At 45.4% G+C, this 1043589-nt stretch overlaps 15 protein-coding genes across 69 annotated transcripts; 5 read left to right on the forward strand and 10 right to left on the reverse strand.

Moving 5' to 3' along the window:
- Positions 1–8219: 8219 nt before the first annotated feature.
- NEU4 (neuraminidase 4) lies at positions 8220–12061 on the reverse strand. Its single transcript, XM_077825539.1, has 4 exons — positions 11861–12061; positions 10084–10339; positions 8875–9307; positions 8220–8691 (listed from the first exon to the last, which is right to left on the reverse strand). Exons 1-4 carry the CDS (start codon positions 12059–12061, stop codon positions 8220–8222), a joined length of 1362 nt encoding a protein of 453 aa, XP_077681665.1.
- Positions 12062–51002: 38941 nt separating this feature from the next.
- Positions 51003–54448, reverse strand: GAL3ST2 (galactose-3-O-sulfotransferase 2). The gene is made up of 3 exons (XM_077827210.1): positions 54429–54448; positions 53323–53602; positions 51003–51827 (listed from the first exon to the last, which is right to left on the reverse strand). The coding sequence occupies exons 1-3, from the start codon at positions 54446–54448 to the stop codon at positions 51003–51005; spliced, it is 1125 nt and encodes a 374-aa protein (XP_077683336.1).
- A 49973-nt stretch (positions 54449–104421) lies between these two features.
- On the reverse strand, positions 104422–134644 carry D2HGDH (D-2-hydroxyglutarate dehydrogenase). 4 transcript variants are annotated; one of them, XM_077825608.1, is made up of 11 exons: positions 134527–134644; positions 128767–129176; positions 126513–126570; positions 124266–124405; positions 123365–123558; positions 118706–118874; positions 117759–117902; positions 116181–116323; positions 111568–111733; positions 109768–110051; positions 104422–108788 (listed from the first exon to the last, which is right to left on the reverse strand). In XM_077825608.1, exons 2-10 carry the CDS (start codon positions 129167–129169, stop codon positions 109792–109794), a joined length of 1677 nt encoding a protein of 558 aa, XP_077681734.1. In that variant the 5' UTR covers positions 129170–129176; positions 134527–134644; the 3' UTR covers positions 104422–108788; positions 109768–109791. The 4 variants fall into 4 exon arrangements, with proteins under 4 accessions (XP_077681734.1, XP_077681732.1, XP_077681735.1 ...); XM_077825606.1 differs by having other exon boundaries at positions 104422–110051; XM_077825609.1 differs by lacking the exon at positions 134527–134644 and having other exon boundaries at positions 104422–110051; positions 128907–129028.
- Positions 134645–151052: 16408 nt separating this feature from the next.
- ING5 (inhibitor of growth family member 5) lies at positions 151053–209527 on the reverse strand. 3 transcript variants are annotated; one of them, XM_077826362.1, is made up of 8 exons: positions 209103–209527; positions 176218–176289; positions 175065–175231; positions 165712–165823; positions 164351–164444; positions 163036–163171; positions 160712–160773; positions 151053–154289 (listed from the first exon to the last, which is right to left on the reverse strand). In XM_077826362.1, the coding sequence occupies exons 1-8, from the start codon at positions 209158–209160 to the stop codon at positions 154247–154249; spliced, it is 744 nt and encodes a 247-aa protein (XP_077682488.1). In that variant the 5' UTR covers positions 209161–209527; the 3' UTR covers positions 151053–154246. The 3 variants fall into 3 exon arrangements, with proteins under 3 accessions (XP_077682488.1, XP_077682489.1, XP_077682490.1); XM_077826363.1 differs by having other exon boundaries at positions 209124–209518; XM_077826364.1 differs by lacking the exon at positions 209103–209527 and adding an exon at positions 195867–195885.
- Positions 209528–209933: 406 nt separating this feature from the next.
- DTYMK (deoxythymidylate kinase) lies at positions 209934–229170 on the forward strand. The gene is made up of 5 exons (XM_077825853.1): positions 209934–210196; positions 211351–211459; positions 220782–220872; positions 226371–226568; positions 228511–229170. Exons 1-5 carry the CDS (start codon positions 210001–210003, stop codon positions 228619–228621), a joined length of 705 nt encoding a protein of 234 aa, XP_077681979.1. The 5' UTR covers positions 209934–210000; the 3' UTR covers positions 228622–229170.
- A 2303-nt stretch (positions 229171–231473) lies between these two features.
- Positions 231474–282498, reverse strand: ATG4B (autophagy related 4B cysteine peptidase). 4 transcript variants are annotated; one of them, XR_013347061.1, is made up of 14 exons: positions 282406–282498; positions 275863–275961; positions 275197–275268; positions 259721–259819; positions 258476–258577; positions 257129–257201; positions 256195–256274; positions 248535–248731; positions 247310–247388; positions 246597–246742; positions 243195–243251; positions 241815–241908; positions 232739–233771; positions 231476–232589 (listed from the first exon to the last, which is right to left on the reverse strand). XR_013347061.1 is itself a non-coding variant. In XM_077825850.1 (13 exons), exons 1-13 carry the CDS (start codon positions 282413–282415, stop codon positions 233698–233700), a joined length of 1182 nt encoding a protein of 393 aa, XP_077681976.1. In that variant the 5' UTR covers positions 282416–282498; the 3' UTR covers positions 231474–233697. The 4 variants fall into 4 exon arrangements, 3 of the variants coding, with proteins under 3 accessions (XP_077681976.1, XP_077681977.1, XP_077681978.1); XM_077825850.1 differs by having other exon boundaries at positions 231474–233771; XM_077825851.1 differs by lacking the exon at positions 275197–275268 and having other exon boundaries at positions 231474–233771.
- A 154-nt stretch (positions 282499–282652) lies between these two features.
- On the forward strand, positions 282653–333547 carry THAP4 (THAP domain containing 4). Of its 3 annotated transcripts, none has more exons than XM_077825849.1 (7): positions 282653–282668; positions 285838–285899; positions 289121–290280; positions 309609–309768; positions 312551–312660; positions 313965–314068; positions 333229–333547. In XM_077825849.1, the coding sequence occupies exons 2-7, from the start codon at positions 285889–285891 to the stop codon at positions 333346–333348; spliced, it is 1665 nt and encodes a 554-aa protein (XP_077681975.1). In that variant the 5' UTR covers positions 282653–282668; positions 285838–285888; the 3' UTR covers positions 333349–333547. The 3 variants fall into 3 exon arrangements, with proteins under 3 accessions (XP_077681975.1, XP_077681973.1, XP_077681974.1); XM_077825848.1 differs by lacking the exon at positions 282653–282668 and adding an exon at positions 283199–283284; XM_077825847.1 differs by lacking the exons at positions 282653–282668; positions 285838–285899 and adding an exon at positions 283146–283284.
- A 4728-nt stretch (positions 333548–338275) lies between these two features.
- On the reverse strand, positions 338276–375820 carry BOK (BCL2 family apoptosis regulator BOK). Of its 3 annotated transcripts, none has more exons than XM_077826166.1 (5): positions 375569–375820; positions 374023–374407; positions 364932–365060; positions 352000–352163; positions 338276–339444 (listed from the first exon to the last, which is right to left on the reverse strand). In XM_077826166.1, exons 2-5 carry the CDS (start codon positions 374243–374245, stop codon positions 339424–339426), a joined length of 537 nt encoding a protein of 178 aa, XP_077682292.1. In that variant the 5' UTR covers positions 374246–374407; positions 375569–375820; the 3' UTR covers positions 338276–339423. The 3 variants fall into 3 exon arrangements, with proteins under 3 accessions (XP_077682292.1, XP_077682288.1, XP_077682291.1); XM_077826162.1 differs by having other exon boundaries at positions 338276–339448; XM_077826165.1 differs by lacking the exon at positions 338276–339444 and adding an exon at positions 349648–349768.
- Positions 375821–418106: 42286 nt separating this feature from the next.
- STK25 (serine/threonine kinase 25) lies at positions 418107–445957 on the forward strand. Of its 3 annotated transcripts, none has more exons than XR_013347082.1 (12): positions 418107–418269; positions 418849–418973; positions 428087–428317; positions 430214–430270; positions 432917–433025; positions 434118–434275; positions 434577–434762; positions 435014–435159; positions 437240–437351; positions 437952–438023; positions 438299–439270; positions 441455–441591. XR_013347082.1 is itself a non-coding variant. In XM_077826104.1 (12 exons), exons 2-12 carry the CDS (start codon positions 418944–418946, stop codon positions 443975–443977), a joined length of 1278 nt encoding a protein of 425 aa, XP_077682230.1. In that variant the 5' UTR covers positions 418107–418269; positions 418849–418943; the 3' UTR covers positions 443978–445957. The 3 variants fall into 3 exon arrangements, 2 of the variants coding, with proteins under 2 accessions (XP_077682230.1, XP_077682231.1); XM_077826104.1 differs by lacking the exon at positions 438299–439270 and adding an exon at positions 443938–445957; XM_077826105.1 differs by lacking the exon at positions 438299–439270 and adding an exon at positions 443938–445957 and having other exon boundaries at positions 418893–418973.
- Positions 445958–452179: 6222 nt separating this feature from the next.
- On the reverse strand, positions 452180–688120 carry FARP2 (FERM, ARH/RhoGEF and pleckstrin domain protein 2). Of its 19 annotated transcripts, none has more exons than XR_013347034.1 (28): positions 669134–669258; positions 662500–662727; positions 603877–603981; positions 601612–601654; positions 587902–587980; positions 575761–575858; positions 573828–573942; positions 562193–562340; positions 549338–549433; positions 528460–528623; positions 528176–528244; positions 527077–527134; positions 525297–526455; positions 501379–501557; positions 491941–492030; positions 483441–483574; positions 481114–481195; positions 476080–476317; positions 471118–471248; positions 470230–470298; positions 469712–469834; positions 467852–467934; positions 464748–464866; positions 462611–462774; positions 459575–459682; positions 458535–458686; positions 454551–454848; positions 452180–452663 (listed from the first exon to the last, which is right to left on the reverse strand). XR_013347034.1 is itself a non-coding variant. In XM_077825587.1 (28 exons), the coding sequence occupies exons 3-28, from the start codon at positions 662701–662703 to the stop codon at positions 454758–454760; spliced, it is 4101 nt and encodes a 1366-aa protein (XP_077681713.1). In that variant the 5' UTR covers positions 662704–662727; positions 664504–664618; positions 669134–669245; the 3' UTR covers positions 452922–454757. The 19 variants fall into 19 exon arrangements, 13 of the variants coding, with proteins under 13 accessions (XP_077681713.1, XP_077681714.1, XP_077681721.1 ...); XR_013347033.1 differs by having other exon boundaries at positions 453072–454848; XM_077825587.1 differs by lacking the exon at positions 452180–452663 and adding an exon at positions 664504–664618 and having other exon boundaries at positions 452922–454848; positions 669134–669245.
- On the reverse strand, positions 688102–773665 carry SEPTIN2 (septin 2). Of its 11 annotated transcripts, none has more exons than XM_077825619.1 (14): positions 773460–773665; positions 767403–767430; positions 765403–765523; positions 760665–760700; positions 758302–758425; positions 753856–753990; positions 753399–753516; positions 750034–750135; positions 749525–749670; positions 746257–746343; positions 737547–737604; positions 732198–732310; positions 729140–729714; positions 727946–728567 (listed from the first exon to the last, which is right to left on the reverse strand). In XM_077825619.1, exons 2-12 carry the CDS (start codon positions 767409–767411, stop codon positions 732206–732208), a joined length of 1041 nt encoding a protein of 346 aa, XP_077681745.1. In that variant the 5' UTR covers positions 767412–767430; positions 773460–773665; the 3' UTR covers positions 727946–728567; positions 729140–729714; positions 732198–732205. The 11 variants fall into 11 exon arrangements, with proteins under 11 accessions (XP_077681742.1, XP_077681741.1, XP_077681739.1 ...); XM_077825618.1 differs by having other exon boundaries at positions 746260–746343; positions 760665–760751; XM_077825612.1 differs by having other exon boundaries at positions 729140–729521; positions 760665–760751.
- An 89-nt stretch (positions 773666–773754) lies between these two features.
- HDLBP (high density lipoprotein binding protein) lies at positions 773755–864721 on the forward strand. 4 transcript variants are annotated; one of them, XM_077825601.1, is made up of 28 exons: positions 773755–773875; positions 819239–819302; positions 820579–820691; positions 821838–821992; positions 822802–823017; positions 824755–824961; positions 825537–825752; positions 826577–826783; positions 827085–827192; positions 827869–827973; positions 828547–828625; positions 829406–829545; positions 829898–830002; positions 830437–830550; positions 832473–832559; positions 832729–832860; positions 833920–834138; positions 835247–835468; positions 835781–835999; positions 838575–838713; positions 839884–840038; positions 841304–841408; positions 851737–851871; positions 853224–853367; positions 853647–853832; positions 856411–856527; positions 857108–857236; positions 862281–864721. In XM_077825601.1, the coding sequence occupies exons 3-28, from the start codon at positions 820616–820618 to the stop codon at positions 862365–862367; spliced, it is 3804 nt and encodes a 1267-aa protein (XP_077681727.1). In that variant the 5' UTR covers positions 773755–773875; positions 819239–819302; positions 820579–820615; the 3' UTR covers positions 862368–864721. The 4 variants fall into 4 exon arrangements, with proteins under 4 accessions (XP_077681727.1, XP_077681730.1, XP_077681728.1 ...); XM_077825602.1 differs by lacking the exon at positions 773755–773875 and adding an exon at positions 808662–808746; XM_077825604.1 differs by lacking the exon at positions 853647–853832.
- Positions 864722–865600: 879 nt separating this feature from the next.
- Positions 865601–894765, reverse strand: ANO7 (anoctamin 7). Its single transcript, XM_077825605.1, has 23 exons — positions 894645–894765; positions 893938–894013; positions 893154–893326; positions 891875–891982; positions 891338–891474; positions 888682–888739; positions 884365–884475; positions 883844–884009; positions 880930–881020; positions 880114–880210; positions 876574–876717; positions 876350–876487; positions 876027–876125; positions 875824–875926; positions 874374–874485; positions 871920–871974; positions 870852–870949; positions 870028–870179; positions 868595–868800; positions 867745–867887; positions 866871–866961; positions 866397–866516; positions 865601–865874 (listed from the first exon to the last, which is right to left on the reverse strand). The coding sequence occupies exons 1-23, from the start codon at positions 894756–894758 to the stop codon at positions 865680–865682; spliced, it is 2787 nt and encodes a 928-aa protein (XP_077681731.1). The 5' UTR covers positions 894759–894765; the 3' UTR covers positions 865601–865679.
- PPP1R7 (protein phosphatase 1 regulatory subunit 7) lies at positions 894658–936039 on the reverse strand. Of its 3 annotated transcripts, XM_077825625.1 has the most exons (11): positions 935925–935978; positions 934535–934611; positions 934255–934377; positions 925965–926020; positions 923832–923897; positions 922402–922532; positions 921064–921226; positions 916246–916362; positions 911934–912038; positions 910463–910549; positions 906955–907360 (listed from the first exon to the last, which is right to left on the reverse strand). In XM_077825625.1, exons 4-11 carry the CDS (start codon positions 925995–925997, stop codon positions 907184–907186), a joined length of 879 nt encoding a protein of 292 aa, XP_077681751.1. In that variant the 5' UTR covers positions 925998–926020; positions 934255–934377; positions 934535–934611; positions 935925–935978; the 3' UTR covers positions 906955–907183. The 3 variants fall into 3 exon arrangements, with proteins under 3 accessions (XP_077681750.1, XP_077681751.1, XP_077681749.1); XM_077825624.1 differs by lacking the exons at positions 906955–907360; positions 934535–934611 and adding an exon at positions 894658–894788 and having other exon boundaries at positions 935925–936039; XM_077825623.1 differs by lacking the exon at positions 934535–934611 and having other exon boundaries at positions 935925–936039.
- Positions 936040–957137: 21098 nt separating this feature from the next.
- Positions 957138–1009216, forward strand: PASK (PAS domain containing serine/threonine kinase). Of its 8 annotated transcripts, none has more exons than XM_077825825.1 (19): positions 957138–957185; positions 957747–957818; positions 960314–960515; positions 962725–962957; positions 964535–964705; positions 966846–966986; positions 967564–967698; positions 968024–968317; positions 968856–969024; positions 973620–973791; positions 977460–978763; positions 979600–979781; positions 982493–982660; positions 983328–983453; positions 984801–984935; positions 986147–986346; positions 992022–992155; positions 1005992–1006138; positions 1006968–1009216. In XM_077825825.1, the coding sequence occupies exons 3-19, from the start codon at positions 960353–960355 to the stop codon at positions 1007144–1007146; spliced, it is 4053 nt and encodes a 1350-aa protein (XP_077681951.1). In that variant the 5' UTR covers positions 957138–957185; positions 957747–957818; positions 960314–960352; the 3' UTR covers positions 1007147–1009216. The 8 variants fall into 8 exon arrangements, 7 of the variants coding, with proteins under 7 accessions (XP_077681951.1, XP_077681950.1, XP_077681954.1 ...); XR_013347059.1 differs by lacking the exons at positions 957138–957185; positions 1005992–1006138; positions 1006968–1009216 and adding exons at positions 957213–957274; positions 994290–994870; positions 995799–996314; XM_077825824.1 differs by lacking the exon at positions 957138–957185 and adding an exon at positions 957213–957274.
- The last annotated feature ends 34373 nt before the right edge of the window (positions 1009217–1043589 follow it).

Here is a 1043589-nt window from a genome sequence, read left to right on the forward strand (position 1 = left end):
ACAGTCAGCATGGATTCACCAAGGGAAGGTCATGCCTGACTAATCTAATCACCTTCTATGATGAGATTACTGGTTCTGTGGATGAAGGGAAAGCAGTGGATGTATTGTATCTTGACTTTAGCAAAGCTTTTGACGCGGTCTCCCACAGTATTCTTGTCAGCAAGTTAAAGAAGTATGGGCTGGATGAATGCACTATAAGGTGGGTATAAAGTTGACTAGATTGTCGGGCTCAACGGGTAGTGATCAATGGCTCCATGTCTAGTTGGCAGCCGGTGTCAAGTGGAGTGCCCCAGGGGTCGGTCCTGGGGCCGGTTTTGTTCAATATCTTCATAAATTATATGGAGGATGGTGTGGATTGCACTCTCAGCAAATTTGCGGATGATACTAAACTGGGAGGAGTGGTAGATACGCTGGAGGGCAGGGATAGGATACAGAGGGACCTAGACAAATTGGAGGACTGGGCCAAAAGAAATCTGATGAGGTTCAATAAGGATAAGTGCAGGGTCCTGCACTTAAGACGGAAGAACCCAATGCACAGCTACAGACTAGGGACCGAATGGCTAGGCAGCAGTTCTGCGGAAAAGGACCTAGGGGTGACAGTGGACGAGAAGCTGGATATGAGTCAGCAGTATGCCCTTGTTGCCAAGAAGGCCAATGACATTTTGGGATGTATAAGTAGGGGCATAGCGAGCAGATCGAGGGACGTGATCGTCCCCCTCTATTCGGCATTGGTGAGGCCTCATCTGGAGTACTGTGTCAAGTTTTGGGCCCCACGCTACAAGAAGGATGTGGATAAATTGGAAAGAGTCCAGCGAAGGGCAACAAAAATGATTAGGGGTCTGGAACACATGACTTATGAGGAGAGGCTGAGGGAGCTGGGATTGTTTAGTCTGCAGAAGAGAAGAATGAGGGGGGATTTGATAGCTGCTTTCAACTACCTGAGACGTGATTCCAGAGAGGATGGTTCTAGACTATTCTCGGTGGTGGAAGAGGACAGGACAAGGAGTAATGGTCTCAAGTTGCAGTGGGAAAGATTTAGGTTGGATATTAGGAAAAACTTTTTCACTAGGAGGGTGGTGAAACACAGGAATGCGTTGCCTAGGGAGGTGGTGGAATCTCCTTCCTTAGAAGTTTTTAAGGTCAGGCTTGACAAAGCCCTGGCTGGGATGATTTAGTTGGGGATTGGTCCTGCTTTGAGCAGGGGGTTGGACTAGATGACCTCCTGAGGTCCCTTCCAACCCTGATATTCTATGATTCTATGACTATTTCCCTGCTGTGACAAGATGGCCAATGTCAGCCTGGTGGGTCCTGCACTTTTCTTGGTGGGGAGCTAAGATGCCACCGCTTGCCCCAGTTCTTGGGGCATCAATAGCCCCACTAGTGGCCCAGGAAGGTGGTAAAGGAGAGAAGCAGGGGAGGGGTTTGGGTTTGCTCCTCACTCTGAACCCCAGCCCCTCTCAAACCCTGTGGGTTCTTACCCTCTTCCCCTTTGGGTGGGGTATTTGCAGTCCTTAGATGCTGGGGAAGGGAGTCTCCCTCCTCGCCTGAGACTGGGGTAGGGTCCCCCTTACTTTAGTTCTCTGATTTTCCAAGTCTTACAGCACATCTCCAAGCTCTAGTCCTCTCTCCTTCTCTGTCTGCCTGAAGCGGGGGAGGGGGGGGTATTAGGTTCCTAACAGGGCCTTAATTGACTATAGGTGCTCCAATTAACCTCCAGCCACCTTCCCTAGTCTACAGGGAACCATGCCTTAATTAGCCTTGAGCTTATATATTTCCCCTCTAGCACTCTCCTATGGTTCTCTAGTCCTTCTGTATCACACTGCTTACAAGTTTTAGGGGAGCAGGGGGTTAGAGGGATTGCTCTGACCCAGGAGTGGGGTCTTCACCTCTAGCCAGAATGTGATGGAGAGTCCAGGGACAGGCTGCCCACATATGTAGAGTTTTCTAACTCACATTCCTGTTTGCTAGCAGACAGGTAGAGTCTTTATCTATTACTTTTGGTGACATCTTCAACTCTATCTAAAAAATTAGCCTCTCTCTCATATCTCTGCCTGCTTTCCAGCCCATTAGATGGCTATTAATCTCCTCCCCTCACCGATAAGGTCAGAAATATAGTGCCTAGATTTAAGAGGTGGCAGCACTTGGGATGGGTCAGTTTAGTGGTCACAGCCGAGTAGCCCAAGTGGAAGTTTATCATTATCAGTAGTAATAAATAACCATTAGCAATTTACTTCCATGCTGCTGTCCTGCCATTCAGTCAGCTTCATGCACCCCCAACCCTTCCCTTCCAACCCTTGCCTGAAAACTGCCGGCAAAATAATCAAGGCCCCAGCCACACTTCCAGCATGATGCTCCTTCTACCCAACCTCCGTTAGCTATATAGCTTTACCTCTGCTCCCCTCCCCAAGCCTATTCTCTGGCCTTGTCTCTCTGCTACCCATCCCCTTTGCCTCTCTCACACACTTCCACTCTCATCCCTAAGCTTGGAACAGCCTTTCCCTCCCTCTGTGCCCATCACACTCCTCTTCCAGAGGGCTGGTGGAAAGCTCAGCTTGTGCCAATAGTTCCAAAGGATAAAAGGGATAACCCAGGTAATTACAGGCCTGTCAGGCTGACATCAATCCCAGGCAAGATAATGAAGCAGCTGATATGGGACTTGATTAACAGAGAATAAAAGGACGGTAATGTAATTAATGCCAAGTAACATGGGTTTATGGACAATAGATCCTGTCTAACTAACTTGGTATTTTTTTTATGAAATTACAAATTTAGTAGATAAAAGTAATAGCATTGACGTAATGGAGTTTTGTAGGGCATTTGACTTTGTACCACATGACATTTTGATTAAAAAACCATGAAGAGATAAATATTAACATGCCTGCATTAAATTGATTAAAAGCCGCCTAACTGTTAGATATAAAATGTAATTGTAAACGGGGAATCCTCATGGATCGACCACGTGCATTTCTAGTTGGTTACCACAGGGATAGGTTCTTGGTCTTACGCTGTTAACAGTTTTATTAAATAAACGGGAAGAAAACATAAAACCATCACTGAAAAAGTTTGCAGACCTCACACACATAGTGGGAGTGGTAAATAATGAAGGGGACAAGTCATTGATACAGAGCAATCTAGATTGTTTGGTAAGCTTGGCAAAAGCAAATGTACAATACATTTTAATACTGCTAAATGTCTACATCTGGGAACAGAGAATGTAGGCCGTTCTTGCAGGATAGGGGACTCTAGCCTGGAAGGCATTGACTGTGAAAAAGATTTGGGAGTTGTGGCAAACATGAGGTCTCAGTGTGTTACTGTGACCAGAAGAGCTACTATGATTCTAGGATGCATAAAAGGGGGATCTTGAATAGGAGTAGTGAGGCTATTTTACCTCTGTATTTGGCATTAGTGTGACCGCTGGTGGAATACTGGGTCCAGTTGTGGTGCCTGTCATTCAAGAATGATGTTGGTAAATTGGAGGAGAGGGCTGAATGAAGAGCCTCAAGAATCCTCTTCTTTTGTACGGCTTGGGTAGATAGCAACAATTACAAATTTATATCTAGATTTGATAGTCACACATTGCTGCAGCAGTGAGCTGGTGAATGTCCTTTAGGCCCTGGCAAAAGAACAAAGGGGACACTCAGATATGATGTGCTCCATTGTTTTTGCCTGGTGACCACAGTTGCATACAGATGTTTGCCTCATTTTCCATTTAAAGAGGGTTTGTCCACATCTCCCGTGAGATGTCCTGATATGATTCAATCTGCACCAGCCTGCCCGATATAAATCAAAACCTGGTGATTCCTTGGCAGGATTAGTGATGAGCTGTTTGTTTTGAATGGTCAATGAATGTGGCTCTCCATTGAGCCTCAGCATCGAAGTTGGATGTAAGGCTTGATGCAGTTTCATAGAGGGTTGCAGGATTTTTATCTTGTCTTTGGCAGGTTCTGCAGGTCATCGTGAAATGGGATCCTTGTGTTTCCACTGACATGGTTGAGAAAGCAAGATGTCTGGGCAGCTCTTCTAATCTGTGGAAGCTGGATGTGTGATAGGACCAGGAGCCAGTCGATTTGAGCGCCCCTGACACTATGCGCATGGTGTTATTGAGTTGCATATCATGGACTTTAGTGTGACTGCTGTGAGACCAGACTGGTGCACAGTATTGAGCTGCAGACTGTACCAAGACAATTGTTGCAGTTCATAAGGTCCATGGCCTGGAACCCCAAAATGTTCTGGCCAATTTCCTGATAAGCACGACATGAGACCTGACCTTTTCCCAGGTGTTTTTGAGGTGTTGTCAAAGGTCAAACTCCGGTCCAGTATAATGCCGAGATACTTTGGGTTAGCTTTGTGGCTGACGCTTTCGCCACAGAACTGCACATCGAGTTTGGCATTAGCCATTTAATTGTTCAGATGGAAAGTGGTCATTATGGTTTTTTTCGGGTTAGGCCTAAGCTTCCAGCCCTGGAAATAATCAGCCACTGTTGTAAGATCTTGGGTTACGCGCAGCTGATGGTATGGAGGCTTGTGTGCTTAGCAGCTAGGGCAATGTAATCTAAATACATGAATTTCCTCAACTCTGTCACTGGTATATCCACGGTGTATAGATTAAAAAGTATCTGGGCCAGGACAGTGCCCTGCGGGATGCCCAAGTTAAGAGTTTTTGGTCTACTGATCTAGCCATTAAGGCAGAGGTGGGCAAACTATGGCCCACAGGCCACATCCGGCCCGCGGGACTGTCCTGCCCAGCCACTGAGCTCCTGGCCCTGGAGGCTGTCCCCCGGCCCCTCCCCCATTGTCCCCGCTCTCCCGCAGCCACGCTGCCGCGCAGGCAGTGCTCTGGGCGGCAGGGCTGCACGCTCATGCAGGGCAGTGCGGCAGCTTGTCTGGTTCTGGCCGGGCGGTGTGGCTGACAGACTTGCTGCTCTGAGAAGCATGGTAAGGGGCCCAGGGCCAGGGCCTGGGGGTTGGATAAGGGGCAGGGGGTCCCAGGGGCAGTCAGGAGACAGGGAGCAGGGGGCTGTTGGATAGGGCAGAGGTTCTGGGGGGGTGTGCCAGAGGATGGGGAGCAGGGGGGGTTGGATAGGCATGGGAGTCCTGGGGGGCCTGTCAAGGGGTGGGGATGTGGACAGGGGTTGGGGCAGTCAGGGGACAGGGAGCAGGGGGGTGGATGGGGGGGTCCGGGGGGCGATTGGGGAGGGGGTCCCCAGAGGTGGGGGTCAGGGGACAAGAAGCAGGAAAGGTTGGATGGGTCAGGGATTCTGAGGGGAGCAGTCAGAGGGCATAAAGTGGGAGGGGGCAGATGGGGGTGGGGGCCAGGCTGTTTGGGGAGGCACAGCCTTCGCTACCCAGCCCTCCATACAGTTTTGGAACCCCGATGTGACCCTCGGGCCAAAAAGTTTGTCTACCCCTGCATTAAGCTGTATCTTAAAGTGGTGGTCCCCAGTCATCACCACCAAGAGGTGGATCGTTTGCTGGCACTGAATAATGCGGGAGATCTTGAGGAGGAGGCCCTGTCTCCAGATGGCATTGCATGCCAAGGACAAATCAACAAGCGTGATCCCTGTCTTCAACTTACATTGGAATTCTGCCTCAGTGTAGCTGGTAAGTGAAGCTACTTGGTCACAGCAGTTCCTCTTAGGGCAAAATCCTGCCTGCCCCGCTGGGAGGATGTCTTTGATAATGTCAGACAGGCAGTGGAGCAGTGCCCATTCCGTGAGCTTGCTGGTAGTTGAGAGGAGAGAGATAGGGTGGTAGCTGTCTGCATCCTCTTGGAGTTTTCCAGGCTTCAGTAGGGCAACCACTGTTGCCTATCACCAGCTTGTTGGCACTTCTCCAGTTCTATGCACGGCAGTAAAAAGCACCACCAGCCATTCCTGTCCCCGTCTCCCCAGGTTCTTGAGAAACTCCAGAGGAATGCCATCAACCCCTGCAGCTTTCCAGCTTTTGGGTTCCGACAAGAATGATTAAAGGATTAGAAAACATGTCTTATAGAGATTGAGCACCCCAAGTCTATCTATTTAGCTTAACAAAGAGAAGGTTAAGGGGCGACTTCATTACAATCTATAAGTATCTACACAGGGAACAAATATTTAATAATGGGCTCTTCAAGGAAACAGAGAAAGGTCTAATATGATCCAGTGGCTGGAAGCTGAAGCTCGACAAATTCAGAATGGGAATAAGGTATAAAATTTTTAACAGGGAGGATAATTAACCACTGGAACAATTTACCAAAGGTCGTGGTGGATTCTCCATCACTGGCACTTTTAAAATCAAGATTGGATGTTTCTTCTACACGGTATCCTCTAGGAATTATTTGGGGGATGTTCTATAGCCTGTGTTATATGAGAAGTATGTAGATGATCACAATGTTTGCTTCTGGCCTTGGAATCTCTGAATCTTCTCCTTTAAAGCCCATCTGTAGTACTCATCGCTTTACTGCACCATGCCAAATCTGACCTTGATGAGAGCTGCTCCATTGCTGGTATCTGATTAGAAGGTAACTAAGCAACTAACACACGAGAAAAGCAAAACTGCATCAAAATGCCAGGGCTAACTCCTGTAAATCGTGCTCCTACCTGAAAAGCTGACCCTCCCTTCGCTGGATCCCCCCCCTCTTCCCCAGTCTGTTACAGCTTTTTGTTTTGCCATTTGTTTCACAGACTGGAAGCTCCTGGAGGCAGGAGCTTTGTCACTCTATTGGGCTGTAAAACTCCATGCACACTGTGACATCAGACGCCAGAGAGCAAGTATTGGCCTAATTCACAAGTTGAGAAAAATGAAGCACTTAGAGGTTAAGGCGACATTTGCAAAGCTGAGTAAACAAAGTAAATCAGCCTAGCTTCATCATTAGGGGCCTAAATAAGTAGCCTGATTAGCATGGTTTGAGGTGGCAAACTCAGGGTATGGCCACCCTGGGATGCCCGCAGCATGAGTAGTCCTAGCCGAGCGAGCTTTAACCTGGCTGTCCTGAACAGCAGCAGCAGGGTGGCAGCAGTGGCACAGGTGGCAGGCTGGCTTGTACAGACCAGACCAGACCAGAGCCCTGGGGAGCCACTCCAGCAGCTAGCCAATGCGGCCACCTGTGCAAGTACCACAGCTTCTCGGCTAGCCGTGCCCACACGGTCTTGAGCCAAGCTAGCTCACTACAGTGCTGCAGTCAGACCTCAGCCACAGCGTTCAAACCTGAGGGACATGCCCATGGCCACACATTGCCTGTGGCAGAGCTGCGACTGGTGCTGAGGCAGTCCTAGTTCTTTCTCCTCTAATCCTTCCTTGGGCCTATGCCTGCCCTTATGGCCAAAGTTCACTTCATTTGACAACAAGCAGGGGAAATTTACATAGCAGAACTATCCCGCTGATGAGGGCATGACAGAGACTAGCCCCAAGCATGACAGATAGAAAGGGTGTTTTCACAGTTACTATTCAAATGAGCCATGGCGAGTTGCAGCTGAACTTTTCTGCAGGCTTTCTGATGCAGTGGTACAGAGGCCACAACTGGGCATGTCTATTCTAGCTGGTAATGAATGAGCAGCACGGATCATTTTCTGTAACATCTAGTTTTCTTGCCATTGGGTCGCTGGGTCTCATGCCGCATGGCACCTTGTGGTGTCATTTACACCTGTGCAGCAGGGGTGTAATATTGCTACCCCGGTGACGGGTAGGAGCATTTTGCAGTGGTGCATACTACTGCACAGAGCTCAAGGCACTGTTGAATCAGGCTCACTGTATCTTAGAGCAATCACACATCGTGATGTTTCTCTCTTATTTAAAAGTGAGTCCCCTTTAAGTAAAAGTGCACAATGTTTTGTGATTACTTGTGAAAATGTACAGTGTTCCTGCATAGCTGCACTGTAATATATGGGTAACAGTTCCTTCTAGGGTATTAAACCATACATTGGGCTTGAGCCTGATTGCAAGCATTTGATTACACAAGCAAACCTTATTATGCATGTTCTAGTCCCGTTGACTTCTGTAGGATATATGAATATGGGTCTGCAGCTTGGGCCTTTGATGTTTTCACTGATGAAGGTGTGGGTCAGCTCCTCAGCTGGTGTCAGGCAGCATATCTGCACTCATGGCAGGGGAGCTGTGCTTGCTTACAGCAGCTAAGGATCTGGCCCACTATCAGTCTGAATACAAATAATTAGGCATCCTTCATGCCACCCTGTAGCGAGTTCCATCCCACACTTCTAGCTCCTGAGTGCTGTGGAGTTGGAGCTTTAGGAGGTGACACAGCTCCTCCCCCTCTTTTTCTTATCCAAGTGGTGCTTCGGGTCTGGTGATGTGACTTTCAGGGGGATGTTCTGAATCACGTCATACAGTGTGAACAAGCTGAAGGAGATCTGCTCGTAGGGGGACCTCGTCCCATTTTCATACAGGCAAGCAAAGGCTATGGCTGGGATCCCAGTGGCTGAGAACTCAGAGAAGGGCAGTTCAATGTAGGCCAGATCTGAGTAGGCGCTGGGGCCTTCATAAATGACCCAGGGCTCTGTCCAGCTATCTGCATCACTGGGGAATGTACTGAGATAGACACCCATGTTGACCCGAGACCTGGAGCTTGTTGGGTGGGAATAGAGCACCCATGTTGGGGTTTGGAAGAGGACAATGGATTTGGAAGCAGCTCCTGGTTCAGGCTGCCCCGTACCTCCACATGACACAGTTGAGGACATGGAGTCATGGATCTCGTGATGGCTGCTGGAAGGACAGGGCTCTTTTGACCCTGCCGGCTGTTGGTGACCCTGCAGCTGGCTGCCCAAAGACATGGCTGCTGGGTTTTCAACAGCCATGTCACAGAGAGGGAGATAACAGTGTCTAGTGGTTTTTCTAGACAGCAGTGGGCAGTCTGGGCCATTGATAGACCAAGGCGTGCTCCACTGTGAATGGGGGCTGCTCGGGGCATAGAAGAGAGGGGCTGGGAAGCCAATGATACTGCCATGACAGCCATGAGGGGGCTCTACAAGCCGCTGAACAAGCTGCCCCAAGTGGAAAACTGCTCCATCATCTGTGCTCAGCGCTTGCACTCTGAAGCCCATGGGGCTCCTGGCATTGCAGTAGAGGACATTGCTGCCATCCTCCTCATCCACAGACACCATCTGACATTCCACGGTGGGAAGGTTGGGGATGAACTCGCCGAAGCGCCATCTCTGGCCATGGTCATCGCTGTAGAAGGTGAAGGAGTGAGGGGTTGTCTTGCAGAGCTTCCCAAAGCACTCCTTGCAGTCGATGTGGTAAGTGTAGGCTGGAACCAGCAGTCGTCCCGACTTGAGCTGAATTCCATGGCCAGGGCCTAGAGCAAAAGTGGCCCAATCTGTGCGGAAAAGAAAAGACCAATGTTGGGAACTTTCCCTTCTACCCTCTCCATCTTTTCCCCCTAACTGTCTTTCCCTTAGAAGTGCACTTAGTGCCAGAACCAGGGGCTGAGACTTTGAGTCTGATGTCCCCAGCACAGCACGTGGAAGAACGAGCATCCCTTATGCACCACTTCATTGTGCCTCTACCCTGAGCTCCAGAGACCACTTTTCTGGGGAAAAGGGTAGTTCTGTCTTCAGCCTCATTCACTCCTCAGTCTCTCTGCCAAGATGCCATCAATGGTGCTAGTTATGAGAAGCCCTTCTGTCCACTAACACCTGAGCTGAGAGCCAGGAATGTCATTGAGCCCTGTGTTGTCACATCAGCCCACCGAGCATGAGGTACAGAGCCTAAGGCGAGCAAGGCTTCCCCAGCAGCAACTGAGGGGAGGCGCAAGCCCAGCTGATCAGCCTCTTTCCTCAAAGTATCTTGACCATGGCAACAACTGATCAAAAGAGAGAGAACCTTGCAAATACTGACTCCCTCCCATGCTCCTCCTCCTCACCTTCTCTCCTGACCCTGGTGGTTCTGCTCCTTTCCTGCTGTCCCTATTGCCCTGGGCCTGGCCGTTTACCAACGCTGGGCAAGCAAAACTCCAGGCTGAAGGAAGTGTGCTTCCTCCTCACTGACTCCCATGCTCAGCTTCCTAGGAAGCCAGGAGAGAGCACTTTGTCCCAGCCCCCTCTGAACCCCTTTGTTCTCCCCTGCCCCCTGCCTACCTCTTGGGATCTTTACCTGTGATGGACCTGCCAATGACCTGCTGTGTCAGGTCTGTAACCTTGCTCCAGCTCAGCCCCTGGTCGGAACTGGACACATAGCACAGGCGGGCGACGTTCTGGCCTGTGATGATCTGATAGGCCTCAGGAGTCTTGCCCAGCACAGCAGTGAAGAAGAGGAAGACGATGCCTGTGAATTCATCATAGACAGGACAGGGGTTCATGGACCGATGGTGCTTCAAGGTCGCAGTCTCGAGTGCTCTCATGTCTTCCCACTAGCAGGAGAGGGCAAGATGGGGTTACAGGCTCTCACTGACTGAGTGCCCCAAGGGTTGGTCCTCGGGCCGGTTTTGTTCAATATCTTCACTAATGATCTGGAGGATGGTGTGGATTGCACTCTCAGCAAGTTTGCAGATGACACTAAACTGGGAGGAGAGGTAGATACACTGGAGGGTAGGGATAGGATACAGAGGACCCTAGACAAATTAGAGGACTGGGCCAAAAGAAATCTGGTGAGGTTCAACAAGGACAAGTGCAGAGTCCTGCACTTAGGACGGAAGAATCCCATGCACCGCTACAGGCTAGGGACTGAATGGCTAGGCAGCAGTTCTGCACAAAAGGATCTAGGGGTTACAGTGGACGAGAAGTGTGCCCTTGTTGCCAAGAAGGCCAATGGCATTTTGGGATGTATAAGTAGGGGCATTGCCAGCAGATCGAGGGATGTGATCGTTCCCCTCTATTCAACATTAGTGAGGCCTCATCTGGAGTACTGTGTCCAGTTTTGGGCCCCACACTACAAGAAGGATGTGGAAAAATTGGAAAGAGTCCATCGGAGGGCAACAAAAATTATTAGGGGACTGGAACACATGACTTATGAGGAGAGGCTGAGGGAACTGGGATTGTTTAGTCTGCAGAAGAGAAGAATGAGGGGGGATTTGATAGCTGCTTTTAACTACCTGAAAAGGGGTTCCAAAGAGGATGGATCTAGACTGTTCTCAGTGGTAGCTGATGACAGAACAAGGAGTAATGGTCTCAAGTTGCAGTGGGGGAGGTTTAGGTTGGATATTAGGAAAAACTTTTTCACTAGGAGGGTGGAATGTGTTACCTAGGGAGGTGGTGGAATCTCCTTCTTTAGAGGTTTTCAAGATCAAGCTTGACAAAGCCCTGGCTGGGATGATTTAGTTAGGGATTGGTCCTGCTTTGAGCAGGGGGTTGGACTAGATGACCTCCTGAGGTCCCTTCCAACCCTGATATTCTATGATTCTATGACTCTCACCCATCTTTTCTCCTGAACTGTGGCCTTTGTCTGTTCCCTCACAAACCAGGTCACCTCAGCCATTGTCCCAGACTGACTCCAGTCACCATCCTCTTTTCGGTTGCTCTCCCTGCTGGAGCTGGAGGGGTTGCTGCCTTTATGAAAATGGGAGTTCTGCACACCTCACAGCAACTTGCACAACAGACAGGAATATTGGGCCTGCTCCTTGGGTCACATCATGCCCAAGGCAGGACCCATGGGTGGGAACAAGATGAAGTCATGTCATCTTTATCCCTCCTTCCCCATTTTAAAGCCCCACAGAGAAAAGCCTCAGGGCTGCTGTAAGCTATATCATGTTACACAGGGTTGTCTGTCCCAGCCACACACCCCATTGGTCCCCTGTCATGCCCCACACCAGTGGGGTGGGAAAGGGTGATGCAGAGCCAGCCGTGGGGACCCCCACAGATCTGGCCCTAACTATTTTGTTGTTTTAGGCAGCTGCCTAATTAGTTGATTTAACAGCATCGGCCTTCCCCCTCACCTCCACGTAGTTTCTGTAGAAGGTTCCTCGTCTCAGCACCAGCAGGTTGGCATGGGCATCATCAGTGCTCAACCTCTCCTCAGCAAAGGCCAACAGCTTTGCCATGCAGGGGATGTAGAGCAGAGCTGGGACACGGTAAGTCACTCCACTCAGCTCCCTCTCGAACAGCACAGTGCGAGCTGGGAAATGGCGCGATCCCATCACTGCTGCAGCCAGGGACAGAAAACACATAAACCCCAAACAGATGAGGCATAACAAAGGGGAAAATACTGATGCAGTTTCCTGTGTCTGTATTCCTCCCCTCCCCACACAAACACACACTCCTGTGGTCCACTTCAGCAGTGCCCTCTCAGGTCTCCAGTCATCACCGGTCTCTGGGTTGGGACCCATGTCCCACTCCCTCCTGACAAGAGGTTTTAAGGCTGCCTTAGACTGGAATAGCCCAAGCAAGCCACCTGCCTAACTACTGGCACCTGTGCATTGCTGTTTCTCCGAAGGCTGTGAACACTTTATTGTCAGCAATCATACACAGCTCTTTCTAAGCAAGCACATTTATTCTTCAGGTAAAAGCATTACATAGAAAACATGTAAAAAACAATAAACAGATTTTAAAGATACCAGAGTCACCCCTTAGTCTTATAAGCCCCTAGCAGGCCAAAGTCTTGTCCCACCCTTCTGCCATATACAAGGTAGCTGCTTGTCAAGGCCACAGGGCACATCCAGACAATGACCTTGCTGATGTCAGCCAGGAACTTGGCCATCCTTGTGTTCTATTCATTTGGCCCAGCCTGGAACAATCAAGGCCCCGATATGGAACCCAGGGAGTGTGAGGTTCCAGTAGCGTATGCATGGGTCAAAACATTATCTACAGTCTCCACTGAACAATTTACATCTCTTTTTTAAAGATCATTTATATTAAGTTTTCAAGTGAACTAAAAGAGCTGCCACAACCCCCTGGACCAATCCCTGTTAAATTCAAAATCAGTGTGTGGTTTGTGATGCAGTGCAGAGACTGCTGGGAGCGTAGCACAACACATGTGTGGACACCTTGAAGCTATTGAGCATAAGACAGGGCTAGAACCACAAAGGCACTGAGGTGTTGCAATGCTCAGTATGGCTACTCTTCGTTCCTAGCTCCCCTGCTGCACAGCGGACTCCTCAGGCCCCAGGTAGGCCACCAGGCTCCCAATATAATGCATGGGGTGAGCTTGGTGCCTAACACAGGGATTATCAGAAACCAGCATGCTGAGCAAGGAGCCAGGAGTGAAATGCAGAGGAAAAGGGCAGGGCTTACGGCCCAGATCCACAAAGGTTCTCAGGTGTCTAACTCCCATTGATCTGGGCCTCTAGGCAGCTGACTGAAACCTAGATTCAAATCCCAGCTCTGACTGACTTGGAGCACGGTTTCCAGTGCAGGTCTCCCACCTCCCTGATGCATGCCCTAATGATCAGGAGGGGTATTCAGGAGAGGCCTCTCTCTTGGAGAAGCTATTCCAGTTTATATGAGTAGATATTCACTGGAGCGGGGACTTGAGCCTGACTTTCCCTCATCCCATCTGAGTGCTTCAGTCACTGGAATACAATGGAATAGCTTCAGCAGGAGAAATTCCTGTCACAGTTTAGGGCAACTGCATCTGTATTCTGGCTCCATGGTCCACCAAGGACACCCACTAGGTTCCTCAGCCTTCACCTCTCTTGCATAGAGACCCGCACCTCTTCCCTCCTGACCGAGTTTTTTCTAGGTTGCACAATTCCCTGCCTATCCTGTGATATCCTGAGCAAGCCAGATGGCCTAAACAGCCCAGTGTTTGCACGTTGCTTTCTCTCTGAAGGCTGTGAACAGCTGTAATTGCCAGCAGCTATAAGTTACCACACATCCCAGTATAAGCAAGCACCTTTATTCTTATGGTGAAAGCATTACAGAGAAAACATTAAAAACAACAAAAACTTACATGCAGGCTAAAAACCTTACCACTGGTACCCCACAACTCCAACTTTGGTCTTTGGTGTAAAAAGAAAAGGAGTACTTGTGGCACCTTAGAGACTAACCAATTTATTTGAGCATGAGCTTTCGTGAGCTACAGCTCACTTCATCGGATGCATACCGTGGAAACTGCGGCAGACTTTATATACACACAGAGATCATGAAACAATACCTCCTCCCACCCCACTGTCCTGCTGGTAATAGCTTATCTAAAGTGATCATCAAGTTGGGCCATTTCCAGCACAAATCCAGGTTTTCTCACCCTCCACCCCCCCACACACAAACTCACTCTCCTGCAAGTTGGGCCATTTCCAGCACAAATCCAGGTTTTCTCACCCTCCACCCCCCCACACACAAACTCACTCTCCTGCTGGTATGCATCCGATGAAGTGAGCTGTAGCTCACGAAAGCTCATGCTCAAATAAATTGGTTAGTCTCTAAGGTGCCACAAGTACTCCTTTTCTTTTTGCGAATACAGACTAACACGGCTGTTACTCTGAAACCGGTCTTTGGTGTGTGTCAGTCCTTCAAAATCCACAACTGGGTTTTCCCTGTCGTTACAAGTTCATGACTGTCTCCAATTCAAAATCAGAACAACCATGACTAGTTTAGTATTTCCTTTATACAGCTTGGGCCTTTGATCCTGGCTCAGGTAATAGGTGATCAGCAGACAAAGGCCCACTCTGTAGCTTCAAAAGCCTGGCTTTGTGCATAACCAGAGGGAATCTGCCTTCGTTTCCCCCTAGATATTCCCCAGGAAAACCACATAACATACTTTGTTCCAAGAGGCCATAGTTATCTGGCACATAGTTCAGTATAGTCCTTTGAGCCCCCAGGTCTCACATCTGTGATGTCTCCCACCTCGAGAGGTTACATACAATCCCGACCCACAATAATAAATAAACCCTTCATTTAATACAATGGACCCCAAAGATACTTAATTCAAGGTCTCCCAAGGATGTGGCAGGAGGTTGCCAAGTCTGTCACAATTCCCACCTCCCACGCACCTGGGAAACTTGTGATCAAGTCCCTGCTCCAAGTCAGGCAGAGCAGGAAAGTGAATCTAGGTCTCTCACCTCCCAGGTGAGTTCCCTGGCCATTGGGTGTCACTCATGAATATGCCCACTCCTGTCCTGTGATGCCCAATGAAATGTTAGCTGTGAGGTAGAGGCAGGTCTCAGGTGGTTTTGCATATGCCCATGAGCAAAACTTAGCTGGCAGCTGAGCTGGGGTTTTTCAGAATGTCAGTGGCAGCTAACTGTTGGACTTAGGCACCTTAGTTATATTGTGGATCTGATTAAATATGATTCGATTTAGATTAAATGTCAGGGAAAACTTCCTAACTGTAAGAACAGTAGGACAATGGAACAGTCTCCTAGGAAGGTTGTGGAAGCTCCTTCACTGGAGTTTTTCAAAAGGAGGCTGGATAGCCACCTGTCTTGGATGGTTTAGAAACAACAAATCCTGCCTCTTGGCAGGGAGTTAAACTAGATGATCCCTTCTAACCCTATGGTTCTATGATCTAGTTCACAGTACGTAACCAACCGCAGCATACAAATATTGATAATCTGGAGAACCTGCAAATAATTTAAAGGGCTAAACAGCACAAATACAAACTTGTGAACAGCTTCTGTGTGGATGTGTGTATTCTTCACAAGGTAATAAATCCTTCAGAACTACCCTCTGTCAAATACATTAAATATAAGTTGTGAGAGATATTGACATGGCTGAACTGGGTTGACTCCAAGGATTAGCTGCATATCTTTGACACATGTAAACAAAGCTATCCTTCAGATGAATCATCTTTTGGTTCATGTTTAAAGGTGGTGCACTCTCTATAACACATTGGGAACAGAAAAAGAGGTACTTTCCCAGAGTATGTTCTTTGACCACCCAAAAAAACACGTTGGTAGTCCATTGCTGGCGATGATGACAATGATGATGCAATTCTCATCTATGGCCATGCATATGGATTTGTCAAGGGCAAGTCATGCCTGACCAACCTGATTGCCTTCTATGATGAGATAACTGGCTCTGTGGATATGGGGAAAGTGGTGGATGTGAAATACCTTGACTTTAGCAAAGCTTTTGATACGGTCTCCCACAGTATTCTTGCCAACAAGTTAAAGTAAGGATTGGATAAATGGACTATAAGGTGGATAGAAAGCTGGCTAGATTGTCGGGCTTAACAGGTAGTGATCAACGGCTCAATGGCTAGTTGGCAGCCGGTATCAAGAGGAGTGCCCCAGGGGTCGGTCCTGGGACCAGTTTTGTTCAACATCTTCATTACTGATCTGGATGATGGGATGGATTGCACCCTCAGCAAGTTTGTGGATGACACTAAGATGGGGGAAGAGGTAGATAAACTGGAGGATAGGGATAGGGTCCAGAGTGACCTAGACAAATTGGAGGATTGGGCCAAAAGAAATCTGATGAGGTTCAACAAGGACAAGTGCAGAGTCCTGCACTTAGAACAAATGAATCCCAAGCACTGCTACAGGCTAGGGACCAACTGACTAAGAGGCAGTTCTGCAGAAAAGGACCTGGGGATTACAGTGGATGAGAAGCTTGATATGAGGCAACAGTGTGCCCTTGTTGCCAAGAAGGCTAATGGCATATTGGGCTGCATGAATAAGAGCATTGCCAGCAGATTGAGGGAAGTGATTATTCCCCTCTATTTGGGGCTGGTGAGGCCACATCTGGAGTACTGCATTCAGTTTTGGGCCTCCCACTACAGAAAGGATGTGGACAAATTGGAGAGAGTCCAGCAGAGGGAACAAAATTAATTAGGGGTCTGGGGCACATGACATATGAGGAGAGACTGAGGGAATGGAGGTTATTTAGTCTGTAGAAGAGAAGAGTGAGGCGGGATTTGGTTGCAGCCTTCAAGTACCTGAAGCGGGAGTTCCAAAGAGGATGGAGCTCAGCTGTTCTCAGTGGTGGCAGATGGCAGAACAAAGAGCAATGGTCTCAAGTTGCAGTAGGGGTGGTCTAGGTTGGATATTACAAAAAACTATTTCACTAGGAGGGTGGTGAAGGAATGGAATGGGTTACCTAGGGAGGTAGTGGCATCTATTCAGCAGACACCATCATAGGGCTTAATCACATCAGCCACACTATCAGAGGCTCATTCACCTGTGCATCTACCAATGTGATATGTGCCAGCAATGCCCCTCTGCCATGTACATTGGCCAAACTGGACAGTCTTTAAGTAAAAGAATAAATGGACACAAATCAGACGTCAAGAATTATAACATTCAAAAACCAGTCGGAGAACACTTCAATCTCTTTGGTCACTCGATTACAGACCTAAAAGTGGCAATTCTTCAACAAAAAAAACTTCAAAAACACACTCCAACGAGAGACTTTTGGATGTCGTTGCAGAACCTCACGCTACCATCCGGCTTAGGCACTGAAACCACTGGACTTGACCATTGTCTATGAGATTCTTCAATGACTCCTAAGGCCAGCATTTTCCTGACCTATGTCCTGATCTCCTCTCTTTTGGTCTCCGGGATCTGGTATGGCTTGATGTTCACCTTCACTCCAGGCCCTGTGAGGATGTGATGGTGAACCTCAGTAGTCCTGCCTGGCTTTTCTGAGAACACATCCTGGTTGCGTTTAATCAGGCTGATCACTTCAGATCGTTGCTCCGGAGTCAACTCCGGGGATATTCCCACTTGGTCAGGCTGGTTGCTTTTAGGGGATGGTGCCCCTAGTGCAACCACATGCACTTCTCTATCCTGCCATGGTTTCAGCAGGTTTATATGGAAAATCTGCTCCAGCTTCTGGTGACCCAGCTGTTGGACCTTATAGTCGACTTCTCCTATGGCTTCTATTATCTCATATGGCCCCTGCCACCTGGCCAGGAGCTTGCTCTCTGCCGTGGATATGAGCACCATTACCCGGTCTCCCACCTGGAACTTCCGGGTCGTTGCTTGGCGATTGTAGTATGTCCGTTGGGCCCCTTGGGCCTTCTCCAGGTGTTCATGCACAAGGGGGGGCGACTTGGGCTATCCTGTCTTTCATTTGCAATACATGTTCAATGATGTTTCTCCTGGTGTTCAGCTGTTCTTCCCAGCCCTCTTTGGCCATGTCCAATATGCCCCTGGGGTGGCGACCATATAACAGCTCGAATGGGGAGAATCCAGTGGAAGCTTGAGGAACCTCCCGTACAGGAAACAGCAAGTAAGGCAGCAAGGCATCCCAGTCTTTCCCGTCACGACTAACCACTTTCCGTAGCATGTTCTTCAATGTTCTATTGACGCGTTGGACAAGACCATCAGTCTGGGGATGATAGACTGATGTCCTGAGGGTCCATATATGGAGCACTGCACATAGGTCCTTCATTAACTTAGACACAAAGGGGGTCCGTTGGTCCGTCAGGATCTCTTTAGGTATCCCTACTCTGGAAAAAATCCAGACTAATTCTTTGGCTATGGTCTTGGACATGGTGTTCCGTAGGGGTATGGCCTCGGGATATCGGGTGGCATAATCTAGTACAACCAGAATGTACTGATGACCCCAGGCTGACTTCTCCAGTGGCCCTACTAGATCCATAGCTATTCGCTTGAATGGGATTTCAATAATTGGTAGAGGGACCAAAGGGGCCCTTAGGTGTGGTCGGGGCCCATGTAACTGACATTCTGGACAGGAGGTACAATATCGCTGGACAGCCGCATAAATGCCGGGCCAAAAAAACCTCTGCAGAATCAGATCAAGGGTCTTATCTACCCCTAGATGGTCCCCAAACAGATGGCTGTGGGCCAGATCTATCACGCCCCTCTGATGCTTCTGTGGGACCAAGAGTTGTTCTACGACTTGCTCTTGGACCTGGACTACTCTGTATAGCAGATCACCCTTAATCACATAATATGGCCCTGGGCCCTTGACTCTCCCCTCCACGGGGACCCCATTTACCTCGACTACTTCTTTATGAATATTGCTGTATATTGGATCATTGACCTGATCCTGACCAAAATTCCCAAGTTAGGTCCCCATTTGTCCAAACTCAGGGGGATCTACCTCTGTCTCCCCCTTGGGGAAAACCCCTGGGGAACAAGGTCCGGCTATTGGGTCATTGATCTCCTGCCCCAACCCACTGTCTGTTGAGCCACCTCTTTCCCCTACAAGTGTAGATTTCTGGTATTGGGTCAAGATCCTCATTCCCCTCCTTTTGTCCGCCCTCCATTCCCTCCAAGTCTTCCGGGGCTTTCCTGGTGAGGAGAACAAATCCTGGCCAAATTTGTGGAAGGCTGGGTGGGGGTTATCTATCTGGGCCATTCCCTGGGTCCCGGGTTCATTATTTTCTTCCACCTTCTCCCCAGGGAGTAGGCTATCAAACCCCGGGAAGTCTCGTCCGATAAGGACTGGGTAGGGGAGTTTCGGAACTACTCCCACCGTCACCTTAGTGGGGTTTCCAAGAACTTCTATTTTTACGGGGATGATCGGGTAGTAACTGACATCCCCATGCAGACAGGATATTCCTGAGCATTTGGCCCGGAATAGTTGGTCCTCCCCGACCAGCTTTCCTGAGATCAGCGTGATTGCACTTCCCGAGTCTACTAACACAGTGGTCTCTATACCATTCATCTTAACGGGTCTAATGTATCTATGAGGGACCATCACAATCCCTACTAGACTTATTAGATCACATGGTCCCCCTATATCTCCCAGTTCGCATTGCATGGGCTCTTCTAGATTTGGGCAATGGGCAGCGATATGCCCTGCTCGGGCCAGCCCCTGATTTTTCGAGCAACTGGGCTTTATCCCCTGAGCCTTTCTCCCCCCAGCCTCAAGTCTCTCGGGGACCTCTGGCTGCTCTTCAGCCTCCTTCCTCCCCTCCACAGTCCGGCCTGGTGTTAGGGCAAACCGGGGCCTCGGCGCAGAGACTTGTCTCCGATGCTGGTGCCTTCCTTCCTCGGTGATCTGCGAAAGTTCTTGGGCTGCTAGGTGTCTCTCTACAAGGGCAACCAGTTCATCATAGGAGGAGGGATCGTTTTGGCAGACCCACCCCCGTATGTCTGGCGGCAACCCCCTCATGTACCTGTCCAACACGAGGATTTCCACTATCTTCTTCGGCCCATGGGTCTCGGGGCGGAGCCACTTCCAGGCGAGGTTGATTAAATCAAATAGCTGGGACCTCGACGGTTTGCTGTCCCAGTATTTCCACTCCACTCATGGAAGCGCTGGGCCCGTATGGCTGACATCACAACTGACCTTGCCAGGATTTCTGCCTTCAGCTGGGGGTAATCCATAGATGTCTCTGAGGTCATGTTGAAATAGGCCTTTTGGGGCTCCCCACACAGAAATGGAGCCAGGATACCTGCCCACTGGTCTTGAGGCCAGGCCTCCCACAGTGCTGTCCTCTCGAAGGCGAGGAGATATGCCTCTATATCATTGTCCGTAGTCATCTTCTGTAAATAGTTGCTTGCCTGCAGCTGCCGGATCCCCTGGGGCCTGTGCGTCAGCGTGGTCAGGGCTTTTAACTGGTTCACTACTTCATTCAGGGTGGTTCGATCTTGGGCCGCCTGGTTCATCAGTAATTGATTTGTCTCCTGTTGGACGCGTACTGACTCTTGCTGGGCAAGCATCTGCACCCTGGTAGCCTCTTGTTGGGCCGCAGTGGCCTGTAACAATGCCTTCACTACATCCTCCATTTTTTTTTTTTTTTTGTGATTTACCCTGCCCTGAGATTGCTTGCCACAGAGCCTACTCACTCACCACACCCCACTTCTGACACCACGTGTGGCAAAATACCTTGTTCGCCTCAGTAGGCTCAGTCCTTTTTAGCCTTGGAAACTCAGGTTTGGGGCAAGGCAAATCCTTACAGGTGGAACAGGGTCCTGCTACTCCTCTTCTCAGTCAGTCCCTTGTGCTTATTTTCCTTCCCTCTTGGGGCGCGAGTGCAGCCTCCCTACTGGGAAGGTTTGGTGTCTTGCTGCAAACAGCCTACTGGCAGCTTCCCTACTCCTCTCACTCCTTCACTCTCCCCCTCCCACCACCCAGGGGAGGGTTTAAAAAGGTCCCCAGTAGTTGGAGTCAGCTGAACCTAATTGGTTCCCTAGCAACTCCTTTTCCAGCTGAACCTTATTGCCCTGTGGTTCTCTCTTCTCAGTGGATAGGGAGGGGCCTTTTAAACCCCTGGGACTAATTACTACCTCCCTTTTGTAACTGTTTGTCCTGGGTTTACCACACAGTGTGTATGGTAACACCCATTGTTTCATGTTCTCTGTGTGTATAAATCTCCCCACTGTATTTTCCACTGCATGCATCTGATGAAGTGAGCCATAGCTCACGAAAGCTTATGCTCAAATAAATTTGTTAGTCTCTAAGTCTTCCTTTTCTTTTTGTGGATACAGACTAACACAGCTGCTACTCTGAAACCTCCTTGTCTTTGATGAGGGTTAAGCCATCTGCTGACTTCAGGGAAGCTGTGCCAGATTTAGATGGTCCGTAGACTGCTTTGAGAGAGTCAAAGAACATCTTTGTGTTGTTTGTATCTGCGTAATACTGAACTTCTGCAGCTTTCCTCTCCCACCACTCACCCGGCATTATCCTCTGTTCAGACGGGGCCTTTCTCTGTAGTACTTAAACCTATCTTTCTTTGAGATGGAAATGAGATCATTCTGCCATTCAACAAACGCTTTTTGCTTGTCACTTAGGAGTTTGAAAATGTTCTCATTGTTGTCATTGAACCTGGAGTACCCTTTTCTTTGGCCCCAGCACTGATTCTGTGTCAAAAATCACATCTTTCAACAGGTTCCATTTTTCTTTTGGGTTGCCGGTGATTGGTGGGCATGAAAAAATTTTGTCATCAAATAACTGCTGAAACTGCACCTGATAGTTGATGTGCTTGAGCTTTACTCTGTTGAAGGCTGTACTGTTGAGCTTGGGGCGCTTGCGCTGTGAAGGGACTATATACAGGTTGAGCACTGCTCTTACCTATCTGTGGTATGTCCAGCATTCTGTGTCACGCACAGCTCTGGTAATTCTGACATTGCAGATGTCTCATTGGCGGGTGACAACATAGATGATCAGATGCCATTGTTTGGACTGCGGGCGCATCCATGTCATTTTATATTTATCATTTTGCCTAAAGGTGGTGTTAGTGATGAGCAGTCTGTGTTCTGCACATTTACCCAAGAGGAGGAGTCTGTTGCTGTTCATCTTTCCCATTCCATGTCATCCTATCACACCTCTCCAGCCACTGCTGTCTCTACCAACCTTAGCATTGAAGTCTCCCAGCAGGATGAGCTGCTTGTATACAAGGGTTGATCTGAGGATGGAGTCCAGGTCAGAGAAGAACTGCTCCTTGCTTTCCTCTGTGCTGGTCAGTGTAGGCGCATAGGCACTGATGACAGTAACATGCATAAAGGATTCAGGGGGAATCAAAATTTCATGAGCTGTTCATTCAGGCCAACAGGGAAATCAGGAAGTTGTTTCAGGAAAGATATTCTTACTGCAAATCCAGCTCCATGGATCCTGTCTTCATCCTCTACTTTTCCTTTCCAGAAGAAAGTGTAATCGCCTCCTAGCTCACTGATGGAACCACCTCCAGCCAATCTAGTCTCACTCAGTGCTGCAATATCAATATTGTAGCAGGCAAGTTCTCTAGAGACAAGAGCTGTTCTTCTCTCAGGCCTTCATGCATCACCTTCGTCCATAAGGGTGTGGACATTCCATGCTCCTAGAATGAGTCGTTTCTTCTTTATTGTTTTTCAACTGCAGTAGGATGACTGCTGGACAGCCATGGTAGTCTGGCCAGATGTTATGGGGCAGGCAATGTATAGGGCACCTTTTCTAGCGTCTTCCCTTAAAAAGGGAGAACAGTGCTATCCTAAAAAGGGTTGTTCAGTTGCCTAGGATGCTGCTGAACTTCTCCACTGCCCCAGGGATGGAGCTGAACAGCCACTCATCCCAAGGACGCCTACATGCAGGATTGTGGCTATGACTGCCAGTGGTCATCTCCACCTGTCGCTTTGCCACACCCCCATCGCCGCAGGACTTGGATTGATGATATGATGATGATGAGCTTTGATAAGATGCTGTTAATGGGATGAGATTTGCAAGAAAACCTGTGTGGAAAACTTTTAAATGAGAAAGCCGTTGCACAGGGGCAGTCCTACTCTCTCAGCTGTGGAAACTAGATTCCAGTGGCACGAAGGGTTGTTACAGCTAGGGACTTCCTTCTCTGCAGCGGATGGCCAGGACATTGTCAGTGCCTTGTCATGCTCTCTGTGCCTCCCACAGCACAGTGCTGAACTGCCTACATGTTCATTGAATCAAAAATTGATTTCCTCCACCCAGTCCACCGGAGAACATACCCAGAGAACATACTCTGTTACAATAGGACCTAGAGGAAAAAAAAACACTCCCAAAGCAAAAACTAACACGCTTCCAGTGGCTCATCACAATGATTTCCGATGATCTTTGAAAGTGGCTCACTGAAAAGTCAGGCCTGTCAGAAAACTGCAGCGCATGTGATCTAAAGTTGCCCAGTCACCATATCTAGTTCCAAACTGAGAGAAAGGCACACGATAGCATTCCCAGGGTGGGGTGTGGAATCTCTGACTTTTATTGCATTTCTTTTAGTCTGGTATTGGAGGGAATGTCTAGAATCAACTTAGAAAAGCTGCCAGCAAGAGCTCCATTTAGGTCTTTGGAAGAAAGGGCAGGAAAAGTCACTATGATAAATCTGGCTTTTGATGTCCTCTTCACTCCAGGATCTAAATGTTATTTGTAACTCAGTATGATCTAAGGCCTATTTAAGACAATGGTCTTTGCCTCTGGCTTTTAGAAAGGCTTGGGATAAAAACACCATCCTCAACCCGAACCTACAAATGGTGTTTTGCTCCTGGAGTAAAGAAGGCATCCAAAGCAATAAAGGTCGGTGATTTTGTGTCCCACGTTTCTCCCCGATTTAATATGAAATGTGGATGTACAAAGTATGCTCCCAAACAGATCAGCAAGACAGACACAGTGCAATTCAAAAGCACGTAGTAAATTCCTGTCTGGGATTTCTTTGGGTCTGCCAAACATGAACTACATCAGCTAGTTATTTAAATTCCATTTTTGGCTCTAGCCCTTATTGCTCCATGACAGAGATCCCATCCCTCCCTTACACCAAGCTACATTTTGTTCACAAACGTGTTTCATTTGGGGCACTTACTCCTGGGGTAATTCTGTGCCACTATGCAAGTGCAGAATTAATGTCCCCTGTAGATTTTACTCTTTTCTTGCAGAAAAATTAATTCACTTGCCCCTCTGGGGCAGGGTCAGTATGTGTGTGGGAGGTACGCGTCTGGTTCGGGCATCGGGAGCAGCCAGGGGAGACATAAATCACTGCCTTGGGAGGTGGGGCTGCACTCTCTCTGTCCCTCTCGCTCACTATCATGGTGTACCTAGAAACGGGGAGGGTCAGGACTGGGGCCACCCCAACCAGGGACTCCTACCATGTGCCAGGCTCCAGCTGCTTATCCCAGTTGGCTGGTGGTGGGAGACAGGACTTCCTCTTCCCCTGCACAGGCTGCTCCCAGGGTGGGGGGTGGGTCAGAACCACCTCTGAGAACCTCCCCTGGCTGTAGAAAGCTACACACACACACCCCACTTCCTGCCGCCATCCCTCCCTAGCCGTGGGGGGAGAGGTCACTGTACAGCGAGCTGCCTCCCCATCCACCCAACCCTTGTGCATCCAGACCCTCCTCCGCACCCAGACTCCCCCACCAAGCCCCACCCTCTTGCATCCAGACCCCCACTTTTGCACCCAGACCACCCCTCTGCTGAGCCCCCTGCACTCAACCCCCCCCACTGAGCCCCAACTCCCTTGCACCTGGACCACCCCATTGAGCCCCCTGCACCTGGACCCCCACCCCACTGATTCCCAACCAGCTGCACCCAGACCCCCACCCCTCCAAGCCCAACTCCCCAGCACCCAGACTCCCCGCTCAGACACCCAGACCCCCCCTGCTGAGCCTCATCCCTTCTCACAGACCCTGCCCCCCCACTGAGCCCCGACCACCTTCACCTGAACCCCCACAGAGTCCCATTCTACCCGCACTCAGAATGCCTCAACAAATCCCTGTGCATCCACATCCGCCACACACCCAGCCCCCCACCAAACCACTCACTCCCAGAGTGGCCCACGCAGAACCCTCTCACCCCAGACCTGTACCTCCCCCACACTAAGCCCCCCCTCACATTTGGCTCCTGCCAGGCTGAGCCTGCCTGTCCCACACCTTGATTGGAGCAGGGCTGGGTGTGCATAGAAGACTCTGTCCCTCTTGCTCACTGTGGAGCCATCTGCTAATATGCCTAGTAAGGCATCTATTTATCAAAAACCATTTCCTGACTTTTTGTCTGTATTGTTACAGACACACTTACTGACAGGTATTTTGAAATAAATTACCAAAAGTATTGAAAACGGTGTGATTATTTTGTGTTAATTTGGCAAATAAAATATGCAGAATTTTAAAATATTGTGCACAGAATGTTTAATTTTTTGGTGCAGACTTCCCACAGGAGGAGGCACTACAGAGATGAAGGGAAATCCTGACAGGGATTCTTGATTAAGTGTTCTATACTCTACTCCTTATTGTAAGTCACTGATGTCAATGGAGCTATAAGTGACTTACATCTGGTGAGCATCTGGCTCATTCTCTCTGCATTCAGTATATTGGACTGTTTAGATGGTCACAGGAGACTTAGGTTTTTTTCTTTGTTTACTCTCCTTTAACTGTATCTGTTTCTGCTTTGACTACTGGCTATCTCATTGCATTAATTATACATTTCAGTTAACCAGGAAAAAAAATACTAGATAATGCCCATACGTGAACTGATTCAGAATGCTCTGACCTGGGGCTCCTGTAGGAAGGGAACTAGTGATAGCAGGCAGGAAATGTCCTGTTGTGACCTATGGAATGGAAAGCTAAAGATGGAAATTAGTGGTTTGCTAGTAGAATCTGCTACTGAGGAAATATGTCTTTGACCAGCAGTTTCCCTGCAACAGGGAGCTGCGACAGCCAGGGAAACACATTTCATCTAGTGCTTAGAACCAATCTATCAGGCGCTCACTAAAGGAGTAGTGGAACCTGGAAAAATGAAGTAACTCACCTAATCCCCCTCTCAGTTTGGCGTGTTCTCGTTCCTCCCCAAAGCTAGAACTGACAGATCAGAGCACACTTCCAGCCTTGTTCTCCTGAGTGCTGGTTGTGAACTGGTTTAAATGTTATCATCATAGCAAGTCTTCCGATCTCCTGGTTTTTCTAGGATGCATTTCATCCATTGTGTTCTCTCTTTAGACCCATCACTCCAGCCTCCCTCTCCCCTGCCTGGCCCCCTGTGGCTCACTCACATGGCTTGCTGACAGCAGAGATCTTCAGTGATCAGGAAAAAAACCCTGAGACAGCAACGCTTGGCTCAAACAGCAAAATGAGACCAACAAAGGCCTCATTGTCAGAGAGCAGTGAAATAGTGATCAGCAGTGACCCATGTTCAGGTCCCCACGGTCATCCATTTACAGCTTATTTATTAGGGAGGGCCTGGGAACGGAGGAGATTCTCAGGGACATGCATAATGCCTAATGAATAATGCCTCCCTACCACAAAGCTCTGGGGTTCCCTGTGAGATATCCACAGGCAAAAACTATCACTCAGCATGTTACAAAAATGTGGGAGCAAGACACCAGGTGCCTTACATGTCTGGAGACACAGGGTCCGATTCTACGTTCACACTGGCTTTACAACTGTGTCCCTCCACTGACCTCAGAGGCGCTACTCCTGATTTACACTGGTATGAAATGAGAATCAGACCCACAGATCTGAGTTTCCTTAGGAAACAGTTTGGTTTAAAGCAAGATAAATTGTCTCCTAGTTCCCATTTGTGCCCATTATAAGTCCATCACACAATTTGGATCAAGCATCTGTTTGAGGGGCCAAGGCCTGGAATACCTAGGGGAAAGGGATCAGAGGGACAGCTCAAGGATCTAGCAATAGAATGAACATGATGGGGTGTTTCTGGACAGGGATAAAGGCTCGTTAACAAAGCTGTGTGTGGAAGCTTGCGCAGTGCCTGCCTCCATTATGCCTGGCTCAATCTGGTGCTCTTAGCCTCTGACTCGTAAGCACTGAAATCCACCCAACCTTTGATTTAAAAGCATGCATTTCTGAATACCTTTGTGGCTGGAGAAAAGCGAAATAGCAGTTCAGGATTAGCTGGGATTCAGGATATCAGTTTGGGATACCAATCCACCATAGCATTGCAAGAACTGTCATGGTGCTGAGTTATATAGTTATTATGTAAAAAGTTGCTCATGTACCACATTTATATGGATTGTGCCCCTACGCGCACTGGTTGCCAAGAAGGCTGCATGGATAATGCACTTGCACCATTGCCCCATCTTTCTGCTTATGAGACCTGTTCCTAAAGCAGTAACCCAAATGCAGTGTGATATGTCAAAGCCAGAAATTTGAAGTGAAAGGTGCTAGAGTGGTAGCAGGGCAGGAGTTCCCAGACTGATCTGTGCTCCATGGCATTGTCTAATTCATGGAGGTGCAGCATCTATCAGCATTCAAGTAGTGCTGCTACCTATTACCCCATCTAAGACGCCTTCAGGTTCTCCAAAGACTTCTCTGAAAAACAAGCCTCTCTCAGCAGTCTACATGGCTGTTTGATGCCAGAGGTGTCTTTGGTTAAGTGGGGATGATTAGAGTAGTAGGGGCTACAGTCAGTTAGGACAGGAGATTTAGTACCAACAAGTGGAAAGTGCCACACCGAGAGAGGAAGTGAACAGCAGGTGCAGCATGGGGAACATACCAGTAGCAAGGCTCAGGAAGCCAATTGCAGTGCATAGTAGCAGTTTTATGGAATTTACCAAGAGCAGTGCTACATGTTAACATAAGAACTGCCATGGTGGGTCAGACCAATGGTTCATCTAGCCCACTCTCCTGTCTTCCCACAATGACTAGGGTCAGATGCTTCAGAGGGAATGAACATATCAGGGAAAGTATCAAGTGATCCTTTCCTTTTCATCCAGCCCCGCCATCTGGCAGTCAGAGGTTCAGGGATATCCAGAGCATGGGATTGCATCAATAGCCATTGACGAACCTTGTGACGGGTTCCCCCCAGGGTGCAACCTGGAACTGGGGTATCACTGAGCCTTCTGACCCACCAGCCTGGGCTCCCTCTCACACTGTGCTGCTATGACAAGTTGAAAAGCCCTCCAAGCTTGCACTTTCACCAGCATTCACACAGGTAGAGACACACGCAGCTGCAGTTACATGCAGGCTCTCTAACCACCAGCCTCCCAGTTAGGATCCCAGAGCAGTACCATCCTGCCTTGGTCAAATCTGGCCTGTATATGGGTTTAACACCCAGTCCACCACTCCCTCAATGTGAAGAGGACCATGCACACTTGGGGTAACCAAGCTGAGATTTTCCCCAGAAATCTTAGTCAAACACACACTGGTTTGGATTAAAGCATAAAATATGTTTATTAACTACAAAAGATATATTTTAAGTGATTATCAGTGATAGCAAACAGATGAAAGCAGATTACCTAGTAAATAAACAAAGCCACAAACTGAGTTTACCATACTAGATAGGTAGGATATGAATTAGCAAATTCTCACCCTGAGCGATAAGCAGGCTGGCTGATTCTTAAGGCACAAGCCGCCTTTGCTTTGCAGCTTGGGTTTCCTGGGTTGTCATACACAGGCTAGAAATTCATTTAGCTGGGGACCATCACTTCCCCCAGTCTAGTCTTTGTTCTTCAGGTGTTTCCAGGTGTGTTGTTGTAGGGAGAGTGAGGTACCATCATGATGTCATTTCCTCCTTTTATATCTTTTTCCCACTTGCTGGAAAGATCTTTTGCTGTGACCTGGGTCAAACAGTTCCCATTGTGTAGTACTATCTTTGAGAGGTTTCTATTGTACACAGCTCCTGGGGTAATCCTTGTGTTTGTGTGCATTTCCTCAATAAGCCATTAACATTGTTTGGCCTTTTTACTGTTGTACCTGAAAGTCTTCTTGTGGGTGTTTCCAACCTCTAAACATGTTTCAGCAACACACTCATAGCCAAACTTCATCACTTCACATATGACGGCAGCACATAAAACCCAATGAGCTATTAATGTCTATCTGATCAAGACTTTTAGAATGATACCTCACAAGGGATACTTTGTGCAAAACATAGCCTAATTATATGACAGTGGTGAATATTGGGGTACCAGGGTGTCACAGACCTATCCCCCATGAACTTCTTATTCTTTTTTGAGCCCAGTTATATCTTTGACCTTCACAACATCCCTGTGAGTTTCACAGCTTCACACAATGCACACACTATGCATTGTGTGAAGAAGTACTTCCTTTTGTTTGTTTTAAACATGCTGCCTATTAATTTCATTGGGTGACCTAAGGTTCTTGTGTTACATGAAGGAATAAATAACACTTCCTTATTCACTTTTTCCACACCAGTCATGATTTTATAGACCTTAATCATATCCCCCTTTAGTTGTCTCTTTTCCAAGCTGAAGAGTCCCAGTCTTTTTGGTCTCTCCTCATATGGAATTGTTCCAGACCCCCAATTATTTTTGTTGCCCTTCTCTGTACTTCTTCCAATTCTAATACATGTTTTCTGAGATGAAGCAACCAGAACTGCACGCAGTATTCACAATGTGGACATACCATGGATTTATATAGTAGTATTATGATATTTTCTGTCTTATCTTTCCCTTTTCCTAATAGCTCCTAACATTGTTAGCTTTGACTGCCATTGCACATTGAACAAAAGGTTTTCAGAGAACTATCCACAATGACGCCAAGATCTCTTTCTTGAGTGGTAACAGCTAATTTAGACCCCATCATTTTGTATGTAGCATTAAGATTATAGAATCATAGAATCATAGAATATCAGGGTTGGAAGGGACCTCAGGAGGTCATCTAGTCCAACCCCCTGCTCAAAGCAGGACCAATCCCCAATTAAATCATCCCAGCCAGGGCTTTGTCAAGCCTGACCTTAAAAACTTCTAAGGAAGGAGATTCCGCCACCTCCCTAGGTAACGCATTCCAGTGTTTCACCACCCTCCTAGTGAAAAAGTATTTCCTAATATCCAACCTAAACCTCCCCCACTGCAACTTGAGACCATTACTCCTTGTTCTGTCATCAGCTACCAGTGAGAACAGTCTAGATCCATCCTCTTTGGAACCCCCTTTCAGGTAGTTGAAAGCAGCTATCAAATCCCCCCTCATTCTTCTCTTCTGAAGACTAAACAATCCCAGTTCCCTCAGCCTCTCCTCATAAGTCATGTGTTCCAGTTCCCTAATCATTTTTGTTGCTCTCCGCTGGACTCTTTCCAATTTTTCCAATTTTTCCTACATATACATCCAAAATGCCATTGGCCTTCTTGGCAACAAGGGCACACTGTTGACTCATATCCAGCTTCTCGTCCACTGTAATCCCTCGGTCCTTTTTTGCAGAACTGCTGCCGAGCCATTCGGTCCCTAGTCTGTAGCGATGCGTGGGATTCTTCCATCCTAAGTGCAGGACTCTGCACTTGTCCTTGTTGAACCTCATCAGATTTCTTTTGGCCCAATCCTCCAATTTGTCTAGGGCCCTCTGTATCCTATCCCTACCCTCCAGCGTATCTACCTCTCCTCCCAGTTTAGTGTCATCTGCAAACTTGCTGAGAGTGCAATCCACACCATCCTCCAGATCATTTATGAAGATATTGAACAAAACCAGCCGGCGGACTGACCCTTGGGGCACTCCACTTGATACCGGCTGCCAACCAGACATGGAGCCATTGATCACTACCCGTTGAGCCCGACAATCTAGCCAACTTTCTATCCACCTGAGAGTCCATTCATCCAGCCCATACTTCTTTAACTTGCTGGCAAGAATACTGTGGGAGACTGTGTCAAAAGCTTTGCTAAAGCTTATTATGGTTTCCAATGTGCATTACTTTGCATTTATCAACATTGAATTTCATCTGCCATTTTGTTGCCCAGTCACGCAGTTCCTACATGCCAGAAAATGGCACTTTTTGTGTTATCTTACATATACTCATGCGTATAGACATTTCTTATATGGCTTTCTCTTAAGAGGCAGGACCTGTAAAATCCCAGGAGCAGTGGCAGGTGGCTACAGAGGAGAGGTGACTCAGGGTTACAACACAGAAAAGGGGTTCCAATTTCTTTCCAGACTAAAGAGAACTGGAAGGGAGACGGAATCAAATGTGTTTGGTTCTCACAGTTTGTAGTTGCTCTACAGTTTTAGTGTCATGCTGAGGCCCATAACATTGACAAATACGTACAACCCACCACAAGAGGTAAGACCCCACCCAAAAAAGGAAGCCATAATCAGCCAGAAAGTTTGGCAAAAAAGGCGTCTCAGTAGAAAAATACTTGCATGTGCCATACTCAGGCAATGACACTGCAGAGATCTGAACTGAGGCATTCTAGGGGTCTGTAATGAGTAAAACATCGAAAGTCACCCTTCCTCCAAGTCTTCATATGTCTCATTACTGTGTTGTTTGTCTACCGTTTGATTGTCAGGAAAGTAAAAAATAGAAAGAACTGCTGGGAGGTGGGGCAGGAGAAGTGATATCACCAGAGCAGAATGGCTGCTTGAAGTTGGCACAATCCTCAGCCTTCACTACTCCCCAGTCCCCCATGACTCCCCAGAAAGCCTCACCTAATTCCTTAATAGATCTCCTTCATATGGAGTTCCCATCTGTCAACATGGATTTGTCAAGAACAAATCATATCAAACCAGCCTAATATCCTTCTTTGGCAGGGAAGCAAGCCTTGTGGATAGGGAGGAAGCAATACATATGATATATGTCAACTTTAGTAAGGCTTTTGATACTGTCTCACATGACATTCTTGTAAACAAACTAGAGAACTATAGCCTAGACAAAACCTACTACTCGTTGGAAAAGTGCACTCAGAGTATTTATCAATGGTTCACAATCAAGCTGGAAGGGCATAGCAAGTGGGGTCCTGCAGGGATCTGTCCTGGATCTGATTCCTAAATTCCCTCTAAGCTGCCCGGCTGCGCCCAAGAAGCTATCAAGTGCCACGCACTTCATGTGTCCCTCCCCTCACTGCCGCACTGCTCCTGCCCTCTGCCTTGGAGCCCCTGGCCAGCTGCTCCTGGGAGCCTCCTGCTTGCTGTGCAGAGCAGTGGGGAGGAAAGGAGGGGCACTGATGTCAGGATGTCCCCTCCTCCCACCCCTGTACCCCATCTCCACAGAGCCGGGTGAGGGACACGACAGGGGTCAGGACAGAGGCAGCTGATTGGCAGCTGTTGCTGTGTCTGAACAAGCAGGGAGCAGGCTTCAGACTGTTGAGTGCCAATCTACTTAAAAGGCAGTCTCTCTGTGTCACACACACACACACACACACACACAGTGTGTGTCTCGGTCTCACTCACACATGCACACACACTCTGTCTTTCACACTCATCTCCCATCACATACGTGTATTATTGTTGTTGTTGTTACTTAATAGTGCTTTCAAAGTGTGTGATTTTAGTGTTTTGACTGATCTATGCATTTCATAATTTTTATTTCTTTCTTACACTTAAATTTAATTCTTTGACTAGTGAATTCTAAAATGCCTACCCTGTCCTGGCTGGAGTACTTATCGCTATGGTAACTTTTTAAAAATATATATTATATCTAGGTTTTTTGTTTCTACTGGTGGCGCAAATCCTCACATTACCTTGATATGGTGCACATAACAAAATTCATTCCACACATGGATTAGAGGGAACACTGTCTGGTTCTATTCAATATCTTCATAAATTACTTTGATAATGGTATAAAGAGCACAGTCTGTGGATGATGCCAAACTAGGAGAAGTTGAACGTGCTTTGTAGGACAGGATTAGAATTCAAATAGATCTCGACAAACTGGAGAAATGGTCTGAAATAAATAGGCAGAAATTCAATAAAGACAAATGCAAAGTACTACGCTTTGGAAACAATAATCAATTGCACAAGTACAAAATGGGAAATGACTGCCTAGAACGGAGTATTGCAGAAAGCGATCTGGGCATTATAGTGGTTCACAAACGAAGTATGAGTCAACAATGCAATATTGTTGCACCAAAAGGGATGTGTTAGCAGCAGTGGTGTAAGTAAGAAACAAGAAATAATTCTTCCATTCTACTCAGCACTGATAAGGCCTCAACTGGAATATGGTGTCCAGTTTAGGATACCATACTTCAGGAAAGATGTGGACTAATTGGAAAAAGTCCAAAGGAGAGCAACAAAAATGATTAAAGTCTTAGAAAACATGACCTAAGAAAAAAGATTGAAAAAAATAGGGTTTGTTTAATCTGGAGAAGTGAAGACTAAGAGGGGACATGATAACAGCCTTCAAGCACATAAAAGGTTGCTATAAAGAGGAGGGTGATAAATTGTTCTTCTCAACCACTGAGGACAGGACAAGGAGTAATGGGGTTATATTGCAGCAAGGGAGATTTAGGTTACATATTGGGAAAAACTTCCTAACTGTCAGGGACAGGGTAGTTAGACACTGAAACAAATTACCTAGGGAGATGTGGAATCTCTGTCACTGGAGATTTTTAAGAACAAGTTAGACAAACACCTATCAGAAATGGTCTTGATAGTACTTAGTCCTGCCTCTGTGCTGGAGACTGGACTAGAAGTATCAAGGTCCCTTCCAGGGCTACATTTCTATGATTCCATTTCTAGAAAAGGAATTTACAAGGTAGAGAGATTGCAGAGCAGGCTGAGCTGGAAAAATCCAAGATGGTGGCTGTCATATATTTCTTGTACATGGTAGGTTACAGGGCTGCTACTAGCAGGTCAAGCTTCTGTACCAGATATGGACAGATGCACAAAATATATCTTCCATAAGATCCTTTAATGCTCTACCAGGTTAGATATGGTTAGCTTAAACAATGTATGTTGCACATAGTGTCACCTAATGGTGGTACAGTATAATATAGTCTGGCATTCTGTTACAGTAGCTGCCTGGCCCAGCCAGGCCTCTCAGGAGAGGAAGGTTTTGGTGATCTGAGTTTAGATCTCTAAAATCCCTCTAGATGCCAAATTGGCTAAAGTTAAGGCTGATCTCAGCAAAATGGGGGTGAGAGTGATCAGTCTGGAGATAGGCATAGGGGAGAGATTGGACGCTGAAGCTCTGCTGTAGAATAGAATTAAAATGCTAGGTTCAAAAAGAGGGACCCTGCAGAGAAGCTTAAAGAAAGAACTGTGAGAGGAGCAGTAACCTAAGGATCAGGGGCCTCCCTGAAGGAGTGGAACAAAGGGAAAAAGGCTGGAAAAAGGCTAATGTAGTGCCCACCTTTAAAAAAGGGAAGAAGGAGGATCCTGGGAACTACAGGCCAGTCAGCCTCACCTCAGTCCCTGGAAAAATCATGGAGCAGGTCCTCAAGGAATCAATTCTGAAGCACTTAGACGAGAGGAAAGTGATCAGGAACAGTCAGCATGGATTCACCAAGGACAAGTCATGCCTGACTAATCTAATTGCCTTCTATGACGAGATAACTGGCTCTGTGGATGAGGGGAAAGCAGTGGATGTGTTGTTCCTTGACTTTAGCAAAGCTTTTGACACGGTCTCCCACAGTATTCTTGCCAGCAAGTTAAAGAAGTATGGGCTGGATGAATGGACTATAAGGTGGATAGAAAGTTGGCTAGATTGTCGGGCTCAATGGGTAGTGATCAATGGCTCCATGTCCAGTTGGCAGCCAGTATCAAGTGGAGTGCCCCAAGGGTCGGTCCTCGGGCCAGTTTTGTTCAATATCTTCATAAAAGATCTGGAGGATTGTGTGGACAGATTGGTCCTGCTTTGAGCAGGGGATTGGACTAGATGACATCCTGAGGTCCCTTCCACCCTGATATTCTATGATTCTATGATTCAGTGCAAATTCTAAAGCAGGCATCTCCTACACCTTCTTATACCCAGGAACTAGCAAAATTGAGAAAGAGCTCAGAGGCCTGCATGCTCCCCCACTAACATTTCAATAGGCAGGATTCATAGAATATCAGGGTTGGAAGGGACATCAGGAAATCATCTAGTCCAACACCCTGCTCAAAGCAGGACACATCCCCAATTTTTGCCCCAGATCCCTAAATGGTCCCCTCAAGGATTGAACTCACAACCCTGGGTTTAGCAGGCCAATGCTCAAACCACTGAGCTATCCCTCCTCCCGGATTGTATGATTTCTCTATTTTGTGCAAAAAGATCTAATTGTAAGAAAAGCCAGAGAGGTCACAGTGGTAATTCTAGGGGGTCATAAACTACTGATCTTGCAGGATCCAGCAGCCACCATTCCAAAACACAGAAGGGAACTAGCTGAACTCTCAACAGCATTATGGGACACTCAAAATACAGAAAAGGAGTACTTGTGGCACCTTGGAGACTAACCAATTTATTTGAGCATAAGCTTTCGTGAGCTACAGCTCACTGTGAGCTGTAGCTCACGAAAGCTTATGCTCAAATAAATTGGTTAGTCTCTAAGGTGCCACAAGTACTCCTTTTCTTTTTGCAAATACAGACTAACACGGCTGCTACTCTGAAACCTGTCAAAATACAGATGGGTTTTTCCCTTTGTAATGGAATGCTAAACTGTATTGTACTGTGTGGCCACTAGGTGGCACTGTGTGCAAAAACACCTGATTTTAAACAAACCTCAGCTGTATTAGCAAAAAGAAAAGGAGGACTTGTGGCACCTTAGAGACTAACCAATTTATTTGAGCATAAGCTTTCGTGAGCTACAGCTCACTTCATCGGTTGCATACTGTGGAAAGTGTAGAAGATCTTTTTATATACACACAAAGCATGAAAAAATACCTCCTCCCACCCCACTCTCCTGCTGGTGATAGGTTATCTAAAGTGATCACCCTCCTTACAATGTGTATGATAATCAAGTTGGGCCATTTCCAGCACAAATCCACATTCTCTCACCCCCCCCACCACCACCACCACCACACACACAAACCCACTCTCCTGCTGGTAATAGCTTATCTAAAGTGACCACTCTCCCTACAATGTGTATGATAATCAAGGTGGGCCATTTCCAGCACAAATCCAGGATTTAACAAGAACGTCTGGGGGGGTAGGAAAAAACAAGGGGAAATAGTTTACCTTGCATAATGACTTAGCCACTCCCAGTCTCTATTCAAGCCTAAGTTAATTGTATCAAATTTGCAAATGAATTCCAATTCAACAGTTTCTCGCTGGAGTATGGATTTGAAGTTTTTTTGTTGTAATATCACAACTTTCATGTCTGTAATCGCGTGACTAGAGAGATTGAAGTGTTCTCCAACTGGTTTATGAATGTTATAATTCTTGACATCTGATTTGTGTCCATTTATTCTTTTACGTAGAGACTGTCCAGTTTGACCAAAGCACATGGCAGAGGGGCATTGCTGGCACATGATGGCATATATCACATTGGTGGATGTGCAGGTGAACGAGCCTCTGATAGTGTGGCTGATGTTATTAGGCCCTGTGATGGTGTCCCCTGAATAGATATGTGGGCACAGTTGGCAACTGGCTTTGTTGCCAGCATGAGAGTGGGGTGGGAGGAGGTATTTTTTTATGCTTTGTGTGTATATAAAAAGATCTTCTACACTTTCCACAGTATGCATCCGATGAAGTGAGCTGTAGCTCACGAAAGCTTATGCTCAAATAAATTGGTTAGTCTCTAAGGTGCCACAAGTACTCCTTTTCTTTTTGCGAATACAGACTAACACGGCTCTTACTCTGAAAGCTGTATTAGGCAGATCCTTAATGGACCTTATGATGAAGAAAGCTGAGGTGCAGAAGCTTGGTCTGTGACTAGCCCATCTCTGGTACAGGAGTGTGACATCTTTTATCTCCTCTTCATCCACAACAGACAGGCATACAAGAGAAAAAAGAGAAGGGATTAGCAGGGCCATCCCTACCCATATGCAAAGTACGCAGCTGCATAGGGCACCAGGAACTTTGGGGCACCAAATTTCCTGGTGCCCTACACAGCTGTGTGCTGCTCCAGCCCCTGCTCCGCCTCTTCCCCATGGCCCCCGCCCTGCTCCGCCCCAGCCCGCCTCTTCCCACCCCTGCTCCACCCCCACTCCACCCCTTCCCCAAAGCCCCTGCCCCGCTCCCACCCCACCTCTTCCCCATGCCCCCCACCCCTTCTCTGCCCCTGTCCTGCAGGCCTGCACTCACCAGTGGCAGGAAGTGCAGCGACCTGGCCACAGCCCGCTCCACACCACTGGTGAGTGCTGGGGGGTGGTTCCCCCCTGCTTCCCAAGGCTGAGAGCCAGGGGAGCAGAGCGGGCTGGGGCTGGGTTACTCCACTTCCCGCCACCCCGTAAGTGTGGGGTCGGGCCTGCCCTGCAATCACCAGGCAGCAGGAAGTGGAGCGACCTGGCCCCAACCCACTCTGCTCCGCCGGCTCGTGCTGGGGAGCGGTTTCCCCCTTGCCTCCCAAGCCTTCTCCTTCCCCCACACAGAGGCCTGGGGCCAGTCCCCCACCATGGAGGCCTGAGGCCCCACACAGTCCCCCCCGTGGGGCGGGGGGGCGTTGCATAGGGCACCGAAATGGCTAGGGACAGCCCTGGGGATTAGGACCCTCAAAAGAGTAAACCTTGTGGAAGGCTGTCCAGACTCTCTGGGGGACAGACATCAAACCAGCAAACCAAGATAAGGATTAGCAGTTAGTCAAACCTAGAAGAAAGAGATTGCTGTGACAGGATCACTGGGGTACCACCGGGAATTGTGGGACCACTGTGTCCCTTAATTCTCCAGCCTGGGCTGTCTCTCACAATGCTATGCCAGTGAGAAGCCACAAACTCCTCCAGGCTCTGTGATCACTCAGCCATCAGCATGTGGAGACCCACACCCAGCTAATTTATACGAATGCTGTCTAAGCCATTCATGAATCATATACAGAGAGGCACCAGCCAGTCACCCGAGACTCTAGCCTTGCACCCCAGAAATATACCATTTTACACTGCTCAAGACTCCTCTGGATGGTGCAAGCTCATTAATTAGTTCACTATTCCAGCAAAGGATTGTGGATGTGCAACAGCCATTGTTAACCTTAGTTGAGGTTCCCCAAGCACTTCAACCAAAACCACACTGTTTTAGGTAAAATATAAAACAGATTTATTAACTACAGGAAGATACATTATAAGTGATTATAACTAGCAGGCATAAAAGCTCAAAGTTGGTTACATAAGAAATTAAAATAAAATTACAGTCTAGATTCTACAGACTAAGGCCTGGTCTACACTACGAGTTTATGTTTCTGTACTCCTCCCCAACAAGGGGATTAGCGCTGAAATCGACATCACCTTTTCGAATTAGGGTTAGTGTGGACGCAATTTGACCGTATTGGCCTCCGGGAGCTATCGCACAGTGCACCATTATGACTGCTCTGGACAGCACTCTGAACTCGGATGCACTGGCCAGGTTTCTGGGGAGAGCAGCCTTATTCCATCCTCCATGGTAGGACACTTTACTATGCCATGCTAGTAGCAAGTAATCTGGTATCATTGCATGACAAAGCCTGGCAGCGTATGGTCCAGGCTTTTGCTAGCATTCAAGCAACATCCATTCTTTATCTCTCTGTTATCCTCAGGAGAGTGATATTCATGGTAACCTGGTGGAAATAGGGGAATTTAATTAAGGGGACATTCAGAGGTGGCCGTTCCTACTGGGCTGTTTGCCTGTGATTGAAAAGAAATCCTCCCGCAGTTAGCCAAGCGGTGGGGGGCGGAGCAGGGTGCCATTGGCGCTGAGCTGTTCACGTTTGGCTAGCAGGGATCTTCCCTGATACCAGCCATGCGGTGGGGGGAAGGGTAAATCAATCATCCCAGAGAATTGGATGAGGGGGGGTTAGTTTGATTTCTGCTGCTGCACGTTAACACGAAAACTGCAGCACTAAATGGCCAACTCAACAGGCTTTGCTTGGTTTGGGAAAGGAGGGCACTGTTGTTATGAAGGTTGCAGAAGCCGAAAGACTATGGCTACCATGGCTGCCTTCAAGCTGAATTCTGTTGCCTGGCACTGCGTGTGTGATCTCTAACACCAAAGCCGCAGGCATTCAATATAAGATGCAAAATGCGACCTTGTACCGAAATCACATGTGCTGTGTAATGTGAATAGTGTTGTTCACCATGAAAGAGTATAGACATTGTTCTGTAAAATGTATCTTTTTAAATACTTCTCTCCCTTTTTTCCCTCTCACAGCTGCAAATATTTCAAGCCTCCCTCCTCCGTCCCAAAGGCTATCTCAGATTAGGCAGCGAAAAAAATGCATGCACGATGAAATGTTCTCTGAGCTCATGCAGTCATCCAACACTGACAGAGCTCAGCAGAATGTGTGGAGGGACACAGTAGCACAGTGCAGGAAAGCGGCCAATGAACGTGAGGACAGGAGGGACGATCGAGATGAGAGGTGGAGGCAGGAAGATCAGAGGAGGCAGGATGCAACACTGAGGCTACTGCGGGATCAAACGGACATGCTCCAGCATTTGGTGGAGGTTCAGGAATGGCAGCAGGATCACAGACTGCCGCTGCAGCCCCTATGTAACCAACCGCCCTCCTCCCCAAGTTCCATAGCCTCCTCACCCAGACGCCCAAGAAAGCTGCGGGGGGGGAGGCTCCGGGCACCCAACCACTCCACCCCAGTGGATAGCCCAAGCAACAGAAGGCTGTCATTCAACAAGTTTTGAAGTGGCCTTTTCCTTCCCTTCTGTCCTCCTCCCACACCCCACCCGGGCTACCTTGTGAATTATCTCCCTGTTTTTATAATCAATTAATAAAGAATACATGGTTTTTAAATGATAGTGACTTTATTTCCTTTGCAAGCAAGCTGTGATCCAAGGGGGGAGGGCGGGTGGCTTACAGGGAATTAGAGTCAACCAAGGGGGCGCGTTTTCATCAAGGAGAAACAAACAGAAGTGTCACACGGTACCCTGGCCAGTCATGAAACTGGTTTTCAAAGCTTATCTGTTGCGCACCGCACCCTGCTGAGCTCTTTTAGTCGCCCTGGTGCCTGGCTGCGTGTATTCAGTGGGCAGGTGACTTGCCTCAACCTCCCACCCCTCCATAAACGTCTATAGTTGAACAGCTCCTTACTACTGTCCAGGGTTCCTGTGTACGGCTTCATGAGCCAGGGCATTAAGGGGTAGGCTGGGTCCCCAAGGATAACTATAGGCATTTCAACATCCCCAACAGTTATTTTCTGGTCTGGGAAGTAAGTCCCTTCCTGCAGCCATTTAAACAGACCAGAGTTCCTGAAGACGTGAGCATCATGCACCTTTCCCGACCATCCCACGTTGATGTTGGTGAAATGTCCCTTGTGATCCACCAGTGCTTGCAGTACCATTGAAAAGTACCCCTTGCAGTTTATGTACTGGCTGTCCTGGTGGTCCGGTGCCAAGATAGGGATATGGGTTCCGTTTATAGCCCCACCACAGTTAGGGAATCCCGTTGCAGCAAAGCCATCCACTATGACCTGCACATTTCCCAGAGTCACTACCTTTGATAGCAGCTGCTCAATGATTGCGTTGGCTACTTGCATCACAGCAACCACCACAGTAGATTTGCCCATTCCAAATTGATTACCGACTGACCGGTAGCTGTCTGGCGTTGCAAGCTGCCACAGGGCTATTGCCACCCGCTTCTCAACTGTGAGGGCTGCTCTCATCTTGGTATCCATGCGCTTCAGGGCAAGGGAAAGCAAGTCACAAAGTTCCATGAAAGTGCCCTTACTCCTGCAAAAGTTTCTGAGCCACTGGGAATCATCCCAAACCTGCAACACTATGTGGTCCCACCAGTCTGTGCTTGTTTCCTGGGCCCAGAATTGACATTACACAACATGAGCCTGCCCCAGTAACACCATGATCTCCAAATTGCCGGGGACCGCGGTTTTAGAGAAATCTGTGTCCATGTCCTCATCACTCTCGTCACCGCGCTGCCATCGCCTCCTCACCTGGTTTTTCAGGTTCTGGTTCTGCATAAACTGCATGATAATGCATGAGGTGTTTACAATGGTCATAACTGCTGCGGTGAGCTGAACAGGCTCCTGGCTTGCCGTGCTATGGCGTCTGCTTGAGCAATCCAGGGAAAAGGGCATGAAATGATTGTCTGATGTTGCTTTCACGGAGGGAGGGTTGACTGACGACATTTACCCATAACCACTTGTGACAAATGTCTGGCCCCTCAGGCCTTGGGAGCTCAGCCCAGAATTCCAATGGGCAGCAGGGACTGCGGAAACTGTGGGATAGCTACCCAAAGTGCACCGCTTGGAATGTCGATGCTTGCCACAGTATTGTGGACGCACACCGCCGAATTAATGTGCTTAGTGTGGATGCATGGACTCGACTTTATACAATCTGTTCCCAAAAATCGACTTCTGTAAAATCGGAGTCATTTCGTAGTGTAGACAAGGCCTAAGCAAGTTTTGAATCAAGCAGTTTCTCACCCTAATAATTCCTAATGTAAGGTATTCTCCAGGAATGTCAGTCAGCCTGGAACACTCCCATTCTACTCGTACAGAAGCCTGATGGCACATATCGGCTGGTACAGGACCTGAGGGCAGTCAATGAACGGGTTAAGACGCTGCACCCTCTTGTCCCTAACCCGTATACCTTATTGGCTTCTATAGGGGGACAGTATACCCATTTTTCAGTCCTCGATCTGAAAGATGCTTTCTTTACCATCCCAGTTGCCACCCCGTCACAGGAGATTTTCTCCTTCGAGTGGGAGGACCGAAAAAGGGTTAAAAAGCAACTTTGCTGGACAGTGTTGGCCCAGGGATTTAAAAACTGCCCCACCCTCTTTGGCCAGGCTCTGGCCAGGGACCTAGAGGAGTCGGAGAATGAGGAGGCCCTCCTTCTGCAGTATGTAGATGATTTGTTAATTGCCACTGTGGGCCAAACCCCCTGCCTTAAAGCCACCGTGAGCCTCATGAATTTTATTGGATTCCGGGGATATCGGGTAGCACGGAGTAAGGCTCAAATCGCCCTCCCAGAGGTATGGTACCTCGGGTTTCACATACAGCAAGGGGAGCGTCAGCTTTCAAGCGAAAGAAAGGAAGCTATCTGTCAAGTTCCTACCCCAAGTAATCGTAAGCGGCTCAGGCCATTTCTGGGTATGGCAGGCTTTTGCAGGATATGGATCCCAGAGTTTGGACTGTGGGCTAAACCTCTGTATGACTGTGTAAAAGGAGCAGATCATGACCCCTTCTATTGGACCCCAGAGGCTGACAGGGCATTTAAAATCTTGAAAAGGAAGTTGATGGAAGCCCCAGCACTGAGCCTGCCAGATCTCTCTAAGCCGTTTCAGTTGTATGTACATGAACGAAAGGGGGTGGCCCTAGGAGTGCTCACACAGCTGTTAGGAGCATGGAGACGTCCCGTGGCTTATTTTTCTAAGCAACTGGATCAGGTTGCAAAGGGTTGGCCGGCATGTTTACGGGCGGTCGCAGCTACTGCCCTAGTGCTTGAGGAAGCTGAGAAGCTAACATTGGGAGGGGTTATGCAAATCTATACTCCCCATATGGTCCGAGCCTTATTGGATGCAAAGGGAGGGCTTTGGCTCACCCAGGCTCGGATTGCTCGGTACCAAGCTAAGCTGTTAGAGAACCCTGAAGTCACCTTACAGCCTTGCCCCTCCCTTAACCCAGCCACTCTCTTTCCAGAAACAGAGGAACAAAAACATGACTGTTTAGAGATCATAGATGCCCAGTACTCCACCCGTCCGGATTTAAATTTAAATCCCTCCCAAATGCAGATTATGAGTGGTACACTGATGGTAGCAGTACTGTAATAGATGGGCAAAGGAGGGTGGGTTATGCTGTTGTGACCCTCCATGACACTGTGGAAGCTGAAGGTTTGCCTGCTGGGACCTCTGCCCAGCTTGCCGAACTAATAGCCCTGACCCATGCACTTGAACTGTCAAAAGGAAAGTGGGTCAACATTTTTACTGATTCAAAGTATGCTTTTGGTATGTTCATGCTGGTCTATGGAAGCAAAGGGGAACGCTGACAGCCCAAGGCTCCCCAGTCAAGTATGGGCCCCAAATCCTCCGGCTCCTAGAAGCTTCCCTCGGAAGAGGCGGTGGTACACTGTAAAGCCCATCAAAGGGAGGATCAAGATGTGGCCAGAGGTAATGCCCGGGCAGATAGAGAGGCTAAGCATGCTGCCACCCTGCCATCCCATCAGACTGAGAATGCCCATATGCATGCCCTTATCCCATCAGTAGGGGAGCTTCCAACCCCTCAGTACTCTGGGGAGGAGAGACAGCTAACTGACAAACTCAGTCTCCGGGAAAAGGAGGGATGGCTCCATTCCCCAGAAGGGAAGGTCCTCTTACCAAAGGGCCTGATCCAGCTGGTGCTGCAGAAACTACATCAAACCACTCATGCTGGCAGGGAAGCACTTATCCAGCTAATGGGAAAATACTTTATCACTTCCGGACTCCGACCCCTGGCTGCCCAGGTACAAGCGGACTGCTTAGTCTGCCAAAAGAATAACCCCCGACCGGGACATCCTGTGCCACCAGCTGCCCTAGAACCCACTCCGGGCCCCGGACAAGTGTGGCAAATAGACTTCACTGAGTTTCCCCGGACCCAAGGGTTCAAATATCTCCTTGTCATAGTGGATCGGTTCAGCGGATGGCCAGAAGCCTTTCCATGCCTTAATTGCACTGCCAGAACAGTGGCCCTCAAGTTTGTTAAGGAGATCATTCCTCGCTTTGGACTCCCCCTGTGGATGGAATCTGACAGCGGGACACACTTCACGTCAAAAATCATTCAAAGTATCTCACATGCCTTACAGGTCCCCTGGAAACTCCATACGCCCTGGAGACCGCAAGCCAGTGGTGTAGTGGAGCGTACAAATCAGACCCTTAAACAGCATCTCTCAAAAGTGTGCCAAGAAGCTTCACTACGGTGGCCTGATGCTTTGCCCCTCATCCTACTTCGTATCCGCGTTCTCCCTAAGGGTAGATTAGGGCTTAGTCCCTTTGAAATTATGTTTGGAAGGGCATGGCCTATGAATGGCACCCCGGTTCTGTCAGGGGAATGGGAGCTGGGTAATGGTTTTTTGTCACAGTATATGTGTTCCTGTCTCCTGTTCTCTTGTCTCTTCACAGGTATACCAAGGATTCCCAGCCTCTCCCCTTGGACTCTCTCGTCCACTCCTTACAGCCCAGTGACTCTGTGCTTGTTTGCACCTGGAAAGACGAGCCTCTCCAGGAAAAGTGGAAAGGACCCTATACTGTCCTGCTGATCTCCCATACAGCGGCAAAGATCGAGGGACACAAGAACTGGATCCATCACTCTCGTCTGAAGGCAGTACCCGCCCCCTCGTCAGCAGAACAGTGGACCGTCCAACCTGCGGACTCCTCATCTAGTGATGATCTCGGACTAAAGCTACTGTTTAAAAGACACAAATAGTGGGCACCTTTACGCTAAAATGGGCCCATCCAGGTACTAAAGACCCTGGGTTAAAAAGACTCTGGTGATAATTAATTGGGTAACATTGTTAGTCTCTGTATTGGTATTTCCAAACTGTGCATATCGGGAGCATAACTCCTTTGTTTTGCTTGCGCACCATGTTGCTACTTTAACAAACCAGACTGATTGCTGGGTATGTGCTCCAACTCCACTGTCCCCCAAAACGGGAATGCCCCTTGACATGCTGCCCTTGATCCTAGCAGAATTAGCCACCACCAAAGAGCAGGAAAGAACGGACTCGCCGTTCTGGAATAAGACCTCTTTACAGCAGGCCACCTATCAGGACCAGGAGTAGTCAGTTGCAGTACTCACTGAGGGAATGTTATGTTTTACCCGAAACCAAACTGATCACTATGGGCGTCCTGTGGGAAAGAGCTCCTGTGTTATCACACAGTGGGCTGATGGATATTGGATAAAGACCAACAGGGGAGGCCAACAGTGTGGGTGTAATGGTTCCTCCCCTTTTAGGGAAACTCTTACAAATAATCTTAACACAAAAGAAAGGTTTGGAAATATAACTTGCCGTCCAGTTAATATCTCCAATGTAGCAAGCCAATGGTGGGTTTGTAGTGGTCCCTATGGCAAGTGTAATTTGAACAGCACAATTAGAAACGCCCCCACTTGTACCCAATCAGGAGGATGGGATGCCCCCTTAGGGGCATATGAACTGTTTGGAAAAGCAGCCAAAGCAGCTTTAAATATCCCAGGAATCCCCTTAAGAAACCGTCCTTACTGGGCCCTAGAGGGTCACTATTTTGCATGTGGCCGAAAGGCTTACAAGGTGCTGCCAGCCAACTGGACAGATAGCTGTTATATAGCTCATGGAGTTCCTCATCTTTCCATAACTGCCACACTGCCCAAAGGAAAGATTAGAAATGCCCGAGACACCTCTGTTAAGTCACGAGAAAAAACCCTGCAGCGACTGACTACGGCATTAGAGGGCAGTATGAAGAATTCCCTCATAACCGAGAAGCTTGTAGTGTGCTCTGTACTGGAAATAGCGCCACTGTTTACCGGGCCAGCCATGGCATGCTGGTACTTGAAAAAGTACATGCTGGCATAATGGTACGTGAGAAAGTGGCCTTAGAGTTAGAGGACTCGGTTAGTGATTTAGGATCAGCAGTAAAAACATTAAATAAAGAGGTACAGCAGCTCAGGACGTTTTCCCTCCAAAACAGACTGGCTTTGGACTATCTCTTGGCATCCCAAGGAGGGGTTTGTGCCCTCGTTGGGCTCCGATGTTGTTTATATGTAAATGATAGCAGTTATGAGATCTATGAAAAGGTGGTACAGGCCGAGGCCCATGCCCGAGCCGGAGCACAGGTTGCCTATACTGCTCCATAGAGTGATTGGTTGCAAACCTTGTTTTCAGGCTGGGGTTTGTCATTTTGGCTTGGTGGTTTATTTATTGAAACTTCTCTTTCCTGTATTGCTTGTATTATTGGTATTATGCTGTGCAGTATCATGTGTTAGGGCCCTTTTGCAAAAGTTAATAAGTCATTCTCTTCAGGGCTATCACAAAGTGCTTATGCAAAGTCCTATTGTAAAGAAATAAGTAGCCCAAGTGAGAAAACTCAGAGCCAAGGTTGTTGAGCGTTCTCAAAGGAGGGAGTTGTTGAGGACACTGGGGCATGGCCACTAGGTAACTCGAGGGGATGGAAGACCACGAGTGTCAATGAAGCCCCCTCACACTAGGCCCAAGTGTCCTTGGCCCCCTCCTGCCTGGAGGCACTCGCAACAGCTCTGCGTACTAGGCCCAAGTGTCTTTGCCCCCCCCCCCCGCCTGGAGGCACTCGCAGCAGTTATGCTGAGGATCTGCAACAATATGTTGCAGAGTCAGACTGCCTGAAACTAAGCAAGGCCAAACAGGGCAGATATGGAAGAACAATGCTGAATAAAGCAGCTTTATGTATGGTTTAAGAAATGATACAGCGCACAAGGGCACTAGCTGGGAACTGGATTGGCTGGCTATATGGATACTTAGGGCAGCTTGCTATTGGATAAGTATGCTGGGAAAAAGGATGTATAAAAGCCTGTGTAACTTCCTGCTCTGTGTGCAGGATTTGATATTTTATTCTCCCTGTACCTTTTTGCAGCTGCAAATAAACTTTTCTGCTTCTCCACCCCGTTGTGATTATTGGGTGTAGCACACCGGGTGGAGAACCAACTCCAGCTGTTGTTTAGCCTCTTGGCACTGGGTGCCGGCAACACCCTTGTTCTTTTAGCTGCCACCCTTTCTCTTCTCCCCCCCCCTTACAGGGCCACAAGCTAGTACAGCAGAGAGGTCTCCTCTTCTTTGGTGCCATATAGATGGCATCTCTGTGGAACTGGTGTCACCTAGTTTCCAGTCCTGGACTCCCTGTTGGATCTCCTGTGCCCTGTGTTTGCCTGTTATACATGATTATGACTTGGAAGATGGTACGGTACCTTCCGGCAGGGGTTGCATTTGTCTATTCTGTGTCCCTCCCCTCTGTGAATCAGGACATCCAGGTTCAGTTTAGATGATACATGTCCCTTATTCATTTTAGCTATCACACCCCCTTCAAAGGCAGGCACAGACACCTGATTTGTAGAGAATGGTCTTCAAACCCTTCCTGTCACCAAGTTTAGGGAGACAAGAAATAGCCCACTGGATTAGGAGCACCAGTCCTGGCTAGAGGTTGGTGGGAGGGTCACCATCCCTCTAGGGCAGGTTCAAAAGGGAGAGAGAATAGCTACCCAGTCTCAGCTGTAGGAGAATAACATGGCAGGTCTCCTTGGCTACAGGAAGTAAAACAAATGTGAGCCGCTTCCTTCAGCCTAGCCCTAGGGTCCTTCCTAAACAGACAAAATGGAAGGTGATCAAAAGGACCGGCCTTCCCTGTAAGCGGCAATGAGAGAGCTAGTGATGGAAGCTGCTTTTGGAGTGGGAGTTGAAGAGGGAGCATGGGCTTGGAGTGATCCTCCCTGGGGTGGATGCAGAAGGACTCATTGCTGGGAGCTCTCCTCCTGAGGGAGTAAAGATGAAGTCAGGAAACCCGTCCCACAAGGGCGGGGGGAAGCCAATATTGCTGTCTGGCAAAAGACAGCCTGAGTCTGTCCTCTGGAAGTGAAGGAAGAGCCTCTGTTTTCCTCTCTTGTGGAGGATGAATAACAAGGTCTGCACCTTCCACCGAGCCCCCAGCAGGGAGAGAGCCCCATTCTGCCCCCTGGAGGGCACTGTGCTGACCTCATTCCTTTGCTTTAGCTCAGAGTTTCTCAACCTTGTCAGGCTGGTGACCCCTTACTCAAAGGCAAGAATGTTTGCACCCCTCCCCCAACATTTACTACAAAAGTTAGAGTAAAACCTGTCTCCATGGTAACAGTGATCAGCCTGTGTAATATACGAGTGTGTGCGTGAGTTACAAGAGGTGACAGGGATACTTGGCCTTGAAGGATACAGGGTTTGTGGAAAGTGGGGCAGCAAGATTTTCTTTGTTTTAGGCTGTAGTATTATTTTCACTCCCTTGTGACTCTTCTGATTGCTAATGCCCCAGGCATCACAACCCACCGGCAGAGTGGCACCGTTCCAGATTATGGATTCTGGAGTTTGTCGGTAGCTACTGCACGCACTCCTATCCCCACAGCAGCATGGACTGCAATGGAGACTCGCACTACTGCTTGCACCATGTTTTTATTTAATTTGTTAAGCTCAGCATTCACCCCTTTCCCTTCTCCAGACTAACTCCCTTTCCACCACCTCTGTGCTCTCTCCTTATGCCCAGTTAACCAAGGCATCCACAGTGCTTTTAGCTTTATTCCAGGTCTACACCAGAGAGTAGTCAGTATAGTTGTCGCTCAGGGGTGTGATTACCTGTGATATTGCTATACCAGCAAAAGCCCTATGGTGGACCAGTTACATCAACCTAAAGTGATACTGGGGGAACAGGTCATTTCACGTGGGTGCCCAGTATAAGCTATACTAGCAAAGGAATATTTATGCCAGTATGGCTATGGCTGTGCTCGGAGGGCTTGCCAGCATCGCTGTACCGGTATAGCGATACCAGCAAACAGGGCCCCTGCCCACTGCACTGTAATTATTAACCCTCTCCATTATACCCACCGCAGTGCTGCTGAGTGGGGAAGGACAGATGGCACAGCATGGCAATAAGGTGGAATAAGACCTAGCAGCCATAGTGCTCCAGGGAAGGAATGGGTGTCACCTGTTTTCAGTGGGTTTATTGTGTAATCAGTGCTTAGACAGTAACTGAGGTAGGAAACAGTTGATGAAATATATCACCCTTATTGATTTACTGCACACTTAAAATTCCTGCCCTTGACATGGGACAGATAAAGAAGAGGGGTGTTGTATTTACCACTCTGAGCACTGTAGCAGTGCCATTGCACTGGAAGAGTTGTAATACTTGAACTCCATGTCCTGTCACAAAGTGTTTGCACATGTGACCACCTCTCAATCTGTAGATTCAAAAACTATCCCAATCTGCAAAGATCTGTTCAGAGAGCAACAGATTAATATGACACAGTCTTTATTGTTAATTATTAACATAGTATACAACACCTTATATGTTATTTATTTACCTTTCATTGAAGGAACCCAGACCAGAGGACAATCTTTACAAACTACACACCATCATCAGATGAAATTTAATGTTGATAAATGATTCTAAGATTCTATAATTTATCCATTAGACCACGCTGCTGTCTCAAAAAGGAACATTTGCATAATCTCACATCTTTCCTTAAATCTCTAGTGGTGAGTAATGACACTGACATCTCTCTAACCCAGCTGACAGTAATACTCTGCCTCACTGTGCTCTGTACTACCTGACACATTTCGGGCTAGCTGGAGGATGACAGCTGCTGTGTAAAATCACGAGCCCAGAGGGCAACATTTGGCAGAAAACGGTGAGTCCAGCTTGAAGCATCTTCTGCTGTCTGAAATCGCAGCCATCTACTGGCTTCTCTGAGTTGGGCTGATGTTTGGGGCTTGGCTTGGTCTGTCTGTGGAGATTCTGGTTCCAAGTACGAGAGCCTGGCTTAGTGCATGTGTGTGGTCATATTCCTGTCTCCACTGAGCATCACAGCCTGCAACTTAGCGATGGCTCATGGCATAACTCCTTTATCTCTCCTAGGTGGGGCTTGTGCTTTTGATTCTGAAGGTCCCAGGCTGTAGCCCTGCTAATGATCACACTGCTTCTGCGTACATAGAAATAACCTACTACCCTCCCAGAGCCCTTGAATAGTCTGTTCTCTGTAGCTATTACATGGGCGGGGGGGCGAATATATTCCAAACATAGGTTTCAGAGTAACAGCCGTGTTAGTCTGTATTCGCAAAAAGAAAAGGAGTACTTGTGGCACCTTAGAGACTAACCAATTTATTTGAGCATGAGCTTTCGTGAGCTACAGCTCACTTCATCAGATACCTGGTATCTGATGAAGTGAGCTGTAGCTCACGAAAGCTCATGCTCAAATAAATTGGTTAGTCTCTAAGGTGCCACAAGTACTCTTTTTCTTTTTATTCCAAACATAGGCACCGACTCTATGGGTGCTCTGGGGCTGGAGCACCCATGGGGAAAAATTAGTTGGTGCTCTGCACCCACCGGCAGCCAAGCTCCCCGCCCCACTCCACTTCTCCTCACCTCCACCTCCTCCCCCGAACACACTGCATCCCCACTCCTCTGCCTACCTCCCAGCGCTTGCCACTGCCAAACAGCTGTAGCAAGCTCTGGGAGGGAGTGGGGAGGAGCAGGAATGTGGCGTGCTCAGGGGAGGAGGCAGGGAAGAGGCGGGGCCAGGGTGGGGATTTGGGAAAGGAGTCGGAATAGGGGCAGGGAGGGGGCGGAGACTTTGGGGAAGGGGTTGGAATGGGGGCAGGAGGGGACAGGGCAGTGGTGGAGTAGTGGCCGGGGGGGGGGGGCGGGGGGTCGAGCACTCACTGGCACCAGTAGCAGTCGGTGTCTATGTTCCAGACTCAAAGGGATGTTGTATCTCAGGAGTCTGTTCCTGTGTTTCAACAGCTGGCACGGTACATCCTGTGAGCTCAGTTCCACTGACTTGTGATATAAAGTACAATCAAATAAACTGAAATATAAAGCTTTCCCTCAGGCCTTTTAAATATGCTGTCTAGTCTTTGGAATGTCTTTGTGCACGAAATTGACCTATACTGCACTGGCAATCCCTGCGTTAGCCTAGATTGGGAAACGGGAATTTCCTGCAGAGTCACTTCTCTGCAGTATTTTCCATTTACAACAAGATCAGTGCAGGTATTTTTACTAAACCTGATGCTGTGATTTAAACTAGTATTTCACCCACAGAGGAAAGGCCAGTATCTGCTCTGTGCAGCAGAGACAGTAGGTGGTTAGGAAACCAGTCACAGCTCCCTGGTTCTTTAGCCAACTTCACCCCAGCCCAGCCCCTGGTGTAGGCTGGAGCAAGCAAAGACGTCCAGGGAACCATATGGCAAATGGAGTCAGTTGGGGAGTGCTGTGTTCCTGCCACACCCCTTCTGTCTCCCCACCCCACTCCCGGATCTGAAAACTCTGTAAGGAAATTTCATGGGTTAACTCCATTGGGCCACAAAAATGTAAACACATCTCTGGGAGGTACATGAACAAGGTGATAGGAATGTTATAAACATTATTGCTCTGTGGGTGATATTAACAATCCACCAACACTGTCATCTCAGCCACAAGGGAAAAGCTGTGCTCTTCCTCCTCTTCTCTGGAAACTGATGAGCATACAGATATGACATATACTGAAGCTCAGGCAGGATCAGTCTCAGGCAGGTTCTCAGAGTCTCATTAGCCATGTCTTCTTTAAGATTATAGCCCAGAATATTTGCACGCCCTGACTGGAAGGGCTGAAGTTTTTTGTCTTTGATCTTGTTCTTATCTATCGGCACTGGATCCAAGAGACACAGCTCCATAAGTTCCTTTTGTCTCATTCTCAGGAGATTCACCTCCTGATCCAATTTTTCTAGCCCTATTGTCTCCTGAATTCTCCTCCAGAAGGTTCTGTTGAAGTGTTGGTAGAGCTTCCAGTCCAATGAGCACCATTCTTTTACCTTTTCCTTGCTCTCAGGGGTCATGCTCTTGATAGTGTCCTGGCTTCGGGAATTCAGCTTGAAGTAAACCACATCATCCAGCTCCCAGCCCAAAGTGTCCTTCAGCAGGACCATGGACTCATCAAAGTAATCAGTTAGCAACATCAGCTGAAAAGCCTGTTCGATCTCCGCTATGACACTCTGAACGTAGTCCTCAGTGTCCATTGCGTTGTTGTCATAGCCAAAGTCAAACCACATGTAGTTCCTCGCATGAATGTTATTTGTGCATTCACTCATATTGTAATATGTCCATGGAGATGCCAGAAACTCATTCACATCCTTTGATCTTCTAAATGCTGGTGTAAAAAATTTATTATAGGCATAGGAGGACTCCATCAGTGAAACTGGGTTTCTCAGGATGGAAAAGTAGGTGGTGGTGTTTGGCATTACTTTTCGGACCTGTTTATACGAAGACAGCACAATGTGGCCATTAATGTATCTCTTGCTTATGCACAGGAGAGGTTTTGTGGTACAAAAATGGCTCCTACTTGACTTGAAGGGTAAACAGGCCAAAAGAACAAGCACAGTGTAGGTCATTTGCAGGGGGTTAAAACATAGTCATGGTGGGAAAGTCTAAGTACAAGCACTGTACTGACAGGTTGTAGGCAACTGGTCCAGTTCTCTCTCTATGTTAGGAAGGCTTGCCAACACTGCTATAGCTACACCAGCTCACATGGTAAGTACAGTAAGCATATGAAAGGGGAGCTCTCTCATTCCTGTTAGGGCTGAGTGAATAGTTTGGCCTTTTATCCTGGGCTGCATGAGGGGTTTTCTAGCTGAACAATCACAGAGGGGTATGGTACCCCCATTACCTGTGCTCCCCTAAACACCATGGACGTGGACTCAAAGCCAGCCCCACTTGGCTGATGCTGAAGGACACATTGGGTTCAGGCCAGTGGTGGGGTGAAGATCCACATTTACGTAGACCCAGTGATTTTCCCAACTGCTACAGTGAGACTATGGCTGTTATTCCAGACCATTGGCTGGAGCAGTAGCTGTGGGAAGAGGGCTGTGCAACAAACCCTGCACTCTGGCCCTTGGTGAAGGGTGGATTTCACCTCCCAAATCGCTCCTTGTGCCCTCCACATAGAGTCTGAATCTTGGGATTTGTTAGCATGGAGAGGATTTCACCCCCAGTTACACTATCAAGAAGAGAGAAAGACAGAGAGATCATGGCCAGGCCTAGAAGTTGACTCTCTATTTTCCAAAGCAAAGGGTCCTCCCTGAGCCAAACAAGGTAACTCCAGTCTCATTTGTTTGTTTTATAAATAATTGTCAGTCCTAAGATTCTTAGAGGGATTACCAGCTAACGATGGCCATTCCCCAGTACTTGTGGGCTTTGTGATTGAAGGCCAACATACTAATTCCTAACTCAGAAAACATTTTACATGCTAATTGCAATGCACTTCATGAAGGGAAAGGCCTCTGCAGAGTGATATTTAGTGCTAGCTAATAACCAGGGATCCTAGATATCTGGTTGACACGGAAAAACATGGAATTTGCATTTTTACAGAGAATCTTTAGTTTTTACAGTTGTGAGAAAATAAAAATATATACAGTGGAACCCCGATTAGCTAATCCAATTGGTACCAAGACCAGATCAGATCATCAAAAATTCAGATAATCAGGAGAATGGCCAGGGCTCTGACTGCAGGCCTGCTTTAAAATTGTAAATATATCAATAAAACACTGTGTTCAACTGATACCTATATGTATTGTGGGCAGGGTAACTAAAGTTCAGCATTTCATTTTAATCATGGAAAAACATGGATTTCTATGTTTTTTTATTGGAGAATTTTGGGTTTTTATCATGGAAAACTAGGATCCCTGATAATACCAGCACCACAGTCATTTCACAGGATGCCTCCCGAACTGCTACTGCCCAGGATCTCACCTCTTGGAGGTTAAACCTCATGTGGTTGCACATGATGTTGTAATTTTGTCCAATGGTTTTAAATCCCTCTACAAACTGGGCCATGAAGCGATGAGGATAGCCCAAGTGGTAGTTCTGGCCAGCAGGAAGGGCTAGGGTCAGATTGTGCCTCTCTGCAAACCGGAATAGGATGTTCATGATGGTGCTGCTGGCAGTTTTGTGGGTCTTGAGAAACATCACGTTCGTCTGGGGGTGACTGGGTCTCAGGTGCTTGGTGGAAAACCCCCACATTCTGTATGAACTTAAAGCACATAGGAAATGTTTTCTCTAGTGTTGTAATCCATTTCTTCCACCTGACAGTGCTGCTTTCCCCTGCCATTTCCTACCCTGCTGGCCCTCTCACTTTACTTTTCCAAAGAGCCGCCAAAGTTTAACCTGAACTACCTTTCCTTAGGCTAACTGGGGCCAGATCCACACCTGGAATAAATCAGCATCACTCCCTTGAACTCAATGGGCCCATTCCACAGCTGGCATAAATCAGCATAGCCTCATTGAAGTCAATGGGCCACATCCCACACTGGTGTAAACTGGCCATAGCTCTATTGAAGTCAATATACCAGATCCCCAGCTGGTGTAAATCGGCATTGCTCCCTTGCAGTCACTGGGGCTATGGCAATTGACACCAGCTAAAGATCCAGCACTTTGTCTGTAGTTCTAAAAAGCACAGATGAGCCACACCCCTCTTCTGCCCTCATTAGCTCTGAATGCCAGTCTGCATGGCTCTTTCAGCTCCACACAATAATCAGCTTATTTGTTACTGAGGGGGTTGGGAGGGGCTTTGGCTTCTCCTGCTCACTCCCCTTGCTTTGTTAGTATTGTTGCAGCTACTCCCAGCTGCTAGATGCTCTACACTGTTGATAGGTCACTTATTTAGGTGCTAGATATGAATTTAGGAGCCCAACTTTAGGCCCCCGGTCTTGAAAATCCTAGCCCTAGTCTCTGTGCTTAGGGCTACCTTTAGCAATCCAAAAATATAAGATATGATGGATCATCTTGCTGCCCCTGCACAGACGGGGCACATGGCAAGTTCTTCTTACTCTTTCTATCACTGTAGAAAGTGGACTTACGAGATGACATTTCCTTTCATATGGAAGAACCCAGCTAGAAAAATGACTCCCAGCCAAAGCCCCAGGATTCTGGAATGCCTGCAAAAGAAACAGAGATCCAGTGAGTCCAAAATAAAATGTAATGTCCTCCCAATTCGAACCACACCAAATTTCCTGCCACTCTTTGTAACTGAGGGCTTGTCTACATAAATGTTTAGTTTGTGGAAGCTGGCTGTAAATCTGTCCCCCTAGCCTGCTGCACGCAACTGTCTGTGTGGACCCTGCTGACACTCATTAAAGTTCCATTTTGCAATCTGATACAAACATAAGAACAGCCATACTGGGTCAGCGTAATGGTCCATTAGCCCAGTGTCCTGTCTCTGCCAGCGGCCAGTGCCAGGTGCTTCAAAGGGACTGAACAGAACAGGACGATTTCCAGTGATTCATCCTCTGTCGGCCATTCCCAGTGTCTGGCAATCAGAGGAGCTACCCCACTTTGAAAAGGCAGTAGTGCACTAGGGAATTGCTAGTTCACATCAGCAGGGTCCACATGGCCAGTTCATAGAATATCAGGGTTAGAAGGGACCTCAGGAGGTCATCTAGTCCAACCCCCTGCTCAAAGCAGGGCCAATCCCCAATTTTTTCCCCAGATCCCTAGATGACCCCCTCAAGGATTGAACTCACAACCCTGGGTTTAGGAGGCCAATGCTCAAACCACTGAGCTATCCCTCCCCCCCCATGGAAAGCCAGTGAATGGCCCACACAAGGTTAGTCCATGGAAGGCCAGCGACGGGTAGATTTACAGCCCAGCTTGTCACAAGCTAAATGTTTGTATAGAGAAGCTCTTAATTGCTGTTACAGCCGCCTCCTTTCTGGCCTCTCCATGTTAGATAGCATAAGCGTGGTGATCAGCATCTGCCTCTCCTGCCCTGGTGGTAACTCTTGTTCTCTGCAGTAAAGCAAGAGCGCTTATGTTTTAACAGTTACATTCTTTTAATTTAAATCTCACATAAATCGAGCACAACAGCAACCAGAGCCTGCTGTAAGCTGCAGCCAGCTGTTCTCTGACCTGCCCATGCAGGCTACACGAGTGCCAACCCAGAGCACTCAGAAATAAGAGTCAGGCCCCCAAAATCATGTGATTGGCTTAAAAATCAAGAGGTTTTTATGAAAAATACTAAATGTTGGTTCTTTTTCTTTGCTTTTTGGGTCCTGAGCCATAGAGTTCTCTCACTTCACGTTTTCAAGGTTTTCTCTGCAACCCCCAGGACGTAAAATTTCCTTTTTTACAAAAGAAAGCAGAGCGTCTCAGGTAAGCATGACCCCAGGAGCTGGGGCTTTAAGAAAAACACTCGTGATCAAATCTCAAAAGCTGGCAATGGAATGCAGACTAGAATTCCACCTTCCAAAATGGAGATGACGGACCTTTGATCTCTGCAGCTGCACCCACAACCCTCGACAACAAACGCAGCTCCTCCATTCAGTAACTATACCCACAAGGGCTGTATCCCTGCCACTTGGTTTATTTTGCCCTTCTACACCCTCTATATATGTCATCATTTTTTTCTGTCTTTGGAGAGAAGACCAGCTCCATCACCTCCCCACCCATTTGATCAGTGAACCTGCCCAGATGCCCCTTTTTCTCAGCCCAGCTGAACCTGTAGATCAGTGGTTCCCAAACTTGTTCCGCCTCTTGCGCAGGGAAAGCCCCTGACGGGCCAGGCCTGTTTGTTTTCCTGCCGCGTCCGCAGGTTTGGCCGATCGCGGTTCCCAGTGGCCGCGGTTCGCTGCTCCAGGCCAATGGGAGATGCTGGAAGCAGCGCGGGCTGAGGGACACAGCAAACCCCAGCCACTGGGAGCTGTGATAGGCCAAACCTGCGGACGTGGCAGGTAAACAAAGCAGCCTGGCCCGGCCCGCCAGGGGCTTTCCCTGCACAAGCGGCGGAACAAGTTTGGGAACCACTGTTGTAGGGCAACGTTCCCTCTAATGTTTCCCACTCATGTGCAGAATGAATTTTGTTATGTGCACCAATATGGAGGTGATGTGTCACACATCACCTCCATATTGGTGCACATAACAAAATTTATGTGGTGGGGTGGGAGCTCAGGGCTGGGGCAGAGGGTTGGAGTGCAGGGCAGTAAGGGCTCTGGCTGGGGGTGTGGGCTCTGTGGTAGGGCTGGGGATGAGGGACTCAGGGCTGGGGATGAGGGTTGGGGTGCAGGGGGATGAGGGGGTTGGGGTGCAGGGGGGTTCCCCGGAGCTACAGAGATGCCTGCAACCCTAGCTCTCTCCCCCTGCAGCAGCACCGGGGCTGGGCCGGAGCCGAGGGAGGGGCGCCTAGCTATTGGAAGTCCGGGACGGGGCCGGGGCACCTCTCCCCCAGCTGCAACAGGTTCAGGGCTGGGCTGGGTTGGGTTAGGGCCAAGGGAGGGTCTCCATGGCAGGCCTGAGGCTTGGGGAGAGGCATCTCTTCCCGCCGCAGCCCTGAACACCTGCATGGGGCTTAATAGGCAGCTGCATGGCTGCACATGTTGTACCAATAAATTAAAAACCAGCAGGATCTTATTAAAAGGGAAAAAGGCAAAATACCACATTTATTGTGAATACAGAAAGAATCATAGTAAGCAGTTAGTTACAGCTATAACATTCCATTCAATCTCATATTTATTCACACATTCATTCATACAAACATACACACACAGGTTCTGCAAGGTTGTTATCATAGTTACCAGCCTTAGAGTTGCTCATGCCAAGCCACTGGCCAGGTGGTCTGGACATGAGGAGGGAGCAGGGCCTTGTCAGATGCTCATCTGATGCTCCTGGAAGTTAGTTTGCAGAATCAGACCCCCCAAAGTTCTCACTTTCTAGAGTCTATTTTTATAGGAATTTATTCCTAGGCCAGTCTGTGGGAATTGCTTCATCATGCTGTTGCTGAATCAATCAGCAGATGGCACATTCCTGACAGCTCCGTGCAGAGTGTGACACCTCTGGCAGTCACCTTATGGCAGTGTGCTGGCTGGGAGACTGCATTCTATCCTAAACTATAGGGCCAAATCCTCCAATGGTACAAACTGACACAGCTCTCCTGAAGTCACCTAGACAGTCTCCCCGGCGTCAAAGGGGCTGTGCTAACTTACATCAGCTGAAGATCCAGCCTGTTGCAAATAATATATGACTAATTTTGTCTGATTGTTGGCAAATCCCTATGACAAACTTTACCCTTTAGGCACAAGTTATTCCTGTGCGTCCGTTTCAGCATAGGCACACCAAGTAGACTGTTATCCTGAAATACGTGGGGCTAAACCCATCCCGGTGTGGCTCTGCTTACTTCAGTGGAGTAACATCAGGAATTTATTGGCCCTGACTGCATCAAACTACGTGTATTACAAGGCAGTGTGTAGGTTTGGATCTCCACACCTCCGGAGGCTGCTTAGAAATTTTTCTGTCTTATACCAAGCTCCTTCAAAGCAGGCCCAATGCTCAAGAGTCAAACCATGGTAAGTTGAAGTTATAATAGAAACCAGCTGAGCTATCAGAGCGCAAAAACATGGTGAAATTCCTCATTGTGGTAGTTTATGAACTAACCGAACACAAGCAAACCTTGCACCCAAGACTATCTCTGGGCTGAGAACAAGCAAGAGAAATGTCACAAAGGCCAACTCAATTTTTGCTGATTACTGAACCCCAGACCTCTGCCAAGAAATGTGGACAAATGGAGAGAGTCCAGAGAGAGCTACAAAAATTATCAGAGGTTTAGAAAACATGACCATTGAGGAAATGTTAAAAGAACTGAACATGTTTAGTCCAGAGAAGAGAAGGCTGGGGCGGGAGAGCTGGGTGGGAGGAGGGGGGAGAAGAGAGGGGACCCTGACAACAGTCTTCAACTATGTAAAAAGTTGTTATAAAGAAGACTGTGATCATGGCCATTCAGCACTATGGACCTCCACTGTCTACACATATTATTGTTGCTCAATTGTCCTCCATGTCCACTGAAGGTAGGGCACAAATGTGACACTGGTCTAGCAGGCACCAGCTTATGCCAAGGTACCCGTGGCTCAGCTGAACACTGCCAGATACATAGCTGGAATCTGTCTGGCTCACCTGGGGGTTTGCATTGATGGGGCAGGTATTAGAATGATAAGAAAGTGTTTCATGTCTGGACTCTATTGAATGCTTGTGAGTTAATGCCTACATTATGCTAACTTGCAAGATCTGTAATGTAATATTTGGGCAGGTGTCGCATGAGTAGGATTGCCAATTTTGGTTGGACGTATTCCTGAAGATTTTATCACAAGATATAATCTTTAATGTGACAAAGTTCCTCCTCTGCCTTGGTGGATCCTGCGCTTATTGGTGGATTTGCGTACCTCAGAGATTCATGGCAGCCCTCAGTTTGGCCACTTTTGCCAACGGCTCAAACCTGCCATTCACTCAGCTAACCTCATCACTGACCAGCATGGGGAAAAAGGAGGAGAACAATCCCCGCAGTCTCTGCTGGCCCACCTAGTGGGTTGGGGGACAGGCCATAGACCTTCCCCTCTCGTGGGACCCACAGTCCAGGTCAACTCCTCTTATATCAAATAAGGAATTGGGGAGGATGGGGGAACCCAGGCCCATCCTCTACTCTGGGTTCCAGCCCAGGGCCCTGTGGATTGCAGCTGTCTACAGTGTCTCCTGTAACAGCTGCGTGACAGCTACAACTCCCTGGGCTACTTCCCCATGGCCTCCCCCCAGCACCTTCTTTATCCTCACAGCAAGATCTTCCTCCTGAAGCCTGACCACACTTGTATTCCTCAATCCTCCAGCAGCACACCTTCTCACTCCCTGCTCCTTGTATGCCCTCCACTAACTGATGGAAGGTCCTTTTTAAACCAGGTGTCCTGATTAGTCTGCCTGCCGTAATTGATTCTAGTATGTTCTTAATTGGCTCCAGGTGTCTTAATTAGCTTGCCTATCTTAATTGGTTCTAGCAGATTTCTGATTGCTCTAGCGCAGCCCCTACTCTGGTCACTCAGGGAACAAAAAGCTGCTTATCCAATGGCCAGTATATCTGCCTTCTACTGCTCTGCTGAACCCAGCTGGTCTGGCTCTATCACAGTAATTAAATATTAATCTTTAATTCCTGAGACTCCAGAACAATCCTGGAGGACTGGTAAACCTAAGCATGAGCTTCTGTGACCAAATGAATCACCACATGTCATAAACATACAGCTAAGGGAGCATAAAATCCCTCTTTTACCTGTAAGGGGTTAAGAAGCTCAAATAACCTGGTTGGCACCTGACCAAAAGGACCAATAAGGGAAGAAGATCCTTTCAAATCTATGGGGGAAGGTTTCTTGTTTGTGTGGTCTTTTGTTGTTCTCTCGGGGACAGAGAGGGACCAGGGCAGAAAAAAACATCTCCTAAACCCTACCTGAAATAAGCATCCAAGATTATGCCCTTGCTACTGTGTAGAAGGGGAAACTGAGGCACACCGCCTCATGGCATTGGTGGCTAAATACTAAGACACCTACACTTTAACAGATATTGCTCTCTGTATTTTGTTAGCAATACTACACCCCAACCTGTTTTCAGGCATCCAGGGACCAAGAACCCCAAAACTAGCTCGAACACTTATGAATGACATCATATGGTTTAAAGGTACTGAAAAGGAGTGTCACCAAAGACAAACAGGGATTTTACATATACTGCCTCTGCCATGGACAGTGTCCAAGCCTCTGGCAGTAAGTTCAGGAGGAGGGTGTGACAGGGCCCCCCATAAGGCTTTATGGAAATATGCTTATGAATATATATATATATATATGACATAACTGGAATATGTTTTATGCTACATATGCCATGTAACATATCTATGTAAAGTTTATGATCTATTGAATCTATTAATCCTATTTGTATGCAGGTATCATTTTTTGTATTCGAAGTTATGAATAGTGGCTGCATACTTGTTTGATTCTAAGTAGGTTTTAGTGAAGCAGTTGGTCAGCTTCCTGAGAATAGACTATTCTTCAGTAAGTACCCAATCGAGAAGCCCTTAAGCCAACAATGAACTTGGAAACACCAATCCAGATCTGGGCTTTCCCAGGAATGTGGCTTGGCTGGTAAGGAACTCAGTCATGCATGGACATGTGACTTGCCCAGGTGACTCCAAAACTCCATCTTAGAGCTGGACTTTGCATAGGAGAGAGGAGGGGGTCTCCACCCACAAGAGATAGTCTATTTAAACCCTTGGGAGACCCCTCATTTTGTCTTCAGCTGGCTAAAGAGAGAGCCTCTCCACCGCCAAAGATACCTGAAAGAAACTGGAACAAAGGACAGTAACTACAGGGGGTGTGAGTGATTGCTGGACCCAGACTAGAAAGGTAGTCTGTAAAAGGAAGCTTAGTGGGTGAGGATTTTATCTGTATTCAGTTTTATTACTGTCCTAGACTTAGACTTGCGTCTTATTTTATTTTGCTTGGTAATTCACTTTGTTCTGTTTGTTACTACTTGGAACCACTTAAATCCTACTTTCTGTATTTAATAAAATCACTTTTTACTTATTAATTTAAAAAAAAAAAGACCATACAAACAAAAAAGAACTTCCCCCACAGACTTGAAAGGATCTTCTTCCAGTATTGGTCCTTTTGGTCAGGAGCCAGCCAGGTTATCTGAGCTTCTTACAAGTAAAGGAGGGATTTTTATGCTACCCTTAGCTGTATGTTTATGACACCACAAAAGAGAGGACATTAATTAGCATGAAGAGACGCTCTTCTGTAGAAACTGTTACACCCCTTCCAAAAGAGGAGACCCAGGAATACCAGACTGGCTTTGGGTGGATCTTACAACCGGAAACTCCCTACATCTGGATTGCGGAACTGTCAACAAAAGGACTAAAAGCTCATTGTTCTGCTCCCCTCCCCATGAAGATGAATCGCAGGAATAGACTCCTCCTAGCAGCTGAAAGTACATGACAGAAGGGGGATGAAAACCCTCAACAAAAGGACCTAAGGATCTCTGTGCTGCTGGGACTCTGGGGGTATGTCAACACTGCAAAGAAAAACCCACGACTGGCCCGTGCCAGCTGACTCGGGCTCACAGGGCTCAGACTAAAGGGCTGTTTCATTGCTGTATAGACTTACAGGCTTGGACCCTGTGAAGTCTACACAGCAATGAAACAGCCCTGCATCCTGAGCCCTGCAAGCCTGAGTCAGCTGGCACACGCCAGCCGTGGGTTTTTCTTTGCAGTGTAGACATACCCTTGGAGGGCAAGGAGTTTCCTAGGCATAAGAAAGAGATCGTGAGTCCATATTCACTTGCTTTAACCTCAAAACTAACTCTCTATTTTCCTTTTCCTATTTAACTAATCTTCATATAAATTATAGGATTGGCTGCAAGCATTGTCTTGATGTGAGACCTAAGGCACAATTGATCTGGGGTAAGTGACTGATCCTTTGGGATTGGGAGTAACCTGAATATTGCTAAAAGAAAAGGAGTACTTGTGGCACCTTAGAGACTAACAAATTTATTTGAGCATAAACTTTCGTGAGTTACAGCTCACTTCATCGGATGCATTCAGTGGAAATAAATAAATAGATTAGTCTCTAAGGTGCCACAAGTACTCCTTTTCTTTTTGCAAATACAGACTAACACGGCTGCTACTCTGAAACCTGAATAGTGCTGTGATTCTTTGTCTTAAGGGCCATTTATCACAGAGACATGGTGACAAGACAGACCAGTGAATCCAAGAGGGCTGTCTGTGACTGTGTTTAAGGCTGTTAATGCACCTGAGGAGTTTGCACTTGGTGCAGTTGATTGGTGAAATCTAAGTTTAGAACTCACAACCAATTTGGGGTTTGTGCTTTGTTTAAAAAAAAAAAAAAAAAGTCTGCCCAGAGGTTGGTACTCCTACTCTTGTGCCACCTTGGAAGCCTCACAATGAAGTAATCGACTTAGCCTAAATCTCCCTTGCTGCAAACTATCTATTAGAAAAAATGTTCTAACTAGAAGGATAGTTAAGCAGTGGAGCAGGTTACCTAGGGCAGTGCTACTCAAAGTGGTGGTCCACGGACTGGTGCCGTTCCGCGAGCCATCAGCTGATGGTCCACAGTGCCTGGGACCCGAGGCAGCACATTCTCTTTGTGCCGGCTCCCCTCCGCTCCCCGTACGCTGCCCTGGCTCAACCCCAGCCGCCACAACAGCAGCTGCCAGCAACTCTGCCATGGCCGCTGCCATGGGCCAGGTCACCCCCCTCCCGTCACTCTTACACAGCGGAGAGGGAGAGGCGCAGCGTGTGTAATGTATTCCTGTGTTTCCTCCACGTTGTGCCATCCATTCACACTGCCCCCCGCCCAGCCCTGAGCAGACAAAGCCCACAAACACACTAATAAGGAGAAGACTCATTAATCTCTGGCAATTTCTGGGCTTGGCTGCCACCCCCTCTCCTTTCCTCATCTCTCCACCCCACTCAAAAAATAATAAAAAAAAAAGTAGCCCCTTAATTCTGGAAGACAGTTTAGCACAGGTTTGGGGAGAGGAGGATTAATTATTATTGTTGGTGTTGTTGCTCCGTGAAATTTGACAGCATCTGCACTGATCAGCGGAGCTAGTGGAGGAAAAAGACACTGCAGCAGGTTGTCGGGTGGGAGAGGATAAGCCCCCACAAAAATGTCTGCCAACTTTTATTATATTCATTATATTGTGTGAGGGAAAGTTAACACGACATAAAACTCAGGTCAAGGCCCTGACTTTGGTTAAGCTTGCCTGCAGGCCATAAACTGAAATCCTGCTTGCTTATGTGTGTCAAGGGGTAGGAGAAGTCAGAGCGAAAAGTCCCCAAAACGGAACAATGGTTTTCTGTGCATAAGGGGCAGGATGGAAAAGTCCACAGACAGAACAAATTTGCAATAGTCAAGCTTATGAAATATATAACCGCAACAGCTGTGTTAAAAAGGTCGCTGACCGCAAAAGAACAGACAATGAAAAACAGGAAGACGCTTGTTTTTTGCTTTTGACCAGTGTTAATTTTGCAATATATTCCAAATAAGGTAATTATTACGGAAGTATGTGTAATTTGTCTGGGGTTTTAAGCTTTAAAAAGCTGTGTGTGCTTTGCATTGAGGGGCAGCTACTTAGAGCTTTTACCTCCCTGCACTTGTAAGCAATAAAGGAGCCTCTGATCCAAACAACACGTGATTAATTTTTGAAGCGACAAAATTGGTTTCGTGACTCGGATAGACAGCCAACCCCCAGAACCGGAGGACCGCGAGCAGTTCCCCGCCAGACCCAGGGCCCATCTGAAAGGTAAGAGACCTTTTGAAATCTCTATTGTGGGTTTCTGGTGGAGGACTGCCCATAGGCTCTGGGTTCGGGTGAGTTGCACTCTCTATTCGGACTTTTTGCTGCCAGACACGCCTGACACCCTTGGGGTGGGTTAGAGTCCCATCCAGGTTTGGTTTCCCTGGGAAGAGCCATTGAGTGTGGCTGGGCAGGTCATGGATAGACCTGGTTCCATGTGCCAGTGTGAAAGTGAAGGTCGGTAGACTGGTGTGAGTGTGAGTCACAGGAAGACGCCCAGAGCGCCCTGCAAAGCCGTGGGCTCATGACCGGCGAGAGGCCCGTCTGGGTCTAGAAGTGTGTGATCCCATCCTCTCCGTCCTCGGATGGTCTGTTTCCGTACCCTCTTTCCGCCCTCTAGTTCCCACCTGAACGTGGTTTGAAAAGCCACTGACTAGTCTGATCACCTTGACTGAAGCAACCGAGTATGCGGCACCAGCGATGCTCTTTGCTAAAGGGGGGCTGTAAAACAGTCGTGGAGGCCCTAAACAAACCTTCCCTGTGTGAGTGGGACAAGTGAAAGATCTGTAGGGATTCTGGGAGCCAGGGGGTCCAAAAGGGATTCCCGCACTCACCAGCTTAAATGGGGGCCAGTGAGTCAAGAAGGATCACTGTCTCGCCAAAAGGCGCACACTAGTTCACTTGCAAGTTTCTGGAAAAATTGGAATTGGTATACCAGGGATAGGGATAATTTAAAGTTATGGTTTCCCTTAGAGGGAAAGTTTCAACATTGACAAGATTGTGCAGCTCAGACGTGTGCTTCTGGCCGATGTCAGGGTGAGGCATATTTCTATTGGCATGAAGAAACAGAAGAAAGAAAAACAAACGGTGCCGTGAATCTCAAATAAGGAGTCTCAAGGACTCCCAGGAGAAACTTACAACACAATTAAAAGAGATGAAAAGAAAACTGGCAAAGAATTTAAATCCAGCTAAGCCGGCAAGAAATATTAAGCAACAGAAGCCCCTTACATTCACCCCTCAGACAATGACTCCCCGTACTGAGGAAATGTTCCCCTTGCACCAATTCCCAGGCATTGGTGCTTCGGGTCATGAGACCTTGGTGTCTGCACATGCATCTTGGTCTCCTACGGAATTGTATAATTTACTTAATTTTCTAAAAGTAAGAGAGGACCCTGTTGAAGTCAAAGAGGAATTGCAAATTGCTATAAACTGTTATAACCCTGCATGGGCAGATTTAAATCAGCTTATGTGAGGGATCATGCCAAGGGAAACTCTGAGTTGCCTTTGTGAAGAAGCTCAGTGGCCCAAGCAAAATCCAGGCCATGACCAGGAAAAGTTAAATAAAATCAGGGAGAAGCTGTTTGGTAAAATTCTCAGTCTGCCCAAAGAATGCTGACTGGACCAAAATTAGCACCTGTAAACAAAGTAAAAATAAGAATTTGAATAAAACCCAATACTCTCACCGCCACATTAAAACTATGTTAATGACCTTCCAGCTCCAGAACATACAGGGACCCCGTAATAGCCGCCCATTGCGGGGGGACAAGGGGAAGGCCAAACCAAGGTCCCCACCATCCACCTCCCCTAAGGACCCAGTGATGGCACATGTTACTATTGCAAGCAAATGGGCCATTGGATACAGTAAATGTCCCTACTGCCCTGGTCAATCCAAAGGCGGTAGGGGTGGGCAATACTCTTATTCCCCACCCCATCTCTTCACCTCTGTCCATTTCTATCGGTCCTTTGTTTGACCGTCATACTTTCCTCCTAAGCCCTTGTTCACCTGCTAACCTTTAGGTAAAAGACTTGCTGTGTAAATTAAATTGTATAATCTGCTGTCCCTCAAATGGTGTGTATCTGCATATGCCTGATCCTGCTCACAACAAGGTCCTGGCAGTTTACAGGAAAAGACCGACCCCAGCCCTTCCTCCTTGCAACAGGAACTGCTGGCTAAGGTCTCTCCCTCTTTGAAAGCCTTGTGAGCCAATCATGCCAACCAGGTTGGGTGCATTGGGTCTGCCCAACCTGTTAAAATTCACCTAAACGCAGCAAGACCCCTTCCTGAGGTGCAGCAGTACCCTCTATCAAAACAGGCCAAGGAAAAATCCAACCTGTTCTTACCTCCTGCATTCAGCAAGGAGTCATTATTCCTACGGTCAATGAGTGTAACTCCCCCATTTTACTGTGTTGTTAATGCTGCTGTACTCTCTACCTTTCACGTTGTTCCTAGCCCTGCTACTATCCTTTCCTACAAAGCACCAGTGCTGAGGGGTTGTTACCGCCTCAAATAAGGAAAAGCTTGTATTAAGTCTGGACATAAAAGAATTAAGGTTATTGTTAAATAAGATGCATCTAGATGTAAGAAATAAATGGGTGTGTGTGTGTGTATGTAAATAGGTGTGTATAAATAAATAAAAGGGGAGTTAGTCAAAAAGCCACCCTCCTTGCTAAATTGGTAGCGAAACAATGCCTGTGCCCATGGAAAGAAATAATGCAACAACAACAACAACAGGATCAGGCCCAGACAAGCAGGCAACCATAGTGGAGGAAGTTAAAAGAAAGAAAGTGAGAGGTTAACTCTGTAGTTACTGGAGGAAATTAAGCAGTGAAACTTTGTACAAATGTTAAAAGAAGGTGTTATGAAAAGATAATTCTGGTTTCTTTGCAGCCATTCCTTTGGAGAAAGGGTGCATTTCTCTGGAAGAATTTCTGTAAATAATCCAGGCAAAAGGTTATTTTAAGTGAAATCATTTAACCATAAACAAGTTAGGCAAATTAGCTAAAACACACTCCTGGTGTGCACAATCTTTGTTTTATAAGTTTAAAATAAATTGGTGTTTTAAAATTGTAAAACAAAAAAAATACTTTTGCCAAACAAAAGAAACTAGTGTTGTTTAATTTTGGTATTTAGCATTTAATCCTTACTGTGACTTAATGCTTTATAAGATTTAAAATGTTTTTAAATAAAGACCAAAGTTGTGGCTGCAGCAGGGCAGTCAAAGCCAGGAAAGTGAAAAAAAGATTTTAAATCTGTTTTGGTAACAAATAGAAGATAAAAGCTGTAGTCGGTGCCCCACACTAAGTCTTAAGGTGGCTCTGTGTAATCTATGGTCACATTGCCAAAGGGGAGCCAAATTGGGTTGTGATTTCCTTTTCAAATCAGTGTGTGTTTAAAAGCAGAAGTTAAAAGTTAGAAGTTAATTGTGTCCTTTTGAGACAAAGTCTCTAAGTGGCTGATAACTTTGAATCCAAAAGCAAGCTGAAAATGTCTGTGTTAATGCAAATCACTTAAATAATAAGGATAGAAGCCATTGAAACCTGACCTGCCTATATAACAAATACAGAAAAATATGGGAGTAATTCCTCAGTTTTGCCTGCAAACAACAAGGGTATTTGTAAAGAAAGGAATATTTTAAGCAATACTGCCAACAGTGTGTAATCTGCCAGCAACATAGTGTTGGTAAAGCTACCAAGGTTAGGCAGGCAGCACATCCCCTTTCCTGGGGACACTTTTGTAAATATTCAGATTGATTCAAATGCTTAAATGTTGTAATTGTAAGTATGTTAGTTTTAGTAATGTATTTCCTTGTAAAAAGGCAGATGCCAAAACTGTTAAACTTTTGCTTAAGGATTTTGTATCACAATTTGGCATACCTGGACAGATTATAAAAGATTTATGTGCAGTTTCACAGATCCAATATGGCCAAATGCCCTTTGAAGACCCCTCCCAATCAAAAGACCAGACTCAGCCCACATAAGATTTCTAACAGGGTGCCTAATGCGACTACTGGCTGTGCCCCACTGGTCCTAGCTCAGATGGACAGTCATTTAATGACTAACACAATGCTTAATTATTGTCAGGCACTAACAAAAAGGTCTTTTTATATACAGCAGCCCTGCCACTCGCTGAAACCAGGAGACTGGATCTACATACAGGTCATACAGGTCATACATACAGCGAGGAACTGCCCTGACCCCATGCTGAAAGACCCTTATCAAGTCCTGTTAATTATCAACACCGCTGTGAAGTGCTGAGAATTGACTATCCGCCCATGTTTCTCACTGTAATGGCTCTCCGACTGATGAGCGGTCTATCTTTTCTTCTGGCGTTGTTGCTCCTTCTGGACAGCAGGAGTGAAGGACAAGGTGAAAAGCCAGTAACCTCTCCTTTGTCTGCTGACAGACCCACCATGCCTTTGAAGGCACAACCTCTCCACCTGAAGACATAATAAAGCCTCTAACCAAGCAAGGTGATTGTGCTAGTAACCTCTCCGTTGCTGCCTCATTGCTGAACAGATAAGTGAACTAAGACTACGAAATCTTGAATAGCTTGCAGAAGCTAGCCAGAACTACCTGAAGATAAAACTTTTAATATTCCTCAGCCTCTCCTTCCTTACAAACTTAGGGTGGAGATAGGAAAGTAATATTTCCTAGATCTTGACCAATCAGTAGCCTCACTAGTAAATAATCAAACGTATACCCAAAAAGTTTGTTCTGCCACTGGAGATTTTACCTGTACTGAAATTATTCCTGTAACTAATAAGTTATCCTGAACCCTACTGCAATACACCCCTTCCTTTGCCATTGATGCTGATGCCTCTCCGCCTTTTTGTGAAGGTGTTTAGCCAACAGATGTGGTAGAATACTTCACAAGGGAGAGATGTGTTAGTGTGTTGGGACACCGATAGACTAATTAATGCCACATTAGGGACCATTAAATTCACATTGCCCTTATCCAGTTTTTAAATTACCTCTGCATATCCAAATTGCTCTAAAGGTTAGCACAGCAAAGGGCCTGCGTTTCCCCTAGAAAGAAAAGGGACTTGGCTGGACACCTATGGGACGGCGCAAATAGCGTAGCGGCAATCTGGAATATCCATAAGAGTCAAGAACATGAGGAAAAAATTGGGACACTTAGAAAAAGCCCCAGGCCTTATTACTTGAGCACAATTGACCCAGACACAAGCGGGAGTAGGTGAATTACGTATTATTTCCACCCTTAGTGCAATGACCCAGAAGCTTGTAACAGATATGGTGCTTAGTATCGCTGGGGCTGGAAAGGCATTGCAGTGGGATCAGGCTTGTTCAGAGGTTCAGGATTTTCTGAATGACCAGCTCACGGCCATTCAGAGGGATCTTGAACATCAGGCATGGCCCTCTGACCTTACAGCCACCTCAGGAGTACCATCTGATCTGTGACCAGGGAGACATACTTGAAGATTCTCTGGGTGGAAATGCAGACGTTCGTAGTGTTCCTTCCAAGCATATGGGCCGCTCAGAGGGATGTGGGCTTCCACATACCGAACCCTGCTGCATCAGTGGGGAGGATGCATGTGGGATTGGGAAATTCACCAAGATATTTGGGAAATTAAACCACCTGGTATGCCTAACAGATTTAGTCAGTGCTCCTGAAAATAACGCCCAATATCTGGATAGGAATAGGAAATCAATGGACACTCTGACCGCCAGAACCCCACAGCTTCAGTGTGTACATAAACTGAAGCCAGGAAAAGTTGTCACTGTTCATGACAACATTTGTTGGGAGGGTATGTGTCAAGGTTCCTTTCCCACTCTGAACTCTAGGGTACAGATGTGGGGACCTGCATGAAAACCCCCTAAGCTTATTTTTACCAGCTTAGGTTAAAACTTCCCCAAGGTACAAACTATTTTACCCTTTGCCCTTGGACTTTCGTTGCCACCAAACATTTAACTGGTTACTGGGAAAGAGTTGTTTGGAAACATCTTTCCCCCCCCAAAATCCTCCCAACCCTTGCACCCCACTTCCTGGGGAAGGTTTGGTAAAAATCCTCACCAATTTGCATAGGTGAGGACAGACCCAAACCCTTGGATCTTAAGAACAATGAAAAAGCATTCAGTTTCTGAAAAGAAGAATTTTAATAGAAGTAAAAAGAATCACCTCTGTAAAATCAGGATGGTAAATACCTTACAGGGTAATTAGATTCAAAACATAGAGAATCCCTCTAGGCAAAACCTTAAGTTACAAAAAGACACAAAGACAGGAATATCCATTCCTTTCAGCACAGCTTATTTCCTCAGCCATTTAAAGAAATCATAATCTAATGCATATCTAGCTAGATTACTTACTAAGTTCTAAGACTCCATTCCTGTTCTGTCCCTGACAAAAACATCACCCAGACAGACCCAGACCCTTTGCTTCCCCCCCTGCTCCCCAGCTTTGAAAGTATCTTGTCTCCTCATTGGTCATTGTGGTCAGGTGCCAGCAAGGTTATCCTAGCTTCTTAACCCTTTACAGGTCTAAGGGTTTTTCCTCTGGCCAGGAGGGATTTTAAAGGTGTTGTCCCATACTGTCATAAATATAAAAGGAAGGGTAAAGAAACTACCCTGATAGGACACCTACTTTTCCAAGCTAATGACAGCTCTGTGCTTGTTAAGGCCACCATCTTGCAAAATATACATTTTAATCTTACCACTGCTACAGGAAGCCATATCATATATTGGCCTGCAGAGAGAATTTTGCAGTCGGCCCTTCAACCTCAAATACCTTTTAACTGGACTACTTTAGTACCTGATCGATTCCAAAATTTGCTTTCAATTCTATCAGAGGTTCATAAAATTTCCGACCTACAGGGACAGATTCACATGCTCCAAAATATATATCAAGTTGAAAAGAATGCCTTTCATACAGCCTCTAGGGAGTCTACCTTATGTACTAAGTATGATGCTTTGTGTTTTGTGAGTAAGACTATTCAGCAATCTCAACCCCATCGTTTTATTGCCATAGAAATGTTGTTTTTATTACTGTTTGATATGGTGTTATGTTATTGCTGTTGTAGTAGAGTTGTTTATCACTGCCTGCCTGGTCCTAGACCTGTTAAGCTCAGTGTAAACAAGTGGCACTAATGATTGTCAATAAACTCTATGATAACAGGAGGCAAGAGGCAGCAATGAATGTTTAAGAGGAAATGCAGGTAGTACGTGAGGAAGAGAGAGAGAGGAAATTAATTAATGATAGAATAAAATGAGGCTAAAAAGGCCTCAAAGGGGAGAACTGTGAGAGAAAATTAATAGGACATAAAACTCAGGTCAAGGTCCTGACTTTGGTCAAGTTTGCCTGCAGGCCGTAAACTGAGATCCTGCTTGCTTATGTGTGTCAAGGGGTAGGAGAAGTCAGAGTGAAAAGTCCCCAAAACGGAACAATGGTTTTCTGTGCATAAGGGGCATGAAGGGGCAGGATGGAAAAGTCCACAGACAGAACAAATTTGCAATAGTCAAGCTTATGAAATATATAACCGCAATAGCTGTGTTAAAAAGGTCGCTGACCACAAAAGAACAGACAGTGAAAAACAGCAAAGGCCTAGTGGGGGAAGACGCTTGTTTTTTGCTTTTGACTAGTGTTAATTTTGCAATGTATTCCAAATAAGGTAATTAATATGGAAGTATGTGTAATTTGTCTGTGGTTAAGCTTTAAAAAGATGTCTGTTTTGCGTCGAGGGGCAGCTACTTCGAGCGTTTACGCCCCTGCGCTTGTAATCAATAAAGGAGTCTCAGGCTTTCTGATCCAAACACAACGCATGGTTAATTGTTCCACGACAATTGTTTCCAATATAAATTAATATTACTACGAATGTTCAAATAATATTTTCTTGGGTCGTAAACCAATAGTCATTTTATACTATCCGCACAGACGCACAGCCTTTCAGTCAGTCTTCAATGTATTTAAATGGGAACATCTCCGCAAGTACGCCACACTCCCATTCCAATTAATGGAGTGAAGAATGTTAGTTTTTCTGATCTGATGTGCTACATGCCTATGCGAATATGATAATATGGCACAAATATGGTACCGGTCCCTGGCACATTGGGGAAAAAAATTGCCGGTCCGCCACATCAGATAGTTTGAGAAGCACTGACCTAGGAAGGCTGTGGAAACCCTGTTATTGCAGGTTTTTAAGAACAGGCTAGACAAACACCTATAGAGATGGTCTAGGTATATTTAATCCTACCTCAGCACAGAAGGATGGACTAGATGACCTCTTGAGATCCCTTCCAGCCCTACATTTTATGAGCTTCTACAGAGTGAACTAAAGGATCCTCCAGCTGGGTGCTGTAGAAAAGTCAAATCATTGGTGGATCAGTCCCAGAGGGGCCACGCAACACTGAGCAATGGGCTATAAAAGCACTTGAAAACAGGGGTCTAGCTGAAAGTGTCTTCTCTGCCAAAACTACAGTGCCAAGCTCTGATATTTCAAATGTTATATGTAAATGTTAAGAAAAGAATTTGGACAAACTTTTGACCCTTTGGATCAAAGTGGAAGGAAACAGCAGCTTCAAAGACGTGCCAAAATTATACTGTGATTTAATTTAAAATATTCCTTAAAGACTGTTTTCCCAGCTTTGCATCCACACCTGGATCCCAGCAAGGACCAGCCAGCTCGCAATTAATCTCTGGCCCTGGATCAAGCCAGGGCTGACTCAGAGATGTCTAAACTATTTAGACAGCTTAGCCAATACATTCACTACAGCTTCCTACGAAACTATTTCTCGATCATATCCGCATGACCACTTCTTTGCCCCTTACTGTCTTCTTACCTCCAAGAGCATCCTAGGCTTTTCATGCTGTCTCCAACCTCACCACGGTGAGCTTGAATGAGTGTCCTTTGCAAACCAGCCAAATACGCTTCCCTGTCGTTCCAGCTCTCCCAGTGTCTCGTATTAGTGCCACTATTTCTAGCAGTCCTTCACAACTATAAAAGGCTAGGACAGGCTGGGACAAAGGGAGTGGCTACGTGTCCATTGGGTGAAAGCGCAACTTATTTTATAAGGCAAGAGCTTTGAGATGACGCTGCCTGTCATAAATATAAAGGGAATGGTAACCACCTTTCTGTATACAGTGCTATAAAATCCCTCCTGGCCAGACGCAAAACCCTTTCACCTGTAAAGGGTTAAGAAGCTAAAATAACTTTGCTGGCACCTGACCCAAAATAACCAATGAGGGGACAAGATACTTTCAAATCTGGAGGGGGGTGGGTGGGCACAAAGGGTTCTGTCTGATGCTTTTGCCTTCTCCATCTCCAGTGCATGCTTCCTCTCTTTTTCCTTCTCCTCCATTTCTTTTTTTTTTTTTTTGCCTCCCTTTCTTTTTCTATCTGTTTGAGTTCTACCCGTCTTTCATGTTCCTTTTGTCTTTCCTCAGTCTCAAATCTGGCTAATTCCAGCTTCTGTTGAACATTGTATTCGGTCATCCTAACCTCTGTTTTTAAACTAACTTTACACCCGAGAGTTAGAAAGAAAACAAAAAAAACCTGGCTTGTAAAATTTTGTTGTGCTGTAACCTTATACCTTTTTTCTCTGATAGCTGTTCTCAGCCCAGAGGAAAAATCCTTTTGTTATGCCTGCTGCTCTGTCCCCAGGCAGAGAGACAGAATCTACAGCTGCAATCACCTTTTACAAAACCTTTTAAAATCCTGCTGTGATTCTGGTTCAGAATGATCCCACCGTTCTGCCACCATGTCAAGGTTCCTTCCCCACACTGAACTCTAGGGTACAGATGTGGGACATGCATGAAAGACCCCCTAAGATTATTTTTACCAGCTTAGGTTAAAACTTTGTCTTGTTCTTGAACAGTATGCTGCCACCACTAAGTGTTTTAAACAAAGAATAGGGAAAGAGACCACTTGGAGACATCTTCCCCCAAAATTCCCTTCCCCCCCCGCAAGCCCTACAGCCCCTTTCCTAGGGAAGGCTTGATAATAATCCTCACCAATTGGTACAGGTGAGCACAGACCCAAACCCTTGGATCTTAAGAACAATGAAAAAGCAATCAGGTTCTTCAAAGAAGAATTTTAATTAAAGAAAAGGTAAAAGAATCACCTCTGTAAAATCAGGACGGTAAATACCTTACAGGGTAATCAGATTCAAAACACAGAGAATCCCTCTAGGCAAAACCTTAAGTTACAAAAAGACACAAAAACAGGAATATACATTCCATTCAGCAGAGCTTATTTTACCAGCCATTAAACAAAAGGAAATCTAATGCATTTCTAGCTAGATTACTTACTAACTTTACAGAAGTTCTGAGTCTGCATTCCTGATCTGTCCCCGGCAAAAGCATCACACACACAGACAAACCCTTTGTTCCCCCCCCAAGATTTGAAAGTATCTTGTCTTCTCACTGGTCATTTTGGTCAGGTGCCAGCGAGGTTATCTTAGCTTCTTAACCCTTTACAGGTGAAAGGGTTTTGCCTCTGGCCAGGAGGGATTTTATAGCACTGTATACAGAAAGGTGGTTACCCTTCCCTTTATATTTATGACACTGCCAGTACACAGGAGAACAAGAGACAGGTGCAAACCCTCATCCCATCCCTGGGAGTTCATGCATCAGGAGGCAGATATGGGAAAACCATCAGTGGGGGTCTCATGATTTTTGTAATCTTGAGAGGAAGCCACACACATGCACATAGCTGCGAGTAGGAGAATTATGCCTCCACCTTCCTGACAGCGAAGAGAAAGGCTCCAGTCCTGGCACTGGAGGAAAGGGAGGGAATTGCCATTGTTGGTTGTATATTATCTGTGCATGTTTTTATACACAGCCTGGCTCTAACTGTCAGTCACATTTTGCTGTATTACACCTCCAGTTTTTGTTGGCCTCGCACATATATGTAACCCTTCTGCCAGGTGACGTTGGCAGCAAAAAGGGCCAGGTTTAGACACCTAGGGGTTCCTCTTAAAGTTAACAAACAGCACGAGCCTGAACATCCACCCAGAAACCTGGTGGAAAACCATCTTGCCACAAGGTAGAAGGTTTTTTTCCCCCTTCCTCTTTATCTGACTTGTGTCCAAGGAGTGAATCCCTTCTGGTAAGGACCTATATGCCATTGGCCTCCCACTACAGGCAGCTCTTTGCTAAATGAAAGCAGGGAATGGTCCCACTATTAAGGGGAACGTTCCTGGCTTCTGCACTACCCTGGTGGAGTGGGCTAGCGAAAGGCTCTGAGTCCTTGCTCCCACTCCCATTACCCAGAGGCCCGCCTGACCTTGAGGACTCCCCTTCTGCTCTCCCGAGCAGCGGGATCCTTATAATCCCAACAAGCCTGGGCCCAGGATTCCTGGGAGGCTGTACCCCCAGTCTCATCATGGTCACTTAGGACAGGGGCTAGGGTGTACCCACTCTGGGGTGCTCGCTCTGCACCGGTCACATCCTTGGCCCAGTGAGCACTACATTAAGTTCAAACCAAATACAATTTAATAAACAGCAAGAAACAGTGAAAAAAATTGGGAAAGGTTAAAGCAGTGGCTCTCAACCTTCCCAGACTACTGTACCCCTTTCTGGAGTCTGATTTGTCTTGTGTACCCTAAGTCTCACCTCACTTAAAAACCACTTGCTTACAAAATCAGACATAAAAATACAAAAGTTCACAGCACACTAGTACTGAAACTTTGCTACTGCCTCATTTTACCATACAAGTATCAAATAAATCTATCGGAATATAAATACTGTACTTACATTTCAGTATGACACTTGAGCCTGCTTTTCACTTGTGAGCCTTGTCTGAAGCCCATGTAACTTGTTTCACAGTGTCCCTGTGGCATGGGGCCCTGGGTAACTGCCCTGCTTGCCACCGCCTATGGCCAACCCTGCACTTGTGGACAACCCCCCGCAAGCCTGTCCTGTGACTCCCACTGAGGGTTGCAATCCCAGGTTGAGAAACACCGATCTAGATGAGTTGAGTACCCACTGGAAGACCCCTGCAAACCCCAAGGGGTAGGAACACCCCTGGTTGAGAACCACTGGGTTAAAGGAATAAGGACCCCACCTGCAGAGACACCACAACCAGCCATCTCTGGGATGTAAGGAAAGGTCACAGTCTGTTCCTCACCCATCCCAGGCCTCCCCACAGGCCCTGGCTATGCTGCGGTGACACCATGAATCAGACCCTGATCTGGCAGTGACCAGATGCCCTCAGGCACTAGGTGGCAGTGACCCCTCTCCCCAGTGTAGCCCCTCCCATTGGGATCATGTCCCCCCTCCTGAGTCTGGCCTGCAAGGCATCTTGTCCTGAGACATCTCCCTGCGCTGTGCCCTCTGCCAAGGACCCCGGTCACTCTTTGCAGCTGCTAGCCATGCTCAAATCCATTGTTACTTGTGGCACAGCCAGTGTCTGCTCCAGAGCTCTGGGCCCGCAGCTCCTGCTGTAGCTCAACCCTGGATCCCAGTCGGCACGGCTGGTCTGCTCTGCTCTGCTCTGCACTGCACCAGCTCCTGCCTCCAGGCCCTGGTCTGTCCGGCTCCGGCTCCGGCTCACTGGCCCCCTGCCCTCAGTGGCAGCTGCTCTCCCCTTAGCTCTGCCCTACTCTGGCTCAGTCAGCTCCTGCTCACATATAGGATGGGCCCTGGGCTCCTGACTCCCTCATTGGTCTACCTGCCATGTCAATCAGGCTGACTTGGAGCGTTGGCCTCTCCCCATTGGCCCTGGAGACTGTCAGTCTTAGGATCTTGATCTCTCTTCATCCCTTCCCCTTTCTTTTGGTACTGGGAGAGAGCCCACTAAGTTTCCAACAGCCCGCTGACATAAAGGCACAGGGTGCAAGGCCAGAGCTGAGTGACCTTTGGAAAGGATCTCCTTAGCCAGCCCACTGGAGCTGAACTCACAACATCAGTGTTAGGTGGTGGAGCCTCTGGACTGGCTCCAGACCCTGGTGAGAGGGGGGCAGGGACAGCATCAATGTGAGAAGTGATGCTACAGTGGTTCTTCACTACAGTTTCAGAGGGCAACAACAGCTGAGTGGAGGCCACTAGAGCTGAAATCACTGAGCTAGGTGGTGGAGTCTGAGAGTCAGACCAGGCTGGCCCTGAGGCACCATGACAAGAGATCGGGGGGCAACAAGACTCACCATAGAGATGGTGGCACACTGAGATGAAAGATGACGCAGGAGCAGCAGCCAGGTTTCTCTTCATGGAAATCAGCGGCACTTCCCCAAGGGGCTGGAGCCAGGCCTGCCTGAGCTCACTCCTGGACTCTGGGACTTTGCTACCCTTTGAGAACAAACCATGAGTAGGGGGCAGCAGAGGAGGAAAGGGGAGAGTGACATGTTCAAGGGACCTTTGTTCGTCAGCCGTTCACACCGACAGGTGGGGAAACTGAGTCAAAGGTCCCTAGATACTGTGGGGATGGGTGTTTGACTTATTATTCATATAATCATATTGTTGATGTATTGTTGCTGTGTTTTCCCACGTTCATACTGTTCCCGCGTTCATACTGTCGCTTAATACATTTTCCTTGGTTCATATGCAGATTCTGTGCTTGGGAGAGGAGTAAGGATGCCAGGGAAGATATTTAGGTTTCCCAGGTTTCTGGGCTGGGACTGAACTTTCAAGAGGATCCCTTAGATATTTGAACCTGGACCTTTTTTCTGCCCACACCTATCAGAAGAGTTGTACATGGATGTTTCTGATTTGTTGCTTATTTGTTTGGAAACTGTTACAGATCATGACTCAAGAAATCCTGGTCTTTATTCTGTTCATTGCTATATTCTGGGTTAATGTTAATTCTTTCAGTGTTGTGGCCGTCCCCATACACTTTTCCATGAGTTCACTTTTTAAGTCCGTCACGGCAATAATTGCATTATAACCTTCAATAACAGATTTAGTTACCTTAGACGGTGCATGCAGCAAGAAGTATTCTATCCTGTGAGCGAAGGGTGACATATTCAGAGACCCAAAACTGGAGCTGTAGGTCTTGATAAAAACTTTTATTAGGAAGATAAACCTGGGGGTTGAATTGCTGAATTGTAATCCTCTAGCAACTCCTTCCTCTCTCTTCCTAGCCCAGGGCAAGCTGTACATCCAATCTGCCACTGAACTAAGGGGTACAGCTCTACAATCAGACACAGGCAGAAAAGCACTGCTCGCCGCACGCACCATTAGCCTTGCCAAATCTGTGCAAAGTTCCTGCAGCCCCTAAGTCTGTGGTGGATCTCTGCCAGCTGGGTTTGCTCCTCACCCTTCTCTAAGGGCTTCATGTTTACACTTAACTGGAAAGAACAGTCAGCGTGAGAAGCTATTTCTGTATATACCCTGCACCAGGCATCAATCTCTTTTAGAAAGGCCACAAGCAGAATTTTAAACCTTAAGAGAAAAAAGGAGGTGGGAGTGAGTGGAGAAAACAAAAAATCTGCTCTGGAAAGAAGAGACAACAACTACCCAGCTTGCAAAAAGCAAAGCAGGGAGGCTTCTTGCCATTACAACATCACAAGCTTTTCACGGATCTGCATTACGTGATATTGAGCTGTTATGTCTCTGTAACCCAGGCAAAGCAATGCTATAATCTGTCTGTTTGTTTCTATCATGACAATGAGTGAGTCACTTTTTCTCTTCCTCTTCGTTATGGCATTTCACAGATTCTCAGTTCAACCAGCACTTTTGTATCAAAGGCTCTGTTTGTTGCAGAGGCGGTACTCTACAGACACCACATGTAATGGGGCCAGACCCTTCACTAGTATAAATCACCACAGCTCCATGGCAGAGCCATGCCAATCTAGCTCACAATCTGGCCCCATGGTCCATCCTTGGTTAAAAATTGTATGCTGGTCTGGTTACTAGAATGCCCTAGTGGCGGTGATTGAGTCTGAGTCTTGAGTAGATTTAACCTGAGTTTTCAAAGTATAGACGTTTCCTCCAAGACTATTGTCTTTCAAATTCCCCAATTCCTGACTCAAGAGTTTGACTAAATATTCCACCTCCCAAAGGGGTCACTGCCACCAGCATGGATGAAAGCAGCCCTGAGGCTCCTTTAACTGGCCCAGTGCTGCTGCCAAGAGGAGGGAAGCAGAAGGTGGTATAATGCCCATTTTTGCCCACCCAGCTGCTCAGGTCCTGCTCCACGTGCAGCTCTCTGAAAGCGAAGATATGAACCAACAAGTTTAGAGTCAGGAAAGTTCACAAGAACCTCCAGTTTTCAATGACTATTAGAGATTATCTGCAGGGAGCAAATCTGGAGCTTGTCAATGCCAGTATTACGCTGGAGAGCTGGTTAATGGGCCAGCTGGGTGCGTGGGCCAGCACTGCTTGCTGGAGGTGATAAAGACTGTAGGGGATCCCACCCTTGAAGGAATCTAACGTGGCAAGAATCCCAACATATATTTCTGTGAAAATCGGCCCCCTTGGTAAAAGGAATGTGCCTTACAGGATTGGTGAAAAAATCCTGAAGAACAAGAATAGACCTGATCTTCTCCTACTTTACACAGAAATGCATATGATTAATTTATATGCACATGATGTCTTACTCCACATAACTGTTGCAAAGATCATTGCTGGCCATAACAGACCAAGTTTCCACCCCTCTTGAGCTGCAAGATTAAATTCTCTACATCTCATTATCAGGTACATTTTCAAAGACAATGAACCAAATATTTACCTTTTGCTTAGCACCGTCTGGTGCTTTATCTACCTTCTGTAGTTTATAAGTAGGCTTGTCACCTTAGCAGGGCCATCCTTAGGATTTATGGGGCCCTATGCAGTATTATTAAACTGGGTGCCCCTATGCTCAATGGCAGCCCAGGCTCACATGTGTACTTTAGATAAGGGTGGTCTTTTGAAGGATTAATTTAAAAAACTGTATGTCTGAAGATCCAATTATTTAAGGCTAAAGATGAATATTCAGCTTGTGCATATAAACACCTATGCAAGGACTTTTTTAGAGATTTGGTTTTATAATCTTCAGCAACACACTAATGAAATATTTTTAAAGCAAAATTTTAAACTAAGGTCCTGTAGACTAACATATTCTGAGTAAACATTACAGTAATGCACAACTGTTTTTGTCAGTAAATTCAGAAACTGAGGCTGTGTCCACGCTGCCACTTTCAGTGCTAAAACGTTAGTTGTTCAGGGGTGTGAAAAACACACCCGAGTGACAAAAGTTTCAGAGCTGAAAAGTGCCAGTATGGAAAGTGCTTTATCACCAGGAGTTGTGCTCCCGGCGATAAAGCTACAATCCCTCATGTGAGATGGTTATTTTTTATTGCCGGGAGAGGTCTCCCCTGGCGATAAAGCATGACTACACTGCCCACCTCAGGTGGCTGTGCTGTAACGTGGGCAGGGTAGACATACCCTGACAGTATATACCTGGGGGTTGGCAATTGCCTGTTAAATGGCTTCATTACCACTTGAATGGCTCTTTAACAGTTTCAGTGTTGTGCTAATAGGTCTGGCAGGCTGGAAGGCTTTTTCACTTTTAAGTACTAGATCCCCTCCGGTGGAAGACTCACCAGGTCGCAGCAGCCAGCTGTGGTGGGAACCTGCAGGAAGGGTCAGATTAGAACAAGAGATAGGAAGAGGTGGAAGGGTGGACACTAAGACCCAGGGGTGCCCCAAATTTTCAGGTGCCCTACACAGCTGTGTGTGCTGTGTATGCCTAAGGACGGCCTTGCACCTTAGGATCTAAGCCCTTAAATACATGCACTGAGATTCACATGTTTCAGAGTATCAGCTGTGTTAGTCTGTATTCACAAAAAGAAAAGGGGTACTTGTGGCACCTTAGAGACGAACCAATTTATTTTATCATAAGCTTTCGTGAGCTACAGCTCACTTCAAGTTCATAGAGGGTATTACAGAAGAGCTTCCCAAATCCCTGGAAACATTTATTTGCCTCATTTTGTGTTTGCATCAACGTTAAGAATGCCTTGTCTTCCGTTATGGTGGGAGGGCAGCGGCCAACAGAGGGGTTTTCAGCATGTTCTAAAGATGGCCAGGCCTCCTCCCCTCTAGTAACGTGTCCCACAGTCAGTCTCGCAACAGAGAATACTTTACATTATCTCCAGCTCCCACCAGCCTCATGGTGGCCCTGTGAGGGGCAAGCTGGGGACAGGAGAATGGGGAGGAGCTGGGAGTGAGACAGGAGAGTGCACTGGGGAGCTGGAGAGGAAGTTGTAAGGAGTCTGGTGAATGTGGAAAGAGGAGGAGGCATACTGGGAAAAAGCGAAGGAAATATGGGAGGGGGGCCAAGGGAATGTAGGAGGCAGGTTAAGGGCAGGAGGCTGTGGAGGAGCATAGAAGGACAATAGATAGCTGCCTAGCCTGTCTCGGGAGGGAGGGGGATGGAGAAGGATAGACCGTCAGCCCCCAACTTCAGGAGAGCATGAGTGATGCTCCCTCTGCAAAATGAGCAGAGGCTGCATTTTTATAATAAACAGCTGTGCCAAAGGATGCGGCATCGTGATTCCACAGGGGACTCCACCAGAATGCAGTCCACACTCCACAGCAGGCAGCTCTAGAGCATCAACTGAGCAGCACACTAGCTCTGTCACTGGCCCTGAGCGGGATGGGGCCTGTGAGGAAAGGGGCCCTTGTAGCCGCAGCACTCTTTGAACCAAGCCCCTCTGTGGCCAGCTCCTTGGATAGCTGGGTTCCCCCTGAACGTTGTAGGACAGGCTAGTGTGGTAACAAGGACCCCAGAGGATGCTATGTGTTGAGCATGGAATTTCCCAGTAAACTTCACTGCCATTAACTATGAAGCTTGATGAATAACATGTCTCCAATTATCTGAGACAAGCTGCCCTTTGAGTCCCCTGCCCTGGACTCTCAAAAGGATGAACTGGCATCTTAAAGAAATCTCCAAGTACTAAAACAGAGCAAAGAGTGAAAACATCCTCCATCCATTCATTCAAATCGGACTTGGATTCAATTGCCTGTGAACTTAAATTGCCTGTGAACTTATGGCCCATTTCAAACAGTGCAACACTAACATGCAACAGGGAAGTTGTGTTTCAGAGTAGCAGCAAAAAGAACGGAAGTACTTGTGGCACCTTAGAGACTAACAAATTTATTAGAGAATGCTCAGGGGTGACCCCCAAGCCTGCTCTAATAAATTTGTTAGTCTCTAAGGTGCCACAAGTACTCCTGTTCTTTTTAGGGAAGTTCTGGTGCGTGCCAGCAGGGGCCACATGGGCCCATTGGTGTGAGACATGCTAGTGCAGACTAAACTTCACCCTTCTGGTGCGGACTAAAGGATTGTGTAGACGGGGTGAAAGTAACATCAAGCACTTACTGGTTCAGGGACCTGGCTTGGGGCCCCCAGAAGAGGCGGAGCTGAGGGTCAGCCTCCACCAGTCAGCCCATCTGCGCTGCCTGGCCCACAGCGCCCAGGGCTCCGGTGGTGATTTAAAGTGCCCTAACCCTAATCCTTCCGCCCCCTCGGCCTCCGTCAGCGGCCCAGGGTGGGACAAAGGGGGCAAGGATGTTAAAGCGGTTTAAGCAGGATCCTTTGCCGCTGCAGTGCTTTAACATCGGCCACTTTTTACCAGTACGCTGTACCGGCCCACTTTCACCCCTGTGTGTAGACAAGCCCCAAGTCCCCCAAACTCCAGGCCCTAACCACTGGACCATCTTGCCATCCCAGGGGACCAATATTGTCCTCCCCTGAGGGGAGAACAAACAACAGTCCACTGATCTAGCTGTTCTAGGTCCCAAACTGGGATTTGGAGAGGCTGACGCAGGGCTATAGGGCGTCAACAGAGGTTCCTGCCAGCCTGCAGGGAGCCCCTAGGCTTTGGGGGTATGAGGATAAGATGTCCCACTCCTGCATGGAGTCCCTAGCCTCTGTTTGCCAGAAGCCGGAAATGTGTGACAGGGGGTGGATCACTTGATGATTGCCTGTTCTGTTCATTCCCTCTGGGGCACCTGGCACTGGCCACTGTCGGAAGACAGGATACTGGGCTAGATGGACCTTTGGTCTGACCCAGTATGGCCGTTCTTTTGCAGAGGCACAGGGGGTGTCAAGGTTCCTTTCTCTCTCTGAACTCTAAAGTACAGATATGGGGACCTGCATGAAAGACCCCCTAAGATTATTCTTACCAGCTTAGGTTAAAAACTTCCCCAAGGTACAAACTTTGCCTTATCCTTGAACCGTATGCTGCCACCACCAAGCATGTTAAACAAAGAACAGGGAAAGAGACCACTTGGAGACATCTTCCCGCAAAATATCCCCCCAAGCCCTACAGCCCCTTTCCTGGGGAAGGCTTGATAATAATCCTCACCAATTGGTACAGGTGAACACAGACCCAAACCCCTGGATCTTAAGAACAATGAAAAAGCAATCAGGTTCTTCAAAGAAGAATTTTAATTAAAGAAAAGGTAAAAGAATCACCTCTGTAAAATCAGGACAGTAAATACCTTACAGGGTAATCAGATTCAAAACACAGAGAATCCCTCTAGGCAAAACCTTAAGTTACAAAAAGACACAAAAACAGGAATATACATTCCATTCAGCAGAGCTTATTTTACCAGCCATTAAACAAAAGGCAATCTAATGCATTTCTAGCTAGATTACTTACTAACTTTACAGAAGTTCTGAGTCTGCATTCCTGATCTGACCCCAGCAAAAGCATCACACACACTGACAAACCCTTTCCCCCCCCCTCAAGATTTGAAAGTATCTTGTCTTCTCATTGGTCATTTTGGTCAGGTGCCAGCGAGGTTATCTTAGCTTCTTAACCCTTTACAGGTGAAAGGGTTTTGCCTCTGGCCAGGAGGGATTTTATAGCACTGTATACAGAAAGGTGGTTACCCTTCCCTTTATTTCTATGACAGGGGGTGTCACAGAAACAGGCTAAAGGGAGGGCTGCATATCTGTTTGCTTCCCTGGGAATGTCTACGCCTGACATACAGGGGCCAGCACATACTGTGGGACAATGTTTGTAGAAACGGTTATGACTGAATATAAAACTCAGCCATTAAAACTCTTGGAGTGATTACTAGGTGGCAGAGGCTGCACATGTGGCTTCCACAGAGCAGGACGTGTTCTATCCTGTTAGCTAAGGGTGGTATAGTGAAATCACTATAAATTTAATTACACAAAACTGTATTTGGAAGTGTTGACAAAAGTTTTTATTAGGAAGATAAAATGGGGCTGAATTCTTGAATCTTAATCCTCTGGCAATGCCTTCCTCTCTCTGCATAGCCCAGAGCAAGCTGTACATCCATTCTGCCACTGAGCTAAGAGGTACAACTCTACTGTAAGGCGCCGTCAGAAAAGCACTGCTCACCGCACCCACCATTAGCCTGGCAATTACTACTGGCTAAGGTGTGCAAAGTTCCTGCAGCCTCTAAGTCTGTTGCGGGTCACTGTCAGGCACAGTTTCCCCTTCCTCTTTCTCTAAGGGCTTTGTGTGTAAAGAGCGATCAGCATGAGAAGCTATTTCTGAATCTGAACTCCCTGCATCAGGCATTGATCTCTTTTAATAAGGCTATAAAGCAGAATTTAAATCTTAATTCTCCCAGTGTGGTAAAAAGGGAGATGGGAGTGAGTGGAGAAAACAAAAAGTCTGCTCTGGAAAGAAGAGACAACAACTACTCAGTTTGCAAAAAGCAAATTAGGGTGGCTTATTGCCATTGCAACTGTCACAGTTCATGGCAACTGCACCCGTGTTCCCCCTCCGGGGCCCAGCCAGGGCACCCACCCTCAGGCTCCTGGCTCCCCAGCCCTCACCTCTCTTGGGCAGAAACACACGTCTCCCTCCCTCCTGATCGGGGTATTTCCAGGCTGCACAGCTCTCTGCCTACACTGTGAATCCCCCAGCAAAGTCAGACTTCATCAGCAGGCCGGGTTTGCTTTTCTTTTCCAAGATGGCAAACAGTGCCATTGCCAGGGCCATAACCAGGGTGCTGGGAGAGGGGCAGAAGGGCAGCCGCCCAGGGCACAAAACCACAGGGGCAGAAAAATGAGAAGGAGAAATGATGGAAATAACAGCAGGGGGTGCAAATATGCTTGCTCGCCCAGGGCACTAAAATGCCTCATTACAACTCTGGACACTGCCACCACTGAACTACCACCCAGCTCTTTCTAAGCAAGCACATTGATTCCTGCAGTACAAGTATTACAGAGAAAAAATAAAAGAACCTACACTCATGTTAATCAGTTTGCCAGAAGTCACACCCCCTCCCCCTCTCTACCAGGACTCTGGTCAGTGTCAGACCTTCCCAGCCTTCCCTAAAGATGGGGGGGGGGCGGGGCTTGGAGAGAAGGGTCTGTCCCTTTGCTGGAGCCGAAAGCAGGCCCTGAGGCAGTTTAAACTCAGGCTATTTTTCCAAAAACCCTTTCTGTGTTTGTTGGTGCCTGGAGACTCTAGTTTGAACCAGTGGCTGTGAGCCTCTCTCTAGGGGATGAGATCTCTCTGGAGGTGTTACAACTGAGTGACTTTACCTAATCCCCCTCCCCCCGCCCCCACACACACAGTTATTAGTGTTGCCGGCACCCAGTGCCGAGAGGCAAAACAACAGCAGGGGTTTGTTACCCGGTATGCTTTACTCAATAATTACAACGGGGTGGAGAAGCAGAAAAGTTTATTTGCAGCTGCAAATAAGGTACAGGGAGAATAGAATCTTAAATCCTGCACACCAGAGCAGGTCATTACACACACTTTTATATTCTTTAATGCTACTGCACTACACATCAGCCAATTAAAACTTAACACAAATACTCTGCCTTTTTTGTATGGGTTACAACAATGTTAATTTTTTGCAACTTTTAACAAGCATTTTTAGCAACTTAAACAACCAGCACATTTTGTCTGGCCTTGTAACTATCTTTTATTATTTTTAACTTGGCGTCAGCAAACCTTGCACTATAAGGCATTATCTGCGGCTGCAACATTGTTTTAAGAGCAAAAGAGCTTACTCAAACCAGCCAGGCCTGAATTTTATTAAGGGGGGGTTAAGAAGAATCCCTTAGGCCTTCAGCAGGGAGACTTCTTTAACCCTTATGGCCTTCCATCCCCTCGACTTAACCAGTGGCCATGCCCTGGGGTCTCCAACATTAGTGTCTGGAGGGCTGTGCTCCCCTCCCCCATGGAGTGCATACAATCCCAGCCCACAATGATAACAGAAACTCAATTCAATAAGGTTTGCTCAGGTTAGTGCCGGAAATTACCCTGTCACAGCTTTTTCACAACTCTGCATTATGTATTATTGGCCTGCGGTGGCTCTGGGAATCCAGGCAAATGCACGCTATGATCCACCAACCTCTCACCTGGTTGTTTCCCTCTTGACCATAGAGTCACTGCGTCTAGTCCATTTAATTATGGCATTTCACAGACCCCAAATTCCTTAGCCAGCCCATTTGTCCCAAAGGCCCTGTTTGCAGCAGAGCTGGTACTCTACAGACAACGAGTACAGGGTGCCCAGACCCTTCACTGGGCCCAGTCAGCACAGCTCCATGGTGGAGCCATTTCAAACAGTGCGATGCTAACGTGCACCAGGGAAGTTCTGGGGTGCACCAGCAGGGGCCATGTGGGCCAGTTGGTGTGAGACAGGCTAGTGCAGACTAAATGTACACCCCCTCTGGTGCGGAGTAAAGCACTATGTAGACAGGCCTCATGTCTCCCAAGCCCCAGCCAGGGCCCTAATCACTGGACCCTCCTTCCATCCCAGGGGACCAAATCTCATCTTCCCCTGAGGGGCAAACAAACAGCAGTCCATTGATCTAGCTGTGCCAGGTCTCAGACCAGGGTTTGGGAGTGGCTGAGGCAGGGCTATAGGCATCGACAGAGATTCCTGGCAACCTGCAGGGAGCCTCCAGGCATTGGGGGTATGAGGGTAAGATGTCCCACTCTTGCAGACGCACAATATGTGTCACAGAAACAGGCTAATGGGCGGGCCACATATCTGTTTGCTTCCGTGGGAATGTTTGACTCCGGGAATGGCTGCCCAGCCCATGGCAGCGAGCCTCCCAGCCTGGGGCGACCAACTCAGGTTTAGTGGGGCTTGCGCTAGTGCTCCCAAAGCAGCTGTGTACATGGCACTTTGAAGTTGCCGCTTGAGCTGGAGCTCAGGCTGTGAAGACTAGGGAGGGGGCTTCTGCCCAGGGCTGTGCACACAGGGGCCAGCATGGGAGGATGTTTGTAGGACTGTTTATGACTGAAATATAAAAATCCAACAATAAAATTCTCTGAATCATTAACAGGCGGCAGAGGGAGAATGCCAGACCAAGTGTCCAACCCGCAGCATCCCTGCAGCACAGCCAGGGCCTGGGCAGGGGCCTGGGATGTATGAGGAACAGACTGTGAACTACCCTGACCCTTCAGAGATGGTTGGTTGTGATGTCCCCATGCCACAGAGCGGGGTGACATATTTTCCTTTAACCTTTCCCATTTTTTCCTTATTTTTTAATTGATTGCTGTTTAATACATTGTATATGCTTTGAACTGTATATAATGATCAGTAGGTCAGGGAAGTGTCCAGTGCAGAGAGAGCACCCCGGAGTGGGGAAACCCTAGCCTGTGCCCTAAGTGACCACAACAAGATGTTTCACCCCTAATGGCCCCCTCTCTCAGGGGGTCCCCTGAGAGAGGCAGATTAGCATTGTATATTGCTAACGCTGTTACAAGCATTACAAGGCATGTTGGGGAAGGGTCAAAGGTGTGAGTGTGGAGGGGAAACATTTTTTTGCAGGTTGCGAGAGGCCAAAAGGAAAAGGAAGGAAGAAAACAAAGGGTTAACTTGACACCTTAGCTAGCTCCATTTGAAAATAAGACGCTGGCTTCGGTTCAAGATTAAGGGCTTGACAAGAAGTCAGCAGCTGCATTTACATTTTATCCAACCCTTCCGCTAGCCGTAAAAAAAAAAAAAAAAAAAAACACCTAAGCAAAGCAGGGCTGCAAAAATTACAATAAAAACAAATAAGATGGGAAAGGCCAACGGGGTGGGGAAACAAAGTCTCTAGAGCTGGTGTGTTTGGGAAAGCCGAGGAGGCCATAGCAAGCCAGTTTAAACTAATATAAAAAGCACCAGGAACAAAAGCCACCAAACAAAAACACCCCCAAAAGAACCCAGGACTTAAAAACCCTCCCAAAAGCCACAACAAGTTGGAGATCACAGAGGACCCTGGACAACTCGCGCACGGGGCAAGAACTCCTCCCCTTGCCTCCTCTTCTTCTTACATTACGCGCAGGCTTGGCCAGCCTTAGGTCATGTGTGTGTGAGTATGAAAGTGGGTTAGGGCTCGGGTACTGATGCTTTCTTTTTTCCTTTAAGTGACGTAGGAGCAGTCTCAACACTCACTGCTGTTATTTTATTATTTTATTAATAAAGCTTTAAAATTCAGACACTTGGTGTGCTCTTCATCTCCTCCCCTAAAAATCCTGCGGCCTCAGCCTGATCACCTGACGCCCCAGGCAGATTGGTAACATAAATCTGTCACAGTTTTGGTGGAGAATTGCAGAGCAGGGTGGCCCTGCAGTGCGCACCAACTTCTTTTGCCCTTGGCTTTTCATGTTTGCTCTGTCCGGCACTGTTGGTATTTTATGTTAAGGGGGTTTAGAGTTCTCTCTCCATCCCGGTCAGCAGGGGAAGGGTGCAGGTGGGTCTACCCCAGGCAGTAGAAGTGTCAGGCAATAGGAGAAGGACTTAGGGATCCTCACTCCGAGCCACAGAATAAAATCCTCAGTGCATACACCCTCAGCCATAACAGGAGTGAGTGGAAGAGGAGAACTTAGGGTTTCTCACTCTGCCCCGGGGGGTGGGGTGGGGGATGCGTATATTGGGTGTATGGGCCTTCGGTGGTAGAGGCAAAGTGATACAGAGGGAGGCTTAGCGTTCCTCCCTCTGGTCCAGTGGAGTAAAATTGGAAGCCCCCATGCCAGTGTGGGCAGCATAAAATCTCAAGTAATTAAAAAACCTTCAAAATGGTACTAATGGTTTGTAATAATATATTAAGGAAACAGAAGGGTACAGCGGCAGACTCGGGAATCCCACAGTCGTGGGCGATGGCATCAACAATGGGTTCAAACTCGATGCACAGGCATTAGGAAGCGCGGACACGGAAGTCAGGCTGCCCGGCCCGATGGTGTCACGGGAGGCTGATGAACCTGATGCCTGAGCCATGGAAGGGGCGACAAAAAGGGACGGGACCCTGTTGCCTCTTTCAAAGGGGGGTGAGGAACTCTCCTGGGATATAATCCCTAAGGTTCCATGGCAAAGCTTCAAAAAGGGGTGCAGACTTAGCCGGATTTGTTAGACCTGTATGCCAAGTATGAAAAGCTGAAGGGTAAAAAAACCTGGGGGCAGCTGTGGAATTAATTTGGACTGCAGCAGCCATGTGGTATCAGATGTTGTCGGGACAGAAGGAGGATATGTGGGGAAGGGAAGGGAAATTAGTGAAATTTGTGGAACTAGTGGAAATTGAGCAACTAAAGGCGCAAATCACTAATCAGGCAGCAACCCAAGCCTATACCCAAAAAAAGTTGTAAGCCTTGAGACAGGACTTCCAGGAGGAAAAACGGAACGTACCCACCTGGAAGCACTGGCTAAGCAAGTACCGGTCCTTCAGGGGCTTGTCAAAGATTTGACTATTCATGCTCAGCATATGCTGCAACAGCAGTGTGCCCACCATAAGAAAAAAATTAAACAGTTAAAACGTCAATTGGTCATGCGTTCGGTCCAGGTGAGCCTCACGGGGTATGAATCAGGTGACCCTTGTGAGGTCTTTGCTCTCTCCCTTTGTGAGAATCCTCAGTTTTGGGCAGAACCTTGTTGCACCCCTATAGCGGCCCTCATTAAGATCAAGGAGAGGTCTAGCGGGTGAAGGGGGAGAAGGCTGTATATACGGCATGCCCAACTATGAAGAGAGCACCCCATGGGGTAATTATGAAGAGAAAAGGAACCAGGAGGGGTGGGAGCTAATTAAGGAGCCCTCCTTCCTTGCTAAATTGGTAGTAAAACAAAGCCTGTGCCCATGGAAAGGGACAGTGCAGCAAGGAAAACAGGATTGAGCCCAAACAAGCAGACAGGCAGCAAATAAAAAAAATTAAAAAGCAGATTAAAAGCTTTAAGGGCATAGTGGCCGGAGCAAAGGAAGCAGTAAGTACAAGCATAAAAAATTCAAATCCCTAAGATAATACCTAAAATAATAAAATCTAAGTTAATAAAAATATCATTTAAAAAATAAGCAAATAATTTCAAAAAAAGTAAAAAATTAGCTCTGCAAAGGCTGGAGGGAATTAAGCAATTAAACATTATAACAATATTTAAAAAAATATATTATAAAAAAAAAATCTTGGTTTCTTTGTAGCCATTCTAAAAAAGAAATGGGCCCTTTTCCAAAGGAATGTCTGTAAATAATCCAAGCAAAAAAACTATCTAATTAAAACAATTTAACTATAAACAATTTAGTCAAATTTGCTAAAAAAAATATAAGGGGGTTCTATTAAAACTTAATTGCCCAAATGTATAAAAGAAATGTAATTTAGATACAGCTCTGTAAAACCAGAGCAGTGTATATTGTAGTAGGGGTAAAAAAAAGTGCAAAAACATACCAAACTACTATTAGGGCTCCAAAAAAGCCACAATAGGTTATGTTTTCTTTTAAATTGCTGTATGATTTAAAAGCAAAAATTAAAAATTAAAAGTAATCAAAACCCTGGTGAAAGTTGATTGTGTCCCTTTTAAAACAAAGTCTCTGAGCTGCTAATGGCTTTGAATCCAAAAGCAAGCCAAAAAGCATCTGTGTTAATGCTAATAAAAATAAAAGCCATTAAAACCTGGCCTGCCTATAAAATAAACACAGGAAAATATGGGGGTAATTCCTCTGTTTTGCCTGCAATCAGCCAGGGTATTTATAATATATATATATATTTTAAGCAATAATCTGCCATCCCAAAGGGGTAAAAATATATGTCTTTCAAAACAACAATAAAAGCTAATACCAGCTAAAAAGCAACCCAAAATACCATAAATCTACTGTCACAATAAAAATTGTGTTTTGTGTTCTACATTTTGTCTTGTGTTGTTTGTCTTGTTGCTAGCACTGTTGTGTACCAAATGCTGCAAAAAAACCTCCCCAAGTACCAAACACCATACTAAAAAAAATTAATTTTAAAGCAAAAATTATAAATACTATAAACCTAGAAATAATTTAAAATAAATTAAGCACTCTGTCTGAGCTACAAAACAGCCTAACACAAAACAAATAAAAATGAAAAACATACTGCTATAGCTATAAAATGTACTAAAATGCAAATACTTGCTTTGTTCACCTTAAAACATAAAATGTTTTAAGTAATATCAAAAAACACTAAAATGTTAATACACTTACTAAAGCAAAGCAAAAAATCAATGTTTAATACTTATCAATAAAAATAAATGCAATATGTTTCTGGCATAGTAAGGCCAAACCTTTTAAGTGGGGAAATTGTTAAAAATGCACACCAACAAGCTCTGGAAGCAAAAATATAAAAAGTGAGCCCACTTCTCATATGGCACATGGAATCCTTCTGGCTACCCCAGACCTCGAACCAGTGGGCTGGGGAGGGAGGAAAGCCATTGAATACGAGGCGTTGGACCGAGTGGACTCCTCAAAAGTGGGTGTGCTTGTCCTTGCTTCTTGCTCCAAAGCCCTGTAGTAAAAACATTTCACTAAAATCCTGTATATAAAATAAATTAAATAATAAAACCAAAGTACTGCATAATGGGCAATAGGTATATGTTAATTCCTGGGAAGAAGTTTTTAAAAAAATAAAAGTGTTAGCAACCCTCTAATAAACAAATATAAATGTAATGTAAGTATGTGTTTACCAATAATCACATTTACTATTTGCAGTAACCAAAAAAGTCTCAGCTTTGCCCATTTGAGGGAGGAGCTATGTAAAACCCGCAAAGCCATAAATGGCCGCTTTAAATTAAAAAAAAGCCAAATATAAAAAAAGCATTATTAAAAACATCCAAAAATAATAAATTAAAAACACGGTAATGTTGCAAAAGCTGGGAAAGGCGGCCCACACTCTAAACGCCAAGTGGGTGGGTCAGTACTCCATTGTAAATTGCACTCCCCAGTAGTGTACCAGCTTCAGCTACCAGGCAAATTAAAATCAGCTCAAAACAGATGCTTCTCCCTAGGTTTCTGGTCATGGCATTATGGGCCTCGGTTGTGGACCAGCCATCTGCCTGGACCATCCGAGATTCCAGCTGTCCATAAAATTATCTAAATAATAATAATTAAAAGAAAAAAAATATCTCCTAAGGCTCTCCTTAGCTCGAGTGGCCAAAGGAGCGGTGCCCAAGCCACAGTGTGGCGGAAGGCGGGAGGGGAAGCGCCTTAAAGACAGTGCATAGTCCAGATAGACACAGCAGGGCCATAGCAAAATACCTGGTGAGTGGACCTGAACCTCCCCTGAATCCTATGGGGACAAACCCTGTTCATCCTGTGGTGGTCTAAAATAAAAGTAAAATAAAAAGCCCTTTGGCAAGCAATAGCAATTACTAATCTCAAAATGTAATATTGTTATTGTAAACTCCTAAACCAGGCAAACAACATCCATAACAAAAGCCAAAAAGGGCTGTAACAAAACAACTAATAATTTAGGAAGTTTTTTATCCGTGCCTCAGTTTCCCCAATAGGCACATTTGTGTTGTTCGCTTTCTTTCCTTCTTGCTTTGTTAGCAAAACAAGGCAGTAATAGCAAGAGCCCAGGGACACCCCGAACAGGAGTGGTGGGACCACTCTTGCTGCTTCAGGCCTGCAAAATTTGTTAGTGTAATACAGTGTATGTATGATGGCACACACCTATGTGACTCCTCGGGTGTCCGATGCTTTTGTCCTCCTTTGTTAATTGTACCACTGTTCAAAATTAGCCATAATTAAAAAAAAAAGTCAATTATCCATTGGCAGGGAGGCAATTGTGATTAGCATCCTGGGAATGTGGCATCACGTATTATCGGGGATTGGGTGGTCCATCACGACATGTAGGAGGTAGCTCCCCCCCAATGTCATGGCTAAGCAGTATGTGCTAACTACATCTTCTGACTATCAGCACATATGGATTGCAGAGGGCAACACTTAGCAGCTATGGCCTATAAAGCCCCCTCAAATAATGTGTCAAAAAAAAGGCAATGCCAGGCCGCTTTTATGAGGTGGGTCAACACATCTGCTGGGAAGGGGAGGCATTGGGATATGCCCCCCACTAAGGCCCAGGTGTTTACCAATACCTCTGCGTGTGTTTGGAGGACCACCTACCCCAAGGTACCCCTTAATTTGCTGTTACAGTCTCAGGCGAAAATTTTTCAGTGCATTGGCCTGCGGTTATGCAAAATATGGTCAATATCTCTAACTATGTGGTGTTTAATTTTTCATGGATTACACCCAATGTTTTCCTGCCCTTGACACACACTCGGGAACAACTGACTGTATTCCAGACAGATGCCTCATCCTTTACAGTGTTGCAGCACATGTTTAATCTGGAGAAAGCTGCCTTTGCTGCAGCCATCTGGATGGAGCTTCTATGCCAACAGGGGGACTTGTTATGCTATGTTACTAATAAAGCCAAAAGCCACTACTGGCTAGTGTATGTAATTATTGCTGCCCTAACCATTTTGTTTGTGCTATATTGCTGTTTATATAAAAGACCAACAATAACCTTAGCCACCATGTCAGAGAGAGGGTAAAAACCTAAGTGGTGACCCCTCACAACAAAATGTTGTTTCGGGCTCAAGGGAGGAGAATGTCACACCCCAATGGCTCCCTCCCTCAGTGGGTCCCCTGGGAGAGGCAGATCAGCATTGTATATTGCTAACACTGTTGCAAGCATTACAAGGCATGTTGGGGAATGGTGGAGTGGAAAATTCCTTTGCAGGTTGCAAGAGGCCAAAAGGAAAAGGAAGGAAGAGAGCAAAGAACGGGTTAACTTGACACCTCAGCTAGCTGAAAATAAGACTCTGGCCCTGGTCCACGGTCAGGGGCTTGACAAGAAGTCGGCAGCTGCATTCACATCTTACCCAACCCTTTAACCCGCCCCCCCCAGCAGTAAAAAAAAAGAAAACAACTAAGTTAAGCAGGGCTGCAAAAATTACAATAAAAACAAATAAGATGGCAAAGGCCAACGGTGGGGAAAACAAAGTCTGTAAAGCTGGTATGTTTTAAAAAAAGCCGAAAAGGCCACAGCAAGCTGGTTTAAACTAATACAAAAAGCACCAAAAACAAAAGCCACCAAACAAAAACACCCCCAAAAAAAACCCAAATTTAAAAACCCTCCCAAAAGCCACAACAAGTCGGAGATCACAGAGGACCCTAAATAACCCGTGCATGGGGCAAGAACTCCTGTCAACCCTTCCCTATCTTCTTTTTACGTTACACCCAGGCTTGGCCAGCATCGAGTCGTGCGTGTGTGAGTATGAAAGTGTGTTAGGGCTGGGGTACTAACGCTTTCTTTTTTCCTTTAAATAACGTGGGAGCAGTCCCAACACTCACCGCTATTATTTTATTAATAAAGCTTTAAAATTCAGACACTTGGTGTGCTCTTCGTCTCCTCCCCAAAAAATCCTGCGACCTCAGCCTAATCACCTGATGCTCCAGGCAGATTGGTAACATAAATTGTCACAAAGATTGGGGGTCGAACCACCCAGGAATCCTGGGCCCAGCCTTGTTGGGGTTACAAGGACTCTGCCTGTCAAGGTTCCTTCCCCACTCTGAACTCTAGGGTACAGATGTGGGGATCTGCATGAAAACTTCTTAAGCTTACTTTCACCAGCTTAAGTTAAAAGTTCCCCAAGGTACAAATTAATTTTATCCTTTGACCCTGGATCTCCACTGCCACCACCAAACTTTAACTGGGTTTACTGCGTAACGTAGTTTGGACAAGTCTTTCCCCCCCAAAATCCTCCCAACCCTTGCACCCCACTTCCTGGGGGAGGTTTGGTAAAAATCTTCACCAATTTGCATAGGTGACCACAGACTCAAACCCTTGGAACTGAGAACAATGAAAAAGCATTCAGTTTTCTTACAAGAAGACTTTTAATAGAAGTAAAGGAATCACCTCTGTAAAATCAGGATGGTAGATACCTTACAGGTAATTAGATTCAAATTCACATAGAGAATCCCTCTAGGCAAAACCTTAAGTTACAAAAAAGACACACAGACAGGAATAGTCATTCTATTCAGCACAGTTCCTTTCTCAGCCATTTAAAGAAATCATTATCTAACACATACCTAGCTAGATTACTTACTAAAAGTTCTAAGCATAATGACAGGTTTCAGAGTAACAGCCGTGTTAGTCTGTATTCGCAAAAAGAAAAGGAGTACTTGTGGCACCTTAGAGACTAACCAATTTATCTGAGCATAAGTTTTCGTGAGCTACAGCAAGTGAGCTGTAGCTCACGAAAGCTTATGCTCAGATAAATTGGTTAGTCTCTAAGGTGCCACAAGTACTCCTTTTCTTTTTGTAAAAGTTCTAAGACTCCATTCCTGTTCTATCCCCGGCAAAAGCAGCATACAGACAGACACAGACTCTTTGTTTCTCTCCCTCCTCCCAGCTTTTGAAAGTATCTTGTCTCCTCATTGGTCATTTTGGTCAGGTGCCAGCGAGGTTACCTTTAGCTTCTTAACCCTTTACAGGTGAGAGGATTTTTCCTCTGGCCAGGAGGGATTTTTAAGGGGTTTACCCTTCCCTTTATATTTATGACACTGCCACACAGGAGAGTGGAAGGGGAGCCCTCAAGGTCAGGCAGGCCTCTGGGTAAAGGAAGTGGGAGCGAGGACTCAGATCCTTTCGCTAGCCCATTTCACCAGGGTAGTGTATAAGCCAGGAAAGTTCTCCACAATAGCAGGACCATTCCCCCGCTTACATAATTGGCATCACCAACCAAATCCTATTCACAAGGTCCACCCCATTGGTTTGCTGGTTGAGTTCTGGTAGCACTGTCCATGCCTGGTTGAAAACCCTACCATGGCTGGAGTTGAGGAACTATGGGCCCAGTTTGCTGACCTTCAGAGCAGATTATCAAACTAAGCTGAGGCATTACAACAAACTGGAACTGAACAGAGAGAAGCCTAAACTCTGGCTAAGGCACTAATAGACCAACAGGCAGCAGAAGCTAAGAAACGACCAATGGCTCAATGTCTAGTTGGCAGCCGGTATCAAGTGGGGTGCCCCAAAGGTTGGTCCTGGGGCCGATTTTGTTCAACATCTTTTTCAATGATCTGGGTGATGGGATGAATTGCACCCTCAGCAAATTTGCAGATGACACTAAACTGGGGGGAGAGGTAGATACACTGGAGGGTAGGGATAGGTTCCAGAGGGACCTAGACAAATTGGAGGATTGAGCCAAAAGAAATCTGATGACGTTCAACAAGGACAAACGCATAATCCTGCCCTTAGGAAGGAAGAATCCCAAGAATCTGTAGCAGTGCATGGGAATACCACCAATCCCCATTTGCCCCTTCTGACTGGTTGCTTGACCTTGCTTTGGGATAGGGGTTGAGGCAGTCTTCAAGTGTATGCTCATATATTACACTCCCACCATGGCCCCCCTTCCCCCCCGTAACACTGTAACTGCTCTATCCCTTATCTCTTCCCATTATACTAACAAACCCATCTGGCTAGGGAGAAGCAACACACACAGTGTCTTTGTCCTTTGTTCACACATATTAATATGAGTATCAAAAAGTCAAACCCAAAATTCTATCTCAGACTGACAAACAAGCCTATATATACTAACATGGAGTCGCCCTGCCCTGCGACAGGAGTCTTGGAGCTGCGGGGGTCCCTCTGACCCCCTGTGGCAGCCGGGGAGCTGCGGAGGTCCCCATGCCCCCCCATGGTGGCCGGGGAGCTGCTGGAGTCCCTCTTCCGCACTGTGCGTGGCGGGGAGCTGGGGGGATCACCCTGCCCCGCCGCAGCAGCTGGGAAGCTGCGAGGATACCACTGCCCCACCACAGCAGCTGGGGAGCTGTGGGGGTCCCGCTGCCCCGTTGTGGTGGACAGGGAGCTGTGGGGGTCCCCCTGCCCCATGGCGGGGGACAGGGAACTGTGCGGATCCCCCTGTCCCACAGCGGTGGCCAAGGAGCTGCCGGAGTCCCTTTGCCCCTCCGCAGGTGGTGGGGAGCTGTGGGGATCCCCATGACCAGCTGTAGCTGGCAGGGAGCTGTGGGGATCCCCCAGACCCCCTGTGGCGGCCAGAGAGCTGCAGGGATCCCCCTGCCCCGCCATGGTGGTGGAGAGCTGTGGATCCCCTCCTGCAGCCATGGTGGGGAGTTGTGGGGGTCACCCTGTCCCGCAACGGCAGCTGGGGAGCTCCAGGGTCCCCTTGCCCCGCCGCGGCAACCGGAGAGCTGCAGGGGTCCTCCCGTTGCCCGTAGTGGCTGGGAGCTTCAGGATATCCCCCCACCCACGGCAGCCGGGAGCTGTGGAGTACCCTCGCTGCCCATGGTGTCTTGGAGCTAGGGAGCCAGCTGCCTCAGGAGGCCGGAGTACCTCCCAGCTCCCTGCCACTGCAGAGGCGGCGGGACCTTGTAGCTCCCAGCCCCTGGGGCTGAGGTCACGGAGGTCTTTGGAAGTCATGGATTCTGTAACCTCCGTGGCAAAATCGTAGCCTTAGTAATGAACCAATAGTCTTAAGAAGGTCCCAGAGAACTACTAAGGGTGTACTGCCAATAAAACTTAGAGATAATTATGTTATTGGTTCTATATAGTGTTTTAATGAATATTATCACTAGGGCCCTACCAAATTCACGGTACATTTTGGTCAATTTCACGGTCATAGGATTTAAAAAATCATAAATTTCATGATTTCACCTATTTAAATCTAAAATTTCACGGTGTTGTAATTGTAGGGGCCTGACCCAAAAAGGAGTTGTGGAGAGGGGGCATCACAAGATTATTGTAAGGGGTATTGTGGTACTGCTACCCTTATATTAGTGCTGCTGGCAGTGGTGCTGCCTTCAGAGCTGGACTGCTAGAGAGCGGAGGCTGCTGGCTGGGATCACAGTCCTGAAGGCAGAGCCGCCACCAGCAGCAGGGCAGAAGTAAGGATGGCACAGCATGGTATTGCCACCCTTCTTCTGCGCTGCTGCCTGCAGAGCTGGGCCCTCAGTCAACAGCCACCACTCTCTGGCCACCCAGCTCTGAAGGCAGCAGCGCAGAAGTAAGAATGGCATCAGATGGTATTGCCACCCTTACTTCTGCACTGCTGCTGGCTGGGTGCTGCTGTCAGAGCTGGGCATCCTGCCAACAGCTGCCACTCTGCAGTTGCTCAGCTTTGAAGGCAACGCAGAAAAAAGGGTGGCAATACCACCAACCCCCCCCCCAAAACCTTATGACCCCCTCTCCCTGCAACTCCCTTTTGAGTCAGGACCCCCAATTTGAGAAACGCTGGTCTCCACCCATGAAATCTGTATAGTATAGGGTAAAAGCATACAAAAGACAAGATTTCATGGGAGAAGACCAGATTTCATGGTCCGTGACACATTTTTCATGGCCATGAATTTGGCAGGGACCTAATTATCTCGTATAGTATGAAAAAGTAGACATACAATGTTAAATATGTCAAATGTTCTTTTGTTAAATATTAATTATTTTTATATGACATGATGTGCATATATGTTGCTAATATGGGACCCGGAGGTACAGTGAATACTGTGGCTGTGGCAGAATTTTAGCAAGGGGGACTGTAAGGGATTGTTGGCCCCTTACTAAAACTAAGTGGGTTTTTTTTGATTGGCTAGCTCCCAGTACCAAAAGAAAGGGGAAGGATTGATAGGAAAGCAGGACCCTGAGACTGACAGTCTCCAGGAGCAATGGGGAGAGGCCAATGCTCCAAGTCAGCCTGATTTACAGGGCTGGAAAGCAAATGAGAGAGTCAGGACGCTGGGGGATCCCATCCTCCATGTGAGCTGGAATTGCCTGGAATGGAGTGGGGCCGAGCTAAGGAGAGAGCAGGGACCTGAGCTGAGCTGGGGAGCAGAGCTGTGTTAGCCAGACAGAATCACAGAATCACAGAAGATTAGGGTTGGAACAGACCTCAAGAGGTCATCTAGTCCAACCCCATGCTCAAAGCAGGACCAACCCCAACTAAATCGTCCCAGCCAGGGCTTTGTCAAGCCAGGCCTTAAAAACCTCTAAGGATGGAGATTCTACCACCTCCCTAGATAACCCCTTCCAGTGCTTCACCACCCTCCTAGTGAAATAGTTTTTTCCTAATATCCAACCTAGACCTTCCTCACTGCAACTGAGACCATTGCTTCTTGTTCTGTCATCTGCCACCACTGAAAACAGCCGAGCTCCATTCTCTTTGGAACCTCCCTTCAGGTAGTTGAAGGCTGCTATCAAATCCCCCCTCACTCTTTTCTTCTGCAGACTAAATAAGCCCAGTTCCCTCAGCCTCTCCTGATAAGTGCCCCAGCCCCTAATCATTTTCGTTGCCCTCCATGGGACTCTCTCCAATTTGACCACATCCTTTCTGTAGCGGTGGGACCAAAACTGGACGTAATACTCCAGATGTGGCCTCACCAGTGCCGAATAAAGGGGAACAATCCCTTCCCTCGATCTGCTGGCAATGCTCCTACTAATGCAGTCCAATATGCCGTTAACCTTCTTGGCAACCAGGGCACACTGTTGACTCATATCCAGCTTCTCATCCACTGTTATTCCCAGGTCCTTTTCTGCAGAACTGCCACTTAGCCAGTCGGTCCCCAGCCTGTAGGTGTGACATTGCACTCTATATGTTTATGGAAATATGCTTATGAGTGTAAATATGACATAACTGGAATATGCTTTGTGCTAGATATGCCATGTAACATATCTTTGCAAATGTTATGATCTACTGAATATATTCATCCTATTTGTAGGTGTGTATCATTTTTATATCTGAAGTTATGAGTGTTGGCTCTATGCTTGTATTTGAAGTCTTTGCTTTAGGAAACACATAAGGAAGGTTTGGCCAACATATTGTGAAGGGTCTAGTCAAGTAATTGGAAGTACTTAACTAACATCCACATCTGAGCTTTCCTGGGAATGTTCAAACTAACGTAAACAATGGTGTCAGCCTGCAAAAAGCCAAATCATTCATGAACATGTGACTTGCCAAGGTGGCTACAAACTCCCATATTGTTGCTGTGATTTTGCACAGAAGAACAAAGCTGTTTCCGCCCACAAGAGAGAGAATATAAAAGGCCCTGAAAGCCTCTCCATTTTGGTCTTCAGCTGGTTCAAGAGATGGCCTCTCCACCCCAAAGAAATGTCTGAAAGAAACTGGAACAAAGAACTGTAACTATGGGGGTGGGAGTGATTGCTGCACCCAGGCCATAAACTACAACATTGGTCTGAAAAGGATTGTACCTGAGATAACTTCTAGGGTGAGAAGTTAGTATTTGTAACTAGATCCTTAGTGTATTAAGTTAGCCTTGCGTATTTTGATTTATTTTATTTAGTAACTTACCTTGTTCTATCTGTTATTACTTGAAACCACTTAAATCCTACTTTTTATACTTTTGTTTATTAATTAACCCAGAGGAAGTGATTAATACCTGGGGGAGCAAACAGCTGTGCATATCTCTCAATCAGTGTTATAAAGGGTGGACAATCTATGAGTTTACCCTATATAAGCTTTATACAGAGTAAAACAGATTTATTTGGAGTTTGGATCCCATTGGGAGATGGGTGTCTGGGTGCTGGAGACAGGAGCACTTGCTAAGATGTTTTCAGTTAAGTCTGCAGCTTTGGGAGTGTGGTTCAGACTCTCGGTCTGTGTTGAGCAGGCTTGCGTGTCTGGCTCATCAAGGCAGGGTTCTGGAGGTCCAAACTGGCAGAGAAAATGGGCTCAGAGGTAGTCTCAGCACATCAGGTAACAGTCCTAAGGGGGTCTCTGTGACCGAACCCATAATAACGGGATTCTTCTGTCCTAAGAGAGGACTCTGCACTTGTCCTTGTTGAACCTCATTAGATTTCTTTCGGCCCAATCCTCCAATTTGTCTAGGTCACTCTCAACCCAATCCCTACCCTCCAGCATATCTACCTCTCCCCCTAGCTTAGTGTCACCTGCAAACTTGCTGAGGGTGCAATCCATCCCATAATCAGATCATTAATGAAGATGTTGAACAAAACCAGCCTCAGAACTGACCCCTAAGGCACTCCACTTGATACCGGCTGCCAACTAGACATTGAGCCATTGATCACTACCCACTGAGCCCGACGATCTAAACAGCTTTCTATCCACCTTATGGTCCATTCATCCAATCCATTCTTCTTTAACTTGCTGGCAAGAATACTATGGGAGACCTTATCGAAAGCTTTGCTAAAGTCAAGGTATATCACATCCACCGCTTTCCCCATATCCACAGAGCCAGTTATCTTACCATAGAAGGCAATCAGGTTGGTCAAGCATGACTTGCCCGAGGTGAATCTATGTTGACTGCTCCTGATCACCTTCCTCTCCTCCAAGTGCTTCAAAATGGGTTCCTTGAGGATGTGCTGCATGATTTTTCCAGGGACTGAGGTAAGGGTGATCGGTCTATAGTTCTCTGGATTATCCTTCTTCCCTTTTTTAATGATGGGCACTATATTTGCCTTTTTTCAATCATCAGGGACCTCTTCCGATTGCCATGAGTTTTCAAAAATAATGGCCAATGGCTCTGCAATCACGTCTGCAATTCCCTTAGCACCCTCAGCTGCATTGCATCCAGCCCCATGGACTTGTGTATGTCCAACTTTTCTAAATAATCCTTAACCTGTTCTTTCACCACTGAGGACTGCTCACCTCCTCCCCATACTGTGCTGCCCAGTGCAGCAGTCTGGGAGCTGACCTTGTGCGTGAAGATCGAGACAAAGAAAACATTGAGTACTTCAGCTTTTTCCACATAATCTGTCACTAGGTTGCCTACCCCATTCAGTAAGGGTCCCAGACTTTCCCTGATCTTCTTCTTGTTGCTAACATACCTGTAGACACTCTTCCTGTTACCCTTCACATCCCTTGCTAGCTGCAACTCCAATTGTGCCTTGGCCTTCCTGATTACGCCCCTGAATGCTCGAGCAATATTTTCATACTCCTCCCTAGTCATCTGTCCAAGTTTTCACTTCTTATAAGCTTCCTTTTTGTGTTTAAGTTCACTGAAGATTTCTCTGTTAAGCCAAGCTGGTTGCTTGCTATATTCGCTATTCTTTCTGCACATCGAGATGCTTTGTTCCTGCGCCCTCAATAAGGCGTTTTTAAAATACAGCCAGCTCTCCTGGACTCCTTTCCCCCTCATATTAGCCTCCCAGGGGCTCCTGCCCATCAGTTCCCTAAAGGAGTCAAAGTCTGCTTTTCTGAAGTCCAGAAGCCGTATTTTGCTACTCTTCTTTCTTCCTTTTATCAGGATCCTGAACTCGACCATCTCATGATCACTGTTGCCCAGGTTGCCACCCACTTCTACTTCCCCTACCAATTCTTCCCTGTTTGTGAGCAGCAGGTCAAGAGGAGCATGGCCCCTCATTGGTTCCTCCAGTACTTGCACCAGGAAGTTATCACTAACACTCAAAAAACTTCCTGGATTGTCTGTGCACTGCTATATTGCTCTCTCCGTAGATGTCAGGGTGCTTGAAGTTCCCCATGAGAACCAAGGCCTGTGATCTGGAAACTTCCTTTAGAGAGAACCAGAGAAGCAGCCCAGGGAGCAGGTCAGTGCTGGGAGCAGAGCCACAGAAGAAGCCCAGGGAACAGATCTGTGCTGGGAGGAGAACTGCAGTAACCAGAGCCAGAGGGGCCAGAGAAGCAGCCCAGGGAGCCGCACTGGAGGCAGAGCAGCAGCAGTGCTGATGCAGTGTGGAGCTGGAGCAGTCCAGAACCAGGTGTGGTGAGCAGCTGGGGAAAGTGAGGGGGTCCCTGGGCAGCAGGCCCAGTGCAGGGAGACACCCCCAGCCAAGAGGCTTTACAGGCCAGACTTGGGAGGGGGATCGTAACCCCAACGGGTGTGGGGGGAGCCTGATGCTGGGAAGAAGGGTCCTGCCGCCTACAGCCTGAAGGCGTGTGCTCACCGCCAGAGCAAGTGACTGACCTGCAGCATCCCTGCAGCACAGCCAGGGCCTGGGCAGGAGGCCTGGGACATGTGAGGAACAGACTGTGAACTGCCCTTACATTCCAGTGACAGCTGGTTGTGGTGTCCTCATGCCCACAGAGCAGGGTGATGGATTTTCCTTTAACCTTTCCCATTTTTTCCTTATTTTTAAAATTGATTGGTGTTTAATAAATTGTGTTTGCTTGAACAATATGCAATGATCAGTGGGTCAGGGAAGCATCCAGTGCAGAGAGAGCACCCCGCAGTGGGGACACCCTAGACCCTGCCCTAAGTGACCACAACAAGGTTGGGGGTTAAGCCCCCCCAGGAATCCTGGGCCCACACTTGTTGGGGTTACAAGGACTCTGCCACACAGGAGATTGGAAGGGGAGCCCTTGAGGTCAGACAGGCCTCTGGGTGAAAAAAAGTGGGAGAGAGGACTCAGATCCTTCCGCTAGCCCGTTTCACTGGGGTAATTTTTAAGCCAGAAAAGTTCCCCATAATAGCAGGATCATTCGGCCACTTACATATATAAATACAATAAAATGGGTGCCTCTGATTTATTTTGCAAATAGCAAGTAAAAAACATCTTAAGATGGAAGCGAGAAAATAGATCAGGCAATAATCATAAGGCAACAGACTGCTTAGCTTGGGCAATATTGGGGGTGGGGCACACAGGCTTTATACTACCGTCCAATTTCAATGGATTTACTTTGGTGTAAATTGAGTAAGAGAGTGGCAATCAGGCTCATGGTCTTCAATTAGTTTTCTTTCAGCTGGTCAGTATTTTATAGCACTGCATCTAGACCAGATGCAACCTGGTAAGAGTTCCTCCTCCTTGTCCAGTCTCAGCTACGTCTCTTTTCCCCAAGACAGTAAGTTAAATCACTGCCATAGTGTTGAGGGAAGATCCTTAGAAATCTACAGCAATGACATCTCTAAAGGTGTGAGACCAATCAGGTTATGAGCTGGAGGTCCCCAACAGTTGGAAGCACCCCTATTCCTTCCTCCACCTGCTCAGTTGTAGGTTCTGCCTCTCTTTCTGTTTCTTTCAGTTTCTCCATGTTGCACTTTGGTGTGGTGGCTGCACCTCACCAGGGCTTTTTTGGCTTTTTTTGTCTCTACTCTCACTCCTTCTCCTCTTCATCTATATTACAAGTAATTAACTATGCATTAGAACAGGGGTGGGCAAACTATGGCCTGGGGGCCACATCCAGCCCTTCAGATGTTTTAATCTGGCCCTCGAACTCCTGTCGGGGAGCAAGGTCGGGGGCTCCCGGAAGCAGCGGCACGTCCCAGCTCCGACTCCTATGCATAGGGGCAGCCAGGGGGCTCCACACACTGCCCCTGCCCCAAGCGCAACCTCTGCAGCTCCCATTGGCCACCAAATGGGGCCAATGGGAGCTGCAGGGGCGGTGCCTGCAGATGGGCAGCAGGCAGCGCCACCTGGCCGTGCCTCCACATAGGAGCTGGGGGGGGGCATGCCACTGCTTCTGGGAGCTGCTTAAGCACTGTCCAGAGCCTACACCTCTGATCCCCTCCTGCGCCCCAATCCTTTGCCCCAGCCCTGATACCCCTCCCGCTCTCCGAACCCCTCAGTCCCATCCTCCTGCACCCTAGAGCCCGCACCACCAGCCAGAGCCCTCACACCCCCCACCGCACCCAACCCCCAATTTCATGAGCATTTATGACCCACCATATAATTTCCATACCTAGATGTGGCTCTTGGGCCAAAAAGTTTGCCCACCCCTGCATTAGAAACAAGGGGATGGGAACCTTAGTCTCCCACTTTCCAGCTGAGTGCCTTAACTGCTGAACTATAGTCTCTTTCACACATTGGCCCAGTACATATTTAATTATTTATACACAGCAATACTCAGACAGTGCTTCAGGAGCCAAATTCATGATCAACATTACCCAAAAGAGCCACAGAAGTGTGAATTCAGAGTTTCATTTAATATAGTGCTATAGATTCATATTTAAACAGTATGACAGGGGAAATATATATATATATATATATATATATATAAAATTTCTCACAGCAAAATAACTGACCAAGTATTATTATTTTATCAACTACAATTGGATAATAATATAGTAAATATAATATAATAATATAGTAAAAGCACATCTTGATTGGTTAATAATTAAATCACAGTGTTTTAAAACCATCTACTGCAAAAGACACATTAAAGAGCCACTTGTGAGCATCACTGATTTATACACAGTGGAACAGTTTCATCAGGAGAGATTGAGAGAGACCTTTCCCAGAATATACCTAGTGAGTGGTGGAGGACACAAGTTCAAATCTCTTCTCAGCAGGCAGAGGGCAGAATTGAACACTCTGTCTTCCACATCCTGGCTAAGCATTCTAACCACTGAGTTAAACATTTTGTGTGGAGCTAGGTGTGCTTTGAGAATGCCTACTGGATCAGACTCTGTAGGCAAGCTAAGTGGGGAATATTTAGGGCTTGTCTACACTACCTGCTGGATCGGCGGGGAGCGATCGATCCAGCCGGGGTCGATTTATTGCGTCCAGTATAGATGTGATAAATGGAACGCTGAGTGCTCTCCCGTCCACTCCGGTACTCCACCAGAACAAAGAGCGCAATTGGAGTTGACGGGAGAGCATCAGCTGTTGACTTACTGCAGTGAAGACATTGCGGTAAGTAGGTCTAAGTACGTCATCTTCAGTTACACTATTCACATAGCTGAAGTTGCGTATCTTAGATTGACCCCACGCGGTAGTGTAGACAAGCCCTTTGGTTGAGGCTCCCTCCAGGGCTCCGGCATGAGATCATAGAATCATAGAATATCAGGGTTGGAAGGGACCTCAGGAGGTCATCTAGTCCTACCCCCTGCACAAAGCAGGACTGACACAGTAGGGAGCGGGGTGGATTGACCAGGGAATGTCATCTAGTTCTGCTGGGAATGTCTGCATAGGGGATGGAAGAGCAGGGGATGACTCCACTTGAGTGAGGATACCTGAGCCTGTACCCTGAGCTGCGAGGGGGTTGGACCCAGGAGACACCTTTGTCCGGGAAACTGGACAAAGGCGGGGGGAGGAGCAGGGGGGGAGGAGTGAGACTGCGGGCAGGGGGCTTCAGTTTTGGGCTGGCTGGGAATATGCAGGGAACCTCAAGTCTGGGGTCTAAGCTCCTTGCCCCCCAGAGGGACCTGGCTGAGGGGTCCTGGTTGTACTTACAAGCCCTGCTTGGAACTGTGTTCCTGTCATCTAATAAACCTTCTGTGTTACTGACTGGCTGATAGTCACGGTGAATCGCAGGAAGTGAGGGTGCAGGGCCCTGACTCCCCCACACTCCGTGACAAGGACCAATCCCCAGACCCCTAAATGGGCCCCTCAAGGATTGAACTCACAATCCTGGGTTTAGCAGGCCAATGCTCAAACTACTGAGCTATCCCTCCCCCCCTGAGATAGGTACCTAAATGCACGAATAGCTGTGCACATGCTCCCTGGCAGATTTTTAGGCAGCTAGGGGACTTTACCAGCAGAAATGTAGGACTTTAGGTGTCCACCAGGTGAGGCAGCAGCTGAGCAGGAGTTTTTAGGAGAGCAATAGGGCTTGAACATTGGACTTAGGCATCTAGGTGGCATCTTAGGCACCTAGTTAGGTGGATCTAGCTCTCCGTGTCTCTAGGCCTCAGCTCGCCAACTGTACAATGGGTATTGTGATGAATACATCAAAAGACTGATGTACTCTAATTCTACGATAATGGGAGTCCTAGACAGTAATATGCACATCTTCATTCTGTAGGGATCCATTCTTACAGAGACTCCTAACTGAAAAGCTAGTTAGTTTCACAAAAGGATTTAAAAGCAGTTTCAGCGCTAACCTTGTCTCCAGAGGCCCTGTGCCAACGCGTGTGGTTTTACAATCCCCTTACATTGCCCCTCTCCCATTCGACTAGGGGAAGCAGTGAAACTGTCTACACACAAAGTGCTATTGAATGCATAACCAGCATTTCCTAGAATTATCTGTTTCTTTGATTCCTCTTCTCCAGTGTAAAATATGAAACATAATCAAATGGAAATGTAGCATTTTATACTTACCATGGACTTACAGTTGTTTAGTGCCAATCTCTTCCAATTCAATAAGTACCTAAATTGTTTTCAATTTTTCTGTCTTTTTAGGATGCATTGATTTTTATGGAGTCATAATAGTGACTTTATGGCAAAATCTGAAAGCATTTCCATTCTAAGCCTGAATTGAGTCACACTAGCTATCCTAATAAATTCTTTCCACCTGATGTCTCTTTCCTGCCCTGTCTGAAGCTCCTGTGGAATTCTATCTAAGTTGGAAGTTATCCAGTCACGCCATTTTTGAGGTATGTGACTCGGAGTAACTGCTCATTTTCCAAGACTGGTCCAACCATTTCTCATTTCACTTTTAAGTCAAAGACCTTGCTGTGCAAAATGGATCAACACCTTAGCCCTCATGAAGAACTCATGCACAGGATTTGTTTCACCAAGTTTGGTTTCCAAACTATGGACAGCCTGACTGCTTCCCTGCCCTGAGAGAAAGGATAAGGGGAAGGAATCTCACTGGCAGGTGTAGCTCGCTAATTCCAACCTGGTCACTTTTTAGAAGTGAGAACTGGGGTCTACAACAGAGAAGTGTGTGCACAGAAACCCTAGGAACAGCCAAACTTGGGGAGAAGACATAGATTCATGTTACCAATAAAGCCAATTCCCAGGAAGGGGTATATGTTTGGAGTAAACACAGTTACTCAGACTGTGGGAGTGGCCAAGTTGCACTTGATGCAGGACTCATACAAAGGACGCTATATGCTACCTTTGTGCTTCCCAGATTTTGGCACCTTTAAATTGCACTCTCCTGCCCCCGAAGAGCCACTGAAGCAGACAGAAATAGAACATAGCAGTACTCTGGCCGTGCCCACTATATATCCCCTGGGAAACTCACTCAGCCAGAGGAATTCCTGCAGGAGCAGATCTGTTTGAGTTACAGTTTCTGTGGCACTGAGTTGTACAAAGGGGCTGTATCAGACCAGGTTGTGTAGGTTTTGGTCAGAGCATAATAGGAGCTTCTGCTTACAATAAGGACACAAGGAATAAAACCTGACTGGTGCCATCATATTAAAAACAAATCAGTCTTTATTTTTATTAACTCTTATGTTTTATCAAGCTTCTTATAGTCATAAAAAAACATACATTTATTAGAAGATCACTGGAAATAACACCAAGATCCTCAAGCTGTTCTCCTAAGAAAGATTATGAGGTCTCCAGTTAGACTAGGGTATAATACTGGCAAAACATTATACAAGGTTTTGTGAATTAAAATAGTGCAATTTTTTTTTAATTCTGATCAAGTTTTAAATAGTCAAACCCCAAGTCCCTGCCAGATAATCATACATTCACTGTAAAATGTTCTCATTAAATGTAAATGTTTGTCCTGATCCAGAAAAGGTTCAGCTCAGACTTGTTTTCAGTTAGAACAATGAAATCTCACAAGCCTGGCCTGGTAAACACATGCCCTTCTGCACTTCTCTCAGGCCTCTGGCCAGCATGGCTACTTCCCATGTATCACTGCCATTGGTTGTGCTCTGCCTATTGGTGTATTGTGGCCAGAGGGGGAAGAGTTCATGGTCGTTACAAGGGGATCCTATGGATTTAGGTTTGAGGAACAATCTGTTCCTCAATTCCACTGCCCTTCAGCAGGCCAAGCCCTGCATTTCAAATGGGGTTTTATTTGCATATTTTTGGTGCTGAGGAGCTGCCAGTGACTAAGAGGTATGGAATTATGTTACCGATGTGTAGTCACCTTTCCTGCTGCCCAGCTTCTTAACTCCTATTTCTGTACAATCAATGCACCTACATTCCCCTCTCTGCTGTGCAACAGAGAGGAAGGGAGTAGAGATGTCGGTCAAGTGGCTAATAGCCCCAATCCACGAAGAAAATTGATGTATATACCCTAGTTAACACGTATATTTTCTCCTTTCCCTTCCTTGCGGATTACCAAAATGCAAGCATAACCAGATGCTGTCTTTATAAACTGGCCTCTTCTATTCCATGGTGCCCCAATACGATCTTTGCCATCAAAACAGCCTAGTTTGATACATAATCACCAGTTTAGCCAAAATCTAATGAAAAACTGCAGTCTACTTCCATGAATTTACAAGATCTGTGGGCAGGATGATTACATTCTCTGTTAAGCCAAGCGAGGGCACGGTGAATGGAAGAGGCAAAATTCTGTCCTGGTAAAGGGGTAAAATTCTGGCCTGGCTAGTCCAAAGCTGTCTTTGGCTCAGGGTGGTGTTGATGGGATGCTGTTTATACCTCTGATCTCAGGTTTGTAATATCTGTGTGAAAAGAAAGATTACAGAGGGGTTGACATTACTGGAAACCCTACTCTGGGTACCAACTACAGTATTTCTAGTGTGCCTATAACTATAGTATCCAAGTGTCAGCACAAATTGTTAGCTCTGGCTTGGCGCTAGTGAGGCAAATGCTATAAAGAAGCCCTAAACACAGCTGATCTCAGCTGGGAGTTATAGGGACAAAGATATGATCATGATGCCCACTAAGAGCTGCCTGTTGGACACCTAGTGGAGCTTAGCAAATTATTACCACTGCCATGAATTTACCAACTGTGCCAGGATTACCCCACATACATACAACTATGAGCAAGTGAGGGGCAAATACCTATAATTCCAGGATCAGGAACAGCACTGCCATAATCCTGCCATTTACACTCCAGAGATTAACCAGAATTTAATCTTCCATTTCCATAGCTGACTGCACCCACAAATCACATACCTAGATTGAAGAGGCCTAAGCTGCAGGTGTAATAATTTGCACATGTAAAATTGTAGGCCTGTGTTTGAAAACAGGCTGTAAATTGTCTTCCTATGCAGAGTAAGCAACACAGAGATTTTAAACTGCCCCACTGCCAGAAAGTGATAGAAAGCACAGATGGGCTACCAAATCTAGACGCTGCTTACACTTTCTTCTTGCTGCATGTAGCTCTTGCTAACATCCACGAGCACGGACTATGAATGAAATAAAAAAAAACAATCTAAAGTACAGAGGAAAAGCCATCAACAGAGCATTAGAGAGTTAAGGCTTTTCAAGGGTTCCACCAGCTGGACTGGGATGGTAGATAATTCTAAGCACTGCAGCATGGGAGGGACTGGCAGGTAAGCCCCATATATACAGTCCTTTACCATTTCATTACAATCATAAAGTGAGCAAAGCAGCTTTGAAAATTGTTGTTCAGTCTGTCAGTGTCTAAAGTGCAGTTATGAGCTAGAGATACAGTCGATACAGCAGGACATTCACCTGTTTCTCAGCAGCACGAAGCTCTCAGGAACTAGCTGGCAGTGTCTTGTAAGGGTTCAGAATCCCTTTGGGGTCCAACATGGCCTTGACTTGCTGCATGAGAAGGACTGCCTCCTGTGGCTTACTGTATTGAATGTAATGCTTCTTCTTGAAGCCCAGTCCATGCTCTGCACTGATACTGCCATTATACTGTGCAGTCCACTTGTACACAAATGGCTCAATGGCATTCAGCAGGGAATGGCTGTAGGACTCAGCTGTGATGTTCAAGTGCAGGTTTCCATCTCCTGGAAGAAAGCATAACAGAGCTGGGTCTGAGATGATTCTGATAGAGAAACTGAATGACCCTGCTATGGAAATTTATCATTGGCTCTGCTGTGTAACAAAACAGCAGAATCTGTGTTATGTCCTGAGAGCAGCTGTCCATTAGTATTCTACAAACAGTGGTTCCTCTCTTCAGACAGTTATGTGCTTGAATAACTCAGAAGGTTTCCTAGCTATTGTGCCATCTCTAAGAAGTACAGTCTGTCAGAAAGCCCTCACAATGTAGAGTAAAATAACTTTCCATTTCCTGATTTAGTGCTTTTAGAACTTCAGCCACAATATTTCTTGTGGCAAAGATTTATCTAAAAGTTACTTCATTAGGATTGTGACATTTTAATTTACCCATACCACATTATTCAATCTCTTCCAATTATATTTTTGCAACCATTTAAATCAGGGGTTCTCAAACTGGGTGTCGGGACCCCTCAGAGGGTCACGAAGTTATTACATGGGGGGTCATGAGCTGTCAGCCTCTATCCCAAACTCTGCTTTGCCTCCAGCATTTATAATGGTGTTAAATATATTTAAAAGTGTTTTTAATTTATAAAGGGGGGGGGTGCACTCAGAGGCTTGCTGTGTGAAAGAGGTCACCAGTACAAAAGTTTGAGAACCACTGATTTAAACGTACCTCTGGGTTACATTAATAGAGTTATGTTTTCTTTTGGGCTGCCTCTGAATAATGATCTTTGATTAACATCTAAATATCTATTGACTATTTGGGAACCAAGATAAATCTAAAGTTTTTAGTGATTCATGTTCACTTTGGAAGCTCTCCCAAAAGGGAACATGACTCTTGACATTAATAAGTAGAATTAAAAATAATAATCCAATTTGTTATATAGTCAAATGTGTACAAAAGACAACCTTTATTAAGCAACCTCCTCTTTAAAGACATTGCTCTAAAATATCTTCAAACAGAGAGTGCTTAACAGTGCTCCACTTCTAATGACAGCTCAGCTCTGTTAAGCAATCCATTTGTCTGTCTCCGGAGTAGCTGAAGTCAAGTTTCACTACATAAATTTCAAAATATCCCTTTGCAAATTCCAAGACCTTTTTATCTGAATTGTATTATTTTAATCACTTTCTTCTAGTGGTTAATGGCTCAGCCATAATTGGTTTACAAATATTGCTACTCCCTCTAACAAGGACAGTGGTTACCTACCAAACATTTACATTTATTATTTGACTGTGCAGATCAAACTTATTGCCCAATTAAATCTACTCAAAACACTAGATAAGGAGCTACAAGGCAACATCTCTTTGAATAACTTCTTATACTGTGCTATTTTTGTTAGTAATTGTTAATGTTATGAAATCAATTTTTCCATTAAGCATAGGGATCATGTCTGAAATTAGTGGATTCCCACAAATCCTCACATCTCCGACTAGAGCTATAGCTCTCAGTCAGCCAATACCATCTAGTTTCCGTTTCTTAGAAGCTAAACTACAAAAGGAAATCTGTAATGTTTCCCAACTCACCTAGATGGCCATAGCCAACCACATTCTTGGCAGTCTTGCCCAGTCGAGCCCTGGTATCAATCACAAGGTCATATAGTCTCTCCACAGGGAGTGAGATGTCATATTTGTAAACACAGCCATCATGAGTTAGGGCCTCTGTGATCCGCTCCCTCAGAGACCACAATATCTGTGGTTCATTGGATCAAACAGGATAAAGTGGAGCGAGAAAATTAAAATGAACCAAATACATCAGATTTCACTCTTCATTAAGTTTGGGGATACGGGGAGAGGGGCAGGGAACTGTTATCAAACTATATGAGCTACTGTGATGGCCTTATGTCCTCCCTCTGCATATGTATTATCTTATAGCTCTCAGAAACATCCATTTATATTTGTTTGGCAAATTGGCACCATCATATGGTGGAACTATGCATGAGGTCTCTAAATTCATCAATTTCAGATAAAGCAGTACTGGTTAAAATAACTGACTTGCTCAGTACCCTGCCACTGCAGTCTTTGGTTTCAGCGATGAAATGGATATGACTGAGTCTGTCTGGGCAAAAATTAAATTGGGGAAGAAAACTATTAGAGCCTCCCCTGGGATAGTGCTTGGGGTGTGCTATAGACCGCCGGGATCTAATTTGGATATGGATAGAGCCCTTTTTAATGTTTTTAATAAAGTAAATACTAATGGAAACTGTGTGATCATGGGAGACTTTAACTTCCCAGATATAGACTGGAGGACGAGTGCTAGTAATAACAATAGGGCTCAGATTTTCCTAGATGCGATAGCTGATGGATTCCTTCAGCAAGTAGTTGCTGAACCGACTAGAGGGGATGCTATTTTAGATTTGGTCTTGGTGAGTAATGAGGACCTCATAGAGGAAATGGTTGTAGGGGATAATCTTGGCTCAAGTGATCATGAGCTAATTCAGTTCAAACTGAATGGAAGGATTAACAAAAATAAATCTGCAACTAAGGTTTTTGATTTCAAAAGGGCTGACTTTCAAAAATTAAGGAAATTAGTTAGGGAAGTGGATTGGACTGAAGAATTTATGGGTTTAAAGGTAGAGGAGGCCTGGGATTATTTTAAATTAAAGCTGCAGAAGCTATCGGAAGCCTGCATCCCAAGAAAGGGGAAAAAATTCATAGGCAGGAGCTGTAGACCAAGCTGGATGAGCAAGCATCTTAGAGAGGTAATTAAGAAAAAGCAGAAAGCATATAGGGAGTGGAAGAAGGGAGGGATCAGTAAGGCAAGGTACCTTATTGAGGTCAGAATATGTAGGGATAAAGTGAGACAGGCTAAAAGTCAAGTAGAGTTGGAGCTTGCAAAGGGAATTAAAACCAATAGTAAAAGGTTCTATAGTCATATAAATAGGAAGAAAACAAAGAAAGAAGAAGTGGGACCGCTAAAAACTGAGGATGGAGTGGAGGTCAAGGATAATCTAGGCATGGCCCAATATCTAAACAAATACTTTGCCTCAGTCTTTAATAAGACTAAAGAGGATCTTAGGGATAATGGTAGCATGATAAATGGGAATGAGGATATGGAGGTAGACATCACCATATCTGAGGTAGAAGCGAAACTTAAACAGCTTAATGGGACTAAATCGGGGGGCCCAGATAATCTTCATCCAAGAATATTAAAAGAATTGGCACAAGAAATTGCAAGCCCATTAGCAAGAATTTTTAATGAATCTGTAAACTCAGGGGTTGTACCGTATGATTGGAGGATTGCTAACATAGTTCCTATTTTTAAGAAAGGGAAAAAAAGTGATCCAAGTAATTATAGGCCTGTTAGTTTGACATCTGTAGTATGCAAGGTCTTGGAAAAAATTTTGAAGGAGAAGGTAGTTAAGGACATTGAAGTCAATGGTAAATGGGACAAAATACAACATGGTTTTACAAAAGGTAGATCGTGCCAAACCAACCTGATCTCCTTCTTTGAGAAAGTAACAGATTTTTTAGATAAAGGAAACGCAGTAGATCTAATTTACTTAGATTTTAGTAAGGCGTTTGATACGGTGCCACATGGGGAATTATTAGTTAAATTGGATAAGATGGGCATCAATAGGAATATTGAAAGGTGGATAGGGAATTGGTTAAAGGGGAGACTACAACGGGTCCTACTGAAAGGTGAACTGTCAAGTTGGAGGGAGGTTACCAGTGGAGTTCCTCAGGGATCGGTTTTGGGACCAATCTTATTTAATCTTTTTATTACTGACCTGGGCACAAAAAGTGGGAGTGTGCTACTAAAGTTTGCAGATGATACAAAGCTGGGAGGTATTGCTAATTTAGAGAAGGACAGGGATACCCTACAGGAGGATCTGGATGACCTTGTAAACTGGAGTAATAGGAATAGGATGAAATTTAATAGTGAGAAGTGTAAGGTCATGCATTTAGGGATTAATAACAAGAATTTTAGTTATAAGCTAGGGACGCATCAACTAGAAGTAACAGAGGAGGAAAAGGACCTTGGAGTATTGGTTGATCATAGGATGACTATGAGCTGCCAATGTGATATGGCTGTGAAAAAAGCTAATGTCGTCTTGGGATGCATCAGGAGAGGTATTTCCAGTAGGGATAAGGAGGTTTTAGTACCGTTATATAAGGCACTGGTGAGACCTCACCTGGAGTACTGTGTGCAGTTCTGGTCTCCCATGTTTAAGAAGGATGAATTCAAACTGGAACAGGTACAGAGAAGGGCTACTAGGATGATCCGAGGAATGGAAAACTTGTCTTATGAAAGGAGACTCAGGGAGCTTGGCTTGTTTAGCCTAACTAAAAGAAGGCTGAGGGGAGATATGATTGCTCTCTATAAATATATCAGAGGGATAAATACCAGAGAGGGAGAGGAATTATTTAAACTCAGTACCAATGTGGACACAAGAACAAATGGATATAAACTGGCCACTAGGAAATTTAGATTAGAAATTAGACGAAGGTTTCTAACCATCAGAGGAGTGAAGTTTTGGAATAGCCTTCCGAGGGAAGTAGTGGGGGCAAAAGATCTATCTTGCTTTAAGATTAAACTCGATAAGTTTATGGAGGAGATGGTATGATGGGATAACATGGTTTTGGTAATTAAATATTCATGGTAAATAGGCCCAATGGCCTGTGATGGGTTTTAGATGGGGTAAGATCCAAGTTACCTGGGAAAGAATTTTCTGTAGTATCTGGCTGATGAATCTTGCCCATATGCTCAGGGTTTAGCTGATCGCCATATTTGGGGTCGGGAAGGAATTTTCCTCCAGGGCAGATTGGAAGAGGCCCTGGAGGTTTTTCGCCTTCCTCTGTAGCATGGGGCACGGGTCACTTGCTGGAGGATTCTCTGCTCCTTGAGGTCTTTAAACTACAATTTGAGGACTTCAATAGCACAGATATAGGTGTGAGGTTTTTTTTGTAGGAGTGGTGGGTGAAATTCTGTGGCCTGCGTTGTGCAGGAGGTCAGACTAGATGATCATAATGGTCCCTTCTGACCTAAATATCTATGAATCTATGAATCTATGAAACCTCAGTCCTGCCTTACCAGTACCCTGCTATCTCAGCCCATACAAACCATCTCAGCCTTGACCCACAGCAGCCTCTGGCTCTACATACGGGGCTCCTATCCAACTTTGACTGTGTTTAGTTCCTGTCTCAGAGAAAGGAGAAAACATGTAATTTCATTTTCCTGGATATTTTAGAATGGCTATTTTTCTGTCTAGAGTCAATACTCAGATCTCCTGCCAATGCACTGGCTGCAAGGGAAGGGAAAGACTATGGAAGCATCTCCCCATAAACATTCACAAAGCCACCTCACTGTCCTCTTTAAACTCTCCATTGCCAACAGGGCAACAAAAAACCACAATGGTCAGGCAACTGGTGTGCAATGACCACTACTTATCATACTGACCAGGAGTGTCTCATTGTTTCCTTGTGCTCTCCTGTTGTTTGCTGTATCTATCTGTTGTCTCTTGTCTTGTATTTAAATTGTAAACTCCTTGGGACGGTGGCATCTCTATTATGTGCTGATACAGTGCTTGGCACAATAGGGCCCTAATACAGGACCCTAGGTGCTACTATAATGTAAATAATAATCATCTCAGCTCTATGCTAGTACTCAAAGTTTGCTTCCCATACATGAGTGCAACATGCTGCTGAGACTGAGAGTCCAGTCCAACACAAGATCTTCCACTATACACACCACTGTAACATATTCCAAGGAAGTGAGGGTCAAGGTGTTGTCCAGCACTGCAAATCTTCCCACTTCTAAAGAGGAATAGGGTTATTCTACTCCATCACCTGTCAGCCTCTCTCTATTGTTTTGTTTTGCTGGCTAAGGAAATGAGGAATTTCTCTACTACTTTGTGCTCAAGCAAAATTGCATGCCTAGAGAAAGAAGATTCAGCACCTCCTCATTAACACTATAAGAGAGGGCTATGAGAAAAATATTGGCAGAACATTTGAAAACAGCCAAAAAAATTGTTGGCATATGTTTCACCACATAAACCAAGCTACAGCTTGTCCTCCTGATGTCAGGAGACTTGGGAACTCCTAAGCCACAGAACAAATTGTTTAACCATTCATCAGTGTAAAGTACAAACCCAAATAGAGAATTATTCCATGAGTGTTTGTGTAGGACAGGGAATCACCTTTATTTTCTTATCCTCTGTGGCCACAGTCCCATCTGTCACCAAACCAGAGGCCATGACATGTTCCAAGAAATTGTTCAGCTTTTCTTCATCATGGGCAGAATTGGAGCCTGATGTTTCAATTAAAATATAAAAGGGGCTTCCTGGAAATGAGAGAGGACAGAAAAAGAGAACAGCCAGTAGAAGATAGGGATTTAATTCAGACGATTAAAAGGTCATCTTGAGAAGTCAGTGGGTTAAAAATAAAGCAACATTCTCTACAGTTTTCAGAGTAACAGCCGTGTTAGTCTGTATTCGCAAAAAGAAAAGGAGTACTTGTGGCACCTTAGAGACTAACCAATTTATTTGAGCATGAGCTTTCGTGAGCTACAGCTCATGCTCAAATAAATTGGTTAGTCTCTAAGGTGCCACAAGTACTCCTTTTCTTTTTGCATTCTCTACAGTGACTCCTTTTGTATAAGGTAGAGGGCTGAGATAACTGATCTTCCCAAGCTTCAGTATCCTTTCACCATTCCCTATAGGAATTCTGCTGGCCAAGGCAGGACTGAAATAGCTGGGAATGCCTCCAGAGCTGTGATATGTGGGAAGACCCCCTCATGAACAGCTGCTCTGCACTCTGCATTGGCTAGAGCGCACAGAGCTCTAGACAGAGCACAATGGATGCAATGTCCTCGACAGTTGGAAATTCTGCAAATATTTTTGATCTTGTCAGAGTATCTGCTTTGTGTTTGAAAGTGAGTATTTCAGAGTGATACTATCCATCTGTATGGAAATAAACTCTGCTACAAGGCATGCAGCTAATCTACTGCTTCCTTCAAGTTAACCAATATAAATAAAGTCCAAAATTCTGGAAGGATGCACTTTCCTGCTGCATTTCACGTAGGTTCCCTCTGAGGAATCCCTCTCTGTTACTCTATAGCCTTGATGCTACATCAGTTGCTCTATGCACTGCCCTTGTTTTAATCACTCTTTATTGTAGCAGCTGCTGTTGCGATGGGGCCAATAACTTAAAATAAAATACGCCCCCCCCCCCCAATAATACAAAAAATTATGATTCATGTGATGTTTGTTTGAATGTCTCAGAATGACTAAGCTGGGGAGACAGGGAAGTTTGCTCAGTGATAAATTGTTACAATGTTACTGGAATTTATTCAGTCTATTTATTAGGTTGCTGTCTCCTTCCTACTCCACAGGACCAGACATAGTCCCTATGAAAAACTGTCTTTTTGCTATCTCTGGAGAGACCCCTTAATAACTGAACATGTAGGCTAAACACTTCTCTTGCCCTAGCAGAAGACTAGCTGCTCCTTGGCAAGGTTGGAGTGCAGTGGTGGAACAGTGTGGGGAAGTCCAGACCTCAGTTAACCTGGATACTGGACTCCCTTCTCACCTTTGGAGAGACCTTTCTTTAGATCAACTAAGTATTTAGCCCACCATTCCCTACCTCCTCCCAAAAGAAATCCCCAGAAGATATTAGGTCTTTTTCCACAGCACAATAAAACATCAAGATACCTGGGTTCATAGCAAAGCCTTATACTCCAGATCACCTCTCTATGCACAGTACATTAATTCTAGTACCTGTCACTGGTTTGGACAGTTTGAGGTGGCTCTCAACCAATTTCATGCACTTGTCATCCATGAATTCGTATGCAGACAGGATCTCTCCCAACATGCCTTTGCAGGTAGTGAAAGTTCCAAGAACTTGAGAGAAACTCTGACAACCTTTCCACAGACAACAAACACAGAAAAAATTAAAACTGCTAACATACTAAAAAATATTACCTGGCTCAAAATAGTTTGTCCAGGGTCCAGTAAATAATAATTAATGATGTATGCTACACAGAACGCTGTTAGAAATGTTTGTGATGGTAAATGTTTAGAGTAGACCATGCAAGTACACCTCTTACCTGACTGGTCTTTTTCATACCAATGATTTTTAGCAAACAGGACACCTTGGATCCTATCAAGATACTTAGGGCACCATTTCCCTATTCCCTAATTATCTGGGCCAGAAGGGTGGTGAAGCAAGGAAGTGGTGAGGCAAAATATAACCAGTACAGCTAAGCACTGGATCCCTTCCCTTTTCTACTTCTATCTACCATTTTTCTACCTGAGAATGACATTTTGCCTGCCAGAGCTAAGCTAAAGCTCAAATGGCATGGTGACAGGTCCCTTGGGAATACCACAGATAAGAGAGTTTTGCTAAATCCGTGACCACAAGTATTTTAATACACACCACCAAACTCTCTCAAATATTTTGTTATTAGAAATAAAATCAAGTTGGTGGTTTACAGCAGTTTACTAACTTGTGACTCTCTCAATTCTCATTCTTTCCCTGCTTCTTCTGTCACTGGTTTCAGCAGTAAAGTTATTAAATAACAGCCCCCAGGATCACCGGACAGCTTCATCTCCAGTAATATACCCCAAATCAATCTCTTGGTCCTCTGATACTGTATGAACAGCATTGCATATTGTTTCTGGTTACCAACACCACAGCTGAAGAGTGAGAGAGTGACAGAGCCTACCTAGGAAGGCCAGATTCACAGACTTGGGTTTCCGTGGACAGAGGATAGAGACAGCAGTAATGACCCCCAAAGTCCCCTCTGACCCAATGAAAAGCTGCTTCAAATCATAGCCAGTATTATCCTTCCGCAGAGAAGCCAAGCAGTTCAGAATGGAGCCATCAGCCAAGACCTGGCAGAGGACAAAGAAACAATACTGATAAACCCTTCATTTCCAATTACATAAATACACACAGGTGATGAGCTGGTGTGAAGAGATAAGATGATCAGAAGCTGCAGCAAACCTCTCAAGAGAGCCCTGCATGGATACATCTGATCCATAAAAATGGTCTGCAGATATCCACAGATTTGCAGGGCTCTACCCCTCAGTGCTGCAAAGTGGTTATATTCTTTTTTCCTTCTCCAGTTGTCGTCCCTCCCCACGCTTTTTCCCTATCACTTCTTCCACATAGCTCTCCCCGTCCAAGGCTCTCTCTCATCTACATCCTGCCCATTTTGCTCCATCAAATTCCTCTCTTCCTTACATGCTCTGCTCATGTGTCTCATGTAAAGCAAGGAACAGTTACACCAATAAGAACAGAAATGTTTTTCATACCGATCAGTGATCTTTCTCCAATGGACATAATCAGCCACAGTACGTAGATTTTAGCTTAGGACAGCTGATGTAACCAATGAAAGTAAAGTGCCAGTTTTAAAACAGTGAGGGTAATTAATCATCAGAAGTAGTAAGTTCTCCATCATTTGAGTCCTTAAACCAAGATTGGATGGGTTTCTAACAGGTATGCTCTAGTTAAAGATTGCCTTGACTTCTTAGACACATTAGAGATGAAAAAGACCACCTGTGTCATGTAATCCTCTCTCCTGCCAATACTGTTCTTTACAACAAACATACTAGTGAATTTTTCAGTCTATCTTTAAATGTTCCGAACACCAGGATTTCCAAAAGTAAGCAGACTATTTTACAACCTAATAGAACTATAAGGCATTCAGCCAACACTTTTCTGTGTTTTAAGTGAACTTCATTAATAGGCTGGTAGCACGACGTATTTTGCCAGACCTTAACAGTTTGCGCTGATATTTTCCATGCACGTTGTCTGCCTCAGCCCTGTATCATAGAATCATAGAAGATTAGGGTTGGAAGAGACCTCAGGAGGTCATCTAGTCCAACCCCCTGCTCAAAGCAGGACCAACACCAACTAAATCATCCCAGCCAGGGCTTTGTCAAGCCAGGACTTAAAAACCTCTAAGGATGGAGATTCTACCACCTCCCTAGATAACCCCTTCCAGTGCTTCACCACCCTCCTAGTGAAATAGTTTTTTCCTAATATCCAATCTAGACCTCCCTCACTGCAACTTGAGACCATTGCTTCTCGTTCTGTCATCTGCCACCACTGAGAACAGCCTAGCTTCATCCTCTTTTGAACCCTCCTTCAGGTAGTTGAAGACTGCTATCAAATCCCCCGCTCACTCTTCTCCTCTGCAGACTAAATAAGCCCAGTTCCCTGCTGGTTTTAAGATTATATAGCAAGCGGCCACTAAGAGATAGCTACAGGTAGGATCTCTGTAAGCAGAGGTACAAAGTTACAATTTCCAAGTTTTAACTAAAAGAGCTCTCTCCCCACTTCTTAGCACTACAAGGCCATCTAACATCATTGGATGTTACCAGTAAGACAATGGTTAAAATAGGAGGTTGAGAGTTAACTTTTAAAATATCTCTGTATCAAAAAATACTCATGTAAAGTCTTTTAACAACACTATTCAGGAGAGCTAGAAAAGTAACATTTTAAGGATGGCTGGAAATCTGGAGAATCTGACAGCACAGAACCACTCAAATGTAGGGCAGGAAGTAACCTCAAAAATCATCAAGTCCAGCCCCCTGTGCTGAGGCAGGACCAAGTTGTGACACCCTGGCACCCTCTTATTCACCATCACATAATTAGGATATGTTTTGCACAAAGTATGCCTTGTGAGGTACCATTCTAAAAGTCTTGATCTGATAGACATTAATCTCTCGTTGGATTATATGTGCTACCATTGTATGTGAAGTTATGAAATTTGGCTAGGTATGTGTTACTGAAACATGTTGTGAAAACAGCCACAAGCAACCTTTCAGGTACAACAATAAAAAGACCAAACAATGTTAATGGCTTATTGAGGAAACGCACACAAACACAAGGATTACCCCAGGAGCTGTGTACAACAGAAACCTCTCAGAGACAGCACTACTGTTTGGACCCAGGTCACAGCAAAAGAACTTTCCAGCAAGTAGAAAAAAACATATAAAAGGGGGAAATGACAACATGAAGGTACCTCACTCTCCCTATAACAACCTGTGCACCTGAAAACACCTGAGGAACAAAGACTGAACTGGGGGAAGTGATGGTCCCAGGCTAAAGGGATTTCTAGCCTATGTATGAAAACTTGGGAAACCGAAGCTGCTAAGCAAAGGCAGCTTGTGCCTTAAGAATCTGCCAGCCTGTTTATCACTCAGGGTGAGAATCTGCCAATCCATATCCTACCTATTTAGTATGTTAAACTCAGTTTGCATTTTTATTTACTGCATAATCTGCTTTGATCTGTTTGCTATCACTTATAATCAATTAAAATCTATCTTTTGTAGTTAATAAACTTATTTTATGTTTTAATCCAAAACAGTGTACATTTGATTAAGGTGTCTAGGGAAAATCTCATCTTGGTTTCCACAAGTGTGCATGGTCCTCTTCACATTGAGGGAGACACAGACCAAGTGTTAAACCCATATACTGGCCAGATTTGACTAGGGCAAGACGGTACTGGTCTGTAGTCCTAGGCTGGGAAGCTGGTGGTTAGAGAGTCTGCCTGTAACTGCAGCTGGGTGTGTCTCTACCTGTGTGAATGCTGGTGAAAGTGCAGGCTGGATGGCTTTGCAGCTTGTCACAGCAGTTAAGTGTGAGAGGGAGCCCAGGCTGGTGGATCAGAGGGCTTAGTGGTACCCCAGTTCCAGGCAGCATCCCAAGGGCAACCCATCACACAGGTAAACCTAGACCATCCCTGACAGGTGTTTGAAGGGTTTTAAGAACAGGCTAGACAACAAGGGATTCCACAACCTCTCTTGGAAGCCTTTTCCAGTGCTTAACTACCCTTAGAGAGGAGGAAAAACTTTCTAACTCCAACCAAAATCTGACATTACACCCATTACTTCTTGTCCTCCCTTCAGTGGACATGGGGAATTGATCACAGTCCCCTTTATAACAGCCCTTAACATACTGGAAGACTTATCAGGTTCCCCTCTCAGCCTTTTCTTCTCAAGACTAAACATGCCCAGTTTTTTAACCTTTTCTCATAGTCCAGGTTATCTAAACCTTTTTATCATTTTTGTTGGTCCAGAGGAGAGCACTGTTCTCTCTAATTTTTTAGATCCATGTGCAGAATGAATTTTGTAATGTGCACCAATATGGAGCTGATGCATGGTGGGGGTGGGACCGAGGGCTTTGGAGTGTGGGAGGGGGCTCAGGGCTAGGGCAGAGGGTTGGGGTGTGGAGGGGGGATGAGGGCTCTGGCTAGGGGTGCGGGCTTTGAGGTGGGGCTGGGGATGAGGGGTCCGGGAGGGGGGCTCAGAGGTGGGGCAGAGAGTTGGGTGCAGGGGGTGACTGCTCCAATTAGGGATGAATGCTTTGGGATGGGGCCAGGGATGAGGGGTTTGGGGTTCAGGCTGCCCTGGGGCTGCGGCAGGGAGAGAGGACTCCCCCCAGCCCTCTCTCTCTGCTGCAGCTCAGCGCCAGGTGAGAGGCGCTTCTCCCTGGCTGTGGCCGCTCTGGCACGCCTGGGCTGGGGGAGGGGCTCTTCTCCCTGGCAACTCTGGACTGGGCCAAGGGAGGGGATCCTCTCCATGACAGCTCCAGCGGGCCTGGACTGGGCCAGGGCTCCTCTCCCTGGCTGTGGCAGTTCTGGCGGGCCTGGGCCGGGTGAAGGGCTCCTCTCCTCGGCAGCTCCAGCGGGTCTTGGCTGGGCCAGGGGAAGGGCTCCTCTTCCCGGCTGCGGCCATTCCAGCGGGCCTGGGCTGGGTGAGGGACTTCTCTCCCCAGAAGCTCCAGCGGGCCTTGATAGCCTGCAGTGCAGCTGCACAGCTTACAGGGGAATTTAGCTCTGGACTCTCTCCAGTTTGTCCACCTCTCTCAAAGTGTGGGCCGACAACTGGACACACAGTACTCCAGCTGAGGCCTCACCAGTGCTGAATAGAGCAGGACAACTACTTCCCATGTCTTACATAGCACACTCCTGTTAATACACCCTAGAATTACATTAGCCTTTTTCACAACTGCATCACACTGTTAACTCGTATGCAATTAGTGATCCACTATAACCTCCGATTCTATTCAGCAGTACTACCACCAAACTAATTATGCCCCATTTTGTAGTTGTGCATTTGATTTTTCGTTCCTAAGCATAGTACTTTGTACTTGTCTTTATTAAACTTCATCCTGTTGATTTCTGACTAATTCTCGAATTTGTCAAGGTCATTTTAAATTTTAATCCCATTCTCCAAAGTGCTTGCAACCTCTCCCAGCTTGGTGTCGTGATGTACATTTCTAGAATAACAGGAATATAAAAACAGGATGGTGGCAGGATACAGGATGGAAAGAAGTTCAGATACAGAAAGCAGCTACAAGACACTCATCTTACCACTTCCAGTCCCAGAACTGTCCCTCGGAGAGAGCCGTACCTCAACAGCCTCAAGCCTCCTGCATTTGTTGCCACATTACCACCAATGTGGCAGCTGCCCTTTGCCCCAAGGTCAAGTGGCATGATGAAGTCCAGCTCCTCAAGATACGTGTTCAGGTTCTCTAAAATACAGCCAGCCTGGCAAACAAGGATTCCTGAAAACAAAAGAATCAAGCTACAATTTGACACACAGAAATGGTCTCCTAAAGAGGCAGGACAGCGGTAAGCAACTAGGACCTCCTCTTTCTCCAAAACTTCTACCCTGATGGTACAATTCAAATCCAAAACAACTCTTGTCATGGCTCTATCTCCCTCCTACTGAAGTCTATGGGAGTTTTGACACTGACTTCAGGAGGCAAAGGTCCTGGATTGGTATCTGGAACACCGGGGTACCAAATATTTCTCTCCCTTTAATTTTCCCTTACCTCAACTTTTTAAGAACTTTAATGTTCACATCAACCAGAGGTTTTCTCATTCCCCAAGTCCAACCACATATGCATACTTTTCCCATTTCTCTCCTCCACAAATGCCAGTGCAGACTGGCCATAAACCTGGCAGATCCTTTCTTCAATACAGCTGTAATTTATGTCCTACCCTTTACTATCAGATCCAGATAGTATCCCATATGGATTTCTTAAACAGATACTGGGATGAGTTCAAGTACTCCTTTTCCTTCCCCCAGTCTCCATGTACTATCAGAAACAACATCAGAAGAATCCTGGATTCAGGAAGCCCCTGCTGCCTCCTCGTGGTGCTGCTGGTCTGGATCCCTGCTGATACTACACTAAGCACCTCTCTGAAGGGGGGCAGGATTCAGAGGACTAAAAGATGAGCCCTTTTACATTAGAAGAAATATATTTACCAGACACACTGTTGAAGCTGATGACCTGGTTCATCAGAGCTGTGGAGAGAATAATCTCATCAAAGACAGGAACGCTGCCCCCCACAAGGCCAGTGTTACCTCCCTGGGGGTTTACCGCCAAGTTCCTTTTGTTACAATACCTGAAAGGGAACACATTGTTCAAAGGTCACACTGCTCAGAGCCATGCCCCACCTCCCTTCTGCATGCCTCTGGGAGATTTGTTCTCACATGCACATGTGCAGTTGGATGAATCGGTTGTCCTCATCAACACTAATTGTTTCAGTCCTAAAAACTGAATTTGAGATGACGGGCCAGTTTCAGATAGCGAGTGAGAAAACACAACTCCTGCTGATGCCAATAGGCCTTGAATAAAGGAATATAAATGTAGGACCAATACAATATTTTTACTCCCAACAGCAGTCAATTCCTTTTAGAAACTAATTCTTCATGAGGCTGCCTTTGTTAGCAAATCTCTATCACACTGCTGCATGTTCTTTCCACCTCATCACATGGGATTTTCATTTCTTTGGTTTTGCTGGGGCTCCGTGTCCCCCAGCGCAGCGGTGTGTGGGAGCTCCAGGGTCCCCCTGCCCATGGGACTGGGCAGCAGCGGGGAGTTCCCCCGCCACCGGGCAACTGCAGCATCTGTCGGCCACCCGCTGCCTGCAGGGCAGCTGCGGGGAGTTCTCCGACCTGCGGCTGGGCAGCTGCAGGGGGCCCCCTGCCACGGCTAGGCAGCTGCGGGATCCGCCGGCCACCTGCCACAGCTGGGCAGCTACGGAGTCCCCCCCACCAGGGTGAAGGCTGGGAGCTGTGGGGGCAGGGCTGGCTGGGAGCTCTAGCCCCAGGTTAGAAAATGTCATGGAGGTCAATGGAAGTCATGGAATCCGCGACTTCTGTGACCTCATCGTAGCCTTATTTATAGAGAACTATGGGTGCGTGCAGGACATCTTACAGAACAAGTAAAAAGACAGGTCTCTGCCCCACAGAGCTTACAATCTAATTCCAAAATTGCAGTTTAAGTTAATTCCCTGCTTAGACCTCATACACATGTACAGGGTGGAGGATTAAGAAAGGACCAAGAACAGAAGGCCGATTCAGACTCTTAGAGGGAATACAGGATACTATCAGGAACAGCTGTTTACTAGCAAGGGGCCTTCAAGAAGGTAAGTGCCACAACCAGTTCTTACACAGCTGTGATGCATCTCAGGATAAGGACTATGTAGTTATGTAAAAATATTTTTAGTTTCTCTTGTAACTAATGGACTTTAAAAATCCCCTCTAAAACCTTTTAGAACTCGGAAAATATGGTGTTCTTTTGTTGCTGAACCAAGAGATATCCTGAATCCTGCAAGTTCCAGTTGTATTAAGTGTACAAAGCTGCAGTGTACTAGAAAATATTTCAAAAATGCAGATCTTGATGGTAGAAGGTTTTAGGGTCACTTTACATTTTGTTGTAACACACCTGGTATTGGGCTCATACACTGTTGTAAAATATGATCAACCTTTTTAACTGTCTGAACCACCAAGTGGTGAGCCTGTGTACTGCTGCTAAATTAGGGCTCGATTCTACACCCAGTGACACCTAGGAAAGTATTGTCATTGACTTCAAAAGATATAGAATCAGATCTTCAGGTTCAGGAGCTGTTTGAAGCTGGGATCAGGCTCAAGGTTTCTCTGGGAGGATTTATTTTGAATCTCTTATTTTATCTTCCTTTTGTTCTCCTAATCTCCTTTTTCCCCTTTGGCTATTTTTCTCCTTCAGCCTGAGCTTGTTGTGACCTTCCGAGGGTGGTTCCTTCCTACTATTGGCACTGTTTCCAATTAGGTCAGTTCAGTGGAGCAGAGAAATCACTAGTGATGAGACGTCGCCCCCTAAACCGCCCCCTGCTGCACACACACACTCTACTACTTAGTATTTTCTAATCAGGGCCACAGGTGTGTGGACCTGAGAAGCCAGATGTTTCCCATTTGGCATTTATAATATTTGTTACTTGTTCTCAGTGTTCACATTGCTAGTTAGGAACCCATTACCTTTCCTAACCATTTGAAAGCGCTCTTGGTCTAGCTTTTATAGTTAGACTGGATTTTGCTCATTCATGCACATTACCTGGTTTCTTGATTAAATCTGGTATCAATGTCAAATGATATAATGAGAAAGTTAGTAGAACAGAGCAAAGACAGAATTCAGAGATAATAAAACAGAAGCACTAAATAGCAAAGATCAGTTAAAAAGATGTAAATTACCTGAGAATCTCAGATACCTCTGCTGCTGTCCGTGGCCTCAGCAACATAGTACTGCAGCCTGCAATGGAAGTAAGGTATGGTAAAATCAATCTGAAGCAAAGACTGTGGCCAAAAAGAAAAACCTGACATCTTTTGGTATTTCTGACACTAGTGGCAACAGAACATGCCAGGGCCACCTGCACCATGAGGTTCAATTATGAGGTGAGGTTACTTGGTCCTTGGTCTAGTAGCACAGGAAAAATCATGGAAGAAACATGTTCCTGCAATGCTCCAATAGTAACCAAACTCACTGATCAGAAATGACATTGATCGGCTGCAAAGGGAGCAGTCCTATAATAACAGGAATAATACCGAGCTCTTATATAGTGTTTTTTATCTATGCTTTCCAAGCACTTTACTAAAGAGGTAAATATAATTATTCTCATTTTACAATTAGTCAGAGTACGTTGCTATGGTGAGGACATGAGATGGTAAGAAAATAAAAGAGATTAAATGGCAATAGTTTTGGCAAATACCAGCTCTCATGTGATTGGATTTTTTCCCACAGAAGAACTTGGATAATTGGCCAGATGTAATAATGGGTGACTTTCACCTCTCCCTGAAGTACTGTACACATAGTCTGCTAGAAAAAGCAGGGTTCATAACGAGGTAAATCACTGGTAAGGCCCTACCAAATTCTCGGCTATCAAAAACATGTCACGGACCGTGAAATCTGGTCTCCTCCCGTGAAATCTGGTCTTTTATGTGCTTTTACCCTATACTATACAGATTTCACGGGGGGAGACCAGTGTTTCTCATATTGGGGGTCCTGACCCAAAAGGGAGTTTCTAGGGGTTGGAAGGTTATTTTACGGGGGGTCACAGTATTGCCACTATTACTTCTATGCTGCCTGCAGAGCTGAGTGGCCGCAGAGTGGCAGCTATTGGCTGGGTGCTCAGCTCTGAAGGCAGTACCCTACCATCAGCAGTGCAGAAGTAAGGGTGACATACCATACCATGTCAACCTTCCGCACTGCAGCCTTCAGAGCTGGGCAGCCAGAGAGTGGCGGCTACTGACTGAAGGTTTAGCGCTGCAGGCAGCAGAGCAGAAGAAGGGTGGCAATACCATACCTTGCCATCCTTACTTCTGCGCTGCTGCTGGTGGTGGCTCTGCCTTCAGAGTTGGGATCCTGGCCAGCAGCCACCGCTCTCCAGCTGTCCAGCTCTGAAGGCAGCGCAGAAGTAAGGATAGCAGTACCGCAACACCCCCTACAATAATCTTTTACACACACACACACACACACCCCCAACTCCTTTTTGGGTCAAGATGCCTACAATTACAACACCATGACATTTAAATAGCTGAAATCATTAAACTTATGATTTTAAAAATCCTATGATCATGAAATGACCAAAATGGATCATGAATGTGTTAGGGCCCTAATCATTGGTCTGCTCCACAGAGACAAATCTTAAATTTCCTAAATTAGCTCTGCTCAGTCTGGCGTTCTGCTTCATTGCCTTGGCATTGGCAACCATGAAAAACGTATGCCATTTTCCATGCTAAGAGAATAAATAAGAGACACGAAAACTCCAATAACAATCACCCTCTCAAAAATAAGTTAGCTGTGTTGAAGACTGAAGAATAATACCCTACTGTAGGGTATTTTAACACCTTGCTCTAAATACTCACTGGGTCAGTGAGCTTAATGATGATACAAGGCAAGTACTTTATAGAGCTCTCGCATATCTACAGGCACCCTTGCATTTTTAGACTAATTTTCAAGGACAACATCCAATAGCTCCATCTTGAGGATAATCAAAGGAAGATTTGACTATCTGAAGATTTCAAATGAACACCCTTATTTTTAAGATGGATACCATACTCTAAAAGAAAAAAATAAAACATAATTGACTGCTTAGTAGATGAATTTCACTATAAATGAACTATTTCAAAAGCAAGGTAAAACTTCGGGTATATGTAAACAAAAACACAATTTAACAGTTAACCAAAAGAGCTGATTGGGAAATATTTTTTGTTCCAATGAAAAATTCTGACAAAAATGAGAGTTTTGACCCAAAAAAATTCATAGGAAAGTATTTTTGAAATAAAAATTTCAACCAGCTCTAATAACCAAACTTGATTCTGTAGGATTTGTATAAGTAAGTAGCAGCACAAACTTGGCACCAGAGTTGATGTTTCTGCCTACAGATTTTTCATACTGCTAATCATGGTGAAAAGGGGGTAGGGTGTGTCAAAATGTTAAAACACCTACCTCGGACTGACTGCAGCCAGTCCACATTAAACAGTCTCAGTTCATCTGGGTCTGTGATGACTCTACCAGGTATAAGGTGCTCAAAAAAAGCTAAATCACTATCAGAAACATGAGAGAAGGGCAGCCTCTGCACACCATACCGCTCACTAGTCAGCATCACTTCCTTGGGGCTGATGGAGGTTGTAGAGAGAGCTCCCTTGCCCAGCAGACTGGTGCCCGATAGGATGGGTGGCCTGGACACTGGTATCCTGTATAGCTCTGCTAGTTTCTTCTGCTTAAGTGTCCACTTAGCAGTAGCACTGGTCCACACTGCCAAGGATCTCTTATGGCCGTTCATCTGCCATCTTGGTAGGGTCCAACAGCACCAAACCAAACGAAGCTGGACGAGAGAGGAAACTGTCATGGTTGCCCTGAAATGCAAACAGAGGATTAACACACAGTTTCAATTCTTCCTGCTGCTCTTCAGGTCCAGGGAAAGTCATGCCTGACTAATCTAATTGCCTTCTATGATGAGATAACTGGTTCTGTGGATGAAGGGAAAGCAGTGGACGTGTTATTCCTCGACTTTAGCAAAGCTTTTGACACGGTCTCCCACAGTATTCTTTTCAGCAAGTTAAAGAAGTATGGGCTGGATGGATGCACTACAAGGTGGGTAGAAAGTTGGCTAGATTGTCGGGCTCAACGGGTAGTGATCAATGGCTCCATGTCTAGTTGGCAGCTGGTATCTAGCGGAATGCCCCAAGGATTGGTCCTGGGGCCGGTTTTGTTCAATATCTTCATAAATGATCTGGAGGATGGTGTGGATTGCACCCTCAGCAAGTCTGCAGAGGACACTAAACTGGGAGGAGTGGTAGATACGCTAGAGGGTAGGGATAGAATACAGAGGGACCTAGACAAATTGGAGGATTGGGCCAAAAGAAATCTGATGAGGTTCAACAAGGACAAGTGCAGAGTCCTGCACTAAGGACGGAAGAATCCAATGCACCGCTACAGACTAGGGACCGAATGGCTAGGCAGCAGTTCTGCAGAGAAGGACCTACGGGTGACAGTGGACAAGAAGCTGGATATGAGTCAACAGTGTGCCCTTGTTGCCAAGAAGGCCAATGGCATTTTGGGGTGTATAAATAGGGGCATTGCCAGCAGATCGAGGGACGTGATCGTTCCACTCTATTTGACATTGGTGAGGCCTCATCTGGAGTACTGTGTCCAATTTTGGGCCCCACACTACAAGAAGGATGTGGAGAAACTGGAGAGAGTCCAGCGAAGGGCAACAAAAATGATTAGGGGACTGGAACACATGAGTTATGAGGAGAGGCTGAGGGAACTGGGATTGTTTAGTCTACGGAAGAGAAGAATGAGGGGGGATGTGATAGCTGCTTTCAACTACCTGAAAGGTGGATCCAAAGAGGATGGATCTAGACTGTTCTCAGTGATAGCAGATGACAGAACAAGGAGTAATGGTCTCAAGTTGCAGTGGGGGAGGTTTAGGTTGGATATTAGGAAAAACTTTTTCACTAGGACGGTGGTGAAACACTGGAATGCGTTACCTAGGGAGGTGGTGGAATCCCCTTCCTTAGAAGTTTTTAAGGTCAGGCTTGACAAAGCGCTGGCTGGGATGATTTAATTGGGATTGGTCCTGCTCTGGGCAGGGGGTTGAACTAGATGGCCTCCAGAGATCCCTTCCAACTCTGTTATTCTACGATTCTATGATTCCTGTATGCATAAAAAACTAGATTTTTCAACTAACTGACTTGCTACTGTTCTTTATGGAGGCAGAACTATAGGGAAAACCTAGCTCCCTTAGGGAGTAAAAGGTTGTTCATATTTGCAGATAGGATAGTTTCAGCATCATCATTATATTTTGCACACTATCAACCCATCTAATATCTAGGAAAATCCAGACTTAAGTAGGAGGGAAACCAAAGCTTCTAGTATTACTGGAAATTCCCAATGAAATATACATGATATATCATGTTTCCGAGTGGTAGCCGTGTTAGTCTCTATCCGCAAAAACAACAAGGAGTCCTTGTGGCACCTTAGAGACTCACAAATTTATTTGGGCATAAGCTTTCATGGGCTAGAACCCACTCCATCGGATGCATGGAATGGAAAATACAGCAGCAGGTATAAATACACAGCACATGAAAAGATGGGAGTTGCCATACCAAGTGGGAGGTCAGTCTAACGAGACAATTCAATTAACAGTAGGATACTAAGGGAGGAAAAATCACTTTTGTACTGGTAATGAGAGTGGCCCATTTCAAACAGTTGACAAGAAGGTGTGAGTAACAGTAGGGGGAAATTAGTATGACGGAAATTAGGTTTTGTAAAGATTGGGAGTGGATGGGTCATTAGGAGGTCATAAGGAGGTCGTCTTGTCCAGCCCCCTGCTCAAGGCAGGACCGATCCCCAACTAAATCAAAACTCATCCTTAGGCCATTGGCTCAGTGCTCACAGGGACAGTAGTGGGATCCTGCTGGGGCACAAGACAGGGGGCAGGCCTCAGCTGCTGCTGGCACTGCTGCGCAGCACATGTAGTCAAGGAGATATCCTGCCTATTCTTGACTGCTGGCATTTGCTGGGGTACACGCTGCCCTCCCTACCTTGCCCAAGTCCATGTCAGCCACCCCATGGCCCAGGGCACCTTGCCACACTGACAGTAAAGCTGGCATCTGTGTCACTGGCACTTCCCTTTGTTGGCTCAGGAAGAATGGTGGGAATGCCAGCTCCCTCACAACAGACACGTCTGACTCTGTTGCATGCACGAGCACCCAGTGTGGGTACGGAACTGTGTGGGGAGAAGCAGGCCAGGCTGCAGCGGGGCCAGCAGTACTGCACCCATAGCCTGGTACACTCAGAATATGCAAAAAGAAAAGGAGTACTTGTAGCACCTTAGAGACTAACCAATTTATTTGAGCATAAGCTTTCGTGAGCTACAGCTCACTTCAGTTGCCAAAGATCACATACTGGCTGGAATCTCCTGCTACAAGATCTACACGAGGTGGGGGTTGAGGGGAGCAGGGAGGGTGTCATATCTCCCTGCTTCCCTGGGCTGATATGTGCAGGACTTGGACGTCCTCCCCCCTTCTCCCCTTGCTCTCCCACTCTCAATGTGCAGGACATGACTGGCTGGAGCTTGCAGCAGTACCTCAGCCACACCCCCTTCCTGCTCCATATGCCAAAGGTTAGGGAGGTGGGGTGCACCGCTTTATTCCCTTTGGGGATATCTGGGCCAGGATCCTCAGCTGTTGCTCCATTGCCTTCCCTGGGGGCAGAGCACAGCCTAGTGGGATGTGGTGCCGTTCATTATACAAGATGCGGGACATGATGGAGGTGGGCTCCTCCCACTCCCTTGAGCTCATGGTCTTGAACACCAGGGAAATGTGGGGCATGTCACATGTAATGGTGGGTATGTGCGTGTAACCCACACCAGACATCCTGAGTTCTCAGGAGTGGTCAATTCTACATCGAGTCCAGGGGCTGAGGGGGAAATTCTGAGGGAAAGGGCTTCTTGCCTTTTCACAGGCTTTGTTGCCCAGAGCAGACTCCTAAAATGGCATGAAAAGAAAAACTGGGTGGGGGTAAAAAAAATCACCCAAAAGATTATGACCAAAAAGTTCCTGTTAGTTTCCCTGCAGAAATGGCCCTCACCAGTGCTCAGCTGTGCTGGTACCACCCTTCAGTGCATCTGACCCCTGGCGTTTATCTTGAACAGCAACGCTTTCATCCTGACAGATTTTCTCTCAAGCTGGGGACCCAGTCTGAGAAATCCAGAAGCAACCACTTTCATTCTTCCCATTATGGAGCAAAACAACTGGAGTTCTGGACTGCCAGGGCCAATGGCATTTTGGGATGTATAAGTAGGGGCATTGCCAGCAGATCGAGGGGCAACAAAAATGATTAGGGGACTGGAACACATGACTTATGAGGAGAGGCTGAGGGAACTGGGATTGTTTAGTCTGTAGAAGAGAAGAATGAGGGGGGATTTGATAGCTGCTTTCAACTACCTGAAAGGGGGTTCCAAAGAAGATGGATCTAGACTGTTCTCAGTGGTAGCAGATGACAGAACAAGGAGTAATGGTCTCAAGTTGCAGTGGGGGAGGTTTAGGTTGGATATTAGGAAAAACTTTTTCACTAGGAGGGTGGTGAAACACTGAACGCGTTACCTAGGGAGGTGGTGGAATCTCCTTCCTCAGACGTTTTTAAGGTCAGGCTTGACAAAGCCCTGGCTGGGATGATTTAGTTGGGGATTGGTCTTGCTTTGAGCAGGGGGTTGGACTAGATGACCTCCTGAGGTCCCTTCCAACCCTGATATTCTATGATTCTAATTTCCCCCATACTAATTTCCCATCTTTTCATGTGCTGTGTATTTATACCTGCTACTGTATTTTCCACTCCATGCATCTGATGAAGTGGGTTCTAGCCCATGAAAGCTTATGCCCAAGTAAATTTGTGAGTCTCTAAGGTGCCACAAGGACTCCTCGTTGTTTTTGATGATATATCATGTCTTTCATTGAGAAATGCATGTGTTATAATGTGCTCTAAAGGTCCTTCAAAGCAGTTTTCACTGAAGGACAGAGCTTCATGTTTAATGCACCAAGTCATGTGCTGCTTCCTGAGGACATACACCCTCAGCCCTTATGCTGCACATGACATAATTGGTCTTTTTCACAGATTCTACCCACAGCTCAAGCCTGCTTTTCCCCTGCATCTTGCCCTTGAGACGGTACCCACATATAAACTCCTGAAGCCTGATTCTTCCCTCCAAGGCACAATGCAATGGAGAATCAGATCCCTGTCTGTGTGTCTCCCATGACATTGGGTAGATCTGTAAGAATCTATAAACTGGGATACTTATTAATCTGTAAGAATCCAAAGAACAAATATCTGACCAATCAACACCATTTGGTGGCTGTCTGGAACAGGGACTGCATGGGTGGTGTTTATGCATGCATAGAAATTACAATTCAGATAACCCCCACCAACAAGGAGCAGATGTAAACTATGCCAACGACCAACGAAGGGGTGTGGAAGATCTAAAGCCTTAGTGCAAACTGATAAGTCAAACAAAGAACGCACACTGCCAAGATATGGGGGTGGGGGTGAAAGCATTGCACACTGCCTCGGGGAAGGGGGGGAATGAGGCGCACTCCACACTGCCAAGATACGGGGATGGGGGGGAAAGCACTGCACACTGCCTGGGGTGGGGACGAGGCGCACTCCATTCTGCCAAGATATGGGGGTGGGGGGGAAAGCACTGCACAGTGCCTCGGGGGGGGACGAGGCCCACTACACACTGCCAAGATATGGGGGAGGCGAAGAACTGCACACTGTCTCGGCGGGGGACAAGGCCCACTACACACTGCCAAGATATGGGGGTGGGGGGGAAAGCATTGCACACTGCCTCGGGGAGGGGGGGGACGAGGCCCACTCCACCCAGCCAAGATATTGGGGTGGGGGCGAAAGCACTGCACACTGCCTTGGGGAGGGGGGGGATGAGGCGCACTCCACCCAGCCAAGATATTGGGGTGGGGGCGAAAGCACTGCACACTGCCTCGGGGAGGGGGGGGGATGAGGCGCACTCCACACTGCCAAGATATGGGGGTTGGGGGGATCACTGCACACTGCCTCGGGGGCGGGGTGCAACTCCAAGGCGGGGTGGACGCTGACAGGGGCGACCCAGCAGCTGCTGCCCGCACGGGGCTGTGGTACGTTGCCCGCCCGTAGCGCCCGCGCGACGCCGGCCACTCGCCCCATTACCGAGGCCGGGACTGCGGCCGCTTCGCCCGCCACGTCACACAAAGGCGCTCCTCAGCCGCTTTGCGTCCGGCCGACCGGTCTCCAGCGCGCAGCCTCCTGAGAAGGGACTCACGGGGCGGGCCCAGGAGCCAGAGCGAAGGGGGTGGGGCCAGGAGCTGTGACGCAAAGCGCTACACATGCGCACACCTGGTCCAGCGCGACCTCTCCGGCAGATAGAGGATGAGGATGAGGATGAGGATGCCGGGCGGGGGGCAGAGGGAGTAGGTGAAGGGGTGGGTATGACGCGTTAGGCCCCTGCAATGCGGGGTGACCCCTGATAGACTGGCGCCCTACTGGTATAAACTGTTGAGGAAGGACAGGTGGGGGAGACAAGGTGAGGAGTTGCACTGTGTAGAAAAGAGCAGTATGATGCCTTAGAGGTCCGGTCTGAAACTGGAGAAAAGCCTGTTGAGAGTCTTTGAGTTAAGTTTAGAAGCGAGAACAACAAGAGTGATGTTATGGTGGGTGTGTGCTATAGACCAGTGGTCTCCAAAGTAGGGTGTGCACACCCGGGGAGGGGAAGATGATCGATTGGGGGTGCAGCAGGAGGAGCGTTGCTGGAGCAAAAGGGTGGCGCGGCAGGAGGCGCACTGCCAGAAGGAAAAAAAGGGAGGCGGCCCTGAGTCCTCTGGCCTGTGGAGGAGCAGGGGAAGCCGCACAGCCAGCGACCAGAAAGAAGCGGCACTTTCCCCTTCAAAGCCGTCCGGAGAGAAGCGGCGCTTTGAAGGGGAAAGCGCCGCTTCTCTCCGGCCTCGGGCTGTGCGGCTTCCCCTGCTCCTCCTGAGTCCTCCAGCCCATGCTTGCAGGGTTGCATTCAGAAAGGGGCTTTAGAGCTGCAGGCCAGGGCCCCGGGGCCCCCTTAGCCCAGGGCCCTAGAGCCCCTGTGTTCCGGATGGCCCTGTCTGCCGTGGGGGGGCAGGTCCCAGAATCGCGGCTCCCAGAATCGTGGCCATGTGGGTGGTGCTGCGCTGCACAGAGCCACCTACATGCCCCCTGCACCAAACAGGAGCTGCCCCAGGTAAGTGCTCTGCATGTCCTGCCTGCCCCAGCCCTGAGCCTCCTCCCGCATCCCCACCCTGAGTGCCCTCCCGCACCTTAACTCCCTCCCAGACCCAGCACCCCACCCTGAATGCCTGCTGTATCACAAAGTGTTAAACCAAGATTTTCAAAAATAATAAAGTATATTCAATCACATTGCTCTCACTAAAAATATTATTAATAATTTTTTTTAGTGAGAGCAAAAAGGTTTTTTGTACTGTTAATAAATAAAAAATATTTTAAAAATATTGTTTATTTCATCTTTATCTCATCTTTTTTAATGTCTATTTTTGTGTATTTTTATAATGTATTAGTACAGTAGTACATGTATATCATTTATACGCAAATAAATATACATATATTGGGGGTGCGTGCTCAAAATTCTTTTTACTGATAGGGGTGCACAATCAAAAAAGTTTGGAGACCACTGCTATAGACCACCGGGCTAGGAGGATGAGGTAGACGAGGCTTTCTTCGGACAATTAACTGAAGTTTCCAGAACACAGGCCCTGGTTCTAATGGGGGACTTCAATCACCCTGACATCTTCTGGGAGAGCAATACAGCAGTGCACAGAAAATCCAGGAAGTTTTTAGAGAGTGTTGTGGACAACTTCCTGGTTCAACTACTGGAGGAACCAGCCAGGGGCCATTCTCCTCTTGACCTGCTGTTTACAAACAGGGAAGAATTGGTAGGGGAAGTAGGGTGGCAACCTGGGAAACAGTGACCATGAGATGGTTGAGTTCAGGATCCCCACAAAAGGAAGAAAGGAGAGTAGCAAAATACGGCTCCTGGAGTTCAGAAAAGCAGACTTTGACTCCTTTAGGGAACTGATGGGCAGGAGCCCCTGGGAGGCTAACATGAGGGGGAAAGGAGTCCAGGAGAGCTGGCTGTATTTTAAAAACGCCTTATTGAGGGCGCAGAAACAAACCATCTCGATGTGCAGAAAGAATAGCGAATATAGCAAGTGACCAGCTTGGCTTAACAGAGAAATCTTCAGTGAGCTTAAACACAAAAAGGAAGCTTATAAGAAGGGGAAACTTGGACAGATGACTAGGGAGGAGTATAAAAATATTGCTCAAGCATGCAGGGGTGTAATCAGGAAGACCAAGGCACAATTGGAGTTGCAGCTAGCAAGGGATGTGAAGGGTAACAAGAAGGGTGTCTACAGGTATGTTAGCAACAAGAAGAAGATCAGGGAAAGTCTGGGACCCTTACTGAATGGGGAAGGCAACCTAGTGACAGATGATGTGGAAAAAGCTGAAGTACTCAATTCTTTTTTTGCCTTGGTCTTCACACACAAGGTCAGCTCCCACACTGCTGTCCTGGGCAACACAGTATGGGAAGGAGGTGAGCAGCCCTCAGGGGTGAAAGAACAGGTTAAGGACTATTTAGAAAAGCTGGACATGCACAAGTCCATGGGTCCATATCTAATGTATCCAAGGGTGCGAAGGGCATTGGCTGATGTGATTGCAGAGCCTTTGGCCATTATCTTTGAAAACTCATGGCAATCGGGGGAGGTCCCGGATGACTGAAAAAAGGCAGATATAGTGCCCATCTTTTAAAAAGGGAAGAAGGAGAACCCGGGGAACTACAGACCTGTCAGGCTCACCTCAGTCCCTGGAAAAATAATGGAGCATGTCCTCAAGGAAACCATTTTGGAGCACATAGATTCATAGATATTAAGGTCAGCAGGGACCATTATGATCATCTAGTCTGACTTCCTGCACAATGCAGGCTGCAGAATCTCACCCACCCACTCTTGCGATAAACCTCTCACCTATGTCTGAGCTATTGAAGTCCTCAAATCATGGTTTAAAGACTTCAAGGTGCAGAGAATCCTCCAGCAAGTGCCCCGTGCCCCATGCTACAGAGGAAGGCGAAAAAACCCCAGGGCCTCTTCCAATCTGCCCTGGAGGAAAATTCATTCCTGACCCCAAATATGGCAATCAGCTGAACCCTGAGCATATGGGCAAGATTCACCAGCCAGATACCCAGGAAAAATTCTCTGTAGTAACTCAGATCCTACCCCATCTAACATCCCATTACAGGCCATTGGGCTTATTTCCCATGAATATTTAAAGATCAATTAATGCCAAAATCATGTTATCCCATAATACCATCTCCTCCATAAACTTATCGCGTGTAATCTTAAAGCCAGATAGGAGGAGGAGAGGAAGGTGATCAGGAACAGTCAACATGGAGTCACCAAAGGCAAGTCATGCCTGACCAACCTGATTGCCTTCTATGATGAGATAACTGGCTCTTTGGATATGAGGAAAGCAGTGGATGTGATATATCTTGACTTTAGCAAAGCTTTTGATACGGTCTCCCACAGTATTCTTGCCAGCAAGTTAAAAACATACAGATTGGATGAATGGACTATAAGGTTGATAGAAAGATGGCTAGATTGTTGGGCTCAACAGGTAGTGATCAATGGCTCGATGTCTAGCTTGCAACCAGTAGCAAGCGGAGTGCCCCAGGGGTCGGTCCTGGGGCCGATTTTGTTCATCTTTATTAATGATCTGGATGATGGGATGGATTGCACCCTCAGCAAGTTTACGGATGACAGTAAACTGTGGGAAGAGGTAGATATGCTGGAGGGTAGGGATTGGGTTGAGAGTGACCTAGACAAATTGGAGGATTGGGCCAAAAGAAATCTGATGAGGTTCAACAAGGACAAGTGCAGAGTCCTGTACTAAGGACAGAAGAATCCCATGCACTGCTACAGGCTGGAGACAGAGTGGCTAAGCAGGAGTTCTTCAGAAAAGGACCTGGGGATTACAGTGGACGAGACTGCTGACTCATATCCAGCTTGTGCCCTTGTTGCCAGGAAGGCTAACGGCATATTGGGCTGCATTAGTAGGAGCCTTGCCAACAGATAGAGGGAAGTGATTATTCCGCTGTATTCGGCACTGGTGAGGCCCCATCTGGTGTACTGTGTCCAGTTTGGGGCCCCCCACTACAGAAAGGATGTGGACAAATTGGAGAGAGTCTAGTGGAGGGCAACGAAAATTATCATTGACTGGATACATGTCACCTCAGGACGGGATGCAGAGATAAAGTTTCTTGACACCTTAAATGACTGCTTCTTGGAGCAGCTGGTCCTGGAACCCACCAGAGGAGAGGCAATTCTTGATCTAGTCCTAAGTGGAGCACAGGATCTGGTCCAAAAGGTGAATATAATAAGGCTTGGCTATAATAATAAGGCTTGGTAATAGTGACCATAATATAATTAAATTTAATATCCCTGTGGCAGGAAAAACACCACAGAGGCCCAACACTGTAGCATTTAATTTTAGAAAGGGGAACTACACAAAAATGAGGAGGTTAGTTAAACAGAAATGAAAGGGTACAGGGCCAAAAGTGAAAGATCTGCAAGCTGCGTGGAAACTTTTTAAAGACACCATAATAGAGGCTGAACTTAAATGCATACCCCAAATTAAAAAACATAGAGAACCAAAAAAGAGCCACCGTGGCTAAACAACAAAGTAAAAGAAGCAGTGAGAGGCAAAAGACCATCCTTTAAAAAGTGGAAGTTAAATCCTAGTGAGGAAAATAGAAAGGAGCATAAACACTGGCAAATGAAGTGTAAAAATGCAATTAGGAAGGCCAAAAAAGAATTTGAGGAACAGTTAGCCAAAGACTCAAAAAGTAATAATTTTTTTTTTAAATACATCAAAAGCAGGAAGCCTACTAAACAACCAGTGGGGCCACTGGACGTTCGAGATGCTAAAGGAGCACTCAAGCACGATAAGGCCATTGCGGAGAAACTAGATGAATTCTTTACATTAGTCTTCACGGCTGAGGATGTGAGGGAGACTCCCAAACCTGAGCCATTCTTTTTAGGGGACAGATCTGAGGAACTGTCCCAGATTGAGGTATCATTAGAGGAGGTTTTGGAACAAATTGATAAATTAAATAGCAATAAGTCACTAGGACCAGATGGTATCCACCCAAGAGTTCTGAATGAACTCAAATGTGAAATTGCAGAACTACTAACTGTAGTCTGTAACCTATCATTTAAATCAGGTTCTATACCAGATGACTGGAGGATAGCTAATGTGACGCCAATTTTTTAAAAGGGCTCCAGAGGTGATCCCAGCAATTACAGGCCTGTAAGCCTGACTTCAGTACCGGACAAACTAGTTGAAACTATAATAAAGAACAATATTGTCAGACATATAGAGGAACATAATTTGTTGAGGAAGGGTCAACATGATTTTAGTAAAGGGAAATCATGCCTCACCAATCTACTAGAATTCTTTGAGGGAGTCAACAAGCATGTGGACCAAGGGGGATCCAGCGGATATAGTGTATTAAGTTTTCAGAAAGCCTTTGACAAGGTCCCTCACCAAAGGCTCTTATGCAAAGTAAGCTGCCACGGGATAAGAGGGAAGGTTCTCTCATGGATTGGTAATTGGTTAAAAGATAGGAAACAAAGGGTAAGTATAAATGGTCAGTTTCCAGAATGGAGAGAGGTAAATAGTGGTGTCCCCCAGGGGTCTGTTCTGGGACCAGTCCTATTCAACATGTTCATAAATGATGTGGAAAAGGCATAAACAGTGAGGTGGCAAAATTTGCAGATGATGCAAAATTACTACAGAAAGTTAAGATCCAGGCAGACTGCGAAGAGCTACAAAAGGATCTCTCAAAACTGGGTGACTGGGCAACAAAATGGCAGATGAAATATAATGTTGATAAATGCAAAGTAATGCACATTGGAAAGCATAATCCCAACTATACATATAAAATGATGGTGTCTAAATTAGCTGTTACCACTCAAAAAGATCAGGGGACTGGGGCACATGACTTATGAAGCAACTCATAGACTGGAGAGTCTGAGGGAACTGGTTTTATTTAGTCTGCAGAAGAGAAGGCGGGAGGCGGTGGGTGCGGTGGAATTTGATAGCAGGCTTCAACTACCAGAAGGGAGTTTCCAAAGAGGATAGAGCTAGGCTGTTCTCAGTGGTGGCAGATGACAGAACAAGGAACAATGGTCTCAAGTTGCAGTGGGGTAGGTCTAGGTTGGATATTAGGAAACACTATGTCACTAGGAGGGTGGTGAAGCACTGGAATGGGTTACCTAGGGAGGTGGTGGAATCTCCATCCTTTAGAGGTTTTTAAGGCCCGGCTTGACAAAGCCCTGGCTGGGATGATTTAGTTGGTGCTGGTCCTGCTTTGAGCAGGGGGTTGGACTAGATGACCTCCTGAGGTCTCTTCCAACCCTAATCTTCTATGATTCACCCAGCACTCACATGCACACAGGACCGTCCCTAGGCATATGCGGCTGCGTAGGGCACCCGAAAATTTGGGGCACCATTCCCCTCGCTGGCCGCAGCTGGAATCCTCTCTTCTCTGGCCCCTCCCCCGCGCTGGGGGTTTCTCCCCAACCCTAACCCTGCCCCCTCCCTCCCACACTCCTCTGCCAGCTGGCTGAGGACGCCAGCCTCTGGCTCTGCCGATCCAGCCTCGGGGAGCCCAGAGCAGCACAGCCCGGGCCCACCACTGAACGGAGTGGAGTTTCTCCCTGGACCTTGCCTGCAGCACCACTTGGTCTCCGGCAGGGGCCAGGCCAGGAGGAGCGAAACTTCCATGTGAGTCGGGGGGAAAGGGGGAGGAGGGAGAAATGGGGGGACTTAAAGTGGTAGTGCACTCACTGTCTCTCACACTTCCCTAACACACACACAGACTGGCTCTCACACCCACATACACTCTGCCTCTCATCAGTTACAGTCCCCCAATACAGATTGTCACACACACACAGTCTCACACTCCCCAACACACACTCTGTCACACAGTCCACCAACACACAGTCACACACAAACACACACAGTCTCTCTCTCTGTAAGGATTTTTTACAGTCTATACGACCAGTAGACTTTGGGGAGCCTTAGCCCTGGTCTACACTAGGACTTTAGGTTGAATTTAGCAGCGTTAAATCGATGTAAACCTGCACCCGTCCACACAATGAAGCCCTTTATTTCGACTTAAAGGGCTCTTAAAATCAGTTTCCTTACTCCACCCCTGACAAGTGGATTAGCGCTTAAATCGACCTTGCCTGTTCGAATTTGGGGTACTGTGGACACAATTCGATGGTATTGGCCTCCGGGAGCTATCCCAGAGTGCTCCATTGTGACCGCTCTGGACAGCACTCTCAACTCAGATGCACTGGCCAGGTAGACAGGAAAAGAACCGCGAACTTTTAAATGTCATTTCCTGTTTGGCCAGCGTGGCAAGCTGCAGGTGACCATGCAGAGCTCATCAGCACAGGTGACCATGATGGAGTCCCAGAATTGCAAAAGAGCTCCAGCATGGACCGAACAGGAGGTACGGGATCTGATCGCTGTTTGGGGAGAGGAATCCGTGCTGTCAGAACTCCGTTCCAGTTTTCAAAATACCAAAACCTTTGTCAAAATCTCCCAGGGCATGAAGGACAGAGGCCATAACAGGGACCCGAAGCAGTGCCGCGTGAAACTGAAGGAGCTGAGGCAAGCCTACCAGAAAACCAGAGAGGCGAATGGCCGCTCTGGGTCAGAGCCCCAAACATGCCGCTTCTATGATGAGCTGCATGCCATTTTAGGGGGTTCAGCCACCACTACCCCAGCCATGTTGTTTGACTCCTTCAATGGAGATGGAGGCAATACGGAAGCAGGTTTTGGGGACGAAGAAGATGATGATGAGGAGGAGGTTGTAGATAGCTCACAGCAAGCAAGCAGAGAAAACGGTTTTCCCGACAGCCAGGAACTGTTTCTCACCCTGGACCTGGAGCCAGTACCCCCCAAACCCACCCAAGGCTGCCTCCTGGACCCAGCAGGCGGAGAAGGGACCTCTGGTGAGTGTACCTTTTAAAATACTATACATGGTTTAAAAGCAAGCATGTGAAAGGATTACTTTGCCCTGGCATTCACGGTTCTCCTAGATGTACTCCTAAAGCCTTTGCAAAAGGTTTCTGGGGAGGGCAGCCTTATTGCGTCCTTCATGGTAGGACACTTTACCACTCCAGGCCAGTAACACGTACTCGGGAATCATTGTAGAACAAAGCATTGCAGTGTATGTTTGCTGGCATTCAAACAACATCCGTTCTTTATCTCTCTGTGTTATCCTCAGGAGAGTGAGATATAATTCATGGTCACCTGGTTGAAATAGAGTGCTTTTCTTCAGGGGACACTCAGAGGAGCCCATTCCTGCTGGGCTGTTTGCCTGTGCCTAAACAGAAATGTTCCCTGCTGTTAGCCACAGGGAGGGGGGAAAGTTGAGGGGGTAGCCACGCGGTGGGGGGAGGCAAAATGCGACCTTGTAATGAAAGCACATGTGCTATGTATGTAATGTTAACTGCAAGGTTTACCCTGAAAGAGTGTAGCCACTGTTTTATAAAATGTGTCTTTTTAAATACCGCTGTCCCTTTTTTTTTCTCCACCAGCTGCATGTGTTTCAATGATCACAGGATCTTCTCCTTCCCAGAGGCTAGTGAAGCTTAGAAAGAAAAAAAAACGCACTCGCGATGAAATGTTCTCCGAGCTCATGCTGTCCTCCCACACTGACAGAGCACAGACGAATGCGTGGAGGCAAATAATGTCAGAGTGCAGAAAAGCACAAAATGACCAGGAGGAGAGGTGGCGGGCTGAAGAGAGTAAGTGGCGGGCTGAAGAGAGGGCTGAAGCTCAAATGTGGCGGCAGCGTGATGAGAGGAGGCAGGATTCAATGCTGAGGCTCCTGGAGGACCAAACCAGTATGCTCAAGTGCATGGTTGAGCTGCAGCAAAGGCAGCTGGAGCACAGACTGCCACTACAGCCCCTGTGTAACCAACCGCCCTCCTCCCCAAGTTCCATAGCCTCCACACCCAGAGGCCCGAGAACGCGGTGGGGGGGCCTCCGGCCAACCAGCCACTCCACCACAGAGGATTGCCCAAAAAAAAGAAGGCTGTCATTCAATAAATTTTAAAGTTGTAAACTTTTAAAGTGCTGTGCTTAAAGTGCTGTGTGGCATTTTCCTTCCCTCCTCCACCACCCCTCCTGGGCTAACTTGGTAGTCATCCCCCTATTTGTGTGATGAATGAATAAAGAATGCATGAATGTGAAGCAACAATGACTTTATTGCCTCTGCAAGCGGTGATTGAAGGGAGGAGGGGCGGGTGGTTAGCTTACAGGGAAGTAGAGTGAACCAAGGGGCGGGGGGTTTCATCAAGGAGAAACAAACAGAACTTTCACACCGTAGCCTGGCCAGTCATGAAACTGGTTTTCAAAGCTTCTCTGATGCGTACCGCGCCCTCCTGTGCTCTTCTAACCGCCCTGGTGTCTGGCTGCGCGTAACCAGCAGCCAGGCGATTTGCCTCAACCTCCCACCCCGCCATAAACGTCTCCCCCTTACTCTCACAGATATTGAGGAGCACACAGCAAGCAGTAATAACAGTGGGAATATTGGTTTCGCTGAGGTCTAAGTGAGTCAGTAAACTGCGCCAGCGCGCCTTTAAACATCCAAATGCACATTCTACCACCATTCTGCACTTGCTCAGCCTGTAGTTGAACAGCTCCTGCCTACTGTCCAGGCTGCCTGTGTATGGCTTCATGAGCCATGGCATTAAGGGGTAGGTTGGGTCCCCAAGGATACATATAGGCATTTCATAGAATCATAGAATCATAGAATATCAGGGTTGGAAGGGACCCCTGAAGGTCATCTAGTCCAACCCCCTGCTCGAAGCAGGACCAATTCCCAGTTAAATCATTTCAACATCCCCAACAGTTATTTTCTGGTCTGGGAATAAAGTCCCTTCCTGCAGCTTTTGAAACAGACCAGAGTTCCTGAAGATGCGAGCGTCATGTACCTTTCCTGGCCATCCCACGTTGATGTTGGTGAAACGTCCCTTGTGATCCACCAGAGCTTGCAGCACTATCGAAAAGTACCCCTTGCGGTTTATGTACTCAGCGGCTTGGTGCTCCGGTGCCAAGATAGGGATATGGGTTCCGTCTATGGCCCCACCACAGTTAGGGAATCCCATTGCAGCAAAGCCATCCACTATGACCTGCACATTTCCCAGGATCACTACCCTTGATATCAGCAGATCTTTGATTGCGTGGGCTACTTGCATCACAGCAGCCCCCACAGTAGATTTGCCCACTCCAAATTGATTCCCAACTGACCGGTAGCTGTCTGGCGTTGCAAGCTTCCACAGGGCTATCGCCACTCGCTTCTCAACTGTGAGGGCTGCTCTCATCTTGGTATTCATGCGCCTCAGGGCAGGGGAAAGCAAGTCACAAAGTTCCATGAAAGTGCCCTTACTCATGCGAAAGTTTCACAGCCACTGGGAATTGTCCCAGACCTGCAACACTATGTGGCCCCACCAGTCTGTGCTTGTTTCCCGAGCCCAGAATCGGCATTCCACAGCATGAACCTGCTCCATTAGCACCATGATGCATGCATTGGCAGGGCCCATGCTTTCAGAGAAATCTGTGTCCATGTCCTGATCACTCATGTGACCGCGCTGACGTCGCCTCCTCGCCCGGTATCGCTTTGCCAGGTTCTGGTGCTGCATATACTGCTGGATAATGCGTGTGGTGTTTAATGTGCTCCTAATTGCCAAAGTGAGCTGAGCGGCCTCCATGCTTGCCTTGGTATGGCGTCCGCACAGAAAAAAGGCGCGGAATGATTGTCTGCCGTTGCTCTGACGGAGGGAGGGGCGACTGACGACACGGCTTACAGGGTTGGCTTCAGGGAGCTAAAATCAACAAAGGGGGTGTCTTTACATCAAGGAGTATTTCAGGCAGGACTTCACCGAGGGTTCCAATAAGAAATGGTGCACCTAAGTTATTGTTCTTATTGGAACAAGGAGGTTAGCCTGGCCTCTGATTGATACATGGCTAGATTTACCTCGCTGCACCTTCTCTGTGAGTGACTGCAGTGTGACCTAGAGGAATGAGTCCCCTAGACAGGGGAGCAGGCAAATGAGTACAAAAGAAATCTGGTCTATTTCTTGTTTTGATCCATTCCATCTATCTTTTACATCTTTGGCTGGCAGCAGAGGGTGCAGAAGGACTGCATGCCATCCACATCTCATGGCTGCTCAGCAGAAGATGGTACAGTATGACTGCTAGCCATCCTCATCTCTTGCCTGCTGGCAGAAGATGGTACAATACGACTGCTAGCAATCCTCATCTCTTGCCTGCCCGGCAGAAGATGGTACAGTACGACTGCTAGCAATCTGTATCGCCTGCCTGCTCACCATAAGACAGTTCAATAGGACTGACTGCAGGACTAAAGAGAATGACCTGGTCAAGTCACTCCAAATTTAGTCCCTGCGCCCATGTCTGCCCAGGCGCTCCCAGCCGACGTGGCCAGGAGCACCTCGGACACGACGAGGACGGCTACCAGTCGTACTGCACCGTCTGCTGCCAGAAGGCAATGGGTTGCTGCTACTGTGTAGCAAAGCCGTACCACGTCTGCCAGCACCCAGGAGACATAGGGTGACGGTTACCTGAGCAGGCTCCATGCTTGCCGTGGTATGGCGTCTGCACAGGTAACTCAGGAAAAAAGGCGCGAAACGATTGTCTGCCCTTGCTTTCACGGAGGGAGGGAGGGAACGGGGGCCTGACGATATGTACCCAGAACCACCCGCGACAATGTTTTAGCCCCATCAGGCATTGGGATCTCAACCCAGAATTCCAATGGGCAGCGGAGACTGCGGGAACTGTGGGATAGCCACCCACAGTGCAATGCTCTGGAAGTCGACTCTAGCCTCGGTACTGTGGAAGCACTCCGCCGAGTTAATGCACTTAATGCACTTAGAGCATTTTCTGTGGGGACACACACACTCAAATATATAAAACCGATTTCTAAAAAACCGACTTCTATAAATTCGACCTTATTCCGTAGTGTAGACATACCCTTATAGTATACCTCCTGCTAGGTCTCCCCTTAAGCCCATTTATCAGAGCTGGAATAAAAGAAACCAGATTGATATTAACTCACAACAACACTTTATTTACTAAAGGAGAAGGAAGGAAGGGGAGGGGGATGGATTAAGGACACTGGAGATTTGGAATATAAACATACACATGCGCACACACACTCAATAAAGCAAAGATGTTTTTCTACCTCCTTCGGGTACTGCTTGTGGCGAGGCTGCAGAATCCGGACTGGTGAGATCAGCGATGGACACCAACAGTGGATCACAGGTGTCGAAGACAGGTAAGTAACCCTATCTCAGACCCATCCTATCCCTCTTTACGTCATCTATGGGTAAGTGTCAGATCTAACTAACTGGATCTAGTCCGAGAGTGCACGTCTGCTCCCCAAAAGAAAATAATAAACCCCAAGATAACAACTTCGTTCAGTGAGTGGTTATTGGCCTGCAGTAGCCAGTGTGGAAGGTATACCACACTACAGAGAGAGAGAGCTTTTTGACACCTGAGCCCCAAAGATTCCAGCATTCAAGAGCCCTTGGCCCCTCCCTTCATTTGTTTATTTAGAAACCGGTTACTTAGCAATAACTGATTCCCACTTTTTGCCCAGTATACGGGAACAAGAAACTGTCACAACATGGAGATCACCTTGTTCTTATCCAGATCAAGATGGCCACCTAATAAACAATGCCCTAAAATCCAACTGGGTGTGTGCCTTCCCCAAGAATTGGGCAGGGCTGTAATTAACATGTCTCTCTCACACGCCCTGGCTCTCTCTCACACACAATACACACACACACACAAACGTTTGCACACATGCACACACACTTGTATTATTCCTGTTGTTGTTACTGCTTGGTATTTCCTGTCAAAATGCTCGTGGTGAGCCAGGAGTGCTTGGGGCTGCAGGAGGGCCGTGGGCTCCGGCAAGACGCAGTCTCTGTGACAGCGTGAAACCTATCCTGAGTTACTGCTGCAGTGTCTGATGCGTATGAAGCTCAGTGTGTGTCAGCAATGTCTTGCGCTGTATTGAGAGATCTGTACAACGTATGCTCATAAAAATTGCCCCCTCCCTGAATGTGGAGGGAGATATGCCAGCTTTTTGCCCCCACCCCCACCCCCATATGAATTGCACAAAGTGGGTTTTGGAATAAACAAAAACAAGTTTATAAGAGGTAAAATTTTAAGTGATTATAAGTAAGGCTGCTAGTCTGTCATGGATTCTATGACTTTCTGTGACTTCTGCTGGTGCTGGGGACCAGCAGCAACAGTTTGGGTGCGTGGGAGAGGGCTCAGGGTTAGGGGCAGGTGGTTGGAGGGGCACTTACCTGACACAAAGGCCATGTCCCTGCCTAATTTGAAATCCCTGCTCAAAAGGTCAACAGAATTTTTTAACACAGGCAAAACATTATTCCATAGCCTCATAGCCTAAGGTGGGTAGAAAGCTGGCTAGATTGTCGGGCTCAACGGGTAGTGATCAATGGCTCCATGTCTAGTTGGCAGCCGGTGTCAAGTGGAGTGCCCCAGGGGTCAGTCCTGGGGCCGGTTTTGTTCAATATCTTCATAAATGATCTGGAGGATGGTGTAGATTGCACTCTCAGCAAATTTGCGGATGATAGTAAACTGGGAGGAGTGGTAGATACGCTGGAGGGCAGGGATAGGATACAGAGGGACCTAGACAAATTGGAGGATTGGGCCAAAACAAATCTGATGAGGTTCAATAAGGATAAGTGCAGGGTCCTGCACTTAGGACTGAAGAATCCAATGCACCGCTACAGACTAGGGGCCGAATGGCTAGGCAGCAGTTCTGCGGAAAAGGACCTAGGGGTGACAGTGGATGAGAAGCTGGATATGAGTCAGCAGTGTGCCCTTGTTGCCAAGAAGGCCAATGGCATTTTGGGATGTATAAGTAGGGGCATAGTGAGCAGATCGAGGGACGTGATCGTTCCCCTCTATTCGACATTGGTGAGGCCTCATCTGGAATACTGTGTCCAGTTTTGGGCCCCACACTACAAGAAGGATGTGGATAAATTGGAGAGAGTCCAGCGAAGGGCAACAAAAATGATTAGGGGTCTAGAACACATGACTTATGAGGAGAGGCTGAGGGAGCTGGGATTGTTTAGTCTGCAGAAGAGAAGAATGAGGGGGGATTTGATAACTGCTTTCAACTACCTGAAAGGGGGTTCCAAAGAGGATGGCTCTAGACTGTTCTCAATCGTAGCAGATGACAGAACGAGGAGTAATGGTCTCAAGTTGCAGTGGGGGAGGTTTAGATTGGATATTAGGAAAAACTTTTTCACTATGAGGGTGGTGAAACACTGGAATGCGTTACCTAGGGGGGTGGTAGAATCTCCTTCCTTAGAGGTTTTTAAGGTCAGGCTTGACAAAGCCCTGGCTGGGATGATTTAACTGGGAATTGGTCCTGCTTCGAGCAGGGGGTTGGACTAGATGACCTTCTGGGGTCCCTTCCAACTCTGATATTCTATGATTCTATGATTCATTCTTGGAAATGGCTGCTTTGGCTAAAATTAAAAAAAAAAACAAAAAAAAAAAAAACCATTTAGTCTGAGGCAGACGCCCAGTATGGAAAACTCCAGGCCAAATGGATTAAGTTTGTGAAAGTCATAAATAACTGAAAACAGGATCTGTCTTTGAATGAGAAGTGTCAGGCAACCTATGTAATAGGTGGTGCCAACAGCCCTGCCTATAATAATTTAGGACAATTGGTGTGATGCATAAGTCAGTATAAACTAAAAAAACAAAACAAAACACTGCCCAAAAAACCCAAAACACAACCCTGCAAGGGATTGCACCATTGATACTTAAAGGATCAATTTAAAAACCTTGTATTTCCCTTTACTAACATCCTCATTGATACTGTACAAGTGAAATCTGATTTGCATGTATAGTTATGAAAATTATAGTGTGTTTGCATCATTGTATCCCCCAACATGAAGTCATCAATGTGCTGAAGTCTTCTTGACCCCCTATGAGAGAACTTTTCTTCAGCTATGGGAGAACCACTGTGCTTTCAAAGATTTGAACTGTAGTACACTCATCAACATTTTGATTTATTATGCATTTGTTCTATTTAGCTATTTATAGTGTCAGCTCCATGGAGTAGGGATCGAATCTCTTTCTGGTTTCTATGATACTCTGAGGACTTAAATACTACTACTTTTATGAATGTGGATTTTTCTTCTATTAGGCTTTAATATTACAAACACTGTATTTATACAGGTCAGTTCCCTTTCCCATATCCCATTGCTGCTTCCCTTTCAACCCCCAAATAAATAATAGGCTCCTTCCCAACTTCCCTGCTCCCTACCTCTGTGATCCAGTCACTCAGAGTTTCTCCACAAATACACTGGTTTACACCAAATCAAGCCCAGCCAAAAAACATACCAAGAGTTTGCCTGATTTCAGGCTTCAGAATTTCATCTGATCTCCTGCTCAAAAAGCAGCATCCAGCCAGTACCCCCCTCCAAACACAGTCATTACAGGCATAGTGGATAGTATTGGGTCAGATGGGCCTGATTCTCCTCTGCTTTGCACTTTTAGTTGTTGACACGCACAAAATGCTACTGTTTTGTCTTGGTACCATATTATACTTACCTTGCACTTTGAAAACTGATTTGGGATAGTTTACAACTAATGTCCCCACAAAGTACCATGACCTGACAAAGGAGACAGAAAGAAGTAGGTAACTACTCGATTAAAAGGCCTCACTCACAGACGCTGCAGTCCCTATCCTCGAACAGGCGCCATAAAATCACTAGCAAGAGACATGAGCATGGGGAGAGCCAAATGTTGTTGCACAAGGTATGTATATTTTAAGTTTCAGAGTAACAGCCGTGTTAGTCTGTATTCGCAAAAAGAAAAGGAGTCCTTGTGGCACCTTAGAGACTAACCAATTTATCTGAGCATAAGCTTTCGTGAGCTACAGCCACAAGGTGCCACAAGTACTCCTTTTCTTTTTGTATATTTTAAGTTTGAACATTGGCAGCATCATTTTGGATTGTCACCTCTAAGGTACAAAAAAAAGCCCAGGACATCCAGGATGATCCTGAGCCGATAATACTGGACAGCTGGCAGTGTATATGGAGAACCCTTACAAGATTCCCAAGGACAGCCACCTCAAAAATAGGATTAATCTTGGGAAAACCTGGACCAGTGGCAACCCTATACTACTAGTCTCTAAGGCAAGTGCGGCAGCCACAGAGACATTGCTTAACTGGGACTGGCAACACATTGGCTACAACAGTTGGAGCCAGTGAGTAGCAGTATAACCCTCACTCCATCGCCACCATGCAGAGAATGGATAAGATTTGCCACCCAGATTTTAAGCATATGAAATGGGTCCCACTCCTGCCATAAAACCCTTTGTTAAATTCAAAGTTAACAGAGCTAATAATAGTTAGTCTTGGGACCGAGATGTGAGTTTGAGATATATGTACATCCATCCCATTATTTATGGCAGTATCTATGTACGTTCCCTTTGTGCAGGGATTTGAAGTTCTAGCCGGGAACCCTGAAACAATGTGATTTCAAACTTTTATTCCCAAAAATACTTTATTTATAACAATATATCCATTATCTATAACATAATCCAAAAATACTGCTATACATTTTTACATTTTTTAATAAAAAGATTTATAATATTCTCTTCTATTTACGAAGGGAACATATCTAATTCCTTTGAGAATAAAACATAACATTCAGGTTAAAGTTACATCATCTCCAATTTGGATGAATTGTGATAAAGCTGAACACCACAAAATATACAGGTGTCTGAAAAAGCTTTTCTTGATAATCTTTAGTGGAACATTCCTTTTAAATCTCTCATAGTTCTGTCGATCCCTCTCCACAAAAGTAATGTATATTTAACACTGCACATTCAAAATACAGGACTTTAAAATTCTTTAATGGCCAAGATCAAGGTTACTGATCTTCCTGTCTAAAGAGGAGCAAAAAACCCTAAATCCAGAAATGAATGGGCAAACAGATACTATTAAGTCTGTGATAACTATCAGAACCTCTGTTTGTTAGGGTGAGTTCCATATGGGACAGCTTTATTGCTCAAACTCTGTTCCAACTCAGATGATCTGAAACATCTGAGAGGTGCTGCAAAGTACATCTGTCATCTTACCTAGTGTTTGTCGTCCCCATAGATACTTTTCATTCTTAGGACTGATAACATAGTGCTAGCTCTAGGTTTTTAGCTTCCTTGATTAAAATAGAAAGCATCCATTGTTTCAGGCTACAGCCACTCAGACAAGAATCACTAAATAATTTGCTGCCCTAGGCAACTATCTCTAAATTTATGGTAATCAACTTTGCATTGATAGATCTGTAACTGCTTGGTTTTGCAGCAACACCTCCAAAGAGATGTGTTGGCTTTTGAGAATCAGTTTAACCAAACAATTATAATCTATGGTAGTTATTTCACAAAGTATTTTTTTTTAAATAAGTGTTGCCTACAATATTGTATCATTGGATGGATGGGGAAATGGAGCCTGAGTCTTCATCAATATTACCATCTTCAAGACAGTGACACTCCTACTTGTAATCCAGTGTAACAGGATAATGAGGTATGGGTGTATTCACTGGCTACTCAACTACATGCTGATTTGCAAAAAGGTTTACTCTCCAGACAGAGGCAGAGCCACTTCTTACATTCTGCGATGAGAAACAAAAAAGGGCTGACTACGTTCCCAGAGCCGGCTTTGTGCAATTGTGCTTTCTCCCCACTTCCCTCCAACAATCTGTTGCTAAGTTCTATGCACATATTTTTGCTGTGTGTGTGTTTTAAAATGGCAAAAAAACATAGTCCTGTGAACATGAAAACTTCATATACACCATATGGAGTGATGTGATATAACAGGGATATGTACATCACATTTTAAAATACAGAACTCCGGAGACACTTTTTTCCATAGCTGATGTGACAATCAAAATACATTCACAGATAACTACACTGATACCAAGAGGTATGACATTTTTGTTTAACTGCTATCTCCTACAAAGCCAAATGCAAATAGTGTGACTGCAAGAAAGGAGACACAGCAGAAGTTGTGTTTTATATTCTTAAATCACAAAATGTACACAAAGGACACCATTCAGTGGTCCTCCTGTAAGAGAAAAACTATCCTTTTGTTTTTTCAGCTAGAATTGTGCTATATAACTCTGTCTTTTGAATTAATTGTTCTGCTTTGTTGTAACACTGTGGGCCTGATTCTGTTATATTGTAGCCCCTTTCTGACACTCTAATGGTCTATACAGTGGGCTACACCATTACAGCCACTTGTGGCCATAGGTAGTGGAATCCCAGAATATGGGAAGTACAAAAGCAACAAACCCATCTTTACCTCTCTTCTTAGTTCCTACACTAAGCATAGCTCAGTAGTGGGTGAGGGGTCAGGAGGAGGGGAAGAGAATAAGGGACTTGTGTGTAATATTTTCTTTTCCTCCTCTTGGATTTCTGTCTTCCTTTCACTGTAGGGTATGAGACTTTAATGACAGCAAGCTTCACATTTTATCTGTCAACCTGAAAGGCAACTCAAATCAAAAGCATGCAAGATGTCCCTTTTAAAACATTCCTGCTGTGTGGACTTCTGTTTTATTAGCAGTGGTTCATGATGGATGCTGATTAAAATCAGAAAAACTGCAATAGGATTAAAGTCAATGACTTCATCTTAGGTTTGATGCACCATCACAAGAATCTATATCTTATTACTATATTATTCTCCTCCTAAAACTTGTTTTCCTGATTATTTACCAAAGTGCAACAAAGAGATATAAGTAATGTAAACAGGCCTTCATTTTATTTCATGATTAAATCTGACCCTACTATCTTCATAATACCACACTAGGTTTTTGTCTTCACTGTAAAGAACTTAAGGTATTTCTAGAGAAATGGGATGTTGGCAGGAAGGTCTGCACTCTCTCTTGCTACCACTGTCACTATGACACAACCCAGGGCAGATCTCTTGCTACTTAAAAATGATTTTCCTCCAGAATGGACAAATGTTTATGAGAGGAGAAAGGAATTCAAAAGAGGGGTCTCGATGTGGGAGCCAGATCAAGTCCAAAGGCAGCAATGCAAAATTAAACAGAAATAATTCTCAATAAGAAGAGATGTGCAACTTCAGATACACAGAGCACGCTTCACCAAAATTACGTACAATACTTTGCTTTGGGGAAATAAGACACTGGAAATAGTTCACTGGTCTGCGTGTTGCCTTCAGTGCTACAGGACTGTACAAACACAAAAAATGGACTTCACTCCTAAATATATGAATGTACTTCATGCAGGTTGCAGTTTTATAGAGATCCTTCATATACGTTATGCATAACTTCATGCCTACATTATTTAGGTAGTGGCAATCCACCATGCTGAAAATATAACTTTCTCATTCCCCTGAAATGCCTTAGGCAGATTCATAGATTCCAATGCATTAGCAAAAATTCCAGCTGTTGGCTGCTCTAAGTATTTCATAGTAACAGCTGTCAGTGCTGTGTGAAAATAACTTAAATAAAATCCCTGTGGCAACTTTCTCAAAAATCCTACCCTCCCTCACCAAGTCATCATCTTCTTTTTAAATAAGAATTACAACTGGCTGTTGGACAATTAAATATCAAATCAAAACAAGAAGGAAGATAGGTCAAAAACTAAAAGATAATATTGCAACATATAAGAAAGAATATATTAAACTCTTCTTCTGGATTTGGTGTACATTCCCCTTCCTTACTTCTTTTTCTTCCTTTCCTGAACACAACGGGGACAGAACCTAGGACAGAAAAGCATAGTATTAAGCTTCAACAGATAAATATTTTGCCTGGGAGCTCTTCACTATTTTGGAGGAAGAGAAAATAAAATCAGCTATATGGACGTCAATTTCTTTTGTTGACGCTGTAATATTACAGAGCACAAATCTGGGGGAAAGACATTTAATTGCGATGGGTCCAGGAAATTTGAACAACTAGCAAAAGAGTTAGGGTGTTTGGAGGGTAAAAGTGGCAGAAGGGGGATCCTCAGCCTCGTTTTAAAACAAAGTTGGTTTTAGTTATCTGAACAGAAAAAAACTGAATTTTTTTAAGTGTGAAGACACCTCCTTGCCATAACTTGTATGTTCTTAAAAAACAGATGAACCAGATAAATTACCCCTTCTCTTTGAGATGAGACCACACACACAAAAAATAGCTCAAAGGGAAAATATATCATAAAAGTTACAAGCTCTCAAGAACAGGGTGGAAAGTACAAACATACTCGCTCAATTTTAACGATAGCACTGCAGTTGCTACTCAATTATATAGTACATATGCCATGCAGGAATGTGATGTACATACAGCTGTGCAAATACATGTTTTGTTTGTAAACTGTTTTGATTAGGCTGATATATTGTAAATGCTTGCAACCTGAAATATCCTGTTAGGGCTTTACTCTGAGGGCTGGTCTACACTAACTCTATAAGTCGACCTAAGTTACACTAGTTCAATTACGTAAGTTATGTGACCAAAGTCCATGTAACATAGAATTATAGAAAATTAGGGTTAGAAGGGACCTCAGGAGGTCATCTAGTCCAACCCCCTGCTCAAAGCAGGACCAATCCCCAACTAAATCATCCCAGCCAGGGCTTTGTCAAGCCTGGTCTTAAAAATATCTAAGGAAGGAGATTCCACCACCTCCCTAGGTAACCCATTCCAGTCTTTCACCACCCTCCTAGTGAAACAGTGTTTCCTAATACCCAACCTAAACCTCCCCCACTGCAACTTGAGACCATTACTCCTTGTTCTGTCATCTGCTACCACTGAGAACAGTCTAGATCCATCCTCTTTGGAACCCCCTTTCAGGTAGTTGAAAGCAGCTATCAAATCCCCCCTCATTCTTCTCTTCTGCAGACTAAACAATCCCAATTCCCTCAGCCTCTCCTCATAAGTCATGTGTTCCAGTCCCCTAATCATTTTTGTTGCCCTCCGCTGGACTCTCTCCAATTTTTCCACATCCTTCTTGCAGTGTGGGGCCCAGAACTGGACACAGTACTCCAGATGTGGCCTCACCAATGTCGAACAGAGAGGGACGATCACGTCCCTCGATCTGCTGGCAGTGCCCCTACATATACATCCCAAAATGCCATTGGCCTTCCTGGCAACAAGGGCACACTGTTGACTCATATCCAGCTTCTCGTTCACTGTAACCCCTAGGTCCTTTTCTGCAGAACTGCTGCCGAGCCATTTGGTCCCTAGTCTGTAGCGGAGCATGGGATTCTTCTGTCCTAAGTGCAGGACTCTGCACTTGTCCTTGTTGAACCTCATCAGATTTCTTTTGGCCCAATCCTCTAATTTGTGTAGGTCCCTCTGTATCCTATCCCTACCCTCCAGCGTATCTACCACTCCTCCCAGTTTAGTGTCATCTGCAAACTTGCTGAGGGTGCAATCCACACCATCCTCCAGATCATTTATGAAGATATTGAACAAAACCGGCCCCCGGACTGACCCTTGGGGCACTCCACTTGATACCGGCTGCCAACTAGACATGGAGCCATTGATCGCTACCCATTGAGCCCGACAATCTAGCCAACTGTCTATCCACCTGAGAGTCCATTCATCCAGCCCATACTTCTTTAACTTGCTGGCAAGAATACTGTGGGAGACCATGTCAAAAGCTCTGCTAAAGTCAAGGAACAACACATCCACTGCTTTCCCCTCATCCACAGAGCCAGTTATCTCATCATAGAAGGCAATTAGATTAGTCAGGCATGACTTTCCCTTGGTGAATCCATACTGACTAATCCTGATCACTTTCTTCTCCTCCAAGTGCTTCAGAATTGATTCCTTGAGGACCTGCTCCATGATTTTTCCAGGGACTGAGGTGAGGCTGACTGGCCTGTAGTTCCCGAGATCCTCCTTCTTCCCTTTTTTAAAGATGGGCACTACATTAGCCTTTTTCCAGTCGTCCGGGACTTCCCACGATCGCCATGAGTTTTCAAAGATAATGGCCAATGGCTCTGCAATCACATCCGCCAATTCCTTCAGCACTCTCGGATGCAGCGCTTCTGGCCCCATGGACTTGTGCTCATCCAGCTTTTCTAAATAGTTTCGAACCACTTCTTTCTCCACAGAGGGCTGGTCACCTCCTCCCCATGCTGTGCTGCCCAGTGCAGTATTCTGGGAGCTGACCTTGTTCGTGAAGACAGAGGCAAAGAAAGCATTGAGTACATTAGCTTTTTCCACATCCTCTGTCACTAGGTTGCCTCCCTCATTCAGTAAGGGGTCCACACTTTCCTTGACTTTCTTCTTGTTACTAACATACCTGAAGAAACCCTTCTTGTTACTCTTAACATCTCTTGCTAGCTGCAACTCCAGGTGTGATTCGGCCTTCCTGATTTCACTCCTGCATGCCCGAGCAATATTTTTATACTCTTCCCTGGTCATTTGTCCAACTCTTCCACTTCTTGTAAGCTTCTTTTTTGTGTTTAAGATCAGCAAGGATTTCACTGTTAAGCCAAGCTGGTCGCCTGCCATATTTACTATTCTTTCTACACATCGGGATGGTTTGTCCCTGTAACCTCAATAAGGATTCTTTAAAATACAGGCAGCTCTCCTGGACTCCTTTCCCCCTCATGTTATTCTCCCAGGGGATCCTGCCTATCATTTCCCTGAGGGAATCAAACTCTGTTTTTCTGAAGTCAAGGGTCCGTATTCTGCTTAGGTCGACTTACAGTGGCGTTTACACTGCGCTATGTTCATGGCAGATGCTCTCCCGGTGACATAACCTCCCCCAGAGGTGGAAGCTAAGTACAGAGATTGACGGGAGAGTGCTCTCCCATCGACTTAGTGTGTCTTCACCAGACCCGCTGAATTGACACTGCTGCATCGATCGCAGCGGTGCTGATTTAGCTGGTAGCATAGATATGACCTAAGCCTATTAAAATCTATGGGAGTTTTGCCATGGACTTCAATGGAAGCAGCCTTTAGAGATGAGAATAGATGTTTCCTAATGTATCGTGTACATCCACACAAATACAATTCCCTAACAACGTATGTTACAAGCCTGCATCTCATCCAGTGCAGGGTACTGGACTAGATGACCTCTTGAGGTCCCTTCAAGTTGTATGATTCTATGATTTCTATATTAGTGAGAGCAAAATTCATGCATCAAGACTGATTAAGGTGTCAGAATTTAATTTTCTTCATGATTGGAGAGAGGCAGTCAAGAAGAGAATCAACAAACAGAACCTGTGCCTCCAAAACCAGGAGACCAAAGCCCTGAGCTAAGTGGGGAAGTGGGATACCAGGAGGAAGCACGAGCAGGAGAGCGCAAAAGGGGAGGGCTCCTGCCTCATACTGAGAAAACAGGACAATCAGCGAGTTATCTTAAATGCTTATACACAAATGCAAGAACCCTGGGAAACAAGCAGGGAGAACTGGAAGTCCTGGCACAGTCAAGGAATTATGATGTGATTGGAATCACAGAGACTTGGTGGGATAACTCACATGGCTGGAGTACGGTCATGGATGGATATGTTCAGGAAGGACAGGCAGGGCAGAAAAGGTGGGGGGAGTCGCACTGTATGTAAGAGAACAGTATGACTCCTCAGAGCTCCAGTATGAAACTGCAGAAAAACCTGAGAATCTTTGGATTAAGTTCAGAAGAGTGAGCAACAAGGTGATGTGGTGAGAGTCTGCTATAGACTACCAGACCAGGGGGATGAGATGGACGAGGCTTTCTTCTGGCAACTAACAGAAGTTACTAGATCGCAGGCTCTGATTCTCATGGGGGACTTCAATCACCCCCATATCTGCTGGGAGAGCAATACAGTAGTGCACAGACAATCCAGGAAGTTTTTGGAAAGTATAGGGACAATTTCCTGGTGCAAGTGTTGGAGAACCAAGTAGGGGCAGAGCTCTTCTTGACCTGCTGCTCACAAACTGGGAAGAATTAGTAGGGGAAGCAAAAGTGGATGGGAACCTGGGAGGCAGTGACCATGAGATGGTCAAGTTCAGGATCCTGACACAAGGAAGAAAGGAGAGCAGCATAATATGGACCCTGGACTTCAGAAAAGCAGACTTTGACTCCCTCAGGGAACTGATGGGCAGGATCCCCTGGGAGAATAATATGAAGGGGAAAGGAGTCCAGGATTACTGGCTATATCTTAATGAATCCTTATTGAGGTTGCAGGAACAAACTATCCCGATGTATAGAAAGAATAGTAAATATGACAGGCGACCAGCTTGGCTTAACAATGAAATCCTTGCTGATCTTAAACACAAAAAGGAAGCTTACAAGAAGTGAAAGATTGGACAAATGACCAGGGAAGAGTATAAAAATATTGCTCGGGCATGCAGAAGTGAAATCAGGAAGGCCAAATCACACTTGGAGTTGCAGCTAGCAAGGGATGTTAAGAGTAACAAGAAGGGTTTCTTCAGGTATGTTAGCAACAAGAAAGTCAAGGAAAGTGTGGGCCCCTCACTGAATGAGGGAGGCAACCTAATGCCAGAGGATGTGGAAAAAGCTAACGTACTCAATGCTTTTTTTGCCTCTGTCTTCACGAACAAGGTCAGCTCCCAGACTACTACACTGGGCAGCACAGCATGGGGAAGAGGTGACCAGCACTCTGTGGAGAAAGAAGTGATTCAGGACTATTTAGAAAAGCTGGATGAGCACAAGTCCATGGGACCGGACGCACTGCATCCGAGGGTGCTAAAGGAGTTGGCGGATGTGATTGCAGAGCCATTGACCATTATCTTTGAAAACTCATGGCGACTGGGGGAGGTCCCGGATGACTGGAAAAAGGCTAATGTAGTGCCCATCTTTAAAAAAGGGAAGGAGGAGGATCCTGGGAACTACAGGCCAGTCAGCCTCACCTCAGTCCCCAGAAAAATAATGGAGTAGGTCCTCAAGGAATCAATTCTGATGCACTTAGAGGAGAGGAAAGTGATCAGGAACAGTCAGCACGGATTCACCAAGGGCAAGTCATGCCTGACTAATCTAACTGCTTTCTATGACGAGAGAACTGGCTCTGTGGATGAGGGGAAAGCAGTGGATGTGTTATTCCTTGACTTTACCAAAGATTTTGATACGGGTCTCCCACAGTATTCTTGCCAGCAAGTTAAAGAAGTATGGGCTGGATGAATGGACTCTCAGGTGGACAGAAAGCTGGCTAGATCATTGGGCTCAACGAGTAGTGATCAATGGCTCCATGTCTAGTTGGCAGCTGGTATCAAGCGGAGTGCCCCAAGGGTCGGTCCTGGGGCCGGTTTTGTTCAATATCTTCATTAATGATCTGGAGGATGGTGTGGATTGCACCCTCAGCAAGTTTACAGATGACACTAAACTGGGAGGAGTGGTAGATACGCTGGAGGGTAGGGATAGAATACAGAGGGACCTAGACAAATTAGAAGATTGGGCCAAAAGAAATCTGATGAGGTTCAACAAGGACAAGTGCAGAGTCCTGTACTGAGGACGGAAGAATCCCATGCACTGGTACAGACTAGGGAGTGAGTGGCTAGGCTGTAGTTCTGCAGAAAAGGACCTAGGTGTTACAGTGGATGAGAAGCTGGATATGAGTCAACAGTGTGCCCTCATTGCCAAGAAGGCCAATGGCATTTTGGGCGGTATAAGTGGGAGCGTTGCCAGCAGATCCAGGGACGTGATCATTCCCCTCTATTTGGCATTGGTGAGGCCTCATCTGGAGTACTGTGTCCAGTTTTGAGCCGCACACTACAAGAAAGATGTGGAAAAATTGGTGAGAGTCCAGCAGAGGGCAACAGAAATGATTAGGGGACTGGAACACATGACTTACGAGGAGAGGCTGAGGGAACTGGGATTGTTTAGTCTGCGGAAGAGAAGAATGAGGGGGGATTTGATAGCTGCTTTTAACTACCTGAAAGGGGGTTCCAAAGAGGATGGATTTAGACTGTTCTCAGTGTTACGAGATGACAGAACGAGGAGTAATGATCTCAAGTTGCAGTGGGGGAGGTTTAGGTTGGATATTAGGAAAAACTTTTTCACTAGGAGGGTGGTGAAGCACTGGAATGGCTTACCTAGGGAGGTGGTGGAATCTCCTTCCTTAGAGGTTTTTAAGGTCAGGCTTGACAAAGTCCTGGTTGGGATGATTTAGTTGGGGATTGGTCCTGCTTTGAGCAGGGGGTTGGATTAGATGACCTCCTGAGGTCCCTTCCAACCATGATATTCTATGATTCTACTTACCATTTTCCTTTTGGTTTTGTGGTGAGGTCCACACAAGCGAAGTGAAACCACTCAATTGGACACTGCAGTTCAGGAAAAAAAGAAAGAAGAGAGACACTTAGGATTTTGTACATGTAAAACTAGGAAAGGATGGCCTACTAATGCAGGTTATTTCATCAAATGTATTTGTGCTGTTAAGTTGTGCAGGGCACTGTAAGAACAGATATACAGAGTGTACCTTCAAAAAATATAAGCCATCTTCATAGAATTACAGAAATGTAGGGCTGAAAGAGCCCTTGAGAAATTAAAGTCCAGTCCCCCGCACTGTGGCAGGACCAAGTAAACCTAAACCACCCTTGACAGGTGTTTGTCTAACTTGTTTTTAAAAGCTTCCAATGATGAGGACTCCATGACCTCCTTTGGAAACCTATTCCAGAGTTTAACAACCTCTATAGTTAGAAGGTTTTTCCTAATATCTAACCTAAATATCCCTTGCTGCAGATTAAACCTATTACTTTTTTCCTACCTTCAGTGGAGATGGAGAACAATTGAACTCCGTCCTCTTTCTAACAGTCCTTCACATATTTGAAGACTGTTATCAGATCCCCCCTCAGTCTTCTTTACTCAAAACTAAACATGCCCATTTTTTTTTAACCTTTCCTCATAGTCCAGGGTTTCTAAACCTCTTATCATTTTTGTTGCTCTCCTCTGGACTCTCTCTAGTTTGTCCTCATCTTTCCTAAGGTGTGGGGGACACAGTACTCCATCTGTGATCTCACCAGTGCCAAGTAGAGTGTGACAATTACCTCCCATGTCTCACATACTGTTAATACAGCCCAGAATATTAGCCTTTTTCATAACTGCATCACGCTGTTGACTCATATTCAATTTGTGATCCACTCTAACCCCCCTGATTTTTTTCAGCAGTACTACCACCTAGCTAGTTATTCCCCATTTTGTAGTTGTGCGTTTGATTTTTCCTTCCTAAGTGAAGTATTTTGCACTTGTCTTTATTGAATTTCATCTTGTTGAATTCAAACCAATTCTCCAATTTGTCAAAGTCATTTTGAATTTTAAACCTGTCTTCCAAAATGCTTACGAACCCACACCCACTCCGAATTTGGTGTCATCTGCAAATATTATAAGCATACTCTCCACTCCACTACCCAGGTCATTAATGAAAATATTGAAGAGAACTAACCAGGATGGACATCTGCTGGACCCCATTAGATACACCCTCCCATTTGACAGCAAACCATTGATAACTACTCTTTGAATATGGTCTTTCAACCAGTTGTGCACCCACCTTATAGTAATTTCATCTAGACCACATATCCTTAGTTTGCTTATGAGAATGCCGTGTGGAACTGTAGAAAAGCCTTACTAAAATTAAGATATATCACATCTACTTCTTTCCCCCATCCACTATAGATATTCAAGTGACACCATCATAGGACCTAATCACATCAGCCATGCCATCAGGGGCTCGTTCACCTGCACATCTACCAATGTGATATATGCCATCATGTGCCAGCAATGTCCCTCTGCCATGTACATTGGCCAAACCTGACAGTCTCTATACAAAAGAATAAAAGGATACAAATCTGACATCAGGAATCATAACATTCAAAAACCAGTAGGAGAACACTTCAACCTCTCTGGTCACTCAGTAACAGACTTAAAGGTGGCAATTTTGCAACAGAAAAGCTTCAGAAACAGACTCCAATGAGAAACTGCTAAACTGGTATTAATTTGCAAATTAGATACTGTTAACTTGGGCTTGAATAGAGACTAGGAGTGGCTGGGTCATTACATAAATTGACTCTATTTCCCCATGTTAAGTATCCTCACACCTTCTTGTCAACTGTGTGAAATGGGCCATCTTGATTATCACTACAAAAGTATTTTTTTTCTCCTGCTAATAATAGCTCATCTTAATTAATTAGCCTCTTAGAGTTGGTATGGCAACTTCCACCTTTTCATGTTTTCTGTATGTATATATATCTTCTTACTATATGTTCCATTCTATGCATCTGATGAAGTGGGCTGTAGCCCACGAAAGCTTATGCTCATATAAATTTGTTAGTCTCTAAGGTGCCACAAGTACTCCTAATATTAATTGTGTTGAGTATCTTGTCATCATTAACCTTTTTAGTGAAGAATAAAGCAAAATAGGCATTAAGCACCTCAGCTTTCTAGATGTCATCAGTTATTAGTTCCCCTTCCCTGCTAAGCAGAGGACCTACACTTTCCTTTGTCTTTCCCTTGCTCCTAATGTATTTAAAGAACCTCTTCTTATTGCATTTTATGTCCCTTGCGAGGTATAACTCATCTTGGGCACTTACATCGGGATTGTCACAGCCAATCATTTCTCCATAGGACACCTGGTGGCACAAGCAATATGTGGGCTCATTGGGATCCACTGGCATGTCTAGGACATCCGAGGGGTGAACAGACAGGATGGCATCAGCAAACTCAGAACTGTGGAAGAAACAATACTATTGAATATTCAGTGAGAGCAAATTACTTTTGCTCATTTAAAACTGAATATTTCATAGATAACTAGTTTCACTTGAAAATTTAGCTTTAAATACGTCTTAAGCTTAAAATCAATTATGAAGGTTTAGGAAATATATTAATTAAAAATACAAATGGATTTGGATAATTTTAAGCATTGGTCAAAGCAAAATTATATGAGGTTTAATGTAAAGAACTGGAAGAATAATTTGCAGCACACAATACATACAAAAAAGGGAGTACTACTTAGATAGCAATGATAAGCACAGAAAAATTGAGTTGATGACCAACTAGAAACAGGAATGTGTCTATCCTTTTCAGTAGTAGCTTAAAAATCGTATTTCTATCAGAAAATTTTGAATTCTGGTTTCAAGTAACAGCCAAGATTGCTACAACTGAAAGAATGCAATATTTCTCTATCTTTCCAGTTCATTTATTCATGCATTTGGCAGTATTTTGCATATAAACAGTTGCTGAAAAGACCATTATACACATTAACAGGAACAATACAAGCCTTATAATTTTTAAAATAATGTTTTTATGGTATCATGTAATGCTATTTAAAGATGCTTTATAAGAAACTGGAATTATTTTTGTCATCACTTTCAAAACATTCAAATTGACACTGTCCTGGATTAGGTGACTCAAGATTATTTAGGATACCTACCCTATGATGTAGAATACCAGGAAATGATTCCAAGAATGCCCCAGGATTTCTGGGAGAGTGATGCAACATCAAATATACCTCAGAATGAGTAGGTCACCATTTTCTGCAAGCCAACTCAGTGTAAACTAATACAAATGGCCACACACAAAAATGCTAAGCTACTTTTCTTTACATTTGCAGAAAGCAATGGAGACTGCATTCCTGCCACCTCAGATACAGATACTGTTCCAGCCATATTAACTCCTTGCTCAGTGTATGAGAACTTAATAATTCAAAGATATCTTGACACTGGTGCCAGGAGAAAGCGTGAAGAGAGGACATATTTAAAATGGAGTCTGAGTAGAAGAATGCTCTGGGAATACAAACTGTTCAGCTGGAAGTATCATCAAAAGGGCCAGGAAGCTTTGACTTAGTATTTTATAAATTTACAAAGCTTTTCCATAAAGCCATGAAAGCTGTAACTGTTTATCTCTTACCCTCCCTTTAGTTTTTTCTTCTTTGGAGTATCTTCTTCTGATGTTCGCCTGCCTCGGCCCCGGGAACCTCTCTTGTCCTTTTGACTTCGTCCCTCTGAAAGCCAGAATTATTTCAAATTAAGGGCACCCCAGAAAAAGCACTGGATGCTTTTTTTGTGTGCATCTATTATTTTAAACTTCTGTTTTGCAGACTCTTTATGTACAAGGCTCTTTGGATATTAAAAATATGTATGATTTACACATACTATATCACACACAGTGCCAACTTCTGTTCCGGATTGCAGCTTGTTCAGCCCCATAACACAAGTCAATAGAATTGCACACGAGTCACCTGGAACTTGGCCTGGTACTGTATATTCAACGAATCATTTAGTAAAAGAGTGCTTTAAAAATAGAATCATAGAATCATAGAATATCAGGGTTGGAAGGGACCCCAGAAGGTCATCTAGTCCAACCCCCTGCTCGAAGCAGGACCAATTCCCAGTTAAATCATCCCAGCCAGGGCTTTGTCAAGCCTGACCTTAAAAACCTCTAAGGAAGGAGATTCTACCACCTCCCTACACTCAACATCGTCCCATCCAAGGACTATGCGTTGTTAATCAGGGTGCAACATACACATGCCATCACCAGCACCCACTAAACAGACCTCAAAACCATGTCCTCAGTAATTTAAAGGAGAGAAAAGTTATACAGCATTCATTGTTTACTGTACTTAATTTGGCTTTTTGCCATTTAAAATTTCTAATCTATATTAAAGAAACAGGAATTTTCCTTTAACGCTTAAAATTTCCTACTGTCATCAGGTTACATTGGACTCTTAAGTCAGAAATAAAATCCTAACATTATTTTAATTAATATTTTTCCTTAATGAAAAAATCATCCTCTCCCACCACAATGTCTTTTACTTCTCAAGGCAAGGCACAGCTGATGCAAAGTTTGCTCAACTCAGAGTAGACTCTTTAGTTTCAAAGTTTTAAGAGCTACAGACTGTGGATACCACTTTTGCCACCACAACTCAGCTTCATTTGTAGCAGTGCTTATAACCAATGACTTACAGAAAGGACTATTTCAGGATGTGCTGACTCAGCGAGGCAAGGGACCAGCTTCCAGCAAGAAAGGTTAAGAGGGCTCTAAACTAGATTCTTTCTTCCTCTGCCCACCAAATGGTGGCACCTTGTCAAAATGACCTAAACTTTTTAAAAGCATTAAATAAAATAAAAAAACACACACCAAAGCTTCAAAAGAAAGTAATGTATGCTCCATCACAGCCCTTCTGCTCTACACTGGATATGCATATTTTACAGCAAGGTTTTCCAGCACTGAGCGAGACGGTGTGGTCACATTAAAAATAACTCACGCACTTTTCAGGCCTCGACCTCCAGGGCTTTCAAAGTCACTGCCTTCCAACTTATCCTTCAGATCTGCTTCAAATCGTGCCAAGTCTGCATCCAGCCGTCGGATGTGTTTATCCACCTGCATGGGAGAGAAACTACACGGCTGAAAAAAAATTCAACCAACCCACCAAAAAAATCCCAGCTATTCTAGCAGGTGGGACTCTAACAGTTCAGGGCACACTGAGACAGCTCACCCTTACTAAGCATGTCCTTCCTTGGATTGATTTGCGGTTACACTTTACAATAAAGGGTACATTATATATTATTTATAATAGGTTAATAAAGTATTAATAGATGTTATAAACATCTGCAGACATGAGTAGTATGTGTTATAGATGGTTCAAAGCACGTCAGTAGAAAGTGTTATCACAGATGGCTGTAAGCCCTAGTTAAAAGCAATCTATTGACTAGCTGCACTTTATAACAATTAATTAAACATTTAATAATCATGTACTAACTCTTTATGAATTATTTATAAATGAAGCATCAATACAGAGTGTGACAACAGTATTTAAATAAAAATAATCACCTAATAAAATATTACTACTAGAGGAGGATTGAATGGCATGATGGATTGGAATCAAACTTGACAAGATGATAGCGTTTGAAAGTTAGTATTGACACCTGTTCTGCGGTCTATGTGAAACTGAGCTGGTCTCACTCCAGTCCCTATGGGCAGGTGTCCTCTTCACAAAAGACATTGGTAGCAATTTCTGAAAAGAGGTCAAAGTCAAATGGGCTGGTGAAGAACTTGCTTGCCTTTAGGGATGATCATTCTAACGTCAGGGCTAAGGCATGACAAGAGAAAGCTCTGCCTGTGCTGTGGATAAAGAGAGGACTCTAGTGCCATCAATCTGGAACCTTTCAACACCACTTATTTAAAACCCCCAAAAATACTACATCACTGATGCTTGGGGACTGCACAGCTCAGGAGATTTGTAATGGGACATAGAGTCTTTCACTTCTGGTTTATTAATTCAAAACTGAGTGAAGTCAGCAAGGATCAGAAGTTGTTACTATTAATCAGCCTGAAATGAATTCTGACTTGATTCTAAAACTAGTGAACATACTTCAAGAGCCACCATCTCAACTGACATCATGTTTGGCAGTCTAAGTCAGTACCAGGAACAAAGATTAAGAATTAACTACTTTCCTATCTCACCCACCAGGTCAAGGTTGCGGCACATGGCTTGGATAGTGCAGGAAAGCTTACATTCATGCTCCCTGTGCATATCTGACTTTAGACTTCAAGGTTATCAAACTGAACGTATTCATGGACCCTTTTTTAAAAAAATTGGGAAAAAGATAATGGGAGAAGTACCAGACAAAGCTATATTCTTTCCTGTTCTACACAGCACTAGAACCACCAGCAATTAAACTAACAGCTCACTCATGTATCTCTTGTATCACCATAAGACCTTCCTCCTACAAGATCTCAACATATGCAGATGACACTACTTAATCTATCAAAATAGATTCTTAATTTTCTGGAACTGATCGCAGCTTTTAGGAGCTTCACAGATTACAAAATAAGATGGGGATTAAAAAAAAAAAAATCAAAACTTTTGCCTCTGTCCCAGATAGTTCCATGACAAATATTCTTTTGAAATTAACCAAATGAACGGAACTTCTTTCCTCACTTGAAAAAAAATCTTCTTTCCTTCACAATCAACTCTCTTTGAAAAATAAAAAATAGAGAACAAAATGAAGTCTGGAGAACTCAAAAGCTAAGAATCCCTTCTGGGGTCACATCACTATTCTAAAAGTAATCTCTGCCCTAGGTCTGCTATGCCCTTTGAGTAAGATACTATCGCAAATTTCAGTTCAAACTTTCCACAACATAAACAAAATCTTCATTAACTTTATCTGAGCTAAACAGTCCAGATACTCATATAAAATATTTAAAAGGCCACTGTCTATTTAAAAATATTTTTTTTCTTTAGGTATGCAGTGAAACCTATAAAAAAACAGGTAAGCAGCATTCTGCTGCTACTGGTAAGCCATGATTAGTAACAGAAGCAGGCAGCGAAATGCTTCACTGGAGAGGAGAATTCAAGAACCAAGACTGAGGGAGAGGCAGAGTAAGGCCTGCACTAGCCTACACACAAACGGATTTGATTTAAATCACTAGTCAGGAAGACTCGATTTAATCATGGTTTTCTACATAAAAGTGCATTCTTGTTGGTTGTTATTACTTTAATACAGTGGTTCCCAAACTTGTTCCACTGCTTGTGCAGGGAAAGCCCCTGGCGGTCCGGGCCAGTTTGTTTACCAGCTGCGTCCGCAGGTTCGGCCAATTGTGGCTCCCAGTGGCCGCGGTTCGCTGCTCCAGGCCAATGGGAGGTGCTGGAAGTGGTGGCCAGTACGTCCCTCGGCCTGCGCCGCTTCTAGAAGCTCCCATTGGCCTGGAGCAGAGAACCGCGGCCAGTGGGAGCTGCAATCGGCCGAACCTGCGGAAGCGGCAGGTAAACAAACCAGCCTGGCTCACCAAGGGCTTTCCCTGAACAAGCGGTGTCCAAGTTTGGGAAACACTGCCTTAATACATCTTCTTCGCAACTCAGAGATAGATTTAGGTTTCATTTTTAGAAGGTACACACTATACATTTTTAAACAGTAATTTATTTTGAAAACTTTTCAGATCAGTTTTACAGCTATATCAAAAAATGAATGATTGTTTGGTTATTTCTTTTACCAAAGGTAACTGAAGCAGATTTTTATGAAGTCATTGGGAGGTGAACTATCTCCAACTCAACAGGTTAATCATTAATATTTGCAGGATTTTCTTGCCATGCTGTATTAGGAGGAGAACATCATAAGACAGACATTTAAATTGTTTTATTTAATTAAAACAACAGCGTTAAGTATTCTGGATTTTTTTTCTTCTACAGCAAACAAATAATATTTTAAGAAAACAAGCATATATCCCTAGCTTCTCACATTTATCTCCAGACTTTTTCTCCTTGTCCAGATCTATTCTGCCCCCAAATATCTTCTATTCATTGAACTTTTTGAAACTTTGCACTTCGAGAGAGAGGCAAGGGGAATTGACTCTGTGTACACAAATTTGCAGAGGGACAGTAGAATTGAGGTCTGTTATTTCTTACCTCTATAAATTATTTATTTAAAAACATTTTTGCTGTTAACAAGCATGTTACCTCTGGAGACACAAATCCACAGTCTGAGAACTGCAAAACTAAGCATCTCTGATGGTATCTTCTAGACTGAGAGCACTGAGTCCCATTGGGTAGATAGAAAGATTAACCTAAATAATCTATACAGAAGCCTGTGGAACCTCGTAAGATTGGGTCCCTAATCCATGAACTATTAGAACTCATTTACAAAACTTTTCTTAAACATTACATGAATATATTGTCTCATACTATAGAATTAGTATTTATAATCCCTATTACATGATGAGATATCCTTGAGCTATAATGTATCTTCATTAAAACTATCTTTAGATAAGTTTTTTCCTCAAAAAGCATTTTATCAAAAAAATCCGATTTAAATAAAATAATCAAATTTTAAAAAAATATGATTTTTTATATTTTTTTAAAAAAAATAATTGATTTTTATCCACCCTGCCTCCAGTTAAAAAGAGCTTGTCTAAACAGAGAAGTTGCACCAAACAGACATCCCAACTGACTCGTATAGCAGCCAGGAGTCTCTGGGATGGAAAAAGGGGAACAAGGTCTAAGGATACCTTTCGCATCTTTGTCTACTAGATCTCTGGTAAAAATTCCAAGTCCTTTTTGTAAACTCATGCATAGGTGTGAGGGTGGGCATGAGAGGAAGGAAAAATTAGAAAAGAGAAGTATGGTGTATTTACAGAGAGATCTGGATGTGGGAGAAGGGGGAGAAAAAAGGAAAGAAGGTAGAGGTCCCAATGTGGGGGTAGGGGGTGTGAAAGGAAGAAAGAAATAAGGGAGCCTAGAGTGAGAGATGAGGAAGCAGACTCTAAAGACAACTCAGACAAAGTAGCAGTGGAGAAAAGCAAGACAAGGAAAGAAGATCTAACATCTCTTGCTTTTACGAGTAGGGCTGGTTGAGCAAGCCAATAAGTATATTTTCAACAAATTTCACTAATTATTAGTTGAATAATTTGTTTAACAATATTTTTATTTCACTATCTAACCAGCTCTAGAACTATCAAATACTATTTGGCAGATTAGCAATTTGATGAACATTAGCAAAATTCTTGAATAATACAGTCAAATATATTTTTCTGCTAATTGACCAGCTTAGTACTGTTACATTTAAAAAAATGTACTAAATACAAAACCACCTGTCAGTGTTATAACTGCAGGAGTGTAGTTTGAAAGGCGTGGCTTTGGGAGGTAGTGGAGTGGTGGTACATTTTTTTTTTGTTACTCTAACTGGTACGCTTAGTCTTTGGGCTACAAGGTCATCTTTTCAAGTCCTGCACCCCACTCATCACTCTTTCTGTGGGACTACAATAGAGGGCACTGCAACCACAGGCAGACATGTCCAACTGCTTCTATTCACGGCCCAACTTATTCTGCATCCTCTCTTGTAGCAAGCCAAAGTGTGCAAGTGTAAGTCACAAAGGCAGTCCTCATTCTATGTGAATCATGTCTGCGGAAAAATAAGCAGGGAAAGGAGCACCACTCAAAAGTCAATAAAATAAACACAGTGGTGAGTGCCACCAGGGTCCCTTACAAGAAAACAGTGCTAGCAAGAAGCTCTTCTCTCAAGGACCAGAATATTTCTCCCCCGGGTCCATAGAGAAAAGGCAAATAGTTTAGTGTTCAGGCTGTAATAAGGAGGAAGGGACTTTGGCATGAAATTAACATCTTTTAGTCATCTAGATACTAAAGTAATGACAGACACTTTCCCTTAATCCTTCATATTCCCCATATTTCCCCCCATTTACCAACATCACTTTTGATGTCAACTCAACAATTGCAATGGGAAACAGCAAAGAATGGGAGCAATTTCAAGTTGCTGGTGCTATATTACACTGCAGATGGGCAGTACAAATCACAGCAGTGACTAACAAACCATACAGCTATGGGGTACTCACAATGGAAGTTTGTTTGACACACAACCTAACAGAATGAAAGGAAAACCGGAGTTTTCTTGGTAAGACAACGGTAAAAACCACTGTAACCCCTAGGTCCTTTTCTGCAGAACTGCTGCCGAGCCATTCAGTCCCTAGTCTGTAACAGTGCATTGGATTCTTCCGTCCTAAGTGCAGGACTCTGCACTTGTCCTTGTAGAACTTCATCAGATTTCTTTTGGCCCAATCCTCCAATTTGTCTAGGTCCCTCTGTATCCTATCCCTACCATCCAGCCTATCCACCACTCCTCCCAGTTTAGTGCCATCCGCAAACTTGCTGAGGATGCAATCCACACCATCCTCCAGATCATTAATGAAGATATTGAACAAAACCGGCCCCCGGACCGACCCTTGGGGCACTCCACTTCATACTGGCTGCCAACTAGACATCAAGCCATTGATCACTACCCATTGAGCCCGACAATCTAGCCAGTTTTCTATCCACCTTATAGTGCATTCATCCAGCCCATACTTCTTTAACTTGCTGACAAGAATACTGTGGGAGACAGTGTCAAAAGCTTTGCTAAAGTCAAGGAACACCACGTCCACTGTTTTCCCTTCATCCACAGAACCAGTTATCTCGTCATAGAAGGGAATTAGATTAGTTAGGCACGACTTGCCCTTGGTGAATCCATGCTGACTGTTCCTGATCACTTTCCTCTCCTCTAAGTGCTTCAGAACTGATTCCTTGAGGACCTGCTCCATGATTTTTCTAGGGACTGAGGTGAGACTGACTGGCCTGTAGTTCCCGGGATCCTCCTTCTTCCCTTTTTTAAAGATGGGCACTACATTAGCCTTTTTCCAGTCATCCGGGACCTCCCCCAATCGCCATGAGTTTTCAAAGATAATGGTCAATGGCTCTGCAACCACATCCGCCAACTCCTTTAGCACTCTCGGATGCTATGCATCTGGCCCCATGGACTTGTGCACGTCCAGCTTTTCTAAATAGTCCCGAACCACCTCTTTCTCTACAGAGGCCTGGTCACCTCCTCCCCATGCTGTGCTGCCCAGTGCAGTAGTCTGGGAGCTGACCTTGTTCGTGAAGACAGAGGCAAAAAAAGCATTGAGTACATTAGCTTTTTCCACATCCTCTGGCACTAGGTTGCCTCCCTCATTCACTAAGGGGTCCACACTTTCCTTGACTTTCTTCTTGTTACTAACATACCTGAAGAAACCCTTCTTGTTACTTTTAACATCTCTTGCTAGCTGCAACTCCAGGTGTGATCTGGCCTTCCTGATTTCACTCCTGCATGCCCGAGTAATATTTTTATACTCATCCCTGGTCATTTGTCCAATCTTCCACTTCTTGTAAGCTTCTTTTTTGTGTTTAAGATCAGCAAGGATTTCATTGTTAAGCCAAGCTGGCTGCCTGCCATATTTACTATTCTTTCTACACATCGGGATGGTTTGCCCCTATAACTTCAATAAGGATTCTTTAAAATACAGCCAGCTCTCCTGGACTCCTTTCCCCCTCATGTTATTCTCCCAGGGGATCTTACCCATCAGTTCCCTGAGGGAGTCAAAGTCTGCTTTTCTTAAGTCCAGGGTCCGAATTCTGCTGCTTTCCTTTCCTCCTTGTGTCAGGATCCTGAACTCGACCATCTCATGGTCACTGCCTCCCAGGTTCCCATCCAATTTTGCTTCCCCTACTAATTCTTCCCAGTTTGTGAGCAGCAGGTCAAGAAGAGTTCTGCCCCTAGTTGCTTCCTCCAGCACTTGCACCAGGAAATTGTCCCCTACATTTTCCAAAAACTTCCTGGATTGTGTGTGCACCGTTGTATTGCTCTCCCAGCAGATATCAGGGTGATTGAAGTCTCCCATGAGAACCAGGACGTGCGATCTAGTAGGTTCTGCGAGTTGCCGGAAGAAAGCCTTGTCCACCTCATCCCCCTGGTTCGGTGGTCTATAGCAGACTCCTACCACGACATCAACCTTGCTGCTCACACTTCTAAACTTAATCCAGAGACTCTCAGGTTTTTCTGCAGTTTCATATCGGAGCTCTGAGCAGTCATACTGCTCTCTTACATACAGTGCAACTCCCCCACCTTTTCTGCCCTGCCTGTCCTTCCTGAACAGCTTATATCTGTCCATGACAGTACTCCAGTCATGGGAGTTATCCCACCAAATCTCTGTTATTCCAATCACATCATAATTCCTTGACTTTGCCAGGACTTCCAGTTCTCCCTGCTTGTTTCCCAGGCTTTGTGCATTTGTGCATAGGCTCTTGAGATAACCCGCTGATCGCCCCTCTTTCTCAGTAGGAGGCAGGAGCCCTCCCCTCTCACACGCTCCTGCTCATGCTTCCTCCCGGTATCCCACTTCCCCACTTACCTCAGGGCTTTGGTCTCCTTCCCCCGGTAAACCTAGTTTAAAACCCTCCTCACTAGGTTAGCCAGCCTCCTCGCGAAGATGCTCTTCCCTCTCTTCGTTAGGTGGAGCCCGTCTCTGCCTAGCACTCCTCCTTCTTGGAACACCATCCCATGGTCAAACAATCCAAAGCCTTCTCTCCGACACCACCTGCGTAGCCATTCGTTGACTTCCATGATTCGACGGTCTCGACCCCGGCCTTTTCCTTCCTGACTAATCTAATTGCCTTCTATGACGAGATAACTGGTTCTGTAGATGAAGGGAAAGCAGTGGACGTGGTGTTCCTTGACTTTAGCAAAGCTTTTGACAGGGTCTCCCACAGTATTCTTGTCAGCAAGTTAAAGAAGTATGGGCTGGATGAATGCACTATAAGGTGGGTAGAAAATTGGCAAGATTGTTGGGCTCAACGGGTAGTGATCAACGGCTCGATGTCTAGTTGGCAGCCAGTATCAAGTGGAGTGCCCCAAGGGTCGGTCTGGGGGCTGGTTTTGTTCAATATCTTCATTAATAATCTGGAGGATGGTGTGGATTGCACCCTCAGCAAGTTTGCGGATGACACTAAACTGGGAGGAGTGGTAGATACCCTGGAGGGTAGGGATAGGATACAGAGGGACCTAGACAAATTGGAGGATTGGGCCAAAAGAAATCTGATGAGGTTCAACAAGGACAAGTGCAGAGTCCTGCACTTAGGACGGAAGAATCCAATGCACCGCTACAGACTAGGGACCGAATGGCTAGGCAGCAGTTCTGCAGAAAAGGACCTAGGGGTTACAGTGGACGAGAAGCTGGATATGAGTCAGCAGTGTGCCCTTGTTGCCAAGAAGGCCAATGGCATTTTGGGATGTATAAGTAGGGGCACTGCCATCAGATCGAGGGACGTGATCATTCCCCTCTATTCGACATTGGTGAGGCCTCATCTGGAGTTCTGTGTCCAATTTTGGGCCCCACACTACAAGAAGGATGTGGAAAAATTGGAGAGAGTCCAGCAGAGGGCAACAAAAATGATTAGGGGACTGGAACACATGAGTTATGAGGAGAGGCTGAGGGAACTGGGATTGTTTAGTCTACAGAAGAGAAGAATGAGGGGAGATTTGATAGCTGCTTTCAACTACCTGAAAGGTGGTTCCAAAGAATCATAGAATCAGAGAATATCAGGATTGGAAGGGACCTCAGGAGGTCATCTAGTCTAACCCCCTGCTCAAAGCAGGACCAATCCCCAATTAAATCATCCCAGCCAGGGCTTTGTCAAGCCTGACCTTAAAAACTTCTAAGGAAGGAGATTCTACCACCTCCCTAGGTAATGCATTCCAATGTTTCACTACCCTCCTAGTGAAAAAGTTTTTCCTAATATCCAACCTAAAAAAGGATATAGAGGATGGATCTAGACTAAGGATAAAGAGGATGGATCTAGACTATTCTCAGTGGTAGTGGATGACAGGACAAGCAGTAATGGTCTCAAGTTGCAGTGGGGGAGATTTAGCTTGGATATTAGGAAAAACTTTTTCACTAGGACGGTGGTGAAACACTGGAATGCGTTACCTAGGAAGGTGGTGGAATCTCCTTCCTTAGAAGTTTTTAAGGTCAGGCTTGACAAAGCCCTGGCTGGGATGATTTAATTGCGGATCGGTCCTGCTTTGAGCAGGGGGTTGGACTAGATGACCTCCTGAGGTCCCATCCAACTCTGATATTCTATGATTCTATGAAAACAGAAAAGAATGTGTTTTAAGGGAACTGCTGCTCTCTGTCAGTAACAAAGTTAACCCAAATATAGATACTTCAGCAAAAAACCCAAAAGCTCCTTCTTAGTTTATGATTACACTTGCAAGAATGTCACTGATCACACAATCACAGCACATGCGCACTTAATTCTCACCATCTCATAGGTCTGCATGGCTAGCTGCACTTTGTCATCACTGTACTCCTTACATTTACAATAAGCGTTCTGAATCTTCTGGAGGTACTCCACACGCTGCTCTGGCAACAAGTGCTTCACTGTTGAAATGTACTCTGCTGCAAGGCTGTCAATTTCTGCTTTCTTGTCTGAAAAGAAAACAGACAGTACAATTACATGAGAATTAATTTCATGAATGAAATACTTTCTAGCTAGTGATGGTACTTACCTTATGATCCCAATTTCCATAGTGCCTGAACCCCTTCAAAAACTAATGTATCTTTTTTAGAAAATCACAAAAAGGATTCACCCTACCCAGATCTGATACTGCACTCAGCAGTTTTCACCAGTGCCATTCCACTGACCTCAGTGGAGCTACTCTTGATTTACACTGGTGTGAGATCAGAACTGAATTCACTGACTCCAGTTCATGGGTTTCAACATTTCTTCAGCTTTATTCTGAGTGTGAGAATGTTTTCACTTCTATGCTACCATCTCCCTTTCCTTCCAGTGCCATTTCAACAGAAGGGAAACCCATTTGGCAATAACAGACACATACTGTTTGAAAGCTCAGATCCAAAAATTAAACATGAATCTCTGACAAGATATGCAACATTCTACTACTTTGCCATCAGGTTACACATACTTTCCCTCCTCTGTTATGATGATATCCATGTGGTGTTCACGTCAGTTTTATAGGGTATATTTATATATGGACAGACACTAGAGAAGCTACTTATGTGTGACCTCCAAAAGTATAAATGCTGCCACCTGAATCTATCACAAAATAAAATGTTGTAGAATAAAGATTAAGAAAGACTCTCCACCTATATATAGTGAGGCATTGCTACTGGAACAATTTGATATTAAACATGGCTATAACTGGCTAAAAAAAATCGAAGTCCATTGGTTGGACTTATTGACTAGAGCTTGGAAAGAAGGAGAGTATAAGTTCTCACATTTACTATGTGAGTACATTAGCACTTGTACCTTTACAGCATGGGTAAATCTTGTCTTCAAAGACAAAGCTTTGCTGTTCCATACTTCATAGTCATGCCAAGCCGCAGTGGGATTGTTATGACCCTTCAGACGAAGGATCTCTATTCTGACTGCTTACTGGAATACCTTAGCATACCTTCTGTTCTCTGATCCAGTTCACGCATCAGCTGGAAGTTCCTTCGCAAATCACAGGGCAGGTTTTCAATACCTGAAACAAAAAGGCACAGAGATTGCAGTCCCTCCTCCCCTCCATCAAAGCATGAATCGTCATCTCTGATACAGAACATTGATCAAATGCCCACCATGTATAACAAAAAAAGAGTTACATCCACCACCTAGTGATATACAGTTAAGAAGATAACTAGCCACAATTATGACAATAACCGTACATGTTCACTGAAACACAGAAGTTTCTATGGAACTTGCTGTGCTCTCAAGAATCTAAGATTTTGGTTAAAATAAACATAAATAAAATGAAGATTCTAACCCTTCCTACTACAAAGAAAGCCTTGACAATGTGAAGGCCCTAATCCTCCAATGAGTAATACATGCATAACTTTACACACCATGAATAGTCACACTGAAATCAACAGAGCTACGTATAGTGCACAAAATTAAGCATGTGAGTAAATCTCTGCAGGATTGGGGACAGTGGTTATAATCAGTAACATGTCTATTTCATTTCAGTCTTTTTGGCATAAGATTACATAGACACAAGAAAAGTGGGCACTCCCCCATGCATCAAGGATAGTAATGCCATGATTCAGGTTGCCTCAATTTTTGGCTAGCCAACTTGTGAAAATTTAGGCCCAATTTTAAGAGATGGTGAGCATGCAAAGCTTCCATTGACTTAACTGGAGAAAATGGGGGGTGTTCAGCACTTCTGAAAGTCAAGTCCAAGGTGGGTACTTAAAGACAGAGATAACCAAAATCATAGGCCACTTTTGAAAATGTTCAAATGGATTACATTTCTACTACTAATAAATCCTAAAATTCAACTGGATAAGTGGAACTGCAATCTGAAATTGCCATCTGGGTTGGGAAACATAACTCTTGCTCAATCTTGAGACCCTAAGACTTTGAAGCAGCCAAGAATTTGACTATACTTTTGTCTGTCCAGGGAAGGGTGGCGAGAAGGTGAGCTCCATTTGTGTCTCCATATTCTTCATAGAAACATTGTTATGGTATGAATATGGCATAACTAAGATATGTTTTTTGCAAGATGGGTCACGTGAGGTATCATTGGAAAGGTTATGATTTACCGAATGTGTTTATCCAAATAGTATGCATGTATCATTTCTGTATCTAAAGTTAGGAATACTGCCTATGTAACAATTACAACTGTGTGGGTATGTGCTTGGGAAACATCCACCAGACAGTAAGCAATCAGCCTTAATGGGCCATTAGGAAAAGACAATGAGTCTTCAAAGATGTGGCTCTCCTATCTTTGGGGGAGTTCCTTCCTGTGGACATTGCAAATAAATCAGGTTTCATGGTTGCTTTGACACTACAAGGTCAGGTGATATTGTCACCTGGTACGAAGTACCACCTTGACACTGCTGGTACTTTTCCACTGGAGACAAAGGCTTCCCGCCTTATGTAAATTCTATTTAAGGCAGGGGAGTAAGGCAAACAGGACTATTCTCCAATGCCTTCCTGCCCAAGAAGAAAGACTGCTTAAGGTACCTGAAGAGACAAAGGAGCCGAGCTGAGAGAAAGGGAAGGGCTGAGTCCAGATTAAGGCTATGTCTACACTGGCAATTAAACAACAAAACTTTTGTCTCTCAGAGGTGTTAAATCCTCCCCCCTGAAAGACTAAAGTTTTGTCCCGACAAGTGCCAGTGTGAACAGCACGTGGTCGGCAGCAACACAAACGCCGCTCATTGGGGGTGTAAATTCTGTCAGGAGAGCAGACAAACAGCAGCTACACTGCACGACTTCTAGTGTCACGGCTGTAGCGACACAGCCATGTCGCTAAAAGCTGTGTACTGTAGTCTACTAGACAGGAGTCTAGTCTGTAAAAAGAAACAACTGGAACTCTAAGCTACAGAAACTCTGCAACGTGCCTAAAACAATATTTAGAGTGCGAAATTACATTTTGTAATCTGTGTCTTGAGTGTATTAAACTGAGTTTGCATGTTTTATTTTATTTGCTCAGTAATCTGCTTTGTTCTTTTTGCTATTCCTCATAATCACTTAAAATTTACCTTTTGTAGTTAATAAACTTATTTCTTGTTTATACCATAGCCCAGTTTGTGCAATTCATATCGGGGGCGGGGGGAGTGAAAAGCTGTGCCTATCTCTTTCCACATTGAGGTAGAGGGCGATTTTTATGAGCTTATGCTGTGCAGATTTTTCTATACAGCGCAAGACAATATTATTTTGGGTTTACTCCCCAAAGGGGGTATGTACGAGTCCTGGGTGAATCCCTAAGCTGATTCCTCCCACACAGAGCTCAGTGTCTCTGTGTCCATTTGCAGCTGGGTGTGTACCTACCTGAGTGTGTGTGTGCCAGAGAAGGCTTGAGGGCCTGGCACAGCTAGGATAGGATGAGGAAATCCAGGCTGGTGGAACAATGGGACCCCAGCACATCAGGTGGCATCCTGGATGGGGGGGCTAACCCGTCACACCACTCATTTGCAAACTTTTCCGAATGGGAGGGATTCTGCTACATGATATGCAGCTAACCTCATGAACAGTATGTGGGGCATGACACACCTACATTATTATTTGATACACGAGGTACATACAGTGTTAATTTCAGGCCACAAGATTGCATTGTGCATCTGCAATTCCTCCATGCTGATATATAATCTCAAATAAGGAACCTCTAGTCCCCTGCTGTGTAGTTTACAATGATCAGATCCAAAGGCCACTGACTAGACTTTGACCCCACATGCACAATTTATTAATAATACTGATAAGCACCAGTTAACCAGTGACTCATGTTGATATGAAAAAAGGAAACTTTTTGCTTTTCTATTAAAATATTTAAAGTGACAAAGAAAATTAAATGCAAAAAGTTAACATTGCATTGCTATGGTTACACAGAGAATTCTCAGAAGTAAGGAATAGTGAGCACAAAGATGGTACTCCTACGCTGCATTTCATATAATGCCATTTGTGATTATGTGATCAGACTGTCACAGACAATGATGACCAGAGGGCATGGGATTTAAGTGAGGAATACTATGTAAGTCTATAATTAGAGGTGGCATTGTAATTCACGTTTGTGGCGGCAGACTCATGGCTGCACGCGCAGCACCAACTTCCTATTCCCTGACTTTCCCAATGCTCTGCACAGTCCCTGGGACCAGGAAATTTCCATTCTTCTTCAAGATGTGTGTCCCTATGGGTGCTCCACTATAGCTGTATGTGTGCCCCTGCACCTCTAATCAGAGATTTTTGGTAGCAGTGTCCCGTTGAGCCCGCGCATGTGCCCTCTCTCCCTCGTGGTCTGCCTCAAGGCTATTTAACACTGCATGGACAAACCCCCCTCACTTCCTTCTCTACCACCTTTGGCCTCAGACAGAATGAGCAGTTGTCCCTTCTCTATCTGTGTCATTAGCAGGGCTGGCTTCAGGCACCAGTGAAGGAAGCAGGTGCCTGGGGCAGCCATTAGAAAGGGGCGGCACTCCATCCATCATCAGGGCGGCATGTCCAGGTCTTCGGTGGCAATTTGGGGGCAGGAGCTGGAAGCTGAAGTTAAAACTCCTCCCTATGGAAAAAACACTTCAGTCTGCAGGGGACTCCGGTGGGTGCTGACCCTGGATCATCCCCAAAGCCTTTACTCCCTTTCAAAAGGGGTCCAGTTGTGAAGAGGAGAAGAAGAGAGAGAGAAAAAAGCCACCAGCAGACTCCCCCTGGAAAGGCTCATAAAAAGAGCTCCTCCAAGCAACTAGAGAATCATAGAATCATAGAATATCAGAGTTGGAAGGGACCTCTGGAGGTCATCTAGTCCAACCCCCTGCCCAGAGCAGGACCAATCCCCAACTAACTCATCCCAGCCAGGGCTTTGTCAAGCCTGGTCTTAAAAACTTCTAAGGAAGGAGATTCCACCACCTCCCTAGGTAACGCATTCCAGTGTTTCACCACCGTCCTAGTGAAAAAGTTTTTCCTAATATCCAACCTAAATCTCCCCCACTGCAACTTGAGACCATTACTGCTTGTCCTGTCATCTGCTATCACTGAGAATAGTCTAGATCCATTCTCTTTGGATCCACCTGTCAGGTAGTTAAAAGCAGCTATCAAATCGCCCCTCATTCTTCTCTTCCGTAGACTAAACAATCCCAGTTTCCTCAGCTTCTCCTCATAAGTCATGTGTTCCAGACCCCTAATCATTTTTGTTGCCCTTCGCTGGACTCTCTCCAATTTCTCCACATCCTTCTTGTAGTGTGGGGCCCAAAACTGGACACAGTATTCCAGATGAGGCCTCACCAATGTCGAATAGAGTGGAATGATCATGTTCCTCGATCTGCTGGCAATGCCCCTACTTATACACCCCAAAATGCCATTGGCCTTCTTGGCAACAAGGGCACACTGTCGACTCATATCCAGCTTCTCGTCCACTGTCACCCCTAGGTCCTTCTCTGCAGAACTGCTGCATAGCCATTTGGTCCCTAGTCTGTAGCGGTGCATTGGATTCTTCTGTCCTAAGTGCAGGACTCTGCACTTGTCCTTGTTGAACCTCATCAGATTTCTTTTGGCCCAATCCTCCAATTTGTCTAGGTCCCTCTGTAAACTATCCCTACCCTCCAGCGTATCTCCACTCCTCCCAGTTTAGTGTCATCCGCAAACCTGCTGAGGGTGCAATCCACACCATCCTCCAGATCATTAATGAAGATATTGAACAAAACCGGCCCCCAGACCGACCCTTGGAGCATTCCGCTAGATACCAGCTGCCAACTAGACAGGGAGCCATTGATCACTACCTGTTGAGCCCGACAATCTAGCCAACTTTCTACCCACCTTGTAGTGCATCCATCCAGCCCATACTTCTTTAACTTGCTGACAAGAATATTGTGGGAGACCGTGTCAAAAGCTTTGCTAAAGTCAAGGAATAACAAGTCCACTGCTTTCCCTTCATCCACAGAACCAGTTATCTCATCATAGAAGGCAATTAGATTAGTCAGGCATGGCTTTCCTTTGGTGAATCCATGCTGACTGTTCCTGATCACTTTCCTCTCCTCTGCTTCAGAATTGATTCCTTGAGGACCTGCTCCATGATTTTTCTAGGGACTGAGGTGAGGCTGACTGGCCTATAGTTCCCTGGATCCTCCTTCTTCCCTTTTTTAAAGATTGACAGTACATTAGCCTTTTTCCAGTCTTCCAGGACTTCTCCCAATTGCCATGAGTTTTCAAAGATAATGGCCAATGGCTCTACAATCACATCCGCCAATTCCTTTAGCACTCTCGGATGTAATGCATCCAGCCCCATGGACTTGTGCACGTCCAGCTTTTCTAAATAGTCCCGAACCACTTCTTTCTCCACAGAGGGCTGGTCACCTCCTCCCCATGCTGTGTTGCCCAGTGCAGTAGTCTGGGAGCTGACCTTGTTCATGAAGACAGAGGCAAAAAAGCATTGAGTACATTAGCTTTTTCCACATCCTCTGTCACTAGGTTGCCTCCCTCATTCAGTAGGGGGCCCACACTTTCCTTGGCTTTCTTCTTGTTGCCAACATACCTGAAGAAACCCTTCTTGTTACTGGCCAGCCAGAGGGGTTCCCCAGTGCGGCCATCTTGGCACCGATCCAAACACATGGGTTCCGAGCAGCTGGCCAGCCAGTAGGGCTCCCCAGAGCAGCCACCTCAGTAGGACGACACCAGCAGCTCTGAAGCACAGCTGTAAGCTCTGCTGCCACACCCTAGCTCTGAAGCAGGCACCCGAGAAGGGGTCTCCTGCTGTGAGCTCTGTCCTACTGTGAGCTCTGCTGCAGGCAGCACTGAGGGGCTTCCACAGTTAGGCTCTCATGCAACTGTACGGACCCCTAAGGAGAGTGGACAATTACCATACCATCTCTAAAAGAGCGGCACAGAGAAATCCTTTGGTACCAGGTGCAACAGAACTCCCATCTAGGAAGTGTTCTGCACCTTCCCAACCATCGATACTGACAACATACTACAGACACTCCTCTGTGGTACCACGTGAGCCCATGGCAACACATGTGCTCTGGTACTCTGGAGACCTGTGGCCTCAGTACCCGAGAGAGACAATTACCATACCATCTCTAAAACAGTGGCACCAACAAACTTTCTGTACTGGGCACCAATGTCCCTCTAATTTTTAACAGGCCATGTGTGCAAAAAATTTCTTCTGTGATGCCGCCAAAGCAAAAAAAAAAAAAAAAAGCCGCCGCCAAAGCCGGAGTTTCGCCATGTGTGCAGGGTTTAAGATCTGTGTGCGCACACACACGCGCACAGCTTAGAGGGAACAGTGCTGGGCACAACAAAACTCTCATTTAGGGAGTGCTCTGCCCAACTATCGGTACTGACAACGTACCACAGACACTCCTCTGTGGTACCAAATGAACCCATGGTACTGCATGAGCTCTGGTACCCTGGAGACCTGATGGTTGGGGAAGAACCACAAACCCCATTACTTGGTACCATGCAGGGCCAGCTCTAGGCACCAGCAAAACAAGCAGGTGCTTGGGGCGGCACATTTCTAGGGGCAGCATTCTGGCGCCAGCCCAGCTCGCCTCCGCTCCACCTCCACCTGCTCCCCTGAGCGCGCCGCCACCGCTCCGCTTCTCCCCCTCCCTCCCAGGCTTGCCACGTGAAACACATATTTCACGGGCAGCAAGCCTGGGAGGGAGGGAGGAGAAGCCAAGCGGCGAAGCGCTCGGGGGAGGCAGCGGTGGTGGAGAGGAGGTGAGCTGGCGCAGGGAGCGGTTCCTCTACTCCTCCCCATTACTTCCTGCGCTTCCCCCCACCCTCACTCACCTCCGCTCCACCTGCTCCCCGAACGCGCTGCCTCTCCCTCCCCTGAGAGGGAGGCGGGAGAAGCCGAGCAGGTGGAATGGAGGTGAGCTAGGGCAGAGAGGTTGCGGAGGGAGCCGCAGGAAGCAATGGGGGGGGAAATGCGGCACGCCCTGGGTAGGAGGTGGGGCTGGGGATTTGGGGAAGGGGTTGGGAATGGGTGGAGTTGGGGTGGAGCCAGGGGCGGGGGGAGGGCACAGAAAGAAAGTTGGGGGTGGCCAAAAATTTTTTTGCTTGAGGCAGCAAAAATCCTAGAGCTGGCCCTGGTACCAGGACCCCGATAGCGAGCACATCCCGGCACCCAGAATCGCTCTTGGCACCGGGCTGTATACTGCTAATACCCCAGTCAACGTCACCCTTACCCACTGAAGAATCTGGCACTAGCCAGGAGGAGATCATTTCCCTGGCCCTCATTGTGGCCCACTGTCACACTACAAGGGTCCTCCCCAATTCCATCAAGCCAACCTACAATCGCAGTACGGGCCCCCTGAGGTAAGCCCACCGCCCATGCCTGCCTTCCTCCCTCACCCCCCACAAGGCCATACTGTAATTGTTGTGTGACGTACACACACATGTCGAACCCATCCCCAGTGTCTCTCAGGGAGAGTCCACCAGATGGTTTGCTACAGCCTGGCTGTCTAGAGCACCTGAGTCAGTGCAGGAGGAAGCTTTTTCAGAACAGGAAAAAGAACCTGAAGAGGAAGCTACCCCTCCAGCACACTTCTCCTCATCTCTCCCAGATGAGGCTGTGCTGCCCAGTCCTCATCACTAGGTAAGATTTTAAGAACTTTTTGGATCTTACCAACAGGGTGGCAGACGAGCTGCAGATTCCCCTATAGGAGGTGGCAGATACACATCACAAGTTGGTGGAAATTCTGCACACCACTTTCTCATCTAGAATTGTCCTCCTAATTAATGAGGCGATGCTAGATCCTACCAAATTCATCTGGCAGACACCAGTCTCCATCGCACCATCCAGCAACAGAGTGTAAAAAAAAAAAAACCAGACAAACAAATAAAACAAAACAAACCCCTATATCTCTATGCAAAGAGGCAGACTTTGTTTTCAACATCCACAACCCAACTCCATCATAGCAGATGTGGTTAATGCACGAAGCAAGCAACATGATGCCAAGTCAACTCCATACGGTCAGGCTTGGCAAGATGGCATATTCATCTGTTTAGAGTCATAAATTACCAAACTGTCATGGCCAAATACAATTTTATTAATTATGGGAAACCCAGTGTGTTTCTGGAACATTATGGGAAACACAAAAGGAACAGATTCAGACCGTTCTTAGAGATGGTCAGTTAATAGCCAGACTGGTCCGAGAGACAGCACTGGATGTAGCTGTTAGAGCTGCCCGCCCAGTCTCCATGACAGTGGTACTGAGGTGGGTTTGGTTGTTGGTTTTTTTTGGGCTACACCTCTCTAGATTGCCCAAAGAGCTACAGACTTCCAGTTTGAAGGGCCAAACTCTTTGTGGAGAAGACAGATTTTCTCTCCATATCCCAAAGGATTCTCAGAGCACGTTACACTCCTTAGGAATCTACACTGTGGGACAGAAGAGAAGATATACCTCTCAACCACACCACAAGTCACAATCTTCTCAATACTCACCATCTCAGTGCTGTTATGAGCCACAGTGTAAGAGGACCAGGGCTCAAATTGGGAACGGTCTGCACCCCATCACGTGACCTCTCAAACTGCCTCTTATAAGCACTTTTGATGAGCTGGTCGAGGGCCTGAACAACGATACCTTACAGCATCAGCTGCCATCTATACACCTGTCAAGGCACTCAGAAGTCACCTTACCCTACTTCACAGCAGTTAGGACCAGCTCTAAAGCAAGGAGATTGATTTCTAGCCCTGAACCTACAGGGTGCCTACTTCCATATCTCAAGACAACCATCATACAGGAGATTTCCTACTGCTTACGTTTGGGACAGGATCATTTTCAGTACAGACTGCTCCACACAGGGTATTCTCCAAGGTTCTCTTCATTGTAGCAGAATACTAACCCCGGTACAGTGACTAGACTTTATCAGGACCAACCTTGATGCAGTACAAGCGAGAGCGTTCCTCTCGCTATTCACATTCACCACTCTGGGACACGTCTCCTTAATATGCTGGAGAGATCACCTACACAACCTCAAGGTTCAGGACAAATGGCCTTCCACAAAAATGACCTTCCATATCACTCTTTTGGGGCTAAGGCCTGTCAGGAGTACCTGTGCACACTTTCTGCCTTTCATTAAAAACAACACACAAAGGTCATGATGGACTTAACGTGACCTGTATGTTTTGTATAAACCACCAAGGAGCTGCCAGATCTCCCTCCCTCTACAAGACAGCACTCAAACTTTGGAATTGATGCATCCATCACAATATGCTCATCTCAGCTGTCTATCTACCAGGGATACAGAATGTCACAGATGACAGTCTCAGTTGCAATTTTCTCACGACAATGAGCGTGTACTGAATTCACAGTGCTTCAAGATGTATCCGCCCTTTGGGGAACCCTAACTATGGATCTTTTCGTTACTTAACGGAACAAGAAAGGTCCTTGTTACTGCTGGGGAAACATTCACTGGCAGTTGCCCTCATCTTCCCACGGGAAAGGGCCCACTTGTATGTCTTTTCCCAGTTTCCTACTCTATCCAAGATTCTGTTGAAAATTCAACGAGACAAAGTGAGAGTTATTCTGATTGCCCCTCTAGACCATGACAACTAATTAGGAGAAAGACCTTGGAGTCATTGTGGATAGTTCTCTGAAGACATCCACGCAGTGTGCAGCGGCAGTCAAAAAAAGCAAACAGGATGTTAGGAATCATTAAAAAAGGGATAGAGAATAAGACTGAGAATATCTTATTGCCCTCATATAAATCCATGGTACGCCCACATCTTGAATACAGATGTGTACAGATGTGGTCCCCTCATCTAAAAAAAGATATACTGGCATCAGAAAAGGTTCAGAAAATGGCAACTAAAATGATTAGGGGTTTGGAATGGGTCCCATATGAGGAGAGATTAAAGAGGCTAGGACTTTTCAGCTTCCAGGCAAAAAAAGCGAAACACACCCACCTAAAAGCACTGGCTAAGCAAGTACCAGTCATTCAAAAACTTAACCATCTGTGCTCAGTATATGGCGCAACGGCAGTGTGCTCACCATAAAAAAAAAAATTAAACAGTTAAAACGTCAATTGGCCATGCATTCGGTCCAGGTGGCAAGCCTCACGGGGGATGATTTGGGTGACCCTTGTAAGGGCTTTAATCTCTCCCTTTGCAAAAATCCCCAATTGTAGGCAAAACCTTGCTGCGCCCTTAAAGCGGCCCTCATTAAAACCAAAAAAAGGTCCACAAAACAACTCCAAAATAAAAATTGGGTCAAAACTCAGCATATTTCAGCCAAAATTCAAAGTCCATTGGGCCCAGCGAACATCTCCATGTTGGCTTGTGAGCTCGGCCCCTTTAAAACAAAAAAGGCTGCTACCTGGCTCCTTTCCCTCTAATTTATCATACACATAAACAATTTGTCCCAGCAAAAAATTAAGTGGGTGCTTACTCTGAAAACCGCGGTGGCCCACTTCCAGGGAGAGGGGTTGCTTATTGTTCAAGCTGTGGCGGACGTCCTTCTCTCCACCCGAGAGAAGTGAAAGTTCCTGTCCAACCTAAATCAGGCCCCGGGGCAAACCAGGTTAAATTACGGTCATAAATATAAAAGGAAGGGTACCCACCCTTCTGTATACAGTGCTATAAAATCCCTCCTGGCCAGAGGCAAAACCCTTTCACCTGTAAAGGGTTAAGAAGCTAAAATAACCTTGCTGGCACCTGACCAAAATGACCAATGAGGAGACAAGATACTTTCAAAGCTGGAGGGGGGGACAAAGAGTTCTGTCCGTCTGTGTGATGCTTTTGCCGGGGACAGATCAGGAATGCAGCTCAGAACTCCTGTAAAAAGTTAGTAAGTAATCTAGCTAGAAATGCGTTAGATTTTCTTTTGTTAAATGGCTGGTAAAATAGGTTCTGCTGGAGGGAATGTATATTCCTGTTTTTGTGTCTTTTTGTAACTTAAGGTTTTGCCTAGAGGGATTCTCTATGTTTTGAATCGGATTACCCTGTAAGGTATTTACCATCCTGATTTTACAGAGGTGATTCTTTTACCTTTTCTTTAATTAACATTCTTCTTTGAAGAACCTGATTGCTTTTTCATTGTTCTTAAGATCCAAGGGTTTGGGTCTGTGTTCACCTGTACCAACTGGTGAGGATTTTTATCAAGCCTTCCCCAGGAAAAGGGGTGTAGGGCTTGGGGGAATATTCTGGGGGGAAGACATCTCCAAGTGGTCTTTTTCCCTGTTCTTTGTTTAACACGCTTGGAGGTGGCAGCATAGGGTTCAAGGACAAGGCAAAGTCTGTACCTTGGGGAAGTTTTTAAGCTAAGCTGGAAAGAATAAGCTTAGGGGGTCTTTCATGCATGTAAACCGTGGCTCAGTTACAAAAGCTTACCAAAAAAATAAATAATTAATAAAATAAATAAATTAAAACTATGGGCCAAGAACAAACCCGCAAATGAAAAGACGTTAAAGGGTAAAATCATGCATTTGGGGGAGCCAATCAAAGGGGTAAAAGTAGCTGCCCTCCACGTATACCAACCAGGTACCAGGGGAAGGTGAAAAGGGACCAGCCAAGGGCCAGTTTTCGCCAGTAACTAAAAAGATGTAACGACGACAAAAATAAAGGTTCGTAAGCAAATCTGGCACTCCCTCCAGGTTCTGGGGGAGGATATAAGATGATAAAATAAAATCCCACCATCCTGTTGGTGGAAAGCCTATTGGCCCTCTCGGCCAGGTGGGAAAAACGGGCTGCCAGCATCCACAAAACCCAGGCTCACACAGCAGGCTATCAGCTACCCCGCCCTGACCTGTGGCAGTAGCCACCCCTTCCGCCCCTCCGGTGGAGGATTACTGCCAGCTCCGCAATCAGCTCCCGCAAACTGGGGACCCCGGGGAGGGCTCCGACTAAGGCAGCCCCATTGTCGGCCGGGGTACCCTGGAACTCTAACCGACGCCCCAAAATCGCCGTTATAGTTGCTGAGCGCCCCTGTATGGCCCTATTAGACACCGGGGCGGGTATAAATGTATTAAATTTCACCCGTTGAGGGGAACCCGGGGCCCCCCGCTCAGGTCTCTGCCTTCAATTTGGGGCCGCAACAGCAACAAACAAGTCCCAGTAACCTTTGTAGGGACGGTTTTACATGCCTCATTTACTATTGACCCTTCATCTATGGAGACGGTAATTTTGGGAATGCCATGAATGCTGAAAAAGGGGGTGTGGTTTAATCCTTACAACCAAGGGGGCATGTTGTGGCAGGAGTGGCGTATGCCTCTGCCTTGGGACAAGGGAGGAAGGTTTGCCATCGCCGCAGTGGTGGCGCTGACCGCAAAGGGGAAAGCATTTTAAAAACAGGTAGCACCAGGGTGTGGCAAACATATCCCTCTAAATGTGGGAGGCATAAGATAGCACTGGTAGAGGTGGTGGGGTCCCCCGTTCCCCTGCAACGACAATATCCTTACTCCAAAGCAGTGGAGGCGGGCATAGCGGGGTAATTGCCAACTTAAAAAAACAAAAAGTGCTCCAAACTATTCATAGCCCCTTTGACAGCCCGGTCTTCCCGGTGCTGAAAGCGGGGGTCAGGCCTGGCGCCTCACCATAAATGACCATAAAATAAACCAAGGCACCCCTATAATGGCCCTGGTGGTCACCTCAATGCCCAAGGCCCTGCTCCATGTGCAGCTGCAAAATAGGTGGTTTTCGGTTACTAATCTGGCTAATTGCTTTTTTGCTTTACCCTTGCCTCCCAGGACTGCTTTGTGTTTCAGTTTAGGGGAAAACAGTTCACCTTCACGCAAGTCCCCATAAAATTCCACAATGCCCCCTCCATTGCACACCAACATGCGGTGGCTATGCTGAACGAACTGCCTCCTAAGGTCCATTGCCACGTCATTTCATATGTAAACAATTTGTTAGTGCATAAGAAAACAAAACCCCAGGTGCAAAATATCACCAAAACTGTTTTAAATAAAATTAAAAAAACTGGGTTCAAGGTGTCGTTAATAAAAGCGCAATTGGTCCAGTGTTCAGTCCCCCTGGGGGAAAAAGATAGGCTAGTAAAAGTGGCAAAGGTCCGCGCATTGTGCAAAATAAACCCACCACTTTAAAACAATTGTGCACCATTTTACGGGGGTTAATTTTATTTGAAATCACATTCCCAACTTTGCTACCCTCCCTTGCCCCTTAGGGCACTGCTCAAAAAAAGGGCATAGTGGCACTGGGAGGGACCGCAAAAAACTGCCTTTAACGCCTTGAAGCAAGCTGCCTTGTGGGTGCCGGCCCTCGCTTTCCCAAACACTACCAAGCCTTTTTACTTTCGACTATCATGCGGTCTGGAGGTGCTGGGTGCCGTCCTCCTCCAGAAAAATGCAGAGGGCCGGCTAATCCCGGCTGCATACAATTCCCGAGTACTACAGCAGCCAAAGGTAAAATATAGCCCCTGTAAAAAAAAGTGCTTGGCAGCAGTATGGGCGGCACAGACTTTTCAGGCATACTCCAAAGCGGCGCCAATAATACTGCAAACCCCACACCCCTCCCTAAAATACATTTTAACCTGGTCCCAAATAAGTTTGATCTCAAACACCCGCTTGGCACAGTAAACCCTGTTTCTCACCCAAAGGTTCTTAAATCCTTGCTTGCTGCCCTAAACATCAAGCAACAAATTCACATCAGTTATTGGCCACAAAGCAGCGGCACTGTAAAAAAACAAAACCAAAATTTTAAAAATGCCCTCCGTAAAATGTGCTCAACTTCAAAAACAAATTGGCCCCAAAAGCTGCCAACTATTTTGGAAGCTTTACACAACTCTAACCGCCTAGGCACTGAGTACACCGCCTACCATATTCTTTTTGGTCACCCAATAATGTGGGGCAATCTGTAAAAATAAAAAAAAAATTTACCTGCCAATTCACCAAACGGTTACAAATGGGTACACTGCCCAGCTAAGGGAGGAATCTGTAAAACCTGCAAAGCCATAAAAACCGTTTTAAACAAAAAAAAAGGCTAAACGCAAAAACACCGTCATTAAAAACGTCCAAACCCAGCAAATTAAAAACAAGATAATATTGCAAAAACTAAAAAAAGCGACCCACACCTTGGACGTTAAGTGGATGGGCCCGTATCCCATTGTAAACTGCATCTCTCCGGTAGTGTACCAGCTTCAGCTGCCCAAAAAAGTAAAATAAGTGCATGCCAATCAGCTCAAAACATATGTTTCTTCCTAGGTTTCTGGTCATGGTGTCATGGGCCTCAGTTGTAAACCAGCCACCGGCCTGGACCATCTGGGTCTTCAGCTACCCATAAAATTATCTAAATAATAATTATTATAAAAAATATATATATACCTCCAAAGGTCCTCCATGATCCAAGCTGCCACTGGGGCCTGGGCCACAGCGTGGCAAAAAGCAAAAAAAAAAAAAAAGGTGCCTTGGCTGCAGTGCAAATAAACATTATAGGGCCACAGCAAAATACCTGGTGGGTGGCCCCAAGCCTCCCTGAAATCCCAGAGGAACAAAACCTATTCAACTTATTCATAAATGATCTGGAGAAAGGGGTAAACAGCGAGGTGGCAAAGTTTGCAGATGATACTAAACTGCTCAAGACAGTGAAGACCAAAGCAGACTGTGAAGAACTTCAAAAAGATCTCACAAAACTAAGTGATTGGGCAACAAAATGGCAAATGAAATTTAATGTGAATAAATGTAAAGTAATGCACATTGGAAAAAATAACCCCAACTATACATACAACATGATGGGGGCTAATTTAGCTATAACTGATCAGGAGAAAGATTTTGGAGTCATCGTGGATAGTTCTCTGAAGATGTCCACGCAGTGTGCAGCGTCAAAAAAGTCAAAAAAGCTAACAGGATGTTAGGAATCATTAAAAAAGGGATAGAGAATAAGAGGGAGACTATCTTATTGCCCTTATATAAATCCATGGCACGCCCACATCTTGAATACTGTGTACAGATGTGGTTCCCGCATCTCAAAAAAGATATACTGGTATTAGAAAAGTTTCAGAGTAACAGCCGTGTTAGTCTGTATTCGCAAAAAGAAAAGGAGTACTTGTGGCACCTTAGAGACTAACCAATTTATTTGAGCATGAGCTTTCGTGAGCTACAGCTCACTTCATCAGATACATACCGTGGAAACTGCAGCAGACTTTATATATACACAGAAAATATGAAACAATACCTCCTCCCACCCCACTCTTTAGATAAGCTATTACCAGCAGGACAGTGGGGTGGGAGGAGGTATTGTTTCATATTCTCTGTGTATATATAAAGTCTGCTGCAGTTTCCACGGTATGTATCTGATGAAGTGAGCTGTAGCTCACGAAAGCTCATGCTCAAATAAATTGGTTAGTCTCTAAGGTGCCACAAGTACTCCTTTTCTTTTTGGTATTAGAAAAGGTTCAGAAAAGGGCAACTAAAATGATTAGGGGTTTGGACCGGGTCCCATATGAGGAGATATTAAAGAGGTTAGGACTTTTCAGCTTGGAAAAGAGGAGACTATGGGGGGTATGATAGAGGTGTATAAAATCATGAGTGGTGTGGAGAAAGTGAATAAGGAAAAGTTATTTACTTGTTCCCATAATATAAGAACTAGGGGCCTCCAAATGAAATTAATGGGTAGCAGGTTTAAAACAAATAAAACGAAGTTCTTCTTCACTCAGCACACAGTCAACCTGTGGAACTCCTTGCCTGAGGAGGTTGTGAAAGCTAGGACTATAACAGGGTTTAAAAGAGAACTGGATAAATTCATGGAGGTTAAGTCCATTAATGGCTATTAGCCAGGATGGGTAAGGAATGGTGTCCCTAGCCTCTGTTTGTCAGAGGGTGGAGATGGATGGCAGGAGAGAGATCACTTGATTATTACCTGTTAGGTTCACTCCCCCTGGGGCACCTGGCGTTGGACATTGTCGGTAGACAGGATACTGGGCTGGATGAACCTTTGGTCTGATCCAATATGGCCATTCTTATGTTCTCATTTTCCTCATGTGGTGGCCTGGAGCAGAATGGGAGGCCCTTTGGCAAGCAATAGCAATCCCTAATCCCTAAACACAATATTGTTGCCGTAACCTCCTAAACCAAGCAAACAATATCCATAACAAAAGCCAAAAAGGGCTGTCGCAAAACAACTAATAACTTTAAAAATTTATCATCCATGCCTCAGTTTCCCCAATAAATGCATTTGCAATGTTCTTGTCCTTTCCCTTTTTGCTTTGTTAGCAAAACAAGGCAGTAATAGCAAAAGCCCAAAAACACCCTAAACAAAAGTGGTAAAACCACTCTTGCTGCTTCAGGCCAGCAAAATTCGTCAGAGCAAAACAGTGTATATTTGGTGGCGCATATCTATAAAAATCCTCGGTTTCCAACATTTTCCCTCTCTTTTGTTAATTTTACCACTGTCCAAAACTGGCCCTAATTAAAAAAAAAGGTCAGTTATCCATTGGCAGGGGGGCAATTGTGGCACATCATCCTGGGGGCAATTGTGGGCACCGTGTACTACCTGGGTATGTTCCCAGGGGCATCCCCCTGCCAAAAGCCCCAGGTCTCCTGGCCCTGCATATCCCCCTGCAATTAAATCCCACACGGAATTACTCCAAAAGGGCTCCTTACCCCGCCAGACAACACCACATAAAACAACACTATGTCCCATCGCCGTCCAAACCCCCCTCCCGAAAAGTTTATGTCCCCCTAAAAAAAATGGTCCCTACCTTTAAAAAAAAAAAATCTCCATCCATACTGCCAGCGCTTATGGTTTCACTAAAAAGAAAATCTAAAAACAATGGCTCAAGTAAACTATCGATGGAAGGGTACATAAAAAGGTTTTCAATGTCATAAAAAAGTTCAATATGCCATCTAAGTCAATGCTTCACATTAACAGCTAGCATCAAAACGTGGTTGCAATGTTGGTCCCCAAATGGTGTAGGGTTCAACCTAACCCCCACAGTTCCAAATATTGGTATATCACGTATATCACTCATTCATCCACACAAACATCCCGCCAGTGTGGAAAGGTAGATATCACATGCCCCAAACAATTTCCAGCATCCCTTTTAAATTGTAGCCTTCTCTGCTTAGCCCCTAGTCTTCAAAAAACAACTCTAAAAAAGCACCTCCACATCTCCCCCCACCAGTGGTGGTGGCAGATGTTACCGGCCACCAAATAAAAAGCAGCCACTCAACGCTAAATCCTCCTTAATGCCACCTTGGGAGCTTTAAATATTTACCTGCCCCTAACACACTTTCAGGTCCCTGCCTTCCTTCCTAATTGTACAAGGGGGACGACCCTGCAAGTTGTCCTCCTTAGGCAAACGTTGTCCTTGTCCCCCCCAAAAAGGCAAACCTTAGTAAACTCCTTGTGGGATGGGGCCAATACGACAGCTAGTATTTAAAATATTCAGCAAGGGGCCATTAAAAACCAACGGTTAAAACAGTTAAAAAAGGCCATGGGGCTGGTCACAAGTGCAAATCTCACTCACCTTACAGTGGCCACCTCCACCCTCAAACACACTGCCAAATTGGCCCTCCACATGTGGGACACCTTGTGGGGACTAATTAAGGCCAAAAACCATCTAGCTTAAAATTCTGTGTGCTCCCAGCTTCAATAATATTTAATCTAAGAAGTCCGTGGCATCCAAAAAAAATTTGCTCCACAAAGCCTGGCCCAGGGAAATCCATTCCCACTCAGAAATTCCCCAAAAGCAATGGCCTTTTCGCTATTCCTAAAGGCTCACTTACTAAAACTGCATAGGCACAGCCTGCTCCTTCATGGCCTTTGGCCCCATAAAAAAAGTGTGGGCCCCTGCTATAAAAATCCAGCCAGGCCTTTAAAAAGACTCTAAAACTGGGTGGTCCATCGTAACGTGTGGAAGGCGGCTCCCTCCAATGACAAGGCTATGCAGTATGTGCTGACTGCAGCCCCTAACTATCAGCACACATAAATTGCAAAGGGCAAAACCTGGTAGCTATGGACTATAAAGCCCCCTCAAATAATATAAATAAAAAAGGCAATACCAGGCCGGTTTATAAAGTGGGTCAACATATCTGCTGGGAAGGGAAGGCATCAAAATATGCCCCCACCAAAGCACATCTGTTTACCAATACCTCCGTGTGTGTTTGGAGGACCACCTACCCCAGGGTGCCCCTCCATTTGCGGTTCCAATTTCAAGCGCAAAATTTTTCGGTGCATTGGCCCGCTGTTATCCAAAGTAGTGTTAATGTTTCTAATTATATTGTGTTTAATTTTTCATAAATCACACCCAATGTTTTTCTTCTATTAACGCACACCTGGAAACAACTAACCATGTTCCACACAAATGCCTCCTCCTTTACAGTGGTGCAGCACACATTTAATCTAAAAAAAGCTACCTTTGCCATAGCCATCCAGATGGGGCATCTACGCCAACAAAAAAAATGTGCTATGCTATGTTACTAATAAAGCCAAAAGCCACTACTGGCTGGTCTATGCAATTGTTGCTGCCCTCACAATTTTGTTTGTGCTATATTGCTGTTTGTGTAGGAGGCCAACAGTAACACTAGCCACCGTGTCAGAGGGAGGGTAAAAACCTAAATGGTAACCCCTCACAAGATTCCTTTGCAGGTTGCGAGAGGCTGAAGGGAGAGGAAGGGAGAAAGGAACGGGTTAACTCGACGCTTCAGCTAGGTCCGAAAATAAAAAGCTAACTCCAGCCCAAGGTCACTGCACACAACAGATTCTCTGCTACCTGCCAAGAAAGACGGGAACCTAAATTCCAACCCCAGAAAGCTGCAAAAAGCTGGTTTAAACTGGTACAAAAAGCATGGAAAACAAAGGTCCCTACATGAAATGCTCCCAGAAGAACCCAGGGCTTAAAAATCCTCTCAAAAGCCAAAACAAGTCGGAGATCAATACCAGACCCTGGACAGCCTGTGCACAGGACAGAATTCTCGTCCACCCTTCTCCGTCTTCTTCTTACATTACACCCGGGCTTGGCCAGCCCTGGGTTGTGCATGTGTAAGTATAAAAGTAGGCAAGGGCTCGGGCACTAACGCTTTCTTCCTCCCTTTAAGTAATGTAAAAAACCACAGCACTCACAGGCTTGGGCACTAACGCTCTCTTCCTTCCTTTGAGCGACGTGGGGAGAACCCAGCACTCACCGCTGTTGTTTTATTAATAAAGCTTTAAACTTAGTCACTTGGTGTGCTCCTTCATCTCATCCCCTAAAAATCCTGCGGCCTCAGCCTGATCACCTGACGCCACAGGCAGACTGGTAACTTAAATCTCTCACAAAATCCCCTAAACTCTTCCTTTTGTCCACAGAAAGATCCAAAAGCTCTGTGATATCGGCTCAAAGACTATCCAAAAGGGTCTCTAATTGCATTAATCACTTATCAAGGGCACAACTTGCTTCCGTCCAGAGTCCATATGCACTCCACGAGGTCAGTTTCTACCTCAATCACATTCCGTAGGGATACCCCTATCTCAGCAATCTATAGAGCAACGACCTGGGCCTCTGCCTATACTTACGCAGAAAATTATGCCATCACTAAAGATTTGGCCGCTGACACCATCTTTGACTCCACAGAGCTCTCTGTAGTAAAAGACTCCACTCCGAAGTCCCAGCCTCCAGTGGTGGGTACTGCTCGGGAGTCACCTACAGTGCAGCACCCATAGGGACACTACTCGAAGAAGAAGAGGAAGTTACTCACCTTGTGCAGTAATGATGGTTCTTCGAGATGTGTGTCCCTATGGGTGCTCCACAACCCGCTCTCCTCCCCACTACTTCGGAGTTCTCTGTAGGGCTCTGCGGTAGAGAAGGAAGTAAGGGGGGTTCACCCGTGCAGTGCTAAATAGCCTCGAGGCAAACCATGAGGGAGGGAGGGCGCATGTGTGGGCTCAGAGGGACATTATTACCAAAAATCTCTGATTAGAGGCACAGGGGCACACAGACAGCTACAGTGGAGCACCCATAGGGATACATCTCAAAGAACCATCGTTACTGCACAAGGTGAGTCACTTCCTCTTTTTCAATCTGAAATTCCAAATTCTGGAGAAGAAGATGAAACCCACAAAAACTTCCAGGAAAAGCAAACTCACAAATTCAAAATTTATAGTGTGCAAACAGAATGAAGTCCAGATCAGTAATATGTGCTTTAAAAGGACCAATTTCACAAAAATGAAACAACTGTGAGCCAAATCAGCTGGAAGGAAAAAGTTAATCAGGAAAATGTGAATAATAATAGGGAATTGTTTAAGGACACTTTTCTAGAAGCCCAAAATGTCACAATTAAGGAAAAGGCCTTACTGATTTAAAATAATTGACCTGGTTTACAGAGAAGTGAAGACATCTATACAATTTTTTTTTAAATGGAACAAACTGAAGTAAGGTGAAGCTGACAATAATGAATGTAAATCAGAAGTTAAGAATTATAGAAGGTTTATAAAGGAAACAAAAAGGGACAGAGGGAGAAATCTATAGTCAGCAGAGTTGAGGAAAAGGAGGAGTTTTTCAAGTGTATTGGGTACAAAAGAAATCCTAACAATGGTACTGATCCATTACTAGATGGAAATGTTAATCATATTTAACATTTTTATCAATGACCTGGAAGAAAACATAAAATTATCACTAATAACAGTTGCAGATAACTCTGACACATGGCCAGGAAGGAGAAGCTTGCAGGCTAATTGATCCAGATTCAACCTTTAGAGACATATTGATAGATAATTTGTGTGTTTATATATATATTGTTAGAGGTTGACAATGTAATCTAACAGTTCCTGTCTATGCTGTATGTATTCTGTTAATTCTGAAATCAAAAGATCTTAACATTTAAATGAATTGTAAATACAGTTTTCAGAGTGGTAGCCATGTTAGTCTGTACCAGCAAAAAAAGGAGGAGTACTTGTGGCACCTTAGAGACTAACAAATTTATTTGGGCATAAATACGCCTCTAACGTGCCACAAGTACGCCTCGTTTTTTTTAAAATACAGTGATATTACTGTATTGATTTCTCTTTGAATTATATAGCATATAACCTGCAAATGGTGGAAGACAGGCAATAGCCTTATGTTAATCCGTGTAGCTCATTACTAGTGATGTTTAGGAAATAGGTCTACTTCAAAGTTGCGATGATTGCCTATTGTTCACCTGAGGACACCGTGATGTCAAGAGGAGGCCTGGAACTGAAGAAAGGACTCTTGGGTCCTGATCCTTTTTATCTCAAATCTGCTTATCCTTTATAAGGGGACGCATTGAGCTACAAGACTGAGGTCTCCAATTTAATTTGGATCAACCTGGTATGGAACATTGGACTGAACCTGTGGACTTATTCTAAGAAGTCTTTGCAACTCCAAAATTCACCATCTCTAGTATGAAACTGATAGAACTGTAATCATGTCTGTATGTATAATGGTCTTTTAACCAATACTCTTTTCTTTTTTTAATAAATTTTAGTTTAGTTAATAAGAATTGGCTGTAAGTGTGTATTTGTGTAAAATCTGAAATATTAACCTGGGAGGTAATGTGTCCGATCCTTTGTGATAGAACCTTCATATTTGACTTGGCTGTCTGGGAGGGAGCCCAAAGGCTGGGTTGCTTTTCAGGGAACTGTGTTTTGGCTTCTGTGTAACCAGTAAGCTATTATGGAAACCGTTTTGTTGCTATCTTGGTTAATCTAAGTATTAAAATAACCACCAGTTTTGGGGATTGTTTGCTCCATTCTTTGCAGTTTGCCCTAATTGAGTAACCTCAGTGTGCCCTCCCCCTTTGGACCCTGGTCACAGACCCACAATAATGGGGGTAAACCATGAAGAGACAGGTAACTGATATACAGCAATCTGGATCATTTGGTATGACAGGTGCCAGCACACAATATGAGTCTGGGTGACTGTGGACTATCGCAGGAAGCAAGGATTCTGAATAAGATTTGGGGTCGGAGGTGGATAATCAGCTAAACATGAGCTCCCAGTGCAATGCTGTGGCCAAAAGAGCAAATGTGATCACTGGATGCAAAAACAGGGGAATCTTGAGTAGGAATAGAGAGGCTATTTTATCTCTGTAGCTGACACTAGTGCAGCCGCTGTTGGAAGTATCCAGTTCAGGTGCCCACAGTTCAAGAAAGAAGTTGATAAATTGAAAGGGTTCAGAAAAGAGTCACAAGAATGATTAAAGGATTAGACAAAGTGCCTGATATGAGTGACCTCCCTGAGTTTATCTATTTACATTAACAAAGAGAAGGTTAAGTGGTGTCTTGATTACAGTTTATAAGAACCTAGTTGGGGAACAAATATTTAACAATTGGCTCCTCAAGCAAGCAGACAAAGGTATAACAAGATCCAATGTCTAGAAGTTGAAGCCAGACAAATTCAGACTGATAATAAGGCATATATTTTTAACAGTGAGAGTAATTAACTTCTGGAATAACTTACCAAGGGTTATGGTAGATTCTCCATCACCGACAATTTGTAAATCAGGACTGGATGTTTCTCTAAAAGATCTGCTCTGGGAATTATTTTGGAGAATTTCTATAGCCTGTGTCATACAGGAGGTCAGAATACATGATCGCAGGGGTTCCTTGTGGCCCTGCAATCTATGAGAAACAGCTACACAAGGAGAGGAACACTTTTATAAAGAGGGGTGGAGAGAGAGTCTGTAAAGAACTGGGGATGTAGAGACAGCCCCTTATAGGATTAAAATCCATTTACTCAATAGATGGGTCTAACAAATTTTTATTAGGCAAAACACTCAGCAAGTTGTGATCAATTACAACTGGGAAGCTCATCAGGTGGATTATATTATCACCATCGCCTCCAGCACTGGCTAATACGGATTCCACCACTCTTTGTTATACATATTTATTTAAACTTTTTGTTATCTTAGAACCATATTAGAAGGGACCACAAGGGTCATCTAGTCTAATCCCTACTTCTGGGGGAATTCTGTGCATCTGTGGATGCGCAGAATTAATCTGTCTCGCATAATTTTGTATTTTCCTGCATAAAAAACTTTTTGAATAAGAAGTGCTACAGTTCTGCTTTTTGCCCACCAGAGATCGCTGTGGCACCAGAGCAGCCAACTGCATTCATGCCGGCTGTTCTAGTGCCACATTGGCCTCTGGTGAGCAAAACATGGAACCGCAGCACTTCTTAGGCAAAACGCATTTTATGCAGGAAAATACAAAATTCTATGCCCAGTGCGGCAGAATTCCCCCAAGTGTAGAGTTCATCACAGGATCCTGCCCACAGAGCCAGGTTAGGACAGAGTGGGTGTGACGTTATTGACATAATCTGGGACCATTCAGATCATTGTTGTAACCAAGGTCCTGTAGTGGAACCAAATCTTATATAAAAGGGGTCAAATGAGGTGTCTAAGACAAGGTTACAGTTTTCTGATTATGATTATGCTGTCTATATGTGTGTATCATTTTTGTAGTTGAAGTTATGAATATTGGCACTATACTGGCTGTATTTCAAACTTATGCTATGCTTCTGGGTGACACCCCGGACAAGTTGGTGTCAGCTCTGCCTAGCCTGCTTGGTGGCCCATTAAGGACCATCAGCTATACAACTGACCCATTGAGAGAAGGCAGACATGTCTTGTGACTCAGCAAGGTATGCAGGGAGGTGCTTATGGACAGAACTCTGAGGTTTTGCCATGCCATGTGATGGACAGCTTGTCTTTGGAACAAAGAAAGAAAGACCACATGGCAAGAGAATATAAAAAGCTGCTGCAGCTCCTCCATCTTGTCTTCAGTCCTGCTTCTGACCTCTGGAGGAACTTTGCTACACTGAGGATTTGAACCAAGGACTGAATGACCCATCCCAGCTGTGGATGTACTCCAGAGACTTGATTTGAACCTGCAGTTTATTCCACCACTGCTACATGCCTGAACCAAGAACTTTGCCATTACTGTATGTAATTGATTCCATTTAACCAATTCTTGCTCTCATCTATATCTTTTTCCTTTTATGAATAAACCTTTACATTTTAGATTCTAAAGGATTGGCAGCAGCATGATTTGTGGGTAAGATCTGATTTGTATATTGACCTGGGTCTGGGGCTTGGTCCTTTGGGATAGAGAGAACCCTTTTTCTTTTACTGGGGTATTGGTTTTCATAACCATTTGTCCCCATAATGAGTGGCACTGATGGTGATACTGGGAAACTGGAGTGTCTAAGGGAATTGCTTGTGTGACTTGTGGTTAGCCAGTGGGGTAAAACCAAAGTCTTCTCTGTTTGGCTGGTTTGGTTTGCTTTGGTGTGCACAGAAACCACAGCCTTGGGCTGTAACTGCCCTGCTTTAAGCAATTTGTCCTGAATTGGCACTCTCAGTTGGGTCCCACCAGAACCAGCATCGTTACAGTGGGGCACGCAGGGCTGATGGGGGGGGTCACAGACTGAGGCTCAGAATGGCTAGTGGGGGGACGGGACAGACTGGAGCATGGGCTCAGCAGCTAGTGGGCTGACAGCGTTGAGCCTGGGGACGTGGGAGGACGGCTGCAGAGACCGATGGAGATGCGGGGTGTCGGGACAGGGGCAGACGTGCCTGACTGAATGGGAGAGGCTTGGGGTCAGCCAGGGACGGCATGGGGGAGGCTTCCCAACACCATAACAATACCACCCTAACCCCAAAGAAAAACCTCCCACCCACACCCAGCACCCTCCAGGTTCACTCCCAGGCTCCTTTCCTCTCCCTCAGCTCCTCCATTACCCCTGCCTCCCCCAAAGCCTTTGCACTGCTTCTGACAGGTGCAGGAAATACAGGTCTGTATTGTAATTTAAATGACTTACGCAAAATTGTGTATTAATATGCCTAGTAAGGAATCTGTCCAAAAATATTTACCAGAATCTTTTTTTATTTTTTTGGTCTGTATTGTTACAGACATACATTAACAAAATAATTGTAAGTGGCATGATTATAATGTGTTATTTTGACAAATAGAATATACAGAATTTCAAAATATTGTGTGCAGAATTTTTAATTTTTTGGTGCAGAATTCCTCCCGGAGTAAACCCCCTGCCAAAATGAAGGATTTGTTGTATCTAAACCATCCAAGACAGATGGTTATCCAGCCTCTTTTTGAAAACCTCCAGTAAAGGAGCTTCCCAGACTTCCTGAGGCAGTCTGGTCCATTGTCCTACTGTTCTTACAGTTAGGAAGTTTTTCCTGAGATTTAATCTAAATCTACTATGCTGTAGTTTAAACCCACTGCTTCTTGTCCTGCCCTATGTGGCAAAAGGCAACAACTTTTCTGCATCTTTTTTATGGCAGCCTTGCAAGTCGCTGAAGACTGCTATTATGCAGCCCCTATATAAGCTGTGGGAACTAGGACTGCTATTGCAGAGGGAGTGTAACCCTGTGACATTAAGAATAACCCAAGAGCAAGGGGGCACCCAGATAGCTGGTAATGAACTGCAGCTGGCTTAACCAGTTCTACTGTACCAATTGTTCAATGTCATGAAATATATCTGGTAAGTGTCATGCAAGGTGCCAATGAAAAGCTCATAACTCACTGATTAATATCATTGTGTAATGTAGGTGCAATCAAGTGATGCAAAATTATGGACATAAACTGAAATTATAACTCTTAAAATTTGTTTGCCAGCCATGCAGGAGATACTCCATCCTAGACAAAGGACTGTAGTTTTTCCACCTGGTATGGAGCCTAGGTACTTTCAAAGACAATGAGAATGTATTTACATTATCACATAAACAGATCCCTCTGGGTAACAAGGGGTAGCAGCAAACCTCACACTATCACAGTGGGCAAGGAGATAGGCGAGTACATGTTTCATGCTCATCCAATTACACTGGAGGGGGAAGGAACTAAATAATTTCAGCAGACAACCCCAGCAAGAAACTTCCCTCACCAGGAGACTAAATTTTTTGGGGGATAGGGGGATTTATTTTTTTTAAAATAGCCTCTAAATTCTATGGCTTCAAGGAAGCAGAGAAATTTAAATGCCAGTTCTGCACTCCTTTTTAAAAAAAGTTGTAATTAAACTTGCAAAGGAACAAAACTTCTGCTTTGGAGCTACACAAGTACAATATATTTTTATTTGGACTCATTTCTCTAATATGGATAAGTCTCCTCATGTCATACTGCCACTCGCCAGCTCAGCCAGACCCATGGACTGAAAGTTACATATGACAAGAGATTCAGAAGGTAAGATTTGGGCAAACTCCCTTGAATCTTTCCCTTTTGTTTTATTTCCTCTTAAGCTTTCAATAGGCGAAAAAACATATGGCAAAATACTCACATGGACACATAGAATCATAGAATATCAGGGTTGGAAGGGACCTCAGGAGGTCATCTAGTCCAACCCCCTGCTCAAAGCAGGACCAATTCCCCAACTAAATCATCCCAGCCAGGGCTTTGTCAATCCTGACCTTAAAAACTTCTAAGGAAGGAGATTCTACCACCTCCCAAGGTAACGCATTCCAGTGTTTCACCACCCTCCTAGTGAAAAAGTTTTTCCTAATATCCAACCTAAACCTCCCCCACTGCAACTTGAGACCATTACTCCTCGTTCTGTCATCTGCTACCACTGAGAACAGCCTAGACCCATCCTCTTTGGAACCCCCTTTCAGGTAGTTGAAAGCAGCTATCAAATCCCCCCCCATTCTTCTCTACCGCAGACTAAACAATCCCAGTTCCCTCAGCCTCTCCTCATAACTCATGTGTTCCAGTCCCCTAATCATTTTTGTTGCCCTCTGCTGGACTCTCTCCAATTTTTCCACATCTTTCTTGAGTGTGGGGCCCAAAACTGGACACAGTACTCCAGATGAGGCCTCACCAATGTCGAATAGAGGGGAATGATCACGTCCCTCGATCTGCTGGCAATGCTCCTACTTATACATCCCAAAATGCCGTTGGCCTCCTTGGCAACAAGGGCACACTGTTGACTCATATCCAACTTCTCATCCACTGTAACCACTAGGTCCTTTTCTGCAGAACTGCTGCCTAGCCATTCGGTCCCTAGTCTGTAGCAGTGCATGAGATTCTTCCGTCCTAAGTGCAGGACTCTGCACTTGTCCTTGTTGAACCTCCTCAGATTTCTTTTGGACCAATCTTCTAATTTGTCTAGGGCCCTCTGCATCCTATCCCTACCCTCCAGCGTATCTACCTCTCCTCCCAGTTTAGTGACCCACTGCCTCCTCAGACATTCTTGTTAAACCCTGGATTTGTGCTGGAAATGGCCCAAAGGGCAGGGATAGGATACAGAGGGACCTAGACAAATTGGAGGATTGGGAAAAAAGAAATCTGATGAGGTTCAATGAGGTTAAGTGCAGGGTTCTGCACTTAGGACAGAAGAACCCAATGCACAGCTACAGACTAGGGACCGAATGGCTAGGCAGCAGTTCTGCGGAAAAGGACCTAGGGGTGACAGTGGACGAGAAGCTGGATATGAGTCAGCAGCGTGCCCTTGTTGCCAAGAAGACCAATGGCATTTTGGGGTGTATAAGTAGGGGCATAGCGAGCAGATCGAGGGACGTGATCGTCCCCCTCTATTCGACATTGGTAAGGCCTCATCTGGAGTACTGTGTCCAGTTTTGGGCCCCACACTACAAGAAGGATGTGGATAAATTGGAGAGAGTCCAGCAAAGGGCAACAAAAATGATTAGGGGTCTGGAACACATGACTTATGAGGAGAGGCTGAGGGAATTGGGATTGTTTAGTCTGCAGAAGAGAAGAACGAGGGGGGATTTGATAGCTGCTTTCAACTACCTGAGAGGTGGTTCCAGAGAGGATGGTTCTATTCTATTCTCAGTGGTAGAAGAGGACAGGACAAGGAGTAATGGTCTCAAGTTGCAGTGGGGGAGGTTTAGGTTGGATATTAGGAAAAACTTTTTCACTAGGAGGGTGGTGAAACACTGGAATGCGTTACCTAGGGAGGTGGTAGAATCTCCTTCCTTAGAAGTTTTTAAGGTCAGGCTTGACAAAGCCCTGGCTGGGATGATTTAATTGGGGATTGGTCCTGCTTTGAGCAGGGGTTGGACTAGATGACCTCCTGAGGTCCCTTCCAACCCTGATATTCTATGATTCTATGAAGTGTTCTCCGACTGGTTTATGAATGTTATAATTCTTGACATCTGATTTGTGTCCATTTATTCTTTTACATAGAGACTGTCCAGTTTGACCAATGTTCTTTTCCATGATCTGAAGGTATATATTTTCCCCAAATGCCTGAGATGATGGGGTGCCCAGGGCTCGGCAGCTCTCCAGCACCACTTTCTACAAGCCATCACCCTCTGATCCCACTGAGAGTTACCAAAAGAAACTACAGCATTTGCTCAAGAAACTCCCTGAAAAAGCACAAGATCAAATCCGCACAGACACACCCCTGGAACCCCGACCTGGGATATTCTACCTACTACCCAAGATCCATAAACCTGGAAATCCTGGGCGCCCCATCATCTCAGGCATTGGCACCCTGACGGCAGGATTGTCTGGCTATGTAGACTCCCTCCTCAGGCCCTGTGCTACCAGCACTCCCAGCTACCTTCGAGACACCACTGACTTCCTGAGGAAACTACAGTCCATCGGTGATCTTCCTGATAACACCATCCTGGACACTATGGATGTAGAAGCCCTCTACACCAACATTCCACACAAAGATGGACTACAAGCCGTCAAGAACACTATCCCCGATAATGTCACGGCTAACCTGGTGGCTGAACTTTGTGACTTTGTTCATAGAAATAACTATTTTACATTTGGGGACAATGTATACCTTCAAATCAGCGGCACTGCTATGGGTACCCGCATGGCCCCACAGTATGCCAACATTTTTATGACTGACTTAGAACAATACTTCCTCAGCTCTCGTCCCCTAACGCCCCTACTCTATTTGCGCTATATTGATGACATCTTCATCATCTGGATCCACGGAAAAGAAGCCCTTGAGGAATTCCACCATGATTTCAACAATTTCCATCCCACCATCAACCTCAGCCTGGTCCAGTCCACACAAGAGATCCACTTCCTGGACACTACAGTGCTAATAAACGATGGTCACATAAACACCACCCTATGCCAGAAACCTACTGACCGCTATTCCTACATACATGCCTCCAGCTTTCACCCTGACCACACCACACGATCCATTGTCTACAGCCAAGCTCTGCGATACAACCGCATTTGCTCCAACCCCTCAGACATAGACAAACACCTACAAGATCTCTATCAAGCATTCTTACAACTACAATACCCACCTGTGGAAGTGAAGAAACAGACTGATAGAGCCAGAAGAGTTCCCAGAAGTCACCTACTACAGGACAGGCCAAACAAAGAAAATAACAGAACGCCACTAGCCGTCACCTTCAGCCCCCAACTAAAACCCCTCCAATGCATTATTAAGGATCTACAGCCTATCCTGAAGGATGACCCAACACTCTCACAAATCTTGGGAGACAGGCCAGTCCTTGCCTACAGACAGCCCCCCAACCTGAAGCAAATACTCACCAGTAACCACATACCACACAACAGAACCACTAACCCGGGAACCTATCCTTGCAACAAAGCCCGTTGCCAACTGTGCCCACATATCTATTCAGGGGACACCATCACAGGGCCTAATAACATCAGCCACACTATCAGAGGCTCGTTCACCTGCACATCCACCAATGTGATATATGCCATCATGTGCCAGCAATGCCCCTCTGCCATGTACATTGGGCAAACTGGACAGTCTCTACGTAAAAGAATAAATGGACACAAATCAGATGTCAAGAATTATAACATTCATAAACCAGTCGGAGAACACTTCAATTTCTCTGGTCACACGATTACAGACATGAAAGTTGCGATATTACAACAAAAAACTTCAAAACCAGACTCCAGCGAGAGACTGTTGAATTGGAATTCATTTGGAAATTGGATACAATTAACTTAGGCTTGAATAGAGACTGGGAATGGCTAAGTCATTATGCAAGGTAACCTATTTCCCCTTGTTTTTTCCTACCCCCCCTCCTCAGACGTTCTTGTTAAACCCTGGATTTGTGCTGGAAATGGCCCACCTTGATTATCATACACATTGTAAGGAGAGTGATCACTTTAGATAAGCTATTACCAGCAGGAGAGTGGGGTGGGGGGAGAGAAATCCTTTTGTAGTGGTAAACACCCATTTTTTCACGCTTTGTGTGTATAAAAAGATCTTCTATACTTTCCACAGTATGCATCCAATGAAGTGAGCTGTAGCTCACGAAAGCTTATGCTCAAATAAATTGGTTAGTCTCTAAGGTGCCACAAGTACTCCTTTTCTTTTTGCTGAGAGTGCAATCCACACCATCCTCCAGATCATTAATGAAGATATTGAACAAAACTGGCCCGAGGACCGACCCTTGGGGCACTCCGCTTGATACCGGCTACCAACTAGACATGGAGCCATTGATCACTACCCGTTGAGCCCAACAATCTAGCCAGCTTTCTATCCACCTTATCGTCTATTCATCCAGCCCATACTTCTTTAACTTACTGGCAAGAATACTGTGGGAGACCGTGTCAAAAGCTTCGCTAAAGTCAAGGAACAACACGTCGATTGCTTTCCCCTCATCCACAGAGCCACAGGAGACTGCATGTTGCCTTCCTCACTGCTTGAATGAACTCTATATAGGGGAAGAATCTATTTCAAAGGTTCACTAAACTATAAAAGAGGAACAACCTACAAGTTATCTATCTTTCACCAAAGAAGACTCAGGCAGCTTACATCAAACTAACTCTACACATCTACACTAAAATGTAGCTCCCAACAATGCAACTTACCCTACTTAATAACTCCACCTCTGCGAGAAGAATAACGCTTAAGTCAATGTAGTTACGTCGATGCAGTATCAGCGTAGACACTGTGTTGCTTACATTGACTGTTGCTGCCTTTCAGAAATCATCCCACAAGGCCCCACATTGGCAGTTAAATCAGCGCAAGCGCTCCTGGTGAGGGTGCGCTCAGCTGACACAAGGAACACAATGTGGACGTGTAAATCTGATTCAATTTCTGTTTTGGTTGTACATCACTTTGGTTAACTTAATTTGATAGTGTGGACTTGCCCAAAGATACCAGCCCTTTGACTTTGGGGGATAGAGTCTGACGCAGGGATTTGGTCAGCCATCTTGACGGAAATGTGGCGAGGAACACATTTTACCTGGAACCAAGCTTGTTAGATTTTAGTTACTAGAAAATGTTTTATCTTTATTTCTTTTGTAACCATTTCTGACTTTAGTTCTTATACTTGCATTCTTGTTTTATTTTTAATCTAAATCAACCCATTGCTGTTGAACTGAACTGTTTGGTAACTACTTAAAGTAACAAACTGTTGGATACTGACTCTTCAAAAGAGCAACAAACCTTACCATTCCTTCGATTATTCCAGGTCAGGATTGGGTATTTTAGAACACATATTTCTGGAGAAATTTGGGACTGGGGAGAGTGTTGCATCACCTTACCAGTTGTTAACCAATACTGGTGGAAGTCTGGTATTGTAGCCAGACTCCTGGATTCAAAGCATTGGACCAGGGCTGCCCAACACACAGACACAGGGAGCATGCTTGTTGCTGACTGTGGGCGTCCCAGCCAGAAAGCTACAGTGGTAAACCTTTAAGGAACTTAAGGGTTTAGAATAAGAGGTGACAACTCTTCAATGGTGTGGACTGCATACCACAACATAACAAGCCCCCCCATAGGCTGGGGAAGCTGTGGCAGTCCCCATGGGGAGGGGGAGCTGGGGAACAAGGGCAGCCCCCTAAGTAAGTCCCTACCAAATTCAGCCCATTTTTGTCAATTTCATGGTCATAGGATTTAAAAAATCATAAATGTCATGATTTCAGCTATTTATATCTGAATTTCAGAAGGTTGTAATTCTAGGGATCCTGATCCAAAAAGGAGTGTTGGTGTGTGTGGGGGGTCACAAGAATATTGTAGGGGGGAGTTACAGTACTGCTGTAGACTGGTGGCAGCTGTAGACTGGTGGCAATTGGCTGGGAGACCAGCTCTGAAGGCAGCACTGCCACCGGCAGCAGCGCACAAGTAAGGCTGGCATGGCATAGTATTACCACCTTTACTTCTGCGCTGCAGCGTGCAGCGCTACGCCCTCAGTTAGCAGCCGCCACTCTCTGGCCGCCCAGCTCTAAAGGCAGCTGCACAGAAGTAAGGGTGGCATGTTATGGTATTGGCACCCTTACTTCTGTGCTGCTGTTGGCAGGATGCTGCCTTCAGAGCTGGTTGCCCAGCCAACAGCTGCTGCTCTCTGGTTGCCCAGCTCTGAAGGCAGTGAAGAAGTAAGAGTGGCAATACTATGTAACCCCCCTGCAACTCCCTTTTGGGTCACGACCCGCCATTTGAGAAATGCTGCTCTACCCCATGAAATCTGTGTAGAGTAGGCTAAAAGCACACAAAACATCAGATTTCACAGCACGAGACAAGATTTCACAGTCTGTGATACATTTTTCATGGCCATGAATTTGGTTGGTCCCTATCCATAAAGAAACGAAGAAGAGCTGAGGCAGCCACGGTGTGGGTGTCAGCACCCTGGGGATGGGAGGGGGAGCGGAGACAGGGGGATGGGGAAGGCTCCTGGGGCAGGGAGGGGCAGTCCAGAGAACAAACAGCGGCGCCCAGAACAAGGGAGGGGCACTAAAGAGAACAGATTGAACTACTCCCGCCCTCCGCACCTAAAGATGACACCAGCAAGAGACGCGGTTGATGACGCACACAAGGCCACGCCCCCCGCAGGAGAGTGACGCAGTTGTAATTCCCGCAGCCAGCTGCGGTAACAACAGCACTCGCTCCAAGGGCCACCCCTCCCAAGCTGGGCGGTGTCACCGCCTCCGCTCCCCCTTCCAGTACCCCCGCCCGCCCCGCCTTGGGGACCCTCCCTCCGCAGGCGCCCCGTCCCTGGCGCCTGTCCCCATTCCCTCTCCTTCCAAAGGGGGTTTGGCGCCCCGCTCACCGCGCCGGGCCCGCCACTCACTGTCCAGATAGTGCTCCAGGTACATGGCTGTCGCCATCTTGTGTCCCGCTCCCTGCCGCGTTGTTACCCGGTCGCTCGGGCCCGCATGACAAGGGCCGCAGCCCCGGCCTCATTCCATATTCAGGAGCTGCCGCCGCTGATTGGCCGCCCGGGACACCGCCAGCTGTATATCAATAAGGAGGCGGGGCAACGGCATAGGCGCCAAAGGAGGAAGGGGCAGGTATCACCCAGGGACTGGGAGGTGGTACCGGCATGTGCGTGCCAGTAGCCTTCTCTCATGCAGACCCACCTTCCCTTCAGCCTCTTTTCCACCCCTGCCCTGGGCAGTGCTAGCCTGTAGCCCGCCCCGCCCTTGGAAGTGACAGCCTCCCTTTTCCCTAGCCCCGGGCAATGACAACCTGTAACTAGCCCCCAGCCTGGGGCAATGACCGCCTCTAACTCCTCCCTCTCTGGAGCAGTGACAGCTTCTCCTCTCCCCACCCCGGGGTCAGTGACAGCCTCTCACACACCCAGCCACAGCCCGGGACAGTGACAGCCTCTCCTCCCCCCCTCCCCCCAGCCTGGGACAGTGACAGCCAGTAACTCTTCCCCCACCCCAGTCTAGAGCAACGGGGCCGCAACAGTGTCTCCCCCACAGCCCTCCGTCTAAGGACAGAGCCCCCGGCGCCAGTGGGCCTTCTCCCGTGTAGCTGCCGATAGGCAGGTACTCTAGGCAAACCCTGCGCCCCGCCCCTCGTGCGGTCTTGCCCCCCGGCGGCGCTAGACAGATGGGGTGGAGCAGCGGGCGGAGCTCCGCCTTGGCTGATTTGGAGGCCTGCGGCAGCCCCTGCTGTCTAGACTGTCCCCGTGCGGCTCTCTATGGTTCGCCGGATGTGGGATGCTCCCCCATCTCGTGCCTGTGTCGCCGGGGTTGGTAACGGTTGTGGCTCGGGCCGCTACGGCCATGGCCTGCAGGCGCGGGGCGCTGGTAGTGCTGGAGGGGGTGGACCGGACCGGGAAGACCACGCAGAGCCGGAGGCTGGTGGAAGCGTTGCGGGAATCTGGGCACCTCGCCGAGCTCCTGCGATTCCCGGGTATGGGGGGCGCCTGGCCCTAACCCTGGGGAGGTCTGGGGGCACCGTTACCCCTGTGACTTGGAAGGGAGGGGAGGTGGGGGTTACCACCCATCTCCGTGATATGAGAGGTACTAGAGGTGGGTGGACACCACCAATCCAAGTAACATGAAAGGGAAGTGGGGGGAAACGCTGACCCCTGTAATGGGGGGAATACTGCCAACACCCGTGACATGGAGGGGAGGGTGGGGCACGGTTACCGCTATGACATAGGAGGGTGCGGTACAGTTACTGCCATGACATAGGGGTCACCGCCAACCACAGTGACATGGATGGGGGAGACGCCACTAGCCCCACTGACGGGAGTGGGGAAGTCAGGGGAGGCGTTAGCAACATTAACTCCACTGATGTAGGGTGGGGCACCCATTTAGCAAGGAGTGGGGGGCCCTGAGAGGTGCACACCAATGGCTGGTGATTGCTGTGGCTTTCCAGTGAGCAGTGTTCCCCAAAGTTTGAAAGCTAGCTTTCCGTTCAGGAAAATAAAACCAGTGGTGCTGTGTCTTGCCCCCCTTTTTATGCCTGCCATGTCTAGTCATCTTAAAGGTATACTTCTTCTGTACTCATTCACGCTCTTGGCTAGTGTTTGCTTTGTCCTGGGACGTGCCCCCCCCCCCTCCACTTGGGGAAAGGCTACTGAAAACATTGGGGGAATATAACACCAATATCGTTAGCTGCATTCTCAGCTGTGGCGTTGCATGGTCCTTTGACTGTCACAGTGAATCCTTTGGGGTGGAAATGTATTGCCGCACTAGAAAGGCCAGTTCACATGGCTTTTCTGTCATGTTTCCTTACATTGAGTGCATTTACTCCTCTCTGTCCCTTTTATTTTTACTCTGCTATTGAGGTTGTGCTTCCCATATTATGGCACCTCCTGGTTTTTGGTTTGTTTATATTGCAACTTGAATATTCTCTTTGCATAGCAATTTTAAAAAATTGAACACTTGGATTTTCAGAACAGCTGCATGTATGTCCAAGCATGACTGGTTTTAGTTTTGGGTTTAAAATATTTGTTCCATGGAATTTGTACATTGAGTAAATCTTAAATCATATTGCACAGTAACTGAAGCAAGAGACTGCATAACTCACCAGATTTGTTCTTGTACTCTTTCTTACAGACAGAACAACAGAAATTGGGCGGCTAATTAGCTCCTACTTGGAGAACAAGAGCAATTTGGAGGACCACACAGTGCATCTGCTTTTCTCTGCTAACCGCTGGGAACAAGTGTAAATATAATTCTTTTTGAGTTTTAAAGTAATGTGCACAGCTTTGAATCCTGAGTATTACCTGCACACTTTAGGGCACCCACCTTAACCCAGTTCCTAGAGCTCAAAGCATAACTTGGTTGATTTAGGCAGCCCCATTCCCAATTTGATCCTGCTTCGGAAAAAAATATTTTACCCATGACTCCTGATTTTCTACGCAGGTCAGGAATGGTCTTGTGAGAAATGCTTTCATTGTCTCCCCTGTGTATGATATTAGTTGTGTTGAATTTTCGGTTTCCAAAGCATCTCTGGGAAGCCACTGCTCTCCAAGCACACATACCAATGCACCTGTGTGAATTAACATTGTGGGGCATGTTTGTTTCCCAAATCTCCCTGTTATTGCCCCTACAATGGCATGCCCCCATTTGTCATACTGTAGTTGGGCTACTACCTCAGGGGAAGTCCAAGGAGGTGGGCACCACTACTGGGGTGGCACCAATGATACAGGGTCCATTATGAGAGTTACAGAAGCCCTGTCAGTCAATTCCTCTTGCCTTTCTAACTGGACAACCCTCTACAATAACTCACTTGTGGGCTTGCCATCCCATTTCTCTTTTGGTTCTCATGACATCATGAGCTTTCTCCATGCCTTCATTCTCAGTGCCATATATCCTCTATTCTGCATCTGATACCCATATCCATTTCTTCCTTTTGCTCCTCTGCTGTCTCTTGCATCTCCCTATTCTCTTCCTCTAACATGCCATTGTGCATCGGGCCCCCTTTCCCCTGTTTCCCCTTGGAGATCTGGGGGCCTGTTGTTGGCAAAAGTTACCACCTGGATAGGTTCCAGTCTCCTGTCAATTCCTTTTTCCAGTTGTCCCAGCGTGTCTTGAAAAACTATAACTACTCTAAAAATGTCCTGTTTTAACTCTGGGTACCCACTAGCTGGATCTATGGGTCCTAAATTCACCTTCATTTTTGAATTCAAACCCTCTAACAATGCAGTCTTAAAAGCTAAAGCATTGAAATCCGTCTGGGTTCCAGTTACTATTGGCACAACCCCGGCAGTTATGGCCAGTATCTCCTTTTTAATGACATATGTCATAAATATAAAGGGAAGGGTAACCACCTTTCTGTATACAGTGCTATAAAAATCCCTCCTGGCCAGAGGAAAATGCTTTCACCTGTAAAGGGTTAAGAAGCTAAGGTAACCTCACTGGCACCTGACCCAAAATGACCAATAAGAGGACAAGATACTTTCAGATCTGGAGGGGGGTGGAACAAAGGGTTCTGTCTGTCTGTGTGATGCTTTTGCCGGGAACAGATCAGGAATGCAAGCTTTACAACTCCTATAAAGTTAGTAAGTAATCTAGCTAGAAATGCGTTAGATTTTCTTTTGTTTAATGGCTTGTAAAATAAGCTGTGCTGGAGGGAATGTATATTCCTGTTTTTGTGTCTTTTTGTAACTTAAGGTTTTGCCTAGAGGGATTCTCTATGTTTTAAATCTGATTACCCTGTAAGGTATTTACCATCCTGATTTTACAGAGGTGATTCTTTTACCTTTTCTTTAATTAAAATTCTTCTTTTAAAAACCTAATTAATTTTTCATTGTTCTTAAAATCCAAGGGTTTGGATCTGTGTTCACCTGTACCAATTGGTGAGGATTATTATCAAGCCTTCCCCAGGAAAGGGGGTGTAGGGTTTGGGGGAGGGGAATATTTTGGGGGAAGATGTCTGCAAGTGGTCTCTTTTCCTGTTCTTTGTTTAAAACGCTTGGTGGTGGCAGCATACTGTTCAAGGACAAGGCAAAGTTTGTACCTTGGTAAAGTTTTTAACCTAAACTGATAAAAATGAGCTTAGGAGGTCTTTCATGCAGATCCCCACATCTGTACCCTAAAATTCAGAGTGGGGAAGGAACCTTGACATGGTGGCAGAGCGGTGGGATCATTTTGAACCAAAGATCATTTTGAACAGAAGCACAGTAGGATATTAAAAGAACAATTTTTTTCCCCCTTTGGACTGCTTGAAAGCAGGTTTTAAGCTAAAAGCAGTTAGTTTATTCTGTCTCTTTGCCTGGGGACAGAGCATCTCCATAACAAAAGAATTTTTCTGTAAGCTGAGAACAGCTATCAGAGACAAAAGTTATCAGGTTACAGCACAGAAAAATTTTACAAGCCAGGGTTTTTTTTTTTCTTTCTAACTCTTAGGAATAGCTAGGTTAAAAACAGAGGGGCTAGGATGACCAAAAGCAAGACCAAACAGAGGCTGAAGTTAGCTAGACTGGAAGCCAAAAAAAAAAAAAAAAATCAAGGCAGCAAAAAAGGCAGAAAAAGCCCAGGAGGCTACACAACAGAAAGCTATGGAGGCAAAAAAAGCCCAGGAGGCTGCCCACCAAAAAGCTGAGCAGCCACCCATACCAGGTCACCGGGCCCGAGCCTTACAGAAACTCCTCGCTTAACCTTGTAATTATGTTCCTGAAAAATGCGAATTTAAGCAAAATGATGTTAAGTGAATCCAATTTCCCCATAAGAATTAATGTAAATAGGGGGGGTTAGGTGCCAGGGAAATTTTTTTCACCAGACAGAAGACTATATTATATATACATTAAATTGTTTGTTTAAAACTTATACTGTGTGTATGTGTATATACACATACATATACACACAGTACAAGTTTTAAACAAACTGTACACAGCGATGATGATCGTGAAGCTTGGTTGAGGTGGTGAAGTCAGAAGGTGGAAGAGAGTGGGATATTTCCCAGGGAACGTCTTACTGCTAAATGATGAACTAGGTTCTGGCTGAGTCCTCAAGGGTTACCCATTGTTGTTAATGAAGCCTCACACTCTACAAGGCAGCACGAATGGAGGGAAGGGAGACAGCATGGCAGACAGAGACACACACCCTGTGTATGAAAGATAGAGATGGGCATTGCCCCTTTAAGTAGGCTGACTCCACTCTAAGTATACTGCCTTGTTAAGTAGATCAGCAAGTTGAGACAGCAGCTGCACCCAGGAAGTTCCCTCCATTCTGAGCCCTGTTGTGTCGTGCCCCCGCCATGGAGATGAGGTAAGTAGGGGGCAGCGGGACACCCTGCCATTAGTCCCCTTCTCTCTCCCCCCACACAGCAAGCAGGAGGCTTCCAAGAGCAGCTCCAAGGCAGAGGGCAGGAGCAGCACACGGCAGTGTGGGGGAGGGACAGCTGAACTGCCAGCAATTGATAGCCTGCTGGGCAGCTGCTGCACAGGGAATCTTAGGGGAGTGGGGAGCTTATGGAGGGCTGCCGGTCCGCCCTGGTTCCAAGCCTGCACCAGCTAGCTCCAACGGGCTGCTCTTCCTGCAAGCAGTGGACAAAGCAGGTGGCTGCCAAACGACTTTATAAGGGAGTATTGCACAACTTTAAACGAGCATGTTCTCTCATTGATCAGCAACGAAACAATGTTAACCGGGACGACTTTAAGTAAGGAGTTACTGTATTTTCTTATAACACTGTTCTGACAGCCGCCTGAATGTCCCCCAGTTTCATGTGCAATGTAGATATTTCCCCATTCAGGTTTTCTACTTTCAGTTTTAAATGTTCACACTCTCCTGTTTTTGCCTATAGAGCTGTTGCATTCTGTAATGCTGAAGCTGCACTGGTACACTACGTTGCCGTATACTGAGCCAAATTATCCTTAACTATATCCAACTCAAATTTGTAATCCTCCAGTTGTCTTTCCTGGAGTGTTACCAGGCTGGAAAGATTAGTGACAGCTTTCCATAATGCCCATACTGCTGTTGCTTTGTTAGCCTTTTTTCTTTGGTTTTGGTTTCATGCATTTACAAAATGCTTTAAACTAGGGCTGTCAAGTTAAGGGGCTGTCAAATTAATCACAATTAATCGCGCGGTTAAACAATAATAGAACTTACTTACTTAAGTAAGTTACTTAAGCCATTTACTTAAATATTTGTAGATGTTTTGTACATTTTCAAATATATTGATTTCAATTACAGTACAGAATACAAAGTTTACAGTACTCACTTTATTTTTGACTACAAGTATTTGCACCTTAAAAAAAACAAAAGAAATAGTATTTTTCAATTCACCTAATACAAGTACTATAGTGCAATCTCTTTATCATGAAAGTTGAACCTACAAATGTAGAATTATGTAAAAAAAAAAAAAAAAACCTGCATTCAAAAATAAAAAGTAAAATTTTAGAGCCTACAAGTCCACTCAGTCATACTTCTTGTTCAGCCAATTGTTCAGACAAACAAGTTTGTTTATATTTGCAGAAGATAATGCTGCCTGCTTCTTGTTTACAATGTCATCTGAAAGTGAGAACAGGCATTTGCATGGCACTGTTGTAGCCGTTGTCGCAAGATATTTATATGCCAAATGCACTTAAGATTCTTATGTCCCTTAATGCTTCAACCACCATTCCAGAAGACGTGCGTCCATGCTGATGACAGGTTCTTCTCGATAGCGATCCAAAGAAGTGCGGACCGATGCATGTTCATTTACATCATCTGAGTCAGATGCTACCAGCAGAAGGTTGATTTTCTTTTTTGGTGGGTTCTGTAGTTTCTGCATCAGAGTGTTGCTCTTTTAAGACTTCTAAAGCGTGCTCCACATCTCATCCCTCTCAGATTTTTGGAAGGCTCTTCAGATTCATAAATCTTGGGTCAAGTGCTGTAGGTATCTTTAGAAATTTCACATTGGTATCTTCTTTTGCATTTTGTGAAATTTGCAGTGAAAATGTTCTTAAAATGAACAACATGTGGTGGGTCATCATCCGAGACTGCTCTAACATGAAATATATGGCAGAATGTGGATAAAACAGAGCAGGAAACATACAATTCTTTCCCAAGGAGTTAAGTCACAAATTTAATTAATGCATTTTTTTTTTAGTAAGCGTCATCAGCATGGAAGTATGTCCTCTGGAACGATGGCCAAAGCAGGAAGAGGCATATGAATCTTTAGCTCATCTTGCACGTAAATATCTTGCAATGCCAGCTACAACAGTGCAATGTGACAGCCTGTTCTCACTTTCAGGTGATGTAATTTAGAAGTGGGCAGCATTATCTCCCGTAAATGTAAACAGACTTGTTTGTCTTAGCAATTGGCTGCACAAGAAGTAGGACTGAGTGGACTTTGTTTTGTTTTTGAGTGCAGTTATGTAACAAAAAACTCTACATTTGTACGTTGCATTTTCATGATAAAAATATTTCACTACAGTACTTGTATGAGGTACACTGAAAAATATAATATCTTTTTTTACGATGCAAATATTTGTAATAAAAAATAATATAACGTGAGCACTGTACACTTGTATTCTGTGTTGTAATTGAAATCGATATATTTGAAAAAGTAGAAAAACATCAAAAATATTTAATAAATGTCAGTCGGTATTCTATTGTTTAACAGTGCAATTAATCGCAATTAATTTTTTTTAGTTAATCATGTGAGTTAACTGTGATTAATCAACAGCCCTACTTTAAACCCCTTACAGGCAGACTCAAGGACATCCCTCCCCTGGAAAGAATCTTGTCCCCATGGGCATGGACCTTGTTCTGCTACCCATCTAGCAAGGAAGGTGGGCTATTCAGCTAACCTTCACCTCTCCTGCTCCTTTTCTTTTGCGTTGTTCCCTCCTGAAGCTTCAGAATGGTCATTCTGTCAACTAGGTAGCGACCCTTATTGACAAAATGCACAGGTATTCTGCTGCTATTACTTTTCTACAATTATTCACTGTGCGAAGCTCTATCAGTTCAGTCTAAATGACCATAGGATGCCTGCATTCTCCACCAGATTTGTTACCTGCATACTCTAGGGCATTCACCTTCACCCGGTTCCTAGGGCTCAAGGCATAATCCAGTTGATTTAGGCACCTCAACCCTTTCCCAGTTCCTAGGGCTCCAGGCAAAAGGCACCTACCTTTAGCCAGTTCCTAGGGCTCAGGGCCATCCATACCCAATTCCTAGGGCTCAGAGCATACTCTTCTGTGGGTTTGCATGGTCATTTATTCGTGAAAGAGCCTTACACAGCAATATCCTTAACCTCTATTTATTAACAATCACCAAAACAGAATGCACATGCTAAGAATACAATGCACACCACTCCCAAGAAGTCTCCTCCTTTTCCTGATGGCCAGTCAGGATCAGGTCACCCAGGGACTGCAGCTTCTGCATGGTGTGATTGGCAGGCTATTGAGATCTGGCAGCTCTGATCTTGGGGCTGTGTCCTGGAGTTGGTTCCAAAGAACTTCCTTTTGGACCCCAGTCTATATAGTGAAACTTGAATCCTGCTTAGCTGTGCCTTAACCAATCATTTTAAACTAAAGTACTCTAAAACTGTATCTTTCACCAATCCTAGCCCATTATGAAAATATCTTTAACCAATCACACCCCACCACCATAGTTGATTTACACCTAGCAAAATTAGTTATATAACAGATTAAACAATAGAGAAGTAGGGATCCTGAAGGCAAAACAATAAAGAAGTAGAGATTTCATACCCAAACTGTTGATAAGTGATTCCTTGCCAGACAGAATGTTGTCAAACAAAATTTTCTTTAAACATCTTAAGAGATTCTTTGGTGGGTACTATTAGTAGGGGTGCCTTCTTAACAGCCCAATATTACATTGTTTTGATATAACTTAAAAGGAAGGTGAGGATGTGACTTTCCGCTTCTCGGCTGCTCTCCTTACGTGGCTGCAGAAAAAGGCCTTAGACCTTACATGAGGTTTTAGGAGACTCCATCACACAGTGGATTAACATGTTACCTTGTTAATCTCTTGAAATCATAGTTAAAAGCTCAACTATAGGTGAAAGAGAATTTGGTTTTGGTAGTCTCCTCCTCCTACCACTTCTGTGTGTATCACAGAGTCATCTCCCAGTATGATCTGATCGGCATTCTGAAGAGCAGCCTGGAACAATATTAAGAGTATCTTAAGTTAGGATTGAGGTGTACTGAAACATCTGCTAGCATCATCTTGAATTAGGCTAGAACTACAAATCCATCACTTTATGAACACTAAATTAATTAATGCTAAAATTAAAAAAGACGTCATGCTTTTCCTAATGTTGTAGCTGAAGGCACAGAGACTGATGTGGAGCTTTTCTCCAGCTCTGAATTTGCCATACCAACAAGACTGATTTAGATTTCTCACACAGGTATTCTTAATCTTGGGTTCCCATGATTTCTTGATTTGTAGTTTATGTATATAGCCCTCTAAACTATGGGGATAACTTGCCTGTGTTCTGACCAGAGCATCTGTTCTGAATCCCTGATCTAGTCTATTAATCTTTTGGGGGGGCCAGATGCCTGCCTGTGGTGTGGAAATATTTCTTTAATGTTACCAGGTCTGTTGTATTTCCTCTGCCTGTTCTTAAGCAGAGGGAACAGCAACAATCACAGGGTGGATTGAGCTCAGAGGAGAGCACTGAGTGAGTAAATGTGACTCTGTGGCAGCCACAGAGAACCACAGCTTCTCCCAGTGGAGCTTGGCATAAGTGGCATGGTTGTAAAGAGCTAGGGCATGGATTCTGTGTTTTTCATACAATTAAATGCCATTTCCCTTCTAAATCATGTATTATGCGACTGTCCTGTATGATGATAAAATTCATGGTTAACAATATTCAACATGATTCTGACCAGTCCCTAGGACTTCTGATTGAGTCATACTCCCTGAACTTTGATCAAGGGAAATTGTGATAAAACTTCTGAGTGATTTAAGAGGGGCAGGAGTGGCCCAGGGACAGCTTTCTACTTCAGCATCCATATATAAGAAGAAAATGTAAGAACTGCTCATTTGTGAGCCATTCACTGCTCTGCCACCTAACAAATGCTATTGCAAGCTTATGACTTGATGCTGAGCCTCTCTCATTAGAAGTTCAGTGAGAGCAGCAGGTGCTTAACACCTCTTTGGAACAAACTCCCCCAGGCTAAAACTTCCAAACTTTGGTGCCTACATTTGAACTGAAATAAGGCCCCAAGACTGCAATGAGCTCTCCGCAGGCTGACACTGGCACTTGTGTGGAGGCCCGTTGATTGCAGTGGGTCTCTGGGCATACATGGGGTCCACCAGTGGAGAGCTTGTTACAGGATCTGGCCTGATTTTCTATGTGCTGAGGCCCCTTAACTCCGGTTGAAATTAATGTAGTGTGAGAACTCTCAGGATCAGCCCCCATATCTGCTTCCTGGCATCAGAGGGTAAAACATTCATAGTCCCTGCTCTCACATGGATCCAATTGCAGAATTGAAGCCTTAGAGTGCAGTCTCACTAAATCTCTTGCTGCTGAGATGCTCTTAAAGAACTGGTGTTCTTCCCTTCATTTTTCAAGTTAAGCTTCAGCTCTCTTGCTTTTTGAGGAAGAATGCACTACACTATTTATTACAGAGAGTGGGTACTGCCTTTAATATGATCTCCTATTGACAGTTCATCCTGGATGCTACTCCTTTTGTGCAATAAAAGTGGTAGAATGATGTAGGGTTTTAGCCAAACCAGACTTTTCAAGTGTAATGGTTTAAATTTGTGAAAAATGGTGCTGTTAGCTCGAAATCTGTAAAATAGAAAATATGTTTCACTTTTTAAAAGCTGCATTGTCCAAAGGCTTTTCTGATCCTGCTGAGGGTGGTGGTAGCTCATTCTTATCTAATGCCAAGCAGATTGAGAACATGCCAGAATTCTCAGCATGGAAGACAGATGAGTGAGTCTTGACACATTATTGTCCATTTTGGGTGAAGTTCAAGTGATTTCTTGCCCAAGAGACACACAGTCCTGTATTGTATCTGCTACACTAAATAGAAAAATTGAACTAAACCACTCGTTTGGTCCCAATTCTGTGGATACTTTCAGCTTGGCTCTGACTTTCTCCATAGGTCATTTAACTGGATGAACTAGTGCTCTGCATTGCCATGCAGGAGACTTGGGGTTTGTGCCTCTGGAACTTGCTTTTTACACTGGGCGATGGAAGGTTATTTGTTCAGGCCCTAATAAAGGGCAGGATGAAAGTAGCATTGTTTCAGGCAGCAGCAGCCACAGCAAGCACCCTTCCTGCAGAACTGTCTGTCTCTGAAAAGAGTCCCATCCATTCCTCCTTGGCTGGAAGGATAGTGATGCAACAAGGTTGGAGGAGATTTTCAGAGCGTTGAGAGACTGTGGGTGACAGAGCTTAAAAACAAAAATCACACTTCGACTGATAAACTGCTGTAACCCCTACAGTTGCTAGAGATCACTATAGCAAAGTGCATCAACTAATTGAAAAGAGCCCACCTACTGTGTCCTTTGTGTTGAGTTGTTTGCATTTCTGCCTGGGTACAATGGAGTGTAACGTGTCTCTTCTTTTTGTTGTTGTTCAGGCCGTTGATTAAAGAGAAATTAAATCAAGGCATCACTCTAGTGGTGGACAGGTACGCCTTTTCCGGGGTGGCCTTCACAAGTGCCAAAGAGGTGAGTGAATGAACAGAAAGGCAGTGTCTGTGTCTAATTGGAAAGGCACTGTAAAAATGATAAACAAAAGAAATAATATTTTTCAGTTCACCTCATACAAGTACTATAGTGCAATTTCTATCCTGAAAGTGTAACTTACAAATGCAGATTTTTTTTGTTATATAACTGCACTCAAAAACAAAACAATGTAAAACTTTAGACCCTACATGTCCACTCAGCGCTACTACTTGTTCAGTCAATCGCTCAAACAGACAAGTTTCGTTACAGTTGCAGGAGATAATGGTGCCCGCTTCTTATTTACACTGTTACCTGAAAGTGCCTTAATATGTTCGCATGGCATTTTGTAGCCGGTGTTGCAAGGTATTTAAGTGCCAGATATGCTAAACATTCATATGCTCCATCATGCTTCAGCCACCATTCCATGTTGCTGATGTTCGTTTAAAAAAAAATGTGTTAATTAAATTTGTGACTGGACTCCTTTGGGGAGAATTGTATGTCCCCTGCTCTGTTTTACCTGCATTCTGCCATATATTTCATATTATAGCAGTCTCGGATGATGACCCAGCACATGTTTGATTTACGAACAGTCACTGCAGATTAGACAAAATGCAAAGAAGGTACCAATGTGAGATTTCTAAAATAGCTACAGCACTCGATCCAAAGTTTAAGAATCTCAAGTGCCGTCCAAAATCTGAGAGGGACAAGGTGTGTAGCATGCTTTCAGAAGTCTTAAAAGAGCAACATTCAGATGCAGAAATGACACAACCTGAACCACCAAAAAAGATAATCAACCTTCTGCTGGTGGCATCTGACTCAGATGATGAAAATGAACATGCATCGGTCCTCTCTGCTTTGGATCATTATCGAGCAGAACCCATCATCAGCATGGATGCATATCCTCTGGAATGGTGGTTAAAGCATTAAGGGACATATGAATCTTTAGCGCATCTGGCACGTAAATATCTTGCGACTCCGGTTACAACAGTGCTAAGCAAACGCCTGTTCGCACTTTCAGGTGACATTGTAAACAAGAAGCGGGCACCATTATCTCCTGCAAATGTAACCAAACTTGTTTGTTTGAGCGATTGGCTGAAATAGGACTGAGTGGACTTGTAGGCTCTTGTCATAAAAATAAAGGAAGGGTAAACACCTTTAAATCCCTCCTGGCCAGAGGAAAAACCCTTTCACCTGTAAAGGGTTAAGAACCTAAGACAACCTCGCTGGCACCTGACCAAAATGACCAATGAGGAGACAAGATACTTTCAAAGCTGGAGGGGGGGACAAAGAGTTCTCTCTGTCTCTGTTGTCTTTTGCCGGGACCAGAGCAGGAATGCAGGTCAGAACTCCTGTAAAGGGTTAATAAGCAATCTAGTTAGATATGCGTTCGATTCTGTTTTGTTTAAATAGCTGATAAAATAAGTTCTGCTGAATGGAATGTATATTCCTGTTTTTGTTTCTCTTTGTAACTTAAGGTTTTGCCTAGAGGGATTCTCTGTGTTTTGAATCTGATTACCCTGTAAGGTATTTACCATCCTGATTTTATAGGGGTGATTCTTTTACTTTTTCTTTAATTAAAATTCTTCTTTTAAGAACCTGATTGCTTTTTCATTGTTCTTAAGATCCAAGGGTTTGGGTCTGTGTTCACCTATGCAAATTGGTGAGGATTTTTTATCAAGCCTTCCCCAGGAAAGGGAGTGTAGGGCTTGGGGGAATTTTGGGGGAAAGACGTTTCCAAGTGGGCTCTTTCCCTGTTGTATTTGTTAGACGCTCAGTAGTGGTGGCAGCAATAAGGTCCAGGGACAAAAGGTAAAATAGTTTGTACCTTGGGAAAGTTTTAACCTAAGCTGGTAAAAATAAGCTTAGGGGGTTTTTCATGCAGGTCCCCACATCTGTACCCTAGAGTTCAGAGTGGGCAAAACCTTGACAGCTCTAAAGTTTTACATTGTTTGATTTTTGAATGCAGTTATTTTTTTGTACATAATTTGACATTTGTAAGTTCAACTTTCATGATAAAGAGATTGTACTACAGTACTTATATTAGGTGAATTAAAAATAGTTTCTTTTGTTTTTTACAGTGCAAATATTTGTAATCAAAAATAAATACAAAGTGAGCACTGTACACTTTGTATTTTGTGTTGTAATTGAAATCCGCATACACTGGACCCTCGCTAGAACGTGGGGTTCAGGATCCATGCGATCCATGCGTGAGACCACGTTAACGCGGGGACTGCATTACCATGGATCCCACTTTAAATATTTAAATTTGGGATCCATTGCTGCGACCGCGCTATATGCGAATCCGCACTATAGCGATGCGCGTTCTAGTGAGGGTCCACTGTATTTGAAAATGTAGAAAACATCCAAAAATATTTAAATAAATGGTATTCTATTGTTTAACAGTGCGATAAATCGCACGATTAATCGCGATAAATTTTTTTAATCGTTCGACAGCCCTAATTTATGGTAATTACTACTCACTTCTGCTTAGAAGAGTCGTTCATTCAAGGCCTTCATCTGCTCTGCTAGCCCAGAGAATTTGGAGGCTATTTAAGAATTTGCCTCCAGCCCTGAAATCTTCAAGGAGACTAATGAAAGGATTGATATTTGTAAGTGAGGGGCAAAAGCTTTGTAGGTTTAACTCAGGGATCGGCAACCTTTGGCCACAGCCCACCAAGATAAGCTCCCTGGCAGGCCGGGCCAGTTTGTTTACCTGCCGCGTCCTCAGGTTCGGCCGATCACAGCTCCCACTGACCGCGGTTTGCCACTCCAGGCCAATGGGGGCTGCGGGAAGCGGCACGGGCCAAGGCATGTACTGGCTGCTGCTTCCCGCAGATCCCATTGACCTGGAGTGGCGAACCGCAGTCAGTGGGAGCTGCGATCGGCGGAACCTGCGGATGCAGCAGGTAAACAAACCGGCCTGGCCCGCTGGGGGCCAAAGTTTGCCGATACCTGGTTTAACTAATTGACTTTCTGCCATCTTCAGGAACTCATAGATTTCAAGGCCAGAATGGACCATTGTGATCAGCTAGTCTGACCTCCTCAACATCACAGAGCACAGAACCTCACCCACCCACTCCTATAACAGAACCATAATGTCTGGCTGAGGTACTGAAGTTTTCAAATCATGATTTAAAGACTTCAAGTTACAGAGAATCCACCATTTATTCTAGTTTACACCTGCAAGTCACCTGTGACCCATGCTTCAAAGGAAGGTGAAAAATCCTCAGAGTCTCTGCCAATCTGGCCTGGGAGGAAATTCTTTCCTGACCCCAAACATGGCAAGCAGAACCTGAGCATGTGGGTAAGACCCACCAGCCAGACTCTTGAGAAAGAATTCACTGTAGTAACTCAGGTTTCAGAGTAGCAGCTGTGTTAGTCTGTATTCGCAAAAAGAAAAGGAGTACTTGTGGCACCAAAAGGAGTACTTGTGGCTGTAGCTCACGAAAGCTTATGCTCAAATAGATTTGTTAGTCTCTAGCTCACAAAAGCTTATGCTCAAATAAATTTGTTAGTCTCTAAGGTGCCACAAGTACTCCTTTTCTTTTTGTAGTAACTCAGAGCCTTCCTATCTAGTAGTGTCCCATCTCCAGGCTTGGGAGATATTTGCTACTAGTAGTCGCAAAACAGCTACATGCCATTATAGGCAACCTCAACATACCACTCCTTCCATAAACTTACCAAGTTCAGTCTCCACACCAGTTAGGATTTTTGCCCCCACTGCTCCCCTTGGAAGGCTGTTCCAGAACGTCACTCCTCTGATGGTTAGAAACCTTCGCATATTTCAAGCCTAAACTTGTTGATTGCCAGTTTATAGCCACATATTCTTGTGTCCACATTGGCCTTTAACTTAAATAACTCCTCTCCCTTCCTGTTTATCCCTCTGATGGATTTATAGAGAGTAATCATATCTCCCCTCAGCCTTTGTTTAGTTATACTAAACAAGCCAAGCTCCTTAAGTCTCCTCTGTAAGGTATGTTCTCCATTCCTCTGATTACCCTAGTAGCCCGTCTCTGTACCTGTTCCAGCTTGAATTCATCTTTCTTACACATGGGAGACCAGAATTGCACACAGTATTCTAGATGAGGTCTCACCGATGCCTTGTATAATGGTACTAACACTGCCTATCTCTACTGGAAATACTTTGCCTGATGCATTAGCTTTTTGCACAGCCGCATCACATTGGCTGCTCATAGTCATCCTTTGATCAACTAATACACAAAGACCATTCTCCTCCTCCTGTTTATTCCAATTGATAAGTCCTCAGCTTATAGCAAAAATTCTTATCGATAGTTTCTAAGTGCATGACTTTGCACTATTAAATTTCATCCCATTTCTGTTACTACAGTTTTCAGGATCATCCAATTCTTCCTGTATGATAATCCAGTCCTCCTCTATATTGGCAATACCTCTCAACTTTGTGTCATCTGGAAATTTTATTACCACACTTCCACTTTTTGTGCCATAGTCGTGAATGAAAATGTTAAATAAGATTGGTCCCAGGACTCCATTAGTAACCTCCCTCCAGTCTGACCGTTCACCTGTCAGCATGACGCGTTGTAGTCTCTCCTTTAACCAGTTCCTTATCCACCTTTAGATTCTTGTATTAATCCCCATCTTCCCTAATGTAACTAATAATTTCCCATCTGGATCTGTATCAAATAGCTTACTGAAGTGGTAGATTACATGTCCTTTGTCTAAAAAAATTCTGTTATCTTAAAGAAAGATCAGGTTGGTCTGGCATGATCTAGCTTTTGTAAAAACATATTGTGTTTTATCCCAGTTACCATTTACGTCTATGTCCTTAACTACTTACTCTTTCCAAATTTGTTCCAAGACCTTGTATACAATTGAGGTCAAACTAACAGGCCTGTAGTTTCTTGAATCACTTTTTTTTCCCCTTTCTTAAAAATAAGTACTATATTAGCAAAGATGCTCTAAAAGATGTTCTCTGGCTAGATCAGTGAACATGGCAAGCCATACATTTTCTAACACTGTCTGCCTGGGCATAGAAATACTGTTTTGGTAAAGGTTTCAGAGTGGTAAAGAGTGCTTTCATGAAAAAGCAGCTATTTGTTGGATAGAACTACCTAGACATTAAAAAGGCCCATGTAATTATTTGAAAAAGTGACTCCGCGTTTAAGTGTCTGTGATCTCATTTGCCGAGGTGCTGAGCACCTGTAGTTCATGTTGACTTTAGTGAGAGCTACAGGTGCACAGCACCTCTGATGATGAGGCCATAAGTATTTGGGTGTCTTTTCTAGTACTCATAAACTGGGCTTTTCTCAGCTGGTGTAAATTGGCATAGCTCCTTTGAAGTCAATGGAGCTACATTGATTTACACCAAATGAGAATCTGGTCCACTTGTTAGTAGTACTTCTTCAGTGGCTGTTCATTTTCCCCAAGTCCTTTTCCTTCTGGTCTCTTGTTCATCTGCTTTTTCTCATTTTCATTGATTTTTCTTCCATCTCCGATTTATTTCTCCTTCTCACTTTGGACAGAATTTCTCCTTGGATTGGTGCAAACAGCCTGATGTAGGGCTCCCAAAGCCAGATTTGATCCTATTTCTTCAGTTGAGCACATTGGAGGCAGCAAAACGAGGGGACTTCGGAAACGAACGCTATGAGAACAGCTCCTTCCAGGAGAAAGTTTTAAAGAACTACTACCATCTGATAAAGGACAAGACTTTAAACTGGAAGGTAAGGGAATAACCTTCCAGGAAGGCTCTAGATGGGCCAATGAATTAAAACTAAACTTCTCAAGATTTTATCTTTTGGAGCCTACTTCAAGGAAGAACTGTTCTATAATGTAAAGGGTTTTCTAATCCTTGAAATTAAACATTGAAGACAAAACTGCTACAGTGTAGCACAGTCACAGGGAGATGCCATCTTGATCTTCTCATATAGTTAGGATGCAGGAATTGCAACTCACCATTTGAATGACTGGAACAATAAGCTATCAAGTTGATATAAAACTAGGTCAAAAAAGTAAGTGATCATTTCAGCAGATATTAAACTACTGTTAAATTCTGTATTTTTTTAAAAATGTGGTTAATTATGTACAACTGTCTTGAAAACCTGACTTCCCATTCATGCAGATGGTGACCTGCATTTCCTTGGTCTGGATCTACTGGTCAGCTAGAGTTCCAGTCTCAAGTATCAGCAAAATGTCAGTTTTTGTAGAACAACAACTCTAAGCACTGAACAGAGCCTGAAATAGTGTCAAGTGTTCCTAAAATGGTTTTGAAAATCCATCTGTATATTCTTATAAAGTCAATATGTGAGCTGTTAAAGGTATTACAGTGATCGCTGGATAGAATATCAGCCACTCACAGAGAACTGTTCACAGTCAAGTGTAGATTTAAAAGCAAGTTGAATACTTTCAAATAATAAATACATTGAGGAAATTGCAATCTGTTTGTGGATGAGGAGAAAACAAGGCTGGATAAACTATTGTGAATTGTTCACTCAGCTCAATTCTAAATCCATCTGTTAACCGTGGATTTAGTGATCTGAGAATTTTTTACCTGCCAGTTTCCATCTCTACCTTGTGCGTTCCAGGATTAGGTCATTTATAAAGAAACAAAATCCGTATCTTGTAACAATTCATCCATCAAGTGCTAACTTCATTCTGCTCATTGTCTAAATAGTCTAAAGCCATGGAAATGTGTTGACCTTACCAATTACCATAGATTTTTAGCAATGAGTGAGCAGCAATTTGAGCAAAAAGTCATCAGATTGTCTTTTAAAACTCAACTGTTTTGCTCCAAATTGCAAAAACGCCATAATTTCCTGGCTTAATGGTGGTCTGGAATGTCTGTTTAACAGATACTAGCACATTGGTGTTTCACTTTAACAGTAGATTTCCTTTATTTGACCACCCTTCTTTATAGAAATCAGAGTTAAACAGTGTCTCCTGCAACAGGGGCGGTGCATTGGAAGATAGGCTAAGCTAGACTGGTGTGTCCCAGTTTTTTCAGCTCTAGAATGGGGATATTATTTTTATACTTTACAGGGGTATGATGAGGCTTAATTCATTAATGTTTCAGGATCCTCACTTAGATAGCACTATACAAGTGCAGCATATTATTTCTGTTGAATTCAGCTCTTCACGTTTCAGAAAACAGCTGGAGAGTACATATCCCCATCCCACATCTCCAGCAAGAGTAAAACTTTTGCACACCCAGTGAAAGATTAACATTTTGTCCAAATAATAGTCAAATTTGTATCCTTTAGGAGATTTCTTTAGAGCTGGGGTTGTAAAATAACTTGGGTCCGATGCCTAATAGCCTCTGTCACTAACAAATCCTGTTCATGAATAGCTGTCTGTGTTTTCCCTCATGCCACTCCACACTCGTTAGGTGTTCTTCGCTGCATTCAATTTCTGTCTCTTCCAATTCCAGGACAGAAATTGTGCACAAGAGGTAAAATTCAACATTCTTCACTATTCTCCTTGATTCATGAATTTGGAATAGCCATAGCTGATGTAAAAGGTTTAATATAGTGGGGAAAGGATGGAAATAAGTCCAAGACAGTCAGTGGCTTCCCCTTTCTAAACACTTCACTGTCTTATTTTCTCCTCTAATGAAAGTGTTGGGTACTGAGAAATGTTTTAAATACAATGCTTTTATTTTGGAAACAGACAATTGATGCTTCGAAGAGCATTGAAGAGTTGCATAATGAAATTAAGTCTTTCACTGAAGAGGTCATGCAGGAGGTTCAGAATAAGCCCATAGGAGAACTCTGGAACTAGAATTGGCTCTTATTCCATCCTCTTCCTGCAGCATATTCTGCTCCAGATCTGATTGAAGGGAAACTGGCATCTCTCAGATCTTCCTCAGACAGACTCCTTCACCTTTAATAGCTGCAGTTTAGATCACAGAGAATTGTTTTGATAGACCAAAAATACCTTGGAGACCTCTGGTTTTATCTAATTCCTCTGTAAATTGGATCTTACAAGCCATCTTCCTGATGTATTTTATAAATGCAGCCTTTTTTGTAAATCTTCCTATAATCCAGGCACAAGCCTTGTGCTGGAGCAATGACAAAATGTATAAAACTGGAGCTGTTGGCTAATTACCAGGCTGAGTTATGGTAGTGGGACATAAGGAGGAGCAGAGGGGAGGGATAGAGTTGTGAATCGAGAGAAGGGAAAAGGGTTTTTTTTTACATTTGTACTTTAGAGAATTGTCATTTTTCACAATCATATACCTGTGGGACTCCCCTTCCTATAACTTTTATTTAACATACTAACTCAAACTCGTAATTTGTGGAAGTCTTGCTAATAAATTAGTGCCTTTTATTTTAGTGTCCTTTTTTGCAGCAGCAGCAAATATTTATTTAAGTAAACTGGTTTGAAATCACTTTTGGAAGAGTATCAACCCAAGGCTGTACTCTTCCTTAGCGGGAGGGTGATCCAGTATTTCAAATACCGGTCTGGGATGTGGGAGACCTAGGTTCAGTTTCCTGCTCTGCTACAGACTTTCATTGGAACCAGGTCAATTAGTGTCTCTGGGCCTCAGTTCCCCAGCTATAAAATAGTACCTGTCACTCCTATCTCATAGGGGTGTTGTGAGGATAAATACATTAGAGATTGTGAGGTGCTCAGATGAGGGTGCCAGTAAGAACCGTGGCTAGGTAGGTTGCTATAGCGCGGGACTGGTTTGAAAGGTGATCTGCACACTGAAACCATAATTATCTTTAAACTGAGTTGAGTTCCCTACATAGCCAGGATAACGTGTCAGCACCTTAAAGTTAGGCTTTCTTGTTTTACAGATCCTGATGTCCTTGTTTTGTGGGTAATGCCCCAGCATGTCACACCTGCTAGGGACTGTGGTCTTACCTGACTCTCTCAGCTCCTTCCTGGCTAAAACCAGATTCCATGGTGATATTTCTAGAATAGCGTCTTCTGTGTTCTTACATCAAGCAGGAGGCTTGATTGGATGTAAAATTAAAATATTGGAAGGGTTTTAGTTTCTGTATCTATGGGTCACTTTAAAAAAAATCTGTCAAGTCAGTTTATATTTTATGCTGCATTTCTATTAAACTGTTGGCTTTTTGATAGGTTGAACACCAGTTTAACATACCTTGGAAACAGCTCACCTCATTTGATGAGAGGTCAACACTGCAGCTCTTAGTTATGTCTGGCGCTAAAGGTTTCTCTTCTGCTAGCTGGAAATTAGGGTTGAACTCCTTGACCCAGCAGACACAGATATTCAGCTATGGAGATCTAAAGTTTAGATGAGGCTATGCTGACAAGATACAATATGATGAAAAGAAATTGGGTAAACTCCTGTTTTACTGGAACTGTTTCTTTAAGTAGGAGTCTATTGCAGACTTCTCCTTTTGATAGCTAAATTAAAGTCTGTTTATAACAATTGTGTGTCATTATTGAGAGAGTCTGCTGCAGTAGACTTATTTTTACCATAAAGTTTGTTGAGAAAGGAGGTCCTGTGTGGCTGAGGTACAGGACTGGGAAGCAGAGACCTAGGGTCCTAGCCCTTCTGCAACCTTAATGTGACCTCAGGCACGTTACTTTGTTCTCTGACTTTGGTTCCTGTCTGCAAATGGGAGTAATACTTCCTCGGCCTGAACAGGCTAGTCTAAGGATGAATTTATGAACAGCCAAAGGGGTGAGGTTAAACTGACTCTACGCAAACGTAGCTGAGAAAAATGATTTCATATCCCTCTTTTGTAGCCAGATTCCTTGTCACAACAGATTAAAAGGGATCCCTGTCAGCATCTGGATCCTTTAAAGGGAAGAGCAGCTCTGCTATCGTCATTAGCAGTAAAATAGTCAAGTACCGATATTGTCATCTTTAGGCTTCAAAGTTAAATACCGAGAGAGATAAATGGGACACTTCATATTTTTAAAGTTATCATTGTAGGCATGAGGACTAGCAACCTAATTTTGATAAATGAAAACATAGAACTCTGTTCTAGAAAATAAGTAGCACACATGGGATCCTGACTGTAGCTGCTAGTCTAGCTTTGCTGTTGGTACTGCAAATAAGCATAGTGATAGGTGTTTAGGAAAGCACTGCATGTGTTAGAGCAATTTAAAAGCACAGAGTGGTCTTTTTGTCCTTACACTGGATGTGTTCATCTTTCCCATGCTATCTGCCTTTAAAGCTTATTGGAGGATGGTGAATTTTTCACCAACTTGTTTCTCTTTAAGAAGCTCTAGCAGTCCAGGACTAGGCCCTGTATTCTTACAGAAGCTTGCGATAACTTTGGGAGGCAAAGAGACTGGCATTAGCACTGCAGTAAGGGAAGATGAATGTGCTCTTCTCAACCTCAGGAGTCATGTTCTCCTGTCTCTTCCACCCCACCCTTTTTAAAAAAAAAACCCTTTCCAAGGAAGCATACAGGAAATGGCTCAGTTATCTTGAGCCTGACAAGGATTCGAGCCAACTGGTCCATGATTCTCAACTATGTTTGAGGCATGGTAGCTTAGCTAGGCCTACTTCCACTGTGGACTATCAGATATGCTTTGCACCACCTGAAATCTCTTAACAGGTTAGCTCCATCCACTTTTGCCACCCAAAGCCTGGTTAAAACTAGATGCCCTAGAACTGCTTCAAAAGGGTTTTCCATACTATGGCATAAGAATCTCTGGACAAGGAGTAAGGGGTAAAATACACCTTCCCCATCCATAACAGCATGGGCTGCTCCACAGAAATAAGTACTAAAAAAACAAAAGATTTTAAATTTGTTTATTTAAATACAAATTGAAAGCAGTTGATGAATGGAGCACAGCCCCACTTCCTCCACCATCTCCCCTCCCCCTTAAAATTAATGCAAGAGAGATGACAAGGAACAGCAACAGAGAGAAAGCAGCAAGTAATTTAGTGACAGAAGCATCATGGCTCAAGAGTTAAAATCTCTGGCTCTCTGGGAGATTAGGGGCAGATAATAAGATTAACATCAATAGGTCAGTCAGCCTTGTCATGGAGGACAGCATTTATGGCCAGTTTATGTACCTTCTGGGTACAAAAGCATCAACTGACAAGTGCTGTTCCCAAATGCAGGAAAATGCATTGCAAACATGGATTTGCCACCTGCAGCAGCCCTGGAGAATGGAGAAGACTTCAGTAGCTTCCGTGGTGGCTCACATCAGGACTCAGTTCTCCTATGCATCTGTTTTCAATCCAGCTCTCATTTTTACTAAATAGATATTATGGGCCACAGGCAAGCTCCTGTAAAGTTAAAGTAACTCCAAGGTTTTTAGTACAAGGGTGTTTGATGTTTAACTATCAACTTTTCTAGGCAACCATTTTTTTTCCTGACATCTTCAGATGATTACTTAAAATGGGTTTCTTTGGCCTAGCTTCTACAGTATGCATTTGCCACACAGTGCTAGAAGGACCATAGAATATCAGGGTTGGAAGGGACCTCAGGAGGTCATCTAGTCCAACCTCCTGCTCAAACCAGGACCAATCCCCAACTAAATCATCATAAAGGGAAGTTGCAGAATAGCATGTGAAATGGTACCAATCAGCTAAGAAATATATTCTATGTCTAATTAAATTTCAAGCCCCCTTGTACATCATTTTGAATGCAGGGAGTCCAATGGGAATAGTACCTGGAACTATTCAATCAACCGAGGACGAGTGACCACACTACATAGGATGCTTTGTGGCACCAAAAACTGCTTGGTGCTTTCAGAGTAACAGCCCTGTTAGTCTGTATTTGCAAAAAGAAAATGAGTACTTGTGGCACCTTAGAGACTAACCAATTTATCTGAGCATAAGCTTTTGTGAGCTACATCTGATGAAATGAGCTGTAGCTCACGAAAGCTTATGCTCAGATAAATTGGTTAGTCTCTAAGGTGCCACAAGTACTCCTTTTCTGTTTAGTGCTTGTGGCACCAAAAACCAAAAGCAACATCAGGCTCTTAAGATTTAAAAACATGTCAACCTCTCACAGGACTGTCTAGTTCTCTTAACAGATACTTTAATGAAGACACCTCACTGCTAGAGTTGTCAATCCATCTTTTTCACAGCCTTGGTGATTTGAGGACTCATCCAGTGAGATTCCTTTTATTTAAACTGGGATTCTCCTCCCCTTTTGGTTGTCATCTTTAGACCTTAGACATTACCATGAGGTTTTCCACATCAAGGAAGTGCTTTCACCTCTGAGAGAAGGTTTCCCTTTATAAGAGCAGGCAGCTTCTGGGTATGGTGAGAAGACAGGCAGCACTGTGTTTGTGAGAAACCACTGCAACTACGATTAAGCATCATCAGCAACGTGTGGCCTATTACTATGGAAAACATGACCATCCAGGTGACTAGCTCACATACTACTGGGCTGGAGCCTCTGTATGGGACATGCCTGGTATTAATTTACATTGCTTTCCATAAATCTAAGTTTAGCCCAAGTCAGCCATAAGCAGGAAAGCTGTGGAAGGAACTAACAGTATAGGTTTTGCCTCTCAAAAGAGGAATAGCGCTTATTAAATATCACTAGGAAGTACTCATAAGGGTCTAGCTCCATGTGGGGTTTCTGCTGTTATTCCTGGAGGGCCAGTTGAGCTGTTGCTGTAACAAACAAAACTCTGAACTCCTAGGCACCACTGCATCCACTTCTTGCATGTGTTTTGCACTGAGAAATCCTGACTCTGATCACTGAAGCCTTAATGATGACTTGTTTCTTGATCCCAATGCAGAGAGAGTGCACACTGTGCTTCAGACTGCACAGAATGCTAGGAAGGATGGGAGGCAGGGATGTCAGCAAGCACCTATGAAAACCAGGAAGGGCCCAGGTGCTTGAAGGAACTTTTCACCCCCCACCCCCAAACACAGATGTGCAGTCAGTTTCCTATCTATTTTCAAAGAGATAAAATTTCAAAGTCTTCATCCTCCGAGTCAAAGAATCTTTCCAACCTGTCCGCATCAGAAGAGTCTGAAAGACAAGAGAAAACCACCTCTGTTTAATGTGCCCATTGCTTAAAACAGATTTACACCAAAATCACTCACCAGCCCAAGCTGTATGAGGGGGAAATTATGGGTGTCAAGCATACGAAGCGGGGGGCATGACTGAAGAAGAGGACGGGGCATGCTTTAATAGCAAGTAACAATGGACAATCCACATTACACCTACAGTATGTGTGGCACAGAATATATTAGCTATCCCTAAATGGTATGTTCCTCAGCGCTGGACAGTTTGTGTCTAATAGCCTTAATATGGCACAACCTTGTGCTGTAACATCTGGTGGCTGTATTTAGAAGTGTCAAATATATAGACTCTATACACCCATAAATATATATGCTGTACACAATATAGAGAGAGTTCTGATTAAAGAGAGGCTGGGTTCAACTATATCTTTGGAAAGAGTAGACCAGTGCTGTCTTGAGGCTTTATAGGGACCATACTCAATCCTCTGTCCCTAGTATTAGGAGGGGTCACACATCCCAACATGAGTTGACGAAAAAGATTTCCTTTTATTAATGCCTTTGACCCAGAACACAAGGAAAGGGCAACACCACACCACAGATGTTACTGACTCAGCTGAGGCCAGCTCCATTAGGGAGCTGCAACTGATGCAGAGTCATGTTCTCTATACTGATTTGAAGAGTGCAGGCCACGCTGATGGAGCAGGCATTAGTGAATGCCCAGCACAGAAGCACTGAAGGCAGCGTGTGTGTGTTGGTCTATGACAGTTTTACCATTACAGCAGGCATGCCAACTGAACCCTCCAAATTTGGAGCTGAGCATAGGGGACAACTCAGAGAGGGGAGAGAAGTGGAACAGAGTGGACCTTACAGAGACCAACACTATCTAAAGCAACAAGAATGTGTGTTTTAGGTTTTACCAGAGTAACCAACAGCTAGTGAAATGCTGACTGCACAGCAGGAACAGAGGACACTAGTCAACCAGGAAGTGGTGGGGCTCTGGGTTGTGGCGCATTCAGTTAGATGAGGGAGCACATACAATAGCCCAATGGTTACTGCTTTCCACAATGTTCCAACTAGATTGAGAGCCCACATGTGCACCAAGAGCATGGATGTATCAATACAGAAGATACCCAAAGGGAAGTACTCTCAACTGAGGCAATAAGGGAAAAAGCAGCCAATATCTCAAGGAGGACAACGACTGCAGTAAGACCAAAGTGAGACTGAATTAAATCACAAGCAAATCAGTAATTCTAGTGAGGGCCATGGCAATAAGATGAGCAGAAAAAAATAATGGATTGGTAAGGGGAGGGAGAACTGAAGGTGAGCAGCCCATTCCAACATTTTAGGGAGGAACAAGAGATGGGAAATAGGGAAAATTTGAACCGAGAAGGATTAAAAATAAGGGAAAGGAAAAGTTTTCTTGAAGGAGGAATGAACAGTGCGAGCTAAGGGAGGCTGTGAGAAAGGCAGTGACAGAACTGAGTGTCACAGCAGAGAGAAATAGATAAGAGCACAGGGTACAAATGACAAGACACATCCAGTTCCTGGTAACTACAGACATGTTTGTCCACAGATACTCCTCTTGGCAGAAGAAGTTACTCACCTTGTGCAGTAAGAATGGTTCTTTGAGATGTGTCCCCCTGTGGGTGTTCCACTATAGGTACGTCTGCATCCCTGCACTGCTCTTCAGAGAATTTCAATAGCAGTCTGTCCTGCACACGCGGCTCCCCACCTGCCATGAGTCTAGTCAGTGTGCATGGGCATTTCCCTCTCAATTCCTTCTCTACCGCAGAGCCATATAGAGAACGGCAAAATAAACCGTCAGAGGGTCAGTCATGGAGCACCAATAGGGGGACACATCTTGAACCATTGTTACTGCACAAGATGAGTACCTTAGTCTTCAAGTAGCATCCCTATGGGTGCTCCACACTAGGTGACTCCCAAGCAGTACCCACCGCAGGAGGCTGGGACTTTAGAGTCAAGTCTGATACAGATGATAGTACAGTGGCCCTGAATTGGGCGTCTGAAGCTGAATCACTCAGAATGGCATATTGTTCTGCAAAGGTATGTGCAGAGGTCTGTGTAGCTGCCCTGCATCTCTCGGATATGGGGATACCCTTAGAGAAGACTATCAACGAGGAGACTGCCCTTGTGGAATGTGTGGCTATCGAAGATGGGGGGGGTTACACCCTCCCTCTCCCCCCCCCCCCCAAACACAATCGGTGGCAGAATCTAATAAAGCTAGAGACCCATTTGGACAATGTCTGAGCAGACATCGCCGCACCTTTGATTTATCCATAATGGAAAGGAAGAGAGTCTTGGAGATTTTCAGAAGGCCTTCACCCTGCCTAAATAGAAGGCCAAAGCTCTTCTCCCAGAGTATATGGAGGATGGCCTCCCTATTGTCCATATGAGGTTTTGGATAGAATATTGGGAGTTGAAAGAGTTGATACATGTGAAACGCAGAAGTTATTTGGGGAGTGAATTTCGGGTGTGTTCTGAGCGTGACCTTGTCCGGGAAGAACACTGTAAATGGGGGATGTGCCATCAAAGCTGGTATCTCCCCTATCCTTCTGGCATAAGTGATGGTGATGAGGAACGCCATCTTCATGGAAAGGTGAGTTAATGAACAAGTGGCCTGGGTTCGAATGGCAGTCTAGTCAGTCCTTTAGCACTAGGCGAGGTCTCATTAGGGAGTAGGGGTCCTGGGTTGTGGGAAAAGGTTTGCTATACCTTTCAGAAATCTTTTCATAGTTGGGTGAGAGAAGATTGAGTAGCATCTATTTGCTGGAAGGTAGCAGTTACTGCCAAGTGACCCTTCAGCAAGCCAATAGAAAGACCCGACTTCTGTAAGGATAACAGATAGTCCAGGATCTCTGGCAAGGTGGCTGAATTAGGACTTGGACTGGCACCATATCTGGAATCTCTTCCATTTCTGCAGGTCGGTGAACTAGAAGAACCCTTTCTGCGTCCAGTACTACCTCCTGCACCTCCTCTGAGCAAGATGCTTTTATGTACCGGAACCATGAAGAAGCCATGCTTTGAGATGTAGGATCCATGGATTAGGGTGAAGGATGTGACCCCTGTTTTGTGACAGACAGCATGGGGTGATTGGTAGGGTCACCGGAGGACATCATGCCAGCTGGGACAGGCAAGGGAATCATGTCTGTCTGGGTCTGGTAGGATCAATCAGAATATTTGGTTTTTCCCTTTTTATCTTCAGCAGCACCTTTAATAATACAGGGAATGGAGGAAAGATGTAAAGAAAGCTCTTGTTCGCAGGAGGAGGAGCATGTCTCCCTGGAGTGTTGGCCAAAGCCAGACAAATGGAGCCAAGACGCCCTCCTCATAACCACCACCATGGAGATAGAGCACGCTGCCATGTTGGCCGCATCTGATGTGCGCTAGAGACGTTTTTGCAACTAGCTGGTCTTCCTTAATGATGGCCAAGAATTGGTTAAAGAAGTATGGGCTGGATGGATGCACTACAAGGTGGGCAGAGAGTTGACTAGATTGTCGGGCTCAACGGGCAGTGATCAATGGCTCCATGTCTAGTTGGCAGCCGGTATCTAGCGGAGTGCCCCAAGGGTCGGTCCTGGGGCCGGTTTTGTTCAATATCTTCATTAATGATCTGGAGGATGGTGTGGATTGCACTCTCAGCAAGTTTGCGGATGACACTAAACTGGGAGGAGTGGTAGATACGCTGGAGGGTAGGGATAGAATACAGAGGGACCTAGACAAATTAGAAGATTGGGCCAAAAGAAATCTGATGAGGTTCAACAAGGACAAGTGCAGAGTCCTGCACTTAGGACGGAAGAATCCCATGCACCGCTACAGACGAGGGACCGAATGGCTAGGCAGCAGTTCTGCAGAGAAGGACCTAGGGGTGACAGCGGACGAGAAGCTGGATATGAGTCAACAGTGTGCCCTTGTTGCCAAGGAGGCCAAAGGCATTTTGGGGTGTATAAGTAGGGGCATTGCCAGCAGATCAAGGGATGTGATCTATTCCTCTATTCGACATTGGTGAGGCCTCATCCGGAGTACTGTGTCCAGTTTTGGGCCCCACACTACAAGAAGGATGTGGAAAAATTGGAGAGAGTCCAGTGAAGGGCAACAAAAATGATTAGGGGACTGGAACACATGAATTATGAGGAGAGGCTGAGGGAACTGGGATTGTTTAGTCTACGGAAGAGAAGAATGAGGGGGGATTTGATAGCTGCTTTTAACTACCTGAAAGGTGGATCCAAAGAGGATGGATCTAGACTGTTCTCAGTGATAGCAGATGACAGGACAAGGAGTAATGGTCTCAAGTTGCAGTGGGGGAGGTTAAGGTTGGATATTAGGAAAAACTTTTTCACTGGGAGGGTGGTGAAACACTGGAATGCGTTACCTAGGGAGGTGGTGGAATCCCCTTCCTTAGGGGTTTTTAAGGTCAGGCTTGACAAAGCCTTGGCTGGGATGATTTAGTTGGGATTGGTCCTGCTCTGGGCAGGGGGTTGGACTAGATGGCCTCCAGAGGTCCTTTCCAACTCTGTTATTCTATGATTCTATGGTCTTTGTATCTATCTGGAAGCTGCTCAATAAAGAAGTTTAATTTTGTATAGTTTTGATAATCATATCTGGCCACTAGGGCCTGATAGTTAGCTACTCGAAATTGGAGGGTGGCTGAAGAATAGGCTTTTCTGCCAAAAAAGTCCAAACATTTCCCATCTTGGTCATATGGGGTAGATTTAAATTGGTATTGATGACCCCTTGAATTGACCATGTCCACTATGATGGAATTCGGAGTCAAACGGGTGAATAGAAAATCGGTGCCCTTTGCAGGCACATAGTACTTTTTGTCCACCTGCTCACACGTCAGTGGGATGGATGCCAGGGCCTGCCATATGACCTTATTGGGGTCTAGGAGCACCTTGTTAACTGGGAGGGCTACTCTGGCAGAGGTTGAAGAATGTCCACCAGCTTGTGATGAAGTTGCATGTAGTTACACTTGCAGGGTCTCAGCCACTTTTTGAATTAGGTCCCAGAACGACCTAAAGTCGTCTGCCAGAGATGGCGGGGGAGGCATCACTGCCTCATCAGATGAGGATGATGAGAGGTAAGTTTGAGGGGCCTCTTCCTTTTCTGCCTCCATTTCCCATTTTTCCAAAAATTCCGGCAGGTCTGGTGCCCTTGATGTTGACACTGAAGGGGGATCTCTCTGCCTGCTGGTAAATTACACGCTGGGGCAGCCCGAGGTCCCAGTAAGGACACTGTGGGTAGGGAGCCGGTGGCTGGGTCCACGGTTGCCCATACCAGGGAGGTTGAGGCCTGGGTGGTACCCCGGTACTCTTGATGGGATTGGGGTCTGTATGGTGGGTAAGATGACCGATGAGAACCCAGTTCCTCCTGGCTCGCTATCTGAGTAGGAATGGGAAAGAGGCAGTGCATGGCATGGAGACACCATTACATCCACTGCTCCTGACGAGGTTGGTACCAGGGTCCCAGTGTGAGAAGGGGCAAGTCCGGTGCATTGGTGTAACATTGCTCTCCATATGCTTTATGAAAATATGCTTATGAATGTGAATAGGATGTAACTGAAATATGCTTTATGCAAAAGGTCTCTTGTAAGGCATCATTATAAAGCTTATAATCTATTGAGTGTGTTCATTCTGTTTGTATGCATGTATCATTCTTGTATCTGAAGCTAGAAATATGAAGTATAACTCTGAGGTCCTATTGTAACTATGCAAAGTGTGGGCCATTAATTGTGGTTTAGAATCTTGATGGCTCCCATTGATTAGGATAATTGGTTGTAAATGGTTTATTTACCTGCAAGCCTTCCTGTGTACATGTGGGCCAGTCCATGGGTAATTAAGAATGAGGTCTCACAGGGACATGTGACCATGTCACCTGATAATGGAATCCATCTTAAATCTGGTACTTTTCCATTTAGGAGGGGTGGGCACCCAGAGAGAAAAAAGACTCCTGCCTTGTGCCAAAGCTATAAAAGGGAGTGGAGCAGAACAAAGGAGGGCAGTTATTACAAAGCCCCTGTTTTCCACCTAAGAGGTCTGCTGGAACCAACAAGAACTGTACCAGGGGAAAGGATTAGGCCCAGACTAGGAAGGAGTCTAGTCTGTGAAAGAAGCTTATTGAAACATCTGAGGGTAAGGTATTACTTATATTCAGTTTCTTAAGGTATTAAGCTTAGTCTTGTGTATCTTATTTTACTTTGTGACTTACTTTGTTGTCTGTTATTACTTGAAACCACTTAAATCCTACTTTTTATACTTAATAAAATCACTTTTGTTTATTAATAAGTAAGTGATTAATACCTGGGGAGCAAACAGCTGTGCATCTCTCTATCAGTGTTATAGAGGGTGGACAATTTATGAGTTTACCCTGTATAATCTTTATACAACAGTAAAATGAATTTATTTGGGGTTTGGATCCCATGGGAGCTGGGAGTCTGGGTGCTGGAGGCAAGTAACCTGCTGAGCAGTTTTTAGTTAAAGTCTGCAGCTTTGGGGGTGTGGACCAGACCTGGGTCTGTGTTGCAGCAGGCTAGTGTGTCTGGCTCAACAAGGCAGGGTTCTGGAGTTCCAAGCTGGCAGGGAAAATGGGCTCAGAAGTAATCTCAGCACACCAGGTGACAGTCCCAAGGAGATCCCTGTGACTGAACCTATCACACTTGGATTCAGAGAGAGGTCCAGCGTGCACCTGTAGTACCAGTACGGACAATATCAGTGCTGAAGGCTGCCAGTGCCAAGGAGCCTGCACCAAAGGAGTTGGAGATGTAGACCTGGCTATATGGTCCTTTTGTGCCACGCACACCAGCATCAATACTGGTGCTCTCCTTGACGTATCCTTCACCGGGGCAGATCGACTATGTTTGTCTCACCCTCATGGTACCGGTATCTCTCTGCCCATGCCTGTTGGGTCAGTACTGTGTGTGCCCTGGGTACCAATGGCTTCAACACCATCGGTACCGAAGATACAGATGGAGCCAGAGAACGTTTCCAGCTTGATCTGGGCTCGCTATGTGGGCTCACAGACCTCTTCTTACCAGTCTTTCATGAGTGCGTAAATTCCTTAAGATCACCTGCCTTCGACATAGAAGGTTGCGGCGATCCTTCGCTCCAGGACTTCAGAGATTGAAGGACTGATTCTACGAGCAGGAGTTTTAGCCTTAACTCTGTCCTTTCTAGACTTGGGTTTTAGCTGCTGGCACCAGCCACACTTTTGTGGATTGTGCTTTTCCCCAAGACAGCGAACACACTGCAAGTGTCTTTCCATTACCAGGACGGAGTCTTTAAAGCTCAGACGCTTTTTGAAGCCTAGGGAGCCAGGCATACCCTTGTCCAGGGGGATTTCCGCCCCACCCAGGTTGGCAGGAGGCATAGTTTTCTTTCCTCCCCTCCCCCCCCCTTTTCTTTTTTTGGCATGTCCAGCTAAAACAAATATTAAAAGAAAGGGGCTTCAAGAAACAAAGAAATTTGCAAAACTATCAGGAGTTAATTTGTGAACAGACACCTCTAAGCTGGTCTCTAGCTTAGGGCCATTGAGAAGGAACTGAGGAAGAAATGCCCATGCATGCTGACTAGCTACAAGGCAGGCTGGGAGCCACCATGCACAGGCGGGACAAACTGTTATTGAAATTCTCTGATCAGCAGTGCAGGGGCACATGCACACCTACAGTGGAGCACCCAGAGGGACACCACTCAAAGAAGTTGTTAAATGCTTCTGCAATGTCCATGCCTATTATTAAATACACACAGGGACTGGCGGCAGGGGAATTGCGTGGCAGTTGTTTCTCCTGTGCATGTGCCAATTACCCACCACAGCCCTGTTAGCACAAAGGGGAAGAAATCAATAAAACTGGAAACTGGAAGAAGTCATTCTTTCAAGGCCGTTTCTATTTCTAGAGTGCCAAATCATTCTCTAGGCTTCAGGGAAGCAAAGAGCCAAAAGTCATCATGCAGTTCCAACAGGAAGAACCAAGGAAGCTGAAGAGATAAGCCCACCCCAGGGGTTTTCTACCAAAAACGACCAGATGGCTGGGCCTTACCTGGTGTGAGATTCAGAACATCAGGGCTGGAGAAGTGTGAAGGCTGATGTTCTACCAGTTCAAACATTGGCAGAACTCCTTTTAGCAGGGACAGCTGTGGAGTGAACACAGAAGCCAGCCTGTTAGCACAAACACATCACCAATCAAGGGTAGTAGTGACAGCCTCTTCACTCAGGAGCTGGAAGAAACTTGAAGAATCTGACAGAAAGTCTGACTAATATGTTCCTCTTCTCTACCTTTAAACCCCTGCCTTTTCTGGAAGGGAGCATTCAGCTAGCTGGTTTCTATCACTCGACAGCAAGGGATGGCAAAGAGGATCTATAATTCCTTTGGCCTTCCTCCCAGTTGGTAAGGAAAGGTCCTGGAAGAGCAGTACAGCAGAGTACTTATTTTAAAGGGAATTCATGGGTAGAGATTTCTGGTGTGAAGATTGAGAGCAGAATACACACAAGCACCAAGAAGAGGAACTAGAGCCTCACAGCATCCAGAGCAAATAGTAGGGCTTGCCTTGGGAAATACTGAAGACATCATCAGGGAGTTATTTGTTCTTCAAGCTAAATGAGTTATTAGTTCTGAGGGTTCAGCTTCTAAGCCCCAAACTAACTAAACCACAGCTTAACTGTATCTCTACCACCTGGGACTGTCAAAGCCACCAGATCTCAAATTAGGTAAGGATGGGGCATGGTTACTGTACAGACCTGAGACTGCCGTCTACCCCCTTCCCCACATACGTCCAAGGAATAAACCAAGGGTGTTCCTTGTGTTCCACAGAGATTCCACAGTGCCCTGTTTTCGCAGGGGTGTTAGCCTCATTGTCCGACATTTCCAAGCTGGGTAATTCTGTTTTGCTCACCCCAAATTCCTTATGCAGTTTCAGAAGGTTGTGGTGCACTTCAATTCCTTTTCTCATTGCTACTTTGATAAACTGCTGTTGTGGGGACTGACTGAGGAGACCAGGAGTCTTTTCCAGTCTCTGGCAGACTTCCTGTGATGCCCTGGGCAAGTCAAGAATCTCACTCACAGACCTGCCTAATTTTTCTAAAAGTGATTATAACTTTTTGAAGTGATAACTCCTATTTTCAACCTTGCAGAGCTTCACACATTAATGGTTGTAAGGGTGCTTAGAGATCATAACTGAGCTAGTCCCCCCACACTGGTCAGACGGCGCCAATCTGCTGGCCTTCAAGGCAAGGCATAGAAGATCACCTCTCAGGCGTTTGCTAGTTAAATGTGGGGGACTGAATTTTTTGGTTTTAATTATTAAACTAGTTGTGTACTCTTTGAAAGGTTGTCACCCTGCAGAGTGTGCTGGATGCATTTGCAGAAGTTAGAAAATAATGTAGACAATGCCCTTTACCAGTGACATGGCTGAACACAAACCTTTTTGATTTCCTGGCACCAGTCATTAAAGTCTTCCTCTGTGTTGCAGAAAAAGCCCTAAAAAGAAATGTTGTACAATCTTTATTAGCTTATAATAAAAACAAAACAATTTGTGCATAGTGTCTATCAAAGCCTCACAGAGTAATGCCAAGCAATTATATGAAATATACATTCTGAACGTCAGCTATGCCAATAAAAATGTTTGTTTTTCATGTAGTGACAGAGCCAAAAATTTGAGAATGTTTTTTGTAGTTCAAGCTACCTGACTTTAAACTGCAATTCAGATGTAGCAAAACTGGCTACTTCTCATTGACTTACTCAGGCCAGTCTCTTCCAATGCTGGAAACACTGACTATGGTCTCAAGTGGGGCACATGACTTGCAAGGAGAGGCTGAGGGAACGGGGCTTATTTAGTCTCCAGAAGAGAAGAGTGAGGGGGAATTTGATAGCAGCCTTCAACTACCTGAAAGGGGTGTTCCGAAGAGGATGGAGGTAGGCTGTTCTCAGTGGTGGCAGTGACAGAACAAGGAGCAATGGTCTCAAGTTGCAGTGGGGAAGGTCTAGGTTGGATATTAGGAAAAACTATTTCACTAGGAGGGTGGTGAAACCTCCTTCCTTAGAGGTTTTTAAGGCCCGGCTTGACAAAGCCCTGGCTGGGATGATTTAGTTGGGGTTGGTCCTGCTTTGAGCAGGGGGTTGAACTAGATGACCTCCTGAGGTCTCTTCCAACCGTAATCTTCTATGATGGAAGTGATATGGGGACAGAGCCAGCTCAATTAGACACAGTTCAGATATTTCAAATCTGAAAACAGAGTGTCACAACTGCATGTGGGTCCAGAGGTGCCAACTTTCCAATGGTTCTGCCCCCACTCCACCCCTTCCCATCCCCGCTCCACCCTGCCTCTTCTCTCCTCTGAGCATGCCCCACCCTTGCTTCTCTTCCTCCCCCCAGCATTTCCTGCATGCCACAGAACAGCTGAACTGCAGTGGCAGGAGGTGCTGGGAGGGAGGGGGAGGTGCCGATCAGCGGGGCTGCTGGCGGGCGGGCGGCACAGGAGCTGATGAGAGGAACACCCACGAAGTCGGCGCCTATGCTTGGGTCATCTACTTCACCACAAGGCAGGATGCAAATCCAGACTGCAATTCAGAGATGGCAGAACCTAGGAGTTATTAGGCTTCTGTCAGAAAGGCAATTGTAAGTACAACTGCATGAAGATAAAGTCAGGGGTACAGAAGAGGCAACTTTTCTCTAGGTACCCTTTACTATACCCTTGGGCTGGAGTGAATGCTGGGACTGTTATGATCTCCATAAGAACACAAGAACGGCCATACTGGGTCAGACCAAAGGTCCATCAAGCCCAGTATCCAGTCCTCTGACAGTGGCCAATGGCAGGTTCCCCAAAAGGAATGAACAGACAGGTTATTATCAAGTGATCCATGCCTTGTCACCAAATCCCAGCTTCTGGAAATCAGAGGCTAGGGACACCATTCCCGCCCATCCTGGCTAATAGCCATCGATGGACCTATCTTCCATGAATCTATCATGAACCTCCCTTTTGAACCCCGTTAATAGTACTGACCTTCACAACACCCTCTGGCAAGGAGTTCCAGAAGTTGACAGTGTGTTGTGTGAAAAAATACTTTTTTGTGTTTGGTTTAAACCAGCTACCTTTTAATTTCATTTGGTGGCCCCTTGTTCTTGTATTATGAGGAGTAAATAACACTTTTTCTTATTTACTTTCTCTATACCATTCATGATTTTATAGACCTCTATCATATCCTGCCTTAGTTGCCTCTTTTCCAAGCTGAAAAGTCCCAGTCTTATCAATCTCTCCTCATACGGAAACCGTTCTATACCCCTAATGATTTTTGTTGCCCTTTTCTGAATCTTTTCCAATCCCAATTATATCTTTTTTGAGCTGGGGCGATCACATCTGCACACAGTATTCAAGGTGTGGGCGTACCATGGATTTATATAGAGGCAATGTATTTTCTGTCTTATCTATCCCTTTCTCGACTATTCCCAACATTGTTTGCTTTTTTGACTACTGCTGCACATTGAGTGGATGATTTCAGAGAACTATCCACAATGACTCCAAGATCTCTTTCTTGAGTGGTAACAGCTAATTTAGACCCCATCATTGTATATGTATAATTAGGATTATGTTTTCCAATGTGCATTACTTCGCATTTATCAACATTAAATTTCATCTGCCATTTTGTTGCCCAGTCACCCAATTTTGCGAGATCCTTTTGTAGCTCTTCGCTGTCTGCCTGGGACTTAACTATCTTGAGTAATGTTGGATCATCTGCAAATTTTGCCACCTCACTGTTTACCCCTTTTTCCAGATTGTTTATGAATATGTTAAATAGGACTGGTCCCAGTACAGACCCCTGGGGGGCACCACTATTTACCCCTCTCCATTCTGAAAACTGACCATTTATTCCTACCCTGTTTCCTATCTTTCAACCAGTTACCAATCCATGAGAGAACCTTCCCTCTTTATCCCATGACTGCTTATTTTGCTTAATAGCCTTTGGTAAGGGACCTTGTCTAAGGCTTGCTGAAAATCTAAATACACTATATCCACTGGATCTCCTTTGTCTGCATGCTTACTGACCCCCTCAAAGAATTCTAGTAGATTGATGAGGCACGATTTCCCTTTACAAAAACCATGTTGACTATTCCCCAGTAGTTGCTGGGGTCACCCCTGGAGCCCTTTTTAAAAATTGGAGTCACATTAGCTATCCTCCAGTTATCTGGTAGAGAAGCTGATTTAAATGATAGGTTACAGATGACAGTTAGTAGTCCTGCAATTTCACATTGGAATTCCTTCAGAACTCTTGGGTGGATACCATCCGGTCCTGGAGATTTATTACTGTTTAGTTTATCAATTTGTTCCAAAACCTCCTCTAATGATACCTCAGTCTGGGACAGTGCCTCAGATCTGTCACCCAAAAAGAATGGCTCAGGTTTGGGAATCTCCCTCACATCCTCAACAGTGAAGACCGATGCAAAGAATTCATTTAGTTTCTCCACAATGGCCTTATCAATGCATTCACTTTATTTCAGAGTTGCCTGTAGCACTTGCCACACTGCATGACAGACCCTTAGCAATTAGTCACTGTGTAGATGTAGCAGTGTAAGGGAGTTTTCCCCACTATTGAATTGTTTCATGCAGGAGAGTTGTTTTTGACCAAAGTTATAACTTAAGTCAGGGTATCAAAGTGTTTGCCAATAGGACTGGCAAGTAAATAGCATCTGCAGACTTGTAGGGAGAGGAAACAGCCAGAAAAGAAGGGAAGGCTGAAAAAGACTGTTCCAGCTGCTAACAGTGGCACACTGCAAAGACAGGGTCAAGCTCTCAACAGCTGGGACAGAAATAAGTCACAGGTACACACCACTGCGATGGATGGGTCGAGTTCAGCAATGCTCATTCGGCAGGGCGGGTGCTGGCAGTGGAAGCTCTCATCAGGGATACAGCTGTTATCACTGGGTTCCACTGAAGGCTGTGTAGTGTGGGGGTCCAAGTAAATTAACTCCTCACCTGGAGAAATAGAGGAGAAATTAACAGGGTATGTCACACCAGATGAGCACCTTGTGCATGAGTGAGTGCGTGCGTGCATGCATGCAGGTCACTAACACAGCCTTTGTCCTTTCATAATCGGCTCATGATTTGGAGAACAGAAGGAAGGAAGAGGAAAACAGACAGGTGCTCACAAACGAAAAGGGGGAGGAGAGGGTAAACATGTTACACAAAACCCATGAAGGGAAGTCAGCTCTGGATCTAGGACAAGGTCAGACAGAGCGACCCATCTGCTACAATTTAATTCTACGTAAGGAATGTTCCACAAGGAATAGCACTTTAGGGTTTGTGTAAGAGAGCTTATACCCATGGCTGCAGTCACCCCTAGATCCTCGCTCACAAGGAGGCTTATCTCACAGCACCCTCAAGCTGTTCTAAAGTAAATGGGGAACACCACTCTGGGGAAGGTGAGGGCAAGTTTGGGAGGGCTGCATTGCTCTGCAGTCACTCCCCTATCTGTGGGCAGACATCAAGACAGATTGGACACCTCCCTAACATGGCACAAAGCTAGGCTGGTTAGTCACTCACCTACATAGCCAATGAAGTAATGAGCACTGTTGGGTTTCCCTCCAATCACTCCCAGGGACTGAGGCATCATGAAACAGTGCTGGAAAGCAAGACTGAACATGAGCAGCTGGCAGGCAGCAGCAACTAGAGCAAGTGATCAGAAATCAAACTCAAAGGCAATCACTGTGATACTGGCACATGCTGGGCTTCTGAACCGTGAGCAAGTCCAGCAGCAGAAGCAACGGTTTATGGTAGAAGGTCTCTGCCAAGAGGGAAGGATGCTGCAACATGTAAACTTCAAGGGAAAGAGGCTCAGAGAAGCCTTAGAGCCCTGGGGGAGAAGTAGACCAAGAAAAAGGGGCAGGAGGAGGAAAGAGAAGAGATGAGACTCCGGACATTGCATGGTGCAATCTGCACTATAGTCACAAATTCCACAAGCAACTGAGCAACTCACTCCACGAAGTCAATGACAAAACTCCCATTGACTTCAATAGGGTCAGGATTTTACCCTAAATCATTTGTCAATGGATCTGCGATAGCACTCCCAAGGGAATTACATTGTTCTGAATGTTCTTGGGAAATGGATGAGAGAATTTAGCATCCATGTTGCTGAATCCAAGCACAATTCAGTGAATTCAGACCAAGTATCCACCCTAAATTCAGAGTGCCCATACTCATACAGCTGAGGGACTGACACCATTGTTAGAGCAAGATACTGTGCAACCTTCTTCACAAAGTCAACGTGTGCCCCTCAGAATCTGATCTCTGCCAGCCTCGGCTGCTCCAAGGGCTGGTCTGGAATCCCAGAATTCTGCTCACCTAAATTTGATTTGCAGCACACACAGCTCTGACTTGCCAGATGTGGACTTGCAGCACATAGCACTTAAAGCTCAGGCTGCTGCCAAGCAGAGACTGGCAGTCATGCTGAATGCTCTAGTGGCTTGGGTTGGGTACAGACACAGGTAGGGACTGAGATTAGACCCTGGGTAAAATTCTCAGAAGCACCTAAATCTCTTTAAGAGTGACTTAACCACTTTGGCTCTTAAGTCACATTGATTGTCAAGGAGACTTAGGCACCTAAACACCAATGTCTCTCTTGCAACTGGAACTTGGGCACTTGCGAACATTTTGCCCCAGAACCAGTTTTACACCTGACCTAATCAAGACTTATTCCTTGGCGCTCAGCAGTAAAACACCGGGAAGTCTGCTCATCCATGGCCATACCGAACAGCACTAATTCCCCTACCTTTAGTGTTTCAATATAAGCTTCATTGATATCCGTGAGCCCAAGGCGAAGAGGTATCAGCAGCACCAATGGTTTCCATAGCGACAACCTATCTGTAACCTCTGCTCCATCCGGGTACCCATTATAGAACAGGTCTGACTCTGCAGCGGGGAATGCTGCAGCCCCAGCACACAAGAAATTGGACTTGCATAACCTTCCTACAGAAAGGGAGCACACACACACACAAGCAGAAATGGTTTCAGGAAAAGCATCAAACAGCTTCTAGTCCTTGATGAGTACTTCCCCTCCCTAATTCCCCCGCTCCCACCGCCTCAGTGCTCAACAGAAACTGCCATCTAATTTCTCAGAGCAACATGACACTTAAATAAGCAGCTGGTTTAAAGAGCAAGCGCTTTGCTTGAATTATATATTCACTCCAGAACCCTCTGGTAAACTTATTTTAGAAATACTGTACATCAAGCCTTTTACATCAAAACACTTAGAACACTCATGGTATGTCTACACATCAATAAAACACCCATGGCTGGCTTGTGTTAGCTGACTTGGGCTTGGGGTGCAGGGCTATACAATTGTAGTGCAGATATCCAGGCTGGAGCCAGGACTCTGGGACCCCACGAGCGGGGAGGGTTCCAGAGCCCCAACATCTACATTGCAATTTTAGAGTCCCACAGTCTGAGCCCAAGTCAGCTGACACAGGCCAGCCATGGGTGTTTTATTGCTGTGTAGACATACCCACAGGGATCACTTGGGGCACCATTAAAAAGCAGCCATCTTTAGGGCAGCAATGCAGGAACCAGCAACTGCCCTGTGCCAGCAAGATTAAACAGTACACTTGTGAGGAGAGGCAGAACAACTATGCAATTCAAATCACAGGGAGAATTTAGGTAGAAAGAATGTAAGTGCTTGAGTTGTAATTTGGTCAGGACACTGGGGCTGAACACAGGAGGTCTTCATCTGTAATAAGATACAAACGGAGCACTAAATAGTCACACTAAGTCTTACAGGATCCATTGCAGTACTTAGTCTTCAAAGACAAAGAACACAGGATTTCTGGCAAGTATTCTTGCCAAGCTCAGGCAAGTCAGGTGAAAGGAGTCCAAGAGGCAATTCCAGGGGTATCCAAAAGTGTTGGGAGTGTTCAAAAATTCTGGAACCTCAGTTAACTAAGGTCCCTTAAAACAAAACACCTGCATCAGCTATAATAAACCATGACAGTGTCTTTACAAGCAGCAGAGTTGTCTACGATAAGGGGTATTTCAAGAAAGCTTTCAGTTCTAATACCTTTTTTGGGTTGTCTGGTTCCACAAAATAGCTTCCAAGCAATCCCAAATTTTCCACTCCATAAGACCTCCCAGCTTGCACCATACCAGTGAGGATATTGACAAGTGGAGTCTGCCTAGGAGGGTAATGTGAGGGATACTATAAACACAATGCATGCTGTGAAGTCAGGGATCATTCAGAAGCTACTTTAAGAGCCCTAAGGGGAGTGGAGGAGGGAAAACATTATTATAATTGGGAGGCACATGTCAAGGTGACTTCATGTTTTAACAGTGACACTTAGCACAAACAGCTGTCCATTTAGAGTACTGTACAAATGCTGATACTCACAGCACACCTGTGAAGTGAGCACTGAGTACCCCCATTTTACAGATGGGGAAACTGAGGCAGAAAGTTTAACCAGGTTGCTGAAGGCCACCCAGCAACTCAGTGACAAACAGATTTTCCCATTACCTGGGAGTTTCTGACCCCTACCCCCACTTACACTTCTCTAGGCCTTACCGCCTCACTTGCCAAGTCTACCGCGCCATAGAAAACTGTGTTGTTGTTTTTTTTTTATGGTAAAGTGATGCAGATTAACAAATGCAAAACAAACAGAAAAGGTGGCCCAAACAAGAAGCTACAGCCATGTATGGCACAGCAGTGTGTAAGTACTTCCAGGCATCTTCAGTTCAAGCAGGACACTTGTTTGCCAGACCCTATACCCCAACTGGACCAAGAGAAGGTACTATAAGGACACAGCATTCACAATGCATAAATGCACTAGATAGAACGGAAGCATTTGGAGATACTCGTTTGCATCATACTAGGGATATGAATGACTGGGCAGTACACCTTTTTGTTTGGGCTATTTGCAGACCCTTCTCTAAGGTACTTCTCCTATCTGAATCCATTTATTTTTTCACTTGCCATCACTGGGTTAGTGGACTGATCTAACCATCCTGTAAAACTTTTTGGATTTATTCCATATCCTCAGAAGCATTATTTGGTTTTTCTTCCAAGAATTTCCTGCCAGCAGTCTGAAAACCATGTCACTCTTATTGCAGCTATTTGCTCTGTTGCATTACAAATCACTACCTAGATGTAGTTATTTCCAACCATTCTGTGCTTTCATCCCATTTATAGATCTGAAATTCTTGATCTTTGATCTCATGTGCTCCTTATGTCCCAGCCTCCTTTAAACTGAAACTTCCTAACAGTGATTTAGGTTTAAGTGATTTACTCAGAGCATGTTCCAGTAATTTGACAATATGATTTTGCTGCCATGACATCTGCCAATTCTCTCTCACTAGTTTCACTCTCCTGGTTTCTTAAGGTCTCTTTACAGCACACCACCACCCTGGTCTTTTTGATACAATGGACTAATTCAGAAAGGAAAATAGATGAATGCTTTTCACCATTCTAACAAAAGACATTTTCTATTCACTTTGGAAAGAATAGCTGTACAGTACAAATGTTAACTGCTAATTTCTACATTTGTGGAAAACACCCTTAACTTCTGAATTGTGTCACTGTCTGCATATCTTTTAGGTGTTTGTTATATAATAATCATATGAATAAATGCAGATCAACAGATTTATTTAACTGTCTTCAGATTGAAGTGACTGGGAATAGCATTTAATCATTAGCATTTCAAAAGCGTTTTACAAATTAGGGAATATATTGCTTCTATAAAGCATCAGCCCGACAGCCCTGCAGAATGAAGCCCAAACAACAGGCAGCAACAGTTACAGCTTCCCCATACCTTCTTAACAATGTCCCTCAATCCTAGCCTGAACACATTACCTCTAGAGAGGAAAGGTTAGTTCAGACTCTATGCCCATTCAGGCCCTGGCATAGCAAGCCACTTAAGGCACATAACTTCCATGTGGCTACTCACATGCTTAAAGTTAAGCAGGTGCTTCAATACTTTGCTGAGTCAGGGCCTCAAATCCTTGGCGTTTCTGCAGAGACTGTTGAAGGACAGAGGTTTTTTGTAATATAAACACTTGCACTCTAGGGCCACAATTGCCCTGACAGGCTGATCAATTTTAGCCACTACTGACCTACAGCTGATCTGAACCAGTGATCTACAGGTGAAAGTTTCCAAGGCTGATTACCAGTGCTTAATTTGTAATGAAAGAGGTGCCAGGACTCAAGCAATTTTTTTTACATTTATAACTGATGCAGCAAGCCCAAAGGTGCCAGGACTATGAACTATCAAATTAAACACTGCTGATTACCAGTGTTGAGCCATCCAGTTCTTTCTGCCATCCCAGAAAGGAACAGCTAATTATTTCTCTCTAAAAGATCTCTCCTATTAGCCAGTATTTCCTTCACTCTTTCCTTGCTCCCTCCTTGGCAAGGGATTTTCAATGCAATTTTGCTTATTTTTTCCTCCCCCTCAACAAATTTGTTCTTGTTTTCTTCCTGTTTGGTAGAGACACTGCAGCTCTCAATTCCAAGAGAAACAGACAGACAACCATTTACAAACAACATGGTCACCAGGGCCAGCCCACAACGTTTTAGCACTTGAGGTGGGGCATTGAAATGACGCCCCCATTCCCCCTCGCTTGGGCCAAAACTTTGAAAGGTCTCAGTTCTGCCTTTTTCCTGTTCTACTCCTCTCATGGTACTGCTCTGCTACCTACCCCAATAAAGGAGCACTAACAACTTAAAATGCCTTGTTCAAAAAATTTAAGTAACACAACTTTCGAACGCTTGAACAGCAGATGTAACTTTTCTTGTCTGCATAGTAAACACTGGCATTTTTCATCTGTTTGAATAATCAAAGTGGTGCTTTCCATGCCTTCTTGGCTGCAAAGATTTGAACTGCTTCCTGCTGAAGGTCCACAGTCTGGGCTAGCTCACTGAGATGGTTGTAAGGCCGACCAGCCTCTCCTGTGTCATTGTGGAGCGTAGATGTGTTTTTATTAACTTCAGCTTGGAGAAGCTGCGTTCTCCACTGGCAACTGTTACAAGAAGTGTTAGAAGTATGTGCAGAGCAGCAAAAGCATTTGGAAAGAAGGTGGTCATCTTATTTGTGCACATATATTCCAGAACAGCCTTTGGAGTTGATCCTGCTGAAATGTATCTTGAAAGGGCTTTCAGTTCATCACCTAAATCACTCGCATCAATATCGCACATGTCTTCATGTGTAAACACTGTCTCTATTGCGCTGCATTGTGGGTGTAGGTCTTCAGGTATAGTGAGGAGTTTTGGAATATCATACAACATCCCAAATATACAAATTATACATATTTTATATTTATATAAATAGATATATACACACACAAAACATTCTTAAAACTGACTGTATTGCACAATCTAGCACCTGGTTAAAGAATTCAGCTTTGAATTGTCGTTTGGGGTCTCTTATGGGATTATCCCATGCATCGTAATCAAAATGTCTTCTTCAGTGACTCTTGTATTCTTGAATGGGTGGGAAAATATCTTCAGTGTGAAGTTCCTCTGCCAAGTTCTGTGCACTCTTCAGAACGTTTTGAAATCCCTCATCTGACCGGTAAGACTGTAGGTATGACTTTGCTTTGTCCAGTTGTTCCATTGCTCCAGATATATCAAGGTCAACACCTTGGAGTCTCTTGCTTACATCATTTATTTCAAACAGTATGTCATGCCACACTAAGCCACACAGAAATTTGAAATTATGTATGTTTCTGGTGATTCCATTTCCCTCTGCCACTGTTCTCCCACAAACAGTTCCTGTCATAGCATTATCCTCCATAATGGCAACTATGGCATCATCTATCTTCCCAATTTGGTGTTTGATAGGCTTTATCGCCTCCACTTGACTTTCCCATCGTGTGGCACTCAGTGGTTTCAGTGTCAGAAAGGATGTTCCCAGATGTTGCTTCAAAATTTGTCATCAATGAGTTGATGCAGAGAAAAATACATAGATGTTTTGAATTACATTAAAAAAATTCAGCAGCCTCACTAGAAGCTGACCACCAAGTTCAATGAATGAGAACTGCATGGGACCAAAAAAGCTTCAGGGTTTAACTCTCGGATCTGTGTCTGCACTCCTCTGTTCTTTCCTCTCACGTTGGCACCATTATCCTAACCCTGACCTCTCATGTCAGCTATCGCAATTCCCGTATCTTCCAGCTTTTTAAGAAGCAATTTGCCATACCAGCTCCTATAGTATCATCAATGTCAATAAATTCTAGAAAATGCTCTGACCATCACCATTGCAGGAACATTTTCACTAAGTTGTTGTTGTTACAAAACACACCATTCATTTGTTCCGTATGGCTGATGTCAGGTATGCAGTTCAGAACAACAGAGTAATATCTTGATGACTTCAGATCTACCACAGTCTTCTGTTTGACTTTTGTTGCAGTAACTGTATGATCTCATTTTGAATTGTTTTTCCAAGGTAGTGGTGTGTGTACGTTTCTTGGGTGGTGACTTGTCTTAGATGCTCCTGGAGTACAGCATCAAACTTAGCCATCAGCTCCACAATGTTAAGGAAGTTTCCATTGTTTGGCACATACAGCTGATGAAAGTGCCACACAGTGCTATATTTTGGGTAGCAAGCACTCTCACAATGGCAATGTGCCTTTTCAGAACATTTTGCCAGTAAAGAGAGACTGATGCAATCTATGGTGGCCTTTAACCTTAGTCTCATCTCAAGCTCTTTTCACCTATGGAATGCTCTCTGGTGATTTGCTGCCTTCTCATGGCATGCCAAATTTCTAGCCAGATTTTTCCAGTCCTTTGTTCCTATAGAACCCAATGGGGCTGGAACATTAGACTGGAAGAATTTGCAACAAAAACAGTATGTAGCATTCTGGGTTTTTGAGTACATAAGCCATGGCCTCTCCACTTTGTCACCATTGGGGATTTCACAGCAGTAATGTGTTGGATGGAAACTTCTATTTTCATTGTCTTTGGGGAACATGAAGTTTTTCACTTGCTGTGGCCCAGGCAGTACAAGGAAGTCCCTCAGGCTACTGCTCAAGTGGGTCCACAGTCCTGGATCATCTAGGACTTAAGGAACTAAACTCAACAGCAGCTGTTTCTTGCACCCCCACCACACTCTTCTCTGATCTACAGTTTTCTTCAGGAATGTGCATGGTTACATCCATTTGAGATGGAGATAGGGATGCTGCAGAAGCTGCCAGGTCACCTGGACTCTGACTAACTGGAAGATCAGGCATCTCCTCACCGCTCACATTCTCACTGGGGCCGGAACGCTCACCGTGAACATTTGTGTCTATGTATCTTAGGAAAACTTCCTTTGCTTTCTTTCTTTTTCTGAACGCTGCCCCAGAGAGGGGTTTTCTTCTTTCACTCATGTCTGCTGTTCTGTGCCAGCTATAGTGGCTCTGAACACTCAATTGAAGGGGACAAATAAGCAGGCTGGTAGCAGGGCCTGAGTGAGGGAAGATATCAGCGTCTTAAAGGCCAAACTGGCTCCTACTATTTCAGTTGACTGCCTGTTCTCCTCAAGTGGGTTCAGGGAAGCAGCAGGAAACAGGAAGCTCCCTGAGAAGCTGGTGTTAATCAGTCTAGGCTCCTAGGGGTGCTAGAGAGGTACATAAGAGGCTCCTCCTCCTTTCTCTCCCTGCAGCTCCTGCTGCTTTCTGTTATTCCCTCATCTTTTCTCCTGCCTGTTGTGTGTCTTGTGCCCTCCTTCCTCCAGCACAGCACTTCATCTCTGTGCATCTAGAGCAGAGATAATACGTATGCACCAGCAGCAGATACAATTTTCTACACTCAAGGTCCTAGTGGCACCCCCCCACAGTTTGGCACCTGAGGCGGCCGCCTCAGTTCGTCTCATGGTAAGGCCAGCCCTGGTGGTCACCAAACGTATTTGCCAACACCAACCTTCAAGTAACTCCTAAACATTGTCTCGGAGCTAGCTATTTTTCTCTCCAGAGCCAGAATTCACATGCCAGATCAATCCAGGCTTTACCATAAGAGCAATAGCATTGCTTCTAAGGCTTTGCTTTTTGCTTCTAAAAGCAGTAGTTCCCATTTTGGGTATACCTTCAAAGCAAAAAAAAAACCCACAGCTGGCCTGGTCTTGCAGGGCTTGAACTGTGGAGCTGTCTCATTGCTGTGTAGACTTCCAGGCTTGGCCTGAGCTCGGGACCCTCCCACTCTGCAGCATCCTAGAGCCTGGGCTCCAGTCCAAGCCCAGAAGTCTACACAGCAATGAATCAGTACAGCAGCCCAAGACCTGCACACCTGGTACAGGCTAGCTGTGGGGTTTTTTGCGCTGCGTAGGCATACCCTTTGTTTCTAACCCACCTGGCTGAGGTTTTGGAAAGGGCCTTTACTATAAGTTTAGTTGTGTTATAATGCAATTGCTCTCCTGGTTCCTTCCATACATCCTGCAGCCAAGGCACACAACTTTGACTGCATCTGTTATACTTACTGATCTCTTCCATCACTACAGTGTTGTCCATGGCTATGTGCACTGCCAATGAGCTCCATGTATCAAAAGTGGCAAGTTTTCTACAGGAAAGAGAGAGAAGTAAATAGAGGACTAACTACAAGGCACTAAGCAAACTCAGGGTTCTAGCGGAGAAGAACTTTCACTATTTCCCCTATAATTTTCATTAAACGAGATACTGAATTAGAGAAGATAGGACTGGCACAAACTGTGAAAGCCAGTCCTATCTCCTCTCAGTAGAACTCACTGCAAGAATTCACAGCTTATCCAATCAAAGCAGTGAGGAAAATGCTGTAGGGAGAGAAAATGCCTCTAACCTACACTGGTGATTGAACAACAGTGCAGTATTATCATGTCTAATTCCTGAAGGTAACAGGGTACTCCTACACAGCTCTCTCCCTGGGCTCACCACCACAGTGGGAAATAAATAAATAATAAAGGTTTATGCTTTATTCTGCCACTGCATTAGTCACTCAAATGGTGAGACTGCCTCTGTCCTTGACTCTTAGGGAATGCCACTGCCGTCAAGATCTGCAAAGGCAGTCCTCAGATGTGAACACAGATTCAGAGATATTAAAGCCAGAAGAGAACTTATCACCTAGTCCTGTACAATACAAGCAGAGATTCCAGCAGCAAGCCCAATACCTTGCCAGGCCTAGAGACAGATTCTTAGAGGACTGTCCTCCATTGGAGTTGACTTGTCTTTCTGGTCCACCAAGCCTGGGAGCAAGGGGTAAAGTCCATCTCCTCTCTCAAGTTTTTGCCCCACTGGGATTGATTTCACAGGGAGGTGGGAGACTATTTGGTTGGGACACCACACTATTCAGCACAATTGCTTTTATACTGCACACCGAAAAGTAAAAAACTACCCCATTGCATTGCACAGAAGGAACAAAAGGTAAAGCCCAGCACTTACTTGAGCACTTGTGCAACTGTGTTTGGTCCGTACCACTGGCCTATCGATTTGCCCTCTCCAACTCCCATCTGGGCTGCACCAAGTAGACAACCAAATTAGTCAGCAGCCTCCACCCCTTGCTCCTTCTCACAGCCCCTAGTGTCCTACTGCTGGAGTTTGATGTTGTTAGTAATGATCGGTTACAAAAAAGGATTTTATGGGAAGAGCTACAGCTTGAGTCTGGGCTACACTAAAAGGTTAGGTGAAGCCCAGCCATGTCTATCAGGGGTGTGAAAAATCCACACCCCTAAGCAATGTAGTTAAACTGACCTAATCCCAGCGTAGACAGCACTACATCAACAGAAGAATTCTTCCGTCAACCTAGCTCCTGCCTCTCGGGGAAGTGGATTACCATACACTGACAGGAGAACCCCTCCTGTCAGCATAGGTAGCGTCTACACTGCAGTACTACCACTGCAGCATTGCAAGTGTAGACAAGCCCTTAGACATGCTTTGGAGTCAGATCATGCCATCTTGCCAGGGGTGTGAAGAGATCATAGCACTTCATGTGACTATAACAATGGTCCTCCCAGTCAATTAAGAAGCCATGTTAATAGGCTTCAAAAAGGAGTCTCAGTCATATTCTGCTGGAAGCAAGATGGGTTCAGGACTCAGGAACAAGACAAAGGGAATTCTTAAAAAGGCTAAGAACTGCAGATGCCTCAGAGGAAATGCTATTTAGGAGCAATTCTATTTAAAACAACAATGCCTGATTTTTCAGAGGTGCTGAGCACCCACCATTCCCACTGTCTAACGAGAGTACAGGTACTTCGCTCCTCCCAAAAACAGGCCCATTGCCATTTTTGCTTTGCTTTTCCTTCATCCTTAGAACACTTGCACTCAGACAGGATCCTTGTGGAGTTCATGAGCGCCTCCTACTCATTCCCCCACCTGATGCAATCTTTTTGCTTGCAAGATTCCTATGTAGCTGCTGTGGGCATGACAGTCATATTCTCCCCTTTCTCGAGACGGCAAGTACAAGGGAGATAAGGATACTGGCATTAGGCTGAAAGGGTTTTCATGTCACAAATCCTTCAACCCTTAAATCAATAGCCTTAGTTTTAGGTAACACCACATAGGAAGCAGTGCTGTATATTTTTCATTCATACACAGCAACACAAAAACATAGAAGCTGATCTGGACACACTTTACCACAGTCCTTAGCAAATTTTTATTACATCAATCTCTCACAAGTAGATTACTTCTGAAGCTGCTGTGCTACTAAAATAAACCTGAAGAATCTGTTGCTGTTCTGTAACATTCAGGGAAGCCCAGGGCAGGACACTCCTATCTACAACTGCCTCTTACCTATCTGGTGGACGGAGTAGTAGCTGTCTTTTTTGTCAATGAAGGCATTAAGTATGTTGAAGTAATTATCCGTCTGCCTCTTCCCTTTCACCCACCTCCAATCTAAGAGATGCAGGGGGAAAAAAAAATAGGTTACTTACTAGTATATTTCTCCGCATGTCACTGCTTAGTAGGACTTCCTTCAGGCTATGAGTCAGAAGTCTTATTACTAGGGACCTGTGGAGATCCCAAAAAAGGACCACATTTAACACAAGTAAAAGGGGCTTTTCAGAGGTGGGAATTGAAGACATGGTAAAAATCAATTCCAGGACATGCATTGACCCTTCTCTGTAAGGATGCATTGGCTCCCAAGGAGAGGGAATATCACGCACCCCAAAAATCCCGCAAGCATGAAAGAACATTGGAATTTCTAGTGCCCAGAAAGTCATTGCAGAAGTGGGGCAGTTGGTTTGGGAAGGACAGGATGCCAGTGCCAAAAGGTGTCTCCTGCCAATCCACAGAACTTTAGCAGCAGCAGCCGCCACAGAAGAGACCATGTATCACAAAGCATCAGCTGGCTACGGGTGTCACTTCTAGAAAGGTGGGATTCAGGGAGAGGCTGCAAGGCGTCTCAGCAGAAGGTTAAAAATAAAAGTAACAGTTGCCTACTGTATAACAAGTTTAACCAGCGTCAAAGTTTCAGGCATACAAATCTGGGAAGTTTGGGGCTCTCTTGGCTAGCACTTTCAGGGGTCTCAAACATGAAATGGCATTCCGCTCATCTTGGGGGATGGGGAAGAGGTTTTGCAGTAATTTAAAAAAGCTCCGCAAACAAAACCACAGTCTAACAGTCAACAGAATATCTGCAGGCTGCCATAGCAATAAATCCAAATGCTAGGGGTGTTCCCCCCCCACAGAATGACATGATCTTGTCTCCAAACACCCACTGGTACAAGGGGAAAGCAAGCTGCTCCACTGGTGCAGAGGAATTTACAAGAACATTTTTTACTGGCTAGCACAGCCCTGGCCAATTGTCCATACAGATTTATTGATGTTGATTTGGAAGGAAGAGATGCTAGTGCAACTCACTAGGATGTTTCCATTGGGGCTGCTTCATCATCTAGCTCTTCAGGTGAGAAGAGCTAGGGAAACTTTACATGGAGCCCACAGCACTATCAAGTTGTGCCGTCTCTCTTTGTTGCCCTAACAAGTTCACCATCATTTGGACTGTCTCTGGACACCTCCCTTAAAGATGTATTGATTTACCTCTGCCTAAGTGCCGGCAGACCAATGCCTGTGCGAAGATCATCTGACCACACCTCAACATGCAGCCCCAGCCGGTATCAGATGTGGGACCTGTTCCTCCTGTAGCCAAGCAAAACAATCAGAACAGAATGTAAGGGTTAGACCGGCTGTCTAGTCACAGTGCAATACAATGGGTGGGGAGAGAGGGAGAACTTGGAGCGCTCTAGGTATGCAAGGTGGGCGTTATGACAACAGAGACTCATCCGCCAGACAATGATGCTGAGGAATAAATACAGATTTAAGAGGCAAACCCTACCACCTGACCTTTAAGAAAAATAAAGCCAGGCACTTACGGAAGACAGGGGTGAGTTTCAAGTAAATATCCAATTCAGACTGGGGAATGAGACATGGGATCACACCAGCCCTTAGGTCTCCAGCCCAAGCTACCAGAAATCTATTTATATATTTCAGATAAAGGTGTTTTATGGACTATTTTCCCCATAATCCTCACCCAAATCCTACACCTGCTAAGGCACCTTGCCATGAAAACAAGGTGAGGACTCTCCACAGCTGCTGATGGCTAGACAAGGTTCCCAAGTGAACAATACAGAAATAAGCCAAAAAGACAGAGGGTAATTAGACTGTTGATTCGTGTTATCGCTATTCAGAGGCTAAAAGCCAAAAGGCTTTAAAAGCACATCCTATGGCAGAACTTCAAAGAAAGCTGCCACTTCCCCTTCCAGGCTAGGCCATTGCACAGCCAGCTGTTAAGATAAAGTTTAGAACACAGAGTGACCAGAACTAGTGGGCTGGTTTTATAGACTTGGCTGCTCCTTAATACACTGGTAGCACAAAATTTTTTGCAACTATTTTCTCTTCTCTCTGGTCACTTTATATCCAGGGTGTACGGAAACAGAAAGTAAAAAGAGCCAAAGAGGAGATCCTCCAGGTCACCACCCAGACTCATGCCAGTGTGTTAGATCAATTTCTCCTATTTGGTCAGCTCTCCTTTAACCAGGCTGGTGATCTGTCACTTACAGAGGACCCAAAAACATGCTAGGTGCTGTACAGAACAAATGCATTGCCCTGGTCCTCAAAAGTTTGAAATCAAAATTTTAGATGTCAGAATGGATGGGAGCAGCCAACAATGGATGGGGTAGCGGGGAGAAGGGGTGAGGACAAGGTTTACAGCAGTAATAAGATCAAATGGTTACTCGATTATAGCACGGGCACATCTTGGGGCTTTCTTGGAAAGTCACTGCTTGCATGGAAGCAGCACAGAGTGGGAATGGAAAAGAGCGAAAGAGCTGTAGAAGCAGACATTTAAAGAGCTGTGGAAGCTTGTTGGGCCACAGGCACTTTATCTTGTGCTTCCCCTAGGTACTTTTTTGGGGGTCCCTGCCGTTTCACTAATGAAGAAAGTTTGCATCTGTGGTCTTGCTACTTTCTACTGTAAACTGGGATAGCATTAGTCAAGTTCATAAATTAAGCCTGCAGAATTTTAAGGTTTCAGAGTCACAGCCGTGTTAGTCTGTTCGCAAAAAGAAAAGGAGTACTTATGGCACCTTAGAGACTAACCGATTTATTTGAGCATAAGCTTTCGTGAGCTTATTACAACAGATTGTTCTAATAAGCCATAAATCCAGTTTGTTCAGTCCACGATTTTTAGTGTCTAGCAGAGTTATGAATTTAAGATCCCAGGCTCATCTTTTGCAAGTGTTTGTGCAGGTTTCCTTTGATAGGTCAGATATAGAGTGATTGATCACATTGTGAAAAGTGTTCACCCACAGGTGATAGGGTGTTTGTCTTATTTTCCTGTCTGAGTTCATTCGAGAGTGTACGGATTGATTTCACCCACATGGTGGTGGTTGGGGCATTTAGTGTACTGGATGAGGTATACCACATGTTGTGATAGGCGGGTGTAGGATCCATGGGTCTTGAAAGATAATGTTGGGGGGTGGGTGTTGATCTTTTTAGCTGTGGACCTATGTCTGCAGATATTGCGTCTGTTCTGGCAGGGGATGGTGCGGCTTTGAGTTGGTATGTTGTGGTCTGTGGGGAGCTTGCTTCTGATGAGCTTGGAGAGTTTGGGGGGTTGTTTGAACGCCAGAATAGGGGTTCAGGAGATTTCTTTCAGGATGGGATCCCCACTGAGTATGGGTTGTAGTAGGATACCCCATATGGGTTTCAGTATGGGGTAGTTGGCGATACTAGGGGGTTTATTTCTGTATTGAAGCAGGTTATCTCCTGGGTATTTAGGTGGCCCATTCCATGATGCAATCTACTTCTCTGGTGGAAAATCCTTGTTTGGTGAAGGCAGTTTTAAGTGTGTTAAGGTGTATATCCCGGTCTTTCTCCTCCAAGCATATTCTGTGGTATCTGAGTGTCTGGCTGTAGATAACGGATTTCTTGGTGTATTAAGGGTGGTCATTGGATCTACGAAGGTAGGTGTGGTGATCTGTGGGTTTCTTGTGTGGTTGTCTGTAGGATTCCCTTGCTGAAGCTGGTTGGTATTTAGGAAGTTGATACTAAAGTGGGAGTGTTCCAGAAAGAGTTTAATGGACATGTGGTGGTGGTTGAAGCCGTGGTGGGAAATCTATAAGGGAGTTTAAGCCATCTGTCCAGAAGATGAGAAGATCCTTAATTTTTATGTCATCAGTTTTGTGGTACATTTGTCAAGACATTTTTCTTCAAGGTAGCCTGTGAAGGGGTTGGCATATTGGGGAGCCATCCTAGTACCCAGGGCTGCTCCCATGGTTTGGAGAATGTGTGTTTGTTTGTTGAATGTAAAATTGATATGGGTGAGGATGGAATGAATGAGTTTGGCGATGTGTTTGGGGTGGATATTTAAGGGTTGTCCATTGTCTTGTAAATATTTGAGGTAGGCAGCTATGCCGTCATTGTGAGGGATGTTGCATAGGGAAATGACATCCATGGTGGTGAGGATGGTGTTCTGAGGGCGGTTGCTAATGTTGCGGAGTTTGTGGAGGAAGTCTGTGTGTCGAGGAAGCTGGTCTTTTGTTTGAGTGGTTTGAGGATGGTTTATGAGTCCCAGTATTCCTTCAGTAAGAGTGTTGTGACCAGATATGATGGATCTGTCTGGATTCCCTTGTTTGTGTATCTTAGAAAGAATGTAGAAGCTCCCTGGGGTGAGTTCCTGGGGATGAAGTTGTAGAGTTTCTCTTGAAGTTGTTTGGGGAAGGATTTGAAGATATCCCTAAGTTCCCAGGTAAATCGTAGTGTGGGGTCGTCTTTCAGTTCTTTATAGTAGGTGGTGCTGGAGAGTTGTCAGTTGGCCTCATCAATGACCTCATGGTTGAGGACTACCATGGCACCGCCTTCATCTGCTGGCTTGATCTCTATCTTGTGGTTAGATTTTACGGACTTTATGGGTGTCCTCTTAGTAATGGAGAGATTACGGTGGATGTGATGTTTGTTAAGGATTTTTGCAGTCAATTTTTTTCCCCTAAAGCAATCAATGTAATGATCACGAGTGCAGTTTCATCCGCTCTGTGGTGCCCACTCAGATCATTTTTTTTCTTATGATTGTTGGTGGGGATGTGGTCATTGTGAGTGGTGTCATTGTTGTGAAAGAATTCTTTGAGGCAGAGACGGTAGAAGAAGAGGACCTGAAGAAGAGTTCTGCGTGGCTCAAAAGTTGTCTCTCCCCAACAGAAGGTGATCAAATTAAAAAAAAAAAAAAAATTACCTCACTCACTTCGTGTCTCTGTTCCCGTGAATATCAGATAACTTAAAATTCTACCAATTTATTTGAGCATAAGCTTTCGTGAGCTACAGCTCACTTTATCGGTTGCATACTGTGGAAAGTGTAGAAGATCTTTTATACACACAAAGCATGAAAAAATACCTCCCCCACCCCACTCTCCTGCTGGTAATACTTATCTAAAGTGACCATTCTCCTTACAATGTGTATGATAATCAAGCCATTTCCAGCACAAATCCAGGGTTTAACAAGAACGTCGGGGGGGGGGGGGGGGTAGGAAAAAACAAGGGGAAATAGGTTACCTTGCATAATGACTTAGCCACTCCCAGTCTCTATTCAAGCCTAAGTTAATTGTATCCAATTTGCAAATGAATTCCAATTTAGCAGTCTCTCACTGGAGTCTGGATTTGAAGTTTTTTTTGTTGTAATATTGCAACTTTCATGTCTGTAATCGCGTGACCAGAGAGATTGAAGTGTTCTCCAACTGGTTTATGAATGTTATAATTCTTGACATCTGATTTGTGTCCATTTATTCTTTTACGCAGAGACTGTCCAGTTTGAACAATGCACATGGCAGAGGGGCATTGCTGGCATATGATGGCATATATCACATTGGTGGATGTGCAGGTGAACGAGCCTCTGATAGTGTGGCTGATGTTATTAAGCCCTGTGATGGTGTCCCCTGAATAGATATGTGGGCACAGTTGGCAACGGGCTTCGTTGCAAGGATAGGATCCTGGGTTAGTGGTTCTGTTGTGTGGTATGTGGTTGCTGGTGAGTATTTGCTTCAGGTTGGGGGGCTGTCTGTAGGCAAGGACCGGCCTGTCTCCCAAGATTTGTGAGAGTGTTGGGTCATCCTTCAGGATAGGCTGTAGATCCTTAATAATGCGTTGGAGGGGTTTTAGTTGGGGGCTGAAGGTGACGGCTAGTGGCGTTCTGTTATTTTCTTTGTTAGGCCTGTCCTGTAGTAGGTGACTTCTGGGAACTCTTCTGGCTCTATCAATCTGTTCCTTCACTTCCGCAGGTGGGTATTGTAGTTGTAAGAATGCTTGATAGAGATCTTGTAGGTGTTTGTCTCTGTCTGAGGGGTTGGAGCAAATGCGGCTGTATCGCAGAGCTTGGCTGTAGACAATGCATCGTGTGGTGTGGTCAGGGTGAAAGCTGGAGGCATGTATGTAGGAATAGCCGTCAGTAGGTTTCCGGTATAGGGTGGTGTTTATGTGACCATCGTTTATTAGCACTGTAGTGTCCAGGAAATGGATCTCTTGTGTGGACTGGTCCAGGCTGAGGTTGATGGTGGGATGGAAATAGTTGAAATCATGGTGGAATTCCTCAAGGGCTTCTTTTCCATGGGTCCAGATGATGAAAATGTCATCAATATAGCGCAAATAGAGTAGGGGCGTTAGGGGACGAGAGCTGAGGAAGCGTTGTTCTAAGTCAGCCATAAAAATGTTGGCATACTGAGGGGCCATGCGGGTACCCATAGCAGTGCCGCTGATTTGAAGGTATACATTGTCCCCAAATGTAAAATAGTTATGGGTAAGGACAAAGTCACAAAGTTCAGCCACCAGGTTAGCCGTGACATTATCGGGGATAGTGTTCTTGATGGCTTATAGTCAATCTTTGTGTGGAATGTTGGTGTAGAGGCTTCTACATCCATAGTGGCCAGGATGGTGTTATCAGGAAGATCACCGATGGATTGTAGTTTCCTCGGGAAGTCAGTGGTGTCTCAAAAGGTAGCTGGGAGTGCTGGTAGCGTAGGGCCTGAGGAGGGAGTCTACATAGCCAGACAATCCTGCTGTCAGGGTGCCAATGCCTGAGATGATAGGGCGCCCTGGATTTCCAGGTTTATGGATCTTATCCTATCTTGGGGCCTCTCCTTCTGCCCCTCCACCCCCACGAACATGATACAGTTCTGTGGCGACCTAGAATCCTATTTTTGACGTCTCCAACTCAAGGAATATTTCCAAAATACCTCTGAACAACATACTAATCCACAGAGACCTCCCTACCAACACTACAAAAAGTATTCGAGGTGGACTCCTCCTGAAGGTCGAGACAGCAGACTGGACTTCTACATAGAGTGCTTCCGCCGACATGCACGGGCTGAAATTGTGGAAAACCAGCATCACTTGCCCCATAACCTCAGCCGTGCGGAACACAATGCCATCCACAGCCTCAGAAACAACTCTGACATCATAATCAAAAAGGCTGACAAAGGAGGTGCTGTTGTCATCATGACTAGGTCGGAATATGAACAAGAGGCTGCTCGGCAGCTCTCCAACACCACTTTCTACAAGCCATTACCCTCTGATCCCACTGAGAGTTACCAAAAGAAACTACAGCATTTGCTCAAGAAACTCCCTGAAGAAGCACAAGATCAAGTCTGCACAGACACACCCCTAGAACCCCGACCTGGGATATTCTATCCACTACCCAAGATCCATAAACCTGGAAATCCAGGGCGCCCTATCATCTCAGGCATTGGCACCCTGACAGCAGGATTGTCTGGCTATGTAGACTCCCTCCTCAGGCCCTACGCTACCAGCACTCCCAGCTACCTTTTGAGACACCACTGACTTCCCGAGGAAACTACAATCCATCGGTGATCTTCCTGATAACACCATCCTGGCCACTATGGATGTAGAAGCCTCTACACCAACATTCCACACAAAGATTGACTATAAGCCATCAAGAACACTATCCCCGATAATGTCACGGCTAACCTGGTGGCTGAACTTTGTGACTTTGTCCTTACCCATAACTATTTTACATTTGGGGACAATGTATACCTTCAAATCAGCGGCACTGCTATGGGTACCCGCATGGCCCCTCAGTATGCCAACATTTTTATGGCTGACTTAGAACAACGCTTCCTCAGCTCTCGTCCCCTAACGCCCCTACTCTATTTGCGCTATATTGATGACATTTTCATCATCTGGACCCATGGAAAAGAAGCCCTTGAGGAATTCCACCATGATTTCAACTATTTCCATCCCACCATCAACCTCAGCCTGGACCAGTCCACACAAGAGATCCATTTCCTGGACACTACAGTGCTAATAAACGATGGTCACATAAACACCACCCTATACCGGAAACCTACTGACGGCTATTCCTACATACATGCCTCCAGCTTTCACCCTGACCACACCACACGATGCATTGTCTACAGCCAAGCTCTGCGATACAGCCGCATTTGCTCCAACCCCTCAGACAGAGACAAACACCTACAAGATCTCTATCAAGCATTCTTACAACTACAATACCCACCTGCGGAAGTGAAGGAACAGATTGATAGAGCCAGAAGAGTTCCCAGAAGTCACCTACTACAGGACAGGCCTAACAAAGAAAATAACAGAACGCCACTAGCCGTCACCTTCAGCCCCCAACTAAAACCCCTCCAACGCATTATTAAGGATCTACAGCCTATCCTGAAGGATGACCCAACACTCTCACAAATCTTGGGAGACAGGCCGGTCCTTGCCTACAGACAGCCCCCCAACCTGAAGCAAATACTCACCAGCAACCACATACCACACAACAGAACCACTAACCCAGGATCCTATCCTTGCAACGAAGCCCGTTGCCAACTGTGCCCACATATCTATTCAGGGGACACCATCACAGGGCTTAATAACATCAGCCACACTATCAGAGGCTCGTTCACCTGCACATCCACCAATGTGATATATGCCATCATATGCCAGCAATGCCCCTCTGCCATGTGCATTGTTCAAACTGGACAGTCTCTGCGTAAAAGAATAAATGGACACAAATCAGATGTCAAGAATTATAACATTCATAAACCAGTTGGAGAACACTTCAATCTCTCTGGTCACGCGATTACAGACATGAAAGTTGCAATATTACAACAAAAAAAACTTCAAATCCAGACTCCAGTGAGAGACTGCTAAATTGGAATTCATTTGCAAATTGGATACAATTAACTTAGGCTTGAATAGAGACTGGGAGTGGCTAAGTCATTATGCAAGGTAACCTATTTCCCCTTGTTTTTTCCTACCCCCCCCCCCCCCCGACGTTCTTGTTAAACCCTGGATTTGTGCTGGAAATGGCTTGATTATCATACACATTGTAAGGAGAATGGTCACTTTAGATAAGTATTACCAGCAGGAGAGTGGGGTGGGGGAGGTATTTTTTCATGCTTTGTGTGTATAAAAGATCTTCTACACTTTCCACAGTATGCAACCGATAAAGTGAGCTGTAGCTCACGAAAGCTTATGCTCAAATAAATTGGTAGAATTTTAAGTTATCTGATATTCACGGGAACAGAGACACGAAGTGAGTGAGGTAATTTTTTTTTTTTTTTTAATTTGATCACCTTCTGTTGGGGAGAGACAACTTTTGAGCCACGCAGAACTCTTCTTCAGGTCCTCTTCTTCTACCGTCTCTGCCTCAAAGAATTCTTTCACAACAATGACACCACTCACAATGACCACATCCCCACCAACAATCATAAGAAAAAAAATGATCTGAGTGGGCACCACAGAGCGGATGAAACTGCACTCGTGATCATTACATTGATTGCTTTAGGGGAAAAAAATTGACTGCAAAAATCCTTAACAAACATCACATCCACCGTAATCTCTCCATTACTAAGAGGACACCCATAAAGTCCGTAAAATCTAACCACAAGATAGAGATCAAGCCAGCAGATGAAGGCGGTGCCATGGTAGTCCTCAACCATGAGGTCATTGATGAGGCCAACTGACAACTCTCCAGCACCACCTACTATAAAGAACTGAAAGACGACCCCACACTACGATTTACCTGGGAACTTAGGGATATCTTCAAATCCTTCCCCAAACAACTTCAAGAGAAACTCTACAACTTCATCCCCAGGAACTCACCCCAGGGAGCTTCTACATTCTTTCTAAGATACACAAACAAGGGAATCCAGACAGATCCATCATATCTGGTCACAACACTCTTACTGAAGGAATACTGGGACTCATAAACCATCCTCAAACCACTCAAACAAAAGACCAGCTTCCTCGACACACAGACTTCCTCCACAAACTCCGCAACATTAGCAACCGCCCTCAGAACACCATCCTCACCACCATGGATGTCATTTCCCTATGCAACATCCCTCACAATGACGGCATAGCTGCCTACCTCAAATATTTACAAGACAATGGACAACCCTTAAATATCCACCCCAAACACATCGCCAAACTCATTCATTCCATCCTCACCCATATCAATTTTACATTCAACAAACAAACACACATTCTCCAAACCATGGGAGCAGCCCTGGGTACTAGGATGGCTCCCCAATATGCCAACCCCTTCACAGGCTACCTTGAAGAAAAATGTCTTGACAAATGTACCACAAAACTGATGACATAAAAATTAAGGATCTTCTCATCTTCTGGACAGATGGCTTAAACTCCCTTATAGATTTCCCACCACGGCTTCAACCACCACCACATGTCCATTAAACTCTTTCTGGAACACTCCCACTTTAGTATCAACTTCCTAAATACCAACCAGCTTCAGCAAGGGAATCCTACAGACAACCACACAAGAAACCCACAGATCACCACACCTACCTTCGTAGATCCAATGACCACCCTTAATACACCAAGAAATCCGTTATCTACAGCCAGACACTCAGATACCACAGAATATGCTTGGAGGAGAAAGACCGGGATATACACCTTAACACACTTAAAACTGCCTTCACCAAACAAGGATTTTCCACCAGAGAAGTAGATTGCATCATGGAATGGGCCACCTAAATACCCAGGAGATAACCTGCTTCAATACAGAAATAAACCCCCTAGTATCGCCAACTACCCCATACTGAAACCCATATGGGGTATCCTACTACAACCCATACTCAGTGGGGATCCCATCCTGAAAGAAATCTCCTGAACCCCTATTCTGGCGTTCAAACAACCCCCCAAACTCTCCAAGCTCATCAGAAGCAAGCTCCCCACAGACCACAACATACCAACTCAAAGCCGCACCATCCCCTGCCAGAACAGACGCAATATCTGCAGACATAGGTCCACAGCTAAAAAGATCAACACCCACCCCCCAACATTATCTTTCAAGACCCATGGATCCTACACCCGCCTATCACAACATGTGGTATACCTCATCCAGTACACTAAATGCCCCAACCACCACCATGTGGGTGAAATCAATCCGTACACTCTCGAATGAACTCAGACAGGAAAATAAGACAAACACCCTATCACCTGTGGGTGAACACTTTTCACAATGTGATCAATCACTCTATATCTGACCTATCAAAGGAAACCTGCACAAACACTTGCAAAAGATGAGCCTGGGATCTTAAATTCATAACTCTGCTAGACACTAAAAATCGTGGACTGAACAAACTGGATTTATGGCTTATTAGAACAATCTGTAACCCACTAACCCCATTTTTGGTCCTGTGACTGCAGAGGTGTTAACGGGGCCACTCTACTTTAAAACGGTCCCTTAGAACGTGCTAACTACTTACACTAAACGACCTGTTCCACCTTGCATTTAGCTGCAACACATGGAGTACCTTTCCCAGACCTGCAGAAGAGCTCTATGTGGCTCGAAAGCTTGTCTCTCTCCCCCTCAACAGAAGTTGGTCCAACAACAAATATTACCTCACACTCCTTTTGTCTCTAATATCTTGAGACCGACACAGCTACAACTACACTGAGTTCAGGGGAACAAGTTAAGTTCATCTAGGGTGTGTTTAATTTACACAGAGAGGTTGAGATCAGATTGAGACTTGCTAAAACATTAGCTAACCCTAATCTAACCTCAACCTTTTCCCTAGTGTAGACATAGAAGTGAAAGGAGTTAACCTATGTACTCAGTCAATGTTAACCCCCAGGAATCAGTCTAACTGCTTGTCTACACTTACATTTTATAGCGCTCTAACTTGCTGGCTCAGGGGGGTGAAAAGCAAGTTTGAGCGCTTTAAAGTGCTAGTGTGAACAGACTCCCAGCACTCAGAGCTATTCCCCTCAAGGAGGTGGGTTACCAGTAACACTGGGAGAGCTCTCTCCCAGCACTCACGCAGGACCACACACACACTTCAAAACGCTCCCGCAGCAGCGCTTTGAAGTTTCTAGTGTAGATGTAGCCTTAGCTTCAATGCAACCAGCTAGCCTGTATTAAATTGTCCTCGGATTTCTATCCAATTTTTATGTATAAAATTGCACAAGAAGAAAATAGCAGAATCATCTTCAGGAAGAGGACCCATGAAAACTAGCCATTGATCCAGAGGAGAATTTTCATTCTATCACTACAGTTCATCCCGTTTGCACATATTCCTAGTATGTTATACACAATTCCATGGTAGATGCTTTAAGGTGCAATTTCTTTATTCCACCTCTAGCTTTTATCTCAGCTCTTTGCTTCAGTTTGAGTACAATAGAAATCACATACAGATGTTTACATTTTGTATTACTTCATTTTGTGTTAAGCACAAAAATTCTTCCTTTCTTCCAGCAAGGGAAAGAGTCTCCTACATAAATCTTTGTTTTCAATTGTATCAATAGTTGCCTTATTTCCAGGAGAAAAATTTAGTTAGAGCAAGTGCATCAAGCATTAACTATTCTATCCTACCAGTTAAATTTGGAGTATTCAACTCTCTATGAAGTGGAAATAACCCAATACTGTATTTGTAGGGATTGATAAGAACTTAACAGGATGGATAAAAATAAATGATTTTTTAAAAAAAAAATAAAATAGTTTTTTTCCTCAAAAAGCATTTTATCAAAAAAATCCGATCTAAAGATAGTTTTAATTAAGGTATCTTTGAGCTATAACGTATCTCATCATGGAATAGGGATTATAAATTCTAATTCTATAGTATGAGACAATATAGTCATGTAATGTTTAAGAAAAGTTTTGTAAATGAGTTCCAATAGTTCATGGATTAGGGACCCAATCTTATGTGGTTCCAGGGGTTTCTGTATAGATTATTGAGGTTAATCTTTCTATCTACCCAATGGGATTCAATGCTTAGTTTAGAAGATACCATCAGAGATGCTTAGTTTTGCAGTTCTCAAACTGTGGATTTGTGTCTCCAGAGATAACATGCTTGTTAACAGCAAAAATGTTACCTTAAATAAGTAAATAAATAAACAGAGGTGAGAAATAACAGACCTCAACCCTATTGTCCCTCTGCAAATTTCTGTACACAGAGTCAATCCCTTACCTCTCTCTAAAAGTGCAAAGTTTCAAAAACTACAATGAATAGAAGACTGTTGGGGCAGAATAGATCTGGACAAGGAGAAAAAGTCTGGAGATAAATGTGAGAAGGGAGGGACAGGCCGTAGAAACAAAAGTGAAACTGTTTGAGCAGCATATTCCAGAAGTCTTGAGATCTTTCTGAGTGTATCCTTCATTGATTTGAGATCTCCCATACCATTCTCTCACTAGAAGGGAGAGCCTATAATGGGAGCAGGCTGTAAAAGAGACCCAGTTTGGGAATATTTTAATGATGTTCTCTACCTGTGGGTAAAACAGGCGTGTGTGCAAAATGCAACAAAGAAATGCAAGACCTGGTTGCCCGAATGAAACAACTTCATGAGAAGTGTTCCTTCCCAGGAGGAAGCTGCATTGAAGATGATGAAAGCAACATGTCTGAACATGCAGGATCTTCAGGTTGGTCAACTTTTTTATTTCATACTTCTTTCTTAAGCACTGCGTATCTTCCTTCTGGACTAGTCTTGAATTCTCATGTTTGAGCAAAAAATATAGTTGTTACTCTATTTTACTATCATTTTAGATGCAGTTGTGATAAAAAATAGCTGAAATAGGAAAACCTTCCTTTTACGATTTCACCTTTAAAGTAGTACTGAGTGTCAGCTAATACAACGAGTAATACTAACTGAGCAGTACGGTAATAATAAAATAGCTGCATTGATTTATTTTGTTTAGGAGAATCCATCCTCAACATACAGGATTCTGAAGACTATCCACCTTCAAAATCACCATCATTTTCTAAAGTTTCAGGATAGCCAATGATAGCGTTTCAGTCACATCATGTATGTCACATAGCCACAGTATATCACCTGTAGCAAAAAGAAAAAGATCTCCATCATCCAGAAACAACCACAGATAAATTTGTGATAAGAACCAACAGATTACAAAGAGAGGTAATTGATGAAAAAATTGCCCAGTTTGTTCATGCAACAAATTCTCCTTTCCGTATGATTGAGAAACCACACTTCATTAACATGGTTCAGCCATTAAAACCCAATACAGTCCACCCAACAGAATAGATGTCGCAGGCAAATTGCTGGATAAAGTGTACGAAAGAGAAACTGAGCAGTGTGCAAAAGGTCTAGAGGGTAAAATTGTTAACCTGAGTCTTGATGGGTGGAGCAATGTCCACAATGATCCTATTGTATGTGCTTGTGTGACAACAGAAGAAGGGAATGTCTTCCCTACGGAAACAATTGATACATCCGGAAATGCACACACAGCAGAATACTTACAGGAAGTAGCAGTAAAAGCTATAACAAACTGAAAAACAATTCAAATGTCTAGTATGTAGCTTGGTCACAGACAATGCTGCAAATGTATCCAAGAGAGTGAAGAGAGTCCCAAGCTAACAACATACGGTTGCAGTGCTCATTTGATGCATCTCCTAGCCAAAGACTTCAGTGTTCCAGAAATAAAGGCTAATGTTGTTGAAATTGCAAAATACTTCCATAACACCAATTTGCAGCAGCTGCTCTGAACAAAGTGGGAGGAACCAAGTTAACTCTCCCACAAGATGTGTGATGGAACTCAGTAGTGGACTGTTTTGAGCATTATATCAAGAACTGGCCTAATCTGATGACCATTTGTGGAAAAAAATAGATGGCACTGTCACAGCCAAAGTTCTCAATGTTGGGCTTAACAGAAATGTTGAACACATGCTGAGTACCCTGAAGCCTATTTCTGTAGCCTTGAACAAAATGCAGGGAAATAGCTGTTTTATTGCTGACGCTGTTGAAATTTGGAAGGAACTGAGTGAGATCTTAAAGAGACATATGCAATGACAGAGTTAAATTACAAGCATTAAAAAATGAATGGGACAAGCACCATCTCCAGCTCGTTTTCTTGAAAGTATTCTCAATATTTGGTACCAGGGTCAAACCTTAACTGCTGATGAAGGGGAGATGGCTATGACATGGACATCTAGCAATCATCCCTCCATAATGCCAATTATAATAAACTTCAGAGCTAAGGATGAACTATTCAAGAAATATGTTTGTTGATGTTTTACAGAAAGTCACACCAGTGAACTGGTGGAAGTCACATAAGCACTTGGATTCAGAGACTGCTGAAGTGATAATCTCACTTTTAACAGCACTAGCTTCTTCTGTTGGTGTAGAAAGAATATTTTCTTCCCTTGGATTAATCCATTCCAAATTGAGAAATCGTTTGGGACCTGAAAAAGCAGGAAAGCTTGATTTTCTTTTCCGATTATGAACAAACAGGAAAATGAAGGTGAAGACAACTGAGTTAGCTGCAGAAGCCAATATTTTAAATTTGGCATGTTGACCTTGCTGACAGTCGATTTAACTATTTTAGTTAAAAACAATTTTAACAAAAACAAACCTAATTTTAAAAAACTTGAATGTTTAACTAAATTCAAAAATTCATAGGCTTGTTTTGTTAAAATATTATGTTTGCTGTTGAAGAAAAAAATCCAGAATACATAATGTTGTTGTTTTAGTTAAATAAAACAATTTAAATGTCTGTCTGGTGATGTTCTCCTCCTAATACAGCATGGCAAGAAAATCCTCCAAATATTCATGATTAACCTGTTGAATTGGAGATAGATATTTATGAAGTCACTGGGAGGTGAACTACTTCAATTACCTTTGGTAAATTAAATAATCAAACAACAACAAGAATGCACTTTTATGTAGAAATCCATGATTAAATAGAGTCTTCCTGACTAGAGATTTAAATCAAATCCACCCTGCTTATTAAGAAGAGTAAATTGCTTCAGTTATTGGAAGGATTTAAGATAATATTTTATCCAGAAAAATCACCTACAAAATTAATGCTAGCTACCTGCCCTTTCTGGAAGTCTGGATTACCATTTAAAAGCAACACTGCAGGGTTGCCTAACAAAAGGGGCTCAGGACACCAATTTGGCATTGCCTAGAGTGGTGTTTATCTGGCCCCTGTTAATAGAGTATATGAGCACCTCAGTCTTTAATGGAATTATCCTCACAACACCCTGGTGAGGCAGGGCAGTGCTATTCTCAACATTGTACAGGTAGGGAACTGAGGCAGAGAGAGGCTGAGATGGCCAAGGACACATAGGGAGTCTGTGGAAGAGCAAGGAATTGAACCTGTTTCTCCTGAGTCCCAAGCTAGCACCCTAACCACTGGACCTTCCACTTCCCTCTTATGGCAAAGTAGTACACTTCCTCCACATCCATCACTGCCCAAGATGTAACCAAATGTTAATAAGAGGCCAGGGATAGGTGCTAAATGCAGTGGCTTTGACAGGTGCTCTCCTCACGCCTTGGGAAGCTACATTAGCACTGCAGTAGGTCGTTGTTCACAGTTCAGGTCTCTCTTTAAAATGGTGTTTTCTGAAAGCACTCCAGTACTTTACTGCCAATCCACTGCACTTCAGATGCTTATTTCTCATGGCACCCTGTACAGATCCAAAGCCTAGTGAGGTCAGTGGCAATGCTCCCATTGGGTCAGGCCCTAAGAGGCAAGCCAGACTCCTTTACAGTATAGTTATTTTCTTAACTGTATCTGTGCTACTTACCAATGGCAGGAAAGTTCTTTCTGTATGTGAACCAAAACCGAGAGGTCACATCCAACAGGATCTCCTCCTTCTCTGAAGGATTTTCAGAAATAAACAAACACACATATGTGACATCCCTGAGAAAGGCATCAACCCTACCTAAATCCCACCCCTTAGTAACTTTCACTGATGAAAGTGCCTGGCTTGACAGGAGCAGGGGACTATTGCACGAAGGCCAGTCAAAGATCCGGCCTACAGGGCAGGAGAGGCCTGGGAAGAAAAAACAGGGCCATGTTTGGGGGGAAACAGTCTTTACTACTTCAGTATCTCCTTTCCAGTGTTAGTCTTCCCTAGCTTTAAGCATCACAACCCTGTATCTCCAGGCAGGAAAGGGGAAGGAGAGGGTGTTCTACAACCCCTGTAGCCCAAAAAAAAAAAAAAAAAAAAAGACAATTTTCTCCAAAAATGCAGCAGGAGTGTCTGAGGGCAGCAGGAAAGGTTATCCTGACAACATGCAGGGGAACACACAACTGCACTAGCAAGCAGGGGCTACACCTCTGCAGGATGCTATTTAGAAAAAGCTGGGATCACATAAGAGTTCAAAACACTACATGGGATGGTTAGATGTATGTAAAGCCCTCAAGCCCTGAAAAGCACTGTGTAAGTACTAGCATGTGAGTGAAGTACCTGTGAACACACTGTATGTTCTCCCCAGTATCCAAACAGGGTCTTTGGTCTCAGGGAAGTCTTCATACTCAAACCTGAGAGTATCATAGGTCAGAGTAGCTGGTGAGAAACAGAAAACACATGCATTGTGGTTTTTTTTTTTCCGGTTTAAAATAACATAAGATATAGTAATACAGGACGGATCACTTCACAATTCCAATGTTATAGTAACATGCCTACATGTTGAGCAGCTGGTCTGAGCTCTGATAAGAGCTCTACTGATCACAATAATAAATACCACCTAACTCTTATATAATGCATTTCATGAGTTGATCTTTATAAAGGTGCTCAGTATCATTCCCATTTTACAATGGGGAAACTGAGGCACGGAGTGGGGAAATGAGTTGCCTAATGTCACCCAGTCGGGCTATTAATAGAGTCAGGAACAGAACGCAGGTCTCCTGAGTCTCAATCCCATGCTCTACCCATTAGACCACAGTGCTTTGATGAAATCAGCAACTGTGAAAAAATTCAAATCAGTGAGGAAAAGCTCAGGATTGAACCAAAACACAGGAATTGCCAAACTTGATCAGACCCAAGATCCATCTAGTCCAGTACCCTGTCTCTGACAGTGGCCAGTATCAGCTGCTTCAGAGGGAGGTGCAAGAACCCTGCAACAGGCAGATGTGGGATAATCTGCCCCTTCCCAACATAGGTCTCAACCTGGTCTCTAATAATTTGAGATTGGTTTAAACCTTGAAGTAGGAGGTTTAATATCCTTCTGGAATTTCCAGGTTTGTTATTAACAAACAAGTCCCTTCTTCCCAGAGTAAATGTTTTTTGGTGGTGCAGTGAGAAGCCTAGGATTAAATTAACATGGATACTAAATATCCCTCTCAAAGACAGTCAGTCCCTTCTGAGGGTTCTAAAAATTGCTCCCTCATTAGAATCAAACATGCAAAGGTCTTTGCTCAAAAAAAAAAAAAAGTTTGCAGGGTGGGGGAAAAGGCAAGATGTTCTTTATGCATGTCACACAATAAGTCACGGGAAACAATGGGAGCTATGCTGAGGCATCCAATCTAGAGATTGCAGGCTTGTACATGATCCACTCTACTAGTTTCCTTCAAAACATGACCTTGCTCAATACTTCAACATCTGTCTTTTCTAATATAAGTATCCAGCTCTGATTGCGCATTACAAAACAATCCAGCAGTGTAGTCTATTGCAAGGCGTTCCTAATCAGGGCTGTGGTCCTCTCCACAGGAGTGGACAGGCAAGCTGTTGGGAGCTTCTACGCAATGTTTTAGTGGAAACAGGGCTCCACTATGTGCCTTGGGAATGAGCTCCAAGGAAAATGTTCCTAATAAAACTGTCAGAAGATTCAGTTCAAATCACTTTTTACTTGCACGTTATTCTTGAATAAACCTGAGCAAGCTACACATCAAATTGTAACAGCTTTATTTAGTTATGCTATACAGACAAGATATTCTCAGCAGCTATTTTAGCTGACACAAGATTCAATACATTACCCAGTGATACAGCTGACATGAACAACACACAGCACACTCCATTTCCCTCTAACTGGGAGTTGTAACCTCTTAGCTTTCTGGTGTGACTCAGCAGCCATTTCTCAGTCACCACCTGTGCTGCTGATTTCATTGTCCTTCATTCTAATTTCATGAGTAGAATTCTGTATACATAAATTCAGTTTTTCTTGAACTTAGAAATTGGTGCTATCACCAGTGCATTTAGGGCTTGCCTACTCTTGAAGGTTAGTTTGGATTAAGTTAGGTTATGAATTTAAAGCAAAATAGATATTTGTGAACACCACTGTGTAGAGAAGCCCTCAGCCTTGCTAAGTGTTATCCCAGTTTTACAGGTGCGGTCAATAACTCCTCTACAGTTTGTGCTAAAAAAATATATTAGCACACAGAGGGTCACAAAGAGATTCTACTCCTCCTTTTAGCCATGTAGGTTAATCTATATTACATTCAGAAAAACAAGACAAACAAGATGTTTTTGTCAATGAGACCCCACAGATCTCACTTAGATCTTCTGCCCCCCGGTCTTTCTAACTGGGAATAGCATGATCTGAGTGTCAAAGGGAAAACAAAAGCAGCAGAAAACTGCCATCACTGGGTTAAACTGTAGTTTTCTTTGAGGAATGGGGCCCTGTCAACATAAATGGGGGACTAATTCCAAATTAACACCTGATTGGACAGACAAGCAAGTAGATTACCTGTACCAAAGTTCTCAAACTTTTTCACAGTATGGACCACATCTTAATAAAGATAATGGTCTCCTCTTCCCATTGGCTACATCTCCCCTGCAAGCACAGCAGTTCTTTACATAGGAAAATATTAATATGATGTAGCAGCCAGGATTAGAGCCAGACCCATGTAACAAGGCAGATTTTCAGGAACCACCAACAGTCCACACTTTGGTTTATCTTCTTTCACCTTCTCCTTACTACAACCAATTGATAATTGTGTAGACAGACAAGCATTGATAGCATGAAGTCCTTGTGTGTTTGGTGCTATTTCTGACAGATGGTATTTTCATAAGCCTGTATTTCTGAGTCAAAAATAACCTTCTCCCCTGGCTCCCCCATCCCTCCCGATTCACAGGCTTATTTGCCACCCAAAGGTGGATTTATTATTAAGTTTTGCATAACTCTGTGCGGTCGCTTGAGATAGTCTTAACTTTTTTTATTTTAAAACACTTTTCAGACAAGTTTTAGAGCTCATTACTCAAAGATTGCTTATTTTTAGATTTTCAAACTTGCCATGGATTAAACACTCAGTGAAAATACTTGTTTAAGTAAATTGGAAAGACGGGGACTGCATTTACATAATACATGACTCTCCACTTTGTCCCCCTTTCAGTCAGCAATATACACCACTTCCCATATATCTTGAACACTGCATGCTAGCTGGTTCAGATGGCCAAGTTAAACTTTGCCTAGAGGGTCCTTCTTACTCATGGCTGCTCTGGAACCAACCTGCACCCTGGAAAGTCATCCCTCTCCCTTTTGCCCCCACACTTAATTGAATTTCCAATCAACATTCAATTCAAATTTCACATGTTCTGCAACTTTCTATTCTACAAGGGCCACGTGATTTGAAGCTGGCAGACTGGTGAGTGAGGGACCTACTGGGCCTGCTCTGATTCAATGAAAGCTGCCGTGGGAAGAGGCTAAGCAGGTCTACTGGATTCCCAAGCTGCACACTACAGAACTCAGTGTGCTCAGGGAATCCAAAGCCTCAGAGCACACAAAATTTGATCTGAACACAGTCACGATGCACGCCGAGGATGAGAGCTCCAAGGCCCCACTCCCGCAACTGGATCTGTGCACACAGTTCCCTACATTGGCATGGAGCCCCAACTGGGCTCTCTGAAGATGCAGGGGTTCACCCATGGAGATCCAGCTACACAATTGGAACCTCAGACTGCACACTCAACAGATGTCAGTCAGATACACCAGCACGTCTCTTGCTTATTAAGAAAGAAAACACAGGTAATCAAATGTGAGACATGACATACATTCAACAGCACAGTCAAGAATTTACATGCAAAAGAGTCAAGACAGTCAAAGTTATGGTTCTTAGTGAGTATAATTATGACACATGGCACATCATAATGGGCACGCTAGCTCTCCAGGTATATTTAAGGTTACCAGAGCATTTTCACTATAAACCCCATTTTCAGGTGATCATAACTTCCCAAAAGTTCCACCCATTGGGCTGAAATTCTCCAGACCTGGTATACACCCAAAGGCAAATATTACATTTGAACAAAACAGTTCTGCTATTTGAGAGTATGAGAAGAATGGGAAAACATACATGAACATTTCAGAGTAGCAGCCGTGTTAGTCTGTATTCGCAAAAAGAAAAGGAGTACTTGTGGCACCTTAGAGACTAACACATTTATTTGAGCATAAGCTTTCATGAGCTACAGCTCACTTCATCGGATGCATTCAGTGGAAAAATTCAGTGAATTCATCTTGTTTCCAGTCAACAGGCACACTAGGCTAAATGCAACCAAATATTGTGATTTTATGTGCAATGATGCACTGGTCAGGGAGCCTGACTGGAAGCCAGTTTGATACCCACAGCTGTAGAACTCTGGTTGTAATACTACTAGCACTGAGGAAGAAAAATAAAGGTGGCAGAAGCCCTGGAGCACAGGAGTTCTGGGTCCAAGGTGGAAAATAAGCAGAGGCTGAATGTCAGGAGAGTATTAATCAGAGTTGGATATGGAGTCCTTCACCAATGGGTCAGTGGCTTACATGTGGCCCTAAAAAGAAGGGATCAAAATTACCACCCTACAATGGCGGTCAGTTGATTGTTTGCAAAAGAGTTAGTCCATTTCCTAATGGATACTTGTCCATATCAAAAACCACTACTGCAATTGGCCTTAATTGTCTTCCTTGTTGGCATTCTGAGCAGAGAAGGCAAGAAATGAACAGTCATGGAGAGCAACCAACCATTTCACTCTGGAAGTGGTATCTCCACAACAGGGCTGCAAAAATAGTACCAGGACAGCAGAGAAAGACTGTATAGCCAATTGCTCTTGCTATACAGTGAATTTCCACATCCAGGGCAGTCAAGCCAGCATCACTGAAGCAGTGAGGTGCCCTTTTCCGTTATCCCAAATTACAAAAGAAACTAGAGAAAATTGGAAGGAGGAAACTTTTCTGAAGTCTGTAAGCTAGTATACTCTATGGCATGCATCAGGCCACACACACACACAAACACACACACACCCCCCAAGCTGCAGAAGAAAGAAGGGTGTCCTGTGGAACAAGAAATGCTGCTTCCAGGGAGTGGTACTGATGACTGACCAAGTTAATTTCAAATGCTGAACCATTCCTAACAGGAGCAGACTATTCCCACTCCATGCATACACTCAGCCTTTCCCAAACTGCCATGTACAACGTGGGGTTGTGGAGGAGGACAGTGTTCTGTTTCAATTCAAGGCACTTTGTTGGCATAAAAAGTTATGTAAGTGTTGCCAAATATAAAAGCCAAACCTTAGGACTCTGTCAGAAACAGACAACGTATCAAGGATCTGCAGTGTGTTTGAAGTTGTAGCAGGTTTCAGAGTGGTAGCCTGTATCACCAAAAAACTGAGGAGTACTTCTGGCACCTTAGAGACTAACATTTATTTGGGCATAAGCTTTCGTGGGCTAAAACCCACTTCATCGGACGCATGCAGTGGAAAATACAATAGGAAGACATATATACACAGAGAACATGAAAAAATGGGTGTTGCCATAACAACTGTAATGAGACCAATTAATTAAGGTGGGCTATTATCCACTGCATACATCCAATGAAGTGGGTTTTAGCCCACAAAAGCTTATGCCCAAATAAATTTGTTAGTCTCTAAGGTGCCACAAGTACTCACTGGTTTTTTTGAAGTTGTAACAGTGTCCATTGCTGATTTGTTATCAGGGTGCTACATGACAACATGCTATCCCTCCTGTCTTTCTCCTACAGTTACATTTTCCTCATCACTTTAAGAGAAAATCTTGTGACCTTCCTAATGCAAGCCACACCCCTTCCTCTAATTGCCACAGGGAGCGTGCATGGTTGAGGGGGTATCTTATACATATCATGCCTGACACATCCTATGCCAAGTTCTGCAGAACTTTTTCATAACATGGACCATATTTTAATAGAGACTGTCCTGTGGACATCTCTCCCCACGTGAGCATACAAGGTTGATAGCAGAGATGAACACATTCTAGCATAACAGTAGCCCTCATTTTAGCTTTGCCCATGTCTCCACTGAGCCTAAAATATTGACGTTGTGAGAAAGAAAACAGGGAGACCTGGAAAAGGAGGGTACACACAGAAACCCTGACATGTTGGAATGGGGGTCACAGAGAACCCCTGGCATGGGGAAGGGATCAGGTTACAGGGAGTCCCTGAAATAAAGATGGATGGGAGGATGAAACACAGGCACTCTCTTATAGAAGAGAAAGTAGTAATGCAAAGAGCCTCTTACTGTGTGTAGTAAGCTTGGTCTACAGCTACTACATTGATAAGTGTGGTATAAGAACCTATATAGAAGAGAAGTAAAGTGTATGACCTAGAGTATTTTTAACTTTCAATGTGAGTTAGCAGCAAGATGTGAGAAAGCATCACGCTGGGATCAACTAGCCCTGAATGAACAATGGATCGCAGTATGGGACCCCACCTACACATCCCCTACCTTGGGGATCCCAAGCTCTTAACCCCTGCCTTGGGGATCCCCAGCTCACACCTCCACACCCTACTACCCCCACCTCCTGCCTTGGTGATCCCCAGCCACCCCATAGATCCCTACACGACCTTCCCCTCAACCCCTACCAAGGGAACCATCAAGGGAGATTGACCAGCCTACACCCCACCCTAGGGCCTCCCTCCCACACACACCACCACCACCACCTTTACTCCCCCGTGGCGGGTTAGGGGAGAACACCGGCGCTCAGGGAAGCAGGGACACAGCCAGCCCGACACGCCGAGCGGCGGGGCGGGGCCGGCCCAGAGCTCTGGCAGGGGTCCCGCCGCCGCTCACCTGCGTCCATCCTGTGACTCCTGCCTCTAACCAGCCCCAGGGCCAAGTAGGCTGCAGCTACTGCCTCCTCCACATACCCACACAGGCCGCAGCGTAGCCCGTCCGCTCCTGACGAGGAGCCTAGCGCGTCCAATCAGAGAGCGGCTCACAGCGCTTCTCAGTCGGGATAGGTCGAAAGGGGAGCTCGCCGCGTTCAGCTGCGCCGCACGGCTTCCTCATCCATAGAGGGGCCGCCATTTTGCTGTACGGAACGAAGAATTCAGGTGAGGTGGAGTCATATGGTACCAGGCTGAAGCCAGTGTTGGGGAATAAGCAGGGAATGATCTTTAAATGCTTTGCCCATTACCGGATCTCAGCCCTATGCGCGACCCCACCCCTACCTACCCGGAGCAGGTGTGATACGTGGGCGCCGCCATCGTGTAGTACGGTCAGCAAAACCCCGCCCCCTGTTTCCAACATGGCTGCCTCAGTTGAGCTTCATTTGAACCCCTCGATTCTCCCATTCCTATCCGCTCTCCACAAGCCCAACCCTCGCCTCAAAGAAAGACCCAGTGAGGGCACAGAGAGGGGTACTAGGAAGTTCTCCTCTGCGGACATTTGGTGTACGGCGGTGCCTCGACCAAAATGGCGGCGGCCTTATGGTGGTCGCCATCTTTGTTGACGGCACCATCGTACTGAAACCCCTGTTCCAGGGAAGGGGGGCAGCTGACGTGACCTGGCTCCGCCATCTTGTTGTACGGCTGGCCTCAGCCCCTGTGTTGGGAGGGGTGAGGGGAGTGGGGGAAGGGCCAACCGGCCGGAGATGGTGATCTGCTGCGCGGCGGTGAATTGCTCTAACCGGCAGGGGAAGGTGCATAGAGGAGCCGTCTCCTTCCACAGGTAACAGCGGCCGCTTCAGCCGGCCCAGTACCCCCGCCCCGACCGCCAAGCCCGGCTCCCGCTGGAATTGCGGGGCACAGAGCCGCCCCTTCCCGGACCTCTCCCCCACCCCTTGACTGAGTGACAGACTGTACAGACAGACACCGACTCATCCCCCCGACAGACAGACATTAACTCATCGCCCGCCCCCGACGACAGACAGACACTGATCCCCTTTCTGGTCCCAACTTGAGAGATCTCCCCGACATACAGAAATCTACCCACATCTGCCTTCACAGACTGACAGACACACACCTGCTTATCCTTCACAGGTAAAGCCATTTACCCACCCACCCCCCGGACAGGCAGCTATCCGCTTTCTTCCCTTTCCCCCTCCACACACCCCTCCCGTCCCTTCCTACTGCCACACTTTGACAAACACCTCCCCACTCCCCCGAAACACTCTCTGTGCCCCCCCCCCAGACAGACACTCACCTACCTCCTCTCCCCTTGCAGAGCTACACCTGGTGTGCACTTGTCGCTCCCCCCTCACACACAGACAGGTTCATCTACCCCCTAACAGGAACACATGTATCTCCCACAATCTGACACACTTACACTTACCTCTGGGTACACCCCTGCCTCCCTCCCCCCGCCCCCAACACGCACACCTCTACCTCTCCATTGTCATGGACAGAGACAAATGTACCTACCTCCATTCCGTCCTGGCCCCTGCACACAGACACACATTCACCCCTACCCTCACACAGATAGACAGACTCACACCTTTCTCCTCCACTAGACAGATGCCCCGTTTCTTTGTCCCCAACCAGACAGGAAGTTAGACATGCCAAACTCCTGTCCTATCCATCCAACAGAAATACACAGAGCTGCATCTGTCCTCCATCCTCCTAAGATGGAAAGTCACAGCTATCCCCAGATGCACATACACCTTCTCATTTTCCCCTCCTCAGACTGCCAAGTACTCACCTATCCCTGCCTTCCACTCTTTGCAGGTTTCCCACTGACCAGTGTAGCTGTTTAGTCCTGCTACATTCTTAGATTTTGATGAGGGACTCTCATGTTTCTTCCTGTCCTGTCAGCTGCACAATTTTATCCTCCCCTTTCTCTCCTGCCCCAGCCCATGTATATCCTGCACCTCGACAAATCTCCAACTGTACAGCATATAAGTGTTTAATCTTGCTGTACCTTTAGGGCCATGATTCCCTGACACACATTGCACCCCAATATCTGCTACCAGCCAGTATAGCTGCTTAATTCTGCTGTGCACTTAAAGTTGTTGATATGGGGGACAGAACATGCATCTCTGTCTCTTACATCTCCCTTCCCTACTTCACCCCCCTGCAATCTACTTTTCTCCTTCTCCACACTTCCCAATATCCCCACCCCAGCAGATTTTCCTATACCAGACATCCCAACTGTTATGTTCTTAGGTTGTTGATGAATGAGGGATGCATGCTTCCCTTCCCCACGGTCCTTATGTTCTCACTCTTTACCCCTTTGGCCTTGTCTACATTAGAAAGTGTGGTGTTTAAGCAAGCATTTAATCATTTTTAACAGTTGAGTTAACTGACCATGACTGTGGTCAGGATAGACAAAGACATACCATGTTTGATATGATGACATAGTAATCATGAAGTCTAGCTAACATCTTGTTGAACATGAGTTGTCTGCACTGACCACAAAGCACTGGTCAGTCTATGTTGGCTAACTGTGTTGTTAAAAATCATGATTAAACACAATAACATTTCCTAATATAAACAAGACCTAAAATGCATTCCCTTCCCACTCTCCAATGTGTTTTCTTCCCTGCAGGTCTCCCCCTAGATGTATGTCCAGTCTACATTATAAAAACTTTGCTGGTATAACTACACTGGCAAACTCTCCTAGTTAAGATGCAGCTTATACTGTCAAGGATGCTTTTACTGGTATAGTTTATTTTGTTCAGGGAGCTGGTATAAGTTATACCGACAAAAGCATTTTTTTTGCTGATATAATTATGTCTACATGAGGGCTTCTCTTGGTATAAAAATGTTGTAAAAAAAAAAATCACACCCATCTCTCACATTGCTATTCTAGCAAAAGTTTCTAGTGTAGACCTGCCCATAGTAACTCTGCTTATGCTATTGATGAGGAACACACACGCTTGGATTTCACCCCCTCCGAGGTCTCCACTGGCTACTGAAACTGCAGCTTAGTCTTGTTACAGCCCAAGGCTGGCATTAAGGACTGTACACACGCACATTTCTCCCACTGCATATCTCAGCTAGTACGTGTAATAGTTTTGTCATCATGTACCCTCATGCTGGTGATGTGGGATGCACACAATCTTGCCCTCCTCTTATGTCTTTGCTGAACAATAAGACAGCTTGGCCCAGAATGAACAGTAGGGAAAGAGGTTCCATGAGTTACATGCAAACCGCTTTCTTTCTGGGATGTATTCTATTACTGCAGGTGGCATCCAAGAGAAACTCCATTAAAGAAATGCTCTGTAGTAGTAGTCTTTTTCTCTTCCAAAAAACCCAGGATAAAAATATTGCTTTCCTCTTGTAGTTAGAAACTGAAGACAACTCAAGAGCAAATTATATACAACGCTTGTTTGTAATGAAATTGAGGTAATCATGTTTCCTGTGCACGAAATAAGTAATACTAACATAGTAATACTAACTATGCTGATTCTGTTCTGTATGTCTCTTACTTAAAATCTGCAAATACAGTAAGCTGTCTTTTTTTATTATGCAAAGCTGTTAATAATCTTTGTATCCATTATGCTTCATTGTATGAATTTTGTGATTTGTTTTGCCATCTTCTGAAATTTCAGAAAGTTCTTCTGATTATTTTTGGTTTGTAAGGTTGCTGAGTAATCATAGCTGGTTTGAGTAATATTGGTATTCCTGCCTGAACACATTCACCTCAGATGCTCTCTTAAACTAGTGGGCCATATGGTCCAAAGTCGCAAACATGCAAATGGAACTATGCAGGCAGACACCTGTACCTGCATGCAGCCCATGGTCTCTGTGTAGGTGCGGGGATCCATCTGCCTAGATCCAAATGTAACCTTAGCATTGGTAATGCTAAGCAAAAATTCAAAATTAAGATGACTTTTGCGAGCCCATTTCAAACTGTATCTTGTATGCCTAGTTTAATTTTTCTTCCCTCATGGGATATGAAAATCTACTGAATTCCTCTATGAAAATGATTGTGTGTGAAGTCCCTGGCTGTGTGTTTGTTTTTTCTGGATAGGTGCCGTTAACAGTCTAAAACAAGCATTTGTGTCAACTATAAGAAATACAGTGTGTGTAAATGTTATGATTTCTTGGCATTGAGGACTGAATGTAGGATGTTTTATATCTTGTTTAATATCCCTTCATTACTCAGTGTAAACACCAGTCAGTTCCTGAAGACTGTAGATGGATTAGATTGTTGTTCGGGGCAGAGGGTTTCATTATTCACATCTTGTCTTTCTTCACTTACAAGGAGAGTCATGGTGTCTGACTGGTATAAATACATAGTGAAGTGGTCAGTTGCTTGCTAGCTGATTTTAATAGACAGTAGCACAAAGCTAACTGGTTATGTCCTCTCAGGGGAATTTAACTGCCAGCCAAGAAAATGAATATTTAGCATTCCGCTGAAACTTTCAATAATCAATCATCAACCAGGCATAACCAGTACTATACTGCTTTCTAGATAATTTTGGTTTCCAAAACTTATGGTCTGCTAACACTGAACTTCTTTGATTATAGAAAAGAAAAGGAGTACTTGTGGCACCTTAGAGACTAACCAATTTATTTGAGCATGAGCTTTCGTGAGCTACAGCTCACTTCATCGGATGCATACCGTGGAAACTGCAGCAGACTTTATATATACACAGAGAATATGAAACAATACCTCCTCCCACCCCACTGTCCTGCTGGTAATAGCTTATCTAAAGTGATCATCAGGTTGGGCCATTTCCAGCACAAATCCAGGTTTTCTCACCCTCCACCCCCCACCCACAAATTCACTCTCCTGCTGGTAATAGCCCATCCAAAGTGACAACTCTTTACACAATGTGCATGATAATCAAGTTGGGCCATTTCCTGCACAAATCCAGGTTCTCTCACCCCCAGGATAAAAAACCTTCTCGTCCCCTAAAGCCCCTACTCTACTTGCGCTATATTGATGACATCTTCATCATCTGGACCCATGGAAAAGAAGCCCTTGAGGAATTCCACCATGATTTCAACAATTTCCATCCCACCACCAACCTCAGCCTGGTCCAGTCCACACAAGAGATCCACTTCCTGGACACTACAGTGCTAATAAACAATGGTCACATAAACACCACCCTATACCGGAAACCTACTGACCGCTATTCCTACCTGCATGCCTCCAGCTTTCCCCCTGACCACACCACACGATCCATCGTCTACAGCCAAGCTCTGCGATACAACCGCATTTGCTCCAACCCCTCAGACAGAGACAAACACCTACAAGATCTCTGTCAAGCTTTCTTACAACTACAATACCCACCTGCAGAAGTAAAGAAACAGATTGATAGAGCCAGAAGAGTTCCCAGAAGTTACCTACTACAGGACAGGCCTAACAAAGAAAATAACAGAACGCCACTAGCCGTCACCTTCAGCCCCCAACTAAAACCCCTCCAACGCATTATTAAGGATCTACAACATATCCTAAAGGATGACCCAACACTCTCTCAAATCTTGGGAGACAGGCCAGTCCTTGCCTACAGACAGCCCCGCAACCTGAAGCAAATACTCACCAACAACCACATACCACACAACAGAACCACTAACCCAGGAACTTATCCTTGCAACAAAGCCCGTTGCCAATTGTGCCCACATATCTATTCAGGGGACACCATCACAGGGCCTAATAACATCAGCCACACTATCAGAGGCTCGTTCACCTGCACATCCACCAATGTGATATATGCTATCATGTGCCAGCAATGCCCCTCTGCCATGTACATTGGTCAAACTGGACAGTCTCTACGTAAAAGAATAAATGGACACAAATCAGATGTCAAGAATTATAACATTCATAAACCAGTCGGAGAACACTTCAATCTCTCTGGTCACGCAATCACAGACATGAAGGTCGCTATCTTAAAACAAAAAAACTTCAAATCCAGACTCCAGCGAGAAACTGCTGAATTGGAATTCATTTGCAAATTGGATACTATTAATTTAGGCTTAAATAGAGACTGGGAGTGGCTAAGTCATTATGCAAGGTAGCCTATTTCCTCTTGTTTTTTCCTACCCCCCCCCCCCAGATGTTCTGGTTTAACTTGGATTTAAACTTGGAGAGTGGTCAGTTTGGATGAGCTATTACCAGCAGGAGAGTGAGTTTGTGTGTGTGGTTTTTGGGAGGGGGGTGAGGGGGTGAGAGAACCTGGATTTGTGCAGGAAATGGCCCAACTTGATTATCATGCACATTGTGTAAAGAGTTGTCACTTTGGATGGGCTATCACCAGCAGGAGAGTGAATTTGTGGGGGGGGGGGTGGAGGGTGAGAAAACCTGGATTTGTGCTGGAAATGGCCCAACCTGATGATCACTTTAGATAAGCTATTACCAGCAGGACAGTGGGGTGGGAGGAGGTATTGTTTCATATTCTCTGTGTATATATAAAGTCTGCTGCAGTTTCCACGGTATGCATCCGATGAAGTGAGCTGTAGCTCACGAAAGCTCATGCTCAAATAAATTGGTTAGTCTCTAAGGTGCCACAAGTACTCCTTTTCTTTTTGCGAATACAGACTAACACGGCTGTTACTCTGAAACCTTTGATTATAGAAATATCCATTTATTTTACCCTTTTTATGCTTCTTGTTTGCAGATTCCCTCTAAAGGACTCAAAACGTCTGATCCAGTGGTTAAAAGCAGTTCAAAGGGACAACTGGACTCCCACCAAGTACTCCTTTCTCTGCAGTGAGCATTTCACCAAAGATAGTTTCTCCAAACGGCTGGAAGATCAGCATCGGCTACTCAAGCCGACAGCTGTGCCAACTATCTTCCAGCTCACAGAGAAGAAAGACGACAACCAGGATTATGTCAAAAGTAGAATTAAAATAGCAAGCCAAATACCTGCGAGGGATGGAGATCAACCAAGGGAAGGAGGCTGTGAGGTAGTTGAGAGAACCTCATATTTTGGCCAAGACTTTATGATAATGCAAGGGACTAAAGAGATGGAGCAGGTGACTCTGCAAACTGAAATTGGGTCAATGTCTGAGCAAGAAGAGAATGTCTGTGGCCAGTTGGAAGGGCCTCTGAGAAGGATGTTAGTTGATAATTTAGTCACAAAGACAGGACTCCAGAAAAAGCCAGAAAGACCATCTGTGGATGATTGTCCTGGAAGCACAGTCCATACTGAGAGCTGGATAACAGATAGAAGTGGTATATCAATTGATGACTTCACACCTCCAGTATCTGGGGCTTGCAAATTTATTGGCTCCCTCCACTCTTACAGCTTTTCCTCTAAGCACACCAGAGAGAAGCCATCTTTCCCAAAAGAGCAACTTGAGAAGAAAAGGCCAAAGAGAGATGTGGAACCAAGCTGCAGTAGCAACATCATGGAGCACAATAAGACCTTAGCAGAAAGCTCCCCTAATTCATCACTTACTGCAACCCCTCAGAAACCTTCCCAAAGTTTGTCAGCATCCCCTGCAGACCTTACCCCTCAGCCAGCAACAGAGGCTGTGGTAGGTCAGAAGGGAGAGACAGATGCCAACCCCATGTCAATCAATGAGGTCATCATCTCAGCCTCAGGAGCTTGCAAGCTCATTGACTCCCTCCATTCATACTGTTTCTCCTCTAGGCAAAGCAAAAACGAAGTGTGCTGCTTACGGGAGCAGGTGGAGAAAAAGAATGGAGAGCTGAAGCTGTTGAGGCAGAGAATCAGCCGTTCTGACAGCCAAGTCAAGAAGCTGAAGGAGAAGCTGGATGAACTAGAGAAGATCAGTTTCCCATACTTGAACAGTCTGCTGTCCCAGGACTGTGGTCAGTACCCTCAGTGCCTTTGTAATTGGGGCAGAATTCATTCTTTTGGCTAAAGTAAGAGGCTATCTAGTTAAAGCCTTACAAAAGAGGTGCACTTTAAGGTCATCTCTGATCTAGGGTAATGTGTTTTGCCTTGCTTCTAAATAGAAAGTACTCCAATTAGACTCTACTTTCCCTTCCCCAGCCATTTTTAACTAGTTCAGCTTCAAGTAGAAACTGATCATAAAGGCCACAAGGATTTATTTGTCATGTTTAAGGAGCTAGAAGTCTGCTAGGGCCTAATTTTAAAGCCCAACTAGACCACAGCAAATCTGAGCCTAACCCTAGCTCGTTGAGTTGTTTCATAATGACCTGAATTTGACACTTGTTGTAAGGTGGGTCCCATTGGGTTTGGGTAGGGTTGAAAGCATCTACCTGACAATGCTGTCTCCACCCAGCCCATGGCTTCCTATCCCCATTGTGCTGGACTTTGGGCTCGGGAGCCCTGGATCCCTCACCCCAACCCCACTCTCTGCTTATCCTGTGGGAGGCTCCAGCAGTGGTACTGCTGGGTGCAGATTCTATGTGATACATCACACTCCACCAAAGCTCCTTCCTGCAGCATTGGGGTGGCCAGTCCTAGAAGCACTCCTCCAGGGATCTTGGCCACTGGGCAGTGGCTCCGGGCATCTCTAGTGCCTCTGCCCATTTGGCTTTCTCGGGGCAAGCATTGAGCCTGCCCAGCTAGCCAGCCCACACATCAGGCCAGGCAAGTCAGCATTGCCTCTCTCTTGCCATGGCAAGTGCAGTGTGGACACCTGGAGCACTCCAAGCCTCCTCTCTGCATCCTGGCACTGCTGCTGCTTCCTGTTCAGGATGGCAAAGACTCATTCTTCGGAGCATAAGCCCAGCCCCCAACTGACAGTGTTCGGAAGAAAAACTTTCCCTAGGGGTATTCCATTGTGGGGTTTCTTACCTCTTCCTCTGAAGCTTCTAGTACTAGCAAGTGTCAGAGACAGGATACTGGTGTAAATGGACCCCACTGCTCTAATCCATTGTGGCAATTCCTATCTCTAAACTCAACTAAGAGAATATAAACTACCTGCTTATATTTAGGGTTGCCACCCAACCTTATTTTTTCATGATAAGGTCCCAATTTTAATAGGTCTTTCCCATGGAAAAATCCCACATTTTAATGTAAGTGGAAAAAAATCACTGAAATGATGTCAAGGTTGGGTGTTTTTTGTTTGTTTGTCCCTGCAGGACTACATAGTAGAAGTGAAATCGTTCAAAATTTGTAACTTCATCCAGGGTTTCCAACAATACTATAAACCACAAAATCAAAGCTTAAATAGCTACTAGTACATGTAACTAAAACCCTGCAACAGCCTTGTGATTGGTACCTTTTGGTGCATATTTTTATATTCTCTTTGTGTGTCAATATAAAAGAATTACCTTAATCTAAACTGCTAGACAAATTTTTTTAGGTTTACATAAGTTGTCTTAATATATTTTTAATAAGTTCACATTTGTTGGAACTCCTACAAATGAGCTTTTTATAAAATTGATCCTTTGAAAGATGCTTTGCCCTAATTTAGTAAGCACCATGACTGATTTTCTGAGATACATGTGCTATTTATTGAAGGACAAGAATCAAACCTTTTTAATAGGAATTCTGAAAATTGTCAGATCTAATATTTTCTCAAGATAGAAAGCAATATTTAGATAATCAAACAAATTCTAAGTGATTATAAATTGTTTACTGCGTAAAGTTTACATTGGTAAAGTTTTAACTGCTGTCCATAAATCTTAAAGAAGAGTTTGTTTTAATATTAGCATCCTGTTGGCATGTACCACCTATTCACGCTTCTGTCTTCTTGTTTATATAGTCTTAAAAAACCACTAATGAAACTGAAGCCAACTGTCGAGTTGGGCAGTTTATATTTTGTGTGAGTGCTAAGGGTAGATTGATACAAAAACTAAATTGAGAGTGCTTTTCGTTTCCTGAGAATCCCATAAAGGAGACTCCATAATTTATCAGTTAAATAATAATAGTATTGGAAGAGAGAAGGTGAATTAGGTAATGTCTTTTATTGTACAATTGCCGGGGGTGGAAGAGACTAGCTTTTGAGCTACCCAGAGTTCTTCTTCAGGTCTGTGTGGCCATGAATGACAGCTTGGGAAACAAGCAGTTAAGGCTGAAACGTTGCTTTGTTTTGTCTGAACTCTGAGTTTGGAAGAAGAAAAGGAGTATACCCATAGCAGTGCCACTGATCTGAAGGTATACGTTGTCCCCAAATGTAAAATAGTTATGGGTAAGGACAAAGTCACAAAGTTCAGCCACCAGGTTAGCCGTGACATTATCGGGGATAGTGTTCCTGACGGCTTGCAGTCCATCTTCGTGTGGAATGTTGGTGTAGAGGGCTTCTACATCCATAGTGGCCAGGATGGTGTTATCAGGAAGATCACCGATGGATTGAAGTTTCCTCAGGAAGTCAGTGGTGTCTCGAAGGTAGCTGGGAGTGCTGGTAGCGTAGGGCCTGAGGCGGGAGTCTACATAGCCAGACAATCCTGCTGTCAGGGTGCCAATGCCTGAGATGATGTGGCGCCCAGGATTTCCAGGTTTATGGATCTTGGGTAGTAGATAGAATATCCCAGGTCGGGGTTCCAGGGGTGTGTCTGTGTGGATTTGATCTTGTGCTTTTTCAGGAAGTTTCTTGAGCAAATGCTGTAGTTGCTTTTGGTAACTCTCAGTGGGATCATAGGGTAATGGCTTGTAGAAAGTGGTGTTGGAGAGCTGCTGAGCAGCCTCTTGTTCATATTCCGACCTAGTCATGATGACAACAGCACCTCCTTTGTCAGCCTTTTTGATTATGATGTCAGAGTTGTTTCTGAGGCTGTGGATGGCATTGTGTTCCGCACGGCTGAGGTTATGGGGCAAGTGATGCTGCTTTTCCACAATTTCAGCCCGTGCACGTCGGCGGAAGCACTCTATGTAGAAGTCCAGTCTGCTGTTTCGACCTTCAGGAGGAATCCACCTAGAATCCTTCTTTTTGTAGTGTTGGTAAGGAGGTCTCTGTGGATTAGTATGTTGTTCAGAGGTGTGTTGGAAATATTCCTTGAGTCGAAGACATCGAAAATAGGATTCTAGGTCACCACAGAACTGTATCATGTTCGTGGGGGTGGAGGGGCAGAAGGAGAGGCCCCGAGATAGGACAGCTGCTTCTGCTGGGCTGAGAGTATAGTTGGATAGGTTAACAATATTGCTGGGTGGGTTGAGGGAACCATTGCTGTGGCCCCTTGTGTCCTTTTTCTTTTGTAGAGAAGCAAAGTGTGCGTTGTAAATGGTGCAGGAAATGGCCCACCTTGATTATCATACACATTGTGAAGAGAGTGGTCACTTTGGATGGGCTATTACCAGCAGGAGAGTGAGTTTGTGGGGGGGCGAGGGGGGGCGGAGGGTGAGAAAACCTGGATTTGTGCTGGAAATGGCCCAACTTGATGATCACTTTAGATAAGCTATTACCAGGAGGACAGTGGGGCGGGAGGAGGTATTGTTTCATGTTCTCTGTGTGTATATAATGTCTTCTGCAGTTTCCACGGTATGCATCCGATGAAGTGAGCTGTAGCTCACGAAAGCTCATGCTCAAATAAATTGGTTAGTCTCTAAGGTGCCACAAGTACTCCTTTTCTTTTTGCGAATACAGACTAACACGGCTGTTACTCTGAAACCTGAGTTGGGAAGGGCATGTCTCCCTTACCACAGCAGTTTTATCAGTTTGCATCTCAGCCAGAATGTGGTATATTTCCTGTGAAAATGTACAGGCAAACTTCCATGTTTCTTTTCTAAACATATGGCCTATGAGGGTGTGTGTAAGGTGACTAGGCAGACTGATTTTGCAGGTTGTTTATGCTAATTATTTTATGCCCTGGTTCTAGTACAGCAAGCCAGCCGGCTGACCACCCCTGCTTCCTGGCATTCTGCCACTCCACTAAAACTGCTGGTGCCAAGACGAACCTTAGGCCCATCTGCAACTGGCCTCAGCATGGAGTCTCCCTATTGAATTGTTATATATGCTGACATGTTTTGGAGTCTGGGGTTCCTCATAGCCCAGAGCATGCCAGTGTGAGAGCCTGGAATCTGAAGTGTTCAAGATTTTACTGCATGTCAGAGCATGCAGTAAATCATTTGATAGGTGCCAGAGTCCTAGAAAAAGGCAGCTGGGACCAAAATTCATCTCCTGAGGGAGAGTAAGGATATTGGGGGAAAGAAATAAGGATCTTAATCTAAAGCATTGGGGAAATGTTGCTGAAAAGCCAGTGGAGGGTCAGGAGAGGAGGAGAATGTTATGAACAGCCTGCTCTGATTGGAGACAATTACTGCCAAATCCTCTTGTCCTTCTTGAAGGCGTCTCTTAACTACCAAATCCTTCTACACCTCATCCCCTTTGACTATATTTAGAGCAGTCCAGGTTTTCTGTTTTGAAAGTTGGGTCATGCTAATTGTGCAACTGCTGTGTATCAGGTCGGTTACTTTTGTAAGAGCCTGTTTTAAATTAAACTACAACTCCCAGCAGAAACTGGGATAACATTTTCACCTAATCGTGAGATCATTTTCTATATTACTATCTTATCAACCAAGTGTAAAACATTTCCTGGTGACCAAGGAAGAATAGGGAGCTAAGGTGAGCAGTCTAAAAATAACCCTGGGGAATATGGCCAGCAGTGCAGCAACCGAAGGTATGGTTAAATGCAGCTAAAATACTCTATTTATTAGTCAAAGAGTTAAAATTCTACCACTCAAAGGTTTTTGCTTCACTGGAACCCCTTTTGAATCTAGTGTCTGCTTTTGTGAAGGCTGTGTTATTAAAAACAAAAACAGTGAAGAATTGATTCACATCTGAAGCTACCTGAATTATTTGAAAAATGAGTATAACATTTAGACTTCCCCCAAATTAGGTTTGTTTTAGAAGTCTTACTAAACCTAATATACATACATTAGTTTTCATAATTCTTGCACTTGAATGAAAACAGTTTTGGGTGAATTGGATGGCTTTTGAGACTGGTAATAGGATATAAATGTGGGGCTTTTATTTTTGTGCACTAGTTGAATCTGACACCTCTTCAGTGGTCTGTGTGAAGTGAGCAGGCGTTCCCAATCCAGACTGGGTTAGCATTACAAAGCCAGTCAGCAAAATCCATGTCTTTATTGATGATGTCAGAGACCAAGAGTTGAACAATCCTGGAGGCTGAATACTCTCATCCCTTTAAGTGGTTGCTCCAAATCAGGGCAGTAGCACATTGCTGGGGCAGTGTGGGGGATGTCGCCCTGCTGATTTCTCTGCAATACCTGTTCTTTGGACAAAGGGAGGGTCTCAGTCTCTGAGACTGTCTGACATAAACCTGTCATCAGCACTAAATTAATTTAAAATTTAATTTAATTTAAAAAGCAGAATGCAGGGCTCCAGACTGATGCTAAAATGAGCTGAAAATTAATCTATCTCTGACCCAATGGTCTCAGGAGGTAGCAAAATCAGACAACACTTTTTGTGATCTTGCTTCTTAAATATAGGAATGTGTGTTAGGAGTTGGATGGGAGGGATATCAGGCAATTATATCCAATCTGAGGCCTCCCCTTCCTTTCACTGGACTCTGTCTCCTCTAGCTGAGCCAGAAGCTATGAGCTTGATGCAGAAATTCCTGGGTGAAATTTGATAGCCTGTGTTATGCAGCAGGACAGACTAGATTATCATAATGGAATCTTCTCACCTTAACTGGTATGAAACTAGGGAAAGATTTAACAATCCCTCACACTGTGTGCTGGTGTTGAGACAGCCTAATACCTGAGGGGGGCAGTTTAGCAAATATTTAGGAGGGGGGATTTGTTCGGGGGATTTGTTCAGTTCAAAACTATAACAGGGTTTAAAAAAGAATTAGATAAATTCATGGAGGATAGGTCCATCAATGGCTATTAGCCAGGATGGGCAGGGATGGTGTCTCTGTTTGCCAGAAGCTGGGAATGGGAGACAGGGAATGGATCACTTGATGATTATCTGTTCTGTTCATTCCCTCTGGGGCACCTGGCATTGGCCACTGTCGGAAGACAGGATACTGGGTTAGATGGACCTTTGGTCTGACCCAATATGGCCGTTCTTATGTTCTCTACCTGAACAGGGTGTTGTGAGGGTAAATACATTAAAGATTGTGAGATGCTAATATACAGTGACGGGGAACGTAAAAGTATGCTTCTGGCCATGGTAGAGATGCTCCTGTTTCTTCCATCCACTTTTTTGTCCGTTTGTATTGTTTCTCCCCTTTCTCTTGGTGAGATCACAAACTTCGTCATAATAAACTATATAATATGAATTAAAATAGAAGCAGTTCTATACTGTACAGTGGAGGGAAAGTAAGCTTGCAGCAAAACCTCTGAATTCCACAGCTTGTATTAGAAAGCAATTAAAAATGTTAATTAAGGAAGACCTAAAAGAAAGCTTATATCACTTATAAATGCACAGTTTCCTTAGGACAGGAGTGGGCAAACTGCGGCCCACGGGCCGAATCTGGCCCACCAGCCGTTTTAATCTGGCCCTCGAGTTCGCGCTGGGGAGTGGGGTCTGGGGCTTACCCCCCTCCGTTGCTTCAGCCAGGGAGCAGGGTCAGGGGCCGCTCCACGTGGCTCCCAGAAGGAGCTCATGGCCCCCCCTCCCCCTGGCCCCTTCGTGTAGGGGCACCCAGGGGGCTCCGCTCTGCACGCCGCCCCCACCGCCACCCCCGCAGCTCCCGTTGGCCAGGAACTGCGGCGAATGGGAACTGCAGGGACGGTGCCTGCGGAGGAGGCAGCGTGCAGAGCTGCCTGGCCACACCTCCACATAGGAGCCAGAGAAGGGACATGCCGCTGCTTCTGGGAGCCACTTGAGGAAAGCGCTGCCTGGAGCCTGCACCCCTGAGCCTCCCTCCACGCCCCAACCCCCTGCCCCGGCCCTATCCCCCTCCCACCCTCCAAACCCCTTGATCCCAGCCTGGAGCACCCTCCTGCACCCCAAACCTCTCATCCCCAGCCCCACCCCAGAGCCTGCACCCCCAACCGGAGCCCTCACCCCCGCATCCTCCCCCAGCCCGGAGCCCCCTCCTGCACCTTGAACTCCTTATTTCTGGCCTCAGCCCAGAGCCCACACCCCCAACCAGAGCTCTGACCCCCCTCCCACATCCCAACCCCAATTTTGTGAGCATTCATGGCCTGCCATACAATTTCTATTCCCAGATGTGGCCCTCAGGCCAAAAAGTTTGCCCACCCCTGCCTTAGGATGTTGGGGAGTTCCAAAATATGTAATTTGAACATTTTTTTCTATATTCTGTGAATTAGTACTAGCAGGCTGCAGAAGTCAGAAAGTCTTCCTGCAGCATTTTGATACAGTATGCTGTAGCTGTAGCACACGCTGACCCTGGTTATGCAATCTTCATTCATAACAAAATACAAATCTTGTGAATGTCTAAAAATGGGGACAGAGTTTGGTAGTTCTGTAAAACAATGTTGCAGAGGCAGGAAAGGAGAATGACTAGTCACAGAGTAGTGGAAACCAGTCAGAAGGATAGGGATTGTATCTTTGCCTCAGTATGAGTCTGGAGGATTGGGGACTGCACTGGCTCCTATAGCAAAGCGAAAGGAGTCACTCACTTTTAAGCTTGTTTTTGGTGTAGGTGGGAATTTAACATCAAGGCCTGTCTTTGAATGGGAAAGATCAGATGACAGCTTGTCTGTGAATTTTGAACGGTGAGGTGAGGTCAGGTGATAAAGCACCTTGTTTGTTTAGTTTGGAAGGGGAAATGGAAACCAAGAGATCTTGGCATAGCTTGTCTGTCAACAGGGAGTGGATTTGGTGATTGGGTTAGGAGTGTTGCGGACCTCGTGGCTCCCCAAAGTGGGAAGGAGCAGAAATTGTATATCTGGTGAACAACCAGGCTAGGAATACTAGAGTTGGTCAATGGAGATGCATGTATGAGGAGAGGACCCAGGGTGGGGGGTAGGGGATGCTGGGATAGTGTGTAGGGAAGGGAAGAAGCAGTGGCATTGTGCATGGAAAGAGAGGCAATAACACTGGAAGAAGATGAAAATATGTAAGGGGGGAAAGTATATCTACAGTGGGGGAGCAGTATGGAGAAGGTCAATAGTAGCTAAACTAACATCACAGTGAATTCCCTTATCATTTCAACAGAGGATGATATCTTCAAATTTAGGTTGTGTTCTGTGAGTCAGTCTGCAGCATGCATGCACCTTTAAATTTTTTCAGTGGACATGGTTTTCACAGATTCCAAGTTCAGAAGGGATCATTGTGCTCCTCTAGTCTGACCTGTATAACTCAGGCCATACAATTTCCTAAAATAATTCCTAGAGCAGATCTTTTAGAAGAAACATCCTGTCTTGATTTTAAAATTGCCCGTGATGGAGAATCCACCATGACCCTGGATAAGTTGTTCCACTGGTTAATTACCCAGACTAGAAGACTGAGCATTTTATCTTCCCCTGGCTTTTTCTGACCTATTTCACCACCACATAGTTAAGGAATTGGGAGAGGACAGTGAGTTTATAGGTTTTATTATGTCTTTACTGCATCACATGATCTCACACACTATGAATTATACTATTGGTGGATTTCATCCCAGTGTTTTACCTCTGATGTCCAGAATGTTAGTAGTTCTCTCCTTTGCAACAAAGTCCTTAAACTAAAATTCACATTCCCCAGTACTATGAGGCACCTTTTGATAATGCAGCTGGTAGAATGTTTGCAAGAGTCCTGCTTGAAGCTTAGCTCCATAATAAGGAAAATATTCATCACCTCTTTAGAGTGATTCCTCTAAACAAGGATTACATTGATAACACTGATATTTAAAACAAATCAACCCAGCATGCCAGAGATACATTTCCCTTTCCTTTGCAAACACCACTTTATGTTCTACCACAATGATCATCTAGCTCTACTCACCCTAACCATGATCCCACAGGCAGTTAGCCTCCCTCTTAAAGTACTCCAGCCTTCACTTGCTATACAAGGTATAGTACAGATCAGCTGGTAAGAAAACCAGCATAAGCCAGTTCAGTCATAAATAATAAATCACATTCCAATGAAATACTTTATTTCAGCTCCATTAAACTCCCAGGCTTTTAAAATCAGTTGTGTCACCAAATAATGCAAGCTGTTAGCAAGGTTGAAGAATTTACCAACATTTCCCAGCTGAAGAGTGAAGTCTGCTAGCCATTCCCTCTGCAATGTAAAAGAATAAAGCACTTGTACTTAATTCTAAGATGTTCTCAATCAACCTTCTATCTTAATCATTTGTTTAAAATGCTACTTACTGCATCTTTTTTGCACCTCTCCTACCCTCTTTTCCATCCTGGCTTCACTCCACTTTCCTTTCTTTCCTATCACAGATCATGGTTTCTCCCTTTCTCCTTTGTTTTCATTGTCAGTTAGCTTCTTATTTTCTCTCTCTCCTCCACCGCATTATATCACTTCCCTATGTTGTGTTCTCTGCTGCTGCCTTTATTTTCTGCTGCTTCTTTCTTCTCCCATTGCTTCCCCCTCTCCCTCAATTTCTCAGTCTCTCTCTTTTAAAATCATTCATCTCTTTTCTAATTCATTCCATCTGTCTCTGTCTCCCTCCTACTCCCTTACGCACCCAGCCCAACTCATTTACCTCCATCCACTCACACACAAGGCTTAAAATTTATCAGAGATCAGGGAACTAAACCTGCTTGCCAAAAGACTGATGCAAGAGGTCTGAGTGCATCATCGCCCAGAGGCAACACCCAGGTGAGAAATAAACCTGTGCCCCAGCTGCTGGGAAAGGTTTTTTGTGTGCTCAAATTCTTAATGATGCTGTTCCTGGACTTTACTCTGGGGCTTTGTCTTTCAAATCCTCTGTGGGGTAGTAGGTGCCTGATAAACTTGAATCCCCAAACTCCTCTGACTACTCAGGAGAAAGAGGATTCTTTTGCTTCTCCCACCACCTCCACCTCCCACCCTAGAATCTGCCAACTGCTTCAAAGGTGGATGAAATATCTGCTCCTCCTCTCTCCCTTCTAGCTACAACAAGTGGCAGGGGAGAGGTGTTGTTTTGTTCATCTGCTGCTCTGTCTTTCCTCAGCCTCTAGCTTTTGAGAGGAGGATGGGTCTCCACTGCTCTTTCCCTGCCATAGCCTCTGTTTTGGAGTCTTCATGCCCCATTAGTGATTCCTCTGTCTGCCTTTGCATCTGCTTCTAGCTTTCCCAAGCAGCACAATGCATGAATGATTCTTGTCAGTCTCACTGCTGTCCACAGGGTTCTGAATAGTGGCAGTTATTACTCTTCAATTTGGTGCTTTCCGAAGGTGCAGCAAAGACAATTAAAGCTATCTGTCTGCAGACTTAGGAAGACATGACTGCATTAATTTATACTTAGTTTACATCTGGAAAGTTATTTTCACAAACTTAAGGGCTAGAAACCCAATTGAAAAAATAAATACGTTCTGCAGAAGTTGGTGATGCTTGCCAGAAAAGCTATATAATTTCCCCAGGCATGTAAATGTTTAAAGAAATGGTCATTAGGAACAATAAAATTTCTTCTTGCACCTGAAGCCATTTCTTCCATCCATCAGGTACAGTCTGCCTCTTGATCTAGAAATGTTGGGGGGGGGGAGAGTCAGAGAAAGATTAAACTTGTTCTTCTCCAAGTGCTTGCTTATATCTATTCCAGTTAGGTGTGCGCGTGCTGCTTGCACAGAAGTCAGAAACTTTTCCCTAGCAGTTTCCCGTTGGGCTGGCTGTGGAGCCCCCTGGAGTGGCACCGATATGGTGCTCTATATACGACCCTGGCAGCCCAACCCCACCCTTCAGTTCCTTCTTAGCCAATGACGGTTGTTGGAACAGTGGTCTCTTGTTCTCAAGTACTCCACTACTCCCTAGCTACCTTACTTATCTCTGTATATAGTTACCCATTGTTAGTTAATTGTTAGTCATTATCTCTAGTGTTAAATATAATTTATAGCAGTTGGGGAGTTTTCCCCTTCAACGAGTGCCCTGTGGGGCTCCGGGGCATGCTGCCCCAGGGCTTCAAACCTTGTAGCTCCTGCGGCAAGCCTATGCCCATGGGCAATCCCCACAACTGCTGTCTTCGGTGTCTGGGAGAGGCCCACCAGGCGGACAAGTGTAAAATTTGCAAGGCATTTAAACCCCATACCAGAAAGGAGAGGGACATTCGCCTGAAACAACTCCTCATGGAGTCTGTTCTCCATCTGCCACAAGATTTGGACCTGAGCCCCTCGGTGCAGAGCGCTCCTCCACCGGCACCATCTACAGCACCGCAAAAGGACTCGGCATGCCCTCCTAGGAGCCGGCAATCTCCCGGGGTCCAGAAGCGCTCCACCAGGCACCACTCCCACTCCCCGGCCGCTCGTAAAAAGCAGGCCATGGGAGGACCCCCTCAGAGGTTTGAAGCGGACGCTGCGGCCCCAGCAGGACACGGTGCAGACCATACCCATAAGACTGACAGACCCTCCAGTAGGCCTCAGCCCGCAAGGGCCCTCGGTTCCCTGGGCAGCCCCGGATCCCCTGCAGGTGGAGGAGATCACGCTGCCCTCCACTCTGGACACTTTTGAGGCCGCTAGAGGGCTCATTGAGATGACTGCGCCTGTGTCCCTGGTCTCGAGGCCTCCACCAGCTCGAGCCCCGGTACCGTCAAGGGGCAAACCGACAATGTTTGGGCTATCTGCCCCAGACCAGCATCACCGCGCCGCTCTGAGTCCCAGCACCATTCTGAGTCTTGGCACCACACGTATGTTACGCACTGGTCTAACTCACAGCTCTGGTCCGACTCGCGGCACTGGTCTTGCAACCCTGATCCTTGGAGCCGTTCCCACTCGAGATGGTTGTCAGCTGATAGGTCATGGTCCCACTCGAGGTCTAGGTCATGGTCTGAGACCTCGTGGCACCGCTCAGACGGTCATCATTCCGTGCATCGCTCTCCATAGCGGCACCGCACCTCTCCAAGTTGCCAATTACAGCACCGCTCTCCGGCACAGCGCAGATCTCCAGCACGGCACCAGTCAGTCTCTCGACGCCGCTCCCCATCGAGGCGAGGTCCAACTTCTTGGCGCCTGTCAACCTCACAGTACCACTCTCCACAACGGCACCAGCCACCGCCCAGATCTCGCCATTCCTCGTGGTACCCATCCCGCCCGTCGGGGGACTCAGAGCCTTCCTTGGTGCACTCGAGCATCGCCCCCCTTTTGCCATCCCGCTCCCAGTCTCCCTCCCTTAGGTCAGGTAGGGCATCGGGAGCTTCGGACGTACCCCAGTCAGGCCTGGGCAGCCTCAGACAGGACACCTCAGTACCCCACTGGCAACCCCAGTGGTAGTTCTGGACGCCCTGAGCGTACCACCAGGCCCAGGGTGTCCCTCCACCGCCACGTTCGGGGTCCCGCCTTCCCGAGGCAACTCTCAACCAACTCTCAGCCACCCCCCTTCGGACCCCGCACAAACTCTGGAACCAGCCCCACCCCCAGTGGAGGCTACTCCCAGTGCTCAGGTTGTCTGAAAATAGGTATCTCTTTTCACACAGTCAAAAACTGAAATTCACTGCCTGCTTTATCTTTTGCACAGAAGAGAGGACTTTGAATTGCTGCAATATCACTTGCTCCACTAGAGGGGAGCAAAAGCCTACGCTGCAGACCAAAAGCCATTGTTCCCAAAGCTTCCCTGTTCACTTAAACCTGGGACTTTTCCTGTTACAAAGTGCAAAGAAAGAAAAGGAGTACTTGTGGCACCTTAGAGACTAACCAATTTATTTGAGCATAAGCTTTTGTGAGCTACAGCTCACTTCATCAGATGTATACTGTGGAAAATACAGAAGATGTTTTTATACACACAAACCATGAAAAAAATGGGTGTTTATCACTACAAAAGGTTTTCTCTCCCCCCCACCCTACTCTCCTGCTGGTAATAGCTTATCTAAAGTGATCACTCTCCTTACAATGTGTATGATAATCAAGGTGGGCCATTTCCAGCACAAATAATAGTATCTAAGCTAAAAAACATTTGATTATGTATGTGTTTATTTACATACATGGCAAATAATGTGGAGAGCCTGCAGATATTCTTCCCTATATAAGTAAAAAGTCAGTACCTAAAAATGTGAAATATAAACATTTAATGTTTCTGCCCCCAGTTTGAGAACCCCTTATTGCCAGTACTGTCAGCTGTGAAGAGCGCAAACTGGTCTGACAATCTTTGCAAACTGTTGCTATAGTTCTATAGAAATCCCATCAACCTCACTGTGGGATCTGATGCAAATATCTTGTTATTCTATCTCAGTGTGTTTCAGGAGAATGAAATGTAATTAGGGGCATTATATTTGTTTTAAAACTGTTTTAACACTCGCTAAACTTGAGGAGAGAGAACATAAGAACGGCCATACTGGGTCAGACCAAAGGTCCACCTAGGCCAGTATCCTGTCTTCCAACAGTGGCCAATGCCAGGTGACCCAGAGGAAATGAACAGAACAGGTAATCAAGTGATCCATCCCCTGTCAGCCATTCCCAGCTTCTGGCAAACAGAGGCTAGGGACACCATCCTTGCCCATCCTGGCTAATAGCCGTTGAGGGAACTGTCCTCCGTGAATTTATCTGTTTTTTTTTTTTAACCCTGTTATGGTTTTGGCCTTCACAACATCCTCTGACAAGGAGTTCCACAGGTTGACTGCGTTGTGTGAAAAAATACTTCCTTTTCTTTGTTTTAAACCTGCGGCCTATTAATTTCATTTGGTGACCCCGAGTTCTTGTGTAATGAGGAGGAGTAAATAACACTTCCTTATTTACTTTTGCCACACCAGTCATGATTTTATAGACCTCTATCATATCCCCCCTTAGTCGTCTTTTTTCCAAGCTGCAAAGCCCCAGTCTTATTAATCTCTCTTCCTATGGCAGACATTCCATGCCGCTAATCATTTTTGTTGTCCTTTTCTGAACCTTTTCCAATTCCAATATATCTTTTTTGAGCTGGGGCGACCACATCTGCATGCAGTATTCAAGATGTGGGCATACCATGGATTTATTTAGAGGCAATATGATATTTTCTGTCTTATTAGCTATCCCTTTCTTAATGATTCCCAACGTTGTTTGCTTTTTTGACTGCCACTGCACATTGAGCGGATGTTTTCAGATAATTATCCACAGTGACTCCAAGATTACTTTCTTGAGTGGTGACAGCTAATTTAGACCCCATCATTTTGTATGTATAGTTGGGATTATGTTTTCCAATGAGCATTACTTTGCATTTATCAATGTTGAATTTCATCTGCCATTTTGTTGCCCAGTCACCCAGTTTTGAGAGATCCTTTTGTAGCTCTTCGCTGTCTGCCTGGGACTTAACTAACTTGAGTAGTGTTGTATCATCTGCAGATTTTGCCACATCACTGTTTACCCCTTTTTCCAGATCATTTATGAATATGTTGAATAGGACTGGTCCCAGTACAGACACCAGGGGGACACCACTATTTACTTCTCTCCATTCTGAAAACTAACCATTTATTCCTACCCTTTGTTTCCTGTCTTTTAACCAGTTACCGATCCATGAGAGAACCTTCCCTCTTTATCCCATGACTGCTTATTTTGCTTAATAGCCTTTGGTGAGGGACCTTGTCAAAGGCTTGCTGAAAATCTAAATACACTATACCCACTGGATCCCCCTTGTCTACATGCTTGTTGTCCCCCTCAAAGAATTCTAATATACTGGTGAGGCATGATTTCCCTTTACAAATACCACCTTGACTATTCCCCAATAAATTATGTTCATCTGTGTGTCTGACAATTTTGTTTTTTACTGTTGTTTCAACCAGTTTGCCCGGTACTGAAGTCAGGCTTACTGACCTGTAATTGCCGGCATCACCTCTGGAGCCCTTTTTAAAAATTGGCATCACATTAGCTATCCTCCAGTCTTTTGGTACAGAACCTGAGATGCCACAAGAAGAGAGACCCCACAGGTGACAGAAATGAAAATCCTCTCTTGATGGGGAAAATTTTCATTAGAATCATAGAAGATTAGGGTTGGAAGAGACCTCAGCAGGTCATCTAGTCCAACCTCCTGCTCAAAGCAGGACTAACACCAACTAAATCATCCCAGCCAGGGTTTTGTCAAGCCGGGCCTTAAAAATCTCCAAGGATGGAGATTCCACCACCTCCCTAGGTAACCCATTCCAGTGCTTCACCACCCTCCTAGTGAAATAGTGTTTCCTAATATCCAACCTAGACCTCCTCCACTGCAACTTGAGACCATTGCTTCTTGTTTTGTCATCTTCCACCACTGAGAACAGCCGCACTCCATCCTTTTTGGAACCCCCCTTCAGGTAGTTGAAAGCGGCTATCAAATCCCCCCTCACTCTTCTCTTCCGCAGGCTAAACAAGCCTAGTTCCCTCAGCCTCTCCTCGTAAGTCATGTGTCCTCGCCCCCTGGTCATTTTCGTTGCCCTCCGCTGGACTCTCTCCAATTTGTCCACATCCTTTCTGTGGTAGGGGGCCCAAAACTGGATGCAATACTCCAGATGTGGCCTCACCAGGTCCGAATAGAGGGGAATAATCACTTCCCTCGATCTGCTGGCAGTGCTCCTTCTAATGCAGCCCAATATGCTGTTAGCCTTCTTTGCAACAAGGGCACACTGCTGACTCATATCCAGCTTCTCATCCACTGTAATCTCTAGGTCCTTTTCTGCAGAACTGCTGCTTAGCCAGTCGGTCCCCAGCCTGTAACAGTGCATGGGATTCTTCCGTCCTAAGTGCAGGACTCTGCACTTGTCCTTGTTGAACCTCATCAGATTTCTTTGGGCCCAATCCTCCAATTTGTCTAGGTCACTCTGGACCCGATCCCTACCCTCCAGTGTATCTACCTCTCCCCCCAGTTTAGTTTCATCTGCGAACTTGCTGAGGGTGCAATCCATCCCATCATCCAGATCATTAATAAAGATGTTGAACAAAACCGGCCTCAGGACCTACCCCTGTGGTACTCCACTTGATACTGACTGCTAGCTAGACATCGAGCCGTTGGTCACTACCCATTGAGCCCGACAATCTAGCCAGTTTTCTATCCACCTCATAGTCCATTCATCCAATCCATAGTTTTTTTAACTTGCTGGCAAAAATACTGTGGGAGACGGTATCAAAAGCTTTACTGAAGTCAAGATATATCACATCCACTGCTTTCCCTATATCCACAGAGCCAGTTATCACATCATAGAAGGCAATCAGGTTGGTCAGGCATGACTTGCCCTTGGTGAATCCATGTTGACTGTTCCTGATCACCTTCCTCTCCTCCAAGTGCTTCAAAATGGTTTCCTTGAGGACCTGCTCCATGATTTTTCCAGGGACTAAGGTGAGGCTGACAGGTCTGTAGTTCCTCCGGTTCTCCTTCTTCCCTTTTTAAAAGATGGACACCATATTTGCCATTTTCCAGTCGTCCGGGACCTCCCCCAATTGCCATGAGTTTTCAAAGATAATGGCCAATGGCTCCGCAATCACATCAGCCAATTTCCTCAGCACCCTCGGATGCATCATTCCCTTACCTTTCAGTCTGCTCCTCTAAACATGGACTCTCTCTCCTCCCTTTCCCACTACTTTTAACAAGCAATTTGGGATTGAGGCACAGTGAGTTTCACACTGGCCTAGCAAGTTTTCACCTATGACATCACCCGTTTAGGTCCTCGATTTTCTTCATAATTTTGTCTCTACCTTCCAGCCTAGCCAAACCTGTATCACATTCCTGCTTGTTGCCAGGTAATGATGGCAGTAGGTGTATAAACTCTTTTCCCATTGGGTTGAGTGTGTGGACTCTTTTAGCTAGTGTGGGAGAGGAACATACTACATTGACTCCTGAATTTGGATCTCTGGCTTCACAACGCTTAATGTCACCACTCTAGACTGTGCAGTGGGCATATCCAGTTATATTTGTTTTGGTCTTCCCTGATGTAATAGGGGTAATGTATCCCTTTTCTTACTCGCATCATCAGTACGAAGTGCTTTGCCATTCATAGGGACCTGAAATGGTGTCAGTGCATCTCAATTAATTTCTTGGGGTGAGAGAGGTTGTTTTTTGTTTTTTTTACAGTGCATACCCTATTAAAATCACATTACACAATAAAAAGTGCACAATTGTTATTTACCAAAGCTGTTCCTCTCACAGTGACTCATTAAAGAAGGTGTCTTTGTGTCATGAGACAAAGGTTCCATATAAATGTAATAATGGAATAGAGCTATTCCCATCACAGAGCAGCTTTCTGGTCCATTTCTACTTTAGCCTGCGTGCCATAGTGTCTTAATTGGCTTTTACCCAGCCTGGGCCTTAAGCATAAGCAAAGCAACTCTTGGACTAACCCTTATTCCTGTCTAGCAGTGGGGAAACAATTCGCTGTGAGTTTCCAGCAGAGGGGAGGCAAATTATGGCCTCATTAGCCCCTTCCAAGAGTTTGTGCCCAAGTTTTGATTGGCCTCTTGCACATCCACAAGTTGGCCCTGATTATATCTTTGTCATTCTTCATCCAGACATGCATTACTGTATTTTTTGGTTTGGCTTGGAGCACCGAAAATGTTTGTGAGGTGGGTCTGTCAATCAGTTTCCTGATGAATGGGAATCATCAAGAAAGGGATAGATAATAAGACAGAAAATATCATATTGCCTCTATATAAATCCATGGTACGCCCACATCTTGAATACCACATGCAGATGTGGTCACCCCATCTCAAAAAAGATATATTGGAATTGAAAAATGTTCAGAAAAGGGCAACAAAAATTATTAGGGGTATAGAACGGCTTCTGTATGAGGAGAGATTAATAAGACTGGGACTTTTCAGCTTGGAAAAGAGGCAACTAAGGCGGGATGTGATAGAGGTCTATAAAATCATGAGTGGTATAGAGAAAGTAAATAAGGAAGTGTTATTTACTCCTCATAATATAAGAACAAGGGGCCACCAAATGAAATTAAAAGGTAGTAGGTTTAAAACAAACACAAGAAAGTATTTTTTCATGCAATGCACTGTCAACCTCTGGAACTCCTTGCCAGAGGGTGTTGTGATGGCAAATACTATAACAGGGTTCAAAAGGGAGCTAAATAGATTCATGGAAGATAGGTCCATCAATGGCTATTAGCCAGGATGGGCAGGAATGGTGTCCCTGGCCTTTGTTTGCCAGAAGCTGGGATTCGGTGACAGGGCATGGATCACTTGATGATAACCTGTCTGTTCATTCCCTTTGGGGCACCTGCCATTGGCCACTGTCAGAAGACAGGATACTGGGCTTGATGGATCTTTGGTCTGATCCAGTATGGCTGTTCTTATGTGCTTATGAATTCTTCTACACGGTATCCTGCTGTGGGTCGGTGGCTTAAATGGGATGCCTAGGTGAAATATTGTTGAACAGGGATATATCGGGTTGTTGAAAACAACAGTCATCTGTGTTTCATGTTTGCCATCCCTATGCTCTTTTAAATGGAATTCTAACCTTTTTAGGTTTTGTAAATAGCCTAGTTTGCAGTCCCATGTTTTGTATCAATGCTGTAACTTAACTTGGCAAGGGTGTGAAGGTACCACTCTTTAAAGCATTCTTGCAGAATATAGCTATACTATATTCAGGAGATCCTTTAACCACCTTCATTCTCCTCTATTAAATCCCCATCCTCTTCCATGTATAGTTCATTGCTACATTCATGGCTGCTACTGTCTGTCCTCTCTTGTGACACTGCATTTAGACTAGCCACGAGAAGGGTCCCTAATGGCACTGCATCCTACTTCCTGACCCTTACTTATGCCAAACTTCTGAAAGTTGGATGACTGAAGTTGTGCACCTGATGTTGGGCAGATTGTTTTCTGAGGTGATGAATAGTCACATCTCCTCCATCTTAAGCCAGGAGGAGGTGCAGATACTCAGCACTTCTGAAAATCAGGCCATGTAATGAAGGTATCTAAATATGTTTTTAGTGCCTAACTTGCAGCCCTGAAGTTTCACAGTTTTCCCTTGAACATACACCTATTCTTTATCAACATTGATTGGGGAAGCCTGAGGTTGGTGAGCTCTACATGCAGTCACATGCTGTATTAACTGCAAGACCAAGAAGCAGATTTTAAGTCAGACTTGTTCTCCACAACTGTTGTCCTTTGTTCCCAGCTCCATTCACACTTTGAAGGTGCCACTGATCTAGCAAGAAGCAGTGATGATGTATCCTAACATCTGTGAGATGCTTTTCCATAAACTCTCCCACATTCTACACAGTTGACAGAGACCTCTTAAGCAGATCTCTGAGTCAAAAGTTCCTGATTCTTTCCTCCTTCTCAACAGAAACCCCCCAGCTAAACCCTGTGATTGAGCCTCTGTCCTGGATGCTGGGCACCTGGCTGTCAGACCCACCGGGAGATGGTGACTTCCCTACAATGAAGCCCTTTCAGTACCTGGAAGAGGTGCACATCTCTCACGTGGGGCAGCCCATGCTGAACTTTTCGTAAGTCTAAAACTTAGTTTGTCATGGCAGTGCCTTTGGATTGAGTGTGCGTAAACCCCAACAGGTTTACTGGCTGCACATAAAAAAAAAAAAGTGGTATAGTAAAAATTATTCACCTGTCAGAAGAGAGGATATGATTGGATCTGACTGGGTGGCCTGATTTTTAGAGGTGCTGAGCAGTAACAACTCCATTGCAACATGTGCCCGGGTTACACACCTAAATCTGGCAACTGCTGTTCTTGATTAAACAGTCATCTGCATTTCTGTTCACTTAAATGTTTACAAATCGCTACACACCTCAGTGGGAATGCAGAAATAAGTGGGCAGGGCCGGGGAGCATGATGATAATTTTAAGTGTGCACATGCTAGTGACCTGTTGCCAAAGGACCACAAGCAGTTAATAGAGCACATCCATGTGGTCCACAAAGTGCAAAGTTTTGAGAGCCACGCAGCAGAGGACTTGGGAGGTTGGGCAAGAGAGTGGTTCCATGAGAGAGATTTATTTGAGTGGTCCAAAGAATCATCATATTTTGAGTATCAGTAGGTTTTTAACTTTCTGGACACTTAAACCTGGTGTGTGTGTGTACGTGTATGTATATAGCCACAGATTTACACTGGCCTAAGGCACGAGACAGACAATATTCTTAATGCTGAGCTAGGCACTTTAATAAGATTATCCCTAGAGCTACTCTCTCTGCTTCACTGTAGAGCTTGTGCCTAGACCCAGACCCTTTCTGCTATAAATTTAAACAAACAGTCCATGTGTCCTCACACAAGCAACTGTGAAGAGGCTGCTAAATCTGTCCATTTAAATCTTGGCAATCTGTCTATATTGTAGATAATGAAAAAAAATAGAGTGATTAAATGAAGTGCTTAGTAGGGCATATAGGGTAAAGAGCTAATTATTTAGCCATTTTGGACATGTAGGTTTAAGAAATAGTGTGCAAGAAAAAAAGAGATTTGGAGGAAGATAGATCTTTTAGCTAACATTTTAATATTCATGTTAGTAAAAATAAGCTTTTTGCCTGCTACTCAGTTTTGCCTGCTACTCAGATTACAAAGGTTATTGCTCTGAATGCAGGAGAAAGGAATAATTACAAGTTCTTAACATAATGCAAAAGCCGACACACACCTAGACTACATGCAGTTTTTATAGTAATATAAATAGGTTGGTTGGGGTATTGTTTTTTTTAACTGATATTATTATACTGGTATAACCCCTAGTGTGGATGCAGTTATACTGTGTCAAGATGCCCCTTACATGTATTGCTTTATTGCCCTTCACATACAGGAATAAGCTATACCAGTAGAAGCACATTCATACCAGTATAACTGCATTCCACTAGGAGAATTGTACCTCTTTAACTATACTGGTATAGTTAAAGCAGTACAACTTTTCTGTCTAGATAAGGCCAAACAGGAGAGATAACATGTTCATAAACAAAGGAGATTATTGATCAGAGTGCAACTGCGAACACACAAAACTTTCCTTGTTTGTGTGCCTAGCTCTGCACACAATTCCTTATTTCTCATTACGTTAAGAGTACTTAGATCATGTTAAGATATGTTGATAGTCTATTTCTTGGGCACCCCAGGCTGTATGTCTGTCATGAAATGATCTTGCATGCTTACTTATACTTATTACACATGTAAAATGTGTTCTTTGAATATTTCACGTTGACCGTCTTTTGTGATTAGTAGCTGTTGTGACAGTCTCTAGTGTGTAACTCTGCTGAGTGTTCATGGGTACGTTTTGTACTTATGCTGTTAATGTTTGGACTTCAACTAATGAAATGGAACACTTTGCAGGCCCTGGCGATAGTTTAGTTTTGAGAGGGGGGTCAGATTTCTGTGACCTAGTATGGTCTAAGCATTCCATAGGTTTGTGGTAAGTGTGCATGTCAGAGTTGGGGAGGAGTACTACTGAGATGTGTCTGTAGATGACAGCCAGAGTAGGGAATTCCTGGAGCAGAATTAGCAACAGCTCAGAGGAAGCCCCACCACCCCCTTTCATTTATGCAAATGAGGGGTTGGAAATGCCATCTAGTGACATGGGAAATAAGAAAGAAGCAGAAAAAGTATGCTCTGCTAGTCTGACAGTATTTAATTAATAATCAAAAGTGAAGGCAGACTCAGTGGTGCAGCTGCACTAATGCAATTTATTGTTGCACACAAGACCCAGAGTAGAACTGACCAGAATACATAATTGCAGGGGCTGATGGAGACCACATGTGTCTCCAAGTTGGTGTATTTGTACTTTGTGGAGAAGAGCAATGACTTAATGGCTCTTGCAGACTGATATTTGGAGGAGGCGACCAGCCAGCCAGCCTTGCAAACTGGAAGATAGATGATATAAGATCAGACATTTAATTGAGTAAGGAGGAGTATATAGGTGGCCCCCAATCAATGAAAGGGCGGAATTCCCAAAGATCCCTCTCAACAAGTCCTTGTATTGAGACAGATGAGCTGTGGAAAATTCCAAGCATTAGTATGAAAAGCAAAGTATCTCTGTAAATGTTAGCTAGGCATAACATGATGTATCTTATACAGGTTTAGAACTTCCAGTGCTGAAATGCTGCTTTACTGCTGTGTCAAGCACTGGTGCATCCATAGTGTGGAGATGTTTTTTGTATTCTTCTATTCATAATGTAGGTACAGCTGGTGACCACTCCATTGAATAAAGTATCATTCTCTCGGTGATGAGACTGGGCTGAACACCTTGCATTTTGCTATTCTTCCATGGCAGAAATATTGTAGTTTTTGCATCCTGATTTCCCAACAGGTTTAATGCTTTCCATCCAGACACCAGGAAGCCAATGCACAGAGAATGTGGATTCATCCGCCTCAAACCTGACACTAACAAGGTGGCCTTCATCAGTGCCCAGAACACAGGTACTGGCCCGATACCCTACCAGTTTGCACTATTGCTTTACATTTGGGTTCTGTGGGAGAGGGAAGAAGGACCAGCAGTCTCCTACATCTATGTTTCAGAACATTATTGGGCCTGTGTGAGGTTTTCATATTATGTTTTAATTGATAATCCGGCACCAGGAAGCAGTACTTCTACCTCTGGTACGAATGAGCTCCTGCACTGTGAAACCTGTTGTGAGTGACAAGTTGCCAGTGATTCATGTAGTTCTTTGGGAGAAGAACTAGGCCCCCAGCTTTCTCCAAGAGCGTCAGAGGACTCTAAACCAGGATACCACTCGAGTCCTATGCGAGGTTAGGGAGTGTCCTCTTTTTGAATAGAACAATAAGTTGGATGGGGATGAAGCTCCCCAAAATACCTTCCAATTTTCAAGCACAGCTTTATAAATAAAGGATGACTAATAAAACTGAAAATCAAATACAGGTCTGGAGCCTTGAAGATAGCAGAAGGCAAGCAGCCTGCCAAGTTAAATGTAAGCTGTAACATTTCCATTCCCTTGATGGTGTCCTTCTCTCATCTATTACTCCCTACTTGAAACACAAGTGTTCTGGAAACTGTAGATCCCACTGTGGGTGTAGGAAGGCGCACACCATGATTCACAATTTTCTGTTTTGAGGATGCAACTCTTCCTATTGCAGCTGTCATGTTATTTGGCTAATTGCCAGGTGACTCCTTAGAGACTTTGGCAGGTCACATTTCTTTTTAAAAAGTTCTTACTTGTGTTAACAACACTCCAGGGGTCCACCTCATAGGGGTGCATCACAGAACTCAGAGCCCACTGTGGCTTTAAGCCACCTTTGCACCCTCTCTATCCTGGGCTGCTCAGGTGCCCCTAGCATAATTTAGACAGTCCTAATTTACAGTGGCCTTCCCAGGCTGCTTAAAGGGGACAGAGCTGGGGTGAGAACCTCACCCAAATTATTAGAAGTGAAAGAATTTTAAAATCCAGTCAACTTCTCAAATTGCATCTAAAACTACCTAGCAGTCTGCCTTTGAGCACTCTGCTAGCTCTCTACTGAACTGCACTTTCATGCTATTGATTCCACTGCTAGTAATGGCGTGGCATATCCTGGCAGGTGACAATATCATGTAGGCAGGGAGCACTAGGTTTGCCAGTTTGTCTTTCAAATTGTTAACTAAGCTGTTTGCACTGGTAGATACCAACAGGGAGAGCTGTGTACTCTTATACAGATCTACATGTGTGGTTGCACTATAGTTAGCCTTTTGTAGCTTATAATGATGTTAATAATATCCCTTCTCGCTCCAGGTCTTGTGGAGGTGGAGGAAGGGGAAGTGAACGGACAGGAGCTGTCTATAGCTTCTCACTCTATAGCCAGGATCTCCTTTGCTAAGAAGCCCCATGTGGAGCAGGTGAGTGTCCTGGGGTATGACACAACCACTCAGTTAGCTGTGATGAATACCTGCCCAACATCACATCACCCCAGAGACTGCCAGTTAAGGAGACATATTGAAAAATATCCTTTTAATCAAAACAAAAAAACTTCACACACAAACTTTAGGATGTTCACAGAAATACTTCAGTCTCTTTCCTCTCTCATTTTCTCTGTAGTCTTCAGAATGTATTTATTTTTTTCCATCCCTTTTAGAAATCCTTAAGGGGGACATTATCCCTAAACATCTCTTCAGGATACTTCCATGGTCCTGATTCTCATTTACACAAAGGCCCCTTTACACGTTTCTCTTGCTCTGGAAGTGTAAAGGGGCCTTGGGCTAAATGAGAATCAGGCCCTGTATGTTTGGGAATAAGAGAGAACCTATTACAAAGAGCCCAAACTAACCTGAAGGGCGCTATAAGGTTTAATCCAGTTGATTGTTGTGACGTGTGTTGAGATACTTGGAGGGAAGAGGTTATAGAAATGCTAAGAGAACGAGGAGTACTTGTGGCACCTTAGAGACTAACAAATTTATTTGAGCATAAGCTTTCGTGGGCTAAAACCCACTTCATCAGATGCATGCAGTGGAAAATAAAGTAAGAAGATATATATATATACACACAGAGAACATGAAAAAATGGGTGTTGCCATACCCACTATAACGATCACTCTGAAAGCAATGCTAAGTTAATGATTTATTACATGCAGTGCCAGTGAAGCATAGGCTCTTCTGTAGCAGTGGCTGGGTACCTGTGGGGTACCCTTAAGCCCTTTCACCCTGAGAAAGAACACAAAGGAAATTAGCTGTTGCCACCAGCTAATTAAACAGCATGTGCACAAACCTTTTAGGACACAAAATTCAATCCTGTTCTTAAAAAAGGTAAATTTTATTAAAAACAAAAAGAAAGAAATACATGTGAAAACTCAGCCTATTGCTAGATTTAAAAAACGCACTTACAAAAATTAAGCATCAAGAATAACCTTTTTGAGGTCCAGCTTAAAGGTTACAAGCAAAACAAAAGCATTTGGGGTTAGCACAGAGAAGTCCACAAGCCATAAAGAAATAAAAATAAATAAACCTAATTGCATCTTCCTAGACATTTTCTGATCTACTTACATATCTGGGGGTTTCAAATTAGTAGTTTTTAGGTATGATTTAGATGATTTTTCATACCTGGCCCCAAGCTTCTTTCAGTATAGTTTCAGCCCTGTCTTTGCTTTTCTCCGAGAACAACAGACAGACAGACAAAGGGGAAGTTTTTTTCCCAATTTTAAAAATACTTCTTCAGTATAGTGCCCAAGCTCTGTTGTGGTCTATCTTCACTGCAGAGTTCCACAGACTCTTACTCCAGTGTTGGCCCTAACCCCCTTCCCATCTACACATACAACCCTCTCATTCAACTTTAGTGGTGCTTTCACTCCAGGCTAGCTGGCCTGGCGGGGTGGGGAAGGGTATGGGTTAGAGTGCAGGTTCAACTTGGCCTAGTAATCCACCACTTTGCAGTGCAGACACAAGCTAAATTACTTGAGCCCTCTTAGTTCTCCAGTGCTTTCCTTCTGAGTGTCCGGGGGAAACTGTGAGAAAGGCAAGTTCTCCCACAATTCACTGGGAAAGAATCATAGAGCAGCTCAGCTCACTGCAGCACAAAGAACCAAGAGATATGCCCCCAGAAGTCCTAGCCACAGCACCAGTGAGGACCCAGTAATGGGGGTCTGGCTTTGCAGTGTGGCTGCTCACAACCAGGCTTGGCTAACCTGAGTTTGGATCATTGGTATAACAGTGCAGAGAAGATATACCCAAAGCATGAGAGCAGAGCAGAAACTGACTAGGGAACAAAGCCCAAACCATTGAGATCTTGTATGTCATAGGCCAGGCACTACGGCAAGGAGGCTTGGAACTGCCAGAATGTTAGCTGGCCTTGCTGTGTGAGGAAGCAGGAGATATGGTACTGTGACTTGGGCTTCGCTGTGAGGAAACTCTCTGCCAGAGCCCTAGAGCTGGAGTTAATAGGACACTGCTGTGAGGAAGCCTACACTGCTGGAGTTAGTGCTGGCATATTGAGGGCACAGCATGAGTCCTAACTGCTGTTTGTGAAGTCGCAGTTGCAGAGTAACAGCAAGAAGCAAACCTAAAAACTGTCCCCCCCAAAAATAAAAAGGTACCAATCCAGTCTTGCATGTATTTCACCGAGAGATATTGACTATTAAAGTTTAATTTCTTCAGTATCTAAAATGTTTGAGATTGGATGTAGCTTAGGGTGACCAGATGTCCCAATTTTATAGGGACAGTCCCAATATTTGGGACTTTATTTTATATAGGTGTCTATTACTCACCACCCCCTGTCCCAATTTTTCACTCTTGCTGTCTGGTCACTCTAATGTAGATAGAGAAAAATGGTGTTAAGTACTGATAATACTCGCTGATCTCCTCTGACTACAGAAAACACAGTGCTATTTTATTCTGGACTTTAAGGCTCAAGCCTGCAGCCTGGCTTTAACTGATCTCACTTTAGTGCCAGCATAAAGATTGCACTGGCAGATAACTGTGGGCCAAAATTTGCACAGACACAGTTTGGGTCCTAAGTGTGTGTGGTCTGATTTGCATACACAAAATTGTACCCATAATTGTTTGGACCTGCAAAAATGGAGACCAGTGTCTGAAAGACTGGTCTTGGCTATCACGTCAAATTAAAAGGGTTAGAGGAGTTTTTAAAACTAAGGGCTGGGAGAAAGCTGACAGGTTTGGAGGAGCACACAGTTCAGACAGACACATCCCTTAGGGGATGATTTATTAAAGGGGATACTGAATAGCCTAGTAAAGAGGAGAGTATAGAAGTTGATAAAGTACAGGTAGGAGCAGACGAGAGAGAGTCAAATGAAAGAGTCCCATTCAATGACATCACATGAAGGCAGACAAACTAAATATTGACAAATTTTATAAGTGCTTGTATACAAATGAGCAAAATCTAAATACTAAGATGGGTGAATTTGAGTGCTTGGTATTGTGACAGGGTCGGGCCAGATGGCTACAGGAGAGTGACAGAAGGCAGATATATTAGCCCCAGGTTAAGTAGGTCCCTTTTCCCTGGGTAAGGAAACAGGGAAGTTTCCAGAACAATCAGGAACCTTCTGGAAACAATTAAGACAGACAGGCTGATTAGAACACCTGCAGCCAATCAAGAAGCTGCTAGAATCAAGGCAGGCTAATCAGGGCACCTGGGTTTAAAAAGGAGCTCACTTCAGTTTGTGGTGCGCATGTGAGGGGCTGGGAGCAAGAGGCACTGGGAGCAAGAGGCACTAGGAGCTCAGAGTGAGAACGCGGACTGTTGGAGGACAAGCATTATCAGACGCCAGGAGGAAGGTCCTATGGTGAGAATAAAGAAGGTGTTGGGAGGAGGCCATGGGGAAGTAGCCCAGGGAGTTGTAGCTGTCGCACAGCTGTTCCAGGAGGCTCTCTAGACAGCTGCATTCCACAGGGCCCTGGGCTGGAACCCAGAGTAGAGGGCCGGCCCGGGTTCCCCCCAAACCTCCCAACTTCTGGTCAGACACAGGAGGAGTCGACCTGGACTGTGGGTTCAGAAAAACGGCCAAGCTGAGGGCTGCTGTGAAGGCGAGCAAATCTGCCAACAAGCACCAGAGCCACCAAGGTAGAGGAGGAACTTTGTCACAGTATTAAATGAGAATATTGAGAATAGTAGGTGCCACAGAAACTTGGAACAGTGATAAGCAATGGGACACGGTAATACCAGGATACTCTGTCATTTCTATATATTTTGTAAGTCATGCTGTCAGGGGAGTATGAAAGAAAGCAGAGACAAGCATAGTAAAAATCTTAAATGAATCAAACAGTACCATAGAAACTCTATGGATAGAAATTCCATGCTATAAGAGTATAGCAGTAGAAATATACTACTGACCACCTGTCCAAGATGGTGACCGTGACTGGGAAAAGCTCAGGCTGACTAGAGAGGGTACAAAAAAAAGAAAACCCAACAACAATTTCTAGAAACTATTAATGACTGCTTCATGGATCAGGTAGTCCTAGAACCCATAAGGGGAGAGGCAATTCTTGATTTAGTCCTCCAAGGATCTGGTTTAAGAGATAAATATAGCAGAACCGCTGAGTAATAGCAACCATAATGTAATTAAATTTAACATCATTGCAGGGGGGAAATACCAAAGGAACCCACCACATAAGGAAGTACTTCTTCACACAATGCACAGTCATCCTGTGGAACTTGTTGCCAGAGGATGTTGTGAAGGCCAGAAGTATAGCTGGGTTCAAAAAAGAATTACATAAGTTCATGGTGGATAGTTCCATCAATGGTTAGTAACCAAGATGGCCAGGGACACAACCCTATGCTCTGAGTGTCCCTAGACCTCTAACTGCTACAAGGTGGGGCTGGATGACTAGGGATGGATTGCTCAAAAATTGTCCGTGTTCTGTTCACTCCCTCTGTAATATCTGGCATTAGCCACTGTTGGATGACATACTGGGCTAGGGAGACCATTGGTCTGACCCAGTATAGCCATTCTTATGAATTATCTCACTGGTGCAGATATTCTTCAAGAGCTGCTGGCATCTTTCTAGTTATGTGATTTATTGAGCTCTTACAAAATTTTAAAATAAAATGGGTAGAACTACTCAATCGCTGCTGCTGGCTGAAATATTGTCAGGAGAGGGGGGGAAATTAGCATACAGCTGAATAAAATAAGTGTCTGTCTTCATTCCCTGAAGTTTGTACAACTCTGCCAAGGGATAGGAATTCCAGAAGTGAGGGCCCTCTACTAAGAGAGTTCACAAGAGTTCAGTCCCAAGCTCTGAAAGTTAAAATCAGCTGAAAGGCTCTTATTGAAGTGTTGAGGTCTAAGGCAAAAGGTGGTTCCTCAGGTAGTTGGCTCCCAGACCATTCAGAGTTTTAAAATGATCACCAACACCTTGCCTTTCACCTGGAAAGGAATAGAAGCCCCGTGCAAAGACAAGGGTGAGCATTGTGTTCTTTTGGCTGTTTATTCCACTTGAGAGGCTGGCGGCTAAATTCTGTACCAGCTGAAGCTTCTGTTATAGGAGTGGTCCTAAGTAGAGCTCATTATGTAGTTTCACGGAAAGCTGACTAAGGCATAGATGACTGTTACTAGGTCTGTATTAGAGAGGAGCAGTTGCAGTTTCCTAGCTAGATACAAAGGATAAAAGGCACTGCAGTCCTCGTGACCAGGTTTGTCTCTGTAGCACTCCCTTGTGGCCTATCAGGGCACAACTCTCCCAGCCCTGGGCCTCCTCTGGTAGGTTGCTGTCTCTTCAAAGGTTTGATGTAGCTGTGCTTTGGCAAGACCCCCACCCTTCTGTTCAGGGCTTGTTTGCAAGCAGTCAGTACTTTTGCTGGTCCCTCAGGGTCTGGTCATCCCTTCTACCGGGAGGCTTGTCCAACTGGCAAGCTAGCCCAGTCTCTGGGCTGCAACCAGGTGTCTCTCATATCAGGAGAAGGAGAGCACTACACTCCTTCCTACTCTGCCCTGAATGGGCCTAGGTCTTCTCCTTTTAACTTCCTTCTCCATGCCTGATACCTGTTGCAGGTGTAGTAGGGTGGGAACAATTGGGTCCACAGGATCTCATTAACCCTCTCATTGCCATTGTGGGGACTGTCTGCTCTATCACTGTCACCTTTGCAGAGAACCGTGGGGTAGCAGTAGTCCCAAATCTGTGAGCCATTTCGGTGAGGACATTCATCCTCAGTTGACAGCATAGATCTTACTCCTGCTTATTCCTCCAAATGCTTCTTCTAGCTTGGAAGCATCACTTATGTAGAATGAATCACCTTCAACATTTCAATCCCCACCAACTTGGTCAGTCACTCGGGGAGCGATGACCACTGTAGTAACTGTGTTGAAAAGGAGACATACAGCTGACTCATCAGCACTTCAATGACTCCACAATTCTAAAGGTTGTACAGGTCTCAGTCCTGACAAATGTTCTGTTTAATAACAGTGTTGCTGATACATCATTATTTCTTCTGCTGCTTTTGATTAGTAGAGCCTTCTTAGTTCACCTACTACTGTCACTTATTTCTCATCTGAAATCTATATACTTTGACATCAAAACCCTTTTGACAGTCGCTAATTGTGAGGTCACAAATGATTGCATTAGGACTTCAGGTGCGAAAAAAGTGGCTGGGGAAGCCAGAAATAGCAAAGATTCTGGTTCTTTACCTTTTGTATTTCTCATTTACGTGAACCATGAACAGAATTAGTCAAACTTTCCATAGGGCATCATCAGCAAGTCAATAATCTATCTGGGCCACCAATGAACATTTTATATCTGAGAGTCACACCAAATGGGGAGGAGAATGATATTTACAGGTTTTTTTAAAAGCTAAAAAACACATTTTCAACCGTTAAGATTTCAAAGTGATTCCTGAACTGTCAAAAGAGGTAGGGACAAAGCTGAAAAAGAAAACATTTATATTCTCCTCAGAGTGTCTGTGGAAAAGATTGATTTCTAAATATTTTTACTTTTTTTAAAAGCTGTTCGTTAAAACCTACGTACAAAATCTTGACACTCCTGTACGTGGAGAACAGCACTACTAAGCCAAAGATTTTAAATATCCATCATTAGTTTATACTGTGTGTAAACAGCTGGGGCTCACAAGGAGTAACTTGCTCATTAGAACTTCCCCTGCAAGCGTGCCCTAGAGAAACTGATGTACTGAACCCAATTTGCTGAGGCTAGAATGCTGAAGATGTGTTATTCTTTGGGGGGTGATTGTGTTTGTAAAGCAGCTCAACAGTCTCTTCCTTGCTTTGGTACAAGAGTAATAAAACAAGGTGATGCATGTGAAATGGAGCTCATGTAGCACAGATCTGTGGGAGGATCACTGCTTCTGGGCCACTCTCCTATCCCGTAGGGCTGGTCTACACTTAAAAATTAGGTGGTTCTAGCTATATTGCACAGGGCTGTGAACATGTCATGTCCTGTGCAACAGAGTTAGTTCAACCTAGCCTCCCCTGTAGATGCAGCTCGGTAGACGGAAGAATTCTGCCATTGATCTAGCTACTGCCTCTCGGAGAGGTGGATTACCTACACAAACAGAACATAAGAATGGCCATACTGGGTCAGACCAAAGGTCCATCCAGCCCAGTATCCTGTCTACCGACAGTGGCCAATGCCAGGTGCCCCAGAGGGAGTGAACCTAACAGGAAATGATCAAATGATGTCTCTCCTGCGACCCATCTCCACCCTCTGACAAACAGAAGCTAGGGACACCTTTCCTTATCCATCCTGGCTAATAGCAATTAATGGACTTAACCTCCATGAATTTATCCAGTTCTCTTTTAAACCCTGTTATAGTCCTAGCCTTCACAACTTCCTCAGGCAAGGAGTTCCACAGGTTGACTGTGCACTGAGTGAAGAAGAATTTCCTTTTGTTTTAAACCTGTTACCCATTAATTTCATTTGGTGGCCCCTAGTTCTTATGGGAACAAGTAAATAACACTTTCTTGTTCACTTTCTCCACATCACTCATGATTTTATGTACCTCTGTCATATCCCCCCTTAGTCTCCTCTTTTCCAAGCTGAAAAGTCCTAATCTCTTTAATTTCTCCTCATATGGGACCCATTCCAAACCCCTAATCATTTTAGTTACCCTTTTCTAATGCCAGTATATCTTTTTTGAGATGAGGGGGACAACATCTGTACGCAGTATTCAAGATGTGGGCGTACCATGGATTTATATAAGGGCAATAAGATATTCTCCGTCTTATTCTCTATCCTTTTTTAATGATTCCTAACATCCCGTTTGCTTTTTTGACTGCCGCTGCACACTGTGTGGACTTCTTCAGAGAACTATCCACAATGACTCCAAGATCTTTCTCCTGATTAGTTGTAGCTAAATTAGCCCCCATCATATTGTATGTATAATTGGGGTTATTTTTTCCAATGTGCATTACTTTACATTTATCCACATTAAATTTCATTTGCCATTTTGTTGCCCAATCACTTAGTTTTGTGAGATCTTTTTGAAGTTCTTCACAGTCTGCTTTGGTCTTCACTATCTTGAGCAGTTTAGTATCATCTGCAAACGTTACCACCTCATTGTTTACCCCTTTCTCCAGATCATTTATGAATAAGTTGAATAGGATTCGTCCTAGGACTGCCCCTTGGGGAACATCTCTACTCCACCACCCCTCTCCATTCTGAAAATTTACCATTTATTCCTACCCTTTGTTTCCTGTATTTTAATCAGTCCTCAATCCAGGAAAGGATCTTCCCTCTTATCCCATGACAACTTAATTTACATAAGAGCCTTTGGTGAGGGACCTTGTCAAAGGCTTTCTGGAAATCTAAGTACACTATCAGGATCCCCCTTGTCCACGTGCTTGTTGACCCCTTCAAAGAACTGTAATAGATTAGTAAGACATGAGTTCCCTTTACAGAAACCATGTTGACTTTTGCGCAACAGAAATCCACTTTCTTCAACGCAGGAAACACCTCTACAGCAACTGCTGTATCACAGCAGTGCCATATCTGCACTGCTGTAGCTACTTTAGTGTAGACATACCCCTAGACACAAGATAATGGGAAGCAGGGTTGGAGACTTCCAGTAGCCCACTTCCAAAACCAAGATTGTTCATGAGAGGCTGCTAATGCTTCCCCCAACACCTATAGATGTGACAAATGACCCGACAGAAAATAAATGCCTTTTGTCATAGACCTACCCACACCCATTGCCACGTGTACGCTTTATGTGAGGCAACCAACCTTCACCCCTCCCACATACAGTACCTTCTGCTCCAAAAGAGGCATCCCTCCGTGCATACTACCTCCTCTCTATGCCCATTTCCCTTTACTCCATGTTTGTTTCCTTATTTTTTTGAGAAGCAGTGAACTCCCTTGGCTTCCATGATGTGCAATGGCTTTTTGTCTCCGTCAGGGACCCAAATCTCCTTTTGAATTAAACTAAGTTTAAGAAAAAAAAACTTATAGTTAATAGGAGTAACAAATTATTCACTTTGTTTCCTTCTTCCAACATTCAGCTATCATTATCCATTATTTGTATTGTGGTAGCATCTAGGACCCCTGGTTGTGGACCAGAACCCCATTACAGTAGGCACTGTACAAACACAGAACAAAAAGACCCTGCCCTAAAGAGCGTAGAAATCTACTACCCATAATAAGAAAACATTATGGATTTTATGAATGTACTTGTTTTTAAACAGGTTAGTTTTTGAATAGGATGAAAACCCCTGAGCTAAAGCAGAGCACTGCATGTCACAGTGCTTTTGCTGAGACATAATAAAGGTCCTTCTAGTGGCACTGCAGAGCCCATGTGATGAGTACTCTGGCACACCAGGAAGTAAGTATTGCTCTATTTAACCTGCCAATTTTAAGCCTCAGCAGTCATGGCATCTGCATGGCATCCTTCTGTGATTTGGCAGGGTCCATGCTAGAGAGCAGTCAACAAGACTCATTTTTAAAATTAATGACCCTTATCTCCTCTTATGGGAGGGTATCCTATTTTGTCCAATAAACAGCTACCTGTTACAAGGTGGTAGCTGGCCAAGGTAGTAGTTATTTGAATGTCTGCTTGATCAATGGGCTGGTGTTTTTTCTGGAAATTGTGGGTATATATTTCACGGCTCTGGTTCTTTCCACAAGCATTAAACACACCCATAGAGAACCTTTCATTTTTATTTGCATACATATTCATGATGTTTTTAAAAGGATGACTTTGGCTTTGCTTTAACTGACTTTAATGTCAAAGTAAAGAAAGACTGACTCAGTCACAAAACCAGCCTGAGGGCCAACCTGTTCCGTTGTGATCATGAAAGAGAAAGAAACCTTCTTGTCTCAGTACAGTCCTTTCTAAACAACATTATTCTATAAAAACCCTTTCTTGCACACTAGATTTCAGAGTCATTCGCTCTCTGGAGTTACCATAGAATATCAGGGTTGGAAGGGACCTCAGGAGGTCATCTAGTCCAACCCCCTGCTCAAAGCAGGACCAATCCCCAACTAAATCATCCCAGCCAGGGCTTTGTCAAGCCTGACCTTAAAAACCTCAAAGGAAGGAGATTCCACCACCTCTCTAGGTAACCCATTCCAGTGTTTCACCACCCTCCTAGTGGAAAAAGTTTTTCCTAATATCCAACCTAAACCTCCCCCATTGCAACATGAGACCATTACTCCTCGTTCTGTCATCTGCTACCACTGAGAACAGTCTAGATCCATCCTCTTTGGAACCCCCTTTCAGATAGTTGAAAGCAGCTATCAAATCCCCCCTCATTCTTCTCTTCCGCAGACTAAACAATCCCAGTTCCCTCAGCCTCTCCTCATAAGTCATGTGTTCCAGCCCCCTAATCATTTTTGTTGCCCTCCGCTGGACACTTCCAATTTTTCCACATCCTTCTTGTAATGTGGGGCCCAAAACTGGACACAGTACTCCAGATGAGGCCTCACCAATGTCGAATAGAAGGGAACGATCATGTGCCTCGATCTGCTGGCAGTGCCCCTATTTATACAGCTGTCAAGGTTCCTCCCCCACTCTGAACTCTAGGGTACAGATGTGGGGACCTGCATGAAAACCTCCTAAGCTTACTTTCACTAGCTTAGGTTAAAACTTCCCCAAGGTACAAATTAATTTTATCCTTTGTCCCTGGATCTCCACTGCCACCACCAAACTCTAACTGGGTTTACTGGAAAACGTAGTTTGGACACGTCTTTCCCCCCAAAAACCTCCCAATCCTTGCACCCCACTTCCTGGGGAAGGTTTGGTAAAAATCCTCACCAATTTGCATAGGTGACCACAGACCCAAACCCTTGGATCTGAGAACAATGAAAAAGCATTCAGTTTTCTTACAAGAAGACTTTTAATAGAAGTAAAGAAATCACCTCTGTAAAATCAGGATGGTAGATATCTTACAGGGTAATTAGATTCAAAACATAGAGAATCCCTCTAGGCAAAACCTTAAGTTACAAAAAGGACACACAGACAGGAATAGTCATTCTATTCAGCACAGTTCTTTTCTCAGCCATTTAAAGAAATCATAATCTAACACATACCTAGCTAGATTACTTACTAAAGTTCTAAGACTCCATTCCTGGTCTATCCCCGGCAAAAGCAGCATACAGACAGACACAGACCCTTTGTTTCTCTCCCTCCTCCCAGCTTTTGAAAGTATCTTGTCTCCTCATTGGTCATTTTGGTCAGGTGCCAGCGAGGTTACCTTTAGCTTCTTAACCCTTTACAGGTGAGAGGATTTTTCCTCTGGCCAGGAGAGATTTTAAAGGGGTTTACCCTTTCCTTTATATTTATGACAACAGCCCAAAATGCCGTTAGCCTTCTTGGCAACAAGGGCACACTGTTGACTCATATCCAGCTTCTTATCCACTGTAACCCCTAGGTCCTTTGGGGTTGGGGATGTGGAAATGGGAATCCATAGAACTGCTGTGTGGAAGGATGAAAAACGTGTAGGTAGGACTGATTCAGGGTCCATTTGTGGTTGCTCCTAGTTTTTGTTGCTCTGGGTCAGCAATGACTGGGACCGCTGTTGAGGCAACACTCTCTGATTTTTAATGAATCAGTTTGTATTGCTGAACTGTGACATCTCCCTCTAATTTTGGGGGTACATTGACTGGCTACTATAATAGTCCTGTCCGGTCTTCATTAGCTAAAATGAGTATTGTTCTGCAGTGAGGCTTTAAAGGTGAGAGATCTTAAACTTGGGGGATTAGGAGATCCTCAGATATATAAGCAACTTCCCTCCACATATATGAAATCACAGACACACACTGTCCAGAAGGAAAAGATTTGCATTTTGCTAGCTACCTCCCTTTTGAAACAGGGTAACATGGGTGAAAAATGATGAAAGCTGCGCAGAGAAAGCCTGAATAGTACATTCAAAGGAGGGAAGGTAACTGATGTGCTGATGATGGTAACAATGGGTACCTCAGACTGTGTAGCTCAGAGAGCAGCTAACTAAGGCTGTGTCTACACTTTGAGGTAGGGGTGTGACTCTTGCTGATATACACATAAGAGTTAGCACAAGTATAAATAGCAATGTAGCTACAGGTTTCAGAGTAGCAGCCGGGTTAGTCTGTATCCACAAAAAGAACAGGAGTACTTGTGGCACCTTAGAGACTAACAAATTTATTAGAGCATAAGCTTTCATGAGCTACAGCTCACTTCACCGGATGCATAGAATGGAACATATATATAGTGACAAAGTTCCTCCTTTACCTTGGTGGGTCTTACGCTTATTGGTGGATTTGCTCGCTTCAGAGATTCACAGCAGCCCTCAGTTTGGCCATTTTCATGAACCCACAGTCCAGGTCAACTTCTCCTGTGTCTGACCAGGAGTTGGGCGGTTTGGGGGAAACCCAGGCCCGTCCTCTACTCTGGGTTCCAGCCCAGGGCCCTGTAGAATGCAGCTGTCTAGAGTGCCTCCTGGAACAGCTGTGCGACAGCTACAACTCCCTGGGCTACTTCCCCATGGCCTCCTCCCAACACCTTCTTTATTCTTACCATAGGACCTTCCTCCTGGTGTCTGATAATGCTTGTACTCCTCAGTCCTCCAACAGTCCACATTCTCACTCTCAGCTCCTAGCACCTCTTACTTCCAGCTCCTCACACGCACTACCACAAACTGAAGTGAGCTCCTTTTTAAACCCAGGTGCCCTGATTAGCCTGCCTTGATTCTAGAAGCTTCTTGATTGGCTGCAGGTGTTTTAATCAGCCTGTCTGTCTTAATTGTTTCCAGAAGGTTCCTGATTGTTCTGGAAACTTCCCTGTTATCTTACCCAGGGAAAAGGGACCTACTTAACCTGGGGCTAATATATCTGCCTTCTATTACTCTCAATTATTCTCCAGTAGCCATCTGGCCCGACCCTGTCACACTTGATTGTGAGATGGTGTCTTTTGGGGCATCTAGTAAAGTGTTCTGAAATATTTCCCAATTATCCTTGATGTTTTTCTGATTAAATTCTTCCTCCATGAAAAAAAACAAACAAAAAAAAAAAAAAACCTTCCCTGTTACCTTACCCAGGGAAAAGGGACCTACTTAACCTGGGGCTAATATATCTGCCTTCTGTCACTCTCCTGTAGCCACCTGGCCTGACCCTGTCACAATATACATACAGATAAGTTGGAAGTTACCATACAAACCGTGAGAGGCTAATTAGTTAAGATGAGCTATTATCAGCAGGAGAAAAAAAACTTTTGTAGTGATAATCAAGATGGCCCATTTAGACAGTTGACAAGAAGGTGTGAGGATACTTAACTTTAAAGGGAAATAGATTCAATATGTGTAATGACCCAGCCACTCCCAGTCTCTATTCAAACGCAAGTTAATGGTATCTAGTTTGCATACACAGTAGCACTGGTAGCAGCAGCAGAGGCCCAGCTGAGCCACATTGAGTACAAACCCACCTGCAACCGGTAAACTCTAGGAACCCATCAGGTTCTACTGGAATTATTCTCCCTCTGGTTGCTGTAAAATTCATTGGAACATTTATTGTCCTTTAATTTTCTCCCAGTGCAGTACAAGATTGGCAGCAACTTTTCATTTTGCTTTGACCAGCTTTACTCCCTTTAATCCTTTGATCTCAGGCCATTGGTCACCTGAGGGAGAACAAAGCCAGACAGACCCCTGCAGTGTGAAGTTTGGAATTCCATTCCTCAATGCACACAAGATTCTACATCTCCCATAAGCTTTTTAAACAAAACTTAACTCTCCTGAAAATTAGCCTCTCCTGCCACATAATGCCTTGGAGCCAGATAGAGGCTGGCCCCTGTGCTCAAGGAAGGAGGGCACAGAGAGCTTCCCTTCATGTGCCTCTCACACAGGAGCCGGCCGCAGCTGCAGTGGCTTACTCTCGCTAGCCACACATAAAGGACCATGGCAGAGGAGAGTGTACACAGCAATGGCTGCACTCCTGAGAGCTCCCGGAGACTAGTGCTCCATGAGGGGCAATGCCCCTGAGAATTCCTTGTGGGCTGTGTGGCTCACCACAGGCCAGCACCTTACAGGCATAACTGAGCACTCAGCTTGCTGAGAAGAGCTTCTTAGCATGCAAAGCACTAATACCAGGAAATAGCATACCCTGCAAATGCAGAGACTCACTACTCTGCCTTGTTTGAAATGTCCAGTTGTGGAACCATAGAAATCAGAGCTGGAAAAGACCTAAAGGATTATGTCATTCAATTCATTCCCCTGTCTGTACAAGATTCCTTCTTATTTTTTTAGGATTTGGATAATGGGATCAGAATTGGGATGATTAGATTTGAAGTATATCAGTGTTGCCAACTCCAAGCATTCAAAGATCATGAGTCAGGGCCTGAAATAGTGAGTTTGTGTTAGAAATCATGAGATTTAAAAATTTGTAATTTGTATTCTTTTTATGTCTTCTAATGCTGAAGTATTTAGTGTTCACATTTTCAAGCTTTTTGCTACACTCTGAGCACTAGAAACTTACTAAAAAATAAGAAAAAGCTGAGATTCTTGGGAAATAAAATCATTTCAACAGTTGAAGCTTTAAAAAAAAAACCCAAATATCATGAGACCTGCAGTACATGCATGAGAATTAGCAATTTTGCATTCCCTCTGAAGCACCTGGCATTGGACACTGTCGGAAGACAAGATACTGGGCTAGATGGACCTTTGGTCTGACCTAGTATGGCCGTTCTTATGTTCTTATGCATAATATAGAGGTGATTACTTGACATCTTAAAATATGTCATAAACACTGAAACAAAAGAACCCCTTCAAAAATATTGTTAATGTTAAAGGAAGTTTAAGAACTTAAACACAAAAGTCAGGAAATTTTAAAGTAAGGTTCTCGCACCATATTTTGTTGCTTACATTGCAGTCTTTCATTGTGCAATTACACAATATACAGTGTGTGTAGAAAGACAAAATGTGGCATAAGCCCTTGTAAGGCTATCAGGAAATGGTGCAGTTCATTTGTATTTGCTGAGGTACATCACTTTTCTTTTTCTAGATATCTGACTAATCATGAAGATCAGCCATTTCTATTGCAGAGAAGCACATCGCATGTGGTCTAACCGGTCCAGACTGAGTTAGTTTTGAGATTAGAACAGAATAGTTGATTTAGTTGGGGATTGGTCCTGCTTTGAGCAGGGGGTTGGACTAGATGACCTCCTGAGGTCCCTTCCAACCCTGATATTCTATGAATAGGAATTTTCAGTTGCAGCTTCATGTTTCCCATAATTGATTCATCCCAGGACACACCGGTATGCTAGCAATATCAAAAAGAGATGGTCTAGTCCTTGCTGCGCCACTGATCTGACTTATGAACTTGGCAAGTCATAATGCCTTTCTGTACTTCAGCTTCCATAAATTGGAGATAACACTTCCTGCCTTTATTAAAGTGCACTGAGGTTTTCTCAATGAAAAGTACAGATCATTATGAATGATAAAGCAGTGTGGTGCCCAGCCTGTACAACCTGTGTTATATCATCTCCCCCACCAAATTGTCATTCGTTTCCATTAGTTAGGAAATGCAGTTGTGTTGCTAAGGTTGCTCAGGCAATAAAAATCAAGGCAATCACCACTTAAACCAGCATTCACATCCAGCCTCAATCTGTATGCCATCCCACCCAGATATCAAAATGCCCAAACAGCCCCATAACAGATACATTTTCAGTCTAACATAGAACCACTTCCTCACAATCATACTGAAATGCACAAGCTAAACCCCAGCCTCAGACAGATTACAATAAATTGCCTATAGACATACATGTACTGGTGAAAAGTCTAGTGTATTAGCTGTAGAGGAAAATGGCGGAGGTTGGACTTCAGCTTATGAGTGGCTGTCAGGAACTGGAGGTTCACATTGTGATTGGTTCTGTGATGGAACTGTAAGTGGGTTTGTTGTGTTGCTGCACTGTGTTGATGTGTTACTTTGTGTGTGTGTGTGTGCACATGTATGTGCATGGGTGAGTGTGTGCTAAGGGATGCAAGTTGTGTGAATGTCTTGTTTTTTAGTAATTGTGTTGATGGGAAATGCATTTGAGCAGTCTTAACAGTGTTTTTGTGAAAGCCTCATTCTTTCTTCTTTCTCCCTGTCCATAACTATTTCATGGGCAGCAAGAAGTCCTACAGCCTAACACAGCTCACCTCACCCCTATGATAACATGGATGTTGTATGTTACCCCGCACACATTATCCCTATCACTTGTTAAACCTCAGCCGCTCACTCCCAGGCCAACAGACTTCCTCAGATCTATCAGACCAGGATCCTCTTGAAGGGAGCAGCTGCCTTTGGAGCACAATGGAAAACTCCGCGTCTGTGAGAACGTGTATATTTTTACATTGTCATTCTTACCCTCCCTCCAAATCCACCTTTTCTATGGCCCCCTTTTAATCCTAGGGACTAGGACAGAGCAGGAGGGAATTATAGCCCACATTGTCAGAAACATGGAACATACAGTTCTGCTGCAGAGGCAGCTGCCCCCTCTACTACTGGCTGCTTCCATTCTCTGATGGAGCTGAACTTTTCTTGGTAGAGATAAGTAAGGTTTTTTTAAATTAGGGCAATAACTGTTTGTTTTAAAGAGTCGCTTTTGAAAAGTGGCATATGTCCAAGGTATTTTGAAAGTGTGCATATGGGTGGAGTTTGGAGCTTCAGGGGACTGTGCTTCTTTAGCTAGATGGGGATAAAAAATGGTGAGACTGGCAGAGTCAAATGTCAAATTTACAAAAGGCATCATTTAAAAAACCTTTCCTCTGCAAAAGAGCCTGAATATTTGACTCTAAAAATTATGGAAAATTCCACTGTCCTCAGTAAAGAGATTGTATTAAATTGGGGCCCATTGTTAAATCCTTAAGGAGAGAAATATCAGGATTACATCCTGCTTTAACTACAGATCTCAACACAGTCCTAACTCTGGAGTCACAACCAATGCCTCCATCATAACAAATGTTCCTGTTATGTTTGGTGTCTCCAATGCTGAACCACTCCGAGATGATAATGTAAATAAAGCCATTAGAAGAAGGACAAATGTTTTTCAAGCTGTTTGTTTTTAAAAGCAAGAAAGAGTTTGATCTAAATCTTGGAGTCTGTAGATATAAATATATACAGCTGACAACAGCATCTCATTAAGATATATATCTTTTGGAAAGTATTTTGTACAGTATGGTCCAAAATTGTGGATCCATTGGGAAACTTTTTGACTGTAACACTGTCCTTTGCATTTTCCGTTCTTCCTTTCAGTTGAATACACCACATGTAATGAATTTTTAAATTTGACTAGTTGATCGCATTAAATGTAACCACTTGGCAGAGCTATCAGACTGAGCTCCCTCAGTCCCTGAGACTTCATTTCCGCTAATCTCTGGGACTGTGTTCACCATGAGAAGGAGCAACGGGGGCCAAATAACATAAACAAATCTTGTGGATGACGTGCAGAAAATCTGCACTGAAATAAGTCAAAGGGCCAAACTGCTGAGCACGTGGAGTCTATGCCAAGATACTTTCAGGCACCGCTGATTACTCAGGGCAGTCCTGTGCACTTATATGTGGGGTCATATGATCACTTCTATGCAAGGCTCCATATAATCCATCGCTGCAGCTCCATATATTCCACCTCTTGCTGCAGAATTGTGCTTCAGGATCAAAGCTTTCAAAATGATGGGCCTGATTCTCCACTCTCTTCCACCAGTTTTATGCTGGTGTAGCTCACTGACTTGAAGGAAGCCTTTACGGTACCTTGAAGATGTAAACCAATACAGTGCATCTTCCTGAATCTGCTTACATTCTGAAACAATAGCTCTGAGAAATGTAAACTGCCCTGTTCAACTCGATGGGTTAAATCTCTGATCTAAGCCTGTCTTTACTAGGGATATTTGTGGCAGTGTAGCTACAGCAGTGCCAGGTCCCCATATATATGCTCTGCACTGATGTGGCTTACCCCATATTACACCAGCGGCACCACTACAAATGAGATGAGTGAAGTGTCAATATTAACTATTTCACTGCTGATCATTTTAGCAGAAGATAATGTGATTAATTCCAAAGGCCAAGCTCCTCCAAGGGATTTAGGTTTCTAATTTAAGATTCTAAATATCTCTGAGGAGCTGGGCCAGACTGCTTCCCCCTCAGCTGCCCAAACATCCAGCTTCCCCCTGATAATTTCTTCAGTGCAATTAATCATGGTCAACACAAAACTTTTGGATGTACTGAAAGCTGCCAGTGTGTGAATCTGATGTCAAAATAACTAACCTAAGGAGCTGCTGTACTGATTGTATTATTAACTCTCTTAATTACAGGCCTAATGTTTTCATTTAAATGAAGCTACTTCATAATTTCCAGTCTGCCCCAGCTGGCTGCTGCAGAATTCAGGAAACATGCTGCAGAATTTAGGTCCAGCTTGTTACAGAGTACATTGGAGCTTGCTGCTAATAATCATCAGAGATGGAATTTGGCTTTGCTTTATGTGAGCATTCATTTTCCGTCAGAGGTAGTGATTTGTATTTGAAATTTAGCAAACTGGAAATGAGGTAAGAATGGCCAAAGCCCTAATGGCTGCTGCTATTCTGCAGCAGGAGATGCTTTTAAAGAATGTGTAACCTCTGACACACAGCCTGTTTATTAGTGTGTTTGTTTCCGTTTGATGACTGGCATATTTTATTTTCCATCGGTCCTACTGCAGGACAGAGAGAACTGCCCTGGGGCCTAAAACCTGCAAGGTGCTCAGCAACCACCCAGAGGTGGCAAATCTTGTCAGCTATACTTCAGGCATCCCTCTTAGTGTACACGGTTCTCAGTGTAGGACCCAGCTGTGCAGTACAGTGGCAGCCATCACTCTGACAGTGGTGCTTTCTCTTAGGGGAGAAAGCTGCTCTCTGCTTTATTGGAGGGTACAGTGTGATTATTCCCAGTTTCTCCAGGTGCTCCTGTAACAAACCAACCTATTTGAAGGCATAGGGAAGGGAGGATTGCAACAGTCCTTAAGATTTTGCCTGTGGAAGTCTGTCAGACATGAGAAGGGCTGGGCCAGTAGCTTTCAGCTAAGGAAATAAGAGCCAAGCTTATTCTAGCCCCAGATGTTGGTTTACATTATTAAAAAAAAAAATGCTAACTAGAACAAAATAAAGGGCTGTGTGTGTTTATTTCCCTCTCAGATTACCAGAAAATTTAGGCTCAATTCCGATGGGAAACTAGAACAGACCGTCTCCATGGCAACCACTGCGCAGCCAATGACTCAGCACCTTCACATTACCTACAAAAAGGTGACACCTTAAAAACAGGAGGGTAGGGTTTCCCCGCAGAAAAGGCGGAGCCTGGAACCTAAAGACAGAAGCACTCTTCCATCTTGGTGACCCACATTCACACCTGATTACAGGAGGGGGAGGCAGGTGAGCTACACATGCTGTTGGAAATGTTATGCAGATGTTTCTGTAACCGTATATATAAAAACCAAATAAAAAGCCTTTATTTTTATGGCTGTAGCTTTGGACCTTATTGCTGTGCGGGCTGTAAATTCCTCTGCTCTGGCAGTGATTAAACAAGGGGTTTCTCAGGCCTGTTCCCTAGTGAGTTAGGAGGCTGGCAGATTCAGCCTTCTAATCTCTTATATGATCTAAACGGATCGCCACAAAAACAAAACAGGAAGATAAAAGCAGCAGCAGTACAGGGTGTGACAGACAGAACTCTCCATTCCATCTAACGCAATACACGCTAAAGGTTAGGAGAGAACACCTCCTACTGCAGGACAGAGAGAACTGCCCTGGGGCCTAAACCTGCAAGGTGCTCAGCAACCACCCAGAGGTGGCAAATACCCTTACCCCCTTTACTTCAGTGGGAGTGGAGGGAGCTGAGTAGATAGCAGGATGAAGCCAATAGAGAATCTGATCTGAATCACTAGGAGTCATTCCATTGACCTCAGTGGGTTTCGGTCAGGCCCAGAACAAATCCCCTCCCAGTACAGGATGGAGGGAGCTCTAGAGATAAGAGCCACACCTTCTCTAGTTTAAATGCAGAACACAATAAAACTCAGATTGACAGGCACATGATAAAGAAAAGCTCCAGAAGCTTTAAATAATGAGGGACTAGTTTCTGCAGCATTTTCAGTGACCTTGGTTTCATGGTTCAGCCTTTGATGGTAGCTGATATATAATATTAGAAATATCAGTAGGTCTTCGTGCAATGGAGATAAATTTGAATCTAAAATTAAAGCCTTCATACACGTGAGGCAGTTTGAAAGATAGTGAAACAACTACCTTTTCAGTGTGGGGAAGAGGGATCAGACAAAGTTTTCTGAGACATGGGACTGAAAAAATTGTAACTCACTTTATATGAAGGGGAAGCTATAACTTTGCCTAAACATTTCAAATGAATTTTATTCAAGATTTCTTGATGAGCTATACGGCATGGGCCTAATTTTGGTAAGGCTGGCTGTTTGTTCCCTACAGATTTTATTTGAGCATTTACCACACCATCAGGTTATGGAGGATTGTATAAAGTTCACCAAGTGGGGCCACAATGTTCAGATTCAAAGAGGTTACTCTCTTTTGTGAGGTTTTAAGCTCAATCTGCCAAACCACTTGGGTTCAAGATGGTTATAGATGCTGTCAGAAGCGTATTAGATTTGAATACTACATTTTATTGTGTTTAATTGAATAGCACATATAGTCTTCATACCACATCTCTAAGAAACTAACCCATCTACAGCAAATTTTTACATACCAATGATCATAAATACTTGGTTTAAAAACAAAAACTTAAAGAAATTATAAATCAAGAAAATTCTGGGACAGGTGTGTGAACATGCTGTTAGACTGAGATTCTCAAAGTCATCTAGGGGATTTGGACACAGTTTTCATTCATTTTAATTGGCCATCCAAATCCCTTAGTGGCTTTGTACATTCTCATGAGGATTTTTTTTAAATTAGACTTAGATTGAGATTTTCAGTGTTTCTTTTAAAAAAGGGGGGGGGGGGGGAGGGAAAGTGAGGAAGTTTGGAGTTAAGATTTTACATAAGCTCTGAACTTTTTCTCCCTTGTCCCACTGTACTATGCTTCATCCAAATAATGAAAATGCAGGTCTGATAACTGAATTACTTTTCAGTTTTTCTGAATTATTAATAATGGGGAAAATAATGCAACTCTCAGCTCTCTCCTGTGTAGAAAAGGTAAGGTCAGCTTAGCTCTCTTAGCTGCTTTGATGGAGCTGGGCATGCAGAGTCTACAACCACTACTAGTTAGAGGGTGGCATACAGCTGCTGAGGTGTTCAATCCACCTCAAGATGAGAGCTGGTCAAAATATTGCTGTTGAAAGATGCTGGACTGAAAATGGCTCTTCATCTTTTAGAAAACAATTTCCGTTGGCCAAATATTGGGAATTTCATCGAGAGACTTCAAAAATGAAAATTATTGGGGTTTGGATTTTCATCAAGAGTACAGAAAATTGACAAAACAAAACTTTAATTTTTGTCAGCTTTTCATGTAGGGTGGGGAAGAATAAGCATTTCCCAACCAGCTCACGAATCACAGAAAACTCTTCTGGCTAAGGACCACAGATAAATGTAAGGTGGAATTTTTTAATTATTATTATTTACAAATAAGTTGGATGATGACTTATCAGTATCAGGTTTTAAATGGAAAGCAAGTTATTAATAGTAATAATACATACAACTTACTCCTTTTCTTATTAAGCTAAATAAAGCGGAGAAATTACCTAACACTGTAGGTACCCTTACCAATCATTTAAAAAACACACAAAAAATTTAAACCAAGAAACCAGGAGTAACCTTCCCACCCTAAATAGGGAAGGAGAAATAAGGAAGAATACCCCACCATACCTAAATATTATTCTTTGAACAGTGTAGGATTTAAGCACCTTGCTGCATCAGGGCATTCCAGTATAACTGCCATGTTGTGCACTACTGCAGGTATAACATCTGTTTCACTAACAATTATTATTGTCCATACATTACTGCATGGGGTATGAAGAACTGCACAGCATTGGCCTCAGGAGCTGCTGCATAAGCATTATTACTGCTCCAAAACCTCCAGTCCCAGAGAAGAAAGAGAGAAGAGAGTCTGCTGTGGAACATGTTCTGCCATTCCCTGAGAGCTGTTGGTTAAAATAACTCTGCCATGTCCTATTGTGCATAGTTTTTCCAAATAAGAGATTCCCAACTTAGCAGCAGCTGTACAAAATAGACTATAAGTAATATGATGCTAGCTTAAAATGTTAGGTGAATGACGAACAGTGGCACTTTCAGGAGGGTCCGTTGCACTTGGTTTAGGGAGCATGGAATGCGAGAAGAGTGTGATCGTAAAGTCACAGTCCACTACTTCAAGGATTAGAGTTCAGGGAAACCACCTTTACAAATTCCCTATAAACTGCAAAACCAGATTTTCCTCCCCAGAGTGAATTTTCACAGCTTTTTCCAAGAAGATGCTCCTCTTATGTCTGCCTCTGTCAAAAAAACTCCTCTTGCAGGGGCAAGTGCTGCCTATAGTCCCATGGCGGGGGCCCTCTATGGACTTTAATAGAAGACGTACGCACAAAGGCAGTTTTTAGATACAGGTGATCAAAAAAAACCCAAAGCCTTTCTGGAGCTCTTCTCAAAACAAGATTAGTAGAATACCTTTCTGTATCACTTCACTATCAGCAGTGTTTCCTGTTTTAATCACTGGCTGCCTGTATATATAACCCCCCCCCCACACACACACACACATTCCTCTTGAGCAATGCTTGTTTGTTTGTTTATTCTTATCTTTTTGTTATACTGCCTTAATTGGTGCATTTAACTCATCAAGTGCCTTAATTTCGTGCATTCTCCCTTAGTGCTAGTGCTTTACTTACAACACATTTGTAGCCTGCAGCATTGTAATTCAAAGCAGCTTCTAAATCCTAATCTAGACAAAGATTTAATGGTGCAGCACTGGATTGGGTTAGCTAGTTTGATTAACCCACACGTGGACTAAAATGCCAGTCAAGACAAAAAAAGGCAGGTTGTATTTTACGATATGCTAAATTAGTTGAGATAAAGCCTGGCGGCTAGTATAGGTATTACTAGTGATGTGGAACTGGTCTACAGATTTTGTACCATTCTAACTCTTTGGTTTAGAAACCAAAGTTTACTGTACATTAAGGAATAAGCTATACTGATAAGCACTTTATACCAGTAGAACGGTCTTCACACTAAGGCATTGTACTGCCTTAACTAGATCTACTTCTGAACAGACAGTTCTAGCAATACAAAAACGACATTTAGACCAGTCCTGAAGTGTTAGCTAGCTCGATCTATGACAATCCTAGGCCAGGTCTACATTTAAAAATTTTGCTGGCATAGCTGCCTGTTAGGAATGTGAAAAAATAATCACATCCCTAACTGACACAGTTCTGCTGGCAATAACCCTAGTGTACATGTCGTGATTTCAGCAAAAAAAGTCCTTTTGTCCATGTCTTGCTGGGGGGAATTGATATAACGTGTAGTGACAAAAGAAGTCTTGCTGGAGTGCAATGTCTACACTGGGAGGGATTCTGGTATAGTTCTACCTGCAAACCCTTTCCAGTGTAAACAAGGCTTATGCAGATTCAGTAGAAGGGGTGTGATGTGGGTTACTGTTTTGTTTTTTTTTATTAATTATTATTAATGTGGAGGCAGCCAGAAGAAGGCTGTTTGCTTTCTTCAAGCCCAAAGCTCCATGAGCTTTCACACCTTCAGAAGGGAAAATGCTGTTTTTCCCCATATAAATATAGGGTAAAGATATCCACCTCCCCAATATTCATGCATGTTCCTACTCCAGAGAAACTGGTTTTCTGAGTAGGTCTAACCTTAGGAGCAAGGCAGCTGGCAGGATCTTGACCCAGGACTAATCTGTTGTCAGTGCAGCTCAGCTGAGGCTACTCAGCCATTATGCCTTTGGAGACAGAGATATTTTTTAAGATGTGTTAACTAATGTGAGTTGAACCAGGCAAGCTGTAGTTTTAACAGGTTAGCTGGCTGTGGGTAAACCACAGAGGGGAGCTCAGCATTTAGTTCACCCAGCTAATGTATTAATATCCCAGTGCAGACAAGGCAAATTGTAGTTTTAACATGTTAAATTTTTCACCCTTTTCACCAGCAGTGACCTGACCTGAGTGTATGTCTCTCTCTCTCTACACCACTTTAGACTGTTCTTGTATTTGTTTAAAAAACACCACATTAGTTCACAGAAGCCAAACTCCATCTATTTTTATTATCTACCACAAGAGAAAATTGCAAGTCAGAATTTATAATTTGCTAAAGGAGAAACATTTGTCACACTCAATACAGTTTTTCCCACTCACATCATGCTGCTCACTTGTGACTTTTCTCCACATTCCCCCCACCCCACATTGTACTTACATGCTCTTGTTCTTTGGCTCCATCTGAATCTCCTTCTATAATGCTCAAACAAAGCTGTCATGTGAGAAGTGATGCTTTGCTCCCATCATTTTGTTCACCTGTGTAAATCACACTGATTGATTTCTAAACAGTCTCTGCCCCTGCTGTCCCCTTTACAATTACTTGTTACAATACAGTAAGTTGGTCAGTTAAAGCATGCTGTATCCCCCAGATTGAGTTGTTCTGGTAGTCCTTACACTCCCAAAGTCACAACTGGTTTGTAAATTATTTTAGCAGGGGCATCAGCTGAAGAGGGCAGCTCAGTCAATAATCCACCACTTCACAGCTTACAAAGGTATCCCCTCAACCACAATGTACCATGCACAAGGGCACAACGGTCAGACTTGGGTACAAAGTTGAAGACTGCATTAGCCACTGATATACTGAGAAGAGCCTAACAAAGGGGACTTAAAGGGACAATCCATTTTTCAAGTGAGGGGCACATTTTTCCCTCTGATACCATCTCCATGTCCCCCTAGTACAGAAGTGCAACTGTGTGACATGACCAGAAAATAAATACACGTATGAATATCCATATCACACACTAGTAAGAGATTAGCCCATCAGTCTGCCCTGGGATGGGCTTTGACCTGGCCATGTAGAAGTCACCAAGAAAAACAAGGGCTTCAAAGGATTACTCTGAATCCTCCTGTCACAGAGGAAAGGATGTTTACAGTTGGATAGCTGCTCCCTGCTGAAGGGAGAGGAGAGAAATGTTTCTGTTGATCCCAGCCTCTCTTCTCTTCCTCTTCTTCAGCATCAGACAGGTCTATGGTTATTGTTGCTTCTGGGTGTGGGAGGAGCTGGGGCTTGGGGCCACATTTGGTGACTAGAATCATCTCTCTGGTAACAGCACAAAGAAGATGGCCTTCAGGAAGTGACCAAAGCTACAAATGGCAGCCACAAGCCAATGGGAGCGAAGGCTGGGATCAGTATTCACCACACATTTTGTGATGTCTGCCTAAGGAGAAGGAAACAGATCATCAGAACACACAGAACCACACTCTCCCCTACCACCTCCAATGGCACATCCTGGCCTCAAAGACTGTCTCACACCATGCCTCCTGCTGGGTGAAGCTGGGACTGGCCCACCGCTGCCCCCAGCCAGCAATATTACACCATTTCCCCTGTGGTGCCTCCTTGCAGCAACGAGTGCTTTGAGCACCATCTCTGGCATTGCCACCCCCTGTAAGCTGTTAAATGATGCCTGAAGGCACTAGCGAGCTCTGAAAGATTTATTCATATTATTCTGCACCATCTTCATTCACACTGTCTTCCAACTGGGTTGCTGAACATTCAGCTCATGTGACAGCAAAATAAGCTCTCTCCCCTTTCAAAAAGGATACCCTCTTCACCTACCTTCCTGCCTCCTTCGTAACAACCAGATTCTGCCCAAAGATCGGGCTGTTTAATTTCAGCTCAGATTGCTTTTACTTTTTCTCTTGCCTTAACGTTTTATTTGGATCTCAGTCGGCCAAATCAACCCCCCAGGCTAAAGCTTTATTTGTTGACGTGTGCATTAGCACAGATGCCTCCTAGACATGTGGGCTGACCTCAAAACCAGCTGCCCGGAGTGATCCTTAAGTAGTTAGGGGAATGTAAGCTAGCCTGAAAGGGAGAGGGCAGGAGGAGGAACCAACCTAACAGCAAATTCGTGTTAGAAGGGATATCTTCCGGCACTGAAAAGGTGAGGGTGGAAAACCTTTAGAGGGCAGGAATGAACAGGACTGAGTTGCACAGAAAACTGCATCTTTGGAGAAAAAACCCAACTGTAGATTGTCCCAGCAATGCAAAATAGCTGGCTTTGTGAACTGAGTCAGAAGATCTGGATTCTCTTTCTGCTTCTGCCACAGATTTCCTGGTGACCTTTAGCAAATTAACATGTCCCAAGTGGTTGCAGACATGGCCACAGATTTTGGGATGCCCAATTTATGCCCAAGTCCAGTATTTTCTCATAATGCTACAGTCTTAGTCTTTGGGGGCTTCAGATGCTCAACACCTTTGAAAATGAGCCCCTATGTGCATCTCAACTTGGTCACCTAAAGCTAGTGGGAAGTTTGGGCCTTATTCTGTGCCTCTAGTTCCCCATCTGTAAAATGAGGCTAATGCTGACAAAGCTATGGAAGTATTGTGAGTTTTAATTTATTACTGTTTGAAGAGCTGTCTGAGCCTCTTAGATGGAAGGCAGTGTAGAAAAGTAAAGTATTATGTTATAACCACACTCCTACCTTGCCCAGTAGCCTGGCCTCCCAGGTTTAGGATTACCTCAGTTTTTCATACGCCCTTCAGTCCATTCCTAGAGCATCCCAATTCTCTAACAGGGAGCTCTGGTGAGCAGGGGTTGATGTAGGGCTTGCACCGATTGAAGGCACTGCTTGTTGAGGCAGTGACATCAGTGGGAGCAGAGTTGAACCCTTCATGGGGAACTGTGATACGAACTATCCCAAACAATGTAAAGGTATATGCAAACCCCTATATTAATGTCATCTGTGCCTGATGTCATAAGAGTTAGGAAAATCAGAGCTAGTGTGCCAAAAGTAACCTTGGTGCAGCATTGTGAGAAATCTACATTCCAAGATGGGGCTAATAGGCCATGCAAAGTGAGGTCTTACACTCAACATGATGGCATTTCTTTGTTTGTCTGGCTGTAAAGAGAGAGCTTTTGAATGCCCCATCTCATCAACTTCAAAATTGCATGGAATGGTCTTGGTATCAATGGGCAGAAGTCTATTGATTTTGGTGAAATTGAAGAACCAGGAAGGGGAAAGGGGGGGGACGCTTAGCGCTCCTGACATCTGATTAGCAGAGCACAACATCAGCCACCTATGTAACTGCTTAGAGATCTAAGAACCAGTTGATGGGAGCCATTAACACCTTCCAGTATAGCAATACCTACCCCCATCTCAGCTCTGTCCATCCCAATTGAATTTAAAATGGTGACACCATGAATGACTTCTCTCTGACAGAAAGAAAATAAATAAAAATGGGGCGGGGGGTGAGGAACACCAAGAGGCCTTGGAATGGGAGGAAGGAGGGAATAAGAGGGTACGGGGGTGTGAAGGTTTCAGTTGGTCCTCCGAGCCCCTAGGAGGCGATGGAGAGCTATGGTCCCACTGGCAGGCCTTAGTCACACCTTTCGGGTGCTGGGGAATTAGCGGGGAAGGTGTGCCAGCCTGAGTCTGCAGCACACCCCTCAGGCAGGGGAGCGCCGGTATGAGTCTGCAGCGCGCCCCTCAGGCAGGGGAGCGCTGGTATGAGTCTGCAGCGCGCCCCTCAGGCAGGGGAGTGCCGGTATGGGTTTGTGGCGCACAGTTCTGCTACCCAAGGCAGGTTGGCCAGGGTAGGGGAATGCAGGCCCACTCAACTCCACTGCGTTCCAGCCCAGGGCTCTGACGGTGGCGGGAGGTGAAGGTCCCGCCAGTGGGTCAGCGGGGGGCCATCCACGCCCGCTGACCAAACACATCTACCCCACGGTGCAGTTCTGCCCCTGGGCTACTTCCTATCCGGTCTCTCAAGTGGGTCTCTCCGGTCCCTCCAGCTCGTCCGGGTATTCTGCTGCTGGCAGCTCCAGCTCCCACTCTGTGTCAGACTCACGCTGGCCCGGGCTACAGCCGGGCCCTTCGAGGTCCTCCGGGTACTCAGCGGCTGGCAGTCCTGGTCGCCACAGGCCTTCCTCCCGGTCAGGTTCCTCCTGGCCCAGGGCCTCCCCTGTGTCGGCAGCAGGATCGCAAGGGAGCAGCCAGCAACCTGTGTCTGTCTCCCTCCCTGGTGCTCTCCTCACTGGGCAAAGGGCCCCGCCCTTTGTACTTCCTGTCCCACCCCTCCCCTTCCGGGGATTGGCGTAAGCTTGGTCTGGCCCTGCCCACTCAGGCTGAGAGGGTGGCTCTTTACCCTCTGGTTCAGAGGGAAGTCACCCTTACTCTCTATATACCCTACCCCTCAAATCCAGCTCCTGATCTTCGGAGCTGGCATCCTCACCCTCTCAGAGGCGGGATAGGAAATCTGCATTGGTGTTGTCTGGTCCCACCTGATGGTGAATCGTGAAGGCATAGGGCTGCAGAGCTAGATACCACCGCATCAGCCTGGCATTATTGTCCTTCATCTTATTAAGCCACTTCAGGGGTGCGTGGTCCGTAACCAGTATAAAGGGGGCCCCGAGGATGTAGTAGCGGAGAGCATCGACTGCACACTTAACGGCTAGGGCCTCTTTCTCCACAACGGAGTAGTTCCATTCTCTGGGGAACAGCTTCCGACTGAGGTAAACAATAGGGTGTTCCTCCCCATCCACCTCCTGTGAGAGGACTGCCCCAAGCCCTACACCTGAGGCATCAGTCTGAACGATAAAGTCACGATGAAAGTCAGGGCTGAAGAGTACTGGATCGCTACACAGCAGTTCTTTGATAGTTCGAAAGGCCGTCTCGCACTCGTTGGACCAATGCACCTGGCGGGGATTGTCCTTGGTCAGGAGCTCCGTTAGTGGGGCCCTAATGCTTGCGAAGTGGGGTACAAACTGCCAGTAATAACCAGCTAAGCCCAAGAATTGACGCACCTGCCTCTTCGTGGTCGGCACCGGACATTCCTGGAGTGCTTGGACTTTCCCGATGAGGGGGCGGACCTGTCCCTGGCCCAAGGTGTACCCCAGGTAAGTGGTTTCCTCCTGCCCGATTCGGCATTTTTTTGGATTGGCCATAAGCCCGGCTGTGCTTGGTTAAGATGCTCCTCCCAGTTATTGCCATAGATGACCACATCGTCCAGGTAGGCCGCAGCGTACTTCGTGTGTGGTTGCAACACCCGGTCCATCAAACGCTGGAAGGTTGCTGGGGCCCCATGTAGGCCGAAGGGCATCCGGGTGAAATGGTATAACCCTGAAGGGGTGGCAAATGCAGTCTTCTCCTTGGACCTGGGATCCAAGGGGATCTGCCAGTACCCCTTGGTGAGATCTAAAGTGGTGATATAACAGGCCTCCCCGAGGCGGTCGAGGAGCTCATCGACGCGGGGCATCGGATAGGCATCAAATTTTGAAATAGCGTTTACCCTCCGGAAATCAATGCAAAACCGCTGGCTCCCATCTGGCTTTTTTACGAGGATGACGGGGCTCCGCCACTCACTCTGGGAGCGCTCAATAACACCCAGATCCAACATCGCCTGGACTTCCTCCTCTACGGCCTCCCGCATTCACCTAGGCAATGTGATCTCAGACCACCACCCCGGGTTCCGTCTGGATCACATGGTAGGTGAGCGTAGTCCGCCCGGGTTTCATGGTGAACGTCTTGGGGAATGCCCTCACTAAGCAGAGTGCCTGTTCTTGCTGCTCGACTGTGAGTGTCTCTACTAGCTGGGGCTCACCATTATCCAACTCCTCAGGCGGTTGGGGCCCCAGGTCCGGTTCGGGGGGATATGGGGCAACTAGGAGCCCTTCCCGGTCCTGCCAGGGTTTTAGGAGATTTACGTGATAAATCTGCTTTTCCTTACAGCAACCAGGTTGCCGAATTTTGTAGGTGACAGGCCCTACCTGGCAGAAGACCTCATACGGACCCGGCCAGAGGGCAAAAAGTTTTGATTCCTCCGAGGGAAGCAGGAGGAGTACTCGGTCCCCTGGCCCAAATGATCGAGCCTGGGCGCTCCGATTGTAGTGCTGCTCCTGGGCTCTTTGGGCTGTGTTTAAGTACTCCCTGGCGAGCTCGCCCGCCCGCACCAGCCGCCCCTGCAGTTGTAAGCCATATTGCAAGAGACCCTGTGTTGCAGACGGGTTGTGTTCCCAAGTCTCCCTCAAGAGGTCCAACACCCCGCGGGGTCGCCGCCCATAGAGGAGCTCAAATGGGGAGAACTTCGTGGATGCCTGGGGGACTTCTCAAATTGCCAGTAGTAAAGAAGGGAGCAGCTGGTCCCACTGGCAGAGGTCCTGGGTGGGGAAATGCCGCAACATTCCCTTCAGGGTCCGGTTAAACTGTTAGACCAATCCGTCAGTCTGGGGATGGTAGACCGAGGTCTGCAATTTGTTAATCCCCAATAGGGCACATACCTGACGGAACAGCTTAGATGTGAAATTGGTCCCTTGATCAGTGAGTATCTCCCGTGGGAGGCCCACCCTTGCAAAGATCTTCACGAGCTCCGCAGCGATAGTGCGGGCGGTGATACTTCTTAAGGGGACGGCCTCGCGGAAGTGGGTGGTGTAGTCCATCAGGACGAGGATGTATTGATGGCCCGCCTTATTTTTTGGAAAAGGCCCGACCAGGTCCATTGCTACCCGCTCAAATGGTACACCTACGACTGGTAAAGGGACCAGGGGGGCCTTCCGTACCCCTGCCGGAGCTGCATGTTGGCAGTCCGGGCACGACACACAGTAATCCTTCACCTCACGGTGGACACCGGGCCAGAAGACCCTGGCCAGGACCCTGGCCACAGTTTTTTCCTGCCCTAAATGGCCGGCAGCCGGGATGTCATGTGCAAGCTTCAGGACAGCCCGACGATGAATGCGGGGGACCACGAGTTGGGTCCAGACCTCTTGAGCCTGGGGGTCTCGGTCAAGGCGGTAGAGCCTCTTGTGGTTGAGTTCAAACCTGGGCCATTGGGTGGTGCGCCGCACCTCCATGACCTCACCACCCGGGCCAGCTGCTCATAGGCAAACCGGAGCGTAGGGTCCTCCCTTTGATCCCAGCTAAAGTCCACCAGGTCAGGAGGGGGACCAGCCATTTCCAGACCATCCTGCCCGGGGGTGAGACCTGGGTCAGCTCAGGGTCAGAGCTCGAGTCAGGTCCTGTCTTCCTCTCAGGCGGGGCTCCCTCGAACGTCTCTTTGGTGGGTAGGGATTGGAGCACCTCAGCGAAGTCTGGCCAGTCGCGGCCCAGGATCACTGGATAGGCGAGGGATGACGCCACCACCACATTCATTAACTGAGTTGCTCCGTTCACCGTGATGGGGACCCAAACCGTGGGGTATGATTTTACTTCTCCGTGGATGCACTGAATCCGTACTTCCCCAATGGTCCGCTTGGTGTCCGAGAAGAGCGCCTGGCGGACAAGGGTCTGCCCACAGCCCGAATCAACTAGACCCACCACGGGGACCCCGGCGACTTCCATGGGAGCTGTCAGTTTGACCATGGAGGGCGGACGGGTCCGTCGCTCCCCGGTGCACACCAGGCCAAAGTTGCAGTCCATCGCAGGACAGCCCCATTGCAGATGACCGTACTCGCCACATCGGAAACAAGGTCCTGCCTCTGGGCGTGCCGGCCGCGTGGGGGCACCAGTGGGGCTGCACAGTTGGCTGGGGCCCAGTGGTCGGGTTAAGCGTCCAGGGCCAGAGAGTGGTGTGGACTCGGGGCGTCGGGAAAACTCGGTCCTGCCGCCATCTGGTCGTTGGGTACGGTGGGGTGCGTTGGTTTGGGAGGTGGGCCCCCTCTTTTCAAGTTTCTGTGCATTGGGTCCAGGGTTTGGGGGGCGGGCGGCCGGTCCTATCGGGGCCTCTGCCTTGAGAAAGTCCTCCATAAGCGCGATGGCCGTGCTCAGACTTTGTGGCCGGTGCCGCAACACCCAAGCCCTCCCCTGGGGCGGGAGGATGTGCACGAATTGTTCGAGGATGACCTGTTCCGTCACCTCAGCTGCTGTTCGACGCTCAGGTTGGAGCCATCAGGTATCTGCGTCCTTCAGTTCCTGGGCCACGGCCCGGGGTCTGGCGCCCAGTGGGTAGACCTTTTCCTGAAACCCAACTGAAACCCGTATGAGTCTGTAGCACGCCCCTCAGGCAGGGGAGCGCTGGTAGGGAAGCACCGGTATGAGTCTGTAGCGTGCCCCGCAGGCAGGGGAGCACTGGTAGGGAAGCACCGGTATGAGTCTGTAGCGCGCCCCTCAGGCAGGGGAGCGCCAGTATGAGTCTGTAGCGCGCCCCTCAGGCAGGGGAGCGCCGGTATGAGTCTGCAGCGCGCCCCTCAGGCAGGGGAGCGCCGGTATGAGTCTGCAGCGCACCCCTCAGGCAGGGGAGCGCCGGTATGAGTCTGCAGCGCGCCCCTCAGGCAGGGGAGCGCCGGTATGGGTTTGTGGCGCACAGTTCTGCTACCCAAGGCAGGTTTGCTGGGGTAGGGGAACGCAGGCCCACTCAACTCCACTGCGTTCCAGCCCAGGGCTCTGACGGTGGCGGGAGGCGAAGGTCCTGCCGCTGGGTCAGCGGGGGGCCATCCGCGCCCGCTGACCAAACACATCCACCCCACGGTGCAGTTCTGCCCCTGGGCTACTTCCTATCCGGTCTCTCAAGCAGGTCTCTCCGGTCCCTCCAGCTCGTCCGGGTATTCCGCTGCTGGCAGCTCCAGCTCCCACTCTGTGTTGGACTCACACTGGCCTGGGCTACAGCCAGGCCCCTCCAGGTCCTCTGGGTACTCAGCGGCTGGCAGTCCTGGTCGCCACAGGCCTTCCTCCCGGTCAGGTTCCTCCTGGCCCAGGGCCTCCCCGGGGTCGGCAGCAGGATCGCGAGGGAGCAGCCAGCAGCCTGTGTCTGTCTCCCTCCCTGGTGCTCTCCTCACTGGGCAAAGGGCCCCGCCCTTTGTACTTCCTGTCCCACCCCTCCCCTTCCGGGGATTGGGGTAAGCTTGGTCTGGCCCCGCCCACTCAGGCTGAGAGGGTGGCTCTTTACCCTCTGGTTCGGAGGGAAGTCACCCTGACTCCCTACAGGGGGGAATACAGAACACCTGGCACAGGGGGAAAGCAGGGGGACACACACAGAGCCCCTGCAATGGGGACTGGGAGGAAAGTAGGGTGTCCTTGGTGTGTGCAATGAACAATGAAGTGTGTGCCCCCCCGTTGTTATATAATCCTTCTGGATGCAGCAATGCTATCTGTGTGTATCTATGGCTCTTCAACAAGGTGACATTTACACATCAGTCAGGAGCAGAAAGATCGTTGCAATTAATCTGAATTATTTAGATTACTAAGGGCCTGAATCTGCCACTCTAAGGCAACTGGAGAGATAAGGTGGATGAGGCAATGTTGTTTATCAGACCTACCTTGTCTCTCTAACATCCTGGGGCCAACACTACACTGCATACTCTAAGTACATATCAACTGAGGGCTCATTTCTGCCAGGGTTACTCTTGGAGTAAGTTACCAATCAGCACAACTAACTGAGAATACCATCTAGTCTACAAATCAGTGCATTGGTGGAAACATCATTGGTCTGTATCTCCAGTCAATGGATGGAACCATTGCCTCACTCACAGACCCCCTTGTTAATAACTCTTCCCATCAGGGACCCCTACATGTCTGAGGCCTGCTTGGCCTGAAAGAACTTGCTTTCCCAGTCCAAAGCACTGGAAAGCCAAACATTTCAAAGTTGGAAGGTGCCTGCTTTTTTCCAAACATTATTCGGTTAACAGCACTTCAGCCAAGTGTTAAATTAACCAACGTTTACCTGATAAAGCATCGGAAATGAGAGTTTCAAAGCTGTTAATGAAATCATTATTTCAGTAGCGCTGGGCTCCGATAAGCCATTGTGACAGCACTTCGCTGGCTTATTGCTATTCAGCAAACATTGTTTAGCAACTTGCTCTTCTTTACTGCTCAGAGCTCTGGTATGAAACTCCAGAAAAACCTGAGAGTCTCTGGATTAAGATTAGAAGTGTGAGCAACAAGGGTGATGTCGTGGTGGGAGTCTGCTATAGACCACCAGACCAGGGGTATGAGGTGGACGAGCCTTTCTTCCGGCAATTAACGGAAGTTACTAGATCGCAGGCCCTGGTTCTCATGGGAGACTTCAATCACCCTGATATCTGCTGGGAAACCAATACAGCGGTGCACAGGCAATCCAGGAAGTTTTTGGAAAGTGTAGGGGACAATTTCCTGGTGCACGTGCTGGAGGAACCAACTAGGGGCAGAGATCTTCTTGACAAACCAGGAAGAATTAGTAGGGGAAGCAAAAGTGGATGGGAACCTGGGAGGCAGTGACCATGAGATGATCGAGTTCAGGATCCTGACACAAGGAAGAAAGGAGAGCAGCAGAATATGAACCCTGGACTACAGAAAAGCAGAGTTTGACTCCCTCAGGGAACTGATGGGCAGGATCCCCTGGGAGAATAACATGAGGGGGAAAGGAGTCCAGGAAAGCTTGTTGTATTTTAAAGAATCCTTACTGAGGTTACAGGGACAAACCATCCCGATGTGTAGAAAGAATAGTAAATATGGCAGGCGACCAGCTTGGCTTAACAGTGAAATCCTTGCTGATCTTAAACACAAAAAAGAAGCTGACAAGAAGTGGAAGATTGGACAAATGACCAGGGAAGAGTATAAAAATATTGCTCAGACATGCAGGAGTGAAATCAGGAAGGCCAAATCACACCTAGAGTTGCAGCTAGCAAGAGATGTTAAGAGTAACAAGAAGGGTTTCTTCAGGTATGTTAGCAACAAGAAGAAAGTAAGGAAAGTGTGGGCCCCTTACTGAATGAGGGAGGCAACCTAGTGACGGAGGATGTGGAAAAAGCTAATGTACTCAATGCTTTTTTTGCCTCTGTCTTCACGAACAAGGTCAGCTCCCAGACTACTGCCCTGGGCAGCACAGCATGGGAAGGAGGTGACCAGCCCTCTGTGGAGAAAGAAGTGGTTCGGGACTATTTAGAAAAGCTGGACGAGCACAAGTCCATGGAGACGGATGTGCTGCATCTGAGAGTGCTATACGAGTTGGCGGATGTGATTGCAGAGCCATTGGCCATTATGTTTGAAAACTCATGCCAATCGGGGGAGGTCCCGGATGAATGGAAAAAGGCTAATGTAGTGCCCATCTTTTAAAAAGGGAAGGAGGAGGATCCTGGGAACTACTGGCCAGTCAGCCTCACCTCAGTCCCTGGAAAAATCATGGAGCAGGTCCTCAAGGAATCAATTCTGAAGCACTTAGAGGAGAGGAAAGTGATCAGGAACAGTCAGCATGGATTCACCAAGGACAAGTCATGCCTGACTAATCTAACTGCCTTTTATGACGAGATAACTGGCTCTGTGGATGAGGGGAAAGCAGTGGATGTATTATTCCTTGACTTTAGCAAAGATTTGACACGGTCTCCCACAGTATTCTTGCCAGCAAGTTAAAGAAGTATGGGCTGGATGAATGGACTATAAGGTGGATAGAAAGCTGGCTAGATCGTTGGGCTCAACGGGTAGTGATCAATCGCTCCATGTGTAGCTGGCAGCCGGTATCAAGCGGAGTGCCCCAAGGGTCGGTCCTGGGGCCGGTTTTGTTCAATATCTTCATTAATGATCTGGAGGATGGTGTGGATTGCACCCTCAGCAAGTTTGCAGATGACACTAAACTGGGAAGAGAGGTAAATGATTAGGGGACTGGAACACATGAGTTATGAGGAGAGGCTGAGGGAACTGGGATTGTTTAGTCTGTGGAAGAGAAGAATGAGGGGGGATTTGATAGCTGCTTTCAACTATCTGAAAGGGGGTTCCAAAGAGGATGGATCTAGACTGTTCTCACTGGTAGCAGATGACAGAACAAGGAGTAATGGCCTCAAGTTGCAGTGGGGGAGGTTTAGGTTGGATATTAGGAAAAACTTTTTCACTAGAAGGGTGGTGAAGCACTGGAATGTGTTAGCTAGGGAGGTGGTGGAATCTCCTTCCTTTGAGGGTTTTTAAGATCAGGTTTGACAAAGCCCTGGAGGGATGATTTAGTTGGGGATTGGTCCTGCTTTGAGCAGGGGGTTGGACTAGATGACCTCCTGAGGTCCCTTCCAACCCTGATATTCTATGATTCTACTGTTACTAGTTTGTAGCAACTGGAATTTGTTATATTCCGTGGGGATTTTCATTGTGAAGAGACTCCTGCTGGAGGTGATTCCTGAGGCTGTGAACTCTTCCCATGTGGGATGACACCCTAAAGGGTTAATTACTGTTTTCCCCCAATGAAGGGGGAGCGTGGGAGCTGGCTGCCTGCTGCAGTCTTTCAGTCGAGGTCTCCATACGGGCTTTCCTGTACCAGCACAGAGTACAGTGGCCCCCCTTGGCAGCCCCATCCCTGGTGTTTGCGTGTGAAACAGGAGGCGGGTGCACAGGGGAAACTTGGATTCAGTGCCAAGACAAATGAAGGGCAGGGCAAGGCAGGCAGCAGATTAATGGCCCTCCTGGAACAGCCATTTCGTTTTGGCCAGTTTGTGAGCAGGGCTGGGACGTCTCCCACAGAAATGCCCAGGTCAAGGTGAAGAACACTCAGGGAAACAAGTGCAGCCTCAAAGAGAGGATTGGCAGCAGTCCACTGCTCAGAAGAAACCATTTTTGCACTTCGAAAGGGAAGTGTCACCTTCCTCCAGCCCAGGGTCAGCTACTCGCTGACAAGCGCATGTCAGAGACAGCCTGCAACCCGGAGTGCAGGCAGCAGTTACAATATATTGGTTTGGTGTGTCAGACTTGTAGCTCCTAGTTTTTAAAATAAGGGACCAGCAGCTGGTATAAATCAGCCTAGCTTCATCAAATTCAATGGAACTCCACTAATTGCACCATCCGGGGCTCTGACCCCTCTTGTAGGGCTGCTAGGCTCAGGGAATTGAAAAGAAGCAGGGGTCTGTTCACATCGACTGCAGGTAGCTGGCACTGGTCTGACAACAGAGTTCCTATTCCACGGGAATTCCAACATTTCACAATTTGGTTTTGTTCTGATTCAGAATGCAACAAGTCAAAATTTCCCTCAGAATGGGGAACAAATGATCTCTCTGACAATGCTTTCCATCTGTAGGTCTCAAAGGCAGGAGAGTCCCCATTGTCCTCATCAGACAGGTGGGAAAACTGAGGCACAGCAACAAACTGAGTTGTTCAAGGCAACAGAGCAGCTCAGTAGCAGAGCCAGGAACAGAACCCAGGTCTCCAGACTGCCGTTCCAGGGCCCTATCAATGTTTATCACTAATAAGCACCACAAAGTGTGTACACAGTGGCATTAGCCTAATGAACCAGTCCACAGATACACCAGGGAGAGTTACACATTTAGTTATACATGTAGCACCACAAAGCTGGGTCTGGGCTGGGACATGAAGTGAGAGGTTTTTAATAGCTACATAAACAAGTTATGTTTACTTTCTAAACCTTCTCCTTTGGAACCGTGCAGGCAGGTTACAGATTAAATAATTTTCCTAGAGACTGAACGAAGGGGCCAGTAGCAGTTATTCATGTTACAAGACTCCTGCAGTTTGCATGCTCTCAAGACCACTAGCAGGTGGCACCAGAGAGGCTCAGGACTGGAAGAGAAAAGGTACTTGCAGGCAGGATGCAGTTAGGCTATCAGAGTGGCGCAGGAAGTAGAGGATTAGAATAGCCGGAGTTGTTTCAAGACAGGACTGAGATGTAGGAACAAGGCTGTGCTGAGGCCAGTACTGGTGTAAACAAGACTACTGGAGGTCAGAACTGAAGTAGGTTGGCAGAGCAGTGGCAGGGAAGCTTGCAAAAACCTAGCTATAGCTTAAGGGATCACTCGTGGTTTCACTAACACTAGGAACATCCCCATAATCATTCACAATTTAAAGCAAGCATGAGAAATTCAACACCTCTTACCCAGCCTCCTCTCCTCTTCAGCCACGTCACCAAGGTCTTGCGGACAAACTCTCCCAGGCAGTCCACAATGGCATGCACCATTGCTGGCTGGGCCTGTCTGACACAGTCCACAGCCAGCCCAGCAGCCACAGCATAGAGAGACACGACCTTGCCCCATGTTACACCTGCAGGAAGATGGGATAACAGTCATTTTCACGCACATGTGAAGTTGGGAGTTGAGGCTGGCAAAAGGCATGCTGTTTAGAAGCCGAGATGAGTTTCTCTCTATGTTTGTGCAGCTTTCCTAGTTCAGGTGCAGTAGCACCTCTGCATCTTCCTGCGCTGGGGAGTGTAGACTACACTAAGGTGAATTGGGTGCAGCGACTGGGGAAGCGGTGCCCCACCTTCACTCTTGAAGCAGGGGGACTTTAACACATATCCATCCCTAGATGTGCTTTGATCTCACATCAGCCACAGTTCTACAGTTAAATGGCTACCAGCACACTTGACCCCAGTGCAGCAGAGTGCAGAAAGCTGACCAGACAGATCACCAAAGCAGTGACTGGTGCATTGTGGGACAGAAGTAGGAGGTGTAGCTATACCAGTGGGGCTATTACACCATTGATTCTCACCCATACCCACACTGCACCAGTGGAGCCCGACATGAGAGGACCACATGGTGGTTAGTCATGCTCAATGCACGTCCTAGCCAAACAGCAGTGTGATCCTCTGTGCCCTGCTGGGACCATGTGTGTGATGTTTCTGTTCCACTAGAAGGGTGGTGAAGCACTGGAATGGGTTACCTAAGGAGGTGGTAGAATCTCCATCCTTAGAGGTTTTTAAGGCCCAGCTTGACAAAGCCCTGGCTGGGATGATTTAGTTGGGGATTGGTCCTGCTTTGAGCCGGCGATTGGACTAGATGACCTCCTGAGGTCTCTTCCAATCCTAATATTCTATGATTCTCTGAAGTGTGTTACAGCACCCTAAGAGGCCCAGACCCTGGTTAGTACTCCACACCTCTCCAGTGTGGACTCAGCTTTACTGTTACATCGCTAGACCAAGCCGCACAGTCAGGCAGTTGCAGCACAATGACAACTTGGCACACTGCAGAGGGAGGACTTCTTCACAGTGATTTATGGCCCAATATTCATCTGAAAGGGAGGCAAGGATGCAGGGCCTAGAGCATGTGCCAGAAGGCATGGATATCCTACGCACAATACCACATACTGGAAATTAAATGAACCCCCCCAAAGGTTTTGGTGCCATGCCTAGATCTAGTTCGAATGGCACTGTACGGCCCTAGGAACCGGCATGTGTGTGTTGGGGGAGTGGAATGTTGGTCAGTTATCTAATCTCCCTGACAGCAGAGCTTCCTGCAAGCTGACCTGCCAGAAGCAAGTGCCCCTTGGAAGTCATCCCAGCAGCATTCATCTTCCTGTTCTGTTAGCGCTACTGATAAGCACTCCACAACCATGAGCTCAGCACTGGGCACAGTCCAACCCAGTGGGCCTCCCATGTGCTTTGCCACTGGGCGGCAATGGACAGCTCCTCAATGCTGAAGAGCTACGGCCAGAGATCCCCTGCAGTGCTATTAAGGTGAACTATGACCCAGAAACTTGACCCTCTCCCAGCCATGCAAGAGAAGCAGCACAGCACAATAGCGTTGTCTCTCTAAACCTCAGAGCTGAATGAGAGGAACATTTTCCAATTACTCTAGTATTTTAGATAGCAATTGTTAACAAATAGGCGGTGAGACATTTTACAGTTCTAGAGTTCTGTGTAGCCTGATCAAGACCTCTCCCAGCTGCAAGAAGAACCCATGTGAAGCACCGGTAGTGCAAAGCCATGCAGAGAAGCTGTTGCCTGAAGATGGTCTGAAGGAAAACACAGCCATACAAGAGAGGAGAGGAATTATCTTATTCAACATATTTCAGGAGTGAAAAGGAGACGAGCCAGGGACAAGAAATTGGATGTGCTCAGGGAAATGTCATTTCATAAGAAAGCAAATTATGAAACACACGTTGGCTGGTGCAGCATTTCTGCTGCAGAGAGCTCCACCTCTTGCCTTCAGAGTACTTCCAAAGCCATCAGCACCTGAGACGCTGGAGAGCAAGACACAGATTCAGGAGTCTCTCTTGCTTTTTACATTGGAGCTCCTCTTCTCTCCTCTCCATTTACTCCACTCCATTGCACAGCACATGTGAATTTCAACAGAGGATAATTCTACTCAGTGACCAAAAGGGACCTACAAATGGATTCTGCAGAGTTGCCTTTTTTTAGTGAAATCTGATTAAAACAAACGGCTCTTTAAACTTCAAATGTAGGTAGATGGCGTGGAATTGGTTAAAATGAGTGAAACAAAAATCATCTATGCATGCTTCATCTGATAACAAGAGGCTGCTTGTTCCAGTCATGTCTTGTAGGAGGTCAAAAACCACAAAGTGCTCTTGAATAGAAGTCCTTGTGATAATAACCTAGCTGCAATTCAGAGTCCCCTTGCATTCCTCCTTCCCTCACCAATCCTGCATGTTTGGGAGCAGAAGGAAATATCAGTAATCCAAATTAATAGCCAATTCGATTGCATTTTTGTTCTCATCAGATTAGGCCAGGAGAGCCCCTGCTGCATGGCCCTCACTTGTGTATTTCAGCATCCCTGTGGTATTCTCAGTCAACATTTGGCTATTGTTCTCATCTGTGTTATTTGTCACCATGACAGCCACAAGGGTGAGCCAGGAAGAGGCTACAAAGACCACAGGAAAGGAAGAGCCATAGACAGTGGGTGCACGTAGGTGTTTATACCATTGAAGGAAATGCTACTCTTTTCAATACACTCTCTAGCCATCTAATGAGTCCTTCAGAATTCTTCAGTATCCCCCCCCATTCATGACATCTTGGGTCAGAACCTCAGCTAGTGTATGCATAGTGTTGGCATAACTCCACTATACTGATTTCCGCACTGGGATCTGGCCCTTTTTGGTTCTGTGGGTAGTCACCCACAATTATGGGAACAAATTTACTGGTGCAGTTCCAAGCCTTTACTGACACCGACTCAGATTCTGCTTTCATTTACACCCACGTACATCTGCAGTAAATCCAGTGGCTGCAAGGGGTTTACCTGGGAGTAACTGAGATGAGAATTTAGGCCACCCCTAGAGGAAGATGCCTGTGGTTATGGTTAGTTTTATTTTAAACTGTATATCTTGTCAAGTCTTTCCCTCGATTTTAATAAGCTTCAGATCAGTGCCCATAAAAAGGGGATGACTTGACAGATCTAGAGCCAAATTTCTTATTTGTCCACAGACTAAATACGGAACAAAGCAGTGGCTGTACCAGCTTCCCTCCCTATGAACCTGCTGTGTAGGTGCGGTGAGGGGCTGGTATCTGTGGAAAGACAGTTTAGTCTCCAAATCTGTTCACTACTTGGGCGCTTTGCTACAATTGCAAGCAAGGTGGCCAGTCAGTACCAGCTGCAATGGGGTCTGTGATGTGGACTCTTATCCACGAGGACACGGACAGAGCCCAAACCCATTTCCATAGGCTGCAGAAGGATAACAACCCGTTGACTGGTCCAGAGGTTAGACCAGTGACTAATTTGAAAGTCTCTGCAGTCACACTAGCAGCCCCTTACTGGGAATAGCTGTACATGTTGTCTGAATCTTTAAGCCTCCTTTTCCCTGTTATTGAAAAGCTATCCATCACTGATGGATTTGCTGGGAGGAGAATTCCCCTGTTCCGGAAAAGCAGAGCTATTACTTAAAGGCGCACTCCAAAGCCATGCTGAATTCATCGTACGGCATGTCTGCACAGCATAGCGTGCCCGGGCTACTGACATGTTACAGCCCAGCCCCCACCATCAACACACACACAGATGTATGTTCCACCAGCCAGGCCATGGGGACCTTGGGCCCTGCACACAGCCCTCCCAGAACACTGGACATCTGTACCAACAGGTGCCACAGAACAGCCACTCCCACCGTGGCCTGTGTCCTTGTTCCCTCGTCGTCCATCTGCAGTCTGAGGCTGACACTACAGACTTGTCATTGTGCCATCTCCTTGCCTTGCACCCCAGCCTTCTACCTGGCTCCTCTATTTGGCAGGATGCAGTGTTGGACTGCCAGATAAACAGAAAGGCTGGGGGCCTAGTCTCAGGTGAGAAAGAACTAAACCATCTAACTTTATACACGGGTCCTGGGGACCCAGTGCCTTCCCAGCTGAGGGACATTCATCACAGAAACCTACCTTTATAAATAGGTTTTCCCTGCCCTGAGGAATTCTCTGCTTCTTAGTTTGCTGAAGATATCCCAGACTGCAGCATGTTCTCACATCAAATACTAGTTTCAGATTATTTGTTCTGAATACCAACCTTTCATATCTGTGGTGTCAGAGGGATGTGTTCTGGGACAGCACCAGCAAAGCAGGAAGAGGCTGAGAATTTTTGCAGGCAGGGGGGAAAGAGTTGTTACAAAGGCACGTGAAAGTGTATTTGTGCTGAGTGCCTCCCCCATGCCTCCAACAGACAGCCTGCAATGTAGGTTCAGCCCCTCACTCAGTTTGCCCCTGTCATGGTGAAGGCACAGCCAGGCCACATGGCACCTGTTCAGTCATCACTATATGCAATAGCAATGCTGGTGGTACAAATAGCTACAATACTTGCGCTGTGTACACCTTACTGATTCCAGTTAAGAATTCCTGCCGAAAGTGGGATGGGGGCTGACAGGGTTTGGCACCTTACCCCAACTGGCAAACCCTAAGCCATTCCAAGGATTAAGGACTAGATTGTGCCCATAGCTGCAAGGTGGGATATGGAGAAGTTCACTGCCCCAGCATGAGCTCCCAGGCAGCCCCATGCTGCAGAAGGGCACAATTACTCCAGGATTTCTAGTGTGGCAGAGGTCACAGAAGTACCTATTCCTGACTTTCACAGGATCCACCATCCAATTCCCCTGCCATGGAACCACCTTTGCTGGCAGTATGGAGGCACTGAGGGCAATACACTACCAGCTCCTCCCTTCTCACTATGCTACAGCCACTGTGACCTCATCAGGACCTGTCACACGTTTCTGAGTACAAGAGCTGGGTTTGCATCTGAGCACTGGTCAGGAGCAGAGAAGGTTCCAGTTCTGTCTCTGCCGCCTGCACACCCACACTGAGCCAGACACACTCTGGCCCCACGTCCTACAGAATGTTTGCAGCACCCATCCATGTTGAGGGGGGTAACCATGCTGCTCATCTACAAGTGCAATCAAACAGATCGTCAGTAACCTCCAACTGCGGGAAACACAGGCAAGTTCAATTGTATCTTCAGCATGCCTTGGAGCTGAAGTCACAAGTGAATGGAAAACCTGTCCAGAAAGGAGAGCACTAGACCCAAGGTGAGACTTGCACACATCTGCCCTTGGGAGTGGAACTAGAACTCCAAAAGGACACAGAGATGTGAAAAGCTGCCTGGAATTAGTTTGTTTTGTTTTTTTAAGTAGCAGACTTGCAGCCAGTTGTGGAGCTGTAGGTATGTAAATACTGGCTAGCCAAGGGAAAATGAACTAATGAGAAAGGGTTGCTTCTGAGAGTTCTCCCGCTGCATACCATCTTCCCTGCTGCTGGAGAGAACTCGGGAGGCCATGTGACAACGGGGATCTGGTCAGTGTCGGAGCTCACTTCGCAGTGTTTCTTTTGCCTATTTAAATAAACCTCCTCACTTTAGCATCAAAGCAGGACTCCCAACTCAGATCTAAAAGCAATGTTATCATAAGCCACATTTCAACAGCTGGGGGAATATGTACGGACACACCACAGTCCTCTCTGGTGATGTCTATTGCAGACAGAGCGAGATCAGTAAATAAATACACAAGGGAGTCTGATTGGAGGCTCAGTTTCATATGGCCTAAAACAAGAGACAGCAGAGAGAGAACCACTTCTTACTGCATTCCCACTAGAAGGGGTGAGCATTTACCCAACTGGCAGTTTGGGGGGCAACCTGAAGTCATACAGACTCTACAGGACAAGGGAATGGGACACATAGGCCCAAAGATTCCTAACCAAAACCCCACTGGAAACAAAGTGTCACAGAACAAGAATGACCCCCCTTTAGAGAGTAAAAGTTCTGTGTTCTAGGGGCCAGCAGCCCTACCTACCACACCAGTAGCGACCATCAAGTGTTTCAGTTAGGGGGGAAAAAACAGGTTTTTTTAATTTTTCCTTTCAGTTTCCCATGGAAAAAACCTTCCTTTTGGGATGTGTTTTGCTGGAAAATGTTGAAGGTAAACTAAAGATAACCCAGGTCCTGATGCAAAGCTCCCTGAAATCAAAGGAAAGTCTCCTACTGACTCCAAAAGGGCTTTGGGTCAAGCCCCAGATTCAGAGCTGAAGATATTGCAGAGCTGGATTAGGGCCACTGTAGCACCAGAGTGTGTTTGTGGGGGAGCACTAGCCCTGGGCCATAGTTTATACTGCTGTATCTGCATCTGTGGATATGGGTTACTTTAGCTAATTACCTACCCAAGGTGAGGGCTCACACCTACTTTAATCTGTGAGAATTCAGCCCCCAAAATCAACTACACTCAAGAGGTTATCAAAAGAAGGGGGCCCCCCTGGTGCACAACAGAGACTACACAGTGCTCTTTCTGTACTAATTACTTTTATTAACCAACCAGTGTCAATACACACCCTGCAATCTGGTAAAGAAGAGAAACAATACACAACGTCTAGCATTTGCATTACTCACACCAGTCCTGGCAGAGGAACCCAAAGTGTCAATCATCATCCTCACCATGCGCCCCACCACTAAGATCAGCATGCTGGTTTCCCCCCAAGGCATGCAGGCCAGGACACAGCTTAAATCATGTGTTACGCTGACACCCACCAGGGTTCAGACATATTTATGAAGGTTTTAACCCTTTTTCCTTATTTGAGTTCCACACCCTGCTGCTTTTGGGATGTCCAATTCTTCATGGTTAGTTTCTCTTATACTAATTAACATGTATATTACCTTATCACCATAGTAACAGGAGGTTACCTTAAGGAAGTCTCTCACATTTTACCCCGACTGCCAGTGGTCATCTTGTGGTATCTACTGATCTCCTGTAGACATTATTGTCCAAACTCAGCAGTTCTTTCCAAAACCTCAGCACATCACAAATACAGAAACAAGCTCAGTAAGTTCTCTGTATAAGTCTGAAAGTTTGTCTCTCTCACCAATAGAAGTTGATCCAAGAAAAAAGGGTATTATCTCACCTGTCTTGTCTCTCTAATATTGATGATAGGCATTTTATTTATATTATACAAGCTTTGTTTTAGGGGCCGGGGCGGGGGGGGGGGTTTGGTGCTGCACTAGGGGTTGAGGAAGAAATTGTAAGAATGGAGAAGGGAGGAGAAGGGGTAAAGAAAGAGAAAATCTGCCCAGCAGGAAGGTACAGAGAGTGGGCACCTGAGCATGTCTGTAGTCCCAGACCTGGACTGTTTTCTTAATAAACTGAACGCTAAGTAGCAGAGTTTGTATCTCAGTCTGTTTCCAGCACTGAGCCGTCAGTGATTGGCTCTGACAACTCAGACAGTATTTGAGATCTGTCTTCTTTTGAGAATCAAGGCCTCTTTCCTCTGCATTCCAAAAAATGGAATGTCTGGCTGCCACAGGCTTAATGCTTAATTTTGCTGGATTCAGCAAGTCTTGCAACTGTAGCTTGGATCCAGGAATGTTAGAACTAGCAGAATCTGCTCCTTCCCCCCAGCCAGAAATCTGTGTGAGTAGCAGAGGAGCACATAACTCACTCAACAAATATGGCTTCTTTTTCTGCTCATAGGCTGTCATCTTTGCGGCACTTGAGGCAAGGGTGGGGTAGAACCCTGGAGCACCTTCCTGAGCTGCCAGTGGCACTGGAAGCAGCCAGGGTAAAGGCAAGCCCAACGGTGGGCAGCTCCCCTGTGTAGCTGGCGCTTAATCGTGGGGGGTGCCTGGTAGCGCGGTGTGGCTGCACAAGTGCACAGCTTGGGGAAACCCTGGTGATGCGCCTTGTGGCTGCTCCCCAGGTGACTGGGCCTAGGTTTCATAGTTGGAGATTCCAGTATTGCCAGCCCCTGTTAAAAAATCATGATAAATTTCCCCCCACCCCCAAAAATCATGGAATTGTCTTAAAAAAGTCATGATAAAAACCTTCAATTTGGGGGCCTTTTTATTTGTCTTCAGGGTTTTGAGCCTTTGGGGCACAGCTGGGGCACATTTTCAAGCTTCTAGAAACTCATTTAAAAAGCTATCCAAGGTTCTCACCTAGTCACTGACTCCAGGAGCTGGGACCCAATATCACGAGATTCACAATAAGTCACAAGCGTTGGCAACGCTGGGACCCACAGCAATGACTCTCTCCTCTGTCACAGTCACACATATAGTTGTGTGCATGAAGTCCTAGCTACCAAAGGTGCAGTCAAGTTCTCTTCTGGCTTGTTTAATTTCCTGTGGGTCAGAGCTCTGGAACAGGAAAACTGAGACCCCCATTCCCCTGCTGTAGTAACTAGTGCCAAGCTAATAAAATAACCACTTCCCCTGCAAACACTTGAACGTGCATGCTCAACATAGTTTTCTGTGAGCCTCAGTGCAAGCAAACCTCAGCTGCCAAATGAGCACAAAGAGGCATGAGCACAGCCTGGGTGAATTTATTCTGCAATCCACACCAATACTCAAACATTTTGTCATAGTTGCCCAGCTCCATAGTTGCCCAGCTCCACTAGTTTCCAAGCCAGCCGTGCTCCACCTCACTGTGCACAGGAAGTCTCTTCATTCCAAGCACACTGTGTAGTCTTAGGTTTCTGAGGCTAGCACTGCAATCCACCTCATCCATTTTTTTAAATCCCTGAGCAAAGGAGTAAATCTCTTGGTGAACAGTACAAGAGCTCTGCAGGTTATTCTGGATTCACCCTGATGGAATCTCTGGGAAAGAGATTCCCCTTTCTTATTTATTGCTGGTATTGTTTCGTGGGAGAAATCAGTCTGTGCACTGTATCAAGGTGTGCTTCAGATACAAAGTGCAGGTTCTCACACAGTGACTGTGGCCCCACTGGGATCTCCACTCAGCTGTGCATGTTTGGGGGTGAAGATTTCTGGAGTAGTGGAGGAAGCTTATTTGAGGGCATATTAGAAACCTGGGATTTTTACTTTTCCCCTTCCAAGGTTCCCCACAGCAGCACCAGCTCAAAGCCACTACTCAAGCATGAAGAAAGGAGCCTGGGGAGCAGAACCATCCACTCCAGCTCACACCTAGGTGCCCCCCATGCAAGTGTTTCACACAGTTCTGCTGATGGTTAATTGCATGCCAGCCCTGCTTTGTTTCAGTCTCCCCTGTTTTCATACACTGCTAGTATTTCCACCAGCCTCTTAGTTATTGCTAGGCTGCTCACAAAATGTGCAGGGCATTGCAGACCTCTCATGGTTATGCCAGGACTGTCTGGAAAGAGAGTAGACAGAAGGCTTTGTCAAGTCCATCTCCACACCAGCCAGGTATCACCAAAGCAGAACTGGGGTGGAGGAGGGGTGTTTTCAGTGGGGACAAAGGCTGCCTTGAAGGAGCACAGCACAGATTGTGCATACATTTCCATCAACACCACATGGGCCGGGTCATTAAATAACTTGTATCTGACTAATCAAAAGTCTCCAGACACCGACTCATTCAGGAACAAGTCTAATGAAATGACGGAGCACCATGGAGTGTCTTAGGCTCCCATGTGGTGGAACAGTTCTGGCTGCTCCAAAAAGCAGAGGAAGCTAGATGGAAGCAGACTCCCTTGCAAGGAGGAAGTGCTGGCTATAGCTGGAAAAAGAGAAGCCAGGAGAAGGGGAGACACATGCAGTGGGTCAGTTCTGGGTCCTAGCATGAGGAGCAAGGGCTGGAATGAGGGAGACTCCCTTGTAATGAGGCTTCTCCAGCTGCCAGCAGTGGGGAGGGGAACCTGGAATCAAAGTAACTCTCTGGGGTGATGAGGCAATACGGGCTCCTCCCGGAAGGAGAGTGAGAGGCCCTAAGAACATAAGAACATAAGAACGGCCATACTGGGTCAGACCAAAGGTCCATCCAGCCCAGTATCCCGTCTACTGAAAATGGCCAATGCCAGGTGCCCCAGAGGGAGTGAACTTAACAGGTAATGATCAAGTGATCTCTCTCCTGCCATCCATCTCCACCCTCTGACAATCAGAGGCTAGGGACACCATTTCTTACCCATCCTGGCTAATAGCCATTAATGGACTTAACCTCCATGAATTTATCCAGTTCTCTTAAAGACCCTGTTATAGTCCTAGCCTTCAGCCTTCACAACCTCCTCAGGCAAGGAGTTCCAGAGGTTGACTGTGCACTGAGTGAAGAACTTCCTTTTATTTGTTTTAAACCTGCTGCCTATTAATTTCATTTGGTGGCCCCTAGTTCTTATATTATGGAAACAACTAAATAACTTTTCCTTATTCACTTTCTCCACACCACTCATGATTTTATATACCTCTATCATATCCCCCCTTAGTCTCCTCTTTTCCAAGCTGAAAAATCCTTTCCTCTTTAATCTCTCCTCATATGGGATCCATTCCAAACCCCTAATCATTTTAGTTGCCCTTTTCTGAACCTTTTCTAATGCCAGTATATCTTTTTTGAGATGTGGGAACCACATCTGCACGCAGTATTCAAGATGTGGGCGTACCATGGATTTATATAAGGGCAATAAAATAGTCTCCGTCTTATTCTCTATCCTGTTTTTAATGATTCCTAACATCCCGTTTGCTTTTTTGACTGCTGCTGCACACTGCGTGGACGTCTTCAGGGAACTATCCACAATGACTCCAAAATCTTTCTCCTGATCAGTTGTCACTAAATTAGCCCCATCATATTGTATGTATAGTTGGGGTTATTTTTTCCAATGTGCATTACTTTACATTTATCCACATTAAATTTCATTTGCCATTTTGTTGCCCAGTCACTTAGTTTTGTGAGATCTTTTTGAAGTTCTTCACAGTCTGCTTTGGTCTTAACTATCTTGAGCAGTTTAGTATATCTGCAAACTTTGCCACCTCATTGTTTACCCCTTTCTCCAGATCATTTATGAATAAATTGAATAGGATTGGTCCTAGGACTGACCCTTGGGGATCACCACTAGTTACCCCTCTCCATTCTGAAAATTTACCATTTATTCCTACCTTTTGTTCCCTGTCTTTTAACCAGTTCTCAATCCATGAAAGGATCTTCCCTCTTATCCCATGACAACTTAATTTACGTAAGAGCCTTTGGTGAGGGACCTTGTCAAAGGCTTTCTGGAAATCTAAGTACACTATGTCCACTAGATCCCCCTTATCCTCATGTTTGTTGACCCCCTCAAAGAACTGTAATAGATTAGTAAGACATGATCTCCCTTTACAGAAGCCATGTTGATTTTTGCGCAACAATTTATGTCTATGTGTCTGACAATTTTATTCTTTACTATTGTTTCAACTAATTTGCCTGGTACTGATGTTAGACTTACCGGTCTGTAATTGCCAGAATCACCTTTAGAGCCCATCTTAAATATTGGCATTACATTAGCTATCTTCCTGTCATTGGGTACAGTAGCTGATTTAAAGGACAGATTACAAACCATAGTTAATAGTCCTGCAATTTCACATTTGAGTTCTTTCAGAACTCTTGGGTGAATGTCATCTGGTCCCGGTGACTTGTTACTGTTAAGTTTCTCAATTAATTCCAAAACCTCCTCTAGTGACACTTCAATCTGTGACAATTCCTCAGATTTGTCACCTACAAAAGATGGCTCATGTTTGGGAATCTCCCTAACATCCTCAGCCGTGAAGACTGAAGCAAAGAATTCATTTAGTTTCTCTGAGATGATTTTATCATCTTTAAGTGCTCCTTTTGTATCTCGATCGTCCAGGGGCCCCACTGGTTGTTTAGCAGACTTCCTGCTTCTGATGTACTTAAAAACATTTTGTTATTACCTTTTGAGTTTTTGGCTAGCTGTTCTTCAAACTCCTTTTTGGCTTTTCTTATTACATTTTTACATTTAATTTGGCAGTGTTTATGCTCCTTTCTATTTACCTCACTAGGATATGACTTCCACTTTTTAAAAGATGCCTTTTTATCTCTCGCTGCTTCTTTTACATGGTTGTTAAGCCACAGTGGCTCTTTTTTAGTTCTTTTACTGTGTTTTTTAATTTGGAGTATACATTTAAGTTGAGCCTCTATTATGGTGTCTTTGAAAAGTGTCCATGAAGCTTGCAGGGATTTCACTCTAGTCACTGTACCTTTTAATTTCTGTTTAACTAACCTCCTCATTTTTGCATAGTTCCCTGTTCTGAAATTAAATGCCACAGTGTTGGGCTGTTGAGGTGCTCTTCCCACCACAGGAATGTTAAATGTTATTATATTATGGTCACTATTTCCAAGCGGTCCTGTTATAGTTACGTCTTGGACCAGATCCTGCGCTCCACTCAGGACTAAATCAAGAGTTGCCTCTCCCCTTGTGGGTTCCTGTACCAGCTGCTCCAAGAAGCAGTCATTTAAAGTATCGAGAAATTTTGTCTCTGCATTTCGTCCTGAGGTGACATGTACCCAGTCAATATGGGGATAAGTGAAATCCCCCACTATTATTGAGTTCTTTATTTTGATAGCCTCTCTAATCTCCCTTAGTATTTCATTGTCACTATCACTGTCCTGGTCAGGTGGTTGATAATAGATCCCTGCTACTATATTCCTGGAATGAGAGAGCCCTCCCAGAATGAGAGAGCCCTCCCAGATAATGGGGCATTTCCCAGCCAGTGGTATGATAGGTAGAGACAGTCCAGAGGAGTTCTTTTCTAAATGAGTAGTGCAGTGTGTGCTACAAAAGAGCCCAGCTCCAGGCAGATTTGCAACACAGCCCCCACCCTCTGGTCTAGCCCTGCACTCAAAGCCAGCCCCATCCCTGCTCCTCCCCCTGCCAGCCCAGACAGACATCTGTACCTGCCGTGAAGATCTGGGCAGCTACTGCCAAGAAGGCATCAGTCACCACGGTCTCAGAATGCAGTGAGATGTTCAGCTGGCGGGCGATATTCCGGTAAACGTTTGGTCGGATGTATTCCAGCTCATCCCCTGGAAACAAGGACTTGGAGTCAGCACATGCCAGCGCAGCCACACTGCATTCCGCTCATCCCCTTGAGGGAGACGACATCAACCTGGCCACCATGCCTCCGGAGAGGATATTCCTCCCCTTCAGCCCCCATTCTGCAGATGGGAACACCGAGTCAGGGCGCAGGGGTGAAAGAGGAAATCCATCCCCACACTGGTACTGAGGTCAGGCCAGGGACCAGGGGGTGGCTGGTTGCATGCACACACATTTCTGGGGCCGCTTGGCCATTAGCACTGGTAGTACCTGTGAGCATATTGCCCCAGCCAGCCCCACTTCCTCCTGATCTCCACAAGCCTCTGCTGAAAAGCTCCTGTAGGGGAGCACAACCAGAGGTGCCAGTGCTGCATGTGGCAGAGAGCTCCCCCCGCCCTATGCTGCTGGCATTCATGGGGGAAAGGCTTACCTCTGCTTCCCAGCTCCTTTGCAGAATTGCAGCCCAAGTGGTGTTCTCAAGGCCACAGAGGGAGCCAGTGTTGGGGTGGGATTTGAACTCAGGAACTCTATCCTAATCCTCTACTAAGCCACTGGAGCCCACCCTCCTTTTCTCTTGCCCTGGCAGATCTCACCACAGTGACTGTGGTTTCGTCTCATGGCAGGAGAAGGATCAACAGAAGCAAAAATATCTTGATTTTTTATACTTGAGGTGCAAGTGCCTCCCTTTATTTTAGCTCTCCTGTGGCACACCCTTTTCTACACAACAAGAAAAGCCTTGGGAGGAAAGGGCCTTACTAGCCCTGGAAGCTGATGAAAACTGAGAACACGCCTGGGGCTGTGAAACATTCAACGGGCAGAGCAAAGAGTGTCAGTTCAGCTATTTTACACTAACATGGGCAGAGAGGAAGATCTGGAGACCTGGGTGTTCTTCAGAGGGCTACATGGTTTGCCATCTGCCTGGCTGACTCTTAAACTTCAGAACACTCAGGCCTCCAGGTAGTTCTCCAGGATGGGAGCCTGAGGCATGTATCGGCATGAAGACCACCAAGAGAAAAGGAAGTCCTGTCTCCACCACAAATGTCAATGAACTATGTTGCAGGACCCTCGCAGAACATAAATGGTCCCCAAGCTGGTTTCTGTCATGTCTATACTGCAAGTGAAGGTCTCACTATAGCACAGGGGGTTATATTTGTGCTACCTTTAATCTAGCTAGCCTGGGTAACAACAGCAGTGCAGATGTGGTGGCACAGGCTTCGGCATGGGCTTAACAACCAGTGTACAAGTCCACTGGGGACCATATGTACTCTGGTTGCTAGCCCATGCTGCCATGTCTTCACTGCTACTGGTACCTGTGCTAGGGCTCACTCAGGTGTGCCCACCCATCCTACAGTCGCATCTTCACTCGCAGCGTGGACATACCTTGGTAGTCTAGGTGGGAGTTACTCAACTTCCAGCATTGTGCAAAAAACTTTTGGGGTGGGTTGTGTGCACATGGCATGGGACAAACACTTAAAACATGTTCAGGTCCCATTTACACCACAAGGCAGAACCACGTCTCAGCTGTCTGTGACCAGATCCTCCTGTACATCTGGTTCTGTAGCATAGATGGGATCAAAAAGGCAGGATTTTCCCTGACCAAATTAAAGACTCTGGAAGTGTCATTATTAGCTACTAAACCTTACCCCATTTATACAACCTCTGACATCAGTTTTTAAATATTTAAGCAGGCAACCCCCACAGCTTCACAGTATTCCATAAAGTGTTTCAACTCTTCTGAGGGTTCAATTGTTCCATGCAATCTGATTAACAAAGGAAACCCAGCAATGCATGGCTGAGGCTGATAAGAGGGAATGTTACATACGATATGGGAGAACTGTTCCTCCATCTCAGGGTTACACAGCCTTACCTCCGAACATGAGGAACAGAGGGATAGCCTCACCCTGAGCTAGCTGAAATATCTGTATGGTGGAGTAGGGGAATAGGATAAGCACTTGGCAGAGCACTATTATTCTTCATTATTGGTTTTATTACAGGAGGGCCCGTGGTGCTAGGTGCTGTACATGCACATAGCAAGAGTCCCCGTCCTGAGGAGCTAAATAAATAGACCAGGAAAACAAAGGTACAGAGCGGGGAAGCAATTCCCCCAAGGTCACACAGCAAGTCAGGGGCAGAGCTGGGGACATTACCCTGGTCTTCTTACTCCCAAGCCAGCTCCTACCCACAAGGTCATGCTGCTTCTGAGAGCACATTACACTGGCGGCAGCCTTCTCTCTCCATGCTCAGCTGGGATCATGTGTAATGAATGTTGTGATCTCACAATCAGCTTGTCATCATTTCTCCCCCCTCCCCCACAGCTGTGAAAGAGCACGAAGAGGAGAAATGGCAGCTTCGTCACATAGACCTGGACGGGCCCCTTCTGTGGCCTTGGCTCTATTAAGTGTGGGACCAGTTCAACGAAAGCTATTTTAAACTAGTGCCAGACAGTGTGGACACTCATCATCTGATTTAAATGTGGTTTATATCACTTACTGAAGTAAGCAAAACCGATATAAACCAGGCTTAAATCAGATGATAAGTTTCCACACTGTTTTAACCAAATCACCACTTACGCTAATTTAGTTGAACAGGTGCAACTTTGAATGACCTTGGCATGCCTAAGCTTTGTCTATATTTAGTCTCCGCTGCCATTCTTATTAAATAAATATAGATCCTGCCCCTGTACTAGACTGCCTAGGACCAGTGCCCAGGATAATGGAACTAGACCAAGAATGCCACAAAGTTCCCCTAAGTCATTGAACTGCTACCAGATGGATTGTGGCTTTCAACCTCTCCTGCTTTGCGCCTGTTCTCTGAGATTCTCAAAGTGCTTTATGGCATGGCCTAGAAAAGCCTTACTACAGTCCTACAGGGTAGGTATTATAGCCTTTTCACAGCTGGGTAAACCGAGGCAGGGAGGATAAGTGACTGACAGAGTCACAGAGGAAGCCATTGGCAAAGCTGGGTAAAGGACACAGAAGTCCCATCTCACTTTCCTCTGCTCTAACTTTTGAGTGGGGATTGATTTGAATTGGCAACCAAGAGATGAAAGATTTCGTATCCCCCATTACCAACTGCTGGGCTATCCTATCCCCCTTCAGCACAGATTTGTCAACGTTAGTAAGCAGGAGAAGTTGTTCCCCATGAAGTAAGGTTCCTTAAAATGGCTATTTTCAAAGAAACACTGCCAAGGTCTAACATTTCACCCTGCTTGTCACGTCTCCTCTACTCCTAGGCAAAGGTGGCAACTGCTCCTTAGCTAGTTAAGTGTAACAAGAACTCAGTGAAAACACATTGTCTCCAGTCATAGCATTAGACACTGAAAGCTGCATATCTTGGTGCCTGAGATTTCTATTTAGTGGGGATTGTCTTGAACGCCCTCTCCCCTACCTGCCTCCAGGATGAGAGTACTTTCATGTCATAGGATACCCTGAGGAAACCTGACTTAGATTTGTCTCAGCCGCATGAACATCAAATCAGGAATAATTATTCGCTTCACTGGGCTTATTCCCAACACACATGGGCCTAACAGAGATTAGAATCTAGCCTTTATCCTTTTAAGATAAAAAAGTTTCCTGAATGCAAGAGCGTATTTCACCCGAACTGCAAAGTCCATGCTAGCATTAGGCCAGGTTTACACAGCTAAATTTGTCAGCATAGCTACGTCAGTTGGGGTGTGAAAAAAAAAACCCTAGCTGACATATCTATGCCAACAAAACCCCCCGTGTAGATGCAGCTGTGCCGAGAGAAGAGTGCTTCTTTCAGCTTAAAGAAAAGGAGTACTTGTGGCACCTTAGAGACTAACCAATTTATTTGAGCATGAGCTTTCGTGAGCTACAGCTCACTTCATCGGATGCTGTAGCTCACGAAAGCTCATGCTCAAATAAATTGGTTAGTCTCTAAGGTGCCACAAGTACTCCTTTTCTTTTTGCGAAGACAGACTAACATGGCTGTTACTCTGAAATCTTTCAGCTTAGCTGATGTTGGGGGAGGTGGTGTTACCATGTTGGCAGAGCTCCTTCTGTTGGCATAGGCATGTACTGGCTTAGCTATGCCAACATAGGCTCTGTAGTGTAGAATTGGCCTTAGAGAGTGAGCGTACACCACTAATGTCACATGCCAGCAGGATGCAGTGGTGTCCAAACATTTCCCAGGTGCATGGAGCCCATGGGAGGTGTCAAGCCAACTTCAGCAACCCTGTCCCTGGCAATGCAGCCAACAGCTGCCTCAAGGACACACAACCCCATTGTGGAGCAGAGGCGAGACTATGGATGTGTTATCTGCCCACCCTGTACTTAACAATGCTCACAGTGGGGGGGGGGGTGGGCAGGGGGGTGGAAATATCTGCCTCCGCCTGCCCTCACCCACAATACAGATCTCAGGACCCACAAAGCACCCTCTGTAGGGCCCAGAGAAGGACTGTGTGCTGTGGAGAGGCTGACCACAATCTGCCACAAGGTAAGGTCAGATCCACACATGGAAGGACCCTCTGTCTGTGGATCTAGGAATCTGATTGGGCTCTGAGTTACAAAACTGGTGCTGGGAATTGAGGACCTAAAGTTCCTCTTCTCTTGCTGAAGATCTACATCCCCCTCTCATTCCAGGCTGGAGGCAATTCCCAACAAATAAGGGCTTGTCTATGTGGGGAAACTGACCAGAATAGCTTATCCAGAATAGCTTCCGGTGTGGACACTCTTATTCTGGAATAAAAATTACTTTATTCTGGAACAATTGGGAAGCACACTCATTCCAAAATTCTGTATTCTGGAATAGACTGTCCACTTGAGCAGCTGTTCTGGTCATTTGCCCCTGGGTCTGAAGTAAACATCAGCAGATCGAGGGACATGATCGTTCTCCTCTATTCGACACTGGTGAGGCCTCATCTGGAGTACTGTGTCCAGTTTTGGGCCCCACACTACAAGAAGGATGTGGAAAAATTGGAAAGAGTCCAGCGGACGGCAACAAAAATGATTGGGGGACTGGAACACGTGACTTATGAGGAGAGGCTGAGGGAACTGGGGATGTTTAGTGTACAGAAGAGAAGAATGAGGGGGGATTTGATAGTTGTTTTCAATTACCTGAAAGGGGGTTCCAAAGAGAATGGCTCTAGACTGTTCTCAGTGGTAGCAGATGACAGAACAAGGAGTAATGGTCTCAAGTTGCAGTGGGGGAGATTTAGGTTGGATATTAGGAAAAACTTTTTCACTAGGAGGGTGGTGAAACACTGGAATGCGTTACCTAGGGAGGTGGTGGAATCTCCTTCCTTAGAAGTTTTTAAGGTCAGGTTTGACAAATCCCTGGCTGGGATGATTTAATTGGGGATCGGTCCTGCTTTGAGCAGTGGGTTGGACCAGATGACCTCCTGAGGTCCCTTCCAACCCGGATATTCTATGATTCTATGATCATCCAGCAGGCTTGAGAAGAAAACTGTGAGAAAGCAGATGGGCACATCTACACAGCACTGAATGCTGATGGAAGCCACAACAGATTGCAGAGGGGGAACCAGTAGGACAGAGAGAACTCTAAGGGATAAATTTTTCATTTTATGGCCTGTGCTGGTCCCCAAAAATCTTCCCTTTGCCAAGGAAGAACAGACACACCAACTAATGGTTGGCCAGCAGAACACAGGGGATTTACAGTGCATGGGGAGCTCAGAGTACTGCGCTGATTCTAGTTAAGCTCAGGAAGGCCAGTTTCTCAGCTGGTGTCAACTGAGGCGCGGCCAGGTGGCTCTGCATGCTGCCCTGTCCACAGGTGCCACCCCCGTAGCTCCCATTGGCTGCAGTTCCCAGCCAATGGGAGCTGTGGAGCTGGTACTTGGGGTGGGGACAGTGTGCAACTGATGCAGTGCCACTGACATCAATGGCACCATGGTAGTTTACAGCAACTGGGGACCTTGCCCCCAAGGGTGGCCGAGGATTCACTGACAGTACTCCAGCGTGAGCACTGCTGGTCTTCCCTTCATCAACTAATGCCTGCGAGTCTGCTCGCACCAGGAGCCAGGCGGACATGCAGCTGGTGGTGGCAAGGCTGATACAATGATTGTGGTAGTTCCAGACATAGATGGACGGTTGGTTTGTAGGAGTTTTTTTATAATAAAGCTGCACACTTATTTTTACTGTTTGTAACCAGTTAGTCCTATTAGCAGCCACATTGTCTCACTGCTCTGTGCCACTGTTCCTCAGCTGTGAGCTCTGTAAGAGCATCAGTACAGAATTCCCTTTATCCACTGTATGTCCATGCCCACTCGCTGGCTCACTATGCTCACTTGCCAGCTTACCTTACCATCCATATGCATAAGCAAAAGAACTAGAAATGCTTTGTTCCTTCACATACACAGAGTGCTCACAGCAACTGTCACTGGGCAAGAACTGGTTTAGCTGGCTGTACCAGTTGATGCAGCAGTTTGGGGCTCAGGTTCCGGGCACATGCCTGGGAAACAGCAGTGGTTTAACACCTTTTGCTGCAGTTGACTATTTACGACAGGAAAAGGGAAGGAAGAGCGAAAGGCCATGTGGGCAGCAATGTTTCTGAACAAGTGATCAGGAAATGACCAAATAGCTTAATATGAAGGATGATTTTCCCCTTGTATCCCCTATATGTGGTTCCATTCCAAGCAGGTTTGCTTAGAGAAGCCAAGTTCTTAGGACTATCAGCCAAATCGTTCCATCTGAATATAAGCACAGTGACAGAGTCAGGACAGTCGTCAAGGAGACGCCTTCAAATTCACTCTGCCATCTGCTCGCCCTCCAAAACACTTCTGCCACCCACATTTGACCCCACCTGAGCAGATGGGGGAGAAAGAGAGAAGACCAAAAAGGTGAAAGGGAATGGAAGGAAAAGGAAAGAAAAGACACAGATGGCAAAAGAGAGGAAAAACCAAAACAGGAGAGAAGAATATGTCTGAGGGAGAGAGAAACTTAGAGGGAAAAAATAAATGAAACAATAGAAAAGGATGAAAAATTCATCTGAGGGGAAAACCGCAGCCTCTAAAACAAAGACCAAAGAAAAGAGTCACCAGGATACAGAAAGGGGAAGGAGAAGTCAGAAGGGACAAGAGGGAGAGAAGCTGGGAGAGATACTGGACTAGATCCTCAGCACATGTAAATCAGCAAAGCACACTGCAAGCAGACAGATAGTGAAGTCAATGGAAGTAGACCAGCAGAGGGTCAGGTCCACAGGATTTATTTTACAGGAAGTTTGCTTCAGGCAGCATTTTGAATCCCTAGTTTAATGGTAGTGTTCTGGCCAAAAGTGAGCTGAAGATCATTTGGACAGGGAGGGCTACTAGACACTAAAGTACTCTCCAAACCATGGTGACAGGAGGAGACTAGGAGAGAACTGGCTGACTTTAAGACAACAAAGGCTAAATATTAATAGGATGGGCAAAAAGTCATGCAGCATGGCCAGCTGTCGGTACCCCCAGCATGCCTGTACATCTAGTACAAGCTGATATAGGGCAGGATGCCACTGGTTGGCCCAATGAACCATGCTCCCCTTCTTATCACTCCTCTCTGCAGGAGAACATTCTGGCAATTAGGCCATGTCTACATTTACCAGAGACCCACGCTGCTGTGATCGATGCAGCAGGGGTCGATTTAGTGGGTCTGGTGAAGACCCACTAACTCGATGGCAGAGCGCTCTCTGTTGACTCCGTTATTCCACCGGAATGAAAAGAGTAAAGGAAGTAGGGTTGCCAAATTTCTACTCGCACAAAACTGAACACCTTTGCCCCACCCCTGTCCTGCCCCTCCTCTGAGGCCCCGCCCCCACTCACTTCATTCCCCCTCCCTTTGTTGCTTGCTCTCCCCACCCTCGTTTTCACAGGGCTGGAGCAGGGGGTTGGGATGCAGGAGGGTGTGAGGGCTCCAGCTGGGGGTGCAGGCTCTGGGGTGGAGCTGGGGATAAGAGGTTTGGAGTGCAGGACGGTGTTCTGGGCTGGGATCGAGAGGTTTGGAGGGCAGGAGGGGGATCAGGGCTGGGACGGGGGGTTGGGGTGTGGAAGGGGGTGTGAGGGCTGCGGCTGGTGATGCAGACTCTGGGGTGGGACTGGGAATGAAGGGTTTGGGCTGCGGGAGGGGGCTCTGGGCTGGGGCAGGGGGCTGGGGTGTAGGAGGGGTCTCCATCTCCAGCTGGGGATATGGGCTATGGGGTGGGGCTGGGTATGAGGGGTTTGGGGTTCAGGAGGATGCTCTGGGCTGGGATTGACGGGTTAGGAGAGTGGAGGGGATCAGGGCTGGCACAGGGAGTTGGGGCATGGAAGGGGGTCGGGGTACAGGCTCAGACAGCTCCCGGAAGCAGCGGCATGTCTCCTCTCTGGCTCTTAGGCAGAGGCGCAGCCAGGTGGCTCTGCATGCTGCCCTGTCTACAGGCACCACCCCCGTAACTCCCATTGGCCACAGTTCCTGGCCAATGGGAGCTGTGGAGCTGGCACTTGGGGTGGGGACAGTGTGCAAAGCCCCCTGGCTGCCGACCAGACTTTTAACAGCCCAGTCAGTGGTGCTGACCGGAGCAGCCATGGTCCCTTTTCGACTGGTCATTCCACTTGAAAACTGGACACCTGGAAACCCTAAAGGGAAGTTGACAGGATAGCATCTCCCGTCGACGCAGCGCGGTGTAGATAGGGTTGCCAGCTACATTCCCTGTAAGCTGTGCGGTCACAAGTTCCATGCACTGTCCCCACCCCCCGTGCCAGCTCCACAGCTCCCACTGGCTGGGAACCATGACCAATGGAAGCTGCGGGGGTGGCCACACCTGGCCACACCTCCAGCCAAGGGGCAGAAAATGGCAGCCGCTTCCAGGAGCAGCACAGAGCCAGGGCAGGCAGGGAGTCCCAACTGGAGTCCCAGAGAGTCCCAAGGAGTCCCTGCCTTTCACCCGTTCCTGGTCTAGTCAGAAGTGCCCTGAAGGGACCCACACAGGTCCCCTGATCGCAGCCACAGCATGGATGCTTACCTAGTCGCAGAAGCACGCTGGACACCTCAGCCAGTCTGCCGCCGGGCATGGGTGCACTGTGCTCTGGTTTGCTCCAGCCAATGCCAGCCCGAAGCAGCCGGGAATGTATGTAGTCTCTGCAGAGCACCTTGGCCTGGGATACCAGCTCCTTGTCAGTGGGAGACCGATCAAAAACCTCCATCACCTCCGCAGCAAAGACTGAGGAACGGCGTAGCACCTCCATCCCTGACAGCTGAATTCACCGACTCAAGGTGTGCCTATCTGAAGTCTGCCCTGAAGCCTTTGACAGGAATCTGTAGCTATCGTTTAAGGGAAATAATACACTGGGCTCGTGATTCGTCACAGTTTCCAGCAAGGTTCTTGAATTAACCTTCATTAGCTTTACCTGGTGGATAAGAGCATATGGAAATCCATCAGCTCACCCGGAAAGAAAAAGGAACATAGGGCCAAATCCCCCAGCAATCTAAATCATAGTGCCATGGAAGTCATTGCTGCTACACTGATCTACACCAGCTGAAGATCAGGTCCATTGAATCTTACAGCGAATAGGCCAAATCTTGCAGTTCTTAGGTGCCCACCGAGAGCAGTGTGGGAGTTTTGCATGGGTATGAACGGCAAGATTTGCACTAATAAGATATTTTCTCTTTTTCCCCTTTAAGATTCAGCAGTTCTGAAATTAAATTTCAAAGAGACTAAATAGTTAGAATCTGGAAACAATTTTCAGAATATGTAGACAAGACCAGCTTGCTTCAATTAAATAATCTAGGAAATCAAACCAGAGTCCTACATTCCAGCTACAGTACCTCAAGCAGAAGCAGAGACACAAGAATTCCAGCACATCAGAATGTGGATGTTGAAGGAAGGAGGTCACCTATACACCATAAATACTGTGCTATAATAGTGTTTCAATTTTCAAATCTCCCACCATAAGGATCTCCCTTATCCTCAGAGAGAAAAGGTTCATGTTTACTGCAATCCTAAATTAGTTTTTGTTCCTGTGACTTCTTTAAACGATACACTCTACCGGCTTTTTCTCCCAAGCCTTTCAACTGCAATTGTCTCAGCAAAGTGGAAAAGCAGAAGTGCCAATACCTACAGTAATGAGAGGTGTCAGAGGAGCAGCCGTGTTAGTCTGTATCCGCAGAAAGAACAGGAGGACTTGTGGCACCTGAGAGACTAACACATTTATTTGAGCATAAGCTTTCGTGAGCTACAGCTTCATCGGATGAAGTGAGCTGTAGCTCACGAAAGCTCATGCTCAAATAAATGTGTTAGTCTCTAAGGTGCCACAAGTCCTCCTTTTCTTTTTACCTACAGTAAGAGACTTAAAATTCATTTAGAAGAACCTGAATGAAAGCTTTGGGTCTGACTTCAATGGAGCTGCAGGTGAGCAACACCCCTAAAAAAAAAAATCAGACCAAAGTTTTAGTCAGGTGCCTATAGATGGGTTTGAGACCCTCATTTTAGGAACCCATATTTGAAAGTTTTTACCATGAAGAAAACAGTGCCAAATTCTTAAAAACTTCCCAGCAAAGGACATATTTACCTCTCATGTTGCATTTCCTTCCTTTCAGTGATCTTTTGTCGGTTTCAGCTGCTTCTAATATTTCTTTGGAAGAACTGGTTCGAACAATCTGTTTTAGGATTTGTAAAGATTATAATGATTCTCCGCTCCCATCCTCTGCTGGAGCTAGAGTGCAGCTGCTTGCTCGGTTCTTTATTCTCTCCCCATCTCTGCCAGCCTCCACATCCCGTCTGCACTCTAGTAGGATCCTACCACTTGTTCTGCTGCTTTTGAGAGCTGGGGGCAGACAGAGAAAGGAAAGCCTCTTGCTTTAGCCTTGTAAGGAAGATGAAATAACCAGGGGCGGGGTTATGCAAGCCGGCTAGCAAGAATCTCCCCTCCCATTTTTTCCTCAGTTAAGGAGGCTCTAGGCAGTTGTACTGCTAGGTTAAGAGGGACTTTTTTAAACAGGTGGCTGAGCTCCAGGGAGAGCATGCTCTGATGTACCACTGAGAACACTCCCAAGGAGAAGTATTATTCCCTGATTAAAGTGTATTCCTTGGACCGCTTTTGCAGAATCTGCGATAGTTATTTGCCCATAGAACCCAAAGTGCCAAATCATGGAATGCAGCACCTGGAGTGGGTGGCTGTGATGCTAGATTTTGAACAGGTTGTAAAGTTGAACTATAAGCAACACAGGTGCTCAACAACACTGAGGTGAAACAACAGACCAGATCAGTTGTAATTCCCAAAAGGTTATTAGTAGAGCTGGTCAAGAAATTCAAAAGTGTCCAAACCAGGTCTGTGTCTCAAACAATCCCTGAGCCCAGCCAGTCTCACTGCAAATTCAGTTTTGCTTAGTGGGAGGGAGGAAGAAACCCATGGAATTTCTTGACTAGCTCTTCACCAAAAGAGATTTATATCTCCATAATATCTAGTCCAAGACGTAACGTATTCCAGGATTCTGTGGTCACAGAACCTGCCATCTGCCCACCATTTGTTGCAGAATGTGGTCCAGAATATAAGGCGTTTTTTAAAGTCATGTTTCTAGCCTTCATGGCATCAGTATAACTGAGGCAGTGTTGCCTTCTTGAATCTGCAGATAGCTTGAAACAGTAGTCCCAGTTTAAATTGTCCCCATTAACTCAATGGTGCTCTGAAACAAAGGTGAAGATTTAGCATCGATATTATTTAGCTGATCATTCAACCAGAATGCCAGCTAATATAATTACTACACATTGCCTTCCACTTCTCCTCAGATGCCAAAAGCCCCCCCATAGCTGTCCTCTATCCATCTGTCCAAGCTTCTCACGCCCTCTTCAGTTTCTGCAATGCCATTGTGAGTTAAATGCAACAGTCTGTGGCTCATCGAAAAGTGACGGTGTCAGGGCTGTGTAAAGTAATTGGAATTTCATATCAAGACAGAGACAGCTAATCTGAGTCTATTGAAGCAGCACCATAATTTCTAGTCTGCCACACAAGAACAGAGCACACCAATTCAGGGCCCTTGCAGTGGAATTTAAGACTAGTTTGCCACAGGATACACAGGGCCTTGAAATAGATAAACATAGCTAGATATAGGCCTAGTCCACACCAGAAAAAGTTTGCTGGTCATAATATAAAGTCAACCCACCTAGCATAGATGCATTTTATACTGGCAGAAAGTACTTTTCTCATTATAAACTCCGCCAGTTCGGTGAGCGAAATAAGCACTCTTACACCAGCATAAAAGAGTATGTACACAAGACCTCTGCTGCGATTGAAGTAACTGACATTGCTCTGTTGGCAAAAGTCCTAATGGACACCTGGCCTCAGCTTACAAGAGAAGATAACAATTCAAGTTGAAAATAGGTTCCTAATACACTTTACTGAGCTTGGCTATTTCAAGGGTGAAACACCACACTAGTGATGACACTTCACATACCACGTAAGTCCCTACACTGGTACAAAGGGTTGGGCCGAGGACACGTTACAAGTTTAAAATCCAACTTTCCTATCTTTAGACAATGTGTCTTGCAGCCTTAATAGTTAAAAGTCACTATTTACATTTTTGAATACGATTTTTCATTCAGCAATGGAAGTCTCATTTAAGCTCATTGTAGCCATTATTGTAAGTCACAGAAATACCCTGACTTCTCTTTGATATTAGCCTGTTGTTCCCATTTTTACATACACAAACTTATAGAGCAATTCCAACAGAAACAATGCCCTTGCTGTGGAATGTATACTGGGTCAGGGAGAACGCAACAATAAAAGCCAGTTTTTACTGGGGGAAGTCGGGGTTCTAAGGTTCAGCTTTTGGAGCATGAGACTGGCATTGTGAACATTCCCGTTAGGCCAAGGACTGGTTCAGTCCTCTGCCTGCTACATTTGTACATTTAGAGGACTGACAGTTGTTTGGCCAAACATTAATATTTTAGTTGGCCGAACATTAATATTTTAGTTTGATTGAGACCCCCATTAAACTAATTAACTTAGCTCCTTAGCTCCTCTGAGTTTGCTGGTTACCTAGGCATGTGTTTGTAAACATGCTCTCATTCTTGCAACTGCCTCCTCCTGCCTGATTCATTGAGTAATACTTCAGTCCAGTGTTTGTGAAATCATCACCCATCATTATGGAAGCAATTATGATGTCACAGACTCTGGACGGATACCACTAAGTTAATGGACTGGAGGAGGAGAGGAGGCAGCTCGCTTCACCTACAAGTATTTTGTTAATTGTTCGTGACAAGAAGACACGGTAAATGAAAGTGATGGTTTAATAGGCCTTTGGCAAAATATTCAGGTTTTCTGAACTTTTGCTTTCATTCTTCAAGGGCCTGATCAAAAGCCCACACAGAATTCTTATTTATTCTTTGTATTGCGATAGCACCTAGCACCCCAGTCATGGTACCAGGACCCCATTGTGCTGCACTGTATAAATGCAGGACAAAGAGACTCTTCCTGCCCCCAAACAACTTACATCTAAAGTAAGGGCTCCTGCAGACTTCAGTGGTCTTCATGTTTTAGGGCTTGCTCATTCCCTAAACTGCAGCAAGTTTAGATCCCAAATTACTGCTATACGGAAATATTTGTAGCTACCCACTTCAGTCATATATAGTATAGACTGCCCTTTAGAACTACAGCTGGCATGGACTCACACAGGGTAACAAATTTTCCCTGTAGGAGAAAATTGCAATGCATGCCACTTCAGTAGACAGACACACACCTTTCACCATAGAAAGGGTGATGGAGGAGAAGAGATTGAAGACAGTACCACTGGATACATCCTGCAGAACAGAAATACATACAAGTCTGTGGCAAATTATAGCATGTTATTAGTGCTAATGCCAGGAGCCATAGAGTTATCAGTTCCGTTTATTCAAAGAACAGGTACAGCAATGGATAATTCCCACACTTCCCCACCATTGTGTCTGCACCTTAATCTGGAGGGGCCTCTTGGGGAAGAGAGGATAATTTTCCATCTTTATTCAGGACCCAATCCATCAAGGTGCTGAGTCCCTTCCCCAAGGTGCCATGTATCATCAGCTTCCATAATTAATATTAACAACAAGGGGGAAGGAACACAAGCCAAAATAGGGAGAGAACAGGTTAAAAAATCGTTAGATAAGTTGGATGTAGTCAAGTCAGCAAGGTCTGATTAAATTCATCCTACTACATACTACTTATGAAACTAGCTGAAGCAATTTCTGAACCATGAGCAATAATCTTTGAGAATACGTGGAGGATGGGTGAGGACCCAGAGGACTGGAGAAGAGCAAAAATAGTACCTATCTTTAAAAAGAATAACAAAGAGGACCTGGGGAATTATAGACCAGTCAGCCTAACTTCAATACCTGGAAAGACACTGGAACAAATTATTAAACAATCAATTCGTAAGCACCTGGAAGATAATAGGGTGATAAGGAATAGCCAGCACGGATTTGTCAAGAACAAGTCATGCCAAGCCAACCTAATTTCCTTCTTTAAAAGGATTACTGGCCTAGTAGATGCGATATCTTGATTTTAGTAAGGCTTGACAGTTTCACAGACCCGAAGAAGAGCTTGAAAGCTTGTCTCTCTCACAGCTTCTTCAGCTCTCTCACAGCAACAGAAGTCAATCCAATAAAAAATATTACCTCACCCACCTTGTCTCTCTAATATCCTGGGACCAACATGGCTACAGCATTGCACATAGTTTCACATAACATTCTCATGAGCAAACCAGGGAAATGCGGTCTAGATTAAATTAATATAAGGTGGGTGCACAGCTGGTTGAAAGACCACACTCAAAGAGTAGTTATTGATGGGTTTGCTGTCAAACTGGGAGGGCATATCTAGTAGGGTCCCATGGGGTCTCTCCTGGGTCCAGTACTATAAAGTATTTTCATTAATGACTTGGATAATGGAGTGAAGATTGTCATCTGCAAAGTTTATACGTACACCAAGCTGGGAGGGGGTGGAAACACTTTGGACAGTATTAGAATTTAGGACGACCTTGACAAGTTAGAGAATTGGTCTGAAATAAATGAGATTACATTGAATAGAGACAAGTACTAAGTACTTCACTGGGGAAGGAAAAAATCAAATGCCCAATTACAAAATGGGGGTAGTAAAAGATTTGGGGGTTATAGTGGATCACAAATTGAATATGAATCAACAATGTGATGTAGTTGAGAAAGGCCAATGTCATTCTGAGGTGTACTGTTAGGATTGTCATAGGTAAGACATGGGAGGTAACTCTCCTGCTCTATTTGACACTAGTGAAGCCTCAGCTGGAGTACAGTGTCTAATTCTGGGCATCACATTTTAGGAGAGATGTAGATAAATTGGAGAGAGTCCAGAGGACAGCAACAAAAAATGATCAAAGGTTTAGAAAACCCAACTTGTGAGGAAAAGTTAAAAAAAATGAGCATAGAATCACAGAAATGTAGGACTGGAAGGGACCTTGATAGGTCATCTAGTCCAGGCCACTGCACAGAGGTAGGACTAAGTATTATCTAGATCAGGGGTTCCCAAACTTGGTTCATGGTTTGTTCAGGGTAAGCCCCTGGCAGGCCGCAAGATGCTTTGTTTACCTGAGCGTCCGCAGGTACGGCTGCTCGCAGCTCCCACTGGCCACGGTTTGCCGTTCCTGCCAATAGGAGCTGCAGGAAGCGGTAGCCTGGCCCGTGTCACTTCCCGCAGCTCCCATTGGCCAGGAATGGCAAACAGCAGCCTGCCATACCTGCAGACACTCAGCTAAACAAAGCATCTCGCAGCCTGCCAGGAGCTTTCCCTGAAGAAGCCATGAACCAAGCTTTGGAACCCCTGATCTAGACCATCCCTGACAGGGGTTTGTCTAACCTGTTCTTAAAACACCTCCATTGATGGAGATTCCACAGATTCACTAGATAACTTGTGTCAGTGCTTGACTACCCTTACAATTAGGAAGCTTTTCCTAATCATAGAATATCAGAGTTGGAAGGGACCTCTGGAGGTCATCTAGTCCAACACCCTGCCCAGAGCAGGACCAATCCCCAACTAAATCATCCCAGTCAGGGCTTTATCAAGCCTGACCTTAAAAACTTCTAAGGAAGGGGATTCCACCACCTCCCTAGGTAACGCATTCCAGTCTTTCACCACCCTCCTAGTGAAATTTTTTTTCCTAATATCCAACCTAAATCTCCCCCACTGTAACTTGAAACCATTACTCCTTGTCCTGTCATCTGCTGTCACTGAGAATAGTCTAGATCCAACCTCTTTGGATCCACCTTTCAGGAAGTTAAAAGCAGCTATCAAATCCCCCCTCATTCTTCTCTTCCGTAGACTAAACAATCCCAGTTCCCTCAGCCTCTCCTCGTAAGTCATGTGTTTCAGACCCCTAATAATTTTTGTTGCCCTTTGTTGGACTCTCTCCAATTTCTCCACATCCTTCTTGTAGCGTGGGGCCCAAAATTGAACACAGTACTCCAGATGAGGCCTCACCAATGTTGAATAGAGGGGAACGATCATGTCCCTCGATCTGCTGGCAATGCCCCTACTTATACATCCCAAAATGCCATTGGCCTTCTTGGCAACAAGGGCACACTGTTGACTCATATCCAGCTTCTTGTCCACTGTCACCCCTAGGTTCTTCTCTGCAGAACTGCTGCCTAGCCATTCGGACCCTAGTCTGTAGCGGTGCATGGGATTCTTCCGTCCTAAGTGCAGGACTCTGCACTTGTCCTTGTTGAACCTCATCAGATTTCTTTTGGCCCAATCCTCCAATTTGTCTAGGTTCCTCTGTATCCTATCCCTACCCTCCAGCGTATCTACCTCTCTTCCCAGTTTAGTGTCATCTGCAAACTTGCTGAGGATGCAATCCACACCATCCTCCAGATCATTAATGAAGATATTGAACAAAACCGGCTCCAGGACCGACCCTTGGGGCACTCCACTTGATACCGGCTGCCAGCTACACATGGAGCCATTGATCACTACCCGTTGAGACCGACAATCTAGCCAACTTTCTATCCACCTGAGAGTCCATTCATCCAGCCCATACTTCTTTAACTTGCTGCCAAGAATACTGTGGGAGACAGTGTCAAAAGCTTTGCTAAAGTCAAGGAACAACATGTCCACTGCTTTCCCCTCATCCACAGAGCCAGTTATCTCATCATAGAAGGCAAATAGATTAGTCAGGCTTGACTTGCCCTTGGTGAATCCATGCTGACTGTTCCTGATCACTTTCCTCTCCTCTAAATGCTTCATAATTGATTCCTTGAGGACATGCTCCATGATTTTTCCAGGGACTGAGGTGAGGCTGACTGGTCTGTAGTTCCCAGGATCCTCCTTCTTCCCTTTTTAAAAGATGGGCACTACATTAGCCTTTTTCCAGTCGTCCGGGACTTCCCCCGATCACTATGAGTTTTCAAAGATAATGGCCAGTGGCTCTGCAATCACATCCGCCAACTCCTTTAGCACTCTCGGATGCAGCGCATCCGGTCCCATGGACTTGTGCTCATCCAGCTTTTCTAAAAATCCCAAACCACTTCTTTCTCCACAGAGGGCTGGTCACCTCCTCCCCATGCTGTGCTGCCCAGTGCACAGGAGCTGGGAGCTGACCTTGTTCGTGAAGACAGAGGCAAAAAAAGCATTGAGTACATTAGCTTTTTCCACATCCTCTGTCACTGCGTTGCCTCCCTCATTCAGTAAGGAGCCCACTCTTTCCTTGTCTTTCTTCTTGTTACTAACATACCTGAAGAAACCCTTCTTGTTACTCTTAACAGCTCTTGCTAGCTGCAACTCCAGGTGTGATTTGGCCTTCCTGATTTCACTCCGGCATGCCCAAGCAATATTTTTATACTCTTTCCTGGTCATTTGTCCAATCTTCCACTTCTTGTAAGCTTCTTTTTTGTGTTTAAGATCAGCAAGGATTTCACTGTTAAGCCAAGCTGGTCACCTGCCATATTTATGAGGATGGCGTAGACTGCACCCTCAGCAAGTTTGCAGGTGAATACAGAGGGACCTAGACAAATTGGAGGATTGGGCCAAAAGAAATCTGATGAGGTTCAGCAAAGACAAGTGCAGACTCCTGCACTTAGGACGGAAGAATGCCATGCACTGCTACAGACTAGGGACCGAATGGCTAGGCAGCAGTTCTGCAGAAAAGGACCTAGGGGTTAAAGTGGACAAGAAGCTGGATATGAGTCAACAGTGTTGTTTCCTTTCCTTGTTGCCAAGAAGGCCAATGTCATTTTGGGATGTATAAGTAGGGGCACTGCCAGCAGATCGAGGGACGTGATTGTTCCCCTCTATTCGATATTGGTGAGGCCTCATCTGGAGTACTGTGTCCAGTTTTGGGCCCCACACTACAAGAAGGATGCGAAAAATTGGAAAACGTCCAGCGGAGGGCAACAAAAATTATTAGGGGACTGGAACACATGACTTATGAGGAGAGGCTGAGGGAACTGGGATTGTTTAGTCTGCGGAAGAGAAGAATGAGGGGGGATTTGATAGCTGCTTTCAGCTACCTGAAAGGGGGTTCCAAAGAGGATGGATCTAGGCTGTTCTTGGTGGTAGCAGATGACAGAATGAGAAGTAATGGTCTCAAATTGCAGTGGGGGAGGTTTAGGTTGGATATTAGGAAAAACTTTTTCACTAGGAGGGTGGTGAAGCATTGGAATGCGTTACCTAGGGAGGTGGTGGAATCTCCTTCCTTTGAGGTTTTTAAGGTCAGGCCTCACAAATCATGGAATCAAAGAATAGAATATCAGGGTTGGAAGCGACCTCAGGAGGTCATCTAGTTCAACCCTCTGCTCAAAGCAGGGCCAATCCCCAACTAAATCATCCCAGTCATGACAAAGCCCTGGCTGGGATGATTTAGTTGGGGATTGGTCCTGCTTTGAGCAGGGGATTGGACTAGATGACCTCCTGAGTTCCCTTCCAACCCTGATATTCTACAATTCTATGATTGATTCTATGACTGTTACTTATCACCTTATTTCCTTCCAGGTGCTTACAGGTTTATTGTTTATTTGCTCCATTATCTTTCCAGGTACAGAAGTTAAGCTGATTGGTCTCTAATTCCCTGGGTTGTCTTTATTCCTCTTTTTATAGATAGGTACTATATTTGCTCTTTTTCAGTCCTCTCAGATCTCTCCCTTCCCCAAAAAGTTCTCAAAGATAATTGCTAATGGCTCAGAGATCTCTTCAGCCAGTTCCTTAAGCATGCTAGAATGTATTTCATCCAGCCCTGCCGACCTGAAGACATCTAACTTGTCTAAGTAATTCTTAATTTGCTCTTTTCCTATTTTAGCCTCAGCTGCTACCCCATTTACGTTTTTGGTGAAAACTGAAACAAAAGAGTCTTTTAACATACTTTGGCCAATGCTGCATTTTCTTTTATTGTCTTTCTCTCCTCACTGCGTAATGGGCCTAACCTGTTCTAGGTCTTCTTCTTGCTTTTCATATATTTGTAAAATGTTTTCTTGTTACCCTGTATGTCAGGTTTGGTCTTGAGAAAAGACAATCGAGGGGGGACCTGATACGTCTTGAAGTATGTGAAGGACTCTTATAAAGGGGACAGTGATCAATTGTTCTCCATGTCCACTGAACGTAGGAAAAGAAGTAATGAGCTTAATCTGCAGCAAGAGATTTAGGCCTGTGTCCCCACCCCCACCAGATCCTGCCCTGGACAGGTGGAGGGTCCACAGCTCCCCACAGCTGCCCGGCGGCTCTTACCATGGCCCAGCTGCAGCTCTTCGGCCCTCGAGGCCCCACCCCAAGGCCGGAAGCTGGAGCTGGGTCAGGGTAAGAGCCATGCAGCCAGATGTGGGGAGCCACGGACCCTCCACCTGCCCTGGGCAGGGGATTCGGGGAGCAGGAACACAGACCAGAGGCTGCTCTCGTGCCCCACCCCACACTGGGCAAGTGGAGGGGCCCGAGCTCCCTGACCTGGCTCCAGCTTCTGGTTTGGCCAGGGTGTGGGGCCTCAGGGGGAAAAGGAGAAGGAGGGGTGGGGCCATGGAGTGGGCAGACCCTCAGGGCCCCTCCACTTTTAGGAAGAATCCGTTGCCCCTCGCTTGAACAGGGTAGGTTACTTGGTCCTGCCTCAACTCACATGGCTGGCCTTGAACTCTTGAGGTCTCTTGAGCCCTGTTATTCTATGATTCTCCCAGTGAAATCCTGAATTCCTACCTCCCTGCTTGCCACTGAGGGCAAATAGGTTTGAATAAACGGGCAAATGTTCACTAGGAAGTGGACTGAGAGCACTTGCTCATTTTCCATAGGCCACTGACTAGCTGTCAGGTGGTAGTCATATTTTGTCACCACCGACCTCTAGACAGGGTCACATTCAAAACACAGGTAAACATGAAAAGGTTCTTATCAGCATAAGGAACATAATTTGATAAACAATCTTTAGGCTAACAGTAATTTAGTTGAGAGAGTGATTGACTGCATTTCTTTTTAAACATTTCCTGTAATTTGTTTTAAACACATATTTTACAGAGTAATGAAACATCCTACAAACCATCCTGTAATTTGTTTTAAACACATATTTTACAGAGTAATGAAACATCCTACAAACCAGGCAGAGAGAAGAGATATCTTCCTTTTCAAATATTTTTACTTTCCATAAATAATATACTGTGACAGTCTGTTCAGTTGAAACAGGCCTGCTCTAGCCATTTGAAATGCATAAAGAAAACATTTATATAGTAATGATACCTCAGAAAAGAAAAGGAGAACCAGGAATGGAAGAAATGGCTCCTGGAATGGTTACCATCCACACAGAGATAGAGCCATTGCGTTTTGCCTGTGCTCGTCTAACCCACACTAGGCGTGTGGGCCTTTGTTCTCTTCTCGTGGTTGGTCCACCGAAGAGCTTTATGAATCTGTTCCTGCTTCCATCCAAGGGACTCAAGGATAAGCTATTCTGAATAATTCCATGTGTAGATGCTTATTCCAGAATAAGAGTACCTCTTTCTGGTTTAATTTAAATCCACCTTCAAAGTGGATTTAAATTAAGCCAGAAGAAGGCACTCTTATTCTGGAATAAGCATCCCCATATGAAGTTATTCAGGAATGGCTATACTAAAATAATTCCATGTGTAGACAAGCCCTCAGTCCTTTAGCTCAAGTAGTATGCTTTTAGCCTGTAGGTCCCAGCTTCTAACACTGCTGTTGGCTCATGTGAGGTTGGTTATACCATCCAATATTTTAATAATTTGGAGCCAGATACTGCTACCCTGACTCAGTATTACCTTACCTTACTGAATATTACCTTACTTCTGATATTGTTTCATGGATTTCAGCGGAACTATTCACAGCAGAAAGTTCTACTCAGCTTGAGTAAGACTAGAAGAATGTGGCCCTTGTGACAATGGAGTCTTATTTTTTGCCTAAGAACACGGATGTTATAATTTGGGGTTTCTTCAGTGGTTCAATTAAGGAAGCAAGAAAGTTCACTAATGCAATGGGATCCACAGTTTATTTTCTTGTCAGAGCAGCAGCTGTACACACATCACAATGGTGTATTTAGCTTTCCACAAATTCAACACTTCTAAAATAATCCTCTATCAGTTAAGATAGAAAAGAGCTCAGAAAGGAAGCTGTAGTAACTTTTATTGCCTTACCTGTGCAACGTTTGAATCCAGATACAGCAGAGAGAGGCAGAGCAAAGAGGACATTTCTTCCTGGCCAGACCAAGAAGCCAAAGCTTGATGAAATAAACATAAACAAGAGTAAGATTAGACCACATTTGCTGGGATTGCTCTTAAATTCAACATCTCCCCTAATCTTGGGTCTATGAACCCTCCAGCCAAGGTTTCCCTAACTGGAAAAAGAGAAGAAAATGCTGAGCAGTGGCTGGTCTGTGCGAGTCTGATGTTTGGGGTGAAGTGTTACAAACCCCCTCCCTACCCCAGAAGGGGACAGAGAGCTTTAAAGTGTTTTAATAAAAATGCTGTTAGCAGTCTCCCCACCAGACAGTGTTGCAGTTATGCCAGCATTCAACCCTGGTAAGGTCAAGAGTGGTCCTGAAACCTTCTGCAATGGGAAGTCAAGCTAAATAGGTCCCATCACAGGGTTACCTGCCTTTCTGGCATTAATTGTGAACTTGTGTCTGTCCCCCTTCTGAGCCACAGTCCCCTTCTGGTTTGGTCTAGCATGCCAGCCAAACCGTCAAGTCCCCTCCTTCCCGGGTAAACAGAGTCCACTGAGAAATCCAGACAAACAAAGACCCCAACCAGCCATTCTTTGCCTTGTGGGCCATGGTCCTGTCCCTAGGGTTCATGTGACCTTCAGACTTAACAGGTTGCAGGATCCAAGCTAGATGGCTCTCAGCTGGCTCCTGGCTGCTCTGGTCCAAACCTCTGCCAGTCTTAGGAGCAGCCTTACTCATATGCACTGGGGACTGGGTGAAGAGGGTCTTCCTCCCTCTGCTGGAAGCTCTGCCCATTGGCCCCAAAAGGAAGCAAATGCTCACCCTAAGCGAGGTGCAAACTGATGTACTCAGGGTCGCTTCCACCACCCACTTCTGCAGCCTGCCTAAGCCTCCTCAGCCCCAGCACAGGGACATTCCCACAGCCCCTTATGCCTACCCTTTAATGGGCCTACCCAAACCAGCCTTATCCCCCACTGCCATAGACTTGCCTCTCCCAGAGCTCCTGCTCTGTCTCCCACTTCAGTGCAGACCCATAGCCTAAGCCTTCCCAGGCTGTCTAGCACACCCCATCCCCCTTATAGGCTCTAACAGAAGGATCATTACCGTCACTGCAGGTCTTATCCCTTCCCAGTCTTCTGCTCACTGAGGAACAGGAAGCTCTTTTGTTTCCCTTTCCCAGCATACATGGCTTCCCAACCTCCAACCCTCCTGTTACCATCAGACTGATTCCAGCCCTGGCTCTCATGCCAGCCATTCAGTATCTTCCCAGAAGCTGCAAACCAAAGCCAAAGATGCAAGAGAACTGGCAGTGGCAACAGGAGATCCGACAATTCAAGCAAGTAAGCTAGGAAAACACCAGCAGTGTTCAAGCTAGACACTGTATGTCAGCTTTAAACTGCCATGGGGTGCATGAAACCCTGTCTCAGCTTGACCCCACTGGACAGTGAGAGAGGAAGGAGTCAGTGTTGTGGAAACTTACTGCCTTGCTGTATTTTCCTTACTTCTGGGTAATTCTGGGTAAAGGAGCATTCATGCAACAGCCACTGATTTACAGATAGAGGAACAGTCCATGTGATCGAGCCTCACGTGCAGTGAACTCTAGCAGCTGCTATGGATTCTGACTAGGCCTCTCAGACACCTGAAGTGATCTAGTAGTTCCTCAGGAGCACTTCCCCATTGCAGACGTCTGCAAGGGCAGAAGGATACCTCAAACAGAGCTATTGTTCCGCATGAGAGCATGTTCAGATTGATTGGGAAATTCCAATAGGTATTTTTGCAGAAACGAAACTGTTATTGCAAGAGGCACAGTTGTGTATTTGGATTTAATTGGAGAACTGGGAATGCCTCTCCTGACCTGTAGGAGAGGAATCCATCCCACACAGAGCACAAGCACAAGGCCTAGGCACTGCTGAAATGCCAAAAATAAAGCTTTAGTGGGACTTCAGCACGAGGCCTGGTCTAGGTGCCAACTTGCACATCCCCAGATTACTGGACATTCCATATTGCCAGGAACAGCATGGGTCCATCCCCACCAGCGTGACCGCACACATACATGCAAAGTCACAGGGGCGGTGTAGGTATTCTCCAAAATGGCCTCCTGGACACGTGCAAGGATGCCACCAGGAACAGGCTGGCACTAGAGTTACCACCTGGTTGGTATTTGACTGGCCTGACTGGGTTTTTTGTGGGCTTGCCAGTTGCCAGAAAAATAATTTAATCTGCTGTTTTCCTTGCTTGGGTATAAAAATTTGCATTATTATCATAATACCCTGGGATATCTAATGTTAAAAGTTTCTGTGTCCAGCTAAAGATGCTGCAGAGTTCCCACTTTCACAGTTTAAGTGATAACAGAGCAAAACCGTTGAAAATACAGCAGCTGTCTGCCCACCAACATGTAAGCACACCGCACGTGTGAGAGAGGGTTTGAGTCATGTGAGAGTGAGGAGTTCTATAGGTGTTCTCTCTCTAAATACGCTAAGTGACTGTTGAGGGGGGTGTTGCGGAATTGCCTTGTGGTTGGGGATTCAGGTTGCGGCAGGCTTGTCTTTTGTGGGGCAGGGTTGCCAGTTTTTTTGCTTTTTAAAGGTGGTAACCCTACCTGGCACGTTCTTCAAAATGGGTCCCTCACACGTGCTAGGTCACAACAGCGGGGCGGTTTTCAAAATAGCATCCCCAGCCCAGGAGCACTGGAACCTCAATGGGGTTGGGGACCCACAAGGCTCTGCCTCCCCCTGTGGCCCTGTCCCCTCCATGGCCCCACCCCCTGCTCCTCCTCTTCTGGGTGGGGACACCGGCCAGGGGCTGCTCATGGGCAGGTGGAGGGTCCGGGGCTCCCCACAGCGGCCCAGGCTCCCTGGATGGCTCTTACCACAGCCCAGCTTCCAGCCTGGCCAAGGGGCGGGATCTCAGGGGGAAGAGGAGGAGCAGGGGTGGGGCCAGGGAGAAGGGCTGGACTGCAGGTAAGGGTTGCACTTTGCAACAGGAGAGCTTATCACTTTATCAGCTCCCACGCCATGAAGTGCAGCCGCTGCCTGCACCATTCCATGCCTGCCCAAGACTTGTAGTTGAGGGGGAGAGCAACGCAGCCCCCTACCCCCCAAACTATGCCCACATTAAAAAGTGGGGGAGCAATGGACTCCTGGCCCTCCCAGTTCTGGTGCCTCTGCCCTGATACCAGACAAAACTGCATCCAGTTTTGTCTCAGCACTAGACAGGGGACAAACCATTTAAAAACAGGACTGTCGGTCTTAAAACTGGATGAAAGGCTGACCTAGACTGCTCTTCGTCAGAGCTGATTTTACCCCAGGTTGCCTTGCTGTCAATTAAAGATACACTGCAGAAACCAGAGGCCATTGCAATCACTATGCCCCTTCACATAAGGAATAAAAAAGCAGCATCTTAAAAAAACCTGATTAGTCTTGTGATGAGTCACAAAGATTCATTATCATTGTAAAGATGGGCTTGTGACTAAACCAGTGGACTGGAACTGGAGATCTGGGTTTGATTCCTGCTTCTTCCAAATTTACAGTCTGGCCCTGGGCAAGTCACTTAGCCATGATATGCCTCAGCTGTATAACTCGGATAGAAGTTCCGACCCTTTAGCACCTATTTAGAATAAATTCATTACCTGAGAGGTGCTCAGATACTATGGTGATGCAGCCATATAAACAGAGGAGTTAACTAATAATATTTGCTGCTGGCCAGCAAAGAAAAACATACTTGTTTATTGATAATAGCAGAATACAGATGGTTTAGCCAGGTTCAGGTTTGTTGGAAGGATGGGAAGATAAAATTACCATAATTTCAATAAGACAAAAAGGTTCAACGCCCACATCAAAACCCTATTGAAAGTGTGTTGTACGCTCACGCTATTGTTCCAAGCCCTGTCCAGGAATAACTTGCTGTGCTCTGCCTGACATTAGGAGACAACATGGAAGCTTCCTCTTTGGAGACAGAGTCAATTGTGTTAGATAAACTATTACATGGTGATTCTCAGAGAGATCACACAGCACACAGAGCTTTGACCAGGAAACACCTCCGGTGGATAGCTCAGAACTCAAATAGACACATGAAAGCAGTTTCCTTTGTAAAATGGACACACAGTTATGTCAAGCAAGCTATAAAATAAAAACAGGACTATCCCCTTTAATGTATATATGAAAGCATTGTGTATCAGATTCAGATAGACAGGCTGGTAAGAACGTGTTTTTATTCCAGTTGAAGTCCCACAGCTTCGTCTTGGTCAGGAGTGCTGAGATTCTAATTCTCTCTAGGTTCTTATGCCATCCTCATCACTAGTATTTGAGGCCTGGTCTATACTAAAAAGTTAGGTCAACACAGGTACATTGCTCAGGGGTGTGAAAAATCCACACCCCGGAGTGGCATAATGAAGCCAACCTAACCCTCAGTGTAGACAGCGCTAGGTTGACAGAAGAATTGACAGAATAATTCTTCATCTACCTACCCTCTCAGGGAGGTGGATTTCCTACACCGGCAAGAGAACCCCTCCCATCAGTGTAGGTAGTGTCTATGTTGATGCGCTACAGCTGCGGCTGTAGTGTTTCAAGTAAAGACAAGCCCTGAGCGCCTTCCACTAGGGCATTAAGTAATGTGACTGACATCAGCCATCTGTTTGTTCTCTCATCCTCTCCCCAGGCAGAAAAGTATGTGCTGTGGAATGTCTTGTTTTGGATTCTTAAAATATATACACATTGCTACATATCTATTAGAGAAGGCAGGTCAAAGCAATGCTCCTTTCAGTTGGAGCAGAAAATGGGGAGGTTTGGGATGGTCCTTAGTTCCTGGGGATGTTAATGCTACAGTCTTGGACTGCCTCAGGAAAGCTCTGGATCCTGCACAGATGAGATGTACCCTTATTGCAGAAAGTTCCACGGGGCCAGAGGAGCAAAGTTGCCAACGACAGTCTTCATCCCAGAGCTTTAATTGATCTCTTAGGTTCCCTGGGCCTGGACCATGGAGGCTGCAGTGTGGGATGGTATGTTAGCTGCCTTGCACATGAACACGTGGCTAGCCCCATTCAGGTCGATTGTCCTAGCTCCCAGTAGAAGGTGCCTTTGTGCACAAATATTTGAGCCGATACAGCTGTAGGGAAAGGCTTCCGCTGACATCAATGGGCTTCTGATCAGGTCCATCACTGAACAAGTAGCAGTCTCTAGCCTTTCCCCTCAGTAGGAAAGAGATTACGATATTGTGATAATATGGGGAGGTGAGAGCAGAGAAGCTCCTCCAACATACTGCTAAAAGCCATATGAAGAGTAAATTCAGTTCGTCTGCATGCTCTTGGCTCTCTCTCCTTTCTATCCGCACAGCCAAGACTCCTAAGGTATATCTGTGACTGGTTCCAGAAGATGGTACCACATGGACATGGACAAAGTCAGTGATTTGATATTTTAGTTCATTTGGAGAATTAAATGACAAAGCAGCAAGACACTCCCTCTAGTAATCCTCTGCCCTCTTCCTGCAGCCTCTGAAAAAGGCCTCAGGAGGCTGCACTCCTATTAAACATTCTCCTCCCATGCATAAACTGACCTCATACCTGCCTAATTTGAAGGCTACTTAGATGAGCTTTTCCAGCTGAGATCAGGCTGAAGCTACCCTCTCCATTTGCCTTGCTTTTTTCTTCACTGGATAATTCTTACTAATTTGGCATCATTTTACCATTGAGTCCAGTGACTAGCTCCATCTGTGAATCCAATAGGTAACTGTGCCCTGGAGGGTAATTGCCATTGGTTCCAGCCTTCGTTTTGACCTTGGTTTCAGTAAACAGTTACACTTTTAATTGTCTGAAATATGTAGATCCTTTATCTCCCTGAGTAGCTCCACCCTTGGATTATGTGAGTGATTAGAATGGATTCCACCCTTGAACCTTTTTATCAGTAACGGGCTGTCCCCACTACAAGTGCACCTGTGTTTGTGTAAACTCTTTGGTATTCTCTCATCCAACTGCGCTATAGCCAAGATGGCTGAGCTGTGGCTGCCCAGCAGCTTGTCTCACAACTCATCCACATGGCAAGACATAATAGTTTCATCTTTAAATTGCCAGAGAGCAGCATGTGCAGAGAGTAACAGGCCCAACCCTACCCATATCCACCTCAGAGGCAGATCTTCCCTTCATAAGGTGGTGGGTGAAGTTGTTCTCTTCTTTTAAGCTTCCTCCCCACGCAACATTCTTCTCTTCTTTCTGCTCCTGTTCCACAAAGTTAGTGATCTCACCATCTACCAGCCTCTCCCAAGCCTGCCTTTTGTTCTCATTCACCTTGACTGCAGAGTTCCTGCTTCTCACCTCAGCCCCCTGCAGTCAGTCCAAAGAGCTTCTTTTGCACTACTCTGCCCATGTAACCCCTCTTCAAATGTCTTTAGTGACTTCAAGCCTTTTGCATCAAACTCATGTTTCTCATCTTCATAGCCCTGCACCTCCCCTCTCTGCATCCTCTCCCATTTCCTGCCCTCCTCCTAAACACCCACTGTATGTCCTCCTCTCATATGTGCACCTTCCATGCCACCCCTTATCCTTGACCTCAATCCAGCAAATCACTTCAGTCCCAGTGAAGTCATGCTGTGCTTATCACATAGCTGAGGAAGTTTGAATCTGGATCAGAAGTTAGCAGTTTACACCAACCTCCAGAATGAGCCAAACCAAAAACCTTGGATCCTAAGAGCTCCTGAATACTGGGGGAGTTCAGATCTGTGGCTCAAGTCATCTGTTTCTAAGGAGACTGAGCACTCAGTGAATAACCTCTGAACTAGTGAGACTCAGACTGAGGCTTGAGAGCTGCAAGTGGCTCTTTAATCTCCTGCAGCTCTTTACAGCACATGATATTAAAACACTGTGATTTAACTATTAACTGATCTAAGTTATTGACCAATCAGGATGCTTATCCTATGTTATTAACCATATTCCTTTGTTATTTCATTGTTTAAAATAATAATACTTGGTCAGCCATTTTGCTGTGAGAATTATAGATATAAAAACTAATTTTTTCCATCATACTGTGTAAATATGAATCTATAGCTCTATAGTAAATGAACCAATGAATTCACGTGACTATGCCTCGTGGGTAATGCTAATGGCTAATTTGGCTCCTGAACCACTGAGGTCTGAGTATCAAAGTTCAGAACACTTTTTCCTTTGAAACCTCTTCTCTCTCCATTAAGTGTATGACTCAGCTTCCTGACGTGGGGGCAGTGAGATGAGAGGAAGGGATGTGACTGTTTATGCCTTTGTTCACCCCATCTGTGGGTCAGTGTAGCCACAAAGATGTCAGTCAAGTCACTCCTGTACAAGGACGATCAAAATCAGCACCACTGCAGGAAAGTTTGACATACATGGAGGACCTAACTGGGCAACCCAACTCACATGAGCGAGCACTTACTCCCACAAGTCGTCCCCAGTTGTCCAACACCAAGTCACACTTGGGAGTTTGTACTCATGCCAGGAATTCTATTGAAATCAACATGTCTCAGGCTGGGCATCTGGGGCCGATGCTACAGGAGAGAAAATCCTGGACAGTATCAATGCTGAAGGAGAACTTGGGGTGAAAGGACAGCTGTATACACCAAGGCATCCTATCACAGCTCTTCTGTGCTCTGAAGGTGATGCCCCTGGAATATTATGTTCAGTTCCAGTCAACCCATTACCACAACAAGAGAGAAACTGGATGAGCTAGAGAACAAAAGCCAGAGTGGCTGACTCAACCTTTCCTCCTCTCTGCGTGAGTAAGGGTATGTCTACACCTTAGTCCTAGCCCAGGCTCATACATGTGTTTGGCCCAAACAGCCCTACCATCCACGCACAAAACCCTCATGCAGGGCTGGTCTTACCATGATGCAAACTGAGGCGGCCACCTCAGGTGCCAGACTGGGAGGGACGGAGGGCACTAGGACCAAGAGTGTAGAAAATTTTGTCTGCTGCTGGTGCATATGTATTCTCTCTGCTCTAGATGCACAGAGATGTTGGAGTGATTTAGTTGGGGATTGGTCCTGCTTTGAGCAGGGGGTTGGACTAGATGACCTCCTGAGTTCCCTTCCTACCCTGATGTTCTATGATTCTATGAGTGATGTGCTGGAGGAAGGAGGGCACAAGAGACATAACAGGCAGGCAGAAGAAAAGGTGAGAGGGAATAACAGAAAGCAGCAGGAGCTGCAGGGAGAGAGAGGAGGAGGAGCCTCTTATGTACCTCTCTAGCACCTCCAGGAGCCTGGGCTGATTAACACCAGCTTCTCAGAGGGCTTCCTGTTTCCTGCTGCTTCCCTGAACCCACTTGAGGAGAACAGGCAGTCAACTGAAGTAGTAGGAGCCAGTTAGGCCTTAAGACGCTGATATCTTCCCTTACTCAGGCCCTGCTACCAGCCTGCTTATTTGTCCCCTTCAATTGAGCGTTGAGAGCCACTATAGCTGGCACAGAACAGCAGACGTGAGTGAAAGAAGAAAACGCTCCTCTGGGGCAGTATTCAGAAAAAGAAAGCAAGCAAAGGAAGTTTTTCTCTCTAAGCAGGAAGGAGCTCTCCTGAGATACATAGACACAAATGTTCACAGTGAGCGTTCCGGCCCCAGTGAGGATGTGAGCAGTGAGGAGATGCCTGATCTTCCAGTTAGTCGGAGTGCAGGTGACCTGGCAGCTACTGCAGCATCCATATCTCCATCTCAAATGGATGTAACCATGCACATTCCTGAAGAAAAGTGTAGATCAGAGAAGAGTGTGGTGGAGGCGCAAGAAACAGCTGCTGTTGAGTTTAGTTCCTTAAGTCTAGATGATGCAGGACTGTGGACCCACTTGAGCAGTAGCCTGAGGGACTTCCTTGTACTGCCTGGGCCACAGCAAGTGAAAAACTTCATGTTCTCCAAAGACAATGAAAATAGAAGTTTCCATCCAACACATTACTGGCGTGAAATCCCCAATGGTGACAAAATGGAGAGGCCATGGCTTATGTACTCAAAAACCCAGAATGCTGCATACTGTTTTTGTCGCAAACTCTTCCACTCTAATGTTCCAGCTACATTGGGTTCTATAGGAACAAAGGACTGGAAAAATGTGGCTAGAAAACTGGCATGCCATGACAAGGCAGCAAATCACTAGAGAGCATTCCATAGGTGGAAAGACCTTGAAATGAGACTCAGATTAAAGGCCACCATAGATGATCAGCATCAAGAGAAGATTGCATCAGAGTCTCTTTACTGGCAAAATGTTCTGAAAAGGCTCATTGCCATTGTGAGAATACTTGCTACCCAAAACCTAGCACTGCGTGGCACTTCAGATCAGCTGTATGTGCCAAACAATGGAAACTTCCTGAACATTGTGGAGCTGATGGCTGAGTTTGATGCTGTACTCCAGGAGCATCTAAGATGAGTCACCACCCAAGAAACGTACACACACCACTACCTTGGAAAAACAATTCAAAATGAGATCATACAGTTACTGCAACAAAAGCCAAACAGAAGACTATGGCAGATCTGAAGTCATCAAGATATTACTCTGTTATTCTGGACTGCATACCTGACATCAGCCATACGGAACAAATGACTTTAATGGTGTGTTTTGTAACAACAGAACCTAGTGAAAATTTCTCTGCAATGGTGACTGTCAGAGAGCATTTTCTAGAATTCATTGACATTGATGATACTACAGGAGCTGGTATGACAAATGTGCTTCTTAAAAAGCTGGAAGATACGGGAATTGCGATAGCTGACATGAGAGGTCAGGGCTACGATAATGGTGCCAACATGAGAAGGAAGAACAGAGGAGTGCAGACATGGATCCAAGAGTTAAACCCTGAAGCTTTTTGATCCCATGCAGTTCTCATTCATTGAACTTGGTGGTCAGTGATGCAGCATCAGCTTCTAGTGAGGCTGCTGAATTTTTTAATGTAATTCAAAACATCTATGTATTTTTCTCTGCATCAACTCATCGATGGCAAATTTTGAAGCAACATCTGGGAACATCCTTTCTGACACTGAAACCACTGAGTGCCACATAATGGGAAACTCGAGTGGAGGCGATAAAGCCTATCAAACACCAAATTGGGAAGATAGATGTTGCCATAGTTGCCATTATGGAGGATAATGCTATGACAGGAACTGTTTGTGGGAGAACAGTGGCAGAGGGAAATGGAATCACCAGAAACAGATGTAAGCAGAGTCAGGATGAGCTCCACCCTGACATCTGGTGGTGAGTTGTGGCTAGTTGTGGAAAAGAACTTCAGGGGCTGATCTCAGTTGCATAGGCACACCCACCCCGCCTAGCATGAGCCTATAGCTGCCCAAATGGTCACTTTGGCTGCTGTGGGATCTCCAGTTTCTCTGTTATTGGGGCAGGAAGAATAAATTGTTATTATCCTGATTGTGTGAATCAAGGACAGTGGAACTGTACTTGGCCTTTTGTTATGAAGGAGGGACTCGCCATCAACTAAGTAGCACTCGCTAAGCAAGGGACATGGGTTCCACGACTTAGTGAATGGAGAGAGGCTGAGGACAGGTATTAATATCTGGTGGTATGGGCCCCCTGGTGAGGGCTTTACATGCTAATTGCACTTCCTCCTCTCTCCACTGTGGAATATCAGAGCTAATTTTGATTCCCTTGGGAGTCTAGTTGCAGACTGCTGAGCTGAATTCACTTTGGGCCAATGGTGCACCAGCACTGAGTCTCCTCTACTACAAGCTGAAATCACAAAAGAGCTAAACTTACTAAGAGCTGAAATCACTGAGTGTTGTGTTAAGTAGTGCGGGAGCCTGAAGATATATTGTGGAGAAGTTTGTGGGTAGGCTGGCAGAGCAGAGCGGCTCTTGGAGCACAGTGGTTCATGGGACGGCTGGAGTAGTTCATGGGGGCAGCTGGCAGAGCGGAGCAATTCGTGGGACAGCTGGTGGAGTGGTGCGGAACGGAGCCCCATGGAGAGGTTGGGGCAATCGGCTTTGGACCACATAAGGTGCCCCTTAAACCCCTCCCCTCCATCTCCACCCAGGTTGGGAGGTAAAACTCTGCAGATAAACTTTCAAACTCTGATGCTGCACTGACCAGGGACAGAGACTTTTGGGTTGTTGGACTTTTGGGACTTTGGGTGACTTTGGGTTGCTGGGCTCAAGAACCCAAGGGAAATGTCACGCCCCAATTTGCTTGGGGTGGGTTTTTTTTTTTGCTCATGGGTTGTGTTATGAATCCTGTTGGTGGTGTTTCCCCACCATAATGCCACATTGTTTCTCTCTGTTATTAAAAGGCTTTTGCTACACTCAGACTCTATGCTTGCGAGAGGGGAAGTATTGCCTCTTGGAGGCGCCCAGCGGTGGTGGTATATATTTGTCCCAGGTCACTGGGTGGGGGCTCGAGCCGGTTTTGCATTGTGTTATTGGAATGAAACCCCTAGATACTGAACCTGGCCCTTGTTGCTGCCAACTCTGACGGGCAGAAGGGTTACACATACATAACTTCAAATTTCTGTGTGGCTTAGTGTTGTGGCATGACATACCGTTTGACATAAATGATGTAAGCAAGAGACTCCAAGGTGTTGACCTTGATATATCTGGAGCAATGGAAAAACTGGACAAAGCAAAGTCATACCTACAGTCTTACCGGTCAGATGAGGGATTTCAAAACGTTCCGAAGAGTGCACAGAACTTGGCAGAGGAACTTCACACTGAAGCTATTTTCCCATCCATTCAAGAATACAAGAGTCACCAAAGAAGAAGACATTTTGATTACGAGGCACGGGATAATCCCATAAGAGACCCCAAACAACAATTCAAAGTTGAATTCTTTAACCAGGTGCTAGATTGTGCAATACAGTCACTTGAAGAACGTTTTGTGCAGCTCAGGGAACACAGCAGTATATTTGGGATGTTGTATGATATTCCAAAACTCCTCGCTATACCTGAAGAAGACCTACACCAGCAATGCAGCGCACTAGAGACAGTGTTGACACATGATGACATGTGCAATATTGATGCGAGTGATTTAGGTGATGAACTGAAAGCCCTTTCAAGATACATTTCAGCAGGATCAACTCCAAAGGCTGTTCTGGAATATATGTGCACAAATAAGATGACCATCCTCTTTCCAAATGCTTTTGTTGCTCTGCACATACTTCTAACACTTCTTGTAACAGTTGCCAGTGGAGAACGCAGCTTCTCCAAGCTGAAGTTAATAAAAACACATCTACGCTCCAAAATGACACAGGAGAGGCTGGTCAGCCTTACAACCATCTCAATAGAGCATGAGCTAGCCCAGACTGTAGATCTTCAGGAAGCAGTTCAAATCTTTTCAACCAAGAAGGCACGGAAAGCAACTACTTTGATTATTCAAACAGATAAAAATGCCAGTGTTTACTATGCAGACAAGAAAAGTTACATTTGCTGTTCAGGTGTTTGAAAGTTAAGTGTTCCTTAAAATTTTTGAACAAGGCATTTTAAGTTGTTAGTTCTCCTTTATTGGGGTAGGTAGCAGAGCAGTACCATGAGAGGAGTAGAACAGGAAAAAGGCAGAAATGAGACCTTTCAAAGTTTTGGCCCAAGTGAGGGGATATGGGGGCGTCATTTGAGCTCCCCGCCTCAGGTGCCAAAATGTTGTGGGCCGGCCCTGCCCTCATGCATGTGCTTATGTGTGCTTTGAACCCCAAGATTGCTTGCATAGCTGGGGATAGGCGTTAGAGCCCAAGCTGTGCTTTAGCTCATGCTGGAACTCTCACCCTTTGCAGCGAGGAGGTAGGTCAGATCGCTCAGGTGCTAACAGGCCTTCATTGCCTTCCTGCAATCTCCTCTTTCCCCCTGCACCCAGGACAGAAGTTTTCCCTCAATTAACAGAATTGGCTGGAGAAGAATCCTAGCATGTCTCAGCACACAGAACCATGGGCTATGGCCCCAGACATACAGCCACACGCTGAAACAGTGAGAATAGCACAATGCTCTGCAGTGGGGCCACTCACACTCAGGCAAGGCTAACCCAAGTGTCAATCATCTGGTTTAACTGTCCAGTGTTGACACAATGTAAGGGGGAAGGGAGCACAGACATTTGAAGGATTACATAAACACCCAAGAGGGGGAGGAATTTAGTGTGGCACACTGGGACTATGGGATTAAAGCCTGAGACTAGCAGGGTGAATGTCAGGGAAAGCTCCAGAGAGTGAAGGGTGGGGGCGCTGTGGAATAGTTTCCCACAGGAAGTGATGGAAGCCCCATCATTAAGGACTTTTCTTTTATACTGGTCAACACTCTGCAGAAAGTCTATTGGAGGGAGCAAGCCTGCATTGGTAGGGAGACTGAGTGGATGACCTCACTGGTCTTCTCCATCTCCAGATTCCACGATTCATATGAGGTAATCTAGTGAATCCTGCTCAGCTGGGGATCTGATTAGACACAGCTATGTATCCATACACAGCGCGCTGCTTTTGACATTGCCACACATTCCCTCTAGGAAGAGTTTCCTGGTGCAGGGCACTGCTGCTGATCCTGTTACATAACACTATCGCTTTCTAACAGACTGGCTGGAAAAGAGCTCCGGGACAGCATTAGCCATACACACTCCTGCCCTAGTACAACACAGCACAAAGCCTACACAACTCCCAGGCATTCAGCATGGGCTGCTTTGGCCCCTTCTGCCACAGTTTCCCAGTCGGGAATAGGCACCTGAAAGCAACTTGGCGAAGCTAGTGCACCTCATCCAGAGCAAATTGTAACATGGTGGGACCGCAGCTCATGAAAGAGCTTTCAGCTTAAGACTCCAGCACTGCTGGTCCAAGTTCAGGCTGGGAAATACGGAGCTCACAAGACAGCCAAGTACATGCTGTGTGAGCTCAGCAATACAAAAGAGGACCAGTGGAGGTGCAGATATCATACTGACAGCCTAGATGCTTTGCCATGAGCGAGATGAAGGTCTGTTTGCTGTATTTTCAAAGAGAGAGAAACAGCCTCAGGAGAGTTACCCATTCCCCCCACCAAAGAGGGAGCACCCAAGCACTTCCCTGAAACTCTAGGACACATTTAAAAGGTCATTGCTCATTTTTGCCTTGCTGCACATTTTGGTTAGGCCTTGATCTGGGATTGGCTGCAAAGCAGCTGCTGGGGTGGGTACATTATGGTGCTGGCCACAGGGACTCAAGCAGATGGCTGGCACCTTTATTTTGGTAGGGTATTTGTCAGGGCATAACAGATGAATGAGCATAATGCACACCAGTGAGTGGGCTGTGCAGGAATGGCACAGACATGGAAGGGAGGGAGGGAAGCAGACCTCATTGCCCCACATTAGCTGAGATTCGAGACACAGGGCAGCTGACTGTAGCTCCTTCTTCCAAAGGAGCAGTGATGTCTGCAGAGGCTGGGGGAGGATCAGTTTCTAACACCCATTCCCATCTGCACAAGGAGGATGATTTCAGGCTGAGGCGAGCCAGTGCTTGCCAGAAGAAAGGAGTGTTTTTGTGCTGCTGGTTTAGTGGCCCTGACCCAACTTCCAGTAAGAGAATGGAGCTGGTAGGTTGTTACCCATGACCCCATGGCTCCCAAACTAGGAGCACAGCAGCATGTGGCCTAGGATCTAGGTGAGCTGGGTTCAGTTGCCTTGAGCAAGTCATAGCAGAACAAGGAGAAATGGTCTCAAGTTGCAGTGGGGGAGGTCTAGGTTGGATATTGGGAAACACTGTTTCACTAGGAGGGTGGTGAAGCACTGGAATGGGTTACCTAGCGAGGTGGCGGAATCTCCTTCCTTAGAGGTTTTTAAGGCCCTGTGGTGTTAAAGAGGTTTCCACTTTGAAAATAAAGTCCTGTTGAAGCTTGTTAGTGCTGGTGCCCTTATCTCAGATGGCAGCTCTAGCCATGGCTGCCCTGAGACAGAGGGTGGCATGGGGGCGATGGTGCTGGTAGAGTGCAGCACTCTTGTCCCTCACATAGAAAGAGACTCGAGTAAGAGGATTTGATCTGCATAAGAGGCTTTTGTTCCATTCTGCTATTTCACCACCAAGGCACAGCGAAGCCAGGTTGTACAGCCAGGCTCGGGGGAGGAATGGTTCAGAAAGCACTGCGGTGTGGTAATGAAGCCCTAAATAGCTCCAGCTGACATAAGAGGCTTTGAAGTCTTCAGAGGGAAATCTCTATTTTTCATGCCCTTTTGCCCATTGATATTAACGTGCACTAAACGTGCAAATAGCCCATCTTTCAGAGCTCCCACGAACCCAGGGCTAAGTTAGAGTTCACAGGCTGCTTATGACCATTCCCTGTAAGATTCTGCTTCTCACTGCTGTCCCAGGACTCCATGGCCCTGACTACACTGGGAAAATTCAGCAAGTGTTTCCCAATGTTGCTACCATGGGCTGAGCTGCTTCTAAAGCCCTAGGGCAGGTGGGCTACCCACATTTTAAGCACTGTGTAGATTAGACCTAGTCTCAACAGGGTTGGGAGACAGCACATAGAACACCAGCTGCCTGTCCATCTGCACTAGGGTGTCTGATGTTGCCAACGCAGGTGGAGCTGAGCCAAAATGGGAACAGCTGGAAGCAGTGAAGTTTTGGTATAGACAGAGGGCTAAGTTGGCAAGGGGAAACTGAGGCAACAGCCACATTAACAGTGGCCTACCTAGTTGGTGCAGTACAGACACCAACAGGACAGCACCTACAGCATGTACTGGCACTGCTAGAGAGATCAAGCTGTTACAGCTTTCTTTTTTAGTCATTTTAAGCTCACAGACCAAGGTTTGCTGTTGGAAATAATGTTGCAATCCAAGCACTAGTTGCAGCTGGGAGGTGAGGAGGAGATTTGAGTTGAGTGGGAGCCCCTGATTCAGCCACAATTCATTGTAGGGCTGTCCACACAGCAGCTGTCCAAGCTGCCACTTCAACAAGTGTCCAACAGGTTCTTGCCCCTACACCCAGTCAGCCATGCTTCCTGGGGGAAGGGGATACAAGGCCTACATCTTCCCCATGCCAATATCAGCCTTGCACAGTCACATGTGTGCTCCTCAGGAGCAGTGTAGCTTTGTGCAGGGGCACAGAGAAGACACCTTGTGCTCTTGACCCAGCTTGTGCACTGAGGCAGGGCCAGCCACAAGCTGATGTTCTTTTGTAGTTGCTTTACAGTCAGTTAAATTAGCAGTCACTTCAAATCACTTCCTCTCACCCAGCTTCTTGTTGCATTATGGGGTGCCTACAGCTTCCCCAAAGGGATCAGGACCCCTTGGTGCTAGGCAGTAGACACATGGAGAGAAAGAGAATTCTTTGGGCCAGGGACATAAAGTCCCATCAAGGATTAACTTTTTCTATTAATGTTAACTGGTTGGGAAGCAGCAGAAATGTGCCGTGTCGCTGATTAAAGGGACAGACTGGTGACTCCAGGGAACCCCCTGCCCTCTGGGGCTGAGCTCTGGGCTGTGGCCAGGAGTGCTGGAAGTCCACACAGGAGTGATGGGGCTGTTTTACCTTGTACAGAGCTCAGATGCAGACCTGCAGGGCTATCTGTACAGGAGACAAGTGCACCCACGTGAGCAATTTCCTAATATATGTAGGTGCAGTTTTCTCACACAGGGAAATTCCGATCCAGCCATATCACCATTTTCTTTTGCTGTTGCTTCTGTCTGTGGTACTTGCATGGCACCTGGTAGCGCAGGATCTATGTGCCTCCATTGTTATCATGCTTATCCTCACCACACACCCGAGGCAGGCAGTGTTGTTCTGCCCCCGCCCCCACCCCCACCCCCACTGTACAGGTGGGGCCCAATGTCACATAGGAAATCTAGTGGAACAGGGAATGAAACCCACATCTGAATCACAGGCTAGAGCCCCAGCCACTGGATCAGCATTCCCACTTCTCACCACGGAGGAGCAGGTAGGACTGGGGAGATGACTGGCATGTACATTCCACTCTGAAAGCAAGAACATTCTGCTCTGCACCACATACTGCTGAAAGGCTAACTTGGCGTTCCTGCTAGAGCACTCAATGGGTAGTTACCTGGACCTTTCAGAACTAGGGACAGCAGATGTGCACAATGAAATGTGCACAGGAAAGGGAGTCAGAATATAACAAGGTAGCCCAAATTTGGAAGAGTACAGGGAGGCAACAAGTGGAATAAGAGTCCCCAACAGCCCCGGGGGACCTATGATATCTTGTTGCCACCTTCAGGTTACAGAAGGCAACCATAATTTACATCTGCATCCAAGCAACTCTCTTCTTTACAGAGCACTGTTCATCCAGGAGGAGCACCTGACAAATTCCAAAGCACCTGACAAATTCTACGTCAGCTTGTGGAACTCATTGCCACAGCTCAGCACAGTTCAACAAAAGGACAGGACTATTTATAATCCTGGATATTCTAAAATGGATTAAAAATAGCCAGGAGTCTTGGAAGGGATCTAAACCCTCCTGCCTCAGAGCTGAAAGCAGCTACTGATGGGATTTCCTTGGAAGCAGTTTCACTAGACAGAGAAGGGAAATTAAGCTCCAAGGATTTGTTTTTAAGGCCTTTTCTTCAGGGCTTGTTTTGGCCAGAGTACAATCTACAAACCGAAGGCAAATTAAAGTGCTCCCTATGTTTCAATAATTCCCAGAAGATTTCCCTGCTTTAACTAGCCTGAAGCTGTGAGGATAGCCTTCCTTTAGGTTTTCCCTTGATTCAGCTTCCCCTTCCTTTTAACCTCCACCCCTAAGCAGCCATGAAACAGGCAGGGACCTGTTAACCCTTTACAGACTGCAACATCTTTACCTTTAATAGGCAGGCTATTCCATAACTGCACACTGCAAGGTTTCTTATTTCTTTCTCTGAATCATCTGATTTTGGCCACTCTTGGCAATAAGAAACTGGACTCTGATCCCTGCTGTGATCCACTCTGGCAGTTCCTATATAAATGAATCCCCATGTTAAATGCAAAGTCCCCATATTAAATTCAAAAATAGCTGTATTAATGTAACAAAAACACATAGGCATGATGAGATATAAAGGGTTTTTTTGGTATGGCTACATTGCTCGCTGGTAAACCCATAGACTAACGTTTGAAGGGACCATTGTGACCATCTAGTCTGACCTCCTGCACATTGCAGGCCACAGAACCTTGTCCACCCACTCCTGTAACAGACCCCTAACCTCTGGCTGAGTTATTGAAGTCCTCAAATCATGGCTTAAAGACTTCAAGTTACTGAGAATCCACCATTTGCACTAGTTTAAACCTGCAAGTGACCTGGGCCCCAGGCTGCAGAGGAAGGTGAAAAAGCCCCAGGGGCTCTGCCAATCTGACCTGGGGAGAAATTCCTTCCTGACCCCAAACATGGTGATCAGTTAGACCCTGAGCATGTGGGCAAGACTACCTGGGAAAGAATTCAAGGTAGTAACTCAGAGCTCTCCCCATCTAGTGTCCTGTCACCAGCCACTGGAGATATTTGCTGCTAGCAGTTGCAGATCGGCAACATGCCCTTGTAGACAGTCCCATCTTACCATCCCCTCCATAAACTTATCAGGCTCAGCCTTGAAGCCAGTTAGGTTTTTTGCCCTCACTACTCCCCTTGGAAGGCTGTTCCAGAACTTCACTCCCCTGATGGTTAGAAACCTTCCTCTAATTTCAAGTCTAAACTTCTTGATGGCCAGTTTATAGCCATTTGTTCTTGTGTCCACATTGACACTTAATTTAAAATAACCCCTTTCCCTCCCTGGTGTTTATCCCTCTGATGTGTTTATAGACAGGAATCTTATCTCTCCTCAGCCTTCATTTGGTTAGGCTAAACAAGTCAAGCTCAAAAGAATACAGAAGCCCTGAGACTTATGCAGGCCACCTCTGACTCATTCCAATAAAACCTTTCCACCACTGCATCATGGATTCAGCATGTGCCACATATTTTACAGAAAAAAATTAAGACCTGCTTTAAATCAGCGGTTCTCAAACTGTGTTCCAGGGACCCCAAGGGGCCTTAGAGACTGCACATGGCATCTGCAAAATGTCAACCATCAAGCTAAGGACAGACAGACTCCACAGTAAGAAGCAGGTACACCAGGGGTTCTCAAACTGGGAGTTGGGACCCCTCAGGGGATCACAAGGTTATTACATGGGGGTCACGAGCTGCCAGTATCCACCCCAAACCCCACTTTGCATCCAGCATTTGTAATGGTGTTAAATATATTTAAAAGTGTTTTTAATTTATAAGTGGGGGGGGGACCCTCGGAGCCTTGCTATTTGAAAAGGGTCACCAGTACAAAACTTTGAGAATCACTGAGGTACACCCATTTGGAAGTGCTCTTCTGCTCTTTTTCTTAAAGCATTACTAACAGTACATGTTTATATGAAGTACACATAAACTTCTTAATAAAGTTTGTCTGTGATTAACAATTAACATTGCTTTTGCAAAGGGGACCAACAACAAAAAAAAGTTTGAGAACCTCTGCCCTTGAGGCTAGTTCCCAGGCACCACCCTCCTGGGCAACAGCCCATTTCTTAAGGGTCAGGTAGGGAATAAAAGGTTTGAGGTCTGAGACTTGCTGTATTTAGTTTTATACCAGTGCTAATGCTAACAGGCCAAAGGAAGCAGGGACAGTGTCACAGTCTGCACCAGCAGGGCTGGAGACAAACCCTCCAGAGCAATAAGCAGCAGCTAATCACCTTGGAATGCAGCTAGTCCCGTTGGTGTTAGATGCTGTGCTTTAAGTATTTCATAGAGCTTATTTCCCCAGTCTCCACTCCACTCAGGCAGGAGAAGAGCCACTGGCATTACCCCATGTGGGAAGGGGTGGAGAGGAAGAAGCCCTGGCTCCTGGCCTGACTGGGAAATGAAAGAATTTGCTGCCCCTTCTTTTCATTGGGACTGAGGCTGCAGGAGGCTGCAGTTGCAGGAGACTCAGAGAGGATATGCTATGGGTGGAAAGAAGGAAGGGTCTTTTGTGATCATAGATAAGTTCTGCTTAGCAATGTTCTGGGGGTAATAAAGATCCACTTCATGGAGGGATGATATTTTATTATAGAGCTAGGGAACAGAGAAATTTAGCAGTGGATACCCCAGGGTAGATTAATCGCTCCCCTAGCACAGCTACCTGTCTCCACGAGTGAGCAGTACTGGAAGAAGGTACCAGGAAACCCAGCAGGCTGGATTTGCAAGGGCTCAGCACCCAGGATTAGGGCCAGGTTCTCAAAAAGGCTCAACATCCTAAGGGCTAAGCTCTCTGGAAAACCCATCCCCAACTGGCATTACTGAGCCTTTCTGAAAATTCTGACCCTAATGGACAATTTTGGAATAACCTGCTCAGAGGGGAGTCTCCTCCTAGCCTCTGGCTCCCAAACACAGCCCCCGGCTCCCAAACACAGCCCCCTGCTCACGCCCACACAAGAGCACATCATGCTAGCAGAGAAGTTGTACAGTAAGTGCTAGTTGAATGCCCTCTTGTGGAGGTTCTTTAGAATGACATCCAATTTTATCCGATGAAGTGAGCTGTAGCTCACGAAAGCTTATGCTCAAATAAATTTGTTAGCCTCTAAGGTGCCACAAGTACTCCTTTTCTTTTTGCGAATACAGACTAACACGGCTGCTACTCTGAAACCCAATTTTATAAGAGTGGTAGAGCTAACATATACATTTGTAACGCAGATAAATAAGTCCATTTTGTGAGGGATCTGGCAGTCAGGGGAGGCCCCTGGTAGTCAGGGGAAGCCCCTAGTGCTGCTGGAGACTTTCCAGGCTCCAAAAACAGAATGGGTCTTGACAGCCCAGTCAGAATGACTAACTCAAGCAAAAGCCAATGAAACAACCCTAACTATAATAAGATTAAGGTTTATGGCCCTGATCCTGCAGACACTTTACACATGAGTAGCTCTAGGCATATGAGTAGTTCCACTGAGTTCAGTGGAGACACCCAAGTGTGTAAAGGAACTCATGTGCATCAGGGTGTGCAGGCTGAGGGCAATAAATGCCAACAAGCCCTTAGAGAAAAAGGGTATTCTAAACTCTTGCATTAGGTACCTAGACCAGCTAAAGGATTTTCTTTAGTGCCATCTTTGTAGTATCTAAGTACATCCCAGGTAAGTCAGCTCAGCAAGGTCCCTAGCAGACCCCTAAGCTCTGTCAAAGAGGAGGGACCAGCACCATGACCTAAGAGTCTGCATAGATCTAGTCTCCACTAGAAGTGTGTTTCACAGCCAGATACCCTCAGCTGTGGCTGCTTTGTCCCTAGCTCTCACATGCTTCATCCAGCACTTAGCAATCTGCATTATCCCAGAGGAGCCCAGCTGTCTTGGGGAGGCAGTCAGGGATGGAGATGTGGTTACTGACATCAGCACCAAGGCCTTGAGCAAGTAATAAGTGTGATATGCTCATGGCAGCCTGTCCCATTGAAGTGGGCTATCGCAGGCTGCAAGAGAGAGAGCCTCAGCCCCACATCCACATTCAGCCTCACCCAGCCACAGTCAGAGACATTAACCCAGTTTGTATGGATCAATGCAGTCAGATCCTCATCAAAGGGGAAAGGGCAGAGTTTCCTACAGAGCTGTAGGAAGAAGGGATATATTGCTATTTGTGCTGCTTGATCATCTAGGCTTAGTGGCAAGTCAAACAGGAGCTGGGGGCATCTCACCACTCACTGAATGAGGAAGGGGAAGGACAGCATCCTGGCCATGTTTTCAAGGTCTCCCTCTCTCTTCTTCCCAGCATCACTTTGGTCTGGCCTAGGTTGAGTTTTATACATTACTACAGAGGACCTCAAAGTGTGGGGCAAACCCATGGGGGGGGAAGGGAGGACCATCTGTGGGGGCACGGCAGAGCCCAGGCCAGCACCCACAGAGGCAGGGAGAAAGCACCACCCAGCCCCTCCCACCACCAGCCATGTCTCCTGCTCCTGGCCCTCATCCCCAGCCTCAGCACAGCTCCATTCCTGGCCCAGGGCCAAGACTAGGGGCAAGGTTGGGAGCAGAGCCACACCTGGCCATAGCACCGGCTGCCGACTCTCACCTCCCACCACAGGCCAGTTGGGGCTCTACTCCCACCCCCAGTCTCAGCCCCTGGCTGTGGCCCCACTCCCAGCCCCACACCTATCTCCAGCTGCAGCCCCAGACTCCTTACCCTGTCCGTTCCCACCCTTGCCTAGCTCAGCTCCATGGGGATCAGGAGGCACAGACAGGGGCAAGGGGGGGCACCACCCTCAAAAGTTTGGGGACTGCTGCATTACTACCTTAAAGCACATTAGGAAACCTCTAGTGCACACCCGCAGGATCTATAGACCAATTAATTCACAACACATTAGAAAGTTTTAGCAATCATATCCCTTGTGATGGGGCAAGGCCAGATAGCTATAGAAAAGTAGTGGGAGATAGATATATTAGCTCCAGGCTAAACGAATCCCTGGTACCAGGTTAGGTGAAATGGAAGCTGCTCCAGGTCAATTAAGACACCTGGGGCCAATTAAGAACTTTCCAGAAGGCAGGGAGAAGGCTAGGTTGATTGGGACACCTGAAGCCAATCAGGGGCTGGCTGAAACTAGTTAAAAGCCTCCCAGCCAGTCAGATGGGGGTGTGTGTCAGGAGCTGTGGAAGGAAGTTGTGCTGTTGGAGAGGCTGAGTAGTACACACCATATCAGGCTCAAGGAAGGAGGCCCTGAGGTAAGGGTGAAGTGGAGCTTGAGGAAGTGAGGGCTGCTGTGGGGGAAGTAGCCCAGGGAATTCTATGTGTCATGTTTCTAAAAGGTTAGCTACCATAGCTGATACTATTAGGGTCCTTGGGCTGGAGCCTGGAGTAGAGGGTGGGCCCAGGCTCCCCCCCACCTTTGCCCCCTGATTAATCACTGAGACTGGGAGGCAACAGAGACTGTGCAAGGAAGGATAACTTCTCCTCACCTCCCTTGCTGGCTTATGATGAAAATGGCTCAGTAGACTGTGACCCTTTTTCCCTAGAGAAAGAAGGGTTACATGGAGGGTCACAGTGAGCCTCTGAGGCTAGTGAAATCCACCAGGAAATGCGGGACCCATGGAGGCAAGGACAGAACTTTGTCATACCCTATAATCTGCATTACTGCTCTGTGCATTTAAGGACTTGGCTATGCATAACAATTTCCAGTGTTTACCTAATAAACACTAGTATTTATTGTGGTGTTTATCAGTATTTAGTGGCTAAAACCAAAAACACTACTTATAAGTCACATCATTCAGACCACCATAGCACCTCCTGGCATCAGATCATGGCATTGCAGGGGACTTCGCCTCTAGTGCCCCACTGGCCACTTCCTGGGTATACAATGACCTGTCTCTGACCCACTCTCCCATGGCCTGGGACTCCAGCCTGGTCATATAGAAGTTCAATCTCCTTGTGGGCCAACAAAAGAGCCAACTGTAAATCCAAATAAGTGTCTATGATCATTCAGGCTACATTGATCTCCTCTGCTTCTTAGCCCTTGCAGAGCTTCTCCTATACTACTGCCTTCCAGCAACTTCCCCCAACTGCCTCCAGGATCTCCCTACAGGCCCTGACTCAGTCCCCTCTATATCCTAACCTACTCCCCCATAGATTTCTTCCCAATTACCTTCCTCCAGCTCTTCCCACACAGCCTGCTCAAGTAGCCCTCTCACTAATTTCCCCTCCCCCCACAGCTGGGATCACTCATTATAATTAAGTCACTATCCCACTCAGCTGGTGGTCACAGGCAAGGCTGAGCCAGCTTGCCTTAAAGGGCCACTTGCCTTTGACATAGCAGGATCTCAGTCACTGGTGCTCAGTTGTCTGCTCTGCTCACATGTAGTTTAGGATAAACTATGTTCAGCTCTGCAGGTTTGACCCCAGTATCTGGACCAACACTGTGCTGAGCACAGTGTCCTTATCTACACGTGCAGCTAAACCAATTTTGGCCATGGCTCAGCTGCAGGGGCTGCTGACATCCATGGTGGGCAACAGGGAATGTTTGTAATGGGGATAAGCCCTAACACTCCGTCTCCAAGGGTCTGTCTTCACAGCAGTTAGCCCGGGCTTTTACTGAGGTGGTGCCCCTAGCCCCTCTCCCATCCACTCACAAAGCTCTCGCATCCCAGTTGGTTGGTGCTTTCTACCTGGGGCTAGCTGGCCTGCCTGGGGCTATAGGCTAAAGCCCAAGTGCTGTATTTTCAGAGACAGCTCAGATATTAAGTCCACTGCATGACCGACACTGGTATGAAGTCCAGGGCTCTTGCAACGTCTCTTGTTACTACACGTCGTGGGTGATAGGGGTGTGTGTGTCTAATGGTATATCCGAGTGGGCTCTGCTGCTGCTGCATCCTAGTTTGGCATCCTCTTTATGTGGGCCCAGATTTTGGTTCACTCCTAGATGCAGGAGAGCTTTTCATGCAGCAGGAACTCCAAACCATCTGTTAGGTTACTAGGTAGAACAAACTTCCTATGTGCCCCCCAGTGCCTCACTAGTCCCCTCCAATCTTTAATTTGCCTCTGAGTCACAAGGTGATGAAAAAGGGTCTCTGGCATAGGTGGATGGTTTTCTAGCACACGCCTGAAACTGTCATTCTCTTCTACTCAGGGACCTCCAACAAGTTCCCATCTTCCAATACGACCACAACCTGAAATACTGTTAAAAGCATCATTAGTAAGACTGCCTGTCCTATCCCCCACCCCTTCAAGTCCACAAAAGCCCATTAAAACTCAGTCAGTCAATCAATATAAAGGACTTGCCATTGTCTTGATGGGGAAGAACCCTGGGAAGCTGCAGTTCCAGAGCCAAGAGTCAGGAATCAGGGCCTGCAGCCCAGCCAGTCTCCGGCCAATCTATGGAGCAAAGTGGCCTATAGCAGGCTGCCTGCTTGGCTCCACAGCCTGAACTGTGGGAAGAGTCAGCAGACCAGCTGAGTGTTTGACCATGGCTGGGATAGCTCCTGTGCGTTCCCTGCCTTGCCTCATTTCTGGTAACCTGGCTCCAATTCTTGGCCTCTGACTCTTGGCTCTGTCACCTAACCTCTGACTCCAACTCTGATTCCTGCTCTGACCACTAGGCATGACCTGCCAAGTCACAATCACATGAGTCGGAAAAGGACAGGGAGAGAGGAGAATGCAGGCCAAGGTGATAATAGCTTCAGCTTTTACCTTGCTGTGAACTTTTATTCTCTCCTCCTCCCTCCCCACCTCCCAGGACAGAAAAGGAATGGGCTGTTTCATTACTTTTCAGAGCCATCTACCCCATGGGAGGTGAGGCATGCACCTAGGAGGGCACTGATGGTCATCCATGTGGTCCAGAATCTCCAGAGGAAAAGAAACAAGGCCAGGGACCATCTGGTGCAGGAGATGCAGAAGGACTTGTCCAGAAGGTGGGATCAGGTCCTGGGACTGCAAAAGAAGATGTTGGAATAAAACCAGAGAAACCAGGCTGTAGCATGGGCCATGTGGGAGACCTAGAAAATGATTGCCATGGACTACATTGACCACAATCAGGCAATAAAGGAGCAGGACCACTATCTCCAGAAGGAACTATTCAAGCAGCTGCTTTGAATGTATGGCCAGCAGAACATGACATCTAGCCCCTGCCATGATCCAACCTGTTCAATAACCTCCTCTCTACAATACCACATCCTGCAGCCAATAGACAATTCCAGGTGGGGAATAAGCCACTCAATGCAATTCACAAATGGACATGCATGTGGGGTATATGTACCCAATACACTGCAACCCTGGGGGAAGGAAAACAGGTGTGCTGATGCTGTGCAATTCCATTCCAGGGGATGCTACACTGACTAGCTTTATGTTGTGTTTTCTCTGCAATTACTTTCTTCAGTTTGTGGCAAATGGACTGTCTGTATTGCTGACTTTTCTTACATTATTTTGCTGTTCTGTCCCTCTGTCTGTAAGTACATGGGGAAACGAGAGAATTTCAAAGAAAAGATTTTAATAAAGTCTGAGGTTAATAATACATAAGTGAAAGCGGCAAAGAGTCCTGTGGCACCTTATAGACTAACAGACGTATTGGAGCATAAGCTTTCGTGGGTGAACACCCACTTCGTCAGATGCATGTAGTGGAAATTTCCAGACGCAGGTATAAATATGCCAGCAAGAATCAGGCTAGGGATAACTTGGTTAGTTCAATCAGGGAGGATGAGGCCCTCTTCTCGCAGTTGAGGTGTGAACACCAAGGGAGGAGAAACTGCTTTTGTAGCTGGCGAGCCATTCACAGTCTTTGTTTAATCCTGAGCTGATGGTGTCGAATTTGCAAATGAACTGAAGCTCAGCAGTTTCTCTTTGAAGTCTGGTCCTGAAGTTTTTTTGCTGCAGGACAGCTACCTTTAAATCTGCTGTTGTGTGTCCAGGGAGGTTGAAGTGTTCTCCTACAGGTTTTTGTATACTGCCATTCCTAATATCTGATTTGTGTCCATTTATCCTTTTATGTAGGGACTGTCCAGCTTGGCCGATGTACATAGCAGAGGGGCATTGCTGGCACGTGATGGCGTATATTACATTGGTGGACGTGCAGGTGAGTGAACCGGGGATGGTGTGGCTGATCTGGTTAGGTCCTGTGATGTCGTTGGTGTAGATATGTGGGAAGAGTTGGCATCGAGGTTTGTTGCATGGATTGGTTCCTGAGTTAGAGTTACTATGGTGCGGTGTGTCGTTGCTGGTGAGAATATGCTTCAGGTTGGCAGGTTCTCTGTGGGCGAGGACTGGCCTGCCTCCCAAGGCCTGTGAAAGTGAGGGATCGTTGTCCAGGATGGGTTGTAGATCACTGATGATGCATTGGAGAGGTTTTAGCTGAGGACTATATGTGCTGGCCAGTGGAGTTCTGTTGGTTTCTTTCTTGGGCTTGTCTCACAGCAGGAGGCTTCTGGATACACGTCTGGCTCTGTTGATCTGTTTCCATATTTCCTCGTGCAGGTATCATAGTTTTGAGAATGCTTGGTGAAGATCTTGTAGGTGTTGGTCTCTGTCTGAGGGGTTGGAGCAAATGCGGTTGTACCTCAGCGCTTGGCTGTAGACAATGGATTGTGTGGTGTGTCCGAGATGGAAGCTGGAGGCATGAAGGTAGGCACAGCGGTCGGTGGGTTTTCAGTATAGGGTGGTGTTAATGTGACCGTCACTTATTTGCACCCTGGTGTCTAGGAAGTGGACCTCCCATGTAGATTGGTCCAGGCTGAGGCTGATGGTGGGATGGAAGCTGTTGAAATCGTGGTGGAATTCTTCCAGGGTTTCCTTTCTATGGGTCCAGATGATGATGTCATCAATGTAGCGTAGGTAGAGAAGGGGCATGAGTGGATGAGAGGTGAGGAAGTGTTATTCCAGGTCAGCCATAAAAATGTTGGCATATTGTGGGGCCATGCGGGTGCCCATAGCAGTACCTCTGGTCTGGAGGTATATATTGTCACCAAATTTGAAATAATTATGCGTGAGGATAAAGTCACAGAGCTCAGCAACCAGTTGTGCTGTGGCATCATCAGGGATACTATTCCTGACAGCTTGTATTCCATCTGTGTGTGGGATGTTTGTGTAGAGAAGCCTACTTTTGCCATCTCCGACTGAAAGAATACTTTCAAGATAACACTGAACAGCACACTGGTACACAGATACCCTCCCACCAACACCAAAAGAAAAAGAACTCCACATGGACTCCTCCTGAGGGTCAAAACGACAGTCTGGACCTACACATAGAATGCTTCCGCCAATGTGGACAGGCAGAAATTATGGAAAAACAACATCGCTTGCCTCATAACCTAAGTCGTGCAGAACGCAATGTCATCCACAGCCTCAGAAACAACCCTGACATTATAATCAAAGAGGCTGATAAAGGAGGTGCTGTTGTTGTCATGAACAGGTCTGACTACCAAAAGGAGGCTGCCAAAAAACTCTCCAATACCAAATTCTACAGGCCATTTTCCTCAGATCTCACTGAGGAATACACTAAGAAACTACACCATATACTCAGGACACTCCCTACACTAACACAGGAACAAATCAACATACCCTTAGAGCTCCGACCAGGGCTATTCTATCTACTACCCAAGATCCACAAACCTGGAAATCCTGGACGCCGCATCATCTCGGGTGTTGGCACTCTCACTGAAGGACTGTCCGGATATGTGGACTCTCTACTCAGACCCTATGCTACCAGCACTCCAGCTATCTCTGTGACAACACTGATTCCTGATTTTCTGATTCCATAAAACTGCAATGCACTTATGATCTTCCAGAAAACACCATCCTAGCCACCATGGATGTAGAGGCTCTCTACACAAACATCCCACACACAGATGGAATACAAGCTGTCAGGAACAGTATCCCTGATGATGCCACAGCACAACTGGTTGCTGAGCTCTGTGACTTTATCCTCATGCACAATTATTTCAAATTTGGTGACAATATATACCTCCAGACCAGTGGTACTGCTATGGGCACCCGCATGGCCCCACAATATGCCAACATTTTAACCTGGTGGCTGAACTTTGTGACTTAGTTATGGGTGAGGACAATTTCACATTTGGAGACAATGTATAACTTCAAATCAGTGGCACTGCATGGCCCCACAGTATGCCAACATTTTTATGGCTGACTTAGAACAACGCTTCCTCAGCTCTCGTCCCCTAATGCCCCTACTCTACTTGTGCTATATTGATGACATCTTCATCATCTGGACCCATGGAAAAGAAGCCCTTGAGGAATTCCACCATGATTTCAACAATTTCCTTCCCACCATCAACCTCAGCCTGGACCAGTCCACACAAGAAATCCACTTCTTGGACACTACGGTGCTAATAAGCGATGGTCACATAAACACCACCCTATACCGGAAACCTACTGACCGCTATTCTTACCTACATGCCTCCAGCTTTCACCCAGACCACACCACACAGTCCATTGTCTATAGCCAAGCTCTACGATACAGCTGCATTTGCTCCAACCCCTCAGACAAACACCTACAAGATCTCTATCAAGCATTCTTACAACTACAATACCCACCTGCTGAAGTGAAGAAACAGAGATTGACAGAGCCAGAAGAGTACTCAGAAGTCACCTACTACAGAACAGGCCTAACAAAGAAAATAACAGAACGCCATTAGCCGTCACCTTCAGCCCCCAACTAAAACCTCTCCAACGCATTATCAAGGATCTACAACCTATCCTGAAGGACGACCCATCACACTCACAAATCTTGGGAGACAGGCCAGTCCTTGCCTACAGACAGCCCCCCAACCTGAAGCAAATACTCACCAGCAACTACATACCACACAACAGAACCACTAACCCAGGAACCATCCTTGCAACAAAGCCCGTTGCCAACTGCGCCCACATATCTATTCAGGGGACACCATCATAGGGCCTAATAACATCAGCCACACTATCAGAGGCTCATTCACCTGCACATCTACCAATGTGATATATGCCATCATGTGCCAGCAATGCCCCTCTGCCATGTACATTGGTCAAACTGGACAGTCTCTACATGAAAGAATAAATGGACACAAATCAGATGTCAAGAATTATAACATTCATAAACCAGTCAGAGAACACGTCAATCTCTCTGGTCATGCGATTACAGACATGAAAGTTGCGATACTACAACAAAAAAACTTCAAATCCAGACTCCAGCGAGAAACTGTTGAATTGGAATTAATTTGCAAATTGGATACAATTAACTTAGGTTACCTTGCATAATGATTTAGCCACTCCCAGTATCTAATCAAGCCTATTTCCCCTTGTTTTTTCCTACCCCCCCCCCACCCCCCCGACGTTCTTGTTAAACCCTGGATTTGTGCTGGAAATGGCCCACCTTGATTATCATACACATTGTAAGGAGAGTGATCACTTTAGATAAGCTATTACCAGCAGGAGAGTGGGGTGGGGGAAGGTATTTTTTCATGCTTTGGGTGTATAAAAAGATCTTCTACACTTTCCACAGTATGCATCCGATGAAGTGAGCTGCAGCTCACGAAAGCTTATGCTCAAATAAATTGGTTAGTCTCGAAGGTGCCACAGGTACTCCTTTTCTTTTTGCGAATACAGACTAACACAGCTGTTACTCTGAAACCTTAAAAAGTCAAGCTCTCTACCCCAAGGGAGTATAAGTGAGTGTGTGAAATGATATGGGGACCTAACAAAGGCCAGTGTGAACAAATAAGCAGCATGGGTGTAGGCAATTGTTGGAGGTGCCAGATTTGACTTTTTAATAAGGCAAAGGACAGCAGTGAGTCACTTCCATGGGAGAGATGGTGTTGGGTGACATTCCCTCATGCTCTAACTGCATAGCTGTTCTTCCCAAACACATTCTTGTTTTGGGTCAACAGGCTTCCATGCTCCTCTCCTCCACAGCTTTCCTCTGCACCTACTTTTTATTGCCTTTAATGACCACTAACTGTCCTCTTTCTAACCTCAGTCCAATTGTCCCTTTGGGACCTGTATTAATTTCTAGCCAGGAGGGGGAAAACATGAGGACAGGTAGATGGGATGTGGGGAGCAGGAAAGCTGAGAGGCCCACAGAAGATGCTAAACCAGAGGGCAGTGAACACAATTTTTCTTTCTACCTTGGATGGGATTTGTACTGAGGGACTTTGCTTTGTCCAGTACGCTTTTAGCGTAAGGAAAAGTGCCTTGGTGTGAGGGGTTCTCCCCTCCTCCCCATGAGGGTCCTACGGAGGGTGTCAGGGGCAGGCGGAACCCCAGGGCCAGGGAATCAGGGTGTGTGTGTGTGTGTGTGTGTGCCTCTCGGAAAGGGGTTTGGCCTATCAGAGCTTTGGATCTGGCCCGCGGGATTGCCACCCCCATGGTGCCCAGGCCCTGCGCTGCTGATGGAAGCGGCCGGCACCACGTCCCTGTGGCCCCTGGGGGAGGGGGGTTAGAGAGCTCCGTGCACTGCCCTTGCCTCCAGGCACCGCCCCCCACAGCTCCCATTGGCCAGGAACGCAGGGGAGGGCAGTGCACAGAGGGGCCACAGGGACGTGCTGCTGGCCGCTTCCAGGAGTGGTGCGGCATGGGGCCAAGGCAGGTCGGGAGCCTGTCTTAGCCCCGCTGCGTACTGCTGCCACCCTGGTGCCCAAACTCTGCACCCTAACCCCCGCCACACCCCTTCCACACCCCAACCTTCTGCCCTGAGCCCCCTGCTGTACCCTGCACCCCCTCCCGCACTCCACACCCCCTGTCCTCAGCCCCTTCCTGCACAGCACACCCCCTCCCACATCCTGCACTCCCTCCTTCACCCCAGCCCCCTGCTCCAACCCTACATTCATGGCCCTGCATGCAATTTCCCCACTCAGATGTGGCCCTCGGGCCAAAAAGTTTGCCTACCCCTGCTGTTAAACCAGCAAAGGTGTGAGGGCATTACTCAAGTCTGGGAAACAAGGAAGGCAGGCAGGCCTCCCCCCTGCTGGGGGCTGTAGTCCTCGCTTCCCCCAGAGGCCGCCGCACTCTCGCAGAGCAGGAGGGCTAACGAACTACAAGTCCCAGAAGCCTCCATTCTCTCCCGTCCCTCGCCCATCGCTCCCTTTTGCCTGCCGGGTATTATAGTCTGTAGCCTGACTCCGCCCTGGCGGGCGGCCCAGAGAGAACTGCACGTCCCAGGAGGCTGTGCGGCGTGCCTGCCCTTTCGGTGTTGTTGCGTCTCCCCCCGCCGCTGCTGCTGAGTTCGGTGTCCCGGGCAGGGTAGCTCCCATAGAAACCGGCTGCGCGCGGGACGAGAGCTCGCCATGGAGTCCCTGTGTGGGGGGTTCTGAGCGCGGGGCCTCGGGCCGCTGTCAGGTGGGGCTGTCGGCAGCCTGGGCTGGGGCAGCCCCGCCTGGCCGCAGGGCGCTGGGCACGGGCAAGGCGGGGCGGGCAGGCTGGGCACTGGAGGGGAGGGGCGTCAGGGGAGGGTATGAGCGGGAGGGGGCAGGCTGGGCCAAGGGGTGTCGAGGCAGGCTGTGAGGGGAAGGGGGCACGCTGGGCCCTGGGGAGGGGTGTCAGGGCAGGCTGGCCTGAGGGGACGGGTCAGGGCAGGCTGGGGAGATGGGTCTAGGCTGGGCAGGCTATTAGGGGAAGGGAGGAAGGCTTGGCACTAGGGAGAGGGGGCCAGTGCAGGACTCTTGCAGAGCAGCATCGGAAGTGGAGGTGGTAGGGGGCGTTAAGGACATTGGCACTGTTCCTTCCTGTTTAAACCAAGTTTCTAATGTCTTTGAAACATCCAGGGCTGTTTTGCTGATATGAGAAGGGGTTGGTGCTTTTGGGAATGGGTTGGGAAGACCACCCTGAAGTAGTAGATAAAGGAGGAGGTAGCATTTTGGGGAGCAAGCTAGACTCCAGGAGTTCCGAGTATAGCAGCTGTATTCTTACCCATCACAGCTGTTTGGTGGCTGAAATAGCGCTGCTCCATCCCTGTGCTACAGGACCCCAGACACCCGGTTTTACAGAAGTGGATGTCTTAGCATCCTTGTGCCATGGCTCATCTGAGGGATTTTGCTAACGAGGTAGGTGATAAGAATTTGTTTGTGAAACATTATAAAAATCCTTAAAGCAAAATCTTTTAAGAACTGTACTGTTATTTACCAAACTGGGAATGTCCTGAGTGTGTTCTCAGCTGTGCTCTTCTTATCTAAGTGATTGCTGTCATGCTCCCTGATGATATCAGACTTTGACACTGCAAGAACATGGAGGCAGGAAGCATGAGACTGGCATAGATACAGTACCTCCCTATATATAACTGTGTCCTCCTTAGGGAAGTAGCGAGTATTTTTCTCTCGCAGCATTTGAGGGGAAGCAGAATAAGAAATGGGACAGACCCACAAAGTCTGAGTTATAGAATGACTGCCTCCTAGTATAATAGACTATATGTACACCAGTAACATCCACAGTGGGCATCCTGTACTAAGTAGATGGAGCCTGTAACTTTGGAGATGGATGAGAGGCTGTCCTGTTTGACACTACATTATACATACAAAATGATGGGTTCTAAATTAGCTGTCACCACTTAAAAAGATCTTGGAGTCATGGATAGTTCTCTGAAAACATTCACTCAATGTACAGTGGCAGTCAAAAAAGCTAACCATATTAGGAACCATTAGGAAAGGGATTGATAATAAGACAAAGTATCATAATGCTACTATATAAATCTATGGTGCGCCCACACCTTAAATACTGCATGCAGTTCTAGTCATCAAAAAACATATTAGAATTGGAAAAGGTACAGAGAGAGGCAACAAGAATGATTAAGGGTATGGAACAGCTTCCGTATGAGGAGAGATTAAAAAGATTGGGACTGTTCAGCTTAGAAAAGAGATGACTAAGGGGGGATATGAGAGCGGTCTATAAAATAATGAATGATGTGGAGAAAGTTAATAAGGAAGTGTTATTTGCCCCTTCACATAACACAAGAACCAGGAGTCATCCAATGAAATTAATATTTTAAAACAAACAAAAGGAAGTACTTCTTCACACAACACACTGTCAGCCTGTGGAACTCATTGCCAGGGGATATTGTAAAGGTCAAAAGTATAATTTGGTTAAAAAATAATTAGATACAATCATGGAGGATGCATCTATCAATGGGTTTTAGCCAAGATGGTGAGGGACACAACACCATGATCTGGGTGTTCCTAAGCCTCTAACTGTCAGTATCTGGGAGTGGACAATGGGATGGATTACTTGAAATTGCCCTATTCTATTAATTCCCTCTGAAGGCACCTGGCACTGGCTACTGTTAGAGATAGGATAATGGGTTAGATAGACCGTTTTCTGATCCAGTTTGGCCATTCTCATGTGAAATGTGTCTTATATGTAAGCATGCAGCAGATGAATTGATGAGGCTGTTAGATGCAGGCGCTGCGAAGGTGAAGGCTCCTGCATCAATGTGTAGGGACAGGTAGGAAGCTTGCACTAGATGAAGGGGTAGTGGACTAAGGCTGAAGGAAGTTAATCAGAAGCAAGAAGAGTAATTTTGACTTGGATCACAAATAGCAAGAGAAACTGGTGGGGTTGTTTGGCTGGATTTAGTTGCTGCAAGATTGTATCTGTGAATACTGGGTCCAAAGTTGCCAGTATAAATTATGCCTAATCTTTTCATTATTATAGTCTGCATCAGGGTTTCTCAGCCTTTTCCATACCATGACCCCATGTTCCAACAGAATCGTAGAAGTGTAGGACTGGAAAGGACCTTAATAGATCATCAAGTCCAGTCCCTTGCACTCAAGGCAGGACTATTGAATAACTAAACCATTACTGGTAGGTGTGTGTCTAACCTGTTCTTTAAAACCTCCAATGACAGAGACGCTATAATCTCTGTAGGCAATTTGTTCCAATGCTTAACAAATTAAAGAGTGTTCGGGACTCCCCTTCCACCTAGTCATCAAGAAAGCAACCCCCAGAGCTGCTCATAACCCCAGACTGTGAACCAATGCTCTACATAAGTAGGGGTCTGTAGAGGGCCAGCAAGAATTTGTTAAGTAAAGAATGTCCACCCATGTTCAGAGATTGGCTTGTTGATGTCAAGAGCTGACTGAAGACTAAGGATAGACTTGAGAGAGGCAGGGTGTTCCAGCAAATAGGGCACTGGGTTGGGACTCAGGTTCTATTCCCTGGTCTGTCTCGGACCTTCTATGTGATGCTGAGCAATTCAACTCCCATCTCTGTGCCTCTGTCCCCTTCTGTCCATTGTCTGTCTGTCTATTTAGATTGTAATATCTTCAAGGGAGGGCACTCACTGAGTTTGTACAGGACCCCCACAATGGGCCCCATTCTCTGGTGGGGCCTCCAGGCCCTGTTGTAATGCAAGTAATAACTTGTGGCTGAAGCTCAGATCTGGGTTTACTCCCACTTCTGCTGCAGGCTTCCTATGTGACCTTGTAAAAGTCTTAAGAGATTGTGCCTCAGTAATACGTCACTATCTGATAGCTGTTATGAGAACTAGTGTCTGGAAAGCACTCGGATAGAAGATTATAAAAATGCAAAGTATTTTTATAATAGGAATTGCCCTATTTAGCTGGACTGTAAAAATCAGTGAGACCCTCCCTCTGTGAATCAGCAGACAATGGAAAAACTGCACTAAAATGATACTGACAAGTGGCTTTTAAACATCTGCACATACAATACCTCTGGTCTGCTGCAAAAGCACTGATTTCCATTTGAGAATTGAAAGGTTAATATGTTACACAAGGTATTGCTGCACTCCCTTAAACTTGATTCCCTCCTCCAGCTGTGGCATAGAGAAACCCTGAATATTTGCCCTCGTGGTTAGAGAGTACCTGAGCCCAAGGACTGTACACAATTAAAATACACTGGTGTTAATCTCTGGGGAGCCTGGAGTTCTGCAACCACTCGCCCTCGTGCTGTAGGGTGTGGCATCAGCAGTGTTTATTTTCTAAATTGTTGTGGCATAGATGAGGAAGTCTTAACTCCTGGCTTAAATCTGTGATTCCCATTGTTTGCTAAATGGGAAGAGGGCCCAGGATAGAAACGTGGAAAGGGTAGAGATGTTGTGCCCCCCAATTCTTGTATATGCATCTGCCCCAGATTGAGAACTCTGACTTCTCTCATTGTATATAAGCACCTTTTGGGTTCCTTCACATCAGCCTAGAGCATGACTCCAGCAGGTGATGCTGTAGGCAGATCTGTTTAGAGGGCCAGGTGAACTGCAGCAAAGCAGGGCTTTGCCTGGTATTGAGGCTCTTGGTTGGATATGAAAAGTTTCTGTGTCTGCCAAATATGCTCATCTGTACTTAGAGCCTGTTCAAAGCGGGGACTTTCCCTTCTCCAGCCCACTCCCAGAGCTTAAAGGTGTCACATCTACAACTTTTCACCTCAGCAGCAAGACCCAATAGAGCTGCCAAGCCTGGGTTTCTCACAGTGAAAAGCTTGGGATTGCGGCCAAGTTGGCTCTTAAAATGCCGCTTTTCTTAATTCCTGACGTCTGCAGTGATTTGCTTTGTTTAAAACATAGCTACTTCAGTCACGATGGAAAGTTCCCCCACAGCTGTCACAATAGAGTGCCTTTCTCCCCCACCCCTCAACTGGCACGATAAATTGTTCTTTGCCCTGAGCTGCCTTGATATAATTGTCCTCCTCTCCCTTGAGATCAGAGTGGAATGTTCTCTCCTATTTCAAGCAGTCAGGATGAAATGTTCTTTCTCTCCCCTTCCCCCCAACAGAGTCTCATAGAGCATTGTCTCCCTCCATCCCAGATTTCAACGTGGTTGGCAGCTGTGGGATGGATGCTAAGGAATTTGTATTTGAGCTGTCTTTGCTCACTTCGATTGTGTTGCCTTGTGGTGAAGGATTCCAGGTGGGCTCTTGTAATGCAACATAGTTAAGTTAGCCTGACCTGTGTTTGGCTGCTGTCTTTGTGAAGCATGGGACAGTTCATTTCTTAGCATTGAGAACAGCATATAGACCGGTTGGCATTCAAATTGGTGATGCTGAGATTTTTCTCCACTCCGTCTCTCAGCACTGTGTGAGCACGTGCATGAAGCTTGCCTGCAAGCCAACTAGAGCATCTGTGCAAAGGCTCAGCAAGTTGTAATGTGGCATTTCAAATAGAGTTTTTCTCTCTCACTATTACTTGTTGCTGGTCATGAACCAGGATCCCATTGTGTTAGGTGCTGTACAGATATGGAACAGTATTACACAGGGGACATCTGAAGAGATATTTCATTAACCTGGTGTAATCTCGCTGAGTTTCACTTATGTTACTGTGCCACAGGCTGGACAGAATTCTGTTGTAGGCAACCTGAGCATGGACCTTTACTGTTCCTGTCATATATTGTGAGGTAGCAGTAGCTGCAAATCAGTAGAGCTTTCCTACTGGGTAGTATTAGCTTATATCAGAATTGATATGTCTGGACTATCAGTACTTGAGTTATGTTTGTCACGTTGCACTTCATAATGTTTTATGGAAATATGCTTATGAAGGTAAATATGATGTAACTGGAATATGCCGTATGCAAAAGGTCTCTTGTAAGGTATCATTACAAAGCTTATAATCTACTGAGTGTGTTCATCCTATTTGTATGTATGTATCATTCTTGTATCTGAAGCTAGAAATAAAAAGTATAACTTTGAGGTACTATTGTAATTATGCAAAGTGTGGGCCATTGATGATGGTTTAGAATCTTCATGGCTTCCATTGACTAGTACAATTGATTGTAAATGGCTCTGTTTACTTGCAAGCCTTTCTGTGTTTGTGTAAGCCAACCCAGGAAGAATGGTGGAATCATCTTAAACGTGGTGCTTTTCCATTTAGAAGGAGGGGTGGGAATCCAGAGAGATAAAAGATTCCCACCTTGTGCCAAAGCTGTAAAAGGGGGTAGACGAGAACAAAGGATGGTCCCAGTCAGAGAGAACCCCTGTTTTTCACCTGAGATGTCTGCTGGAACTAACCAGGACTGTATCAGGGGAAAGGATTGGGCCCAGACTAGGAAGAGGTCTAGTCTGTGAAAGAAGCTTGTTGGAACATCTCTGAGGGTGAGATTTACCCGTATTCAGTTTCTTAATGTATTAGGCTTAGACTTGTGTGTTTTTGCTTTATTTTGCTTGGTGACTTACTTTATTCTCCAAAAAAAAAAAAAAAAAAAAGGAAGGACTTGTGGCACCTTAGAGACTAACAAATTTATTTGAGCATAAGCTTTCGTGAGCTACAGCTCACTTCATCGGATGCATCCGATGAAGTGAGCTGTAGCTCATGAAAGCTTATGCTCAAATAAATTTGTTAGTCTCTAAGGTACCACAAATCCTCCTTTTCTTTTTGCGGATACAGACTAACACGGCTGCTACTCTGAAACCTGTCATTACTTTATTCTGTCTGTCATTACTTGAAACCACTTAAATCCTACTTTTTTATACTTAAACAAAAGTGATTTCTCTCTCTGTGTTATAGAGGGCAAACAATTTATGAGTTTACCCTGTATGCGCTTTATACAGAGTAAAATAGATTTTATTTGGAGTTTGGATCCCATTGGGAACTGGGTGTCTGGGTGCTGGAGATAGGTGACCTGCTGAGCAGTTTTTGGTTAAAGTCTGCAGCTTTGGGGGCGTGGATCAGACCTGGGTCTGTGATGCAGTAGGCTAGCACATCTGGCTCAACAAAGCAGGGTTCTGAAGTCCCAAGCTGGCAGGGAAAACTGGCTCAGAGAGGTAATTCCAGCAAATCAGGTGACAGTCCCAAGGGGATCTCTGTGACCGAACCCGTCACAATGTTATTCCTGTTTCTGTTCTGTATAGGTAGGGCGAAGGCGTGAGTGACCTGTTCCTGCATTCAGTCTGCATGCCAAACTCTCCTGGTCTCCAGTGGGAGGTCAGTGTCCAGAGTAACTGCTGGATTTGGCCTTTGAATTTTCACTCATTGGCAGAGTAACTCACTAGGTCACGGCTTTGCTGCAGCTGAGGGACTTGTACTGACCTGTTCAGAAATACATGTGAGAAACTTTTCATCAGCTCCTGGTGGTCTCATTTGGTCGTCCTTTCCTCAAACAAAGAAGGCTTGAGGCAGGCATGTGCCGCTCCCAGACCTGGGCAAAGGGTAGTCTGCTACAAGTATGAGTGGTTCTTGGGTCTGCACTAAAGCAGCTGGGAACTTTGGAGTTTCCCATTCTAGGTGCTGACTTTTGTGTAACTTGATGGGACACAATTCCTGCCTTTAGGAATTGTGCAGTCTCCCACACCTTTGGCCAATACAGCAATACTCTAAACTGTGTTATGTTTGTTACAGAAGCTTAGCCCCCTGCTGCCCACTTCAGTCTCTGCAGTGCTCATGAAACTCAAGACAAAACCAGAACTAAATATCGCCCGCCTGTTTTGTTAACAATGAGACTGGGATCTGGATCAGATCACTGAGCCCACAACATACCCTTGTCAGTCCCCAAACAACATTCTGCAATGGTTGCTCCAGTGTCACTTCATTAATGACTATTATTCATATGCATAAGGGCCAACCAAGAATGGGACCCATTGTCCTAGGCAGTAAACAACCAGTAGTAGATGGTCCCTGCCCTGATGAGCTAACAGCCAGCCAGACACAGGATGGGGATGGGGTAGAAAACACCGGCAGAGTGAGCAATGTGAGGGCAGCCAACTGAATATTAGCTGCATATCTTCCCCCTCCCACCCGCCCGCCTGTTTCAATCAGACTTGATGAACAGGAAGGTATTGGTCCTGGCTCTACATCAAACTCCCCAGTCCCTGTTCCCCCCTCCCCCACCCCCGTCCCTTTATAGTGTTCTTTCTTTCAAGATGCAGTGTTCAATATGGATGTTGCCCTCTCCCTCCATGAATGCTGATCACTCTTCAGACAGGAGGGCCTGGGAGTGTCTGCACAGGGGGCCATGTGGATAGTACTTCCCTTTCTGAGCCAAGTATCCTTAATAGTCTGCTCCATCCCTACTGGTGCAAGGGTAAGCTGAATCCTGCAGGTGCAGTGGGTTGCAGACAGCACATCTGACCATTCATCAAGACTGTGGCCATGCTGTCCTATCACCCATGTTCTCTAGCTTAGATTATCTTCCTTCCTCCACCCCACACTCCAGTCCTTGCTTGTATCTCTAGTTCGTTTCACCTCTACTGCTCAATGCTGCACTTCTTCACCCCCCTCCCCCCCGACTCCATTTCCAACATATATTTGTTGAAAGTGCAGCACTGTTTGGGTGTTGCCATGGTTGCATGAGGATGTTTGGTATCTTAGATTAAAAAGCATATTAAAATCCTGTTCAGCTAGCTGAGTTTGCTGACTGCCCTTGTCTATTGCCCTGTGTGGAGATGTAATATTGTTGGGAAGGGTTGTTTATCTGCTGTGCCCGGTCCAAAGGCTTCTTAATATGCCCAATTGGTTTAATTATTAAACATCAACTGAGGCACTCATTGAGGACCAGCTGCAAGAACCCGGTGAGGAAATGGGAAAATGCAGCTGTCCTGACCTCAGATAAAATCTCAGTTGAATTCAAAGTTTAGCTAGGGAGTGGTCCCTCACTGAGGTGTTTGTAGGTTAGTATGTATCATGTGCTTGTTCTGAGAAGCCATGGGTGTGAAAACCCATACATTGTAATTGCTTGGTTATTTCCCACAAGTCACGCAGGATTTTCCAGAACCTAGACTTGCCTTTAAGAAAGCCCTTCTGATCACAAAGAGCCTTTTACCACTGCAAAGCAATGCAATACCTCTGAGTCTGCAGTTGGGCCGAATGAAATGGCATCAAAGAGTGATGCAGACTTCCCAGCCACCCACATTCATAGTAATGAAGTATTAACTCTGAGGCCTAATTATGACCATGTAAATGCCAATATTACTCTGTGGGTCGTCACATTAGAAGCATCCCAGTTAATGTGCTTATTTAGTGAGGCTGAATGTGCTTGTCACATCTGGACATGCCATTCATTTGAAAGGCTTGTCCAGAAGAAATACTCAGCAGCAGATCAGCTACTTTTTTGATGTATTCAGGTTTCTGGGATCCTTGCTGCTTTCCTTCAGAATGGAGTGGCGCTTACCTTGCCAACAGCAAAAGAATGGTGCACTCCACTGGGGTGGTGTAATCAGTAAGTCTGAGCAGCTGCCCTTGTGTTATGGTGAAATCTGATAGTAAAATGAAGGGGCAAAAGGGAGAGAAAACATCCCCCTCTTTCTTAATCTCCCTGCAAAAAACACTGCAGACTTGGGGTGGGAGGATATCCCACTGGATTTCTATTTGTCCTGGTCTTGGGATACCATTTGGCTCAGTTACAACATGCTCACTAAGCTGTAGGAACAGAAGGCTGGATCTGACACTCCAGAGTCTACATTTCTATACGCATACAGCAAACAATCTTTCATTGTTATTAAACACTTCTAGTCTAGTACTGCTTAGAGGCCAGTCAGGTCAGGGCCCCATTGTCCTAGGCACCGTACAGAGATCCTTTGCAATACACAGTCCCTCGCCCGAAGAACTGACAGTTTTTTCAGAGACCCCTTTCTATGCACTTGGAGGGCTAAGGTAGCGGTCCCCAAACTTTTAGGGTCACGTCCCCCCCTTGTCCATGCCCACCCAGGGACTGGGAGAGGGGGTGCTGCTTGTTGGGGGAGGGAGGGATCTGGACGGGGTAAGGGGGCAAGGCTGGGGCCACAGTGTGGGGCGGGCCAAGACTGGGGGTGGGGCTGGGAGCAGAACCAGGGCTGGACCACAGTGAGGGCCAGCAGCTGGGGCCGCGGTCGGGTGTAGAGCTGCAGATGGGCTGCAGTCAGGGGCCGCAGATGGGGGTGGGGCTGGGGCAGAGAGGGGCTGGCTAGCACTCCCTCCCTGCCCCTGGGGCTGGCTGGGTCCCGTTACACCCCTCGGAACATTCCCCATGCCCCCTAGGGGGCATGCCCCACAGTTGTGGGACCACTGGTCTAAGATCGTTTTTCATTTCTCCCAGGCATGGGGTGGTACCATGGTAAGTCTGTGTGCGGGAAGACCTCTTGTCATATATCTGGAGGTCTATTATGGACCTTGAGGATGCCTTATAAGATGAGCGCTCTCATAGAAGGGTAGTGGGAGTCAGTGTGGTGACAATAACCCTGTTTTAGAATAGAGAACCCTGTGGGTGGCTTATGGTTTGACCCTTTCACCTTGTCTCTGCCTTTCGGTTAGCACTCCAGGGTGGACCCAGAAGAACTGTTCACCAAGCTGGAGAGGATTGGTAAAGGCTCGTTCGGTGAGGTGTACAAAGGAATCGACAACCGCACCAAGGAGGTGGTTGCCATCAAGATCATTGACCTGGAGGAGGCGGAGGATGAAATTGAGGACATCCAACAGGAGATCACTGTGCTCAGTCAGTGTGACAGCCCCTACATAACCCGCTACTATGGGTCCTATCTGAAGGTAGTCAAAGCTTCTACGGGGGAGAGCCTCCCTCGTACTCTAGCTCAAATCTGTGGGTGGGGATGGTATCCTAGAACAGCAGGAAGCAGGCTGGGGTTTGTGACTAATTGCTGACAGTGCAGCCCACCCCTGCTGGACATCCATCCTGCAGCTAAGAACATCATAGCTGCGGGAAGGGTGTAATGGCAATTTCCATTGTGTTTACCTGCCCTATTGTGGATCTTGGCTGTTGCAGAACACACTGTAATGATCTTCATATATACAATTCACCCAAAGAAGTGGGGGCTCTGCTAGAACGAGAATGCTCCATCAAAGAGACAGGCCCTCAAACAGATTTCCTATAAAGAAGGTAGCTCCCACCCAGCTCCCACCCACCTTCACCTAGAGGATTCTCTTTCTGGCTTTAGAGTCCTCAGTGATGTTGCCTTTGCATCTCTGGGGACCCAAACTTTGTCTCCAAAAAGGAGAATCACCACTTCCAATACAGCTTTGGAAGATATGTTGCCTGTACCCATAAACTGCTGTCTGGCTTTTCTCTCTGGTTTTCCCCTGGCATTGTGTATCAGTGTTTAGCAAGCAGAAGGTCTGAGACTTTGATTTGACAGTTCTGTGATAGTCTATGCTCCATCTTTTTTCCATCCCCATTCCCTTCCTTCTGGGAGTTGCTCCTTCAACAGGCACTTTCAGGAATGCTATGAGTTGTGCAGAACCACCGAGGAAGGGAGCCAGGTTATTCTCAGGGTTTGGGGCCCTAACTTGGGTTTCTTGTAGAGGCTACCATGGCAGTTGCAGAAAGCACTACTTCTAGTAGAGCCCAGTCTGCCTCCACTCTTCTCTGCATGAATTCCCTGCATGGCAGTGTGAAGTGGCAGCCCAGCCCTTGTCTCAGCACACCTGCCAATTACCTTGGCCTGTCTGAACAAAGGCTGTCAATCTCACTGAACCCTGCAAGTGGGATTGGGTGCTCAAATGGTTTGAGGCTGCCAGACTCATTCAGCTTCTCACTTAAACCAGTCTGTAATACTGTAAGGGATGAACAGCAAGGTATTGCTTTTACTGTTGACGTATATGACTGTAACATTTAGGAACCCCAGTCAAGGATCAGGGCCCTGTTGTGCTAGACACTGTACAGACATGACAGAGAAAACACTCCCTACCCCAGAGAGCTTCCACTCTAGGGGTTGCACAGAATACAACAGGTCAGTGAAACACAGGGTGCATGAGAACGGGGAGATTGAGGGAACAATGAAATAGACCAAGTGTAACACTTAGAAACAATGTTGGGTTGAGTAGGAGACTAGGTCTGCTGGGGGAACAATAATGGGGTCAGGAGCTTTTTACCTCAGCTGCCACTAGTGGCTGGAAGTCACCACTATCTGGTGGCTGTTTGGAGACGTATCTAAGATGAGTTGATAGTATAGTGAAAAAATGTGGATGCTGCTCAACCACCATCCCTGTTGGCAGCCTCTACTGAGGCCAAGGACTGAAAAACTACCCTCCCTCCCTTAGGGAGGTTGTTTCTAGGACCAGCTGGGGATACATTGATAGAGGCACATGGGGAAGATTGCATGGCTGCTGCCTGTCTCCAAGGTGCCAGACTGAGCACTAAATTCACTTAGAAAAAAATAAAGGTTGGAAGGGAAGTATGTGATGGGATTCCTCCCAGGGTCTAATTTCCGTGCAGCAGTACTGTGTCAATGAGGGATGAATGGAAGCTTGCCTGACTTGGTCCTAATCTGGCTGTGGAGGTTGAGTGCCTGTTTGGTCTATTGAGTGAAGAGCTGTGCACAAGTTTCATGGCTGGTGGGGTAGGGCCCGATTGAGGTTTGATTTTTGTTTTAATCTTAACACACTGCCCAGTGCTCACCCAAACATGTTTTCCTGCCTCTCTTGCAGAGTACCAAGCTGTGGATAATCATGGAGTACTTGGGTGGAGGCTCAGCACTGGATTTGGTAAGCAGCTTGGTCAGTCCTAATCTATTAACACATGGACACATGTGGCCCACAACCAGAGGCTGGAACCTTAGTTTGTGAAACAACCATAAAGTTGGTTTTTATTAGCCCTACTAAGTCTTATTCAGAGCCATTTGCCTAAGGAGTAGAAAATGCAGAGCAGGCATGCTGGCTACAAAGCCTGTTTTATGCCAGGATGGAGAAATCATTTGCTCTATGACCCTCTGGGAAGTCTGTACCCACCTATCTAAGCACCATTGTAACCCACACCCTGCTGCTCTATTTCTGAGATAACCTGTCACCTACAATCAGTGTTGGCTTGTCCTGTTAGAATGACACTATATCCATGCTACACCAGATGCTAAAGCAGGGGTGGGCGAACTTTTTGGCCAGAAGGCCACATCGGGGTGCGAAACTGTATGGAGGGCTGGGTAGGGAAGGCTGTGCCCCCCAGATAGCCTGGCCCCCACCCCCTATTTGTCCCCTCCCACTTCCCACCCCCTGATTGCCCCCCTCAGAACCCCTGACCCATCCAACCCCCCCGCTCCGTGTCCCCTGACTGCCCCTTCCCAGGACCCTCTGCCCCAAACTGCTCCCCCCCCCCCGACCCCACCACCTATCCAACCCCCCTGCTTCCTGTCTCCTGACAGGCCCCCCAGGACTCCCACTCCCTAATCAACCCTCCCTGTCCCTAGACTGCCCTGTCCCATATCCACACCCCTGCCCCCTGACCGGCCCCCAGGACTCCCACACCTTATCCAACCCCCGCCCCATTCCCCATCCCCTGACCGCCCCCCCTCCCCAAACCTCCGCCCCATCCAACCGCCCCCTGCTCCCTGTCCCCTGACTGCCTCCCGGGACTCCCTACCCCTTATACAAACCCCACTGCCGCCGTCACCCCCTTACCATGCTGCTCAGAGCAGCAGGAGCTGCCCGGAAGGAACCAGCTGTGCTGCCTGCATGACGAGCTGAGGGGGAGGGGGGACAGTGAGGGATGGGGGATAGTAGGGGAGGGCCGGGGGCTAGCCTCCCCGGCCAGGAGCTCAAGGGCCGGGCAGGACGGTCCCACAGGCCGGATGTGGCTGTCGGGCCATAGTTTGCCCCCTTCTGCGCTAAAGAATAGAGATGCAGAACACATGTGGGTCTCAACTTTGCTGTGTGACACCCCTGCACCTCCACTGATCTAATGCATGTATAAGTGGGACAATGGAAGGACTGGGATAACTCATTTTTCTTGCACATGTTGGTAACTCCTTTACTGTGTCCTAACTAAAATGGGATGATTCAAACACTCCACAGGCAGTCCTCAGTCACACTTAACAGATGTTTGTATACCAGCTGTGATACACAATTGATTAAATAGAATGAATCTAAACTTTGGGGTGTTTCTGTCCTGCCTATCTGTGAAGAGTGGGTGGGGTGATGGAATTCCAGTGTCAAATCTTGTTCTTCTATATAAAAAGGCATGCCTGACCTATAGCGCCCCTATCTGGGCAAGTGTGGCTCAACCATACTCTGCCTTAGTTTCCTTTCTTGAACTCCTTAAAAACTCCATACAGGAATTCCATTAATACCCTGGTTTATTATCATAAACTGTGCCAATCAAAATAAAGTTCTCACAGACCCAATATCATCCTTCTCAGCCCTACCTAGGTGGAATCTTGTCCCCTGAAGTCTGCTCTCTGACTGTCTCTTCCAGAGCTTTTCAGGCTTCTCTCCTTACCTGCCTGGGTTGAGAGAGGGCAGTGGATAGCCCTGAAGCATTAAGACTCTACTGCAGCTTCCAGGAGCCTTCTAAGTCTTTGCATCTTCACTCTGTCTTCCCCCTAGCACATCCTGTTTGCCTCTTTATAAAGACCAGTTGCCTTCTCTTAAGCCCAATTGGGCAGCAGCAATTCAGACAGAGGTGCACTGGACCCTGCTCCCTCTTAAAGGGGACAGTCACACCGTGACACTCACCTTAGCAGAGAATTCTTTGAGTTCTCAGCCTTTCCAGTGCAATAACTGATGCCCTGAGCCTGCAATAAGAACAATGCTGTTGGACCCCACTGACTTCAGGGGGGCATTTGCACAGAATTCATTGCAGGGTCAGGGCCTCAGTTACTACATTGGAAAGGCTGAGAACTCAGCTAGGGTGGGATTTTGTCATCCTACTTTGTCTCAGAATCACCTCTCTTGCTGTTGCACCAGCTGAAATGCTGTGCGCTTGCACGCATGCACCCAGAGCCTTGGACAGATTGGATCTTTATATTTCTGTGTGTGTAATGTATTCCCAGCCTAAAGCAGATGAGTGTGGCAAACCTTGATTTTGATTCTTATATTTAATGGTGGGGGTATAAAACACAGAAGTAGACTTTCTGATTGGCATGTCTGCCAGTAGGTGTCTGACACTGCTATGGAGGAGATTTTGTGTTACAAACGGAGGTCAGGAAATGTGGAACCTGCTAGGAATCACTCTAGTGGTGTGTGAATATCTGTCATAAAAGTTGTGTAGGAAATTTCAGATCATCTCCCCTCCCTCCTCCAACTTATTTTTCCCTCTGTCATTCTCTCACCTCTTCACTTCTATTTAATGCCTATGTTCCTTCCTTTTTTCCCTCCAAACACTCTCATTCATTCCTCTCCCCACTTTTCTTCCATGTTTAGCTAAAGCCAGGACCCTTGGAAGAGACCTACATTGCCACTATCCTGCGAGAAATCCTCAAGGGCTTAGATTACCTGCACTCTGAGAGGAAGATTCACAGGGACATCAAAGGTCAGGCTTGGAGAACACAGCCCCTTTGTTCTTGAGTGATGATCCCACCAGCCCTTAGACAAACATACAGAAGCAAACTGAGGGTACAACCTGAATTACTTTGTAATCCACTACGTTTACTATCAGTACTTTGTTCCTGAGATCATAAACCTCATATTCTTGCAGATGAGGATGAGTTTCTGCCTATGTCTAGGACTTGGGGTAGGGTGGAGGGTCAGCAGCACCAGTCTGGCACCTGTGATTTGGGTGAGGACATGGAACAAGGGGAGATAGCAGAATTGCTCAACTGCCTGCTGACTGTTGTTGGTTAGAGTTGGAGCTTCTGTTTCTGTATGTAAGACCCTGAGTAGTCTGAGTGCTGATCATTATGGACACGACTTGTGTGTGGCTCTATTGTTGTGGCTGGAAACTTTCAGTATGTGTGACTGGAGCTGCCCCACCGAGAGCTCTGAAGCCTGCATGAGAAGAGCACAACTATGCTAGAAACAGAAGGGCTGCTGCCATTATTGCCTCCTGCTTCTCATCTTACAGCATCCAAGTATACTAGATGCCATGCGGTACAGAGACAAAGTTCCTGCCCCCAAAAGCTTAGCTGGACTACTTTCCTTCCATTGCATCATGCTTGAGATCAAACAGTCGTGGGGGCATGGGGCAGGAGGGATATGGTGACCTCAATAAGAGTATCTGACTGGGCAGAGAGGGTGAGAGCACTGAATATTCAAAGAACATAGTGGCTAGTGACTTGGGGCCCAACTTGATATGGGCCTAATATTCAACCAGTGCTGAGCACTCACCCACTGAAAATCAGGCCCTTTCAGGGTGTTTCAAGATGGGTCTCCAGTGACTCTTCATGAGGCCCTGTGCTGTAGGGCCTCCTTCAGCCTCCAGGAGTTCCTTCAAAACTAGTCATGGAGCTGCCAGATAAATGTTCCCCTTCTTCCCCTAAATGCATGAACCTGCTTCGAGTTGCTTGAGATACTGAATCTGGAAATCAAAGCTGGGAGTTCTGTCTCAAAAACCTGAGCCACTAGATTCCTTGTTGGTTACAGGAGTTTCAGGAACCATTTGACTTACTCTTGTTTGTGTGAACAGCTGCTAACGTGCTGCTATCGGAACAAGGGGATGTGAAACTGGCTGACTTTGGTGTGGCTGGACAGCTGACGGACACCCAGATCAAAAGAAATACATTTGTTGGGACTCCCTTCTGGATGGCACCAGAGGTCATCAAACAGTCTGCCTATGACTTTAAGGTGAGTTGGTGGGGTAGATGAAGGGCTCTTACACTTTATTGCTGTATTACTTAGGTAATACTACATGCTTATGTTAACACTAGGATGAACATAAAGATTGGAGCCTTGTCTCAAGAGAGAGGTCTCATCATATGAGGGATTGGGGTCTGTTGGGGAAGCCTGTGACTAAATGCCCCATAGACCTCAGGTGAGGCTGGTCCCTTCAGTGAAGTGAATGTTGCATGCACCCTCTGCTAGCCGCCAAGTGCATAGCATAGCACTTCTCGCTCCTCTGACGTCACTCCTCTCACTCCTCTCTCAGGCAGATATCTGGTCCCTTGGAATCACAGCCATTGAACTCGCAAAGGGAGAGCCTCCGAATTCTGACCTGCATCCTATGCGGGTGCTCTTTCTGATCCCCAAAAACAACCCTCCAACACTGGAGGGACATCACAGCAAGCCCTTCAAAGAATTTGTGGAAGCCTGTCTCAACAAGGACCCTAGATTTGTAAGTATAATTTCCTTCCTCTTGCTGCAGATAGAATGGAATGTCTGGGACATAGAACTCCAGAGTCCAAAGGTGCCTAGAAATCCTCAGCAGAAGGACATGTTAGTGCTACAGTCTTGGAGAGAAATTAGCAGCAGGTTGCAAAATGAAAAAGCAGGCATGGCAGAAAGCTTTTGGGTGTTAGTCATGGCTCTTGCAGATCTTGGCTACTGCTATGTTTAGCATACTCTCTGTTTCCTGATTTGCCACAGAGGCCAACTGCTAAAGAGTTGCTAAAGCACAAGTTCATCACACGCTATACCAAGAAAACCTCATTCCTCATGGAGCTGATTGACCGATTCAAGCGCTGGAAGTCAGAGGGCCATGGAGAGGACTCCAGCTCTGGTGATTCTGACATGTGCGTATGCCACCTGCCCTGGTGCTCGCCTCAATACCCTGCTGTGGCCTATCCCCCCAAATCCTATTCACTACCACTTCAGAGCACAGAGACCCAATGAAGTGGGGAAGGGAGAGGGAGGATCCCTGAGCCAGGTTGGTGTGACTGTTCCCCATCTTCTTTGTGGTAGTGAGCATCTGATAGACTTTCAAGCCCTGGTTAGGGGAGCAACATATAGATATCTGAGTATATAGTATTGCAGTTCTCTTTGCATTTGGACCTCCTCATATGCTACTGTGGAGCCTTTGCTCAGTTTTGGATCAATGTAGGTGAGGACCTAAAAGTATTGGCTGGAGAAAAGAAATGTTTTATGAGCTAAGTACTATAGGGCTTGGATCCAGGTCCCAAAATGTGTAAGGCTAGTAGGTTAACCCACTGTGCCACCTAGCCCATAGAGCACTCCTAGTCTTTTACCTTCTTTATCTAGCAGATGACAGAACGAGGAGTAATGGTCTCAAGTTGCAGTGGGGGAGGATTAGATTGGATATTAGGAAAAACTTTTTCACTAAGAGGGTGGTGAAACACTGGAATGCGTTGCCTAGGGAGGTGGTGGAATCTCCTTCCTTGGAAGTTTTTAAGGTCAGGCTTGACAAAGCCCTGGCTGGGATGATTTAACTGGGAATTGGTCCTGCTTCGAGCAGGGGGTTGGACTAGATGACCTTCAGGGGTCCCTTCCAACCCTGATATTCTATGATTCTATGATTATCTCTAACAGGCATTCAGCTAAACACATTACCTAACTTCAGAAGAGCCTTCATGGAGGATAGGTCCATCAGTGGTTGATGGGCAGGGATGGTGTCCCTAGCCTCTGTTTGCTAGAAGCTGGGAATGGGTGACAGGGAAAGGATCACTTGGTGATTACCTTTTCTGCCCGTTCCCTCTGGGGCACCTGGCATTGGCGACTGTTGGAAGAAAGGATATTGGGTTAGATGGACCTTTGGTCTGACCCAGTATGGCCGTTCTTATGTTCAGAGCACGTAGCTCTGAGACCATATTGCAGTAGCTCAGGGGTGGCCAGCCTGTGGCTCCGGAGCCACATGCGGCTCTTCAGCAGTTAACATGCGGCTCCTTGTACAGGCACCGACTCCGGGCTGGAGCTACAGGCACCAACTTTCCAATGGGCCGGGGGGTGCTCACTGCTCAACCCCTGGCTCTGCCACAGGCCCTGCCCCCACTCCACCCCTTCCTCACCCCCTCCCCTCAGCCTGCCATGCCCTCGTACCTCCCCGAGCCTCCTGCATGCCACAAAACAGCTGATTGGGAGGTGCAGGCAGGGATGGGGAGGTGCTGATCGGCGGGGCTGCTGGTGGGTGGGAGGTGCTGGGAGCGGGGGGTGGGTGAAGGAGCTGACGGGGGGCTGCTGACGTAATACTGTAGCTCTCTGGCAATGTACGTTGGTAAATTCTGGCTCCTTCTCAGGCTGAGGTTGGCCACCCCTGCAGTAGCTGGATGGTCCTGCTACCTGTAGCTAAACTGATATAAGGAGGTTAAAATGCTTAACAGTGACAAGTGGATTTTTGTTTTTTGGGATGGGCAATTTCAGACCCTTTAAAGGGGCCTGACTCTTCTGAATTGGGTGATTAGAACTTAATGAAAATCAAACCCTATTAGTGCCTCAAATTGGGCATCTAGAATTGCTAGTTACTCCTGAATCTTTACTATAGGTCTCTGACAGACCAGATTTATGTCTTTGGTTCATGCAGGGATCTGGGAACTAGAAGAACTAAAATGGTAGTGAGCCTGGCTCTATGCAATGAGCAGTATGGACCAGAGAGTCTGATAATCTGAAGGTGTTTCAGTTTGGATCAAATCAGATTTTCTAGACTGACTTGAATTAAATTTCCCCAGTGCACCTAGAGTGGCAGCTGTTGTTCTGCCCGCTTGCAAAATGCCCAGAGCCCTGGGGTGACAGGGTAACTATGGCTGGCTGTAGTGCATCATCTGGGAGCATAAGGGCTCAGAAATGGAAGGGTTCATGTCCTCTGTGTGTGTGATACATCGTGCAGGCTGTATGTCGAACTCCTTCTCCTTCTGTTTCTAGTGATGGAGACGCAGAAGATGGAGACCAGGGTCCAATCTGGACGTTCCCACCAACTATTCGCCCCAGTTCCCTTAAACTGCACAAAGGAATAGCTCTCCATGGCTCCCAGAAGGTCAGTCTGCTGACCTTGTCATCAAAAAACAGGGTGATCAGGAAATGGGTGGAGCCTAGGAGCAGGGACAGCCACCTTTTCAGTGCACTTGTATGACATTCTTTGTTCTTAATTTTCTAATGTTGCCCCCAGCCTGGCACCTGAGCATGGTGTGGGCAGTATTATAGGAGTGCATATTCCATGCCCCCAGGATGCTGACAGTTAAGGCTCATTCTCTGAGGATGGGTTGGGGAGCCCCCCTAAGGATGCCGGTAATGCTGCTGTAACAACTACTAGAATGTGGAACAGTTTGGTGCTCACAAGTGCCTAGTGCATCACCTCTGCTGACACTGTAGCACCTCTTGTCCTGTCTCTCTCTCTGAGTAAATGGATGCTACTGATGATGGAGACTCCCCAGTAGGAGTCAGCACTAGCCTTTCTAGCCAACCAGTCTCATTCCTCCAGTTGTAAAGGAGAATAGCTAATGTTGATCTCTGGGAGGAGATGTGTTTCAGACACAAAGGAAATGGCAGATTGAAGCACCTTTGTGGGCTGGGATGCACCCTTCCATGGGTATGTCTGCTGCATGTATTCATCATCTCTCCGTGTTTTGCTTTCCAGTCTGCTGAGCCCATCAAGCGGCAGCCCCGATCACAGTGTCTCTCCACGCTTGTCCACCCAGTCTTTGGGGAGGTGAGAAGGCCATTTTCTTTGTTTGCGATGCCTGCAGGTAAAGGGGAAGCAGCTGGGTAGTTGTTCGGGAAACATGTAAATGGGAGGGATTCTTGAGGGTGAAGAAGAGCAGGGCGCCTGGCGGGGCCAGGGGGTAGTGAAACATCTCTTAGTTCAGAAAAGCCAACTCTGTATGTACTGCTTAAAAGAGCTGTCCCTAATATACCTGTCCTGCCTAAACCTACCCTGGGCAGGAGTACAGTGCTGCCTACAGTTTCTTGCCCTTCTTTTTTCAGCTCTTCCCTCTTCTACGTGAGCCTCATGAGCCCAGGTTACGGAATGTCTGTCCTTCTCTGCATCATCCTCTCTGATTGCCTGGTAGCCTGGCCTTCCTCAAGTCCCTCTCCCAATACAGATTCCCTCACATGCCTAGTGCTAGGAGAATGCCTGATTTCAGCAGTCCCCTCACCTGTGTGAGGTTAAGACATGTCCTGCTTGGGCAGAGCAGGAATCAGGGTTTGCCAACACTGGGCAACTTTATTTATTTGTTACTCTGTTTAAATCCCCTGCCTAATGCCATCTGCACCCACTTTGTCTTCCCCTGTTACATGCTGCTGCCCACAGCAGGTCACCAAAACTGCATTTTTCCAGTGAGAGAAGTTAGATGTAGAACTGGCCTTCTGTGAGTTCTAGACCTTCCTTCCATCTGTCCCACATTTTATCCTGGTTCTTTAATAGCTGGGCCTGGCTGTGATTCGCAGAGGAATTGCTAAGGAATTAGCCATATGCAAGCGATGGAGTGGGGGGAGGCGCAGAGAACCTGAAGTAACTATAAAACATAAACTTGTCCTAATTGCTGCAATGTTGGTGCCTTTTAGAGCTTCTATTATGTGATTAACAGTATGCACGTAACTGGTGCGGGACAGGAGAGTCAAGGTCCTGTCTACATATCTCCTGTGCTTCTGTGGCCCTCATAATATCTTAGCACTGTGAAATCCCAGTGAGAGTCACACCCCTCAGCAAGTGCTTTCAGATTCAGGTGTCCGAAGGCAGGCATCTGAGAGAAAGTAACCTGATTTTCAGAGGTGCTGAGCACCAGCAATTCCCACTGGCTTCTGTAGGAGTGGATTCTTCAGGCACCCACACTTGAAAATAATATCCCCAAAGCCTCTAGGCCAATGTCAAGTAGACTTGCCTCAAAAAGAAACCTGCCTGTCACAGCTTCCATCCCTATGTGACTGGGATAAAGCCTCAGGCCGGGGGCACTGGTAAGTGTGTGTGAATAGATTGTGCACATTTTCAAAACTAGTTTTATTTTTTACCCTGGTGGAAAAGCCCTCTAGAACCTAACAGGGATGAGCCAGTGTGATTCTGCAGACCTATAAAATTTAATGACCTACAGCCTTTCGAGGGTTTTTTTTAACTAGCTTATAGGAAGTTCGCTATTAAATTTCATAGGTTTGCAGAATCACATTGGCTTCAACCCTGTTAAGTTCCAGAAGGCTCTTCCATTTGGCTTGCATTTTATGGGGTAACTTTTAGAACACACTTACAAAATGCACAAAATATTTAAAGCACTTTCCCTTCCTTACCTTGAAAAACCAAACCAGCTCCCATCACAGACCGCTGAACAAAGTGGGTGATGTAATATCTTTATTGGACCAACTTCTGTTGGTGAAAGAAACAAGCTTTGAGCTACACAGAGCTCTATATAGGTCTGACTGAACAGTTGGTCATTAGATGTTAGTGGCTTGTGGGTTTCTACCACTTGAGCTTAGCAAAGGAAAGGCCTCATATCCCACTGTCCTTCCCCTGAGACTCTGCACTTGAGTTCTTTCATCAAGTGGAGGTGAAAGTAGATCCTTAAGTAAGATTGTGAATGACTTTTCAGTCCAGCAGTTCTCAGTGCTGCTTGTCTGTCGTTCCCCAACCTTGGTTGCTGCATATAAATAAATAGTGAAGTACGTGGGTGGCTGTGACAGCTGAGGCTTTTTTTTGTGTGTGAAATGGCAGCTCACTCATTTGAGGGAAGGCAGATGTGTATCTTGCTAAATGAAGTTAGTTTTCCTCCAGCAGGGGGACTGTGAGTATAGGGATGGTCCCAGCCTCAGATTAGCATTAAGATTTGCCTTGTCCTGGTTTCTGTCTTTGTGAGAGGGAACGTGAACTCAAAGAATTAGGTTGCTCCTACGATTACATGCAAGGAACTATGAGGACAAGTTAAAGCCACTTAATCAGCATAGTCGAGATGAAGGTAAAGAAGGTTTTTAACTGACCTAGATGGTGGTTAGTTGGCATAGATATTGCAGTGTCAAGAGGAGCTTCTTCTTTCAGCTTTGCTTTTTGTTTAGTGGAATATACTATAGGACAGGCACAGAGTTCAAGCTGATTGTGCAGGGTACTCTTGCAGGCTGGACTTGGAGAAAGTTACCCAAATGAGGGGGGAAAGAGGCTATAGCAGACAAGCTATTCATGGCCTGGAAAATTTGTTATGTCATAAGCAGCGAATAGGTTGTCCAGTTCTGTCTTGATATAGCAATGGTGCTTGGCTTAGAGTTTCCTAATGCTGAATGTTCTGCTCTTTGTGTACTTTAAATAAATGACTGCACCATGCAACTTGCATGAGCTCATGAAAGATAGAACAAAGAGTTCTCATGTAAGATAAAATTCCCCCCTAAGCAGAGGCTAAGACAAGGCCTGTGCTCCACTCTTGAGCATTTAAATGGCACACGGGCCTTATGTCAATGTTCTGCATGGGGGAATCTCTCTCTTTCGGGATTATGTTAGATTGAGGGACTGGCTAGCTCAAGGTCTGAGACTTGTCAGCAATCCACCTTCCAACTAGGTAATTAGTTCAAAACAAACCCAGGTTGTTATGGGGAGTGTTCTGTTGTGTCAATCCAGTATCTGTTCTTCACAAAATCCATCACCACACGTGGCACCGCTCTAAGTAGCCTCTGTAGAGATCAGTGAGTGAGTGAGCATGGACGATGAACTAAAGGTTCATCTGCTCTAAAGGTAGCCACACTGAGGCAGGTTGGCAGTGTGATGTAGAGAAGCTTGCATTGCTATGTGGTTCCTGGTCTTTGGACCTCAGGGCTGTCAGTCCAGTGCAGTATCCAGCACACTTACTTTGTGTGGGGGAAAACTTGGCAAGGTGTTTTGCTTGGCTGTGACTGTCTCGCTATGTGAGGTGGGAAGCTAAGTAGCACGTGGAGGAATATGTTCAGAAAGTGTGTGAAAACTCGCTCTGCTTGGTCTGCCCTTATTCCTATGCAGAGAGGAGAAAACCCTGAGGTGCGAGGCTTGTAGGAACCTACATGTTAGTTGCCTGGGTCCCCCAACAAAACCACACTGAAAAGGAAGACTCCTTAATATTCATTCTAAGATGATCTGCTTGGTGAATGCTTTCAGATGTCACAGGCTGTTAACACAGTGTTTCTGGCTTGCAGCTCAAAGACAAGCACAAGCAGACTGGAGGGAATGTGGGAGCTATGGAGGAGCTGGAGAATGCCTTTAGCTTGGCTGAGGAGTCCTGCCCAGGCATCTCTGACAAACTGATAGCACACATGGTGGAGCGCGTACAAAGGTAAAAAAAACCTCTGACATGTGGGAAGGGGATTAGGGGCATGCATTGAAAATTCAGTGGCTTGGGTGTGTTATGGTAACATCACAGGACAGGTATGGATTTGTCATTCAGTAGCCCAAACATCCAAGAAGCATGTGTGTTGACTGAAGCAAACCTTGAGGTGTCTAAGACACTACTTTGACTCATTCTCCATTATGATGTGTGGTAATGCTGAACATAGCTGTGTAGAGCATATGACTGGTGTCCTGAGCATCAAGTGATACTGCCACTAGCCACTTTCAGCTCTGATGCATGATGTGTCATGGGTTGTTACTAGCCCAGCTAGTGCGACTGTGTACCATATCATTCATTTATACTTCAGAGCATTCACCACATCCTCTCAAAATCGGTTTTCAAGAACTGTTGGAGCTCAAACACATGTGAGCCATGAAAGCTAACTGCAGCTTGCTTGGACTAACCAGTGGAGCTATGGATGCAGTGTGGTTGTAGTCATGTTGGTCTGAAGAGATTAGAGTTGAACTATGTCAGTTTCAGAGGAATGAAGGGAAGGGGATGCACCTTGTCTTGGATTTACATACACCATGGCAGCTGAAGGGGAATAAGACAAAAGTAATAAACAGTGGAAATGGAAAATCTTCTGTATGTATTTGGATGTTCTGTTGTATTTGCAAGGATTTAAAACTGCATGTAGTATTTCATCTGTATTGCTGAGTATTTTTATCCTTTGATCTGCTTATACACAAAGAAATGTTTAATAACACATCATTTCTTAAAACTCTGCTAGATTTTAACCAGAACTCCTTAAGCAGATGAGGTGTAACTTCATGTCATTTTGAAGCTATGATACTTTGGAGGCTCTGCTGTTTGGCAAAAAACTGAGTGCTGATTTTGCTTCCATTAATATTCTGAGCCAAGAAACTAACCCCCTGCATCCTCCCAAATATGGACCCAACATATGCTTGGTTTCTTTGACTCTTTAGGTAAAGAATAACTATGGGGTTGTCTCCCTTCTTTTGATGGTCCTATAAACCTTTGAATGTATTCTTTGAAAAGTAAGCCTAGACAAAGTTTTTCTCCCTCCTGTTAGGGTGTAGATGCCATGCTGTCCCCCCACCCCAGGCTTGTTAGTTTTGTTTACCTCATATGTAAATGTACTATCATTGCGTCTGTCAGGCTGATCAGACAAGTGAACACCCATTCCTTTGTCTAGGGCAAACTGGGCTTATGCATTGCTTGCAAAACACATTTGAAGAACATAATTCTAGCACATATTTATAACTTTGTACACAAGTCTAGTGAGTACGTCAGGCCTGACAGGAGTTGCTGACAGAATAATGAACCACCAGAGTGCCTGTGTGTCTCAACAGAAATGTAAAAGGAACTAAATAACAAGAATAGTTTTAAATATGACCTGTTGCCTTTTTTGCTTTTGCCATTTCCTTTAATATATAGACATGGTTCTTTTCTGTGTTTTTTATTTGGGGATCTTAATATCAGTTTTTGAGGGCTGAGAAAGTAAAAGCTTAAGCTGTCGCTCGTGATCACACTGCTAGTTCCCTGTTTTTGCTGGCAGACTGAAATTGAAACTCAATAATTCTAATTTAGAGAGAGAGAACCCTTGATGTCCTTTGCTGCTAAATCCTTTAAAGTTTATAAGTAAAGGTGAAGCAAAAAAGTTGAAGTATAGGGTTTCAGGTTCTTAAAACCTATTATTATATTGGGCAGCATTGATAACTAACCTGACCTGCATAACACAAGCCATAGAATTTCACCCAGTGATGCCTGTAGCAAGCCCATTATACACCTGAGTCAGAGAATATCTTTTACAAAGCCACAATTTTTTCAGTCTATCTTAACTGCCAGACAAGCCAATGGGCTGCAGTACTACTATCTAGGATGAAGTCAAAGGCATTCTTTCTAGCAGCTGCCTAGGTGTGGTGGGATTGGGCTGTATATGAATCCAGAAATGTCATCACCTTTGAATACTGATTAATTTTCTAGAGTTCCTTCCTGGAGCTAAGTTGACACTCCCATCTCACTTAAGCATTACCCTTGCAGTTGGGTAATGTTCTGAGTTGCTTGCTTACTCAAACCACATGGCAGAAAATGCCCTCCTGTACTGTTATCTAATCATCACCTTTTTCAAGGGCTTTGCTTTTATTTTTTGCCTAGCTAGACAACTGCCATTGCTTTGCTAGTCTATCAAATGAAACTCAGGAGTATGCAGTGTGTCTCGTCCATCATAGTCTCTGGTGGGTGTGGGGGGTTGTAACCTCTTAATGTGTCATTCAAATGGGTGAGTGCAGCCAATATCACCTATCTGTCCTTTTCCTCCCTTCTCCCCAGGTTTTCACATAGCCGGAACCACCTGACTTCAGCCCGCTGACCAGTACAGTCATTGCTGCTCTTTAATGGGGAGGGAGGATTTTCCCAACATCATAAGAACTACATCTCTAATCCAGACCACCGTCATCTGCTGTTGGATGTAACATTGTGACTCCAGGACATTTCAGAGCCTTCATCTGTACATGTTTCCATGACAACCAAGGGTGGGGGTCACAATGCAAGTACAATTTAGACATTTTGCAGAGCCCAAGGAGGGGTGGTCTAATTGTTTTTACACTGTTCTTAATGGAGTTTTTAATTGTTCTCTCTGTGGACGTATCCTTTTTATTTGATTCTGAGCTTGTTAAAAGGTAAAATCCTGGCTGGTGGAGCAAGAGGGAAGTTCTCCTGTACTCATATGTTTCAAAAGGGAAGTATGTTGGGTTCAGCCTTCTCCTCTCCCCCAAGGAAGTGTAGGTAAATGGTAATCCACAAGGAGTGCAGATGGCTCCAGGCTTTCCATACACTACAGCATTCTAGTGGAGTCAGAGCAGCACTCTAGCCCCACAAGGATTTTTTCAACTCCTTCAGACACTAGTGGAACAAAGGCTTTAACTAGTAGCAGTGAAAGTAAGTTTGCTGCTGTCCCTCTACTTTTCATTCAAGAGCAGCTGCGTTGTTTTGTCACTTTCACAGGATGGGTTTGCTGACTGCTCTGCCAGCGGTTCTGGGGATATCACTCTTTAACTTGCTTTACTTAAGCTACACCAGAGCAAAGTTTGCCTCACTTCCATAGAGCAGAAGGGACAAGGCAGCTGCATTTGGTTTAAAACTCTCTCAAATGGGGGTTAGGAGTTGCTTATGCTCCCTTCAGAGCCTCCTGCTGCTTCTCACGTGGCCAGCAGACATACCAGGTGCGTTGGCTTGTGGCAGACTAAGCGCCATGACTCTCCTAAGGTGAGACAGACTAAACACTAAGATTAAAGTACATTAGAAGAGGGACCTTTGTCATGCAAAGATGTTTAAAAGGTTAGTCTGAAATTCTTTACAATGATTCTCAATTGAAGAAAATTCAGCTTTTACTTTACCTATTAAATGGCTGGTATCATTGCTCCTCGGTGGCTATATCCCAAATGCTGTGATTGGGATACCAAAGTCAATTTCTCCCCCTCTTTACTCTCATGAACCATTTCTTAAAACTCTGCTCTAAATGACTTGAAGCCAACAGTCTCAGCCAGAAGTACAGTCCAGATAATAAGCTGCATCTCTCATTGCTTTGAAATGTTGATAGATACTTTGGTCATTCAGGGTATTCCCATGGAGCAACTTCAACTAGTTTTGCTTTCTTGACAATGCTAGTTTAGCCAGGAATTTCAGTTCTCCATTTTATTTCATAGATTTGTATACAAGATACTCCAAGGATCTGGAAGGAAACCAGGCTTGTAAAGAGACAGGGTTGAAATTTTGAAAGCTGGGTACCTAAAGCTAAGCAGCTAAATCTATATTCACATAAGTGATGTGACTTCAGGTAGCTCCTACAGCTCCTCTAGAAGCCAGTGGGAGCTGCAGATGCTCAGCACCTCTAAAAAATTAGACCACTTAACAGGTAAATGTGGATTATGCTTCCTACCTGCTCCTCTGATGTATAAATACAGGCTCAATGTGTTAACGCTGCTTGTCTTGTAGAAAATAGCTGCTGTTGTCATCTCTTGCATAGACCTCAGTTGTGGAGCAGAGTTTATTTTGTGTACAGAGGTAGCCATGGAGCCTGTATTTATGCACAATGACAAGTAAAGGGAACCCTCAACAAAGAGAGAGTCTCCTGCTGCTTTTAACTTTATGCTGTTCATGATGGTAGCATACTGTGTTAATAAGGTACCTTGTATTATTCTTCACATGCACTGCAGTGTCATGAGTAAAGATGATTTTTAAGGAAACAATCCCCATAAATTCCTGCAATATTCAAAGCAACAGTGGTCTTAGTTTTTAAGAGAGCATTGAAAGGGATCTGCCACTTTCAATAAAGTAACAAATTAAAGTAGTGGTTATTGTAGCTTTCAATTACACAGAATGCAAAGCCTTGAAAGCTTCAGCAAACATCACAGACCTTTCATAAACCCAATGGACTTCTGCTGATGTATGAGTGTACCCTCCCTGCCCTTAGCACCGCTGAGCCAGAGCAGAGTTGAAAATTACAGGTCAAGCTCTCTCACGTGCCACCTTTTTAGGGAAGGAAATACTTGCTCTATTCCCTTGAAGTTGCTTCAGTGGTCTTTACATTGCAGGAATGTTGGCTCACAGCTGCAATGTAACATAAGATGACTTCAGCAGTGAAAAATGATGGTTTAGGAGGGTGACTGTGTGGCAGAGAAAGCTGCCTGACCCTGATGTCTACCCTGCTTCTAAAGCAGCTGCCAGCTTAAGATCTTTCCCCATTCCTGCTCTAAAGATGCAACTTTTCTACCCAAACCCAGGAATGGCAATTCTGCATAAAAATGTAGTGGAAGAACATTTACTCTGTTCTCCTGTAGCACACCACCGCCAAGAGAATCTGCTGCACAAGCAGAATATAGCTGTACGGGGAGGAGGGATAGCATAAAACAGCTACAGAGAACCAGAAGGAAATGAGACAAAACAACAACTGATGCTAGAGCATCAAGGAGGCTATTCATCTGCTAGCCTATGCACTTTGGTGGGGTGGCCTGTCACCCAACAGGAAATTAGGAATCCCTGTAGTTGAGTGACTTGGGGGAAAAATACAGTCCTGGGATGAGAGATCAGGCCTCTGATGTAAAGTGAAAGTTCTAGTGGATCTGGGGCACCTCAAGTATCCTTGCTTGGGGAGAAATATAATACACTGAAAGCTTTTTGCCATAGCTCTTTATACAGCAAAACAACAGTGCTAAGAACAAAAAGAAAAGGAGTACTTGTGGCACCTCAGAGGCCAACCAATTTATTTGAGCATAAGCTTTCGTGAGCTACAGCTCACTTACTCACTGTAGTGCTCCAAAGAAACACTGAGCTGCTTGGAAGCATTCACTACAGTTTCTGCTGAATGTTTTCGGAGCTGCAGTTTTTAGGCTTAAGCCCCATATTGTAAACTACTATAGGATAGCTCTGCCTACACGGTTTTACTTAAGGGAGAAATGGTTGAGAGAGAACTATTTGCTCAAAGTCACACTCATGGTCATAGTTTCTGGCAAGTCAAAAATATCCATACTGGAACATGCAAACAATTATAGCTGGTTGGGATCAGGCTCCACACTGCTGCTGTGGTAGTGGATTAAGCACTAAGTATTTCCTAATCTAGTCACAGTTTACTGAATTCTGAGCAAGAGAAAAGCAGAATTTGGTTCTCAGCTAGGGGACAGTGATTGGGTCAGTCCAACAACCAGTTTAAAAAACAGATGCAAAACCTTTTATTTAACTGGAAATAAAATAGGACAGCATGTTTAGTCCAATAACATCAACACCTTTGAATACTGTTACATTGTCTAGCATACTGGCTAGAGGAGAGGCTCGGTATGGGAGGTGACAATGAGATGAAGGTAGTTTCTGTGAAATAGGGTAGCCACTCTTTCTAAACTAGGCTTACAGCCAGCTAAAGTAGGAGGGTTGAAAGTGCACTCTCTCTCTCTCTGACACTTCCTCTACCTTGGATCCTGTTTGAAATCTTAGATGTTCACAGCTAAATGATGGGGTGTTTTCGCCTCACACAGCTGCATGTGGCACACTGAGAGTAGTTGTCCCCTTGGAGCTGAAGGTGGGGTGGCGCTGCACAAACACACACATGCCTACAAGGTGGGCACCTGGTAATCCAGCATGTGCTGAAAAAACTTCAGCAGACATGCTGCTGCACTGGTCTGACCAACATGAAACAAACAGGAGACACACATGAAATTATCCAGAATGCTAGGAGGTGAAGAACATTTAAATCAGCTAAGGAAATTAACATTCTGCAAAATGAGGCTACAGAAGTAGGTATTCTTTCAAAGGGCAGCTAAAGAAATAGTTTCATTCTAACGCACAAGCAAATACAATAGGGACTAACACATCAGGACTGAGTGTGTCGTGGTTTTCTGAACTGAAGCAGTTATACTATTCAGTTTTGAAGCGTTTATAGTGGAACAAGAGGACATTTGTGTTAAACAATCACTCAATCCAGTAAATGTTAGTAACATGTTTAAGAAGCTACAGGATTATAGCTCATGCTAATACCAGCTTGGATGTTTGCCAATAGATGAGAGCCAGACAGCATCCTGGTAGATAAGTACTTACTCCTTGAAGAAATCTTCCAGTGTACTCCTGTTCTCACTCTCATTACAGGGGGATTGCCCCTGCTCTGTGTAGAAGTATATAGAACACATTCTTTTCCTCACTCTCTTTCGAACTCTTCTGATGGGCTGTCACTGTTCTTCCATTGGCTTTTATGCCTGTTGCTTTCCTTTGCATAGCCTCCTTCTTATCAAGCAATCTGGGACAAAATTTCACCTCTGAAAGTTACAAAGGGCTGTGCCTGTCTACCTTCCCCCCGCCGTGTTTTGCTCTCATTAATGTAAGTTCTGTTTTGCAGTCCACATGCCTGGCCTTTAATTGCATACACACCGTTTATGATCTGTGCTTCCTCCAAGGAACAAATTCTGCTATCATTTTTTTCCTTATTCACTTTAATGGCTTCTGCATTTTTCTTCCAGTGATGGGAGAACATTTCATCCACTTTCTGATCGCTTGGTACCAGGGTGGTGCTCCATGAGATCAGCAAGCCTCCAGTTCTAGGGAAGGCTGTGCCTCTCCAGCAGCCGAGACTAGAGCCTTTGCAGACTGCATGCGTGCAGGGCAGAAGTCAGCAAGTATCAACTCTCAAAACCCTCCTGCCATAGATAAGGCTAGCCCAATGATTAGGCAGCTACCCTGGAAATCAGGAAGCAGATTCAACTCACTGCCTTGCCAGACTCCGTGTGTGACCTTGGCCGAGTCACTTAACCTCTCTGGCTCTCAGTTCCTTGTGTGTAAAATGGGCACAAGAGCACTGCTCTGCCAAACACGAGTGCTCTGAGGGTAAATACATTAGAGACTGTGAGACACTGAGATACTGTGGTAATGGGGACCATATAAGTAGCCAAGATCGATAAAGAATCCTTTAAGGTGTCATTTTTCTATGTAGAAAATTCATCAGAATTCCCCATTAGGTATTTAATTGATAACTTTTCCAGAGCTGGTGAAAGCTACTACCTACTGTTGAACTTAAGCGCTGTGCCCCACAATATGGGAGATATAAAAGCAAACGTGTGTCAAGTCTCCCTGAAAGGAGAACTGTACATGAAAACCCAGGAGGTTACACGAACTAATAACCCACATGTTGCTCTCATCTGGTTGGCTGGTCTGGCCTGCAATGGTTACTTTGATCTCCATTAAAAGCAGGCTTCCCACCTCACGACCTGAATCCCACCAGTAATGACTTTTTCCCCTTTATAATGAACTAGAACCGTAACTTTTACACAACAGGCTCTTGGCATAGAAACTCACATCCTTGTAGAACCCCTGTACTCTCCAAAATACTAGCGTAGCTGTTGCCACCCACATCCCAGTCCCTGAGAGATCACATTTTTTGTAACTGACAACCAGGATAGGGGTGGAAAGTGGCTGATTCCAAATATTTTTTTAGGGCTGTCAAGCGATTAAAAAATTAATCGCGATTAATTGCTCTGTTAAAACCATTTTCAAATATATTGATTTCAATTACAACACAGAATACAAAGTGTACAGTGCTCAGTTTATATTTATTTTTATTACAAATATTTCCATTGTTAAAAACAAAATAGTATTTTTCAATTCTCCTAATACAAATACTGTAGTGCACTCTCTCTGTCATGAAAGTTGAACTTACAAATGTAGAATTATGTACAAAAAAATAACTGCATTAAAAAAAATAAAACAATGTAAAACTTTAGAGCCTACAAGTCCACTCAGTCCTACTTCTTGTTCAGTCAATCGCTCAGACTAACAAGTCTGTTTAGATTTGAAGGAGATAATGTTGCCCGCTTCTTGTTTACAGTGTCACCTGAAAGTGAGAACAGGTGTTTGCATGGCACTGTTGTAGCCAGCGTCACAAGATATTTACGTGCCAGATATGGTAAAGATTCACATGTCCCTTCATGCCCACCACTCCAGAGGTCGTGCGTTCATGCTGATGACAGGTTCTGCTCGATAATGATCTAAAGCAGCACGGACTGACGCATGTTCATTTTCATCATCTGAGTCAGATGCCACCAGCAGATGGCTGATTTTCTTTTTTGGTGGTTCAGGTTCTGTAGTTTCCACATCGGACTGATGCTCTTTTAAGACTTCTGAAAACATGCTCCACACCTCGTCCCTCTCAGATTTTGGAAGGCACTTGGGTCGAGTGCTGTAGCTACTTTTAGAAATCTCACATTGGTACCTTCTTGCGTTTTGTCAAATGGGCAGTTAACGTGTTCTTAAAATGAGTAACGTGCTGGGTCATCATCCGAGACTGCCACAACACGAAATATATGGTAGAATGCAGGTAAAACAGAGTAGTAGACATACAATTCTCCCCCAAAGAGTGCAGTCTTTAATGCATTATTTTTTTAACGAGCATCATCAGCATGAAAGCATGTCCTCTGGTATGGTGGCCAAAGCATGAAGCAGCAGATGAATGTTTAGCATACCTGGCACATAAATACCTAGCAATGACGGCTAAAACAGTACCATGCAAACACCTGTTCTCATTTTCAGGTGACATTGTAAATAAGAAGTAAGCAGCAGCATCTCCCGTAAATGTAAACAAACTTGTTTATCTTCATGATTGGATGAAGAAGAAGTAGGACTAAGTGGACATGTAGGCTCAAAATTTTACATTGTTTGGAGTGCAGTAATGTAACTCCCCCCAAAAAATCTACATTTGTAAGTTGCACTTTCACCATAAAGAGATTGCACTACAGTACTTGTATGAGGTGAATTGAAAAATGCTATTTCTTTTGTTTATCATTTTTACAATGCAAATATCAAAATAACAATATAAAGTAAGCACTATATACTTTGTATTCTGTGTTGTAAATTGAAATAAAATATTTGAAAACATAGAAAAACATCTAAAATATTTAATAAATTTCAATTGGTATTCTGTTGTTTAACACTGTGATTAAAACTGTGATTAATCGCAATTAAGTTTTTAATCACGATTAATTTTTTTTTAGTTAAATCGCATGAGTTAACTGATTAATCAACAGTCCTAGTTTTTTTCAAGAGCTTTTTCAAACAGTATCAGGTGAAATCAATAATGCAATACTTGTCAATGCACATAACTTACTCTTCCAACCCTAATATTCTATGATTCTTCAGGGCTTTCCTCTTTTAATATACAAGGTAGATGGTAGTGCACTGGGTTGCTTAAGGCTAGAAAACTTTGAAGAGACTAAATCAGGTATGGGCAACTTTCAGGTAGTAGAGGGCTAAAGAATCCTCTAACACACTTTTGTGGGCCAGGCGGTGTGATGCGGGGGTGGGACGCACCAGGGTGAACTAGAGAGCAAGTCCATCCTGTACTCATTCTGCAGCAGCAGCTCCTGTCTGCTGAGAACTGGACCCAACCCCCTGCTCTGATCTGTTGGCTTTCACCACAGCATCATGTGACAAATGTGTCTGTGCACACTCAGGGCCTTCGCCCCAGGATGTGCCACCCCTTCCTCTTCCTGGCTCTGGTGCTGCCAGATCACCTACCCCAAGCTGGGCTGTGGTGGACCAAATAAAATGATCCACTGGATCTAGTATGGCCTCTGGGCCACAGTTGCCAATCTTTGTACTAAATCAATGAGGCACTAAAAGGCCCAGTCAGCATGTATGGAATATATGATGTCACTGAGTCTTGTTGCTTGCAGAGTGGCAAACTCTGGTTCTTGAGAAAGCAAATCACTGCCAGTCATTGTACAGAGGTGTTGTGCAAGCTCTTTCTATACAGCTCTGCCAATGTAACATAATCCTCCCTGCTATTCCAGGTCTCTGTCTCTTCAGAGCAGGTGATCAGTAATACCAGATGATGTGAGAAAATGTCCACTTGGGGCAAGGCTGAGAAAGGCATCTAACTTACCAGTAACAGGGTTTTCAGACACATTGCCTCTGCACATCTACAGAAGTTGCATGCTACACTCACAAGCCATGGAATCATTTAAAGAAGTAAAAGCAATAGCAGATAATCAGGGTTATACAAAAAACAATTTTCAGAGTAACAGCCGTGTTAGTCTGTATTCGCAAAAAGAAAAGGAGTACTTGTGGCACCTTAGAGACTAACCAATTTATTTGAGCATGGTTTAAACCATTGCTGTAAAAGGCCCTTTGCTCCTAACAGTCTCTTTGCTCCTCTCTGTCTTAAAGTCTAAGCAAAAGACTATAGAGGAGAGTCAGTGTGGACATACTCAGAAAACTCCAATTACTGATAGGTAATCCTCTTTTCTCCTTCATGAAAATTGCTCTGCAGATTCCCACTGCAGGAGATTAACAAGCAGTTGAAATCCCAAGGAGGAAGGCTGGGGACTTCTCATTTAAAAGAGAAGCTCCACTCTAAACTGGTTTCACTCATTCCTTTCAAACAGACCCTGGATGTTCATACCGTGCATTACTGTTCTTGGGAAGAAGAGGCGAGCAGAGCATCATCCAGGAAAACAGATGAAGACATGAGAAGCTCAATCACCTGTTACGGAGTCCAAAGCCTCTTCCCTTAAGCTGCAGAGCTAAGGAAAAAGAGGGTTTAATCAGCTCTGAAGAGGAGAAAAATCACACACGTAATTCTTTGAAGATGCCATCACACAGGCTTCCTACTCTGGGATCCACGGAGATCACTGCAAAGCTCATGAATAATGTATTTCGCCTAGAACAGATGATTGTCCCACCAGTGACTCTTTCTAAAGGACCTAACTACCCAGCTTGCATGCAGATGTCACATACCTTCCCAAGATAGGAAAGCTTTAGAGTGAACACAGGCACACTGATAGAGCTTAACACTGAGCAGCTGTTTATTTCCAACACCATGACATTTACACTCAGCTAGGTTACAGCTGAAATGGCTAAGAAACACACATTTATACATCTACATTTTAGTTAAAGACACTAATAAATTTAAAAAAGTACATCTAACTTACAATGGACAACAGTTATTATGATGCACTGATCCAGTCCCTGCTTCTTTATGGGAGAAGGTGCCAAGTGAAAGGTCATGAAATCTTCTACCTAGAATCCTCTATCTGGGATCCTAGTCCTTTCCCATCCAGCATATATAAGACTTCGAACCAACACAACTCAGGAGTCTCTCTCTCTCAAGGGAAACAGTTGTACATGCAAGCCCCTGCACCTCCCATGTTCCACAGGTGTCTGCTTTCCTCTTGTTTCTGCCATCCTCGCAACACACAGCACTTTCTTATCAATCTCTAACACCTTATTGTTTCTTCCCTGACACAAATATTTTTCCACCTGAAATATAAATCAGCCCCTTTAAGCCATGTTACCTATCAGCAGCATTTATTACTTTTAGCTTATAACAACTTTACCAGTCTTCATATCAGGGGCATCCATAATTTGCCCAACCAAGTGCTGCATTGCACAGCAGCCAAAGGAAACAGCAAATCTGCAGGAAGTGGGGCAGATTGAAACTATTTTTATCTTGAATATGGTGGCACAACCCACAGAGAGCAGGTGCCAGGGTATAATGCTCAACCTTGATGCAAGTGACTGTCACACTGTGTTAAAACTGAAGATGGATGGCACCTCCAGAGAGATAAGGGCTGGGATTTTCAAACACACCTAAGTAGCATAGGAACACAAGTATCAGTGACTTTCAATGGGGCTTATACTCCTACATCACTTAGGAACCTTTGAAAATACCACTCAAGAGCAGCAACATATTGCACTGGAGGATGTTTTGGTTAGTACTTTGGCCATCCCTGCCTTAAATAATGCGTCACTAGCGGAGGGTGATTAAAGGGTTTGTAAGAGGAGCCCTCCCCTCCATGAGGGATGCAGAGGACTCTGGAGGTATAATAACTATGTCTGGTAGGCCCCTCTCAGCATGCAGCAGAGCAGGCTCTGAGCTCTAAGGAAACCGTGTGTGTTCTCTCATACAGGTGTCCTGCTCCAAGCTGTAAAATGTGACACCTATAAAACTAAAAGCTTCATGTTCTCCCCATTTCCCCACACCCCTACAAAAAAGTGAAGTTGTTGCCATGGCAATTTGCTGAAGAGCTCCATAATTCTACAGCAGCTGTATTTTCTGTTTGAAATTAAAGTGAATTCAGGCCTTCCGGCTGGATACATCTGCAGATCCTCAGTTAGTCCAAGAAGTTTGTGGCCAGCAGGTTGAAGCTACAGCAGCTGACAGTCCAGAGGTTTAGCAACACTAAGGGTCAGAAGGGAACTCCTGGGAGCCAGAAAGCCTGATATCTGCAGTTATGGACCAAGAAACACAATTGACACACCCAATCATAATGAACATGGTCATCTGTCTCCATCAGGACATGCCATTGTATACCATACAGAACCCATAACTGGAACCTAATTCTCGGACACAGCAAACCATGGGATTCCCACAGAGTGGGAATTTTGCAGCCATTGTTAAGGTTCATTACCTCTCCAGTTAGCTTTGACTGTAGCAGACTTTACATCTTCTAGTCCAGTCTAACCTGATGTGACCCCAGTTCATCACTCCCCTTGTTCATCTAACTTCCACACCAGGTGGAAACAAGCATCTCATGTTACTGCTTTATCAACCCCTCACTCCTGGTTCCATCCCCCTCACTACAGATGTCGACAGCAGAGACCCAGCTCTGCCCCCTTCAGTTTGTGTGAATATCCTTTTCATCCATGGGAATCAACAGGCTCGATCTCCCTGGAGAATCTGTGGCTCTCTTAATCACTTCCATCCACCTGGCAAGAGAGAAAAACAGAACATTTATAACATTCAAGGCCACATCCTTTGCTTAAAAAACATTTCTGGGTATGTCTTCACTTTGAGCTGGGGTGGGGGGGGAGAGATTCCCAGCTTGAGGAGACCTGAGTTAGCATGTTGAATAGAGGGCATAGCCATGGTAGCATGAGTAGGGGAGGCACTACCCAACCCAAGTACATGCCCATCAGTTGCTAGATATGTACTCAGGTCAGCTAGCCCTTCCCATTGCTCCCCTGCCATGACTACATTCTATTTTTAGTGAGCTACCTCAATCAGAGCTAGTGCTGGATGTCTCCTCAAGCTGGGAATCACCCCCCGAATCAAAGTGCAGACACATACCCTTTAAAAACACTAAAGCTTGCAAACCCCTGTGAGGTAGGCAGTCTGAACACCACTTTACTGCAGAGGGGAAAACGGGGTACAAAGAGAGGTGAAGGGACCTGATCAGCATCACACAGTGTATGTAATGTCCTTACATTAATGAACAAACTGAGAGTAACATGTTAAAATGGCTCAGAATCAGAACACTATTTGACAGGATCAAAGTAGCCAAAGTGACAATTATGTCTTGTATATAATACACAGTACCATATACACATGATCAGTTATGTTGCTTTCAGAATAGTCTGTTTTTAACCTTCTTTTGGAAAGTTAAAGTCCCACACAGGATGCTAACTAGCCTGTTGCAACCTAGAAAAATAAATAAAAAAGAGGGAGGTCAAGTAGTTGTGGACTTGAAGCAGGTATTACTTGGCTTGTCAACTGCATTGCATTAGAGGGAGTGTAATTCTCTTCAGGAGTCAGCAGTCTCCAGGAGTGAGGAAGTTTTATGTTTTCTTCCTTCAACATGGCAATTACCCTGATTATCAGGCTCTTTCCCCAGTAGTTACATGGGAGGACAACCTGCAAACAGTCAGGTGATTTCTCATCACTAACACCATGGAAGTTTATTTTGAACCACTCCCTATTTCAATCAAACAGCCAACTTTATATTCAAGGTATGGAGTGCAGCTGGCACCAAATAATTTGCAGACATATTTGGCCCTTTGGATAATCATTCACAGACTTACATAAAGAGTTCCTAGAACAGTGGCTCTCAAACTTTCGTACTGGTGACCCTTTTCACACAGTAAGCCTTTGAATGTGACCCCCTTTATAAATTAAAAACACTATTTTTATATTGAACATTATTATAAATGCTGGAGGTGAAGTGGGGTTTGGGAATGGAGGCTGACAGCTTGCAACCCCCCATGTAATAACCTCGCGAGCCCCTGAGGGGTCACGACCCCCAGTTTGAGAACCCCTGCCCTAGATCTAATTTAATTGCCTTTCTCCAGTTGAGACATTTCACTGACTCATGTTCTTAGGTAAATATCTAACACTTTCAAGCCCCTAAAGTCTATTCTAAGTGTTTTAGGACCATGAAAAGGATTAATATCTTCCATGAACAAGTTACTAAACTAAACCAGATCTTTTGTTAGATCCAAGGTCAGAGAAACCTGGGAGGATACCTCTGGAGATAACCAACATTGGAATGGAGGCCACAAGGCAATACCTAAAATATCCACTAGAGATTGTATTAGAAAAACTCAGTATGAAAATTATACAGAAATTGTCTCTCTCCTGTTCCGTGGAGTAAACTGTACTGGGCTTGCACCCCACCTGAAGAGAAGACTGAACCCACCGTGGGTGATGGTGCCCAAGGGCAGTCCTGTTTGGGGAAGTTAGCACCATGTACCTGGTTTTGTAGTCAGGCTTACTGGATTCTCCTGTATTTTTATTAGGAAAGCTCTCTTCATTTAAGAGGTTTCAGAGTAACAGCCGTGTTAGTCTGTATTCGCAAAAAGAAAAGGAGTACTTGTGGCACCTTAGAGACTAACCAATTTATTTGAGCATGAGCTTTCGTGAGCTACAGCTCACTTCATCAGATGCATACTGTGGAAACTGCAGCAGACTTTATATATACACAGAGAATATGAAACAATACCTCCTCCCACCCCACTGTCCTGCTGGTAATAGCTTATAACTTTAGATAAGCTATTACCAGCAGGACAGTGGGGTGGGAGGAGGTATTGTTTCATATTCTCTGTGTATATATAAAGTCTGCTGCAGTTTCCACAGTATGCATCTGATGAAGTGAGCTGTAGCTCACGAAAGCTCATGCTCAAATAAATTGGTTAGTCTCTAAGGTGCCACAAGTACTCCTTTTCTTTTTTCATTTAAGAGGTTATCCTTGGCCACTGAGAACTATTTGAGACTGTTCTTCTTTACAGTATGGAAAGAAACTCTTATAAAATGGGTAAAAAATGTCCCACTCTCGCTATCATTCTGGAAATCAATACTTAGGAATCCTGTTACTGGGAGAAACATGGCAATAATGAGAAAAACTCTAAATCAATTATATGTGGCTTGGAGATTTTTCTTAAACTCACTTTCTGAAAAAGTCAAAAAGATAGGGACTCAGGGTTGGAACTATTCCATAACACTGTGACCCATACAATTTGGAACTTGCTGGCAAGAGTTTGATGCTCTCAAGTGGGGATGGGGAGACTTCTCTTTCCTTACAGGAGGCAGAGGGGAATATAGGGAGAACACAAAATAATATTGGCCCAAGAGATTTCCTGGTTTCTAGAAGTAACTCAGTTTTCTGGTTCAATTGACTGGTGTATAAGATTGCACGTAGTTCTCTTGCATACAGTATAATTTAAAAATGTAAGTTCTGAGTATGAATGTATTGCAGTATAAACAACATTCAAAAAAATGTCACAGGACAAGACAGTTGCAAAGACAGCAATAGAACGCAGAACTCCTAACTCCGAGCCTTGTGTTCTAGTCTGTATACCATGCCCCCTCTCTCTTTGAAAAACAAAAAGATTTCTGCTGTACCTAAATAATAACCTCTCTCAATGAACTGTATGTCAAAGGCTGCCTGGGCCCAGTGTGGATATACTATGGGACATGGTGAGCAAGGTGATGGGTGCCCACACAGGGGGTATATACCTCCACACATGCTACGTTACCCAGATTCATTGGGATTTCTAGTATGTCATAGTGGAGAAGGAAGTTGGATCTCCAACTAGGCAGAACCACCAGCCATAGGCGCCGACTCTGTGGGTGCTCCAGGACCCACCAGCAGCCAAGCTCCCATCCCTCCCAGCATTTCTTGCCTGCTGGTGGCCCGCCAATCAACTCCTCCCCCTCCTGCCTGCTGTGGATCAGCTGTTCCACGGCATGCAGTAGGTTCTGGGAGGGAGGGGGAGGAGCGAGGACGGGGCACGCTCGGGGGTGGAATTGGGCAGCAAGGGGCGGGAGTGGAGGCGGAGTGGGGGCGGGAAGAGGCAGGGGAGGGAGCTGGGGGAAAAGGGTGGAGGGGGGGCGGGCCCTGGGCACCCCCGGGGAAACTTGGAAGCTGGTACCTGTGCCACCAGCTATTCCCCTCGGAAGGGTGTAAAGGTCTGAAGCAGTGACCACAGAGGAGCTTTGCAGCCATCAGGGATGGTGAGGGAAAGGATTCTCTCTTTCTAGGAATGCAGTGGATCCCCATGGGGGTATGTGGATTGTGCAGAGCAACAACGATTGGAATCTAAAATCTCAATTCTGGACTACCCACTTGTGGTTAAAGCAAATATAGACTCTGAGATGGATGGAGGAAGCATAAAGTTACCTTTCAAAGGTGTACTTGCTCTCGGCCCTGAAGAAATATACATGGGACTTGAACTGCAACTTGAAGACATAATCCTTCTGAATGCCATCTGCCTCCACTGGGGTGCTGACTGTGTAGCCAAGTAGTGGGAGACTGGCCAACGGATAATCATCCTGGAACATAGCCAAACAGTGCAGTTCTTGGTGAAAGCCAGCCTTTACCAGTCAGCACATGGACAGCAATCGCAGAGCACATGTTTGATCTTTCATATTGTACAGTCAAGAATGGCTTTACTTTCTCTAAGCAGGAGGTGAGAAGAGAAGCTGCCTTTCCATCTATTTTGAGACCCGTATGTTGTAAATCATGATGAAACTTTCCCCAAGCTTGCTTAATTATTTTAATAAAATTACATGCCTCTATTCCCCTGCCACTCACTGTCTCCTGGATTTCCCCCACTGTCTCTCTCAAATCCAGAGGACTATTCCCACACCAAAACAAAGATTTTGTTCCCAATAACACTGTTTTCTTAAGGCAAGAAGCCCATATGAAATGAAAGAGGTTTATTGGGCTAATGAGCACTGAAGGTGCAGGTAGCATTGTGGAAACATTCACTACAGAAACATGCAGAAACCTCTCCACTGTCACAGGAATTCCTGAGGCCTATTTCAAATTGTTAGTTGTGCTGAACTTTAAAAGGAGTCAGGGAGATTGGACTGGCATCTAAACACAAAGGAAAAAGAAAGGTGTAGGTGAAAGGTTCATTAATCAATTTGACCTCCTTTAGTCACTACTTCAAGAGACTCCCACCCGTCACACTTCCAAGTTTACAAAACAGGATATCCTGATTAACGCTGCGAGAGAAAGGTCCGTAGCCTTATGTAGCCCGACTCCATTAATTGCTGCTTGCTATTTTTCTTGCTACATGCCTTTGGAGTTAGGCAATTCAGTACAGATGATAGATGGTTGCAAAATGCACCTAGAGGACAGTAAAGAGCTATACCTGTGTCTTCTGTCCAGTATCTCACCCCTTGTCCCCATACTGTTCCACTACTATAGCATACCTGGTGAGTTTTGTAGAAGAACAAACAGAAGTTGGTGAAGACAACCCAGAGCTTTTGCCAGCCATTACTATTTTTGAATTTCCTCAGCAGGTACCCTGAAAGCTGATTCTAGCAATGAAGAAAAAGAAAACCAATATGAGATCACAGATCACTCTCCCCATGGACAAGATAAATGCTGCTGTTGGCACTATTCCATATCCTGACTGACGTTCCCCATTGTGGCTGCTTCTAGATAATGCAGAACAATTAACAGAGAGTCCTGTTCTTATGCTTTGAGAGGCTTCTAAGATGTTTCAGTTACTGATGGAATGCCTTAGCGCATTTTTGTATTGTCAATTTGACATCTACACAAAATGGTCTCCTTTCACATTGCAAAACAGTTAAATATGCATGGCATTTTCATCTCAACAGAAAATGGTTCAACTTGATTATGTGATTATTTACCAGTTGTTACTGTATGGGTTTTTAATTTTATTATACCAATGATTTACCATCCATAGCACCTCATTAAGAAGAGAATGATCTTGAGCTTCCCAAAAATCTAGCCCTACCATTGTCGTCATCTGCATCCTGTCTTCCTGAAACATGCTAAGAACTAATTGGCAACATCCACCAAGACCCTGCATTCAGTTTATTTGTGTGAGATCAAAAATAAAACATGAGAAGAAACAAGAAAAAGAGGATTCTTGATTGACACTGGAGTTCTGGACTAGGATATGACTACATAAAGCTGAGCTAGGAGTGGACAGCATGTTGCAAGGAAGCATTATTTAAGTTAATATACTAGTATACTGGAACCTGAGTAATAGAATAGTGGTACAATGAGAAGAGAAATAGATATGGTTAAAACTACAGGAAGAAATGACAGCATAGTAGTTTTATATCTAATGAAAAAGAAAAAAGAAAGCCCAGAGTTTAGGTTGGTGTAGCATAAACTGAAAGGATAACAGGGCTATTTTTGGAAGGTGAGACAAAGATATCAATGGACTTCCACACCAATCACCAATCATTACAACTTCCATTCTGCATGCGTCAGGCATTCTCACACTTGCACAATGTTTAGGGTGCAGGTGAGAAGGGAAGAAGGTGAGAGGAACTAAAATTTTTTTCTGCTTTGGACTCAACTCAGTGTTTTAGAGGTGTTTTTACCTGAATCATGCATAAGTAATCAGACAGGGATAGGCTCTGGTTCCGATACCAGCAAACATGGGTGATTGTGTTGGGCCGACGGGTCTGGCCCAGCAAATAGCGAGGAGGAAGCTCTGGAGAAACAGCAAGAGAGCAGAAAACTGAGCAGAGAAAGAGAGAGAGAGAGAAAGTAGAGCTTTAGAAGAAGAAAAAGTGATGTAAGAAAAGCATCTGTTAAATAACAAAGGAATGTGAAAAAGTCATTGTATTAGAATCTGAAATACAGAGCAAAGCAAAATGGTGCTGGGAGAACTCATACTGCAATCCTAGAGTCAGTAGTATAAAGCTCACAGCACTTCAGCTATAACAGTGATCTGGTGAAAAGAAAGGAGTACTTGTGGCACCTTAGTCACTAACCAATTTATTTGAGCATAAGCTTTCGTGAGCTACAGCTCACTTCATCAGATGCATACTGTGGAAAGTGTAGAAGATCTTTTTATACACACAAAGCATGAAAAAATACCTCTCCCCACCCCACTCTCCTGCTGGTAATAGCTTATCTAAAGTGATCACTCTCCTTACAATGTGTATGATAGTCAAGTTGGGCCATTTCCAGCACAAATCCAGGTTTTCTCCCCCCCACACACACACATACACAAACCCACTCTCCTGCTGGTAATAGCTTATCTAAAGTGACCACGCTTCTTACAATGTGTATGATAATCAAGGTGGGCCATTTCCAGCACAAATTGTTAAACCCTGGATTTGTGCTGGAAATGGCCCACCTTGATTATCATACACATTGTAAGGAGAGTGGTCACTTTAGATAAGCTATTACCAGAAGGAGAGTGGGTTTGTGTGTGTGTGGGGTGGGGAGGTGAGAAAACCTGGATTTGTGCTGGAAATGGCCCAACTTGATTATCATACACATTGTAAGGAGAGTAATCACTTTAGATAAGCTATTACCAGCAGGAGAGTGGGGTGGGGGGAGGTATTTTTCATGCTTTGTGTGTATAAAAAGATCTTCTACACTTTCCACAGTATGCATCCAATGAAGTGAGCTGTAGCTCACGAAAGCTTATGCTCAAATAAATTGGTTCGTCTCTAAGGTGCCACAAGTACTCCTTTTCTTTTTGCGAATACAGACTAACACGGCTGTTACTCTGAAACCAGTGATCTGGTGGCACTCATAAATTTGCCAAAGGAACCAAGGCCAACTTCCTTCAAATGGGATCCAGTTTGACTGCTGGCAAGATGACAGACAAAGGGTCTCCATGCCCATGTAAAAGGTTTATAAAACTTCCAGCAATGAGCTTATTAGTTTGCTATGTAAACCATGAAAATCTAGGTGCTCCGGTTTAATGCCCAGCTGCACTTCCTTCCATTAAACCTGAATGCTTTGAGAATAGAACTCTCAGGAAGATAGGAAGGTGGAAATATGCAAAGGTAACATTCTTGAAGAACTGCAGTTACTAAAGTAACCATGTTTTCTCCTTCAAGGCAACTACTACATATTCCTACTTGTGGGAATCTAGCAAGCAGTACAATCCTCCTGGAAGGTAGGCAGGGGAGGTCTAACTAAACAAGGATTGCAGAACTGCCTCCCAAAGGAAGCCTCACGTTAAAAATTCTGTCCTAGAAGTTTCCTAGTTTTCCTTTTACATTTTTTTTCTTCAAAACACTCTCTTGAATAAGAACACTGTGGTGGGGGTAGCAACATGTGTATATATACATATATACACACACAGACACACATGCATGTTCAAACATTTATTAACCTTTCACTCACTCACTCTCTGATGACCACAGAAATGATAGATAGCAACAGAAACGTATACTGGAGCAAGATCAGGTGGTGAATGAGCTGAGACAGACATTGAGATGTGAGAGCTGTGTCCTATAGGGTACCTCAACGGCCACACTGTGGTCAGTCATGGAGACACTGGTGTTGCGGTACCAGCACACGTGCATTGTAGTGTTGGCACGGTGGTGGCTCTGCCTGTCCAGGGAGCTACGAGAAGACTGTATGTCATCTTCAGATTCCTGCTCTAGAGAGACCTCATCAGAGGATCCTGGGGAAGGAGAATTCAGCGGCAGTTTTAAGAAAACTGTGATACACAGCCTGTGGCAGAACCTGGGATTCCTCGGAATGTCTGCAACTTTTTCTTGAATCTACCCAACACTAACAGACATCAGCATGAATTTGTTACACAGCTCCTGAAAATCACACTGAACTGATCATTCTGGCTGTCACAATCCAACTGTGTTTGGGGGATCTGACTCACAGAAATCAAAAATGCAGCTTGTATTAAAACGCTGAGCATGTGTTTTACAATATCACATCCAGAGAAGAATCTGACTTGGAAAGAGCCCCTTCTCACTGTGCAACAGAGAAAATTCACTGAAAAAAGGAATGTCACATGCTTCATCACAGACCATGGTAAAAACAGCCTCTTGTACACTGACAAGAATGTGTCAGGAACTTCTTGTCCATCACAGATACCAGGTTCTACGGACGGGAAAAAGCACTGTGTGGTTAAACAGAGGAATATTCTCCAAAATAAGAGATGGTTAAGGCAGGGGCAGGCAAACTTTTTGGCCTGAGGGCCGCATTGGGTTTCTGAAATCGTATGGAGGGCCGGTTAGGGGAGGCTGTGCCTCCCAAACCAGCCAGGCATGGCCCGTCCCCCGTCCCCATCTGACCCCCCCTGCTTCTTGCCCCCCTGATGGCCCCCCCAGGACTCCTGCCCCATCCAACCCCCACTGTTTCCTGACAGCCCCCTGGGAACCCCTGCCCCATCCGTCCCCCCTGCTCTCGGTCCCTTGACCGCCCCCAGACCTCCCACCCCTAACTGCCCCCCACAACCCCATCGAACCCCCCCTCCTTCCTGACTGCCCGCTGGGATCCCTGCCCCATCCAACCACCTTCTCCCTAACCACCCCTGGACTCCTTGCCCCTAACTGCCCCTCACCACCCCACTCAACCCCCTCCCCTCCTTCCTGACTGCCCCCCCAGGACCCCTGCCCCATCCACCCCCCTGCTCCCTAACCCCTGATCGCCCCCCGCTGCCCCATCCAACCCCTCCCCTCCTTCCTGACTGCCCCCCCCGGGACTCCTGCCCCCCCCGGCCACCGTTCCCCACGCTCTGACCGCCCCAACCCCTATCCACGCCCCTGACCACCCCCCAAACTCCCCTGCTCTCTATCCAAACCCCCCTCCCCCCCGCTCCCTGCCCCCTTACTACATTGCCTGGAGCACTGGCGCGGCTGCACCAGGACAGGCAGCGGTGCCACGCAGCACAGAGCACCATAGAATCATAGAATATCAGGGTTAGAAGGGACCTCAGGAGGTCATCTAGTCCAACCCTCTGCTCAAAGCAGGACCGACCCCCAATTAAATCATCCCAGCCAGGGCTTTGTCAAGCCTGACTGTAAAAACTTCTAAGGAAGGAGATTCCACCACCTCTCTAGGTAATGCATTCCAGTGTTTTACCACCCTCCTAGTGAAAAAGTTTTTCCTAATATCCAACCTAAATCTCCCCCACTGCAACTTGAGACCATTACTCCTTGTTCTGTCATCTGCTACCACTGAGAACAGTCTAGAGCCATCCTCTTTGGAACCACCCCTCAGGTAGTTGAAAGGTCAGATCAGGCTGGGCTCTGCAGCTGCGCTGCCCAGAGCACTGCGCCGCACAGCGGCGTGGCTGCGGGGGAGGAGGGACAGCCTCCTGTGCCAGGAGCTCAGGGGCCTGGCAGGACAGTCCTGCAGGCCGGATGTGGCCCTCGGGCCGTAGTTTGCCCACCTCTGGCTTAAGTGGATTATGGATCATGCAAAACATATTGTTGTTTCGCAGCACAAACTTCTATCTGCTGAGTCTCAAAATACCAGAAACTCATTCTAGCTAAGGGAGTCTACTATAAGGAAAAAGAGGAAAGAGCACTCCATTAGTATATACCACTTATCTTCCAAATTCTCAGACAGGAAGGATGCAGGGATCACAGCACCACTGGCATCATATTAATAACAAAGCAAAATGCTACTTACTGTTAGAACGATTATACATGGAGCTTTCCAAAAACGTGTCATATTTCTCACTAGATTTTTTGGCCATTTCAATTGCCATGTTAAGGTCTTCCATCCACTTCCCCATCTCCTGACGGGTACTGCAAAATAAAGAGTGCTGCTGGCTAAGCATCCTGATTTTGGACTGGGATTTAGTGCCAGATTTTTGAATGAAGATAAACTTTGATATCCCAGCATTCTGAGCTACCAAAATATGATGTTTGTTCACAGTTTATCATATAGCAACAGAAGCAGCTTTCCTGACAGGGATTTACGTTCCACAACTTCATGTGTGCAAAGTCATAGAAAATTTCACTCCTCCCCATCTGAAATCCATCGGGGCTTGTTAGGAAAGTATAGAGAACAGTTGCAATGCTCACTGGCCCATCCTGTGCAATGGTAACTTAGTTAAGTTGATCTCCCCCGAACCTAATTCCCTCCAGACCTGAGCTATGACACTACTCTCAAGGGAGCTGATGTACCTACATTTTTAAAACAGAAGCCCTTTTAAAAAAAACAACATTTTCCAACCTATATCACACAGAATAGGAGACATTGGTGGTAACTATCATAGAATATCAGAGTTGGAAGGGACCTCAGGAGGTCATCTAGTCCAACCCCCTGCTCAAAGCAGGACCAATCCCCAACTAAATATAAGGAAAAGCTAGTAACCTCAGATAATTATGTGTGGTAACTGCTGGCAAAAGCTGACTTTTTAGTTGGTGACCACTTACTAAGTGATTCCTTATGAAGCCTTCTGATGGGGATCTGGCCTTTTAAATGCAGAAAATCAAGTTTAGGGCTCACCAAACATCTAATTACAAATAATCCTGGTAAATATATTGCAGCATGCCATTAAAATGTAAGACACAGAATGGGAGGGTGGAGTAGGGAGAAGTTAAGAGTTTATGATTACCAAGCAGTTGAAGACACAAGTTTAAAAATCATACACAATCTATACTGAAAAGGTAAGAGAATGAATAGACAGCAGTGTCAACTGACAGTGGACCTGTCAGACTCAACTGCTGTATAATTTTAACAGCATGTTCTAGGGTTGTGTGCCCACACAAATCTTGAGATGAAATTATAAGGAATATCATCATTCTTTATATGGGCTTTATGACTAATCTACTTTTTGAGATAAGAAATATTTTCAGACTGAAGACCATATTAAAGGAAGGTATCTTAAACTGGGTAGGTAGAATGACACTGAAAATGATAATACTGAAGCATTTGAAGGATGGCACTCCTTTTAAAAAGTATATCTATTTTAGCTTTCATCTTCAGAATAAAATAGAGAATGCAGGATGCTGAAGATTTATTCCAGAGCATATGGAAACCATTTATAGATTATATGGATGACACTGTGATTACTGGGTAAGAACTTCATAGGTCATATTTATATATGAATAGTTGCTACAGAGTAATTTTTTCCTTTTAGTATCAAGACAAAGCATTTGCTCTTTTTTAAGTTTTAGAAAAATCCTGTCAAACATTTCCAAGTTATGACAGGATGAAAAAAATTATATATTCTTCTGATTTTAAGCATATTTCTAAGCTTTTTTGGCTCACAATTAACTAAAAAATGGCTGAACTTCAAAACTGACATTTTCAGGTAAGCTAGCACTCGAAAAGGGTTAGTTTAGTCCTTCTGCTAATATGCAAAATATAAAATAAGTGACTGGTAAGCCATTAAAAACTTGATTTCACAAATGTTTGGCAATAGCTTTTGCTAACATTAGGAGCTATGAAACTAGCTGAATAAAAAAAACTACAAAGAATATGTAACCTTTAGATTAAGGGCTCCAATTCTGCCTCACCCGTGCATGCATAACTTCAACTGAATCCCATGGGAATTTTAGATGCACAAGAACAACTAGGGTCTGTTTCTAGGAGACTGTAGAAATGCTAAATTAAATTTTACATCTGGAGTATAGAGATTACATCTTGAGTATAAAGAAAAACAATAAACCGGAGTGAGAGTAAACCAATAAACCAATCCAGATTTAAAAGAGTCTTTTTAACAACAAATATTACAAATTTTGTAGTGAAATACAATGAAATACAACCTTACTGTAACATTGAGGTAACAAATTTATAATGCTCCAAATCTGGAAATGGAAAAGTTTAGGTTCTCACTAATTTAGCCAAGCTCTTTGTACATCCTGTCCTTTCTACAGCATATATTTATCACCTTAGTGTAAAGTTTTGCTTTGCAAAATTGACATACAAACATATCAATCCCAACTGCAAAGCTCAAACTGAATTAACTGGAGACTTCCCTCAGTAATGACTGAATAAAGACTGCAAGATTTATCTGATAGGTCATGAAAATATTCTGTTTTCTAATCACTTACAAAAAAAGAAAATTACAGAGAACTGAATATTGTGCAGAAGAAAAGTTTACTTTTGTAAATCAGTTCTCTGGCTTATGTACCAGTCCTTCTAGATCACGTCTTTTACTATCTGCCTGAATGCTGTAATATGAAGGAAGGGTCTTGATTTATTGTTGTGTTGTCCAGCAGGGAGAGCGATAGCTGCTAACACTCAATTTTCTAAAAGAGGAAAGAGCTAAGTTGAAAAGAACTTTGTTTACTTTACAAGCCATCCTTGAACTCATCTCATTTCCTGGCTTGTGCAATGCCCAGGAATTCTGCACTTCTTAATCCCATTTTCATTTTCTACATTTTAACTGGGGTTAGGGTTTTCTTGGCTCTCTAAAATATGTTCATGTTTAGATTGCCAAATAGCAATCTATTACTTGTATCTTTCCCCCTTTTCCTGTTTTAAATCAATTGGTTAAAGGCTTTCACTGCAAGCTCAGCCAGCTCATCAGGAAACAATGCACTAGCAATGTCACTTCTGCTGCTGTCCCTTTAAGAACTCATGGTTTGGTTAGATCAAATACTCCTTTCTGTGACATGACATTAATAAAAGGTATTTAAATACTGAATGTTTTATATCTATTGTCAAAACCATGCTTTCCTGAGGGCCCATGAAGCACTCCCCTGGCCCCTGCAATCAGCAGCCAAATGTTTAATCCAAGGGCTCTTACCTGCTTGTGGCTGGGAAGAAGAACTACATACCTTGCTGCCACTACTATGGTTTTCTGAGCTGAATAGATTGTGAAGCAGTGTGGGACAGACCATTCATTCTCACTCTCTTCCACCTAACATGAAGAAAAAAGGTTTCTCTCATCACTCACTGTGCAATGGTATGTACCCAAGTTGTTCTCTCTGGTTGGATAGGAACTAATTCACAACACCATGACTTCAGAGTTGCAACAAGTATGGAAGTCAGCTACTTCAGAAGCACCCAAAGTCTATTTTGGTTCTACACAGGAATCTATGTGTTATAGTTCTAGTGCAACATCTGACGGCTGTGTAAATGCCATAGCCAATGGGGTCGGAAAGGAGCAACTCCAACCAGGGTACATCTTATTACTCACCGGAGGATCCAGCACTATTAACTGTAAGTCAAACAGACAAAGAATAGCTCCATTAGAAGAAGAGGTAGAAGAACTGATATGGCTAGTTGTGAAAAACAACAGCACAGATCAGCATTCCCAGATCAGTCTCAAACAGTCATGCAAAAGTTAAGAGTTAAACAAGATTTCTCTTCAGATTGCTTTGCTAGTGAGGTGAAAAGAATGAACCCTTCATCCACTGGTTTCACTCACAGACTAAAGCATGAAAAAGGTCCAGTCCACATCGAATCATAGAAGATTAGGGTTGGAAGAGACCTCAGGAGGTCATCTAGTCCAATCCGCTGCTCAAAGCAGGACCAACATCAACTAAATCATCCCAGCCAAGTCTTTGTCAAGCCGGACCTTAAAAACCTCTAAGGATGGAGGTTCCACCACCTCCCTAGGTAACCCATTCCAGTGCTTCACCACCCTCCTAGTGAAATAATGTTTCCTAATATCCAACCTAGACCTCCTCCACTGCAACTTGAGACCATTGCTTCTTGTTCTGTCATCTGCCACCACTGAGAACATCCTCCTAGCTCCATCCTCTTTGGAACCCCCCTCCAGGTAGTTGAAGGCTGCTATCAAATCCTCTCTCACTCTTCTCTTCTGCAGACTAAATAACCCCAGTTCCAGCAGCATCTCCTCATAAAGTCATGTGCTCAGATCCCTAATAATTTTCGTTGCCCTCAGCCAGACTCTCTCCAATTTGTCCACATCCCTTCTGTAGTGGGGGGTGACCAAAATTGGACACAATACTCCAGGTGTGGCCTCACCAGTGCCAAATAGAGGGGAATAATTACTTCCCTCGATCTGCTGGCAACACTCCTTCTAATACAGCCCAATATGCTGTTGGCCTTCTTGGCAATGAAGGTACACTTCTGACTCTCTTCCAGCTTCTCGTCCACTGTAATCCCCAGGTCCTTTTCTCCAGAACTGCTGCTTAGCGAGTCGGTCCCCAGCCTATAGCAGTGCATGTGATTCTTCCTTCCTAAATGCAGGACTCTGCACTTGTCCTTGTTGAACCTCATCAGATTTCTTTTGGCCCAATCCTCCAATTTGTCTAGGTTACTCTGGACCCTATCCCTAACCTCCAGCGTATCTACCTCTCCCCCAGCTTACTGTCATCTGCGAACTTGCTGTGGGTGCCATTAATCCCATCATCCAGATCACTGATAAAGATGTTGAACAAAACTGGCCCCAGGACCGACCCCTGGGGCACTCCGCTTGATACCGGCTGCCAACTAGACATCGAGCCATTGATCACCCATTGATCACTACTCATACATCTCCATGGTCTTTGAGAACCCTGGCAGCGAGGCTGTTTTCAACAGCCTGGAAGCGCCTCACTCCTGACCAGCAGATGAGACTTTAGTTCAGCATAACTGCATGAAGTGAATGTACCAAGAGGCCTCAGTGCACAGTGGCTTATTTATTTATTTAACCAGTGCTGTGGTGCCCTTTGAAAGAAATTACTTACCAGCATGCCATGCAGAGGGAGGTATCCATGAATTTTGAACTGATTGGTACCCGTGACTCCTTTGCTTGTGTACAGCAGCATATCTGAGAACTGACAGAGGAAGGAGGAATATAACCTGTATGCCTAAAAAGATATTACCAGGTACTTATTTCATACAGATGTTTCATTTAAGTTCACCATTGTTTGTAATACCTTTTAAAAGCATGAAAATAAAGTTTCTTTCTCTACTAATTTTGTCCATTTCCATTAAAAAATTTGCTTTGTTTCTCTAATGGAGCTTGATATTAACATGGCTTTTTAAATGTACTTAAATTAAATAAATGGGTGTAAATAAACAGTCAGAAAATGGACTGGATTACTGCTGTCCTCCATATACCATGAGAAGAGAATCAGTGAACTTTTGGTTAGCATGTTGAGCTCCATCACCTCTGTACTGGGACTCAATCCCTGAAAAACAGCTTGGTTTGTGGCTATGCCTTGAGGACACTTGATGTGTAGACAGCAAAGGAAGCACTCACCAGAAAGAACATCCTCTGCTGTAAACCTTTTTTAGTGAGCTTGTACAAGCAACCCTCCCGGATAAATTCCTGTGGGGAAAAAGAAAGTTACATCAAGCTTTGCCTTTCTCCAAGTGCACAGAGTTTTGAGGTCTCTTCCTTTTTCCAACTTTCTCCTTGTTGCCAACACCATTTGGAGTAAGTGATAAAAGGCTGGACTTCAGTATACTGGCTACTGAACTAATGCCCCATTAACCTTATAGAACACTAAACTGTCCATTAGTTTTCTTATGTGCCACACTACTAATATGTAAAAAGAAAAGGAGTACTTGTGGCACCTTAGAGACTAACAAATTTATTTGAGCATAAGCTTTCGTGAGCTACAGCTTACTTAATCGGATGCATTGAGAAGAATAATATACCTAGAATCTAAAAAATCCTCCCAAAGTCACGGATACTCAGGGTTAATGCTAACACTGTGGTCCCTACTCTGTTGATGTTCCTCTCATCAATGCTATATTCTCCATATTCTCTCAGGCCACTCTAAAGCAGAGGTAAATCAGAGACTGAACCAGTAGAGACCTAGCAGTGTGGTCATTGTTTGGTGACGTAATGTATTGCCTCTTATCCAAGGGCCAATCATAACAGCTCACCGAGTACCTGTTGTACTCAGAGTATTGCAATGGAATATCAACCTAAGTTGAACTATTTTTGTTTTTGTTCCTTACAGTACCATTACAAGGGGAAAATGTGACCTGATATACAGGCACATATCCTGTGAGAACCCTTACAGGCTTTAAGATAAACACATAGTTAAAGTCTGTGGCAGGTAAATAAGTAGGTCATATAAACGTTGTTCCTAAGTAGTCAAATAAAGGCTTTAGAAGTTAAGCAAAGAAAGTTACCTACTCTGTCAGGTGCTATGAGATTATCAATGCCAATCAAGTCATGTTGTAGCTCTGTCAGCTTCTGGAAATTCTCCAGCTGGATCAGGCTGTTTTGGAGCTGAGTTGTCATCTCTGTAACCTCCTTCAGTGCATCTGCAGGAAAAGCAACACCAACACAGATCAGGGCTCCGCAGACAAAGCCAGAGGTCCTAGCCATCAATCTACCATCAGTTATTTTGTAACACTCAGTTAAAAGGGCTCAAATTTATGTATGCATTTATTTTTAATCACATGGAGAATGTCATGCAACTTCATGGTAATTACATGTTTCTGGAGATTACCAGGTAATTACAATGTGTAAATCCAAAAGTAATTACCATGTAACCAATACGTTACTTTGAAAGTTAGAAAATATTACACTATATGGTATGGCAACTTCTTTGCTACATTTATATATTTAACCAAGCAAGAGTTTCTGAATGAGTATTACATCTTGTCCTCCACAGTAGGAAGCAAGGACTCATTTTCCAACTTGGCTTAAAAATATTAAAGACTGTCAAAAGTGAAAAGGAAAAAAGCTTTGGGCAATGGCAGAGGAGAAAAGGATTTTTCTATTCAAATAGAACAGTATTCATTAAAGCTATCTTTTTCTTTCTGCTACTAACAAGCTGTTAATATAATCTCCTATTCTGGGATGGTGCTTTTGAAGACGATGTTGCTTTAATACAGGGACAATGGTACCAGAGTATGGCATGAGACTGATAAAGCCCCAAACTAAAGCAATTTTAAAACACAAGTGAACACATGCTTTGACCTTAAACATTTTCCTTTCAGTTTTGTACTTTTCCATTTAGCATTTTCTATTAATTTTAAATGGTATTGAATTTACTAGACTGTATTAATTTCACAACTTGAATTTACAGCATTTTAAGCTAAAACATCTTTCTTTGTGGACTAATATCATCACTGTTTAAATGACTGTAGAACAAGTAGAATGAGCAAACCATACTTTTTGTAGGTCCAACAAAAAAAAATTTTACACACACGCGTGCACGCTCTTTCTCACACTTTAATTTATTTTCTCTTCAATAGCAAATTTGCTAATCATTTTGTCTGTCCTGGGAAAGGACAGAGTTCAGTCTCCAGAGCTGTCAATCACATGCAATAATATCAGAAGTACTTTTTTCCCCCTCTCCCTTCCCTCTTCTAACTTGTCAAACTCAACTTTGACTAACCAATACTTTCGGTTTACTTGTGTGAAAGGGGCATTTGAAAGCTATATATTTACTCAAAAGAGGGAAGAATTACCAGACATGCTATCCAAGAGAATAAATTAGCTGGTAATTTCTGTGTTTCAGGAAGGCACTTCTGGTAATCCTTTTGTGCCTGGAAAGTGACTGGGGTCAGTGTGTGAAACGCATATTACCTAACAATATATTTATAATTAAGGGAAATTTAATTCAGGTGTGTTATCTTAATTTTCAATCACAGCATGCAGGCTCTTTCTCCCAAAAATGTCTTCAATGGAGACCATAAGGTCTGATTAGCAGTGTCCGGTAACCAGATATTGATTCCACAGTTTTCTTCTATTTATGCTAACCTCCTAAAACGTACATTATGTCTAACGGTCATATAATGCTCTTTGTCATACATGATTCTGTGATGCACACCAGGCTCCATTTATCAATGGGAATTTGAGGTCTTTTCCCTGCATTTTGAATAGCATTTGAGGAACAGTGCTGGTGACTAGCCAAGTTTCTTAGTTCAGTGTGGACAGCTCTCCAGACATTAAGCATGTGTCATTTTTTGGTTTTTTTGTGTGATGGCAAAAAGATGAAAAAAACAGTAAAACTCTGTGGACCTTTAGCCATGAAGCCAGATGGAAAAACACAGCACCTCCTGTCCCAGTGGAAGATAGGCAGTGTTTGTAGTTCAGATGCCCTCCTGGCATGGGTAAAAGAAATAAGGAAACCCATTTTTATAGGCAAAGTGGCAAGATACTTCTTGGAATAGTTAAAATGACTTTTCATTCAATGAAGAAAAAACTAGGTTGGGAGACTTCAGTAATTTGGATGGCCTCAGAAATCCCATTATATATGGTTGCAGCACCAGCTTACCGTTATTTGAGTGTCACATCATCCAGTGCAGATACTGCACTTTCAGGAAACTAGTGAACACTCCCAACTCCAGGCCAATGAGTTTGAATGGGAGAATTTGTGGGATGCTGTAATCCTCATGTCCCAGGTTCCACACACCATGTCTGTATCTTATTCACACCCTTGCATACTTCATGGAGATGAATTTCTGCCTTGCCATCATTAAAAAGAACACCAGTCTGATTCAAATATCCCTTGGCTTTGAGAACGAGCCTTTCATAATCTAGCTGTCAAACTTTGTACTGTGGTGAAACACTGATTTTTGAGACAGAAAGTTACATCGGAGAGGTATTAGGTCTGGGTATCAGATGACCATGTCTACCAGAATCAAAGTCTACAAGCTTTCACAAGATGATTGATGGTTTCCTTTCCTTCAGGAACTTGGGGGTTGGACTGAAGACAATTCTTCACATGCAGAAAAAGTGGTGAATCCTATTACAATTCTGGCAGCTGCTCAACTGCATCCTGAACATGCTGCTGATGGGGATGTAGCTATCTGCTCTCACTGATATCACTGTCTTGGGTGGGTAGATGAACAGTAGGCCAGGGAGGAGTGAGCTGGATGCCCTTTATACCAGCTTCTTTTCTGCTTGTGGTCCCCCTTTTGCTGATCTGCCGTGCTGCAATCAGCTGCTTCTGATGGGCAGCTCACCTGTGCTGGGCTGAAACAAAGGTACTTCAGACACGGTGTTGCAATGTACCCTGTAGTGGGAAGGTGAGCTTCTCAGAGAGAGTGGCCAAAAGCAGGGAACTGCCTGGAAACATGAGCTCAGTGGCCTGGGAGAAGGTTGCTTCTAATCACACCAGAAATAAGATTGAGCCACTCTGAAAAAGGGTTGCTTGAGTGCTATGCCAACAGGGCACCATTCAGAGAAAAGACACTCTCACCTCCACCAGCAGTAGCTGAACAAAGAGATTCCCTGCTCTTTAGGTGCTCAAATGGCACCTGTCAGTAGTATACAGGGAGATGGTGCAACTACTGGAGGAACCAACCAGGAGCCGTTCTCCTCTTGACCTGCTGCTTACGAACAGGGAAGAATTGGAAATAGAAGTGGGTGGCTACCTGGGCAGCAGTGACCATGAGTTGGTTGAATTCAGGATCCACACAAAAGAAAGAAAGGAGATTAGCAAAATAGGGACCCTGAACTTCAGAAAAGCATAGCAAATATAGCTTTTTTTTTTTTTTTTTTTGGCCCCAGATCCCTAAATGGCACCCTCAAGGATTGAACTCACAACCCTAGATTTAGCAGGCCAATGCTCAAACCACTGAGCTATCCCTCCCCACAAGTGTCCAGAGTGACCTAGACAAATTGGAGGATTGGGCCAAAAGAAATCTGATGAGGTTCAACGAAGACAGGTGCAGAGTCCTGCACTTAGGACAGAAGAATCCCTTGCACGGCTACAGGCTGGGGACCAACTGGCTAAGAAGCAGTTCTGCAGAAAAGGACGTGGGGATTATAGTGGATGAGAAGCTGGATATGAGTCAGCAGTGTGCCCTTGTTGCAAAGAAGGCTAACGGCATATTGGGCTGCATCAATAGGAGCATTGCCAGCAGACTGAGGGAAGCGATTATTTCCCTCTATTCGGCACTGGTGAGGCCACAACTGGAGTATTGCATCCAGTTTTGGGCCCCCCAGTACAGAAAGGATGTGGACAATTTGGAGAGAGTCCAACGGAGAGCAATGAAAATGATCAGGGGGCTGGGGCACATGATTTATGAGAAGAGGCTGAGGGAACTGGTCTTGTTTAGTCTGCAGAAGAGAAGAGTGAGGGGGGATTTGATAGCAGCCTTCAACTACCTGAAGTGGGGTTTCAAAGAGGATGGAGCGTGGCTGTTCTCAGTGGTGGCAGATGACAGAACAAGAAGCAATGGTCTCAAGTTGCAGTGGAGGAGGTCTAGGTTGGATATTAGGAAACAGTATTTCACTAGGAGGGTGGTGAAGCTCTGGAATGGGTTACCTAGGGAGGTCGTGGAATCTCCATCCTTGGAGGTTTTTAAGGCCCGGATTGACAAAACCCTGTCTGGGATGATTTAGTTGGTGTCGGTCCTGCTTTGAGCAGGAGGTTGGACTAGATGACCTCCTGAGGTCTCTTCCAACCCTAATCTTCTATGATTCTGTCTGTCTGTAACACAGAAGGGAAGCCAAATAAAAGTGCAAAAGGAGCTAGCACATCTGAGAACATGGTAGCCTCTGCAAGGGAAACTCACTGCTAGGCACTTGTCTGAGTGGTGCTGGTCACACTCAAACATTGGACAGGTAATCTAGAGTTCTTCAGTGGAAGCAGAAATATCGAAGAGGGAGGATGGACCAGATTGCCTGTTATTGACAGTTCTGAAGAATGTCTCCTAAGCTAAAGGGCAGAACCCAGACAGAACAATTACAAGACATATCTTCATAAGAAAAATACGTATTTAGGCTGAGATTTTCAAGGCCATCTAAGGGATTAAATTTAATAGAAGATGTATCTAAATCTCATAGACTGCTTTGCAAATCTCAGTCAAGAGAGCTAGATACCTGTACAGCTCCCATCTCCATAGCTATGTGAGCAACTGTCACATCCATAAAAATAGAAACACTCTCTTCCATCTCAGCCTGCAGGAGAAACAGGATAGCTTCTAGGTGGCAAGCTTGCTTGTGCATCCACATGACAGAGAGAAAGAGAGGGTGAGTTCTGTGTATAATGAAATTTTTGAGGAAAGCTAGGTCGAGGAAAGGAGTTTCGCATTTAGTTCTGAGCTGCAATACTTCTGGATTCACTAAGAGATGCTGAAATACAAAGGATATAAAGGAGAGAACAGAATTCAGACTAGCTCACTGCTCACTCACTCCTGCAGTCGGCATAGTCCTGGTGTTCTACTGTGTAATGCTTGCAAAGTCTCCCCAGGATCAGCTTGTAGTGTATCAGCCTCTGGATGGGCTTGAGCAGGAAAGTGTTGAGTGGCAGATAGCAAACCTTCTGCAATTCAAACTCCTTATAAACCATTTCCAGTTTCTTTAAGCGCTTAGTTGCTTTCTCCAGTTCTGTCAGGACCTCATCATGTTTCTGCAAGTAGCTGGTAAACTCCTGTTGGATCACAAGAGACACAGGAATGACTAGAAACTTGGGAAAAACCCTTAACATGGTCTAGATTTGACCAATGGACACCAAGAAACTTTAGCATCCCCTTGTCCCTCATCTTCAGTTTTATTTACAATACTGAAACATGAACAATATAAACAAAAATTGCATATGCCCTGACTGTTGGTAAAAATAAACATTCGCAATACTGTACCATATATCGTAATTGCTCTATTAAAAATCTCTAATAAATATATTCATATATGGCTAGCTGGCTTTTGTTCTCTGGACAGGGTCATTACTTATATTTTATAGGTGGTGTTGGTAGCACTGCCTATTATTAAGGTTGCCTGACACTTCCCACTACAAGACCCTGTTTTCAGTTGCTTTTAACTTTCCCAAACTTTAACTGTTTGGGCTGAAATTTTTCCTGCTGGAAGTCTGCCTCAGGCTGAATTTTTTTTTCTGGAAAATTTCAATCAAAACAGTTTAGCTATTTCTGATTCCCAGACAGAGTGGAGGAGAAAGGCACCTGACTCGAATGCAAAGGGGACAAGAGCCGGACTGGAGGGAGGGAAAGGAGTACATTGGTACAAGAAGACAGGTGAGACTGATAGTGGTTGGGCAAGGAGATTGAGAGCGGGAGCTGGGGAACAGGATGAAGGGGAGGCTGGGAGACATTGTGGGAGAGACCAGGAGTGGGTAGGAGAACCAGGGAGGAAACCTGAAGCCAATATGGGGGAGGAACTCTGAGATTGGACAAGGAGCTGGGAAGTGAAGGTGAAACTAAGACTGGCTGTATAAAGGGACTGGGACTTGACAAAGCCCTGGCTGGGATGATTTAATTGGGGATCGGTCCTGCTTTGAGCAGGGGGTTGGACTAGATGACCTCCTGAGGTCCCTTCCAACCCTGATATTCTATGATTCTATGACTTGAAACCAGACGGAGGTGGGGTGATGGAAATGGGTATTGGGGGGCCAAGGAGACAGATCAAACAAGAAGCTGGGGAAGAACTGGGATAAGGAGACAGGAAGATGATGGGGGAGACTAAGATTGGACAAGGAGCCGAAGGAGGGATACTGGGACTGGGAACCAACCGATGGTGGTGGTGGGGAGACATGGACATGACTGGAGGGCAGAGGTTGAGTGGGGAAGAGTGGAAAGAGATCAGATGAGGAGTTGGGAGGGGAGAACTGGCACTGCCTGGGCAAGGAAACTGGGACTGGGAGTTGGGGTGGGGGTGAGATTGGGACTCTGACAGTGAGCCCAAAAGGGAGAGACGTGGTGGGCAAGACAACTAGGTCCGTGATGAGAAGCCTAAGGTGAGGAAATTGGGATAAGGAGCCAGGGGTGTGGAAGAGATCAGACCAAGGACAGGTTGGAGAGGTTGGGGCAGAAGGGGACCAGAGAGGACAGAGAACACTCCCCTCCCGAACTTGAAATAGAACCCAAGATTCCTGAATCTCAGCCTATACAATTTGCCTCCCTTGTGTATATTCATTATGATAAAATCTTTAATTATCTGTTCACATACTGTTTTTTCCACAGGACACCTGCCTCATTTGGTGCACAGGCTGGGCCTGATCTGGGGATGCATTAGCACTGTATGGCCAAGGAGGCTGTTGTCTGTAGGATCCTTGCTTCATTTGCTGCAGAATTTGTATGGTATGTAGCAATGAGGCGTGGGATTGTAGGGGGAAAAAGGAGGGTCTCATGGCTAGGGCATTTGAATGCTGCCTTGGAGAACTGGATTCTATCCCTGCCTCTGACACAGAGTTCCAATGTGATGCTGGGCAAGTCACTTAAACCAAACTTTTGATAGGTGATCACTGATGGCATGTTCTTCATTTTCTGGGTGTCTGACTTGAGACCCTGGGATGTGGGTTACAGAAGTGCTAACCACTCAGCTGCAACTGAAGTCTATGGGAGCAGTGCTTTGAACATATAGCATATAGTTTGTCTTTCTCGCAGAGGGTAGAATCAACTTCGTCTGTACGAAGTGCAAGTTGGTCTCCATATTGGAAGAGAAGGTTAAAGAACTAGAGACCCAAGTATCAACCCCGCGTTGCATCAGAGAAAATGAAGATTTTCTTGACAGAAGTCAGCATTTGGTACTGCAGGCACAGCATGCTGAAGAATCAGAGAGGGCAGTGCAGAACGTGGAAGAAAATTGGTGGCATGTGACCTCCAAAAGAAGAAAGAGGAGAACCCATGTACCCCCAACGCAGATGGAGGCTCTCTGCACAGGTACTATGGCGGAGAATGGTTTGGAAGAGTCATCTGAGGGAAAAGATCAGAAGGAGACCCCATTGACCAGAAGGCATGGGATGCATTGTCCTAGAGATGGGGGTTCCACGACCACCACTCCCAAGAGGAGGAGACGGGTGGTGGTGGTCACGAAGTCCCTCCTAAGAGGGATGGAGTCATCCATCTGCCTCCTGTCCAGACCAGGAGACTTGAGTAGTGTGCTGCTTGTCTGGAGCTAGAATTCAGGATGTGACTGAGTGTCTGCCGAAACTGTTCAAGCCCTCAGACCACTACCCCTTCCTACTTCTCCACATGGGCACCAATGATACTGCCAAGAATGACCTTGAGCGGGTCACTGCAGACTATGTGGCTCTGGGAAGAAGGATAAAGGAGTCTGAGGCACAAGTTGTGTTCTTGTCCATCCTCCCTGTTGAAGGAAAAGGCCCAGGTAGGGACTATGGAATTGTGGAGGTAAATGCGTGGTTACACAGGTGGTGTCAGAGAGAGGGCTTTGGATTCTTCAACCATGGGATGTTGTTCCAGGAAGGAGGATAGCTAGGAAGAGATGGGATGCACCTAACTAAAAGGGGGAAGAGCCTTCAACTACCTGAAGTGGGGTTCCAAAGAGAATGGAGCTAGGCTGTTCTTAGTGGTGGCAGATGACAGAACAGAAAGCAATGGTCTCAAGTTGCAGTGGGGGAGGTCTAGGTTGGATATTAGGAAACACTATTTCACTAGGAGGGTGCTGAAGCACTGGAATTGGTTACTTAGGGAGGTGGTGGAATCTCCATCCTTAGAGGTTTTTAAGGCCCGGCCTGACAAAGCCCTGGCTGGGATGATTTAGTTGGGGTTGGTCCTGCTTTGAGCAAGGGGTTGGACTAGATGGCTTCCTGAGGTCTCTTCCAACCTTAATCTTCTATGATTCTATATAAAGTGATATATGATGTCAATTATGCTGAAAAATTAGGTCCAAGGTATTTCAAATGGGACATTCCAAAATTAAGAGATATTTTTCATATTTATTTCTCTGTGACTCAGTTCCCAATTTCCAAAATGCAGATGACCCTCCATCTCACAGGATGGCCTGGGGCCATATATTAAACAACAAGGATAAAAGGAAATACTGAATAATTGTTCATTAAGAGAGCCATCCTGTGCCCTGAATGAGGCAGGCATCCTGTGGAAAAAACAGTATGTGATCAGATAATTAATGACTATCATAATGCATATAACACAAGGGGGCTGAATTAGGGTTGCAGAGGCAGCCTTAATTCTGGTGTTTCCTAATTTTTGAGTATATGCCATACAAAACAGTAACATGAATCTGGAAAGAAAAAATTAAAAAGTTACAATACAGTTGCTATTGCTGCTTAGTAGTAGTTACAATTTACAATCTACGAAGAGTTTACATAATATTTAACAATCAAAGAGAAAGGAGCTAGTACTGGCAATGTGGACATGTGTAAAGGTTGCAAGCAAATGAAAAACCAGTTTAAGCAGAGTAAGCTTTGGGACTGACTGCAAGCCCGAGAGAGACTAGAACTCAGAGGGGTGGAGACAGGGTCGAGGATTCAGGAGTATGGAAGAGACTGGCAAAAGGATTTGTGCCCACTATAGTAAAGACTCCTCTCCAGAACCTGGAATGGAACCCAAAGTTAAGGTAGTTTAAAGACAGCGGGACTGACACCCCTCCCACACACACACACACACACACACACACACACGCACACACACCACAAAAATCAAACAAAACCAGATGTCCACTGAGACAGAGGATAAAAAATTCTGTAGAAATTAGTTACTATGGTAGAGACTGGTTGCATCAAAACCATGGTATTTTTAACCATCTCTTACAGTTCATGTTATAAAAACAAACTAAAGATAGATCAAAAAGGCAGATATGGATAACTCCAATGACTGAAGAACCCAGTATACTGTTACTTTTCCACAGTATATTGTGGATAAGAAAAATGAAAAGAACATGACTGAGGGACATCAAAATACCCCAATATGAAAACAGCAATTGCATCTATGGAATGACCAGAACAGGCAGAGGTGTCCTGGGAATTTTCTTTCTTAGGACTTGTCTACATGGGGAAATTGACTAGTATAGCTATAGTGGAATAATTATTTTGCTACAACTATGCTGGTATAACTGTGTGTGAACACTATTCCCAAATAAAAATTATTTCATTCCAGAATAATTACTCCAGAGTTTAAAAAAAAAAAGAGCAGAGTTATACTGGCATCACTATAGTGGAATAATTGTTCCTTTATATCTATGCTATTTAATCTCCTCATGCAGACAAATGCTTAGTCTTCTAAGCAGCCAGCTCTTATCTGGTCTTAGATGTAGGTGGAATAAAATACAATGGCAGTGTTAGTTGCTGCAAATAGTCTCCTGTTAAATTTGGTTTTAAAGTAATTTACAAACCATAATCAATTAATTTACACATCACTGAGTTGGGTGAAAATGCTACAACTGGAACTACTACCCTGTCAATAAGTGATGCTGAACTTAAAATCTCAGAATGTCAAGAGTCAATTCTTCTACCTTCAGCATGCACATATTCCTCAGCATGACATCTCCAATCCGTTGACAATCTCCTTTCACATAAGCGCTGGATCGTCCTTCCCTGAAATAAACACAAACAATGGAATGAGAAACTGTACTAAGATGAGGGCCCTGGATACACAATTTTTTGAGTGTACTAAAGATGACTTTTGGATAACAAAAGGAGACAAGACTAGTATTCTGCCTTGCCATCCATCTCCCCATGCTTCCTACTTCAGTTGAAATAATGGGGAACAGCAAATATGGCGGCCACAAAAAAGGACAACCAACCACAACCACACCTACCCCACAATCACATGAGGAAAGGATCAGAAATTAACTCCATGATGAGGTTAGTATAACTGTTCAGAGATTTGTAAAAATAGTCTTGACAGGGTACATCTGAGTTTGAGTTATTTTTGTTAGTTTTTGTACACTGTATTTGTTCACTTCTGCTCTTTCAGAACTAGGCTGCTGTAACCGAATACAATTATTTGGCTTATGCCCTCTATGGCATAATCTTCACAAGCTGAGGCACAACCACCAAGTCATGAAATCCATGGTCTACAAAGGGAAAATTTGGTTTGCTACTATAAAGAGGTAGAAAAATCACTAAATCAATTGTTTCAGAGTAACAGCCGTGTTAGTCTGTATTCGCAAAAAGAAAAGGAGTACTTGTGGCACCTTAGAGACTAACCAATTTATTTGAGCATGAGCTTTCGTGAGCTACAGCTCACTTCATCGGATGCATACCGTGGAAACTGCAGCAGACTTTATATATACACAGAGAATATGAAACAATACCTCCTCCCACCCCACTGTCCTGCTGGTAATAGCTTATCTAAAGTGATCATCAGGTTAGGCCATTTCCAGCACAAATCCAGGTTTTCTCACCCTCCACCCCCCCACACAAATTCACTCTCCTGCTGGTGATAGCCCATCCAAAGTGACAACTCTTTACACAATGTGCATGATAATCAAGTTAGGCCATTTCCTGCACAAATCCAGGTTCTCTCACTCCCTCACCCCCCTCCAAAAACCCACCCCCATACACACACAAACTCACTCTCCTGCTGGTAATAGCTCATCCAAACTGACCACTCTCCAAGTTTAAATCCAAGTTAAACCAGAACATCTGGGGGGGGGGGTAGGAAAAAACAAGAGGAAATAGGCTACCTTGCATAATGACTTAGCCACTCCCAGTCTCTATTTAAGCCTAAATTAATAGTATCCAATTTGCAAATGAATTCCAATTCAGCAGTTTCTCGCTGGAGTCTGGAGCAGGAGAGTGAGTTTGTGTGTGTATGGGGGTGGGTTTTTGGAGGGGGGTGAGGGAGTGAGAGAACCTGGATTTGTGCAGGAAATGGCCTAACTTGATTATCATGCACATTGTGTAAAGAGTTGTCACTTTGGATGGGCTATCACCAGCAGGAGAGTGAATTTGTGTGGGGGGGTGGAGGGTGAGAAAACCTGGATTTGTGCTGGAAATGGCCTAACCTGATGATCACTTTAGATAAGCTATTACCAGCAGGACAGTGGGGTGGGAGGAGGTATTGTTTCATATTCTCTGTGTATATATAAAGCCTGCTGCAGTTTCCACAGTATGCATCCGATGAAGTGAGCTGTAGCTCACGAAAGCTCATGCTCAAATAAATTGGTTAGTCTCTAAGGTGCCACAAGTACTCCTTTTCTTTTTACTAAATCAATTAAATTCCATGAACAGAATGTAGCACATTGGACCTATGATGGCTAGTTGGATTCCAGTATGCTATGTCTCGGGCTACAGAAAATAACACAAAGGTCATTGATCCTGGAATCCCTTCTCTAAAAATCAGAAAAGCTGTTCTGTGAGAAATAATAGCTTTGCTTATGCATTTTTTATTCATAGAAACATTTGTTTTCCAGTTACTTTAACCAGACAAAGTAAAATACCCCAAAAAACATGTACTATTATCCTTTTGACCTTGTGTTTCTTCTCTTTGCTAGGGCCAGGAAAACGGGGTCAAAATTTTGAAACAGGGAGCAATAGGTTCTGCTACAAAAAACTCACATCTGTGCGTGCTGAGTACATAACTACACACAAAAAGTGTGGTCAGGCATGCCATTATATAATTTACATGTACAAATCTGAGGGATTGTGGGGACAATGCATGAAACTGTGGCCTTTTAAGAGTATTCCAGCTGTAGTTTTTTCCCTGCCATAATTTATATTTTTAAAAACACCTCTTCATTTATTCCTTTTACACAGTTTCAGAAGTGCCAAATTGTACAGATTTGAAGGATCATCTACAGCCTTCGCCTGAGCATACGGCTCTATTAATTCTTACCAGAGTGCTAGCCTTTGCTCCATTTCTTTCAGGAAACTTCGGTGAAACTCATAGATTGGATCTATGTTAGAGAAGAGCAGTGTCATCAGACCTTCAGGCATGGCGTTCTCCTTGATGACTGCACTGCGGAACCACTGCAGGAGAAAATATAAATAATGATCATTTGTCAAATGTTATTAACAGACAATCTGAATTTTAGCTCCTGAAGATACGGGGAGAGACAGAGCAGGAGGGAAGGGGAAACATCTAGGGAAGAGATCATCTAGAGAATATAAAGAAAGATGCAATTTCTCTCCTCGTCAAGCTTCAAAAACTTGAAGCAAGTCATTTGGCCCCAGCCATAGGCATATTCCATGTTCCAGTGGCAAGATGCAGATAGACCATTCTACAACCATAGTAAATTATGTGATTCTGGAACTTTCATAGAATCATAGAATATCAGGGTTGGAAGGGACCTCAAGAGGTCATCTAGTCCAACCCCCTGCTCAAAGCAGGACCAATCCCCAATTAAATCATCCCAGCCAGGGCTTTGTCAAGCCTGACCTTAAAAACTTCTAAGGAAGGAGATTCTACCACCTCCCTAGGTAACTTTCCCACAACCAGTGTTGTATAACTGCTTTTATTTCAGCACTAATGTAATGGTTCTTTTGTAAAGCTTGTAACAGTAAACTGAGTTATTCAGCAGTTGGAGACATTTTGCTTTGTATTAAATATTTTTTCTTAATATCTTTAGTTCTCAGTGTTTTCACAGGGAGGAAGGGAACATACCTTATGTCTTTGAGGAGCCAGGTATTTCAGTTATCTTATGTACAGTTTAGAATTTCTCAGGTGAAAGAAGAGGAAGTTACTCACATTGTGCAGTAATGATGGTTCTTTGAGATATGTCCCCCCTATGGGTGCTTCACTGTAGGTGTGCATGCATCCCCACGCTGCCGATCAGAGAATTTCAATAGCAGTCCGTCCCATCTACACATGTGCATTGCCTCACCCACCATGAGGCCAGCTAACATGCGCAGGCATTTCCCTCTCAGTACCTTCGCTACCACAGTGTTTATTAGCGAAACTCCAAAGTAGAGGGTAGGAGGGTAGGATGTGGAGCACCCATGGAGACAAACATCTCAAAGAACCATCGTTACTGCACAAAGTGAGTAACTTCTTCTTTGTCTTCGGGTAGTGTCCCTATGGATGCTCCACTGTAGGTGACTCCCAAACAGTTACCTTGTGCAGTAACTGAATTTCTTCGAGATGTGTGTCCCTGTGGGTGCTCCACTTCAGATATCGATGCGTCTTGGCACCATCAACCGGAGACTTACGGTAGCAGTGTCCTCACAGTTTGTGCGTGCGCAGTAGGCATCATGTGGTGCCGTTGGTGCCGCATCTAGCATGCTCACAACCCAAGCCCTCCATTTCCTTCTCTATTACAGAGTCCTAGCGACGAACTCCAAAGTAGAGGTGAGGAGGGTGGGTAATGGAGCACCCACGGGGACACACATTTTGAAGAACCTCAGTTACTGCACAAGGTGAGTAACCCTCTCTTCTTCTTTGAGTGCTGTGGGTGCTCCAATTCAGGTGACTGTAAAGCAGTGCCCCTCGGAAGGCAGGAGGAACTTCAGGTTCATTTGAGTCGTAGAGGTAAGTATGCTTAGGCCAGCTATGGCATCAGCCCTGGAATCTTGTGTGATTGCATAGGGCTCAGTGAACGTGTGGACAGAGGTCCAAGTGGCCACCCTACAAATCTCTAGTATTGGAACATTGTTTAGAAACGCTATAGAGGTTGAAACTGATCCTGTGGAATGCACTCTGATGTGGGTAGAAGAGTCCGCATTCCGAATATGACAGCAAATGTTGAATGCATGTAGAGATTCATTTAGACAGTGAGTGGATATTGCACAGCCTTTCAAACACTTGGTAGTAGAAATGAAAAGAGTCTAGGAGATTTCTGGAAAGGTTTGGTCCTTTCCAAGTAAAACGCTAATGGCCCCCTGATGTCCAATGTATGCAAGACAGTCTCTGCTGGAGTCTCATGAGGCTTGGGATAGAACGTAGGAAGATGGATTGGTTGGTTCATATGAAAGGATGATGTTACCTTTGGTAGAAAATTTGGGTGCGGACGTAGCATGACCTTGTCTTTGAAGAATATTGTGTAAGGAGGATCGGCCATGAGAACCCCTATCTCACTCATCCTTCTGGCAGAAGCAATAGTGACCAAGTGTAGGAGGGAACAGGTGGCTCAAATGGTGTTCTGGTGAGTCCTTTCAATACCAGACTGAGGTCCCAGGCCGGAGTAGGTTGGCAAACCTCTGGGTAAATGTTCTGGAGACCCCTGAGGAAGCGTTTATGATGGGGTGAGCGAAGACTGAGGTCCCATCAATCTTATGATGGAATGCTCTAATGGCCGCAAGGTGGACTTCCTTTGAGCTTGTTGCTAAACCCGAGCATTTCAGCTCCAGCAGGTATTCCAGCTCTAATGGTAGCAGTGTTGTGGAGGCCGGTATGTGTTTTTCTTGACACCAGGAGGAGAATCTCTTCCATTTTTGAAGGTAAGTATTACACGTGGTCGCTTTCCTGCTGTTTAGTAATACATGTTTGACTTGTTCCGAGCAGGCTAGTTCGCCATAATGGAACCATGCAGGAACCACATTTGTAGATGGAGTTTCTCCAGATTTGGGTGAAGAGTGCAACCGTTGTTCTGAGTCAGTGGGTCCATTTGGCAAGGGAGAGCTTGTGGGGCACATATCGCCATGTGCATCAGGGGCACATATCGCCATGTGCGCCATATCCCTACCATGCTTGCCTGGACTACACCAGGACTCTGAAGATGACCTTGGCCTTGTCTAGGCATATCTTGTGTACCACACATGATATTAGGGGAATCGGTGGGAACATGTACATGAGTTGTACATCCCATTTGATGAGGAAGGCGTCCCCCAGTGACTGTGGTCCCATTCCTGCTCTCGAGCAGAACATTGCACATTTGTGGTTTGTTGGCGATGCGAACAGGTCAATGAGGGGAATGCCCCACTGGCAGAATATGGATAGCAGGACTCCTTCGTTCATTTCCCATTTGTGGTCTCAAGAGAAGTATCTGCTGAGCGTGTCTACCTTCGTGCAGTGATGAGCTGACAAAATCTTAACAACGGGTTCCCTCCTCACCCCATGAGGGGGTCGTTGCCCACCTCCACCCCCGAGGACCCCTGTCCCATCCACTCTTTCCCTGTCCCCTGACTGCCCCCAGAACCGGGCAGGAGGGTCTCTTGGGCCATCGTAGTGGGTGCCCACCCCTCCCCCAAGAGCCAGAGGCACCTGCCGGGGGGCAAGGTGTGGAGTCCCAGCGGTGTTTACCTGGGGCAGCTCCTAGGAAGCATCCGACAGGTCCCTCTGGCTCCTAGGGGCGGGGAAGCATATCTGGGGGGGAGCAGGGGGAGCGGCTGCTCCCCGACTGATCATATCAAAAGTGGCGTCTTAGGTGCTGACTCCCTGGGTGGTCCGGGGCTGGAGCACCCACGGGGAAAATTGGTGGGTGCAGAGCACCCACTGGCAGCTCCCCACCCCAAGCCTGGCCCCAGCTCACCTCACCTCTGTTCCGCCTCCTCCCCTGAACACACCGCTCCGCTTCTCCATGCCCCTCTCCCCCGGCTTCCCGCGAATCAGCTGTTCTAAAAGGGCTTCTAAATTTAACGACCGGTTCTAGCGAACCGGTGTGAATCAGCTCCAGCTCACCACTGCCTTCGTGTTCTGACAGCCAGGAAGGTAGGATGTTGAAATGTTTATGTTGTGGTGTATGCACCAGTTCCACAGTTTCATGGTTTCGGTGCATAATGAATGAGATTGATGACCCCCTTGGCAACTGATGTAAAACATGCAGGCAATGTTGTCAGTCATTATGCGAATTGATTCGTCGTTTATGTGAGGCAGGAAGTGTCTGCTGGCACTGTGGACCATGCATAGCTCTAGTATTTTGATGTGTAGCTGAGACTCTGCAAAAGACCATTTGCCTGGAACCATGTGCTGATGCATGTGGGTGCCCCAGCCTATCAGCGAAGCATCTGTCATGATTACTATTGATGTGGGTTCCTGTTGGAACAGGATGTCCATGCATACATTTGCTGGTCTTGTCCACTAGTGTAAAGAGTCCAGGATACGGGGTGGTACTGTAAGTCGTTTGTGCAGTCTGTGCTTGCTGGGTATGTATACGGAGTTTGTCAGGGTTCCCCCACACTCTGAAAGACCCCCCTAAGCTAATATTCTACCATCTTAGGTTAAAACTTCCCCAAGGCACAAATTCCTTTCCTTGTCCTTGGATGGTATTGTTGCCACCACCAAATAATTTACACAAAAATTCAGGGCAGGGTCACTTGGAATCCCTATCCTCGCAAAATATCCCCCCAAGCCCTTTCACTCCCTTTCCTGGGGAGGCTTGAGAATAATATACAACCAATTGCCTGAGTAATGTGAGCACAGACCAGACCCTTTTCTTCAGGACACTAAAAATCAATCAGATTCTTAAAAGAAGAACTCTATTATAAAGAAAAAAGTAAAAGAATCACACCTGCAAAATCATAATGGAAGGGAACTTTACAGGGTAAGAAAAAGATTTAAAACACAGAGGATTCCCCTCTAGGCTCAGCTTCACAGTTACAAAAACAGGAATAAAACTACCTCTGTACATAGGAAAAATTCACAAGCTAAAACAAAAGATAACCTGATGCATTTCCTTGCCTTACTTACAATTTCTGTGATTTTAGATGGATTATTCCAGGTATATTTTCAGGATATGCTGTACCTGCTTGGCTTCTCTCTCCGTCCAGAGAGGGAACAACAAAGAGAACAAACAAACAAATCCTTCCCCCCCAGACTTGAAAGTATCTTCTTTCCTCATTGGTCCTTCTGGTTAGGTGCCAACTAGGTTATTTGAACTGTTTAACCCCTTACAGGTAAGGCAATTCAGTACAGCTGCCAAGGAGGGATTTTATGTTACTCTTTCCTCTATATTTATGACAGAGCGTAACCAGCCCTGTAGGCAGGGCATATGTAGTCCTGCATGTTGTACCTCAAACACTGAGGCAGGGATGCCTTGGCTTCTATGGCATTGAGATGCACCCCAATGAAGTCCAATTGCTGAACAGGAATTAGATTGAATTTTCTTTCAGTTATCTGTAGCCCTAGATCCCTGAAGAGTGCTACTGTCGTCTGGACTGTGCCCAGTGCTTCTTGTTGAGTTGGGCCTTTGAGAAGGCAATCATCCAGGTAAGGAAAGATCATAATTCCCTGTTTGTGTAGATGTGCCGCTACTACTGCTAGGGTTTTGGAGAAAACTCTTGGTGCAGTAGATAAGCCGAATGGTAGTACTATGTACTGGAAATGTTTGTGTCCTACTGAGAATCACAGAAATTTCCTGTGAGCAGGGTGTATGGCAATGTTAAAATACGTATCTTGGAAGTCGAAGGCTGAAAACAAGTCTCCCTTTTGCAGTGCTGGAAGTATCGTGCCAATGTGATCATCTTGAACTTTTGAATGCGTACAAACTTGTTGAGCTTCCTGAGATCCAAGATAGGTCTCCTTGCCCCGTTCTTATTCTGGGTCAAGGAGTACTGGGAGTAGAATCCCTTCCCCCGTACTGTTAAGGTACTCATTCCATGGCACCTAGTTGTAGAAAATGATTGACTTCTTGCCACAACAGGTGCTTGTGAGAAGGTTCCCTGAAGATGGTCGGGAGGTAAAGGAGATGGTATATCCAATCCTACGATCTCTAAAACACCCATTGGTCCATGGTTATTAACACCCAGATGTGGTGGAATGGGTAAAGCTGGTGACCAAAGCATGGGGACGGATCTGGTATAAGCACTGCCTGGTGAGGGAGGTCATCCACACCCTCAACCAAAACTTCAAAATTGTTGTTTGAGTGGAACTGTTTGAGAAGTCAGTGGTTGAGATTGAGGTATTCTCCGTCCCTGCAAACGTAGGCATTGTCTTTGATTCTTGAATTGCCTCTGTTGCTGTCGCTTGAAAGAGGAATCCGTGTTCCATTTATAAGGCTGGCATCATCTTCTCTTCGCAGGCGGAGTGTAGATCCCCAAATTGCAAAGAGTGGCTCGAGAATCTTTCACTGAGTGGAGCACCTCGTCCATCTTGGCCAAAAATAGTTTCTCTCGGTCGAAAGGTAGGTCCTTGACCTTGGATTGGAGTTCTTTAGGTATGCCAGAGGATTGTAGCCAGGATACCCGGTGCATAACTACAGCCGTGGCCATGGTTCTGGCTGCCCTGGCCATGATGTCCAAAGACACTTGGAGGGCTGTTTTAGCTATGAGTTGACCCTCATTTACAATGGCCTGAAATTGTGATTGTTTCTGCTTGGGGAGCTCCACTGAGAACAAGCTAAGTTTCCCATAATTATCATAATTTTATTTAGCCAGCAAGGCCAAATAGTTGGTGATTTGGAACTGTAATGTCGCTGAGGAGTAAATTTTTCGCCCGAAGATGTTGAGCCTTTTGTGGTTCTTTATCTTATGGGATCGATCTAAACTGTTGTTGTTTGCCACACTGATTAGCGGCATCAACTACCAAGGAGTTGGGAGGTAGGAGCAAGAAAAGTAAGTCCACCCACATATCACTTTCTATCTGCTCTTTTGCATGTCGGAGAAATTGCGGCCAGTGTCTGCCAGACTGTTTCTGCTGGTTCCAAAATTGCTCTGCCCATCAATGATGCAATTTTGGAAGTAGATGAAGGTTGTAACATTTGTACCAACTTGTGCTGGTTTGTCTGCACTTCCTCCAATGGGATGTCCTGGCTTTGGTCGACTTGCTTAAACTGTTCCTGAAACTGTTTGAAGTCATCTGCCAAGGTAGGTGGTGGTGGCATGATTACCTCATCCAGGCAGGAGGAAGAATTGTGAGCAGGAGATGTCGCTTCCTGATCAGTGCCTGTTTCTGTGTTAACCCCAACATCCTGATCCTCACTTGCCTGTGGGGTGGGAGACTTGGGATTAGACCTCAGCTTGCCTCTATGCGCTATGGATGGCCTGGAGTGGGGGCCCCAGTAAGTTGCCCAGGGTTCCCAATGTGTCCATTGCATTGGGAAGGCCATCAGTGGATACATCCACTGCAGTCCGAATCATGGTTGAACCGAATGGTTTTAAGAGTATTTGGGTCCCATCTGGCTCCAGGATGGTCAGTGGTCTTTCGGTGATGAGTGGTACAGTGAGAAAGTGAATGGTTCCTGCACATCATCATCATCTTCACTGGACAAGTGTACTGTGTCATGAGCAGTATGGCGATCTCCTCTATAACTTACAGGAGAGCCATCAGTACCGAATAGTGGGGACGGCGGTGCCTATGAGACAGTTAAGTCACTCTGTTGCAGTAGATTCTGTGATGATTCTGATATCGGTACCATCAGGGCACTCTTATCGATGATGACACCGTTGCCATCAGTTGTTGTGTTGGTTTAGTTGGCACGGTCAGTGCCGACTTGGTTTTCTCAACCAGTGCCGACTGCGATGTTGGTGCTGTGGGGAGGAGGTGTGGGGGGCATGGTGCCTGAGGAGATGCTTGGTACCGAGTCTCTTATGGGTGAATTCGGTGCTGTGGAGGAGACACCTCGCTGTCTGTGCCTTGACTCTGTCTCCTTCGCTCGGGACTCGGTGGTGCCTGGAGCATCGTAGGTGCTCACTTGAGCATGTGTCATTAGTGACCTGGCAGGAGACCACCTATGTTTCTGCGGTGCTCTCTGCATAGACGCCTGCACCCTCTTCCTCAGTCTTTTAGAAGGAGGTATGTCTCCTGTCCCTGCAGGGGGATGGGCGGGGGGTGCCTGGAGAGGAGGTCTGTTGGTCTGTCTCTGGTTGGAGAGATTTCTCCATCAGTATCATTTTCAAGCAGAGATTTCAGTCACGCACGGCTCTCACTTTCTGATTACTGCAGTGGGTGCACTTTTGCAGGATATGCGCCTCCTGAAGACTTCGGACACACACACAGTGTCCGTCCAAAACAGGCACTGCTTTGCGGCAAGAGCCACATTGCTTAAAGCCTGGGGAGTCAGGCATCTTAACGGTTAACTGACTTCGGTGTGGGGAAACTACGGGGAGGGTAAACTGGGAACATAAACTTTTTTTTTGTTTTACTAAAACTATCACTAACTCTAATTACAACTATTAGAAAGACTAACTACTTAAACTGCTATTTTTAAAAGTTTGGCGAGAGTGATGAACAGTGCCCCTGAGCTCAGTCTTCAGCAGAGGATGGCTGAGAAGGAACTGGATGGCTCAGGTCATGCACGCGCTAGACACGGCACCAATGGCACAGCAAGATGCCTACTGCGCACATGCGACCCACACGGACACTGCTACCATAAATCTCCAATGGACGGTGCCAGGATGCACCGACACCTGAAGTGGAGCACCCACAGGGACAGCACTCAAAGAAGAATTTCTATTTTTTCAAGTTAATGGTTAAAAACCTGGTCTGAGGAACAAGAACATTAAAGAAAGTTTAACATTCTTACTACTGTAATAACTTCTAGGTCTTTCACATATGTCCGTTCAGTAGCAAGAATCTCCTTTGCTATGAAATACACCTTGTCTGTTGGACATTGCTGAAAGAAAAGAAAACTACCAATTAGAATTAAACAAACATACATATATTACATTTCTTATGTTTAATCATGAACTCACTTTCAACCAGTTACTGTATCTCTCTGGGGAGAATTCAAGCAATGTTACTTTGGCAAAACTGTTACCTCCTGCTCCGAAAATGGAATGTTTCATTTCCAGAGCACTGGTAGCCAGATCAGTGTTGGATTTCTCAAACAAACAAATTTGTTGTAAAGTATTTTTTGAGTCTAAAAGAAACCTCTAAACTAAATTAGATAACAATACCACTTACACTTAGATAGCGCTTTTCATTCCAAAATCTCAAAGCACTTTACAAAAGTGGGAAAGGTATTTTTTCAGCTTTGACAGATTTTAAACGATTCTGTAATAAATTTAAGTACGACTTGTGTTTCTAATACAACAGCATCAGTGTTTTGTCAGCTTCCGAATCACTCTGCTTTCATTTACTCAAAGGTGACACTAATTAGCAAAGCTCTTGACTCCTACTGATGTAAAGAAATTCTCAAATTCTTGTAATTTCTAATACCCTTACTCCAGTTCAGGAGTGCTTTCCTCCAGGAGTCATCCCATTAAACTTCAATGGGATCACTTGCGGAATAAGAAACTAGTCAACGTGAATAAGGCATCAGGATCTGGTCCTTTGGTAGCTTTACTTTAGACACCTATAATCATCTTGCATAATTTTACCTGACATTAACCTAAAGAATCTTATTTTATCAATTTTCTATTCCCGTCAAAAAACAGTAAAACCTCAGTAGGGCTCCCTCTCATAAACAGTCTTTCCACAGTACACCATAGTTTCTCTAACCTCTCTGAACAACAGAGATCTCATAGTTCCTTTAACTTTCTGACTCCCTTTTGTTGTACTTTTTTTCATTTCTAAAAATATTCTATTTATAAACAGGTTGAACAATACATCACATTTCAAATGTGGCCTTACTAATTCCTTATACATTGCTAGAATAATTTCTGCTAAGAGAAACAAGATGCCATTTTGTACAATCCAGTCATCTTCATTATTCCGCTCTTTAAATTACAAGTAAATATTGTGCTAGAGGTGTTTACATCTACTCATCACTGCCATAGTTACTGTGAGTGCTCAGTATATCACAGAACACAATTAGGGCTCTAAGTTTATAGGAGTAAATTTTAGGAAAAGTCATAGATTTGTCAAAGCAGAAAAAGTCAAAGTGACTATTGTGAGCTGAGATCCACTTAGGGACATGCAAACTATGCACAGGGTGCTCCTAGGAATGGTCGTGTGATGTCAGCAATGCATTCAGCGTAGGTGACAAAGGCAGTGACAAAAGGAGTACCAGATGGAACAGCTGCCTTTGACCTCTGCACCAATGGTACTGCTGTGCTGTGAGCTTCTGCACAGCAGGTCCCTCGAGCCTGGCTGACCAGACAGCTCTGCTCCGCTTCTCTCAATGCTGGTCTCCCAGCAGCGGCCACTTACCTCATCTACAGGCTGCTGCAAGTCCCATCTTGGCCACCCACCTACCTACGGGAGGTTCTTTGGGCCTCCAGGCTCCTTTCTCTCCTTTCAGAGTAACAGCCGTGTTAGTCTGTATTCGCAAAAAGAAAAGGAGTACTTGTGGCACCTTAGAGACTAACCAATTTATTTGAGCATAAGCTTTCGTGAGCTACAGCTCACTTCATCGGATGCATACTGTGGAAAATACAGAAGATGTTTTTATACACACAAACCATGAAAAAATGGGTGTTTATCACTACAAAAGGTTTTCTCTCCCCCCACCCCACTCTCCTGCTGGTAATAGCTTGTGTAAAGTGATCACTCTCCTTACAATGTGTATGATAATCAAGGTGGGCCATTTCCAGCACAAATACAGGTTTTTTCCCACCCCCTTTTGTGCTGGAAATGGCCCACCTTGATGATCATACACATTGTAAGGAAAGTGATCACTTTAGATAAGCTATTACCAACAAGAGAGTGGGTTTGTGGGGGAGGGGGGGGAGAAAACCTGGATTTGTACTGGAAATGGCCCACCTTGATTATCATACACATTGTAAGGAGAGTGATCACTTTACACAAGCTATTACCAGCAGGAGAGTGGGGTGGGGGGAGAGAAAACCTTTTGTAGTGATAAACACCCATTTTTTCATGGTTTGTGTGTATAAAAACATCTTCTGTATTTTCCACAGTATGCATCCGATGAAGTGAGCTGTAGCTCACGAAAGCTTATGCTCAAATAAATTGGTTAGTCTCTAAGGTGCCACAAGTACTCCTTTTCTTTTTTCTCTCCTTTGCAATTCTCCCCACCCCTCTCCACCCCCAGCCATACAAGGAGGGTTTTCAAGCCTGCTGTGGTCTCAATGGAAAGACAGAAGAACCTGGGGTAAGTGAGTAAGAAAGGAAAACTGAGCATGTGTGGGGAAGAGGGTGGTTTGGAAAGGAGAAGTGAAGGAAGAATAGAGATGGAGATGTCAGGGAAGGAGGAAAGATGTAGGCGGGTAGTGCAGGTGCCTTCCAAAATTATTATATGCCAGCACTAATTTGGAGGATGATAAATGAATGCAAGGAAGAGACATACTTGGACAGCAACAACATTGTTAATACTGAAAGATATATTGTTCAGATGAGAAGGGGCAGGACAGGATAAGTAACTTATATGTAAAGGAAGGAAGCAGTGAAATAAGGAGATTGGTGAGACCACTCTGGATGAGGTAGAATTATTTTATTTTGAGATTAAATGCAATAAAGGAAATAAGTTGACAGAGGAGCTTGCTATAAGATGCTTCATCAGAAGGAGCAATAGAAAAGTCAGCAAAAATTAAAAAGCTTTGCAAAAGCAACATAATGGTATTAATGAGAGATTTCAATTATTTGAACACAAACTGGGACCCAAGAAGTGGAAGAAATAAATCAAACAGGCTTTTAGACAGGGTTATATATATAAGAGATGCTATTCTTTTTAGGCTCTGCTTTGTGCTTAATCATACAGGGCAGGTAGAGAGGCCACTATCTGTCGAAGAGGTCAGTCAGTTGATTGATGCATGTACATACCACTCATAGGCTGGCCTATATATCACTATCTTTACCTGAGCAGCAGCCAAATCAGAATCCAACTGAGGAGGAAAGAAGTTCAGAGAGAGGAAAAAACAACATGCTAAATTTTTTCAGGGAGGAAACGGATGGGGAAGGAGATTGGGGATTCTTTCCCAGAAAATATTTTAAAAGTGAATGATCTTTGGAAGCACCTTATTAGCATGATAAATGTGACACTCATTCCCTTCTTTCCTTTTGTCTTAGGGCTTGTCTACACTACCAAATTAAGTTGACTTGATCTGATTTGACCTCAAGCCTCCGAATTAATTAAGTCAATTGGGCATGGTCACATCATGCTCATTGTCTCGACTGAGTGTGTCACTAGCAGTGCCTGCATCAATGCACAAAGCAGTGCATCGTGGGTAGCTATCCCAAAGTGTAATTTGCCACAGTGTGCTTTGGGAAGTTTGTGCAATGCCTCATGGGACCAAAACATTGTCGCAGGGGAGAATGGGAATATTGCATCAGTATCCCATAATGCACTGTCCTCCCTCCCTCGAATCAATGGCAAACAATCCAGTGGTTTTCGCATCTTAAAATTGCCGTGTGTACGCCATAACCCCAGAAGAATGGAACCTGCTCAGTTGTGCACTCTTGCTGTGAGCATCTCAAACACCTCGCGTCTTCTCCTGCATTATTTCCAGAGGCGAAGTAGGTCCGCTATGTGGAACATAGCAATGCCCTACAAGCAGCCCTGCTGCAAGCCATTGAAAAAAAAACAATTCACAGTTGCTGCTGGCAGTCACAGTGCAGCTGCACTCTGTTGAGCACTGTTTCTGGTCCCATGAAACAAGCACTGATTGGGGGGACCACATCGTTTTGCAGGTATGGGATGACAAACAGTGGCTGCAGAACTTTTGAATGCAGAAAGCCACCTTCCAGGAACTTTGTGAAGAGCTTTCCCCTGCCCTGCAGTTCAGCAACACAAAAATGAGAGCTCCTCTAACAGTGGAGAAGCAAGTGGTGATCGCTATTTGGAAGCTTGCAACACCAGACAGTTACCGGTCAGTGGGGAATCAATTTGGGGTAGGTAAATCAACTGTGTGAGCTGCTGTGCTCCAAATGTGCAGGGCCATTAATCAACTTCTGCTATGAAGGGTACTGTGTCTGGGAAATGTGCAGGACATAGTGGATGGTTTTGCTGCAATGAGGTTCCTTAATTGCGTTGGGGCGATAGGTGACATGCATATCCCCATCTTGGCACCAGACCACCTTGCCAAAGAGTACATAAACCAAAAGGGATACTTCTCAATGGTGTTACAAGTGCTGGTGGATCACAGGGGGCGTTTCACCAGCATCAACGTAGGATGGTTGGGAAAGGTTCATGACACGTGCATCTTTAGGAACTCAGGTCTGTTCAAAAAGCTGCAATCCGGGACTTTCTTTCCAGACCACAAACTGAACATTGATGACGTTGAGATGCCTATAGTTATCCTGGGGGACCCAGCCTATCCCTTGCTCCCATGGCTCATGAAGCCATACACTGGCTGTCTGGACAACAGTAAGGAACAGTTCACTATAGGCTCAGCAAGTGCAGAATGGTGGTTGAATGTGCCTTTGGTAATTTAAAAGGGCACTGAAGAAGTTTACTAACAATGTTGGATCTTAGTGAAGAGAACATCCCCATGGTTATAGCTGCCTGCTGTGTGCTCCACAATATCTGTGGGGAGAAAAAGGGGGAAATTTTCCACAGGGGTGCGCAGTTGAGACAGATCGCATGGCAGCCATTTTTAAGCAGCCAGACACCAAGTCGATAAGAAAAGCCCAGGTGCTACGTATCTGCAAGGCTTTGAAAGCCGTTTCAACAATGAGTCACAGTAATGTGAGCTTCTTGTCTGCATTGTGCTTTCCCAAAGCTTCACTTGCCTTTTAAAGCCACCACCCCCACCCAAGCCTACAGCTTCCACTCAATAAAGAACATTTATTTCTCAAATCCATTTACTTTATTTAACAAACATAAGTAAAGAGGGAGAACAGAAAAAAAAAGTTAGCCTTGGGGAAAGGGGTTGTAAAGTTGGAACGGGAGAAATATTTTCAGCTGTGTAACACAGCACCGCATTCTAGTCAACATCAAAGCTCTGTGAAGGGGCACCTTCTGTTCCTTGTACCCACCCCCTGCGTTAAGTGAAAGGGATAATGGACTTTTCTCCCATGCCTCGTGGAACGCTTTGGGGAGGGTGATTCTGCACCAGGCGATGTTGACTGGCTGGCTGTCCACCAGGGTCTGCAGAGGGACTCTACCCTCCTGCTTCTGTTCCTGCAGTTCAACCAGATGCCTCAACATGTCTGATTGGTCCCTCATAATCTGAAGCATCTCATCTTGTGCCACACACATGCTCATGGGAAGCTTTTCTGCTCTCCATGTCCATGTCTAACTTCTCAGACAGTGAAATCCTCCAAGCTCTCAGCTCTGGGTCAGCTGTCCCAGAGGCGTTCGTTATCTCGGTGAACATGTCCTCCCGTGTTCTCTTTCTCCTCCTTCTAATCAGCTAAAGTCTGCTTTCAGGTGTTGATGACATGCTGAAGGATGCATTTCCAGCTGTCAGTCATGGGAAAAAAGAAAGGGACCATTTTACATGCATAAAATGTTTCCATAGCAAGGCCGTTTTCATAATTCCTCCCCGCCCCCCTTACACTAGGTGCAAGCCATAACAATCAGAATCTGTAACCATTCACTGCACCGTTTTGCTGTTCCAGCCATGGGGAGTAGCTCCCACCCCCAGGTCATGGGTGACCGCACTTTTAATGAAGTTTATGGAAGGCTCATGACAGGAACAGAGGTAGCTAGTCAAACAATTGCCCCTCCCCATAGAACCATGGGAAGCTGTTTATGAAGGGGCGGGGGGAAGGGTTGGGGGGGGGGAAGAGAGACATTTTCACTCCCAAATTGCAGAATCTCACATGTGGGGCCCCAGTCCCCATTAGCCACTTAAAAAACTTGCTGACCCATGCCGACCACAGTAAAGGCACATTAGTGGCCACGTGGTTTGGCAATCCGGAATGGGGTGGTGGGGGGTTGGTCTACATGCTCTTTTCCGGTAAAATCACTTTTAATGAGAAATTCTCCTGTTTCCTCTAGGTGACCCTATGTGATATCAGTCTCCTGAGGGTAACTGAGGTGGAAAGGAAGATGATGTTGCAAGTGTCCTGGAATAGACCTGGTCCTTATGCTGCTATGCTGTGTACTGCAATGATGCCAGCAGAATTAATTCAGGGGTTGCATGGGAAAGTGTCCTACCATGGTGGAAGAAATAAGACTTCCCTGCCCAAAAACTTTATGCAAAGGACTGTAGAGTACCTCCATGAAAGTTTCCGAGAGATATCAATGGAGGATTCCCAGGCTATCCCAGTCCACATAAACAGTCTTTTCCGGGGACCACCCTCTGCATAGCGGGAGCGGCCTCTTGTAAGCAGAAAACCAAAGCAGCTTACTTTTTCTTCACAGTAAACATGCAATACCACCGAATGTGTGTGCCTGCTAAAGTTTAATTGGACTTTGATTATAACTGTGAACTCACCAGAGGTGCCTTCCCCGGCATCACAGTTGGTCACTGTGATATCCTGCGACCCACAGGGCTCCAGGGTTAAAAATATTTCATGGCTCTTGGGGAGAATGGATCCACCACGTGCCTGCTCCCATTCTCCTCCTCCTCCTCTTCCTCATCCACCATATTGTCCTCCCTGTTGTTCCTAGACACTCACATCCGTGAGGTGTCCACGTTGCTTGTGGGGGTACTGGTAGTGTCACCCCCAAGAATCTCATGCAGCTCATTATAGAACCGGCATGTGTGGGGTTTAGCACCAGAACAACTGTTCGCCTCCCGTGCCTTCTGGTACACTTGGCGAAGTTCTTTTATTTTCACAAGTCATTGCTATGTGTCCCTTGTCTAGCCCTTCTCTCCCATTCCATGAGCTATTTTTGCACAGATGTCAGCATTTCTTCTGCTGGATTGGAGCTCTGCCTGCACAGACTCTTCTCCCCACACAGCGATGAGATCCACCACCTCCTGTGCAGACCAAGCTGGAGCATGTTTGGGCGTGTAGTCACCATGATCACCTGTGCTCAAGCTGGCATGCTCCCAATGCTGATCAAACAGGAAATGGGAAATCAAAAATTTCCAGGGCTTTAGCAGAGGAGGGGCTGTTTCCTGTGTATCTGGCTGCAGTGCAAAAGAGTTGAGACTGATCTCCAGAGCAGTCACAGATGAGCACTCGCATTACACAACACTGTGTCTGCACTACCTCGCTGTCAACCCATGAAAATTGAATTAAGTGCTATGCCTCTTGCAGAAGTGGATTACAGAAGTGGATATTAGAGGTGACTTAGGTCTGCATAAAGGACCCGGTAGTGTAGACACATACATTAACAGGGCTACATAGGCGGCTTCCTACGACCTAACTCTGTAGTATAGACCAGGCCTTAGATTTACAACGTCCACTCAGACCCACATTTCCTCCTGTAAACCAGGTAATTAAGGCTCTGACTATTGTTGTTGCCCTCCCTCATGCATGGACTGGCTCTCCTCATTATTGACAAGATCAAAGTTATTCAACTTTCTTCTGTCTCCTCTAACTCTATCATTATTTGTATTGTAGTAGCTCCAAACGTCGTGCTAGGTGCTGTATGAACATAAAACAAAAAGATGGTCTCTGCCCTGAAGAACTTAGAATCGGGGGGGGAGGGGAGGAGTTGCTCCACTTTAGCATCTTTTTGAATTTATTTTCTAACCTTTACACGTCTCTGAATGCTCCCTTTGAAGAGTCTTTAACATTTCATTATTCTTTTAAAAATAAATATTTATAAGAAGGAAAAAGGTATTTATTACTCTAAATAGTGTACCAACCCTCACCTAATGCCCTTTACACTGCAGAGCAGGCATGGTAATGACATCTTTTAAATTGTCTGTCAGGTGCCAACTACAGCGCTATTTCTATTTTCCCTCTCAAATCCTATTGTTCTTTCCCCACCACTGAGCCTCTTTCCCTTTCCTGAAACCCAGTGCAAGTGCCAAAAAAGAGTTAACACTGCAGTTCTGCAAGCACATGGTGCCACATGAAAGCAATGAGAAACTAAGGGCTACTGAACATTTTCAGACTCAGGACAAGAGTTTTGTAATTTAGAGAAATGCTGGAGAAGACTTACCTGTACTTGTGCAATGATTTAATTTTAGTAAATGGAACTATGATTTTAAAATACAAGACAATTCTTAGCATATAAAAACTTAAGTGACACATTCATGCCCTGATATTTCTATAAAATTACAGCAGCACCTATCAGCACCAACACATTTATATTAGTATTCCCATTGTAAGTCTCCATCTTCCAGGTATTCATAAATAGCCTGTAAAAATTTACCATGAAACTTAAGATGAGTTTCATTTTAAGAAATTATTTTCAAGAGGAAACTGAAGCTTTAGAACTCTCAGAAGTTGACTATACTAAAATCAATTAGCAACAAAAATTCACCCCAAGGCTTAAAAACTTTTATAAATGAGTTTCAATACAAAGGGAATTGCTGAGATATTACACTTTTGAAAAATGAGGTACATGTGACAGAAATGGAAAAAGACTGAGTGCCACTATAATACACATACACACACACGTCACGATTGTTTTATTATTTCCTTTTATATATGATATGCCTGTCATAGAACTGAGCGCAGGTCAATATTTAAAAAGACATATAACAAAGTAATTATTAGCTGATACAGAGTCAAAAACAGTCCACTCACCAACCCTCAAAAATAACTGAAAGCTCCGCACTCTAACCTCACCTTCTGATAAAGCCTAAGTAGTTTTTGCTGCGTGCCCTGTAGGTGAACAGATTTTAGCTCTGTGGCATTGTCCACCCTGGGAAATTAAATCGGGTTAGAACAAATTTTTAACTAACATGATGTTAAACTTTCAGTGTAGACAAGGACAGTCCAATCAGTTGACAATGTTAAATACAACAACACTGTGCATAGACAAGGATTATGCTGTGCTTAACAACACACACACATGACTCCAATAACAGCAACGAGGAGGACTATCCTGTCATGAGGTTCTAATGCATGAGACTCTGGGATCCAAGGGTCAACATACTCCCACTGAATTTTCGATGTAGGAGCTTGCAAACACTAACACTAAGTTCGTATTAGCACAAAGAATATCGTTAATAGTAATGAAAAATATACAGAGAATTGCATCGGAATCCATGCTAAATCAGTACACGCTCCTCACTCATTGCTTAGGTTCTCTGTAGTGCCATTGCCTTACCTTGCGTTTTACTTCCTCTTCCTCTTCTACCCGGGCATTGCCAGCATCACTCAGGACAGGACTCAGAAGAGGAGATGAACCCTGGCCAGCTGGGTTCAAATTCACCTGAAATGTGGGGTTCAAGCTCTGTGGACTCTTCAATGTGAAGGAAGAGAGCTGAGGGTGATCCATTGAGAGGCCTAGAGTTGAAGAAGGAAGGGAAGATGGATTGGGAAATGAGAAAACATATGTTATGACAATGCTTCATCTAAAAAAGCCCACTTGCCTACCAGCAACGTAGACATTATTAGCCAAAAACTGTAATTTTATATTACTTCAAAAATGCCAAAGAAATTGGCACACGAACATTTTCAAGCAGATTGAAATCTCTTGAAATAATTGAGTAATCTATACAATTGAGCTATTAGCTGGCAGATATAGTTTGAGTTATTGAACAGAAACTGGATAGGGACTAATAAAATGGCTCAATTCCCCCTTATTGTGTTAAATAGTGATCACTATGGATTACTTTTACAGAAGAGTACATTTTTCTTTTTTAAAATTAGAATTCTCTTTAGCCCCAGAGAGAAGTGAGGACACATTATTGTAGTTGTATTCCTTCAGAAAACAATCAAATGTCTAGAAAGCAGGGAGCAAAGGGAGGTGGGGAAGGAAGGAATGGAAAAATCTTTCATGCATTCAGAATTTGTGGAAAATCTGATCTCAATATCTGTGTTTGTGGAAGTGGGAAATATGTTGCTAGACATACAGGGACCACATACTATATTCCCCTTTTGGTTCTCTAAATCTACAAAAGTTGTTCAATATTTGAGCTAAATGTTTTACTGGCTTCAACAAATGAAATGGATCTTGTAACTTTGCAGCATACAGAATTTTTAGCTACGTAGAAGAAAATCTTGCAGCATTCATCAGTAATTCAAAGGGTATGGATGGTACAGGGAGCAAATAACTAGACAAAGACGCTTTGCTCTAGATGATTTATTTTGTGGGGGCAAAAAATAAAGACAGGGACATGTGTTATTCAAATTATCATGACCACAATTTTTCAGACAAAGTAAAATGTTGTTTTCCTAAACCCTCCCTCTGATAAGGAGTGAAACTCTGTAGAACTAGACCTTTGAACCAGTACTAAGAACTCATCATAGAATCATAGGCCTGGAAGGGACCTCGAGAGGTCCTCTAGCCCAGTGCCCTGCACTCATGGCAGGACTAAGTATTATCTAGACCATTCCTGACAGGTGTTGGTCTAACCTGCTCTTAAAAATCTCCAATTATGGAGATTCCACAACCTCCCTGGGAAATTTATTTCAGTGCTTAACCACCCTGACAGTTAGGAAGTTTTTCCTAATGTCCAACCTAAACCTCCATTGCTGCAATTTAAGCCCATTGCTTCTTGTCCTTTCCTCAGAGGTTAAGAACAACAATTCTGCTCCCTCCTCCTTGTAACAACCTTTTATGTACTTGAAAACTGTTATCATGTCCCCTCTGAGTCTTCTCTTTTCCAGATTAAACAAACCCAATATTTTCAATCTTCCCTCATAGGTCATGTTTTCTAGACCTTTATAATAATTTTTGTTTCTCTTCTCTGGACTTTCTCCAATTTGTCCACATCTTTCCTGAAATGTGGCACACAGAACTGGACACAATACTCCAGTTAAAGATGTAATGCTTTCCACCCTCAAAATGCTCTACAAACACTAACCTATGCTTGCAACACCCCACTGTGGTATGTAGGTATTATTATTTTTGTTTGGGATGGAACAAATGGGTTGTTTGTTGGGATGGAACAAATGGGAACAGATGGGAAACAGGGGCTAAGTAACTTGCCCAAGGCCACTTAGCAAATAAGTGACAGTTAAGAATTAGAACTCAGGAGTTCCTTTCTCCAATACTTGTGTTCAGTCCATTAGACCAAACTGCCTCAGAGCTACTACTGGAACAATGGGCTATACAGCAAGTGCTCGTTCCTCCGAAGACACAGTTCAATCGCTTTTCTGAAACTTGCTATAATTTACACAATATTCTCTACATAATAATCCATCTTTCCCATTATAAACCCCTATTTTCAAGGGATTACATGTTGTCAGTATAAAACAGATTCCAGGTTGACACCAGGTAATGCTCCTCTCCACACTAGTACTCCCACTTTAAAATCCACTTTGTGTAACCTCAGCACATACTGTGACCTTTCTTATTTCAATACTAGCTTTTCAGACAGATTCTCTTCCTGTAGTCAGATTACTAAAATCAATAAAAAAAACCCCTACACTATATGCATTGCAAAAAATATCAGTCCACAGGAACAGAACTGTAAATGAGACACCCAATATCTTTTAACAAAAAATAAAAAGCAGAGATTAACTGATTGAAGGAGAGCCAGTTATAAGCTTTTTGATACACTTTTGGCAAGAGATGGTTGCTGTTTGACTCAGGAAGCAAAACCACTTAATTGCGTGGCTGCAGCATGACAATGATGAGGAAGCAAATGCATATTTTCACATTGACAAATGCAGGAAGCTAAACGCCATTGCACTCGGTCACCTGGAAGAGATTCAGATTATCAAGGCTATAAAGTTAACTATTAACACGCTTCAGCAAAATCATTATCAAGTGCCTATTGTTTCTGCCCCTGTGTATTTTCTCATTTCAATTGCTTTTAGTCTACCAGACCTACAACACAGGAAAGTAACAATAGCTAACATTTGTTTTTACATATGAAAATACTGCAGGGAAAGTAGTTTACTGGAAGTTTGCCTTTATATGTGAATGAAGGAAGTTAAAATGAGATGGAAAATAACCATGGAAATCATAACCTTTTTAACATTAAAAAAGTGCAGCAAAAGTGCCATAGAAATCATAAAGACTTCCTATGTACTCAGAAATTAGCACCAGGCTGCAACTGTTCCAACACTTCCTGATGGAAGCAATAATATTCAGAGACAAGGGGAGAACAAGGTATAATTTCCTGCAGCCTATTTCAAATGAGTTGTTCCAGTATTGACTCACGTTACCAGCTCAAAATTTGGGGAGAAACCCAGGAAATTAATCTAAATAGACGTTTGTTCTTCTTTATCTGATTTCAAATACTATTTTTCTTGATGTTAAATTAAGATTATGAAATTCAAGGCATATTCAACTAATTAAGTCTGAAAATATATACATTCAAAAATGTATATACCAGGTGTTTTCTTTCAAGTAAGATTTTTAGAAAAGGGATAAACTAGGTCTAAATGCAATATATTTCTTAGGCTGTAAGCTCTTCTAGGCAGGGACCATTCTCCCCTGTGTCCTTATGCATTGGGGGTGTAGGGCAACAGTGTCTATCATGTTTGTGTCACTGGGATACAATGACTTATTCATGGAAGATGTTACAACAATTGCAGTTTTATAATATGTAGGATTATGCTACTGGAAAATTCTTTAAAGGGACAATAGCAACCTATTTAGGACCCCAATCTTCTCTTTTCTAGAAAGGATTGTAAAATCTCACACAACACCCTAATTTTTTAGGAACTTTTTTTATTTGAAATGTGACTTTAAGAGTTTGATACAAATGCACATATCACCTGTTACAGTCAGCAAAATGGGTTAAAATACATTACAAATGCAGATTTCAATTTCATTTCTCTCAGAAACCTATTACAAATTTAATATGAACTTTTACTAGAGCAGCAGTGAGGAAATCCTCTGGCAAGTCATGGAGTGGCTCTGTAGCCTCTTCTGGTGGAGAGAAGATAATGGAAGGATCCAAATAGTAGTTCAGGAAGTGCCCATCATTTTCAGCAGCTGTTTAAGGTAGAAACCTGATAAATATTTATAAGTAGGTGGCAATAAGATCAAAATGTTTGTTTGGTTTCTGTTCTGGGCAGATGATGGATATGAAGGATTCCCACCCTAAAAAGGAGGCATCAGTATCAATGGATATTACAAGAGAATTACTTTACTTAAGAAAGGCAGATTTTGGTATCTAGTTGACAGAGCCTCTTTAATCTTCTTCATCAAGCCAGAACACAGGACAGTAAGAATGAGCAATTACTCACTGCAGTTTTTCTCTTAATATAAAGCAGGAATGGGGGATGCATTATGAAACTGGGATGCACATACAAGCATGCAAAAAACTCTCAATTTGCTCTTGCTCTAGATATAATGAATAAAATTATGCTCTCACATCCTGTGCAGTCACACTGAAATCAATAAACTTTGCATGTATGTTTGACACAACAAGCTGTATGCTCTAAACCAAGAACTCAGTACCTTTAAAAATATTGCTACTTTAAAAATAGTGATACATGTTTCAAACAAAGACGTATACGAATTGTCCTAAAGGGCTAGTATAGGTGTGTGTATATAAAATTATAGATATGGGTGGGAAATTTAAAGCCCTCAATATTGCCTGAACCTTACCGTTGTTTTCAATGGATGCAAAATTAGTCCGATGTGGATTGCTTTTGAAAATTTCTATCCTATAGCTGCTGTACAAATATTAGTAAAATGTTAATTATTGCATTGGTGTTTGCTCATAAGATCGCCTTTCACAAGGCCATAAGGAAGAGCGATGGCCTTTATCTAAGAAGCTAACATCCCAGACCAATATATAATCATAAAATCAAAACTTGTTCACCTACAGTTTTTTTAAATATATCCAAACATGCCAAAGATTTTGTTTGGACACAGCCATTACTGAAATACCTTAAACACGTTCTACATGTGGACTGGGAATCCGTTTTCTAATAGTTGATTACCTTCATTGAAGAGGGATGTGAGCAGCCAAACTGAAGTTCGTGGGAAAAAAATACAGTTTAGGACTGTATACAACATTGGTCATTAGCAGGATTTGGTTGTTTGGGGTCTGCTCATTTAAAAAATACTTTGCTTTTAACTCAGTTGCTCTAATTACTATATCCAACCTTTAATGTTTTCTTCAAGGACACAGTTGATTCATAACCCTTTTCAACATAATTATCTTCTTAAAATGTATGTTTTTTCCCCATTAAGATGTGTTTAAAGTACTTTTCTGTTCTCTAAAATCCAGACTAGTTTGTTGAAGAATAAGGATCTTATTAGCCACAGGGCTCCTCGTTAGCTTGGCCAAGTAGTGTGCTCAGAGTATCAGTAGTTATTACTTCCCTGAACTACTAGGAATTTATCCCCCTATCCAGTTGAAACTTGGGAAGTGAGGGTAGGGAGGACGATAGGAGGCAAAGATCTGGAAAGTTGTTACATGACATGAAGAACCATGTGCTCATTCAACCAGTAGTGCCAGGAAAAAAGGGGGTGGGAGGCACGCCAGAGGGGCATGGTTCTAAGTCTGAGGAATCCATTTTGAAGCACTTGGAGGAGAGGAAGGTGATCAGGAACAGTCAACGTGGATTCACCAAGGGCAAGTCATGCCTGACCAACCTGATTGTCTTCTATGATGAGATAACTGGCTCTATGGATATGGGGAAAGCAGTGATGTGATGTATCTTGAGTTTAGCACAGTATTCCAGTCAGCAAGTTAAAAAAGTATGGACTGGATGAATGGACTATAAGGTGGATAGGAAACTGGCTAGATTGTCAGGCTCAATGTGTAGTGATCAACGGCTAGATGTCTAATTGGCAGCCGGTATCAAGTAGAGTACCCCTGGGGTCAGTCCTGGGGCCGGTTTTGTTCAACATCTTTATCAATGATCTGGATGATGGGACTAATTGCACCCTCAGCAAGTTCACAGATGACACTAAACTGGGGGGAGAAGTAGATATGCTGGAGGGTAGGGATAGGGTCCAAAGTGACTTAGACGAATTGGAGGATTGGGCCAAAAGAAATCTGATGAGGTTCAACGAGGACAAACGCAGAGTCCTGCACTTGGGAAGGAAGAATCCCATGAACCGCTACAGGCTGAGGACTGACTGGCTGAGCAGCAGTTCTGGAGAAAAGGACCTGGAGATTACAGTGGACGAGAAGCTGGAGGAGAGTCAGCAGTGTGCCCTCGTTACCAACAAGGCATATTGGGCTGTATGACTAGAAGCATTGCCCACAGATCGAGGGGCGTGATTATTTCCCTCTATTCGGCACTGGTGAGGCCACACCTGCAGTATTGCGTCCTGTTTTGGTCCCCCACTACAGAAGGGATGTGGACAAATTGGAGAGAGTCCAGCGGAAGGCAACAAAAATGATTAGGGGGCTGCGGCACATGACTTACGAGGAGAGGCTGAGGGAACTGGAGTTATTTAGTCTGCAGAAGAGAAGAGTGGGGTGGGATTTGATAGCTTTCAACTACCTGAACGGGGGTTCCAAAGAGGATGGAGCTTGGCTGCTCTCAGTGGTGGAAGATGACAGAACAAGGAGCAATGGTCTCAAGTTGCAGTGGGGGAGGTCTAGGTTGGATATTAGGAAACACTATTTCACTAGGAGGGTGGTAAAACTCTGGAATGGGTTACCTAGGGAGGTGGTGGAATCTCCATCCTTAGGTTTTTAAGGTCCGGCTTGACAAAGCCTTGGCTGGGATGATTCAGTTGGTGTTGGTCCTGCTTTGAGCAGGGAATTGGACTAGATGACCTCCTGAGGTCTCTTCCAACCCTAATATTCTATGATTCTTCGAGGCACAAATTTGTTAAATCAGCAGAAAACTGCATCTGGCTCAGCATTAGGGACAACAGCACGAGGCCACACCAGAGAGATATCACTATTGTAATGGTCAGGTTTAAAGACTAAAGTGAAACTGACAACGATGCACGACAGCCACTTTCTATACTCTCCAGTTTGTCTTCCTCTAGTGCTATCAACTAGATTGCCACTTTCATTTTTACTGTACTATCCATATTTCATAGTTTGAACTGGAAAACAATCAGGAGATAATACCTCTTAAAATCCCTTGAATTTAGAGCCAAGGACTGTGTTTATTGAGATGTAATAAATTGTTAAAAAACATTCACATACATAGTAAGCCACATAAAATTAATGTTATAGCTATGAAATAAACAAAATAAATCAAATTCACAGTATTTAGGAAGGAAAACATTATGTATGTCTTCCAATGCCTACACAATAGCGTGGAAAAGGAAGATGAACAGGAAGTATTTGAAAATACATACAATACATAAAAGGCTGTTTAAAGTGTGGTTCTTCTCTTAAAAGTGACTGCAAAAATAGCACCCTCAACAGATATGTTTTCTGTGTGCATTCAGAGCCATTCGTCACATTAGTGACAAAAATATATTTATATTCTTTTTTCCCTCTGGTCAGCTATGTAAAGCTTTTACAGCTTTAGGGGGGTGAGCTCAGTTCTATTTCTTTTCACACATCAGAGTTAAGAAAGTTCTAAAAAGAAAAGGAGTACTTGTGGCACCTTAGATACTAACCAATTTATTTGAGCATGAGCTTTCGTGAGCTACAGCTCACTTCATCGGATGCATACCGTGGAAACTGCAGTAGACATTATATACACACAGAGACCATGAAACAATACCCCCTCCCACCCCACTGTCCTGCTGGTAATAGCTTATCTAAAGTGATCATCAAGTTGGGCCATTTCCAGCACAAATCCAGGTTTTCTCACCCTCCGCCCCCCCCCCCCCACAAATTCACTCTCCTGCTAGTAATAGCCCATCCAAAGTGACCACTCTCTTCACAATGTGTATGATAATCAAGGTGGGCCATTTCCTGCACAAATCCAGGTTCTCTCACCCCCTCACCCCCCTCCAAAAACCACACACACAAACTCAATCTCCTCCTGGTAATAGCTTATCCAAAGTGACCACTCTCCCTACAATGTGCGCCATTTCCAGCATAAATCCAGGTTTTCTCACCCCCCCACCCCCATACACACATAAACTCACTCTCCTGCTGGTAATAGCTCATCCAAAGTGACCACTCTCCCTACAATGTGCATGGTAATCGAGGTGGGTCATTTCCAGCACAGATCCAGGCTTTCTCACCCCCCCTCCCCCGGGGGAACACACACACACACACAAACTCACTCTCCTGCTGGCAATAGCTCATCCAAACTGACCACTCTCCAAGTTTAAATCCAAGTTTAACCAGAACGTCTCGGGTGGGGGGGGGGCAGGAAAAAGGAAGGGGAAATAGGCTACCTTGCATAATGACTTAGCCACTCCCAGTCTCTATTTAAGCCTAAATTAATAGTATCCAATTTGCAAATGAATTCCAATTCAGCAGTTTCTTGCTGGAGTCTGGATTTGAAGTTTTTTTGTTGTAAGATAGTGACCTTCATGTCAGTGATTGCGTGACCAGAGAGATTGAAGTGTTCTCCGACTGGTTTATGAATGTTATAATTCTTGACATCTGATTTGTGTCCATTTATTCTTTTACGTAGAGACTGTCCAGTTTGACCAATGTACATGGTAGAGGGGCATTGCTTGCACATGATGGCATATATCACATTGGTGGATGTGCAGGTGAACGAGCCTCTGATAGTGTGGCTGATGTTATTAGGCCCTGTGATGGTGTCCCCTGAATAGATATGTGGGCACAGTTGGCAACGGGTTAAACTTGGATTTAAACTTGGAGAGTGGTCAGTTTGGATGAGCTATTGCCAGCAGGAGAGTGAGTTTGTGTGTGTGTGTGTGTGTGTGTGTGTTCCCCTGGGGGGGGGGGGGTGAGAAAGCCTGGATTTGTGCTGGAAATGACCCACCTTGATTACCATGCACATTGTAGGGAGAGTGGTCACTTTGGATGCGCTATTACCAGCAGGAGAGTGAGTTTATGTGTGTATGGGGGTGGGGGGATGAGAAAATCTGGATTTATGCTGGAAATGGCCCACCTTGATGATCACTTTAGATAAGCTATTACCAGCAGGACAGTGGGGTGGGAGGGGGTATTGTTTCATGGTCTCTGTGTGTATATAATGTCTACTGCAGTTTCCACGGTATGCATCCGATGAAGTGAGCTGTAGCTCACGAAAGCTCATGCTCAAATAAATTGGTTAGTCTCTAAGGTGCCACAAGTACTCCTTTTCTTTTTGCAAAGACAGACTAACACGGCTGTTACTCTGAAACCTGTCATTATGCAAGGCACTGCATTTAGCCGTATGGAGTGGAAATCTATCAACTGCATGAAAAAACTTGTACAGATACAGACAGACATCATCTTCCTTTCCAAATGCAAACAGATGGACATCGTACCAAAAGGACTGAAGGTAAAAAATCCATTACAATCTACATACCACACAGACTATGATGACAGCTTGTGCCACACGCTCTCAAAGAAACTGCGGAATCACCTGATCAACATCCTCTACAGCAAACAGGGAAAGATTAAGAATGAGCTCTCAAAAATGGATACTCTCATAAAAAACCAACCTTCCACACAAACTTCCTCATGGCTGGATTTTACTAAAACTAGACAAGCAATTTACAACGCACACTTTGCTTCTCTACAAAAGAAAAAGGACACTAAACTTTCTAAACTACTACATGCTACAAGGGGCCACAGCAATGGTTCCCTCAATCCACCCAGCAATATTGTTAATCTATCCAACTATACTCTCAGCCCAGCAGAAGCAGCTGTCCTATCTCGGGGCCTCTCCTTCTGCCCCTCCACCCCCACGAACATGATACAGTTCTGTGGTGACCTAGAATCCTATTTTCGACGTCTCCGACTCAAGGAATATTTCCAAAATACCTCTGAACAACATACTAATCCACAGAGGCCTACCTACCAACACTACAAAAAGAAGGATTCTAGGCGGACTCCTCCTGAAGGTCGAAACAGCAGACTGGACTTCTACATAGAGTGCTTCCGCCGACGTGCATGGGCTGAAATTGTGGAAAAGCAGCATCATTTGCCCCATAACCTCAGCCGTGCGGAACACAATGCCATCCACAGCCTCAGAAACAACTTTGACATCATAATCAAAAAGGCTGACAAAGGAGGTGCTGTTGTCATCATGAATAGGTCGGAATATGAACAAGAGGCTGCTTGGCAGCTCTCCAACACCACTTTCTACAAGCCATTACCCTATGATCCCACTGAGAGTTACCAAAAGCAACTACAGCATTTGCTCAAGAAACTTCCTGAAAAAGCACAAGATCAAATCCACACAGACACACCCCTGGAACCCCGACCTGGGATATTCTATCTACTATCCAAGATCCATAAACCTGGAAATCCTGGGCGCCCCATCATCTCAGGCATTGGCACCCTGACAGCAGGATTGTCTGGCTATGTAGACTCCCTCCTCAGGCCCTACGCTACCAGCACTCCCAGCTACCTTCGAGACACCACTGACTTCCTGAGGAAACTTCAATCCATCGGCGATCTTCCTGATAACACCATCCTGGCCACTATGGATGTAGAAGCCCTCTACACCAACATTCCACACAAAGATGGACTACAAGCTGTCAAGAACACTGTCCCCGATAATATCACGGCTAACCTGGTGGCTGAACTTTGTGACTTTGTCCTTACCCATAACTATTTTACATTTGGGGACAATGTATACCTTCAGATCAGCGGCACTGCTATGGGTACCCGCATGGCCCCACAGTATGCCAACATTTTTATGGCTGATTTAGAACAACGCTTCCTCAGCTCTCGTCCCCTAAAGCCCCTACTCTACTTGCGCTATATTGATGACATCTTCATCATCTGGACCCATGGAAAAGAAGCCCTTGAGGAATTCCACCATGATTTCAACAATTTCCATCCCACCATCAACCTCAGCCTGGTCCAGTCCACACAAGAGATCCACTTCCTGGACACTACAGTGCTAATAAACAATGGTCACATAAACACCACCCTATACCGGAAACCTACTGACCGCTATTCCTACCTACATGCCTCCAGCTTTCACCCTGACCACACCACACGATCCATCGTCTACAACCAAGCGATACAACCGCATTTGCTCCAACCCCTCAGACAGAGACAAACACCTACAAGATCTCTATCAAGCTTTCTTACAACTACAATACCCACCTGCGGAAGTGAAGAAACAGATTGATAGAGCCAGAAGAGTTCCCAGAAGTCACCTACTACAGGACAGGCCTAACAAAGAAAATAACAGAAAGCCACTAGCCGTCACCTTCAGCCCCCAACTAAAACCCCTCCAACGAATTATTAAGGATCTACAACCTATCCTGAAGGATGACCCAACACTCTCACAAATCTTGGGAGACAGGCCAGTCCTTGCCTACAGACAGCCCCCCAACCTGAAGCAAATACTCACCAACAACCACATACCACTCAACAGAACCACTAGCCCAGGAACCTATCCTTGCAACAAAGCCCTTTGCCAACTGTGCCCACATATCTATTCAGGGGACACCATCACAGGGCCTAATAACATCAGCCACACTATCAGAGGCTCGTTCACCTGCACATCCACCAATGTGATATATGCCATCATGTGCAAGCAATGCCCCTCTGCCATTTACATTGGTCAAACTGGACAGTCTCTACGTAAAAGAATAAATGGACACAAATCAGATGTCAAGAATTATAACATTCATAAACCATTCGGAGAACACTTCAATCTCTCTGGTCACGCAATCACCGACATGAAGGTCACTATCTTACAACAAAAAAACTTCAAATCCAGACTCCAGCGAGAAACTGCTGAATTAGAATTCATTTGCAAATTGGATACTATTAATTTAGGCTTAAATAGAGACTGGGAGTGGCTAAGTCATTATGCAAGGTAACCTATTTCCCCTTGCTTTTTCCTGCCCCTCCTCCCCCCCGAGACGTTCTGGTTAAACTTGGATTTAAACTTGGAGAGTGGTCAGTTTGGATGAGCTATTGCCAGCAGGAGAGTGAGTTTATGTGTGTGTGTGTGTGTGTGTGTTCCCCCGGGGGAGGGGGGGGTGAGAAAGCCTGGATCTGTGCTGGAAATGACCCACCTCGATTACCATGCACATTGTAGGGAGAGTGGTCACTTTGGATGAGCTATTACCAGCAGGAGAGTGAGTTTATGTGTGTATGGGGGTAGGGGGTGAGAAAACCTGGATTTATGCTGGAAATGGCCCACCTTGATTATCATGCACATTGTGAAGAGAGTGGTCACTTTGGATGGGCTATTACCAGCAGGAGAGTGAGTTTGTGTGTCGGGGGGCGGAGGGTGAGAAAACCTGGATTTGTGCTGGAAATGGCCCAACTTGATGATCACTTTAGATAAGCTATTACCAGCAGGACAGTGGGGTGGGTGGGGGTATTGTTTCATGGTCTCTGTGTGTATATAATGTCTACTGCAGTTTCCACGGTATGCATCACGAAAGCTCATGCTCAAATAAATTGGTTAGTCTCTAAGGTGCCACAAGTACTCCTTTTCTTTTTGCAAAGACAGACTAACACGGCTGTTACTCTGAAAGAAAGTTCTAGTTACTAGGGCCACATTCTGCCCTTGGTTACAAATGTGTATCCCCATTAAAAAGAATGAGGTTGTGCAGATCTGAGGGTAGAACCTGGGCTACAGAATTATTATATCTGGCCTACAAATGATGCACAAGCCAAAAAGAACACAGCTTGGCTTCCAGAACTGCAAACTCAGGCTAGGATCTGACAGTTAAAAGTCTTTTGACATGCAAGCAGAGCTCATTTCATTCAGAGTCAGTGAGCCACAATGTAGCTGGAAAGCCTATGATGCCATTTTACAGTTATTTTTCAGAGTAGTTCTCCACTCAAAGATCCCAAACTAAAATTACAAAAATCACAAATAAATACATTTTAAAACCATATATCTGAATGTGGTTCTTGACACAGATATAAAAATAAATAATTTGGGATGTGTAGATTACATTCTGAAAACATTCTACACTTGAAGCGATTACTAACACCTAAAGTAATGTAATGAATGCAGTGAATTCAGGTTCTTTAATTGCTGAGGTGTTAATGAGGTCATTAGTTGCTGCAGAGGAAACAAAACAATTTGTTTTGGCAGACAATATACCCTTTCAATTTACCATTAAAAGGCAGTGCCCCACTGTGTCTAATCCAGTGTTTCTCAATCCTTTTGACACCAGGGAATGGCTTGCTGCCTTCCTAAACTGTGTCAGGGAGATCTCAGGGACAGGCGCTGGTCCATGAATCAGTCATTGAGAAACACTGGTCTAAACAACCAGAGGACATATCTTGCACTATGCTTTCCCTTTAGGTATTCGTTGCTTATTTTTGCCTCTTTTCATTCCACTAATTGCATTTTTAATATGATTTTACATGTGAATTTCTTTTAAGTAACATAGCGTGTGGAATAAAGTTTCACTTTGCACTATTAGGACACGATCCAAACACCACTGAAAGACTCCCACTGACTTCAGATGGGCTTTGGACCAATCCTTGAATATCTGAACAGTAAAGTATTATTTGAATAGTGACACCACTGTGCTAAGAGCACATTTTAATGCACATTACACATCATCATGTAAGAACATAAGAACAGCCATACTGGGTCAGACCAAAGGTCCATCTAGCCCAGTATCCTGTATTCCAACAGTGGCCAATGCCAGGTGCTCCAGAATGAACAAAACAGGTAATAAAGTGATCCATCTCCTGTCGCCCATTCCCAGCTTCTGGCAAACAGAGGCTAGGGACACCATCCCTGCCCATCCTGGCTAACAACCATTGATGGACCTATCCTCCATGAATTTATCTAGTTCTTTTTTGAGCCCTGTTATAGTCTTGGCCTTCCCAACATCTCTGGCAAGGAGTTCCACAGGCTGACTGTGCGTTGTGTGAAAAAATACTTCCTTTTGTTTGTTTTAAACCTGATGCCCATTAATTTCATTTGGTGGTACCTACTTCATGTGTTAGGAGGAGGAGGAAATGACACTTTCTTATTTACTTTCTCCAGGCCAGTCATTATTTTATAGACTTCTATCATATCCTCCCTGAGTCGTCTCTTTTCCAAGCTGAAAAATCCTAGTCGCTCCTCATACGGCAGCAATTCCATACCCCTAATAATTTTTTGTTACCCTTTTCTGAACCTTTTCCAAGTCCAATATATCTTTTTTGAGATGGGGCGACCACATCTGCACACAGTATTCAAGATGTGGGCATATCATGGATTTATATAGAGGCAATATGATATTTTCTATCTTATTATCTATCCCTTTCTTAATGATTCCCAACATTCTGTTTGCTTTTTTGACTGCCCCTGCACATTGAGTGGATGTTTTCAGAGAACTATCCACAATGACTACAAGATCTCTTTCTTGAGCGGTAACAGCTAATTTAGACAGCATCATTTTATATATATAGTTGGGATTATGTTTTCTAATGTGTATTACTTTGCATTTATTAACACTGAATTTCATCTGCCATTTTGTTGCCCAGTTACCCAGTTTTGAGAGATCCCTTTGTTGCTCTTCGCAATCTTCCTGGGACTTAACTATCTTGAGTAGTTTTGTATCATCTGCAAATTTTGCCACCTCACTGTTTACCCCTTTTTCCAGATCATTTATGAATATGTTAAATAGGACTTGGCCCTGTACAGACCCCTTGGGTACATCACTATTTACCTCTCTCCATTCTGAAAACTGACCATTTATTCCTACCCTTTGTATCCTATCTTTTAACCAGTTACCAATCCATAAGAGAACCTTCCGTCTTATCCCATGACTGCTTACTTCACTTAATAGCTTTTGGTGAGGGACCTTGTCAAAGGCTTTCTGAAAATCTAAATATACTATATCCACTTGATCGCCCTTGTCCACATGCTTGTTGACAACCTCAAAGAATTCTAGTAGATTGGTGAGGCATGATTTCCCTTTACAAAAACCATGTTGACTATTCCCCAACAAATTATGTTCACCTGTGTGTCTGACTATTTTGTTCTGTACTATAGTTTCAACCAGTTTTAGTCACCTAAAAAGAATGGTTCAGGTTTGGGAATCTCACTCACATCCTCAACGGTGAAGACCAATGCAAAGAATTCATTTAGTTTCGCTGCAATGGCCTTATCATCCTTGAGTACTCCTTTAGCATCTTGATCATCCAGTGGCCCCACTGGTTGTTTAGCAGGCTTCCTGCTTCTGACGTACTTAAAAAGTAATAGCAAAATTTTTTGAGTCTTTGCTTAACTGTTCTTCAAATTCTTTTTGGGCCTTCCTAATTATATTTTTATATTTCATTTGCCAGAGTTTATGCTTCTTTCTATTTTCCTCATTAAGATTTAACTTTCACTTTTTAAAGGATGCCTTTTTGCTTCTCACTGCTTCTTTTACTTTGTTGTTTAGCCATGGTGGCTCTTTCTTGGTTCTCTTATTATGTTTTTTAATTTGCAGTATACATTTAAGTTGAGCTTCTATTATGGTGTCTTTAAAAAGTTTCCATGCAGCTTGCAGAGATTTTACTTTTGGTGCTGTACCTTTTAATTTCTGTTTAACTAACCTAATTTTTGTGTAGTTCCCCTTTCTGAAATTAAATGCTACAGTGTTGGGCCATTGTGGTGTTTTTCCTGCCACATGGATATTAAATTTAATTATATTATATCAACTCCTCTTGAGGGTTCCAGGACTAGCTGCTCCAAGAAGCAGTAATTTAAGGTGTCAAGAAACTTTATTTCTGCATCCGTCCTGAGCTGACATGTACCCAGTCAATATGGGGATAGTTGAAATCCCCCATTATTATTGAGTTTTTTATTTTAATAGCCTCTCTAATCTCCCTGAGCATTTCATGGTCACTATCACCATCCTGGTCAGGTGATCTGTAATATATCCCTACTGCTATATTCTTATTATTCAAGCATGGAATTACTATCCATAGAGATTCTATGGTACAGTTTGGTTCATTTAAGATTTTTACTTCATTTGATTCTACGTTTTCTTTCACATACAGTGCCACTCCCTCACCAGCATGACCTGTTCTGTCCTTTCAATATATTTTGTATCCTGGTATTATTGTGTCCCATTGATTATCCTCATTCCACCAAGTTTCTGTGATGCCTATTATATCAATATCCTCATTTAATAGAGGCACTCTAGTCCACTTATCTTATTATTTAGACTTCTAACACTGGTATATAAGCACTTTAAAAACTTGTCACTTTTTAGCTGTCTGCCATTACATGACGTAATTGAACGGGACTTTTTTTCTTTTGACTATTTCTCATCAGATCCTACCTGTATTTTATCATCTTCCATCCTCGCCTCCTTATTAGGACATAGGGAATCTCCATTTATAGATTCTCCCCTAAGGCATGTTCGTACCATGTGCTCCTCTGTACCTGTCGGCTTTCTCCCAGCCCTTAGTTTAAAAACCACTCTACGACCATTTTAATGTAACGTGTTCCTTTTCCTGGATATTTCAAAATACTGCTTTTAATTAAAACAAACAAAGAAAGACCATAATCTGAACTTATTCTCTGCAAATCTGTTCTTTAAAATCATTTAAAAAACAGTTGGGCTATAGAGGCATAAAAAAAACCCTCAGCAATTTCTTTTGCCTCTACAATTTTTAATTCATAGATTTTCCACTCTTTTTTCACACACTATGGCTTTGACCCACTAAAGCACTTTTAAACACAACTATAACTTAATGGAACTACTCACACGTAAAAATTTTGCTCCTGCTTAAGAACTTTACTGGAGCGGCCCAATTTGTTTTAAAAATTTTCACTCTTAATTTTAAAGGTTATGATCAGAATGTGAACCTACTGATTTTCATATTTCTAAAAATATACTTGAGTAACCAAAGCATCTTCAAAGATCATATTACATTTGTCATAATATCTTATCTTACTTTTCACTCCATGAAGTCGGTTTTAGCCCACAAAAACTTATTCGCAAATAAATTTGTTTGTCTCTAAGGTGCCACAAGGACTCTTCATTGTTTTTGCTGATACAGACTAACACAGCTACCACTCTGAAACCTGTCATAGTATCTTAGTATCATAGGTAGCATATATTAAAAACTTTTATAAAATGTTATATCAATATAGTATAATATTTACTTCAGCATGACAGTCTAAGGTGAGGCTGCCATCATGCAACTTGATCATGCATGACTACTGTGTTTATATCCAGTTTGGGGCTTAACTTATGAACCTCTGAAACAGCTACATGTTGCAATGAAAATAGCAGCTCAAATTCAGATATTGTAACAACATAATAGGACTAATGTTCTAATATCTTTTTATGCTAGATCACACACTTTTGGTATGGAATCAGAGACAGCTCCTTGACTACTAAGAAAACAATGCAACAGGTTTTTTTTACATCTAAGCAGTTCAAGTATGGAAAGCAATTCTACTTTTCAGAAAGTTCTAAAACCAATAGTTAAAAAAAAAAAAATCCAGCTCGCCTTAGTTATGTAACCAGATGCACTGATTTCAAAGGGACTACCTTGCATGAGTAAGGCAAGCAAGATTTAGCTGTATATTAAGTATGCTGTTCTGGAGGAGAACATGTAACACAGAAAACATGAGTACATGACCTACTTGTCGCCATGCATTATGCTACAATCACTGATGGTTAGTTATAAGGATATAGAGCAGATTGCCTAAGAGAGGCTGAACCAGAGCTAATAGGAGAATGTCTCTGACATAAATGGTGGTTTTAGGATGAAATCTGAATTTTTCTTCTCATCTGTACTCCGTAATAAAGGGATTCAAACAAAACAGTAACTTGAGCACTATTTGCCTTGTCTACACTACCCTCCCAAATGCCTACAAAAAGAAAACTAAGCTGGGAAATCCGATAATAAAACTCCTGGGAGTCCTAGCCGAGGAGAACCAACATTTAATCTATTTGAAACACAAGTGTAAAGAAAAATAAAAGCTAAAAAGCCCATTTTGTCATTCATATCAAAGGTTTCCTCATTTTATTGTACACACAACTTAAAAAGTTCTGAATAAGTACAAATCTTTAGGTTTATAATCAGCAATTTCAACAGAAAACAAAGATGTAAAACTCCCCAAACAAATAATTCAACAACGTTTACTGTATAAAAAAAAAAAAGATCAAGTTCCAAAAGATCAATGTATTAAGAAATTCCAGTCCCCTTTGCATTGTTAGTTTCTGCAAAGATTAGCACCTATTAAACTGGGGATCACTTCAGGCTAAGGCACAAGTAGTTTTGTGAGCTGAACGTACAGTACACCTGCACATTCTGGTGATAGGTCTTTGGACTTTCTTACCAATGTTTAGAACTCTGCCACAAATAGTATTACTGACTGAAGTCAGAGCCCTACACATTGAAGCTATAGTAGAATATTGTGATTTCATAGAATTTACAGTAATGTCTTTCCATCCGATGAAGTGAGCTGTAGCTCACGAAAGCTCATGCTCAAATAAATTGGTTAGTCTCTAAGGTGCCACAAGTACTCCTTTTCTTTTTGTCTTTCCACAGGTTACACGTCTTAGTTTTAGTTATTTGAGAAGCACGCCAGATTCAAAACCCACTAAGTTATTCTTCACTCAGTAGATTAATCTTCTAATAACCCACAGAGAGATAAGTGAATTAAATGTACTTTGCAATATACATTTGGAGCTGTAAAAATCTCACAATATCCATATATTTGGTATGTATGTATACTCATACATATACACATAGCATTTGTGATGAGTTCAGTGTTAGAACAGCTACAGTGCAGATGACAACTATGAGAGTTTGCACTGAGAATTGTGCTATATACCTATTCAGTCCATTAATATCTAATAATTAAGGCTGAGCACCCTTTGCAAAATGACAATAATAGGAATGACTTACCAACAGGTTTGCAGCAAAACAACAACATAATAATTAACAGGATTTTTTTTTTGTTACTGTTTTCCCACAATCTTATCAAGACTTGCAACAAACAAAATTAAACAAAAAACCACCACCACCTAATATCACAGGATAAGGGAGTTCAATACTTGTTTTATCCATTAACTCTGAGGTTACTGGGCTTTTAAGTGAAACTTGATAGAAAAATCAATATATTTCCTACTCCATATGAATGATAAAATATGAATAATTTCTGGGAAATAGACAAAATGTTACTTTAATGACTCATGATTATTTTAAAATTACGAAGTATATACCACAACACGCTAATACGAATGTAGTAAACTTTACCAAGACTTAACTGGATGGCTGTTTGATCACAGAATGTTCTCTGACCTTTGTTTTGTAAATCAAATGAACTACAATAACTACACATACCAAGACTAAAATGTGCTCTTACAGTGCTTGACATTTGGTGAAAAACATATTCTTAAGTGATGAGTGGGTGTAAATATACATACAGAGAAATATAGGTACAGATTATTTTATGGAGCTCTAAGCCCTGCAATGCATTTTTAAATAGCTTTCTGTTGAACTGTGAAATGCAGTCAAATACCTTATCTCTGGACCTAAATCCATTAGTAGGCTATAGCTACAGTGGTGAAGAATCACTATTGTTTATGTCTATTCTATAAATGCATTTGTTTATATACAAATACCTGATTAAACATTTAGCAGTTGTTAATGCAGGGTCCCATGCCATGTAGGGGAATTCAGAGGCAGAAGGGATGAATGGCCCCAAATCTCTCAGAGGAAGGAGAGCAGTGTTTCTATGGCATGCTCCCCCTTCACTTGCAAGTATGAGGACATGGACTGTGGGGTAGAATAGTATACTGGAGTATATATAGGTGAATAGCTGCTTTTCGCATCATGGCTTGGCTATTGGCCCAGTAGAGGTGAAACCTGCGCAGTAGTTAATGACAGCTGACCAACATTAAGTCCCTTCCATGCCTTCCATTCATGAGGTCAGAAATCATCCTTAGAAGTGATGCTGCCAGGAAGTACCATGGAAAGGCTGCTAGCCTTTGGCTTGCCACTGCCCAAATCCGAACAAATGAGTCTTGTGTCCAGGCTTCCCACCATTATTTTTCAAAATCCTCCCTGTTCAGGGGAACTTGGATAAGAGACTCCGCAAGGATCATCTTCTAAAGTTTCCCATGTAATTCCTTTCCCCCACCCCCACCCCAATCCATCTGTAACATGGTGCCCATAACTTATTTTCATACTCACGTTCTCCTTTCACTCCAAAAACCATAGTTCTCTATGTAAGTATCCAGCACCTTCTTTTAAAATTGAGTAGCACACTATTAACTTTCATTAAACAACCATTTTTATGTTCAGATTAAAAATATTCAATATCAACAACTATTATTTAATAGTACTGAAGTTGTGAGAAACTGAAAACAAAACTGAAAGTCTGCTAGCGTGTTTAACATTTAGGATGTTATGCTTAGGTATTGAAATACACATTGCACCACATAACAAACTGTACTAGCAAGGTAAAACAGCCTTAGTGGAGAATTGAGAGCCTGCCTTCTCACCTTCTTCCTGGGCTGGTCCAACCAGAGACACGTCCATGGGGAGAGGAGTAGGTGTGGCAGGATGCTGTGACTGCTGCCAGGGAAAAGAGCTAGCTAGCAACACTGGTTTATGCTAGAACTGACACCTAGACTGCTGAAAGGCACTGAACCCAATAATCTCTCTAGAAGAGGACTGTATCTTTGCACCACCCATGAGGATGCTTCTGAGAGTCTGTCTCTCCCCTGACAATAGATCAGCAAGATTAAGTGAATTTGAAGTCTGACCATCTGTAGGAAATGCTACAAAACATTCTTCTTTGACAAAGCCTGTCACAAGACACTACAAGACTAACATCCCGCTTCTACCTGCCCCCAAAAACAACACACAAAACCTCTCACGATTAACTAAAATTAAATAGACAAACACACAACTCTACCCCAAGCCAAGTTTGTATACTCTAAAAAGGGAAAAGAACCAGAGATTATAAAATTCATTTGGGATTTTGTACTGCTAATTGATTTTACATGGAGACATTCAGATTCTAGAATTATGGGTGGCATTATAAAAACCGTAAGAGAAACATCTCCATCTCCCCCCACCAATAGCACAGGGGTTTGAAGTCCCTCCATCAGTCTGCTAGCCAACACTTAAGTTTTGGTTACGTAGCCCCTTTATGGTATTTAGGTCAGCATTAGAAGAGTGTTTCCCCATTTTGTCTCCCACATCCCAGCTTCCTGGAGGAGAATGTAAAAGGAGAAATACCTGTTGCCCACTCTAGTGTGCTATTTTAGCAGCTGGATGCTGCCTTTTAGCTCTGCTTGTGTGGTTTTGATCAGCATGTCCTTATCAGTATTCCCAACCCCGGTCTTTGGAAAAAAAATGGAGTCAGATGCTGTGGAAGAAAAAATGACTTACCTGCTGTTATGCGTCACTAAAAATATTATTTTAATGGATTCATATTTTTTGCCCAAAAAAATTGTCTATCTGTCTCATACTAGAAGCCAAAGAATCAAGAACTGGAATCCAGTCATTATGGTATCTTTCAAGAATGAAGCATGAGTTTAAATTAAAGCATTACCTTTTGTTTTTTTTAACAAATCCTGGGGTTTGTAAATGCCATTAAAAGATACACAGGATTGCAAAGTGCAGATAGTTTTAAACTTTTCTACCCCTACCTTTTAAAGACTAACTACATCTCAAGAAAAAAATATTAGTAAGCTTTCATATATCATTATAAAGAGCTTTTTCAAAGTGCTTCTGAGAATTTGGAGTGGAACTTTGTGGTTTTTTTTTTAAATACAGACTCAGTCAATCCTTAGGAAAGCCCTTGTGACACAAAGTCCTACATATAGACAAAAGGCAATTTTTAACCTTTAATATCTTGGAATTTTTCAAAAGAATCAGAAATTGTCCCTGCCTATATTACTATCCAAAGACTTGCCTCCCACTCTCCATCCCCTAAAAGAGAATTCTCCAATTAAAGCCTTTTTCAATGAAAAAATAAACTAATTATTGCATGACCAGCACCAGCTCGGTGAGATAGCCAAAGAACAAAAAGTTTGTCTCCTTCAGCTGCCTATTTACTGATGCCATATTCCACATTCCTGACATTTCCACAAATAGAAATCAGCTCAACAACAAGAGGCAAAATGATTAACATATAGAGGGGAGAGAGAGAGACAGACAGAGAGAGAGAACTGCGATTTAAAGAAACAGAACAGCCACAAACACTTGAAAAATGGCACAGCTAATACTTCACCATATGGTGGTATAGGTATGCTTTGATTTTCTAATGCCAGTCAACAAATGCAAACTCTTGAAACTTCCTAGTGCAACAATAGGGATTCCACTCAAACACAATCAGTGGAATGAGTACACATACTGAATGCTTTAAGGAACGATCATGTCTGTAGAAGGAATAATTAGAATAGACTACAAACAAGAAAAGAATAAGTGAATGAGGGACAATCACCCCATTAAGTTTTATTGCACATTGAAAGAACTTTCCTTGCAATGTTTCATTAGGATTCCCTAAGAGATTTTTAAGTGGCCTACTAAGTATGAAGGTTCCTTTGCAACACATCAGTCCCTTACACAGGAAACACCATATAAACATTAATGGAAAGCACATAATATGAATAAATTAATTATGCTAATTTATGCACCCTGCTTATTTTGGAGGGAATGCAATGAAGTGATATTGAACTGTTATCCCATTTAAGAAAGGCGGGTTCAGAATCTGGACTACAGGGAATATAAACCAAATTGCCTCAAGAGGCGATGCTTTTGACCCCAAACCTGCTACAGGGATATTTTTTATTTTAAACTTGTTTCTTGCACAAGGCCCTCAAAATTTTGCATCTCAGAATTCCAGCCCCTACCAAGAATATTTATTAGGTGGACTGAGAGTAAGTTAGTTTGATAACCTTCACCATCACTAATTTAATGAATAAGTACAATAGATACAATCACTAAAATCTATATTTACACCTTTTCAATTATACTTTCACTATGAATCATTTCATATAAAGTCACCTGTCTAAAAATGCCTGTGAAGATTAAAACAGTGGCTGATGGCATTCACTTTTTTTTTTTTTTTTTTTTTTTTTAACTTTACACCAACTCTTTATTTCCCTGAAAGGAACCATCTTATTTCAATAGCGTTCTGCTGAATACAGTGCAGAGTTTAAATAAAAGACAGCTATTGCCTGTTTTATCTTTTAACATTTCTCCCAGACCAAGCAAGCTTTAATTACATTAAGTTGCAGCCATTTTTCTGCAGTGTAATTGATTAAATTAAGACAAAGAAGATGAGGAAGTTCAATAAGGAGTTAAGTGCCTTTATAATCTATGTGTCTCCCTCCAAACAGCTGAAAAACAGCAAGGAACTTGTTCATTGCTGGACTGTTGTTGATCACAATGTGCCTTTAAGTTCAACAATCCTCTTCAGGGGTAGATCAGGTGATGCCCAACATGCATTTGCTCCTGTACACATGCTCCTCTTCTAAATTGCCATCTAAGAGTTTGATTCTTTGAGGTGTATGCCACATTTTTGTTGCATAAACTTGACATTTTAAGAATTATCTTCATGGTTGATTCACAGATTGTCCACCTTTGTCTCAAGAAACAGCACAAAGTCTTACTGCATTGCAGGACCACAACCTATGTATTGGATCTGGCCTGTTAACAACTGACCTACAAGCGGCAGCATCTCATACTGATGTCAGAGAAAGTGCACACCAGACTAAATCTGACATGACATAAACATGTTTCCGTGAAAGTAAGCTATAATAGGACTATAATTTTTCTTAATTCTGGTTGGCCCAACTGACAATACTAATCCTTTTGGAAGTTTCTTAAATTTAGCATTTTGCATAAATCACAGCTGGTTATAGACTTTGTGGATACACATATTTCAATAACAAAGCTGGGATACTTCAAGGGAAAATAAAGAGGAGGAGAGAAACAGAAATCAACTATATTATGCAAATTAAAATCCAGCCACTGAAATAAAAGTTTTCCACCTCAAAAATTATTTAAATTATACCTCTGAATTGAAACCTAGTTCCAAACAGCATAGGTGGATACCTCAAACATCAAACTACCAATCAATTATTGATGTGCGTTTTTCCTGTTTGGTCTTCTTGGGCAAGATTCTTTAAATTATTCTGAAAATCAAAAGTGAAGTTCTCACCAGTTGCTTGAACAAAGGGGTTGCTGAAGAAGTGGCTTATATCCACTGGAGCTGCACCTTCCGAATCCCAGGAATCTGTATCTGTACTGGTAGAGTCTTCTGTAGTGGTAAGTGGATAGCTCAGCTGCTCCAACTGGTCAATGATGTCAGTGAACTGAAAGGCTGAGCTGGATTCAGAGCGAACCGAGTAAGCTGGGAAGTTCACCATAGAACTAGCTTCAGAATGATTAGCAGAGCTATATGTGTGAAAGGATGATGTACCATTCAGTGGCAAATTATTGAGGGAACTGCTTTCAGAACGGTTGTTTATGAGTGAACTGGTTTCAGAAGGACTCAAAAGACTTTGCATTCTGCTTGCTTGTGCTTTAACCTCAAACAATTCTGATGTATCTGATGGTCTCTCATTGCCATTGAAATCACTTCCTTCTTCAAATTCAAATTCATCTTCCATGTTCATATCTACTGCTTCTGTGGAGTATCTGTCAGGGCTTGACTGAGAAGACACCATATTTTGCTGAAGAATATCCTTAGTTAGTTTAGTTGAATCTGATGCATGCCTAGATAAATCAGACCCTATTAAGTCTAAGCCACTGTACACATATGAAAATGCCTCAGATCCCCCAGCAAAAAAGGAGATTTCTGTTGGGTCATCATCAATAAATTCTTCTGAAACCTGCAGCTGAGAATTCGTCAATGTGAAAAGAGGGTCACCCCTACCACAATACTGATGCTTTTTATCAGCAATAAAAACACCTGTGGTACAGTCATCCTCATCATTGTCATTTTTACAGATAACCCTGCTGTCCTTGTTACCCTTCTCTATTTCTAGATCTAAACCACAACTATTCTCAACACCAGGACAAGTGAGGCTGCAGTTTCCTACAACATTACAAAACCCAACACCTTGGAATGACTGGAGTATGGGAGATCCAGGCTCCTGTGTCGCTTTCTTCTCAGTTTCTTCAGATGGTGTTGCAATACTCTTTTCTGTTGTTGGGCTCCTCGTGTACGGTGCTCTGGGGTCCAAGAAGGAACGATTCGTCTCTGTACAGATGGGCAGGTCAGTAGTGGTAGTGAATGATGTATAAACTGAATGGAAGGAGGCAGATACTGAGGCATGGGACTCAGGAGCACCTAAGCCCTCGGTAAATGAGACACTCTGAAGTGGAAAAAAAATAGAATAGGTAAAAAAGTGTTATCATACACAGAAAAAATACTACCTCTGATATCTGATTCAGTAAGAGTGTGTACTAGAAAGATTTTCTACAAATACAGCTCATATAGAAAAAAAGACCAAAATCTCCAGAAAGATAAAAACTCACCTTTTACAACTTCTGATGATCAGTTATCAAATTACTCCCGTAATTTTTAAACCCTCTGCCAACAGAGCAAACAAGAAAATACCCACATGGGATTGGAGGGAATTCACAAAACATTTAGGGCCAAGTCCTGAAGTGCTTGCTTCAACACATGCTCGTATGACAGAGACATTTGATCTGAGACACATGAACAGGACTGAGTATCTCAAGGAATAAGTATGAAAATTACTTTTCAATTACGTGAAGTGTGAAAGATGAGCCATGTGAGTCAATTCAACCTATCTGAAGTACCCACTAAAATTAGTACCACAGGAAAAAAATTATGCACAGGCATGAAGATTAAACAGTGAAAGTGATTCTGGATCAACAAGACAACGTAATCAACTTTCCCTATACTGCCAAACTGGAAAGCTGGCTATCAGTCTTACTGACCAGAATATTTAGAGTGGTGCAGGACTAACCTGTTTTGGCACATCTGTGTTCGAAGTGTGAGCAAACACTCTAGCTCTGCTGTGCCTCCTGAAAGACAGAGTATGCTGTAAGGAACTAAGAAATCAATCAGCCTTTCTTCTCCCCTACTCTTCACTCATTCTACCCACCCACACAAAAGAGTAAAAAGATGTTATATCCCCCATTCAGCGATGAGTAAATGAAGGTACAGCAAAGACATGAAATATTTGTGAATTACTACAAAACACAGAAGACAATTACAGAAAACAGAGACTCTAGATTCAGACCATTCATGTCTTCAAAGGAGAACGCAAAGGCAACTGCAAGGGCATGGGAGAGTAGAAGAATGAGGCAGCATAAAGATGTCTGTTCTTTTTTTAAAAAATTTCTCTTCTCATCAAAGCACACAAATATCCATAAATTAATATGGTGTCAAAACAGAGAGCAAGTCAATTCATGTGCAACACTTATGCTAAGTACATTGTCAGTTAACTGTATACAATATATGGTATGTAATAGTACCCATTTTCCATGAAAAAAAAAAGCCCTTTTTATATATTATACAAGCTGGTGATTTGAGCCCATGTAACGGTTTCAGAAAATCCCTGCTCAAGACAGGAAGCTGATCAGAAGTCCAAATAGTCAATATACATTTTTTATGGAATTTTCCACGGTTTTATCACCCAGATTAATGTCCCGTAGACCTTTTCTTATTTTGTGAAAACTGCCTTTGGAATGCATTTTCTAACTGCATTTCATGTAAACCATACACCCGCAAGAAAACCACATGGACTGAAAGGAAGGATGACATCTCCTTGAAACATTTCCTACTAGTAGCTAGAGTGTGTGTGCACATTTGAGAGAGAGAGAGAGATTCAAAAAATAAATCAAAGGCAGAATACAATTTCAAGTCCCTGCTCTGCCACAGACTTCCTGTGTGACTTTGGGCAAGTCACTTAGCCTCTCTGTGCCTCTGTTCCTTAGAATTGTATAATTAAAAAAAGAAATGTCTCAAAGCAGTAATTTCATTAAAAGTGAGATTTAGGATATCAACCTAGGGGCTCCAAGAGTCTCAAATTCATGTCACATTTTAAAAATCATGGGTTTTACCTTTCATAGGGAGTTTTCTTCATCCCACTGTCTTTAACATAATCCACCAGCTGTTTCTGTGTTCGTCCGCTGTGAACCCATGCAAAGTACAAATATTATAAAAATCATCACAGAAGGAGTAGATAAAAATGTCCAGGTTTGGAACAAAGAATGGTTATGCATCAGGAACAGATTCTGAAACTTTTAACTTCAGTGAATTACTTTAAAGCACTTTTTCATCATGATTTAATTTCCTAACTATAAAAGGTTGTGCTATAAATATGCTGAGTTATGCTATGTCATACCTGTATCTGAATGAAGACCCTCTGCTGAAGAAGACTGCTTTAGCCTTTGGTTTTGGTTGATCAAACAACCTGAAGAAAGTGTGATATTCCACACAGATTTTCCAGAAGTTTTTACACTCATCCCTACTGCCAAACAGAAACTCCAGCGTATCCTGATATGGACCCTAGGAGCAAAACAGACACTCAAGTAACACACACAAGAACACTGAAGAAAGGCAAGAAAATAGCATGTACACTCCACCACAGATGGCACAGATACTGAATTGCAATGGGCTGCAATATTTTTGTTTCCATGTGGTCTGAGCCATGTCACATATAAAAATCTTTATTTTAGTAAGCCCTTGGGGCATTTGGTAAAGTTTTGAATGTAGTTTTAAAATGTGCAATCTGAAACATCCTAAAATGTTTTTATTCATGCTTTAGAAAAATGCAAAAGTGCTTTAAAATAAACTTGATAAAAACTTTTAAAATTATGTTAAATATAGATCATATTAGTAAAAGTGGATTGTTAAATTAGTAATGTGTCTGAAAGAAATAATGAAGATATTTAATCACAAGGCTTATTTTAAAATATGTTTTCCTAAAAGTGCTAATGGTTATCTTACTTCCTGGGGTTTGTTAGATTTCTTCTTTCATTTAACTGTTTGAACTTAAGAACTACTAATAGACTTGGCTGCACTTAAAAAAATCCACCAAAGATAAAAACAGATGTCTAGGTTTTGTAACTGATGATGCAAATTTGCGGGAAAGCAAATCCAAAGTAGAGGATATCTCACTGAAAAAACTCTTCCAACCAGCCCCCTTCCATTGAACACTGGGGGGTGGGGGGGGTGTCATACTTTTAAGAGTCTTAGCTTATCTCAATTGGCATAGTATCACATGAGGAGTTAAGTGGCTTCAGAGGTACCCACAGCCGCCAACTATATAGGGATAATGTACATTAAAACCAACATCATCAATTACACCTGGAAACAAGCCATAAGCTGGTGCAGATTGGATGGCACAGGTATGATGAACTCTCTCTGATAAGCACTACTTAGCAAGCAGGCATTCCGCACCAAGTGAAGTTTCTAAGTAATCTTAAAATATAGTCCCATGTACAGCATATTATAGTAATCTAATCTTGAAGTGACAAAGGCATGAATAATCATGAGTAAAGCTGTGAGCCTTTCATGGAGGTCACAGAAGTCACAGATTCCGTGACTTTCCAGGACCACCATGACCTCTGCAGCTGCAGCAGCTGATGCAGCTGACCCCAGGGCAGCCCGTGCAGCCCCTCCTCCAGCAGCGGCGGGGGCCCAGGCCGCCCCCCTGCCCAGCAGCAGCAGCAGGCCCCGGGTTCCCCCCACCCTAGGAGCAGCAGCGTCCACTGGAGCGCTCCACTTCCCCAGCACCTAAGATTTAGTTAGGGGTATTTTTAGTAAAAGTCATGGACAGGTCACTGGCTGTGACATTTTGTTTATTGCCCGGGACCTGTCCATGACTTTTACTAAAAATATCCATGACTAAATAGTAGCCTTAACCATGAATTCATCTGCATTCAAAAGAAAAAAGAACAGGAGTACTTGTGGCACCTTAGAGACTAACAAATTTATTAGAGCATAATCTTTCGTGGGCTACAGCTCACTTCATCGGATGCATAGAATGGAACATACAGTAAGATATATATATACACACACACACACACACACACACACACAGATAAGTTGGAAGTTACCATACAAACTGTGAGAATCTAATTAGTTAAGATGAGCTATTGTCAGCAGGAGAAAAAAAGACTTTTGCAGTGATAATCAAGATGGCCCATTTAGACAGTTGACAAGAAGGTGTAAGGATACTTAATTTAAGGAAATAGATTCAATATGTGTAATGACCCAGCCACTCCCAGTCTCTATTCAAACCCAACTTAATAGTATCTAGTTTGCATATTAATAGACCAATCCACACAAGCGGTCCATTTCCTGGACACTACTGTGCTAATAAGCGATGGTCACATAAACACCACCCTGTACCAGAAACCTACTGACCGCTATACTTACCTACATGCCTCCAGCTTCCATCCAGGACACACCACACGATCCACTGTCTACACACAAGCTCTAAGATACAACCGCATTTGCTCCAATCCCTCAGACAGAGACAAACACCTACAAGATCTCTATCAAGTGTTCTTACAACTACAATACCCACCTGATGAAGTGAAAAAACAGAATGATAGAGCCAGAAGAGTATCCAGAAGTCACCTACTACAGGACAGGCCAAACAAAGAAAATAACAGAACGCCTCTAGCTGTCACCTTCAGCCCCCAACTAAAACCTCTCCGGCACATCATCAAAGATTTACAACCTATCCTGAAAAATGATCCCTCACTCTCACAGATTTTGGGAGACAGACCAGTCCTCGCTTACAGACAGCCCCCCAACCTGAAGCAAATACTCACCAGCAACCACACACCACACAAAAAAAACACTAACCCAGAAACCTACCCTTGCAACAAAGCCCGATGCTAACTCTGTCCTCATATTTATTCATGTGACACCATCATAGTACCTAATCACATTAGCCATGCCATCAGGGGCTGGTTCACCTGCCCATCTACCAATGTGATATATGCCATCATGTGCCAGCAATGCCCCTCTGCCATGTACATTGGCCAAACCGGACAGTCTCTACACAAAAGAATAAATGGACACAAATCTGACATCAGAAATCATAACATTCAAAAACCGGTAGGAGAACACTTCAACCTCTCTGGCCACTCAGTAAAAGATTTAAAGGTGGCAATTTTGCATCAGAAAAACTTCAAAAACAGACACCACCAAGAAACTGCTGAGCTTGAATTAATATGCAAACTAGATACCATTAACTTGGCTTGAATAGAGACTGGGAGTGGCTGGGTCATTACACATTGACTCTATTTCCCTATGTTAAGTATCCTCACACCTTTTTGTCACCTGTCTAAATGGGCCATCTTGATTATCACTACAAAAGTTTTTTTCTCCTGCTGATAATAGCTCATCTTAACTAATTAGCCTTTCACAGTTTGTATCTTAACTTACAACTTATCTGTATGTGTGTGTGTGTGTGTATATATATATGTTCCATTCTATGCATCCGATGAAGTGGGCTGTAGCCCACAAAAGCTTATGCTCTAATAAATTTGTTAGTCTCTAAGTAATGACAGGTTTCAGAGTAACAGCCGTGTTAGTCTGTATTCGCAAAAAGAAAAGGAGTACTTGTGGCACCTTAGAGACTAACCAATTTATTTGAGCATGAGCTTTCGTGAGCTACAGCTCACTTCATCAGATGTATACCGTGGAAACTGCAGTTTCCACGGTATACATCTGATGAAGTGAGCTGTAGCTCACGAAAGCTCATGCTCAAATAAATTGGTTAGTCTCTAAGGTGCCACAAGTACTCCTTTTCTTTTAGTCTCTAAGGTGCCACAAGTACTCTTGTTCTTTTTGCAGATACAGACTAACATGGCTGCTACTCTGAAACCTGTCAAAAGGAAAGTGCCACAATCTCATGGCCAAGCACAGAAAACAAAATATGCACTCTTGGCCACTACTGCTATATGGACATTCAGAAACAGATGAAAATCTAATAAGCATCTTATGTTGTGAACCTGAGTCACATAAGGCAGACAAACTGCCTCAACTGAAAGTGCTAATGATATCGCCTCTGCCATATCTTCTATTTGTTTCCCTAGGTCTTTCAGGATCACTATATTTTTATCTGAATTGAGATGGTTATCTATCTGTAACTGGTTTCAGAGTAGCGGCCGTGTTAGTCTGTAACTGTAAAAAGAAAAGGAGTACTTGCGGCACCTTAGAGACTAACAAATTTATTTGAGCATAAGCTTTCGTGAGCTACAGCTCACTTCATTGGATGCATGTAGTGGAAAATACAGTGGGGAGATTTTATATACACAGAGAACATGAAACAATGGGACTGACCAGTCTGGCCAATGTACATGGCAGAGGGGCACTGCTGGCACATGATGGCATATATCACTTTGGTAGATGTGCAGGTGAACGAGCCTCTAATAGTGTGGCTGATGTGATCATAGGGCCTAATCACTACGTAAAAGAATAAATGGACACAAGTCAGACGTCAAGAATTATTACATTCAAAAACCAGTCGGAGAACACTTCAGTCTCTTTGGTCACTCTACTACAGACCTAAAAGTGGCAATTCTTCAACAAAAAAACTTCAAAAACAGACTCCAACAAGAGACTGCTGAATTGGAATTAATTTGAAAACTGGATACAATTAACTTAGGCTTGAATAAAGACTGGGAGTGGATGTGTCATTACACAAAGTAAAACTATTTCCCCACTGTTCCTCACATGTTCTTGTCAACTGCTGGAAATGGCCCACCTTGATCATAACTACAAAAGGTTTCCTCCCACCCCCACTCTCCTGCTAGTAATAGCTCACCTTACCTGATCACTCTTGTTACAGAGTGTATGGTAACACCCATTGTTTCATGTTCTCTGTGTATATAAAATCACCTCACTGTACTTTCCACTACACGCATCCAATGAAGTAAGCTGTAGCTCACGAAAGCTTATGCTCAAATAAATGTGTTAGTCTCTAAGGTGCCACAAGTACTCCTTTTCTATCTGTAATTGTTGTTCTTCAAGATGCAATGCAGACGTGTATTCAATTTAGGCAGTGTGCGCTCAGCACACTGGAGCCAGAAAACTTTGCCTAGAAGTACCTGTAGGAGAGGCGCTCATGCCCTGCAGCCCAAGCCCCACACCAAGGGCAGCGCCACCCTGAACTCCCTCAGTGGCTCTGTACCAAAGGTCAGAAGTACAGACTCTGACGCAATGGGGTGGAGGGTGAGTTGTGGAATACACGTCTGCATCACATCTCAAAAAAGTTACAAGTAGGTTACAATTTTTTCTTCTTTGAGTAGATGCAGCCATGTTTTCTACTTAGGTGACTCACAAGTAGTACTCATAGGAGGAGAGAGGTTGCAGTCTATTTAAACAAGGACTACAGGATTGCCTTCCGAAAGTTTGCATCTGATCTGGATGCAGCAGTAATGGCATAGTGGTTTATGACAGTATGCACAGATGACCAAGTGGCAGCCCTGCAAACGTCCAATATAGGAATGTCACTTAGAAATGCCATCAATGTTGCCTAGCCTGTTGTGGAATGAGTATGTACCCTTTGAGGCAGCATATACAGGAAGATCCACCTGGAGATCATCTCTGAACAGACTGCTTAATGCTTAATTTGGTCTGCATATGAAATAAACAAACAAGATAAGGAGCAGAAACGTTTGGTCCTACTGAGATTCAGTCCTATTTTCTCCTATTGAGAAAAAGCTAAACATTGGTTGATGTCCAGTGTGTGACGATGATGTTCCTCTGGGGGTGAATGCTGCTTAGGGAAGAACACTGGTAAATATAAATAAAGCTTGGTTCAGGTGAAACTGGGAAACAACTCTGGATAAACACATAAAGTAACGCTGCGGCCATACCCTATCTTTAGAAAATTGAGTGTAATGGGGATCCACCATCAAAACCTACAACTCACCCACCCTCCTGGTGGATGTTATCAACACATGGAAAGCAGTTTTCTGACACAGAAGGGAGAAAGAAGAAGTTACTAGAGGCTCGAATGGAGGCCCCAAAGGAGTAGCTAAGACAGTATTAAGGTCTCACAAAGAAATTTGCTCTTTAACCAACGTGTAGAGACAAGTGACTCCTTTCAAGAACCTCACTGCCATGGAGTTTGAAACCATCAACTTTTCCGTGGATGGACAGATGAGACCCTAAGTCATTGCCAGGTGGACTTTCAATGAACTAAATGCAAGACCAGAAGACTGAAGGTGTAACAGGTACTCCAAAATGCTATGGATACAAGACAACTTCAGACGAACTCCACAGGCTAATGACCAAATCCAGAACTGATTCCATTGTGACAAACAGATCACTTTGGTGGAGGGCTCCCTACTATTGAGCAAGACTTGCCAACACCATCTCCAAACATAATTCCTCCTCCTCATCTAACCATGCAGTATCCATGCTGTGAGATACAGGAAACTGAGTGCTGAATGCAAAACCCAACCATGATGCTAAGTCAGGAGGTCGGAATGAAAAGGAACAGATACAAGAAGGCAAATCATTAATATGAAGAGATCAGAGAACCAACAACATTGCCTCGGCCATGCTGAAGCAATGAGAATAAGCTTGGCATGGTCCAACTTCAGCTTGAGAATGACCTGCACAATGATCAGAATTGGAAGAAAAGCGTACAAAAGTGCCAATTCCCAGCTCAGGTGAAAAGCATCAGGGAAGGAGCCCAGACTGAGACCCCACCCCTGGGATTAAAAGAGCTGACATTTCTTGTCATCTCTAATGGCAAGCAGTTTGATTGGTGGGATGCCCAAACTTAAAAAAATGGACTGCAGGATGCTGGGCTTCACGGACTATTTCTGATTCAAAGAGAAATTTCTCCTGAGGTGATCCACCAGGTGATTCTGGATCCCAGGTAAGAGAATCGGCCAGGAGGGTAAAGTTTTCCCCAGTGCAAAACTGTCAGAGCCTGATCGCCTACTGAAACAGCACCCTGAAGATTGCCAAGTCCCTCCTGTCTGTTCACATAATATATCACGGTGGTATAGTCGGTAAGGATGTGTGCTGCCAAGTCCCTGATGTGATCTCAAAGGGCCTGACAGGCATTGTAGATGCCACAAAGTTCCAGAACATTTATATGCACAGAGGTTTCCTGTTCTGACCACAGGCTTTGAACTTTCAGCAACCCCAGATGTGCTCCTATTAAGCAGGCATCAATGACAAAAGTCCCGGTTGGTGGAGACCAAGCGAAGGGAACACCCTGGCACACATTGTCTTGAACTGTCCACTATCATAAGGAGTCCAGTACTGGCAGAGGAAGTCAGACCAGTCTGTCCAAGGGATGATAACTCGGTTGATTGACTGACCTCAGCCACATCTGAAGAGGACATAGGCTCAATCTGGAATGTTGGACTACCTGTGTGCATGAAACCATATGGCCTAGCAATCTCAGACATACTCAGGCTGGGGGTGAGGGTTGAGACTGAAGCGCCAGACATGGGTGGCAAATTGCTTGTAATCACTTGGTTGGCAGAAACAGTCTCAAACATGTAGAGTCTATCAGGGCCCTAATAAACTTGACTCTTTGAGTTGGAATCAGTGTTGACTTTCCGCTGTTTAGGATGAGACCTAGATGACTGAGTAGGTATAGTGTGACATGAATGTGACAGAGGACTCTCTCTCTGGACTTGCCCTTCAATAACCCACCATCTAAATATGGAAAGATATGAATTCCCCTGTTCCTGAGGTACACTGCTACCACAATCATGCACTTGATATAAATCTGTAGAGTGGAAGACTGGCCAAAAAGTTGCACAATGTACTGGTAGTGCCAGCCAGCCGCAATAAATCTGAGGAACTTCCTGTGGCTCGGGAGGATCGCTACGTGGAAATAAGTATCCTGCAAGTCCAGAACATCAAACAGTCATGATTTAAGGCGGGGAGAATACACAGTTGCATCTACTCAAAGAAGAACAGCTTTTTATCTAAGCATCACATTCAAGTTTATACAGGAAATGTAATTAAATATAAAATAGAATGTAAGTATTTTAATACTATCACTACAGTGCATTGCTCACACAAGGATCTAAAAGGATACAGGTCGAGTGAGATGTCTATGAAAAGGTTATGATTTGCTGGTTATGGTTATGCAATCTGTAGCATGTATCATTTTTGTATGTGAATTTATAAGTATTGGCTCTATACTTGGATTTCAAATGTTTGCTCCTGGGGAAACGCCCACAAGATAACGCCCTGCACATCTTGGAGGGCCTATTCAAATTAAGTGGCTCATCAAGAAACACTTGGTTGACAATGGACCACCTACACTGAGTGGACTGTCATGTAAACATGCTCTCTGGAGTGTAGGTAATGGTTTCTTGCAATGACTGAGAGAATATGTGACTTGCCCATGTGACTCCAAACTCCATCTTGTTACTGTAATTTTCCACAGTAAGAACAATGGGATGCCCTCCACATGGCAAATGCTATAAAAGGCCCTGGAAACACCTCTATTTGGTCTTCAATCCTGCTACTTACCTCTGGAGGAACTTTGCTACAAACTGAAGTTCTGAACAAAGGACTGAATGATCCATCCAAGCTGTGGATGTATTCTAGAGACTTGACCTAAGCCAGCAGTTTATTCCATCACTGAACCAAGAACTTTGCCATTATTGTATGTAACTGATTCCTTTAACCAATTTTAACTCTCACCTTTCTTTCTTTCTTTTTATAAATAAACCTTTAGATCTTAGATACTAAGGGATTGGCATCAGTGCGATTTTTGGATAAGATCTAAGTTATATATTGATCTGGGTGTGTGGCTGGTCCTTTGGGATCAGAAGAACCTATTATTTGATGAGACTGGTTATAAAGAACCATTCATCTCTGAATCCAGTGTTTTTGGTGGTGATATAAGAACTGGAATGCCTGAGGAAACTGCCTTTATGGTTTTTTGTTAGCCAGTGTGGTGAAACAGGAGTTTACTTTTGTGGCTGGTTTGGTATAGCTTATAAAAGAATAACCACCAGTTTTGGGTTGTGTTTGCCCTATTTCTCAGCAGTTCGTCCTGAATTTGGCATCCTCAGTTGTGACCCACTAAAGCATGATTACAAGAAGGGAACAGGGTGCAAAGGGGTCAAAGCGGGCTTTCATGAGCCACGCGAGCACCAGATTCAGGTCTCATGGAGGGACTGGGTCCCAGACTTGGCGGTAGAGCCACTCCAGACCTTTTAAGAACCGGACCGTCAGGTTATGAGTGAAGACAGACCTGCCCTGGAATGGAGGGTGAAAGGCTGATATAGCGGCCAAGTGGACCTTAACTGATGAAAGGAACAAACCCTGGAGCTTCAGGTACATAAGGTAGTCCAAGATTAACTGCAGCAAGGGCTGCTCAGGCCTAACCTCTTGGGCCGAGGCCCAGCACGTGAATCGTTTCCATTTAGCAAGACAGATCACTCTAGTGGAGGGCTTTCTACTACCCAGTAGGACCTGCTGGACTCGGGCCGAGCACTCCTGCTCTTCAGTAGTTAACCACGGAGCAACCAAACTGTGAAGTGCAGCGCTGCCAGATTCAGGTGCAGGAGCCGGCTGTGATTCTGCAACAGAAGATCTGGCAACTGCATCGGGGTTGTCACAGGCAGGTCCATCAGCTGAACCGGTGCTGGCGAGGCCAAGCCAGGGCTATCAGGATAACCTTGGCCTTGTTCTGCTTGATCTTAATGAGGACTCTGTGAAACAACAGCACCAGCAGGAAAGCGTACATCAGAGGCCCTCATCCATGGAAGTAAGAAGGCGTCTGGCAAGGAGCACCTGTTGAGCCCCTGAAACGAGCAGAACCTGTAACAGACGCTTCCTGTTCTGACACGTTGTGAACAAATCCACTGAGGGAGACCCCTACTTTCAGAAGTTCTAGTAGATCACATCAGGCTGGAGTGACCACTCATAGCGAGACGAGAAAGTTCTGCTAAGGTGATCTGCCGATACTTTTCTGGTTCCTGGGAGGTGTGCTGCCACAAGATGAATGGCATGCTGCACACAGAAGTCCCAGAGCCAGAAGGCTTCCTGGCAGAGGGCTGACAACCTGGCTCTGCCTTGCTTGTTGATATGTAACATTGGGGCGATATTGTCCAGCAGGACTTGAACCACTTTGTCTTGTAACTGGGACTGAAAAGTCAAGTAGAGTTGGACCTTGCAAAGGGAATTAAAACCAATAGTAAAAGGTTCTATAGTCATATAAATAGGAAGAAAACAAAGAAAGAAGAAGTGGGACCGCTAAAAACTGAGGATGGAGTGGAGGTCAAGGATAATCTAGGCATGGCCCAATATCTAAACAAATACTTTGCCTCAGTCTTTAATAAGACTAAAGAGGATCTTAGGGATAATGGTAGCATGATAAATGGGAATGAGGATATGGAGGTAGACATCACCATATCTGAGGTAGAAGCGAAACTCAAACAGCTTAATGGGACTAAATCGGGGGGCCCAGATAATCTTCATCCAAGAATATTAAAAGAATTGGCACAAGAAATTGCAAGCCCATTAGCAAGAATTTTTAATGAATCTGTAAACTCAGGGGTTGTACCGTATGATTGGAGGATTGCTAACATAGTTCCTATTTTTAAGAAAGGGAAAAAAAGTGATCTAAGTAACTATAGGCCTGTTAGTTTGACATCTGTAGTATGCAAGGTCTTGGAAAAAATTTTGAAGGAGAAGGTAGTTAAGGACATTGAAGTCAATGGTAAATGGGACAAAATACAACATGGTTTTACAAAAGGTAGATCGTGCCAAACCAACCTGATCTCCTTCTTTGAGAAAGTAACAGATTTTTTAGATAAAGGAAACGCAGTGGATCTAATTTACTTAGATTTTAGTAAGGCGTTTGATACGGTGCCACATGGGGAATTATTAGTTAAATTGGATAAGATGGGCATCAATAGGAATATTGAAAGGTGGATAGGGAATTGGTTAAAGGGGAGACTACAACGGGTCCTACTGAAAGGTGAACTGTCAAGTTGGAGGGAGGTTACCAGTGGAGTTCCTCAGGGATCGGTTTTGGGACCAATCTTATTTAATCTTTTTATTACTGACCTGGGCACAAAAAGTGGGAGTGTGCTACTAAAGTTTGCAGATGATACAAAGCTGGGAGGTATTGCTAATTTAGAGAAGGACAGGGATACCCTACAGGAGGATCTGGATGACCTTGTAAACTGGAGTAATAGGAATAGGATGAAATTTAATAGTGAGAAGTGTAAGGTCATGCATTTAGGGATTAATAACAAGAATTTTAGTTATAAGCTAGGGACGCATCAACTAGAAGTAACAGAGGAGGAAAAGGACCTTGGAGTATTGGTTGATCATAGGATGACTATGAGCTGCCAATGTGATATGGCTGTGAAAAAAGCTAATGTCGTCTTGGGATGCATCAGGAGAGGTATTTCCAGTAGGGATAAGGAGGTTTTAGTACCGTTATATAAGGCACTGGTGAGACCTCACCTGGAGTACTGTGTGCAGTTCTGGTCTCCCATGTTTAAGAAGGATGAATTCAAACTGGAACAGGTACAGAGAAGGGCTACTAGGATGATCCGAGGAATGGAAAACTTGTCTTATGAAAGGAGACTCAGGGAGCTTGGCTTGTTTAGCCTAACTAAAAGAAGGCTGAGGGGAGATATGATTGCTCTCTATAAATATATCAGAGGGATAAATACCAGAGAGGGAGAGGAATTATTTAAACTCAGTACCAATGTGGACACAAGAACAAATGGATATAAACTGGCCACTAGGAAATTTAGATTAGAAATTAGACGAAGGTTTCTAACCATCAGAGGAGTGAAGTTTTGGAATAGCCTTCCGAGGGAAGTAGTGGGGGCAAAAGATCTATCTTGCTTTAAGATTAAACTCGATAAGTTTATGGAGGAGATGGTATGATGGGATAACATGGTTTTGGTAATTAAATATTCATGGTAAATAGGCCCAATGGCCTGTGATGGGTTTTAGATGGGGTAAGATCCAAGTTACCTGGGAAAGAATTTTCTGGGAAAGAATTTTCTGTAGTATCTGGCTGATGAATCTTGCCCATATGCTCAGGGTTTAGCTGATCGCCATATTTGGGGTCGGGAAGGAATTTTCCTCCAGGGCAGATTGGAAGAGGCCCTGGAGGTTTTTCGCCTTCCTCTGTAGCATGGGGCACGGGTCACTTGCTGGAGGATTCTCTGCTCCTTGAGGTCTTTAAACTACAATTTGAGGACTTCAATAGCACAGATATAGGTGTGAGGTTTTTTTTTGTAGGAGTGGTGGGTGAAATTCTGTGGCCTGCGTTGTGCAGGAGGTCAGACTAGATGATCATAATGGTCCCTTCTGACCTAAATATCTATGAATCTATGAATCTATGAAAAGACTGGCAGGTCTTGTAACTGGGACCGAAAAGACTGCCCTGACCTCCTGACATTTATGTGGAGGAAGCATCGACTTCTGACCAATGGCCCGGTGTACTGAGCTCACCCAAGTTGGCTCCCCAGCCCAGGTCCGAGGCATCAGACATCAGAGTTAGCGACTGGGGTGGGGCCATGAAGGGGACTCCCTGCAACACCAATTTGGGGTCCAACCACCACACCAGTGATGACCGGATGTGGTCGAGCATCTTGACTACCAGGTCCAAGTCATGCCTGCTGAGGATGTAGACCGACGTCAACTATGCCTGCAGCAGCCGGAGGTGAAGCTGGGCATGATGGACCATGTGAGTACAAGCAGCCATGTGGCATAGCAACCTTAGGCAAGTGCAGGCAGTGGTGAGCAGGTGCCCCTCACATGGGAGATTATATCCGACATGGCTCAGAAACGGGCCTCTGGAAGGAATGCCCTGGCCTGTGTGGAATCAAGGACTGCCCGATGAACTCTACCCATTGCACTGGTACAAGGGTCCATTACTTTTTGTTCACTAACAGGCCCAGGTGCCACACCAGATCGAGGCTGCTCTGCACTTAATCCTGCAATCTGCCCTTGATGAGCCAATTGTTGAGATAAGGACAGACCTGGACCCTCCGATGCCTCAGGTAAGCAGCTACTGGGGCCATACGTTTTGTAAAGACCCACAAGGCCGAGGAGAGGCCAAAGGGAAGCACCATGGACTGGAAATGGTGCTGACCCACCATAAAACGAGGGAATTATCTCTGTCCTTGGAAGATAGAGATATGGAAATAAGTATCTTTCAAGTAGAGAGACCAGTCTCCCAGATCCAGGGAGGGGATGAGGGAGTCCAAGGATACCATGCAAAACTTCAAATTCGTGAGATACTTGTTGAGCCGTCACAGGTCCAGAATGGGTCGTAGGCCCTTGTTTACTTTTGGGATCAGGAAATAGCAAGAGTAGAAACCTTTCCCCCTCATTTCCTGAGGGACCTCCTCCACCACCCCCCAGTTGTAGGAGGTTGTCCACCTCCTGAATGAGGAATTGCTCATGAGAAGGGTCCCTGAAGAGGGATGGGGAAGAGGGGATAGCCAAAAACTGAAGGATGTAGCACAGCGACACAATTTCTAGCACCCAACGGTCCAAGGTGACTCTCGACCAGGCCAAACAGTAGGGACGGAGATGGCTGAGGAAAAGATAAGGCGGGCGCCAGGAGGTGACTGGGGCATCGCTCTCGAGTGAACCCTCAATATGACCGTTTCTGGCCGCCATGGTGTTTCGCTGGGTCAGGTTGCACAGGTGAACGGGAGGAGGAAAGGCAGCAGCGACTAAACCCAGTGTCCCTTCTCCTCACAGATCCCTGCTGAGGCTACCAAGGCCTTGGCGGCGGGGTCAGCCAGAATTGCTTCCTCGCTGACTGAGGCGTATCCAGCGCCAGGGAGTGGAGGGTGGCCCGAGCGTCCTTCAGACCACGCAGCCTCGAGTTCATCTGTTCCGAAAACAGCCCAACTTCATCCAACAGGAGATCTTTTATGGAGGACTGCAACTCCTGGAAAAAGCTGGCGGTCTAAAGACAGAAACTGCGCCTCATGACCACCACCAAGGCGACCACCCCAGCTGCCGAATCATCCGCATCCCAGGCAATCTGGAGGGAACACTCAGCCGCTGCTGTAACTCCTCAACAAGGGCCCCAAACTCTTGGGCCACCTCGTGGGGCAAGGAGTCTTTAAACTTGTGGAGGGAGTCCCACAGGTTAAAATTATAACACCCAAAAGAACCTGGTGGTTCGCGACCTGGAATTGGAGACTGGCCGTGGAATACATTTTCCTCCCAAAAAGGTCCAGTCTGTTGGCCTCCTTATTTTTGGGAGTGGAACTAGCATGTCCTTGCTTGTCCTTTTTGTTGGCCATTGACACAACCAATGACCCCGGGAGCAGGTGGGTATATAAGTATTCAAACACCTTGGCAGGGACAAAATACTTTTTCTTGGACCTCTTGGAAGTGGGAGGGATGGAGAACAGGCTTTGACAGAGGGCTTTGGCAATGTTCAGGATCCCTTTGGGCACCAGGAGCACAACACGTGCAGCGGTGGATGCAGAGAGCACATTGAACAAAGTGTCTGATTGCTCTGTCATCTCTTCTGCCTCTAGGCCTAAGTTAGCAGCCACCCGTTGGAGCAAGACTTGGTGCTCCTTAAAGTCATCCAGTGGGCTCGCACGGGAGGGTTCCACCACCAACTTGTCTGGAGAGGACAATGATGACTGAACCACCAGGGGAGGGCCCGGGGCAACATCCCCTGCACAGGTAGGGGGTCTCGGGTGGGTACCTGTCACTCCATCTCAGTGCCTTCCAGCGCTTCCTGCACCAAGCCTGGTGCCGCCAGTGTCTATTGGAATCTGTCTGACACGGCAACCGATGAGGCCAGTCAGCCTCACCTCAGTCCCTGGAAAAATCATGGAGCAGGTCCTCAAAGAATCAATCTTGAAGTACTTGCATGAGAGGAAAGTGATCAGGAACAGCCAGCATGGATTCACCAAGGGAAGGTCATGCCTGACTAATCTAATCGCCTTTTATGATGAGATTACTGGTTCTGTGGATGAAGGGAAAGCAGTGGATGTATTGTTTCTTGACTTTAGCAAAGCTTTTGACACGGTCTCCCACAGTATTCTTGTCAGCAAGTTAAGGAAGTATGGGCTGGATGAATGCACTATAAGGTGGGTAGAAAGCTGGCTAGATTGTCGGGCTCAACGGGTAGTGATCAATGGCTCCATGTCTAGTTGGCAGCCGGTATCAAGTGGAGTGCCCCAAGGGTCGGTCCTGGGGCCGGTTTTGTTCAATATCTTCATAAATGATCTGGAGGATGGTGTGGATTGCACTCTCAGCAAATTTGCGGATGATACTAAACTGGGAGGAGTGGTAGATACGCTGGAGGGGAGGGATAGGATACAGAGGGACCTAGACAAATTGGAGGATTGGGCCAAAAGAAATCTGATGAGGTTCAATAAGGATAAGTGCAGGGTCCTGCACTTAGGATGGAAGAATCCAATGCACCGCTACAGACTAGGGACCGAATGGCTACGCAGCAGTTCTGCGGAAAAGGACCTAGGGGTGACAGTGGACGAGAAGCTTGGATATGAGTCAGCAGTGTGCCCTTGTTGCCAAGAAGGCCAATGGCATTTTGGGATGTATAAGTAGGGGCATAGCGAGCAGATCGAGGGACGTGATCGTTCCCCTCTATTCGACATTGGTGAGGCCTCATCTGGAGTACTGTGTCCAGTTTTGGGCCCCACACTACAAGAAGGATGTGGATAAATTGGAGAGAGTCCAGCGAAGGGCAACAAAAATGATTAGGGGTCTAGAACACATGACTTATGAGGAGAGGCTGAGGGAGCTGGGATTGTTTAGCCTGCAGAAGAGAAGAATGAGGGGGGTCTGATAGCTGCTTTCAACTACCTGAAAGGGGGTTCCAAAGAGGATGGCTCTAGACTGTTCTCAATGGTAGCAGATGACAGAACGAGGAGTCATGGTCTCAAGTTGCAGTGGGGGAGGTTTAGATTGGATATTAGGAAAAACTTTTTCACTATGAGGGTGGTGAAACACTGGAATGCGTTACCTAGGGAGGTGGTAGAATCTCCTTCCTTAGAGGTTTTTAAGGTCAGGCTTGACAAAGCCCTGGCTGGGATGATTTAACTGGGAATTGGTCCTGCTTCGAGCAGGGGGTTGGACTAGATGACCTTCAGGGGTCCCTTCCAACCCTGATATTCTATGATTCTATGATTCTATGACTGGTGAGACAGGGGCATAGGTATAACTGGCATTCCCCAGGCATTCTAGTAAGGCTATTGCACTGCCCACTGGCCCTGCTGCCAGGTTGGTATCTCTGAGGCGGATGCAACGTCCGGAGCCCAGTCGCAATGGTTCTGTCTCGGCAAGGGGCTGAACTCCCTCTCCATGCCATAGAAATCCTCCAGTGACCAGGGCGGGGCCATCAACACCTGAGACTAGCAGCTAACTGTCTCTGTGTGTGGCCAGTGGCTCGAATAGTCAGACCAGTGCTGGGAGTAGAGGGAATGGTGCCTTGTTGGGGAGCATCCCTGAGGTCTCGGTGACACTGACCGTTGGCACGAAGATGACCAGAGCTGTCTGTACGGCGTCCGGCGCTTCCCTCTGGTGAGGCCCAGCACAAGGGCAGAGATCAGGAGCATGGTACCAGCAATCTGAAGCAGTGAACCGGTGACCTGGGCTGATGCAGAGACTAAGGGCATGGCGACAAAGGGTTCTGCCTTGGCTCCAGAGACTGGTGGTGCTCACTCGCCTTCTGGGAGGCTTTAATGGCTGGCTTGCCCTCGTAGGGAGCCTTCACTGGCTCCAACACCGCACATGGTGCCGGCTGGGGTGGAAGAGTCCTTTGTTCTCTGGGTGCCAGGAGCTGATAAGGTGTTGACTGAGCCATCAGTCTAGGTCCCCTACTGCTCCCTGGAGTCAGTGGCGGATCCCTTAGTGGGGTAAGGACGTTGTCTCAGGGACATGGCTCAAGCCTTGGCCTTTGCCCAATGCTCCTTGGTCCAACTTGCTCAGTGCCGGGTCCCTCTTTTTGATCTTTTTCTTGGCACCAGCAAAGGGGACCAGTGCCGGGGAAAGCCCGGTGCTAGGGGAGCACTACTCACCGAGGCCAAAGTGCTGGGTGTTGTGTCCAGCCAGGCTGACTCCGAGGCTGGATGAAGAGTGGCCTCCGTGAGGAGGGCCCTCAAGTGAATGTCACGTTCTTTCTATGTCCTGGGAGGAAAGTTCTTACAGATGTGATATTTTTCTTTAATGTGGGATTCCCTCAGGCACTTCAGACAGCTACCACACGGGACACTAACAGGCATAGACCTGTTGCAGTCAGAGCAGGGCTTAAAACCCAGAGACTGGGGCATGCCCTGCCTAGGGCAAAGTCCCCATCTGGACCCTAACTAACTACAGTACTTAACAGCTACTTACTAACTAATCTACAATATATCAAACTATTTACAGCTGGAACACGAGGTTTGAAGAGTAGGAAAAACCACTGACCACTTGCGAAGCAAGGGAGAGAGAGGTGCTCTGACCAACCACCATGGGCGGTAAGAAGGAACCGAGAGGGCATAGGGCCAGCAGTGCCTGATATACTGACACATGAGCACAGCACTCAAGGGGGCACCACAGCTGACCCTACAGATACTGCTAAGGCAAAAGTCTCTGACAACTGTGCACATGGGCGTGCACAAACCTAGAATGGAATCGACATGAGCAAGCACTCAAAGAACGCTCAGGTGCAATTATATTCCTCAACACACTTACCATAAAATTATAGTAACTGGGCTCACAGACAGCACTGTTCTGTAACTACACACTCTAAAATACTATGAATTTACCAGAAAAAAATTGTGTCTATTGAAATCAAATATGCAAACAACTTTTTGACATAAGCTTCAATATTAAAATCATGAGATTTAAGTATAACTTTAATTCAATGGTAATTCTGTGTACTGCATAGACTCCATCTAAATGTGGTATTGATTTAATGACAGGGATTCCACGAACTTCCTTGGGAAACCTATTCTAGAGCTTAACTACCCATATAGTTAGACAGTTTTTCCTAATTCCTAACCTAAATTCCTCTTGTTGCAAATTAAGCCCACTACTTCTTGTCCTACCTTCAATGTACATGGCGAATAACTGATCACAGTCTTTAGCATATTTGAATACTCTTCTCAGGTCCCCCCTCCCACCTGGTCTTCTTTTCTCAAAACATGCCTTTTCTTAACCTCTCCTCAAAGATCAGGTTTTCTAAAACTTTTATCATTTTGGGTGCTTTCCTTTGGACTCTTCTCAGTTTGTCCACATCTTTCCTAGTGTGGTGCCCAGAATTGGACACCATACTCCAGGTGAGGCCTCACCAGAGCCAAGTAGAGTGGAACAATGACCTCCCATGTCTTACATACAACACTCCTTTTAATACATTAATATTAGCCTTTTTTTTTTGCAACCACATCACATTGTTCATGCATATTCAATTTGTGATGCACTATAACCCCAGGTCCTTTTTAGCAGTACTACCACTTAGCCAGTTAGTCCCCATTTTGCTGTTGTGGCATTTGATTTTTCCTTCTTAAGTGAAGTACTTGCTAGATGCCATGACTACAGTACTTTGTCTTATCCTTATTGAATTTCATCTTGTTAAATTCAGACCAATTCTCCAATTTTTCAAGGTCAGTTTGAATTCTAATCCTGTCCCCCGAAGTGTTTGCATCTTCTCCCAGCGTGGTGTCATCCACAAATTTTTTAAGTATACCATCCACCCCATTATCCAAGTAATTAGTAAAAATACTGAATATTACTAGACCCAGGGCTGACTCTCTGGGACCCCACCAAATACATCCTCTTAGTTTTACAGCCAACCATTGATAACTACTTTTTGAGTATGGTCTTTCAACCAGTTGTTCACCCACCTTACAGTAATTTATTTTAGCCATATTTCTTTAGTTTGTTCATGTGGGACTATGTCTAAATCTTTACTAAAATCAAGATAATACCACTCGCTCCTATCCACTCTGCCAGTAACCCCATCAAAGAAGAAATTAAGTTGACTTGGCATGATTTATTTTTGACAAATCCATGCTGGCTATTCCTTATAACTATTATCCTTTATGTGCTTACAACTTGATTGTTTAATAATTTGTTCCAGTATCTTTCTATGTTTCAAAGTTAGGCTGACTAGTCTATAATTTCCCAAGTTGTCTTTGTTCCCCTTTTTTAAGATAGGTACTATGTTGGCCTTTTTCCTGTCCTCGGAGACCACACCCTGAGTTCTCAAAAGGTAATTGCTAACAGTTCAAAATTGCTGTAGCTAGTTCCTTAAGTACCCTAGGATGAATTTCATTGGGCCCTGCCAACATACATCTAACTTATCTGAATATTGTTTAACCTTTCCCTATTTTGGCTTCCACTCCTTCCCCCTTGTCATTAATATTGTTTTGAGTATCTGGTCACTATTAACCTTTTTAGTGAAGACTGAAGCAAAAGACATATTAAACAACTCAGCCTTATTGATGCCATCAGTTATTAGCTCTCCTTCCCCACTAAGTAGAGGGCCTACACTTTGCTTAGTCTTTCACTTGCTTCTAATGTGTTTAAAGAACCTCTTCTTATTGGTTTTTATGTTCCTTTCTAAGTATAACTCATTTTGTGCCTAAGTCTTTCTGATTTTGTCCCTGATTTTGTTCATGTTATTCTTTGGTGCTCCTCCTTAGCGATTTGTCCATGTTTTCACTTTTTATAGGATTCCTTTTTGACCTTCAGGTCATTAAAGAGCTCCGGATAGAGCCATATTGGCCTCTTAGTAGTCTTCCTATCTTTCCTTTGCATCAGGATAGTTTGCAGTTGTAAGTTCAATATTGTCTCCTTAAGAAACTGCCAGCTATCCTGAACTCCTTTATCCCTTAGATTTTCTTCCCAGTTCTGAGTTTGTTAAAGTCTGCTTTTTTGAAGTCCATTGTCCTTATTCTGCTGCTCTCACTCCTTCCTTTTCTTAGGATCATGAAATCTATTATTTCATGACCATTTTCAAGCATACTGTCTTCCACTTTCAGATTCACTACTAATTCCTTCGTGTTGATCAGAATCAAGTCTCAAATGACTGTTTCCCTGGTTACTTCCTCCACTTTCTAAAACACGAATTTGTCCCTAATACGTTCCAAGAACTTTTTGGAAATGTATTTTGTCATACTACTTTTCAAACAGATGTCTGGGTAGTTAAAGTCTCCCGTTACTACCATGTCTCCAGTTTTGGATATTTCTGTTCATTCCCTTCCATGAAAAACCTACAGAAGAAAAAGGTTTACTGCAAAAATTTAGGGGGCTGTAAATTGGGGTAAACATGCCACATTCTCCCCTTTCATATGTGATTAGCAGTGGCGTGCAGGTGTAGTCTGTAATCTGGCAACCATGTGGAGCCCAGGAATCTGAAGCAAATTCTGGCCCCAAACCCTACAGATCTCCAAACATCTGCTGCAGGAGTGCCTGCTCTTTTATGAACCTCTCATACCCTTAACTCCAGCAATGGGCGGCATGACTCACACAGCTGCCACAACTACATACTACATAACACTCAGAAGTACATTAAAGCCACAGAAAAAAACTAGCAGCAAGCTGAAACAAGCAGCATTAGCTCCCAAGTGGAAATTTGCCCCATAATTGAGCTCCAAAGTTCTGGGCTCATGGTGTATAGAGTGTCTGCTCAGAAATTCTGACCCCTTATGACTGGCCATGCCTTCTTCAGTCTTGCATATTTGACAACACATGTCACTGTAAACAGGATTGGCCAGCACTTCACAGTTGGTGGTAGGCCTGCCTAACAGCCTCTCATCCTCATCACCCAATCCAAACAGACCTCTTTTGTAAACTTTTGTTTCTCTCCCCACCATGCAGCAAAGGGAGCACAAGGCCCCAAAACACTAGTTTTAGCTGTAGGCAAATTTACATCTGAAGCAAAAGTACTATAAGCAACACTCCTATTAAAAAGAAAATACACAGGAATTACATACTGAATAATTTACTCATAACTCTTGTTACTATTTGATATTTTAAAATACACTTGCTTATGTCTAATGAGGGCCAAGACAGATACAGGAAATGGAAAACCTTAAAAGAGAAAAGTAGGGACATTAAGGAGGTGGGGGGAGACCTTTACTACAATAACTGAAGGATGAAGCCAAAAAGTATCCTTTACGATAAAATCCACTTGCTTTACAAAAGGATACATCCACTTGCTTTACAAAATTATAGACTTAAGCATTTCTACTAACATTTAGAAGACTTCTTTCAAACAGTGCCATGGCTATAGGTATGACTAGACTTACATGGACTTCTGGGTGGAGCTTGATAAGAAACCTTTTTCTCTTGAAGCTTAATTTACGGACTTTAGACCAGTTGAAGGTGTTGATTTTTGTGGAACCCTAAATGAAAAACAAAATTATTTATGGCTAGCAAGAAATGTTTACACTGTCAAGTTGTATCTTAAACAGCAACAAATGTCCCTCCTTGCCCCCACAATTCATTGTAGTCAAATCTATTTTCAATTTATTCCTTTGATCAGGCTTTAGCTGCTTTGCAATATCATTCATAGATTAATAGAAAACATAGTCTTCAAGCAGATATTGAAGGACAATATCAGGTACTTTGTGGTATATATAAGTTTTAGATAGGTATTTTTGTTTTTTTGTAAATTTTCTGTTATTCATTCTACCCAAGGGCAACTCTACGAAATCCAATTTAACTGTTCACCTGGGTTGAGTTTCTCAGGTGCTATCAATATCTTCAGAAGTAGAAGTTAGTCATCTTGTGCAGTAACGATGCTTCTTCGAGATGTGTCCCCCTGTGGGTGGTCCACCATAGGTGTGTCTACATCCCTGCGCTGCTGATCGGAGAACTTCAGTAGCAGTGTCCATTGGGCCCGCACATGCACGATCTCTCCTTGTACTGTGCCATGAGCCTAGCCAGTGCGCACAGGCTAATCATCCTCAATGCCTTCTCAACCACCGAGTCATAAATGAGAACTCTGAATTAAAAGGGAGGAGAGCGGTTGTGGAGCACCCACAGAGGGACACATCTTGAAGAACCATCGTTACTGCACAAGGTGAGTAACTTCTTCTTCGAGTAGGATCTCGATGTGTGCTCCACTTTAGGTGACTCCCAAGCAGTACCCCTTTTGGAGGGCTGGGACTTCAGAGTCGGGTCAGTTACAGATGACAGTACTGTGATGGCGAAGATGGCATCGGAGGTGGAGTCCCCAGTGATTGTTTAGCGTTCTGCAAAAGTGTGTACTGATGCCCATGTCCCCACTCTGCAGATCTCTGTGATGGGGCATCCTTGAAAAAAGCAACAGATGAGGAGATCAATCTTGTGGAACGTGTACAGATCGGTGGTCGGGGCAGGAGGTCATGTTAAGAATTTGGTAGCACTGTCTGATGCAATTCAAGACTCACTTAATCATAGAATATCAGGGTTGGAAGGGACCTCAGGAGGTCATCTAGTCCAATCCCCTGCTCAAAGCAGGACCAAACCCCAATTTTTGCCTGGATCCCTAAATGGCCCCCTCAAGCATTGAACTCACAACCCTGGGTTTAACAGGCCAATGCTCAAACCACTGAGCTATCCCTCCCCATCCTCCTCTCCAGTGTATCTACCACTCCTCCCAGTTTAGTGTCATCTGGAAACTTGCTGAGGGTGCAATTAATCCCATCCTCCAGATCATTAATGAAGATATTGAACAAAACCGGCCCCAGGATCAACCCTTGGGGCACTCCGCTTGACACTGACTGCCAACTAGACATGGAGCCATTGATCACTACCCTTTGAGCCGGACAATCTAGCCAGCTTTCTATCCACCTTAGAGTCCATTCATCCAGCCCATACTTCTTTAACTTGCTGGCAAGAATACTGTGGGAGACCATGTCACAAGCTTTGCTAAAGTCAAGGAATAACACATCCACTGTTTTCCCCTCATCCACAGAGCCAGTTATCTCGTCATAGAAGGCAATTAGATTAGTCAAGCATGACTTGCCCTTGGTGAATCCGTGCTGACTGTTCCTCATCACTTTCCTCTCCTCTAAGTGCTTCAGAATTAATTCCTTGACAACCTGCTACACGATTTTTCCAGGGTCTGAGGTGAGGTTGACTGGCTTGTAATTCCCCAGATCCACCTTTTTCCCTTTTTTAAAGATGGGCACTACATTAGCCTTTTTCCAGTCGTCCGGGACCTCCCCCAATCGCCATGAATTTTCAAAGATAATGGCCAATGGCTTTGCAATCACATCCACCAACTCCGTTAGCACTCTCGGATGCAGTGCACCTGGCCCCATGGACTTGTGCTCGTCCAGATTTTCTAAATAGTCCCGAACCACTTTGTTCTCCACAGAGGGCTAGTGACCTCCTCCCCATGCTGTGCTGCCCAGGGCAGTAGTCTTGGAGCTGACCTTGTTTGTGAAGACAGAGGCAAAAAAAGCATTGAGTACATTAGCTTTTTCCACATCCTCTGTCACTAGGTTGCCTCCCTCATTCAGTAAGGGGACCATACTTTCCTTGACTTTCTTCTTGTTGCTAACATACCTGAAGAAACCATTCTTGTTACTCTTAACTTCTCTTGCTAGCTGCAACTCCAGGTGTGATTTGGCCTTCCTGATTTCACTCCTGCATGCCTGAGCAATATTTTTATATTCCTCCCTGGTCATTTGTCCAATCTTCCACTTCTTGTAAGCTTCTTTTTCGTGTTTAAGATCAGCAAGGATTTCACTGTTAAGTCAAGCTGGTCACCTGCCATATTTACTATTCTTTCTACACATCGGGATGGTTTGTTCCTGTGACCTCAATAAGGATTCTTTAAAATACAGCCAGCTCTCCTGGACTCCTTTCCCCCTCATGTTATTCTCCCAGGGGATCCTGACCATCAGTTCCCTGAGGGAGTCAAAGTCTGCTTTTCTGAAGTCCAGGGTCCGTATTCTGCTGCTCTCCTTTCTTCCCTGTGTCAGGATCCTGAACTCGACCATCTCATGGTCACTGCCTCCCAGGTTCCCATCCACTTTTGCTTCCCCTACTAATTCTTCCCAGTTTGTGAGCAGCAGGTCAAGAAGAGCTCTGCCCCTGGTTGGTTCCTCCAGCACTTGCACCAGGAAATTGTCCCCTACACTTTCCAAAAACAACTTGGATTGTTTGTGCATTGCTGTATTGGTCTCCCAGCAGATATCAGGGTGATTGGCCTGCAATCTAGTAACTTCCGTTAGTTGCCAGAAGAAAGCTTCGTCCACCTCATCCCCCTGGTCTGGTGCTCTATAGCAGACTCCCACCACGACATCACCTTTGTTGCTCACACTTCTAAGCTTAATCCAAAGACTCTCAGGTTTTTCTGTAGTTTCATACCGGAGCTCTGAGCAGTCATACTGTTCTCTTACATACAGTGCAACTCCCCCACCTTTTCTGCCCTGCCTGTCCTTCCTGAACAGTTTATATCCATCCATGACAGTACTCCAGTCATGTGAGTTATCCCACCAAGTCTCTGTGATTCCAATCACATCATAATTCCTTGACTGTGCCAGGACTTCCAGTTCTCCCTGCTTGTTTCCCAGGCTTCTTGTATTTGTGTATAGGCACTTGAGATAACTTGCTGATTGTCTCGCTTTCTCAGTATGAGGCAGGAGCCCTCCCCTCTTGCACTCTGCTGCTCGTGCTTCCACCCGGTATCCCACTTCCCCATTTACCTCAGGGCTTTGGTCTCCTTCTCCCGGTGAACCTAGTTTAAAGCCCTCCTCACTGGGTTAGCCAGCCTGCTTGCGAAGATGCTCTTAAGACTTAAGAGAATCTTTGGGCTGATATTGCTGAGCCCTTGGATCCTTCCACCACAGAGGTGAAAAGTCTAGGGGACTTCCTGAAGGCCTTTGTCCTATCAAGGTAGAAGGCCATGGCTCTCCTGACATCTGGGGAATGTAGTATAACCTCCCTATTGTCTTGGTGAGGCTTGGCGTAGAAGATTGGAAAGTGAATTGATTGATTCATGTGAAACAGGGAGGTTACCTTAGGGATGCATTTTGGATGCAGCCTGGGTAAAACCTTGTCTGGAAAGAATATTGTTTAAGGGGGATGCGCCATCAGAGCTGCTATCTCTCCTATTCTTCTGGCTGAGGTAATTGTTATCAGGAAGGCCGTTTTCACTGATAGGTATCTAAGCAAACAGGTGGCCACTGGTTCAAAGCGGGGGCCTAATCAGCCCTTTCTTAACCAGGTTTAGCTCCGACATAAGCGTAGGGAATCGAGTTTGAGGGAAGAGATTTATGATACCCTTAAGGAATCTTTTTGTGGTTGGGTGTGACAGCACCAATAAAAGGCTGTAATAGCTGATAGATGGACCCTAAGAGAGCTTAGGAATAATCCTGACTTTTTAAGGGTCAGAGCATAGACTAAAATATGTGGAAGAGTTACTGAGGCTGGAGAGATTTGTTGGGACATGCATCAAATCTGAAACCTGGACCATTTCTGACAGTAAGTACGTTGTGTGGAGGGCTTTGTACTGTGTAAACAGAACCTCCTGTACCTCCTTTAAGCGTGAACTTTCTAGGTGCTGGAACCAAGCAGGAGCCTGTGAAAGGAGGTGCAGATAGGTCAGGAGAGAGATCAGCGGACACATCGCAAGCTGTGTCAGGTTGGTATCTCTTAAGTCCTGAAGTCTAGGGCAGTCAGTCATAGAATCTTAGAACATCAGGGTTGGAGGGACCTCAGAAGGTCATCTAATCCAACCCCCTGCTCAAAGCAGGACCAATCCCCAATTTTTGACCCAGATCCCTAAACGGCCCCCTCAAGGATTGAACTCACAACCCTGGGTTTAGCAGGCCAATGCTCAAACCACTGAGCTATCCCTCCCCTCTGACCTGCGAGCCTTACTGCTGTCAGCCTAAGAACAGTATGGTAGACTGCTAGCAAAGTGGTATCGCAACCATGATCATCCCCCTACATTCTCCAAAGAGGAACAGGGTGAGCATACCCCCCGACAGGGCCCTAGGTCGCCCCTATGAATTCCAGGTGTTGCACTGGGGTAAGGTTTGATTTCTGGGTGTTGATCTGTAAAACCCAGTTGTGTGAACAAATGTATTGTAGTGTAGATGTCCTCTTCCAGAGATGGGGCTCTGAGGAGACAGATGTCCAGTTCTGAGTAAACCATTATCCCTTGCAAGCATAAGTGAACAGCTACCTCTGAGAGAACTTTGGAAAATATTCTTGGTGCTGATGACAGCCCAAAGGGGAGGACTCTGTATTGATAATGGTCGTGTCCCAGAGCGAACCTGAGAAATGGTCTGTGAGCTAGTAGGATCGAGATGTGAAAGTAGGCATCCTGGCAATCGAGGGACAAAAAAAATGGTTACTCACCTTCTCATAACTGTTCCTCTTTGAGATGTGTTGTTCATTTTCCTTTCCTATCAGGTGCGAGCGCACGTGCACGATGGCCAGAAGATTTTTCCCTTAGCAGCATCCGTCGGATCAGTCTGCGCGCCCTCTGGAGTCGTGCCCTTATGGCGCCTAGTATATAGCCCTGCTGACCCACCACCCCTTCAGTTTCATCTTGCCGGCTACTCTGCCAGAGGGGTAGAAGGGTGGGTATTGGAATGGACATGAACAACACATCTCGAACAACAACAGTTACGAGAAGGTGAGTAACCACTTTTTCTTCTTCGAGTGCTGTTCATATTGATCCCAGTCAGGTGACTCCCAAGCAAAATTAGGAGGTGGAGTAGGAGCTGTCCACTGACTCTGGCCTGTCTAGTAATTGCGTAGTGTGCAGCGAAAGTGTGTATCGATGACCATGTCGCCGCCCTGCAAATTTCCTGGGTGGGGACTTGGGCCAGGAAAACTGTTGATGAAGCTTGTGCTCTTGTAGAGTGCACCGTTATTGGGGGCACTGGGTTCCCTGTTAGATTATAGCACTCGGTAATGCAGGCCACAATCCATGATGAAATGCACTGTGTCGAAACAGGCTGGCCCTTCATTCTGTCTGCTACTGCGACAAAGAGCTGTACCTACTTCCTGAACGGTTTCGTCCTTTCTACTTAAAAAGCCAGCACTCTGCTGACGTCAAGGGCGTGGAGTCTCTGCTCCCTGCTACTCGCATGAGGCTTGGGGTAGAATACCAGGAGGAAAATTTCCTGGTTGATGTGGAACTGCGATACCACCTTCGGGAGGAAGGCCAGATGGGGTCTGAGCTGAATCTTGTCCTTAAAAAACACGGTGTAGGGAGGCTCGGACGTTAGAGCCCTAAGCTCAGACACCCTCCAGGCTGAAGTTATCGCCACCAGAAATGTGACCTTGTAGAAGAGGTAGAGCAGGAAGCATGCTGCTAGAGGCTCAAAGGTATGCCCCGTGAGCCTAGAGAGGACCAAGTTAAGATCCCAAGCCTTTCAGGAAGCGACTAACCAGGGGGTTAGCAAAAACCGAGCAGCCCTGTACCCCCAGGGGGAAAGCCGAGATGGCAGCCAGGCTTACTCTTATAGAAGATAAAGAGGAGACCTTCCTGCTTTAGGTGGAAAAATTAATCCAAATTTGGGGCACTGAGGCTAGCACCGGGGGAAAGTCTCGCTGAGCTGACCAGGCTGAAAATCTCTTCCACTTGTCCAGGTATGTGGCCCTAGTGGAGGGTTTCCTACTGCCCAAGAGAACCTGTCTGACTTGTTCTGAACAGGAGAGCTCGGATGGATTCAGCCACGGAGCCTCCAGGCTGTGAGATGCAGCGACTGCAGCTTCGGGCACTGGAGCCGCCCATGATCCTGTGTGAGAAGGTCCGGGAAAAATGGCAGGGTAATCGGGACTCCCACTGTTATGTCTAGGAGAGACGTGTACCAATGCTGGCGGAGCCAGGCTGGTGCTATGAGAATGACCTGAGCCCGGTCTCTGCAGATCTTGAGCAGGACCTTGTGGATGAGCGGTATGGGTGGGAAGGCGTATAGAAGGAGGAGGAACTCGTCCACTGTAGAGCCCAGACTGAGATTCTTGAAGGTGCAGAACTGCTGACACTTCCTGGCGAAGAGGTCGATCAGGGGACAGCCCCACCTCTGGAAGAGCGAAGATGCGACGTCTGAGTGAGGGGACCACTCGTGGCTGTGAAAAGATGTGCTGAGGCTGTCTGCCAGCTCATTTTTGACCCCTGGAAGGTACGACGCCTGTCGATCAACTGAGTGCTCTATACAAAAGTCCCATAACCTGAGGGCTTCCTGGCACAGGGGAGAGGAGCGTGCACCCCTGTTTGTTGATGTAGAACATCGCGGTTGTATTGTCCATCATGACTGATACACATCGACCTGCTAGATACGGGCAGAATGACTGACACGCTAGGCATACGCCCTGAGCTCCCTGACATTGATATGAAGACAGAGATCTGTCTGTGACCAGAAGCCCTGAGTCCTGTGGTCCCTCAGAAGAGTCCCCCTCCCAAATCTGACGCATCCGTTACTAGAGTCAGGGATGGTTGTGGGGCAGTGAAGGACTCCTGAGCACACCTGCTAAGCGTCCGTCCACCACAGGAGCGAGTCAAGGATGGGGCAAGGCAGGATCATGATCCTGTCCAAGCTGTCCCCGGCAGGTCTGTACACTGACGCAAGTCATGACTGAAGCGGCCGAAGCCTGAGTCTGGCGTGCTGAACCATGTATGTACAGGCCGCCATGTGGCCGAGTAGTTTGAGACAATTTCTCACGGTGGTGGTGGGGAACTGCCTGAGTCCCTGGATCATGGCATCGAGAGCCTGGAATCTCGCCTGTGGGAGGAATACTCTGACTTGAGTTGAGTCCAGAACCGCTCCTATGAACTCTATCCTCTGGACCGGGGATAGAGTCGATTTTGCCTCGTTCAGTAGGAGGCCCAGATTCTCGAAGGTGGCTCTGATGAATGCCACCTGAGCCCTGGATCGGCCTTTGATCAGCCAGTCATCGAGGTATGGGAACACCTGTACCTGACGTTTCCGCAGAAAGGCGGTGATGACTGCCATGCACTTGGTGAAGACTCGAGGTGCCGCTGACAGGCCAAAAGGGAGGACCATAAATTGGTAATGGGAACCGATTGTTGTTTTGCAGTATTACTATGTGAAAATACGCGTCCTTCAAGTCGAGGGTGGCATACCAGTCTGCTGGATCCAATGAAGGGTTAACGGAGGTCAAGGAGACCATGAGAAACCTGAGTTTCCTCATAAACTTGTTGAGGTCGTGCAGGTCCAGGATAGGCCTTAGACTGCCTTTGGCATTAGGAAATAGTGGGAATAGAAACCCTCGTCCCGGTGCTCCAGTGGAACCTCCTCCACAGCCCTTAGCGCTAGGAGCAATTGAACCTCCTGAATGAGAAGTTGCTTGTGAGAAGGGTCCCTGAAGAGGGATGGGGAAGGGGGGGAGGAAGGGAGGGAGGACACAGAATTGGATGGAGTATCCCCTCTCTACCGTGCGAAGCACCCAGCGGTCCAAAGTTATACGGGACCATGAACTGTAGAAAGGGGAGGAAAAGATAAGGCGGGGTGAATCCAGTCTCTGGTCTGGTGTGCTGTCCTCGATCGCACCCTCAAAATGTCGGTTTAGGGCCAGATGGAGGTTTGGGCAGGCCTTGATTAGCGGAGGGATGTTGTCTTCTCCTACCACTCCGGTTCCTCCTCCTAGAGTTGTCCTGGTGATTCTGCTGTTGGAACCTTTGAGGAGGTTGTGGAGGAAATGTCTGTGCTATGTGGTGGCGGTATGCAAGCCCAAGGATCTGAGGGTGGCTCGGGAATCTTTTAGGCTGTGGAGTCGTTTGTCTGTCTTCTCTGAAAACAGAGTCTCACCCTCAAATGGGAGGTCCTGAATCGTTTGTTGGACTTCATAGGGTAACCCTGAGACTTGCAACCAGCCCCCCACCATCGCATAGCCACTCCTGTCGCCATGACACTTGTGGCAGCGTCTGCAGCATCTAAGGCTGCCTGCAGTGAAGTGCGGAAGACTAATTTTCCTTCTTCCACCAAGGCGGTGAACTCTGACCGAGAGTCCAAAGGGACGAGTTCCATGAACTTAGCCGTGGAAGCACAGGTGTTATAAGAGTACCTGCTCACAATGGCCTGCTGGTTAGCAATATGGAGTTGTAGACTGCCAGTGGAGTAGATTTTTCTACCCACGAGGTCCAGACGTTTAGCGTCCCTATTCTTTGAGGAAGGATCTTGGAAACCTTGTCTCTCCAGCTGGTTAGTCGCATCGACAACCAATGAGTCTGGAGGTGGATGGGAGTAGAGATGCTCAAAGCCTCTGGAGGGGACGAAATACCGGCGCTCATTGCATTTGGCAGTGGGTGGCAGAGATGCCGGCATCTGCCATAGAGTTTTGGTGGTATCCACCACCATCTTTATAAGGGGTAACGCTACCCGCGAGGGCCCCAAGGGTGCTAGGATGTCCACCATGGGATCCATGTCCTCAACCACCTCCTGGGCCTTGATGCCCAAGCCTTGGACAGCCCTGCAGAGCAACTGCTGTAAAACTCTGTTCTCCTCTAACGCAGGGGCTATGGATGTCCCTGCCAATGCTTCATCCAGCAACGAGGAGGAGGAAGCGTGTGCCAGTGGTGGAAGTTCCCTACCGTCTGCCCCAGAGGGGTCACGTAATTCCTGGGGCAGCATCGGAGGAGGTGGTGCAGATAATGGTGCTGGGGCCGTAGGCGTCATAGCCAATGTCAGTGTCAGCATCAGTCTCACAGGAGGGAGCTGCATCAGCACACTCAAACGAGCTGCTGGGGTCGGGGGGCCCGGTCCTGAGATCGGCACCTGGGCCGTAGGTGCCTGTATCGAGGTCAACGTTGACAATGGTGCAGGAATGGGAGACGGGTGTGTCGATGTCGTGAAGGCCGGTGCCGAAGTCGAAGTCGAGCACAGTGCCGATGACAGTGCCGGAGGAAAAAGTGTTGGGAACGTAGGCACCAGGTGTGGATGCACAGCGGAAGGTGGTACATAAGTGGTGGAGGCAACTAAAGATGCCGCTGAGCGTAGACCCTGGGTTCCTCCCTGGCCCTAGTGATAAGCCCAGGGAGTCCAGAAGGGCCAATGAGGTGGGTTCTGCCACTGTGGAGGCCACACCTGATGCTCCCTTCTGTCTCTGCCTGACCTCACTCTATGGCTTCTGCTCCTACTTGGGAGCTATAGGAGTCAGGCTCTGACTCCGAGGTCTCAGACACTGAAGACCATGGAGGAGCCGATCCTTGGTGTTTCGAATGGCGAGAGCTCAGAGAGCAGGAAAGCTCTCTGTCGGAGTGTGCAGGTGCCGATGGACAAGGTGAAGGGGCGTGCCTCGATATCCCTTTCCCTTAGAATGCACCAAAGGACAGGGCTCTGTCGGCGTTGAGGGTTCCTCCCTGGTAGGCGAGAATGGTGCTGTCAGGTGGAGGAGATCTCTGGTGGCCTGGTACGCTTCCGGCATGGACGGGAGCTGAAGCTGCTGTGTAAGGTGCCGGAGATTGAGGTGGGGCCAGACTCGACTGCCTTACCTGGACAGGAGTCGACAAAGCCTCGGAAGGAGACGCTGAGGAGAGGCCCGCCTCGGGTTGCACTTCTCAAGGCTTAGCCGGAGAATGGTCATCCGGCTTTTTCTTCTTTTGAGGCACCGGTGAATGGCAGCGGTGCCTACTATCAGAATGAATCATAGAATATCAGGATTGGAAGGGACCTCCGGAGGTCATCTAGTCCAACCCCCTGCTCAAAGCAGGACCAACCCCCAATTTTTGCCCCAAATCCCTAAATGGCCCCCTCAAGGATTGAACTCACAACCCTGGGTTTAGCAGGCCAATGCTCAAACCACTGAGCTATCCCTCCCCCCACCGATGTGGCGGTGCCGAGCGTCCCTGGAGGAGTCCTTCCTTGGTGCCGAAGTTGCTGATGGCGCCGGGGCGTTCCGCGTCGAGGACGACGCCGTCGGGATCGGGTCTCTCGAGCCCGGGTCAGAGTGGGGGCGCAAGGCTGCCTCCATGACGATCACCTTCAGCTGCTGTTCCCATTCTTTAAGCATTCTCAGGCAGAACTCACAGCAGATCTTGCAACGATCTTTCTGATGAGTCTCCCCCAGGCACCAAAGACACGATGAGTGCGGATGACTCTGAGGCATGCACTTGGCTCAAGCCGCACAGTTCTTAAATCCTGGGGACCGTGGCATGCCACGGCGCTGGGGCCAGAGTGGTTGGTGGGAAACCCCCAACTACTATACTATGCTAAACTTTAAACTGGTACTACTAACAACTAACTAACTATATACACAGAATAACGAAGAAAACTTGCTGAGCAAAAGCCAAGGGAAGTTCCAGCCACTGTCACCGGCGGTAAGAACGAACTGAAGGGGTGGCAGATCAGCAGGGCTATATATTAGACGCCATAAGGGCGCGATTCCAGGGGGTGCCGAGGCCGACCCGATGGATGCTGCTAAGGGAAAAATCTTCTGGCCATCATGCACGTGCGCGCGCACACACCTGATTGGAATTGACATGAACAAGCACTCGAAGAAGAATCCAGTCTCCCTTTTCCAATGTTGGAATGATTGTTGATAAGGTACCCTATCTTGAACTTCTGAGCCTTGACAAACTTGTTGAGAGCTCTGAGATCCAATATGAGTCTCCAACCTCCCTTTCTTTTGGATATTAGGAAGTAATGAGGGGAGAACCCCTTGCCTCTCAGATGCTATGAGACTGGTTCTATGACCCCTAACTGGAGGAAGCAATCTATCTCCAGTCGTAGTAACTCTTGTGAGAAGGGTCCCTGAATAGGGTCGGGGAAAGGGGTTGTGGAGGAGTTATGGAGGTGAAGTGACTGGAGTACCCAGATCGGATGATCTCTAAAACCCATCAGTCCGACGTTATGCATTCCCAGGCACTGCAGAACACTGCCGATCATGGGCCAAATGGGTATACAACCATAGGTGGTTGCATCAGTTGTAGCGAGTCGTCTCGTGGCGCCTCGACCTGCCCGTCAAAAGGGGTGTTTATATGCGGTTGGTTGGGATGCGGTTTACAGGCCAGACAGTTTGCGCTTCAGGAATTTCCCATTCTTCCTCTGTGGTTCGTAATGGCGCTGAGGTTAATACTGAGCCGCATATGGTCTCTCCTGAGACTGGGGACTAAAATGCCTCTTTTCCTCCAGTGTACAGATTACCTGCAACCTCAGGATAGCCATGGAATCCTTTAGGATATGAAGGGAGGCGTTGGTCTTTTTGGTGAAGAGCTTCGTACCCTCAAAAGGGAGATCTTCCACCATAGACCGCACCTCTTTCAGGAATCCTGATAAGTGGAGCCATGATGCTCATTGCATCACCATCGCCATGGAGATGGACCTAGCTGCTGTGTTGGTGGCATTGAGGGCCGATTGTAGAGATGTTTTTGCTACTAATTTTCCCTCTTCTATGATGGCTTTAAAGGATTGCCGGTGTCCCTTGAGCAGTTTGTCAGTAAAGTCATTGAGTTTGTAAATGCCCACGCACTGTGTCTAGCCTGGTGGTGCGGCATGAGGGGAGACAATGCATGTGCGGGACCAATAGACACAGCTACCAAAGTTCTCTAATCAGCAGCACAGGGAAGTAGACACACCTACAGTGGAGCACCCATAGAATCATAGAATATCAGGGTTAGAAGGGACCTCAGGAGGTCATCTAGTCCAACCGTCTGCTCAAAGCATAGGGCCATATGAGCAAATGCTGAAGGAACTGGATATGTTTAATTTGGAAAAAGAGGAGATTAAGGGGGGACATGATAGCCGTCTTCAAATACTTGAAAAGCTGCCATAAAAAAGATGGAGAAAGGTTCTTCTCTCTTGCCACAGAGGGCAGCACAAGAGGCAATGGGTTCAAACTACAGCATAGCAGATTTAGATTAAATCTCAGGGAAAACTTCCTAACTGTAAGAACAGTAGGACAATGGGAACAGACTGCCAAGGGTGGTTGTAGCAGCTCCTTCACTGGAAGTTTTCAAAAGGAGGCTGGATAGCCATCTGTCCTGGATGGTTTAGAGACAACAAATCCTGCATCTTGGCAGAGGGTTAGACAGCTTGACCCTTGTGGTCCCTTCTGACCCTACAGTTCTTTGATTTAAGGTCAGCTATTAAAAAAAGTCAGAAGAGCTTTGAAGATTAAAGTTACTGACAGTTACTTAAGGAATTATAATCAAAAGGAAGATGTACTTATCTGGTGTCATTTCCCCAACCTACCTGGAATACTAGTATGCCCATGTGTGAAACAGCCAGGTTAATTTTCGACCCCTCACGGTCAGATGCAAGGTGAAATCTAAGGCCATACATCTCCAGTTTCCGAGCAATTTCAAGCACCTGGAAATCTGACTCAGCAGGAGTTTGGCCCCTCCAGTGAGGAACAAAAGCATAAAAATACACAATATTAAAAACAACATGATGTTATAATACTTCCAAAGGGTCCAAAGTAATTAATCTATATGTCCAGAACTAAGCAATAATTTTCTGCCTAATTTACATTGACAATTTCACTCCATAAAAGTATTACTGCTACCTTTGAAATATGACTAACAAAATATATCTGGGAGAAACTGATACAGAGAAGCAATTGAAAACTGGTATGAAGGTTATCTGATTCAAAACCCAGAAAGAGGTCAATAGATCACTGTCCAAACAGGAATCCTGTTCAGTTTTTATTTCCTGCTTAGGTATACATCGATATACCCAGAAAACAAGGGGGAAGTTGAGAATATTGCAAAACAGCATGACAGAAACACAGCAAATGTTGCAACAACACAGGACAATCTAAAATGGGATTATAAAATCAGATTAGAATTATCCAGATAACATTGTATGAAATTAAGTATCCAGTACATTCGAAGCATATGCACTTCATTTTAAAAAAAATCTAGGAAAACTTAATATAATCAGACCCTATGCATTCCATGATTCTATGGTCGTAGCATTTACCCACTGCCACAGAACTGTAATCCAAACCCCTAGGTCTCTCTTTTAAAAATATCACATTTATACCCCTTACAGTTGCTTACACAATGGTGAAAACCAATGGGGTTTGCAAACTTTCTGAGTTTGCAAAGAGCCTGAAATAATAGTTCAGAGAGGTGTGACTTGCCCTCAGGACTTGCCATCAGACTTCATGATGCCACAGTCACAGAATTCAGCACGTTTTTTGCTATAGAATTTGTCAGTTTCCTGCATCCATACATCTGACATTCCCCCCGATCTTCCTGCACTGCCAAAACATGCCTGCACCTTCTCTTGTTTTCCATCTTTCCCCACCTGGGGAAATCAACTGGATTTCAGCATACCCTTCTATAGAGCACAGCAGCAGGGCAGCAGGAAAACAAGTCAAGTCTATCTTGCTGACAGGGACTGGGTGGAACCTGAAGTGTAGACTGTCCAGCTGAGCTTCCCAGGATGAACACCACAATAGACAGACAATACCCCAGGAGCAGAGAAGATGAGATACTGAAGCTGGCTTCAAGATCACCATTTCCATGATACATACTGAGGTAAGGAGCTATTGAGCAAGGCCACCTGGACAATATTTTAACTGCTGAGACCCATAGATGTGGACTGCCCAGAAAACAGTGAAAAACACAAGCTTCAAAAGTAACCCTTGCTGAAAATAATGACTGCCAAATTTACATCAAATTAGTGTTTTCAACTGTAAGTCATAGTTGTTTGTGAGTTTGAGGGTGACAACCCTCATGGAGATGGGAATTGAGGATATTTCACAAAGCCAGAATAAAAAGAACATTGCCATGGAATTTAGGAGTTCTTGCCACACAATTTAGTCCCACAGTGCTGCAGAATACACAAAGGTCTGATTATAATAGGAGTTTGGTGTAACTGGCTGACAAAGGCAACCTCAAAATTTAGAGGTTCGGCAACATAACACTATACTAAAAGATCCCACAATGATTACTATAGCACTATTTCTGATCAAGTGCGGTCTTTGCCATATACATTAGTGCACTGAATATAAAAAAGGCAACAAATGGAATTTTTCATACAACAGTTTAATGGAAGGAAACTGGATGATGGAGGAAGGGTAGGGGGCTGGGAAAAAGTAAAGGAACTAAGCAATTTTTGCTTAGAACTGACTAGCCTCAACACAGGCTGGATTTATGTATGCCATGTTAAAACGCTCTTTCAGAATTTTTTTTTCCCAGGGAACAGCTCTCCCCCCATAATAGATATTTAATTCCTTTAGAATAGACCATATGCTATTTAGGGTATGATCTGTCTATTTTTGTGTACTATCCTATGCCAAGTGTAACATGAGCATTAAATAAATGAATAGCATTAAATAAATGAATAATATTTTCCTGCAATACCCTTTCCTTATTCTAGCCTTTTTTCTTAAAGATGCCTACTCCTAACAGTTTATAGAGTTACCATTAAGACCAGATATCTTTGTTCTATTTCTAAAAAGTACAGTTTTTCTGTTGAACATGTTCAGATGAATTATTAATAATTAAAGTAGAATTTATGGAAATAGGGACCTCTTAACTGCATGTATGGACCATCTTTAAAATTAATACAAGTACAACCACAGAACCCATTCAGAATGCAATCCTTTTAAATATGAAAAAGTACTGCAGGTATCATGATTCTCTGACTTTTACAACTGGTTACATACTGGAAAATCATTGTGCTACACAGGTTCTGGGTGAGTATGAGGTGGTTAAAACATTCAGTCTATTTTCTACTTCTTTATTCTGTATTGACTTTGAAAAAATATCAATCTTCAAAATGGAAAATCATGAAAAGATTTTTTCCCAACTACAAAAATTTCAGGGGTTCAAAAGGAGTTCAATATTTTCAAAGATTTAGTCTATATTGTGTTTTTCATCAAATTTGGGTATGATGTAGCCAAATAAACTTTATATACAAAGTATAATTACAACAGTATGACTTTTGTGAGCAGATAAGGCCAAAGTTGCATCTCTGTGGGATAAGTGATAAAAGGTTGGAAATGTAAATTTTGGCCATAAATTCACAAGTTACCCAACTTCAAGCTTAGTGTGTACAACACAATGGGCCAAACTCATTCCTGGTGTAATGCCACAATCTCAGAAAGAGGATGTTAGGGCTTCATGTGGTAAAAAATAAAATTACAGAAATGTGGTTACAACATGGTGGCTGAAGAATTTGGAATACTGTATATCCAATAAAACTTCTAGGCACAAACTCAGGTGAGTAACTTGAGTACTATTTTATTACGTATAAAAACCGCCAGAGTTTAACTATTCAAATTTATCTAATAAAGTTAAGAGCACAATACTTGTCAGAAATAATAGAATTTTTAAAAAATTGCCTGCACCTACAATAGAAGGAACTTTCTAAAGTGGTTTCAGAGTAGCAGCCATGTTAGTCTGTATCCGCAAAAAGAAAAGGAGTACTTGTGGCACCTTAGAGACTAACAAATTTATTTGAGCATAAGCTTTCGTGAGCTACAGCTCACTTCATCGGATGCATTCAGTGGAAAATACAGTGGGGAGATTTATATACACAGAGAACATGAAACAATGGGTGTTACCATACACACTGTAACAAGAGTGATCAGGTAAGGTGAGCTATTACCAGCATAGGAGACCGGGGGAGGGTGAGGGGGAGCTTTTGTAGTGATAATCAAGGTGGGCCATTTCCAGCAGTTGACAAGAACGTCTGAGGAACAGTGGGGGGGAATAAACATGGGGAAATAGTTTTACTTTGTGTAATGACACATCCCCTCCCAGTCTTTATTCAAGCCTAAGTTAATTGTATCCAGTTTGCAAATTAATTCCAATTCAGCAGTCTCCTGTTGGAGTCTGTTTTTGAAGTTTTTTTGTTGAATAATTGCCACTTTTAGGTCTGTAGTCAAGTGACCAAAGAGACTGAAGTGTTCTCCGACTGGTTTTTGAATGTTATAATTCTTGACGTCTGATCTGTGTCCATTTATTCTTTTACGTAGAGACTGTCCAGTTTGACCAATGTACATGGCAGAGGGGCATTGCTGGCACGTGATGGCATATATCACATTGGTAGATGTGCAGGTGAACGAGCCTCTGATAGTGTGGCTGATGTGATTAGGCCCTATGATGGTGTCCCCTGAATAGATATGTGGACACAGTTGGCAACGGGCTGTGTTGCAAGGATAGGTTCCTGGGCTAGTGTTTTTGTTGTGTGGTGTGCGGTTGCTATTTGCTTCAGGTTGGGGGGCTGTCTGTAAGCAAGGACTGGCCTGTCTCCCAAGATCCCAAGTGAGAGTGATGGGTTGTCCTTCAGGATAGGTTGTAGATCCTTGATGATGCGTTGGAGAGGTTTTGGTTGGTGGCTGCAGGTGATGGCTAGTGGCGTTCTGTTATTTTCTTTGTTGGGCCTGTCCTGTAGTAGGTAACTTCTGGGTACTCTTCTGGCTCTGTCAATCTGTTTCTTCACTTTATCAGGTGGGTATTGTAGTTGTAAGAACGCTTGATAGAGATCTTGTAGGTGTTTGTCTCTGACTGAGGGATTGGAGCAAATGCAAGATCCGAAGTTGAACACTTTATATTCTAGTATACCTAAGGACCCCAAACAGGGATTACACTTCTCTTGTACTACGCATTATACATTATACAAACAACACAAGGACAGTTCCTGCCTCACACAGTTCACAATTTAGGATTTGAACAACACTCAATAAGTGATGTGGTAAACCCAGGACAAACAGCTACAAAGCTGGGGGGGGGGGGGGAAATCCGCCCCAGAATGTTCAAAGGCCCCTCCCTATCCACTGAGGAGAGGTGACCACAGGTTAATAAGGTTCAGATGAAAAGTGGTTGCTAGAGAACCAGTTGGATTCAGCTGACTCCAACTGCTTGAGCCCTTTTAAAACCCTCCCCTGTTAGGAAAGGGGGGGGAGTGAGGAAAGCAGGGAAGCTGCCAGTAGGCTGGGTGCAGCAAGACACCGAACCTTTCCACGAAGGGAGGCTGCATTCCCTCCCCAGAAGGGAAAGGAAAACAGACACAAGGAACTGATTGAGGAAAGGTATAGCCTGACCTTGTACCAACTAGAAGGACTGTCTTGCCCAAAGCTGTGTCTCCAAGGCTAAAAAGAACTGAGCCTGCTGAGGTGAACAAGATACTTTGCCACATGCAATTTCTAAATATGCAATGCTTTTGCCTCTTCAAGCCATAAAATCTAAATTAATTGTAGGTTTTAAAAACTATATAAAGCAGAGGACACTTATCAGTATCTGGGTTTGACTTTGATCTTCCCCATTACTGTATGGATGTTGTGATAATAATAAATATTGTCTACATATGGATACAGCTGTAAGGAAACCTTGCATTGAGACCTTCTGTCCTGAAGGCAGTTCTTGTTGGAAATTACTTTTAATTGGCAGGTTGTCATCCATTGACTTGGGGAACCCTAAGTAGATTTATCTACTTAATGGATGAACAAAATTAGACCAGATTGTTTTCAGACCAGTCTGTGCAGATTAGTCTACAGCTAACGTCTGAGGATAATTACTTTTAAACTGCTTCTCATTTGTAAATGTTTTCTGTGCAGTGTGAGCTGCTTGTCTTCATTCTGAGTTTTCCCCACTCTCCAAATGCAAACAGATGGACATCATACCAAAAGGACTGAAGGTAAAAAAATCCATTACAGTCTACATACCACACAGACTATGCTGACAGCTTGTGCCGCACATTCTCAAAGAAACTGCGGAACCACCTGATCAACATCCTCTACAGCACACAGGGAGAGATTAAGAATGAGCTCTCAAAACTGGATACCCTCATAAAAAAACAACCTTCCACACAAACTTCCTCATGGCTGGACTTTACAAAAACTAGACAAGCCATTTACAACACACACTTTGCTTCTCTACAAAAGAAAAAGGACACTAAACTATCTAAACTACTACATGCCACAAGGGGCCACAACAGTGGTTCCCTTAACCCACCCAGCAATATTGTTAATCTATCCAACTATACTCTTAGCCCAGCAGAAGAATCTGTCCTATCAGTGCCAGGCCTGCCCTAGAGCAAAATAGTGGACATTTGTGATTTGTCGCTGAGGCGAAAAGGTCAATTACTGAGTGACCCCATTTTTGGAATATTGTGTCGAGAACACTGTCGTGGATTTCCCACTCATGTTCCTGTGAGAAGTGCCTGCTGAGGTGGTCAGCTGCAGTGTTTGGGCACCCTGGTAGGAATGATGCTGCAATGTTTATATTGTTGCGGATGAGGAGTTCCATAAATTCATGGCTTCTACGCATAGCAAGTAAGACCTGGCTCCTCCTTGGCGATTGATGTAAAACATGCACGCCACATTGTCGGAGAGAATAGAGATTGAGGTTTCGCGTATGAGTGGGAGGAAGTGTCGGCATGCATTGTGTACCACGCGGAGTTCCAGGAGATTGATATGTAGTCGGGTTTCCGTCACAGACCACTTGCCTTGTACACTGTGGTGACCCAAGTGGGCACCCCAACCTATCAGGGAGGCATCTGTTGTAATAGTCACTGATGGGGGGTCTTGTTGAAAGGGAACCCTGGAGCATACATTCCCTGGCTGTGTCCACCATTGTAGGGAAAGGATAACCCTTGGTGGTAGTGTCACACGTCTGTTGAGAGAGAGTTTGCTGGGTGCATAGACTGTGCTCAACCAGTGCTGCAGATAGCGCATATGGAGTCTGGCATACTTTGCTACAAAAGTCGTAGCTGCCATATGTCTCAGAATCTGAAGGCATGTCCTCACTGAAGTTTGTGGGCTGATGGTCACCGTGTAAATAAGATGGGTCAATGTAGTGAATCTGTGGTTTGGCAACATTGCCTTGGCTTGTATGGAGTCTAGGTCAGCTCCGATAAACTCCAATCGCTGGGTTGGTTCCGGGGTGGATTTCTTTTCGTTTATCTGTAGACCTAGCTGGTGAAACAGGTCTATTGTGGTTTTCAGCATGCCTGCCGTTTCTTGTCAGTTGGCACCCCTGAGAAGGCAATCGTCCAAATAGGGGAAGATTATGATTCCTTTGTTTCATAAATGTGCTGCTACTACCGCGTTTTTGAGAATACGGGGGGAGCAGTGGACAGTCCGAAGGGAAGGACCTGTATTGGTAGTGGTTGGGTCCTACTGTGAACCTCAGGAACCGTCTGTGGGCAGGATGTATTGTAATACAGAAGTATGCATCTTGGAGGTCGAGGGCTGCAAACCAGTACCGCGCATCTAGCGCTGGGATTATTGTGGCCAGAGTGACCATTTTGAACCTGTGGTTGAGTACGAACCTGTTGAGTTTTCAGAGATCTAAGATTGGTCTCCATCCCCCTCCTTTCTTCTCTGTCAGGAAATATTTGGAATAAAAACCCCTCCCTGGTTCTTCAGCACACAGCAGTAGGAGGTGGTCTACTTCCTGTTGCAGAAGGTGCTTGTGAGAGGGGCCCTGAAGAGGGACAGGGAAGGATGGAGGGTAGGGGAGATGGCTGTGAAAGGAATGGTGTCGCAAGACTGTATGATCTCCAAAACCCATGGATCTGTGGTTATTGCAGCCCAGGCATGGTAAAATGGACATAGGCAGTGACCAAAATTGTGGGATGGGGTATCTGTTAGCGCTACAGGTGTGGGGAGGTCGTGCATACCCTCAACCAAGACTTCAAAATTGTGGCTTAGCTGTAGATGGACGAGGCCTGGTTCTGTGGAGCTCATCGTCTCTGAGCCCGTTGTTTGGATCTGTTCTGAGTGAAGTATCATGGTTGTTGATGGTTAAACGAGGTGTCTCATGACTTCTGGTATGGTGTAAAGTGAGGGCGTTTGTCAGGCGGTGGGTATATGCCTTGTGTATGCAGTGTCACACAGGTGGCCTTCATGGTATGGAGCACATCATCTGTTTGAGACGAGAAAAATTTCTCTCTATTGAAGGGGAGGTTCTCCACTTTTAGCTGTAGTTCTTTTGGAATTCCCGAAGCCTGCAACCATGCTGTTCTTCTCATAACCACAGCTGTTGCGGTTGTTCGGGCAGTTGTGTCCACTACATTTATTGAGGCTTGCAGCGCTGTGCGGGCTATTAACTGACCGTCGTTGATAATGGCGTTGAGTTGAGGACGTTTATGCTCGGGGAGGTCCTCCATGAGCTCTTTTATTTTACTATAGTTAGAGTAGTTGTAATTTGCTAGTAGAGCAGAATCGTTGGCAACTCTAAGCAAAAGAGTGGGTGACGAGTAAACTTTCCGCCCAAAGAAGTCCATCTCTTGTGTTCTTTATCTTGCAGTGAGGAGCGGATATGAGGCTGTTTCCTGTGCTGATTGGAAGCGTCTACTACTAGAGAACAGGCTTGAGGATGTGAAAACAAAAATTCCATGCCTTTGGCTGGAATGAAGTATTTTCTGTCAGCCCTTTTGTTGGTGGGTGGTGCCAATGCCAGTGTTTGCCATACTACTTTCACAGGCTCTATTATAGCCTCATCCATGGGGAGGGCAATCTTGGTCGATGATGCCGGTTGTAAGATTTTTAACAACTTATGTTGTTTCTCCTGCACTTCATGTAAGGCAATTTCTTGGCTGTTTGCTACTCTTCTGAAGAGTTCTTGGAACTGTTTGAAGTCATCTGGTGTCGTAGGGGTGGACGGTGTCACCACTTCGTCTGGTGCAGAAGATGAGTGTGGGGCAGGTGGTGAATCATCCAGGTCTGCCTGTGATAGTATCTCTTCCTCTTCTATCTCGTCTCAGGGGGGTCAGAGGTTTCTCTATGTGGTAATGATGGGTGTACTCTGGAACCTCTTGTTGCTGAGGAAGGGGGACCAGAATAGGGGTTCTGGTATGTGGGCCAAGGACCCCACTGTGGCCACTGCATGGGGTAAGGTGGTAACGGGTAAGATCAGTGCTGCGCATACCAGGGCTGTGAATGCTCAGAGGGATGAGGCTTAGGCTTCACAGCATTCCATGTAGGTCTCATCTGTGATGGAGATGAACGTTGAGAGGAGAAGCGGTTGTCCTGCACATCTCCTTCCTCACCACTTTGCATGGAGAGTGGTGGAAGAGATGAAGGATGGTACCGTGCTATGTAGCTCGGGGAGTGTTCGGTGCCAAGCAGTGGTGACTGCGGTGCTGAAGAAACTGCTATGACAGCAGGACGCAGGAGTTGTGCTGGTCCCACCTTGCAGTTGCAACCAAGCATTGGAGCGCTGGATTCGGCTTGTTAGGCGGCAGCAAGTCTTGGGTCAGTGCCAGTGGCGGCAGCATTGATCGCAGTGCCGCTGCCTGTGCCATGCTCTGCACCGGGGTAGTCGGTGCCGTGGAGGAGACTAGACATCTTAACTCCAGTGTTGTGCATTGGGGCTCAGGGTCCACTGAGGGACGGTGTCGGAGGAGCCCGGTGCCTCATAAGTGCTCACCCTGGATGAGTAGAGCACTGAGGGTAAACACCTCGCTGGGGAAGCTCTCTTTTTCTGAGGAACCCTTGCTCGAGAGGTCGAGGCTCGCTTCCTGACAGTTTTGGAAGTCGGAGCCTTATCAGAGCTCAGGGATCTCGGTTTATGAGACTCCCCGGAGGACGTCTCTTGCAGAGGTTAAAGGGATTTCTCCAGCAGAAGCATTTTCAAGCAGAGATCCATGTCACGTCTTGCCTTTGTTATTAACTTGGTGCAATGTTTGCATTTCTGGGAGATATGAGTTTCTCCCAGACGGCGAATGCAGGATGTGTGGCCGTCAGAGACCGGCATCGTTTCACAGCAGGAGTCACACTTTTAAAATCCTGTTGAGCCTAGCATGACTGCAGTTAAGCCTCTCCCACCTCTCAAGAGATAAGGGTGGGAGTTAATTGTAATGGTAAACTGGAGAAACTGTTCCAAAACAGGGAGTTAAGGAAAGAAAAAGTCTTCTTCTTTCTTCTCTTTTCCTTTTCTTTTCCTGCTTTCAACTACCTAAAAGGGGGTTCCAAAGAGGATGGATCTAGACTGTTCTCAGTGGTAGCTGATGACAGAACAAGGAGTAATGGTCTCAAGTTGCAGTGGGGGAGGTTTAGTTTGGATATTAGGAAAAACTTTTTCACTAGGAGGGTGGTGAAACACTGGGATGCGTTACCTAGGGAGGTGGTGGAATCTCCTTCCTTAGATATTTTTAAGGTCAGGCTTGACAAAGACCTGGCTGGGATGATTTAGTTGGGGACTGGTCCTGCTTTGAGCAGGGGCTTGGACTAGATGACCTCCTGAGGTCCCTTCCAACCCTGATATTCTATGATTCTCCTTTTTTTTTTTTTTTTTTTTTTTTTAAAGAAAAACCTCTAAGAGGAACTAAGGAAACTATGTAACTATGTATGGACTCAGACTAACTAAACAATGTACTAAGTATAGACTACAAAGAAGTTCCTACGTAACTTTTTTTTTTCCCCAGAAAGTATCAGAGAGAGCAATACCACGGAGCTCCATCTGCAGCCGAGGATGGTTGAGAAGGAACTGAGGGGACGGTCGGGGGAGCGCACACTACAGGACGTGCCAACGGCTACACGAGACAACTCCTGTGTGCGCCCTTCCCCCAACCGAGTACTGCTGTGAGAAATCTCCAATCTCTGGCGCAGGGACACACCGACACCTAGAGTGGAGCACCCACAGGGACACCACCGGAAGAAGAACGTTAATTCACTCATCTTGCATGTATATTGTGTTCTTGATTACTTATTAGGACCAGGTTTCAGAGTGGTAGCCGTGTTAGTCTGTATCAGCAAAAATGAACAAGGAGTCCTTGATGCACTACAAAAACTAATTTCCCTCTGCTGATACTCACACCTTCTTGTCAACTGTTTGAAATGGGCCACCTTGATTGCATTGGCCTCATTAGCCCTACAAAAATGATTTTCCCTCCCTTGGTATTTCCCCTTCTTGTCAACTGTTGAAAATAGGCCACTTCCACCTTAGCTGAATTGGCTTGTTAGCACTGCCCCCCCCCACTTGGTTAGGCAACTCCCATCTTTTCATGTGCTGTGTATTTATACCTGCCTACTGTATTTTCCATTCCATGCACTTGATGAAGTGGGTTTTAGCCCACGAAAGTTTATGCCCAAATAAATGTGTTAGTCTCTAAGGTGCCACAAGGACTCTTTGTTGTTTTTATTAGGACCAGTGGTTCTCTAACTTTAATGTTAACGTTTAATATGTGTTTAAAATTCCGTGTACCATTTTGTGAGCGAACGCCGCTTATGAACCTCCTTTCATGCCCTATACCCTCATTTCCCACTGCTTGCTTCTCAAAGTACTTCATTTTGCAAACAAATAGACCACAGGTAAGATGTGCTGAATCAGAGTGTTAAATATATACTTTATTATACAGTATGTGCAATGTGAGTGAGTTATTTCTAGAGAACATTAATTTTTACAGTTCCTGACCATTCTGTGTTTACATTCATCTTAAAGTTGTGGTAAAAATGTATTTGCAACTGGATTTGCTGTTTACTTCAAAAATACTTTTTAAAAGATCCCACAATATGTAGCACCAGATTTCTGTACTTTCTCAGTACAGTAGAACCTCAGAGTTATGAGCACCAGAGATACAAACTGACCAGTTCATTTGGAACTGGAAGTACACAATCAGGCAGCAGCAGAGACCAAAAAAATCACAAATACAGTACAGTTATGTATTAAATGTAAACTACTAAAAAATAAAGGGAAAGCAGCATTTTTCTTCTGCATAGTAAAGTTTCAAAGCTGTATTAAGTAACTGTTCAGTTGTAAACTTTTGAAAGAACTATAATATTTTGTTCAGAGTTACGAACATTTAGAAGTTCTGAACAACCTCCATTCCCGAGGTTTTCGTACTTTCGTACTTTCCCTGCACTGTTTCACCAGTATGCTGTAATACTATAACATTTCCAAAGAGCCCACTAATAATCTGCACTTACAAGTGCTTCCTGTGAAACTCCAGTATCTTTCCTTGTAGTCTTTCCTGGTTTGGCAAGTATTGGTTTGTTTTAAGGTGATCACGATCCACAGATTCATCAAAATCCCCAATCTCAGCTACGATAAAAAGTAATAGAACATGTCAGAATTTAAAGAAACAATACTTGAGTAAAGAAAATAAAGTTAATAATCTTCAATTCTAACTTTTCTATAAAATACCGTTTACATAGTACTTTAACTTGTTTATTTGTTTTTATAATGACATTTATTGGCATTCCCACATTTACAAGTTTTCACATGGGGGGTTTCCCATAAGAGACAGGAACAAACTATCAATGAGTTAACTTTATCTCTAAAAAGTCGTATCAGACTAATTCCTTCCAGTACTGTGAATTCGGAAACCATGGTTGGGACTTAAGTATGGTCTACATACAAAGCTGCAGCGCAGTTTAAATGCAACTTCGTGTTTAGCTTGCATCTGTAATTTACAGGTGCAAACTAAATGTATTTAAACAAGGTTTAAACTGATGAGTGTCCACATAGGGCTTTGCACCTTTTAATTAAATTAGTTTTAAACAGATTTAAGTTAAACCAGTGCAATTTCTGTGTAGACAAGCTCAGAGTAGTTTTGTAAAACCATGATAAACATATTTCAGTTTAAGCTTCAAAAAGGATTGTTATAAAAACATCAGAATTTTTTTAAACATAGTTATGAAAAATACCATGAAAGTATCCTGTTTAAAATTAGGCTGACCTATAAAACCTAGAGGTTTTAAACATGAGCATCTTGTAAATATATTAAGCCCAAAATATTGATATTCCTTTGTCACCTTTGCTTTTCCAGCATCCTAAGATTCACTCCTGAAACAACCTGGCCGCAGATGTTGATACTTACTCAGCTGTTCCATGTTGATTTAAAGTTCTCTCAAAAACACAAGGTCGTGCTAGAAAATCCTTGGCAAGTTTTCATAGCACAAATCATTGGACATTATGTAAGATAGGTTTGGCCTTCCAATAAATGGAGTCATATTTTATTATTGTGTCTGAAGAGGTGTTTCTTAAACATTTTTGGTTTGGGTGGGAAAGCAGAAAGGAAGAATGTATCCCCTTTGTCTTATATTTAAGATTTGTAAATACATATATCATTGCTTGTCTCCTTTAATCCTCAGGGCCAGATTTTCAATGCTATTTTGGCACCTAAATGCCTTTGAAAATCTGGGTTTAGGGCCCTCAGGGCAAGCATCTTGAGGGTCCTAAACAGAAACCAAGTCCATTCAGCCTCCACCCTCACTCCCAAACAGAAGCCCACCACCTACTTTTCCAATTCTCCCTTCTAACTCTTCCTAGCAACAAGTCCTTCCCCAGAAGGACGATATTCACACTATCAGGCCTGTTTTCTTGTGTTGCCAGATTCCTGCTCTAATTCCCTCCACTTCCTGCCTGCCCGCCACATGTACGCTGCCTTGTAGCCTGAAGTTGATTTGGAAACTGGCATTGGGAGTAATTAAGGCAGATAAGAAGGGCAGGCCAGAAAATGAGCAAGGTTACTGGCAGTGGGAGGCAGAGCCAGGTGAGAGTTACAACAGATAAGAGTCTTGACTCAGCCCCACCTTCCAGCAGCCAAAACGATATTGCTTTTAAGCACAACACTCCAAAGTGGCCTCCTTCTCAACCCCATTAAAACTGGCCAATCCTCATTGTGTTAAACACATGGTGATTATCCAGTATGCAAAAGGTTAAAGATTAACCAGTTAAGTTTATCAATATTCGACTTGTGAAATAGAAAATACTTATTTTAGGGGGTTTTTTTTTGTGGTTTTGTTTTTGTTTTTTAATTATCAACGTGCAGGTAATGCTTTGTATATGCTGATATATGATCTGGTTCAGTTTAGCAGTGGCAATATCAGTTGATGCTGGTACAGCCAACATACTAACACTGCAGAAGATGAGAGATGATCAGAGCTGCTGTGTTGTCACTGCAGGTTAGTCGTTCCTCTGCCAAGTCTCTCTTGATTTGTAATGCAAACAGATACCTAAAAAGGAAAAGTTCAATCTTTTGATGAGCTAAAGAAAACAACTCAACACTACTTACATAATAAGCAGCTTCTACAAATATTCTTCAAAAAGTACATAAAACAGAACTCTTAATTTATCAATGACAATCACATAAAATTAAAAAAGAAGTAGATAACATAGCTACGTCAAATCCCTAACCAATCTGGCCACATAAAGCAATTTAATAGTGTGATGGAGTCAACTGACATAGAGGAACCAAAGAAAGGAAAAGCCTAGCTCTTTGAAAAGCTTGGCTTATCAGAAAGCAGGTTTTAGAAAGTTTGTTTCGACCTCAGGATTAGATCTCGGTCATGGTTCAGAGGGTTTCACCTACCCACACAGTGGGGGACGTGCATGGCTACTAATATTTTATTAGCAAAGTATGCAGAGAATGGGAGGAGTCTGGGGTCTTTTAAAACTTCTAATTCAGCCTGAGAAGATACAGCACTGGGGACAGATGATATTGGATTTGAGACTTTGGCTGGAGCTTACCTATTTAAAGAAACCATGGACTGTTCAGTGAGTAAAAACTTTAGGCAAGCCGATATACCAGTAGTTGTGGAGAAATGTGACTGAATGCAATGGGTGACTCTGCTGATGTAATACTTGTGTTTTAAGAACTTGTCAGTTTGTCCCCCATCCCTGCCCTTATGTCGTAGGCAAACCATCTTGGCTCAACAGTGAATACCTGGTGATAAGTGCATTTTTACCCCCAATCTCTGTTTTAAGAATAGATACTATCCCTTTGTAACCTCAGCCATCAAACCTACAAACTGACTTGCTATTCATTCTGTGGGAGTAACATCAGAGCCTTTAATTTAACTGCTCAGCCCATCCTTCAGACCACTGTTCAGATGGTTTGGGACTTTGTGTAGAAGCTTTACTTGAAATTGAAACAGACTCTCTCAACTTCCCACTTCAAAAAAAATTCTAAAATGAGCATACTATCAGTTTTCTTCTTGATCTATCACAAAACCTGCTAGGTACACATTACTCTTAATTTATAGTTGGGGAAAACACCCAACTATATATTTATATTAGAATAATTAAGGTTCTTTGATATAGTCAGTGTAGAGCCCATTGTAGGTGCACATGTATCTCCTGTGCACGAGATAACAGTCTTTTGAATAGCAGTTCTGTCAGGATTGAGCATGTGCCCTGTAGCTCCTCATGCTTCTATGCAAGGGCATAAAGGGTGTAATGGTCATCACACTTCCTCAGTTCCTGTGCAATTCAAAGTGCATGTTAGCTGAGATCACCAAAAGCAGGGATAAAGCAGGGGTGGGCAAACTACGGCCCATGGGCCAAATCCGGCCTGTCAGGCCTTTTAATCTGACCCTCAAGCTCCTGCCAGGGAGCGGGGTTGGGGGCTTGCCCTGTTCCACATGTGCTGTGGCTCTGCGTGGCTCCCAGAACCAGCCGCATGTCCCCCCTTTGGGTCCTAAGCGTAGAGGCAGCCAGGGGGCTCTGCACACTGCCCCAAGCACCAGCTCTGCAGCTCCCACTGGCCGGGAGCCATGGCCAATGGGAGCTTCAGGGGCGGCATGCAGAGCTGTCTGGCCAGTGCCTCCACATAGGAGCTGGAGGGGGGACATGCCGCTGCTTCTGGAAGCTGCTCGACGTAAGCATCACCAGGAGCCTGCATCCCTGACATCCTCCCATGTCCCAACTGCCAGCCTTGATCCCCCTCCCTCCCTCCAAACCCCTCAGTCCCAGCCCGGAACATCCTCCTGCTCCCCAAACCCCTCATCCCCAGCCCCACCCCAGAATCTGCACCCCCAGCTGGAGCCCTCACCGCCTCCCAACCCCCTGTCCCAGCCTGGAGCCCTCTCCCACACCTTGAACTCTTCATTTCTTACCCCACCCCAGAGCCCCTATCTCCAGCCAGAGCCCTCACCTCAACCCCCAATTTCGTGAGCATTCATGACCTGCCATATAATGTCCATAGCCAGATGTGGCCCCCAGGCCAAAAAGTTTGCCCACCCCTGGGATAGAGGGTGGGTTGCACAATTCATACTCACATCTCAAAGACACAGTTACTGTAGGATAAGTAACAGTTCTTTATTCTTTGCGTATGTGTCAGTGTGGATCCTGTGACGCTGCACTCTATATGATTTTATGAAAGTATGCTGATGAGTGTGAATATAATGTAACTAAAATATGCTTCATGCAAAAGGTCTCTTGTAAGATTACAAAACTTATAATCTACTGAGTGTGGTCATCCTATTTGTATAAATGTATCACTCTTGTATCTGAAACTAGAAATATGAAATATAACTCTGAGGGCCTATTGTAATTATGCAAAGTGTGGGCCATTAATGGTGGTTTGGAATCTGGATGGCTCCCACCAGCCAGGACAATTGACTGTCGATGGCTCTGTATGCAGATTTCAGAGTAACAGCCGCGTTAGTCTGTATTCGCAAAAAGAAAAGGAGTACTTGTGGCACCTTACAGACTAACCAATTTATTTGAGCATGAGCTTTCGTGAGCTACAGCTCTTGGTTAGTCTCTAAGGTGCCACAAGTACTCCTTTTCTGTTTGCAGACAGGCCTTCCTGTGAGTCAGGCTGGGAGGAATGAAGTCTTGGGGTCTCACAGGACATGTGATCACATCACCTGAACTGGAATCCATCTTTAACCTGGTGTTTTTCCATTGAGAAGGAGGGGTGGGAATCCAGAGGAACAAAGGATTCCCGTCTTATGCAAAAGATATATAAGTGGATGGAACAGACCAAGAAGCGGCAGCCATCATGAGAAATCCCCTAGCTACCACCTGAGCTGGAACAAGGGCTGTACCAGGGGAAAGGATTGTGCCCAGACTAGAAAGGTGTCTGGTCTGTGAAATAAACTTATTGAAACATCTCTAAGGGTGAGATTTTATCTGTATTCAGTTTTTATTACTGTACTCGACTTAGATTTGCGTATTTTGTTTTATTTTGCTTAGTAATTCACTTTGCTCTGTCTGTTACTACTTGGAATCACTCAAATCCTACTTTCGGTATTTAATAAAATCACTTTTTACTTATTAATTAATCCAGAGTATGTATTAATACCTGGGGGGGGCCACACAGCTGTGCATATCTCTCTATCAGTGTTATAGAGGGCAAACAATTCATGAATTTACCCTGTATAAGCTTTATACACGGTAAAACGGATTTATTTAGGATTTGGACCCAATTGGTAGTTGGGCATCTGAGTGTTAAAGACAGGAACACTTCTATAAGCTGCTTTCAGTTAAGCCTACAGCAGTTAGGGGACATTGTTTAGACCTGGGTCTGGGTTTGCAGCAGGCTAGCGGGTCTGGCTCAAACCATGCAGGGCAGTGAAGTCCTAAGCTGACAGGGAAAGAAAGCAGGAGCAGAAGTAGTCTTGGCACATCAGGTGGCAGCTCCCAGGGGGTTTCTGTGATCCAACCCGTCACAGATCCTAGTATAGGTGACTGGCCAGCAGTACATCTTCGGGATGTTCGGATGAGAAGTATCAGCTGCCTCTGTCAAACAGAGATTGTAGTACTGCTCTACTGAAGTTGGCATCTACCCTGTCAGCTAGGTACAGTGTAGAATGCTTGACAAGAATTGGGGGGTGGGGGGAGAATTACTCCATATCGCTGCCTTGCCACATTCAGAAACTGGCAAATTTCTGAAACAGGGGGAGGATGTCACTTGAGCTCTGATGGAGTAAGCCTTGATGTTCAGTAAGAGATGTACACCAGTCAATTGTTTACAGTAAGATACATTGTGTTATCCACTTAGATATTCGATGTGATGGCCTGGCCTTTGGACTGCCCAACTATAGCCAGAAATAACCCAGGAGACAGTCTGAACAGCTTGGTTTTGTTGATGAAGTAATATAAGGCTCTGGAAACATCCAGTGTATGCAACTTCTCTCCTGATATAGCATGGAGCTTCATGAAGAAGTTAATGCAAGTTACCTAATTTTTATTCCTGGGGGAATTCTGCATCACTGTACTTGTGCAGAATTCATGTCCCCCTCAGATTTCTTTGCTTCCCCACAGAAAATGACTGCTCACAGGAAAGCAAAGGGAAACTGCAAGAGCCATCATGCGCCCCCCTCAGCAACACAGGCAGCTTGACTCAGTAGAGATGTAAATCACCGCCGCGGGAGCGGAGGGCTGGGCAGTCATGTGTGAGAGAGAGAGACTGACTCTCTGCACTCGGCGTGGAGGGGCAGGGCTTCAGAGTGTTTCTGAGGAGGCAGGCATGGGACAGGCTCTGTCCCTTCAGGCAGAGAAGAATGTATCAGCCTGCCTGCTAAGTAAATTGTTCCCATTGTCTTTTTGAATTCCCCCAGGAGTATAAAACAGGTATAAAAGTTTTAAGGCTCCTTCACATTGCCAGAGGGGTGTAAAGGACAGTATGGCCTTATAAATGCTTCTGGGGTTTTCGTGATTTGAACTGGTCTAAATTTTTGGACTGAAAAAATGTCCTATCAAAATGTGCTCCATGAACGGTTTGCTACTGACCTTTCTGGAGATGATCAGTAGCCAGTGTAAATTGTGAGTTTGATTCCCCAGCCCTCATTCGCTATAATGTAACACTGAGCAAATGGCTGCATATATTTGTTGACTAATAACTAGAAATAAAAAGTCAAACCTAGCTACATTACGATCAGGCAAGGGGGTTTGAGGATTTCTTCCAGTGCTCCCCACTCCCATTCTCCATCCATTGTATTGTAGTTTAAATAAATTACCGAAATAATGGAAACCAGAGTGATTATATTGCCTTATTTTGACAAATAAAACATGCAGAATTTTAAAATATCGTGCACATAATTTTTAATTTTTTGGTGCAAAATTCCCCCAGGAGTAACTGATTAAAATAGAACTCAGACCACCTTGGGGATGAAGTTTCAGCACTGCCTTGTGCCTATGAAATGCCGTGTAGGAAGGGTCACCCATAAGTGCTTGAAGCTCACTCTCTCTCCTGGCTGAAGTGATAGCAACTAGGAAGACAATCTTCAGTGAGATGAAGAAAGAAGCATTCTGAAAGGGGCTTGCAGGGAAGCGCCTTGAGTATCAACAGGACAACATGGAGGTCCCAGGCAGCAGCAAGTTCTCTGACTTCTGCTACCTCGGTAGCCAACTTTCTCAAAACGCAAAAATCAACAGAGAGATCCAGCACAGGATCCAGTGTGCAAGTGTTTCCTTTAGGAAATTACTCGGACACATTTTCACGGATCGTGACCTAAGGCAGAACACCAAGATCCAGGTCAATAAGACAATTGTTATTCCTACACTCCTTTATGGATGCGAAACCTGGGTGACTATCGACAGCACCTCAAGAGTCTGACTGATAGGTGTAATAGGAAGAAAGCCTGAGATATAAGCCCTTGTATTAGAGGCCTGGTATGAGGCTTGAGCTAAAGTAGTGGGCAAGCTTTGCTGATATAAAGCGAAGTTAGCAAAAGTTAAGCTGTGAGCAAATGTCAGGCTCTGCTATTTGAAAGTTTACAGAATTTGGCAAGAACAGGGCTAATATTGCAGAAACATACATTTTTAAAAAGTGCTAGACACAGAGTACTTAAGCAAACACATTTCAGAAGAGTGGTACCAAAACATCCCTATATTAAGAATGGTACAAAAATATTTCCCAAGGATAACAGGAACATACTGACCGCTTTTAAAAGATACAGTGTAATAGAGATGTTTTGACTGAACCAATATGTACAAGGAGATGGGTGATGACGAGGCACGTCAGGGGGCAGTAACTAACTATGTTAGAGGGGCAGTACATAACTTGTTTGTATTAGGTGTGACAAAAAGTTCTGACCTTGTCTCAGTGGGTCCTGCTCTTCTTGGTGGATTACGCTAGCCACAGAAGCTAACTGTGACCCCAAGGCCTTCGTGGCCTTCCTCTCTTTTTTTGTCTTCCTGGTCTTTCAGGGGGCTGAGAACAGATCCTGAGAAATCTCAGCAAACATGAGGGGTTGACTTTCCTCCGGCGACGAGTCACTGCCCTCAGGGTCCCCACCTCCCTCCAGGCTCTCCGGGGAGCAAGGGGCGGGGGGGGAAGTAAATTATCAAACCCTGGTTAGTCCCTCCTAAGGACTACAGGATATGGGAGTTTAGGAACTATGCCCACTGTCACCTCAATGGGGTTCCCCTGAACCTCTGTCTCCACATTTGGATGGTGGGGTAATGGCCCACAGCCCCATGCATGCACATCACTGCTACATGTTTGGCTTGTAGCAGCTGGCTACTTTTTACCAGCTTACCCAATATCAGGGTGATTGCACTCCCAGAGTCCACAAGCGCTGTAGTCTCTGCTCCGTTTATCCTCACCGGCCTGGTGGACTTATGCAGGGCTAAGGCGACCCCCACGAGGTGGATAAGGGAGCACGGGACCTCCCAAACCCCCAAAATTAAATTGTATAGGATCCTTGGTGCTGGGACACTGTGCTGCTATGTGACCCCATTCCCCACATGCATAACATCTATAATTGCTTCTAGTCACTCTCCTATCGCGTGAGTTGGGGGTTTACTCCCAGGGATCTCCCCACTCAGGCCAATCCCTTCCTTCTGAGGTCCCTGCTGGTTTTCGCCCCCCCCCTTCCACCTAGGACTCCTCGGAGATTTGGCCACCCAACCTTCCAGGGTTGGGGTTGGGAGTTTGCTCCAAAAGGGGCCTTCCTTGGGCAGTCGGGTCAATTCTCTCACTGTCATCCGTCTTTTTAGCAGCATGATCATCTCATCATAGGTGGATGGATTATCTGGCCTACCCATTTGCGGAGATCTGGTGGCAGTCACCACATGTAATGGGCCATGACCAGGGTCCCCAAAATCTCCTCTGGGCTACACGCCTCGGGCTGTAACCACATCCGCGCGAGGTGTATGAGGTCGAATAGCTGGGACCTCAGGGGTTTGTTCTCCTGGTATTTCCACTCATGGAACCTCTGGACCCGTACCACTGCCATCATCCCTGATCATGATAGGATCTCTGCCTTCAGCCGGGAATAGTCAATGGCATCCATGGGAGGCGGGTCAAAGTAGGCCTTCTGGGCCTCTCTGCACAAAAAAGGAGCGAGAATGCTGGTCCACTGCTCCTGGGGCCACGCCTCACGCTGAGCAGTCCTTTCAAATCAGAGGAGATATGCCTCTACTTCATCTTCCGACATCACTTTTGCAGACAACCAGTGGCCCTCAGGGTTCGCGTCCCATTGGACCCCCGGACCTGGGTGGTGAGGATTTTCAACTGGTCCGTTACCTCTCGCAAGAGGGCATGATCTTGGGTTGCCTGGCCCATTAATAATTGATTGGTTTCCTACTGTAGCCACATAGACTCCTGTTGTGCCATTGCCTGAAACCGTGTAGCCTCCTGTTAGACCACTGTGGCTTGCACCAGAGCTCACACCACCTCGTCCATTGTGGTACAAAACAAAACCCCAAAACCCCAGTGCGCTTTTTTTTTTAAACCTCTCTCTTCCGCCATGCTGTGAAAGACTATCCCACTGGTAACACCAGTTGTGACAAAGCTCCGACCTGGTCTCAGTGGGTCCTGCACTTCCTGGAGGATTACGGTAGCTTCAGAGGCTCATTGTGACTTTCCACATAGCCCTTCTCTCTCTAGAGGCAAGGGTCACAGCCTACTGAGCCATTTTCATCGTAAGCCAGCAAGGGAGGTGAAGAGAAGCAACCCTCCATTGCACAGTCTCTGTTGTCTCACAGTCTCAGTGAATTAATCGGGGAAGGGGGGAGCCTGGGCCCGCCCTCTACTCCAGGCTTCGGCCCAGGGACCTAATAGTAGCAGCTATTGGTAGCTGGCTTTTTGGAAACTGGATGAGTACAATTCCCCAGGCCACTTACCCACAGCAGCCCCCACTGCCTCAATATCTACCTAACCCTTACCTCAGGGCCTCCTTCCTTGTGCCTATACAGTTTCTACTGCTCAGTTTCTCCAGCAGCGCGGCTTCCTCCTACTGCTCCTGACACATGCGCCCACCTGACTAACTGGGAGGCTTTTAACTAGTTTCAGCCAGCCCCTGATTGGCTTCAGGTGTCCCAGTTAATCTAGCTATCTTCACTGCTTTTTGGAAGGATCTTAATTGGCCCCAGGTGTCTTAACTGACCTGGAGCAACTGCCAATTGCTTACCCTGGTAACAGGTATTTGTTTAGCCTGGGGCTAATATATCTGTCTCCCACTACTTTCCTTAGCCATCTGGCTTTGCCCCATCACATAGGGTATGAAGACGTATTTTTGAGAGAGTGTTTTGGTCCAGCCAAGGGAGGAATGGAAAGTCCTGCCACTCACTGAGCTGCGTTTATTGTTATGGGCATACATGTTTCAATATTTTTGTAGCGTTTTCCAGGTGCTATTACCATGCTTTGTTGACAGTAAACCTGGCCTGGTGTCTTCGTATCTTAACTGATTTTGTGGTTATTGGATGGTTTGCTCAAGGTTTGCTATACTGGCTGTTTGTGCAGAGCTGGGGCAGCACACAGGGAGAACACACACACACACACAGATACACACACAGCCAAACATCTAATCATACTGGTGACCAATGACCGCTCATCTGGTAAGTAAGCGAGCTGTCCTCTGTAGAAATCACAATCTAACATGACAGAATACCATGAGCTAGGGAACCCCCTTATCCCCTCCGTGCAAAGCTGAACATCTAACCACAGTAGGTAGGTCTTCAATAGATCTTTGAGGAACTTAGATACCATTGAGTAGGAGAAGACAGCACAACCATACATGTAGACAGCATGCACAGATCATTGCAAGGTGGACTGTAAAGGAGCTGAACAAAAGGGTGCAGTGTTTCAGATGAAGCAAATATTCTGTGGCACTAATGCCTGCATAGTGTCCAGGACGTGTTCTGCTGCCTATACTCAGAACCTCTTCCATGTCGACAAATAAGTTTTTCTGTGGATGTATCGGGATCTCCTGATCTGTACCAGGACTTCCTGGTCTTGTCTAGAGCAATCCCTACCTGTGGTACTTAACTAGCCAATATCCTCATGCCTCACCTGAGGCAAAACTGTATCATTCAATACCATCCTTGGGGTCACGCTCTGAGGATAGGGGAGAAGAAATCTTACTCAGTGCTGCTGAAACAGCACTGAGGAGACCTCTGTACTGGTTCCAGTGACGGTCACTGATTCAATGCACAGTCTGTCTGGAGGCAACATCAGTGCTTCTATGAATGCATATCTCAGGCTCTTGATAAGCTTGACCATTTGTGCTAGTAGCACGTCTCCTTTTCCAAGTGCACTCCCATCTTGGTGGAGGATCTGAAGGCTGTGTTTTTGAAGAAAGCGATGTTCTATGTCCTCCTTGCAGAATGATCCTGAATGGTGTTTGGAGTTACATTTTTGCTCCGTCCCACTTTGCCTCTGGGTGTCAGTCTTCTGTAAAAAGGGTATGGGGTGGCTGGTTCTATCTCTGCCAGTGCTGAGATTGACATTGTCGGTACTGGCTTCAACATGATCCTCTTCACACATTTCTTCTTTAACACCCTATTGCTGGGTATGATGTCTGCTTGATGGATTTGCTGGCTGACACAGACTCTTTTGCCTTCATTTTGGTGTCATTTCCTCTGGGTCTAAAGTCACCTGTATGGATTGCTCAAGATGACGTCATATGAGCCTAACATGCATGGATTTGCAGCCATAGGCACCAACTAAAATATTAGTTGGTGCTTAGCACCCACCGGCAGCCAGCTCCCCACCTCCGCTCCAGTGCCTCCCGTCCGCCTGCAGCCCGACGATCAACTCCTCCCCCTCCCTCCCAGCACCTCCCACCTGCCACAATCAGCTGTTCCACAGCATGCAGGAGGCACTGGGCGGGGGAGGGGGAGAGAGGATGGAACGGGGACAGGGCATGCTCGAGGGAGGGTGGAAGAGAAGCGGGAGTGGGAAGAAGAGGGGCAGGGGTGGGGGCTTGGGAGAAAGGGTGGGGTGGAGGCAGGGCCTGATGCAGAGCAGAAAGAGGCAAGACGGGGTGGAAGTTTGGGGGACGGGGTCGGGTGGGGGCAGGGCCTCAGGCGGAGTGGGAGATTGAGCAGCTCCAGGACCCGGAGGAAGCCGGTGCCTGTGCTTGCAGGTCCTCAAAGAAAATTACCAGCATGCTGAACACTTGTCCAAGACGTGGCTCTCCCCCAGGCAGAAGATGCAATGACTTTGTCCATCAGTGAGGGGAATGAGGCAGTCACAAGACTGGCAGGGTTTGAACCCTAATGGTTTTGAGTCAGCCATAAGGCAAGAAGGTTGGCACAAAGCGCCTCATCCCACTGTGCGGGAAGAGAGACACCAGACTTTAAGTCCAACTTGAGGAAGGAGAAGAAAGAAAATGAAAATGAAATTTCTTCACCCAATTAGCAAAAAGGAATGAATTTGAAACTCTAATAAAGTAGTTGGTTTCATCTTGCTGCCACAGGTAATAGTGAACTGAGGGAGAGTCCCGGCCACTCCATCCTTTATGACCTTGCACAGGACTCCAAGGTATTACAGGGCACATGCATAACCCTGACAGACCCTGCTGTTCAAAAGATTCCAATATTGCATAAATATGCATCTACAGTGGGATCCATCCTAACACACATTAAAAGTGGAGCAGCATGGGAGAAGGTACCAAGATGCTTACTGAAAGTGGATGATGAAGAGTGGCATCATGGCCTTACTGCAGGTGGGACATGACATTTTGATAGTGACAGAGATGGTAGTAATAAATCTGGAAAGGTCTGGCAAGGGAGGACAAGTAGCTTATGTTCAGTGCAATAGAGAACGGAGAGTAAGTGGAGGGATGCAAAGAAATGGGTAAAAAGAAAAGGAGTACTTGTGGCACCTTAGAGACTAACAAATTTATTTGAGCATAAGCTTTCGTGAGCTACAGCTCACTTCATTGGATGCATTCAGAAATGGGTGACACAGTCAAAGCATTGGGCTAGGAAATGCTCTTTGAAGCAACGTTTTGAATAGATATGAGCAGGGCAAGATCACATTTGACAAGGCTAGAGAAAAGGATGTTACAGTAATCAAAACAGGACAAACTTTTAGCTGTGAGGATGAATAGAAAAGGCTGTGCCTTACAGATGTTATGCAGAAAAAAAATCAACAACATTTAGACATAGCCTGGATTCAGGACCTTAGAGAGAGGTCCAAGTCTGATATGAAACCCAGGTTACAAGCCTGAGTCACCTAAGATTATGAGGACGACAGAGATGTGGGATCTAGGTTTGTGCTCGCAGGAGGAGAGGATGGAAAATCAAAGTGAAGAGAGGAAGAGGAGAAGGTAGAGGTGGTGAGAACTATAGAGAGGTGGGGGTAACCAGGAAGGAGAGATGGAGACAGTTGGGGGAAAGAGGAAGACAGCTGCTATGATGCAGAACAAAGGTGTGATGAGAGGCAGATGGACAAGATTACAACTATCCTAGGGAAGATCTGTTACAGGTAGATCTCTCCAATCACATTACCTGTTGGTGATGAAGGGACAGGACCAGAGTACATTTACAGATAGTAACTGCTTAAGATATCAATTATTTACTAACTTTTAAAAATCTGACATAAGTAACATGCTAAATATGATAAGCATATCAGCAGAAGCTGTTATAGATGTAATCTGCTACTAACCTGTTGGATTCTTACAATTTGATAATTAACCATTTATTAAAACATTTATCACTTAATCCTTCTAGAAACTATTTATAGATGTACGATATAAAGAGTGACTGTTTCCTCTATACAACTGCCTCCTTCAATGGTAACACATCACATGTTCGGTAGGCAGAAATTGTCCCAGCTGACCTGCACTGTTATCTATTCATGCAAACTTTCACCAGTTTTTACAGCCACAGGGATCATCTACCACCTGAATCATTAAGATAGGTATTTCTGTTAGAAATGTGACTTTCTAACAGAAATGCTCCCCAACCTTCCCTAAAAGATAATCTTTATTGTTATAACAGAGAAAATATCCTCTTAGGTGAGCTTATTTCTGTCTTCCCTTCATTTCCATATTTTTAACCACTAACGAACATTAATTACTTTGAAAGATATTTTACCTGGTATATTCCTCTTGCAGTTGACCAGGGTCAGGAGGGAAAAACTTTACAGCTAGATGAAGCATTGTATTCTTTGGTCCTATGAAAAAAATATTAAACAGTTTTACAAACATAAATATCTCTATAAAGAATAAGGGAAGGACTTATAACAACAGAATTTTAAATGAATGAGACAAAACAGGCAGTTTGAATTACAGAATGTTCTGTAATGACCTACGATATAAAAAAACTTAGCAATAGCAGTAATATTGTGTTAACTTTGAATTTAGCACTTCAGATCATTGAACTGTGTCACCTCTAATTAAGAGATGTTGTCACTGGATCTGAATATTACAATTGCTTACTGTACCGTTACTAAATACCAGCATTCTGATTATCAAAGAAAAGGCTTAATGTTCTTCAGCCAAGCGGAACACTAGCCAATCTTCATTTAAAAAGTATATTGTACGTTTATTAATAGATATATACTATCTTACAAGGAATTACAGTAATTCCACTGAGATAATAATGACAATTATTTAATCATTACTCTCATGCTTTATCACCAGAACACCATTTTCATATAATGCAATGCAATTCAATCCATGTGTCATTTTACCACCCTGGGCTATCAATACCAAAAACTACATAATGTAATATTATAGGTGAGAATGTCATGGCACGAATTTAAGGAAATTTAAAATTATAGCCCACTCCCCGTGTCCAAATGGTCTAGTGTTCCTTGTTTTTGTTAATTTCATTTTATGCTGCCTCCAAATTTTCAGTTTTCAGTGACCTGCACAGAGGCCAGCAGGAAACCTGACAGGTTCTTAACCGAAGAAGGGGCCCAGGACCATTGCCACCACCCAGATGATTCACCCCCACAGGGCTTACACAGACAGACAAGGGACAGAAACTGGGATCCCTACCAGATGTACACATCCTTCCACTTTCAGCCCCCAAAAGGCTGGAGACAATCTACTTTAAATAAGCAGAGAGCCACAGGGATAAAAGAAGGGCCTCTGGAACTCCCAAGTGGCTAGTCTCCCTGCAGCTCCATTAGTGCTGACTGGGGCAGCTAGCCTCAAAAAAATAAGACTAGGCCTCCTGATACTGGAATTTCCCAACTTCTGCCCACCTCCTTTCTAGATCAAAACAGACCATGTCAAAGAAGGAGCAAGCCATGTGGGAGAGAAAATGCCACTTCCTGATACCAGATTTCTCTCCCCTATATGTCATGCAGGGAACAGCCATACCCTGCCCACTACAGTACATGCCATCAGCCATTTCAAAGCTAATTTATGCACATATATGCGCATTAACATCTACTTTTTGTCTGGAGGATGTTGGCAGATACAAGGCAAACCGGTGCAATTCAGAAACCATAAAGAATGAAGAAAAACAATGATCTAGAGCTGACAATAAGCAGACTAAGATCTGTGAATGTTGAAGAAAGGTGGCCAAATGTCCCAGTTTACTACCGTTATCCTGGAAGATTATACTGAAACTAGGATTTTGTTCTGTTTTCACTATAATATTGGGACATCTGGTTCCGCTATACCTACTGACAATCTATCCCCCTTTCTCTCTCTCTATCTCTCACACACACACACTTGTTAATCTGGGATTGTAAATAATATCATCTCTCTGGTGTATAAATGGGAGAAATTAAACTGAAGAGCCATGTCAGAGCACCCCCATGAGCAGCTCCCAGCCACAGAACTCAAGATCTTAGGATTCTGAAAGCCTTAGTAAATCAGACAAGTAAGACCCTCATCGTGACTACAGCCCCAACCAGAGGAAAGGAAGTAGGACATGGGATAGTTGGAGGAAAAAGGAGAATGTGAATAAAACCCCGCAGAGTGAAATAATTAGGGTTCCTATTTAGAGACAACAAGAAAAGGAGTACTTGTGGCACCTTAGAGACTAACCAATTTATTTGAGCATAAGCTTTCGTGAGCTACATGTGGCTGCATACAGTATGCATCCGATGAAGTGAGCTGTAGCTCACGAAAGCTTATGCTCAAATAAATTGGTTAGTCTCTAAGGTGCCACAAGTACTCCTTTTCTTTTTGCGAATACAGACTAACACAGCTGTTACTCTGAAACCTATTTAGAGACAACAGATCACCACTCTTGAACACTTTAAAGCTCTCAGTGATGTGTGTCTCTAGAAATAAATACTTCCACTTCATTAGGCTGAAAAAATTAAAAAATGGTTACTCACCTTTTGTAATTGTTATTCTTCGAGATATGTTGCTCATCTCTATTCCAGTTAGGTGCGTGCGCACACCATGTGCACAGCTGTTGGAAGTTTGTTCCCTAGCAGCTACCCGTTGGGCCGCCTGTGGAGCCCCCTGGAGTGGCGCCGGTATGGTTCTCTATATTCGACCCTGCCAGCCCCATCCCCCTTCAGTTCCTTCTTGCTGGCTACTCCAACAGAGGGGAAGGTGGGGGGGAATGGAATAGATATGAGCAACACATCTCGAAGAACAACAGTTATAAAAGGTGAGTAATCGTTTTTTCTTCTTCGAGTGCTTGCTCATATCAATTCCAGTTAGGTGACTCTCAAGCCTTACCTAGGAGGTGGGGTCGGAGTCAAGGTATTGCTGACCACAGTACCGCTCTACCGAAGGCCGCATCATTTCTGTATTGGTGGACGATGGCGTAATGCGACGTGAAAGTATGCACAGGAGACCACGTCACGGCCCTGCAGATTTCCTGGAGAGTACTTGGGCTAGAAAGGCTGCCAACAAGGCCTGTGCCCTCGTGGAGTGAGCTGTAATAGCAGGTAGAGGAACTTTTCCCAAGTCATAACAGGTGCGGATACAAGTGGTGATCCAGGAGGAGAGCCGCTAAGAAGAGACTGGTAATCCCTTCATCCGTTCTGCTATTGCAAAAAAAAAAAACAAAAAACTGAGTTGTCTTTCCAAACAGCCTTGTTCGCTCGATGTAGAAAGCGAGTGCCCTCCTGACATCCAGCGAGTGCAGCTTTTGTTCTTGAAAGCTGTTGTCTGGCTTTGGGTAAAAGACAGGCAGGCAGATGTCCCGGCTAATACGAAAACGGGACACCACCTTGGGAAGGAAAGCTGGATGAGGCCTATGATGAACCTTGTTTTTATGAAAAATTGTGTACAGGCGCTCTGAGGTGAGGGCCTGCAGCTCAGACACACATCATGCCAAGGTGATAGCCACCAGAAAAGTTACTTTCCAAGAGAGGTAAAGAAGTGGACAGGAGGGTTCAAAGGGAGGACCCATGAGGCGGGAGAGGTCTAGGTTAAGGTCCCAAGCCAGGATGGGGTGCTTTATCAGGGAATGTATCTTCTCCAGGCCTTTCAGGAAACGACCCACAATGGGATTAGCGAACACTGAACGACCAGAATCGCCTTGATGGAAGGCCGAGATGGCCGCAAGGTGGACCTTGAAAGAACCAAATGCAAGACGCTTGTCCTTTAGGTACATGAGATAGTCCAGGATAAAAGGAATGAGGGCCTGGGATGGGAGCACCTGCCTTTGGGCGCACCAGCTGGAGAATCTTTTCCATTTCGCCCTGTATGTGGCCCTAGTAGACGGTTTGCGGCTTTCCAGAAGGACCTGCCTCACCTGATCCAAACAGGCAAGCTCTGCCTGATTTAGCCAAGGATTCTCCAGGCCATGAGGTAGAGAGACAGAAGGTCTGAGTGAAGGAGGAGACTTTAGTTCTTTGTAATGAGGTCGGGAATGAGAGGTAGCCGTATCAGCAGCTGGACCAATAAGTCCATGAGGGTGGGGTACCAGTACTGGCGAAGCCAAGCTGGAGCCATCAAAATGATGTCCGCCTTGTCCCCGCGGATTTTGAGGAGCACTTTGTGGATCAGTGGAAATGGTGGGAAGGCGTATAGCAGCTGCCCATCCATGGGATCATGAACGCATCTGCGATCGAGCCTGGACTGTGACTCCTGAAGGACCAAAAGGTTGGGCACTTCCTGTTGGCCCATGTGGCCAACAGGTTGATTTGGGGAAACCCCCAACTGTGGAAGATGGAGTGGATGATGTCCGGGCGGATCAACCACTCGTATGTGAGGAAGCATCTGCTCAGTCTGTCCGCCAGAATGTTCTGAACGCCCAGGAGGTATGAAGGCTGGAGGAGAATGGAGTGGGATAAGTAAATTCCCATAGTAGGAGGGCTTCCTGACAGAGAAGAGACGAGTGGGCTCCGCCTTGCTTCGTTTACATAAAACATAGCCGTGGTGTTGTCTGTCATCACTGCTACACAATGGCCCTGCAAGCGAGACAAGAATGCTTGGCAGGCGAGATGGATCACCCTGAGTTCTTTGATGTGGATATGTAGGGCCAATTCCTCTACTTGCCACAAGCCCTGAGTTGTTCGGCTCCCGAGGTGCACTCCTCAGCCCAACACGGGACGCATCTGTAACTAAGGTCAGGGTGGGTTGGGGTGGGTGAAAAGGAACTCTGGTGCCTACTGCGTGAGGATTCAGCCACCACTGTAGTGAATCGAGGGTGTGCCGAGGGATGGTTAGCACTGTGTCCAGACTGTTGCGGCCCAGCTGATACACGGACGCCAGCCACACTTGCAAGGGTCTGAGTTGCAGGCTGGCGTGTTGAACCAGGTATGTGCAGGCTGCCATATGGCCTAGCAGCCTAGACACTGCCTTGCTGTGGTGGTGGGGAAGCTGGAAAGACTGCTGATTATTTGTGAGAGGGACAGGTGACGCATCTCTGGCAGAAATCCTCTCGCTTGAGTCACGTCCAGAACAGTTCCAATGAACTCTATTCTTCGAGTTGGAGTGAGCACGGATTTGCTGATGTTGAGTATGAGACCTAGCTGGTCGACAGTGTCTCTGACTATATTCACCTGTGTTTCCACCTGCTGACGGGAGCGGCCCTGGAGGAGCCAGTCATCTAGATAGGGGCAAGCATGTACATGGCGGCGACGGAGAAAAGCTACTACAACCGCCATGCACTTGGTGAAGACACGAATAAATGGTCAGTTTTTAGAATGGAGAGAGGTAAATCCAGATGTGCTTAAACCTGTACTATTCAACACATTCATAAGTGATCTGGTGACGACACAAGGTGCTGTGCAACACATTCATAAATGATCTGGAAGAAGGGGTAAACAGTGAGGTGGCAACATTTGCAGATGATACAAAACTACTCAAGATAGTTAAGTTTAAAGCAGACTGTGAAGACTTATAAAGGGATCTCACAAAACTGGGTGACTGGCAACAAAATAGCAAATGAAATTCAGTATTGGTAAATGCAAAGTAATGCACATTGAAAAATACAATCTCAACTATATAAAATGATGGGGTCTAAATCAGCTGTTACCACACAAAAAAGAGATCTTGGAGTCACCGTAGATAGTTCTCTGAAAACATCCACTCAATATACAGCAGCAGTCAAAAAAGCTAACAGAATGTTGGGAATCATTAAGAAAGAAATAGATAATAAGACAGAAAATATCATATTGCCTCTATATAAATCCACGGTATGCCCACATCTTGAATACTGCGTGATCTGGTCACCCCATCTCAAAAAAGATATATTGGAATTGGAAAAGGTACAGAAAAGGGCAACAAAAATTATTAGGGGTATGGAACAGCTTCCATAGGAGGAGAGATTAATAAGACTGGGACTTTTCAGCCTGGAAAAGAGATGACTAAGCGGGGGGCTATGATAGAAGTCTATAAAATCATGACTGGGGTGGAGAAAGTAAATACGGAAGTATTATTTACTCCTTCTCATAACACAAGAACTAGGGGTCATCAAATGAAATTAATAGGCAGCAGGTTTAAAACAAACAAAAGGAAGTATTTCTTCACACAACACAATGGCCATTGGCCTCTGTTGGAAGACAGAATACTGCACTAGACGGACGATTGGTCTGACGCAGTATGGCCGTTCTTATGTTCTTAAATACACTATGAGCAAGAAAAAAGACTAAGGAAAGTGTAAGTCCTCTACTTAAAGGGAAAGGAGAATGACAATAAGGCAGTTGAGGTTTTTAATGAGGTGTTTAATGTCTATATTGCTTCAGTCTTTACTAGAAAGTTTATTGGTGATCAGATACTCAACACAATTAATATTAATAGCAAGAAGGAACAAGTCAAAATAGGGAAAGAACATCTTAAAAAATATTTAGATAAATTAGATGCATTCAAGTCGGCAGGGCCTGATGAAATCCATCCTAAGGTACATAAGATATAAATGAATCAATCTCGGCACCATTAACAATTAACTCAGAGTTTAGGGAGGATGGGTGAGTTCCCGAAGGACTAGAGAAGGGCAAAAGAGGATCTGGGGAATTACAGACCAGTCATCCTAACTTCAATACCTGGAAAGATACTGGAACAAATTATTAAACAATCAATTTGTAAGCATCTAGGAGGATAATGGGATTATAAGGAATAGCTAGCATGGATTTGTCAAGAAGAAAATCATGCCAATCTCATTTCCTTCGTTGACAAGAGTTATTGGCTTAGTAATAGGGAGGAAGCAGTAGATGTGATATATCTTTATTTTAAGTACAGCTTTTGATACAATCCCCACATGACACTCAAATTAAGGAAATGTATTCTAGATGAAATTACTATAAAATGGGTGTACAACTGGTTGAAAGACAACACTCAAAGAGTAGTTCTCAATGGTTTGCTATCTGACTAAGCAGACGTATCTAGGGAGATCCCGCTGGGGTCAGGCCTGGTCTGGTACTATTCAGTATCTCCATTAATGACTTGGGTAATGGAGTGAAGAGTATGCAGATGACACCACAGTAGGAGGGATTACAAACATTTTGGAGGACAGAATTATAATTCAAAACAACCTTGACAAATTTGAGAACTGGTCTGATTTCAACAAGATGAAATTCAGTAATATCAGTACAGAGTACTTCACTTAGGAAGAAAAATCAAATGCACAACTACAAAATGAGGAATAACTAGCTATGTGGTAATACTGCTGAGAAGGATATAGGGGTTGTAGTGGATCAAAAACTGAACATGACTCAACAATGTGATGTTGTTGCGAAAAAAGACTAATATTCTGGGATGTATTAACAGGAGTTTCGTACGTAAAACAAGGGAGGTGAGGCCTCCGCTGGAGTATTGCATCCAATTCTGGGCGCCACACTTTAGGGAAGATGTGGATAAACTAGAGAGAAATCCAGAGGAGAGCAACAAAAATGGTAAAAGATTTAGAAAACCTGATCTATGAAGAAAAATTAAAAAACCAAGGGCATGTTTAGTCTTGAGAAAAGAAGACTGAGGGGAGACCTGATTCCAATCTTCAAATATTTTAAGGGCTGTTATAAAGAAGACTGTGATGAATTGATCTTCAATTCGTGCAGTAAGGGAGATTTAGGTTAGATATTAGGAAAATCTTTCTAGGGTAGTTAAACTATGGATTTGGTTACCAAGGGAGGTTATGGAATGCCCATCACTGGAGGTTTTTAAAACCTGCTGGACAAACACCTGTTTGGATGGATTGTCTAGGTTTACTTGGCCCTGCTTCAGCATAAGGGGTTGGACTGATGACTTGTCGAGGTCTCTTCTAGCCCTAGATTTCTATAATTCTATAACTCTATGATTTAACTATATAATCAGGGAGGGTAATACCACACAGATACCTGTACTTTTTATAAATATCATATACCCCCAATGTATTTCCCCGTTTTCCACATGTTTAGACAAATCTCTCTGTTCCTATCCTCTTAGCAGCCATGCTGACAGAGAGATCCTTGGCTGGGAGCAGAGAGGAAACATTGTTCTGTGGGATCAAATATGGCCAGACTTTCACACCAACTCCACCCGAGCAATTAGAGAACAAGATCTGCTACAGCTAGAAGAGAGTGATTAAGATCATGGAAGCTTTGCCTCTCCTGAGCTTGGTAAGGACCTTTGCTATTAGAAAGAATGGGGAGAAACTGCAGAGAGAACACAGAAGCTGCCAGTACCAATAAGGTTTTTGCAAGATGGGCTGTTCAGAAGAATGGTGAATAGATATATTTTTGGTGCTCTCCATTTGGGAATCCATTCCACTATCACTTGAGAATATTCCTGATATTCTATGAGCCACTGACTATTTGTGAGAGTCAACACCAGACAGTGTCTTTTCCCGACAGCCAAGTGGTTGTTGGGAGCATCTTGCAGGACAGTGCCCAACTACATATATATAAGGTTTCAAAAACAAAAGTCAGTATCGTATCCCTTTCTGCTTGTTGAGGTAGAATAGAGTTACCTGACCATTTGTAAAAACAACGAGGAGTCCTTGTGGCACCTTAGAGACTAACAAATTTATATGGGCATAAACTTTCCCTGTCCCATGAAAGCTTATGCCCAAATAAATGTGTTAGTCCCTAAGATGTCACAAGGACTGCTTGTTGTTTTTACTGATACAGACTAATTCGTCTGTTTCTCTGAAACCTGACCACTTGTGTAAATCAGGAGCATCTTTAGAGACATTATGAGTGGGATTTTCAAAAGCACTCAGCGTTGGCCTAACTCTGCTTCCATTGAAGAAAATTGCCTAATTCATCAATGGGAGCAGAGTTAAGCTAATGTTGAGCACTTTGGAAAGTACCATCCCAGACCTTTGAAAGCCCCCTGCACATATAGAACCACACTCATACTCTGGTATATATGTTGTGGCAAAATACCTTACTCGCCTCAGTAGGCTCAGTTCTTTTTAGCCTTGGAGACTCAGGTTTGGGGCAAGGCAAAACCTTATAGGTGGCACAGGGTCCTGCTACTCCTCTCCTCAGTCAGTCCCTTGTGCTGGTTTTCTTTCCCTTCTGGGGAGCGAGAGCAGCCTCCCTACTGGGAAGGTTTGGTGTCTTGCTGCAAACAGCCTACTGGTAGCTTCCCTGGTCCTCTCACTCCTTCACTCTCCCCCTCCTACCACCGAGGGGAGGGTTTAAAAAGGTCCCAAGTAGTTGGAGTCAGCTGAACCTAATTGGTTACCTAGGAACCCCTTTTCCAGCTGAAACTTATTGCCCCATGGTTCTCTCTCCTCAGTGGATAGGGAGGGGCCTTTTAATCCCCTGGGACTAATTACTACCCCCCTTTTATAGCTGTTTGTCCTGGGTTTACCACAACGTGTAGCTCATGTGCGTTGCAGGCAGGATATATCCATGGTCATTAAAATTTAGACTGGAGGAATTTGGGCCCTTTTCTAATGGCAGATTATTTGTTATTTGCCATAAAGCTAGCAGGTCAGTTTTTCTCCAAGTCAGTGACTACAGCATATTATAAATAGGGGAAACATGTATGTTCTTTAAAACAAAAAAATTAACTAGTCTTTGATAAATGTGACTGCCATATTCTTTATCAAAGTCATTGAAAATAAACTCCCTATTGAACACTGTACAAAAGTCTATATATATTCAAAATAGATGAACAGAGAGGGTTGGTTCAAGTGTAAATTTTAGTAATGTTCTTAGTATATTTTAAAGTCTTTACAGCCATAGAACATGTCAGCAAAGACTCCAAACTATATACAAATCTGTGAAGTAAATGATGTGTATGAACTCCATACACTAAAACTATAATCATGTCTGAACTGTATTAACTTAAAGACCATTGAACACCTACCCTCACCACCTTCTTGCTGAGAAATTAAAACATAAGGAAACACTTAAAAAACAAGTAGTACATCAATATTAACCAAAAAAAGAGGAAGTATAGGGAAAGACTTTATATTATTGTTGGAGTTCTGACCAACTTGGATGATTTGAGCAATCCTCACTGAAGGAGAATGAGATTTTCTGTTTTCAACTGAAATACTTAAAACAAGAAACCTGCTCATCTGAAACATCTGTTAGCGTTCAGGTCACAGAATTTCAAGCATACTTGAAATTGAAGCACATTTTACTTTTAAGACATTTAAAATAAAATGGAAAGCATTTACACATACTATTCCCCACACCCTTTTAAAGTCTTGAAAAGGAAAGCTATATTTTGTACAATTCCACAAAGGAAAAAGTTAGTTGATTTAAAATATGAAAAACAATCCTTAGTTTCAGTTTTCATTCGTCCATACCTCAATACTTGCCTCCTAATTAAAGTATTTTAAAACCAATAAAGCAGTTAATTCATTCTCAAAGAGCTATACATGCAATATAAGTTCTGTTAGAATTCTTCCATTCAAAATGTCCTTGTGCACAGCATGCCACAAGAATAGCTAAAATAAATTGTTCATGCAGACAAATGACACTTTCAAAGTTCTCTGCATGAACGCACACACTGCAAGTTTTGTTTCTCAAGTCAATTTTTCAAGTAGGAGAGTGTGGAAAGGAGGTTCCAGTATTCAGCACTAACTTAAGAAAACCACTCTCTTGGGAGTTACCCAAAAACAGCTTTAAAAAACTGAACCTCCTTTTCCAGCAGTTGCAGGTTTAACATGGGACAAAAGACAATCACCACCACCACCAATGTCTTTTAGGGCCTAAAAATCTAGTTGACCTAAAAAAAGACTCAATTTAATATAGACTTTAGGTCAGCAGATAATGGCCTCAGCCATAGTTTAGCATGTCACCATGTTCTGGGCCATGGTCTGCAAAGACAGTATTTTGATGAAACTATTTACCAGGTAGCACCTGGCCATCAGTATGATTAGGTAGCAGATATTAGTATAAATCTAAGTTTCCCCAGTCTATTCTAGTATGGTACATGATGCACACAGAATGAACAGGCACTTGCTAGATGCATGACTGCACAGCTGATGCCTGTAAGTGTCTCTGTGATGTTGGCAAACCAGGTGCCAGCTCAAGCCAATGCCCTGGGCCTCACTGAACACTTACGACTGTATAGCTGGAAACCAGTCTTGCTTGCCCGTGCGTTAGCATTGTCAAAATAGATATTAGATGTCAAGTTGATAAGAATGTGTTTAGCCTTTTATAAAATGCCTGTAGGAAGCTGCATGTATTGATCTCACTTATAATCTCTATAGCCCATGGTATAGATTTATATTGAGTGTTTGCCTTGTAAACCTCTGTAATTGTGTAACTCAACAAACAGGAGGAGCAGCATTGATTAAGGTAAAGTGCTCAGCACACAACATGGTCCATTATTAGCAAATGACATGTATAGCATCAACGGACAGAGACCTTGTTGATTGTATTCCTAATTCTCTCCAGCAAGGAGAGACCTACACATGAACTCATCCCATCAGTTTGGAAACTGGAGTGGATAAAAATCCCTGATGAGGAGAAACAATCTCCTTCATGCTGTCTGGACACTGAAGGACAAAGATTCCTAAACATAAGCAAAGAAATCCCCATGCTGTTTGGCATGGGTTAGCCCTAAAACACATTTTGAATTGACAGATTACTTCAACTGTGTCACCTTTTGAAACTCAGACAAACTCATTTCATAGAATCATAGCATATCAGGGTTGGAAGGGACCTCAGGAGGTCATCTAGTCCAACCCCCTGCTCAAAGCAGGACCAATCCCGAATTTTTGCCCCAGATCCCTAAATGACCCCTCAAGGATTGAACTCACAACCCTGGGTTTAGCAGGCCAATGCTCAAACCACTGATGATAAACTTTTAGCTAATTTATTACAGGATTGGCTACCAACGTTTTCTTTAGTGTGAGATCTAAGGTACAAATTGATCTGAGGTAAGTGACTGGTCTCTTGGGATGGGAAGCAACCTGAATATTTTGTGATTTTTGGTGTAAGTGACCATTTATCATATATTCCAGTTTGCGGTGGCAAGACAGACTGAAATGTCCAAGGGAATTGTCTGTGACTCCGTTATAAGCCTATTGTAGTACTTTGAGAGTTCAAATTTGTTACTGGGTTGGTGAAATGTAATTATAGAACATACAACCAGGTTGGATTGTCTGCCCTGCTTTTTGACAATCTGCCCTGAGATTGGCACACTCGGTCGTAAGCCACTTCAGACAGCGTGACGGTCCCACCAATTTTTTGTCAACTGTTCTCCTTGGGAGAGAATTCCTTTCCCAAGAGAGAAACCATTTGAATACACAGGAGCTATCATCTGGCATGCATAAGGAGATGTTCCTTTAAAAGGGAAACTTGCCATTGGCAATTCTACAGAACAATGAACTTAGTCTCTTCAGGAGAACCTCTCTCTATAGCTAGTACTACGCCTACTTATTTATTTTTCTAAGGTTGAAGAGGATGAAAGTTGGAAACTTGCACCATGGCTTTAAGCTAAAAAAGTCAGTTCATCTCAATTTCTTGTTGGTCAGTTTATATTGAACAATTTCTAAAGAAACCTCCAAATACTAACTTTCTACAGTGTTCTGGGGCCATTTGCCAAAGACCTCCTTCCTTAACGTAAGACTCCGCAGACTACTGTCAGCAACGGAAAAAAATAACTCCAAAAATTATTACAGAAAGCAAATGAGTATCCAATTTGATCCTGTTCTAGAAGCGGAATGTCTTTTACATGGTTGAAGAATTAGGCTGCACATGCTAGATTTCAAATGATATTGGCTCACATTTCCATCCTTTCTTTGGGCCTTTGATGAAAAATAAAGCAGAGAATGTCCGTGCTGCAACTCTCTCTTATTGGGCAAAGACTGGAAGCAATTTACCACAGAGATTGTCCTCCTCCTACATAATGGGTGTAGTAAACCAGAACATTCCTGTTTCTTTCTACATCAAAACAACCTAAGCTAAACAAAGCTCCAACAAAGTGACTGATACTCTTCACCTAAAACTAACAGCATCTGATCCAATCTACCCAGATGTATATCATTGCAAAGTGACAGGTTCTCAGTAATTTGAAGTTCCACCCAGAATAAGGTTTACAAGTCCAAATATGAACCCTTTATTTCCTTCTTCCAAAAAATATTTTCCAAATATCCCCTAAATAACTAAATAGATAGCTGCCTTCTGAATCCATGTTGAACAGGGCCGTTAGTCATGGCTTATCACAACACAACTAAGGACTTTAGATTTCCCGCATTCCAGACATTAGCTGGTATCAGACTCAAGTTTGTGTATACACTTCACACTATCTGTAGAGATGGCGTGCCACATTTAGAGAAGGATATCTCAAAGATGTTAAGAATGTAATCCCCTACTGCAGAGTCCATAAGGAACAAGACCAAGATAGTGTGGTTTATGGCTACTACGTGTTACCACAATGGAAGCAATTGAGTGCTTTATCGTTTTGTAGTCTAACACAACACAAGATAGTCACATTTTATAAATTAACTGTATCAAAGAAAAGCATATATTGGGGTTTAGATACAAGGAAGGCTTATAAGGAGGAAAATAAGTTTTCCATTTGTTGGCTGTCTTAGAGCTTAATCATATATGAGATACTGAACACACTCAGCCTCCACTTAAGTGAATGGACGTGGGTATTCAAACTTCACAGAACGGAGACTTTATGGACAAATAGCAAGCAATTCGCTGGACAAGATTTACGTCTCTGAGGACGCAGCAAGTTAGCTTTCTAGAAAAAAAAAATCTACATTTAATTCAAAATAGCCCACAAAGCATGCAGTAATTCAATAGGGTAGTAAAACTATGAATGCCATATATTCTAGAAATTTTTGATACTATTAGAGGGCTTGAAGCCATCTTGAAGGTTTGAGTTTGTAGATGTATGTTTAATCAACTATGTATGGTAATGACAAGCACAAAACCAGCAAACCTGACTATAAAAATCAAGTAACAACTATGAAAACAAACAAAATTAAATTCCTGAAAATTAAAGGAAAACTTTTAAAAAAAATTAAATATGTACTTACTTCGTACTTGTTTAATGACAGGTTTCATAGGTTCAAGCCAAATCTGGAAGTGAGACAAAAGTTAAAAATTAATATCCATACTCTAATGCTACATACATGTTGAAAAAAGAAAAGGAATACTTGTGGCACCTTAGAGACTAACAAATTTATTTGAGCATAAGCTTTCGTGAGCTACAGCTCACTTCATCGGATGCATTCAGTGGAAAATACAGTGGGGAGGTTTATATACACAGAGAACATGAAACAATGGGTGTTACCATACACACTGTAAGGAGAGTGATCACTTAAGATGAGTTAATACCAGCAGGAGAGCGGGGCGTGGGGGGGGACCTTTTGTAGTGATAATCAAGGTGGGCCATTTCCAGCAGTTCACAAGAACGTCTGAGGAACAGTGGAGGGGGGAATAAACATGGGGAAATAGTTTTACTTTGTGTAGCTCATGAAAGCTTATGCTCAAATAAATTTGTTAGTCTCTAAGATGCCACAAGTACTCCTTTTCTTTTTGCGAATACAGACTAACATGGCTGCTACTCTGAAACCTGTCAAATGTTGTAAAACATCAAAACCAAAAACCAACTGTAAGAAGTACTTACTAAATGAACATGTATTTCTCCCTCCCTATTTCACTGAATAGCATAACAATTTTCTTCCACCAGTTAAACAAATATGCTTAGCCATGATTTAATCTTAAGAAGTAGGTCAGGGGTGGCCAACCTGTGGCTCCAGTCACATGCGGCTCTTCAGAAGCTTATATGCGGCTCCTTGCATAGGCATTGACTCCGGGACTGGAGCTACAAGTGCCAACTTTCCAATGTGTCGGGGAGTGCTCACTGCTCAACCCCTGGCTCTGCCACAGGCCTTTCCCCCACTCCACCCCTTCCCCGAGCCTGCCTTGCCCTCACTCCTCTCCCCCCACAAAGCCTTAAAACAGCTGATTGGAAGGGGCAGGGAGGGAGGGGGAGGTGCTGATTGGCAGGGCTGTCGGTGGGTAGTAGGCACTGGGAGCAGGGTGGGGGAGCTGATGGGGGGCTGCTGACTTATTACTGTGGCTCTTTGGCAATGTACATTGGTAAATTCTAGCTCCTTCTCAAGCTCAGGTTGGCCACCCCTGAAGTAGGTATATATCAACAACAAAGATATATTGCAAAAAAAACCACTGTGATAAGTATAGTGCTAAGTTTCCTTCGTCAACGTATGGAAGGAGTCACACGAGAAAGGGAGCAAACTGTGCCACCAATGCTGAAAGGAGTGGGCCATGGAACCATGTTGAAACCACACCATTGCACACAAACATCAAAAAGTGTGTGGAATTTGGGCAACTCATACCTTTAGATTCTCAGCTTTACATGTATGATGGAGGCTAAGTGCCAGCCCTCCCCCTTCCCTTCTACATTTGGCCTGGCTCACTTAACTATGATGATGCAAAGCTTGACTAAAAAGTGTGACTTCATAGTTTTCCACAAAATTATTCCTCTTTTATAGCGAAAGAAAGTATAATCCCTACATATGTGCACTCATATTTTTAAAAAGCTACCACCAATATAAACACTGAAAAAACATCAACAGCAGCAATGAAAGATATTAACTAGACCAAATTACGCCTGCGTAATGTTGTGTGGAGACTCTGCATTTTGAGCAACTTAATTTTCACAGAGGGAGGGTATTACATCTTTGAATTTTCAGACAAAAATTAATAAATTTTGAATATATGGGGGCAGCATAAATAGAACAAAAAACCTATAACATTCATCATAGTCTGGAATATATACTTTGAAGCTACAATACCGTGTAAAGATAATAAAGAAGAGTCTGTGTGTGGTCAATTCCTTCTCTTAAAACACAAAGTTGGTAAAGAAGCCATTCAAAAAGTTCCTATGCTTCTGATGTAAATTTTGAGAAAGGAAAGGACTGAGTTCAAACAATACAAGGAGAATAAGGAATAAAAGAAAAAAGAGCAATTGGCAATATCTGGGCTGATAGCCCACAAGATTTAATTAATGTGATCAAACACCTTTATTGAGTAGAAGCATCAGTAAATGGATAATTTATTTTTATTTTGGGATGGAGGGGGAGTAAGATGAATCAGATTCTCTTCCTATGTATCTTTTTAAATTACATATTTTGTGAAGTAGTACATTGACCTGACTGATAGGTGAACCAGCTTTATAGCCACAAGTATACACAAACTTCTTCTGACTGTCAGGTGGCAGCATTCATCCAAGCTGAATTCTTTTTATAATGAATTAATCAGGAACCATGACATACCCAATATGACTGGATGTTCTGGAACTCAATTCCAAAGTAGTCGGACTCAACCAAATTCAAATGCTTATAAACCTCTGTCAGCAACGTCTGGCCACAGCACTTTGACTGGAAGAGTAAAAATAAGAAGTATAACAAGATTAAGTATAATTCAAAGTTTATTACAAAGTGGAAACAAAATGTATTAACTTTTAAAAGCAGTGGAAAAAATGTTTCAAAACACTTTTGTATTACTGATCACTAATATTACTGTAGCATTTGAAAGCCCCAACCAGCATTAGTGTGTGTTTGTACAGAGCCTAACTCAGTTAAAATTACGAGTGTGTATTTCAATAAATTAGCACAGATCCTGAGTGCACCTGAAGGGGGAGAGGAGAGATAGTTTTAAACCAGAGCAGCAATATAAGTTATAACACCTTAGTGCTACTCTAATTTATAATTATTACTTGCAATTGCACAGAGTTGGCTATGCTGAATGAGAATTCACCCTCAACTAGGAAATCCTCAGCTGGCAACTTGAGGCAGCTTTAAGTCCCCCTTGTACTTCCAGAGCAATACAGTGGGACTTAGTGGGGCCAAAGATATAGCCTCTAATGTATATTTGAAAAGATTCACAGGATGCTGGTCCACGAATGAGCTGGAGGACCCACACACAAGTCCCTCACTGACAGAGCTAGAATATGGGTTCTGTGATGGAGAATCTCAGCTTTCATGTCTAGCTTTTTTTCTTGCAAGGACATCCAGGAAAAAACACAACATGATTGCTAAGGTCTTAAGGTATACACACCTGGGCTCCACTTCTGTGTCAGGAAGCTTCTGGAGCCTAAAGATCTCCATCTCTCTCACACATGCTGTGTGTGTAAAATTAATTTGCGACACATCCCAAAGAATCAACTCGCTAACTTTCCCCACAATCTTTATACCAATTTTGCACAGAGACACAACCATCATGGATACAAATTGATTATGTTAAGTGGAGGAAACAGCAAAAAATTTCATAACCTACCCAAAATGCTAAAGTTGGACCTACTTATTCAAATTTTCAGCTGTCTCTCTGCTCCCACTATTGCATGACTAACAGCTGCTGCAAGGGGGAACGCCTTTCGTGAATTCCCCCATCAGTCAGTGTATCTAGATTGCATGGGGAATATTCCACATGGTGGATATAGGGATGAGGAAACTTACAGCTCCAGCAACACAAAAGGAAAAGAGATAAGGAAAGAGACAAGGCTAAGCTGAAGCCACATGGGGCAGAAGTTCTGTAGCCACCAAAAACCCATCTCTCTCGCTGAGCTAGGTCTATCATAAGCACCAACTAGGAGAGCTTACACACTCAAAAACCAAACGGAATCTATTCTCCAAGTTAAGAATCTAGCTCACTACCAGAGAGAACCTGACCCACATCCAACCAACCACCTCAAAACCAGATACTATGACTGCTTGCCTCCCACCATTGCTGCCAGCAGAGGCCACAGTACAAAACATCTGTCACTATCAATGCTGATGGAAGGTAGCCAGGTAGAGGAGCCACCTAAAGGAACCTACTTGAGATGGAAGGACAAGGGATAAGCAAGGCAGGACAAGAAATACTTGTACCTTGGGGGGAGGGGAGAGAATTAGAGAATGATTAGTTTGGGGAGTGAGGAAATATTGAATACATACATTTTTATTTAACAAGATAAGGAGGAAGAGTATGGAACTACTGGATTTTTGGATGGGGCAGGAATATATTTCACCCTGGGAAATGCACGTATGAATGAATGAGGTGGAACATTTTTGAGGAAGCACTTTGTTCAAATTTTGGCAGCACATCGCTGTGCTATCACTGTATAAAACACTGCAATATAAACTAAATGAGAAATGGAAACTCAAACCACAGCCCCCACCCTCTATAAAAAGGTGTTTTCTAGAAAAAACAATTCTAGTTTTTCCCTTTCTGTTTATTAATATTTATGTTCAAGACTCAGTGATAATGATCAGCTTCTCCTTCAGTCTAGATTTCAGCAGGTAATTCTGGTACTGTGAAGGAGAACGTCCAATATGCCCTTGATAAAGTATTTTACCTTAGTCTTGGTAGTGAGATTTTCCAGTTGAGTACCCTAAAGGAATCTGTATTGCTCAAAAGAGATTGTGTATACTTGAATGAGTCAGATCTCTGGATGTTCATATGATTTTGGTTAAAAACAAACAAAGGAAGTATTTCTTCACACAACGTACAGTCAACCTGTGGAAACCTTTGCCAGAGGATGCTGTAAAGGCCAAGACTATAACAGGGTTCAAAAAAGAACTAGATAAATTCATGGAGGATAGGTTCATCAATGGCTATTAGCCAGGAAGAGCAGGGATGATGTCCCTAGCTTCTGTTTGCCAGAAGCTGTGAATGAGCGGCAAGGAATGGATCACTTGATGATTACCTGATCTGTTCATTCCCTCTGTGGCACCTGGCATTGGCCACTGTCGGAAGACAGGATACCGGGCTAGATGAACCTTTGGTCTGACCCAGTATGGCCGTTCTTATGTAATTAATATTTCTTATCAGAATGGAAAACTTCTTCAAAAACATATGTTTACTGCCATTTTAATACGTTGGTCAATTTTATTTATTCAGTGCACTCTGCATATAAACAACATTTTTAAGTAAATAATTTGAAGAATTGTTAAATTATCTTGTTTCTTATGCCTCTTCTCTCAATGTCTTCATCAGTAGGTTTAATAGGTAACAGGAAGCTAACTTCTATTTAAAAACTGCTAAATTCATATATAATTACAGTACTAATTATAGTAAGGTAGAATACAGAAGATTTTTGGTAAAGAATCATGTTGTTTGAATGTTTTCATTTTCAAGTTTGCCCTACTGTAGGAATCCCTCTCCAAAGCTTAGAAGGCACTATAATACTGAAATTTAGTCAATTTCAAAACAAAAAGTAGAAAATGTTCAGGTACTAAACCTGCCTCCTGAGTTCTCCTGTCTTTTTTTAAAAACAAATTATTTTCTTTTTTCCTATTTCCCAAATACTTCTTTCTCTCTCCACACCTTGTGTGAAAGACACTCACAGGGGAAAAGTGACCAACTTAACTGACTATACAGGGAAACAATAAAATTTGTAAATTATATAAAGTACTATCAAATTGTTAAAAATGAAAAACATGGAGAAAAATATTTCTCCCATCTTTTAATTACAGTAGCTCTGGAGTTACTAGCAACAGTACTAAGTAAAAATTCAGATAGCAATGTGATCGTTAAGTTGACTGCGTTCCCTTTAAATATAAAATGTATCAAACAATGTTGCATTTACAAACAGTAGGATTAAGTAATGTGTTGATGAAAATAAGTTAGAAAAGCTTGGGACCGAACAAAGTATTTCATTATTCTTTGTTTCAAGTCCTGTGGGAAAATTTTGCTTGGGAGAATTTGATTTAGTTTCTCAAGTTGTTTGTTGCATTTACCCATTTCCAGTTCATCTGCCAAGATACAACTGCACTGTTTGACAAGACTCCTAAGTCTTTTGATTTTGTAAATTTCAAAATTAGATTTCGTACTGTCAATTTCATATCAGTTATGCCTGCATAAGAGCTGCACCAGGCAAGTTCTCTTAAACATGTTCTATAATGTGCTTAGAATTTTGATAGTGTAGGAAACTGTGTATATGAATGCATACTAGATTCTTTAAAGGTCACAAACATTTCAATAGGAATTCCTCATTATTGCACACATCAAGTTCTGAAATTGTCGCATTCCTTATGCTCTGCCAACAGTCTACTACAACTAACATTACAGAATTATTATAGAAGTTCATAAAGATTTCTGTAAAAGAAAAATAAAGTGGCAGGCAGATAAAAGGATATGGTGCTTCAGCTTTAGACACAATTACTTACTATTAATAATAAAATTCATGTTCCGAAAGGAAATCGAATCAGCAACATATAGTAAAATTTGTATGAACTTGAATATTCAGTTCAGGCTGGAAGAGACACCCAAAAGTGTTCAAATACTGCAAATTTCTCATCATAGGCGCAATCCTGGTTTGACCTCAGTGGGAGTTACAGGTGTCTAGCCCTTCAGGATTTGGAATTACATGGGCCAAATACTGTCACGACTAAGCTTCTGCCATGGCAGTTGTATACATACATTGAGGGCAAAACCTGGCCCTATGAACTTCAGCTGTGGTGTTATAACAACGTTTCACAAAGGGGCTCTGTTGAGATTATCAAATCTATATTTCTGCAGAATTATTAGAGTTCTAGAAATAATTCTGATTAGACTTTAAAGTCATAAGGGCCCGATCACCTTTCCTGCAAAAATAATATATCTTAGAAAGTGGGCCATATGGGAGGAAGATTCCACAAGGCATTGGTCCATGAAGAACTGGGAAGGAGTTTAGTCCAGAAGCCATGGCAATCCATGCAGAGGGCCCTATGCCTTCACATTCCCTCCTGGCCCTGCACCACTCCAACCCCCCCCCCCCCCCGATTCTCTACTTGCTGCTGCCCCAAAAAACCTCCTTAAAGAGGGCCCCACAGAATAAAGGGTCTTTGGGAGAAAAATAATACATCCTTGGGCTACACTACCCTTTGAGCAAATTCCCCGTCACATTAACAGAAGGACAATCTATTTAGTCACACTTATCTCTACAGCCCTGCCTCCCTGACAATACAGATTACTGTCCAGGAATCTGGAGTCAAATGGGATCTCTTACAGGTTGAGATTGCAGAGGAAAGCATTGCTCCTGCAAAAATATTCAGTGGTAATAAATCCGGCACCAATTTTGTACCAAAACTGAAAGACCAATAAACTTTCTACCTCTTTTTTGTTTTGCTTACTAAATGGAATATGTAATGAATACAATCTGCAATTCTACATCCCAACGGAAGCACACTGGTACATTTTCCATTGCCGGGTAAATTAGTGAATGGATTGATTTTCATATTTGTATTTCCTTTATGAAGTGCCCAATCTGTAATCTCCAAAATGATTTTATTGTAAATCAGACAGCAAACTTGTGACAAAAAGGAATACTTTTGATTCAACACAACTGATAGCAGTTTTCATGGAAAAGAGATGTCTCACCAGCATTCTTCCAGGGCACAAGCTGAATTCAGAGAACGTACCTCTGAGTGATAAATTAGTATCAGTGATAGCTGGAAATGCATCTCATCCCCTGGGTGTTGTGTGATTTAGCTGTCTAAGGGATAAGCAACAGAAAAGTAGTGTTACGTTCTTCCACCTCTTCTGGGGCCAGATTACAATTATTTTGGGCTGTGTACTTGTCAGACTCACATTATTACTTAAATATTATTCTATCTATATTTTCACTTTCAAAAGTATTCTTTTCCCCACAATGAGTCTGAAAGAAAGCAACCTGTTTCTAACCTAAACAAAGTACAAACACAACACATTTAAACTTCCCTCCAAGAGATTAACCTCCATAGCCTTAACAAATTATTAGGGCTGTTGATTAATCGCAGTTAACTCACACGATTAACTCAAAAAAATTAATCGCGATTTATCACAGTTTTAAATCGCACTGTTAAACAACAGAATACCAATTGAAATGCATTATATATTTTGGATGATTTTCTCCATTTTCATATATATATATATATATATATATATATAGTATTCTGTGTTGTAACTGAAATCAAAGTGTATATTATTTTTATTATAAATATTTGGACTGTAAAAAATGATAAACAAAAGAAATAATATTTTTCAATTCACCTCATACAAGTTTGTAGTGCAATCTCTTTGTCGTGAAATTACAACCTTTAAAAAGTAAATTTTGTGATCCATAACCACACTCAAAAACAAAACAATATAAAACTTCAGAGCCTACAAGTCCGCTCAGTCCTACTCCTTGTTCAGCCAATTGCTAAAACAAGTTTGTTTACATTTACAGGGGATAAAGCTGCCCTCTTCTTATTTACAATGTCACTAGAAAGTGAGAACAGGCATTTGCATGGCATTTTTGTAGCCTGCACTGAAAGGTATTTACATGCCAGATATGCTAAACATTTGTATACTTCTCCATGCTTCGGTCACTATTCCAGAGGACATGCTTCCATGCTGATAATGCTTGTTAAACAAAAATGCATTAATTAAATTTGTGACTGAACTCCTTGAGGAGAACTGTATGTCTCCTGCTGTGTTTCACCGTATTCTGCCATATATTTCATGTTCTAGTAGTCTCAGATGATGACCCAGCAAGTGTTGTTCATCTTAAGAACACTTTCACTGCAGATTTGACAAAATACAAAGAAGGTACTGTGATGGGGAAAGGCCAGATGGCTATAGTAAAGTAATCCTGTTGGGATCCACAGCTAAAGAAACTCCCCCCAGCCTAAGGGGAGGATCCACAGGTCCAGGATTCCAAATAATTGCAGGGGACAACTAAGAAGATAACAGGAACAGGAGAGAGGTCACAGGGCTAAATGAAGGGAACCTAAGGGGGCCACTGAGCAGATAACCCCGGACAGTGCCCACTGCTCCTCGAAGGTGTCAAGGGAGCCAGCGGACGTCACCCAGAGGAACTCTGCCTGGATGCGTGAACGAACTGAAGAACGGAAATACGCCCCACAGTCACAGGAGACCCCATCGGCCAACCTCTCCCTGGTTTTGTAGATGGCCATTTTGGCCAGGGCTAGGAGGAGGCTGACAAGGAGGTCCCACGACTTTGTGGGGCCTCGGATAGGGAGTGTGTAGTTGTCCGGAGGCTGGCCAGGAAGCCTGGGACCGGTGTGACAGACTTATGTTACCAATCTGCCTGAGGCGTTAGGTGATCAGGCTGAGGCTGCAGGATTGTTAGGGGAGGAGATGATGGAGCACACCAAGTAACTGAGTTTTAAAGCTTTATTGATAAAATAATAAAACAACAGCGGAGAGCGCTGGGAGTTCCCCCATGTCACTCAGAGGAAGGAAGAAAGCGTTTGTGCCCCAAGCCCTAACCCACTTTCATACTCACACCCGCACTATCCGAGGCTGGCCAAGCCTGGGCGTAACGTAAGAAGAAGAGGGGGAGGGGTGGACAGGAGTTCTTGTCCCGTGCACGGGTCGTCCAGGGTCCGTTGCTGATCTCCGATTTGCCTCAGTTCCCAGGAGAGTTTTTAAGTCCCTGGGGTCTCATGGGTGCGTCTCCTTCCGGGATCTTTGTTCCCCAAGCGCTGTGTACCAGTTCAAACCGGCCGGCCATGGTTCCCTCAGCTTTCCCAAAACACACCAGCTTCAGGGCCGTGAGAGGCTTATTTTTCTCTCAGTGACCTTGTTGTCTCACTCCTTTTCGCGGCCCCTGCAATTTTGTTCAGCAACTCTCCTTTCTCAGAGCTGGTTGGGGGGGGGTGGACTCCCCACTTCTGTCTTGGCAGGTATCAGAGTGTGTGCAATGGCCTTGGGCTGGAGTCAGCTCCTTATCTTTGCGTTTAGCTGGAACATCAAGTTAACCCGTTCCTTTCTCCTTTCCCCCCCGTTCGGCCTTTCGCCACCTGTAAAGAAACCTTTCATTCTGCATTCATAACTTTAACCCTTTCCGAAATTCTTTCCAATACATACAACAGCATTAGCAATAATATGAGGCTGGTGTTTACCCAGGGAACCCCCTGGGGGAGGCAGCCATCTTGTGACACCGGGACCAGGATGTTGAGCTGGTGCCTGAGCATGGACAGGACTAGCTGATTGAGCACCAGAGCCCTCCCTCAGTGGGAGAGGCACCAGGAGTAGTCCAGTCAATTTCCGGAGCCACTCTGCCACCCTGCACTCTAAACCTTGTCGATTCTCTGGCGGAGATGGATGTATGGCAGAAAGGTAAATGCCAAGATAGAGCAGCGGACCCACGCTCCACCAGATGGCCTGAAGCGTGGGTGGGAGGGAGCTCACCTGCCACCCGTCCCTGACCACCATGCAAGAGCTCTTGACCCAGCTGACCCAGAAAGAGGCTGCCGAGTAGATGGCCTGGCAAGCCTCCACCCGCACCAAGTCACCCGGGTCCTGGAGCACGAGGAGCACGTCATTGGCGTACGCCGACAGGACCAGCCGCAGCTCCAGCTCTTCCAGCAACAACCCCGTCAGCCTCCGACAGAAGCGACAGAGGAAGGGCTCGATCACCAGAATGTACAGCTGGCCTGAGAGGGGGCACCCCTGCCGTACTCCCCACCCGAAGCTGACCGGCTCGGTCAGGATCCAGTTGAGCCTGACCAGGCACTCCGCACTGGCGTACCGCAACTGGAGAAAGGCCACAAACTGGAGTCCAAAGCCAAAATGCTCAGAGTGCCCAGGAGATACCATGGTCCACCCCGTTGAATGCTCCTGATCAGGGACAGAAGGGCGAATGACAGACCATCCCTACACCTGAGCTCCAAGAGATCCTGGACCAAATAGAGATTATCAAAGATGGTACCGCCCCAGACGGTGTAGGTCTGGTCGAGGTGGACCACGTTTGCCAGCACGGACCCCAGCCACAGCGAGATGGCCTTCACTACAATTTTGTAGTCTGTGCTGAGGAGCAAGACGGGATGTCAATTCCGAAGGTCGCGGGGGGCCCCCTTCTTTGGGAGCAAGGGGAGCATGGCTTGCCTGCAAAACAGGGGGAGAACTCCGCTTGCCAAGGACTCAACACAGACTGTGACAAGGTCCGGGCCAAGGACATCCCAGAACACGCGGTAGAACTCCACGGTCAGCCCGTCCATCCCTGGGGATTTATTGGTGGGCATGCAACGGAGAGCTTCTGAGAACTCGGCCAGAGTGAGAGGCAGCTCTAGCCTGCCACAGTCACCCACGCTGACCTTCAGGAGTCCGTTCCAGAGCATTCTGCAAGCATCGGGATTGGTCAGATCCGGGGAGAAAAGGCCCATGTAGAAGGGGATGGAGTTGCAGTGGGGGAGATTTAGGTTGGATATTAGGAAAAACTTTTTTACTAGGAGGGTGGTGAAACACCAGAATGCGTTACTTAGGGAGGTGGTGGAATCTCCTTCCTTAGACGTTTTTAAGGTCAGGCTTGACAAAGCCCTGGCTGGTATGATTTAATTGGGGATTGGTCCTGCTTTGAGCAGGGGGTTGGACTAGATGACCTCCTGAGGTCCCTTCCAACCCGGATATTCTATGATTCTATTCTATGATAAGGCCCTGGCCCTCCCGCGCATCTCCTCTGGACCCATGAGGGGGGTGCCATTCTCTGCCAGGAGGCAGGTGACGTGCTTCTTGGCCCCCCTCCATTTCTCCAGGGCATAGAAGAAGTGGGAGCCGCGATCCATCTCCCAGAGGAGGCAGATGCAGGGTTGAACAAAGTCACCCCAGGCCCGATGGTCCCTGAGGGCCCGGAGCTCTTCCCGCTTCTTCCAGCACACTCCACAGAGGAATGGATCCTCGGGGCTGGCGGACAGACGCCTCTCTAGCTCTAAGACCTCCCGTTCCAATTCCTCTATCACCGCATCCATCCGTCGGGTGTAGTTATGGCAGAAGAGCCGGGCGCACACCTTCCCCATGTCCCACCATCACTGCACCAAGGGAAAGGCACGCCTCTGCCCTCGCCAGGCAAGCCAGAACTCCCAGAAGGATGCCACGAAGCCCACATCCTCCAACAAGCTGTTATTAAAGTGCAAATAGGCCGGCCCTGGCCTCTCCGCGCAGAGAGAGACCGTCACGGTCTCCAGATGGTGATCTGAGAATGGGGCCAGTTGGATGCTGGAGGAGTGGGCCTGAGAAAGGTGACAGCGTGATAAGTAAATGCGGTCCAACCCAGAGTGGCACGACCAATGGGCGTCCACCCAGACAAAGGTGAACATTGAGACTTTGTCCGTGTGGTGGTTGCGCCAGATGTCCACCAGGAAGTGACAGTCAACAATCCCCCCATCGCTGGAGAGCGAGCTGCACCTTGTTGCGGAACCCACGGACGTCTTCGAGAAACTCCCGCACCTCTTCTCACGGGGGGGGGGGGGAGAGGCAGGGTCACTGGCCCCCAGCCGTCCTCCGGTGGGGCCCCTATCACAGCCCCATGGCCTACGGAGACAGACAGGCAGGGGGTGGACCCCTGGCGTGGCACCCGATGTGCCAGCACCATAGGGCCCGCCTCAAGCCTCAGCGTAATAGGGGTGGTGGAGGGAAAATAGCAGCCCCTAGGGGTCGGGACAGGAGAACACGAAGGCTGCTTCCTGGGGGTTGTCCTCTGGGAAGGGGAAGGAGATGGCCCAAGGGGCAGCAGCAGCAGCAGCATGGGAGGTGGTGGGGAGGGGGCCGGAGTCGGCACCAAGGGCAGGGGAGAGGTCAGGAATAGGGTCAGGGAGAGGGGTGGAAGTGGGATCATGGGCCCCAGCAGCACCTTCAGACCACTGAGTGTCATCTCCTCCCTGGACTGTAAACTGACAAACCTTTAATTCTCTGGATCTATTAGAAGAGCTGAGAGGCGGTGGGTTGCTCTGTGCCGCCGTCCAAGCTCTCTGGAGGCTTTCATCTGCTTCCTGTTTGGTCTGGAACTGTTCCCTTGATGCTGGAGACATCAGTTCCTCATTGGATTGTGGACCTGGGCTTGGTCCCTCTGGAAGTGATGCAGGTGATGAGGCTGTTTCCGTTGACTGTGACCCGCTCTCCGCTGGTGCACTATGTTGGGGTTCAGACTCCGGCTGAGCCTCTTGTGTAGGGTTATCTGCTGCTGCCACTGCAGGTTCAGTGGGGCCCTCTGGTGCTGGGGTTGCAAGCACTGGATTCAGTGCTGGCAATGGTTCTGGTGCTGGTTGTTCTGCCAGTTCCGGTTCTGGGACTGGATCCACTACTGCTGTTGCAGACGTTGGCATGGGGTCCAGTTCCATCACCTCTGACTGGGTCCTGGTAGAAGTCTCCGGAACAGAGCTAGGTGTGACAGCTTGCTTAGCCTGGCTGCGGGTGGCTAGCTTCACATGATTGGCCAAGTCTTCCCACAACACCATGGGGATGGAATAGTCAACACAAACTTCAAAAGTCCATGTTCCTGACCAGCCCTTGTACTGGACTGGCAACTTGGCTGTAGGCAAGTCAAAAGAGTTTGACCTGAAGGGTTGAATCGTCACTTGGACCTCTGGGTCGATTAAGGAAGTGTGGATAGCCAACATTTGTGCTCCGGTTTCCCTCCAAACTGTAACCTTCGCGCCCACACTCACAGTTTCCCTCTGCTCTGAGGGTATCTGGGAGGCATCTGGGCCTGAGGACCTTTGGTGTGACCCCGGTGCAATGAACTGTAATCTGTTGGAGTTCTTGGAGCAGTTGGCCTTTACATGCCCCAGCTCATTACATTTAAAACATCGCCCAGCTGACTGGTCACTGGGCAAGGTGGGTTCCTGGAGAACAGGGTGGTGAGATGATAAAGTGTCTGGGGTTTTTCTTGGGGTGCAGTCGGGGCTTTGGATTGCCCCCGGTAGTAGGGTGTTGTCTGAGGGTGTCTCTTCTGATATCCGCTCAAACTGCGACCAGGGTTGTTTCTCTCTCCTCCCTCAACCCGTTTTGTTCCAGTTTGCCCCACCTCTCTGGTGGTCTGGGACTGCTCATATTGATAAGCATAAGAACCAAGATTTTCTGCTGAGACCATTTTCTTGTCCCATAAACACTGTTTTATATCATCCTTTTATATCATCAAATCCCGCATTCCTCCAAAGCTAGTTACATCCCATCCTTTGAGCCATTTATCAAACAGATCTGTCATCTGGTTAACGTAAGCCACATTGCTTAGTCCAGGTCCCCTCTTAAGGGTTCAAAATTTTACTCTGTAAGTTTCAGGTGTAACTTAAAATTGTTTTAAAACCAAATCCTTGAATTTATCATAGTCAGAAACCTCATCAATAGGCATCTTATGAATATGTCCAGAGCTCTTCCAGTCAATTTTGCGACCAATGTGGTCACCTTGTGAGCGTCAGGAATTTTATGGAGTGTGCACAGTCTCTCAAAGGTGAGAAAATATTCAGCAATATCACTGGATTCATCATACTGTGGACATAGTCGCTCCCATTTGTGGATTGTTGGGGAAGGATGGTTAGGGTTATTCAGTATATTCTGCTGGACCCTTGACTTCTCTATCTCCAGTGAATGCTTCCTCTCTTTTTCCCTCTCCTTCATTTCTTTTTCTTTTGCCTCTATAGCTCTCTAGTGGGCAACCTCCTGGGCTTTCTCTGCCTCTTTCGCTGCCTCCATAGCTCTGTGGTGGGCAGCCTCCATTCCTTTTTCTTTTGCCTCCATAGCTCTCCTGTGAGCAGCCTCTTGGGCAGCCTCCTCTGTCTTTGCCCTGGCTTTTTCTGCCTCTTTCACTGCGTCTATATCGAGTCATTTTAATTCGACCCATCTCTGGTGTTCCTGTTCTTTCTCTTCTACTTCCAGTCTGGCTAAATACAGTTTCTGCTGGACTTTGCTTTCTGTCTTCTTAGCCCCTCTGTTTTTAACCTAGCTATACCCGAGAGTTAGAAAGAAAAAAAAAAACCTGGCTTGAAAAATTTGGTATATTGTAACCTGATACCTTTGTCTCTGATAGCTGTTCCCAGCCTACAGAAAAATCCTTTTGTTAAAACCACTAACACCTCTGCCTCCAGGCAAAAGGGACAGAAAAAATTAACTGCTTTCAGTTAAAAAAAACCTCTTCAGGTCTGTGCTTTTGGTTCAAAATGATCTTTGGTTCAAAATGATCTAGAGTTCAGAGTGTGGAAGGAATCTTGACAGGAGGAGTAGAGCCTGAGCCTTCCACTTGCCTCGCTTCCCCCTTACTAGAACCCAGCCCTCCATGGTACCACTGGTGGGCTGGCTAAGAGGGATCGGACTGGGGGGCAGGGGCGCTGGCATGGATACTCAAGGAGGTAACGGTGGGGTGGTACAAAGGAGGGAAGATTCCCCCTGGAGCAAGCCCCCTCCCATGCCTGGCAATAATCCCACTGCACTCTCCTCCATAGGCCCCACCAGACTGCATGCAGCAGAGGCGGGGCTCTCCTGCTCATCTGGGCGTGCTGAGGGAGATGCCTCTAGGGCCCAAGCAGGAGCAGTGGTGGGCTGAGAAGGAGGAGAGGCGGCTCCGGGCACCAGGCAGCGGGGCGCTGGCGATGACAGGGTCAGCACCCTGCCAGGGCTCGGGAGTCCCAGACACTCCTCCATGCCAGGCCAAGGGGCAGTCCCTCTGGACATGTCCCACAGTCTGGCAGAGGTAGCACCAGGCTTCCCCTGTAGAATAATGAACCCAGTAATGGGCCCCCTGGTAGGGGACCAGAAAAGACCCCTTGAGCACCTCTCTGTCACGTGCCGCCAGCAGCAGTTGAAGCTGCACCTGCCGGCAGAATGAGAGGACGTGACGGAGGGCGGGGTCTTTGCAGCCCAGCGGGAGAGGGCTGACAAAGGAGAGGGGTTTTCCCAGGACAGAGAGAGCAGGTAGGAGGGCAGCACTGGGGAAGGAGGGAGGGATGGAGATCAGGACCAGTCGGACGTCCAGGTCTTCCCCACCACAAAGCCCGTTTCTAACGCCTCCGGGGCAGTGGCCTCCGACGCCACGAAGAAGACTACTTTCCCGTACATTTTGGAGGCCACCACGATGGCCGTGGGCCACACCATGCTCGCCAGCGCCCACACGTAGGTCTCCATGTGGGGCAAGGCGGGCACCAGGAGGCAACAGACGCCGTGCTTCCTGGTCAAGGTGGAGGAGGAACCCCGGCCACCAGAGATGAAAGCAGAGGCGGTGGCTGGGGGAGGTGGCGTAGCAGCAGGCGGGGGGTTCCACTTGGTGTCAGGGCGGGACGAGAAGGTGAGGAAATGCAACGTGTGGAGCACAAGCATCTACAGTTGGTCCCTGGGTGCGGTTCGGAAGCGAACTGGTTGCAGGGTGCACAGCCGGCTCGGAGTATGGGAGCGGGAAGCTGGGGGGGCTCGTGGAACAGGGGCCCGATAAAAAGGTCCGGAGGGCCCGGGGTGAGGGGTGAGCGGGGAGTGCCCTCTCGCAGGGCCCGCCGTAGGAAGACGAGAGAAGGGGGCGACAAAGCAGTGCCCACCTCCTGGAGTATGCACAGGGGGGTCGGAAGGGTGGAGAGCCCCATGCGCCGACCGAGCGCACGGGGATCCACCAAGTCCACCCTGTCGTAGTCCAGGAAGTCTCCAACCTTACTGATTTCTGCAAGGACCAACCTCCGGCACACTGAGGGAGACTCCACCACCTGCACATGTAGATCGGGGTTGTGTAGCAGGGGATCCACGAGGGCATCCGCCCCCTCGGTGGCCACAATGGACCTGGTTGCTGAAAAGAGCTTCCAGCTCTGAAGGAGGTCCTGGTAGAAGACCGGCAGCTCTAAGAGGCCTCACGGAAGACCCCGCAGGTGAAGAAAAAAGAGATGCCAGTTGTATCGGAGCCCTCGGAGATGGCAGAGGAAGGCATGCGCCAGCACGCTCCACGCCGGACTACCTGCACCATAAAGGAATCTCTGCAGGGCCTGGAGGCGGAAGACATGGACCTGGCTACGCAGGCAGAACAAGCCCTGTCCTCCCTCCTCCAGGGGAAGACGCGGAACCCCTGCAGAGACCCAGTGCAGTCCTGGCCAGAAAAACTCCAGGGCTGTCCTTGGTAGCCTGGCCAGGATCCCCGGGGCCGGGCTCAGGGTGTTGAGCCAGTACCAGAGCATGGACAGGACTAGCTGGTTCAGCACCAGCGCCCTCCCTCACAGGGAGAGACACTGGAGCAGTCCTGTCCTGCTCCGCAGCTGCTCACCCACCCTGGCCTCCAAAACCTGCCAGTTCTCCGGCAGAGAAGGATGCGTGGCGGAAAGATAAACGCCAAGATAAAGCAGCGGACCCGTGCTCCACCGGATGGCTTGAAGCACGGGTGGGAGGGAGCTTGCCTGCCACCCGTCCCCGACCACCAGGCCAGAGCTCTTGACCCAGTTGACCCGGGCAGAGGAGGCTGCCGAGTAAACAGTCTGGCATGCCTCCACCCGCACCAGGTCACCCAGGTCCTGGACCACGAGAAGCAGGTCATCAGCGTATGCCGACAGGACCAGCCGCAGCTCCGGCTCCCGAAGAACCAACCCCATCAACCTCCGGCGGGGGAGACAGAGGAAGGGCTCAATCGCCAGCACGTACAGCTGGCCTGAGAGGGGACACCCCTGCCGTACTCCCCGCCTGAAGCTGACCGGCTCCGTCAGGGTCCAGTTGAACCTGACCAGACACTCCACAGAGGTGTACAGCACCTGGGGAAAGCCCACAAACTGGGGCCCAAAGCCAAACGCCCGCAGAGTGCCCAGGAGATACCCGTGGTCCATCATGTTGAACGCCTTCCTCCTGGTCCAGGGACAGGAGGGCGAACATCCCTACAGGAGGTCCCAGACCAAGTACAAGTTATCAAAGATAGTCCGGTCCTGGACCATGCAGGTCTGGTCGGGATAGACCACGTCCGCCAGCATGGACCCCAGCCACAGTGAGATGGCCTTCGCTATGACCTTGTAGTCCGTGCTGAGGAGTGAGATGGGACGCCAGTTCCATAAGTCGCAGAGGTCCCCCTTGTTCGGCAATAAGGCAAGCACGGCTCGCCTGCATGAAAGATGGAGGACCCTGCTTTTCAAGGACTTGGCCCAGACAGTGACAAGGTCTGGGCCGAGGACGTCCCAGAACACGCGATAGAACTCCACAGTCAGCCCGTCCATGCCCGGAGATTTGTTGGTGGGCATGAGACAGAGGGCTTCCGAGAACTCAGGCAGAGAGAAAGAGGCAGCTCCAGCTGGTCTCAGTCACCCACACTGACCATCAGGAGTTCGATCCAGAGCACCCTACAGGCTTCGGTGTCGGTCGGATCCGGGCAGAAAAGGCTGACATAGAAGGCCCTGGCTCTTCCGCACATCTCCTCTGGAATCGTGAGGGGGGCGCCGTCCTCTGCCAGGAGGCAGGTGACATGTTTTTTGGCCCCCCTCTTTTTCTCCAGGGCATAGAAAAAGCGGGAGCCGCGATCCATCTCCCGAAGGAGGCAGATGCGGGATCAAACAAAGGCACCCCGCGCCCAATGGTCCTCCAGAGCCCAGAGCTCCTCCCGCTTCTCCCAGCATGCTGCGCAGAGGGGTGAATCCTCAGGGCCGGAGGCCAGATGCCTCTCTAGCTGCAACCTAGCGCTAACCTCCCTCTCCAACTGCCCTATCACGCATCTCTCTGCTGGCTGGCGTCCCGGGTGTAGTCTCGGCAGAAGAGCTGCATACGTACATTCCCCACATCCCACCGCAGCCGTGCCAAGGGAAAGGCGCATCGCTGCCCCCGCCAGACCAGCCAAAACTCCCGGAAGGACACCATGAAGCCCACATCCTCCAGCAAGCTGTTATTGAAATGCCAGTAGGCCGGACCCACCCTCTCCGAACTGAGAGAGGCCGTCATGGTCACCAAGTGGTGATCCATGAATGGGGCCAGCCCAGAGGCGTGTGCCCATGCCAGATGGAAACGTGAGAAATAAATTCGGTCCAACCAGGAGTGGCGTGACCGATCGTCCTCCACCTGGGCATAGGTGAAGGCAGTATCGTCGTCCGGGTGGTGGTCGCGCCAGACATCCACCAGGAAGTCATAGTCCACAATCTCCCTGTGGATGCCTGCGGCGGCTGGGGAACTCTCGAGTCCCAAGCAGTCCCGGTCCTCGAGGGTGGTGCTGAAGTCCCTGCCCAGGACTAGGCACTGGTGAGGATCCAAAGTGCCAAGGAAGGCCGACACCTGCTGGTAAAAGCGCACCTGCAATGTCCTGCCTCCCAGTCCCTTTCCCCTACCCCAAAAGGGCCTTCACGGCCCGGAGGACACAATGGAAGTCCCCCCAGTGCTGGAGGGAGAGCTGCACCTTGCCCTTCGATACATGGGCTGTCATTAGGAAACGGAGCAGCTCATCCCTCAACACAGAGGGGGATGTTGCAGCCAAACCGCTGCCATCCTCCGGTGGGGCCCCTGAGAGCTCCTCACAGCCTGTGGAGACGGGCAAACAGGGGGCAGAGCCCCGGTGCAACTGCGCCAGGCAGCCCGTCCCCATCCCCAGCAAGGGAGGGGGCAGCAGAGGGAATATTGCAGCCCCCATAGCGTCAGAAAAAGGAGAGATGAAAACTGCCCCCTGAGGGTTGCCCATGGGTAGCGGAAACGAGACAACCTCGGGGGTGGCAATAGCACAGGAGGTAGAAGGTAGGGGGCGGGGCAGGCGGTGTTTTGGGGCCAGGAGTGGGATCAGGATCAGGGGCAGGAGCAAGGGCAGGAGTGGGACATGGGGCAGGGACTAACGGGGGAGCATGGACTAAGGCTGGGGCAGGAGAGGGGCCAGGAGCAGGATTAGGGGCAGGGACAGGAGCGGGAGCAGGGACAGAGGTGAATTCATGGTCCTCAGCAGCTGAGTTGCAGCTCCTCTTGACCAGGGCTCAGGGCCAAGGGGACGTGGGCAGGAGGGGGGCTTTTGCTGATGCTGGACATGGGAGTTGCCGTAAGTCCTTCACCCACAGCCACGGTGTTAGGCATGGTGGAGTCAGCAGTGGGGCTCCCCTCTGGAGGGGAGGCTAGCCACTCTCTCTAGGTCGTAGAGGGTGCGCCCACAGGGTCAGGGCCCGGCCGCTCAGCATCGGCTGTCGCCCCATGGGGCTCGGTGGCGTCAGATGGAGTGCTAACCGCGGCCGGGCAGATAGGTAAGCCCAGGGGCACCCCAAGGAACAGAGTGGGGGTGACAGCTTGGGATGAGGGGCAGGGAGGAGCAGGGGGCAGCAGGACTAAGCTGCCGACTAGATCGAGACCCACTGGCAGGGAGTCGTCCTCCCCTCGGGTGACCGGGGTCAGACCCAGGGCCTCGATCTCCTCAAAAATGGACGTAAAAATCAGTCCTTGCGGCCCCAGAGTCCTCCCCACCAGTAACCGGGGCAATGAGCGCCCTGGCATCAACGGTGGCGGGGGGGCACAGGTGTCACATGGGCTGGGGGAACTCCTACACAGGCCTCCCCAGGGGGGGACTCGGCAAGGGGACCAGGATCGCCTCTGTCCGCTGCCATGGCTTCCATAGTCAGCGTCTCCTGCTGGGCTCCATCCGGGGGCGCAGCTGAAGATTTAGCAGCATCAGCCCCCCACACCTCCTCTCCCTCCTCGTTAGAGGGGAGGGAATCGAGCCCGCAATTTGTGGGCACCGCACTTCCCCAGGACGAGCACCCAGCCCTCTGAGGTGGAGAGCCAGTCAGCAGGTGGAGGGCAAGGGGACGAGGGCGATGGTTCTGGTGCTCGGCGCAGCGAGGGCAGGACAGCGGGGGGAAGGGAAACCTCCCCCTTGGGCGGGCCCTCTCCCTTGGCTGGTGGGGGTCTCGCCGCCCTCTCCTCCACAGGCCCCGCCGACCTACAGCTGATGGAAGTGAGGCCTGCCCGCTCCTCTAAGCGTGACCGGGGGGGGGGGAGGGGCTGTCCCCGTGGCCCAAGCGGAGGCTACGGCAGGAGGAGGAGAGGCAGCGACAGCAGTAGCCGGGCCACCAGGGTCACCGGCAATGACTGGGCCGGCGCCCTCCCAGGTCTCGGGGGTCCCAGGCACCCCTCTATGCCGGGCCAGGGGGCAGTTCCTCCGAACATGCCCCGTTGCTCAGCAGAGGAAGCACCGGGCCTCCCCCATTGTATAATGGATCCAGTAGTGGGGCTCCTGGTAAAGCACCAGGAAGGACCCCTCGAGCTCCACCCCGTCACGCGCTGCCGGTGGCATTTGGAGTTGGACCTGCCAGCGGAAGGATAGGACATGACGGACGGCGGGGTCCTTACAGCCCAGCGGGAGAGGGCTGATGATTGAAATGGGTTTCCCCAGGGTGGAGAGGCAGGTAACAGGGCAGCCTTGGGAAGGAAGGGTGGGACGCAGGTCAACACCACCTGTACGCCCAGGTCCTCCAGGGATTCTAGGGGGATGAACACACCCCCCACCACAGGCCCTTCTCAACAGCCTCCTGAGTGATGGTCTCCAAGACCTGGAAGAATATGACCTTCCCATACATTTTGGAGGCTACCATGATGGCCGTGGGCCCCACCACCCGCGCCAACGCCCGCACATACGTTTCGACGTGGGGCAAGGTGGGCGCCAGGAGGCAGTGGACACCGTGCCTCCTAGTCAGTGAGGGGAAGGGACCCCGGCTGCCAGAGATGGTATCGGAGGCGGGGGTCAGGGTGGTTGATGCGGTGGCACGTGGTTGGATGGCAGTGGCCAACTGGGCATACGCTCTGGGGGCCTGAGATGGAGCGCCCCCAGAGCTGGTGGAAGGAAGGCTGGGAGGGCAGCCCCGCCAGCAGGAAATTTTGTTTTCCGGGCGGGGCCCTTGCCCTTCTTGTTCCCCTGGCCCTTTCTGCTCATGGAAAGGGGGGGGCCATGGCAGTGGCAGAGTCCAGACCAGTGGTGGCCAAGAGGTCAGCCGCAGGGGCAGGCAGGGACAGTGGCAAAGGGGGGGCCATGGGGTCAGCAGGGGCGGGAGCAGGGGCAGGGTCCTCCTCCATGGTAGCAAAAGGAGGCCCCAATATGGGGGTGGAGAGATGGGCAACCAATCCTCTCCGCGAAGCAACACGTGGGGGAGGAGGGTCCAGTGGGAGGGGCAGGGGGATGGGGGAAGAGGGAACAGGGCTAACCACTCCTCCCTGCTAGGCTGTGTTCAGTGAAGGAGGGTACCAGGTTGGGGGGGTGGAAAGTACAGCAGGGGGCACCGGAAGAAAGGGAAGAAGCAACCACTCCTCCCTGCTAGGCTGTAGGCAGGGGAGAAGGGCGCCAGAGGTGGGGGGAGCACAGGAGCAAAAAGCGGGGGCATAGTTACAAGCATGGAGTAGGGATACTGGCTGCTCCGGCTGCACTGGGAAGGGCAGGGACTACAGTTTCATCGGGAAGGCTGTGAACAGTGCGGGGGAGGGGCAACTGAAGGGGAACACAAGCACTTATGGAGGGGGCACAGGCGCACAGGTAAGAGGGGCTGAGCTGGGGGGAGCAAGGGAGGGCAGGGGAACCAGGGGGGCCAGGCAAACCACAAAAAGGAACTTCAAGTGTAAGGGCGGGGCAGGCAACCAAACCAAAACCAAACGTTTGGGCCGGGGCAAGTAGCAAACACTGAAGGGTTGGGGCGGGGCAGGAAACTAACAGAAAGGGAAAATCCCAGAGGGTCAAAGCAAGTGGCAGGTGGGGTAGGCTGCAGGGAGGGGAGGAGCAAACTAATGCAGGGACGCAGGGGGGCACAGCAGGAAGGGGGCCCCACAAGCCAAAAGCAGCTGGTGGGAGGGTAAGTCCAAGGTGGGGAGGCAAGTGCACCCACATGCACCAGTGTAACTCAGTCCATGCTGCTCCCTGCTGCAAACAGTCCCAGATGGTAACAATCAGCTACATCAAGGGGCAAAAAGCAGGTCCAGTTCGTAGGCAGGGTGGTGGAGGGGGCAGCAGTGGTGGTGGTAGGGGGAAAGCAGATGGGTGAGGGGATGGGCTCCACGCCTCTCCCCCTGGCTCCCCACAGCAGCAATAGAAGTCACCACCACCTCAGGAGCAGAGACGTGGAAAGTCACTCAGTTTGTAAACAAACCCCCACCACAAAGTCCCTCAGCAGGAGTAGTCCTCCTCAACGGCAGCCGTGGCTCCGATGCAGCAGCAGCAGCAGCAAGCAACAGTCAGCCGGCCAAGCAGGAGGGACTCATAGGCGGTGGTGGTGTCGTCATCCACAGCAGCAGTAGCAACAGCTGGGGCTGGGGTCCCTCACTCCCCTCCTCTGGGGAGCAGGTCACCCTCAAGAGGCTGCAGCAGGAGCAGCAACAACCGGGGGGAGTCTAGCAGCTAGGTAGCAAAGAAGCGGGGGGGAGTTGTCTGGCCCAGCGAGGGGAGTAGCTGGAGAAGGAGCAGCAAGAGCCCAGGGCCTAGCAGCAGCAGCCGCCTCCCACCTCCTTCCAGGCCAGAGGGCTATAGGAAAGTAGTGGGAGACAGACAGATTAGCCACAGGCTAAATAAATCCCTGTTACCAGGATAAGCAAGTGGCAGCTGCTCCAGGTCAATTTAAGACACCTGGGGCCAATTAAGATCTTTCCAGAAGGCAGGTAGGACAGCTAGGTTGATTGAGACACCTGAAGCCAATCAGGGGCTGACTGAAACTAGTTAAAAGCCTCCCAGTTAGTCAGGTGGGCATGTGTGTCAGGAGCTGTAGGAGAAAGCTGCACTGTTGGAGAGACTGAGCAGTACAAACCATATCAGGAACAAGAAAAGAGGCCCTGAGGTAAAGGTGAAGTGGACTTGAGGAAGTGGGGGCTGCTGTGGGGAAGTGGCCTAGGGAATTGTATGCATCCTGTTTCTAAAAAGTCAGCTACCATAGCTGATACTATAAGAGTCCCTGGGCTGGAGCTCGGAGCAGAGGGCGGGCCTGGGCTCCTCCTTTGCCCCCCAATTAACCATTGAGACTGGGAGACAACAGAGACTGTGCAAGGGAGGGTAACTTCTCCTCACCTCCCTTGCTGGCTTATGATGAAAATGGCTCAGTAGGCTGTGACCCTTGCCTCTAGAGAGAGAAGGGCAATGTGGAGGGTCACAGTGAGCCTCTGAGGCTAGCAAAATCCACAAGGAAATGTGGGACCCACAGAGACAAGGACAGAGCTTTGTCACAGTACTAATGTGAGATTTCTAAAGACACCTACAGCACTCGACCCAAGGTTTAAGAATCTGAAGTGCCTGAGAGGGACAAGGTGTGGAGCATGCTTTCGGAAGTCTTAAAAGAGCAACACTCCAATGCAGAAACTATAGAACCCAAACCACCAAAAAAGAAAATCAACCTTCTGCTGGTGGCATCATACTCAGATAATGAAAATGAACATGCGTCGGTCTGCATTGCTTTGGATTGTTATCAAGCAGAACCCATCACCAGCATGAACACACGTCCCCTGGAATGGTGGTTGAAGCATGAAAGGACATATGAATCTTTAGCGCATCTGACACGTAACTATCTTGCAATGCCAGCTACAACAGTGCCATCAGAACGCCTGTTCTCAATTTCAGGTGACACTGAAAACAAGAAGCGGGTAGAATTATCTCCTGCAAATGTAAACAAACTTGTTTGTCTGAACGATTGGCTGAAAAAGAAGTAGGACTGAGTGGACTTGCAGGGTCTAAAATTTTACATTGTTTTATTTTTGAATGCAGTTTTTTTTTGTACATAATTCTACATTTGTAAGTTCAACTTTCATGATAAAGAGATTGTACTACAGTACTTGTATTAGGTGAATTAAAAAATATTATTTATTTTGTTTTTTACAGTGCAAATAATTGTAATCAAATAAATATAAATGAGCACTGTGCACTTTGTATTCTGTGTTGTAACTGAAATCAGTATATTTGAAAATGTAGAAAACATCCAAAAATATTTAAATAAATGGTATTCTATTATTGTTTAACAGTGCCATTAATCTCAATTAAATTTTTTAATTGCATGACAGCCCTACAAATTATGCTAGTGATGGCCACTTGTTGCCTGGGCAACTTGCCAGAAGCCTAAGGTGGCAACAGCAGCATAAAAGGGTTGTGGGAATGGACTGTGATGGAGCAGCTAACCTTAAAATAAAATTCTTTTAATGATATGAGGAACCTTCTGGTAAAGCTAGTCTGTTAGACTCCTAGAAAATGCTGTTGTGAATCTGATCATACCTCAGAATAAAATAACTAATCCATTTTTTGATATTCAAATACCAATTATAACTAGCAGCCATACTGAATACAAATAAGTAACTTGCGAGACTTTGATAGCCCTAGAATTTGGGAAAGGATACTGCTTCCTTTAATATACAGATACCAGAGATATGTGGCAGCCACTGCACCTGATGAAACTAGATAAAAAATGTTGCTACAATTTTGACCTTGTGAAGAATTGAACATTTTTGGTATATGTAATGAAAGACAAAGGATGAATGATGTTTCAACAACATGGGGGGAGGGATAGTTCAGTGGTTTGAGCCTTGGCCAGCTAAACCCAGAGTTGTGAATTCAATCCTTGAGAGGGCCATTTAGGGATCTGGGGCAAAAACTGGGGATTGGTCCTACTTTGAGCAGGGGGTTGGACTAGATGACCTCCTGAGGTCCCTTCCAACCCTGATATTCTATGATTCTAATTAATGGAAAAATTGGAGCTCAGTTATTTTCACCTATAACTCAAATACCTAGAGCATAATCCTGCTCCCACTGAAGTCAATGGCAAAATTTCCCTCTACTTCAATGGCATCAGGATTTGACCCTCTGTTGGCAAGCAAATTAAAGGAAAACCTAAGTCTCCTGGTCTACACTAAGAGTTTGTCAGACTTAGCAGTGTTAAATCGAATTAAACCTACATCCGTCCACACAACGAAGCTCAACATTTCCAACTGGGTATTTGAGACTCAGTTATGTCACAAATGTAAATACCAGGTGCGGTCCTTTTTCACCCGTTACTAGAACTATTGAGATGTAAATATTTTGTTTCAAATAACTTACGAACCAGATCATTGGATTAATTATCATCTCCCATGTTGTGTATACTTTGATCGCTACACCATCTCCCAAAGTAAGGACTGTAACTTGTATCCTTAACTTAGAAAAAAAGGTATATTGAAAAAATGGACTGATACAGAAGCCCCTGCATTCCACAGATAGATTTCTATGCTTGGACATATCAGACATCTTCCATACAATGCCTAAATAGACCCTCATATGACTCATCGGAGTTCTGAATGCAAACATAAAATAAATTCCACAACCTGTTTTGTATGCCCCTCCACCCAAATTCATCTCTAATTCTGATGACACATTATGGACCTTATTTAGGGTTGTCACCACCTCGCTTCAAGATGCTACTTTTTAATTACATATTTTCATATGCAGTTTGACAACAATTTAAGTATTTGAGAGTATTTTTGTGTTTTTCATTAGACAATGAGAAAAAGTCTCTTATAGTAAGCATTTCACAACAAAAAACAGAATAAAAATGTTTAAAAGCAAGTGTTTCAGATACAATTACTTGTTTAATAAAAATTAATAGCACATAGTTTTGGTGATATTAAGATCCACACTGTGTGCAATGAAATGATGCCAAAACGAGTGTCAATCACATTTTCAAATGGAAAAATTAATTTTCTTTGAAACAATTTCACTTGTAAGAAGCTGCTCCAGCTGAAGTTTTCACAGAACTTTATCCCAAAATAACAACTAACTAAAGCAGTTTTTCCTTGGGAGTATCCTAGACATCTAAGCTCAAGCTTCCACTACTGTACAGGCCAACGCTCTCCTCCAAACCTCAACGCCAATACCCCTGTTCAAAAAATATATATATATTCCAGAATTTATTAGTGCATCTGTTATTTACTTGGGTTTGTTTTACTACTAACTTTAATATTTAAATTCTATTTTATTTAAGATATTTATAGCACATATGTCCATGAAGTATGTTAGCACTTAAAACATTTACAATTTTAGAGCATTCTCCATTCAGAACATTAAGGCACATTCTGCTTTTCCATCTCTTCTCTCAGTTTGAGGATGCTTTGCATGTGTGTGAGAGCACATAGTTCTCCATTGTCTGTTAATGCAGGAAGGCTATATCAAACAAAGTTGTTATGGACACCACCACAAAAGGAAAAGATAGAAAACAAAGCAATATTAATGTAGTGCTGCACTGCGGGGAGCCCACGTGTTCCTGAGAACACTCGTTTCGTCTAAACTCTCAAAAAGTCAGACAAAGTTTATCTTGTCAGGAAAATATTGTACTGTCCACGCTCAATAAGTTATTTTCAAACTGTCCTAAATTTTATCAAGTTCTTACAAATCTAGCAAAGCACACATTAATCAGTTAAGTCTAAGAACATGTAAGGTTTGGCTTTTTAAGAACTAACCTTTTTAGAATCATGCGCTCAATGATTGAAAAAGATACCAAATAATTGTAAAGTGTAATATGATAAGAAAACTGTCCACCTGAAAAAAACACCTTTCCCCTCCACAGGTCAGATTCCTGTCATAGGTTCATATCATAAAGTAGGTCCTACCTGCTTAATCACAAAAGTAAATTCTGTCACCTCTTCCCCACCCCCAGCATTGCCTAGCAGAGCCACTACATCTATGGGAGTGAGAGTTTGAACCTATTCTAGCTCATGCATCATCAGATTTGGTAACCAAATTCCAATTACACAACCATATTGTGCCCCCAGTACACCTATGCAAACCAATAAGACAACAGATGTAAATAAGGACAGAATTTAGTCTACGGAATTTTTATTATTGGTGATAGCACATGAGCCAGAAAGAATATAACTTGGTTTTCAGATCTCAGGTAGAGTTTCTGGGCCTGCAAAGAGATAAAAAAGCATCTTAAATGTTCACGATTGAGTCACTGGAAACAAATATGGAACCCCAAAATGCCACTTATATAGAGAAGAACAGTGTATTATTTGTATTATAGAGGCCTAGGGAATCACCAAGATCATGGCATCAGTCAACACTGAATTTCATCAGCCCCATTCTACACATTCAGGGCTTGTCTTCACTACAGTAGTTATGTCAAGTTACTCCACTTGAGCTAGCACATTTCAAAGGAGCAGCCACGCTGCAAAGCACAATTTGAGCCACACACAGGGATTAGATTAGCAACTAATGAGGTGCATTAACTTAAACTGTAATCTGTAGCTGAATCCCCAGGATCTACTAGCTCAAGTATCAGCAGCACTGGGGCATCAAGCTACACCTCCCGAAAGGCCAGCTACCTTGAGTTTAAAGCACCATTTAAGTCAAGATAGAGATCTGTGTGTGAGAGCAGGAATCATAGAATCACAGAATATCAGGGTTGGAAGGGACCTCAGGAGGTCATCTAGTCCAACCCCCTGCTCAAAAGCAGGACCAATCCCCAACTAAATCATCCCAGCCAGGGCTTTGTCAAGCCTGACCTTAAAAACTTCTAAGGAAGGAGATTCCACCACCTCCCTAGGCAACGCATTCCAGTGTTTCACCACCCTCCTAGTGAAAAAGTTTTTCCTAATATCCAACCTAAACCTCCCCCACTGCAACTTGAGACCATTACTCCTTGTCCTGTCCTCTTCTACCACTGAGAATAGTCTAGAACCATCCTCTCTGGAACCACCTCTCAGGTAGTTGAAAGCAGCTATCAAATCCCCCCTCATTCTTCTCTTCTGCAGACTAAACAATCCCAGTTCCCTCAGCCTTTCCTCATAAGTCATGTGTTCCAGACCCCCAATCATTTTTGTTGCCCTTCGCTGGACTCTCTCCAATTTATCCACATCCTTCTTGTAGTGTGGGGCCCAAAACTGGACACAGTACTCCAGATGAGGCCTCACCAATGTCGAATAGAGGGGGACGATCACGTCTCTCGATCTGCTCGCTATGCCCCTACTTATACATCCCAAAATGCCATTGGCCTTCTTGGCAACAAGGGCACACTGCTGACTCATATCCAGCTTCTCGTCCACTGTCACCCCTAGGTCCTTTTCCGCAGAACTGCTGCCTAGCCATTGGGTCCCTAGTCTGTAGCTGTGCATTGGGTTCTTCCGTCCTAAGTGCAGGACCCTGCACTTATCCTTATTGAACCTCATCAAATTTCTTTTGGCCCAATCCTCCAATTTGTCTAGGTCCCTCTGTATCCTATCCCTGCCCTCCAGCGTATCTACCACTCCTCCTAGTTTAGTATCATCCGCAAATTTGCTGAGAGTGCAATCCACACCATCCTCCAGATCATTTATGAAGATATTGAACAAAACCGGCCCCAGGACTGACCCCTGGGGCACTCCACTTGACACCGGCTGCTAACTAGACATGGAGCCATTGATCACTACCCGTTGAGCCCGACAATCTAGCCAACTTTCTACCCACCTTATAGTGCATTCATCCAGCCCATACTTCTTTAACTTGCTGACAAGAATCAGGAGCCTTATTAGGGGCAAGTTATACCTAAAGCAAATATTGCAGTAAAGACAAGTTCTCAGTTAGGATTCTCAAGTATCTTATAAAATTATTTAGTCTCAGCTAACCTAAACAATTGTGCAAGAGTATCATCAGCAGGTTTTGCCACTTTACTGCAAACATTCTAGCATGGAACTTTTGGGCACTCTTACTATTAATGTTTTGTTGTGTTGAAAGTAGGACTGACAAGCGATTAAAAAAATTAATCATGATTAATTGCACTGTTAAACAATAATAGAACACCATTTATTTAAATATTTTGGGATGTTTTCTAAATTTTCAAATATATTTATTTCAATTACAACACAATACAAAGTGTACAGTCCTCACTATTTTTTATTACAAATATTTGCAATGTAAAAAAATAGTATTTCAATTCACCTAATAAAAGTATTGTAGTGTAATCTCTTTATCATGAAAACTGAACTTACAAATGTGGAATTACGTTCAAAAAAATAACTGCACTCAAAAATAAAACTATGTAGAACTTTAGAGCCTACAAGTCCACTCAGTCCTACTTCTTGTTCAGCCAATCACTCAAACAAGTTTGTTTACATTTGTGGGAGACCATGCTGCCCGCTTCTTGTTTACAATGTCACCTGAAAGTGAGAACAGGCATTCGCATGGCATTGTTGTAGCCAGTGTCGCAAAATATTTACTTGCCAGATGCGCTAAAGATTCATATGTTAGCCTGTTCTCTGGAATGGTGGCAAAGGATGAAGGGGAATATGAATTTTTAGCATATCTGGCACATAAATACCTTGCAACACTGTAAATAAGAAGTGGGCAGCATTATGTCCCGTAAATGTAAACAAACTTGTTTGTCTTAGCGATTGGCTGACCAAGAAACAGGACTAAGTAGACTTGTAGGCTCTAAAGTTTTACATTGTTTTGTTTTTGAGTGAAGTAATGTAACAAAGAGTTGTAAGTTGCACTTTCACTATAAAGAGATTGCACTACAGTACTTGTATGAGGTGAACTGAAAAATACTAGTATTTCTTTTATCATTTTACAGTGTAAATATTTGTAATGAAAAATAATAATATAAAGTGAGTACTGTATACTTTGTATTTTGTGTTGTAATTGAAATCAATATATTTGAAAATGCAGAAACATCCCAAAATATTTAATAATTTCAATTGGTAGTTTATTATTACTAGTGCGATTAAAACTGTGATTAATCGCAATTAATTTTTTTGAGTTAATCCCATGAGTTAACTGCAATTAATTGACAGCAACAGCTGAAAGACATCTTCACACTTTCTCCATCGTCTCCCTCTTATCATGGAAAAAAGTCTACAAATCAATAAAACTACCTCTATGTCCAGGGTCACCAGGGCTGGTGCTGAAGCCCAAGCCCCCCCGCTCAGGGCCAAAGCCCGAAGGCTTCAGTACTGGCTGGCAGGGTATGAAATTGCACTCCATATGTTTTATGGAAATATGCTTATGAGTGTGAATATGATGTAACTGAAATATGCTTTACGCAAATGGTCTCTCGTAAGGTATCATAACAAAGGTTATAACCTACTCAATATATTCCTCCTATTTGTATGTACGTATCATTCTCGTATCTGAAGCTAGAAATATGAAGTATAACTCCAAGGTCCTATTCTAATTATGCGATGTGTGAACCATTAATGGTGGCTTAGAATCTTGACGGCTCCCATCGACTAGGACAATTGGTTGTAAATGGCTCTGTTTACTTACAAACCTTCCTGTGTACAGGTAGGCCAGCCCAGGAAGAATGGAGGCTGTGATCTCATAGGACATGTGATTAGGTCACCCGATACTGGAACCTATCTTAAACCTGGTGCTTTTCCATTTAGAAGGAGGGGTGGGGACCCAGAGACACAAAAGATTCCCACCTTGCACCAAAGCTATAAAGGGGGTGGAACAGAACAAAGGGAGCTGCCAGTCATAAGAACACCCCTGCTTTCCAACTAAGCTGTCGGCAGGAACTAACAAGGACTGTTCCAGGGGAAAGGAATGGGCCCAGACTAGGAAGGAGTCTTATTGGAACATCTCTGAGGGTGAGATTTTACCTGTAATCAGTTTCTTAATGTATTAGGCTTAGACTTGCATGTTTTTGCTTTATTTTGCTTGGTGACTTACTTTGTTCTGTCTGTTATTACTTGGAACCACTTAAAACTTACTTTTTATACTTAATAAAATCACTATTGCTTATTAACAAACCCAGAGATTAATACCTGGGGGAGCAAACAACTGTGCATCCCTCTCTATCAGTGTTATAGAGGGCAGACAATTCATGAGTTTACCTTGTATAAGCTTTATACAGGGTAAAACAGATTTATTTGGGGTTTGGATCCCATTGGAAGCTGGGTGTCTGGATGCTGGAGATACGTGACCTGCTGAGCAGTTTTTGGTTAAAGTCTGCCGCTTTGGGGGCATGGACCAGACCTGGGTCTGTGTTGCAGCAGGCTAGCGTGTCTGGCTCAACTAGGTAGGGTTCTGGAGTCCCAAGCTGGCAAGGAAAACAGGCTCAGAGGTAAATTCAGCACATCAGGTGGCAGTCCCAAGTGGGTCTCTGTGACCGAACCCGTCACACAGGGCTCAGGTTACAGGCCTCCTGCCTGGGGCAGAAGCCCCTGGGCTTTGCCCCCTTTTCCCGCACCCTGGGTGGCGGGGCTTGGGTGTTCCCCCTCCTGGCCCCCAGTCTGGCGTGGAGGGGCTTGGGCTTTGCCCCCCACCCCCTCCCAGGGGTCATGTGTGCAATGAAATTTGAGAATCCCTGAATTAGAGCAATCACCAGGAAATGGATGAATGGTACTGTTAAAAGCTGAAGAACATTCTAGCTTCTTGGTCATTAGTGTGAGTTTGTTCCAGGTAAGCAGTGACTGAAAATCATTACCATTAGATGGCTGTTAAGTGGCTTTATGTGAAGTGAGTTGGTAATCTCAGTCCATTTCCTAAAGTACCAATGTCCTCAAATACATGACAAACAGTAACTTAAAAGTGTCAGCCAATAGTCCAAGGATTGAATGTTAAATGGCCAACAGAACTAAGTGACTCACATTTCTGTAAGAGAGCCTTCCAAAAAAGGGAAAAAACTTCCAAGTTCAGCAATGAAAAAATGTGGGGAAACCTGCATTGCCAGTGCTACTGTATCTGTTCTATGGCTAAAATAAAGAGCTCCTTAGCTTCCACTGCTGTGGTCTGGTACCTCTGACCTGACTACATTCAAGTTTAATTTTTCTTTAAATAATTTTTATTTAAATAAAAAAGCAAAGCGAATCAGTTTTTCCATCAGTCATCTTTCCCAAGCATTCCTTTTTAACAACATTTATAATTGAATTGCCACTGTGGCAAACTTAAATTAGCATGCGTTACATAGAATATAAAATTATATGCCTGCTAAAATAAAATACGTATGCACAGCTGTATGCCAGGGCACTCCCATAACCACATTCAACTCTGTCAAAATAGAGAGGGAGCATAGTCTAGTTATTAAAGCAGAGAATTAGAGGCCAGGATTCTATTTTCATTTTCAGACCTGTGACTTCGGGGACACATCACATTTTTCCCACAGGCCTCATTTCTTCAGCTTTGAAACAGGACTAATACTATCTATCTCACAGGGATAGAAGATACTCTGCATTTCTAGAGTGCCTTCCATCTATAGATCTCAAAGTATGATATAACATTTTTCAAATGAAAAGTCACCAATCAAAACTTCTATTTGTTTCCTTACACAATTTAAAATGGACTGATTAAATACAAACCCTTTAGTAACATTAAAAAATCTACATTACTTCACTCAAAATTGTAGTAGCTCTAAAATTCTCAGCTGTAGATGTTTCTTACATCAATGGAAGGGGTTAGTCCATCAACAAAGTTAATCCCCTTTTCCAAGGCTTGTTTGGTAGATCAACAGAAGAATTGTTCTGTACCTATACCAGGGGTTAGGTAAACTTAACTACAATGCTCAGGGAGCAAAATTTTTCACAGTCCTGAGCAACACAGCTAACTCCTTTTAATTCTTAACTGTAGACCTGATCTAAGTCTTTTCTTTACAAGAAAGCTTAACTTCTCAAATCTGCTGTCTTGTGTAATTTGTTTCAGTCTGGCTACAAATTCAGTCTCTCATTTATCTCAATAGGTTTCACAGTAGTAGCCGTGTTAGTCTGTATCTGCGAAAAGAACAGTACTTGTGGCACCTTAGAGACTAACAAATTTATTAGAACATAAGCTTTCGTGGGCTACAGCCCACTTCATCGGATGCATAGAATGGAACATATATATATATACACACACATATATTCAGAAGATATATATATATATATATACACAGAGAAGATGGAAGTTGCCATACAAACTGTAAGAGGCTAATTAATTAAGATGAGCTATTAGCAGCAGCAGAAAAAAAACTTTTGTAGTGATAATCAAGATGGCCCATTTAGACAGTTGACAAGAAGGTGTGAGGATACTTAACATAGGGAAATAGAGTCAATGTGTAATGACCCAGCCACTCCCAGTCTCTATTCAAACCCAAGTTAATGGTATCAAGCTTGCATATTAATTCAAGCTCAGCAGTTTCTCATTGAAGTCTGTTTTTGAAGCTTTTCTGTTGCAAAATTGCCACCCTTAAATCTTTTACTGAGTGGCCAGAGAGGTTGAAGTGTTCTCCTACTGGTGAATGTTATGATTTCTGATGTCAGATTTGTGTCCATTTATTCTTTTGTGTAGAGACGGTCCGGTCTGGCCAATGTACATGGCAGAGGGGCATTGCTGGCACACGATGGCATATATCACATTGGTAGATGTGCAGGTGAACGAGCCCCTGATGGCGTGGCTAATGTGATTAGGTCCTATGATGGTGTCAATTGAATAAATATGTGGACAGAGTTAGCATCGGGCTTTGTTGCAAGAATAGATTCCTGGGTTAGTGTTTTTGTTGTGTGGTTGCTAGAGAGCATTTGCTTCAGGTTGGGGGGCTGTCTGTAAGTGAGGACTGGTCTGTCTCCTAAGATCTGAGAGAGTGAGGGATCATTTTTCAGGATAGGTTGTAAATCTTTGATGATACGCCGGAGAGGTTTTAGTTGGGGGCTGAAGGTGACAGCTAGTGGCGTTCTGTTATTTTCTTTGTTGGACCTGTCCTGTAATAGGTGACTTCTGTGGTCATCTTAATGAGGTTTTAGCATCAAACCTACTTGTGACCACTTACCTGCTTATAAGAGTTGAACCACTTCACTGCTGGAGGTATCAATTCTACACAGCAAATACATTTTTCCAGAGTGGCTAGGTATATTGGACCTTTTCCTAATTTCAGATACTCATTTGTTGACATGGGGAGGTTGTAAAAGATGGGGGTTTTATGCAAAAGAGAAACTGGGATGAAATTGTACTGTACTTTTGGCTTCCGGTACATCTAAGTAAAGGGGACCATTATTTGACACTAAACGCTGAGTTTCAAAAGGACTCTAGCATTGCAGTATTTGGGCATCTAGAGATACCATACAGCAACTGTACTAATCTGTACTTGTGAAAATACAGAAGTCATACTGAATAAGGTGCAACCAGTCAACAATCTCTCCTCTGTGACCTAAAGAAGGTCAATACTCAACAGATCCACAGAACTTGTTGAAGGTGGAGCAGGAACTCATTTAGAAAAATAACCTTTTGATTGGATTCAGAGTAACAACCGTGTTAGTCTGTATTCGCAAAAAGAAAAGGAGGACTTGTGGCACCTTAGAGACTAACCAATTTATTTGAGCATAAGCTTTCATGAGCTACAGTTCACTTCATCGGATGCATACTGTGGAAAGTGTAGAAGATCTTTTTATATACACACAAAGCATGAAAAAATACCTCCCCCCACCCCACTCTCCTGCTGGCAATACCTTATCTAAAGTGATCACTCTCCTTAAAATGTGAATGATAATCAAGTTGGGCCATTTCCTGCACAAATCCAGGGTTTAACAAGAACGTTGGGGGGGGGGGGGGGGGGGAGTTAGGAAAAAACAAGGGGAAATACGTTACCTTGCATAATGACTTAGCCACTCCCAGTCTCTATTCAAGCCTAAGTTAATTGTATCCAATTTGCAAATGAATTCCAATTCAGCAGTCTCTCGCTGGAGTCTGGATTTGAAGTTTTTTTGTTGTAATATCGCAACTTTCATGTCTGTAATCGCGTGACCAGAGAGATTGAAGTGTTCTCCGACTCGTTTATGAATGTTATCATTCTTGACATCTGTTTTGTGTCCATTTATTCTTTTACGTAGAGACTGTCCAGTTTGACCAATGTACATGGCAGAGGGGCATTGTTGGCACATGATGGCATATATCACATTGGTGGATGTGCAGGTGAACGAGCCTCTGATAGTGTGGCTGATGTTATTAGGCCCTGTGATGGTGTCCCCTGAATAGATATGTGGGCACAGTTGGCAACGGGCTTTGTTGCAAGGATAGGTTCCTGGGTTAGTGGTTCTGTTGTGTGGTATGTGGTTGTTGGTGAGTATTTGCTACAGGCTGGGGGGCTGTCTGTAGGTTAGGACTGGCCTGTCTCCCAGGATTTGTGAGTGTGTTGGGTCATCCTTCAGGATAGGTTGTAGATCCTTAATAATGCGTTGGAGAGGTTTTAGTTGGGGGCTGGAGGTGACGGCTAGTGGCTGTTATTTTCTTTGTTAGGCTTGTCCTGTAGTAGGTGACTTCTGGGAACTCTTCTGGCTCTATCAATCTGTTTCTTCACTTCCACAGGTGGGTATTGTAGTTGTAAGAATGCTTGATAGAGATCTTGTAGGTGTTTGTCTCCGTCTGAGGGGTTGGAGCAAATGCGGTTGTATCGCAGAGCTTGGCTGTAGACGATGGATCATGTGGTGTGGTCAGGAAGGTGTAGGTAGGAATAGAGGTCAGTAGGTTGCCGGTATAGGGTGGTGTTTATGCGACCATCGTTTATTAGCACTGTAGTGTCCAGGAAGTGGATCTCTTGTGTGGACTGGACCAGGCTGAGGTTGATGGTGGGATGGAAATTGTTGAAATCATGGTGGAATTCCTCAAGGGCTTCTTTTCCATGGGTCCAGATGATGAAGATGTCATCAATATAGCGCAAGCAGAGTAGGGGCTTTAGGGGATGAGAGCTGAGGAAGCGTTGTTCTAAGTCAGCCTTAAAAATGTTGGCATACTGTGGGGCCATGCAGGTACCCATAGCAGTGCCGCTGATCTGAAGGTATACATTGTCCCCAAACGTAAAATAGTTATGGGTAAGGACAAAGTCACAAAGTTCAGCCACCAGGTTAGCCGTGACATTATTGGGGATAGTGTTCTTGACGGCTTGTAGTCCATCTTTGTGTGGAATGTTGGTGTAGAGGGCTTCTACATCCATAGTGGCCAGGATGGTGTTTTCAGGAAGATCACCGATGGATTGTAGTTTCCTCAGGAAGTCAGTGGTGTCTCGAAGGTAGCTGGGAGTGCTGGTAGCGTAGGGCCTGAGGAGGCAGTCTACATAGCCAGACAATCCTGCTGTCAGGGTGCCAATGCCTGAGATGACAGGGTGCCCAGGATTTCCAGGTTTATAGATCTTCAGTAGTAGATAGAATATCCCAGGTCGGGGTTCCAGGGGTGTCTGTGTGGATTTGATCTTGTGCTTTTTCAGGAAGTTTCTTGAGCAAATGCTGTATTTTCTTTTGGTAACTCTCAGTGGGATCAGAGGGTAATGGCTTGTAGAAAGTGGTGTTGGAGAGCCGAGCAGCCTCTTGTTCATATTCCGACCTATTCATGATGACAACAGCACCTCCTTTGTCAGCCTTTTTGATTATGATGTCAGAGTTGTTTCTGAGGCTGTGGATGGCATTGTGTTCTGCACGGCTGAGGTTATGGGGTAAATGATGCTGCTTTTCCACAATTTCAGCCCGTGCACGTCGGCGGAAGAACTCTATGTAGAAGTCCAGTCTGCTGTTTCGACCTTCAGGAGGAGTCCGCCTAGAATCCTTCTTTTTGTAGTGTTGGTAGGGAGGTCTCTGTGGATTAGTATGTTGTTCAGAGGTATGTTGGAAATATTCCTTGAGTCGGAGACGTCGAAAATAGGATTCTAGGTCACCACAGAACTGTATCATGTTCGTGGGGGTGGAAGGGCAGAAGGAGAGGCCCCGAGATAGGACAGCTGCTTCTGCTGGGCTGAGAGTATAGTTGGATAGGTTAACAATATTGCTGGGTGGGTTGAGGGACCCATTGCTGTGGCCCCTTGTGGCATGCTGTAGTTTAGAAAGTTTAGTGTCCTTTTTCTTTTGTAGAGAAGCAAAGTGTGTGTTGTAAATGGCTTGTCTAGTTTTAGTAAAGTCCAGCCACGAGGAAGTTTGTGTGGAAGGTTGATTTTTTATGAGAGTATCCATTTTTGAGAGCTCATTCTTAATCTTTCCCTGTTTGCTGTAGAGGATGTTGATCAGGTGATTCCGCAGTTTCTTTGAGAGCGTGTGGCACAAGCTGTCAGCATAGTCTGTGTGGTATGTATATTTTAATAGATTTTTTACCTTCAGTCCTTTTGGTACGATGTCCATCTGTTTGCATTTGGAAAGGAAGATGATGTCTGTCCGTTGCCAACTGTGCCCACATATCTATTCAGGGGACACCATCATAGGGCCTAAAAACATCACTATCAGAGGCTCGTTCACCTGCACATCCACCAATGTGATATATGCCATCATGTGCCAGCAATGCCCCTCTGCCATGTACATTGGTCAAACTGGACAGTCTCTACGTAAAAGAATAAATGGACACAAATCAGATGTCAAGAATTATAACATTCATAAGCCAGTCGGAGAACACTTCAATCTCTCTGGTCACGCGAGCTTATGCTCAAATAAATTGGTTAGTCTCTAAGGTGCCACAAGTACTCCTAACCTTTTGATTGTTGAGCTCACTACCTTCATTACTTGAGCAAGTAAAAGGCAACTTTGTTCCACCACAGTTGGGAGGGAAAATTAGGCCTGTATAAAGACTGGGAGTGGATGGGTCACTACAAAAGCTAATTTCCTCCTGCTCATACTCACACCTTCTTGTTAACTGTTTGAAATGGGCCACCTTGATTACATTGGCCTCATTAGCACCACAAAAGTGATTTCCACTCCTTCTTGTCAACTGTTGAGAATAGCCCACTTCCACCTTAACTGAATTGGCTCGTTAGCACTGACCCCCAACTTGGTAAGGCAACTCCCATCTTTTCATATGCTGTGTATTTATACCTCCCTACTGTATGTTCCACTCCATGCATCTGAGGAAGTGGGTCTTAGCCCATGAAAGCTTATGCCCAAATAAATTTGTTAGTCTCTAAGGTGCCACAAGGACGCCTCGGTTTTTTTTTAATTGCAGTGCAGACTTACCCTTAGACTCATGGATGTGTTACCTTACAGGCTTGATAGTTTCAGCTATTTGAAATGTCAAATATTTCAACAGTCCAGCATTTGAATCGTCATCTAGGATGCACTCAAGCATGCAGCTGACAACAATGGAACAAACAAGTACCATGGATTGGTGAACTTGGATTTATTTTTAACAATGCATTTTCATTTCCCTCCCACCCCCTACCAAGAGATCAGCCTTTCCTGAAAAAACTACTTTGGAATCCCCCAAAGGGTTTAGGGAGGCATCATAGTGTAGTGAGAAGGGCACTGGACAGGCACAGGACAGCTGGTTCCATTCCTGGCTCTGCCACTGCCAGGCTATATGACTTTGGGCAAGTCATCTCACCTCTCTGTGCCTGTTTCCTTTCCCATCCTATCTGTCTTGTCTACTTACACTAAAAGCTCTTCAGGGTCTTTGTGTGTTTGTACAATGGGGTCCTAATCTCACTTTTGAAGTCTCCAGGCATTTACATAACACAGATAATTTACATGTGCTATATGGTTCTTACTAACAGCATTTGTACATGCAGACTTTTACCACTGTACGTTCACAAAAATATGATGAATAAGGAAAGTTTACTGAACAACATAAGTTTTTCAATTACTATTGCCTGGGCCTCAATGCTAATATCCAGGTCTCCATCCACAAGTTTCACTTTTTGCTCTAAATCTAGAACATTAATAAAGACCATGGGTTATATTCTGTGCAACGTGTGCAGATACCCAAAGCCAGAATATGGGCCTGTGTAATGCATTCAAACATTAGCAACTGACGTTAGTGTTAGAATAAGGTCAATCTTAAATCAGTCTTTAGTTTTCAGATAAATTCTCCAGCAAGATGGATAAAAATCAATTATTTTTTAAAGTATATTTTTAAAAGTCAGATTTTTATTTAAGGTGGATAAAAATCAATTATTTTTAAAGTATATTTTTAAAAGTCAGATTTTTATTTAAATCTGATTTTTGTGATTTAATTGGTCTTTTATATTTAAATTAGATAAAGGCTTATTTAAGATAAATCTTTAAATTTGAAATTTAAAATTTATGTTAAGGCCTAAACTTTTTATAATTTATTAAAATTATTTAAATAAAATAAAATATTAAGTAGTAAATATGCCTTGCCAAATTTTAAAGAAAGTCAAACCACCGAACCAGTGGAAGTAAATAGTGAAGTAACCAGAGTGTCCTGAAATGTGAAACCAGCTTTTAACAGCAGTAGCCTGTCCTGTGGATGCAGAGAAAATATTTTCTTCATTTCTGTTTATTCAACTGGTTCAGCTCAATGACTGGTTCATACAAAGTTAAGAAGCCAACTGGAAGTTGAAAAAGCCAGAAATTTTGTTTTTCTCTTCAAAACTATGAATAAAAACTAGGTGTGAGGGGATGAGATCTACTCTTTCTAAAATCTTGAGGGACAAAGTAACCAAAAACAATCAGTTCAGTTCACTAATTACAGATAATACTTCCTTTGCTTAATAAATCTGTTAGTTTTAAATGCAAAACATGTTTTGATACTTTTCTTATTTCAGATTACATTTCATTTAATAAAAAAAAAACTAAAATGCTTGTTTTTGCACTTTTGAGTTTGAATTTCCATCCAAATAGAGCTTGACACAAACAAGGAAAAATTAATCTAAAAAATAAATGCATCATTCACCATTTTCTAACAAAATATAAAAATGAAGTATCTGAATAAATGTAAGCTATGTAATTACTTAAACATGTTTTAATGGTTACTAAACAAGGAGAATCAACTTTTCTTTAGGAAAATAAAAAGAAAAAATGTAAAACAATTAAAATAAATTTAAATCAGTATTTCCTACTGTATTTAAAATCATAAAATAAATCAATTAAAATCATTTATTTAAATTAAAATCAATCCACCCCGATGTCAAATGCACAAAGATAAAGGCTTTTTCAAAATATCCAAAGCTAGAGTTTTAGATAAGAAAATCAGATGTTACTTATAAGATAATGTACTTCATGCACATAGCTGTTTAGTTTCCATGTTAGTTTTTATGTTGTTACCCTTCGACCCAAGAGGTAAGCTAACGTTTGAGGTCTTGCAGGTTATTTCCATTAGAAGGAGAAACTGAGGATAGAGTCAGGTGTTTCTTTGATGCAATACTGTTTATATATAAAGAATGCACACAATGTCCTGTTTCCTTGAACACAGTAAGAATCAAACAACAGGAAATAGCCTCCTTGCTCAATATTCCAAGCCTCTTTCCAGCCAGCACCTGACCCAAAAGCTTTCTCCGATGTGCTTCTATGCCTGATCTTGGCTTTCTGCTTCCTTCCGTCTGGTGCTCTAGTGTTTACGGCTGCGGCTCCCGTCTCTCACTCACAGCCAGCTCCACCAAAACAACGTGAGGCCCTCAACATTTGCATTCAGCCCCCAGTGTAACCCCTCTGCCCACACGAGTTCCTCACAGGCCTTGTATGTGGCCTGTGTTTTGGGAAGTGGCTCCTATTCCGAGGAATGGAAAACTTGTCTTATGAAAGGAGACTCAAGGAGCTTGGCTAGTTTAACCTAACTAAAAGAAGGTTGAGAGGAGATATGATTGCTCTCTATAAATATATCAAAGGGATAAATACCGGAGAGGGAGAGGAATTATTTAAGCTCAGTACCAGTGTGTACACAAGAACAAATGGATATAAACTGGCCACCAGGAAGTTTAGACTTGAACTTAGACGAAGGTTTCTAACCATCAGAGGAGTGAAGTTTTGGAATAGCCTTCCAAGGGAAGCAGTGGGGGCAAAAGATCTATCTGGCTTTAAGATTAAACTTGATAAGTTTATGGAGGAGATATATGATGGAATAACATGATTTTGGTAATTAAATATTCATAGTAAATAGGCCCAATGGCCTGTGATGGGATATTAGATGGGGTGGGATCTGAGTTACCCAGGAAAGAATTTTCTGTAGTATCTGGCTGGTGAATCTTGCCCATATGCTCAGGGTCTAGCTGATCGCCATATTTAGGGTCAGGAAGGAATTTTCCTCCAGGGCAGATTGGAAGAGGCCCTGGAGGTTTTTCGCCTTCCTCTGTAGCATGGGGCACAGGTCACTTGCTGGAGGATTCTTTGCACCTTGAAGTCTTTAAACCACGATTTGAGGACTTCAATAGCTCAGACACAGGTGAGAGGTTTTTCGCAGGAGTGGATGGGTGAAATTCTGTGGCCTGCGTTGTGCAGGAGGTCAGACTAGATGATCATAATGGTCCCTTCTGACCTTAGTATCTATGAATCTATTGTTTTAACTATTTTACTTCAAAAGGAGCTTACCTGCATTTCTTACATTTCTCCTGAATGACAGGCAGCTATCACATACAGAGAATGATAGAATCATAGAATATCAGGGTTGGAAGGGACCTCAGGAGGTCATCTAGTCCAACCCCCTGCTCAAAAGCAGGACCAATCCCCAATTAAATCATCCCAGCCAGAGCTTTGTCAAGCCTGACCTTAAAAACTTCTAAGGAAGGAGATTCCACCACCTCCCTAGGTAACGCATTCTAGTGTTTCACCACCCTCCTAGTGAAAAAGTTTTTCCTAATATCCAACCTAAACCTCCCCCACTGCAACTTGAGACCATTACTCCTTGTCCTGTCCTCTTCCACCACTGAGAATAGTCTAGAACCATCCTTTCTGGAATCACCTCTCAGGTAGTTGAAAGCAGCTATCAAATCCCCTCTCATTCTTCTCTTCCGCAGACTAAACAATCCCAGTTCCCTCAGCCTTTCCTCATAAGTCATGCGTTCCAGACCCCTAATAATTTTTGTTGCCCTTCGCTGGACTCTTTCCAATTTATCCACATCCTTCTTGTAGTGTGGGGCCCAAAACTGGACACAGTACTCCAGATGAGGCCTCACCAATGTCAAATAGAGGGGGACGATCACGTCCCTCGATCTGCTCGCTATGCCCCTACTTATACATCCCAAAATGTCATTGGCCTTCTTGGCAACAAGGGCACACTGCTGACTCATATCCAGCTTCTCGTCCACTGTCACCCCTAGGTCCTTTTCCGCACAACTGCTGCCTAGCCATTCGGTCCCTAGTCTGTAGCTGTGCATTGGGTTCTTCCGTCCTAAGTGCAGGACCCTGCACTTATCCTTATTGAACCTCATCAAATTTCTTTTGGCCCAATCCTCCAATTTGTCTAGGTCCCTCTGTATCCTATCCCTGCCCTCCAGCGTATCTACCACTCCTCCCAGTTTAGTATCATCCACAAATTTGCTGAGAGTGCAATCCACACCATCCTCCAGATCATTTATGAAGATATTGAACAAAACCGGCCCCAGGACTGACCCCTGGGGCACTCCACTTGATACCGGCTGCCAACTAGACATGGAGCCATTGATCACTACCCGTTGAGCCCGACAATCTAGCCAACTTTCTACCCACCTTATAGTGCATTCATCCAGCCCATATTTCTTTAACTTGCTGACATTAATACTGTGGGAGACCTTGTCAAAAGCTTTGCTAAAGTCAAGAAACAATAGATCCACTGCTTTCCCTTCATCCACAGAACCAGTAATCTCATCACAGAAGGCAATTAGATTAGTCAGGCATGACCTTCCCTTGGTGAATCCATGCTGACTGTTCCTGATCACTTTCCTCTCATGTAAGTGCTTCAGGATTGATTCTTTGACTACCTGCTCCATGATTTTTCCAGGGACTGAAGTGAGGCTGACTGGCCTGTAGTTCCCAGGATCCTCCTCCTTCCCTTTTTTAAAGATTGGCACTACGTTAGCCTTTTTCCAGTCATCCGGGACTTCCCCCGTTCGCCACGAGTTTTCAAAGATAATGGCCAATGGCTCTGCAATCACAGCCGCCACACAATCACAGAGGTTTCACACAAGCCCCAGCTTAACACAAAATGACGGTCTTCAGCATAATGCTGAAGAAATCTCATTTTCAAGACAGTACTAATCACATTTCCCTAATATACTGAGTTGTACAGATTAATACAATCAGAAGAGTAACCAGTGACAATTTACAGCAGCTGTTTTTCTTTGCAAGTCTCTTATTTTAAAAGGGACTGAATTAGACTTTATGCTATCTAGCTGGACTGATATAAAAGAAACTAACTACTACAAAAACTACAACATTCCCACATAATATTATGTCAAAGGTCCACTATTATGGATATGTTTAGGTCCCAGGAATCTTAGACTGAACAGTGGCACTGATGGGAAAAATGAAAGTCAAGCCACCAAACACAAAATAACAGGTTTCAAAAAGTACAGCAGAATCATATAATATGTAGATTGGAAAGCTTGAATTACTTTCTTCTTAAACCCTATAATATCTTCAAATTTCAAATAGTGAACTACTAACTTTTTCTTCTGAGGTCAGACAAAAAAGTTCTATGGCCATTTATTTGCCATATTTAGGATAGTCAAGCAGGAGCAATGACAAACATCTGGCTATGATTCTTTCTTTGATTATTTTTCCCTTGTCAAAAAGAAAAACATTGAGCTTACTAATATAGCATTTAGATTCTTTTAGTGTATAGTTTAATAGGATTCAGAAGCAGTCTGTCCTCCCACTTCCCACATATTTAAGCTGTTAATACTTTTACAACACAGAAAAATCCACTATGAAATGAAGTCCTAAATACATGAAGCAAGAGAGAGCAAGGGGGGGAGGGGGGAGGCGGGGAGAGAGCACAAAAGAAGCTTCATGTTTAGAGCTTTCTCTCTTTGCCAGAAAGACCAAAAGTTACACTGTTTCCTCCTATAGGAGGGCCTCTTCTTAGAAAGACTGAGGATTTGCCAGGCCTTCTCCCAAACTACACTCATTATATACAATACAGAGCATCTCTCAATAGTTATGTCCAAGTAAGCTTTTTGGGGTTCCCTTTACACATTTCCCATTGCAGCAAGTTTGCATTTTGATTCCTTGATAACTATGTATTAGTATTTACATCTCTTTCTTCACAACTTCCCTGTAATAAATTATGGCAATTTTTGCTGATGCTTAAACTTCAATGCAGTTTTTATTGTTAGCATGTACTGATGTTAAAAATATCAATAACATCATATACTGGCTAGAGGCTGAAAATACTTCTTTAAAAACCAAGGAAATCACTGACTGGCGTACAACCTTCCAGATGACTGCCTGCCCTGTAAGCAGCCCCAAAGGTCCTAAGCCAGCTCCTGATTTTAAGGTCTAAGAATGTGGTGAGTTACAGACCACGGCAGACCACTGAATGTACTTTGAATACGACAATGAATATCTAAGTATACACAATTTCATTCCACGCCTTTTAAATTAAAGGTGCATGAAAACCATATAAAAACAAAATATGCCTAAAATAAGCCTTTCAAATAAGATGTTAAAGTACAAGTAGCTTTAATAAAGGGGAAAATTACATGCTTTTAAACAAGTCAAGCAAATTTAGTGAAACTAATTTGTGGAGACATCATCTGCTTTGTTCAATACTTCAAAATGACATGCCAAGAAAAAATGGAGGGAGGAGGGGGGGAATCTTCTTGCCAGCACTAAGTACTGTATCTTAGCATAGTTAAGATATCTAGCTAAAATAGAATAGCTATCAACAATAAAAGATACCAATGTATTCCACTGAGCTTGGAAATAATGCAATATCTGTTTTGATAAAGAAATGAAACCTTAACAGAACTGGAAACACAAACTAAAGGCAGTTTGAGCAATTTTAATTTCAAATCTTTTTCCAAACTCTCACGTCTTCTCTATGGTTTTTTAAACTGCACCTAATTTCAGGTGAGGCATTCAAAAGTTTGAAACTCTTCCACAGTTACAGATTAATACATTTAGTTTCTATGACAACACAAGGATATTAAACAAACATTATACAATGCAAATTAAATACATGCCAAATCATCCCTGCAAGAGACACTAAAGGAACAAAGCATGTATATACCAGTTAGGTCAGGGATGGAGCAGAGTCCAACAAGAATTATTCCTCCTCCTCCTCATTCTCCAGAGTCCATGATCAATCTCCACAGCTTTTGGAGCTGGAGCTACCAGCCCTAAGGATAGAGGTTGGAGCCAAGACAACCCCCTAAATGCCCTGGCAAACCCATGGAATCTCCATAGAAAGTTTCAACACAGATTAACACTCTCCTCTTTCAGCATTAACTCCCACTCTACACCTACCTCCCTTGGAGATGGTTCATAGATGTGGGCAGGAAACCAGCAACAGACAGCTCCTGAGTGAGCTGTTCTGCCTCAGGTGTGCCACTGCCCTAAAATCTGTGTGATTCTCCATGGATCTTAGGATAGCTATGTGATTAGAGAATCATGCTCCCTCTGTAACTTCTTTAATATCCTTCTGTTACCCTTCAAGGGATACTGGGAGCTTCAAAAAATTCACCAGACTGCGTATCAAGTAACTGCCCCCAGCTCAACATGGGAAGGGACGTTTTAGCTCTGTATTAATGCAACTTTGGAGTCTTAAAGTTTATGCAATGCCAAAAAAAAAAAAAGCCATGAAGTTATAATGCATCACAAAAGAATGAGAAAAACATGAATCCAGCTCTACTACATTATTCTATTGTACAGTAGGCAACAGTAGTACTTTATTTCTGTTTTTTCCTTTAATGTCCAAAAGGGACACAGCTAAATCAAACAACATAGTAGATATGTTGAATATACTCTGGCCTTACAGTACTCAAAAATGAGAAAAAATAAAAAGTGTCTGCAATAAGCTCATAAAGCTTTAAGTTAATTATAAAACAAAGTCAGTGGCAGAAGTGCCAAAAAGTGAAAAAAAAGCAGAAAAAATGATTTTCCCCAATGTATAACTGCAGAGTCTATGGAACAAAAACACCTACAACACCAGCCAAACCCACAGCAAGGACCTAGAATAATCCCTGACTATTAAGAGCAGGGAAACATGACAAGATGCAAGTACTTCTTCCAGCATAAGGAGTGAAAATTTACAGAACTATAACTGGTTTCAGAGTAGCAGCCGTGTTAGTCTGTATTCGCAAAAAGGAAAGGAGTAAAATTTGTTAGTCTCTAAGGTGCCACAAGTACTCTTTTTTTTTTTGAGAACTATAACTGTCAGGCAAACCCCCTCCCCCCCCCCAAAAAAAACCCAATGAAATTTAATGAAGTGAATAAATATGTACTCCGCACTGATAAATACCTTCACTTAGTTGAGAAGCACACTATTTCCCTCTAATGAAGACATTTCTCATTCACTTACTAAAAGCATTATAACAAGGGAGAGGAGAATGAAACAACAAAGCCAATTCTCGCACAAAACATAATTTTGGGGCTGATATAAAATAGAATTGGTAGATCTACTTGGATATGTTGAATATTTTAAAAGCTCTGCCACAATTAAGTCTCGTGCATGGAAGAGGACTTCCTCTTGAGTTGGTCAGAGGTCTCAAATGGTATGGTTTTATTCTAACATTTTATAATATTACAGATAGAGTCATTGCACACAATAGGAGGAGTAACAAAGCCCAGAATTGGAATACAATATTTGAAGGGGAGAAGAGACTTCCTTTAAACTTGCAGGGAGGATTTGATTTAAATCATGATTTAAATCACTAGTCACGAAGACTCGATCTAATCATGGATTTCTACATAAAAGTACATTCTTGTTGATTGTTATAACCTTCATACATATTCTTCACAACTCAGAGATAGATGTCGGTTTAATTTTTAGAAGGTACACACTATATATTTAAGTTATCTATTTTGAAAACTTTTCAGATTAGCTTTACAGCTATATCAGAAAATGAATGATTGGTTGGTTATTTCATTTACCAAAGGTCATTGAAGCAGATATTTATGAAATCATTGGGAGGTGAACTATCTCCAATTCAACAGGTTAAAAATTAATATTTGAAGGATTTTCTTGCCATGCTGTATTACGAGGAGAACATCACCAGACAGACATTTAAATTGTTTTATTTAACTAAAACAACAATGTTTATATATTCTGGATTTTTTTCTTCAACAGCAAACATATAATATTTTAACAAAATAAGCATATGAATTTTTGAATATAAACATTCTAGTCTTTTTAAATCAGGTTTGTTTTTGTTAAAATTGTTTTTAAGTAAAATAGTTAAATGAAATTAAAAAAAAATAAAATCGACTATGTCAGCCAGGTCAACATGAGAAACTTAAAATATTGAAAAGGAGGTCTTGTGGCACCTAGAGACTAACAAATTTATTTGAGCACAAGCTTTCGTGAGCTACAGCTCACTTCATCAGATGCATTCAGTGGAAAATACGGTGGGGAGATTTATATACACAGAAAACATGAAACAATGGGTGTTACCATACACACTGTAACGAGAGTGATCACTTAAGATGAGCTATTACCAGCAGGAGAGCGGGGGGGAGGGGAGGGCAGAAACCTTTTGTAGTGATAATCAAGGTGGGCCATTTCCAGCAGTTGACAAGAACATCTGAGGAACAGCGGGGGGGGGGGGGAATAAACATGGGGAAATAGTTTTACTGTGTAATGACCCATCCACTCCCAGTCTTTATTCAAGCCTAAGTTAATTGTATCCAGTTTGCAAATTAATTCCAATTAAGCAGTCTCTCGTTGGAGTGTGTTTTTGAAGTTTTTTTGTTGAAGAATTGCCACTTTTAGGTCTGTAATCGAGTGACCAAAGAGATTGAAGTGTTCTCCGACTGGTTTTTGAATGTTATAATTCTTGACATCTGATTTGTGTTCATTGATTCTTTTACGTAGAGACTGTCCAGTTTGGCCAATGTACATGGCAGAGGGGCACTGCTGGCACATGATGGCATATATCACATTGGTAGATGTGCAGGTGAACGAGCCAAAATATTGACAGGTTTCAGAGTAGCAGCTGTGTTAGCTGACAAAAAGGTGTGAGAATCTATTTCCCCATGTTAAGTATCCTCCCACCATCTTGTCAACTATCTAAATGGGCCAACTTGATTATCACTACAAAAGTTTTTTTCTCCTGCTGATAATAGATCATTTTAATTAATTAGCCTCTTACTCCACCTTTTCATGTTGTGTGTGTGTGTGTGTATATATATATTAGTGACAAACCTCTGTCCTTGTCTCTGTGGGTCCCACGTTTCCTGGAGGATTTCGCTAACCTCAGAGGCTCACTCTGACCCTCCATGTAACCCTTCTCTCTCTAGAGACAAGGGTCACAGTCTACTGAGCCATTTTCATCATAAGCCAGCAAGGGAGGTGAGGAGAAGCTATCCTCAGTGATTAATCGGGGGGGGGGGGGGGCAAAGTGGGGAGCCCGGACCCGCCCTCTACTCTGGGCTCCAGCCTAGGGACCCTAATAGCATCAGCTATGGTAGCTGACCTTTTAGAAACATGACATGTACAATTCCCTGGGCTACCTCCTCAATGCAGCCTCCACTTCCTCAAGCTCCACTTCACCCTTACCTCAGGGCCTCCTTCCTTGAGCCTGATATGGTGTGTACTGCTCAGTCTCTCCAACAGCGCAACTTCCTCCCACAGCTCCTGACATCTGCACCCACCTGACTAACTGGGAGGCTTTTAACTAGTTTCAGCCAGCCCGATTGGCTTCAAGTGTTCCAATCAACCTAGCATTCTCCCTGCCTTCTGGAAAGTTCTTAATTGGCCCCAGGTGTCTTAATTGACCTGGAGCAGATGCCATTTAACTTATCCTGGCACCAGGGATTTGTTTAGCCTGGAGCTAATATATCTATCTCCCACTACTTTTCTATAGCCATCTGGCCTTGCCCCGTCACATATTCCCCCCCCCCCCCCCCCGCTCAACACCATAGAGTTGGGCAACTTGGGACGCCAGGCAGTATGCTCATGACAGACCACCGGTGTTGCCATGGTGGCATCCAACCCTGTGCCGTATGCAGAACTGGAATGGTTGGAGGGATAAGAACCACCTGGTGACCCTTGCATTCTTTTCCTTATTCCGCTGCATCCACTGGAGGGGTGCTTGGTCCGTCACAAGAGTAAATCGCCAGCCTAAGAGGTAATAACACAGTGTCTCCTTAGCTCATTTGACAGCAAGGCATTCTCTCTTGACTACTGCGTATTTCTGTTCTCTTGGGAGAAGCATTCTGCTTAGGTAGAGGATTGGGTGTTCCTCTTCTCCCACCATTTGCAACAGAACCACCCCAACCCCACCTTGGAAGCATCTGTTTGTAAAATAAATTCCTTGTTAATGTCTGGAGCTATGAGTACGGGGTCATTACAGAGGGCCATCCAAAGGTCTGTGAATTCCCCCTCTGCTGCGTCAGTCCACTTTACCATGTCTGGACCTCGGGCCTTCACCAGGTCCATTAGGGGACTTGCCCTAGTGGTGAAGTGGGGAATAAAATGTCGTTAGTAGCCTACCACGCCTAGGAACGCACGGACCTCCTTCTTTCGGGTCGGCCAGGGCCAGTTTTGAATTGCCTCTAGCTTATTCATTCGGGGCTTCACTATGCCCCTTCCCACAATATATCCCAGGTACCTAGCCTCTACTAGCCTTATGGCGCATTTAGCGGGATTAGCAGTGGGGCCAGCCCGCCTTAAGGTGCGCAGTACTGCCTGAACTTTCTCCAAGTGGGTTCCCCAGTCTGGCGTATAGATGATGACATCATCTAGGTATGCAGCTGCATAACTAGTATGGGGGCGCAGCAGCTTATCCATGAGGCGCTGGAATGTGGCCGGGGCCCCATGTAGGGGGAAGAGGGGGACGGTGTACTGGAATAGCCTGTCTGGGGTGGAGAACGCTGTCTTTTCTTTAGCTTCTTTGGTCAGCGGAATCTGCCAGTACCCTTTTGTCAGATCCAGTGTAGTCAAGGATCAGGCACTACCCAGTCAGTCAACCACTTCGTCGATGCGTGGTATGGGGTATGCATCAAACTGGGATATTTCAGTCAGTCAGCAAAAGTCATTACAGAATCTCGTGGTACTGTCAGGTTTAGGCACTAGAACAACTGGACTGGATCACTGACTGTAAGATTCTTCAATAAACCCTAATTCTAACATTTTCTTTACTTCGGCCTTGATTTCTTCTCTTTTGGCTGCTGGGATTCGGTAGGGTCTCAACGTTACCTTGGCTCCGGGGATCATGCGGATATGGTGATAGGTCTCAGTCGTCTGCCCCAATTTTGTAGAGAACACATCTCGGTTGCGATTAATCATGTCGACTGCCTCGATCTTTTAGATCGGCGTCAAGTCGGATGATATCCTCACTTGCTCGTGTAAGTTATCCTCCTGGGGAAGGGTCTCCTGTGCGACTAAGCATGCCTCACGATCATGCCAAGGTTTTAGAAGATTGATGTGGTAAATTTGCTCCGGTTTCTGTACTATATGTTCCATTCTATGCATCTGATGAAGTGGGCTGAAATCTTATGCTCAAATAAATTAGTTAGTCTCTATGGTGCCACAAGTACTCCTGTTTTTTTAAAATACTGGCTTCTGCAGCTAACTCAGTTGTCTTCACCTTCATTTTCCTGTTTGTTCATAATCTGGAAAAGAAAAACAAGCTTTCCTGCTTTTTCAGATCCCAAACAAATTTCTCAATTTGGAATGAATTAGTCCAAAGGAAGAAAAGATTCTTTCTACACTGGCAGAAGCAGCTACTGCTGTTAAAAGTGAGATTATCACTTCAACAGTCTCTGAATCCAGGTGCTTAAGTGACTTCCACCAGTTCGCTGGTGTGATTATATGTTTGCTGTTTTAAAGACATTTCTTGAATGGTTCACCTTTAGCTCTCAAATTTATTATAGTTGGCATTATGGAGGGATGATTGCTGGGTGTCCATGTCATAGCCAACTCCTCTTCTTCAACAGTTAAGGTTTGACCCTGGTACCGAGTATTGAGAATATTTGCAAGAAAATGAGCTGGAGATAGTGCTTGTCCCATTTGTTTTTTAACGCTTGTAATTTAACTCTGTCATTGCATATTTCTCTTTGTAAAGATCTCACCCAGTTCCTTCCAAATTTCCAAATAAAACAGCTATTTCCCTGCATTTTGTTCAAGGCTACAGAAATAGGCTTCAGGGTACTCAGCATGTGTCCAACATTTCTCTTAAGCCCAATGTTGAGAACTTTGACTGTGAAAGTGCCATCTATTTTTTCAGGATTTTGTTCACAAACTGTTATCAAATTAGGCCAGCTCTTGATATAGTGCTCAAAACAGTCCACTACTGAGTTCCATTGCACGTCTTATGGGAGAGTTAGCTTGGTTCCTCCCACTTTTTTCAGAGCAGCTGCTGCAAAGTGGTTGCTACGGAAGTATTTTGCAATTTCATCAACATTAGCCTTTATTTCTGGAACACTGAAGTCTTTGGCTAGGAGGTGCATCAAATGATCACTGCAACTGTAGGTTATTAGTTTGGAACTCTCTTCTAAATAATTTCTTCTCATCTTGGATACATTTGCAGCATTGTCTGTGACCAAGCTGCATACTAGACATTTGAATGTTTTTCCCCCAGTTTGTTATAGCTTTTACTGGTACTTCTTGTAAGTATTCTGCTGTGTGTGCATTTCCTGATGTATCAATTGTTTCTGTAAGGAAGACATTCCCTTCTTCTGTTGTCACACAAGCACACACAACAGGATCATTGTGGACATTGCTCCACCCATCAAGACTCAGGTTAACATTTTTACCCTCTAGACCTTTTGCACACTGCTCAATTTCTCTTTTAAATCCAAAAAATCCTATTTTTTTTCCCCAAAAAAAGCATTGATTTTTATCCATCTTGTTAACTTGAGTCTAAGACCTAGACCAAGAGATGCAAATTTGCTATGATTAAAAAAAAAATTTACCAGTGAAGAAAACTGAAGTCATATTCTATGCAGAAATAAATTATGCATGATCTCCATCTAATTAAATTACATTTTCTGGGATGCTAATGTTAACTGACCCACTCCTAAACCAATCTGACAAGGTACTACAGCAAAAATAAAATTGTAAAAAAAACTGCATTCCTGTAGCACTTAAAGTGCCAACAGCTGAGACGCTGTACAACCATGCAATAAGAGACAATTTTAGTCCCAAAGAGCTTATGATCTAAATAGATCAGACAAACAAGAGGAAAGAATATAGTTCTCTATTATTTGGATGGGTAAAATGAAGTGAAGTGAAGTTTCAGTGACTTCCCCAAGTTCACACAGCTAGTCTGCGGGAGAGCCAGGAACTGAACCCAGAACTTCTAAATCCCAGTCCAGTGGTTCAGCCACAAAACCATACCTCCCATATGCAGATAGTCTGTGCAGATTATTTCAGTTATCTGTGCAATTAATAAAAAAATCTTGCAACAATGATCAAGTGTGCTTTCCGCAAATAAAGGAGACCCTATTGTTTCCCCTCACCCACTCTGAGGCCTGGTCTACACTGCGGGGAGGGCGGGAGGGAATCAATCTAAGTTACACAAGTTCAGCTACGTGAATAACATAGCTGAAGTTGATGTACTTAGATCTCCTTATCGCGGTGCCTTCACTGTGGTAGGTCGACTGCTGATGCTCCCCCATCGATTCTGTCTATGCTTCTCACTCCAGTGGAGTACCGGAGTCGAAGGGAGAGCACTCAGCAGTCAATCTATTGCGTCTTCACTAGATGCGATAAATCGACCCCCCACCCCACCCCGCTGGATCGATCGCTCTGGAGGTAAGTGTAGACATGCCCTGAGATACACACTTGAAGGGGACCCTCTGCACATGACAATTATGTTCAGCTGCCTCCAAGTTAGCATTCCCCCATTCCCCCATTCAATTACTTTCCTCCAGCTCTACCTGCAGTTCTGAAGTCTCAGCTGGGAAGCTCTTCACAAAATTCAGAAAGCCCAAATATTCTGGGTTTAACTTCATTTAATTTAATTCAGCATGGATATATTTGACCTGGACAAACAAATCTTGGAAAGATTCAGATTAAAATCAATGTCTTATCTATTGTAATATAGCCTGACCTAGGTCAAATCAAATTCTTATATGTAAGCTATGTACTTCTGATGACCCATCATAAAAAATAACGTACAATGTAACAAGACAAGCACAATATATCCAATCTAGCAGTACAGTAACTCCTCGCTTCTGTCCTTCGCTCCTTGCCTCTGTCCTTCATGCCCTTGGAGATTTTTTCAAATATTTCAGCATTTCGTCTTTTGGAACAGAGTTCTGATAGCACGGATTCATCTCCCCATACAGCGATCAGATCCAGTACCTCCCGTTCGGTCTATGCTGGAGCTCTTTTGTAATTCTGGGACTCCATGGTCATCTCTGCTTGGTCACGCCACGGTGGCCAAACAGGAAATGAAATTCAAAAGTTCCCGGGGCTTTTCCTGTCTACCTGGCCAGTGCATCTGAGTTGAGAGTGCTGTCCAGAGTAGTCACAATGGAGCACTGGGGGATAGCTCCCGGAGGCCAATATTGTCGAATTGCGTCCACACTAACCCAAATTCGACCCGGCAATGTTGATTTCAGCGCTAATCCCCTTGTTGGGGAGGAGTACAGAAATTGATTTTAAGAGCCCATTAAGTTGACAAAAATGGCTTCGTTGTGTGGATGGGTGCATGGTTAAATCGATCTAACACTGCTAAATTCGACCTAAACTCATAGTGTGGACCAGGGCTACGTAAAACGATGTTAAGCAAATCCTATTTCCCCATAAGAATTAATGTAAATGGGGGGGTTAGGTTCCAGGGAAATTTTTTTTGCCAGACAAAAGACTATGTATGTATGTGTGTATGTGTTTTTTATATATATATATATATAAACACACATACATACATACATATACACACACACACACACACACACAATAAGTTTTAAACAAACGATTTAATACTGTATACAGCAATGATGATTGTGAAGCTTGGTTGAGGTGGTGGAGTCAGAGGGTGGGATATTTCCCAGGGAATGCCTTACTGCTAAATGATGAACTAGCCCTCGGATGAGCCCTCAAGGGTTAACATTGTTGTTAATGTAGCCTCACACTCTACAAGGCAGCAAGAATGGAAGAAGGAGACACAGCATGGCAGAGAGAGACAGACACACACCGTGTGTGTGTGTGTGTGTGAGAAGAGATGGACGCATATTGCCCCTTTAAGTACGCCAACCCCACTCTAAGTACACTGCCTTTTTAAGCAGATCAGCAAGTTGAGACAGCTGCTGCTGCCAGCAAGCTCCCTCCATCCTGAGCCCTGTCGTGTCCCACCCCCTGCTCTGTGGAGAAGGGGTACAGGAGTGGGGGGAAGGGAGACACACTTGTGATAGATTTAAGTTACCAATCTGCCTGGGGCGTCAGGTGATCAGGCTGAGGCCACAGGATCTTTAGGGGAGTGACTAAGTTCTAAAGCTTTATTAATAAAATAACAGTGGTGAGTGCTAGGTGCTTCCCATGTCACTCAGAGGAAGGAAGAAAGCGTTAGTGCCCGAGCCCGCACCCACTTTCATACTCACAGACGCACAACCCAGGGCTGGCCAAGCCCAGGTCTAACGTGAGAAGAAGAGGGGGAAGGGTGGACAAGAGTTCTGTCCTGTGCAGAGGCCGTCCAGGGTCCGCTGTTGATCTCCGACTTACTTTGGCTCTTGAGAGGATTTTTAAGTCCTGGGTTCTTCTCGGGGCGTTTCATTCAGGGACTTCTGTCCCCCATGCTCTTTGTACCAGTCCAAACCGCCTTTCCGCAGCTTCCTCAGCTTTCCCAAAACACACCAGCTTCAGGGACACAAGATTGTTGTTTTCCCCAGTCGCTGACCTTCACAGTCTCACTTGTTTTCTCAGCCCCTGCAGTTCTGATCATTCAATTCTCCTTTCTCACAGCTGGTTGGGGTTGGAATCTAGGCTGTCTTTCTTGGCAGGTAGCAGAGAATCTGTTGTGTGCAGTGGCCTTGGGCAGGAGTCAGCTTCTTATCTTTGGACCTAGCTGGAGCATCGAGTTAACCCAATCCTTTCTCCCTTCCTCCCCCTTTGGCCTCTCGCAATCTGCAAAGGAATCTTTCACGCCACACTCACACCTTCAACCCTTCCCAAGATCCTTTCCAGTGCATATAAAAGCATTAGCAATATACAATGCTGGTGCTTACCCAGGGGACACTTATATTGTGAGACCCTGACATTAGCACCCCGCTTCCCCCTCCTCTGCACAGCAAGCAGGAGGCTCCCAGGAGCAGCTCCAAGGTAGAGGTCAGGAGCAGCACATGGCAGTGGGGGGAGGGATACCTGAACTGCCAGGCAATTGATAGCCTGCTGGGCGGCTGCTGCACAGGAAACTTAGGGGAGCTGATGGGGGGCTGCCAGCTAGCTCTAATGGGCTACTCTTTCTGAAAGCAGTGGACAAAGCAGGCGACTGCCCAACAACGTTATAAGGGAGCACTGAACAACTTTAAACGAGCATGTTCTCTAACTGATCAGCAACGTAACAACATTAACCGGGACAACATTAAGTGAGGAGTTACTGTACTACACCATTAGATTTAGGAAAAGTACAAAGGTTATAAACAAAGTCATAAAATTAACATAAGTGCAGAAGCTCAAATACATAGAACATAACTTTTCAACATAACAAGAGACAATGTTTACACTGTTGTGTATTGTACTGCTTTGTCTCTTTATGCCAGCCATTATATTTTGTGCCATGTATATTCAACTACCTTAAATCAGATGAGGTAAAATGAAAGTTATTTGACATGCTCCTACCTCTCTGATCTCAAGTGGCTTTCCCATTATCCACCTCATTCATACTGAAGAGCTCAAATGTTATGGTTTCCAAGGCATTTTAAGTCTCTACAGCAACCCTTCAGGAATCTAAAAGCAGGTTAGCGAAAAGAGCCTAACTTCAGCTGAACTGGAAATTTAAATTCAGATACAATAAAAAAGTGAGTGAACTGAACAAAGTAATAAGTTCAGGACTGAAATCAAGCACAACCCAGAGATAAGAGCACTCAAGCCTATATATCTATCAAGTTGCAGATACAAGCAGCTACATTTGTTTCAAAATCTGAGAAAAAATAAATTTAGTGATAAAATATAAATCCAGAAGATAACAAATGCCAGACATTTCTGGGTTTTTATTTGCCAAGCCTTTATTTCAAAAGCAAGGCCTTGTCCTAAGTGAATAATATCCATCAGTTTGGTACAGAAAGTGTTTTTTGGCATCTTGCCCTTCATTGCAGGACATCATTTTTCTGGCTTGTATTACTAGTACCCTTTTCCAATCTTGCACAACTGTGCCTGAATGCAACACATACCTGCAACAGCTAGAGGGTATGGTTTCTGAAACCCAAACTTATCCTCAATTTGGTGACAATTTGCCAGTACAAATGATGCTACCAGCTGAAGAAGCAAGAGGATCCAGTGGAATTTCTTTTCCTCAACTTAAATATATAAGTATTACATATAAAATTGCAGGGAGTATTTCTTCAGGAATGATGGACTTTTACTTGATAAGCAACAAGGCCTTCCAAATCCACAGAAAAATCTGAAAACTACTAAACAGTACAATTTTGCCTGCTTATACACCTGAACGTTGACCGGACTGCATTTATAATCTGTAAGGAATTAGGTGCGTAGAAATTTTATTTAAAGTAAATTAAATCATCTCCTTTGAGAGGAATTGAAATAAACTCAGATAAGATACTTTGTGAGAACCACTTAAGTTTGCAAAAGGGACGGTAATGCCAAACTCAAAACCAAAACCAAAAGTACAGAAATAAGGAATAAAGTCATACATACCCGCAAGTCCTTTAGCAAGTCAGCTCTACTAAGTCACCAGGTCAGACACAGACAACCTTAACTCTGCCTTGTGCAAAATGCCAAAACAGTTAGGCTCCACTCTATAATAAAGATATGCTTAAGAACTCAGAGTGAGCCATTCCTAGAAATTGTGGCCTGCTTTCCGTCTTATACTCCAAAAGGCTCACAAGCTCCTGTGTATGTAACTTCCAGTGACTGACTGAAAATCAACAACCCTTGTTCTCAGCTGTATTGGTCTCACAAACCTTCTATTCCCCCTTCACTCCTTAGAGAGCTGTAAGAAGTGAAGTCCAGACAGATGTACAAATAACTAGTTCACTTAAGACCTCTCTTTTTGCACATACAAGTTTGTGTGTCTACAGCAACTGATATCAAACATCCACTTAGTCTGCTCTGATGTATTCTTCCTATCTTCCATACACCCCCCCTCCACTGTTAGGGAGTTTGAAGACAAGCTCATGGGTTGTTGTTATGAGTTTTTGTCCTTTATGTGCAGTGTTCCTATTTAGTCCTCCATAACAGAGCTCTTGGCCCCAGATAATTCAAAAACTTTTCCTGCTACTTGAATCAACAAGCCATGAGTCATGCAGAAGCATTTTTATCTGAAGTAGTTAGCTAAAAATTCAGGATTCCACTCCCAGACTCAATAATTTCTAGAGCCCAATGAAATTCTTTTTATTTTATTTTTTTGTTTAATTTTTTGGGAATTTTGTTGTGTCCTGCCCCCAGAGGAGGGGAGGCCCTACAGAGCAAGACCACCGCACGCTCACCCTGCAGCAGCAGCTCCTGTCCTGCAGGGCTGGCCCCAGCCCCTGCTCTTGGCATTGCAACTTGGCCTGCAGGGTTGCAGTGCCAGCCACTCACTCAAATCTGGCCTGCCAGCCACTCATTCAAATCTGGCCAGCCATCTCTCCACCCATCATCATGACAGGGGGCACCTGGGCCAAACCTGAACAGCACTGCAAGCCTGCACACCAAATCACAATGCCCAGAGCCAGGGCCAGCCCCATGGTACAGGAGACACAGGCATCGTTTTAATAGCAGTTTTTCACTTTATTTTGTATTTGTGAAAAACACAAACGGTTAGTAATTTCCACCTGTTTAATTCTATGAAAACTCCTCACATGCACAAAGAGAGAGTGGGCAAGAGTCACATGTTACTGGCATCTGATCCTGGAGCAGCTGCTCAGAGGACTGTTCTTCCCCTGTTCTCAGGGCTGCTTTACAAAAGTAGCCACTCATCTTGTCGTTATTCCCTGATCCATCTTCTCTAGCTGGCTGGTGCTAATGTCATTCCTTATTCATAGCCCTACACCACTCTGAGAAGCTGGAGAATGTCAAATACTTCTTCACAATCAGCAGTATGTGGCTGTTACTCCTCTCTCCAGATATCTGACAAATTAACTTTTAAAGAGAGGAAGGAAAGGGGAGCTTTGTACTCAACTAATACAGCAGCCCAATAGGATGGCTGCTATGCTGTGACACTATTCATATAGTCTACTCTGCTTTTAGTTATTATTTTTATTACCATACTGCCTAGGAGCCCCATTCACAGTCCAGGATTCCATTGTGCTGGGTGCGGTACAAACACTGAACAAAAAGACAGTGCCCACCCCAAGGAGCTTACAATCTAAGCATAAGACAAGAGATAACAGATGGATACAGTCAGTGAGAAAATATTAATAAGCATGATAAGCAGTGGTCTCAACACACTAGCAGCCTAAACATTGTCAAGTTTTTTGTAGACATCACAGCAGAGAAGAGTTTTGAGGAGGCTAATGAGTTAGGCCCCGTCTACACTGGCAAGTTTCTGTGCAATAAAGCAGCTTTCTGAACTATAACTCCCGAGGCGTACACACTGCCAAGCGCATCCTTCCAGATGGCCATGCCTGCTCCATTCACCAGACGATCCCCCGCTTGCAGCAATGCCGAGCTGCTGGACCTAATCAGCATTTGGGGAGAGGAAGCTGTGCAGTCCCAGCTGCGCTCCAGCCGTAGGAATTATGATAACTACAGACAGATTTCACAGTGCATGACAGAAAGGGGCCATGACCTGGACATATTTCAGTATAGGGTAAAAGTGAAAGAGCTGCAGAAGGCGCGGGAGGCAAACCGCCGTTCCGGTGCTGCGCCCACAAGCTGCCAGTTCTACAAAGAGCTGGATACAATACTCGGTGGCAACCCCACCTCCACTGCGAAGGCCCCTGTGGATACTTTGTTGGCTCACGTGCCAGTTGAGAGTGGACCAAGCCAGGAGGAGGAAATCTTGGATGAAGAGGGGGAGGGGAGGAAGAGGCAGAGGATGACTCAGAGGCCAGAGATGCATGCAGTCAGGAGCTCTTTTCTATCCCAGAGGAGCCTAGCCAGTCACAGCAGTCGGATCTTGGTGAAGCGCAAATAGGAGAGGAGACCCCTGGAAAGTGGATCTGATTTTGGGAATTGCTGAAGCAATTTGTTGGGGGCAGAAGGGTTGCAGAAATCAGGCTCGTCTCCCACAGCATGCCTATCCTGAGCGGCGGAACAGGCTGTTGATAGACTCACTCACTTCACGGGAATTTCCCTCAGAGATCTCCAGGAAACTCTCATGGAGATACTGGGTAATTCGCTCCCGCAGGTTCCTCGGCAGAGCTGCTTTTGTTTCTTGCCCCATTAAACATCCAGACAATCACGCAAATTAAAACTACCAATTTCTACATTTCTAAGTGAGGTCACTCTTCTTGCTTATTTTTAGTAAAACCGGCTGAAGTCTGCACAGCAATTTAAAGCTTTGTACATTTGCTCTAAAAGAGTCAGGATTTTACTAATGTAGAATAACCTGAAAGTTGAGTGTATCTTAACTGAAATAGAAAGGTGTTTTCTAACCCTATTATCTGTGAAATATTTTTAGTTTACTTTCTGGGTGGGTGGGGAAGGGGAGGAAGAGAGGAGGGAAGAAGAAGTAAAGAGGAGAAACAGATTACGTTCAGTTGTTCCTACAGCAACCCCACAATTTTTAAAGGTTGCCTCAATTACTCAGCACCCATAATACTGACCCAGCATCAAAGACCTAGATGCCAAGGCTAACCTTTCAGGGAGCACTGTCAGATCACTGTGGAAAGGACACTCAAAATTGCCAAGCTGTGTGGTTTGATGTCACAAATTCATTTGAAGAAGGTGCAAAAAGTTGGACTTAAGAAAACAGATTTCAGGCTTTCCCCACCTCCAAGTCAAGAGAGCACTACGTCTTTAATCGGGAAATTAAAAATAATTTTGCAAGATCTCCAAGAGAGACATGAAAGTTTAAAACAAAGTGGTCACATCTGGATACCTGAAGCTCCAGCAATGCAAAAAAAAAAAAAAAAACAACCATTAACATTCTTAGATTACTGTACATTCCTTCATATTAACAAACTCTCATACCAGTGTGACATCTTTATGATATTTGTTCAGTGAAACTGAAGTTATTTTAAATACATAATTCTGATACTAACATCTATGCTCCTTATAAGCTCCACACTTGCAGGTCTTAGATAAGCAAATTAGGTCTATTTACAAGTGAGCTGTTTGGGGACCTGCTCTATGATCTGAAGGAGGATCAGAGGCTTCTCTCTTCCCTTGCCTTGAGTCTTATATGAACCTCCACTCCAGAAGTTCCCTTGAAATTTTGTCAGTTTATACACCAGTATATACAGTAAATTCTACATTACCTGAAACTAAACTTATCTGAAATCAGACTGAACCTCTTTCTTACCTCAACATCAAGTACTTCCACAGTGTTGTCCAAAAGTTTTATTTTGATCGGTAGATCCCTCTCATGCATTTTGGCAGATGTCATTGCCATTGCTGTAGAAAGGTTCTGCGCTGGCTCCAGCGTACTCACTCCAGTATTCTTCTGGACTCCCAAACGAGAACCAGGAGTCTGCAGTATTCTGTACGTTCCTTCTATCTCTCCCATTATTCAACAGCAATGTCCAAATACCTACAGGGGAATATAGAGACTAATGGCTAACAAAAAATAGATAGATATTTTTCATTAAATAACATTTCAAAATGAAGATTCTACAAACGGAAAGCATAATTCTACATTAAAAAATTATACATGGAGTCCTCATGTACTTATTTGTTCAACTACCAAAATAATCAAATTTCAATATTTAAAAAAATAAAATTGATCAAAATGAGTTTGAAAAAGCCAACTACTAGGGAAGAAAAAAAACAAAAACAGAGACAAAAAACAAGCAGTAACAAACCAAACAGTCAATCAGGAATTTGGACAGGAAACAGGAAAGTATGGGTAGAGAACATGGGAGCAAGCAGTGAGAAGAAACTTGAACAGGGAATGACTAGCACCAAGTCTATTACCTTTTTTAAAGTGACTGGATTTCAAACTGACATGTCCCTTTAAATTGAGACAGTGTCCCTTTAAATTAAATTAACGCTCTGATGTTTTCACTACTTCTATTCAGAACCTTGCAGGCAACTGTGAAATGTCAAGAATCAAGTCCATTTCATTCTACTGCAATTATTGTTTATATTACAGCACCATTACTATATTAGGCACTATATAGATGTAGCATTAGACATGGTCCCTATTCTGAAGAGAAAGTTATTAGCAGCAGTAGCAAGTTAAGTTATTCTCAGAGGAAAAAGACTCAAACAAGGGAAACTGAGGAAGGAGTAGAGTAGTGGAGACATCTCATCTTGCAGCAAAAAACCTCTAACCTAACAGAACCCAGAAGGGTTTGAAGCAACTAATGATACAGAAAACTCTTAATTTCTGCCAGCGGTTAGAACTTCAAATTTACAATATGGCTACTAGCCAGAAGCCGATGCACACACAAAAAAAAGAAAAAAAACAAAAACAGAAAATCAAGTCCCAGGCAGGATGTAGGATCAGCACTGTGATAAAAATCCACTTCCCAGCAGCTGGTATCAGGGGAGCTGGACTTATCACATGGGTGCTGCTTCTGAACACTGATGGGGAAGTAGTCTCTCTTCTCCTACCCCCAAATTTATCATATCTATCTCTGGATTTGGATGTAAAGGTCTCTAGCTAACATGTATCTTGTACATTTTTCAAGTCCTAATGATAGTATCGAGGCACAAAATACAAATGTAATACATTTGTCATTACCCATGACTCCTCATTTCAGGTGCTCTGTAACACTCCTTAAATTTAATACATCAGACTCAGGTTCCTCCTGATGCATGGTGATACATTTCCACAGTCAAAGACCTTCCAAATGCCCAGCCCAGGCTTTAAAGAACTCATCCCTAAGTAAGCTCGCAGTCAGTTATAGGGCCCCTTCTAAGCACAGCAGTCTTTGGAGTCACTGATAGAGATATGGTCATCAAGACACCTACACTTTAGTCCATAAAGGACTCTATACATTAGAACTAAGACCCTGAATTGGATTCACAATCTAACACAGCTGCCCGTGAGGCATGCAAAGTGCCAGTATGACAATCTGAGTTTCCCCAAGAAGTACCCCCCCAGTCTGGAAATGGGCCACAGCTTTTCTTGGCCCCAGTTCAGGTAGCATCCCCAACTAGTTATTATCAAGTAATTCACACTTAACTTTGGCCCTCATAACAATTTCAATAGGACCTAAAGATTACAAGCCATTTTAAGGATCAGAGGGCAGGTGCCTCGATAGGGGGTGAAGTTGCTACCCTGGCCAGCTCCTCAAAGAGTCCCCCCATCCCTCCCTTACCCACTCCATTCAAAGTTTACAAGGATAAACCATATGCTTACTTGTATCATGTAATGACAACCCATTGCCTCTGATGAGAAATATGTACAGCAGTATCATTCGCTAATCAGTAACCCTGGAGGTGGTAACATCTCAGAGCCACTCCCAATGAAGACACTGAAAAGGATGGTGAGGAATAAGAGCGGATGTGGCTGGCTCATGGGAATGAGTCCTGCTTTAGGGCTTTATTCCTGCAAGCCCCACTCCCCACATCTGCATTATTTCTGCCAACAAAATGCATTTTAATACAGCCAACTGCAACATAATACACATCGGAACAAAGAACATGGGCTATGCCTGCAGAATAAGAGGGTCTTGGAAAGCAGTGAGTCAGAAAAGGACTTAGGAATCATGGATAAAAACTTCAGCGTGAGTTCTCAGTGCAATGCTGTGGCAAAAGGACTAATGCAATAACTAGATATATATCAAGGGGAGTATCAATTAGAACTAGGGAAGTGAACTTGCCTACGTACAAAGCATTTGTAAGACCGCTACTAGAATCCTGTGTCCAATTCTGTGCCCACACTTCAAGAAGCATGTGGAAATACTGGAGAGAGTACAAAGAAGGGCCACAAAAATTATGATAGGACTGAAAACCAAACCTTATAATACGATGCTTAAGGAGCTCAGTTTATTCAGCTTATTGGAGAGACAGCTGAGATGTGACTTGATCACTGTGCACAGGTAATCACATGTGGAAAAGATATCTGATTGTGAGGGGCTTTTCAATCTGCTAGACCAGCAGTGGGTAAACTTTTGGCCCAAGGGCTGCATCTGGGTGGGGAAATAGCATGCAGGGCCATGAATGTAGGGCTGGGGCAGGGGGTTGGGGAGCGGGAGGGAGTGCGGGTCGTGGGAGGGGGTGTGATGTGCAGGAAGGGGCTCAGGGCAAGGAGTTGGGGCAGAGGAGGGGTGTAAGGTGCAGCAGGGGGCTCAGGGCAGAGGCCTCGGGTGCAGGAGGGGTGCGAGGTGCAGCAGGCGGCTCAGGGCAGGGGTTTGGGGTGCAGGAGGGGTGCGGGTTGCGGAAGGGGGTTGGGGTGCAGGTTGCGGAAGAGGGTTGGGGTGCAGGCAGGGGGCTCAGGGCAGGGAGCTGGGGTGCAGGAGGGGTTTGGGGTGTGAGCTCCAGCCCGGTACTGCTTACCTGGAGCAGCTCCAGGGTGGCAGCAGTGTGCACCGGGGCCAGGGTAGGCTCCCTGCCTGCCTGCCCTGACCCCGACCCCGCGCCACTCCAGGAAGCGGCCGGCACCACATCCCTGCATCCCCTGGGGGAAGGGGGGCAGAGGGCTCCGTGCACTGGGTACCTATCCCAAAGCTCCCATTGTCCGCAGTTCCCCGTTCCTAACCAATGGGAGCTTTGGGGGAGGTACCCCCAGGCAAGGGCAGCACATGGAGCCCTCGATCTCCCCCTCCCCCAGGGACCGCAGGGTTGTGGTACCAGCCACTTCTCGGAGCGGGCCATAGTTTGCCCACCCCTGTCCTAGACAAAGGCATAACAAGAGCCACTGGCTGGAAACTGAAGTTATACACACTCAACCGTGATATAAGACAGTTTCCTAGCAGTGAGAGGGATTAAATATTGAAACACACACCTCACAAAGGGAGGTATTGGACTCATCATTGCTTGGAGCCTTTAAAACAAGATTAAATATCTTTCTAGAAGATGTGCTTTAATCCAGCTTCTGGGAAAAATTCTATCACCTGTTGGTGCAAGAGGTCAGGCTGGAGGGTTGTGGTGGTACCTTCTGACCTTGGTGTCTATGAATCCCCCTGTTCATTCCCTCCTTTCATGAGCCACAGAGAGAACAGGTAGCTCTGCATCACTCTCAGCATGCATGTAACACTTGCAGCTCCACTTTAAGACAATGATTATAACCAAATTTCATACTGCTGGGTTTCAGTCAGTTGCCGCCAGGGGTCAAGAAGTAATTTTTTCCTCTGATGCACAATTGGCCAGATATAGTCTGGGATTTACTTATTTTATTTTTTTCACCTTCAACTGAGGCACCAGGCATTGGCCACTGCTGAACATGGGACACCAGAGAGGATGGACCGTATTTGAGGTGGTATAAAGAATATTCTCTTAAATGCTTAACTGGTGTCTCTCTCTCACATGCTCACGGTTCAACTGATTTACAGATTTAAGGTTATGAAGGAGTTTTCTCTCTGGTCAGATTGGCAGGGACCTTGAGAAGTTTGTCACCTTCCTGCCCAGCATGGATCACTAGCTAGGATCATTGGGTCACATCCCATCTAATCAATTTCCTGACACTTGCAAGGGCTCCCACAACTGGCAGCATTTCCGTCTCTCCTGTTCTCTGCCTATGGCATACAACAATTCAGTCTTCTGAGGAGTGAAATTCTGACTCAGGACAGGAGTAACCAGGTGAAATTGAATGGCCTGTGACATACAGGAGGTCATACTAGATCATCTAATGGTCCCTTCTAGCCTTAAACTGCACGTAATCAATTAAACCTTTCCCTGTGGTTGCCATGAAGTTGCCTATGTTCCCCTCTATTTTACCTTTTTTCTCCCTTTCCCTAATCTGTCCTCTCTACTGCTACCAACATTTAAAGTGGGGATTCCACTGTAACAATCAACTAAATGATCAGTTATTAGGAAAGACACAAATATTTAACTTTAAAAGCAATCATTTAAGTGTTAAACTCATAATAAATAACAAATTTGAAACATACTTTGCAGTAAGATAGTCAGCAGCAGCAGTAAACTCTGAAATGCCATTTTCAATTAGATGTTTAGATAATGCTGTAAAGGCATTCAGATACCATAGTGATAAGCACAGCATAAGTACAATACTTGGAAAACCAAATTTAAAATTTTACTTGGAAACAGATTTCCAGCCTTACATAGTGAGAAGTACTTCTGATTTTTTTTAATTGCTGGACTCAAAATAAAACGTTACCTTCTTTTTTTTTTTAAACCAAGGATTTAAAATCTGAAGCAGTTTTTAAAATAAAAAAAAACTTGCAATCTGCCTTTAATTTTTATATTTAATGCAGAATGTAATTTTTAATTTTGGGCCACTACATTATAAGACCATAACATTTTTTCTAGCTAAGAAATTTAAAGCTATTATAAAAACGTCACAACTGCAAAATAGTTTACATATACAAGCAAAAAAAAAAAAAAAACCCCTCTGTGCAGTGTGTTAAAGGAACCTGGGGTGAATTTTCAAGCATAATTCCTGAAAAACATGTCACAGAGTGCCTTGCATTTCCCAGCTGGTTCATTTGGAACACACAGAACATTTCCCACAAAGTCAGTATGAAAACGTCACTACGATTTTGATACACATGGGCAGGAACTTTTTGAAGAATGTTCCATATTTTGCAATTTATTTTAAAATATTGTTTGGCAAGAAAATAAGCTACTATAAATGACATCTTGATTCTCTGGCACATTCACATCTTGCTCTTTCAAACAGACTATCAATATTTCTTCACTTTCTGTCTTACAGTGCAGAATAATGTCATCATTGTGCACTTTAAACAACTGTGATCCTTCTCTCTATAGGAGCCTCCAGAAGTTCAGCGGTAGGCAAAGCGCTAAACCCTAAAAGCCAGTTAGAAGTGTTTAGAGTAGGGGATGTAAATATCTTTTAAAATATTATAATTTTAACAGTTTAAATGGTTATTGTTTAATCAGATTAAATGGAGACCGGTTGGGACCACGCCTGGGGTGGCCAGCCAGGGGGTTAATGGTTAGGACAGGTTAACAGTAAGACTAATCCTTACTGCTTAGCCATTTAATATTTTACATCCCTAATTTAGAGTGTAATAAAAGAAGCTTCTGTAACAATGAAATGCACTCAACTTTTTTGTTATGTGGCGGGTTGGATTTTTTAGGTGGGGGGTAAGAAGGGGATGTTTTTAAGTTTCCAAAAGCTAGTCAGAGAGCAAGTGAACATTTCCACGGGACATATCCCCAAGGAGCTGGCACCAGCTAATGTTAACGGCCAACCCATGATCAGGGAAGATGGGCATACCCTTTCAGCAGCCAGACAGGGAAACTGATTTGCTGCCAGTGCCACCGGTATCGAGAGCTTGTTTATGAACACGTCCCTGGCTCTCCCCGCCCCCACCCAGCTTGTGGGCCATAACTACAGGACAGAAAAAGAGCACCTTTCTCCACGCCCAGAAGGCAGTGGGCATCATCTGTTCCGGCACACCCTCGGCTTGCTGGCTCTGCCTGTCCCATGGGGGAAACGAAAAGAGGCACCGAGGGCAAGGAAAGGAGCTGCAGGGCCGGTTCCCGTGCGGCCCCCCCAGGAGCGCAGGATAGGAGCTGTCACCGCATCCAGAGTCCCCAAGCGCTACTCGACCCCGGGACAGAGGCTCGCTCCCCCACCTCCCCCGGAACAGAGGCTCGCTCCCGGTCCCCGTGGCCCTATGAGCCCCACATCCCCTCTCGGCTGCGGAAGTAAGAGGTACCAGCTCACCCCACCCCGAGAAGGGCCGAAGAGAGGGAGGAGCAGCCCGGCTATTAGGCAGAGACCCGCGTGGCCCTTGCTCAGGGCCGGAGCCCCGCCGGGGACGGGTCTCCAAACTCAGCCGTCCCAGCACTCCCAGACCCCCACTGTCTGCACAGCCCCCTGCAGCCTACCGCGCGCCTACCTCATACGTCACTATTTCCAACCGTCCGCGCCGGCTCTCGCGCCCGCCCTGGATCCCGGCCCTTTCTCTCGCACACTGGCCCCTCAGGCGGCCATCACGAGCCCAACCGCAGTCCCAGCGGACCCAGCCCTGATTGGCCAGCACAGACCCCACGATCTGGTGGGACGGGGCGGAGCCACACCCGCGCTTCCTACAAGTTGGGAGGCTGTAGCTTACCAATTGGCTCCCTACAAGCCCACGTAGGCGGGGCCGAGCCGAGCGGCTCCTAGCAGCTAGAGCGCAGTCCGGAGGCATCAGGAGGTGCGGGTTGAGGTCCAGGCCCTGGCTGTCACCCTATTCTGTGACGGGAGGAATAGTTAAGAGTCTAGCTGTGTGGGGACAGTTACCCTGGTAGCTGAGCGAGCAATGAGATTAATGCCAGGCACGGTACCACGCCCACGAGGCGGCCCATTTCACTCCCAGTTTGCACACAAACTACAGTAAGGGGCTGTTTAGCCATGGACCTGCTGCTGCGCCATAGAGCTGGGCCTTATGCACAGCAACAGAGATAAAGCAATGACGTTTAAACCTCAGTGCCCTTTAGGAGGAGTAGCTAGTGGCCAGGCAAAGTACTAACAAACTTCAACAGGACTTTATTTTTTAAAGTGGAAACCTCTTTTCCAAGCTGTTGTTGCACCCTCAGTAGCTCTCCCTCAGCCTCTTCAACTCCTCCCCCCCTTCCTGTTTCCTGTCCTTTCAGACTCCCAACAGCCAGTGCTCCCCATTCTAATAATTACAAGCAATATGTAAACACCCACTACCACAGCCTGCCTTTCTTCGGGTTCCCTTTCCCTCTAGAAATAAATACAAGAATTTGTTAAAGTTAAAACAAAAGTTAATTATATGAACCCAAGCCATATGTTTGGCTTCTATATGCCTGCTCTATCTGTTCAATCCCACTTTCTTAAGTGCAGTGATAGTTATACCACTGAAGCTGTTAAGATTTCACAGTCCACTTTAAAAAGACACTTTTATGCAACACCCATTGACATGTTTGTGTCTTTGTCAAATTACAAATATGCAACCTTAACCACCAAGCCTACAATCTGAGCCACATGTACAGACCCTTCCATGCACACAGAGTAGGATTGAAGTTAATAGGGCTTTACGTGGACACTAGAGTCTGGCCCCATGAATAAGACTGCAGGTTCAGGGCCCTACACATCTCACACCCTAAGAACCAATCTACTGCCACTCAAAAGGTTGGAGGTATGGCATACCCACTGATACATAAGCAAGGAAGATATTCCTGATAATGAAAGAGGATCTAGAACTCCTATTCCAGTATAGAGGACTATTTTTTCTCCAAGGTGGCTCCGTTTAATTCATTTCCCTATCGCTTTCAAATATGCATAAGCAGTGTGCACTTTTCCAGGGTGAGGGCTTAAAGCTGCCTTTAAAAATGTTTAGCCTTTCCTGCCAATATTAAAAGGCAGTTGGCTTGCTGGGAAGGTGGGGGGAAACAGTTCAAATGCAATGTAGATGAAGAGGAAACCCACAGGAGACACAGGAGTTGAGGAATCCAAGAAACTGACAATCCTATTTGCAAAGATATACCATGGTCTGTGGTGTTATTCAAATATCCAATAGATCCTAGGTTCAGCCAGTAAACAAAAATCCTGAAATACATGTTTTGCTTCAAACAAAACATAACATTAAAAGTTGTGTGTGTTATTCAGCTTTTTCATGCACACTTATATGCTTGTTTCAAAAGGTGAATACTGCAATTTGGGACATTGATGCTGCAATGGAGCCTTATTGATTTCAAAACTCCACCCACTGGGTGCCCCAGGAGGGGTCAGGGTCTTATTCCTTCACGCAGTGGCCAGCAACAAAAACTTCACCCACCTAGAAATGCTACATAATAGCATTTTTTATATGATAGGGTGATCTCACCAGGTTCTACCCTTAAACAGGAAGTAAAGGTAATAGGAATAAGACAAAAAATTGGGGGTTAAAGACAAAGGAAATGCTGAGAATAACTTTGCATTGTCTCCCGGAGATCCGCTTCCCAGTTATAGAAATAGAAAACCCACACATGCAATGTAAACCATGCACCAAACAAAATAGACATCACGGCTCCTTTAGCCTGTAGAATCTTCACTGATCTCCCCATCATTGGTCCAATAAAAGGAAAACTACAAATTGTATTTGACAGTTCGTAAGCAGAAATCCCTGCACCACTGCCATCTCCCAGAAAATCTAGCACAAAACAAGAGATACACATCATTAATGCTTCCATACACAACTGGAATTGAACTGAGAAATCACCATCTTCGAGTGGCCCCTGTATATTCCTGCTCATGGAATGCAGCCACCAGGAGCATCTTACACAGTGGCAGTTTAACTAGTAGGGGGCCGCTGGAACATTCACACACTCCTTCCTTCCCTCCCCTCAGCGTTCATGAACTTTCTGAGAGTGAAGTACTCCAGTTGCCACAGTTCCTTCCTACTGTGTCTAGTTGACTGTTCAGGAACTGCTCCATTATGCTTCACCTGGATCCTTTTCTTCAGTGCCTTTTAGACTGGGAAAGTTTTACACCAAGAACAAAAACATTATCTAAATAGCTTAGTTTAGGTTTTTAGACATAGTTCGATACAATCATCTTTTGATTCCAGGAATATGGATCCAAAGATCAAGCAGCTAGAATTTAAGAGACAGACTCATCCCCTTTGGTTTTCCCAACTCCAATGCACACGCAAGATGGTTGGCATGTTTTGGAAAAGTAAACTCCATCAAGTTGTTTGACATTTTCACTCAGAAGGCTTGTAAAGAGAGGCAGACCAGGTTACAAGTAATAGTGCTGAAGGAGGCACTGAGAGCTAAGCCAGATGGATTCAACATTCTTAAAGAAAACTGACTCCAAAGAAGGATCTGAAATTTGTGTATTGCATGCCTAAGAGACAACACTCCTCAACGCATAGGTGCTGGAACTAGGAGTGCTGGGGGTGCTGCTGTACCCCCGGGCTTGAAGTTGTTTCATAGCATCATAGAATATTAGGGTTGGAAGAGACCTCAGGAGGTCGTCTAGTCCAATCCCCTGCTCAAAGCAGGACCAACACCTACTAAATGATCCCAGCCAGGGTTTTGTCAAGCCGGGCCTTAAAATCCTCTAAGGATGGAGATTCCACCAGCTCCCTAGGTAACCCATTCCAGTGCTTCACCACCCTCCTAGTGAAATAATGTTTCCTTATATCCAACCTAGACCTCCCCCACTGCAACTTGAGATCATTGTTTCTTGTTCTGTCATCTGCCACCACTGAGAACAGTCAAACTCCATCCTCTTTGGAACCCCTGTTCAGGTAGTTGAAGGCTGCTATCAAATCTCCCCTAACTCTTCTCTTCTGTACACTAAATAACCCCTGTTCCCTCAGCCTCTCCTCGTAAGTCATGTGCCCCAGGCCCCTAATCATTTTCGTTGCCCTCCGCTGGACTCTCCAATTTGTCCACATCCCTGCTGTAGTGGGGGGACCAAAACTGGATGCAATACTCCAGGTGTGGCCTCACCAGTGCCGAATAGAGGGGAATAATCACTTCCCTCGATCTGCTGGCAATGCTCCTAGTAATACAGTCCAATATGCCATTGGCCTTCTTGGCAATGAGGGCACACTGCTGACTCATATCCAGCTTCTCATCCACTGTAATCCTCAGATCCTTTTCTCCAGAACTGCTGCTTAGCCAGTCGGTCCCCAGGCTGTAGCAGTGCTAGTAGCGTAGCTAGGGGGGAGCAGGGCAGCAGCCACTCCCCCACCAAGCACAAGTGGCACCTTTTTAATTTTTTGGCGCCTTTTTAATTTTTACTCACCCGGCAGGTGCTCCAGGTCTTCGGCAGCGGGTCAGGCGGTGCTCTGGGTCTTCAGTGGCTCTCTGGCGTCGGGTCCTTCACTCGCTCCAGTCTTCAGCGGCATTTCGGTGGCTGGGGGTGGGGAAGTCCTTCAGTGCCACAGAAGACCGGAGCGAGTGAAGGACCCTACACTGAAGAGCCGCTGAAGACCCGGAGCACCGCCTGACCCTCAGCTGAAGACCCAGAGCACTGCCGGGTGAGTACAAGTGGGTGGCGCCTTTTTATCTCCGCTCCCCATTTTCTCCACCTTGCTAGTGCATGGGATTCTTCCTTCCTAAGTGCAGGTCTCTGCACTTGTCCTTGTTGAACTTCATCAGATTTCTTATGGCCCAATCCTCTAATTTGTCTAGGTCACTCTGGACCCTATCTGTACCTCTCCCCCCAGCTTAGTGTCATCTGCGAACTTGCTGAGGGTGCAATTAATCCCATCATCCAGATCCTTGATAAAGATATTGAACAAAACCAGCCCCAGGACCGACCCCTGTGGTACTCCGCTTGATATCAGCTGCCAACTAGACATCGAGCCATTGATCATTCCCCATTGAGCCTGACAATCTAGCCAGCTTTCTATCCACCTTATAGTCCTTTTATCCAATCCATACTTTTTTAACTTGCTGGCAAGAATACTGTGGGAGTCGGTATCAAAAGCTTTGATAAAGTCAAGCTGTATCACATCCACTGCTTTCCCCATATCCAGAGAGCCAGTTATCTCATCATAGAAGGCAATCAGGTTGGTCAGGCATGGCTTGCCCTTCGTGAATCCATGTTGACTGTTCCTGACCACCTTCCTCTCCTCCAAGTGCTTCAAAATGGATTCCTTGAGGACCTGCTCCATGATTTTTCCAGAGACTGAACTGAGGCTGACCGGTCTGCAGTTCCCTGGGTTCTCTTTCTTCCCTTTTTTAAATATGGGCACTATATTTGCCTTTTTCCAATCATGCGGGACCTCCCCCGATCATCACGAATTTTCAAAGATAATGGTCAATGGCTCTGCAATCACATGAGCCAACTCCCTCAGCACCCTTGGATGCATTAGATCTGGACCCATGGACTTGTGCATGTCCAGCTTTTCTAAATAGTCCTTAACCTGTTCTTTCACCACTAGGACTGCTCACCTCCTCCCCATACTGCGTTGCCCAGTGGAGCTGACCTTGTCTGTGAAGACGGAGGCAAAAAAAGCATTGAGTACTTCAGCTTTTATCACATCATCTGTCACTAGGTAGCCTCCCACATTCAGTAAGGGTCCCCCACTTTCCCTGACCTTCTTGTTGTTGCTAACATACCTGTAGAAACCCTTCTTGTTACCCTTCACATCCCTTGCTAGCTGCAACTCCAGTTGTGCCTTGGCCTTCCTGATTACACCCCTGCATGCTCTAGCAATATTTTTATACTCCTCCCTAGTCATCTGTCCAAATTTCCACTTCTCGTAAGCTTCCTTTCTGAGTTTAAGCTCACTGAAGATTTCACTGTTAAGCCAAGCTGGTCGCCTGCCATATTTGCTATTTTTTCTGCACTTCGGGATGGTTTGTTCCTGCGCCCTCAATAAGGCTTCTTTAAAATGCAGCCAGCTCTCCTGGACTCCTTGCCCCCTCATATTAGCTTCCCAGAGGATCCTGCCCATCAGTTCCCTAAGGGAATCAAAGTCTGCTTTTCTTGCAAGAGAGGAAGAGGAATATAAAGCAAAATGATGGTGACAAACTCAAGTGCTCCCTCCTCTGCAAGCTGATAAGAAGATGACTAAAGGAGGACTTCGAGAAGTACTGAAATTAAAGGCTCTTAAAGACATCTGAAGATTATAGAAACCTCAAAAAACGCAAACAGGGACTGATGCTGTACAGGTCAACAATAATGGCACTGAAGAACAAGGACAGTAAAGCAGTAATTGACAGAACAGGAACAGAAGTGGTTTGTAAAGATTTCTACACCAAACTGTTGACATCTCAAATAAATGTCCCACTACCAACACTTCAACAGACCAATGAGCACGTACTCCCAGTTCTCGGCCGCAAAGTTAGACATGCAATTTACCAAATGAAGGAAGGAAAAGCTCCAGGAAAAGATGGACTGACAACCAAAATGATAAGAGCTGGAGACCATGACCTCTGGAAAACCCTTGCTCAGAGGTTTAGCCATTACTTGGAAATGCAGAAGATACTATCCAGCTGGAAGGAGTTTACAAGCTATTGACCAAAATAATAACAAATGACTCTTACAGAGTGTGGATGAGCAGCAGCTGAGAGAATAGACAGGTTTTTGAAGGAATTTCAGCACATTGGACCATATCTTCACTATAAACCAGCTATTTGAGAGCCCAAGGGAATACAAATGCCCTTTATACATTGCCTTCATCAACAATGAAAAAGCGTTTGACAGAGTAGAGATCAATGCAGTGCTGAAAGCTGTTGTAGAGCAGGGTATCAACACAAATTACATCAAGCTACTAAAGGAAGCAAACTCTGTTCGACACTCCCCTTTGCATTCCAGTCAAAAAAGGAGTGAAGCAAGGAGACAGTTCACCAAAACTCTTCACAACCTGCCTCAAAACGGTAATGAGGCGGACGAACTGAAAGGGTGGAATCAGCGTCAATGGAGAGCAGTTAAACCACCTCAGATTCATGAACAATATCGTGTTGATTGCTAAAAACACTATCAAACTACAGAAAATGCTGCAAGAACTTGACACAAAAAGCAGCCAAGTAGGACTGAAAATGAACTGCTCTAAAATGAAATTTATGTGATCTGACGCCTTGCCAAAAGCCCAAATAATAGTCAAGGGAGAACAAATAAAAGAAGTTGAACAATATGTCTATTTGGGCCAAGAAATTAACATGAGCCACGATCAGGAAGGCGAACTCTCACGAAGAAAGAAAGCTGGTTTGTGCACATTCAATTCTATCAAGGATGTCTTCTAAGGAAAAAACAACAAGGCAACACATGCCAACTTCTTTAACTCAACAATACTGCCAGCAATGTTGTAGAGCAGCAAAACATGGGCTCTGACAAAGACAGAGGAGCAACAACTGTCTGTCACAGAGAGGGCAATGGAAAGAAGAATTCTGAGGATTTCAGTCCATGACTGAGTCCCCAATGAAGCAGAATGGAGTGTAGGATGTCATTGTTGAAAGCAGGTACAGTAAAATGCAATGGGCCGGGCATATAGCTAGGCTCACTGTCGCCAAGTGGTACCCAAGGGAACTAAAACGACCACTAGGCTGACTTCCAAAGAGATGGGAAGATTTTACTGCAAAAAGGCATGGCCGCACATGGAGAAGGAAGGCCGGGATAAGAGAAGAATGGAAGCTGTGTTGTGATTGGTGCAAACTATATGAGGGCTGAAGGACCGATCGATCAAGATGTTATACACAATGACTCCAAGATCTCTGTCTTGAGTGGTAACAGCTAATTTAGATCCCATCATTTTGTATGTATAGTTGGGATTAGGTTTTCCCAATGTGCATTACTTTGCATTTATCAACATTTAATGTGATCTGCCATTTTGTCGTCCAGGCACCCAGTTTTGTGAGATCCCTTTGTAACTATGCAATCAGCATTGGACTTAACTCTCTCAAATAATTTTGTATTGTCTGCAAATTTTGCCACTTGTTCACTCTCTTTTCCAGATAAATAATGAATATGTTGCACAGCACAGGTCCAGTACAGGTTCTTAAGGGACCCTGCTATTTACCTCTCACCATTCTGAAAACTGATTCTTTATTCCTCCCCTTTGTTTCCTATATTTTAACCAGTTACTGATCCATGAGAGGACCTTCTCTCTTACCCCATGACTGCTTAGTTTGCTTCAGAGCCTTTGTGAGGGACCTTGTCAAAGGCTTTTTAAAAGGCCGAGTACACTATATTATGCACTGGATCATCCTTGTCCACATGCTCGTTGACTCCATCAGAGAATTCTCAGAGATTGGTGAGGCATGATTTCCATTTACAAAAGCCATGTTGACTTCTAGCATATGGTGTATACCTCTGTCTTATAATTTTGTTCTTACAGTTTCAACCAATTTGCCTAGTACTGAAGTTAGGTTTACTGGCCTGTAATTGCCAGCATCACCCCTGGAACCTTTTTCTAAAAGTTGGACTTACATTAGCTACCCTCCAGTCATCTGGTACAGAGGCTGATTTAAGCAATAGATTACATTCCACAGCTGTTAGTTCTGCAACTTCATACTTCAGTTCCTTGAGAACTCTCGGGCAAATACCATCTGGTCTTGGTAACTTATTACTGTTTAATTTATCAATTTGTTCCAAAACCCACCTATATTGGCACCTCAATCTGGGACAGTTGCTCAGATTTGTCACCTAAAAAGCATAACTCAGGTGTGGGGATATCCCCCACATCCTCTGCAGTGAAGACTGATGCAAATAATTCATGTAGCTTCTCTGCAACAGGAGTTGCAGCAGGAAAGATACTAAACTAGGAGGATGTGGATGATACTAAACTAGGAGGAGTGGTAGATACGCTGGAGGGCAGGGATAGGATACAGAGGGACCTAGACAAATTGGAGGATTGGGCCAAAAGAAATCTGATGAGGTTCAATAAGGATAAGTGCAGGGTCCTGCACTTAGGACGGAAGAACCCAATGTACCGCTACAGACTAGGGACCGAATGGCTAGGCAGCAGTTCTGCGGAAAAGGACCTAGGGGTGACAGTGGACGAGAAGCTGGATATGAGTCAGCAGTGTGCCCTTGTTGCCAAGAATGGCATTTTGGGATGTATAAGTAGGGGCACAGTGAGCAGATCGAGGGACGTGATCATCCCCCTCTATTCGACATTGGTGAGGCCTCATCTGGAGTACTGTGTCCAGTTTTGGGCCCCACACTACAAGAAGGATGTGAATAAATTGGAGAGAGTCCAGCAAAGGGCAACAAAAATGATTAGGGTTCTGGAACACATGACTTATGAGGAGAGGCTGAGGGAACTGGGATTGTTTAGTCTGCAGAAGAGAAGAATGAGGGGGGATTTGATAGCTGCTTTCAACTACCTGAGAGGTGATTCCAGAGAGGATGGTTCTAGACTATTCTCAGTGGTAGAAGAGGACAGGATAAGGAGTAATGGTCTCAAGTTGCAGTGGGGAAGGTTTAGGTTGGATATTAGGAAAAACTTTTTCACTAGGAGGGTGGTGAAACACTGGAATGCGTTACCTAGGGAGGTGGTAGAATCTCCTTCCTTAGAAGTTTTTAAGGTCAAGCTTGACAAAGCCCTGGCTGGGATGATTTAATTGGGGATTGGTCCTGCTTTGAGCAGGGGGTTGGACTAGATGACCTCCTGAGGTCCCTTCCAATCCTGATATTCTATGATTCTATGAAAGGAAGCTATGTAAGTGCCGTACAGATATCCTCCTGCAGAACTGGCCCATTACAGAAAAGAATGCACAGTTGGAGATCCTGGAGGATCATGCTAGTCCACCAGGCAATAGCTTTGTCACAGTTGGAGCTGCGGGATTTGGGTTTTAGCTGGTGGGTCAAATCATCTTCTTAATCATCTGCCAAACTCCCTCGGGCTGGTGAGAATTGACTGGTTCACAAGTGGGATCTGGTAAATTATTAAAAAGAACTGAGGGGGCTGGAACACCATGCCTCTGTTTATAGTCTGTTCAGAACGCTGAAGGGAGATGTATGTGAGCACTCCAATGGGCTCTGCTTGTTACAGTTACACTATCTAAGGCCAGGTCCACACTAAAAATTTAAGTCAACCCTGCTACATCACTCAGGGGTGTGAAAAATCAACACCCTGGAGCGATGTGGTTAAGCCACCTAACCCCTGCTGTAGACAGTGCTAGACTGACAGAAAAATTCTTTACTCAACCTAGCTACTGCCTCTTGGGGAGATGGATTAATTACAGTGATGGAAGAACCCCTCCTGTCATTGTAGTGGGTGTGTCTACACTGAAGTGCTACAGTGCAGCAGTTTAAGTGCATAGCCTCAGCTGCAGCCAGTTGGCACAACCCATGAATGTAAATTTGTAGAGTCCATCTTGAAAAACTCCCTTAAAAGAAAAACACAACAACAATTAAAGAGATGAAACAATCATTAAAGAGCAAATTCCTTAGAAGCGTCAACACCCTGCTGCTTACACAAACTAGTGTAATTTCCTAAGCTCCAACTGTCTATGTTAGGGGGCTGGAGCACATGACTTACGAGGAGAAGCTGAGGGAACTGGGATTGTTTAGTCTGCAGAAGAGAAGAATGAGGGGGGATTTGATAGCTGCTTTCAACTACCTGAAAGGGGGTTCCAAAGAGGATGGAGCTAGGCTGTTCTCAGGAGTAGCAGATGACAGAACAAGGAGCAATGGTCTCAAGTTGCAGTGGGGGAGGTTTAGGTTGGATATTAGGAAAAACTTTTTCACTAGGAAGGTGGTGAAGCACTGGAATGGATTCCTAGGAAGGTAGAGGTTTTTAAGGTCAGGCTTGACAAAACCCTGGCTGGGATGATTTAGTTGGGGATTGGTCCTGCTTTGAGCAGGGGGTTGGACTATATGACCTCCTGAGGTCCCTTTCAACCCTGATATTCTATGATTCTATGATTCTAGTAATGAGATGGCACTAAACAAAAAATCTGCTTATTATTGTAGCCACATATCCAATGCACAGGTTTCTCTGTTCTGCCTATAGTTAGCCATTTTGCTCACCACTGAAGCAGAAAACTTGGATCTCCCGAACACGTACTATAGGTTCATGATGGCACGTGGAGTTTAGCTGGACACAGAGCTATTAAATTGAGATAAATTCACCTAATTATCAGCCTGTCTCTTTCCAAAACAACTTTTCTGATGTGGAAAGCAGGACTGGGGGATAATCAGGAGACACTTTACTTTACCTAAACCTAATACTAATTTCCCCAATACTAATTTTCCCCTACTGTTACTCACACCTTCTTGTCAATTGTCTGAAATGGGCCACTCTCATTACCACTTCAAAAGTAATTTTTCCTCCCTTGGTATCCTGCTGTTAATTGAATTGTCTTGTTAGACTGACCTCACACTTGGTAAGGCATCTCCCATCCTTTCATGTATTTATACCTGCTCCTGTATTTTCCACTCCATGCATCTGATGAAGTGGGTTCTAGCTCACGAAAGCTTATGCCCAAATAAATTTGTTAGTCTCTGAGGTGCCACAAGGACTCCTCATTGTTTTTGCTGATACAGACTAACATGGCTACCACTCTGAAACTTTACAGATAGTTAATGTTAAAGCCGTGTTCGGTGTTATCCGGTCTTATCCTTCTCCTAACCACATCTTCTTCATATTACCTTAGTTTCTGCAGCACACTGCCTCAATTTAAGTATTTTGCTCCCCATTCTCTCCCTGCCCCCTCCCCCCGAAAGTGTTTCTATGCACATTAGCAGGAGTTATTTTACAATACCCAGATACTTGCAGATCATTTCCTGGCCCTTGGATTTTAAAGCCAGCATACCTGTTTCAGTACAGCTGCCTTGAATGAGAGCTGTGGAGAAGTGCCACCATCTCTGCAACCACAGTAGAGGATGAAAAGTTTGATGCATTGAAGGAGTTTTATTTTGTGGCATTTCCCTCCCAAGCTAAACAGACCCAGCTCAATTCTCTTCAAAGAGACAAAAACAAAACAAAACCAAAAAACCCAACCAGCTGGAGTAAATAGGCACACACACTCACTATCAACTTGTTCACCACTTGAGTTATGCTTGTAAAAATGCACAGGTGCACTTATGCTGGGAAAACTTGGACCTGTAATTCCCTACCGGTGCAAGCTGTAGTGTAGATAGGATTCAGGCATTTTTAACACCCATGTAGTCTAAGTCTGGCACACTCTGTCTACAGTTGCACCAGTGAAGAAATGTAAGTGTGAGTTTTGCTAGTGCGGACAAGGCCTAATTAGTCAACTGGACAGCTGCAGTTATGCGATGAGACCATGATGAGCAGAGTAGTGTTTTAATACTAGCAAGACGCCGTTTATTTGCAAACGCCCTTCCTTTTAAGGTCTCCAGTCATGCATTAGGAAAAAGTCTTTAGCCACAGTCTGGACATAAAGCGAAAAACAAATGGGCTTTCTTTGATCAGACTAAAGCAAAAAACAACAACAGGGTTTTTTCATCCAGACGTATAGGTTGTGTCTCCGTAAGGCTTTTGGCAAACGGCACTGAACTCTAGTTAACAAAATAAAGCCACTAGCTAAGTCACTGCTCTGGGTTATAACATTCATCTAAGAGGCAGTACTTACTCCCATTCCTTCCTGTGGTTTATTGAAAGCAGCCAGGTTATCAGGTGGCTCAATTCTACAGAAACCCTGCTAGCTTGCGGTTAACCATGTCTACCTAGGGTCCTCTGACTCAACTGTATTGCCCTTGTAGTTAAATATGGTACCTTGGTTTGATATTGCAACTGCACTATATACTTGAGTTTGTATAACAAAGTAGATGATTAAAAGTGCCTTTCTAGTATAATCATACTGTAGTTTAATATCAATTCAACAGCAACTCCCTCCTCCTAATATCTCACCAGAACAAATAAAAAATATTAATAAGTCACAGAAAACCAAAAGGCATATATAAATAGAAACAGAGCTGCAAATGATAATGAGTACTGTGCAATTAATACATCTCAAATTCTCTCTACTTCATAAAGTCCCTCACCATGCAAGGGAAACATACAGACAACTATTAAAACTGATTTACTACACACACAGAAGCACCCCACAAGAGGAAGATATGGCTTAAAATAGAAACAACCAATAACATTTAGGCCAATGATTTGAACAATCCATCCCCAGTTCCCCACCATCCATCTCAGTGTGTGCACTGCACATTGCTAATTTAGGGCTTGTCTACACATGGCCATCCAGGAAAATTAATCTGTATTTGTGTGAACACCTGAATGAGGATGTTCACACAGGAGGTTAGTGTGGTTGAATTTATTCACTTCAAATCCACTTTCCTGGATGTCCCTGTGTAGACAAGGCCTTAGGCAGAACACCCCAACTGTAATTCTCTAGCATTTTGGTCACGTGTCTGCTACAGCTCACAGTGTATTGCCATGTACACCTTCCATGACAACAGCACCCACGGTTGACTGTTCTACCCCAATCTGATGATCAATTGGCTAGGAATAATCCCCAGGATAGACATTTTCTGCAAGGCAACTACCATTCTTTTCCATGAGGAGAACTCTCTCCCTCATGGGCCAATACTGCAGTGTCAGTTGTAGCCCACTACAGAGGTACAGAAATTCTCCTTCCTTATCTGGAAGTTTTGCAGTCATTGCCATGTGTCCCAAGTTTGGGGAACACATGCATATATTTGGCATCACCAGTCTGTGATCTTGGTCCTGACCCAAAAGCAGCACTCCACCTGGTGAATAACATCCTTCAAGTAGTGTGTGGATCTGTCTATTCCGGGGGCGGGGGCGGGGTGGGGGAGCGACTGTTGCATTGATAATTCTGTGAACTGCTGGGTTCTCTCTAACTCTTCACAAGTACACCCACTGGAATAGCCTCCACCAATTGGATGCAGCCACCTCAGAGTAGATGTGGCCTATTTGAATCCCTGGACATATGAGCTTCCTCAGGCAGCCATGTGTATGCCAAACAAAATCACCTAGAGAGCCAAGGGAAGTCAATCAAGTTTCAATTAGTACTGCACAATTAGTCACTTTTTTTTTTTATTTGCAGCCCTGTTGTACTCCAGATGGTGCAAAGCTTGTTTCTGTCTGTGAAAATATCAAAGGAAATTCTAAGTTGATCCTTACACTGGCCATAATAAGCAAAAGGCAAAGAGGAACTGTTTGGGGCAAACTGAGCTTTGATCCAAATGATCAGTATGAATGATGAGTAGTAAAAGCAAATTCTCCTGTATGAATTCTTTCATGACTTTTCCTTTCAAACACTAAATTTCAATAAAAGTGCTGACCCCATTAATGCCAAGTGAACCTAGATTGAGAAAAAAGAACGAGGAGTACTTGTGGCACCTTAGAGACTAACAAATTTATTTGGGCATTAGCTTTCGTGAGCTAAAACACACTTCATCAGATGCATGCAGTGGGAACTACAGTAGGAAGATACATATACACAGAGAACATGAAAAAATGGGTGTTGCCATACCAACTATAATGAGACTAATCAATAAGGTGGGCTTAATTGAGAAAGTTAAATAGTATTACCAAAACAATGTTAAAGAAAACTACTTTCAAAACTGACTGATCACATCCGCATTATCCACATGGGGATGGCGTCAGATGTGCTAAATGTTAGCAAAAACCTGCTGGCTCCAACTAGGAAAATTCATAAGCATTTTTCTACCGTCATGGATGGATATAAGCTGTTCAGGAAGGACAGGAAGGGAAGAAAAGGTGGAGGAGTTGCACTGTATGTAAGGGAGCAGTATGACTGCTCAGAGCTCAAGTATGAAACTGCAGAAAAACCTGAGAGTCTCTGGATTAAGTTTAGAACTGTGAGCAACAAGGGTGATGTCGTGGTGGGAGTCTACTATAGACCACCAGACCAGGGGGATGAGGTGGACGAGGCTTTCTTCCGGCAACTCGCAGAAGTTACTAGATCGCAGGCCCTGGTTCTCATGAGAGACTTCAATCACCCTGATATCTGCTGGGAGAGCAATACAGCAGTGCACAGGCAATCCAGGAAGTTTTTGGAAAATGTAGGGAGGAGTGGTAGATACACTGGAGGGTAGGGATAGGATACAGAGAGCCCTAGACAAATTGGAGGATTAGGCCAAAAGAAATCTGATGAGGTTCAACAAGGACAAGTGCAGAGTCCTGCACTTAGGACGGAAGAATCCAATGCACCGCTACAGACGAGGGACCGAATGGCTCGGCAGCAGTTCTGCAGAAAAGGATCGAGGGGTGACAGTGGACGAGAAGTTGGATATGAGTCAACAGTGTGCCCTTGTTGCCAAGAAGGTCAATGGCATTTTGGGATGTATAAGTAGGGGCATTGCCAGCAGATCGAGGGATGTGATCGTTCCCCTCTATTCGACATTGGTGAGGCCTCATCTGGAGTACTGTGTCCAGTTTTGGGCCCCACACTACAAAAAGGATGTGGAAAAATTGGAAAGCGTCCAGCGGAGGGCAACAAAAATGATTAGGGGACTGGAACACATGAGTTATGAGGAGAGGCTGAGGGAACTGGGATTGTTTAGTCTACGGAAGAGAAGAATGAGGGGGGATTTGATAGCTGCTTTCAACTACCTGAAAGGGGGTTCCAAAGAGGATGGATCTAGACTGTTCTCAGTGGTAGCAGATGACAGAACAAGGAGTAATGGTCTAAAGTTGCAGTGGGGGAGATTTAGGTTGGATATTACGAAACACTTTTTCACTAGGAGGGTGGTGAAACACTGGAATGCGTTACCTAGGGAGGTGGTGGAATCTCCTTCCCTAGAAGTTTTTAAGGTCAGGCTTGACAAAGCCCTGGCTGGGATGATTTAGTCGGGGATCGGTCCTGCTTTGAGCAGGGGGTTAGACTAGATGACCTCCTGAGGTCTCTTCCAACCCTGATATTCTATGATTCTACCCTAGAGGAAGCTATCCTACAGACTGGGCGCTGGTGTTTTTACCACCATGTTGTTTCAGTATCCTTACAGCACACCAATGCTGAACAAGGCTTTCAAAATATTCCCCTTTAGAACACTGCACCGGAGACTTCCCCCAGCAGGATCTGAACACAGCTCTAACACAGATTTAAAAAAAACATGGTGTAGATAAAAATTGCTCAACCCACTTTTAACATGTTACGGTTCACTTTTAATTAAAAGCTTAAAACCCATTGGCCTTGGGCTATGTGTCTGGCTTTAAACTTTCCTTACTCTGCCATTCTGTTAAACTGGTGCATGCACATACATGTGGGAAAAATTTCTGTAAGCATGCTGATAGAAACAACAGATACTATAGAAAGTGTTCTTTGATTTCATCACATACCTTAACTGAAACTACAGACTTGTCTATGAAAAGTCATCAGTGAAAGTCACACAATTAAAAGAAACAAATTAAATGCAACATGTGTTAGTATGTGCACACGCACACATGCAGACACTTGCTATACAACTTCTCCTTCTAGGTTGATCAGTTTACATGATCAAAATAGTTCCTACTGCCTGGAAAATTCAGCCTACAGCAGGCAGCAGTTCTGTCCCAACAATGCAAAATGAAAGACATACATACAATGAGGCATGCAAAAGCAAAGATGGTTACTGATCCATATGTACATCTTATTCTGAAGCCCAGTCGAGAATTGAGACTAGAAAAGCAGATTGTTCTACACATATCCTGTATGTAGAGGCATGAGTAAACTAGAGTCAGGTATCTGAAATACAGTAATATATTGGCCCCTAGTGGTAAGTGACCCTAATTACATGACAAAAAAGCATCAGCTCCAACATCTGCATTAGCCTTAGAATGAAACTATATTATTAGAACTGCAGTTGTATCTAAGAACCCCTCTAATGGACCAGGATCCCATTGCCCAAGGCACTGTACAAACACAACAATAACAAGAAGATCTGTTCCAGTGTATAGCTTAAATTTTATGACTGAAAAAGAAAGAGAAGGTGTTACGAGTTATACCTGATAGGACACGCACACAACTGCTGCGAATTATACCTGACAGGACACGCACACAACTGCTGTGAATTACACCTGGTAGGACACACACACAAATCTATGACAGTAAAGCAAGTGGCTGACTGAGGAATCAGTGTTAGAATGGTGCTCGGATCAGGGACAACTGGATGGGGGGCTATAACATAACCATTTATAGCCCGTAGATCCTGAACAAATCGATAGACTGGACGCCCATCTGTCCCGGTTTAGTCTTCCTTACTGGAAGAGTGGGGGTATTACAGGGCGAACTGCAGGGGACTAAAACCCCGAGTCAAATAGCTGTCAATAAGAAGTGAGATGCCTTCTTCCGCCTTCCTCGGCAAGGGGTATTGTTTTACGGAAGGAGGTGGTCCGCCCCTTGCTTCCAGACTCACTGGAATGGTTGATTTAAGAAGACCCACATCAGTAGGATTTGTGCTCCACAAAGTGTGGGGAACACTGGACAATTCAGAGGACACACCAGGAATAGGGGTAACCGATGCCATAAGAGAAGCAACCGCCAAGTCCGGAACAGATATGCGGAGCCCCTCGGGGGCGCAATACATGTGTGCCCCCAGTTTGCCCAGCACATCCCACCCGAGGAAGTTCGCGGGACCCTCCGGCATTACAACAAACCTATGTGATAGCTTTAAAGAACCAAGCTCGATAGGGACAGGGTAGGATAAAGGAGCCAGGCAGGGATTGCCTTCTATACCCTGCACCCAAACCCTGGTATCGGACAGAGAGCCCTGAACAAAAGTTAAAGTGGAGAGGGAGGCCCTGGTATCTACTAAAAAAGGCACAAGCTGTTCCCCAACTTTCAAATAAATTTGCGACTGTAACCCCAAATCCCATTCCAACTCTCCCAAGGTTCCCAAAACCTCCGCCTCTAGTCACTGAAGGTCAACAAGGTTCTGGGGGGCGTTAGGGGGAAAAGAAGGATTAGCCTCTACCTGGCTCTTCCAAGGAGCTCCTCGGGGAAGCAGGGGACACTCCCTCCTCCAGTGCCCTGGTTGCTTATAATAACTACAATTTCCATCCCTCACTTTACCCCAACCTCCCCCTCCTCCTGTCCCCCATCCATGCCCCCTTCCTCTCATCTCTCCGCGCCCTTGCCAATGCTGGTTTCCCGAAGGAACCTGCAAGGCAGCAGCTAACATACTTACTTCCTCCTTCTTCTGTTTACATTTTTCCCATGCTTTCTCCTCGTCTCTGCCGTTAAACATAAAGGTAGCCAGGTGGACTACCTCCTGGAGGAACATGCTTAGAAAAATATTTTTTTATATCTGATGCTGCCTGATCGACATAAAAGGAGACCATCATAGGACAGTTTTCCTCCGCCTCAGGGTTTATACCGCCCCCATATACACGAACTTGTTTGGACAACTGAGCCAAAAAGGAGGAGGGGTGCTCAGTAAGCTCTTGCTGACATTCGCGGATTTTAGACCAGTTAGCCGTTTTACTACCAGCTTTGCGTATAGCTTCTAAAAGGCCCCTTCTACCTGCCTTTAAAAGGCCCATTTGAGTAAGCACATTAGGATTCCAATTGGGATCAGTCAGGGACCAAGAAGCCCGGGTACTATCCTTCCCTGCCCAGCACCTATTAGCATCCAGAATGGAATATTTCTTGTCAGGGGTAAAAAGTGTGTCCAGGATTACCTGGACATCTCCCCATGTAGGATTAAATGTGGTAAATACAGACCGAATGGTTTGCAGAACCTTCTCTGGATCGTCATGCAGGCGAGGCGTCTGCTGTTGCCATGTTACTAAATTGCCTGGGCCAAAGGGGCGGTGAACATAGGGGAAGGCTAGCCATTCACTGCCGTCTGTACCATGAGTAACAAGGGGTTGCTGTATGAGGGGAGCTTGCAGAGTAACCAGCGGGTCAATGGTGGGCCCATACGAGTTGGGAGGTGGCAAGCAAGGAGGTGATAGACATAAGTCAGAAAGCCGAGGGTAAGCCAGGGGAGGGGCAGAAGCAGGCATAGCACAGAGCGGGGCTGAAGACCCCTGAGACAGATAGGAAAAGGAGGAGGAAAGAGGACGTCCTTTCGCACGCTCATAAGCCCAGTTGTCCCATACATACCAATAATCCATCTGGGCTGGGGCTTTGTCCTCCAGCCTCCTCCTAAGCACTGTTCATTTATCCCCAGCAAAGGACCCATCCGGTGGCCATTCAATAGATGTTTGAGTTGTTAGTGCTGGCCACTCAACCTTACATAAAATTACAGCTTTCTTCCTACCTAACCCATGGGTACCAGAAACATTTCTCCAATTCTCGAGAACTTCAGCCAAAGGGGTCCCCTTACTTACACTCTGCCCAGAACCCATAATGGGCTACCAAAAAGACTCCAAATGTGCCACCTTATCGCCTAAGCGACGGCTCACACCCCCCCCCCCCTCCTCGGAGTTCTCAAAGGTGAACTCACCCTGTGCCGGCTGGAGCTGTCCGAGAGGAGGAGTGCAGTCTCGCTTGTCGGGATGAGCCTAGGGTCCCTTCGTGATCGCCAAAACTGTTACGAGTTATACCTGATAGGACACACACACAACTGCTGCAAATTACACCTGGTAGGACACGCACACAACTGCTACGAATTACACCTGGTAGGACACTCAAACAAATGCTACGAATTATACTTGATTACTGAATGATGTTCCCTTCCACCACCCACTTCCTGATTGATTGCAGACTATATAGTAAAACTTGAGTTCTGCTTAGTTATACCTTAACCAATCATTTTACTGAAATTTAACTAACCAATCCTAACTTATTGTAACATGATTATGTAACCAATTATATCCCACCACCTTAATTAGTTTACACCCAGCAAAATTAATTATACAGCAGACAGAAACAGTCACAGAACCAGACAGAGATTATACAGACAAAAATAGCAAAGTGGGAACTATAATGACAAAACAATACAGAAGTGAGGATTTCACATCCCAGCTATTGATAAGTGAGTTCTTGCCAGACAGGATGCTATCAAACTAAGTTTCCTTTTACATCTTCTAGGCACTTCCCTTTCTCTGGAGGTGATAGGCATTATCAGGACAGGATTGTATTCCTAACAGCACAATAGCACCTTATTTCAATGTGACTAGTTTGGAATGTGAGGATGTGATCGTTCGCTTCGCAGCTTATGGCTACCTCTGCTGCTTAGCCAAAGGCCTTAGCCTAAGCATAGGGCCTCAGACTGTCACAGTAAGAGAAGGCTCTTACACTGCAGACATTGATTTTGATTCTTCTTTTATACCTCTATAACTAGACAAGTGATAAGAATACACCTAAATTCTTAGAGTATAGGCCATTACAGACAGGTCTGAATATCGATATCCTAACATGCATCTTGTAGGTCAAGGGCTGAGAACCAGTCCCCCTGTTCCAGTGCTGGGGTTATTGTGCCCAATGTGACCATCTTGAGTTTTTGGGAGTATATGCATTTGTTGAGTCTTCGTAGGTTTAGTATCGGTCGCCATCCACCACTTTTCTTCTGGGTTAGGAAATGGAAGGAATTCTATTCCCACCCTCTGTATGGTGTTGGTATAGAATCATAGAATAACAGAGTTGGAAGGGACCTCTGGAGGTCATCTAGTCCAACCCCCTGCCCAGAGCAGGACCAATCCCCAACTAAATCATCCCAGCCAGGGCTTTATCAAGCCTGACCTTAAAAACTTCTAAGGAAGGGGATTCCACCACCTCCCTAGGTAACGCATTCCAGTGTTTCACCACCCTCATAGTGAAAAAGTGTTTCCTAATATCCAACCTAAATCTCCCCCACTGCAACTTGAGACCATTACTCCTTCTCCTGTCATCTGCTATCACTGAGAATAGTCTAGATCCATCCTCTTTGGATCCACCTGTCAGGTAGTTAAAAGCAGCTATCAAATCCCCCCTCATTCTTCTCTTCCGTAGACTAAACAATCCCAGTTCCCTCAGGTACTGGTTCTGTGGCACCTAGCCGAAGAAGATGATAAACGCTGAGTCGTAGTAGGTGCTTGTTAGAAGGGTCCCTGCAGAGGGACAGGGAAGGGGGTAGGGTAGGTGGACAGGAAGTAAAAGGGATGGAGTAGCCCAAATACATTATCTCCAGAATCCAGTGGTCTTGTGTGATTTGCTGCCATTGTGGAAATGACGTAGGCGGTGGCCAAATGGGCAGGTAAATGCTGGTGTTAGGGGGTGGTCACTCAGACCCTCACCCAATCCTTCAAAATTGTGGTTTGTTTCCAATTGATGGTTGGGACGCCGACTGGTATGATTTGTTCTGTCTGCGCATGGGTGGTCTATTGCAGTTTCTTGCCGCTTCATACAGTCTGGATTGCAGGCGGTTGTATTGTGGTGCCCTGAGTCTCCAGTATGGCTGATACCTCTTTCTTTTGGGGAGTGCAGTGTATATGCCCAGGGTATGCAGGGTAGCTCGTGAGTCCTTCATTGTGTACAGGACCTTGTCTGTTTTTGCTAAAAATAGTTTCTTCTTGTTGAAGGGCAGGTCCTCTACCTTAATTGGAGCTCCTATGTGATGCCAGATGATGATAGCCATGAAGCTCTGTGCATAGAAGCTGTAGTACAGGCTGCCATATCAGCCTGTCCAGGGAAGCCTGTAGGGCCATTCTGGCGACCAGCTGTCCCTTGACCAGGACCAATTTGAATTGGGCTCTCCTGTTCTCTGCTATATCTATGGTAAATTTGAAAAGTTTGCCATTGTTGTCAAAATCATACTTGTCAAGGAGGGCGCTGTAGTTGGCTATTCTGAATTGTAGTGTGGATGATGTATATACCTTGCAGCCTAGGAGGTCTAAATGCTTGTGGTCCTTATCTTGTGGCATGGATTGGTGTTGAGGTTGTTTTGCCCTGTGGGTTGCTGCCTCTACCACCAGGGAATTGGGTTGTGGGTGGGCAAATAGGAAGTCCATGCCCTTGGCCGGGATGTAACACTTGTGATCTGCCCTCTTTCATGTTGGTGGAGCTCTAGCTGGGGTCTGCCATATGTTTTCAGCAGGTTCTAGGGTGGCATCATTTATAGGAAGCGCAATTTTTTATGCCAAAGAGTGTTGCAAAAATTTTAAGAGCTTGTGTTAATTCTCTTGAACCTCCTCTAATGGAATGTCCTGACTGATAGTTATTCGTTTGAACAGCTCCTGAAACTGTTTGAAGTAGTCCGCCGGAGTGGGTGAAGGTGGCATGACAGTTTCATCTGGAGACTAGGAGGAGTTGTGTTCTGGGGACACTGTCTCAGATATGGCCTCTTCTTCAGGCTCCTCTGATGGGTCCTCTGTGTCCATGGATGTAAGCTGCACAGGGGATACTGGTTGGCACCGAAGTTGTGCCCTGGGTGGTGAGGAAATGCAGGCATGGTGAGCCTTATAAGGTGGCCATTGCATTGGATATGGCATGTGAGGGCCCATCCATGGTGGGCCATACCATGGCCATTGCGCTTGTTCTTTGTATTGGAAAGCCCCAGTGGTGTGTTTTTGTGGGGGTGTAGGAGAATCTGGCGGTGAGAACACTTGCGCCTCTTGGTTTTGGTCATCATTATCACTATTGGTGAATACTGAATATGCCATAGGTGAAGTTGGTTGGGTTAAAATAGAACCCCCGGTTCCGAGTACAGGTGATTCTGGCACCAGTGCTACAGAAATGTCTTTCTGCGTTAAGAATTGTTTTGGCGCTGGTGGGTTGTGACTGGATTCCGATGGTTTAGGTATCTTGTATTTCGCTTTAGTAGGTGCCGGTGGCCCCATTGCTGTGCTGTCTGCCGGTGCCGGGAGGTTTGTCGGTGCCAGTACCAACGGTTGTGTCAGCACTGGAGGCGGCTGTGTGTCCAGTACCGATTCCAACGCGGGTGTCAGTGCTGTCAGCACTGAGGAGACACAGGTCGTTTCATGTCTCGCCTCCTTCGTCTTATGGGCAGTGCGCCTGGTGCCGGAGGAACTGGGAGAGTCCTACATGCTGACTGCTGAGGCTGTCGGCACCACTGATAGCGACCTCGCAGGGGACCGCTTCTTTCTAGTCAGTTCCCTGTGTGGGGAGGTCAAGGCTTGCTTCCTCTTCTCCTAAGAGGGTGGAGCCGTGCTCTTGGTCGATTCCCACCAGGAGGGAGAGCACTTGGGAGAAAGTTTAGATACATCCTTCTCTGATCTGGGCTGGAGAGATTTCTCCATAAGGTTCATTTTCAGGTGCAGGTCTTGGTCCCGTCAGGCCTTCACCTTTAAGTTTTTTAAGTGGGCGCATTTGGCTGGAATGTGCGTCTCTCCGAGGCACCGTACTCAGAGTGAGTGTCCGTTGGACTGCAGCACTGCCTCATTGAAGGAGCTGCATTTTTTAAAACCAGGAGAGCTTGGCAAGTTAAAGTAAAAGAGTGAGAGGTCACAGTGGACCAAAAATACGTATCAAGGTTTTTGCTCCATGGGAGCAGAGAGCTTGAAGAAAAACGGGGAAAAAAGTTTGGTTGGTTGGTTTTTTTTAACTATTAACTAACTTATCTAAAGGGAAGGGTAAAACTAAGTTAATCTTATCTAATTTTTCTGTTAATAGGGGAAGAAACTAACTGCCCCGAGCTCCATCTTCAGCCGAGGACAGCTGAGAAGGAACTGAGGGGGTCGGGCCGTGCACACACTGCACAGACTCAAACAATGGTGCAAGACAACAGCTGTGCACATGCAACCCAACCAGGCACTGCTACCAAAGATCTATGATCAACGGCACCAGGTGCATCGTCACCTGGAGTGGAGCACCAACAGGAACAGCACTTGAAGAAGAACTGGCAAACATTGAGATTATCCACTGAGCATGGCCTACACGAGAGAAATGAACACACATTTGGGAGTCGGGAAGTCCTGAGTTTTAATCCTGGTTCTGACAAAGACTTGCTTCAATTTCCCATCTGCAAAGTGGGTCTAACACTTAGCTCCCTCAAAGGGGAGGTTGCATGATCTACATTGAACATGTAAAGAACATCGTACATATAGGTGGTGAAAATAACTAATTTTCAAAATTGTACAAAAGAAAAGGGACACATTTTCTCAAGAATAGTCACCAATTTTTTCTGTTTTGACCTTCTCTAATTGTATGTATTAGTTACTTTGAAATGGATAGTGGGATTATATAATTTTTCTCTGACTGAAATTGTCATTATACATGACAAGTATGCACAAATATATACAAAGATATTTAAGGACTCTGCCACAATATGTAATATGCCAAAAGAACTTGAGAAAAAGAGAGAAAGGATCAATGTTATTCAGTATATGCAAGATACTTTTAAAATGAGAATTTTAATTGTTGAATTCCAGAGGAATGTTTCCAATTATTTGGGTTGGAGAACATAACTTCCTTCAGATGTGTAAATCAAGGAAATGGAATGTATCCAGCAGTCTTTATAGAGTTGTGGTATCAACTCTTGCGGTACAGTTTTTATATTTGGAAGCAGGTAAATTAGTGGCTGTGAGCTAGTTTTATTTTTTATTTATAAAGGTTGTTTTTTACTAGCTTACCTGTTTCAATTTGACATCTTACCAAACTGCGTAGTAGTCAGAAAACCAGACTCAGCTCTCTGTAACACTTGTTTACATCTGGATGTACAGAACCTATCACTAAAGGCAGATTTTGCAACAGTTATCCAGGCTTGATCCTATGCAACTGATAGCACATTTTAAAAGTGGAGACATTTAACTGAAGATGACAGAGGAGATCCTAATTCTGCTCAGCAACAGTGATATGTACTGGACATAGCATTTTACTGCCTGCACTTCCCTTAGTGTATTTTAATAAAGGCAAAGGGACAGTGAGGAATATTCCCATTCTAGGTTTTAATGGATTTTTTGCATTAGCTCCCAGGGTGTGTCTACTCACTCATATCTCAGATACAGAGATTAGCTCACTGTGAAAGATTGGGGTTGCTTGCTTATACTGCTGTGGGAGTTTTCCCAGGAATTTTTGGCTATAACTTATAAAATTAGGTAATTTTTCAACTGGTGATCTAGCAGGTTTTTCAGCAAAAGGTGAGACAAGAGGGACTGCATACCACCATCAGCAAGATATTTTTGCTGGACATGTCAATCCAGAGCCCTTTTCCTTCTGCCACCAATTTCCTCAGTGTGACCACTGTGGTTGAGAACTACTTTGTATCTGGCAGGTTGGGCTTTATTAGGGTGTGGCCATACTTCAGCCTACATAACTGTGTTGCATCACTGCAGTTGATGTGCACAGAGTTAGGCTTGTCACGGAAGGACGGCAAGACTGTAGGGTTTCCTTTAGCATAAACACGTAGGTTGTGTCTATTCTGTGAAGCTATACTGAGTTCCAGACAACTCTGGAGTTAGCCACAGTTTCTGCTGAGCTAACAACTCCCCACAGTCCTTGCTTGCCAAGGGGTCTATAATCTTTCCCACAATGATCAACGCCCAACACTTCCTGGTTTAAGGAACCTATTCCATCTTCCAGGTTGTCAAGATGAAGTGTCTGCAGGGCTACCTCTGTTAGCCTAGAGGAAGTTGGTGAAACACGCAGTGTTCTCCCCATAAGAGATAGGTGACACCTCACTTGACTTGCCAGATGTACAGCAATCACCTTCATGTGGGAGGAAATGAACTTAGTGATTGGCATGCTTCAAGCAATGAAACTCAGCTGACAAACTGTCTGCATGAGAGCATATTGGCATGCTAAGTATGAACTTCCCAGCATGCCTGTCACATTAGACATCCAAAATTGCTATGAACCAGATACAGGCAATCATACTACAACTGGACTGCACTTGCTCTGAGAAAGGCTAACAATACGGTGTTGTCTCTAGTCCTCCCTTCTCCGTCCCCTTTCCCCTGTGTCAATTTACATTGGTGCTGTGCCAGGGTAGACATCAAATACTGGCATAATAGCTTTACTGGTGCAATTAGCTTTTCCACCACAGTGCACCAACTAACCCTTACGTATCCCCTCCTGCAAACTTCTGGACTTTGCTGGCCCAACGTCACCTGTTATTGGGCTCCACAAACTTTAGATCCCATTTGCATGCACCTGTCACCAGTAACCACTCCTTTTAGATCAACGCGACAGCCGATTTTGGGGCATGTCTCAGAAGAAGCCATCATACAACTAAGCTGAAAGCTGGCACAAGGCAGATGACAAGGCACTTGTTCATATTCGGGGTGATTAAGAGATATGGCCCCTACTGAGCTTATGGTTTGGAATACCTTGGTTTACAACTGCAGACCTAACAGTTCTGCCCAGCAGAGTATCATTTCAGGACATTGTGCAAGAAAAAGAAGGTGCAATCCAAGAAAGATAGGATGCCATCAGCTGCTCCAGAACTGGGAGAAAAACCTGCCTCATTGGTATTGAGCCGAACAACATTCTAGCACTTCAGCCATCTGTGAAGCCTGAGGCCCCAACTACACTGGCAAGTTTGTGCACAGTAAAGCAGCTTTAAGTGCTGTAACTCCAAGGTGCACACACTCCCAAGCCACTTACTGCACAGAAACTGCGCAGATGCAGCATTCTAAAAAAACCACCTTGAGGGGAGGCATAGAGCTTTCTGCTCCATGGCTACAGTGCTGCGGTGCCAGTGTAGATGCCGTGGTGATTACAGTGCTGCGATTGCCCTCCGGGAGGTGTCCCACAATGCCTGTTCTCACTCTCTGGCCATCGGTTTGAACTCTACTGCCATGCCCTCAGGTGACCAACCGTCAGCCCCACCCTATACATTCCTTTGCAAATTTGAAAGTCCCCTTCCTGTTTGCTCAGTGATGCATGCAGTGGTCTCAGCGCATCTTTGATCATAGAATCAAAGAATATCAGGGTTGGAAGGGACCTCAGGAGGTCATCTAGTCCAACCCCCTGCTCAAAGCAGGACCAATCCCCAACTAAATCATCCCAGCCAGGGCTTTGTCAAGCCTGACCTTAAAAACCTCTAAGGAAGGAGATTCCACCACCTCCCTAGGTAATGCATTCCAGTGCTTCACCACCCTCTTAGTGAAAAAGATTTTCCCAATATCCAATCTAAACCTTCCCCACTGCAACTTGAGACCATTACTCCTTGTTCTGTCATCTGCTACTACTGAGAACAGTCTAGATCCATCCTCTTTGGAACCCCCTTTCAGGTAGTTGAAAGCAGCTATTAAATCCCCCCTCATTCTTCTCTTCACAAGATTAAACAATCCCAGTTCCCTCAGCCTCTCCTTATAAGTCATGTGTTCCAGTCTCCTAATCATTTTTGTTGCCCTCCGCTGGAAGCTTTCCAATTTTTTCAGATCCTTCTTGTAGTGTGGGGCCCAAAACTGGATACAGTACTCCAGATGAGGCCTCACCAATGCCAAATAGAGGGGAACGATCACGTCCCTCAATCTCCTGGCAATGCCCCTACTTATACATCCCAAAATGCCATTGGCCTTCTTGGCAAAGTGGCCATGCCTGCTCCACGCACCAGGCGATCCCCCACTTGCAACAATGCAGAGCTGCTGGACCTCATCAGTATTTGGGGAGAGGAGGCAGTGCAGTCACAGCTGCACTCCAACCGTCAGAATTATTATATCTATGGACAGATTTCTAGATTCATGATAGAAAAGGGCCATGATAAGGACACATTGCAGTGCAGGGTCAAAGTGAAGGAGCTGTGGAATGCCTACCACAAGGTGCGGGAGGCAAAACGCTGCTCTGGTGCTGTGCCCACGAGCTGCTTGTTCTACAAAGAGCTGGACACGATATTCAGTGGTGACCCCACTCCACTCTGAAGTCCCCTGTGGATACTTCGTTGGCTTCATTGCCAGTCGAGAGTGGACCAAGTCAGGAGGAGGCAATCTTGGATGAAGAGGGGGAGGGGGACCCAGAGGCAGAGGATGACTCGGAGGCCAGAGATGTATGCAGTCGGGAGCTCTTTTCTACCCCGGAGGAGCCTAGCCAGTCACAGCAGTCGGAACTTGGCAAAGTGCAAACAGGAGAGGAGGCCCCTGGTAAGTGGATCTGATTTTGGGAATTGCTGAAGAGAGTTGTTGGGGGCAGGAAGGTTGCAGAAAGCAGGCTTGTCTCCCCCTCATGCCTAGTTTGAGCAGCATAACAGGCTGTCGATACACTCCCTCACATCATGTGAATCTCCCCCAGATATCTTCAGGAAACTCTCGTGGAGATACTGGGCAATCCACTCCCGCAGGTTCCTCAGCAGAGCTGCTTTGTTTCTTGCCAGATTAACAGTAACTTTCCCATGCCACTGTGCTGTCACGAGGGGGGCAGATGGGACCATAGCTGCACAGAGGCTAGCCACATAGGGGCCAGGGCGGAAGCTGCAGGCTTGGAGAAGACCATCCCTTGATTCCCTGCTCACCTTCAGCAGCAAGATATCTACCATTATGATCATGTCCTGTGGAAAGTGTGGGACAGAAATGATTATCAGGCCCCCCCTACAGTGCTGGCTCTCCCCAAGTGCCCATGAGCCACGTACTCAGTGTACAGCAGGGTCCGGGAACAATAATTGACCCTGCCCCTGCGGCTACTCACCATTTTGGGGATTTTGTGGCTTATGTGTGTTTGCCTGGGGTCAGCCAGTTAGTGTCAGGTGTATGAGTACTGGCTGTGTTTTAAAGCACAGAAACAGTGTTGTCTGTGTTGCAAACAATACTGCTTCTGTAAAATGTTGCATTTAAACTTCAGAGATGACCTTGGGAACACAGCCTCCCTCTTTGTTACTGGCGGCAGAACGGTTGCAAAGAATTAGAAAGCGTCCAGAAGAACTAAGGAGGACTTTATGCATGAGGTTACGATGCACTCCGTCGCTGAGAAAAAGGAAGTGAAAGAGTGGCGGGACAGCGAGAAGAGGGAATGAAAGGAGAACGCGGCACACCAGAAAGAAGCCACAGAGCGGCTCTTAACAGTTATGGAGCGCCAAGCAGACACGCTCCAGGAGATACTAGCTCTTCAAACTGAGCAGCTCCGTGCCCACCCTCCCCTGCAGCCGCTATTGCAAAACTCTTTCCCAGGTGCGCCCCCCCACACCGCCAACACACTCTTATCAACCTTCTGGCTCCACTCTCTACCTACAGCATTCCATTCCTCCCTCCTCAGAGTCCAGTAGTGTGGACTCCCAATATCCACTGCACTCAACATCCATCCATCTGCAGTTTGGCCCTGCTGAAGTACAGCACCCGCTCAGCCTGTTGTTGAACTGCTCCTTGCTGCTGTCAAGTTGCCCCATGTATGGCTTCATGAGCCATGGCATTAAGGGGTAGGCAGGTCTCCCAGGATCACAATGGGCATTTCGACTTCCCCTATGGTGATCTTCTGGTCCGGGAAGAAAGTCCCTGCTTGCAGCTTCTTGAACAGGCCAATGTTCCGAAAGATGCATGTGTCATGCACCTTTCCGGACCAGCCTGCATTTATGTCTGTGAAATGCCCACGGTGATCCACAAGCACCTGGAGAACCATTGAGAAATACCCCTTGCGATTAAATTAGTCGGTGGCTAGATGGTCTGGTGCCAGAATCGGAATGTGCCTGCCATCTATCGCCCCTCCGCAGTTAGGGAAGCCCATTTGTGCAAAGCCATCCAGAATGTCATGCACGTTGCCCAGAGTCAGTCTTTTGGAGCAGGATGCGATTAATGGCCCTGCACACTTCCATCGACACAAGTCCAACAGTCGACTCCCTGACTCCAAACTGGTTAGTGACTGATCAGAGGCAGTCTGGAATAGTCAGCTTTCACAGTGCAATCAGCGACAGGGCAGCTCTCATTCTTGTGTCCTTGTGCCACAGGGTTGGTGGGAGCTCATCACACAGTCCCATGAATGTAGCTTTCCTCATGCAAACGTTCTGCAGCCACTGCTCGTCACCCCAGATGTGCATCACGATGTGATCCCACCACTCAGTGCTTGTTTCCTGAGCCCAAAAGTGGCGTTCCACTGTGGTCAGCACCTCTGTGAGAGCTACAAGCAATCTCGTGTCACAGCTACTATGTGTGGCGAGATCAATGTTGCACTCCTCTTGCCTTTGTAGTTTAAGGAATAACTCCACTGTCACTCATGATGTATTGGTCAGTCTGAACAGCATTCTTGTCAACAGCTCGGGATCCATTCCTGTAGCCAGAAAGAGGCAGGGCGCGCAGTACACAAACGATTGAAATATGGTGCCAAATGCAGGCGGAAGCACAGGGACTGTTGGGATGCAAAACAATGCATCACGGGGCATTGGGACAGAACCCAGGATGCCCTGTGACCCCTTCCGCCTTCCCACAAGTCTTAGTGGCAGAAGAGAAAGAGGTGCTTTGTGGAATAACTGCCCAGAGTGCACCACTCCAAATAGCGCCACAAGTGCTGCAAGCGTGAACACACTATTGCGCAGGCAGCTGGCAGTGAGAACACACAACAGCGGTTTTCCTTCTGTGCTCTCTGAGCAGCGCTGTAACTGCCGGCTCTGTATCTTTGCCAGTGTAGATGTGTTAGTTTTGGAGTTAGTTTCGGACAATACTAAGTCATCCTGCCATTCGCTCGAAAACAATCACATAAGAAAGGCCATACTAGGTCAGACCAAAGGTCCATTCAGCCCAGTATCCTGTCTGCCGACAGTGGCCAATGCCAGGTGCCCCAGAGGGAGTGAACCTAACAGGTAATCATCAAGTGATCTCTCTCCTGCCATCCATCTCCACCCTCTGACAAACAGAGGCTTGGGACACCATTCCTTACCCATTGTGGCTGATAGCCATTAATGGACTTAACCTTCATGAATTTATCCAGTTCTCTTTTAAACCCTGTTATAGTCCTTGCCTTCACAACCTCTTCAGGCAAGGAGTTCCACAGGTTGACTGTGCACTGAGTGAAGAAGAACTTCCTTTTATTTGTTTTAAACCCGCTACCCATTAATTTCATTTGGTGGTCCCTAGTTCTTATATTATGGGAACAAATAAATAACTTTTCCTTATTCACTTTCTCCACACCACTCATGATTTTATATATCTCTATCATATCCCCCCTTAGTCTCCTCTTTTCCAAGCTGAAAAGCCTCTTTAATCTCTCCTCATATGGGACCCGTTCCAAAACCCTAATCATTTTAGCTGCCCTTTTCTGAAGGGCAGTATATCTTTTTTGAGATGAGGGGACCACATCTGTATGCAGTATTCAAGATGTGGGTGTACCATAGATTGAAATAAGGGCAATAAGATATTCTCCGTCTTATTCTCTATCTCTTTTTAAATGATTCCTAACATCCCGTTTGCTCTTTTGACTGCCCCTGCACACTACATGGACAACTTCAGAGAACTATCCACAACGACTCCAAGATCTTTCTCCTGATTAGTTGTAGCTAAATTAGCCCCCATCATATTGTATGTATAGTTGGGGTTATTTTTTCCAATGTGCATTACTTTACATTTATCCACATTAAATTTCATTTGCAATTTGGTTGCCCAATTACTTAGTTTTGTGAGATCTTTTTGAAGTTCTTCACAGTCTGCTTTGGTCTTAACAATCTTGAGCAGTTTAGTATCATTTGCAAACTTTGCCACCTGACTGTTTACCCCTTTCTCCAGATCATTTATGAATAAGTTGAATAGGATTGGTCCTAGGACTGACCCTTGGGGAACACCACTAGTTACCCCTCTCCATTCTGAAAATTTACCATTTATTCCTACCCTTTGTTCCCTGTCTTTTAACCAGTTCTCAGCCCATGAAAGGATCTTCCCTCTTATCCCATGACAATTTAATTTACATAAGAGCCTTTGGTGAGGGACCTTGTCAAAGGCTTTCTGGAAATCTAAGTACACTATGTCCACTGGACCCCCTTGTCCACATGTTTGTTGACCCCCTTAAAGAACTCTAATGGATTAGTAAGACACGATCTCCCTTTACAGAAACCATGTTGACTTCTGTGCTACAATTTATGATCTTAGAATCTTAGAATATCAGGGTTGGAAGGGACCTCAGGAGGTCATCTAGTCCAACCCCCTGCTCAAAGCAGGACCAATCCCCAACTAAATCATCCAACTAAATCATCTTCTATGTGTCTGACAATTTTATTCTTTACTATTGTTTCAACTAATTTGCCCGGTACTGACATTAGACTTACCGGTTTGTAATTGCCAGGATCACCTTTAGAGCCCTTCTTAAATATTTGTGTAACATTAGCTATCTTCCAGTCATTGCATACAGGCAAGGGGGTGGTGCTGGTGGAAATACAGCTATTTCTGAGACCCCTACTGCCAGCCATCAGGTATGGGGCAACAAACTAACCTGGCAGTTGATTTTAGATTTTACTCTCCCACAGTCCTCAGGGTAATCTGAGAAAATCTCCATTAAAACCCAAGATCTAGCGTGGCACTTAATTTAAGAGGGAATGTTCATTTCCCCATGCCACTGCAGAAACTCACTAGGCCTAAGCAGTTCCAGAGTGGATCCTGTGTCATCTGTGTGAGATCATCACCATTCACTCTAATAGAAACCCTCAGCAGAGAGGCGTTAACCCTCAGTAAAGGGGTTCTGTCCAGACTCCTGCACTAAGTAACCCAATGTCAGTACCTTTGTACTTCTCTATACAGTTTCCCCCCCTCCCCACACCTATGCACCTCTATCAAGGGGACAACAGTAAATCAAATGTAAGAGAGTCCATGGTCCTTACCGTGTTGAATTCCAAGATGGAATGACTTCCATAAAGAACTGAAAAAGTTGCTTGGGTCCTAGTGTTGGATATGTGCTGGTGGCTAATGTATCAGTAGGCCTCTTTTCCTCTTTCTCCTCCTTTCAGACCACCGCCATCACCAAGGACAAATCTAGATTCTAGAAAGATGGCCCAACACAGAATAGATCAGCCTAGCCTCCAACCCCCATGAAGGGCAGACCACTGGCCTAAACTGCATGCAAAGAATGAGAGAATCTTGGCCTTCAGAGTAACACTGAAAGGGATTTATGAGATGGAGTTCAAGAAACAAGAATTTGAGGACACAGTCACTCTGCTTTTGAGCACCAAGACAAGTGCAGAGACGAGCCCAGAAAAGCCATGGAGTGCCACCATGGCATGGAAACAAGGCTTCAGAAGCAAGAGCTCTGTAGAGCCAAAGACAAGAGACACAATATGCCCGTGTGGACAGCTATGGGCTAGGTATACAGAAGAGAAGACACCTGTAACATTTGACTAGAGAGCTGTGTTGTGTCGGATAGAACTGCACCCTTGCCATTGGCACTAGGGCAATCCCACTGGTTCAGTTAGCAATGCAGTAGCTCTCTAGAGTAGATGTGCTGCCTGGTCTTGTTACATTAGCAAGCTTCATCACCAGTGGAGGAAGTGGTGGAAACTAATGTAGACAGGATTCAGATGTCACCAGTGTTTACTAATCTTTGTGGAAAATCTGGTGGTAAAATATTGGAGCCTCTTCTATACCACAGCTTCCAGGATTGGTGCCACAGGTGCAGAATTGTGTGGTTTGTTAAAGAAGAGGCAGACTACAGGGACTGGATCAAACAACTTCATTCCTTACTCCTTGTCATAAATATAAAGAGACGGGTAACCACCTTTCTGTATACAGTGCTATAAAATCCCTCCTGGCCAGAGGCAAAGTCCTTTTACCTGTAAAGAGTTAAGAAACTTAGGTAACCTGGCTGGCACCTGACCCAAAATGGCCAATGAGGGATCAAGATACTTTCAAATCTGGATGGGGGGAAAAGGCTTTTGTCTGTCTGTGTGATACCTTTGCCGGGAACAGATCAAGGATGCAAGCCCTCCAACTCCTGTAAAGTTAGTAAGTAATCTAGCTAGAAAATGCATTAGGTTTTCTTTGTTTTGGCTTGTGAAATTTGCTGTGCTGAAGGAAATGTGTATTCCTGTTTTTGTGTCTTTTTGCAACTTAAGGTTTTGCCTAGAAGGATTCTCTATGTTTTGAATCTGACTGCCTGTAAGATTATCTTCCATTCTGATCTTACAGAGTTGTTCTCTTATCTTTTTTTTTTTTTTTTTAGTTCTTCTAATAAAGTTCTGTTTTTTAAGAATCTAATTGGGTTTTCTGGGTGTTAAAAATCCAAGGCTGGTCTGTGCTCATCTTGTTTATTCTCAAACCTCCCCAGGTGCCAGCCCCTTCATTGCTGGCGCTCCTGGCTGCCCAGCGCCCAGAGCCGCCCTCCTCCTTCCCAGCTTGGGCCCTATGGGTATCTCCCTCAGTGTGCCCAGATGAGTGGAAGAGCCCCGCCTCTGCTGCATGCACTCTGGCAGGGCCTGTGGAGGAGGGTGCAGTGAGGGTACCGGCAGGCATGGGAGAGGGCCCACCCCAGGGGGAATCTTTCCTCCCTTGTACCATCCCACCGCTACCTCCCCGTACCATCGCCCTTGCCCTTGACCCGACCCCTGCTAGCCAGCCCACAGATGACGCCACGGAGGGCTGGGTCCAAGTGGAGGGGAAGCGGGGCAAGCGGAAGGCTCGAGCTCCGCTCTTCCCATCTGATGAGGAGGCCCCCTGAAAGACCAGGAAGGGGGCCACCGACACCAAGCCTTCTGCCTTGCCCCAGCCAGCTGGGGATGACATGGCAGCAATGGAGGCGTCCCTCCTCAAGGGGGCCACTGATGTAGCCCCTTGCCACCTAAGGCCCCCGCAAGATCCGAGGCAAGCGTCACTTCAGGTACCAGCGAAGAGGTCCCCAGGGTGGTGGGTGGTGATTTCCCCTCCATCTTCGAGGAGACTGAGGCCCTGGGTCTGACCCCAGTCACCCAGGGGGAGGATGATCCTCTGCCAACGGGCCTCAATCTGGGCGACCTCACCCTGGCCCCCCTCTTCCCATGCTCCCTCCCCCAACCGCTGCTTCTGCTCCCGCCTCTGAGGAACCCCTGGACTCTTCCACCAGCCCGGCCGCAAATGGCACCTTGCTAACGGCCACCAAGCCTATTGAGGTGATGGCCAGTGCCACGCAGCCAGGACCTGAGTCACCAGGGGCATCCCTTGCTGCTGCAGGGTAGCCGACATCCTTCCTGGGCGGGGGCCCCACTGCTGATTCTCCACCTAAGGATACCGTGGCCACAACACCTGTCTTGGAGCGTGAGCCCGGTATTGTCGAGGACCCCCTTCCCACTCCTCTCGGCTGGGCTTAGGGGTCTGTGGTGCCAACCCCCAGTGGCTCGGCTGCTGAGGCCCACGATCCCACTTCCGCCCCTCTCCCTGACCCTGCTCTGCCCCTGATGCTGACCCCGCCACACTCTCCTCCACCTCCCGTGCTGCTATTGCCGCCCCGGGACCATCTCCTTCCCCTTCCCGGAGGACGACCCCCAGGGAGCAGCCTTCGTGTTCCCCTGTCCTGACTCCCTAGGGGCTGCTATTTTCCCTCCGCCGCCCCCTATTGAATCGAGGCCTGAGGCGGGTACTGTGGCACCGGTCCATCGAGCGCCCCGCCAGGGGTCCGCCCGCTGCTTGCCCGTCCTGGCAGGCCACGGGGCTGTGACAGGGGCCCCAACGGAGGATGGCCGGGGACCAGTGACCCCGCCCCCCCATCTGCTGCAAGAAGAGATGCATGAGTTTCTCGAAGACGTCCATGGGTCCCGCAACAAGGTGCAGCTCGCTCTCCAGTGATAGGGGGATTTCCATCAAATCCTCTGGGCCGTGAGGACCCTCTTGGAGGAGGGTAAAGGGACTGGGAGGCAGGCCGCTTCAGCCTACCAGCAGGTCTGCAGCTTCCGTGACTCATAGAAAGAATTCATTTAGAATCATAGAATAACAGAGTTGGAAGGGACCTCTGGAGGCCATCTAGTCCAACCCCCTGCCCAGAGCAGGACCAATCCCAACTAAATCATCCCAACCAGGGCTTTCTCAAGCCTGACCTTAAAAACTTCTAAGGAAGAGGATTCCACCACCTCCCTAGGTAACGCATTCCAGTGTTTCACCACCCTCCTAGTGAAAAAGTTTTTCCTAATATCCAACCTAAACCTCCCCAACTGCAACTTGAGACCATTACTGCTTGTCCTGTCCTCTTCTACCACTGAGAATAGTCTAGATCCATCCTCTTTGGATCCACCTGTCAGGTAGTTAAAAGCAGCTATCAAATCCCTCCTCATTCTTCTTTTCCGTAGACTAAACAATCCCAGTTCCCTCAACCTCTCCTCATAACTCATGTGTTCCAGTCCCCTAATCATTTTTGTTGCCCTTCGCTGGACTCTCTCCAATTTCTCCACATCCCCTTCTTGTAGTGTGGGGCCCAAAACTGGACACAGTACTCCAGATGAGGCCTCACCAATGTCGAATAGAGGGGAACGATCACGTCCCTCAATCTGCTGGCAATGCCCCTACTTATACACCCCAAAATGCCATTGGCCTTCTTGGCAACAAGGGCACACTGTTGACTCATATCCAGTTTCTCGTCCACTGTCACCCCTAGGTCCTTCTCTGCAGAACTGCTGCCTAGCCCTTTGGTCCCTAGTCTGTAGCAGTGCATTGGATTCTTCCGTCCTAAGTGCAGAATTCTGCACTTGTCCTTGTTGAACCTCATCAGATTTCTTTTGGCCCAATCCTCCAATTTGTCTAGGTCCCTCTGTATCCTATCCCTACCCTCCAGCGTATCTACCACTCCTCCCAGTTTAGTATCATCCGCAAACTTGCTGAGGGTGCAATCCACACCATCCTCCAGATCATTAATGAAGATATTGAAGAAAACCGGCCCCAGGACTGACCCTTGGGGCACTCCACTAGCTACCGGCTGCCAACTAGACATGGAGCCATTGATCACTACCCGTTGAGCCCGACAATCTAGCCAACTTTCTACCCACCTTGTAGTGCATCCATCCAGCCCATACTTCTTTAACTTGCTGACCAGAATACTGTGGGAGACTGTGTCAAAAGCTTTGCTAAAGTCGAGGAATAACACATCCACTGCTTTCCCTTCGTCCACAGAACCAGTTATCTCATCATAGAAGGCAGTTAGCTTAGTCAGGCATGACTTTCCCTTGGTGAATCCATGCTGACTGTTGCTGATCACTTTCCTCTTGTCTAAGTGCTTCAGAATTGATTCCTTCAGGACATATTCCATGATTTTGCTGGGGACTGAGGTGAGGCTAACCGGCCTGTAGTTCCCAGGATCATCCTTCTTCCCTTTTTTAAAGATGGGCACTACATTAGCCTTTTTCCAATCTTCCGGGATTTCCCCCAATCGCCATGAGTTTTCAAAGATAATGGCCAATGGCTCTGCAATCACATCCGCCAGTTCCTTTAGCACTCTCGGATGCAACGCACCCAGCCCCATGGACTTGTGCACGTCCAGTTTTTCTAAATAGTCCCGAACCACTTCTTCCTTCACAGAGGGCTGGCCACCTCCTCCCCATGCTGTGCTGCCCAGTGCAGTAGTCTGGGAGCTGACCTTGTTCGTGAAGACAGAGGCAAAAAAAGCATTGAGTACATTAGCTTTTTCCACATCCTCTGTCACTAGGTTGCCTCCCTCATTTAGTAAGGGACCCACACTTTCCTTGGCTTTCTTCTTATTGCCAACATACCTGAAGGAACCCTTCTTGTTACTCTTAACATCCCTCGCTAGCTGCAACTCCAGGTGTTATTTAGCCTTCCTGATTCCATTCCTACATGCCCGAGCAATATTTATATACTCATCCCTGGTCATTTGTCCAATCTTCCACTTCTTGTAAGCCTCTTTTTTGTGTTTAAGATCAGCAAGGATTTCACTGTTAAGCCAAGTTGGTCACCTTCCTTATTTACTATTCTTTCTACACATCGGGATGGTTTGTCCCTGTAACCTCAATAAGGATTCTTTAAAATACAGCCAGCTCTCCTGGACTCCTTTCCCCCTCATGTTATTCTCCCAGGGGATCTTGCCCATCAGTTCCCTGAGGGAGTCAAAGTCTGCTTTTCTGAAGTCCAGGGTCCGTATTCTGCTGCTTTCCTTTCTTCCTTGTGTCAGGATCCTGAACTCAACCATCTCATGGTCACTGCCTCCCAGGTTCCCATCCACTTTTGTTTCCCTTACTAATTCTTCCCGGTTTGTGAGCAGCAGGTCAAGAAGAGCTCTGCCCCTAGTTGGTTCCTCCAGCATTTGCACCAGGAAATTGTCCCCTACACTTTCGAAAAACTTCCTGGATTGTCTGTGGACCGCTGTATTGCTCTCCCAGCAGATATCAGCAAAATTAAAGTCACCCATGAGAACCAGGGCGTGCGATCTAGTAGCTTCTGCGACTTGCCGGAAGAAAGCCTCATCCACCTCATCCCCCTAGTCCGGTGGTCTATAGCAGACTCCCACCACGACATTACCCTTGTTGCTCAGGCTTCTAAACTTAATCCAGTCACTCTCAGGTTTTTCTGCAGTTTCACACTTGAGCTCTGAGCAGTCATACTGCTCTCTTACATACAGTGCAACTCCCCCACCTTTTCTGGCCTCCCTGTCCTTCCTGAACAGTTTATACCCATCCATGACAGTACTCCAGTCATGCGAGTTATCCCACCAAGTCTCCATTATTCCAATCTCATCATAATTCCCTGACTTTGCCAGGACCTCCAGTTCTCCCTGCTTGTTTCCCAGGCTTTGTGCGTTTGTATATAGGCACTTGAGATAACCCGCTGATCACCCCCTTGTTCTCAGTATGAGGCAGGAGCCCTCCCCTCTCACACGATCCTGCTCGTGCTTCCTCCCAGTATCCCGTTTCCCCACTTACCTCAGGGCTTTGGTCTCCTTCCCCCGGTGAACCTAGTTTAAAGCCCTCCTCACGAGGTTAGCCAGCCTGCTTGTGAAGATGCTCTTCCCTCTCTTCGTTAAGTGGAGCCCGTCTCTGCCTAGCACTCCTCCTTCTTGGAACACCATCCCATGGTCGAAGAATCCAAAGCCTTCTCTCCGACAGCACCTGCGTAGCCATTCATTGACTTCCACGATTCGACAATCCCTACCCCGGCCTTTTCCTTCCACGGGGAGGATGGATGAGAACACCACTTGCGCCTCATACTCCTTTATCCTGCTTCCCAGAGCCACATAGTCTGCAGTGATCCGCTCAAGGTCATTCTTGGCAGTATCATTGGTGCCCACGTGGAAAAGCAGGAAGGGGTAGCGGTCCGAGGGCTTGATGAGTCTCGGCAGACTCTCAGTCACATCGCGAATCTTAGCCCCTGGCAAGCAGCAGACTTCTCTGTTTTCCCGGTCAGGGCGGCAGATAGATGACTCAGTCCCCCTGAGGAGAGAGTCCCCGACCACCACCACCCGCCTCCTTCTCTTGGGAGTGGTGGTCGTGGAATCCCCAACCTTAGGACAGTGCATTTCATGCCTTTCAACTGGTGGAGTCTCCTTCTGCTCCCTTCCCCCAGACATATCTGGGCCACTCCCCACAATGGTACCTGTGGAGAGAACATGAAAACGGTTACTTACCTGTATCCTCGTTGCTGGTACATGGACGTTCCCCCTTCTTCTTCTGGAGGTCACATGTTGCCAGATTATAGAACAGACCCTTTCTTTAGGACACTAAAATCAATCAGGTTCTTAAAAGAAGAACTTTATTATAAAGAAAATGGTAAAAGCAGCACCGCTGTAAAATCAGGATGGAAGGTAATTTTACAAGGTAATAAAAAGATTTAAAACACAGAGGATTCCCCTCTAGGCTCAACTTCAAAGTTACAAAAACAGGAATAAACCTCCCTCTTAGCATTGGGAAAACTCACAAGCTAAAACAAAAGATAATCTAGCACATTTTCTTGCCTTTACTTACAATTTTTGTTAACCTAGATGCTTATTTCAGATAAGGTTTTAGGACATGTTTTTTTCCTGCCCTGGTCCCTCTCTGTCCAAGAGAGAACAACAAAGAGAGCACAACCTCCCACCACAGATTTGAAAGTATCTTCTTCCATCATTGGTCCTTTTGGTCAGGTGCCAACCAGGTTATTTGAGCTTCTTAACCCCTTACAGGTCAAGGAGGGATTTTATGCTACCTCAGCTATACGTTTATGACACCACTCAAGAAAGAGATCTTGGAGTCATTGTGGATAGTTCTCTGAGAAACTTTTCGGCAGTCAAAAAAGTAAGTAGAATGCTGGGAATAATTAAGAAATGGATAGATAACAGGACAGAAAATATCATGTTGCCTCTATATAAATCCATGGTATGCCCACATCTTGAATAGTGTGTGGCATATGTGATCGCCCCATCTCAAAGAACATATATTGGAATTGGAAAAGGTTCAAAAAAGGGCAACAAAAATTATTAGGGGTATGGAACAGCTTCTGTATGTGGAGAAATTAATAAGACTGGGATTTTTCAGCTTGAAAAAGAGATAGCTAAGGGGAGATATGATTGAGGACTATAAAATCATGACTGGTGTAGAGAAAGTAGATAAGGAAGTGTTGTTTACTACTTCTCATAACACAAGAACTAGGGGTCACCAAATGAAATTAATGTTCTGTTAATTCCCTCTGGGTCACCTGGCACTGGACATTGTTGGAAGACAGGATACTGGGCTAAATTGACCTTTGGTCTGACCCAATAGGGCCATTCTTATGTAAAGTAAGCAGAGAAGATGGGTGATGGGGAAGAGGCAAAATAGCTTTGGAGCATGAAATCCATTTTAGAATATGCCTTTTCAGATGTCACTTTTCTTCTTGGAGGGTGCCAGAGAACAGAATGCTTTTTTTCTTTTCTTTAAAGTATTAAGAGTTACAGAATGAAACTCATTTTGGTAGTTGTTGATCCCATAGACATCATATGGGGGAGGTACTGTAATTTGTGGAACTAATAACTAAAACTTTCAGGGGTTCTCAGGACAAACTTTTTGATGGCCTCATTGCGGCCATCAACTCTTGCTGGTGGCCGCTCTCATACTTTTTCCTAAAATACTTAATTAGCTTCAGGAAAAACAAATAAATATGCACATATATGTGTCCAAATCATTGTAATTTATTTATTGCTAGCTAGTAAGTCTGTTGTGAAAAGTGATTAACAGGCATACAAGTATCACTTTTCACAACAGACTTACTAAGCCCTGTCAAGCCTGGGGACAAATTAAGCCCTGAATGGGAGGGGTCTAGGGAGGCAGCGAGGACCAGAGGCAATGGACGGGGGGAAGCAGTGGGGGACTGGAACCTGAAGCCCTGTGGCCAGAGCCTGCCGCCTCCTGCCCAAAGCCTGAACCCCACCACCCCTGGGAAGTTGGGGAACTCACCAACTGCCTGGTCCTCCAGCATTGTGCCCCAAGTGTCCATGCGGGGAGCAGGGCGCAACCACTGCTGGCGGCCCCAAGGCGGTGCATCCAGGAGCAACAGGGAGGGGCTGCTATTCCCCCCCCCCATAACAGCCCAGGAGGTGTGGCTGCAAGAAAAGCCTGTGGTGAGCAACACTGACTTAAAGATCCGTTTCCAGTATATAGGAAGGTGAGATGGGAAAGCAATGAAGGACAGGTCAGATTTCCTTGCCTGATGAGTGGACATGTCTTCCCTTTTCAGAGCTTTTAATGGAAAGAGTATGAGAGAGTCTAAATGTCCCGATTTTCCAGTATTACATCCTTTGCATCAAGATGAAGCATGGCAGACAGACTGTATTTCACTCACTACAAGCCAGGTCCTGGAGGAATGTGAAAGGAGAGCTGCTCCAGGCCCCAAGGTAACACATTTTTAATTTACTATTAACAGTGTAGCTGCAACAACCCTTTCTCCATTGCTATGGAGGTGGATTTGCCAGTATTGAGTGATACTTAAAATACTTTGTGCCTTTGTAGCATATTTTACTATGAGCAGATAATGCACTCTAGCCTTAACTTCAAGGCCATTCTGTGCAGTTGCACTAAGAGTGACACTGTGCAGGACTGATTCACAAAGTGACACCCACCCTCAGTGTTGTTTCTCGTACTAAAATTGCTTGTTTCAAGTATTCCTACCTGGTATGGCTAATGCAGTGGGTCACAACCTTTTCTGAGCAATGGTTGCTTTTTCCAGTTGGGCCCTAATGAAAGGAGGAATGTTGCATTGAGATCACTAGTGAGATGACAGCCAGCTCAAGTATCATTGGTGAATACTAGTACATGTCCCAGTGTCTGGGAACCACTGATACAGCTGTTAGAGAGGTGCCATGGTCTATTAAATCAGACACTGGACTGGAAGTCAGGACACCTGAGTTCTATTTCTCCGTCACTTGCCTTTGTGATCTTGGCAAGTTTCTACATCTTTGTGCCTCTTTCCTCTCCCACCCTTTGTCTTGTCTGAGCTCTTTGGGGCAGAGGCTTGTCTCACTGTTTGTACAGAGCCTAGCACAGAGGGGGGCTGGATGTTGGTAGTATCTAAAACTGTAAAACTGTAAAACTCTAACTGTAATAATGGAGGTTGCTTGCAGATATTTCTGGTCACTGAGACTTGTTAGCTCTCAGCAGAACAACAGCCATGAGCAAAAAGGGTGGCAATGAAGTTGCTGGGAGCTAAAAGTAATTGGGCAAAGCTGACTTATTCAGAGCCAGTTTCTAAAAGTAGGCAAAGACCTTGTAAACAGAGGTGGGCTAGAGACATAGGGTCTCAAAAAAATTTTATACCGCTCCCTGGTGGAGCAGCAACTCTAATGAATTAGAGAATTTTAGACACTAACATGCATTCAGGTCATATTTTATCATTCCAAATACTCAGTAATTCCTATAAATAACTGGCTCCTAGACACAGTCTATAACACCATGAGGAATTTTACACTAATGCATTTCTATGGGCAGCAGATCAAACCTCTCATCCACCTGTTAGAACAAGATGGTTACTTTTTGCTCTTCAAATATGCTTAACCCATGAGAAGTTGTGTAAAGTGCTGGCTGAATCACACCCCTCATCCCAGATGTACTAGATGCTGGCTTTATATGTAATGTGACAGGGTCAGCCAAGAGGTCTACAGGAGAGTGATCCTATTGGGATCCAGGAAGTGGGCAGGCGGAAGCCCGCCCACTACTAAAGGACCTCCCACCAGCCTAAGGGGAGGATCTACAGGTCCGGGATACCAAGCGAGTATGGGGGACAGCTAAGGATAAAACAGGGACAGGTGAGGTCAGAGGGCTAAACGAAGGGAACCTGATGGGGACACCAAGCAGAGAACCCCAGACAGTACCCACTACTCCTCAAAAGGTATCAAGGGAGCCAGCGGACACCGGATGCATGAGCAGAGGAACTCTGCCCGGATGCATGAGCAGATGAAGGATCTGAAATAGGCCCCACAGTCACAGGAGACCTCGTCAGCCAACTTCCTCTCCCTGGTTTTGTAGATGGCCATTTTAGCCAGGGCTAGGAGGAGGTTGACAAGGAGGTCCCGTGACTTCGTGGGGCCACAGATAGGGAGTGCATAGATGAGAAGGTGAGGAGAAAAGTGCAACCGAAAACATAACATGATGTTCAAGAGGAGCCGGAATAGGGGCTGCAACCTGGCGCACTCCAGGTAAACGTGCGCCAGGGTCTCCCTCATGCCGCAGAAGGGGCAGGTGTCCGAGACAGGGGTGAACCATGCCAAGTACACGCCCATGCTCATGGCTCCATGAAGGAGCCGCCAGCTGATGTCCCCGGCGGGCCTTGGGATCAGGGTGGAACATAGGCTGGCCCACCGCGGCTTCTCACCCTCCAGAGGTGGCAGGAGGTCCCGCTACTTTGTGTCAGGGTGGGACGCGAGGGTGAGGACGTGAAGAGTGTGGAGCACAAGCGTGTACAGATGTTTTCTTGGCATGGTGTGGAACCGAACTGGCTACAAGCCATGCAGCCAGCTCACAGTAAAGGGGTGGGATGGCTGGGTAGGTCCATGGGGCAGGGGTCTGATAAAAAGGTCCGGAGGGCCTGGGGTGGACAGTGGGCGGGGTGTGCCCTCTTGCAGGACCTGGTCGAGGAAACCCCGAGCAGCGCACCTCCTGAAGTGTGCTGGGGAGTACGAGGTCTGGAGAGCCGCATGCACTGAGTGAGCGTCAGGGGATCCAGCCAGTCTCCCCGGTCGTAGCCCAGGAGGTCTCCAGCTCTGGTGACTTCTGCCAGGACCAACCTCTGGCACACTGAGGGGGACTTCAGCACCTGCACACGGAGCTGGGGGTTGTGTAGCAGGGGCTCTGCGAGGAGATCCGCCCCCTCAGTGGCCGCCATGGATCTGGTCACTGAGAGCAGTTTCCAGGTCTGGAGGAGGTCCTGGTAGAACAGTGGTTCTCAAACTGGGGGGTCATGACCCCTCAGAGGGTCACAGGTTATAACATGGGGGGGTCACGAGCTGTCAGCCTCCACCCCCAAACCCCACTTTGCCTCCAGCATTTATAGTAGTGTTAAATATTTTAAAAGTGTTTTTAATTTATAAGAGGGGGTCACACTCAGGCTGGCAACCTGGACAGGTCTCATGGAAGACCTCTTGGATGGAGAAAAAGGAGCTGCCAGTCGTATTGGAACCCGCGGAAGCGCTGCAGGAAGATGTGTGCCAGTACACTCCACGCTGGACTACCCACACCATAAAGGAGCCTCTACAGGGCCTGGAGGTGGAAGACGTGGACCTGAGTGCGCAGGCTCTTCAGGTCCTGTCCTCCCTCCTCCAGGGGCAAGTGGAGGACCCCTGCAGAGACCCAGTGCAGTCCTGGCCAGAAGAAGTCCAGAATCGATGTCTGGAGGTTGGCCAGTAAGCACGGGGCCGGGACCAGGGTGTTGAGCTGGTGCCAGCGCATGGACAGGACTAGCTGATTGAGCACCAGTGCCCTCCCTCAGAGGGAGAGGCACTGGAGCAGTCCTGTCCATTTCTGGAGCCGCTATGCCACCCTGCCCTCTAAACCTTGCCAGTTCTTTGGCGGAGATGGATGAGTGGCAGAAAGGTAAACGCCAAGATTGAGCAGCGGACCCGTGGTCCACTGGATGGCTTGAAGCGCGGGTGGGAGGGAGCTCGCCTGCCACTCGTCTCCGACCAGTAGGCAAGAGCTCTTGACCCAGGCAAAGGAGGTTGCCGAGTAGATGGCCTGGCAAGCCCCCACCGGCACCAAGTCGCCCAGGTCCTGGACCTCGAGGAGCACGTCGTCTGCATACGTTGACAGGACCAGCCGCAGCTCCGGCTCTTGCAGCACCAACCCCATCAGCCTCTGGCAGAGGAGACAGAGGAAGAGCTCGATCACCAGAGCATACAGCTGGCCTGAGAGGGGACACTCCTGCCATACTCCCCACCCGAAGCTGACTGGCTCAGTCAGGGTCCAGTTGAGCCCTACCAGGCACTCCACAGAGGCGTACAGCACCTGGAGAAAGCCCATAAACTGGGGTCCGAAGCCAAAAGCTTGCAGAGTGCCCAGGAGATACCCGTGGTCCACCCTGTTGAACGCCTTCTCCTGATCCAGGGACAGAAGGGCAAACAACAGACCATCCCTACACCCAAGCTCCAAGAGATCCCAGACCAAATAGAGATTATAAAAGAAGGTACGGCCTGGGACGGTGTAAGTCTGCTTGGGGTGGACCACATCCACCAGCACAGACCCCAGCCGCAGCGAGATGACCTTCACTACGACTTTGTAGTCCGTGCTGAGGAACGAGACGGGACTACAAAGTCAATTCCAAAGGTTACGGGGGTCCTCCTTCTTCGGAAGCAAGGTGAGCATGGCTCGCCTGCATGACAGGGGGAGGGCCCCGCTCTCCAAGGATTTGGCCTAGACTGTGACAAGGTCTGGGCCGAGAACATCCCAGAACACATGGTAGAACTCCACGATCAGCCTGTCCATCCCCAGGGATTTATTGGTGGGCATGCGGCGAAGGGCTTCCGAGAATTCGGCCAGAGTGAGAGGCAGCTCTAGCTGGTCTCAGTCGCCTGCACTGACCGTCAGGAGTCCGTCCCAGAGCACTCTGCAAGCATCAGGATTGGTCGGATCCGGGGAGAAAAGGCCTGCACAGAAGGCCCTGGGCCTCCCACACATCTCTGCCAGATCCATGACAGGGGTGCTGTCCTCTGCGAGGAGGCAAGTGACATGCTTCTTGGCTCCCACTCTGTTTCTCCAGGGCATAGAAGAAGTGGGAGCTGCGATCCATCTCCTGAAGGAGGCAGATTCAAGATCGAACAAAGGTGCCCTGGGCCCAATGGTCCTTGAGGGCCTGGAGCTCCTCCCACTTCTCCTGGCATGCTCCACAGAGGGATGGATCCACGGAGCTGGCAGACAGATGCCTCTCCAGCTCTAAGACCTCCCATTCCAACTGCTCTATCGCTGCATCCCTCCGTTGGCTGGTGCCCTGGGCGTAGTCGCAGCAGAAGAGCTGGGCACGCACCTTCCCCACATCCCACCACTGCCACGCTGAGGAAAAGGTGCGTCTCTGCCCTCACCAGGCCATCCAGAACTACCGGAAGGACGCCACGAAGCTCACATCCTCCAACAAGCTGTTATTAAAGTGCTGGCCCCTGCCTCTCCCCGCAGAGAGAGGCTGTCACAGGTGATCCGAGAACAGGGCTTGCAGGATGCTGGAGGAGCGGGCCCGTGAAAGGTGACAGCATGATAAGTAAATGCGGTCCAACCGGGAGTAGTGCGACCAATGGGCCTCCACCCAGACAAAGGTGAACATCGAGACGTCATCCGGGTGGCGGTTGCGCCAGACGTCCACTAGGGAGTGATGGTTTACAATCTCCCAGAAGACGTCCGCGGCGGCCGGGCACTGCTCGGTCCCCGAGCAGTCCTGCTCATCGAGGGTGGTGTTAAAGTCCCCACCCAGGACCAGGCACTCGTGAGGATCCAAGGAGCCGAGGAAGGCAGATGCCTGCTGATAAAAGCGCAGCTGCTCCGGGCCCGATGTTGGGGTGTAAATGTTGACAAGGTTGACCACTAGCCCCTCCACGTGGACCCGGAGGTGCAGCAGGTGGTCCGGCACAGCCTCAGCAACCCCCACCACCTCGGGCCGTAGGTCTGGGGAGAACAGGGTGGCCACACCAGCCGTATGAACTGTGAGGTGGCTAAAATAGACCCTGTCCCCCCACTACAGCCACCAGCTAGCTTCAGTGGCCAGATCTGTATGGGTCCCCTGCAGGAAAACCACAGAGTACCCCCGCTCCCGAAGGAAGGAGAGCACCTGGCACCTGCGGAAACCCATCCTACAGCCCCAGGCGTTTAAAGTTGCAAAGATGATGTGTGCCATGGGGAGGGCTGGGTGGGATCCTTGCCGGCAGGGACACAGCAAACTGTGACCTCCAGCAAACAGGGATGGAGGCAAAGAATTCATTTAGTTTCTCCGCAACGGCCTTATCGTCCTTGAGTGCTCCTTTAGCACCTCGATCATTCAGTGGCCCTACTAGTTGTTTAGCAGACTTCCCGCTTCTGATGTACTTAAATTTGCTATTACTTTTGAGTGTTTGGCTAACTGTTCCTCAAATTATTTTTTGGCCTTCCTAATTGTATTTTTACACTTCACTTGCCCCAGTGTTTGTGCTCCTTTCTATTTTCCTTGCTAGGATTTAACTTCCACTTTTTAAAGGACGCCTTTTTGCCTCTCACTGCTTCTTTTACTTTGCTATTTAGCCACTGTGGCTCTTTTTTGGTTCTCTTACTATGTTTTTTAATTTGGGGTATATAGTTAAGTTGAGCCTCTATTATGGTGTCTTTAAAAAGTTTCCACACAGCTTGCAGAGATTTCATTGTTGGCATTGTACCCTTTAATTTCTGTTTAACTAATCTCATTTTTGTGTAGTTCCCCTTTCTGAAATTAAATGCTAGAGTGTTGGGCTGCTGTGGAGTTTTTCCTAACACAGGGATATTAAATTTAATCATATTCTGGTCACTATTACCAAGTGGTCCAGCTATATTCACCACTTGGACCAGATCCTGTACTCCACTTAGGATTAAATCAAGAATTGCCTCTTCTCTGGAGTGTTCCAGGACCAGCTGCTCCAAGAAGCAGTCATTAAGGTGTTGAGAAACTTTATCTCTGCCTCCCGTCCTGAGGTGACATGTACCCAGGCAATATGGGGATAATTGAAATCCCCCATCATTATTATTGAGTTTTTTATTTTAATAGCCTCGCTAATCTCCCTGAGCATTTCACAGTCATGATCACCATCCTGGTCAGGTGGTCGATAACATATCCCTACTGCTATATTCTTATTATTAGAACATGAAATTACTATCCATAGAGATTCTGTGATACAGTTTGATTAATTTACGATTTTTACTTAATTTGATTCTACGTTTTCTTTCAGATATAGTGCCACTACCTCACCAGCATGACCTGTTCTGTCCTTCTGATATATTTTGTATCGTGGTATTACTGTATCCCATTGCTTATCCTCATTCCACCAAGTTTCCGTGATGCCTATTATATTAATATCCTCATTTAATACAAGGTACTGTAGTTCACCCATTTTATTCAGATTTCTCGCATTCGTATATAAGCACTTTAAAAACTTGTCTCCTTTTAACTGTCCGCCATTACACAATGTAATTGAATGAGTCTTTTTTTATATGACTGTTTCTGATCAAACCCTGCCTGTATTTTATCATTTTCCATCCTCTCATCCTCATTAGGACATAGAGATTCTCTATTAATAGATCCTCCCCTAAGGGATGTCCGAACCACTTGCTCCTCCAAACCTGTCAGCTTTCCCCCAGCCCTTAGTTTAAAAACTGCTCTGCAACCTTTTTAATTTTAAGCGCCAGCAATCTGGTTTCATTTTGGTTTAGGTGGAGCCCATCCTTCCTGTATAGGCTCCCGCTTTCTCAAGTTTCCCCAGTTCCTAATAAATCTAAACCCCTCCTCCCTACACCATCGTCTCATCCACACATTGAGACTCTGCTGTTTTGCCTGTCTAACAGGCCCTGCGTGTGGAACTGGGAGCATCTCAGAGAATGCTACCATGGAGGTCCTGGACTTCAATCTCTTACCTAGCAGCCTAAATTTGGCCTCCAGGACCTCTCTCCTATCCTTCCCTATGTCATTGGTACCTACAGTACCACAAGCAGCAGCTGCTCCCCAGCACTATGCATAAGTCTATCTAGATGTCTCGAGAGATCTGTAACCTTCACACCAGGCAGACAAGTCACCATGAGGTTCTCTGTGTCATCGCAAACCCAGCTATCTATGTTTCTAATGATAGAACTTACTAAAGATAGTTCAGACCCAGGCAGACTGCAAAGAGCTACAAAAGGATCTCTCAAAACTGGGCGACTGGGCAACAAAATGGCAGATGAAATTTAATGTTGATAAATGCAAAGTAATGCACATTGGAAAGCATAATCCCAACTATACATATAAAATGATGGGGTCTAAATTAGCTGTTACCACCCAAGAAAGAGATCTTGGAGTCACTGTGGACAGTTCACTGAAAAACTTTTCAGCAGTCAAAAATGCAAACAGAATGCTTGGAGTGATTAAGAAAGAGATAGATAATAGGACAGAAAATATCATGTTGCCTCTATATAAACCCATGGTATGCCCACATCTTGAATAGTGTGTGCATATGTGATCGCCCCATCTCAAAAAACATATATTGGAATTGGAATTAGGGGTATGGAACTGCTTCGGTATGAGGAGAGATTAATAAGACTGGGACTTTTCAGCTCGGAAAAGAGACGGCTAAGGGGAAATATGGTTGGGGTCTATAAAATCATGACTGGTGTAGCGAATGTAGATAAGGAAGTGTTGTTTACTTCTTCTCAGAACACAAGAACTAGAGGGTCACCAAATGAAATTAATAGGCAGCAGGTTTAAAACAAATAAAAGGAAGTATTTCTTCACATAATGCACAGTCAGCCTGTGGAACTTCTTGCCAGAGGATGTTGTGAAGGCCAAGACCATAACAGAGTTCAAAAAAGAACTAGATCAGTTTATGAAGGATAGGTCCATCAATGGCTATTAGCCAGAATGAACAGGGATGGTGTCCCTAGCCTCTGTTTGCCAGAAGCTGGGAATGAGCAACAGGGGATGGATCACTGGATAATCACCTGCAAATAAAGAAACAGAAAAAACTTGTGCACCCTGGAACACTTCCCATCCCTGGTTAGCAGGCAGCACTAGCAGCTAAAAAGGGGCAGAGCTAGAGTGCAGCAAAAATTTGCTCCACTGTGCAGTACTGTTGTAGCTGTGTTGGTGCCAGGATGAGAGAGATACAGTGCGGAAGATATCTTATTCTTCTGTTTGTGAAAGAGAAGCTTTTGAGCTACACAGATCATCTTCTGGTCTGGGAAGAGTACCCTGTCATTGATGAGGCTGCGTTTTAGTCACAGGTATTTTTAGTAAAAAGTCATGGGCAGGTCATGGGGAGTAAAGAAAAATTCATGGCCCGTGACCGGTCCATGTCTTTTACTACACACTCTTGACTGAAACTTGGTTGCTCGGGGGGTGGGGAGGGAAAGTGGCAGCTCAGGGGTACCGTGTGTGCTCTGGGGGAGGAGAGGTACAGCCTGGGGGCACTGTGGGTGCTGAGGGGGGCAGCCCAAGTACACAGCTGCTGCTGGTGGGGAAGGGGAGCAGGCAGTGGTGTGTGGCCCAGGACTCCTGCTCATGAAGGGCACAGAAGGAGGGCTGGCAGGCTCCCTAACCTGCTCCTGGAAGTGGTTGGCCTGCCCCTGCAGGCCCTAGGTGGAGGCATGGCCAAGGGACTCTGTGCGCTGCCTCCGTATCTAGGAGCCAGACATGCTGGCCACTTCCAGGGAGCCCCCCAAGGTAAGCACTACCCATCCCATACCCCAACCCGCTGCCTCAGCCCTGAGAACCCCCGCCCACCCAAACTCCTGCCGCTGCTGGCTGGAGGATGCATTTCTTGAGCAAATGCAAGAAACATCATGTCAGTGTTACATCCTTTCTTCATGTTGATCCCAGATATTAGAGAAAAGGCGGGTAAGAATATCTTTTATTGGATCAACTTGTGTTGGTAAAAGAGAAACTTTTCAGCTACACAGAGCTCTTCTCTTAGAAAGTGTTAACTACTTATGCTAAGCAATCTGTTCCACCTTGTATTTAGCTGTAACACATAAGTACCTTTCCCAGACCTGAAGAAGAGCTCTGTGTAGCTCAAAAGCTTGCCCCCCTCACCAACAGAAGCTGGTCCAATAGAAGATATCACCTCACCCCCTTGTCCCATTGTGCAGTAGACATTTAGCTTCACACAGTGCTTCCCCTTCCAAGTGGGAATTTGAGCTCTTTCAGACCAAGCGTGAGTGAGAATGTTATTCAGTTCCAAAAATCAAGAATCACTCACATGAAATATTCTGCCACTAGCTAATAACTTTTCAATCAGGTAGTTCGCTTCAGTGCTTTTGATTTGCACAATCACTACATACAGAGAAGCAGTCCACTGGTAGCCAGGCCCCAAAATAATATACACATTCCTAGGTGAGAGTCAACAGCCCCAGGGCACCTTGCTGTAACTCACTCTGCCTGAATGTAAGTGGGCTGCTGCATTCTGCACTAAGTTATCACTAAGTTATCAATAGGGGCCACAGGAAGTTGTAAGAGGTTGCTGGAAGGACAAGAGCATCACTTAATACTTACAGTTCTACAATCTCAGGATTACCTGCATGAAGAGTATACTGTCAGTGCTGTGCAGGTTTTATTTAATTCCCATATTTCTGTGCAGCTCCATCAATATATCACCCTTCACTTACATGAGTCCAACAAACTGGACTGTGAAGAAGAAATTAGAACACCAACCCCATCATGCTACTTAATGATTCCTGGTTAGACTATACAAGGAATTCAATAAAGACCCACTGTATATTTTGATATTTTTATTAATATAGTCTTGGCTAATGACAATACAGAATCTGAATACAGAAATTTAAGATGTTTGTATACAAAGAAATAACCCTTTTAATAGCCAAATATAAAGCACTGCAAGTGTACCAGTACTCTGACTCCTGAAATAACTGTAAAATTACTTCTAGTAAAGAAAATAAAACCATTGTGGCCAGCTCAGTGGGCCAGTGATAATGCTTGACTCCAAAGTCTCAATTCCTCCAGTCTGGGTTAGCTTCAGGTTAAAAAAAAAAAAAAAAAAAAGAAGAGGTTTGAGAAAGAATGGCTTATTTTTTGTTTCCCATCAAGTCATTATGTAAGTGAATGGTAGTTGCAATCAGGAGCATCAAAAGCCAAGTGCAGAAGAGAAGAGCTCCTCAGAGCTGTCGGGCACACAGGACTTTTCCACCAAAGGAGTGTATGTGTGGAAGTAATTAGCAACCATATAAATTCCATTCATTAAGATAGCAAATCGCAAGAATTTACACTTCCGTTGGAAAAAAGTGAGAACATTTCCTCACTAGAATCAGTAATTTAAAACTCACTCAATAACTAACCATAATGCTCTACTAAAGCCAGCTGTTCAATGAATGCATATTACCCCCCAAACCCCAAGATCTCTCATAAGTAAGGCTAAGATTTTGTTACGGTTATTTTTAGTAAAAGTCAGACAAGTCAGAGGCAATAAAAAGTTCAGAGCCCATGACCTGTCTGTGACTTTACTAAAAATAACGGGGGTCAGGGTTAAGTTGCGAGGGAGGAATGGAGTCAGGAGAAGGGGTAGACAGACAGGAAGAACCACAGCAGGTGAAAGCTCTGGTTCCAGTGGCTGCAACGGGGGCACAGCACGGGGGGCATGCAGCCCCCGCTCCAGAGCTGGCCACAGCTGTGGGACAGAGGTGCACGGCCCTGGCTGCAGCCCTGGGAAGCTGTGAGGGGGGCACATGGCCCCCACTGCAGCTGCCGGGCAAGGGCACACAGCCCCAGCTGCAGAATGGTCCCAACTGCAGCCGCAGCAGAAGCCATGTGGCAGGGGTGCAGCGGCAGGGGGCAGTCATGGCGGGGCACACAGACCCCACTCCGGAGTTGGCCACAGCTGTGGGACAGGGGTGCGCAGCTGCAGCCTCTGCCAACCTATGGCCACAGTGCGGGGAGAGGGACGGCTCACGGTCCTGGAACGCCACAAGGGGGGTGCACGGCTCCCTCTGCAGCCCCCAACATAGGGCTGGGGCACACGGCCCCAGCTGCAGAATGGTCCCTGCTGCAGCCCCTGGCCGAAGCCACAGGGCTGTGATGCAGCGGGGGAGAGCAGCCACGAGGAGTGCACAGCTCTTGCTCCAGAGCTGGCTGCAGCTCCTGGACAGGGGCTAACAGCCTGGCTCCAGCCCCCCACACCCTCCAAGCCACAGGGCAGGGGCTGCAGGGTACTGGTTCCAGCCATCCAGCCCCAGTTGCAGAGCAGGGGCACAGTCCTGCCTCCATCCCTGGCTTCAGCTGCTGAAGTCACAGAGATCTGGTTAAGTCACAGAATTTGTGACTGCCGTGACCTCCATGACTAAATTGTAGTTTTACTCAGACAATTCCACAGGTAGAGCTCAACCTGTGCTATCTGCACTAACTGCATAGTATATTTTTATTCCAAAACAGAAGTTGGCTTAAGTAAGGACTACAGGAAGGGAGCGGTTCCTCAACAAAGGTTATCCACAGGGTTAAATATGTACTTGTCACTTGTAAAATATTACACACACATATTATATGTATAAAATAAAAAAAGCTTTCATAGATTTTTTCCTAATACTGGTTATAAATACTATTGCAGTTTAGATGACAGTACTGACTGCAGATGAAATTCACTGAAATGTTATGCAACAGGTTTTCCTTGCAAAATGGACAGCACTTCAAAATGTGCTATGTTCAATGTATGTAACATGACAGTAAGAATTCTATTGTAACTGAGACCATTTGAGAACCCTAAAAGAGCACAGAGGTGCTCAGCTGCACTATTTAAACAAAAAACACCGGGGGTGGGGTGGGGTGGTATTTTAAAGTAGTTATTCTAATGACTTCACTGAAGGTTAATATTATTTCTGATCCATTTATGGTCACTTCTTCAGTAAACCAGTCTGCTCAATATATTGAAAGATTTAATTAACATGGCTTGACATTTTTCTCTGGCAATACTGAAATGCCTTATTACTATCTTTTCTCTATGGAAAAGGCAAAATTTAAACATTTACATTTCTTTCCCTACTAATTTTGTATTCATCCATTTAGCAAGAAAGGACTCATTACTCCTGTGTTTCTGACAAAGCACAAATCAGTAAGGCTGCTACTTAGATGAGTAGGAAGATGAGCAGCTCTATGAAATGACAGCTGCTCTAGAGGCAGCACAGGAGTTCAACACAGAGGCTATTGTGGTGGGTTTTGCTTTGGATAGTAAAAAGATACTCAGAATTTAAAGCAATTTATAAACTGCAGCAATTTTAAGGTAGATCAAAATCTGATCTGCTCAGTAGCAGGACTCCTTTAAATTCGTAATTTAGTGACATTAAAGCAACAATTTGTGGAATTTAACTGCAGGATTAGGTTATGTTATTCCACATCTCTGATATCAATGTAGAAGAGGATGAACAAGGGCACTGCTGTGCAGGAGATCAGAAAGATCTCAGCATTTTGTGATGGTGCCACTTGTATTATCTCTTTGGCACTGGTGGGTTGTAAACACCACTGGTAACTAATTTTGCAGTAGCACATCATGTTATGAAATCTGACTGTTGGCTCTGGAGGGGTAAGTAGACAAGAGTCATTCAGCAAGCAGTATCACTATGTCAGCAACTGGGCCTGTGCTGTAATGGCTATATCATACCCTGCCATAAGCAAAAAACATAACTAGATTGAAAGGTGTAGTACAAGCCTAACTCAGGCAAAAAGCATCCCCTACTACCACCTTAATATCTAATGAAAGTAGCTTGAAAGTTCTTCCCCTATTACATTAGGAAAACTATTTTTTGGAAAGCATCTGAAACGAAGGCAGATTTCTCTTTTCCAGCCCCCCCTTGTGTACCAATATCAGCATTATTCTGGTTTACTTTTGCTGCAGAGGCACCACTGGAACACACTACTACTTTGTGCTGCCCTACAGCAAATTGCTTTTAAGAAGTTCCCTTCAATAAACTGGAGGATTTTAATTAATGAAACAGAATCCAGAAGATATTTCCCTCAAGATAAAATGTTAATGCAATAAACATTTGCTCCCTAAACTACAGTGTCCCCTTTGACAAGGAATTCGCTCTTATCTCCTCTTTCCTAGTTAAGACAAAGCATACCTCTTTTATAATTAGACACTTGTGATGCCAAGGCAATGGCTATTCAGCACTGGACAAGAAATGAGGAATGGCCAAGAGTCTCACAGGCACACATTTAAACAATGTAAGAAATAGGAAAGAGAATAACTTAACTTGGCATTGGACTCCCTAAGTAGTCAAATATTACACCACTGGACAACCTATAGCAACGGTCACGTCTTTCTAGGTGTAATAAGTAGTATGAATAATGGTGCTACTGAGCTATGCAAATAGATTGACCACTGCTAAGTCAGGTTAGGAAAGGCTCAGTATCATCCATTTTGCATTCCTAATATACTGGATTACATAAAATGAGCTCAATAAAATACTAAATTACTAAACTAAAACTTATCACAATCTCTATATAATGAATAAAATACTGACTGAATACAATCTGTTACAAAGTACATATTACAAATGTTACCATGCATTTGTACATAACATACTAACATGACCTCCAAGTCATAGGCAAAGTGAAAGACATCCTTCCCAGTGAGAGACACCATTGCATCCCAACACTGGAATGTTTCCTCTTAATCTGCATATGAAGTCATCTGCAAAGAAGGCAGAAATATGGAAAGTTAACTGTTAGCTGTTTTGTAACTATACCTTGTATTTAAGAAACTGAACTGTGGTGTGTGTATCCATTACTCAGTGCTAACAGTCAAAGATCATCTTCGATATTCCACATGTGGATCTATTAAGGTGCAGTCTACATGATGTCTAAAATTCCTTCCATCAGCCTCACCAGAACACACTTTGCCAGACACACCAACCACCCCCTCTGAATTCTGGAGCATGAGACACTGCCTGTGGGGATAAGGCAAGTTTGTTTTTTCTAATGGTTCATAAACACAACAAAGACTAGCATTAAGATTTAAAACCTTAGATCCAGGCAATGTTGGAAAAATGGATTTCCTTTATGCCTAACAATGTTGGGACATCACTATTTAAATGCATTGTGTGACATCCAATGGGGGAAGTTTGATAATGTGACAGACTTTCTATCTCAAAACTGAGGACATAACCTTTTCGTCCCTACTCCCCCAAATCCCTACAGTTCCTAAAGCAGTGTCTCAAATGGTGACCCAGGGAGAATTTTCTGGGTGTAGGCAGAGAGCAGGTTAGTCACATAGTGCTGGATCTGCTTCCAGGTGCTAAACTGAATTCAAAGCATACTAAACATTTCCCAAGTAAGCACTTGCTGTGGTCACCACAGGGCTCTTATTTGATCACCACTGGGAAGGGAGGTAGACCATGTGATTGGAAGGGGAGGAGGATGCATGGTCTACACTATGAAAGTCTGAAGACCCCTTTTCTATGGCATTCTGGAACACTATACAAGTTGTTACACACCAACACAAGACAGAATAGTGACTCCCAAATTCAGAAGAAGATACACTGAAAATAACTGAACATAAAAAAAAGTGTTAACACAAAGCTAAGGTTGCATACCTAAGAACCCATAACTAAGGAAATGTGAAATTTAAGGCTGAATGTATAACCTTAACCTTGCTCACTTGCACAAAGCCTAATCATGTGATATTTCTGAAATGCCATTTTTTCCTACAAGAACTTAGTGATTGTACTTAAGTTTCCTCCACTGGGAAAGATAATCATTTATAGGAATAGTTCCCTATAAAAATATGCTTTGTATTTATATAGGGTGTGTGCAGTTAAACTGGGGAATAGTAATAGAGCCAGTAGAAATGTTTGTGTACATTTAACAGAATACGTGCAAAAAGTGTGAGATGTGCACAGTAAAACATGAATTAGGGATGTAAATATTTAATAAGTTAACCATTTAAACGATTAAAATTATATTAACTAATTAAAGTGAAAAGGGACCTGGGCCACTCTGGCTGGTGGTTGATGGTTAGGCTGGGTTAACCGGTAAGACTAATGCTTACTGTTTAATGTTTTACATCCCTACTATGAATGTTCTCTAGAGGTTTCTCAAACATTTGAAGTAAGGCCCATACCCCGAGATATTATCTTGTAGACCACCTTCCCTTCTGTTCATGATCATACAGACCACCTCAGAGAACAGAGCACCATTTTTTCATTCCCCCCCCCCCCCCCACGAGAAGAATACACCCATGACAGCCAACCAAATAACCGAGCAGAATGGGAACCAGGACACTGCCTCAGTGTTTTAACACCCTTTCTGAAGGGGACAAAAACCTGTATTCTGGTGCATCTCTAGATTAAATAATTTCTAAGGGAGAGGGATGATAGATTTGATCACTTCAAGTCCCAGATTCAAGAGCTCTATATCTGTTCTAGATACAGACACCTGCTTTCAGGATAAAAGAGCCCTGAGGCAGCCAAACTTCTGTGACACAACATGTCACCCACCATGCCTCCCTTTCTCAAGGGAGCAGCTACCACCCTCATCAGCATCATGAAGATAAAGCTGATGTCCATATGATTGAGAGGGCCCAGTACTACAGATGGAGAGCCTCCAAACAATCCCCATTCAATTTTCAGATGCTAATTAGCAATAGACCTGTGCAATCAAGTATCATGAATTGTCAAAATCAGATGCTGTCCTGAATCAACTACTAGAATTAACCACATCTATTTTAATATTCATGGATTTGGATATTCATACTACCCCCATCACTGAGACTGCATTAAAGCAAGGACATGAAGTTTTGTTCCCTCATCTCCATTTTTCAGTCAAATAATTGTTTTTAATGTTATTGTAGAATGGATACCTCAAAGTGAGCTGTAACATTTTCCTCCAACCTATGCTGGCAGCAAGTTACATAGCCATGGGGCACTTGCCAAGAAAGTGTGGTCTCCTGCACTCATGAGTCTCAATCTTGAGGCTGGTAATTCAACTTTCCTGTAGAAAGAGGTTTTGAGTTCTATCCTTGAGGGGGCAATTCTGTTTTTCGCAAAGCCACCCCCTTTGTTGATTTTAATTCCCTGTAAGTCATGTCGTCAGTCACCCCTCCCTCCGTCAGGGCAACGGCAGACAATCGTTCCGCGCCTTTTTTCTGTGCAGACACCATAGCACGGCAAGCATGGAGCCTGCTCAGATCACTCTGGCAATTAGGAGCACATTAAACACCACATGCATTATCCAGCAGTATATGCGGCACCAGAACCTGGCAAAGCAAAACTGGGCGAGTAGGCGATGTCAGCGTGGTGACGAGAGTGATGAGGACATGGACACAGACTTCTCTCAAAGCACGGGCCCTGGCAATGTGGGCATCATGGTGCTAATGGGGCAGGTTCATGTGGTGGAACGCCGATTCTGGGCTTGGGAAACAAGCACAGACTGGTGGGACCACATAGTGCTGCGGGTCTGGGATGATTCCCAGTGGCTGCGAAACTTTTGCATGCATAAGGGCACTTTCATGGAACTTTGTGACTTGCCTTCCCTTGCCCTGAGGCGCAAGAATACCAAGATGAGAGCAGCCCTCACAGTTCAGAAGCGAGTGGCAACAGCCCTGTGGAAGCTTGCAATGCCAGACAGCTACCAGTCAGTCGGAAATCAATTTGGAGTGGGCAAATCTACTGTGATGCAAGTAGCCAACGCAATCAAAGATCTGCTGATAAAGGGTAGTGACCCTGGGAAATGTGCAGGTCATAGTGCATGGCTTTGCTGCAATGGGGTTCCCTAACTGTGGTGGGGCCTTAGACGGAACCATATCCCTATCTTGGGACCGGAGCAACAAGCCGGCAAGTACATAAACCGCAAGGGGTACTTTTCAATAGTGCTGCAAGCACTGGTGGATCACAAGGGATGTTTCACCAACATCAACGTGGGATGGCCGGGAAAGGTACATGACGCTCGCATCTTCAGGAACTCTGGTCTGTTTCAAAAGCTGCAGGAAGGGACTTTCTTCCCAGACCAGAAAATAACCACTGGGGATGTTGAAATACCTATAGTTATCCTTGGGGACCCAGCCTACCCCTTAATGCCATGGCTCATGAAGCCATACGCAGGCGCCCTGGACAGTAGTCAGGAGCTGTTCAACCACAGGCTGAGCAAGTGCAGAATGGTGGTAGAATGTGCATTTGGACGTTTAAAGGCGCGCTGGCGCAGTTTACTGACTTGGTTAGACCTCAGCAAAACCAATATTCCCACTATTATTACCGCTTGCTGTGCGCTCCACAATATCTGTGAGAGTAAGGGGGAGACGTTTATGGCGGGGTGGGAGGTTGAGGCTAATCGCCTTGCTGCTGGTTACGCACAGCCAGACACCAGGGCGGTTAGAAGAGCACAGGAGGGTGCGGTGCGCATCAGAGAAGTTTTGAAAACCAGTTTCATGACTGGCCAGGCTACAGTGTGAAAGTTCTGTTTGTTTCTCCTTGATGAAAACCCTCGCCCCTTGGTTCACTGTACTTCCCTGTAAGCTAACCATCCTCCCCTCCTCCCTTTGATCACCACTTGCAGAGGCAATAAAGTCACTGTTGCTTCACATTCATGCATTCTTTATTAATTCATCACACGAATAGGGGGATAACTGCCAAGTAGCCCAGGAGGGGTGGGGGAGGAGGGAAGGACAAGGCCACACAGCGCTTTAAAAGTTTAAAACTTTAAAACTTATTGAATGCCAGCCTTCTGTTGCTTGGGCAATCCTCTGGGGTGGAGTGGCTGGGTGGCCGGAGGCCCCCCCACCGCATTCTTGGGTGTCTGGGTGAGGAGGCTATGGAACTTGGGGAGGAGGGCGGTTGGTTACACAGCGGCTGTAGCGGCGGTCTGTGCTCCTGCTGCCTTTCCTGCAGCTCAACCATATACTGGAGCATATTAGTTTGATCCTCCAGCAGCCTCGCCATTGAATCCTGCCTCCTCTCATCAGACCGCTGCCACCTTTCAGCTTCAGCCCTCTCTTCAGCCCGCTACCTCTCTCCTTCCGGTCATTTTGTGCTTTCCTGCACTCTGACATGGTCTGCCTCCACGCATTCCTCTGTGCTCTGTCGGTGTGGGAGGACAGCATGAGCTCAGAACATTTCATCGCGAGTGTGTTTTTTCCGCCTTCTAATCTTCGCTAGCCTCTGGGAAGGAGAAGATCCTGTGATCCTTGAAACACATGCAGCTGGTGGAGAAAAAAAGGGACAGCGGTATTTAAAAAGACATTTTATAGAACAATGAGTACACTCTTTCATGGTAAACCTTGCTGTTAATATTACATACATAGCACATGTGCTTTCGTTCCAAGGTCGCATTTTGCCTCCCCCAAGCGCGTGGCTAGTCCCTACACCCTCCCCATGGCTAACAGCGGGGAACATTTCTGTTCAGCCACAGGCAAACAGCCCAGCAGGAACAGGCACCTCTGAATGCCCCTTTAAGAAAAGGACCCTATTTCAACCCAGTGACCATGAATGATATCACTCTCCTGAGGATAACAGAGATAAAGAATGGATGTTGTTCGAATGCCAGCAAACATACACTGCAATGCTTTGTTTTACAATGATTCCTGAGTACATGCTACTGGCCTGGAGTGGTAAAGTGTCCTACCATGGTGGACGGAATAAGGCTGCCCTCCCCAGAAACCTTTTGCAAAGGCTTTGGGAGTACATCCAGGAGAGCCGCGAATGCCAGGGCACATTAATCATTAAACATGCTTGCTTTTAAACCACGTGTACTATTTTAAAAAGGTACACTCACCAGAGGTCCCTTCTCTGCCTGGCGGCTCCGGGAGGCAGCCTTGGGTGGGTTCGGGGGGTACTGGCTCCAGGTCCAGGGTGAAAAACAGTTCCTGGCTGCTGGGAAAACTGGTTTCTCCGCTTGCTTGCTGTGAGCTATCTTCCTCGTCCCCAAAACTTGCTTCTGTTTTGCCTCCATCTCCATTGAAGGAGTCAAACACGGCTGGGGTAGTGGTGGCTGAACCCCCTAAAATGGCATGCAGCTCATCATAGAAGCAGCACGTTTTGGGCTCTGACCCGGAGCGGCTGTTTGCCTCTCTGGTTTTCTGGTAGGCTTGCCTCAGCTCCTTAAGTTTCACGCGGCACTGCTTCAGGTCCCTGTTATGGCCTCTGTCCTTCATGCCCTGGGAGATTGACAAATGTTTTGGCGTTTTGAAAACTGGAACGGAGTTCTGATAGCACGGATTCCTCTCCCCATACAGCGATCAGATTCCATACCTCCCGTTCGGTCCATGCTGGAGGTCTTTTGCGATTCTGGGACTCCATCATGGTTACCTCTGCTGATGAGCTCTGCATGGTCACCTGCAGCTTGCCATGCTGGCCAAACAGGAAATTGCAATTCAAAAGTTTGCGGGCCTTTTTCCGTCTACCTGGCAAGTGCATCTGAGTTGAGAGTGCTGTCCAGAGTGGTCACAATGGAGCACTCTGGGATAGCTCCTGGAGGCCAATACCGTCTAATTGTGTCCACAGGACCCCAAATTCGACCCAGCAAGGCCGATTTCAGCGCTAATCCCCTTGTCAGGGGTGGAGTAAGGAAATTGATTTTAAGAGCCCTCTAAGTCGAAAAAAAGGGCTTCATCGTGTGGACAGGTACAGGGTTAAATCGATTTAACGCTGCTAAATTCGACCTCAACTCCTAGTGTAGACCAGGGCCAAAAGACAGAAGGTACAAAGACTTGAAGTATGTGGCAAGAAAAATGGGACTTTAGACCAAATATATGGTTGTAAAATGATAATCTTGGACAAGTTTCAGAGTAACAGCTGTGTTAGTCTGTATTTGCAAAAAGAAAAGGAGTACTTGTGGCACCTTAGAGACTAACCAATTTATTTGAGCATAAGCTTTTGTGAGCTACAGCTCACTTCATCGGATACATACTGTGGAAAGTGTAGAAGATCTTTTTATATACACACAAAGCATGAAAAAAAATACCTCCTCCCACCCCACTCTCCTGCTGGTAATAGCTTATCTAAAGTGATCACTCTCCTTACAATGTGTATGATAATCAAGGTGGGTCATTTCCAGCACAAATCCAGGGTTTAACAGGAACGTCGGGGGGGGGGGGGGGGGAGGGGTAGGAAAAAACAAGGGGAAATAGGTTACCTTGCATAATGACTTAGCCACTCCCAGTCTCTATTCAAGCCTAAGTTAATTGTATCAAATTTGCAAATGAATTCCAATTCAACAGTTTCTCGCTGGAGTCTGGATTTGAAGTTTTTTTGTTGTAATATCACAACTTTCATGTCTGTAATCGCATGACCAGAGAGATTGAAGTGTTCTTCAACTGGTTTATGAATGTTATAATTCCTGACATCTGATGTGTGTCCATTTATTCTTTTACGTAGAGACTGTCCAGTTTGACCAATGTACATGGCAGAGGGGCATTGCTGGCACATGATGGCATATATCACATTGGTGGATGTGCAGGTGAACGAGCCTCTGATAGAGTGGCTGATGTTATTAGGCCCTGTGATGGTGTCCCTTGAATAGATATGTGGGCACAGTTGGCAACGGGCTTTGTTGCAAGGATAGGTTCCTGGGTTAGTGGTTCTGTTGTGTGGTATGTGGTTGCTGGTGAGACAAGCTTACTTAGCAACTGATAAACAAGTTAGATGGTAATTAATGCTCCTAGGCATTTAAAATAACAGTTAGGTGAGGGAGGAAATAGAAGTCATGATTAGAGAGGGGAAATGTCTCTACATGGAATTTTTTCAGCTTGCAACAACTGAGAAAGATCAGATCTGAGGCCATTGTAAGGCCTATTGTTTTATATGGATGTGAGAGACACAGGCACTTACTAAGAAGGAAGAAAGACAGCTTATAAATACCTTCAGAAATACAGGGTTGAGATGAAGTTTTTGGCTAGTAAGGCCAAAAGAAGATATAACAGGGAATTGCAGGAGGTCTATGGAGAAGCAAGTATAATAGTAGTGAAACCCTGAGGACTCTAATGGGCAGGACATATAATTAGGATGACGGAAGACAGACCAACTAAGCATCTCTTGTAAGGACATAGTTGTGGTGTCTGACCAAAGAGAAGATGGAGGAAAAAAATTTAAGTGCTCTTAATGTGAATTACCATCAATGGGAAAAAAATATGCACTTGACAGAAAGATGTTGGGAAGAACAGCCTGGCCAAGGATTTCAATGGTCTACACAGTCAGGGAGGAGGAGGAGGAGGAGGAGGAGATGTGTATTAAATAATTATTTATCCATAAAAATTCTTACTTGTCCTAAGAAAGCAGAAGAATGGGTTAGACAAAGTAGACAAAGTTTGAATGAATATTTTCAGATAGCTATTTAAAATACATACTAAAATGCATTGCTTTAAGTTCACTGTCACCATTCTTTAATTGTCTTTAGTAATTGTCAGAACTGAACTAAGCCAGATTGTCAGAACTGTTCGCCAGATGGAAGCTATCCCCACTATTAGAACAGGAGCACATGACCGTGTTCTCAAGACAAAGCTCAAAACAGAAATTAAGAACTGAATACAGTTCTCTACGTTTTTCTGGAAATTGAAAGTTACATTTGAAAAAATGAAATCAAGTTTTCATAATACCTTTTTCAATCAGAGCATCAATACTCAATTAAGTAAGTTTAAATATGCTTATTCAGTCCTCAAGGTACTGAGTCATTTCACTTTAAAAAACACTTGTGTGAATATTTAAAAGTGTAACATGAAATGGACTGAACCTCTTAAACAATCTCAGGTCAACTGATTGACTTTCCAATGCCTTGAAACATCTACTATGGACAATTTATTTTTCTTATTGCAATTATAATCAAATGAAGGTCTTACCAAAGAATTTAAACATGGTGTCCAGGAACTGCACTGCTGTCTCCCTCACCACCTTGCATCTGCATTTGCATCTGAGCCTGCATCCTTGCAATCATCTCTTGCATGCGACGAAGCTGAAAAAGACAAATAGTACAGAAAAAGCCCTTTAGCCCTCTCTCCTAAGCAAGTGGTTCTTCACTGCCACAACGGATTGGTTCCTATTCAATGACAACTAATTTTGATCTTCACTAATCCTTTTTTGATGGTTAGTTGTAACATTAAAAAAGAATACTGCTTTTCTTCACTCACAAAAATATGTAAGTAATTTACTGATCAAAACAACAGGCATCACTTTTGATATTTGGCACCAGTTTCCAAAGTGTGTCTCAGCAGAAGCTTCTACTTCCTCTATTTCCTTTTGGTGTTATTTTCTTAGTTACAGCAATACATTAAAATGGATTGTGTGTGGTGGTGTTGAAGAGCTGAATTAAACTACAGTATTTACAGTCACTGAAGTTATTAGTAAAGCCCCAGTCTGCAAGCTGACTTATGTCCCCTCCACCCATTCCTTGATCCTTGACAGAAAGAGGCAATACTTGAAGCATTCCAGCTAGTGAAATAATTCAGACAACTTCTTCTGTGGCAGACAGGGATTGCTGCCAGGAATCCAGTAGTGCTGGTAATCCATCTATCCAGACAAACATATAGGATATTAAAACTAAGAAAAATTTAGATTGGGGTTCTACAAATACAATTCAATAATCCTAAAATGTTTGAGTCTTTAAATGCACAAGTCAGGAAACAACTGTTGAGATTAACCCAACCATATTGCATATATGTAGTCTTCTTAAGTTCTATTTAGGCTATTGAATGATGCTCTTGATAGATTTAAAATAATGGAGCCAATATTGCTCTAGGAACTTTGGTTTTATTATGCCCTTGCTTTTGTGCATTTAAGTTTTCACCCTTATTGCTGCATTAATACGTTTCTGCAATTTATTTTTTTAATGAAGTTAGCATAATGACCCCAACAACCTTACTCCACCCCAGCCACTCCCCACATTGACAAGCCTGCCACCCCTATGTTAACTACAGTCCTCCTCAAGAGATCATCCCCACTCCAGTGACAAGAGCACCAGTGGAAGGCAGGGGGTTCAGAAGGGGTCTTGTCCTTGTTAAAAGGACACAGAGAAAGGTTTCTGCAATTGTAGGGAGCAAGTTGTTTTTCCTGCTGTGAAGGACTACAAGCTCATCTCTAGAATCATAGAATATCAGGGTTGGAAGGGACCTCATGAGGTCATTCCAGGGGTCGGCAACCTTTCAAAAGTGGTGTGCCGAGTCTTCATTTATTCACCTTAATTTAAGGTTTTGCGTGCCAGTAATACATTTTAACTTTTTTAGAAGGTCTCTCTATAAGTCTATATATTATATAACTAAACTATTGTTGTATGTAAAGTAAACAAGGTTTTCAAAATGTTTAAGAAGCTTCATTTAAAATTAAATTAAAATGCTGATCTTATGCTGCTGGCCCGCTCAGCCCGCTGTCAGCCTGGGATTCCGTTCACCTAGGCCAGCAGCAGGCTGAATGGGGCCTGTGGCCGGGACCCCGGCTGGCAAGGGGCCAGCAGCCAGAACCCCAGACTGGCTGCTAGTCTGGGGTTCCATCCGCTGGCTCCTGTCAGCCAGGATCCCAGCTGCTGGCCCCACTCAGCCTGCTGCCGGTTTGGGATCCTGGCCCTGCCCACAGAGTGGGTACCTACATTCTCCCTGGTTCTAGTCCATTCTCCTCCTCTCTCTCTGCACTGAGCTGAGGGTGGGAGAGCACTGACCATAGGGCTGGGGGTGAAGGAGCAGGCTGGGGGTTGGGGTGTAGGGTCTGGCCAGGAGCTAGAATGAGGGAGGGGACTCAGGGTTGGGGCAGAAGGTTTGGGTGTGGAGTGCTTACCAGGGCAGCTCCCATTTGGTGTGAGGGGCACAGGTGGGAATGTGTGTGTGCAGGAGCACCCATTTGGTGCTCAGGGTGGGGGTGGGAATGTCAGGGGCCCAGGGGTCAGGGCAGGAGGCTGGGGTGTGTGGGGGGTGCTGCAGTCAGAGCTGGGTGTGTGTCAGGGGGTGTAGGGATCAGGGTAGAGGGCTGGGTGTGCTTCCAGCCCCCTGCCCAGAGCAGATCACGGCAGGGCGCTGGAGGGGATATGCCCTGATTCCACCACCCCTTCCCCAAGGCCCTGTCTCCACCTCTTCTCTGCCTCCTCCCTGGAGCAGAGAGTGCTCTGCGACTCCGCTTCTCCCCCTCCCTCGCAAGGGCCATCAGTTGATTGGCAGCAGGGAGGGAGAGGAGGAGAGGCAGGAACACAGCACACTAGGGAAGAGGCTGGGGAGGGGGGAGCTTGCCTGCCCTGCAGCAGCAGCCAGCAGGACCAAGCTTCTTCACCCTGCCCCCGTGGGGGGGGGGGGGGAGGGGAAGGGGGCGCACAGAGAAGAGCAGGCCAGGGTGGGCAGGATTTTTAATGGCACGCTGCTGCCTGCTTGGATCCTGGCCTGGGTTCGGCAGCCGGCTGAGGGGGGCTGGTGGCTGGGACCCAGCAGGCAGCAGCGTGCCATTAAGGGGGGAAAAAAAAAAAAGGGCTCATGTGCCGTCTTTGGCATACATGCCATAGGTTGCCGACCCCTGATCTAGTCCAACCCCCTGCTCAAAGTAGGACCTAATCCCCAACTAAATCATCCCAGCCAGGACTTTGTCAAGCCTGACATAAAAACCTCAAAGGAAGGAGATTCCACCACCTTCCTAGGTAACCCATTCCAGAGCTTTACCACCCTTCTAGTGAAAAGGTTTTTCCTAATATCCAACCTAAACCTCCCCCACTGCAACTTGAGACCATTATTCCTTGTTCTATCATCTGGTACCACTGAGAACAGTCTAGATCAGGGATAGGCAAACTTTTTGGCCAGAGGGCCACATCAGGGCGCAAAACTGTATGGAGGGCTGGGTAGTGAAGGCTGTGCCCCCCCAAACAGCCTGGCCCCTGCCCCCCCTCCCACTTCCTGCCCCTCTCAGAACCTCCGACCCATACACCCCCTCTCTCCCGCTCCTTGTCCCCTGACCACCACCTCCCACCCCTAACTGCCCCCCCCCCCCGGGACCCCACCCCCATTCAACACCCCCTACTCCCTGTCACCTGACTGCCCCTGCCATCCACACCCCCACCCTCTGACAGGCCCCCAGGGACCCAGCATGTTATCCAACCCTCCCCCCCCCACCCCCAGATTGCCCTGACCCCTATCCACACCCCTGCCTCCTGACTCCCACACACTATCAAGCCCCTTTTCCCTGCCCCAGAAGCTACACCCCATCCAACCACCCCCTGCTCTGTTCCCTGACTGCCCCCTGGGACCCCCTGCCCCTTATCCAACCTCCCCCTGCCACCACCCCCTTACCATGCCGCTCAGAGCAACAGGAGTCTGCAGCCCCATTGCCTGGACAGAGCAAGCCGCACTGCCCGCGTGGCAGTGTCACTACAGGGGAGGAGAAACAGTGAGGGAGGTGCCGGGGGCTAGCCTCCCTGGCCAGGAGCTCAAGGGCCAGCCAGGATGGTCCCGCGGGCCAGATGTGGCCCGCAGGCCGGAGTTTGCCTGCCTCTGGCCTAGTTCCATCCTCTTAGGAACCCCCTTTCAGGTAGTTGAAAGCAGCTATCAAATCCCCCCTCATTCTTCTCTTCTGCAGACTAAACAATCCCAGTTCCCTCAGCCTCTCCTCATAAATCATGTGCTCCAGTCCCCTAATCATTTTTGTTGCCCTCCGCTGGACTCTTCCCAATTTTTTCACAACCTTCTTGTAGTGTGGGGCCCAAAACTGGACACAGTACTCCAGACGAGGCCTCACCAATGTTGAACAGAGGGGAATGATCACGTCCCTCGATCTGCTGGCAATGCTCCTACTTATACATCCCAAAATGCTGTTAGCCTTCTTGGCAATGAGGGCACACTGTTTACTCATATTGAACTTCTTGTCCACCGTAACCCCTAGGTCCTTTTCTGCAGAACTGCTGCCTAGCCCCTCAGTCCCTAGTCTGTAGCAGTGCATGGGATTCTTCTTTCCTAAGTGCAGGACTCTGCACTTGAACTTCATCAGATTAGTGGGGGGGAGTTAGTAATGAAAGGAAGTTATTTGACTGATTATCAGAGTGCATGTTCAAATGCAAATTCTAATTGCAGTATGCAATCTCCTTTTGCTTGTAATGCTGTTCCCACTTGTCAACGCTGAGTAACAACTATATGCTAAGTGTGAAATTAAACTTTTTGTGAAATTAAACTCACATGGAAAGGTGCCCTATTAAAGTGCTGAAATTCTATAATTACAAGACAAGCTTCTCCCCACTGCCCTGCTACGTGGATAATCCTGGCTTAGCAGAACTGTATCAGAGGCAAGAAGATAATTCAGTGTCAACTGTCCATTCAATAACCCGGTGCCTCAGAATGCTCTGAAGGTGCAGACTGATGTCAGTTGTAGCAGGGATTTTGTAATATGGTCACATCTGCTCACTATAAATTGGAGTGAGCCCAGGCTCATTTCACAAAGGACTTAAAACAACCAGCAGATGGCAAACTACTTTCTGATCCAAAACAGATATGAGCCGGCAGCCAGGAGATTAAAGGTTCCCAAGGTACAGTCACTACCAGCAGGAGTGAGTTTGTGTGTGTGGTTTTTGGAGGGAGGTGAGGGGGTGAGAGAACCTGGATTTGTGCAGGAAATGGTCCACCTTGATTATCATACACATTGTGAAGAGAGTGGTCACTTTGGATGGGCTATTACCAGCAGGAGAGTGAGTGTGTGTGGGGGGGGGCGGAGGGTGAGAAAACCTGGATTTGTGCTGGAAATGGCCCAATTTGATGATCACTTTAGATAAGTTATTACCAGTGGGGTGGGAGGAGGTATTGTTTCATGATCTCTGTGTGTATATAATGTCTGCTGCAGTTTCCACGGTATGCATCCGATGAAGTGAGCTGTAGCTCACGAAAGCTCATGCTCAAATAAATTGGTCAGTCTAAGGTGCCACAAGTACTCCTTTTCTTTTCATTACCTTGAGCTATCCAGTCCCCTCCAAGTTGGAATTTTGAAAAAAAAATCAGCTTTGGAATTACCAGAGTGAGCAAGCAAGCAGTTGTGACCATTCTTGAGAGAATGTTTTCATACTCCTGTCACTCACACTACTGAAATTGTTTTGTTATAACTGTTAAAAAACAAAAACAAAACCTAAAAAAACTTCTGCACTGAGACCACAATGAAATATTTAGCCCCAAAGAAAATAATTAAGGAATGAAAAGTGGGCATTTTTGCAATACAAAGCTTGTCTATAAGGAAAGCAGTCTTACTTCAGCTTCTTTTTCCAGCAAAATCTGATCTTTATTCACTTCCTCATCTTCAACTTTCCTAAGATTAAAACAAAGAGGCATAAACATTCATCAACGTGTGTGCCTTCTGGTTCATTTACTTAAAGTGGCAGCTTTATATCTGTCCATAGGTAAGGCTAAGATTATGTCACTAAGGTCTTGGAAGTCACGGATTTTATGACTTCCAGAGACCCCTATGACATTTTCTGCTTCAGCCCCAGGCTACCAGGGGAGCCCTCCCCTCCTTCCACAGCAGGGCTTGGGCTCTCATCCCACATTAGTCTCATTTTGTCAGTAAAAAAAAAAAAAAAAAAGTCAAGGTCTTCTGTGAATTTTTGTTTATTGCCTGTGACCAGTCCCTGACTTTTACTAAAAATAACTGACAAAAATCTTAATCTTATGACTACGCAACCGAGAGTCTCATTCTGAACCAGACTTGCATTCTTCTCTCTCACATGCAGTTTCTTTAAATACACACAGGATTTAGGCACTTTCCTCACATCAACTGAAAAACATTTTTCATAAGAATGAACCTTTTTCAGAGCAAGTACACTGCTTTTCCCCCCCATCCACCTCCCAAAAATAGAAAAAGAAAAACGAACAAAGGAGTTTAACACAGGCACAAGTGAGGAATGCAGAAGGTTACTTGCTGTGAATTAAGACAGCTGTCATCCTTGATCTATATGCAAGACTCAGTACTATTTTTGAACAGTGTTTAAGTGCAGTAATTGATACAATAAAGATAAAGTTGTGTCCATGCAGGTATTTGATTACCACAACAGAGGTATACTAATATCAAACAAAATTTGTTCACTAGCACCTAAATACAATTTACTAGAGATGCTACAAGTACTCCAGTGTTCTCCTCTGTCCTTCACAAGTTCAACCACCTTATTTTCTAAAACCATGTCAGAGTAGCACAGGTAGACCCATCTCAGAAGAGGTGCTAAGGTTCATATATTGACATGACTGAAGCAAAGCAGAAGTTTAAGATGAACAAACTATGAGCATGAGTTCAGAAGTGACATGTTAAAATAACTGGGCATCAGTTTTGGGTTTTCCTAGAGGCCCACTAGGATCTGTGTCAGGAATTTGGCTGCCCCTGCAGCTAGAACTGTTTCCTATAAGATCAGAGACATGAAATAGAACTAGCATATGCCACAGGTTTGATCAACCATATGAAAAGCCATACATTACTATCAAGATTTAAGACCAAGCAAAATGTCTTCTCAAAGTACCAAGTGCAAACCTAGAGCTTTTTCAGAAGAAAGAGATCCTTCACAATTCCTCATGGCTTCTAAATACCTTGCCATTTAATTCAGAGCTGAATTTCATGTAGCATATCACTGCCATTCCAATAACCTGGGAATTTTATTTGCATTTACCATTGACTCAGTGGGACCAACACCTTAATTCCTTTACTCTGCTATATATTCCATACATAATTCAACTTGCTCAATAAGTGGGTGCATTTAGCAATGTATCTGGTAAGACCTGTTACAAAACACGTGCACGCCTGATTAAGTGACTTAAATATGATATAAACCCTAGATATTTTATATGGTGCTCATTGATATACATATCTGAAAGCCTCCCAAAATGAGGGCAGAGAAGCATTCTTCCCTTTCTCCACCTATGGGGCAGTTTGAGAGACACAACAGAATACAGGTTTTTTAAAAGTGCGTATACATCTGTTTGGAGATCTTACTGGGAAAAAGCAAGCTCCAAGCAAATCAGTCTAAGATCAGTTTTGCAGTCATGTGTAGAGGGGTAAGCGGAAGTGGTACAAAAAGCAATATATATTGTTAACACAGCATCAAATGCTAACAACCACTAAAAAGTACGCTTATCACCTATGTAGGCTACAGAAGAGTGATGATGCTGTCAACAATCAGCCTGGCTTCAGGAGCCAATAGCACTTGCAAAGAAGGTTTAAATTTTAACTACTGTGTAAGTAATCCAATGCAAGTTACAAGGGCCACTTCAACTTGAAATTTAGCCAATGTCAAGGTGTTAGAAGTAGTTTCAAGTACTACACATGCCCAAGTTTCCCTGCCGTTTTTTTCCGAGGAATCCTCTCCCCACTGCAGCATGAAAGACCCATACAAATTAAAAAATGTTTATTAAAGCTAATGTTAAAAAAAATTATATAGTACACAGGTTAAGAAAAGAATGTCTGTACATCTCGGTATAATGCTTAGATTATCCACAATACATAGTTTGTTTTAAAAAAGTCATAAGATACATATAGTGCATAATCTGCAATAACCCAAATTAAGGTGAATAAATTTAACAATACAGTTTAGATTTAGAATCCGAATACTCTGGTACATCACTCATGAAAAGTGTTTGAGAGTTGGCTGCAGAAAGCAAATATAGGAATGAGTGTAGACTGAACCTCAGAAATTGAGCATTTAGGGTAGATTGTCCATTTGGAAAATACAACCCATGAGGAAAGTATTTCAGTTACTTTCCCCACTGCACTTCTCATTGGCACTCCAGCTCATCCCTTCTGGTATTGCCGATGTCTGGTGATGTGTTCTATGCAGATGTCCCTCAACCACCTGATGGCATCTGACACCATGAGTTGCCACATCAGCAGAGTGTAGCACTGACCAATTCCACATTCTCTCACTTGCTCATTACTGGGGTCCCATATGCCCAGGGCTCCGACGATCAGCGTGTCTGTCTGAATCTGGTAACCCTTAGCTCTCAAGGCGTCGCCCAGAGGGGCGTATTTCTCCATCTTTTGAGTTCTGGTGTTGCGGAAGGCTGGGGTCCTGCTCTCCAAGGGCACTGAGATGTCCACCATGATGATGATCTTCCAGTCCTCACTGGTGATGACTACGTCAGGTCGCAGTTGGCTGTCGGTTCCGGGGATGGTGGAATTCATGGCAACCTTCTCTACGGGTGGTGGGATGGCTCTGACCAGGCGATCTTGTATGGTGGTGTGTCACAGCTGCCAGGCTCTGGAATGGGGCTTTCAGCTACACAGGACATGGGGTAGTGTCTCATTGGCATAGCTGCACTTCCTGCATTGCTCGTCCTGATTCCCATGAAGGACGGCTCCATTCAATGGGATGCAGTTGAGCCAGGCCCTGTGGATGAACCTCCAGTCGGCAAATTGGATGAAGCTGCCCCCGGGGAGGAAGTGGTTGCTGGCTTCCCACTTGCATGTCACCTCGAATGCCTTGCCCTGGTCCGCCTTCCATTCAGGTTTTCCATGTATTGCCAGCAGATGGCATCCTTCAGGGTCCTCTCCAGCATGGTTCTAGCTCTCGGAGCGATGCTAGTGTGGCACAATGACTCCCAGCTCCTGGTATTCCTCACACCTCATCCAGCGGCAGCTGATACACTTCTCTAGCTGTTGCGTAGTGTTGCAGGCATGAGTCCAGAGCGAAGTATGCATATCTAACCATACATTAAGTTTCAGAGTAGCAGCCATGTTAGTCTGTATTCGCAAAAAGAAAAGGAGGACTTGTGGCACCTTAGAGACCAACACATTTATTTGAGCATAAGCTTTCGTGAGCTACAGCTCACTTCATTCGGAATGCATCCGATGAAGTGAGCTGTAGCTCACGAAAGCTTATGCTCAAATAAATGTGTTGGTCTCTAAGGTGCCACAAGTATGCCATACATTAAGTGTTCACTTTATGCACCTGACAACAAACTGATGTTTACTAAAAAGATAGTAATTTGACACCCAACACTTCATAATACTCAAAGTAAGATACAACCCCTAAACTTATAACTATATAGGAGACAAAAACATCTTTAGTGTAATCTAAACAACAAAACATATTGACTATCCTCATCAATCTGTCAGAGTATCTTGGTGTACACTACCTATTTCCTGTTTTCAAGATTATGAGGCAGAAAGCTCAGCAGTTTTAACTCTACTTTTAATCTCCATGAGATTCTGAGCAACCCTCAATCCCAGTTAGACCAGTTCTATATTAAAGCTATATATAGACATCAAGCTCTTGAAACACTTGCTAGATAACAGGAATCCAGTTCAACCAAAATCCCTTTAAAGACTAGAGAGGGGTTCCAATTTCAAAAAACAAGGTGGCTGAAAACAGATTAATAGCTTGCTGGTTTGCCTGGAGAAAGAACTGAACTACTATCATAGAGGGGTTGGAACCCATTTCTATTCTGACCCATTAGGTTCTCTCTCCAGTCTTAACAGCAGGGAAAATCCACTGCTGGTTGTGAAAGATTGTCAACAATTTCCATCCCACCACCAACCTCAGCCTGGTCCAGTCCACACAAGAGATCCACTTCCTGGACACTACAGTGCTAATAAACAATGGTCACATAAACACCACCCTATACCGGAAACCTACTGACCGCTATTCCTACCTGCATGCCTCCAGCTTTCACCCTGACCACACCACACGATCCATCATCTACAGCCAAGCTCTGCGATACAACCGCATTTGCTCCAACCCCTCAGACAGAGACAAACACCTACAAGATCTCTGTCAAGCTTTCTTACAACTACAATACCCACCTGCGGAAGTAAAGAAACAGATTGATAGAGCCAGAAGAGTTCCCAGAAGTTACCTACTACAGGACAGGCCTAACAAAGAAAATAACAGAACGCCACTAGCCGTCACCTTCAGCCCCCAACTAAAACCCCTCCAACGCATTATTAAGGATCTACAACCTATCCTAAAGGATGACCCAACACTCTCACAAATCTTGGGAGACAGGCCAGTCCTTGCCTACAGACAGCCCCGCAACCTGAAGCAAATACTCACCAACAACCACAAACCACACAACAGAACCACTAACCCAGGAACTTATCCTTGCAACAAAGCCCGTTGCCAATTGTGCCCACATATCTATTCAGGGGACACCATCACAGGGCCTAATAACATCAGCCACACTATCAGAGGCTCGTTCACCTGCACATCCACCAATGTGATTTATGCCATCATGTGCCAGCAATGCCCCTCTGCCATGTACATTGGTCAAACTGGACAGTCTCTACGTAAAAGAATAAATGGACACAAATCAGATGTCAAGAATTATAACATTCATAAACCAGTCGGAGAACACTTCAATCTCTCTGGTCACGCAATCACAGACATGAAGGTCGCTATCTTAAAACAAAAAAAACTTCAAATCCAGACTCCAGCGAGAAACTGCTGAATTGGAATTCATTTGCAAATTGGATACTATTAATTTAGGCTTAAATAGAGACTGGGAGTGGCTAAGTCATTATGCAAGGTAGCCTATTTCCTCTTGTTTTTTCCTACCCCTCCCCCCCCCAGATGTTCTGGTTTAACTTGGATTTAAACTTGGAGAGTGGTCAGTTTGGATGAGCTATTACCAGCAGGAGAGTGAGTTTGTGTGTGTATGGGGGTGGGTTTTTGGAGGGGGGTGAGGGAGTGAGAGAACCTGGATTTGTGCAGGAAATGGCCTAACTTGATTATCATGCACATTGTGTAAAGAGTTGTCACTTTGGATGGGCTATCACCAGCAGGAGAGTGAATTTGTGTGGGGGGGTGGAGGGTGAGAACCTGGATTTGTGCTGGAAATGGCCTAACCTGATGATTACTTTAGATAAGCTATTACCAGCAGGACAGTGGGGTGGGAGGAGGTATTGTTTCATATTCTCTGTGTATATATAAAGTCTGCTGCGGTTTCCACAGTATGCATCTGATGAAGTGAGCTGTAGCTCACGAAAGCTCATGCTCAAATAAATTGGTTAGTCTCTAAGGTGCCACAAGTACTCCTTTTCTTTTTGCGAATACAGACTAACACGGCTGTTACTCTGAAACCTGTCAGCCCTGTTAGTGTGTGATCATGTAACCCTCTAGTGGCTGAAATGTACAAAAGCAGTTTTCAACTTTTTTAAGCCAAGACATACCTGATTAATTTCTACCTGAAACTCAGATCTCCCCCAACTCAAAACAAACATGAATTTTTAATCAAAATGAGAGCAGTCCCTGTCCCCTTCACTCCTGCTGTGAAGGATCTAGCTCTGTTTCTCTAACCCTCTAACCTGCCAGAGAAAAGGGAACTAGCATATTTAAAGTAGGCATCATCTGTCAACTACTCTGCAGTATAGGAAAACCATGCAGTTTGCAGGAGGTAAGATAAAGTGCTTGTAGTGGAACCTCAGGTTTACCTTGTGTTTTTAAAGAAAAAAAAACACCTGCCCATACAGTAGAATCTGGTGAGAACATTAAATTCCTTTTCAAAGTAGACTGCCAAGACTGATTTCTAACCCTGGAGGCACTTTCAAGAATATAATATCTTTTGCCTCCATCTCACAGTATTACCACCACCCTATCCCCTTTCTTTGAGAATGGTAGGGAGAATTTAAAAGAACATAAGGGAAAGAGGGGGAGAACAGAACTCATTCTCATTTTCCCATTCCTCCCTCTCAGGAAACTACCATGGAAACCCTTTCAGGATGGAGGGCCAAACAGCTGTTGGAGGAAAAAGAAAGCTGTGGTGCTAAAAACTATTGGGAATTCCTCACAGGTAAGGCGTTACAAGTTCTTGATTAGCAAACTAGCATACTAAAGGTAATCACTCCTTATTAAAGGCTTAATCCAGCAAGGTTGAGGGAGCTGTAGAGCCTACCTGCCAGTGGGCAATGGGTGCTTGTGAGGAAGCCTAAGAGTTTATTAGTGGCTGCTGCCATAGCTTCATTTCACATCCACTGGCTCTACCTGCACCCAACTGAGTCCTGAGGACAGTAAACTAGTTAGAATTCAATTTTTAGTAGTGGGAAGTGTGGTTTGCATATACCCAGTGTAACATGCATTCTGAACAGAGAACAACGGATAGAACCTAAAGCTTTAGATCAGCTACAGCTGTTTCTGATCCTTCAGAGTAGTAAAGTGCTACTCTGAAAAGGGATTTTGTACAAAGACAGACCATGGCATTCCATAGGTATCTTTACAATGACTCCGGGATCAACTATTTTCAGTTTACAAGAATCTCTTTCCCCATCCCAGTGAATGCTAGCCTTGCCTCAGAGACAAATTCAGTTCTTTCCTTCTCAAAGACCATGTGATAAATGAAGGGGAGGGGGGTGTAAGCTCCCTTTTATGGACACCCAGCCAGCCAGTTAGCTATAAAGTCCCTCTTGGTGGCTGGTCTCTGCTTGCTTTACTTGTAAAGGGTTGTTAAAGTCCCACAGGTAAAGGAAAGGGAGTGGGCACCTGACCAAAAGAGCCAATGGGAAGGCTAGAACTTTTTAAAATGGGAAAAAACTTCCCCTTTCCGTCTGTTATTTTTTCCTCCGGGAAAGAGGGGAACAGGGAGCAGTTATGCTATGAGAAGCTTTAGGCCAGGTATGATCATAAATCATCAGATCATACCTAGTACTTAATTTGGAACTCCCAAATGTGCAAGTAGATCAGAAATGTTTAGAAAGACGCAATTTGCTTTATTTCTGTTTACTTCTTATGGCTAATTGAATCCTCTGTACTAACCCCAGATGCTTTTGTTTGCTTGTAACCTTTAAGCTGAACCCCCAAGAAAGCTATTATGGGTGCTTAAATTTTGGAATTGCTCTTTAAAATCTAGCAAAAGCCTAGGTTCCAAATGTATTTTCTTTCTTTTTGGTTTTAATAAAATTTACCTTTTTTAAAGAACAGGATTGGATTTTTGGTGTCTTAAGAGGTTGGTGCATATGTTGTTTAATTAGCTGGTGGCAACAGCTAATTTCTTTTGTTTTCTTTCTCAGCTCTTCCCCAGAAGGCTGGGGGGAGGGGAGGGAGAAGGGTGAAAGGGCTTGAGGGTACCCCACAGGAAGGAATTCCCAGGTACGTCTTCCTGGGGTTCCAAAAGGGGTTTTGCATTTGGTTAGTGGCAGTGTTTACCAAGCCAAAGTCAGAGAAAAGCTGTAACCTTGGGAGTTTAATACAAGCCTGGAGTGGCAAGTATTAATTTTTAAAATTTCTGCACTCGAAGTGCCAGAGTGGGGGAAACCTGCCTTGGCAGACCATCACCATAGAAAGTTCTGCAGGCCAAACTAGTGACACCTGCACACCAATGCCTTCAAAAGAGTTGCACAAACAAGACTGTCCAGTTTTTAGTTAGATGGTACTAATCAACTCTAGTGATGCACAAGGATACTATCTGGTTCTTAGATACTATATCAGCAGTCAAACTTTAAGAGAGTAGAATCTCTCATAATTTTGTTGGCTATGCAACATTAATAGGCATAAAACCTGCACAAAATTATTTTAGTCAATGAAATCAGCAAATAGGATTCTGAATACACAGGAAGCAGATCTGATGAGTAAGGGGCTATTTCTGCCAAATTTTTTCTTCCAGGAAAAGTGATAAGAGGCAGCTAGCTAGGTCAAATAGCTGGTGACAGGACAATGGTAGGGGATGGACAGGGTGTGTTACATAACGAGTGGGAGGGTGGGGGAAGAAGAGGGACAAATCCCAATGAAACCAGAAGCAAAAGTATAACTCAATTGTCTATCCAGATTTACTAACAATTCATTTCCTCTATTCATGTTTAAATTTAAGGTGTTAGAGACTGATCCATCAGCTTCCAGTTTTTGATTACAGCTCCTGAACATCCTATGGTACATCAGATCCTGCTACTGAAAGGTCAGCATGAGAAGGGGGAAGGACAGACAGAAAGGTAGACTCAGAGGAGTCATAAGAAATAAACAGAGGAGACAACGGTAGACTGTAACCATGTACTGACAACCTGCCGCCTCTTTTAAGTCTCTCAGAGCGGAAGTTCTCATAGTGAAGGTCCTGGGTCACCTCCTGAAGATCCTGCATATGGGTACTGGAAGGAGCAAAAAAAAGTTGATAGTGAAACCATGCCCTGTGCCGAATCATAACTTGTTGAGGCACTTTCTTGATGCGTGACTCAAATATAGTATGAATAAGGATAGTCTGGTCATTTGAACCCAACATGCAAAAATACAAGCGCATTTTTTTACAACCCTCATGTCACTGAACCTCTACACGTCCCCTCCTCACCTCATGACATTAACATTCATTTTTTACAATGTTTATTTCTCTTGAACAGTAGTAGGTCACAACAACCAGCAGTCCAAGTACTGAAAGTAAGGTGAGAGAGCGCACTAGTATAGAGAACATGAAGGTTTCTTGCCATTTGTAAAGAGAAGAGCAACAGCAGCAAGTGTTGCCTTCTCATCCCAGACATGGGAGTAAGGAGGTACAACAGCTATCCTTCAGTGTGGAAGAATGAGGAAAGACCGCTCCCAAAAGAATTACTTCCTCTTCCTTGGGAAGGCTCAGGTGGCAAGGTCCATCCAGGGCCCTGTGAAAGGGATACTACTGCCTTGAATATTAGACAGGGCAGTAGTATCCCTGACTATTAGACAGGGCAAGTCTCCCAGGCCCCTGTGACCTATATGGAATATGTGGAACACTTTGTGATATTGATACCAATATTATAAAATTGCTATCAATCTGACCAGATATGCTGTGTAAAGTAGCTGCAAAAATGTTGTAATTTGCCCAGTATGATAATCTTGTTTATATGTTTGTATCACCCTTGTATTGTGAGTTGTAGATATGCATGGTATATCTGTATTTCAAAACTTGTGCAGTGTTTCTGAGTGACACCCCCAGACAGAATGACCTCAGCACTAAGCATGCTTGTTGGCCCAACAAGAGTCATCAGCTGTACAATGAACCCATTGTGGGGAGGAATAGCTCAGTGGTTTGAGCATTGGCCTGCTAAACCCAGGGTTGTGAGCTCAGTCCTTGAGGGGGCCATTTAGGGATCTGGGGCAAAAATCAGGGATTGGTCCTGCTTTAAGCAGGGGTTGGACTAGATGACCTCCTGAGGTCCCTTCCAACCCCGATATTCTATGAAAGGCGCCAGGGGATATACCTTATGAGTCAGCAAGGCATCGGGGGGGGGGGGAGAAGTGGGGGGAAATCAGAAGCACACTTTGTGACTGGTTGGTGAGTTTAACTTCAGTGTTAACCACAGTTCTGGGAATATCTGCTCTCTCTTTTGCAGCTTGCCAGGACCTTGGCATTTTCAGTGAGGGCTATCCCCAGGCACACCAGGTCACATTCCCACTGCTCTTTCCCACCTCAGCTCCTCCAGTGAGAAAGATAACGGCGAGCATTTCTTGTCTTATGCAATCCACTACGTATGTTCTCCCTCTTCTGAAGGAAGGTAAGTCTACATTAAAAAGTTAGGTCAACATCACTACATCTATCAGGGGTGTGAAAAATCCACAGCCTTGAGCGATATAGTTATACTGACCTAACCCCCCATGTAGACAGTGCTAAGTCGACAGAGTAATTCTTTCATCAACCTAGCTACCACCTCTCGGCGAGGTGGGTTACCCACACTGATGGGCGAACCCCACCCCCGGTGATATAGTGAGTGTCTACTCTGAAGCACTACAGCAGCACAGCTGTAGCACTGCAGCGTTTCTAGTGAAGACAGCTGTATGCTCCCCTTCTGTGAAACTGTCAGTTGACACTTAAACAACAAAAACAACGTTCATTAGTTACACACAAAGGTATTGATACTTTTTCATCTTTAATTCCACCTTCTGGAAATGAGGTTTAGTGATACCATCAGGATTTTGGTTCTCTATCTTCAGAGCAGGGCGGCTTACAGCTCCCTATCACTGCTACCAGAATAGTTCAGTATGTGACTCCATTTGCCTGGCTGCAGTTTGATCACAGGCTGACCTTAAGTTCTATCCCTCACAGAAGCTCTAACCCAAGCACATCGCTTCAAAAAGCTTCAGTACACTGATGTATACTTCAGTAATACTGTTTATTCCCTTCAAATTTAAAATGTTTGTAAGAAAGTTGCTAAAGTCTCTCAGCTTTGATGAAAGACTAATTTAACCCATGATGGTTAGGTCAGACTGCTGGACATGAAAGGTCTGAGAAAAGAAAATTTTACTGTCACCTAAGAATTTCCTTTGCACAGCCTGAAGTCTGTATAGTTAGGGGCTCTTAGAATCATAGAATATCAGGGTTGGAAGGGACCTCAGGAGGTCATCTAGTCCAACCCCCTGCTCAAAGCAGGACCAATCCCCAACTAAATCATCCCAGCCAGGGCTTTGTCAAGCCTGACCTTAAAAATGAATATCTTAATAATGAATATCCTTTTGAGGGAGGAATAACTACATATTAGCGTATTAAAAAAGTTTAGAGACCTTTCCTACCAAAGGGCTATATATCTACATAGAACAAGAAGTCTATTTTGTAGGGTTTTGAGAACGTACGTACTGAAGGCCCAGTTGTTGCCTTGAAGTTTCTTTGTATGTATGTAGTGTTGTTGTAGTCGTGTTGGTCCCAGGATATTACGGAGACAAGACAGGTGAGGTAATAACTTTTACTGGACCAATTATTACCTCACCCACCTTCTCTCTCTAGTTTCCTTTTAAGATGGGATAGACAGGCCAAACTAAGAACTCACTTACATGGTCAAGTGTATGGCAACATAATGGGCTACCCCATTAGCTTTCTTAGGTCTTCTCTACATGAGGAAAATGACACACCCAAGGTGTGAATTTAAACCAGTATAAACTCCAGTGTGGACACTTCTTTCAGTGTCAACTTAAGGTGACTGGGAACAGGTTTAACTTTCAACCAAAAACACTTATCAAAATAAGTGTCCGCACAGGGTTTTGAACCAGTTTAAACTTAAATTGACTTTTTAAACAGATCTAGCAGGCCCTAGACTCTGAAATGCAAACCTTAAAACCAAGCTCAGCTTTTGATGGTGGTACGTCCCCCAAATAGGACTGCTGAGCAACAAGGCACTAGAAAACGCTATTAACTTTTTGTAGGTTTTAGTTCTGTGCAGATATTTTGATTGCACTTTTAATATGTAGGGAGTGCTGCTCAATCTTGAGGTTCTTGAGACTTTGACGAAAGGATGACAGTACTACCTCTTGTATCCTAAGAAAGAGGTTTGAACACAAGATTAAGTTTTGATAGAAGTGTAATAGTCTTACATTAGCATTGTTCTCAGCTTCAGGAAGTCGTTGTGTTCTGGGTTCTCCACTTCAACTACACCCCATGGATAGAGACGACCTCTAACTTTTTTACCTTTGGCTTCAATCAACTGATTGGATCCCACTACACAAAATGGGATACTGACCTGAAAAAAAAAAAAATCAAGAGTCACCAAGAATGAACTAGAACCAGTAATCAGTTTCACTAGAAATTGCATAAAAAAAGCAATAAGCTTTGTGTAGTACTTTTCATCTATAGTTGTCAAAATAATTTACAATGAATGGCAAGCATCATTATCCCCATTTTTCAGACGTGGAAACTTGGGCACAAAGTTAAAGTGACTTACCTGAGGTCAGACAGCAGGTCAGTGGCAAAGCCTGGAACAGAATCCAGGTCTTGTTTTAAAATTATATATTCACCTTGGAAAGTCTGGTAAAACAGGATATACCACTTCTAGCTCAAGAGCTGTATCCATCACAACTATGTCTAATCTAAAAACTATTCCTACCTTCAGGAGCCTGGTCTGTTCTTTAAAATCTTCATCCTCATCTGATTCTGCATCGGGCAGGTGATAAATCTTGATGCCATGTTGTTCAATTTCATCCAGAATCTGAAAGAGTACATCAGGAATGAAGGTAATATACACAAGTCAATCCTTTAACTTTCAAGGTAAACTAATTGCGCAAAAACCACGTCCAAAGAAGCCTAGATTTTTAGAAGTCTTAATTACTTGCCTAATTTTTGTGTGTTTTAAAATAAAGGCCATAATTGGAGAGACTTACTGTAAACTGACTTTTAGTTATCCTGAGTTGTTCTAAACACTGACAAAAATTACTTAATCCTATCATAACATACAAATCTTGCTCTCAAATTTGAGACAAATGACAATTCTGTTCCTTCCAACTCCACCATGTTAGCGTTTTGGAAAATTCCTGTCACTTTCTTGGAGAATTCAGGTTTACATCGTAGAGAGATACACATAAATTTACCCCCAAAATGATAGCACTGATTAATGTAGCAATTGTTCATAGTGAGGCATAAGCCTTTGCAATTAACTCACTATTGTGTTTTATCACTGCTACAATGTTATTTTGAGATTATGAAGTGAGTATAAAAATAGTAACCTCTAAAGTTTGTTTATAAAATTTGTTTAAAACTAATGCAAGTGCAATATCCCCTTCCACATTTAATATCCCTCTCTCAAGCTATGTCTACACTGGCAATTGAACGACAATTTTTTTTTGTTTTTCCAGGTGTTTAAACCCACCCTTGCAAAGGACAAAAGTTTTGCCGTGGCAAGTGCCAGTGTGAACAGCGTGTTGTCGGCAGGAGCGCTCTCCTAGCCCTGCCAACAATGCGAACGCCGCTCGTTTGGGGGGAAGGGTAGAAGTTTTTTGTTGGCAGGACAGCCAACGAACAGCGGCTACACTGCGCGACTTAACAGCTCGGCTGTGGTGATACTGCTATGTTGCTAAGAGCTGTGTAGTGTAGACATAGCCTTAGGCTAGCTGTAGCCAGCATATCCTAAGTGTTAACTTTTGCTTTAGAAGAAAACTTTTTGCCTTCCATGACTGCATAGCAAAATGTATATAAATATTATATATATAAAAAAACAAATCACATTTGTTTTATGGTATGGAGACTGCCACCTTCATTATGAATTGTGCTGGAGAGAATTTTCCATAGGGAGAAGTCACTAACTGAATAGTAATTTGTGAGCAAATGTATTTTAGTTTTTATATCAATTTTTACACTTTCTGGGCAGATGGGGTCAAGAATTACAGAGTAAAAATATGCTTGGGGTTCTCAACCTCACTCTACTAAGACATGAGCCACACTATGAGAAAAGAAAAGGAGTACTTGTGGCACCTTAGAAACTAACCAATTTATCTGAGCATAAGCTTTCGTGAGCTACAGCTCACTTCACTGGATGCATCCGATGAAGTGAGCTGTAGCTCACGAAAGCTTATGCTCAAATAAATTGGTTAGTCTCTAAGGTGCCACAAGTACTCCTTTTCTTTTTGCGAATACAGACTAACACGGCTGCTACTCTGAAACCTGTCACTATGAGAGTGTCTCATTGACACTCCTCTCCCACTGGTGATAGAATCTCTGTGGCAACTACAGCAATTACTGACTCTCTTAATGTTGCCTTGCCATATAATATATTTTTAGTGGTCAGTATGATGTAGCAGCAGGAAACCAAGGAGAGTCAGCATGATGCAAGAACTAGTTTTGGGTGGGCTACTGGTGGTTCATGGATCACAATTTGGAAGCCACTGATATAAACAGACAAACACTCCCTCCAAGACAGCGAGCAGACTTATTCTCTTCTGGGCTGGAGTGGAGAAAAGATTTCTCTCCTTTTTAGCTCAGAAGATTCACTGAAAATTGAAGAGCTGAATGATGGAACCACTCCATCCACGAGGGGAGGGAAGAAAAAAAAAGACATGTTGTATATGAAGGAGTAAGGTAACGGACCTAACTCCTGGATTCAATCTGGCACTAAACAGATGAAATTCAAAACAGTCATGTGTAGCCACATTTAAATAACATACATTTCAATTTACCTATAAATAGTGTAGAGTGAAAATGCTTTCTCACCACAGTCAACAACAATAGTCCAAACATGATGGAGACTGTTTACAAGGAAAATTGTACCATCCATGAATTAAGTTCTACCATGTTTATTGTTAAAGACTATATATATATATTAAAAGTCAAATAAAAGTAAAGAGGGGAAAAAAAACCAGTATGATTCTGAATTTCGGGGGGGGGGGGGGCGGGAAGCAAGGGGAAATCAGAGATTTACTTCAAAACAACTCAACTTGGAACGGCTTATTGCTCCCAGTTACATTTTCAAAGCAAAGTAAAATATAAGAAACTTAGGGGAAAGCTTTGCAGAGATATGGGGCCACTAGTTTAAAGACTGGCCTTCTATGCTGGATTCTGGCCCCCATAAATCCTTTATTTCTTCCCCTCCCTCAATTAAGAGCTGATTTTTGCAAAATTTTAGCAGTACCTGTATTTCAAAGCCAAGTGTAATTAACTCACTGACCAGACTTCAGGAAACAAGTTGAAAGGATTTACAGAATGAGTGGAAGTTTTAAATTTAAGAGTGGTTGTTGGGTCACCAGGGCCTCTTTAACAAGTTAATTACACTTTGCATTGTAAAACTCAAACAGGTATAATCACCTATTGCTTGATTTAAAAATTAAAGAGTAAAACATAAAAGCTCTTCAAGGCTATAAGGATCTGACACTGTGTCTAAGAAGGGGTGAAATAAACTGGTACCAAGCAGTGGGTGTAGGGGGTGTCAACACAAAGAAAGCGATAACATATCTTAGGGGTATGATTTTTATACTTAAAACACATTTAAAACAGTTAAGTATTTAAATGATAATGGAGTCACCTACCTTAAATAAGCTTGTTTGCTAGTGCTAATGTTTATGTTCTTATGTTAATCCATTGCTTCCATCAGTCAGCCCCAACATTTCAAAATTCATTTTATAATTTAAAAAACTAGTGTGCATAGCCAATCTGACCCAAAGTGGAAGAAACAGGTCCAATCCTTCTTAGGCTTGGCCGGATATTACAGCTGATTTGTACCGCAATACAGCCAAATCGCCGCTCCCACTGACAGATGACCATTGCTGAATTTAAAAAAAGAATAATACCCCCAGTCAAATCAAGAATCAGAATCCTCAGGATGCCAAAGACTGTCTGTGTTTTCTGGCAAATTTTAAACCACAGTACACCATGCCTGTACAGTGTCATGTGGGAGAACAGCACTTTTCTTGGCTGAAGTCTCCCTGCTCACCTACACTAGGGTTACTAGTAGCCAACATTAACACAAACAAAATTAGAACTTACCCTTTTCTTCAGCCTTTCCCGTTCCTTCAGAGTAAGTGTATCAGCTTTTGCAATTACAGGTACAATATTCACTTTGTTGTGTATGGCCTTCATAAACTCAACATCCAAGGGTTTAAGACTAAAAATAACGTTGAAATTTAAAAGAGTGTCAGGTATTTAAATGCCTAACTTATTTTTACACTAAAATGAACACACGCACAATCTTAAAGATGAGGTTTTTTCTAACAATTATTAAAAAGTTTCCATTTTCAACAATTCTAGATTGTCATCCTAAACGTCCCCTACTTCTCCCCAAAAGGGTAAATTCACTACCTCTAATAGTGATATGTAACAGTTTCTATATGATCTGTCTTGTTTTTCAAAACTTAGTGAGCAAAAACTCAGAGTAAAAGTTGTCCAAAAAAAAAAAAGGTAAAAAAATAAAATAAAATATAAAATAAAGTGCATTGATACTTACCCATGACCAAATGGTGAAACAAAGTAGAAGCAACAGTGTACCCGGTTATCTACAATATGCCGCCTGTTCAAGCCACTCTCATCATGCAGATACCGCTCAAACTGCTCATCAGTATAAGAAATTATGGTCTTAAAACTGTAAGAAACATGTGGATTAATACAGCTTTGCTGGCCATTTAGATGCTCACACTCCATATTCTGAAGAGGGGTTTTATAGTAATTTTTCAAAGAAAAAATAAACCACCAAGTTATCTCTTAACCAGCCAACCTAATATCTACCCCCCAATATCAAGCAAGTACTGGGGCCGTGAAAATAAGATAAGCTAACAAGATTGGAGACCACAATAGTATACACTCTTGGACATTAGGCAAGTCAAACTCCTGCTTTAATGATTATATATAGAAAATGCACAAGGGTAGTGAAAAAATCAGTACTATATTTATTCCTCTAGTGACTTTCTCCTGAGATTTCCTCTTGGGTTAATATTAAACAGATGTTCAAGATACTCTTGACTAAAACGTTCCAACTCAGTTTGGGGAAAAAAAAATAAGTCAGCTTTGGTGGTGTAGTAGCAGGCCTGTTGAACTGCGATGCAAATCAGTTTATTTGATCATAAATATCAGATTCTGTAAAACCGTGTGGTGGCTATACAGTCTAAAATGTTGGCATACATAACTATAAACATAAGTACTTATGGAGAGTAATTACTAGTGCCCGTGAAGGGGCTTTGAGAAATTCCAGTTATATTTATGGACTGACATTTACTTAAATTTTTGTAAGAAATAAAGCTCAGCTTTAAGTCACTTATACAAGATTTAAGACTACATCTGTTCCACAACAGATCTGCACTAGCATTTATGCCTGCTTTTAACATGGATATGATATATGCTCAGAGGTAGGAAAGCAGTACTGCAGCTGCTATTATTGTCTGCCCCCTTGCATATACATTATATTGCCTGTCCAAACGGTCTCTGCTCTTGCAAGAGAACTGATAGACCCAACCAAACTTCCTTCTAATTCCGTATCTGAGGGGTGGACTAGCTACATCAGCCTTTGTCCACTTCATTCACTTATCAACAGCAAGAAACACCACTTCCGCAAGTCTTACCTCTACATACAGTCCAGACAGTGTCTTATGGTCATCTCTCCACTGTAAGTCAAAGAACCCTAATCTACCTGAGGCACACTCCAGAGTATGTATTGGCTGCAGTAAACCATATTTGAACCTTCTTGATTTCACCCATAAGATATTTGACCAGCAATAGATCAGTTAAAGTTGTATGTAGAAATCTGACAATTTATTTTTGAGTTTTAAATATTTTTAAATTAAATATTTTTATTTCTTGTTTATCTTTGCCTTTAACTGTATCTTAAAAATGTTTGCCAGGGAATTGCTTATCATTTCTCTCCAGTACCTTTTAGAGATGACTTTTTGTTTATTTTTGAAAGTCTGAATGCGAGGCGATTACACTTAGCATATGAAACTTGGGAGGCAAGAGGCTTGACCAAGGGCCTGTCTACACTTACTGGGGGATCCATGAGTGGTGGTCAATGCATTGGTGGTCGATTTAGCGGTTCTAGTGAAGACCCGCTAAACTGACCGCGATCACTCTCTGGTCAACTTCTATACTCCACCGGATAGAGCAGAGTAGGGGGAGTAGACAGCACAGCGTCTCACATCGATGTTGCATAGCGTGGAACCCACAGTAAGATCTAAGCTATGTTGATTTGAGTTATGTTATTCATGTAACTCAAATTGCATAGCTTAGATTGACTTTTCCCTTTAGTGTAGACAAGGCCTGAGTTAAGACAAATCAAGATGTGGGCTTTTTCTTTTGTATCTCCAGCACATCTGCAGACATGGTAGTTCATCTCTTTCTGTAAGAGAGAGGAATTTGAACATTTTGTACCAAAAAAAAGATGGTATGAACCATTTTCTAATTAAATTCTGCTGAACTGCTTGCTGCTATCTATGATCCAAGTCCCACTTCCCAGCTTAGTCATTTTCAATTAGAAAGAGTACATAATGGGCTGCACTATAGCTCGCTTAAAGCCTTGCAAATTCCCTGTTCACCTTAAAAAGCATGAAAACAAAATTGGAATTAGACGACAAAGCTCAGAACAGAGAATAAAAGGAATTTCACCCTATTTATGAAGGATTGTGTGGGGAAGGTCGATTAATTTCCTATATTTTGTTGCTGGGTTATTTGATCTAAAGTAAGTGACAGGTCTATTTATTAGTGCATCTTTAAGACTGTCATGGGCATGCAGAGATCATGGATGGGCACTCTTACAATAGTTTAATAAATCTGAATAAGTTAATTCCTTTAACAGGTCCTTGAAAGTCACCAGCAGTCACCCTAGTTACTCACCAGCTTTTATTTTGTAATTAAGTTATTTAAGTTACTCTGTAAAATGCAGATTTTTCCTAAAGAAGCAAGGCAAGATTTTCTTCCAGTATTGTAGTTTTATAAAAACTTCAATATTCTTGCTAAAATTTCATCATGCATGTAAATTTTATAAAGAGCTATAACCCCACACACAACAAAAAGTAGTGCTGATTTAATTCACTCCAATATACTGCATGCCCAGAACTTTAAAGGCAAGTATAACATCATGAGTCAAGTATCAGGGGGTAGCCGTGTTAGTCTGTATCCACAGAAAACAACAAGGAGTCCAGTGGCAACTAAAGACTAACAGATTTATTTGGGCATAAGCTTTCAAGGGTAAAAAAAACACTTCTCCATATACCTGAAGTGGTTTTTTACCCACAAACGCTTATGCCCAAATAAATCTGTTTGTCTTTAAGGTGCCACCGGACTCCTTGTTATCATGACTCAAGCAAATGCTAAGGTATCATATCTGGCAAGAGTTCATGATTATCAAGGACTGTGCAAAACACTGGGCACTACAGAAGAGTAATTTTATCAGAGTGCTAAAATACTCTTTATCCTATTGGTCTGGAACATACACGATCGATTTGTAAAAATAAGGATTTTTAAAAACACACCCAAATGAGATCCCTTCAAAGCAATAAAGCAAGCCTGTCTTTCCGCTAAGTCACGTTTCAGATTCAACACTTCAAATATATAAATTAGTAGAAAGATACAATAACTGAATTATAAAAGTATTTATGTTACAACAAACTGCCTTTTATGTTTTAATATAGTACCTAAATGTGCCATTACTGGTACGTTAACTGCCACGTGGTTTAGATGGAACTACTATAGGGAAGGGGTGCATAACTGGTTGAAAAAAAAAAAAAAAAAACACACTCAGTATCAATGACTCATTGCCAGACTGGGAGGATGTATCTAGTGGGTACACTGCATGGGTTACCCCCAGTGAAAAGTTCTGGGCTGCAGTACTATTCAATATTTTCATTAATGACTTGGATAATGGAATGGAGAACATGCTTATAAAATTTGTGGAGGACACCAAGCTGGGAGGGGTACAAATCCTTTGGAGGACAGGATTAGAATTCTGAACAACCTTGACAAACTGGAGAGCTGGTCTGAAATCAACAAGCTGAAAGTCAATAAAGACAAGTGCAAACTACTACACTAAAAGGAAAAATCAAATACAAAACAACTGGCTAGACAATAGTTCTGTACAAAATAACTTGGGGGTGAGAGTGGATCACAAATTGAATATAAGCCAACAAGGTGACACAGTTGCAAAAAACAAAACAAAACAAAAACCGCTACTATTCCGGGTGGGGGTGGGGGGGTGGGGGGTTGTTAACAGGAGTGCAGTATGTCAGAAACAGGAGGTAATTGTCCTGTTCTACTCACACTGGTGAGGTCTCAGTTGGAGTACTGTGTTCTGTTCTGGGCACAACACTTTAAGGTAGATATGGACAAATTGGAGAGAGTAGAGGAGAGCAACAAAAACGACAAAAGGTTTAGAAAACCTAGGAGGAAAGGTTAAAAACCTGGCATGTTTAGCCTCGGAGGGGGGGGAAAAGAAAAAATGAGGGGGGGCTGATAATCTTCAGATATATTAAGGGGAGTTATAAAAAGGACACTGATCAATTGCTGTCCATGTTCACTGAAGGTAGGACAAGTAGTAATGGGCTTAACCTGAAGCATGGGAGATTTAGTTTACATTTTAAGGAAAACTTTAACACAAAATATAGTTAAGTACTGGAATCGGTTACCAAGGGAAGATTGTGGAATCCCCAGCAACGGAGGTTTTTAAGTTAGACACACACTTATCAGAGATAGTCTAGGTATACTTGGTCCTGCCCCAACACAGGGGAATGGGCTTGGATGACCTCCAAAGATCTCTTCCAACCCTACATTTCTGTGACTGTGCTAGGCGTGCAATGTACCTGCACTTCAGCGATTTAGTCCTGAGAAAAGAGTATGAGAATGAACTTCAAAGAATCCAAAGGGAGACGTAAATCCTCTTTTCTATAGGTCAATAAACCCTTTATATACATACCAGTCTCGGCAATTGATGGCATCACCATAACCTGGTGTATCTACAACTGTCAAACGGAGCTTAACACCCCTTTCCTCGATTTCAACTGTTGAAGCTTCAATCTGCACAGTCCTTTCAATTTTTTCTATAAAACAGCAAACTTGATCTTAAAAAGAAATCTCATAAATTTAGTTAATTCTAAGGCTAGATCAAGAATATCCAGCAAGTGGAACCATTTAAGAGGCTCTCTCTACTAATAACCTTATTCTTGGGGTCACATGACATCAGAAGCAGACACAAAATTTTCCATAGAAGCGTTTTTTCAAGACATCTGAGGATGTGTACTGTTTCTTTAAATCTGTAGCAGAAAGCCAGGCAGGATGAGTTTAGATAGAATGAGAAACAGACAGTAGCTTTCGGAGTACTTTTATTTTTATAGGGAAGGTTCTTTTCCATTGTTGGAAGAAAATGACAGACATGCCACATGACATGCTGAGCTAATGAAAATGAGTCACTCAACAAGAAAGCAGTGGAACTGCAATGCAAAAAGAACACCCCCCGCCCAAAAAAAAAAAAAAAAAAAGATTCCCAGAAGAGGGAAACAAAAAATATCCATTAACAGCTTCAAATTCCTTTGGCAGAAATGTGGCAGGTGTGTGACAAATGAGAATGCAGGACAGATAAATTATGCACACTCAGTGGAAGCATGTGCAGAAAAAAAGAAAGAAAATTAGCAGTGTGTCTATCAAGGCAAGAAGCCAAGTGATGCCTATACTTAGAATTTCTCTAAGGGAGGTTTCAGAGTGATAGCCATATTAGTCTGCATCAGCAAAAACGAGGAGTCCTTGTGGTGCCTTAGAGACTAACAAATTTATTTGGGCATATGCTTTCGTGGGCTAAAACTCACTTCATCAGATGCATGGAGTGGAAAATACAATAGGGAGGTATACATACACAGCGTATGAAAAGATGGGAGTTGCCTTACCAAGTGTGTGTGGGGGTCAGTGCTAATGAGCCAATTCAAGTAAGGTGGAAGCGGGCTATTCTCAACAGTTGACAAGAAGGGGTGGAAATCACTTTTGTAGTGCTAAGGGAGGTATTATGAGAATTTTCTGCATCTTTGTTCAAGTTGACTTTATTTTCAAAAAGACTTCTGTCCTCCCTTCTTCCTGTGCCATGAAGGCATTTTTTCCCAAAAAGAACTAAGCAGACTCTTTGGTACTATTCATCATCATTCCTCACTTGACCACATGGGCTCATTAACAGATGCAAAGGGCTCATGTTTCCTGGGGTGAAGTGTACTGCCTCCCTAGCACGCATAAAGTAGATAATAAGCAAGTAGGGCTCTCCAGCCAATGCAGTTTGAATACTGTTTGCAGTATTCCAGTCACAAATGCCTATCGCAGCTACACTAGCACAAATATGCAACCATATTTGGAAGAGACGACTAAGGGTGGATATGATTGAGGTCTATAAAATCATGACTGGCGTGGAGAAAGTGTTATTTACTCCTTCTCATAACATGAGAGCTAAGGGTCACCAAATAAAAATAGGCAGCAGGTTTAAAACAAACAAAAGGAAGTATTTCTTCACACAATGCAGTCAACCTGTGGAACTCTGCCAGAGGATATTGCGAAAGCCAAGACCAGGGGTGGCCAACCTGTGGCTCCGGAGCGGCTCTTCAGAAGTTAATATATGGCTCTTTGTATAGGCACTGACTCTGGGGCTGAAACTACAGGTGCCAACTTTCCAATGTGATAGGTCGGGCTCTCACTGCTCAACCCCTGGCTCTGCCATAGGCCCTGTCCCCACTCCACTCCACCCCTTCCTGAGCCCACCCCTGAGCCTGTCGTGCCCTCACTCCTCCCCCAGAGCCTCCTGCACGCCACGAAACAGCTGATCGGGAGGTGCGAGGAGGGAGGGGGAGGCGCTGATCGGCAGGGTGGTCAGTGGGTGGTAGACACTGGGAGCAGGGTGGGGAACTGAAGGGGGGCTGCTGACGTATTGCTGTGGCTCTTTGGCCATGTACATTGGTAAATTCTAGCTCCTTCTCAGGCTCAGGTTGGCCACTCTTGGCCAAGACTACAACAGGGTTCAAAAAAGAACTAGATAAATTCATGGAGAATAGGTCCGTCAATGGCTATAAGCCAGGATGGGGAGGGATGGTGTCCCTAGCCTCTGTTTGCCAGAAGCTGGAAATGCGTGATAGGGAATGGATCACTTGATGATTACCTGTTCCGTTCATTCCCTCTGGGGCACCAGTCATTGGCCTCTGTCGGAAGACAGGATACTGGGCTAGATGGACCTTTGGTCTGACCCAGTATGGCCATTCTTATGTTATGTTCATTCACACTGAAGAGACATTAGGAAATAAAAATGTTTACCGGCTGCTCCTGGGATTATCCTTTCTGGGTAGAGATCTGTCAAGAACAGGCTGTTTATTAGAGTAGATTTTCCCAATCCAGATTCACCTATGATTCATTTTGAAAATATGCTGATCATAAATACGTTCTACATAATTAACCTTTCAGAAATGATATAACATCTGATTATAGATATTTTTCTTAAGTTAAATGTAACCAAGTCTTTCAAATTGTGGATTAAACTGACATGGAGTGGTAATGATATAGTCAGGCCGCTATTATGCGCTTAAAGCAGGAGTTCATTTTATATATTCCAAATTTTTAGCACATAAGCTTTAAGTAAAGCTTGATATTTGAAGACTTACATGTAAATCTGTTAGAGCTCTAATTTTTTAATTGACCTTAAATTCACAGTCTGAGTCTTATGATTTTTCAGTCTCCTGTAGCTTTTAAACTAAAAGTTGTAGTGAAATTTTTGCATATAGTAAGAGTTTGAAGTACATCTGGGATTATTTAATAACTGTCACTGATTGAAAAAAAATGTTACTGGTATACATCACAATCAAATCTTTGTGCTGTGGTTAGCCAATGGAAAACAATTATATCTGCTACTTATATTGTCTGATATGGTATGCAGAAGTCTTTTCAAACTGTTACAGAGTGGTGTACAACACTACCTTTTGGCATATGCACCGAATAATGTTTCCTGTAATTGAAGGCTAACACAATGTGTGATTAATAGGTTTGCTAGTTCAGGGCATTTATGTGGCATCAGACAAAAAGGATCTTCAACAACGGAATGGCTACATAGTTGAAGACCAGGATCTTTGACACTTTAGCCGTTTGCTTTGATGAAGACGCTGACCTCTGTCAAACTGCTCAGCTTCTGATGTAGCCAAACTGTTTCAAAGGGGGAGGTGGTGGGGAGGATCTTTGACAATGTATCCAACTGATTTGTCAAAGATCCTGTTCTTCATTAAACTGATCAACAGAACTGAACAAAAAAATAAAAATAAAAATAAAAATGAAGAGTGAAAGATGGGCCTGTCAATCCCTCTGGGCTATATGACCAATGACACTGATCAAACACAAATGTGATGACTGAATATGAAGACCAAAATGAAAATTAAAAACCTATAACAAAATGAAAAACCCAACCAGCTAAATAGTTGGTCAAATGTTTTAGAAAAATGGCCATTTTTCAAACTGAAAAATTACAACCAGTTCCTACAATCAGCTGATTCAGGAATGGAGCTTGCTGGCTGAACAGTTTCATGCAACAAGAAAGCCATGATTTTTATTGATGGAGTTTACTACTGCTTGAAACTGGGCTAAGCTCCACACCAAAACAAGCCACACAGTTTTCCTTATCTATTTTAAAAGTTTGAATAAGTGCAGCTACACTGGCAAATGACCACCGATTAATGAATTTGGGGCTAATCCCAAGCCTAGACAAGGCAGTAGTTTAGTGCTGGAAACCTTAAATTGGTCAATTAACACAAGCTTCCTTTTGGTTTAACATGGCCAAGCAGCCAGAATAATATAAATGTCAGCTTGCATTTTCATGCATCAGCCAATTTGTCTACACTTGGATAATTTGGACAAGCAATAATGGAAGCTGTCATTGAAATAGGGAAAATTATGGTCAGAACCATATCAGCATACACAGCTTTTAAGAAAATTTATCCCATCCCAGTTTCCTGGGAATGAAGACATTTGACTTTAAAGAATAAGATTATAGGTCAAAATAATAAAGACATTAAATATGATTCACAACAGAAGAAAAATTTAAACCCCTCTTTGTTTACCTATACATATCTGAACAGAAGATAGACACATTCAGGCCAAATTACTGAAATAATCAGAATTTTGAGTAATTTATTTTTAACTCACATCTACTGCCCCTCTAGGTTAGCAAAGTATCATCCAAACTCTCCTAATACAATGCATTTCAATGAAGTTGTTTTCCCTAATTTTTCTCCTCAAATATCTTTATTTATACCTTAAACCTATTGGCAGATAGGTAACATACAGTAAGCATTGCTATCCCACACAGAAACTTTCAAATAAGTGTCTTCTCCTTTACTAATGTTGTCTCTTTTCCATACATGAATTTGTTTTTGAATGGAGCAGACACTGGGTTGTTTTGTTTAATAATTTATACATGGCTCTATGCCAAAGCCACTTTACATAGTTGTATTTTCAGCTGATGTCACAGAGTGCTGGGAATTAAATTTAGCTGCAGCAGAGAAAATGTGTTTATAGTTCTCTTAATTGTTTAAATGTTTTGGATTACAGAATAGTAGACTTCAAAAAGGTTAAAAATAAATAATTTGAGAATTGGGGGTTTCTTAGCAGATAAAGTTTTAGAAAGTAAACTGACATTTTATAAAAAGAAAAGGAGTACTTGTGGCACCTTAGAGACTAACCAATTTATTTGAGCATGAGCTTTCGTGAGCTACAGCTCACTTCATCAGATGCATACCGTGGAAACTGCAGCAGACTTTATATATACACAGAGAATATGAAACAATACCTCCTCCCACCCCACTGTCCTGCTGGTAATAGCTTATCTAAAGTAATCACCAGGTTAGGCCATTTCCAGCACAAATCCAGGTTTTCTCACCCTCCACCCCCCCACACAAATTCACTCTCAGCCCATCCAAATCACCAGCAGGAGAGTGAATTTGTGTGGGGGGGTGGAGGGTGAGAAAACCTGGATTTGTGCTGGAAATGGCCTAACCTGGTGATTACTTTAGATAAGCTATTACCAGCAGGACAGTGGGGTGGGAGGAGGTATTGTTTCATATTCTCTGTGTATATATAAAGTCTGCTGCAGTTTCCACGGTATGCATCTGATGAAGTGAGCTGTAGCTCACGAAAGCTCATGCTCAAATAAATTGGTTAGTCTCTAAGGTGCCACAAGTACTCCTTTTCTTTTTGCGAATACAGACTAACACGGCTGTTACTCTGAAACCTGACATTTTATATAAAAGCTGTTTAAATGTATCCTGTAAAGATTTTATCCAAAACAAAGCCAGCAGAGCTGATGAAAACCCAAACTAGCAAGGAACAGACATTCAATACAGTATAACTGATTTAAAATTTTTTTGAATTCTCACTCTAGGTAATGCAAGCAGGCTCTCATGAATTATTCTAATAAAATGTGAAAAGCAAAACTTTCCTAGCATTCAACTGTAAGCTACAAAAACAGGACAGAAGTAATGCTGCGGCTGCTCTGTTGGCAGAAAACAAGGAAATAATTATGGGTTCGAGAAGGTCTTTTGTAAGTCTTGGGCTCTAGAATGATTACAACTCAGGTGGTACATAAACAACCACTAACGGTTCTACCACCAAATAGTTCCATGACTCACAAGCCAACTCCTGCAGTGGGGTACATCTGACAGAAGCAAATAATGAAAGGGAGTTTTTATTACTAGTAACGACGTGTGAAAGATATAACACAGCTTTGTTTTCAGATCTGGGATTGGGCTGCTGGGTTGGGTTGCTTTTTTTGTTTTTGTTTTTAAAAACCACAATTTTACTGGTAGTCTGGAATAGATGGATAGAACCCTGAAATGTCACTTTTCAGTAAACATATTATAAGGTTGAGAACTAGTATGCTCAAAATCCAGAAATTCAAAAGTTATGGTTTCCACAGTAACATGGATAGGTAAGTGTAACGTGTCTGAGTTAACCTTACATAATGACAGGTTTCAGAGTAGCAGCTGTGTTAGTCTGTATCTGCAAAAAGAAAAGAAGTACTTGTAGCACCTTGGAGACTAACAAATTTATTTGAGCATAAGCTTGCTCAAATAAATTTGTTAGTCTCTAAGGTGCTACAAGTACTTCTTTTCTTTTTGAGTTAACCTTGACTTGGGAGCCTGGTGGGGAGTGAAGAGACAGTCTGAGGACTGCTGAATTGCAGAGCCAAATGAGGTGGTCAGTTTGGTATGAAAGGGTTTCTTTTGACCTCTTCTGCTATTCCTTATGTAACACTAAAGTTATCTATCTCGTTTTAATGGCCTGTCAAGTTCCCATTTAAATGTACATTAAAAAAAATTGTATAGTTAATCATTTTATGCCTACAGACATTTTTTCCAAGTGAAATTGTATCAGCTCCCATACACTGCTGGGCATGCATAATACAATTACGATTACAACAAATAATGGAAAACTAAATGTGCAAGGATGGAATTTTAAACATTTAAAACTTGAAAATCGCTACACCAATTTTCTTCATGCTTAGTCACTACTACTCACTGACTGGCCACATGCTGAGTTTCAAAGTTCACCCATTTTTGCATTATCTGAGCACAATAAATGGTTCAAATAGGGATATGTGAGGGGGGAAAAAAAAGGTTGTCCCAACTCAAAACAGCAAAATAAGACTTTTCCTCAAACTTTTTTTTTAATCTTTCTGTGCTTAAATGGGTTTAAGTCCCAAAGGACAAAACAGGAGGAAGTAATGAGTACAAAAGGTGTGAGAAGACCTTCTTAATCTTACCTACAGAATTAGCTACCACACACAACGTTTGGATGTATTACTACTTATGTGGAACAGCTAGCTCATTAACACGTTGAAGTATACTTGAGTTTAATTATCATCTTTAAACTATACAACTATACAGGACAGAACCACTGGATACTATATAAAGTATATGAAGACTTCCTTCACACAAGAAGTTACATTGCATTCAGCCTAATCCCCAGTTTTCTAAATTCTAATTAGAAGAGTCTATTAAAAATATTCTCTTACCAACCACCATGAGAGTGAACTCAAAGCCCTTTTTCACAGACTTCCGATGAACCTGGTTGGGAAGGTTTGCAAATCCAACATAGCCAGGAGTTTCTGGATTGGTAAATTGGGCAGGCGGTTGCTAAATAAAATAATCAGAAGATTATATATGCTATAGGCTGAAATAACTGAGGACAGTTCTGAAGCTTGTAATTACAAATTAGAGGCAGAGCGGGAAAATATTTGAAGTCTTCAGTCTTTGTTGCTCACACTGTTCTGTACAGAATAGGCACTCAAGTTTGAGTCACCTTGAGTTAAAACAGAGGGAGCTGGCAGGAGTGTTTTCTGTAAAAGGCCCTCACCTTTGGAACTTACACCCCAACCTTTGGTCTGAAAGAACCCAAACCTGTTGGTGTGTATCACACATTGCAAGGCCTACTTTTTCCACTCAGGCTTTAGGGAATGGAAGGGATTCATGATTTGGTTTTGGTTGTGACGTCACTGCTGATTTTATTTGCATTGTTTTTCTAAATAACTGTCAAAAGGTGCCTGAAGTAAATATAGGAATCCTTTTTTGTATATTATATTGTTATAAGTGTAGATACATAAATGACTGGCTGCACATGCACAATGTAAACCTAAAAACATTTACATATCAAAGTTTTCACTGACAAATTAGATAGCAACAGCTTTATTATATCTGTTTCATTTCCAAATTAAAATAAATGGCATGTTTTTCCTCCAAGAGTTTAAATGAAACTGAAAATTCATGGGATGCGTTTCTCACTAATACTACTACATGTTGTGCAGAAACCCACTACAGCTATATTCACGCTACCATAATGGTTAAACAATTTTGAAGACAATTTTACAACACAGAATAGATTAACTGTGCTAAGTGAAAGTTTTCACAACTAGTGTAGTTTATTCCAACTATCCTTCCAGGAATTATAGTAAATTATATTCAATATTACCCTCAGCAGACTATACTTGTGTAGTAATCATACTAACTACTTTTAAAAATGTGTGGTGTTTAACACCATTTTAAAAGTGGTTGTGTGGATGGGACTTATGCACATGCTAAATCAAATTGCAACTCTACATTTCTAGTCAGTTCTGACACATACAAATAAAAAAAATTAAAAGCTACCTGTTATCTGATGATAATCTATTTGAAATCTTATAATAAAGCAAGAGGATTGACTTAATACAGGTGTCCCTTCTAGCCCAAAGTAATCTGTGATCAGTTCATTAAAATCAGAAGGAAAACTAGAGGGTGCTCTGGAAAGGACTCAACTTTCATTTTCAATTTACAATGTATAAACACATCCAACATTAAAGAATAGCAGAAAAAGTTCTCAGACATATTGGTTATTCTCCCCAAACATACTACTCAAACACTTTACACAATTTATGTCAGTGACAATAGGTTAATATGGGCCATTCCGATTTCTACTTTTGACACAAAATGGGTGGAACAAGAAATCTGAATTTTATATGCTGATTGTTACATTTATATGATCTTTTCGTTTAAGTTCTCTATTGTTGCTTTTATAATCTTGCTTAAAGGATCTGTCCATCCCCCAGCTTGCTTTTGGGGCAAAAGCCAATTAAACTGGTGCTCATCCTTTTCCTGAATGTTCATTGCTGACTGCAAAACTGGGTACACAGTGGCAGAAGAGAACTTCAAATACAAAATAGTACAGTTGGGGTAAAGGGTTTGCTCAAGTGAGGGACATTACTTCAGTGGAAAAAAGCTACATGGTTTCCCTTTATAACCTCAATAGGGAAACAACTTTCATAAACAGTGTTTTGCATAATTTCATCTGTTACCAAACTGTTCAAAGTTTATTTTCATTCATCTCTAAATTTGAAATATTCTATACACTTGACTGTGGATCCCACACTCTAAAAACTTTATATTCATTGCACATGAAGGAAACGGCTGCACTATCTAAAAACCTTAATAAAAAACTATGCTTTTATGTTGTAATTAATGAAGATACAAATGCTGTTCTTACCTTGGCCATCCTTATGGAAGGTCAGCCACTGTGTGAACAAAATGTTTTTTAGTTTGTTACAAACAGGATAATATGAAGACCAAAACACCTACTAAAACCACCACTGTGCAATCGAATTTTAAGGGTCTCTTGACAGTGAGCAAGACAGAGACCATTCTAAACTACTTGCATGTATTACCCAGCTTCTGGACCACCTCAAATGATTTCCTGTCAAATACCATTTTTATCTTTACCTTTGTTATGAAAATCTCACTCCATATTCAAAGACTAACACTGAATGCCTAACTCCAATTCTATTTAATTCATTGGAATCAAAGTTAAGCCAACACTGTGTGCTTCAGAAAATTCCACTCAAACTATATGAGAAGAAAAAAAATCTTTTGCATCTGGAAAAATTATAAAGCTTACACCTTTTACAAAAACCAACTGAAGTAAAATCTAAAGAAGAGCTTTATGTAGCTCAAAAGCTTGCATCGTATACCAACAGAAGTTGGACTAGTAAAAGATATGACCTCACCTACCTTGTTTCTCTAAAAGAAACTATTAGAGTTTACAGGAAATTGCCTTTTCAGAATTCAGATAAAATTTTCAGAATTCAGACAAATACAGCTTTCTCTCCTCCCCCACACTTTTAAGTGTCCTGTAAATAATCATTAAAGGAAGAGGTTCAACAACTCTTTGGGGGAGAGGGACAGCTTAGTGGTTTGAGCATTAGCCTGCTAAACCCAGGGCTGTGAGTTCAATCCTTGAGGGGGTCATTTAGGGATCTGGGGCAAAAATTGGGGATTGGCCCTGCTTTGAGCAGGGGGTTGGACTAGATGACCTCCTGAGGTCCCTTCCAACCCTGATGTTCTATGAACTTTGAAACGTGATAGGGTAAGCAAAATTAGAAAAAATCATCATCATCTCCTCCTCTCTAATCACAATGTTTACAACAAGAAAAGGAGTACTTGTGGCACCTTAGAGACTAACAAATTTATTTGAGCATAAGCTTTCGTGAGTTACAGCTCACTTCATCACATCCGATGAAGTGAGCTATATGCGATGAAGTGAGCTGTAACTCATGAAAGCTTATGCTCAAATAAATTTGTTAGTCTCTAAGGTGCCACAAGTACTCCTTTTCTTTTTGTGAATACAGACTAACACGGCTGCTACTCTGAAAAATGTCTACAACCTAATCCTACCATTTAAAATGCTGCTAAAATCTTTTTGCCTCATAGCTCTGCCAGCTCCTCCCCCCAGTTTCTCCTTTAGCTCCCCCTTCATCTACCATGTCAAAAACTAACTTCTTGTCCTTACTCACAAAAAGTCTCCATAATTTATAGCCCCACTCTACCAGACTGACTCCCACCTTCACTATCAGTGATGCCAAATTTGATCACCCAATTTTCTGCTCGTTCTCCAAGCACTTGCATTCCTTCCCCCATGCCACTCCTTAAGGGGGGGGGGGGAAGGCTTCCAATTAAAAACCATAAACCACCACCTAATCCTCCTTCAAGTCCCCCAAAACTCATCTCTTCCATAATATATATCTTAAACTGAAACCTGACAATGGCTAGACAGGTAGAGAACTGTGATGATTGCTACTGACTGCCTACAATATGTCATCTTAACCAAGATATAAAACCAGAGGCCTTGACCCTTTGTGGTTACTAAATGTTCAATAGTAATTTTCACAAGAACAAGCGGTGTTTACCAAAATAGAATATTTGCTAGGGAGTTTAGTTATTACCAGGGACTTCAGGAAGCAGATGTATCCAAATTTGCTATCTGCGTAGCAAGAAGAGTGCAAATTTACCTGCCACAGTTAACTGTGCCTTCAGGACTGAATTACTGTTACACATTGTGTGTGTGCGCGCATGTGTGAAGGAAACAGCCTGAGTGGCTTCAGTGTATGTCTACACCATGCACCTTATAACAGCGCGGATGTGCTGCTACAGCTGCGCCTTGTAAGGCACACAACGTAGTCGCTCTTTGTCGATGGGAGAAAGCTCTCCTGACAATAAAATAAAACACCAATGCGGGGCGGTATCTTAGTCAACGGGAGAGTGGCTCCCACGGATGAAGCACTGTCCACACCATGGGCATGGAAATCGTAGGCTGTGGGAAGCTGTGCCTCCCCAAACAGCCTAGCATGGCCCCACCCACACCCTGCCTCCAGGCCAGGCCCCTTCCTGCAGTTCCCCCCAGCCCTTTGCCCTGGCTGCTGCCATTGCGGTGGCACACCAGGGCTGGGGGCTGCTGTCGCTGCGCTGACTGGGGCTACAGTGGAGGTGCAGACGAGGAGGGTGAGGGGCAGAGCTTCGGGCAAAGCAGAGGAGCTGAGCTCTAGGCTTCCACAATGCCCGGGTCACCAGCCGCCTATCGTGCACACCAGAACTTTGTCGTTAAAACTTTTGTTATTCAGGAGGGATGGGGGTTTCCACACCTCTGAGCAACAGAAGTTTTAACAATGAAAGTACAGGGTAGACAAAGCCTAAGAAATAAAAGCTAGTGCAATATATGACATTGTGTTTATTAGGTGGAGTTCCATGCTATAATTACGTAACATCAGTGCTCCGTGATCTATGGACAATGATCAACGGTCAACAATCAGTTTCCAAGTGGAATTCAAGGAGCTGGTTTAAACCGATCGAGTCCTAAATTGTTTGATATTAGTCAAGAGATTTCGACTCCTTAAGCTACACTGCTGTGGCTAGGATCAGAGGCAGTGCTCAGATGACAAACTCTCAGAAAGAGAAAGGGAGTTACTAGCAGGGTGTTCTCAACTTTAGAAAATCTTCTCCCTGTTGGTCCAAGGACCACATTGGTTTTCCAGGCACACTGCAAGGGCCATCTTTCCACCCACAAAGTGGGGGGGGCGCGCAGGTTGTGGGTTGGAGGAATTTTATTATGGCTGCTTGGTGGAAAGGGGTATTTACATTTGCTGATACATATCTGTATATTTATTGCTAAAGATAAGAGTCCTGGAGATATTCATTGTGAAATTGAGATTACAAACAGGTGCTTATTTTATAAATCTAAACAAAAAATATGGAGAGTTACCATTATATCAAACTGCACAAAAGGTAAATTAAAAGACCTCTACCTAGTAGTAACTTTCTCTTTAAATTCTGTGCAAGTAGGTCCAAGGGTACTGAATTACTTAAGACAATGAATTACCTTCCATATGGATCTTCAAGAACTTCAAATATTAACTGATCAAATCTCAACATCCTTGAGTTAAGTTTCATTATCTCCATTGTACAGAGAAGAAAACTGAGGCAGAAAGAGGACCGTGTCCTTCGCTCAGGATCACACTGCAAGTCCATGTCAGCGGTGGGATTTAAAACAAAAGCACCTTGAATTTTCTGTTATAGTTATAGGATCACACTATTTTGTATTGGATACGCTGTACTGTCTGGTCCAATCTAGGCTTCTCTGGCATAACCATTTATTCATTTAGGGTTCCTGTTGGCCACTGGTTCTCAACCAGGGGTACACATACCCCTGCGGGTACACATACCCCTGCGGGTACACATACCCCTGCGGGTACACATACCCCTGCGGGTACACATACCCCTGCGGGTACACATACCCCTGCGGGTACACAAGGGTCTTCCAAGGAGCATATCAACTCACCTAGATGTTTGCTTAGTTTTACAACAGACTACATAAAAAGCACTAGTGAAGTTAGTACAAACTAAAATTTCCTAGAATGACTTGTTTATACTGCTCTGTATACTATACACTGAAATACAAGTACAACATTTATATTCCAATTGTTTTTTTTATACTTTCTCATATTTACCATACAAGTAAGCAATTTTTCAGTAATAGTGTGCTGGGACACTTTTGTATTTTTATGTCTGATTTCTTCTGAAAGGGGTACAGTAGTCTGGAAAGGTTGGAAGCCACTGCTGTAGGCAACCAACATAGAAAGCTTTCACAACAGGGAATACTGCATGGAAGATGTTTTAATACTGTGATTAAGTTCTCTCATGCAGGCAGCAATACAATTCATAAGCAGGTTTCAGAGTAACAGCCGTGTTAGTCTGTATTCGCAAAAAGAAAAGGAGTACTTGTGGCACCTTAGAGACTAACCAATTTATTTTAGCATGAGCTTTCGTGAGCTACAGCTCACTTCATCAGATGAAGTGAGCTGTAGCTCACGAAAGCTCATGCTAAAATAAATTGGTTAGTCTCTAAGGTGCCACAAGTACTCCTTTTCTTTTTGCGAATTCATAAGCAGTTTCCAATTTGAGAGCATCCTAGATCTTCCCTTACAGCTGTTCTAAAACCCTACGGAAGACATTATACATGTGTCTTGCATGATCAAAGAGGAGGTTTGAGCAGACTTTGAACTAGGTTAACGATAGATTGCTATTAAATCACATCTAAGCCACTGTTAGATCTCATTTCAAATGCAGATGAAGATAAGTAACTTGCTTCTCTGACACTTTAGATGCTGTCTGTAAAAACTTCACACGTGGCATAGAAAGCTCTAACCTTACAGTTGCTCCATCTTCTTCTACTTGGTGTAATGAGCATTTAGGCTGCAAGGCTCTTTGCTACCTCTTTAACCCTGCTCTCTGGTCAGCTCTAATTTCCACCCTTATAGTCATCAGTCTCCAGCTGTAGCTCCCTAGCTTCTTTCCTTTGCTCCATCCCTGGCACTAAGTCCTAGTCCCACCTGGTTCACAACCCTCACTTCCACAGCCCAGTAAATTCCACCCCTAACAGCCTGTGAACCTGCCCTGCGTTGCCACTGGACCTGAACTTTCCTCTACAGCTAGAGTTTCACCAGGTCTGTTAGTTCTACAGTACAAGAAGAACTAAAGTAATTTACATTTTAAAGGCTAAGCAGTTAATGCTTACATTTAATTGTTAACACGTAAACTTGTGTGTGTGAAGCTGTACATTGTAACTTTGCTGACAGTGATCCATTCAAACAGTGAAAATTCACAGTGGCGTAATTGAAACAGGTTTCAGAGTAACAGCCGTGTTAGTCTGTATTCGCAAAAAGAAAAGGAGTACTTGTGGCACCTTAGAGACTAACCAATTTATTTTAGCATGATCTTTCGTGAGCTACAGCTCACTTCATCAGATACATACCATGGAAACTGCCTTTTTTTCCACTCCATACGGCTAAATGCAGTGCCTTGCATAATGACAGGTTTCAGAGTAACAGCCGTAAAAGAAAAGGAGTACTTGTGGCACCTTAGAGACTAACCAATTTATTTTAGCATGAGCTTTCGTGAGCTACAGCTCACTTCATCAGATACTCTGAAACCTGTCATTATGCAAGGCACTGCATTTAGCCGTATGGAGTGGAAAAAAAGGCAGTTTCCACGGTATGTATCTGATGAAGTGAGCTGTAGCTCACGAAAGCTCATGCTAAAATAAATTGGTTATTCTCTAAGGTGCCACAAGTACTCCTTTTCTTTTTGTAATTGAAACACATTCTGTTTCCGAACTACCTTTTGCAGGAGTAAGTTTAGGTAGCTACAGCTACGGCTAGAAAGCCACAAGGCTTCTCCAAAGCTGCGGGGGGTGTTAAGTGCATAGTATTTGAAAAGCACGTTAGCCTTCAATTTTGAAACGCTAGGAGAAAAAAACCCACCTCCCCCAACCGTACAGCCATCTCTCCTCCCGCTCGCCCACCGGGGAGGGCGGTATCAAGCAAAGGCGAAGTCGGCCTGCCGGCTACCTTCTGACCGCAGAAGGGACGAGGGAGTCCTCCGGCGGTCCCCGGCATTGCATCTCTGAAGCCCTAAGAGACATCGGGCTGGGGCTACCGGACAGCTAGGAAGTGCGGCGCCCGGGGATTCTCACCCCCCTCCAGCATCGCCAGGCAGCGCCCCGAAAGCAGGACGCGGAACCAGCACCACGGGACACTGCGGAGCCTAACCCCGCGAAAGCTGCAAGCCGCGAATGGGGGAAGAAGGGGGGAGGGGCGAGGAAACTCGCCCGTCTGGCTCCGGAGCCCAGACTCCTCGCCCTGGACCGCCCGCCCCTGAGCGGCCCTAGAGCCCCCCTTCCCCCTGGGGAGCCGGGATCCGCCGCCGCGCCCCTCACCTAGCAGCCTGGGCTGTACAGAGCGATCGCGGAACCAAGCTCTTCCAACCGTTCCTCAGGCTCGCGCACTCGCTACGAGTCTCTCTCCACTCAGGCTCTCTAACTACAGTCGCGCGCGCCTCCGCAGACCCCGCCCTAAAGTCGGAGCCGGGGACTCACAACGAAGGGACGCAAGCTCGAGCGGCAGACTCAGAATAAATGCGCGCCTGCGCGCCTCAAGAGCCCTAAAAGCGCATGAGCTTAACTGACTGTGCGGACGCACACGCTATTCCTGTGGCGATTTGACAGCACAAGGGTGTGTGGGGGTGGGGCCACCCTGATGCTGGCAGGTCACGCACATCTCTCTCCTTTACCAAGATGGCGGCTGGCCTCTCGGCCTCGTACCCAGCATAGGCTTCGCCGTAGGCCTATTAGAGGTAATTCCGATCTCCGCTCACACTCGGTATAGCAGCGCGATAAAATGGGGGGTCAGGGACGCATCAGGTAAGAGGGGCTGGACAGCTGAACACGATCCCCCACCCTAGGGGGCTGGGACGACTCTGTTGCCTCCAACAAGCTGACGGCAGCAGAGAGACGGGCTTAGAGCCCGCAATATCTAGCCAGCACTCATCTTCGCTCGATGGTTTGTTCCTTTTCTATTGGTGCTGGTGGGCCACGTGCCAGTGGTACTCCCCCTCATCCCCCGTTACCATAGAGCGCGGCGGAGGGAGAGGCAGCCGCCTTCCGGTGGGGGCTATGGGAGTGGCCACGTCCACTGCACAAGAGAGGGCCATATGCAGCCATTGTCCGGTCCCCCCCACCCCTCCCAGTTGTGGGTGCAGAGTGGTTGCTGTCTCACCCCTGCCCCCCACTTTTAACTGGGTGGTTGCTTCACCCTCCCCCCGTAGATCAGTGGCAGGGGGTCGGATGCAATGTTGCCAACCCCAAGTATTCAAAATACATAAGTGTGCCCTGTTTCCCCCACACTGCCAAATTAATGAGATTGTAAATGCATATGGGGTGATTTTTATTTGCCATCTGGTTTGTGCAGCATTGGAGGCAGATTTTTATGCTGTTCTACAAAAACCATGAGCTAAAACAAAATTTTAAAAAGTGGATATTCTGATGCATTCCCATACTCTAGGGCTTAAGGCTATATCTATAGAGGGAGATTAGGCACTAAGTGGGGTGAGGAGACAGTGTTCCCTCATTTAACTTGGTGGCTCTGCTCCCAGCTCCATTGGGCCTGCCTTTGCATTCCCTTGGAAAATTATTGCACTGGGGCTTGGAGTTTAACTTCTCCCGTCCCCTGCAGCAAAGGCAGCCTTAGAGATTCTCTAAATTCTCTACTCCCTAGCACCTAGCTGCAGCATAAGCTTCCCCCATGATGTCCTGCCCCTGTCCCTCTCCCTCTCTAGCCTTGAGGGAATCAGACCTGGAAAGGGTAGTTCAATCTCCTTTCCGCTGAAACAGGAAACAAAGAAACTTGTGCTAGTGGCTTTAGTCATGTCAACACCTGTCCCTTGGGAACAGGGGCAAAACCCTCCAACTCATTGCATTTATTATTTAGTGCTTGGGTATGTGTCCACAGATATGCATAGCACTGTAGCCAGAGGTTAAAGACACATTCTAAGCCCCCAGAGGTTTATACTATGAGCGACTCAACATGCTTGATTGATGCTGTACATGTTAGGGGTTGCTTCTTGTGGGTTTTATTACTTATGTTTTAGTAAATTGGGTGAAGATCTTATTCCACTAAACTTCTGATTTGGGATTAGAGTTGTCATTTCCATTACTATTGTCTTGAGGCACATCTGCCATCTGCTCCACAATCTCCCACCCTCAGACAAAAGCCCTGTGACCAACACAGATCATTTAGCACCTTCCACCACATGCTTATCTAATCCAGAATCTATTCACATAAAACAATTTAAATACCATTTTACATCTTTGTTAAAAGAAGGCTATTCAAAGAGAAATAGAGCTCAGGTACAGGTTTGCTGATTTGGAAAATGAAGAAGGGCCACAGCAGGCAGTAACAGAAAGTGGGAGGGCAAGGAAGAAGAGAAGGACAACTAGTCCTAGAAGAAGAGGGGAAGCGTCAATGAAGATAGGCGGAGTTGGGAGCCACTGGAGGATAGAGACTAACTCATAGAAGATTGCAAGAGAGAACAAAGACCAGAGGACTTGCAGCCAGAAAGAACAGGAGGCGGGCCAGAGAATTGCACCAATACCCGGATGAAGTGGGTCTACATCATTGGTGACCCCCTACTAAGAAGGACAGACCTGGCACCAGAGCTGATCCAGAGAACAGAAAGGTGTGCTGTCTGCAGGGAGCTAAGATGTGGGATGTGGACCTGAGGCTGAAGAATATACTAATAGGAGCAGGAAATAATTCACTCATTGACCTTTGCATGGGAACACATGATACTGCTAGATTCTCAGTAGAACGCATCAGTGGAGACAGTGCCAGGCTGGGGAAGATTCTTAAAGAAGTGAAGACTTAAGTGATCTTCAGTGGGATTCTACCTGTCCTTAGAGGAGGAGAACAAAGGTGAGACAAGATTATGATGATCAACAGATGGCTCGGGCAGTGGAGGACTTTGGGATGTTCAACCACTGGGAGGATTCATGGACACAGGACTGTTCTCATCGGATTGACTCCACCTGAGTAGTGAGGGAAATAGACTTTGATGGAGGTTGGCACAGCTGATCAAAAGAGCTTTAAACTAGGAATCTGGGAGATGGTTGGGAGATATACTCATGTAATCTCCATGCCTAATTTGAATATTGACCGGGAGGAAAAAATCAAGAGAGAATATTGCAATGGAGAAACTAACAGCAGTGGGTAGGAGAATGGACATTAAGAGGAAAGATAGTGCCATTACCATTGAAGCCAGACTGCAATACTGGCAATAGAATGACTGTATCTAAGCAGGTGAAGAATTTGGTTGAAGCCAAGCAGGAACAACTAAGATGTCTGTACATCAATGCAAGGAGCCTGGGTAACAAAATGGAGGAACAAGAACTACTGGTGCAGGAAGGTGAAACCAGATATTATAGGGATAACAGAAACATGGTGGAATAGTATCCATGACTGGAGTACAGGTATTGAAGGGTATATGCTATTCAGGAAAAACAGAAGTAAAGGTGATGGAGTAGCATTGTATGTTAATGATGAGGTAGACTGTAAAGAAATTTAGAAGTGATGGGAATGGATAACACGGTCTGTTTGAGACAAAATTACTTTGGGGAAGAAAGCTACCAGAGGCTCCCCTGTGATAGTGCTTGGGGTATGCTACAGACCCCCATAATCCAATCTAGATATGGATAGAGACCTCTTTAATATTTTTAATACAATAAAAACCTACTGGAAATTGTGTGATTATGAGAGGCTTTAACTTCCCAGATATAGATTGGAGGGCAAGTGCTACTAATAATAATAAGGCCCACATTTTCCTGGATGTGATCGTAGGCGCTGGCTTCCTCTGGGCCTAGGGGTGCTCAAGCCCCCACCTGCTTCCTTCCCCCAAGCCCCCACCCTGTTTCGCCTCTTTCTGACCCAACCCCATCCCTTCTCCCAAGTCCCTGCCCCCACCCTACCTCTTCCCACCCAGTTCTGCCCCCTCCCCTGAGTGCACCTTGTCCCCACTCCTCCCAGAGCCTCCTGCACACCACGAAAGAGCTGATTGCAGTGTGTGGTAGGCGCTGGTAGGGAGGGGGAGGAGTTGATTGGTGGGGCCACCGGTGGGCGGGAGGCGCTGGGGGAAGGGAGGAGCTGGCTGCCAGTGTGTGTTAAGCACCTGCTAATCAGCACCTATGGCGGTGATAACTGACCGATTTCTTCACCAAATAGTTGCTGAATCTACAGGAGATGATGCCCTTTTAGATTTGGTATTGGTGAGTAGTGAGGATGTCATACAAGAATTGGTTGTAGGGGACAACCATGGTTAAAGTGGTCATGAACTAATTCAGTTTAAACTAAATGGAAAGATAAACAAAAATAGATCTACAACTAGGGTCCTTGATTTCAAAAGGGCAAACTTAAAAAAATTAAGGGAATTAGTTAGGAAAGTGGACTGGGCTCAAGAACTCAAGGATCTGAATGTGGAGGAGGCTTGGAATTACTTTTAAGTCAAATTTCAGAGTAGCAGCCGTGTTAGTCTGTATTCGCAGAAAGAAAAGGAATACTAAATTTGTTAGTCTCTAAGGTGCCACAAGTACTCCTTTTTTTTTTTTTTTTTAAGTCAAAGTTGCAAAGGCTATCTGAAGCCTGCATCCCAGGCGGTGGAAAAAATGTATAGGTAAATGTTGCAGACCAAGCTGGAAGAGCAAGCATCTCAAAGAGGTGATTAAGAGAGAGCCTACAAAGAATGGAAGATGGGATGGATCAACAAGGAAAGCTATCTCTTGGAGGTCAGAAAGCGAAGGGGAAAAGTGAACTTTCAAAAGCCAAACAGAATTGGACCTTGCAAGGGAAATTAAAACCAATAGTAAAAGGAAGTGGAACCGCTAAGCATTGAGGATAATTTAGGGATGGCCCAACACCTGAACAAATACCTTTATTAAAAATGGAGGCAAAGTAATGAGAAGCTTTGGGGTACTGGCAGGCTGGCTAGTGGAAATGAGGATACAGAAGTAGAAATTATCACATGCAAGGTGGAAGTCAAACTTAAAACAGCTCAATGGAACTAAATCGGGGGGCCCAGTTAATATCCACCCAAGAATATTAAAGGAACTGGTACATGAAACTGCAAGCCCAATAGCAAGGATTTTTAACAAATCTGTAAACTTTGGGTCGTACCTTGTGATTGGAGGCTTATCTAATACCTATTTTTAAGAGAGGGAAAACGTGATCAGGGAAATTACAGGCCTATTAGTTTAATCTCAGTTGTATGTAAGTGTAACTCATGCCTGTTTGGTGCGGCACTTTATCTCGCTTTAGTGACACCTAGACCACCTAGAGATTGATGTGTCTTCTACAGTTTTGGTTAAGAGGCATGTGGCTTTTAGCTCATGCAGCAGAGGCTCATACACAAGCTTCAGAAGTCCCAGGTTCAATCCTGGCTGCCGATGACGGGGGTGCCTTACATAAAGTCTAAGAACAAATTTTGAAATAGAAAGTACTTAAGGACATAAAGGTAGACAGTTATTGGGATAAAAATACAATATGGTTTCACAAAAAGTAGATCATGCCATACTAACCTGATCTTCTCCTTTGAGAAGATAACTATTATTTTAGACAAAGGAAATGCTGTAGATCTAATCTACTTGGATTTCACTAAGGTATTTGACATAGTTCCACATGAGAAAATTATTAGTTAAATTGGAGAAGATGGGGATTAATATGAGAATTTTAAGGTATTTAAGGAACTGGTTAAAGGGGACACTACAGTGGGTCATGCTGAAAGGTGAACTGTCAGGCTGGAGGGAGATTACTAGTGGAGTTCCTCAGAGATCAGTCTTGGGACCAATCTTATTTAACACTTTTATTAATGACCTTGACACACAAAGTGGGAGTGCGCTAATAACATTTGTGGGTGACACAAAGTTGGTGAGGTATTGCCAATACAGAGGAGGATCAGAATACAATACTAGAAGATCTGGATGACCTTGAAAACTGGAGTGATAGAAATAAGATGCAATTTAATAGTACAAAGTCATGCACTTAAGGACTAACAAGAAGAATTTTTGCTTTAAATTGGGGACTTATCCCATTGGAAGCCACAGAGGAGAAAGACCTGGGTGTATTGGTTAATCAAAGGATGACTATGAGCTGCCAATCTGATGCGGCCATGAAAAAGGCTAATGGGTATGTCCAGTAGAGATAGGGAAGTGTTATTACCATTATACAAGGCACTGGTGAGACTTATCTAGAATACTGTGTGCAATTCTGGTCTCCCATGTTAAAGAAAGATGAATTCAACTGGAACAGTTGCAGAGAAGTGCTACTAGGATGATCAGAGGAATGGAAAACCTACCTTACGAGAGGAAACTCGAGGAACTTGACTTATTTAGCCTAACCAAATGAAGGCTGGGGATGATATGATTGCTCTCTATAAACACATCAGAGGGTTAAATACCAGACAGGGAGAGGAGTTAAGTTAAACACCAATGTGGACACAAGAACAAAGGGTTATAAAATGACCATCAACAAATTTAGGCTTGAAATTAGACAAAAGTTTTTAACCATCAGAGGAGCTGGAACAGCCTTTCAAGGGGAGTGGTGGGAGTAAAAACCTAACTGGCTTCAAAACTGATTTTGATAAGTTTACGGGGGGGATGATATGATGAGACTGCCTACAATGGCATGTAGCTGATCTGTGACTGCTAGTAGCAAATATCTCTAGTGGCCAGTGATGGGACACTAGAATGGGAGGGTTCTGACTTACTACAGAAAATTCTTTCTCTGATGTCTGATTGTTGGGCCTTGCCAAAATGCTCAGGGTCCAACTGACCATCATATTTGGAGTCAGGAAGGAATTTCTCCCCAGGTCAGATTGGCAGACACCCTGGGGGGTTTCCACCTTCCTCTGCAGTGTGGGGCACCGGTAACTTGCAGGTTTAAACTAGTGTAAATGGTGGATTCTCTGTTACTTGAAGTGTTTAAATCATGATTTTAAGACCTCAGTAACTCATCTAGAGGTTAGGAATCTAGGAGTGGGTGAGCGAGGTTTTGTGGCCTGCAGGTCAGACTAGATGATCATAATGGCCTTAAAGTCTATGAACTAAGTTAAAACATGGCTTGTGAGCGACATTTCAGAGGTAGGAGTAAAACCCTATTGAACAGCTAAGTGTGCAAGACTATCCTTTATAGAAGCAGGTGGTCTAATGAACAGGGTATTGGACTGGGAGTCAAGAGTCATGGGCCCTATTCCTGGCTCTCTCACTGAGCTGCAGTGTGACTGTGACGTTGCATTCTATATGATTTATGGAAATATGCTATCCTGAGTGTGAATATAATGTAACTGGAATATGCTTTATGCAAAAGGTCTCTTGTAAGGTATCATTACAAATCTTGCATAATGACAGGTTTCAGAGTAGCAGCTGTGTTATTCTGTATCTGCAAAAAGAAAAAGAGTACTTGTGGCACCTTAGAGACTAACAAATTTATTTGAGCATAAGCTTTCGTGAGCTGCAGCTCACTTCATTGGATGCATACAGTAGAAAATCCAGCGGGGAGATTTTATATACACAGAGAACATGAAACAATGGGTGTTACCATACACACTTCAGAGTAACAGCTGTGTTAGTCTGTGTTCGCAAAAAGAAAAGGAGTCCTTGTGGCACCTTAGAGACTAACCAATTTATTTGAGCATGAGCTTTCGTGAGCTACAGCTCACTTCATGCATCTGATGAAGTGAGCTGTAGCTCACGAAAGCTCATGCTCAAATAAATTGGTTAGTCTCTAAGGTGCCACAAGGACTCCTTTTCTTTTTACCATACACACTGTAACAAGAGTGATCAAGTAAGGTGAAAAGAAAAGGAGTCCTTGTGGCACCTTAGAGACTAACCAATTTATTTGAGCATGAGCTTTCGTGAGCTACAGCTCACTTCATCAGATGCATGAAGTGAGCTGTAGCTCACGAAAGCTCATGCTCAAATAAATTGGTTAGTCTCTAAGGTGCCACAAGGACTCCTTTTCTTTTTGCGAATACAGACTAACACGGCTGTTACTCTGAAACCTATCAAGTAAGGTGAGTTATTACCAGCAGGGGAGGGCAGGGGGAACCTTTTGTAGTGATAATCAAGGTGGGCCATTTCCAGCAGTTGACAAGAATGTGTGAGGAACAGTACGGTGGGGATGTATCCGATGAAGTGAGCTATTGCTCATGAAAGCTTATGCTCAAATAAATTTTAGTCTCTATGGTGCCACAAGTACTTCTTTTCTTATTACAAATCTTATAATCTACTGAGTGTATTCATCTGATTTGTATGAATGTATCATTCTTGTATCTGAAGCTAGAAATTTGAAGTATTACTCTGAAGTCCTATTGTAATTATGCAAAGTGTGGGCCATTAATGGTGGTTTAGAATCTTGATGGCTCCCATTAAACAGGACAATTGGTTGTAAATAGCTCTGTTTACTTGAAATCCTTCCTATGTTCATCTGAGTCAGACTGGAAAGAATGGAGGCTTGGGGGTCTCACAGGATATGTGACCATGTCACCTGGTACTGGAATCCATCTTAAATCTGGTGCTTTTCTATTTAGAAGGGGGGGGGGGGACCAGAGAGACAAAAGAGTCCCGCCTTGTGCCAAAGCCATAAAAGGGGGTTGGGACAGAACAAAGGGGTCTGGAGTCATGAGAAATCCCCTAGTTACCACCTGATCTGGAACGAACAAGAACTGTACCAGGGGAAAGGACTGGACTCAGACTAAGAAGCAGTCTAGTCAGTGAAAGAAGCTTATTGGAACATCTCTGAGGGTGAGATTTACCTGTATTCAGTTTCTTAAATGTATTAGGCTTAGATTTGTGTGTTTTATTTTGCTTGGTAACTTACTTTGTTTTGTCTGTTATTACTTGAAGCCACTTAAATCCTACTTTTTATACTTAATAAAATCTCTTTTGTTTATTAATTAACCCAGAGTAAGTGATTAATACCTGGGGGAGCAAACAGCTGTGCATATTTCTCTATCAGTGTTATAGAGAGCGGACAATTTATGAGTTTACTCTGTATAAGCATTATACAGAGTAAAATGGATTTATTTGGGGTTTGGATCCCATTGGGAGCTGAGTGTCTGGGTGCTGGAGATAGGAAACCTGCTGAGCAGTTTTTGGTTAAAGCCTGCAGCTTTGGGGGCATGGTTCAGACCCTGGGTCTGTGTTGCAGCGGAGTAGCATGTCTGGCTCAACAAGACAGGGTTCTGGAGTCCCAAGCTGCCAGGGAAAATGGTTCTAAGAGGTAGTTTCAGCATGTCAGGTGACAGTCTCAAGGGGGTCTCTGTGACTGAACCTGTCAGTTATGTTGGGCAAGTCACCTATCTTCTCCCACTCTTTATCTGCGTTGTCTAGATTGTAAGCTCTTTGGAAGAGAGTGTCTATAACTATGTGTATAAACCAGTCTCTAACACAATAGAGCTCAAGATCATAGCTAGGTGACCAGGTGTCTGGTTTTCGACTAGAACACCAGGTTGAAAAGGGACCCTGGCAGCTCCAGTCAGCATCACCGACTGGGCTGTTAAAAGTCAGGTCAGCGGTGCTGTGGAGCTAAGACAGGCTAGCCCCTACCTGTCCTGGCACTGCGCTGTGCCCTGGAAGCGGCCAGAAGGTCCGACTCTTAGGTGGGGGGGCCGTGGGGCTCCGCACGCTACCCCCACCCCAAGCACTGGCTCTGCACTCCCATTGGCCAGGAACTGCAGCCAATGGGAGCTGGGGGGTGGTGCCAGCGGGCAAGAGCAACGTGGCACAGAGCCTCCTGCCGCACCTCCGGCTAGGAGTCGAACCTGCCGGCCGCTTCCAGGGTGCAGCACAGTCCACGGTGCCAGGACATGCAGGAAGCCTGCCTTAGCCTTGCCCCTGCGTCGCTGATTGGGAGCTGCCACAGGTAAGCCTATGCCCCAGCCCCCCCAAACCCTGAGCCCCCTCCTGCACCCCAAACCCTTCATCCCTGGCTCCACCCCAAAGCCTGCACCCCCAGATGGAGCCCTCACCCCCGTACACCCCAACCTCGAGCCCAGAACCCCCTCGCACACCCTGAACCCCTCTGCCCTACCCCACAGTCTGGAGCCCCCTCCTGCACTCCAAGCCCCTCATCCCTGGCCCCACCCCAGAGCCTACACCCCCAGCCAGAGACCTCATCCCCCTGCAACCCAAACCCCTGCCTCAACCCACAGCCCCCTCCCGCACCCCCAGCTGAAGCCTTCACCCCCTCCCACACCCTTACCCCAGCCTGGAGCCCCCTCCTGCACCCTGAACCCCTCATTTTTGGCCCCAACCCAGAGCCCTCATCCCCAGTTAGAGCCTGCACCCTCTCCTGGATCCCAACCCCCTGCCTCACTCAGTGAAAGTGAGCGAGGGTGGGAGAGAGTGAGCCACTGAGGGAGGAGGAATGAAGTAAGTGGGGAGCAGGGCCTCAAGGAAGGGGTGGGGTGGGGGGCATGGCCTCGGGGAAGAGGCAGGACTAAGGTGTTCAGTTTTGTGGGGATTAGAAAGTTGGCAACCCTAATCATAGCTGAGGCTTCTAGCCCCCAGTGTAATATTAACCATGAGAGGGAGAGGGAATTCCTCCTTGATCCCAACATCTGATAAGTATATGCCCAAAGCATCAGAAATGGTAATTGTAGTAGTAGCAATTCAGCTAGTAGAACTGCAGATATTCTTCTTAGTCACATATCTAGTGAGATACTCATTATGCTATTTAATAGAGACACTATGGTAGGGTTTAGAAGAGGAAGTGGGTGAACTTGGGTTCTATCTCTTACTCTGCTACTGATGTGGAGTACTTGTGGCACCTTAGAGACTAACCAACTCCTTTTCTTTTTGCGAATACAGACTAACACGGCTGTTACTCTGAAATCTGCTACTGATGTATACTGTGATCTAAAGTTGTACTGTACCAGCATAACTAAAGTGGTAAGCCACCTCCCACCCAGTGTGGATGTAGTTGTACCAGTATAGTTTATTTCCCTTATGGTATGGGAATGTGGTAAACTGGTATAAGGCATCTTTATATCAGTAGTTATTTTGGAAGAAAAAAGTCACAGCACTAACAAAAACAGTTATACTGGTACAAAAACTGCTTAGATCAGGCCTTGGTTTATGCATATGCAAGCTGTGAATATGGATACTGAAGTCCAGGGAAAGCACCATGTCAAGAAGTACAGGCCTTTTAGGACCCCCTGTAGAGGACCCCATGGTCATGATACATCCCACCTAGTAGCAACCCTATAAGAGAGCCCCAGCAATCTTAACAGTGGCCTGGGGCATTAACTTAAATCCCAGCAAAGTTTTTAGTCATCTGAGGAAGACACATCTAGCCAGGAAGTAGTGAGCCTAGTTTGGATAAGAACTATTTATCCAATAGTCTGTCACAGACAGCATACAGACCCAGGACTAGAGCTGTGAAATAGTTAGATGAGTGTTGTTGTTTATATTAAAATACCTTACCAAGTCCCCAAAAAAGATAGGAAAGTAGAATTCAGTTGCAGGATGTATGCTGTAAAGGTAGCATCTCTGTTCGTCCGCCTAACTGTTCTTACCTTGAAATAATAGAGTAGGTATTTTAAGGTAACATGTTAGTGGAACTTTCTTTAATGTTGGGAGACACTGTTTATTACTGGCTGTGAGACTCCATTTTGAGTCAGATACAGGGGACTGACTGGCCAGAATTTATAAAGGGCAGAGTTAAGGGATTTATCAAATTGATCTCCAGGATTGAAAAGCAGTGCATTTTACTTTGGGAACTTTGTCGGATTAAACTTTAGAGGTTCATAACTCAGAGGTTTATTTTAGCTTACAAGTATAGCCTAAAAACTTTCTCTACCCTGGGAATTTAACATAGCTTCTATGCTTGCTCTAGCTTTAGAGAGCTCTCTCCAGTTCAGCTCTCTATCCTAGTTTTAGAAGCTTAGTGTGGGTTAGGAATTCATCCTGGACTAGGACCTACAGTGGGAAGACTTCAGTTAAGGGTTTGATTTATCAGCCTCTTTGCCTTAAAGCAGGGGTTCTCAAACTGGGGGTTGGGACCCTTCAGGGGGTCGCAAGGGTATTGGGGGTTCGTGAGCTGTCAGTCTCCACCCCAAACGCCGCTTTGCCTCCAGCATTTATAATGGTGTTAAAAATTAAAAACACTTTTTTATATATTTAAGGGGGGGTCGCACTTAGAGGCTTCCTATGTGAAAGGGGTCACCAGTACAAATGTTTGAGAACTACTGCCTTAAAGGAAGGCTTGTTTATTTCTTTTGAAGTTGCTTTTGTAAGTTAAACTAATATGTTTCCCAAAGGATCTTAAATTAAAACTCCCTTACTCTATTTTTTTCCTGTTTCCTTTCACTGCACTTATGAGTCAGTGCCCCACAGCTCGCGTATTGTGACTCTAGTGAGACAGCACTTAAAGAGCTGTGTTTCAGGTGAAAGAAATCTATTGCTATCTATAAATGGGAGACAGTACTAGAGAAATAAAATCTTCCCTACTTAGATCATTTCTATGCTTTTGGAAAGTTCTGGGTTGTTGGAGGATTTGTGTGTGTTTAAGGATTTAAGTTGCATGAAGACAATGTGGCCAGTCTGTGATAGGTTTTGTTTTGTGTTTGTCTACAATAAGAATTTTTGCTTTCCATTAAACCTGAAGAGGCTGCTCTTTTTACTTAACACAGGAACCCAGGCCTTCTGTGAAGTTTCTCTCCAGCAACACAGATTCTGGAATTGCCTTAAGCAGCATAATAGAAATGCCAACATCCTTCCTCGTACCTGAAGGTAGCAGGGTGTTGAGTTTCTTATCAGACGCTCATTTCTGGACATTGCTGGTGGCAACCCTCTTGTCTTTGGCTAGTAAATTCAGTCTTCTGACTTGTAGTACATGTCAGGTAAATTTTCAAGATGTGAAGATAGCTACTGTTCATCCATTGATCAAAATCACGTGGAAGTGCAAAATAGTATTAATGTAGTAATGCCTTGCAGCAGTGAGTTCACAGGTAGACTTTTGATTTAAATATGTCACAATTTATTGTGTGCTCATCTGATTATTGGGAAATATAAGTAGTTTAGTTCCTGCGACAAGATACATGAGGGAAGAGGAAGATCAATGTGTCTCTTCTAAAAACTTCAACTTCTTAAAAAACAAAATGGTCCTAATCTTTAGTCTCTCCCTTTCCTCTTGTCTAATTGCTATTGTAATTATCATTTTCCTAGCAATGCTCTTACCAAAGAGACACTTAACTAGGCTCATGTAATTGGCCTTCCAGCAACTGTTGGATTAGGGAAGAAGTCCCTGTGCAGAAGCAGAGTCTAGAACTGTTGTTACTGTGCTGTACCCTGCAGGGGTACCAGCACAGCTCAGAAAGGCACACAAACAGACAGTGATGGAGGGACTAGGCCAGGAATTCTCACAACAAATTTTTTTATTGCTTCAGAGCGCGGCCACCAACTCTTGCTGGTGGCCACTCTGACAGTTTTTCCTAAAATACTTAATTAACTTTAGGGAAAAACAAATAAATATGCACATATACATGTCCAAATCATTGTAATTTATTTATGTAGGGTTGTGGGGTGTGTTGTTTTGTTTTGCAAACTCAATAATAACAATAAAATACAGCTGTTTCTATTCTTTACTGGACCTAAACAGAATAGAAACAAAAAATAAGATGCTTTGCATGTTCTTGTCTTGTGTTTATTTTCTTTTGCTTTTTTGGTATTTTTTTTTTTAGACTTGCTAGCTAGTAAGCCTGCTGCTGTGAAAAGTGATATTTATATGTTTGTTAATAGCATTTTTCACAGAATCAGACTTGCTGGCTAACTGGGAAGCAGTGACATACAAATATCACTTTTTCACAGCAGAATTACTCAGCCCCAGCAAGCTGGGGGACAAATTAAGCCCCAGATTGGGAGGTGGATAGGGAGGCAGTGGGGCCAGGGGCAATGGATGGGACTCCAGCCCCAACTCCGCCCCCCCCGTCCCTATTGGACTACTTCTCCAAATCCCTGCCCTGGCCCTGCCTCTTCTCCACCTCCTCCCCTTAGTGTGCCATGTTCCTGCTCCTCCCCCTCCCTCCCACAGGTTGTTACGCTGCGAAACAGCTGTTTCGCGGTGGCAAGTGCTGGGAGGAGAAGCAGGGAAGGTACACTCAGGGGAGGAGGCGGAGATAAGGTGGGGTGCGGGGCAATTTTTCCCCATGGGTGCTCCAGCCCCGGAGCACCCACAGAGTCGGCACCTATGCTCACAGTTGGAGCTTGCCACCCACCACCCCAGGGCTGAAGCCGAAAGCCCGAGCCTTACTGCCCCCAGGAAGGTGGGGAACTCACACCGGCTGCCTGCTCCTCCGGTGTTTCTGGCTCCAGATGGGGCCAGGACCCAACCACTTCTGGTGGCCCTGGAGGAAGGGCCACTGCTCTCCCCCCTCCAGTCACCACCCAGGAGGCTGTGGCTGCAAGAAAAGCCTCTGGTGGCCGCATGCGGCCATGGTGGCCACATTTGAGAAACACTGGACTAGGTCTTGTGTTCTAATAGCAGCAGCATGTAGGGCTGACATTGGTCTTGCGCTCCGCATACATAGACACTGATTACATTGCTGAGGCAGCGTGTTTTGCCTCTGGTGGAAGCATGTGATTTGTCACTCTTTATTCAACAGCAAAGGCTGATGAAAGGAGCCATGTCCAGCTTAGAGGGTTACTGAATGTAGAAAGAGAAAGATGCTGGGAGATCTCCAAAAATAGGAAACACTAGAAGAAATCCAAGGGAAAGATGTTTATAGGTTAATTTCAGGGGAGAGATTGTTCTGGGGAGGCGGGGGGGAGGATTTTGGCTGCTAGTTCAGTAGCTGAAAGAAATCAAACTTAGAATCATAGAATATCAGGGTTGGAAGGAACCTCAGGAGGTCATCTAGTCCAACCCCCTGCTCAAAGCAGGGCCAATCCCCAATTTTTGTCCATGACCCCTAAATGGCCCCCTTAAGGATTGAACTCACAACCCTGGGTTTAACAGGCCAATGCTCAAATCACTGAGCTATCCCTCCCCCCTTGTGTAAATCCACCTACTTGATTGTTTCATACTGTGGTAATGTGGAGGGGACATCTCTTGATAGAGAGTGCTGCTGGATTACTGTAAAGTAAAACAGATTTGTTATCTGTGCATGAAAAGTGGAAATAGGGCCAGATTTTTGCCCTCTGTTGTAAGAAGTCCAATGTCTGGACTTGTTTTCCAGTGATGCTCTGCTCTCCCTTAGAGGGAAAAATGTTATAAGTCTTGCAGGTGGTGGTCAGAATGAAGCATACATACACAGAAGCAATATGTATACCACATGTCCACATCTTTCAGCACTTAATATCAGTGAATGCAAAATTCACAGAAATTAGGCTTGTTTATACACGAGCTAAATTCTACTGTTACATAGTAGCTATGTATCTAGCAAGGTATTTCCTCAGTAACTAAACACTACACCTTAACAAGAAAGAGTTGAAATCATGTCAGTTCTTTGGTCATTATTGTCTTGGAGGGAGACTTGCTATAAACCAACCTCAGATTCTTCTTGAAGTAGTAGACTTATAGCCCTGGCTGGGATGATTTAGTTGGGGATTGGTCCTGCTTTGAGCAGGGGGTTGGACTAGATGACCTCCTGAGGTCCCTTCCAACCCTGATATTCTATGAATTGTTTCTCTGTAACTCTCTTTTTACCCAGTAATAGTACCTTCACACTCAAAATTGTCACAGGTATCTCAAACGCATGTCAGTAATCAAACACTTAAAGGAAAGATGATGCTTGGCTCCATCTTGAATATTCACATAGTAAACGATATTTGTGAAGTAGAAATAGCTTATTTTTATAGAACTAATGTGACCAGTGGCATGATTTCATCAAACACACATAGCAGCTTTCAGCAAATGGCAGAGTAGGTTTGGTGTGTGGGTAAATAGCTTGCATGAGCGAGGCCTATGCTAATATCAGTCTCTCCACATCTTTTCTAACAGAATTTGCAGTGGTTTGTATGAAACTTCTAATTAAAAGCCTGTGTCTGACAGGTGCTGAGCATTCACAACATCCATTAGCTCGAGCTGGTTCAAGCACTTCCAGGCCACCTGCAATTCCCCACAATTGAGGCCCCTCCTACATAACCATCCATGCACTCCCATGTGCTTAGAATTAAACCTGTATATTCTATGCATCTTCTATAATGAATTAAAGACAAGCCTGATTTTAGGCTCTAGGTAGAAGAGAGGCTATGTGGTAAGGATGCAGCAGCATGGCAAGGACAGGCTGTGGGGGCATGAGGAGAGGAGGGTGAGAGAATGCAGCAGGTAACATAAGGTTGCAGGGAAGGGATGGAGTCAGATGAAGGAATTGGCCTAACAGAGGCAGCAGTGAGGCAGCAGCTGCAGAGGTGGGATCAGAGAAAGCCCTAACTGGGGCAGCAGAGCACACCTGGACAGAGGAAGGTGCCAGGAACTACTTAAATGCATTTGTCAGTGTTCCTCTTTGCCCCAGCGGCAGTCCTGGGGGGGGGGGAAGAGAGAGAGAGAGAGAGAGAGAGAGAGAGAGTGTGTGTGTCCGTCCGTCCGTCCGTCCCCTCCCCTCCCCTCCCCTCCCCGGGGGATTGCAGGCTGGACACCCTTTTTGAGCCAGCCCTGCTATTCTCAAAGGGAATTGGGGGTGCTCTGCACCTATTCAGATCAGTCCCTAATTGTTTCAGTTGCTCACTTATGTACAGATTTGTATTTATCTCTGTTTGTAAGAGACAGAGTTGGACTCAAACTTATTTAACAACTATTGAACGAAAAGCCACAGAGAAAGGGGATATCACTGGCCTGGCAGAGTGAAAATATCATGTTTAAATTTAAGGTACAAATTACATTAGGCCTATTGTTACATATGCTTATAGGCTCACAACTAAGAGTTCAGCAGTTACTATGTAGAGGCATGTGTTTGAGGGGATCTCCGAGTCTGAGGAGGGACTGGTGCATTGCTTAAAAGTAGAGCTGGCCAAACAGTAAAAAACAAACAAACAAACACCTGATTCATAAATATTTTCTGATTAAAGTGTTGAGTGCAGTGGGCTGTCATTGACTGGGCTGTGTGACAAAGCCCTGGCTGGAATGATTTAGTTGGGGATTGGTCCTGCTTTGAGCAGGGGGTTGGACTAGATGACCTCCTGAGGTTCCTTCCAACCCTGATATTCTGTGACAAGGATGAGGACAGCTACCGAGTATTTAATTTAAAAAAAATGATTGTCTGTTGTCTGAAAACCCACAATGCATAGTGCAGTAAAAGTTTCAGTTATCCACCAGGGAGCAGAAACAATACAGCAGGGGTCTCAAACTCCCGGCCCGTGGGGCATCTGCGGCCCGAGAACCTCCCCACCGCGGCCTGCGGAGTAGAGACTGGAGGAGAGACACAGTGGGGACATGCTGGCCGCAATGTCCGTTGTAGGCGCCGCCCCCCGTAGCTCCCATTGGCTGGGGGAGAGGGACAGAGATATCATCGTTAGTTGCCCGGCAGAGTCAGCCATGGAGGCAGCATCATTTTTTTCCATAATGAATATAAACAAGTCAAAATACCGAACACAGCTATCTGATGCACACCTTGCTGCAATCCTGAAGGTTTCAACTGCAGTCACAGAGGCCAAACATCAACAAATTGATGTCAGGCAAACACTAAAAACTCTTTGGCAGGTGAAGAATTGTATAAAGTTGTATGACAGCTTTATTATTTCTAAGAAATTCAAAATAAAAAATACAGTGTAAATGTTTTCTTTTCTGAACACCATCTTCAGTGACATTATTGGCCCGCTGGGAGGATTTGAGGACTGGCACTTGCCCTAAGGCAAATTGAGTTTGAGACCCCTGCAATACAGAGTGCTGTGCGGGTGACCGGAAATAATGACTAGTCAAAGTGAACAGTTAGTAACACAAGCTGAAAAATTATTTATAAATTCCAAATTGTTTGGTGAATACATACATTTGAAGAAGATGAGGAACGAGTCACTAACCTCAATCCATAACAAATGTTATTGATAACAAATAGTGTGACTAGCTGTACTCAAAGCTTTCTCTCTTCCACCACAGCTAGCTTAGAGGGGCCTTGCAGCTTTGGGAGAGAGAGTCAGTCTGGTTTCTTTACTGCCAGTTTAGATTGCCATAACAGGGTGGATTAGATTTAAATCAAATTTGATTTAAGTCACTAGTCAGGAAGACTCAATTTAATCATGGATTTCTACATAAAAGTGCATTCTTGTTGGTTGTTATAACCTTAATTCATATTCTTCACAATTCAGAGATAGACATAGGTTTCATTTTTAGAAGGTACACACTATACATTTTTAAAGTGATTTATTTTGAAAACTTTTCAGATTAGTCTTACAGCTGTATCAGAAAATGAATGATTGTTTGGTTATTTCATTTCCCAAAGGTAATTGAAGCAGATATTTATGAAGTCATTGGGAGGTGAACTATCTCCAATTCAACAGGTTAATCATTAATATTTGGAGGATTTTCTTGCCGTGCTGTATTAGGAGGAGAACATCATCAGACAGACATTTAAATTGTTTTAGTTAACTAAAACAACAATGTTTTGTATTGTGGATTTTTTCTTCAACAGCAAAACTAAGCATCTCTGATGGTATCTTGTAGAATGAGCACTGAGTCCCACTGGGTAGATAGAAAGATTAACCTAAATAATCTATACAGAAGCCTGTGGTACTCCATAAGATTGGGTCCCTATTGGAACTCATTTACAAAACTTTTCTTAAACATTCCATGAATATATTGTCTCATACTATAGAATTAGAATTTATAATCCCTATTCCATGATGAGATATCGTTGAGCTACAATGTATCTTAATTAAAACTATCTTTAGATAGGTTTTTTTCCTCAAAAAGCATTTTATCAAAAAAATCCCATTCACATTTAAAAAATCTCTTTTTTTTTTTTTTAAATCATTGATTTTTATCCACCCTGTACCATTATATAACTGCATCTAACACATGGAGAAACCCTTTTTTGGATTAGTAGAGATTAGGAATTAGTGTTTGTCTGTGGATATAGTGAGCCCCCTCGTGCATGTGTAATGTCGACAGACCCCGGTCGTCAGGATCGAACCTGGAACCTCTGGAGCTTACTACATGAGCTAAAAGCCAACTGCTTGTTAGCTAAGGCTGTAGAGCAAACTCCTTTTTCTCTCTCTTGCTCTTTGTGTCTCAGTGCCACTGAATGGGACAGAACACCACATCCAGGAGATTGTTGTTTATTATTATTTGTATTACAATTGCACCGAGGAGCCCTATATATGGAGCAGGACAACATTGTGCTTATAATTGCCTTCTGATGTTTGAGCTTTTACAGTTCATACTTTCAAGCTTTTCTCTATAACCAAGACAGCCAGGAACTTAACAACACAAGCAGCTGAGGTTCTCATGTAATCACATGACTCCAGGAGCTGGGGCTTTAAGGAAAACATCAAATATTTTTGAGACTTGCAACAAAATCTGAAGAAGTGGCAAAACTGGGTACAATATTATTAAGGCTGCCAATTAATCACAGTTAACTCACAGGATTAACTCAAAAAATTAATCGTGATTAATTGCACTTATAATAATAGAATACCAATTGAAATGTATTAAATATTTGTGGATGTTTTTCTACATATTCAATATTGATTTCAATTACAACACAGAATACAAAGTGCATAGTGCTCACTTTATATTATTATTTTTTATTAAAAATATATGCATGGTAAAATTGATAAACAAAAGAAATAGTATTTTTCAGTTCACCCCATACAAGTACTGAAATGCAATCTCTTTATTCTGAAAGTGTAATTTACAAATGCAGATTTTTTTTTTTTGGTTACATAACTGCACTCAAAAACAAAACTGTGTGAAACTTTAGAGCCTACAAGTCCACTCAGTCCTACGTCTTATTCTGCCAATTGCTAAGACAAACAAGTTTGTTTACATTGATGGGAGATACTGCTGCCTGCTTCTTATTTACAATTGTCACGTTCCCCTCTGGTGTTATCTGGACCGGTGATCTGCTAGGCCCCTCCAATCCTTGACTCTGGGAGCCAGCCTTACCCCGCTCTGCTGTGAGGATCCCCACTCCTGGGCTGTTCATGAACAGCCTCTGGCATGTAAGCTGCTCCCAGCTACTTGCAAGCGAATGATGCTAGCCAATATCTCCGGTCCCAGACACAACCCTGGGAACCTCTGTCTTGCAGTGTTCAGTTATGCCTGCTGGTCGCTGCAAGTTTATATAATTTCATCAATGTAACAAAGAAATTGATATGTACCAGGCTTGTTCTCCCCAGGGGAGTCTCTGACACACTGCAAACAACATGCACTGCTTCAGGTAGAATAAACAAACAGATTTATTAACTATAAAGGTAGATTTAAATGATTATAAGTCAAAGCATAACAAATCAGATTTGGTCAAATGAAATAAAAGCAAAACGCATTCTAAGCTGATCTTAACACTTTCAATGTCCTTACAAACCTAGATGCTTCTCACCACAGGCTGGCTTTTCAGTCAGCTCTCCCCTTTGATCAGCATTTCAGTTGCTTGGTGGTGGTGGTGACTGTAGATGTAGGTGGAAGAGAGGGAGCATGGCAAAATGTCTCTCCCTTTTATCATATCCTTTCTTTCCTCTTGGCTTTGCCCCACTCCTCCCCTTCAGAGTCAGGTGAGCATTACCTCATCACAGTCCCAAACTGCCCAAAGGAAGGGGGTGACTCCCTGAAGGCTCTAACAGATTATTTTTGTTGCTGCCTAAACCAGTGTCCATTGTTCCTGTGAGGCTGGGCTGGGTTTGTCCCATCCATGCCCTGACAAGGTGTGAACTGCCTCTTTGTTCTTCAAGAGTTTTTGCATGGGCTTGCTTTAAGCCGTGAGGATACATTTTTAGCCTCATAATTATATACATGAAATTATAACCTATAACCTTACTATAACATTACTGTAACAATTACTATAACATCACTATAATAACCATGCTCAGTGCATTATGAGTCTTCTGAAGACACCCAACATGACAAACTTTGCATTGGATACCACACAATCATTTTATAAAGATGAACATGGGGGTGTGGGGCATCCCCCCAAGGCACAGAGCGTCACAACAATGTCACCTGAAAGTGAGAACAGATGTTCACATGACACTTTTGTAGCTGGCGTTGTAAGGTGTTTACAAGCCAGATATGCTAAACATTCATATACCCCTTCCATGCTTCAGCCACCATTCCAGAGGATATGCTTCCATGCTGATGATGCTCATTAAAAAATGTGTCAATTAAATTTGTGATTGTACTCCTTGGGGGGAGAAGTGTATGTCTCCTGCTCCGTTTTACCCGCATTCTGCATATATTTCATGTCATAGCAGTCTCGGATGATGACCCAGCACATGTTCGTTTTAAGAACACTTTCACAGTAGATTTGACAAAACGCAAAGAAGTACCGATGTGAGATTTCTAAAAATAGCTACAGCACTCGACCCAAGGTTTAAGACTCTGAAGTGCTGTCCAAAATCTGAGAGGGACAAGATGTGGAGCATGCTTTTAGAAGTCTTAAAAGAGCAACACTCTGATGTGGAAACTACAGAACCTGAAACACAAAAAAAGAAAATCAACCTTCTGCTGATGGTATCTGACTCAAATGATGAAAATGAACATGCGTCAGTCAGTCCGCACTGCTTTGGATTGTTATCAAGCAGAACCCATCATCAGCATATAAGCATGTCCTCTGGAATGGTGGTTGAACCATGAGCTTCAGTTCATTTGCAAATTTGACACCATCAGCTCAGGATTAAACAAAGACTGTGAATGGCTAGCCAACTACAAAAGCAGTTTCTCTTCCCTTGGTGTTCACACCTCAACTGCTAGAAGAGGGCCTCATCCTCCCTGACTGAACTAACCTTGTTATCCCTAGCCTGATTCTTGCTTGCATATTTATACCTGCCTCTGGAAATTTCCACTACATGCATCCGATGAAGAGGGTATTCACCCATGAAAGCTTATGCTCCAATACGTCTGTTAGTCTATAAGGTGCCACAGGACTCTTTGCCTCTCTCTAATCACAATTTCCACATTTAAATCCTCAATACCTATCTAATCACTCCTTTGTAGTGGGTTGCTTTCTACTGTTCCTTCCACTGTGGAGTTAACTCTTTGTCCTTGCTCCCTTCTCCTTGTCCATCTGGGATGTCTTTCTGTAATCTCTTGGCATTTTTCTTTACTCTTTCACAGTTTATTGCAGTGGTTGCTCATAATTACTTACCTAAATCAAGTCAGTGGGGGAGGGAGTGTTATGGTCTTTTAAAAATGCTGTAAACTGGTCCTTTTAGATCAATCTGCTCTGTAAAGCATCAGCAAGGGGTGCTTGTACATTATATGTATCAGACAGCACATTGGGAGACCCCAAGCTAAGATATGGACCCTGTTTTTCACTCCCCAGATCTGTGCTAGGAGATAGCCTCCAGAAGAAAAGGCACAGGCTGTGAGACCCTAGTATTCTCATGCTACATGATATTTACTGCACCTTCTGGCAACAGCATACAAAAAAGTACCACATGTTCATTCTAAATTGCAATTGCTAGAGGAGGGGAAATTGGGAAACAAGAAACACTGCAAGGTTGAATGGACAAGGAACGTCAGTCTACCAGCCAATGCAGAATGAGATACAAATCCCATTTGGAAGTATCACTTGATTGCCTGTTCTGTTCATTCCCTCTGGGGCACCTGGCATCGGCCTCTATCGGAAGACAGGATACTGGGCTAGATGTACCTTTGGTCTGACCCAGTATGGCCGCTCTTATATTCTTAATGAATAAACTATCCCAGAAACTGAGAAAGTGGAAATAAGTGGTGGATGTTGAGCAGAAAGATCATGTTTTGTTCTGTGATATCAGTCCAATATTAATTTCTTGGGGAACTGTTGCTTAAAAATGCAAGCCACCATTTACGCTTTGCAACACACTTTTCTGCTAATTATTGTCTGGAGATGGTTTTTCTGCAGTGTTGGCTTAACAGAAAGAAGAACAATAGCGCAGCTCCATTATGAAGGGTCTCTTTGCAAGATGAACAGCTAAAACAGTATTTTTTAAAGGGCAAAATGTAATCTGCAGAAAACAGCAAAAATAATGGGAAGTTTAATAGCATAAACTTCAATTTTCTTGAATTTCTGTGACTTTCTTCCCCCTCCTGCTACCCTATGCCATTACTTCTACCCAGTTGAAACTTAAATCTAGACTTCATGTGACTCATTTTCTGAAAGCTTCTTCTCCCATTCTTGACTCAATCAGCTCTTAACTTAGAATGAAGCAATATAACTTTCCACAAACGAATGCTTCCTTTCTTTGTCCCTTATGTTTGACAAACATTTCCCCTTAATACAGACCAGAATCCTGGAGTTTTCCTTAGGCATGGCAATCTTTTTCCATATCTCCCTGATTAATAAGTCTGCCTATTAACACCTCTGGAATATTGCTAGAAAACGCTACTTGAGAGTCATCCCTGTGCTGAAATCCTTACTTGTATTTAATTACACCCCATTTTAACTATAGCAGTTTCTGCTTTGGTCTTCCCAAATCCTTGGTTAATACAAAACAGCAGCCAGATTGCTCTCTTGCATTAAATAGCAGGACTATCTCACACAAGCGCCTGCTGCTTTCTCTTGCTTTGTAAATCCATTTAGAATGGGCTTGGTTTTGCAAGCTCTCCGCTTTCTCTCTCTCTCTAGCCACATATAATAACTGTTCTTCTATGATATCTTCCATCCAAAGAACAGAGTGCTGTACAACCTGCAATTAAATCACAATCTGTGAGGTAGATAATCCTTGTCTTCTCCTTTTTATAGCTGGTGAAACTGAGACACAGATGTTGAGCCTTTCCCAAGCCAACACAGCAAGACATGGCAGTGTTGTAAATGGAGTTCATGTTTCCTGACTTTGCCTTCTGCATTAACCACTTGTCATAGTCTCACAGGACCCATGCACTCTCGGCTCTGTACATTCCCTGGGAGGAACCCCCTTCAGTGTGTGACAGCACTTGTTGGGAGTCACTTTCTCTCTTGGGGGTTAAGCCCTGAGCTCCACCGCCTCCTGGAACCTCACCTCTCTGAGCCTTCAGCACACCTGTCTGTCTCCATGACTCTCCTCAGGGAGTCTATTTGCTCTGGGCCCCCAGGACCTCCACATTCACAGGGAGCAATGCAACCCCGATCTCTAGATTGCCAGCGTAAAACAGAAGGGTTTACTGTACGTCTGGACACAGCACAAAAAGTTCTCAGGGCCCTCAAGCCTAGGAAGTCCCAGCACTGTCCATCTGGGTCTGTCCAGCATCCAAGTGGCTCAGGCTGCCCTTTGCCTTAGTCCAGAAGCCACGTCCTTCCAGTCGATCATCCTATATATATCACCTTCCCAACAGCCCCTCCTCCATCCTTTATCTTCAGTCCTGGGCAAACAGATAACCCGTCCAGGGCCCTCTCTTCCATCCTTTGTTCCCACTGGCCAGAACCAGCTGGTCAGATCATTGGGGCCCTCTCTCCTCAGCCCTTTGTCCTCCCACTGGCCAGAACTGACTAGCTCCCAAGATGGGGTGGGACTCTAGGTCACACTGGTTACCAAATTCCACAGTGTCCTGGCTGTTGTCCAGGGTCCAGACAGCTATGTGTAGTCACACCTGGCCCTTTGCAACAACGAACACCCTCTCCCACCACCTCGTTAAACACATAGGGGAAAGAGGCACACGCCATATTAATGCAGAACACTAAGAAAATCCCCCACTTAGTCAGACCACTACACAGTGCTTCCTCTCACTTTACCATAGGTAAATCATGACCACCTACTCTCCAACCTGCTGCAGTTTCTCTTTCTGCGGGGGGGGGGGTTGCTCTTATCTATCCTGCTCACTTTAGAACTCTTTCCAAACCAATACGTTACTTTCATTTTTCAAACCTATTTTGCTTGGCCTTTTCTGTGGAGCATTCAGTGATACTATAAGAAGTACACTGCATTGCTTATAGTCTGATAGATACATCATTTTAGTGTCAACGTGCCCAGAAAGTAAAGTAATCAATAAACAGACTTCTGACAGAGAAGCCCAGTCAGGTTAAACAGTCTCATAAATTCACCCTGATCTCAGACTCTTTGGTCAGCTTTCTTACTATGGCAAGGGAACTTCTTTATAAAGCTACTTGGTTAGGATTAGGCTATTCATTCATACTAGGTATGGATGCTTTTCTTTTCAACAGGAGCACCATTTAGGGATACAAACCTGCCCCTTCACTCAAGTGTAGACAGTGGACAACTGAAGACAGTGGGGTTGCGTAGGTGTAACCTATGGCAGAATTTGGCCAATGGAATCTTTATTACTGGTGATGATGTATGAATCAAAAGGAACACAGCTTCACTTCTAGATCTCCAGTGAGAACTTCTTTCCTATCCAGTTGTAAATGATGCAAATTTGGTCTGGAAGTCATTGACATAGGAAGCATAGAATGCTGTTATGCCACTCTGAGTCACTTTTTACAGCAAACTACTTTTTTCTCTCTCTTCTTCCTCTTCCTCCCCCCCCCCCCATAGTGATCTTCATTATTACAACCTTATCAAAGGTTTTCTTCAGGGATAAACAATATTTATATCTGAGTGTATACTATGAAAACATGCCAAATTATTGGCTCCATGGAGTAACTTGCTTTGCTTATGGGAGAGTTTCCGTATGCTCTGACTTGTGTAAGGCTTTCATTCTGAGTTTTCCTTCCACCTTCTTTTAAAACAGTAGTCTGCCTAAAAGAAATAAACAAGTACTTTCTAACGCAGCCTTAGTACTGCCAAAATCGAGATCAGCAGAGCTGGTAAAGCTGGAACTCCTTCAATATAAATGAGAGGGAACTTGCAAGGTGCTCTTTATGACTAGTCCTCTGTTTTGGAACTCACTTCCCTCCTTGGTCTGCTGGGCCGAGATCTTCAAAGGTATTTAGGATCCTAACATCCATTGAAATCAATTGAAGTTAGGAGCCTAAATACCTTTGAGAATCTGTGCTGTAGAGCCTAGATTTGTTAACCTTTTGAGCATGCTGCAAAGCCCATCTTTTTTTCTCTTCTCTAATGCAACTGAGGTAGATCTATTTCTGGGCAGTTCTCTTGCATTATTTTGTGATTTCAGTGTGTGGGATAAGCACCCAGAGCACAAGATGGGTACTTACTCGTTACATTTTAGAAATCTTAAGATATAATGAATCATACATTCATATTCACCACTTTTTTATTTTTTAGCTCATTTGGGTTGAGTTCAAAACAAGACCTGCAGTCCCTGGCTGCAAAATAGAGTATGCATTCCTTGCAACACCAGAAAACAATTGAAAAGACCCTGGAAAGATCATAGAATATCAGGGTTGGAAGGGACCTCAGGAGGTCATCTAGTCCAACCACCTGCTCAAGGCAGGACCAATCCCCAACTAAACCGTCCTAGCCAGGACTTTCTCAAGCCTGACCTTAAGAACCTCAAAAGAAGGAGATTCCTCCACATCCTTAGGTAACCCATTCCAGTGCTTCACCACCCTCCTAGTGAAAAAGTTTTTCCTAATATCCAACCTAAACCTCCCCCACTGCAACTTGAGACCATTACTCCTTGTTCTGTCATCTGCTACCACCTGAGAACAGTATAGAGCCATCTTCTTTGGAACCCCCTTTCAGGTAGTTGAAAGCAGCTATCAGATCCCGCCTCATTCTCCTCTTCTGCAGACTAAATAATTCCAGTTCCCTCAGCCTCTCCTCATAAGTCATGTGCTCCAGCCCCCTAATCATTTTTGTTGCCCTCCGCAACAAAATCCCAGGTTGTCCGAGGGTGAATGCGCCATGAAAGACCAGCATCTTTGCACCAGAAGTTGAGGGGCCACAAGTTTTTCCCTGCCTAGAAATCTCTGTTCCTAAGGAGAGCAGGGCTCAGAGAGGCTTCTTTCTCCCCAGTTCTCCATTCTCAGAATGTCGTGACATGTCCTGTTTTTAGGGCCTGACCCAATGTCCCTGAGGGTTTTTGTTTTGTGGCAATTTCTGTGCATTCCTTCAGCTTGGCCGTAAGCAGGAACTGCCTGCAGCTGAGCCAGGGAAACTGAGGATAGTTTGCTGGAGCATATGTTCTTATCAAGAACTGGTCCACTTGTCACGTTAACATCTTTCCCATGATGCCTGGTTGTCGGCTCTTCTTCTCACTAGTCCTCAAGCCAGTCTCCCTCTCTTTACACAGCCAAATCCACAGGGTACCAGGAAAAGGAGAGGTTGGGCATTGCTTGTCATGATGAGCCGAGCACCCTCTTCTCCCCTGATGCCTCAGCTCTCCTTGCTAGGCCTTACCAAACCCACCCTATACATGCCTTCATGACAGATGGCCTGTTTTCTTGTTTTCAATGTGTGGTCACCCTGACAGGGAATGGTGAGAAGAGCAGGCTCTAAACAACCCTTCAAGAACTCTGTGGAGGGAAGGGAAGTGACCATGACAGGTTGCTCCCACTGGTGTGGTTGCAGTGGGAGGACAGGGAACCAGGTCACAACAGGCCTCAGAGCATCCCTGAAGCTTTTTCTCTTTATTCTCCCACAGGAAATCTCTATACCACTTGGGTGTGTGTGTGTGAGGAATCGGTGATGACAGGCTGTCTCCCTCTATGGAAGCTTTTATACTTATGAGGAGAACAGCCTGTGACAGGTTTTCTCCCCAACAGAAATCTCCACTCCAGAAGTGGAGGCAGTGATAGACCCTTCCAGAACCTCCACTGCCACAAAGCCTGGTGGCACATGCTGTGTGTCGCTGTTCTGTAGCTGGAGCCATATGGTAAAAAAGCCAAGCTACTTGAGGATTCCCGAAGGATACAGTTGTTGAGGGGATGTTGGAAGGAGATCCACAAACCTGTAATGTCTGAGAGTCTGTAACTTCATGTGGATAACTACAATGTGATAGGTGTATGTGGACCCCCATCACTGATATGATGCAGTATATCCCTAAGGAATGCCCTATTGAGCCAGACAATGAGATGGAGATTTGGGGAAAGGAAGATAAATCCCAGTAGGGGTTTCCAGACTGGGATTTCATCTGGCAGTGCCTCTCTGCGCTGAGGGTAACCTGGGCAACGCTAGGCTTCCTACCTGCACAAGAGCTAATTGGGTGTAGCTGAAGCTAGTTGCACTCAGAGCCTTAAAAAGGGCTTGTCTCTTCACAGAGAAAATGGATGGAAATAAGGCTCTGATGCTAAAAAGTATTTAGGCTCATAACTCCCATTTAAATCAGTGGAAGCTAGGAGCCTAAAAAGTTGAGGATGTGGGTCCAGCTTCCTGGAAATCAGGCCAGGGAGACACTAGAACTGCCTTGTTTAATATTAGTGTAGTGTTTAGATGCTGTTTAGTTGTATGAAGGGAATAGGGCCAGAGATTTTACATATGGTTGATTTTTGGTTGCACCTTAAACTATAACTGAATCTGAAATGGTGAGGAGGGTTTCTCTGTTTTGCCTGGGACTTGTGCTGTGTCAGGCCAGCTGCATGGACCTTGCCTCTGCCACATACAACAGCAGAAGTGAAAATGTGCTCGTGGGAGGACCAGTGGATATATACTGTGTGCTGACGCATATGAAAGTTTATTGCTTTTAGCTTCCAGGGGATGAACTAGATGCCCTAATGCAGGGGTTCTCAAACTGGGGGTCGGGACCCCTCAGGGGGTCACGAGGTTATTACATGGGGGCGCAAGCTGTCACCCTCCACCCCAAACCCTGCTTTGCCTCCATCATTTATATTAGTATTGAATATACAACGACCAGCTTGGCTTAATGGTGAAATCCTAGCGGATCTTAAACATAAAAAAGAAGCTTACAAGAAGTGGAAGGTTGGACATATGACCAGGGAAGAGTATAAAAATATTGCTCGGGCATGTAGGAATGAAATCAGGAGGGCAAAATCGCACCTGGAGCTGCAGTTAGCAAGAGATGTCAAGAGTAACAAGAAGGGTTTCTTCAGGTATGTTGGCAACAAGAAGAAAGTCAATGAAAGTGTGGGCCCCTTACTGAATGAGGGAGGCAACCTAGTGACAGAGGATGTGGAAAAAGCTAATGTACTCAATGCTTTTTTTGCCTCTGTCTTCACTAAAATGGTCAGCTCCCAGACTGCTGCGCTGGGCATCACAGCATGGGGAGTAGATGGCCAGCCCTCTGTGGAGAAAGAGGTGGTTAGGGACTATTTAGGAAAGCTGGACATGCACAAGTCCATGGGGCCGGATGCGTTGCATCCGAGAATGCTAAAGGAATTGGCGGCTGTGATTGCAGAGCCATTGGCCATTATCTTTGAAAACTCGTGGCGAACGGGGGAAGTCCCGGATGACTGGAAAAAGGCTAATGTAGTGCCAATCTTTAAAAAGGGGAAGAAGGAGGATCCTGGGAACTACAGGCCAGTCAGCCTCACCTCAGTCCCTGGAAAAATCATGGAGCAGGTCCTCAAGGAATCAATCCTGAAGCACTTACACGAGAGGAAAGTGATCAGGAACAGTCAGCATGGATTCACCAAGGGAAGGTCATGCCTGACTAATCTAATCACCTTCTATGATGAGATTCCTGGTTTTGTGGATGAAGGGAAAGCAGTGGATGTATTGTTTCTTGACTTTAGCAAAGCTTTTGACACGGTCTCGCACAGTATTCTTGTCAGCAAGTTAAAGAAGTATGGGCTGGATGAATGCACTATAAGGTGGGTAGAAAGTTGGCTAGATTGTCCGGCTCAATGGGTAGTGATCAATGGCTCCATGTCTGGATGGCAGCCGGTATCAAGTGGAGTGCCCCAAGGGTCAGTCCTGGGGCCGGTTTTGTTCAATATCTTCATAAATGATCTGGAGGATGGTGTGGATTGCACTCTCAGCAAATTTGCGGATGATACTAAACTAGGAGGAGTGGTAGATGCGGTGGCAGGTAGGGATAGGATACAGAGGGACCTAGACAAATTGGAGGATTGGGCCAAAAGAAATCTGATGAGGTTCAATAAGGATAAGTGCAGGGTCCTGCACTTAGGATGGAAGAATCCAATGCACCGCTACAGACTAGGGACCCAATGGCTAGGCAGCAGTTGTGCGGAAAAGGACCTAGGGGTGACAGTGAACAAGCTGGATATGAGTCAGCAGTATGCCCTTGTTGCCAAGAAGGCCAATGGCATTTTGGGATGTATAAGTAGGGGCATAGCCAGCAGATTGAGGGACGTGATCGTTCCCCTCTATTCGACATTGGTAAGGCCTCATCTGGAGTACTGTGTCCAGTTTTGGGCCCCACACTACAAGAAGGATGTGGATAAATTGGAGGGAGTCCAGCGAAGGGCAACAAAAATGATTAGGGGTCTGGAACACATGACTTATGAGGAGAGGCTGAGGGAACTGGGATTGTTTAGTCTGCAGAAGAGAAGAATGAGGGGGGATTTGATAGCTGCTTTCAACTACCTGAGAGGTGGTTCCAGAGAGGATGGTTCTAGACTATTCTCAGTGGTAGAAGAGGACAGGACAAGGAGTAATGGTCTCAAGTTGCAGTGGGGGAGGTTTAGGTTGGATATTAGGAAAAACTTTTTCACTAGGAGGGTGGTGAAACACTGGAATGCGTTACCTAGGGAGGTGGTAGAATCTCCTTCCTTAGAAGTTTTTAAGGTCAGGCTTGACCAAAGCCCTGGCTGGGATGATTTAATTGGGGATTGGTCCTGCTTTGAGCAGGGGGTCGGACTAGATGACCTCCTGAGGTCCCTTCCAACCCTGATATTCTATGACCTTCAGCTGGTTGATTTTAGAGTTTTTTCTATCTTGGGGTTTTGTCCTGCTGCCCATCATTGTAGTGTCTGAAGGTTTTGCATGTAAAATAGATTAGCAATAGCAAAAATTCCAACCATAGGCCTAGGTGTGGTACCTGCATGGTTGTAGTGCTCTACCACAATCTTGGAAGTTATGGGTTTGAGTCTTGTCTCATCTTACACTGAAAGGTCACTTCCAGTTCATCCAGCTACAAAATGGGTACTTGATCCATTGGGTTAGGGCAGTCAAACGTAGCCAGCTGTAATGCTAGCTTGTGTATGGGTGGCTATGAAACTAAGAAAAGGAGTACTTGTGGCACCTTAGAGACTAACCAATTTATTTGAGCATAAGCTTTCGTGAGCTACAGCTCACTTTGTAGCTCACGAAAGCTTATGCTCAAATAAATTGGTTAGTCTCTAAGGTGCCACAAGTACTCCTTTTCTTTTTGCGAATACAGACTAACACGGCTATTACTCTGAAACCTATGAAACTAAGGTATCTTAACTGGGAGAGACAAGGGGGGTGGGGGATGAGATAATATATTTTATTGGACCAACTTCTGTTGGTGAAAGAGACAAACTTTCAACCTACACCAAGCTCTTCTTCAGGTCTGCCTTAACCATGGCAGCGTAGAGCCATTGGCACAGGGGGACTTTGAAGTTCCTAGCAGACTTCATGAAGTTATTGGCTCTTCTCCTTTATCAGGTATAGACAGTGCTATGGGGTAGCGGGCTTTTTGGAGGGGAGGGGTGGTAATCTGAAACATTGTGTCTGAAATGTATAGTCTGTTTAACAGGCTGTAAAATCCTCAGGGAAAGAACTCAGTTGTTCCCTACTTTTATATAGTGACACGCATAGAGACAGTATTTAATTAAGTAGACTGAAAAGACCCATTAGGACAGTGGTTCTCAAACTTTTGTACTGGTGATCCCTTTCACATAGCAAGCCTCTGAGTGTGACCCCCCACCCCGTTATAAATTAAAAACACTTTTTTGTATAGAATCATAGAATATCAGGGTTGGAAGGGACCTCAGGAGGTCATCTAGTCCAACCCCCTGCTCAAAGCAGGACCAATCCCCAATTTAATCATCCCAGCCAGGGCTTTGGTCAAGCCTGACCTTAAAAACTTCTAAGGAAGGAGATTCTACCACCTCCATAGGCAACGCATTCCAGTGTTTCACCACCCTCCTAGTGAAAAAGTTTTTCCTAATATCCAACCTAAACCTCCCCCACTGCAACTTGAGACCATTACTCCTTGTCCTGTCCTCTTCTACCACTGAGAATAGTCTAGAACCATCCTCTCTGGAACCACCTCTCAGGTAGTTGAAAGCAGCTATCAAATCCCCCCTCATTCTTCTCTTCTGCAGACTAAACAATCCCAGTTCCCTCAGCCTCTCCTCATAAGTCATGTGTTCCAGACCCCTAATAATTTTTGTTGCCCTTCGCTGGACTCTCTCCAATTTATCCACATCCTTCTTGTAGTGTGGGGCCCAAAACTGGACACAGTACTCCAGATGAGGCCTTACCAATGTCGAATAGAGGGGAACGATCACGTCCCTCAGTCTGCTGGCTATGCCCCTACTTATACATCCCAAAATGCCATTGGCCTTCTTGGCAACAAGGGCATACTGCTGACTCATATCCAGCTTGTTCACTGTCACCCCTAGGTCCTTTTCCGCAGAACTGCTGCCTAGCCATTGGGTCCCTAGTCTGTAGCTGTGCATTGGGTTCTTCCGTCCTAAGTGCAGGACCCTGCACTTATCCATATTGAACCTCATCAGATTTCTTTTGGCCCAATCCTCCAATTTGTTTAGGTCCCTCTGTATCCTATCCCTACCTGCCACCGTATCTACCACTCCTCCTAGTTTAGTATCATCCGCAAATTTGCTGAGAGTGCAATCCACACCATCCTCCAGATCATTTATGAAGATATTGAACAAAACCGGCCCCAGGACCGACCCTTGGGGCACTCCACTTGATACCGGCTGCCATCCAGACATGGAGCCATTGATCACTACCCATTGAGCCGGACAATCTAGCCAACTTTCTACCCACCTTATAGTGCATTCATCCAGCCCATACTTCTTTAACTTGCTGACAAGAATACTGTGTGAGACCGTGTCAAAAGCTTTGCTAAAGTCAAGAAACAATACATCCACTGCTTTCCCTTCATCCACAAAACCAGTAATCTCATCATAGAAGGCGATTAGATTAGTCAGGCATGACCTTCCCTTGGTGAATCCATGCTGACTGTTCCTGATCACTTTCCTCTCGTGTAAGTGCTTCAGGATTGATTCCTTGAGGACCTGCTCCATGATTTTTCCAGGGACTGAGGTGAGGCTGACTGGTCTGTAGTTCCCAGGATCCTCCTTCTTCCCTTTTTTAAAGATGGGCACTACATTAGCCTTTTTCCAGTCGTCCAGGACTTCCCCGGATTGCCATGTTTTCAAAGATAATGGCCAATGGCTCTGCAATCACAGCCGCCAATTCCTTTAGTACTCTCGGATGCAACGCATCCGGTCCCATGGACTTGTGCACGTCCAGCTTTTCTAAACAGTCCCTAACCACTTCTTTCTCCACAGAGGGCTGGCCACCACTCCCCATACTGTGTTGCGCAGCGCAGCAGTCTGGGAGCTGATCTTGTTCGTGAAGACAGAGGCAAAAAAAGCATTGAGTACATTAGCTTTTTCCACATCCTCTGTCACTAGGTTGCCTCCCTCATTCAGTAAGGGGCCCACACTTTCCTTGACTTTCTTCTTGTTGCCAACATACCTGAAGAAACCCTTCTTGTTACTCTTAACATCTCTTGCTAGCTGCAGCTCCAGGTGCGATTTGGCCCTACATGCCCGAGCAACATTTTTATACTCTTCTCTGGTCATTTGTCCAATCTTCCACTTCTTGTAAGCTCCTTTTTTATGTTTAAGATCCGCAAGGATTTCACTGTTAAGCCAAGCTGGTCGCCTGCCATATTTACTAGTCTTTTGACACATTGGGATGGTTTGTCCCTGTAACCTCAATAGGGATTCTTTGAAATACAGCGAGCTCTCCTGGACTCCTTTCCCCCTCATGTTATTCCCCCAGGGGATCCTACCCATCTGTTCCCTGAGTGAGTCGAAGTCTGCTTTCCTAAAGTTCAGGGTCCGTATTCTGCTGATTACCTTTCTTCCCTGTGTCAGGATCCTGAACTCGACCAACTCCCAGGTTCCCATCCACTTTTGTTTCCCCTACTATTTCTTCCCGGTTTGTGAGCAGCAGGTCAAGAAAAGCTCTCCCCCTAGTTGGCTCCTCCAGCACTTACACCAGGAAATTGTCCCCTACATTTTCCAAAAACTTCCTGGATTGTCTGTGCACAGCTGTAGTGCTCTCCCAGCAGATATCAGGGTGATTGAAGTCGCACGTCCTGGTTCTCATGGGCGATCTAGTAGCTTCTGCGAGTTGCTGGAAGAAAGCCTCATCCACCTCATCCCCCTGGTCCAGTGATCTATAGCAGACTCCCACCACTACATCACTCTTGTTGCTCACACTTCTAAACTTAATCCAGAGACACTCAGGTTTTTCTACAGTTTCATACCGGAGCTCTGAGCAGTCATACTGCTCCCTTACATACAGTGCTACTCCTCCACCTTTTCTGCCCTGCCTGTCCTTCCGGAACAGTTTATAACCATCCATGACAGTACTCCAGTTATGTGAATTATCCCACCAAGTCTCTGTTATTCCAATCACGTCATAATTCCTTGCCTTCACCAGGACCTCCAGTTCTCCCTGCTTGTTTCCAAGGCTTTGTGCATTTGTATATAGGCACTTGAGATAACCTGCTGATCGCCCCTCATTCTCGGTATGAGCCCTCCCCTCACAGACGTTCCTGCCTGTGCTCCCTCCCGGTATCCTGTTTGCCCACTTACCTCAGGCCTTTGGTCTCCTTCCCCCAGTGAACCTAGTTTAAAGCCCTCCTCACTAGGTTAATCTCTGTACCAAGCAAATGTATTTTTATATCCTTGTTTAGATTAATGTTCAGATATTTTACAGAAGTATGCTTTAAAGACAGGTGTGACTGAGTAGAGGCTAGCTATTTAGAGTATAGGGTGAGAGTGTTCAAAGCAGCAAAAGATAACGTTGTGTAAAGTGCTATATGTAAAAGGTGAGCCATAGGAAACATAGGTACTAAAATAGTATGTAGACCTTATATTAGCACTTTGGGTCTTTGCTTTTCAAAACACACTCCACACATTAGTGAATTAACACTAAGGGCTTGCCTAAACAGGGAAAGCAGCAGAACTATAGTGGTATAATTTACCAGTACAGCTCTAGAACTGTAACTACTCCCTGGGACACTGGTCCAGAAATCAAAGTGACTTTTTCCCTGTAGCTGATGTACCTGTACTTTCCAAAACGACAGGTCAACCCTGACGTTTGACTGGACTGTCAGAATGTTGGGAAGTGGAATTCTGGGGGGGGACACTCCTGGCTCTCAGCTAATTGGGGGTCACACCCGCTGAGCTCACCTCTTCCTACTTTGCAGATGGGGAGGGAGGTAGAGGAAGGTTATCATGCTGATCTTCAGGGCAGCTGAGGACCTACCGCCTCCCTCAAGGGGGCGGGCGGGCTGAGAGGCAAGGTCCGGCAGCGGGGACCAGCTCTTCCTTCCCCCTGAGGCCTGGTTGCCCCTCTGGACCCGACCGGGCAGCGCCCTGTCGGCGGCGCTGCGGTTGCAGGGCCAGGCCTGCCCTGGAAGGGAAGGGGCATGGCTCTGACGTGCGTGGCTGGGATTGGCAGCCGCCCGCCCTATATAGCAACCGGGGAAGGTGCCTCGCAGCTTTCCCAGGAGCGTTTCGGGGCTTCTCCAGCAGAGAGAGCTAGCAGGGCACCGGCCGGAGTAAGTTGCATGCCGGGGCCGGGACCCGGGGCACCCCCAGCCCCGTCACCCCTCACCCGCTGCAGCCGAGGCGCCGGGCTGGGCCCACGGCACCAAGTTGGCTGGAAAGGGTGGCGCGGGCAGCGGAGCTGAGCTGCCGACGTGGAGGCTGAGACGCGGCAGCAGCAAAGGGAGCTGTCTGTCCCGCTCCCCCCCGCGCGGGTCGCGCCCCCTCCCTGCCCGCAGCCCCGCGCCGCCGTTTAGAGCTGCGCTCCAGTAGCCCCACGGGAGCCGCCACGGGGAGGGGGAGGGGGCAAGACCTACGTGTCACTACTGCGCATGGGCCCGGGCTCGGCCGGCGCTGCCGCCGCCGAACTTTGCACGAACTTTTTGCCCGGCCTTGTCCCGAACGGGCTCGGGGCCGAGGACCCCCGCGGGGAGCGGGTCTCTCTACTGCGCTTGCCTCCCGTGCCGGGCAGGGCGCTCTGCGCTGGCACAGACCGGGCTCGGGCTCGGGCTCGCTGCCTGCCCGCGGAGGGCATCTTCTGGCTGGGCCCCTACCGCCCGCGGTGTTAGCTGGGCGCCCACCTGCTGTTCGTGTGTTAGTTGGGTCTGCGCCTTGCACGTGGGGCTGTTCCCAGACCTGCTACTCGCGGCGCCTGGCTCCATTTTCACCGTTTTCTTTTTTCTTCTCTTTTGCTCGAGGGGGGAGGGGTGCATCGGTGAATTAACGTGGGATTTTGATGATGACGCTGGCAGTGGCCACAAGAGAGCAGCCCAGCACCCTCCCCTCCACCTCGGTTTCAGGGCTGCGTGATAATTCCCTTCTTAAATCAGCCCAGCCAACATCCCTCCCACCCCCAAAACAGCTCAACAAACCTTTAATAAGAAGGACGAAGTATAACTTCATTGTGGTGTCGCTACTAACTTTCTGTGTCGCTTTGACTGGTTTACTTTTTAAGATTGTTGCAAGCTAGTCATATTTTTGGAGCTGGGATTGTGAAATTTCTGGCATTGTTCTTAGCTGATATTTGTAAGAAGCGTACAAAATTCAGTTCTCACTATCAGGATCTTTGCAGACTTACTTTGGTCTTTTAGACCTCTTTGCTGGAAACCACTCCATAGTTCGTTAATCTGTACAGCACAAATAAGGTTTTAGTGTGCACCAAGAAAGTCCCATAAGGTGAGTTAATGGGTTTCTGGGTAGGTATATTTGAGTAAGGCTGGGTTTAATTACCTACCTTGATCTTATTTGTCTATATGTATTTGGAGAGGATGAAATAATGACTGTAAATAAAAGCAAGGCATAAGGAATTGTGGGATGCTCGTTACAAAATCAATGTTCTGCTTTTAATTACTTGAGAATGAGGGTGGCTGACTCATAGACCCAATCTTATCATTTGAAATTACTTTATCCGGAGTGTTTGGGGGGGACTGGATGAGGATGGCTTTACAGAAATGTTTTTTTTGGGGGGGGGAATAAAATGTGGTTTCTGGGATGTGGCTGTCTAGGGGGAGGGAAGATTTAGCCTTTGTCTAGACTAGGATTTAAGGTAGTGCTAACATGTCCAGTAATCTAGTATAGAGAAAGCACACTGCTTTTAATAAAAGAAAAAAAGGAGTACTTGTGGCACCTTAGAGACTAACAAATTTATTTGAGCATAAGCTTTCGTGAGCTACATTTTCTTTTTGCGGATACAGACTAACACGGCTGCTACTCTGAAAACTGCTTTTAATGTGTGCTCTGTGTGTTAGGCTCCCACCTAGGGTTTAACTTGCACTTTATAGCAGTATAACAAATGTTAAAGTATATAGTGTCTTGTCTGACTCCTAGAATGTCAGTCACTAGTTATGCCTCTTATCCTAGCCTAGACAAGAGCCAGAGTTCATGGATGGGATCTATATCAGTGGTTCTCAAACTTTTGTACTGGTGATCCCTTTCGCATAGCAAGCCTCTGAGTGCGACCCCCTTATACATTAAAAAATCTTTTTTATATATTTAACATTATAAATGCTGGATGCAAAGTGGGGTTTGGGGTGTAAGCTGACAACTTGCGACCGCCCATTTAATAACCTCGTGACCCCGTGAGGGGTCCTGACCCCCAGTCTGAGAACCCCATATCTATATGAAAGGAGGGTTCCCCTGAATGGCAATGTGTAGGTGAGACTGAGTGGTGGTCAGGCATGGCAGAGAGATTCTGGTTAGGTTTTATTAATGAGAAGGTTTTCTGGATGACTCTCCTTTTTATGAAGAAAAGAGGTATTTGAACCACTGCCCTCCACCTACCACCAGAAGCTGACTAGAGGAGCTTTACACCCCGTTAGACCTGGTGTACTGAAATCTTTAATTGTAACAAAATGGCCTGCCTTGGGATCTTGTCCAATGCCAGATCAGACTTGCAAAATGCTATTTGCCCAGGGTAACTTTTTTTTTTTTTTTTAGGGGGAAGGAAAATGAGTAAGTAAAGCTTTTTCATGAGTTTCATAGTGAAGAGCAGGTGAGGTGCTTTAGCTGGTGATTTCTTTGTGACAATTTTGCAAGGCTGATTTAAATAATAGATATTAATGTATGACTAGGCTTTCAGTAATTTGGTTCATATAACTGCAAGTTCAGGGTTCTGGTATTTGTGTCTCTTCTCTTGCCCCCTCCTCTTCTTTCCCCCATCCCCCTCTCCCAAGTGACTTTAGTTTTAGAGTCTCAGGTGATTCATTGCAACCACTTCCTTTAAAAGGTTATTTCTATGTACGTATCACTGTTAGAATGAATATCAGAGTAACTTACTAGCTTTTCCCTTTAATGTTATCCTGTTGCTCCTAGTTACCTTCCCTAAAGAATTCCTGTCCTTCCTTGGTGTGTATGTCAAATACTTGTAGAAGATCATGTCATCTCTTAGCCATACTATAAATGTTACATGCCTCACAAATTAATCCCTACAGCCTCCTAATCATTTGGGTTGCTCTTCTGTAGTGAGACTAAAAGTGAGACTCCAATTCTTCAGTAACTTCCTAGTAATCTCAGTACACAGAACTGGACACAATATTCCTGATGTGGTGCCCTCCTATAGAGAGGGATTGTTACCTTTTTCCCCTCCATTACATGATTACTCTTCATCTGCAGTTCAAAACTGACTTAGCCTTTTTTCTTTGTTGATGTATCACATTGCAAACTCATATAATTTGATCTCTATCAACTCCAGATCTTTTTTTCAGTATTACCATGTCCCTGGTTCCTCTCCAAACAGTGAATATCTGTTTGACTATTCACTACCCCCCCTCAATCTTTAGTCTCACTATTATTTTGTGCCATATTTATACTTCTCTAGGGCTTGTGATATAACTGTCCTTAGGGACTGGGCATCTTGGATGTATGTATTTATAAACTTGTTTAGTGATCAAGGAGAAATGGATTAAACTTCATCGGAGTTGGGAATAGTACAGTAGCTTTTCAGAGCACTTAAACACTGGTTAGACTAACACACAAATGACACGGCTGTTACTCTGAAACCTGACACAAATGAAGTTTGTTAATCAATTTATAATTGACCATACTGAAGAGGACAAGATTATTGTAAGGGGCATTATCTGGTGTTTAACAACTGTTAGTCTTCCTGGGTGGCCTGTATAAAACTCAAGCTTTTGTGAATAAAGTAGTCTTGTAGATCGTTAACTAGGGAGAGATTTGTGATAGGTTTACTGGCCCTTTAAGGTTGCACCTCCCCCTCATCTCTTTCCCCTCCCCCTCTCTGAAGCTATGAATGGTCACTGGTACAGGCAGTGCTGAGGTGGCATTTGTGAAAATTACTTTCTGCTCTACGCTGACACAGCTTGCTTTGCAGGGCACTCCTAAAGTCTTTCTAAATTTCAGAATGGTTTGGAAGTCTGCCTGCATCCCCTCACAGGTGTGCACATGTACAGATTTCAGATAAGTCATTTTTTAAAAATAGGTAATTAGCCTTTCTTCTCTTTACTTTAGCATAAGGCTTCACTTAAGCAAAACATCCAGTCCCATTTGGAATCTGTTATGAATGTCTTTGTTAGAATATGCTTGCATTATAACAAATTGTCTGAATTACTCTTGATCTATGTGTGATCGGGATAGATTGCTTTTCATCTGTCAAGTAACAATTTATTAGAAATGCTGGTAAGAGGAAACTACAAAAAAAGTAAAACTTGTCACTTTGAAGGCAGCTGAAGCTTGAGTCAGTTTAACAGCTTCAGCCTTAGGAGAAGTGACATGTAAACCAGTCATACGGGGTAGTCAATTATTTTTTGTCAAGGGTCCAAATTTCTTGGTCAAGGTATAATCCAGGTCCAGTCTCCAGAGAAAATAATAATGAGTAAATAAAAAAAAATTCAAGGTCCATTCCAAAACATCTGGCTGTCCAGATTTGGCCCACCCTCCACCTATTGACTACCCCTGTCTTAAGCTGACTAACATGCAGGCAAGATCAAAGGTGTATTTGAAATGTAAGGTTTCGTGGGAAGAAATGGAAATAATTCCAAAGTTAGATTGGGGGTGGGGATGAGATCAAGGATACTCTGTCGCATGAAGAACAGACAAATTTCCCCCAGATCAGATATTGCATTAATGAAACGCTGGTGTAAGTTTAACCGACATGCCTGATGGGACAGTATATTCTGTCCCACCTTTAACATCAAAAAGGGCACAGGCTATATGGGATCTGTGAGGCAGCATAAGACACCTGCAGTCAGAGAGACTCTTGAGAGGCTGCGTGACCAAGTGGGGCTAGAGTGATGGCACTCAGGCTGAAAATGGGAGGGCAGGAGTGAGGGCATGGGGAGAGAAGGCGCACTTCCAAAAATAGAGAGGCAGCTTGCATTCACTGCAACTAACCTGTCTGTACCGCATAACCTGTCTACCATGTCACACTGCAAGACCAAACTGTTGTATTTTAATCTCCTCTTGTCAGCATAGCTTGTTTTTAATTAGACCAGTTGGATCTTAGATTGTCTTCGGGGGACTTTCACAGACCATCCTGGAAAGGTGAATTAATTTTCAACCTCGGAAGGAAGCCTACACTGCTCTGTCCGGGCTATCAGGGTATGTCTACACAGTAATTAAACACCCATGGCTGGCTCTGGCAGCTGATTTAGGCTTGGGCTGTGGGGCTGTAAAATTCTGGTGTAGATACTTGGGCTGGAGCCTGAGTTTGGGACAGCCTTGCGGGGTCCCAGAGCTCAGGCTCCAGCCCAAACCTGGATGTATGCACCACAGTTTTACAGCCCTGCAGCCTAAGCGCCCGATGAGCTGCGAGTATTTAATTGCTGTGTAGACATACCCTACGTCAGAAGGGTGCAGAACTAGGGACTCCACTCTCATAGTGGGTGTTGCTGTCAGGGCTGTGGTCTGACAGATGTATGGGAAACAACTACTGACCATGGACAAGAATTGAGTTTTAAGGTGGCTAGTTATAAAATAGGAGCGGTCAGGGAGTAGAAATGTGTCATAATGTTCTTAACTAATCAGTCTCTAGGCTGGTTATATTTAGGAGTGCATCTAGCTTAAAGCACTTTTTTCAGCATGTTTTGTAAAGTACGTACAAGAAATATCCATTTTCGGAGTAGGGACTTCATCTGTAATCAGGTCCATGAATGGAGTTGCACCTTGGGGCAAATGACAGGACACGAGAGCTTTGCAGGGTGGAAATCTTTTTGTTTTCTGTGCATTTGATTATACGTTGATTATATATGTGATGTAATTTAATTTGATTACCCAAATACAAACCATTTTAATTAAAAATAGATTAAAATGGCACATGATTTGCTACTGCTGTCCAAAAATGCTGATCCTATTGAAAATCTAAATCGTGGCTTGCCATGTAGTCTCATATGTATTTGTTCTTGCATACACACATTTCCCATGTAGGGAAGAGTCTGCCTCTTGTTTATAAATCCTTTTTCAGAACAAAATTTTAATAAAAGCTTCTGAGAGTACCATGTTGATCCCCTTTGCCTAGGAACTGCAGTTCATCCAGTGGGCATCTGAAATTTCCAGTGGCACTAAGCCATTTAAAACATGAGTGCATGGCTTATTGGGTGAAAAGAAAGTATGTCCATACTTCCCCAAAAGGTGGGGCATGCCCTTTGGTTTAATAAGTGGCCCATTATCTGAATGTACGGACTTGAGGGCCACTTCAGTTCTGGCCTGGCATGACCCTCTGAGGCCTGCAATGTATCTCATGGCTTGGGTAATTGTGGAGACTAACAATGTCCACTCAGTCTGCTGTACCAATAATAAAGCAGTAATTCACACTGCTAAACCTCAGAGATTCCTGTTCCTAAATACATTGCTCTGGTGTTGACTGCAAGGAGAATCACTGCAGCTGATGTGGACTCGGTGAAGCCAGCAGCTGTGCTCCAAAGTCCTTGTCAGACGGGCACTAAATTAGGTCACAGTGCACCAACACCTTGTCCTTAACCATAACCACTGAGGAGCAGAGTATGTGCAAAGTAAACCCGCTCCTGGTTAGCAGGAAATTGTTTTCTTCTGGGAAATCTGAATCCTTTCCAGACACCAAAGCACTGCAGTCTTCAACATGAATGGATTCAGGTTCTAGGCAGTACAGAAATCTGTGACTTCTGTGTAGACCGGGACTGGTATCATAGATAGATAGATCATAGAATATCGGAGTTGGAAGGGATCTCAGGCTGTCATCTAGTCCAACCCCCTGCTCAAAGCAGGACCAGTCCCCAATGTTTGCCCCAGGTCCCTAAATGGCCCCCTCAAGGATTGAACTCACAGCCCTGGGTTTAGCAGGCCAATGCTCAAACCACTGAGCTGTCCCTGCCCCGCTGCTTATGGCTGGGATAGTAATATTCCTTCTGTAGCCTTACTGCTATTCACAGGTCACGGTTGGGAAGACCTCTTCAGCCATACTCGTGTCCATCATGTGAATACCTCTGGCTGAAACTCTGGTCCTTAGGACAAATATCTTATTGTCCTTATATAGATCCATGGTATGCACACATCTTGAATACTGCATACATATGTGGTCTGCTCATCTCAAAAAATATATACTGGCATTAGAAAAGGTTCAGAGAAGGGCAACTAAAATGATTAGGGGTTTGGAACAGGTCCCATATGCGGAGAGATTAGAGGCTAGGTCTTTTCAGCTTGGAAAAGAGATGACAGAGGGGGGATTTGATAGAGGTGTATAAAATCATGAGTGGTGTGGAGAAAGTGAACAAGGAAAAGTTATGTATTGTTCCCATAATATAAGAACTAGGGGCCACCAAATGAAATTAATGGGTAGCAGGTTTAAAACCAATAAAAGGAAGTTCTTCTTCACTCAGCGCACAGTCAACCTGTGGAACTCCTTACCTGAGGAGGTTGTGAAGGCTAGGACTATAACAGGGTTTAAAAGAGAATTGGATACATTCATGGAGATTAAGTCCATTAATGGCTATTAGCCAGGATGGGTAAGGAATGGTGTCCCTAGCCTCTGTTGGTCAGAGGGTGGAGATGGATGGTAGGAGAGAGATCACTTGATCATTATCTGTTAAGTTCGCTTCCTCTGGGGCACTTGGCATTGGCCCCTGTTGGCAGACAGGTTACTGGGCTGGATGGACCTTTAGTCTGACCCAGTATGGCCATTCTTATGTTAAGGGTGTGACCTAGTTAACACACTTTTTCTTTGACTGTACCATCATGGCTTAACCTGCTTGGGGCTGTAAACCTTGATGTTATCACACTGGCTCTCTCATTCTTACCATTGACTAGACTAGAGTGTGTCATAGAATCATAGAATATCAGGGTTGAAAGGGACCTCAGGAGGTCATCTAGTCCAACCTCCTGCTCAAAGTAGGACCAATCCCCAACTAAATCATCCCAGCCAGGGCTTTGTCTCTTAGGTTAGAGTATTAGCCAGACATACAAATATATTGGCATATTCCTTCCAGAACATGTTGTTGGCAGTGCTCTAATTTAACAGAATGGCTAGCTTCGCTTTCCATCAGCCTTTTCCTCTTGTATTACCCACTGGATACAATAACTATAATCGAAGTAACTTTAATGCTCTTCGAATGCTTGTTCATGTCAATTCCAGTCAGGTGTGTGTGCGTGCATGTGCACAGTAGCAGGAAGATTTTTCCCCTAGCCACATCTGTGGGGTCAGCCTGAGCGCCCCCTGGAATCACGCCTTCATGGCGCCCTATAAACTGCCCTGCTGACCCACCACCCCCTCAATTCCTTCTTACTGCCAGGGATGGTAGCTGAAACTTCCCCTTGCTCTTTCTTTGGGTAGCAGCTTAGCAGTACTTCAGTTTTTGCTATAGACAGTTAGTGGTGGTTACCCCCGTCTCTTATTTGTCACTGGGGCGTGCCGCGATCCCCAGCCTTCAAGATTTGCCAGGACTGCCTAAAAGTGACCCCCACACCTCCTGTTTACAGTGTCTGGGTGAGGGTCACCAAAAAGACCGCTGCAAGATCTGTCGGGAATTCTGACTGAAAACTCTTAAACAGAGGGAGCAGTGGCTTAAAAGCCTCCTCCATGGAGGCAGCTCTCCAACCTCAATCAGACCCAGGCACCAGAGATCCCGCTCCTAGTACATCTTTCTCCTGGTGTTCTACCCTAAGCCGCATTCTAGCGGCAGAGAGAAGCGACTTCACTCATTGGATGTCCTCAGGGCGCTAGCCTACATGGAGAGAATGAAGCTGTTCAGAAAGTCAGTCCAGGTATTCGTGGCAGACAGAACGAAAGGTCAGTTGATATTGTCACAACGCATCTTGTCATGGATAGCGTCCTGTATTTGTGAGTTCTACAACCTGGCAGGGGTTCCTGCCCTTCCAATCACTGCACATTCCACCAGGGTGCAGGGTTCATCAACGGTGTTCCTGGCTCACATTCCCACTCAAGAAATCTGCAGAGTGGTGACGTGGTCCTCCATCCATACTTTTGCCACACACTATGTGATTACCCAGCAGGCCAGAGAAAATGCGGCCTTCGAATGAGCAGTGCTCCATTCAGTGGATAACTCTGACCCCACCTCCTGAAGTTGGGCTTGTGAGTCGCCTGATTTGGAATTGACATGAACAAGCGCTTGAAGAAAAAAAAAACAGTTACTTGCCTTCTCGTAACTGTTAGAGATGTGATGTTCATGTCCATTTCAATACCCACCCTCCTCCCTCTCTGTCGGAGCAGCTGGCAAGAAGGAGCTGGGGGTGGTGGGTTGGCAGGGCCCTTTATTGGGCACCGTGAAGGTGTGACTCCAGGGGGTGCCCAGGCCAATCCGAGAAATGCTGATAGGGGAAGAATCTTCCGGCTACTGTGCACATGCACGTGCACACACGTGATCAGAATTGACATGAACAACACATCTTGAAGAACAATAGTTATGAGAAGTAACTGTTTTTTGTAAAACCAAAAACTAAGGGAACCGTTGTGTCTAGGCCTGACCCCAAAGCTAACTGAAGACAGTGGAAAGACTCCCAAAGATCTTCACAATGTAAGGGCCTGATCCAAAACTTATTGATCTTCTTGCTACTCTTGTCCTTTCCTTCTCCCCTTCTCTCCCTCCCCACTCCCCGGTCAATCACCATCACTTATTGTGTCATATCTCATTTAGGTTGTGACCTCTTAGCAGCAAAGACTGAGTCTTGACTTTTGTAAGACTTCTAGCGTGCTTTGAGGCAGTCAAAGAAATGATAGGTTAGTACTGGGTTATTGAGAAGGTAGGGAAAGGATTTAGGAGATGAGCGTCATTTGTGGATCACTTAGTGAAAGCCTCTTCAAAGGAAAACTGCAGTACTTGGATTAAAAAGTGGCATTGTGCCTCCAACTGATGATTAGATGTTCGCTTTTGGGGTTGCCTGTATGCTAACTTCAAAATCTCTTTAGTTCTAGGGGAGGCTCTCTCGACAAGGTGGGTATACCTGGCAGAGGCATTTAGAATATGTTTAAAGACTCAAGTTTAGTGTCTGGTGTATTCTAGCCAGCACCTGTCTGCATGCAGTGGGGTGTGTCTGTGTGTGTGTGTCTCTCTCTCGTTCTGAGGAAGAGTCTGTGCATTGATTCACCCGGGCTTCACTAAGCTACATTCCTAACTTCTGACTACTGTCAATTTTATTGGCCGTTTTTCAGGTTGTTTCCTCCAACTAGATGGATTGCTGTTGATGCTATGGTTTTCAGCCCTGAAACTTCCAATTCATAACCTACATCTGTTACTAATCTGCTGTATTCCAGCCTTACACTATATAGGCTTTTGTAGGCAGGGTAACCAAACAAAATTTCCTGTGGGATTTAGCTTTGTCCTTGTGATTCCCTATGGTTGTGGTTAAACAATATGGAAGTAATGCAGCAATGTGTGAGTCAGTGTTTGAGCTTCCTTGATGATGGGCAAGTTTGAGATGGCACAGAGCCTTACTTAGTTTGAAACAAAAAATACAGTAAAGGCAACACTTTTGAAATCCTACAGGATTGGAGGGGGGGTGTGTGTGTCATATTTTCTTTTGTCTTGGAGCAGAGTTAATAACTACTTTTTTCTTTCTATAAAGCAAAAGCTGGCAGGCTGACGGGCAGCTTACAGGACGGACTTTCTGGCTACTGACCATTTAGCTGGTAAGTTACTGATTGTATATATCAGACTTTCCTGTTCCTGGGCCACTTGCTCAGCAAAGAGAAATTACCAGTGTTCTGCAGTGACCATCTGCCCACAGCTGTCTTTTCTCATTAAGCCTTTTAATGCTTGCATGATGGACCTGTACCTTAGAGAGCATCTTTCTGTAGCTTTATTCCATCCAGAGTCAATGTATGATCATTGAATTTAAAAACAACAAAAAAACCCCAAATAAATGTTGATAGGATGATTAGAGGGTGCTAGTCTACTTGTGTTCCCCTCTTCTGTAGGCATAGGCTGTGGACATCCCACCCTCTGAACTCTGAGCACTGAGTTTAGAATGTGGAATGTTGGGCTGTGTTAAGGTCAAGAAGTTCTGTTACTGGATTGAATGAAAAGCTTGAGACTGGGAGCTGCCATAGACCGCTTTGCTCCTTTAAAGCAACTGTTTTTCAGGGCTCTTTGTCAGGAGAGGGACTTAATTCCAATCTCACTCATGAAGCGACTTTCACACAGCTTGTGAGGGTGTTGGTCATAGTGATTCTGGCTTGCCAAGCTAGAGGTGAGGTGAAGCTGTAGTTGACCAGGTAAGGGCATGAGGTGTGCCAAGGATGAATCTGAGAGAGAAGCTGGCTGAATGCTTAAAATCTAGATTTGTTGCTTATGTTTGTTCTGTGATAGTATTCCAAGCATAGAAAGCAGTGGGGAGAGGACAAGATTCTACATAGTAGAAACTAGAGGCAGGGGCTTCCTCAGTATCTGTACTGTCCTTTGATCACTGCAGAATCAAATCCATTGATAAATAGGAAAAAAATTCTTAGAAGTGGATTTTTCATTTCCTTGTCATGCAGAAGTGTGGTTTCTAAGGAATAGAGCCCTGCAAATCTGCAGATATTCACTTTATATCCGCGGACCATGTTTGCAGATTGGTTGCAGATACAAATTTTGTATCCATGCGGGGCTCTACTAATGAACTCTTGTGTATGTATGATATGACACTTACCATCAATTTGTCCCTAGATGACATATGTACAAACGAGAAATGGTTTTCCCTTGATACTGACAAGCATCTCTTAAAGTCCCTGCTTCCTTCCTGGGCATGGTATGGGGGAGGTGTTTTCACTTTTATGGAAGCTCTCAGGTAAACACAGTGGCCCCTTCACTCCAAATGAAGTTCTTAATTAGTCTCTTAAATTTTGCCCATGGGGGAAGTCCACTTCTCCCTGGTTTTGATTATGGTGATGCTGGTGATAAGCAGTGCACCCTTCTCTCCCCCAGTGGCATACCCGGATTGTGTGTAGGTGGGAAATTAACAATGAGCTCTGTGGCAGTTTTGACCCAGGAGAGCTTCGCTGAACACCGCAGCGGCCTGGCTCAGCAGGAGGTGAAAGGTAAGATAGTCACAAAGTTCCTATGAAATCCCACTTAATATCCGCTGCACAGATGGGGTCCCTCTTACTGCCTACAAGTGGTTCAGAAGTGCTAGGCTACTTGTGGGCAGCCAAAGAAGAGGTCTCCTTATTCATAGTGTGGTTGGTCCATCGGATCATGGTTACCCATCTAGAGAAGAATGGTAGTATTTCATATCTGTTTTGCCCAGGTGTAAATGACCTGAGAGAATCAGGCCCTCAGCCTCTAGAAGGAATCCTCCTTTTAAGCAGATTGTGACAGTGGTACACCCTGTTCTACAGCGTGTATCTGGGAGAGCAACACACAGTGATGTGAGAGCACTTGCTCTCTTAGTAGCCGGGTCAAGCACAGTGGGTGGTTTCCTACCATGCTCACGCAGATTGTCCTGGCCGCAGCTATGCGGGAGAAGCTACTGATGGACTCTGTCTTCCATCCTTCCAACACAGTGGGCCAACTCTAACTTCAGAAGCGTTGTACCTACTTCACAACAGGTCTTGTCTTGGTCCAGTATACCTAGAGCTCTTGCTAGTTCCCTAATGGATCATACCTGAGCTCTTCTCTTCTCCTCCACCCCCTCCCCCAACCACCACCTTGCCCAATATCCAGGATTTTGCTGGACTTTCTCTGCTCTGTGTTTGCTCCAACCCTCCATCTCCATCAGTCTCTTCACCTCAGCTTGACTCCACACCTGTCCCTCCTACCTTCTTCTCCCTTGCCCTGTCTGCCTCATCCTCTTTACTTTTCTTTACATATAGCTGATCCCCCTCTTAACTAAACCCACCCTAAATAAATGCATATTGTGGCACTAATGTGCAGTTTGCTGCTATCACTTTGTTCACTCTGCTGGTGTGTTTTGCTCTTTTCCCCCACCCTGTGTCTGTCATGTCTATTTAGATTGAAATCTCTTTGGGGCAGGGACTTGTTTACGTCTCTGTACAGTACCTACCACAATGGAGCCCTGTTCTGGGTTGGTCCTTGGGCACTGCCATAATAAACCTAATTATTAATGATGATTCCCAATAGTGCACAGCCTGCTTCTTTCAACCCTACTTAAATAGATTTCTGCAATGGGCATGAATGGGAGAATTGCTGGCAATTAAAACTTTGTATTGTTTGCCTCACTGCAGTTGCAGCTTTAAACTCTGAAGAGGAAAATGACCCTCCAACTTATAAGGATGCCTTTCCTCCACTCCCTGAGAAAGCAGCATGTTTGGAAACCGCCCAGGAACCAGCTGGTGCCTGGAGCAAAATTCGACCGATCAAGGCTTCTGTCATCACTCAGGTTGGTGGAAGCCAAACTTCTCATCTCTTCCCTCCTGCCACAACAGTGTGTCTCCTCCCCGTTCTAAAAATAATACAGATGAGCATCCCTTAAGAACTCATTAGGTAGTATGCTGAGGGAGGGTGGAGAGTGGCTTTCTCCTTTCCAGTGACCCAGGGTACAGGGAGAGGAAGTACTGCAGGTGAAAGTGATATGCCAAGAGGGTTAAACCAAAGGGCGCTGCTTGCAGAGAGGAGTATGCCCAGCATTGCTGATAGAGAGTTCAGTGGGAAAGGAGTTATCTAAAAGAGTCTTATTCTTGTCCATACATCCTCATTTGATAAATAGTATTGGTAATCCTGAGAATGGACAAGAATATCCTGAGTTCTAATAGCTAATACTAAAATTTTGAAAGGATATAAAAGCTTATGCTTCAGGGCTTACGCTCATCTCTAACTGGAGTCAGGGAGCTAGAATGAGACCTTTCCGGGAACAGACTATCTCACATCCGCCTGCTGTGGGGTTCTTGTCCAGCATTACATGCTTTCAGAGGAAAGTGCAAGAGGGGGACCTCAACTCTGATTCAGTAGGGCAGTTACTATTGTCTGGTATGCAGAGGATTCCTGTGACATAAATAAAGCATCTTATTAAAACTGCCCAGAATTGATGGCTCAGCCTACTGCATGAGTATCTTAATTATTGTGAAGGGTGAAGATCTACTATAGTAACCCAACTTGTAGTCTAAGTGGTAGGGCTTGCCCATATAACTCAACAGCCTGTCACGCTGAATAATCTGCTCTCTCTCCTCACCTGTTGTATGGATTGAGCAGGTGTTTCATGTACCGCTGGAGGAAAGGAAATACAAGGACATGAACCAGTTCGGAGAAGGAGAGCAGGCCAAGATCTGCCTGGACATCATGCAGAAGACTGGAGCTCACCTGGAGCTCTCTCTCGCAAAGGACCAGGGCCTTTCAATCATGGTCTCTGGCAAGCTGGAAGCAGTCATGAAAGCTCGGAAGGAGATTGTCGCTCGGCTTCAGACACAGGTGAGTGTATCTAACTGTTCTCTTCTACTTGTCTTTGCTCCTCTCCCAAGATGCCCTGCTGCTTGGAGGCCTTTGGGTGTGGGTGCTCATAAACTGAAGGGTTGTAATTAGATGACTAATCTAGTTTTGCCTTGCCTCTTTCAAAATGCACAAATGATGAATCGCGATGGAGACCAGGCTTGAAATAGGGTTCAAAGCTAATTACAGGCCATGGTGTAAACTCCTCCCCAGCTAGATCCCTGCAACATCTGCTGTACAAACAAGACACTGCACCTGGAGAGAATGCAGACCCCTCACGAGAAGCTGGTATTGTCTGGGAGACGGTTAACTGTTAGCATAGTATATACATACAGATAAATCAGGGAAGTGAAGGAGAGGCATTACTAGATAGGCTGCAGTGAGTTACAGAAAGTAATACAATCAGGGGTTTCTGATGACACCGCTTACAAGTGGGGCTTGAGTTACCAGAACCCAATAGATGCAATTGTTTCCTCCTCTCACTGCTGCATATATTTATAATCTGTCTGAGGACAAGAGTATTATCAAGGCTTTCTTTCTATTTTTTAACATGTCTCAGCTCATTTTTGACTTGCCATTAAGGTTTCTCAAATGCATTTCCAGTTGAGGCAGTTGCCAGTGATAACACTAACATACACACCACAACAGTACCTTTCCACCCACACATCGCACCCAACCAGATGGCAAACAATGATACAAGGCCTAGAATAGGGTGCATCTGGGAGTGCTGTAGAAGAGCACTTTTTGCTTGACTATAGCACATTTGGGGACATTGGGTTAAGGTTTCCTATCGCACTTGCCCAGAGTCTTTGTCCACCCCTTCCTCATCCCTGGTTTCAAAAAAAAAAAAGTAACAGGCAGTAGAGTTGAAGCCCAAGTTGTGTCTGTGGGCTACCCCACTAAGGATTTTTTGTGTTTTCCTTGACTTTCGTGGGTGTAACTTCTAAAGTCTTAATATACATGAACTGGCATCAAGAGATCACATAGGGTTATAAGCCACCAAGATAGCAAAAAGGGTAAAACTGAAGTGATGGGATATACAAGAAAAGGAAATATTCCAAAGCACATACCTAACCCTTAATGGCAGATTCAGAGAATAGGTTCTGAAAAAGTAGCCTCTACAGTCCTGGGATGACTCCAGGAACAGGGCCTTTCACTAGCAGAGCACATGTTCAAACATATCACTTGAGTAATGAGCAAAGATTACCATCTAATAGCTGTCTGCTCTCTGTGAAATAAGTATGGTCTTGATCGAGTCCCTAGTGACAAGTGCCCACATGCTAAGGTCTTGACAACCTTAGCAGCAGAGGCCAAAAGTCTGAATCAACACTCACTCTCAAGGCATTCTCTTTAAACTGTAGCTGCAGTACAAAGTTGCTTGCTCTGCTACTGCCCATGGTGTATCTTGGGGACTTTGCCATCAGCAACTAGGGGACTTCGGTCTCCAGAGCTTCCTTCTCGTATCTCTTACAAGATCTAAATTAACTCAAAATACTGCTATTTGGATGAGGAAAGCAATTAATCTTTCATTTTTGTTAGTAATACAGGCTCCACAGAGGGAAATCATCAGTATCTTATTTCTGAGACAGAATATAGCCACTGGCTAAGGGGACTTGTCTTGTTCTGTATCACTATCCTGAGAGGAACTAACTTGGGTCATCTGTTTCTGACCATGACAGATGAGCGTACTCATTCTAGTGTTTGGTTCCTTTGTTGTAGGCCTCAGCGACAGTTGCTATTCCCAAGGAGCATCATCGCTTTGTCATTGGCAAGAATGGAGAGAAGCTGCAGGACCTGGAGCTCAAAACTGCGACCAAAATCCAGATCCCCCGCCCAGATGACCCCAGCAACCAGATCAAGATCACCGGCACCAAGGAAGGAATAGAGAAGGCTCGACACGAGATCCTGCTGATCTCCGCCGAGCAGGTATCTGAGTGGCACCTTCATTTTCCCTGCCTCCTGGGAACAGGTAGATGCATGCTGTCACACAAGATGGTGCAGCCTCATTGTACAAAAGGATCATAGTTCAGTGGAAAGACATTGTATTCAGTGGTCAAAGTGCAGGTCTAGGAGTTAGGAGCCCTGGCGTCAAGCCCTGAGTGCCACTGGCTTTGTTCCTCCACCTTTCTGTTTCCATAAAGATGGATAGGGAGTATTACCATTTTAAAATGGTATGATATCCTTGGGTGAAAAAGGCTATAGGTGCCAGGTGAAAGGAGGAGGGGTTTCATGAATGGGAATGGGGTCATGATATGGGTATTAAGGCTCTTACTGCCCATATTTGTGCCAGTTACAGTAGCTGAAGATTTAAGGGGTGGATTTTTAAAAGGAATATGAACACAAGGGATACTTGTATCCGAGGGTATAGGGCACTCTTGTAGAGCGGTAAGAAGTCATACTTGAGAATTCTGTTCTCCAGAGTGGGGACTTTCCAGCACACTTTACCTCGAACATAGCCATGGAGCTCTGTGATTAATCTGTCTTGTTTTGCCTTTGTGAAGGATAAGCGTGCAGTGGAGAGACTGGATGTGGATAAAGTGTACCACCCCTTCATTGCTGGCCCTTTTAACAAGCTGGTGAGCGAGATCATGCAGGAGACAGGGACGCGCATCAACATTCCACCACCCAGCATCAACAAGACGGAGATAGTCTTCACAGGTGAAAAGGAGCAGCTGGCCCAAGCTGTAGCGCGTATTAAGAAGATCTACGAGGAGAAGGTATGGGTGCTCTAGAGAGAATTCATAGCTACCTCTTCCTCCCTATGTATGTTACCCACCATATATTCCTCATGTTGACCTGTTGTCCTTCCCAGTAAAAGTTACGTTTGTTGGATCTGGTTAGCAGTGTTGCCCATCCACTGTTGGAGAAAAGTGGGTCTTGTGGTGGTGTGAGGTATTGAATGTTCAGCTCCTAAAACTTCTGTGGTCAGCCTGCCACAAGGAGTTGCATCTGATTTAAATTTTAAAAAAAACAAAACCCAAAACTGAGGGAAGGAGGAATTTCAGGACAAATGGGGCTTGGAGACTAGCTGGCTTGTACTCTGCAGCTATCGTAACATGTCTTTCCTGTTAACTTTCCATTAGCTGCTATTGACATTCCAGCTATGAATTGCAGGACTGCTCTCCCATGGCAGATTCTGAATACTGTACCTTCGCTGAAATCCCTAGCGTATAACTCATGTACTTATTGCAGTTTGGGTATCACCTTGAAGACACAATTGGGAATCAGGGTAGGTATGATATACATGTGTGCATGCAAGTATGGTTGTCCTTGCCTCAGGGAGTTTACAGTCTAATAGCAGATGGCATGCTTTACTTCAAAATCCTTATACGCACCAGATTTGATCATAGATCCCGGCAAGACCCAAACATTTATTTTAATTTTTTTTTTTTAAATTGTCCTGGATTACCCTACAACTGGTTCATTAATTCTTTGCCCAGAAAGGAAGGGTAAAGAAGAGTTTTACTGTGTCTGGTGGCTTCCCCCCTTTTCTTTCCCTGCCACTTGTGATTGATTGCCCTCACGCCTCTTCCCCACACAGAAAAAAAAGACTACGACCATCGCAGTGGAGGTGAAAAAATCCCAGCACAAATACGTCATCGGCCCCAAGGGGAATTCCCTACAGGAGATCCTGGAGAAAACTGGAGTCTCAGTTGAGATCCCACCCACTGATAGCAGCTCTGAGACGGTGATACTGCGTGGCGAGCCTGAAAAACTTGGGCAGGCATTGACTGAAGTCTATGCCAAGGTAATGCATAAATAACATGTCAGCTTAAGTTGCCAAGCCATGATTTTTAGATTGGGGGGGGGGGGGGCATAAGCAACTTTCTGCACTGCTCTGCCTTAAAATGCATAGATTTGAATGGATCCCAGAGCATTTGGAGGCCATGAGCATCTCCATTATGCTCTTGTATATGGATAGCTAACTTGAGAACTCTGTACTAACAAGGCTGGTGCTGAGATGCAAGCTGCAATAGCCCTTGTATGGTGGGTATGTTGTGATGGGCCTTCATAGTCACTTTGTGTTCATAGTCTTTCCTCTTCCATAGGCTAACAGCTTCACCGTCTCCTCAGTCTCTGCCCCCTCTTGGCTTCACCGTTTCATCATTGGCAAGAAGGGACAAAATCTGGCCAAAATTACTCAGCAGATGCCAAAGGTATAGACAGTTCATGGCAGCCTCACCCACTCCTCTTGACTCCTCTGCCTTCCCTTAACAAGAGATGGTCTCTGTCCTTTCTCTCCAAACCTCTCTAAAAGGTCTAGATTTCTGGTAAATACTAGACAAATGTCGCTATAAATGGATGAGAATGGAGAAGAGAGCATACTACTTTACAAGATGCTCTTGCAGTTGGGATCAGTAATACCACTTTTCCCTTCAGAATATCTCCTTTTTATATAGGTTCAAATAACCAGTAAGACAGGTTGAACCCTTCATATGGAAGTTTGTACGATTCTTATTAAACAACTACAAGATGTAGTAATTGCATCACTATATGGTGCTGTCATCCAAGGGCTTCAAAGGGTGAGTAAGCTGATTTTTGTCCATCTGTAAAATGGAGATCATAGGTGGAGCGAATGCCCAAAGTCACTGTGGGAGTTAGGAGTAGAACTCGGGGCACCTGCTCTAGACACTCAACCAAGTGGCCTTTGATATAGGTGGCTGTCCCTTCATAAAAATAAGCAAAGGATAACCTGCAACTTGTGTACTCCCGAAGTGGGAGGGAAACGAACCAGCTTTCAGCAGCAAAGATGGATGGCTTTGTCATGGCCAGCAGCATTGATCTGGGTTGCGTGTCTTGAAGCTCTTACGGTATTCCTTGTCTTGTTTAAAGGTTCACATCGAGTTCACTGAAGGGGAGGATAAAATCACCCTTGAGGGACCCACAGAGGATGTGAATGTGGCTCAGGAACAGATTGAGGTCATGGTCAAGGATCTGGTGAGTTGGCTTGTTGTAGCTTCAGTTGCGTAAGACTCCGAGCTGTGGTAAAAGTAAGAAGAATGCGGAGGTGGCAGTAACAAGAAACAAGAGCTAGCTTGCATAGCCTCTTTTTTTTTTTTTATATATATATATATATAATACCCCCAGATGGGGGATAGGGATGTGACAAAAAGCAAGCAGTCTAGAGACTTTGTGCAGTGAGTTGAAATTAAAGCATTCATCATGAAGCGTCCTCTCTCTCTCTCTGCCCCTCAGTAATTTGCCTTAAGACTTGCTAAGAGATGGAGTGGTGTTGATCAATACCAGAAGAGTCTTCCGGGTGGTGATAGCTGCACAAGAGAAGGTTTTCACTTTAGGATTGGTGAGATTGCGTGGGGGCTTAGTGTTTCACACACTGGGCGCTACTAGTACAGACCAGAGTAACTTAATGGCACTGTTCAACTCAGCAGCAGTAGGAGTGTTTTTGTGGTTAGTTGTCAAAGGCCTAGCATTGATATTCAATTATTATGGACAACAGATGCAAGAACTTGTGCTCTGCAGTCTGCCTAACGCTGCACTGCTCTTCTGCAGATCAACCGGATGGATTATGTGGAGATCAGTGTTGACCACAAGTTCCACCGACACCTCATTGGAAAGAATGGAGCCAATAGTGAGTGAGATGCCTTTTTATGGGCAATTGAATATGCTCTTACAGCCGTATTTTGTCCATCTCCTTAATCTTCATTAGACAATGGCTGAAATTCCACGGGCCGTGTTAATATTACTTGGTGTCTTTACACTGATCAGCAGCTTCTCAAAAGGGCTATTCGCTCAAGGAGCATTAGATGAGGAGCAAGCTGTAAGGCTTATTTTAACTCTTTGAAGTTATCCTGGAGGATTAGATGGATGTGAAACCTTCATCCAAGATGAGGAGCTTCCCTCCAGATCAGGGTGGAGAGTTAAACCTTTCCTCTTGAGTTAACTCACAGAAAAAACACTATATTATGAGCTGGGAAGATGGTCCTGGAGGGTAGACTGAGTTCATGCCCATTTGTGCCTGCAGAAGGAACATCTGATTCAAGTTGTTGTTGTTCCAGGAATAAAAGTGGCAGATACTGCATTCCTTATATCTGTGGGCACTGTGCTTTGTCCTTGTAGGTTCTTGCTGGATGTTTTCTATTGTGCAATAGACAGTCCTGCTTTTGCTGAGCTCACAGGTGGAAAAGCTTTACCTCACCACCTCTTTTTAAAAATCCCTGTCTTCTCCTTCCACCCCCTGTACTTGACTAACTCCTTTTCAAGTGGCTGAAGCCTCTTTGGAGAGGCTGGCCTAGGGTTCAGGTAATCCCTGTATAAGAGAGCTGCTATAATGATACCACCTAGCTTTCAGTCCTGCACTGGTAGGTGTGACAGAATAGACAAGTGTTTCAGCAAAATCCTTCTCTTGCAGTTAACAGGATCAAGGACCAGTATAAGGTGTCTGTGCGTATCCCTCCGGACAATGAGAAGAGCAACCTGATCAGAATTGAAGGAGACCCTCAAGGTGTCCACCAGGCCAAGAAAGAGCTGCTGGAACTCGCTTCACGTATGGTGAGCAATAAAGCACTACACAACTGACTTTGACTAACAGAGACCCCTATTGGCAATGTGTCTGTACCATTTTTTATGTCTACTTCTGGAATTAGAGCAAAGGTGACCTTTCCCCACAACCAGCACTTGTGTACCATACTTGACTCTTGCTGGAAGCAGAGTAAATTTAATGTCTGTCTATGGGTGTTTGAGTCCACTTTTCAGCTTTAGGGAAAGGGAACTCTGGTCTGGCATAGAAGATGAGTTCTGAAAGACATGACTGCCTGATCAATTGCCATGTAGCAAAATGGAGTGAATAAAGGGCATGGAACTCATCTTGATGAAAACATAATTGTCATCTATATATTCTCAGGAAAATGAACGCACCAAGGACCTAATTATTGAGCAGAGATTCCATCGAACCATCATTGGGCAGAAGGGCGAGCGCATCCGGGAAATCCGAGATAAATTCCCAGAGGTAAGGCTTCTCCTAGCAAGCTGCAATTTGCAATCTGTGTGTGAATGTCCCTCCTTTTTGAGGTGCTCTTATATTGGGGTGCTGACTAAAATCTGTGTATCTGGCTGAATGAATAAATTGTGGGGGTCCCCCACCGGCCTGTGGGTCATCATGGGGTTAGAACCTGGGACCTTTGGCACCAAAAGCATAGGCCTCTACCACTTGAGCTAAAGGCACAACTGTTAACTCATAGTGGATAAGAGCCTATGACTCCCGTGTACCAACCATTAGAGGGGACCCTTAGCAAGAATGTTCTTTAACACAAAGACCCTTTCTACTGAAGGGTTACTGATTCTTGGGACAGAGGAACTGTGCTGTGCTATGGATCTTCTATCCTGCCAATCATACCTTTTGTATGTTATGTGATTCTGCCATTAAGTGACCATCTCTTGCAGGTTATCATCAACTTCCCAGACCCAGCACACAAGAGCGACATTGTCCAACTTAGAGGACCCAAGAATGAGGTGGAAAAATGCACAAAGTACATGCAGAAGATGGTGGCAGACCTGGTATGAGAGCTTCTTGTGTTATCTTCCCCACCTCCCAGTCTTTAGTTTTGGGACAGAGGATAACTGTGTGCTGACATCACACTTAAGCTTTGTCTGAAACCTTAGAATGTACAGCAGGTGGGTGAGACACCTGCATTGTGCTGATATTTAGTAATGAAGGGTCAGCTCTTCTTACAGTGGCTCTAGGGTAACTGAGTGAGAAGGGGATCCACCTCCCAAACCCATAGCTTCAGTCTGTTTTGACAGGTTTCAGAGTAACAGCCGTGTTAGTCTGTGTTCGCAAAAAGAAAAGGAGTACTTGTGGCACCTTAGAGACTAACCAATTTATTTGAGCATGAGCTTTCGTGAGCTACAGCTCACTTCATCGGATGCATACCGTGGAAACTGCAGCAGACATTATATACACACAGAGATCATGAAACAATACCTCCTCCCACCCCACTGTCCTGCTGGTAATAGCTTATCTAAAGTGATCATCAAGTTGGGCCATTTCCAGCACAAATCCAGGTTTTCTCACCCTTCACACCCCCCCCCCCCCCCCACACACACACACACAAACTCACTCTCCTGCTGGTAATAGCCCATCCAAAGTGACCACTCTCTTCACAATGTGTGTGATAATCAAGGTTGGCCATTTCCTGCATAAATCCAGGTTCTCTCACCCCCCTCCAAAAACCACACACACAAACTCACTCTCCTGCTGGTAATAGCTTATCCAAAGTGACCACTCTCCCTACAATGTGCATGATAATCAAGGTGGGCCATGTCCAGCACAAATCCAGGCTTTCTCACCTGCCCCGCCCCCTTTTCCCCAGCGCACGCACACGCACGCACACACACACACACACACACACACACACACACACAAACTCACTCTCCTGCTGGCAATAGCTCATCCAAACTGACCATTCTATAAGTTTAAATCCAAGTTTAACCAGAACGTCTGGGGGGGGGGGGGGGGTAGGAAAAAACAAGGGGAAATAGGCTACCTTGCATAATGACTTAGCCACTCCCAGTCTCTATTTAAGCCTAAGTTAATAGTATCCAATTTGCAAATGAATTCCAATTCAGCAGTTTCTCGCTGGAGTCTGGATTTGAAGTTTTTTTGTTTTAAGATAGCGACCTTCATGTCTGTGATTGCGTGACCAGAGAGATTGAAGTGTTCTCCGACTGGTTTATGAATGTTATAATTCTTGACATCTGATTTGTGTCCATTTATTCTTTTACGTAGAGACTGTCCAGTTTGACCAATGTAAATGGCAGAGGGGCATTGCTGGCACATGATGGCATATATCACATTGGTGGATGTGCAGGTGAACGAGCCTCTGATAGTGTGGCTGATGTTATTAGGCCCTGTGATGGTGTCCCCTGAATAGAGAACCTGGATTTGTGCAGGAAATGGCCCACCTTGATTATCATACACATTGTGAAGAGAGTTGTCACTTTGGATGGGCTATTACCAGCAGGAGAGCGAGTTTGTGTGTGGGGGGGTGGAGGGTGAGAACCTGGATTTGTGCTGGAAATGGCCCAACTTGATGATCACTTTAGATAAGCTATTACCAGCAGGACAGTGGGGTGGGAGGGAGGTATTGTTTCATGATCTCTGTGTGTATATAATGTCTGCTGCAGTTTCCACGGTATGCATCCGATGAAGTGAGCTGTAGCTCACGAAAGCTCATGCTCAAATAAATTGGTTAGTCTCTAAGGTGCCACAAGTACTCCTAGTCTGTTTTGAGTGAATTTACTTTTCTGACCTTCTCTCATAAGCAGCCAGGCACCTTCTAGGCAGAATGGTAAACAAAGAGGCTCTTTTCCAGGTGTTTTAAGAAATCCTAACAGAAATAGAAAGGGTGAGGCATGACCAAGCCTGTTGTGACTTCATCTCGTCAGCGAACTAATTCTCTTCTTTCTCTTTTTGTAAGGTTGAAAACAGCTTTTCTATTTCTGTTCCCATCTTCAAACAATTCCACAAGAACATCATTGGGAAAGGAGGTGCCAACATCAAAAAGGTGAGGTTGCTACTGGCCCTCAAATGTTCTACAAAGTTCCTTTGTACTCTCTGCTTTCAGGTACCTTCCAGTCATCAATCCCACCTGCTCAGTGGTGAAGTAAAACTTAACCTTCCAGAGCTTCCTCTTGCATGCTCCACCTCAAACATGTATTTGTTTCTTATTGCAGATCCGTGAGGAGAGCAACACCAAGATTGATCTCCCGGCAGAGAACAGCAACTCAGAGACAATCATCATCACTGGCAAGAGAGCAAACTGTGAAGCCGCTCGCCACCGAATTCTATCCATCCAAAAAGAGCTGGTAACAGGAACTGGTTAATTTAAGGTGTTATAAATGGAGTACAGAGGCCTGACAAAACATAGGTGACTTGACAAAATTCACAAAAACAAAGCAAACAAATTATACAGGAGATAGTTAAACTTAAAGAATCCAGTCTCTTATGTGTTGAGTTCATGGCTTGAAGGTTAGCATGCTTAAGATCAAAGAGCCCGACTTCTCAGCAAAAGATACTTATGGTCCTTTCCGAAGAGGTTCTTGTCTTAGGCCTAATTGTCTTGGCAGTCTCTTTAGGCAGGCCTCCGTATCCAGCTTGCTAGGTTGCAAATTCTGAGAGCTGATACTAAAAATGCCATATTGAAGACAGCTGAACTCAAGGAAACTTTGAGAGAATTTTTTTTTTTTTGGTTCAAATTCTGAATGTTAACAGTACTAGCAACTGAACTGCTTAATAAAACGTTTAATACAGAGGTTGCTTTAATTTGAGACCAATCTCCCCAGATAATTGAAGACCACCAAATTGGACTGAGTCCTCAAAACATAGCAAGCTTCTTCAGGTCACCAAAGTAGGCAAAGAAATCTACCTGCCTAATCCTGAGAACATTTAGGAAAGACAAGTCCAGGATACAATTTCCAGTGGCATGTAGTGCAGCCACTTGTCTCCATGTGGAGGTTTTCATGAATCCAGCCAATACTTCTGACCAGAATCTTATTGAATCTGCATTATTCACTTCTCTTCTGAAAGAATCCTCATCTACTAAAACTTCTTTCTTTGTGCCCAAACGGTAACAGTGCTGGGGGGGGGGAATACTTTCCCCAGTGCCCATTATTGTTCTGGGAGACTGGCATGTGCTGGCACATCCAGCTGCTGCTTGGCAGATATTGCAGATCCTCTGCTCAGATTTGCTTCTTAATAAGTGGTTGTGTGGTCATCTCCCAGTACTAAAATCCCAATAATCTCAGTATTCTGATATCTCCAGAAGAGGAACAGACTGCGTGGGTCTGCTTCCCCCTCACCCAAACAATTCCCTCCCAACAGCTTGCCATACAATCCAACCTTAATGCCCTGGCTTCTTCCCCTAGGCTGACATCACAGAGGTGGAGGTCTCCATCCCCTCCAAGCTCCACAACTCCCTCATTGGTGCCAAAGGTCGCTTCATTCGCTCAATCATGGAGGAGTGTGGTGGGGTCCACATCCACTTTCCCACAGAGGGCTCTGGCAGCGATACAGTCACCATCAGGGGCCCTGCTCAGGATGTGGAGAAGGCCAAGAAACAGCTGCTGCATTTGGCAGAGGAGAAGGTGAGCCCTGCAACTAGGTAGAAAGATCAGATCCAACCACAGTCTCTTCCCTCTTAATGTGTGATCAATCCCACTCTGTGTGCCTTACCACAGGGAGGTGCTGGGTGGGGTGGACAGTGTAAGGGGGGGGCCATGTCTTTTGGGTCATTATACTCTTATTGTAAACACAGTTGGAACATTGGTACCACTGCTCCTAGGACAAGAGACCCTGATCCTAGTGGCGTTTGAGTTAGTAAAAGAACTAGCTACTCTGCCAACAAAGTGACTTAACCCCTTTGTTTGATTTGCCCTTTGCTTAAATGCCTCTTTGGATCCAGATGAAGGAGCAGAAATGTCCTCCTCTCGCCCCCCCTTACCCCCCTGCCTTACTTGGAATTGAAGCACACTGGTGTGTGACTGGAGTTGGTTTTACTCCAAGAGAGGCAACTTTCCTTCACTCCTCCCTCCTGTCTGGCCTTAGCCCGTGCCTACAAATTCCAAATGAGTGGCATTCTTTTTTTCACATCCCTTGATATAATTATGGATGTAATTAAGGTCTCAAGTGACAGGAGTTACTCTAAGATGCATAACTGGCCACTTTATTTATTAACAAAAACTTTCTTGGAAATGGCTGCCTGGTGAAAGTGCTGTGTACTCTCATGTTATGGGCCAGATTCACAGCTGCAGTAAGCCTGCGTAGCTGGCCGGTAGCATGACACTGGCTTATCCGCTATGGGTCTGGCCCATGTGAATGAGCAGTTCTCTGGCTCACTTGGTCCTGCTCCTGTCTGCTCTCAGCACCATTTAATCCTGATGCATTCTTACTGGATTGTGTTGTGACATATCAGAAGTAAGGTGACATCCTCCCAAATGCAAGTTCTCATGGTGCGAATATTCTGATGCCTGGAGAATGTGAAGTAACATCTTCTGATTTCAGATACCAGAATTCTTCTAGTTTGCTTTTACTTTGGAAGATTGGATTTCTAGGCTGTGACACTAGTCACGCTTAGCCAAATGTGCATGTGCACAAACTTATTCCAGAAGTTTCTCCATATATTCTAATGGTGAAATTGTGTTTGCAAGTACTCATTTGTGCTTTGTTCTCTGTGCGGGGGCTGACCTCTATTAGCAAACTAAGAGTTACACAGTGGACCTTCGTGCCAAGCCAGAGTACCACAAGTTCCTGATTGGCAAAGGTGGTGGCAATATCCGCAAGGTGCGTGATAACACAGGGGCTCGCATCATCTTCCCAACCTCTGAAGACAAAGACCAGGAGCTGATTACCATCATGGGGACCGAAGGGGCTGTCAAGGAGGCTCAGAAGGAGTTGGAGGCACTCATCCAGAACCTGGTGAGGGAGGCTTCCTCCATTCACTTGTCTTTCTACCCACACTTCCCATGTGTGCATCTCTGCAGCATAGGTGGTAGCAGGTGCTAACCTGTCAGTTGGGAGGAATTGCTTGGCCCTGGATAAGGGTAACATGTCTATTTGGGAGGCCCTGGTAGGAACTCAAGAATTAAGATATGCGTGTTTACACTGCGCACAACCCACTTCTCTAATGATAGAGGAGTGGTCCCACATTGTGAGCTATGGAAGGGATTTTCTAATCCAGAAGTAGAGTGTAATGAAGAAACACCACTGTGTAATGTCTCCTCTCTGCAGGATAACGTGGTTGAGGACTCCATGGTGGTGGACCCCAAGCACCACCGACACTTTGTAATCCGGAGAGGGCAGGTTCTCCGTGAGATTGCTGATGAGTATGGCGGTGTGATGGTCAGTTTCCCCCGCTCTGGCACCCAGAGTGACAAGGTCACCCTCAAGGGGGCCAAGGACTGCGTGGAGGCTGCCAAGAAGCGCATCCTGGAGATCATTGAGGACCTGGTGTGTGTCCCAGCAGGCTTGTTTTAAGAAGCAACCGTTCTGTTTCTTACACATGTCACAAGTACCTTCCTTCCCCCCCCCCCCCCCCCAAAAAAAAAAAAATCCCCTGCTCCATGTCATGTGGAGGGTCCTGTTTTTGCCCAGTCTCTGACCTGAGGAACACTGTGGCAGGTCACATGGGCCCCAGGTATTGGCACTCTGAGCCTGGGTCAAAACCTAGGAATATCCAGGGTAACCCCCTATTTAGATCCTAGCCTAGGAAAGGTGTCTAGCCTCCCCAGCGGCCTGGCTGGGAGGAGATATACATCCCCTTTTGGCCTTCCTTAGCCAGCTGTTGGGGGTGGCAGTTTCTTCTTGGCCAAGACTCTGCTGTGTTTCCTGTGCATTTCAGTTCCTTAATGCTTAGGAGTCCTCCTCTGCTCAAGGTCCCATCCTCCCCTCTCATTGTAGGAGCAGAAGGGTGGTGGTTAGGGGTCTCTAATTCTCTTCTAGGTATCTTTCTGGCATGCTCTGTTCAGCCCTTTGCTGTCTTCTGGGGGAGGTGAGGAGCTGTACTTTCAACACTGTCTTATTAAAGGGTAGCTTTCGCTTGCTCCCGACTCTGGCACATACTGATCTGGGAGATGATGCACAGAGCACTTCAGGCATTGGGTACTAACTTTGGGGTTCCTGGCTCAAGAATTGGAGCCAATCCTCCCAAGGCTGGCTCTTACAACTAACCAGCTGTTAAGTGTCTGGGCTCTTGTCCTTGCCTCCATGACAGGCTGTTCTCCACCCTCCCTCCCCCTGAAGAGCCTCTCGAGGGAGAGGTATGGGAATGGAGTTCTGGTCTGTGGCCATTAGTCAGGTGTGGGGTAGCATTTGGAGGACAGGCTGCCTTTTGTTTCTTGGGCGCGGAGGTATGAGGGATTCTGGAAATGTATTGGACAGAATAATTGTTGCTCTGTCCCAACTAGGGCTGTCGATTAATCGTAGTTAACTCACACAATTAACTCAAAAAAATTAATCCTGATTAATCACGCTTAAACAAGAGATTACCAATTGAAATTTATTAAATATTTTGGATGTTTTTCTACATTTTCATATATATATCTTGTATTCTGTGTTGTAATTGAAATCAAAGTGTATATTTTGATTACAAATATTTGCACTGTAAAAAGATAAACAAGAAATAGTATTTTTCAGTTCACTTCCTACAAGTAAGGTAGTGCAATCTTTGTCCTGAAAGTGCAATTTACAAATGTAGATTTTTGTGTGTGTGTTACATAACTGCGCTCAAAAACAAAACAATGTAAAACTTCAGAGGCTACAGGTCCATTCAGTTCTACTTCTTGTTCAGCCAATCACTAAGACAAACAAGTTTGTTTACATTTACAGGAGATAATGCTGCCCTCTTCTTATTTACAATGTCATCAGAAAGAGAGAACAGGCATTAATTAAATTTGTGACTGAACTCCTTGGGGGAGAATTGTATGTCCCCTGCTCTGTTTTACCCTCATTCTGGCATATATTTCATGTTATAGCAGTCTCAGTGATGACCCTGCACATGGTTTTCATTTTAAGAACACTTTCCACTGCTGATTTGACAAAATGCAAAGAAGGCACCAATGTGAGATTTGTAAAGATAGCTACAGCACTCGATCCAAGATTTAAGAATCTGAAGTGCCTTCCAAAATCTGAGCAGGACGAGGTAGAGAGCACGCTTTCAGAAGTCTTAAAAGAGCAATACTCCAATGTGAAAACTACAGAACCCGAACCACCAAAAAAAGAAAATCAACCTTCTGGCATCTGACTTGGATAATGAACACGTGTTGGTCCACACTGCTTTGGATGGTTTTTGAGCAGAACCCGTCATCAACATGGACGCATGCCCCTGGAATTGTAGCTGAAGCATGTGCATCTGGCACATAAATAACTTGCGACGCCGGTTACAACAGGGCCGTGAGAGTGCCCGTTCTTGCTTTCAGGTAACATTGTAAACAAGAGGCGGGCAGCATTATCTCCTGAAAATGTAAACAAACTTGTTTGTGTGAGTGATTGGCTGAACAAGAAGAAGGACTGAGTGGACTTGCAAGGTCTAAAATTTTATTCTGCATTCAAAAATTTAAAGTATTTTTGTACATAATTCCATATTTGTAAGTTCAACTTTCATGACAGAGATTGCATTACATTATTTGTATTAGGGGAATTGAAAAACACAATTTCTTGTCTTTTTACAGTGCAAACACTTGTAATCAAAAATAAATATGAAGTGAGCACTGTACACTTTGATTTCAACACAACAGTATACAATATATTTTAAAATGTAGAAAACATCCAAAAATATTTAAATAAAATGTATTCTATTGTTTAACAGTGCATTTAATTGCGATTTAAATTTTTTTTAAATTGCTTGACAGCCCTTGTCCCAACCTTTTGCCTCCACCCTGCTCCCTTCCTGCCTATGACACACATGACTATATGAACTTACTATGGTGACAAATCTTTGAGAATCACATTTTGATCGAATAGGAGGGAGTGTGTGACAACAGGTGTCACCTGAATAATTCACCTGCTTTCTCTGTCAAACATGCAGGAAGCTCAGGTGACAATAGAGTGCACCATCCCCCAGAAGTTTCACCGCTCCATCATGGGCCCCAAAGGTTCCCGAATTCAGCAGATCACCCGCGACTATGGTGTTCAGATCAAATTCCCCGACAGGGAGGAGAACCCAGGTATGATGCTTTGAGAACTCTACTGCACTGGAAGTGTTGGTGGGGTGCTCTGAGCTACTCAGATCACTGGGGGTTGTGCTGCTGCTTCGGAGGGAACCCCAGCCGAGTTCACAAGTCATGCCGTTTAAGTCTCTCCCTGCAGAGAGGCAATGTGGCTGGGCAGGAGGCAGCCTTGCAAGTGGACACTTCTGCTTTGAGCTGTGCAGTCCTTAAACCTCCTCCAAGCCTAATACTAAAACAGGCAACTATGACCGTGTCTCGTACTCAATATGGACTAGAACTGCTGTCCTTTTGCTTCTGTCTCCTTAGGCTCCTTTAAGAACCAGGCCAAACTGCAATGGCAGGAGAGAGCTATTGTTTGGTCTACACCAAACAGCAGTAGAGGTTCTATAAACTTCAGGTCTTTTACCTTTAAACTCTTTTGGAGAGGGAGAACTTTTAAACAAACCAGCTCTCCTTACCGCTCTTTCCCCTCCCGCAAGTGAAAGGAGAATGGCTTGTTTGCTCCACTACATATTGCCAAGTTTGGTCTCAAGTATACCACACACAGCAAGGCTCATTGGTTCCTGGCTGCCTTATGTTTAACCACACCTGTTAAATAAGGTGTGGGGGAGGGCCTTCTACCACTAGGAGGTGGTGAACTGACCATGAAACTAGACCACAGTCCTGACTGATGTAGAATATATTGCTTTTAATATGAAATATTCTGGGTCTGTGCACTTCATAACAGCTGAAAGAAAAGCTACTGGGAATGTGGGTTCTCAGACAGCAATGGTGGACTATGTGTAATGCTTATTACAATAATCTGCTGCTGCTGAGTAAGGAGAGAGTGCCATACAGAAGGGGCAATAAAAGGAACTCTTTTTTTTGGGCTGGAGAGAGGCTGTGTTCCTATGTAAAGAGCAGGGCATAATGGTGGACACTCTACAATCCAGGATGGAGCCAAGGCAGAGTTAGTACTGATGGTAGGTAACCTCTCATACTACTGAAATGCTATTAAAATCTCACTTTCTTTATGGTGAATGTTCGTTGTCCTCCCTGTGTGCCTTGGGGTCCTGCTGGGCAAGGTGGAGGGTGTGTACTGATCTCTGTGGGAGTAATACCACTTATGGAAACTAAGTTCTGTATTCACTGATAAGATTCTTATTCTGTTTGTTTCCATGCTCTCAGCCCCTGCCACAGAACCAGCCATGCAGGAGAATGGAGAGGAGAGTGGGGAAGGAAAAGAAGCTAAGGAGGCTGACCCCACTTCCCCAAAGAAGTGTGACATTATCATCATCTCTGGCCGCAGAGAGAAATGTGAGGCAGCCAAAGAGGCGCTGCAGGTATGTGGTGCTGCTGGCTCTCAGCAGACTCTCAAAGCTCTTGTATTCTGCTTGTGCCCTGCAGCAGGAGGCTCTATTTGAATACTCTGGGCTCTGGTGCCAGGTGGCCTTGCTCAAGTTGGTGTCCTCCTGGGGCTAATGTGGCACAGGTAGATTATGTAGCCTAAAGGAAAGGGATTCCCTTTATTGCACCTAAACTTTCTGCCCTTTAATGACTTGCAGGGTGGGTGTGAATTGACCTGGCTCAGTTGGTGTTAAAGGCTCTAAGCAGTAGTGGGAGTTGCTTATGCATAAGACTTTTTTATGACTTGTCCTTTCACCCTGCCCTGTAATACAAGAGCAATCGTTGTTTTCTATATTGTTCCTCAATAAAGTCCCTTCGAACCTTTTCCAGGCTGACTAGTTCCAGCCTTGACAAGTTCTCATCAGAGCTAAGGCCATGTCTCAACTACAAAATTAAGTCAACCTAACTTAAGTTGGCATACAGCTGCCACAGTAATTACATGTCTACACTTTGCTTAACCATGTCTACACTTGGCTGGTGAGGACGCACACCGCTGACACAAGAAGCAGTGCTTGTATCAATTGTACTGTCAGTGCAGGGCATTGTGGGACTGCTCCTGAAAGCCAGTAACAGTTGACAAAAGCACCACAGGGTCTACACTGACACTGCGTTGACCAAACTACATTGACTTTGACTCTGACGCTCATGGAGCTGGAGTTAAGTTGGCATAGCGGGGAAATTACATTGGCGGGAGCAAAATTTAAGTATAGACGCTTCCACAGTTAGGTTGACATAAGCTGCCTTGAGTCATCCTAACTCTAATGGAGACCAGACCTAAGTGTTTCCATCCTTAATCTAATGACTTTCTTTCTGGGCCTTTTCAGCCTTCACTATATTTTAAGGTGAGGCTATGAAAATGGAGCACTGTACTCCAGAGGAGGCACCATTGTTAATTCTGAGTATGTTCTTTAGTATCCAGTGCATTCTCATAACTTTCGCTGCTGCTGTTAGGCTTTCTTCTTGACCTCCCCATGAAGACTACATGGTCTCTTTCCTAATCAATGGCTTAATGATCTTTTGATCAAATGTATTCCACTCTGGGGGATTCAGGAAGTGCCAGATCTCTCTCCCTTTTAGGACAGATGTAGCTAATCTAAATCACAGCAGGGCTGTCATTCAAAAGGCTTTGGGAGAAATCTGACCCTTGACTCTGCAAAGTGTTTCTGCTGGGTAAACTCTGTGCTCTTCCTCCCCCATGCAGGCTCTGGTTCCTGTCACCACTGAGGTGGAAGTGCCCTTTGACCTTCACCGTTACATCATTGGTCAGAAAGGAAGTGGAATCCGCAAAATGATGGATGAGTTTGAAGTAAGCTGGGTTTTGTCTCCCTCCCATCCCTGGATCCCAGAGATCCTGTTGCTGTGAATGTTGCCTTTTGGGAGTGCCAGGAACATGGCCAAATCCATGGCCCCAGCAGTCACTAGTGTGCCACTGGTATGGCAGGTACTGGACAAAATGTTTCATAAATTCATAGACTTTAAGGTCAGAAGGGACCATTATGATCATCTAGTCTGACTTCCTGCACAACACAGGCCACAGAATCTCACCCACCCACTCCTGTAACAAACCTCTCACCTATGTCTGAGCTACTGAAGTCCTCAAATCATGGTTTAAAGACTTCGAGGTGCAGAGAATCCTCCAGCAAGTGACCTGTGACCCACGCTGCAGAGGAAGGTGAAAAACCCCCGGGGCCTCTGCCAATCTGCCCTGGAGGTAAATTCCTTCCCGACCCCAAATATGGCGATCAGCTGAACCCTGAGCATGTGGGCAAGACTCACCAGCCAGACACCCAGAAAAGAATTCTCTGTAGTAGCTCAGATCTCACCCCATCTAACATCTCATCACAGGCCATTGGGCATATCTACCGCTAATAGTTGAAGATCAATTAATTGCCAGAATTAGGCTATTCCATCATATCATGCCTTCCATAAACTTATCAAGCTTAGTCTTGAAGCCACATGTCTTTTGTCCCCACTGCTTCCCTTGGAAGGCTGTTCTGGAACTTCAGTCCTCTGATGGTTAGAAACCTTGGTCTAATTTCAGGTCTAAACTTCCTGATGGTATGTTTATATCCATTTGTTCTTGTGTCCACATTGATACTGAGCTTAAATAATTCTCCCTCCGTGGTATTTAATCCTCTGATCTATTTATAGAGAGCAATCAGATCTCCCCTCTGCCTTCTTTTGGTTAGACCATTTGTTTGATTCAGCCACTAGGAAGCTGCAGTAAGAACATGAGTCTTGTATTTGATCCCTCCTCCCCTTCCCCCAGGAGTGGGAGGAATGGGCTATGCACTGAAGTTCTGAACTGAATCATTACCAAATGTCACCATCTTTCTCTTTCAAAATTTGTCACAGAAAGTAGTTTAGGATATAGAGGTGAATGGTGATTGGGATAAAATACAACATGGATTAACAAACGGCAGATCCTGCCAGACCAACCTGATCTCCTTCTTTGAGAGGATAACTGATCTATTAGACCAGGGGTTCTCAAACTGGGGGTTGTGACCCCTCAGGGGGTCGCAAGGTTATTACGTGGGGGGGGGGGTCTGAAGCCATCAGCCTACCCGCCCCCCCCAAACCCAGCTTCTCCTCCAGCATTTATAATTAAATATAAAAAATGTTTTTAATTTATAAGGCTGGGACCCAGAGGCTTGCTGTGTGAAAGTGGTCACTAATGCAAAAGTTTGCATTTCCATTGTCTAATACAGTGATTCTCAATCTATCTAATCTACTTGGATTTCAGTATTGTATTTGATACAGTCCACATGAGACATTATTAGTTAAATTGGAGAACATGGGGATTAATAGGAGACTTGAAAGGTGGATAAGGAATTGGTAAAAGGGGTGACTACAACAGGTCATACTGAAAGGTGAATGGTCAGGCTGGAGGGAGATTACTAGTGGAGTTTCTCAGGGATCAGTCTTGGGACCAATCTTATGTAACACTTTTATGACTGACCTTGGTGCAAAAAGTGGGAGTGTGCTAATAAAATTTGTGAGTGACACACAGTTGGGAGGGATTGCCAGTATGGAGAAGGACCAGAATATCATACAAGAGGATCTGGATGACCTTGTAAACTGGAGTAATGTAAATCGGATTAATTTAATAGTGCAGAGTGCAAGATCATGCATTTAGGGATTAACAACAAGAATTTTTGCTATAACCTGGGGACATATCAAGCAGGGAGAACTGGAGGTCCTGGTGATGTCAAGGAACTATGACGTGATTGGAATAACAGAGACTTGGTGGGATAACTCACATGACTGGAGTACTGTCATGGATGGATATAAACTGTTCAGGAAGGACAGGCAGGGCAGAAAAGGTGGGGGAGTAGCACTGTATGTAAGGGAGCAGTATGACTGCTCAGAGCTCCGGTACGAAACTGTAGAAAAACCTGAGTGTCTCTGGATTAAGTTTAGAAGTGTGTGCAACAAGAGTGATGTAGTGGTGGGAGTCTGCTATAGACCACCGGACCAGGGGGATGAGGTGGATGAGGCTTTCTTCCGGCAGCTCACGGAAGCTACTAGATCGCATGCCCTGATTCTCATGGGTGACTTTAATTTTCCTGATATCTGCTGGGAGAGCAATACAGCGGTGCATAGACAATCCAGGAAGTTTTTCGAAAGCGTAGGGGACAATTTCCTGGCGCAAGTGCTAGAGGAGCCAACTAGGGGGGGCGCTTTTCTTGACCTGCTGCTCACAAACCGGGTAGAATTAGTGGGGGAAGCAAAAGTGGATGGGAATCTGGGAGGCAGTGACCATGAGTTGGTTGAGGTCAGGATCCTGACGCAGGGAAGAAAGGTAAGCAGCAGGATACAGACCCTGGACTTCAGGAAAGCAGACTTCGACTCCCTCAGGGAACGGATGGCCAGGATCCCCTGGGGGACTAACTTGAAGGGGAAAGGAGTCCAGGAGAGCTGGCTGTATTTCAAGGAATCCCTGTTGAGGTTACAGGGACAAACCATCCCAATGAGTCGAAAGAATAGTAAATATGGCAGGCGACTAGCTTGGCTTAATGGTGAAATCCTAGTGGATCTTAAACATAAAAAAGAAGCTTACAAGAAGTGGAAGGTTGGACATATGACCAGGGAAGAGTATAAAAATATTGCTTGGGCATGTAGGAATCATATCAGGAGGGCCAAATCGCACCTGGAGCTGCAGCTAGCAAGAGATGTCAAGAGTAACAAGAAGGGTTTCTTCAGGTATGTTGGCAACAAGAAGAAAGCCAAGGAAAGTGTGGGCCCCTTACTGAATGAGGGAGGCAACCTAGTGACAGAGGATGTGGAAAAAGCTAATGTACTCAATGCTTTTTTTGCCTCTGTTTTCACTAACAAGGTCAGCTCCCAGACTGCTGCGCTGGGCATCACAAAATGGGGAAGAGATGGCCAGCCCTCTGTGGAGATAGAGGTGGTTAGGGACTATTTAGAAAAGCTGGACGTGCACAAGTCCATGGGGCCGGACGAGTTGCATCCGAGAGTGCTGAAGGAATTGGCGGCTGTGATTGCAGAGCCATTGGCCATTATCTTTGAAAACTCGTGGCGAACCGGGGAAGTCCCGGATGACTGGAAAAAGGCTAATGTAGTGCCAGTCTTTAAAAAAGGGAAGAAGGAGGATCTGGGGAACTACAGGCCAGTCAGCCTCACCTCAGTCCCTGGAAAAATCATGGAGCAGGTCCTCAAAGAATCAATCCTGAAGCACTTGCATGAGAGGAAAGTGATCAGGAACAGCCAGCATGGATTCACCAAGGGAAGGTCGTGCCTGACTAATCTAATCGCCTTTTATGATGAGATTACTGGTTCTGTGGATGAAGGGAAAGCAGTGGATGTATTGTTTCTTGACTTTAGCAAAGCTTTTGACACGGTCTCCCACAGTATTCTTGTCAGCAAGTTAAGGAAGTATGGGCTGGATGAATGCACTATAAGGTGGGTAGAAAGCTGGCTAGATTGTCGGGCTCAACTGGTAGTGATCAATGGCTCCATGTCTAGTTGGCAGCCGGTATCAAGTGGAGTGCCCCAAGGGTCGGTCCTGGGGCCGGTTTTGTTCAATATCTTCATAAATGATCTGGAGGATGGTGTGGATTGCACTCTCAGCAAATTTGCGGATGATACTAAACTGGGAGGAGTGGTAGATACGCTGGAGGGGAGGGATAGGATACAGAAGGACCTAGACAAATTGGAGGATTGGGCCAAAAGAAATCTGATGAGGTTCAATAAAGATAAGTGCAGGGTCCTGCACTTAGGATGGAAGAATCCAATGCACCGCTACAGACTAAGGACCGAATGGCTAGGCAGCAGTTCTGCGGAAAAGGACCTAGGGGTGACAGTGGACGAGAAGCTTGGATATGAGTCAGCAGTTTGCCCTTGTTGCCAAGAAGGCCAATGGCATTTTGGGATGTATAAGTAGGGGCATAGCGAGCAGATCGAGGGACGTGATCGTTCCCCTCTATTTGACATTGGTGAGGCCTCATCTGGAGTACTGTGTCCAGTTTTGGGCCCCACACTACAAGAAGGATGTGGATAAATTGGAGAGAGTCCAGCAAAGGGCAACAAAAATGATTGGGGGTCTAGAACACATGACTTATGAGGAGAGGCTGAGGGAGCTGGGATTGTTTAGCCTGCAGAAGAGAAGAATGAGGGGGGATTTGATAGCTGCTTTCAACTACCTGAAAGGGGGTTCCAAAGAGGATGGCTCTAGACTGTTCTCAATGGTAGCAGATGACAGAACGAGGAGTAATGGTCTCAAGTTGCAGTGGGGGAGGTTTTAGATTGGATATTAGGAAAAACTTTTTCACTAAGAGGGTGGTGAAACACTGGAATGCGTTACCTAGGGAGGTGGTAGAATCTCCTTCCTTAGAGGTTTTTAAGGTCAGGCTTGACAAAGCCCTGGCTGGGATGATTTAACTGGGAATTGGTCCTGCTTCAAGCAGGGGGTTGGACTAGATGACCTTCTGGGGTCCCTTCCAACCCTGATATTCTATGATTCTATATCAGTTGTAAGTGATGGGAGGAGAAAGACCTGGGTGTATTGGTTGATCAAAGGATGACTATGAGCTGTCAATGTGATGCAGCTATGGAAAAAAGCTAATACAGTTCTATGGTGCATCAGGTGAAGTATTTCCAGTAGAGACAGGGAAGTGTCATTACCATTATACAAGTACTGGTGAGACCTCACCTGGAATACTGTGTGCAGTTCTGGTCTCCCATGTTTAAGAAAGATGAATTCAAACTGGAACAGGTGCAGAGAAGAACTAGGATGATCTGAGGAATGGAAAACCTATCTTATGAGAGGAGACTCAAAGAGCGTGGCTTGTTTAGTGTAACCAAATAAAGGCTGAGGGGAGATATGATTGGATTCATAGGCCACGTCAGAGGGATAAATACCAGGGATGAAGAGGAGTTACTTAAGTGCCAGTTTGGACACAAGAACAAATGGCTATAAACTAGCCATCAACAAGCTTAGGCTCAAAATTAGGCGGAGGTTTCTAACCATCAGAGGAGTGAGGTTCTGGAACAGCCTTCCAAAGGGAGCAGTGGGGGCAAAATATTGAACTGACTTCAAGACCTGAGCTTGATAAGTTTGTGGAGGGGATGGTGATAGGTAGGGCCCTACCAAATTCAGTCGTGAAAATTGAGTCCTGGACTGTGAAATCTAATTTCTCCGCCCCCCTCCCCGCCCCACCCCACCCTCCAGATTTCACGGGGGAGACCAGCGTTTCTCAAATTGGAGATCCTGATCCCAAAGGGAGTTGCAGGGAGGGGGTCACAAGGTTATTTTAAGGGGGTTGCAGTATTGCCACCCTTACTGCTGCCTTCAGAGCTGGGTGGCCAGAGAGTGGCGGCTGCTGACTGACGGCCCAGCTCTGCAGACAGCTGTGCAGAAGTAAGGGTGGCAATACCACACTATGCCATCCTTCTGCACTGCGCTGCTGGTGGTGGCTCTGCCTTCAGAGCTGGGCTCCTGGCCTGCAACCGCTGCTCTCTAGCTGCCGAACTCTGAAGGCAGTGTCGTCACCAGAAGCAGCGCGGAAGTAAGGGTAACAGTATCGCAATCCCCACACAATAACCTTGTGATGCCCCCAACTCCTTTTTAGGTCAGGACCCTACAATTACACCATGAAATTTATTATTTTTAAAATCCTGTGACTGAAATTGACCAAAATGGACCATGAATTTGTTAGGGCCCTAGTGATGGGATTTCCTACAATAGCATATGGCCTATCAAAGACTGCTAGTAGCAAAAATTCCGTGGCCAGAAACAGGACACTAGGTGGGGAGGGCTCTGAGTTACTACAGATAATGCATTCTCAGGTGTCTGCCTGGTGGGTCTTGCCCACATGCTCAGTCTAACTGATCGCTGTGTTTGGGGTCCAGATGGAATTTTCCACCAGGTCAGATTGGCAGAGACCCTGGGTTTTTTTGCCTTCCACTGCAGCCGGGGGCATGGGTCACTTGCAGGTTTAAACTAGTGTAAATGGTGGATTCTCTAACTCGAAGTCTTTAAACCATGATTTGAGAACTTCAGTAACTCAGCCAGAGGCAGGGTGGATAAAAATCAATGATTTAAAAAAAAAAAAAATCAAATCTGATTTTTAATTTAAATCTGATTTTTTGATGATGCTTTTTGAGGAAAAAACTTATCTAAAGATAGATACGTTATAGCTCAAAGATATCTCCTCATAGAGTAGGGATTATAAATTTTAATTCTATAGTATAAGACAATATATTCATGTAGTGTTTAAGAAACGTTTTGTAAATGAGTTCCAATAGTTCATGAATTAGGGACCCAATCTTATGGGATTTCAGGCGCTTCTATATAGATTTAGGTTAATCTTTCTATCTACCCAGTGGGACTCAGTGCTCAGTCCAGAAGATACCATCAGAGATGCTTAGTTTTGCAGTTCTCAAACTCTGGATTTGTCTCTCCAGAGATAACATGCTTGTTAACAGCAAAAATGTTTTTAAATTAATAAACTATACAGAGAGGTGAGAAATAACAGACCTCAACCCTATTGTCCCTTTGCAAATTTGTGTACACAGAGTCAATCCCTTACCTTTCTAAAAGTGCAAAGTTTCAAAAAGTTCAATGAATAGAAGACTGTTGGGGGCAGAATAGATCTGGACAAGGAGAAGAAATCTGGAGATAAATGTGAGAAGGGAGGGATAGGCAGTAGAATCAAAAGCATATTACAGAAGTCTTGAGGTCTTTCTGAGCGTAGCCTTCATTGATTTGAGATCTACCACACCATTCACTCACTATAAGGGAAAACCTATAATGGCAGCAGGCCATAAATGAGATCCAGTTTGGGAGTATTTTAATGAAGTTCCTCTACCTGTGGGTAAGAGAAGCATGCGTGCAAAATGGAAAGAGTGCAACAAAGAAATGCAAGGCCTGGTTGCCCAAATGAAACAACATCATGAGAAGTGTTCCTTCTCAGGAGGAAGCTGCATTGAAGATGATGAAAGGAACATGTCTGAACATGCAGAATCTTCAGGTTGGTCAACTTTTTTATTTCATACTTGTTAAGGACTGCCTGTCTTCCTTCTGGACTATTCTTGAATTCTCATGTTTGAGCAAAAAATATAGTTACTCTATGGTACTATCATTTTAGATGTGGTTGTGATAAAAAATAAATAGCTGAAATAGGCAGATCTTCCGTTTACAATTTCACCTTAAAGTAGTACTGAGTGTCAATGAATGCGATCAGTAATACTAAATGAGCAGTATGGTGGTAATAATAATTAACTGCATTGACTTATTTTGTTTAGGAGAATCCGTCCTCAACATACAGGATTCTGAAGACTATCCACCTTCAAGGTCACCATCGTTTTCTATAGTTTCAGGTTATCTGCCAGTGATAGTGTTTGTCACATCATGTATGTCATGTAGCCACAGTAGATCACCTATAGCAAAAAGAAAAGAAAAAAATCATCATCCAGAAACAACCATAGATAAGTTTGTGATAAGAACCAGCAGATTACAGAAAGGTAATTGATGAAAAAATTGCCCGGTTTGTTTCTGCAACAAAGTCTCTCTTCTGAATGATTGAGAACCCACACTTCGTTAACATGGTTCAGTCATTAAGACCAGGATACAGTCCACCCAACAGAGCAAATGTCACAGGCAAATTGCTGGATAAAGTGTATGAAAGGAAACTGAGCAGTGTGCAAAAGGTCTAGAGGGTAAAATTGTTAACCTGAGTCTTGATGGGTGGAGCAATGTCCACAATGATCCTGTTGTATGTGCTTGTGTGAAAACAGAAGAAGGGAATGTCGTCCTTACAGAAATAATTGATACATCAGGAAATGGACACACAGCAGAATACTTACAGGAAGAAACAGTAAAAGCTATAACAAACTGGGGGGGGGGGAAATGCAAATGTCTAGTATGTAGCTTGGTCACAGACAATGCTGCAAGTGTATCAAGATGAGAAATTATTTAGAAGAGGGTGAAGAGAGTCCCAAGCTAATAACATAGGGTTGCAGTGCTCATTTGATGCACCTCCTAGCCAAAGACTTCAGTGTTCCAGAAATAAAGGCTAATGTTGAAATTGCAAAATACATCCGTAACACCACTTTGCAGCAGCTGCTCTGAAAAAAGTGTGAGGAACCAAGCTAACTCTCCAACAAGACGTGCGATGGAACTCAGTGATGGACTGTTTTGAGCACTGAATCAAGCACTGGCCTAATCTGATGACAGTTTGTGAACAAAACCATGAAAAAATAGATGGCACTGTCACAGCCAAAGTTCTCAACGTTGGGCTTAAGAGAAATGTTGGACACATGCTGAGTACCCTGAAGCCTATTTTTGTAGCCTTGAACAAAATGCAGGGAAATAGCTGTTTTATTGCTGACGCTGTTGAAATCTGGAAGGAACTGAGAGATCTTTACAAAGAGAAATATGCAATGACAGAGTTAAATTACAAGCATTAAAAAAACAAATAAGACAAGCACTATCTCCAGCTCATTTTCTTGCTGATATTCTCAATACTCGGTACCAGGGTCAAACCTTAACTGCTGAAGAAGAGGAGTTGGCTATGACATGGACACCCAGCAATCATCCCTCCATAATGCCAACTATAATAAACTTCAGAGCTAAGGGTGACCCGTTCAAGAAATGTCTTTAAAACAGCAAACATATAATCACACCAGCGAACTGGTGGAAGTCACTTAAGCAACTGGATTCAGAGACTGTTGAAGTGATGATCTCACTTTTAACAACAGTAGCTGCTTCTGCTAGTGTAGAAAGAACCTTTTCTTCCTTTGGACTAATTCATTCCAAATTGAGAAATTTGTTTGGGATCTGAAAAAGCAGGAAAGCTTGTTTTTCTTTTCCAGATTATGAACAAACAGGAAAATGAAGGTGAAGATGACTGAGTTAGCTGCAGAAGCCAATATTTTAAGTTTCTCATGCTGAGCTTGCTGACGTAGTCAATTTTACTTTTTGTTTAAAAAAAAAAAATCTTAACTATTTTAAACAATTTTAATAAAGACAAAGCTGATTTTAAAAAACTTGAACATTTAACTAAATTCAAAAAAATCATATGCTTGTTTTGTTAAAATATTTGCTGTTGAAGGAAAAATCCAGAATACGTAATGTTTTAGTTAAATAAAACAATTTAAATGACTGTCTGGTGATTTTTCTCATCCTAATACAGCATTGCAAGAAAATCCTCCAAATATTGATAGTCGTTGGGAGGAGAACTTCATAAATATCCGCTTCAGTTACCTTTTGGTAAATGAAGTAACCAACCAATCATTCATTTTCTGATATAGCTGTAAAACTAATCTGAAAAGTTTTCAAAATAAATAACTTTAAAAATGTATAGTGTGAACCTTCTAAAAATGAAACCTACATCTATCTGAGTTGTGAAGAATATGAATTAAGGTTATAACCAACAAGAATGCACTTTTTGTATAGAAATCCATGATTAAATTCTGTCTTGGTGACTAAAAGCGGCAAAGAGTCCTGTGGCACCTTATAGATTAACAGACGTATTGGAGCATAAGCTTTCATGGGTGAATACCCACTTCATCAGATGCATGTCACATGTCTTGGTGACTAGTGATTTAAATCAAATCCACCCTGATTACAGGAGTGGGTGGGTGAGGTTCTGTGGCCTGCAATGTGCAGGAGGTCAGACTAGATCACAGTGGTCCCTTCTGGCCTTAAAGTCCATGAGATGCAGTTAGAATCCACCTGGAATAGTGGCACTAGTGTTTGATTTCTGCAGCCTCCTGGCTGATGCCCTGGAGGCAGGTTATTCCACATCTGCCTATTGCAGGGCTCTTCTGAAGCAACTGGTACTAGCCACTGTCAGACAGGATACTGGACTAGGTGGACCTATGTCTTGACCAAGACTGGCCATTCCTGTGTGTACTGGTAGCAACAGGGCCCTGTTGCTCAAACCTTTCCCTTTCCTAAACCTCTCTAGTTTGGTGCAAGAGCTACCACATACTAGCTGCACAGTCAAGAACTAGTCACACAGTGATGAACTGAAGTTTTGCTTTGGTGTGGTGGTGGTGGTGGCCGTGGCAGTGATGCTGCAACCTCAGGCTCTTCCCTCAGCAGTGAAGAAGTGGCATGTGAACTGGCTGTCTAGTGGCCCAAAGTGAAAACAGGTGTTTGTCATTTAGGTGAACATCCAAGTCCCTGCCCCTGAACTTCGGTCTGATGTCATCAGTATCACTGGGCTCGCTGCAAACTTGGACCGCGCAAAGGCTGGACTGCTGGAGAGAGTGAAGGAACTGCAGGCTGAGCAAGAAGATCGGGTAAGCCCTAGTGGCACGGCCTGCTTCCTTGTCCCTCTTGCTCCTAGGAGAACTAGCCCCCTCCACCCCCAGCCCAAGTGTTGTCTCTAGCTTTGTGTAAAAGGGGTCAGTGATATTGGAGGATGTATAGAGGCAGAACGCACCCTTGTAAATAGTGTGTGTTTGGCCTGATATCTGAGCTCTTAGAGTAGGCACATGGGATCACCCTTTCAGACCCCCCTCTGCTGCCTCTGACAGCTGGACACTGCCCTCTGAACCTGGGCAGTAATGTGAAAATGATCAGTGGCCTCCAGAACAACATTCACCTAGCTGGCAGCAAAGTGGAAGCGCCGATGGATTGGGCTCTGCAGCACTATTGGAGGCAGCTTCCTTGGCCTAAGATAAGGAATTTAGAGTTACGATGGCTTGTTTGCTTCTGCCTCAAGTGAACTTGAAGGCTGAGTTACAAGCTCCTGTAACCCAAGTTGCTGCACTGTAACTATGGCAGTTACAGCCACATTAGCTACTAACCTGATGGTAAGAGTCCATTCCACTTTGTGTTACTCCAAATGTAACTTTAATTAAAAAGAGCAAGTGGATTCTAAAAAGCCCATCTGCACAGTGTGAGCTGATGGAAAAAGTAGTGATCGGTCTGTCCAGTTTTTTATCCTTTTTTATCCCCAATAGGCGAGGCATTTGGAATGGGGCAATCTTTCTGCAGTGACACAATGCATACAGTAACTGGTTTGGCCAGTGGCTTGTGTTCCATCACTCCTCCATCTGACCTGGAAGTGGAATCTGCTGTGTAGACAATGGGTGAAATCTTGGCCGATTTTTGAAGTCATCTGGGGAGTTCTGCTATCAACTTCAGTGAAACCAGGATTTCACCCAACAGCTTTTAATCCTCGCTCTGTGAGGAATGCTTCCAAGTCCCATTCTCTATTCTCTTCTCGTGAAGTGTGGTAGTTTGGTCATCCTCCCTGGCTCCTCTGCTCTGTTGGGTTTCCTCTCTACAGTCCCCAGCACAGAACAACGAGGCACTGTCATGAGCAGGGAGCTATGAGTAAATGAGCAGAGGCTCAACAGAAGCACAGGCCAGTGGCAGATGTGCACACAAGTACTTTGGCTCTGCAGTCATGTGCACATGTTCAGGTAGTGCCACCCAGAGCAGCCACTGTGGGACAACCTAGGGCATGTCTCAGGGAGAGCAGAAAACTCCCCCAGAATCTGCCTAAATGTGTGGTGTCCCCTTACAGGCAGGATACTTGAAAGATGGAGGTAGAAGTTTGACATAGACAGGAATAGATGCAATTGGTCAAACCTTGGTGTATACTCTGCTATAGCGCTCGAGAGGGTCTCCCTTCTCGTTACAGGCCTTGCGAAGCTTCAAGCTCACTGTCACTGTTGACCCCAAATACCACCCTAAAATTATTGGAAGAAAGGGGGCAGTGATCACCCAGATCCGCACAGAGCATGAGGTCAACATCCAGTTCCCGGATAAGGATGATGATAACCAGGTGAGGACTGGAGGGGGATAAAGCCTTCTGGGGCATAATAGAGGCTCTGGACTCTGAATAGAGCATGCGTGACATTTCCAGCAGCTGCTCACTGCAAAATGCTGATCAAAGAAAAACAACCCCGAGCCTGCCCAGGCAGGCCAGTCTAACACTGCACTTGGTTTCCAGCCCAGAGTCTCCTGTAGTGTTGCCTTCCAGTCAGACCTCTCCCTTAGAGGTCCAGGATGGGTTTGCTCCCAGCAACTCCATTCTAACTTCCTCCCCCACCTGCTTTCCTAGTCCCAGGATCAGATCACCATAACTGGCTATGAGAAGAACACAGAGGCAGCCCGAGACGCCATCATGAAGATTGTGGGCGAGCTGGAGCAGATGGTCTCTGAGGATGTGACACTTGACCATCGTGTTCATGCCCGCATCATTGGAGCACGGGGCAAAGCCATCCGCAAAATCATGGATGAGTTCAAGGTGGGCATGGAGAGTACGCTGGATCCATTGCGGGGGCTGCTGTACAATGGCTGGGGTAGCTTGAACTACTTCAAACCCAGGACTTTGGTGCTCTTAATGCCCATGCTTTCTGCCCTCTGCAAAACCCTGACCTGGGCTGCAAAGGCTGGAGGGATGATGGTGCTGCTGTGTTACAGGGCATCTCTCTGTGGGCTTGACTGACTGAGCTGGAGATGGCTGCACGCAGGAGTCAGGTGATGGGAGGCAAGGCAAGGCCCCAGCCTGTCTAGCTGTACAGGCCTTGCTCTCTTCCTGTGCTTACTCTAGTCTGAGCCAGGGCTGCATGCCAGGGCATAGATGGACCCATGGCTCCTTCATACACCCCAAGCAGCAAAGTTGATTGGACACCACAATTAGGAATGGGTTAAAGCAGCCTGCTCTCCTCCCTTCCCTGTTTCTCTTCCCCCCCCACCCCCCCTCCCAGAGCAAAATGGTATCTCTGGAAATGGTGACCCAGGGTGCCTGAGTTCCAGTTGGTTTCTGGAGCTCTTCCCAGGGTGGGGCACACGACTCCAGTGTTCCATACGTAGGCCGAGAGAGAACTCCACTGAGTCCTTAGGCTGTGTCTGCACTGCAGTTGAACACCTGAGGCTGGCCTGTCAGCTGCCTGGGGCTACAGAGCTGTTTAACTGCAGGGTAGATGCTCAGGTTGGTGGGCCCTGGCTCCAGCCTGAGCCAAGCAGCTACCTTGCAATTGCATAGCCCTGCAGCCTGAACCCTCGTTGGCTGACGTGGGACAGATGCAGGTGGTCAGTTGCAGTGTAGATGTATCCTGAGTGTCTGTGGCCTGGGTGGATTTAATCTGGCAGACCCGCTTCTGTGTGTTCCCTCTGTGCTGTTCCCAGGGCTAAGCCGCAACTGTTCTTCAACTGCCTCTGTCGGTGGCACCTGTCCATCACAATCATAATGGTCTGATCATTTCACACTTTCAGACCTGAGCTGAATGGCTCTTCCGAGTGAGAGGGAACAGCTTTTATCTGCTGCCCTGTCACTGATTATGGAGCCAGGAGTGGCAGAAGCTTCCTAAAAGTGTGGGTGGCCTCCCCACTGGTGCCCGAATGGAGGCCTGCCCCTTATCCCCAAGGCCCTGATCTCACACTGTCCCTTCCCCTGAGGCTCTGCCCCCTGCTTTCACTCCTCTTTCTCCCCCACCATGCTCGCCCTTATGGCTTTTTAAAAGTGATGGGACCATGGCCTCCTGGTTCCCCCTGCTTGGAGCCTGTGGGGAACCAGTGCTATCATCTAGGCAACTCTTTGAGGGGAGTTTGACATTCCCCAGTGGTCTCGCAGAGCTGAGTACCCAGGACCCTGGAAATCTGGCAGCTTTAGATAAAAATCCAAAGAGTCCCATACGCTCTGTATTGAATTTGCTGTTGGTTTCAGTGTTTGTGGTGCCCTTACATCTTCTGACACTTTCAGTGGATTCCGATTTTCCTGTTGAAAACACAGCTGCTTTATGGAAGCTGTTTGTGACTGAGGGGAGCCGAGTAGGGGGCAGCTTGGGTTCTTGGGTCCCTCTGAGTGTGTGGGAGACACTTCTGTTCTAGACGGCTTCACTGTAATACTGGATTACCTTCCAGCAGTGCCCAAAGCAACAGGCCACGCACCTGTCTCAGGCTGGATTAGGATTGTTTGGGCTCTTGGAAGAAAGGCTTTAGCAAGGTTTGTCTCTTGAAATGATCAGCAGTGAAATAATGAACATCATTGACGCTGCATTTGTCTTTTAGCTTTGCCGTGAACAGCCCACTGATAGCTCTGGGGGGAGCTCAGACCTCAGACCTCTGAGTCTGTGTCAGGCTGCAGACCTACACTTCCCTTCTGTCTCTTGAAAATTGGGAAGGCTGGAAAGCTCCTCTTTGAAGAGGAAATTGTGGCATCTCAAGTACCACTCTGTCCATGGGGCTCTAGTGTCCAAAACAAGCTGAGAGCTGCTGGAGAATCCTAGAAGCTCACTAGAACCCACTGGTTTTTGCCAGCAGTCTAGTGTCGTGAGGCGGCACTAGCAGTGGTTTGACAGAGGTGGAGATAGCTGAGGACGCAGTGGTTAGACCTCCCACCACCATAGTGACTGGTAAAGCATGGCAGGCTGTAATGGCAGTGGGAGCGATCACCTGCACGCTGGCTGCCACAGTTCTAAGCGCTCTGCAGAAGTGGGGACTCTGCCCCGGGCAGGTGCTTGTGGTAGAGCAGCTCAGCCCTACTGGGCTCTGGGCTGCACAACACTATAAAGCTGCAGGATGCTGAGCAAACGGCAGCAGTGGCTGGAGAAGGGTCAGAGCCCCCTGCTCCCAAGCTGATCAGACTCCATTCTGCTGGGAATGAGGCTTCCTATTATGTATGGGTTCCAGCTCAGCACTCCCTTGTACTGGAAACCAAACACTCCCCACCAGGGCTTGGTATGGTCCAGTGCAAATGAACCCTCTGACTGTGAGCACCTGTGGGGTCATCACTGCAGCCTAGCCATGGACCTCCAGAATGATGAGCCACCTGAGAGGGGCTGGTGCACATCTAAAACCCTCTGCTGTGCCTTGCATTCCAGGTGGATATCCGCTTCCCCCAGAGCGGTGCATCTGACCCTAACTGTGTGACTGTGACTGGGCTCCCTGATAATGTGGAGGAAGCAATCGATCATATCCTGAACCTGGAGGAGGAATATGTGAGTAGTGGAGGAGGAAGGGAAGTGAAGGCCAGAAGAATGGCTCTGGTCTGTGGCATAAACAGCCCAGTTAATTAACTTCCTTCGTAGTGGAGACTATGGGCCTAAAAACTGTAAGTCCCTGCTGTGTGTGTGCAGGGAGCTCAGCTCGCTATTACGGGCATACTGCTGCATGATAATCACTGAATGTCCAGATCTCTCTGGCTCCTGCCACTTGGGAGAGGAATCTAGCGTTTTCCTCCTCCTATCTGTCTCTCTCACACTGTGCTCATGGCAATTTCAGCTGTTCTGTGCAGCTGTCCCTAGAAATTAGAACCCCGAGTAGGTGTTGGATTGTGAAGCAGTGTCAAGGCAGCCTATGTGGCCACTGCCATGTGCGACTGAAGTGAGGGGGGTAAATGAATGAATAGAGCAGCCAATAAAATGGGTGTCGTCTTCCTCTCTGAGGGGTGCAGCATGCTAGTCTTAAGCTGCTACTGGCAGCAATTGCTGTTTGATGCTGTGGGGGAGGGGAGACTTCATTGACTAAGTAGGGAACACAAGGTACATCACCATACAAAGAGAACTCCTCTCCCTGCAGCTAGCTGATGTGGTGGACAATGAGGCAATGCAGGTGTACATGAAACCCTCCGCACATGAGGAGTCCAAGGCCCCATCCAAGGGATTTGTGGTGAGAGATGCCCCCTGGGCAGCTGGCAGCAATGAGAAGGTGAGTGCTGCTTCTGCTATTGCACCTCCAGAGGTTCCTCTTCCCAGAGACTGTTCCTGTGCCATGGACTCTGCATGGCCAGGATATGAACTGGAGGGTCATCTCACTGTTCATTGGGGATCAATGCCTGTTCTTCTTTTAGTGCTTTCTCATGTCTATTCCATGCTAGGTGTGTGCATGCCCATGTGCACAGATGTTGGAATTTTTTGTCTTCGTGGTATCCGGAGGGCCAGCTGTGGCACGCTCTGGAGTGCCGCACTCGTGTGCTGGTATATGAGGAGTCGCCGGCCTTATGTCCTCAGTTCCTTCTTACTGCCCCTGGTGGTTGGTCGGAGCAACTTCTCCTTGCCTCGCAAGTGGACAAGTTTTTTCTCCAGCACCTATTGTCTGTTTTCTTTGTATATAGTTGTTTACAGTAGTTAGTAATTAGATGTTAAGGGTTAGTCTCAGCAGGGACTTTGCCCCGGGGTAGGGCATGCCCCGGTCCCCGGGTTTCAAGCCTTGTTCAACCTGCAATAGGCCTGTGCCTGTTAGCGACCCTCCCAGCCACTGCCTGAAGTGCTTGGGAGAATCGCACATAAAGGACAGGTATCAAATTTGCAAGGACTTTTGACCCAAATTCAAAAGGAGCGGGACATTCGTCTAAGGGCCCTTCTTATGGAGGCTGCACTTCATCCGGTGTCAGAGCCTTCATGCTCCAACTCTACACTTAGCTCCTTGGGGTTGGTGAAGAGTGTTCTGCCCAGTACTGAGCTCTGCCGGTGTCCAAGAAGCACCTGAAAAAGCAAGGCTCCCTGGCACCAAACAAGGAGGGACAGGCCTGACTGCCCTCTCTGGAGCTTCAAGGGGTTACCTCTCAGGCTGGATCCCCCAGGGATCCCACTCCTGGGAGCAGTAGGGACCCTGGCACCTGGTTGTACCTTCGATGTCTGAGGCCCTCCAGGCAGCTAGGGACCAGAGAGCCCTTCCAGCGCATTGGAGGTGGCTAAGGCTCCCCGTTCTAAGGGCAAGCCAGCCATAAGACCACCTCAGAGGGCAGTTGAATGCCATCCCTCCCCGGAGCAGAGGCAGTATTCCATGACCAAGATCCCTGACTCCGCAACCTAAGTCTCTGGTCAGACGGCTCAGGTCGCCGTCACTGCGGTCCTGGTCTCCAACAGCACAGGTGACCTTCAGTGAGGCATCAGTCTCTGTACACCCAGCACTGATCGTCCTTTCACCAGCCGATGTCCTGGCGCAGGTCTCCGCTGGTACGGGACATCTCACCTTTCCAGCACTGGTCTCCACGCCCCGGCACCAGTCCTCTGAGAGACACTGATCATCTTACTTGAGGGACCACTCCCTGGCGCCTATGGTCAGCTGCCAGACACAAGCATCTACAGTCCTGCCTTGGTCACTGGAAAGGGACTCGTCTAGGTCAGAGTGGGACTTTAGCCCCTTGCCATGGCAGCAGCAAATCTTGTGGGCACCGGAGACTCTCTCTGCTTCCACACTGCCGGGATGGTTGTAGGGTCAGTGGCCAGACCAATGGCCCAATTAGAATGCGTGGGGCATGCTGGTGATGCTGATGCCTCTCTCACACCATTCTTCCCTTGCTGCTTTGGAGAAGCAACCCCCTGCAATGACTGTACCAGACTCAGTGCACGGCACGGACTCCGATGTTGGGGTAGAGGAGCAAGTGCATACTCCAAGGGAGCCCTCCCCTATGGGGGACAATGCCCCAGGTCCTCCCCCAGTGGTGCAATCATCATCCTCGTCAGCCGAAGCAGTAGCAGGGACCTCACACGTCAGTCCCTGTGAGGACTTTAACGAGCACCAAGCCCTGCTTAGAAGGGTGACCTCAAACTTGGGCTTGGAAGTGGAGGAACTGGCGGAGCAGTCGGGCAACTTGTTCAACATTCTAACAGTGGCAGCCCCATCATGAGCCACACTGCTGATACATGAGGAGATTTTGAAGATAGCCAAGGCCCTGTGGCAAATCCCATCTCTTATCCTGCCCACCTGGGCAGAAAAGAAATATTTGTCCCTGCTAATGCATTCAAATATTTGTATACCCATCCACCCCCAGGGTCGCTAATCACATCTGCGGCCAACGAAAGGGACAGGCAAGGGCAAGTGAGTGCCACATAGGTCCAGCTTCCTGGCGTGTCTGTTTCCTTTCTGGAAGAAAAGTTTATTCTACAGCCAGCTTTCAGTTCAGAGTATCGAACCACCAGTCTTTGTTGGGGAGATACAATTGTAACTTGTGGGACTCCCTGCCTCAGGAGGTTGCTACCATCCTGGAGGAAGGTACCACGGTGGCGAGGGGCTCTCTCCAGATGGCCTGGGGCAGCCGATTCGGTGGCCAGGGTCTTTGTCTTGGCCATAGTTATGAGGCGCAGTTCCTGGCTTCAATCCTTGGGTCTGTGTTAGCAGAGGCAGTCCTCCATCCAGGACCTTCCCTTCAAAGGCAATGGGCTCTTTTCAGAGCAAATGGATGCGAAGCTACATGGATTTGAGGATTCTCGAGCCACTCTGCTCACTAGGCTTGTTTTCTTGCCGTTTGTGGCGTATGCAATTCCTGCTACCTCCTAGACCTTGGCCTCTCTGGCAAGGCTTCTTTAGGAGGAAAAGAGAGAGGTTCAATCATGGTCACCCCTCCACCTCCTGTTTGCCTACTCAGCGTGGCCCAGCGAAACACCGGGGTGGCCAGAAGCACTCATTTTGAGGTGCACTCAAGGACGGCACTGCAGTCAGTTCTCAGGATCCACCTTCCTACTCCTTCAACCGTCTGCATCGCTTCCAGTCAGCATAGTCGCAAGTAACTTCAAACCATTGGGTGCTCAGTATAATACCTCTGGGCTACACTCTGCAATTCTCCTGGTGGCAATAACGTTAGCCTGTAGGGTCTCTGAGATTAGGGCACTTACCTCAGAACTGCCCTATATGGTATTCTACGAGGTCCAACTGCGGCAGCACCAAGCTTTCAAGCCCACAGTAGTTTCACAGTTTCATACTAGTCAAGACATATACTTACCATCTTCTTTCCAAAAACCTCATAAATCAGATGAGGACCATAGATCACCCTCCTGATGTCCAGAGAGTGTACTAGCCTTTTACATAGAAAGGACTAAGCCATTCTGTAAGTCGATGCAACTGTTCGTTGTGGTGGCAGACAGACAGGATGAAGGGCATTCCTGTGGTAACCCAGAGAGTGTCGTCATGGGTCACTGCCTGTATATTTATTTTTGCTATGAACAGGTGAAAGTGCCACCACTGGCAATTGTGATCACCCATTCAACCAGGGCGCAAGCTGCAGCAGCCTTCGTGTCCCGGTGCTGATCCAAAATATCAGCAGGGTCGCTACCTGATCGTCTATCCACACATTCACATTCCATTATGCGCTTACCCAGAAAGCCCAGGACGATGCTGGCTTTGGTAGAGCGGTGTTGCAAGCCACACAGCCGGGAACTCCAAGCCCACCTCCTGGGATACTGTTTGTGAGTCACCTAGAATGGAATCGACATGAGCAAGCATTTGAAGAAAAAACTGTTACCTTCCTTTTGTAACTGTTCTTTGAGATGCGTTGCTTATGTCCGTTCCACTACCTGCCTACCCCTCTGTTGGAGTTGCCCAGCAAGAAGGAACTGAGGGCACAGGGCTAGCGGTGCCTGATACGTTGCCACATGAGCGTGGCACTCCAGAGGGCACCACAGCTGACCCTGCGGATATCACTAAAGCAAAAAATTCTGACAACTCTGCACATGGGTGCGCACACACCTAGAATGGAATGGACATGAGCAACACATCTCAAAGAACAACAGTTATGAAAGGTAGGTAACTTGTTTCAGAATCATGTTCTTCCCTTTTTTTTAGTGGATTTCTAGGCCTTTCCTGACAAGTGGGAGGTGTCAAGAGTCTCTCTCATCACCTGGAGAGTTTGCCGACAGTATGTGCTAGGCCCCTAGATGTTAGTATGTTGGGTTTCTAAATTGCCCAGCTTTCCTCTGCTGCTGTCACTCTCCCCTCTGCTAGGAACACCAGAATCCTCCTGTAGAGGCTCTGAAAGGAGCTGCTAACCTGGCGAATCTCTCCTCCACAACCCCTGGAGCTGAGATTGCCTGCCAAAGCGGCTGTGGTTGGCACTTTGTTATTGTGGAACTCAAGGTTAGGGTGACCATTTCTGACCATTATCTGAAAGGCAGGGGATAAGCTACTAAGCCAAATACCTTCTTCTTGGCCACTTGGTCCTCCCGGGGTGCACTGAGGACTTGGCAGGTCTCAGTTCTAAAGCTAGCCTGAGCCATAAAAATTAAGGGGTGTCAAGAACCTCTGACCCAGCTAGTGTCTCTCCTGCCACTGTACAGAAAAGCCTTGCCTGTTAGCAGGAATACTTCAATACTACTGCATACTACAGCAATGAGGAGGATAGCATGAGAGTATTAAGATAGATCTGGCACCACTGAGGAAACAGTGGGCAAACTATACTTGATGTCAGTCTCCCCAAGACGTAGACGTCCTTCCGACCTTCCTGCAGAATCTGCTTTCCTGATACTCTGAATTGATTTGGTTAATTCAGATCATGATCCTTTTGTGACCCATCTTAATGAATTACCTGCTGTTTTCTTGGGTCCTACTAAAACCCTGTTGCTGTATTGTCCGTGTCCTCTGTACCTTTCAAGAACTTTGATATCCTAAAAAGAAAAGGAGTACTTGTGGCACCTTAGCGACTAACCAATTTATTTGAGCATAAGCTTTCGTGAGCTACAGCTCACTTCATCGGCTGTAGCTCACGAAAGCTTATGCTCAAATAAATTGGTTAGTCTCTAAGGTGCCACAAGTCCTCCTTTTTCTTTTTGCAAATACAGACTAACAGAGCTGCTACTCTGAAACCTTTGATATCCTAGAACACTCTTCCATATGTGGCCTCACTCATGACATCTTCATGTTGTGTTTGCACATGTGATATTTCTTGAATGCTTCAGTTGTCTCTGAGCTTCTTGAGTGTTGTATAGAACTGCAGCTAGCCTATATAACTTGGACCATTCTCTCTCCTTTGCTCTAGGCCCCTGATATGAGCAGTTCTGAAGATTTCCCCAGCTTTGGGGCTCAAGTGGCCCCCAAGACTCTTCCCTGGGGCCCTAAACGATAATGACCTGGAAGCAGAAACATCTCCTCCAGCCAGCTGACCTGACACTAACCTGCCACAAATACTTCCTGTTTGAATTCTGACCCAGCGGCTGGACCACAAGTAAATTGCCCTGCGAGGTCTCCTAATGCTGTGTGGAGTGCTAGAACCCATTCTACTTGTCTGTTGTAACTGGGTTTAGGACCTACTATAAATGGATGGTTCCTCTCCCCCCCCCCCCCCAACTCAGACACAGCTTTTTGTTTGAAGTGTCATAAGTGACTTTCATCTGCTAAGCTTCACAACTGCCAAAGTGGTGACAGTGATCAGATACCTTGAGCATGTCTTGCTAGGCACTCCAGTCTTCATTAGGAGACCTCCTTTACTGTGGCTAGGAATCAACTTCCTGTCTCATGACCTCAGGAAATAAATTTCCTTGACTTTCTAAAAAGCCAAAACGTTTGCCCTTTTTCCTTTGTGTTTATCCCGGGCCTTATCTTACTGTCGTAGAGTGCAATCAGCTTTTCCTTTGAACTGCCAAAAATCCATCTAACAGTGATAGTGGATGTGTGGAGTGAGCTAAAAGTCTAAAGATCAGAAACTGCTTAAAGAACAATACAATAATCTGTAGAAGCAATGACACTGGAAGGGACCAGCAGTGACACAAGGGATCCCCTGGTCAAGTAGAAAAGCCTTGAGTGATATATGGCACTGAGCATGTCCATGTGTAGTATTGAGACTCTAGAGTCTCATGCACACTTGATGAGTCTTCCAACATGTGAGAGTAAAAATATGGCTACTTCCCAGTGTTCCCCCTTCACCCCTAGTTTGTTCTTCCCAACAGCAGCAGAGCTGGTCAGAGCCAGGACATGACAGTATTATCGGGTGCAACAGAATTTGGGTCAGCCCAATTTGCTATGGTAACATGGCCCAGGAGCCAGCTGATGGGAACTGCAATGCTGAAGCTACATAATTTCCCCCTCCCTCTGACAGCATTTAGACACAAGGGGTAGGGAATTTGTCACTATTTACTATTGCCTTCTTTCTACCTCAAAAACCAGTCTGTGGGTGGCCTCCAAGTCTAGAGCATCAGCACTACTGCTAACCTGCTCATCTCACTGTGGAGGCCAGAGCTGAATTATCTGCACCAGGTGCAGGGAGAGTGGAAGAGCATCAATCAGCACATGTAGCTGTTAGAAACACACACATGAAAGTGAGAGCAAGGTTAGGGTAATGCATGCTCTCTTCCCCTACCATCCCCCCCTCTTTCAGAGCTGTAGGACTCTGAGCCAGAAGGTGGGTTTGGTTTCAAGAGAGGCAGGTTGCATGTCCACTCTGAATACTTCAGAGCAGCTTGACTTTCTGTAGCTCAGAGGCAAAGAGCAGCGGGAGAATTAAGGCCCAGGGCTTGCCATGGTATGTGGTAAATCCCATGCTCTGTACTGTAGCATCTTGGCCCCTGAGCTGCTGAACCCTAAGCACTGCCACAGCTTGCTTGAAGGAGGCTTCAAGTGAGCTGCTTGCTCAGCCACAGAGAGAAATTGTGTTGGTGGGGTGGGGAAGTAGGGTGTCCTCCTTCCATACCTCCATTTCCTGTCTGTTTTAGCTCCTGTGCAAGCAAGTCCCCAATCTCTCCCCAATAATGCTGACTGGGGCAAGGGTCATTACATTGGAAGGCTTGCCCCAGTCCTCTTGCTGTTCCCAATGCTGCACCTATGTCAAGTGAGGCTTAGAAATGCTGACTTTCTTTTTTTCCCCCAAACTCCTCTGGAAGAGGACCCTAGCCCAGAAGTCAGATACCAAAATGTCCTGTTGCTTACAGTGAAGTGGAGAATTGCTGTCAACTGAAAAAAGCCAGGTCCCAGGGCTATGCAAAGGCAGTGGTGAATAACTTGACCACTCTTTGGCCCCATGGTAGATGTCTAAATGGGTGGCTCACCAAACATGGGTAGTATTCCCTCCTTTCCAGCAAAAGGGGCTCTGAAAAGGGCTAGATAACCCAGATGGGGAAGGGGTACAGGTACATCATGAGGTCATCAAGCCTGCCACCCTCTTCCTTCCCCACCCGAAAAAAACAACAAAAAACCCCATCAGTTGCCTAGCTTGGCTTGAGTTAAATTCAGGGTCCCCTATATGCTAGAGGTCATGAAGTGATTGTACCTAGTACTGTCTCCTGCTGCCCCTCAGTCTGTAGCAGATGCTCTGGTATGTGCTCCGTTTCCTTTATTTTCAACGTCTTCCATAGTGTATGTTTCCATGGCAATGATCCCTTGGCCTTAACTTTGGAATTTGGAGACTATATGCAAACATGTAAAAAGGCTCATGAGTATGGATGACACTGGAATTTTATAAATTCTAAAATAAAAACCTGAAACAGCTTGGAGTGTTGTATTTCTCTGCCCATGCTCAAAGAGATTGCTTTTCCATGTACATCAGGGCAGGGGCTAGCATAACCTTTGACAGTTCTTTACGACTTTAAGCTGTCATCTTAAACCATCAGTTGTTCCCTGTCTGGATTTACTACCTAATAACTAGGCTGAGTGGTCCTACCGGAGTGCAGGCCCCAGGGAGGAAAAGGTATTAACAAGGCCAGCACTAGTGTAAGTAGGTTCCCTCAGAGCCCCCTCTCCATGCCTACTAGTGTAAAGAACCCCAGCTAGTGCCCAGGCTCTCCCCCTCTCTCTTCTGTAAGGGAATAGAGTGCATAACTCCAAGCTTCCTCTCTCTAATAACAGGAAGAGGAAGCGAGGCTTGCTCCTGTCTGACAACATGCTGTGGTTGTTAGACTTCCCTTAAGTCCCTGCTGCAGCTGTGTAAGAGCCAGGCCTGGTGAATTGCTGCTTCCTACTTCACTGGAGCAGTGGGCCTTGCTTCATTTCAGCCTGAAGCACTGCTTCTCCTACACACCGACCTCATGCCAGCTGGGGGACATACAGCCCACCTGTCCTCTACCATAGCTCAGAGCAAGAAGGAATTTCTTCAGAGGACATTCCATAAATTATTTCTTCCAACCCCAGTCAGGCAGCTCCAGGCTTTGCCAGGTGTCTAACTTTAACCTGCAGGGCTCTAAGGACTTAGCTGGTATTCAAGTATGCCTGTCACTGTACTGTTAATTGGAGTGCTTCATTTTATCCACTCTGAAATTTCACTAAAATAATTCATTCCTCTGCAAGGTTTCTTACACACAGACACCCAGCTCAGGATCAGTCAAGTTGCGTTCATCTCTTCCAAAAGAGAGAGTGCTAGAAATCACATGCTCCACGGCTGAACTCAGTTTTATTCGCACCCACATGGAAGCAGTCACCATGTGTGTTCTAAAACAGATTCAACAGCAATTCATGGGGGTTCTGCTTCAGGATCAAACTGCTGCTGAGGGTGAGCTTCAGGACTAGCAGCTAATGCATGTGTAGATGTCATCATCCGTAGTTGGGTAGGCTCCTGGTTTTCATGCACCCCATCTAGCTCCCAGTCTTTAGGTGCTGTTTGCGTAGTGCTGGAGGTGGCTCTGACTTCCTTTCTCTCAAAGAGGGCCTACCTCAGCAATGGATCAAAAGGAGAAAGGACAATTAGTATCCACAGCATTAGAGAGTTAGAAAGCTATCCTACAGACAGTGACCAAACTGCTTTGGCATCAGTTATGTTTAAGGGAGGACGGCATGAGTTACGTAACCAATGAAGCCTGGAATTTTAAGACCTAGGGGGCAGAACTGACAGATAAGCCTGTCTAGAAACGACAGCCACAACAAAACTTGGAGAGCAACAGAAATGAGTGAAGAGATTATCAATGACCATGGAGAAAGGTGTTATGAACAGGGAGCCCCCCAGCTGCTAATGAACATCTGAAGACCAAAAGGCATAGGGTGTTACTTCAGTGCATTTCATCTGGACATCTTCCAGGTGTGGGCAGTGGGATGCCCACAGAAACTCAGGACTCCAGCATAAATAAAAAGATTTCAGGGTCTGTTCAAAAGCATCTGACGGTCCAGATGTGGCCTACAGATCATCTACTGACTACCCTGATGTAGAATAAAGACCACTGGCCCTGAGATTTACCTTGTTCTCAGCCAGTGCCTGCTTGGCCAGATAACGTTCACGCTTCACCTTGATCTGCAGTGACTCAGGAATGTCGGGCACCATCAGGTCTATCACACGAGCAATAAAGAAAACCACATGCTGAAAACAAGAGGAAAAGAGCAATGTGTCCAATCAGACAGCTGATTCTTTCTGAAGCAAGACCAGATGAGTAAGGAACAGCATGGAGGTGCCTGACCCATGTAGGGTGGAGTTCTCAGCCAAGCAACAGGAGCACTGCAGGGAACGAGACAGGCATTGAAAGGACTTGAACCAAGAAGTATCCCCCAGAGAGCACACTCTCTTCAACCCCACAAGGGCAACGTCTATGCTGAGCCGGACAGTACATGCCCTGGGGACAGGTGTAGAAAGAAAGAACTTAAAATGAGAAATTGGACAGCAAAGGGAAAAAACCTTGGCCGGAGGAACTGGTTGAGGAAAACGAGAGGGAGATACCTCAAACACTATAATAAAGCCCAGGCGGATTGCTAGTAGGTTCCAATAGGTTAGCGAGTACCTGCCGCTCTCATCCCTGTATGCACGGTACCTGGGGAAGAGAAGATGACATTACACCTAGAGGGGGTCACAGCTGGGAAAGAGGAGCCCTCCAGCCCTCTTGATTGCATGTCAACATCCTCAGGGCAACCACTGGTAGTTTCACTCCCCCGACTTTGCCTTCTGTAACTTCCTCCACATATGTAATCACTCTTAAGAATTAATAACTGATGGCATTTATGTGGCCCATGAACCATCAGGGTAAGGCATGACTAATGCTGGCTCTCCAGCAGGGAGTATGTGCCCATTCCTCCAGGACTGGCAAGCAGCAGCAAGGTAAATCAGAGTAGAAGTAGCTCAATTAAAAAACACATTTAAGTTCCTTCAAGATTGATTTACGAGAAGAGCACAAACAGGTGAGCCCCCCATACACAAAGGAGGACCTGAGTGGCACTCCCCTAGGGAAGCTAATGCTGCACTTCCTAACTCAGGTGTAAATTGGGTGTGTCTATGAAATGGTGTATCTTTTGTCCCCTAATAAATTGAACTAGCCTTTAGGTCTCCCTTCCCTCTCCCACCCCCAGCTGGATGGGGCAGTATGCTCAATAATTGGTGAGAAATACTTTAGCACAGGTCTCACACAGGATTAAGTGGAAACAAAGCATGTGCCTTCCTGAGCCCATCTTTCACTCCCAAACATAGCTGGGGCCCCACAGAGGAGACTGTCCTGAAGAGAAAACAAACACTAGGAAAAAATCAGAGGTTGCAATTCAAATGGAGAATGGGAAGGAGCTTTGTCCTGAGGCCCCCCAGGCAGCTGAGCTGGGACTCCTACCTGCATGTGACATTGTGCTGCGAGGCAAAGTGCTTTGGAGCATACGCCAGGGTGAAGTTAACATAGCCCTGCAGGTCACTGGCGCGGGTGTACTGATAATACAGACGGGGCAAGAAGTCTGAAGTGAAGGCAATCAGGAAAGCCTGAAACGAGGAAAACACTAGTGCTGCAGCCAGGTTCCTATCACATTACAGATGTCCACATACCTGCTTGAGCCTCAGGCTAAACGTTGTTACTCTGAAGCCTTGTGTGACTCTTGAGTTTGCTGGACCGCCTCTCCCAGACACCAACTCCCCACTCAAACTCTGACCCTGCACTTCCTACTGAGGCAAGTCCCCAGTGAAAGTTTGGATTGAGGCTTGCCATCCCTGCAGGGTTTCTGCTCACTAGCAATTATAGCTGCAAGCATTTATTCTTCAAATGCAGACACACCCTTCAATACTGCACAGCTCTCACTGGTCATTGAAAACCAGGCCTGTCATGCTTGGGAATTAAGCCACAGAGATGAGGAGCCTGTCAGAGCAGGCTGTGTCAGGCAACGCTGCTCCAATAGGGGTTACTGAGCCAGATGCCCGAGCTGCAGCAGCCCTTGAATCTGAGTGTGGTTCTGTCACATACGACAGCTGTGTGTCCAGTTACTATATGATGTCTACAGATTTGCATTTGCCAAGTAGAATTTCAGTAACATTTTCTTTAGTTCTGGCTTTCAGTCCCCTGTCCCCGATACCGACCTGCACAGTGGCTGCCTTCAATCTGTAAACAAGAGACCACGATGCTACATGATTATATTAACCAAGTGTCAGCAACATGGCTGGCTTCTCCCTCTCCCTCACTGCCCAGCACAACTCACGTTACTGATGACAGCCAAGTGGGTGATGACCTCCAGGATATAAAACCAGATGCCAATGCCCTGGGCCCGCTCGGCCACAGGACGACGGTACTCGCAGACAAACTTCTGTGCATCAAGGCGGATCTCCACCCAGTTGTTGAGCAAGGCGAAAAGGGGCGCCAGAGGACAAGCTGCCACAAATATGGTGATGAATCCAAACTGCAGGACTGTTGTGCAGAAGGAAAGAATCATCAGAGCTCACATTCACAGTGGGCAAGGGGAGCAGAGGATGGCTTCTGTGAGCTGTGTTCAGCAGTGATCGTGGCCTTTCTGGTCCCCCTTCCCCTCCCCACCGTCTCTGGTTTCCGAAGGATGAGAACAGGGAGTACCCGGGGAATATGTTGCAATCCAAAGATCTCTGTGGGCCCCTGTTTGTTTCTGGAGATGTACTGTCTCTGCTTTCCATCTGTAATAGGCTGCCAGCATCACCTGACAGACCCTGGTAGGCCACGAGGCACGCTTTACTAGTATAGGGATGCCTGTATTGTGTACCGGCCAGGCACTCCTGGCATGAATGCAGCTAGACCTGGGGGTACCAGGTTAGTGAAACCTCCACCCATGAGCCAAACAAGCTAGACTGGTAAAAGCACTGCTGTGCTGGTATGGCTATGTCTGCGTGGGCTTCTGCTGGCACAGCTCTGTCAGCCATCACCCCTGGGCACCTGGCTGACACACCTGGGCTGGCAGCATCCATAGTGCAGCCATGGCCGAGCAAAGGGTTTGGAGAGCTAGCGCTGACTCACTGCTGTGACTGGCTCCATAAGGAAGCTGAGAGGAGCCTTCAGGCAGAGGAAGCTGGGATGTGGAACAGATTGGGCTGGAGCCCTGGGTAACCAAGCCTGAGATGGAGGCTTCCTGTGGGATATTCTGTACATCAAGCCAGACCCAGCAGGGCTGTTTGGCCAGGGTGAGACGGGGCAATAGAACCTGCTGTATAACCCAATTTCTGCTGGGGAAAGAGGAGAAATTCTCTGCCTGGACTGCAATTTCCCTTCCAGGAGGCAGAGTTGTGTCTCTGGAGTCAGTTTCACAAGGCTACTACCTCTAATGGAGGGTTTCCTTAGACCTTTGACTGCAATCCCAGAGCTCAGAATATTCAACACCAAGACTAGGCAGTTGAGTTCACTCTTTCTCTAGGGCTTCACTCAAGTGAACGTGCTAGAGAAAGTGCTGCTTCCCAAACCATCACCACTAGCGGGCACCAGAGGGCACATCAGCGGGATAAGTGATTGACGCACACGCCATCAACACTATTGACTGCAAAAGTTTCCTCCCTTGAGGAAGTCTCTGACCTCCAGCCTCTTCTGGTGCGGTCAGTGATCAAGTGACCCTACCTGGCCAGGACACTTTGCTAGTGGTCTCCCAAGGTGGCAGACTCGGCCTTTGGTCCCTACCCATTTCCAGGTACTCGTCAAACAGCCCCTCACAGACCAGGAGCTCGTAGTTGCTCTCCCAGGGTGCCTGCTGCACCAGGCCCAATTGGTCCACCTTGCTTTTCCTCTTTTGGGAGTGAAGCTTGTACTTCTGCCACCAGCCTTTCAGCTTCCTGGGGGAGCAGAGAAAGAAGCGGTCACGGGAAGGGCATTCCTGGCCTGGTTTGCTTCCCGCAACGCCTTCTCTGCAGGAGCTCATGCCGGAGAATCCGTGGGCAGACAGAGTTTGCGGGCAGGAGGCAGGGCAGTGGCAGTGGGAAGCCAGAGGCTCCATAGTGCACACGGCTAATTTGCCATGAGACCTGTTGCAAAGCAACTTTGTTCTGCTTTGACTTGTCCATGTCAGCCGTGGGTCCCGAATCCTCAGTGACCATCTGTCACCCCAAAGCCTACCAGCAGTCACAACCTGTGACTTTTCCCTCTTCCTTCACTAGTGGGAGGAGAGGGCTGTGGTGACAGGCCCTGGCACATCTGGGCACTGGCCCTGTCTGAGCTGGGGCCCATAGTTCAAACCATAGCCGTCAGACCACTTGGGATAGGTGATGCAGCCACCTGCCAAGCACAAGCCAAGCAGATGGGGGCCACACACACAGGTGCCTTCACACTGACTGAGCCCTCCCCTCATTCCGAATCTATCACAGTGCCCCTGCATGGAGACATCCCCACCTGCTGCCCCATAGATCCTTGTTATAGAGCTTGGGCAGCAGCTCCCTTTGATGCAATGGTCTGCCAGAAGTCAGACCAACTCTCCCCTCCCCCTGCCCGGTAGCACACTCAGTGCTTACGGGATGACGATTTCTTGCACGTTGTTAATGACTTGCTTTCCCACCATGATGACCAGCAGCTCCTGGGCGAGTTCAATGAGACAGCCGCCAGCCCCGCACTGGGTGGGAAGGACAGAGGCACATCAGCTTTGCTGCACGTTCCCCTCAAACTCAGAAGAATGGGGCAGGGGTGGGGGGGTCCTCTAGGTTCCACCTCCCACAGGAAAGGCTACTCCTGAGCCACACACGCTGCCCTAACACGCCCAGCACCATCGCCGCATCCTGGAGTCAGTGGAGCCTGGGGAGGAGGCAGCCTGCAGCACCAAGCCCCCGGCTGCCATTCCCAACCCTCAGGGTAGCCCCAGGGGCCGACTTCTGGGAAGGGTGGGCCAGGAATGAGGGGCCCCAGTTGCTGCCACTAGTCTTTGAGCAGATGGGCAGCGGGGGGCCCCTGAGGTGGCTAGGGCAGGGGTGGAGTCTGACCACCCCCACTTCTCTTTGGTCCTGGGGGGATGGGCAGCCAGAGACAGGGATTCCCCAGGCATGCCACTGCTCCTCTCTGTGCTATGCCCACATCCTGCCTGGGCCCTCCGCACTCTCAGAGGAGTCTGTGTGTGGTTCCTATCAAAGGCCTCGGAGGCAGCAAGCAAGCTTGAGGTGGGGGGGAGCCCGGGGCAGGCCGGGAGCCCACTACACTGGCACTGAAGCTGGCCATGGCCTCCCTCCTCCTCTGGCCAGGGCTGTCCTGAGAGCTGTGGAGCCTTTCCCTGTGCACAGAGCTGGGCAGCGGCTGGGGCGTTTCCTGCCACCCCAGCAAAGGGTCCCCACTCTGTTTGGCAGGTTACCTCACACAGTCCCTCACCTGAGACTCCCACCTCCTTTTAACCCCGTGCTCTGGTGTCCCTAAACGTCCGACTGCCAGACACTGCTACTGGATGACGGGGGATGGACACTCGCTAATTGTCCTGTTCTGTTCACTCCCTCTGAAGCACCTGGCACTGGCCAGTGTCAGGCCCTAGACCAGAGGGACCATTGGTCTGACCCAGCATGGCCCTTCCTGTGTTCTCAACCTTTATCAGCGATACTCACATCCTCGTTGCGAATCCCAAGCAAGGTCTTGTAGTTTCCTGGATAGCCTACAAATCTGGGAAATCCAGGATGGCAAGAGATAGCAATAAATCCACAGCTGAACCCCTTGCTCCCTCTCCCATCAATCTCTTATACCTCCTGAGGCTACTCGGGATGTGGTGCTGTCGTGCACCGTGCCCTGCTCCCACACCCCAGTCACCCTTGTCCATTGGGAGGCTGAGGATGCTGCTCAGCCAGTCCTGCTGGATTGAATGGGACAAGGTCAGATCTACTTCATCATTATCTCCCTCTGCCCACATCTGAAGCCAGCGCTGATGATACCTTGTGGATGTGCACAGAGGCCAGCCCAGCCTGCCAGGAACATCCCGCGATGGAAGCATGTATATCAGAAATTTCTCCCTCACCCAGTGCCCTGTTCTTCCCAACAGAGGGGAAAGGAGGGACACAGTGCAAGGGTGCCTGACTGACTGAAAGGAGATCAAAGGGCACCCGCGGACCTGCCCCTCATGTTAATTTCATCTTGTCCACATGTGAGAGGTATTTGAAGCAAAACATTGCTGGCTGCAGTTACCCCCAACACTCTCCTGCTTACCCCTCTGCTTCAGATCCCCTGTTTCTATCAGTTCTGGGGAGCAGCATGGTCCTGGATCAGGCCCGAGCTGGGACTCCAGCCCTGCATGCCATCCCCAGCTTTGTCACTGCCATGCTGGGAGATCTGGGCAGGTCATGTCACTCGCCTGTGCTTGTTCCCTCTCCCACCCACTGTCTGTTTCAGTTTTATGCTCCTCAGGTCTGGGTCTCACTGCACGTGCAGCGCTCAGCAACACAATGGGGCCATGATCTTAGCGGGGAGTCTTTATATAAAATAGTGGCGGTTGGGGCCTTGCAACAGGGTCTGCCAGCTGCTGATACAGCAGACCTTCCCCATGCAACACAGCGAGAGTCTGTCTTCCTTTCAGAATCCAAGCTCTGCACACAAGCACCCTCATCACCACCAGGGAGCAGAAGTCCCGAGTAGCCCAAGAAGTCTCAGCTCTACGCTTTGGAGGGGCTTCCCCACGGGCATGTACTTCCCAAACTGAGCTGCCCTGTTCCCACAGAGACCCCTCTGATACAGGACCCCCAGCCCCTCAACAGTCTGAACAACTGGCTGTGTGCGCCATGGGATCATATACTGAAAAGGCCATGTTTCAGAGTAGCAGCCGTGTATAGCTCACCTTAACTGATCGCTCTCGTTATAGTGTGTATGATAGCACCCATTGTTTCATGTTCTCTGTGTATATCTATCTATATCTATTTTCCTACTGTATTTCCCACTGCATGAATCCGATGAAGTAGATTTTAGCCCATGAAAGCTTATGCTCAAATAAATGTGTTAGTCTCTAAGGTGCCACAAGTACTCCTGTTCTTTTTGGAAAAGCCCTATAGCTCTCTGACATGCTCACTGCATGCCTGGATGGATACAGGGCTGTTTTAGAGCTACACAGGCACAAAGGGGATTTCTAGTTGCTCCTTCCCACATCAGAATAGTGCCGGGAACCCCCACGTTCCCTCGCATGCCGCTCATTGCCTTTAGATGGCAGCAGTGCTGCAGCTTCCCTGTCTCTCTCTTCAGTGGTTCTCAAATTTTTCTTTTCCCCACATACCACTTGAAAATTGCTGAGGGTCTTGATGGACCATTTAATGATCTTTCCAAATGTTGTTTGTACCATCAGCTAACTATTGTAAAGCGCTTTAGATAAAAGTGCTATGTTAAAAAAACGATAATTAACTTTTTTTGTTCTACAAATAAAAGCACACAACTAATATCAGTAGTCTTACCTTTCTAATGTGAAGAATGTGCCCTCCCTCTCCCACCATGGCAGCCCTGGAGCTGGGACTGGGAAGGGGTCTCTACCCCACCACAGAGCTGGGGCTGGGAAGGAGGAGGGGTCTCTCCCTGGCAGCCGCAGCCCTGGAGCTGGGGAAAGTTGCCTTTTTCTCTGGCTGCCGCAGCCCTGCATGTCCCAAATTCCCCCCACCCCCTCTCTTCTCACCCCACTGCCCGCTCCTACCTACCCCCATTCCCCCCAAGGCCACCACCTCACCTTACATGTGTGTCTTCTCCAGGGTCCAAGCACCTAATTAGTGGAGCCATGCCTGCGCGGCTCCACTAATTAGGTGGGTGGTCCTTCATTCTCTCTTGTGCAGCCGCACACCAGAGGGAACTATCCATAGACCCCCACTTGAATGGAGCTCGTGGATCACTGATGGTCCATGGACCACAGTTTGAGAACCACTGCTCTAGGGCTATCCACTGGAACTGCACATCACCAGGTCCCAAAGCCGCTTACCTCTGGGCCAGCCGCAGGAACTCCAGCCACCAGCTGAGATGGGATTACATTTGGAGGAGGGGGCCAGAGCTGGGGGATGGGTGGGGGAGGTGAGAGCTGCCCTCCCCTGGAGATGCTTTACCTGCCCTTGAAGAACGCAATGTAGATGGGAGAAGAGTAGAAATTGACAAACTGGAAGACAAACACTTTGAAGGTGAAAGCATCTTCATACTTCGTCTGAGTCCGGTGCATCTCTGTGGCAGAGCAACACACACAGACAGCATCAGCTCTGCCCTGCGGCACCATTCAAGGAGACTACCAGCACTTACTCCTGTCACCCAGTAACTATGGCAACAGCATCCGTAACAGAAGAAGCTGGATGACTGTGTGTTGTTTAGGAGGCTTTTTTGTTTGATCTTTAAGATGTCTGTATTTTTAAAACTCCCAACAACTGCATGGTCACCTAGGATTTCACGGGTGTTATATTACATGGTATGACCATGCAGAACGTCATGGCGACAGCCAGGATAGAACCCAGTTCCCCTTATGCACAGGCCCACAGCCCTGCTTCTTGACCCTATGGAGAATCTCAATTAGCAGTTAGCAGTAAAGGGCCTATGACACACACTTGTACAGTTCTGATTCTGTTCAGCAGAGGGCAATAATGTTGTACTGTACATATAAACTAGCTACTAGCAAATTCATTAAAATTATTTTTCTTTTTAAAAAGGCTAATAAAGATCTTATCCTTTAATATTATTTCTAGCGGTGGTCAAAAAAATTGGTATATATTTCTGCAAAAAAATTAACGAAAACATTTTCATTCCATGCAAGTTAGAAATTTTTGGCAGAAAATATACAGCAACTGTCACTAAATTTCGGTTTATTGATTAAATGAAAACCCAAGCTAAAAAAAAAAAAAAAAAGAAAATTTCAATCAAAATGAAAATGTTAATCAAAAAGATTGTTAAAACAATTCAGCCCTCTCTAATTATTTCCAGCATCCCTCTACACACACAATGCTTTCCCCAGGCATCCACCGGCATTAGCCCTGGACCCGCAGAAAGCCATTGGACACCTGACTGCAGGACTCCTGCATTGCAACTTTTGATGTTTTGCCGTATGAGACAAATTCCTTCCTTGTGTCACACTATCTAGCTTGCAGGACCTAAGACAGCGCCCAGGAAAACTGCGAAAGGTGGCAACCTTGTGACGCTACACCAAACACCTGCACTCATTCCCTGCCTTGGTACCTCTCTACTTTGATCTGAGCCCTTCCACCTTTCTCAGTTCCTGATCTGTCGGGATCCTTGTCTTTCCGCCTTTTCCCTTCTGCACCTAAATCCAATTTCTTTTAGCAGCCCCTGCTTAATTGCGTAAGAATCCAGCTGAAGACAATGGATCAGATTCTCCCCTCCTGTGTGAGTGGGTGTGACTCCCTCTCAAATCGGATGGCAGTGTTTCACACTCACTTTGTGCAGGTGAATGTGACTGCAATGTACAAGTAGCAAAGGAATGGGGAGCCAGGTTTGTCAGGAACTGTCCCAGGGAACCACAGTTGAAGTCTGTGCAATTTCCCTTCCACCACTTACCCCACTTGGTAAGGAAATGGGCCAGTGCAATGTAAATTTTAGAAAGGATGAGGATGAAGATTAGATTCACCACTGAGCCTGTGAGGCTGGCAATACGAGACGCCTAGAAAAGAGGAGAGCAGAGGGAATGAACCAGAACATCCCACGGGGCTTGCGCAAGCCCATAAAACCCCAGGGCAGAGCTGGCTGCATCTACCTCTTACCGATGCCACAAAGAGGAAGTTCCCGGATCTTGACACAAGGATGCTGATGATAGCCCGGTACAGGATAATGGAGATCAGGAACATCACAACCACAGCAATCTGCAAACACAACCCAGTGGCCATCAACTTGCCATCAGGAACTACAGTGTGTTTGGGGGAGCTGGGCTTGCTCGGATCTCTGGGGGCACTGGCAGCTATGGGAGAGTCATGCAGGCAGTAAGAGGCAATGAGCATGCAGAGAGGATGCAGTCATGCCAGGAGCTGCAGACCCCATGGAAGACCTTCAAAGCCAGGCACAGGGCAGGGGCCTACAGTGCCCTTACCATCATGATGATGATCATCAGTCCAGCCATGACCCGTTTTACGCGGTTCTGCTTGGGAAAATATGGCTCCTCTGCTCCAGTAATTGGGTTCTCCATTGTCATGGGAGCCATGGCAGTGAACTGGGGTCGCGGCCGCTCCTAGGACAGTGGGAAAAGGCATTGCCTTGATTTGGCTTTGTACGGCCTTGGGAGTTCAGCTGTGTGACAGAGGGTCAGGCCTGTACCTCAATGTCCTCGAAGTCGGAACAGTCCCACCGGTGTGCCAGGGTGGCGTTCATCCGCTTCCAGTACTCCAGGAATGTCACCGCCCACAGGGACATGAAAATGCTGAAGAAGATGGTCCCACCGTGGTCGAAGAGGCGACCTGCCTATGGAGCAAAGCAGGGAGAGTGAAAGAAATGCTCAGGGAACCTGCAGGAGGAAAGGGCTGCTAGGTTGGATCCTGAGAGCAGCAGAGTGCTAACTTACTGGGTGTGTGAAGGGGGTGAGGCAGGAGAGAGAGAATGAGTTTCTCTCTGGGACAGACAGGTTCCCCAGGGGAAGCATAGGGGTTTCAGTAAGAGAAAGCAGCACTGGAACTGATCTACAAGAATCAGAGTGCTGGACCAGTCTGAGTCCTTGGACCCACACCGGAGCGCTCCTGAGGCAGCAGGGAGTCACTGATCAGTGGCAACACAGTGCACAGCTGATTTGCCCACCTGTTGCCAGTACCAGACCCAGGCTGCTCCGAAATGCAAGTCGTGGTGTGCAGGAACAGAGGCATAGGGACAGGGCAGACAGGGATTGGGATTCCTGTGTATCTGATCAACCAGAGCTGCCTGTGCTGTGCTGAGAAGGTGACAGCAGGATGTGGCTTTGGGATGTGCTGGGAGCAGTTCACAGCTTGGGGCCCTTTACAGGCTTCATCCCCAGGCTCAGAGCAGGACCCCTCCCACTCTGAGCATTCATCTCTCCCTGCACAGGGAGGGGGCCTCAGCTCCAGACAGGCACAAAGGGAGAGAGTCTTTCCTTATTCTCTCTGGATTTGCTTGAATCTCCCTGGAAAGAGGTTGGAGCCACACGGAGAGGTCACCCTCGCTGTCTGAGGAACCTTACCTCAGCGCTATCAAACGCTCCTGCTGGCAAGAGAAAGAGTGTTGGGCCAGATCCCCAGGTGGTGTAAATCAGCCCTAGCTCCACTTGGAGCCAATAGGCCAGATCCCCAGCTGGTGTAAATCAGCCCTAGCTCCACTGGAGCCAATGGGCCAGATCCCCACCTGGTGCAAGTCTGGACCAAAACGGAAGTCAATGGAGCCGTGCCAATTTACATCAGCTGGGGGGACTGGTCCATTATGTAGTTTACAGAGGGAGGAGCCAATCAGATTAGCCCAACAACCATAATCCCTTAAGCGTAGGATCTTGCGACTACCCAGCACAGCAGAGGCTTCCTGTGCAGAGCAGATCTACGTCCTGAGGCAAGAAATGTCCATGCGGTAGTGTGAATCTGCATAGCCAGTTCAAGCTTCACAAAGCCTCTTCCGTGCTCTGCAGTGCTTTCCACACACACTGGAGCAGCACCTGAGGAGGAGCTGTCCCTGAGATCTGTCTCTGCTGCTCCACTCCATGTGCAAGCAGCAAAGTGAAACAGATCCTTTTCTCATCTCTGCAGCATGACCTGCTCCAGCACCAGAAAGGAGAGACCTTGTACACACAGGGAGAGGAGAAGTGGGAGGGAATCAGACAGGGAATGCAGGGGAGGGATAGCATAGAATCATAGAATATCATGGTTGGAAGGGACCTCAGGAGGTCATCTAGTCCAACCCTCTGCTCAAAGCAGGACCAATCCCAATTAAATCGTCCCAGCCAGGGCTTTGTCAAGCCTGACCTTAAACTTCTAAGGAAGGAGATTCTACCACCTCCCTAGGTAACGCATTCCAGTGTTTCACCACCCTCCTAGTGAAAAAGTTTTTCTTAATATCCAACCTAAACCTCCCCCACTGTAACTTGAGACCATTACTCCTTTTCCTGTCCTCTTCTACCACTGAGAATAGTCTAGAACCATCCTCTCTGGAACCACCTCTCAGGTAGTTGAAAGCAGCTATCAAATCCCCCCTCATTCTTCTCTTCTGCAGACTAAACAATTTCGGTTCCTTCAGCCTCCCCTCATAAGTCATGTGCTCCAGCCCCCTAATTATTTTTGTTGCCCTTCGCTGGACTCTCTCCAATTTCTCCACATCTTTCTTGTAGTGTGGGGCCCAAAACTGGACACAGTACTCCAGATGAGGCCTCACCAATGTCGAATAGAGGGGGACGATCACGTCCCTCGATCTGCTCGCTATGCCCCTACTTATACATCCCAAAATGCCATTGGCCTTCTTGGCAACAAGGGCACACTGCTGACTCATATCCAGCTTCTCGTCCACTGTCACCCCTAAGTCCTTTTCCGCAGAACTGCTGCCTAGCCATTCGGTCCCTAGTCTGTAGCTGTGCATTGGGTTCTTCCGTCCTAAGTGCAGGACCCTGCACTTATCCATATTGAACCTCAGATTTCTTTTGGCCCAATCCTCCAATTTGTGTAGGTCCCTCTGTATCCTATCCCTGCCCTCCAGCGTATCTACCACTCCTCCCAGTTTAGTATCATCCGCAAATTTGCTGAGAGTGCAATCCACACCATCCTCCAGATCATTTATGAAGATATTGAACAAAACCGGCCCCAGGATCGACCCCTGGGGCACTCCACTTGACACCGGCTGCCAACTAGACATGGAGCCATTGATCACTACCCATTGAGCCTGACAACCTAGCCAACTTTCTACCCACCTTACAGTGCATTCATCCAGCCCATACTTCTTTAACTTGCTGACAAGAATACTGTGGGAGACCGTGTCAAAAGCTTTGCTAAAGTCAAGAAACAATACATCCACTGCTTTCCCTTCATCCACAGAACCAGTAATCTCATCATAGAAGGCAATTAGATTAGTCAAGCATGACTTGCCCTTGGTGAATCCATGCTGACTGTTCCTGATCACTTTCCTCTCATGTAAGTGCTTCAGGATTGATTCTTTGAGGACCTGCTCCATGATTTTTCCGGGAACTGAGGTGAGACTGACTGGCCTGTAGTTCCCAGGATCCTCCTTCCTCCCTTTTTTAAAGATTGGCACTACATTAGCCTTTTTCCAGTCATCCGGGACTTCCCCCGTTCACCACGAGTTTTCAAAGATAATGGCCAATGGCTCTGCAATCACAGCCACCAATTCCTTTAGCAGGGGGAAGCCAAGGAAGAGGCAGCGGACCTGGGGAGGAACAGACCAGGGAGGGGATGCAAGGGAGAAGAGAAGGTGAAAGGGGGAGGAGGAGCTGGAGAGGGATGGTTTGGGGATGTGGGATGCCAGCGAATGTGCACGGCTGGGAGGAGGGAGACTAGAAAGAGGGGAAAGGGTCCAACACTGCTGATGGGAGGGGGTGAGAAGTCCTGGGGGAGGTGAGTCCTGGTGCTCTCTCCTCTCACACAGAAGCATGTCCCCTGAGGTGTCTCCTCTAGTGTCATTAAGATGAAAAGGCAGAGAGCAAATCCCAGGGCATTGTGCTTGTGCAAACAGCCTGGTTATCGCCCCTCCCAGTGCATAAACACAGCACCTCCCAGCTCAGCCAGGCCCTGGCGCAGGAGTGAGAGCTGTGCACACCTGGGCAGTCTAGCAAGCACCATCTACAGGGCAGACTGCAGGATATTCTCTCTTCCTGGCCCTCCCCTCTGGAAATTAACCACTGGGAGCCACAAACCTCACCTTGAACATACTGCAGATGCTGGAGAGCTGCCAGTGTGGGCACTCCTTGCACAGCGGGCACATCTGGTACTGATCCTCACTGTCACAGATCTCCTGCCTGGGGTAGCGGGGAGGCAGACAAAGAAAGAAATCAGGACCATGGTACATTCTTTGCTGAAGGCCACCCTTTCACACCTCTTGAGGCCTCATTCTTTCCAGTGATGAGGGACTAGCCAGGATGCCATGAGAGCCCATAAACACTGCTCCTTAAACCAGCCAGAGGGTTCTGGGGGAGCAAAGCTGCTGAGCATTTTTCTCCTGCAGGTCCCCAGGTGAGAGTGTGGCACTCAGGATCAAAGCTGGGATGTTCACATGGCAGCATCACGGGCCCTTTTCTGCCCCTCCTTGGCCTGGACAGAAACACCTCATGGAGCTTCCCCCTAACAGTTTCCACTAGTTAGAGTTTAGCCATTGCCCTGCCATGTTGGAACCTGGGCCAGACAGCAAACCCATGGTGCTGGGAGGAGCGGGTGGCCACATGCTGTGAAGACCACGGTGACATTTCCCTGTAGGGTGTTAAGGGGACTTTGACCCCCTCGAAGTTGGGTTGTTCACCAGGAGTTTTGCTCAGAAGCCTGTGAGAAGCCAGGTTTGCTTGACAGTGAGCATGCTAGTTGAGGGTGCTGTGGCCTAGTGGACTGACCTCAGGGGAGGCAGCCAGGAATTGCTGACTTCCGGCCACCCTGGGGCTTCCCCCACATCCTCCAGGCTGCAGACAGCCAGTGGGAAAGGGAAGGAGAAGGTAGGGACAGAAAGGGGAGAAAGGCTGGCACTTACGCAGGTATGTCGCTCAGCATCAGAAATATGCCTGCGATGAAAACCAGTGACCCCACAACTGCAGCAGGCAAGAGCCAACCAGTGTAGAAACCTAAAGAGAGGGAGGAGAGAAGGCCAGCCCCTCAGAGTGGGAGTCTCATTGCAAACACAGGACCTGTAGCCAACCTGCACCCTCATTGCAGCAGAAGAGCCCAATTCAGAGCCCCACATTCCAAGTGAAACCAACTGCGGAGCGAGGCATTGCATCCCAGCAGCTGAAGGAGAGTCCCCTGCCAGCCATTGTAAAGGAGGGTTCCTACCATGTTCTGCACCACATGTTCCCAGAGGTCATTTGCGGAGTGGGGGCTTCCTCCTATCTACATGTGGATGAAAGGGGAGGTTAAGGGTTATCCCACCCTGGCATTGACTTCAAGAGCCTCCTGCTGGCTGTGTTGTCACCCTGAGACGTGACCTCCAGAGAGGCTGGGTTTGATAAGGGCCACAGGGCAGGACTTTCAAAGCCATTCAGTGCTGGGTCAGTTCTGCTTCCACGGAGCAGAGCTTACCCAGTGCCGAGTGGCAGTGGGAACCCCACCTTTGTGTTTAACGCACAGGGACAATGATCCATGTTAATCAAGTCTGGCGGCAGGGTGGAGTCTGTTATGCTAGCCAGCGATTACGTTCTTTGGCCATACGCCCAGCCCCCCAAGAGGCCCAGATTCCCTTTCTTGGCAGGAGAGGATGGACTACACTCTCCTTTTCTCATGTTGTGAGCGCCATGTTTCTGGCTGAGAATGGCTGAAACCCTTGATCTGGTTCAGGTGTTATCACCATGGCCTCTAAATGCCAACTAGCTGCATGTAGCGCACACACAAACGAAGGATGCCTCAACTTTTTTTCTCCCCCTTCTAGACCTATTTTTAATTAATTTTGTCTATTTCTCTCTCCTTTTTCTTCTTGTATTCCTTCCCTCCCTTCCTATTGCACCTTCTCCCTCCTCTCCTCAGTGACAAAACATAAGAACGGCCATACTGGGTCAGACCAAAGGTCCATCCAGCCCAGTATCCTGTCTACTGTCAGGGGCCAATGCCAGGTGCCCCAGAGGAAGCGAACCTAACAGATAATGATCAAGTGATCTCTCTCCTGCCATCCATCTCCACCCTCTGACCAACAGAGGCTAGGGACACCATTCCTTACCCATCCTGGCTAATAGCCATTAATGAACTTAACCTCCATGAATTTATCCAGTTCTCTTTTAAACCCTGTTATAGTCCTAGCCTTCACAACCTAAACAGTTATGTAAATATACACAGAGAAACTGGAGACCAGTTCATATTGCAAATATACAGGATCCTAAAGCTAAGGTTATCTGTTTGGCTTGGCATTCCCCTCTAGCTCTCTCCTAAACTGACAGATTGTGTTTGCAACAGAATGGGATACTTTATTAAATATTCTGATTGCAAAACATGAATTGTGCGTTTGCAATAACAGCCTCCGATTTTTAAATGATAAATTAAGAGAAGGGAGGGGAAATTTTCAACCCCCCTCTCCCCCCCCCCAATAACAGCCAAAAAAAATCATTACTTTTTATGGCTATCTAGAGTAAACCAAAGTAACATTAACGTAACGACAGGCAGTGGAAATGGATGGTGTTCCTGGGGGAAGCCTCAGAGAAAAGCGGGGGCTTGCATGTAGATCTAGGCTCCAGCTACGAGCTCCTCTGATCAGGAGTGCCACCGCTGGGATCGCATCATGGAGAACATCTGTCCCATCTTCTCTTGATGGGCTGTGGTCAAGAGATGAGTGTCCTGGTCTATGGAGGGTTTTGTAGATTAGGACTAGGACTTGAAACTCAGCCCCACCACAGACAGGGACCAGCAAAGCATCCATTGCTCCTGCTTGATCAGCCACGTCCATTTCATAGACTCTTTCATAGAATATCAGGGTTGGAAGGGACCTCAGGAGATCTAGTCCAACCCCCTGCTCAAAGCAGGACCAATCCCCAGTTTTTGCCCCAGATCCCTGAATGGCCCCCTCAAGGATTGAACTCACAACCCTGGGTTTTGCAGGCCAATGCTCAAACCGCTGAGCTATCCCTTCTCCATCAAATGCATCCCACAGCTTGGACATGACAGGAAGGGCTTCTGGCCATGGGAGCTTTCGGGCTGCTGCTCTGTGCAAGAGGGACAGCTTTCCTTGCCTGGGATACGGCAGACAATCCCAGTACAAGGTAAACACACACACCCTAAGCTAACTTCTCTCTAACAAGCCACAGTAGGAAAGGGGCAAAAAGGATGATTAGTGAAAAATGGCAACCTGAGAAGGATCCTCCCTACTCCTCTGGCAATGACACCCATGCACCTGATGTAAAGGGTGCTCCTTACTACAGTACAGCCTGTCCTTGGTCTGCACTGGTGAAGCAAATCACTCTGCTTACTCAAGCAATTGATATTCTCTGCGCCAATCCCAGCATTCCCTTCAGCAGAACATAAGGAGGCCGACGCTCCAGGGAAGCATTAGCCCTTTCTGGAGAAGGTACTAGGTTAGGGCAGAGCTGGGTGCCACAGGAGGTGGTTGAAGAAGCAGTAAGGAGCAGGACAGAATAATGCATACTGGTGCTGGTGGTGCCCGTCCACTGCTGGCTAGAACCCATCCCCTTTGTGCAGCATGGCTGCAGGAGGCATTATTCTTCACCAAGCGTGATTTCTAAGAGACTGGACAGTCTCATCTCCTGATCAGTGAGGCTGCAGTTCCTTTTCCAGTGGGCATGAGGTACACACAGCTATTGCAGCTCAGGAATTGGTCGGAGACAGAGGTGCAGGCTCGAGGCTAAAGAGAATGGGGCAGGAGATCCAGGGCTGCATATTGACAGGTCTGGTTGGGGCCAGGGATGAAGGTAAGTTGTTGGGAGGGCTCCGAAGAGCATTGTACTCACCCAGCCAGGCAAAGTAGAGTGCGATCTTCTCTCCAAAGTACCTGCGGATGTGATCCAGTGGCTGGTATCTGTTCCATTTCCGCCACCTTGCCCAGTACTGGAAGAGGACCTGGCGCTCGGTCAGGTTCTCAGGGGCCAGCCTGTCAGCAGGTACCGCAAAGGGACCCTGCAGGGGAGAAGCAGGGAGGTTCCGACTTAGGCTGGTGAAAGCATTGCAGCTGCCCATGCAGAGCAGAGCACCTGGCTGGACTGGGGAGAGGGGCTAAACAAAAGCCCCCTGCCTCTCCAGCTCCCCACAGCCAAGCTCCCCCACCCCCAGTTACCTCTGCATTCTTTCAGAAAGGCTGAATAAGGAGCTTTTTGAACAGTCCGGCCCCCTCCTGGGCAGAGGCCATGCAAGTGCTCTGTCTTGGCCAGAACTCCCTGCTGCCCCCTGAGCTGGAGATCAGGACATGACCAAAGTCCAGTCTGGCTGAGGTAACAGGGAACTGGTGCTGGAAAGAGACTGTCTCCTGACTTACCTCATGCAGGGGGAATGCAGCTACAAAGACATCCTCGCTCAGCAGCCGATCCACCCCAACCTCCCCCTGCTTCAAGTGGCCATATGGCGTCGTGGCCAGGATCTCGTACAGCTGGGGGAAGCAAAGAGGTGGTAACTAGCCACTGTCACACTGACAAAAGATACAGCGAGAACCCCGTGATCTCTCTCTAAGCACCGACACCATGCTCCGCACTACGCTACGGAGACCCGTGCCTCAAAGGTTCTCAGTCAGCAACCACCGTTCAGCCCTTTCGAGGGGGAAAAGGAGAATTTGGGTGGAAAGAGACTCAACAAGTTCAAATAAATTCAGGTATAGGAAGTTGATTTTTGCCACCAATTTCAAGCCTGACTCTCATAGGCATTGTAACATTCCCTTCCCCGGACATGGAAAACGGAGAGAGAAGGGTTGGTTTTTAGTCAGCCTCTTTAAACTTTGCGTGTATTAAAATCTATTTAACTCCAATTGCCAGTGAACACTTGGAAGAAAAGTTGTCTGGTACAAGTGCTGGAGGAACCGACTAGGGGCCGTGCTCCTCTTGACCTGCTGCTTACAAATAGGGAAGAATTGGTAGGGGAAGTAGAAGTGGGTGGCAACTTGGACAGCAGTGACCATGAGATGGTTGAGTTCAGGATTCTGAAAAAAGGAAGAAAGGAGAGTGGCAAAATACGGACCCTGAACTTCAGAAAAACAGACTCCCTTAGGGAACTGATGGGCAGGATCCCCTGGGAGGCTAATATGAGGGGGCAAGGAGTCCAGGAGAGCTGGCTGCATTTTAAAAAAGCCTTATTGAGGGCACAGCAACAAACGCTGGATGAATGGACTATAAGGTGGATAGAAAGTTGGCTAGATTGTCGGGCTCAACGGGTAGTGATCAATGGCTCCATGTCTAGTTGGCAGCCGGTATCAAGTGGAGTGCCCCAAGGGTCAGTCTTGGGGCCGGTGTTGTTCAATATCTTCATAAATGATCTGGAGGATGGTGTGGATTACACCCTCAGCAAGTTTGCAGATGACACTAAACTGGGAGGAGAGGTAGATATGCTGGAGGGCAGGGATAGGATACAGAGGGACCTAGACAAATTAGAGGATTGGGCCAAAAGAAATCTGATGAGGTTCAACAAGGACAAGTGCAGAGTCCTGCACTTAGGATGGAAGAATCCCATGCACCGCTACAGACTAGGGACCGAATGGCTCGGCAGCAGAAAAGGACCTAGGGGTTACAGTGGACGAGAAGCTGGATATGAGTCAACAGTGTGCCCTTGTTGCCAAGAAGGCCAATGGCATTTTGGGATGTATATGTAGGGGCATTGCCAGCAGATCGAGGAACATGATCGTCCCCCTCTATTCGACATTGGTGAGGCCTCATCCGGAGTACTGTGTCCAGTTTTGGGCCCCACACTACAAGAAGGATGTGGAAACATTGGAAAGAGTCCAGCAGAGGGCAACAAAAATGATTAGGGGACTGGAACACATGACTTATGAGGAGAGGCTGAGGGAACTGGGATTGTTTAGTCTGCAGAAAAGAAGAATGAGGGGGGATTTGATAGCTGCTTTCAACTACCTGAAAGGGGCTTCCAAAGAGGATGGATCTAGACTGTTCTCAGTGGTAGCTGATGACAGAACAAGGAGTAATGGTCTCAAGTTGCAGTGGGGGAGGTTTAGGTTGGATATTAGGAAAAACTTTTTCACTAGGACGGTGGTGAAACACTGGAATGTGTTACCTAGGGAGGTGGTGGAATCTCCTTCCTTAGATATTTTTAAGGTCAGGCTTGACGAAGCCCTGGCTGGGATGATTTAGTTGGGGATTGGTCCTGCTTTGAGCAGAGGGTTGGATTAGATGACCTCCTGAGGTCCCTTCCAACCCTGATATTCTATGATTCTGGGATTCTATGAAACCATCCCGAAGTACAGAAAGAATAGCAAATATGGCAGGCAACCAGGTTGGCTTAACAGTGAAATCTTTGGTCAGCTTAAACTCAAAAAGGAAGCTTACAAAAAGTGGAGATTTGGACAGATGACTAGGGAGGAGTATAAAAATATTGCTAGAGCATGCAGGGTTGTAATCAGGAAGGCCAAGGCACAACTGGAGTTGCATCTAGCAAAGTAATGTGAAGGGTAACAAGAAGGGTTTCTTCAGGTATGTTAGCAACAAGAAGGCGGTCAGGGAAAGTGTGCGACCCTTACAGAATGGGGGAGGCAACATAGTGACAGATGATATGGAAAAAGCTGAAGTACTCAATGCTTTTTTGCCTCGGTCTTCACAGACAAGGGCAGCTCCCAGACTGCTGCACTGGGCAACACCATATGGGGAGTAGGTGAGCAGCCCTCAGTGGTGAAAGAACAGGTTAAGGACTATTTAGAAAAGCTGGACATGCACAAGTCCATGCAATGCATCCAAGGGTGCTGAGGGAGTTGGCTGATGTGATTGCAGAGCCATTAGTCACTGTTTTTGAAAATTCGTGGTGATCAGGGGAGGTCCTGGATGATTGGAAAAATGCAAATATAGTGCCCATATTTAAAAAAAGAGAACCCAGGGAACTACAGCCTCACTTCGGTCCCTGGCAAAATCATGGAGCAGGTCCTTAAGTAATCCATTTTGAAATACTTGGAGAGGAAGGTGATCAGGAACAGGCAACATGGATTCACCAAGGGCAAGTCATGCCTGACCAACCTGATTACCTTCTATGATGAGATGACTGGCTCTGTGAATATGGGGAAAGCGGTGGATGTGATATATCTTGACTTTAGCAAAGCTTTTGATACAGTCTCCCACAGTATTCTTGCCAGCAAGTTAAAAAAGTATGGATTGGATGAATGGACTATAAGGTGGATAGAAAGCTGGCTAGATGGTCGGGCTCAACGGGTAGCGATCAACGGCTCGATGTCTAGTTGGCAGCCGGTATCAAGCGGAGCGCCCCAGGGGTCGGTCCTGGGGCCAGTTTTGTTCAACATCTTTATTAATGATCAGGATGATGGGATTAATTGCACCCTCAGCAAATTCGCAGATGACACTAAGCAGGGGTGGAGAGGTAGATATGCTGGAGAGTAGGGATAGGGTCCAGAGTGACCTAGACAAATTGGAGGACTGGGCCAAAAGAAATCTAATGAGGTTCAACAAGGACAAGTGCAGAGTTCTGCACTTAGGAAGGAAGAATCCCATGCACTGCTACAGGCTACCGAATGGCTAAGCAGCAGTTCTGAAGAAAAGGAGCTGGGGACTACAGTGGACGAGAAGCTGGATATGAGTCAGCAGTGTGCCCTAGTTGCCAAGAAGACCAATGGCATATTGGGCTGTATTAGTAGGAGCATTGCCCACAGATCGAGGGAAGTGATTATTCCCCTCTATTTGGCACTGGTGAGGCCACACCTGGAGTATTGCGTCCAGTTTTGGTCCCCCCACTACAGAAGGGATGTGGCAGGACACGACCAGCATGTTCAGTGACTGAGAGACTTGCAGGATCTGAGAGAGGCAGGATGGTCCAGTAGTTAGGGCAGTAGTCTAGGACTTGTGAGACCTGATCCTGTTCCGCCACAGACTGTGTGTGTGAACTTGGGCAAGTCACCTAGCCTTTCTGTGCCTCAGTTCCCCACCTGTAAATGGCGATAATAGCTCTGCCCTGCCTCATAAGCTTTAAAGGTTGTGAGGTGCTCAGATACAATGAAGAGGGAGACCCTCTAAGTCCCTAAAATAGATAGCTGATTCCCCACTACCTTGCGCAGTGCAGCCATTCACACTTGTGCAAGGTGGGCATACCATGCTACCACCTGGGCAGCAGAGCAGAGACGTCTGATTTGGTAACATTTTACACCCACTTTGCACACGAGTAAGTGACTGTCTTTCTTTAGACTGATCAGGATCTGGGATGTGCCTAGTGCCCAAACAGCCAGGGTCACAAGCCTACTCGTTACTCAAGCTACCCCCTAAACTGAGCCTTCCCTCTGCTTAAATGTCAACCTCCCTAGAGGCCACCATACTTGCCCCCAACCTAAGCCCATGCCTCCCTGGAAGGCCTGCACCGTCCAGATTCAAGTGGGGCCTTCTCCATGACACCCACCTCTCCTCCTAGCCCAAACCCAAGCCTCGCCAGCGTCCCAAACTTGCTGCACCCAAAGCCTTCCCCCTGCGTGGCCCTTTCTGCCCAGGCCAGAACACTCGAGCCCTTCCCAGCTGGGCTGACACAAAAGCAATGAATTAGCATGTAAAGAATTGAACCAGAAGCCAAGAAGGAAGGGCACATCTCAGCCCCAGGCCCTGCGGGACCTCTCCCTCCCCAGGAGACCCCTGGACTGGCTACTCACTATCCTGTGCCGCTGCGTGCTGCTGAAGAAGGTGTCTTGCTCATTGCTCCCTAGGAACCTGCAATCACATACACCAGAACCATGATGGGAACATGCCCCCAAAAGTGCAACCCACAGGACAAGCCATCCTGTTTCCTCTCCCCAAGCCCAGGGCCATCCACTTCCCCACCCCATTTTGCCACAGGTAAAGCCCTGCACCTCACCCATCCAACCGAGGACAGCACCTCCCTGCCCCTGCCAGCCCAGCTGCAAAGAGAAGGCACTTGCAGGGGCAGTTCCAACAGCAGGTCACCTCCTTGGCTTCACCCATCAGCTCAGAGGGGCAGCCTATAGAGTCACTCTCCCGGGGTAGTCCGCTCACAGCAGCCTTGCTCTGCTGATCGTCAACCTACCCACCTCATCCGACCCTGTGTGCACACATGGCTCCTCCTCCCTATAGGTACCCTGTGCCCCGCCAAGTGGTGGTATTTAATTCTTATCCCTTTATTGCTCCGATAGCTTCGGCAGTGCACTAGGGGTCTCAGGGACACTGACACCAATGTGCTTCCTGCCCTGAAGAGTTTATGATCTAGGCAGAAAATGTGCACAGGCAGCTGCCTGGATGAGCACTCCAGCAGGTGGTGTAACAGGCTTCCCTGTGGGTGCTCTGCAGGCCTGTTAGACAGGGAGTGGGAGAAGAGGTCTCCTCTCAGAGCCACTTATAGATTCATAGATATTTAGGTCAGAAGGGACCATTATGATCATCTAGTCTGACCTCCTGCACAACGCAGGCCACAGAATTTCACCCATCCACTCCTGCGAAAAACCTCACACCTATATCTGTGCTATTGAAGTCCTCAAATCGTAGTTTAAAGACTTCAAGGAGCAGAGAATCCTCCAGCAAGTGACCCGTGCCCCGTGCTACAGAGGAAGGCGAAAAACCTCCAGGGCCTCTTCCAATCTGCTCTGGAGGAAAATTCCTTCCCGACCCCCAATATGGCTATCAGCTAAACCCTGAGCATATGGGCAAGATTCATCAGCCAGATACCCACGAAAGAATTTTCTGTAGTAACTCGGATCCCACCCCATCTAATATCCCATCACAGGCCATTGGGCCTATTTACCATGAATATTTAATTACCAAAACCATGTTATCCCATCATACCATCTCCTCCATAAACTTATCGAGTTTAATCTTAAAGCCAGATAGGTCTTTTGCCCCCACTGCTTCCCTTGGAAGGCTATTCCAAAACTTCACTCCTCTGATGGTTAAAAACCTTTGTCTAATTTCTAGTCTAAATTTCCTGGTGGCCAGTTTATATCCATTTGTTCTTCTGTCCACATAGGTACTGAGCTTAAATAATTCCTCTCCCTCTCCGGTATTTATCCGTCTGATATATTTATAGAGAGCAATCATATCTCCCCTCAACCTTCTTTTAGTTAGGCTAAACAAGCGAAGCTCCTTGAATCTCCTTTCATAAGCCAAGTTCTCCATTCCTTGGATCATCCTAGTAGCCCTTCTCTGTACCTGTTCCAGTTTGAATTCATCCTTCTTAAACATGGGAGACCAGAACTGCACACAGTATTCCAGGTGAGGTCTCACCAGTGCCTTGTATAACGGTATGAAAATCTCCTTATCCCTACTGGAAATACCTCTCCTGATGCATCCCAAGACTGCATTAGCTTTTTTCATGGCCATATCACATTGGCGGCTCATAACCATCCTATGATCAACCAATACTACAAGGTCCTTTTCCTCCTCCGTTACTTCTAATTGATGCGTCCCTAGCTTATAACTAAAATTCTTGTTATGCATTCAGGGATTAATGACCTTACACTTTTCACTATTAAATTTCATCCTATTACTATTACTCCAGTTTACAAGGTCATCCAGATCCTCCTGTAGGATATCCCTGTCCTTCTCTAAATTGGCAATACCTCCCAGCTTTGTATCATCTGCAAACTTTATTAGCACACTCCCACTTTTTGTGCTGAGGTCAGTAATAAAAAGATTAAATAAGATTCGTCCCAAAACCGATCCTTGAGGAACTCCACTGGTAACCTCCCTCCAGCCTGACAGTTCACCTTTCAGTAGGACCCGTTGTAGTCTCCCCTTTAACCAATTCCTTATCCACCTTTCAATTTTCATATTGATCCCCATCTTATCCAATTTAACTAATAATTCCCCAGGTGCTACGGTATCAAACGCCTTACTGAAATCTAGCTAAATTAGATCCACTGCATTTCCTTTGTCTAAAAAATCTGTTACTTTCTCAAAGAAGGAGGAGATCAGGTTGGTTTGGCACGATCTACCTTTTGTAAAACCATGTTGTATTTTGTCCCATTTACCATTGACTTCAATGTCCTTAACTACCTTCTCCTTCAAAATTTTTTCCAAGACCTTGCATACTACAGATGTAAAACTAACAGGCCTATAATTACCCGGATCATCTTTTTTCCCTTTCTTAAAGATAGGAACTATGTTAGCAATTCTCCAATCATACGGGTACAACCCCTGAGTTTACAGATTCATTAAAATTCACTTGGGTAACTGTTTCTCCGACAGCCCTTGCCCTCAGGGAGACAGCAGGAAGCTCATTCCAGATGGGAAAGAGGAAAGGTGATCAGCACAAGGAAGCAGGAGTGAATGCGTTCTACAGGCCCCCCGGGCTCTTACCATGTTAACTTGTTCACCTTGAAGTGACAAGTGTAGTAGTCCAGGGGCATGTTTGGAACCTCCTCACTCAGCAGGCTGGGGACACCCAGCCTCTTCACCACTCTGTCAGACCAGTTTGAAGCCTGATTCGGCAGGGCCTGGGCACAAGCAAGAGGAAAAGGCTCAGGAGGAGGACAACAGCAGCAGCATGGTGCCGAGTCAGCATCCGGGGACAGAGGAGGGTGGAGGAAGAGACGGGTGCCCCAGCTGCATGCACAATGACACGAGAGGCTGGGAGCACTGGCATGTGAAAGAGGGTGAGTGGGGAAGCACTGAAGGGATAAGGAAGCTCCTCCCGGGCGACCTCCGGCGCCTGCCCAGCCCAGCGCATACACCAATCAGACAGCGCGGAGATACCTCCCCCACAACTCCCCCCCCCCACTGTGACACATGGGAGCAGTGGGATGGCTTCACCCTGGCAACTAGGAGTTCCTCATTTCCTGCAGGGGTGAACTGGGCCCTAGAGGGAAGAGGAACGAGTCTCGGAAAGACCCTCACCTGCAGGGGGAGCCTCAGCCGGAGATCCTCTGCGTAATAACACAGCACGCTCCAGGGAGCGTTCAGCAGCACATAGTGCACCACCTTCTTCTCATCCTGGACCGCATGCTGGGAGAGGAGAGGGAAAGATGGCATTAGCCACCTGTTGTACTCAGGCCTGGCGTTTATAGGCTGGATCCTCCGCTGCGGTGAATCAACAAGGCTCCCTTGAAATTGAGGCTGCTATGTTGATTCATAGCAGCAAGCGGCCAGCCATGCAGAGCTCACCCTGGCTGTGCCATTCCTAAGCATCTATAGAGGGGGATGTCTACACTGCAAAGAAAAACCCACGGCAGAGCTCAGGCTCACATGATGAGGCTAAAAATAGCGTAGATGTTCCCCCCGCAGCTCTGCCTCGTTCCCAGGAGGCTGAAATGCCCACTGCCGCCCTGGCCCACTGACTGGGGAGGGGGCCATTTTGGAACTGGGTAAAGTTCTGGCCCCAGGCTCCATCCACTCTGTGGTACTCTGGCAGTGAAAAGGGGTGGGAGATCTGCCTCAAGAGGCACCACCTGTTATCCCTAATGACAGATAAATGGTGTGGCAGGTGCGGGCAGGCTAGGCTATGCTGGGGGCTCTATGGGCCCCTGACCAGGTTCAGGATAAGGAAGTGGGAAGGTGGTTTACAGACATTAGTCATTTGTGTCACTTAATGCTCTGCTGGAAGGTGTGCAGATACCATGGTGATGGTATCTAACATGACACAATAGAAAGGTACCTTTGCCCTCCTCGTGTGCCAATCACAGCTCAGCTGGCCCAGGGGACCATGCCTATAACATGGACCCTTAGCTCTAACATGCTGCATCATACACAGGGCCCTGTTTCTACGTGAACTAGGTTTCCTCTGCAGGGTAAGTGATGCAGAGTAGACTGACCATGTGTCCTGGCTCCAGTGGGGGAAGAAGGCTCAATTTATCACCACATGCTGGCAGGCTGCCTGTGTTGCTGACAGATGGCTGCATTTCCAGCCTCCTCCTCAGACTGCCCAGCCAGCTGGCCCTTTGCTTTCCTTTCCCCTCTGAGAGAAGCCAGGACCAAGCCAAGGTGGACAATGAGTTCCCCTTTCTGGAGGGGGTGACCCCGACGCATCCAGATGTAGATTACTGGGCTGAGGGGGAAAGACCAGGACCCAGTGAACAAAGCAACTCTTCCCCCCAGGACATAGGGCCCTGCAGAGCTAGGCTAGTGCGCTGGTACACAGGGATGACGCCTGCCTGGGCACCAGAAAGGACCCAGCTACCTTTTCTATACAGATTCCAGCAGCCTGGAGCTTGTTCAGAAACTTCTTCCGCCAAGTCCTGCGGACATCGACAGCTCTTCTCCACCGGGGTACCTTGCTCTCAGCACTGGTTCCTTCACTCTGTCCCTCCTGCTCCTGAGTCTGAGGGTCTGCTTCCCATACCAGGACGAAGTCTGGGACAAGAAGAGACAGCTTGTGTCCACATCACAGAAAATGGACACTGCAAGGCACATGGGGGCAAAGCTCTTCAAAACCACCCAGCTCATGCACATCTATTGCTTCATCTGCTTCTCCATCCACTCCTGCCCAGTGCCCAGCTGATTCTTGTCACAGGGCTAAATCTTGGTGGAGTAAGACGAGCAGCTTGCAGAAACGGGCATGTGCAGAGAGGAGCAGGCTGGGGATTATAAACCTAAGAGCCCTGCCGTTTATGGAATGAGTCTACCACATGTGGCTACAGGAAGAGGTACTTTCTTACTGCAGCCACAAGGACCAGGGGTCCTGAGACAAACCAGGACAGTCAAGCTAGACAGGGGCCTAGTGGACTCCAGATATGCCTAACAGAACTACTTCAACCAGCAGAACCCATTCAGTTCTGCCCTGTCCGTGGGGACTGGCGGGCACATCCCAACCCAAGGGTGTGCGCAGTGTTGAGAGCAGGGCTGAGGACTTCACCCCTTATTTACAGGTTTCCTTCTATAAAATAAGTAAATAAATAGAAAGGCCACCAACCTCAAAACCACCTCCCCCAACATCACCATTTCTCCCTGCACTGTGCCCTCACCTATCCTGGTGCGTCCATCACTGAAGACATTTGCAGTGCTCTGAGGAACATGGGTCACTTGACTTGGTTTGCTGAGCTAGAAAAAAAGCATTAACTCATAAGAGGCTTGGGCTTGCATCCGCATCAGCCCTGCAGAATGCTGACAGGAACTAGCAAAAGGAAGGGAAGGTGCTGCTGGCGTCATGCAGTCCCCACCAGGATTCCAGGAGCAAGTGTGACCCCACCGGGGTGCTAGCTAGGACTTATCTAAACTCTCATCTGTAAAGAAGGCAATGGGCTACAGGGCTGCCCTCTTACAGTGGGCATATGCCACTACCACGGTAATACGAAATAAGTCATGTGCATACAGTGGGAACTGCTGTTTGCAAACCAGTCTCAGTGCATTTAGTGACTGCCAGGAGACAGGGCCCACAAACAATGGCCAGCCAGCCTCACCCAGTTTGGAAGTGGGTGGCTCTCTATGCAAGCTTGTCCATTGCTTGGAGCAGCTGATCTCCCTGAGCACCCTCTCCTCCATCTTTCCTTTGGATGCAGGCACCCCTGGTGTTGCTCCACACCCCCCGCCCCCTTCAACAGGAACAGGAGCTGTGCTCCCCAGATAGCTCCCTAGTCATCCCCCATGTGGCAGGAGGTGATGGGCGCAGACTGACCCGCCCTTCCCCCTCACTGCTCTAAATATCCATCCACAGTAGATTTTATATGCCTACCTCTGAGATTTCAATAGGATCCTGGCTCAGACTCCCGTAATAAGGCCCTTTGGCATTTTGGTCTTCACCCATCAGGTTGGCATGATCATCTGCTTTGATCTTTTTTCGCTGCATCTTGATCCTTCATGCCACCAGCACCTTCTGCTGTTTAGGAACAAATCAGCAAGATGTGAGTGCAGCATGGACGGGCCAAAGCTCCCTCCCATAGGAGGCAGCAGACCAGGCCTTACAATGTTTGGGGTCCCAACATGCCAGGAGAGATCAAGACACGGGCTGCCTCACTTTCTGGTCCTGATGGTAGAGGTACAGGAGTGCTCTAGTGGTGAGCTGCTTCCTTCCCCTCCTGTTCTGCTGTGGTACATTATAAATGTCTTTTGTTACCTTGCTTGACAGTTATTCACTATGTATAAGACTTACCTGATGCATTTTGTTTTAAATAAATGTAGGAGTTTTATTAAAAGATATCAAGGGACATCTATGAGAGCAGGATTGCTAGCAGCGAGAATTTAGGTTGAGACCCTGGACAAAGGAATTATTACCTTTTGTATCAGAGTGGTTTAAGTGAACACATTCATGCATTACAAGGATATGTGAGCTTTCTTCAATTGTTTATCAAGAAGCCATTCAGGAGAGGCTGGGAAAGGTTTTAGGAAGAAGCTCTGCAGTGAAGCAAAAAGAGAGATGAAGTAGCTTTAGGGACAATTAAGTGCCTCGTTCCATGTCTGGGTGAGGTGGGGTGGGACATTCTGTAACACTTTCCATGGCATGTGACAATAGTAGTCATATTATAGTTTGGCTCAGAGGTCATCTTCAGAGATATTTAACAAGTTAGGGGACCTCTATTTGATCTTAAGTTTAAAGATTTCTTTTGTAAAGTGTTAAATCATTTATTATAAAATATATATGTTATTAGTGCTTTTAAAGAATCTGATATAGAATTTACGTTTTAGTAGATATAACTTTGTTATTTAAGAAAGTGAGATTAGCATCCCAACACTAAATATTATCCCTATTTTATACAAGGGAAACTGAGGCACAGAGCAATGGCATGCCTTGATCAAGAATACACAGTAAGTTTGTGGCAGAACTGGAAATAGAACCAAGGTCTTCCGACACCAAGTTCAGTACCTAAGCCACAACACGCAGAGTGCTGCTTTGGGACCCCACATCACAGGATGATACATAGCTACCTTTCTTGGTTATATCAACTTCACAAAGAAACTTGCCCAAAGAGAATACAAAGGGGCTTGTTTTTCATTGCACATTAAATGAACTGTGCAGTAAGTGCAAAGAGTCCCAAACTCAGAAGGTAATTAGAGGTGGGAGATCTAGGAATCTCTTGTATGAAGTGCGCATTTCAGGCTGGGCATGACACAGACAGGACATAAGCAGCCTCAGCTGTGTCTCAGGAGCATCACTTTAGCCCCAGGGCTCTGAATCCCGTTGTAACCACTGGTGCCTTCTATAGTAGGTTATTAGGTGTTACAAATGATTGGCTCAAATGCCTTGAGTTTGCAATGCCTCATGCCCCCACACGTCTTTTATGAGCTCTCTCAGGTGTTCTACAAGCAATGGATCTGCCATTTGGGTCTAACGCCTGTGGAGAGGTCTCTAGCTGAGGGCCAGCTGAACTGCTGCAATCTTCAACCATTTCCATCCAAATGTGTGATACACTCCCACCTACCCGCAACCGCTTCCCCAAGCATCACAGCTGTGGCACTTCAGATGCTGCTCATAACCCCGACCCACAATGCAGTGCTTCACATATGGAAGTTAGCCAAACCTTCCTCCACACGCAGCACTGCCAGGCACCGTACGGTATTTGCGCCAGGAGTCCCAGAATGCAGATTGGGTCTGAATGCACCAAAAGGTTCTGTGAAAACCAGCCTGGGCAAGATAAAATGTAGTGAAGAAGAAATGATGCAACAATCCACATCATGCAAGTAATGCTGCTGCTGCAACAGTTTTCTTGCTTGCTGTCTAGAGGAAGAAACATGCTAAATATGTCCGAAGAATCCCTCTACCCTGAGAGGCTCCTTGAAAGCAAGTCGGTCACAGACAGACACCTCCCCTATTCATATAGTAGGGGACTATTTTTGTTTAATGTGAAAAACTTTACCTTCCTGTTGTGGCCCATTATGGGTCTGGGTTCCAGGCAGCCTCTGATGAGCATCTCAGCCAAGATAGTGATTAATGATTTAGGGATGTCCAGTTTGAGATCTGGTTTGCAGGTGGGTGCCCAGCCCTTTCTGGAAATCAAGCCCCTCTAATGCATCTCATATTGAGCGCCCCCAAATTGCTAGTCACTTTTCTGAAAACCTTGGTCTTGTCCATGCTGGGAAAAAGCCCCATGTCAGAAGGCTTACTAACAAACCCCATGTTAAACATGACTTGGCACAGAGGCAGTCATATTTAAAAACATGTTAACTGACTGTAGTTAGCTCAATCATGTAGACATGGTCAAATATATGAAAGAGAAGCAGAAGGCAATCAAAAGCTATTGGATTTTACCTCAACCAGGTGCTCCAACCCAGAGGTTCCTTATGGTTTACATTGCCATTTTAATGTTTTTTTTTTCACCCCAAATCATAGTGAGCCAAGAATGAGCAACTAGGAGATTAGAAAGCAATAAAAAAAGTTTCTTAGGCTCATATACAATGGACCAATATAATGTACCAGTCTGAGCTTATGTGAGAAACACTAAACTAAAATAGCCACAGTAAGCTAATGGCTCTCTGCCTTTACCTGAGCAGGAATTGGGGTGCAGGCAAACAGCAGGATAGCCCAGGAAATTATTTCTGCCTCCTTCCTCTGTTGTGCCCCAGATTCTCAGCTGTGCAGTAGATGGAAGCTGAGATCAGACACACACTGGTAACTCTCCAGCAGGAAAGCTTCCTTTTAATGAAAAGAACCTGGTGGAAGGCTCTTGGGAAGAGTGATTAGAGTCCGCAAATAAAGACAAGTTCCAATCACAACCAGAAGCTGGACAAAAAACAAACAAAACCCGAGAAGTGCTGATTTAAGGCTTAGCTTGGCAAAGCCTCAGGAAAATGCATCCCTTGTTCCATTCCAGTGCCCAAATCCCCTAGGCACCTTTGAACATGATAGCCTAAGTCTTCAAACCATGGGCCAAATTCAGCCCTGGCTTACACCCCTCGCAGCTCTCAGAAGGCAAATGGAACTGTCAGTGCAGAATATGGACCCAATATGAGTACTGCTATATTTTAATCAGCATTGAAGGTTTTTGGATTGGGGAAGAGAGGAAGTCAGCAAGGGTGTAAAATCCTATGAGTAAAGGAGATGGACCTCTGGTAAAATATATGAAGATTTTCAGGAAATATTTTCCCCTGGCAATTTGCAACTGCCTACAGTTTAGGGGCAAAATGTTCCCTTGAAAGTTCCTACTTGCAGTCAGCTCTACATTCAGCCACTCCTCAACCATGCTGGCTGTGTGTGAAGCCAAGGTGTACGTATGTCTTTTATGAGTTGATTAAATTAGTAGTAATGGAATGACACATTCCCAGTATAGTTCACTATGCTATAGTTATTTCAGAGCAGTCTCACAGTAACCCCTGCCCAAGCAGTAAAACTAACAGTTAATCCGCACAACTGTGAGGTATTAACCCCATGTTAAGCTCCCCAGCTCTAAGAAAGAGTTGCAGGGATTGGCCACACAGCAAACCAGTAACAGAGCCAAATCAGCACTCCCAAGTTCCTAGTGCCCAGTACCATGCACATTCTTTTAGCCTCTCTGTTGCAGCATACACTGATCCCTCCAAGAAGCAGGATTCCTGCCCCAGCCTTAGAGAGAGAGGCAGTCAGCAAGAACAGGAACAGCCTCTGTGCTTTCATGAAGTCCTGTCCTTCTACTGTACCTGATACTGGGGGTTACTGCAGCTGGACAGCCCTCCTAGCCAGTGTGCAGACTCCAGCCATTAGCTCCATGCTGACTGTTTGCACTGAAGTAATCCTGCTGCATTCCAAGTGCAAGCAAGACCATAAAGGGTCCTTCTAGGTTATTGTCCAAAGCTCCGCTTTCCCTCCGCCTCCCCTGGAATTTCTAGAGACAGGGAAGTGGTCTCACTTCATCTCCACTTGGTTGCTTTTAAACATCGGTTTATGGCAGCTTTCTGTCTTGGGAAACACCAGCCAGTGAGTGTGCGTAAGACCAAGAAATGGAGATAAAGCAGTGGAGGCAGCAGGTTTATAATCACTTTCCTGCTTATTGCCTCTAGCAGGACCTGCCTTTGTTTGCGATGGGGGTGTGGATTTGCATGTCCCTGCACAAATTAGCATAGCCATATTTTAATAAAGCTTTGATGAGAAAAATTTAAAGAGCCAATACCAGAAGGAAATGAGGAACAACCCTAGTATTTCTGCCCTCAAGCTGATCTGGCTGTGTGTGTCTTGGCCAGGTTAAAGATTTCAAGTCACTGGAAGTGTTGTGCTTCTCTAGCCTGCATGAGTGTCAAGAGCATCACTGTGCAGCACCACCGTGAGCCTCAGCTTCTTGGGTGCTACCGCAATACATGTAATAATAAAAATAGTGGGAAAGGGCTAATTAGGAAGACACAATTTATTCATTATTATTAATTCTATTTTGAGAGGATGGGACAAAAAAGGCTGATATCATCCCAAATCAACTTCTCCTCAGGTCTTTACTGAAATGTGACAACTACGATAAAAGGAGCCAGCATGGAAGCACTGAGAAAGATCATAGTTTGCAGGTGTGGGAGTTACTAGACAGCTGAGATTTCTAGTTGCCAAAGAATAGAGCATATGAGGCAAACCCTGTGAAATGCAAGAATCCAGGAGCAGCCCAGCTGAGTGATAGATTCCCCCATTCACACTGAGACAACTTCCACTGGCAAGAACAGAGATCAGCACCCCAAGAAGGGAGTTAGACATGAAGGGTTTAGGCCAGTTCTACGGTGTACTATCAGCACCTCAATACACCCATGTGAGGCAGGGCAGTGTTCTTATTCTCATTTTACAGATAGGGACTGAGTCACAGAGAGACTAAGTGGCTTGTCCAGACTCAAAACAGTAAATCTGACAGAGCTGGGATTAAATGCAGCTCGAGTCCCAGTCCAGTGTCTTAACCACAAGCCCAGCCTTCCACCCTTCTCAGTGCAATCAGAACCTTACCTCCTCCTGCTGTCCTACTGGCAAGTTCTGATGTTGTCATCTGTGATATCATAATGCGGGGGAAGATGAAACATCATTAGGGGAACTAATTGACACTGAAATCATCAAAGCACAATTTGAATTAGTCTCTCACAAATCAGAGTGGGGACGCTTTTGCAAGTCCAAGCCTGCTCTTGGTAAAATCAACTGGTGTCACCTCAATCACCTTTAACTGAAGCAGTATTATGTCCATAGATCCAGATTGCCTTCTTCTGCAGAAAAGGAACACAGGAGGGTCCAGGAAAACTTGAGGAACTTGATTTTGGAGCATTTTCACCAGATCACTTTACTAGGGAAGGAGGATTTGCGTCTCACTAGGAAATGAGCAGGGGATGCAGTCTCCAGAACGTACAGTTCCCCTGAGATCTGCGTGGACCTTGGGGGGGGCTAGGGGAGGTTAAAGCCATCCGTGCAAGGCCCCTGTGACAAGTTCTGGCTGTCCCTTATTGACTCCCTGGCAGCACGGCACAGACAGAATTACATCCTCAGGGATTCCTAAGTCTGCTGTTGCCTTGGTGCACCCCACCACCACCCCAGAATGAATTCCCACTGCATTAAGGGGCTCTACTTAAAAGTTAAAATGGCCTTTGAAATGAACACAGCAAGTCTAGATACAGTGTATGACAGGGGAATAGTCTTCAGGCAATCAGAGAATCATCATATCCATTTATGGCTATGCCAACAGATCTCACGACTTGTCAAGGATATCACCTTGTCTATTTTCAGATTGTGAAATACCACAAGCTTCAGCACTTTATTCATAACTATGCAGTACCACAGGTATGTATAGTGACTTACAGAGGAGTGAAAAAGCCAGGTCCTCACCTTCACTGGACACAGCCCAAAGAGCAGGGGAACAGGTGGCTTATGGGAAGGGATGAGGATGGTAAAATTAAGATATGCTTTTTGGAGTCTACATGGCTTGTTAGAGCCTCTTATAATTTGTAATATAAGCTAGTATAATTTGAGATAGGAGTGGAAGGTTAGTTTCAGAAGGCTACATGGAAGGAGTGAGTTTTGAAGAGGGGAATTATCTCCATTTGTTGATATTCTCAGGTGGATGGTACTGTAGGAGTGAGACATATGCTTGCAGTGAGTTCTTAACAAAGATGGAGACAATGCATGTTGATTGATGGGGAGCAGTGTGGAATGACATAATGGGGCATCTAGCTGCTGGGAATAGGAGTTGAACATCTTCATTCTGTTCACATGTGAAAATGAACCTAGTACTCTCACCCTTGTCCTCATGTAGGCATATCATAAAGCTGCCCTGCAGTTTTCGGCCTGACTTAGGACTGGACAATGGTGGGCGAACCTCAAGTCCTGTCCTCTCCTGCAACAGACCACAGCAGTGTCTGTGAACAGTTTGCATAGCATTGCAATGCTACAAGCCCCTCATCAATTAAAAATCCCAAATCTCCAAGAGGAGTTTAAAGCTTATCTTGAAGTGATGTTATGGCTCAAGAATGCTAAGCACTAAATCTCTTTCCGCTCAAAGCAGATAGGGCATAAACAGGAGCGTCCTCATGTTGCTCCACGAATGTACTTCACCATTCATCCTGGAAAGGTGCGCTCAGTCTCCACAGCCATTCACAGCTGGCCACTGAGACCATTAGAAGGTGCCAATGAATACCACTTACAATCATGAAATTGGACGGCTATGCGGGTCTGCTAAAGGGACAGAGAACCATGCATCTCATTTCACGGGTTCAAATCCTCTTCAAGTTAGTATTAGCCAGTTATTACTGTAAATGTTAAACAAATACAATGTTACGTTTTCATACACGCAACTTCATACTTTCTCTCACTTTTTCCAAACAAGCACTTTCCTGTGGCTCCTCATACATGGGAAGAGCTTCCTATAAATCTCTGCAAAGTTACCTCATTATCACCCTTTCATATCCCACCTTAAAACTCTCCTCTGCCGTGATGCCTACCAAAATAAAATAAAATAAAAAAAAAATGAACAGTGTGCTGTGACCAGCATTGTCTCACTGTCCACTTGTGCTCCCTCAACTATCTGTCTCCACCTGTTGCTTCTTGGCTTAGATCACAAGCTGTACAAGGCACGCACTTTTTTGTTCTGTGTTTGTACAGCCCAGTGGGGCTACTGCAATACAAATAATAGTTGTTCAGTTGCTTTTGGGATGGGAGCTACTGGTCTCAGCCCATATCGCAATGGGTTCTGTTAAAGAGAGCCACCACCACAATCAGCATACTTGTTTGCAGCCTCAGCAGAGGAAAATCACAGGAGTGACTGTGCACAATGAATTATTTCCCCTTCTGGGCTTAGAACAACTGGGGCTTTGATATTAAAAATACTTACCATTCTTACTGGTTTTCTTTATCAATGCTGTGTGCATGAAGCCCACAAGAGAAATGCATTACAAATACTGAAGGGATTGGTTAGATAAAAGCATTGTTAAAGATATATCCACACAGTCAGAATTCAGTCACAAGTATATTGCAGAACAGGTCATTCCCATGTATAATGCATTTCTCACAGCCTGTGCCTTGCACCGATTAGCACAAATTCTATTTCCACACTGACCTGCCTCAGGCTGTGTCTACTTCACTGAATTTTACTGGAGAGAGATGTTATATAAATATTTTTTACATGTATTGCACAATACATTAATATATGGTAACTAACAGGTTTCACAGTAAGACTTGAAGAAGTTAAATTTACTAAATCGATGTCCAGTGCAATAGGGTAAACATAGGTGTATGTGAATGACAAAGCCACGTCTCTGTATTTAATAGGAACCAGGATGTGATTCATGATGCTTTCTGAGTGCAAATATTGACAGATGCAGAATGTCACCAAATTCTTACCTTGCTGATCAAGAAACTGAAAGCAGCTTGGAGCAAGTAGTACAGAGCTCACTGTCTGACTCACATATTCAGTTAACTCTTCACTCACCTGGGGTATGACTGTACTTCTGCTTTGGATTTTTAACTCACGGGCCCTGTTTAAAAATAAACCCCACCAAAACCAGAAAATCCAGTTTCTGGTTAAGTGAAAACCAGTTTGGGTCAAATTGTGCCCTCCAGGGACACTCATGCAGCCCTATTGGCTTCAGTGACCATTTAAAAGCTTGTGCATAAGATCAGTGGGGTTGCAGAGTTGAAAATGAGGCGCAAGTCGGCTCTGGTTTGGTAAGTTCTCGCTACTGGTGACAACTACCCAAGAGACTGAAAACATCAAACACTCCTCTGGATGGGTAAAGGAACCTGTGATGAAATACCTGGTTGTTTGCAAGATGCTCAGATACCATGATGGTGAGAGATGTACAAGTGTCTAGATAGCAAAAGAAGACAGTAATAAATAATACCTGGCTCTTCTATAACTCTTTCCTTCCGTAGCTCTCCAGTGGTTTACAAAGGTCAGATCATTATCCAGCTGGAGAAGCTGAACAGAGAGGCAAAAGCAACGAGGAGTCTGGTGGCACCTTAAAGACTAACAGATTTATTTGGGCATAAGCTTTCGTGGGTACAAAACCCCACTTCTTCAGATGCATTGAGTGAAAATTAGATACAGGCATAAATATATACTGGCACAGGAAGAGGAGGGAGAACCTTACAAGCGGAGAACCAGTGTTGACAAGGCCAGAGAGAGGCAAGAGGCTTGCCTGAAGTCACCCAATAGGCCAGTGCAGAGGCACTATTATTTTTTTAGAGGATACAAATAGATTACAACAATGCAGTCAGAACCAAGGCCATTGTGTGGGGTACTGCACAAACACAGTAAGAGAGAGTCCCTGCCCCAACAAACTCATTTATCTAGATTAGTGGTTCTCAACATTTTCCATTCTGGGACCTCCCCCACCTACTTGGGACCTAGCCAGAACCCCCTTCTATTCAGGCAGTGGGAAGGGTGTGGTGGTCATAACCTCTACCCTGTTTGTGACCCCTACATTGAGAAACCCCATTCTAGTTAGATTTCACATTTTAAGAGTAAGAGGAACTAACAGAGTGTGTGTTACAATTAACATACTTCATTATTTTCACCATGGTAACCCTCATCCTTCTAGCTCCCCATCCTTTGTTTACTGGCAATCCCTGTTGTGTCATGTTGATTCAACTGTAAATCTCTTGGGGCAAGAACCGGTCTCATCTACAGACCACCACCAGCACTCCTGCCACTTCATGTCCATCATCATTACGGGCAAGCCATATGGCAGGATTCCTTTGAGTATGGTGTCAACAAAAGGGAGCTCCTATGCACAGTCTATGACAAGCTTGCTCAACTTTGCTAATGAAAAGATTGTGTGGCAGCTAATAGAAGGTTCACTGAGGGTCAGCGCAGAACAGCACTGTGTTCCCTGAAATCCTGGTGAGTGATGGCTGCTCTGTATTTGGGCCCCATAATTTTTAAACTAGCAGGATTTACCATCCAGTTTCCGACAAACAAACAATTTTGTGTTTCCTGGGTTCTAAAGTAATCAGAAAGGAGACACTTTTAAAGGAACAATGTCACCTACTTTTCAGGTCCACATGGACAAACCATAAATATTACTCATGTGATGACTCTAAGCAACAGCATTGAGCAACAGCTCAAACAATAGTTTGCAGAGAAAGGACAGAGGCAGACTATAGGAATAAAGCTCTCAGAGGTGGTACGCTCTGGTGGAAAAAGGTTTTGACAATACCTGCTTATTTGAAGTATCTTTAGGCACAAGGGAGAAGAGACCTCTCTGGCAGGAATGGTTCAGCAATATCCAAAGAGTGGGGTGAACTCTACCAGAGGTAGAGAAATTCCCTATCCTGCCTTTACAGTCCAATACTGGGTATGATTCACTTATGGAGAGCACCTTCTTACTCTAGACTCTTCTTTGAAGTTTCCTTCCGCTGAGTATTGTGTCCAATTCTGGGTGACACACTTTGGGAAAGAAGTGGACAAACCGGAGTGTGTCCAGAGAGCAGCACAAACAATAAAAGGTTTACTAAATCTGGCCTATCAGAAAAAGTTTTTTAAAATAGGCATGTTTAGTTTTGAGAAAAGAAGATTGGAGGGGCAGGAGTGCTGATAGGAGGAACTGGCTTTGGGGGGAAGGATAGCTCAGTGGTTTGAGCATTGGCCTGCTAAACCCAGGGTTGAGAGTTCAATCCTTGAGGGGGCCATTTAGGGATCTGGGGCAAAAATTGGGGATTGGTCCTTCTTTGAGCAGGGGGTTGGACTAGATGACCTCCTGAGGTCCCTTCCAACCCTGATATTCTATGATATCTTCAGATGTGTAAAGGGTGGTTATAAAGAGGACAGGGATCAATTGTTCTCCATGTCCACTGAAGGTAGGACAAGTAGTAACGGGCTTAATCTGCAGCAATGGAGATTTAGGTTATATATGACGAAAACCTTTCCAACTCTAAGGGTAGTTAAGCTCTGGAACAGGCTTCCAACAGAGGTTGTGGAATCCCCATCACTGGAGGTTTTTAAGAACAGATTTGACAAACACCTGTCAGGGATGGTCTAGGTATATGTGGTCCTGCCTCAGCACACGGGGCTGGACTTGACGACTTCTAAGTCCTTTTCAGCCCCTCATTTCTACGATTCTTAGATTACATCAGGCTCTGTCACCTTCAGCATTTTTGTAGCAGCCTGGCAGAAATACCCAGACTGAAGAATCGGCGTTAAGAATCCATCTGAAGTCCTGAATGTCAGAGAAGGAAGGCTATACCCACACCTTTGAGACTGACTCAGGAAGTCACCCAGGAATCAGCACCAGTTGAACTGAAATCCTTTGCTCCAGAGTTTCTCTCTTATTCATACACATTTGGATGACATTTCTGCTTTGGAAAGGAAAGTGGAAGCAGTAGGAAACTGCCAGATTTGGGAGTTATAGCTCCATGTGATTCGGAGGGTTCTGCATTAGGGTATAATGCTACATTCACCAAAATTAACAAGGACAGTGCAGTTCTGTGCCACAGAGTAGACTACCTCAAAACCAAAGGAGTGGAGGAGATATTTTTGCTTGGCTGGCATACTGGAGAACATGGCATCAGGAACTCTGCAACTTTGTTCTTGCTGGATGCTTCACAACTTTGCTTGAAGCAATGGGTCCACTGGATCCCATTATTTGATGTCACCTAGAAGACTTCCTGATGGGTAACTGTGCTGCCAAGACTTCTTCTAGGATTGGTTAACGTGTGAAGTTTAGAATATGAGGATTTACATTCTGAGTGTGCTAAGGAGAATGCAGAATCTGGAAAACATTTTCTTACTGAAAAGTGCATTATACAAACAATGGAAAAGTTTAATGGTAAAATCCCAACCAGGCCAAACAAAAACAGAATGGTATGTACACAATACAAAACAGAATACAGTGCACTCTGAATTCAACTCCTTGTCCTAGCTTTAGCAAATGATGGGGCTCCAATACCACAAAAGTGGATATGGTATAAAAATCAAAGTAGGATGAATGTTGAAGATGCCTTTACTTTAAAGCAGACTACCCTTCTCTCGGATCTCTGAATGCCTCTGCCTCAGCATAGCAGGGAGTTGCCACATACACTGAAAGCTATATTTTGTTATGGCTAATTCTGAGGAATTCCTGAGGCAAATTTAAGTCACTAATGTGGGGGAAATAATGTAAGGCACAGATTTAGGCCTCCTTAGATTCAAAAGTCAAATTCATAGTCCCTCCCACCCTAGCCTATAGCTCCTTCCCCAACCAACTACTTACAGTGGCAGCATGTAACAGTTATCACTTCCCATCACCATAGCAGTGTGTGGACTGGCAGTTCATCCATCTGCTCGCGCACACATCCTACTTAGCTCAGTCTTTTGTTTTATATTGAGAATTTTTTAAACGCAGGTTTTTAAGCAATATTCTAAATCGATGAGTGCTTATCTTAAAAAGGATCAGAAAAGATAGAAACTCTGGACAAGGGTAGGAGTGTTAACACAGTTCAGTGCCTTTAAAGGATTATCACCCCCATCTGCCCCACTACAAAAACTGAAGCTCTATTCACGGGGGTGTTACTGACTTGAAGACTTTTCACTCCTGTTTACCAACATGGTTACTTAATTCTGACACACGAGAGACAGCTGCTGGCTTAGACTGAACACAGAAGCTTGCTGACGAAATACCCAATACAAATAAACACTGGTACAACCAGGAAATATCACGTGTTAAGATTTATTAATAATAATAATAATAATAATCATCATCATCATAATTTTTCAAAAACAACGAGAGAGAGTGCATTATACACAAGATCTGGTACTCAGTGCTTTTTATTGGCTGTTTTCTCTGTGCCAGTGTACTGAAGACTTGGGTAGTGGTAAGTGGATAAAAAACCCAACTGGGACATTTCTCCAAGGAAGGAAGGAGAGAGGGTAGGCAGGAAGTTCAGAATCGGACAAACGTGGCATCAATCTGCCGGACAGAAGGAAGAGCCAGCATGATTTTGCGCCGGTACTGAGGATCCTTCTGCAGGGGGTTTCTCTCCAGATATACAGTTTCCAAATTCTTGGCTCCCTTCAGCTCATCCAGGTCGCTCCAACTCTCAATGAGATTATCATTCATCTGTGAAGCACACACACGAACACTCCCAGCAAAGCTTCATTAGTAAGAACATAACCCAGACAGACACCGCTCATGAGGGGTTACCAAGAACCAGGGGGCAGTTAGGCTGTGCGGTTACCAGCCTGATAGAATCTAGCTAGAAAGAATGACACCGTATAAGCTTCTTCAGTGTGAAGCCTTGCTGAGCCTTCTCTGTTCCCTACTCCAAGCACAGTTATTCTTCAGCAATATCCACCACAAGACCTCGCCCCCTGGTAATGTGTAACCAGAATTCAACTCGACAGGCTTTAACATACCTTGCCCGTTTAGAGGATCCATGGAAATGCCACCTATTGGCTCTCTCTTGTCTACAGAGCATCACAGGAATGCCTTACTCACTGCAAACCTCACTCCCTCGTGACTTGTCCCTTCAGCACATTGCTGCAGTTTTGGCCTCAAGGATAGCTTCATAGGTTCCCCTTTAATATTGTTGCTTTAATATTGTTCCCTTAAAGCCAGCTCTTGCCTGACAAGGCAAAGCTTGAGTTCTCCAGTCTAAGGGCACCAATCTTTCCTAGGCAGGACATTCTCATGTAGGGGTGGAAATGCTCTAAGCCTCACTTCAGCAGGTTTCCTCTCGTGTCTCCACTGGGAGGCAGTCTGACTCCCACAGAAGAGGCTGCATGGTTCAAGCTATAAACATAAGACCTGCTCAGATCTCAGTGCCACCTACCACAGAGGCTTCATGCCCCCCCACTGCAGCCAAACCCCTGCAGGGTTAACTGTGGTCTCTTGACAGCTGGGCACTGCTGCCCAAAATACACCCACTGGAAAGCAGGATGGCTTCCATAGCACAGAGACTTCATGCATATCACTGTAGACAGTATGCAGCAGTGCTTTGAACCACAGTTGGCAAGGGGGAGGGATACAAACATGCCATTCAGTGTTATCATTCCATCCCACATTTGGATCCTGGCTGAATTCCAGTGGGGGTGTCAGAGGAAGGGAGAAGCATACCATGCAGCCACAATTCCCCTATCCCAGATGTGAAAGCTTCAGCTCTCCTTTGCTCCTGCAAGCAGAGCCTGGAGGTTCAGAGGAAGTTACTGCAGCAGCAGCAGCATCTTTACTCTCAAAATAAGGGATCAGACCTTTTTCAGCACACTGCTCCCAACTCACATCATGCAACCAAGGCAAGCAGCACTGAGGACTCCCAACTTCCCCAAAATTGCAATTGTGAAGTGGAAAAGCAGTGTTTTTCATTGAAGTGCCTACTTCCCACCACCCCAGGGAAAGACAGCTGCTCTAACAGGGGCCATGTGTCACCAAAGGATGGTCATGGGGTTAAGACACTGGACTGGGCCTCTGGAAATAACTTCTCAGCTCTGCCACAGAGTCTCTGTGTGACCTCAGATAAGTCTATCTGTTGGTGCCTCAATCGCCCCTGCCCCATCCATAACATGGGAGTAATTTTTCCCCTATCTCAGAAGGGTGATAGAGAGGCATTCATATACTATTGTGCCAGAAGCCATATAAATACCTAGTTAGAGTAGGACAAACTATCTGCAACATTCCTGGACTTAACAAGTGATACTACATCTGTGCTAACTTTAATACCCTTATTTAGGGCACTAAATAGGGTCAGAAAGATGCATACAGCATTTAGGAACTGGAACCCTGCAATTAATAAAAAAATAATTCTTTAAGGTGGGCTTCATACCTCACTCAGTTCTCTCCATCAGGAGGGATGTAGGGGCAAATTAAAAGAGTATTAAATGGGAAAACTGGAGGCTTCGATGAGGAAGGGAGTTAGAGATCATGAGCAGACCTTTACCAATGCACTGCTGTCCAGTTCAGTAGTGGGCTCAACAAAGGTAAAGTCCTATAGAATTAGGTTGCTCCCTTTCCCTCCTGAGGAAGAAACAACAGCAGCTGGAGCAACTTTTTCTTCTGGGAGCAAAATGCTTTGTAAATGTCTCCATTTGGTTCAAAGGGAGAGTCTAGTAACTTGAAAAGAATCGCACCACATTCTGCATACGCAAGCTAGTCTGTAATGTCTCACTTTGAAGACAGTAGTAGGCCACACTTCATAGGATGCCTGAGCTCCTTGGCGTACAAAGGCAGTTCATTCTGGCATGAGTAGGCACAGATGGGAACCACAAACCTGACTAATACAGCCTCTGAAAGGTTATATTCAAGGGTTGGAAAAGCACCATCCAAGAAGCCTCTATATTGGATTCTAGCTTGATTTCATGTCCAGCTACTTCTCAGTCCTGCAGCCAAAGCCTTCATTCAAGGGCTCAGATAGTGAAAAGTTCCAAATGATGAAAATGTGAAACAGAAAAATGTGGCTTCTAGGGCTTCTATTTATTAAGCACTAGCAGAGCAAGTCCAGACATTCCCTAACTGAACATAGCAAGAAACACTGTACACTATGGGGGCTGGAGCACTGAGATTCCAGGTGGATATCTACTCCTCTGTTCAAACGTTGTTCCCTTCCTGACAGAAACTACAGAAACAAAATGCGGGGCTTAGCCATCCAGGATGCCACCAACCAGAGCTAGCTCAGTATTTTGATCTGGCTAGCAGGAGTGGAAACACCCAGAGGACAGCTGAATTTTTCCTAAGTGGAAACAAGAAACTGACCAAACTGACTCTGCTCTAAAACTGCTTTTAAACACTTTGGCTCACCTCTGCACCAAAATGCATTATATCTACTTCTATTACACAGCCATGCTGTAACTTACAGAAAAGCTAGCTGTGCAAAAATGGGGGAAGGCAGAGCTCTATACTTCAAAGCCATAACCCGAGCACAGTGGCAAGATCAGTATTCTAAGGAGATAGGCACCTGACATAATTAAGGGCCTGCTATCATTAAAAACCTGTAAAATGAATTAACTGTGATGACCCTCCCCCCATGCAGACAGGTAAGGAGAAGAGGGGCTTACAACCTTGTCACCAGAACAAAGGGGACACCTGAAAAAAAAACTCAGTCCACATCTAATGAGCACTGGAGCCGGAATCTAAGAGATGTACAACTCACCATTTTAAACCCTCTTCACCACACCCAATCAAGAAGGATTTCTTTTAGTACGTATCTATTTCAGCAAGGCCTGCACTTACCCAGAATTCCTGCAGCTCTGTTAGATGGCTGACATTTTCAATCTTTTTGATCCTATTGGATGCAATGTCCAGCATTGTAAGTTTGTTCTGAAATAAGCAAATGAAAACTTTAGCTTGGATTTCCTCATTTCCTCCTCTACCCCACTCTGAGTCCGAGGGCTGAAAATTCTGAGGAGCACTAGTAAACCACTGCCAGCTGGCTATTATGGTTAGCTAGCAAAAGTACAATTGGTTAATTAGGCTCTAATTAGTATTGTCCTATACTCCTCCCCAGAATTATAAAACTTCTGAATATGAGAGAACACACATTCAGTGCAAGGAGAACTCTCACTGTTTAACTATAGCAGAAAAGATAGTTTTTAAATCAAGACAGCTTGCCAACTTCTCAGAAGCAACTGAAAACAATTACTAGCTGGCCAGTAGTTGCTGACAAACTAATTACTCCTGAGCAGTGAGCTTTCTTCGTAATATTTTAAGATTAGTAATCAGACATTCCAAGACGACATTTTGAAATCTACAAAAAATCTGATTAAAAGAAGGTTTCAGAGTGGTAGTTGTGTTAGTCTGTATCAGCAAAAACAACGAGGAGTCCTTGTGGCACTTTAGAGACTAACAAATTTATTTGGGCATAAGCTTTTGTGGGCTAAAACCCACTTCATCAGATGCATGGAGTGGAACATACAGTAGGGTGGTATACATACACAGCATATGAAAAGATGGGAGTTGCCTTACCAAGTGGGGGGTCAGTGCTAACCAAAGAACTCTCTCAGGCAGCATGTTTGAAGACAGGAATTTTATGTATTAGGAAGCCCAAGAGTTTTAGAATATGTAACCCTAAACGTGTGTATGCAGGAGATCAGCTAAATTACTCAGATTCCTCTGATCTCCAGGGGTGCCTCACAATGCCACCTATTGGTAAAAGGGCATGAACACATCACAGGCTTCTCCATAAGGACAATCCAAGGCAGAAATACAGAAAGTTGGACTGATTTAAAAGAGCAAGATGGCATGGTTTGCCTCTTCTGACCCATGACAACTCACTTAGTCATTTCTGGTGCCCGTGTAAGAGAAACTCATGGCTACCTATTGCAGATCCAATTCATCTTTCAACTCAGCAGTTTAGCAGCAGAGATAATCAGCAGAAGTGCTGTCAGGCCTCCCTGTGCTAGTTATCAGCCAAATTGTTACATTAACTGCTTCAAGACTCCATCTAGCTGGTACAGTTTTACAGTCCACTCCAGACTGACTAGAAAACATGCCGGTTCCCAGCAGAAGAGGCGGCGGCTCATGTTTTGTTCTTTTAGGTATAACAGACAAACAATTTATACGGTTTTCCAAGAAGTTCAACTTTCTTTGGGTAACTTAAGGAAAACAGGAACTTCCCAGCAACACCAATGTAAGATGAACCCAGCCATTCTGCGAAGTACTGTGAGGCCAGCCCTTCTTAAAGAAAGCCAAATGAGACGCTCACATTGTTCTCCAGTCCCTCGATGACTTCTATGCCATTGTGGCTAAGGTACAGCTCACGCAGATTCACCAGGTTCTGCAGACCCTCGATCTTGGTCAGCCGGTTGCTCTGAAATTGTACAGGAGGGAGTGAAAGTCCAGTCCAAAGGAATGAACCCAGAGTGAACTCTTACACAAGAAAGAATTTCAAGAACATTTCTACAGAGCACAGATCATTTAGATAGAAATAAAGTGGATGGGAAGGAAGGACTTTGCCTGTTACAGAGGAAGGACAACACTGTACTTGATGGATGTGGGACATTCAATTACTTTGAAACTTTTGTAACCAACTCACAAGCAAGTTCCAGGCGAGCCAGAGTTCCTTCAAACCTGGCAGGATCTCTGATTCTCCCCCTACTTATGACAGCTGCAACCCTGAAGGCCTTTTCTTTTTAGTTTCTTTAGAAGACCAGGCAAGGACTTCAACAGCACTCATTTTATATTGCTCTTTTATGAGCTGGGGAAGAGGATGATGTAGCAATTATAAACAGACCCCCAAATACATCTGTGATACGCTTACTGTGTCTGTCATACATGACAAGTTTTTATTGGCAGTGAAACAGTGTGTGTGTGTGAACATCTGATTGCTATACCCCCTGCTGGAACTTGCCAGGCTGCTATATTGGTGTGCAGAGGAAAAGAGATTGTTTCTCTGACCCAGACTGAGGTGTCATTAGAGGTGGTTTTGGAACAAATTGATAAATTAAACAGTAATAAGTCACCAGGACCAGATGGTATTTACCCAACAATTCTGAAGGAACTCAAATATTAAATTGCAGAACTACTAACTGTGGTATGTAATTTATCATTTCAATCAGCTTTTGTACCAGATGATTGGAGGATAGCTAATGTGACGCCAATTTTTTAAAAAGGTTCCAGACACAATCCCAACAATTACAGGCCAGTAAGCCTAACTTCAGTGTCGGGCAAACTGGTTGAAACTAAAGTAAACAATTATCAGACACACAGATGAACATGATTTGTTAGGGAAGAGTCAGCATGGTTTTTGTAAAGGGAATTCCTGCCTCACCAATCTACTAGAATTCTTTGGGGGAGTCAACACGCATGTGGACAAGGGGGAATCCAGTAGATATAGTGTACTTAGATTTTCAGAAAGCCTTTGACAAGGTCCCTCACCAAAGGCTCTTAAACAAAGTAAGCTGTCATGGGATAAGAGGGACGGTCCTCTCATGGATAACTGGTTAAAAGACAGGAAACAAAGGGTAGGAATAAATGGTCAGTTTTCGGAATGGAGAGCGGAAAATAGTAAATAGTCCAGCTCCCAGGCTGAAAATGTCATGGAGGTCAATGGAGACAAAATCGTAGCCTTATTCATAAATGATCTGGAAAAAGGGGTAAACAGTGAGATGGCAAAATTTGCAGCAGATAGAATACTAAAGAAGATAGTTAAGTCCTAAGCAAGAGTTACAAAGGGATGGGTGACTGAGCAACAAAATGGCAGATGAAATTTAATGTTGATAAATGCAAAGTAATGTACACTGAAAACAATCCCAACTATACACATAAAATGATGGGGTCTAAATTAGCTGTTACCACTCAAGAAAGAGATCTTGGAGTCATTGTGGATAGTTCTCTGAAAACATCCACTCAATGTGCAGCGGCAGTCAAAAAAGAAACAGAATGTGGGGAATCATTAGGAAAGGGATAGATAATACAACAGAAAATATCATATTGCCTCTATATAAATCCAAGGTACACCCACATCTTGAATACTGCGCACAAATGCGGTTGCCCCATCTCCAAAAAGATATATTGGACTTGGAAAAGTACAGAAAAGGGCAACAAAAATGATTAGAGATATGGAATGGCTGCTGTAGGAGGAGAGATTAATAAGACCGGAACTTTTCATCTTGGAAAAGAGATGGCTAAGGGGGGATATGAATGAGGTCTATAAAATCATGACTGGCATGGAGAAAGTAATTAAGGAAGTGTTGTTTACTCCTTCTCATAACACAAGAACTAGGGGTCACCACATGAAATTAATAGGCAGCAGGTTTAAAACAAACTAAAGGAAATAATTCTTCACACAATGCACAGACAGTGTTGTGAAACTCTTTGCCAGAGAATATTGTGAAGACCAAGACGTTAACAGGGTTCAAAAAAGAATTAGGTAAGTTCATGGAGGATAGGTCCATCAATGGCTATGAGCCAGGATGGGCAGCGATGGTGTCCCTAACCTCTGTTTGCCAGAAGCTGGGAATGGGCGACAGGGGATGAATCACTCGATGACTACCTGTTCTGTTCATTCCCTCTGGGGTACGTGGGCAGTGGCCACTGTCAGAAGACAGGATACTGGGCTAGATGGACCATTGGTCTGACTCAGTATGGGTCTTATATATTGGCAAGGAAGGATAGCTCAATGGTTTGAGCATTGGCCTGCTAAACCCAGGGTTGTGAGTTCAATCCTTGAGGAGGCCATTTCGGGATCTGGGGCAAAAATTGGGGATTGGTCCTGCTTTGAGCAGGGGGTTGGACTAGATGACCTCCTGAGGTCCCTTCCAACCCTGATATTCTATTAAATGCTTTTTACTACTTTTATTAGCTCTGCATGTTAAAAGTGAGACACTTGGTATCAGGGCAAAAAGGATAAACCCCCTCATTTAGCACAGCCTTAGAACCATAGAATATCAGGGTTGGAAGGGACCTCAGGAGGTCATCTAGTCCAACCCCCTGCTCAAAGCAGGGCCAATCCCGAATTAAATCATCCCAGCCAGGGCTTTGTCAAGCCTGACCTTAAAAACCTCTAAGGAAGGAGAGATTCCACCACCTCCCAAGGTAACAAATTCCAGCGCTTCACCACCCTCCTAGTGAAAATTTTTTTCCTAATATCCAACCTAAACCTCCCCCACTGCAACTTGAGACCATTACTCCTCATTCTGTCATCTGCTACCACTGAGAACAGCCTAGATCCATCCTCTTTGGAACCCCCTTTCAGGTAGTTGAAAGCAGCTATCAAATCCTCCCTCATTCTTCTTTTCCACAGACTAAATAAGCCCAGTTCCCTCAGTCTCCCCTCATAAGTCATGTGCTCCAGCCCTCTAATCATTTTTGTTGCCCATTGCTGGACTCTTTCCAATTTCCCCACATCCTTGTAGTGTGGGGCCCAAAACTGGACACAGTACTCCAGATGAGGCCTCACCAATGCCGAATAGAGGGGAAAGATCACGTCCCTCAATCTGCTGGCAATGCCCCTACTTATACATCCCAAAATGCCATTGGACTTCTTGGCAACAAGGGCACACTGTTGACTCATATCCAGCTTCTCACCCACTGTAACCCCTAGGTCCTTTTCTGCAGAACTGCTGCCTAGCCACTCGGTTCTTAGTCTGTAGCAGTGCATGGGATTCTTGTCTTAAGTGCAGGACTCTGCACTTGTCCTTGTTGAACCTCATTAGATTTCTGTTGGCCCAATCCTCTAACTTGTCTAGGTCCCTCTGTATCCTATCCCTACCTCCCTGGCACCTCTTTCATTACAATTACTAGAAGAAGTTACAGAGTAACAGCCGTGTTAGTCTGTATTTGCAAAAAGAAAAGGAGTACTTGTGGCACCTTAGGACTAACCAATTTATTTGAGCATAAGCTTTCGTGAGCTACAGCTCACTTCATCGGATGCATAAAGCGACTGAAAAAGTTCTTATATCAGGTTTGAAGCAGCAAAAGAATAAAACTGCTAGTTTTCAAAAGTCTCTCTAGAAATTACCTCAATAGCTTGGGGGTCATCAGTCCTTATCTAGTGCTTCCTGGTTAGAAATCCAGTTAGGAAGCACTAAATAAGGATTGATGACCCCCAAGCTATTGAGGTAATTTCCAGAGAGACTTTTGCAAACTAGCAGTTTTATTCTTTTGCTGCTTCAAACCTGATATAAGAACTTTTTCAGTCGCTTTATGCATCCGATGAAGTGAGCTATAGCTCACGAAAGCTTATGCTCAAATAAATTGGATAGTCTCTAAGGTGCCACAAGTACTCCTTTTCTTTTTAGAAGTAGTTAGTAAACTGTAGTTGAGCCAAGGATGCAGAAGTATTTCTTTCTTCTTTCCCTCAACCAAAGTAGATCTAGGCACCCATTTGATGCACTTATAAAGTGCTGGCATTTCCATTTTCAAAAGGCATGAAACAAAATACTGAGCACAGAGAATGTCACAGTCTTTAAAAAAAATTAGCTGAAGAAAGATTGCAGATCTGCTGATTCAGGCTGAGTTGTGATTTACATGTTCCCTTGTCAAGGTGGAATGAGGAGCCCAAGGAGGATCAATACCTGTATACTGAGCACTGTCAAGTTTGTCAGTGCATCCAAATTCTGGAGCTTGGTAATTTTGTTCTTTCCCAGGAACAGGCTGTCCAGGTTAGTCAGTGTGTCAGTATTCTCAATTGCCTGTAAAATGACCAAAGGAGGCAGTGTTACTGCTCTGGGCACTACTCCCAGCCTTAAGTGCCATCTCCAGACTCATTTAGAGAGAGTTCAGATGGTGGGAACACAGCAAGCAAACCTAGATCTCCTGATCAATTCAAGCATTCTGTCCTTCTGGATCTATGGAGTCCTAAAATGACTATTCAGATTAGAACCCTTATGCCATACCATCCAGATGATTTTCCACCTCGAGTTTTGAAAGAAAGCAATCAATGTTAGAAACAAGCAATGTTATAAATGTTCCTGCAGCAGTTCTCGAACTTCACTGCACCACAACCTGCCTTTGATAAAAAAAATTACATGATCCCAGGGGCTGGGGGGAGAAGAGAACCCAGCTGCCGGGGGGAGGGGGGGAGGAGGCGGCAGCAAGAGCCCAAGGCTTGCTGCTCCTGGTGGGGGTGGAGCTTGGGCTTCACAACCCACTTTGGGGCCCTGACCCACAATTTGAGAACCGTTGTGTTAATGAAGCTGGCATCCCCAACTAGGCGGAAAGGAAAAGGGAGACAGTCTATGGAAAGATCCAATTCTTCTGGTAGAGTTCACATTACTCTTTATAATCCCCAAAGAAATGTAATAGTCTGATGAGCAAGTCCTTAGAAGGCAGAAGCCATTATCCCACCTCACCCAGAACAAATAGTGAGCTGAATCCATTTAGAAAATTCACTCTTAACATAATAAATAACTTCAGAAGACAAACACATTACAGCCAACCCAACTGAATGAGAATGGAAGTTGTTGTCCTTGGCAGATACATTGGACTTGTTTTTAAAAAGGTTTCTGAGGATGGCAGCATTTTCAATATTACAAACACCACATTCCATTGAGATTAACTATTGCATTCATCCACAGCTGTGCAGTTGAGAATCATGACCCCAAATGATTCTGCAACACCTAGTTCACATGAGCTGGGGCCTGCCCTGGGGGCACAGGAGCAGCACAAATGCCAGCATGCTTTCATGGAATGAATCCAGGAGTGGGAGCTAGGAACTCCTGAGTCTTAATCCTGACTCTGCCATTGTTGTGATGTGTAGCCTGAGGCAAGTCATTCAGCTTCTGTGTCTCAGTTTCCCTATAATAAAATAAAGATAATAATGCTTTTTTGGTTTCATAGGGCTGTTTAGTTCATAATGAGACAGTGCTTTGAAGATGAAAATGCTACACATATGCCAAATATTACTATTAGTACAACATGTGCCATTCTAGTTTAAGTACTGAAGGGGGGGAAAGGGAAATGAGGTGGTTTCCCTCTGGATGATCAAAAGAACTGTATTCTTTGTTTCTAAAAAGAGATGTGTCCAGCCCTCCTCATCAGAGAAAGTATCAGAGGGCAGGAAAGTGTGAAAGGGATGATCCCAGAGACTCCTATAAACAAAAGGAAACACAGGCAGGCTTTAAAAAAAAAAAAAAAGGGAACTTCAGCACATAAATAACTGAAGAAATTTTCTTTTCCTTCTTCTGGAGCCTTAAAGGCATATAACATTGATCAGACAAACCATATACAACAACTTATAATTGACTCTAAAGTAGCTTAGATTGCCAGGTCAGAAAAATATTCGAACAACGAGAGTGTCATAACTGAAAAGGCTTTTCTATGTTTGCCATGTAGTCATCAACAAATAAATACATCCTGGTAACAGCTCACATGGGGACTCTATCACACTTCATAGCCTGTGTCCCTGCCAAGGACTGTGTTCTGCCAGGTCCCTGAGCAGTCTGTTCCCCGAGTTCAGCTCAGCAATGGGAGAAACCTGCAGTTGATACCACCTCTGCCCCTCACTGGCAACTCCTGCTGTAGTAATTGGGAAAAAATTGCTTAGCGCTCTGGGGATATGTAAGAAGAAGAAAACAGGCGGGGGAGAAGGAGGGGAATATCTCCTTAAAGCAATGAGAGTCAATGAGATGCTTATTTTAGTGAGAATATTATCGAACAAGTGCAGATGGGAGACATAAGAGGTACGTCATCAGTTAAATATCTGTTTGATAATTGGCTTAGCCCAGCCTCAGCATAAAAACATACCAGAGCAGGCACAAAATAAATTTACTTGCCCACGCTTACCATGACACCACCAATCAGATAATTAGCAGCATTTTACCTATCCATCACAAAGAAGAATTACTTGACGTCAAGTGAGAGAATTTTGCAAGGCAACTACAACCCTTTGCTACAAGTGCTCTTGTCATTCATTCTAATGCACCATCAGCAAGCCAGAAAAGTTCCAAGCATCAAAATATTGATATGACCTTGTTAAATACTGAAATTTCAAAAGTTCTTTTTTAGGTCTTCATCCTACAGATTTATCTCCAGGAATTTGTCCACAAGTTACAGTGCAGAAGAGAGCTACAGCAATCAAAGGTTTTTATTGCCCACAAACCCAACAGGGACAGGAGCTACTTCCTTGTTGTCTGCCTGGAAGTTGACTCCTCTCAACATTGAGCTGCAGCATTCAGCCACTTAGGATGGAGGCACTTTGAGAAGTCAGAATACAATCAATCTACAAACACAGGTACCGTGTTTCTAATTTTTTCCCCCCATTAAAATAAGCTTTAGCGATTACATAATCTGATGTAACTTATCTCCACATACCTTTCAGTCCTTTACCATGAAGGTCAATTCACCAAAATTTGTACTTATTTTTAAGTTGCTGGAAGAGATTGTCTGGCTAGACCCTATCTCACTATAAGTATAAGAACATAACTGGATCTTCTGTCTTTCTCTACCTGGATCTTCTGTCTTTCTCAAATTGCCTCACATACCCATCGATGTGGGATAGAAGCTAGACCACTGAATTCAGTTTGCTGGATTCCTGCCTGCCTCTCCAGGCCACCTATGGAGATCCCATTGCCCTGTTTGTGCAAAGTCCAAGATTCCCAATCATTTAACTGGCTGCAGCCCCAAAACTGCAGTGTTATTCCCCACAGCCATTTCATTTCACAAGGAATATTTCCCTCTATTGAGGAGAAATGGACTGGAGTCTCTCTTTTAGCTGTGAAGGCAAATCTATTGACTATAATGCAAGCAAAGCACTCCTCCCCTTCAGCCTAAGAAAAAGGCTGACCACAGAAGAGGGGAAGGAATTGCACCCTGGTTCCATGAAGAGAAACATGCTCCCAGGTGGTTATGAAAAAAAGAAAACCAAGAACTCTCCCCACCTCAGATGCTTTCCTTCTTTTCTTATTATTTCCTTCAGCAAAACAGCTGGTTTACCAAAGAAGCTGGGTTAAAGGGGTACTGTCAACTTAGAAATCATCTTTCAGACTGACATTTTTCTACTTACTATTGTTACAAGCATTCCATAAGATTTCTATACTGAAAGAGATTAGGGAAGTATTTCTGTCTATTTCACATTTTTTATCTTGAGCATTTGACAACACTTTATGTGCAGTCAGCTTCAGTATTTCCCATGTTCCCTTGTTTGTGTAGATCTCACACCCAGCAACAGCAAGAGAACACACAATTTGCAGAGGTATGTAGTATCTGAAACCATTCATTCATCTTCTTGAAGTTGACCATGTCTCTAAAGTCAGGAGAACCACATCGGCAAAAACAAATGATAGAAAGGAAAAGTCAGTCGTAGGATAGGAGATGTACAGGCATTTCAGGCTATAAGTGAAGTAAAATAACTAATTCTTACTATAGGTTAGAAACACCTGCATGAAGCAGCATAAACCAGAAGTGAAAAAACATATCTAATCTTAACAGATTTCAATACTCAAACACTTATACCTGCCTTGCTCCAAAAAGATGAAAGGAAACTGAAGACCTATTGGACATCTGAGTCCCTCTCCACAACCAACACAACACTTGGATGGGAGGCTGGCTTCTCCTGCTGTATTCCTGTGAGACAGTTTTGATTCTTGTATCAAAAGTGTTACTGCCTAAATTACTGGCAAGTTCATGACACTATTCCAGTATGATTACATTGTTAAAAGAACCTGAGTATTTTCAAGACAGAAATCAGCTTTTCTCTTTATGATGCCCATGATCTTCTTTTCCTAGGGTGCACTGTCCCTTTATGGAACAAAGTGAGTCACATTTTCAGATGTGCACAGTGCATCTAAATCCTAAGTTAAAAAGTCATTGAGGCAGCAAGTCAACAGAATGTAGGCTCCTAAGTGACACCTGAAAATAGAACTCTAGGTAAAATTTTCAAAAGCACACAAGAAATAAAATGGACCATTTCGGTTATGCCTAATCAGTTATATATAAGAGCTAAAGAATTACAGAGTAAAAAATCCCAATCAAAGGAAAGCAGCATGGCTGGATTGCCTCAGATAGTTCAACTAGAACAGAGCTTTCCAGTCTCCAAGATGTATGCAGAACAAGACAGAAGAGAGGAGCAGCTGCTCCCTTTCTAGACTGGTTTCTGACCTCATCTCTAGAGACGGGACTGGTCAACAACAAATGAGTGAGTGTGCAAGGAAGAGGACGTGGAAAAGACTAAGCCATTCCCTACCACTCCAGATATTGCATAGCAGATATTACAGGTACTCTCTTTTTCTCCAAAAATACGCACATTACTTCTATCTGCCCTTTCCTCATTTCTATGCAATACACTGGGTTGTCTCAGTTGTATCTAGCCAGCTATTACTGGATCCCCATCTACTTTCACCACATAGAGTAGATGTTAATTTTGCTTCTACTATACATTTTGCAGTCGTGCCTACCCGGATTCGATTGGATCCCAGCTCTAACATCTGTAATTGCTGTAAGTTGCTCAGGTTCTCAATTTTGCCGATTTTATTGTTGACCAGGAAGAGTTTTTTAAGCTGGGTGAGCCGGTCTAGTCCTTCAATGTGTCGCAGCAAGTTAAAAGAGATATCCAGGATCCTGCCATAAGCAAAGCAAATAAAGACCTCATCAATCCAAGGCAAAAGCAAAGGGAGTCCATGGAAAGGACACTTGCATACGGGGGGGGTGGGAAGGATCTAAAATAAATTTCCCATCACCTATGGAGCTCAAGCACTTTGTTAGCACACTAAGCTATAGGGAGTCAGAAATAGCATTTGTTTACCATACAGGAGATTAAATACATGCTTAAAACAGGGTCTGAAGAAAAAAAACAAAGAATTGGCACTAGTTTTACTTCATCACCTGAACCCAACCCAACAGTGGCACTTCAGCCTCCAATTTTAAAAATACGACTACAACATGCTTTTCCCAACCCAGCATGTCCCTATGGAAATTCCCTCTGAAAAGCACCAGATCAAAACCTCCCTTAAGCACTAGACAATCACTACTAGTGGAGGCATTTGTGTACTCAGTCTAAATTAAGGTGAATTTCAGTATCCCCAACAATTTATCACCTCTCGCAAGGCCTCATGTCCTCTAGCCAGGAGGACAGTACAGAATTCAGCTGCTTGAAGGAAGGATGAGATTGTGGTTAGGATACTTGACTGGGATTCAGTTCCCTGCTATAGACTTCCACTGTGACCTTGAGCAAGTCACTGTATAATGGGGATAACAATACTTTCTTTCCGCGACCTTGTCTGCCTTGCTTAGTTAGACTGGAAGCTCTTCAGGGCAGGAACTGTGTTTGTACAGGGCTCTGCACAATGGGCTTCTGATCTCACTCAGGGCCAATAGCTGCTTCTATAATGCAAATTCTAGTTACAGTGGTCACCACAGAACAACGGGAGGCTACACTCCTCTTCTCTGGGGTAGAAGTCCTCTGCCGCCACGCAGCACTCCAGCCACACATCTACAGTACATTTAATTTTTGGTTTTAACAAAAAACTGTCCCTGATCGCCTCCAGAGTAATGAAACCAGCTTACAGCAAGACCTAAATCCCAGTGAACACAAGACGTTGTCCTGCATGTAGCACCCATGTGAATCTCCACAAGCAGAGAGTGCAGCTTGTGTAATTAAGGTTTTGGTTTTTTTAAAAAAATGCCTAATGATACATTTTGCTTGACAACCACTTCATAGAAAGCCTGCAGACTGGCAGCCTCATTTATCACATCACCACCCAGTCCTGGTCATTCCCTCCTCCCTGGATACTCACTCAAGGTCTGTCAGGTCCTCTAAGTTCTCAATCTTCCGGATCTGATTGTCATAGAGATCCAGTTCTCTGAGAGTCTGCAACTGTTCCAGGTTCTCGATGCACTTAACCAAATTCTGACGCAGACACAGAGTCTGAGTTTTGGGGAGAAGTTAAAAAAAGCCACAACAAAGTGAGAAAAACCCCACGAGAAAAAAATTGCACCTGAAAAAGACAATATGCACCCCTTCTTTGGGGTTACCATCAGACTCCATTTTATAGTTCACCCCCATTACCATGAGGAGGAGGAAATGTTGATCCAGTTTCTTTAAGGACAAGAGAAGCACAGCCATGCCAGGTATAGGGTGAGGAAGGAGCACATGGAACTGATGCTATGGCTAGCCTATTAACTAAAGGCCCAGTTCTGCTCCCCCTGAAGTCAACAGGAATTTAGTCATGGACTTCAAGGATTGCAGGCTTCAACTCAAAAGGAGTCATGTTCTAGAAGAAGGGAGGAACCTGGGTCCCATTATCTTGTTGAAAGGATTCTGTTATGCCACAGACTTGCATAGCAAGGACAGGACATTCTGGCTGAAAGGATGGACCATCACACAGGAAGAATCCTTGCAATGCTGAAAAAAGCTATACAGTCAATACATTTTTCTACAGAATTTTGCTTCTCTAGTTTTGTTAATAGCAGACTTTCTGGAGCTAGTTACTCTTCAAATTGGGGTTCAGCATCACAGTTTGCTGGTCCAAAGACCAAAGAACTTACTTGCAACTTACTAGTCTCTCAACAAAGACGTATTTTATGTTTCAGCCTATCATAGAGCATACTATAGTCTCAAAATGCACAACAGTGATTTTGAGAAAGCCCTCAAAAGTTATTGTTATGGCAGATGTCACCAGGTCACACTGTTTAAGTCTTCCAAGTTTGATAGCGTGCAAGCAAGTTTTTAGTCTTGGAAGAAATGCTTGTAGTGGTGTTAGGTTTTGGTTGTGCAAGGTTCTGTGTTGAGGCAGCTTTGAGAGGAGAGGGAGTTGTAGAAGTAGTAGGAGAGATTGCTCTCTGCCTCAGTTTCAAATCTTGAAGCAGAGTTTGTGCTGAGCTGAGATTCCTGAAAGAAGGGAGTTGCCTGAACCTCTGTTCCAGGATTGACATGTAGGTGTAAATAAAGCAAGTTACACTTGGAATAAACCTAGATTCCACGTCACTGATTTCTCCTCCTCTGGGAAGTTAACTTACAAGGCCCTGACATCTGCTACTGCTTGGCAGAGGAGCAGTTACATTCTTTACAGACACATCTTAAAAGGTTATTGCTCATTAGAATCTCTGCTGGTTCCCAGCCAGAGAAAGACTCATCATACTGGTTGGCTTACAGATAAATGACATAAGAGTTGCAGCTCCTAGAGTTGCTTGTACCTTGATGCTCACCATTCCTTCTGAGTCTCACCTTCACTTTCTTGAGCACTTCAAATCCCTCAATCTTTCCAATTCGGAAGTGATTCAGGTCAACATCCTAAAGAGAATCATAGAATATCAGGGTTGGAAGGGACCTCAGGAGGCCATCTAGTCCAACCCCCAGCTCAAAGCAGGACCAATCCCCAGTTTTTGCCCCAGATCCCTAAATGGTTCCCTCAAGGATTGAACTCACAACCCTGGGTTTAGTAGGCCAATGCTCAAACCACTGAGCTATCCCTCCCCAGAGAAGACTTGGACTCATCCACCGGCTGTTTAGGGTTGAAGGTTTGTTTCATGATAGTGTCTTCCAAGTCCAGAGTGAAAATGCTGCTTGTGCATTGCCTTGAAAGGGAGACTGTAGGTTCATAGAGTATATAGACCTCAATAAGACCCCTTCTTCTTAAAAATCTTGCAAAACTCTGGGCCATTAAATATGAGGGGAAGCTTGGGTTTGTTGCCCAAGATGACACGTGTCATAAATATAGAGGGAAGGGTAACAACCTTTATGTATGCAGTAACATCAAATCCCTCCTGGCCAGAGGTACAGAATCACTTACCTGTAAGGGGTTAATCAGTTCAATTAACCTAGTTGGCACCTGACCAGAAGGACCAATGGGGAAAGAAGATACTTTCAAATCGGGGGGTGGGGTGGGGGGGTGTTTGGTGCTCTTTTTTTTTTGTTCTCTCTCGGGACAAAGAGAGACCAAGCAGGTAACCCAGCTCCTACTGAAATGATAAATCTAAAATTACAGAAATTGTAAGTAATAGCAAGGAAATGCATTAGATTATCTCTTGTTTTAGCATGTGAATTTTCCCTATGCTAAGAGGGAGGTTTATTCCTATTTTTGTAACTTTGAAGTTGAGCCTAGAGGGGAATCCTCTGTGTTTTAAATCTTAATACCCTGTAAAATTACTTTCCAGCCTGATTTTACAGAGGTTCTTCTTTTACCTTTTTCTTTATAATAAAGTTCTTCTTTTAAGAACCTGATTGATTTTAGTGTCCTAAACATAAAGGGTCTGGTCTGTACTTTTATTAAAGGCAACTGGTTGATATATTATTCTAAGCCTGCCCAGGAAAGGGGGTGAAGGGGTTTGGGGGAATATTTTGGGGAAATAGGAACTCCAAGGGTCCTTTTCCTGAATCTTTGTCTAAATCACTTGGTGGTGGCAGCAATACTGTCCAAGGACAAGGAAAGGAATTTGTGCCTTGGGGAAGTTTTTAACCCAAAACTGGTAGAAATAAGCTTAGGGGGTCTTTCATGCGGGTCCCCACATCTGTACCCCAGAGTTCAGAGTGGGGAGGGAACCCTGACAGCATGTCTGTCTACAGCTGAAAAAGTCTGAACTAGAGAATATTTTAGTGGTTATATCAACCTGTGTTCATTTAACAGAAGGGAAGTTTTTTGGGTGAGTTTTGTTCTTATGCAGATAAAGTGCTAATTCTATTGGCTAGAGCCAGGTACTGCACAGGCTTCCCATACATACCTTTCTAGTGTTACCTCAATCCCAACTAGAGCATCCTTTTCTATTCCAGTCCTGGGCCTCTGCTGGCAGAAATTGCCAATTGTGTCTAATTATTTGGTGGTTTTGGGACTACAGGTGTAAATAGGTGAACAGCTAATACATTTACCATCTGTGTTGCCTAGCCCCTGCTGTTCAGTTTTTGCCAGAGAAACATACAAACAAAATGTAAATACAACACCTGCCAAAGTTCAGCACATTGCTCTGTAAACAGTCTCTCACAATTCATTTATCTGACAGGCTGGGTGGATAACTTCCTATGTGTGCTGACAGAATAAAGTTTTGCAACAGCAAGGAGATCTTTAAAGACAGTCTAACAAATGCTTACAACATGTTGCTTGATGTTTATACCATCTCTGCTTTAAAATGACTTTGTCCTAATATCCCAAGTTGTTACAAAAAGATTCCAGCTATTGATTTAAAAAGTACTTCTTTGCTTCTGACTGTAAAACTCAGATTCAATTTTGGGGAGATCTGGACAGCCAACACTTCCGGAAGAATTATTCCTCTTGTCCAAGGTTCAGATACTTTCTCATAGAACTAGTCATCCTTTGCCTACCTTTCCTTCTTTAAATAAGTCCGATATGAGTGCAACCAGCATTACCTCAGCTTCCGGGTCCAGATTAATTGTCTCCATATCCACTGGTGTCTCTGCCTCTCCTGCAGCAGAATGAGAACACACAGTATAAACTCAAGTTATACATCAACTGATGGAAAGGCTGCAGTGCTTCTCCACTGGGTGGGGAGGTGCAGGAGTAAATGCTCCTTAGGCAATGTAGGAAGGTGAGAAAGATACTGCTTTGAGTCTCTGCTGCACTGGACAGAAGCTGCAGGTACATGAACGGGGGAGGGATAGCTCAGTGGTTTGAGCAGTGGCCTGCTAAACCCAGGGTTGTGAGTTCAATCCTTGAGGGGGCCATTTAGGGATCTGGGGCAAAAACTGGGGATTGGTCCTGCTTTGACTACTAGATGACCTTGTGAGGTTCCTTCCAACCCTGATATTCTATGAACACTGTCCATCTAGTTGAGAATGCAAAAGTCACTAACAATAGAATTTCATACTTTGATGCACAGTGCAGAAAATAATTATAATTCTCCAGCCTAGCTCTAGTGAAGCTGGTAAATGCTGCTGACTCAACAGCCAGGTATGATGGGGGTCTTTGCTGAAGTAGTGACTAATACTGAGATGCCAGGTTTTAGCAGGACTGTTGATTTTTCAGCTACCATGACATTTAGCTGATTTACTCCTGCACATTCTCCATCTTCCCTTCTAAACAGTCACAGTTGCTGAAATAACTGCTCTCCTCAGATAATTCAGTACAATGCTCCCAGGGGGAATACTAGCACACACAGGTTGTCTGGTGGAAACACATTGACCTGCATGTTCAACCACCTGAAGAATTCCACCCTTATTGGAATACTGAAAGCATAAGTTACTAGTTTGCATACCTTCTTGAATGGTCTTTCCTTTTTGTTTAAATGAGCTCACCAATATTTTAGAATGCAGCATTTGTTATGCTGGGTATGTTGTTCTGGGAAATGCTCTTACATCTCTGGAACACAGCCCAGTATTTTCATGCACTTCTAGCACAGCATTAAAGGGAGAGGTATTTAGTGGAGAGATTCATGTTGAGTAATTCATGTGTGTTTCCCATTTGGTGAAGAGGGTGGGTTGGGTGTATCAATTTCAGTATAGGATTTCAAAAGACAGATATACAACATACGAACAGATCACATTTCAAACCTATGGTCCCCTTATGCTGAAGAAAACCTACAGGAATTGTTAACTACCGCTGAGCACACGGACTTTGGATTAATCCTTGCAACGCTTTATGCAATCTCACTCCATTAGCCCCTTCAGTAATACCTGATCTTATTTGTATTTTGGTTCAGTCAAACATCCATTCAAATGACTAATATCCAACTACACTGGACAAGTGCATTTCCTAGACATACCTGACACACCCTCCAGCACTGAAGGGATTCATGGTACAGAATTCAAACTCAATAGAGTCTAGCAGACAGATTTGCTAATATTCTCAAATTCTGTATTCTACTATTGCCCCTATTTCATCAATTCAGAATGAGAGGATTGACTGACTCAGGGGAATTGGTGAGTGATATGAAGCGTTTGACCTCTATCTTTCTAATTTGAATACAACATAAATCAGCAGTGACTCCAGCTTGTAGACTTCTGATGTGAAACAAGCTTGTGGTTTGGGAGCTGAGTGGCATCACAAAAAACTCGGCCACAACTGACACCAATCAATATGCTGGTTGGCAGCCTCAGCAGATGCCAAAGGATGAATTATCCTGTGATCCTTCCAGGCAATCCTTTCTTGTTTGGGTTGAAACACCTTGTTAGAGCCTTGTGGAGAAGCATGTTCTGCCACTGCCAAAGCTGTACGCGTTCTATGGATGACTAGGGTAAAAAAGGGTGCCAAACTGCCAATAGCCTCAGCCCAAACAAATCATGCTGCAACAAACAGCCCAATTTAATTTGCAGCCAGCCAACTACAGAATTGCAGGGCAAGACAGGAACAACAATTATTTGAGATCTCACTTGAAACTAACACATTCTCTTTGTATTAAGAAGTATAAAGAGCCTGTTGCAGGGCACAAGGTACGGGAGGCCACTTCACTGTATCTCCAGAATTCTCCAATGACAACATTACCAAAGCGATACAGCTGGTAGATCATTGTGATTAACAAACACTAGCATTATTCACAACCTTACTGTGCTCTGTTCCTTCCCATATGACATGACAAGCTCCCTCAGGATCACCTTGGTACTGACGGTGCTTTCTTTGGTGGCAATGAATTAATACAATACTATAACTGGTGAGCCATGATTGGAAGGCTCAATTTAAGTGCACTAAACAGACATTAATAAAACCCCTCAAAAATCCCTGTACTGTCACCATTTGACATTTGGGTAAAATAAGCCACAGCCAGGTTAGATGGTTTACTCAAGGTCACACGCAAATTCTGTGGCAGAACTAGGAACCGAAACCACATCTGACCCCCAGTCGTGTGCTTAATGGAGCTTCTTAATGACAAAGGCTGCCCTTCCCAGAACACTCTATGTACTTGTACATGCTATGCTAACACCATGAGTATAAATAAAGATTTCATTGGGAAGAACATGGCTGCCCACCTGATTTCGCTACTCATACATAATTCATGTTATCCCAAACAAGTGCCAATAAAACTTGTCACCACACTAGCATTTATCTTATGGCAGGGGTTCTCAACTTTTTTCTTGCTAAGGCCCCCCTCAACATGCTAATAAAACATCAGGGCCCGGCGGGGGCTCAAGCACAGCCGGGTCCAGGGAGGGAGCACTGCCTCCACCCCCTGACTCACTCAAGAGGCCACTCAGCCTGTCTGGGCTGTGGGGGGGATGCAACAAAAAAATATAACTTAAAGGGGGAACTCAGTTCAAAAAGTTTGAAAATTGCTCAGGATGCTGGCAAGGGGTAGCTAGGGCTGTGTACAGGTGGGGTGGTCTTCCGGTGCTGTTCCTGGCTTGGGATGCTTGAAGGGAGGGTGCTGGCATCAGCCCTGTGCCCAGCGGGGAGTGGGGGAGGAAGCGCTGGCTTCAGCCCTGCGCCGCTCCCGGCCTGGGGGTGGATGGGGGGGAGCCGCCAGCTTCAGCCCCGCAGCACTCCCGGCTTGAGGGGGATGGGCCGGGGGCGTCAGCTTCGGCCCTGTGACGCTCCCGGCTTGGGGAGTGGGAGAAAGAGGGGGCGCCGGCTTCAGCCTCGCAACGCTCCTGGCTTGGGAAGGGTAGCCCCCCCCCCACTTGATTCAGCCCTTCAACCTTGGGGGCGGGGTGGGAGGGGGCGCCGGCCTCAGCCCTGTGACTCTCCCAGATTTTTTTTTTTTTTTTGGGGGGGGGGGGGGGCCGCACAGTGGAGAGGGGGCACCAGCTTCAGCCCTGCACCGCTCCCAGCTTTGGGGGGGAGGGGGGCTGTCACGCCGGCTTCAGCCCCACGACGGTTCCAGCTTGGGGCGGGGGGGGGGAGAGGGTGCCAGCTTCAGCCCCACGACGCTCCCGGCTTGGGGGCAGAGGGAGAGGGGGCGCCGGCTTCAGCCCTGTGACGCTTCGGGCTTCAGCACTGGGGCTCGGGGCACCAGGTTTCAGCCATGGGGCTCCGTGGCCCCCCTGAAAGAGATCACAGACCACTAGAGGGTTGTGGACCCCTGGTTGAGAACTGCTGGATATGGCACGTTAGAGACAATCTTTAGAATTCCTAAATGTTACTTAGGTTTGCGATTAACATGTCATGTTAAACATATTCCTGTATGTTCTGTATCTATCTGCTTGCAAAACTCGGTTGCCTTAGTTACTTTAAGTCCTGCTATTTAAAGCAATCCAGCTTTAGAGCCAGAGCAAGAGTTATCAATACATAAATAAGCCAGATAAAATGTTTCAAGAGTAGTTTTTTAAAGGAGACAGCAAGAAACCCTCTCATTCCCTCCTCCTTCTATTCTCCTCGCCTACAAGCATTCATCCCCATTGTAGTTACAGCAAAGAAGCTGTACACAACCTACTTTCCCATGGGTTGAGAGAGACAGAGTGGGCTGGAAGAACCACTGTGCAACTGGAGAAGTTGGAGGACTTTTTAGCTGCCACAAATAGAAAAGGGAAATTATAAATAAAGACAGGTTGTGGATTTATTTATTTATTTAATGGCAATCTTCTAACAGGGTTGGTATTTTTTAAATAGTCCAGGCAGACAGCACATGAGAAGTCCTAAGGTGCCAAATAAATATAGATAGTGTATTTCATAGTTGTCATAATCACATGTGAATATATATCAAGTGTAACAACCTACAGACATGCAATTTAAAATCGAACACACAAAAGTCAGGAAATATAAAATAGTTAAGGTTTACATAGCAACGCTGACTCCGCCCCCACCACCACATTCCATATCCTACACATTAAGATGGGTTACACATTTACTTGTCTAACCACACACATCTATATACGTGCAACACAGGTGATATAACATTGCTATAGGAACCTTAAATTGTATTTTGACTCTGGAAAGTAATAAAAACAGTACTAACAGATCTACTTCCTATGGGTAGTCTGTCTGTAATCTTATTTCTCTAACAAAAATAAGTTTTTACTGCTCTTTACTCCTGTTAGCACTTTATATCCAATACTGGCTCCTGCATCATCACCAGAACTATTATGTTCTGACTGCAGAATCTTTAGATATTTGTGGTGGTACTGGAGCTAGAAAGAACCCTGCCTGATTTTCAGATTCAATGCACTAGATAGAAAAATAACAGGTTTTTACTTGTAAACTGAGCAAAAGTGATATAGCATCACTAATAGGCATCAAACACATACCCCTATACTGGTATTTTTACAGTCATTGCTAAGAATAGAACTGCACTTTAGCACAATTTTTTTTTAATATTTAACTGTTTTCTGAGAAAAAAAATAAAAAAATTCTCCAACTCTGCAGAGTTGTGCAACTTCACTGATTGCAAGCTACAAAACTCTACAGAGTCCATATGTAGGTTTTTTTCTGTAAGATTGAGTTCCACATTACAAAACTACTGGTTTATGTAAGTCCACAGTACCACAGGCACTTGTAATTACAAACATAACTGCACTTTTCTTTAACTGTAAATGCATGAAAAAAATACTAGATTACTTACAACTAAGTTACTTAAAACACATATGCTATTCCTTAGAGAACTGATTGCATGTGAAATCTGAAATCTCAGCCATTTGATCTATCCATATTTAAATTTACCTTTCAGCTGTGTAACTCAGAAACTGGTTGGCTGGATTTAACTACAAATATTTCAACCAAGGCAGAGAACAGGTATTTTTATTTTTTACTGATAGCTTTGGATGGAAAGATGAAACCTAGATGGAAACATTAAATAAGCTCCAAATTTATACTGTCCATCCAATCTAAACCTTGTCTCCTTGTTTTGCTCTGTAATGGAAATATGCTGCTTTATATATACTGTTTATTAATTGTGTAATGAAGATGTCCAAAGAAACACAAACATAAAATCTACTCCCAGGGTACATTTAAGCTATGTCAGTTCTATGTACACTCATAATGTACTGTGTTGGTAGAGAAGAATTTTATGAAGGATTGATCTGTTTGGCATTATCAAATATGTTGATTATAAAAGTAGGGCTTCTGATTTATGGTTTTAACCAATAAATACTGATAAACGACTCCCGATACTACAAAAAAAATCAGAGTTTATCCAATTAAAATCAGAAACACACTGGAAATGGTTACTTATATCTATGGGTTTGTCTACATGTGGACTATTGGGGGTGTGATTTTTAACAAGCACTAAAGCGTTGCAAGTAGTATAGCAGGGATAGTCAATTATTTTTTATCAAGGTCCAAATTTCTTGGTCAAGGTATAGTCAAAGTCCAGACTGCCACACAGCTACTCTCTCCAAACTCTGATTGCTTGCCAGCTCTCCACCTGCCCTGCCAGGAAAGTAAGGTGACTTTATTTTCCTAAACTGAAAACAGGAAGCAAGGGGCAGGCCTGAGCCACCTGGCTTTGCCGCTCCTCCACACATACACACAAAAATGTTCCTCTGTGCCCCGAATTGAGCCAAGTAGCAGAGATGGGGCAGACAGTAAGAGGAATAGGCATGTACTGGGATCTGGGCAGTAAAGCAGTGTGTGACTGTGCGAGAGTACTTTTGAGTTTGGAGCCAGGAGGTGAAGCTGTTGGACTGTGATCTAGCTAGTGGTGCAATACCTTTTTGGGGGCTAGGATAGCAGAGGGGCAGGAAGGAGGCAGGAAGTGGGAGGGCCAAAGTAGACTCCAGATAGCAGCTCTGGTGAGATGTGGGGAAGCTGGGATGTGACGGAAGCAGGTGACTGGAAACGGACTGGGAGGAAAAGAGTGGGGTAGGGGACTCGGGGGGGGGGGGGGCGGCTGGAGAGGACTTCAGGGACTGACCCCAGAAGGATGGGGGCGGGAAAAAGGAGAGGGAGGTCATAAGGCCAGGGTGGAGGCTCCGGGGACCACTCAGGGTCGGGGAGGGCAAAAGGCCAGGGTGGGGACTCCAGGAACCACTTGAAGGCGGGAGACACAAGAGTGGGGGGCCTCTGGGAACTATCTGGAGCACAAGCATAGCTCCGCTTGCTCCAGCTCAGCTTCAGTTTGCACACAGAGGCAACATGTAGCTGTGGCTAGTGGAGGGGGGCACAAATGAAAGTTCTGGGGGGGTCACGTACCCCCCTCTCCACCCCCAGATTTCTCAAGACACCCAAAAGTGAGGAGGCAGTACTTCCCCTGGCAGCAGGACTCTCCGTGTGTGTCTGTGCAGTGCAGGGACGGAGAGAGCATGGTTGCTGGCTGAGCTCCTCCCCACTAGGTCCACCCATGGGGCTGTTTAGCATTCCCTGCCTTTCACCTGCAGATGGTCTGCAAAGCAGGCAGCAGTGCTGAGACTCCAGCAAAAGCAAGGGAGGGGGGAAGAGAAGAGGAGGAGGGGGAAGAGAAGAGGAGGAGAGGGGAGGAGCTCAACCAGCTCCCCTGCTCCCTCCCTGCACTGCACCAACACAGGGAGAGTGCTGCCTCCTCGCTTCTGGACATACCCTCCAGGGGCATCCAGAACAATCTGGGGGAGCTGTAGCTGTAGCTCACGAAAGCTTATGCTCAAATATATTTGTTAGTCTCTAAGGTGCCACAAGTACTCCTTTTCTTTTTGTAAAGCATCTGGCAGTCCAGATTTGGACTGCGGTCCGCCTATTGACTACCCCTGCACTACAGTATGTCCTACTGTAATTAATAATGTATAATATATGTAACTCATTACAGATATACAAAGAAAAAGCTCCCAAACCCTCCAATTTTTGGACATACATAAATTCAAAAATTGTTAAGAATAACCTGCAATAAATTAAATTAATAAACTCCTAAAAACAAAAGCCCTAATTATATGGTGCTGAAGGTTTATGTAAATTGTACAGCAGTTCCCATATGTACTTTTTACAGTGACTAATGCAGAGTTATAGTATATTGGAATGGATCCTTTAAATGGGACATGGGATTTTAAACTTCCCTAATAATTTGCTATTTTGACCTAACTATACCTTTGCAAATTTTAAAGGGCAATACTAAGATTGGGTGGTTTCTATAACTAGTGATGTGTTAGTCAGAGAGGAAGGATTATATGGCAATGGAGAACTGGCTGGAACCCCTAATTTTAAAAAAAGCGTGTGTAGAATTTCTACCCAAAAAAGTGTAACTGTGTTTCTGAGCATTATCTGGACCTCACTAAAACACTTCAGCCTGTAACTCTTTCTTGACTAAGTTTTTATTGGAGAATTTCCCTCCTTTTTAAAAAAAGGAAGTCCCAAAAGTTTAAATGATATTGGCATATGAGAACTGTCCGAGCAGATCCCTTTGTGCAGATCTTAAATAGATTGCTAAACAAGACCTACTCGCCTGCACAGCCATCAGGACAACTAAAGCCACTAAGCACTATTACAAACAATAAAATAATAATGGTGCTAGTTTTGAGCTCAGAGGATTCCAGAGAGGAGCAAAATAGGACTTTAAAGCAATGCCTGCAACCTCTTCACAGTAAAAGTAATAATGAAGTACATCAGAAAAATCCTATTCTCTTTGATACCGTAAACTCTTTGAATATTTTAAAGTCAAACATGTTTGCAGATAAATAAAAACAAAGATACTACAAAAGACCAACATTAAAGTGAATCTAAAAAAAATAGATCCATAGAACAGATGCAATTAACTAACTAAAATATAATACATGATCAGAGTAACTGCAAAATTGGGAATGGTACAAACATTTTATTACACATGGCATTAAGAAGTCCATCTTTAAAATATGATTAGGGTCGCTTAGGTACCTGTTAAATTCTCCCCATTCTGCTCATCTCTCAGGCTCTGCTGACTGAGGTCTGTTACTATGCAACCTGCTTGCTTCTTCCCTTCTTCATCTCCTGACTCTTCTGACTCTACCCGCCTGTCAACTGTGCAAAATACATAACAGCAGGGTTAGGCTACTTTCAGAAAACAGTAGCCGCAAGTACATACAGTAACCAAGAGTCACATAAACCTTTATGAGGTTAGTAGAGATCCTAAAATTTACTAAATTAAAGGTTTAGTCTTAAATAAAAGTCCTCTTACCCCTTGTTTTTACTTTGATTTTTGAAGCACTTTTTCCTCCCTTCACCTCTTCCTAAACCAACAATCTGGGAAGAAGACTGGAGGAAAAAGGAAATTTCTTAGACCGATGGAATGCAAATCCAAAGATTAAGGTGATGGAATTAGAACTGTGACATTTAAAGATAATTTACAATGGTGACACTTTACAGACCAATATCACTAATGCCAGGTACTATAGTGGTAAAGGTTTCCAACCCTGTTGCAACCCACAAGGCCACCTCACCTCCCCAGCAACAACTCATGAGATCACTTCATAATTTCATTACATGCCTTCTTCAATTCAGTGTAAAGCAAAGGCCTCTTGTGCACTGAGGTTCATCTTCCTCAAAGGTTTGGACAGAACTTTATGTGACTGTGAATGACCTTAAATATGACATCATCCCATTTTGGGGGGAGAGAGTAGGGGAAAGATGATTCAATCGTAGTTACAAATAAGCTGTATTTCTATAGCACCTTTCATTTGATGATCAAAAGACACTGCATAGTGATTAATTAGCCTCCCAACACTCCCCATTTTATTAATAGCTTAGGTGATTCACAAAAAGGACAAGCAACTTCACCAAGAACACCTAGACCCAGAAGTGCAGTAGGACCCAGTCCCCTTACAAATCCCATATTTTAACCACTACACTATGCTCATCTCCAGTCCGCAAGTGCAGAATCCCAAAATCCTTAACAAGTTTAGCCCTAACTCCTCCCAGTAGGAAACTAACACAAAGTACAGCTTCAAACCCCATCCCTCAAGCCTGCTTCGGAATCGCTCTCCCGTTCGGCACCCCAGCCGCTCCCTTCTTGCCAGTCCACAGCTCTGCCTAGCCCCACCTGCCCCCCGCTGCCAGCACCCCGGCAACAAGCCCTCTGCTCTCCGGGCACCATCACCCCAGGCAGACCCTGCCCCTCCAGCCAGCAGTCCCCTCCTTTCCCACAGGCCCAACCCTGCTACCTCTCCCCTTGCCTAGCCGGGGTCGCTCCGCTCCGGGCCCAGGACTTCGGCCCAGCCCGACCGCACCCGGCAGGGAAGCTGGCCTGATGCCCCAAGCATCGCCCCAGACCCCGGCTCCCCCCGCCATTCCCAGCCCGGGCTGTCACCTCAGACACGGTCGCGCCGCTACCCAGGGCCGGCCCGAGTCCCCGGCCCTCAGCTGCCTCCTTCCCCTCAGGCCCCGCTCGCCCCACAGGCCTCCCCCCATCGGCCCCCAGCCCTCGTCCCCTTTAGCCGGCTGCCCCAGGGGCCCAGCCCCGTCTACCCCCGACCGCAGGGCTGGCGTCCCCGGCTGCTGCGAACAAGCGAACGGCCGGGACCGGGGGCTCGGGCTCGGCTCAGCTCCCCCAGACACGGCCGGGCTCTCACCCTCCATCATCTCCTGCAGCGGCCCTTCTCCTCTTGCCGCCGCCATGTCGCTTTTCCTGACCCCCACCCACTCCCCGTCGCAGCAACGGGCACAACCAATGAGCGGGGCAAGGATTTCCGCCAATCAGCTCAACTGCTGTTTTCGCAGAGGCCTCCTAGGACCCCAGGCGCATGTGTATAGTTTCCGCAGCCTCATGGGAGATGTAGTTCTCCGCTGGCTAGATTATGAAGACCCTGACAAGCGTGCTGATAGGTGGAGGTGATGTTCACCCACGCTGCTTCATTGGCGGCGGCAGCAGCCTCAGCGCTAGCACCGCTGCAGGGTTCCGGCGGCTGCTTCTTCTGCCATTTGGCATATAAAAAAGAGATCAAAAGAATTTGACAAGAAAAATGTTGAGGCCAAATGGTGCATCAATTTACATCTTGTGCAGCTCCCTACTTTGCACGTTGATCAGTGGTGCTTTGCCTGAGGGCAAATGGTCTATTGATCCTTTTACCTAGTGGGCTAATTGATCTCTATTTCTGATTTTAATGTTTTGTTTTATTTTACTCTATGGTGCTTATCTGATGGTTGTTAGGCAACTGTAGTTTAGATAGATGTATTTAAATCTTGATGCTGCTTTACTACACATCTATAAGATCCAGCGTTTCCTTTGCACTTACATGGCTCTTATTTATCATCATAGAGATTAGGAGCCATAGTCATGGACCAGTGTACAGGGTTCTGCACAAACACAGAACAAAAGACAGTCCCTGCTCTGAAGAACTTACACTGGTAAACTTCATCATCTTGAATTTCAACTACAGCAACCTTCTCTCTGGCTTTAATAGATGCTATATCATCCCACTTACATCCATTCATAATGATGCTGCAAAGATCATATTCACACATGCCATCTTACACCCCCGCCCTCCTCCTTGCATCCCTCCACTGGCTCCCATTTCTCCATTAGGTTAAACATACGCTACTTGTCTTCACTTTTAGGGCCCTTCGTAGAGTATCTCAACTCTACATATGATCTCTTAAATGCTATTGTAATGTCAACCCTTGCCTTTCCTCTGGCAATGATGCCAACTTTAGAATCATAGAATATCAGGGTTGGAAGGGACCTCAGGAGGTCATCTAGTCCAACCTCCTGCTCAAAGCAGGACCAATCCCCAATTTTTGCCCCAGATCCCTAAATGGTCGCCTCAAGGATTGAGCTCACAACCTTGGGTTTAGCAGGCCAATGCTCACACCACTGAGCTATCTCTCCCCCTTGCATTGTCCAGTTGTCACAACCTTGCCATACCTCGGTTTCCTCATTTAAAATGGAGATTTTAATATTTACTCAGTGTACTGGAGTGATATGAGACTGACTTGGAAGGAAGTCATTATAGAAGTGTGAAGATTTGCTTATTGTGAAAATCTCCTTATACTGACTGATTTTCTAGCTATATAATTTGATATCACACAAATTTTAATAATTCCACAAGTGCACTTCTACATGTATGCCACTGTGGTAACAGTATATGCAAATTATGCAAATCTGAATTTATTCTATCTAGAGGGGGGGATGGAGACCAAATACAACATGAAACAGCTTGTTAAACACAAGGGTAGGATACATGTAGGATACTGCTTAGAACTAAGGGCTTGGCTACACTTGCGAGTTAGAGCGCATTAAAGCAGCCCTGGGCGCCCTAACTCATGATGTGTCCACACTGGCAAGGCGTGTAGAGTGCCCGGACTCCGCAGCTGGAGCGCTCCTGGTAATCCACCTCTACGAGAAGCATAACGCTTGCTGCGCCCCACCTGGGGCACCACGGCTCCAATGTGGACGCCCTGGTCTACTAATGCACTCTGACCGGCCTCCAGAAGTGTCCCACAATGCCTATTCTAGCCACTCTGGTTATCACTTTGAACTCTACTGCCCTGCCCTTAGGTGACCAACCATCAGACCCACCCTTTAAATTCTCTGGGAATTTTGAAAATCCCCTTCCTGTTTGCTCAGCGAGGCGTGGAGTGCTCTCAGCGAATCTTTCCAGGTGACCATGCCTCCACACGCCAGGTGATCCCCGGTATGGAGCAATGGCAAAGTCCTGGACCTCATCAGTGTTTGGGTGGAGGAAGCTGTCCAGTCCTAGCTGCGCTCCAGCCGTACGAATTACGATACCTTAGGGCAGATATCAAGGGACATGATGGAAAGGGGCCATGACCGGGATGCACTGCAGTGCAGGGTTAAAGTGAAGGAGCTGCGGAATGCCTATCGCAAAGTGTGCAATGCAAACTGCCGCTCCAGTGCTGCCCCCACAACCTGCTGTTTCTACAAAGAGCTGGAAGCAATACTTGGGGGTGACCCCACCTCTACTCTTTAGACCACTATGGACACTTCAGAGCCCAGTTCAACAAGGCAGGAGGAGGAGGAAAGCGGGAGCAAGGGTGCTGAAGAGGAGGGAGACAGCCCGGCATCCCTAGATGCATGCAGGAGCTGTTTTCAAGCCAGGAGGAAGGTAGCCAGCTGCAATGGACGGTGCTTGGGAAAGAACAAACACTTGAGGAGGTGCCTGGTAGGCAGTTTTTATTTTGGGAAGGAAGTTGTTTGGTGTGGGCTCATGGGGCGAGGAGGGTTAGGGCTGCATGCATGCCTAGATGCGGAATAGGGTGTTGATGTGCTCTCTCATATCACAGTAATCGGCCTCAGTGATCTCTTCAAAGGTCTCATGCAGAAGGTGGGCAATGCGCTTGTGCAGGTTCCTTGGCAGAGCTACTGTGCTCCTTGTCCCAGTAAAGCTAACAAGTTAAAGAAGTATGGGCTGGATGAATGGACTATAAGGTGAACAGAAAGCCGGCTACATTGTCGGGCTCAATGGGTAATGATCAATGGCTCCATGTATAGTTGGCAGCCGGTATCAAGCGGAGTACCCCAGGGGTCGGTCCTGGGGCCGCTTTTGTTCAATATCTTCATTAATGATCTGGAGGATGGCGTGGATTGCACCCTCAGCGAATTTGCAGATGACACTAAACTGGGAGGAGAGGTAGATACACTGTGTTAGGATATAGATATTCAGGCCTGTTTGTAAAGGCCTATATGCTAAGAATTTAGGTGTATTCTTATCATTTAGCTAGTTCTAGAGGTATAAAAGAAAGAATCAAAATCAGTCTGCCGGTGTAAGGGACTTCTCTTACTGTGACAGTCTGAGGCCCTGTTCTTAGGCTAAGGCCTTTGGCTAAGCAACAGAGGCAGCCATAAGCTGGGAAGCGACAGGTCACATCCTCACATTCCAACCTAGTCACACTGAAATAAGGTGCTATTGAGCTGTTAGGAATACAATCCTATCCTGATAATGCCTATCGCCTCCAGATAAAGGGAAGTGCCTAGAAGATGTAAAAGGAAACTTAGTTTGATAGCATCCTGTCTGGCAAGAACTCACTTATCAATAGCTGGGATGTGAAATCCTCACTTCTGGTTTTTTTTGTCATTATAGTTCCCACTTTGCTATTGTTTGTCTGTATAATCTCTGTCTGGTTCTGTGATTGTTCCTGTCTGCTGTATAATTAATTTTGCTGGGTGTAAACTAATTAAGGTGGTGGGATATAATTGTCACTATGTCACTGCCAACTCACTTTCCCCAACATCCGGGTTCTTATCACCACCAGCCACCTCCAACACATGTAGCTTCACCACCCAGCCCTGCAAACTCTGACTCTTACCCACTGCACTTAACCCCCATCACCATGCATTTTAGCCAGCCTGAAGTGCAACACTCATTGTACGGCACTCCAGACAGGAAGGCTGAGTATGATAACAGGACATACGCAAATCTGTGATTGTCCCGTTCCCCACCCCACCCCACCCCACCCCCTTCCCTCGTCCCACACAGCACAGATGTGTCATGCCCTTTCTGTTTCCCAAGCAGTTGTGTTTCTTTTCAATAAATGAATCTTTTGCCTTTGAAAACATTCTTTATTATTGCATTAAGTAAAAGATACCGTAGTCCAGGAAAGCGAAAGTCAGTGCATCATACGTAGCAAACAGAGATTTCTACTAACATTGGAACCACTGCACTTCACTCCCGTGCAGGGCACCAAACATTAGTGCTGGCTTTAAGCCCCAAATTGCTCCCTCAAGGCATCCCTTATCCTTGCAGCTGGGCCCCTCTAATAGTCCTGCTCTCTGGCTGTTCAAATTCAGCCTCCAGGTGTTAAACCTCAGAAGTCCATGCCTGAGTGAATCTTTCACCCTTCCCTTCACAAATATTATGGAGGGTACAGCACATGGATATAACCGTGGGGATGTTGTCATTGGCCAGGTCCAGCTTCCCATACAGACAGCGCCAGCGGCCCTTTGAACAGCCAAAAGCACACTCCATAGTCATTCCACACCAACTCAGCCCATTGTTGAACCTCTTCTTGCTCCTGTCAAGGTTCACTGGGTTTCATGAGCCACAGCATTAAAGGGTAAGCGGGGTCTCTAAGGATCGCAATGGGCATTTCGACTTCCCCTACAGTAATCTTCTGGTCTGGGAAGAAAGTCCCATCTTGCAGCTTCCTGAACAGGCCTGTGTTCCGAAAGATGCACCTTTCCGGACCAGCCTGAGTTAATGTCAATAAAATGCCCACAATGATCCACAAGCGCCTGGAGAACCATAGAGAAATACCCCTTCCGATTTATGTACTTGGAGGCTAGGTGGGCTGGTGCCAGAATCGCCCCTCCACAGCTAGGGAAACGCATTTGTGCAAAGCCAGCCACAATGTCATGCACTTTACCCAGAGTCACGGTTCTTCTGAACAGGATGCGATTAATGGCCCCGCGAACTTGCATCGAAACAATTCCAATGGTTGACTTTCCCACTCCAAACTGTCTGGAGTTGCCAGCTCCCAGATTGCAATAGCCACCCGCTTCTCCACCCGCAGGGCAGCTCTCAATCTCGTGTCCTTGTGCTGCAAGCTCTTCACACAGTCCCATGAAAGTGGCTTTTCTCATCCGAAAGTTCTGCAGCCACTGCTCGTCATCCCAGACTGGCATGACAATGTGATCCACCACTCGGTGCTTGTTTCCTGAGCCCAAAAGCGGCATTCCACTTTGGTGAGCATGTCCATGAATGTCACAAGCAATCTCATGTCGTATGCATTATGTGAGTCAACATCATCGTCGGACTCCTCACTGTCAGTTTGTAGCTTACGGAGTAACTCGGCTGCAATTCGTGACGTGCTGGCAAGACCCATCAGCATATTCCTCAGCAGTTCGGGATCCATTCCTGCAAACTGAAAGGGAAGACAGAGCATGCAGTACAAAAAACGTTGAAAGATGGTGCCAAATGTGGACAGAAGCACAGGGACTGCTGGGATGCGAAGCGATGCATCACAGGGCATTGGAACAGGAACCAGAATACCCCGCACTCCCCCGCCCCCTTCCCACAAACCACAGCACCAGAATGGGAAGAGGTGCTCTGTGGGATAGCTGCCCATAATGCACTGCTCCCAATGCCGCTGCAAGTGCCGCAAATGTGGCCACACCAGTGCACTTGCAGCTGACAGTGTGAACACACTGCAGCGTTTTCCCTCCTGTGGTCTCTGTGGGCTGGTTTAACTCACAGCGCTCTGCATCTGCAAGTGTAGCCATGCCCTAAGTGGGCAATTAATACCTCTGCAGTTCTAGGGCAATTGAGAGATAGTGGGCAGCAGGGTGTGTTACAAATTGTTGTAATGAGCCTCAAAATCATTGTCTCTGTTAAGTCCATGGTTTTTAATGTCTAGCACTTATGAAGTCAAGTTCCAGGCTCAACTTTTTAACATGTGCAGCTTTCTTTTGAGGACAAGGACTGAGAAGTCAGCTATGGAGTGATCACTTTGTGAAAAGCTGTGTTAGTCTGTATCAGCAAAAACAACAAGGCGTCCTTGTGGCACCTTAGAGACTAACAAATTTATTAGGGCATAAGCTTTTGTGGGCTAAAACCCACTTCATCAGAATCATGGAGTGGAAACTACAGAAGGGAGGTATAAATACACTGCATATGAAAAGGTAGGAATCATAGAATATCAGGGTTGGAAGGGACCTCAGGAGGTCATCTAGTCCAACCCCCTGCTCAAAAGCAGGACCCATCCCCAATTAAATCATCCCAGCCAGGGCTTTGTCAAGCCTGACCTTAAAAACTTCTAAGGAAGGAGATTCCACCACCTCCCTAGGCAAAGCATTCCAGTGTTTCACCACCCTCCTAGTGAAAAAGTTTTTCCTAATATCCAACCTAAACCTCCCCCACTGCAACTTGAGACCATTACCCCTTGTCCTGTCCTCTTCCACCACTGAGAATAGTCTAGAACCATCCTCTCTGGAACCACCTCTCAGGTAGTTGAAAGCAGCTATCAAATCCCCCCTCATTCTTCTCTTCCGCAGACTAAACAATCCCAGTTCCCTCAGCCTCTCCTCATAAGTCATGTGTTCCAGACCCCTAATCATTTTTGTTGCCCTTCGCTGGACTCTTTCCAATTTATCCACATCCTTCTTGTAGTGTGGAGCCCAAAACTGGACACAGTACTCCAGATGAGGCCTCACCAATGTCGAATAGAGGGGGACGATCACGTCCCTCGATCTGCTCGCTATGCCCCTACTTATACATCCCAAAATGCCATTGGCCTTCTTGGCAACAAGGGCACACTGCTGACTCATATCCAGCTTCTCGTCCACTGTCACCCCTAGGTCCTTTTCCGCAGAACTGCTGCCTAGCCATTCGGTCCCTAGTCTGTAGCTGTGCATTGGGTTCTTCCGTCCTAAGTGCAGGACCCTGCACTTATCCTTATTGAACCTCATCAGATTTCTTTTGGCCCAATCCTCCAATTTGTCTAGGTCCCTCTGTATCCTATCCCTGCCCTCCAACATATCTACCACTCCTCCCAGTTTAGTATCATCCGCAAATTTGCTGAGAGTGCAATCCACACCATCCTCCAGATCATTTGTGAAGATATTGAACAAAACCGGCTCCAGGACCGACCCCTGGGGCACTCCACTTGACACCGGCTGCCAACTAGACATGGAGCCATTGATCACTACCCGTTGAGCCTGACAATCTAGCCAACTTTCTACCCACCTTATAGTGCATTCATCCAGCCCATACTTCTTTAACTTGCTGACAAGAATACTGTGCGAGACCATGTCAAAAGCTTTGCTAAAGTCAAGATACAATACATCCACTGCTTTCCCTTCATCCACAGAACCAGTAATCTCATCATAGAAGGCGATTAGATTAGTCAGGCATGACTTTCCCTTGGTGAATCTATGCTGACTGTTCCTGATCACTTTCCTCTCATGTAAGTGCTTCAGGATTGATTCTTTGAGGACCTGCTCCATGATTTTTCCGGGGACTGAAGTGAGGCTGACTGGCCTGTAGTTCCCAGGATCCTCCTTCTTCCCTTTTTTAAAGATTGGCACTACATTAGCCTTTTTCCAGTCATCCGGGACTTCCCCCGTTCCCCACGAGTTTTCAAAAATAATGGCCAATGGCTCTGCAATCACAGCCGCCAGTTCCTTTAGGAGTTGCCTTACGAAGTGGAGGGTCAGTGCTAAAGAGCCAATTCCATTAAGCTGGAAGTGGGCTATTCTCAACAGTTGACAAGAAGGGGTGGAAATCACTTTTGTAGTGCTAATGAGGCCAATGTAATCAAGGTGGCTCATTTCAAACAGTTAACAAGATGTATCAGCAGAGGGAAATTAGTTTTTGTAGTAACCCTATTGTAGCTCTGCCTCCCCATCCCAAGTGTGACACTGGGATGGTGTAGCTCTGCCCCTCCCCCCCATGTGACACTGGGATGGGGTAGCTGCCCCCCACTCCTGAGTGTGACACTGGGATGGGGTAGCTGCCCGCCATCCCCGAGTGTGACACTGGGATGGGATAGCTCTGCCCCTCCCCCCGAGTGTGACACTGGGATGGAATAGCTCTGCCCCTCACCCCTGAGTGTGACACTGGGGTAGAGTAGCTCTGTCCCCCTATAATGATGCTGCCTCTGACGGGACACAGCTGAGAGTATCAATTCAGGACAAATTGCTTAGAGCAGGGCAGTTACAGCCCAAAACTGGAGGTCCTTTACTATTAAGGTTTCGGAGTAGCAGCCGTGTTAGTCTGTATCCGCAATAAGAAAAGGAGTACTTGTGGCACCTTAGAGACTAACAAATTTATTTGAGCATAAGCTTTCGTGAACTACAGCTCACTTCATCGGATGCATAGAGTAGAAAATACTGTGGGGAGATTTTATATGCACAGAGAACATGAAACAATGGGTGTTACCATACACACTGTAACGAGAGTGATCAGGGAAGGTGAGCTATTATCAGCAGGAGATAAAAAACCCCTTTTGTAGTGATAATCAATGTGGGCCATTTCCAGCAGTTGACAAGAACGTGTGAGGAACAGTGGGGTGGGGGGGGAATAAACATGGGGAAATGAAGGGTTAATGTTTAGCTATTCCACCTGGAAGCAGGCGGGGCACACCCTGACTGTTTCGTAGAAGCAATGCACACATTGCTCTATCCAAGGACAAGGGCTAGATATGAACCATGAGAACTTGATTGTTTGGACAGCAACTGTGGGAGGCTTTCTTAGCCTGGGCTCAAGGCCTGAGAACCAGGATTGTAGTAGCTAAAGGATGGTAACTAAATATATGAATCAACGTCATACATTCCTTTGTGTAGCAGTGTGTAATGCTTAGGGGGAGAAATATAATAAAAGGAGAAGGTGGAAGGCGGGGGGGCAGAACAGCCCATCTCCGCTGACCAGCCTGCTTGCTTGCATAAAGCTGTGTTCTGTCTCATCACTGAACCGCCACAACTGGCGCCCAACGTGGGGCCCTCAGCACTCACCTCGCCCGGCAAGGGTTTCAGACGCGTCACTCATCCGCTTCGTGGATCCCGGTGAGTATTTTTCATTGTGGTAAGTATGGGAAGCTCCCTCTCTGCTTTGCAAGTGCAACACCGCAATGAGCTGCAGTATTTCCTGCGTAAGGCTCAGCATGACTGCCCGGCTCGAGCACTTACTCTCCTGCTACAGGAGGTGCGTGCCAAGTGCCCGTGGTATCCTGAAGCTGGAAGCCTTAAGCTAGCGGACTGGGAGCGATTGGGCCAGACATTGCACGAAGAGCCTCGGGGGCCCGTGCAGGCTTTACATGCCTGGCACCTCTGCCGCGACGTGGTACAGCGTGTCGCCTCCGACAGGCCCTCCCTCGTGAGGCTGGTGATCTCGCCACGCCCGTCCGCTCCTGCAGCCATCCCCCCTCCTGGCGATGCGACACAGCGTGTCGCCTCGGAAAGGCCCTCTCCAGCACCAACAGAGGGGCTGCCGATCCCGCCACCCCCGTCCGCTCCTGCAGCCATCCCCCCTCCTGGCGATGCGACACAGCGTGTCGCCTCGGAAAGGCCCTCTCCAGCACCAACAGAAGGGCTGCCGATCCCGCCACCCCCGTCCGCTCCTGCAGCCATCCCTCCCCCTGCTTCGCCCCCAGTGCCTCTATTACCACCGCCTCCCTGGCCTTTCCCACCGGAGCTGGTGTGTGATCACCCTCCCCCAATGGGGCCCCCCGGAGGGTCATCTGCATCTGCTCAGAAGCTTTCGCTGGTGCAACAAATGGTTCACGCAGCGAAAGCTCGATCAGATCTTACAGCGGAGGAGCTGGCTGATCTGGTCTCCGTTTGCCCGGTGACCTGGCAGAATGATGACCAGGGCAACCCCGTGGGCACCTGGACCACTTTGCCATACTCGGTGGTTAGAGAGGTAAAAAAAGCAATTCGTGAATTTGGCCTGACTAGCACCTTTGTGCGTGGTCTCATTGAAGGGATGGGTACTGGGTACTCCCTAATCCCTGAGGATTAGAAAACGCTGCTGCGCATGATGTTGTCACCCAGTCAGTATGTTATTTGGCTTAGTGAGTACCGGCAGATGGCAGAACGCCAAGCTCAGGTTCATAGAGAGCGCGGTATCATTTATGAGCATTTGGCAGGGGAGGGCCCGTTTGCTACTATTGAGATGCAGTCTCAACCCCCTCAGGCTGTCTTCCCCATTATTTCCACCTGTGCCCAGCATGCTTTCAAGAAGGTCCCGGATTCAGGCAAGCCTACCAAAAGCTTTGTCAGTATCCGTCAGGGTGCCTCAGAGTCCTTTTTGGATTTTACCAACAGATTGCAGGAGGCTATCCTCCGACAGGTAGATAACACTGAGGCAGCTCACGAGCTCCTGTTAAAATTGGCAGTTGAAAATGCAAACGAGGATTGCCACCGTGCTCTCCAGGCAGCACAAGCCTCTGGTATTTTAGAGCTCTCAGACATGCTACGGGCGTGCCAGAACATTGGCACACAAGCCCACAAGGCTGGAGTTCTGGCTGCCGCCCTGAGAAAAACTGGGAAGGAGGGGAAGCGTTGTTACCGCTGTGGAAAAGAGGGTCATTTTCAGCGGGAGTGCCGCTCATCTAAGGCACCAGCCCGACCCTCAAAGAAGTGCCCCAAGTGTGGGAAAGGTTATCACTGGGCTAATCAGTGTCGTAGCGGGTCAGGAAACCGCGCGACGGGTCCCCCCCGAACCCAGGGCCAAACGGGGGTGTTTCCTACTCAGACAATCGCTCCTCTGCCTTGGAATCCGTAGACTCTATGAGGGCGGCGACTGCTGGAAGTGCAGGGCTTGATTTGATCATGCAGGAGGACACTGACTTTCGGCTGCCAGGGGAGGTCTGTGCCATACCTACACAGGTGACGGGACCTCTCCCTGCCGGCTTTGTAGGTCTTGTTCTCCCTCGCTCACATGCTGGGAAACAGGGCTTTTTTGTCATTCCAGGGGTCATTGATGCTGATTACACTGGCATTATTAAGGTTCAGGTGTGGACTCATCTTCCACAGTCGCTCCCGCGTGGACGGTCAATTGCACAATTGATTTTAGTCCCCTATCAGGTGCCAGCTGCCGAGGATCGAACTCGGGGCGGAGGCGGCTTTGGATCTACGTTGTCTCACTCGCCGTCTCACAGCGCGTCTTCTCCACTTGTTGCTCTGACAATGTCAGTCCGCCCCTCGAAACCTCAGTTAACACTTCTTTTAGATGATGTTCCTTTTACAGGGCTGGTGGACACTGGAGCTGACGTTACGGTGATTCGTGATCTGGAGTGGCCGGTTAGTTGGCCTACGGTTCCTTCTAGAGAATTGTGGGGGATCGGGGGTAGTAAACCCGGGCGCCAAAGTTTGTCTTGGGTCACGGTCTCTAAACCGGGAGGCCGTACCCTTGCTACTATCCGCCCTTTTGTGCTCCCTGTCCACCTCAATATTTGGGGCCGTGATTTACTTACAAAGTTAGACACCACCCTTGATATTAACATCTGATGGCCCAAAACCCTCCCTCACCCACCGTGCCCTCCGCCTTACCCTTGGTATGGCAATCCTTAAAGCCCGTATAAATTGACCAGTGGCCCCTCCCTCTAAAAAAGCTAAAAGCACTTCATTCGCTTGTGCAGCAGCATTTGCAAGCACAGCGACTGGAGAGCTCCACTAGTCCCTGGAACACCCCGGTGTTTGTTATTAAGAAAAAATCGGGTGCTTGGCGGCTGTTACATGATTTAAGGGAAATAAATAAACGCATCCAACCTATGGGCCCCTTGCAATTTGGCTTGTCAAATCCAAATTTAATTCCTCAAACCGATCAACTTTGTGTGTTAGATTTAAAAGATTGTTTTTTCACCATCCCCCTTTGCCCTCAGAATTAGCTGCTGTTATTTTGGCCTTTCAATCTTTTGCTGATTGTCCCTTTAATTTAATTGTGGATACCCATTATGTTTATTAGGTAATTGATCATTTACCCCTTGCCCTCAGTAGCCCTCAGGTTGATGCAGACCTCCTTCGCCTGTTTTTGTTTTTGCAGCACCTTTTTGCCACTTGTCATTTCCCTTACTTTGTTGCTTATATTCGCAGTTATACCCCTCTGCCTGGGCCACTCACTGAGGGCAATGCACGCGCCGATCGCGCGTTGCGTGGTCAGGTAAATTCCCTTTTTTCTGACCCCATTGAAAGCATCAGTCTGCCTCTGTTTTGGCCCGGCAGTTTCACATTCCTGCTGATCATGCACGTTCCATTGTTCGTTCCTGCCCCCACTGTGCTGCTGCTGCTCCTACTTTTTCTTATGCCGTTAACCCCCGAGGTACCGCAGCAAATCAGCTGTGGCAGATGGATGTTATTCATGTGCCACAATTCCGCCCCTATTTGTTTTTACATGTTTTTGTTGATACTTATTCAGGCTTTCTTTTGGGCTTCCCCACAACGTGGGGAAGCCACTAACAAAGTTATTCACCATTTGCTGGCCTGCTTTTCTGTTATGGGTCGCCCCTGCCAAATTAAAACAGATAATGCCCCAGCCTACTGCTCTGCAGCCCTCTCCACCTTTTGTGCCCGCTGGGACGTCCGTCTTAAACACGGAATCCCTTATAATTCCACGGGCCAAGCCATTGTTGAACGTGCCAATCGCACACTCAAAACCTTGCTAGATAAACAATTAAAACAAGGGGAGCTGCGTCTCCGAACCTTAGGAGACATTTAACAACAAATGCATATCCTCTTGTTTACTTTAAATAATTTAACACTGAATGCTGATCAGCAGACCCCTGCGGATCGGCATTTTCACAAATCTGAGGTACTGGAAAGACCGCGTGTCTTTTATCGTCAGCTGCCCGATCCACAGTGGCTGGGCCCAGTACCTCTAATCACTTGGGGTCGGGGATATGCTGCTGTGTCTCTCCCTGCAGGACCGTTGTGGGTTCCAGCTCGGTGTGTGCGACCGGCACTTAAACAACATGACATGGCACTAGGGACTGTCGAATCCCATACCAGAGTTTCAGCTGACCTTGGAGGAGACCGCGTTGCCCCCCGAGTCGACAACGACGGGACGGAAACGGAGGAGGCGTAGCGTCCCAAGCCAGCCCGTGACATGGGGAGCAGTAAAAGCATTGGTCGCCGTGGCCCAACGAAGACTGGCAGCAGATCAACAGCCAGAGACTCCTGAGACTTTGTTTGTGGCGATTCTCGCCCAAATCACTGCTAATTCTGTGATGATTGTGTGCCTTTTGTGCCTGCTATTTCCTGTAGGGGTTGGCTCGGAAGCGCTTCCCCTGTTACAAGCCCGAATGACATATAACATATGGGAAAGATTGGCTTCAATAGCAAATGTTACCCACTTTTGTTTATTTAATTTTGTAGCAGCCGGAGATTTGTTAGGTACATGCCTTATTCCAGTATGTCATCACCCTGAGGAGATGGAGAATAAGACACTGTTCTCTGCTTATGCGAATCTTTCCTCCCAGTACTCTAGCATGGCTAATTGGGGCCCGGCCAACTATACTCTGCCTCGCACGGCTATATCCCTCCACACACCGTACCCGGCCGGGGCTCACAATGTCACCTGTGCGCGTGTAGTTAACTGCGCTAGTACAAAGGTGCCCTTGGGCTGTCGAAAAATTTCTCAACCCCTTTTAAATTGTTCCCATGCTGTTAATGTTTCATATAATTATGGCCATATCATCCTACCATCAGGATGGGTTTTTACTTGCGGTTCACGCACCTTTAATTATATTCCTGCAAATTTAAGTGATGGCACCCTTTGCTGTCTTAGTAGAATGATACTTATATTGCCTTTTGCTGGTCACAATTGTAGTAAAAGAAGTGTACCCCTTTTAGATGATTATATTGCAGATGTTGAGCTTTTTGGTTATTCTGTGTTTGCAATTATTGGGCTTATTTTTTGCTGCTGCTGTGTACAATGTATTCCTTCCTTGTTAAGATTTTGTAAAATTTTGCCCTGGAAAGCTCCCCAGGTTATGTCCTTGTCTGTCTGGGAGTTAATTAGCATGACAAAACAAATTGACGGCTACCATGAGATGGCCAAATATCAATAAATAAAAAACGGGGAGATGAAGGGTTAATGTTTAGCTATTCCACCTGGAAGCAGGCGGGGCACACCCTGACTGTTTCGTAGAAGCAATGCACACATTGCTCTATCCAAGGACAAGGGCTAGATATGAACCATGAGAACTTGATTGTTTGGACAGCAACTGTGGGAGGCTTTCTTAGCCTGGGCTCAAGGCCTGAGAACCAGGATTGTAGTAGCTAAAGGATGGTAACTAAGTATATGAATCAACGTCATACATTCCTTTGTGTAGCAGTGTGTAATGCTTAGGGGGAGAAATATAATAAAAGGAGAAGGTGGAAGGCGGGGGGGCAGAACAGCCCATCTCCGCTGACCAGCCTGCTTGCTTGCATAAAGCTGTGTTCTGTCTCATCACTGAACCGCCACAGGGAAATAGTTTTACTTTGTGTAATGACACATCCACTCCCAGTCTTTAATCAAGCCTAAGTTAATTGTGTCCAGTTTGCAAATTAATTCCAATTCAGCAGTCTCTCGTTGGAGTGTGGTTTTGAAGTTTTTTGATTGAAGAATTGCCACTTTTAGGTCTGTAGTCAAGTGACCAAAGAGACTGAAGTGTTCTCTGACTGGTTTTTGAATGTTATAATTCTTGATGTCTGATTTGTGTCCATTTATTCTTTTACGTAGAGACTGTCCAGTTTGGCAAACATACATGGCAGAGGGGCATTGCTGGCACATATCACATTGGTAGATGTGCATGTGAACGAGCCTCTGATAGTGTGGCTGATGTGATTAGGCCCTATGATGGTGTCCCCTGAATAGATATATGGACACAGTTGGCAACGGGCTTTGTTGCAAGGGTAGGTTCCTGGGTTAGTGGTTTTGTTGTGTGGTGTGCAGTTGCTAGTGAGTATTTGCTTCAGATTGGGGGGCTGTCTGTAAGCAAGGACTGGCCTGTCTCTCAAGATCTGTGAGAGTAATGGGTCATCCTTCAGGATAGGTTGTAGATCCCTGATGATGCATTGGAGAGGTTTTAGTTGGGGGCTGAAGGTGATGGCTAGTGGTGTTCTGTTATTTTCTTTGTTGGGCCTGTCCTGTAGTAGTTAACTTCTGGGTTCTCTTCTGGCTCTGTCAATCTGTTTTCTTCACTTCAGCAGGTGGGTACTGTAGTTGTAAGAACGCTTGATAGAGATCTTGTGGGTGTTTGTCTCTGTCTGAGGGGTTGGAGCAAATGCGGTTGTATCATAGAGCTTGGCTGTAGACAATGGATCGTGTGGTGTGGTCTGGATGAAAGCTGGAAGCATGTAGGTAGTCAGTAGGTTTCCGGTATAGGGTGGGGTTTATGTGACCATCGCTTATTAGCACCGTTGTGTCCAGGAAGTGAATATGTGACCATCGCTTATGTCATAAAACTAAAGGGAAGGGTAACCACCTTTCCGTATACAGTGCTATAAAATCCCTCCTGGCCAGAGGCAAAACCCTTTCACCTGGAAAGGGTTAAGAAGCTAAGATAACCTCGCTGTCACCTGACCAAAATGACCAATGAGAAGACAAGATACGTTCAAATCAGGAGGGGGCGGGGGAAACAAAGGGTTCGTCTGTCTGTGTGATGCTTTTGCCGGGAACAGATCAGGAATGCAGTCTCAGAACTTCTGTTAGTAAGTAATCTAGCTAGAAATGTGTTAGATTTCCTCTTGTTTAATGGCTGGTAAAATAAGCTCTGCTGGAGGGAATGTATATTTCTGTTTTTGTGTCTTTTTGTAACTTAAGGTTTTGCCTAGAGGGATTCTCTGTGTTTTGAATCTGATTATCCTGTAAGGTATTTACCATCCTGATTTTACAGAGGTGATTCTCTTACCTTTTCTTTAATTAAAATTCTTCTTTTAAGAACCTGATTGATTTTTCATTGTTCTTGAGATCCAAGGGTTTGTGTCTGTGTTCAACTGTAAAAATTGGTGAGGATTTTTATCAAGCCTTCCCCAGGAAAGGGCGTGTAGGGCTTGGGGGGATATTTGGGGGAAGACGTCTCCAAGTGGGCTCTTTCCCTGTTCTTTGTTTAACACACTTGGTGGTGGCAGCATATGGTTCAAGGACAACGCAAAGTTTGTACCTTAGGGGAAGGTTTAACCTAAGCTGGTAAAAATAAGCTTAGGGGGGCTTTCATGCAGGTCCCCACATCTGTACCCTACAGTTCAGAGTGGGGAAGGAACCTTGACAGCTTATTAGCACTGTAGTGTCCAGGAAGCCACACTATCAGAGGCTCGTTCACATGCACATCTACCAATGTGATATATGCCATCATATACTAGCAATGCCCCTCTGCCATGTACATTGGACAAACTGGACAGTCTCTACATAAAAGAATAAATGGACAGAAATCAGATATCAAGAATTATAACATTCAAAAACCAGTCAGAGAACACTTTAATCTCTTTCATCACTCGATTACAGACCTAAATGTGGCAATTCTTCAACAAAAAACCTTCAAAAACAGACTCCAACAAGAGACTGCTGAATTGGAATTAATTTGCAAACTGGACACAATTAACTTAGGCTTGATTAAAGACTGGGAGTGGATGTGTCATTATGCAAAGCAAAACTATTCCCCCCCCCCCCCCCCACTGTTCCTCACATGTTCTTGTCAACTGCTGGAAATGGCCCACCTTGATTATCACTACAAAAGGTTTTTTTTTCCTCTCCTACTGGTAATAGCTCACCTTCCCTGATCACTCTCGTTACAGTGTGTGTGGTAACACCCATTGTTTCATGTTCTCTGTGTATATAAAATCTCCCCACTGTATTTTCTACTGCATGCATCCAATGAAGTGAGCTGTAGCTCACGAAAGCTTATGCTCAAATAAATTTGTTAGTCTCTAAGGTGCCACAAGTACTCCTTTTCTTTTTACTAGTAACGCAAACCAAACCAGCCAAACAGAGAAGACTTTGGTTTTACCCCAGTGGCTATTCAGAAGTCATACAAGCAATTCCCTTTGACACTCCAGTTTCCCAGTATCACCACCAGTGTCACTCCTTATGGGGACGAATGGTTATGAAAACCAATACCCCAGTAAAAGAAAAAAAAGGTCTCCCGATTCCAAAGGACCAAGCCCCACACCCAGGTCAATATACAAGTCATATCTTACCTACAAATCACGATGTTGCCAATCCTTTAGAATCTAAAATCTAAAGGTTTATTTACAAAAAGAAGGAAATATAGATGAGAGTTAGAATAGGTTAAATGGAATCAATTGCATACAGTAATGGCAAAGTTCTTGGTTTAGGCTTGTAGCAGTGATGGAATAAACTGCAGGCTCAAATCAAACCTCTGGAGTACATCCACAGCTTGGATGGGTCATTCAGTCCTTTGTGCAGAGCTTCAGTGTAGCAAAATTCCTCCAGAGGTATGAAGCAGGATTGAAGACAAAATGGAGATCCTGCTGCTGCTTTTTATAGTCCTTTTGCCATGTGGCTTGTGCTTTCTTTGTTCCAGCAACAAGCCACCCAGCACATGGCATGGAAAAACCTAAGTGTTTCAGTCCATAGGCATGTCCCTGCATGCCTTCCTTAGTCACAAGGTGTATCTGCCTTCTCTCAATGGGTCAGTTGTATAGCTGATGGACCTTAATGGGCCGTCAAGCAGGCTAGGCAGTGCTGATGCCACATTGTCTGGGGTGTCACCCAGAAGCATAGCACAAGTTTGAAATATGAATAGTATAGAGCCAATACTTATAACTTTAAATACAAAAAGGATACATGCATACAGATAGCATAATCATAACCAGCAAATCATAACCTTGTCTTAGACACCTCACATGACAACCTTTGTACAATATTTGCTGCAAATATATAACAGTGGTTGCAGCAATGAGCTATACGGTCACAGTTTATGTCAATAACGTCACACACCCGCAGTGTGACAGTGGGATGGGGTAGCTCTGCCCGCCCCCGAGTGTGACACTGGGATGGGTAGCTCTGCTCCTCCCCCCACATTGTGACACTGGGATAGAGTAGTTCTGCCCCCCTCTCCCAGTGTGACACTGGGATGAGGTAGCTCTGCCCCGGGGCAGCGTTTAGATTTTTAAGGTGGTTTAACCTTAGCACAGGATTGTCCTGGAGTCTCTATGAATTAAATATTAATATTCAATTAAATATTATGTCATGCGGTGAAACCTCATTAGAACATAAAAATGGCCCTACTGGGTCAGACCAAAGGTCCATCTAGCCCAGTATCCTGTCTTCCGACAGTGGCCAGTGCCAGGTGCCCCAGAGGAAATGAACAGAACAGGTAATCATCAAGTGATCCATCCCCTTTCGCTCATTCCCAGCTTCTGGCAAACAGAGGCTAGGGACACCATTACTGCCCATCCTGGCTAATAGCCATTGATGGACCTATCCTCCATGAATTTATCTAGTTCTTTTTTGAACCCTGTCATGGTCTTGGCCTTCACAAGGTCCTCTGGCAAGGAGTTCCACAGGTTGACTGTGTGTTGTGTGAAGAAATACTTCCTTTTATTTGTTTTAAACCTGCTACCTATTAATTTCATTTGATGACCCCTAGTTCTTGTGTTATGAGAAGTGGTAAACAACACTTCCTTATCTACTTTCTCTACACCAGTTATGATTTTATACATGGTAATAGACCTCAATCATATCTCCCTTTAGCCGTCTCTTTTCCAAGATGAAAAGTCCCAGTTTTATTAATCTCTCCTCATATGGAAGCCATTCAATACCCCTATCATTTTTGTTGCACTTTTCTGAACCTTTTCCAGTTGCAATATATCTTTTTTGAGATGGGGCGACCACATCTGCACACAGTATTCAAGATGTGGGCATATCATGGATATATATAGAGGCAACATGATATTATCTGTCCTATTATCTATCCCTTACTTAATTATTCTCAGCATTCTGTTCATTTTTGTTGACTGCTGCTGCACATTGAGTGGATGTTTTCAGAGAACTATCCACAATGACTCCAAGATTTCTTTCTTGAGTGGTAACAGCTAATTTAGACCCCATCATTTTATATGTATAGTTGGGATTATGCTTTCCAATGTGCATTACTTTGAATGTATCAACATTAAATTTCATCTGCCATTTTGTTGCCCGGTCACCCAGTTTTGAGATATCTTTTTGTAGCTCTTCACAGTCTGCCTGGGTCTTAACTATCTTTAGTAATTTTGTATCATCTGCAAATTTTGCCACCTCAGTGTTTAACCTTTTTCCAGAGCATTTATGAATATGTTGAATAGGACTGGTCCCAGAACAGAGTTTACCACTCTCCATTCTGAAAACTGACCATTTATACCTACCCTTTGTTTCCTATCTTTTAACCAGTTACCAATCCATACCCTTCCCTCTTATCCCATGGGAGCTTACTTTGCATAAGAGCCTTTGGTGAGGGACCTTGTCAAAGGCTTTCTGAAAATCTAAGTACACTATGTGCACTGGATCCCATTGGTCAACATGCTTGTTGACCCCCTCAAAGAATTCTAGTAGATTGGTGAGGCATGATTTCCCTTTACTAAAACCACATTGACCCTTCCTCAACAAATTATGTTCATCTATATGTCTGACACTACTGTTCTTTCAACCAGTTTACCCAGTACTGAAGTCAGGTTTACAGGCCTGTAATTGCTGGGATCACCTCTGGAGCCCTTTTTAAAAATTGGCATCACATTAGCTATCTTCCAGTCGTCTGGTACAGAAGATGATTTAAATGACAGGTTACAGACTACAGTTAGTAGGTCTGCAATTTCACATTTGAGTTCCTTCAAAACTCTTGGGTGAATACCATCTGGTCCTCATGACTTACTGCTGTTTAATTTATCAATTTGTTCCAAAACCTCCTCTAATGATACCTCAATCTGGGACAGTTCCTCAGATCTGTCCCCTAAAAAGAATGGCTCAGGTTTGGGAATCTCCCTCACATCCTCAGCCGTGAAGACTAATGCAAAGAATTCATTCAGTTTCTCCGCAATGGTGTTATCGTCCTTGAGTGCTCCTTTCGCACCTTGATTGTCCAGTGGCCCCACTGGTTGTTTAGCAGGCTTCCTGCTTTTGATGTACTAAAAATTTTTTTGCTATTACTTTTTGAGTCTTTGGCTAACTGTTCCTCAAATTCTTTTTTGGTCTTCCTAATTGTATTTTCACACTTCATTTGCCAGTGTTTATGCTCCTTTCTATTTTCCTCTCTAAGATTTAACTTCCACTTTTTAAAGAATGCCCTTTTGCCTCTCACTGCTTCTTTTACTTTGTTGTTTAGCCACAGTGGTTCTTTTCTGGTTCTCTTACTATGTTTTTTAATTTAGGTATTCATTTAAGTTGAGCCTCTATTATGGTGTCTTTAAAAAGTTTCCATGTAGCTTGCAGAGATTTCACTTTTGGCACTGTATCCTTTAATTTCTGTTTAATTAACCATCTCATTTTTGTGTAATTCCCCTTTCTGAAATTAGATGCTACAGTGTTGGGCCACTGCGGTGTTTTTCCTGCCACAGGGACAGGGCCTTCCTTACCCATACGCAAAACACGCAGCGGTGTAGGGGTGCCCTGTTTCAACCCCTGCTCTGCCCCATCCCTTCCCCACCTCTTCCTGCCCCTGCTCTGCCCCAGCCCCGCCCCCATTCCCCTAAGCTCTGCAGCAGGGCTGAGCCTGTACTCACCAGCAGCGGGAAGTGCAGACCCGGTCCCAGCCATGCCGCCGGTGAGTGCTGGTGGGTGGTTCCTCACTGCCCCCCAAGCCAGCCCCCTCTGCAGAGGCCTGGGGCCAGCCGCCCTTGCTCAGGCCTGCCCCCCCACCCCGATGGGGGGGGCTGCATCGGGTCCCAGAATAGCTAGGGATGGCCCTGCACAGGGATATTAAATTTAATTATATTATGGTCAGTTACCAAGCAGTCCAGTCATATTCACCTCTTGGACTTGATCCTGTGCTCCACTTAAGACTAAATCAAGAATTGCTTTCTCTCCTCTGGTGGGTTTCAGGACCAGCTGCTCCAAGAAGCAGTCATTTAAGGTGTCAAGAAACTTTATCTCTGCATCCTGTCTTGAGATGACATGTACCAACCCAGTCAATATGGAATACATCCAACTGAATTGGCAACCCTGGCTGCGTCGCAGTCTTTCGAGACACGTGGAGGGGAGCGCGTTTGCAGATGCTTAATTAATTTTGCCTCATGTGCCATCCCGTCGGCGGGGTCTAAGGAGACCCTAGCAACTATTTATGCCGGTTTTTGCCATTCAGCGCCAGAGTGGGTACCGCCTCGGCAGCCGATTGGCTTCTCTGGCTGTCAATCTGGACCTCTCCGTTTCTTACCATCTTGATTGGCCTCGGTGGGGGCGATGCTTTTTCCTTCTTCCCTTCGCGCTAATATACGCCACCGGTTCTCAAGTGACCGGCGCCTGGAGGTGGGGGCGGGGCAGGGAGCGGGCCGCGTTGGGTCCGAGGTGGTTATGGGCCCCGGGGGACATTGGAGAGCAGGATAGTCCCCATGGTGGTGGGTCTGGGACCTTGTAGGGAGGAGATTGGCCATGGGGGGCAGGGATCCTCGGGGGGAAGAGGGTGGGTCGCCCGGTGGCGGGGGGGGGAGCAGGGTGGGGAGTGAAAGATGTTCTCTGGGATGGGAGGTGTTGGGGGGCGGGGAGTGAAAGATGTTCCCTTGGATTGGGAGTGTTGCGGGGGTCAGGACAGGGTCTCTGCTGGTTTGGCCTCAGGTTTCGTTGCTGTGGGTGTTATTGGGGACAGGTTCCTGTGGCGCCTGTTGTAGCCATAGTTTCTGAACTGGGGTGGAGTACGGTTTGCCTCCCGGTATGGCTATGCTGCGAGCTGGCTCGGGTTCGCAGTGCTCGGGTTAAGGGGGCGCTGTTTGTGCTCAGGCTGCCCCCCGAGCCGCGGTCCCCTCCCACCTCGCTTTTCCGCGGCACCTCTTCCTGACTCCGTTGACAGTGTGTGTTCTTTTCTTTGCATAGACAAAACTCACGGGCCTGGAAAAGCAGTGAAAGGATGATTTGGGAGGTAATAAGAGAGCAGAAGCTGAGCAGGTGAGATGGGGAGTTTGTTTTGTTGTGTGTGTTAAGGCTTAGTTAACTTCAGTGACTAATATTTTGGAGAAAACATGCTTTTTGTAACAGCTTCAGCACCCTAACTCCTTCAGTTAAGGTGTGAGGGCTAACAATTTATGTCTGAAACATCAAACCAGTCCTCTAGGGTTGGAAATTGGGGGGGGGGGGTTGTTTTTGTTTTTGAAGCAGAAAAAATTCTTCCAGCCTTTGCTTCTTAATGATGTATAAACAAGGGCATTTGGAGGGCAACTATAAAAATGCCACATTAGCAAATAGATTATACATAATCAATATATTTTTAATAGGACTGTTAAGCGATTAATAAAAAATAATAGAATACCATTTATTTAAATATTTGTGGGTGTTGTCTACATTTTCAAATATATTGATTTCATTTACAACCCAGAATACAAAGTGTACAGTGTTCACTTTATATTTTTTATTATAAATATTTTCACAGTAAAAAACAAAAGAAATAGTCGTTTTCAATTCACCTAGTACAAGTACTGTAGTGCAATCTCTATCATGAAAGTTGAACTTACAAATATAGAATTATGTTCAAAAAATAACTGCATTCAAAAATAAAACAATGTAAAACTTTAGAGCCTACAAGTCCACTCAGTCCTACTTCAGCCAGTGGCTCAAACAAACAAGTTTGGTTACAATTTGCAGGAGATAACATTGCCTGCTTCTTGTTTACAATGTCACCTGAAAGTGAGAACAGGTATTCACATGACACTGTTGTAGCCAGCATCACAAGATATTTACGTGCCAGATGCAATAAAGATTCATATGTCCCTTCATGCTTCAGCCACCATTCTAGAGGACATGCGTCCATGCTGATGATGGGTTTTGCTCGATAACGATCCAAAGCAGAGTGGACTGACGTATGTTCATTTTCATCATCTGAGTCAGATACCACCAGTAGTTCGATTTTCTTTTTTTTTGGTGGTTCAGGTTCTGTAGTGTCCGCATCGGAATGTTGCTCTTTCAGAAGTCTTGAAAGCATGCTCCACACCCCATCCCAATCAGATTTTTGGAAGGAACTTCAGTTTCTTAAATCTTGGGTTGAGTGCTGTAGCTATTTTTAGAAATCTCACACTTCTTTGCGTTTTGTCAGATCTGCGTGAAAGTATTCTTAAAATGAACATCATGTGTTGGGTCATCATCCGAGACTGCTATAACATGAAATATATGGCAGAATGCGGGTAAAACAGAGCAGGAGACATACAGTTCTCTTCCAAGGAGTTCAGTCACAAATTTAATTAACACACTATATATTTAACAAGCATCATCAGCATGGAAGCATGTCCTCTGGAATGGTGGCCGACACATAAAGGGGTATACGAATGTTTAGCATATCTGGCACATAAATACCTTGCAACGCTGGCTACAAAAGTGCCATGTGAAAGCCTATTCTTACTTCCAGGTGACATAAATAAGAAGCAGGCAGCAGTATTTCCTGTAAATGTAAACAAACTTTTGTCTTAGTGATTGTCTGAACAAGAAGTAGGACTGAATGAACTTGTAGGCTCTAAAGTTTTACATTGTTTTGTTTTTGAGTGCAGTTATATAAGAAAAAAATCTATATTTGTAAGTTACACTTTCACAATAAAGAGATTGCACTACAGTACTTGTATGAGGTGAGTTGCAAATACTATTTATTTTATCATTTTTACCGTGCAAATATTTTTGTAAACTTTGTATTCTGTGTTGTAATAGAAATCAATATATTTGAAAATGTAGAAAAATATCCAAAAATATTTAATACATTTCAATTGGTATTCTATTGTTTAACAGTGTGATTTAATCGCGATTAATTTTTTTGAGTTAATCGCATGAGTTAACTGCAACTAATCCACAACCCTAACTTTTAACTATTTGTAACTGCCCCATTTAATTCTCTTTTGCATATATACATATATATCTGTGTGTGTGTGTTAAGATCAAGCACACAAATTCCGTGGGGACATGTGTACCTCTTTTGTGTCTCCAGTTGTTAGATTGATGAAGCTATCAGACTAACAGTGGTGTGGCTAGATTGTACTCTCTATGGATAGTTACAAAACCTCTAAGACTTGTCTGAAGCCCTAACACTTTACTGTTTAAAGAAAGTGATATCAGTAGAGGAGAGACTGTTAATGTAGAATGTAGCATTTAATTTGTCTCTTCCATTGTGAATTTGGAAACTACTAAACAGCTAGTTATATATAATAAAGATTGCTGAGAAATGAATCTTTCAGGGAAAGGTGGGTTTCCTTAAGGAAGACTAATACTGGAACAACAGTAAAAGTATTGTGTGAGCAGCGGAGAGCCCCACCAAAGGCTCATCTCTCCATGGAAAATCTTGTCCTCATCTCACACCGTCTTTATTTTTCATGGTGCAAACTGGGGAACACTGATGGCTGTCTGTATGCTGTGGAGTGTTCTCTCAATCATTGATCTCATTGGTCCCTTCTATATTTCCATTATAGATGGACTCCTAACTGTGGTGTTCCAGCGAGGGTCTGACTATGGCAACCAAGGATTGTGTCCCCTCTGAAGAGGGCACCTCATTAGGATTACCCGTTCCAGGACTGAGTGACTCTGATGAGCTGAGCAAATCCTACCCTTGGACCAACAAGAGTAGAAAAAGTGGGCTTTCCAGACTCTGCCAGAGTAAAGCTTCTTTGTCTGGTGATTATCATGTAGCACTCTGAATTTGACAGTGTGAACTTATGAATCAAGATATCTGTTCTTTCCAATGCCTTAAGATGGGGTGGCCAACCTGTGGCTCCAGAGCCACATGTGGCTCTTCAGAAGTTAATATGCGGCTCCTTGTACAGGCACCGACTCCGGGGGTGGAGCTACAGGCACTAACTTTCCAATGTGCCGGGGAGTGCTCACTGCTCAACCCCTGGCTCTGCCACAGGCCCTACTCCCACTCCACCCCTTCCCGTCCCTTCCCCTGAGCCTGCAGTGCCCTCGCTCTTCCCCCTCCCGGCCAGAGCCTCCTGCATGCCATGAAACAGCTGATCGAAAGGAGGGGGAGGTGCTGATCGGTAGGGCTGCCGGTGGGTGCGAGGCGCTGGGAGCGGGGTGAGGGAGCTGATGGGGGGAGCTGCTGACATATTACTGTGGCTCTTTGGCAATGTACGTTGGTAAATTCTGGCTCCTTCTCAGGCTGGCCATCCCTGCCTTAAGACTTTCCCCATAAATTAGAAATGACACAGTTAAAGAAGTAATTGCAAAAAAAAGATAATGTGTTCAGGAAGTTGTACCAAAGGAGTGAGGAGGAGGAGGTGATAGGGATGGGGAACGAATTTGACTACTTCTGAACCCAGAGCATATCCATGGGTTGGATGAAGGTCTTACTACATGGTGACTATTACCAGCATAATGGTTTACATACCCTTAAGTTGCCTTGTTTTAGACCAGAGGTTCTCAAACTGTGGTCTGAGCTCCATTCAGGTGGTCTGTGGATAATTCCCTCTAAGGTGCATGCCTGGGCAGCTGCACACAAGAGAGAATGGCCACCCATCTAATTAGTGGAGCTGTGTAGGCATGGCTCCACTGATTAGGTCCCTGGACCCTGGAGAAGATGCATATGTAAGGTGAGGTGGTAGCCTTGGGGGGAATAGCGGGTAGTTGAGAGGGAGCAGTGGGGTAAGAAGAGGGGGTGGGGGGAATTTGGGACATGCAGGGCTGCAGTGGCCAGGGAAAGAAGTGACTTTCCCCAGCTCCAGGGCTGCGGCTTCTGGAGAGACCCCCACTCCTTCCCAGCCCCAGCTTGGGGGCTGCTGTGGTGGAGGGGGAGAGGGAGAGACTCTCCTCCTTGCCAGCCCTAGCTGCCACGGCAGGAGAGAGAGGGAGAGACCCCCATCCTTCCCAGCCCAGCTCGGTTGCTGCCATGGTGCTGGAGACCCCCCTCCTTTCCAGCCCCAGCTTGGGGGCTTCCACAACGGGGGGCAGGGGGAAGAGGGCACATCCATCGATTTAGAAAGGTAATACTATTGATATTAAAACGAGTTGTGTGCTTTTATTTGTAGAACAAAAAAAATTTTTTGTTTTTTTTTGTATATAATGCTTTTATCCAAAGTCCTTTACAGTAGTTATCTAACGATACAAACAACATTTGGAAAGATCATTAAGTGGTCCACTGAGACCCTCAGCAATTTTCAAGTGGTGCATGGGGAAAAAAAGTTTGAGAACCACTGTTCTAGACACCTTCCTCAGTACTGCCTACCCCTGCTTGTTCTTTTGGGAGTGAAATGACTTTATAGGTGACGCTATGATATTTCCTGAAGTACCTCCCTTTCGATGTAGGACTTCTGAGAATTTCAGCAGAGTCACTTGGCAAGATGTGCCCTACAGATTTTTGTTTGTTAGTAGTCAAAAGTGTAGGTGGGTGAACAGCGCTTCCTCACCAGTTCCAGTGCTGTTGTAGTTACAAGCAGGTAATTAACTAGTTTCTGACTAAACAAATATTTAATGGAACACTGTCTATGTAAAAATTATTAATAACAGCTTAGATTATTAAAACGGATAGAATTTTTAAAATCATCATTTGGTCTTTTCTCAGGTTGGCCAAAAGAAAATAAGACTAGCGAAACAGTGCATGAGAACCAGTAACATTGCATTTTTCCAGCCTTTGAGTCATAAGTACTGGAATACTTAAATCTGATCAAAACAACTGTTCGTATTAACATTAAAAATATTGAAAACATTTGTATTTAATATTAGGCTTTGAAAATCTTTCTTTAGTCTAAAAATTTAAAGTTTTTATATGTAAACTACTTGACAGTTGCTTCAGTTGGTGATCTTTCCCTGAAAATTGTCTCCCCACTAAATGTTCTTTTATATCAGACTTCTTTAACTACAGAGATGCTCATCTTTTTTCCTTTAGAGGATGAATGGACTTCCTATTGCTTATCTTCACTGGCTGCTCATAACATTTGTTCTGGCAATCTTGGTAACCCTTGGGCTCATTTGGAACTTGCCTCCTTATCCTGTTCAGTCGGTAGCACCTCTTGTTCCTTCTTGAATGTCATGAGTGTAGAGGAATCCCTCCCGTCGCTCCCAGCTGCTGTGCGCAACCCAAATAAAGCTGTCTTCACTGTGGATGTCAGGACAACAGAGGTACAGGGATTCCTCGACTTTATGACGTTCGCCTTATGACGAAAGACACTTACGACGTTTCTGAATTGACACCCTGATTTGACATACGACAGTTGGTTTCGACGTTATGACGCTCGGTCCCACAATGGAGTGGACTGCTGTTCCGAGTTACGAAGTTTTGACTTACGACGCAATTTTCAGGAACCAATTGTGTCTTAAGTCCAAGAACCGCCTGTACCAGCCTTTTACCATGGCTGTAGCAGGACCACCCACTAAAAATGAGCTTTGTATAGTTCTGTTATAAACCACATAGCTTTATATAGATTCAGACTTGTGTAATTTTTACTTGACTATGAGTTCCATTACATATACATTCACAAGTCTTAAAAGTATGTGAGATTTATGTATCCCAAGTATAGTTTATAATTGGCAAAATGCACACAAGACAAGATCAGACAGAACACTGATCTACTGAGCCCTTTTCAAGCAGAGAAGGGGAAAATAAAACTTTAGGACAAAGGTTAATACAAATTGAAATATACTTGGAGTTCTTTGCACTTAATGCTGTATTCATATAAGCTTATGGCCAGTGTATCTACCTGTCTGAAAGTTTAGGCTTTCCTCATGCAGACATAGGTCCTACACTGTAAAATGCTCTTTGTGGTGCAGAATCACTTTAAGAACTGTAGACATTATGTGGTTAATGCACCTTTTGAAGGTCTGGAGCAGGTCACTTTATTTAAAACAAAAAAGACTCGTCAGCTGGAATCAGCAGCTGCAGTAAGCTGGAAATTGAACTGAAGACTGAACTGTGGCTTGATGTAGCTGTAACGAAGGACCCTTTCACTGTACTAACTGGATTATTTTACTGTAATCAATTTAAAGGAATTATAGTTAAGTTAAAAGCAAGGGTTGGCTAACTGGATTTTGGATACTCGTCTGCAGGTTGCTGATCAGTTGTTTTTGCTGTTAGATATATCTAAAACTATAGTCCTATTTAGGATATACTTGTAAATATAACATAATTTTATTCCACTAGATAGTTTTGTTTTCACAAGCCAAATGGCTGGAGGGTGCTGAGTAGTATACAAGAAAGAGGAAAAGATGAAAGCAGTGTCTCTGTTTCATTTACCAGATAAGTGACTATGGCTTTGTCTAGACTACATAAAAAGTTGGGCAGTGTAAACGGTTTTTGTTGACGCTTTTGCCAACAAAATATTTTCACCCCCCTACAAGCGTTGTCAGCAGGAGAGCGCTCCTGCTGACAATGAGCCATTTACGCTGCCACTTGCTGCGGCAAAACTTTTGTCTTTTTTTGAGGGGGGGAGGGTTGTTTTTTTAAGCACCTGTGAACGACAAAATTTTGTTCAATTGGCAGTGTAGACAAAGCCCAAAGCAGCGGATTGTCATAAAATTGAAACAGACATAGGAATACGACTAAGTATGAAGTGAAATACGTATCAGGTTTCAGAATAAAAGTAGGACCTATCGTTTCCAACTTCCATTGAGAGAAGATGTGATGTAACGAAATATTAGACCAGTCATCTAGTAGGAGAACTAGAAATAAAATTCTTACTGCATTCTTTTTCCTCTCCTAGATTCTTGTTGCCAGTGACACAGCCTGCAAGCTCCTTGGGTACAGTAGTCACGAGCTGATTGGCCAGAAGCTGTCCCAGTTGATATCAAAATCTACTCAGGTTGTAGTGGAGGCTCTAGGGGAGGAACATGTGGAAGATGATGGATATGCAGCTGTGGTTTCTGGAACAGTGGTGTGTGAGATGTTCAAGCAAATAATCCCTTAAAGAAATACACTTGTGTGATTATTTCAACTTAACTCTTCAGTGTTGTCCAGTACATGTCCCTGGGTAACCTTTTGTCACTCTTTGACAGTGGAGGCATTTCTTTTTTTAAAAGAAGCTTATAAACATGTTTTGCCTTTTTTAATTCTGGCTTATGAAGTCCACTTGGGAGGCACTCGTAAGAGTCATCCTTGTGTCAACTTGTATAGTCAGGATGACTGTTTCTCTATCTAACGTCCATTATGAATTAATTTGAGCAAAAATGTTAAACTGCTCCAAGTTGAGCCATTAATACTAACGCAAGATTCCCAAGGACTGTCTCAATGTAATTTAAAAAAAAAAATTAAACTCTTAAATTGCATTCCATGAATTATAATAGTTATCAAAGCAGTCAAATGCGATGAAATATCTGAGGATATATATGGCAAAACACTTAACTGAAAATGAAAAAACGATATCTTGCCTTCAAGGGAATATAAGCCATAAAGTATGTGGAACTGTCTGAGAGAAATGTCTCAAAAAAAGCATTTTTTTGCTTCTATTGTCCAGTTATTGCATGTGCAAATATTCTGGAGGGAAAATGAGCTCATAGCCTCTCAGCAGGTCTTCTCTTTTAAAAGAGATTTACAGCACCTCAGAACTACAGCTTTCTCAGTCCTAAAACAAGTTTGGGGAGAAAAGTGAAGGTTTGGTTGGCTGAGGCCCCAGAATAGAAATTAGCACGTCTGACAGTTGTTCAACTCAAAATTTGTACTATTAAATGTATTTCAGAGACTTCTTATGGTGTAGTAAATGCATAAACTTTCTGTCGCAATGCTAGTAAGGCCTGATATGAACAGGGCAGGGGAAAAAGTGAGTAAACCTCATGTGAAAGAATCCTCTTATTTTAGAGGAATCTATTCCAACAAGAAATAAAACTGGCATGTTTGCAGTTGAAATTAATAAAGCTACCATTAAAGTTAAGTCTGCTGGTTTATTTCCACAGTGCTAACTCTTCTTGCAAGGATCCAGCTGCTGTTTTGGTTATTGTAATTTACTGAGATTCCCATAAGGAATGCATCTTTGAGTGTATGGTGTTAGAATAAAGAAAAGTAGTACTTGTGGCACCTTAGAGACTGACAAATTTATCTGAGCATAAGCTTTTGTGAGCTACAGCTCACTTCATCGGATACATTCAGTGGAAAAAGTGACTTTTTCCACTGAATGTATCCGATGAAGTGAGCTGTAGCTCACAAAAGCTTATGCTCAGATAAATTTGTCAGTCTCTAAGGTGCCACAAGTACTACTTTTCTTTTTGCGAATACAGACTAACTCGGCTGCTACTCTGAAACTTGGTATGGTGTTAGAGTATCACTTTTTAAAAGGCATACAAAAGTTGGGGAAACACCTTGATCTCTTTTCTGAGGTTGAAGAGAATAACTGTGTGTGTGTGTGTGTGTGTGTGTGTGTGTGTGTGTGTGATCGGTAAACTATTTGCAAACCTTCAGCCCTTTATATTCTAACAGAGCAAAAGCACTGGATCTTATTGGGGACTCCATGTTGATTGTGCATGTCAGATGTGAGGTTTAAAAACAAAGCTGTTATGCAAGCACAGAGAAGTTTTAATGTTACATGCTCTTTCAATGGCCGAGTAACTCAAACTTTATTTATAACAGCATTTCAGCAAAGCCTCAATATTGGAGATACAAATGTATAAATATGCAGCTTGCATATTGATATTATGCATTCATTGAATGCAGGGCTTTGGAGCAGAGCCCGGAGCTAGAGCTCTGAGCAGCTCCGAAGCAGTGGAGCTGCAGGTTTTTGCCTGGAGCTGGAGCGGAGCAATCCTATAGTCCAGAACTGTTTGTCATACCCCCTATAATACAAATGGAGGTTCCCATTTAATTGAATGTTTTGGAGAATGCAAGAGGAATTGGCACCATTAAGGAAGACTTTTTCACTTCGCCCTGTTCGAAAAATTAATAGAAAGATCCCTTATCTTGCATTTCTAACAGCAGGAGAGTCACATCTCAGATTGAAATCTTATTCAGCTCTCATTGCCCTGAAGCTGTTGGTAGGTAAAGAGACATATCAGAACACTGTATTTAATGTTGATTTCTGTTAACAGGTGGATGTTATAGGACGTAGCAATGAGAAGATACCTGTCTCAATCTGGATGAGGAAAATGAGAAGCAAGGACAACCAGTGCTGTGTGGTTGTGCTGGAACCAGTGGAAAGACTCTCTGCCTCTGTTTCCTTCAGAAGTGATGTGAGTGTTCTGTTCTATTAGTCACAAAATGTGAGAGCAATTTGACAAAAGAGCTTTTGTGCAAGTGAGGGGATCTTAAAAGCTTTAACAGACAATTTAGTACTCATGAATATGAAAGATGTAGATAGCACTGGCTGGAGCCAGGTGCAGTGTGGGCAGACTCTGCAAGTTTCTCCCACACAGCCATGCCAGTTGATCTCAGTCTTGACTTGCAGTTTCTAACATGATTAGCTCAGTGGTCTCTCAGTATAGATAGAATACTGCAGGTGAATTAACAGACATGGTTGTAAATCTTTGTGTACAAACACTTTTTGTTGGGGGAAATCTCAGATACTGTTTTTCCACTTGCCTCACATGGATTTTAGCTACATGTGGTTTCCGTGTATAAAAATAGTGTCAGAGTGGCACTGTATTATACTGCATCTGCTTACTGAATCAGTGTTTGTTATTGGTATTGACTCTCTTCATGGGCACGTCCAGCCATATTGTTTGATATTAGCATAAACTGCTCTTTAGGAGTGGTGTGGCCCGTGGTTAAAACATGACAATGATGAGGGTCATGTGAACTCTTTTTAAGGGAGAGATTACATCGTGTGACCTTCTTTTTGCTCATCTCCATGGTTACACATCATTGGAAGAAGTAGTTGGTCACTACATAACAGACCTGATTCCTTCGGTGCAGATCCCTCCTCCTGGCAAGAAAATTCCAAAGGTACTGTGTGATCTATCAACTAAGCTGTTCCTTGCTCTTCTCACTTGTGATATAAATACAGCACAGTCTTCATATTTCATATATGTTGGCTTTCTCTAGTTGGGTAACAAATAGAGCCTCTGGTGGCAGATTTAGCACCTAAGACCTAAGTCTCCTGATAATGGCTATGCAGTTGTTGGTTGCTGTTCAGGTGTTTCCTAGCTAAGTAATGAGCTAGGGCTTTCACTGCAGGAGCTCTCCTAGTGAAATAACACATTCTCCCCTCCACCCCCTGGAAAGCTTTCCTGTGCATAACTTGGTGTGTAAACAGTGTTTCTCTTTTTAGAATCTCAAGATCCAGAGATCTATAGGTCGAGCCAGGGAGGGCACAACATTTCCTCTCAGTTTAAAGCTGAGGGCTAGTCTTCCTGATGAGGACCAAGTCTCGGTGATTGAGGATGGACTCCTTCAGGAGTTCAAGGCAGGATCTTCCACAGACTGTTCTTACTCTGCCACTGTCTGGGTTTTCACCGCCCTCAGTGGGCTTATCACACTCCAACGAGATGGGAGCATCTATGGCATCAACAACAGTTTTGCTTTAATGCTGTTTGGCTATGAGAAAAAGGAGCTGCTGGGAAAGGTGAGGCCTGAATTTTCACCCCTCCTCCCCCCAGAAATGGTTGGTGTGTCTTAATGATCTCAAGTCTGCCAGCAAAAGAATCTATTCCACTTGCTCAGTTAGAACTGCTGTAGTCAACAAATAACTTATGCACCAACGACCACCCCACACTTAACTTCTGAACAAAGGATTGCCAAAGGATTAGAACAAATTTTAAGTATGCGGAAGCAGACTCTGTAATCTCTCTTCTTCCATCACTGTTGTGGATCATGTACTGGGGGTAGCCTTGTTAGTCTGTCTCCACAAAAACAACAAGGAGTCTGGTGGCACCTTAGAGACTAATAAAATAAGGACAAAATAAAGACCAAATAAATCTTAGTCTTTAAGGTGCCACCGGACTCGTTGTTGTTGTTGTTGTTGTTGTTGTTGTGGAAAGTCAGACAAACATGAACCACAAGGATCAGATTGGATTGCTTTCTCCACCAGCAAAGGTTATTGGCATCTGTCACCAACCAGTGAGGAGTCAGTCTGATTCATACTGTTGTATTCTGTATTTTAGAACATCACCTTCCTGATTCCTGGTTTCTGTAACCACATGGATAGAACTGATGAATCCTCCTTGCCATTTCCACCTCTTGATGACTGCATGGAGACAGAAAATGGACTTACCTCTGGAGATATTAAAAGAGCCCAGCAGGGAGACTGTTGTATAGCAGATAGTAGAGAAGGTAAAATGACCTGAAAGAGGAGAAGCATGTCACTGAAAATGGTTGTGTGTGCTACGAAATGACTGGATTTCTGTATAGTTGAAAGCACATGTTTGAAATAATCAGTTACATTGCATTGATGGAAACTTTATTTTACTTCTACTTCCCTCTGCATTTCTAATGGCAAGAAACCAAAGAACATGCCAGTTCAGAAATAATTATACCAAGAATAAATAATACTTTGCCTGTATAGCATCCTTTTTTCTCAATGATCTCAAAGCACTTTAAAATGTCTGAAATGTAACTGGCTTGACAGAGGTGTCGGTATTCAGAAGTCTACTGTATTAGCATTTTAAAGGAGAACCTTAATATTGGTTAGCCAATATTTGGAGCTTTGCTGGTTTGTTTCTGTTAACAGGAGAAAGTGCTGATGAGTCAGGTATATTATTTGGTGCAATCCTGTCCATTTACAAAGAATGGACACACATTCCTGTTCCCCTGAACACAGTAGGAACAAAGAGGAGACAGTGTCTTTCTTTGCTCACAGTTTCCAAGCGTACCTTTCCAGCCAGGGACCTGTCTACAAGAAGCACTTTCTCATTTGGCTTCCTTGTTATCACTGCTTCTCTGGCTTTCTCATGGCTTTTCTTGCTGCCACACACAGCTGTATTCCAAACAGTGCTCCAGTCCCTGGGAACAGATTTCAAATGCAGAGATACTCTTCTTCTCCCTGAGTTAGTTCATGTTCAGGCCTTCTGTGTGGCCTGTGCTTTGGATGGTGGCTTCTATTGTTTCAGCTATCTTACTCCATAAATGAGTTCAATTGCTTCTTCCATTCAGTCAGAATAAAGGGCAGCCTGCATGCCCTTCAGCAGTCTGATTGTCTGTGTATCAAATACACCCTTGTTGTTGGCTAGCAACGTCCTTCAATGTAAGTCAACTACAAAAGAACAGTAAAAGTATTTTAAATATGACAGAAGAATTCTCAATCAAGTAGAGTTTCCATGTTCGAGAATGCATCTGTGAGCTGAATACCTGGGGTGGGGGAAGCAAGAAATTTATCAAGTTACTGTAAGGTATGTTCAGTCTGTTTGTTGTCCTAGTTAAAATTCTAGTTTAACAAAAGAGCTCTTGTTGGTGTTAGTTAGTTTTACTGCTTAATGGAGCTGTTAAAATAATAGACCTGGTGTTACAGTGTCTTGCTAAATTCCTTGCTTTTTCATGCATTGAAATCAGAGCTGTATTTCCAAAGTCATAGTCTATGTCAACCTTTCTGTGGGAATATCATATTTCTATTCCCAGAAGACTGTGGCGGGTGCCAGACACCCGGCCGCCAAAATGCTGCCGAGAAATGGCAACGCTTCTCGGTGGCATTTCGGCGGGCGGTTCTCCGGCGGCCGCGCTCAGCAGCGGCATTTCGACAGTGCGGTGTCCTGTGGGTGCCCATAACTGCCCCGGCTGGTGCCATTGCATCTATATCGTCCAAAATGAGCTCCTTCTGAGAAATAGCTATGAAATGGCAGCTACCACTGTGATCAGTCTCAGCTGGAAACAGGGGCGAGTATTTCTAAAAATTCTCCTGGAAATTCATTTTTATCTAACAAATGTGCAATTACGGTAATCTGAGGTATTCTTGCTAATCACACTGTTTTTCTTATAGCAAATTCTTAAGGTATGTGGCTTTATTTTGCATGCTTCTTTTTGAAGCAGAAAAGGAGAGGGGAATGATTTTTGGTTACTGTGTTCAACAAACTTCTAGCTGTTACTGAGACACACAACCATTCTATAAGATTCCTTATACTTAAAAGTATCTCAGGCTGCTTACTCTGATCACATTTCAGCAGTATGTCTTCCCACCCACTCTGTTTTGACTCTCTTCTTTTTCCTTTCATTCTCTTCTTTTCCCTTTTCCTTCGTAGCAGCTGCTCTCTAACACCAAATATGTGTGTATGGATGAGGATTAGTGGCTTTTCAACAGTGCTATTGTCATCTGTTAATGAAATAACTTAGAGCTTTCCTTTTGAAAGCAAATCCATGACCTCCAGTGCATATAGCTTTTATTAGTGTAGTGGACTTGACTCATAAAACTACTTCCAAATCCTGGTGGTTTGGCTGCTCTGGATAGCATTTGCTTCTGTGAGGATTCTGGATAAGGTAATGTTGAAGTTTCCATTATAACCCCTGTCTTCAGAATCTCAGACTTTTAGAAGTATTCTTCCTCTGCATGGGTATTTTCCATGCTGGGTCTTAATGCAAAGATAGATGAAGATATTTTAAAGAGCGTCTAAGCATAAAACAACCTTTGTGGACAAACGTGACCTTGTGTGTATATTGTACAGGTGAGAAGTAACTTAGAAATTGAGTGAAACAAAGTCTTAAAATGTTTCAGAAGGTTGGCTTTTCTACAGTAAATCCCAGATTGATTCCATGTTATAATCCAAGACAAAGGACTCTGATTTCTCCTTTTCTGCAAACGGTAGAGGTTCAAATTATAGTATGAGTCTGTATTCGAGTATTTTGGTACAGTAACTCCCCACTTAACGTCCTCTCACTTAAAGCTGTTCTGATCTTACGTCCCTGCTCAATTACAGAACATGCTCCGTTTAAAGTTCTGCTATGCTTCGCTATAACATCGTTTGGCTGCCTGCTTTGTCCACAGCTGGCAGCCCCCCATCAGCTCCCCTATGCCCCCCGCAACCCCACAGCTCCTCCTGTCTGCTGGCAGACCTTGCAGATCAGTGCCTTCCCCTTCCTCCCCCTGCCTCCTGCCCGCAGCGATCAGCGGCATTCAGGAGGGAGCGGGGAGGAGCAAGGATTCAGCATGCAGGCTCCCCTTCCCTCCTCTACCTCCCAAACGCTGCAAACCAGCTGATTGCCGTGGGCAGGATGCAGGGGAGGGAGGGAGGGGGGAGGCTGCATGTCAAGTCCTGGCTCCTGCCCTCTGAATGTCTCAAGCCAGCTGATTGCTGTGGGCAGGAGGGAGGGGGGAGGAGCAAGGACACAGCACGCATCCCCCCTCCATCCCCTGCCTCCTGCCCACGGCAATCAGCTGGCTTGTGGCATTCAGGAGGCAGGGGAGGGAGGGGGAGCCTGCCTGCTGTGTTCTCGCTCCTCCCCCCCCCTCCTGAATGCCGCAAGCCAGCTGATAGCCGAGGGCAGGAGGCAGGGGAGGGGGAGGAGGTGCGAGGACGCGGTGTGTGGAGTAAAGGGTGGGGGGGAAGAAGAGGCGGGTGAGGGTTTGGGGGAGTGGGTGGGCCGAGGGTTGAGCCCCCCACCCCTGGTGCTTGCAGAGTAGGGGAAGCTGCCGCTGCTGCTGTGCAACGTGCTTCTCCTAGCCTACAGCCTCTTCAGCCTCCTTGCCTGCCTCATTGTCTCTAGTGCCAGTGGATTGTACCTGTGTGGGGTAAGGCGGGGACACCTCCCAACTATAATACTGTACTGTATGGCAAAAAAATTTTTCCCTGGAACCTAAGGCCCCCCCCCCCCGCCCATTTACGTTCATTCTTATGGGGAAATTGGATTAATTTAACATCGTTTCACATAAAGTCGCATTTTTTTTAGGAACATAACTACAACATTAAATGAGGAGTTACTGTTATACACCCTTTGGTAATCCATTAAGGGCTAAATTAGCTACAGGAGTAACTCCAATGGAATTATGCCAGCAGAGAATTTTGGTCCTAAATAATAAAATCTTAGAGATCTGAGATGCATGAACTATGTTGGTCATTTGCACAAGGCAAATGGTAGCTGTTTGAGGACTTAGGGTTATTGGCTTCACAGTTCCCTCTAGCTCTCAGCTTTGTCCTCTGGTTCCTTTTTGGATGTGGTGACAGGAACCAAAAGGAATTGGTGGACAGTGCTTTCAGTCTCTACCAAATAGATTCTGGGGGGAGCTTTTCTTGTTTTTAGTCTAGATTTAGTCACTTTGTATCTTCATTTTGTAGCTGTATACAGCCTAGTTTAGCTGTATGTAGTTTTGGCAATGTCTGTTTACTTTACTTTACCTCGCATCCTCACTTGCATTCTGATTCCCTTTGGATATTTTTGCATTGTAACAGACCACTGTTTCTGTTCTTTGAGTCTTTCCTTAAACCTTTTGAGCTTTGTTCTTCTTTCTATCCTAGACGTGTAATTTGGGTGAATTAAGGTTACCATAGCAAACTGAACTTTTGTGGGTTTTTTTCTTGATTTTGGAGTGGTTTGAAATAACTTTAATGTTAAATAATGTAAATTTTCTTGTATTGCATTTGTCATAAGCTTTTCCTGGGGATCTGAGCATGGGCTCAGATTCACTGTCCCAGGTTTGAACAGAATGGAAAATCCAAAAGTAGTGCTCAGGTTCTTCACCTACCCAGTGGTTTCAGGGCTGTTGCTTTCTTCTGTTTTTCTCCACCTATGTGTTTGATGCTTTAGCACTCGACCATGCTTCTCTGGGAAGTTAGGTTGTGACGACCTCCTCCCCCCCACCTTTGTCACCTGGGTCAGTTCTACCCTTTAAACTATTAGGTACTAGATATAGAGCAGGGCCATTCCCAGGCTTCTTGAGCTATGAAAGCTGACATATTTGCAATCAAGACTAAATTTGAAGAATTGTCTCATTGTGTTTGGTACAGGTGCCAGCCTCTTGCTTCCTGGAGATGCAGTTCTTCTGCTACACGAGAAGCAGAAACTATCAAGGAGCCAGGCAGAAGAGATTTTCACTAGTGCAGAGACCTGGCTGGACAGTGGGAGCAGTTTGCCATCTACTTTCTCGTCACCTGCAGTGACATCCACACATTTCAGTGGGTAGGTTTTATATGTGCACTGTCAAAGCTTCTATAAATCAAGCCAATTAGCAAAAACTGCAAGAAATAGTGTTTCTTTATTTGTAAAACTGAACTGGGTGGGGTCAGGAGAGCGTTAGCCTCCTGTACTTGTTTTTTTGCAGCTGAGGGGCTATCTGCAAGGCAGGTAAATCATCTTGTCCATCTCTGCTGCTTCTTTAGTCCTACCCATATTCAGTCAGTTAGATTACCCACTACCACCACTCTGACCTGTAAGGGTCACTTTCTCCCCAGCCAGAAGTGATATCTAAGTCTGCACTAGGTCAGGAGCAGATTTAAAGAAATGTTTAAATACAATTCCAGCTAAACCAATTTCTAACATTGCTTGGCCTCATTCATGCTATAGCAAAAGTGTTCTGGGAACTAGTCTAGCTGGAACTATGTTTTAAACAGTGTTCCTTCCTTCTGAGAGTCACTATATGCTATGTAAAAGTCTTGGTTCATTTAGTACTTCATCTTCCCACAGAACTTTGCACTCTATTAGCAGGGAAGCCCAACTGTCTCCGCTGGATCTCTTTAGGTCATAGAATCCTAGAATATCAGGGGTGGAAGGGACCTCCGCATGTCATCTAGTCCAACGCCCTGCTCAAAGCAGGATCAATCCCCAATTAAATTATCCCAGCCAGGGCTTTGTCAAGCTGGGCCTTAAAACCCTCTAAGGATAGAGATTCCACCACCTCCCTAGGTAACCCATTCCAGTGCTTCACCACCCTCCTAGTGAAAAAGATTTTCCTAACATCCAACCTAAACCTCCCCCACTGCAACTTGAGACCATTACTCCTTGTTCTGTCATCTGCTACCACTGAGAACAGTCTAGATCCATCCTCTTTAGAACCCCCTTTCAGGTAGTTGAAAGCAGCTATCAAATTCCCCCCCACACCCCATTCTTCTCTTCTGCAGACTAAATATTCCCAGTTCCCTCAATCTCCCCTCATAAGTCACGTGTTCCAGCCCCTTAATCATTTTTGTTGCCCTCCGCTGGACTCTTTCCAATTTTTCCACATCCTTCTTGTAGTGTGGGGCCCAAAACTGGACACAGTACTCCAGATGAGGCCTCATCAGTGCCGAATAGAGGGGAATGATCACATCCCTCGATCTGCTGGCAATGCTCCTATTTATACAGCCCAAAATGCCGTTAGCTTTCTTGGCAACAAGGGCACACTGTTGACTCATATCGAGCTTCTTGTTCACCGTAACCCCTAGGTCCTTTTCTGCAGAACTGCTGTCTAGCCGCTCAGTCCCTAATCTGTAGCGATGCATGGGATTCTTCCGTCCTAAGTGCAGGACTCTGTACTTATCCTTGTTGAACCTCATCAGATTTCTTTTCGCCCAATCCTCTAATTTGTCTAGGTCCCTCTGTATCCATGGTTTCTGTAAAGGGAAATCATGTCTTATTAATCTATTAGAGTTCTTTGAAGGGGTCAACAAACATGGACAAGGGGGATCCAGTGGACATAGTGTACTTAGATTTCCAGAAAGCCTTTGACAAGGTCTGTCACCAAAGGCTCTTAACGTAAATTAAGTTGTCATGGGATAAGAGGGAAGATCCTTTCATGGGCTGAGAACTGCTTAAAAGTCAGGGAACAAAGGGTAGGAATAAAGGTAAATTTTCAGAATGGAGAGGGGTAACTAGGGGTCAGGCCTAGGACCAATCCTATTCAATTTATTCATAAATGATCTGGAGAAAGGGGTAAACAGTGAGGTGGTAAAGTTTGCAGATGATACTAAACTGCTCAAGATAGTGAAGACCAAAGCAGACTGAAGAACTTCAAAAAGATCTCACAAAACTAAGTGATTGGACAACAAAATGACAAATGAAATTTAATGTGGCTAAATGTAAAGTAATGCACATTGGGGAAAAAATAACCCCAAATATGCATACAATATGAAGAGGGCTAATTTAGCTACAATTAATCAGGAGAAAGATCTTGGAGTCATCGTGGATAGTTCTCTGAAGACATCCACGCAGTGTGCAGCGGCAGTCAAAAAAGCAAATGGGATGTTAGGAATAATTTAAAAAGGGATAGAGAATAAGATGGAGAATATCTTATTGCCCTTATATAAATCCATGGTACGCCCACATCTTGAATACTGCGTACAGATGTGGTCCCCTCATCTCAAAAAAGATATACTGGCATTAGAAAAGGTTCAAAAAAGGGCAACTAAAATGATTAGGGGTTTGGAACGGGTCCCATATGAGGAGAGATTAAAGAGGTTAGGACTTTTCAGCTTGGAAAAGAGGAGACTACGGGGGGTATGATAGAGGTATATAGAATCATGAGGTGGTGTGGAGAAGATGAATAAGGAAAAGTTATTTACTTGTTCCCATAATATAAGAACTAGGGGCCACCAAATGAAATTAATGGGCAGCAAAGTTTAAAACAAATAAAAGGAAGTTCTTCTTCACTCAGTGCACAGTCAACCTGTGGAACTCCTTGCCTGAAGAGGTTGTGAAGGCTAGGACTATAACAGGGTTTAAAAGAGAACCGGATAAAATCATGGAAGTTAAGTCCATTAATGGCTATTAGCCAGGATGGGGAAGGAAAGGTGTCCTTAGCCTCTGTTTGTCAGAGGGTGGAGATGGATGGCAGGAGAGAGATCACTTGATCATTACCTGTTAGATTCACTCCCTCCTGGGCACCTGGCATTGGCCACTGTTGGTAGACAGGATGCTGGGCTGGATGGACCTTTTGGTCTGACCCAGTATGGCCATTCTTATGTTCTATCCCCATCCTCCAGCGTATTTCCCACTCCTCCCAGTTTGGTGTCATCTGCAAACTTGCTGAGGGTGCAATCCACACCATCTTCCAGTTCATTAATGAAGATATTGAACAAAACCTGCCCTAGGACTGACCCTTGAGGCACTCCGCTTGATACCGGCTGCGAATTAGACATGGAGCCATTGATCACTACCCGTTGAGCCCAATGATCTAGCCAGCTTTCTATCCACCTTATCGTCCATTCATCCAGCCCATACTTCTTTAACTTGCTGGCAAGAATACTGTGGGTCAGTCTTCTCTCTCTTCTTTTCACTACAAGAATGATAATTCTACATTAAACAGAACTGTATTTGTCATCCACTGTTTAGGTACAGACTCTAAAACCCTTTATATCTGCACTCTCCTTCATTTAATGTTTAACTTGAGTTAGAATTGTTACTGCCTTTGTAAATTTACAGTAATCTAAAGGTCATTTGTATTATCATAGATAAAACTGTATATAAAAATATCTGGGAACCCAATACAGATCTTTCATTAACTTATTCCGCCATGTGCTGTAGCTTGTTTCCATTTAATTGTGGCAAATTCACTCCTGTTGTAGATCCTATTTCGTAGACCATCTATTGGATGAAGTGAGCTGTAGCTCACGAAAGCTTATGCTCAAATAAATTTTTTAGTCTCTAAGGTGCCACAAGTACTCCTTTTCTTATTGGTACAATGTTTAGCAGCCTGTGCCATATGCTAACTTTAGCAATTCCTTTGCATTAAGACTTTGGATTTGCCATGAACTGGGAAGTCTGCACCAAGAGTTTCCTACTGAGTCTTGTAAAAAAGTGCAAGTTGTGTATCAATGAATTTTCTCTCATTCTTTTCTGGCCCTGACATGAATGACACATTTGAATCCCTATAGTGTGGACTGCATTGCTACTGGTGGCCTGCCTGCCACAGATGAACAGCCATTGCCTGAGAGTCAGCATGATGGAGTCTTCACTGTGTTGGAAACTGCAGAAACTAATAACTCACCCCAGAGCCTCTCTGCAGCAGACTCTCCCAAACCATCTGATTCAAAACCATCAGTTTTTTGTCAGGATACAGAAGACCCAGTGAGAGACAGTGATGGTCCAGTACCATCTGAGACTCGGCAGGTGAACGTTGATGTGACCGGTAGCTTATCTGACCTGCTGCAGGAAGAACATCAAGTCCTTGTGAATTTAGATAGGCAACTGAGCTCTAGGTTACCATATGAAACCATGAAGTGTCAATCTTCCACTGAACCTCAGGGAAAGGCTACTTCACTAATGGACTGTCAGATGCCTGTTCCCTGCCGATTAGAAGAAACTGAGACCAGCGATTTGAATAGATCTTTGTGTGATGCTACTTGTCTCTCATTTGGGACACCAACACTAGATGAACCGTGGCTTGGGGCAACATCTTACCGCAGACAAGATATGCAAGCCAATGTGATTACAGAGCAGTTCGCAAATACAAAGTCGATGAGTGGGACAAGAAACTCCAGCTTTGAGCAGATGACAATAGAAGACTCCAAACTGACTGACGGTTCATCTTTCCTTCCTGTTGGAAGGAGTAATATTCAAGATGTTTGTTCAGGAAGTTTACTAGCTTGTGATGCCTCTGCTTTGGGGGCTGCCATTAATTTCAAAGCAATCCAAGTACCGGGCACTAAGGTAAATTGCATTTGCGAAGGCCTTGAGGAACTGGACCTGAACATTGGCGCAGCGCTGACTTCAGCCAGTTGTTCAGATGCTACTTCAGATCTTCTAAGGACACACTTGCCTGATGTGGTGGATTGTGACTTAGATATAGGCAGCCTCCTGGCCCAGAAGACTAACTCCTCTACAATTGAACAGGAAGAGCTCCTGTTGAATAGCACTTCCCCAAAGAGTGGCCAGGAGTGGTTGAATTCCAGCAGGCATTTGGAAAATATTCAAGAGGATTCCTCCAGAACATCTCCTTCAGTTCCTAAAAGTGCTGCAGAGAACATGGGGGATCACCTGAACGGAAGCCCTCTGAACAATGATGTGAATCCCCAAGAAGACTTTCTGCTGTTCAAGCAGCAGAACTTGAAAATGCAAGTAACATCCACCCCTGTAAAACCAGAAGCTACATTATCTCCATCAGTTCCTTTGCTTGTCTCCAAGATCCTGGAAGGCAGCTACGCTGGGAACTGCTATCACAGAGATGGTTCACGACTAAGTAAGTTTAAACCAATGACCATTTCTGACCCTCTGAAGCTCTTGATTAGACACACTTTCTTTCCTTTCTGAAAGAATGCAAATGATTCTGGGATAGAGGAGGAAGGAGGCTTTGGAATTGCAGGAGGAAAAAGGTTAATCTGTGGGCCAGTCTGTTTCCATTGTCCAAGTGGAGTGAAATGCAAAGTAAGTAGCATAAATGATGAAGAGTGAATTTCTCTAAAATTCATTGATTTAGTAATCTCAGGAGGTGTTCAAAACACAATTAAGGAATCTTGGGGTGTGGTTTTTTTTTTTTCCCCCAGATATTTTATGTGACAATAACCTTTAATCGGAAAGCTGCTAGCATTTAATATAGTACCTGAGTTGAGTTGTGTGTTTGAAGACCTTTCATCCACTCCTACAGTTTGATCCAACAGCTTCTGATGTACAGCTCCTATTTATGTGTCACCTAAAGTCTGCATCCATAGCTTCGCCCTTTGACAGGCATTTTCTTTAACCTGCCACTTCTAAGGGTGCAGTCACTGCTCTTCTGTGGGTGGTTATTCGAAGAGTCTCTAGAACACCTTCTAATAGTTAAACTCTTAGTTAGGCTTCACTTAATTCTTACTTGGACAAACTCCCACTGGAGTCCATGGGAGTTCTCTGAGTAGGGGCCTCAGGATTTGGACCTAAAATAGAGCATATCAAGCCATCATTTCAAATCTTCTAAATTTAGGAGTGCCAGGTATAAAGCTGGCCTCAATGCTTTCTCTGCATTGGTAACTTTTTTCTTTACCTATGTTCACTGTTTAAATGGATCTGAATATCTTTCTTCTGGGATATGTGTTTCTGAAGGTATACTTTTTGAAGTGAAGCGTGTAGAATTGCAAGACCCTGCAGCTCTCTTCTGTGTCTGGGTGGTGAGAGACCTCCTTCGGAGCCAGAAAGAAGCAGCAGCAAGGACTCAGCTTCTGCTCTCCAGTCTAGCCAGTTCTTCCCAGTCTATAGAGGATCTCTCCGCATTCAGCCTGGGAGAAGTGAGTATCTCTGCCATCATGTAATGCAGGGGTTGCCAAACCCCTTTACAGTTAAAGTGTGGCCTGCAGAGTCCCCCTTCCTGCTTCCCCCTCATTTTCCACTTACCGGACTGGGAGGAGAGTTCAAGGCTTCTGCCCTCCAGTGGGATGGTGGGGATAGGGGCTTCTGCCAGACATGATTGGTGCCTGCTGAGAGTGAGGGGAAGCACAATTTAGAGGTTCAGCTCCCCCAACATCTTGAGTCACAACCCCCAGGCACATCTACCCTTGCCGTCAGCGGCCCCTCCCTGCTCTCCCAGGTATTTGCTCCTTGTGGAGTGACAAAGCAGGTACCTACCACAGGGCTGAAGATCCAAGACACCCCCCCCACACACACACACAAGGCTGAAGCCCCAAGCCCTGGCAGGCGCACCCCAGCTCTCGAAATTCTGAAGTTTGTCATATGTGGCTCAGAGGGCCAGTAAGTTTGGCCACCCCGACTTAGTGTTTGAAAATGCTTCTCAGTTCTTGTTGCACCCTTCTCTGGGTGAAGCTGAAGTGAGAATTTTTTTGATGTAATGTGTATCGCAGGAAGTATTTAACTGTCATGAGAGAGAGAAGACAAAGTAGTTTTAACTACTCGTTCATATTTTGGATTTTTTCTTGGTGCACCTTAATGCTTTAAAGGATCTCTCTTGTTGAGATTTGATAAGTTATTGCATTAAGCTAAATTAATATAAGGATAACATAAAATGGTCTAAGTGCATCTAATACAAATTCCCTAAAACCATTTTAAGTGTATCTGTTAGAGGTTTGCACCAGTGTAACTAGACCAATTTTTAAATCAATTTAATCTCACTGGCTTCTATTTCCTAATATACACAAGGCCTAGAACAGTGCTACCCCAAAAGCTAGGATTTGCATGATGCACAGAACCTCTGTCATCTCATCTAGTTGTGGCTTAAGGTTGATTTAGTGTTTTGCTGGGTTCCATTGTATGAAATTTTCATTTTTAAAAGGAAATATTAGGTTGAACAAATATTAATGGACTGACTTACATTGACAAAAGGAAATTAAATGGCAGGTTTCATCTGCAACTCCAGTGTTGCATTTGGCATGGTATCACAGTACTTAAGCACAGAGTAATGTCTATGTGAGAAGAACAGTGGCAATCTTAAACTAAAAAAACCCCTAAAAATTCCGTTGAGGACCTGTTAATAATAAATCTGATGATATGCTCCTCCCAGTGCAGTTCCTATAAGGGAAAATAATGTCTAATCAGTTAAAATAGATGATGATGACCTTACGGATGTTGTTTACCTGCATTTTCCAAAGGCTTATGGTAAGGTTATTTTAAGAGTTAAAGAACACACACACCAAGGTAAGGGTTAAATTTAAAAACTGATTGAATGATGATAAACAAAATGTCTTAATGAATAACTGCTCCTCAGAGCAGAGAGAAATACTACAGTGTATTTGCAGAAGTAATTATTACTTGGAAGAGAAAGGGGAGGAGTTACTTAATTTTTACAATGATACTTTATTTTTTTTTGTTTCTTGCAATCTTCCTTCAAGACAGTGGAGATTTAGGCAGCAAAATGTCTCATGAAATTTCAATTTTGAAAATAGTTTAAACTGCTGATATCGTCCTTGTCACTGTTTGGCATGGATAAGTCAATATAAAGCAGCATTTCACACTTCAAAAAAATAAATAGAGTATTTGTTGGTTCTTTTTAGAAATACAATAATTCCTTCATGTGGAGTACTCTATCCACTTCCAGTTGCCTCCTCTTAAGAAAGAGGAAACCTGCTGGTCACTTATAAACACCCTCCCCTGACATAGTTCAGAGTACTGGGGGACTTACATTCTAATCTCCCTGCCTTTGGGGCAGGGGGAGCGCGTGGTAAAGGAGAAAATAGAATGAACTTGATGGAGCTATTCAGAATTCTGAAATGCATCCCAAAACTCATCAGTATCTATTTGCTGTCTCCAAGGAGAACAAGGTGACAGTCTATGAAACTTAAGGGCATTAAACTTGGAACCAGTGAAAGAATGGTATCTTTAGCCTCTGTTTGACAGAAGCAGGGAATGGGCGACAGGGTATGGATCATTTGATGATTACCTGTTCTATTCTTTCCTTCTGGGGCACCTGGCATTGGCCACTGTCAGAAGACAGGATACTGTGCTAGACAGACTTTTGGTCTGACCCAGTATGGCCGTTTGTATGAATATTCTTGATACGGTGTTTATATCTGTGGAATTCACTGCTGAGTTTTAGGTCAGTGAGACAAACTGTTGTGACTGAGTTTAAAAACTTGTGTGACTCTGATCCTACTGGTCAAGTTAAAACATGAAAAATAATCTAAAATTTTGCTCAGAATGTAACATGATCATGTATGCTTGATGGTAGTTGAAGAAGACAACTTTCTCCATACACAGCAGTTTATAAAATTATCTAGGTACATTTTCTTCTGTTTCTTCTCTTTCCACTGAAGTGTGTGGTATTGGTGACTGCTGGAGTTAGGCTGCTGAACTAGATGAACCAGCACTCTAGTTCGTTGTGGTAATTCCGAGGACAGACAACTTTTGGCATTAGAGTTAAAATAACACATTTTCACAACTACAGTGAAAAAGCGTCTTCCTCTAAATATCTTATTTCATTATATCTCTTTACTTTATAAACCTCACTGGCTCATTTCAGTTTTTTGGTGTCTCTTCCTCCTTATTGCAGGTGATCAGGACAATGCCATTGTTTGAAAATTCCCAAAGAGCTGAAGATCTGGAAAGATTGCGGGCATGTGATGGAGAATATGCAAAGAAATATGACACTCTCAATCTCATTGGCAAAGGAGCTTTTGGCTTTGTCCAGACTGCCAGATGCAAGAAAGATAATAAGGAGGTTAAGGAGGAAAAATTTATTTAATTTACTCTTCTAGTTATTTTTTTCTTTTATAATATGACCATTTATTGCAAGAGCAAAGGTTATTCTGTAATGAAATGTCTACCTCAGACTATCAAAAACACAAAATTAAATCTGAACTTCTTAGCTCTTTTAAAAAAACAAACAAAAACCTAGAAAGGTATTGACACTGATGTAATACATTCTTTAAAAAGGATATTAATCTCTGTGGCCAGCCTCATTTTGTGACTGGTAACAATTCTGTGTCTAATTCAGCCCACTGAAAGTCTGAGAGCAGTGGTATTGCAGATCTTAACAATGCTGTAGAATTAAGTTGTCAGTAAGCAGAGAGGACAAACTGCAAATGATGGCTCAGCTCCTTCAAAGATTTAAGAATATGCCTAGAGTAGACTTACTGAAGTCTTGGGGCCCTAGTTTTGATCCATGGGAGAAGTTTTACAGAGTTCAGTGAACCAGCTGAAAGCAAAATAGGGAGTATATGTTAATAGCAACAGGTGCAGTTGTGCTGCCAATCCAGTGTAGCTCTGGCTTTTATAACTATCAGCAGCTTTCTGGGCTACTGACAATGGCCTTTTAGTGAGCTTGTAGAGAAAATAATCTTTCTTTTAATCATCCTGGGCCCTCTTGCATTCTGTTATTTGTGTAGGTTGTAGTAAAGTTCATTTGGAAGGAGAAGGTGCTGGAAGACTGCTGGGTAGAGGATCCTGAGCTGGGGAAAGTTACTCAGGAGATCGCAATCCTGCTGAAGCTGCAGCACCCCAGTATTATTAAGGTATAATCTAATTCAAAGAACATAGCTTTTAAGGTACAGTTGTAGTTTGAATTATTCTTCACTTCCTCCCATCTTTCAAACTGATCTTCCATCAGGCTGTTGTCTAGTAGCTAATAACTCTTACTGACATTTTCTTAATGCAAAGTACGTAATACAATAAATGCTCTAAAGTTGCTTGTTTAATATATAGTATTGTCCCTAAAATATACCCATCGATTTATCTGATCAAATTAGTTCTTCAAAATTATCAATGCAAGATAACTAACAGTTGATTCTTTTTAAATACTATTTCAAACCCCGACAAGGAAAAGCCAGTATTTGCGGAATAAAGGCTTCCACATATGGAACTCTGTGTCCTTCCTGATTTTTTTTTGGTAATGATCATAGTGTTTGCATTTTTGTATATAATTAACTTAGCTTTACTAAATTGATTCTAGGATTATTACAAATTTACCAAACCCACTCTCTCATCACAATAAACCCTTTGAAGTCTGTTACAGACTTATTAGACATGACTCACTTCAAAAATCTTGCATTCTAACTATTCAGGTCAGAAGACCTTGGCAAGATTTGGCATGGCTTGCAGTCTTTACTCGGAGGCAAAGATATAGATGTGAGCCAGATTGCTGCAACAGTCTTTGGAGAATTAGGGGCATTGTAACATTGCCTTACTGAATTCTGTGGTGTCTATGTTCAGACCATACAGGGGTTCTCTGATCCTGTCAGTGTTCAGAATTCCCTCCAGGACATGCTGGCTTGGTGACATGAAAGAGACCATTTTCAATTAAGAGTAGATTTTTAATTAGTCTGAGATATCTGTCACGATCATCAAAGCCTTCATCTGGTTGTCCCTGCAGTTAAAGAGAACAGTAGCTAATACCATTAAACAGAAGGTCTAGATTTATCTTGTAAAGGATTCAGGACTGAATTCCTGAGTCCTTTACCTGCTGTTTAGGTTAGCTAATTCTCCACAAGACATGAGAACCTTATTTTGTTGAAATTTACCCTTCTCAGGAGGTTCAAGCTGATCATCGCAAGACTGAGGAAGCCTTCCTCTGAACTTCTTGTATACTTCAGACTTCAGGGTTCAGAGGAGACTTTATTTCTGGTGGCAGTGATTTGGTGACATAAGAGAGCTTTAGACCAGAAACTGATGCTCCCTTTCTAAATTCTTGCCCCGCTTACCCTGGATGATGTTACGAGTTGGGCAATTTAATGCTGACAAGTTTAGAGAGATTTAATTCCCTAAAGATAATAATATGCTTTTATTACTGCCCTTCTTGGAGGTCAATGTTTGTAGAATGCTGTAAGGATCAAAAGCATTATAGAAGTGCCTGTTATTTATAGGTTCTGGATGTATTTGAAAATGAACGTTTTTTCCAATTCGTGATGGAGAAGCATGGATCGGGTCTAGATCTTTTCACATTCATTGACAATCAGCCTGACTTGGATGAGCCTTTGGCAAGCTATATATTCAGACAGGTGGGAGCTACTTTTGAAGTAAAGTGTGTTTCTGAGAATGTGCCAGTTTGACAGTTATGATGGGGGAAACTTGGCTAATACAAAAATCCCGTTTCACTGGAAAGTTGAGATAAGATTAGTCAATTAATCTGTATGCACTGCTCTGTTTCTATGATAGTGTGCGGTATTTAGAGAGTACCACTTGAACATTTTGGAAGGCTGATTTCTAGTGGTCTGAAATGTCACTCATAGTAACCTTTAAAAGACTGCTGCCACAAGTGGGGTAACATTAAGTGAGGTTTCCCCAAGTCTCATTAATGAATCTGGTATTTTTATGTACTTTTCATTTACTGCTGGCACACAAAGGTTTGTGTCAACTGAAACTCCCGTTTACTTTCCTGCTCTGCCTGCTTGATTGGACTGAGGTGTCACAAAATTAACACTTTATCAGATTTGTTTGTTTGCAAATTGTGATGCTATACTTAATTATGGCATCACAGAATGATTGTGCAGAACGAAGTGACTGAGAGTTTTCTATCCTTGAAACATTGCAGAGCTGAAGCTGCACCGTGGTGTCTCTTGAGTGTAGACAGGAGGGGTTCTCCCGTCAGCGTAGTTTACCACCTCTCAGGAAGGTGGATTGCAAGGAAGAATTCTTCTGTTGACCTAGTGCTGTCTACGTGGGGAATTAGGCTGGCTTAACTGTGTTGCTCAGGGATGTGGATTTTTCACACCCCTGAGCTATGTAGTTACACTGACCGAATTTTCTAATGTAGACCAGGCCTCAGTATTTGAGTGAGTTATCTTATTTATATAAAAGTTCACTCCCAAATACTCAGACCTCATAAGCCTGCAATGATGGGGAAGGAAATGTGGGAAGACTAAATTATTCTTTGGTCAAAGTTTGGATTTAAAAAAAAAACATTAACTTGCTGGATTGTGACTAATCACTGGTGCTCCTAACCCCAAGGGATGAACAAACATGGCTAAAAGGCACCCTAACCTGTACACATTTGGAGAAGGTGAAACCTTAGTTTGCTTCCAAATATATTTCCCAGAGAGCATTACTTCAATATGATGACCGCCATCTCCGGTTGGATGCAGCTCCTCATCTTGTATAGATGAGATGTAAACAAACCCCCAAAATATGCCTATCAGAGTTCTGTTGTGTTCTGGATAAGTGTCCCTCATGTAAACTTCTTTGTATTGTGACCTCAATCTTTGTGCTTCAGCTAGTGTCAGCGGTGGGATATCTCCACTGCAGAAATATCCTCCATAGAGACATCAAGGATGAGAACATCATCATTGCTGAAGATTTCACAATCAAACTGGTGGATTTTGGCTCAGTTGCTTACTTGGAACCTGGCAAGCTGTTCTACACCTTCTGTGGGACAATTGAGTACTGCTCACCGGAAGTGCTCTCGGGCAATCCGTACGTACTGGGCCTGAGTGAAAACTGCTCTTGTGTTCCTTGTTAGCAATGCGCTTGTAAGGCCAGGGCGGTAGAACAGCTGACAGAATGATGCTTAAACTATTGTCATTAGCATCTATGCTAGACCCATTGAAATGAATTGGGTATTTCATACCTCAAAGCTCTTCTTTCAGGTACTCTGCAAACTCCCGGACATTGCTGCATAGGTTGCATTTGGCTCACATCTTTTGAAAATTGTCTTCACTGCTGTTGCAGAGACTTCATTTCTCTCTTTCAAATGAAAGCTATATGTGGGCCCCTGCCCATTAGTCCTTCTTGCCCCTTCAGTGGTGTGCACCCTCACGTTGGGAAATACTGCTGTAAGTTTTGTCAGTTGTCCAAATGCAATCTAAGCATCTCGAAATGTCTTGATCATTTTCCATACGTCCTTTATCAAGATCATAAACAAATTCTCTGCGCTCAACACAAGCATCAGTGTTCCCAGCCAAAGAGGGACTACCTGTCAGGTGTGATCTAGAATGCAAGTGCCACTTCAAGCTGAACTATTGGTGTTTATGCGGGGCTTTATTAAAAATAGCATGCTGGGTGAGCTTCTGACTGCCATGCTGTACAACCAAGTTAACAAACAGGTTTAAGATTTTTATCCCTAGGCTGGTAGGGTCTAGGTGAATCATATTACAACTTAATCTGTTCTGTGTTTCTCACTATCTACATCTAAATCTTAATAGATGGGTCTTGGTGACCCACCACCCCTCCCATTCAAGTCTTTTTATGAACACACATCTCTTTTTGGCAATTGTTTACATGGAGAAACAGGGTATCAGGGAAGTATTTGTGTTGTAGCTGTCCTTTAAGTTGCCCTATTTTGAAGAATGAAATCTTGTCATATCCCACTCCCATCAGTTCTGTCTCCCTTCTCTACTTGCTTTCTGGCATGTACTTCTCTGCTGCTTGATCAGTTTGTTGTCCTCTCCTTGATCATGCTGTCCTATAGTCTGGGCTTCCTCTCCCATTACGTGTATCTCCATGCTGATTGGTTCATTGCTCCCCTGGACGTATGGTCCAGGCATCAGGTTGTCTCATTCCCCATCTCCTCTGAAAATTCCTTTCCAAGTGGAGATTGGCAGGTTATGGATTCAGCCCCTGAAGAAGAATTACAGTTCCTCCTCCTAGGAGCAAGGACTACTATTAGGGACATGTAGGTTAGCTCTTCCTCCTTGTTTCTAGCTGTTCCCCTGGGTCCCCTCTCCAGGCTCTTCTTTCTAATGGGAAAAACTCGACATACATAGCAGCAGCTGTAAAAAAGGAGGAGAGCCAGTCCTTTTCTCCAGGGCAGCAGCAAGCCCTTTGTGCAGTCCACAGTCTAGGAACAGCTGCTTTGAGTAGACTGATGACTAAGCTGTGTTACCAGTAAATTAACCAATGTCACTTTGTGACGTTCCACTGGTGTTATTTGGACTGGTGATCTGCTAGGTCACTCAAATCCTTGACTCTTGGTGCTCTGCTGTGAGAACCCCCACTCCCAAGTTGGTCCCACACAGCCTCTGGCATATAAGCTGCTCCCAGCTATGTGAGTGAGCACTTTTGGCCAGCCACTGCTTGGCTTGTGCAACCGAATGACTCCAGTCAATATCTCCGGTCCCAGACACAATCCTAGGAACCTCCATCTTGAGGTGTCCAATTATACCCACCGGATACTGCAAGTTTGTATGAGTTCGTCAGTTTAACAAAGAAATTGATACATACCAAGCTAGTTATCCAAGGGGAGTCTGTGACACACTTCAAACCAAACACGCTGCTTCAGGTAGAATAAACAAACAAATTTATTAACTACAAAAGATAGATATTAAGTGATTATAAGTCAAAGCACAACAAGTCAGATTTGGTCAAATGAAATAAAAGCATTCTAAGCTGATCTTAACACTTTCAGTGCCCTTACAAGCTTAGATGCTTCTCACCATAGGCTGGCTGGTTGCCCTTCAGCCATACTCTCCCCTTTGATCAGCTCTTCAGTCGCTTGGTGGTGGTGTCTGTAGATGGAGGTGGAAGAGAGGAGGAGCATGGCAAACGTCTCTCTCTCTCTTTTATCATGTTCTTTCTTCCCTCTTGGCTTTGTGCTGCCCCCCCTTCAGAGTCAGGTGAGCATTACCTCATTGTAGTCCCAAACTGACCAAGGGAGGGGGAGTGACTCACTCGAGAGTCCAACTGACCCTTTGTTGTTGCCTAGGCCAGTGTCCTTTGTTCCTGTGAGGCTGGGCTGGGTTTGTCCCATACATGCCCTGATGAGGTGTGAACTGCCCCTCTGCTCCTGGAGAGTTTTGCCTTGGCTTGTTTTAAGCCATGAGGACACATTTTCAGCCTCATAACTTTATACATGAAATTACAATGTGTAACATTACTATAACAACAATGCTCAGGGCATCATAAGCCTTCCAGAGACACCCGACATGACAAACTTTGCACTGGGTACCACACAATCATATTACAAGGATGAACATGGGAGTGCAGGGTGTTTCCTCGAGGTACAGAGTGTCTCCCACTTCTAGCCTTGTGTGAAGCAAGTTACCTTCCTTCCCAGATGGGATGTCAAGTGGTGGGACTCTCTCTTGGGAGAGGGTGTTTCAGAGTGATGTGTGGGGTGTCCACTGAGCTGTCTAACCTGTAGTTTGAAACTCTGGTTGGCAAGCCCTGGTCTACACTACAAACTTAAGTAGGTATAGTAACGTCACTCGGGTGTGGAATGAGCAATGCAGCTATACTGGCCAAACTTTTGGTGTTAGACAGCGCTATATTGACAGGAGGACTTATCCTATTGACATTGCTACTGCCTGATAAGGAGGTGGCGTACCTATGCTGACGAGAAAAGCTCTCCCACCAGCATAGGTAATGTCTTCACTGGGTAGTGGCACTGGTGCACCTGCAGTGCTGTAAGTGTAGTCAAGCCCTAATTTTGGCCTGGGTTCAGTAGTTAGTCTTGTCTTCATAAACTACTAGGGTTGGAAGAGACCTCAGGAGGTCATCTAGTCCAGTATCCTGCTCAAATCAAGACCAACACCAACTAAATCATCCCAGCCAAGGCTTTGTCAAGCCGGGCCTTAAAAACCTCTAAGAATGGCGATTCCACCACCTCCCTAGGTAACCCATTCCAGTGCTTCATCACCCTCCTAGTTAAATAGTTTTTCCTAATATCCAACCTAGACCTCCCCCACTGCAACTTGAGACCATTGCTTCTTGTTCTGTCATCTGCCACCACTGAGAACAGCCGAGTTCCATTCTCTTTGGAACCCCCCTTCAGGTAGTTGAAAGCAGCTATCAAATCCCCCCTCACTCTTCTCTTCTGCAGATTAAATAACCACAGTTCCCTCAGCCTCTCCTCGTAAGTCATGTGCCATAGCCTCCTAATCATTTTTGTTTTCCTCCACTGGACTCTCCAATTTGTCCACATCCCTTCTGTAGTGGGGGTGGGCCAAAACTGGATGCAGTATTCCAGGTGTGGCCTCACCAGTGCTGAATAGAGGGGAATGATCACTTCCCTCGATCTGCTGGTAGTGCTACTAATATAGCCCAATATGCTGTTGGCCTTCTTGGCAACAAAGGCACACTGCTGACTCATATCCAGCTTCTTGTCCACTGTAATCCCCAGGTCCTTTTTTGCAGAACTGCAGCTTAGTCCGTCAGTCCCCAGCCTGTAGCAGTGCATGGGATTCTTCCTTCCTAAGTGCAGGACTCTGCACTTGTCCTTGTTGAACTTCATCAGATTTCTTTTGGCCCAATCCTCCAATTTGTGTAGGTCACTCTGGACCCTATCCCTACCCTCCAGCATATCTACCTCTCTCCCCAGCTTAGTGTCATCTGTAAAATTGCTGAGGGTGCAATTAATCCCATCATCCAGATCATTGAACAAAACCGGCCCCAGGTCTGACCCCTGGGGCACTCCGCTTGATACCAGCTGCCAACTAGATATTGAGCTCTTGATCACTACCCATTGAGCCCCATAATCTAGCCAGCTTTCTATCCGCCTTATAGTTCATTCATCCAATCCATACTTTTTAACTTGCTGGCAAGAATACTGTGGGAGATCGTATCAAAAGTTTTGCTAAACTCAAGATATATCACATCCACCACTTTCCCCATATCTCCAGAGCCAGTTATCTCATCATAGAAGGCAATCAGGTTGGTCAGGCATGACTTGCCCTTGGTGAATTCATGTTGACTGTTCCTAATCACCTTCCTTTCCTCCAAGTGCTTCAAAATGAATTCCTTGAGGACCTGCTCCATGATTTTGCTGGGGACTGAAGTGAGGCTGACTGGTCTGTAATTCCCTGGGTTCTCTTTCTTCCCATTTTTAAATATGGGCACTAGTCTTCTGGTCACCAGTGCGACATTGACCCTAAAACAGCTTAATAGATTCATAGATATTAAGGTCAGAAGGGACCATTATGATCATCTAGTCTGACCTCCTGCACAACGCAGGCCACAGAATCTCACCCACCCACTCCTGCGATAAACCTCTCACCTATGTCTGAGCTATTGAAGTCCTCAAATCATGGCTTAAAGACTTCAAGGAGCAGAGAATCGTCCAGCAAGTGACCCGTGCCCCATGCTATAGAGGAAGGCGAAAAACCTCCAGGGCCTCTTCCAATCTGCCCTGGAGGAAAATTCCTTCCCGACCCCCAATATGGTGATCAGCTGAACGCTGAGCATATGGGCAAGGTTCACCAGCCAGATACCCAGGAAAGAATTCTCTGTAGTAACTCAGATCCCACCCCATCTAACATCCCATCACAGGCCTTTGGGCCTGTTTACCATGAATATTTAAAGATAGTTAATTGCCAAAATCATGTTATCCCATTATACCGTCTCCTCCATAAACTTATCGAGTTTAATCTTGAAGTCAGATAGGTCTTTTGCCCCCACTGCTTCCCTTGGAAGGCTATTCCAAAACTTCGCTCCTCTGAGATACATGTTGTAGCTATACTAGCCTTCTTTGTTCAGGAAGGCTAGGTTCTGATTTCGCCTAGAGACTAGGTATAACAAGGTGGGTGTTCCTTTAGTGGCTGTTGATTCATGTTGCATAATTTGTTTGCAGTTTGGCATAATTTATTAGTTTCTGTTTAGGAGAGACCCAAGACTAAAATTATTGGAAGTGTTGTATTTGAGTTAAAATACAGAGCTGCATGAAGGAAGCTTGTGTGGTGGCTCCCAGTGATAAGTGCTCTCACTTTTGCTAGCCCTGACTTGTGAAACTGAATACCAAGTGTTGGGGGAATGAGGGTGGGAGAGGGCCAGGGATCATGTGCATGAAGGTAGTGTATATTTTTCTGCTTAAGCATTTATATAGTTGTGTAGAACTCCTAAAATATTTGCATATTATCTTTCCTGCCTTTAAAATGAAATTCAGAACCACAAATTAGGGGGAGGGATAGCTCAGTGGTTTGAGCATTGGCCTGCTAAACCCAGGTTGTGAGTTCAATCCTTGAGGGGGCCATTTAGGGATTTGGGGCAAAAATTGGGGATTGGTCCTGCTTTGAGCAGGGAGTTGGACTAGATGACCTCGTGAGGTCCCTTCCAACCCTGATATTCTATGATATACGCACGTTATAAATGTGTGTTTTTTCATATATCTTAGAGTATTTGTACTTCGAGTTTATGCAGGCTTCTGTATTTTTGTGTAGGTACCAGGGACCAGAGCTGGAGATGTGGTCGCTTGGCATCACCCTTTATACCCTAGTATTTGGAGAGAATCCCTTCTGTGAATTAGAGGAGACCATGGAGGCTGTACTAAATCCTCCTTACACGGTGTCAGAAGGTGTGTTTTCATTTATTCATGCCATTCATTACCAATGGAACTGACCATAGTGGAAGAGATTGCTCTAGAACAGTAGTTTTCAAACTGGGTTGTGACCCAGTACTGGGTCGTGGCGGCTCTGATCAGCACTGCTGACCAGGCCGTTAAAAGTCCTGTCAGCAGTGCTGCCCGGCTAAGGCAGGCTAGTGCCTACTGGTTGCGACACCATGCTGCACCTCGGAAGCGGCCAGCTGCAGGTCTGGCTCCTAGGTGTGGGGGCCATGGGGCTCTGTGCCCTGCTCCTGCCCTGAGAACCAGCTCCACACTCCCATTGGCCAGAAAAAAAAGTTTGAAAACCATTGCCCTAGAAAGAACCTTTGTGTAGCTGGAAGCGCACAGTGTATATAAATTTCTCCAGGTTTTGCTCTCTTCTTGGGAGTCTGTCTTACACATGCTCTCAGTTTATTAAACATCAGTTCTCATCTGAAAAAGGGCTATGACGTGTAAATCTGTATATTCACCTGCTTTAGGGAAAGTACTCTAGTTCTTTACACACACGGAAGTATCTGTGTACTACCTGCACTGGCAGTATTTCAAATTCCAGGTCTTCACTGTGGTGAGTTCACTTCTTCATTCATTATCCCAGACCACAGAGGAGTTAAAAACTGAGTGAACTGGAACAAATAATGTAATAGGAAATTTCAGCCTACTAGGTAAGTTTAAAGTCCAGTGATTACCAGTGGTCCTCAGGAGGCTTGAATGCAAACTCAGGCTTTGCTTTACTTAGAATCATAGAATATCAGAGTTGGAAGGGACCTCAGGAGGTCATCTAGTCCAACCCCCTGCTCAAAGCAGGATAAATCCTGAACTAAATCATCCCAGCCAGGGCTTTGTCACACCTGACCTTAAAAATCTCTGAGGAAGGAGATTCCACCACCTCCCTAAGTAACGCATTCCAGTGCTTCACCCCCCTCCTAGTGAAATAGTTTTTCCTAATATCCAACCTAAACCTCCCACACGTCAACTTGAGACCATTACTCCTTGTTCTGTCATCTGGTACCACTGAGAACAGTCTAGATCCATCCTCTTTGGAACCCCCTTTCAGGTTGTTGAAAGCAGCTGTCAAATCCCCCCTCATTCTTCTCTTCTGCAGACTAAACAATCCCAGTTCCCTCAGCCTCTCCTCATAAGTCATGTGTTCCAGACCCCTAATCATTTTTGTTGCCCTTCGCTGGACTCTCTCCAATTTTTCCAGATCCTTCTTATAGTGTGGGGCCCAAAACTGGACACAGCTCTCCAGATGAGGCCTCACCAATGCCGAATAGAGGGGAACGATCACATCCCTCGATCTGCTGGCAGTGCTCCTACTTATACAGCCCGAAATGTCGTTAGCCTTCTTGGCAACAAGGGCACACTGTTGACTCATATTGAGCTTCTTGTCCACCGTAACCCCTAGGTCCTTTTCTACAGAACTGCTGCCTAGCCACTCGGTCTCTAGTCTGTAGCAATGCGTGGGATTCTTCCTTCCTAAGTGCAGGACTCTGCACTTGTCCTTGTTGAACCTCATCAGATTTCTTTTGACCCAATCCTCTAATTTGTCTAGGTCCCTCTGTGATGTTACTGACATAAGCTATGACCGTATAGATCGTTGTGGCAACCACTGCTATATATTTGCAGCAAATATTGTACAAAGGTTGTCATGTAAGGTGTCTATGGAAAGGTTATAATTTGCTGGGTATGATTATCCTATCTGTATGGGTGTATCATTTTCATAGTTAAAGTTATGAATATTGGCTATGTACTTGTATATCAATGAATTTTGATTCTGAAGTAGCCTTGGCCCTGGTCTACACTACGAGTTTAGGTCGAATTTAGCAGCGTTAGATCGATTTTAAACCTGCACCTGTCCACATAACGAAGCCATTTACTTCGACTGAAAGGGCTCTAAAAATCGTTTTCTGTACTCCTCCCTCGACGAGGGGATTAGCGCTGAAATCGACCTTCCCGGGTTGCAATTTGATGGTATTGGCCTCCGGGAGCTATCCCAGAGTGCTCCGTTGTGACTACTCTGGACAGCGCTCTCAACTCAGATGCACTGGCCAGGTAGACAGGAAAAGGCCCGCAAACTTCTGAATCTCATTTCCTGTTTGGCCAGCATGGCAAGCTGCAGGTGAGTGCAGATCTCATCAGCAGAGGTGACCATGATGGAGTCCCAGAATTGCAAAAGAGCTCCGTCATGGACCGAACGGGAGGTACGGGATCTGATCACTGTATGGGGAGAGGAATCTGTGCTATCAGAACTCCGTTCCAAAAGATGAAATGCCGAAATATTTGAAAAAATCTCGAAGGGCATGAAGGACAGAGGCTATAACAGGGACCCGCAGCAGTGCCGCATGAAACTTAAGGAGCTCAGGCAAGCCTACCAAAAAACCAGAGAGGCAAACGGCTGCTCTGGGTCAGAACCCCAGACATGCCGCTTCTATGATGAGCTGCATGCCATTCTTGGGGGTGCAGCCACCACTACCCCAACCCTGTGCTTTGACTCTGTCAGTGGATTATCACGCAACAGGGATGTGCATTTTGCGGACGAGGAAGATGATGGCGCATGGCAAGCAAGCGGAGAAACCATTTTCCCCGAGAGCCAGGAACTGTTTCTCACCCTGGACCCGGAGCCAGTACCCCTCGAACCCACCCAAGGTGGACTCCCGGACACACCAGGTGGAGAAGGGACCTCTGGTGAGTGTACCTTTGTGAATATAATACATGCTTTAAAAGCAAGCATGTTTAATGATTGATTTGCGGCCAGTACAGCTACTGGAAAAGTCTGTTAACGTGTCTGGGGATGGAGTGGAAATCCTCTCAATGAAGCTGTCCTGGATGTACTCCCAAAGCCTTTGCAAAAGGTTTCTGGGGAGGGCAGCCTTATTGCGTCCTCCATAATAGGACACTTTACCACACCAGGCCAGTAGCTCGTAGTCTGGGGGCATTGCAAAACAAAGCATGGCAGCATATGGTCCTGATGTTTGCTGGCATTCAAGCAACAGCTGTTCTTTATCTCTCTGTGTTGTCCTCAGGAGAGTGATATCATTCATGGTCACCTGGTTGAAATAGGGTAATTTTATTAAGAGGACATTCAGAGGTGGTCGTTCCTGCTGGGCTGTTTGCCTGTGGTTGAACAGAAATCTTCCCTGCTGTTAGCCACACGGTGCGGGGAGGGGTGAAGCGATCATCCCAGAGAATTGGGTGTGGTGGGGGGGAGGCGGGCGGTTTAGTTGGGTTGTGCTGCATGTTAACCCGAAAACCGCAGACCCTCCTTCTAAATTGCCAACCCATTTTAAATGGCCAACCCAACGTCTGTTTGGTATGGGAAATGAGGGCGCTGCTGTTTTGAAATCATTCCCAAATGTTATGAAGGTTAAAGAAGCCAAAAGACTGTGGCTTACCATGGCTACCTGCAAGCTGAATTCTGTTGCCTGCCAGCCCTGCGTGTGTGATCTCTCACACCAGACCGGCAGACCCTCCATATAAGAGGCAAAATGCGACCTTGTATCGAATGCACATGTGCTATGTAATGTTAACAGCAAGGTTCACCCTGAAAGAGTCTATCCATTGTTATCTAGAATGTCTTTTTAACTACTACTCTCCCTTTTTTTTCCTCCTGCAGCTGCAAATTGTTCTCTGAGCTCATGCAGTCCTCCCACACTGAAAGAGCCCAGCAGAATGCGAGGAGGCAGACAGTGGTAGAGTCCAGGACGGCACAATATAAATGCGAGGATAGGTGGCGGGTTGAAGATGATAGATGGTGTCAGCTTGCTGACAGAAGGCAGGAGTCAATGCTGAGGCTACTGGTGGATCAAAGTGATATGCTCTGCCGTATGGTTGAGGTGCAGGAAAGGCAGCATGAGCACAGACTGCTGCTACATCCCCTGTGTAACCAACCACCCTCCTCCCCAAGTTCCATAGCCTCCTCACCCAGACGCCCAAAAACGTGGTGGGGGGGTCTCCAGGCACCCAACCACTCCACCCCAGAGGACTGCCCATGCAACAGAAAGCTGGCATTCAATAAGTTTTAAAGTGCAGTGTGGCCTTGTCCTTCCATCCTCCCCGACCCCTCCTGGACTACCTTGGCAGTTATCCCCCTATTTGTGTGATGAATTAATAAAGAATGCATGAATTTGAAGCAGCAATGACTTTATTGCCTCTGCAAGCGGTGATCGAAGGCCGGAGGGGAGGGTGGCTAGCTTACAGGGAAGTACAGTGAACCAAGGGGCAGAAGTTTTCATCAAGGAGAAACAAACAGAACTTTCACACCGTAGCCTGGCCAGTCATGAAACTGGTTTTAAAAGCTGCTCTGATGCACACTGCGCGCTCCTGTACTCTTCTAACCACCCTGGTGCCTGGCTGCGCGTAATCAGTGGCCAGGCGATTTGCCTCAACCTCTCACCCCACCATAAACGTCTCCCCCTTACTCTCACAGAGATTGTGGAGTGCACAGCAAGCAGTAATAACAATGGGAATATTGGTTTCGATGAGATCTGAACAAGTCAGTAAACTGGGCCAGCGCGCTTTTAAACATCCGAAGGTACGTTCTACCACCATTCTGCACTTGCTCAGCCTATAGTTGAATAGCTCCCGACTACTGTCCAGGGTGCCTGTGTATGGCTTCATGAGCCAAGCCATTAAGGGGTAGGCTGGGTCCCCAAGGATAACTATAGGCATTTCAACATCTCCAACAGTTATTTTCTGGTCTGGGAAGAAAGTCCCTTGCTGCAGCTGTTGAAACAGACCAGAGTTCCTGAAGATGCGAGCATCCTGTACCTTTCCAGCCATCCCACGTTGATGTTGGTGAGACGTCCCTTGTGATCCACCAGTGCTTGCAGCACCATTGAAAAGTACCCCTTTCGGTTTATGTACTCGCTGCCTTGGTGCTCCAGTGCCAAGATAGGGATATGGGTTCCGTCTGTGGCCCCACCACAGTTAGGGAATCCCATTGCAGCAAAGACATCCACTATGACCTGCACATTTCCCAGAGTCACTACCCTTGGTAGCAGCAGCTCAGTGATTGCGTTAGCTACTTGGATCACAGCAGCCCCCACAGTAGATTTGCCCACTCCAAATTGATTCCCGACTGACTGGTAGCTGTCTCGCATTGCAAGCTTCCAGAGGGCTATCACCAGTCACGTGTGAACTGGGAGGGCTGCTCTCATCTTGGTATTCGTGTGCTTCAGGGCAGGGGAAAGCAAGTCACAAAGTTCCATGAAAGTGCCCTTACGCATGCAAAAGTTTCACAGCCATTGGGAATCGTCCCAGACCCGCAACACTATGCGGTCCCACCAGTCTGTGCTTGTTTCCCAGGCCCAGAATTGGTGTTCCACAGCATGAACCTGCCCCATTATCACCAAGATGTCCACATTGCTGGGGCTCGTACTTTGAGAGAAGTCTGTGTCCATGTCCTTATTACTCTCCTCACCGCTCTGCTGTTGCCTACTCGCCTGCTTTTGCAGGTTCTGGTTCTTCATATACTGCTGGATAATGCGCATGGTGTTTAGAATGGTCATAACTGCCGTGGTGATCTGAGCAGGCTCCATGCTTGCCGTGGTATGGCGAGAGCAGAGTGGCAGTGGAAGCGGTGGGTGGATGATGATGCTGACAGCAATATGGCGCCCGCACAGAAAAAGGCATGAAACGATTGTTGGCCATTGCTTTCACGGAGGGAGGAGCACAGGGTAGGCTGGCAGCAGACAGTACAGTACAACTGCTAGCTGTCATAGTCTCCTGGGTGCTCACAGTGCTGCTGGCTGGGAGAGCAGCCTGATGCAGAATGGCCCCCTCAACGATTGAATTTACAACCCTGGTTTTAGCAGACCAGTGCTCAAACCACAGAGCTATCCCTCTGCTGATATTCCAGGCAAGACTGAATCTCCATTAGACAAAACTTAAAGAAGAGAATGACCTGAGTCACTCCCATTTATGTCCAGGCACCCCTGACAAATCTCACCAAGGTCTGCCAGGAGCACCCATGTCTGCCCAGGCGCCCCGACCGACCTCACCGAGGCCAGCCAAGAGCACCCAGGAGACGACGAGGACAGATACCAGTCGTAATGCACCATCTGCTGCCACAAGGCAATGAGTTGCTGCTGTGTAGCAACGCAGTCCTGCGTCTGCCAGCACCCAGGAGACATACGGTGATGGTGAGCTGAGCGGGCTCCATGCTCGCCGTGGTATGGCGTCTGCACGGGTAACCCAGGAAAAAAGTTGCGAAATGATAAACTGCTGTTGCTTTCATGGAGGGAAGGGGGGGTCTGACGACATGTACCCAGAACCACCTGCGACAATGTTTTTTGCCCCATCAGGCATTGGGATCTCAACCCAGAATTCCAATGGGCGGTGGAGACTGCGGGAACTGTGGGATAGCTACCCACAGTGCAACACTCCGGAAGTCAACACTAGCCTCGGTACTGTGGACACACTCTGCTGACTTAATGGTCTTAAGTGGGGACACACACGATCGACTGTATAAAATCGATTTCTAAAAAATCAACTTCTATAAATTTGACCTAATTTCATAGTGTAGACATAGCCTTGGTAAAGCATTTGGTCAGCGTCTTGAGAAAGGAATGTGCAAGTAATGCCTAATCAAGAAACAACTGACAAAAAGAGACGGAGTACTTGTGGCACCTTAGAGACTAACAAATTTATTTGAGCATAAGCTTTCGTGTGCTACAGCTCACTTCATCGGATGCATTCAGTGGAACTTAACTGACAATGGATCTTGGAAGACTCCAATCCACATAAGCTGTCTTCCTGGGGACGTGCAAGGTAGCATGTAAGCAATGGCTGCCACCTGTAAAGAACTGAGTCATGCATGGACATGTGACTTGCCCATATGACTCCAAACTCCATTTTGCTGTAATTTTCCACAGTAATAACAAAGAGGTGTTCTTACACCTGGAAATGACTATAAAAGGCTGATGCCTCATCTCCATCTTGTCTTGAATCCTGCTTCATACCTCTGAAGGGTCTTTGCTACAAACTGAAGCTTTAAACAAAGGACTGAATGACCCATCCCAGCTGTGGATGTACTCCAGAGACTTGATTTGAATCTGCAGTTTATTTCATCACTGCTACAAGCCTGAACCAAGAACTTTGCCATTACTGTATGTAATTGATTCCATTTAACCAATTTTAGCTCTCATCTATATCTTTTTCCTATTATGAATAAACCTTTAGATTCTAAAGCAGTGGTCTCCAAACTTTTTGGATCGCACACCCCTAGAGCCAGCTCTAGGGAAGCAAAAAAAAAAAAAAAGAGGAGCTGCCGCTGGCGTGCCGCCGAGGAATCAAAGATCCAGGAGCGCTGCTGCCACCATGCCAGCGGCACTCCTTCAGCGGCACTCCTTCTGCCGAGCACCCCCAGGGATGGTCTTGCGCACCCCACTTTGGAGACCACTGTTCTAAAGGATTGGCAACAACGTGATTTGTGGGTAAGATCTGATTTGTATATTGACGTGGGTTTGGGGCTTGGTTCTTTGGTATCGAGAGAACTTCTTCTCTTTTACTGGGATATTGGTTTTCATAACCATTTGTCCCCATAACGAGTGGCACTGGTGGTGATACTGGGAAACTGGAGTGTCTAAGGAAATTGCTTGTGTGACTTGTGGTTAGCCCGTAGGGTAAAACCAAAGTCCTCTCTGTCTGGGTGGTTTTGTTTGCCTTGGTGTGCATAGAAACCCCAGCCTTGGGCTGTAACTGCCCTGCTTTAAGCAATTTGTCCTGAATTGGCACTCTCAGTTGGGTCCCATCAGAACCAGCATCGTTATACCCTCTGTATCCCATCCCTACAGTCCAGCGTGTATCTATCACTCCTCCCAGTGTAGTGTCATCTGCAAACTTGCTGAGGGTGCAGTCCACACCATCCTCCAGATCATTAATGAAGATATTGAACAAAACTGGCCCCAGGACCGACCCTTGGGGCACTCCACTTGATACCGGCTGCCAACTAGACATGGAGCCATTGATCACTACCTGTTAAGCCTGACAATCTAGCCAGCTTTCTATCCACCTTATAGTCCATTCATCCAGCCCATACTTCTTTAACTTGCTGGCAAGAATACTGTGGGAGACCATATCAAAACCTTTCCTAAATTCAAGGAATAACACATCCACTGCTTTCCCCTCATCCACAGAGCCAGTTATCTCATCATGGAAGGCAATTAAGTTAGTCAGGCATGACTTGCCCTTGGTGAATCCGTGCTGTTTCTGATCACTTTCCTCTCCTCTAAGTGCTTCAAAATTGATTCCTTTAGTACTGAGGTGAGGCTGACTGGCCTGTAGTTCCCAGGATCATCCTTCTTTCCCTTTTTAAAGATGGGCACTACATTAGCTTTTTTCCAGTCATCTGGGACTTCCCCGGATCGCCATGAGTTTTCAAAGATAATGGCCAATGGTTCTGCAATCACATCTGCCAACTCCTTTAGCACCCTCGGATGCAGTGCATCCGACCCCATGGAGTTGTGCTCGTCCAGCTTTTCTAAATAGTCCCGAACCACTTCTTTCTCCACAGAGGGCTGGTCACCTCCTCCCCACACTGCGCTGCCCCGTGCAGTAGTGTGGGAGCTGACCTCGTTCGTGAAGACAGAGGCAAAAAAAGCATTGAGAACATTAGCTTTTTCCACATCCTCTGTAACTAGGTTGCCTCCCTCATTCAGTAAGGGGCCCACACTTTCCTTGACTTTCTTCTTGTTGCTAACATACCTGAAGAAACCCTTCTTGTTACTCTTAACATCTCTTGCTAGCTGCAACTCCAGGTGTGATTTGGCCTTCCTGATTTCACTGCTGCATGCCTAAGCAATATTTTTATACTCTTCCCTGGTCATTTGTCCAATCTTCCACTTCTTGTCAGCTTCTTTTTTGTGTTTAAGATCAGCAAGGATTTCACTGTTAAGCCAAGCTGGACGCCTGCCATATTTACTATTCTTTCTATACATCGGGTTGGTTTGTCCCTGTAACCTCAATAAGGATTCTTTAAAATACAGCCAGCTCTCCTGGACTCCTTTCCCCCTCATGTTGTTCTCCCAGGGGATACTGCCCATCAGTTCCCCGAGGGAGTCAAAGTCTGCTTTTCTGAAGTCCAGGGTCTGTATTCTGCTGCTCTTCTTTCTTCCTTGTGTCAGGATCCTGAACTCGACCATCTCATGGTCACTGCCTCCCAGGTTCCCATCCACTTTTGCTTCCCCTAATTCTTCCCTTTTTGTGAGCAGCAGGTCAAGAAGAGCTGTGCCCCTTGTTGGTTCCTCCAGCACTTGCACCAGGAAATTGTCCCCTACACTTTCCAAAAACTTCCTGGATTGTCTGTGCACTGCTGTATTGCTCTCCCAGCAGATACTTGGGTGTTTGAAGTCCCCCATGAGAACCAGGGACTGTGATCTAGTAACTTTTGTTAGTTGCCTGAAGAAAGCCTCATCCCCCCTGGTCTGGTGGTCTATAGCAAGCTCCCACCACGACATCACCCTTGTTGCTCACACTTCTAAGCTTAATCCAGAGACTCTCAGGTTTTTCTGTAGTTTCATACCGGAGCTCTGAGCAGTCATACTGTTCTCTTACATACAGTGCAACTCCCCCACCTTTTCTGCCCTGCCGTCCTTCCTGAACAGTTTATATCCATCCATGACAGTACTCCAGTCACGTGAGTTATCCCACCAAGTCTCTGTTTTTCCAATCACATCATAATTCCTTGATTTAACCATTGCCAACCAGTATTGTTGGCTTAAGAGATCTTGCTGGTAACTTCCTCGCCTCAGTGGGGCCCTTAGGAATGTGGAGGGTGTTTGTTTGCATTTGTAGCTTCAGAATTTGTTTCATGATCTGGACTAAAAGAAAGATATTGTTCATCTTGCTTCCTGGTGGAGGTGTTGAAGAGAACAAGCATGTGGTGGGTTGATGCATCTTTCATCAGCAACCTCTCTGTAGGTGATCTTAGGAGTCTTGTAGTCCCATAAAGAGCCTCTATAGCTTTGCAGTTAGGAATTTCTTGGTGTTTTCCCTAAGCCACTGGTATATGCCCTGGAAAGAAAAACAAATATAAGACCTCATTTAAGAATGTCTAGAAAAGGACTGGTCTTGGAGTGGGTGGGTGCCCACGAGGGGCACCAAAGTTATAAAAGGAATGGTGTCCAAAAAAAAGTCTTCCATGCATAGTCTGTCTGTCTGTTTCTTTCTACCTCTTTCTCCCCCCCCCCCCCCCGTGTCTTACCTCTTTTCAGTTTGCTATTTACACAATGTGGAAGGCTTAAATCATTCTCCAAGCCAAGCAAACACAGCCCTAAGTGAATGAAACAAGACAGAGAAATCCTGACAGTAAGGCAGAAGGGCTGGAGGGATCTGGGGTTACAATTTTACCTACTTATGGGTATTGAACCTAATTTACTAAGGGTATATCTACACTGACAGAGTTACAGCGCCGCTCAGAGAGCACTGAAGGGAAACCGCTCTTGTGTGTTCACACTGTTAACTGCCTGTGCAATAGCGTGTTCACAGTTGCGGTATTTGGAATGGTGCACTCTGGGCAGCTATCCCATAGAGCATCTCTTCCTCTTCTGCCACTAAGAGTTGTGGGAAGGCAGATAGGGTCGTGGGGCATCCTGGGTCCTGTCCCAATGCCCTGTGATACATTGCTTCACATCCCAGCAATCCCTGTGCTTCCCTCCGCATTTGGCACCATCTTTCAACGGTTTGTGTACTGCGCGCTCTGCCTCTTTGGTCTGCAGGAATGGATCCCACGCTGTTGACCGGTATGCTGCTCGCTCTAACTAACACGTCATGAGTGGCAGTGGAGTTATTCCTTAAACTACAAAGGCGAGGGGAGTGCAACGTTGATCTCGCCACGCATAGTAGCTGTGACACGAAATTGCTTGTGGCATTCACGGAGGTACTGACCACAGTGGAACGCTGCTTTTGGGCTCGGGAAACAAGCACTGAGTGGTGGGATCACATCGTGATGCACATCTGGGATGACTAGCCATGGCTACAGAACTTTCAGATGAGGAAAGCCACATTCATGGGACTGTGTGGTGAGCTCGCCCCAGCCCTGTGACGCAAGGACACGCGAATGAGAGCTGCCTTGCAGTTGGAGAAGTATGTAGCGATTGCACTGTGGAAGCTGGCTACTCCAGACTCCTATCGACGGAGTGGGAAAGTCTAACCATTGGACTCGTGTTGATGGAAGTGTGCAGGGCCATTAATCGCATCCCGCTCCGAAAGACCATGACTCTGGGCAACGTGCATGACATTCCAGATGGCTTTGCACAAATGGGCTTCCCTAACTGCGGAGGGGCGATAGATGGCACACACATTCCAACTCTGGCACCAGACCACCTAGCCATCGAGTACATTAATCGGAAGGGGTATTTCTCAATGGTTCTCCTGGTGCTTGTGGATCACCATGGGTGTTTCACAGACATTAACGGAAACTGGGCTGGAAAGATGCATGATGCACACATCTTTCAGTGCACTGGCCTGTTCAGGAAGCTGCATTCAGGGACTTTCTTCCTGGACCAGAAGATCACCATAGGAGAAGTTGAAATGCCCATTATGATCCTGGGAGACGCCCCGCCTACCTCTTAATGCCGTGGCTTATGAAGCCATACATGGGGCACCTTGACAGCTGTAAGGAGCAGTTCAACAACAGGCTGAGCAAGTGCAGAATGACTGTTGAGTGTGCTTTTGGCTGTTTAAAGGCCCGCTGGCGCTATCTATATGGGAAGCTGGACCTGGCTGATGACAACATTTCTATGCTTATAGCCACGTGGTGTACTCTCCATAATGTTTGTGAAGGGAAGGATGAAAGCTTCACTCAAGGCTGTACTGCTGAGGCTCAGTGCCTGGAGGCTGAATTTGAACAGCCAGAAATCCGGGCTATTAGAGGGGCGCAGCACAGGGCCATAAGGATCAGGGATACCTTGAGGTAGCAATTTGAAGCTGAAAGCCACTAATATTTGTTGCTATGCTTGGGAGTGCAGTGCTTATAATGCTAGGAGGTGATTGTGATTGATGCAGACGATGCAATATGAAGGCTTAAGATAGTTGTCTGTTCTTTGCAGGGCTCTGTTTCCTTTCAATTAATAGAATAAAGATTGCTTTCAAACTAACACAATTCTTTTGTTAAAAAACAACAACCAGAGGAGAGGTCAGTCAAAAAAAACACATCAGCACTGAGGGGTGTCGGGGAAGGGAAGGTCACAGGAGAAGGTGGGGTCCTGGGATGGTTAAAGATTTTTGTATGTCCAGGGATCATAACCAACTTTCTCCTTTGGAGTACAGTGCAGCGGGTACTGTACTTTAGCAGGGCCAAACTGCAGGGGGATGGGTGCTGAGTGCAGTGGGTACTGGGAGTCCGTAGTGCTGGACTGTGATGAGGGAGGAATGGAATGCCGCGGGTACAGACTGGAGCCAGGAAGTTGATCAGAGTTGGCGGCATCTGGGGGACTCATGAGAGAGAGTTTTGTGACAGCAGCTGCAGGGGAGGGCAGGCGCGGAGCTGCTGGGTTTCCAGTGCTAGTATCACAGTACAGTACATGCCTGAAGCATGTCTGCTTGGCGCTCCATAATCTTTAAGAGCTGCTCCGTGGCTTCATTCTGATCTGCCGCGTTCTCCTTTTGGTCTCTCTTCTCGCTGTTCCGCAACTCCTTCAATTCCTGTTTTTTGTCTGCGGAGTGCATCATAACATCATGCAGAAAGCCCTCTTTAGTTTTTTGTGGCCTCTTTCTAATTCTGCTCAGCTGTTCAGCCAGCGATAAAGAGGGAGGCTGGGCTCCCAAGGTCATCTCTGTGAAGCCAAAACGCAGCATTTTACAGAAGCAGTATTGTTTGCAACACACAGAACACTGATACAGTGATTTAAAACATAGCCACTATTCACATACCTGTCACTAATTGGCTGACTCCAGGCAAGCACACATGAGCCAAAAAAAACCCCCAAAATGGTGAGTAGCCTCAGGGGCAGGGTAAATCAGTGTTCCTGGACTCTACTGTATACTGGGCACATGGCTCTTCGGGAGAGTCAGCACTGTAGAGGGAGCCTGATAATCATTCCTGTCCCCACATTTTCCACAGGCTGTGTTCATTATGGAAGATATCTTGCTGCTGAGGCTGAGCAGGGAATCAAGGGAGGGTCTTCTCCAATCCTTATTGAGGTTGCAGGAAGAAACCATCCTGATGTGTAGAAAGAATAGTAAATATGGCAGGCGACCAGCTGTGCTTAGAGACATTAGAGGATTGGGCCAAAAGAAATCTGAGGTTCAACAAGAACAAGTACAGAGTCCTGCACTTAGGACGGAAGAATCCCGTGCACTGCTACAGACTTCAGCGGTTTCCAAAATCAAATCCACTTACCATGGGCCTCCTTTCCTGTTCGTGCTTCTCCAAGATCTGACAGCTGTGCCTGGCTAGCCTCCTCTGGGGTAGAAAAGAGCTCCTAGAGGCATGCATCGCTATCCTCCGAGTCATTCTCTGCCTCTGGTCCCCCTCCACATCCTCATCCAAGATTTCCTCCTACTGGCTCGGTCGACTGGTATGCGAGCCACAAAAGTATCCACAGTGGCTTTTGCAGTGGAGGTGGGGTCACTGCCAAGTATTTTAACGACAAAAAGTGCGGGTATGGACAGCACTTTGTTGGCGGGAGAGCTCTCCTGCTGACAATGAGCGGCTACACTGCATGCTTTATAGTGGTAAGGCTTTAGCGGCACAGCTGTGCCACTCTAAGTTGCGCAGTGTAGACATCACCTAGGACAAAGACAAAGCCACACCTATTATTGTCTCTAACTTTATGTATATATATATTTTTTTTTTTTTTTGCTCAGCTCTGATGGTTCTGGTGTCTGGGCTCCTGCAAGTTGCTCCAGAGCAGCGCACAACCCTGGAAAACCTAATAGAGGATCCTTGGGTGCTGCAGCCTGTGAACTTGGCTAATTATACGTGGGAAGAGGTGTATGTCTCGGCCAGGCCAGGTAAGACATCGTTCTGAAAATGACTCCTTTCCCCACCTCTCCCCAAAGTATCTTTTGAATAAGATTTTCAAGAGGAGGTGGAAATGTGAATAGGAGTTGTGTGGCGGTTACTCTTGTGATTGTCTCAAATATGGCTGCTGTTGATAGATGGACTTCTGCTAAACACTTGCCAGTGAAATCCTAAATGGTGCAGACTAGGTACAGTCATCATGTTAGTGGAATCTTGGCTGGTGTAGAGAAGATAGTGTAGTGGGGAAGCTCATATAACTAGAATCATAGCTGGTATTAGTACAGCTCTAATAACTAGGCCATGTCAGTTGGCAGTGCTTTAAGATAGACCTTAGTTCTTACAGAGATTTGGCTCCTACCTGCTTCCTGACTGCAGATTAAGGCTTAGTTTCTGGAATCTGTGCATCTGTGTTTGAGATACATGTTCATAGGTGCCGATTCCATGGGTGCTCCAGGATTGGAGCATCCAAGGAAAAAAAAAATAGTGGGTATTCAGCACCCACCAGCTACAGCTGTTTGGCGGCTGGTGGCGAGGCTTGCTGGGAGGGCAGCGAGCGGGCAGAGGCCTCACAGAGGGGACAGAGGAGGGGGTGAAAAGAGTCAGAGTGGGGTGGGGCTTTGGGTGAGGGGAGGAGTGGGGGCAGGAAGAGGCGGAGCCTTGGGGAAGGGTGCAGTAGGGGTGTGTATTTAGGGCCGAGCAGGGGTAGAGCACCCCCAGGGAAAAGAAAAACTCATCACCTATGTACATGCTGGCTGATAAACAGTGTTTATGGCTCATCCCTAAATTCCTGTTCCACCCTTTGTTTTTCTTCCTCCTCAGAAAGCAATAATTTCAGAAATCACTGTATTGAGCACAGCCGCAGAGCCAGCCAACCAGCTCTTTGGTTGCAGAGTGAGCAGAGACTGAGCCATGATGCCTGTGACAGTGAGCTCATAGATCCCCAACTGGAAGGAACAGCCACTGCTTTGGAACAAGATCTGTTGGCCTGTCTTCAGTGATAGGACTGACATGCGGAGGACGCATATTGCAGATTTCCCCACCTGCTGGAGAACAGCTCCCTAGTCATCATCTGGACAGCAATTACTGTCCTCCCAAGAACTAAAAGAAGCTTCACATTAAGCACTTCTGTTTTAACAGACAGATCAACCTTGGGTACTAGAAGACAGGAGTTGCTCACTGTTGAGAGAAATCTCTCCGCTGGTACACCATTGCTTCATGTGCTTACTGTAACAGAGGCCTTTGATATGAAGGGGTTTGATAGTCACGTGAAAGAGCCAATCTTTGACTTCAGGCTGATCCATTCTAGACTCTTAAATGCAGAAGCTTTTCACTTTCTCCAGATGAGCTTTTCTGGATATCCCTAGCACTGATTGGATCCAAATGTGCCTTTCTTTTCTTACTGTCCTTGAGCCATCAGCACTTCATCTGGACAGGTCCTGTGAGCCTGAGACGTCTATCATGTTGATGAAACAGAATCCAGCAGTACACTTACCCATCTGACTTTAGGATTTGTCTTCCTAGTGTAAAATTGAGTTCTATTCAGGAGACCACCACACACTCAGATACAGTTTCTGGTCTGGCCCAAACCTCTGCTTATCTGAAACTGCAACTCTCCCACCAGTAGCTGTTTGGAAGTAAAATTAGCTCAGGCCAGGAGACTGCAGGGCATGCGCTCTTCCCAAGAGTTGGAACTCTGGTTGAAATCCTATTCTTGTGAACGAGGCTTGGCACAGTGGTTGCGGATGAGCCTTCCTGCAGCAATTGTTAGAATGTGGTTTGAGGCAAGCATTCTCTTGCAAATGGAAAGACTACTTTTGCTACTATCTGTTGCTTAGCTCATTCACATCTAGAATCTGGAGTCCTAATGTTTGCTGATTGAAGCTGAGGATGGAAAGTACCCCAGCTGATCATCATCCTCTGCCACTGTAATGGCAGTGGGAAGCTGAGTCAGCCCCTTTTTCAAGGGGCTTGGATTTTGACAGAATCCATATTGAAAAAAACATACAGTGGAAAACCCCAGTGTGGTCAGTTGGTTTTGATTTTGTTTCTCTGTTTAATAGCACTTGGTTCAGGAATATGAGCGTGTGGTGGTGCTTTTCTCTCGACAGAAAGACTGAGATGTCAAGCTTAGAAATTGACTTACTTGGTTTGTAGTTCTCTTGTAAATCTTGGTTTAAGGATTTCAGAAATGCAGCTTGGTTTGTCGAGTGATCCATGCTGCATCACAAAATCAAATCAAGCCTGAATGCTTGTTTATTGCTCTGTAAACAAGGTGGTGGGTGCACACGCTGAAAAGAGATTGCGTGAATGGCTTTGTCTAGGGCAAATGGCACGGGGGCCTCAATAATATAGCTCCATCAGTCGAGTCTTTTACTGAACTAGACTTTTTTCTTAATTCTCTTTTAATTTTTTGTCTAGGCCTAGGTCACACTTCCTCAGAGTGACCTCCCAGATTTTGGCTGTGCTGCAAAATCTCACTTATACCTTCTCCCCTCCATCCTCCCAGGAGCTGTCATTCTGTAGATAAAAGAGCGAGAGAGAGTATTTAAAGGACCTGATTTTAGTGCACTGTGTGTGGAATTGGATACAAAAGCCCAGGGCAGTAACAGGATTTATACATCTAAATACGTATTTGTTGATGCTGTATTGCAGTACATAATTCCAGTGTTATGGGACTGGCTTGCTCACTGAACTCTGTATAGCTGCCCTCACTAATAGATGTTTCATGTATGATGCTGCAGGTTTGAACGATTCTGGACACGTGCGCACACAAGATGTGCACACAAATGAAAGGTACAAGAGAAACCTCACTTGAACCTTGTTTTCCTGTAGCAAAATCACTCTGTTTACACTGACTGCAGCTGCATCTAAAAGGTTTCTTCAGGAAAATCCTATAGCCAATGTGTGTCTCTTAATCTACTGAGTGGATTACATTTTAAAATGTAAAGTGAAGAAATTTTAACACCCTGTTTAGTTTTTTGCAATATATTTTTATTTGCTATGTTTTTATCCAAATTGTACTGTTTCACTGTTTCCTAAAAGTGAACAGAATAAACATTTTAGTTCTTAAAGTATCTCTTTGGTTGTGTCTTTCACTTGTGTTGCTGTGTGAACTGTTGACTTACGATGAAAGGCTTGTTTCCTTTAAAAATAAATAAATAAAGATAGATATAGATATATATATAGAGAGAAAAAAATATATATATAAAATTAAGCCTGGTCTTCTCTTTCCTCTTTTTGCCGGAGGACTCCACTGGCTCCTCACTTGGAAGCTTTTAGTCCTTAATTTGTAGGGACCCGAGATGTTAAATTTAAGGTTTGGGATTTTTTTCTTCCTTCTAACAGAGAGCCTGGTTTTAACCAAAATACAAATGTTGAAACATGCAGAATAAAAATTACTTCCCCTCTCAATTCAACCATAATTCCACTTGGTATCTGTGATGTCATAAACTTAATAGTTCTCTAGTCATCCATAGACTCTGCCAGGAAAAACTGGTTAGGATAGATCTGAATTTCTAGATTTATAATCTTTTTTCCAAGACTACCTAAAAGGTTAAAGAAACAAAAAGCTCTCAGTTCCAGTTGTCATCTTTGTCATGTGTGACTTTGTTCTGTGCACTCTGAACTGCTCAGAAGTCCACAAATAAGAGGGTTTAACTTTTAGCCTGAGTATGACACTGAGGTTGGACTGCCTTTGGTTCAGAAACCCTCATTAGGGAACATTCAACTTGGCCATTCAAACGAGGCTATGTGTAATGTGGCTACTATGTTTATAGATATTGGTCACATATTAATATTGCTGCATTGATTTCTGATGACCCTCGTAAAAGATGTTATACTCTGGCTCAGACATACCCTCAGTACTGGCCAGGCCAGACTCATGAAGAATTTCTGGCCATGCTTACTTATTGTTTCCTGTAGTTTCCTTTGCAGGTCAAATTTAACAAAGAGCTGAAAAAACTCTGCAAAGCTCCACTTGATGTTCAATTGCTGCTTGAAAGAGGAAAGTCCAAAAGTTATGGAAAAAGAGTAAGTTGTGCATGAATGAGGAGGGTGCGGTGTAGTGTATGTGTAGCCATGTACTATGCAAAGTCAGCTATGAGGATAGTAGAAAAGCAGCTGTGTTGGAGTTGAAAAATGGAAGAGTTAGAGCTAAGACCATCTATGGCCATACCACTTTGAATGTCCCTGATCTTGTCTGGTCTCAGAAGTCAAGCAGGATTGGGCCTGGTTGGTATTTGGATGGGAGATTGCCTAGGAATACTGGATGGGTAGGCTTTTGCCCTCACTTTCATAAACTGCATGCACAGCCACCTCTCAATCCTATTTTTCTACCTCCCAAGCTGTTTGGATGTTTTCCCTGTCTCCTGTGATTTCCAGTTGAAAGCATCTGCCAACCTGCATACAGAGCTGGCAATCACACCTGCTTCCAGATGGCAGTGCCTTGTCGAAGAGAACACGACAATTCCTCTCTTCTGATTCCCCGTAGATCAGGGCTGCCCAGGAAAGGACTTCATGTTGAACCACTTTCTGCTCCATCTCCCCCAACTGTGGTCCTGAAGTTCCCTTATTCTCTCCTCTGGGATGGTGATAGGAGTTTGGGGAATGAAGGTGGGGGTCTGCAGTGTGAATGGTGTGTACGGAGCAGTGTGGGTGAAGGATGTGTTAATGCTGCTCACTTCATTCCCTCCATAATTAATTGTGTGGTGAACTATGCACATGAGGGGGCTGCTGCAGTGTGTGTAAATTAGGGTGGGGAACTGCAAATAGTACTAGTTGTATGTGAGAGGGAAAACACTGCAGCAGTATACAAACAAGTGTGTCTGTGAATTGTAGGAGTGGGAGGGGGGTCTCCACTGTATGAGCAGGGAGGGGTCTATCACGTTACCTCCTTGGGGCAGTTAAAGTCTCCTTGTCTGCAGTGCCCCACACAACACAGCTTTGCTCCTCTTTTCAGGATTTCGGGCACTACCCCAATGGAAATAATCAGTGTGTGGGGATGAACTAGGTGTGGTGGGGCTGAGGAGGTGCAGCATCCGTGAGAGAATTGTGCGGGATGGGGATCTGCACTGTTGGTGGGGGGAGTTGTGCGTCTAAATTGTGTGAGTGGGGGGTCTGCAGTATGAGAATTGTGGGGAGGGAAGGAATTTGGGTGTGAATTCTGTATGGTGGGAGTCTGCAGTGTGTGTCAGTGTATGTTAATTATAGGTCAATGGAATGAGCCGCATTGTATGTGTGAAGTGGGGGTGAGGGTGTGCAGTGTGAGTGTGAAATTTGAGGAGTGGGGAGATTCAGGTGGTTCTAATTAAAGGGGCAATGTGTATGTGATGGAAGGCACAAAAACAATACAAATAAGTGAGAATTTTTGGAGGTAAGTAGTGTTTGAGGAATGCATTTATGGAGCAAATGAATTGCACATATTATTGTGCATATGAATTGTCAAGGTGGGGCTTACTTTGTGTTGGGGATGATGGGTCTGCAGTGTGTGTCTGCATATTGTCCATGTGAGGGATGTGTTAATTATGGAGAGAGCAGTGTTGATTATGTGTGTATCCTGTATTAAATATAGAGGGTGTGCGCTGGTTTTCCCTTCTCCCCTCCCACCTGCTCAGTGTAGCCATGTTGTGTTGAAGAGTCTGTCTTGCTCAGTGTTTGTTGCTTTAGTTGGTTCTGGCAGGGAACTGGAGTGAAGAGCTCAACGAATAAGATAAGGAGTTGGTGCTGCTGCAGTTGTGAAGCGTGTTGTGCATGGTAAGCGAGGTAAGGAATGTGGAGAGGTTGTGGGTAAGGAGAGGACATGTGAGTTGTGTTCGCGTGGAGTGAGATCCTGTGCTGTGTGAGCAGCAGCTGGGGGTAGTGATGAGGCTGAAAAGGGGCCTAGTTGGAGATGTGAATGCCCCTGTTCTTGGAAGCTAAGCAGGGTCAGGCCCTGATTAGTACCTGGATGGGAGACTTACCTGCTGGGAATACTAGGTGCTGTAAGCTTTTTGCTTTTCCTTGTTGCGATCACCTGCCCAGGCTCTCCAACCTCTTTTCTAACTGAGTTGAGTTATGTATTAAGTGTCTTGCTCTAGTACTAGGAGCCCTATCCGTAGACCAACTTTCTTCCCCATCTTCTCCAATTCAGGGACAGCACTCAGTGCCTGCCATGCTGCACAGAGAGCTGGAGCTCACACCTGCTCCAGGATTGCACCCGCTGCAGGAAAACAGAAGACTTTACTGAATATAGAGTCTCCTGCTCCCTGTCAGCTCATAGAATCATAGAATATCAGGGTTAAAAGGGACCTTAGGAGGTCATCTAATCCAACCCCCTGCTCAAAGCAGGACCAATTCCCCAACTAAATCATCCCAGCCAGGGCTTTGTCAAGCCTGACCTTGAAAACCTCTAAGGAAGGAGATTCCACCACCTCCCTAGGTAACCCATTCCAGTGCTTCACCACCCTCCTAGTGAAAAAGATTTTCCTAACATCCAATCTAAACCTCCCCCTACCGCAACTTGAGACCATTACTCCTTGTACTGTCATCTGGTACCACTGAGAACAGTCTAGATCCATCCTCTTTGGATCCCCCCTTCAGGTAGTTGAAAGCAGCTATCAAATCCCCCCTCATTCTTCTCTTCTGCGGACTAAACAATTTCGGTTCCTTCAGCCTCCCCTCATAAGTCATGTGCTCCAGCCCCCTAATTATTTTTGTTGCCCTCCGCTGGACTCTTTCCAGTTTTTCCACATTCTTCTTGTAATGTGGGGCCCAAAACTGGACAGAGTACTCCAGATGAGGCCTCACCAATGTTGAATACAGGGAAACTATCATGTCCCTCGATCTGGCAATGCCCCTACTTATACAGCCCAAAATGTCATTAGCCTTCTTGGCAAAAAGGACACATTGTTGCCTCATATCAAGCTTCTCGTGCACTGTAACCCCTAGGTCCTTTTCTGCAGAACTCCTGCCGAGCCATTCGGTCCCTAGTCTGTAGCAATGCATGGGATTCTTTTGTCCCAAGTGCAGGACTCTGCACTTGCCCTTGTTGAACCTCATCAGATTTCTTTTGGCCCAATCCTCTAATTTGTCTAGGTCCCTCTGTATCGGGGCAGGCAAACTTTTTGGCCTGAGGGCTGCATCTGGTTTCAGAAACTGTATGGAGCGCCTGTTACGGGAGGCTGTGCCTCCCCAAACAGCCAGGCATGGCTGGCAGCGGAAGTGCAGTGACCCGGCCTCAGCCACGCTGCTTGGGTGGGGCTGGGGCTGGGGCAGGGAAGAGACGGGGCAGAGCAGGAGGCAGGGCCTGAGGAAGAGCCAGAGCAGGGGCTAGAGCAGCACGCAGCTGTGCAGGGCACCAGGATATGTGGTGTTCCAAATTTCCTGGTGCCCTACGCTGCTGTGTGCTTTGCGTATGGGTAAGGATGGGCCTGCCCCCTGCTTCTCACCCCTGACAGCCCCTCGGAACTCCTGCCTCATCCAACCCCTCCTGTTCCCTGATGGCCCCCCCGGGACCCCTGCCCCATCCAACCACCCCTTCTTCCTTTCCCCTGACAACCTCCAGAACCCCCACCCCTCACTGTCCCCTGCCACCCCATCCAACCCCTCCTCTCATTCCTGACTGCCCCTCCCAGGACCCCTGCCCCATGCAACCACCCCTTCTCCCTAACTGCTCCTGAACCCCTGCCCCCATTGAACTGCCCTATTCCCTGCCCTCTGACCACTCCCCTCCTCCGCTCTCTGCTCCCTTACCACGCTTCCTGGAGCACTAGTGGCTGACAGCGTGGCTACACCAGGACAAGCAGCCACGCCACGCAGCACAGAGCACTGGGTCAGGCCAGGCTCTGCAGCTGCCCCGCCCCAGGAGTTTGCGCCCCCCTGCCGCCCAGAGCATTACGCTGGCGGTGCAGCGAGGTGAGGCTGCAGGGGGCTGGGAGGACAGCAGAGGAGGCTGGAGCTCGGGGGCTGGGCAGAACGGTCCCACGGGTCGTAGTTTGCCCACCTGTGCTCTGTATCGTATCCCTACCCTCCAGCGTATCTACCATTCCTCCCAGTTTAGTGTCATCTGCAAACTTGCTGAGGGTGCAATCCATGCCATCCTCCAGATCATTAATGAAGATACTGAACAAAACTGACCCCAGGTCCGACCCTTGGGGCACTCCTCTTGATACCGGCTGCCAACTAGACATGGAGCCATTGATCACTACCCGTTGAGCCCGACAATCTAGCCAGCTTTCTATCCACCTTATCGTCCATTCATCCAGCCCTTACCTCTTTAACTTGCTGGCAAGAATACTGTGGGAGACAGTAACAAAAGCTTTGCTAAAGTCAAGGAATTACACATCCACTGCTTTCCCCTCATCCACAGAGCCAGTTATCTCGTCATGGAAGGCAATTAGGTTAGTCAAGCATGACTTGCCCTTGGTGAATCCATGCTGTCTGTTCCTGATCACTTTCCTCTCCTCTAAGTGCTTCAGAATTGATTCCTTGAGGACCTGCTCCATGATTTTTCCAGGGACTGAGGTGAGGCTGACTGGCCTGTAGTTCCCCAGATCCTCCTTCTTCTCTTTTTTAAAGATGGGCACTACATTAGCCTTTTTCAGTCTTCCAGAACCTCCTCCCGTCGCCATGAGTTTTGAAAGATAATGGTCAATGGCTCTGCAGTCACATCCACCAACTCCTTTAGCAGCCTCGGTTGCAGTGCATCTGGTCCCATGGTCTTATGCTCGTCCAGCTTTTCTAAATAGTCCCAAACCATTTCTTTCTTCACAGAGGGCTGATCACCACCTCCTCTCCATGCTGTGCTGCCCAGTGCAGCCGTCTGGGAGCTGATCTTGTTCGTGAAGACAGAGGCAAAAAAAGCATTGAGTATATTTCCTTTTTCCACATCCTCTGTCACTAGGTTGCCACCCCCATTCAGTAAGGGGCCCACGCTTTCCTTGGCTTTCTTCTTGTTGCTAACATACCTGAAGAAACCCTTCTTGTTACTCTTGACATCCCTTGCTAGCTGCAACTCCAGGTGTGATTTGGCCTTCCTGATTTCACTCCTGCATGGCTGAGCAATATTTTTATACTCTTCCCTGGTCATTTGTCCAATCTTCCTCTTCTTGTAGGCTTCTTTTCTGTGTTTAAGATCAGCAAGGATTTCACTGTTAAGCCAAGCTGGTCGCCTGCCATATTTACTATTCTTTCTACACATCGGGATGATTTGTCCTTGTAACCTCAATAAGGAGTCTTTAAAATATAGCCAGCTCTTCTGGACTCCTTTCACCTTCATGTTATTCTCCTAGAGGATCCCGCCCATCAGTTCCCTGAGGGAGTCAAAGTCTGCTTTTCTGAAGTCCAGGGTCCGTATTCCGCTGCTCTTCTTTCTTCCTTGTGTCAGGATCCTGAACTCGACCACCTCATGGTCACTGCCTCCCAGGTTCCCATCCACTTTCGCTTCCCCTACTAATTCTGCCATTCGCATTGAGCCTCTCGGGGAAAAGGGATGATTTGTGGGGAATGTGCTTTGTATGGGTGGGTGTTTCTCTGCCTACCCTCACCAAGTCCTAAATTTGCTGGGGGAAGGTGGGTTCTGTTCCCCTGCCTTTGTCAAGACTGAAGCTGTTGGGTCTGATTTTCAAACCAGGCTGTACAGGAGGAGAAAGTATAACTTTGCGTGCCTGCGGCGCCTCCTGGCTGGCAGCAGGGTGAATGAGGTAAGATCAGCCCCAGCAGGCCTGTTGGGGAGCAAGCAGCAGAGCTACTGAGTGGGCAGCAGGCCTTATGGAGACACAGTGCTCTGGGTAGCACTGTGCCCTGCAGTGTATGTGCTGTGTGAGCAGAAGGGAAGAGACAGTAACCAGACTGGAAAGGGGAAAAGTTAGAGCTGAGGCTGTCTATTGCCCTTCCACCCTGAAATGTACCTGATCTCAACAGCCTTGGGCCTGGTATGTGCTTTTTGGGAGACTCTCTGGGAATCCTGGCTTATGCCCATGCTTCCGAAACATGCCTGCCCAGCCACCTCTCAAACTCACTTCTCTACCTCCCAAGTTCTTTGGCTTTTTTTCTCCCCTCTGCTGTCCAATTTTTAATCAAAAGTACCCAACACTCTGCACACAGAGCTAGATATCGCACCCACTATGGTGCTGCTGAAGGAAAGCCCTTGTTGAGGAGAACATGACCATTCCCTCCTTCAGATTCCCCTCTAGAGCAGGGCAGCCCTGAAAAGTGTTTCATATGGACCCTCTTTCTTCTCCATCTCCCTCCACCCAAAGCCCTGCCATTCCCTCTTTGTCTTCTCTGGGGGGTATATATGTGTGTGAGGTTTAGGGGGTCTGCAGCATCTGTTAATTATGTGTGTGAGGGAATTGTTAATTATGGAGGAATGGGCAGCATGGATCCACTCTGCCTACTCACTAATCAAGCAGCTCACCTGTATTCTCAGAGTTTAGTACCTTCACTCATAAAAGAAGTTCTGGACACCCTAAAGGAGTCTTCCCCCAAGGCTTGTTAATCTGACCTATATCCTTCCTGGCTTATGAAAGAGAGCCATGAACAACTCACACTAACTCAGGAACCTATCCTTGCAACAAAGCCCGTTGCCAACTCTGTCCACATATCTATTCAAGGGACACCTTCATAAAACCTAATCACATCAGCCACACCATCAAGGACTCGTTCACCTGCACATCTACCAATGTGATATATGCCATCATGTGCCAGCAATGCCTCTCTGCCATGTACCTTGGTCAGACCAGGCAGTCTCTACGCAAAATAATAAATGGACACAAATCAGACGTCAAGAATTATAACATTCAAAAACCAGTTGGAGAACACTTCAACCTCCCTGGACACTCAATTAGAGACCTAAAAGTTGCAATTCTTCAACAAAAAAACTTCAAAAGCAGACTCCAAGAAACAGCAGAATTGGAGTTAATTTGCAAATTGGACACTATTAAATTAGGCTTGAATAAAAACTGGGAGTGGATGAGTCATTACACAAACTAAAAACTATTTCCCCATGCTAATTTTTCCACTACTGTTACTCACACCTTCTTGTCAACTGTTTGAAATGGGCCATCCTGATTATCACTACAAAAGTTTTTTTCCTGCTAATAGCCCACCTCAATTGATTAGTCTTGTTAGAGTTGGTATGGCAACACCCATTTTTTCATGGTGTGTGTGTGTGTGTGTATATATATATATATATATATATATATATATATATATATCTTCCTACTGTATTTTCCACTGCATGCATCTGATGAAGTGGGTTTTAGCTCACAAGAGCTTCTGACCAAATATATTTGTTAGTCTCTAAGGTGCCACAAGTACTCCTCATTCTTTTAACTGGTCAACTGTTGACTGAAATAGCCAATATCTCGCTGAGAGAAGGAATTTTCCCTTCCTCTTTCAAACCTGCCATAGGCTGACTGATGCAGAAGAAACCCACCCTGCAAACTTCAGTTATAGCCAACAGTTGCTCAGTGCCAAACCTCCCAGTCCTGAGCAAGCTCACAGAGAAACTAGCAGAAGGCCAGCTATAAACTCACCTAACTGAGCTCTCAGCTGCTGCAATCGGGATTCAGGCCAGGACATAGAACCGAAATTGCGTTATTGGTACTTCTGGATGACCTTTCAGTGGCTAGAGAATAGATATCAATTCTCATCCTCCTGGACCTCTCTGCAACATTCAGTCCTGTTGACCATGAAATTCTGTTGTCTTGCCTACAAGGCGAGGTGGCAGGGGGTCCAGAGTAACGCACTAAAATTGTGAGAGTTCTTTCTGGAGGGACACACACAATGAGTAGTGATGAGTGTGATGGGTTGGACCCCCCCTTCTAGGATGCCACCTGTTTTGCTGTGGTTTAACCGAGCCTCTCCTGCTCAATCAGCCTGGGTTTCCTCTTAGTGCTTTGCTGTAATAGGCTCTCCGGCCTCTTGCAGCGCACGCGCACACGCACAGGTAGGGCCACACCCCGCTGCAGACACAGTCTGAAGTCAGCTCGGTGTGAGAGGGCTCCCCCAGCGCTCACGTGCCCACTCCCTTTAACCCAAAGATTTTATGAAATTTGCCCCCTCCCTCAACGTGCAGGAAATTGGAAATTAAATAAACTGGGTTATATTATAATCAAGAAACAAGTTTAACAACTACAAAAGGTGAATTTTAAGTGAATATAAGAGGGAACAGACTGACCAAAACAGATTACTGACCAAATAAAGCAAAATATACAAGCTAGGCTCAATATACTTCAGAAACATGTTACATTTAGGGTAAGAAATTACATTTTGTAACTTTAGGCAGGTTACAAAGTTTCTGTGGTTTAGAGTTCCAGTTGTATTTCTTTTCAGACTGGACCCCTGTCTCAGTCTGGACTCCCAACCCTGCCTTCCCTTCAGCTGGCTTTAGCAGTCTTTCTTCTTGGGCAGACAGGCCAGGGCGAGGAGGAGCCAAGTTTGCCTTCCTCCCCACCCTTAAATAGGATTTACATAAGGTGGGAATCCTTTGTTTCCCAAACTTGCCCCCCCTCCTTCCCTTCCCTTCCAGGGGAAAGTTACAAGAAGTCCCAGGTAATGTTTAGACTACCTGACCTAGTAGTGTCACAGTTAGGTCCCCGGATGCCTCCCAGGAGGGAGAGAAATTAGTATCTTCATAGTTTTGTTGTTCCTTCCTAATGGCTCATCAAATTTGATGGCCTGTCATCTGGTGGGTGTCTTCCCAATACACACCCAGTTAAAATAGTTACATAGTCCATATCTCTAACTTTAGATGCAGAAATGATACATGCATACAAATTGGATAATCACATTCAGTAAATCATAACCTTCCAAATGATACCTTACAAGTCCCATCTTGCATTAAGTATATCTCAGTTATGTCATATTCATATCATAGCGTATTTTCATAAAGAATATGGAGTGAAACGTCACACCTTCCCCCAGAGATTACTGCCAGAGGATTGGTCACTGACCAATGTGGAGGCAGTATGCCTAAAATCCCTTTTTGGCATTGATTGTACAACCTCCCACTGTTCATAGAATCATAGAATATCAGGGTTGGAAGGGACCTCAGGAGGTCATCTAGTCCAATCCCCTGCTCAAAGCAGGAGCAATCCCCAATTTTTGCCCCAGATCCCTAAATGGCCTCCTCAAGGTTTGAACTCACAACCCTGGGTTTAACAGGCCAATGCTCAAACCACAGAGCTATCCCTCTCCCCAAAACACTGTAATGTCATTCATAGGTGCTTTTGCAAAGTTCTGGATTTCTGTTCCCAGGTTGCCAGAAAACATTGTGGTGTGTAGTATTGTGTACATAATGCAGCTGTCAATACATTTTAAAGTGTAGGTGCCTTGGCATTTAGCCACCAATGCCATGAGGCAGCGTGCCTCAGTTTTCCCTTCCACACAGAAGTCTAGATTGGTTATGCTTTCTCTGTTCTGCCCAGCTCTAAGCCTGTTTACAGGTACTATCTGAGAAGCAGTATCGTTATAGGACTTTGCTACCACTCCAAGTCCTTACCAAAGATTCTTCTTCAAGTGCTTGCTCATATCGATTCCAATTTAGCTGTGTGCATGCTGCGTGCATGGTTGTCGGAGAATTTTTACCCTAGCAACACCTGGTGGGTCGGCTGTGGAGCCCCCCAGAGTGGTACCTTAATGGCGCTCAATATAAACCCTTGCCAACCCAGCACCCCCTCAGTTTCTTCTTACCACCCGTGACCACCGTGGGGGCGCTTGGAACTGTGGAGTTCGGCTTTGGTGGTCTCCACTCTCCCTAGCACTTGCAGTTTTTAGTTTATAATAGTTCATAGTTGATAGTAGTTCATAGTTTTCGTTGTAGTTAGTTAGTATTAGTGGGTTGGGGGGTTTCCCTTCCTTCCTGATTTTCTATTGGGCTCATGCCCAGAGCTCCGGGATTCAAGCCTTGTTGTTCCTGCTCTAAGCCCATGCCAACGGGCGAGCCCCATGACTCTTGCCTAAAGTGTCTGGGGGAGTCTCATCAAGCAGACAAGTGCAGGATCTGTGGAGGTTTTCGTCCCCGGACCAAGAAGGAGCGGGACTTTTGTCTCAAACAGCTCCTTATGGAGGTGGCTCTTAGCCCTCAACCTCCTGCAGCATGCCAAGATCCGGCACCGAGCGCCTTGGTGCGCAGCGCCCTGGCGGCAGCGGTAGGAGCAGCACCGCGGTTGGACTCAGACTGAGACCCGTGGCACCAACGCTCCCACTTTCCTGCCCAGAAGCGGCACTGGAACCTGGAAAAGGCTGGCCCACCTCCACAGAGGCCACCCCCTTGGAACCGCCTCTGGAGGCGCGTCCTGCAGGGGAGCATCTAGGGGCACAGTCTATGGCCTTGGCACCGTTGACTCCGGCCCCAGGAGGAGAGCCGTTGAGTCCGGTGCCCTTGGACTCCCAGTATGCAGCGTGGTCGAGGTCCAGTTGCCGTCCACTCCGAATACCTTTGTGGCTGCAAGGGACCTTATTGCCATGACGGCAAATCTGCATCCCCTCAGCCCCATGCCAAGGCACCAATACCTGCATGCACAGCACCATCCCGAGGCAAGCCGGCCCTGATCTACCCGTAGGCACTGTTTGGTTGAGCCACGGCACCGGTCTCATTCTCTGCACCGTTCCTGCTCCTGATGCTGCTCGCACTCCCGACGCCGCTCGCACTCCCAGCATCGCTCGCAGTCCCAGCGCCGGTCATACTCACGGCTCCGTTCTGACTCCCGGCGCTGGTCCCGCTCGCAGCACTGTTCTGCCCACCGGTCACAATCGAGGAGCAGATCCCAGACCCGATGCTGCTCTCAACGCTGCTCATCGTCTAGATCCAGGTCCAGATCCAGACACCGTTCTAGGTCCTGGTACCATTCCAGGTCCTGGCACCGCTCCCCAGTGTCGCGGCACCGTTCACCATCGCCCCGTCAGCGTGACCCAGTGCAGATTCGCTTGGCACCACCTGGCCTTCCTGTTCCATCTCCCATTCTTCGGGATTGGAGGCAAGGTCGCGTGTCTCGGACTGCCACCGTGTGGACTGTAGCCACCTGGGGTCAGGGGCTGGGCATTGGGAGGTGCAGGAGCAGGGTCCTGCTCAAAGGCCCACCTAATGGTCATTCTGGACACCCTGGGTGTACCACCAGGCCCAGGGTGCTCCATCTGGGGCTTCTCGCTCAGCCCCGTCCGAGCCATGAGTGTCAGAAGCCGCTACCACTCGGCCTGCCCTAGGAGGCATGGAGACCATGGTGGCTCCTCTTCCCGCTACAGGACCTCCTCCAACACCAGTTCCTGCTCTGGGCCTTTAGGTCACTGGCACAGGACAGCTGGGCCCAGTTCCCCAAGAGACCTTAGATGACCCTCTTCCCCCCGGTGGCCCCGTCCTCCCCTGACGAAGTGGTGGCAGGCACTACAGTCTTGGGCCCCCCTCCCATAGACCTCCATGCCCACCAGGACCTCCTGTGCAGGGTGGCCCGCAATATGAACTTGCAAGCAGAGGAGGTGGTAGAGGTGGAGGACCCGGTGGTGGATATTCTGTCAGTGGAAGCTCCGTCAACGGTAGCCCTACCCCTTATTTGGACTATCCAATCCACCACCAGAACAATCTGGCAAATACCTGCATCCATCGCACTGACTGCTAAGGGGAGCAGAACCCCTCAAAGGGGTACGATTATTTGTTCACCCACCCACAGCCTTGTTCGCTAGTGGTAGCATCGGTGAACGAGAGAGAACGGCATGGCCAGCAGGCCCCAGCTCCCAAATCAAAGGATGCCAAGCGCCTTGATCTGTTTGGGCGCAAAGTTTATTCCTCGGAGGGTCTTCAGCTCAGGATCGCTAATCAGCAAGCGCTCCTGAGCCGCTACAGTTTTAACTCCTGGAACTCCATGCTGAAATTTAAGGAGTTAATACCTCCTGAGTCCAGAGAGGAGTTTGGGGGCCTTGGTTGATGAGGGCAAACAGTGGCACGGACCTCGTTGCAGGCCTCACTGGGCGCTGCGGATTCTGCCGCATGTACTGTGTCCTCAGGGATAGCGATGAGGCGTATCTCCTGTCTGCAAGCCTCCAACCTGCCACCGGAGCTTCAGCAAACACTGCAGGACCTCCCCTTTGATGGAGAGAGCCTGTTTTCGGAGAAGACCCGATTCCAGGCTACAAAGCCTTAAAGACGCAAGGGCAATAATGAAGTCCCTGGGCGTGCACACACCAGCTACCCAGCGGAAACCCTTCAAACCCCAGCAGACACAAAAATGCTCCTATCCTCCCCCTCGACCAAGGCAGGATTTTTATAGGAGATGGGGGTGTAATGGCAGGAGGAAGCCCTCCAATCCCCAGTCTGGGCCTGTCCAAGCCTTCGTCAGGCTCAAAACAGGCCTTTTGAAGGGATGCTCGAGGACGATGTACCGGACCTCATTCAGGATCCTACCTCACCCTTCTTGAATAGTTTATCCAGCTTCCACCGTGCCTGGTCCCACATAACTACAGACCGTTGGGTCCTCCACACGGTGGAAGTGGGATACGCTCTCCAATTTTCTTCCTCCCCATCCTCCCACTCTCCTTCCCCATCCCTCTTCAGGGACCCTTCTCACAAGCAACTCCTTATTCAGGAGGTTCAGACACTCCTTGCCATGGGGGCTATCGAGGAGGTCCCAAGGGAGCTAAGGGGCAGAGGGTTTTACTCCCAATATTTCCTAATCCCCAAGGCGACAGGAGGGCTTTGGCCCATTCTGGACCTGTGCAGCCTCAACAAGTTCATGATAAAGTTGAAATTCTGCATGGTTTTCTTGGACACCATCATACCTTCTTTGGAGACTGGTACACCGCCCTCGACATGAGGGACGCGTATTTCCATGTAGCGATTCATCCGGCACACAGAAGCTTCCCCTGCTTTGTGGTCAGCCGCGAACATTATCAGTTCACGGCCCTTCCCTTCAGTCTCTCCACGCCCCCCCCGCCCCCCCGGAGTGTTTACCAAATGTATGGTGGTTGTGGCGGTCTTCCTTCATAGTCAGCGGGTGCAAGTATATCCTTACCTCGATGACTGGCTTATCCGGGGAAGCACCAAAGAACAGGTGCAGTCCCACCTCTGCTTGGTCAGGGACATGTTTCTTCGGTTAGGCCTCCTTCTCAATGTGGCAAAGTTGACACTAGAACCGACCCAGAGAATAGAATTAATCAGGGCGGTTCTGGACTCCGTGCAGGCACGAGCCCTCCTGCTGGACGCCCATTTCCAGACTTTAGTGGCTCTCATCCGGAGCCTTCAGAGCTTCCCAACCTCATTAGCAAGAAGTTGCTTGAGTCTTCTTTGCCACATGGCTTCCTGCACATATGTGAACAGGCATGCCAGACTTCGACTCCGCCCCTTACAAGCCTGGCTGGCATCAGTCTATCGCTCAGGTTGAGACAGCCTGAACTTGGTGGTCACTGTCCCAGAGCAGGTCCTCTCCTCCCTCCGCTGGTGGCTAAATCCCCAGGTGGTTTGCGAAGGAGTCCCATTTCACAGCCTGCAACCTTCCTTGTCCCTGGTCACGGATGCGTCAGCTCTGGGATGTGGTGCCCACCTCGGGGACATTCAGACCCAGGTCCTATGGCCCCTGTCCATGCTCTCCCTTCATATCAACATTCGGGAGCTGATGGCGGTGCGGTTTGCCTGTCAAGCCTTCCGGGAGCGGCTGCAGGGTCATTGTGTGGCATTCCTCACAGACAAAGCCACGGCCATGTTCTACATCAACAAACAAGGCGGGACCCGCTCCTCCTCACTCTGTCAGGAGGCTGTTCGACTGTGGGAATTCTGTATAGCCCACTCCATTCACCTAGTGGCTTCCTTTCTACCCGGGGTCCAGAACACGCTGGCGGACCACCTGAGCAGATCCTTCCACTCACATGAGTGGTCCCTTCGACCAGATGTCATCCACCCAATCTTCTGAAGGTGGGGGGTTTCCCCAGGTTGACCTGTTTTCCTCTAGCAGCAATTGAAAATGTCCAGCTTTCTGCTCCCTCCAGGGCCACTCCTTGGGTTCTCTCACAGACACCTTCCTGCTCTCCTGGATGAGTCATCTATTTTACACCTTTCCCCTTTTTCCCCCAGTGCACAGTGTTTTGCTCAAAGTATGCAGGGACAGGCTGCAAGTGATTCTGGTAGCTCCCTTGTGGCCCAGACAGCATTGGTATACCACGCTCCTCGAACTCTCTGTGGATGCTCCAGTCCCATTGCCTCTTCTTCCAGACCTGATAACTCAGGATCACGGTCACCTCTGCCATCCTGACGTACGATCTCTCCACCTTACGGCATGGATGCTGCGTGGCTGAACCCTGCAGAACTTCGCTGTTCAGAATCTGTGCAACAACTATTGATGGGCAGCAGGAAGCCCTCCACTAGGGCCACAAATACAGCTAAGTGGAAGCGGTTCTCGTGCTGGTGCACTCAGCACAACACGCCCCCTCTCCAGGCATCCGTGCCTCTCATTTTGGAATACCCACTGGGCCTAAAACAGCAAGGCCTGGCGGCATCCTCCGTCAGAGTTCACCTTGCGGCCATCTTGGCTTTTCACCTGGGTGCGTATGGCTGTTCTGTCTTCACCAATCCCATGGTTGGCAGGTTGCTTAAGGGCCTGGACTGTCTCTACCCACAAGTTCGACACGCAGTCCCCACATGGGACCTTAACCTGGTCCTCTCGAGACTCATGGGGCCCCCATGCGATCCGCTGGCCACCTGCTCCCTCCTCTACCTCTCCTGGAAAACAGCTTTCCTTGTCGCTATCACGTTTGTGCAGCATGTCTCCGAGCTCAGAGCCCTTTTCTCTGAACCACCCTACACTATCTTTCATAAAGATAAAGTGCAGTTTCGGCCTCATCTGGCCTTTCTTCCGAAGGTTGTATTGGCCTTCCATATCAGCCAGGACATATTTCTTCCAGTTTTTTATCCAAAACCGCACGCCAGTCACCAGGAACAGCGGCTGCATTCCCTCGATGTCCGTAGGGCACTCGCCTTCTACATTGAGCATACAAAACCGTTCAGGAAGACGACCCAGCTCTTCGTCGTGGTGGCGGACCGGATGAAAGGCCTCCCAGTTTCATCTCAGCGGATCTCCTTGTGGATCATGTCCTGTATCTGCACTTGCTATGATCTGGCCGGTGTATTGATCCCGCCCCTCACTGTTCACTCCACAAGGGCCCAAGCCTCATCAGCAGCTTTTCTGGCCCAGGTGCCAATCCAGGAGATCTGCAGAGCCGCAACTTGGTCCTCGGTACACACTTTCGCTTGGCACTATGCCATCGTCCAGCATGCCAGAGACGACGGAGCATTTGGTAGAGCAGTCCTACAATTCACATTGATTCACTCCGACCCCACCGCCTAGGTAAGGCTTGGGAGTCACCTAAATTGGAATTAATATGAGCAAGCACTCAAAGAATAAAAAACAGTTACCTTTGTAACTGTTATTCTTTGAGATGAGTTGCTCATATCCATTCCACCCCAAACCCTCCCCCCTTCCCGCCTTCTCCTCTGTTGGAGTAGCCAGCAAGAAGGAACTGCGGGGGCGCTGGGTCGGCTGGGGTATATATCGAGCACCATGAAGGTGCCAGTCCAGGGGGCTCCACAGCCGACCCACCGGCTATTGCTAGGGTAAAAATTCTTTGACGGCCATGCACACAGCGCGCGCACACTTAATTGGAATGGATATGAGCAACACATCTCGAAGAACAACCGTTACAAAGGTGAATAACTGTTTTTTCTTCCAAAAATTATGCATGTTACAATTTTTAAAGTATTTACCACCAGTATCAAATTCTTTGTCTTAACCCATAGTGTGTGTAGTAAGAGACATTAAAATTACCAGCAAAATTCATGACAGAGAGGCACGTCCAAGTATGATCATCATACCGCACCTTTTGTCTAAACAGATCAGTTTGTTTAGCATTCATTGTATTTCTCATCCCCTCAGTAAAGGTTCTTACTTTGGGTATGTCTTTGGGGTATTGGCAAGGAAAGGGTGCAAGGAGACCTTGTATGTTACTGGCCCATCCCCTGGGGAGTTGCATTTCCTCTCCAGGATTAAGCCCATGTGAAGAATCAACCCCCTCTCCTGAGATTCCTTTGTGGTGTTCACACCCATCACGCAGTGTCTGATGCTTAGCTGTGGGGCGGGGTTTACCTGCCTGGGAAGTGGCTGTCTCCGCCCCTTTATCAGGTGGGTCATTAGCATGTTCGCAGACATCAAAATGCTTGGAAGAATCTCCGCACCCCATCTTAAAGAGACAGACTTAGGGTATGTCTACACTACGAAATTAGGTCAAATTTATAGAAGTCGTCTTTTTATAAATCGTTTTTATATAGTTGATTGTGTGTATCCCCACACAAAACGCTCTAAGTGCATTAAGTGCATTAACTCGTCAGAGTGCTTCCACAGTACCGAGGCTAGCGTCGACTTCCGGAGTGTTGCACTGTGGGTAGCTATCCCATAGTTCCTGCAGTCTCCGCTGCCCATTGGAATTCTGGGTTGAGATCCCAATGCCTGATGGGGCAAAAAACATTATCGCAGGTGGTTCTGGGTACACGTCGTCAGGCCTTCCCTCCCTCTGTGAAAGCAACTTCAGACAATCATTTCGCGCCGTTTTTCCTGAGTTACCTGTACAGACACCACACCACGCAGGGAGCCCGCTCAGCTCACTTTCACCGTATGTCTCCTGGGTGCTGGCAGATGCGGTACTGCATTGCTACACAGCAGCAGCAACCCATTGCCTTGTGGCAGCAGACGGTGCAATAGGCCTGAAAACCATCCTCATCGTGTCCGAGGTGCTCCTGGCCGCCTTGGTAAGGTCAGTGAGGAGCACCTGGGCAGACATGAGTGCAGGGACTAAATTAGGAGTGACTCAACCAGGTCATTCTCTTTAGTCCTGCAGGCAGTCCTATTGTACCATCTTATGGTGAGCAGGCAGGAGATGAGGATGGCTAGCAGTCCTATTGCACCGTCTGCTGCCAGCCAAAGATGTAAAAGATAGATGGAGTGGATCAAAACAAGAAATAGACCAGATTTGTTTTGTACTCATTTGCTCCCCACTCCCTCCATGAAATCAATGGCCGACAATCGTTTTGGTGAGGTCTATCAGGGGCACCTTGACCTGGTTGCTGTGCACTCCACACTATCTGTGAAAGTAAGGGGGAGATGTTTATGGTGGGGTGGGAGGTTGAGGCAAATCGCCTGGCCGCTGGTTACGCACAGCCAGACACCAGGGCGGTTAGAAGAGCACAGGAGGGCGCGGTACGCATCAGAGAAGCTTTTAAAACCAGTTTCATGACTGGCCTGGTTATGGTGTGAAAGTTCTGTTTCTTTCTCCTTGATGAACCCCCCCGCCCCTTGGTTCATTCTACTTCCCTGTAAGCTAACCACCCTCCCCTCCTCCCTTCGATCACTGCTTGCAGAGGCAATACAATCATTGTTGCTTCACATTCATGCATTCTTTATTAATTCATCACACAAATAGGGGGATAACTGCCAAGGTAGCCCAGGAGGGGTGGTGGAGGAGAGACGCACCGGGAGGGGTGGATCAGGAGGGAAGAACAAGGCCACACAGCACTTTAAAAGTTTAAAACTTTAAAACTTATTGAATGCCAGCCTTCTGTTGCTTGGGCAATCCTCTGGGGTGGAGTGGCTGGATGGCCAGAGGCCCCCCCCCCCACGTTCTTGGGCATCTGGGTGAGGAGGCTATGGAACTTGGGGAGGAGGGCAGTTGGTTACACAGGGGCTGTAGCGGTGGTCTGTGCTCCAGCTGCCTATGCTGGAGCATATTAGTTTGATCCTCCAGCAGCCTCACCATTGAATCCTGCCTCCTCTCATCACACTGCTGCCACCTTTCAGCTTCAGCCCTCTCTTCAGCCCGCCACCTCTCCTCCTGGTCATTTTGTGCTTTCCTGCACTCTGACATTGTCTGCCTCCAAACATTTGTCTGTGCTCTGTCAGTGTGGGAGGACAGCATGAGCTCAGAGAACATTTCAGTGTGAGTGCTTTTTTTTTCGCCTTCTAATCTTCTTTAGCCTCTGGGAAGGAGAAGATCCTGTGATCCTTGAAACACATGCAGCTGGTGGAGGAAAAAAAAAAAGGGGTACAGTGGTATTTAAAAAGACACATTTTATAGAACAATGGGTACACTCTTTCACGGTAAACCTTGCTGTTAACATTACATAGATAGCACGTGTGCTTTCGTTCCAAGGTCGCATTTTGCGTCCACCACCACGTGGCTAGCCCCTCACCTCTCCCTCCCTCCCCGTGGCTAACAGCAGGGAACATTTCTGTTCAGCCACAGGCAAACAGCCCAGTAGGAAGGGGCACCTCTGAATGTCCCCTTAAGAAAAGCACCCTATGTCAACCAGGTGCCCATGAATGATATCACTCTCCTGAGGATAACACAGAGAGAGAAAGAACGGATATTGTTTGAACACTGCAAACATACACTGCAATGCTTTGTTCTACAATGATTCCCGAGTATGTGCTACTGGCCTGGAGTGGTAAAGTGTCCTACCATGGTGGACGGAATAAGGCTGCTCGCCCTAGAAACCTTTTGCAAAGGCTTTGGGAGTACAGCCAGGAGAGCCGTGAATGCCAGGGCAAATTAATCATTAAACATGCTTGCTTTTAAACCATGTATACTATTTTAAAAGGTACACTCACCAGAGGTCCCTTCTCCGCCTGGCGGGTCTGGGAGGCAGCCTTGGGTGGGTTCAGGGGGTACTGGCTCCAGGTCCAGGGTGAGAAACAGTTCCTGGCTGTCGAGAAAACCAGTTTCTCTGCTTGCTTGCTGTGAGCTATCTACAACTTCATCATTATCATATTCCTCGTTCCCAAAACCTGCTTCCGTGTTGCCTTCATCTTCATTGAAGGGGTTGTCAAAGTCAGATTCAGGACTCACATAATTTGTCAGACCACTCTGTTTATTAGCAAAGCGCTTTGCCAATGCACCCAGATGTGAGCCCCTCTCTGAGGCTCAAGATAATTTATTTATACAGCTAAGCCAAAACCAATTTAATATAAGAGACGAAAGAAAGCAGAAACTGACAAATATACATACATATCTTATTTGCATACTAACGTTTACCAATCTCCTAGCTCAGTAGGAGCTCTAAGTTAATTAGTTTAAGGACCCATTGTCTCATACTCCTTAATGTTTCTCTTCCTGACAACTATATTTCAACAAACCCTTCAAGTAGCATTTATTTAATGAATTATAATTTCAGTATAATTCATTCTACTTTCACAGGGTCAGACAACACGGCTAGGGTAGTGGTGGCTGAACCCCCTAAAATGGCATGCAGCTCATCATAGAAGTGACATGTTTGGGGCTCTGACCCGGAGCGGCCATTTGCCTCTCTGGTTTTCTGGTAGGCTTGTCTCAGCTCCTTAAGTTTCACACTGCACTGCTTCGGGTCCCTGTTATGGCCTCTGTCCTTCATGCCCTGGGAGATTTTGACAAATGTTGTGGCATTTCAAAAACTGGAATGGAGTTCTGATAGCACGGATTCCTCTCCCCATACAGTGATCAGATCCCGTACCCCCCGTTTGGTCCATGCTGGAGCTCTTTTGCGATTCTAGGACTTCATCATGGTCACCTCTGCTGATGAGCTCTGCATTCACCTGCAGCTTGCTAGGCTGGCCAAACAGGAAATTGAAATTCAAAAGTTTTCAGGCCTTTTCCTGTCTACCTGGCCAGTGCATCTGAGTTGAGAGTGCTGTCCAGAGTGGTCACAATGGAGCACTCTGGCATAGCTCCCGGAGGCCAATACCATCTAATTGCGTCCACAGTACCCCAAATTCGACCCTGCAAGGCCGATTTCAGCGCTAATCCCCTTGTTGGGGGTGGAGTAAGGAAATCGATTTTAAGAGCCCTTTAAGACGAAAAAAAGGGCTTTGTCGTGTGGACGGGTGCAGGGTTAAAATGATTTAACGCTGCTAAATTTGACCTCAACTCCTAGTGTAGACCAAGGCTTAGTTTTCACAAGTACAGCAGGAAAAACATTTTTCAAAAGTGGGACCTGGGTTGGGGTACCCTTGATCACCCCTCTTGCTGTTCCCAAGAGGTCAGCTGTATGGCCGCTCCCCTTAGGGAGGTCAGATACACAGTTTCCCCCTTAAAACATGAGCCACAGGTGAGGTGCCTGGAATTACAGATGCAGATCCAGCAAATTTCTCTTGGGCAAACCCTTCCCTGTAATGAGTGGGGAGAAACTCTTGTACTCCCAAACATTCCTTCTTAATCTCTTTCTCTGAGCCCCCCACCAAGGCATACACACCTGTGTCTCCTTCAGGGTAACCTGTCCCATGTTCAGCTGTGGGCTCACAGCTACCAGCCATGACAGACCTTTCACTGGAAGCCCTGAACCCTACTCTGTCTTTGAATTAGGCTGGCCTCCAGTTACAGAGCCCATAGAATCCTCACCCCCCACAGCAGTTTCTCGGATTCCATCTTCCCCCTCTAGGGTTTCTTCCAGGACACATTTCCCTATGCATCCTAGAGCCAGATTTATCCCTTGCTTAACTGCAATTTCCTGGCAGCCAGCAACCTGGACAGTCTCCCTACCATCAGGCAAAACGTTCCCCTTCCCTGAGGGAACAGCCACCAGACAGGAGCTGATTCTACCCACCTCTTGTGGCATATTGCTTTGCAGGGCAGTAGAGGAATTAGAAAGACACTCATTTCCTCAGCAGTTTCTGTAGCTTTGCTCCTTCCCACTGGGGCTTCAGCACAAGATTTCTCCTCGCTGCTGACAGATCCTTGGATAGCCCTAGCCATATTGAGAAGGCCATTTCCAAGAAGAATTTGTGTAGGATTTTGAGAAACTGCAACCACGGTCAACTCAGCTTGCAAATCCTCAGTTTCCATGTGCACCTTAGCCAAAGGCACAAGGACTTTGTGACCCCCTACTAACAAAAGCTCTGCCATCTGTCCTGGCAGTATGTCTTTCTTCTGAACACAGAGATTTCTGCACCAGTATCTCTCCATGCAGGGAGTTCTTTGCCATTTACTTTGACAACCTTCATGAGCTTACTGCCTGGCTGTGCAGTGGCAACCTTTACAAATCCTATGTGGTAAGTGGCAACTGCTTGAGGTGCCTCTGTGCTCTGAGTAGCAGCATTTCCAGGAGTTGCGTGATGCCTGTTCCCACTTAGCACAGGGCATTTATTCCTCAGGTGCTCAGTGGAATTACAATGATAGCACCTTCTGGGCTCTTCTGCTTTCACAGGAGATTTGGGATGAGGACTGGAGGAGTGAACTTGGGGGTGTGGGGTGAGCGTCCAGCCTCTCATCCACCCTCCTTCTTCCCAGGGGCAAAACGGGGACCTTGCTTCCCACCAAACTTTAACCCCTTTCCTTGTGGTTTATTCCTACTAGGTGCTTGTGATTGCTCAAATTTATCTGCAAAAACTGCAAATTTATTGACCGTTTCCACCTTTATATCCCATAAATACTGTTCTTCTTCAAGTGATTTGTTCAGATCCATTCCAACCAGGTGTGTGCATGCCACCCGGAAGATTTTCCCTTAGCAGCATCTGTAGGGTTGGCCTGGGTGACCCCTGGAGTGGTGCCTTCATGGCGCTGAATATAGGGCCCTGCCGACCCTCCACCCCCTGAGTTCCTTCTTACCCCCAGTGATGGCTAGTTTGAACACTGCTTGCTCCTATAGCAAGCGCTCTAGCAGTGTCTCATAGTATACCACGTATATAGTTTCTCAGTTAGTTAATAGTTGTTCTTTATTGTAGTAGTTAGTTGGTTTGGGGGGTCCCCCCGACAATGTTTTCCCCTTTTGGGGTATGCCTGGGTCTCCAGGGTTCAGGCTCTGCGAGGACTGTGGCAAGTTTATGCCCAAGACTGACCCTCACTCTTCCTGCCTGCGGTGCCTCGGAGACAGTCACCAGAAAGAGAAGTGCTGTATCTGCAAGGGTTTCCATCCCAAAACCCTGAAGGACCGGGAACAGAGACTAAAACTTCTGGTGATAGAGGCAGCTTTAAGGCCACACTCTGACCCGCCGATCCGGCACTGAGCATGTCCTCATCAGTGTGCAGTGCTCCAGTGCCAAAGGTGCGCGAAATGGCACCAACTAAGGACTCTAAGGCCCCCCCGGCACCACCACGGCTCAGGCCATAAGAAGCAGACCTCAGCGCGGCACCGCTCCCAATCTCCAGTGCCAGTAAAGAAGAAGAGGCTGGAGAGGGGTCGGTCTCCTCATTCAAAACCTAAGGGGCCTGCGGTGTCCACGAGCATATCGGGGCAGACTGCCCCCTCCCTGCAATCTCCCAGGGTCTTGTTGACTCCTGCTGCAGCCGGGGTCCAGTTGAGTCTGAACCCTCCTCAGTCCCTGGATCGCCAGGGGAACATACAGCTCCCATCGACGCCGGAGGCGTTCAAGGCGGCCACAGACCTGATGCACCTCCCAGTGCCGTCCTCCCCACAGAGGAGGGACAAGTCGCTGGTGACTGCACGCCCCCCATTCCACTCCAGGGGCAAGCCAGCCATGATGGCCCGTCACTCTCCATCCCCAGCACCTCCGCTCCCATCCACGCAGACAGAAGGGCCGCACCATTCCCTGGATTCACAGCACCGCTCGCTGGCGACCCAGGGTACTGCTCCTCCGTGGTCCTCCTACTCGGAGACCTCAGAGTCGGAGGTGGACTCTTATCATTCCAGCAGATCATGGAGTAGGAGGTCCAGGTCACGCTGGAGTCACCAGCCATACCCGGCACCATGGCCGCAGCAGTGGCAGCCATCTGCCCAATGGCCCTTTTGGACACCCTGGGCTTACCACCAGAGCCAGGGTCAAGTCCACAGTTCGCGATCCAGGACAGCCTCGGTGTCTTCAGCCTCCTTTGTGCCACAGACAACGCTGGCACTGCCGACAGCGGTACCGTCATCTCAGGGAGCAGCACCGCTGGCCCAATCAGCTCCGGTACCATCTCTCCACCAAAACTGTGACAGATTTCTGTTACCAATCTGCCTGAGGTGTCAGGTGATCAGGCTGAAGCTGCAGGATCGTTTGGGGAGGAGATGACGAAACACACCAAATGTCTGAATTTTAAAGCTTTATTGATAAAATAATAATAAAACAGTGGAGAGTGAGGGTGCTCCCCATGTCACTCAGAGGAGGGAAGAAAGCATTAGTGTCCCAAGCCCTAACCCACTTTCATACTCACACACGCTCTACTCGAGGCTGACCAAGCCTGGGTGTAACGTAAGCAGAAGAGGAGGAATGGTGGACAGGAGTTCTGTCCTGGGCCCGCTGTGATCTCCAAATTACTCCAGCTCTCAGGAGGGTTCCTTTGGGGGTGTTCCATTCCGCGACCTCTGTTTCTGGTGCTCTTTGTGCCAGTCCAAATCAGCTTTCTGTGGTCGTCTTCGCTTTCCCAAAACACAACGGCTCCAGGGATGTGAAGCTCTCCTCCCCGCCTCATCGTCTCGCCTGTGTTTTCCATCTCTGCAGCCCTGGTTTTCTCGTGGCTGGGTGAGAGATAAACTTCTCGTCTAGGGCCATGACCTAGGACTGGGGCCAAATGGGGCCAACGTCTTATCATTGGACTGAGCTTATTAGCTGCAGTATTGAGTTAACCCGTTTTCTGCTCTCTTTCTTCCTCCCCCTTTGGCCTCTTGCAGCCTGCAAAAGAATCTTCCACTCCCCACTCACACCTTTGACCCTCCCCAAAATGCTTTGCGATGCTTGCAAAAGCATTAGCAACATGCAGTGCTTTCCCCAGGGGAACCCCTGAGGTTGAGACAATGGCACTGCCAAGGGCTCCAGCTTCGACCCCGTCAGCACCATCGGGCTCAGCATTGCCAGATTTATCGGCCCCGGTACTGGCCACGGTACCGAACCCCACATCAGCACCACAGCTCAAGTGCCATGTGTCCAGGGACCCGAAGGGGGCAGAAGGCAGCAAGCAGGGTCCACCGCCGGTTCTCTCATCCTCGTCCTCACCTGATGAAGCAGTTGTGGGGAAATCGATGGCCCCAGCTCTCGAGGACAATCGTGTTCTCCAGCAGCTGTTGAGATGGGCCACTCAAAGCCTGGCAATACAGGCCGAGGAAGTGGAGGAGGAATTGGACCCTGTGGTGGACATCCTCTCTCCCTCTGGTCCATCAAGGGTTGCTCTGCCACTGATTAAGACAGTGGTAGACATGTCCAAAACTTTGTGGCAGACCCCCACTTCTCTGGCCCCTATGGCCAAGAAGACCGAACTGGTGGAGGAGGGGAAGTTGGACTCCCGGGCCTCTCTGCAGGTGGGCCTAGATGTGGCGGACGCAGCCTCACACACCCTGGCCATGGGGGTGGTGATGAGGAGGGGCTCCTGCTACAGGTTTCTGGACTGCCCCATGAGGTCCAGCAGACCATACAGGACCTCCCCTTCGAGAGATCCTCCCTCCTCTTCTCTCAGAAAACTGATAAGAGACTTCACAGTTCGAAGGACTCTAGGGCTACTCTGCGCCCTCTGGGGCGCCACACACCAGCCACCCAGTGCAGGCATTTTAGCCCTCAGCTTTTCCTCGGCCTTCCCAGCTGCAGAACCGCCAGGATGCTCTGTGCAGGTGGAGCAGGAATGGTAGAAGGAGACAACATCCCTCCTCGGAGCAAAACTCTGGCCAGCCCAAGCCTCCGTACGGGCCCAGACCACCCTTTTGAAGGTGCATTTGAGGACGGCTCACCAGTACGGAGTCTGGATCCTTCCCCTCTTACCTTCTTGTCCCGTCTATCTCCTTTCTACTGTGCCTGGTCCTGCATCACTTCAGACCGCTGGATGCTCCACATGGTAGACAGGGGATATGCCATCCAATTCTTTACCCCCTCACCCCTCCAACCCCCTTCCCCATCCCTCTTCAGGGACCCCTCTCACAAGCAACTTCTAATTCAAGAAGTGCAGTCCCTCCTTTCAGTGGGGGCAGTGGAAGAGGTTCCTCGGGAGCTAAGGGGCAAGAGGTTCTACTCCCAGTATTTCCTAATACCAAAAGCCAAGGGTGGGACCTCAGACCCATCCTGGACCTGCGGCAGCTCAACAAGCTTGTAAAAAGACTCAAATTCCACATGGTCTTGCTAACCTCCATTATCCCATCACTGGATCCAGGGGACTGGTACGCCGCCCTCAACTTGAAGGAAGCGTATTTTCACTTTGTAATAATCCCACATCACAGACGCTACCTCAGGTTTGTGGTGAGCAGCGGCCACTATCAGTTTGCAGTCCTCCCTTTCGGCCTGTTGGCAGTTCCTTGAGTCCTCACCAAATGCATGGCAGTTGTCGCAGTGTTCATGCACAAGCGCCAGATACAGGTTTTTCCATACCTCAATGACTGGCTGATCAAAGGCTGCTCCAGAGCCCAAGTGGAGGGTTAGGTCGACTTCATAAGAAGGACCTTTCTCAAACTAGGTCTCCTCCTCAGCGAGGCCAAATCCACTCTGTCACCGATGCAAAGGATAGAGTTCATAGGTGCAGTCCTGGACTCGACTCAGGTCAGGGTGTACCTCCCGGAGACCAGGTTTCGCTCTCTATCGGACATTATATGGGGCCTCAGACAGTTCCCCATGACCACAGCGAGAAACTGCTGGGGTACATGGCTGCATGTACCTACGTAGTGTAGCATGCCAGACTCAGACTTCGCCCACTTCGGTCTTGGCTGGCGTCGGTGTATCGGCCAGCCCAGGACATGCTGGACAGCATTGTAACCCTGCCCCACCCGGTGTCAGACTCCCTCCTGTGGTGGCTTGACCCACAGGTGGTTTGTTCGGGTGTGTCCTTCATCAGCCCTCCGCCGTCTCTCTCATCGGTGACAGACGCCTCGGACCTGGGCTGGGGGGCTCACCTAGGGGGCTTCAGTACTCAAGGCCTCTGGTCTCAGGCAGATCTGTCCCTGCATATCAATGTCAGACAGCTAAGAGCAGTTCGCCTCGCATGCCAGGTTTTCAAAACCCGCATAGCAGGCAGGTGCATTTCCGTCCTCACAGACAACACCTTGGCGATGTTCTATATCAACAAATGGGGGGCGGTGTGCACGCTCCTCTCCCCTGTGCCAAGAAGCCCTCGTGCTGTGAGACTTCTACATAGAGCACTCGATACAGCTGCAGGTGTCATACCTCCCAAGAGTGCAGAACAAGCTGGCAGACCGCCACAGCCGGACCTTTCATGGCCACGAGTGGTCCCTCCGGCCGGACTTAGTGAGCTCAATCTTCCGTCTCTGGAGCTCTCCCCAGATAGACCTGTTTGCCACTCGCTGCAACAAGAAATGTCATCTCTTCTGCTCCTTCAGGAATCACAGCCCAGGGTCCATCATGGATGCTTTCCTTCTCCTATGGGGGCTGGGGGGCAACCTGCTCTATGCATTCCCTCTGATTTCGCTGGTCCACAAGGTGCTCCTCAAGATCCGCAGGGTCCGGGTCATACTGATAGCGGGCATGGCCGCGCAAGCATTGGTTCAGATCGCTCCTGGAAATGTCTGTGGTGGCACTGCTTACGCTACCTTGATACTGGACCTGATCACGCAGGACCACAGCCAACTCGGCACCCGAACCTGGAGTCGCTCCACCTCATGGCCTGGATGCTCCATAGTTAAACACTGTGGAGCTGACCTGCTCAGATCAAGTCAGGCAAGTCCTCCTTGGCACTAGGAAGCCCTCCACTAGGGCTACATACCTTGCCAAGTGGAAAAGGTTCTCCATCTGGGCAGTCGCCACTGCTCCCACCATACCATTCATACTGGACTACCTCCTTCACCTGAAACAAGGCCTGTCCCTGTCATCAATAAGGGTCCACTTAGCTGCCATCTGCACCTTCCATCCGGGCGCAGACGGATTCTCGGTCTTTGCAAACCCCTTGGTCAGCTGTTTCCTCAAAGGTCTGGACAGACTCTTCCCCCAAATGCGTCAGCCTGTTCCAGCCTGGGACTTTAATCTGGTCCTCTCCAAACTTAGGGGCCCTCCATTTGAACCACTGGCAGCGTGCTCCCTGCTCTCTCTCTCTCTCGTACAAGGTTGTGTTTCTTGTGGCAATAACCTCGGCTAGGAGGGTGTCAGAGCTCAGGGCCCCCTTACAGTTTTTCATAAGGACAAGGACCAACTCAGACCTCACCAGTCCTTTCTCCCTAAGGTTGTCTCCCAGTTCCACATGAGCCAGGACATCTTCCTCCCAGTGTTTTACCCCAAGCCACACTCCTGCGATAGGGAGCGCAGGCTTCACTCACTGGATGTATGTAGGGTGCTAGCCTTCTACATAGAAAGGACTAAGCCATTCCAGAAGTCCGTCCAACTTTTCATGGCTGTGGTGGACAGAATGAAAGGCATCCCTTCTCTACTCAACGTATCTTGTCATGGATCACATCCTGCATTCGGGAGTGTTACGGTCTGGCGAAGGTGCCTGCTGTGCCAATTACTGCTCACTCCACCAGGGCCCAGGCCTCCTCTACGGCATTCCTGGCGCAAGTCCCTACTCAGGAAACCTGCAGGGCAGCTACATGATCCTCGATACATACATTCACAACCCAATATGCGATTACACAACAGGCCAGACACAATGCGGCCTTTGGATGAGCTGTGCTCCAATCAGTGGATGACTCTGACCCCACCTCCTGAGCTTTGGCTTATGAGTCACCTGGTTGGAATGGACATGAACAATCACTCAAAGAAGAAAAAATGCTTACTCACCTTCTCGTAACTGTTCATGTCCATTCCAATACCCACCCTCCTACCCCTATGTTGGAGTAGCCGGCAAGGAACTGAGGGCGTGGAGGGTCGGCAGGGCCCTATATTGGGTGCCATGAAGGTGCCACTCCAGGAGATGCCCAGGCCGACCCTACGGACACTGCTAAGAGAAAATCTTCCAGCTGGTGTGCAGTCGGCGCGCACACACCTGGTTGGAATGGACATGAACAACACAGCTCTAGGAACAACAGTTACAAGAAGGTAAGTATCTGTTTTGGTTTTTTTTATACATCATCACTGGACATATTCAGGAACTGTTCCTGTGCAATCAAATCACACATTCCTTCAAAGTTTGTAATTGCTTTTCCCCTCACCCACTTATCCAGTAGATCTCTCATTTGGTTCACATAAGCCACATTACTTAATCCAGCCCCTCTCTTAAGGCTTCTAAATTTTACTCTATAAATTTCAGGTGTAATCTGAAACTGTTTCAAAACCAAATCCTTAAAATTAACATAATTGGAAACATCACCCATTGCCATCTTATTGAATAAGTCCAGAGCTCTCCCAGTCAATTTTGCAACCAAAGTGGTCATCTTTTGATTGTCAGGAATTGCATGGAGCATACACAGTCTCTCAAAGGTGATGAAGTATTCAGCAATGTCCGCAGATTCACTATATGCAGTCACTCCCACTCATGGATTTTTGGAGAGGTGGAGTCCCCTGGTGGGGGGTTCTGTCTCCTCCACTACATTATAGCCAGTTCATGTATCATTTCTTTGTGTCTCAGTGCCATGGCTTGCTTCTGTGCCTCAGTTTCTTTGTCTTTCAACTCCAGTGCTTGCTTCTGGATCTCCATGGCTCTCTCGTGGTGAGCTTTCTGTCTGGCTTTTTCTGCATCTGGCTGGGCATTTTTTGCTTCCATGGCTCTCTGGTGTGCAGCCTTTTGCTCATTAAATTTCCATATGTTTTAATTCTATCTGTCTCTGGTGTATTTTTTCATTTTCCTCTACCTGCAACCTGTAGAGCTCCAACTTCTTGGTAGCTTCACTTTCACTCATTTTCCTACTTTTTTATCCCTACTTCTCTTTCCCGAAATAAGCAAACAGAAAATAACAAGCTAGTAACCACTTTGTCTGTTCTCTAGTCACCACACTTAAAACTCACTTAGAATCACCACCAGTGTCCAAGAGCAACAAACTGTGCACACTATCCTGCTCGACTACGCCACTGTGATGGGTTGGACCCCTCTTCTGGGATGCCCTCTGATGTGCTGGGATTTAATTGAGCTTCCTCTGCTGTAATGATGCTGCCTTTGGTGGGACACTTTTGAAAGTATCAATTCAGGACAAATTGCTTAGAGCAGGGCAGTTACAGCCCAAGGCTGGGGTTTCTTCACTTCTAACGCACACCAAACCAGTCAACCAGAGAGGACTTTGGTTTTACCCCACTGGCTAACCGTAAGTCATACAAGCACCTTTAGACACTCCAGTTTCCCAGTATCACCACCAGTGCCACTCATTATGGGAACAAATGGTTATGCAGACTGTTAGGAGGCTTATTCCTTCACCCACTTACTTCCCTGGTCCTTCTTGCATGAACAAAGAGAAACAATACCCAAAGTCCAAAGGTGCAAACAATTTGATGTTTATTGGGGTGAACTTCCAGCAAGCATGATTCCAGTTTCCTTCCTTAGTGTTCCTCTTCCCAGCATCCCTGTTCCCATTCCCCCCTTTAGCAAAACATGATTCCAATTCCGCCAACCCAAAGCTCCCTGATTGACTGCAGACTGTATAGTAGAACTTGAGTTTTGCTTAGCTATACCTTAATCAATCATTTTACTGAAATTTAACCAATCCTAACATATTGTAACATGATTATGTAACCAGTTATATCCCACCACCTTAATTAGTTTACACCCACCAAACTTAATTATACAGCAGGCAGAAACAATCACAGAACCAGACAGATTATACAGACAAACAATAGGGAAATGGGGACAACAATGATAGAACAACACAGAAATGAGGATTTCACATCCCAGCTATTGATAAGTGAGTTCTTGCCAGACAGGATGCTATCAAACTAAGTTTCCTTTTACATCTTCTAGGCACTTCCCTTTCTCTGGAGGTGATAGGCATTATTAGGACAGGATTGTATTCCTAACAGCCCAATAGCACCTTATTTCAATGTGGCTAGTTTGGAAAGTGAGGATGTGACCGTTCGCTTCCCAGCTTATGGCTGCCTCTGCTGCTTAGCCAAAGGCCTTAGCCTAAGACCAGGGCCTCAGACTGTCACAGTGAGAAAAGGTCTTATACAGTCAGACAGTAATTTTGATTCTTTCTTTTATACCTCTATAACTAGCTAAATGATAAACATATACCTAAATTCTTAAAGTATAGGCCTTTGCAGACAGGCCTGAATATCTATGTCCTAACAAAGACCAATACCCCAGTAAAAGAAAAAAGGTTCTCCCAATCCCAAAGCCTCAGACCCAGGTCACTATACAAATTAGATCTTACCCACAAATCACGCTGTTGCCAATCCTTTAGCATCTAAAATCTAGAGGTTTATTCATAAAAGGAAAAAGATATAGATGAGAGCTAAAATTGGTTAAATGGAATCAATTACATATAGTAATGGCAAAGTTCCTGGTTCAGGCTTGTAGCAGTGGTGGGATAAACTGCAGGTTCAAATCAAGTTTCTGGAGTACATCCACAGCTGGGATGGGTCATTCAGTCCTTTGTTCAGAGCTCCAGTTTGTAGCAAGGTTCCTCCAGAGGTCAGAAGCAGGACTGAAGACAAGATGGAGGGGTTTCCAGGGCCTCTTATATTCTCTGCCCGTGGAAGGACACCCCTTTGTTCTTACTGTGGAAAATCACAGCAGCAAGATGGAATCACATGGGCAAGTCACATGTCCATGCACGACTCAGTTTGCAGGCTGACGCCATTGTTTACATGTTAGTATGAATGTTCCCAGGAAAGCTCAGATGTGGATTGGCATCTCCCAAAGTTCATTGTCAGTTAAGTGCTTCTTGACTGGGCACTTACTGAGAATAGTCCTTTCTCAAGAAGCTGACCAAATGCTTCACTGAGGCTACTTAGGGCTAGTCTACACTGACAACGCTAAAGTGCTGCCGTGGCAGCGCATTAACATGCCTTGTGTGGTCATGGCTAAAAAAAAAAACCACCTCCACGAGGGGCGTAGCTACTAGTGCTGGGAGCGTGGCTCCCACAGTTGGTGCACTGTCTACATTGGTGCTTTACAGCACTGCAAGTTGCTGCACTCAGAGGTGTGTTTTTTCACACCCCGGAGCGAGAAAGTTGCAATGCTGTAAATTGCCCATGTAGACAAGCCCTTAGAATCAAAACACATTGAGATACAAGTACATAGCCAATATTCATAACTTCAAAAATGGTACATACATACAGATAGCATAATCATAACCAGTAAATCATAACCTCTTCATAGATACCTTACACAACAACCCATGTACAATATTTGCTGCAAATATATAACAGTGGTTGCAACAATAATCTATACGGTCACAGTTTATGTCAATAACGTCACACCTGCTCAATTAGCCTGGATTCCCTTTTAGTGTTTTGCTGGGTTAGGCTCTTGGGCCTCTTGCAGCACACACACGGGTAGGGCCACACCCTGTTGCAGACACAGACTGAAGTCAGCTCTGTGTGGGAGGGCTCCCTCAGCGCTCACATGCCCACTTCCTTTAAGGGGTACAAACCCAAAGGTTTTTTGAAATTTGCCCTCTGCCTCAATGTGGCGGGAGATATGCACAACTTCTCCTCCACTCTCCCTCCCCCCCCCATTTGAAATTACATAAACTGGGTTATATTATAATCAAGAAATAAGTTTATTAACTACAAAAGTTGAATTTTACATGAATATAAGAGAGAACAGACAGAACAAAGCAGATTACTGACCAAATAAAGCAAAATACGCAAGCTAGGCTCAATATACTAAAGAAACAGGTTACAAAATGTAATTTCTTACCCTAAATATTATTTAGGTAGGTTGCAAAGTTTCTGTGGTTCAGAGTTCCAGTTATATTCCTTTTCAGACTGTACCCCTGACTCAGTCTGGACTCCCTCCTCCCCCACCCCGGCCTTCCCTTCATCTGGCTTTAGCAGTCTTTCTTCTTGGGCAGACAGGCCATGGAGAGGAGGAGCCACATTTGCCTTCCTCCCCATCCTTAAATAGGATTTACATAAGTCAGGAATCCTTTGTTTCCAAACTTTCCTTCCAGTGGAAAGTTACAAGAAGTCCTAGGTAATGTTTAGTATCAGGTGACAAGACCACCTGATCTAGTAGTGTCACAGTTATGTCCCCGGACGCCTCCCAGGACAGAGAGAGAGATATTGGTTTTGTTCCTTCCTGATGGCTCATCAAATGAGAGTTGGCAACACTGACTATGCTCCTCTAGCATAATGGAGCTCTCAATAGTCAGAGTAAAGGCCATCTGTGTGGGAGGGAGAGTTTTCCTGGGGGCTGGTCCAAGACACTAGAGTGAATTCCCCCAGCAACTACAGGCCACCCCAAACCTCCTCATGTTCTGCTCCAAGTGCAAGGGCCATTTCTTTGACCTGCCTCCTGTACCATAAACACATTGCAACGGTATAATTATGTAACAGAAACAAGAACCCTCCTCCACCCCACCCCCAGGCTATCAAAAGATGACACTCCACTGCACATGCTTCTTCCTCTGGGGAGAGGATCAGAGAACAACCAATGTGTGACATGTGCAGTGACACTGTTTTATGCACTGCTGGAAGGTGCTCAGATACCATGATGAAGAGCATGGTATAAGAACTTGCATAGACTAAAATAGGGAATGGAGCAGGGCAGCATTAATTGTGTGCATCCTGTAATAGGTTTGAAGGATGCAATGGTTTGGACTGTATATGAGATTTTTTTTTTTTTTAATTGAAGTCATGTCGTCTATTGACAGGTCTGAGTCTTGTCCAGGATTTGTTCCTAGAGCTGGTTTAGGCGGTGGACTGTAGCCAAGAGCTGCAAAGAAATGTGTTTGAGCCATTGTTGTTGCGGTTGTGAAGTCTGGTATATGTGGAAGTGTGTAAAGAATGGGGCATGGTAAGGAGAACAAGTGAGATTTTTGTGTGTGTGTCGCAATGTGTCCTGCAGTGGGCACTGTGTGAGTGGCAGGGGAGAGGCCGAAATCAGGCTGAAAAGGGGCAAAGTTTAAAGCTGAGGCAGCCAGGTCCATGCACCCAATCTTGTCTGATCTCTAAACCAAGCAGCATCAGACCTGGTTAGTACTTGTATAGGAAACTGACTGGGAATACCTGGTGCTGTAGGCTTTTGGCTACACTTCTAAAACCCACCTGTGCAGTCATCTCTCGAACCCACTTTTCTACCTCACAAATTCTCTTGCTTCCTCCTTTTCCCCCACCCTCCATTTCCAGTAAAAAGCAGCTGGTATGCTGCACGCAGATCTGGAAATATCACTTGCTTGCAGAGGAAAGCTCTTGTCAAGGAGAACATAACCACTGCCTCCCTTCAAATTCTACTCTTTCTTCTCCATCTCCCTCCACTGGAGGTCCTACCGCTCCCTTGCTTTCTTCTCTGGGGCAGGAATAAGTGGGTGTAGAGGAGGAGGAGGTTTGCAAAGTGTGTGGGGATGCATCAATTGTGGAAGAGCAGGAATGCAGTATATGAGAGTTGGGTGCAAGGGGGACGACAGTGTGTAGGATGTATAAATTGTGTGCAGAGTGGTGTGTGTATGTGGTGCAGAGTATGTGAGGGATGTGTTAATTATGGCTGTGAGTCTGTCATGGAGGTCATGGAA

Source organism: Eretmochelys imbricata, chromosome 9 (assembly GCF_965152235.1).
Source record: "Eretmochelys imbricata isolate rEreImb1 chromosome 9, rEreImb1.hap1, whole genome shotgun sequence".
Taxonomy (NCBI): Eukaryota; Metazoa; Chordata; order Testudines; family Cheloniidae; genus Eretmochelys; species Eretmochelys imbricata.

Excerpts from the sequence above, each read along its gene's own strand:
- PASK (XM_077825825.1), top strand. The coding sequence starts at position 960,353 with ATGGCAACCAAGGATTGTGTCCCCTCTGAAGAGGGCACCTCATTAGGA. Across the intron at positions 966,987-967,563 it reads CTGTTTCCTTCAGAAGTGAT|GGAGAGATTACATCGTGTGA; the intron begins GTGAGTGTTCTG and ends ACTCTTTTTAAG. Across the intron at positions 979,782-982,492 it reads CCGCATTCAGCCTGGGAGAA|GTGATCAGGACAATGCCATT; the intron begins GTGAGTATCTCT and ends TCCTTATTGCAG.
- DTYMK (XM_077825853.1), top strand. The coding sequence starts at position 210,001 with ATGCTCCCCCATCTCGTGCCTGTGTCGCCGGGGTTGGTAACGGTTGTG. Across the intron at positions 211,460-220,781 it reads GCTAACCGCTGGGAACAAGT|GCCGTTGATTAAAGAGAAAT; the intron begins GTAAATATAATT and ends GTTGTTGTTCAG. Across the intron at positions 226,569-228,510 it reads ACAAGACTTTAAACTGGAAG|ACAATTGATGCTTCGAAGAG; the intron begins GTAAGGGAATAA and ends TTTTGGAAACAG.
- ING5 (XM_077826362.1), bottom strand. The coding sequence starts at position 209,160 with ATGGCGACAGCCATGTACCTGGAGCACTATCTGGACAGTGAGTGGCGG. Across the intron at positions 176,290-209,102 it reads TGAGTGGCGGGCCCGGCGCG|GTATTGAAAACCTGCCCTGT; the intron begins GTGAGCGGGGCG and ends TTTTTGTTTCAG. Across the intron at positions 164,445-165,711 it reads TGGAGGTCGAGGCCTGAAAA|AGGGACGAAGTCAAAAGGAC; the intron begins GTGCGTGAGTTA and ends TCTGGCTTTCAG.
- GAL3ST2 (XM_077827210.1), bottom strand. The coding sequence starts at position 54,448 with ATGAAAGGAAATGTCATCTC. Across the intron at positions 53,603-54,428 it reads ATGAAAGGAAATGTCATCTC|TTCATACAGAATGTGGGGGT; the intron begins GTAAGTCCACTT and ends ATGTGCTTTAAG. Across the intron at positions 51,828-53,322 it reads TGAGGTTTAACCTCCAAGAG|GTCCGAAAAGTAATGCCAAA; the intron begins GTGAGATCCTGG and ends TCGTATAAACAG.
- FARP2 (XM_077825588.1), bottom strand. The coding sequence starts at position 662,703 with ATGGGAGAGATAGAAGGAACGTACAGAATACTGCAGACTCCTGGTTCT. Across the intron at positions 471,249-476,079 it reads GGACTATGCCGACTGCAGGA|ATGCACTGAAGGAGGTTACA; the intron begins GTGAGTGAGCAG and ends CTTTTCCTGCAG. Across the intron at positions 454,849-458,534 it reads AGCAAGTACACCTTTGAAAG|GTGGATGGAAGTGATTAAGA; the intron begins GTAACTTTATGC and ends CTCTCTTGCCAG.
- THAP4 (XM_077825847.1), top strand. The coding sequence starts at position 283,208 with ATGGTGATCTGCTGCGCGGCGGTGAATTGCTCTAACCGGCAGGGGAAG. Across the intron at positions 309,769-312,550 it reads CAGCCCATGCTGAACTTTTC|GTTTAATGCTTTCCATCCAG; the intron begins GTAAGTCTAAAA and ends ATTTCCCAACAG. Across the intron at positions 314,069-333,228 it reads AGAAGCCCCATGTGGAGCAG|ATTACCAGAAAATTTAGGCT; the intron begins GTGAGTGTCCTG and ends TTTCCCTCTCAG.
- D2HGDH (XM_077825608.1), bottom strand. The coding sequence starts at position 129,169 with ATGACAGTTTCCTCTCTCGTCCAGCTTCGTTTGGTTTGGTGCTGTTGG. Across the intron at positions 123,559-124,265 it reads CAGCTTCAACAGTGTGTCTG|GAATCCTTGTTTGCCAGGCT; the intron begins GTAAATATATTT and ends TTTTGTTTTCAG. Across the intron at positions 116,324-117,758 it reads ACTGTCCAAACCAGTGACAG|GAAGCCCCTTTTATATTTTA; the intron begins GTACTAGAATTA and ends TCTCATTTCCAG.
- NEU4 (XM_077825539.1), bottom strand. The coding sequence starts at position 12,061 with ATGGGATCGCGCCATTTCCCAGCTCGCACTGTGCTGTTCGAGAGGGAG. Across the intron at positions 10,340-11,860 it reads TCTACAGAAACTACGTGGAG|TGGGAAGACATGAGAGCACT; the intron begins GTGAGGGGGAAG and ends CTCTCCTGCTAG. Across the intron at positions 9,308-10,083 it reads CATTGGCAGGTCCATCACAG|ATTGGGCCACTTTTGCTCTA; the intron begins GTAAAGATCCCA and ends TTTTCCGCACAG.
- STK25 (XM_077826104.1), top strand. The coding sequence starts at position 418,944 with ATGGCTCATCTGAGGGATTTTGCTAACGAG. Across the intron at positions 430,271-432,916 it reads GAGGCTCAGCACTGGATTTG|CTAAAGCCAGGACCCTTGGA; the intron begins GTAAGCAGCTTG and ends TTCCATGTTTAG. Across the intron at positions 434,276-434,576 it reads AGTCTGCCTATGACTTTAAG|GCAGATATCTGGTCCCTTGG; the intron begins GTGAGTTGGTGG and ends CTCCTCTCTCAG.
- BOK (XM_077826162.1), bottom strand. The coding sequence starts at position 374,245 with ATGGAGGTGCTACGCCGTTCCTCAGTCTTTGCTGCGGAGGTGATGGAG. Across the intron at positions 365,061-374,022 it reads CAGCGTGCTTCTGCGACTAG|GGGATGAGCTGGAATACATC; the intron begins GTAAGCATCCAT and ends CCTTGTTTCCAG. Across the intron at positions 352,164-364,931 it reads TGCCCAGATCTTCACGGCAG|GTGTAACATGGGGCAAGGTC; the intron begins GTACAGATGTCT and ends ATCTTCCTGCAG.
- PPP1R7 (XM_077825623.1), bottom strand. The coding sequence starts at position 935,970 with ATGGCGGCGGCAAGAGGAGAAGGGCCGCTGCAGGAGATGATGGAGG. Across the intron at positions 934,378-935,924 it reads GCTGCAGGAGATGATGGAGG|TTGACAGGCGGGTAGAGTCA; the intron begins GTGAGAGCCCGG and ends TATTTTGCACAG. Across the intron at positions 926,021-934,254 it reads GAATGGGGAGAATTTAACAG|GAGAGGCAGAGACACCAGTG; the intron begins GTACCTAAGCGA and ends ATTCTGCTGCAG.
- HDLBP (XM_077825601.1), top strand. The coding sequence starts at position 820,616 with ATGAGCTCTGTGGCAGTTTTGACCCAGGAGAGCTTCGCTGAACACCGC. Across the intron at positions 820,692-821,837 it reads GGCTCAGCAGGAGGTGAAAG|TTGCAGCTTTAAACTCTGAA; the intron begins GTAAGATAGTCA and ends GCCTCACTGCAG. Across the intron at positions 851,872-853,223 it reads AGGCTGAGCAAGAAGATCGG|GCCTTGCGAAGCTTCAAGCT; the intron begins GTAAGCCCTAGT and ends TTCTCGTTACAG.
- ATG4B (XM_077825850.1), bottom strand. Across the intron at positions 256,275-257,128 it reads ACAGTTGCACAAGTGCTCAA|AAAACTTGCCACTTTTGATA; the intron begins GTAAGTGCTGGG and ends TCTTTCCTGTAG. Across the intron at positions 243,252-246,596 it reads TCGACCCATCCATCGCAGTG|GGCTTTTTCTGCAACACAGA; the intron begins GTGTGTACCTGT and ends ATTTCTTTTTAG.
- ANO7 (XM_077825605.1), bottom strand. The coding sequence starts at position 894,758 with ATGCAGCGAAAAAAGATCAAAGCAGATGATCATGCCAACCTGATGGGT. Across the intron at positions 881,021-883,843 it reads ACTCTACTTTGCCTGGCTGG|GTTTCTACACTGGTTGGCTC; the intron begins GTGAGTACAATG and ends CCCTCTCTTTAG. Across the intron at positions 866,517-866,870 it reads GCTTTATTATAGTGTTTGAG|CATGTGGTTTTCTTTATTGC; the intron begins GTATCTCCCTCT and ends TCTTGTTTTCAG.
- SEPTIN2 (XM_077825616.1), bottom strand. Across the intron at positions 753,991-758,301 it reads GCCATCAATTGCCGAGACTG|TTTTAAGACCATAATTTCTT; the intron begins GTATGTATATAA and ends TGTTTCTTACAG. Across the intron at positions 753,517-753,855 it reads GTTTCACCATTTGGTCATGG|TCTTAAACCCTTGGATGTTG; the intron begins GTAAGTATCAAT and ends CGTTATTTTTAG.